The sequence below is a fragment of the Mustela erminea genome, chromosome 1 (assembly GCF_009829155.1).
Source record: "Mustela erminea isolate mMusErm1 chromosome 1, mMusErm1.Pri, whole genome shotgun sequence".
NCBI classification, from domain to species: Eukaryota; Metazoa; Chordata; class Mammalia; order Carnivora; family Mustelidae; genus Mustela; species Mustela erminea.
Window position 1 is genome coordinate 135,619,313 of NC_045614.1, and position 1,153,433 is coordinate 136,772,745.

Here is a 1,153,433-nt window from a genome sequence, read left to right on the forward strand (position 1 = left end):
AGCTAAGTTGGGTCTCTGTGGCATCCTGCCAGGGTGGGGCGGGGACCTCTTTGCAGCATTAAGAACGAGGCAGGGCTTGTTTTGCAGGACATCCTGGGAGTCTTTATCCCTGATATCGTGACCACATTTACCATGGTGCCCAGCTGGAATCCCCACTCTGCTGGTAATGATATGGCTTGTATTTTTATAGCCCTTCTCAAAGCACTAGCATGCATATTATCTCGTTTGAAACTGACAGTAGCCTTGTTTTGTGCTTTATTTTTACAGATGAGAGAAAAGCAGCCCAGATCTCCAGACTATAAAAGGCCTCTGTGCTGAACCAGCCTGTCTGACTTGGCCAGAAAGCCAGCGTTCTCTCCCCAGAGGGAGACACATATGCCTACATGCATAGAAATTGGCTACTTTTTTTTCATAAAGAAAATGGGCTTCATTTTTTCCTAGTGCCATAGAAACTAAAATGCTTGGACATGTTTTTATATGCAGAAATATCCCCGCATTAGAAAGAAATAAAGTTCATTTAAGAAACAAATATGTCAGGGAGCCTGGGTGGCTCCGTAGGTTAAGCCTCTGCCTTCTGCTCAGGTCATGATCGCAGGGTCCTGGGATCGGGCCCCGAGCTGGGCTCTCTGCTCAGCAGGGAATCTGCTTCCCGCTCTCTCTCTGCCTGCCTCTCTGCCTACTTGTGATCTCTCTCTCTGTCAAATAAATAAATAAAATCTTAAGAAAAAAAAAAAAGAAACAAATATGTCCTTCTATAGGTACATGGAAAAAGGTGGCCACATAACCCAGTTTTGTCTTTTTTTTTTTTTTTAGATTTTATTTATTTATTTATTTGACACAAAATAAAGGGGTTCAGGGACAGGGAACAGATCATTGCTGTAGGGCCATTTGCCTGTCATGCCAGTAGGCTCCTGTTTAAAAAAAATTCTTAGAATTTTAAACTTGTTCCTAAACTTTGAAGCAAGTTCTTTCACTCATTGGAATTACATACAAGAAAAAAATAAGTTGGCTCTGAGTAAAAGTACGAGGGTCACTGCAATGAGGATGGTGTGTACACTTCTGGCCGTCAATATCTCTTTTGGCCACTTAGACCGTTTCAACTTCATATTTCTTATCAGCTTCTGATAGTGATTTCTGGATAGATACAATATTATCATAATTAACTGTACATGCATATAAGGCACAGATGCATGAAAAGTTGTGGATTTTTTTACATATATTGGCTCAAGCATTTTCTTGGCATCCACAGAAGGCAAGAGAGGCAGGTATCTCTAGTAAAGCATGGAAAACAGACAGAGCTCCAGTAAATGTGAATTTGTACCCAAGCTTCTAGCATACATACATGCCCCTCAAAAGAAAGCTACTGCATGAAAACCATACTGATATTAAAACTGTGGGTGCCTAATTTTATTTGAATCAGGTATTTGGGGCCAGAAAATAACAATAAATCACCAAATAGTCTCTACTATCTGGGACTTCCCAATCAGTCAAGTTCTGTAAGGTCTATGGATCCTATAAAAGGCGAGTAGTTCTCACCTGTGTTGCTTTTTTGGGGGACTCCATGAAAAACTGATTGCACAAGTAGGAAATATTCATGTTTTGGAGTAAAATATGCATTATAAAAATAATTATTTATTTTTATGTAGTTTTGAGTCAAAGATATGACTGACTAAAACATAGCAGATAAATCATATTGGAGGGAAAAAAGGAACAAGGTCAGTATTTCCCAAACTGAGTTCTTCAATATAATAGCGTTCCGTGAAATGTTAATTGGTGTTCAGTGAAAAATAAGAGAAGGGTCCCATGACCAAGCTTTGAGCAAATCGTCACCCTCTTGGAGATTTATAATGTGCACCAGAACTTTAAAGTTTTTGAGAAGTCTTGCAGATATGTATTTAATTCATGTATTCAACTAACAGTACTTACTGTGTATCTATTGTGTGTCACTGGGATATAGTGATAAGCCTAATATTTTCTCTTCTTAACTGATCATGGAATCCTGGCATTAGTGTAATCCACTGACACAACTTGTTTCAAAGAGCGCCATTTGTACAATGTTGGCTAAGTCTTCCTGATCTTATGTTAGCTTTCCTGCCTGTATCACTTGGGAGCTTTTCCTCCCAGAGAATAGAAGTCTTATTCAGGGAGTTGAATTGTGGTATTGGAGCTGATCGGAAATGTTGGGTGGGATTTGCCAATAAGGCTGCAGGGTCTGAAATTGAGGATGAGCCAGCCAATGGACTGGGGCTGAAAAAGAAAACAAACCCAAAGTTTCAGGACAATCGAGTCATCCATCCAGAAGCTCTGTGGAGACTCCAGGTTTGGGGTCAGAGAATGGCATGAGGAAGCCAGACCAGAGGGAGAGGGGTGACGCCAAATACAGTGTGGGAGAAGCCCAGAGAATTCTTGAAATCTGTGAAGCCTATTTATCATCATTTGTATGAGGTGCCAGTGACCTTGGCCATGAGTAACAAGGTAACTTTGAAGGACAGAAGTGATAGCTAAAGTAAAGTGTCGACTCATTCAAAACCTTCTATTTTACCAATGATCTCATATTCTGTAAATAGTGGTTGACAGCTGTTTATCAGTCATTTTTAAAAAAGTGATAGCTACACGGATAGAGCTGTAGAAGGAATTAAGAGCATATGTGGCCTTGAAACACAAACTTCCAGGTTCTGTAAGTAGCTTTTGGATCAGAGCTTAGTAGTTGGAGGAAGAGAGTGTGCAAAACGGGCTAGAGGACTGAGTGGCTAGTTAAGTGTACTTTCTCATTTCCCCCTGTGGATTTGAAAAGATCTGGCTCACCATCTTTCACATAACTTTTTTTTTTAATTTGATGATTGTTACCACCTCCTCTTCTCCCCAAGGCTCCCTCAGCTTCCCCAGGCTTTTCTTCTTCAACTTAGTTCTTCAGATAATTTCTGGAGCCTTCTCGCATCACTTCAGTGATCAGTGATCACTGAAAGAGTCCCTTGGTGTACAGACTTATTTTGAGAAGTCAGAATTAGCCAAAACTGGTTTGTGCCTGTTCTTATGGGTCTCACCTGCATCAAGAAATCCCCGCCTCAGGGGGCCTAGGTGGCTCAGTTGGTTAAGTGACTGCCTTTGGCTCAGGTCATGATCTTGGGATCCCAGAACTGAGTCCCACATTAGGCTTCCTGCTCAGTGGGGAGTCTGTTTCTTCCTCTGACCCTTCCTCCTCTAGTGCTTTTTCCTCTCCTTCAGATAAATAAATAAAATCTTAAAAAAGAAAAAAAGAGAGAGAGAGACAGAGAGAAATCCCCTCCTATCCGAGCCCAGAATCTGGAGGACTGCAAATCCGGGTACTTGAGCTGTGGTGTTAGAGAGCATAAGACATGCTTCCATGGGTGACTTCTATTTTAGACACACCACTAAAATAACTGCTAGTTTCTTGCTTGAGAAATGAACATCATTCAAGACACAGCTATTATTTACATTTGTCTAGTTTTCATCAGTCTTTTCAAAGTGATCGTTCAAGGGTAAAGACGAATGGAACTTTCGAGCACTAGGGCCTCATGTCTTCCTGAGCTGAGTGCAGGCAGAAACAAGAAAGTTGAGGTAATGAATTGTTGCTTTCTGTCTTGTCGGGAGAGCTGCCTCATGAAACCCTGGTTCCTGAACAGGAAGAGGAAATTCCACTCACCCTGGCGGTGCTCACGGAGCCACGGTTCACAGCTGTGGGATTTTTTGTTTCCCTCTTTTCTTTCCAACCAACTCCATGCTGGCACCTCTTTTTTTGTTTTGGTTTCTGAAATGAGTCTTCCCCAGGGTGGTGCTAGACTTCCTGAGCCCCGCCCCCACCTGGGGTGAGCTCACAGGTCTTCCCTTCTGCCACTTCCCTCGTGGTTACTGCTAAGCCATGTGGGATTTTTAAACCATTAGCCTGAGTAATGAGGTTTTATCTGGGTGGTTTATTTGCCATAGTAATGCTGTTTCTGGTGAAATGCCTCAATGTGTTGGTGTTGCTGTTCATACCTGCTCTGGTGCCAAGAGAAAACGAAAGTTCTTGTTTTCCCTTTTATTTGAAACGCCCTTGCTTTCCTCACACTTCTTCCTCAAACGCCTGGCTTTGGTTCCCTCTGGTGTTCGCTATAGCAAGTGACCAAGTGACCAATGGTCCCTGACCTTGTGGAAATGTTCTGAGTGAAGAGTTTCAACCTGTTGATTAGAAGGTGGAGGGCTTTAGTTTTTCCAAGAGCTGTGACTGAGACCCGTTGAATTCTCACTCCCCCACCCCCAGCCAGATCCCATAACTTCTTAGTCATGGCCTATGTCAAACAAAATTTGCAACTTTCATCCAAATTGAGCTCTGTGCCTTCTGCCTGTGCAGGCTAAGGTACTCAGGGAAACCTTTCTGAGAAGGTAACATATGAGCTGAGTGAGGGTCAGGTCCCTTACCGACTTGAATATGGCCTGTGGTATGATGAGGGGTCAGCCAGACACACACTTGCTTACATAAAACCCAGTAATGGCCTCTATTTTATTTGTAAAACCAACTTGGGCCATTGTAATCCCTCCAGCCTTTCCCCACATTCCATTGTCAAACCACCCCTCATGTTCTTCACAATAATTCCTTGAAAGACAAGAATTTCTTCCTACCAAGGCTTCTGCACAGACTCCTCTCTACCCAGAACACTTTCCCACCCAGTCCTCCTTCCTTTGACTTCTGCTTCGTTAAACGCCACTAATTCTTCAGATTTCAGATTACATAACTCTTCCTCCAGAAAGTCTTCCCTGACCACCCACACTGGGGTAGGTTCTCTAGTCTTGCTCTTCGTAGTCCTGGTCATGATGGCCTGTGACCCCACTGGACCACTTGTTCTTCAAAGGCAGGGACCACATTTGCCTTCTTCATCACTTGATCTCTGGTATTGAGCCTAATGCCTGGCACGTAGTAGATGCTCAATAAATGTGGAGCAGATGATGGCCTGACAGCAACCATGAGGCCTTATACCTGCAGCACGGTCAGGGTTTCTCAGACCAGATCCCTGGTATTTTAAGGGAATGAAACAGGCTCATGTGGACACAGATGGGAGCTGGAAACTCCAGCACAGAAGAGACTAGAGTCTGTTCTCCTCCAGTAGGAAGTAGCTGCAAAAATGTCCTGATGGAGAGATTAGAGTATCTTTGCAACAGACTCAGGCCTGGCAGTCTAGAGGCCTCCGTCCAGATTCCATGGGCCTGCCTTGCCCAGGGCCAGCTGGAGTGCTTTGCCTGGGAGCCCCCTCAAAGGGGCTCTGACACCACATTTTGTGAGCCGCCCCCCGGATCCTGTCAGCAGATCTGTCTCAACCCATCTGCTGAAGTTTCTCCACCCAAATGTCAGTTCACATTGGAGACTGAGGATTTGTTCCCTCAAAGTCAGTTAAAGGGCAAAGGAGTCTGCAGGATTTGAAAGAGAAGAGTGAAGGGGCTCAGCTGTTTGCTCGGTCCCTGCTGTCACTGGGGCTTTTTTCTGTGACTTGAGATGCTGGGAAACCACTCTCTCTGGCTGACTAAAGGCTGGAGAGCAACACCAGAGAACAAACCCCTCTCTTGTTTATTCTCTGGGTTGTCATCGATAGCATCTCTGCCACTGGCTCAAAACTGACCCTTGTCAGGCCTGTTGGAAGGTGGGGACAGGATACCTGATGGGTGTGTAGGGGAAAGGGCCAGCAACCTGTCAGAGGACCTGAGGTCCGCGTGTTATACCTCCCTCCCTGGGTGTGCAGGGGAAAGGGCCGGCAACCTGTCAGAGGACCTGAGGTCCGCGTGTTACTCCCTCCCTCCCTCAGTAAGCCTGGTGAGGTGTAACTGTGGAAGCCTGATGCTCTGCCATTTTTCCTGGCCGTGTGATCTTACCTAAGTTTCTTAAAAGTTCTTAGGCTTCCTTTTTTCCTATCTCACATTTTAAAAATCCTTGGAATACTGCCCTGCACTTAGTAAATCCTGTAAAATGAGAATATTGGACCTCATGAACTCTAAGAACCCTTTCAATATAAAATTTCTGACCTGCCTGGGTTCAGATCCTGACTCCATGACTGCCCGGATGGGCGTTCTCAAAGTCAGGGACTGATTGGACATGGGTCAACTCTGTACCCACAGAGGGCCAGGGATAGCACCCAGTAAGTTGTAGGTATGTGAGAAATTTGGAATATGTGCATAAGTTGCTTGCTGAGGCTCCTGTGAAGATGTGGAGAGGCTTGCTCTGAAGCAAGAAGCAGTGGGTGCTGGTTTCCCTCTGTCACTAAGAGCTGGGCTCAGCCAGAGGCCAAGGCCTTCAGGAAAAGAGAGGCCTCCTCTGTCTTAACAGATGGGTTTGTGGCCTTGAGGAGCCCTGAAGCCAGGAAGAAAAGGAGAACAACAGGAATTTGGGTGACTCAGAATAGAGGAATATGTGGGGGAACTCATCCTAGGCTATGCCCTCTGAGAGAGAGACAGGCCCCTAGCTGACCTGGACTCCCGCTGTCTAGGAGAATGGAAAAACTGGCTGACTCAGAGCCCAGAGACCGAAGTGAGAATCCAGCCCTGCTTTGCTCTATTGTGTGCCTCGGAGCAGAGCACATACTATGTTAGACAATCAATTTTAATAAACGAGGCCATGAATTTCAAAGCACTTCTCACAATATTGAGAGAATGGATAACTAAGAACATCACTAAATCCATTATTCTCTCTTCCTTTTCTTAGGATGTCCAATTATGTGATTTTTCCACAAATATTTTTAGTTTTCAAAGTACTTTTAACCATACCTTCCCACACACAGAAGACTCCTGCCCTGAGTCTTCCTTGTGCTCATTTAAAAGACTCGATTCAGAGTGGTGGCTAAGATGGCCTAACTAGTTGGGTCCACATTCACAGACTTCAGACTTTGCCGTCTTTCTTTCCTCTCTGCCTCCCAGCACACTGCACAGATCCCCAGACCAATAAGAGATCTAACTGACGGGTTGAATGAAGAGGAAATCTGGAGAACATATATGTGAGGTGTGTGTGGGTATGGATGAAACTCTCAGGCTGGTGCCACCATTGCTGAGAACTGGAGACAGAACAAGAGGACCCAGAGGCCGGCCGGCCGAGCTGTCAGCCTTGGAGGCCATTCAGCTCATAATGGTGAGGCACCAAGGAAGGCACTCAACTACGTGCTTACTGAGAGGGTCGGTGGGGGGCTCATGGTAGAGAAATTCTTCTAAAGAAGGAAAAGTACTATTGGAAAAAAATAAATGCAACTGCTTCTCCTTTGGGATATTCCGATATATGTCTCCAGAGAATGTTCTCTCCGTCTGGAAGGGAGATTGGAAAACTCGACTTGGGGGGTTTGGAGCCTAATGAGAACAACAAAGAAAGTCAGTTATGCGTCTTCACGAGATCTTTATCAGGCAACATCCCGATACACAGTCATTCATTCCAGATTTCCTGAGCCCCTGTGATGTGCCGAGCACTGTCTCAGGCATTTTGGGAGATGTAGATTCAACCCAGGTTGAATCCTGACAACCCAGGTTGAAGCCCAGGTGAGTGTCTGACATCAACGGACTCCCAGCAGCCGAGTGGTATTGTCAGGATTTGATCCCAGGCAGTCTGACTCCATGTTCTGTGCTCTAAATTAGTGCCATGTCACCATGTGTCTCAGCCTGGAGCAATCAAGGAAGGCTCCTATGAAGCAGTATCACTTTTGAGTCGAGTTGAGTCCAGCAAGTGGACAAAGACCGAAGGATATTCTAGGGGAAGAAAACAATATGTTCAAAGGCTAAAAGGTGTGAGGAGAGAAAGGCATATTTAAGGATATTAAAGGCATATTTAAGGAATTGCAAATTATGTAGAACGACAATAATAATAATAATAATAAGATTTACATGTTTGAGACAAGACAATGACATGATCAGCACTGTGACGTGGGGCATTGTGTTTAAGGGGTTCTTCTAAAACAGTGTTTTCTGGGTGCCTGGGTGGCTCAGTTGATTGGGCGACTGCCTTTAGCTCTGGTCATGATCCCAGAGTCTCAGGATCGAGTCCCACATCCGGCTCCCAGCTCCGTGGGGAGTCTGCTTCTCCCTCTGACCTTCAACCCTCTCATGCTCTCTCTCTCTCTCTCTCTAAAATAAAATAAAATAAAATAAAATAAAATAAAATAAAATAAAATAAAACAGTGTTTCCCAAGCCCAGTCATTCACTTACTACAACAGTACCCACAAATGTCTATATTTCAGGGCAAATATCTGGTAGTCATCCTTGATTCCTCCCATTCCCACACCATCTAAATTCAAGCCATCAGTATGTTCTCTCTTCTGCTTCTATAATGTATCCCTTTCCATTCACTGCTCTCCATAGCCACCGTCCTGGCCTGAATGATTGTGTCCATCTCATGGTCAGGTTTCTCCTGTCTTCCTCAAATCTAATTTTTTAAGATTTTCATGCAGCAGCCAGAGGGATCTTTGTAGAAATCAGACAATGCCAAGCCCCTACTTATATCTCTTTACAAACAGTTCTCCATTGCCCTTGGAGGAAAATCCAGACTCATGACGGCCATCAGAATGGCGGTCACCTCTTCAGTCATCTTGGAAATCTGCTTACTTGCCCTCTTTTGCGACCAGGTTCTGGCCAGCTAGTCCTTTTTTTTTTTTTTTTTAATTTTTTTTTAAAAAAGATTTTATTTATTTATTTGACAGAGAGAGATCACAAGTAGACGGAAAGGCAGGCAGAGAGAGAGAGAGAGAGGGGGAAGCAGGCACCCTGCCAAGCAGAGAGCCCGATGTGGAACTCGATCCCAGGACCCTGAGATCATGACCTGAGCCGAAGGCAGCGGCTTAAGCCACTGAACCACCCAGGTGTCCCTGGCCAGCTAGTCCTTTGACAGTTTCTGGCACTTGCAACGCCTTTCTTTGGACTTGCTGTTTCTTCTTCTTCGAACACCCTTCCCTAAACGGTTCCGGTGACTTGCTCCTCCTCCATTTTCCAGCTTAAATAGAACTTTTAGGGAAGTGTCTGCATACCTCTTCACAGTGCCTCTCTTTCATAGCATATATATATATATCCCCAAGCCTAGCACAAAGGCTGGAGGCCAGAGGCATTCAATAAATATTTGCTGAGTGAGTGGTTGAATGAACAAATTGAATGCAATTTACTCCTCTAAGAGCAAGATTTTCTCCAAAGTTGTCTCTCTGATTTTAAAAAAGATTTTATTTATTTATTTGAGAGAGATTGAGTATGAGAGAGGGGAGGGTTAAAGGGAGAAGCAGACTTCCCGCTGAGCAGGGAGCCCGAAGCGGGACTCAATCCCAAGGCTCCAGGATCATGACCTGAGACGAAGGCAGACGCTTAACCAACTGAGCCACCCAGGCACCTGTTTCTCTTATTTTAATAAGGGAAAGGATGCAGAGTGGAAAAACAAAACAAAACAAAAAGAAATCATTCCCTTTTGTCTTATCTTTTGTCTTTCTTCTCTGCCAAATTTCACTTAATAGTTATGAAGATGAGTTTCTGGGACTGTTTATTCCTCCCCAAGACACTGGTTCAGAGTGCTGACTGGTTGAAGCCTGTGGCGACAGCTTTTCATTGAGTGGACAGAGTGTTGCTTGCTCCTGCGGGTCAGAAAACAACACTGACTTATGGCAAGGGAACAAAAATGCACTTAGCCCACCACTCAGTGCATATGGCAGAGAGGAAGGGACTGGGGAGAGTGTACCAAGCTCAGTCCCTTGGTTGTACAAAGGAGGAAACAGGTCTCTGAGAGGTCAAGGGAAGAGACTCTGGTCCACTATTCTCTGACTTCCCCTCCCGACCCCCAATCCTGCTTCTAGGGAGAGTCTAGATCTGAGTGACCTCACTGCCCTGTGGCCTCCCCTCACCAACGTCTGTTCTGATGGGGACACGAAGGGCTGCGCTGTCAATAGCTGCTTGTCCTTCTTGATCCATTAGGAGTGTACTTGACATCTCTGAGCGCTCTCTGCCACTCTAATCTGGGTTATGTTCCAAGGTCAACCTTCAAATCCCTCTCTGCTCTATCTCTTCTTTCTCTCTCTCTCTCTCCGTGTGTATATGTGTGAAATTGCCCTTTTGTGAAACGTGACTGCATTTAAGATCCGCCCAAATCATTCAGGGTGATCTCCTCATCTTGGTCCTTAACTTACGGCACCTGCAACAATCCTTTTTCCAAACAAGGCAACACTTTTAGGTTTCATGGATTAGAACCCGATATCACTGGGGGTCACTATTCAGCCTACTACAGGCTGCTCTTGATTTTGGTGTGCTGAACTTGGATTCAGCAACATTTAAAAAGTTTGTCTGAGAGTCAACTCTTCTATCATAGTTGCATCATAAACAAATAATTTTATGTTTACCTACTGATTAAAAGAACGCCTTTTCTTTCTTTTCATTCTCTCTTCCTTTTCTTGTGTACTTTGCCTTCTTCTCTTTCTTTGTCTTCTTTTACATTTTTTTTGGTTTTATTTTCTTATTTTTAAATAATTTAAATGATTTTGAATATTTTTTGGTGTTTTGTAACAGCTTTATTAAGACATAATTCACATGCCATATAATTTACTCATTTAAATTATAAAATTCAATGGCTTTAGCATATTTACAGAGTCAGGTATATGTCAACACAATCATTGTTGGAACATTTCATCACCCCATAAAAATACTGCACATCCCTAACCTCTCTCTCCTTCTGAGCCTTACACAAGGACGAACCTCCTTTCTGGCTCTATGAATTTGCCTATTCTCAAATTTCATATAAATGGAATCATACTGTATGTGACATTTTGTGGCTTTTTTCACTTGGCATAATATTTTCAGGGTTCATCCATTTTGGAGCATGTATAAATATTTCATTTCTCTTTTTATTGTAGTAAGATAAGATGTCTCGCTTTAGCCATTTGTAGGTTTATGTGTCAGTGGCACTAAGTACATTCCCAAAGTTGTACTATCATCACCACCATCTATATACCTGATTTTTTCAATGCCAATAAAAACATTATATCCATTAAATAGTACTCCGTCTCTTCTCCCTCCAGCCCCCAGTAGCCCATATTTTACTTTCTGTCCATGAATTTGTCTAATGTAGGTATCTCGTATAGGTGGAATCATACATGTTCAATATGTCTGATTTATTTCACTAAGCAAAATGTCTTCAAGATCCATCCAAGTTATAGCACATATCAAAATTTCACTCCTTTTTAATGACTGAATAATATTTTGTTCTATATATATAAAAATTTCCCTAGGAGTGAAATCGCTGGGTCATATGGTAGTTCCGTGTTTAACCTCTTGAGAAACCATCAAACTGTTTTCCACATTTGCTGCATCATCTCATATTTCTGCTGGCAACACACGAGGGTTCCAATTTCTCTGTGTCCTTATCAACACGCATTATTCCTGCCACCCCAACAGGTGTGGAGTGGTATTTCACTGGGAGTCTGCCTTGCATTTCTCTAATGACTAATGATATTGAGCGGCTTTTCATGGGCTTACTGGCCACTTGTAGATCTTTGGGGAAATGTCTATTCAAGTAATTTGCTGATTTTTGAATTGGGTCTTTTTGTTGTTATTGAGTGTTAAGAGTTCTCGATATATTCTGGATATTACTCTCTTACTGGATATATAATTTGCGAATATTTTATCCCATATAGTAGGCTGTCTTGATAGTGCTCTTGGATGCACAAAAGTTCTTAATTTTGTTGAAGTCCAATTTATCTCTTTTCTTTTTTGATACCTGTGCTTTGGTTGTCATATCCAAGAAGTCATTGCCAAATCACTTCCTTTCTTTTTGTTGCCAAAAATATTTCATGATATAGATATGTCGTATTTTATTTATCCACTCATCAGTTGATGGGTATTTGGGTTGTTTCTACCTTTTGGCTATTATTAATAATCTGGTTTCGTGTAGACTTAAGTTTCTATTTCTCTTGGGTATAAATCTAGAGTAGAATTATTGGGTCATATGGTAACTGTTTAAAGAACTGCCAGACTGTTTTCCAAAATAGATGCACCATTTTACATTCCCACCATCAGTGTAGGAGCATTGCAATTTCTCTACATTCTCACCAACAATTGTTATTATCTAACTTTTGGCTTATAGTCATGCTATAAGCCAGACTTCAAACCATGGTGGGTTTGAAGCAGTGTTTCAACGTGGTTTTGATTTTCAGTTCCTTAATGACTAATGATGTTGTGCATCTTTTAATGTACTTATTGGCCACCTTTTCATCTTCTTTAGAGAAATAGAGAAAGTCAGACACTTTACCTATTTTTGAGCCAGGTTGCCTCTTTATCACTGAGTTGTAATAGTTCTTTATATTTTTTAGGTAGAAGTCTCTTATCAGACATATGATATGCAAGAATTTTCTCCCATTCTGTGGGCTGTATCATCATTTTCTTAATGGTGTTCTTTGAAGCAGAGAAATTTTATTATTTATTATTATTTTCATTTTTAAATGTTTTATTTATTTATTTGCCAGAGAGAGAGAAAGGGAGAGATAGGAAGCTCACAGGCAGAGGGAACAGCAGGCAGAGGGTGAAGTAGGCTCCCCACTGAGCAAGGAGCCCAATGTGGGACTCAATCCCAGGACCCCATGATTATGACCTAAGAACCAAAGGCAGACACTTAATGACTGAGCCACCCAACCACCCCCCTGATCCTGATTTTAATGGGAAAGTTAAAAAAAATTGTTTTACTATTTTGTTTTGTTTTAATTTTTAAAATTTTATTTTTTTTCAATGTTCCAAAATTCATTGCTTATGCACCACATCCAATGCTCCATGCAATACATGTCCTCCTTAATACCCACCACCAGGCTCACCTCACCCCCCACCCCACTCTACTCCAAAACCCTCAGTTTGTCTCCCAGAGCTCACAGTCTCTCATGATTTGTCTCCCCCTCCGATTTCCCCCAACTCACTTCTCCTCTCCATCTTCCAATGTCCTCCATGTTATTCCTTATGCTCCACAAGTAAGTTTTATTTATTTATTCATTTAATTTTATTTTTTAAAAAATTTTTCAATTTATTTATTTTCAGAAAAACAGTATTCATTGTTTCTTCACCACACCCAGTGCTCCATGCAATCCGTGCCCTCTATAATACCCACCACCTGGTACACAAGTAAGTTTAATGGGAAACTGTTAGGCCTTCATTTTTCTGTGGTGCTGCTGTTAGTTTTTGATAGATAGCCTTATTAATAAAAGGATGTTTCTTTGCATTCTTAGTTTGTTAAGCGGTTTTTAAAATTCGTGAATGATATTCAAATGTTTTCTCTGTATCTGTGAAGATGATCATATTTGTTTTGTTTTCTTTTTTAAAATGTTATTTATTTATTCGAGAGAGATAGAGAGCACACGTAGGTAGGGCCGCAGGCAGAGGGAGAGGAAGAAGCAGGCTCTCTGCTGAGCAGGGAGCCCGATGCAGTGCTCCATCCCAGGACCCTGAGATCATGACCCGAACTGAAGGCAGATGCCTAATGGACTGGGCTACCCAGATGCCCTATATTTTGTTTTTATTCTTTAAACTGTTAGTGTGTTAAGTCACACAGATGGAGTATTTTCTAATGGCAAATTCTTGTATTCCTGAGATAAGCCCTTTTGGGACTTGCTTAGGTTTTATTAGGACTTCTGTATCTGTGTGGGTTGGCCCATAGATTTCTTTTCTTTTATAGTTTTGATCTGGTTTTGGTGGCAAAAACCTGTTTTTGGCTTTGGTATCTGACGTCTCTTGAGCATTAAACATCTTTCCAGCCCTACTTCTAACTCCTGGATTACCAGTTTCATGCTGGCTTTGTCCCAGGACAACCTCCCGTACCTTGTCTCCGTTCATGTCATGTTCCTCTCATATCCTCCGGCTTTCCCAGTGCACAGGTGTGCGACACCCACAAAACCCACGTTGCATTCACACAGGTGCACCTGCAAGGGCTGGGAAGTGAGGAGTTGACACCCCTGGGGGAGGCCTCTTTTTATTTTTAAGATTTTATTTATTTATTTATTTATTTGAGGGGAAGAGAGAGTGTGAGCATGAGCAGGGGGAGAGGCAGAGGGAGGGAGAAAGGGAGAAAGAAGCAGACTCTCTGCTGAGCAAGGAGCCTGATGCAGGGCTCGATTCCAGGACCCTAGGATCATGACCAGAGCTGAAGGCAGTTGTTTAACTGATTGAGCCACCCAGGAGCCCCGGGGGAGCAGTCTTGACCAAGGTTGGACCTTGACCTAAGTGCTCAGGAGAGTCTTTGCTTTTCCCAGGCTGACCGTCCTGAGATGAAATTAATAGGGCTTCTCAATCTCCCTTAGCAGAAGCCAACTCAGTGGTGTATCCTTCCATTAGCTTTCCTCCTTCTTTGTTTCAGTCTTCTGTCCTTCATTTAGACTTCCCTGGGTCACATTCCAAATAAACGACCCACATGCAAGCCTGAGTCTCGGGCTCTGTTTTCAGGGAAACCCAGGCTAAAACAGTTTGGTTCCAGAAAATAAGTTGATAACTTTCTTCTTTTCTTTGAAAAATGTTCTTTTTTAAAAAAAAATTTTTTTTGTGATGGCTGTATTGGATGGAATAGTCTGTTGAATGTTGTTAAAACCTGCCTATGAAACCATACTGTGCTGTTTGTGAGAGGAAAAGGGGGTGCTTCCTTACCCTGCAACTTTCTCAAGTTTTAAGGCAGCTGTTGGTTTATTCAAGTCTCCCATTTCTCTTTAAATTTATTTTTGTAATTTATATTTTTCAAACTTATAATGGTTCTCTCTAATACTTTAAACTTTCGACTGCTTCTGTAGTTATATCTTCCCTTCATTTCTAATGTTGATTTGCACCGAATTTGTGTCTTCTCTCTTTTTTCTTGATCAGTATAACGGGGGGCTTATTTATTGTCATTTCAAAGAACTGGCTTAGTTTCACTGGTCATAATTCGTTTCTGTTTTGTATTTCTTTCTTTTTTTCCTGTGTTCTTTGAGTTTATTTTGAGTCAAATGCTTCCTGAGTTAACTCATTTATTTTTCTTGAAATTTTTAATATATGAGATATCCCAAATATCCAGAAAAGCAAAAAACCAAAAGCATATATATGTAATAAATATCCATGTAACTACCACACAGATTTTAAAAATCAAATTATTTTCAATCTTACTTTGTTACTAAAGATTTCTTATTTGCCCATAAATGCATTTAAGACTATTAATATCATATAATATAACATACATTGCATCTTACAATTCTTGATTTGGAGAGCATTGGTTATCTTAGTTTCCAACATTTTGAATTTATGTTGTAATTTTCTCTTCGTCACATACACTACTAGAATGGTATCTTTAAAATTCCAAGTGTATTTTCCCTTATCTTTCCATATTGATTCCTAATTTTATTGCTGTGTGGAAAGAGAATATTAAATCTATTCTTTTAGATTAGCTGATACTTCTTTATTGATTTGGAAAGATGTTCAGGACATATTGTTAAGAGAAAACATCATTATGTTAAAAATTATTGCATTGAAGAGAAAAAAGCACTTACATACTTACAGGGAGAAAAGATAAAGGGGTTATAAGCCAAAATATTTATTTGACAAATAGTTACAACCAAAGTGGAAGGATATTTCAGAAAGGTTTTCTTTAAGTTTTTATTTTAATTCCAGTTAACATAGTGTTAACATAGTGTTACCTTAGTTTCAGATGTACAATATAATAATTCTACGCTTTATGGAAGATTTTCTTTTAACTCATTTTTCTTCTTGAATTGTCAATGATTTCTCTAATGACCATGTTCTCTCTTAAAAAATTAAAAATCAGTTTACTGATTTTTAAAAATATTTCTTTGTAAAAATATTTGATGCCCCTCAAAAAACTTTTTAAAATATAGAGATTTGTACTATACAAAATTCTTGCTTAACTTCAAACATACACAGCATACATTTATTAATTTAAAAATTGTATATATGTAATCATCTATGTATTATATACATAGATGCAGATATATGTGTATGTAGATATTTCTGCAACTTGCTTTTATCCCTTAAATTACATTATGGAGACTTTTGCTTTGCTGTAACAGACTGACCATATGACTGAAACACTTATTCTCCTGAAAACTCATTGAAATGACAACACGGATGTACCCCCAAAGAGACAAAATTGTGATAATAAATTCTGAAAAGGATAACAAAAGATCAAACCTAAGAAGAGAAAGTTCCTGCCAAGTCTCAGGACATGGTGGCACTATTATCAGGAAGGTCGGGGTGAAGTGGGTTGGGGCAGAAAGAACATACCACTTCCACTTCTTGGCCCCAAGTCAAGAGTCGGTTCAGAGACATAGCCCTGGGAAGCCCTAAACTTGGGGCTACCAGGCATGGAAATTTCTCTGGGACATTAGTGAGGGAAACAAGCAAATATGTTGTAGAATGATACACAGGAGGTCATCTCTCTCTCTCTCTCTCTTTTCTTTTTTTTGAACTTTTTTTTTTTAAGATTTTATTTATTTGACAGACAGAGATCACAAGTAAGCAGAGAAACAGGCAGAGAGAGAGGAGGAAGCAAGCTCCTTGCTGAACAGAGAGCCCGATGCGGGACTTGATCCCAGGACCCTGAGATCATGACCTAAGGCAGGGGCTCCAACCCACTGAGCCACCCAGACGCTCCCATCTCTTATATATTAACAAAACAGAACATATGTGCAGAATGTGAAAGCATGGGAGAATCATGGAAAGATACATACAATATCTGTGTCACATGGAAGTTTCCCTCTGCCATGGTCTCTGGGTTCTTTTCTAAATTTTCTCCCTGTTCATTTCCGTGGCTTTAAATTTTTGTCTCCTTGCGGGGGCTCCCACACTGGCTCAGAGAAGCCCACCGTGGTGCTTGCTTTAGGGAAGCACACGAGACTAGAGCCTGTGGGACTTGGTAGAACTCCGAGGCAGACACCTTTTCTGGCTGGCTTTGAACCTGAGAGGGAGAAAGCTCCGGCAGCATTTTCACTCTGAGTGGCATCGGTTCACATTGCCACCCGACTGTTACTAGTTCCAAGTAACATCAATTATTTATTTTTGTCTTTGCCAGTGGGTTAAGAGTAAATATATCTGCTTGACATTTTGTTTGTTGTTAGTGAGGTTAAACACCTTTTTATATTGTGTAGTCATTTGTATTTCTTTTATAAGTTGTCCCTTTGGGTGCCTGGGTGGCTCAGTGTGTTAAAGCCTCTCAGAGAAGCCCAGCAGAGGAAGGCTGCTCATGTTCAAACTCAAGTTCCAGGCTCCAGTAGTGCAGAAGGAGCAAGTCACCATATTGTCCCCCTAGAAATGAATGGTAAAACTAGACAGCATTCTCAACAGCATCCACTTCAGGGCTCTGGAAATAGACCAAAAGCAAACAACAAACTGAGAAGTATTCTTTTCATCCAGAACTGCTATATTTTGGTAAGAAGAGTGGGAGGCTATGGCATTCTAGCCTGGCTCCATCCCCTACCCCCCAACCTCATACCAGCTCAGTTAGTGCAAAATTTCTAGTAAAATGCGGCCATCCGAAAGCACCCACAAAGCAGCTTTGCTGCTGGAGAGAGTACAACTGAATTCCTGCAAAAGGTGGAAGACACCTCCCAGTCATGTATCAGTTAAAGGACCTTGGAGGCAAGTGAATGGAGGAGGCTAGAACTTCATTCACCAGAGGTTGTCGTCCGGGTTGGGAAAAAACCAATCTTATGGCCAATAAGCCAGAAATTCACATTGAAATGAAACAATCATTGAGGGGCTTGAAAAATTCTCCACATGCCCTGGCTGCCACTGAGAGTGTGCGGTGTAGGAGCAGAGAGGATCCGAGTCCTCTACTCACGCCCGACATGGTGAACTTGCAGAGGACATGTAGATGGGCATGTGGGAATCTTACTGGGTTGATAGAAATATTCTAAAGCTGGATTGTGGTGATGTTTGCACAAGTCTGTAAATTTACCAAAAAATCATTGATTTTATATTCAAAATAGGTAAATGATATATCAGTAACACTGTTAAACATTTAAGTTTTAGTGAATGACTTTAAAGAATGTTGCTTAGAGGGGTGGCTCAGTGGGTTAAAGCCTCTGCCTTTGGCTCAGGTCATGATCTCAGGGTCCTGGGATGGAGCCCCGCATCAGGCTCTCTGCTCCTCGGAGAGCCTGCTTCCTCTTCTCTCTCTGCCTGCATCTCTGCCTACTTGTAGTCTCTGTCTGTCAAATAAATAAACAAAATCTTTAAAAAAAAAAAAAAGAATGTTGCTTGGAGAGTTTTCCTTTGGTATGTTAAGACGCTGCAAAACCCACTTTTGACAGAACAAATGAACTATTTTTGGTAATAGATATTGGTCATCTGCGATGATTTCTTCAGTCCACTATACGCTGCATCAGAGCTTAGAAAGCACTACCTTCCTAACACCATCAATAAGCAAGACTCACTTGAAAACTATGGGTCACACACGCATATGTGTGGCATCATATGTCAACATTGACGGAGCACAGAGTTTTCCACAGAGGCTAGGAGGCATACTGTTTAAATTTCACAGCCTTTAAGGGGCTTACACTCTTACAACTCTAAGTTAACTTACAATAGTATGCTAAAGTTAAAAATTACATTACTGTTCCTGGGATAGGGCTGGTAGAAAACGAGATGCTGCCAAACACATCTGCTAAATTATAACATATCCTCTGCATTCATCACTGCACTTAATTCTTGTAACAATCCTGTGGGTATTCCCAAAAGACAGGGGCACTGAGGCTCAGTGGGATTGAGCAGCTTGTTCAAGATCACATGTCTTTTTTTTTTTAAAGATTTATTTTTAAATAAATTTATTTTTTAAAGATATATTTATTTGACAGAGAGAGATCACAAGTGGGCAGAGAGGGAGGCAGAGAGACAGGAGGAAGCAGGCTCCCTGCTGAGCAGAGAGCCCCATGCGGGGATTGATCCCAGGACCCTGAGATCATGGCCCAAGCTGAAGGCAGAGCTTAACCCACTGAGCCACCCAGGCGCCCCATCAAGACCACATGTCTTGGGATGCCTGGGTGGCTCAGTTGGTTGGATGACTGCCTTTGGCTCAGGTCATGATCCCAGAGTCCCGGGATCGAGTCCCGCATTGGGCTCCCAGCTCCATTGGGAGTCGGCTTCTCCCTCTGACCTTCTCCTTGCTCATGCTCTTGCTCACTGTCTCTCTCTCAAACAAATAAATAAAATCTTAAAAAAAAAAAAAAAAGATCACATGTCTTATGCCAAAGCTGAGATATGAATCCATGTAGCTGATTCTCAAGCAAATATTCATCAAGATCTGGGATAACTGGCACTCCTACCTGGTTCATTGGGGGGGGGGTAAATTAGTAAAATTTCGGTGGCAGATAACTTGGTAATATCTAGCAAATGAAAGCTGCTTATATTCTTTGTCTTTGAATTTCCATTTCTAGAATGTTTGTGGTTCGATATAAAATGGCCATCAGTAATGAACTAATTAAATTAACCTCTGTCTAGAAATGGAATACTATGCAGCCATCAAAGGATGTGTATCTGAATATACTGATATAGAATAATCTGTAAGATATATTATCAAATTTTTAAAAAGCTGTTAGTCACACATTTTTGTGTTGTTTTAAAAGGGACTGGCTGCCTAAAGAGACAGGGAGTTGTGGATACTATCATAAAGCCAATTACACAATTTACAACTGAGGTCTGTGGTTACTTTTTATTATTATTATTATTATTATTATTATTATTATTATTTTGATTTTCCACAGCAATATTTTATGCAACAAAGTGGTTATTAAAAATCTCTGTACATATATTAGGTATTTGTTTGTTAGTTTATTAACATAAAATGTATTAGTTGTTTCAGGGGTACAGGTCTGTGATTCATCAGTCTTAAACAATTCACAGCACTCACCATAGCACATACCCTCCCCAAAGTCCATCTCCCAGCCACCACATCCTTCCCACACCCCTCTCCTCCAGCAACCCTCAGTTGGTTTCCTGAGACTGAGTCACTTATGGTTTGTCTCCCTCTTTGGTTTCATTTTGTTTCATTTTTCTCTCCCTTCCCCTATGATCCTCTGTCTTGTTTCTCAAAGTCCACATATCAGTGAGATCATATGACAATTATCCTTCCCTGACTGACTTATTTTGCTTATCATAATACCCTCTATTCTATCCATGTCACTGCAAATGCTAAGATTTCATTTTTGATGACTGCATAACATTCCATTGCATATATTATGTGGTTAATTTTTTTTAAGGTCTTATTTATTTATTTGAGAGACAGAGGGAGAGGATGAGTTGGGGGGGGCGGGGCAGAGGGAGAGGGAGAAGCAGATCCCCCCACTGTGCAGGGAGCCTGACATGGACATGGGATCATAATCCGAGCCGAAGGCAGACACTTAACCAACCCAAGCCACCCAGGCACACCCATAATTAATTCTTAACTAGTGTCTGTGGTTTCCATATTTGCAAGTGGTAAAAAAGTGAGCTGTTGACTAGGGTATGGGATGGCCTTATGATATATAAGTGAGTATTTTTATGGTATTAATTAAAAGGGGTTCTTCTTAGCCTTTCTTACTATATTCTAGAAGCTCTTCTCTTTTCTGTTGGCCTATCCAAATCTTCAGAGTTAGAAGGAAACTTAGAAACAATGTAGTTCAATATTTATCAATAGCAGGTCACTGATTCCCAGTGAATTCTGAAATTAATTTTTTGGGTCAAAACCAGCATTATCTCATTCACTAAATTTTTTTAAAATTAAATAATATAAACTAAAACCTTATGGATAAGGAAATGGAGGCTCTGACAGGCCAAGTGACTTGCCCAAGATGAGTAATAGGGCTCCAATTTCTACTCTTGTGTCCAGGCTTATAGGTTCCTTCTTTGTTTCATTGTATTTTATAGATGTTTCTGTTGCCAGGGCCACTGAAGGACTTTAAGAAGTGGAAAGGTAGGTCACTGAGATTTTATTTTGCAAAACCACGAGGGTGGACTGCAAGGGACGAAAGTGGGGCTGGGAGCCTGGGTAGGAGCTCCGGGGAGAACTGATGACCCACTAAGGCACTGGCTTTATGCCTTCTAAGGAAGAGAAAGGTGTGAAATTTATGTAGAAGGCAGCAATGACAGGACTTGGTGATGCTGAGTTTGAAGTGGTACAGGAAAAGAATCAAGAGGAAATTCTAAGTTTCAGACTTGGGTACCAGAGTAAATGGTAGGGTGGTTTTCGGAGCAAGAAAAAATAGGAGAAGGACCAGTTTTGGAGGCAAAGACAATGAGAACAGATTTGAAATGTCTTTGGAAGCTTCACAGAGAGACTTCCAGGAGGGAGTGAGAAATCCAGCTTGGAAAGCAGAAAAGAGCTCAGGGATGGAGCTTATTATCTGGGAGTCATCAGCAGAGGGTGAAGGATAGCTGTGAAAAGATTTCTTCTTTTGGGTTCCTTTGGTCCTTAACCCTGAGTGTGGTTTCCAGGATTTCTTATTGGAAAGCCATGAGCAGAAACTTCTCACCGCACATCACCTCAATCAAATGCCACAGATATGCAAAATGAAACTATTGGGGGCAGACTCAGAAACCAACCAACAAATTCTCTTCTCACATTCTCTTATTTACTTGTTTGGTTTCCATTTGTGCCAGTGTAATTAAACAACTCTTTCTTTTACTTGGAACCTCTTTATTTGGCCACCCGGGACTTCCCTCTGGTAGTGGAAGGAGTCACTTCAAGGACTTACCCCAGAGACCTCAGAACAGAAGCAACTGCATTTCCACTTGAACTGTTATTTCTCTGCCTGAGGGAATCTTCTTGACCAGTAATCCTGCTAACCCTTAATGGGAAGTTTGGCCTCTGGGTTTCATTGTAGATTCTAAATTCACAGTGAAACCGTGTAGGAATCCCATTCATTAAAAATTTCATTCATACTCTCCAAGCTGAAAACAAGGAATCGCATTTTGGGTTATAGGCACATCCACTCTCAATGACCCAACTGACCAGTTGTTTCTGTTATGATACATGTTTCCTGTGAATTCCAAGGGAATTAATGAAATAGAAACATTTTCTTATTTCACATTTCATGTAGATGTTAAGGCTTTGTTGTCTGGTTACTTGGGTATGGGGCAGGAATATTTCTCAATGGAGGCTATCAAACTAGGCTACATTAAAGGACATTGGATGCAAAATTTGCCTGGATTGGAAGGATCTAGTGTTTCCACTGGCTACAAATGCAAGATATATAACTTACTAGATTCATAACCTTAACAAGTCACTTTGCCTTTTCAGGCTTCATTCTTCTTCTTCAAGAAGATGTGAAATGGTCTTTCTGTGCTGAGGGTCCATATGATGGTCCATATCGTTCTGGGTTCCCGTAAAACTTAAAGGGAAACTTTCACAATGTCCGGAGCCCTGGACATCCTCCTGCAAAGGGAGGAGGATGTCCTCTAATTCCTTCTAGCAGGAACCCACTTAGGTTGCACCAACCCTGACTTCCAAATGAAACAGTACATCTAAAAAAGAGAAAGTGATGGCATATTTCAAACCTGAGAGATCCTACGAGAAGCTTCTGCCAGCAGCTGTGCCATTGTTACAATTAAAAAAAACAACCCATCTCATGTGTGTCATATCGTCCAGGAAGTGTCCCGTGTGCTCTGCTGATCTTGGCTGCTGCTACTGTATCCACTCCGATTGTGGCTGCCTCACCCCTGAAACCTTCGCTAACCAGGTCCAGGCGGCCTGCAGGGGAGCTGTGTCTCCTGGTGGTTACGGATCCCAGGGCTGAGTACCAGCTTCTCACAGAGATGTCTTAGGGTAACCCGCCGGCCATTGCTCTGTGTGACCCAGACTCTACTCTGTGCTGTGTGGACCTGGCCATCCCACACAGCAGCAGGGGAGCTAACTTAGTGGGTCGGAGGCTGTGGATGCTGGCCCAGGAAGTTCTGCACATGCATGGCCCAGGCTCCCCTGAAACCGCTCATGGGAAGCCACTACCTGAGCTCTCCTCCTCCTTCTTCTTCTTCTTCTTTTTTTTCTTCAAGATTTTATTTATTTACTTGAAAGGCAGAGATCACAAGCAGGCAGAGAGACAGGCAGAGGGAGAGGAAGGGAAGCAGGCTCCCTGCTGAGCAGAGAGCCCGATGTGGGGCTCAATCCTCGGATTCTGGGATCATGACCTGAGCCGAAGGCAGAGGCTTTAACCCACTGAGCCACCCAGGCACCCCCTGAGCTCTCCTCCTAACAGAGAGCCTGAGAGACTGAAAAGGAAGAGCAGGCCGCTGCTGCAAAGGCCATGACCAAAGAGGAATTTCCTGGTGAATGGGCTGCCCCAAGTCACGAATTTACTGCTACTCAGCCCCATGTCTCAGATTATGTGAAGGTGTGCATGGGGTCCCCGTGCCTGCCCGGCAGTTCCCAGCCACTGCTCAGGGTGGCTCTGTGGCTCCCACTGCTCAGGCCGCTCAGTGCAGAGGAACAACCCCTGAGTGATCCTAAGCTGCTCTTCCACAGACTCTTAAACAGCAGATGGATCTAAGGTTGATGCAAAATAAACAGTTAAAAAAAAAAAAAAAGTAGAGGAGAAATGGATCAAATGGTCACTAAGTTTCCTTCTGGATCGAAAAATGCTGTGATTTTTTAAAATGACTCTATAGGGGTCCTCATTTAAAAGACAGTTCATCAGACACTTTGGAAAGATGCTTATGATTCTTTGGCTTGTAACTTCAGTCAATTAAATAAACAAACTGTTTGGAGAGCCAGTTTTGTGCTTGCACTCTGCCTGGAGCTGGGGAAATGTGGAGCAGGGGTCACAGGAAGGGGTCATAGGGCTACAGGAAGATGGGACAGCTGTGTCCCAGGATCCACAATGGCCTGAGCTTTCTATTTCTGACCCTACCATGATCATGTCCTTAGTTTACTCACTGTAACATGGAGTTAAATTCTGATAATTTATTGTCTATCTCCTCTACTAGCACAGAGGACAGTCTCCTTTATTGATTGCTATATCTCCAATAAATGGAATAATACCCAGCACGTTGTTGGTGATTGATGTACAAGGTGTAATGACGGGGCACAGATTTGAAGGGTGTATTTAGAAGTGGTAGAAGAATGAGTTAATACAATGGTCTTCTGATGTCAGTATGCAAATCCCAAAGGAGTTTACAAAGGCTTTCCATGACAGGGCCGTGGACAGACGGCTTTAAGAACTTCAATTTCCAGATCCTCAACTTTCACACAAACCATTTCTCAAAGTGGATCTGCCTGGAAAGTGCTGAAAAAGTTGTCCTCCTCTCTTTTCCCCCATCTTCCCTTTTACAATCTTCTCTTACTCAATAAAGTAATGGCTTTTTCTCCCAGTCTTACTGAGATGCATTCCCTCAGGTGGTAAAAAGCACCTGAGAAGAAATGCTGGGGCGTGTAGGAATGGGTTTAGGACAGTAAATGGCTCTAATGACTGACTAATACATTTTTGCAAGCCAAGTGTTCACCAATTCTTTTGTCAACAAAATTTAAATAGAACCTAATGAGTTGTCATCTGATAGATGGCTAAAAATAGTTTTTGATGGTGGATAAATCACAATGTGATTTTTGGCATATACGTCACAGGGAACTCAAAGAATTGATTGACATTGCTGTAACAAGACACCTTCCATTTCTACCTACTTATTTATGAACAAGGTTTCTCAAGGTTTATGTCTAAACAAACAAAAGTAGAAATAGAAATGACGGAGAACTCTTGTCTTATTCTGTTAATAAGTTATATTCATTGAATATATGAATGAATTGGAAATGAAAAGCTCCTCTCAATGAAAGGTGCATTTTCAATATAGTTTACCTTTTTATTATGTAATTATTCAAAGCTTAGAATATGTTTATGTTGTTTTAATGGACTGATTAGTAATAGTAATTATAAGAGTAACAACATAGAAGAATTTTATTTTTTAGAACCTTATGGTCACAGGAAATTTAAAAATATTAAATTGGTATTTATATACTATTTTTGTGCAATGAAGTTTGATAGGGTGATCAATAAAACATTTCACTAAATGAAATAAAATTACTAAATTTTAGGACTAAATTTTAGGGGAAGTGGAATGGAAATATAAATTCATAAGTAAATGATACAAATACAAAATTTCCAATAGTTAAAGAAGAGCTCTCTGGTTTATTCATTTTTTATTTTATTTTATTTTTAAAATTTTTAAAAAGATTTTATTTATTTATTTGACAGACAGAGATCACAAGCAGACAGAGAGGCAGGTAGAGAGAGAGGAGGAAGCAGGCTCCCTGCTGAGCAGAGCCCGATGAGGGGATCAATCCCAGGACCCTGGGATCACAACCTGAGCTGAAGGCAGAGGCTTTAACCCACTGAGCCACCCAGGCACCCCTAGTTTATTCATTTTTTAAAGTCAAATTGCTTTGGTATTTCACTGGATACATTTAAAAGATACATTCCATTAGATGTACCAAATATATTTTTTAATGTTTGTATCTAGAAAGTTCTGGAAATTATATTCCTTGCAATTCTTTAAACATATGATAGATGAAATTTGAAGTGAATTTAGTAATGTATGAGGAATATGTTTTCTTCTTTTAAGATTTTATTTATTTATTTAGAGAGAACACAAGCGGAGGGAATGGCAGAGGGAGAGGGAGAGAATGCCAAGGGGACTCTATCCTGAGTTTGGAGCCCAGTGTGGACCTGACCTCACGACCTGAAGATCATGACCTGAGCCAAAAACAACAGTTGGACACTTAACCGAATGAGCCACCCGGGCACCCCAAGGAGTATGTTGTTTTAAATATTTTTGGAGGACCTACCTAAACAGATCTGAAAAGTGCTGGGCTGGTAATATGAGTGTGACATTGCTGCACTTTTGTTATCAAACCTTGGGAAATGCCCTTCTTAATCCCTCTCTGTCCATTTCTCTTTCTTTAAAAACAAAAACAAAAACAAAACATACCTGCTTGCTTTCCTTTATTCTCAGGAAAATTCTGAGATCATACGAGATAATGAAATAATGTAAAAGGTCTAGATTACTTCCTGGCGGTAAGTTGGACACCTCTGGGAAGTTTCAATAACTTTTCAAGGCTTACAGGATACTGGCTAGTTCCTCAGAAATTGTGCATGGAAGGTATTCTTATTACTACCTTTATGTCACTGTAGTCTCCCCTTTCCTCGGTTTTGATTCAGCCCTGGAATTTCACAAAAGCAGTCTAACCTCATAGGATTAGTTTCCGAATCTCTGCATCAGAGGGTTAAGCAAGAAGAGACCTGGCTCTATCTCAGGGCACAGTCCAGGGTTCTATTCTGGTGGTCAGGAAGAGAAACCATAGACTCCACAACAGGAAAGCCAACAAGCCTAAACTCCCTTCCCAGAGGGCCATGGGGGCACATGTATCTTAGCCCAGAGAATATTGTCTGAGGTTCTGAGAATTGTCACTGTTAACACCTATTCAGGTAACTGAGGAGAGTCAATCCACACTACATGGGCCACTTAAGCTTGGTAGATTATTTGACATATGTTGTATTCAAGTCTTTTCCTCCTTTTTAAAAAGTCTTTATTTATTTATTTGTCAGAGAGGGAGAGAGAGAGAGAACACAAGCAGGGGGAGCGAGTGGCAGGCAGAGGGCGAAGAGCAGACTCCCCACTGAGCAAGGAGTCTGATGTGGGACTCTATCCCAGGACCCTGGAATCATGACCTAAGTCGAAAGCAGATATTTAACCGACTGAGTCACCCAGGCATACCTCAAGTCCTTTCTTCTGACAGATGCTTATAATTTTGTAAACAGTTAATGGAAAGTTAGACCTTCCTGTTCATTAAGCGCATTAGGTTGTGATATCAGGTGGGCCTAACATGCTTCAGAATTGGCTTTGCCTCAGAGGTCTTATGAGAACATTGAATTTCAAATGAGGACTTTCAAAACACCTGCAGTCTTGAAAAGTCATGGAGTTTTAAGTTGGGGCATCAGGCTAAGAACTTGTGAGGAACCGGTGGTGGGGAACTGCATAGGAAAAGAGAAGCTAGAGTAGGATTTCTCTAGAAGGTGGGCTAGCACATTCATCCCTTCACTCACTCACGGAGTGTTTGTTAGCTCCTTTCGTGCCATTTGCAGAAATACAGATAAATGCCCTTCCCCGTTCTCAGGGAGCTTATACTCTGGCTGCTGGAAGGCAAAAACACTGACAATACTATGCAATTACCCAAATGAAGACACTGTTGCAGCAAAGGAGAATAAACGGCAAATTCTAAGTAGGGAGGCAAAGGAAGACTTTCCAGAGAAGATGGTGTTTGAGCTCAAAACAGGGAGGATGGCATTGCAAGAATAAAGAACGTCATCTCCCTGGAGGCCAGGGGGAGCTTGGGATCAATGTGAAACTCAGATGTTACCTGCTTGAAATCAGAGGGAGAGTGGCTTGAGTTAGGCTCAGTGGGAAGACAAGTATAAGCAAAATGGGATATGATGTCCAGGGGAGGATCTGGCTTCAGTCTTAACCCAAGAACTCACAGGCTGTCGTCAGTTCTTTCTCCTTGTCCCTCACCAGCTCTCAGCTCAGCTGCTTTGCTTAGCTTTTGATTCATAGTCTCTGTCTCCAGAGTGAACAAGGTAGCTGCCAGACTCTTATTTTATCCATTTAGCAATTCCCATATCCATATACTAATTCGGGGAAGTTTCTGATTTCCTCTGTGGGGTCATATGCACAATAATAAACCAATTATTAATGGAGGTTGGGGAACAGGAATTCCATTCTGGGTGACCGCCTGGGCTATTCCTGTGATCAAAGGGGCAGGCACCAAGTCTGACAACCCCAGCAGAATCACAGCTGGGAAAGAGATCTCCAAAGAAACTAGAAGAATGAGAACGTGCACTGGAAATACAAAAAGTATAGCTACCACTGACCACAAGAGCAGAATTTGATTACAATATGGCAGTGGAAATATGAAAGAGATGATAAGCAAAATAGGTTTTCAGGGGCTATAACTGACATCGAGACTTGGTTTTTACTCCCCTGATCTTCTGAAAAATGAATTTCTGTCTTTGGCAGCTACCTGGATGCTGTCACTGGGAGAATATTGGAGGCATTATAGCCAGAAGGGGCTAAATAAATACGTAGAGATAAACATATAAGTAAAAATAAATAGATAATAGATATGTTTATTTGTTTATGGTACCTTTCTTGGTCCCCCCAAAGAATTTGAGGCAACTTATAGGGATAATATAGTAAACTAAGAGTCATATTACCCCATTTTTTAATCCAATTTATTATAGGTGGGCTGCAAATGTAGTTCTTTGCTTTCTGGAAGTCGAAGCAAAGAGGGCAGCATTATCAGTCAAAAAGTTTCCAAAGATTAAGTGTCTGACCGTTGATTTTAGCTCAGGTCAAAATCTCAGGGTGATGGGATCCAGCGTTAGAGCCTGTCCAAGACTCTTTCTCTCCTCTCCCTCTGACCCTTCCCCAGTTTGCAGCTCTCATTCTCAAATAAATAAATAAATAAATAAATAAATAAATAAATAAAATCTTTTTTATAAAGTTTACGATGCTCATCAGAGAAATTTGATTATTATTGATTCTGAAACCTGAAAAGAATATCTCTCGGGCACTCATAAAGTTGTCATTGTGTAAGGTTGTAGTAATATTGTTCTGTCAGTAGACATAATAATATAATTTGTGGGGCTCTTAGAATGGTTTTCAGTGGTGGCTACTGCATATAGCTAAAACATTAAAAGAAATAATATACTATATAACAAATCCAGATTATTTTGAAATCTTAGAGAAGTCTTGCAGAAGCCAAGGGAACCCAACAGTTAGATGAGTATTAGCCTTCACTGAGCCGTGAATCTCTTTAGTCAGGGCATGAGTTCTCCATCATTCCTTAGTGTCTTACACCCAGTTTATTTCTGTTGCTTATATTATCAGTCTGTCCCCTAAATGCACTTGCATATATGACTTCTGGAAGAGAGGTACACAAGCCAGTGGTCCAAGTCCCCTTCCACACTTCTCTACCTACATACCAAAATATTTTGGTATCTTTTTTCCCCCTTCCCAACTGCCTCTTACACTGGTTTATCAAATACCCCTTCCATTCTCTACCAGTCTTCTTTGGGCAAATCTCATTCACCCCCTCCTTCTCTTGGCTTTAGGACTTGGAAGGTAAATCCACCATCTCCCTAAAGACTCAGCACCCACCCTTGCAGTATGGTGAGACTGATCCATGTTTTTGGATTGTTTGCATGACTGGCCTGGAAACTGAAGCCAAAGGAATTCCCAGTGAAAATGCTTTCATCTTGAGCCAAGAAGCCTGGGTAACTTTGAGTTGGGAATGACCATAGCTGCTTGTCTCGGAAATCTGAAGTAGCCCTAAGATTTGGCTTTCATTTTCTGGTGTGATGTGAAAGCAAGGCTGCTTGCCGAAGTAATTGGTAGTGGAGGAAAATCCATGCAAACACCTGAAATGAGAGTCATTTGTATGTGAACTTCCTGCCTTCTTTGAAATTCAAGATTCTGAGGATGACTGAGTGTATTTGGCTCCAGCTTTTAAGTACATAGACTCCCAAGATGTAGGAAGGCCTCTGTGAGGTTTTAAAGAACTAGCTAACTGCCTCAGATGAAAACCAACTGTTGGATGATTTTATCGTCTAAGATTCTTGACAATGAATGTAATTTAGGAAGTGATACACATGTGTGTACTTTTAAAAAGAGGAAGTGGGCGTTTAGAATTTTTGTTTTAGTGTATTGGGGACAACATTGTTAGCACTATATTGGCACACCAGCTATGCAAATCAGGGGGTTGAGCTGACCATAAAAGAAACAAGAGAGAGAGAAAATAAGACTTGAAGTACAACTGAGATTTCAAAACCACGGTGATTTATCTAGGACTCTTTTTGATAAGGGGCAAAAGGACAACAAATTTTAAGTATAGTCAAAGAGGGCATAATTAAAAACTTTAATTTTTAATTTTTTGAGGTTGGATTTGGCCCTTTCCTGCAAACCTCATTAGTTTATATTTCCTTAATGATTCTTGCCTGTTTATGGGGAGGTAGCCCCCAGATCAGCTTGGGAAGTAGAGGAAACTCAGAAGAGGTTTTTAATTATTTAGGTATTGCCTGCGAAATTTATAAAACTTCAATTTTTCAGCCCGTCTCAGGCTGCCTTTGACTGATGCCTTGTATGCCTCAGCATGCCTGAGGTGGGCCTGGCTCTAAGGCTCACCGGGTCCCACTGCCATGACTGAAGACATGTCCTCACAGGAAATCACCCCTCCCCGTAAAGCACGCTGGGTGGCCCTTCAGCTCTGACTGTCACAGAGGCAACACTCCCCAAAGCACCTGCTTGGTAAATGGGCTCCAGGCATCAAAGAGAGTCTCTTACTGAACAGCACTTCTGTTCTCCTCAGCCCTCACATTTCCCTCTCCTGTTCTTGCCCTCGGCACCAGGAAGTGAAAGCTCTGTGTCCTTAAGGACCGGCATCCCCACTTGCAGTGTGGGAGACCAGTGTGGGAACTCCGAGAGGCCCCATGTTCTCTCCCACTCCCACTCTTGGTTTAGCCAGAACTGCAGGGACACAGATTTATTACTCCCATACAAAACATCCCACGCCTAACTATTCCTCCCGAGGCATGTATTACTTCCCTTAAAAAATTACTTGGCCTGACAGAGTTGCCTGGCACTTCATTCTCAATCTGATTTGCATCTGAGACAATGACATTTCTTAAAACCAGCCTCCTTAAGCAGAAGGGACAAGAGTCCTTCACATCACTGGAAAGAGGAAACAGATGCTGTGTGATAAATCAGTAAAGTCCTTTCTCCTCGTTGCCTGTAAAAGTCACCACTGTTTTTCACCTCGAACCCTCCTATCTAAATGCTCCCGGCTGTCTTTGAAATGCCATTTCTAATACGTGGAGGTGCTCTGTGACCTAAAAAGCCCCCTCATAAGGTGAGACGACACGTCATTACAGACTGTAATTTCTACCAGGAACTCAGAGACATCTGGAGCGAAGTAAATTTATGAGGCAGAAAATTAAAGAACTCACTTCCAGCCTTGTCTATGCTCTACCAGAATCAGGATACATGCCACTATTTTCTGCAAAGCCAAAAAGCAAATAAGATATTGATTGAATATAAAAGAAGAGAGACTCTAGTAGTAAACAATCACCAAGAAAGTTTGAATGTCTAGTCTGGAGGGTGAGAATAAAATTTCTTTTCCCATAAGTATAGCCTTTCTATCTTGTGTACTTAGAGAGTGGTACAGGGAAATGCATTGAATAGTTTTTAAACAAAGGCCATGTTATAACCACAAGTAGAATATTGTTCTAGAGTAGAGAAAGGTTTGAAGGAAATTATGCTATGGCAAGGAATTTCTTACAACCAATTAATTAATTCTGGTGACTTGTTTCCTATCAAAGTTACTAAATGAAATACCTTTTGGATTCTCAACTCAGAAATTAGGAAGACACTCATTTTGCATAGCCCAACCTTGAATTCATAAATTATTTAATATAATATTAATTTATGCCACTTACTGACTATAAACTTCAATTAAAATATTCTGGAAAACTCATTACCCATCCTCCTATCTCATAATGAATGTGTCATATCTTATTTAGAGAAAATAAATGAACGTCTGTGCAAAAGGTAATTGGGTTTTCTGAGCATCAGAAGTCAGCTGGGATGGTAATAATCAAAATGTGGTCTTGAGGATTATAGAAACCCAAGGCTCTTCCAGATGGACACCGAAGAAGTATCCTGCAGTGAATTGATAAATATTTATTTCTAGCATCATAATAAAATCTGTTTTCTTGTCTCTGGAATGAATTATTTGTTCATGACAAATCTCACTGTGGCCTCTCTGGTTCTTCCAAATGGCTAGAGAAAAAGAGAGAATGGGGGACAGGATTTCAGGTAAACTGAAGAGGTCTATGTATTGAAAAAGAGGAAGTCACTGACCTAGAGAAGATCTTCTAGAGGAAAGAGGTGGGTCTCTAGCAGTCCCATGGCATGACCAGTAAGAACACAGGGTTTGTCTTCACATACTGGGTTTGTGTTCCAGTTCTTTCTTAAAGCACTGTGGCTGTTCCTGGTTTGGACTCGCATCTGTTACAGTAATGGTAGCCATTGTAACAAGGAGATTCAATGCAGTGTAATGGCTCAAACATAATCAGAGTTCATTTCTCTGTCCTGTAACTGTCTGAGGCAAATCCTATAAGCAGCAGGCAGCTGTGCTCATGCAGTGAACTCAGGGACGCAGACTCCTTCTACATTGTGGCTCTGCCACCCTCTAGGTCATGTGATTGCAGCTGGTATAAGGAGAAAGAGAGTGCCTGAAGAATGCAGACCCCTTAAAAACCTTGGCTGGAATGAAGACATGAAGACACCTCACACCCACTAACATCCCATTGGTGAAAATCAATCATGAGTCACATCTCAATGCAAGGGGATGACGAGTGGGAAGGCAGTCCCTGTCTGTTCAGCTGCTTGTCAGGAAAAACCCTCTGACTATGAGCATGATGAGAAGGCATACATTTTGGCAGATGGCAGGCTATCTCTGCCATAGGGCTATTTATCAGAGACAGCAGAGAGGGCGTATTCTGTGGAAGGGAAATCACTGGATGACAGATGACAAGTTGGGAAAGGTAAAGAACTTAAGAAGGAGTCAACCAGGAGGCAGGGGAGTAGGCTGGAGAACAGTGAGATTAAACCTGTGTAAAAGCCAGGCTAGGGGGCTCATCCCTCAGCTAAGAGGAGAGGCATCAGACATCAGGCAGAGTAGAGTGCCACCAGTTAATGCCAGCGTCAAAAGGGTGGATCCTGATGATCAGAGACTTTCTCTTCTAAGGAAACCTCCCTACTTGGTTCTGTGCTGGGGGCTAGCGTTACTGCAGTGGCTGAGGTTTGCTTCTACCCTCAAACAGGAAATGAAGACAAAGCTGAATTCAGGAAGCAAATGAGGGTCTTTGGAGGCTGTATAATACACACACACACACACACACACACACACACACACACACACACAGAAACAGTTGCATCAAAGAAGTGACACGCATGCTCTTTAAAGATGAAATGATGGGCACCTGGGTGGCTCAGTTGGTTAAGCAGCTGCCTTGGGTTCTGGTCATGATCCTGGAGTCCCAGGGTCGAGTCCTGCATCCGGCTCCCTGCTAGGCAGGGAGTCTTTTTCTCTCTCTCACCTGTCCCCTCTCATGCTCACTCTCTCTCATTCTCTCTCTTTCAAATAAACAAAAAATCTTAAAACAAACAAACCATGAAATGATGACAGATGAAAATGAGTTGGTGTTTGTCAGAAATTGTCCAAACCTTTTGTTGTAAGGAACTGAACTTCCCTACATTGGCCTCACCTGGTCTTTGCTACCTTAATTAGCTCTTTGTACTCTGATGTATTTAAACATGGTATCAAGGGACAGGTAAAGAATAATGAGGTGATCGCAGAATGAAAGCACAAGTAGATGTGAGTACATCCATGCTTATTTCATCACTGTTTTTAGTGGCAGAAATCTAGAAAGATCTTTAATGTCTATCATTTAAGGCAATGGCTGAAGAAGGTATTTTCCACCATACCTTATTATATGGGGATTACTATACAGCTATTAAAAAGAATGGCTTAGATCTGTAGATCCTGACCTGGAAGGATGTCCATGGACAAAGCAGGTTGCAAAGCACTGTTCTATGTGATTCCACCACTGTATAAACAAACTGAAGCACAAAACCTATACATGTGTATCTGTTGTGTAAGCACGGAGAAAAGTGTGTAAGAATACATTCCAAGTTTTAACATTGACATTTGGAGGAGGGAGGTCTTGAAGATTGGAGTTTTTAACTATTTAAATATCTGTCTTGTAAGTTAATGATTAACAAACAAGAAAAAACCCCTACAAGAGTGTTATAAATCTCAGAACCTGGTCAAATACAGAATTCTGCTTCCATCCAAACCGGATCATTCTTTCAATATTCACTTACTGAGGATCTACTGGGTGCCAGGTGCTTTCACGGACTTTATTTTCTTTAAGCTTTAGAATAATGCCAAGAGATCTTATTTACAGGTGATAAAACAAAAGAAAACAGAGCTTCATCACTTGCTCAGGGTCACTGGGAAGATGACAGAGTGAGCATTTGTGCCTAATCCCTCTGGCCCCAGAGCCGGTGTGCACTTACCTGGACTGCCCACTCCTAAAATCAGGAAGAGAGGTGGCCTTATTCCCTCTTTCTGAGGTCAGGCAACCGAGCACTCTAACAAAGCCTGGTTAACTAGTAAGGGTCCTAATTTATGAACAGAAGGGGAACCTAGAGCAGGTCAGAATCCTGTTGGGAATAATCCCAGTGCTTGCTGAAAAGCCTAAATGGAAGGACTGGAAAGATTCAATCTTGAAAGAATCCCCTGGAGGTGAGTCACTTGGTGACACCTCTATGAGGACAGAGAAGTACACCAGGTAGAATCTTCTCTCAGGGTCTCAGGGGAGTGGGAAGAACTGCTTTGCCCCCGGAGGTGTTTCCGGGTGCCCTTGTATGTGTCAGCGCACTTTTGTCCTTCTCCAGCTAGGAGCTCTCTGGCCATGATGATGGGCTTCCAACAGCTGAAGAACTGAGAGGCCCTGGGTTCCTTCAGAACACATTTCCAGCCAGAGAGAGCCTTGTGGGAGACAAAGAAAAAACTCATTTCTTAATTTTTATTGGAATTGGCAATTCTGGTGAGGATTTTAAAAGCTAGCCTCCTTTCTCTTGGTGGGCTGAGCTTTAACGTCACAACTTGAGGCTGTGAATGACCCAGGAGATTTAGGTCAAACTACTGCGCTGATGTGGCCCAGGTTTTTGTGGCACTCTTCTGGGTCGGCTCTCTCCAAAAGTTTCAAATTAGTAGGAATACGTTTTAATTAGACAAAAACGTAGATATTTTAGGAAAATGGTTACAGAAAAGCTAAAAAAGAACATCTAAGGCGGTGGTTCTCAATATGAGGATAGTGTTCAGGCCACACTCCGAACCAATTAAATCAGTGTCTGTGGTTTCTACGGTTCCCCAGGTGCTTCCACTGGGCATCTGAAGTTGAGAGCCACTGGCTTACTGACAAATATTCTCACTCAGCTACACAGCCAAGGTCTGGCAGCTGGGCCTGGTCTCTGGCTGAGGTCACTCTGGGAGATGACTGACAGCTGGTGCAGGTATAGAAGCTCAGTTAGAGGACCCCTCTTTGGGGCCCACCCTTCACTCACTTGTTAGCAACCTATCCTGGTCAAAAGCCAACTCACAAAAGCCAAAATATATTTAAGGACTGCAGTATTTTTCCATTCTATATAAAAATAACTTGAATGAGGCCCATAAAAAATGATTAGTGTTACAATTTTAGATTACCTATTTTGTTACATAGAAGACTGAAGATTGGCAACTCTTATTTAAAATATCTATCTGGGTATTTTAAAGAAAGGGACAGGTAGACAGCTGTCTAGACTTCTATCTTCATGTTATGTGATGGAAGTGATGAATCACTTACATAAATAAATTCTTCACCTGAAACTAAAAATAAAATAAAATAAAATATAACAAACTGTCATCAGATTACATCATGGACCTAATAATGAAACCAGGTGGTCTGTGGGTGGTTTTAGAATGTTGATTGCACATCTCTGCTTTAGTTTATGATCCTCTAATACCTGCATGGACATTACCTAATTAAATCAATTTTGAAACTCTACTTATTGAGGAAAATCTGTATTCTTTATATACTTTAGACTTGGCATTTTTCTTCGTGAGACCAAATAGAAGTGGTTAAAATCTGAAACATGGCAACAACTGGCCTCAGGAAAAGAGTAAACACAAAGCATCACTTGTTCATGTGGCAAATTTGGAAAATGGAGTTTTGATGCGCTAACAGGCTCTAACAAGACCAGGAGCTTGTAGATGGTAAAGCACCCACATTCCAGATTGGTAACTGAGCACTGACAGAGTGCTAGTTCTGATGTTGCTCAGGTTTTCTTCTTTGAATCAAACACACACACACACACACTCTCTCTCACACACACACCCAGTGTCACACATACTCTCTCACATACACACACTGTCTTATACACACACTCACACACTCTCACATACACACACCCTCTCTCTTTCACACACACACTCTCCCATACACACACTTTCTCTCTCTCTCACACACACACACACACACACACTCCGACACCCTTCCCAATCTTCTTGGCAATTCTCTGCTTTGCTTTCCTCTGGAGCACTTTATTTTTTTCACTGACTAAAGCTTCACGATGGGGAGTTCGTTTGAGGAAGTGCGAAGAGGTTAGGAATATAGCCCGTGTCGGGCTGGCTAGTGAGCAAAAAGACATATCCTATGAAACAAAGTTTTAATTTTTATTTTACATATTTATACATAAAACTTTCAAGGAACCCTCTGAATCCAACAGAATGTTAATAGCACATCTAAAAATGAACTTCAGGTAGTCAACATTCACAAAATGTTGAAAACTGATTAAAATGTACTTATTACGGAGAGCTACAACTTCACTACGAGGCAGGCATGTATTTTCTGACTTTATAGATAGCACCGTCATTTACAGTTCTTCTTTAAAACTACAGTGAAGAATGAAAGTAGTCAGTGGTAAAATACTGCTCCAACTTAAAATCTCTAAACAAACAAACAAAAATAATAAAGTTAAAACTACCCTCTTTGAGAACCATGACTTGTGATGGTGTCAGTACTGTACATTTTTTGTAACAATATTTTATTAAAATGCCTGATATTTAGTGGCACAGTAAAAAAATTAAAATAAATTAAGAAGCAAAGGCCAATCACTGGACGTTAAGCTTCAAACATTATCAATGACTAACACTGATATTCGTTTGTTTCTGCGCCACCTTTAGCAACAGCATTTTTACAACCACAGAAGCAAAAGAAATTCTAGCTTGTCCTCCAGTCGGATGGCTTCTTTCACTTGGCAGGCATTTTCTCTGCCATGTGCTTCTGCTGACTTTCCGCATGTCTGTAAAAGGAATCATACGATTATTTAGTGCTAAGATGAATGCTCCAAACTGCTTTCTAATGCACAGTTACAACACTCCCCCAAACTGAGCCCCAGAGTTACTCACAGTGGAACCAAGAGAATTAAGTAACAGTACTTAATTCAACAGATTCTGCCCCCTTTAATTTGTATATTCTCTGTACGATTCCTTTTATTAAGTTACTAGATTAACCTGCGAATGGTAGATATCATTACTTTTGAGAAGAAGCAGCACTGTGTTTTTAAAAAAGGAGGTAAGTATCTGGGAAAATTGAATGAATGAATGAATATGTTTCTCTGTCCCAGGTACTGCGCCTGGTGCTGTGAATTTGGTGGTGAGCAGACACTGAGGTCTTTGGTTTCATGGCACATATATTCCAGTGGAGAGGGACAAAAAAGGAACCGATAGCAAATAAGGAGAGAGCCGGTAGTATATAAGTGCTAAGCACAAAGTCCAAACCAGGTGTAGTCATAGAGGGGAACCGTGTGACTATTTTATCTAAACACACGCACACAAACACAAACATAAGCATTCAAAAGGCTCTTGACAGAAGTTAAAGCCAATAGAACCATTATATATATAAAAAGTATATATATATGATATATATACACATATATTAGAAGTTAAAGCCAATAAAACCAAAGCCAGTTCCCCCCTTATGAAAGCTAGTCTTCCTAACAAACTGTGGGTTTCTATAGATGTCAAGATTTTCCATGTTTGCATACTCCCTCCCTGCCCTACATTAGTTCTAAAGCCATCATCATGGCAGTGAGGGTAAGTGGCTGGGTGGGGTGAGTCTTTTTAGTCATCGAGCCCTATTGCAGCCCATGAGCTCCACATTCAACCAACCCAGCAGCTGGCCAGTGGAGATGGAGGGGGAAGATGGGAAAGCTGCTGACATCACTTGAATGTGCGCTAATTAAACATTTTCCCAGAGTGGTAGTGTTTGACGTCTGCAAAAGACAAATGTTTTGAGGGACAATTTTAGGAATTTAAAAATTTGGCAAGAGAAAACAGCTAAGGCTGTGGTTTTCAGCTATTATCAAAGGCTCAGGGGCAGTTTTTGTATGTTGCCTAGATTTGGGTAGTCAATGACGTCAAGTTTAACTCACTGGTTTTGTGCAGAATGTCTCCTATCTGGGTATAGGGGAGGCAAACCACAAATACTTTCAGAAATAGGGAAGTGACAACAGTGTCCTTGCCACATTCAACAGCCCACAAATAATTGGTGATATTCATTTAATAATAAAGGAACTCAAGAAAAAAAGATCAGCCTTTTACTCCTAAAAAAATATGCCCTTCGGCGGACCCTGTCATGGCCCTGATTATGTGTGTAAAACAGCTTTGATCATTTTCATCAAGCAGTTTACAGGCCTCACTTAAATTCAGCTCAAGAAATATTTTGATGCTCACTGAGCTAAGATTCCACTATAGCTAATTAAATGGTAGTTTCTACAGCAGTTAAAAAATACACGTGAGTGCACACGTGTGTGTATGCACAAACTAAAAGGTTCCCATCAACTATTTATATGAAAGTCCTTATTAGCATTTGTTTGACTCAAACCTCACAAGAACTCCTTTAGGACCCATGCCTGGCCAGCCCTGTCCTAGGCTCTGGGGACACAGGGGAGAATGAAAACGACCTGGCCTCTGCTTTAGAGGGAGGAGGGGTTTGAGTGCAGTGAGTAAGGAGAACGAGCAGACGATGTAACACAATATGATCAGGCTCCACGTGGAAGGGATGCCATGTGGCCAGGAACATGGAGAGGGTCCTACCCCAGTCTTGGGAGCTGGGGCGGGGGCGTCAGGGTGCACTTTTCTAAAGAGGTGTTACCGAAGCTAGTGCATCTCAAATTCAGCTCTGCTTTGGAATCACGTGGAGAGTTAAAAAAAAAAATCCAAATACCCAGGCCACCCCACAGAATCATTAAATCGGGATCTTTGAGGGTGGGACCCAGGTATCCGCAGTTTATAGACCCCCAGGTGATTTCAATGTGCAGCCGAAATCGAGAACCACTCATCTGCCTTGACACCAGGAATGGCAGAATGTCTCACTCTCTACTGGACAGGTAAAGGAAACAGGTGAACAGAACTTCCTTGCCTATTGCCTCTGCCTTCTGGGATCTGGCTGCAAAATTCTGACTTTGCTATATTTACAGACCCTCAGATCCCTCCAGGAGCAAAGTGACAGTTTGCAGCCAGGAGTGGACACAGGAACTTCTCCCCACTTCCTCCGCTTTAAAGGCGTCCTCTAACACCATTAAGTTAGTATCTCCCCTCTTTTTCATCCCGTGGTTCTGCCTGCCCTGTTTCCCACAATCGCACCAAACTGAAGTACCAGCTTAACACTCTGAGAGGAGAGGGGAGCCTCTCACCAGTGTCCCCACTGGTGTTGAGGAATGCCAGTGCTGCTCTGAGAAAAGGTCTTTGCTGTCGCAGGCAAGTCACGGAATTTACAAAAGAGTTCACCTATTTTTTCGAAGATGCAGGTTTTGGTCTTAGATTTCACATCATCCTAATACCTATACACAAATCTCTTTGACTAAAAAAAAAAAAAAAAGATGTGTCTTGTAGTTGTTGGGGCAGTGCCTGGAGACATGGGTGGAAGGTGGTAATATTATGTGAGTGTTACTGTGATATTTTAGATACAGGCGAATATACTAAGAAGGTATGAGGCCTTCTGGCTTTTTGTTTTTTGTTAGGGGTGAGGCACTATAGTACCCAAAGCACACAACACAGACCACTACCCATAGCTCTCTCTCTCTCTCTCTCTCTCTTTTTTTTTTTTTTTTAAAGAAAAAAGCCTAAACATAGTTCTGTAGCATTTGTTTTGCTACCCAAACTATTTTTATAACACTGAATTTAGAAAAATAATTTATCTAGTGTTACACCTTGAGAAGAGGTCCTGTGGTAGGTGCTAAGCGCATTTTCCCTACATGTGTTTTCAAAGCTTCTCTCAGATGGTTCTAGATCATGTGGTTAATTCCTTAGGTTACTGTGAGAAGCGGTGTTCTTTCTCTCCTTGGGGAGCCTTCTACTCTCTGAATCCCATTTCTGGGATTAATAGTAGTTATTGCCTCTTGGTTTAAAGACTTCACGTGTACTGTTTCAGAAAAGGTAGCAAAGTATATATGAGTTCATATGCATGCTCACGGTATTTCCCAGACTTTATATACTAATGGGTATAGGCTTTCCTACAAAGAGAACTGCTAAGAAATGCCAGATCTTGACTGGCCTTAGCCTCGTTTCCGTCTCCTGATGGGGGGGAGGCAACATTCTTTACTTCTGTTTAGGAGGTGCTTGGAGTCAGGCCCTGCTGGAGACTCAAGTCCTGGAGTGTCCCCCACAGTGAGAACAATCTGGTGGCACTGGTGCTGTGGAAAGATGCCAGGGTCCCTGCCTTCTGGACACGGCAGGTGCGGGTGAGATCTGGCTCACAGAGCACCAAATGACACCCTACGGCACCCACTGCACGGCTGCTTGTGTGCTGGATGTAGGCCAGCGTGGAATGGCTTCCGGCTGGCTGCCCAGGAGGACAGTCCTCCAGGAGAAAGTCGTCCTGGTCCAGAACTGCTGACCTGATTTTGGGGACGGGGGGAGGTAGTGAAATCCTAATGTACTGGGAGGACGGTTGTGAAAAAGCAATGCATTTGTGTGTGTGTTTTGTGTGTGTGTGTGTGTGTGTGTGTGTGTGTGTGTGTTTAAGCAGTGCCTTTGGAAAGGAGTTTTAGCCACTTCCTCTCCATCCAGACAGCTGACCCCAGCAAAGGTGAGGTGAGTTACTCATGGAAGTAAGGGGAAGGCGTTCTCTAGAGCCTTAATTCTTCAACTCAGACCACCCTGGGCTTCTTTCCTTCTTTGGCAAGGGCGAGCCTCACTGACCTGGTCAAGTCCTCGATGTCCACCAGCATGGCGTCTTGCTCCGTGTGCAGCTCGTCTCGGATGAGGAGCAGCTGGACCAACTCTTCATTCAAGCCTGGAGCGAAGAAAAGGGGCATTTACAATCGGATTCGATCGCATCCAAGTCAGCTGCTATATGGACCATTGCACAAGTTACTCTGGCTAAGATTTAGAATTCTTACGTTAGCCTTTCACAGCCCAGGAGAAGTCCTCGGTTTGAGAACATGACTAGTTGGCATAATTACAGAAGTGTTGGAAGAAAAGGGGTAAAGTAGGTAGTACTTCCAGTGACAGTCACATTAAAGTGGGAAAAGAAATCGTTAGCTGTTAGGAAAATTGCTAAAATAACAGTGAAGGCTGTTCTCAGTATCTAAGTCCTATCTCAAGAAAAACGAAAGCCAGATGAGTAAGACCTTGAAATCTCTGAATGAGTACCGAGGAGAAGATTCCTTAGGATTTATACTGGGAATAAAATATATGTAGATAGAAACATTTCTAATCCTCCTGAAGTCAGTGCACTGGGTGAATTTGGCTCCTGTTCCTGAAAAATAGGAACAAGCAAGGGGCTCTCTTATTTTTTACCCTTAGACTGAAGCTTTTAGTTCTGGACGCAAGGACACATGCACCATAGCGTTCATTTAGCAGCAAGAGCTCTAGGCCCAGAAACAAAGGAAAGGAAGGAGGTCTTCCACTCTGTTCTCCTTGGAAGTGCTTTTAGAAATCCTGAATTCGGGGCGCCTGGGTGGCTCAGTGGATTAAGCCTCTGCCTTTGGCTCAGGTCATGATCTCAGGGTCCTGGGATCGAGCCCCACATTGGGCTCTCTGCTCGTCAGGGAGCCTGCTTCCTCCCTCTCTCTGCCTACTTGTGATCTCTGACAAATAAATGAATAAAATCTTTAAAAAAAAAAAAAAAGAAATCCTGACTTCAAATGATGCATTGATCTGCCTTTAGTTCAGATTAGCTTCCAATTTTAAAAAGGGAAGGGAAAAAAAAAATCATACAATGAGGTCTAAATTCATCTACTACTGAAAAAAGCTGGATGATAATTTTAGTATTTAGAAGTCTAACGAAGACGTTTCAGTGGTAAAATATCAGAAAGCCTTTTCAGTCCTTGAAAGAATTACAGTCCTAGTAATTTGCTCTCAACTAAAATTAAAATGTAGTAGAATTTAAAAAAACAACAACTCTGTGAATCTATGGTTTCTTAATTAGAATGTCAAACACTTTCCCTTGATTTTAAAACAATACTGAACATATTAAATTAACTCTGAATATGTCCAATTCTATTTTTTCAGTATGTTTTTAGGGTAGTTTAATTTTTTTTTTTTCTTAATTCCAGTACAGTTGCTTTTTATACTAGCACTCAGTAGAGGGCCCACATAGTGCATGGAAATTTTTTCCCCACGTGAAGTTTTTCACTTTTTGGTCTGGAAATTTTCAAACTGATACAAAAGCAAAGAGATTGATTCAATGAATCCCCATGCCCCATGCATCCAACCAGCTTCAGAAACGATCAGCTCATGGCCCATCTTGACACATCTATCCCCCCTTCTCTTACTAGGTTATTTTAAAGCAAATTTCAGACATGATATCATTTCATCTGTTAATGTTTCAGTATGTATCTTTAAAGCCAGGGCTCTCTTTTTCTAAGTTAACATACCACAATACTTTCATCATACCTAAACAAATAAATAATTTTTTTTTTTTTTTCCAGGAGAGAGCATGCAAGTTGGGGGGAGTGGAGAGGGAAAAGAGAGAATCTCAAGCAGACTCCATGCACGGAGCCAAAATCCAAAGTCGGACGCTTAACTGAGCAACTCAGGTGCCCCATTCAGTCCGTGTACACATTTCTTGGTTGGCTCTTAAGTGCTTCTTTATAGTTAGTTGGTGAATGCATTTGGTTGGTCTCTTAGGTGGTTTTCAATCTTAAGTTCACAGGATTTTATAGACTCTTATGTTCCAAAGGTTGGAGGGCACATGGGTTCAGCTGGACTAACCACACTGCCCAAGTAGGTATGTTCTATGTTCTCTCTTTCATTGGGCCGAGCAACCAGCTGCCCTTCTCTGCGTAACCAGGCACCTAAGTGAGCACCTCTCATGTGCCATCTACTCGGCCCACTTCTGTTGGAGGCCCTTCTTTATTCCGGGGGCGGGAGGGAAGGCCCATAATTTGTCAACCTGTGATTGTCACACGTCATACAAATTTTCCCCATCTGGAGTCCCACAAAATAAGCTGAATCTGATTTGATGACCCAAAACGAACAGATACACAAGTACAGTTGAGGGTGTAATTGCGTAATTAATGACATGTAACTACCAAATGGGAGTCCAGAAACCGATGCTGCGAGCCAAATAGACACATGGTGCTCGGCGCTGGGGGTTCGAGATGAATCAAGAGGACCTCTCACCTCTGTGAACCTTGAATAATTCTTGAAATTTCTGAACACTTTACAGTAAAAAAACAAAAACAGAGCCTTGTGATCCTCTTCCTTCTCTTGTGGCACGCAGGAGGAACCCAAGGGAAGGGACAAAGGAAGTGAATCAAGGAGGTAGTACTATCCCACGATATTTCACATCTGACTCCCCATTTTCAAGCACCCTGCACACTTACTTTCTATCTGGGAATGGAGATCGTTGACTATCACTTGTAGCTGCCCGAGAGTCATGTCCCGCAGGTCGGTGGGCTTTAAACTTCTTTTCATCAGGCATTCGCTTATATGAGGCATGTGTGGCAGCTGAAGATACAGAAGGAAGAAATGGAGGTGTGACCTGAGCAGCCACGGCACTGAGAACAAGACCCACTTTTCTCCTGACAGATCTGCTCTCACCCACTTCCATTCGGGGGCTGTGCTCCAGAGCATTTCCCAGTGTGAGTTCCCCACCCCAGCCCCACACACCATGTTGTCCAAAACCCGTCTGGTGTCAAAATGCGACACTAATCAAAAGCTATCAGACTGGTCTTGAACACAGGCCATGACAACTGCGAGTCCGTGATCATGTCCACAAATGAATGACGAGGGAGCTCCAGGAATACCAATGGCATGGATAAAAATAATATCAGCTCTCTATCCATCTGCACCATGTTATAAGCACTGTGCTGTGTGCTTTAAATGCTCTGTTCACTGAGTTCTCACAACCATGCTCTCACACTGGTGTAACTATTCCCATTTTACAGACAACAAAACTGAGACTTCAGTACCTTGCCCAAAGTCCCACAGCAAGTTAATGGCAGAGGTGACCTTCAAAACCCAGAGCCCTTATCCATTATGCCACACTGTCTTCACTGAAAGGTGGGAATGACAGCCATGGCCATAGTGAGTTTGCCACAACCAGTAGGTTCTAAACCAGTACTGTTTTAATGACATTAAAATATTCCCCTGACAGCTAATAACACCTCTAAGAAATATAGCAGATATTTGAATCCAGGTTATCTATGAATGAATAGATATTGAATCTATCCATTGAATATGGATGTGAATCCAGAACAGAGTTTACTTTTGTGTAATCTGTTGCTTATGAATCTTTCAGTAGGAAGGAACAAGAAACGAACTTAAATATTTCTCAATGACAGTACTTTTTACAAACTGCCTTGTAGAAACCCAAGTTTGCATAACTCTGGGAAAGAACTGGGACCGCGTCAACCATTTTAGCCACCAAACACTTGCTGGCATTTCAGTGTCTCCTGCTTACGAGATCAGCGACGGGAGACTTTTTCCTGTTCTGTTTTTCCACTTCTACTTGCATTTTGGCCATTGGTTTGGCCATGGCGAGGGCCATTTTGGCTTCGGCTTGCAATTTCTTTTGCCTTGTGAGGAAATCCATGTCATCCAGGGATTCGGATTCTTCTTCCGTAGTGTCTCTATCAGAATAGGAAGAACTCTGTTTGCTCTGTGAAGGGAAAAAGAGCAGCCCTGAGCTTTCTGTGTCAGGCGCCATCTTTGGAGATGGGCTACCCCAGTCTCTGGTCCCGCCCAGAGTGGCTGAGAGACTGTCCTCCATCAACATGACTCGCTACTTGACTTGGTCTATACGAATCTCAAGTAACATTAAAGCAGAGGATTTATTTCTTCAGTGCCAAGAACAGACTCTGATTTTAGCAGAGCCGCATAACAATAGGGAGAATCTGCTTATGATAAACTCGAGATGTCCCTTTGGTTCTAGGTCTCAAAATTTCCTGAAGGGATCAGACACGGCAAAATATTTAACCCAGAGCTAAGGCAGCATGTTGTTCTCTGGAGTGGACAGGATCTCAGGTATCCAGTGAAATTCTGACGTTGCCCTGCAGTCATGGACTAACACGGTTTCCTGCTGGTTGTTCTTTGGTAAGAAAGATGATAAAGCCGTCACAGAGAGTAAAGGATTCCAGCAATAAGCTCCCGGGATCATTAAGCCATCCTTTGCAATATGTACGCAAGGAATGAGCCGGGAATGTTTTACACACATCATCTCACTGGTTTCACTGAGGAACATCCCTTTGTGCTAGCCCTCCCATCCTCACCCGGACCCCGCCCCTACCTTTCAGAATGAGTCCCACTGCTGGTCTGCACTTAATATTTCTCAGCCCCATGGAGAAGGACATAGAGCATAGGTGAGCTTTCTCATGGTTCAATATAAAAGTAGTTGCTAACTTTAGTAGAGTTTATGTGTCCTTGTATCACAGCTTTGATTCTTCATTGTCAAATTTTAAGAGCATGCTGTGTCAAGAAATGGCACGAGACATTTCTTTTTTCATCTCTGCCATGTTTTGTTTTTTCCTGACGAATGAGAAAAAAGAAGCTAAATGACCAGGAAGGCACACACACACAGAGCTTTGGTGGCTTTGGACTCACCATGGGAGACAAGGGGGTGTCCAGGCTGGTTTCCGTCTTACTGTCATCAGCATCGCTGTCCTTATCACTGCCACTGTCATTGACGAAACATATCTGCAGGTTCATCCCACTCTGTAGCCTGGATGGAAGCAAGCAGGACAGCCGTTCTGCTCAGTTGTTCGTTATCTGGGAGTGCGCGTTACAACTGTCTGGCTTTGCTAATGGAAAGCAATCTCAGGTGTTGTTCGCAAGGAGAAGAGGGTAACCAATGTCAGTCCCAACTTACCCATGATAACTAAAGGACAACGATGATAACTTAATGAGTTCATAAGTTGATAAAAGATAAAATGTTAACTTTGGCTAATATCATTTTTTTTCCACACCAATTTCATGTTAAAGCAAAGATAATTTCAGGCCACATAGAATAGGCCCTGGCACAACACCAAACACATGGTTGGTACATAATAAACACGTGTGGAGTCACTGAGTTTACATTCCTGTTGATAAAGATGAATGGGGTCCTCAGCATGCGGTCATCTCGTGTCCTGTACCATGGGGACAATTCAAAGAAGCTCACTAGAGCAGAGCTCTCTGAAGAAAGACTGCTTCCCCCCCAACAAATAGATAGAATGGGGTTGTCTGAGGTAAAGCTATGCTTTGAGCAAGTTGCCAAAAGCCAACCAAGGAAGCTCATTTATGTCATTAAAAAAACACACCACAGGTTCACCCTAGAGAAACCTAAGGAAACCCTGAACCCAGTCAGAGAGGCACAATCTTGGAACCCAGCAGAGCACCTGGAGCACGAGGTGCTGGAGAGGTGGCCACAGAGAGTCACCTGGCTGTGTGTCTGTGCCACACGAGGTGGACCACAGATATAACTCTCTGTCCTAAACTTTTTTTGAAATTAAACACATTTCAAAATGCTGTTTGGGTCTGAAGACTTTTTAACGAAGTAATTTTTCTTTTAAAGATTTTATTTATTCATTTCATTGACAGAGAGTGAGACAGAAAGAGAGGGAACACAGGGGGAGTGGGAGAGGGAGAAGTCCGCTTCGCAAGGAGCAGGGAGCCCTATCTGGGGCTACCCCCCCCAGGACTCCAGGATCATGACCCGAGCCAAAGGCAGACGCTTAACGACCGAGCCACCCAGGTGTCCCTAAAAAAGTAATTTTTCAAACCTCCCCAGTTGTCCCAGTCTGTGTGTCAGCCTAGGAGACCCCTCAGCAGCAAGGGACCATAAGGAGACTTGTCCAAGCCAGGGTTAGGAAGCCAACACTGGATTGCTCTGGCGGCGTTATTACTGTCACAGACAGAAATGCAAAGAGCAACTCGTCTGATAGTTGACATTAGTATCTTTTTTTATTCCAGTGGGTAGGGATGCTTTGTATAAATTACTCAGATGACTCACAGAAAATGACTGACAATTACAGGGGCCAGAAAAAGAAAATCTACCCATTTAAAGCAGACACCGTCACAGTTACGTGTATGTACTGCCACCTATTGGTCACTTCTGGAATTACTAAAAGTCCGGTAGGGAAAGGCCCCCCTTCTCCCTCAGCAGGCCGTTTCTGTTCCCTGCCTGTCCTCCTCTGCAGACAGGGAGCCAAGCCCTGGCTAGGTACGGAAGGGACATGTTCTACTGTGATCAGCTCAGGGGGCTTGGAGTCAGTCAGACTTAGGTTCTGAATCCTCACTTCTTTCTCTGGGCCCATTACTTAACCTCTAAGAACCTCAGTTTCCTCATCAGTAAAATGGGGTGAATAATTCTATGTTTTGTTGGAAGGATGACGATAGTTCAGAGCTAGGCACGGGGTAGGTGCTCTGTACGTATTCACAGTCCTCTTTTTTCTACTTTCTGAAAGCCCAGACAAAGGAATACAGAATTTTAAAAGTGATTTGGCTTTGTAAAGGGACCGTTAGAGTCACTTACTTGAATACCTCAGCCAGCATTGAGTAGCTCTGACAGAATGTCCTCAAGCTGTCTTAAACTATTAGGCAGCTTGGACTTCTACTGAGCTAGAATTTATCGCCTTTTAATTTTTTTCCATTGGAATTTTTTTTTTCCTAGAGAAATCTAATATATTCAGGTTACCCTTTGATCCCAGATAAATTAAGTTTTAAAATTAATTATCTGTAGTTTGTCAACCATCCCCTCCAATCAACCCATTTTTAATCTAAAACTCAAGATATATGGATTAGGAAATAATGGGAAATAAAACTGCAAATTAAAAAAAACACATTAAAAGCATATTTTAAAAGTAAAAAGTCATCTTAAATTAAACCTAATTTGAATCTAGGAGTATGTAGCATTTTCTATTTACCGAGCTGCTAAAGTCTTGAAAAGACGTGTCCGACACTGGAGGCAAATTATTAAAAAAAAATAATAAAATAACCTGTGATACCATTTCAAAATAAGGTTTAAATCACCCAGGGATATATATTTTCATTCTGAAGAAAGTCTGATCATAAATTCTGTTGTTCTGTCCCCAACTGACCTTTGTGCTAAGGATCAACTCAGACTTCAATCAACCAACCCATACAGCATTTCTAACTCAGGAAAGGCAAAGAAAAAAAAAAGGAGGGGGGGAGATTTAGTAGTCAGAATGAAATGAAAAAACACCTCAGGTAGAAATTCAGAAAATCGCCTTAGTACCACATTATCACCGTGGGAAACTGAGCAGAGCTTCTTACAGGCTGAGACTTATAATTCCTTATAGCAGTAATCACCAAGAATGTTACTCTCAGGAAAAGGAAATTATATGACATAACAGCTAATGGTTCAGAGGGGATTTTAGTAAAGACATCTTAAAATGGGCTCAGGTTTCAAGAAGGATTTGTTTGCCTTTAGCCTTTAAGCAGGTTTTAAGACGGAGATGGCTTTGGGGAAACTCAATCACAGATCTCGAGCAGCAGCCAGGCTGAGGGGTGAGTGGGGCCACCTGGTGCTCTCGAAGGCCTCTGTGTCACAGGGTCAAGAATGATAAGCCTTCTTCTGCACCCCTTCCCGCCCGGGGGAAGCATGGCTGTTCTGAGGCTCCCTCCTGCGGCCTGCAGTCGGGGGCCTCTGCCCTGCACGTGCGCTGTAGGCCACCTGCCTCACTGAGACCCCAGCTACTAGGCTTGCAAAATCTGAGCCGCCAGGGGTCCAATTTGCTTGGATCTCGCAAGCACCATCAGAGAGGAAAATGAAATGTGATCCTCATCTTTTAATTATTTAATTTATGTAATTTAATTTATATAATTTATAATATATATTTAATTTATATAATTTAAGGCATCCAAGTCAAGGCTGCTTGATGTTTCGAGTGGCATTTACTACAGTGTTGCATGCAAAACGCTGCCTGGTGTCTACCTTGCCTGTCGGTATTGGAGCAGAAAGGTGTGTGTCCTGGTTATCCTGGAAACCACTTCTCTTTATGGACCACGAGGCAGTGAAAAACCACACCGCTGCCCAGGGTTACTGACAGGGAGCCCCAGGACCTGAGCAGAGGGTGTTCCAGATTGAAAATGCTCAGAAATACGAAGACACAAAGACTAAGTATGTCCTCTGGGCATCTCAGTGTGAGTGCAGGGGCTTCCTTAGTGACAGTGCCTACCAGCTAGCAGCAGAAAGGCATGTAGCGAGAGGGCGTTCAGTGACAACGTCTGCTTGGCTTTCAAGGCAAGGAACACCTTTACATCAAAACCCGTGCTGATATCCAACTACCATTACTGGAGATACTATTATTAAAATACGCACAACAGCGAAAGGATGTTGGAGGTGAAAGGTTTTTAACTACTAAGAGGACGGTATCTCAAAAACCTAGTCAAGTGATAATATAATCTGGTATAAAGATAATACTTTTATTTCAAAATATAAGGACAAGGCCAGTTTATTCTCTGAGAGAAACAATGTGATTGATGATCCTAAAGTCTGTGATGACTTCTAGTAGGGTGGTATCCACTGTAAATCTGGCCTTTGGCCTTGGCCTTGGTTTGAGGTGACTGAGACTGGGCTGTTCTGAGGACAGTTCTGAACCCCAGAACTACTTGGTGTTTTCTGATTTTAGCAACAGCTGTCTCCCAGCAACCAACATATAACACCGGTGTCTACACAGAAACGTCGAAGAGTCTATGGTTTTTATCCCCTATACCGTCCCTTAGTTAACTTCACTTGAACTGTTGCACTCAATTCAAGTTTAAAACGACGTTGGCTTATATTCCCTTGTTGGGCTGTACAACCACCTGCGATAACAGGCAAGGTGACAGCTACTCAGAGAAGTCACAAAAGCTCCCCAGACCCGTAACAGCCTGATTTATAAAAATGGTCCTGATTCTTCCCTCCCTGCACCTGCCCCCTCCGTAATGTGACGGGCAGCTTCTCCCATCAAGAGCTGGAGTCTATTTCCCTACCCCTGGGCTGGCCTCTGACATGTCTTGCCAACGGGATGCCTATGTGCCAAGTCTCCCCCTCAGGAAGCCCTGCCACTGCCCTCAGGACAAGTCCAGGCTTGCCTGCGGGCAGATGAGTGACTTCACAGCACAGAGCTCGATCAGCAGTTGTCCCACTGAAGCCCAAATGCACGAGAAAGCTTGGCAGAAAAGGCACCTCACCAAATGGGGGGTACTGCAGACATGAGTAAGCCCATCAGAGCCCAGCTCTGATCAGTAGAACTGCTTGGCCGCCCTAGAGGCTCCCAAGCAGAAATCAATGTTTATTATTGTATGCCACTGATAAGGGGGGGTTTAGGGATTATACATCGTCACTGTGGTAACAAATAACTGGTAAGAGGTCACAAAGAAGAGACCACAGGCTGAAACTCTGGTTCTTGAATCCGGGGCCCTTCCCCCCACTACACTTAACCTCAGGTCTGGATTTCTTAGATCTTGCCTGTGCGTCTGGTAATATAATCGTGGTGTGCTTATACCTCCTGCACGTGTTTATCATTCTACGGCAATTGTTTGGTTTTCCTCAAGAAGCGGAGTGAGAAGGAACTACCCGTATGCTTACGGATTTCAGATCCGCCTTGCTCATCTTCTGTCCACAGATGGGGTGGCTGTGAGAGCCACTGGCCCCGCTCTCTCCTTTGTTGCTCAATATCCCCAACTCGTTTGTGACTGGGCCATTAAAATGTTATTCCCATCTATTTTAATGGATCTATGATGCATTATTCAAAGACTTTATACATAATAAATAATCACTCATATTTTTATCATATATCTCTTTTTTGTTTCATGAAACTTTTAAAAGAGAAGGAATATAAAATCTGGGTTGTAATTACCCAAGGGTAGCTGTAAACACACTTCATTTTTCTAAGGATTTGTCATGAAGAAGGAATGTGGGGACAATTGAGGTTTTGGTAAGCTCCAGAGGTCCTGAATGTGTGCTGGTGTCTCTACAGACTGGGCCAAGGGGGGTTAAAGTGAGGTGCTGCTGTTCCATGATAAAAGACTTTCCCCGTCCCCACACTCTGACCCCTTCCTCTTTCTGCTACCCAGTATCTGTTATTGTGAAAATATTATTCTAAAATGCTATTTCATAAGAATGCTATTCTTATTTTTACTTGAGTGGGATTGTGTTCATTTCTTTTGCTAAGTGGTGTGTAGTGCACGGGATGACCATTTATTGGATTTTTAGAAAAGGCTGGTGTTTACATAACAGGTGTGAATATGGCTGGTCCAGCAGATCTCATCCCTCACACACAAAAGAACAATAAGTGATTTTTTAATATTACAGAAGGGCTGTTTAACTGGTCTCTCCTTCACTCATTCATCTGAGGATCAGGTAATACATGCAAACTCCATGGCACCAATAGGTTGGTGCTGAGCAGCCGCTATCCATTTTGGCCAGGGGTATAGTTTCTAGTTTGCTACAGTCTCCGCTACTCCCTATTGCCTTGTATCTGGGCTTCTTCACTCATTTATGTTTCTTGCTGACCCCTGAAGGCATTTACAGGTCATGACCCCTCCGTTAAGTGGATGCATAGTTAGTAGTTGAACCATAAACAGAAATCAGGTCTTTTTAACAGGTACCAAGTACTTGGACCATCAAATCGTAGCATACAGATAGAAATGTGGAATATGAAGGGCATCAGAAGAGAACTTGAAAAACATGTAGTAAATACTCCCTATCTATCTATTTATCTATCTCTTTACTCCCTATATGAGGTAAGAATACTTTTAAGAAGTAGACATCCATTAGTAAATAAGGTGTTAACCAAGAAGGGAGACTGAGCAGGGAACTGCAGAAGAAGGGAAGTCTTCAGGGATTTAAGTGGTGGTGTTGGGGGGCGGTGGGGATAAAAGCAGGAGAGATGGGAAAGCCTACCCTCTGGCAGGCACATGCCCAGAGAAGTTCACGGTAGCTCCAAATTCCACGCCACAGAGAGAACTAGGGAAAAAAGATGACACTATGTCTATGTCCCACCCTGACTCCACATCTTACAGGGCTCAGGCATTTGTCTTCTTCTGCAAAAGCTGAGGAAGGCAGCTCCAAAGGTGGCTGGGGTGTGAGTGGCCCTCTCTAGTTTTTATTTTTTTTCTCCTAATCTTGCACATAATTTCTTTTTCTGCTTCCTCTTCTCAGGCTAGTTCTGGACCTTCCATCTGTACACGTTCCCATGATGGCTGGAGGCCATCCAACATGACACAGCCACAGAATCTTCTCACCACATAAGAAACTGATAGAAAAGGGGAAGTGGCCTTCACCAGCTTTTCTTCGGTGAAGCGTCACAGCCCCTATATCCTCACCCAGTTCTCCCAAGATCTATAAATACTTGCATTCCCCAGACAGCTGTTGGTTCTAATTTCACATCAGTGTCTAGTTTCTTCACTAATGACCGCTTACGTGTAATTAAATTTGGAATTACAGTATCTTAATGTTGAAAAAAAATGCATTTCATCCGAAATATTTTCTACCACGAATTGAAGATCAGAATGAGGCTTCTGATACTGGAATAATGACGGAATAAAAGTCATGTCTCTTAGGTACCAAATGTGGTCTACTTTCACCTTAATCAAAGCCAAATGATTTCTAAGTAATTTACATTCTGAAATAAAAAAGAGTTATTTTTGTTTTCTCTCTCTTTTTAGAGAGGGAGAGAGTGGGGGAAGGGCAGGGCAGAGGGAGAGGAAGGGAGAATCCTAAGCGGGTTCCATGCCCAGCATGGAGCCCGATGCAGGGTTTGATCTCACGACTCTGAGATCATGACCTGAGTTGAAATCAAGAGTCACACGTTTTACCGAGTGAGCCACACGGGCGTCCCAAGAGTTACCATTTTGGATCATCTACTGTGTAGTAAGGCACTCCATATGTATTACCTCTATCCCTCCAATTCACTAGAGTAAATATCATGACCCTTATTTTACATATGAGGAAATGAGGGCTCAGAGGTTAAATTGCACAAGTCACAAAGCCGGTATTTTACTCCAGAAGAGTCTGTTTTGAGAAGCCATGGCACTTTAAGAAGGATATAATAAACTCATGAATGGAAGAAAAAAAGATGAACAAAGAAAGCCAAGCAAAACAAAACAAAACAAAAACTGGAAACAATTCCAATGTCCAACAATAAGAGATTGATTAAGTATGTTTGGTGAAATATAATGACCATTATACACCTAGTAAAACTACAGATGATAGAAGAACAGCTAGGAACATGGGCAAATGTTCCTGATACGCTGTTAAGTGAAGAAAAAACATCAGGCTGTAAAACAGTAGGTATAGTATGATTCCAATTTTGTAAACAGAAATGTGAAGATATATTATGCATAGAAAAAAAAATGGCAGGATATATACCTAGATCTTTTTTGGTGGAAGAAATTCAGTTGACTTTGAATTTCTCTCTTCGGAGCGCCTCTGAGTTGCCATGTGTGGGCATTTAACAGGAATTAAAAAGGGAAAAGGAGAGAAAATGGGTGAGCTGATTAGCACTTGCGTGTTGGAGGAAAGGTGAGGAGGATGAAATGTTTGACAGCTGGAAGAGGATGGCTGTGTGTCTGACTCAGACGGTGGCTATGCAGGGAGCCTGACTCACATATGAGTCAGGCTGGCCTTTTGGTTTTGGCAGGGGGTTTGGGGGCGGGAGATCCTCTCGGAGGGCAGCAGGAACCATCTTCTTTTAAGGGAACATTTCTGGAGATGGACTCTTTTATTCAATTATTGACATCCCTTCCAGGCCCAGTCTCAGCCCCGTTCTCTACTCAACCCCCCCACCTCTGGATCTGCTGTACATTTTTGACTCGGAAGTAATTGATAGACATTTAGGCATCTGTGTTTTTAAAGCCAGCCTGCTGATTTACTCCTCTCAGCCCAGGGTTCAAACTTGTATTTGTCTGGCTTGCTGATGAATTTCAGCTGCTGGAGATGAACAAATGCTTGCTGCTTCCGGACTAAGGACAACGTTCACGTGTCAGGGGTAAAGCCATGGCAGCTGGAGAGTCAGTGCCTGTGCCTGGTTTCGCGGGGTATGACTAGATCGGGTGATGATCTCAAGTGCAAATTCTTTTACTCTGCTGTACACTGAACCCTGCTCTCACCACTTTGTATATTCATGTCTAAAAACAGCTGGCGATCACCAAGGTGTGGCTGCAGAGTAAGCTTTACGTCCAAGACATTCTTTTTCATGACTTTATTTGTGGTCATTTGAATTACATGCAGTCATTCAAAAGAATGCAGAACTACTGAATTTCATCGAGTCTATGAAGCGTGGTGGTTCATATTTTGCCATCTTTAAAGTCAGGTGTCTCATAGCCTCGGCCACTCGGGTCACTGGTGTAAGGGCTGTTTCACTGAGCATTCCCCCCCCGCCCCACCCCCCGCCACCCAACCCTGCGGCCGACTAGCCAGCTGAGGAGCACTCGTGAAGAGGTGGGATCCGGTAGCTCAGGTGGTTGTGCCTTCTGGTAAGAACCACAAAGCTCCAGCATCCAAACCTGTGGAATAAGGCCGGTGGCTTGGAAGGTGACGCCCAGCATCTCCTGACGGCATAGAGGGCATCACTGTGCAGAAAAGTGAAGGCTGACAACTCGGAGGCATAGTGGTTAAATGGAGAGTTGGGTTCTGAACATGAAGAGGGTTTTGGACTATCTTAACCAACATGTTTTACATTTTCTTCTTCTTCTTCTTCTTTTTTTTTAATACGTACAAGACACAGGTAATATAAAAGTGTATATCCAAATGGGTCCAAAAGGCTTCTTTCAATCGCTAAAATTAAAAACTCTAAGTGTTAAGGAGGCGTGTGTCACTATTCCATTCGCAGTGGGTTTTCAAAATACCTTCCATGGGATTTTAATGCATGTGATAATCTGGACGAGAGCAATGTGAGGGGCACAGAAATTTTACAAGACTGAACAAAGGGGCTGTGTTAGACCTCCAGATGCCACGGCTCACTTGCGGACAGTGGGAGTGTTTCCTCGTGGCAGCGAAGCTTTTGTGAACTCTCAGAGGATCCCGGTCTTCATTTGAGCTGCATGTGTCCAGACACATGTATGGGAACACTGTCCAAAGGGAGTGCGAACCATAGCAATAAAGTCATGATAACTTGTCAGAGATGAGTGCCAATGAAAAATCATTCCTAGAAGCTCTTTTAATTAAACATTTAGCTGTCCGCTGGAGCCATTTTTAAATATAAAATGCAGCCCTGTGGCCTTTTCCTCCCTGCCTCCCACCCTTTTGCAATAGCTCCGACAATTGAATTCTCATTGGTGATAATAAAAAAATTCATAAGACAGGGTACAGCTGGTTATGCCTCTAGCAAGATGTCAACTTTCGCTCGCACAAAATTAATTGCACCTAATTAAACTGGGGTCATTGGCATTATTGTAAAGTGAGGCTATTTATTAGACAAAGAAAATTTCACAAATACCATTTTGCTTTTCTTTCAGGTTTGTGAGAGAGAAGAATTGCTTACATAATTAAATTTGTTTTGCCATTTTAATCTTACGAAGCCTCAAAAGATCCACTTCAAATCTTGCTTTACTTCTAAAATGGTGGTATTTTAGAATTGTAGAGCTAATCCATGGAGGAGGACATAAAAAAATGATAGGTTTCCCGTAGACTGCCTAACCATTTTTTAAACAGTATAAAAAAATAATTTGTAAACTACCATTTACAATGACATGTATCTTGGAATTACTTACATGAAGGGTTTCCCAAGCAAATTATTGGTACACGTGTATGAGATTAATATGACATTTAAAAGATATGTTGCATGTTATAAATAGGTTGCTGCTATAGTATGTACCTATTACTTCCAGAAATAGGCCACAGAAAGCAAATTTCATTGCACTGAAATGGGATAACCTCTTTCCTTACCCATGCTGGATATATAGGATTATGCTGCTTCCTTCTCAAGGAAATAATGTAAAAATTATTACTGTTAGAGATAAAAGGGAGATTTGCTTTCCTGGCAAAATGATACTGGTTCAACTTGGGATTCCGTGGCAGATTATATATACAGAGTCCCAGTTCCTCATATCCAAAGCTCCCGTGAATCCAGTTTCTTTAAAAGGCTCTCTTAAGGGGTGCCTGGGTGGCTCAGTGGGTTAAAGCCTCTGCCTTCGGCTCAGGTCATGATCCTAGGGTCCTGGGATAGAGCCTGGCATCAGGCTCTCTAATCAGCAGGGAGCCTACTTCCCGCCCCCTCCCCCATTCTGCTTCCCTCTCTGCCTGCTTGTGATCTCTGTCAAATAAATAAATAAAATATTTAAAAAAAAAAAAAAAAAAAGCTCTCTTGATCACTGTTATCTCTCCAGTTGGTACGACTCCCTGGGCCGGGTGCCTCTAGGGCCTCCATCCCCAGCCCAAACACAAAACACCAAGAAACCTATAAGAATAACAAAGAAGTGGGCTCTGATTTGGGGATGCTGGAATGGTTGAGATGTGTGAACAGTAATCATTATTCAAACCAGCTGCTCAAAAGCTCTCTGGGGAATTTCTGTTTTTCATAATATTTACAGTGTTTAGAGAAAAGGGTATAGCCTCTTCTGGGTTACACCCTCCTGCTGTGTACTTTATGAAGAAGACTGTATTTATATTTATATGTGTGTAAATAAAAATCTACCTAGGGGTCAGGTAAGAAGAGAGGAAGAGTCAGGTTTATTTTATGGTTGTCTGAGGCAAGGAGAACGGAGAAGGCCGCAAACCTCTTCTCCACAACGTCAGATCAGGTTGTAATGTCTGAAAAAGGAAAGGTTTCCCCACTGTCTCTTACTAATGACAGCTCTGTACTCTCACAGCAGCCACGCCAGCTCCCAGTCCTTCAATAACACTGAGCTGTATCAACTCCGATTCTGAAATGTAACAGTGATTCGAGCTTAATTTGGCCAATGAAAACGTACTTTATAGGAAAGTATGATACCAGTAATAAGAGAAAAGAAGTATTTTTTTTTTTTTGAAGAAGATGGCTACACTGAATATTTCTTAGAAACCTATTTCAAAAGTAGAGTAGATAATTCACTTTTCTCCTTTCCTTTTAAGCTTTCACCGAAACATTTCTAAGCAGGGAAAAATAACAAAGGTCATACAGTCTCAGTTCGAAAAGGCTGATTATGTGTGGATTAGCACGTTTTGAAGAAAAAAATGGCGCTTCCTAAATTTGCTGTATTTCAGTGTAAGTCAAATTTAATTAGTTGAGTTATGAAGCAATATCAAAAATTCTTTTGCTGCAGTATTCGGCATGAAATGTCTTTACAGGATTATTGTAAGCCTCGCTTACATTTGAAAAAGTGCTTTGGGAGAGAGCACCAATTAGAAAAATTCAGTGGGGTTGAAACCCAAAGGGCAACTCGGAGGCACTTAAACTCATAGGAGCTGCTCATACATGTCTTCCCAGAAGACCCTCATGTTACTTCAGAATTTCTCACACAGTGTGGATGAAGTTAATTTTTACAGGTAAATGCACCTTCATACATAAATAGAACTCCGTGATTTTGCCAAAGGTCCCACTTCCTTGGGGCCATCTTGTCTTAAAAGTAAGCTTAGCACTTCAGAATTAATTGCTTGGCCAATTAATTTTAAGTCCTCAGCCTCATTTAAAATTGAGCACTGAGCTCTTTGGAGTCGTACAGTCAAAAAAGATTTACCTGGTTCTGTTGACTTAATAATTCAGCATATGTACTCTGGTGCATTCTGGAGCACCATGTTAATGGACTTCCAAGTCTTAACATCCCTCAAGTCCTTTTGTAAGTAAGAGGTGAGGTATTTCCAGCTCAATGAAGAATTTCGGGGATTGTAATACATTAGAAAAAAATTAATTCTAATAGGAATGGTGAATGTGGGTTACACAATTGCAACTGAACATTTCCTGAGGCTTTTCTCTTACATTATTACTGACAAGGGGAAATGACAGTCAGTCTGTGTAGACTTTCCATTTACAGGGAGAAAGTGATATTTCTTAGAAACATTAAGTCTTGTCATTAGCCATCATCTTAAAGGGTACCCAAAAAGTCACTGTGTTCTCACAGAGGATGATCTCATCCCAGAACGTGGAGATGAAAACATCTGAAGAAACAGGATATAAATAATCTTCCTTATGGCAAGTCAACAAGCGGAGCTTGTTATGAGCTACTGTGGGATCCATGTGTTTCGAGAGCTCTTGTCTCCACCGGGGGTAGATGACTCAGTGATTTTCAGATTTGGCTCTGCCTGAGGAGTTCTGGGTGGGCTCGGGGTGGGGGGTATAGGGAGTGCTGGGGAGAGGCCCTCCCATGAAGGCCTGGGGAGGTGGGCTGAATGGGGAAGATGCAGAGCGGCCCCGAGGGGAAATGACAGGGGGCCATTTTCTGGGCAGGGGTATCCCCGACTCTCTTCTTCCAGTCTTCCTGAACCATAGGAGGACAGTGTGGTTTTGTACACAGGGTTTCTGCACAGGATTTTATTTGAGGAGATATTTCTGCTATTAGAAACAATAAAAACTATCCCCCAGGAAGCCATCTGGCCCAAACCCTCATGAGACTTCAAGTTCAACATGGCATTTTGAACACAGGTATTTGTCTAGTTTCTCTTCTGAAATCCTGGTAAGATAATATAAAGGGAAGAAAGAAGGCATTAAACCTCCAGGGGCGAAGAAAGTAGAAAAGGAGACAAGAGCACACAAGAGAGTGTGATGAAATGTTGGAAGATAAAATGCAGGTGGGTGAGAAGTATTTGACTTAACATTTCAGTTCGCTGGGTACGTGTAGGGAACACTGGTGGAGGAAGCACGTGGGTGTGTGCTGTAGAGTCCCAGACACGCTTGGGTACATCTGCAGACCAGGGAGTGGGCCGGGGCTGCACCCAAAGAAAGACTGACAGAACAACCGAAAGGACTGCTCGGACCCTTTATCTGCCCTGCCCACCCGTGGCCTGGCGGAACGAGAAAGTTTACTACCTTGAGAGGTGGAACCAGAGTAGCTCGGAAATGAGACACACTCAGACACGGCTGAAGTATCAAACTGAGGGCCTTTTCTGACATCAAAGGAATAAACAACATTCTGCATGTTGAACCTTCAACCATTTCCCCGCTAGAGTCTTAAAATCCTGGCAGCCGGGCTTAAAACTCCTCGGGATGAGGTTGGAGAGTTGTCTGTGGCAACTCAGAATCCAAAAGAAAAGAGCTTTACATACTTTTATTTGGAGGCACCCTAATGAAATAGTGGCACTTTTATCTGACCATTCTAAGGGGAAGTTCACCATTCCTTAATTCAGCAAATCTTTAGTGACGATGTATTAGGCACTAATTATTTTTATCATTTTAAAGAGTTATTTATTTATTTATTTATTTGCGAGAGCAAGAGAGCGCACGTGAGTAGGGGGAGTGGGGAGAGGGAGAGAGAGAATCCGCAAGCAGACTCCCCACTAAGCATGGAACCTGACACAGGGCTCGAATCCAGGACCCTGAAATCATGACCTGCACCGAAATCAAGAGTCAGTTTCTTAACCGACCGAGTCACCCAGGCATCCCCTTATTAGGCATTATTCAGTCAATAGTTATGGTGGAGAACAAAATATGGACTCTCTTGGAGTACTAGACAAAGAATGAATCAAAAAAAGAAAAATTATATATAACACAATATCAGGTAGTGATAAGGACCACAAAGAAAAGCAAATTAGGGTAAGAGGACAAGCAGGGTAAGAGGAGAGAAAATGATAGGTATGTTGGGTGTTAATTGGGTGGTCAGGGAAGGTCTCTCAGAGGAAACAATGTATGTCACCAAGCCCCAACTGTGGAGTTCACTTACAGCATTTAGCATTTTACATTAATTGTTGATGGGCAGAAATCGAAACAAACAAAAATAAACTCAGAAAAAAAACATGGACAATGTAGAAATCAGAAGAAAACATTTTAAACAATATCCCTATAATTAATACCCATTGTAAAATGAGAAAGCATCATTTCAAAAATTTTTGAAAACTAAACAAAATGGGACAAATTCTTAGAAAAATACAACGTACCAGAACTGACCTAGGAAGAAATAAGAAGCATGTACAACCTTAACACCATCTAAAAACTGGAAGCAGTTAGAGCAAACATGCAAAGTAAATAACAGGCCTGATGTTTATACAGGTGAGAAATAGCATATTCCAATATTATGCAGACTTTTCTTAGACATTATGGAAGAAGGGATAGTAGCCAACTAACTTTTAAGCCAGCACTGCCCTGATATAAAAACAAGAAAAAAATACTGTAGGAAAAGAATACAGCAGACCCATGTCACTCATGAATATAAGTGTAATAATCCTAAACAAAATATTATAAATAAAATTCATAGTGTCTGAAAAAATCCAACCAATTTTGCTTTATATTAGGTATGCAAGGATCGTTCAATATGTTAAAAATCTATACCTGTAATTCATTAATACATTAGCAAGGTAATCATATAATGATCTCAACAGATGCCGAAGAAGCTTTCAATAGTTACATACCTATTCATGGTGAAAATTCTTTATAACTTATGAATATAAGGGAAATAATTAACTCACAAAGAGAAACATTAAAGAAAACCTAAAATTAACATCATCCGAAATAAGGAAACACTAGAAGTACTCATTTAATATGAGAAATGAGCTAAAGATTCCAATTACTACCATTTTTTATCAGGGCCCTAACCATGTAATAAAAGAAAAGAACCAGATACGTGAGGATTGGAAAGCAATAAGTAAAGTTGCTATTTTTCAGATGATAGTATTTAAAAATCCCTAATGATTTACAGACAACTTTATTAGAAGTAACAGGAGGGCAGACAAATAGTAGGGACACTATAACAAAGTGGGTGTATTTAAGACTAGTATAAAAATGAAGCTGCATTTCTGCTCACCAGCAGCAAAACAATGAGAATGCATTACCAAAGAGAACTTAAAATTATACCAGAATGCCAAGTATCTAGAAATAAATAAAACAAAGGATGTATAATCTCTCTAAATGAGAAATTATGAACTTTATTTAGAAATATTCAATTATATCAAATAAAGGAGAGAAAGGCTGAGCCGATGGGTAGGGATATAGAATATTGTGGAAATGCATTCTTCCCTGAATTGATCTATAGATTCAGTACAATTCTAGTCAAAATCCCAAGAGAGTACTTTGTTGAACTTGATTAGATGATTTAAAGTTGATATGGAGGAATACAAAAGCCAGAACAGGTAGCACACTTCTGAAGAAAAAGAGGAGAGAGACTTGCCTGCCTGTCCAGATTTTAGGGCTTACTTTGAGGCTACAGTAATTAAGGCTGCATGGTGTTGGTGCAGGGGTAGAAACACTTACCAATGAAACAGAATGTATTCCCACTTATTCCCATATATGCAGAAGTGGTCTGTCAGATCAGTGAATAAGAGGGATTGTCTAATCAACAGGATGGAAAGAACGGTCATGTAAATGGAAAAAGATGAAATCAGACATCGCCTCCATAACCATATCAAGAAACCAACACCTGATTGATTACAGACTTTAGAAAGTCACTTTCAACTCTTGGTAGGAAATCTAGGTTAACGTTTTTTGGATCTTGGGGTTGAAGATTTTTTGGATGGGATACAGAAAGCATGGACTATGAAAGCTTGATAAAAAGAACCCTGTTCATAGAAGACACAGGGAGGAAGTGAAAAGACAGGCTGCAGCCTGGGAAGAGATTTCTGCAATACATACACCATATTAAGGATGAGTATCATGATGAAAGGACGTTGATAAAACAATTTTAAAAAGCACAAAGAATCGGATAGAAATTTGGACGTAAGACCGAAACTGACATTTCACAGAAGGGGAAGCAAAGATGGCTCATAAACACAATGAAATACTATTTAATACCTGTTTAACTAACGAAAATGTAAAAGGGGTTGGCAGTATCACGTGAGAAAGACTACAGACCCACAGGATTTCGGCAACATTGCTGGTAGCAGGGTAACATGTCCGGCATTATCTTCCGGATGTGAACATTCACGTACTTTTCTAGTAGTTTGTTCCTAGGTGTGCACCAAAGAGAAGCACTTGCATATGGACAGCAGGAGACACGGTCAAGAGTGCTCATGAGCAGCACTGCTTACAAGAGCAAAACAACTCTGAAACGCCTCTACGGTCTGAAGAGGGGCTGAATGAGGTATGATACACTCACACAGCGGAAGGTAATACAGCAGCCAAAACCGTGCCCCGGCAATGGGAAAAATGGGGTGGTCTTCATTGCAAGACAAACAACGATGTTTCTCAAGTAATCTGTTTACTACATGGTTCAGTGTAAAAAACTGACGATCTTAATGATGTAAACAATCGACCATTATTTGACAACAGATTATGAAATAATTATAAAGGGAGACTATGGGGAGTTACAGTGACATGTCTGTAGAAGATGTGAATCGCCATGTTCTATAGTTGGTAGTCCGTGAATGGTTATGTAAAGACTAAGAGAATAAGCATTCTACTTAGAGATGTATAGGTAAATTACTAAAAGAAACAGCGAAGGAGTTGAGAGTCATCGTTTCTGGAGAGTGGGAGAAGATAGAGACAGATGGGACAGGGACAGTAACATGTATTTTGTGTTGTTATTATTATACATCTTAGAGTTATTGTTAATGCTATTTTCAGAGTCTTACGTGTGTGTGTGTGTGTGTGTGTGTGTGAGAGAGAGAGAGAGAGAGAGAGACTTTGATTTTAAAAACAAAACCTCCCATTTGGGCCAGATGAATGTGACTTAGCTGAGCAGAGAGATGGAGCTTCTGGAAGAAGACCTTTTGGTGCTTTGGGGAATATTAGAGAAAAGCAGTAGAGATCTATGTGGTCAAATACCCTCATCTTCCAAAGACTGTGGTATGGTACAACGAAACTGTTAAAGTCTCAAAATCAGAAACTGACTAGGACTAATCCCCAATCTGCTGGTCCCCAGAGCTCCCCCTGCCACATCCTACTGGGAAGGGAAGGAGATGCTTTCCTTCAAAGGGAAGGCTGGCCTTCCAGCTCTGAAATGACACGTGAGAAAAGTGAGGGAATCCTAGGAGACACAGGTGGCACCCAGCCGAGGAGGAGACACCGGGATTCCTCCACTTCTGTCCCCACGTATGAAGCCGCAGCGGTGACCCCTGTATGTGCATATGAGAGCGTGTGTGTGCTTTCTGACTTTTCGCTGATTCAGAGAAGTCTCTAAGGAAGAGACTGAAATACAAGGCTTACTGAAAGCCAGATAGAATAGATTTAAATAGACACTAAAGTGTCTAATTCAGGAAGGAGAGAGTGGAGATCTGTTGGTTGAATAAATGCATGAATGTTATCATGCGTCTCCCACCCTGGCTTAACATGGTAAATATAGGCACATTTTATATAGGGAGTGATTCACATGCATATTAAAGTTTGGGAATCTCTAGTCTATAGCCTTGTTTTCTAGGTAAAATGTTAATTTTAATATGTTTTAACTGGAATTAAAAGCTATGCAAATGATCAGTGGTCTCCTGAAATAAATTACAATAAATGAGCAATGATAATCTGAAATAAATTAAGATAAAGGAAAAATGCCTGGAGGACAGGTTAAGTACTGTAATAAACATTGAATGATCAAAGTGGGAATTGTATTTCTCAGTTACCAGTATTCATTTCAATCAAATGTGTCGGGGGTTGGGGGGGATGCTAGATGCTTTGGGACTGTTTAATGGGAATTCTGGTGGCTTGCCACACTTCTCTAAGCATCAGCTGGCTTGATTAAGAGTGTGGCGTGATTCTCCCATCACAGTGCAAAATCAGAATTGTGCTTAGGGGAAAAAAACTGAAATATAGAAATATGACCTCAAGTGGCTGGGTGAAAACTAAAAAACAAAAAGCAAATCCAACAAGTGGGGAGGGGGTTGTCTAGAATCCAAATAAAGGTGTAGTACTACGGGGATAAAACACTCAAGGGTTTAAAAGATATCTTTTATTAAACGTATGGTCGGAATGCAAAATCCATTAGGGACATATCAGGAAATCAACTCAAAAGAACACTCACCGAGAGGAAAGGCTTGGCTTCCCACTTTTGCTACAGCTGGTATAAATTCCTGGGCCATCATCAAAGAAACTTCCAAGTGCCAACTTCTGTCGGATAGATTCTCTCTCATTTTTCTGTGCCTAAAATTTCAGGAAAATAAAAAGTGCTGATAAGCGGGCAGATATATCACAACCACAGCCTGTCCAACTGCTAAGTTTCTCAGAACTGCAACCTCAGAGGAAACACCAAACCCAGAGTCCACGGCACAAGAGCACGTGATTACCAAGGCCTGAAACACACCCAGTCTTTCCTGGCTTCACCTCTGGAAGCAATTTCAGTCCTTCAGAGACTTTCATGATCACGGTCTTGGAAATCACCATGGTGGTACTAAATGGTCGTCACCAGAAGAGAACTAGATTAAGGGGTGCTGCAAACTTTCTTCTTGCTACTTGCTAGACATGACAGCAGGAAAGAGGAAAGTCGTGGAGGACAAGCACTTTGCCCCAAATCAAATCAGCTTTATGCCAAATGTGGCCTTTCCCTGGGTCTTGTCTTCTCTCTTCTGTATATCATCCCTTCAGCCCACTTTCTCCATTGCAAGAATATGAATTCATTCAGCCACCACGCACCGGGCCTCCAGGAGAAGGCAGGTGTCACATTACGATGTGGAACCCAGACCAGGCTGGAGGACCGCAGCCCCTGCCTGCACCTAGCTTACAGTCTTGGCGGTCTGTTCAAAAGTTCTCCTGATCTCACCGGGTTCACACCCTAACACAGGGCCTGGAATAGCTGGAGAATTCTAATTGGGCGCATCTGTTTCATATTTCGAAGGGAAGTCAGGTCGGTGTGCAGAGCAAAAGGATGTGGGAAACTACACTACTGTGATAATTCGGATATGTTTACAACACTTGGCTTCCCATAAAAGTCCCATAAAAACTCACCATGCTGAACTTTTATACCCTTTAAACAACAGGGGAGAAGATTAGAAATGGTTTCCTTAGTTAAAAATAAAACAACTACAAAAACAAACATGAGTTAGAAATCCTGGGGTGAGAGCGAGAGGACGGGAGAAGCACTGTCGGATATTCTGAGCTGAAGACGATGAGCATGTTATCTCACCCAACGCAGCGCCCGCACCTGAGTGTGGCTAGGGGAGGCAGGATGGCCCTTGACTCTCCCGGAGGGAGGTTCCGGAGCCACAGCTGCGGCCACAGTACCCAGAAGTTACATTCGAAGCTCGGAGCCGTCATCTGAGCATCCCAGTGTCCGCGGCCAAGCACACAACCCTTCGGAAGGGTGGGCTCAAAAGCGGCCTCTTTCCAGCCCAAGTGAAGGCAGTGCACGATAGGTTAAGTCTGCTCTAACGTGGTGGTTACTAACCACATGTGGCTATTTACATTTACATTAAAAATTAATTAATTAAAGGTTCAACTCCTCAGTCACACTAGCTGCATGACATGAGGTCCGCAGCCCTCGGGGGCTGGTGGGATACCATATTCAACAGAGCAGAATAAAATACATGACCGCACAGTGCGGCTGAGACAGTGGTTCTCAGCTGCCGGCTTCCACAGGTTGCATCAGAATTTAAAATACACATTCCCACAGCGGCTTGGTCTTTTGGTTAAGGTCAAGTGTAAAATACACACCCCAGGCTCCACCAGTGGATATTTATTTTTTTAAATATTATTTATTTATTTGAAAGAGAGAGAGAGAATGAGAGCGAGCACAAGCAGGTATAAGAGCAGAGGGAGAGGGAGAAGCAGACTCCCTGCTGAGCAGTGAGCCCAACGTGGGGCTCGATCCCAGGACCCTGGCATCATGACCTGAAACGCCCAGGCGTCTCAGCAGATCCTTGGTTTTAATTGGTTTGTGAACTTCCAGTTCAAGAACAGCTCATCTCTGCTCTCCTTCTCCCTAACACTTTTTAATTCTTGGAAACCATAGCGTTCTTTCCACTCTCACACTTATTGATTGTATCTATTTATTTGGATAGCTCTCCATTTTGGCATGTACCAAGGGAGCTGTGTCATACTGAAGAGCTACAGCGTGTGTGTGTGCGCGCGCGCGTGCGTGTGTGTGTGTGTGTGTGTCTGTGTCTGTGTGCAGGCCACAGAGTAGAAGGCCGCTTTACATAGTTACAAAGGCCATGCTGATATAGGTTCTGCTGGTCAAGTGCAGTCCTGAGAAAGTAACAAAGTAACTGTAAGGTTGGAAAGGGGAGTAAGGAGGGGTTTAGTATGGCTAATGTCTTACAGCTGTGCTGCTGGAAACCTTAATTAAAGCGACCCACCCTCCCAAATATGCAGGCTAGTACTTGTGATGGTTCTGCCCAAACAGAACCATTTGGTATCATCTGACATCTTTACAAGTTCACTTCAAAATCCCAGTATCTGCCGTGCAGATTTCGTGTAGTTAGTGAGCCTATTTCTTAATTCACATAAAATACAAAAGAGATCTTCACCCAATAATCTCTATAGTCAGAAAACTGTGGAGTGAAAAAAAATAGGATCAGCAGGTAATATGAATGCTAATGACTAATGTTCGACAGTACGCTGGTGTCCAACATTAGTCCGGCAGAGGTTTTATTTGAAGAAAAAACCTATCCCAGGTGTGAATGTGTGAATGCACCCTTGATTCCATGTCTATCTTTCCTGATTCACTTGGTACACTAGACCTATCAATCCTGGAGAAGGCCTTAAAACTATTTCTGTTGATATTAATTACAATTCTCTCTACTTGACTATTTCATGACCAGCTTGAAGAACACTGTTTTATAATATGCAATCTCACACACTTCCCTTCTCTTTCTCTGGATCCCACTGAACAAATCAAGAAAAGTGTAAATAATATATACATCACCCACAATCCCACCTAAACACAGATCACTGCTAACATTTTGGGTTTGGGGGCACAGTTCTTTTTAGCTTATGTATTTTTTTCTTTTTAGAAAATTGAGATAATTATTGTTCATTCATTTTGAAAATTTCCCTCATATCATTTAATATTCTTTAAAACAAAATTTTTAATGGTTGTATATCATTCCGTCCTATGGAGTTACCTTCTTTTGTTAGTCATTTGGGTTGTAATCAATGAAAAAAAATACAGAAGTTAGCATTTTTACATAAATCCCTGCCCACGTGTCTGATTATTTCCTCAGGATAAGTTCCTGGAAGTGGAATTACCAGATCAACTGAGTGTGACCATTTATCGAGGCTCTTGACACATTTTGTCGCACTGCTCTAGAGAAAAGTTATTCCAATTTACATGCCCACCAACAACATAAAAGGGTGTGGCTTTCACTATATCCTAGCTAACGCTGAGTATTTTCATTGCAAAAGAAAATATTTTTAATTTGGTAGGCAAAAATGGTATTCTTTTTATGTTAATTTCCTTGATTACCAGTGATATTAAATATTTAGGTTTTTTAAGTTACTTTGCTTGCTTTTCTCTGACTTACTCCTAGCATTGCTTATTTTTCTATAAAGATCTGAAGTTTTGAAATTTTTATATTAAGCATATTAGTCCCTTTGAGTTTAAATCCAAGTGTTAATGTAGTTAAGTCAATAGCTTGCTTTCTTTGAAGTGTCGTTGACGGTTTTGTGCTTGGAAAGCCCTTTCCAGTCCAGAGGTAAAAGATCTCATTGGATATTGGGAGAAAAATGAGGAAATTTATGGAAATTGCTTAGCAGCAGTGGTAGTAATGTAAATGTGTGACAAATGGTAGTTATTATGGTTAATCCTCCAACGATTCCTGCTTTGAAGATGAGGGACTAGAGGGGGAGGGAAGGTCACCCTCCTGTTAGAAGACCTAGGATTCAAGTTCATCTTTCTTGTGCCAGATCTTTTTGCCCTTCCACACTGAGTGAGGTGTCCAGGCAAATAATGGTGGGCACCATGTTGGAGATATGATGTGGGACTTATGAGTTACGGATATACTTCTTTCCAAAAAGGGGTGTGAGCTGCTTCAGAAAAGCAGAAAACATACACACCAAAGTGCAATCATAACCGCAAATATCTACAAAACAAATACCTTCTCATCAGAGCCACTCTCCTTGATACCACTGCTTCATCTTCCTTTTGGAACAAATGCCATTCCTAAGATTTCAAGGATCTGTGATTCAGGTGACTAGTAGAACAGTTTTTCTCTTAAACAATTGGAATTATTTCCCTTTCAGTTGCCACATGTATGTGTGGGGGGTAGTTAGGGGGGAGAGAGCTTCAAAACTCTTTTGTTCTCTAAGGAATGATACCTGCAGGGCAATGATGTCCTCCAACCTCCTGAAGCCCAAATGTGCCCCAGTGTGAGGAACAGGGAAGCGTACAGGAGAAGGAAGAGGCTGACTCAAAACTACACTGTTGGCTGGGCTTATGGCATATGCAGACATGTCCACTCCTAAAACGGTCTTGGGAACTACCCTCTTAAAACAAAAGGAAAATATGGACAATGGATAGCTGCTTGCAAAAAGCAAAAGCGCAACTGAGAAATAGTGGCTCATCACTGTGCAACAGAAAGCCTATTCAAGACCAAGAGGAGAGTAAAAATGTACTTAGAAATTCACCATTGTCCAGCCATAGGCAGTGAATTTTTGTCCATGCCTGTTGCCTAATTCCCTACTGCCACCCCCTGGGCCTGGGCAGACAAGACTCACAATGGTTTCTGAGGGCCCCACGTGAACCACCATCTCAGAACACAGACCTCTGAGCACTTTCAGACCCTAAACGCCAATGCTCAGCCCTTCCCACTGTGCCACTGCTCTGCTGCCTTTCCTCCAGCTTGATAAGAACAAAGAGGGGTGTTTGGTAAAAGAAAAAGCAAAATGTTCTGCTTGAGTCGATACTGTCCCTCTCCAAATGTGGTATGTCCCCAAGTTCTTTCCACACTTTCTTCAGGACGGGGCGGTGCCTGTCCCTTACACATGGATCCCATTTCTAAGTCCACTCCTCTGGCCTTGCCTATTGTCTCTGGTCTCTGAAGCAGGGGGGAGGGGGAGGGGGGGGTACCTAGACTTTTCACATGCTAACCTGCACATAAATTTGTAAATGGAAGACTGGGTGTATCCTGGGCATTTCTAAAATTTATTTGACACACTGTATTTTTGTGGGGGTAGCTGTGGGCCACCAGGCCCCTCAGGAACACGCTTTGGGAAATAACAATCTAGACCTAACCCAGCTGGTGCTCAGGACACTGCAAACAGCTGCTTCCTTCTGCCTCCTGCACAGATGATGAAACCCACGTAGCCGGAAAGGGCCTGATGAAAAGGAAGGAGTTCCTGAAACTCTCCAAAGGAAGAAGACGTTTAAAGAAGTTTGGTCTAGAAAATCAGAGGACCCGACTGATGTGAACAGCACAGCAGTCTGTGGGAATAAAGGCAAATGGGAGCTTGGGAGCCTCGATGATCTGGCCGGGATGGATTCAGCTGTGGGGCTAAGAGAAAGAAAACTGCTTCCCCCAAATTTCTTGTCTTCCATCTTTTCCCTGGATTGATCTCCTCCTCCTCCTCCCCAGTTCCACTTGTTTCTTACTCTTACTTTTTCACCAGGGGAGCAGAAATAATCTTTTATTATTGGATGTGCCTTTTTTTTTTTTTTTAAAGAAAGAGAGCACACAAATGGGAAGGAGGGACAGAGAGAGAGAAGCAGACTCCCTGCTAAGCAGAGAGCCTGTTTCGGGGCTTGACCCCAGGACACTGAGATCATGACCTGAGCTGAAGGCAGAGGCTTTAACCCACTGAGCCACCCAGGCGCCCCTGGATGTGCTTGTTTGGTAATGCTAACCTTCTCAGCACTCAATTCACTTCTAATTCTGGAAGATCCCCCTTCTGGCATCCTCCTATCTGCACTGCTCATCTGCTGCCTGGTCAGAACTTCTCACACTTCGGGGTGCATGTGAATTACCGTCAAGGAAAAATTCCTAAGAATAGGGGTGGGGCTGCATTATTCCAGAAGCTGATGAATACCCTGGTCCCCCGTGGCCCATAAAGAAAGCCAGGAGGTTGCTAGAACACCAGTATGCCACACGGAGAACTGCAGAGGCGGGCACACGTACACAGTGGCCCTCTCTCTGTCACAAATATCTTGAAACTGGTAGTTCTCAAACTTGATTATGCATGAGAATCAGCTGGAGGGCTTGTAAAGACACAGACTATTTTTCTCATTCAGAAGGTCTGGGGTGCAGCTGAGAAAACACATTTTTTAACATGTTCCCAGATGCTGCTGATGCTGCTGGTTCAGATACTTTGAGAACCCTGGCTGTAAGCAATTGGACAGATCAAGTAGCTAGATGGAACAGAGTGGGTTTTTTTCTAACTGAGTGCACGTCCGTGTTTTATGTTTGTGCGGATGGACAGACTCTGGATCCAGATGGATTTCATCTGCAGCCGCCTGGCCTTGCCAAGGCCTTGCCAGGATGCCTGTTTTGAAGCAATTAATACACCCCTCGCTTCAGTGCAATCTATTGCCTAGTGATATTGGCACCATCACCATTAGCAGCATCCACCAGGGAACGCGAATGGGATTCTGGAGCTCCCTGCGGAAAAGCGCTCTTCCTTTAGGAAAATAGAAGCCACTCTTCTTTCTCCCCTCAGCTCGTAAGGAAGACAGCTTTACTCTGACGTTTACAGGGAGCATTCGAATGCGGAGGAGTCAGAGGCTTTTAAACATTGGGAACCAGAAGTATCGAACTTCAACATTCTTTAGGCAAATTGTATTAATTTTCTTAAAAACAAAACAAAAAACAGAAAGAAAACCCAAGTATACTGATACTAGCTATTTGCCTACTGAAACAACCATGGGTTTGCTGAAAGATCAAAATATGAAAACATCATTCTAGACAAAGACAAACTGTACACTTTAGGATGTCAAGTTCACAAATTTACTGTGCAGGGTTTTTCAAGTTTTCGCATCTTATTTTATCCCTTGGGAAAAACTTTAACCTCTGGAAACAGAGGTTAAATAACCTGGTATCTTTCCACTGTATCACTGAATGGACACTTTCTGGACGTTTTCTTTTCCGTCTGTATTTCTGATGTTTTCCATTTCAGACACTAATCAGTCCAGAAAGGTTTCCTGAAATGCTGTTGAAACCTCTCATCTTTGTATCCCTGCGCTGATCTGCCTAAACAAGTCCTCTGGACTAGATGTCAGGCTGGGCTGTTGGGCCATACTGAGGCCTGGGTTCTGCTTGCTCAGCATCAAGACTCCTGGGAGAGCTGGCCCTGGAGACCTAAAGTCCAGGATGGATACCCAAGGGGAACGCTGTAGGGCGCAGGGTCTTCTGACGCCTATTTCCGAGAACTGCCGGACATTAAGAGTGTGGCGATGCTGGTCCAGAGCATAAAGATCTTTGCTGATGATTAGTTGACCCTGAGGATGGTTTTGCCTATTGACTGCATTCCTTCTCCTGCTATAGGGAGGTGACAGAAACAGAAGCCCGTGGACACAAGGGCTGTTGTGCAGACTCCCAAACAGTCCCTGAATACTCTTATTGTTAAGGACCAGAGCAAAGGTACCTAACACCTAGGGCTGAGGTTTAGTAGCCAATTACCGGCGAATGGGAACTCCGGTGAAGGTAACCTGAGCCCCAGGTGCAATCTGCAAAGTTGAGTAGGTAGTAGAAGTGTTTCAACATAAACCCTGAGGGGATACAGTTGGAAACTAAAGTTTTCCTCCCCTGTGAGTGGCCTATTCCAAACAGGAACTGCTGGGAGCATCTTGTTTTTGTTTTTTTTGTTTTTTTTTGTTCCTTCCTTCCTTCTTTCTTTCTTTTTTTTTTTTTTCATTTGAATTCTTTTTTTTTTTTTTATTTCCAGCATAACAGTATTCATTATTTTTGCACCACTTAAGTCATTTATCTGAGAGAGAGAGAGCACATGTGCCCACGAGTAGGAGGAGAGGCCGAAGGAGAAACAGGCTTCCTGCTGAGCAGGGAGCCCTATGTGGGGCTCGATCCCAGGCCCCTGGGATCATAACCTGAGCCCAAGGCAGAGGCTTAACCTACTGAGCCACCCCAGGAGCCCCTGCTGGGAGTATCTTGAGCTCTTTTTGGTTCTCACATGATGGGCTACTGAGACTACTTTTTAACACAGGGCAGTATTGCCTGGGAACTCTTTCTAGCAGATGACATTTTAGAAGTCTCTAAAACCACCACTGTCATTCAGTATCACACTGAAAACACAACAGTTCAAAACACCCACTGCATGGTTATGAAACAGCCCAACCTTCATCACCTTCCAGAGAGCTGACGTCCTCAATTTCCCATGTCGGGTGGACTTAGGATCTGGGAGAATCGGTCCCAGGCATGACCAGAAAGGAGGCAGGGAGTTCAGGGGACTTGGGGTCAAGAAGACCCAAGTTAACATCCTGACTCTATAATTTGCTTATGGATGCAAATTATAGAAACACTTTAAGCCTCAGTTTCTTTTTCTGAAAGAAGGGATAGTAATACTTACCGTACAGGTTGTTATACGGAGTAAATGAAGTACTATACAGGAAGGACTTGGCACAGTGCCCGGCCCAGAGAGAAACTTATTCAACAATAGCTGTTGTTAACATTAAAGGGTAGGGATGGGGTAAGCTGGTGAAAAGAGTGCAGAAATGGATAAAAGAGAGGCAGAACTGTCCAAACCGGCAAATCTATGAAGACAGAAAGTAGGTTAATGGTTGTGAGGGAGGAGGGGAACTAGGAGTAACTGCTAATGGGCACAGGGTTTCTTTTTGGGGGTGATGAAAATGTTCTAGAGGGTGCCCGGGTGCCTCAGTTGGTTAAGCGACTGCCTTTGGCTCAGGTCATGATCCCGGAGTCCTGGGATCAAGTCCCGCATCGGGCTCCCAGCTCCACGGGGAGTCTGCTTCTCCCTCTGACCTTCTCCCTTCTCATGCTCTCTCTCTCTCTCAAATGGATAAATAAAATCTTTTTAAAAAAATGTTCTGGAATTAGCAGTGGTTTGCACAACCTTAGAAGTATACTAAAAACCAACAAAATGTACACTATGAAGAATTTTGTGGCACATGAAATACATCTCAAAAAAATACCCCTCTCCCCCACAGGTAACTCACATGCTACATATCTGGAAAATCTAGTTACTTGGAACAACCCATTCCTGACCAGGCTGGCTAACAGAGGTGTGCCAGCAGGGATGGATACGATGGCAAGAACCCTGAACTAAGAGCCAGGAGGCTTCATATTTATAGCATCTGAGACCAACCAGGCCGATTCCTCCCTTGAAAGAAAGGGAGACCGTGGCCCACAAAGCTGAAAAGATTGTCCCCAGGTGGCCGAGGTGAGGCTAGGCTCCAGGGTTCAGTAACTCAACAGAGTTCCTCAAGCGTATTCAGCCCTTACAGGCAGGAAGACGTGAGGGTTAATGGAGGTCGACGGCTGCTTTTCCTCAGTAATTGTGTGGGGAGGGCAGAGCTCTTGTCTGGAATGGCAGCTGGCATTCTGTGTTCCTGTTTATTGCAGTTTATCTCAAGCAGTCATTTCCATTCACCTTTTAAAAAAAACATGAGGCGCAGCTGTGGCTTCACTTTAAATATTGTTCCTTCCAGCCTTTTAATTTTTTCACGGGCTCCTCCCTAATCTTTCACCATAATTGGATGCACAACACTAGAGACAGCACCTCGGAGAAACAAAGCGAGCAAGCCGGCTTTTCCATCCTCTGACCACACACGGCTGTCCTTCCCCTGCAAGGAGCAGCCCGGGAACAGATCTGCGTCCTGTGTTTGCTCTGCTCTGGGACCAAGTGGCAGCCAGCCTTCTGCAGGATTCTATGTTAAATTCTCCTCATTTCCTCTCTTGGTTTCCCTCAGTGTAAGGTGGATCTTGCTGGGGTCCTGAAACATCAGAGGAGGCGTGTTTCCCAGGTCCACACTGGATCCGAACGTTCTTCTGGGCAGCGTCAATCCCATGTCAGTTTATTGGTTGGTGTGTCTCCCCACGTGGACGGTAAACTCCTTGAGGCAAAGCCTGGTCTCCCTTCTGCGAGCCTGGCCCCATGCACAAAGCCAGGATCATGGAGGGGCTCTCAGGAATGATGGCTGAGGAATCAGGACATGGGTCCCATGCTGTATGCCACCGTGGTCCTGAGGACAATCAGCTGTGTGGGTCTTTACCGGAAGGTCAGAGGTTGCTCAGAGCAAAGCAGGACAATAATGGATTGAACATACACACCTGAGATTCGGCCACAGTGCGGGCTTTCCTCCCTATATACTAAGATCTGTTTTACTACTATGACTGAAAAACCGGAGGTCCTTAATGAAACATCTCTCTTACCATCAGACCTTCCCCCAAGGAATAGGAACAGATGTATATTCTTCTCCTTCCTTCGCTGAGGTGGAATCTAATTTTAGTCATCGGAAAGTGACCTTTCCCCCAAAGGCTGTTTGCCTGACTTTAAAACAACCTTGTAAAATAATCCCTAGACACATGTGGCATTTATTAGTGTGACTGGTATAGGCAATTATATCGTACCTAGCTAGGCAGGGGCAAACCAATCTTCCGACTGATTTTGACAACTGATCTCAAAGTGACAGGAGGTGAAAGAAGAAATTATTAAAAATTTTATATTTATAAAAATTTTATTTTACAAATATCTATTTGTGTATAGGTTTTATGTACACAAAATATATATTTACAGTAGTGTATATGTATAATTAATGAATAGGATAGAGATCTATATCAGAGGTCTGGGTTCAAAAACATTTTACTGATGGATCCAAGGTCAAAAAAGCCTGCAGACCACTACTTTATGGCATTTAATTGAATTTTCTACATAGTCAACTGAACAGCAAAAACATTAGAGAGAAAAATAAGATGTGAATTAGGAAAAGTGATTTTTTTATATTTTATATTTTTTTATATTAGGTTCTCTAATTCTTTTTATTTTAAAGAAAGCACATGTTGCCCTGATTCACCAGAAGTTCATGATGAAATTAACAGTTTTTTTTAAAGCATAATGAAGCTTTCAGAATAACCAACACATACATGAGTTTGAAAGTCCTTGGCTTAGGAAAAGTAGTTAAAAAGCTGAAATGACAAGAGAACGGGTCTCATGTTTAGAAAAATATGGACTGATCTGTGTATCCTACACATCTAGTAGGTTTCATCCTACACATCTAGTAGTTTTTATCTCGTGGTCCTTTGCACTCCCCTGTTAGATACTGTTTCTCCTGAAATCACAGGTGGCATTCTCCTGCCTTAGCTAGATAAGTCACTACACAATGAGGCTCTGTTTTGTTGCCAGTGATGTTTTATAGCAGCTTGAGCCTCACATGTTTGTCATTTTGGTCAGTGCTGTATCAGGTTGCCGGCATATCATCGCTTGCTCATTCCAGGCATGTGGGCTCTCTCAGTTTCCAAGGAGGGAAAAACAGTGGCCATTACTGGCAGTAAAAAGTCATTACTGTCATTACTGCAGTAGCCACGGGATGTCTTTCATTTTTCCTAAGTGCAAACTGACCTATGCTTTTCTACCTGAGAAACGGTTTGAGTGTGACCCGTCCTTTGGCACTGGAAACAATGCGGGCTGAGAACTGTGCGCTTGTCTTCAGGGCCGGGTAAGTGACCCACTCTGATGGCTGAGTGTCTTATGCCTCTTTTGCATATGTGCTTCTGGCAGGAGGGGACAGCTGAGAGGTGTCAGTTTCAGTATTCAGCACACTTATCACCTCAGGCCCTCGTTCCCTTCTTGGGGAGTGCAAGGGAAGAAAAATGCATAGGGCAACATGGCAGGTTATTTAAACCTCTTTTACACATGTAAGTTTTGGGTTCTGGAGAAACGAGCACCAACTATTGTGAACTGCTCTAAGAGATAAAGTACATACTTAAAACATCCCCTGCACTCAAACACAACTTAGTGCATAAGATACAGAATGCCATATGTTACGTTATTATACTTAAGAAACTATCATGATAGAACTTTCTATATCTTATTCTGGGAGAAAAATGTTAATGACATATTTGATCAAACTGAAAATTGAGCAGATAGTTTTACTGCTCAAGGAGGTGGTGTTACCAAGTATTTACCTCTGAAGGAAAAGAGGTCTTATTTTCCAGGTTGATGACGGAAGGACCCTTACTCTTCACACTGTGACGTGTTGTGACCTACACTTGACTTGTGGAAAATAATAAGGGGGAAAGGATATAGTGTGGTTTAGCCTTCTGTGGACAGACAAGCATATACTTGTAGTTTAATTTTATGACCTCACCCATATAACTAAAGCTATTTTTACTTGGGCCTGTTATTTCCGACAATTACCAGATAAAACATTCCAAAAATATATTTACTGTCTTTCAAAAGAAAAGGCTAGCAAAGTTTTAGCAGAGACTACATCAATTTTTCAAAACCCCACCCTTCTCTTGGTAAAACTATATTTTCCAGTTAAAAGAAGTCACTTAAAAGACAAATTAAACATTATAGTAATTGTTTACTGTGGGTAAACTGTCAACATACGTCAAAAAATTTTAAAAATCCTTCTTTTACATAAAAAGACTGCCTAGCAACTAAATGCATGATAAGAGTTTTTTCAACTCCAGACTAACAACATGTATATTTCAGTTACTGTTGTAACCTATCAATGAATACAAGCTGGGAAAAGCAGAAAGAAGAGCCCTCCCAACTCAATGCCTCTACTTCTGTGCATTTAGCTTTCCTGAATATACTATGGCAATGGCTACTGCGTGTGGAATTTGGCCACTCCTCAAGGGTGTTCTTTCTCCCAGTTAGAAAAATGGTCCGATTGTTTACAAACAAAAGAGCTCCCCCGCCTTACCTTTTTATAATTCCCCTCCATATCCAATGGGGATTCTTGACCGATGATGTCATCCATTCCATCACTGTCCAAATTCATCCTTTAACTCTTGAGAATTTTACTTAAGTGATAACCTCCCATGAATTCTGCTAGGCTGCTGTGCCAACTGCCCAGTACCCTGGTTACTGCTCATGCTGACGTGGAGAGCCAGCTAAGAGCCTGTGCCTGGTGGTTGTGCATATCCTTGCCCCTGCTCTGGCCCAGGGACACCGCCCTGCCCGGCCTCCCTGCTCTGTCCCGAGCTCTGGCACAGGGGCAGCTGCTGTTTCTGAGGTTCGCTCTGCCTCGACAATGTGTTGAAGGTCCAGCCTTCCCACCGTCTACTCTCCCCTTCCCCTGAGGGATCCCGCCTAGATCCCTCTCCACAGCACCTTTCCTCCTCCTCCCAATCAAGGGAAAGCGGATTCAATGCCCCCACTCCTCGGTTCAGGGCTGAGTGTGGATTGGAGCCCTGCGAGGAAACCAGCCACCTTATTCTGACCCAGGGTAGTATGAAGGATAAAAATAGACGCAAAACCCAGCCTCCCAGACTTCAGTAGTGACTTAAAAGCCGGGTATCCCATGACAAAATGAAAACAGTATAATTTAAAGGCTAACCTGAAGACACATGTTTGCTCCCCACCCCCGTTTGTCCTATAACCAATCATTTTAAAATCAGATGTGAAAATCTCATCTTCTGGTAGTGGCCCAGCACAAGGATAAAATGTATTTCCAACTCAGAGAAGGAGCTCTCTGCTTCAGGATCAGCGCTTTGTTCTATCCATATAGGCAAGAGAAAAAGATCCATCAACTTTTCTTTAAAATCCAGTCAGTGGGGAAAAAAAAGCTCCAGCCACTGGCGGGCTTTTTCACAAAAGAGAACGCTTCCTTTCTGCTGCTCTCTTTACCCTTTCCCATGGCTTTTGGTTTTTTACTGGCTTTACATACAGAGAAGGAAAAGGCCCACAGCTGGAGGATGTTTTCTCGTAACCGACAAACAGAAGTGCAAACAAGAGCACACACTCATCATTATTAAATTACTACGACCATAAGCTAAAGATACACACCCTATTTATTTTTGAAAAATGTTACTGTTTGCAGGAGAAAACAGGCCAAAGAAGAATTCAAAGGCCAAGCTCCCATTTAACAAACATCTTATACCTGACATGCTTGGACAGAAAGCAGCAAATGTCCTACTCAATACATTTTCCAATAGGAATTCCTGACCAAGCTCAGTGCTGTTAAGGCCAGAGCTCTAAAGTAAAAATGCCGTTCAAGATGGCCTTGACACGCTCACATTCAGTTGTCTCTTTCTCTCCGCGAGTTAAGAAACAAAACAAAACAAAAAAGCATCTCAATTTGTGGAAGGCTTGTGGCATAAATGTGTCTTTATGCGTTTTACTGCGGTCCTCTGTCGATAAGGCAAATACCTTCCTGCGCAGTCCCTCACTCAAATCCAAATCCTGCCTTTCGCCCACCCTCATCTCCCAGCTATGTTCGCGAGAGAATTGGGCGATGACAAGTTGTAATCACAGAAGCCAGACTTGCTCCCCCCAGAGATCTCCCTCATCTTACTCTCCTCCAGACCCCCACGCCCTCACTCTACACAAGGGTCCTACTACGTGCACGCACGACACCTTCCAGGCCTGGGAGGCAACGCTGGCCACCAAGAGTGGCTCCACCGTGGATGTTCCCATCATGGAAGAATTTTCCAAAGCTAAGGCTTTGGGTCAAAATGTTTTACTTTTTTACTATCAAATTCTGCCCAAGGAGGTTAGTGAAAGTGAAGGAAGCAGCGACTTATTATCTGACATATGTTAACATAGTAACGATTGCCGCCCTTTGCGGAGGGGTCGCTGTGGGCCATGCACTTCACAGGTGCCTCTTAACTTATGTCTTTAGTCCTCATGGTAACCCTTTGGAGTAAATATTATTATCAAATGCATGGTGAGGTTCGGGAACTTGCCCAAGGCGAGGCAGCAGGCCAGTGGTCAGGCCAGAACTGAGACCTGTGGCCTCCGCTTCTGAGGCTCACAATCTACACGCGTAAGGTAGACCACCACCCACTGGTTGCCTCAGTAAGAAACAGCTGCACACAATACAATAATCATCAGGGCTCAGTACAGAGAGAATTCAGGCAGCACACAGAATCTCATGGACGGGAACGCACATATGGAACACCCCGCATCGATCACCGCTACCCCCTGATGATTAGGCTTCAAGAAATGAAATAAAACCTCCTTCACTGATGGTCATGACCTAACATGCTGGAGAGTGAATTTTCTTTTCTCGTCAGCCACGGTGTTTTTAGTGCCCTGTGGCTTCTTTCCAACAGCTGTTATGGTTGCAAGCTTCTTCTCTAAAGGGGCAGGGATTTTGGCTTATCCGTCTTGCTTTCCCCACAGCATCTAGACAATGCCTTACACACGTTAGCAGTGAAGGCTGTTGAATAAATACATGAAGAGAGGAGAAATGTACATGTTGCCTAGAATGTTGCCTCTAAATGCGCCACAGTAGGAAACATTAATAGTTGATATTAGTGCTTTTCAACTGAACTCTTCTGTGGAAATCATGTATGTTCAGATGGTAAAAAATGGGTCTGGATGGGTTGAAGGGGAGGAGCTTCCACAATTTTCAGGAATTTCAATCTCTTACCTAGTTAGCATCCTACTCCACCTATCTATTTATGATCAAGACTTAACATGGATGAAATCATAAACATCTAGATATTTACAAGACTGAGTAAAATACACAAAACTGTAAGCCTAATTGCTAACACCTTTTTACTTTAATTTTAACTGGGTGGGTTTACATATATAGTTAAAATGACTGAACTCTCACTATTAAATATATATATTCAAATTAATATATATACACTAATAATATATTGACCACATACATACATATATATGTATACACACATACACTATTAATATATCATCTCTTGGAGAAGGGCACCTCAAAATCCAAGATGGAAATTTCCCAGCAACAAGGACTAATACTAAGGAAGTACTAAAGACCATTCCTTTCCTCTAACCCCAGTGCCTTTTATTGTCATAAGTGGTTCTCTAATAAGTACTACAAAGAGACAAGTGATAGAACATCTCCCCAAAACACAGATGTAAGAGCTTGTAGGGGGAGGGCGGTGCCCAGTGGAGAATTTCCTTTGTTCCTCCCCCGAAAGGAGTGCTCAGCACATAAACAGGTTCATAGCTTAGACCCTTAGTGGTATAGGAGCTATACCACTGTATATACCTCAAGTATATATTGTCTATATCTCAAGTGGTATATATGTGTATATATATATATCTCAAGTGGTATATCTTGCATATACCACTTGAGATATATAATATCTCAAGATGGCACAAGGGGACTGATCTCTGATGTTTTCAAGAGTTTTGCTATTCAAAGTGTGTCCTTCTGACCACATTTGTATTACTCGGAGCTTACTGGAAATGCAAGCCCTCAGGCCCCACCCTAGACTTACTGAATCAGAAATTTCATTTTTAAGAGAGTCTAAGAATTTAGAATACTCCTTACAGTTCAGAAGCACAGCTTTAGACCTTGGGAAAAATTCATTATAAGTCATTATCCTTCTATTTTGGACCATACTGCCAGGCATGGCAGCAAGACCCTGACTTTACCTGCTTGGGATCAATGCTGTAATTGATTTCACTTCCAAGAGGTCCAAATGAGTAGAGAAAAGGGGAAAACAAACAAAAGACCCCCTCGGAAGACTTGAGCTCAGTATAATGTTTGGTGGTTTTGCAGTAACTGCGCAAACAAAGGAAGAACAACTCTTCATGTCCTTCCTATAGACAATTTGCTCTGGTTCTTTCCTCCACTGCTGACCTCTCTAAAACGAGCTACGCTGACAGAGCACGGGCCCAGATGCTACCACTGCCCTTTGGAAAATGTACACATAGCCCCTCACAGTCCCTGAGCTTGACAGGGCCTCTTCTTCCCCCTGCCCTGAAATTTAGGGACCAGAACGGAGAGCTTCAGTTTCCTGTCAAGACCATAATCTGAACCATGAGACGCACTGGTCATGCGAGCTAATGCTTTTAAAATGATCATTACCGGCCAGTGGTGAAAATGATCGACTCTGAAAACACTGACTGCATTACTGGGAAATCACTTATGCATTGTCAAAAGATGTTCCTGTTCATAGATGGAAACTGTAGTTCATCCTGATTAACCCTTCAGCGGTTCACTCCTTCCCTTCAGGCTTAACATTCAAATTCCATGTGCTATACAAACTGATGGCTGACTTATAATCTCTTTCCAAATAAGCCATTTTTGTTTCTTCTGTGCAAAGTTTACCTAAATTTGCTTTGCTTTTCCATTTAGGTAGCTAGATAACCTATTAAAGCATGCCGGCAATTTAATTAATTAATTTAATTAACTACAGAGAGAGAGCACGTGTGCAAACGGGAGGAGGGGCAGAGGGAGAGGGAGAACCTTTAGCTGACTTTCCACTGAGTGTGGAGTCCAACCTGGGGCTCAGTCTCATGACTATGAGATCACGGCCTGAGCCAAAATCAAGAGTGAGACGCTGAGCAGACTGAGCCACCCAGGTGCCCACACGGGCAATTTTTCCCCCAACAGGCAATTTTTAAATAGACTTTCTGGTGCAGGCTAAAAAAATTAAAATAATGGCACTGGGAGAGTAGGGTGGAGGACGTGGAAGTGTTGGCAATAGGCATGTTTACCAGTACCAGATGTTTACCCATATCAAAAAGATTGAGGACCCCAGACGTAAATCTTCTTGCCCAGCCCGATACCTGAGGATAAGAAACACAACTGCAGTCACTTTGATGGCTGCAGCACTGCTTCCAAGTGGGACTGGTTCTAAGGCCCTCAGTACGTTTCTCTGTGTTCCTAGCACTCTTGCCCCATTAATGGGCACTTACATCAACTGCCACAACCTCTTTGATGTTTGCTTCTGAATTCAAGTACTTTTGTCCAAGTACTTACTATTTCAGGAAGCTTGGTCATTCCTGATGCTTCTATATACTGCACGGGGAGTAGCATCAAGATTTCAAATTTTCCCTTAGTGTAGAGGACATAAATAAATAATGGGTCTACGGCCACAACACCCTGAATGCACCTGATCTCATCTGATCTCAGAAGCGAAGCAGGGTCGGACTTGGTTGGTACCTGGATGGGAGACTACTTGGGAATACCGTATGCTGTAGGCTTGGGGTACCTGGGTGGCTCAATGGGTTGGGCTTCTGCCTTCAGCTCAGGTCATGGTCCCAGTGTCCTGGGATCGAGCCCCTCATTTGGTTCCTTGTTCACTGGGGAGTATGCTTCTCCCTCTCCCTCTGTGTGTTCTCTCTCTCTTAAATAAATAAATAAATAAATAAATCACTAAAAAAATAAATAATAGGATATGGCTCACTTGGGATATGTCTCTCTTAATGTTGAGCATCTGCCTGTGAAATTGTGATTAGTTACCCAAGATTGTGTGTGTGTGTGTGTGTGTGCGTGTGTGTGTGTGCGTGTGTGTGTATGCATGTGAATATGGGGTCTCTACTCTCCAGAAATCATCCATGCACTGGTCTTTACCATAGAGATATTCCTATTTCCTTCCCGTCCCTCATCGTACTCCCTTTCCAAGAGTCAATACCAGATCTTCATATTGAAAATATGTTGCATATTTATTTCTTAAAATTACTTGATGTCTGAATCATAATGTTTGAAGCCCCAAGTGCTACTTTAAATAGGAATGATGTGTTGTACTAAATTTCTATTTCAGATCAGGCCCATAGTGAAACCCTATTGAAACGATTTTTTTTTTTTTCATCTGCACCCTTACCACTGTTTTCCTTTTGTGATAAAACATATAAATTAGATTTTCAGATATCTTGGCTAAAAACAAGTGCAGATGAATTTACATCCAGAATTATTTTCTTAATTAAATTAAGGTGATATATATGTTACCTCCTCCTCAGAAAAATACAATTATACATCAACCAGGGAAAATAATGAAGATGAAGTACTCCTCAACACTACTGCCTATAGGAAACATTTTTTTCAATTAAAAAAAAATCTATAGACTAAAACAGAACGTTGTTTCATTGAACTTTTATTTAAAATCCTGTATGGTGCTCAGGTGTCTCAGTTAGTTAAGTGTCTGCCTTTGGCTCAGGTCATGATCCCAGGGTCCTGGAATTGAGCCCCACATCAGGCTCCTTCCTCAGTGAACAGCCCACTTCTCCCTCTCCCTCTGCCTGCCACTCCCCCTGTTTGTGAGCTCTTTCGTTCAAATAAATAAATAAAATCTTAAAAAAAAAAAAAAAAAGCTTGGATCAAATAATGCACTGTGCTTTCAAATTCCCTTTTCTATTAGGTCAATACATTTTTCTTCCTGGCTATGGATGAAACCAGGCTTAAACTGGGCAGAATCTTAAATGAACTCAAATTTGATATCTTGTTTTCTCATTCACAGGAAGAAGGGATTGGGAAATGAACTCTCACTTGGCCTGATGTCAATAGGGATAGAATATATTTCCTTTCCCTTGTTAACTATTAAGTAACCCACTAGAATCTTGGCAAGTTTAGTAGTTTCTCCAGCAAGAATTTAAAAAATATCTTGATGTACTCCTTAAATTTATATACTCCCTAATTTTCTTGTTTGAGATCAATACAGGGCATCTTTTATCTTCTGTGCTGGGTATGACACTTGAGTTGCACTGAAATATTTCACCCAAGAAAAATTGCATGTTTCAGAAGGAAGTAAAGCTACTGCTCTGCACGGTAAAAAGATTCATTGAAATTTTGCAAAATCTGATACATTAAGAATGGCAGCTTGGGGATGAGCAACTGCCTCAACCGACCACAGGTATTTTGAAAAAATGCTTGGGGATAGACCATGAAGTTCACCTTGGGAAAATTCTCTGGGTAAAGGAGAAATAGGTACACAGGTATGTTCTTTTTTTAAAAAAAAATATTTTATTTTAATTAATTTATTTGACAGAGAGAGACACGGAGGGAGAGGGAACACGAGCAGGAGGAGGGGGTGAGGGAGAAGCAGACTCCCACTGAGCAGGGAGCCTGATGCAGGACTCGATTCCAGGACCCTGGGATCATGACCTGAGCTGAAGGCAGATGCTTAACCAACTGGACCACCCAGGCGCCCCAGAGGTATGTTCTTAATGCACTGTGTCTGGGAAGGCTGGGATGTCTGTCTCATTTTTTTTTTTTTTTTAATTCTTTGCACTACATCTCTGTTTCTGGCACATGGCATGTTTGAACTGGTGGCAACTGTCTGAGAGGTCCACGAGCCAGATACAAGGAGTGCTGTGGTCAACTTCATCACTTCACCCTGTTACACAGATCTGAGGTTCCCTCTAGGGTTATAATGGGCGATCCTGATCCTGGGGACTCAGAACAGCACCCAATGTGGAAAATCCAATTCAATCCAACAGCCACTTATTGAACACGCACTCCACGTAGGGAAGAAAAAGAAGGTCCTTCTTTTCAAGAAGCCTGTTGTCTGATGGGGGAGACAGACTCGTGTCACGAGTTGTAAATGGGTTCTGCTGGAAACAAAACCAAAGTGCACCAAGAAGGAGAAATTGTGAGTGTGGGAAGAAAAGGGAAGGTTTCTCGAAGAAGGTGGCATGGGAGCCTTAAAAGCTGCATCACCCTGCAATAAGGGAGAAGCAGGTGGTGTGTGGGCGGGAGCCCTTCTAGGCTCAGGTACCACAGCAAAGCAAAGGCCTGATGGCAGTATGGGGGCGGGAGCGTAGGGAGTAGAGGGACGAGTGTTTCTGCCCGGGGTTCAGATCAGAGTTAGCCCTTGAATGCCATGCACAGGGGTCAGGATTATAGCCTGAGGAAAATGGGGGAACATTAAAGATTTCTACTGTGCTTCCTCAAGACCAGGTGTGTGTTTGAAGAAGCGTCTCTGTATGTCCCCAAGGGAGGAAAGAGATGAGAGTCATTCACATGCCATTTTCCTTTTTTTTTTTTTTTTTCTTTCAAGTCTCCATTCCCACAGTAGCTAAGAATGTGAGGGTGTGATCTATATCTGAGGTCATAGGGGAATTTAAGCGATGGAAAGAAAGGGATGAAAGCACGTCATTGTTTTTATATACACACTAACCCCAAAAACCAACTGCAGGGAAAGAGGAGAAAATATTTGGGAGCTTTTAAGCAAAATGGACCCTTTGACCCAAACTTGTGCTTTCAAGTTAACAATATTTCAAAGCTTGCTCTCAGAGACCATTTTAGAAGAATCTGGCCTCTTGAAGGCTGCCAGGTCTGAAGCTGTGGGCAAGGTTCTTTCCTGAAGAGACTGGCTTCCTCCCAAGACTGGAAAATGGAGGTCGATAGCTCTATCTTTTAACACGGCTACAACTAAAAATGACAACACATGCCTCAGTAACCTCTCAGCTAATGTAAATCCTGTGAGGGAGAAGTACATGAAGATGTTGACAACGTGAGAACCGTTCAAAACGAAACAACTATAAAAAAATCCTGCCTGAGAATTTCTCTCGGAGCATCCCTCCTTGGGTTAACTTGTTCAAAGCCCTGTGCATCCAAACACTTCAAGCAGGGGTTTTAAAGTCCTCGGTAGCGATAAAACTCTCTTTCTCAAAATTATCATCTACTTGGAAAAGGAGTAAATCAATTATACATCCATACTGTGGCAACATGTGATTGGGAAATGAAGCAATGCAAGGGTTTCCCCGGCTGCTTTTACAATCTTCCCTGAGCCCCTCATGTGATCAGAGAAGGCAGCTTTTAATTCATGGTAACTGACTTATTCCTGCAGAAAGGCAGCCTCTGGCAGGAACAAGGCCAGGATGTTAACTAGGGAAAATCCCATTTCATAGATGAGAAAACTAACAAGAAACAAAGGGATATTCTGGCCTGCAGACAATGAGAACAGTGCAGGCTAATGGTGTACGTGTCCTGCATGGGTGGGGAGGCAAGATAGAGTAAGACTGAAAGTCATCCCAGTGATCAAAATGTAAGAAACCACGATGCCATAGTAGGTTTACAATGCCATTTTTCTTAGTCACTTTTATACATAGTAGGCCTATCCATCCGTATTACCCAAGGGTTTGTCCTAAGCTCTGGGAAAGCAGATGGATATACATATAAACATCCCTGCCCTCATGGAGCTTACAGGCGAGGGAGACAGAAAAGAAACAAATATGTAAAACATGTCTCTGAGAGATGGTGATGAATGCCAGGTATAAAAGCAAATTAGGGAAGTGTCATGGAGACCCTGGGCTAGAAACGGGGAGTTGGAAATTGACATAGTTAAGTCCCGAGAAGGCCTTCCCAAGAAGGTGACGTTTCAGCAAAGACCTGAAGGAAGTGAGAGACTTACTGACAGGAAAAATACAGGATGCCAAGTTGAATGTGAATTTCAGAAAAACGGAGAATGGTTTTTTAGTATAAATTTACTCGAAACACTGCAGATTATTTGCTAATCTGGCAGCCTTACATGGGAGTACCTGGGGGAAGCACATAGCAGCAGAAAGGACAGCAAGTTCAAGGCCAGGCTGGCACAGTGGGACGGGAGTGAAAGGAAAGAGGAATGTGGAAAGTCCCAGAGGCATCAGGGGCAAGTTGACGCAAGGCCCTTGGGGTCGGGGGCCTTATTCTGAGGAGAATTTTGAGACGAGTGGCATGTTTTGACTTAGGTTTTTTTTTTTTTTTAAGATTTTATTTATTTATTTGACAGACAGAGATCACAAGTAGGCAGAGAGGCAGGCAGAGAGAGAGGAGGAAGCAGGCTCCCTGCTGAGCAGAGAGCCCGATGTGGGACTCGATCCCAGGACCCTGAGATCATGACCTGAGCCGAAGGCAGCGGCTTAACCCACTGAGCCACCCAGGCGCCCCTTGACTTAGGTTTTAATAGACCATTCTGGATACTGTGTTGAAAATTAGACTATAGTAGGGGGAGGGGGAGAGTTAGAGCAGGACCAGTTAGGAGGCCATTATGCTCTGATGATGATGGTGATGATGATGATGATGATGATACTAATAATAATATATGCCTAAGCATAGGCACCTAAATGAGCATACAATTTTGGGGAATATTCCCTGGAATTCCATTCATGGACTCTCCATTAAGAAACCTTGGTATACATTTATGGAAGGAATAAATAAAGAAATTCTACTTACTAAAAATGCTACCTTAAGGAATCTGCTTTAATCACTGCATTTTCATCCTTAAAAACAAATAAATAAGCTTTCATCCAAAAAATGGGCAAGTTTCTGAAAAACATCCTACTGTTGAAATAACCAGTGATGATGACATCAAACCAAGGACTTAGAGAAAATGCCTTTTCTGAATCCAAACATGTGTGGTGCCAGGTGGGTTCTAAACCTAAGGTTTCTAAGCAGATTAAGACTTGGCTTCACAGCTAATGTTTTTACTGATTTATGAATAAAGGGAGGGTGTTTCAAACATACACACGAAGGTAGTTCTACTCTAAAACCTCAGGGAGCTACAGAATCGATTGACCATTATTATCTGCCTAATACACTTAATTTTACTGTGAAAATAAGCAATAAATATTTCAAAACTATTAAACACACAATGACAGTGTTATATGTTGTAGTTCATGTAAAATAAAATCAATTTGTCCCCTTTCAGAAGCAGTTCTCTAACAAAATCCCTTTTCCTCAGATAAGATTGCTGATCTCTGACCAATTTTTGACCTATAAGACCAGTGATTTCATGACCAACTTAATGAAAAGGTACAGGGAATAATCTTATACTAGTTTGCCTTTCAAAAGTTAAGTTCTATAGCTTCTCTGAAAAGAGAGAAAATAATGACTTTAATTTTATAGTAATTTAGTCCTCTGGAGCCATGCCATAAATAGGTTAGGCTCTCCACAGATGTTTGGCATTCCCCATTCTCAATCTCTGGATTGCGCGTAAGTGAAGTTTTGGTTTTTACTCAGCATCTTCCCTTTCTCATGGGAAGAATTCTTGTGAAGCACAAGTCTCAATGTTAGGATCTACAGACCTAGATGTACTCTGAAATGAAAATACAGTAAAACAAGCCTGAAATTACAAAACTGCCATCATGAAGCAGAGAGAAAAGTGAATGGGTAAATATATTTTATAGGCACACTTTACTTAGCTGAGAAACTACTGCCTTGAGTCCTGTGCAATGTATGATTCTGCCTGCATACATTTACCTCTGGGAAATCCGACCTAATGAGAAACACCTGCTTGTCTCAGGTAACCCACCTCCCACAAGGAAGCGGCATTGTTAAGTTAAAAAACTGGTCCCTTAGAGCTTCTGAACTCGGTCAGTTGAGTAATCCCCCAACAGTACCCATCCTGGACTTGGATTAGCCATGCCTGCTGCTGCAAAGAGCAATTACTCTGAGAACATTCTCGTTGTCTGCTTACAACGAGGATGCTTTCAATGTTGCCTCAACAGTCCAAGTTGCAGGAAGGAGTTATTATTAATACTCTAGAAGGGGTCTTTGAGATCGTCTGTTTAATTTAAAACTCCACATAGCAAATTAGCACAAAGACAAATATGTAATCCTAAAAAATTTTCCATGTGGAGTTTTTTATGCGTGTCAGCACCTTAATTCTTATTTACACATGCTAGTAAAAACAAGTTTGAAAAGATGTACAAATGCAACTTCAAACATCAAGTGCACGCTGGCCCATTTTTGAAAAATTCTCAGATCATCAATTACGCTTATTTACATAACTCCCTTAGAGACAGTCCTAAAAACTGGATGTGAAACCACTCATCTCCTAGGCAGTGAGCAAAAATCGTATTTTCCATGTTCCCCGAGTGAATTCGGTCCAGCTTTTTCCCCGCCCGAAGCCCCTTAAATTCAATTACAGTTTACAGCAGTTCCTCTTATTTGCACAGACAGAGAACGTGCAAAGCGCAGATCACCTCAGTGGATTTCACAATACGCTTCAAGGGCCAAGGAAGCAGTGCTTTCTGCCCCATTACTCCCCAGAAAACCTAATTACAATTCAGATACTGTATGCGAGGAAGGCCAGGAGTGGAGGACGGCAAAATCCCTTGAAAATCCGGAAAGAGGCAACCTGCTGCTCTGGAGAAGGCAGGCCTCCTCTCTCGAAAGGATTCCAGCCTCGCAATCGGGCTTGAAATCTTACCTGATACGAACAGTTCTCCTGATGTACCATCTCAGTGCATCCTAGGGCCCAGACCCCGAAGCAGGACGGCTCCGCGAGGCTGCGGAGGCAAGACGCCGAGCATCCACGAGCGGCGAGAACGCCCTGGGAAGGCAGGGGCTCCCCGCGGATTAAAATGGATGCTGTTTCGCTGAGCAACCTGCGCAGTGGCACTGCCTGTGCCGGGAAGCGCGCAGCCAGCCGAGCCGCTCTCCTCGGAAACCAGCAGTGAGGCTCGCAAACATGGAGCTAGGACCGGGCTGGGGGAGGGGGCGCGCTCATCGCTGGCACAATCAGCCAATTATATTATAGGCACAAAGGAAAGGATCAGTCTGGGGCTGGTGTGACCTTCTGGTGCTTTATGAAGGCAGCTAACTGATGTGGAAACATTCTAGTCCTCATTAAAGGGAAAAAGGCCAGCGAGGGAGAGGGAGAGAGACAGACACAAATCAATGTTGCCGGTGAACATTTCTAACCTCCGGCATCATCCCGCCAGCCCGCAGATGCTGCTGGCATGGCGCTTGTGAAAAAGAGGCCTCCAGGATCGTTTCAGAACTTCTGACATGCGACAGGGGAGGCAATCCATTCTGAATATGGACACTGAAGGGACGATTCCTGTGTTGAGTGTTGGGAGTGTTTGTCAACTTCATAACTAAAGGGAGGGTCTTCGCTCCTTAACAGGATGTTATTTTGATTCCCCACTTCTTTTTGGCTTTTAGCTGCCTTTGAAGTCACAGAGAAATCGGATGAAATAATTATTCCTAACATTTTTTTTTTAAGGGAGGGAGCTTAATCAGGTATGAAAGTCAGTATAAGTCATTCATTTCATGAAAATGAAACTGAACAGGTTTTTTTTTTTTTTTGAAAGTAAGGTTATATATATATAATAAAATCCAATGCCAGGACTGGAATATATAGACACCCTAGTACAGGACATACTGTCTTAGAGAAAGACCATTCTACCTAAGAGGCTGTAATGCAAAGAATTCTGGACCTGCAGATAGTACTCAAGGAAAATATGTGTTTCTGGGGGGATAAAGGGAAACAATTTCTGAAATGCTTCACAGGGTCACTCTGGGATTTTAGGATATATAGAAAGAAACAACCAGCTCTGTAAATTCTTGAAGCTAGCTAATTAATGACACCAAATTAAGAAAATAAACACAATAAAATAAAATTTCCTTATCTATATTACTCAGTTGCTATAGGCAATTTGTTTTGTTGTTTCTTAATAAAATGGCCTGAGCACATAAATGTTAATAAAGACCTGACCAAATTTAAAAAAATTAATAGAGAAATTACTAATTAATTTGTACCTATCTAGCTATCCACCTCCTCAAAAACTCTCACTACTAACCACACAGTCTTCATTATGCTTCTGCCAGAGAAAAACAAGTACTTTATCCCTGAGGAATGAAATCAACATGTTTGCCAAGTTTTTGCATCAAGCCCTATCTTAAGGAATGGTGGGAATTTGTGTTAGGAGTATATGGTGATGTATTCATAATTCTGCAAGAACACCTCTGTTGCTTGGAAAGAGAAAAACCCATTTTTAGAAATATTCTTCATTTTTACCGTCTGAGGTTCAAGCAGGAGAGAAATTTGCTGCCTGAGTTCCACTCCAGGGACACACTTACACGCGTGGAGAGCTTCCCGGTTAGGGGAGTGAAGAAGTGGAAGGTAAGGCCGCCAGATGATCTCATAGGTCTGGATTTCGGCACCAGGTTCACCAGGTTCACCGGTCCCAATGAAAAGTACTCTGGAGATCTAGCCTGCAGAATCTCACGGCCCTTCTTTGTGGAATACAGGAGAAAGATAGACTGTGGGACCGCACGACTCTTTAGTCCTGTTCATGGTCAGGTTGCACAATGAAAGCTGGATGAATGAAGCAGAAACCTGAGCTAGATCATGAGTCTTCTTAAACGTAGGACGAAGAAAAGAGGACAGAAACTTTCCAGGGAAAGAAACACTATTCAATACATCCTCATCCCAAACTCCGTCCTCCTCTATTGAGCTGTCCACACAGGACAGAGACAGAGATTTCCAGGTGGGGCTTGTTATACAATCCGCTAGATGAAGGTTCTGGAATCATAAGAACATGTAAGGAAAAGTAGGCCCTAAGAGAAGTTCCTTTTGTAAGGTGGCAAATAAGATGAGATGAAAATCCTATACCTAATAGAGAAGGCATACCCCAGCTTTCCAAGACAGAACAGCTTTAACTTCAAAGGCTGTTAAAACTTGACTCAAGTTACTACTTTGACAATCTGTGACCTAAAGACTCAGGAACATGCTTTCAAGCTATAAAGGCCTAAAAAGCCGCTTCCTGAACTCTGTTCTCTTCTGAAAACTAAAGGCTCTGGGATAGATTACATAAGCTCCTAAAAACATTTATCATGTGTTGTTTAAAAAAAAAAAAAGTCTAAACATGATCCCACTCTTCACAGTTGCTATTCCATAAATAGTGGAAGTGACTCAGAGGTGGCTCTGGGGAGAACAGATTTCTGACAATTGTATCCTAAACCCTGTCAAAAAGCCCTCTCAAGCGATATAAACAAGATTAAAAAAAAGGTAATATATCAAGCAAGCTTCCCTTTATAGTCATTCATTGGAAAGGACTCTGTGTTACCATTTAAATTATGATTTGCTAGTACAAAAAACTTTAAACAGAAACCAGCTGTTCCAAGAACATTTAAGCTAGAATAACTTACCAAACTACGGTAACATTTGTTATTTTTGGACCAAAAGAAATTCTTTTTTCTTCTTAGGTCTATGTAACTTTCCTGCCCATAAAAAGTACTGGGTTTCAGATTTAGACAGGACTTTAAGAGATAGACTGTTATTTTCCAGATCTGGAAACTGAGGCCTAAGAAAGTTGTGACATGCCCAAGAATATAAATGCTCCTCTCCTCAAACATCAACAACAAGGCATCAAAATAAGAAAAAAAAAACAAAAAAAAACCCAAAAAAACAAAACCTGCCAGATTTTCTAGGTTCATATCTAGTGAATATGTTGTTAGTAAACAATGTTAAATGAAGGCTCACTAGATTTGGAGAAATAAACCCCTTTGACTGAGCCAGTGTAGGCTGGCCTCAAAATCAAAATCTGTCATAAAGTACGAGGTTGCAGTATGGTTCTACCTAAATCTGAATCAAAGTTATGCTTAAAAGGAAGAAAATTTAGAGTATTTCTTGACTGAGCGGGTTTTCTGGGACTGAGCAAACTATGGTGTCTATAAACCCAGAAAAGTATTTTTTCAATTGTGGCAGTTAATAGCAATAGAATGAAGATTTTTGCGGTAGTGAATGTAGTGACAAAAAGTCATTATCTACAAGTCATGTGAGCATACAGTTTTAAAGTGAATTATTTGGGTTAGGGACCAACTCAGAGGGAACACGGGGAACTTTCTGGCACAAGCTGTGTGATTTGATAAGGACTTGGCTTACACAGGTGTGTACATTTGCCAAAACTCATTGGATAAGACGTTTTGCACCGTATGCAAAATTTACCTGCAAAGAATAAAAAGGATCTGGTGAACAAATTCTGAACTACAGTCAATGATATGCAAGCGCTTGAAATGCATCAATAAATGAGATGAACTGATGGACAGATAGAGACAGTTTGATGAAAAGTTCTGACAAAGCAAATTTTGTAAAACTTTAACTGTAGAATCTGGATGGGGCATACATAGGTATTCACCAAAGAATCATCCAGTTTGAAAATGTTCACAATGAAATTTTGGGAAACAATGAAGTTAGGGTGTGGGGAAGATGAGCAAGGAAGTCATTGTCTTAAGCATTGTCTTCAACTTTTAAGCTTTTCCTTAGGAATTTTGGAAATGCTGGTAGACATTTTTTTGGAGCTTTCGGCTATGCGTCTTTCAGAGCAATGGAAGACAAGGAATTATGAGAAAAATCAATCCTGGCCACATTAGGGCAACCAGGTCCTTGAAGGACCTACCAAAGAACACAGTCGGTGTCACGGAGACAACAAACCTTAGAAAATGGCTTTATAGTTCACAAAGTACCGTCCTTGACATTTCCCTCGACCCTTACAGCCTCGTAGTTCAAACAGATTCCTATTTTGTGCCATGTGAAGAAGTGTTTCTGTCTTCAAGGAGTTTGGTGAGACAAATAAAACAGTATACAAATGACTGTTTAGAATGATGAATGATTTGTGTCTTCAAAGAGATGTTGTCTGCTAACTAGGAATTCTGGAGACGAAGAGAACTCTTAGCTAGGGGACACCAGGAAACTGCAATAATCTTATTCATTTGGTTGTTCACTTCTTGAGTACCTATCTTTTCTATGTCTAGATTCACATAAATTTACTTAGAACTTGGATCTTGGTTGGTTTATTCAGTTCTAATATCCCCAACATCTGAAATAGTGCCTGGCATATAATAGGCTCTCAATAAATATTTTTAACTAAATGTATAAATGACCATGACATTCAGAACATCACCTCATTTATCGTGGGACTCAGTTTCCTCTTCTATCAATTGAGGATGCTAATTCCTCGTTTATTGGATTGCTTACCGGATGAAATGAGAATAGCATGTAAGACAGATTTTTGGTGCTCAGGAGAGGAACAGAAATGGATTTTTTCCCCTCTCCTAATTAAAGGCAAGGCAACATGTCAAGAGCAAAGAGAAGCCTGAATGATGGGGGTGATAGAGGGGATGGAAAGGAAAAGATTGAGGGACGCATTGCATGAGACACCGTGAAAAATGTACTGATGGATCCAGAAGTGATAGGACTTGTGAGTAAACAAGACAAGGAGTCACGAGGCTTTGAGAGCACTGCTGGAGTGAAGCTGGTGCTACGCAAAGGAACAGGGAAGTCAGAGGAGGAACTGATTCTGGGGGATTGGGTTGCAGTAATGGGTTCTTTTATTTTTTCCCATAAAGTTCTAAGTTGAAGGTGCAGGAGGCAACTGGGACTCAGGAGACAAGTCAGGTCAGCAGATGGAATTTGGGTGTGTTATCTTTTTTTCTTTCAGGGAAAGAACAGTTGAAGTTGTAGAAAATTAGACGAAGGGAAAGACTGTAGAGAAAGAACTAGAAAGAAATAAAGACATCCCTATGGTAAGCACAATAATGACTTCCTAAAGTATCCATGTCATAATCCCCACCTAGGAAAGGCGAACTAAGGGTGCTAATCAGCTGACCTTGAGATGGGAGATTATCCTGGTTATCTAGATGGGCCCAATGTCATCACAAGGGTCTTTAAGGTAAAAGGAGGAGGCCAAAGAGGAAGGAACAGAGAGATGGTAGTGGGAGAAAGGCCTGGCTCTGTGTTGTTGGCTTTGAGAACACAGGAAGAGCTCACAAACCAAGGAGTATTGGAGGCCTCTAGAAGAGGAAAGGCAAGGAAATGGATTCCCCCCCAGAGCCTCCAGAAGGAGCACAGCCCCGATGACATATTGATATTAGTCCACTGAGACTCCTTATGAACTTCTGACCTTCAGAACTACAAGATAATTGTTTGTATTGACCTAAGTCACTAAGTTGGGGTACATTTTTATAGCAGCAATAGGAAATTAATACTAGTCTTGGGTGAAACCTGCATTTAGAGGGCAACAGGAAGCAAAGGGGATGTGGTTAACAGGGTGAGAGGAAAATGAAAACCAATGTAGTGAGGGGATAACTGGGGGTGTTGGCAGAGCTAAATTGCTTCCCATCATTTTCTACAGGGAAGCAGACAAGACTAGTGGGGTGGAAGGTAAACACAACAAGAGCCATTAGCTCTGACTGTTAGGAAGTCCTCGGTTCCTCTTGAGAGAACAGTCTCAGTAGTAGTGTGTTAGGGTGGAAGCCAGGTCATAAATGGTTGAGAAGTTGAAGGACTGAGTAGAAAGCAGTTTGCAAGCACTTCTGTTGATTAATTAGAGCATTAGGGTGGTAGGCTGGAGTGTAGAGTGGAATCAGAGGGGCTGTGGTTGTGGCTGATTTTTAAGATAGGAGAGACCCAAACATATATGTGTTCAGCAGGGAAGGAGCTAGTGAGAAGGGAAAATTGAAGACAATGGGAGAAAATAACCAAAAGGGCCAGGTCCTGGAGTTAGACCAGAAAGAAGCACATGATGGGTCTTCATTCAGCTGTGGACCTGAAGATATGATGAGCAAAGTTATGAAGCAGTGCTGAGTACAGAGGAGGTCATGGTGGTCATGGTGGAGAAAGATGCTGGAGCACATGGGGAGTATCCTCGGGCCCTTAAAGGAGCAGCGGGTGGTTAAGACCTGAAGGGCAGGGAGGGTTAGGGTGGCAGCAGAGAGTCTGGACCAATATGGTGGAAAGCTTTTCCAAGAGATTTTGTAAAGGGTGTTGCTATATTACCTGAGAATATTCAGTTGACGCTATAGAAGAATAAGAAAAACAAATGGAATGAATGAAACTTACGAGGTGTGAAGAAGAGATGATGAATATGTAGTAGTTTGTCAGACATAAGTGAAACTGCATAAGATGGTTAGGGTGAAACAATGAGTAACCAAGTAGACAGAGGCAGCATTCACAATATGTATCAGTAAGTAACCTGGATGTGTTAGACATGGATCAAGCATTTGTGGACACAGAAAGGAATGGAAAGCATAAAGAAGCACCTAATATTCACAACACTCGAAATAACCTGAGGCATTCGATATTCATTAGATTGTACATTGACTGTCCACTGGTGACATCCATTCTGGCCCTATGTGTCCTCTGCCCAAGAAATGCAAATACAATCCAGAACTGCTCATCAGGAGAGGGGGCGAGCTACAGGAGAAGCCAGAGGGACTTGTCCCTGTGTCTCTGATAAGCCAAGTTGCATGTCACTGGCAGGCACCTCTGTCTCATTGGGCCTCCCTTCTCAAACTTCAACCCGGGTTCACAGCCTTATGATCAACAGGGAAGGTAGCTGTGGCAGAAAGGCTGGATATAGAAATATCGTATAACCCAAGATTCAGGTTATATGGTCCCGTGCCATATTCTGTGTATGTCAGTATGTCCATGTTTCCTTGCTTTTTGATATGCATTTTAAATTGATTCAATGAACTGTGATTTGAGCATGTTAATTTGGTCTGTGACTTCTGGGATAGAGTGCCTTTAAGGGACTTGAAGGCTCCTGTTACATCAAGGTCATTTCTCACATGAGTTACTTCAAGGTCATTTCTCACCTTGTGTCACTCACATGACAGAGAGAATGCTTGGTATCAGAATATTCCCACATGCTCTCAGGCCCAGAAATGGGAAGTGGAGAAGTATAAAAATGAGATAGGTTATAATTTTTTTATCCTTGAACTATAAGGAACTTATCTGAGTCTCACAAACCATTGTAAACGAATTTACTCAGAAGTCTTGGACTATTCTGACCCTGGTTACCTTTGTTCCAGGCATTAAAAATTAGTTTCCTGAGCAAATAATCAGTGTGAATCAATGGTTGTCACGTTTTTTTTTCTTTTTTGAAGTATTAAACCTATTTTTTAAAATGAAAACTGATATGCAAAATAATAGAATTGTTTTTAGAGCAACATAAAATTTTTAGTTCAAATTTAGTTCAAATATTTACCAATTATATCCTTTATTGAGAACATGAGGCTGTTTTGTTGAACACAAATATGTGAAACTAGAGCTTATAGATGTCAGTGAAAGTTTTAGTCCCACTGTATTTTTACATTTATTTAGTTTGTTTGATTGCATCACATCAAGAGAATCTGGTTTCACATAGATAAGTAGTTGGAAATGGTAGTAGGCCGTTTTAATAACTTATGTTGCAATCTCTGATAGTCTTCATTGAACATATCTACAAGTTTGAAAGCAAAGTAATAAGAAATTTATTTCCAGAGTGACTTACTAACAATACAGAGCACCTGCTCACATTTGTCATAAGGAACAGATAAGAAAACACAGAGTGCCCGATCTTCCAACAGGTCATCACTCTAGAACCAGACCTGCTCATCAGAGAGGTATGGGGCATTCACTCGGCATTGCGCAGTTTAGGCTTGATGAGGGAACATGCCCTTGCCTGGCACAGAACCGCGCTGGGCCCAGTGGGCACCTCAGATAATTCTTCTTTCTTGGACATGCCCAGGCATGACTTTTCAGTAAGGCCAGTCCTGGGGTACCACCTACATGGGCACACGTAGGGCACATTTACAGGTTCAGTTTTAAGGACTATAAAAGACTACTTTGCCAGGAGGGATAAATGAATATGCTGATGTCACAAAAGGGGTGGGGCAAAATACTTCACATAGATACGAGGGAACGAATCACTACATTTAGCCTGAAATGTTATATTCTTCTTACCACAGCTTCTCGAGACCACTCGTCCCCAAAAGCCCAAGGTCTCACAGACAATCTCATTTGTATATGTATTCAGAATTATTTTTACATCTCCTTAATTACCAGTTTGATTTTGGGGGGTGGGGACTGCGGATGAGGTGTTTAGCAGCTCCTAGAACAAGTGCAAGTGAGCCTCCAAAAATATCTCTCGCAACCCTGGGTTTCTACAGACACAGTCTGAAACCTGATGCGTCAGGCAGCACTACAGCAGGCAGCCTTCCTCTCCTTCTAGAATAATGTGATGGTTTATATTTCAATAGAATCTGCCAAAGTGCTTGTTTATTGGACCCAATCCTAGTCCTCTCCCCATAGTATTTTCTGGCCAATGCTGACTGAAATTCACATGCTGTAGAAAAGTAGTAACTGACTCAGATAAATTTGGGTGAAGTCTACATGGTTTCGTCCCAAATTTATGTCAGTTCTTTTCATCTGTATTTCCCAGCCTTTGGAGTCACAGAGAGCAGTGGTAGGAAAGTAAAAGGTAGTATAAACCTTCCAGGGCTAACACAAGTTAAAACAAAAATAAAAATAAGTTGGTCTATCAAGAGATGTCAAGCTAGAACTAGCACAAAGTGCACACGTGTGTGTGTGTGTGTGTGTGTGTGTGTGTGTGTGTGTGTATGTAGGGAAGCAGGGGGCACAATCCCCCTGCATCCCTCCAGGTTTTTCAGTAGCCCAGACCGCTTTACCTACCAGTTCACATGCGTGTAGCTACAGCACCACATGGAATCCCCATGACAGAAAAGGCTGTTTATTTCTTCAAGGCGGTGGTGCTTGATTTAAAATTAGGTTAGCAGAGCATTAGGGAGCATTAGGGAGCAAGATGACCCTCATCTTGAAGAAAGGTGACCTCTAGTGGACAACTGTGTTTTTAAACCTCTTCCAATTGTGACTAGCACTAGAAAACAAAAATCATGTGAAAAGTGTGCTTTATCATTTTATTGATCTTTACATTTTTTAAAAAAAAGATTTTATTTATTTATTTGACAGAGAGAGAGATCACAAGTACGCAGAGAGGCAGGCAGAGAGAGGGGGAAACAGGATCCCCGCTGAGCAGAGAGCTGGATGCGGGGCTCGATCCCAGGACCCTGAGATTATGACCTGAGCCGAAGGCAGAGGCTGTAACCCACTGAGCCACCCAGGCACCCCAATCTTTCCATGTTTTTAAATACCAATTATAAACATAAATACGTAAGTCTCCAGTTACATTAAGGAAAGTTTAAAGTGCCACTAATGCTAATACATCCACAGTTCCCATCTAGGCTATCTTTGATAGTTCTGGACTTGATGGAGCCTTGGGCCAGGAGTCACAGACTGTGCTTTTTGCTGGCAAATTCATGTGGGCAACAGCATCATATCTAAGAGCCTCCACCTTCTGGGATGCCTGGGTGTCTCAGTTAGTTAAGAAGCCAACTCTTGACTTCGGCTCAGGTCATGATCTCTGGGTCCTGGGATCAAGCCCCCAGTCGGGCTCTGCACTCAGCAGGGAGTCTGGTTGAGATTCTCTCTCTCACCCTCACCCTCTGCCCCTCTCCACACTCTCACGTGTTCTTTCTCTAAAATAAATAAAAAAAAACAAAAAAAAATAGGAGCCTCCACTTTCTAATCTACATGAAACGTTTGGACTCAAACTGTCATCTTCCTGCACCCACTACCCCCACTCCTACTTTCAGGCTGTCAAATAGCTATCATTTTAAATTAAGTTTATTTTATATCCTGAGGTTTCCAAATGAGCAACAACTATATAATTAATACCACGGTACATATTAGCATTGGACATGTCAGCAAAAAACTATTGGATTTCAGTTCAAGGTCTTCTTATACAAATGTAATAAAGATAAAGGCACTGATTTTTTTTTTCCTTTTTACATTGTGGAAAAAAATATTTCAAAAGCTACACACACTAGATCATCAGTTTTGATGACATTTTAGCTTATTATAAAAATTAGCCACCATTTTTAAGAGATTTATTTCAAAGAACAAAACAAAGTAATGATGGAAAAAGAAACGTAATTTATGTAGTATATCTCTTCTGGAAACTGCTCATCAACTGACATATTTTCTTAGTGTGTCACTGAACACAGGAAAGAGGCATAATTTATGATTAAACTCTATTAATGTAATCTCCAAGGAACTATTAAAATTCTTTAGTGGTACTTAAATCTTATTGTTCCCGCCCCCTCCCCCCAATATGAGTAATGCAGAGATGCTATTAGTTATAATGGGATTTAGTGCTTAAGAGCTTCCTCGGGTATATTCTCTAACTAGCTTTTCTAGGGCCAGTGCAGCAATAATCTGGAATTTACAATCTTTCTAATAGTTGCTTTTCAAAAGGGGGTGTTGGAATGACTTTTATTTGCTAAAGGGGAGGAAAGCAAACATTGGTCCAAAAAGTTTTTCTGAAGTGTAATACAGATGCTAGCATGTCATTTAATGATTTCATACACTTACTGTATCTTAAAGCTATTGAAATAAGAAAGTTTCTCATCTTTTAGGAATAAATCTTTCCCAGGATAAAGGTACTGGTTAGGAAGTTATGCTCCTCCAAACACTGGACAGTGAGTTGACTCATTCTCGGTGATGAGGGTTAAAATCCACCACGGATTACTCATAAGCAGGAAAGGTAATCTGCACATTAATCTTAACTCTTCCAAAACTCCCTAACTTAAACCAGCTTTCTTCTGCGAATAGCAAAGATAGCCTCTTTCAGAAACATTGGTTAGGCCAACAAAATGTTCACTTATAAGTCCCTGGTGTTTTCATTGTTTTTTGAGAAAGTCAAGATAGGAATTAGTTCTTTTTGAGGTCCAAGGTGTGGTAGAATCCCTACCCACCTCCTTCTGATACTCAACTCTCCCCTCATCTGAGACCATGGAGTTAGCTTGTTTTCATTCTTAACAGTCAAGCAGAGCAAAAGAAGAAGAAAAAACACCCTAGGAAAAGAAATACAATCCATTCTGACCAGACACCAGTGCTTCCTCTCTCTCTCGCACGGCCTCTGACTTCCGTGAGAATGGCATCCAGCGAAAAAGGCAGGCATCTGCTCTACAGATGGCAGTGGACACTTCTACTGATGGTTTGAGCTACCCGTGCTTTGTTCAGAGGTGTTTTTTTTTTTTTTTTTAAAAGATTTTATTTATTTATTTATTTGTTTGACACAGAGAGAGAGAGATCACAAGCAGGCAGAGAGAGAGAGGGGAAGCAGGCTCCCTGCTGAGGAGAGAGCCCTATGTGGGACTTGATCCCAGGACGTTGAGATCATGACCTGAGCCGAAGGTAGAGGCTTAGCCCACTGAGTCACCCAGGCATCCCTGTCCGAAGGTTTTAAAAATCCAATTCATGTTCCAAAGGAACGAAGCGATCTCTTCCACAGAGCTGTTGCTACAAGTCAGGTGATCAGAGCTCTGGCCTGAGTTTTAAACAGCACACATTTCCACGCATCCTTTTAAAAAGAAATTAAGCCTCGTGCACACCCCCGCCCCGTTTTCCTATTTGATAATTTTGATAGTTGCACGCTTTTTGATTTAGTTCCCAAGTCATTATAAAAAATTAAGTGCTCGCAGCCTTCCCCTTCGTGAATGAAAAGTACTTCTAAAAGCATAAATCGGATTATATCACATCTTGGTCTAAAACTCCTGGTGCTTTCCCAGCACCACATTAGGATGAAACATTCAGCATGCAATAATAATTCCCTCTCCCTGCTGCTCCAGGTCCTGATCTGCGCTTCGGACTTCTCTGCACCATGCACCCAGAGCTCCCTTTGTTTTGGGTAGACTGACTGCCTTTCGGTTTCCTAGAAAAGCCAAGCTCGCCACGACCCCAAGCCTTAGCGTGCGCTGTTTCTCAACCTGACCATGCCTCCCTCTTTGCCCAAGTAACTTCTGCTGAAGACTGGGGGCCTTTCCCTAGCCCCGGATCTAAATAAAGTCCTGCCTCAAATTTAGTCGGCACATTATGTTTTCTTTCTTAGCTCTTACCATAATTTGTAACTATCAGGTAATTTGTGGGTTTTGTAATGTTGGTTTGCTTCACTAGGCTGTACAGTCCATATGAAAGCAGGCCCATACCTTCGAAGCCTACCATTATATACCTGGCATATAGCATGGTGCCAGGCATATATAGCAGGTATTCAACGAATATTTGAATGAATGCATGACATTCTCGAAGTTCTCTCACGTCAGAGTGTTGGGCTTCAGGGCAAGAAGCATGCCTTCCCCCAGCTGGTATTAGCTCAGTTCACTATGGCAGGAAAGCTGGTCAAATGCCCAACTTGTCATCTCCAGACAGCGACGCCTCACCTGGACAGCTGATGGCTGACTGCCAGCTTGCGAGCTCAACCTGGTGAGGTCTTTTGGCAACATTTCCCTCCTCGCTGTGAATTACAGCTTTGGCAGGCTCCACGGGGCCCCCTCACCTGGCTGATGTGTCTCAGGGGGAGGACTGACTGGGCCAGCTGAAACTGAGGCCAAATAATCATTTATAGCTCCCCATATAAGGTTAATATGCACTAAGCTGAATCCACTAAGCCTGTGATTTAATTCAAAATCAGTAAGGAGAAAAAAAATGGCCTGATGGGTTTCCCCCCTTCTCAACTGGCTACCTTGTGTAATGGATTCTCGACTCCATAGGACAGCCTGGCAAAATAGCAAATAATTTGATATTGTTAACTCATGCACCCCAAAGAAGGATATGGATAAGAGTACAAAGTCAGAATCCTCATAGTTAAGGAATGCTAGTGTTCCAGCTCAAGACAATAGGATGCCAAATGACCAGTAGGAGGGTGAACTGAGTTTGTGAAAGATTGACACTTTCTAAAATTTCTTTAAAAAACATTTATTTATTTGAGAGTGAGAGTTCGAGAGAGAGCACAATGAGGGAAGAGGCAGAGGGAGAGGAAGTAGGTGAGCCAGGAACCAGATGTGGGGCTTGATCCCAGGACCCTGGGATCATAATCCAAGCCAAAGGCCGACACTTAACCAACTGAGCCACCCAGGTGCCCCTACAGACTGATACTTTAAAATGTGCCCACTCGGGGTTTAGGCTGGAGGGAAAAATGCAAAAAGTATATTTTTTAGCATGCTTACTTTCTTAGAAGAAAACAACAAAATGACAGCAAAAAAGCAAGCAATAAGCTACAATTTAGGCTGCGGCTTTCCAGAAAGGGTTCTAATGTTTAAAAAAGAAATGTTGGATGTGGCTTGAGTCTCTCTGATCCAAACACTCCCTCTCTGTAGGAAATACTTGCTACTGTGTATCACAGAATTATCACGGACTCTGATTTCTGCGGTAAAAGAACTATTACCTTGTCAGTATTATAGGTTCCTGCTTGCCCTTGGTGACAAATTTATCTTGAATCTGGGTCAAGGGTGCATAATCCAGAAAGCCCATATGGACTCTTCATTTAACACCAGTCACCATAATCCGGGTTCAATGGTTTAATCTGTGGAAGGGTCTGCTTTCCTCAGACAGTGAGTGCAAAGAGGCATGTCTGCTGTGCGCCCCCTGATAAATGATGATTCTGTCTATTCTGCTTCCTGGTTCTGCCCTGCCCTGCTCATGTCACCTCTTTCTTACCTAAGGCTACTGTTCTCGAATGTACTCCCCAGAGGAAGTGGATGACTTCTGTAAAGACAAGCGGAGAGGTCCTACTTGCAGGTGTGAAACACGCTCAAGGAAGGATTCAATCTTCTCTTTGGCATGAATGATAATAATTCAGTCATGCTTCACTGGGAGTTAAGAATAACTTTCAGATGTTCAACTTATTAATACATGGAGGTAATGGCAAGAAATGAAGAATCCTTCTGAAAGTGACGCTTGTTCCTCAGGTTGAAAAAAAAGATTTAAAAACTGGGAGTTCATAGGTTTTAGATGAACTCAATTACTTTCTTGTTTACAAATGATATGGTTAAGGTGCTTTTCATTATTCTCAAAATCCCCTTCATCACCAAAATGTTGACACATTGATGGGATAACAAATCAAATGACCTGATCCCATCAGGGTCAAGTTTTATCTGTTATTTGCTTTTTTGGGGTAGGGCTGGAATAAGAACAGGGCCAGCTACATACTTTGCAGGGCCCTGTGCAAAACAAAAAATGGGAACTCTTTGTTCAAAAATTAAGAATTGCAGGATGGCAATGGCAGAGCATGAAACCAAGAGCCCCATGTGACTGTAGAGGTTACGTGCCATGGTGCTCGTCCTGGGCAGGTGACGGAAGAGAAGGGAATCAGACCTACAGTCATGTCGTTTGAGACATGTCTGTCTTGTTTTTAGAAGAAAACTATGTCGGTTCTTGTTTTTGGAAGAAAAAAGTTTCTGTGACTTTTAGCATGTGAATACCAATAGAAAGACTTGGCTTCCTTTGCTAGGGAGGAGCTCAGGAGATGAAACTGAAGAGGTTGCTGAGGGGGAGAGGAGGAAAATGACCCTTAGGAAGGACCTACCACAGGTCAGCGGCACGGGTCACTGATCTCTCTTGCTCTAGCATAGGACTGATTCTGCACTAGAACCACAGAAACTAACTGAGGCCAATGATGAGTTTAGGCTTAACTGCTTTGAGTTTAGAAAGAGCAGGTTAAGGGATGCAGACATGGGACACCTGGGGGTTTTTGGGAACTCTGGATGGGATTTCTTTCCTGACCCCCATCCTCTGCTTAAGACCACTCACCCCCATTGCTATTAGCTCAAACACCCCAGAACTCTTCCTTTGCCTTCAACACCAGCAGCCTCCCCTCCATTATTTGTCCTGGAGACCAGCCAGCCTTACCATAAAGTCTGTCCGCTCTTAGTTATGTCCCCTCAACTCCCAGGTCAATGCTTATCCACCTAAGTGCCTTCTTATATGGTGTCATATAAGCCCATATAAGACCTCAGACTGCCCCTCAGTCCTCCACAGACCTTCCAGGGGGCCCCTTCTTGGAACATCCCCTTCACTGGCTCTCACAGGAGCCTGAAGGCTCTGTCTCCCCTACAGCTCTTTCAAGGGTGGTTATTTTCTCTCCCACCTCCCTCTTGCCAAGGGCCTGTAGGATACCCATCTTCCTTTGTCTTCCTTACTACTCTCTTGTTTCCGACTGCCGTTGCTCCTCCCTAACACCCCATTCTGACTCTTCTACCATGAGACTCCTGAACCCACCCCTGAACAGCCCTCCTAGCTGCGGTCACCTCCTCCCAGCTTACCCACTTCGTACATTGAAGAGTCACTCTCTGACATGAGTTCTAATTTTTGAAGATTTCCATGTTGGCTAGACATCCTTCCAACATCTTGGCCTGTAAGTTCCTTGACTTCCTTCCTCTTCCATTCTGTCTGAGTGACACCAACTCCCATGGTCCTATCCTGACCTTGCCATCAACAACGATGCCATGACCTCCAAAATTTTGATCTCAATCCTCTTATTCTCCAACAATTTCATTTTCTCATTCTAGCCAGCTCTCTCTAGTATTCTAATCCCAATGATTCTTCAACAGCAGCAGGCCCTGCACCCCATACACTGCCCATCCTCAGTCCCATAATGTCCTCCCTTCTCTCCTACACACCTTAGATTCCATGGGCCCTCATCATAACCAACTTCATACTCAGTTAGTTAGATCCCAACTCTGGTTAATTTAGCTCTTTGCTACTCTGTGCCTCTTTTCAAGCCGATAAATGTGGCGGGAGAAAATTATACAACCACACTCACTTTAAATTCATGACTGCTTACCCCAACTGCGCCCTTGGCACTGCCTGGTTTCCTCTTTATTTCCCCAGTCCATTCATGCTCACACTCTCCTAGACAACCACAATGCTTTCTGAAAGAGTCATCCAGACTTACTGTCTACATTTCCCTCTACCCTTTATTCTCCTTTGAACACTCTCCAGTCAGTCTTGTCTCCTCCATGCTACTGAAATGGCTACACCTTCCTAAATCCCAAGGTCAATTCCCAGTCTTCCTCATACTAGATCTATGAGCACCATTCAACTCTTCTCTAGTTGGTTTCTGAGACAACATTCTCTTCTGGCTCTTTTCCTATGTTAAAACCTATCCTCTGTTGATCTCTTCCTACTTCTTCCACTTTTAGCTACTGGAGTCCAGTATGGAAGCCACAACATATGTGTGGCTACTTAAACTAAAGTTTCAAAAAACTAAAAATTCAGTTCCTTAGTTACACTAGTCCTGTCTTAAGTGTTCAGCAGTCATATGTGTCTAGGGGCTGTCATACTAGATGGAGCGCATGGGGAACATTTCCATCACAGAAATTTCTAGTGGACACTGCTACACTAGAATACCCAAGGCTCAGTCCTTGGATTTGTCCTCTATCTGGAACTCACTGTGTTGGAAATGCCATCTAGTCTCTTGGCTGGTGACTCCAAAACTTATACCTCTAGCTTGGACTGATCTCTTAACAGATTCCTTCATCTGACTGTAAACTTGCCATTTCTACTTGTATGTTTAATAGATATATTTATTGTGCTTTAGATAGATATATTTATTGTGGGTGTTTTAATAGATATATTTATTGTGCTTTAAATATATCTATTTAAAAAATAGATATATTTATTGTGTAGCCCCAACACCTGACTCCCACAAACTCTTTACCCACAGTCTTCTCTGGTTCAGTAAATGACAGCTCCAAGCTTTCAGGTGATCAGGCCTAAAATCTGGGGCTCACCCTTGACTCTTCCCTGCCTCTCACACCTTTTAGCCAACCAGCAAATTTTCTTTGGCTCAGCCTTCAAATATATCCATAATCTGCCCACTTCTCACCACCTCCACTGCCACCATTCTATTCTGGACCACCAACATCTCTCACCTGGATTACTGCAAAGGTCTTCTATCCAGACTTTCTGCTTCTGTCCTTCCAAACTGCCTTACTTGGGTAAATATGTAACAAAATAACCAGAATACCTATAAAAGATAATTTGATTATGATTAGGAAAGTCTGTGTTCTAAGGTGGCCAACCAATCCAGCAGGGGAATCCCAGTCTCGGCCCCAGGGCCATTCCAGGTTGCCCCGTCACCTGCAGGCGCAAGAGAGGCACAGATACGGAAGCAAAACTGTATAAACCACCCCCCTTTATTTGTGCTCGGGGCTCAGACCTTGGGAGATTACTCCCTTCTGAGCCCGCTGGCATTGAATAAACCTCCTATCCTCCAAGATCTCCGAGTGCTGCTTGCTTCTTCCATCAGGTGATCCAGTCCTAACATTTGGTTCCCTGACCGGGAAACCCAACTACGCTGGGCCATTCTTGCCACAGGTTTGGGGGCAGGGCGGGGCAGGGATGGAATAAGGGGTCCTCAGGGAGGAGGTGCACCCCGCCTAATCTTTGGCAGTCTCCCATCGGGTTGCCTCAGACGGCCCTGCTCTGCTGTTCCCGCCAGACTCAAGGAGACTTGGCAGGTGAGGACCTGGTCCCCATGTGGGATTCTGTCAGATCAGGGGAGACTGAACACTTCCCAGAGACCTTTTAGAGGTCTCACAGGTGGGGATTCCCAGGAAGGGAATGTAATAACTTCAGTATGAACGCATGAGTGAATGAATGGCCTGTTTGTGTTTGTGGCGCCAAGGTCTTGGGACCACGGAGTCCGAATGGGCCCCAACCTATTCCGTTGTGAGTGATCTCATATGGTCTATGGCAAGCCCTTTGGAGTGCCATTCTGGGGTTTATATGGACTTGCTACGGCTGAGAGGCCCTCAAGTCTTCTCCCAGAGGGTGGACAGGCGGGCATCTGACTGGTGTTTCCTGTGGAGGGGCACCCACTCTTTGTCTGTCTCTGCGCCACTGCACCTGGGAACATCACTGTGGGGTCAGGGCAGAGTAAACCTATGGTTCTTGAGACCATGATTAAAAATTTCAAGAAGGGGTTTTCATAAGACTATGGAGTTAAGATGCATCCTGGCAAATTGAGAACCCTATGTGAGTTAGAATGGCCCACCTTTACTGTTAGATGGCCTTTAAAAGGGACATTGGATGTCCCAATGGTTCATCAGTTGTGGCAAGTTGTAATAGGAGAGCCAGGACACCTTAACCAGTTTCTGTACATCGACTCCTGGCTAGGAATTGCCCAGACACTGCCCCCTTGGGTGCGATTCACTTGCAATAGGGAGGAACAGACCATGGTCTTAATTGGATCCAAGAGGCCTAAAGAAAATCAACAAAAGTCCCAGTCTCCACAAATCCTAGCTGGAGACCCCAAAGATGAACTGATCTTGCCTCCACCATACATAGCCCCAAGACCGTCTACGCCTGGCCCTTAGCTCCAGACACTTCACTGTCATCGGCCTCATTAGTCTCACTGAGGCCCCCAGGCCCAGGGGATCCACTTTCTCCAAGACCAGCAGCCAGGCTGTGCCCAGGCCAGGCACAAGCACCCTCCAAATGCTGGTATAGGAGATGAGGGAATGTGAGAGGCGTGATGAAGACAGGACGGTCCAACCCGGCCGTTCTATAATGCATTATCAGCCTTTCTCCACCACTGACCTCCTCAACTGAGAGACCACAGGCTACAGTAGACCTTATGGAATCCCTCTTCCAGACTCATTGGCTGACCTGGGAAGACTGCCAACAGTTACTCCGCACCCTATTTAACACAGAGGAAAGGAGGAAAATAATGAAAAAAACATGGCTGTACCTAGAAGAGCACACACCAGTGGGAGTCATCAACCCTACTGCCTGGTTTAATATAGCCACACCCCAAGAGCGCCCAGCATGGGACTTCACCACATTTGAGGGACAGGCCGTATCCGTCGGTACCAGGAGGCCTCCTCCGGGAAATCTGGGCAGGAGCTAAAAAACCTATGAACATGACTAAGATATCCTTGGTCACCCAAGAGTCAGGGGAGTCCCCTGGGGACTACTACGAAAGACTATGTGAAGCCTACCAAATATAGTCTCCATTGGACCTCAAGGCCCAGCAAAGCCAACAGATGCTAAACATCTCCTTTGTGTCTCAGGCCGCCTCAGATATTAGAAGAAAGCTTCAAAGACTTGAGGGTTTCACTGGGATAAACATTACTCAATTAATAGAGATTGCCAGTAAGGTCTACATGAAGAGGTATAGCTAAAAGAGAGGCTGAAAAAAAAATGAAAAAGAAAGTCAGCCTCCTCAGCATCAAAAGAATGAAAAGGATAACACAAAGAGAAAGAAGCTCCTACCACTTAAAGGTGGGGCGGGGCACAGAACCCTCCTGGCCAGGGATCAATGTGCCTACTGTAAAGAAAAGGGCACTGGGAAAACAAATGTCCCAACTGGGGAAAAGCTCAGAAGCCCACCCGCTGCAAGGAAGAACCTCGAGAAGGGGATCTCATAGGCCTTGTGGAAATAAGACTCAAGACTGAGGGGGACCCGGGCTCTTTCCTTCTTGGCCCTCATGAGCCCACGGTCAAAATGAAAGTAGGGGGCCAACCAGTGACTTTTATGGTTGATACTGGGGCCGAGCACTCTGTTGTCATCTTCTCAGTGGCCCCTTTCAGCAAAAGGACTGCAACCATTCTTGGGGCCACTGGGACACAGGACACACAGCAGCCTTTTGCCAGGCTCATCAGTGTGAACTGGGGGGCCACAAGGTCCAACACGAATTTATCTACCTGATTGCCCCATCCCCCTCCTGGGTCGAGATATACTCTCCAAGTTTAGGGCTCAAATAACTTTTGAGCCTACCAGGCATACCAGCCTCCAACTGAACCCAAGGCAAAAAGAGACGGGTCTTTAATACTAGCAATTACCATACCTAGGGAAGAAAAATAGAGGCTATTCTGTGTCCAGGGCCAACCCAGCAGCTTGCCAGAGTTCAGGCTCGCCCTCCCTTCTGTATGGGCTGAAGACATGCCACCTGGACTAGCCATAAATCAGGCCCCCACATTAAAAAAAGACAGCGCTCACCCAGACTGTCAGGTCCTGGCAACAGCCAGTCGCATATCTGTCAAAGAAACTGGACTTTGTGGCAGCAGAATGGTCCCCGTGTCTCAGGGTACTAGCAGCCACAGTCCTACTCAACGAGGCAGACAAGCTCACCCTGGGACAAAAGCTTAACGTCAAGGTCCCTCATGCAGCTGCGACCCTCATGAACACACAGGGCACTGCTTCCTTTCCTGCTCTCGGCTAGCACGATACCAAGGGCTCCTCTGTGCAAATCCGCGGATAACCCTTGAAACGGTAAAAACATTAAACCCAGCAACCTTTTTCCCCATAGAAGAGGGGGAACCAGACCATGACTGCTTCCAAGTAACTGAAAAAGTCTATGCGAGCATCCACATCTACGGGTTCAAGCCATACAAATTCCAGAGCTCACTCTGTTCTGCGACAGCAGCAGTTACCCACAAGAGGGTGCCCAGAAAGTGGGTCATACAGTCACCACAACCACTAAAGTCCTGGAGGCTACGGCATTACCAACTGGCTGGTCAGCACAATGGGCTGAAGTACACGCCTTAGTCCGAGCCCTCACCCTCAGTGAAGGCAAGTAGGTCAACGTCCACACTGACTCTCAGTACACCTTTGCTACTGTGCATACACATGAGGCCATCTGCAAGAAGACGGGCCTCCTAAATGCTGCAGGAAAAGCTATCAAAAACAAGGAAAAAATACGAAAACTCCTTGAAGCCATCTGGCTTCCAAGAAAAGTAGCAATCCTGTTACTGTAAGGGACCCCAGAAAGGAGATGACGCCATAGCGTGGGGGAAATCATCCGGCAGATGAGGCTGTCAAGATCGTGGCCAGAAAGGACGCGGACAGAGCCCCTTCCCTCACCATGGTCCTAACACCCCTGGAAACAGTCCCTTTGCCCAGTTACACTAAGAGGAAAAAATGGGCCATGGCTGAGGGAACCACCCCGACTTTAAAAGGATGGTGGGTGATGCCAGATGGGCGCACCTTCATTCCAACAGCAACAGGACATCTAATCAAGAAATACTACCAACTCACCCATCCAGGAAAAAACCGCACTAGAGGCCCTCCTCCAGGAGCACTGCTACATCAGCCAGCTGCCAGCACTTTGCCGAGCAACGAGTGAGCAATGCGTAACACGTGCTAAAACTAATGCTCGATCTGCACCGCGGCCCCCGCCAGGTGTCCAGAGAATGGGAGGAACCCCTTCTGAAGATCCAGAAATAGATGTCACACACACGCAGCCGAGCAGGGCGTTCAGATATCTCCTAGTAAGAACATGCATATTACTCTGGATGGGTTGAAGCCTTCTGTGGCAAAACAAAGCCGGGAATTAGCCAAAGTCTTCTTGCGGGAGACTGTGCCCTGGTTTGGCCTGCCATTAACAATCCATAGTGACAATGGGCCTGCATTCGTAGCAGACATTGTACAGGCCTTAACCAAGTCTCTCAACATTACCAGGAGACTCCACACTGCCTATAGGCCCCAAAGCTCAAGGAAAGTAGAGTGGATGAATTGTACTCTCAAGGGAACCTTAGCAAAGTTTTGTCATGAGACTAACCTCCCATGGCCAGATCTGCTACCTCTAGCCCTCCTGCATGCCCACTGCACACCTGGGATGCTAGGTTTCTCCCTTTCGGCATGGGTGTATAGATGGCCTCCCTCGTGCCTGGGGAGCCCTCCAGGAAACTTACATCAGGTTGGAAATAAAAAAATTGGGGCCTGAGGCCACCCTAAATAAATGACAAAGGTACACCGCTGAGAGGGCCCCAATCTTCCTAGGGTCCCAGATGCACTCCTTCCAGGCAGGAGACTCAGTCTGGATCAAATATTGAAAAAGGAACCCCCTCAAACCACAGAGGACAGAGCCTCACGCTGTTGTTCTAACCACCCCTACTGCCCTTAAGGTTTCTGGTGTCACCCAGTGGGTACACCACTCCAGAGTGAATGAAACCCATCACCCGGATGAGGGGTCGCCCCAGTGGAAAATCCAGCTAAACCTTATAGACCTGCTCTGGATTCATCTTCAATAAGACCCCACTGACAGATAGACACCTGCTCCCCTTGGTTCCTAGCTCTCATGGCGTGATATCCTCATCCTAGGAGTCAAACTCCACCCTGTTGTCCCTTCTGGCTGGACTTTGCCCCAGAGACTTGCCATTGCTCTTGCTTATTGAGTGACCTTAGGGTGTATTACTACGCTTACCTGCTCACAGGTTTTATCTGCTCTCGGGGTAGCCACAATGGCTCCCTCTAAGGTTGTGGACCCCACCTTTATGGGCCCTCTGCCGTCTCCTCCTAAGAGCATTTCACTATGGTTTTCCTGACCCCCAGTCAGTCCTGGTCTTTTGCTACCTGTTGTTCCTCCTCAATGCCTTTAGCTTGCCCGACCCGGCCGGTGGGGGACAGACACCCCACACAATCAATCATGCACGCTTGTCAGTCTCTTACCCAGTCCTTCAGTCCTCCTGGGAGAGATACTCCACTTATATGGAAACCTCTTGGCTGCCCCCCGACGCTCCCCCGCAGCCATTCCTCTTGTCATGGGCCTGCTGGCTGCATCAGGAGCTGCCCTCAGTGTCACTGGCTTGCTTCGGGATGTCACAGGTTCAGTACCAGAGGCTAACTCAACAACTGACAGCAGATTTTTCTGCCCTCACTCAGTCAACCCTAGCTCTGCAGCACCAACTCAATTCGCTGGCCTCAGTGGTCCTACAAAATAAGCGTGGTCTCAACTTGCTCACGGCTGCACAAGGGGGACTCTGCCTCTTCTTACAGGAGGAATGTTGTTTCTATGCTAATGAGTCGGGGGTGATTCAAGAAACTCTGATCCAGTCACAGGATGGAGTAAATCACGGGTGGGAGGCACGTCAGCGCACGTCAGCAGACGACTTAGTGAGATTCCCTCTCACGATGGTCCCCCTGGTTCGGCCCCCTCATCAGCCCCCTCCTCCAGCTCCTCCTCACAGTGGCATTTGGTCCTTGTATTCTTTTTTTTTTTTTTTTAAGATTTTATTTATTTATTTGACACAGAGAGAGAGATCACAAGTAGGCAGAGAGGCAGACAGAGGGGGAGGGGAAAGCAGGCTACCCCTGAGCAGAGAGCTGGATGCGGGACCCTGGGATCATGACCTGAGCTTAAGGCAGAGGCTTAACCCACTGAGCCACCCAGGAGTCCTGGTCCTTGTACTCTTAATGCCCTTATCAGGTTTATCACTGCGCAAATTGCCAAGAGACAACTCCAGTTGCTCCTTACTCATTATCACCCCTTAGAAAATGAAGGTGATGCCCTCTAAACTGGGTGTTTGGAGGGCATCAAAGGGGGGGAATGATAAAGAAAACCTGTGTTCTAAGGTGGCTGAGGTATCCAGCAGGGGAATCTTAGTCCCGGCCCCAGGGCCAATCTGGGTTTTCTCTCCTGCCCCTCTGGCTGTGGGGTAAGAGTGGCACAGATACGGAAGTAAAAGTGTGTACCCCCTTATTAGTACTCAGGGCTCAGACCTTGGGAGATTACGCCCCTCTGAGCCCGCTGATGTTGAATAAACCTCCTATCCTCCAAGGTCTCTGAGTGCCACTTTGTTTTTCCGTTGGGCAATCCAGTCCAGGTTCCTTCCGTAACAACTATATTATTTCTCAGGTTTGCTCAAAGCCTTCTCCATAGTCTTCATCTCATAAGAAAGCCAGTAGAAGCCAGAGCCCTGCTAAAAGCTCACAGAGATTTCTATCATCTGCTTCCTGGCACCCACAGGACCCACTCTTCCCTTCTCTGGTTTCTGCCACACAGCCCTCTCGACAATCCTCGGTCAAGCTCAGTATTTTCTTACCTCAGGGCCTTTGCACTCTCTGCTTCTGCTTGGAAATCTCTTACCCCAGATAGCCTATGACTTGCTATCATACTTGTCCACATATCTCCTCAGAAGTTGCCTCAGCATTGAGGTCTTCCCTGACCACCCTGTCTAAATCTGTAATTCTTACTTGATGCTTCCCCCTACCCCCACACGCCCTACCCCCTACCTCTGCTTTGTCTTTCTCTGTAGCACTTGCCACATTTAAAATACCACAAATGTTCTTGTTTGTTTATTGTTTAACTCCTGCTATCATTTCAGCTTAGAATAGCAGGGACTTTGTTTTGTTTACAAGCCGTCCCCAGCATCTAGAAAATTAACTTTAGCAGTCACTTCAATAAACATTTGAGGAGTGAATGATCAAAGAGAGGCACATATTTTCTTTCTTTTCTTACTTTTCCTCAGGTTTCAGTTACTTTGTTCTAGTAACTACCTCTACCCCTTTAGGGTAAAATGAACTTACTTTCAGGCAAAATGAAAGCTAAAGGTTTTTAAATATTCCATACTGATAAACTCATTTGAAACTCATTTGAATATTTGATAAACTCATTTGAAATATATATATTTAAAAAAAATATATATATATATTTTAAGCTTAACTTGTCTACGATTGTAATTTTTAGAAATTTTAATCATTTCCTCTCATAGGAAAAATCATAATTTCAAGTGTTGAGTCTTGATGTCTGATTTAAGTGGCAGAAGTTCCTAATACTTATTCTGATTAAGGTAGATGCACTGGGGGAAAAAAAAACCACATTGATTCTAGAACTGGTTCTGCTCTCTTCTTCCAAGAAAAAAATCACTTTAAACTATAGAATTAACCCTAGGGCCACCCTCCTGGAGCTACAGAAGTCTCTTCACAGAATGTCCACCTGGAGTCCGGTTGGAGAGCTGGAAATGGCCAACAGCAGAATTCTCCAGTTTGCCAGGTGACCCTGGTAATTAGTAGAGCTTTCACTGAAACCTTGAAATAGCTGGCTGATCCCAGCCAGGATCAACTGGCCCAGGGAGAGATGGCTCCCAGGACCTAATGACCTGAGCCATCTGTCCAGAGCTGGGAATACCAGGCAGCAGGCTCTTTCCCCCAGAAGCCCGGGCCTCATCTGGGGCCATAGGAGGAGAAAAGTATGTGGGGGGCCAATCTGTGGGAGAGCCCCAGGTACCAGCTCAGCCTCTGGTGGCCTCCCTTAGGTCACTGGCCTGTAGGATGAAGAATGGGAGACAGACTCTGGATTGAGTGCCTGGCTGAAATCAGAGCTTCATCGGAAGGATTATTTTCCAGTCCCTGTAATTTCCTTAGATAAGTAAAGATATTCCGCTGTGCAAATAACCATTTCCTTAGGAAGCAGTTCAGGGGTGGGGAAATGTTTTCCTCACTGAAGCTCCTGGGTGGTAAGGACATGCAAGTGACAGTCAAACAGAAAAAGCAAAGGGATTTACTTTTAGAGGTTGTGTTTTTTTTTTCCTTTTCTGTTTTGTTTTGTTTTCCTCAGAAGAGCAGAGAAAGTGGGGTGGTTTTAAATATATGTCCAAAATTCTAGGGCGCCTGGGTGGTTCAATGGGTTAAGCCTCTGACTTGGGCTCAGGTCCTAGGCCCAGGGTCCTAGGATGGAGCCCCACATCGGGCTCTCTGCTCAGTGGGGAGCCTGCTTTCCTCTCTCTCTCTCTCTCTGCCTACTTGTGATCTCTTTCTCCATCAAATAAATAAATAAAATCTTAAAAAAATTAAAATATGTCCCAAATTCTTTCATGCTCTTTCCTTAATGCAGTGGAACCCAATTCCCTTCTTTTTGAGGAAGGGCCAGACTTAGCGACTTTCTTCTCTAGAAAAGAAAAGCAGAAGAGACACACCAGGCACTAGATTTAAAAAGACACATCTGCTTTCTCTCTCTCTTTCTCTCCCATCACTTGTACTAGGGGAAGTTTGCCACTCTGTTCTAAGACACTCAAGTAATGTATGGAAAGGACCACACGGATGGTGAGAAGTGGAGGCCTCTGGCCCTTGGCCTCCAGCCACGTGCACGAGCCAACTTGCAAGGACTCACTCAGGTCTTTGGAGGATTGCTGCCCTGATGGACATTCTGACCGTGACCTCATGAGAGACTCTGGGCCGGAACTACCCAGCCAAGCAGCTCCCAGATTCCTGACTGTCTGAAACTGAGATAATAAATGTTTGTTGTTTTAAGCTGTTAAATTTTATAGTAAGTGGTTACAAAGCAATAGATAACTAAGACAGAGGGTAAGGACCACACAGTTAGGCTTTTTTTCATTTTTATTTTATTTTTTTAAGATTTCACTTATTTATTTGACACAGAGAGACACAATGAGAGAGGGAACACAAGAAGAGGGAGTGGGAGAGGAAGAAGCAGGCTTCCTTAACAAAATTATGTAATTTGCAAAAAAGGAAATTATGTAATTTGCAGAAAGGACTTAACACATCTCCATAGACCTGGGCAGGGCCTCTAAGCGGGTCTCACCTGATCCTGCTGAGGGACCTTTGTCCAGAAACTCAGCTTCTCTGAGCCTCAGTGCCTCCTCACAGTGTGGTTATGAGGGTTGCAGGAGTTCATGAGAGCAAAGCCCCTAGCACCGAGGGGCCTGATGGTGGTGGCAGGGATTCCTGAACCCCAAGCTGGCCTACAGCCATGCAAAGGCCCAGCGGACCCCCAGACAGTGCTCTGCCCACAGCTCCAAAATGCCCTTCCTGGGGAAGAAGACATGAACTTGAGGGGATAAGGATCAGAGAGGAGATGGCAGAGAAGGGCTGATGACAAGTTGTTCGGGGCGTTCACAAGTGGTCAGCCTTGCGACACTCTTTTCCACTTTGCTTTTGAATCTCAGCGTGTTACTCTCCCTGCTTTAAAGGATACCCAGCTATGGTCCCCAGCTTTCCAACTGCTTTCCATCCCCAGGACGTTATTCTCAGAGCACTCTGACCGGGGGCGCTGTGATAGGAGCACAGAAGGTACTGCTTTGGCGTCAAATGCTTTCTTCATTTGCCACCATCTGAGGATGGGGGACATTTTCACACAACGGCCACTCACTCCTCTGCAACACTCCTGCGGTACTTGAGTGTAATATACAGAAACTTGATAAACACCCTTGCTCATCAGCAAGGACAGCAGTGTCTGAATTTAGGGTATATGTCTAGGCTTCCGCTGGCCTCAGCTGCTGAAGGTCTCACCAGCAGGTGAGTGAGAGGGAGATGCAAGTTTATTTTAAATTCGGGTTCTTAGACTGCAGCGCGTTGGAAGTATATGTGTATAAAAAAAGAAAATCTAAACAATGGGGGCACAAAAGAGTCTGCAAGACCATATTCCCAAGGCCCTTCAAAACCAAGATGTCGAGGCTATGGCTGGCAGAAACCACAGTGACAAAAGTCCAGTGAGGGGTTCATCCAGGAGCTGACAGCTTATACTCAATTCCTCCACTGTTGTCATCTGGTTGAAAAGAAGTATTAATCTACTTGGTAATTCACCATATAGGGTCACTTGGGTTAACTTAAATCTGATCTCCTCAGTAGTAAGAAGGCGTTCTTCTTATAGCAATCCATGAAGAAAATAAGCCAAATTGTAGGCATTTTTAAAAAGGTAGCTACGGAAGTACAGATACGGGCTAATACCCAGAATGGCCACACACAAAAAGTAGGAAAATGATTTTCAACCCAGCTAAGCACTTCTTAAAGTGATTGGTTTTCAGGGAAAGAAAGACACAACTCAGTGTCCATGTTACTTTATAGGACACTTAAGGTTATTAGAATCTTCTTGGTGCTGTTTTCACTGATGACACCCTGTTGCCCACTTTGCCTTTTCAGACCTCACCAGTCATGGATGGCAATCATTCTTAATCCACAAAGAGAATTCTTTACCTGAGCACAGGTTACATTCTTGATGTCCGTGAGCTGCTGCTGGTTTAGTTTTATGTATCATATATACTTAATTCTTTCACTTGGTCCATACCTTTCCTTGGTTTATTGAGTGCTTAAGATAAAGCAGGTATGTTAACAGTACAAGGAATACTCACTTTCAAGGGGCAGACAGACACATAAACAGAAAAGTATACATTGCAGATTTATATTAGTTCAACATATATAACTGGTTACGGTATCTAACCAAGTCTGGGAAAGGGAGAGGTCAAGAAAGATTCTCTAGAGTAGGTGACGGCTGAGCTCCAGTGATGGGCAGGAGTTAACTTGGCAGGTAAAGGACAGAGTGAGCAGGTTACAGGAAACATTTAGGATAGAAGGTACGGCAAAGGCATGGAAGCTAAAAAAAAAAAGCACGAGTTAGGCAGTTCAGCAGGTCGGTTTTGGTACAGTGCAAGAGAATAGCAAGAAATGAGACCAGACATGAGAAGGATCAAGACATGGGAAGCTTCTAATGCCAAATTTAGGAGTTTAGGCTTTCCCCTGAGGAATTCATTAGAGTGTTTGAGTAGGAAACCCACCTGAACAGGTAAACAGGTGTGTAAGTTGGGGGAGCGATTTAAAGGGTACAGGACTTGGGGCGGGGGGCAGGAGGCCAGATGGGAGAAGCTATAGCACTTGGTACACAGTTGATAGCATTTGTAGAATGGCAGGGATAGCTGTGATGGGGAGGGGGATGATTTGAGACACAGAAGACAAAACTGGCAAGACTTGGTGACTGAATGGTCATGGATATCATGGATATCATGGATATGATGGTGGGGACCACTGCCATTATCTGAGATGAAGGGTACTGGCATAGACTCAAGTCAGAGAAGATGATTATAATGAGTTAGTTTTGAATGTGCTGCATTTGGGATGGTTTATGATTTATTTATTCTCCCACTGTCTTCAATAGGTCAAGGAATGCATTAGTTAAACCATAGTCTAAAATAAAGGTAGCAAGTATTATGTTAATGGGTGATGTCACAAGTCCATCAGAGCACCCTTGCTCACACAGTCCAAACACAGCTTTAGCATCCTTTTCAACACATTGCTCTGTTCTTGCAAGTCAGCTGCCATCTGTTTCAGCACAACAAGGTGGCCACTACCCATTCCATGAAGATAGCATGGACTGGAAACCCATGCTTCTCCCCATTCTAAGCGCCTGAGAGAGTATCATTCCTTAAAAGATATATGTCGTGATTTGGAGATATCTTTGAATTGAATTATACCTATCCAGATTAAACAAGCAAGATCACGTTGACCTTGAGTACCAAAGTCAATGGGAAGTCTTATCATATTTCTGAGAGATTCCTAACTTAGTTAAAGGTCAAGGCAGGGCAGACCATGATAATGGTTATCATTTGATTCAACATTTACTAACTGCTTGTGCAATGGACCAGGTCTTCTCAATATGACTTCAGCAGGACACAAGCACAGTAGATGCTCCGGGAAGATGTCAGGAGTGGGGAAACGTTGTCCTGATGAGTTAAGGTAAGATTCCCTTCCTTGAGACCACAAGACACAGCAACATATTAAAAACTAAGAAATCTTATGGTAAAGATATCCATTTAATGTTTACAGGCAGCAATGTCCACGATAGCCAAACTATGGAAAGAACCTAAATGACCATCAACAGATGAATGGATAAAGAAGAGGTGGTGTATATATATACAATGGAATACTATGCAGCCATCAAAAGAAATGAACTCTTGCCATTTGCAGCAATGTGGGTAGAACTAGAGGGTATTATGCTTAGCGAAATAAGTCAATCAGAGAAAGACAGCTATCATATGATCTCCCTGATATGAGGAAGTAGAGATGCAATGTGGGGGACTTGGGGGGTAGGAAAAGAATAAATGAAACAAGATGGGATCGGGAGGGACACAAACCATAAGTGACTCTTAATCTCACAAAACAAACTGAGGGTTGCTGGGGGGAGGAGGGTAGGGAGAGGGTGGTAAGGTTATGGACATTGGGGAGGGTATGTGCTATGGTGAGTGCTGTGAAGTGTGTAAACCTGGTAATTCACAGACCTGTACCCCTGGGGCTAATAATACACTATATGTTTATAAAAAAATTAAAAAAAAATTAAAAAATATCCATTTAACTTAAAATTTTTACAAGATTTTATTTCTTTTCTAGAGAGAGAGAGAGAGAGAGAGAGGCAGAGGGAGAAGCATGCTCCTACTGAGCAAGGAGCCTGATGCGGAACTCGATCCCAAGACCCTGGGATCATGACCTGAGCCAAAGGCAGATGCTTAACCAACTGAACCACCCAGGCATCCCCATTTAGTTTAGTCTAGAATCACCCAGATTTATCTTGGCATGGAAGCCTCTCATCACATGATACCAATGAATTGCCTTGGAAATCAGGAGTATTTCAATCTTCAAAACATACCCATTTTCCAAATGAGCAACTGAAGCTTAAAAGTCACAAAGTTGGCAAGGGAGATCTTAAATACAGACTTTCCTTTTTTGGCTTCAGGGCACAGTTCAGAGGATCAGATGAATAGGGCAGCAAAAGTCCAGGGTCTGGGCTGATACCTTGGTGACGCATTCACTTCACCAAGGGAATGTTAGGGTCAGCTCCAGTATTCTCATTGGGCATATGGCTAAGCTAAGGCTTTCTCCCCAGAAAGTTCTCTATCAAAGCTGATACCTCATCCTGTTTTTCAAAGTCCTCCACCACTGGGCCCTGTTTTCTAGCTTCTATAAAACACTCTACTCCATTTATTCTCTGCTATGGCCTCAAGAAGAATTCTGGCCTTCATTCTGGCTTTCATTCATGCTATTTCGGCTCCTTGGAAACCTTAGAGATCATTTGGTGCAGACTGGTTCCCCAGGAAATGGACTAAGGTGGAGGTCACCAGCAGGAACTCGACCAAGGAGCACGCTGGTGATCCACAGCTGGGAGGGACCAGAGGAAGTAATATAGGGCAGAAGGGGAAGCTGGCTTCTGATGCAGCTACAGCAAAGCCTAGCTGATCCTGTAAGGCAGCTCTGGGGCTCGGCTGGCCCATCAGAGTCAACCCATGTTGGGAGAAAGAGGCCAGGCCTTTATGTCCCAGCATCAACCAGGCATTCGATAAGGGCTGCCCTTCAGAAGGGCATGTGACCTTGGGCAAGGCAGCTATCTTTGGCCATGGGCAATTCCCAAACAGGTTCCCAGATGAGAAATGTTGACTGCTAACCTTCTCAGAAGTTGGGAGGAATGAGTGCTCCACTTCTGGAGGCGGGGTAGGCTGGTGTCATGGGTCTGGACTGGATGACAGTCTCCCTCTCCATCATTCAGCTCAGGTTTTCCTACTCAATTCCTCAGGTCCATAGAGTTGTGTGCATTCTGCAAATGTCAACACAACTTAGTTTCTGGGTTGTGGGCTCTCTCATACTAACTTTACTTTTAGCACTTTTCATGGGTTTTACCTCCCTACCTAGGTTGCAAAGCCTTCCCTAAAGTTTCCTATTTCCCTTGTGTCCTTAGCGGGGTTTCAGAAACTGATCAATAGTCACTAATATATGTAGCAGAAAGGGTAAGGGATTTGGAGCCCGAACTCCAAATTTTAAATCCCAGAATTGCTACATATAGATGTATAAAATTATACACATCACTTACTGTCTGTGAATCTTTGTTTCATCATTGATAACATGGGAATAATAAAAACCCTTATTTTACTGCAGCTCCAGGGTTGCTGTGAGAATAATAATATGGTAAAAAGAAAATGCTCTGTAAACTAATAAACTAAATTCAGTGTTTTCACATGTTGAATACTAAACACCCATTAAAGGGAAAAACATTGGGTCAATAAATGTAAAACTAGGTAAAAATTCTTTATGTTGATAATACATGAAAGAAACAAACTTACAAATATAAAAAAATTATATACAATCAACTAATTACAGTGAATAGATACTGAGTTATTGTAACAGATGATGTAGCTTTATTGTCTTACACATTTGGTACTAATTGTAAAGTGACGGTTCATTTGGGTTGCCGGTGCGGCTGTCCCTCGTGCCAGGTGCCCTTCGTGCTGGGTGCTTACTCAGTTTTCTCACCACCAACTCCATTGTCCCCTGTGAAAGTGACTGTTCATCTAATGCATCAAGATGGCATGCAGGCAGGGTGCCTGGGTGGCTCAGTGGGTTAAGCCGCTGCCTTCGGCTCAGGTCATGATCTCAGGGTCCTGGGATCGAGTCCTGAATCGGGCTCTCTGCTCAGCAGGGAGCCTGCTTCACCCTCTCTCTCTGCCTGCCTCTCTTCCTACCTGTGATCTCTCTCTGTCAAATAAATAAATAAAATCTTTAAAAAAAAATGTTAAAAAAAAAAAAGAGATGGCATGCAGGCTTCACAGAAAAGTATTATATATGCATGTAAGTCTACCTCTATTCCTGTAAATTTTCTATTTTAACAGCCAATTAGAACATGAACCAGGACTTTGATTTAGCAGAAGAAAGTCCATAAAACAGTGACTTTAGAAACTAAGGAACAAAAGATGTATGAGATTTATACACTGAAAACTATAAATTATTGCTGAGAGAAATTAAAGAAGACCTAATAAATGGAAAGACATTCTATATTCATGGGTTAGATAACTCAATATAATCAAGAATGGCAATTCTCCTCAAATTGGCCTGTGGATGCAAAACAGTTCCCATCAAAATTCCAAGAGACTTTAGGCAGAAATTGACAAGCTGATCCTAAAATCTACATGGAAATACAAAGGACACAGAAAAACATTCTTAAATACAACACCCAACAGCATGATCCATAAAAGAAAAAGTAAAAAAAAAAAACCCAGATTTCTTCAAAATTAAAAACTGTTGTGTTTCAAAAGTTATCAATAATGAAAATATAAACCACAGTCTGGGAGAAAATATGTGCAGATATTATTTCTGATAAAGGATCTGTACCCAGAATATACAAAGGTCTCTTACAAACCAATAGGACAGATAAACCCATTAAAAAGATGAGCTAATAAGCACGTGAAAAGATGTTCAGTATCATTAGTCACGAGGGAAATAAACGCAAATTAAAGCCACAGTGACATCCCATTTCATGACCACTTAGCATGGGTATAATAAAAAAGACAACAATTATTGGTGAGAATATGGAAAAACTGAACCCTCATACGTTGTGGGTGGGAACATAAGGTGGTGCAGCAACTGTGAAAAACAGTTTGGCAGTTTCTTTTTAAAAAAATTAAACATAAATTTACCATATGACCCAGCAATTCCACTCCTAATTATCCACCCAAGAGAAACGAAAACACAAGTTTCACAAAGACATGTACGAGTTCATGGCAGCATTGCTCACCTATCAGTGGAGTAGAAACGATCCACATGTCCATGAACCAGTAAATGGATAAAAAAACCATGGAAGAGCCATATGATGGCATATTACCCAGCAATACGAAAGAACGGATTACTGATATTACCACATGGATAAACCTCAAAAACAGTAAACTAAGTGAAAGGAGCCAGATATAGAAGAATATGATTCTGTTTACATGAAATGTACAAAGAAGGGACGCCTGGGCGGCTCAGTTGGTTAAGCAGCTGCCTTCGGCTCAGGTCATGATCCCAGTGTCCTGGGATCAAGTCCCACATCGGGCTCCTTGCTCAGCTCCTTGCTCCCTCTGCCTCTACCTGTGCTCACTCTGACAGATAAATAAATAAAATCTTAAAAAAAAAAAAAAAAAGAAGAAATGCAAGAGACTTCTTTTAAAAAAAAAAAAAAAAAAAAAGAAATGTCCAAAGAAGGCAAATCTACAGGGACAGGAGGCAGATGAAGCCTAGGGTCGAGGGTGGGATTGGGCAAATAAGATCTTTTGAGGGTGGTAGACTTTTTCTAAATTTGGATTGTGGTGATGTTTGCACAAGTTTGAAAATGTACTAGAAATCACTTAATTGTACACTTAAGACAGGTGAATTTCATGGTATGTAAATTATTATCACACAAAGGCTATTTTTAAAATCAGCTTATTGTTCCCATATAATAAGTTGTCTGTGGAAAGTCAGGTTGTTGTGATGTTTGTTGGGCTTTTTTGTGTTTTGTTTCGTTTTGTTTGCAGTCCTTAGAGACTCAGACTCATTCCATCTGCAGCCATCCCTAGCTTGTTTTCCTGCCCTCGTGGTCATAACTTTCCAGGCTAGGAAAGAAGAAAGAATAGAGAGTGCAATTAGCTGGCTAAGTGGCTACCTTTAAGAGTCTTTCTGGGAAGCCCCACCCAGTAACACTTACATATCATTGGCCAGAACAGTGTCACATGGCTATTCTTAAACTCAAGGGAGTCTGGGTAATACAGGAATATTGCTACCTGCAGTCAAATCAGGCTTCTGTTAGTGAGGAAGGAAGAGAGACCAGATGTTGGTAGGGCAGCTAGCAACCTCCGGGACGGAGAACTATTTGGTGTCAGTGTAAACATAATTAGAACCAGAATTGCTTACATAATAGCATAGTACTGGATTATAAAGTTATAATCCACGGGATCCAGAATATGCTTATTATTAATAGTTTCTTTTCAAAATGAATGCAAAGCAATCAAAATCTCAGTGAATATATAAGGGCTCCAGAGAAACCACATGTCACTGTTGAGAAACACTAACTGGAATAAATGTGTGTTGTTGTGTGTTTCTTTTTTTTTTAATTTCAGAGACAAAAACTTGAGTCCAGTGCCATTTGGTATGGTAGAAAGAACAGGGTCTTTGAGTTTAGAAAGGTCTGGATTCAAAAGTTGGCTCTACCCTTTAAAAACTATGCCTGGGGCGAATTTCATAACTTCTCTAGGCCTTGACTTCTTCATCTCTGTAAGGAGAGTAATAAACCCTACTTCAAAGGGTTATTTGGGGACCTAATTAGAGGGCAGGTATGAAGCACGTTCCCGGGCACTTGCTTCCGTCTGTCGCAAATCACACTGCAGCATGGTACCATGTTGCCTCAGACACGGAAACAAAGAACTCAATTTTTTTTTCTTGCCAGAATTAAACAGCTGTGTCAGAATTCTCCAGCCATGGTTTCCCCACATTTCTCAGGCTGAGCCTTTTTCTCAAGGGAATTCCTAATTGGTTATTATCTATTCAACACACACACACACACACACACACACACACACACACACGTGGCGGTATGGGGGAAGCAAAAACCAAACCAAAGAAAACACACTGAAGCTATAAGTAAACCTGTGGATAACACAATTCTAAAAATACTTTTGTTTTTCTACCCAGTGTTGTAACCTTCCTAATAATTAATCCTCCTTTTAGAGAGTCACAGAGAGCTCTTAGAAAAGCACACCAACCAAATTTCTGTACTTGGCACCTTTAAAAAATGTAGAGCCCGTGTCAAGCGCTTGTGAAAGCAGATGTGCAGGAGGGTCTGCTGGCACAAACCCCAGGTCGTCCGTTACTCGCCCATTATTCATTCACGAACCCCACGAAGCCAACATGGAGCCCTTCCATCATTTTCTCCCTGAAGCACAAATACAGCTGAAAATAGGGCTGTTCAAACTGGCTGATTGGGATTGGTTTGCAACGTAAGTAGCTTTCTAAGTCTCAGTGAAACACTGACTGAATACAATCTGTATTTCTGTAAGAACACTGTGGATCTTAGGAGAGAAGAATGAATCCAAAGTGGAATTAAGCAATTTTCAACTGAAAGTGAGAATATTTAGTATCTATCTATCTTCATTCTTAACAAAATACCAAAATGGTATTAAGGATGGTCTTGACAACCAGTAGCATTGCTTTTACCTAGGAGACGAGAGGAGGCTAACAAAACTGGTATAATACCGCAGGACACAATGATATCGTTTGATTTTTTTCCCATCCATGACTCCCCTGACCACGATGACATGGACCTGCCCATCCCACTCCCACACCCCACCCCACCCACCCCCACCCCCCCGTGCAAAGGGGCAGAGAGAGACAGAGATGACTCCTCTCAGGAGAGATCTTTCAGGCTGCGTGTCAGGAGAGCCCCTGGACAGGAGCAGCCCCGCTCTCTTCAGTCAGCAGCAGCCGGCCTGCCAAAACCAAACAGCTGTGGGAACTTCCACAGCTGTGGCTGCCACCATTTCCCAGAACTCTCCCCTGGACCTCAGAATTGGGAAATCCTATCTGTCCTTCGGTGCCCTCCGTAGCCAGTGGCAGTTCACTTCTCCTTGGCGGTTTATGCCAAATTTCTCTCATCCTGAGAACTGCCACATTACACTTGAATTGGAAGTCAGTTAAAAGCAAAACAAAATTAAGACAACATTATTCAGTTTTTCTGGAGATCCATCTTAGAATTACCATTTTCCTGCCTTTCCTCTCAGCACCTACCCCAAAACATGGACCCCAGGAAATACCATGTTACTTCAAAAGCACAGACCAAGGGAAGGCCCCCTCTAACCCAGCTTCACCCACGGCTCAAAAGAGGGCTCCTAGTTTGCAGATTTGGTTGAAATAAAAAGCTCCGCATAATCAGTGTCTTCTCTGCTATCCTACCATGGGAGTGGCATCCCGTATCACAAAACATGAGAATTTGGGATGGCTGGAATACTTTCATATTTATATGCACATATTCCAAATACAATCGGTTGCTCAGTAGTTGTTTTGTGAACACAAGCAGGCTGATACATTTGATATTTACAAGTGAAAGCAGTGGCTAGGGAGGGGGGCAGGAGTAACATCTGGGTTCTTCCTTTACTCACACAAGTATTCACTAAACTTCAGTGTGCCAGTGGCTGGGGGCTTTGTGCTCATCAAAGTACTTCTAGAAGCTTCATTTTGCTCACACCCTCATTGTGCGAGGGGACGGCGGGGACGGCACAGCTTTTGCGATTCTCCTTTCAAAGGTGGAGCCAAATCTTTGTGATTCTCTGTCCAATGCTCTACTTTAAACACTAGGGGTCAGCAGCCTTCCAAAAGTCGTGAGTCAAGGGCTGAGCCCTAATTCCTTGGGTCTTGGGGTGCTGCTAGAAGTGGGTGGGCGCTGATTCTCACAACAGGGACAACCCAGTAGATACTAGATGCTCTCCCATGTCCTATTCCCAGTGTTTTACAAACATAACCTTTATGTTTATTTGGGTACCCACAGCTTCTAATGCAAAGCCCAGGTGCCAGGGGAAAGTTAATCTGGGAGTGGGATTTGTGGTTCAGAGTTAACTTGTGTTAGCCCACTTCCCAGCTTCATCTACTGGGTCAGGGACAAACACCTGACGCCATTTGGACTAATACAGACTGAGGAGAAATTTGCTGAGCCTGGCAGGAAAAGTAGTTCCCTTGCTCTTCTTTCTGTAACCCCTCTTCCCCTCTTCTCCATCCCTACCTCCCTCTCTCCCTCCTTACCCCCGCATACCCTCCAGAAAGATGAAGAAACCCAAAGCCCTAGAAACACAGTCATATCTCTAGGTAACTAGGGACAGCTAGCTATAAGATGAAGGCGACTGAGAAAACAAAACAAAATAAAACAAAATACCAAACAAAAACAAACAAAAAACCCCAGCAGAGTGGTGAAAGCAAGACCTTTGAAAAGCAATAAACTGGGAAAAAACAGGGCTCCAGCCCAGCTCTTTGCTACTGACCCCCTGCCCTCCCACCGCTGGAGAGCTCTAAGCTCTCCTCTCTTCTGGCTCTCTAGACAGAGGCAGTTCTAAATTCACTGGTTCAGTGAAGAGCCAGTGAAAGGGTCCAGGGAGTCCCCATACAAGTCCAAGGACAGGAAAAACCTCTTTACTTTCCCTAGGCTGCTTATACAAAAAGAAACATTGAATGGGTCCTTGTAGCTTCATGTGTTTTTTAAAGATGGGGGGCTATGGTGATAAAGGGCATGGATTTTGGAGTCCACCAGATCCCAGTTCAAATTCCTGTAACTTCCCTTATTAGTTATGTGACTATCTCTGAGCTTCTACGTCTGTAACAGTGAGAAGGAATAAAGCCTTACCTTTCGGAGTCGTTCTGAAGTTTAAGTGTAATAACAATTGTAATGGGTTAAGCATTCAAAAACTAGTTGCTAGGATTATTATTTCAATATTTCTTGAGAGGAAAGAGCACTAGGACAGGAGAAAGCAGAAAAGCAGCCAGCTCCCTAAACATTCTTTCCAATGCCTCTTTTTACGTCCCACCCATGATGAGACGCCCTGAGTGTGTGTGCGCACGGCAGAGAGCAGGTCGCAAGAACCTCAGAATCCATGTCCCTCGCGCAGTCTGTATCTATGTCTGGGAGCTCAGACCTTCAAATGGAAGTCGCAAGCTTCTGAAAGTAAGTGCAGGTTTTGAGCTAGTGATTCATTAGTGATGTAATTCCTCAGGTAGGTCTTATTTGTAGTGAAGCAGCACAAAAAGGAGCTACTAAAAATGATAAAGTTGTTATCTTTGTTTCTTTTCCTTTACTTTTTTGTTTTGTTTTGTTTTGTTTTAAGGCACAGGCTCCTTAAGATTTCTATCATTCATTCAAAGGCGGGCACTCAGCTTAAGGGTCACACCCACATCGGCACATTTGTTCCAGGATTCCCACCCTGGCTTCCTCCAAGAGAGGACCAGAGGCAATCTTTCTCTGTTACACAGTGATCTCCTTTCCATTCTTTCTGTGGCAGACTACTACTACCCCAGTATCTGTTTTCTCCCTCTTCCTCATTGAGAGAATATCTTCTCATCCCCACACCCCAGGATGAGACTCCATTTCCTAGTCTCCCTTGCAACCAGGTGTGTGTTCCACACGTTTGAGTGCATTCTAGCCATGTGAAGCACAGCCCTGTGAACACATTCTAGCCCCCTGGATCTAGACAAAGGTGTCAGGTGTGACTTCTGGAAGGTATCCTGAAAGGAAGGGAGATGTGCCCTTCTTCCTTCCCAGCAGCTGGATTACAATGTGATAGAAGGGTTCAAGCAGCCAGCCTGGACCATGAGGAAGGAAGGCCTTTATTGTGGATGAAGGAGCAGCAAAACTGGAAAAAATCTGCAGTCATCTTGAAACTGCCTTCAATTCCTGACCTCCACATTTCTTTTACATGCACGAGAAATAAAATTCTACCTTGTTTGAGGCACTGGCATTTGAGGCTTTTGGTGGGGGGGGTGTTTACTCACAGCTAAACCTAATCCGAACTGATATTTTCCTATATCCATCGTTTATGTTTTCCCCATTCATCTGTGAGACCAGAACTGCACTGTTTTTTTAACAATGACAAGCCACTTACGAATGGGGTATGGATTCATCAGTCATTCCCATCATACTCCCCAAATCCCACTCACATCCTACAGAATGAATTCTACCCACAGTGTAACATTGGAAAGGTCACCTCACAGACATGGAAAGAAATAGATTTCTTTTTTTAAACCAAGAACAAAACCCTTTTGTTTACTTTACAGAAAATCCTATCCAAGATGACTGCTTTCTCCTACAATTTTATGAAACAAAGACTATTTTCTTAGTGACCTAAACCTCTCAAACGCTTACTATCAGTTAAAAATAAAATACCTGCTCCTTGAGAGTATCAACTAGATACAACGTAGTAAGAGACAATATACTCTGGAAGAAGGTCAGGGGCCTTGGCTTTGGGTCTCGGAGCACTTCTTGGCTCTGCCACTTGCAGTATGACCTTGGTAGGTGATTTAACCCTTTCCTACTTCCAGTTTCTTTATCTATAAAATGAAACGTCATACAATACAGCTGACCCTTGAACAACACTGATTTGAACTGTGCGGGTCCACATACACACAGATTTATTTCTAATAAATACAGTATCATACTGTAAGTGTATTTGCTTTTTAAATGATTTTCTTAACATTTTCTTTTGTGGCCAACAGTAAGCCATTAGTAGTTAAATTGGTGGGGGGTAGCCAAAAGTTAGATGCAGATTTTCAACCGCAGGGTAGTTGGCACTCCTAATCCCTGTATTGCTCAAGGGTCAACTGTATTTGCAAAGAAAATCAAATGAGCTAATATGTGCAGTGCACCCAGCACATTAATAGGTGCTCTAATAACAAAAGGTTATTTTTGTTTGTTCTTTTTGTTATAAATGACAGTCTATGGAGTTTAGGTCAATAGAACTGTGCCTTAAAATTTTTTAGTCTCTTAAAGCTTACTAGTTTTATAACAATAATGGACTTCAGTTACTTCAGACTCAGTTTTTTCATCTGTCAACCAGGCTTATGACAGCAGTGATATCAATAATGATAACAGTAACTGTTGACATGTTGCCTGCCTGTCGAATTTCAGGCATTGCACTAAGTCCTTTATTTTCATTACTTCATTAAAACCTGTATATTCTACCTCCAAGAGATGTTTTTAAGGATTTAAACAAAAATGAGAAGCTGATTATAAGGATATTGTGTGTAGAACAAATTTATAACACTGTAAGGTACCTACTAACATAGTAGTATTGGTCAAATAGACATTTTCTTTTAGAAGCAAATAGCTTAATTTTTAGAAAGCAAAAGATTACAATCATAAAGGAGATATAAAAATTTTTTCCTTCCTGAAACTTGTATTTAATTTATTTATTAGTTTATTTATTTTTTGAATTTGTATTTATTTTTTAAATTTTTCAGTGTTCCAGAATTCACTGTTTATGTACCATACCAAGTGCTCCATACAATACATGTTCCCATAATACCCACCACCATCCAACCTCCCATCCCTCTCCCCTCCAATTTATTTATTTAAAGAGTTTATTTATTTATTTTACAGAAAGAGACAGAGAGAAAGGAGACACAAGCAGGGGAGTGAGAAAGGAGACACAAGCAAGGAGCCCAATGCAGGGCTCGATCCCAGGGTCCTGGGATCATGACCTGAGCCGAAGTCAGAGGCTTAACAACTGAGCCACTCAGGAGCAATCTAAAGCTATATAACATCAGAATAGAGGCACCTGCTTTTATTATTCCTTGCCATAAAGAGGTAACAAAATATCCATGCAGAATATATGAAGTTTCTTTCTTTTTTACTTTAAATAGTCCTCACTATTTGATGTAGGAAAAAGTAAGTATCTGACAATTTCTAAGAAAAATATATTATTTACTCATACATTCTGTGTATAAATATATATTTAATATATTTGCATGCACTGTTTTCCATAAAATGTTTGTGTTCCATAATGTGTTTGTAAATTGACAAGAATTCAGAAATTTCTCCTTTCAGAGAAACGTTTACAACTGTTACTTACTTATAAGTTAACTGTTACCACCCCAGCTGAAAATTCTTCCTATATAAAATCCTTGTATATACATAAACTTACTTTATATGTAACTTTTGGAGAAATGCAAGAACATGTTGCCCAATTTTGAGTCACTCCTATTGGACATAATGAGGGACTCAAGGATTCAGTGAGGAGTGAAAAGGGAAAAAAAAAAGTATATGCCACAAGCAGAGGTTTTTGCAGGACAGCCTTGGAAAGGATAAAGAATCCAGCCCACAGAAGATTACATACTGTTGAGGTACCTGGATGACTCAGTTGGTTAAGGGTCCTACTTTTCATTTTAGCTCAGGTCATGACCTCAGGGCTGTGAGATGGAGCCCTGAGCTGGGCATGGAACCTGCTTAAGATTCTCTCTTTTCCCTTTTCACCTCTCCCCTACCCTCTCTCTCTCTCTCTCTCTTTTTTATTAAGGATTTTATTTATGAGAGAGAGAGATCACAAGTAGGCAGAGAGGCAGGCAGAGGGAGAGGGGGAAGCAGGCTCCCCGCTGAGCAGATAGCCCAATGCGGGGCTTGATCCCGGGACCCTGGGACCATGACCTGAGCCGAAGGCAGAGGCTTAACCCACTGAGCCACCCAGGCTCCCCTCCCATACCTCTCTTGAAGAAGAAAGAAGAAAGAGGGAAGAAGAAAGAAGAAATAAGAAGTAGGAGGAGGAGAAGGAGAAGTAGAAGAAGTAGAGATTACAAACTGTATGTTTAAAAAAAATGCCCTTGGTTGCCAACATTTAAAAATGGAGATTTTCACATTAAAATCCCATGACTTACACTTCAGCACAGCCCCCAAGGAGCTGGCTGTTCCCTGTGCTATCTAGGTCCCCTTAGATTAAGTCCACTGTCTTCATTTGTCAGGGCAGGGTAAGGGTTCCCTTATTTAAGGCATATGAACTTGCATATATGATTGGAGGTATCTTGAATTTGAGCACACACACCTCTGCCCTGGGTAAAAATAATAGCCTGTGGGCCTCCAGCAGCAGAAGAAAGACCTGGCATGGTTCAGTTCTCCTTCCATTGTTGGGACCCTCCCTGCCCACCAGTGGTCAGAGACCAAACATGGAGAATCACTGCCATGGAGAAATAAGAAGTAGGAGGAGGAGAAGGAGAAGTAGAAGAATCACTGCCATATTGTCACAGAGCAACAATTACTGTGGAGGCCGGGGTTTCTTAGACCCAATGGTCTCATGGCAAAGTTGACCTTCTAGAAGGTCTTCTAGGTACCTTCTAGCAATAGGTAGCTGAGTTGATAATGATATTCTGTCACTGTCCATAGTTTAGTTTGTGAGCCTGGCTTTGAGTAGCTTTGAATCAGTCCTTTTCCTGGATCTGTTAGTGGGGGGGAAGGACAGCTGCAAGAGTGGCTCCGGGGTAGGGGGTGGGGGTGGGAAGAGCAGAAAATTCTGGCTTTTAGGACTCAGGCATGCCATCATCATGGTCAGAGCTATGCACTGACCGTGCACTGGGGAGGCTGGCCAGAGAAACACGGGTTCAACTATACTCAACCTTTCCCTCCAAGAGTGAGATCAAGGAGGTGAGCATCAGCCTGGTCATAAAATCAGGTGTCATGTGTGTTTCATTCGTACTCGTTTGTGTTGTATGCTGAATGGAAGTCCAAGAGGCAGAGACGGTTCACTATTGTATCCATGGCAGTTGGAGCAGCGTGTGGCATACAAAAGATGCTCAATTAAAATATGTGGAATAAGTGAATGAATGAAAACACCACTCCTTTCTTCCTGGAGGCCTCTTCTTCCTAAGACCAGGCTGCCATCATCTCTCACCTGGAAGACATCCACTACCTCTCAGCTGAGTCAGACTCCAGGCCTCCGTGTTTCTTCCACTCATTTCCAATCTCTTCCTTGAATTGTCTTTCTAGAATCCAAATCCATTGTATCACTTCTCCATGTAAAACCCTGCAAGAGGTTTCCTCTTATTCTTGGGCTAAAGTCCAGGGGTGCCTGGCTGGCTCAGTCAGTACAGCACATGTCCCTTGATCTTGGGTTTGTAAGTTCAAGCCCCATGTTGGGTGTAGACATTACTTTAAAAGAAAATTTAAAAATCTTAAAAAAAAAAAAAAAAAGGATTAAGTCCAAATTTTTAAGTGGAACGTCAACCCGGCCCTCTCAACATGGCCAGCCTTACTGAAGTTCTCCGTGCGCCTTAGCACTCTCCTGCAGGCCCCTTCTTCCCATCTCCCACCAGACTGGGAGCAAACTCCTCGCTTATCTTTTGGGTCTCAGCATGAGCCTTCCAGGTGTTCTCACCGCTTCTTATTCCCCATTATTACGCCTACCATGTTCCTCTGCTCCAAGCTATGGGGCCATCTGTCCGCTGGCCAATTAACAAGGTCAGGCTCGTCTGTCTGGTCACCTTGGTCCCTGGCACTTGGCTCAAGGAGGGCCTGGCACTAAGGAGGCAGCGAGGAAAATTTCTGGATAAGTAGGGTTCATGTTGTGCCAGATTTGGTGCCATGTTCCTTGTGATCCTCCATTTCATGACCTCAGACATAAAAAAGCTGAGGCTCAGAGGGGTGAAGAGATTTGCCTGGGGTTAGGAGTCAGATTCAAGTCAGTGGACCACAAGCCTGCTTCCTTCCCACAGTACCATGCGGTGGCACTTAGCTTTCCTTTTCCACGAGAGCAGCCCAGACAGCATACCTGCGTCTGAGTGCGCTTGACCGGGCTTGCATCTATTACCTAAGGAAGAAGGAATGCCTGAGGAGATGGAATTTTTGGTGGTTACTCAAGACTGCACACAAATATGAATAAAGCCTCTTAAACACCAGAGTAAAGGAATGTAGGTCAAATAAATTGCCCTGCCCAGCATTTCCCTCTATTACCCAACTTTTCTCACTGCACGTGTAAGGCCACAAGTGGAAGATAGCTAAATGGAAAATTCCAGGAGCCTTGTAACAGCATTAAAAACAAAGGCTCAAGAAATCAAGGAAAGGATTTTAAAATCACTTTCCTTTTTTATCATTCCAATTTGCAAGTTCAGATTTACTAATTTATTAAGAGTCAACCAGGCATAGAAAATGGCGGTAGGCCTTTGGAAAAATAAGCCTTGTTTGGCTGTTATGAAAACTGAGTAAATGATGATGACAATGACACAGAAAACTATGATTAGTAATATGGGTCAGGTGTATATATACATTGCCATTCAATCCTCTAACAACCTTGTGAATTAGGTACTATTAATAGCCCCATTTTACAGATATACAAGTCAAGGCACAGAGGGGTCAAGTAATTGGCTCAGGGTCACAAACTAGGAGGGACAGAAAGGATTAGAACCTAGCCTAGCTTGTTCCAAAACCTGCCCTGCTCCACTGCACAGTACCAACTTTCTGATTCGTGTAAGACTCATATAAATGACACTTCCTAATAGATGAAAATTTTTAGAAAAATGTGGTACAGAATTGGCCTAACAACATTTCAGTACCAATCTGTATCCGACATATGTGCTGTCTACAGTAAGAAACTTCACAAAGTTGACATAATGCTTAATTTCTTCTAAGGTAACAATAGAAGAAAAAAGAAAAATCCCTCAGAGGAAGAATCTGAAGGAAAGACTTAAAAAGTAAGTAGATGCAGGAGTTCCCACTTTTTAACCTAAGAGACACTTAAGGGCATCTAATAAAATCAAGTTTTATAGTGAGCTGCTGGATACCGTTACCAATGGAAGCAAAATATGCAGGTTCAAAAACATACAACGACCTTACCAACTTATCAATACCATGGCTACAGAAATAAGTGGCCCCATTGCCTCCTGCCTGCCAATTTAGAGGAATTTAAAAAATAGTCCTTCGTGTTAATAATTTTGCAGGGTTTAAGGCTGAACACCAAGATGTGGGTCTCCTGAGCAGCAGAACGCCAAAGACCAAACACGACAGGAAAAGCCAGTTAGTCATGGAAAAATGGACAATTCAGTAGCTGGTCATTTAAGTCCTTATTCTAACTGAATGACATCATCTAGAAGGAAAACACTGTGGTGCTTGTCCAGAAAGTTTCAGTCACTTCTCTCCTTGATACACAGAATGCATGCTTTTAGGTTTTATCTCCCTTTCATGATTTCATAGCCTTGATACGCTCTCAGAGTGATTATTCATCTCTCCATGGTCAATGTAAGGCTTCTTCTTCACCAAAGTGTTTTTGTTCTTGTACATCTGTTCTTTGCTTTGGCACCATGACTCTCAACTCTTTGCATTGAGATTTATATCCCACATCTCCAAATTCCCTTTTACTATTGTATTACCTAGCAAGTGTCACAGAAGAGAGGGTACTGTAGCTGTGCAGACGGCTCTCTCCCTGTGGCCCCCACATGTCATTGCCCAGTCACGCTGTTTTCATCTCTGCTCTTCTCTGGGGAGCCAGGGAAGAATGGGTGCATAATGGCTCCAGCGCGGCAGGCCTCCTTGGCAAGTAGCAGCTCATCAAAGACTCACTGGATTCCAACCAATCACTTCATGCCAACCTACTCACCCAGACTCCTCTCTGAGTCCCCCTCCCCCACCCACAGACCATCTCTCACCAGGTCCTGAAGATTCTGCATGCTTTATATGGCTTGTGTTTCTGCCTATTCTCTTCCACTACCACCCTCTGTCTTTATTTGGGAGGGTTTGCCCTGCATATCCAGGGCTCCTAATACACACCTCATGCAGCACAACCCTGGAGAAACACTGCTCCACACACATGCTACTCCACGGCCATGTGGTCCCCACGCAGTCTCTCTTCCATGTCTCCATAATTTTACACATGCTGTTCCCGCTGCCTGGAATGCACTCTTCCATATCCTCCCAGAAAACCAGGGTTAATTACTTTTAAAGATCTAGCCCAAGATTCTCTTCCTCTGACCTACTCAAATAAAGTAAATCCTTCCTGTGGACCACTGTTGTGCCTAAGTGCATACTTCTAGCACATATATTAACCAATACCGAGATGGTTTTCATAGTAAACATCCCTATTTAGGAATCAAAATATGGTTTCCAATCCCAGCTCTGCCCCCTTACCAGCTGTTTTAGTTCATTTGGGCTACCATAACAAACTACCATAGAATGGGTGACTTAAACAACAGACATTTATTTCTCATAATCTGGAGATCAAGGTGCCAGTATATTTAGATATAGGAAGACCCTTCTTCCTATATCTTCACATGGTGGAGAGAGGAGAGGGCACTAATCCCATGATTAGGGCTCCACTCCATGACCTCATCTAAACCAATTACACCCCTCCCTTCCAAAGACTCCATACTTGCTAATACTATGACATTGGTGTGTGTGTGGGGGGAGGGATAAGGGCTTAAACATATGCACTTTGAGGGGGGACACATTCAGTCCAAGACACCAGCTATGATATTAATATCTCTAAGTGCCATTTGCAAATGGAGTGAATAAGAGTACCTACCCCATTCAGCTGTTGGCACTATCCCGGGAAGTACTGAGGTTAGTGAAGAAACTAAAGCAAAGAGATTAAGCACATTTCCAAACATCACAGAGAAGGAGGGCCTTAGCCCCCAAGCAGTCTGGCTCAGGCCCACATTCTTAACTACTGGAAACCTGTATTCCCTACTAGGAAATGGACTGGCTGAGTTGTTGACTTGCCAAATGTCTAAATTTGGTTCTCTCCTGCTCAAAGGTCACAGAGTTGTTAGCAGACAGTGTTGGGCAGAAGCTCTGGGGCAGAGGCAGAGTGAGCGAATGGACTTAGTGCTCATGTCAGTGTCCCAGCTCCTTAGAACTACTTCTGTCTCCTTCAATGAGCCCTTGACTTTAGCTATACTCTTGTAGGTCTTCCCACCCTACTTCACTTCTACAAGACAAAAATCAGCATCACTTATTCTATGACAGATGTTAGAACTCTTCGGGGAAAAATCAAATCAGAATCTATTGGTATGTCCCAGGCACTGGTAGTTTTAATGGGCACACCCACCTTCTGCTCGTCATCTCAATAAGCAGTTAGAATTAAAAAGCCATTGCCAGGAGCATCCCCTTCCCCCAGGCAGCTTCCTCCATCTCATGATCATCTTTTTGGTGACACCCACCAGTCTATGAGGATCCTGTTTGTTGGCCTGTCACTGGAGTTCTTGATCATTTTAATGCCATAAGAACTCCCTTTGGCATTCTGGTGAGGTCTGCAGACTCCTTTGTAGAACGATGTTTTTATATGCATATAGCAAAAAACATAGGATTACAAGGAAATGTTTTATTGAAATACAAATATATTGACCATTAGGAGTGGCCTGGTTTGACCCTGATCTTAAGGTCAGAAATCCAGACTTCTCGTATGTTGGGGCTGAATGCACACTTGGTGGTCAACAAATGATTGTCAGGAGAATAAATTCAGGAGTAAGTCACACTCTGTTGAGAATTATTGTTCTAGTGGCAGAAAAGTACTGTATGTGGGGAAAACTTTAGCAATGCACCATTTCAGAGCTGATGAGATTCAAATGTTATGCAATCTATTTCTGAAACAAGTTCCTAGGCATGTGAAAATTTAAAAATTGGTAGTCTTTTAAAAAGTCAATAGAATCAAATTTCTGAATATGGTATCATCACTTCCAGCCGTTGGAAATGTTCTTCTCTTGCCCATCAGGAACTGTAGAAAAGAGACGTGGCTAACTCAGATGTTTCTGTACTCTAATAAGAAAAATGGTACTTGAATTCTTTTCCCTGCTGCAGTAGACAGAATAATGGCCTCTCCCAAATATGTCCATGTCCTAATCCCCAGAACCTGTGATTATATTTCTTTACCTGATAAAAGGGACTTTGTAGATGTGATGATTAAGTTAAGGGTCTTGGATGGAGAGCTTATCCTGTATTATCCAGATGTCTAATGTAATTACCATCATTATAAGATGACGGTAGGTGAAGTCAGAAGACGAGATGTAATGACAAAAGCAGAGGTAGGAATGGGGGGCCGTGAGTCAAGGAGTGCAGGCAGCCTCTGGAGGCTAGAAGAGACAAGAGATTCCAGAAGGAATCAACCCTGCCAACAGCTTGATTTTTGCCCTTCAAGACCATTTCAGACCTCTAGACTCCAGTACTATCAGACTCCAGTACTATAATAGATTGTGGCAATTTGTTATAGCAGAGGTAGAAAACTAATACATCTGACCATACCAATGAGCAACAAAATGGCCAATAGATGCAATGTAAGAGAAAGAACCAAGCACACAGGTTTCCTTTATGCTAGTGTTTCCCAACTGGTTGCATGTTAAGCCCACCTGTGGAGCTCAGACAGATAGATACATACATAGACAGCCGGACAGGTATAGATACAGATACACACACACAAACACACACATGCAAGCTAATGCTAGGGTCCCAACTGAATCAGGCTCTTAAGATAGGAGAAAGATGACTTGGATTTGAATATTAAAGGCTCTTGGGGTTTGTGATATACAGGCAAGGCTAAAACCCCTACCCCATACCAATAAAAGTAGGATAAGATATAGTTTACATACAGTCTTTTTCATCCAAGGTAAATATATGCTATGTATAAACATTCTTATTAATTCTTAGAAGCGACTGTGAATCAAGGAGATGGCAAATAAAAAAAATAAGCAAAGAATCAAACAATTTGCCTCCAGTTACTGGCAAATCTCTGATGTGGTTAAACAAAGAATCAAAGTTCTTTCTAAAAATTCAATTCAGTACTCTAGTCACTAGAAGAGAACACATCTCTTCACGCCAGCCCGTATCAAATCTCCATTCAGATTAGCAAACCATCAACCTGTAAGTAAGGCCTAAAAACCCCAAGGCCTGAAAAATGGTTAAGGCACTTGAGTTATTTATTTTTAATTCTCTTATTAAAACTTTAGGAACGGAAAGCCAATCATCTAAATCCTTTCTGGAGGTAGGAAAGGGAGTTGCATAAATCCTAACTGCACTAATAACTTTAAAAGAAAAATTCCCTTCCAAGCCAATGACAGCTAAGATGCTGATTAACTGTGCAAATGAAACACAAATATCTCAACAATGAAAACTTTACTGCTAAATTCACTAATGTCCAAAATGCCTACCCAAGCTGTGAATGATTACCAGCATGGTAATAATTAATAACAACAGGAGCATCCAACTCCTGTTTATGGTTCCAGTCACAATCTCCGGGTCCTAGAATCCAACCTGCCTCAGGAGTCTGCTTGAAGATTTCTCTCCCTCTCCTCCTGCCCCTCCCCCCAGCTTGCACATGTGTAAGCACATACTTTCTTTCTCAAGTAAATAAATAAATCTTAAAGAAAATAATAACAGCATGCTATAATTTATGAAGCACTTACTACCTCCCAGACCCCATGTCAAGTGCTTTTACACACAACACCCCTTAGCAGCCCTGTGACTCTAGTGTTTATTCTCACATCATAGACTAAGAATTGAGCTCAAGGAGGTAAGACACCGGCGTGGCAGAGCTGGAACTCAAAGCCAAGTCTGTCCGATGCCCAAAGCCATGGCACTTGACAGGCCCTTAAGAAAGGCTGTTGAGGGACGCCTGGGTGGCTCAGTTGGTTAAGCAGCTGCCTTCGGCTCAGGTCATGATCCCAGGGTCCTGGGATCGAGTCCCACATCGGGCTCCTTGCTCGGCAGGGAGCCTGCTTCTGCCTCTGCCTGTCTCTCTGTCTGCCTGTGCTCGCTCGCGCTCTCTCCCTCTGTCTCTGAAAAATAAATAAAATCTTTAAAAAAAAAAAAAAAAAAAGAAAGGCTGTTGAACTGCTCTGACTAGGATACAAGGAGGGCACTCTCATTACCGACTCCATAAGCCACAAAGGAATTCTCTAGAGAGATACCATGGAATTTTAATCTTTAGAAAAAAATGAGTCATTTTTTTCCCCAAGACACAAGACAGACACACTGAGAGAAGAACAGTTATTATGAGGATAGACTTTTACACCCAAATATGAACAGGACGTCAAATAAAATCTCAAAGTGAAATGAGATTATCACACAGCATTCTATTCTCTGAGAAACTTCAATGTGGTATTAAAAATAAGTTGAAATTTCAGTTTCCTTCATTAACATAAAAGTTATTTCTTAACGACAACTGGGGAACAATCTGTAGGCTAATCTAAATAGATTGACAGATTCCCTCCATTGTTCTTTATCACAAATACTACCCTTCCTTGTTTTGTTTTTTTAAAATAGAAACAAGTGAATAAAACTGAGAATAAAGACCAACACAGGAAGGGAGGGATACCAAAAAAGCCATGAGCCTCTGCTCTATGATGCTGAGGAGGACTCTATAAACCACATTTCCCAGGCTCCTTTGGCACCTGGCTCCCTGCTAGGTCCTGCCCATGGGAGGCACCGGTGGACTAACCAGTGAGAGCAGAGGAGGGAGATGTTTTGTGAAACCCAGTTCCTTTGCAGCATTCCTCCCACAGCCACCAGTCCTAGGATAACCCTTCTGTGACCTGACTGTGGCTGCCAGTTGTGCCCCAGGGATGGTCCTCAAGCATGGCTCTGTCCCCCCACCTCTACCACCACAACCCTGGGCTCTGGCCCAGCCACATGAGGCCCCTCCAAGGAAGATTCTGGTAACACTATCTCTTCCCTTTTGTTCCCTCAACCCTCAAGGTGGTGGCTGGCGGCTTCTTGTAATTACTAGTCTCTGGATTACCTTGGTGTATACTCTTTGTTCTTCCTTCTCTGCATAACCAATTCTCTATACTAAATCTACTTCCTGAAATTTGTAGAATGGTTTCTGTTGGCTGACTGGACCCTGGGATGGTAGGACAGTGAAAGGGGAAGGTTAAACATGAGAATACACCTGCTTTGTACCGTGTCACAGAGACTGGTGTGGATCTACATATGGTCTGTACTGAGGGCCACACACCATAACCCACAGGCAGTTTCAAGTCCGTCCATCCCCATGCGCTAAGGCTATTTAATAAAAAAATTTTTTTACAAGAACTCATGGCAGGCATGGTGTGAGGGGTTATGCAGACACAGCCCACATTCTGATTTCTCAGAACCAGTTTTAAGGGTCTTTCTTTATTCAAAGGGCCAAATTTTTAAAGTTAGTAAAGGCAATTGCAGGATTCCAAAATAAGAACACTAAAACAAATAATATAACTTTTTTACAACACAATTTGGTTCAAACGTCTTTATTACGAAAAGAATCCCATTTTTAATGTAAAATCTAAAAATAGCATGATGGAGGCAGGAAGCCAGAGCTCGGGAAAAATGACTTCTTAATGGACTTGGAACATTGTGAAAATATGAAATGTATAAATGTTTTTTCAAAGTCAAGTTCCCTTCATGCGCAAAGAAGGATGGAAATAATCTTGTAAGGGGAGATTGTACCTTTACTCAAATTAACCACCAAGAAAGGAAACTCAGTATATAAAGGACACACATTAGCAAACTCTAATGATGCCCAAGTTCCTCTTTCATAAAAACAGTGTATGTTACATCTAATGAAAAGTTACTATAAAAATTAAATGTTTAATGATTCGCTAAAAGTGTTTCCAATCTCTGTGGACTTTGTGCCCCACTGCTGAGTAGGGTTTGCAGTGCAGAGAGAAGCATTCTTACAGACCAGTAAAAACTGAAGCTTTCCACTTAGAGGATCCATTCCCCAGACAATGGCCCTGTCTAATCCTTGTACAAAGTCCAGGGAGGAAGGGCCTTGGCTGGTCAGAACATGACCATCCTTGGTGGGGGTGGGTCCAGCAAACAATCAATCATCCCATTCCTTGGCTGATTCTGCATCTCCTTCTGCTCAGCCGTTCCACAGAGCTGCCCAAGCAGGGCCTACCCCTCCTAAACTGATGTGATTATTCTGCTCACCGTGCTGGTTTTAGTTCTTATTATAAATCAGTAAATTTGCACTGATATCTTCACATCAGCCTGGTAATCTGGATTTGAGTCCATCTCTGAAAAATAAAACTACCTTTCTTAGGATCACAAAAATCAGTTTCTGTGCCGTGAGGCTAAGGGGAAAATCCTGGATAACATAAAGGATGATTCTCAAAGTGTGGTCCTTGGATCAGCAATGTCAATGTCATCCTGGGACTTGTTAGAATTGTGAATTCCTGGGCACAACCCAAGATCTCCTAAGTCAAGGGGGCGAAGGCCAGCTCTTTGTTTTAACAAGGGCTCTAGCGGATTCTGATGTCTGTTCAACTCTGAGAGCCATTAAATTGAAACGACAATAGTTATCTGAGGGTAGGTGGTGAATGGATGGTTAATTTTAGGTGTCAACTTGGGTAGGCCAGGTGCCCAGTTGGTTGGTTAAATACCAGTCTAGATGCTGTTATGGAGGTATTTTCTAGGTGGGATTAACACTTAAATTCTTAAGACTTTGACTAAAGCAGATGATCCTCCACAATGTGGGTGGGCCTCATCCAATCAGCTGAAGGACTTAAGGGAAAAGAAGAAAGGTCCCTGAAGAGGAAGGAACTCTTGCCTCCAGACTGACTTTGAACTCAAGATTTCAGCATCAACCCTTGTTCAAATTTCCAGCCTGCCGGCTTGTTCTGTAGATTTGAGACTTGTCTGTCCCAGCAAGAGCCAATTCCTTAAATCAATCAATCAGTCTCTCTCTCTCCCTCTGACACACACACACACACACACACACCTCTACTGGTTTTGTTTCTTTGCTTCTCTGGAAAACTCTAATAATGGTTTAATATGTGTGTACATTAGAACTAGGATTCTGTTTTTTCCAGTACTGTATGCTTCCGTGCCTGGAACGTAGTAGGCTCTCTATATGTTTGATGAATGCATGAACTGTGGTAAATCCACTGAGAAAAGGAAGTGGATAATTTGGCCCTGTCAGGGGCCTCTTGGAAAACAGCTGACCCTGAGGACACATCCACTAAATTCCTGTGAGCAATAAACCTCTCCTCAGGAATCTTCTAGAGTGTCTAGATAACCAACGGGAAATCACATTCAGGAATTGTATTTAGTGTTTCTGAGTTTAATTTCTTACCGGCGAAAGAATGGTCAGCACTCAGCAAGCCATTCTTAAGATTTTGTTCGATCCACAGGACCCACTGTTTTAAGTGGTATGAGCACACTGACTGCGTCTTGTCACTTCTGTTATGCTGTATGTTGTAATCTAGGACATGATTCTAGAGCAGATTCTTACCAGTACATTGGTTTTTTGGAAAGAGTGAAATTGAAAACCTCGCCTCAAATCCCATCAATTTTAGTGTCTGCCCCAATACATTAATCTAAAGAATGAACTTTCCTGAGCAATGGCAATAGGGCTCTCGGACGGGGGACGCTGCCCTCCACCTCCCCGTCAGACACTCAGCAGAGGCCGCCAAGAACAAAGACAGAGCTTAGTCTCCAGGCTGAGGAGATTGTTTCTGAGGGTCAAAAGTCATCTTGATTAGACTATTTGAAAAGTCTGGGATGGTCATTCTATCTGCCACACGGAATCAGAAAAAGTAAACATTCTTTGGCTAACCTCCACCCCCAGGCGACTGAAGCCCAAGTCAAGTTTCTTTGAAAACATGCCAGATGTTCAGTGCTGGTGGACCGACTCAGAATGAGTGAGGAGCTGGTCCAAAGTGGGCAGAGGCGGCAGAAAGGAGGGCGAGGGCCAGCAAAGTAGTCAGTCCCGAGGCTGTTAAAATACAAAGGTATTATTCTCTTTGAGGGAAAAACACTAAGGATTACTTTGTTGGATTTGCTCTCTGTTCACCTAAGAACAACAACAACAACAACAACAACAAAAAAAAACCCACCCCAGAATTGGAGGAAACCAAATCACATTTCACAGAGCATCCCTTCAGCTTCCTAAACTCTCACCAAGGGCCCGACTCTGGGGCAGGAGCTGGGGCGGGCTGACAGTCCCTTAGCTCCCACAGACTGAACCTACAGGCCTGAGCCAAGTTTGTGTGAACAGGCATGAGCTAAACAGGCACTGGAAAATTACAGGAAGGTGCCACAGCAACGTCCACTGTTTAAAAGACAAGTCAAACAAAAAGTGGTTAGAGGCTAGGCAGAGACCCACACCTGACAGTCAGCCCAGGTGGGAGCTACTTTGAGACAAATTCCAGGTATTTGCTGCAGAGTTTAAAAGTCTTAGGATAAAAATCATCACATCTGAAATGAACCTTATTAACAAGAAAAAAATGGAATGAGAACGATTTTCTTCTCGAAACTAAGCAAAACCATCTCATTTTGCAACCCTCTCCCCAAAAAGGGAGAGAAACAAACTCATTATTCTAAATCTTCAGACTGTCTAAAACAGTTTAAAACACAATAAAAATGTAAATACACATACAACAAAAATAGAGATGTATTGAAATTTTCTAATCAAATGGGTGTCACAAAATATCACAAAATAAGTCTGATGATTTCAACGGGTTTGTTTCACATAAACTAAGTCCTCATTGTCCGGGAGAGAATAAGTGGTTCCAGTGACAGACAGCTCTTTTGTTTCGGCAAGCAGCAGCATTCAGTGGTACCCTGGATGTTTTGTTCAAACTTCTGACTAACATCCTCTTTATTCAGACTGATCAGGAAAATATATTTTTCTTTTGACAGAGTTGGGTTGCTTTTAAAGGAATTAGTTGTTTCAAATGACATCCTTCCACTGGAGCAGATAAGTTTGACACCTCCTGCACTCCTGCAGAACTTACAACTTGCCTCCTCCCCACCTCCCGACCAAAAAAAAAAAAAAAAAAACCCCACTGGCCTGCGGGGATGGCTCTGTATTTACATTCAGCCACACACATCAGCATTTACCAGACTGAGGCCGCTGGCTGTCAACTCCTAGCTCTTAGTCAATATTTAATCACTGTGCAGTTACGTAGGGAGAAGGAAACATTCCATCTCCCCATACATGCCTTTAATATGAAAAAAGCTTTCATTACATTTATAGAAGCATGGTTGCGCTTTTAAGAAAAGCTATCAAATTGAGAAGTTGCACCAGAGTTCTGCTACGGCGTTTTAAGTGTATTGCCATTAATAGGTGTTTAAAACGAATTATACATAATTGTGATTATTTTTCAAAGTATTACAAGCCTTTGGGTTCACTCTAAAACCTTTTTTTTTTTTTTTTTTTTTTTTTTTTAAATGGAGAAGGGTTAGAGAAAAACCATGTGATCCTTGCGTGGTTCATAACCTTCAGCCCTAGTTCAGTCTCAAGGTTACAAAGCAAAGCAACCATGCCAAGGTGAAAATTCAGATTTCTTTTGGTTTTTACTTAATGTTAAAAGCTGTCCAGTTTTGTGTTTTGATAGAGATTTGTAAATAATTTTCTTAGACCCAGCATGATGCTATTTTAAGGATAACTAAAGGAACGGAAGCCAAAGGTTAAGGAAAAATCATAATAGAAACTGATGGGCGCCACCCACGTTACAGGGAAGCCTTAGGCTCCAACCAGACAAAAACATTTCATGTTTCTTGTGTAGCAAATGGCTCTTCTAACAAGAAGATCACCTGAGCTGGAGACGTTTTTACCATTTAAACGAGATCTGCAATGTTCCATAGGGAAGGCTCATGCATTACTTACAGTGTCAAGATAAAAGGAAACCGGCAGTGAAGGTGAATCAGAGTAATAAGTATTTAAAATGCCTTAGCTCAAAGGCACACGGTTCTCTTTCATTCCTTCTGCTAACCAGCGACAAGATGAACGGGTGTGGACTTGCTCAACTGGATGACCTGTGGCAGCAAACGATTCACTTCAAAGTTGCAAACCATATTTGACATTCAACAGGTTTTCATTGTGGGTGGGTAGATGAGAGAATTCAGCTTTACTGTGGCTCCTACATTTCATTGGTCCTACGCTGATGGATGGAGGAAGGGAGAGGTTTCCCTGACTTTCCTGCACCTGCCTGCAGGGCACAGGAGGTTTCTGAGAGGAAGTCCCAAGGACTGAGTGCTCACGTGGCTGACGTGAGAATGCCTGACTCTTTGCCCGCAATTCTGTCAGCATTTGGCATTTCAACATCTCTGCTCAGTCTCGGGTCAGTGTGCCTAAAGCTTCAGGTGAATCACAAGAAGCTCATGAGGAGAAAGGCTGGGACTCTGTTTTAACATATTCCCAGCCCACAGCATCCAGGAGACCTGATAAGAAAACCCCACAAATATGCCAACCCCTTTAAGCCAAAACACCCAAGAACTTTCTGGAGCCTGAGAAGTTTAACATTAATTCACTACTGCATTCAAATATCTTCTTCCCACTTAATTCTCTAAAAGGCTCCATTCTCCGCAGTACCCTAAGTCTGTGAGTATAAGGAAATGGCATTTCAGGCATTGTGTCTATCATTAAACTCTTTGCAGCATAAAAAAAAAAAAAATTAAATTTCCTACAGGAAAATTGCATGGTTATTTTATTGTATAAAAGATGGCTTTTAGAAGTAGGGGTGGAAAGTTCCATAAATGAGGTGCAGACTCAGATGCCTGGGCTGTGTTTGTTAGGAGAGTAATTTTCCTCAGGCTAGCCCTGACTTGAGTTCCACAAACCTTTCCAAACTCCTTTCCTATGTGCTGGCTGCCACCCTTCCTGCCCCCCCTCCCACCAATCGTCTCCCACCTTGCACTGGGCTCCTCCCCCTCCAGGTCTTAGGTCAGTGGTCCTCCCGCAGCTGCCTCTGCAGGTGGCTGAGCCGGAGGCTTCCAGACTCCCTGACCTCCCTTCCTAGTGCTTACCTCGGATATTAAATAACCACCCGAGGAACTTATTTAATGTCCATCTCCCTCGCCAAAATAAATATGCCACTTGGGCAGAGCTCATAGCCCTCTTATCTCCCTTAGGGTCCAGTAACATGCAGCTACTAAATATGAATGACTGTTAAGTGAGTAAGTACATGAACGGGCATGAAAAAAATCACAGGAGGCACTGGCTTCTGCTATAGCTTGTGCACTTTCTACTTCACCCTACCTGACCTCTTCCCTTCCTGGGCCTTCAGATGGCCATTTCTTTTGCTAGACTGCCACAGGTGATTACGCTATTGCTGAATATGGTCCCAGGAATTCTGCAAGGATAGCTTTCTGGGTGTGTTGCCCAACACATGGCAAGGACTCAGGCATGTCCCACTGTTTAGGGCTGTCTATAACCTAAACAGTCCCATTTTATAAGTAAAACAACTCATGAGGAGTAGGTAGCCCAGGATTGGGTGTCAAGAGGGCAGGAATGCACCATCTTCTCTCTCTGAACCTCCACTCAACCAGAGGATCATTATGACTCCTTTAAACCAACATGCAGGGCAAGTTTTTGACTAGTCTTAATGGACTAGCCAGATTCATGAGAAACAAGCATAAGGGTATCGGTGGGGACCTTCAAAGTGAAGGGAAGAAACATAAAGCCATGCATTTATGTTTGAATGAATTTATTTTTAATTTTTTACTATCTTTTTTTTCAGATTGTATTTATTCATTTGCGAGGGAGAGAGAGTGTGCAAGTGCAGGGAGGAGTAGAGGGAGAAGGACAAGCAGATTCCACACTGACTGCAGAGCCCAGCAGAGGGCTCAATCCCACAACCCCGAGATCATGACCTGAGCCGAAATCAAGAGTCAGACGCTTAACCAACTGAACCACCCAGGTGCCCCTTGAATGAATTTTTAATTAATCAAAGTTTCCATGTATGAAGAATTCTCAAATAGCCGCATGTGGGTATAAGGAGATACTGTATATCCAGAGATTCCAGATGTTCGGATATGGCCGTAGCCATCAGCAAAGATGAGCAGTTGCTATGTAATGAACATCAGAGACGCTAAATCCCAAGTATCTGGTGTAACAGTCTTACTAGTTGAACGTGGAAAGCACGTGGCCCTTGGAGCCAGTGAGACCTGCGCTAGCTCTGTGATCCTGCCAGAGGCCTCAGTTTCCTTGTCTGTGAAATGGGAGTTACAGCATCCACCCTCCCTCACCGTGAGCATTAAGCACAATAAATGAACAGCAGCCAGCTCAGTCCCTGTCCGTTGTCGGCACCTGTAAGTGATAGCTATTGCTATTATCACCAAAACAGGTTTAATGCATGTCTCTCCAGTTCTCACAGCAGCATCACCCTCTCCGACAGCATGTGGCATACTGGTGTGCTTATGGGATTCGGGTCAGCTTCCCCCACTGGGCTGCAGGCTCCAGGAGGGCAAGAAGCCCCATACATGACAGCTTCGTGTGAGCGTCTGTTTATCCTTATCACCACACCTAACACAGAGGAGGCATTCAGTACATCTTCACTGACTGAATAGGTGATGAAGAAAAAATAATGGCCTGTCTTAGGGAGAAGCTTGGCAGACATCATGGTGTGGACTATGCTTTGCTGAAAAGCTTCACATAAGCAATTTTAAAATCTAGCTCTTACTACAAAATGAACTCAGGAAATTTACTCCTTCAAAACTCAAGAGACTTCCTCCACTTAGATCATATAACAGCATAGTTTCTAGAAAATAAGAATGGTTACAAGACATTCTTTAATTCACATTAAAAATTTATAGATTTATACCACGGTACTAGTTGTTTTTATCCCAGTAATTATAAGGAGGCTATGACTACTATTTTGGGCCAGGTCTGTCTGATTCCAGAGTCCGCAGATAACCACCTCCTTATACAGTCTCACCTGCATCACAAGAACACATCTGGACTGGCAGCAGAGGGCCCTGGGGTAAGGTCTGCTGACATTTCAGCCTCATGTTTGAATCTTGATATTAACATCACCAGCCATAGGTTGAACCCCAAGTGGTGCAGTCAGCTTTGATCCTTTCCAAGGCCACTGATGTCACCTTTAGATCTGCTCAGTCAACCCATAAATGGATACCATGAGTCCCATGAGAGATTGAGGGTGTGTGGACAAGATGTCCAGGGCTGATGAGCCATGAGGTCTCCGCATAGGATGTCAATGTTCTGTTTATGACACCTCCAAAGTCTCTCCTGCTTTGTGTGCCTATTTCCTCATCTGTAAAATGAAGCGGATTGGGCCAGAGTTGCTTTAAGGTCCATTCCACCTTTGATATTCAATGATTCTGTGAAAGACTCAAAAATATTAGAGACTTCTATTTAGTGATATTGGGCTCACAGATATGATATATGAACTTGATCCCTAAGTCCAGAGACTGTTTGCTGTTATCAATTAGGGTTCCTGATTTCAAACCAATAAAACCCACCCCAGCTGACCTAAACTCAGATTCAACAGGAGGTAGACACTGGAGCAGCACAGAGAAAGGAAGGGAGGCACTATGAAGCCCACTATGGCCCCTCATGGGAAGGGCTTGGCAGCCATCATCACTGTGAGGGCCTCCAGCTGTCCTAAGGGCTTCGAGGGGAGTGCCCTAGACCCAAAGTCCCAGAGAAGCTCCTCCACCTGCCGCAGAACCAGGGAAGGGAGAATCTGGGGCTGAGGTTCTAGAACAGGAGTCAGCTACTTGCAATTATCCTCCCGCCAAAATCATACACAGCAGGGAAGGGGTAACTCCCTAAAAGGAACTTGGGTGCTGTCAGGAAGGGTAACTCCTGCTGGGCGCAAAGCCCATGAAAACCCCCCATAGGAGGAAGAACCCAAGAATATAGAGGTCAGTGAGGCCAAAATATCCTGTCCTCCAGCACAGCATCTGAATTTTAAGAGTATATAAACTGAAGCATTTATTCAAAACATTCTGGTCTAGAAAGCACAATTTCCAATGTGACATTATGGGTTTCGCTAAAAGAAATATTTATTTAGTATTATCACAATCTACAATACATTGAACATGTAATTAGCAAAAGAATTCTGGGAAATTTAAACTAGTTTAAGAGGAACTCACTGATTCTGTCAGCCAAGCCCGGCCACCAAAGGCAGAGAATGACTAACTGGGAAACCTTCTTCAACGAGAAATCACTGAGTCACAGGGACCTCCTGCTGCTGACAAAACTCTGTCTGGTGCCCATTAGTAGCTTAGTTTTTTAAAAATTCTGATGATTCAGGTAACAAAGACTGAACATCTTGACAGGTCGGTTGTCTTTCTTTTTCCACACTTCCAAGAGTTTCCAACCCCCTTCCTGGGTATTTCTAATCCGTGAAATCTCCCACACGTGTTCCTGGAATTAACACTCATTTCGCCTCATCCCCAAGTCACTTACAGCTCTCTCTAGTCAACTGTAACTTACTCCCTTCCGCCTGAAATTTCATGCCATTCACAGCGCCTTCGCAATTTCACCAGAAGCTTAACTTTAAAGAAGAATACACCCTTTAAATCATGGAACACTATGGAAATGAAGGAAGTACTGCGACTCAAATATGACTAACATAACATAATAAAATGAAATGAAATGACATAAAATAAAAGAAGTATACTCCCAAGCCAAAGCTGTTTCCTAAAAACAATCAAACAAACAAAAGATCTGGATGTTGGTGAGCCAAATAACATTCCCAAGAACAGTGACAATTTGTGGCCGTTCATAGCCCACAGAAAAGAGCTGATGGGCAAGTACTTAATTTATGCTATCCTTGGGAACGTCCGACACAGCTCCTCACACCCGTGCTCCCCATTAGAGGGCCTGTCCTCTATGGGTCTGCATGTGCTTCTCTTTCTACCTGCCCTGTTCTTCACTGCACACACTTTCCCCACAGGGCAGCAGCAGAATTTCCACCGAGGAAGGCAACCCGATTGGCAGAGGGGCTAGGAGAATGTTTTTCAAAATACACTTAAAGCCAACACATAGTGGAATATTTGCTTAGGTTCTCTTGAGATGACTTTGTGGGGAGGTAACGGAGACTATGGAGGGAAATAGCTCTCCCCTCTATCAAGCCACAGCCTACAAAGATATATTACTTATTACTTAAGTTGACTTGGTGTAATAACTTTTTAATCATAAAAGCTAATGTAAATCCAAATAAAGTTTGTAATGTAGGTAATAATACTGTGTCCTTGTTCATTTCTTAGTTTTGGCAAATGTGCCACAGTTGTAGGAGATGTTAACATCAGGAGGAGCTGGTTTGCAGGATATGCATGAACATTCTGGACTATCTTTGTGACTCTTCTGTAAATCTAAAATTATTTCAAAGTAAAAAGTCATGTTTAAAAAGTGAAATGAACAGTGTTTCCTATTTTTCTAAAGGAATGTGAATCAAGACCCCAAACTTGACTCGTTTGCATGAAATCTATGTTGACTTTTTACTTAGAGCCAGTAATTCTAAAGAGGAAGCAAAAACAAAAATTTCCCAACCTCTATGCTTCCAACAGTATATTATGTCGTAATAGCTGGAATTAAATAAAATCTAAACATGATTCAACAATCTTGAAGTTTCATTAGATTCCATATAATAAGAAATTTTATCAAAACTCACCTGTACTACCAACCCTTGAATTAATGGTCTCAGATGAATTTCTAGAAGAAAAAAGAATTAAGACCACATATCCGGTGTGTGTGTGTGTGTGTGTGTATGTGTGTGAGATTGTTTAAGGTAAATTTTTCTTTAAGAATTCCTCCTTGCTCATTATTTATAAATGAAGAAAAATAAATCATGATACAAGTCCCTGAATGCAAATACAAAATCAGTTTTTGAACTGCTTTGAAAGAGAAAAGTAAATTCTAAGTAATGGGATATGTATAAGAATTAAGTGAAACAGAATAAGGTGTATACAGTTATCTCTCCCTCCCACCCCCGGATGTTACTGTTTCAAAGGAAGGTACTCTGGTGTCAGTAAATCAGAACATTTCTTCATGAGTCTTCTTCCCTAACATCTCTCATTTCTAGTCTCTCACAAGATTCTCAGCAAGCCACACCCACCTCGCCCACCTCACCTCCACTCAGGAAAATCACTGAATCTCTCTGGGTCTCAGTTTTTTCATCTGTAAAATGAGGAGATTGGCTTTGGTGTGGGATGAGAAGTTGGTAGCCCAAAGGTCATATTTTGAAGAACTGATATGCTTGTTACCCCTATAAAATTATGTTTTTTTTTTTTTTTTAAGTTACTTGCCAAAGTTTCATACTTAAGATATGTCTCATAAAAGTTTGGTCTGGGACTTCTCCTGGCATATAAGAATGTTGACTATATTCTGGCATGGTAACAAATCAGGCAGAATGTTAGAACAGCCCCCCATTTATGGCTGGGACACACTGTCCAGCTCACCCCGGTCCTGCTTCCCTCTGACCCACAGTCCTCATTAGTTACCTACATGGCTCTGGAAGCATCTGGCTTTGCCATCTTTGCTATGGAATTCCTCCTACCTCTAATATTTGGATTCCTCGTGTGATTGCTTATTAGGAAAACAGAGTCCTAATGAGGCCGCAAGCACACTGGAATTTCTGCAGGGGTCTTACTTATATGTTAGTACATACAACAGTTATACATTGGCTCTGTCGAGTGTTTTTGTATGAAACACGAGAAATATCAATCCAATATTGAAACCACCATACAATAGTAGAGCAGGAATTCAGGAAGTCTTAAAAGTACTGCTACATAAAATTTTTCTTCTCAAACAGGATCTGACTTTAAGGGCTATTTGGGTCAGACTGTGGGGCCACAGTAGGCTGAGTAACAACTTTAACAGGAGATCACTAGTTACATAATTTCAGTATTCAAAAATAAAATCCCAGTGGTCTTCTCTCTTACTCCTTAGCAATTTTAGAGTGGAAATAAAAAGGACGGAGCACTTAAGATGCAGTTGCTCATAATAAAATGTCAGACCAGGTCAAATGGACCAAAAATTATATAAGATTGCACAAAGAAAAAAAAATTGTCTGCAATTTTCATAAGTGGTATAATTTTTAGCTACTGGTGCCATGAGGAGAAAAACAGAAGGCTAAATTGGTTTTGAAACTATTTGAAAACATGTTATTTTTATCAGAGTTGAGATTAGCCTTTAAATTGTCTTCTAAGGAGACACTGTGCAGGTTCCCAGAGGTCCAGACCCTTCTTATTTTAGAAATAACTTTCACTCTACTCTTTCTTCGTGTGGGGATGGCGGGGTGTGGGGGGGGGGGTTCCAGATATTGTGCTGCTGGACTTGACATTAAAAATGCCCCAGCATTTCATAACACAGCAGCTTTTTAGGTTCTGTTTTTATTTTTTAATGCTCTAACCTCAAATCTAAATTTACAACACTGCCGGAGATCTTAGGCATTATAAGGAAATTACCTCATTGCCTTTAAACTTTTTTAGACAGCCGAATTCTTTCCATATATGGCAAACATGAAGGAAGCTGAATCAAATGATGTTAGTTTGGTAGTTGCCATGACTTACCTTTGTTTTGTTCTGAACATGCCCACAACCCATTTGTGAGTGGGGGGACCCCCGCCGCAGCTAGCAGGCTGGGGAGAGAGCCCGTCATCAGCTCCTTGTCAACACCTAGTCCATGAGGACGCCTGGCCATGGGCCCTGGTCAACAGAGGACGAGCCACTTGCATACAGACTTTGAGTTGGTTCTCTATACACAGGGGATGTGCACACGAATGAAAGATGAAAGAGAGGCGTGCTGCGGATCACGGTGGCGCGGTGGCCAGAGGGAGGTCCCAGTGGCTGTGCACCGCGGAGAGGGCAACACTGTGCCTGGCCAGCTTGCCCGCGCTCAGGGAGTTCCTAATGGGTGACCTGCTGGCTGGAGGCCCAATTGTGAGGCTAGAGATTACGCTCTGCTCTCCACCCTCTCCTAAGCCTGGGTAAGTGCAGCAGTGCCTAGAAAAGCCCAGCCCACACAGTTTCTTGCTGGATGCTTTTTGGGGAAGAAAAAAAAAACCCACTCTGAATAACTTACACATTCATTTCTACAAGAGTTTTGAAGGCTCAATCATCTCTATTAGGACATGGGCGATAAAACCCTCTTGAATTGATATATTTGCAGAAATCAGCTGCTGACTAATGCATGGCTTTTTGTGATCTACAATAAATGGAGCTTTTTAAAAACATGTATACTATGCTAATATCCCAAGGAAGAAAGATCCACAACCACTTTAAAAAAGGATAAATACCAAGGAGTAGCTTAAAGAAATGGAAGGAAATAAAAGAAGAAAAAAGGTGAACTTGATATTTTTGATGATGGATATACCCAAAAAGGTAATTTAATTACAAATAAATATAAAATATTTGGGTGGAGATTCAAGGGTATCAGTAGAATGTACAGATACAAGTGGCAATTAGGAAATCTGATACACAAAACTGGACAGAAGAAAACGGGTTAATTCTTCTGCTTCCAGTAAACTTCGCTGTAACTTCACATCAGTTACAGGCAACTCAAAAATATTTTACAAGTACTTTCAAAAAACCACCAACCTGGAGCAGAACATACACTGGCTGAGTTCATTCCTCTCACCTGAGTATTTCCTGGCCTAAACCATTATCTTTTAAATTATATAAACTTTCTAGAGAAAATACCACCAAAGTAGGGAAAACTGGGAATAACATAAAACAATACCCACGTTGAAAAATAGGTTAGGTGGGAACAATGAGACGAATTTGTGTAGTATGGAAACAGAGAAAGTATGTGCATAGGGGAAAGAGAGGAAGTATGTGCAGTAGGGGAAACAGAGAAAGGCAAGTGATAAAGACTGGTGATAGAACATGTTTGACATAATGATTTAAGAAATATATAAGGAAAATAACATCACAAAGGTGAAGGGGTAGCCAAAAACGTAACAAAGTAAAGAAACAAACCAAGAGCATCTGAAACAATGGGGCTCTTACAGACTTGATGAGGCTTGTCTAAGTGAAACAGAATGGTTATTACGAGTGTCCTGGACCTGACAAGAGTTAGTGATGGCTCAGTTCTCCGCATTTAAATGGGAAACTAAGAAACATCATATGGGGAACATAAAACCCAAACACATCTCCCTTTCAGGATGTCTACTTTTCCATTCCTTGTCATCACCCATGTTCCGATGAAGCCATCCTAATGGAGGCTATCTCATGGGCTACTACCGAACTCCACAAATAATTTTCTTTCTAGTTTTTTCTTGGTTTTGTTAGTTCCCCCTTTGAGAGGTTTACAATCAGCTATTCACTTTAAGCTCCTACTTGTACTTGTGGGTGAGCGGCACAGAGATCTTCTCTCCCCTGTCCTTCTGAACCCAGGCTCCACCTCCCGGCCTGAGAGTCAATGGAAGGACTCTGTCTGTGGAAGGGTCCCATGGAAGGGTGAGCATGAGCCCTCACTTCTCCCCTCTCCGCCTCCAGAACTCAGGTGGCTCCTTGCAAAGTTCTCAAGAGCCGGTCACCCTCTGGCCCCACGAGAGGAAAGAACTGTGTGGCCCAGTGGTGGAAAGGAGGCTGGATGAACAGGAAAAGGAGCAATGATGGAACATATCGTCAACCCAGGGAGAGCACTGATCCGTTGGTAGAAATACACACAGTGATGAGCCAAAGTCTGCATGGAAGAAAGCAATTTCATAATTGTCTGGAAGTGCTGGTTTAACAAAAGAAAAAGAGAAACAAACAATAAAATTAAAACTTCTGCTCTAGTGCTAAAACATAGAATCTACTTCCAGACTCAGACAGGCCTGGGCTGAGGATGTTGAGGGAAGTTGAATGAAGATGTTTAATCTCCACAGACCTACTTCTGCCTTTGAAAATGGTGAGGGTTTGATGAAATGACCTCTCAGATCCTTTCTATCTTTAAAATCCTATTACTTTTCTATTTAAAAAGTTCAGTTTCATAATTGGCACTTAAATTTCTACAGAAGTTGTATGCAAAATAATCCCCTGGTCACTGACAGTATAAAGCCTCATCTGTCCCACCTAACAGCGGTTAAGAAAAGCATTTGCAAAAGCCCTTTTCGTTGAAATACTTGGGACTGAATTTCAAAAGGAAGAAAACAAGACCACTCTTGTCTTCAGGGGCAAAAGGTCTAAAAGTAAAAACAAATTTCTATTTTTAAATGCAAATGTAATGACACGGAGTTTTGATAAGCTTCTAAGAAAGGACGTGGAACTATGATTACTAGCACCTGGGTAGCTAAGAGACATACCCATGAAAAGATAACTGAGGATATCAATGGACAGTATCACTGAAAGGGCCTGGAAGCAGAGTCAGAAATTGACAGATCTGGTCTGAGTTCTGTCAGAATGGAGGCTTCAGGCAAATCCCTGAATCTCACCGGGCCTCAGTCTGACCATCTTTAAAATGGAAACTCCAAAGCAAAGGGCTTTGGAGGGCCACACAGGGCCTTCCCGAGTGAAGCAATAAGGAATGCCAGGCAAAGGATCTGGAGTTGAAAGTGTGGCAGAGCTGGAAAAGGATGGAGGAAGGTGACAGGATGTCAGCGGTGAGATGTTCAAAGAGCACCATGAATGTGTGATGAGAATGCTGACATCTGTTTTTCAGACATGCACCCTGAAAATTTTCCTTAGGACATTTTAAAGGACCCCAATGTGCAAACCAATCTGTTGGCAAAGATCTCCTTTAGCCCAACTACAACACTTTCAAATGTTCTGCTACAGGATGAACCATGGGATGGTAGCTTAAATACAAACACACAGCCCCAGAACCTGCAACCTAATTTTTTTTTTAACCCAATCATATATTTCTTTAAAGTCTTGAGTACACAGTAATGGACAGAGAAATCTTTGCAGCTCTTAAACAAATATCAACATACATTAGAAAAACAGGCAATGATGGCATTAAACATTTCAAGGTAAAAGGTTGAAGCAGAGAGTACATTTAGTCCTGGTAGTTTCTGGTTATGATTAAAACACACACACACACACACACACACACACAGATTTAACAACGTCCTATAGCGCTCTCTACCAGGAAGAAGTGATAGTTTTGCACCACACAGAACATTTTCACCGCTGTGCCCCAGAGTGTCAAAGCACATGACTTATTAAACTTACAAATTTTACAATATTTTGTAGAAGTAATAAAGACCTCTTAATTCAACCTATAAAAATGGGAATTCATATAATTTAAACATAGCCCACATAACTACAGAAACGAGCTACTCAGCCATTTAAGCTACTTCAGTGGAATCGTTGACAGGGAAGGAAGACCTGGGCTGGAAGGCTTACAGAATAACACACTGAAAACAACCTGTAATTACTACCATTCCAGGAAGAAATGTAGGCAATTTAAAGTTTGCTACTAGTTAATAGTACAAACAAATAAAAAGACAAATTATTTTCAAGTACTTAGGAAGAAACTTCATCAGGAGAATTTGCTTTCCATTAACACATCAATTAAAATTATTCTTATCTTCTCATTACAAGAGGAAATGCACCTGTCACAGGCACTAAAAATAATGCAACCATAATCAAAATGTGTTTGGTCTACAACTTGAACTCTTCTCTAATTTAAAAATGGGTATTTTTGAACAATGGGTGTAATGACTCCGGTTGGGTGTAAGATGTGATCCTGGTACTCTCACTGTTTTGAGAGGGAAGCAATCACCCCAGGCACCTGAAGAGAGATGTTTACAAGTCCCCAAAGACACAGATGGAACAGAGCAACCAGTGGGAAAGGAAGTCACGGTTACAGTGTGTACATGAATAATCATGGTGACAGAAGCATAAAAGGGTACAGTTTCTTTGGAAAACAGGCAACCCCTAAAGCTGCTGAAACATGATTCAGCCCTTCCACTCCTAGGTATTTACCCAAGAGAAATGAAAGAATATGTTCCTACAAATAAATGAATATTCACAGCACCTTCATTAGCAATAGAAACTAGAAACAACTTAAATGTCCATCAACTGGGAAATAGGGTATCTCCATAAAATGAAACACTACCTAGCAAAAGAAAGTAGTGAGCTGTTGCTCTAGACAATAACACAGCTGAATCATAAAATAATGACATGCTGAATGAAAGAAGCTGGACAAAAACGGAGTACATATTATATGATTCTACTTACATTCATTTTAGAAAAAACAAGCTAACCTCTATAGTAATAGAAATAAGACCAGTGGTTGCCAAGGGGCAAGATGGGGAGGTTGCAATGGGGCACGTGAATACTTTTTGGGGTGAGAGATATGTTCACAATCTTAATTGTGAGGACGGTTTCACAAGCATACATATATGTCAAAACCGATCAGATCACACACTTCAAATGTGTGCAGTGGACTGTCAACTCTACCTCAACAGTTAGTTGTTGTTGTTGTTGTTGTTTTCAAGAATTGAAAGTGGGGAAAGTGGGAGAAAAAAGAGTGTGAGTTTCCAGGGACAGATGAGACTCAGCTTGGAGGACCACAGACCCTGAGGAGAGAAAACCTCACAGTCCTTGAGTAGGTAGAAGAGTGATCTGGAGACAAAGACCCAGGGGAAGCAGACAAAAAGAAAGGGAACTGCCTGGGTCTGTGCTGAGAAGAGGAAAACCGCGTATCCCCAGGATTGCCCAAGCCAGCTTACTAGTCACAGTAGGCAGGGAAATGAGAATTTAGGGTGAATATGGATATGAGGGAGCAGGTCTCCCTTAAACTTGCCACCGCTAGTTCTCAATCTGACATCAAAAGCATAAATCACCAGTGTCTTTCTTTACTCCTTAACTGTGCGTGACCCCTGATGCTGATGCAGGTCCCCCGGAAGGACTGTGAGAAATAGGGGGAAACCAGAGGAGCAGGGGCTGGCCAGCTGAAGGGGGTGCTTCTGCGAGTCGTTCTGGTTGTTGCACTGAACAGTTCACCCTCCCCATGACTGTGTGTCAGGCATTTGTGCCAAGCAGGAGGGAGATACTGGGGATAAGGCAGTGGAAAAAAAGAAAACCTTGCTGCCTTCCAGGCTCTGACATCAAGGCGGGGAGGGGTTGCTCTGTCAAGGAAGAGGTTGGGGCACCTGAGGTCAGGCAAGTTTGTCTAACGGGATAGGAGGATGGAATTTCACTTGTGTTTCCTTCAGGCCTTCCTCTGACACCTCAGAGCTCTGACCGCAAAGTTCCTGGCACCGTCCAAGCCCATCCTCCTCGGCTGACACTAAGGGAGAGAATAGCTGCTTAAACCCTTCTACAAAAAAAGGTCAGTCCTAGGATTTAAATGCTACCTAAATGTTGTATGTTTTTAAATTTGTCTCTAAATTCTCCCTAGATTAGGAATGGCTGATGGTCAACATAATCTTGAGATCTCATCCTTCCTTTGGAGGTCTTGCTGCAGCCATCAGCCTATTAAAACAAACCCAAACTAAAGCAGGCCTGTGAGGAGACTCTGAAATAACGGGATTTTGATTATTTCCTAATTTACTTAGGTCCTTAATAATTACCAAGGAAGCATAAGACAGGATTTGTCATTAGGAAACCTAGGGAGGTGGGAGCCTCTTTTCTTCCCTTTTACTTCAAATTGTTTTTAGCCTTAAAATAAGGGAGGAAAATAAAAAAAAAAAAACTTTCCGTAGGTTACTTAGTGGGCCCTTAAGCAAATCACTTAGCTTCAATGGGCCTCAATTTTCTCAGCTGTTTTTGGCTTAAGTCTGGGGCCTGTGAGCCTAATAAGCCATTCATTCATTCATTCATTGAGAACCTACTGTATCCCAGGCACTAGATTTTTTTTTTAAAGATTTTTATTTATTTATTTGAGAGAGAGACAGTGAGAGAGAGCATGAGCGAGGAGAAGGTCAGAGGGAGAAGCCGACTCCCTATGGAGCTGGGAGTCCGATGCAGGACTCGATCCTGGGACCTCGGGATCATCACCTGAGCCGAAGGCAGTCGTCCAACCAACTGAGCCACCCAGGCGTCCCTCCCAGGCACTAGATTACAGCAATTAAAAGAGAGGCAAGACCTGTACACTACAACTCAATTCCAGAGAAACCAAAAATGAACGGGAACCAAACAAGATAATGTCAGGCAGTGATAAGCACTAAGAAAATACACCACAGTGCCTTACTTTACTTTGGGGATGGTGTTCAGGGCTGTGAGAGCTGAGTAGTCTGGAATGATGGAAAGGAACCAGCCACTTGATTCCCAATAGAGGCAATCCTACTGAGGGTTTTCCATGGGGCGGGAAAAGCTTATTTGGTTCTCTTCATAGGTAAAGGAGAATATACCTGTCTTTTTTCATTTTATACCTTTCCTCCCAGTAGTCTGCATTAATTCACTTATATACACTTTCTATTTTCACTTTTTAAAAAGATTACGTATTTATTTGACAGAGAGAGAAGGAGAGAGAGGGAGCACAAAATAGAAAGCAGCAGAGGGAGAGGAAGGAGCTCCCGGTGAGGAGGGAGGCAGTGTGGGACTCAGTTCCAGGACCCCAGGACCATGACCTGAGTCTGGGCCAAAGGCAGACTCTTAACTGACTGAGGCACTCAGGTGCCCCATGTACATAACTTTTTTTTTTTTTTTCAAGATTTTATTGATTTATTTGACAGAGAGAGATCACAAGTAGGCAGAGAGGCAGGGGAGGGGAGGAAGCAGGTTCCCTGCTGAGCAGAGAGCCCCACGCTCGATCCCAGGACCCTAAGATCATGACCCCAGCTGAAGGCAGAGGCTTTAACCCACTGAGCCACCCAGGTGCCCCTGTACTTAACTTCTTAAAGAGAAGCAGAAGTATTTGATTTGAACAACTTCTTCTAAATAGGATTTCTCTTCTGCAGGATTCCTTTGTTATTCTCAAGTTTCTGTCCTCATAGTTATAAATTCTCCCACTTATTCCCGGGCAGGAGTAAACAGGATTTAAATCAGTGTTTTTCAGATTTTATGATAACAACCTACAGTAAAATAAGTGTTAGATCATGACCCAGTGTATAAAACCAAAAGTTTTTAAAACAAAGCTTACAACAACTATCTGCAATGGACAGTAGTATATTCTATTCTATTTCATTTTTTTAAATGCTAAGATGATTTCATCAATAACTTACAGTATGAAGAACACTATTCTAAATCAATAGTGGCTAGTAATTTTGTTATTAACAAACCTAAAAATGGTAAAATTGATTAAACAGCCTCAAAGTCTCTCCTCTCCCCCTTCTTTCTGTACATACTTGCTTTAAAAGAAATGGGTTCCAAATTTCTCTGTATAACTTGTGGAGGAAATGCCCAGAGGGGACATTTTCAGGGGGACTGGCGTGGAGGGAGGGGAGCCAAAATGTGTAAATTGTTCAATAGTTGAAAAGATAACTTGGGTTTCAAAGATTGCTCAAGAAGGAAAGATTCATAGTCTTCAGAACAACGAGGCTGTGGGTGGGTGTGTGTTGGGGGAAGTAATTTACTAAATTTTAAGTTCCTAGAGGGGAGTCAGTCTTTCTTCATTATAACTCAAGTCTTACATGGACAGATAATGTAACTGCAGCACAGAGAATCAGACCTTGCATTTAGCATGTAACACACAGGTGCTCAGTAACATTTTGTTTAATAACTTTTAAATAATGGAGCTCACTGTCATCATCAAATCCTAACTTCGCATGTGCACCAATTATTATGTTCTCCTGGAATGTAAAAATGTCATGCAATAGTAAATGAAATGTGTTTATCTTCAAGTCATTGTTTAAGTCCAGGGAGCTTAATCAGGCATTTTTCTCAAGCACTAAGTGGGAAACGGATGTTTTCCATTACAAGGCATAAGAGAGCGGATTGGCTGTAATGGAAAGATTCCACATCTGCTAGTGGCCATGGTAAACAGCCGGGATTAGAATGAGTGTGTTAATTTAATAGGTAGTTTCTCAAGGGACACTAACCAGAGGGCTCTGTCAGCCAAGAGCTCTGTCTGATGGAAACCGTGCCAATTTCTCTGGGAATTGCGGTTACTGTCCTTACCCCTGAAGTCAGAAGTGCATGCACCCAATTTCTAGTAGCCCCAGGGCTCTGGAACCGAAAAATTACACCTGCAAGCAAGCGTTCTCCCACACTGCTGCAGGGCCGCCACACACAGAAAGCAGGCAGTGAAGCTGTGTGCCCTTCAGCCCCATTTAGGGACATCATTAACGATTTCAAATTACAACTGTTGCTTTAACTCACAACAGTGATAAAGAGCGGAGCTGCATTCATGATGTTTTTCTTTTAAGTCATTTATTTGCTCTCCTCTCAGGGGCAAGGAAGATGTTGAGACAAGTGCAAACCTGCCCGAGCTGCTGCGTATAGATGCAGCCCTCTTTCGGAGTCTCCCTCTCTCTGTTCCACTTCAGCACCCCTCCCTCTCTGGATTTCCTGAACTGAGCCAGTGGCCTCCGGTAAGGAACTGCTAGTGGCTCCTTTTCAAAACAAGAGGGATTCAGCAGAGAGGCTGAGGCGACAGAGGCAACAACCACTCCCTCACCCCAGCAGGTCAATTCACCCCATTCCCCAGGTCAGCAAGAGGTTGGGTTTCTGAAAGGAACGAAGTCTTAGAGGAGGGCGGTCACCCATTCAAATTCAGGAGCATCCGCTCAAACGCGAGATGTGCCAAATCCTGCTGCCATACCGGAGGGTGGGCAGGCGAATGTGAGCGTGTGCTAGGGGACAGCCTATATATAGGCGAGACATCAGTGGTAACGAAGGGAGACCCGCCACGGCCGACAAAGCCACAACTATTACGACTTGAAATATCACCCACAGGGCACCGGCTTCGGTGCCAAGCTCTCCCCGGATTTATTTTCAGGCAAGTGACTCACAACCTCGTCTCCATAAGTAATTCCATTAAAATGAGTCGCCGGTTCCACTAACCCGACTTTCCGCTGCCCTCTGGCTGCCCCTCCCTCCTCTCCGCCCATCAGGCAAACCCAGACAGCTCCCAGACTGAGCAACCGTACCCCAGGGGAGCAGAAGGCAGGCTCTTAGGCCCGGCCCCCACCCTCAGGGAAGGATGAATGGGGCCGGAGGCGGGTGGCAGCGCCAGGAGGGCGCGTGCGGGCAGTGCGCGGGGTGTGTACGCGTGTGTGCGCGCGTGGGCACGCACCCGGGCCAACTTACGGAGGTGGAGTTGGTCCTCGCTTGGCCCTGGTTCCGCACCTCCTGCTCCCGGAACTGCAGTCCAGCCAGATGCTTCTCTAGTGCCTCCCAGTCCATAGGGGGCACCGGGGGCTCCTCCGGGACGCACGTCCCGCAGTCCGTGGGCTGAAGGCAGAGAACCCCAGCTGCCGGGCCCCGGCCGCCGCGTCGACTCCGCGCGGGCTGGGGCTTCTGGACCGCCCGGCGGGGGCCCCGGGAACCGCTGGGCCGGCCGGCCACCACCACCACGTTGCCATTGTGCCTGAGGTCCTGGGGGTCGTGCGGGAGGAGGTTGCCATTGGGCATGGGAGGCGGCATGACAGTGGTGGCGCCCTTGCCCCCGCCGCCGCCGCCGCGGGTCCTGGCGCTCAAGTCCCCCGGCTCCCGGGCGGGACAGCGGTCATCCCGATACCCCCGCTCGTCGCGCTCGTCGCGCTCGTCTTCCTCTTCCTCCTCCTCCCCGTCCTCCTCCGGCGCCCACTCATCAATCACCTTCTTCTGGTAGACCGGGAAGGGCTCCTCATAGTCCTCCAGGGCAGACACCAAGTCCAGGCTGCCCCCCGGCGAAGACGAGGATTTGCACTCGGAGCAAGGGGTCACTTTGGTGGAGTTGGACTGCGAACTGGCGCGGCTGCTGCTGCTGCTGCTGCTGCCGGCGTCACTGCCTAGATCCATCCCATCCTCTCGGTAATCCTGGGGAGGGGGGGAGGAGGCAGAGAGTGAGCTGCCGGGCCGAGCCTGCTCCGGTCGCCCGCCGCCCGCCGCGATCACCCCGGCCCAGTGCCCCGCGCCCGCCTGGCCGGAGGTGCGCCTCCCACGGAGGCCTGGGAATCGGAGCCGGCACCAGCCTGAGGCTTCCCTTAGCCCACCACCCCCCCCCCCCAGCATACTTCCTCCCAGGAACTAACCCTCAAATTAGCAAAGGGGGTGCCCAGCCATCAGCAAGGACACTTTCCGTAAGAAGGGCCCCGGGGCGCGCATGGACTTTGTTGTAACCATTTTGCGCCGGGCGCGCCCCGGCACCCCGCCCCAAGGATTCTCGGAGAACCAGACACTTTCCCAGAGAATTATAATTCCCTGGGGGCGGGACCGAGAAGAGGGTGGGCAGCCACTGAATTCGCACCTCGATCGGGGCGCCGAGACCACCCCCCACCCGGCCCCGCCTCGCCCCGCCCCCGCCGGCGACTGGGAGCCGGGCTCTGCTCGCTAGCTGAGCTTTACTTTCTAAGGAACCGCAGGCGGCTCGGAGGTCTCACTCCCGCCTCCGCGCCTCCCAGACCGGCCCCTCCTCGGCCCGCCGGAAGCCTCGGGCGCTCTCAGCCAGCGCTGGAGAGGGTGGCTCTCGCGGCCCCCAAAGGTGTTCGGGGCCGGGGCGCGGCGGCAGTAGCTGCCTGCGCCGCCGCCGCCCGGGGGGAGGGAGGACGCGCCCTCCCGGCGGCGGAGCCGGTCCCGCCACCGAGCATGCCCAGAGGCTGCCGGGCGCGGCGTAGTCCGCTCTCCCGGTTTTCGCGGCAGCAGGCTGGGGCGGGAGGCCTGGCGGGGATAGGGTTGGAAAGGTCGGTAAAAGGCCGAGGGAAGGGGGCACGCAACGTTGGGGATGCAGACGCAGCCAATTAACAGGGGCGGCACGCTGGGGAGGGTGGCGGATTTTAACCTCCAGACGCACTAATATTTTCTGGGCGCGTCTCAAGCCTTCTTTTCCCGGCTCGTTATCCAGCCCAAGCCTCCCGGTACCCCAAAGCGCGGGCGCGGCGCATCCTAGCCCACGCGGAAGTCCCCGAGTGATCCGATGAAGGACTCCCCCCACCCCCAGCACACACGCACACAGACACTAGCCCATATGGGAGCCCGAAGTGACGTGTGCTCAGTGGTCATGCACCATCATTTCCCTTCCACCTTCCTCGGCCACTTCCTCTCCCTCCACCGCCCAGCTCCGGTCGCCCAGCTGGCTCCCCTACCAAGTTCAGGCTGTGGGCGGAACCTGTTGCTTTAGCTCCGGCTTCCTTCCCCCTCCCGGCCGCACTCTGAGGTTGACCTCAGAGAGGTGTGTGTATGGGGAATGGAGGGGTTAAGTGTAAAATGGGATTGATACCTCGAATTTTAGAGGAGAATCTGTTCTAAAGGTTCACGTGAAACCTCTCAAGTCCCCTTTGGCCACCTCCAATCAAGGAGACATTAAAGGAGGGGAAGAGGTGGGTATCTGGAGACTTGCTCCTGGCTTGTGCACTGGCTCTATGCCCTCAAATTTTTTCTGGAAACCGAGTCAAAGAAACATATGTTGGCTTTTTCAGAATATACACTGGTTCCCTAAGTTTGGCAGCTCATCTAATTAGGAACAAGTTTCCATGCAGTGAATACTTGAAAAGCATGTCTGTATGGGTCATAGAACACTTTTTCAGGATTAAGAATTTTCTGTGAACCAACCGGTTCTGACTTGTAAGAACTGGGAAACTAAGAAATGCCCTCTTCTCTGTTGTTATGAAAAACAGCACTTAGAACTTAAAGGTTCTCACAGGCACAAAACTGTGAGGTGACAGATGTGTTAACTAGTTGGGGGGGGGGGGTTCCTTTCACACTCTATGCTTGTAGCAAATAACCATGGAACACACTTTAAATATTTACAATTTTATATGTCAATTATACCTCAATAAAGCTGATCATTTTCAAAAAGGAAAAAAAAAAAACCCAACACTTAATTTTACAGCAGATTGGGGAGAATCAGTTTCCCTGGACTTCCAGATTTGGGCTGTTACTTATTATTCCCAGGGAATTCAAACCTGGACTAGGCCATTACCCTGGCATAGTACCCCCTCCAGATGGAGGAACAGAGGAATGCTTGGAATTCTTTAGTAGGGAGTGGCTGCCACCCTGACATTTCTTCTAGGTCCTAATTGGGACTTGGTGCAGAGACCCTTTGTTTAAGTGACTTCAGTGAAATGTAACTCTTTCCTGTCCTAGCTAGGCCTGAGCCAGGAAAGATAAACTAATCTTTTAACTTGTCTGGCAACACCAATCTTATGAGTACAGGAAAGGGGGCCTCTGGTCTGGCCCCTTTACAGCTCTTCTGTAAAACAGGACTGATTATAATTCAAAGTGTCCTTTATGGTAACATCTGTAAACAGCCTGCCTTGTGCTCCAAATATGGGTTGATTTTGAGGTTGCTATGAAGCACTGGGTCAGCTGGCTGACCCCCTGTGGGATGGAGGTGACCATGAGGGTGTTCAGAGATGTGGGTAGGAAACCTCGTGTGCTGGAACTAGATAGCTGCTTTTCAAATCTCCAAGTGATTTGGCAAGGTTTAGGTAAGAAGAGCTCCCTGCTCTGTGGCAGGACACAGGTAGACAGGTAAGTATTGATCATCTGGGGTGATGAAAAAGAGTTGTGGGTTCAGTCCCAATTTTTAAACATTAGGACCTCCTCAGCCACCCACCCAGACCCCCTCTTGGGCTCCAATTCATCCCCCCCCCACCCCGCCCGCTGCCCAGATGGTCTGTGTTCAGGGGAATGCAAAATAAGGCCTTAGAAAAACATTTGGCACAAACCCACTGCCAAAAATGTGTGGCATTTCAAAGCCAAGTAGAAACCTCTTTGAATTATCTGTCCTTTTAAATTATTTTCTGACCAGATATTCTGGATCAGATGGGAAAGTACCAGGTTTCCTTTTTTTCTTTTCTCTTCATGCAAGGTGCCTGGCTAGCCCAGTTTCCATTCTCTTTCCAGTTTTCCATCTCCTGCCAAGAACTGTCCCATTTTGGAACAGGAAGCCCTGCCAATTCCTAGGCTGGTGACAGTCTACAGATATGTCCAGCAAGATGGAGAGATGATTTGGAAAGTGATTGAAAGGTCCTGTCTTCCAGTTTATAGGAACGTTTCCTCAAGTTAGAAGCTTGGGCCTTATAGACTTAGCTTTGTCCCCTGCAGTCTTAGTACATCAGACATCAGAGATGTGAGTCAAGTGCGTATCACGCAGACAAGCACCTTCTGCTGTCCGCCTCGAATACCCACTGCTCTCAGATTCTAGACCACTCTGTCCTGAAATTACTGAACGGTCTTCCCACTGTCTGTGCCCCTTGTCTGTAGGCAAGCATAATGTCTTTCTGAAATGCAAATCTAAGCAGGTCTCTCCTGGCTTTCTCAAAAACCCCTTAGCTCCTCATGGCTCTTAAAGAAACTGCTTCCTGCACACCTCCCCCACCTTATTTTGGCAAATTTCTAGCTATCCTTTAAGACTAGGCTTAAATGTCACTTCCTCCTGGAAGGCTTCCTGATTCTCTGTGCACCCCAAAAGAGATCAGGTATCTTTCCCATGCTCCTGAGACACTCACCGCACTTTATCACACACACTGCATTGAGGTTACTGTTTAATTGCTTATCTTCTCTACTAGACTCAAGAAAACCATTTTATGTCAAGACCCAGGCCACACAGACATATAAAAATACTGAAAAGCTTCATAAAACCCTTATTTTGTAAAATCTTATCCTTATTCATTAAAAACAAAATCTGCCCACATGTCACCATTGACTTTTTAACCCTTAGATGGATCAGGGTCCCTACTGCGTGAAAAAAACTCTAAATTCCCAGAAGGGAGGAGCTCTTTCCATTTTGTTCATGGTAACTGGAATGGAATAGAAGCTTCATCGATATTTGTTGCTGGGATTACTACTACTAATAACACCGAATCCATGCAATTCTCCAAAACTCTCATAAAGAAACTAGTATTCCCATTAACCGGTATGGATGCTGAAGACAGTAAGGTTAAATACATTGCCTAAGGTCAAAAAGTGGGAAAGCTAGGCGACATAGCCAGGATTGGGACCCAGATAACCTGGCTTCAGAATCTTGGCTTAGTCACTCAGCGAAAGGTTCCGTGCCCTTTGGCCTGCATGCGTACGGACGCATTTACAAAGCAAAATGCCAGAAAGAGTCTCCTTCTAGCAACTTCAAAGGAGTCCTCAGTCTCCTGCCCTGCAGAGAATCCTTGGGCAGTATTTATGTGTGTGCAGAGAAGAAGGCAGCTGGCAGGAGCAGCTGCTCTCCTCTGCTCATACACGCCCCACCTCCTCAACTGTCAACAAGTTCAGCAATGTTCAGCAAGTTGGGAGCCTTAATTGTATACAGGCAGAGTATAGACAAATCAGAAAAGGAAATTTCACATCGTTACGAGCCACATGTCTTAAGCTCCCCCCCAAAACAAATCCTTTAAGAAGGTAGCAATCACGAGATTGGGATTTTCATTTTTGTCAAGAATAGAAAAGTGGAGTAATACTCAAAGGGAAGGGATGAGAGCATGTTTCTTAGAGGCCAGTGCTATTTATAGGATTTTAATCTGTCCGGGCAACATGTGAGAAAAGATAGGACTGAAATATTTAAATCATAAAGAGTGTAGATAGTTGGGAAAAAGGTTTATTTGCAAAATTCCCACACTAATTCGGAAATGAATGCTCCTCATACTGAACCTTCTATAAGTTGTGGCATTTAGAGTAACAAAGAAATAGCTGGCAAAGAGGTTTGTATTTCATCTTTATTACATGAATTACATGCAAGTCACATTCAGTACACAGATGCTCTCCCGTTTCATCACCTGAATTTAACTACACGGGAATATTTAACAGCACCATGGGGCCAAGTGTCCTGGATATAGAACATCTGGGCTTAGTTTCCAGCCTGGTCTCTAACCACCTTTGTGACCTCAGTTTCCTCGTGACCAGGCTAGATGGCACGATCATGGTGGGAAGCAAACAGAAAGAATTAATTGAACAAATGAATACGTGAATGAACTAATAGGCTTCTTCCAGCTTAAAGACCCTAGGGATTTCATCCTAGACATTATGGGAAATATGGTATAAAACTCTCTCTCAATGATTTCATCACCTTCCCTGTTGGGTGATAAAGAAGTTGGTTCCTCCACTAATTCAAAACCAAAGTCTACATCTCTGTTAGGCAGGTTGGACGCATGGTATTTCTGCTGTAGAGCTAACGGTCAATCTTAACTTTTAGTCTATGTATAGAATTTTGGAGACGGATCCTATATCCACCAAAAGTAATTTTTTCCCTTTCATTTACAGACCTCTTTCTTAATGGAAAACATCCCTTTAAAATACATTAATGTCTTAAATATTTTGATTCTCTAGAAAACCATGAGAGTGCATTTCTTTTCTGCATTTGCCTCAATAAAATTGAAATGGCAAAATCTAGCTAGGCAACCTCAGCCCTTAAAAGATAGCTCCAATGACCTATTTTCCAAATCTGAAACCAGGACACTTGGCTTTACAGATACTACAGTGCTTACAAAAACTAGGTGAATGTATGAAATGAAGATTACTCTAAAAAGTCTATAGGCATCAGTGAATAAGGCAACTCTAACTTCAGCATGGGATGGCTACTTTATCAGGGAAAAGTCACACAGGGGTGTCAGTCAGGACCTCAACATATGAGCACACAGATCGTGCCCTGTCTGTTGCCAGGAGGATTGTGATCTGTCCCACGGGTGCCAGCTGGGAGGAACCATTTGGCACTTTTGCCTAGGTGGCGACGTAAATGGCGCCCCCTGCAGTTATGCAGTGCACAATCTGCACAACAGTACACAGAGGCTCTCTATTGGGAATCCCACTGGAAGGAAATTTGTTCCCTGTTGATGACTTTGGAAGAGGAAGTCTGCTACTCTTTTCCTAATAAAGTTATACCTCAGATTGGATGGCAGTAACAAAAATTCAGCTTATTTAAACTGTCGTCTTTGTTTTTCCAGAAGTTCTTTGTCATCCTACTCTACTATTCCTTAAGTTCTTGGCAATGCTTGAAAATGCAAGTCTGTAAACAACTCTGAACTTACTTTTTGAGCTTCATTAAAGGGCATAAATTACATAAAAGGACATTTAGAAAAAGCTAGGGGTATGCCTGGGTGGCTCAGTTGGTTAAGCATCTGCTTTCAGCTCAGGTCATGATCTCAGGGTCCTGGGATCGAGCCCCACATGGGACTCCCTGCTCAGGGGGGAGCCTGCTTCTCCCACTCCTCCCTGCGTATGCTCTGTCTCGCTATCTCTGTCTCTGTCTCTATCTCTCAAATAAATAAAATCTTAAAAAAAAAAAAAAAAGCTAGGAAAGTTTGTAGACTTACTGCATGAGCTCAAGAAGCACTACAAGTGATGGGCACTGAAACCATGGGCACATGACCGCAGGACGAGCTGAACTGCCTCTGAAACTGTGTGCCTTGTGCTTTGATGTGGGAGGCTTGTCAAAGAGCAACATCCTCACGGGATGCTGTAGAAAGTAAAAACCATGTTCTGGTCACTTCTCAACATAGCTTGGGAAGTGTTATCAAATCAGAAAATAACTGCTGGCATCGTCAGTCTCGTGTGAGCAGGAGGAATGCATCTGAAAGCGAAGAAGGGGGCGGCTTGTGGAACAGGAGGGAACTCTTCCAAGAGCCTTGGCTCTGCCTCTGACTAGCTCTGCGTTTCTGGGCAAGGCAGTCCTTGTAGCTCTTTGGGCCACCGGCCTTCTCATGAAAGGAGAGTTGGATGAAATTGTCTGGCGTCTCAAGGGTTAGGCAGGTAATGTAAATGAATGAAGTAGGCAGCGTGGGTGACAGGGAGTTCCAGAGTAAGTCAGCGAGTCACTGGACAGTACAGCAGAAAAGCATCCATATTAAAATTCAGAACAAAAAACATTTTCGTCTTTATCCCTGGATCACCACTACAACCTCCGCTCTCAGCTCTAGATGTCCAGAGTTCTGAGACTACATGAAAATGAAAGAGTTAGGGAAACCATCCATCTTGGCTTGTATAGGATGGTCCTGCTTTATACCTGCTGTCCTGGCATAATTATGAATAGCAACTTTCTTCACTCCCAAAAGTGTCCCAGTTTACATAATAAATTTCATGTAAATTTCAAATTCAAATTTCATATGATTGCTCAGGTAATGGGGAAAGTGAAAAATGTCCAACTTCACTGGTAATCAAAGAAATGCAATTTCAATGATAATGAGGTAACATATTGTCTATAAAATTATTCAAAACTGTAATACTCAGTGTCAGAATGAGTGTGAGCAAAGAAACAGTTATGTACTATTGGTGAGCTTATAAATTGGTTGATACAGACTTTCTGGAATACTATTTGATAATACTCTTTGACAAATGTCTTCCTAAAATTTATACCCCGTAACCTGTTAATAACGCAATAAGTGTTTATTGAGCACCTGCTACATGCAAGGCATTGGGAGATATTGTGGAGAAAAAGGAGGAACGCTTTGCCCAAAAGGAAACATCAGTCTAGTAGAACAACAGACATTACAGGGGAAAAAAGATACACAACAATTTAGATTATAATTTGTCATAAGTACCCCAAAAGTAGACTCATACGACGCTGAGAGAGCATGTAGATAGTATGCCTGTTGGAGGGATGCATCAGAAAAAGGTCTGGTCTGTTGAAGGAGGTGGGTGTTCAAGGCAGAAGAAACCCTTTAAGCAAAGCTTTTGAGGCTGGAAGAAGCTTATCTCCATCGAGTAGCTGCAAGGAAAATGCTAGGTTGGAGCAAGAAAGTAAGGGGAAGAGTGGCAAGAGGAGCAGCGGCCATTAAGATCTTTCTCCCAACAACCACTTCAGGATTGTACAAGCAGACTGACATTCTTAGAAATGCTCTCCTTGTCAGAGAACGAAGAAGCAGATAGAAGGACAGAGCAGGACCAGAGTAGATGCAGAGAGATCCATTAGGAAGCCAATGTATAGTCCAAGGAGTAGATAAATATGCCTTAAGTGGGGATCACAGAGATGGAGAGAAATAGAAATATTAAAGATATATTTAGATGAGAGAATTAACAAGACCTGGTGACTGAAGAGATAGGGGTAGTGATGGAGAGAGAGACGTCGCTGATGGTTTCCAGTATCGTATCATAAGCAATTGAGCGGAAAGGCGATGTCTCTTTACAGAAACAGGCAATAAGGAAGGGAGTTGGGTAGGGAGCAGAAGAAGGGAAGATACTGAATCCTTTTCTGGACATTTTCTATTTGAGATGGTATAAGACTTCTGAGTGGAGTTTACAAGTAGATATCTGAATATATGCGTCTGGAGCTTAGAAGGGAGATCTGGGGCTGGAGATGCAAATATGGGAGGTTGTATATGTTGAAGCTTGGGTATAGATGACATCTTCTGCAGACAGAGAGAGTGAGAAGAGAAGGTCAAGTTTCTAGCCCCAAGGAACCCCATCATTTACAGAGCTAGAAGAATATGTATTGTAAGAAAGACAAGGAACAGAATGAGGGGAGGAGACAATAGTTACTCTTTTAAAAATCTGGCCTAAGGACACAGAGATGAGGATCTAGATTTATGCATAAAGACGTTCATTGTGGCATTTACAATAGTAAAAAATTAGTTTCAACCTAAATGTCAAAAAATGGTAAGATGTTTAAATAAATTGTGACATATTCATCCTGTGGAATAAATGCAGTCAAATAAGATGTTTTGAAAACTATAACATTAAATGAACAAAAAAGGATATACTATCATACATACAACATGATCCACATTTTGAAAAATTAAATGTTTATCTGCCTAGAAAAAGATGTAGCCACATGTCAACAGTGGTTAATGATTGATTTTTTTACCTTTGTATCTATTTGGATTTTTCAGTTTCTTTACAATAATCACAAAATGGGCAGTAATATTTTTATGAAACCAAAAAAATGTGTACATTTCTTTTACTTAAAAGGGAATGGTTCTAGGGTGCCTAGGTGGCTTAGTCGTTGAGTGTCTGCCTTCAGCTCAGGTCATGATCCCAGGGTCCTGGGATCAAGAACTAAATCAGGCTCCCTGCTCCACAGGAAGCCTGCTTCTCCCTCTCCCACTCCCTTTGCTTGTGTTCCCTCTCTTGCTGTGTCTCTCCCTATCAAATGAATAAATAAAATCTTAAAAAAAAAAAAAAAAGAAAGAAAGAAAAAGAGAAAAGAAAAGGAATGGTTCTGAATTTGTTGAAAATTTTCATTAAAAACAATTGTTCAGGGGCACCTGGGTGGCATAGTCCATTAAGCCTCCAACTCTTGGTTTCAGCTCAAGATACAATCTCGGGGTCATGAGCCCTAGCTGGGGGGTGGGGCACTGTGCTCAGCTCAGCTTGAGTTTCTCTCTCCCTCTCCCTGTGCCCCTCACCCTATCCTCTCTAAAACAAATAAATAAATCTTTTTATAAAAAATTGTTCAGATGGGTTATAATTTATTTGTATAAATTCTGTGATGAGTCCGCTTATAAAACAGATAATTATCTGGTTCCATCAATCACTTACTAATTTGAAGTTTTTGAATGTCATATTTTATTTCAAAATATAGATTGGATCAGCACACTTCTGAAAAAACGTTTGGGGTTTTAATGGATTGAAGCAGGGGTCAGAAAACTTTTCTGTAAAGGGCTAAACAGTAAACATTTTTGGCTTTGTGGGTCATATAGTCTGCTGCATTTTTTTAAGCAATGCTTTAAAAATGTAAACATTCTTAGCTCAGGTCATATAAGAACAGGTTGCAGGCTGGATTTGGCCCCCAGGCTGGATGTGGGCCACAAGCCATAGTTTGCTTCCTCTGGACTAAATGGATGAATGCACAAGAACAATGCATGATATTTTTTCGTTAAAAACTAACGTAACACTGGGACCATAGCTAGGTGAATCTTCAATTAATAGAGTACTAGAACCATTCATTTTCAACATGAAGCAGAATAAGTAGAAAAGGTCTAAAAAACCAACACTTTTTAAAAAAGTTTATATATCTTTAGAAAATTGATCTTATGCAAATATGCCAAGAAGTCGGCATTTTTCACCTAGAAAGTCAAAGCTAAAGGAAAATATATTTATTTGGAAAATGAGAATCTTTTCATATTTCTTCTGCAATCTTAGATTGTTGGTATTATGAGGGAAATGTTATTTACAAGAATCCATTCATTCATTCTATTCACAATCTATTCACTATGCCACAAACCTGGGGGCCGTCCTTGTTCCCTTCTCCCCCTCCCCCACCAATACCAAATGTACTTAGTCCTGTTAGTGCTCCAAGCAGGCCCCTGTTCCTGGCCACCACATCCAGCCCCCAGCTGCTGTGAGTGTTGGCTATAAAGGCTCACAGCTGTCCTCTGTGGTGCAATTTATCCATCCACCTTCATCAAGCCAAGCATACCATCTGATCCATATCCTGCTTCTCTCACTTCCTTATAGATTTATCTCTCAGTAAATCACCTGCATCCAAATCCCTCTCTCAGGCTCTGCTTCTGCAGAACCTGACCTAAGACACCAAGTCTTAGCGAATCTGCTTCCTAAATATATTTTTCTTTCTGGCCACTATGTCTGCTTAGAGAAAAGCCTGGACCACATTACACTTATAATGCATACACTTATTCCAATCTATGAATAAATTTCAAGATTTAGTGTATGATGTCAGTAACTTTCGTGAATACAAGGAAGTGATTCTTATACAATTATGCATCAATGATCTGATAAAAACACCCTTAAAGATAAACAAAGAACTTGGAAGAGGTTTAGCTTTCAATCGACATTACCATACAGAATTATTGCTAATATTATTAGCAATAATATTATTAGTGAGTGGAAACAGCCGCATCTCCAATACTATCAATTTTGCTAATTGTTACTGCTTATATTTTAAAATTACACTAATAACTAATAGCCTATAAATAATCTTCTATTATAAGACCTTTCCTATAGTATAATAGGTTCATTGATGCTTAGTATGATGTGACTATTTGCTGACTCTGAAGAATACCTTTATTAGGATATGCACATGTGTTCAATTTATCTTCTCAATTACAGCTACATTAAAACCTTCAAAATTAGGTTTGCAAAACCAGGCTCTGTACAAGCAGTGGAGCCTGAATGACTTGTGACCTCCTGCTCTATTGCATTCTGGCTAATGATTCACAATCACCTTCAAGAATAGGCACCAAGTAAATCAGAGGGTTTTGCATGGCTCTTGGGGAAATGTTCGCATCTGTGCCTAGCAGTCTGAGGACCAGACCTCGTGCAGGATGGGAGCTGGAAGTACCATGAGCCCCCATCCATACAACCGTCAGGGAAATGACACGCAGAAGCAGAGCATTTTTCTAATGGAACATCAACAGTTTCCCCCAACTCCATCTAAAATGATTCTCTCTTCACTTCCATTCTGGAAGCAGGAAATTAGCAACTTCTGTGTTTTGTCAATGAAATACAATTTGCTTCAAGTTGTTCATAATTATATCTGGTAAATTTATTATGAAAAACAAAGCAGACCATTCTTGGGCTTAATAATCACTGAAACGGTTTCATGTTTAGTCAGCCATTATTGGTAAATAAATTACTCAGCAAGAGAGGCTAAAATGAGGGTGCCTGGGTAGCTCAGTGGGTTAAAGCCTTTGCCTTTGGCTCAGGTCATGATCCCAGGTCCTGGTATCGAGCCCCACCCCAGGCTCTCTGCTGAGCTCAGGTCATGATCTCAGGGTCCTGGGATTGAGTCCCGCATCGGGCTCTGCTCAGCAGGGAGCCTGCTTCCTCCTCTCTCTGCCTACTTCTCTGCCTACTTGTGATTTCTGTCTGTCAAATAAATAAATAAAATCTTTAAAAAAAAAAAAAAAGAGAGCGAGAGAGGCTAAAATGTTCTTTTCTCCTCCTTATTTCATGGAGAATTGGTTAAAAACAAAGAAAATAGAAACCTCTCAGTATGCTGTTATTTAAATAGAGGCAAATCTAGATTATTTCAATACCTGTAATGAGTCTATTTCTTAGGAATTTCTTTTCACTCTTATAAAATGACTTCAGTGAGTTATAGCCTCATTCCTCAACCTGAGCAGAGACATAATTGCTCAAATCCCTCTCCCATGCTCGGTGGAGGAGACAGGATCTCCCTTAGAGTGCGCAGTGCTGGAGAGCAGTGGGCTTGGCCTGAGCTCGCAGGTGGGGTCAACAGGCAGAATCTGGTTCTAGGCAGTTAGAGCAAGTCACAGCCACCTCAAGGATTTTCACAAAACTCAATATTCTACATCTACTCCTATTTATGGAGTGTTTTTCTTTAAATCAACTCATTTTTAAATGCATTCAAAAGAGAGACTTTATATCACTATGGTAAACGGAATATAAGTATTATCTGGTAAATACAAGTGAAGTGTACATACACTGCATTTTATCAGTTTTAAGCACTCTTTGAAAAATAACTTTAAAACTCCGAAATTGGGATGTCTCTTAGAATCAATGGCATCTTGCGATTATAATTACCAACATGTCTGTTCTTAGTAGTGCATGAACTAATGATGTGTTTTGCGTATCGATGGCATGTTAGGTTTGATGAAATATAGTAAATTCTATAAACACAATGTTATTAAACTTGTAAAAATGAAAAGTAAAAATGCCAAACAAAAAATAGAACCAGTCAAATTGATATATAAAATGTATGGCTGAAAATAAGTTTCTAATTGAGAGGAAAGGCACTTTTTTTTTTTTTTAAGATTTTATCTTTATTTGACAGACACAGAGAGAGAGAGAGATCACAAGTAGGCAGAGAGGCAGGCAGAGAGAGAGGAGGAAGCAGGCTCCCTGCCAAGCAGAGCCCGATGCGGGACTCAATCCCAGGACCCTGAGATCATGACCTGAGCTGAAGGCAGAGGCTTAATCCACTGAGCCACGCAGGTGCCCCATGGCACTTTTTGATCAAAATAGCTAGATAACCTAATTGATGGTTTCAAATAAAGTTGATAATTCACATCAATGAGACAAATCTGTCAGTTTCTATGTTAACCCACAATAAAAATCTGAACTTGCATGACGATATGGTTCGACAGCTCAACAGATATTTGACGATTTCATCTGTAACAGATAACATATTTAAAAGTACATACACCCTGAAACCTCAGAAATGATATTTCAGTATATCCATGAATAAAAACCAGAGGTGCCCATGGAATTCAGGATTTGGGAATCCCTCCCTATTGATGTTATTCCTGGCTGTCCATACCTCTAATGGGCTTGGTCGAGGGTTCAGTTACGGAGGGCTTGGAAGATTGATGATGATGTTTGAGCACCTTGTCTCTGGTCTATGAGGTCCAGGTCAAGTTGATTACAATGGCACTACCTTGTATTTCATCCTAGGTGATATTCTCTGTGATATCATGATTTTATGTCCTGGTTTCCCCCTCCTCAAATATACATGAATATAAATACAAGACTATCAAAAGACATTTGTCTGAGTATCACCTCAAAATTACTGTGTACCACACTCTGGGAAACAGTCACCTGAAAGTAGAACCAAACAGGAAGGGCTCAGCAGAAACAGGGAATATTGGGTTACAGCTAGAACCAGATGGGTTAAGAAGGGCAGTTAGGAGGCAAAGACTAAAGGGAATGCAAAGAGCATTGACCTAGACCCCTAGAGAAGGTGACCAAGTAGGAAGGCGCTACCTTAAGGAGATAACAGCATTCATTTATCCATTCCTCTGTTCATTCCACTAAAGACCTACTATGTGCCAGGGACTGGGTTGGACTTTGGAAAGAAAGAGTTGAAAGAGGTTAAAGAGATTTACAATTTAGAAAGGAAACAAAGAATACCCGTGATTTCAGTTGGGTTTCAAAGTATTTGGATGGGCATAGTCAAAGAGTGCTATGAAAAAAGGTATTTGAGAGAGAATTTAATTCAACGTGGAGAGCTCAGAGAAAGCCTTCCCAAAGGAGTAATGCTTGAATTGAGTTTTGAGGTACAATTAAAAGTTCCAGAAGTTCCCAAGGGCCAACCGATAAAAGGACATTCCAATCTCAGGGAATAGTATGGTCAAAATTTTGGAGGTATAAGAAAGCATGGTCTATTAGTTACAAATAAAAGAAATTTGGTATAACTAGAAAAGATAGCATGAATATATACAAGAGAATAGCAGAGAAAGAGGCTAGAAATGGTAGGAAAGCAAGAGTTGGATGTGAAAAATACTAAACTTGGATTTGAACTTGAAATTGAAGTATGATAAACCAGAAGTGGCAGGATTATACGTGTTTCATGTTTTGACTGATGTTCAGAAAAAGTGAATTCTGTATTAAAACATAGCCTGAAAGCCTTAGCTAGAGTGCTAGACAGTCAGCACACAGAGATCTGTATCATTTTAGAAATGATTTAAAATATAATCAAGGGATTATGCTGCTGACAAAGAGTAGAAGTGCCGGCGATTAGCATTGCAGATATGAGGCCCTGGACAAGCCACATGCCAGCACCATGAAAGCTCCCAGGTGAGAATGAGAGTTTGGAAAGAAAGGAAGAAGAGAAGCAAGTGCTAGACTTCACAATGAATTTAGAGGGATGGCTGAACCAAAAAATGACAATGACAAGGACAGCTGGAGTCCTAACATAATCCATACGATCAATTCTATATCTATCTATATTCTTTTAGTTTTTTAAAAATAAATTTTTATTATGAAACACTTCAAACACTTACATAATTGAATAGTAAAATGAACCCTCACATACCCATCGCCCAGCTCCGGCAACTATCAACCATGGCAATCTTATTTTCCCTATAACCCTCCTACTCCCCCCACTCCCACTAGATTATTTTGAAACAAATCTCAGACATCATATGATTTGAAGACAATGGTCTTTTTTCTCAACCCAAATCTGTGTTGGAATCACAGGATATGATGAATCTTGTACTGTGGCTAATTAGGGAAACTCTGAAAGTTAACAAATACAAAAGCAAAGTCAATCTAATAAACAAAAATTAAATATAAGACTATGAAAATGATTATCAGTTATTTAAAGAAAGGGGTAAAATAGAATAACTTATAAGTAACGCTAATTTGGTGATCAAGGTTACTAGCAAAATCTTATGACATGGATTAAACTAGTGAAGCTAAATATATGAGCGGGAAACATAAGGAGATTTAATTTAAAAATGTGTAAAGCATCGAAAAAATAAGCTATGAAATAACTATGAGAAGAGAGAAAAAAAAAAAACAACCTGAAAACAGAAAGGGACCTGGGCTGTGTGTGGGATGGGGAAGCAAATTAAGTGTGAGTTCGAATATAGCCTAGCCTATTTAAAAGAGATCCCAATTATTTTCTCCATTCTGTAATTACTTATGGAGCACCTGCCATATGTAGGGCGGTGTTTCCTTCTCTGGAATGTCAGGTGCCTTTAGTAAACCATCTTCGCTGCTTAAAGAGGAGGCAACAGGTGACCTGGGGGCAAGCAGCTGCATCTACCTGATTCTGCTAGAACCTCATCCAGATTCTTAATAAACACCTGGCTTCTTGAGACATGGAGGCAACTGGAAGGCGTTCAAAGAAGTGGAACAGAAAATAATTAGAGGAAGAGATTGATTTTAACAGAAAGATCAAAGGAGCCAAATATAGGGAACTTGGCTAAGGTAGGGTTCAAGAAAAAATGAGCTATTTGAGGCATGTAAAGAGGGAAGCAAAGTAAGAAATACTGAGCTGGTGCACAGAGCGTAACTGAGAGCAGCACAGGGAAAGGCAGGCAGAGGCCAGGGCAAGGGGCTCACCACACAGCGCGGTCCCCCAGCCCCACCGAATACATTCTGACATTAAACAGACTTCTGTCCAATGGCTACCTTGTGTTAGAACAACAGCTTCCAGAGAGTCCACGTTATTTTTAACCTTTCAACTTTGGAAAAGAAAGTGTGCTAAATCACTCCTGCCCTGGCAAGCAGGATTGGGGTGGGGGGGCGGACAGGGGATTTATTTTCTCTCCAATGTAATTCATAGATAAGTTCTAATGCTCCTCAGTCCCACAGTTTTTCTCCAGTCAGCAAAAATTTTACCAGTGAAGGCAGAGAGATACAGGAGAGAGGTGATATGAGTGAGGGGACGGGGGAGGGGAAGGGGGAGGGGAAAGTGGTTGGGGGCACAGAGAGATTGACATCTGTACTGGGTCTATGGTTTCTGTTTTAAATTTTCACTGAAATTCTTACTGGCTTTATTTGGGCAACTATCTTTAGCTCCCAATTTCTTTCAGACACTGGGTTTTCATTTATCGGAGGGAGTTAACTTTATCTCTTTACTTTAAAATATATCATACATATGAAGAGAATATAAACACATATATGCACAGTTCAAAGAATCATGATAAAATGAATGGCAGCCTTCCCCACCTGTCCATTTTAAGTCAGATCATTTTGGCATCCTTGAAGCTCTGTGGGTATCCTACCCACAGATCACATTTTTCTGTTTGCTTCTCTCTCCCACTTCACGACACTATCTTAAAATTTAGCTTAATCCCTTGCCTTTCCTTATGGTTTAACTGTAAGGTATTGTTGAGAGTTTGGCTAAGTTACCTCACAGTATTGCTGCCTTGTCATCCATTTTGTTGGCCAAGTGGCCTGTGGGGCCTTCAACGGACACTGATTACTTGGGGCAATCACGGGCCCTAGCTAGCAGCCCACAGAGTCATGAGCAAATATATGCTCCTGATATGACATCCCTAATAGCCCTGTGGTCAACAGTGTCTCCTGCTTCTCAGGGCTTTTCCTGCCGTGCCCCTTAGGTAAGACTCCATGGAGCTTACCAAAATTCTGCTCTTTTTGGTTTGAATGCGGTTTATCATTGCCATTAAACCTATAAATGAATACTCATGGTGGTCCCATCTCCCACCCCCAGGACAGCACTAATAAAGGACTTGCTTCTTTATACAGTGGACAGAAAAATTAAAAATTACTGCGATCATGATGCTTGTTGCTCAAGATGGAAACAGGGCTTAGGAAAATGGATGGATGAGCCATCCATGGCATATCACCGTGACGAAGAAGAGATGTTCCGTACTCTTGTCTTGTGGACAGTATCTTGGAATTCAGAATCCTTTGGGGACAGCACTATCAATGCCACACTTTTGGGGGCAGTGTCTTCTTGACCCAGCCTTGGGATAGATCCAGTGACAGCATCTTCTCCTCAGTGCCTGGTTCAAGAAAGAGGCACACTCAACTGTGTTTCCTTTTTTTGACTTTTCTTTTACTTCTTCCTTCCTTCCTACCTCTCCCTCCCTTCCTTCCCTTATTTATTGATTAGATTATTTATTTATAATATATATAGAGAGCGCACACGCAAGCAGGGGGGCAGGGCAAAGGAAGTCTTAAGCAGACTCCATGCTGAACATAGTGTCCGATAGTGGGCTCTATCTCATGACCCTGAGATCACAACTTGAGCAAAAACCAAGAGTCAGTGGCTTAACCGACAGCACAATCCAGGCACCCCTTGACCACTTTCTTGAGGCTGGAATTACTTGTGCATGGTCCTCCCTGGTTAGTCTGAACTCATCAAACATTTGGCCACTGACCTAAAGTTTTGACAATGCGCCCTATCTCAATTCCCTCAAATCCAAACTCCAGGAACTAGAGCAGGCTTAGCTTTGTCCTATTTCAGGCCCCCTCTGCTATGAGTTCCTATCCCCCTTCTCAGCACCACCCCCTGCAAGGCTTAACTGTGTTAATGATTTGGCTAGACAGGCTGGCAAGCCGGGGGTTTCATCCCACGTGGCCCTCCTAGGTTCTTTAGCAATTATGAGGCCATGGAGTTTACAAGTTTTAAATAAGTGAAAGGATCAAAGTTTTTAAAGACAAAATGCAGGCAGTTTTAAACTTTCTGTTTTTTTTTTTTTTTTTTTTTTCTGGAAACAGCTTAAAGAGGCATGAAGTTATAGAGAGAGACATCTGGAAATTTCTACTCATCATTTTTTTAAATTGGGGTAGAATTGGATATAACATTATATAAGTTTCAAGTATGCAACATTATAATTAGACATCTGTATACACTACCCAGGGATCACCATCTAGTTACCACGCACCCATACAATTGATCCCCATTACCCACCTACTCAGCAATTTCATACTAGCTCTTTATAAATATAGGACATTCCATAAAGGCTAAGTAAAACTCTAGTATTTCTAAAATCCTGTGTAACTAGTATAGCTCAGTGGAGACATAGGGTATTAGAAGCTGTGATACCTGAAAATTATTGCTATAATATCTAAAATTCCCTCTTTCTTCTCTCTCTCCCTTTCTTTCTCTCTTGCTCTCTTTCTCTTTTTAATTCTAAGAAGTCCAGGATGTTGGGGTGCCTAGGTGGCTCCATGGTTAAGCGTTTGCCTTCAGCTCAGGCCCGGATCCCAGGGTCCTGGGATCAAGTCCGGCATTGGGCTCCTTCATTTGCAGGAAGCCTGCATCCCCTTCTCCCACTCCCTCTGCTTGTGTTCCCTCTCTTATTGTGTCTCTCTCTGTCAGATAAATAAAAACAATCTTAAAAAAAAAAAAAAAAAGAGGTCCAGGATGTTATGGGCAGAATATATGGCTTTTAGAAAAGTTGGCTCTTGAGCTTTAGCTTGGTTTAGTCCCATTCTTCTCTATTTTGATATCCTTTCTTTCCCTTCATTCAACAACAAACATTTGTTGAACATCTAATAAGTGTCAAGTACAGTGTCAAGCACTAGAGACTCTTTTTTTTTTAAAGATTTTATTTATTTACTTATTTATTTATTGTCAGAGAGAGAAAGCGAGCGAGCATGCACAAGCAGGGGGGAATGGCAGGCAGAGGGAGAAGCAAGCTCCTGACTGCACAATGAGCCCAGTGCGGGACTCAAACCCAGGACCCTGGGATCATGGCCTGAGCTGAAGACAGCTGCTTAACCAACTGAGCCACCCAGGCGTCCCAGTTTTGGAAATTCTAAAGAAAAACAAAACTGTGGCATTAGTGGCTCTCTTCAGAGGAGCTTAAGAACTACTAAAGGGACAGAGATGTACAAAGAAAGATAGAAAAGTAATAGTGTTCTAGTTGTGTTACAGGAGCCAATGAGGACAGCATGAAAAAATGTTATTAATTCAAGAAGAAGAGAACTAAGACTTGGGGAGGTGGATAGTTTGGTTTGCAAGAGGTCTTAGGGAAGTAGTGAAGATCTTGAGCTGAATAATGAAGTACGTTCTCAGAGCCCATCAGAGTCTGAGAGAAACCTTGATCAACCCTATTTCTCAGGTTCAAGAAAGTGACCTTGCCCAAATCCGCATGGCTAGTTGGTAGCTGGGACAGGACTTACTAATGCAAACCATTTGCTCTTTCCTTTCCAATGCATGATTCTGGTTTCCCCTTTTGTGGCAGGCAGCGATGTGTCCACCTCTTATAGGACCTCACGTGTGTCCAGAGATGAAGGCAGAAATTCCTCCTTTTTGGTTTTTATAGGTAAGTGAGATCATTTTAGGTAAGTGAAATATTTTATTTTATTTCCTGGAAGCTTGGCTTATGGAGATTGGGTGATGGGTTTAAAGATCTAATGGGGGATGGGGATTCTTATCTGGTTTCTGATTCTCTTCTTCAGTTTCATCTAGAAATTGGCAGGCAGGATGTGTTCAGGGACTATTTGGCTTCATCAGCTCTAGCTGGAGGCTGTGATGCATTGTTCCACTCATCCCACAACCAGTCTCCCAAGTTCCTTTGGTGACTACCCTCCTTGGTTCTCAGAACACAAGATGCTGGTGGGAAGATCCAGCTCCTGACTTCCATACTCAGTGAAACTATTCACTAGTGTGGGTATGGCCTCCACAGCAGCCTCCTCGTTTCCTCCAGCCAGCCCCTTCAGGTCAGCCTGGAAGCCAGGATGTTCCCCCCCCCCCTCCAGTACATGAGTGGTGGGTTCCTCTGGAGATGAACCCTGAAGTATTCTGGGGGCCACTTGCAGTGGGGGTGCAGTGAGGAAGAGACCGTGATGAGAAGAGAGAAGAAGAAAGCAGTGAGGGGCCTTCTCAAAAATTCTGGAAGCTGACTTGCCTTTGTAGGGGGAGGAGATGATACACCTGAAAACTATCTGCAAGGCTTTACTGCTCACGTAAAATTAGTACTGCAGTGCCTGTGATCTCTTCAAGAGATTTTGATGTTCACTTAATGTTTCTCTTTCAGCAGAATAAATACAGACTTGGTGCCTGTTATTCATGTGATTAGGCACTGGTTTTGTAAAATGATATAGGTAGGCTAATTCCTATTGACCCTTCAGAGAAAGAAATCATATATTGTTATTCAAGAAGCACGTGTAATTTTATCTCTTTTTAAAAGCCCAAATCAAAGAGATTACCTTTCTGAGCTATGAACAACTTGAAATGCACATGGATCTGCAAGGTTAAAGAGCAAGAGGATAAGGACTTGCATTTGAAAGAGCAACATCTTCTGTCATTGGGTGCTGCAAAAAGTCTCTTAAATCAATGTAGAGGAAACCAGCTGATTTTGAAACTGAAAACTCTCTCTCTCAAAAAAGGGATAGGTGTGTCACAGAAAACAACAGTTTAAATTTGTCTAGCAGTCTTCTCGAGGGTGAAAATACTTCCCCAAACCTCACCATTCCACCCCTGCCCAGGCCGCCATCACGTCTGCTCTGGACTACTGAGAGAGCTGCTCACTGACCATCCCTGCTTTCACCTTTGCCCCTGTGGGATTCACTTTTCACTCAATAGCCAGAGCTATCTTTTAAAGATCATTTTTGAAAGCTTACAAATCTTCAAGAGCTTCCCAATATAGTTAGGATACAATTCAAACTTCTTATCTGGCCCTTGGGATTTCCCAATAGGGACAACACGTACAGCTCAGCATGAGCAGGCAAGTCTCATCCCAAGCAGTGCAAGATGGTAGTAGCATCCCTGGTCCTTGCCCATTAAGTCAGTTGTGCTCAACCCCAGCCTTTTGCATCCAAATCACTACGTGCATATCTTCAATCACCCTCCAGTCAGGGTTGGGAGGCGGTCCCATCACCCCCAGCTGAAAACCCCTATTAGCCTACTTGATCTGTCCCCTGCTTACCTTACCCGGGATTTTTGCACAGACTGTTCTCTCTGCCTGGACAGCTCCACTCCCAGACTATCCATATTTGCCTCTTTTTCTACTTTCAAGTCTTAGCTTAAATGTTACTTCCTCAGAAAGGGCTTCCCTGACCACCCCATCTGAAATAGCAGCATACATATACATACACACACATGCACACACAGAGTTACTCTCTTACCATGCACACTTACCACTATGCACAATTTTCTCTTTATTTGTTTACTGTCTGTCCTTCCTTCCAGAATGTAAGTTCTACAAGAGCAGCCTGTTTTGTTTGCTGCTATATCCCAGCGTCCAGGCATAAATTTTTATAAATATCTATTGACTGAATTAGATGCCATGAAATTATAGGTCACTTAATCACATATATAATAAATGTTAGGAAGAAGCAGAAAAGCATTATCAAACTCGTTTTTCAGATAAAGCACTGAGATACTAAAAATAATGAATCCCACACGGAATATACATGATGGAGGGAGGAACAAAACTAGAAATGTCATTACCTCCTTATGAAGTCACAGCGGATTATTCAGTATAAGACAATCATTAGAGAGGCCACACAGAAAGACACACAACGTACAAAGCTCATAATTAACATAGTCCCCTCGTCCCCACCACTTTAAAGCTAAATGTCCATGTGAAAACCACTATCTATATACCGGTTGTATTTCATTTTACTTTAAGGGCTATCACATCTTCTCACATCTAGGCTCAAAGACTTTACATTCACCTTCAGAGAAGGGGAGGAAAAATAGGTTTCATTGTTCCCTACAGAACAGATTTAAATGTTCATCTCTCACCTAATCCTAGTAGCTAACAAATGACCCATGAATGAAGCATAGCATAGGGATGGCAAACACAAGGCACCAGGGTTGCCCCCTCTCCACTCCTGCACCCTCCGTGAGCATGGCTCACCGATTCCAGAACTCCCTCCCGTTGAGCACCCAGTCCATTTGGTAGGCTCTTCAAACCAGTGCTCCAGGCAGTGGCTACCAATTTATTAGAGCGGACATACAAGCTAAACATCTATTGCTAGCCTTGGAATAGCGGAAAGGGCCGATCTTTCCAGATAAATCTGAGTTTAAATACCATATCTGTTCTTTGTCCCTTATGAGACCTTGGTTTTTTACCCTCTTTCTGTTTGTTTCATGATATCAGACTTGTAGGGTGGTTGGGGACATTACAAATAATGGATATAAGGTGCTTAGCACAGTGCTTGTTACAATTAAAATTCAATAAATAGTAATATTTAACTGTGGTTCGGAGAAGGCTCTATTTCACTGGCAGGAATGGAGCAGGTATAATTTTAGAAGGTGGGAGGAGTGCAGGTCACTAGAAACACTAGAGGGAGATTTAGTATTGGACTAGAGGAGTGGTTCCCAAAGTGGTTCCCTCACGATCACCTGTGAACTTGTTACAAATTACAGATATTCCGCACCCAGCCCAGACCTACAAATCAGAAGCTCTGGGGATGGGTCCCAGCATTCTGTGTGCTAACAAAGCCTCCAGGTAACTCTGATGCATACTGTCTCTCGTTTAAGAACCACTGTAATAGAGAGAAGGATAGGGAGGGAAAATAGAAGTGACGAAGCCAGGGGAGAAGAATGTCTGTTCCCTGGGATTAATTAGAGAGGACACAAGGGGTGCTGCCCCTCAAAGAGGCTGTGACCCTCTCAGCAACACCACCCCCACCCCCGCCACCCCCACCAGTGGCAACGTTCTCCAGGCAGGCCAGCAATTTGCCATAATACACACGACAGAGTAGAGCTTGCTAAGAGAAAATGGGCTTGTATTACCAAGTTAGGGAAAGGGATAACTTCCCAAAGGCAGCCCCAGCACAGGTAGACAACAGACAGAACTTGAAAGGCTCTTTCCTTTAGCAGAAGTGGGTGGCCATTGTTTTTGGTTATTTCAGATGCAGCTTTGACAGAGAGAGAGAAGTTGGTGTAGACACTTCCTCAAGCTTTCCTGGCTTGGCAATTTCTTGAACAAACTGCATCTGACAGTTCAGGGTGAATGGGGGTCAAAGGTGAGGGTGGGAGGAGGCCTGTCAAGAGATACAACTCCTCTGGGATTTCTCTACTCCACCTGTTCCATCTGGACCACTTGCTTTCCCCCAAGCCACTTCCTTCTGCCAGACACCCAAGTACTTCCCATGCAGCCAAAAGTTTAAAATACGTTTAAAGAACATAACCAATCTGAAGCCCTGTTTGACCCAGCAGATTTTAAACCTGTTTCCAAAGTTAACCCAAACAGCAAGATCTATACTGTCTTACCACCTACTTCTCTTTGGTTCCACCTCATTAGAAACTTGAGTTTTCATTAAAAATTTAGTTTATACATCCTTAGACACATCCTCACTTGCAGAATGTTCCAAAGGGTGAAGACAAGATCTAGAGCCAGTTATCTTGTTAAAGTACAAAGAGGATCTTGTTAGAGACTATCAGAAATTCAGCTCCAGCATGATTATTGAGCACTTACACTGCCAACTTTCCTGCCTTTCCCACAATCGTGTGCATACGGACCACTGTCATGTCCATACTGCAGCATGTAGAATATCGGCTCAGGCACAGGAAGGAACTAGCCCAGGGTTCCACAGCTACTCTAAGTGGCCAACTGTGGATCTTCAACACCAGCGTCCTGACAGAGGTGGTGGGCAATCTACAACTAGAAGATCAGCTACAGGGTGACCCTCCCTTAATTTAGTTAAAATGACACTTCTCCATTCCCAGCTGATGTATGTGCTGTGGTTTGTACTTCCAATAAAATGTTTCTGCTGCTGAAATTTATCACCACCTTTCCAAACTGGTGGAAAGCACGTTTTCATTTCAAAAGTATGTGATGCACAGCCATCTTGCAAGTAAGGCAAACTGCTCTTGGCTTGACGTGAACAAGGAAAACTGTAAAACTAACACTAGCCATGTTCTTAATGACAGTGGTGTGAATGTGTTAGGAGATTTTACAAAAAAAAAAACAAAAAACAAAAAACACAGCAATTGGTTATTAGGGAAATACTGGGAACAGGTGCCTCATAACAACAACAACAACAAAAATGTCCTTCAAAAATGCTTTTAAACTTACTTACTTTTGGATAGATCACCTTTGCTGAGATTCTAAGAGGGCTTGCTATTATTCTTCAAACATATAGAATATTTTTATACCAAAGGAAACCAACCAACTGTTCTTTGTATCTCTGAATGCAAAATATGTGGAAGAACTTCCCCTGAACCTGGTTAATAACTAGGAGTGGGTTTCCCAGGCAGATGGGCATCCTTTTTTGAAGGAAGGTGAGAAGAGGGGATAAGCTACACTTCTAAAGTTATGCTGCGGAGCTGGCTTCCATTCTCATAACACATTTCCTCCCTCAAGGAACAATATCATTTCCTAAGTCATAGAAAAAGAAAAAAGAAAAATCACATTTTTGGAGGATCTTCTGAATTCAGTTTCCTCTAATTCTTTCGATATTGTTAATCATTTACTCTCTTGACAAATAGGAAACTGAGGCTCAGGCTGGCAGTGTAATTCGCCTAAGCTTACGGAATAAAAGAAGGGACTGAAAATAAAAGAAGGGACAGATCTGTTTAATTCCAGGTCTAACTGATTTCTCCGCTCCACTGAAAGTCCCTCCCGATAAGGCACAATTTTAATGGTGAGGAAACCGAGGCACATATAAAGTAAAAAAGGTTGCCTTCAGTCATAAAGTCAACATGGAGACTGAAGGTCATTGTGTGAAATGTTCAGGAAGCCACATAGTTTTTCCTTTTACATGCCTTGATTTAGCTTATGAAAGATCACAGTATGTTACTTTCAGAGATTTTCCAGCTTTGGGGATGGGCCTTTTGTTTTTGTTGGCAGCATTCATATTTGAAAGCAGTATATTTGACACTGCTTTCTGGATTTAGCTTGATACAAAATGAAGCAAAGTTAGACCCACGCACCCTGCTCTCTTCCAAATTGTGAACACGTTAAGTTTACTTTTTGCTCCGGGCATCAGAGTTTCTAAAGTAGTAAGGCCCGAGTGGAGTCTTGTGATTTTGAGAATCAACAGATCTTGCTATTTGGCAATAATCCCCATTTTGCCCACCCATCAGAAGCTAGAAGAGAGGGATCTCTTGCATTAAAGAATCCCTGTTGATAAAACAATCTTTTTTCATGAACATTCTGTCTTCAGGAAACAAGGGATAGAGGGCACTTGTTAGTTAATAATAAAAAGAATTTGTCAGTGAATACTCAGATGAATGAATATTTTTTAAAAGCATGGAGTATGTAAAGAATGTTAATCCAGCCTCTGCTATTCATTCCCCTACACGACAACTGTGAAGAAATCACTGGCCTCTGAATGATGAATGGGCCCCAGACTCAACTAGGAGGGAAGACAACCCCAAGCCCTATAATTTAGCATCTCCCTTTGTAAATTTCTGGGTAGGCTTCCTTTTTGGCTCTAGCTGATGAATGGGCTCAGTTTAAAGGCTTTGGGATACACTGCAAAATGACCATCAAGTATTGCTCTTCATATGCCATGCCCACCTCTTTTCATCCTATCAAGAAAATCTCAGCCCCAAGTGTATACATCTCAGCCTTTCCCAGACACATGCTGTTAAAAAGTTCTAACGGTTAATTTCAAATTAATATCTTAGGCGGCTCTAGGTGGTGGGGGGGGGGAGGGGAGGAATCAGGAAGCTGAATTAGTAAATGACAGAGCAGTAATCAGTTTAAATGAGACTTCTTCCAGCCCTTTTTCTTGCCGATGACACAGAATTTGCAAACCTAGAAAATCTCTCTTCTCGGCAGGTGGTACTATGGGGATGCCAGAGATTGCCTCCACAATCACCGTCTTATTCATTTATTTCGTCTTCTGCTGCAGTCCTCCATACATGCACCCACACCCCCATCCTCACTCCAGAGCTCTGTGCAGTCCAACCCTACCTGCTAAACAGCCCGCTGCACGAAGGGTTAAGGCTGCAGCCTTCCTTTCCAGTAGGCATTGCAAACATTCGGATGTACTTTCTCATCTGCAGTCAGCCCTCTAGCTCTGGCTCCTGCAAAGCCTTTAGCACTTGCAGAAATATTATTTCCTCCCAGCTATGTTTGGTTTAAACTTGCAATTGACCAGGTTCTCCTGCACAGTATCTTAAACTTAATCCTGCAGGCTTTTCCCTAGAATCTGTCCATCTGCCTCGGCTGAATTTGTTTCCCCTGCCCTGTCCTGGAATGCCTCAGGGCCCTGTGTAACCTTGATGCTTCCTCCCCACTGGAAGTTAGAAGCATCCGTGCCTGCTGCATTACTGCACATTACCCTAGTAACCTTGTTTTTTCCTTCAACTCAAACTTCTCCAAACACCATCCAGCTGACCCTGAAATTCTCTAGCTGTCAATTATGGCTTTTCAACCCACTCTGTCTCAAGAGATATGGTAGAGGGCAAATTGTGGAAAGAAGGTTTGGGAACTCACCTGCACAGCTGCAAGGATCAGACACAAGGATGGGGCTGCCGGCAAACTTCCCAGGGACTGTCTGCAGCCAAGTCTCTTTGGCCTTAAAGGCACAGGGCACTTTTCACCATATAAGGAAGACAGTTTCACTTGTCTGCTTTGGGGCCTGTTGGGGCAAAGCAGCTCCTTTTCTTGATGATTGTAGAGGCTTAAGCCTTCTGGGGAAATCTGCAGCCTGTCAGTTCTCAGAGATCTGTACCTAGTAGGCAGCTTTAGTAACAACGGTATAAGGCACAAGAATGGTATTTGGCAGGCCATTTTCAGAGGCCAGAAAACCCTTTATATGGAGCTTTTCTCCCTACAGGAAAGGTTTAAGGTGACCAGGAAGACTTTCTCAATTAGATGAAAGGGCTTCTGCTTCTATTTCAGGTTTGGCTTCCTGGAAGCCAACCATCCTGCTCATCTCAAAGGGGAGAGCAGTTTTATCCCCTTTGTCCTGACTTTGAGACAAAAGAGAGGAGACTCAAGAGTGATAAATCCTGTAGAGTGAGATTTTGATGAAGACACATTAACAGTGTGCCCTGACAATGAGGGAAGTGGAGATGATTTTGTTATTTCAGCTGGTGGAGGCCCTTCCTAAATAGATGAACACACACAAACCTCAACCAAGGCCGTGTCCACTGCGGGGGGACCTTCCTGGGCTCCTGCAGCTGAAGCCCAGGGCTGAAGTTGGAGGGCTGCTTTATCTCTCAAATGTCAGAGATGAGAAGGTATTTTAGCAAAACCAAACATTTTCTGCTGATGATATTCAAACGCAAGTCTGTCCTGTTGGTTTGGGGTGGATTAAAGGCAGTTATAAAATGTGAGATTCTAAGAAAAAAGTGGAGCTTAATTTAGTTATCACTTGGATGGTTTACACTTTTTTCTTCACTACCAACTGGATATTGTCTCTTTATTGCCTGGCTACTATGCCTAATACCTAGCATCTGTATAATATATTTGGGATCTTTTTTTTTTTTTTAAAGGTTCTATTTATTTATTTGACAGACAGAGATCACAAGCATGCAGAGAGTCAGGCAGAGAGAGAGGAGAAAGCAGGCTCCTTGCTGACCAGAGAGCCCGATGTGGGGCTCGAACCCAGGACCTTGGGATCATGACCTGAGCTGAAGGCAGAGGCTTTAACCCATTGAGCCACTAAGGTGCCCTATTTGGGATCTTTTTAAAAATTCAATTTGGCACCTGATTATATATTCTGATACTACTCTCACATCTTACCTTCTTACAGAGATTTTGATTCTCTAAGGACAAAAACCATTTGTATTCTTCCATACTCTGCCTTACACCTAGCATGGAACAAGCATATAATACACTGGGAAATAATTGCTGAATTAAATCAATTGGATGGGGGCACCTGGGTGGCTCAGTCAGTTAAGCAACTGCCTTCGACTCAGGTCATGATCTCAGGGTCCTGGGATCCAGCCCAGAGTTGGGCTCTGTGCTCAGTGGGAAGTCTGCTTCTCCTTCTCCCTCTGCCCCTCCCCCCGCTTGTGCTCTCTCGCGCGCGTTCTCTTTCTCTCAAATAAATAAAATCTTTTTTAAAAAGTTAAAAAAATTAATCATTTGGATGAAATCCAGGGTTTTTGCATGTCTTCATAGTTTTATGAATAAAATGGGTTTTTACTAAATTTATTTATTGTCTAATAAATGCATGATTGCTTTATCATCGCTTTTGTATGGAGTAGTATTTATTTTCCATACCATCAAATTCTCCTCAAGGGCAGAGGTTAAAAGAATTTCTTTAAAAGGTAGTCATTGTGATAAACTCCTTGATCCAGCAATCCGATTCCAGGGAACTTAGTCTAAGGGAATAATTAAGCGGAAGCAAAACATTATCTAAACAAAAGCACATTGTACTGGTGTCTGTAATAATAAAAATAAGAAATGACCTGAAGGCTTATATAACATAATGATAGCTCATACCCATTGATGACTCCCCATGTACCAGGCTCTGATCTAAGAATTTCATGTAGATCATTAGCTTATTTGATCATGCCAAACCCATGTGGTAGGACTTGTCATCATCCCCATTTTATTGACTAGAAAACTAAGGCACAGAAGAAATTTGCATTTGAATTGAGGTATTCTGGCAAAGTACTTATAGTGCTAGCATCATTCTAGGTTCTTACCAAGACTTACTGAGCATTATAAGAGGCACTAAGGATAGACAGAGTAATAAAATTAATAATGGCCTTTGTGCGACCATTAAAAATAATAATTATGAAAGCTTCATACAAACATGGAAACATGCTTATGCTATAGAGCTGAGAGGAGCAGAATATAAAATATCTATGACTGTATAATAGTGTTGGATTATGATATGAATTTCTCTAAAATTATCTGAAATGTTATTACTGTTTTTATTTAAATATTAATACAAAGTTAATTATTGCCACAAAAACTTTGATCTTGGCATTCTTATTGCCTTTCTTTATTATTTATTTATTTATTATTTTACTTATTTACTTATTTTAGTTTCAGAGGTAGAATTTAGTGAGTCATCAGTTACATAAAACACCCAGTGTTCAATTGTCACAAAAACTTTGATCTTGGCATTCTTATTGCCTTTCTTTCTTATTTATTTATTATTCTACTTATTTACTTATTTTAGTTTCAGAGGTAGAATTTAGTGAGTCATCAGTTACATAAAACACCCAGTGTTCAATTGTCCCCCTTGATGCCCACGAGTTACCTCATCCCCTCACCTACCTCCCCTCCAGCAACCTTCAGTTTGTTTCCTAGAGTTACACATCTCTTATGGTTTGCCTCCCTCTAAGTTTTCATCTCATTTCATTTTTCCTTCCCTTCCCCTATGTTTATGTTTTGTTTCTTAAATTCCACATGAGTGAAGTCATATGGTATTTGTCTTTCTCTGACTGACTTATTTCACTTAGCATAATACCCTCCCAGTTCCATTCATGCCATTGCAAATGGTAAGATTTCATCCTTTTTGATGGCCGAGTAATATTCCATTATGTATATATACCACATCTTCTTTATCCATTCATCTGTTAATGGATATCTAGGCTCTTTCCATAGTTTGGCTATTGTGGACATTGCTGCTGTAAACACTAGGGTATATGTGCCCCTTCAAATCACTGTGTTTGTATCATTTGGATAAATACCTAGTAGTGCAATTGCTGGATCGAAGGATAGCTCTATATTTACCTTTTTGAGGAAACTCCACACTGTTTTCTGGAGTGGCTCTACCAGTTTGCATTCTCACCAACAGGGTAAGAGGGCACCCCTTGCTCCACATCCTTGCCAGCAACTGCTGTTTCCTTTTAGCCATTCTGACTAGTGTGAGGTGGTATCTCATTGTAGTTTTGATTTGTATTTCCTTGATGTTGAGTGATGTTGAGCATTTTTTCATATGTCTGTTGACTATTTGTATGTCTTCTTTGGAGAAATGTCTGTTCATGTCTTCTGCCCACTTCTTAATTGGATTATTTGTTCTTTAATTATTGAGTTTGTTAAGTTCCTTATAGATTTTGATACTAGCCCTTTATCTGATAAGACATTTGCAAATATCTTTTCCCATTCTGTCAGTTGTCTTCTGGTTTTGTTGACGGTTTCCTTTGCTGTGATGATGACGTTATAATAGTTCATTTTTGCTTTTGTTTTCCTTGCCTCTGGAAACATGTCTAGAAAGAGTTGCTGCAACTGAGGTCAAAGAGGTTGTTACCTATGTTCTCCTCAAGGATTTTGATGGGTACCTGTCTTACATTTAGGTCTTTCACCCATTTTGAGTTTATCTTTTTGTATGATGTAAGAAAGTGGTTCAGTTTGATTCTGCATGTGGCTGTCCAATTTTCCCAACACGGTTTGTTGAAGAGACTCTCTTTTTTCTGTTGGATATTCTCTCCTGCTTTGTCAAAGATTGGTTGACTATAGAGTTGAAGGTCCATTTCTGAGTTCTCTATTCTGTTCCATTGATCTATGTGTCTCTTTTTGTGCCAGTACCATGCTGTCTTGATGATTACAGCTTTGTAATACAGCTTGAAGTCTGGAACTGTGATGCCACCAGCTTTGCTTTTCTTTTTCAACATTCCTTTGGCTATTCAGGGTATTTTCTGGTTTCATACAAATTTTAGGATTGTTTGTTCCAGCTCTGTGAAAATGCTGATGGTATTTTGTTTGGGATTACATTGAATGTATAGATTGCTCTGGTTAGCATAGGCATTTTAATAATATTTATTCTTCCAATCCATGAGCATAGAATGTTTTTCCATTTCTTTGTGTCTTTAATTTCTTTCATAAGTGTTCTAAAGTTTTCAGAGTACAGGTCCTTTATCTCTTTAGTTAAGTTTATTCCTAGGTTTCTTATGAGTTTTAGTGCAATTGTAAATGGGATCAATTCCTTGATTTCTCTCTCTGCTGCTTTATTGCTAATGTATAGAAATGCAAATGACTTCCATGCATTCATTTTATATCTTGCGACTTTGCCAAATTCCTGTATCAGTTCTAACAATTTTTTGGTGGAGTCTTTTGGGTTTTCCACATAGAGTATCATGTTGAATTTCATTCTTATTGCTCTAATTCATCCATCCTTCCATAGTCCTCTAAATGATGGTATAGTTCTTGTATCAAGAGGTTCCCTTGATGGTGCCATTATCCTGAGTTGCTCTCAGACAGCTGAATGTAGAGGTGGGGCCCATGTGCATCACACAGTGCACATCTACATTATCACCTGCCCTTGAATTAACTCTATATCAAAGTGTTATCTTACAATGTCCATTTTTACCTAATATTTTATGATTTGTGGACCTGGCTGGGATAAAGCATTGTGCTACAGTGATGGTGAGGAAATGTGTCTCACCAAATTTTTCCTTATGTAGGAAGGCTTCCAGCAGCAAGGGTTCTAAATCTGAAAATGTTTATCAGTAAACAAACAGATATGTTTCAGAAGATGAGCTTATTCGATGAATAAAAGAGAAAACTTTAGTATAAATTAATAAGCAATTAAAAATTATATAAAATGCTCACAGCTGTTGAAGGTTGTATTAAATTAATGTATTTATACCTTGTATTGCAAACTCAAAGAAGGGAAGCTGTAAAAAGCAAACTGAAAACTTGCATCAGGAGGTATTAATATTTTTATAGCCTTTGACCCAATACCATATTTTCTTTCCTAAAATTATTTCAGAAATTTTCTCTTACAGGAGAAAGGGAGAGAAAACCATGTGAATCAAAATGAATGGATACATGAACTAAGATTTTAATAAGCTTAATAAATGTTTAAAGGAAAGTAATTGTTCTTTTTCCTGATTAAATGTTAATAATGTAAACTAAACTTTATCTGTTAAAGATGTAAATTGACGTAATTTAATATTCTTTTTAACTAAATACTATATAATAATATATTACCCATTTTGAAAAACCGAAAACAAGTATAAGAAAAAAACCAATCAAACAAAACAGACTAAACACTAGGTTTAGTACAATGGTTATTAATCCTCTTGTGGTCACAAATCCTTTGAACATTATGGTGAGAAGCATCAGAAAATACCATTTTACATGTGTTATTTTTATGTTTATGTTTAAGGTTGTTTATTCTTAGGAATGTCACAGTTTCTTTGTATTCTTACATTTACTTTTTGGTTTCACAAATTAAAAAAAAAAAATACATAGATGCAGATGTTAAAAGTATAAGTGAGAAGGTGAAATCCTTCCTAAAAGGACCTGGAATTATCTGTTAGAGGTTACGGAGGAGGCACAGAAACACATTAATCCCATCATTTCTCTCTTATGCAAAATTCCCAGGAGCCCATACACAGGAGAAGCTTCAGAATGGGAACCAGAGAATAATGTTGCTAGTGGCTATAAGTGAGTTCTGTACCCCAGTGAGGAGCTGCAAAAATCCAGGTTGGAGCCAAGGTTACATCAGCAAACGGGCTGAATCACAGCCCAGATCAGAAACAGCTATTCCCTCAGGAGACAGCATGGAAGGAGATGGGGAGAAGCAGGTTTGGCTTGGAAGTAAATAAAATACTGTCTGACTCAGGCATCTATTATTTATGGCGCTGTATTCTTCCTTCCATAATTTTCTATGCTTATGCAAAAAATTACTACTACTACATACGTTGTCCTATCATTTGATTTTTCACTTAGTAACATTATAACATGAACATCTTTTATGTTATATAGGCACTTATTGCCTTCCTTTTAACTTCCGCAAAATACTTAGCTGTACCAAAATTTATTAAACATCTCTCTGCCCTGACATGAACAGACACTTCTCCAATGAAGACAAACAAATGGCTATCAGACACATGAAAAAGTATTCATCATCACTAGCCATCAGAGAGATTCAAATTAAAACCACATTGAGATACCACCTTACACCAGTTAGAATGGCCAAAGTTAGCAAGACAGGAAACAACATGTGCTGGAGGAGATGTGGAGAAAGGGGAACCCTCTTACACTGTTGGTGGGAATGCAAGTTGGTGCAGCCACTTTGGGGAACAGTATGGAGCTTCCTTAAGAAATTAAAAATAGAGCTTCCCTATGACCCTGCAATTGCACTGTTGGGTATTTATCCCACAGATACAGATGTAGTGAAAAGAAGGGCCATCTGTACCCCAATGTTCATAGTGGCAATGGCCACGGTCGCCAAACTGTGGAAAGAACCAAGATGTCCTTCAATGGATGAATGGATAAGGAAGATGTGGTCCATATACACTAAGGAGTATTATGCCTCCATCAGAAAAGATGAATACCCAACTTTTGTATCAACATGAACGGGACTGGAAGAGATTATGCTGAGTGAAATAAGTCAAGCAGAGAGAGTCAATTATCATTGGTTTCACTTATTTGTGGAGCATAACAAATAGCATGGAGGACATGGGGAGATGGAGAGGAGAAGGGAGTTGAGGGAAATTGGAGGGGGAGATGAACCATGAGAGACTATGGACTCTGAAAAACAATCTGAGGGTTTTGAAGGGGTGGGGGGTGGGAGGTTGGGGGAGCCTGGTGGTGGGTATTATGGAGGGCACGTATTGCATGGAGCACTGGGTGTGGTGCATAAACAATGAATTCTGTTACACTGAAAAGAAATTAATTAAAAAAACAAAACAAAACCCAAAAAGATCTCTCTGCCCTGCTGATGGAGATGTTTCCAACTTCTGTTATTATAAGTATTTATTCACAATCTAAGTAGTAGGTACTATAGAAAAAGATAACATTTTAGTTGCTGTCCCCCACCTCCACCCTGCAATGCCATGTCTTTCTGTCCCTGTACATGCTTATTTATGCACATGGGCAACAGTTTCTCTAGGATGGGGAGAAGTTGACCAGCTAGTAGATATGGGAATGCTCACCTACATGTTAGTAGGTACTGTTAAATTGAACAAGTGCTCTTTTTTAAGTCTATGTTCTTCGTTCTTTTTTTACTTAAAAATGATTTTTTTCTCTTGAAAAGTTAAGACATATACAAAATAAAAACACCAAATGGCATAAAAAGGATATATTGGGAAAGGTAAGTCTTTTTTACTCTATTCCCCATTCCACATCTCCACTGGCAAAGTTTCCTGGGCGCTTTTTGAAGTGTGTCTGTGTGTGCACACACACCCGCAAGCACACAAATGAAACTCCTCTCTCTCTGTATATATCTGTGTGTGTGTATATGAACACATACACATAGATATGTCATTTGTATGTGTGTTTCTGCAAGTTGATCTTTATATTAATAATATATCTTAAAGATTATTCCACATCCAGGCCTGTAGATCTCCCTTATGTTTTTAAATAGGATACCATAATGGCATCCTTTGGGAATAGGCCATAGTTTAACCCATCTCATCTTGACATACAGATTGTTTCAAGGCTATTGCAGTTATAATAATTCTGTAATGAAGATCTTTACTTGCCACCAGAAAAATCTAGTTGACATTTCTACAGGTATTACATTCAGTTAATAATTTAATTTTAAGAAGGTACCTGGGTGGCTCAGTTGGTTAAGTGGCTGGCTGCCTTTATCTCAGGTCATGATCTCAAGGTCCTGGAACTGAGCCCCTTGTTGATCCCCACGTCCCGCTCACTGCTCAGTGGGGAGTCAGCTTCTCCCTGTCATGCTCCCTCTGTGCCTTCCCTCTCTCTCTCAAAAAATAAATAAAATCTTAAAAAAAATTAATTTTAAGAACGTTAACATCTTTATAATACTTATTTTTAATTTAAACATAGCAAATGCCATTTTATTCTCTCAAGATTCAATCATATACATCTTGCACATTTATTATTACTTCTACTTTAAGGTATTTTATTCCTCTAAGTACTGTTTTATTTATTTATTTATTTATTTTTTAAAAGATTTTATTTATTCATCTGTCAGAGAGAGTGAGCACAGGCAGAGGCAGAAGCAGGCTCCCCGCTGAGCAAGGAGCCTGATGTGGGACTCAATCCCCGGACGCTGGGATCATGACCTGAGCCGAAGGCAGCTGCTTAACCAACTGAGCCACCCAGGCGTCCCCTAAGTACTGTTTTAAATGGGACTTTTTTCAATACACTTTTCTAACTTGTGGTTCTTATATAGTAAAGTTGCTGGTTATTAGTTACCGCACTTAACAACTAGTTTTCCTACTGTGTTATTTTATTTCCAATCGTTTTCCACGTGGCTCTCTTTCAGTCATGTGATTATATCATTTATAAATAGTTATCATTTTGGCTCATTCTTTCCCATTCTTATACATTTTTTTTTCTTTTCTCTAATTGGGTAGTACTTAATATTAGTTAAATGTGTTAACAATATTATCTTTTTGTTAAAAAATGTTTTATTTATTTATTTGAGAGACAGAGTGTGGGTGTGCTAGAGCACAAGCAGGGTGGAGAGGCGGAGGGAGTGGGAGAAGCAGGCTCCCTGCAGGGAGACTGATGGAGGTCCAGTGGAGGCTGAGCTCTATCCCAGGACCCCGGGATCATGATCCGAGCTGAAGACAGACGCTTAATCAACTGAGTCACCCAGGTGCTCTAATCTTTTCTTCCACAGTTTAATGGGAAACCTTTTTGTATTTTACCATTAATCAAGTTACTTTCTTAGAAAAAATTAGAATAAATGGAAAGCTCCTTGCCACTATAAAAATAACGTATAAAATTTCAATTTGACTAAAAGTTTTTCTGGAACAAGTTAATTTTTAATGACTAAACTTGGTAGCTCAAACACCCCATGTCCTGACTGCAAGGGAAAATTCTGCTTCTAACTGCCCCTCAGCATTTTCTTCAGGTTTCCAGGTGCTCTCAGAGGCCATTTCAAGCATACCCAAGGCAGGCAGGGTCTCCTTATTTTCTGTGCTACCATTACTACAAACGGCTTTCAGAACATGCTGTTCAGCACGGATATCCTCTGCTGGTGACACTGCAGCTGACCCCACGCTGGTCTCACTGAGGATGACAGGGAACCCTTCTCCCTTCTGTCCTTCGAACCAATGCGAGACAGATTCTCCCCTTCATCTCACTAGACAGCTGATATCAGGATTAAACATAACAAGATGTTATTAGACTACGAAGTGAATGGAAGAGAAATAGTATCACATATCCCAGACTGACCTTAGGGGTTCTCTATGGGGCTCTTAACTTGCCTCAATCCCCATCTGCTTCCAGATGTCAAGAGAAACTTTTCCTCCTAGACTTTGGACAATACTAACTACCTGCCCAGAGAGAGAAGGAAGGTAATCTCTGACATAAATGTAGGTCCACTTCCAGAGTTCTTATTTTCTATCCAAGATTGATAACTTCTAGAATGATAGTCAGAAGATCCATTTCCTTCTAAGAAACGCTCATACCCCATTCACAGACATGTGGCCTATCCCCAAGGCACTGGCAAGACAATCACAGTGTAACCTGACATCACGAAGATTACAGAATTTAGAAGTGCCCTTGAGAGTTAACACCAGGTGAAGGTCTCTTTAAATTACTTTTAGATTATAGATTGACTTCTTTTTAAAGACTGGATTTTTAAATTCAGTGACCTGGGCTGAGAGGGCAGAACTGGGAACGATCTGGACACCCGTTTGGAGGAAGAACTGACCAGTGCATGCTGCAGGGTATAGGAAGTGACCTGAACAAAGGCTGATTGACTTGTTGACTACCACGAAGGCTTTAGTAGCAACAGTGCATTTCATATAAAGTCATATGCATGGAAAAATATTCCCTATATGTACTCCACAGTGTGCGCTGCCCCCTGGTCCCACAGTAGCCAGGAAACTGAGGTCAAATCTAATCTCTTCTAGGAAACTTGATTCTTTCCATTAGATCTATCAATTATTCGGGGTGCCTTGGTGGCTCAGTGGGTTAAGCCTCTGCCTTCGGCCCAGGTCATGATCTCAGGGTCCTGGGATGGAGCCCCACATGGGGCTTTCTGCTCAGCAGGGAGCCTTCTTCCCACCCCCCCACCCCCGCCTCTCTGACTGCCTCTCTGCGTACTTGTGATCTCTCTCTCTGTCAAATAAATTAATTATTTAATTTTTTAAAAAATCCATCAATTCTTCGAGGCTCTATTACTTTGTTTGAACTCCTTTTTACTGAATAGATACATGAATATTATTGATACTTGGGGCTTCATTTTTCTGTCTTTTGAGTCCACGGTCTCTCTGAGAGTAGGGATTTACTCATCCTTTGACAAGATTGTTGGAAAGTCATGCTGGACTCTGTTCAGAATCCTGGGGATACAGCTATGGACAAAATGGTCAAGGTCTCAACATTCCAGGAGCTTACATTCTTTGGGAGACAGACCAATAAAGAAATAGAGGAGAAAGGTCAGGTAGTGATAAATTCCACGATGAAGAGAAAATAGGGTATGTGAAGGGAGTGACTGCATGTTGATCAGGAAAGGACTTTCTGAATTCTTGATTTGTAAGCTCATCACATCTTTCTTCTTGGTCCCCATAGCACTTGCAAATGGTTGATACCCAAGAAGAATTAGAGAATTGTTTATTTATTTTTCAAAACCTGACACAAGTTTCAGAAAGCAGAATTTGGTCTTTAATCTCTAAATCAGATGGCATTTTCAATGTTTTTTTTTTTCAAAAGTAATTTATTTATCCATTTATTCAATAGCCTTTTCATGTAAGTTTGCCCTCCTGTATTTCCAGTATACTGCCTGTTGTCACTTACACTAAAGGGGCATATGCAAAAATAAAGTGATCTCAAATTCTGGTCAAGAAACATCTGCTAAATAGTTGGCATTATGCTTAGACAATCTTCTCTTGGAGCAATTTTGGAAACTCCCTAGTTGTACTTCTGTAAAGGTTTACACCTGGGAAATGGCACAGAGGCTTTTATGAGGGATGCTATTATAGGCCTCTCGCCAGTGCTGAGAGAAGAGAGGCTGTCGGGAGCTCTATTTTATGCTACAGTAAGGTTAGCCATTTACTGTTCCCATAAGCTATTTCACTTGCAATAAAGGTCAATGGGCCTTTTTAGGAAGGAGAGCTAGACCTCTGTCAAAAACTGCTGTCTTCCATAGTCAAAAAGACAGGCTTCTTTAGATTCTTCTGAAAAGTTGTAGGATGTTTATTTAGTTGGCAGAGTGGTTCAATATGACCGGCTGATGAGCAAGGTAATAAGAATTCGCTGACTTCAAGGTGGAAAACTTCAATCCTAAGGGAGCTTAACCACAAAGCAAAGCAGGGTGTGGACAGTAGTGGCTCTGGTTGTCACCATGACATGTGAACTCTACAAGAAATACACTTCTGTACCTGGAACTCCCTATCCCTGGACTTCCTAGGAAGGTGGCATTATAAATGACTGCAGTGTGCAGCCCCCAGCAGCTGCAAATCCACTACAGCAGAAACGGTCCTGCTAACGATGTATTTTTCTTTCTTTCTTGTTAGCTTTTAAATGAAATCAAATTGGGTAGGCGTTTCCCTAAAAATAGTGCAGGGCACTGGGCTTCAACATTTTTGTTCACTATTTCTTAAAGGAATTTTGAAAAACTATCCTTTTTCAGTTTTATGTTGTAATGTAAAAAAAAAAAAATAAGACTGTTAAAATAAAATTCATCTGGATTGAGCCGTCATTACCATTATTACCTGGAGTACCTGTGGCAGAGACAATGCTGTGTTCACCACTCCTTCTTCTCTTCCTACAGGTATAAGAAGATTATACTTCTCAGTTTCGCACTGGAAGTATGGACTAAAATGATATATTGCTTCCTGTCCTAGGCAGTTAAAAGTGGCTTGAGTTCTTATGCTTTCTCTTGTCTTCCAGCTGGAAGCTGGGAACTCCGAGACCGCAGAGATGCAAGATGGAAGCAGAGTTATCTACCGTCAAGGAGAGCCTCCTTGTCTCTGCTGGACTATGATATGGACGAGCAGTAAATACTGTTGTGTTAAGCCACTGAAGTTTTAGGTTTCTTACACTATCCTGATCCATATATGGCAGAACTGATCAAAACAACATGAACATATTGCCACTTTTGATAGGTCATTATTAAGAAAAGAATTTCATTGTAGAAAATGAATCTCTTAATAAAAACATTCAGAAATTTTGCTCATGTAGATGGGAATGAAGGCAGGTATAGCAAACGTCACTCAATTCCCATTGAGTTATATGCATACCTGAGTGCAAATCACCATAGCATAGTTTTATAAAATGGGAGAAACACTACTGAAAAAGGGAGGTAGGAAAAAATTTCCTAGGCAGTCAATCTTAGTCACAAGTTACATGAAATTTGGAGATCTGGAAATTAGTTTCCTTAAAAAATATCTATGTCGGGGCAGCTGGGTGGCTGAGCGATCTAAGCCTCTGCCTTCAGCTCAGGTCATGGTATCAGGGTCCTGGTGATCGAGCCCCACATTGGGCTCTCTGCTGGGCCTGCTTCCCCCGCTTTCTCCCTGCTTTCTGCTCTGCCTACTTGTGATCTTTCTCTGTCTGTCAAATAAATAAATAAATAAAATCTTAAAAAAAAATAATCAATGTCTACATACCCTTTTGAAAGTCTGTGAATGCCCCGTGTAACACTTGTACCCCACATTAAAAATAATTCTAGAAGGGGGGTCATGAGGTGGAGTGTCCCTTGACCTGATCCTCTTTTGGCTGCAGACATTCAACCCAAATCCTTGGTGCGTCTTTTCCTGACCTTCCTTCTGATTCTACCAGCTCACAATAAAATAGATCAAGATCAATATTAAAGTCTGTAACATATAAAGTTATTTTAAATTGATAAGAAAAATATGACTACTTCAACAGAAAAAGATGGGCAAATGATAGGAACAGGCAATTCACAAAAGAAGAAATACAAATGGCTAGTACCTACAGAAAATGTTAAAGCTCACTTGGAAATCATAGATGTGCAACTTCAAACAATGAAATACAATTTTGGAAATCAAACTGGATAAATTAAACTTCAATGGTGGTTGAGGGGAGAATGTCATTTCTAGAGAGTAATTTGGTAATACACATCAATATTCTTTAAAAAATGTATAAAGCTGAGCTAGAATCCCATGTCTAAGAATTAACCTTTTTTAAAAAAATTATTCATTTATTTCAGGGAGAGAGAAAAAGAGAGAGAGCAGGGGGAGGGGCAAAGGGAGAGAAACCTCAAGCAGACTCCCTATTGAGTACAGAGCCTGGTACCGGATGTGGGGCTCCATCCCACAAGATCAGAACCTGAGCTGAAACCAAGAGTTGGATGCCCAACCAACTGGGCTACCCAGGCACCCCTTCTAAGAATTATTCTAAAGAAATAATCATGAATAAGTAAAAAAAAAAAAAACAAAAGCAAAATGACTCAACCTCAAGCTTTTATCACAGTGTTTTTTAGTCAAGTTTCTTTTGGTTGCAAGTATTAGGTTGTAAGGCATCTTTCATTTAAAATGCCTCCTCTCGGGGCGCCTGGGTGGCTCAGTGGGTTGAGCCGCTGCCTTCGGCTCAGGTCATGATCGCAGAGTCCTGGGATCGAGTCCCGCATCGGGCTCTCTGCTCAGCGGGGAGCCTGCTTCCCTCTCTCTCTCTCTCTGCCTGCCTCTCTGTCTACTTGTAATCTCTGTCTGTCAAATAAACAAACAAACAAAAAATTTTAAAATGCCTCCTCTCTGCTACATTTTCTGTGTTTCTTAAGTTAAAATTATTGAATGATTTAGACTAATTGCTTGCTGAGTGCCAATAGGGTGGCTTTATCCAATCGACTGTTGCTTTCTGTGAAGAGAACCGTCATAAGGATGCATAGGATTACTTCTTACAGGGGCTATATGTGGGGTTAGGTTGCAGTGCCCTGTGCTCCATAAGAGACAGGAAATGATATGCTATGTTTACCCAGAATGTTAAAGAATAGAAATAATTGAAAAGCCCAACCAGTATGTGAACAAAGCACCTGACACCATGTAGTGAGACAGTCATCCAAGATGTTCTTGTAGAAAACTATTTAATGACATGGAAATGTACTTGGGATATATTTTTATTTTTAGAGAAAAAAAAAAAGCAAGTCCAAAGAGAATAAACAGTTTAATCTCATTTTAAAAGTTTACATTTATAAAGGAGTAAAGTGCTATGGATAGAATGTGTCCGCTCTTTCCACTCCAATTCATATACTGAAGCCCTAATCCCCAATGTGATGGTATCTGGAGGTGGGGCCCTTGGGAAATAACTGGGTTTAGATAAGGTCCTGAGGATGGAGCTCACATATTGGGATTAATGCCCTTATAAGAAGAGAGAGAAACCAGAGCTCTCTCTTCCTCCACACATCAAGAAGGGAGTTTGCAAACCAGAAAGAGGGTTCTTACTAGACAGTGAATCTGCAGGTACCTCGATCTTGGACTTCTCACCTTCTCAGTTCCTCCACAGCTGTGAGAAGTAGATGCTTATTGTTTAAGCCACCCGGTTTATGGTATTCTGTTGTGGCAGCCTGAACTGACTAAGAAAAGGTATACATCAGAACTTCAGTGGTAGAAATATTTGGATGAAACCAGCATTACTGCTGATTTCTATTTTTTTATCTTTATGAAGGTATTTTCTTCTAAATTAATTACAACTAACATATAAAAGTATCTTAATAAGAAAAACATTAAGGTTAAGGAGTAGTTCTCCAAATGCAAAGAAGACTGAAGAAAACCAAATCACAACCTAAATTCTGGATGGACTAAAGAGGCTGCAAAATATTTACCCTGCTCCTGGAGCACTGGACACACACAGGCTTTGGTTATGAGCAGATTCTAAGTGCCAGAACTGGAAGATGAAGAGATGCTACTGAGAGAAAACACCTCACCTATTCTTTGTGCTCCCCACTTTCCAGGAGTTGGGATGTGAACTCTAAAGCCCTTCAGGTAAATTTTTTGACTTCTATATCAAGGCACACAGTTTAGGGAAAAGAGGACTGGACACAGAAGACCCAAATCCAGTCTGATGGTTTACTAGTTGGGTTTCCTTAATGAAGCCTCTAAACCTCTTTGAGCCTCTTTGGAGATAATAATAAGTAAGCTACTAAGCATCTGACTCTTCATTTCAGCTCAGGTCATGATCTCAGGTTCTTGAGACCAAGCCCTCCATTGGGCTCCATGCTCAGTGCAGAGTCTGCTTATCGCTCTCTCTTTGCTCTTCCCCCTGCCCTCAGCCCCATGAGTGCTCTCTGTCTCTCTAATAAATAAACAAAATCTTAAAAAAAAAAATAGGTAGCCTGCTTTTGTGACAACTGAATAAGATAACATGTTTAAGTGTTTGAAAAAATGATACGATACAAATGTGCATCTGCACTTATGCTCACAGGTCACTCTCTCTACACACACGTGCGCACACACACACACATATATATATATATATATATATATACTACAAATATCTCAAATATATATATCTATATATAGATATATCTATATCTATATATCTATATATAGATATATCTATATCTATATATCTGTGGAAATGATAATTAGAAGCTTAAACCCCTGCTTTGACTTTGGCTAAATGTAAATGAAATTATAGATCACTATGGATTTGATGAGTTGCCTTGAGAAGACAACGTCTTGTTGACCCAAGTACTTTGAGAAGTGCTGAATATTACTCTCCTCCATAAGATAGGAAAGAGAAGGTTAGAGAATATTTACTTGCTGGTGAAAACAGGAGCACAATAAACAAGGAACATTGTTGAAAGATAAGCTAAAGGAACAAAGGTCTTATTTAAATTTAAATACTTGCCAACAGTGTTTTAGAATAAATTATTGTCCCCTTCTTGAATGTAGAGAAAAGGATGACACTAAGATATTCAAGTATGAGCAACAAATATGACCATTAAGCACAAAGTCTAAGATTACCACAAGGCTTGTAAAATACATCTGATATAGGAAATATATTTGTTTGCTTGATTATAAAATGTTATGGAAATTATATTTGTTTCCAGGCTGAATATGTACTCTCTGCTTTGGACAGTAAACCCATTCCTCAGTCAACAGACTCACCAGCAATATATACTGGATAGATTCTCATCAGCAGTTAACCCCCTCCAGCTGTGTATATCAGGTAGATTCTAGCATGAGTTCAAACGCTTCAAACACTTGGTTCTAGCTTTCTCTTGGCAGACCACCTGGCAAACCCCCAGAAACAGAGTGCTTCTAGAATATTCAAACACAGCAAAGTTTGATTTATTTCACAATGTTACTGAAGGTTACATCTGAGGAGTTGACAATGCGAGTGAGAGGAGAAAAATAAATTTTTACTGCATTTGTGTATTGTTGGAATCTTATTTCATCAAGAATTTACTAGTAATAACTACATTTAAAGCGTTCTCACTGGGGTGCCTGGGTGGCTCAGTTGTTAAGCAACTACTTTTGGTTCAGGTCATGATCCCAGGGTCCTGGGATCCAGCCCCACATGGGGGCTCCCTGCTCGGTGGGAAGCCTGTTTCTCTCTCTCCCACTCCCTCTGCCTGTGTTTTCTCTCTCGCTGTGTCTCCCTCTGTCAAATAGTAAATAAAATCTTAAAAAAAAAAAAGAAGTGTTTTCACTATAGCATAGCACTATATAAACTGTTACTCATATATCGGCAGGTGGGAGGGGGTAGGGCTTGAGCCTTTCTTCTTCTATGAGCTGAAGTGTATCAAAACCTATCCTCCAGTTAGTTGCCATGAAGCTGAATCTGTTCACAGATGTATCTCATCAACTCCCATATTATTGGCCTGCCCATTAATTTAAAAGTAATGATTTAATTATCAGCATTTAAGAGCTCAAGTGATTTCTGCATAAAAATACAATATGATGCTAAAATGGATTCTTGCTCTGCATATGTTCCACATGTCCACCACCCCCTTCCTTCACACCCCCGGAGGGTGAGCAGTTAGAATTCCTTTTGTAATCTGGGCAACCAGAAGCCATTTAGCTTTAGCTTTGAGTGGGCAGATGCATTCAATTGAGGTTTGAAAGGTCGAGATCCCCACTGCCCCTGTGGCAGGCATGATCAAGGATGCTTTGGCATTTTCTGCAGGAGCATTCTTGTCACCAGCTTTGTGAGGATCAACAAGTGAGGTCAGCAGCATCTTTCAGCCGTTGTTATTTTTGTTACCAGTATGGACCTAACAGATGAAGCTTGGCTCCAGGGCCAACAGTAACAGCATCAGTAGCTTCCTGATCTCTACATTGTTCCTAGAGTTAATGGTGCAGGGGAAACTTCCTGATTTCCCATCTTCCTGACCAGCAGAATTGGCAGCTTCCTTGGGGGCAGGTTCTTCATTGTTCCTCTGGCAGTTAGCCTTGCAAGCCCAGCCGCAGTACACTGTAAGCACCTAATTCCTTGTTGGAAGCCCTTTGCCCTTTGTGCTGAAAATAGCCAGAGTAGTTTTTATTTTCTGTAAGAGAACTCTGACTAATGCAAAGGAAAAATAAGAAATCTGGTAACATCTGGTCCTGATTTTGGTTACGGTAACAACAGGCTGGTAGTGAGCAGGAGGAGGCTCCAACTTGCAGAAATCCTACCACACCTCAGTGTAGCCCCCAACTGGAGGCCATTTATAAAGCACCATTTTCCACTATTTGTAGTGTCTGCATGGTTTTTTTTTTTTTTAGCAGACATCCCATCTTTCTTAGTTATTATACCTCTCTGGACCCGGTAGGGATTTTCAGTTTGCCTCCCCACTAATACTTACCTAAAGCTAGTTTGAAAAACATTTTTTGATTTTCTAAAGAACACAGTTTTTCCATTCTAAATATACTCCAAAATGCCCCCAGGTCAGAATTAGAAAGCTGTACCCCTAACTTCATTTTTTAGGTCCCTAATAGAACTGTTTTTGTTCAACTCTGAAACTAGTTGTCTTATTAACCTTAAGGATGTTGTTGACTAAAGTGTAATGTCTCTACTATGAGGATGCAGCAAAGAGGTTTCTTCCAAGTCAAGGTTTATCTTATAACCATGTAATAGATCATGTTTTGCTTTTGCATTGGCTTTTGAAAAGGTGGGGCTAAAGGCTACCTGAGTGACTCAAAGCACATATGATGTCATACTTGCTCAGTGTACTAACTCTACTCCTGTGTCTCATGGTTCCTACTGTGATTTTCTCTTCACATACATATTTTATTTATTTATTTATTTTAGAAAGAAAAAGAGCACGTGGGTGGGGGGAGTGGCAGAGGAAGAGAGAATATCTTTATTTATTTTTTATATAAATTTTTAATTTTTTATATACATATAATATATTTTTATCCCCAGGGGTACCGGTCGGTGAATCACCAGGTTTACACACTTCACAGCACTCACCATAGCACATACCCTCCCCAATGTCCATAACCCTACCCCCCTCTCCCAACACCCCTCCCCCCAGCAACCCTCAGTTCTTTTTTGTGAGATTAAGAGTCACTTATGGTTTGTCTCTCTCCCAATCCCATCTTGTTTCATTGATTCTTCTCCTACTCCCTTAATCCCCCATGTTGCATCTCCACTTCCTCATATCAGGGAGATCATATGATAGTTGTCTTTCTCCAATTGACTTATTTCGCTAGGCATGATACCCTCTAGTTCCGTCCACGTCATCACAAATGGCAAGATTTCATTTCTTTTGATGGCTGCATAGTATTCCATTGTGTATATATACCACATCTTCTTGATCCATTCATCTGTTGATGGACATCTAGGTTCTTTCCATAGTTTGACTATTGTGGACATTGCTGCTATAAACATTTGGGTGTACGTGCCCCTTTGGATCACTACGTTTGTATCTTTAGGGTAAATACCCAGTAGTGCAAATGCGGGGTCATAGGGTAGTTCTATTTTCAACACATTGAGGAACCTCCATGCTGTTTTCCAGAGTGGTTGCACCAGCTTGCATTCCCACCAACAGTGTAGGAGGGTTCCCCTTTCTCTGTATCCTCGCCAGCATCTCTCATTTCCTGACTTGTTAATTTTAACCATTCTGACTGGTGTGAGGTGGTATCTCATTGTGGTTTTGATTTGTATTTCCCTGATGCCAAGTGATGTGGAGCACTTTTTCATGTGTCTGTTGGCCATCTGGATGTCTTCTTTGCAGAAATGTCTGTTCATGTCTTCTGCCCATTTCTTGATTGGGTTATTTGTTCTTTGGGTGTTGAGTTTGTTAAATTCTTTATAGATTTTGGACACTAGCCCTTTATCTGATATGTTGTTTGCAAATATCTTCTCCCATTCTGTCAGTTGCCTTTTGGTTTTGTTAACTGTTTCCTTTGCTGTGCAAAAGCTTTTGATCTTGATGAAATCCCAATAGTTCATTTTTGCCCTTGCTTCCCTTGCCTTTGGTGATGTTCCTAGGAAAATGTTGTTGCGCTGAGGTCGAAAAGGTTGCTGCCTGTTTTCTCCTCAAGGATTTTGATGGATTCTTTTCTCATGTTGAGGTCCTTCAACCATTTTGAGTCTATTTTCATGTGTGGTGTAAGGAAATGGTCCAATTTCATTTTTTTGCATGTGGCTGTCCAATTTTCCCAACACCATTTATTGAAGAGGCTGTCTTTTTTCCATTGGACATTCTTTCCTGCTTTGTCAAAGATTAGTTGACCATAGAGTTGAGGGTCTATTTCTGGGCTCTCTATTTTGTTCCATTGATCTATGTGTCTGTTTTTGTGCCAGTACTATGATGTCTTGATGATGATAGCTTTGTAATAGAGCTTGAAGTCCGGAATTGTGATGCCACCAACTTTGGCTTTCTTTTTCAATATTCCTTTGGCTATTCGAGGTCTTTTCTGGTTTCATATAAATTTTAGGATTATTTGTTCCATTTCTTTGAAAAAAATGGATGGTATTTTGATAGAAATTGCATTAAATGTGTAGATTGCTTTAGGTAGCATAGACATTTTCACAATATTTATTCTTCCAATCCAGGAGCATGAAACATTTTTCCATTTCTTTGTGTCTTCCTCAATTTCTTTCATGAGTACGTTATAGTTTTCTGAGTATAGATGGAAGAGAGAATATCTTAAGCAGGCTCCACCTTCACTGCAGAGCTGGAGGCAGGGTTCTGTTACAGGACCCTGAGATCGTGACCTGAGCCAAAACCAAGATTTGGATGCTTAACCAACTGAGCCACCCAGGCACCACCCAGATTTCTTCACATATTAAAAAAAATCTTATTGTACTAAGTTTGAAATCCATTTTAAGTCCTTCTTGTAATATAATGAAGAATAAATAAATATTCAAATAAACTGCCTTCACTTCCGCTGCTCTATTCCTTTTTTTTTATTTGACAGACAGAGATTACAAGTAGGCAGAGAGGCAGGCAGAGAGAGAAGGGAGGAAGCAGGCTCCCTTCTGAGCACAGAGTCTGATGCAGGGCTCAATCCTAGACCCTGGGATCATGACCTGAGCCGAAGGCTGATGCTTTAACCCACTGAGCCACCCAGGTGCCCCTGCTCTATTCCTTTTATGACAGACACCTTTTATAATAGACACCTGTTCCCCAGTTCTCTCTGCCTTCATATGCTTGGTGATGTACTTCTGCCAATGTCTTCACAGACCAAAGCTATTCACGGGTCTGATCAGGATTTTGCAGTCTAACAAAAATTTTAAAGATGTAGTGAAGTCGAAGAATGAGGAAATTTTAGCAAAAACCAATTTGTTCAGTGATATTTCACTGACTAGGAATCCCAGGCAATTTCTGTATAAACCAAATGGAAGACAGTCTTTCTGGGAAGCAAAGGATTATACTTCTTTTGAAATATCCAGTATCTATCTGATTTTAAACTCACCTGATTTTTCCACTTTAATTTAACTTCTTATTTTGAGATAATTATAATCCACTAGCTGTTGTAAGAATAATATGAATAATCTCATGTACTTCTTACCCAATTTTTCCCAAAGGAAGTATCTTACCAAACTATAGAACATCACATTTAGGATACAGATACCAAAACAGTCAAGATACAGAACATTTCCATCACCAGAAGGATCTCTCTGTTGCCCCTTTATAGCCACACTTCCTTCCCTCCCACCCCCACCCCTGAGTACCACTAATCATCTCTCCATTTCTACACTTTTGTCATTCCAAGAATAACTAATTTCTTTCGATGACATAAATGTTCCTCGAGGTGAAAACATGACATTTACCACCATCCACCCCCAACTTTGATTCCTTATCTGCCCTTCTTTAACCTACTCTGTGCTTGAGAAGGCTGACCTTTGAGGACTATATTTGACTCTCTTGTTCTGTGGCTTCCAGAGTCAGTCGTGAGAAGCACTGGCAGAAGATGGAAGGAGTGGGAGAAGAGTGATGTAAGAATATTCATTCCCTTGTGCATTTACCCTTCCCCCATGCCTTATGGTGGTGGTGGGGGGGGTAATGGTAGAGAAGAAGGGAAGGAGGAGGAGGGAAAGAAGGAGGGAAAGGAGAAGGAGAAGAAACACTACCACCCCCACCAGAGAGGAAAGTTCCCAGGTGGGGAGATGGACAGAGACTTTAGCCAGTTGAGTTGCCTGCCTTCAAGGGGTGAGGCTTGGATAGTGAAATAATCAAATGACTGTGATGGATTGAAGATTAGAATTTGAGATTGAATTCCTTGATTTGGCACAATTCTTTGATCTAACAAAAAAATTCTTGATCTAGGTAAGGGTAAGTTTTAATTAGATTCAAAGAAAAATGGAAAATCTTTTCGGGATTTCCTTTAAAGTTTGTAGATGACAGTTCATACTCCCTACCATTAATGGTTTGGTGCTCTCTGCCTCACTGCTGGATTACTCAATCCCAGAATCTACTGGTTTACAATTTTTGAAAGGCTTATGTTCTGCCTTCAGTGAATAAATTGTCATTGTCATGTCATGTCTATTTATGGATTATAGCCAAAGTTTAATAAACAGTAGGTATTAGGCATGGGATGAGCATTTTATATTCGTTATTCTATTTATCTTAGCCCACAATCTTGTGAGGTAGATATTTTCCCAATTTGACAGATAGGAAAACTTAAGTTCAGAGATCCTAAATAATTTAACCAAGGACACACAACTCATAAGTGGAGGATACGCAATTCAAGTCTATCTTTTAATAATTGTGCCATATTGGCTCTCAATGAGGTGTATTGTTTTCCACCTGGAAACAGAAAGAGGGGGCTGCTGCTTCCAGTGATCCTGATTGCTCTTCCCTTCTTCTCCTGGATAGCTCCTACACTTTCTTAATCTCTGATCAAGAGTCATATCTTCAGGGTGTTATCCCCATCGTCCTGCCTAGGTCTACTCCTCATAAACGCATTAGAGAAGCCATTTTGCTCCATTACTTCTTTACCAGTTACAGCACAATGGCTGACAAAGAGTGAGTGACCAATAATGAAATAGAATTATAGATCCTCAGAGTCAGAAGTCACCCCAACTGCTAACTATTCTACTCATCCATCAGAAGTCCTGTGGCATTATTGTAAACAAGTGCAGTGGTCAACCAACTGTTCTTGAACCATCTTTGGGCCACTCTGACTACTAGAGCTAGCCATTGTTTTGGGGAGCATACTAATGAGTTCCAGCTCTATCTACTTCCTCCCCCTGTCCCCCCCAAAAGAAAACTTCATCCAAGTCTTCTCTTCTTCAGTATCTAGGGCCTTAGACCATAAGGCCCTATAAGACTATAATCATAGACAAGACTATAAGGACTTATAGGGACTATAAGGCCCTATAAGACTATAATCATAGACAATTATAGATGACTATAATCATCTTGTCCAGATTCTTCTGAATGGGTGCTTCTCATGCTCAGTACTCAGGATAGAGATCTGAACTTTAGATATGTTCTGACCAGATTTAAACTAAGATTATGCTAACTGAATTGCATCTCTGACTGACACAGAGTGTGAAGAAATCTTCAATTCCATTTAAAATATGTGTAATGGAGGTAATTATTTAATCACTCTATCCAGTGTTTCCCAAGTACCTGTGCTGGGCCTCTCTCTTCTATGCCACGCTATTCTCCTCGCCTCCCTAGAAGCCAAGGATTCTCTTATGCACCTATGTAAAGGATGAGTAGGAGGTTCATGGGTATCTTGAACAATAAAGAAATGGGATTTACTTACATGGGACAGTAAAGATAGAACTCAGAAGAGTCTTGGGGTACAAGTGAATGTTCTCAGGCTGGAGAAACCACAGGTGGCATGAAGACACCTGCTGATAGAAGGAATAGCAAAGTAGCTCTTCTGTCTATGCCTCATGCAATGGTCTTTAAAGTTATTAGTGATCTCAGCTTCCTCCTGGTTCTGGACTCCAACAATGGTGGGCAGTCTTCTGATGTTGACCAGCCTCACCTCCCCCAAGCCTCTTCCTATTGTACTTCACGGGTACCCCAGGTCAGGTACTTTTCTCTTTCATTTCTTGACCTCAAGTGCTGTCCCATCTCTGTATCTGTGGTCCTCCTTAGGAATGGTGGGGGATGGTGGCTTGGCCCTTCAGTTAATCTCTTTCTACTTTAATGTCATGATCTCTGGGCTCCCTCAAGATAGTCCTTTGATTTTCAAAAGTCTGCCTCAGAGTTGCAAAGCTGAATATGTACAATTCTTCTCTTTTATTCACAATCTAATCATTCCACTTTCTTTGAAACATGTGGTCACATAAAAGGAAGCTGAGAAAAGAAAAGCAATAAATTAATTTTTAAAGATATTATCTTGTTACAATTATATTGCTACTAAGCCCTATCTGTACTTGTGTCATTGATTCTTTTGGCTTCAAGACCAGGATCCAGATACTTTTAAATGTAGGTCCTTTTGGTGTTGAAGAGATTATTTTCTGTAAAAGAAATCCTATTTTAATTTCCAACAGAATTGTCTAAGACCAAAAAAAAAAAAAAAAAGCCAGTTTTTCACTTTAAAACTTGCTCATTCATTCAAGAAATATTTATTAAGTTACTGCTGGGTGCCAGGAAGTTTGCTTTCCCATTTCTGTTCTTTAAAGAAAGAGGAGGTACCTGGGAATCATAGGAATCAATATACTGGTTGATCATAAATAAGACAGTCTCTGTTCTGGGAACTAACACCCTAGTGGGATTTTATGGATATGGCTATACTCATTCATTTAGTTGGTCATTTGATGTCTTTTCTGAGTCCCCGCTCAACATGTGATACTAAACACAGGACAGACATGTCACCTGCGCTCACTGAGCAACAGTTAAACAGATAAAACAATAATTACTTCAAAGTATATTTAAGGTTATTTAATGCAGAATAAGAAGGCCTTGAGAGAGGGCATCATGGAAGATCTTCCAGAGGAAGGGAAGCTTGGGCTTTACTTTCATAGATGAGTAGGAGCTTCAGAAAGTAAGGAAATGTGGAAGGAGCTAGAATATGCAAAACACAGATCCAAGAGAAGCAAGACTATGTTTGGAGAGTGACAAAGTACACAGATTTAGGTCAAGTAGAATGGCTTTTGTCCCAATACAGTTCAATACACAAGAAAAAACTCAAGTTCTCTGAATTCCTGTGTTCCCTCTTTCTTGAGACTAAAAGCTTGACTGTGCAAGTGGAAACCATTCAAATAATTGCTGGTATGGATGACCTACATTATGCTGAGAGACACTGGTGCCTCGGAAGTGTTTCAGAGCACTAGAAAATAGAGAGGTGGGGGTTGGCTCCAGTACTACTTGGGGATCCAATTTCTGTAAAATATGGTGGTCTTGGCTTGTGTGATCTTTACATCAAACCTCAAGGTTTTTTTGTGACATAATTTACCCATATCTCTAGGGTGGTTCAGCTACAAATCTTGGACAGAATTCATCCTAAGCTACTGGCAAACATCACTTACTGTCAAGCTTAATTCAACTTCTCCTCTACCATGTATTCTTAGGTTAGTAAGGGAGAAGCGATTTTGGAAAGAGAACATTTACAGAAGAAAATTTGAAACACTTTCCTTCAATGTAAATGGTTAATGGAATAAGGTTTTTCACTCAATCTATAAGCACCCTGGTTACTGCAGCTCAGGTTCTTTATTCACTCAGTTCTTTTGGGCTGATCCTCCTTTCTTGCTCCAGGCCAAGCAGAAAGGTACTACACTGGGTTCTGATCACTGATTGAATTAAGATTCAGAGTTATGAGCTCAGCTCAAGGTCCCAAATAATAGCCTCTTCCTTTATGCCTCAGTACTCAGAGAATGGCAAACAGAGAAAGAATAAATGCATACACTCTGTCAATTATACTGACCATTGTTTAAGGAAGAATTGTCATTTCCATAAATAGAAATGCAAGAAAAACCAAATCATTGATCGCTTTTAACTGATAAGTCTACTTGTTTCAAAAGGTCATCACCAACTCTTGCTACACTTTGGTTTTGAAAATAATCCTTTTAATGAAAATATGAAAAAGATATTAAAACATGAAAAAAAACATGAAATATATATATGGAAGAATACACTTTTAAAGTTTTATAATGTGTAAACCATGTTTAATAAAGTTTGTATAGTTAAGCCATGGAAAATTAAGTGCAAGAATGTAATTGCACTTTCGGTTTCAAATACTGTACTCATTTTCTGAAAATTTCAATCAGAAACTAACCATCAGGTTCTAAATTCACCTGCTAGGAGGAATCTGGGCAATTTATTTTCAGAGTGCACTTTTTTCCTTCCAGAGTTCATTTTAACTTCTTGCTTTTGGTGGCTGATTTTTTCAGATGTAGAGAGCTCTGTACCACACATCTGAAGTTAGGGCATGGCTGTATGGTTGATAACTACAAATGTTCTCTGCTTAACAACAAATACTTTTCTCCTTATCCCAGTGTAACACTTCTAGGTTATTTTCTGGAAAGATCTCAGAGCGTTATAAACGTGCAGGTTTGCCATTGTGAACAAACATCAATTCAGAATCTGCTCTTTTATGGAGTAGTCTGGTCCAACTCACTGTGGATAGTTCTGCAGACCTAACTTTTTATATTAACCAAAGAAAAATCTCCAGATCATTCCTTGCTGCCCCTGGGTCTTCTAGAGCCTTGTTAATGCTGCGTGGGCTTTTGTATCTATTATAATAATTATATTTAAAATCTCATGTTTAGATACAAAGAAGTATCAAGCCACAGCTGTTAAGTGCTTGTGAAGGTGATCATGGTTTATCCAAAATACTACCTTGTTTGTGATTATTTGGTACAGAACAAGGGTTCTTCCATTCCTATGGCAGACAGGGAGATGACCTTAGTGTGTGAAGTAGGCTAGAGGCACACTAAGGCCACTTGAGGAGTACACACTCCATCTAAAGGAGCAAAGGCTTCTTGATCATGGTATCTCCCCTGCCAGGTAAGTATAGGAGCAAAGGCTTCTTAATTCTGGTTGGCTGAGACCATACAGGAAAGTGAGCCCAAAATGTTGTATTTTCTGACTCTTCCAGATAACCCCAAACCCATACTTCTCACTGGGTGTTATATCCAACAAATGAATCATTAAACATTACATCAAAAATTAATGATGTACTATACAGTGGCTAACTGAACATAATTAAAAAAAAAAACAAAAAATAAAATCTCTCAATTAAATGTTAAAATACCATATGATCCAAATGTATGGAGGTCACCTGTGGTCAGCCTCTATTTTAAAACTCTGTTAATTCTTGCTTTGTTTGTTTATTAAACAGGGTAGGATTCCTTTTGCCATGGACCATGTCTTACCCATTTTGTTTTCCCCCGAAAGTCTAGAACAGTGTCTAGCACACAACAGGGGTCCAAATATTTGTTATTAAACTGAACTGAGCTCTGATAAATGAAGGCCAGAGAAGGGTACTTTTTTAGAGCTGGACAAACTTATTAAATCTAGTCACTTTGAAAAATTAAACATTTATTATAAACCGTGTCCATTCCATACAGAATGTTCTTTTCCTCTATTTATATACTTTAAAGATTACTTCTTTCTTTGTATTTTGTCATGAGAAGATTAGGTTTGGCTTTATGTACTTTTGTGAAAAAAAGAGATGAACAGAGTGTCTTAAATAATTTATAGAGGATAGTGATAGGACCAAGTATTAAGTAAAGCCCCTTTATTATTTTTACTACTATTACTTTCTTGAGATATTAGAAATAGTATGACTGAATGAAAACTTACCTAGTTTAGTCAGAGTTTACTCATAAAGTGAGAGCAGTGGAAAGCTCCTCTAGCGCCTTTGAAAACTGGGGTGATGAAGCCATGATTCAAGAACACTGACTAATCACACTGTAATGACCATTGGGGATTTCAGCTTAGCTAGGAAATTGTTTTCTTTTTTCAATATTTTATTTATTTATTTACTTATTTATTTATTTGATAAGGAGAGAGAGAGAGTAGTGGGAGAGGGACAGAGAGAATCCCAAGCAGGTTCCATGCATAGCACGGGGCCCAACATGAGGCTCAACTTCATGACTTTGAGATCATGACCTGAGCAGAAATCAAGAGTTGGATGCTTAACCAACTGAGACACCCACATGCCCCAGAGATTTTTTTTTTTAAGTAATCTCTATACCCAAAATGGGGCTCAAACTTAATAACCACAAGATCAAGAGTTACATGCTCTACCAACTGAGCCAGCCAGGTACCCCAAGGAAAATAATTTTTTTTTTTAAAATTTATTTAACAACCAGAGATCACAAGCAGGCAGAGGCAGGCAGAGAGAGAGAGAGAGGGGGAATTAGGCTCCCTGCTGAGCGGAGAGCCCGATGCGGGGCTCTATCCCAGGACCCTGAGATCATGACCTGAGCCGAAGGCAGAGGCTTTAACCCACTGAGCCACCCAGGCGCCCCAGGAAAATAATTTTTATAACTTGTTTTTTATTACTACAAGTAGGTGAGGTCTCTCAAGCCCATATGTTATTCAAAGTCAACATTGATTTATTTCCCAATTAAGACTTTTGGAAATTTTGTCAGGATTTTTGTAATAGCCCCAAGGCACCTCAAGGTGTTGATTTGGATTGGGGTAGGTACTATTGTTGTTATCAGCCACATTTTACAGATGAGGAAGTTGAGGTTGATACCTGGTAAGCTTTCACACTGGTTGATGTCTTTCTAATTTCCCCATTCCCCTTTCCCCTATGCTACCATATGTAAACAGTTTACATAAAAAAAATAGACTAGAAGGCAAAGAAGATCAATGAGGATTAAGATGACCACTATAAAGCCCTGAGAATACAAGAAAAATTACAATAAAAATGGACAAATCCACAATCATAATCACCAATTTTTAAATATATATATATATAAAACTGGGGGTGTCTGGGTGGCTCAGTGGATTAAGGCCTCTGCCTTTGGCTCAGGTCATGATCTCAGGGTCCTGGGATCAAACCCCACATTGGGCTCTCTGCTCAGCAGGGAGCCTGCTTCCTCCTCTCCCCCTGCCTTCCTCTCTGCCTACTTGTAATCTCTGTCTATTAAATAAACAAATAAATAATCTTTAAAAAAATAAAATAAAACTGGTAACTCTGTATGTTAATTATACTTGAACTCAAAAAAATATATTTAAAAAGAAAATGACAGATCACATAGAAAATATCTAGAACCCTGCATGTAGAAAATATGCCTCTTTTTAGATATTTACCATATATTAGATTACATAGGAAAACAGAAGTTTAAATATAAATTCTTATAGGATGGAGATCTCATAGACTATTTTCTCTAGTGATAGAACAATATCAAATTATCACTTAAAAATACCATTTATATGACCATTTAATATCACACCCAAAACACACATGGTTCAAAAAGAATACATAGCTGATAGTGGGGAAGGCTGCATATGTGTGGGACCAGGAGAGATATGGGAACTCTACTCTCCACTCAGTTTTGCTATGTACCTACCACTAGCTTTAAAAAGTTATGTTTGTTCATAGTTTGTTTGTTTTTTTTTAAGATTTTATTTATTTATTTGACACACAGAGAAAGAGATCACAAATAGGCAGAGAGGCAGGCAGAGAAAGGGGGAAAAGTAGGCTCCCTGTTGAGCAGAGAGCCCGATGTTGGGCTTGATCCCATGACCCTGAGATCATGACCTGAGCTGAAGGCAGAGGCACCCAGGTGCCCCTGTTCATGTTTGTTTGTTTGTTTGTTTAATATACATATACACTCTTAAAATGAAAATGACAAAAATTTTATAGTTTAGTGACAATGAAAGTTTATCTAAAATTAAAAAGAGGGAAAATCCACAATTTCTTCTCTAGATAGCTATAACTACTCTAGAAAGTCTGTTTTATATCATAGAGGGATATATCAAATGTTTACTCTGCCAGGTCTTGTGCTTAACATTACTATATTTAATTCTTATAGCATCTCCATGAGATATCTCTATTTCTATGAGATAGGAACTATAATCATCCTTATTTTAAATGAGGAAATTGAGTCTCAGAGAGATTAATTTGCTCAATGTCTAAGAAGAGAAAGTAGCTTTACACTAGAATCTAGGTTTTCTGATTACTGTACCATATTATACCATATATACTTTTTTTCTTACTTTTAATTTACTCTTCTGTCTCAATACTGGATCTTTTTCAATGGAGCCTAGTATTTCTACCATTACAAACAATAGAGCAATAGACACCCACATGCATATACCTCTCCTCTCTTGTTCAATTATTTACTTGAAATGACCAGATACATTAAAATCAATACCTATAAAGTATATTTTATTCTATAACCCATCTCCCTTTATTTCATGCCATTAATTTGTTGGAGAAACTGAATCATTTGTGGTTGAAGAAACAGGATCACTTGCCCTATAAAATATTTTATATTCAGGGTTTAGCTGGTTACTTGCTTGTGATATCCTTTAACTTTTTCTCTAATCCCCTCTACTTACTATTTATTATTTAATGTAGTGTTTTGATTAGATTAGATTCACATTCTTTTTTTTAAAGCAAGAATACTTTATAAGAGCGGATTGCTTTTTTTTTTTTTTTTAGAGATTTTATTTATTTGGCAGAGAGAGAGTGCGAGAGCGCGCAAGCTGTGGGAGCAGCAGGTAGAGGGAGAAGCAGGGTCCCCACTGAGCAGGAGCCCAATGCGGGGCTTGATCCCAAGACACAGAGGTCATGACCTGAGCCAAAGGCAGATGCTTAACTGACTGAGCCACACAGGTGCCCCAAGAGCTGACTACATTTTCCTGGTGAATGCAACCCACTTACTTCTGATGTTTCCATATCATCTTTTGTTAAGATTAAAAACTTTCTGAAGAGTGGGCGTGGTTACCTCTGAGGTCTTTACCATATGAAATGAGATGGCCTGGCATTATAGAACACCAGACCAACAATACTTGTTTTATTTACTAGCTGTATACTGGAGGCACATGAGATCTCTGCCTAGTACATTTCATCCACCTCTTCTTTCCTTCTTTGACCAATTTGGAAAGCCTCTCTAATGTGCCTTTCACGAGCCATTGAGAGAAGCTCCAGGACAAACTACTGGCCACCAGTTTCTTGGGATCCATTTTCATTGTCTTATAGATATTTTCACTTTATTTCCTTCTGCCACCACTAGATACTCTTTGAAGAATTTCTACATAATCCTGTCATATCTGGCCTTAATGAAGAAGACTTGGAAAGAACTCTGCTTAGATTCTGGCTACCATTGTCACTGTTCATCTTCCCATTTCCAACCTTGCCTCTCCCCTTGGAGGTGATACTTCATCAGACTTACCACCACAATCTGAGCAGCACTGCAGCACAACTTTGGTTCTTCCTTCCTTGTTCACCTCTCAAGTCTGAATTTTTGTGGGTAAACACCCTGATGGCTTCATCAAAACCTCCTCAGTTAATGCTACCTGCTTCTTTTGAGTTCATGTCAACCCTCAGAGTGGAACCTAGCCAGAAATCCAGATATAACATAGTGGTTAAGAGCACAGGCTCTGGAGGCAATCAGATCTGGGGTTGAAATCAAGCTACAGCACTTTCTAGCTGTCAAGTTTCATCTTCTATAAAATGGAGATATTAATATTTGCTATATAGGGTTGTGTTGTGAAGATCAGATGAAATAAAGGGAGATACCTAGACTAATGCCTGCCACATGGTAAAAGCCCAAAGATTGGAAGCATTGTTTTTAGTGTTATCATATTCCCATATTCATGCTACTAGGTCTCTAGACCTTTAGTTCCACTGGGCATGGAGACATAGTTAGGATGTCAAAAATTAGTATTTAATAGAGAACAGATAAAATAAAATAAGGAAGCAAAGTCAAGTTTTAATAAAATCTACATAGTTTAATATAATTTTCCTGAGGATAGAATAATAAAATCATAGAGCTGGAAGGGGTCTTAGAGGTAACCAAATCCAATCTCTTACTTTACAGAGAGAGAACTAAGGCCCAGATTGATAAAATGATCCTCTTTAAGTTCTTCAACCTACAGAGCAGGTACCTTGTAATGTGAACCTGTGTCTGACTTTGGCCTGCTTGTTTTCCTCCACAATTCACTCACTTGATAATGACTCACTTCGTTATCTTTTGGCTTTGTATTAATGACTGAGATTATGATGCAAAAATTGGGGAAAACAATCTCTGAGGTGTATTTCCTATGTTTTCCAATGAAACGAAAGAATCAAGAGAAAAAAAGAAACATACTTAAAGAGTAGTGGGGGCATATTCTTTGAGTAATGGAGCTGATATCCATTACCACTGCTGGCAGGCACTGTTTGGTTCCAGAGAATGTATTCCTACATTTAAATGTTATGTTCAATAAAAGAACAAAAAGATTCAAAGACTTCCCTTTGAAAATAATTACAAAATTACCATGATAATACACTGGAGGAGTTTTGTTGTGTCCCCACATTTAAGCTCTGTGAGGGGAGCAAGTGGAAAATAGAAAGCAAGCCACCATGACAGGCCAGTGGTGAAAGCAGGATCCTGTGGTGCCAAATGTGCACTTTAAAGGTTGCTCGTTTTTTGTTTTTCTTTAACTATCCCTTTAATCTCTTTGTCTCTTGCTAATTATTATGCATAGACAAATATGATTATCAAATTTTAATTGCACTGTCACAGACACCGTACAAATGATGATAATAAAATAGCATTTGCAATCTGCTTTGGTAATTTTTGGACTGTAACTGTGCCTTAATTTGTACAAATGCAATGCATTTCATTTGTCTTCAAAGTAGTTATTATTCTACCCAACTTTTTTTCAGATTTTCCATTCCAATGCTGCTTTTCTAAAGACTTGGTTGATGCATACCAATACTGTAACAATTTTTATCTTTAATATTTTATATTTAGGCAGATTTTCAAAGTAGGCTGCATTGTATTTCACACTGTTCGTTTATTTGTTCAATAGAATTATCAAAGCACCTACTCTGTTCCAGACATAGTTAATATTAGACCTTGCAGATACAGAGGTAAATAATGGCCCTTACCTTACTAGACCTACTACCATTATGGGATCATATCCATCCTCTTGGCCTTAATTATAATCTATATATGTGCCAATGACTTTCAGATCTCCATTTCCAGACTTATCTCCATCTTTTTCTCTGCTCTCTAGATCCTGGACCATTCTACTTGTTTGTTTTAAAGATACCTCAAAATCCATAAGTTTGAAACTGAGTTTATTATCTTTCTCTTGAAACTGTCTCCCATCCAAACACTCGCAATTAAAGGCATGGCACCCATAATCATTTAAATCCAGAAATCTGGGATTATCCTTGATTCCCTCTTCTTTCTTCTGATATGCCAAGACATTCTACAAGCTCTACCACCTAAGCAGCTTTAAAATTTGTCCATATTTCTTCATGCCTACTGGTACTATCTCATCTAGTCCACTATCATATCTCACTTGGATTGAACGGCGTCTTAATTAGTGCCCCTGTATCTAGACTCTCCCTGCCCCCAAACACTCCATTCTCACAGGCAGCCACAGTAATTCTTTTTTTTTTTTAAAGCTCTAATTGGCTTTAAGAAATGCACAAATCAGACAGCATCCCAACTAGCAAGTAGAGGGGAACTCCCCACAGTGATTATTCTGAAAGGCAAGTCTGATCATGTCATTCCCTTCCTATCATCTTCTTATCATCTTCTTATTATTGGGGAATAAAAATATAAATTCCTTAAATAAAGTTTCCTGAGCCATCCACTGGCCAGAGACTCCTTTACGTCTCCAACTTGGTGTGTTGCCAGCACCTTGCTGGTCTAAGGAAGGTCTTTGGGGAACCCTTTCTTGACCTGGTAGTGTTACAAACCCCTATTACCCACAGAACCTTCTACTTTCCCTCCACTGATACTTATTCACTTTATTGTTGTTCCTCAATTGTCTTTCTTCCTTGGTAGAAAGACTGGAGAGTAGAAAACTTGTCTAGATTTTCTACTATTGTATGACACTCAATAAATAAAAGTTGAATAAATAAATGAGACTTACAAAATAAATATGTTATCTATTATAGATGCTCTAACAGAGGTAACAGCAGAATGCTATAGAACATAACTGGGGGACATCTAAATAGGAGCTGGGGCTCAAGGGACACATATACTGCTCTTTATTTATTTATTTATTTATTTGAGGCGGGGGGAGGGTCAGAGAGAGAAGTAGACTCTCCGCTGAGCTGGGAGCCCAATGTGGAACTCGATCCCAGGACTCCAGGATCGTGACCTGAGCTGAAAGCAGTTGCCTAACCAACTGAACCACCCAGGCACCCACATATAATGCTCTTTGCACAGTGCACACACATGGTAAAATGAGTTTGAAGGACCAATAAGATTACTATGATTTGACTCTTCATGTGGAAGGGCGGTAAAATATGACACCCCAAAGTGTGCCTTATAGGCATTGGATTATTTTGAGAAACACCAGACACAGGAGATGCTTTGAAAACAGTAAATGTTGCCCTTATGTAAGGGGAAAAAATATCTATCTATCTATCTATCTATCTATCTATCTATCTATAGATATCTTCCTCCTTTTCTTTGTTTTTCTCTTTGTCTCTGTCTCTCTCAGAGAAGGATGACTTTAAATCACTAGAAACTCTCATCAATGGAGATTTAAGAGAACAGAAATCTGCATTGCAAAACTCAACTTTTCATGCTCCCCTCTCTATAACTGGCCACTCCAAACACTTTTTTTTTTTTTTTTTTAATCTCAAGATGGTATTTAAGCTGCCTCTTTAAGAGTTACTCATTTCCCCCTCCATATCTCCCATGCATACATGAGCTTTACATCTTAATCAACTTCTGTTTGTTTTCCTCTTGTTAATCTGTCTTTGTTACAGGGGACTGCATAAAAGAAGTTAGAAAGATGGAAGTGAAGTTATTTTTTCCTCCCCTACAATAGGGTGAAGGGCATTCCAGGTAGAGGCAACAGTCAGCACTTGTGAGATAATGGAGGGGTGAGTCAGAAACAGAAGTTACCGGAGCTGCCACTGTTCTCCATGGGTGGAATAAAGGGAGCATGGGTGGATGGTAGGTTGCTGAAAAAGGAAGCTGTGAATGTAGGTGGGACCTAATAATGAACCATGTGTCCTGAGCCCAGGAGTGTGAACGTTATTCTAAAAGCTATGGGAATTCAGGCTAGGAACTGACATATATTTTGGAAAAAAATACCATGGTTGCATTCAGAGGGATGAATTTAATAGGTGAAAATGGTGATGGGTGATGGTAGATTTGACTAATTTGTTGGGGGGAGGGAGAGGGTAATAATTCAGGCCCAAAGTGTTAAGAACTTAAATGATGCAGTGGCAGTGAAGATAAACCCATAGGGCTTGGTGATGGAGAGGACAAGGATGAATTAGTGAGAGTCTGTTTCAGGCGAATGTATCAATAGTGGCCTCCTCACCGAAAGTTCATTCTAGCTGGGGGATGGGGATGGATAAAGAAGGTAGTGGGTTGTATGGAGACATTTACCAAGAGACGCAATAGGACAAAAGTGGCTAGATCCTCATACTGTTACCACAAAGCTTATTTAACCAGAATGTAGCCAAGGAGGCTCAAATCTGAATCCCTGATTCCTTGAATGCCATCAGGCTCTGAACTGTTCAGAGAAAAAAGCCCCATGGTGTCTTGGGTCTCTTTGTCTCTTGAACACTTCAAAAACTCTAGTGGGAAGAGGAATAAAGGTAGAAAAAAAATGATGAAACTAGGTATGCAATAGAGTAGCTGGGCAGTCCTAGAAATGGGAAGCTGGAAGCAAGACTGAGGGGAGAGAGGGGATCAAGTGGAAATGTCTTTGGTAATGGGAATGAATTAGGAAAACAGGGAGGAATGAAGACTCTGGAGGAAGAAAGGGTCAGTTGCAGGACAAGACCTTGGAATGTGAGATGAAGGCCTATAATGGAAGAAGAAGACATGGCAGTGGTCATTTTGAAGCCAGTGTAAGGGTTTGGTAGCTGAGGATGGCCTAGGAGTGGGAACATTTCTTTAACATTGTTCACTATGCTATAGATCCTTATTAGACCCCATTTAGTTACAGGGTCAACATAGGGTTCCCAGTTCCCAGCACAGCTTCTTCCAGAGAGCAGGAACTCTGTAAATATTTGTTGGATGTATTGATAAATGGACACCAAAGATACAAACAGAGATTTCATTTAGGAGGAAATCTTTCCATGGAAAATAATGGAACAAGAAGCTTTAGAGTTTTCATGATGGAGCTTGTCTTTCATGGTGGGACAAACTTCTAAATAACTTAGGGGCTTGCTAATTGCACTACACAGCAATCAATCAAGCACTGGGACCTGGTGTGATAGATACATTGGGCACAATCAACTAATCTATCAAGAATCACAAAGCAATTGAGAAGCTCAGTTGGAAGGGATGGAAGTACTGCTGTGTGAACCCCAGATACCTGGTTTCAAGGCAAATTGAGCTGAAATATCCCCTTATTCTATTAGCCTGGTTTCTGGAATTAGCAGTAGGCTCAAGAGGAGACATTTTTCTTTTGAATTAGTGACAGGAATGCTATTCGGTCATAAACTTAGAGGATTCAGGTTATTTCAGTATGTGATCATTTGTTTTTTTTTTAACATGCAGTTGGTCATAATTTTTATTACAAAATATTTTAGTACAATGTCTGGAATCAAAAGTCCTGCAAAAGGATCTGTTGATATCAAGCTTGAAGGTTAAGTATATCAACACACGATAAAAAGGAAAACCTAGTTTATACAGAAAAGATCCTATCCACACAAAGGTGTACGTGTGCTCCTATATTCACCTACTTGTACTTGCCATGGCCATGGCCACAATTTACTAGCACGGCTGAGTAAAGCACAAAGTGAGGATTCGAGCGAGATAAAGCTCTAGTTGCTGTGGAAACCACAGCACTGATCTTCATGACACATGTACCCTGAGCTCTAACATTCTGTAAACGACTTAATAATGGATGAATCCATGGTTTGGAAACAATTTTTAAAACTTACTAACAGAAATACTTTTAAAATGGGAAGTTTTTATAGTTTTTGCAAATTTTAGCTCTAGGTGAATTTTTCTGCATACCTGTATCTCTGAAAATTGGAGGATTTTGTTATTGTTTGTTTTAAATGCAGATGTACAAAATAGATGCTGATTCATGGGACTGATGTGGACTATAGTCCACAAACAAGGGGTGTGGGTGGACAATGTCTGGAATCAAAAGTCCTGCAAAAGGATCTGTTGATATCAAGTTTGAAGGTTAAGTATATCAACACACGATAAAAAGGAAAACCTAGTTTATACAGAAAAGATCCTATCCACACAAAGGTGTATGTGTGCTCCTATATTCACCTACTTGTACTTGCCATGGCCATGGCCACAATTTACTAGCATGGCTGAGTAAATCACAAAGTGAGGATTGTTGTTCCACAAACAAGGGGCCTGGGTGGTTCAGTGGGTTAAAGCCTCTGCCTTTGGCTCAGGTCATGGTCTCAGGGTCGTGGGATCGAGCCCTGCATCAGGCTCTCTTCTCAGCAGGGAGCCTGCTTCCTCCTCTCTGCCTGCCTTTCTGACTACTTGTGATCTCTGTCTGTCAAATAAATAAATAAAATCTTTAAAAAATATGCAAACAAAATCATGGATATCTCATGTATTCTTAGTGCTTCCTCCAGTTAGTCTTGAAATTTCAATCCTAACTGAAACAGGCGCTGTACTTTCTAGTCTAAAACACTAATAGCCATGACTGGTTTTTGATAAAGTGTTCAATGATTCATTAGTTGATGTACTATACAGTGACAAACCGAACATAAGAAAAAAATGGGGTACTATACCTTGGTTAATTGAATTTAAATAAGAAAAAGAGAGGAAAAAAAATAAATAAAACATTAATAGCCAGTGTACCAAATGTGGCAGCTCAATTTCATATGGATTGGGACCCAATTAATCCTTTCTGATAACTTTACTTGGTCTATACTGAAGATGGCTGGCTAGAAAATCATTTCTGAATTTCTTTCCAAATATAAAGTTGGCAGATTTCATCTACTCTCTCTTTATATATATATATATTTTTATCCTTGAAGGAAAGAAAGATTTTAGGATTTGCATTTTTTTGTGTGTGAGTGAAAACTGTTTCTGCTTCAACGAAACCCAAACTTTTTAATAATGTTAAATAATGTCATATTTTTAGGTAAGTTATTTTTGAACTACCAATTTATGGTATCAATTCTTGTTGAGAAAAAAATCCCTCCCGGGGCACCTGCATGGCTCAGTGGTTAAAGCCTCTGCCTTGGGCTCAGATCATGATCCCAGGGTCCTGGGATCAAGCCCTGCATTGGGCTCTCTGCTCAGTAGGGAGCCTGCCTCCCTTCTCTCTCTGCCTGCCTCTCTGCCTTCTTGTGATCTCTGTCAAATAAATAAATAAAATCTTAAAAAAAAAAAAGAAAAAAGAAAAAATCCCTCCCTATTGACATTTAGGGGTGATATAATCATGGTAATAGCATAACACGCAATTTCAAGATTTAGAAAAATTAATCCTGTCTTCTTAGCTACCTGTGAAAGTAAATATAAATTTTTGCCCAAATCTTCAGTTATCTCAATAACACTAGTTTTGACCTACAAGAACTGTATACTAAATTAATATAATTGCCAGTGGCCTGCTCTTGAAACTTACGTGCCATCCAAATCCTTGTATAATAAAATACTATGGTCCCCACATATTTGTCACAGGGTAATTTTGTCATACCAAGTTCATTGTTAAATATGCTTTCTTTTTATAGAGACTGAATAAGAAAAGTTGTTGATGCAGTAGAATAATATTTTGAAATGTTACTGGGTATTTTTCTATTTTAGTAATCCCCCTTTATCCTCAGCCTGAGAAATACACACAATCTAGAGAGAATACAAAGAAGCTGGTGAGAACCCAGTCATACTCATAGCTTTGAGTTTTCATAGAAAGTCTTCAAAGACAGAGCTTTTGACTCTGAGTGCAAGATTATTCATGTAAGAAAAATTTTTGATGTTATTATTTGTTTAATTCCAAAAGTTGGCTATCAATGTAAAGTATGGAGGTCTCAGAGCGTAGAATTGATACAATAAACATAAAACAGGAAGAATTAGTCAATAAACACAGAGTATTTTCCTGCAATGTAGAGAGGAGACAGAAGCAAATCTGGGATGGAGGTTAAGCTTGACAAAGAGGGAGATGAGAAAAGAGTTCTCTCCTTCATTTTGCTTGAGTCTTGGTAGGAAGGGCAGTGGGATCGTAAAAGACAAAACACTCAGAGAAGTCCACCGGTCTGAGTGTACAGGGGATTTGGGCCTTACTTCCTGTCTGGGAAAATTTAGCTTCCCAGATGTGGTTTTGGGCAGAGAGGGCCTGAGGCAGATCACATGGCTCTAGAGGATAGGCTAGCAGCTGGGAATTTTCCATGTATTCTAGAAGGCACAGGTTAGGACTAGGTGCAGGTCTGTTGACCTAAAGGGACCTTATAGTTGGGATAAATAAGAATTAGAAGAAGAAGTGCAGAAGCGAGTGTGGGTGCTTCTATAGCAGACGCAGTGAGGAAAGAGGCTAATGAATGTCTAAGAATGAAAAAAGTAGGGTGATTACCCAGAAGAGGACAAATCCCATAGATCAACCCCCTTCCTAAGATGTGCAAAGGCCTGGAATTTATGTTAGTTCAGAGTTACTGAATATTTATGCGAAGAGACTGAGTGTAACCTGGAGAGGACTGAGTTACCTTTAATCAATACTTTTGAAATTTCCTCCACTGGCAGAAATAAGGGCCCAGGAGCTAAATTCGATTATAAAAACAAAGACATTTATCTTTTTTATGTTCATTTTTGTATTTTTTAGTTTCTAGAGATTCTATCTGACTTTTTACAAAATGCTTTGATAATTTCTATAGCTCGCTCCTTTCAGACATTTTCTCAGTTTAAAAAATTCTTTAAGTATATAATGTGTTTCCTTTAATAATCTGATTGTGATAATTCAACATCTGAGTGTCAGTTTCTGAGTGTCTGATTCTGCTGTCTAGTCTTCCTGCTGCTTCTTGCTCATGGTGCTTTGTTTCTTTGTGTACTTGGTTACCTTTGCTGTTGTGCTGCTCACACCACTTCAGAAGTATATGTGAGAATTCTCAGAGTATTAATAAGATAACATCATCTTCCCCTTGGAGAAGGCTTGGGATTACAGTCAGTCTGATAACCCTCTAAACTAAATTTTTTTTGCACTGATACAAATTTGGGGTTGCACAGACTTCAAATGTTCCCATAGCTACAGCCTCTCAGGGCAGGATTTCCTTTTTCTTTTCCTCCCCTCCTGCTCTGTCCTAGGAGAAAGCAACTCTCTATGGAAGGGGGATGGCAGGGGATGGGCTTCCCTCCAGTGTGGTCCTTGGTGTTCCACTTTAATATGAGGTTCATCTATTACATTCTTCACATTTGTGGGCCTTGGGATTTGATTTCCATCCCTCTCTCCCTAGGAATCCACTGAAGTCACAGCTCAGTTTCACAGTCCAAATAGGCAAATAGACTTGGAACAAAAGCAGTTTCTAGTGTGTGGCCTACTTTTCTGTGTTCTCATTTATTCTAGGTTTTGGCTTGGTAACGCCTTACTATGTTTTGGCTTATTGATGTTTTTAATAAAGATGAAAGCATATTTTATTCAGTATTTTTAGCAATTTCAGTGGGAGAACTGCTCTGAATAAATTAGCTCATCATTGCTGGGCATCAGAAGTCATACCTCAGTTACAGGAGTATAAAATTTCAGGTTCACTATATCTATTGTGAGGCAAGAAAAAAAAAACTGTTGTGGATTTCAGAAGGGATTAAGAAAACCAAAAGAGTAATATTTTCCTTTTTTTGAGTTCATTGTAGTTTTTGCAAGTAAAGTAAATTGGTTAGGTAAGTTTGGGAATTTAAACAAGCTCTTTTCACAAGAGTGGTAGAGCTATTTAAAAAAGAAAGTGTGAGAAAAATTATACATCATGTTGATTGCAGAATTGAATAATTGTAAATAATTATCATTTTTCTTACATAATTTTGGGTCTTTGATTCTAAACGTATCTGAAACATAGGCAGGAAACAGCTAAACCATTATTCATAATTAAAAAACAAAACAAAGCAGAAAAAACATCCTTTACTTTAAGATTCACATTAAGACATGAAATAGCTTTGTCCTGAATTGTGTGTCAGGCTTCCTATAATGAATTTAATTTTTTTTTAAAGATTTTTTATTTATTTATTTGACAGAGAGAAATCACAAGTAGACAGAGAGGCAGGCAGAGAGAGAGAGAGGGAAGCAGGCTCCCTGCCGAGCAGAGAGCCCGATGCGGGACTCGATCCCAGGACCCTGAGATCATGACCTGAGCCGAAGGCAGTGGCTTAACCCACTGAGCCACCCAGGCGCCCCGAATTTAATTTTTTATTTTTACTAAGTCCTATGGAAGAATGTAAAACTAATAGGAGACTAAGTTCTTATTGTAAAATTTATAATCTCTTTGGAGAGGATATGCACCAAAAAATGAGCCCTACAATAAGCAGGGTTTTTTGTTTCTTTGGTTCAGTACTACATTTTCAGGGCCAAGTGCAGGTCCTGCTATATAGCAGTGACTCAATAAATATTTGTTGAATAAAGGAAATTGTTGGGATGGTTATAATTTGACAAGTTGGGAAGGAAACTGACCCCACTTGCAGTGAGTTCACATGAGTTCAGGATGATAAGAAAAATCCTGAGGTTGGCAGTTTAAGTAAGACCCAGCTGCATCTTGAGCAAGGTTTTGAAGTTTGATGGATGGGTCATGGATTGTGGACAAAGAAGCCTCAAAGTGGGTGAGAGGTGAAGGAATTTTGTACTAAGGAAATAAAGTCTTTGTAGACAGGACATTTTTTGTTTGTTTTCTTTAGTTTTAGATACTAAATGTAGATTTTTAAAAAGATGTTATTTATTTATTTGACAGAGAGATATCACAAGTAGGCAGAAAGGCAGGTAGAGAGAGAGAGAGAGGAGGAAGCAGGCTCCCTGCCAAGCAAAGAGCCCAATGCGGGACTTGATCCCAGGACCCTGAGATCATGACCTGAGCTGAAGACAGAGGCTTAACCCACTGAGGCACAGTCTTACATAGTACCCAGTGGTCATTATATCACATGCCCTCCTTAATGTCCATCACCCAATTACCCCATTCCCCCATTCCCTCCCCTCCAGCAACTTTCAGTTTGTTTCCTATGATTAAGGGTCTCTTATGGTTTGTCTCCCTCTCTGGTTCTGTCTTGTTTTATTTTTTCCTCTCTTCCCCTATGATCCTCTGTTTTGCTTCTTAAATTCCACCTATCAGTGGGATCATATAATTGTCTTTCTCTGATTCACTTATTTCACTTAGCATAATACCCTTCTACATTGTTGCAAATGGCAAGATTTCTTTTTTTTTTTTTAAAGGATGAGTGATAGTTTATTGTATATATATACCACATCTTTTTTTTATCTATTCATCTTTCCATGGACATCTGGGCTCTTTCCATAGTTTGGTTCTTGTGGACATTGCTAATATAAATATTGGGATGCAGGTGCCCCTTCAGATAACTACATTTGTATCTTTGGGGTAAATACCCATTAGTGCAATTGCTGGGTTGTAAGGGAGCTCTATTTTCAACTTTCTGAGGAAACTCTATACTGTTTTCCAGAGTCTAGGACAGTTTTTTAAAAAAGATTTACCATACCTCTACTGGGGTCTTGCCCTCAAGTGATATTATGAGGAAGCACATGTAACTCTGATTGGAATGGAGACAGAAAGCCCTTGAGCCCATTGGCCACCTTCTCTTCCCCAGTGGTAACCCCATGGTCCTCTTAGGAGGCTCCAGAGCTCCACTGAGCACCAACTGAAGGTTGCTTATGCTGTCCCAAGTGGACAAGCGCATAAGCAATGAGTTGGGGACAGGGCCTGTGAGAAGCATTGGGAAAACAGAAGGAAGGCCTTTCACCACTAAAGATTAAGTCTAATTATAATGAGGTGATCTAAAGGAACCAGGCTAGGTTCTCATTGAAGGATGATATGATAAATCTAGAACCTCAAGGAGAACTATTTCAAAAATGATGGAAGGGAAATACAAGGGCAGGATAGCAACTAAGAGACAGCTGCAGTGACCCAGGCATGAGTGATGAGAGTCTGAACCTCCATTTTCATGTGAATTATCCAGATAGCTTATTTAAAATGCAGATTCGTAAATCTCACTTCCAGAAATTCTGTATCAATAGGTTTGAGATGGAGCTTGGGAATCTGAAGTTTTGTTTGTTGTTGTTGTTATTGTTGTTGTTGCTTAATCCAAGTATAATAGACACACAAGTTTATCTTGGTTTCATGTGTACAACCTGAATGTCAAATCACAACTGGTGATTCAACAAATTTATACATCATGCTATGCCTGCCATAAGTAGCTACCATCTGTCACCATATAGTACTACACAATACCATTGACTATATTCTTCATGTTGTATTTTTTGTCCTTATGATTTAGTCATTCCATAACTGGAAGCCTGTATCTCCTACTCCCTTTCCTCCATTTTGCCCATTTCCAGCCCTCTTTCCTCTGGCAATTATCAGTTTGTTCTCTGTACTTATGCTTATGCTTCTGTTTCTGCTTTTTGTTTGTTTGTTTACTCTTTTACTTTGTTTTTAGATTCCACATATAAGTGAAATCATAGAGTATTTGCCTTTCTCTGTCTGACTTATTTCACTTAGCATAATGCCTTTAAGGTCCATCCATGTTGTTCAACTGGCAAGATCTCACTTTTTATGGCTGAGTAATATTCCATTGTAGCTATATATACTGAATCTTCTTTATTGATTCATCCATCAATGGACACTTAGTTTACTTAAATATCTTGGTTATTGTAAATAATGCTGCAATAAACACAGGGCTGCACATAACTTTCTGAATTAGTGTTTTTGTTTTCTTTGGATAAATATCCAGTAGTGGATCATACAGTATTTCTATTTTTAATTTTTTGAGGAAATTTCACACTGTTTTCCATAGTGGCTGCACCAATTTATATTTACTAAAAAGTATACAAGGGTTTTTTTCCTCCTTATCCTTGCTGATACTTGTTATTGGGAATCTGAATTTTAACAAGCATTTCTGATCATTCTGAGACAAGATCAAACTTGGAGAAACATTATTATAACTGAATATTTCTCACTTCTACTTTTCTCCTTTGTCATTTTATAGTTAAAAGTATATCAAGGGGCGCCTGGGTGGCTCAGTGGTTTAAGCCTCTGCCTTCAGCTCAGGTCATGATCTCAGGGTCCTGGGATCGAGGTCCGCATCGGGCTCTCTGCTCAGCGGAGAGCCTGCTTCCCCCTCTTTCTCTGCCTGCCTCTCTGCCTACTTGTGATCTCTCTCTGTCTATCAAAAAAAAAAAAAGTATATCAAGAATAAGAAAGAAGGAATTACTTCAGTCAACACTATATTAAACTGAAGGCATCAGTGGAATATATGAAAGAAACAACTGTTTGAATGTCAATTATGAAATTTGAGCCCAAAGCACATTTTATGGGGAGTGTGTTGGTAGAAATTACCCCAGCTGCCAAGGTGCCCAGATCAAGTAGGCACGCTCAGATGCTATTCTTTTTCTGTTGCTTAGGTCACCAGATGGTGAATCCAGTCCAGTCATTTTTCTATGATAATATCCTTAGGGGATGTCCAGAAGAAATACATAGTTTCCTTCTAAAATCTAGATTGTCAAAGATTTGGCATATCCAATCACCCTATATTATTAATTTATCACAAATTCATTTAAACTTTTCTTGATTTTTTCTTTTTTTTTAAAAAAACGTTTATTTATTCGAGGTGGGGAGAGAGTAAGATCATGTGTGTGTGCAAGCAGGGGGAGGGGCAGAGGGTGAGGAGAGAGTCTCAAGCAGACTCCCTGCTGAGTGTGGAGCCTGATGTGGGGTTCGATGTGGAGATTGATCTCATAACCCTGAGATCATGACCTGAGCCAAAACTTAAGAGATGGACACTCAACCAACCAAGTCAACTAAGTACCCCTTCTTTTTCTGTAGTTCACTGACATCACTACAACCCACATGTAAATGGGCATTAAGTAATCAAGCATACGAGATGCACCAGCTGCTTTCTCATGTTATTTATCTGGAACTGAGGTGCTTTCTGAAGCAGCATTTTATGCTCAATTGGCTTTTCTGGCAGCAACTACCGAACCTTAGCAGTTGACTTCCTTAAGCACTTGGTATTTACCTAACATGGGAAAGGAAAAGGGAAGGAGAGAAAACTACTTACTGAGTGCTTACGTACTAATCCTTTTAACTATGTTATCTCATTGAAATTGTACTATTTTTATTTTAAAGATGAGGAAAAGGCCTCAGAAAGGATAAGTACAGGTTTAGAGACATGAGGTGAGATAAGGTCCTTTACAGCAAGATAACAGAGGAACTTAAATAGGAAAGGAAAGGGAAAAGACTCATGGCCATGGACAATGTCCCTGGCTATTGAGAATAATGTGGATGCTCTGCTGGAGGGTTTAGGCTAGTGTGGAAGCTTCTCTGTGAATTCCAACATCCCCTTCTTGGAAGTCCAGGGGCTAGACTCCATGAGACACTCCGATGAGAATGCCTCAGGTTACCCTCTATCCTTTCCCTTATCGCCCCAGACATTCATGCAGACTGTAGGCACTGGGTTCAGCTTTACCTTTCCAGAATCTATCTAGTCCAGACCCTCACTGTATAGATGGAGTGAACAGCAGGGCAAAGGAAGCAGTGATTTCCCCCAAAGTCATAAAGAAAGACTAACAAAGTGGGGAGTAGCAAACAGACCTCCAGCCCCCAAGCACCTGACCTGTTACTACCTCTAATCCAAAACTAAGAAAATGTAGGCTTCCATTTGTTTACTTGGGGGAATCTATCTATGAAATGAATGGGGGAGTTTAGAGATCCTTTTAGGCAGGAAAGGAAGATATGGAAATGGTCCCTAGAATAGGACTCTTGCTGGAGAGAGCCATTAGAATAGTGCTTATCCACCAGGTTCTAGGAAACACAGATGTTCCCTCAGATTTTCACAATGTGCTGCAGGAAGAGTTCTGATCTGTGGTGATCAAGGTTTGGGAAAGTTGAATTAAAGTGCCTTCTCTTAAAGACCTCTCAGGGCCTTCAATCTACTAGTGTAAAGCTTGAACTCCAAGGTGTGTTATATTAAATATGGAGCTTTCCACATACATTTGCAGATAGGATCCCCTTCTCATTGTTCCCCTCCTCTTCCCCTGGGTGCAGGACAACTATTAGTAGCTCATGGAAAGGTCTGTGGGACCTGTTTGGGTAACACTAAATTATGCCAAGTTGGGTTACTAAATCGGAAGATTTTTTTGAAGTCCAATTGATGATAAGTCCAACAAAAAGAAGAAAGAAGTAGCTCAGAAAGAAGGGAAACTCTCCCTGAACAGTAAATGTGGTATGTTAGCAAGTCAATGGAAGTTTCTTCAGGCATAAAAATATATTTTGAAAACACTAAGATAATGTGGATAATGTTTATAGACTATCATTAAGCAAGAAAAAAAAAACCCTAAAAATACAAAATTTCTCTATGCTGTGATTGAAACTATATGAAAAAGTACATGTGTATGTGAGTAGGAACTAGAGAGAAATATTGAAATAATGAAATAAAATCTTGATTAGGACCAGAGATTCACCAAAGGCTGTTAAAAAATTCTATTACTTTTGATGATGTCAGTTTTACAATAAAAAGTAAAATAAAGAAATGTCACATGAGAATTTGATTTCTCCTTCTTTTTCATTAATGACCCCCCCCCCTTCCTTTTCTGGGAACCCAAACCTTCTGCAAGAGAATAGTAAGTTTGGAAAAATGGTTTTGTGATTGCTTCCTACACACACACACACACACACACACACACACACACAAAGAGAGAGAGAGAGAGAGAGAGAGAGAGAAAGGCAAAAAAAAAAAAAAAGCAATTTCTGATTAAACTGTGCAAACTTCACTTGCTGAAGAGAGATTAATACCCATGTTCCCGGACCACGTGTGATGTATGATTAAAACTACAGCTTAGGAGACACTGGGGGATCAGTAGTCATTTCTTTGTACGTAACACTTTTCTGTCTTCTTTCAGATAAGTTAGAGCAGTGAATTACAGGGCCAAAATCCTGAAAGTTGATATTTGGAACATATGTAGCTTTATACTGGCTTTAGGATCCTTAGTTATAATCATACTGAATAAAAACAAAATTTAAAAATACCTGTTTTTAGACTGAGCATTCAGAAGAAATCCAGGAATATTATCTCTCCCAAGTTGTACTGTTCATGGTCTACTGTGTAAAATCCCTCAGGATATTAATCATTGTAATACATAACTTTAATAATACACAGTGAGGCAAAGCATATGCTATTTTAACATACTTATTCAAAAACATGTATTGTATGCAGACTACGTGCCAGGGGCTAAGGATGCAGTGGTGAAAATTCCCTGCCCTCACGTGGTTTATATTCTAACGGCAAGACATAAAATAAAGTAGGCAGATAAGTGAAGCATATACGTGCTAGGGAGAAAAACAAAGCAAAGACTGGAGCTGGGAAATGTGGAAGGGAAGATCTCATGAGACATGAAGTTATCTGAGTGAAATATCCAAAGGAAGGGGGCTTGTGTATTTCTGGGGTGGAGCACTGGGGCAAAGGAAACAGCAGGTGCAAAGGCCCTGAGAGTGCCTGGTGTGCCAGAGAAGGAGAGCTGAGACTGGGGCCTGTGGGCAGATGGTCAGGGCAGTGCCGCTCTGAGGGAGAAGAGATGGATAAGAAAGTGCACATTTTCACAAATGTGTGAACAACCAGCCATGGGCTCATTGAGTATGGGCTCCCTTGAGTCTTTTATCTCTGAAAACAGTGCTGGTTAAGAAATCCTCCCCACCTCCTTTTGTGTTCAGGGAAATGGCTTACTTCAAAAAACCACCCTTCTCCACATGACTTGGATATGGTAAATGAACGACCCCCTTGTTTACCTAGGACAAGGCCAGACACAGAACCTTCCAATTCCTATTCTTTGTGTCATAAGTGATTAGCTATTATACCCCCCCCCCAAACTAGCTAGACACAGAGGTAAACATTCCCTATTCCTGACCGACTGAAACTCCCCATATGACAGAAGCATCACAACTAGAAAGTCATGTTCCCTGTGACTTGTCAGCTCCTCCCTAGACAAGCCTAAGACGAAACTAGGCTGCAAAGGTGTTCTGATTTTTGCATTTGGGGTGCTCCCCTGATAGCAACTGGGAGCATAAAATCAATTTCCTTCCTTTTGTCTTTGATAGGGTATTAGATATATTATAAACCCATTTGAGGAATTTTTTTCCCCTTAAAACAAGTTTGCCAACAAGTCTTCTCTAAATTTAAAAGTAACTCTCTTGGGTTGAAATCACCTTCATGAAGGCTTCAAGAGTAGAGACAGTCATGATTCAAATTTAATTATTGAATTCTAAAGTCATACTCTGAGAATTAAATTGGGAATCAGAGGAAATAGTTCATCAATAGAATCCTCTGGGCAATGGTCACCATTGAGAAAGTGAATTTCTCCTGTTTTGCCAGCCAGTGTCATTGATCCAATAAATAACCAATTAACCTTAATTAGTTTATTTTCTCTTACTGGGATATTTGTTATGTGAGGGTATTTTACTACTTTGGTCTTCATTGTAAATTGATAAATTATAAAATTAAAAAATGTTTTATCAGTATAATAAATATTTGCTAACACTTTTTTTTTTTTTTTTTTACCAAGAGAAAGGAAAGATCCTTACATACTTTGTTTCTAATATTTGTCTATAACATCTGGCAACTGAAATTATTTTGTTTAACTAGAATTTTGAAGTAGTCAGTTGTACCTGATGTGGTAAGAAGACTATTAATCATTCACACCTTAGTATGAATTAGTGGCTGTAGACTTTTAACTGGAGAAATCAACTTCAGGGAAGAAAGGGGACTCTGAAACAAAGTAATGGGTGGAAGGGAGAGCTGGATGATTTACAGGAATGCCTGTTCAGGTAGGAATGCTGTTGTGTAGCGGAGATGTTGGGTAGCTAAGAAGAGCTAAGAAGAGCACCATGGGTCCAAAAGAGGCAATGAGATGGACCCAAAAGACAGATAAGATTTATTCATTTCATGTTCCTGCCTCAATTCTTAGTGCTTGCACAAGTTTGTGAAATGCCTAGTGTACTAAAAACACATCTGATAAAGGTCCTGCTTTCAAAGTTAGATTTTGGGTAACTGAAGATGTACACATTGAGAATTGTCTGTGTCGGTGTAACTGATGAACTGAGGTGCAATCAGGAAGCAGCTCACCAGGTAGTGTAGACCCAGGTGATGTTACAGAAAAAGGATGCCCACCAGACCAGGAGATCCACCAAGCTCCAGTGGAGATTGCCCTAGCCATTCCCACTCTGTACCACTGGTGTGCCCCAGGCCAGGAGTGCAGATGGAGGCTCACATACCATACGTTAAAATATTTAGAAGCTGTTAATTAGTCCAATAAACTGTTAAATATATATGTTATCTAACATATCTCCTATCTTAACAAATATCCCTTAAAACTACCTGGAAGATTAGGTTCAAATTTAGGATTCTATAGTGCAGGGGAAGAGCAGGCTCACTGACGCTCAGCCTGCAGTTGGACTCCCTTCTCTTTCCACTCTGACACCATGGGCTTGTGGATATGTGTGCAGACCTCACCCCACCCCCTTACCATATGTCCAAATTCTGTTCCCATCCCATGCCAACAGCCCCTACTGCCTCCCTCCCTGCCCCCTGCCTCACAAATGACCAGTTTTGGGCCTCTGAGCATGTATGTTAGTGACCCAGTCTGCTCGAGAAAAAGAATGAGGGGTAAGAGGGCTGTGTAGGTCAGGGAGGTCAGGGATGTAAGTTTGGGATCATCTGAGCGGGGGATTCTTGGATCATCACCTAGAAGGGAGGGCTTGGGTTCTAGGTAGACAAGACCCCTTGGTCTCTTGAACTCCTCATTATGGAAAGTGGGGACGTCATTAGGAATATGGCCACAGGATGGCCAGAGAGGGATCCTCTAAAGTGTATGGCCCTTTAGGGACCTTCTAAAGACCTTCTTGCCAGGGTCTAAGGGCAGGCTGTTGGTGGGCATAACCCCATGGCAGTCTTGTTTTCTACTGTTGTGTAGTATACTACATACCTAGCAATTGTCCAATGAATGGACTTTATTCCATAATGTGGATTGAGCTCTCAAGGAACCCTTGCAATTGACTATATAAAATCTCGAGTTAAAATTGTAGAGAAGCTGTGCGGCTGAACAGTTGTAGAGCTCGGAGCACACAGCCTGGGTATTGGCTCTCTTAGACAGTGCTGCCCAGTCTACTCAGCTGGTGAGTCACACCTTCCCACAAACCCTCCATTTCTCTACTCCTAACCCCTTGACCCCTGCTTTTTGAGGGCCTTGCCCACAAAAGGCAAGGTCTTACAGTTTTACTCAGGAAACTCCATGTATGAAAGGAATGCCTACTTGAAGACTTGGGAGTTTCAAAAATGATCTGTATTGTTTGTTTGTTTGTTTGAAACACTCCGAGGAAAAGCTCTGTTGCCGATTCATACCAACTAGATAATATTCTATGTCATGAAAAAAACTCCTTGGAATAAGGGCTCCCAAGCTTTCATTTTGACAGTGAAGTAGACAATTCTGAAGTGCTCAATGAGTTTAATTTGCTAAATAGTAATTAGCTATGATTTAAATAGAAGATTATTTGAAGAACTGAATAAAATAGCACTGTTTATCTTCAGCATAATAATCTGAGTAATTGACTACTCTCGAACTTCGACGTAGATAGAAGGAGCTACCATCTGTTTCCTCAGGAAGACTATTTTTGAGAGGAAGAGTTGTAAAGGCTAAATTCTTCCAGAGCTTGGTGCCCCTCCACATCCACGGCAGTACTTAGAATTTCATATGTAAATATTAACACACACTTCTGAGCCCAGACCTGATTCCAAGTTTTCTGCCATGAATAAGAGTAGCCAAGCACCATTTCTTTTCACATAAGTTTTAATTTCCAAAGGGGAGGGATTTCTGCTCTCTCTCTCAGGTGTGCTGGGGAGAAGTTTTATGAAAGTAAAACTGGCACTGATTAATAAGTGAAGTTGATTAGGGTGATCAACGCTCCTGACCGCCCTCACCAGAGCTGCCCAAACACATAGTGCCATCCAAACCCACAGTGTTGACCAAGTCAATGAAGACCCACAGGCAGTTTCCCTGCCTTTTGTTGGCACAGTCCCCACAGATCTCACAGTGACTCACACTGTGTCTCTCCCACTTAGGGTAACTATTTTTAGAGTGTGAGGAACAAAGACCATGATGTGCCGTACACATGAGCTAATGTACTCATCATCGTAGTGGGGGGTGGTGTCATCCTTTGATACATATGAGTGTTTCAGGGATGTCTGTGGCTCTGCTTTTCCTTAACTTACAGGGACTACATAGTCTAATAGATGCCATTCCCCCTTCCTCATTATCATTAGCCATCATAAACGGGATTTTGTAGAGCATAGAGCAGCTGTGCCCTCTAAACTTAGCAGTTTCTGAGTCTTGGACAAGACACACACAAGTGTGTCCAACTGACAAGTTCAACATTCTGCCTCTGCATATCTAAACGCATACAAAACAGCTGCCTCTGTACTGTTTCCTCCATCTTGACTTCTGCGCCAAAGCCAGGCCCTCAAAGCAAAGACACCCCCCCCCCCCCCGCCAAGGTACAAACCCGTGTCTGTGGCTGGGGTTCTGTTTGGAGCCCGTCTGGTCCTTAGTGCCCTCCTCTACCCTCCTGCCGCTGTTGGAACAAAGTTGCTCCCAAACTTGAGCTCTTCAGACCCTGTTACCACAGGATTCTTTATTGTCTCCTTTTGATCCCTGCCTATCTTGTAAGTTATCATTGGTAAGGAGACCTGGGCATGCCCTGCGGGGAGGGGGAAGCAGGTACCCTGAGTCATATCATAATTGGAACTTGCTCAGCTTATGAATTTTCTTTTTCTCGGTTCTTATTTACTGCTCAGTGGCCTTGCTTAAATATGTATCATTCCTTCATCCTTGTTTTGCTCTCAAGTCTTCTTTAATTTAATTTAAATTTTTTTTTTAAGAGATACCTTTTCCCAACCCTTTCTGGAGATTTGAATCCTGACCTAATATTTAAGGGCAGTAGCTCAAGGTTCTGCGACGCGTGGACAGGTCTTCTCCAAAGACAGCTGCTATGAGTCCGGCTATGACTTTCAAAGACTGCCTGGAATCACACTTGTTGTGTCTGGTTCACCTACTGGATATGCCAAGAATAGATACTGGGAATTAGGCCCCTGGGGGTAAAATTGCCCCTAGCTAGGAATCACTGTTCTTAGAAAGTAGCTACCCTCGTCTTTGAATCCAAATCAGTCTGTCTTCAAAGCCAACTCTTTCTTAGAAACCAAATTAACATGTAAACATCAGCACTCATGTGAAGAGACTGCCTTGCAGGGCAGTAGAAAGATTCAATGTATTCTGGCTGTTATAGCAATTAATGTCATTTTGAAGTAAAGGAGCTTATAATAATAATAGCTAACTTTTATTGAGAGTTTACTATGTTCTAAGAAGTGTGTCAAGCACTTTATATACATTGGTTCCTTCAATCATCTCCACAACCTTACAAGGAATGATATGCCTGCAGACTCAGCATATAATAAAATAGATTCAGAAAAGGAAATTTTGCCATTGCAGCAGCATGAGAGCATCTGTAATGGCTAATAATTTTTCAAAGTTCAAGTCTGGAGTCCTTGTGAGATATTAGATTTTAGTGACAACTACAATTCCAATTATCCCCAAATATGGAATGTACCTGGTCAGGCCTGAGCTGTCAAAAAAGGATTGTTTTGAACAATTTTCATGGAGTCAACCAATTAGTTGATAGGATCACACATCCTTTCTGGTACCAGGCGCTCTCTCAGTGCAGAACTGCAGGTCACCCCCTCCCAGGGGAGAGCCTGAGGATTGCTGGGAAAATGGAATCAGTTAAAAATTGGTTTCTTGCATTTGTCAGACTCTTGGTTCCTTAACACTGTCTCTCTTAAAAAGTCATGGGTTTTGAAAGTGTTTTCTAAATCAAAGTCATAGTCTCAGGAAAAAAAAAAGTGATTGCAAATGCATTAATTTAAGTTAAGCCAATGACTTAATGGTAATCATTTCAGGCAGAGAAATTGAAGTCCAATGCCAGCAGAAGAAAGCGTAGGCACCAGCACCATGCTCTAAATAAATGAAGGCTGGCTCAGAAGTTCATCTAATAATTTGATAATACACCAATCCGTATTATGGTTCCCACAGACAAGAATTCTGACTCAGAGATCAATTACTCAGGCTGAAAATCTTTATTGAGTGTACTGTTGAGGGTTGGTTTGTGGAATAAAATGCTTTGGACACGGGATAGAGAGAAAGAAGAGCCTGAGAGAATGGAGGAGGGATGCGAATTCTAAAGCAAAAGCCTCTGGACTGGTGAAAAAGGGGAAGGAGAACAAAAAGAAGCATCAATGAGAAGCCCCAAACGGCCAGGGCTCAGAGTGGGAGGCTAAGCTACCAGATCTCTGATGGGAGGCCTCCTGAGGCTTCTCTATGCCCACAAGACTCTCGGCACCCTTCCTCAAGGCAGACTGGGTTAGTTGGGCATATGCAGAATTTGTAAGCTGTACAAGAATGTGGGGGGTGAGAATGGGGAAAGCTTGAAGTGTCCGTGAGGGAGGGTTTCTGGGAAGTGTGAGAACCTGTACAGTGTTCATATCTCCACACAACCCGCTCCTTCAGCCATCAGTGGGCTAGCCTTATGAATGCGGAATCTGTGAAGTTTAGGGTACCCATGCTCAGAAAGACCTGCACTTGGTCTCACACTCTGCTGTCACTCTGCTGACATTCTGGATAGTTTTTAAACAACACTTCCCATATTTTCATTTTGCACTTGGACCCACAAACTACATAGCTGGTCTTGGACAGCATATGCTGTCCCAATGAGTCTCTGTGTTATGCCATCTCTGCATTATTCCAGGACCCTAGGGAGGATGGGGCCGTTTGGGAGGGGCTCAGGAGTTAACTCAAGGGTTGTGTACCAGGCATTGTGTGGAAAGTTCTTAGCGGAATCAGGGAAGTATCCTATTTCCTTAATTCTAAGATAATATCAAATAGGGCACTTGGTTGGCTTAGTGATAACTTCTTAGCAAAGAAAAACAAATGCATTAGCTAAAATATCCAACTTACACACTAATTTCAGAAACATGAAATTGTGAATCAAAAAGAAAAGAGCATTTTGAATAGCAGAAAGAGTTTTCATCAGCCCTCTGACTGAATTCTGGACAGCAAAGGGAAGCATTTACCTTGCACTGGCTGGTCTTTTTTTTTTTTTTTAGTTTAGAGAGCTTTTTGGGCTGCTTAAATCCAACTAAAAATTGGTATATTTCACAAAAGAGCAATGAAGGTGCTCTTTGACGTGTGATAGGTTGAAAAACAAAAACAATGGGACAAGGAGGCTCTGAGGGCTAACTTTGATGTTGTTGAAAATTAGTGAGAAGAAGCCCTTGAGCTTCTCTTTGTCATGGGTTTGTTTGTTCTGCCTGGGATAAGCAGACTTAATGATTTTAGTGCCTTGAATGTTCTAATCCATCAGAAAAGCAGCCAGATATATCACCAAGATTTTGCCCACAAGTGGAGCATCGAGCCCTTTAAGTCAGATCATTTTAAGAGTTTTGGTTGACATCTTCCCTCAAGGTGAATGCTTCTTTAGCTGTTCAGAATCTGTGTGGTCTGATAAATCTCTGCTCCCTAGAGAACCCCTTAGCAAGAAGCTAGTTGCCTGCAAGAGACACTGACTCACAGGTTCACTTACGACAAGCTCAGCCACCACCTTCTTCCCATATGCCTCTTACCAAGGGACTTGAAAAGATTCACCCACTGCTTCCTCCCACAGCTCAAGGACAAAACACAATGAGTTAACTCTGAAAACAGCCTCAGCATTTGCTTTTTTACCCTCCATCACCAAGAATGCCTTCAAAGTACCCGGGGTCTGATGTAGTGTCCCAGGATTGACTAATACCTGCATTGACCCTGACCAAGCTTTGCTAAATTCCTGTTGTGTGAGCAGAGCAAGGTGAGGGGGTGGAGAGAATCAGGAGACAGAAGAAACAGAGCCTCTGACGTGGATGGGGTGAGAGGTCACTTAATCTGGTAAAACAGAAAAGATCTGTGTCTAAAACCTGTACTGATGAGAAAAGTGGCCCAGTTCCTCCTTCCCGTGATCTCCTCACTTTGCATCACCACATAGAGTTCCAGCACTTCTCATCCATGTCCTCCATCTTAAAGACTCTCCTATTGGATAGACACCGGGTCTAGTCCTCTTAATAAATGATGGGAGCAAATGACAGATGCACAAACACTTAAAGATGGTGACAAGAGTAATGATCTATTTCCTGTTTGGGTGTAATCAAAATGACCTAGCTTTCTTTGGGTCCACCTAAGAAGAACCTTATTATAACTATGACAGTGACAACAACAATAAAACAACTGCTGTGTCTCCATGTGGCTTACACTCACCTTTTTTATATACATTGCTTCTTTCCAGTATGACGACACTGAGAGCTATTTATCATGATCCAGTTTTCCTGAAGAGGAAATGAAATGCGAGGAGCTGGAGTTCAGGCACGGCTTGCCCTCACAGCACCCTACAGCAGCCCTTCCTTCAGGGACAACTCTGGGCTTGTGCAGCCCCACCTCCCCACAGGAGCACCCAGGACGAAAGCTCAGGTCCTCTAGGAGCGTTGAGGAAAGGGCTGTGGGAAGAACCAGGACTGTATGGCTAGGAATGGAAATTGCAAATGTTAGGGTAGAATGTACTGTCTCATAAACATGTTTTTCTCCTGGGCAAGCATTAGTGTTCTAGAACAGCCAGAGCCCGCAGTTGCTTCTAAAAAAGCACTGGAATTTTTTTATTGAAAAAGTCTAATGACACAGAGGGAGGAAAAGGAAGAAGAAGAAGTTCTTTTCTGTGGTAAGAAGAAAGAGAGAAGGAGTCTAAGGAAAGCATTTCTAGAAAATTCACTTAGTAGCCTGAACTATTTTAAATAGCTACTCAGCTCTTTCCAGCTGATGAGAACACTCTGAAGAGAATATTTTTGGAGAAGCCCTGTACTCCAGGCCCTGCCAGAGCAAGCAAACTCGACATCTCTGTTATCAAGGTCCTTGTGTAAGCCCCATTAAGAAAAGATATTCAAGGAAGATAATGGGTCATTCCACCCACTCACCCCTCCAAGAGTTTCAATTTCCACTGAGGTCACTAGAATATACTTGAGGAAGCTAATTTCAGTTTAGGTAAGACAGGTCAAGTTTGGTTAAAATAAGTTTTTTTTTTTGAATGCCTACTTTGCACAAGGCATGCGGGATTTAGAAATAGATCTTGTCTACTGGGGTATCAGTGATTTAACCCTCTTCAGCCCGATGTTTGCTGCCATGCTGCATCATGAAACCCTTTGCCATTACTAAGCATCTATCCCAATAAACCTTCTCTTTCACTGTTTTGGGCCCAAGATTGCTCCAAAAGGGCCCCTGCCATCTTTTCCATTAAAGTAGTGTTTTTGAAACATACAAAACACCATTAAAAAAATTAAGTAGAATAGAAATAACATCCAAGTGCAGCATACATTAAGAGTAAGCACCATCTTGTGCAATTATGTTTGGTTATACGTGTATGCGTATCCTGGATGTGATGTAAAATCGAATTCTCACTGTGGTTTGTGGTTTGAAAAGTTGGAAAAGTACTGCCTTGAGGGAGTCCTGCAGGCTCTATGTTCCTAGCTCATCTCCTCTTCCAACCAGACCCCCTTATCCCTTCCTTGTGGAGGTCATTGTGGTTTTGTGCCTCCCTCTGAGACTCAACATTTCAAACACTCCTTCCTTCTAGGAGCTGACTCAGGTGTAGGATTTTGATTCTTGTTCATGTTCACTGTTCATGTTTGCTAGGTGTGCCAGCTCATCCCTCCCCCTGCCACCCACCACACGTATGGGGCCGTGGCCTGAAGCTCCAGCTTGGCCAGAACACTGATGCCTTGGTTGTCCATGGAGGGGCAAATCAAGAACCTACCAGACATATAGGTCCCTCTGCATTTGCACTACACTACTGTCCAGCTAATAGCTATTGCTTTACAATGCCTCCCACTGGTTGCAGAGAGTGATGCTTTAAAATAAAACACAACACAACACAACACAGGGGTGCCTGGGTGGCTCAATTAAGCATCTACCTTTAGCTCAGGTCATGATCCCAGGATCCTGGGCTCAAGTTTTATGGCAGGCTCCCTGCTCAGTAGGGAGTCTGGGGCCCTCTCCCCATTCATGCACTCTCAAATGAATAAAATCTTAAAACAAACAAACAAACAAAAACAAACAAAAAGCCCCAAAGGCTTGCCTGAGGGGGTAGAATCTGGGACTAGCAAAGGGTCAAGAGCACAAAGACTGGACAGCTCTCCTAAGATCTCCAGAAGGTTCCTCACCTGGGGCTCCCTGCCCTGTCTCCTTAGGCATTCTTCTTTGGCCATGTCAGTGCTTAACTTCAGAATTTGATCCTAGCCACAAGCTTCAGCTCCCCACCTGGGGTTCAGTAATGAGAACTAGTATTTCCTGAGGGCTTACTGTGAACCAGATGCTTCACTTAGCACATCGTCACCACTATTTCACATATGTTCCCAGCAAGAACATGGCCAGGCACAATTTCACCCCCATTTTACAGACAAAGAAACAAACTCTTCTGTGGCTGGCCCAAATTCAATGGGATCTGAACCTGGCCAGCTGGCTTCCATGCTGCAAGCGTCATCATTACCTCAAGCAGGTTTGGGATTGCCTAAGGGATGGCTGGCAGGGCTGCCGCATATGGCTGTGCAGATTACGTACGGCACAACTCCAGGAGATGTCATTCACATTGCCATCTATGGAGTTGCTCAGTGTGCAACCTGCGCATCTGTGTGCAGCAGCTCAAAGAGTTTAACTGGGCTCATACAACTCTCTGCTTTTCATCAACTAATTGCGGACTAGGATTTGAGTTGTTTGAAGAAGAGGTGGCTGTGAAACAGGGAGGTATTTCATTGCTTCTGTTTCTCTTCCAGGCAGAATTATTCCTTGCTGGATTAAAGTCTTAGGAAACGTGGGTGATGAGAAGAGCCCCTCTCTGTTCCCTGTGCGCAGTAGCACAGAGGCTGGGAGGCAGGGGAAGGGGGAGAATGGGCCCACGGAGATGCTAAACTGAGCAGACAATCAATCATCTAAGAAGCTCTTTCAAGTTTCTTCTGGCTTTATTTTGGGCATTAATTGGAAATGTCTGCCCCTTCACAGAGTCTGTTTTCTCACTAGAAAGGAAAGAAGGTTCTAGCTGAGCCTGGGATGCTGAGAAGGGATGTGATAACTTTTCACACTCTTGGCATTCTCCACTGCTTCCTCCTCCAAATCCTCACATTGGGTTGCTTGCATATGCGACCTGTCACCTACAAGGAGAGTCCTTTCATCTGGGCTCCCGTCTCTGGAGACCACCAAGCAGCAGTTAGAGAGGATTGTATAAGGGTGTCCAATGTCTGGCTTGTTCTTATTAGTTTTCTATTTTTCAGCTTTGTTGAGATAGAATTATATATCTTTGGCCAACACAAAACAGGAACACAGTCTTTTCTGAGAGTTCCTTCTGGAAAAGAAAAGGGGTGGGGGGGTGGGCAGGGAACTGAGTTCTGCCTTGATCCCATAGCACTGGCTCAATGATCTTGCTGGGATCGTAATTAATTTCTCAGAAAAGGTTTGTTGGAAATGGTATGATATGATATGTTAGAAATGATATGAGGTAAAAAGACCCCACTAAAGGAAAATCATCTTAAACTGGCTCCGCCATAGAGGAGTCCTGTGATTGCTCACACTGTATCCTAATCTGGGCCCATTACCTAGTCTCGGGCAATTTACTTCTCCAAATCTCAGGTTACTTGTAAAACAGGAAAATAGGAATGATAATAACCTATTAATGCTAATATCTGCATCATGGGATTGTGATGGAGATTGTAAAAGATAATGCTTATAAAACACTAACACAAAATGTAGGGGGGACCAGAGAGAGCAATGCCACCGCCTCCCTGAGCTCAGAGGAGCGTAGGGTTGGAGGCCATCAGCTCATCTCATAGGGACTGGTTTCTTATGTGCTGCTTGTATCTCAGCTATTAAGGGATGTTCAAGAGTGTTTGCGACTATCTGATTTTCAATTCATATATGGTCTTTAGAATCCAAGCTGTCTCCCCTAAGGTGTGATCCCACCAGAAGTGCTCGGTACATGGTAGATGGTAGTGTTCATTTCAAAGGTTGCCCAATTAACAAGCGTCCAAGGATGTGTGACAAGTGAAGGCGATATTTGAAATTTAAGAAATAGCTGTCTGTTAGAACAGACGGACAACAATTATTTTATTTCTTTAGTTCATAAGGCAAAGTATGTAGCTTTATTTTTCTTTATGGATACTTATTTGGTCCCTCCCTTCCCTACTACTTTCCCCCCTCCTCCTGTTCTTCTTGCCCCCATTCCAAATAATTGTTTTGTAAATTCAGTTTTTAAAAAATCGGGTTACTTTGGGCCCATTTCTCTGACTGTTCAGATGGTAATTTAGTCTGTGTCACACAGTAATTTACCTCATGCTATTTATGCTAAGAGGACTTTCTGTTATTAAGAGTCGTGGAAACATGGTTGCCAAGGGCATGGGCATTAGAGAATGGGTGATGTAAATTACAGATCAATGTCCCTAATGCTTAAAGTAGAAGGGGGATGGTTATCAATGAATTCTCTCTGAGAGTAAAACTTGCCCTATGATTAGCATGTTACACATTTCAAAATGTTAGCCTAAGGCAGCAATTCTCAACCCTGACCCCATGCTAGGACAATCTTGTGAGCTTTCAGAAAATACCCATGCCAAGAGTCTGACTCCTAGACTTAATTGATTTGGGAGTGGGGGATCAGATACCTGTATTTAAGTCTTCCCAGCTGATTTCAGTGTGCAGGCTGACCCTTTCGGTATGGTCTACACTCCTGGTTCTCAGACCATGAAAATCAAAGTACTAGAATCACCTGGAAGGCTTGTTAAAACACAGACTGCTGATTCCCAGCCCCTGAGTTTTGATTCAGTATATCTGAGATGGGGCAGAGTGTTCCCAGGTGCTACTGATGGTGCAAGCTCCAAGCCATCCTTTGAGTCGATCACGATCTACACACAGGTATCCTCTAATGCTTGCATTAGACTTCTCCAGAGAAACAGAACCCATAGGATATACTGAGATAGAGCCGACCCTCCTTATCCTGAAGCCACAGATAGCACCAAATCACATGCATACTATGTTTTTCCCTGTATGGCTGACCCTTGAACAATGCAGGGCTGTGGTCAGTGGCACCCTGTGAAGTTGAAAATACACATGTAACTTCAGAATTGCCAAAAATTTAACTACTAACAGCCTACTATTGACTGTAAGTGATAATGTAAGCAGTTGAGTAGCACATATTTTGTATATGTATTATATACTGCATTCTTTTAAAAAATTTTAATTATTTTAAATTCAAGTATAATTAAGAGTGTTATATTAGTTTCAGGTGTACAATACAATGATTCAATGTATACTATATTCTTATAATAAGCAGGCTAGAGAAAAGGAAATGTTATTAAGAAAATTGTAATAAAGAGAAAATACATTTACAGTACTATACTTTATTTATCAGGGATAAATACACATAAAATAAATTACTGTATTTATCAGGGATAAATACACATAAAAAATGTGGATAAATTCCACATAAAAAAAGCCATGGACCTGCACATTCTAATGCTGTTGTTCAAGGGTCAACTGTATATACATACCTATGATAAAGTTTAATTTAGAAATTAGGCACGGTAAGAGATTAAGAAACAGTAACTAACACCAAAATAGAACAAGTATGACAAAATACGGTAATACAGGTTATGAGAATGACACCCCCCCCCCCCCCAATACCTCATTGTACTGTACTTTCCCTCTTCTTGTGATGATGTGAGATGATAAAATGCCTACGGGATGGGGTGGAGTGAAGGGAGTGACAGGCGTTGTGGCACAGCGTTAGGCCACTATTGACCTTCTGGCCATACACATCAGAAGGAGGGTCATCTGCGTGCAGACCGTGGCTGACCACATGTAACTGAGGACGGGAAGGGGAAACCACAGGGAAGGTAGGGAGGACTACTGGATATAAGAGGCAATTTATTATAGGAGTTGTTTCACATGGTTGGAGGCTGAGAAGTCCCACCACCTGCTATCTACAAGCTGGAGAACCAGAAGAGCTGGTGATGGAATTCGGAGCTGGGTTGGGGGTGAATGCGGGAGGCTGTGGGTTAAGTCCCAGAGTCTAAAGGCTGGAAACCCAGGAGCTGTGTTGCCAGGGGCAGGAGAAGATGAACATCTGAGCTCAAAAAGAGAGAGATTTGTCTGTCCTTCCTCTGCTTTTTTGTTCTAGTCCGACCTCTGTGAATGAGAGGATGGTGTCCACCCACACTGGTGAGGGCGATCTCTTTGTCAGTCTACTGAATCAAATGCTAACCGCTTCCAGAAATAACCTCAGAGACACACCCAGGAATAACGCTTTACCAGCTATCTGGCCATGCATTTGACTGGTGAAGTTGATACGTAAAATTAACTATCACAAGCCTTATTTTTGCTTCTCACTGTTTTTACACCCTCTTGCACCCATCCAGAATGTATGTTCCTCTAATAAATACACTGTGCTCTTTCCACTCTTTAGGTCTCTGAACACACCTTTCCTTTTGCCTGCAATACCTTCCCATGTCTCAACACACACTTCCTTGAGAAGAGGCTGTAAAATCAATTTTCACTAATTGGCATTACGTTTCCTCCAGCAAATGTAAAGTAGGGAAGCTGTCCTGAATCTGTAATGTACACTTCCACAACACATAGCTTTTCATTGAATGAGGTTTTATTTCCTGCACTGATATAAATACAAAAATGAACTATGGCTGCACTTTTTTTTTCAACACTTGGGATGTTTTAATACATTTCATACGACATCATTATAAGCCTTAACAAAAATCCCTAATTTGTAAAAAACAAGGAAATAGAACTGCTTTACTATTAATTATGGAACCACAGATGTGACACTGAGTCAGTATACATCAGTATAAGTAAATATAAAATAGATTCTAGGTCTCTCCACCCTCCGCCCACACTCAGCCAGACTCATTTCTCTCCTGGTGACTTTGCCTCCGGGGAAAGGGCACAGACAGTGCTGATCGGGAAAGAGATGAATGAAACGCCCTTTTCTCCTGCTGTTTCTGTGCAAGTTTTCCTGGTCAGTTAGTGCCTTATTACCCTTCTTGGCTCCCACTGCTTCCATTATATCCCTTCAGATGGGCCAAGTAAAAAGAGAAAAGCAAATAAACCCCAAATGATGGACTAGGAGATACTGCCCAATTTAAACTTTGTGGGTTTTTTTCAGACTGAGTTAGTGATTTTAAGAAAGTAAAGAAACCTCTTAGAAGGTCTGTCAAAATTGAGGTCTAAAGCAATTATTTTTACACCTTATATCCCACTGTAGCTTGTTGAAATGAATAATTTTGACGTGTTTTTTGTGAGCAAGGAACTGCTGGAAAAATATGATTAAAGCATTCTATCTATTCTCTCTCTCTCTCATCTATCATATAGTTTATATTCCTCCTATTGCAATGAAACTGGCTTTAATTTTCCTGTCCCAGGGTTTGTCCGCCTAGAGAAATAATCTGAGGTGGGGAATTAATATTTGAAAGACTTTGTCTAAACACTCAAAATAGCTACAGCCTATAGAATATGTCATTGTTCTAAGTGATGCATATGTGTGTATATCAGATATTATATATATATATATATATTACCTTATTTAAGCCTCACAAAACACTGTGAGATAGGTGTTATTATTATATACATTATTATTTCCATTTTACACATAAGGAAATTGACTTGCTTAATACAGAAGTTAAGCAACACATCTACAGTCAAGCAGCTAATCAATGGCAGAGCTAGGATAGGAGCTCAATCCATCTCTAGAATCTATGCACTACTCTACCATTCTAAATTGCTTCTTTGGATATCTAAATCTACTTCACCAAATGGTCATCTAAAAACAGAAAAAATAGTAGAATCGCCTAGACAATGGAATTTTCACTTTTTACTGAATTGTGCTGCTTTTATCTACATCTAGGATCAGCTGTGTCTCCTTTCCACCTTTAGCTAAAAAATAATGGAGTGGTATTGTGGGGGATGTGTGTGGTGGGTAGAAAGGTTATCACAGCCACTCAGGTAGGACCTCCTTAAGATCTTTTGGAAGGTGGGGACTGAGAGTGAGGTGTTTTGTTTTGTTTTGTTTTTGTCCTTGTGATAGTTTTGGTCAGAAAAATCCTATCGGACCTTTAAGACTTCTAGGTCTCTAGGGACATTTGCGGCTCAGGACCTAATCCAGAGAGATAACCCCTCTTGGTGTGAGTATATATGAATGCCCTTGAGGTCATTCACTTCAGTTTAACTCAATTAGATCTGAGGTAGGACTTTGAAGGTGGGAAGAGAGGTCAAAGCTTGACTCATCCTTGGGGTGTATATGTGAATGTGTCAGTTGGCAGGACGAGTGCGGAGAGGTTCAGGGGATGTTCTGAGGTAAGCTCTAACAACGAGTGGCTGTGAGAACAGCTGAGTGAAAGGAAACCTCCCCCTCTCGCATGTGACCTCCGCTTCCTGAAAGTCTATTTTTTATATATTTCAAGAAAACACCTCCCGCACCTGGAGCATCTCTAGAATCCATTGTGTATCTAACTCCTACACACTACGCAAGCTTCAATTTAGTATCTTTTCCAGAAAGCTCCCTCTGACTACCCCCTCTCCTTCACTGAACAACACATTCCCTCACTGTTGGCTCTATCCAGGCTACAATGAACTCCTGTGAGTCTCCAAAAGTCCAGAGAGTCTCTACAAGTCCAGATTCTCTATTCCCATCAACAGATGTTCTGATTCTGTAGGTCTGGGATGAGGCCTCACCCTTGAAAGACCTCCCTCCCCAAATAAGTGCTAATTGTCTTTATAGGGAGTGGTGTGCTGGTAAACTGGTTTGCCATAAATGAATGAACAAATGCCCCAATTTTCATGATATAAGTACTCCCACCATGACTGATTTCAAGCTGTAAGTTTAAAAACTGGCTTGCAAGATTCTTGCATATTTAACAATTGTCTTTTGTGAACTGGTACAGACTGCTTTCAGAACACCAATGTTGGGCATTTTAGAAAACTCTATCACATGGAATTGAAAGTTCTTTTTCCTTAGACTCAGAAATTCCAAGATACTATCCTGCCAATATGCTTACATATGGAGGCCAAGATATATTAGAAAGATATTTGTAATAATGAAATACTAGAAATAACCTAAATGTCTATCAAGAGGGGATGGGTTCAATACATTATGGAATTTCTGATCAGTGAAGTACTATGCAGCCTTTAGAAGAGTAAGGCAGATCCATAAGTACAGTCATAGAACCTTATCAACTATTCACAAGATGCAGTCAGTGAAAGAGTAAAACTACTGTGGTGTCATCTCTTTTTGAAGAAGTGCAAAAGATATAAAAACATGTATTTATTTTTTTTATGTGTTCGAAATTTTTAAAAGGATGCAAAACGAGTATTAACAGCTTTGGTGTGGAGGGTAGAAAACTACGATTTTGATTATATACCCTTTAGAATGGTTTGATTCTTTTAAAACAAGTACATTATTCTTTTTTTTTTTTTTTACCTCCCAATGACAAGCAGAGTGTCCTCTTGTTTTTTTTTTCCCCAGAAAACAAACAAACAAAGGCTGCTCAGATGATTCTGTTGCATGTTGTATTCAGAGCGCTAGTGGGGTGCCTACTCCTGGTGATGGCATGTGGTTTCCGGGTAGTTAGGCAGTCTCCATATCTGCATGCCAAAGTCCTAAGCAAGGGCCATTGAGCTATCAAGTGCTGTGACTTTGGGAAGTGAATTAACTCTCTTGGGCATTTTTCCTCACTCATAAAAGGAAGGGCTTGTGCCAGGATGCAGGGAACATTAACTCAAAGCCTTTGGGACCCAGTTATGAGTGGGTGTCCTGGAAAACAGGATTCACCACCCCGCTCCTGCACGCCCTACTCACAACGCCTAAGGGAAGCACTTACATTTAAATTAAACTAAAGAAAACACTATGCTGGCCAACAAGACATATTTCACTTACAGGCCACCGTGAATTAGGTAATTTCTAATGTCTTCCTAGACTAACAACACTAGTCGTAGGTATTATGTTGTTGCAGGCTGTTAGTGACTAAAATATATATCTGTAATACAGATTATCATATACATTATGATGATAAGATGAGGATAATTATAATAATAATAATTATTATTATTATAATAACTTGAAACTGAAAGCTCAAAGTCAAAAGCTCAAGTCTTAGTCTTCGTAAGTGTATATAGGTGTGTCTGTGTATAATTTTATTTTTTTTGTAAAACAGGAATCACAATATTTTCTTTTCCTTTTTTGGTAAGATTTTTAAATTTATTCATTTAAGAGAAAGAGTGAGAGAGAGAGCATGAGAGAGTACAAGCCAGACGGAGGAGCAGAGGGAGAGAGAGGAGCTGACTCCCTGCTGAGCAGGGAGCCTGATGCTGTCTGTTTCCCAGGACCGCAGGATCAGGACCTGAGCCAAAGGCAGATGCTTAACCAACTGAGCCAACCAGCGATCCAAGAGTCACAATGTTTTCTTACAGGATTTTTGCTATACAATGATGTGAAACTTCTTTGCACAAGGCTTGGCACATAGTAGGTACTTAATTTAAAATCCACAAGTATTATTCGATTATGAGCATGGCCTATTTTTAAGCAAGCAATGTATATGGTGTTTAACAAATGTATTCCTATAATTTGCATTTGGCTGGGCATGAGCTTGAAAATTAGGTATTTATTTCAGTTCTTAAAATGTGAAGCGATACTTACTGGAAAGTGCTTCTAAAACATGTAGAAAGGCTTATATAACTTTTGTGGTGTAAATAAGGAACTAAAACAGCTAATTTAGCTTTCGTGGAGTGTAATCCTTAGAGAAAGGAGTGGCATTCTGACTCTTCGAAGACTGAACTCTTGGATGGCTTCTTACTGAGTAATAGTTGTCTCCTCTCTGCATACCTAGAGCCCCTACTCCTGCTTGGTCACTGCTCAGTGAATGGTGATCAGATTGTGTGTTTCCTCGCTTCTGTCACCTACTGGGCTGTGAGCTCAGCGAAGAGAGCGGTTCTGAGTTTTATTACGTATCCACGGATCTCCCACAGTGCCTGACATTAGCATCACTCGGTATACGGATGGATAGATGGAGGGATGGGGGATGGATTACCCCTTCCCAGACTGCAGACTGTGCCTGATCCTGTGGGCTGATTTTCCCTAATTTTCCTTTTGTTTTAATCCCTTTGGGCCAATGTCTAAAAGACAACCTATAGCACATAATTTATGGATTGATTCAAGTACCTATTGATTTCTCTTCTCTACTGAACCTCGGAAAGAAACCTTTAAATTCACGGTCTTCCTGAGGTTCAGTCTTACCCTAATCACTTAAACCCTCATTCTTCATTAATTTCAGCCTTGAGCATACGCACAGCAATTTTCTTTTAAGGTATTTGTTTTCCTGCACTATTGAAATAGATTCATTATCTGGGATGTTATATATATGTTATATGTATGTGCACGGGTGCGTGTGCGTGTGCGCCTATGGAGTATATCCAACAGATCTAGCAGAAATTCAATCTCACTCAGACATATTCGGTCATGAGAATCTATGCACGGCTGAAAGAGACTTCGCTCTTCTTCAGCACACTATAGCTTTGTTTTCAAAAGTAGCTTAAGGTACAAAGACAACAGAGAAAGGGTATTAAAGCAGAAAGTAGCTGTGTTGGCTTTGGCTTTTATTCCTGGCCTACTCACAGTCATCATCCGTACTCCGAGCTTCCTTTCAGATCGTTCCATATCCGATTTCCAACGTCATTTGCGTGGTAGAGATAAGGACAGCCTACACTAAACCAACTGCCCCTCGTGCTGCTTCCTGCTATCCCTTCTTCTCAGGGACCATTCCTTTAGGGTTTGGAGATTTGAGTTCAAAAATAGACTTTAATTCACTGGGCATCAAACATTCAGTCTTAACTCTCCCCAGCAGCTGCCAGAGTCAGAAAGAACTAAACGTGGTGTCAGAAGATTTCAGTATAATCCCCTCAAATCAACTAGATGGTGTCCTAGGTTGCTCGAACTTGAGTTAACCTTCCAAATGCAAGGAGATCTCTGGACAGCACAATGTATGATTCCGTCTTTCCAGAAGCCCCCTTTCACCGCGTTTTCATGCTTCAACCTTTGCGAGAAGGGAAAACAAAACAAAACAAAACAAAACAAAACAAAACAAAAAAAACCACTGATGTCTTATTTGAATTATTCATGCCACTTTCTGTTCTGCCAATTCCAGCACAGATTTGAAATCATTAATATGTCATGACTTTCCTTCATCTAGCTTTCTCAGATTTTTTAGAATCATGAAGAACCACAAAAAGGCTAATGTTCTCATTAACAAGGATATTATTTTTATATTTTTAGTTCATTATTTTCAGCCTTAGCACAATTTTAGAAGTACTGAATGTTCGATGAGGTAGGTACTGAAAATTGTACCCGTCAGAAGGCTGTCGTGAATAATCCTAGCAGGCACACAGTGGCACTTTGAAATGAAGCCTTGTGGTTTGACAGTGCTTGGGGCTGTGCCATGTGGGTAAATATCTCATCCACTTGCTACAGTCTCATAACCAGCAAAAGAAAAGATCCACCATTTTGGTATGCCAAGGGTCCAGTCTCATCCCAACCACTCTGTTACGTATTCCCCAGGATCTCTCTTCTCTTACAAGCTTCTTAAGTGTTGATTCTGAGCCAGACCTTGTGCTGGCACAGAATAGAAAGCAAGGCAGGCATTTTCTCTGTCCTCATGGAACTCCTTATTCTGAGCAATCAGATCACCACAACACAAAGGGCTACATCAAGCCCAAAGGCCTGAGATAGTAGGAAATGCCAACTAGGAATGCCAAGTTATTTGGCTCAGGCAACTGAAATGGGATGATTTAGTGAAACAGAGAAGATATATGAAGAACAAGATTGTAGGGAAAGATCAGGAATTCAGTTTGGGGTTTGCTTGACATGCCAGGTCAACGGCTGAGTAAGCCGTTAGTTGGATGCATGAATCTGAATTGGGGTGCGATGTCCAGGGGTGTTAAAAATGGCTATCTGGAAGTAGTCCTCATGTGAATAAGTTTAAAGTTGTGACACTGGGTTAGATCTCCAAAGGAGTGAGTGTGGACTTAGAAGAACAGAGGCTCTAGGGTTTAACAGGGTCCAACCCACAAAAATTGGGGAAATGAGAAGAAGCCCTCAAGGCCATTAGGAGTGGGGTGTCCGAGAATCAAAAGAAGACAGGGCGTCATTGCTTCCTTTATTTGTCTCAAGCATTCTCAAAGTTTAAAACACGGAAGAATATCTGAACAATGCATAAGTCATGGGGAGGTAAAGCACAGCATGTAAGTGTGGTTCATAAAAATGTGCTGCATATTTGAAAGTGGCTAGAAGAAAGTCCTCATCACAAGAAAAAAGGAAAAAAATTGTAATTATGTATGGTGATGGATATTGACTAAACTCATTGTGGTGATCATTTCACAATGTATACTAATACTGAATCATGTTGTACACCTACAACTAATATAATGTTATATGTCAATTATTTCTCAGTTAAAAAAATCTGAAACAGAACACATAAAATTGATGCATTGTAATTGATTTGAAAATAAAAGATTTTCAACAGTTATTTTTAATGTTTGCCATTTTTCATCTTTTTCACTGACTTGAGAATCCAAGCCTCCTCCCCAGGGTCTGATTTTAGGAGTGCCTGCGCATCGTCATCTGGACATTACAGTCATGGAAGAGAGACTGCGAGAAAGCCAGATATGTTTTTGTTTGTTTGGTTTTTTATTTTTTTTTCCTGAATCAGAAAGAACATCAGTATTAGGAATTGCAGAGTTCTATGAAATAATTCACACAATCCCCCATTAGGACATCAGGGCACCCATGCATCTTTTTCACACACACTGACAGGCACTTTGCTGCCCTTTCCAGGTGGGAGGCAGTGGGGCAGGCACCATTCTTGGAACATTTGCCAGACTTGAAGAGCCTTAGCCCACAAGCCACTGATTCTGCCAAGACAGTGCTGGAAGCAAAATGGCCTTTGATGGGACCCTGGAAGCTTCATAGCTGCAGGTCAGGGTGAAGGTCTTCGTGTAGACCATGACATCCTGATCCCATGTGTCTGTCCTGGTTTCCAGCTTCTGTCTTCCGGAGAACAAACCCATCACCATAGTAACTGCAGCCACATAATGTACCTCCTGGTGCCCCTCAAATCCTTTCAGTTGATTCTTCCCCACTGATGGCACTTATTAATTTAAAATCAGATCTTGCAATTCTCTTGTCTTCAGGAGGCTAGTATCTCTTTTAATCCCCACTTTCACACTTACTACTAAAAGGTTCAAGACCCTCAGCACTGTTTCCTGAAGAGTTAAATGGCATTCAGGCAGCAGGAAACTTCTGCCAATAAAATCAAAATCTAAACCAGTTGCCTTTTATTATCACTTAAATTATTCTTTCCACTTGACATGGATTTATTGGTCAGTTTAGACTCTGTGACAGATTTGGCTGTAGTCACATGGAGCGTGACTAACAGCCTTAACTACAAGCCTATAAACGGAGCGTGATGTACGTGTACATTATCACCATCTAATAATATCTGTGGGCTAATTATATAAAGGGGAAAGTAAATGAGCATCACAGCGACCGCCATACTTGAGTTCAGAGAGTGCCGTAAATGTGCTGCAGCAGCTGACCAGGGCTTTCAGGTAGAGCTAGGGTTACCATGGAGGTCACTGATCTGTGTCCTGCACTGTTTATTGGCACCACCTCTGTTTGATGATGGTCGCTTGCACCTCATTTTGGTGATTCTGAATCTCAAAGTTTATTTTAGCTAAAATATGTAGGCCTATACTAGTGCATGTGGTCATACACGGGAGACCCACAATGTTTCTAGTCATTTATTTGGTGTGTACATTCAAGAGTGACACTATGCTCAAGGAAGGAGCCCCTCTTCATCACCTGCCCCACCAACTCACACAGTGTGAACATGATAGGGCAGGCCATGTGACTCAAAGGTCCTCAGATGTCGCTGAAAGGAAGTAGGAAAACACATGGGAACACACTGCCACATGGGCTTTGTGGACAGGAAGCTCCACACGGGTATCTCTGGTGGCAGAAGACCTGGCTTGGAAACCTGTCCCTGACACTCTGAAGCTGTGTGACTGGGCAGTCTACAAACTTCTCTGAGCTTCAATCTCTTCTCTGTAAAATGGAGGCAGTGCCTTGTATTTGAGACTTGAATGAGCTAATGAAAATAGTTTTAGGCAAAATGTTTTTGTATTTGATTTTCATAAAACCTATGAAGTAGATATGATTATTTTTCCCACCTTATAGATGAGGAAACTGAGGTTCAGAAAATCCAAAGGACTTGCTCAAGGTCACATTGCAAACAAATAATAGAGACAAGATTCAAACCCAAAATGCTTCCTTTTGACTAGTATATTGCATTGCCCTGAATAGACACTGTAAGTAACTGAAGGCATAGCCTTCTTGCCCAATGAGAGGAGACAGGTTCATGGGCAGTAGGAATCAAAGTGATGTAACATGGCAGGGATGTGGCTGGTACCACCAACTCTGGTCAGCCCCGCTCATCATCACTGATGGGTGACAAATCAATATATTGCTTTGAATGTGGGCAGATTGTCTTTGCATGATTTATGAGGAATTCTGGTACTCGAAGTTTGTTACTTCTTATTTTTTAAAGGAGAAAGTAATTGAAATCCGAGTATTCTGGAACTCTATCCATGCTCACACCACAGCTCCACGTGGGCCTTGACTTCTTCCTCTTACTCCCTAGCGCTCATTCTCAGCTCCTCCTTGCACCTGCTTCCAATTTTCCCCCTTCCCACCCAGACCCCTATACTCAGATGATGGGCACACAGGCATACAGGCCCATGCACTTGGAGAGTAAGGAGGTAGAGGCAAGACCAATCACGAGAGTTGGTTTGTAGATTGTGAATCATAGACCATGAACTGTTAGGAATGAAAAAGACTTTAGAGATAATCTGGGCCAACTGCCTAGTTTTACAAATGAGGAAATGGGTCCGAGGTGACCCAGCAAGTTCACTGGGTCTGTAGAGTCAAATGGCAAATGAAAAGCGAACATCGAATCTGAGAGCAAAGGAACAGAAAGTGGCAAATAGGAGAGGGTGAGGGAGGCTGCCAAGGGAGCACTCACAGTGCCAGATAGTAAATGGTGGTTCATGGTTTTCTAAGGTTAACATTTCCTAACTGAGAAACTGTAGTGGGGAAGTGTCTCTGACATCTTGATGTGATTTGCAGGTGACTATCTTCCTAATTATTTATATTAGTAATTTATTTTTTATTTTTTTAAGATTATATTTATTTATTTGAGAGAGAGGAGGAACAGGGGGAGGGGCAGGAGCCCAGAAGCTGCCCTTGGTCACAGAACCCTGAGATCATCATCTGAGCCGAAGTCAGAGGCTTAACCGACTGAGCCACCCAGGCGCCCCTATGTTAGCAATCTAAAGAACAAAATTCTCTGATTTGAGAATGATAAAAGCAGGAAATAATGACTGACACCAAATATTGAAAACACTGTCCTGAGTATACACAATGGTATATTTTAGACTTTTTAAGCAAAGTCTGAGCTTGGACTCTTAAGTTGGTCACTTTGATAGAGGTAAGATTTAATCAATATTAGAAGCTAAACCTACACAGTTAATTTTAAAGATCACCTCACCCTGCTTGTAATATGACTTCTAAGACGTCTCATTCTTTTATGTGGCTTACCTCATTCTTGCCCTTCAGGTTTTAGCTCAGATGTCATTTCTTTTGAAAGGTTCCCTGGCGGTCATCATGGTACCTCCCACGCATCCCTGTGATCACTTTCTTTCGTAACACCCTTAGTAAGTCCTTCGTGACACTCATCATAGGTCACAGTGGTCTTATTTATGTGTCTGCTTCTTTATTTCTCTCCCATTAGGATGCAAGTGCCTTTGGGCCACGGACCAACCCTGGCTTTTCACCAGGGGGAGCAGACACCCATTGAAAACCGAGCAGGCTCACTACAGGCTCAGGTAAAGCTAATTTTCGAAACCTGAAGATTAGTAGTGATTTGGTTGGTTTTATTTCCCTTTAAAGCGTATGTAATTCTTAACAGGGCTATTACTACATTAAATGTGGTGAAGACCCCCATAACTGTCATAGCCAAAGATCATAAATGCAAATGCAATTTTTCCTTCAAAATGTACAATAAATATCTCGAGGATTCTAACAGAACCTAATGAAGGTGATGGCCTGAATAATGAATAAACTGCTTTTATTAAATAAATATGGGCCACCTGTACAAGGAAAATGTAAAGGTGCATTTTTCCCCGTCTCTTGAGGTTAAGTTGTAACATGTATACTTCTAGCTCTATTTATGGTAATATTTTGAGTAGTTTCACAATAAAATGCTTTAGGCTTTCAAACTTTATGATAGACTATTTAGGAAATTAAGTTTGCTTACTAAAAAGTAATAGAAAATGGTAAGAAAAATTGGGTCTAATGCTTTCATAATCATATTATTTGCCTTTTGTCTTGCAATTGCTCTTTACAGAGATGCTAATGGAAATTTTTAAACCTCTCGTGCACTTAGAGAAAATTTTGATGTGGTTGAGGCAAAAATCAAACAAGCATATTGTTAGTGTTAATGGTAGCGAAACTGCCTAGGATGTTGTGTTCTTACAAATGGGAGAAGAGATGGCCACGTTTCCTGTTAGGAGAGGTTTCCAGCAGTTTGGCTGCCTATGTTCTTCACCTATAAGAGATCAAATGCGTGCTGACATTTCCAGATTTACCTGATATATTTTACTAAAAAAATTCTCCCTTTTTTTTTTTTTTTTTTTTTTTTTTAAGTTTCGGTCATCTGAGTTGCAAAAGGAACACATATTTGTTGCAGCAATTTAAATGAAAGTATAGTATCTCTATAAAACTGTCTTTGTTTTCCTCTCTAATTCCACTCTTCATATAACTGATGCTAAATATTAGGTTGCAAACTCCTTATTTTGTCCTTTGCTTGTATAAACATAAACATTAGGTATACTAATAAAAATAATAACAAATAACACTCTTGTAGTGCTTAGGATAGGTTAGGGGTTTTTTTTGTTTTGTTTTGTTTTTTTTGTTTGTTTTTTTAAAGACTGGACACATATAACCCTATGAAATAAGTATGAGGCATTATTCCATTTTATAGATTAGTAAAGCTGAGGCACAGAGAAGTCAAGTAATTTGCCAAACATCACACAGCTAGTGTGTGGCCCACATAACATTCAAATGTAGATAGTTTTAATTACTAAGCTATCTCTCATGCTTATCTTTCTGTGGTTTTGTGTAGGGGATTGTACCATATGTTTCGTATAACTTTTTTTGCATGTCTAAAAAAAATACCATTAGCTTTTTTCTAGGCAATGCAGAGAGATCTAAAATATTCTTGTCCCTATTGGCATCGATTACCATTGGGTAGATGTATCATACTTTGTTCAACTACTCTCCTATTATGAACATGCAGATAGTTTCTATTTTTTTTTGCCATTACAAACAATAAATAATAAATAGTCTTGTACATACTTATCTATATACTTGCACTTTTATTTTTCTCAGAATTGGGCTTTTGGGGGTCAAAGAATATGCACACATTTTAAATCCAAATAAATACTACCTGTTTCTCTTCCCCAAAGGTGGTGAAAATTTAGAGCTGCACCAAAAATGAATCATAGTACTTGTGCCCCATACCCACTGTGGGACTTTTCTCACTACCTAATACTTAAAATGAAAGGGGTTTTGTGGATATGTAACTTTTATAACAAATCTTTTATTTTATAGTTTTGATATTTTGTCCTATTCCTGAGAAAACATTTGTGGGCCAGTCATAAAATGATTATATAAACACAAGTAAAATAGTTAAATGGTGGAATTATGAATCGCTGTTGGGAACTTCCCCCTTTTACCTGATTTCAAATACACAGTTTTTGTTTTCCCCTGCCAACAGTGTTCATTTCTTATTATTCATTCTCTTCTATCTCTATCATGCTCCAGGGAGGATCAAGGGGGGATAGACCACCATCTGTCCTAGATAGTTTATACCAGATGATCTCTTCAAGTCCCTTCCAGCTCAATGGTTCTTTGAGAATATGAATTTTAAAAAATCAAGTTACAAATTCCAAGATGCTGGCTTGTGATTTTATGGGGCTTGTACGTGGTTCTATAAAAAAAATGTAGCCATGCTATTAAAACAAGTAGAGTGTGCTCGTGTCTTGGGAAAATAGAATTTCTGGAAATACAGCAGCAACCAGAATTATCTAGAGATTGTACAGTCTGGGTTGTTTTAGGTAACACTCTGATGCAGGACCCTCTCCACTTTGGTCCTTTTGATTCAAAGGTCACCTTAAATATATATATCTTAATCAGAACTATAACCACGGTGATAATTTTTCACTGAGGAAACTATTCCTGAAATGGACTTCATTAGAGTAAATGCAAATCTTTTAATCAAGTGTTTATGTAATGTAGTTATGTCTTCTCCCTTTTGTTCAAAATTTTTATTTTACTGAAATTTTTGTGTTGGATTCGATTCTTTCCCATTTAAATCAAACAGATTTGATTTATCAGTTTTGTCTATATAAAATTGCAATGATTCTACTGTCATTTTTTGGATGAAAACTATTGCCACAGAATTCATATTTGAGTCTACTTTTGTAGATTTAAATTTTGCGATGAAGATTTGGTTCTTCTGTCATTTTTTCTTCAATATTATACTTTACAACATGCTGTTTTAGACATCATTAGTTTTGTGTCGACTTTTCAGCCAATAATATTCATTGTTTTTCATGAATTTGAATAAAAGGCTCGTGGTTTGCCTGTATTTTCTAGCTAATCCATGATAAAATTGTGAGCACTTTTGTGAAAGAGAGAGAGAGAGCAATGGAGAACGGAGACAGACATAAAAAGAAAACATCACAATCCTGAGGAATCACTGCAGAGTTCCTGAGTGCACAGAGGGACCAAAACATCTGCAGGTTTAAGGGTTGGAAGCAAATGCCCTTGGGGTCAAAATGGCAGAATCAACTGTTTTCTTGTTGCTGATGTGAGTGTGGATATCCACATCTCTAACTTCTCTCCTTGGCATTCTCTCACCAGTGTTCTTACACGGATCCCAAGACCCACTCTGTCTGCCTTCCACCCCCAAGATCAGAAGGTGGAAGTGGCGTATGTGAATTAGGATACCTCTTAGGTCTGAGTGACCGAAAATCCAGAGTAGATAGAACTCTGTTCTCACTGACCTGCCGGCAGTTTCTACTAGTGGGGGAATCTTGGTGTAAACAAGCCAGACAGCAAGGGAGCCTGGCAGAAACTGTCTCTTAGGGTCAGTTCCTGGGGCAAAGAGAAGGGCAGAAAATGGATTTGGGGTTTGCGTGCAAATGGAGACTATCCAGCCTAAGGAGAGAAGACACAACTGATTTAAGATGAGACAATATTCAATAAGAACCGTAAGTACCAGTTTCTATAATAATCCTATTAGCTCCTGTTGACTGAATAGTTAGCTGCCTAGCACTGTGCTAAATATGTTTCAGGCAGTATCTCATCCAGTCCTCATGAGCCATCTTGTGAGGTAGGCGTAATCATTCTTACTTTAAGAAACAGTAGAGCAAGGAAGCTTGGGTGGCTCAATCGGTTAAGTGTCTGGCTTCAGCTCAGGTCATGGCCCTGGGGTCCTGAGATTGAGTCCTGCTCTTTTTCTCTCATTCTCTCTCTCAAAATAAGTAAATAAAATATTTTAAAAAGAGAAATAGGAAAATAAGACAAGAGATGTAAAGAATATGCAGAAGATTATACAGCGAGTGATAGACACTAGGGTTCTAAGCAATTTTTTTTTTTTAAAAAGATCTTATTTATTTATCTGTCAGAGAGAGCAAGAACAAGCAGGGGTAGTGGCAGGCTAAGGGAGAAGCAGTCTCCCCAGTGAGCAAGGAGCCCAATGTGGGACTCAATCCCAGGACCCTGGGGTCATGATCTGAGCCGAAGGCAGATGCTTAACTGACTGAGCCACTCTGGCATCCTGGGCTCTAAACAATTCTGCTTTGCCCCATAGTCATGCCCTCAACCACATTGATTTCCTACCCGCGGGTCAGCAGCAGCACATGGCTTCCAAGTGGAAGCGTGCAGCGGCCTCATTCTATCTTCCTATCAAGGGTCAGTCCCAGTCATTTCCTCCCAGTTTTTTTTAAGAAAGGGAAATTGGGGGCTGGGAGCAGAGGGGAGTGTGTCAGGGACCATGTGAAAATTTCGATTTTTCACTATCCATTCCTGTTCCCTTCAAGAAGCTCTTGCAGCATGAGGAATTTCAGAGGCAGGGCAGAGGGTCGTGGGGGGTAGGGAGTGAAAAAATGAAACAAGATGAAACCAGAGAGGGAGACAAACCATAAGAGACTCTTAATCTCAGGAAACAAACTGAGGGTTGCTGGGGGTGGGGTGGGGGGGGATGATGGGGCGGCTGGGTTATGGACATTGGGAGGTATGTGCTATGATGAGTGCTGTGAATTGTGCTAAGACTGATGATTCACAAACCTGTAAGCCTGAAGCAAATAATACATTATGTGTTAATAAAAAATAAAATAAAATAAAATCCTAAAAGAAAAAAAAAAAAGAAGCTCTTGCAGTTTCCTCTCTTAGCACAGGCTTTGCTGGCAGCCACTTTCTGAGAAAACCTGAGCCATAGTCAGGTCCATCTCATTGGTCTGGTGGGATCTAGGTAAGGAAATGGTTTACCTCTTACCTGCCTCATGAGCTTACTTCTGGGCAGAGATCTTTGGGTAAATCGGTTTCCCCAAGACCCTGTAGAAAAGAAAGCCTATTTGTTGGGAGGACCTTCTCAAAGATAGAGAATGTATTTAAAATTACAAAATCGGGGCACCTGTGTGACTCAGTGGGTTAAGCCTCTGCCTTCAGCTCAGGTCATAACCTCAGAATCCTGGGATCGAGTCCTACATCAGGCTCTCTGCTCAGCAGGGAGCCTGCTTCGCCCTCCCCCACCCACACCCCCGACGCCGCCGGCCTCTCTGCCTACTTGTGATCTCTCTCTGTCAAATAGGTAAATAAAATCTTAAAGAAAAAAAGAACCACAGACTTATTTCTATAAAAAAAAAATAAATAAAATTACAAAATCTTTCCTGCTTCTCAAAGAAACCAAATTGGAAGAAATCCTGATGGAGTTCGACTGGTTTTCCATTTTCGTTTCTGTCAGCAACTACATGCAATTGAGCTTCTAGACAGGACATAGGAAAATGAACCGTGCTGAATAATTGTATTATTTTGGAGCAGTCCAGTGGGCAAAAGTAGTAAAGAGCATCAGAACATTAGCTCTAGTGGCCTTCCAGAGCAAAGTGCAATGGCTATGAAGACACACAATTAGTAAAGTCATTTGTTCTGACAGATACTGGTGGCCAGTACTTTGTATACGGCCAGAGCTGTCATTGACTTCTCCATATGAAATTACTGTTATCACTGAAAGTTCTCACAAGCATACTATGTGCCTCTAATCACAAAGAACCCAAGGAGGACTGATAGTTCCTTTACAGCAACGGCTCTGTCTCCTTCAATTCAATTACAAGCCTCCTGAGAGAATGCTGGGCACTTGGGATCTGGGCCTCATTTCCCATTCAACTCTCAACTCCCTGACAGCTTGACCCTCTCCTTCTCCAGGCCTCCCTAATTTTTCCATTGAGCTCATTTCTCTTGGCAATTTGCTTGACCTCAGGAGCATTTGTCATTGTCTACTACTCCCTTATTTCTGGATTTTCTCTTTCTCTTTGTCTTCTGATTTTCCTCGGCCTCTCTGCCTTTCCCCTTTGCACTAAGTTTTCTTTTCACTCTCGCTTCCCCTTAAATTCTGATTTGCTTTTTGGTTCTTTCCTTGGCTATTGAATCTCTTCCCTTAGCACCCTCTCTATATTCAGTTTCCACTACCTTACCTTTTAGTCTTTACCCAGTAGCCACATGCTAAGGCATCCAATCTCTAGCCCTGGTCTCTCTCTTGTTGTTCCAGCTTCCAGATACTCAGCTTCCTTCAGGATGTAGAAGACATTATTCGTGCTCTGCCCAGACTCCCTTGGGTCCCTTTTAGTATTTCTGTGTGTCACAGGTTCATGCTCCACTCTTTAAGCCTGACTTGTGGCTTTTTCCAAGGGCTATCTTAGATTATCAGAGCAACTCTGCTGACATACTTTCTAGGTGTTTATGTGCATGCCCACCCTTTCCCTTAATCTGCCTCATTGTCACCCCTTCAAAAAAAATTCTTTACTTAAATTCAATTTAATTAACATATAATTTATTGTTAGGTTTCAGGAGTAGGATTTAGTGATTCATTAGTTGTTTTTTTTTAATCGTTAGGCTAGTCACCATACAGTACATCAAAGAGTGTTTTTGATGTAGTGTTCCATGATTCATTGTTGCATAAAACACCAGTGCACATTACACCAAGTGCCCTCCTTAATGCCCATCATCCAGCTACCCCAACCACTCCCCCAATATCCCCTCCAGCAACTCTGTTTGTTTCCTAGAGTTCGGCATCTCTTATGGTTTGCCTCCCTCTCTGATTTCATCTATTTTATTTTTCCTTCTGCCCATTGTCCCTTTTAGCCAAGGATGGGTGGGTAGAGTATGAAAGCCCAGCTCCCTTGTATTGAGTGGTACGCTGGGTCTGCCAGGAAGTGGATGCCAAGGTGAACTTAAAAGTGAAAGTAATTCTTGGAGGGTAACACCAATGAAGGTAAAGGACAGAGGAAGTGAGAGTAGGCAGAGAAAACCTTCACAGGTATGACATCTGGGAAAGGAGAGAAAAGAAGATTAGATAGAATGAGCCTCAGACTTCAGTGTGGTGCTGAGAAAGTCTCAGCTAGTCCAGTGGGATGCTCTAGTGCAAGGTCTGTAGAGGAGTCCCAGAAATGCTGAGTCACTGTAATGATTCCTCTGTACTTAGTTGGCTAGAGGCTGCTTAGGAGGCATATGGCTTCTCCGCTGGAAAGCCAAGGCTGAAAACACCAATAACCAATTGCTAACAGCTACTTGCTTTCTTGAAAAGAGGACTTAGTTGCTTGTTCAACTGGTTGCCACAGGTGGGGGAGCTGTGAGATGTATCTGACCCATCAGAATTTAGGCTAAAGCCTGTGTTGCCTCCCCCATGCCCTTATCAATCTCCTCTGGGAGCAATTCCTTTATAAATAACTTGCACATGAATTCTTGACTCATAAGCTGTTGGGGAGGACCCAACCTAAGACACAGACAAATCCAGTGTGATATTCTACAGACTCTTAAAATACAACATTATCAAAACTGAACACCTTGTCTTTTCATCTAGATCTTTCCTTCTCTGCAGTCGGTGACACCTCTGTCCAACCAGTTACCCAAGCCTGAAACCTGGGCACCACCTTTTGATTCCTATCCTTATTCCGCACATATAATACATGACTAAATCGTGTTTATTTTCACCCATTAATATTTCTCAGGTCCTTATCTCCTCTCCAATCCTACTGACATGGATGCCACATCACGATCTTTGCTGGATTATGGAAACAGCTCCCTCATTAGTTTTGGCCTCCAAGATACCCTGCTCCAATCTATCCTCCACATTGCAGCCAGAATGAGCTACTTAAAAGTACAGGTGGTGTCTGGTGGAGGCAGAATCCGTAAATTGTGGGAAGAGCACAGGTGTCATTCTGAAGGTTGCAAGAAGTCTTTTCATTCCACAGTGCAAAATAAAATTTACTTTGAGAGTAGCTTATCCCTTGTTCTAAGTTTGAGTTGTTTCTTTTGCCTGTGTAGATAAGTCTTTTTTTTTTTTTTTTAAAGATTTTGTTTATATGAGAGAGAGGGAGGGAGAGAGAGCACATGCATGCACACAAGTGGGGACAGGTGAGGATGGACAGAGGCAGAGAGAGAAGCAGAGCCCCACAGAAGAGGGAGCCCATGTGGAGCTCAATTCCAGGACCCTGGGATCATGACTGAGCTACCCAGGGGCCACTGCTTGTGTGGATATAAGGCAAAAGCCAACTCACTGTTTTTGAAAAAGTCAATGTGATGGGTACTTACTTCTTGGCTCACCAAGATCCTATGGCAAGGATACTGCTGGTGAGTATAATAGACAGCATTTCATGTTTCAGATAAGTCTGATCAGAGAGCCAAGCTCGGGTTGCAGTGGGGGTAGGGTATTAATTGGAAGGATCTTTTTCAACTTCACGATTGAGTCATGGCTTTTCTAACTCTGGCCTGTATGAATTGTCCTATCTTCTTAAGAATTTCTAAAAATGAAAACTGGCCTTTTTTCTCCATTACAATAGTGATTTGTTAGATTAAACAGAAAACAATATCAAATTATATGTATGTTTTTAGTTAAGGTGGATGTTCTCTACCTCTCTACCCCCCCTTTTGGGGGCTGCTGGCCTAGCTATGCTTTGGGAATGTCATTGGGGGTGGGGTACAAAAATTAAGCTCAACAGTTTCATTACAATCTTCCCAAGTAGAGTGTTAGCTTCTAGGGAACAAAATTTTTGTCTGCTTCAGTTTTTATTCCCTTAAATTCCTAGCATACAGTAGTTGTTCAATATTTCTGTCTTGAGGATAATCTGATTCTTACTACTCCATGTTGCAGAATGCTTAGGTTCCAAATATCACAAGATAAATGCAGAACTTGAAAAAGTAAGGGAAAGATAATCTTGTGATTTTATAAAATGATGAAGTTAGCTTTTAATCTGAATTTAGTGAGCATTATTCGGTCTGCAGAATTGTGTTCTACTTTGTTTATTTTGGAGTAATAAGTACCTTACAGCCCTATTTATTGATCAGTGTGAGAGGAGCTAATCTTATTTCAATCCTTCTGTGGTCACCAGTGCGAAAGAAAAATGGCTCATACAAAGCTCCAAATGGATAAAGAGAAAAATCAAGAAGGAATGTGGCTGATGCCTTTGTATCACACTAGCATTACTGATAGCCCAAATAAAGCAGAGAAAATAATCATCTGTAGGATATCAGTCTATAATGTGTACCCCAGTATTTACACAGTTCCTGATTAATAACAAACCAGTTTCAACATGTCTGGTAGACTGTAATGATGGGCCAAATCAGGCAAAATGAAATTTAATTGGAACAAATGAAAAATACCAATCAAAAGCTTGAGATATGTAGCTTAACTTAAAAAGACAATTTTAGAGAGTTTATCCGAAGCTCAAGATAAATTAACAATGCAATTTTGCTGCTAAGAAAACAAATTCTATCTTAGGATACATTACTAGAATATAATACCTGAGAAAAATGAGTGGGCCAGTTGTAGTTTCTGCAAGTGCATCAAACCATACTAGAAATACTGTGTTTGATTCCAGGTGTGACTTTTTGAGATGACCACTGACAACCTAGAAATGTCCGTATGTTGAATGGGAAGAGTTTAAATTCACCGCAACTGTTATTAGTAAAAGGGGGCTGTGAGGCAGACTTTGCCCTGTTCATCTATCTCTGCCCATAGATAAAGTAGGGGACTCTAACAGAGCTCTTAGAGTCAAACCATAAAAGTTAACACAAACCGGATGAGAATAGAGAGATCCTGGATTCATGAAACAGTATATAAAGTGCTACTTATATAGTATTAATATACATTAAACAAGTCTGAGAAAGAAAACATCTATTAGAGAGGTGGGAGCATGGAAAAAATGAGTCATAAAGGAAACAATGAGTCATTCCTAGCCAAGCCCAGTTCAAGACAGAAGGGGTCTAAAGTTATGGAATTTTGCAGAGAGTCAAGCATTTCTACTGTGGCTGAAGAATACAACCAGCTCTCATAATTTGATACCATTACACATTCAAATCATCTATTTCCTTGTGTTCTGATTCTGTGCTCACCAAGCTACCTTCTGACTACAAATTGACTTCCCAAATGGGTTTGCCTACAGGGAGGGAATGTGCCAGAGTGCCATCTGAGTATTCTGGGGTGTATGACAATAACGGCTCTCATTGTAAATGAGTCTGTTGGCATTCTGTATCTCATGGGCTTGCTTATATGAGTCTGCCCTGGAGGATCAGAGCCACTTTTGCTGTGCTTACAGAATCTGGTCTTAGAAATTGCCAAGCAGAGCCAAAGACTCTGGATCACAGTATATTCACGAAGGTAATAAATTCCACTTCACTGAGCGCTCTTGGGAAACAAGAAAGCCTTCTGGAAGCCAGAACAATAACCTTCTTAGGAATACCCAAAGCAGGTATTGTCATTTGATTTTTAGATATTACTTCATCAAATCTTGACTTCTCTTCTTGAAGGGGCTAAATTTGATTCAATAGCCAGCACACAGAAGTTTCACCAACTAATAGTCCATCCTGACTGCCCTAGATCTGACCACCCACTAATCTTCATGTTCAATGTTTATTCAACTTTCTATCCCTCTACTCCAGTAAAACAACTAGGACTAATCCCTTCCTCAGCAATCTCCCCACCTCCACCCAAGAGCAGTTATTCTAGTTAGTGTTACAGCCATTTCTCCATTCTCCTCCTATTTTACGCTACAAACCTCATACTTGTTTCTATTTTTGTTTTGAGTTCTTGTGTTCCATACCGTCTCCCATCTGCCAAGTACCCTTGGTTTGCGGGCTTCTATAAGGTCCAAGAGGCCATCTCTCTCATTGAGTCCATAACCTGCAGCCTGTGGGCAAGTAGTGCTCCGTCCCTGTGTCCAATCTAATGTTTTATATTGTCAGATAAAGTATTTAGTTCTTAATTCCAGCCTGAACCTTACAGCTTCTGAACCTCTGCTTGACTGAGATAGGTGATCAGGCAGAGCCATCTTTAAGAGCCTTGCACGGGATAACCCTTTATTGAATGTTTGTTGACTGAATAACCATATCATTCGAGAAATTTATAAACACTCTGGAGAAAGTTAAAGAGATGAAAAGCCTTAAGAAGATGGAGTTAAAGTCTTCACGCATGGAGAGTTATGTTGTGTGAATAAGGAATTCTGTTTGTTATGCATAGAACCAAAGAGAAGTATAGACAGAAATTTCATGGAGGTGGAGGCAGTTGTATATATAGGGGCAGGGAGGTTTGAACACATTGCAGAAACCTTGGTACCAGTATTACTAGTATCCTTATTCATAGTAATATTACCACATTGACCTTAAAGCTTGTTTAGCACTTTAGAGTATATGAAGGGCTATTTACACATATTGTTTTATTTAATCCTTCTAATAAATAATAAAATAATTTTTTGTGCTTTGCTATTTTACATACAGAAAATAGAATCTCCATAAAAACCACTGATCATAGAGTCCGTAAACGGCAGAGACGGGATTCAACACCAGGTCCTTGGGTTTTAAATTTCCTCCTCCGCATTTCCCCTCAGCTGTACTGCTTACATGATAAAGCAGCAAGAATAAACTCTGTTTGGAGATCCAGCTCAAGTTGAGATCATAAATGATAAAAATCGTTTAATGTAAAAGTGTAACAAAATCATCTCCTTCTTTGCTTTAAGGTGGACTTCCTTGTGCTACAATAAAATGTCCATAAAGAATTTAGCACCATATTTTCTTTTCTTAGACACTGCCATTTGTTTTTCTTCCTTGGCAGTCTATCCACTGTGTGGAGTGGGCCTCTGAGTATTTCCCAGCATGCTGCAAACTGCACACGTGCCACCCATTTTGGTGAATTACACTCACTTAGGAGCCAAGGCAAATGTCAGATGCTCATTCTGTAATCTACGCTTGCAATTTTTCTGAATTTCCTTTGAAACACTGCCTTATTTGGGTGTCATTTCTGAGATAGGTTATGGGTTATGGTTGCCATTTTCAAATGAAGATTTGAAAATAAAAAAACACTATTCAGATCCAGCCACAGAAAACCGTTTAAACTCATCTCCATGAAATTCATGTTAAAATTTAAGAGCATAACTGTATTAACTCTTGAACAAATGAGAAAATAGAAAAGACTTTTGGAGAATATTGCTCTATGCAAATACAGGGGAAGACATGATTGCTAAAACTTTATACAGAGGTAAATCTTCAAAATCTAGCTTTGCAGCAGCAAAAATCATTAATGCTAAATAACTAATTATGCAAAAGAATATAAATCCAAATTAGCGACAAATGGTTCTAAAAGCAGACTCCGTCAAAATTCCTGGCTGAGGGGATAAGGTAGATCTAGGAATATCAACCAAAATAGGAAACTTGATTCCATGAAATGGCTGGTGCAGATTCAACAACACCTGTTGAATGGCTACCATCTAGACATTTCTTACATTTGTTCTCTCAATCAGGTCTTCCAATAAATCTATGAGGAGATATTATTTCTTCCATTTTACACATAAGACAATTGGAGCTCATATGTTAGACTCTTACTTAATGTCAAATCAGTAGTAAGTGATTCTAAGTCAAAGTCTAAGATAAAGTCTACTTACAATTTCCAAACAGACCACACAATTTAACCATTGTCTTTCTAATGTTCGAAAGAACTGCTTCAGAACTCATTAACCTTCTATGTATTTCTGTTCAGAGGGAGCTATAGCTGTAGAGGCTGCTCTTTGGAAGGCATTTCTGTCCCCAGAGGGGCATGGAGTGTGGGTCTCCCTAACCATTCAATGGGAATGCAAGCAACAGCGAGGTGGGCCATGCATTTCAGGGAGACATTTCAGCCATGTCAGATTGCAAGGCTGTACTTTTATTCTATCTGACATTTTTGAGGAATCTGCTTTCTTGTGTTGGGACTAAAGATTAAAATTCAGGCCCAGGTTTCTTACAGATGAAGGCAGAGAGTTGCAGAAGAGTGAGTTGACCATCTTTGCTTTTCGTTCATGCATGCACGCTCTCACACAGAATCTATTTGGCCCCATATGGAGAGAAAAACAAGTTCCTTGCTTCCCTCTCAAGAAAAAGATAAGGTTTATCCCCAAAGATGAAGGCCAGAGGATTACCCAAATCACCAAATGGAGAAGATTAGACCTGACCCCCAGATGCAGAGACCTGCATTGTGGAACTGACCTGAGAAAGGATTTGCCGGTCTATCGTACACAGTCACTGGTATAATCAGGATTAGAGCACCTCCACTTCTCATTTGTACCTCAGAACTCAAGATAACTTCAGACCCTGGGAATCGATGTTCTGTATGCTGGAAAAGTGGACAGGACTGCACAAACAGACTTTTTGTTGTTATTGTTCTATTGTTGTCAAACTATGTTATCTTTAATCTCCAAAATGAAAGAAGCATTACACTATCATTTACTTCTATGAAGTTAAATAAAATTATCAAAGTGTAGGAGATTATCTGTATTAGTCAATGGATAACTATTGAATACTTACTCCAGAGAAGATATTATGCTAGGTACTAAAAGGGAAGGAGACAGAAAGAAGGTGGGGGGGGGTGAGAGAGAGAGAGAGAGAGAGAGAGAGAATCTTTAAGGATTTAAAAGAGTAGCCCAAACATTCGCCATTTATTGAATATCTGCTATATTCTAGGAACTGTACTAAGAGCTTAATAGACACGCCACCTCCACAACAAGTTAAAAGGTAGACTGTATCCTATTTTGCAGAATATGAAAGTTAGACTCAGAGATTAAGCAAGTCAATTGTTCAGGGTCACACAGACAGCTAATGATGGGGTGGAGGTTGGAACTCTGGTTTAAAGTCCCCTGAAGGCTGTGGCCAGCACACCACACTGCCTTCCAACCTAGAGGGGAGAGATCTATGATGAGGGTCTACGATAAAATAAAACAGATTTTTTTAAAACCATAGGCTCACGTTTCCCTTTAATACGTAAAGTGTTATACACTGATCATAAAGATGCCCTCAGTCCTCTTTGGGTTTACTGTCAGAATTCCAGAACACATCAATTTAAATAGTCTCAGGGATGGTAAATCTTTGATCTTTTCTCATTTTTTTTTTTATGTATCTGATTTTTGAAAGTAGTCATTAATCCAGTAAATGAATTAAACTGATAAGATAAAAAATAAAAAAAAGAAAGAAAATAAAATGTGATCATAAAATAATGAGAATACAATTATACATACTTCTTGGAGTGTTTGTTTCTGAATCAGCACTACTGTCTTACCTCAAATGCATGTAAAAAAAAGAGAGAGAGAAAGATTTTACAATAAGAAGGAGACCATATTCAAGATCCAATGAATGGTAGAGAAAAAAGAGTGATGAGGGTAAGATTTTGGAGGGCTAGGATGGGTCAAGTTTCGTAATAACAACTTGATCTGAAATTATTTGCTCTGTGAACTTTTCCCTCAGTTACCTCTCCCCCAGGCCTAAAAAGGTAAAACTGACCATCTCACATAAACATATAAAAACTCATGATATAGTTTTCTAAATATTTTAATATTTTGAATAAGAAGTTACTAAGAATCATAAAAGATTAGAAAGGAATAGACTTAAGATATAAATGTGTGGTTCATTTAAAATTAGCACTTTAAAGCAATTGTCTCAAAGCAATTACTCAAGGTAACCCACAAGGGTTTAGAAAGAATATTGCAACTTCCACTTCTACTCATTTTTAAAAATCTCTTCCTTTTAATATTTCTATTTTTATATATATTTTATAATCTATATAACCTGTTAGTTCAATATTACATGAATATAATTGTTAAAAAGGCAAACACAATACAGAAATATAAGAATATACTAAATCTATACTATCTGTACTATATCTATAAACTATATTAATGGATGAGGTGGTAGGTTATCAAAAATCTTTGAGGACCACTGCACTATATCCAGTCAATAAAGACTGAGTAAAGCAGGGACAATATATACAATATAGAGCTATCAAATGGCAGATTCAACACCTCCTTTGTGTGATTATTTTTTCCTGAAATAGAGCCATAGAGCATTTTTCAATGCTTTGGCTGTTTACCATCATAAGAGTCTTTCATGTTCTTTCTGCACTTGACTCGGACTTAGGTTGATGAAGTTCAATGAGCCACTCTTGTTTGGTGAAAGCCAATAAAAGAAAGCCTCAATCTAATGTGCTCCACTTGAGGGTGGAGAAATATGATTATGATGGAAGTGAAATGGACAAGATAGGCTACAACTAATAAGATGTTTGATCTCCATGGCTGAGATGCATGCTGAAGAAGTGGTTTCATTGACTGGTGTTGGGAAATCATTACGATGCCATGTTTGGTATTGTCAAGCATGAGATTAAAAGAAAAATTGTAAAATAACTGTTACAGTTGAAAGAGCTTAGGGGGTCATCTGGTCCCCTCTCTCATTTTATTATAAGGAAACTGAGAGTTAGAGTTAGAGTTAGAATGTTACATAAGATTATGTTATATGAGACTTTGTCTTGTTAATGCAGGAGGTCTTCTGAGCCAGCGCAACTCCTAGTTAGTTGGGCTTAGAGAAAGGAATTGGTACTTGAGAACAAGAAAATGTTTTACTTTATAAGGAATGAAAATTCCACATGGCTTATGTTAGTATGTTTTTCACAATTTATATAGGAAATTGTTATGAGGACACAATTTTGAAGAATCCACATTGTGATATATGGATGGACTACATACAATGCTCCAGAAAATATTCAAACAGAAAATCTTGGTTTTAGTCTATGGATATAAGCCATTTAGCATTTTATTTATGCTCTCAGGTCATAAATATTAAATATTACAGAAATTTTTTGCAATGGCCAATGTTGGAATTTTCCCAAGCATTTTTATGGCTAATCCTTGGGAAGTGTTTCCATATATATTTTTTTATTGAAAGCAACTGAGAACATAATGCAATGATAATTCTCAGAAGGAAAGTGTTAATTATTTTACTCCGTATGACTTTTCTGGAAGAAGATTTTTAGCCTGTGTGTCCATTAATTTAAACATTTCCTCTGAGGATTTCCAGTCTAAGTTTATGCTTCTGCAATATCACATGCCTTTCCCATATTTCCATTCCCCTTGTCTAGAATGTCCTTCTTGCCTCTATGTCTATATTTCCTTTCATATATAGCTCAGGGATTGCCTAAGAGACTTTCCCTTGGCTACTCCTGCATCCCCCCCTTAGCAAAGAAAATGAGTCTTTTTCTTTCGGAGTATTTATCAGGCTCTGCTGAAATTATCTGTGAAATTGTCTACTTCCTATGCTAACTCTTGAATTCCAGGATAAGAACAGAGAGTATCCTCTTTATTTCTTTTCTTTTTTAAAATTTTTATTTATTTATTTGACAGAGAAAGACAGTGAGAGGGAATACAAGCAGGGAGCCCAATGTGAGGCTGAATCTCAGGACCCTGGGATCATGACTTGAGCCAAAGTCAGACGATTAATGACTGGGCCACCCAGCTGTCCCTCCTCTTTATTTATTTCTACAATTTCATTGCCTAGCAGTAGTCTATCTAGCACATAGTACCTGCTGAAATATGTTATTAGAGAAACACAAATTATTTTCAGAATCTTATTAAAGAACTGAAAGTATCCTAAGGTCTAATGTAGACTAGTTATAGTAACTTACTATTTATTTCAAATGATGAACAGCTCTTTCATTAAATAAACCATTCAGTTGCTTTGAAAGGAACATCCTGCATTTGACTCATATCAACAGTATGTTTTTGATAACTGAAGTCTGCTTAGAGCTTTGCAGTGAGCTAAGAGAATTCTAGATAATTATCTTTTGAGAACACGAGTTGTTAAAACTACAACTGCTAAAGTACTAGAAAGGCAAGATGATACTCTGGTCTCTGTGTCTTCTTTGAAAATTGTTTATTTTGGTCTGTTTTTATCATCTTACATTAATACCTATAATTCAAAAGGAATTATTACTTTAATATACTAGATTTTTTTTTTTTGTACAAGGCAGCCATGAAATGCATGTTTTAGAAATATAGTCCCTTGATAAATGTATTTCATGCCAATTTCTCTCTGGATGAAAAATAATTGTTTTAACCTATGATTCCATGTTTCTGATCCTGATGGGTTGACACATTATAGATGCATATCACTTCTAATTTAAATTAAAGAAGGAAAATAGCTGTAAATTTTATGACCTAGATAAAATCATATTCTTTTACAATCTTTTATCCTTATAGCTTGATAACTTCTTAGGTTTTGAGAACTGATCTAAAAAAAATCTAATTTCCTTCTGACTATTTATGGATCTCTCTCCCTTTCTATTTTTCAATTAGCACTGGCAGGGAAAACAAAGACTTGCCAGTGTGATGCTTGAGGTTTGATTTTCTTCTACTAATTTAAACTTAAACTACTGCAAAATTAAAATATTGCCAATGAAGTCCCCATTTTTCAAAAGAAAAAATTTTAGCATGAGTCTTTCCCACTGTACTCCATATCCACCTAACAAAGCTAACAAACTAACAAAGGATATACTTTCATCTTTCTCCCAAATATCCTTTATGCCAATGATAACTTTTTTCAAGAAATAAGTCTGATCTGTGTATGTATGTTCCTAAGTCCCACTGTCCCCCCAAACGACTAGATTTGTGTTTATGAAAAGTACCTCCCTACCTAAATTTTAGCATGTTTAATTTCAATGGGGGAACACTTTTTATGTCATGATTAAGGAAGCCAGACTAAGAAGGTATGTGCATGAGTAACTTACAGACAGGAAGTGAATCATGCAGGAGTGTATTTCAGAAAGCCCAGATATGGCCTTATCAGCTGTTCAAACATTTAAATACCCCCATACTGATTAATTATAGTTGCTTTCCAGGCTTCCCACACAGTCTTCAAGTCCCTCAGTCCCCTGCCAGCGAGTCCCCTTCTATCATTTCTCTCATGGTCCAGTAGCTAAAGGTGGAAAGCAGGAGCCAACCAGGAGCTCGAGCTCTTCTTCTGCTCTGATGAGCCTTTGTCTGGGCATTTCCGGTTGCAAAATCTTTGGCTTTTCACCCTTAGACAAATGCTACAAAGAAGACAACAGATTCACGGGAAAACATGGAGTTTCCAACTGGATCTCAACTCCCTGAGAAGTCAGAACTGTAAAACATGGAGTAAGAAAAAATAGATGAGACTCCATTTTGGAGCCCAGGTAGGGGATTGTCTTCAGAAGATTCTCGTTCTTCTTATTCTACACAAGCCAAGATTGTGTGCTGGGCTTACTACTAAAACGTGTGCTTTTATACATCAGGTGGAGCCTCTGGAAACACAGCCATGGAAGTTTAGTTCCTTTGTTTGCCACCTATCATTTTCAGCTTGTGTTGTCAAATTTGCATTTGAAGCCCCTATTAAACCACAGCATCAAAATAATGATGACAGTAGCTGCAAAATATAAGAAATCAAAAGAAAAGAAAAAAAATACCCAACCTCTGAAGAGAAGAATGGCTCCAAATGTGGTAATTATGCAGAGCTGTGAAGAGCCTCATTCACATATAATGCATACTTGGCGTGAGAGAGGAAGTGCTGTACAAACAAATCTGAGCACAACCTACAATTCCCATCCGCCAAACATGGTGCAGGGGCCGTTCTTACAGTCTAGACGAGAGGGACTCAGAAAAATAAGTAATTTGTAGAGGAGCATAGGCACTCGTGGAAATCTGTCAAAATCAGTGTGGAATTTGGAACAAAAGAAGATAAATTTGGTTTGTCTGTCTTTGTTAAACCAACCACTGAACTGAGAGAGGTGGGTCTCTGTTTCTAACAGTTCAGCATTTCCTGTTTGTTTATTCTGGCTGGGAAAGCTTTGATTCTTACAGATTTTCATGAAATCTATATGCTCGTTAAAAAATAAATATTTTAAATCCCAAATACTACATTGACATAGGTTTTCTTTTCTGTTTCTTATTTTTGTTGTACCGAACGGAATAAAAAGTAAACCAATCCTCTTTCCATTCCCTCATTTCCATCTCCCAAGGGTATCCCATTTCGACTCTTTTCACCACCTTTTCTTTTGGAATACGCAATCTTTCCACCTTCCTACCTAGCATGCCTGGCCAATTTTCCTGTTATTAAGCAATCCAACTCACCTCCCAAACCCTTGAAAAACAAATCCTCCGTCATCCCCATAGCCTATCTCCTTCACATGTTGCAATAGTTAGATAAATCTATATTTAGTGCTCACATTTTTTCAGTAAATATTACTCCACTGCTGAGCTAAGGAGTCTCCTAAAATTACAGATTTATTTTTGTCAGGAGTTAAGACTTACCCTAACCGCCCCCCCCAGTTAGTCCCAATAGTGCTTGGGACCACTATTATATTACTTTTCTCCCACTCTAAATTTTTCAGATCTGTCAAATCACCTATCACTAATATTTTCCAAATATTTAACAATGTTGGCTAATCTGATTGTCCCATCCTCCCTCTTTAACAGAAATTTTTCTTCCATAACCTTCGGTCGCTCTTCCAGACTTGACTGCTTCTCCATCAGCCTGTTACATGCTGATGTCCAGGACTTCCCTACATCTTTCTTTGACTTAGATTCTGTCATTTCTTGTGCCTTGTGTCCCCCTCTTTTTTGGTTTACTCATTTATATTGCCAAGAATGGATTCTCAATATACTTCCTAATCAAGAATGCATAAGAGGTAAGGTTTTTTTGTTTTGTTTTGTTTTCTTTTCTTTTTTTGGCCCTTAAATAGGTAAAAAATCATTTCTTGCCCTCACTCTTCAGTTTGGTATGCCTTGCTTCAGGTTTCATGCTAAAACTGCTCCCCTCAGAATTCGAAAGGCATTACTCCATTCTTTTCTAGTTTTCAAGAATGCTGTTGAGATGTCTGATGACATTAGTATCTCTTTTCTGGGAGATACTCTCAATTTGACCCTCCAGTTCTTGCACTTAATGCTTTTATTTTTGGCTTTACATTTTCAGGATTTTCTTGTTCTCATTGTTCCTTTTCCATAGCAATTGTGGCAGACACATGCTAATTTGACCCAATGAGTTATCCTCTAATAAAATTTCCTCCTCTTGAATTCAGGCTTGCTTCTAGCCAATAGAATATGGCAAATGCAATGAGATAGTCATTCTCTTGATTTGGTTATGCCATACTCTAAAAGGTGGAAGTTAAACTCCTAGAACTATGTTATGTTATATTAAGACTGTCTTAGTACAGTGAGAGATTCTCCCTGGCCTTGAAGAAAAGAGCCATCATTAGTGAGAAGGCCTAGAAGAATGCCACTGGATAGAACTGCAATCAGCCTCCAGGAGCTAAAAGCAGAGTCTCCTGCTGACAGCCAACAAAAGAACAGGGATGTATGGGGCGCCAGGGTGCGGCGCCTGGGTGGCTCAGTGGGTTAAGCAGCTGCCTTTGGCTCAGGTCATGAGTCCAGCATCTTGGGATCGAGTCCCACATCGGGCTTCTTACTGGGCAGGGAGCCTGCTTCTCTCTCTGCCTCTGCCTGCCTCTCTGTCTGCCTGTAGCTAGCTCTCTCTCTCTCTCTCTCTCTGTCTCTGACAAATAAATAATTAAAAAAAAAAAAAAAAAAGAACAGGGATGTATGTTATATGTGGATTGAACACAATCCTTTATTCTACTATTAAGGTATTTAATAATAAAAGATTAACAATTTGTTTAAAAAAGAGAAAGGGACCAACAACTCTTACAACCACAAGAGACTGAATGCTGCCAACAACCACGTGAGCTCGGGTGAGAATTCCAAGCTTCAGAAAAGAACACAGCTCAGCTGACTCCTTGGTTGCAGCCTTCTGAGACCATGAGCAGAGAACCCTGCTAAGCCATGCCTGGACTCTTGACCTACATAAACTGTGAAATAATAAGTAGTTGTTCTAAGCTTCTAAATTGTGGTGATTTGTTATGTAATAATAATTACCATACAGCAACTTACTACTCTAACCTATAGTTGCAACATCACCTCTTATCTTTTTGACGATTTCTTTGCTTTCCTAATTTTTTTGTTTTCTCTACTTTAAAAAAATATATTTTTTATGGCTTTCATGTCAGAGATTTTCCACAAATCTCTAATAAAAATTGGATGAAAGTTCACAGTTCAAGCAAGGAACAAAACAGCTACTTGAAAGTCCTGTGCAACTTAATGGCCAGAGTGATGCATCAGCTTTTTGTGTCTGTTTGTTAAGGAACCCCAAATTGTACTAATAATAGATATTTATCTCTGGGTTCATTTAGTTCTCAAGAGGGGAACTTCTAATCCACTGCCTCATGGTGAATGCCTGGTTCCTGCATTCTGGGGTCAAGGTAAAGGGAAGAAATTGGTTATGAGAGTCCTAAAATGCTACTTTCAATGTAATCTTTCTATCTTTAGTTCTGAGCTTCACACTTGGTCTCCACAAACAAATAAACACTCACCCAGGTTTTTAGTTTTTGCTGATTTCTGTGTGTCAATAATCTCCCTTGGCTGATTTCAAGTTACCAATGTGACGTGAATATGTGAACAGAGTTGGGAAGAGATGCATACATTTGGCTGTTGAAAGCCCTTATGCGTTGCCTCTAGCACAGCACTGGGTCCTAGAGTCCAAAGAGTCTCCATTTCAATTTCCCTAGAGAATAAACCTGTAAATATACTGCATGTGTGTCGGTCACTGCAACAGAGAGCTGGATATTGCAAAGGAGAAACGACATGGAAAATGAGGGTTTGGAGTTAGAATTTACCAGGTCCCAACTCTCAATTCAATTTTGAAATCACAGGACCTCAGGGTTTGAAAACAAAAGAATGAAATTCCAGGGTGTAGCCATGAGTTTTCTCTGACATAGGAGATATTCATACTGGAGCTTGTTCTCCACTGTCATATTGGATGACTGGCCGAAATCAAGATTCAGCCTTATAGGTATAATCCAAGAAGAAAAGACAACTTTGATCCTTACTGCCTTAATTAGAAGTCTCACATGTGTGCCCTTTAACATTTAAGGGGCTTTCATATTAAGGGTCCACATCTCCCTGACTTCTGGTTTAGACATGTCTTCCTTTGTGAACATCATCTGCCTAAGTGACAGATTTCCTGGAGCTCATCACATCTCCCTCCTCCCCTAGGAGTTCAGTTGGAACCCAAGTCAAATCACGTTAGAGCAAAATCCTGGACAAACTAGCAATGCCTCAGGTCCTTGCCGGATGATCCAATTCCAAAACAAGGCCCAGTTCCAAAACTTTTGTTGCAAGTTTGAGAGACAGGGCTATAATACAATAGAATACTATTCCTGCTTTCTCTCTGACAAAGGAAAGGGCAGCAAGGACCAGAGGCCATTTTACTAAGACAACAAAATGAGCTTCTCTTCTTTCCTTTAAGTAAAAGTGGAAAAGATTTGGCAGCACCCTGAGGGTGAGGGAGTCCTGGGAAGAAACTGACTAGTGTCTCTATCCCTTCTCCTCTCTACTTGGGGGTTTCTGTCTGGCCATTCTAATCTCTGCAGAGTCCACCAGGCCAGCTGGGCAGTGGCATTCCAAAAAAGAAGTGCCTCTTTGAAGTTGGACACTGTAGATGTCTTGCCCTACGTCTTGCTAAAGCTCTGCAGAAAAATCAAAATAATTGAGACTTGGGGTGCCTTCCTTCCAGTAAAGGTTTCCTAGGGCAAGATGACACATGGCCACATTTTGTGAGTCCTACAAACAAGCCAGTTGCAAGGTGGTTGATAGGCCAAGTAAAATCCAGATGGCATCCTCTGCATTCCCAAGGTACTTTGTACATACACAGACAAAGCACAGCTCATTTTTTCTTACCATATTGGTTTTGTTTGCTCCTTTTTTGAAGGAGCTTTTATTTGAAAAGTGAAATTTTGAGTTTGTTTCTTAATAAAAAGTAGAATATGTATGCGTTGGGGGAAAATGTAGAGAATTCAAACAAGTGCAGAGAGAGAGAGAAAGAGAGAGAATTAGGTTATGCCATACTGTAAAGGTGTATTGCCTAATCCTAGAAACATTTTTTCATTGTAGTAAAATACATGTAATGTAATATAAAATTTACCAGCTTACCCATATTTAAGTATTGTAATTCAACGGCATTAGGTACATTCACAGTGTTGTGTAACAATCACCACTACCTATTTCCAGAAATTTTTCATCATCCCAAGTGGAAATCTACAACCATAGGTCATTAACTCCCTATTTTCTATCCCCTCTACACCCTGGAAATCTCTATTCTACCTTCCGTCTCTATGAATTTGCCTATTTTAAATAGTTTATATAAGTGGAATCATATAGTATTTGTCCTTTTTTGTTTGACTTAGATCACTGAGCATAGTATTTTCAAAGTGTATCCATGCTATAATATGTATAAAGACTTCATTCCTTTTTATGGCTGAACAACACTCCATTTCGTTTATCAAAATGTTTTGTTGAACAAAATGTTTACCACATTTTGTTTATCCATTCATCTGCTGATTAAGCTTAGATTGTTGCCACCTTTTGGCTATTATATATGAACATTAGTCTGCAAGCATGTGTTTGAGTTCTTATTTTCAAGTCTTTTGCATCTATACCTAGGAGTGGAATTGTTGGGTTGTATAGTAACTCTACATTTAGTTTTTTGAAAAGCCACCAAACTGTTTTCCAATAGCTGTTTCATTTTACATTCCTTCCAGCAATACACAAGCTTCCTTGAGGGCTCCAATTTCTTCACATCCTTACCAATACTTGCTCTTTTTTTTCTTTTCTTTTTCCTTTCTTTAAAAAATAATAACCGTTCTAGTGTATGTGAAGTGGTATTCCACTGTGGTTTTAATTTGCATTTCCCTGATGACTTATGATGTTGAGCAACTCTTCATGTGCTCATTAGCCATTTGAATGTTTTTTCAGAGAGGTAACTATTCAAGTCCTTTGCCTATTTTTTAATTGGGTTGTTTTTCTTTTGTTTCCAGTCACTTTCGTGTATTTTTTAAAAAATTCCATAGATGAGATCATACACTATGTAATCTTGTACCCTGATTTTCCACAAAACTATTAAGATTACTTGTTTGTTTTTCTCCTTTATTACAGTGAGTCCTGGAAGGCCAGTGACCAAGATTATGTTCTGAACCTCATATTTTAATCAAAGAAGAATTATAATGCTTTTTCATGCTTCTGGGTCTTTGCGCTCCCTTTAGCTGTCATGGTCTTCACAACCTCCTTTATTTGCCTGATGATCTCCTACTTGTCCTTCAAAACCCAGACTACCCTGACTTTTGTTTATTTATTTATTTATTTATTTATAAAAGACTTTATTTATTTATTTGAAAGAGAATGAGAGAGAGAGACAGAGAGAGTGCATAAATGGGGGGAGGGGCAGAGGGAGAGGAAGAAGCTGGGACACCCTTCCCCACCACCGTGAGGAGCCTAGAGTCAGTGCTTGCAGGGGATGGGGGGAGGCTTGAGGTGGCCCAAGTTAGGGTTCAGTCCCAGGACCTTGAGATCATGACCTGAGTGGTAGGCAGTCACTTAACCAACTGGGCCACCCAGGAGCCACTGACCTCCCTGACTTTTAAAGGGGAGTTGATAAGTACCTTTTTTTGATCTCAACACTTATCACAATGTATTGTAATAATTTATTTACATGTATATCTTCCCTCCCAGTCTGTGCCGTCCTTGAGGGCAAAGTGATTGCTTTATTGATCTTTGCATCTTTAGTACCTGTCAGGGATCCTGGAACATCACGGATGTTTAATAAAAGCATGTTGAATGTTGTGTGAAGGAAATGTGGAAATTTATTTTTAAAACATACAGTATTTGTCTGCAAAAAAAATGAGGCTCAATTCCTTCCTTCTGTAAGGGGATCAGAGACAAAAGTAGCAAGGACTAACAATTAAAGAAAAGCTTTGTGGCTTATAAAGGGTTTTCATATGCTCTACTTAATCTCTATAACAACCTTATTCAGGAAGTGGAACTGACCCCACTTTATAGATACAGAGGCTCAGGGAGGTTGTGACATGACTAGGGTTATACAACTGGTGAGTGTTATACTGTAGCAGGTTGTTCTCATTCAGGAAATCACACTCTGTTGCTTTGTTGATTTTAAGTGCCAAGGCTGCTAATGGACAAGATTTATTCTTAAAGCTAATTTCCCAACCTCTGAACAACTAAGAATTGGTGGGAATAAAATGTTAATTCAGAAGCTCAAAGATAAACTGGAAGTTTTTTAACAAAATGGAAGAGAGGCAACCAATCTCTAAAAAAAGCAAATCTCTGAAATAAGCAAATAGGGAAGATTTACCCAGAAAAAGGAAATTCAGTATCTTCTTAAAGATTAAACATTATTTGAAAAGCACAAAGTCAGGTGCTGCATTGAGATATCTTTAATACTTCAAATTTTATGACCATGTTATCAAGCACTTATGTGATTTGTTATTTTTAACCTATTTTATTGCCTTTATTTTATATGGAGAAAATGCCTATTCATAGCTGTGTCCACGTGTATTGGCTTTTCCTGAATTCTGAGTTTAAATGAATAAGTTTGGGTTCACGTATCTGTTATATTTCGTTCTTGTATTTTTCCATTTCTAGAATTTTCATGCAATTACTTTTTATAGAGTCCAATTCTCTGGTGAGATTCTACATCTTATATATTTTTTGAACCTAATAATCATTTTTTTAAAGTTGGTATCTGAAAAGTCCAGTATCTGCATCACCAATGCATCAGCTTTCATTGTCTTATTTTATTGACATGCATAGTAATTTTTTATTGAATGTTAGACACTGTCAATGAAGCATTGTAGAAGCTCTGGATGATGTCATCTTTCTTCAGAGAGAATTTTACTTATACTCTGGCAGGCAGTAGCAAATCACCACAATCTAATCACTTGAGGCCTGGTTTCAAAATTTGTGAGTTTTTTCTTATTTGGTCACTCACACTTCTTGAATGTAGTTCTCTGTGTGCTTAGAGTATTTAATGGGGCTCCTCTTTGGTAGGACTTGAACTTTTTTTTTTGGTCTGTGGTATTATGACACTGCCAAAAATTCCACTCAATTTCTCAGCAATGTTCTATTTGGCTTCTTAGCTTTTGTTCTGTGTACCTTAAGAATTAACAAATACCCTGAGATGAAAACTTGCATAGAATGTTGGGCTCACTTTTATGCATTATCCTCCTTTCTTGGGACCTTGGCTCCTGAAGTTCTGGCTGTGTTAGTTAGCAAGTCCTTTTTTGTAGTCCACTGAGCAGTATGGGCTTATCTACATTTTAGTAGCTGCATTTAGCCCTAAACTTCTTAATCTCAGGAAACAAATTGAGGGTTACTGGAGGGGATGGGGATGGGAGGATGGGGTAGCTGGGTGATGGACATTTGGGAGGGTATGTGCTATGTTGAGTGCTTAAATCAGAGACTGATGAATCGCAGACCTGCAGCCTTGAAACAAATAATACATTAAATGTTAATTAAAAAAAAAAAAAGAATGAGCAAATGCCCTAAGGACTATAACAGAGCACACAATATTGGGATCATCTCAGTGAATTTCTCTTCTCTTTAGTATCTTTGATGAGGGAACAGAAGCCTGGCTGAGGACAAAGCAGAAACTGACACCCAGCAACCTTCCCCCACCCCCATATATGGGACATATATGACATTGTTTAGGAATCTCCCAACTATCTTAATGTTAATACCTTGCTAAGAAGGGAAAACTTCCCTGGTATCTGGTATCTCTATAGGTCCTCTTTAGCTTATTTAAGCTCTACTGAAACCTCCCTTTTTCCTTACCTCCCCCAACTCCATCTCACATAAGCTGCCACCCCTCACAACCCTGGGGCAGCAGCTCTTTCTGTTCATAGGTCCTGTCCCCATGCTTTAATAAACCACCATTTTGCACCAAACATGTCCAAGAATTCTTTCTTGGTCATTGGCTCCGGGCTCCACCCCACTGAACCTCACCTATTTTCTAAAACTTCATCATCTTGGTTCTCAAGTCCTAGCAACAACCCTAGGTGATTAGAGAGTGTTGGGACTTTCAGTATCACCCCACCCACCTCCCAATCCCAATGGAGTTGGAGTTTGAGTTTAACTGCCAATGGTCAATGATTTAACCAAGCATGCCTATGTAATGAAGTCTCTATAAAACTCCAAAAGGACTAGGTTTAGAGAGTTTCCAGGCTGGTGAAAATGTGAAGGTGCAGGAAGAATGTTGTGCTCAGAGGTAGCCTGGAAGCTCTGTGCCCTTTCCTCCACACCTCACCCAATTTATGTCTTCCATCTGGTTGTTCCTGTTATATTATTTTATGATAAACTGGTAATGAAGTAAGTAAACTGTTTTCCTGAGTTCTGTGGGCCACCCTAGCAAATTAATAGAGCCCAAAGAGGGAGTCATGGGATCCTCGGAGTCATAGTTGGTTGGTCAGAAGTTCAGGTGACAACCTGGATTTGCAACTGGTATCTGAAATCGAGAGCAGTCTAGTAGACCCAAACCTTTAATCTGTGGGATCTGATGCCATCCCCAGGTAGTTAGGTTAGAATTGAGTTAAATTATAGGACACTAGCTGGTCCTATGAAAAACACACACAGTGGTGCCTGGATGGCTCAGAGGGTTAAGCCTCTGCCTTCGGCTCAGGTCATGATCTCAGGGTCCTGGGATAGAGCCCCACATCAGGCTCTCTACTCAGTGGGGAGTCTGCCTCCCCCTCTCTCTCTGCCTGCCTCTTTGCCTACTTGTGATCTCTCTGTCAAATGAATAAATAAAATCTTAAAAAAAAAAGAAAGAAAAACCCACACTTCTGGTGTCAGATTGTGAAAGTAAAGGAGACACACAGGAATGTATTTTTCCTTTAAATAGTATTTTCCTCATAAGGTTGCTGTAAGGTTTAAATGAGGTACTGTGCTAAGAACAGTGCCTGGCATACACTTAGTGCCAAGTAAATGTTGCTTCCTTGCTCTTTCCTTGCTTAAGGCCACTCCTATAGGTTAAATATATTTGCCTCACTGTACAGTTTGAGTTAAAAATAAAAAAGGACAAATAAATACTTTAGAAGAACTTAAAAGATTCTTTCTTTCCACAGTGGCTTTGAAAAGCCCATGGTCTAAAATTTCACTAGTGATTACAAAAATCCCACTGCTGAATGGCAGCTGACCACCAGCACTGTCTTCCCTCCAACACTTGGCAATCTCAAGGTGTATATAAAAGAGAGGGCAGGAATGCAATCTGGACCAGCTTTCTCAGGGCTTACCGGAGAAAAACCATACAGCAGCCTATAGAATACCAGCATGAGAGGACATTTCTTGTAACTGGTTTGACCTGAGTGTGAAAAAGTCAACCACTACATCTACTCTCAAGCTCCATATTGCTTCCTAAGCTTCGTTTGGTGGAGGAATTAAATCTCTTAGATTTATTATTATATAATATAATAGGTCACTCATGTTCTGGTGGAACACGAATGGGAGTTGGTAAAATCATGTCTGGGTATATCCTCCAAGAACATAGGCAGGAATGACAGATTCCAGGTCACATCTGATGCAGTAGCTGAAAGGGCACACAGTCCCTGATATGAATGTGCAGATGGACTCAACAAGGCTTCATTTCCAAAAGAAGTAAGTTGCTTCCTTTGATTTTTTTTTTTTTTAAGAGAGGAGGGGGAGGGTCAGAGGAAAAGAGATAGAGAATCTTAAGCAAGCTTCATGCCCAGTGCAGAGCCCTATGTGGGACTTGACCTCACAACCCTGAGATCATAACCTGAGCCAAAATCAAGAATTGGATGCTGAACCAGCTAAACCAACCAGATGACCCTCCTTTAATTTTTTTAAGATAAAAAACTGTGGGCTGGGATCCAAAGTGGAAAACCCTTCAGCGCTAATTTTAGAAAATGCTATGAGTTTGGTATAAAGTAACTATGATCATTGATGTCAAATCCTCCTGGGGTAACTACTATTAAACCAGATGGGTTTTGATAGCATCTCTCACCTATTCCACCAAAGACAGTTCTGCCTTTGCCAGCTTTGTTCTCTTGTCAATGTCTGGTGAGAAGCACAGTGGGCCCACATGTTGAAGTGCTGAGGCAGAAGGGGGAGAGTGAGGAAGGAAGGAATCTGTGAAGCCTGAGAGTGGAGGACGAGTTTCTTCGGGGGGGTGGGGGTCGGAGGGGGAGAAACTGAGAGTCAAAGAGAAAGGCTTTGGAGCAACTGTGTGGTTGAAGCCATGGTACACTGATGAACCAGTTCTTAGAAAAAAAAAAAAAAGAGTCTTGACTGGTAACATTTGCCAAGTTCTACCGTGTAAAAGAATCTGACCAGTGCCAAGTCAACTACATAGAAAAATTCAGCATAGCACTGGGTGGGAGGGAAGTAAAGAGAAAGGAAAATATGTAGTATTTTAGTTGCCTTTAATGTCTTTGAGAAATAAGATTGAAAAATCCTGTTACCTTGGACTCTTGATCTATGTGTTTAAAATATAATGCTATTCTAACTGGTCCAAAGGAGTCTCCTGGTTAATAAGGGTGACTCTCAGAAGGAAAGCAGGAAAGAGATCAAAATGTGTTGAGTCCTTATTGTGTGTCAGGTGGTTCATCTACTTTATGCCATTCACACCACACAATAACACTAGGCGGCGACAACACTAGAATTGGTGTCATTCTAAGACATGAGGAAATGTCAGGTTCAGAAATTCGAAGTAACTTTCTTAAGGTCATACTGCTAGGAAGTGGGCAGTTCTGGGCCTGAACCTGGTCCTTCTTGGCTCTAGGACGCATGGTGTGTTCAGCACATGCCCTTGCACAGACCTCTGTTCCACTGGGTTCCAGTGTGAAGGTCCAGCATGCAGGGGATTACAGTGTCATCTTCTGTTTCTCATTCATTTTTTTCCACTCAGGGGATACACTTTCTCCCTCAAACCCCAGTTCCCATGTCTCTTCCTTCTCAACTGCCTCTTCCTCTCTTGTAGCCTTCCTTTGATCCCAAAGTCCAATATTCGATGTTGGTTCAAGTGCACAGCTAACTTCCCTCCTGGTGTGAGGGTTTTAGAGGCACAAACCTTGCACCCAGCAGAAGCTTCGAGTTTAAACTCAGGCTACTCAGGGAGCTTCGCCAAAGCCCCACATCTTAAACAAGTCCCTCACCTGCTGTGGGCTACAGGCTTTTCACATAGGGCTTTTCTATGCCTTCCTTAAGACTCTGAGCCTCCAGATGGTGGTTCTTACTAATTTAGCTTAAGAATGTTTCGTTGACCCAAACTGAGCTATTACTTGTAGCTGTCTTTTCAGTCTCTGGGTAAAGAGGTGCCTGTCTTCTACCTCTAATGTCCATGGCCTTAGGAATCATATTTTAAGTGAACAAGTTCATGGCCCATGAATTTTGGGTTAAACACATACCCCTGCATCCAACTATTATTCTGTCCTCTGCCAGTTTCTTTCTTTCTTTCTTTCTTTCTTTCTTTCTTTCTTTCTTTCTTTCTTTCTTTCTTTCTTTCTTTTTTAATTTTATTTATTTATTTGACAGAGAGAGATCACAAGTAGGCAGAGAGGCAGGCAGAGAGAGAGAGAGAGAGAGAGGGAAGCAGGCTCCCTGCTGAGCAGAGAGCCCGATGCGGGACTCAATCCCAGGACCCTGAGATCATGACCTGAGCCAAAGGCAGCGGCTTAACCCACTGAGCCACCCTGGTGCCCCCAGTTTCTTGTTTTCTGTGTGGTTTCTAATTATTCTGCAGGAGTTGTCTGCCCTGAAAACAGATCACCTCCACACTGGGAGGATCGAGACCCCCTTCTGCAGTGTTCCCTGTTCATGGTTCATATTATCAACATCTCCAAGTTAAAGGAAATTGCTCATATATCTAAGGAAAGTCTCATGAGCTTTAATGTTGTAGAGAGTTACCTTCTTAGAAAAGTACTATAAGTTTAAAGTACCTGGATGAGTACTTGGAAAGGTAGGGAGTTTAAGTCTGTTAGAGGATGGCTTCAGAGTCAAAGACCACATAATTTTGGTTTCATTGAACAATGGATCTTCAAACCTCATGTTCTTAATCTATAATACAGGACTACAAAAGGAACATATCGTAGAGGGTAGTTGTGAGGATCAAATGTAATAACACATATCTAATGATTAGCACAATGCCTGGTCAAATAAATTATATTATTTCATAATTATTTCTTAAGACATAGCACCATACATAATTTTCACAAGTGCCTCTGATGTAGAAGATGCTCAGTAACTGTTTGCGCTTCGATTATCTAGTTACACATTAACTTGGCAACACCGACTTGCTGCGTCATAGGAGCATTCTGAGCTTCTTACAGTGAGAAGTTAACACTCAGATGGGCGGAGACTCTATTGGGGGGAGGGGAGGATTTTGCTTACAGGCCTAAGCATTCCAAAATTTTATGTTCTTGTGGGAGAGAGAGCATGGGGCAGAGTAGAATAGATTATTTTTAAATCCAGGCAGAGCTTAAACCTGTCCCCAGTAGGGTTTTCTGGGATACATTATATTCTCTCTACAGGATTCTTTTATCCACAACTTTCCAAATTTTATGCCTTGGAAAAAAACAGAAATTAACAGCACCCTACAGTGTGCACCTGAACATTTACATTTCCCACTAAAGATAATGTAGGAAGCAGTTGCCACAGAAAGTGGAAAACTATTGTTTTTACTTTCTCTTTCATCACTCAAACAACATTATAATGACATTAAATAAATACTTGAAAGAAATATATACTTCTCAAGTTTCCCACTCATTTATATAAAGATTCCCCCTTCTGCCCCAAAATGTAGTTTTTTCATATTTCTTTTCAGGTCCGTAAACATTATTTTGACACAATTACTATATAATAATAATTAGTTTGTAATTGTATAAAAATAGTATAAAACAAATAGCATAAAATTTTTGCATTTAAAAAAATCTATTATATCATGAACATTTCCAAGGCTCCTATAGCTTCAAATATATTTCTTATCATGCCTGAACATTATTCAATGGAGAGAATTTAACTATGGTTCAATCAGTGTTTTCCTAAGAGGGTATTCAGGTTGTTTTTAACCTTCAGATGACGCTATCAGGAACATCTTTTGGATGTATATGTATTTATACACACACAACACACACACACACACACACACGTTTCCTCCATTTGCATTATTCCCTTGCAAAAAATTCTTATATTTGAGATTATTGAGTCAAAGGGCAGGAACATTTATATAGAAGCAGATGTTTTATAGCATTCAATTGCGAAGATTAATGAAATTACAAAGGTCTTTAAGATCTTGGATAAAGAGGATTCTAACTATAATAGAGACCTAATAAATGACTCTGTGAATTCAATAAAGATAGGTCTGGCTTGGATGAAAATCATCAGAAATAAACATCATTTCCTTTCAGATCAAACACCTTTTCTCTGGCTACAGAAGTTATCGTTCACATAATTACGTGATCTGGAAATTGGCAGAGCCCTTTAACCTGGCCTGGGACTCTACCAGGCGGACAGATGTGTTGACATTGCAGGGTTGGCTGTGCGCCTGGCTCAGCCCGTTAGCCTTCGGTCAGCCGTGCCCCTGCCGTGCGTTCCAGGGCTGCACGGCCCGCTTCCTGCTTCCCAAGCACCACACTGGCTCCCTAGGCCGAAGCCTGAGGCGAAGCCAGGATCTGGGAAGGCTAACCGACACCGGAGTTGCTTTGGGCTGTTTTCAGAATCTCCAGAACTGCTCACTTTCCCACTCCTGCGATAGAGTGAGATGTTGTTGCAGCAGAGGTGGGGGTCAGAGGCTGCACTAGGAGACCGATGTCCCTGCGAAATATACACGCACACCCCTCTGCTTCTGCTGCTTTTCAAAAAAGAAGCAAATAGAGCTGTTACCTTCTCAGAAAATGAAAGGATTAGCATCCTCCCCGGGGAACACAGCGGTTCCCTCTAGCTGGCTCTGCTCTAAGTTCCAGAGATGCCAACAAATACCACGAAAGAGCAAGAACTGAAGGCAGCTGAGTTATATCAGAAAGTGGAATTCCAAAGATTAAGAACGTTCGGTGCCTGTGAATAGTTTTTCTGCCCCTCAGAAGCCCCGAGTCCTTTCAGCTAAGGAAGCAGTCCTGCACGCCTGTTTGAAATTCTCCAGACCTCTCACGTTATGGTATTCATTGTGCGCTCAGGACTGACACAGTAGTTGCTTCTCCGGGCATGTAAACCCTTACGATGGTGCCCGTCCTCTTGTTACCTTTCTATCTGCGGTGGAAACTTCCTGCCACGAACCTGCCGGTTTTCAGGTGCCAGCGTGGGGCACACCTGGCAGTGATAGGCTGATCCCACACCAGCTCGTGTTCCTCATCATGTCACCTGACTGTGCCTTTCCTCAGAATACAGGGGGCAACAGATGACATGGTGCGGATACATCAGAAAGGTGTTGAGTGTTTGTGCACTTCAAAGAGCATATTAAAATGTAATATATTTTATGTGCCTGACATAGTTGTGAAAATAGCAGGAAGTACAAGCTTAGGGTTATAATCGGATTGCCAGACTAATTCCATGCTTAGATAGTTTGAAGAATGTCATGATAAGAAGGATTTTTTTTTTTTTTTTTTTTTAAACAAAACCTGAAGCTACGATCATGGAAAGGAAAAGGCTTTGCTGCTCTGGTTCTGTCACTTTCTTGTCATGGCCAGCTGCTCTCTACACCCAGCAAGTTACCCACGGGCACTGCACACCCCACTAGGGTACAGATGTGCCGGGCAAAAGGACATAGTCCACAGCATCCCCTCTGCCTCCAGAGGTCGGGTCACAACATCCTGCAAAGTGCATCATTTCTCGAGAATTACTGGGTCAGTTTACTTGAAAAAGTCGGGGCATGAAAGGAGAGAAGAGACATGGATGCTCTGTTACTTTTCCTCTACATCTTTCCAGCCAACACAAAACTCTGATGGTGCCATTGTCTGTTTCCTTCCCCAACTGAAACTGGGCTTTACGCATGTCATAGTTTCCAGATGAATTAAATCGTCAAAGGAATAAGCTATGTCACTGAAGTCAGCATGACCTCTCATTGTAGTTCTAAGTGTCATTTTTCCCCTCCTCGCAGTTACTCCATTCCTGTTTTGGACTAAAACAAAAGCATTTTGTCTGTAGTGGCTTTCACATGAAGTATTTTGTTTCAAAATTAAATTAGTCTTGGGGCATCTGTGACTCAGATGGTGAAGCATCTGCCTTCTGCTCAGGTCATGATCCCAAGGTTCTTCATGATCTGAGGGTCCTGGGATCAAGCCCAGGACTGCACTCCTGGCTCAGCCAGGAGTCTGCTTCTCTACCACCCACCCCACTCCACTCCTGCTCTCTCCATCTCTTAAATAAATAAACTCTTTAAAAAAATTAAATTAATCTCCAATATCCTGTAAGGCAGGGAGCAAGCACAAGGGGCAAGAACTCTGGGACAGTGACAGGGATACTGATCCATCTCTAGCTAATTCTGTGATCTTAACATGGGTGTTCTTGGCACGGCTGAGTGCTATACACTCAAACAGTATACCCACCCATAAAACGGAACATACATATCTTTCACTTACTAGATGAAGTTTGTCATGAAGATCAGTTTGGTTTTATTAATGCTTTTGCAACTCGGCAAAGAACTGCTTTATACACCCTGGACTTAATGTTTTCGTATTCCTCTTTTGTAAGATTTTATTTTGAAGATGATCAAGCCAATACCGACATCAGAAAACTCTCATGTATAATATTACACAGAGCACTGCTAGTTGTTTGCTTTTTTCCTGGCCAAACAAAACTAGAAAGTAGAGCATAACAGTTCACTCATGCTGCAAACTTTGGACTGCGGCCTGGGCTAAAAAACAACAATAACAACTAACAAAAAGGGTACAGTTTCCTTAGCTACAGGAATTGTCTTACGGGCGCCAGTAAATTCTTGGCAAATGAAAAGTATGAAGCAATCCGCAGTCTGTCTTTGGCAGAGGCCGAAGTTCACCCATTTACGGGGATGGAAGACAGTTTTCCTTGAAAGAGATGGGTGCTGAGGTTTGGAAGAGAGAGGCATAAGCATGCCAAACCCACTGATGCTGGCAGCTCAGCCAGGATCTGTCCCAGGCTTTGCTAATCCCTCAATTTTCACAAGCCAGGGGGGAGGGGACCGATGGCCCTGCTTCACACTGCAGCCCACAGGGGAAGCCTGTCAGGCACGCACGTCTGCAGCCCAGAGCACAGGGGTCTGTGTGAGGCGATGCTGGCCACACCGAGGATTTCTCTATTTCCAGGCATTATAAAAAAGGCTTGTAAACCAGGCTTCTGAAATCCTTCTGTCATTTGCTCCTCAGGGGCATCTTTTCCCTTTTCTTTTAAAAAAGGAGAGAGAAGAAATATTCACATTTTTTTAAAGAAAGGAAAAAATAAAACCCAAACAACAACAAAAAAAGAAAAAAAACAAATGACACTTTTATCCAAAGGCGAATGTCGGTGGAAACTTTACTTTCTGTATTTCTTTCTTCTTTTTGAATTGAAAGACTTTCCGTGGTTGACCTGGTATAAATTTATAGCTCAACCTACCAACCCTGAAGAAAATCTGCATACATATTTTATTGGAAGTCACCTTTAAAATTGCTGAAATGGCGCTGTTTGCTCTGCTAAGGAATGCTGCAAAGGGACCGAGAGGAGGAATACTTAGGAGAGAGGATGTGGTTTATTTGGCCAATCAGAGGAATGGAAGAGCTCTGGAGTGCTGCTTCTGGTTTCTGGGATGCTGATGAGAGGCAACCAGCGCGGTAAAAATGAAAAAAGACTGGGAAATAGCATATTCCGTCTCCATAGAAAGCATTTCTGGTGCTTTGAAGTCAGGTAGACATCTGTTGGTCAAGTAACTTAACCTCTCTGAACCTATTTCCTCATTTTGAAAGTAGGAGTTATAATGTATGTGTGTATATCTCTCTATATATGTATATAGATATATATCTATAAATGAATATCTATGTATATACCTATATATGCATATATGTGCATACATATATATACACACGTACATCTGTATTATATTTATAATACATTATTATATTATATATATAATACATCTACAGAGGTCATTGTGAAGATAAAATAAGGTTTATTACCCCGAGGAAGGGAATGTCATTGCTATAACTGTCATTCTTTTAATTCTGAACTCACACCTTGCTTGTGATATCTTGTTCTCTTTTCATATTTCCCAATTATGACTGCTTCTTTCCCTGTTCATATCTTGGATGATAATAAAGATAAGGGGGAAACTGGGAGCTCTTCTGAAGCCACAAATGGGTGGTTGTTTGTGCTGCTCACTGAATATTTCTGGCTCTCTCTTTTCTAGATACATGGTGGAATTGGCACTTTTTGGATCTTAGGTATTAGATGGGATCACATGACATTTAGTTGTTGGCATAAGAACCCTAAGTCCCAATGCTCACCAGGTCTGGTACAACCCACATTGTCTAGTCATGTAGCTACTGGCCATGTGGGGTACTGAGCTCTTGCAACATGGCAAGTGCAAATGAGAAATAAATTGTAATTAATTTTATTGAATTCTGATTAATTTAATTTAATTTAATTTTTTTAAAAAGATTTTATTTATTTATTTGACAGAGAGAAATTACAAGTACACTGAGAGGCAGGCAGAGAGAGAGAGAAGGAAGCAGGCTTCCTGCTGAGCAGAGAGCCCGATGCGGGACTCGATCCCAGGACCCTGAGATCATGACCTGAGCCGAAGGCAGCGGCTTAACCCACTGAGCCACCCAGGCGCCCCAAATTCTGATTAATTTTAATTTAAATATGAGCAACCTATCCCATGTGGTGAAGGACTCTGATGTCGCATAGCATAGCCGCAGAGAGTGCTGCTCCATCAGCTTGGATCCAGGAGGGAGGACATGATGATGTAGGGCAGAGTCCCAACCAGCTGGTCAGGAACCTGTAGCAGGATTGAGAAACCATCTCTTCTGTCCTAAGCCATTGAGATTTGGGGGTCATTTGTTACCAGAGCATAGCCTATCTTATCCTGACTGATATACCATAATAATTCCCCAGCCACTATCCCCTCTATACGACCTTGTGTCTAGTTCTGGAGCTCCTGAGAGGAATCATCCATGACCTCAGCCCTCAAATGGCTGATCATCTCCTTGGTCATTTCTGCTGTGGTTATTATGCTCTGTCCAAAGATGGATAGCTTCCTCTGTCCTAGATGGACATGAGACAAAGTGTCAGAAATGTTACCTTGTCCCAGGGCTTGGGAGCCCCAGACTCTGTGCCATTGGCTCTATGGGAAGGTTTGTCTTCTGAGTTTCCACATTTCCACAGCTTACTAGGGAAAAGGGATATTAAGTCCAGATTTGATAGAGTGAAAGAAGAAATACTGACCTTCTTTGGAGCTTCAGGCAGCTATAGGTATAGAGGAAGCTCTATCCCAGAGGATTAGGCACTGCTGATCATCCAGAAGCCCCTCACAAGAGACAATTGTATCTGGATGCCCTAGCACACCTGAAAACATTAATTCTCACATGGTTTTCTGTTCTTTGAAATCTATTTTTTTTTAAAGATTTTATTTATTTATTTGACAGAGAGAGTTCACAAGTAGGCAGAGAGGCAGGCAGAGAGAGAGAGAGGGGTGGGGAAGAGAAGCAGACTCCCCGCTGAGAGAGCCCGATGCGGGACTCGATCCCAGGACCCTGAGATCATGACCTGAGCCGAAGGCAGAGGCTTAACCCACTGAGCCACCCAGGCGCCCCTCAAATCTATTTTTATTACAAAATTTTCTTTCTTGGTATATACTATCACTACTCACATATTCACCCAAACTAGAAATCTGGGAGGTATCCTATACTCATTTTTCTTTCATCTCTCATGTCCCCTCCATCCTATCATGTCACCTGCTTCCTCCTCATCTTCGCACCATTGCTGAGGCCAGTGCTGGGGTGAGCAGTTTGTGCACTGTACAAGGGGCTTTGGGCCTGGCTGAGGCTGATGACAGTTATTTGCATCCCAGACAATGAGCTTTGTGGCCAGAGGGGAGCATTTTTCTGAAAGTGTCTACAGTGGGAACCATTTTCTAAACCTCATAAAGACGCCAGGGAAGCCAACTGTAGCTCTCTCAGTTGCTTTAGCTTCCCCTCAACATCTTTCAGTCTGACTAATGAGCCACCTCCCAATTGGCCTTTCTGTCCCTTAGTCTGCTTTTCCTCCTATCCAGGCTATAGCCTGAGTGATCGTCCACAAACACAAATTTGACATTGGTACTCTCTTGCTTAAAAACCTAAAGCCTTTATAAACTATGCACTTACTGATGTGGCCTACGAGGCCTGGTATGATGGGGGCTTGGTTATCTCTCTGGCCTCCTTCTCCCTGCACACTCCTCCCCACCTTACCAAACACTAGCTGAACTCCCTGGAGAACCCAGAACAGGCCCTGTGATCTCTGCCCCTGTCTACCTTCTGCCTCGAATATACCCACTCCCTGACCCCAATTCCTGGGATGCCTTGAAAACTCTTGGAGTCTCAGCCAAAGCATCCTATCACTGACGTAACTTTTCCTGACTATCAGCAAGGAGGATTGACTCTTCCTCTTTCACACCCTCACTGAACCTATCATGGCACCGTTAGATTCTCACATTTGTCCGACTGACCTTCTTGATGGGTCTCCTGCACTGAGCACAGCCTGGCAGGGAGCAGGTTCTTCTTAAATGTCTGTTCAGTAAATGAACCCATGGGTAAAACTCTGTCCCACTTTATTCTCAGGGGTTGAATGCGGAGTTTTTCAGTGAAGTTTAACAGACGTTGAACTTATTTTAATTTTAAGCGTCCCCCTCACTTTTTCATTTAAACACAGTGGTTTAAACTCCAAAACTGCCTTTCTGAATCTGGTCTCTTTCAAAGCCTTGTCCGAATTGTGAAGGGCTGAGCTGGGAGGAGTTGAGGAGGAAGGAGTCATAACGGAGTGTGCTGGTATTATTCCATCACTTCTCTCACCCGGTCCTCCCAAAATGCAAATGGAAAAATCAACACTGTATTATGTTCAAAGAGATAAGGCAGCTGTGACCCACAGATGGAATGAAGAAAACAAGATAAGGACATTCACCTAGAGTTCTTGAGGGACACTGAACTGCAAACAGCAATTAAATTGTAGTCAAACAGGCCAGGGAAACGTTAAGATGAAAATATAAAAGCCCATGAAGGAAAGGGCATATTTTAATTTAACCTGAGAAATCACGGTCTTCAGATTTATAGTTACAGGTAGCTGTCTTCCACATTAAATAGAAAATTTCTGCCTAAAGTTCTCAATCAACTGCTATAGAAAAAGAATTTAAATTTCTACATGCAATCATCCTCCTCTCAAAACACACACTACATTGGTTTTGGAGCCATTCTACTTGTACTCAAATAGTGGGTATGACATTTTCTAGCTCTAGGATCCTAGGCAAATTCTATGCCTTCTCTGAGCTCTAGTTTTCTCATTTGTAAAATGGGGAAAATAATAGCATCTATTCCATGATGTTTTAGTAAAGATCAAATACATACAAGCTTGCTGTCTCAGTAATTGTTAGCTGATAATATTACCATTATTAATTAAAATTTATTTTATTATTTGAAAGCCAAAATCATTAAAATCTGCAAAGCAATGCAGTTCCTTTGGTCTCAGACTTTTTTCTTTTCTAAGTGACTATGCATGAAATCCAAGTTTTTGTTTGAAGGCTTACTTTTTCATAGTCAAATATATTATTTACACAGAAAAGTGAGTAGGAATGGCCACATTCACTTTTTTAAACTTCATTTTGATGGTTCACAACTCCATCCAAGCTGGGAATGAGACGATTGCCCAGTAGTTACCTGAATCATGACTGCAAACCTTCACTAGTGGGTCTTGCTGACTACTGTAACCTGACAGTTCTTTCCATGACAGCGACTTCTGAACGCATGCTCTTTGTACTCTGCTAAGAGCCCTCAAGAGGCACCTTAAGTTCAATGTGTTGGTCATGTCAATCATCTTGAAAGAAAATGGAAGTTAAAGTAAATATTTTTAAATAGGAATATCTTCAGTGATATTTAATGTTTTAAGCAAAATTAGATGTACAGTAAATGACAAAACTGGAAGAAAAGTTTTACACAAAATGAGTTCATAAACTACTGATTACTTAATTAACCTCATTTTATACTGATGGTATAAAATTTTGTTTGTGAATTGCCTCACTGTCTTATTCTCTTATGATTGCTTTGGATGAAGTGTCTAGTTCAATAGTAAGCGTAACTTAAATATTCTCTCTGCTCAGCAGCACAAAATAGATCCTACAGTGTCTATTATTCCTACAGATTTTCAGAAATGAAAAAAAAGTTTTTTTCTCAGCTTATAAAATAAATCAATTTTTATTATTTATTAAAGTGACAACGTATCTGTGGTTAACTATGTCATTTATATGATTAATTGTCTAGCATTTCATTTTCTATGCTCAAAAAGGAATCTTGCCTGACTTACTTTTATGAACTTTTGATTTATGCTGATGTGGAATTTAGTTTAAAAATTTTAAAGAATTTAATACTTATCTGGTTAATCATAGAATTACAGAACTTTAGAAACAAGGTGAAAATAATCTATTCCAACATCTTCAACTGGAAGACAAAAACCCATAAATCCAAAGAAGACATTTTCTTGGCTAAGGAAATAATTTCCAGGTTTTCAGATATACCATGTTACTGGTAGAGAGTTTTTAGTGTCTACTGTTTTTAGCCAAATATTTTGAACCCAAGGATATTTTTAGTCTGAACATTTCAGTCAGAATTATACCAACATTGAATAATTTGGTTCAAGAAAGCATTTTCTGTGGTGAAAACCATTAGGGCAATTTAATTCCCTGATTAATTTTCTATAGAGTGCATTTTATAGTTTTCATATTTTCTTCTTTCATTTATATTTTTCTAAAATTGTTTCCACCAAGATCAATTCTTTTCACTTAACTTTTATGTCAAGTATTCATTTTGTCATTGATATGTTATTTTCTAAATGATTATAGCTTTGGTCATAATGAGTTTTTCTCTTAATGGTCATTATTTCTACAAGGTGCAAAATTGGGTCAATTTTTTCATAACTAAATTTTCTCAAGAGTATTTGATTTTTCCACTAATTTTTAGTTAACACATTTTATTAAGTACACTTTCAGTGTTTGTAAAGTTTTGATGCTAACAGTAATATTAATCATTCCTACGAGGATTAATTCATAATAAATTTTATAAGGGACTGGTAGTATTTGTTTATTTCTTAGCTAATCCATGAGAAAAATTGTAAGGAATGTAGGGTGGGGGGAGAGAGAGAGAGAGAAAGAGAGAGAGAGAGAGAGAAAATGATGCCGACGTATACAGAGAGCTGACTAGAAAGGCAGAGAGGAGGAGTGGAGGGAAGAGCAGGGAGAGGCCCAGCGGCAGAGATGAGAGAAGCAGAGGCTCTTCTGGTATATTGATGGGCATCCTCTTCAGTGCACTGCTGGGATCAAAATATTCATATGTAAAACATTAGAGGGAATTCAGCTATGCTCTTTTGGCAAAATACTGGCAGCTCATAGTTTTCATCAGGTACTACTTGTAATCCCCCACACATTTAATGAGCACCTAGTGTCCAAAACACTAGAAATCTGAAGATGAAAAGATAGTGTCTGTATTCCAGAAAGACTTAGCTTATAGAAGAATGTGTCATACAACTTCCCATGGTCTGATCTCTGACAAACGGAGGAACTGGGGCTGTCGCCTTACCTCCCAGAACTTGACTGTGGCTAAGGAGTTGAGATATTTTTCTAGTAGTTTGTGAAACACTCTATCCAGAGTTAAAAATGAGAAGCAATTTGCTTTTGAATTACACTTCTGCCCTGCCTATATAAGCTTTCTGCCATATAGCCCATGGCCCATCACTGAAGTTTCTTCCCTATAAACCAGCTTCTGGGAGGAGAAACTCCAGTCTGGAAATACTATAACCTTTCTTATTATCTGAAAAGTGCTTTTCATTCCCATAAGTGTTTCTCTAATATTACAGGTGATTTCATTTCTTGGGAATAATGACATTTGTTTACAGAATGATCTGGGATGCTTGAAGGAAGGCAAATATGTGAAGGCACAAAATATCATTTAAGAGTCTATATTTTTGGTTTCTCATATTACTACGTATTGTTTCGTACTTATAGTAGGTTGTTGTAAAAGTGAAGATTACACTGAGGAGATATGTGACCTTTGAGCCACTAGCCAAAAGGACTTAGACAAGTCATCTAAACACTTGAGCTTATTTCTTCTTCTATAAATGGGGATAATAATTCTTACCTTGCCTGTTTCTTAGAGTTCTTTAGAGAGTGAAGTGTCGTAAGAAATAAGAAATTATGCTGAAATTTGTGGAGTGCTAGATACATCATGCATGAGGTTCACTGTTAACAATACAAATACATGTGCCATGAAAGGTTAAGCTTGTATCCAAACTTTTTCTCTGGGTGTTTCTCATGCTCTGCTGACCACTGACCAGAATTTTATTATCTCAGTGTTATTGCATTATTTACAACACCAATCTCAATGAAAACTACCTTCCATATGAGTGAGAACTAGCAATGAAGATTCTGAAATACCTTCCATACTAGACCACTGGTCCAAACAAAGGATGAAATATTCCACTAATGATGGCCCAGAGTAAAATAAACTGACTTCCAGCTTCCCAAAAAGGCTGCCAATAGATTCGGTTGCAAGCTCCACATGGTGTGTGTTTGATGTGGAAAAGGAGATGGGAACATCCTAATGGAAATAGAGGGAGGTGAAAAGTCTTTGGAAACACCCACTGTAAGTGTCCCTGAATAATAAGAAACCAGACTCCTAGAAAGAGAAACAAAAATAAACCGAATAAGCCTTGAAAGGAATAACAACAAAAAACTGAAGCCAACTTAAAAAAAAAAAAAAAAGAAGAACAGGTCATAAAGTCCACAAAATCTTGGATTCATTCCTGGCTAATGAGCCAGTGAATGGATAAATCTTGTTTTCTTAGAAATTCTTAATTTCTAAGTCAGTCTCCAATGCCTATCAGTTTTATTTCTGAAATGTATTTCATAGCACCTGCTGCTCTGCTTACCACTACTCTATCATCCCAGTCTGGACAACTCCACTCCCCGCGCCCACCACCACGTCATCTCTTACCTAGGGGCAGACTGGTGCAGATGGGAGAAGATCAGTCTTGGGGACAGACAAAACAAGATGTGAATTTCAACTTCGCTGCTAAGGAGACTCGGGGTATGCTTAACCTGCCTAAATTTGGGACTCCTCATCTCTAAACTGGAAATAATAATAGTATCTCTGAAAGTTATTATGAGGATTAAATGAGACAATCTTTAGTAAAATGCCCAGTATGGTATCTGGCATATCTGGCCATATCTGGCCTCCCATGGTATAGGTCCCTCCATCCCTTGTCTCTCTGTTTCCAGTCTCTCTCTAGTTCAATTCTCCCATTACATAGATATGCTTGATCAGGTCATTCTTCTTCCCATCTTCTACAGTTTTGCAACATTTTACTGAACAAATTCTTAACTTCAGAATGTGGCTGAATTAGTTAGGGAATAGGGTAATGTGCTGTAACAAAAAGCCTGAGAAGCACAGTAGCTTAAATGGGATAGATACTTCTGTCTCACATAACATTCAGGGGTGAGTGGTCAAGGGCTAGCAGGACAACTCTACCATTTCTAGGTTTTAAGTGGCTGTTCCTGTTGTTCCCATCTCCCAGTCAGTGGGAAGGGGACAGGGTCAGGGAAACTGATATACATGCTTAGTGGAACATTCTGGAGGTGGCGCTTATCACTTCTTATAATCTCATGGCTAGAACTTAGTCATATAACCACAGAAAGACCAACAGAAATGTCACCCTTAGTACCTTTGCATGTGTGCACTTCTCTTCTGCCTACTTGGTAGTCTCCTACTCATTGAAGGATCGCTTTAGCCCTTCCTTTATGGAGTCTTTTCTGATGCCCTCACTCTGCTGGAAAATTTTATCACTATACTTATCTTCCCAAGGGCTTTATCTCTAACAAGTACTGAACTTTATTTATGGTTCACTCTTCTCTCCAGGCTGGAAGCTTCTCAAGAGCAGGGGTGTATTTATTCTAATTTTGAATCCCTAAAACCTGATATTTGCTGGGCTCATGTTTTGTCTAGATATGATGAATGGATGAAGTTTAAATAAAAGTAGAACAACCAAGCCGGTGATTTGCACATTAACTGCTACAAAAGTTAAGATGGTGGACCATCTTAATGGTTCCTTTCTGCCCTCCATCATTGCTGTTATGTTGGCATAGCAAATACATGGAAGAAAGAAAAGAGAAGGAAGCTGGAGTCTCAGTCATTCATGGACTTACATAGAACACCAGTTTCTTGTTGCTAACAGAGTCTTAGACAATCAATTTGTTCATTTGTTGATGGGGAAGTTGAGGTCCAGATATAAAGAAGAAATATCCTTGGTCACTCAGGTCTTCAAAGCAGAAGTAGACAAGATTTTGCTGAGATCTCCAGATTTTCTTTGAAAAACTATGTCTGTTATATCTCATTGCTCTAAAAAGAATTTGATTGCAAATATTGAAATATTTAACAGGTTGATGGTGAAGTTAGGTGGGTTTATTTTAAAGGATTTTCAAAATCTTGAGTAAGTTAGTGAGGCTTTAAAACTCAACCATAATCTGACACACTACGTTTTGAAATCGAGAGGAAAAGGGAACAGTGTGTTGTGTAGGCAAAATAGTATCTGTCTTAGTCCAAATAGTGTATTAGTGTTGTAGTCTAGTAAAAACTGAAAGATCACTATTTCTTTTTGCTAATGACTATCTCTACCTACCTATGTTAGGGGCTAATTTCTGGCAAATGTAAATTTAAATGATGTGCTTATAAAATGCAGAACATTAGCACTGTAGATAGCATAAAATTTTCCACAAATTTAGATTCTACCACAATTCCATAAAGGTAGGTAAATGAACTACTTGGGTCCTGTTGACTAATAGCAGATCCACATTCTTGAATTACTGGAATTTAATGTTTAACTTAGATGGGCAATATAATTACTCTGCCTTGCTGAGACTTAAATAGTATTGGCTTGATGGAGTGCCTAGGTAGCTCAGTCAGTTAAGTGTTGAGCTCTTGATTTTGGCTCAGGTTATGATCTCAGGTCATGAGATGGAGCCCCACGTCAGGCTGTGTGCGGGGCATGGAGCCTGCTTAAGATTCTCTCTTTCCCTCTCCCTCAGCCCCTCCCCCCATCTCTCTAAATACATACATACATACATACATACATACATACATAGCGTAGCATAGGCTTGAGCCACCATCTGACCCTCTGAGGGCAGTCCACTGGCTTCCACAAGTGGAATGTGAATTTCTGAGGGCTCATATTCTCTTGGTCACTTAGAGCTCCTAGTGTTTTCTGTCTGGATTCTCAGTCTTGCCAGGGTCTCTCCTTCCACAATTGTTGTCTTCCCCTACTTCCTGATAAGCCATAAGTGCAACTCATCAATTTTTTTGGTTTGTCCTCACACCATCCTCAGAAGACATTTATATGTATATATGGCTTGAGTCAATGGAGTAAACATTACATCATAAAATATGAAACAGGTTAGAATTAGACAGCACTCACCCTCTTCAGAGCCCTCTGTTTTTCCCAACACTGATGGCTACTATTCAACTTTCTGCCATGTTGTTCACACCCTCTTTCACTTAGTTTTCTTATATCTTTTTCCCCTGTTTTCTAATTCTTGACATCCTCTGAAAATTCAGTTTTTTTCACATCATTACACACAACCATTGTGCACTTATTCTCTGTGGCCCTGGGCTCCTCTTTGGATGCACAGAACCTCATTAATATGCTTAGAGAAAAGAAGAGCTTCTGCCTTTTGTGAGGAAGAACGGGTGACAGGGTCTTGACATCTGAAAGCTTCCTGTATCCCTCTCTCATCAGTCTCTGTTATATTTTGGGGATTAACTTTCTGCTGACATGAATTATGTTACCTACTTCCTTGGAAATAGCTTATATAGGTTTCAGTTTTACATAAAAATTTTCCCTAAGATCACTATATCTGATTTAAGAATAAGTCAATAAGACAAAGTGCATGAACAATTATTGGAACTGAATGACTAATAGTTAAACATCACAAACATCTTTGGGACAAAAAGTTTTACAAAACAAAGTTTATGTGTATCTAGAATTTGAGTCATATATCACACTGAAATCTTCAATAAAAAAATGGCATTAGAGAGGAAACATTGGGACAGGAAAGGGAACACTATGAAAATACTCTCATACCTGTTCTTTTAATGATTAGCCCATAAAATAAGTTCTAAGTTTCTGACAACTGAAGGACCTCAAAAGTAGAGGTCCTTCATATTATATTATATTATATTATATATTATATTATGATCCTGGGATTATTAGCTTTATGTTGATTATTCTCCATTTCTTCCTTTCCCTCCACCACCAGACCCATTCGTTATTCTTTTTTCTACTTTTGGTCTCAGAGGCTGACCCCTGGGAATCATACTACCCGGCCCTCCTACTTCCTGGCTTCCAGAAGGTTTGGACCAGTAAAAGGCTCAGCAAGAACCCAGAGACAAGATAAGAAAGAGGTCAAGATACACCTTTTCAGCTCCTTCCCCACTCCTTTCCTTCCATTTTCTGGAAGTGACCATATTACTGCATGACTACAATGTCTGCCTGGTCCTTCCTCTAGGGCCCCAGCTCTCCTGGGTCCTAGTTACACTACTGGCAGTCCTCAGGCCAGTGGGTTAGAACAGTTTTTCTTTAGTGCTTGTCATTGTCCTTGTGTCCTTAACTCTGCCCACACCTCTCTAAGTAGTACCACAGGAAAACTCTCTCAATTCCTCTTTTTTGGGATCTGTTTCTTTTTGAAGAGGTGAAAAGATATTCTGAATGAATATATGTGGTGGTAGAGATATTTTCTAATGGAATAAGATCATGGTCTCCAAATGCCATTTGTGGACTTACTGGAGATAATCGTGACAAATTTTCATTGGTCTAGTATGAAATTGCAGAAAGAGGGACAATATAGATTTTTCATAAAGTTGAACTTACTCAGCATAGAGTACTATATTTTCTACTACACATTTCCTTTCTACTTTCTGGGGTGTGAAATGATCCTTTTTGCATGATATGTATGTAAGTTTTTAAAATGCCCTTACCTGGCAAAGTAGAAAGTTACCAATGAGTGGCTAGAATTGATATGAAAATGTACCAGTCTATAAAATGCCAAAGTTGAGGGACCACTGGACTCTGTGCCAGTAAAATGTTTATGAATGATATCCACCAGAAAGACATGTACAGAGACTGCCAATTCTGCAGAACTTCATGAACAGAATTACCTGTGGAATTTTGTATAAGAAAGCCTTGCCTCATCTGTCACAGTTCTAATGCTTCCCTGGCAAATGAGGCAGCTGCATCTTAGTTCAGTGTTTTCCTCCTGAAAAGCTGGGACGGCGACTTGAGATTCCCAGAGATGAACCCTGTATGGTAGGGCCTGCATCTGGGTTCCTCACAAACCTGGAATACGGACATGGGGCAGAATCACTTTTCCTATTTTTCCTGGAGAGCGCTTTAGGCTGCTCGAGGCATCCTCTGGGATCCTATAGCTACCCACTCATCTGAGGAGAATATCTTTATACGATCAGAGTGGACAAGAATGGTTGTCCTCAAGTAAATGATTCTTATTGATTATTAAAATAAGCCTTACCCTTAATTCATCAGTTTGATTGACTCTACTTCCTTAACTTGAACACAGCTATTTTTTTTCTACAAACGTGATTCCATCATTGGGCCCCTGTCATCTCGTGTCTTAACTTGTCAAGTGTTTATACTTACCACCAAGTGTAGATTCTGTTTTCTAATGGCCACTGCAATTAACCATCTAGTGACCTTAATCCCTCAGATACTCAGTTTCCTCACATCTTAGGGATGATGGGGTTGGTCAGAAAGATCTCTAAATTTTCTTGCAGTTCTAAAGTCTGTGAAATGAACATCAATTACTTGCTAGTTCTGAGTTCACTCAGGAGTTCAAAATCAGTTCAGACCCCTACATTAATTAGTGGGGTTTTAATTCATTTTTGCTAGCATTTTAATGCCTGTGCATGTGTCACTGTGAAATCTAATTTGGCAGATTAGTAACATATCTGATTAAAATTCTTGTTAAAATGATGGTGCTTCCCGAAGACCTATGTTCATTGTTTCCCAGCCCACCCTCCTTCTAATGCTTCTGCTGTTTAAATCTTGTCTCTGACTGTGGAACTGAAGGTTTTAGCCTCATCTAAATGTTGGCTTCACCAGTTTGGGACTCCCTGCTTGTTGTTCTGGAGCAGCCCTATTGGGTGCATGTTTTGTTTTCCCTGTGGCTCTTGATTATTTTTTTCTGGCAGAAGAAAAAATTAATTAAATCAGTGACTCTGTCGCTGAACATCACTGAAAATTTATTGGGTCAGGAAGTGGCTTGTTCTTATTTTATAATCTGATCATTTTAATGGTTTGAGGTTACTGGTCACCATCTATAGGAAATTAATTTCCTTGGTTTGTATTGATATATGTTCAAATAACCTCCTGGAACATTTTAATGTAAAAACCGCGGTGATTTGGATCTGGATCCACGTCATGCCAAATATTCTAATGGTGAGAAACACCTGGACTGTCAATAACACGTTAGCAAAACATGGACCAAGGTCTGATATTTTTACTTTTAAATTCTGTTTAGGTACTGAAACCACTTCAAATGTAGATGGAATTCATCTGCCTGTTTCTCTCCCTGTCATGGAAAGATCATAATGGACCTCAGTTGCTGGTTTACTTGAATAACTTCCCCACTAAGCTGTGAGTGGGCTTCTCGGGCAGGCCATAGTCATCTGCCTTCACTTATCTCAGCATCCCCAGCCCCTGGCACAGTGCCAGGCACAGTGGAAGCACTCAGCAATGCTGGTTAAATGAGTCATCTCATTGTTGGTACCTGCATTATGCTGTTGCCCTCTTGTGACGAAGCTCTTGTCATGAGGGGAATCTCAAGGAGAGGGACATCTGAGCCTCAGTTATCTAAATGATTTTCTTGGGTCTCCACACTATATCTACTCAAAAAAAAGATGCTACAGTAGCCACCAAGGAATTCTCTGGCTGCCTAGTACTTCATTAGGACGGTGGGGTTAAGGAAAGGCACGAGGCAGAGGAAAGACAAAGATAGATGCTGACTTGTGGTATTTCACTCAGATGTATCGAGAAAATTGCCAAGAAATGACTCCCAGTTATGTTTACATTTTAGGTTAATTTTTCCCTTTCAACCCTGTACTAGATCATGGGGACATCTGTACTGGGTGGAGCTAGAAATGATTCAATTATCAGGAAATTCCTTAAAACATGATAGAGACTTCTCCAAGCCTAACCTTTTGGGTTTTTTTGGGCTGTATGTGTGTATTTAAGAAAGGTCTATATAACACAAAGATATTTTGTATTTTACATATTTTATCATTTACAACAACACCTTATGTCATTTGATTTCCACAATAAATCTGTACGGTGTGCACTGGGTTGGTAATAGGTTCCCCCACTTTACAAGAGTAGAAAATAATTGATAGTGGGAGGAAGTTGAGGTAGGTTAGGAAATGACTTGTCAAGATCTCAACCCAGGTTTTGAATTCAAGCCTAAGGCTTGTTTTCACTCTGCCATGAAGCCAACTGGGTCCTTTGGTTCGATGTTATATTTTATTTAGTTTGTCCCAAGGACAACTGGATGCCAGGCATTTTCATGGCAGATACTAATCTTAAAGCAAAGATACTCATTAATGTTTCTTTTTAGGTTAGGACAAAGCAGTTTCTCTTTCCATATCTAACTTCTGGTATTCTTTCTTCAAATAGTAATGCTTTGGGGAAATAACACCCAGGCTTGAAAATCTAAAATTTCACCTTAAAGAACCTATTGACTATGTGTCTGATGATGATAGAACTGTAACCACTGTCCAGTGCCTTGGGACCCAGGTTTGCATGACTTTTGAAAGGAAGTGGACCTCTCCAGAGCCAGGCTTGACACTCTGGTCTCCCCTTTTATATCCTTCCTCACCCTCTGTGGCTCCTACTCCCTGCATCCTGTCATTTCTCAATATCTGCATATCTTTCCCTTCGCTTATGCCATCAGACATTTAGAGCTTTAGTGTGAATTTATGTCTGTCCTTCATCTCACTCAGAACCTCTGTTTTACTCAGTGGGTCAGCTGTGAGTCAATCCTGGTTAGTTAACTGTGGATCTTATCTTCTGTGAGTCTCAGACTCTTCATCTGTGAAGCAGGCACAATTATTCACCTAGGGTGCTGAGTGTCATCCAAGTGCTTCTTTAGATCCACTTCTCACTTTTCTCTGTTAGAAGACATATCAATAAGCCTCCCTGCCCTCTGGATTCTGGTTGGTTTTAGCCAGTGGAGCGCACCAGCGGTAGGTAGTTTGGAAGGTGGTCGAAGACGGATGGGTTATTTATTCCCCTGGCTCCCACTCTGGGTCACTCCTATTTGGCCATTTCTCTTGTTAGATGGCCCTCACAGTACATCTACTCTCTGGGTTCTAGTAATCATTCTGTACTCTTATCCTTCCGGGCCTCGGATGGAGGATACTCCTCACTTTTGCTTCCTCCAGGACAGCATAGTTTTCAGTTTTCCTAAATCCTGCTCTACATGCTTGTAAATAATGTCTTTATGGTCTTTTTGGTACTGGTCTAAGTGTGTCAACTCTTTCCCATGTACAACTGTGATAATGAAATGAGACCACATTTGTATGATCTATCACAGAATGCCGAGTCTCTATTCAATAGATGCCATCTATTTTCCTAGCCCACCCTCCTTTCAATCTTTCGCCCTTTCAAATTTTGTCTCCAATGATAGAATGAAAGGTTCCAGTCTCACGCACATTTCCGATACTATTGGAACAGTTGATGGATCTCTTTGAAGTTGAAGAACCTTAATCAAGGTTCTGAAATCACTCACGTGGGGCTGTCTGCTAAGTCTGTGGTTGGCTTTGCTATCAAGGAAGGAGTAACACTCACTGAATGATGAAAGAACACTCCCAGACAATTAATATAGCTATACACCGAATTGCTATACACCGAATTTGAGAGCCACGGACACACGTCCCCCCATTCTAAGGACAGCTAGACAATAGAAAGAAGGTCAGTAGGCCTGAGACTTGTTCTCAGCAGTCACACTGGGTCAGCAGCACACGGAATGCTCTCCCTGGACCTGCATTTCCAGCTGCTGCTGGATGCACGCAATTCTCATCACCAGCAGAGGATGCCCCAGGCAGTGACTAATTGAATCTGATTTGCTTCATTGCTCACTGGGTGATTGAAGTACTTTCCCTTAAATATATGACAAATGCTGGCCAAAGACCTCTTCAGAAATTGGTAGATCTTTGGTATTTTAAGAGAATTAAGTTCTGGGGTTCCTTAGTAGACATAGGGGCGGAGATCTGACATCCTCCCCATTTTTCATCTCTGCAGATCCAGCAACACAACAGCCAATTAAGTGAACAACCACGCTTCGTGCTTTATCAGACACTGTTTCCATCACTGAAGGACTGAGCATACTGAACAATTTGTGTATTTGGGGTAAACATATTTCAGAAATGAATGCACTCAGCCATCTGAGTTTATATTGAGAAATAAAATTATGGTTAAATATAGAATCAATTGGCTTCCCTTTATGCCGAAGACATGGGTAATAAATTTTCTAGAGATGAGCACCATAGTTTTCTGTACTCCAGGGATGCTCAGGAGTCATGGTTTATAGATTCCCACACTGTTGTTTGTGATGGACACAGAACTCTGGGTGACTGAGAGCCGGTTTCTTAGCTGGTTTCTTCTAAAAAAGCTAAGCTTTTAGAAACATTATGTGTGACTGAGAAGAGTCCCTTTGGCTGTAATTTCAAGTGTCATATTCTACCTGGAATGGACAGAGCCCAATATTTTCATTACTAACTTTCCTCAATTAACTTTCTTTTATCTTAGCAGGCAAACATGTCTTATTGTTGCTCAGTGTCAGAAGGCAATTAACCCATTGACATAACATGAGAAATAAATGTTCAAAGACAAAGCCAACATGCCTGGGAAAAATTAATTGGTGATTTTCTCTTTTTAATTTATTTCCCAGACTTCAGAGCCCGCCTTTTGTTTGGCTACTTTCCTTTTTTATAAAGTTGCCATTTTTTTTTCCCAGCCCTGTAAACACAGTAAGCCAACGAATTAATCTAATCCATACCGTAACAAAAAGATGGAGGCAGCCGCATCCCAGGTTTCTGTGGGTTTCTGGAAATGTGTCAGTTCCTTTCTGCGTACTGAGAGCAGCCAGGGGTCAGTAGAGGGCGTTCCTTGAGCAGTTCTAAGTGAGCAAAGGATTGGGGGTGGGGTGGGGTAGGGGTGGAAGCGGGGGTTTCTCTATGTTGTACAGGTAAGGGACCGGCCAGCAGGAGAGATGGCACAGAAGCAATCAAGAGAGAATCACATCTGCCAAGTTGAGCCAGGAGCTCTGGACATAGCCCTCTGGCCTGTGCCTTCCATTAGTGCAGAAACATCCTGGAAAGAAATAAACAGGGTGCCCAGAAACTCTATCTATATGAATACTTTCACAATACAACTCCTTGCCTTTTCCATCCTGATTCCTGCTGAGAAGAGCACAGCATTTCCAATCATGGTCCTGCTCTTCTCTTTCAGATCTCTTTATCCACAGTTCTCCTTATTCTATCTTTTTCCCACATAGGTAGGGAAAAGAGTCAGTGTTTGTCTGTCCAGGATAGCCCTCGTTTATCTTTGCTTTGCACTGGGTCACCTGATCTGCTGAGGCAGACACCCTAAGGACTTCTCATAGCTTCATTACCTCTCTTGGAAGGAGCATCAAGGATGAGACCCGGGAGGCCCAGAAAGGTTGAGCTGCTTTTCAGGTTCACACAGCCGATTGGTGACAGAGGAAGCTTCCTCCAGAATCCTTACTCTTGCCCAAAGTCTGGGATATTCTGGGCTGTAGCAGTGGACCCTAGAGATAAAGGCCCTAAATCAGAGTAGTCCTGCAGGCAGGGTGGGCTGGAGGAAATACTGTAAAGAGGGCAGCCTCCATGTCCAAGCTTCCTTGTGGAGGCTTCTTTCAAAGGTCATGTCCTCTGGCATATTATCCCTGGATTCCAAAGTCAGGCGAAGTACCTCTCTGTGATTTCATTTAGACACCTACCTTGGTATGTTCAATTTTTGTGTTCTCCAATTCAATAATATTAATGGTTAATTTTTATTGAACATTTATTTTGTGCCAGGAACTCTTCTAAGGACTCTTAAAATAGCATCTCCTTTAGTTTCACAGCAATCCTGTAAGGAAACTTCTATTATTATCCTTTTCTGTAGATGAAGAATATCAGGTAAGAATCTTGCTCAAGGGCATATAACTAAAAGTGATAGACTTTGGGGGCACCTGGCTAGCTTAGTCAGTGAAGCATGCAACTCTTGATCACAGGATTGTGAGTCTGAGCACCATGTTGCATGTAGGGATTACTTAAAAATAAAATCTTAAAAAAAAAAAAAAAAGTGACAGACTTTGGACTTCTCATCTCCTCCAGGGAAGGCCTTTCAAGGTAATACTAAAAAACTGTTCATTTGTTCCCTCTTTTTTTTTTTTTTCTTTTTAAGTAGTTCAGGTAAGATCCACTCTGGAATAGTAGAGGGGCCAGGAGGGACCGTTTTTGTTATTTAGATGAGCATAAATATCAACCTCCTATTATTTCATCTCAGTTCATTTAGTTTAGTGTGTACCGAACATCACACAGGGACAACTGGCCATGACTTGCGCACCAAGTGTTAAGTAAACAAAGTGCAGGGAGCCACAACTGCCTGGGGAACAAGAGAGATTTCACAGAAAAAAACCAACCTGGCACCTGAGTCCTGAGCAGTTGTAGGGGTCCTCCAGATGCAGGAGGGCATAGGGCCTGCAAGAGAGGAATAGCAAGTGCAAAGGTACAGTGACAGGAAAGGGCCTGATGCGTTTACAGAAAGGACAGGCCTGGTGGTTCTGCCAGGTCAGGGATTTTAAAGACAAGGAGGGAAAGGAAAGGGAAAACCCAGTTGGGAAAGGACCTTAGACTGTGTTAAGATGTTTGGAAGTCTTGTCTAAGCTATTATTTAGAGTGTAGGATAAAATTATGATTATTTGAGAGGTTGAAACACTTTATAACTTGAGGACATTTGGATCCAGCACAGAGCCACTGAAATCAAGATATTTTCATACTGATGATTGCATTATGTACCCCAAGGTCCCCCAGTTGTCTTTTTCTATTATACTCTGGGTTTTTATGTTACAACGCATTAGGGGAGGGTCAGCTTAAAGATTTTACTACTATCCAAAGGGCACAGTCACGTATCTCCTTACTGTTTCCTGACTTACATCTATCTACCAAGGCAGGTTATGCTTTTGTTGTTCCTGGTAATGGTTAAATTAATGTTACTCCAATGAATGAAATTTCTTTTTTTTTTGATTTTATTTATTTATTTGACAGACAGAGATCACAAGCAGGTAGAGAGGCAGGCAGAGAGAGAGAGAGGAGGAAGCAGGCTCCCTACCGAGCAGAGAGCCCGATGCGGGACTCGATCCCAGGACCTGAGATCATGACCTGAGCCGAAGGCAGAGGCCCAACCCTCTGAGCCACCCAGGCGCCCTGAAATTTCTTTATATAAAGTTGATTACATTAAATAAAACAAGCTGGAATATCCTCAAAGTTTTGCTTTCAAATGGAATCAGGTTAGCTTCCTCTGATTTGAAATGTCCATGAAGACAGAAAACTCATCAAAAGATGGAAAATCAGCATTACCAAAGTCAGGGTTAATCAGACAACCAGAATACCACCAAAAGGCCCAGAGAACTGAACTGAAAAATTCAACCGAGGCCTCAGTCATGACTTGCTCAGTTGAAAGCTGAGGGGAAGGCCCTTCAACTCTCTTGTATTTGGAGTCTTCGGTTTTAGATATGAGAGAGCTCTATCAGTCTCTATACATACCAATAACTGGGTCTTTCTACATCTGAGTTCCCAGACCTACTGAATTAGACTCTCCATGGGTAGTGCACCGGACAGAGACCAGGGAGTGAGGAAAATTTTGGAGCAAATGCATGTTGGGAAATATCCTGCCCACAAGTAAATCAGAGAGAAGAAGGGTCCTGGGAGCACAGCATATTGGAGATTACAGATTTTTATAGATTCCTTCTCTTCGACAAGTCAAAACAACAGGAAATCAAGGGATGGGAAGGTCCCATTTCAGTCTAGCAGAACCCATATAGGATGAAAGCTTTGCTATCGTGGGTAACAAGGACAGCAGCTAGCACGTCTGCTTTTGCTGTGAGGTGAGCAAGGGATTTGATGAGCTCCCAAGCATATAGAAAGCAGGCCAAGGGTAATCCACACTCAGTCTCTATAGGCAATTGTCCAGCCATGCTCTAGGAACCAGAAGAAAGTTTTAGAGTACCATTTGCAGTCTTTGGTAGGGTACAATAAGCTACAGCCTCTAAGAAACAAGAGCAGAAACCATAAGGAAAGGAAAAGTAAAAGCAGAATGAGAGCAAAAGGGAGATGGGTAAGACGAGTCAGGATTTCAGGATGAAAGCCATGCGGGACATGGTCAAGTCAGAACTGAAGTTATAAAGTCAAGCCCTGGGCAAATGTGGGAAGCTGCCCCATGACTCAGAAGAAGGGGAAAAAGAGAGAAAAATGATGAGACAATGATAAATGTGGAGGACAATACATGGTTGGGCATCATGCACATAGGAGGGGCTCTTAAGAATTGCAGATGGACTCCTGGGTTTTACCTCTGACCGAGTGGGTCAGAGTTTCCAGAGCTAGGCCCAGAATCTTTATATTTTTTAAAAGATTTTATTTATTCATGGGTGGAGGCAGAAGCAGGCTCCCCGAGGAGCAGGGAGCCTGATGCCGGAGTTGATCTCAGGACCCCGGGATCATGACCTGAGCTGAAGGCAGATGTTTAACCATCTGAGTCACACAGGTGCCTCAGAATCTATATTTTTGAAAAGATTCCCAAGTGATTCTGATGCAGCTGAGTCGCATTTGCCCGTGGACTAGCATTTGGGAGCCAGCGACTTACCAACAGTGAGGCGCAAGCTTAGACTCCCCAGGTGTGGAGAGACACTCCCTCTGTGTGCTGACTTGCAGGCGAGAACTGTAATGAGGATTAGTAACCACCTTTCTAAAGTTAGCTGTTGCCCAGGAAATTTCCTAAATGCCAGTACCTGTAGTCACGCCGCTCTGCTTATTTCAAGGAGAGTAACTGAAGTGTTTTAAAAAGGATATTTGTAATCTGTGATGGAAGGGGTCCAAGCCTCACCATCCCCGCTGAGGGCAGCAGCCCTGGGATCTGCGGAGGAAGGCCTTGGACCAGCTGCAGGCCTAGAGTCAAAGCGGGATCTGTCCTGGTACCTTCTAGACACCCCAGGAATGGAGGCTGGAGAATGAGCCCAGCAAGTTGGAGCCATCTGGGTAGAAGGCTGAGCCTTACAGCATCCAGAAGAACTTTGCTGAGATGCTTTCCATTTGTAAGAATTTAGGTTTAAATGTTAACAAATGTCTTTGGAAGCAGCATTTTGTAAACTGAGACAGAGGCAAGAAGGAAGAACAGAGCTAGATGACTCACTAGGAAGCCAGGCAGCCAGGAGTGATTTGCATTCCCTCTGCATTCTTTCAGTTCTAGGCATAGTTTTTTAATTTACTTTTATCAGTGGGTCCTGATTACATATGCAAATCAGGGCCCAGTCAGGGCTAAGCTGGCTCATCCCTCTAAGCTCATCCCTCACATAGAGAGGAAAAGGGCACAACCCAACAACCTTTTGCTTCCCCTGCTGTTGCTGCTCTTTATCTTCTGGGGCAGGAGGCAGGCTGGCTGGGGGAAACAGACACTTCTGTGGCCAAAGTACCTGGAGACAAATGTCCTTATCAGTTTCCCTTATCTGATCACCTACACATTTTTTCAATTACAAAACCTCAGGCTTATTTGACAGATTTAAGTTGAGAAAAAACCAAAGCTGATTAATTCATTTCTGGAGTTTCAAGGGACTGTTTATCCTAGAGCTGAATGAAGCAGCCAGGCTCAAACTTCTATCCTTGTCCATTTGTCCATCCATCCATCCATCCATCCGTCCATCCATCCATCCAGTAACATTATGCTAAGCACTGGGTAAATAGAGATAATGAATAAGAAATGGTGCTCCTTTATAGGTGTTCAGCCTAGCAGAAAAGATAGAACTATAAAAATTATAATCAAACATTTTAAATGCTTACACATAGGTATAACTCATTAACTTTGGAAGGTTAAATTGATACAGTATAGTTGTATGAGCTGCACTCTCAAACCAGATCACTACATTCAAATCCTGTCTTTTCCATATGACTTCTGTATAAACTTTGGCAAAATAAGTAACTTTCTGTGTCCCAGTTTCTCATCTATTAAAGGAGGATAAGTGAGGCATCTACCTTCTAGGAGGATTAAATGAATTAATATATCTTTATTTTAAAAACTTAGGAATAATAACCTGTAAGGCAAAAATACAACCAAGCAGGGAGTTTGTACAAATATTTCTAACTTCTACCCAACATCATTCTTTTTTTTTTTTTTAAAGATTTTATTTATTTTTTTTGACAGACAGAGATCACAAGCAGGCAGAGAGGCAGGCAGAGAGAGAGGAAGGGAAGTGGGCTCCCTGATGAGCAGAGAGCCCTGATGTAGGGCTGGATCCCAGGACCCTGGGTTCACGACCTGAGCCGAAAGCAGAGGCTTAACCCACTGAGCCACCCAGGTGCCCCGGTCCAACATCATTCTTGAGCCTCCTCTACATCATTTTCCTCCAGCCTTCCCAAGTAGTGCACACCTATATTCATGCGCATGAAGATAGTGGTGAACACATCGTTCTTTTTTTTTTCAAAGATTTATTTATTTATTTATTTATTTATTTATTTATTTATTTTTAGGGAGGAGGGGCAGAGGGAGAGGAGGAGAGAAACTCTAAGCAGATTCTGTGCTGAATGCAGAATCTGATGTAGGGCTTGATCTCATGACCCTAGGATCACAACCTAAGATGAAACCAAGAGTTGGATGCTTAATGGAATGCACCGTTGGTTTTCCTCTGTGAAAGACTATCCAACTGCCTCTGGAACAGTCTTTTTATCCCTTTTTAAGGTCATGGATCCTTTTGATTATTCTTTTTTTGATTTAATAATTACTTAGTGAGTATTTAATCTGTGCAGAACATTATTCTAGGCACGCAGGGAACAAAGCAAACATTGCTGCCCTTGTGGGGCTTAAATTCTGGGGCTGGGGGTAGACAATAAGCAAGAAATATAATATTCAAGTGAATTCCCAATATGTAAGAAATGATACATGCTTTAGAAAAATAAAAAGAGTGGATAGTAAGGAGGTTAGGAGTGTTGGTGGGGGTGGGGAGGTACTTAATTTAAAATAAGGTGATAGGAGTAGCCCCACCGGTGAGGGAGCCAGCTGCAAAACATATGAAGGAAGAGGGTTTGAGGCAGAGGCAAGAGTCAATGTCAAGGTCCCAAACCAGAACATGCCTCCGGTGTTGCAATGAGATCAGTGTGGCTGGAGCTGAGCAAGGCAGAGAGGAGTAGGAGATGGGATCAGACTACCTGACGAAAGCTAGCCCCCCTTTCTCTGGGACAGTGATTCTCAAATGTTAGCATGCATCAGGGCTCATGACACAGGCTATGGTCGTCCCATCCCAGACTTTCTAACTTTTCTAATAAATTCCCGGGTGATATTGACGCTGCTGGTGTGGAAACCACGCCTTGAGAGCTTCTCTCCTAGAACATAGTTACTGTATTTTATACATGTGTTAATGGTGTTCCTGTACTCCTAAAGTTTGCTCGCCATCACAGCTTGGGAATCCTGACCCCAGGGAATTTTGGACTGCATCACTCATCCACAGACCACCCAGAAGCCCTACATCAATCTTATCTTTCCAAACAGGTGAAGAACATATTTGACCTCTGGCTCAAGTTAGGATAGAAAAACTTCTGGTAATTTCTGATTTAACTTCTCAGCCACAGTGGTATCTCTTCAGCCCTGCCACAATCACACTTTATTCTATTCACTGAAAAAGAATTGTAGGGAACTTTGTTACAAACACAAATTTGGGCCTCTTAAAAGAAAATGCTAAGAGGCACTAAAGGCCTTTCTGTAGGGTACACAATTGGCTTGACTTAATACCTTCTGAAATAGCACACAGCTCTCTTTGTGTCTCAAGAGAGGAAGATTAAAGACCTAGAGGGCCATAGTGTCTCATCATCAGGATGGTACTCCGAAGTTAAGGAAAAGGAAGCAAGAAATCCTCTAGAGTTCCAAGTAATAAAAGATTTTTATGACTGTTTTTAAAGAGAAGCTGAAGTAGTATTCAAAAAATCAAAATGACCTGGCAGTATTTGTTGTGAAGAGATAATGGGGAAAATACCAAGAACAAAACAGGAAAATGTGAAAGCTAGAGTCAGATAACTAAATCATTGGAAGATGAGGTCTGAATTATGCATAACCTACTTTGTACTTACTTGGATTTGCAAATTAGATTGGAGTTTGATCTATTGGCTGGGATTGGGCAAGTATGCATCACTAGGACACCTTAGAGAAGACAGACTCTGGGAGACAATAGAGAGGCAATTGGCATGTTAGGAATGGAAATAACGAGGACACAGACATGCTCTGATGGGTGAGTGAGAACAACTGGGGAATGATTAAAAACATGCACAAACTAATGTAATCATTTCTTTATGACAAACACTCGCTGTTCCTACCATGGAGAAGCCTATGCAGCCAAAAGCATTCATTGACTCAGAGATACTGATTTCCAAGTACAACTGATTAAGGAATACCAGGCCTTAGGGAGATTAAAATTAAAAATCAGTGTCTCATGTTTTGGAGCAATTACCAAGTCATTTTCAGATACGTGTTTTTTTTTTTTTTTTTTTTTTCATTTATCTCTGCTTTGTTACACTTTGGATTTGGAGACAGTCCCCCTCTTCCAGCTGAAGTCAAAGGAACAATATGCTATCCATTTCAGCTAAGCCTACATCTCAAATAAGTGCCCATAATGTTTACTGATATTATACTTGTCAAAAGAAATAGTGAAGGGGGACTACTTTTTTTTTTTTTTAAGATTTTATTTTGTTTATTTGACAGACAGAGATCACAAGTAGGCAGAGAGGTAGGCAGAAAGAAAGGGGGAAGCAGGCTCCCCACTGAGCAGAGAGATGTGGGACTCAATCCCAGGACCCTGGGATCATGACCTGAGCCGAAGGCAGAGGTTTAACCCACTGAGCCACCCAGGTACCCGGAGGACTACTTTTTAATTATTCATCTTTTGTGCAGGTATTGTTACAGGAGTATCAATTCCAAATGAAAGCATTCTTCAATCAACTGGACTACTTTGTAGATTTGCAATATTCACCTACAGAAACTCAGTTTGGTGCCTGGGAAAATTTGCTTGATATGGGGCTATGGTATGCGGGTTAGTCTTTTCCAAGGCTGTGTAACATTAGGAAAATCACTTAAACTCCTTGGAAAGTGCATAATGATTTTAGTAAAGGGGTAGTTGGAAGTAAATGTTGGCTTTAAAAATGTGTTTTTAAATCCTCAAATGTTGCACAAATGTTTGATATTCGTATTATCTATGTATGAAAATCTCAATTTTCAGTTTTGCAAAAATGTTGCAGAAGGACACACAACTTTTGAATAAATTGATTGTTCACACATCAACAAATTATTGCATTCAGAGTAAAACTGAATTAACTAGTCGGATAGTGTGCTGACTGAACATAGCCCCCTCTAGAAAAGAACAATTACCAACTATATTAATTAATGTTAATTGACATTTAGTGAACTGTCCTGAATTAAAATTGGTTCCCATAAGCTGTGAATTTTGAGAGTATGCTTTTTGCCTTAAGAAAAAAAGGGTGCTGTATATATTACATCTATATTTTACAATGTAGCCCTGACCATCTTGATCTTATTATTTGTTGACACAAGTAATTCAGACACAGGGTTTCACTTAAAATACCATATGATTCATCTTCAGGGTACAACTAGAAATGGAACTTTTATTTCTGATTTTACAATTTTTTCTTATTTGGTCATATTGCAAAATTATCTAGATAATCGAGTGTAGTTGAAGCTGTCTAGAGAGTTGACTAATTTGGGCTTTGCATCTGGATTTTAACTTTACATTTCATATTTATAATATTTAAAAACACAAGGCTAAATGTTACATAAATATCATCCACAGTTCAGTTTTAATTCATCTTTACTACAATGTGTGAAGACTTTGTATAGGGAGAAAACCTCTCCACTCCCCAGGAGTATTTTTCATGTAAACATAAGTTCATAAAAAACAGGAATAATGAGCAAATAACATGAGTAAGTTGGTCATAACACAAATAATTGTTCAAAACTTAAGTCTTTCATTTTGAAATAACTGTAGATTCATATCACTCATCTATATGTCTACCTCTCCGCCAATACTACAAAGTCTTGATTATTATAGCTAGCTAATAGTTCTTGAAATTAAGTAGATCGTTGTCACCTACTTTATTTTTTTTCTTCAAAATTGTTTCAGATAGTTGAGCTCTTTCTTCTTTCCATATGAATTTTAGGATGACTGCTATCATGAGGTGAGGGAAAGAAGTCCCATCTAACTGGGTCTCATGTAACCTGTTGGGGTGATGGTACTGGATTCATCTCATAGCCTTGAGAGAGGAGAAGACTGGGCTCTCCCCTCCTTCTTCGCTGGTATGAGTGGGACTGGGGCTCCAGTTTTTTCTATAGTGTCAGGTTAGGGTAGAGGAGTTATTACCTTAAACTTTTCTGTCTTACAAAGTTGCCTTTGCTGTTCCCTTGGGTAGAGAGAGCCAGCCTTTTTTGAGCTTTTTCTTGCTTGTACCCAACTGGTGTTCCTGGTTGCCTGTTTCTTCAGCTCCAAATCTGGGACGTAAAAGGCAACAAGCAAATGGGAAATACAGCTGTGTTGTTTGTTCTGTGGGACCTAGCCATTCTGCCTTCTTTTCTCCTCTTCCAGTGTCTTCTTGTCTGTTTTATCTATAGCATTTAGAATTTTTAATTGCGCTTACAGAGAGGATTAGGGATAAGTATGTCGACTCCGCACTCCCAGAAGCAGAGGTCCTCCCCCTGATAATTTTAAATATTTATCTATAAGAAAGTGCTATCAACATTGCTTAGCCTTTAACATGAATTGTAAAATGAAGATAGTAAAGAGGGCTGAGCATATCCACGGCAGGCTTTTCAGGGCAGTAGGTTGAAATTCTAAAAACAACAACAACAACAACAACACAGCCCCAAAAAACAAGAAACCAGGTTTTCAGAATTCCCTGCCTTCCTTCCCATGAAGTGGGAAGATGCACAGATGCTAACTTGGTTCACATTTCTGAGAAGTAACAAGGATCATGAAAATTATAGGAGTTCTGGTTTTGACTCTCTTTTTGCCACTCATTTTAATTCTAGAAAAGAAAACCATTTCTCCCTGAGGTTCAAACTAAGCCTGAGCCATTGATGAAGCCATAGGGAGATCACTGGGCACTTAAACTTATGTTTTAGTTCTTTGGTAAGGTGGCCAAATTCTGATGCTCTCAGGAGAGAGGCTGAGGCTCTGACCTGACCAAAATGAATTTCCATGGCAGTGAGCATTTCTTTAGCCTTATTTTATTGTTATTTTTTGTTGAAAATATTTGATAACATCCATGGGACTTTCTGTATTTCATCCAGTAAATAGTTTATGAGACATCTCAATAGCCTTGTAAAGAGACAGTAGTTATTATGCTACTCTGGAGTGTCGGGAGCAGCTCCACCTCCCTGGGTCAGCCCTCTCTATCACAGCTCAGTACGGGCACCATCCTCATCTACTCTTTCCAATTGGGACCAACTGCTGTCCAGTCACATAAGCTCTAGTACAAGCCAGAGTGAGAGACCTTATGATAGTGCAGGTTCTGGAAATGCCTGGCACTATGGATACTTAATTAATAACCATGACAAAATAAGGCTTTGGATTTTGGGGCTGTTCCCCACAGGTTCTTCAAATTGGAATCCTGGTAGTGCCCTCGGGGCAAAGCTGCTATTTAATAGATGGATGGATGAATACATAGATAGGATGATAATGTGATTCTATGTATAATTTATGGATATGGAAATTTGCTGCACAAGTGGTATATTTAGGCCATAGCAGAATCTTTAATGTTTTGAAATGTATAGTAAGTTAGACTATATGCCTTCAATACCCTAAAACTATTGGCCAGTTTCTGTTATTCTGACAAGTTAGTTTACGGTTGTATTCCTCAAATCTAAGCATGAGTTATTTTGTATTGTAGACAGGAAGTATGTGGAGGAAAAAACAGCAATAATTTCCATTTCTTTTTTTTTTCTCCCTTGCCCTCATTTTCTGTGTCCTTCACTTCATTGATTTAACCTCCAAGGTTAATGTTTAAGAAATGGGAGAAAAAGGAAACTCAATACTATCAACTCCAGTATTTAAAAATGTGCCTCTTAAACAAAATAGAAGAGTCACAAAATTGTTTGGAATTAATGTCTAAGGTAACCAGATTAATTTCTATTCTTAAAGACCCAGGGCATAGTCCATTTCTTTCAAGGAATTTTCCCTGATCATTTTGAGCTAAGAGAACCTTACCAGACTATAGTTATTCCTCCCTTTTAAACGCTTATTGTGATTTTCAGACACATTACACTATCACTGGATTTTAAGTCACCTACCCAGACTTTATCCTTTACATTTATTAATTCTTTATATTCATTACTCTTTGTGTGCCAGTTAAGGGGGGACAACTGAGGGCCATGAAAGTCTCTTGAATTAGGAAAATCCAGAAATCTGGATTTTTTGCCAATATTTACAACCATAAAACCTGTTTATATGACACTGAATCTATGCTGGAATCAGAAGTACTCCACTTAAAAATAAATCTGTCTTAACCTAATGTTTGACATTGTAATACCAAGATAATAAAATCCCTTATTTTATATTCCTGACTCCATTTGTATAGTGATTAAGGTGCACATCTGGCTATTGTTTAGTGCAAAACTAGTGAATTATCTAGATCAGTGTTGTCTAATAGAAATGGCGTAGACAAAAATGATGCCCCTTCCCCAGAAATGTCCATGTACTAATCTCTGAAATCTGTGAATAGGTTATCTTATGTGGCAAAAGGGACTTTGCAAATATAATTAAAGATGTTGGATCAGAGATCATCCTGGCCTATCTAGATGGGGCCAGTGTCATCACAATATCTTTATAAGGATGAGGTAGGAGAATCAAGATGAGAGGAGATGTGATGACAAAATCAGAAGTGTGTGTGCGCACACGTCAGAAAGACAGACAGAGACAGACAGACCAAGATAGAGAGAGATTGGAAGATACTGTGCTGTTGGTTTTAGACAAGGGCCATTAGCCAAGGAATTCAAGTGCCTTTAAGAAGCCAGAAGAGGGGTGCCTGGTTGGCTCAGTGGGTTAAGCCTCTGCCTTCTGCTCAGGTCATGATCTCAGGGTCCTGGGATCGAGTCCCAGGTCGGGCTCTCTGCCCAGCACGAAGCCTGCTTCCCCCTTTCTCTCTGCCTGCCTCTCTGCCTACTTGTGATCTCCCTCTGTCTGTCAAATAAATAAATAAAATCTTAAAAAAAAAAAAAAAAGAAGAGGCAAGGAAACAAAGCCTTCCTTAGATCTCTGCTAATACCTTGATTTTAGGACTTCTGTCCTCTAGAACCTTATGTAAGACAGTAAATTTGTTTTAAGTCACTAGGTTTGTGATAATTTGCTCAGCAACAATAGAAAACGAATACAGAAACAATGGGAGCTACAAATATAAGCCACATATGGAATTTTAAATTTTCTAGTAGTCCCATTAAATACAGTAAAAAATAAAAAGTGAGATTAATTTTTTGAGAGAGAGAAAAAAATCAAGCATGTTCAAGTGGTGGTGGGAGGGGCAATGGAAGAGGGAGAGAGACGATCTTTTTTTTTTTAAATTTTTTAAAGATTTTTATTTATTTATTTGAGAGAGAGAGAGAGAGTGAGAGAGAGTATGAGAGGGGAGAAGGTCAGAGGGAGAAGCAGACTCCCCGTGGAGCTGGGACCCTGATGCAGGACTCAATCCCAGGACTCCAGGATCATGACCTGAGCTGAAGGCAACTTGCTTAACCAAGTGAGCCACCCAGGCACCCAAGAGAGAGAATCTTAAGTAGGCTCCTCACCCAGCACAAGCCTGACAAGGGGCTCGGGGCTCGACCTCATGACCCTGAGGTTATGACCCGAGCTGAAATCAACATTATGTCACTTAACCGACTGAGCCACCCAGGCACCCTGAGATTAATTTAATAACATTTTTAATTAACCCATATTTTTTAATTAACATGGAATAAAAATTAAAAGTTAACATTTTATAAATATTTTTCTTACTCATCAAAATTCAGTGTGTATTTTATAGTTTTAGCACATTTCAATTAGGATTAGCCACATTTCAAGTGCTCAGTCACCACATATGGTTGGTGGCTATGTATTGCACAGCCTAGTCCCAGACTGTTCAAGTATAACCCATTTTATCTCAGTCAATTGGGTCTTTATCTCTCAAACTGAGGATAACTGACAAGTTTGATAAGTAGAATCTTCGTGATCCCCTTCCCATTACCCATCTATGGAAGCAGAATGTTCATTTTAACAAGAACCCTGGGTGATTCATATGCTTATTAAATTTTGAGAAGCAAGGCTCAAGATGTTGGATAATGTCTTTTTTTTTTTTGCTTGAATTATCTATGTGAAAAGTTGCTTAAATATTGTTTTAATCAGCTTTTTCTCAAACGGTCAGTACTTCCTGATCATTTCTTTGTAACATTTTATCTTGGGGAAAGTGCAGGATTTTCTGTGAGAATTCTGCTGTTTATTTGGTCCTTCACAGTGAAGGACCATTATTAAGGTAATCACTTGCAAAAGGATGAGATTTGGCCTCTTGTCTAACTGCCTTCTAAGTAGAATAGTGAATGAGTCTATTCAAGAACTGCTATTACACAGTGAGTAGACTTGCAGTTCCAAGTGAGAATGGATGAGAACAAATCCCCCTAGTGTTTCATAATGGTGTGGAAGGTACTCCATGAGAAATTTGTGATAGAGTGTCATCATTCAACCCTACTGTTCATTCATAAAAGGAATGTCAATAACGTTGAAGGCTCAACAGTTATACTTTTTCTAAATTCCTTAGAATAGCCAGCATCTTTTCTCTGGAATTTTATGATTTTCACACTTTAAGATGAGTGATTCATCACCAAATTGAATACAATAAATTTGGGTGCTTAGAAATGTTCATGGAATTATTTGAGAAAATGAGTGCCATTTAAAACTTCAAGTGAACTTCAGTAACTAGGCAAAAGAAGGAACTGAGTGTAATCCCACAGGGCTCACACTTCATCTTTTGTCTGATAATTTTTCTTTTTTTCTTTTTTCCTCTTTGGTTGAGAGGAGAAAAGTTGAGAAATAAATCCTTAGCTAACAGTAGGGAAGAACAAGTTCTATAACCTTTTGTAATACTTGAAAAGTGTTTTGGAATAATGACATTGTTATTATTTAATCATATTTCTAGAACAAGGGAAAGGGCTGAGGGAATTTTAAAATTATAATTTAAAAACTAGAGTTCTGTTTTTGGCGATATTGTTGTCTATATTTTATATGTGCACCTTTCAACTAAAAAGGACTTATACGTGTTAAATAAAATGCAAGAAATATCTCCTCAAATGTATACTTAAGATCATAGGAATGTAAGGGGAACTCCAGGGGCAAAACCAGAATCAAAATGGTGTCTAGAGGAAGCTGCCCTGCTCTCAGGGTGTATGCCTAAGGTAGCAGAGTAGGTCTTTAAACAGATACCTGCAGAATGTGGGGGTAGATAGGGAAAAGGAGGCAAAGCTTTGGTCCACTTGAAATCAGAAGTTGAAACTGAGACCTCTTAATAAAGCAGTCAATGATCACAGAAGGGCCACACTTCAATGAAAGGTAGACTAAAAAATTCTGCAGGCAAAAGGAGGTGACAAAGTCTCTACTAGAATGCCAGATGGAGAAAATAAAAAGAATGGGGGGTAATTAGCACATTCAAAAAGATGCTGGCTGACAGTTTCGCAGAACTGATAAACAAACTGGACCCTCAGAAGCAGGAACCATAGTGAATCCCAGCAGATAAATAATAATGGGTCCGCATATAGACACATTAAGTGTAACTTGAATAAAAGGACAGTAGTGCATATTTACTAAAAGAGCATGAGACACCAAAAAGCAGCTGGGAGAAAAGATAAATTATTTCAAAGGACTCACAATTAGATTGATAGCAAAATTCTCCACCGTTAACGGGAGTAAGAAGACTGTGCTCAGAGTGCAAAGAGAAAATATATATCAATCTATCATTCAAGTAAAATGATGTAATAGTCATTTTATGGTAAAAAAAAAATCTGTGAACCAAACACTGAATGAACCCCCAAAGAATGTACAGTCTGAAAAATTAAATTGAATCTATAAGAATAATTGTAGGTATAGGAAGGACAAAAGAACAGAGTAATTGGAAAACATGAGGTTATATATAACCAAATACTGATTGTATAAAACAGTAACAAAAATGATATTAATGACTAACTTGTGGTAGAGAAACATAGTGACAAAATACTAAAAATTTAATACCATGTGATCAAGGTTGATTTTATTAGGTGGAGTATAGAAGTATTGCTTAACTTAGATTTTATTTTATTTTTTTAAAGATTTATTTACTTATTTTAGAGGGTGTGAGAGGCAGTGAGCGAGTAGGGCGAAGGGGAAGAGGGAGAGAGAGAATCCTGAAGAAGACTCCCCACTGAGCGTGAAGCCCTACATAGGGCTACAATCCAGGACCTGAGATCATGACCTGAGCCGAAATCAAGAATTGGCCACTAAAACTGACTGAGCCACCCAGGAGTCCCTGATCAACTTAGATTTTAAAAGTGACCACTCCAAGCAAGGAGAGGAAAGAAGAAAAAAATAGAACAAAAAGAATTCAATCTAACTAGCGAGGAAAGAAGCGGGAAAAAAAAGCACAGAAAATTTTAGGGAAACTAGCACAAAATAAAATGGTAGAACTCAAATTTAGTGAAAACTACAATGAATTTACATCGTCTAATGCTGCTAGTGAAAAGACAGATTGTCAGACTGGATTGTAAGAAGTCCACCTATAGTCCACTTTTGAGGGACACATTTAAAATATAGGGACACAGGAATGCTGAAAGGAAAAAGATACAAAATACACTGGGTAAATTCAAACCAAAATATGAGCTTTTGCTGTTAAATTCATATTAGATAAAATAGTTTTTAAGGCAAAAACATTATCAGAGCTAAGGAGAATCACAACAAAGATAAAAGTTTCATCTCAATAGAAAAGCATAACATCTCTAACTTGCATATGTTTAATAAGATAGGGATAAAATTTACCTGTTATAAGGAGAAACTGACTAATCCATAATTGTTAAGGCAGATCTAAATACATTAGAGTAATTGATAAATTAAACAGACAAAAAGTTGGCAAGGATATAGAAAATTTTAACATAATTAACAGCCTTGATCTTGACACACACACACACGCACACACACACAGACTTGTACCCACTAATTAAAAGACACATTTCCTTCCGAAACAACATGGAATATTAAAAAAACTAACCACAAAATATTAACAAATCTATTCTAGCAATCCATTAGAAAGTACATCAAGACAATTAAAATATTCATCAGTAAAATTTACCTTATAAAATTTAGAAAGTAAGCCCAAACACACACACACACACAAACCCCACCATACAATTATATCAAAAGTAGAAGAGGCATTTGATAACATTCATCATCCATTCTTAATAAACATACAGTATCTTTCCTTCACAGTAATTATACAATGATGAAATGTTAGACTCATTCTTTTTAAAATTAACAATGAAAAAAAAAAAACCCTATCTTTGCTTTAAGATTGTACTGAGGTCCTAGTCAATGACTTAAAATGAGATAAAGAAATAGAAGGTATATGAACCACAAAGGAAGAAATAATATTGTTTTTATTCTCAGGTGCTATGATTTTTTTTAGAAATCATATTGATATGATATGAAATCTATGATATGATTTTCATAGAAAACCCAAGAGCATCTGTAATAAAATTATTAAAATTAAAGAGAATTCAGAAATCTTACTGGATATTAGATCAATGTAAAAAAATTCCAGTCCTTATTCATCAGGAATAAACAATCACAAAATATAAAAGCAGCACCAAAAATCAATAGCAAAAATGGCTCTTAAGAATAAATCTAACAATAGATGTGCATGAAATACATTGCAAAAATTATAAAACTTGAATAAACGGCATTAAGCAGTACCTAAATAAATGAAAAGTTATGCCACATTTGTAATAAATAGACTCAGTGTCATAAAGACACACATACCTGTAAATTCAATGCAATTCCAACAAAAATGCCAAGAGGTTTTTCTATGGAATTTGAGAAAATAATTTTAAGTATTTCCATGAGAGAAAAAAGTCAAGAATAGCCAAGACAACTTTGAAGAAGAACAAAAGAAGTTGTCCCCTTGTTCAAATATATTATCTCAAGATTCACTATAAAGCTGTAGCAACCAAAATAATATACTACTACTGTAGAGAAAGAAAATTGACCAACAGGAGAGGCTAAAGTATCCAGAAAGATACTCACACTTTAAGAGAAACTTAATAAATTATGAAAACTGCCATTTCTCTAAAAAGTGTGGTGGGACTAGGGCAGTTGATTAACCATGTGACAAAAGAAAAAAATCTTTACCATATACCATCCCAGAAAGACATAATTTCTAAAATTAAAAACTAAAATTTCAGATCATTAGGAAAAAGTACAGAGATAGCAAATATCTTGTACATAGGAAATGATTTAAACAAGACAAGAAGCATAAACTATAAAGGAAAAGATTTACAAAACTGAATATATTAAAATTTAAAACTTCTGTGCATTGGTACATACCATAAGGACAAAGTAGAGAAGCTACAGACATGGAGAATACAATAGCAGCATATTTAATTGACAAAGGATTTAATATTCAGAACATATAAAGAAGTCCATGTCAATAGGAAAAAAATGAACTATTTAATAGAAAATTAGAATATGAACAAGATTTACTAAAGGAGGAATCTGGAGAAACAGATGAAAAGATCTTCGAACTCACTAGTTGTTAAGGAAGTATCTATTGAAACTATAACACATAGTATTTCATATCTGTCAGAAGACCAAAGATTTAAGTCTGAAAAAATCAAGAATTGGAAGGATGTAGAATAACAGGAACTCAAATAAAAGCTCATGAAAGCATATACTTGTACACTTAGGAGCAATTTGGTAATATCTAGCAAAATTACATATATTTATATGTTACATCCCAGCAATACCACTTCTGGGTTATATACCCTAAAGAAACTCTTGCACATGGACTCATGGAGACATGGCCCTCTGGTATACTCCTGGTTACCTCTCTGATGCTATTTTCTATTATTCCTCCTCTAACTCCGCATCAGCCATGCAGGCTTCCCTAATCCTAGAAAACACCAGGTACATTCCTACCTCAGGGCCTTTTCACTTGCTGTTTTCTTTGCCTGCATTGCTCTTTCTTAAGGTATCTCCAGGTCTCCTTTTGCATTTTCTTTCAGTTTTGACTTAAATGTCAACTACTCATTAAAGTCCTTCTATCTCGTCTAATCTCTATTTCTTTCCCCAATTTAATTTTTTTACATTAGTAATTATGAACACAATATAAATTTTGTTTATTTACTTATTTTTGGGATGGAAGTTCATAGAGGCAGGATTTTGTTTTGTTTTTGTTCACTGCAGTATCCCTAGTATTTAGAATAATACCTGGCCCATAGTAGATGCTCAATAAATACTTGTTTATGAATAAATGTGCACAAAATATTTATTACAGTATTGTTTGTAATCTTTCCAACACTTTGTGAAATAGAGTAGGACAAATAACATTCCCATTTGTACACTGAAATGAAACTGAGATACGGATGAGAGGGGCTTATCCGAAGTTAAAAGGCAAGTGTCCATGGGGATAAAAACATATGTTTATAAAAAATAAAAAATTAAAAAAAAAACAAGCAAACAAACAAACAAACAAAGATCAAGCAGAAAAGGGGAGAGTTTATGGAGTTCTTAAACATGCTCATCTTTTTATCTAATTTTGTCATACATCTGTATGGTTGGTAGAAATAAGTATTAAAAATATGCAGACTGTTGTACCGTAAAAAAAAAAAAAAAAAAAAAAGGCAAGTGTCCAGCAGAGTCTCAAGCATAGGAGGCTGCCCTATCTTTGACTTGAATAAATTCCACATTTCAATAGATACTAGTAAGAAAAATATTAGAATGGCAAATAGGTTTATTCCCTTAAATATTATGTAATCTCCATAAAATGTATTACTTTGGAGGAAATTTTCTATATATTTTATAAATAAGAATTACTTCAAGCAAAATAGATTGAAAAAGCCTCTCAGTCATCTTGGTCTCATGTATATAAGGTAAGTGGTTAGCTTACTGTGAATTTTACTGTGAGAATTTTAACAATAAGATGTTTGTTATATGGGGCATGTGAAGAATGTTGAGAGTATAAATGTTGTGCATTACATTCATTTACTATAACCACATAATATGGTATCATTTCATCAAACAGAACTTTTTATTCCACTTGGTTTAAAGCCTAAAATGAAGACAAGAAAAATGCATTTTAAGGAAGATTATAATTGAGCTTTTCCTTATAAAATACAGAGGCCTGCATACTCCATTAAAAACACTGAATGGTTTTTAGTGTTAATAGAACTTATAAGCCCATGTAAAGATGAAGAAGCCTCTGTAGTGTAAAAACATTTATTAAGCACAGTCTATCTGTATCCACAATTGTTGTCTGTCTTTGTGGAGAAAAAGGGAGGGAAGGAAAGAAAGACAGAATGGACATGTTTCTATCATGGCAGAACATAGGAAAATGGGCTGCTAGTAAGTTAGGGCACACACCAATGCCCAAGGCAGAATTCCATAGCTGTTAATATTATATTATAAACATCTAAACCTGGATTCTTCAAGGGAGGTAGAAGGTGGGATGGATGAGTTGAGAAACTCCAAAAAGTAAAGTAGTTTAAAATTCTTGCTCTCAATGGGCTCATGGCTGGTTATGAGTATACCACATGGACAAAAAGATTTGCCTTTTTCCCAGCTGAGGTTGATGAGATAAATAAGCTATACTAACCCTTAGGACATGGGAATTATATTCCCTAAAGAAAGTCTTCCACATGCACTCACAGAGAAATGAGTGGGTGGCTACTGACCCATAGGCTGAGCAGGGGGAGTTGGGTGTGATGTGGTTGTCCACCAGGCTGGATGTCAACACTGACTGCCTACTCATGACTGACCAGTGGGGAACTCCAGCTTGTGAGAATTCAAAAATCAACCTAACAGGCTTTAAGAATTATTTGGAATTCTCTATTAATGCTGAGCATACGCACATATATGATCCAACAATCTGACTCCTAGATATGCCTAAAAGAAAAATGTTCTTATGTTCTCCAAAAGACATATATAAGACTGTTCATGTCAGCACCACTCATAATGGCTCCAAACTGGCTAAACCAAATGTCCATCAAAATTCAAATGGACAAGAATAACTGTTCAAGAAAATACTATATAGCAAGGAAAATGAACAAAATACTGCTATATGGAGTAACATGTATTAGTCTTGATATTCTAATGTTGGTGTAAGAAGGCAGACATAAAAAAAAGACACTGTAAAGCTGACAATAACCTATGGCGTTAAATTTCAAGAAAGTGGTTCCTCTTGGTGGAGGTGGGAGAAAAGCAACTGGAGTGGAGCATGATGAGGGCTTCTGGGTTGCTGATGGTGCTCTGTTTCCTGATCTGGATTTCACTTGGTGAAAATTCATCTTGCTGTACACTTAGAATTTATGCACTTGTCTGTGAATTATACTTTAGTAAAATTTTTATATTCAAAAACAACATATGGGCAAGTATATGTGAGTGCACAGTACAGAAGTTTGGCAAAGTGAATTTGGGGATGGGGCTGATAAAGAAAGATTGGTTGAGGAAGGTGAATTTGGAGATTCAGCTAAAGAATGTGGGTGGCTTAAAGCAGTAGAAGTAAGTATGTTACATATTGAGAAGGGGGGGAAATAGGGCATGCAGAGGGCATGTAATTTCTGCTTTGTTGAGGCAGAAATCCAACAATGATACATAAAGAGAACTGTATATGATGAGACAAAATGAGGAGGAAATTTAGATTTTGAATTGCAATAGGGAACTTGTGTTCCTCCTTTCACCATTTTTAATTTTTAAAAATAATTTTATAGGTAGCATATGCTATATTTTTATTTGCACATAAATGTAATTATTAAGTACTTCTATGTAAATATAAGTAAATATGTACATTTATATACATAATTATGTAGGTAACATCTGCTAACTGTATATGGAAAATTTTTTTAAAAATAGAGGAGTATAAAGGAAAAAAATCATTTAAAAGTCCCTGGAGCCTCTGAGTTTCTACATTGAAAATTATGGAAATAATCTGAGGATTAATATTAATCCTATGGAAGTTTAAGATAAAAGGAATTTAAGCAATAAACTCAAATGAGTCAGGAGACCTTTAAGCTTTGCATACTTCCCAACTCCGGCTTGCTGCCATGGAGCTGATATTATGTTAAGAACAGCATCTGCATGATGCAATCCCTTTTTTCTTTTCCCTTCCAACAAACTGAGTTATAATATCTCTAGTAAAACAAAATGTCTAAAGATCTCTCACCCAGTTACAAATCACACCCCTCCCAAATAAAGGTATCCATAGGAAAGGTGAAGAACTTTTGCTTTTTCCTATACATCTTACCAAGTCCAGAGTTTGGGATTTTGGAGTTGTGGCATGGGGGGCAAAGGATTTTGGCCATGTTCTAGCTACAATACCAGACTGAGTTTCCATCACAGAACAAGATAGGATGAAAGAATTCCTACGAAAAAAGGTAAAAATTGCAGCAATTGTAGGATCACATTCATTAATTTTGTCTCTCTTGGTATAATTTCCATGTCTTCTGCCACGTGGTTGCTTTTGGCAGGGAGGAAGCTAGGAATAAATTTGTGAAGTTATTCCAAGTTGAGAACTTGAAAAATCCTCATGAAAGTATCTCCTGGGCATGGGCTAAGGCACTACTTAACTCTCAAGGTATAGGGTACAACTCAGAATAGCCAACAAAATCCCCTAATACCTGGACACTCGAGCTCTGTCTCAATATATTTTTCCATAGGAATCAGAGAGCATAGCTCCAGAGGATCCTGAGAACTGAGAGAAATTTACTCTATTCTCAGTATGTTTCTATACACAACTGATGAATTATGAGTGGGTTCTTTCTTTCCTCAAGAACAGCTTCCTCTAACACCCTTGAGGTTGACTACTTGGGAAAGACACTCACCTACACTGGAAATGGTACAAACTTTGCAACACAATTTGGCTATGTGCTATATTTTCCTCAACAGTGAGCATTTTAGAAGTAATATTCACAGCAAGGATGGTGTTTGTTTATTATATAGATAGGAAATTTTTAATGAAAGTGGAATATGGCATAAGTTGTTGAAAACGAAGAGGAAGTAAATAATCCAAGGGCATGACAGCTGTTTGTCCATGAACTGGAAATAAGAACAAAGAATTGAGGGAATTTAGAGTTGAGTCCAAGGTTGTAAATTAGGAAATGCAAAGCCTGCTTAAGGAGCATTCAGAGACTAGAGGTAACATTTTGAACCTCATCTCAGGAAATGCAAGGAAAGCACTTGTGTACCCTTGTATGCTTAGTTCAAGGATATCTGATGCTCATGTGGTTTGCTAGGAAAGAATTCCGGTGCTTTTCACAAATATAAAGCTCAAGTTTACTCTGAGGAAACAATTACTGGGAAAGGTAAAACCACTGCGGGAGAGGGGAAAGGACCTCCTATTCTCATATCAACTCATATTAAGAATAATAGCAGAGTTCTATTGTTCCAGAGGGACTAATTTGTCCCCTTGTTTCACTGAACAGTTGCTAGGATCCCTCTAGGTGGTTCAGAAAAGTGTGTCTCAGACCACCATCCATTTAAGCCCATTAAAATTGATGTGTCCTTCACTTCATGCGAACTCATTTCTAAAGTCTTAAATTTACAAATAAAATATGGATTATTTGCATTATGAAAGAATTCTTTACACAAAGATAAACTATAGGATTTCCTTAGCTAACAATTACCCTGCTGTGTTTTACAATATGATTTTATGTGCTGTAATTTGATCTATATGCAATTTTTCTAGGAGCACATCTTCAGGGTCAAGAGTGGAATGCCTGTATATTCATGATGGTCGTCAGTGTGGCTAAATGCCCCTGAATACAATGTATTGGTCTGATGAATTATTGTAGTAGCAACTTCCTGACCACTGCAGGGTGTTTAAGGATACTGGCCTCATAGAAAGTTTGTATTATAAATGTTCATATGGGGGGGTGGGGAACCCAGAGGAGAAGGAGCAAGACAAATTTTGCATGAGCCTTATAAAAAGATATTCTCCTGGTTGACTTCAGTACAGACAAAGTATAGTTCTGAGGGCTCCCTTGCTATAGTGCCTGCAGATGTCTTTTACTTATGTAAGAAAGGGAGAATCATGATAATAATGGCTAGGGTTGCTGCTAGCCTCAAATGGGGCAATGTATGGGAGTGTATCTACAAAGAACCATGCTATACAAATATCAGTCATTATTCTTCTTCTATTATTCCAGTGTTAATCATAACAAAGACACTTGACTCCCATTTGTAAAGTGAATAAACACTGGGTTTGTTTCTGCTTCCAAAAGATAGCACTGAAAGTTAAGTCTCCAACAGAAAAATATTTTCCAAAGTATCATGTTCCAACTTAAAAAAAAAAAAAGGGAAATAAAAATGGAAAGCCTATAGGCTCATTAACCAAAATGCTGATGGAATGTTATAAGATTTACACATCGCTACAGAGCTGTCTGTCCTGCGATGAGCATGACTGACTGGAGCCCTACTTCCATCTGCTCTGGAACGCGCAAAGAGCAATGAGCCCAGTGAACTGTCTTGCAAGTGCTTCGGGCCTCTCGGTATTTCGGGTACAGCTTATCAGCAGGAAAAATCATTAAGCAGCAAGAAAGAGAAACAAAAAGCATAAGTGAAGGGGGGATGACTGCAGCAATGAGGAGAAGGAGAGGTGGGAATTTACATGAAGCAGCAGCAAGTTTGATGATGGCATTCCCTCCCTTGATGAGGGAAAGGAAGCACGGGGCGGGGTGTGTGTGTGTGTGTGTGTGTGTGTGTGCCTCTGTGCGGACAGACAAGGTAAAGAGAAACTTGAAAGAAAAGTGATTCAACACATAAAGAAGACGAATGATACAAGCTACCAGAAAACAAAAGCAATAAACACTATAGAAAAGACCATGTAAGGAGACTTCTGTAAAAAGGCCATAGGAGTCAGAAACTTTCCATTTAATTTGCAAAACAATGAGCCAGAAAGTTGCTTCCTTCAGGCAGTTGCCACTTTAGGAGTAGAATTCACTCTCATGACCCATTAGGGTACCATCACTGAGCGCAGTGAAAGTAGCTTGCGTCCCGCACTGGAGGAAGAAATGCACCTTTCATGGTTCTTCCACCCAGGAGTGGTTAAATATCTGGCAAGCTCTAGTTCTTGTATTTATATATTTTTCCAGGGCACCATAATATTAATAAGTATCAGTGACCTGGCCCAAAAGAGCTCACTGGTAGTATCACAGTCTGCTCTCTTTTGTTTTGTATTCTGAGACCAGTAATCACATGGGGACCATAATCAGAACCTGAAGAACTTCTACCTTGAGCCTCCACCATGAGACAAATGAAATAACCTGACTTTTCAAGTAAGGACAATGTGTACTTTATTTCTTATCCAGGCTATTAGATATGAACGGGCAGGAAGTGAAGATGACTTATGCAATAGAATGAGTCTCCTTTTACTCATTTATCTACAATAATCAGTCATTTAGAAATGTTAAATTTTTCTTGTGTTAAAGCCAAATGTCCCTATAGTGTGACTGGCCACAGAGGTTCATCTCTAAAACCATTACTTGCATGACTTTTTGGCAAGCATGAAAAATACTCTCATCTAGGAAAAAAAATCAGAAGAGTTATATAATTCTGAGGGAGTTTGGAGACTGGGACTGACTGGGAAAGGCATGAAGGAACTCTCTAGAATGGTGGCAAAGCTGGACAAAATTTAATATAGAATACTGTATCTTGATAGGGATTACGATTATACAGATGTATATATTGTTAAAACTCAGATTAAAAAACTCAGATATTCGCTTAATGTTTGTGCATTTTATTATATCAAATTTTACATTAAAATCGATAACCAAATATTAATTTTGAACTAATCATATATATGCCAAAATATTTAGGGAAGAAATATTTTGATGTCTGTATCCTGAAATGCATAAAACAGTGAGTTTATTGACAGCTGGAAGGATTCATAGATGGATAGACATGTGACAAAGCAAGCACAGTAAAATATTAGTGATATAATCCAGGTGGCAAGTATATGAATTTTAATACTAAAATGTTTGCGTTTGTTATATGTTTGAAAACATTTATAATAAAAGCTGGGAATAAAAAGAGAAGAATCCTCTTTCTTTGAAAATGACTTTGTACTGAAGACAATTTTATAATATCAAAGAACTTTGAGCTGAGACCTGGACCTTGAATGCAAATTAGAGACAAAGCCAATAGCTCTCTGTCTAAGCAAAGTCAGGTCTCCAACTCTTGAGAAGATACTTTCAATTCTAAGAGAGAAATTCCTTTTAAAAAAGTGTACCAAGCACTTGGTATCCCAATCTATCTTGCCCACATCCTATTCTTCTGTCCTTTGGGATATTCTTTTGTCCATTACTTTTGAAGAAAGCATTGAACTGAGAGGGCAGCATGAGAAATACCATTACTACATTCATGAAAAGTATGTGGTTGCCATAGTCATAAATGATACAGAGTTGTAAAGGAAAAGAATGGAGCAGTTTCTACTCTTCATGGGGTTGTAATGGGGTCAAGAGAGATGGATTAGAAAACAAAGTTAAATGACCTAATAACCAAATTGCTAAATAAAAGTGTTTTTTCCTGTAGACTGTGTTGGCATTGTTACATTTGTGGAGTTGGAGAGCTTGGGGCAACTGATGAGACCCCGGGTGAGGATAGGCACCCATTTCTGGATGTTTATCTCCTGGGCTTCTCTTTCTTATGTCCTCAGCCTATAGCTATCTTCCTTAGCACCTTTCCTCAAACTCCAAGTTTTGCTATCCTTCTTTCCTCTCTTATCCTCAGATTTCTTCTCCCCTCAAGCTGGGATATCAAGTTAGATGTAGTCTCACCCAGATCTCTTTCCTATTGTCTTAGAAACAAGAGGAAGCAGGATTTTCTTTTAAGGGGTTTGTTCTTATTTATTATAAAAAATTAGATGAATAAGTAATAGACATAGAGAAACCGCAAATGTTTAAGAAGTCACACGATTTCTCACTGTCAAAGTTTGTGATGTATATTGTCTGTTTTTCTTACCAGCTGGTATTTGAGAAACCATAGAGAATTACCTTCTAGTTTTATTTTTCAAGGGAAGTTCTTCAAACCTCCCTATGGCTTTTGATGCTTGTTTTCTTCTGATCTCTTGATATCTGGTGCTATAGACTCTTTCTTGCACAAACATCCCAGCTGAAGGTGCAGAGGGAATTTACAAGGCATATGCCATTTAGGCTCACATTGTTCCCAAATGGGTGGCTACTCTTGGCCAGTGACTGTTTGCCTAGTAGCCTTCATAATCTACCCAGGAACGACCTCTCTAGCCCTTTGCTCACTTGGTAAACTTGTTTATACAAAAGATATGTACTTATTTTTACTAGATTGATTTTAATCTGATTTTGGGAAAGGCTAGTTTATATCTCTTCCATAGGGAAAGACTATGTACTGTGATTTCCTTTTCTTCTATATTCTTCTGAGTATATTAGTGTAGTTCAAAACAAGGAAGATGTTTTTAAAAGATCTAACCCCCAGCTTCCCCAGTTTAATTGTGTATGAATTTAGGTTCTTAAATGCCTACTATCCCAGTGTTTATTGTTTTCTGGATAAACCAGTGACCATTCTATTCTTGCCTAGTCTTGCAGATTAAAGAAGGCAAATTAAACAAATAGAATCATTCCTTGAAGCAATGAGGAAATGTTATATTTTGATTCAAAATACCATAGACTTTCTGGTCTAATTCTTATTTACAAAAATTTTAGTTTTTTTAAACTAGTTTCTTTAAAATTGTGACATGTGCATATAATATTATTGATTTTTATACCCTTATAAGAATGATTATATAAGTAAGCTTTAAGAACATTTTTATAATTTTATTTTATTTTATTTTTATTATTTTTTAAAGATTTTATTTATTTATTTGAGAAGGAGAAAATGAGAGAAAGAGAAAGCACGAGAGGGGGAAAGTCAAAAGGAGAAGCAGATTCCCTGCCAAGCAGGGAGCCCAATACAGGATTTGATCCCAGGACTCCAGAATCATGACCTGAGCCAAAGCGGTCACTTAACCAACTGGGCCACCCAAGCGCCCTTTAAGAACATTTTTAAGCAGAGTTCTTTACCATAACATGTATCCTAGATCTTGGTTTGGAGAACAGTCACCATAGAGATAGACACATGTGGCCTAGATTACAACATGCTCTTAGTTTTTTAATTTGAATTATAGTAATTACACTTATTTTGTATCATAAGGATAATTAAGAATTTCAGGTCAAGTCATGCCCTTCAGTAGAGAATGAAAGTCTAATTTAAAACACCAGACTTGGGGCGCCTGGGTGGCTCAGTGGGTTAAGCCGCTGCCTTCAGCTCAGGTCATGATCTCAGGGTCCTGGGATTGAGTCCCGCATCGGGCTCTCTGCTCAGCAGGGAGCCTGCTTCCCTCTCTCTCTCTCTCTATCTGCCTCTCCATCTACTTGTGATTCCTCTCTGTCAAATAAATAAATAAAACCTTTAAAAAATAAATAAATAAATAAAACACCAGACCTAACTCTCACTCCCAGTGCATATGTATACATGATATATACACAGGTACACACACACACACACACACACACACACACACACAGAGAGAATTTGCTCATCAAGAAAGCACAGTTATACTGGTTATAAATTACCCAGTATAGTTTGTGCCAAATGACATTTAGCTTTGCAGAGTGCCCAGTTCCCACATACTGTGACCATTAGAAAACCACTCAGTAGTTTTAAGAAGTAGATGCTTTTAGCTTTGAACTCTGTAAAACAAAAGCCAGAAGTAAAAAGAAAATGCATCAAGTGCCAAACAGCAGTAAGCCTAATGACCACAAAGACCATTAGGAAATGGGCAAACAAAATTAACTCTCAGTGGGAGTTTTAGGCTCTCGAAGCACATATCTTTGGCTTCATTAACCTCCCACTACAACCAGGGCCAGAGTCACTATCAATACTGAATCTCACTTGTATCTTTTGGTAGATACAAAGAATTAACTCTACCCACAGACCTAGGAGCCTAGATGGGAAAATGGTGACAGTAGTATTCTAAATTTAACTATCTGAATTTCAATTTAACAAGAAAGTAGAGGTCAGGAAGGACAAGTTATAACGAGAAAATTTAGTGTCTTGTTTCTTTCAATTAATATGTGTGTGTGTGTGTGTGTTTGCACTTGTGTGCACGTGCTCAAGTGCTGGTAAATATCAGTTTTGTTTTTATTCTCCTTTTCCTTACTTTTATGTATCCACATAAATTTTGGTCCCTTCTTTTTCTTCTCCCTCTCCTAGGATTGCAAGTTCCTTTTGATTCAATGAAGGAAGTAGAAGTGGGAGCATACTGAGGGAAGTAGGCCTAGTATTTATAATACAAATTAGAAAGTAAATGGAGATGCCCTAGTTTAGGTGATAGAGGAACTGAAAGAGCAAGTAGGGAAAGGTGAGGCAGCCCAGAAATGAGCAACTTCTGGATGCCAACACTACTCCTAGTGAGGTGGGAAACAAAGGCAGAAGAAAAATTATTACGTTTCCTCACTACCTATAGTCTGTTTCAAGGACTTGTCAATTGAAACAGACAGAGTGACATTTCTCTAGGGACTCAACTGCCTCAATGTTAATACTTTGCTAAGGGCAAAAGGCAATTCTAGCCTGACCCCACTGCCAGGATCCTCTAAGTCTACTTTAACATATAAAAATTCCTTTGGAAACGTCCTTTATCTCTAACCACCCCCGACCCAAGATATGTTTTGGCAATCATCACCCAAGCATATGGCTCACATCTGAAGGGTCTCATGACTAAGGTTTTATTAGACAGTAATAAATGACCTTCTCCCAACAGTAACTAGCCCCCTCAAGGTACTGAAAACCTTGCTTCCAAAATTCCTTGGAGACTTACACTATCCCTAACCCCTTCCCAACTTCAAAGTATGTAATGGGCCATTCTTCATGACCCCACTGCAGCAATTTCTGCTCATGGGTCCTGTCCTCATGCTTTAATAAAATCACCTTTTTGCACCAAAGATGTCTTAAGAATTCTTTCTTGGCCATGGCTTCGAACCCTAACATCTTTCCCATATCACCAGGACTGAAGAGACAGAGAAGAGAAGCAGTGCATTAAAGTCAGGAAGCTAGAACCATAATGGATCTGACCAGAGGAAGCTGAAACAATTGAGCAGAAAGAGTTGCTGCTAGGGTAGCCACCAAAGCATGAGAAGAGGAGAAACAGCCTGGCTTTTCATTTTCTTTTGCATCCTATCTGCTTCTAGTATCTGCCGTTGGCTAAAAGTAGCTGGAAGACAGTTGGCAAAAGGGATCTCCCAGGGTCAGAACCCCTGCAATACAATACAGGGGAGCGTGGGAAATGCATTTAAGGGCAGAAAGACAAAGAAGGGTACAAAGGCTTGCCTGGGTTTGCTCTCTCTTTCCACAGCCCCCACTCAAAGGCCCTGGTTATGTAAAACCTCTTCTATGCATAGATGTGTTAGAGAAGACAGGTACGATATACGGAAGGCCATGGCTAATTCTCTTCTATGGCTTTATGACATCCAGTTCTCATCAGAACTCTCATCATGAGTTCTGGAGATCAGGAGAGAGTAGATACTATGAATCCTAAGAAAGCAAAGTGGTTTAAAAGTATAACTCTTGTCATATAAGGTTGAGAGCAAGAGGAGAGTTTAAATAAAACAACAAAAAAGTTAAAAATTATACTAATCAAAATTTTAAAAAAGGTCTCTTTATCAAAATTTTTATTTTCTTTTCCCGGGAAGAATAACTTAATAATGACCATAATTCAAAATATCAATAAAGGTCATACATTGAACATTTAAACAATCATCAACTCCTGCCAAGAAAAAACTCAAGAGTTATCTCATTACTAAATCAGTGCTCAACATTTGTGTGGGAGATGGAAATCCAAAAGGTAATCCTTTTGTCTCATCTCTCATAAGATACCAGGGTCAAATTCCTTCTTTTCTGTGCATTTTCCCCCCACTTTAACCTCTGTTTGAACAATCACTTTTTCCTAAATACCAATTTCACTTGCTTCCGCTAAACTAGTCGTGCTATCAAGTTTTGGCTAAAGCACATATCCAAATAACCTCTATGTATCTAAAAAATATTTGTAATTAGAAATGCTTGTTTATGAGAAAGGAAAATTATTTTCCTGGCTCACACATAATAGGTCAACCACGTACTGTCTTTCAGTTTTCTAATTTGTAATGTGATATGATGACACTTTTTGACAGTAACTAAAATGATCTATGGCCATAAAAATATAGTCTCATGGTTATAAGAAAGATTTATGATTCTGGTTACGAAAGATATTTTACTCCTCAGCAACATTATAGGCATGGCTGAAAGCCCAACAAAATCAAAATAAATGTACAGAATGAGCAAGCTTGTCAGGTAATAAAGGAAGTTCTTCAAATCAATGGTAAGGTTACATAAGGGGCTGGGGTTAGATTACAGACACAGTTTTATTGCCATTTTATAATTGTATCTCAACTATTTCTAGCTTGCATCTGCTTATATTTAGGAAAGTAATTTCCTTTAAAAAATAACTGAAAGGCAAGAAGGATGGATTAAGCTCCCTAAAAATACTAATCACATAATCCTCTGGCCTAGCATTTGTTTTCAGGGGCATGTTGACTTTATGTAAAGAATGTTTCCGGAAATTGCCTCTGTTCATCCCTAGCTATTCTGTAGAATGGTCTTTTAAAATTGAATGGACTGCAATCTAACATGGAAGTAATATCACATTTAGTTTCAGGCTTGGAAACTAAAACTATTCCCTTTTGTTGATTCTTTCTTTACCAGAGAGTGATGATTAAGAAACTCAAGGTCAGCTGAGTTATTCCTTGGTCATTGTCCAAAAATGAAGGATCCTAATTAAAATGCAATGTGGCAGCCTGAGGAATATTGGTTCACGTGAATTACTATACCAGAAGCAAGAGCAAATTAGGTAATTTCACATTTCTCTCTTTGTATGTATCACAGAACGTCTAGCCAAAAGCTAAATTTGCAAATAATTTAATGCCATATTACACTAATATCAACTGGGCATAACTTGCCTCCAATCTGAATTTTGGCATGTCTAATGTGGTTTCATGTACAGACATAAAGCAAATCAACTTGACCTCGTGATTACTTTTTAGCCAATTTTATTGAAATTTGTTAATTCCTTTTTTTAAATAGAAAAGAACTAGAAAGCTACAAACAACATTTTGATAGCATCATAGTGATAAAATCTCAATGGTGGTGAAATTCAACAAATGTCAGATCTGAAAAATACATAAGCTGTAAATACGTATATTGAACAATCTAGAGGCTTCAAAATGAAACTATTTCGTAATTCATTATTTATTTTAAAAATTAGTGGAAGAATAATTTTTATAGTTATTGGTTCTAGTAGAAGAAGTCTGTTTTTCCTTCATAATAACGGTCTTTTCAATCTTGATTTTTTTCCCCACAGTAAACTAAAGCTGGTGATAAGGCAGGAAAAGAACCCAAATTCATAAAAAACTGCCCAAACTGCAGGCTATTTGAGGTAGTTGAATTGAAATAATAGTTCAGATGAGATTTAGTATGGTGCAAATGATCATATCCCATTGTAAAATTTGGTATTACTCTTTTAAAAATAAACCTTATCAAGGCAAGATTCTCTTCTTGAAGATTACCTTCTCTGTTTCATCTGGGCAACTGAATTTAGATGCTGGTGAAATAGAAGTGGTCTTTAAACTTTTTTGGGGTCATGGACTCTCTCAAGAAATAGATAAAAACTTTAAGCCCTTTTCCTAGAAAAAATGCTATCACACATCCACAGAAAATTTGGTATAAAATTTCAGCTCATACTTAGCTGCTAAAAGAGGTTTGTTGATTTCGTATTAACAATCTCTCATGTATTAGATAACTTGGAGTCATTCTTTAACTTGAAACTTTATAGACACAATAGAAAGATCTCACTGAGAATAAATAAATAATTTTTGGAATAAAGAATATGAAATTAATTCCTATATGTATATAAATTTATATAATGTTAATAATTATTTTAATGTTAATAATAAGTAGAAATATTATATGTAGGGGCTATACCGATTTCTAATGATTTACTTCTGTTCAGCAAAGATTTCTTTAACTACTTCCAACTTCTTTAGCTTTTGACGTGTGCCACATGTTAAGTCTTGTGAAACGCTAATGTCTGTCAGGGTGCCATTTCCTTAAAATACAATTTTTCATAAAATAATTAAGTAAGTCTGCTTCTACAGCTCTCAGTTGGACAGTCCACCTTAAGTAGAGGATTGAGTTCAGTTGATTTTGTTATCTTATAATATGGTCAGCTGAATGCTTGCTCTTTTTTGGTCTTTTTTCCCCCCTTATCAAGTCATGGCTTCTCACTTGTTATGGGGTTTGCTTCTCTGCATTGGGCCCATATGTCATCTATTTAGGCACCTCCATGTTATGCCTGTTCTACAAAAAGTGGTTTTATGGTTATATCTTTTGATAGCTAGTCCCAAGCTGAAACTGACTCACACAAAGAAGGAAAAAATGATTCCATTATACTTCCCTCCTTGTAATAGCCATGTCACTGGTAAAACTATATGGGATTTATAGTTCCATACTTCTAAAAAATCTTCATCTGTGTGAGAGTGGGGACTCTGTTTTGTACATTACTGTACCCATGAGTCCCAGAAGAGTTCTTGTTATTTATTCATGACCAAAATAATATTTGCTAAAGTTATTTAAATGACAAAGTAAAAGATTTTCCTTTAACTTTTTTACTGGCTATATTTAAACAAACTGGGTCACCATTCAGAGAAAGATTAACACTTGGTTCTTTAATATACGTTAAAATTTTTAGTCTGTGATTCAGTTAAACTTAAAAATCTTAAGACTTTAAGAAACATTTCTTCATTAAAATATATATATACACATATATATATCTCATATAAGTATATATATCTATGACTCCAGCTATGGTAGACTGAGTTCACTAGTTGAGCCCTACAATTGAGATAAGTAGAAAAGGTGAAAGAAAATAACGATTGAAAAACTGATTTGAAAAGAAGAATTTGAGATGCTAAGATCCCAGAGACAAGGAAAGCCTAGAGAGATGAGTCCAGTATTTGGCAAAGCATATGGCAATTTTAATGTAATAGCAGAGAGGCTGATAAGGCAATCCCAGAATTTTGGTGGTCTCAGGGGACTGAGGACATAAAAATAGGAGTTCAGTACTCACCAAGGAGGAGTACCCCTGCCAAACACTCCAGACATTCACTTGTACTCCTGAAGGGCCATATCTCAAGATTAAGAGTAAAAGAGAAATTGACCAACCCTCACAAGGCTGGAGCTCAGCTTTAAATAAGTGCAATGCTTGCTTGAGAAGTAAGTGACTCTTCTTCAAACACATGCCAGAAGAAAAGAAAATCCTCATTGAAGGATAATATCATCAACCATAGCATTAAATGATGTTAATTATCACAAAAATTTTCATATACAACATTCAACAATTAATAAAACATAAACAGGCATATTAAAGATAAGAATTGAAAAACAAAAAGAAAAAATAGACACTAGAAAAATAGAATCAGAAAAATCTTATATTGCAGATATCAAAAAAGGACTTAGAAATTAAATGGCAAGGTGGATAATTTTAGCAGAATACTGGAGTTTTTTTTTTAAAAGATCAAATACAAAGTCTAATACTGAAAGACATCAAAATCAATTAAAAACTGATAGATTTAACAGAAGATAAGTCACAGAGAAAGAATGCCTGAGTTAATAGATAGGTTAGACAAAAACATCTAAAAAGACCCGTGGAGATAGAAAAGAATTTAAACTACAAAAACAAAACAAAACAAAACAGAAAAACAAACCAAAAAACCTGCAGTGACACATGAAATATAATAAAATGGTTTAAAATACATATAATTGGTGTTCTGATAGGGAAGAAATATTATTTGAGGGGACAATGGTTAAGAATTTCCCCCCAATTGACAAAGGATAAAGTATTAGAATCAAGAAGCTATGAAAATGAAGGTGGTAAATGCAAAGAAAACTACTTCTAAGGACATCACAGCAAATTCCTGATTAAAAAAACCCTTCAGATTCTGGAGAAATAAGTCATATCACTTCAAAGGAGCAACAATAGCAATGGCAGTAAAGTTTTCAATAGAAACAATGGAAACCAGATGACTGGAATAGCTTCAAAAACTGGGAGAAAATAAATGCCCTCTGGAATTCTACCCTGAGCAAAAATATCCCGCAAAAATATAGGCAAAATACTTTTCTTCAGATAAAAATATGATAAAACAAATAAAAACCAAAACTAGATTAATTTGTTAATAGTAAATCTGCCCTAAAAGAAACACTAACAGGATTTCTTTAGGCAGAAGAAAAATAATCCCAGATGGAAGCAGGGAAACAGGAAGGAACAAAGAGCAACAGAAAGGGTAAATATATGAGTAAATGTAAATTAATTTTGACTGTATAAAATAATAATTATAATGCGTTATGAGCTTTTAAACACATGTAGAATTAAGATCATAATAGCAATAGAACAGGAGGGATAAGGCGAGGAGAAAGATTTAAATTGCTCTGGGGTCCTTACATTGTCTGGGAAATGGTAAATGAACAATTTTATGTTAGCTTTAGCAAGTCAAGAATGCAAGTAATGTCTCAAGTAAAATTATAGGAAATATTAAGCAGAATGCATAAATAGCAAGCTAACAGAATGGAATAAATTTTTGTTTTTAATTAACCCAATAAAGGTAACAAAGGAGAAAAAAACAAAATATGGCACAGGATGGACAAAAAGAAAGCCATTAGATAGATTGATTCACAGACCTGTACCCCTGGGGATAAAAACATATGTTTATAAAAAATAAAAAATTTAAAAAAATATATATATATCAGTAAAGATATTAAGTATAAATAGATAAAATACTCCAGTATTCCAATTATGAGATGAAGATAACTGGGCAAAACAAATTTGGATACAAATGCAGATTCTAACTTTATGCTGCTTATTTAAAAATATTTTTTCTTATGCTGCTAATTTTAAAAAGACTTAAATAGAAGAAAACAGAAAGCTTTTACTTTCTGTGTGGAAATGGAATACAAAAATTCTATATAAACAATAAACAAAAGGAAGCTGGGTTACCTATAAGAATATAAGACAGTATCAGGGGCATCTGGGTGGCTCAGTTGACTTAAGCATCTGGCTATTGATTATGGATCAGGTCATGGTCTCAGGGTCATGAGATCGAGCCCCACATTGGGTTCCAAGCTCAGCAAGGAGTGTGCTTGAGATTCTCTCTTTCCCTCTTCCTCTGCCCCTTCCCCCTGCTCTTTTTCTCTAAAATAAATAAATAAATATTTAAAAAATTGAATATCAGACAATATCAGATATGTAGTCTTTTTAAAAAGATTTTATTTATTTATTTTTGAGAGAGAGAGCAAGTGAGTGAGAGAGCACAGACCGGGGGAGAGGGTGGAGGGGCAGATGGAGAGGGAGAAGCAGGCTTCCCATTGAGCAGGGAGCTCAATGAAGGGCTAGATCCCAGGACCCTGGAACCATGGCCTGAGCCAAAGAAGCTTTACCTGACTGAACCACGCCGGAGCCCCTCAGATATGTAGTCTTTAAAAAAAGAAGTACTAGTAGCAATAGAGAAATATTCCATACTGTTAAAAAAGATAATTCTCTAGAATATAGAATAATTAAATTCTAGAAAAATCAAATCTTATAATAAACAGAAAATAATAACTAACAGAAGAAATAGACATTTCCATAAGATTTTAATAACATTATTCAGTAAATAATAGACAATAGTCAAAAAAATTAATAAGCAATATAAAAGATTAGAAAGTACCAGCTAACATTAGCTATGTGTTTATAAAGAAGGGTGCAAAAAAATTAATGATCTAAGTCCATTTCTGTACATTGGGAAAAAAACAGTAAACTAATCCTCCCACACAAACATAAAAAGGATAATTAAGATAATCATCTTAGGATATCTAAAGATAATTAAGATAAAAACAGGAATTAATGAAATAGAAAACAAATATATAGTGGAGGGATTCAGCAAAGAGATGGTTCTTTGAAAACAGAAATAAAATTGAGGGGTGCCTGGGTGGCTCAGTCGGTTAAGCGTCTGCCTTCAGCTTAGGTCATGATCCCAGTGTTCTGGGATCTAGCCCTGCTCTGCGGGGGGTGGGGGGTGGGGGGGTGGGGGGGTTGGGGGGTGGGAGGGTGTGTCTCTGCTCAGTGGAGAATCTGTTTCTCCCTCTCCCCGTCACCCGGCTCATGCTTGCTCTCTTTCTCTCCCTCTCTGAAATAAATAAATAAAATCTTAAAAAAAAAAAAAAAGAAAGAAAATTGATCAACATGGGTCCTATTTCTCTTATGGTCTAGTAAACTCCTACCAAATCTGACTCTTCTCCAGAAAGCAAGTATAAACTTTGGACAAAATACAGAAGCCAAGAAACCAATAATCTGAAGCCAAGCAGGCAGATTCTATGTCTCTATGTGAACAACAAATAGAAGATGAAACAAAAACACCCTTTACAACAGCATGGGAAACATGGCATACCTATAAATAAATCTTATAAAAATATGTAAGAGCTTTACAAAGAAACTACAAAATATTTTTAAGAAAAATAAAAAAGACCTCAACAAATGGAGGGGCCTACTCATTTCATGGATTGGAATTTCAATATTGTAATGATGTTAATCATTCCCAAACGGATACACAGATTTAAGGAAAGCCCAATATTCCAGCAGATTTACAAATGTGTAGACATTTATGACAAAGGAGGCACTGCCCAACAGCATATAAAAGATAATCTTTTTGATAATTAATATTGAGCAAATTGAATATCCATATGGAAAAAAATGCCTATTGATCATCCACAAATATTGATTCCATATAGATTACAGGTTTAAAGGTGAAAATAAAACAAAAAACTTCTAGAACATAGCACAGGAGAATATCCTCATGACCTTGGGGAGGCATGGATTTTTTTTAAAGGACACAAGACTCTATATATGAAAGAAATGATGACTACATTAAAATTAAGAGCTTTTCCTCATCAAAGGCACATTTAAAATGTAAAAAGGCAATCTACATAATGGATGAAAGTATTTGAAATATATAAAACTAACAAAGGACACATATATAGAATATGCAATGAGTTTTACATGTCAGTAAGATAAAGACAATGCAGTTTTTAAATATTGGCAAGGAGGGTGCTGTGCGTAGGTGACTCAGCTGGTTGGTTGATCCTCCGACCCTTGATTTAGGCTCAGGTCATGATCTCAGGGTTGTGGAATTGAGCCCTGAGTGGGGCTCCTCACTCAGTGTGGAGTCTGCTTTTTTCCCTCTGCTCTACCTCCACTCCAACCCAAGTAAACAAATCTTTAAAAGGCTAATTCTTGGGGCACCTGTGTGGCTCAGTGGGTTAAGCCGCTGCCTTCGGCTCGGGTCATGATCTCAGGGTCCTGGGATCGAGTCCCGCATCGGGCTCTCTGCTCGGCAGGGAGCCTGCTTCCTCCTCTCTCTCTCTGCCTGCCTCTCTGCCTACTTGTAATTTCTCTCTGTCAAATAAATAAATAAAAAATCTTTAAAAAAAAAAAAAAAAAAAAAAATAAAAGGCTAATTCTTAAGTAAGATGGCCATACAATGATTTAAGTAACAGGAATTTATATATTGATGGTGGAACTGGAATTTGGGACAATCCATGTTGAAAAACTCACATTATCTACTAAACCTTATCACTCAGCAATTCCACTCCTAGATATATGTCCAATATGTGTAAGAATGCCCTTGATACATTGCTAATAGTACCCTAACACTTGTAACAGACCAAATATCCTTAAACACTGAAACAAATAAATTGTAATATATTCATTCAATGGAACTTACATAGCAATGAAAATAAAAAGGGGAGGTGAACCATGAGAGACTATGGACTCTGAAAAACAATCTGAGGGTTTTGAAGGGACGGGGGGTGGGAGGTTGGGGTACCAGGTGGTGGGTATTATAGAGGGCACGGATTGCATGGAGCACGGGGTGTGGTGCAAAAATAATGAATACTGTTATGCTGGAAATAAAAAAAAATAATAATAAATAAATTAAATATTAAAAAAAAAATATTGCGTGAAGGAATCTCATGAACATAATGTGGAGTGGAAGAGTTCATATACACATATAAACACATATATATGTATATGTATTCATATATATATATATAAACACGAATATATACATGTACACGAAATTTAAGGCATGACAGTAGTTTTATAAAGCTCAAAAACAAAACTAAGCCATTGTGATAGACATCAAACTAGTTGTTACCTTCAAGGATAAGGGCAAGATAATGATTGGGAGGTGACGTTCTAGGGCTTTCTGAGCCCTACAAATTACAAAATGCAATATTGTTGTATTTCTAGATCTAATTGGTGGTTGCAAGGTTATATTAATTTCATCCATCAAGTTTTTCACACGTGATTTATGATTTTTCTGTATGTATTACACATATCATATGTATATAAATTAAATATTTTCTGTATTATATATTATTCTGTGTATTATATCTTTTTCTGTATTATATAATTACATATTTTATATACATAAAATGCTCTGAATTCATTTTTATTCCAAACCATTCTTTAGCATCCTAGTTTCTAGTGCTCAGAATAATAATCTTTTAAATAGCTTCAAATCAACAAAATTTGGAAAAGGTCCAAAAACACCTGGGTCAGTTGCTTTTATTAATTTTGTTGCAGCAACAACTATACTTGTAATCTGCACTATTCATGTTAATTTCTATATTTTGATCTCAGTACTGAAAGACCTAACAGATCACTCAGTGGGAGGCAGAACTTCATTTTCTCAATTACAGGAATCATAGCTCAATGGCTAAGTTCTCAAATGGCAGGTTGAGAAATTCCTTTGTGGGAGGATATAACCTATCATTAAGCATCCCATCATGCCTCTTGCTGAACAGACCTGTGGGTGGCACGATTCCTGCTAACGCCAACTCAGTTCCCGGGTTCTTTTCAATAGAGGGATCAACATCACCTGAAGCAAACTAAATGGCACTTTGAAAGGCTGGGTAAATGACCTTTGGATATTGCCCAACAGAGGATTTCTGCATTTCACTGCTGAGGTCAGAGCTTCCATTCACTAACACAACACTGATAGAACTTTGACGTTCTTTGTTTTCACTTATAAGGGAAAATAGGAGGAACGCAGAATTAAAGGAGAGGAGAAACAAAATCCCCCAATCCCTGCCCCTCCTCAGCCCCATATGAAAGATTCTGAGCTTCATCCATATATTCCAACTGGGTAAAGCTTCAGCCTTGAAAATGCGTGCTCTGCATATTTCAAACTAATTTTACAGCTCCTTCTAACTTTATTATTTCTGATTTTTTCCCCCTCTCAGAATAAACCCTGAGTTTATCAGTTTGGGTAAAAGAGAATGTTTTCCCTTACAGAAGGCAAACTTCACGGAACATTTCAACATGTGAAATAGTTTTGATCCTACTTTACTTGTGAGATGTTTGCAATTCAAAATTCATTAAAGTTTTCTTCAAAACTGGAAAGCAGACTTGTCTTAATTTGGGTCAGTTAAGGAATGGCCCAAGTTTCACGTATACATTTATTCCCACCTATTTCCTTTCTTCACCTCCCCCCACCAGGTTTTCCAGGCTGAGATCTTATCTGGGAAATATCCATAAATCTATCAGCCACAGGGTAAATTAGTCATCTTTCACAGGATTTGCTACAGTGGATCTATAAAAGTCTATTTAAGTATCCTCTCTCTGGGAGGTAAATTAATCAAATAAGAAAAAGTGAAGAACCAGTTATAACTCCTTCACTTTAATCCATTCCAAGATCCAACAGCACATCTTCCATAAAAGCGCTTAAAAAAACTACAACATTTTGGAACGTTTATGCCCCTGTAGCCATCTGCTCCAACTCTTCTTTGTATCATTTTAGTTTATGAACTCCAAAACACATATTACCAGTTTTCTGAATGGGCTTGCTGATACTCTTTGCTGTCAATTTCATCTAACTCCCAAGTCCTCCACATTTGTGATTCACAAGGGCAACTGATGTGCCCATCATTTGGAACTGCATCAGCAGTTCAATCCTTAGGCTTAACCTTCTGTTGAGCGTCTTTATTACTCAGCAACTCAAGAATATGGCTGAGGAGTGAGTATACTGGTTTATCTGCAGCCTGTTACACTAATGAGTTTCTAGGCAGTATTTTATCAAAGCAATGTGTCAGAGCCTCTCTGTTATTGCTTCTTGTTTTGATGGGTTAGTGTTCGTTATTAAAGGAGAACACACATTTTTTTCTCTCTCTTTGACAGGCAAGTTGAGGGCTCTCAGTAATAGGTGCCAGAAAAGAAACATCTGGTGTACATTTAACAATGCATTGTTGCATTGTTAACTTAAAGCTGTTACACGCCTTGATAAACACATAATGGGCCTCAAGAAATTAAGAGAAAATTAAAATGTAAATGTTTATCTAGACCATATTTCCCTTCTCTTTTCATCAAGCTATCTCCACCTGCACCTTATATGTAAGTAAAAGAAAAGGTTAGTGTAAAATCCTCTTCTAACCCTCTATGGGTCATGTTCCCAAAAACTAAGAGAACATTTTTCCCCTTTCAGACAGAAGATATAGCTGAGGTCAAAATGGTACCATAGTGGTCTTGTGGTTATGTAAGTGTTGTCTGTGTGTTCTGAAAATAAGCTAGGCCTTTTAGAAAATTCGCTTCCCCTTGGGACAAAGGACCCATACAGGGTTAAGTATACTGTAAATACGTTGGAAATATTTTTATCATATCACCAGTTTTCAGCTCCAAATTTTGCTCATTTATACAGGTGATGGTTAAAATGCATTGGCCTCCTTTTAGTTACTTTGTTAGAAAAGTACACTATATAACAGCTGTTCCTACAGTGAAAATTCACAGGTCTGAGAAGAGAGAGTACATTTCTAGGTCATCACCAATGATTGGATTCTTTTTCTTAAAACATCATAGCTGTGTATTGCGCAAATGGTGGCCCTCTTCCCTTCTTTGAAGAAGGATGGGATGGAACCCCTCAAATGCACTGAAATGGTCAGAGATGTATAAGGGAGAGTAGGCAGAAGGGATGGAGGAATAGATGAAGGAAGGGAAATGTAAAGACAGAGAGGAAGAAAAGGAAAAGCAAAGACAAAAAAAAAATTTTTATAAGCTGTAATTCATAGCACTTTCTACAAAATGAAATGCTATTATAGATGTTTTGATAAAACCTGTAACAAGATGATAGGACCAGTTTTGTGTTTTTTTTAAGATTTTATTTACTTATTAGAGAGATAGAGAGCACAAGTAGGCAGAGCACCAGGCAGAAGGAGAAGGAGAAGCAGGCTCCCTGATGAGCAGGGAGCCAGATGTGGGACTTGCTCCCAGGACCCTGGGATCATGACCTGAGCCAAAGACAGCCGCTTAATTGACTGAGCCACCCAGGCGTCCCTGGACCAGTTTTTGAATGAAAACTATATCCTGTCTAAAATGGTTATAATTTGACATATGGACTGAACTCTGACTCAGAGCTATTTAATTTGATGTAAACTGCCTTATGTGGTTATTTACATATTTCCAGTTTTTTGACATATTTCAGGTCTATAGAAACAGCTTGACAGGGTGAGGGTTTATTTTTTTTCTACTTTTCAGTTATCTGTTTAAAGTTATTTTTAAATTTAAGCCTAATCTGGAAAAAAGCTCCATATTGGATGTATCGATTGGCTACCCTTGTGTGATGTTATGTTATATTATGAACTGTACAAAGCAAACAGTGAAGTTTAGAAAGAACTTTAAGTTTTCTTTCTAAACTTAAAAGAAAGTTTAGTTTCTTTCTAAACTTTTATCTCAGACAGAGATAAAAACAATGTTTTTATCTGAGATAAAAACAATGAAACCAGTTTGCAGATATCGACACGGCTGGAGTCACTCGCAGGACTAGGGAAAGCTTTTCACAGGAACCAAGAATAAATATAAGAGCAAATGGTTTTTCTAGTTTGAGGTTAGAAAATCTATTCAGCTGACACCAGAAAATGACTAAAATAGTTTAATGAGTCTCTTTATTCTGCTTCCATCAATCCTAAAAGATGCTCATGGATCTTGTGGTCACTCACAATTTTAAAAATAAACAAACAAACAAATGAAACTGAATGTTCAAGCCATTTATGTCCAGGCAATGCAGCAAAGACTATTTCATATTCCTGGCCTTCCTCCCCCATTATTTCATTAAAAAGGCAACTCTTTCACTCACATAAAGTTCTTCATGGCAAAGATAATGCAGGTTTTTCTCCTGTAAATTTTTTGAAAATGGGATGTTGACCACTTCTCCTGGATATAATTTTAAGACTGGCTCAGGATTTCGGAAACTTTTTTGAAATGAACTCAAGATAGCTGCCTGGAGGGGGCAAAATAGAAGAGGGACTAAATTTGGTAGATGAATGTGAAACCAATTTTCAGGGAGTTTAAAAAGTCTTTGACGTGCTCCTATGAGAGCCTAACCCTTAATTACCTTATTTCTGGTAGCAGATAGGGAAATTCCTGTGGGTAGGAAGACTTCTCATGCATTCCTAAGATGATGGGAAGGAAAAATGGCCAAGAATTGACAATTCTTGAACAGAAATGCATTATTATGTGTCTTTTGTAAAATCCCTTATTTTATAGCATAGACAACATTAAAAATCAAGGAACGAAAAAGATAAAAGTGACATAAGGAAAGACAGTGCATATATTGCTATTAATAGTTCCTTCTTTGAAATTGTATTTGATTTCTGTCCTTCAGAAATCCTGATGGGGAAAGGAAAGAAAAGAAAGGAAGAAAAAATATATTTGTGTGTGTGTATATATATATATATATATATATATATATATATACACATATATATATGCTGTTAATATTTCTTTTAATTAGACTTTTTAATTTAAAGGGAGGAGAAAGTAGAGAATTACATGTCTTTCCTAATTTTAAAGAAACTCTCATTTCTTCAGAATAACACGTGATGGCATTGTCTCTGAAAAGGCACCATCTCTTTAGAGTACCCACTGCTCTCACTGTAAGATTTACAGCAAACATATTTTTTGGTTCCTATCTGTTGTAATGTATGTGCTGTGGTGATAGTAAATTTTTTCCCTTTTGCTTTGTAGTGTATACAGTAATGATTAAGTAAAACTGGGGGAAAGCATGCAGAAGAGGAAAGAATGTGCAAAAGGAAATAGAAAAAGCCAGAATGGGAAGTGAAATTTTGTTGCTGTATCATTACTGAGTCCTTCTTACATGGTCCCAAAACATAATACAGATATTCTGTAGATACCTAAGGACTGTGTATGTAGCCTCAAGGATCTGCTATTGTTAAGAAGATTTACGAAGGGGGACGGGGCAGAAAATATGCTCCCAATACACCCACCACATTTTACACAAACATTCAGTGGTTCATTACACATATCGTTCCAATATTATTGTTGGCTTGTACACATGTTTGTATGTATTCTAAATCTCATTTGGAACAAAGAATGCTACATATACAAAATAACACTGAGTTAATGCTGATCTTTGAAGATTGAGTAATATTATTGACTACTGAAAATGTAGGACAAAAGTATAAATTTTAGAATAGATAGAATAGAATAAATATAGATATGCATTTATTTATATATATTTATATATATTACATATATATTTGTATATATAGCTATATTGATAGCAGCATCACCTGGTAGGTATAGATATACAAAACAAACACTTTCTAAAACTTCAGTACCTAAGGCTACTGCAATGCTCCTTTTATCTTTTTATGACTATGCTTTCACTATGTCAAGGTTGAAGCTATGAAATATTTCCTTAGCTTCTTGGCTAATGCAAGGTATTATATACAGTAAATTATTGCTTCTGTCACACAAGAGAAGGTTTTAAATGTTTGGAAACAAAAAGTATCCCTTGAAAAATTCTCAAGTACCAGTTCTGTACAAAGAATTTGAAAGAGGACATAAAAATATATTTTTACTTAGCTAATTTATTATTTTATAAATAATTTATAAGTAAAGAAAATAATGGGGATAAAAATCAATTCTTTAAATCACTAGCAGGGAAAAATGATAAAATTTTTAGCCCAGTATTACCTTCTCATCAACAAGCTGCTACTGCAACTGTTTCTGAATTATTTCTTGTATTTGAATTATTTATAACTGTTCCTAAAATTTTCCTCCCTTTTCTCAACGATCTTGACTAATGCTTGGATTGTCTTGTTTAGAATAGTGACTTCTTATATTACATGGTTTTCCTTTTTCAGTCCAGGGGCTTCTCATTTTAATCATTACAATTACACGTAAGTGAGGTACTCTGCTTCTGCAGTTTCTGTCACAATGAGGACACCAAAATCCTCACTCCAGCAACGTGGCTAATCTCCCTTGATCCATGAGAGTTATAGATCAGGTCACCAAAAAAAGAATGATAATTTGTGTCAAGGGTTAAATGAGTTTGTGTCTGTTGGCTTCTGTATTATGCATAACTTTCATTATTTTATTATTTGGTCTTCTGTGAACTGCCTTTAGTATAATACATATGGATATTTCTGCTACCCATAACTATACTTCAACTAGGTTATTTAAAACTTATAACAGTTAATTTCTTCTAAGCTCCTTGAAAACGCCACTCTTTTTTTTTTTTTTAAATACTTTTTCCAAACTTGAATGTAGCATAAAAGTTAATCTTGTGCTAAGATGCCATTCAGAGTTTGGTATTGAGGCCAGCCTTCCTCTGTCTTCCACAGAAGTCACATTAATGGTTCGGTACCCATACCCATGTGATCATGGAAAGATACCTGGAAAGGGCCTCAACAGGACTGTTCAGAACGGGAAAGGTTAGGGTCAGATGGCCAAACTGTCAGGTTACGCTAGGCCCAATGAGTGCAGCATGACAGGTATCTACTACCATAGCAAGAGCAAGAATTTATTATCAGAAAGAAAATCTGAAAGGATGAGATTAATCCAGAGGAAAAAAAGATAGGAAAGAAGCAAACATTAGCTATGACTGAAATAGGATCCATAACTTATAACATCTAAGTAATGATGGGGTAGACAATCAGGAAAGGTCAAAATGGCAAGTAATTGACCCCACAAGACAGGTGTTTGGCCATAAAGAGGTGGCCTGGCAACAGGGATCCTGGTTGAAAAGCACCGAGGCAGACTGGTTCAAGGTGTCAGGGAAACTCTAACCGGGGGGATGTTTCTTTAGAATTGAGTGAATTCTAATCAGCCTCAGCTTCAGGAGCAGAGGGTCTGTAGTTAGCAGAAATTTTCTAAATTCTTGGTCTGAATTCCTCTCCTCTGCCCTTCTTTGATGGTATCTCATGTTTCCCTAATACTCTGTATTTTCTTCCTCTCCTTCTCCTCTTCATCCTCCTCCTTCTCTCTCTCTCTCTCTCTCTCTCTCTCACCCTCTCCCTCTCTTTCTCTCTCTCTCACTCTCTCCCTCTCTCTATCTCTTTTGGCTTTGTGGAGGAGCATGGTATTCTGGTATGTGTTTAACAACTCACTCTCCAGCTTAAAAACAAACAAAGAGACAAACAATTCAGATTATAGTGTTTGCCTTCTTTCGCGGTCTAAGTACTCACACCATGGCCAATTTCAAACTACCAACGCGACATCCTTGGACATGGAGTTGGGATGTGCGACAACAAACTATTATATAATATTTCTATCACACATATACAAGAGACATATATAATCTCAAGAACATAGATGATAGTAAAATGTAGTGAACTAGTTAGGGAGAGATGAGTTTATGTATTTATTCCCTTTGTTTTTAATATAATTTACCTAGTTATAAGTTTATGTAATTTCTTTCTAAATAATGGCCGTTTAGCCACAGGTTCAAAGAATTCCTGAACATATAACAACCGGATATCATGAACTAGTAGGAGCTGGCTCGAGCTCCCCTTAAACTGCCCTCCTTAGTTTGTCTGCTTCCCAATCCCCCTTTGCACCCTCAGTGTTGCCTCTGAGAGAGATAATGTCTTCTCGGACAACGCCCTTTCCCTGTTTCCATTCTCTTTTGTCATTGGGGTACAGGTAGATTGTTAGAATGAGGATTCCTCACTTTCCCTTTACTTGCTGGGGGATCAAGAGCATCTTGGTGTTGGCCTTGCAGAGGGATGCCAGAAGTTGGGAAGGGTACAAATAACACTAAGTGCAAGGCTCTGATCTAGAAGAGAGGCTTCAAAGGCTGATTGTCTAATTTCTATCAAAAGCCCAGATCATTATAAAACAAATAGCTTGTGGTAAAATTCAAGTTTGCCAGATTGCAGCTTCATTTCTCCTGATTACAACCCCGCTGCTCATGAGGAAATTGCGTAGATTATTATGGCGACAATGGTGAGTTAACTGGGAGGAAAATGGAATAGATACATTGAGGGGATTACAATGTGGAGAGGGGATTAGTCTAAACAAAACACTGTGAAAAACTTATTAGTTTGAGCCAGGCTGTAGATAAGTGCTGTCCAATTGAATTTGTTGTGATGAAGGAAGTATTCATTGGCTTTGTTGTCCAATATAATAGCCAATAGCTACACGTAGCTTGTGAGCGCTTGAAATGTGCCTATTGAACTAATACAACTAGTAGGATATTAAACAATTTAAAATCATTTAATTTTATATTTAAATAGTCACACATGGCTAGATACCATCATACTGAACAAGGGCCGCTCTAGATCCAGGGTCAGCAAACTATGACCCTCAGGCCAAATCCAGCCTGTCACCTGTTTTTGTATAGTCCCGAGTTAAGCATAGTTTTACATTTTTCAATGATTGAAGGAAAACAAACAAGCAATATGAGACAGACACTGTACATAACCTGCAAAACCTAAAACGTTTACTATGTGCCCTTTTACAGAAAATGTTTGCTGACCCTTCTTCTAGACATGGCAATTAATTACTTCTCTAATGACAGTGAGCATAATGAGGTGAGTCGATTTTCCCAAGATTCTACAATTCAGACTAGTCTGTGTCTTTTCTACATTACTCTGAGGTTCTAAAGTGGAGGTCATAGCGAACTTAGGGGAGTCCTGGAACTGATAATATGAGATAGGCACCAAACAGAAGGAAGCCACTTACAAGGTATGGGCCTACTGACTGGGGATCAAAGGACCAAGTTAGAGCAGAGGCAAACTCAAGAAGAGCGTCAGGACAGGCCCTCATTACTACCAGCTCCGCGTCAGTTTCAGCCAGAATTGTAGCAAGACTGAGCTCCAGGAAGGACTTAGGCCCAGCTTCCAAAGTTAAAATAGGAGCCCGTGAAGTCTTTCTAAAATAATAGACACTCCTCCACGACTATATACACCTCTGGAAGAACGAAGGACTGGTGAAAGAGTTGAGAATCTGAGAGATAGAAGTGAGGAGATTACTAAGGATTATTGGATGCCATAATGCACACTCAGTCCCATTGTGGGTGCATACAAATATCTTAAGCAATTTTATCTGCCTCTAACATAACACTGTTGCCATTGTCTTTTCCACAATACAGTGCCTGCTTTAGCTTTGAATCATGGTACACTACAAATGCTTAATAAATGTTAACCTAAATATTATCCTTGCGTTATAGTGGAGAAAACTAGAAACTGAATGATGGAGAGCAGTAGTGTTGGCTCTGATCTTTATCTGAGATGATGTATTGTTAACAAGCTGCTTGTTGTCAAAGGGAGAATTGGGAGAAATGTGGAATGTTCATTGGATTTGGGGAGTATAAGAATAAGAGAAGTCTTCATAGATATATAAAACTGGCTTTAATGTCAAGGCCTGGATTATATTTCCTCATAACCCAAATTATCAGACTGAATAGAAATTTTAGAAAAGAAAGAATTTCTTTTCTATTTTTTTTTCTATTTTTAAATTTTAGAAAAGAAAGAATTTCTAAATCCTTCTGGTGACTGAGACTGATGACTGGTTTCCTGTGTCTCTTTCCTCGGTGGCACACAGCTAGAGCACATGTCCCATTCTCCCCTGAAGTTAGGTGTGGCTGTGTGACTGAGTTCTGGTTAAGAGAATGTGGCAGAAAGTCCACTCCCAAGCCTGATCCACAAAAACCCACCTGATCCTCCATTCCCTTCCTTTTTTCCCAACTGTAGTTGGATATTACATCCAGGATGACCTTGGGAAGCACATGTTGAAACTAGCAGATTTTCAGTCTGATTTTCTGAATGATGCATGGAACATAGCCTACCCCATGCCATTATTAGAATTTTGAGAGCAAGACACTGAGTCAAAACACTGAGATTTCAGATTTCATGTGATAGTAGTCAATACTCTTAAGCAAATCCTCACCTGCTTTCCTTCTGTATCAACACCATGAACATATTACTTATATAGTTCCTCTACTGGCATGACTAAGTATGGTTCTTTCATTTGGAAGAAAGTTCAGAAGTAGAAGCAGATCATTTTGCCCTGGAAAGAAACTTACTCTTGACTGAATCTTCTAGTAACCCAGAGACCTCTGAAGAAAGTGAACTATTAAAAGGACAGAATTTGGGACACCTGGGTGGCTCAGTAGGTTAAAGCCTCTGCCTTCGGCTCAGGTCATGATCCCAGGATCCTGGGATGGAGCCCAGAATAGGGCTCTCTGCTCAGGAGGGAGCCTGCTTCCTCCTCTCTCTCTGCCTGCCTCTCTGCCTACTTGTGATCTCTGTCTCTCTGTCAAATAAATAAATAAAATCTTTAAAAACAAAAAAAGGGACAGAGGTTTTGGGTGGCTTAGTCGGTTAAGCATCTGGCTTTGGCTCAGGTCATGATCTCAGGGCCCTGGGATGGAATCCCATGTTGGGCTCCCTGCTCAGCAGGGAGTCTGCTTGTCTATCCTCTTCTCCCTCTGTCCCTCCCTGGCTTGTGTTCTCTCTTTCAAATAAATAAAAAGTCTTTATTTTTAAAAAAGACAGAATTTTTGAATAAAATAAATACACTAGCCATTATTTTGAAAAAAAAAAAAAAAAACCAAAAAACAAAAAAACAATTATTTTAGATTAGTGTTCTGTTTTCTTTCACTATATGAGGCCTGCAGCTGGCTGTGGTCTACAAAGAATGAAGATGGCCAAATTATTTGCGGTTATAGAGAGGATCAGGTTTGGCTTCTGCACATGAAACTATGGTTGGACTTTCTAAATCTACATTTAGCGCAGAGTTTTGTTACAAAGTGTTCTAATCTACTTTTCTGCCTAATTCTCATTTATTGTGCAGCTTTACTGATGTATAAGTAACAAAATGGTAAGGTACTTAAAGTCTGCATTGTAGTAATTTGACATGCAAATATCTCTGGCCAATTCTGGGTTCATATAAGATGCTGCACACTAAAAGTTGCCTCCTTTCCTCTTTCCTAGTGTAGCTAGAAAACTTCACAATTAAGGCCTTAACTATGCTCACTGAAAACCGTAAGTTTAAAACTGCAGCATTAACAACCCATCATTGATCTGAAGGGAAACTAATGTTCCCTTGAAACTATGACCAGGGGCGCTTGGGTGGCTCAGTTAAGCATTTGCCTTTGGCTCAGGTCATGTCCCAGGTCCTGGGTTTGAGCTCGCACAAGGCTCCCTGCTCAGCGGGGAGTTGGCTTCTCCCTCTGCCTCCTCCTCCTCTCTCTGTCTCTCATGAATAAATTAAAAAAAAAGAAAGAAAGAAAGAAAGAAAGAAAGAAAGAAAGAAAGAAAGAAAGACAGAAAGAAACTATGACCAAATAGTTTCACACACTATTTCAGTATTCTGGGGCAGTGAACAGATGTGGCCAGACAGATCAATAGAAAGGCTCTGGAGTCAGGCCAGCGAAGGTGTGAATTACTCCTTTGCCACATATTACTTGTGAACCTCAGCCAGGTTACAAAGTTTGTTCCTTCAGTACCCAAATTAGAAAAATGTCTGCCTTGTTGTTTGCTATGAGAAGAAAACAAAATGATGTATTAAAGTACCTGAGGTAGTGCTCAATCTTTAATTATTTTTATTTTAATAATAAAGATAATAAATACGGTGAAAATGGAATGGAATGCTATCTGAATTCTATAAATTAATTTTATTTGTAATGGTAATCTTTCCTATTAAAACTCAGGTAACACCTTCTAGGAATACTGTCAGCCTTACAAGGCCTGGGATGGTTGGCTCCTGCCTCCCTCCCCACCTCACCTCTGCACTCAGTGCCCCGAGCCTTCCTCTGCTTCTTTCAATGCACTGTGTTCTCTCTCACTGGGGAGATTTTACACCTGCTGTTTTCTGTCCACCTCTTCAACCACCTGCTTTGATCCCACTGCCTCTCACCCTCTAGTCTCAACTCCAGTTTCCTGCGACCTTCCAACCCTGGTCAGCCTCCTTGGCCCATGTGCTCTCACTGAACCCTGCTCTTGTCCTTTGTATCACTTCTCTCCCCTTGCAGTTTGTAGCTTCATTTGTGCCGTTATTTGAATATGTTCATTTTTCTCACCAGGCTAGGAAGCCGTGAGACAGGCACAAAAGCAACTGCTAATTAGTTACTAAACTAACTAGTAAAGTAATTCATTTGTGGATTATTTTTTACATGGTGTAACACTGCACTATTTTTTCAAATGAACTTCATAACGTGATTGTTCATCACAGATATATAACTAAAAGCATCTTGTGTGATTTGGACTTTGTTTTGGCACTTAAAACCCACTCATACACAATCTTGCTTCATCTTCTCTTGAAATGTAACCACGTGACAGCTGCTTAGCAGACCACCCACCCAACGGTTTCAGTGATGGGACAGAGTCCAGTGGCCAGACCACAGGAGGCATTTCCCGTGGGCAGAATAGACTGAAGTAATTACCCTAGCTGGAATTTGGTCATGACATTGCAACAATACAACTCACCCCCAGAAAGCCTATAAAATTAATTTTCTAGTGCAGCCACTGCCTTGATTTTTAGACATCTTTCCTTTAGGAAACTCCATTATATTTACTTTCCTCCCGTATATCTTTCCATGATTGAACAAAGAAAAATTAAGGGTAGCAATAAAAACAAATTTTCAAATACTAAATATGTTTATAGCATAGAAAATCATGACAAAGGCTCAGATAATTCACTGTTTCGCATTTGCAATGTGCACATGAGTGAGCCAAATGCTGTTTAGATTTTTCTCGGTTCTTTCTCAATAATGGGTCAGATAAATCACTGTCTGATTGCCTATTACATTCTTGAGATTGCATTGGGAATGACTGGCAGTAAAAGCCCCCAATTCAGACTCACTTGTGTGCAAATAATAAACATTGTTTACCATTTTTATATTTATACCAATTGTTATAAAACAGTCAACAGCTAAAAGATAGTTAGAAAAAAGCAGCATCTTGCCTACAGAAAGCAATCTTTGACAAAAAATTTTCTCTATTTCCACTTGATTATGTTACTCTGCAGCAAGGAAACAATGTAAGATATGCAACAATCCCCAAAGCCATTTATAGCTTTGCTATCAATTACAAAATAATAAGCTAGAGAATATAAATATGCTGAATAGTAAGGAAAAACAATACCTTTGGTTCAAATATTATATTTCTAAGTGCATGCTTCAGAATCTCAGACCAAGCTTACTGCACAGATTTTTCCTGTGCCTAATTTCCTTTTTCTTCATTTAAATAATACTGGTGATTACTAACACTTACATCACTTATGAGATCTTTGCTCGTTCATTCTCTCATTTAATTTAGTATTGTACTTTAAAAAAATGAGGAAAACGATTTCTAAGACATGTAAAATAACTTGTCTGATTTTTGGTTAAATGGCCAAACACAGCTTGAACTCCTATCTCATTACTTCCAATCTGAATCTATATTTTTTAGGCAAGGATAATACTACTTGGTAAACTTAAGCTTCAGTGCATGACTTCCAGGGTTCCAAATTTATGGCTTTATGCATTGATTGATTAACTGATAAATTGGCTTTCTTGGTCATTTATGCATTGGCTCATCAGTTGTTGTGGATATGGCATCTTGTACTCTGTGGGGGAATTTCGTCTTTTTTATTTAAGCTGCTTTAGTAAGCTCTGCAAAGAAAACACAAGAGAAGAGATAGTGTTAAACCTAAAAGAACTTCATAACAAAGTGACCTGAATGAATTTATGTGCTAGTGGGGCTGGAAAGAGAAGGCTGCTTGGACAAAGTAAGACTGAAGCTAGCTCTTGAAGGAAACAATAGTCTTAAATTATCAGGGAGAAAGCAGAAGGGCATCCCAGGTGGTGGAGATTGCATGAAGCATCCCAAGGAAACATTTTAATGGCTGTAGTGCGTAATTAATGTGGTTATTCCCTTAGTATGTCTGCACACTTTGCATTTTAAATGATAATTTATCATTATAAGTAGTGTCTGATTCTCATGAGTGTTAGTTAAAAATTATTCCATAAAGATTTTATTAATTAAAAATTATTCAAGTTTCATTATAATATAATCTTGAAATCTTTTATGGTCTCTTGGGATAAATCTAAGTACTATACACCACAAATCAGTATATAGGTTCAATTTTGGTGAGGCTTTGAATGAGGGCAGTGAACTGTCAGAAGGGGGTTTTACTTCTGGGGACTTTTAGAGACAGAATTGTGGTTGTTGTTACCATGTTAAAAATTATTGTTCCCTCAGTGACCTAGAAGGGTACTCGTGACTCTTTGCATGTGGATTTCAATCTCCTATCTCTGGTGAGTAGAATGTAATGATATTCTTGACAGGGCAATGCCCATATGGGATACAGACAGAAGGCAAACATGTAGAGGGGCAATGTGAGGTTTTGTCCCCTGTAAGGGCTGGATGTGTTTGAGAAAGCAAGAAATGGGTTTCTGCCAATGCTTACTGCCAATTCATTACTCTTACTTCCATGGTGGGCTTCCATGATAGCACTCCAAGGACACAGTAAAGAGAAGCTCAAAATGAAACCCAAGGATGAGTCTGCTCAGTGTACACCTGAATAGGGAGAGAAGATGAGTATTTCCAGGAAACAGGAAGGTTGGTGGTGGAAGAGATTGTAGGAGTAGGGGAAAGACGGGCCATTTGCTAGAGTATGGGAAGAAGTACCCCAACCTTGAAGGAGGCTGCCATGGGAAAAGGGTGATGGTGCCAGGCCCAAGATGGTAGTCAAGCCAGCATGACCTCCTTCAGCAACTCCCTCTCTCAGGCTTGGACTTGAAGCTACTAGTCCCAAGTGTTGCGGTGAGAGAGGTTTGGGGGAGGCCAGATTGCTGTAACCTCAGATGGCTTGAGAGTAGCCACCAGCCGGGAGACCAAGACAGTAGGTAGGAGCCAGCAAAGAAGGGTGGTATTGTCAGTTGCTCAGGTATCACGGCCTTACTTCCAGCCTAGTTTCTGATTTATGCCGTGGTCCTCTATTCTGACTAGTGATTTGGTCTTCCTTATATTTTTTATATTTATTCAATATTTATTTATTGATCTTATATTTATTCAATATTCGTTCAAAACGTATTTAGTTAAGGAGGGGAGGGAGTGATTTTCTATTAATAAAAGTAGTATGTACATAATGAAGGACTGATATGCCTTGACGTTACCACCATTTTCATCATTTGGATATCCCTTTACTTCTATGGCCTTTCTATCACACATACCTGTGTAGTGTTTGGCATCATTCATCTTCTATAACAACAATAGAAATGTACACGGATGTGGGTACTGAGACTTAGTACTGGTAAAGAGTAGTATTCAGTTTCTGAAGAAAGCTAACATCAGAGGCTACTGGATAGCTAGTTTTACTTTGGTGATCTACTCTGAATACAGGAATTGTCATGTGTACATAGAAAAATTATTTAACAGAGGTTGGAATGTTCTGGTGAAGATTTTTATTTCGTTTTCCACTTTTCATTTGAGGAGGCTCTCTTCCACCCTGGGAGCAGGACCAAATTACATCATGCAGGTTAAGGAGTCATGTGTGGACATGTGTCAGATTTATTCCCATGGTGACACATCTCATTCCCATCACGGCTGGTGCTCCAGGCAGCTGCCTGGCTCCCCAACCCCCGATTCAGCTCACGGTATGGGGCACTCTGAGGCTGGTCAGGGCCCATGAAACCATTTGTCTCCAAAAAAGGTGGGAAGAGAATTTTGGGAGGAGATTTCAACAGAGCTACTGGAGTGTGCATACGTGCATGTGTGGGTGGGTGGGAGAGGGAGGGGTGCGGGAAAGGACACATTTGAGCCAGGAGTGGGTGAAAGGAGGCCAACAGACAAGAACAGAGTAAAAGGAGAGTCCCTACTGCCAGCAGTTCTCTCTCTGCATTCACTAAGGGGGTGAATGCTTTTTCCTTCCACAAGGGAGACAGGATCTGTACCTGCATCCTGATGATCTTAACATTATCCTCTTCTCTCACTGAAGGCTACTGGTTGTTACAGCATCATTGATCTAGATTTCTATATTCTCAGCAAGGCTATTTTACCACTGCTGATCTGCCTAAGAATGTAAATGAGTACATTTAAATATCACATTCTCAACAATTTTATGTTTTGTTCTAAGCTCAAAATAAAGCTACCCAGGTGTTCTTTTATAAATAGGACTGCATGAATTTAAACAAACCTTTGCATTATTCATTGCAATAAAGGAATTGGAGTTCCTTCTCTAGATATAACTAATTTTAACACTTTTTAAAAGTAATAAACCACCTAAGGTAATTAGCACATCACTAAGCATTTTCTTCCAAAGATGTATCAAATTTGACTTGGAAACCATTTTGTTACATGAACAATTATTCTGAAACTCACTAAAAGTTATCTGTCATTGCTTTTTGGCCATGATGACTTTATATTATAATAAATTGTTTTTAATTCAAGCCTTTGGCAAACAATTTAAATGAGATTTGCAATGTAAGAGTGCTAATCTCATGGTTGAAATATTAAAACCTCATGCATGAAAGATTTATCCTTTTAATAAGATCAGTCACACTGGACATCACTCACACTCCCCAATTAAAACCCACTTAATTCACAAATAATTTATTTAAGAAAATCTGCCTAATACAAATGCATATTAGCATAATAGATTTTCTGCCCCATTTAAGATGGGCAACAACTGGCCGTATCTAAACTCAAGCTCTTCTTGCTCTGTCAAAAGTTCTTTATTAATAGATGGTTGAAGGGTGCCTGGGTGGCTCAGTCGCTTAAGCGTCTGCCTTTGGGTCAGGTCATGATCCCAGAGTCCTGGATTGAGACTCACATTGGGCTTTCTGTTCAGTGGGGAGCCTGCTTCTCCTTTTCCCCTACACCCTCCTCACCCTGATCATGCTCTCTTCACTATCTCTCTCTCTCTCTCTCAAATAAGTAAATAAAATCTCAAAACAAAAACAAAAACAGAAACAAAACCCAGATATACCAAGGAGCATGCAGTAATAAAGAGTTTTAATTCAGTAGGAATTTTCAACATTAAATCCATAGATGCTCAGAGAATTTGTTTGGTCATTTAGTCATTTGTTTTTTAACATCACCTTGGCGCAAAAGTCTCTGCTGGAGAAATACCTTTAAGCAGCCCCTCTTAGTTCTGGACATGTAAGGCCAATGATACCATATTGGGGAAGAGTGTAACTGGACGCTTGCTGGCCTGACAGAGGCCTTGTTTTCCCATCCATCTTGGTTGTGAAAATCAAATACCCATGGAGAGGGAGCAGGGAAAACTTGCATGGGGACCAAAAGACCTCCTTGGAGAAGAGGAGTTAAGATTCTGATGCCTTCTGTTTTGAGGTTCAGTGTTTCACTTGTAAGAAGTATCCCTAATAGAGGTCAATTGTCAGAATAAGATCCCCAAAAACTGTGAAAGAAAATTTACCTGGAGGTTGAGGGCATCTGAACAAAGGATTTGTTCTTAGAACATTCTTTAGGGAGAGTTGGAAACCTAGCACAGGGAAAATACAGGTGTGTGTGTGTGTGTGTGTGTGTGTGTGTGTGTGTGTGTGTTTGGTGTGGTGGGTGGGGACAGAGGTATGTATTAAGTGAAGAGGTATAAACATTGGATTGCAGGAGCATGGTGACATAGGTGATCATGGCAGAGTTTAACATTGGAAGAGAGACCTCCTCTTGCTCCTTCTTCTACCCTGACAAATTACAGTCCTGGATTGCCAGTCTACATTGCATAGCAGTGTCCACAGCAGGAAGAATGGAAAAAGAGAAAGGACTGTTCAGAATGCCCAGTTTTCTCCATGAGATGATTGGACACAAAGCTGGGTAATTCAGGTTTCTAAATGCCACAACTTAATAAAAATGGCAAGGTGTTAATTGGTTGAGTACCAGTTGGAAAACCGTACTTTTCAAAAACAAAAGAAGACGCTTTCCCTCCATACAACCTACGTCTGCTGTGGATTTTGGAATCACAGACTTTCATCTAATATCTTACAACCTGCCAGTTGGCAGTCCCTTACTCAGAAGTTGCAGTCCGCTGAAGTAGAAACTGAATAAAGCATGTACTGGTGAAGTTTCCTAGGAACAAATTAGTGATTTAATCCATTCAACTTTATATCCTTCATTATGTGTCTCAAAAAGTAGTCTCATTTGAGAAATGGATGTTAAAATCAAAGTCAAAGAGAGAAAAGTAGAAAATATTTTGTCAACATGAAGTTGAAAAAAATATATATTTTGAGCATACCCATGTAAGTGAAGTTTATTTTCAGTGAGTTAGATGACTAACAGTATCTAGTTATGAGTGGTAGAAAAACTATGATGTGAAGAATTCCAAATATGTTAAAATATGGTGGTATATCAAGGAATAAAATAAATAATACTTCATATTGAATTTGAATTAAAAGTTTGCAATTTTTATTAATAAAAGTATTTTTCCACATTCTCATTAAATGAATGTTGAGTAAATATGTGAAAAATAATCATTTAAGGGGGTATCGGCTAATAAGCCCTTCCAGGCTGCCCACATGTCCTGGCTGACCCTGGGCATGCCCACAAGAAAATCTGGTATCCTGCCAGATGATGCTGCCCTGAGATCCGAGCACTACTTCGGTCTAGACAGGTCACCAGGTTTAAACCCAAGAAAACTGCAAATGCTATATAACCATGTCTCTTTCCTCTACAGCATTTTCTTCTTATTACTCTGAGCATCCTTCGCACAATGAAGAATTTTAGCTTATTCTTGTCTCAGTTTACCACACACTTAACATTCCCAGTACAGTTCATAACTGTATGAGATATACCTTTGCTATCACCATTAAAGTATCATTGCATTTCGGTGTCTCAAAGCAAGAGCTATGCCTTATCTGGTGTCCCACAGAAGTCTTCCTAATTCTTTCAGAGAGGAAGTCATTGATTGATTCAATGATTCATTCAATGTTTACCAAGCACCTACTACATGCCAGGTACTTTTAGGCACTAAGAACACAGTGGTGAACAGAAAGACAAAATTCACACCCTCATAAATCTAACTCACCTTCTAGGGAGAAGATGGGAAACAGGAAAAAAAGCAAACTGTTAAAGAAAAAAAATATGGTGTATAGCAAAGTGAAGAAAAATTGGCTAGGGAAGTTAATAGGAAGAATTGGATATGTCTCTGTGTGTGACATTTCTGAGAATGGGGGTTGGAGGAAGGCTTCACTAATGAAGTAGCATTTGAACAAGGACCTGAAAGAGGTGGAGTGTGAGCACCAAGGGCACGTAGGGGAAGAACTTCAGGCAGAGGAAACTGCAAATGCAAAGGTCCAGAGGTGGGATGGTGTCTGGTGAGGAAACAGGGAGACCAGTGGAAGGCCATGGCATTGATCCAGGTAAGAGACGATGATGGCTGGAGCTATGGTGTACAGTGGGAGTGAGGAAGAGTAGTCAGATTCTAGAAATATTCTGAAGGAGGAGCCCACAGGATTTACAATTAAGTGGATATGTATTGTAAGAGGAAGACTTGCTCTCTGTAGGATAGCTAATTGACCAGCCCACCACATTTCTCCAGGTTCCATACTGACTCCTGACTGCCTGTATCGGCTCCTCCCTTCTGGATTACCTAGGATCCAAATTTTCACTTGAGCTTAGCCTTCTTTTCAGTTCCCAGAGTCACATATTTCAGATTTACTTACTATAGATTCCCACCATCTCCTAAAAAGCATAGCTTGGGTATCAGTGACGTAGGATGTTTAAGGAAGGCAGCAACTCCAGAGGAGCACACTACAGGTCTTTGGATCCACTGAGATAGATCAGTATGTGTAAGCAGAGGCTCACTGTAAATTGCCTGGATAGGAGTGACACAGAAATCTGGGCAAGATGAAGTCTTACCACGCTGGAGAGAGGACCTGGTTGCAAGGCTTTCCTGACCTGACAAGGATGTGTCAAAATTTCCTGTGGGTTATTAAAAAGGATTATATGAAGCTCTCAGCTAGACTGAAGAGAAAGAAAAGGACTTTCATTTTTTTAGTGAAGAGGTATTACTATAGTACTGAAGAAGTACTACTGTAAAGCCAACATTTTGTTCTAAGAGTATGGAGGAATATCTACTGACGCATGGCTGGGTCACATATGCTCTGTCCAAGTGTCTGCCTGTACATGCTCACTATGTGCAGCAGCTGTCCTTTCTACATCGTGCACAGTGACCTAGGTCTTAATAGATGCTTTAAAAATATGAAGTTAATTGATGAAGGTGATAGTGTTTGCAGGTGCATAATGGCCTCGGATCCATGCCTTCTGAAGAACAGAAGTTGTGTAATAAGAGGGTATTTTTGTTCCTGTGTTAGAAGTGCTGAGCTGGAAATAATCTTCAAGGCATAGAATGTCCACATTGACCCAGAAATCAAGTACAGATCTAGAAATCAATCATGAAGAGGCAATTCTTTCTTTGTTGTGTAACTGGCTGCAGAAAGAATTGGAGAGTCTGTCACATTGTATTTGTTTATAGTTCTGAGTCTTAAATGAGCAAGAAGTTTGAGGGCAGGAAGCAGTGTCTTATTGGTAGGCCCCATTGGCTATAGGAGCGCTATCATTTAGTGTTCCGAGAGTGCTGTTGGAATGGATGGATGGATGGATGAATGGAAGGAAGAGTAAATAAATGAATGTCTACAAGAGTAAATGAGTGATCAAATTGTTGCCAAATATTCCTAAAAAGATCCTGAATCTCACATACCCATATACTCATTTATAAACATTTCTACAAACATCGATTCCCTTTCCCCCATTTTAATTAGATATTATTTTTTCAAAAAACAAAAACCAAGTTTAAATTTTATTTCCTATAGTTATAGTTTATTTTAAAACCTAAAGAGTTTGATGAGTACATTTCAAGAAAAAAAGAAATAGAGAAGGAACTTAAAGCATAAAGCAACATAAAACACAAAATAATACTTACAATGTAAGTACGCTTGCTGGAGGAGAGGGGGGTGGAATGGATGGGGTGGCTGGGTGATGAACACTGGGGAGGGTATGTGCTATGGTGAGTGCTGTGAATTGTGTAAGACTGATGATTCACAGACCTATACCCCTGAGATAAATAATATATTATATGTTAATACAAGGTAAGTACCTTATTTTAAGCCTGATTTTTTAAAAAAAGCTATAAAAATTATGACATTTATAAGACAATTGGAAGTTAGAATGCAAATAGGAAATTTGACAATACTGAGGAATTATTTTGTTTTTCAGGTGTGATCATGGTAGTGTGGTTATGTTTAAGGAAAAAGACGTCTTTCTAAGACATGTACTGAAACATTTATGGATAAAATGTTACGATATTTGGGATTTGATTTAAATTAATTCAAAAGAGTCAAGGTGGTTGGGGTTGTTGGTTTGGCAGTATTGGCCAACATGTGATGGTTATTAAGGCTGAGTGGTGGGTACATGGAGATTCCTCACACTACTTTTGTGTATGTTTGAAATTCTCCTTGATAAATACTTAAGGAAAAAAAAAATTAGGGGTGCCTGGGTGGCTCAGTCATTTAGCATCTGCCTTTGGCTCAAGTCTTGATCCCAGGATTCTGGGATCGAGCCCTGCGCTGGGCTCCCTGCTCACCGGAGAGCCTGCTTCTCCCTCTTCCACTCCCCCTGCTTGTGTTCTCTCTCTCTCGGTCTCTCTCTGTCAAATAAATAAATAAAATCTTTAAAAAATTTTAAAAAAGAAAAAACACTAAAGTAGATACTAAGATCTGGAAAGCTGGAATATCAGGCACTCTTGTGTTTTAAGTTAATGAGATTAGCACACTTCTAAATTCTTTACTCATTTAATCTTTTGTTACCATATATGTATAGTACAGGACAATAGATGATTTGGTGAAGAAGGAATTTATTTTTATCTCAGAAGTCATTGAAGTAAAACAAACCTTTAAAACATTCTCTTTCTTACTTGTCATATAAATCACTTTATATAGGATATCTTAAGACCCATGCCTTGTGCTTTATAGTAACTTTATATTACTTACAAACCTTAGCATAAATCCTCTTGATATGTTTAACTAAGATTTACTAAAATAAAACCTCAGGCCGATTTCTTCTAACAAAGGTATGTGCTTATACTCCTATCATTTGTTCAGCTTTCTCCTGAGGGTTTTGCCGTCTTTACTCTGCATGATTATATTTATGTTGCAATTGGAAAGTCTTCAGAACACCTATTTCACAGACTTTAATTCCTGCATGGTCTTGCATAACTAACTGCCTGCAGAATTCTGACACCATGCACAGATATATGTCTAATTACACTTTTGAACTTAATGAAATGAATATAATTCTGTCCTCAGATCACAGGCTAGATATTTAAAATTTTTAATTGGCTATTATTTTTCCAAGTAAGCTTATTACAGTTCGAGTTTGAATTAAATTAGAAAGTATGTGTGAACAAAATTCTAGTATTTCTTGTTTGAAGTCCATTGTTGCATATATTTCTAATAATAGCTTAGCAATTACATTTGTTGCTATGTGTATTTCATACAGGAATTTTGTATATATTTGTAAACACATTATGATAAAGTCTCTTTATAACTGTCTAGTATGCACTATAACTCTTTATAACTGTCTAGTATGCACCAACTCAGAAGCCCTACTGTTGTTGATATATTTTAGAGGTCATGGTTTGATCTTCAGTACATCTAAATCTCCGTTATAAGTCTGTTTCAAGAAAATCCTACTTAGGGCAGTACTTAGGGTAGAGTTTCAAATTCACATGCTGACAGGGGTAAGGCAGGTAACATCAAAGAGTGAAACCAGGTAGGTGGACTGTGTAGGTGGTCACCTGGAGGTACCCGCCTTGTCTGAAGGGGGCAGCGTTTGTTAGCTCTAGTTGGTTGTATCTGGCGAGCATACTACTTCCAGATGTTCTATTTTTTTCTACAAGAGCCATAAAACCAGATTTTTTTTTTTACATCAAATCTCCTGATTTATTAAAAAGGTAGGCAAAAGAAGTCATCCCTCCTGTTTGCATGGAGCAAACACTGATCTAGGATAAGGAGCACCATGAATTTGCCTCTGACTGCTTGCTACTTTAGAATTTCCACAGCTTGCTTAACTTGTCAATATATGAGTGTATTTCTTCTAATCAGGGTAAGAATATCTGTTTTCTAGTCATCTCACAGGAACTTCTGTATTCTGACTACACATGTCCAAGCAAGATATAGGGCCACTTTATAGACCAAGCCTGGCAGTGTGGATTGAAATAACTAGGAAGATGGAGAAACAGGCGTTTGCCTCACTTGAGGGTGGGAAGATAAACTGGAACAACTTCTATGGAGAGCAATTTGGCAATATGTTAAATTTTTTTGAGAAATACACTTTTTTTGCTCAACAATTATACTTCTATAAATGTATTCACAGAAGGAAAATCACAGATGTTAAATGATGTAGTATTTAAATCACAGAGGTTCATGTAAGGTCGTTTACCTCATATAATTTATGATAGTAAATACTGAAAAAAACCCAATTTGTAATAATATCAAAATGCTTAAATTATGATGTACCACATCACTGCTATAATTAGATAAACACAAATAAATAATATTTTAAATGAAAGACAATGAGTTCTATGCCAATTATGTGTTTTAAAACATCATTAGGATGGGAGTAAGTTGAAAGTTGTCAGTGGTAAGTGATGCAAGGAAGTACTAGTAAACCAAGAAAAAGAAAGTAATGAGTAGGACTGATGAGTCTAATGGAAGACACACTAGAAGGCAAAAATGGTCCCAAGCAGAACATCAAGATCTAGGTTAATCTAAGGGCCTAGATAGTATACATATAGAAGACAGGAGTTTATTTATTTATTTATTTATTTATTTTAGTTTTAGCTGAAGTGTAGTTGACATATACTAAATTAGTTTCAGGTGTACCACATAGTGGTCCAACAACTGGATACATTATAAAGTGCTTGTCCCAAGTGTATGCTGGCTGTACTTTTTCTTTTTTCTTTTAATTTAAATTCAATTAGCCAACATCTAGTACCTAATTAATTTCTGATTTAGTCTTCAATGATTCATCAGTTGTGCATAAACATTCAGTGCTCATCATATCACGTGCCCTCTTTAATGCCCATCACCCAGTTACCACATCCCCCATCCACCTCCTCTCCAGCAACCCTCAGTTTGTTTCCCTGAAAAAAGAGTCTCTCATGGTTTGTCTCCTGAAATTCTTCCCATTCAGTTTTCCCTCCCTTCCCCTTTGTTCCTCTGTGTTATTTCTCATATTCAAAATATAAGTGAATCATATGATAACTGTCTTTGTCTGATTGACTTATTTCACTTAGCATAATCCCCTCCAGTTCCATCCATGTCATTGTAAATGGTACGTATTCATTCTTTCTGATGGCTGTGTAGTATTCCAATGTATACATAACCACATCTTCTTTATTCATCCGTCTGTTGAAGGGCACCTTAGCTCCTTCCACAGTTTGGCTGTTGTGGACATTGCTGCTATGAACTTCGGGGTATAGGTGTCCCAATCGTTTCACTACATCTGTATCCTTAAAGTAAATGCCTGTAGTGCAATTGCTAGGTTGTAGGGTAGCTCTATTTTTAGCATCTTGAGGGACCTCCATACTGTTTTCCAGAGTGACTGTACCAGTTTGCACTCCCACCAACAGTAGAGAAAGTTTCCCCTTTCTCCACATCCCCGCCAACATTTGTTGTTTCCCGTCTTATTAATTTTCGCTATTTTAACTGCTATAAGCTGGTTTCTCATTACAGTTTTGATTTGTATTTCCCTGATGACAAGAGATACTGTACTTTTAATTCCCATGATTTATTTATTCTGTAGTTGGAAGTTTCTACCTCTTAATCCCCTTCACTCATTTTGCCCATCTCCCTTTCCCCTTTGGCAACCACCACTTTGTTCTCTATGTTTATGAGTGTCTCTCTCTCTTTTTGATTGTTGTTATTTATTCATTTTTTTTTATGTTATGTTAGTCACCATACAATACATTATTAGTTTTTGATGTAGTGTTCCAAGATTCATTGTTTACATCTAACACCCAGTGCTCCATGCAATACCTGCCCTCATTAATACCCACCATTTGTCTTATTTTTTAGATTCCACAGGCAAGTGAAATCATGTGGCATTTGTCTTTGTCTGTCTGGCTTGTTTCACTCAGCATAATATCCTCTTTGTCTACCTATATTTTCACGAAAGGTAAGATCTCATTCTTTTTTATGGCTGAGTAATATTCCATTGTGTTTATATACCACACCTTCTTTATCCATTCATCTATCAATGAACATTTATGTTGCTACCATATCCTGGATATATTGCTATGCTGCAATAAACATAGGAGTGCATATATCTTTCTGAATTAGTGTTTTCATTTGGGTAAATACCCAGCAGTGGAATTACTAGATCATATGGCACTTCTTCATTTAGTTATTTGAGAAAACTTTATACTGTTTTTCATAGTTACTGTACAAATTTACAATCCTATCAATAGTGCACAAGGGTTCCCTTTCCTCCACATCCTCACCAACACTTACGATTTCTTAAGACAGGGCTTTATTGATTTGGGCTATTCCAAGGCTGGTGGTCATATCTGTAGCTGTAATTCTAGACCACAATATACAAGTTAGATCTGTTTTTTTGAGCAGTCAGATCTAACACCAAACTGCTTGAAGCTCCATAGATACGTTAGACTCTTTCTTGTCTTTATATCCCAGACATTACTACCCATGGGCCTAGAAAGCTCCTCCTACCTTCTCCCTACTAACCCCTATTCACAATTACAAGTTCAGTTAAGGCATGGTCTCTATAAATCCTCAGTGGTGTTAAGTTTTCTTCTGTGACTGTTTCTTTCTTTGCACTCCCACATTCTTTTGTAATGATCTATTTATGTGCCTGTTGTTGCACTGTCTTCTCCTCTGAGCTGGGAATTTTTTTGATGAGGGAGATGATGTTTTCCTCATATTCATATCTAGCAATAAAACTATCCATTACACAGTATAAGAAAATAGCTCCAGACTTTCCCCATCATGGTGTATGTGAACTGTACCACATGGGATTGTGCTGTGCCCCAACTGCACAACTGTATGTGGTGGCCCTGGACTTCAGTAGGTTTTAATTACATGTATATATTTGTCTTTTTCACATGCTAAAATGCCTTGAGGCTCTGCTCTCTGTCTTTACAGAGAGTGAATACCCAGTACCTTCCTCCTAACTGCACATATTTTTTTTCACCAATTCTCAAAATAATCTTATTATTGTCATTTTACAAGTAAGAAAAGTTAAGCTAAGCAGGTTTATAATGACTTGTCCAAGTCACACATATAATTGGGTATTTCTGACCACAAATCCTCACCTCCTTACACCTTATCTGAAAGCTTTCTTTAATTGTGTCTCTTCCTTTATTTAAAAGGGGATAATATGCCTCTTTCAGCAGACTTTGAATCCACATTTTTTCACTTACTGGGGTTCTCCTCACCTTTGAGTTGGAGATTCAATCACAAGCTTTTAAACTTGGATGACCTCTGCTAAATTAGTATTAGTATGTTTTTATTAAATTTTGCTTTTTGAGTTCTAATACTAGGTAAGCAATGTTAGTATTATAGAGTTTGGTTTCTTAAATGAAATTCATCTATTAAATAAACTGAAAAAAAAAATTTCCCCAAGTTGAACAAATAGAAAGCTTTCATTATCTTGGCTAAGACATGTAGATTTTCTACCAAATTTTTACTTCGGTTTCTTGGAAAATCTAATCTGAAATCATCCTTGACATGATTTAATGAGAATGGATTGTTTTATCATTACTAATGCATTTTTGTTTGATTTTCTTATGAATATGGAAAACACTGTGGTACTAGAAATCGTTAGAGGCATACAGAAAGATGCTTAGAGTTCAAAGTCAAAAGTACTGATCTGCTCCTATTCCCATCCCCTATATTTTTATCTGCTTTTAGATTCTGAGAGGTTGTATCCCTCTAGCTTGTTTGGCTTTCTCGTATTTTATATTTAACACTCCGAGGGAGTCTCCTCAATGGCTAGGAAACATGATAATCTATACTTTCAGAAATCCACAGCAGTTTCATGCCAGCTTTCTAAAATTAATAGAGCATCTCAGAATGTTTTTGCCACAGATATGTCTACAAATTTGTCATTGCTGTAATTTCCTCAAAGGGATTTTATAAGAAAACCATTTTCAATAGCAGAAAACATTTTTTAATATGAAATGTTCCAGGTGTACATAAAAGTACAGAGAATAATAAAAGAAAAACTTACATATCCACTACACAGTATGAGTAATCATATGAAAATAATTGCTGACCCCCCTTCAGAGCCCTCCCCAGATCCCATTCTCCCTCCTCCAGAAGCCTCAATTCTTTGAATTTGGTGTGTCTCACTCTCATGTATGGGTTTCTGTTTCTATTACATATGGACATGTCTGTAACAATAAATTCAGCATTTGATGTTACTTTATATGTTCTTAAATAATATATATGGTCTCAACATTTAAATATGCTTCTGCAACTTAGTTGTTTTAGCTAAAAAAAATGTTTTTGAAAATTTAGCCATATGATTGCACATTGCTCTATTTCTTTCATTTTTGCAGTTGTATAGAATTACGTTATATGAATCAACCACAGATTTGTCCACTTCTATAGTGATGTACATTTAGGTTAATTCATCTTTTTTGCAATTACTAACAATGCCCCATTGAACATTTGCTCAAAGATATGTAGTTTCAAATGGAAAAGTGCATTGTTAGCTGCATTTACTAAGTCTTTTTTCAATTCCTGCCCCCAGTGAGACTGAAGTTTTCTATTTTATTTTATTTTATTTTATTTTACTTTTTTAAAGTTGGCTACCGTCTCTGAATATATACTTCCATTGAATGTCAATCAGTTGCTTCTGGATACTATTTGGAAGGTTTTGATGTGTGATACACACATATATGTACACACACACATGGGTTAAAAAAAAAACAATGAAAGTGTTTATTTGGAAAATTTTAAAACAGGTTAGAAAATTATTTTCCAAGTTTTTAAAGCATACAGATGAAGCATTTTAATGTGAGACACATATCAAATCAGCTATAACAACTTGAAACAATGAAAACATTTCTATATTTTAATTCTTAAATTATTCTATTTATTTAAAAGAAAGCAATGCCAACTCAGCGTTAAATTTGCCAACTGTTTTACCAAAATTTTTGTATAATAAGGAGACTGTGATCATTACTCATCTCAGTATCGAGTATAATCAAATCCTTCTTTTACTGATAATATAATCCATAAAACCTCTTAGTTGGCACATTTAAACAAAAATTTCCCACATTATGTTGGGGTTTGATCCCAGGACCCTGAGATCATGACCTGTGCCCAAATCAAGAGTCAGGACACTTTACTGACTGAGCCACACAGGTGCCCCACTACTTTAGTTTTCTAAAACAATTTTTTTTTAAAAGATTTTATTTGTTTATTTGACAGACAGAGATCACAAGTAGGCAGAGAGGCAGGCAGAGAGTGAGAGAGGGAAGCAGGCTCCCTGCTGAGCAGAGAGCCCGATGTGGGACTCGATCCCAGGACCCCGAGATCATGACCTGAGCCAAAGGCAGCGGCTTAACCCACTGAGCCACCCAGGCGCCCAAGTTTTCAATATAGTTTTTGCTTCGGGGCACCTGGGTGGCTTTGTTGATTAGGTGTTTGTCTTTGGCTCAGGTCTTGGTCCCGGGGTCCTGGAATCGAGCCCCTGGACAGGCTCCCTGCTCAGTGGGGAACCTACTTCTCCCTCTGTCCTTCTCTCCTCCGGCTTTTGCGCTCTCTCTCTCTCTCTCTCAAGTATATAAAAAATAAATAACAGTTTTGCTACACATAAGCTTCTAAACTATACTATGATAAAGAAATATTTCCATTAAAGACAAAGAAATTATTATAAAAGCAGCTCTCTTGTACTGACCACAAAACATATGGCAGGTGGTTTATGTAATTTACTTTGTAGTCAATGTATGTATCTCCATTTTACAGATAAGGAAATCAAGAAATTAAATAATTTGGCTAAGTAAACTATTAAGTGGCTGAACTGGATTTTAAACTATGACCTGTACCCTTACTATGGGACTATGCTGACTTTGAAACCCAGAAATAGAACTCCTGATTGATTCATTAATGGATTTTGTCAAACAGGCCAGAGGAGGGGGAATGGAAATAGATGAGGAAATAGATGAGGTCCTGGTCTGGTTTGTGTGCTGAGTGTGAGGAAAAACTATTAAAGGGTTTTGAGCAGAGGAGTTCCATGATCTGTCTTAGTTTAAAGAAACATTTTGACTGCCGTGTTGAGAATAAACTAATGGGGACCTAGGTCAGAATAAGGGACAGGAGTTTTTAGACTACTAAAATAATCCAGGCAAGAGATGATGGTGGATTAAAACAGGGTCACAGTGTAGGTGGTGTTGAGATGTGGTAAAATTCTTCTTCTTCTTCTTCTTTTTTTTTTTTTTAAAGATTGATTGCTTGATTTTTAGAGAGAGAGAAATCACGAAGAGGAGGGGAAGAGAATCTGAAGCAGATTCTGTGCTGAGTGTGCAGCCTGATGTGGGGCTCAGTCTCACAACCCTGAGATCACTATCTGACCTGGGACCAAGAGTCAGATGCTTAACCGACCGCACCACCCAGGTGACTGAGATGTGTCAAATTCTTTTTATGTTTTGGAGATAGATAATAAGAGGATTTCCTAAAATATTGGTTATAAAGATACATAGATGGAATGTAAAGGAAAGAAAGGAGTTCAGGAGGCCTTTCAGATCCACATTTTTAGTTTTCCATGATGGCAATTTTCTGATCCCTTGTGTTCTAGGTCTGCCCTGGAGAATAAGCTCTAAGGTTTTTGGCCTAAGCAATGAGAAGGATGGAGTTGCCATTAACCAAAATGGGGAATTCTTCTAAAGAAGCAGTTCTGGAAAAGGAGTAAGAATATCTGTTTCAGACACGATAAAATTGAGGCATCAACTATATATATTCTAATGGAGATGCACAGTAGACAGTTGGATACCCAAGCCCGGAGTTCAGGGTGAAGTACAATGTATTAGCTGTATTTGAAGCCATGGGGCAGGTTGAAATTCCAGTTGTACTTAGAAGCAATGGACAAATAGTCTTCAATAAAAAATAATGTTTAATGCTTAAAATATTCTGGCTACCCTCATCTTTTTTAAAATAGAAGGTCAGCAACTATAGAAACTTAGAGGAATCACATGAGAAAAGTGAGTCACAGCTTCACTGTACTACTTTCTCAGCAAAGAAGCCGTGGTTAATCCATTCATTCAAAATGGTAGAACCGTCAGGTATAGCCGTGCTGACTCTGCTCAGTGAAGGACGATCTCAATTTGCTAATAAACTGTGTATGTACTGAACTGAAGCCTTATTAATAATTCATTATAAATTACTTTATGAACAAATATGTAATTCCTTTCAGGAGTTCATTTGAACTAGCTGAATGCATTATAGTGACTAATTCCACAAGCCTAATAGTTATGAAAATGTGTCAGCAAATAAGAATTTCAGTGTATCATCCATTGATACATTCCTTGCATTTCTCTCTGTTCAACAAAAAATGGAAGGGCCTTTCTGATGCACATTTGTAGTTTTCAATGATGGTGGCAGTTTTCTGAACCCTTATGTTCTAGGCCGCCCTTGGGGAAAGCCAGTTTGCCTGTGAAAGGTGCTTGGGCCAGAAAAAAGAGCTGCTACCCAGATGTCCTTAAGTTAATTCCACTTTGAAACCATTGTCATGTCTTTCTGCCTAATGTTTGGTTCATTTTATATCTTGCACCTGAATTACCACCAAGCTCACCTAATTTGTTTTTATGGGATGCTGTTGTCAAACAGACACAATATTTCACCCCTAAAGAGACCAGTGTTTTAATCATGCCCTGAGTGGGGATTTGGAACACTGCAGTCTAGCGACAATGACTGTTAGAATTAGTGCCTTGAAATGTGTGAGGAGGGAGGGCGCTCAGCCTCCCTGCACTCTGCCCCATCAATGCATTTCTGTAGTTACTTAAGTGGACTCCACTGACCATCAGCTTCTGCTATGGAAGCATGCTATCTGCTATGGAAGCATGCTATCTGCTCTGCTCTGTCTAGAGAGTGCTACTTGGAGCAATCTGCAACCCCTTTCTCCCTTCAATCAAGTCATTTCAGACAGTCACCATGGCACGAGTTCTTTCCCACACACTGAGTGGCAGCTGGGCTGGTAGAAGCCATGGTGAAGGTAAAATGGCTGGTTCCAGTCCTGGTTCTGTCATTCAATTAGTTGACCCAGGCAAGTCACTTCATCTAAGTCCTCCATCTAGAAAAATGTTACTAAGAAGATAAAATGAAATAAGAAATGTGAAAAGTCTTCTTATTCTGTCCCATCACCACCCAGCTCTCTGCACTGCAGCCATCAGCACACTCTATCCTGTGAGCCAATGCATCATGCTGGCCTCCGTCCTCCTGGTCTGTGCAGATGCTCTTCCCTCTGTGTGGCACACGCTTGCTTCCTCGCCATCTCCTTAACTTCTGCTTGTTTTATTCTTACTCCCTTGAGAAGGCTTACTTGTCCCTCACGTGTGGCTTAAATGCTGTGCTCTGAACATCCTTAGCATCTCCCACACCTCCCGTCATAATCTTCATCACAGGATATGAAAATTTCCTGTCCCTAATGGACTGTCAGTTCATCATGGAAGTCTCCCTAACACTGATGGATTCCCAGCATCTGGAACCTGGTTGGCACTCAATAAAAAAATATTGTGGAGTGTATAAATACTGAATTTCTACTAGAAGCAAGTCCTTGTAACAGAAAGTTTGGGGGTATAAAAAATTAACTGAGCCCTCAGGGAGAGAGCTCGTGGTATGGTGGGCTGATTAGACTTGTACATATAAATTATAATACAAAATAAAATGTAAGAATTATTGGATTAAAGATAAGCATATAAAGTGCTATTGTGTTAAGATGGCTTCCCAGACTTATTAGAATTAGTTTTCTATTGGATGTATTTTTTTTTCATTTTATTATAATTTCTGGTGCTTTAAGTTATTTTATATGTAGTTTAACTTCTTTTGATATTTTCAGCAACTTACCATGATGTGTTAAGATTATAGAAACTCTAATCCCACAGCAGGTAGGAATTGATTCTGGCTTCAAATGTGAGGTATGCTATAGGAGAAGAATTTTGGCAAAGCAATTTCTGGTTAGCCTTCTTGTTGAAGACTCCTTACCTTATTTCTTTATGACAGTTTTAATCTTTAGTAGAGAACTTCATGCTTCCTAAACATGATTTTAAAACAAAGAAAGTGACAATTTCATTCTTTTCATTGCCTGAATTTGGGCTCTTACTATGTTTTCCCCAGATTATTGCTATGCTTCTCTTTTTTCTCTCCTCTACCTGTTGTCTTCTATGACCCTTCATTTAAAAGTCCCAAAACACAAATCTAAACAGTTGGTCCTTTCTTTAACTACTTGGAATGAATGGCTAGTGGCTAAAGGATCAAGCTCAAACTTTTAGTTCAGCATAGAAGGCCTTTCGTTTTTTTTTTTTTTTTTTTTTTTGCCAACTTATCTTTCCTTCCCTCTTTTCTACTTTGTATCATAATTATTCACTTTTACAATTCTCGCCCTATCTAGACTGAGATCCTCAAAGATAGAACCCTGTGTTATTCCTCATTTTATCTGTGATGGCTCGCACCGAATGGTTAGTCAGTAAATGTTAGATGAATTACTTTTATGCAACTCCTCAGGAAAGTTTCTCTAAATTCTCAATGTATTGGTGACTACACTGAAAATGTCATGTGTCTTAGTTAAATGTTGAAAAGTACAATTGGTGTTACTTGCCCAAAATAAGCTAATTTAGTAAAATTCTCAATTATTTATTTATTTATTTATTTATTTATTTATTTATTTATTTATTTAGAAGAGCCATCCACTGACAGCCACTCATGTGACTAAACACTCTGAATATCACATGGAAGGGCTGAGTTGTGGCTGAGCCAGTAGGACTGAATCCAGGAGATCCCTTCAAGGCTTTCACAGTCAGATTCCTGATGCAATGAAAATGGTCACTGAAATCTTATGATATTGCCAGAAGGATATATACATGTCCTAGAAAAATAACATCTGTAAAAGTTGAAGCCATGTGTCCTTCTATGGTTTGAAAGTCTTTATTATTATTCACCATGTATAGTAAAATCAATGAAAGGAAAACAAAAACTATTGCATGGATGCAAACTGAGGACAGGCCATAGTTTCATACTGCCTCCACTGTCTGGGACTTGGCCAAGGAAAAGAGAGCAAGCAAATAAAGAGTCTATGAGCTGTCAAAAAAGACATGTCACCATGCCTCCCAAATGAAGGGAGGGAGCCATCTGTGTGTAAGGGATATTTATTCACCTGTCCCCAAATTTTGATCAATGTCAGGAAGAAACACTTTACCTCCAATATCCCTCTGTGTTTCCCTGGAGCAACGGAACAGTCTATTCCTCAAGAAAGAAAAGTATGGGGGATCACTTCCAGTGTCTTTCCAGGATATAAGTCACAACTTACCTGATTAGTGACTTTGGAGAAGGAGCCAGCCATACCCCCACTTAGCCCCTTTCAGACTGTCTTTCCTTACAATCAGTCTTTCCTCTTCCTCCTATAAGTCTGCAGAGGACAGTCTGCCCCTGTGTAGGGGAGCCTGTGGTTATCCAAATGCACCTGTACCTGGGCAAGTCATTCTGTCTAACTAAGAGCTAAATGTTAGGCCATGTGGTCACACATTTAAGGTGCATGCACCTACTCAGACATTCTTAGTAATAAAATGATTTTTATCATTTTGTGTCTGCCCTTTATACATTCTCAGTAATAAAACTGATTTTTATCATTTTCTGTCTGCCCTTTATAGCTCAGTTGGTTAAAAATTTGGGAGGAAAATAGTGGATGTCACTTATTGTACTTCATCCCACCCCTACTCCCAACACTACAATCACCTATTAGTCCCACCTGTATGTAAACACCTTGACATACCCGTTCTTCACACACCCTCAACACACACACACACACACACACACACACACACACACAATATAACATTATAAACCTATCGTCTATATCTCATCTGTTTCCCCTCTCCCCAGAAGTAACCAGTATCACTGGGTTGATATATCTCCAAGTCATGCAAGTTTGAGACCAGGTTAGTGGTTGGCTAGATTTCTTTATCCCTTTTGTAATTGCATGTTAACACCATTATTAACTTTATTTTCTTAAATTCACATCTACTGACTTTCTACAAACTGAAAATTTTCTTTACCAAGTTTGTTAGTGCAAATGACTCATGGAAGGGACAGTAACTTAACTTAGAGGTAAGGATGGACTACTGAAGTTTGAAAAGAAGGAGTTATCAGAAGACCTGAGTCAAAACTTGCTGTGTGACAATGAACAGATCAGACTCATTCAGTTTCACTTATAAAATGAGAAGCCCTTTGGTCATCATACTGTCTTATAGGATTTATGTGAGAACCAAATAATCATGTGTATGGAATGCTTCCTTTAAAAAGATTTTTTTACTCATTTAGACAAGGAGAGAGATAGAGAGAAAGAGTGAGCACCCACATGAATGGAGGCGGGATGCAGAGGGAAAAGGAGAGAGGAAATCTTAGGCAGGCTCTATGCTCAGCACAGAGCTGGACCCAGGGCTTGATCTAACAACTCTGGTATCAGGACCTGAGCCGAAACCAAGAGTTGGACACCTAACCGACTGAGCCACCCAGATGCCCCTAAATACTTTAAAAAGCATAAAGTGACACAATGGTATGTCTAGTTTTTCAAATGAATTAATGTATCAACTAGGAAAAAAAGAAAGCAGGTAGTATACTACTTGTGTTATAGATATGAACGTTACATTTCAGAACCGCTGTATGTGAAATGGATAAATAGCATAACTCTAGTAAAAAAAAAAAAAAGTATTACTTCACTATACCATACTGTTTACTAGTGAAAGCTTCAGAAGTATATGGTATTCGTATATACTGTGAGTATACCAGGTAAGTAACTAATACATAAATGGAAGTCCAGAGTCTTCTGCTGTATCTCTGAGACGGACACTGTTAACCTTATTATTTTAGTCAAATGGGAATTAAGAAAGTTTCCACTGTGTTATTTATCAGCAACAAAATGTGAATGTACTTTTTGGGAAAATGATAAGGTTTGAGCTGGCAGGAGTTCTAAAGTATGTGAATCTGTCCTAAATTAGTGAAGCTACAGAATTCCTTTAGTTTTCAAACTTTAAAATCATGCAACTATTTGTCATCCTATCTAGTTAGCTAGCTAGCTATCTTTTTTTTTTTTTTTTACTATATCACCATATATTTATTAGAGGAAATGAATTTGTACATTAAAAAATGTAAGTACAAGGAAAACTTCAAAATCAGATGGCTTTCTGGATAAATTCTACCAAACACTTGAAGAATAAATATTAATTCTACAAAAATATTTCTCAAAAATTGAAGTAGAGCAACTAGCTATCTTTAAAGATTTATTTATTTTAGAGAGAGAGCGAGTGAACGTGGTGCGGGGTAGAGGTAGAGGAAGAGTGAAAATGAAAATCACAAGCTGACTCCCCACTCAGTGGGGAGTCCCACATAAGGCTCGCTTCATCTCATGACCCAGAGATCATGACCTGAGCTGAAATCAAGAGTCAGATGCTCTACTGACTGAGCCACCCAGGCGCCCCTACCATCCTTTTTAATAGATGAGGTAATAAAGGTCCCCAATTGGGGGTCAGTAAGCTGTGAGAAGTCACAGCAATAGAACACAGCCCAAATCAGATGACCTAGTCCATGAGTTTCTGATTTGAAAAATGAACAAACAACACAGCTTTCTCTGCAAAGTACAAAAAGTTACTTTGGGGGCACATGGGTGGCTCAGTCAGTTAAACACAAATCCCACATTGGGTTCCCTGCTACTTGGGGGTCTGCTTCTCCCACTCTTCTCTCTCCCTCTGTCCTCCCTTCTCATGGGTGCTTCTCTCAAATAAATAAATAAAATCTTTAAAACAAAACAAAACAAAAAGTTACTTGTCCTGGCCCCAGATTACTGAGATTTTCCAGGAAAATACTGAATGAATTTATAGAATCTGTTTTTCTGAAAAATTCCAAACACTACAATAGATAACTGCTTGTATACGTATATCTCTATCAAGAGCATCACTAGTAATTAACTGATTAAAACAAACATTAGAAAAATAAAGTCCTAATTTGTGTTTGGAACCTGGGATAGCCTATACAAGTACCCAGCTTGGAATCTGTAAATAAAGAATTCAACATATAAGTATATGATAAAATTATGAAAACTGTGATTTAAGGGAATCTAAATAGCATTTTGCTTTTTAGGTAAATATTCTACTGTTAAAAAGTACCAAGTGTTTTCAAATATTAGCCAACCCTGGGGTCAATAACACTTTTGGTCTTTTTTCTTTAGGGCATGAAATAATAACATTTATTTTCAAGATAACAAGAACACTTTGATACAGTCAGTAAGCTAACTACTTAAGAAATGTCAACAATATGGATCTTATGTTAATACAAATGGGCACTAGAGAGAACAGTTTGACATGCCCTGGCACATATCTGAGGTCCTTGAGTATTCTGGGGGTAAGGAAGGGTTGGAGGATGGAAAAGTATTTTCCCCTGGAACAAAAAACCTGTTCTGAGAGTAACATTTTATGTATATCCTTTGTTACTTTGAAATCAGAGCTTCCAAATTTAAGGGCTGTTGCTATGATGGAAATAGCCTCAGACTAGAAGCTTCAGGAGTTCAGAGTCTCTTAAGGTTTGTTTCCCTATTTTTACATTACTTTATTTTTCTTCCCTTCCACTATGCTCATCTGTTTTGTTTCTTAAATTCCACATATGAGGAAATCATATGGTATTTGTCTTTCTCTGATTTATTTTGCTTAACGTAATACACTCTCGTTCCATCCACATCACTGCAAACTTGTCCAGCCACTCTGGAAAATGGTATGAAGTTTCCTCAAAGAGTTAAAAATAGAATTACCCTATGACCCAGTAATTGCACTACTAGGTATTTATCTAAAGGATATGAAAATAGTGATTCAAAGGGGCACATAAACCTCAATATTTATAGCAGCAATGTCCATGATAGCCAAAATATGGAAAGAGCCCAGATGTCCACTGACTGATGAATGGATAAAGAAGATGTCATAAATACATAAAATGGAATATTACTCAGCCATTAAAAAGAATGAAATCTTGCCATTTGCAAACACATTTGAATTTTAATTTATATATGGGTCCCTAATGATTTCCTAATGACTTAAAAATATCACAATATGATAGGGTTTTTGAAAGGAAAAGTTATTGCGAATGCAGAAGAAATCCTGCCATACCCTAAATAATGGAATTAAGAGTAGTAGAAATTACATCCGCAAATCAGTCAATGTGATACAACACATCAATAAAAGAAAGAACAAGAACCATATGATACTCTCAATAGATGCTGAAAAAGCATTTGACAAAGTACAGCATCCTTTCCTGATCACAACTAATGAATCGTTGAACACTACATCGAAAATGAGTGTTGTACTATATGTGGTAACTGAACATAATAAATAAATAAATGTGCTTTCTAAATGAAAAACAAATAATAATGGGAACAGAAGTTCAGATTTTTAAGATGAAATGTTCTCAAGATCTCTTTCACAGCAGTGTAAATACACTTAACACTAGTGGAATTTATACTGAAAATACTTAAAATGGAAAAATCAATGTTCAATTCTTTACAATTTTTAAAAAGTAAAAAAAAAAAAAAAAGAGTAGTAGAAATTGCCAGATTCCTCAGAGTAGATCACAGAATTTTAAAAGCTGGCAGAATAGATGTGCCTGATTTATGCATTGTGATGGTCTATCATCAGCACTGAACATCTCTGTCGAAAACTTCCAAATTGCTTTGAAGATAAGCTATTGAATATATGGTGTGAGTAATTTAGGAGAGGAAAGAAGAACTCCAACTTTAATCCTAGAGGAAACGCAGAGAGAACTCAGATACTTTTTCAGATACCTAGAAATTAAATGGTCAATTACAATGCTGTCAACAGGGTGGGTTTTGAAATCAGGGCCCGAATTAAATAAGCCAAATATCCCTCCTGAGTCAGGGCCCGAATTAGATAAGCCAAATATCCCTCCTGAGTCACAGAAGCTGCCCGAAGTAAGAGGACTCAGATGAAACTTCATCCTAGGAAAGTGGATAAAGAAGACTCCAACCTCAATTGTAAGAGTGTATAATTGTATGATAATTTGCAATGTTGATTAATCAAAAATATTCGGTAAACATATAATTTGCTGTGACTTTTCCACCCAAACAAATCTGTGAAGTTGTTCCTTGTAATCAAAGACAGCTGAAAAGCAAAGAAATATGACATATATTTGCACCACAGTTTATTTGGTGATAGTTTCCAACTGTTGCTATCACAAAGAGAAATGCTGTGAGCACCTTGGTCTCTCAAAATTTTACTATAACTGATTATTTCCTTAGGTAAAGTGTGACTTGGTCTTGAGGAAAGGCTATTTTGGAAATATGTAGGTGGGAACAGAGCATTCATTGTCCCTTTTCCCCAAGGTTGAAAACGGACACTCCTGAATTTCTGCATAAAGAACCTGCCAAATTGCAGACTCTTCTACCCAGCTCCGTGAGTTATTGCTTTAGGAAGGAGAAACCAGAGACCAATTCTACTTCCTTTTTCTCTGACATTTATAGAGGTAAAATGATTAGATTATTTTAGTTAATCTTTCTAACCTTTTCTTTCTTTTGCAAACTGAAGCAATTTTCTCTCATAGTATAAGGAATTATTGGTTATTCTTCGTTTGCATCTTTTTCATATTCATGGATAGAATTGCTGCCCTTTGAATAAGACAATTATTCCCTAAAAGATAGAAATGAGTTTACTTCCCCTATGGTTCTGAAGTAATCATATAAACAAAATTTTAGAATGCAAGTGAGAATAGCAAAATAGGAAGAACTGTTGGCAAAGTTAATTGGCTCATCTTCTTATGAAGATCTAATTTGGGATGTCAATTGAATTTTTGGAAATCATTGCTTATTTCCTTTGAGAATTATTTATTGCTCTCTGTAATTTGAATGTATAATACATAGTTTGTTCACTTCTGTATTATAGCTTGATTGAGAAAAACTATTTCTATCAGGGAGAGATAAAAAAATATTTTTGCATCAGTTTTCTACATTTCTAGTACTGGTTTAAAGAAAATATACAGATGTAAAATGAGCACATAATGAATTGTTAAATTTATCGTGGTTTCATTATTTCCTGACATTGGAGGGACAGTAGTGACATAGTGGGAAGAGTACTTCAAGCATGGGAGCTTTGTTCTGGGTTTTGCCACTTGCTAGTTGTCACCCTGGCAAACTCAACTAATCTCTCCAGTCCTCAATTTTAAACACATAAAACAATGTAAATGATAACAGTGTTTTCTTCTTCCTTCCTTCTTTGTCTGTTCTCTCCCTCCTCTCTCCCTTCCACGCACCCCACCCTTTTATTGGTCTTTGTCTTCCTCTTCATCTTTTAGGGTACAGTACACTGCCTTCAAAATTAGACATTGTTTGCCTCTTACTTCTGCTACGTGATCACAGGGGCAGTTTGTCTAACCCCACTGGGCCTCAGTTTCCTCTGCTGTAACATGGTAATAATATGTATTTGCAGAGTGAGAGAGTCTATGTAAGCAGCTGGTATGACAGACACATATTGGGCCCTCAATACAGAATAACTGTGGGTGTCAAGGACATGTGATACAACATTTACAAAAGCCCTTTCTCCATATAAAGAGTTGTATAAACTTGGAATGTGGAAGTTTCCCAGTTGTCTTATTGACAAAAACCTCAAGGTTAATTCCCTTCACTCCTCTCTGTGACACCCAAACCTTCCTCTTGTGGAGCTGGCAGTGTAAATTTTAGAGTTCGTTTCCTCCCCATACACAACCTTCTATAACCACAAGTCTGGCAGACCTAAATAGAACATCAGTTAATTCTTACATTCATTATTTCCACAATATCTATATATTTTTGTGTATGCACTTACATATTTATCTTAGCACTGATGAGTTTAGGTACATAACAAATGTTGGTTGGATAAATGATTAAATGAAGCTGAATGAAACGGGTATGCATGTGTGTGTGTGAATGTGTGTGTGCTCATGCATGTGTGCTGCTTGGTAATATATGTAACTGTAAGAACTCATTTAATAACTCTTACTTCTGTTTTATCTTCCTGATATTTCTCTCTTGCACATTAACTTGTGGTACTCATAAATGCTAGTTATTTTTTGAAACTAAAAATTGTGCACACTATTCTATTTTTAAATTTGAGAAAGGTAAAATCCAAGATGTTTTTAAAAATTACCCAACAAATGCTTGAAAGCATTCTCATTGTAAAAGAATCAAGTTATTAAAAAATTATCCCAACAAAATGCTGAAGACCCTCTTCATACTCAATCCTCTCACCCCCATTGTACTCCCCAGAAGTAGCTAGAATTGACAATCTGGTAACATCCTTCCAGTCTCCCTTCTCCAAAATTATACATATAAAATACAAATATATAGATTTTTCCATATAAAGGAGATCATACCATATGCATCGTTCTACTATCACCGTGTTCATCAACATGTCTTGGTATTCTTTCTGCTACCTCTGTACACACTGACCATCTTTTTTTTTTTTTTTAAAGATTTTATTTATTTATTTATTTGAGAGAGAGAGAGAGAACACAAGTAAGCAGGGGGAGGAGATGAGGGGGGAAGGAGAGAGAGAGGGAAAAAGAATCTCAGGAAGACTTTATGCTGAGTGCAGGACCCCACAAGGCCCGTGATCCCATGACCCTGAGACCCTGACCTGAGCTGAAATCAGATTCAGATGTCTAACTGACTGAGCCATCCAGGTGCCCTATTGACCATCTTTTTAAATGGTTATAGGATAATCAGAAGTGTAGTTGTCTTGTAGTTTATTTGACCACTTTTCTTGGAATAACTTTTGGATTTTTCCCTGCATTTTGCCTATCATAAGCCATTCGGCAATACTGAAATTTAATATTGTAAATATGTGCAAGCATTTCAGTAGGACCATCCTTAGGCATGGATGCTGGTCAAAGAGCATACATGCTTAGAGTGTCGATACATGCCACCACGTTGATTTCCCCAAAGCTTAGCCAATTATTTATACTCTCACTAAAAATTTTAATGATCCCAGAGTAAGGCATTTCCACTGTGAAGAGGAAGATAGTTAATTATCTCCTCATTATGAATTATGACCAAATATATTCGGTGATTGTATATATATGTGCGTAAGTGATGTCGTATGTTAGCACAGGACATTGGCCCCTTTATATCAGACTAATGTTAAAAAGTCTCCCTACAAAAATAAACATTTCTGAACCAGTGGTTACAACATCTAGTAGGACCACAAATTCACAGAGACAGAAGGAATGGACATGGGCAAACACTACTATTCATCAAGATATGAATATCAGCACCTCATTCTTAAACAAAATTTTAAAGGAATATACTCTAAAAGTATTGCATGATTAAAATAAAGGATGGAAAGGACTTTTATATTGTTTAATCAAAATGTAAATTTAATGAGTATTATGGCTTGAATTCTATCACTGCATACAGAGGAGCAAGAGCAATTAAAACATTACATTAGCTCAACACTTATGAATTTGGGCAATAAGCATGTACTAAAAAAAGACCCTAGAGGAACATGTAAGCTTAGAATTATCTTTTTATTCAACATGTGCTCTGTTATCTTGGGAACTCCAGAATCAGTGGCAAAACTCTCACAGCTAGGCTAACTACTTTAATAAGACCTGCTTTATTTAAAAATAAATCCAGAGCAGATGCCAGAACTGGACCTAGTGACAAATATTTATCTTCTCATGGTGGTTTTTTCCCCACTGTGGTATTGCACAGTTGGTTCCCAATCTCCATTTTGATGGTACCATGGGGTAGCATAGTTCTTGCTAAATGCAGGCAAATAGAATGTCTATTTTCTATGGGGCTGCTCTGGACTTTTTCTGTGCCCTCTCCGCAGATACCTAGATTTCCCTAATGGCTGTCAGTGCTTATCCTTAAAAAGCCATCTCCCTTTCAGTTCTGCCTTTCTCAGATGCTCCTCTCCTTCATTCCCACATCCTATCCTCTCCCTTAACTTGAGCCAACATTCACTGATGCCTCCTCTGTGCCCAGTTGGACATGGGATGGACCAGGCCTGGGATATAAGAAGAAAATCCAATTCTCACTTCCAGGAAAATTTCAACTTAGTGGAATTTTCTAGAGTTAATTTGATGAACTTATCTAAGATCAAGTGTTAGGAAAGATAAAGATAAGTCACATGCTATATAGCATTCATAATTTAACAGGGACCATATGAGGTTAAATAATTAAAAAACTTTAGCCACTGGGTCAAGGTCAGTGAGTCACCCTTTTTATTTTCTCTTGTGTGGAGGTTCACTTTCAAACCAAGAAGGTGGCTCTACCTCTTTGAGATCCCCTCTAGCAACAAGAAGAGACACTTTTCTTATGTGGGATTACATCACACAGATCTGTTACATATATTAACATTTATTTTTTGCATTTACGTTGCCAATCTGTTTTATATACTTGATTTATCATCCCTCCTCAGACAGAGAATTCATAGCAATACCTATGGTCTGTGTAAGTAAGGTCATGCTTATCTGAATAGGATTTATATTGCAGTCAAGTGTTCCCCTTTGCTCACAGAGGAAAGAAGCTCTGACCATGAAATGCAGGGCTATTGCTGGTTGCCCTGCATGTGCTCAGCCTGGCGGGATTTCTATAAACTGCAAAAGAGAGCCCAGAGGTGTCCAGGACAGTATGGAGAATGTCCTCAAATTACCTTGGGAAGTCAGACCTCTGCCCATGGACCATGGGCATGGAGGTGCTGACAGAAGTGTGTCAGTCTGGACACTTGAGGCATTTGCAAACCTCAGAAAACCAAAATGATCAAACCAAACCAAACCAAACCAAAACAATCACCAGAGATATGAATTCTTTGCTCAGAATGCACACTTGCATATTCCCATATCCTGTGAGTAAAATGATAATACAAATAGTACCTTATTCTACGTTTGTAACAATGCTACAATATACACTTCAAAACTTGTTAAGAGGGTATATCTCATGTTATCTGTTTTTTTTTTTAATTTTAAAGATTTTATTTATTTATTTGAGAGAGAGCACAAGCTAAGGGAGCAGCAGGCAGAGGGAGAGGGAGAAGCAGGCTCTCCACTGAGCAGGGAGCTCAATGCTGGGCTCTATCCCAGGACCCCAGGATCATGACCTGAGTAGAAGGCAGACGCTTAACCGACTGAGCCACCCAGGTGTCTCTCATGCTATGTGTTATCTGTTCTTAACACACACACACACACACACACACACACACACACATAGAAGACAGTCTGAACCTTATAATTATAAGAACTCTCAGTGCAAAGTCATCTTCTGAAGCAACCTGAACAGACCTCTGCTCTGCTGGAGGTGCCTCCAGCTCATTCTCACTGGCACACCCACCAGGAGTCCACATCACTGTGGCAGACGGTGTTAGCCAAACAATGTCTACGCTCCCCTCTTCCTTACAACCAGAATCCCAGTTTCATCTGGGGCAAATATATGTCCACTTAAACATTCCTCCAGACTCCCTTGCAGCTAGGGGGTGGCTCTGTGACCCAGCTCTGGCCTATGAAATATGAACAGAAGTTGCCACCCTATCCACTTTCTTCCTTCCGGAATGTGTTTGCACAGTGGCCACCAAGACAAAAGCTACATACTGAGGAAGAAACAGCAGGTACATGGAGCAGCTCATGTCACTAACAGTGCTGCTGGGTGGCAGAACCTGCTCTGGATGGTTCTCTCCACGTCTTCTGTGGGAGATCAAAATATCTTCCCCTGTTTAGTCTGGATTTCTGCTACTTGCTGCAGAAAGCAGATGACTGACTGGGCCAATTTCCCGAGGCAATGCCTTCTTTTGGCATTGTGTTTCTGGGACTTTAAAAGTAATCAGAACTTTAAGTTCCAAAGTGGATGGTGCACATACCTAGCATTCCTGGGAAGCAGGAACTGTTAAAGGTTTCTACAGACTGCTTATGGGTGTTGAGGGAAAGTATTTACTGACCCATCTTCTGGAAGAGCAAAAATAGTAAAGAGGTTGGCAGCTCCTATCTGCATAGCGCTACACAGATCACACAATATTTCACAAAACAATGCTCCTGTCATTTATCAAGTCCCTACTATGTATGAGGAACTTTGGAGAAATTAACTCTAAATTCACATGGTAACTCAGCAGTGGAGGGGTTATGGTACCTGTTTTACAAATAAGGAGACAGAGTAACTTGCTCAAGATCACAGAGCTAGTAAATGAAGGGCTGGGACTCAAGTCCTTCACTGGATGCCAAAACCCATGCTCTCTCAAGAATGTTTCCCATAAGTATATTACTTAATCTTCCCTCATAGCCAGTCCATTAGGATATTTCCCATGTTATATAGGAGAAAATAAGTATTCAGAAATGATTAGTACAGGCCTCAAATCTCACAACCAATCATTTTTAGGTTCCAAGAGCACAGCCTTTTTTTACTCCACCAAAATGTAGCCCTTTAGAGATTTCTGGAAAGTTCCCCCCAGCCCCCAACTAAAATGTATTAAGTGTTTACTAGGTGCCTGGTTCCTTTTACAGATGAGGAGACTGATGCTCAGAGATGAGGTGATTATTCAGTCACCCAGAGGGGTAAGTGGGTGACTGGGGATCTGAACCCAGGGGCTGGCTCCTCAGTGTGTCTCATTAGTGTCTCACCACCTCTCTGCCTCTCTGACACTATAATGCCATTCTGAGATAGGGGGCAAGTGGGGGAGGACTGCTGTCCAGGAATTGTGAGGGAGCAGGCAAGAAAGGATTTCCTGTAATCTCCTTGGAACCAAAGTCTGATTTTGAAATCTCTGCTTCTGTTTGGCCCAGAGGGAAGGCTGGTGTATGTTCCTCAAGGTCAAATATATAAGGTACTAAAGACAGGGTTGTGAAATTACTATCTATGTCTTGGATGTAAAATGTCCATTTACTCTTTAAAAACAGAAAGGGAGAAGAAAACCCAACACATTGAAAAACTAACCGTTATCATCCTTAATAACCCAGCTTGGAAATTAATGAGCTGTAGGAATCGAAAGAGTCATTTTGCTTTGGCTCAGGCAGAAAACACTGATGGAATTCTGTGCCGATGCATTGTAGAGCTTTGTAATTATTCCCCTAAATGGTCAATAGTTTTAATTCCTATATAATACGTGATTTTAATCAGCCTAGGCAACTGTTTATGCAGGTTTTTTTTTTTTTAACAGAAGCTGCAACATGAGCGCTACTTAAGTAATTCCTCTCATTTGATTTTTCAGAGAGAATAAAATGCTGTATTTAAGCAAACAAAAAAGTTTTCTTTGGGTTATATCAACAAAATATAGATGCGGTCCTTTCATACCATGCAATGACACTGAATTCTGATTGTGATTTAGAAAAACTTCTTGGCATCAACTGGCCTTTGTCATTTTATGCCACTGAGATTTTTGTCTGCATTTGGAAGACCCCAACTACCATGAAAATTGAACTCTGGCCATCATTACGTCTACCACAGTAGGTTTAACTACATGGATTGCTTCTTTAACTGAATTTTCACTTTTCAGTCGATTTTAAATGATGTCATACTGATACAGCCTAAGGGTAAAAATGAGAACATACTTTTAATAAAAATCATAGCAAAATTTTAATTTGTATTAAATGTTTGATAAATGAGGCAAGTCGTTAGTTGAATGATGTGGTTTACCAGCTAACATAACATAATATGAATCATAATTTTCAACTAATCAGAACATAATATAAATCCCCGTGATTACGCTTATAATGCGATCAGTCATTGATTCCGGTCCTTTTCCTACTCCCATTTTTAAAGAAAGGAGAAAGTGATGCCTCTTTGGAACTGTCTTAGTTCACAGTATGGTGTGTAGGGTATAACAGAAGTTTGACTCTTTTTGTTTCATTTTGTGGGCTTTTGAGGAACATTACAGACCAGATGAAAATACTGTTTTTTTAATGTACTGCACAATAAAGTGGCCCCACATTTGGACTTTTTGACTCCAATTACCTCATCATAATGGTGTTCTGCTTTGCTCAGCAATAACAATAGTTATTATTTGTTGAGCAACTATAATGTGTCAGAACATTATAAACATTTATATTAAAAAGTGCATATATGTATATAACATACATATATGTTTATATAATTATTTATGCTTATGTTCATGCATTTGTTTACATATATAAATCTATATACAGCCATGCATAGGCAGTACATTAAGACTCATTTATATGGGAGGCAAGTATATATATTTGAAAAACTATCAATTTCATCACCAATTAATTCCAAATGCCAGTGTGTCTCTACTTAGTAGAAACAAAATGCAAGTTTAAAAAATATATTTCATAACCTTTCTGGAAAACATTAGGTTGTTCTCACTTCTCCCACCACTTTCTGCAGATTAAACTGAATTATATTTGGACCCAGTAAAGAAAGGAGATCATTATGTCAAGCAATTCTTTGTCTTTCAGTTAGAAATCACAAAAACAGCATCTTTGATAGAGAAGGGAAAATGACAAGAACAATTTGAGTACTTCATAAAAGTGACTCCTAAATTTGAATTAGTTTAGGAAAAAAAATTCCCCCAAGCAGCTGTTTGGTTAATGGCTAGTGAAAACTGTGGGAGCTATGTCAGCGATCCCCAAATTACAGCTACACTAATTGTTTGGGAGGCTGCTTTGAAGACAGATACAATATATTGGCCAAATTTTATGGAAAGTTACAAATGGTAGGAGTCCTCAGTTGTTCCTTCTTCAAACACCATAAGGCAGTCCAGATAATGGAGGCCGCCTTCCCCTCTCTCCCTTTCTGTTGCCCCACGGCCCGTGATCCCACTGCCTGGGCATTTGCTCATTTGCCATGGAACAAAAATGTACTACTACTCACAATCAGGCACAACACAACCAGAAGTGTGACTGCCTGCCCCTTCTCCACTGTCACTTAGCCTGCTCTGAGGTGGGGACTGAGGGGTAGAAGAGGCTGTTTGATCTTCATGTTGATCCATTCATGAATCACTCTCCTGTCTTAAATTCTCCTGCATTTCAGAGGTAGGAGATAGGGTGGGCATTTGGCTCTTTACGACTCTTTCTTTAATCCATAGCAGCAAAAGCATACATATACTGGAAAAACAAATTCAAAATAAAACAATTTCTATTACCAGCTATGAAGTGTGTATTTATGTAAACTAGAAATAAGAAATACTTCTGCCATAATTTTCACACTGCTTTACATTTAGTACCTGCAGGTCAGTGTACTCAGTAGGATGATTAAATTCATGGGCCACATTCAGCTGAGTCTCTCTTGGTTCCTCTACTATATCTCATGGAATCATTCAAGGCTTCAGCAGCTTGTTGTTAGAAGATTCCCATGCAAGAAATACTCAGAATTTAACTTTAAACTCTTTAGAGTTGAGGATGGACTTTTTCTCTTTTAAAAAGGTATTCATGTCTTCTTGAAGGAAGGGCATGCCCCTAATATAGTTAGGTGCATTCTTTCATCGAAGTGGGCAAGACAGAGACAATGGCTTCATGAAGAATCACAAGTAGGACAGGTGTATATGTGTGTAAGATTGACATGAGTGCGGAACTTCCTTGTCTCCAACATTCATTTCTCAAAAAATGTTTTTGCAATGTCATTAAGATGAAATATAATTTATGTAAAGATTCATGCACAATGCCTGACATGAGTAGGAATCCAATAAATATAAGTTTCCTAATTTTTTTGGATCCCTCCCCTATGCCCCATCCAAGCAGACACCTATTTGTACACACACACACACACACACACACACACACACACACACACACCAGGCTAAAAATTTAGCCCTAGTTCATTCAAGGCATGCTGGTTGTCAGTGAGCGCTTTTATAAGTCAGCTTCCCCAACCTCCAACTTATTTTGTCTCACTCTGACTGATTTCCTGAAATTCCCTCAAGAGACTAATGGGGAGGACACCTTGTGCTTTCCTAATAGGCTATTAGGTTAAAAGTAGGGGGAAAAGGCATTATCTTCTTCTGTGATACAAAATAAACAAGTAATGTTAAGTGTAGTAATTACTGTTTTCTCAAATCACAGCATGCAGCCCAATGCTTATAAAAGGCACAGGCATAAATTACATGGTTCTTTCCTCCCAGATTGACCTGCTGCAAAATCAAAACAAGGGAGGTCACCCAGTCCCACCAAACTGTAGCTACTCCTACCTCTCAGAGCTCAATTGCAGAAAAATGGGTTAGTGATAGGGTTGCCAGATTTGGCAAATAAAAATACAAAATGCAGGTTAATGTTGAATTTCAGATAAACAACAATTTCTTAGCTAAGTACGTCCCATACAATAATTGAGACAAACTTAGATGAAATTTCTTTGTTGTTTATCTAAAATTTTCATTTAATGGGAATGCTAACATTAATTATTGAGTATGCAAGAATTAAATTATTGGAGAAGAATAAATGAAACAAGATGGGATTGGGAGGGAGACAAACCATAAGTGACTCTTAATCTCACAAAACAAACTGAGGGTTGCTGGGGGGAGGGGGTGTTGGGAGAAGGGGGGTGGGGTTATGGACATTGGCGGGGGGGGGGGGGGGGTGCTTTGGTGAGTGCTGTGGGGTGTGTGGACCTGGCGATTCACGGACCTGTACCCCTGGGGATAAAAATATATGTTTATAAAAAATAAAAGATTTATAAAAAAAAATTATTAGGTTCACTCTTAGTGATCTTTTTAAAGCTCTTGTCTGTTTCACCTAAAAACATTAAAAAAAAAATTTTATACGCAGATAGCTCTCACACCTAGGTTACCTAAGAATCATCTGCAGGGTTTTTCAAAACCATAGTTTTTTGGCTCCCCAACTCCAGGATTTCTGATGCAGCAGGTCTAGGGTAGAGTCTGAGAATTTGCATTTCTAGTAAGATCCCCGATGATGCTGATGCTGCTGGTCATAATAGACATCGAGATGAGCTTTGTTTATCCAGCTCAACACGAGCCAATCTTACACAATGAAAGAGCCTGGTTTAGCCAAAGAGGAAGATGGAAAAAAGGAAGAGGGCAATGTTTGACGTGGATCTTGCTAAATTAGAGGAGGTGGTACTCCGTATTTTATACAGAAACAAGTTTAAATTTTCCAAAGCCATTATCCATCTAACCCCTTCTCAACAGGCCATGATTTATATTGAAGTCAGCGTAAAAGCAATAAGAAAATTCTATTTATCTCACCATGATTTGGTAAGGAAGGAGCATGTAAAAAAATTAATGAGTACTCAACACCAAATACTACTAATGGCATCTTCTGAGGCAGGTGCAGCTTCTAGAAATTTGCAACAATAGTAGGTCAAAAAAAATTTATACATACAAATACTTACACTATACCAAACAGGGAATTTGTTCCATCCTTAATTCTTTCAGGATGGAGCATTTTTTATACCCAACCTCAAAGAAAAATTCTTTTAAGATATGGCTTGTAAATCTGGCTTTTAAGATATGGCTTGAAAATATCCAGTATTAAAATGTAATTTAATGAAATAAAAACAAACTATCCAGCCAGTTATCTACTATTATGAAAAATAAATGATTTGATTATTTCAAAGCTAAGCAGCTTGTTTAACCGTATACAGATTCAACCTCACTATATGAAGGAAAGAAAAGGGGTAGCCTTCTTGGAATACTTCAAAATTTATGACACAAGGGCTATTCCACATTCTGAATATGGGATCCTGCTGTCTTAGCCTTCTTGTACATGCTCTACAACTATGCCAATGGCACCTGGGAAAGTCAGCATTCCCAGAGTCAGATCTTAAATTTTGAATTTTATTTTTATCAAACGTGAGGGGGTTGGTATTAGAAAACTAAAATATGAGAAAATTTAGAAAATAGAAAAAAATATAAAAGGAACATAACCATCAATAATCCCTCTCTCTAGAGATAATCATTGTTAAAACTCTGACATTAAACTCTAATCCCTCTTCTCATTTTTTTTTCTGTTAGCATAGTTTTGCTTTATTTTTGGTGATATAGTCTATGCATCATATTATATAAAATAGCTTAAATAAAAATTAAAACCACTGGATCGGCTTTTGTAAAACCTTACTATACCCAGCTATTTAGAACCTGTGTCAACCAAAGGCAGCCATTCCCTCCCCAACCACAAATGAAAAGCCTTCTATAAAGGAATCTTCAGTTGAGGAATTTAAGGCCTTATAGAAAAATATAGGGCTGGAGGATGGACATTAAAGGCATTATAAATATTGACGACAATAACCTCTATCCAGTATGACCTCAGGATCCTATCAATGGATGCAGTATATTGTAAATTAATGCTACTGGGTACAGTACAACCAGTTTGATTTACCATCCCTTGAATGCCTTGAAACATCTTGGATTCTCCTTGGAGTCTCATTAAAAAGACTGTAAAGTCATTTTGAATTGTCACAAATGGGCTGCCCACTGAGAGGCATAGTTGTTCTCCAACTGGCCCTTCAACCCAAGATGCTTTGAGTTTTTCCAGCTCTGAGCTGTTAACTTCTTGAGGCTTCTATGTCCTATCCAGGCCCCAGATAGACGCATTGAGGCACCGCCCCTCAGTCTCTGGCTTACACAGCTCAGCATCTGTTCTCCTGCAGACAGAATTGTAGATCCCACACTTCTGTAAACAAGTAAACAAGTAGTTTACTTGTTCACAGCTCCCTTTATTTCTCCTAAGAGTTCACTATAAGTTTCAACTCCTGCCATAACTTTTACCTTACTTCCTGTTTCTGTTCCGGACCTCTCAAATTCTTCTTTTCCAGGGTGCCTAGGTGGCATAGTTGGTTAAGTGTCTGATTCTTCGTTTCAACCTAGGTCATGATCTTAGGGTCATGGGATCAAGCCCCCTATTGGGTTTTGGCTCATCATGGAGTCTGCTTGAGATTCTCTCTCCCTCTGCTTTTGCTCCTCCTGGTCATCCTCTCTCTCTCTCTCTCAAATAAATAAATAAATATTTTAAAAAATTTCTTCTTTTCCTAATTACCTCCAACTGGAGTGACTCCAAGATAATGGAACAACATTTTTGAAGTTGCCAAAAAGAGATGCAGACGTGAGACCACATTTATGAAAAATTTAAGAATAAGAAACTTAAATGTGGATAGTGGGTTTGAGGGTTAAGTTCTATATTTGTCAGCACGAAGCTTTTAAAAGAAAGTAAAACCAGGGCACCTGAGTGGCTCAGTCAGTCAAGGGTCTGACTCTTGGTCTTAGCTCAGGTAATGATCTCAGGGTCCTGGGATTAAGCCCACTTTCAGGCTCCATGCTGAGTGAGGAGTCTGCTTGAGGATTTATCTCCCTCTTCCTCTTCCTTTGCCCCTCCCCTTAAAATGAATTAATAAATCTTTAAAAAAAAGAAAATAAAGTTAAACTGGTAAGAAAATAAGCCCGAATCAATGCTTATTTTTATTAAGATGCAACTTAAATACTATAGAATTCTCTCTTTGAATGTATACAATTCAGCAGTGTTTAATATAGTCACAGCATTGTGCGAGCATTACTAATTCCAGAATATTTTCTTTACTTCCTCCACAAAATTCTGTGCCCATTACCAATCATGCCCCATTCCTCTCTGTCCCCAGCTCCTCTAATAACCATTAATCCATTTACTAACTGCATGGATTTATGAACTGTGGATATTTCTATAAATGGAATCATACAATATGCAGCCTTCTGCACCCAATTTCTTTCAGTTAGTATAATGCTTTCAAGTTTCACCCATGTTATAGCAGTACTTCGTTTTCTGTTTTATGACTGGATAATTTCATTGTATTATACACCATATTTTATTTATCCATTTTTCAGTTGATGAGCATTTGGGTTGTTTCTGCATTTATAAAATGCTGCCATGAACAGTGTACAAGATTTTGTATGGGTGTATGTTTTCTATTCTGTTAGGTATATACTTAGGGATGAAATTTTTGGGTCATATGGTAGCTCTATGTTTAACTTTTCAAGGAACTGCTAAATTGTTTTGCAAAGAAGCTGTATCATTTTATATCCCATCAGCAGTGTGTGAGGATTTCAATTTTTCTGCATCCTTATCAACACTTGGTATTGTCCATCCTTTTTACTGTAGCCATCCTTGTGGGTATGAAATGGTATCTCCTTGTGGTCAAAGCTTAATTAAAAGTAAAAGTCAAAAGACATCCTAGAAGGGTATAGGACACATTCAGTTTGATAATCTGTACTGGAGGTCTCTGATTAGTGTCCTCTGGGAGCTAGATTTGGCCAGTGGATGGGTTTTGTTTGATCATTAGCTGGGGTCTAAATTCTCCACTCCTTCACATGCCTTAGAGCTTTCCCCACCTTAGCTAACATGTGTCTAGATTCACCCCTTCATGTTACCTGCCAGGCTCACAATTGTGCAGGAGTTTGGGACCTCATCTATACTTCCTGTATTTGGATGTCTTTATTCCATTACTGTTAAAACACTGTATCTGGATATAGCTTAGAAAATTTTTGAAATACTGAGTTTTGGAGATTAAGCTCTCTGAAATGGAAAACTAAAGTTAACCTACATACTTAATTTAGGATATACTATAGAATCAGAACCTTGAAATTGTTTCTACAATTGTAGCATGTTTTGGCACATTATTTTGGGGATTGGAAAAGCACACTGTCCAAAGACCACTGGGCACATACCTCGCAGTCACAGTCCACTTTACCTAATTGTGTTGCTTTCAGAAATCTTGAGGTTTGCTAAAAGACTCATGGTCTGATAGATTCTATAAAATGGTCCAGAACAAGTCAAATCTGAAATTACAATTATAAAAACAAATCATTGAGGCATTAGGGATCCTTTAAAACTGGGTTTTTGGTTTTGTATCCATAACAACAGGACTCTAGGAGATCAAATAGATAGTGAGGACTAAAGATTACCAAAAAAAATCCTTCAAAGAAGATCAATACACTTACTAAGAGATAAGAAGTAGCCTGTTTCAGAGTGAATCTGCGTCAAGACACTTTTTATTTAAACACATTCTTGACACATCCTATTTTGAAATAAGAGACTATCCATACTGAAGACTGAAAGAAAACAGGGATGGAAAAAAAGGGAGGGAATCAAATTATTCACAAAGAAGATAATCTTTTCAAAATATGTTTTTATAATCTACTTAGCACTTGAAATATTAGCCATACAAGTTTCTTCTTGATTTCAGTCAATATCTACTTGAAATTCAGTCTGTGGGTACATCAAAAATAAAATGTCTACAAATTCAGATACTCTGTCCATTCAATTTTTAGATTTAGATTTCTTTATTTTTTTATATTTTTTTATTTTTTATAAACATATATTTTTATCCCCAGGGGTACAGATCTGTGAATCACCAGGTTTACACACTTCACAGCACTCACCAAAGCACATACCCTCCCCAATGTCCATAATCCTACCTCCTTCTCCCAACCCCCCTCCCCCCAGCAACCCTCAGTTTGTTTTGTGAGATTAAGAGTCACTTATGGTTTGTCTCCCTCCCAATCCAATCAAGAAATGGGCAGAGGATAGATTTAGATTTCTTAATGAACTTTTAGATTTTAGACTTTTTATTTTTGGTTTTTATCTTCATATTTAGAATTTTGTAGTCACATTTCATATAGTGTAGATCTCAGGGCATTAGAAACCTCTTTTTCTCAAATAGGTTTTTAGCAGCAGATACACTGCAACAATTGTATAGGTTGTAACAAAATCTGCTATTAAGAATTAATAGGATTTCCCAAAGGACATATTTTCCTGTCAAACCTAATCCTCATGATCAACAACTATAGCTCCAAGTAATTCTTTATGATTTCTTTTATTCACATTTTTTCTAAGCTTATTCTTACATACCCTCCAGGGTAAGTTTTATTACAAGAATTGCTGGCTTTTCTGCGAAAAAGAAACATGCTTTTATATTTAGATGACAAAGTAAGAGAGTCAATGTTGTTTTTGTTCCTACTGCTATTTTTAAAAATATGGGCAATTTTTATAATTCTGATTTTTTTCCCCAATTGCCCCCTAAAGCATTAACAGCAAATTGTCTCATCTTTTTCAATAACTGGCAATAAATTACACAACTTTTGTCAATAATGTTCTGGTGGACTTTAATAAGTAATTTAGCCTATAGCTATATGTACAACTAATATAGCTGTTCCAAATGGACCTGGGGCAATATGTCTTTTATTGAGTTGAGAAAACAGAACTATATCCTGTTTCCAGTATTTTTTCCATTTTTCTATATGATACAAAATAACGACCATATACTGGGACTCATAATTCAAATTTCTTGCTACCTATTGTATAGATAGTTAAGCCCAGGCAAATCAGACAGGACCAAACATTTGATTCAAGTGCATCTAAACCCTCTATGTAATTCCACAGAATATACTTGCTTCTTTTTTTTTTTTTTTTTTTTTTTAATATACTTGCTTCTTGCATGGAGTCTAACTGACTTCAAGGTATGGCCAGTCAAGAAACGGGATAGCCATTCTGTTCCCTCACACTCCATATGCTCATGCAGAACACACATTGGCTTCCCAGCTGGTCAGTTTCTCTCAACCTTGTAGCCCGAGGACAATTTCCTTTGGCTTTGTTTGGTGGTTGTGATTCCTTCATATTCTCTCATACCTTCCACCCCTTCTCATAAAGCCCTTAAATACTTTCTACCCAAACATTTATAAAAAGCATGCTTCATTAAGAATATTAAAGAAAGATTGGAAAGGAGAAGTCATGGGTAGTATTATCACAAAGACAGCCTAGCACAATTACATCCACTTGTGTGTTTCAGGGAGTATGGCACACTGAAGCAATACAGGATAACAGCTAACATATTGTCTGAGTTTAAATACTGGCAACTGCACTTCATAGCTGTGTGACTTTGGGAAAGTTACTTAACTTCTCTGTAGCACAAATTCCTAACTGACAATATAAAAGTCATGGACTTATAAGGATTCAATGAGATAATGCACAAAAAGATTTTAGAATACTGCTGTGAGCTGTATAAGCACTTGCTGTGATCCCTACAGCAGTATTTGCTGTCTTTTTTCTCTAGTAGATAATACACACACAAGATTGTGTTATGCTTGTTTCATTTAAGATCATAACAATTACTTCCCATGCTGTTTTATAGTTTGCATAATTAAAATTGTAATGACTGCATACTATTCTATATAATACAAGGGTTAACATTTAAATTGATTTCCCTTTCTCATTATTATAAATAATGCTATAATAAATATTTTTATGCAAATATTGTCTTCATTTACTTAAAATGTTAATAAAGACAAAAATGGCTAGAAGAGGGAATGTTTCTATATTTCTGAAGTGTCTTTTGGAATGGGATGTACAAATTTTTACCATCAAGGGCAAGAAAATACCTCATGAAACTACTGTATACATAACAAAATAGGATGCTATGATCAAAATAATATGCATTTTTATATTTACCATATTAAAATATTTCCATAAATTTAGTTTGATGGTTATATTTAATTTTGTGGCTGATATGATTAAGTATTTTGTCCAATTATCTACTGCGCAGTTTAATACTTTCTTATTCATTACCTTGTACTGTAGGACAGCAAACATATGACCCTTTTTCTTATTTTCTGGGAATGAATACCTTCTTCTACTTACTAGTTTTCTTTTTTTTTTTTTTTTATTTCCAGCATAACAGTATTCATTATTTTTGCACCACACCCCGTGCTCCATGCAATCCGTGCCCTCTATAATACCCACCACCTGGTACCCCAACCTCCCACCCCCCGTCCCTTCAAAACCCTCAGATTGTTTTTCAGAGTCCATAGTCTCTCATGGTTCACCTCCCCTTCCAATTTCCCCCAACTCCCTTCTCCACTCTAAGTCCCCATGTCCTCCATGCTATTTGTTATGCTCCACAAATAAGTGAAACCATATGATAATTGACTCTCTCTGCTTGACTTATTTCACTCAGCATAATCTCTTCCAGTCCCGTCCATGTTGCTACAAAAGTTGGGTATTCTTCCTTTCTGATGGAGGCATAATACTCTATCCCCAGGGGTACAGGTCTGTGAATCACCAGGTTTACACACTTCACAGCACTCACCAAAGCACATACCCTCCCCAATGTCCATAATCCCACCCCCTTCTCCCAAACTAGTTTTCTTTTTAATATTTTACTTATATGAGAATGTATGTTCTAGATAGTTGGCTCTATTTTTGTCATTTATAATATTTCTAAATTTAGAGTCTTGGCAAATGATTTTATTTTTTAAGATTTCATATTGATTATGCAAAAATCCATATAAAACTCATTTTACATTATATGAGGTATAAATCTAAATTGAAAAGTATTCACCAGTTCGTAGTCTACAATAATTTACTGAAAACTCTTTGTTTGTCTTCATTAGTTTGATGAGAACTTTTTAACATGTATTTAATTATCATGTAGAACGAAGGTGTGTTCATATCTTCTCTACTAGTGATCTATCCTCCTTTAAATGAACCATTGCTTTAATTCTTTTGTTTTTCAATACGTTTTGCTATCTTATAGGACTGGAAGCAAACAACTCCTTTTCAGGAGGGACTTTTTAAGGTTTATCTCTTTTTCTTTTAAGCATGTGTTTGTATTTTGTTTTATTATTTATTTAGGTACAACTCACATACAGTGAAGTTCACCCTTTCTAGGTATATATCTATATAGTACTATACAGTTGGACAAATTTAAATAGTACTATAACCACCACCAGCCCAGAAAATTCTCTTGTGCCCTTTTGTAACTATCCTCTCCCTCCCTCAGGCAAACACTGGTTTGACATCTGAAACATACTCCAACAGGACAGAATTACCAAAACTAGTTTACTATGATAGAACTAAGAATTAAATTTAAAAAGTAACTTAGATTCTGACAAATAAACCAAATTTAGCAAAATCAACTAGTACAACAGGCCATGAAACCACATACTTTATAATAAGCAGTCATACTCAGAAACACTGAGGTCACAGTAATGGGAAGCTTTTTGCATAAATATGACAACAGGACTTAACTGATGACTAAAAAAATGAGTTATTCAGTACAGTGTGAGGAGAAACGAGAAGAGAGAACTGCATAAAGTGGATTAAATTATTACCAGCTCACAAGTTCTCTATGGAAGAGACTTAAAATGATCAGTTTGGCTCAACATTCCATAATAACTCATCAAAATGTCAGATAATTCTGCTAGAAAGTCAACTGGTTAAATTGTGCACTTAGGTATTTTAATGAAACAGTTTGGTTAGTTTAATTGGCAAGACTTCCTATAACAAAGAGAGAGTCAATTATCATATGGTTTCACTTATTTGTGGAGCATAACAAATAGCATAGAGGACATGGGGAGATAGAGAGGAGAAGGGAGTTGGGGGAAATTGGAAGGGGAGGTGAACCATGAGAGACTATAGACTCTGAAAAACAATCTGAGGGTTTTGAAGGGGCAGGGGGTGGGAGGTCGGGGTACCAGGTGGTGGGTATTATAGAGGGCACGGATTGCATGGAGCACTGGGTGTGGTGCAAAAATAATGAATACTGTTATGCTGAAAATAAAAAATAAATTAAAAACAAAACAAACAAACAAACAAACAAAAACAACCAGTTTGATCATTTTTTCCTTTCCATATTCTTTCTATTGTTAAGAGTTCACCTGATACAGAAGCACACTTAACTACTTCTAATTGTATATTCCCATTTTAAAAAATGTTAGTTTCAAACATTAATTTTAAAAGAGCAGCTGTTTTATTTATTATGAATGTTAATATTGGGGCTAGTTCTTCTTTAAAAGAAGTTTTTTTTAAATGAAATTGTGGAGATTTTATGTGTCATTTCTGGCTTTAAATACCAAAGTTTTAAATGTGCATATATTGCTTAATTCCTTTCCCACTTCTAAGAATTTTTCTTAAAGGGATAATCATATAAGTGGGCCAAAAATGAATGTAAAAGGATGGTAACTGTTGCATTGTGGTACTTTTTAAGAGAAAAACTGGAAACAACTAAAATGTCTATAAAAGAGTTTATTAAATTGTTTTAATATTTCTACAATCAAATGAGATAAGCTCATTTAAATATAGTAAAGTTGCTTTTTACATGGAAAGATATTTATGGCATATTAAAAATTTTCAATGTAAAGTATAATCTTATTTAGATCATATTACATAAGTGTGTGTGTGTGTGGGTGGGTGGGTGGGTGGGTGTGCATATGCATGCACATAATGAGAGAGGCAAATGGAAAGACAAAGAGATACAGAAAACTTTTGAAGGACCTTAGCCAAAATATTAACAGAGGGTTCTATGTTAACTAAAAAGTGAGACTTTGGGTGATTTTCATTTGTCTTATTTTATTTTGTTTACTTATTATTTAAAGTTATTTTTCAATTGAAATAAATAAAATAAAACAGGTAGAAGTGGTACTGACAAAGGAGACCCAGAAAAAATGGTTGAAAATTATTTTAAAACCTGGAGGATATATTAACATGATAATTAATCAAAGAGAGAAAATTAAGGAGAATGTGCTCAGGACCATGGCTGGGTAGATGACTGCTATTTTATTTGCAGCTGTAATGTTCATTACCTCTACTTTTATCTACCAACTAGCAAAACCCTAGTCTTCTCTCAAACTCTAATTCAAATCCTACCCCTCCCTTGAAGAGCTGACTTACCATGCAACCCACTTGTAAGAGCTCTGTTTTCTGAAATGAAGACAAAAATAATGTTTCATTCCAAATCCAGTAATAGTGTACCTCCCTGAATCACCTCCATAAGAGTATTTTCATCGGTCACTTAAGTAATACATCATTAAAACAGATTCTACTTTGGGAGGGCTCTCTTTTTGCTAGGTACCTTTTCAGGGCTTTATAGAGTTTTGATTCTTATTATAATCCTATGAGGCTGATTTTCTTACCTTACTTTTATGGATTAGGAAACTAAGTCTCAAAAAATCTTTTTGGAGGTCACAGTGTCAGAGCTGGAATCCAAACTCATTAAGATTTCAAATCTCATGTTCTTAATGGTTGCAAAATATTGTATTTGCATGTATGTTCTGTTTTCCCCAATTAGATTATAATCTTGAAGGTATATCTCTATGTTATTCATAGTCCCTAACCAAGTAACATTCAAAAAAAAAAATATATATATATATTTACTTACTATGGTACAATTGTTTTTGAGAGGAAAACACTTATTTTCTAAAAAATAAATTGTATTGCACAATGCATAATATGGAAATGCATGAGGGAAAATAATTAGCTCAATTATTCATTAGTGTCATACTTAAACTTTTGTTAAAGCTAATTATTTATTTTATTTAAGTCAGTAATGCCTGCTCATTGGTCCATTTAAATAACTTGAGCTTTTCATAAATGAATTTTCTTCATCTTCTATTTCACATTGGGGACTTGAGCCACGCCCAACTTTATGCCAACATCTACCATCAGATCTTGCTAAGCCTACAGTGATTACCTTTTACAGCATTAAACATAAAATAAAGATGCCTTAGAAGTAGCCTGATAATTTTATTTCTCCTGTGGCATTGGATTATATTTAATCATTTATTATAATATAAAATCTTATGGGATGCCTGGGTGGCTCAGTTGGTTAAGCAGCTGCCTTCGGCTCAGGTCATGATCCCAGCGTCCTGGGATTGAGTCCCACATCGGGCTCCTTGCTCAGCAGGGAGCCTGCTTCTCCCTCTGCCTCTGCCTGCCATTCTGTCTGCCTGTGCTCGCTCTCTCCCACTCTCTCTCTCTGATAAATAAGTAAAATCTTAAAAAAAAAAACAAAACATAAAATCTTATTACAGGGTACAGAAATATTTATTACAACTCCAAGGAAATATTGACCTTGGGTGGGCCTTAGCCAGTATTTATTCTCTTATTCTCCCTGGTAAATAAATTTCAGTATTTACTTGGGCAGAAATCAAGATCTATTTACTGTAAGTCTAGGACATCTCACTTAATACTACATCATGCGGTCATACAGTATCCATTGACCAAAACTGTTAAAATGCTTTTTATCTCCAAAATCCTAATTATGGTTCAAAATTAATTCTCTCTTTCATACACACACACACACACACACACACACACACACTCTCTCTCTCTCTCTCAAACACATCAAGCTCATTGTTAAGAGAAAGGACAGTAAAATGTACATTTAATTATTTCTTTATTACACATTTTTTTGGTCCAGACTTCAGTTTCATCTCTGGCCAAAAAAATCATCATCTTAACAATACTCCTCTCCTTGTTTTTGGAGGGAGGAGGGCAGAATCCCTGGACTGAGTCCTCTAGTTCCTGGGAGGGTGGGGGAAAGAGACTGTCTTCATGCAGGGAGAGAGGCTGTACTATCTTGCTTTAGGAAGCTTCCTTTCTTTCTTTCTTTCTTTCTTTTTTAAGGTTTTATTTATTTATTTGACAGACAGAGATCACAAGTAGGCAGAGAGGCAGGCAGAGAGAGAGGAATGGAAGCAGGGTCCCTGCCAAGCAGAGAGCCCAAGCAGAGAACCTGATGCGGGACTTGATCCCAGAACCCTGGGATCATGACCAGAGCTGAAGGCAGAGGCTTAACCCACTGAGTCACCCGGGCACCCTAGGATTCTTTCTGACATGAATAAGAGATCCAGTCTCTTATATCACCCATAGAAAACTATACTTCCAGCAAACATCCTGCAGTTCTCATACCACAGTTTTCATATGTATATTCTAGTATTAAATGCTTAAGGGGAAAAAATAACACCATGGAGAAGTTTAACTGTGCCCTATTCTCATGGACGAGCATGCAGCAAAGCAAACAGATGAGTTTGGATAAATGAAAATCAATACACTCGAAAGACTTCTTTCATTCAATTGATTCAAGCTCAATGGGTAATAGCACGGCAGAATATGAAATGGTGTTAACGTAGCCTTGCCATAAATTCCATTTACAGGAAATACAGTAACTAAAGTGGATAAAAGCGTGAGGGGATTTAATGAACCATAATGAACTCTTTACCATGGACTTTTATAAATGTCTTTAATATGGTCTTATCACCATACCATTTGAACTTTCAATGAGGCAAGATAACCCTTTACGGCATGTGTATTATTTTTCAAAATCTAAGAGGTCAGAATGACAAAACGTTATTCTGTCTTCAGAGTTAAGAAACATGGAATGTAGCACTGGAAGAATCTTATTTATAGAGAAAAAACACAAGTCACCAGGGGCATCATTTATTTCTCAGGATCACAAAGCAACTTGGCGGTCAAAGCATTCACCAGAACTCAGGCAATTCACAGCCCAGTTTGCTTTTCATCTACAAGTCAGTTTGGAGATGATGGAATGACATGTGTGCAGATAGTTCTCAATGCCTAGGAGGGTTGTGAAAGGGAAACAAAGCCGCAAGAGTCCAGACAGCTGGTTTCTAGATCAGATTCTCTCACTACAGCTAAAACTTTTTGAAAGTCTGATATAGGAAGAGGAAAGGACCTATATATTTATTTCAACTAGCAAGTCCATTTCTAGGAATACAAACTTGCAAAACAGTCTCACATGTATACAGACATAAATTTATATTATGATGCTCATTTTGGCATTGTTTATAATAGTAAAATTTATAAACAACATAAGTGACCATCCATGTTAAATGATAGCACATCCATACAATAAATTACAAGAAAGATGTTGACAATGCACTTTTAGGTATGAACAGCTGGGTATATGAGTAAAGTAAGACATAGAATGATACTATTTATATAAGAAATAATAACTTGAATATGTGTTTCTGATATATCTCTCTATTCTGATCTTCCCACCACATCATACTTCTGGATATGGGGAAAGTTCTGGAGAGCAGAACAATTGAGTGTGACCCTGTAAGACCGGGAAAACATATTTTAGTGGCTGTACTCTTTTGGTAAAAATGACACTTCATTATTATGTAACATAATGCCTATGAATATGGTCTTTAGAAGTAGAAAGCCTGAAATTTGAATTCTATCTCTCTTTCTTACTAGTGGTTTGACCCTGGGAACAAATCTTCAAACCCTAGCCCTCTTCCCTAGCCTTCAATCCCTAGTTTACACCTCTATGAGGGTGATAATAACCATCTTAAAGTTTGGTTGTTAAGACCAAATAAATTATTATTATTATCATTATCAGCATCATTTTGAGAGAAAAAGAGAGCCCGTGCAAGTGTGTGTGTGTGGGGGGGGGGGGTAGGCAGAGATAGAGAGAGAATCTTAAGCAGGCTCCACACACTGAGATCATGACCTGAGCCAAAATCAGGAGTCAGAGTCTTTAAACAACTGAGCCACGCAGGCACCCCAGGAACAAATTATTAAATGCAAAACACCAGACACAGTAGTATTTGGCAAATAGCCCTCAACAAATGGTCACTTCTATAATTGTGGTTATGTTTATAAAAATTCAAATTAAATAAAAAAGTACCAAGAACAAAGTAAAAATCAACTAAATTCTACCAAGTAGAGTTTACCTCTGTTGATTATGTGTTTCCAGAAAGCTCCACAAATATACATGCTTTTAAAAAAAGTATTTATAAAGTATTATATAACTTACTCCTTTTTTTTTTAAAGAATCTATTTATTTATTTGAGAGAGAGAGAGAGAGAGCACAAGAGGGGAGAAGGTCAGAGGGAGAAACAGACTCCCCATGGAGCTGGCAGCCCAATACAGGACTAGATCCCAGGACTCCAGGATCATGACTTGAGCCGAAGGTAGTCCTTCAACCAACTGAGCCACCCAGGTGCCCTAACCTACTCTTTTGATTGACAATATTCTGTAGACTTTCCCTGTGTCTATATAATAAGCAGTATCTACATCATTTTAACATTTGTAACTGTAGTTCATTGGATACCTGCATTTCCATAATTTATTTAATCAATCTCTTATTGGTAGACATTTATGTTGGCTTTAAGTTTCCCTATTATAGACTTGATTACAATGAACATTCTTGTGCAAGCATTTTCTTATATGTATTTTAGTGTCTGAAGGAGGGGAATTTTAATTAATGAAAATTAATTAAATTAATGACAGTATTCCTGTCCTGTCAGAGAGAACAATATGAACTAGAGTTGAGGGAAAGAAATTTCCCAAGGGAACAATGAAAAGTTTAGTTTCAGTTCAAAGGTTGGCCGGTCTTTCATAGGCCATGGGAGGTTACTGAAGCTTTTTTGAACAAAGCACTAACATGATCAGAACTAGGTTTTAGGGCAGTTAAACCAGATCCTGTGGGGAAGCTGGGTGCAAGGAGGTAGAGAGGAAAAGAAGTGACAGCCATTAGGAGGCTACTGCCACAGAACAAGGGTGAGTTAATAAGGGCTCAGCAAGGGTGACAGTGGTAGAAATGGAGGAACAGGTACCAGAGACCCTGCAGATGCACAAGTGACAGGAGGGTTTTCTTTGCAACATACTGGGGTCTTCCACAGCAGGGAGGGTGCTGAGGCAGGTTGGGGTAAGCTTCTAAGTGCAGTTTCTGTGTCTGCATCAGCATAGGGGCCCAGGGAGAGACCTAGTAGGCTGTTCCCCAGACTGTGGTACCTCTGATGGTAAAATCTCAGATGGTTTTCTTATTGTTCTTTATGTTTATCTGAAATTGAAAATTTGTATCGTAAAGATGTATATCTTTATTTGGAAAGTAGTTATATATGCTTATTCTATAAAAATCTGAACAATAAGGATATACGTAAAGTGAAAAATAAAGAGATTCCCTCACCCCCATTTCTTACCAGACATTTTTAAGATCATAACTCTTAAGAGTTTGGAACTTCTGGGCACTTTTCCTATATATTTTCATATATGTGAGAATACACATACATTGTTTTTATAAATATGAATCATTCTAAATATCCAGTGCTTGCCACTTTGTTTTTTTCCAATCTCTTCTTTTCAGTGGTCCAGTGTGTTCCATAGTGTGGGCGTGGGTGACTGGGAGGATAGCAGCATTCTCAACAGATGTAAGGCAGTAGACAAAAGAGGTAATACTGGAGGGAATGAGCAGTTAGTGATAGATATTATAAGTTGGAAGCCCAAACTGCATAATGGTAGTTCAAAATGAAGGTATGAAGTTAGAAAAAGATATAGAGATAGTTTTAGGAGATAGATATACAGAGAGATAGTTAAGGCAAAGAAGGAATTCAAGTTGTGAAGGGAAGCCTGATAACCAAGACTCAAGTAGTATTTGTGGAGCCTCATAATGTGCTCAGCAGGGTGCTAACCTTTGACACCAGAGAACAATGCCTCCTAGTCAGAAGGCTTGACCTGGAACTTTCTGCTGTTCCCAAACGCTATATATACCTCAAGTTCCATGAACTTCTTGAAATAGGTCAAGTTGCAAAGTGTCCATGGAATTTGTATTATTTATCCAGAGTCCCTTTATGCTCCATAGAATAATGTCCTAAGACTTACTTTTACAACAAGTATTTCAGAGGAACAATACAAATTTTCTCTCCAGTACAAACTTCTGTGCATAAAAGGTCCTTCCTAATTAACTTCAACCAACTTTTCCAATCTTATCTCCAGCCACTTTGCCCCATAAACTTTGCCCATTCCAGTTTGTCCAGGACTAAGGGTATCCTGGGATATGAGATTTCTATTTAAAATAAGATTTAGTCCCAGGACAAACTACCTATTTCCCTAGGACAAAAGGGGTTCTCAGGATGTGTGACTTTCAGGGCTAAAAGCTGGAAGTCTCTAGCAAACTGGGACAAGTTGATCACCCTACCAAATACAAGAGGCCCTTTTGTGTCTTCTGTACCTTCTCATATGCTATTTCCTTTGTCTGGATTGTCCTTTGAGTCCTTCTTTGTCAGATTAATCTCTGTTAATTTTCTAAGACCCATCCCAATTGCCTGTGGGGTTACTTTTGCTCAGCTTCCCAAGGTAGACTTATTTGATTCCTTTCTTTAGATCTTTGTTGGTGATCTCCATAGTTGTGTGCCTCACCAACATGATTTGATGTTGATTTCCTTTGAGGACTTCACCTTCTGTGGTTTGGGTGGATGTGACCCCACCCATCTTCAAGGGTAGGTTCTGACTGGCTTAAGCTAATCCATGAATCACATTCCTCAAGCATGGCAACTGTTCAGACAAAAGCATAGGAAAGAGTGAGAATCCTAAAATTTGTGGCGAGCTACCAAACATTTCCTTTTGTGGCACCTGGATGATATAGTTAGAAGCTATGAAGTCTAGAATAGCTGATGGTGTTTTTGTAGCCCCAAGGGTGGTGTCAGGAATTAATGGGAGCCACCACTAAGCTTCAGATGGTACCTTGTATTAGTTTGCTAGGGTTGCTGTAGCAAAGTACCACAGCCTGGGTGGTTTAAGCAACAGAAATTTACTTTATTATAATTTGGAGGCTAGAAGTATGAGGTCAAGATGTCAGTAGGGTTGTTTCTTCTGGAGCCTCTCTCTTTGGTGGCTGGATGTCTTCCCTCTGTGTCTTCACATGGTTTTCCTTCTATATATGTATATGTCTTAATCTCTTTTTACAAGATACCAGTGAGACTGGCTTAGGACTCACCCGTATGACCTCATTTTAACTTAATCTCCTCATTAAAGCCCCTATCTCCAAGCACAGTCACATTGTAGGGCCTAACAAAAATGTTAGGTCATCAACATGTGAATTTTGAAACACAACTCAGCCCATAATATACTCATATTATAGAAGGCAGAATAGAAAGATAAAGAAAAACCAGGACCTTTGTCTTACTTTTGAACAATCTTAGATCAGAAATACCGGTTTTAGTTATAAAGTTAATAAATTAACTTTGCTGTTTGGGATACATTAAGTTTTAGTTTTACTGTGTCACTTGCATTGAAATATGACTATTTAATATAGCCTCATCACATATTTTTGGTTATATAGCACTTTTCACATAAAACTATAATACTTTGTTTAGACGTCAACCTACTGCACTTGGTTGTTCTTCATGCAAGGACTCTGTTACTCATATCTCTTATCTCCAGGCCCTTAGACAGACTCTGTGAAGTTTGTCAAATGAATAAACACTGATTATCATTGTGATCAAGAAGCCTGGAAGAGTAAGACTAAGAAGTGCTCCTCTCAACTTTCATTTTATTCATTTTATTAACTTTTTGATTAAGGTTTTCTGGGCCATAACCTTAAAATGGCTATAATTAAATCACTGAACTTTGATGCCAGAATTATAAAACCACCACTGGGTTCCGGAGACAAAGTACCTGGATAGCAGCAATCAGGAGCATGGGAACTTTTAAAGTGGTAGAATAATGGGCAAGAAGAGCAAACATGATTGAGTACTATGTTTAAAGAAATAGCAAATGTGCCTTCCCTATATTTTGCATAATAAAAAAAGGAGAGAAAAGAAATTTACAATTATCTTTTTGAATTGTCAAATATGTATGTAATTTCAGATGCCAAAGTTTAGAACAATGGTGAATAATATATGCTCACAGAAATAGCATAAAGGTATTCAGTAAAAATGCAGAAGTACACATGAAGATGTATGTTAAAGTGAATTTTTTAAAAAGTCTTTTTTTTTTTTTTTTTTTTAAATCAGAACACAATCTCAGGGAAGTGCTGCACTTCCCAGGGAAAATGCAGCTCCCCCACAATTATGTTTTTTTCATTCCGAAGGCAGATAAAAGGATAGTTTTACTCTTTCTTTCCCACCTCCCTAGCACATATGGAATAGAGATTAATTCCTGAATGGCATTTCACCATCATTTATTGTGTTAAAATGTCATGAACTGTTCTTCTTCAGCGTACAAGTTCTCTGAGCAATTACCTTCATGTGCTTTTCCACTGAAGTAAGTTCAGCTTTAATCCATGAAACTCTTTTACTACCTTTTACAGGAGCTATTTCAACATCCCAAACCATTAACTTAAAAAAAAAAAAGTCAGCTCATATCTGTTATGAGTTGAACTAAACGTACGACTTTTTAAAATCACTGATGCTGAGTCCAATTACTCCTTTTTCCTTTGTTTTCAGGAGCCAGAGAAGGCCATTCTTGTGCCGTGAAAACCTTCTGATATCCAGCATGCCTCATGAGATTGCTCTTCTGGGCTATAGTCCTTTGGCTACATGTGGGAGTGTACTTGGGGGCCAGAGGGAGGCCTGGGGAAAAGGTGGACCTTTTTTCAGGAGAGAGATGCATGTGGGGCAGATCTGGCCATCTGTTCCTGAGAAAGAACCACCACTAGTGAAGAAAGGAGAGGTGTCACTGGATCGATGCCACAGAATCATACAGATGGATACAGTTGCATAAAAATAACTCGTGATGATTTCATACTATTTTTTCTTTTAAGTTCTGGATGATTTCCTCAGAATTCCGCATTACTTTGAAAACATATACATGATAAAGTGCTTTAAATTCCCTACATCGAAGACATCATCAAAAGTTTTATTAATTGCTAAGCCAATTTTCAGGTTTAATATATTTTCGCTAGCATGCTTTAAAAATATTTTTTTCCTCTGATATTTCATATGTTTAATGATAAAATTTTGCTGAGTCAACATTTGATATCTATATTTTAAATCAGATATTAATAAAAGTTAACATTTTCTTTATAGCCTCTTCCCTTTCCTTTATCAAAGGATCTCCCATTAAGATTTTCTTTTCCTTATTCAATCAACTTATACTTGCTCACTAGAAAAATTCTCCCAAAGCACAGCACCAACTTTGCAAGTTTCCTACCTCCAAAATGATATACATATTTTAAAAATGTAAATAACACAAACATAATAGAAAACAACAATTACTAAAAATGTGAAAGACAGATATTCACCATATTTCTACACCAGGATATCACTTCAAACATTTAACATGCATCATTAGCACAATTCACAAATACATTCTAATTTGTTTATAATGATCTTCAATTAGATAACCTATTATTCTTGGCAATCTCCTACGTTTTAAAATCATCATTCCCTAATGAGAAAGTTGAGCTAATTAAAGGCATGGTTGTCAGTACCATGTCCAAAATTTCTTATCATCTCTCATTCTAAAAATATCAACTATATGTGTATATATCATATATATATTTATACAAAGGAAATAGTTGCATCTATAAGCTATTTAATTTATGGCAAAAATTCTTATTTTAAAAACAACCCAAATCATAATATGATTGAGGGTTTTATTTTGCTACTTAAATTCAGATTGATGAATACATACTGTTTGAAGACAATATCATTTTATTTTTAACAACACTTCTGGTATTACTGTGGACTTCTATAAAACCTTTTATTAAAAATCATGATCTTTAAAACTTTCTACTCACTTCTTTTTTTTTTTTCTTTTTATTTATTTATTTATTTATTTATTTTTATTTCCAGCATAACAGTATTCATTATTTTTGCACCACACCCCGTGCTCCATGCAATCCGTGCCCTCTATAATACCCACCACCTGGTACAAGAATCAATGAAACAAGATGGGATTGGGAGGGAGACAAACCATAAGTGACTTTTAATCTCACAAAACAAACTGAGGGTTGCTGGGGGGAGGGGGTTTGGGAGAAGGGGGTGCTTTGGTGAGTGCTTTCTACTCACTTCTATGAGTATACACACTTATTCAAAATGGCTACATGTGACTGTCTCACTCTTGGATACTTCAATACTACTGAGGCCAGGTCAGGATGACCAGCAGGTTTGGAGTAGAAAAATTCCCATCAACATTTTAATGAATTGTTTTATGAAGTGGAAGTCTGTTACCTATTAAACTCTAATCTCATACTGAATACCTATTAATGACTTCTTTAAAATTTCGAATGCTCTTCTGTGCTCTCTTTCCCACCCCCTGCCATGATCTAGACAGTTTATACAGGCATAGCCATATTGATTCAATTACCTATTACATGTGAAACCATAATATGTGAAAGCGTTTCCACTTTCTTGCAAAAGGACCTTCTCAGTGTGAATATTTGAGTAGAGAAATCGTGTATGCTGCTCACTGAGAAGACTGTTTAGTAACCAGATGTAGAATGGGTTGGGTAAGCGAGGAACTGGATGAAGGACAACTCAACAGAAACAAGAGTGAGGAGACCACTGAAATGATCCAGGTGAGTATTTGCCATGTGCTGGGTCCTCTGATGCTTTACACAAATTGACTAAATGTTCTTAACCACCCTACAGGTAATTCCCATCTTACAGATGAGAAAACAGAGGCAAAGGGAGGTTAAGTAACTTGCCCACAGACACACAGATGGTAAGTGGCAGAGTCAAATTTCAACTCAGATGGTCAGGCACCAGAGTCTGCACTGAAGAAATGTCTTGTTTTCACAAACACGTGGTTTATTTTTCTACATTAGAGCTTTTGTTAATTAATGTATAAACATATCACTTTGTGAAAAGTGATCACAGTCTTCACAGGCTGGAAAGAATGTGGTTTAGATTTCTTATAAGATCGTTTTTCCATAGAGGAGACTTTTCTGGGACAAAAGGCATTTAGTTGGTTATGAATTTGGGTTCATCTTTCCAATACAAAGTATGAAAGCTCTTGGTATCCACACAAATGAAAAGATCAATTTATCTGATTTTCTCTAAAATGAAGTCCATTATTCTATCTTACTATTCTCTCGGTGTAGAGAAAAGGCACAGAAATACTTTTACTCTTTATGTTAAACAATTTATGTAAGTCCCACAATATTCATCCAAATTAAATAGAGACACAAACCATACGGCAACATCATTCAGATCCTGCCACAAGCCAATTCAACAAGCTCTACTGAAGGGAAGATGAGGGAGCAGCGGAGGGAATGTGATCTGTCATCCCAAAACCATCTGATCAGAGTGAAAAATTCCATTAAGTTGTTTTATTAGGTCAAGGCTATATCTGAGTGGTCTTTTCAGAGACAGACTTAGCTCAGTTAGCTGAGCTGCTCAGGTGGCTATATGCCCTTCAGTGCAGGTACAACCTGGGCATATAGACAAGCCAGAAATGGTCATTAATAACAATACTTCTGCCTCATCAATTCAACTGAAACCCCGGGCATCTGCCCTACTTCTACCCTTTTTACTATCCAGGAACCCAGGCAACTACATACCAAGTTCAGCAACTAAGGCTTCCCAAACCTGCTTCTTAGCGCTGTTCTTGCCAACTCTGGTCTCCTGTCCTCTCAAATCTGCCTACCATTCTTTGCCATATACTGTGTGTGATAGTAAAATAGAGTCTAAATAGGAAATAAGAAACTTGGTAATAATAATCATTATTATTCTTGCGTCATCTTGACAAGTCACATGATCTTACTGAACTTGCTTTCGACACCTAAGAAATTGTTATCTCCAAACCACAGGGCATTCATAAAGTGTCTTTTTCTCTTAAAATAGCTTGAGTTGTTTCTACCTATTACGTGACCCCTGCTTGACTTGTATACTTTTCTAAGACATAGCTACGACAGTGCCTAAAAATGTTTTATAATCTGTCAAATACAATGCCAGGTATTATTTTTATTACTTTGTCTGTTTTCCTGTTTAGCCAACTCCTCAAGGGAGATGGGTCTCCTGGTGGCTCACTTTTGGCCTGATACTCACCTATATGGAAATAGTTTATATCTACTGCAATCAGAGTGAGTCTTTATACCAATACACTACCTCTAGGTGAAAAATGTACCCAAGACCACTAACTGTACTCTCCCAGCAATCACAGAGCAAAGATCACTAATTCCTCTCTAGCTAACTGGAAAAAAAAATCCCCAAAAGCCCCTAGATTCATTTTCTCTTCTAATATAACTGTCAAGCATCAGACCCTTACCTGCTAGGCTCCCACTTTTTTCTTTTAAAGATTTATTTATTTATTTGAAGAGGGGTGGGCGGACAGAGAGAATCTCAAGCAGACTCTTTGTTGAGTGCAAAGCCTGACATGGGCTTGATCTCATGACCCTGAGATCATGCTGAGCCTAAACCAAGAGTTGGATGCTTAACCTACTGAGATGTGTGCCCCACTTTTAATAAGGTGTCTTGATCTACAGTCTCAAAATGAAGAGTTTAAAAAGTATTTGCATCAGTCAGAAATTTTCTGAAAAACAATCTACTTTGAGAGTTTTCTGGTAGCTCCTGACCTGCCTTTAAATACTTCACATTATACACAAGGTATTTCCACCCCTATTGGTGGAGTATGAGAGAAGACTTGAACCCTACTCTTAACTCTGCCTCCAACTTGGACAAGCCATTGTCCTCTCTGGGTCCCAGTTTCCTTACATGTAAAATGAAAAGGTTGGCCTTTGATATTCTTGCCACCTTCATTTCTGATTCTTTATCAAAGGCTTTGGACATGAGAAGATCAAGTCTTCTTGGGCTCAGAGTGAGTCCAAACTTGTAGATATGCACAAATAAGAATAAGTTAAAAGCTGATTTTGGAGGTCCATAAAAATCCTGATCTTGCTCACTGTAAGGAACACTGTGTCCATTATCTTTAACTATCAGGGTCTTACCCTCTTATACAACCCAGGATGGGGTAAAAACAATGCCTAAGCTAGAGGCCCAGATTTAGTCTTGCCACTACCATCCCTTTCTTTGGTGAGTTCTGCTACCTAAGACCTGCTCCGTTGGACTAAGGAACCATTTTGAGTCAGTCTCATTAGGACTTAGGACTGGGACTGTGAGCATTGAACATGTTTCTCACCTTTGTTTTGATTTTGGCCACCACATCCAATGCAGATGAAATGTACGTTGTCACCAAACCTCACTCCCATCTCAGTTTACAGTTTGGCTGGGAAAAACCCCCTGTTCAGTGTTCTCAACCTTGGCTACATATAAGAATCACATGGATAGCTGTGAAAAATCCTAATGCCCAAGCTATACTCCAGATCCATTATATCAAAATCTTTGAAGGGGGGGCCCAGGCATTCTTATTTTTTCAAGTTTCCCACATGGTTCCAATATGCAGCCGGTGTTAAGAATCACTGCCCTCTATGAACCTTCTAAGCATGAAGTGAGATGGAAACAGCTGGGAATTTGGAAAGTCTAAGCAACAGAGAATTAAAGGCTCAGGGAAAAGAGGTTTTGAATTGTCAAGACTTTGACAATATTGTGGCCTGTCTGGAGATCAAGATCAGGACCATGGCCTGAGTGGCTTGGTTTTGCAGCGGGATTCCTGAAATGAAGGGGAGGGTTGAGTGGAGCACTCCAGAGTAAGGGCAAGTGCTGTATCAGCCTCATTGGTCCCAAGGGACTAGGACCAATGAAGCAAGCAAGGCTTGAAGGATGACCAGAAGGCTTGAATCCTTAAAGGTCAGAGCATATGACAAGCTACATCCAGGGAGATAGACTGAAGAGCAAGGATCACATACTCAGTCAAGGAGTCTAGGATAGGAATGCAGGTTTGAAGCCTCTGTATGGGCATAACAATGAATATTTATGGGATAATTTAAGTTTGTTAATTTCTTTCATATCCCTTTTTCTTATTTGATTATTATAGTGTAGCTCTAAGACAGACAGGACAGGCATGATTCCAATACCCATTTTGTAGGTGAGGAAAATGAGGTTCAAAAGGGTCTAATGGCTTCTTTGAGGTCACACAGTTAAGAAGCAGAAGGAATAATGGTCTAGGTGACAAAGTAAGTGTTCTGCCTCAGTAAGGAAAATTTCTTGTTTGGGACAAAAACCATTTGCCAGTGGTGATGGTGCTGGCACAGACACTCACTGATATTTAGGCAGCACCTTACAGTGCAAAGACCATACTCATGCAGCTTATCTCATTGGGAATGCACAGCAATCATGTGATGGTGTCATGACATTGCACAGATGAGAAGACAGAGGCTCGGAAACAAGATGTTACTTATTCAGGGTCACACCATTGGTTGAAAGGAAGAGCCCTAACTCCAGTTCCAGGTAAGCACTCCCCTTTTGGTCCCATACTTGCCTCCACTTATGGCTGCCCTGGGTTCTACAAGTAGAACTGGTTGGAAGTCCCTAGCTGAAATGAGCAAAAACATGAAGAGATAGCAGCTACTGACAGGGGGATTCTACAATGATAGGACTCAGTTTTGACTTATGTCCCCAATTCGATTCAGAGGTCAGCTCCATGTAGCAAGGTTTATGAAGTTAAATAAAAAAGTTTGGTTTTCTAAGAATTCTGAGCCAACTTAACTTCTGTCATCTAATGTTTTACTAACTTTCTTTCTGCATTTTTGTATTCTCTCTTGCTTTGACAGTAGAGAAAATCTGTTATAAGAGATGTTTCAAGGTTTTTTGGGGGGCACTTTATTGTTATCGCTGAATGAAGTTAGGTAGCTACGTGAAATAATTGCACACAACAAGACCATTTAGCCCATGTGATTCACTTTCTTGAGCACTTCTTTGTGTAATCATCCTCATAGTAAGATTATGAAAGCTGATTTCCTTTTCAGGAAGGGGGAAAAGAAGTAAGTTTGGGGGTCAAAATCTAACCATTTTTTAAAATTTTATAATTTTTTTAAATTTATTTTTTATTTATTTTCAGCATAACAGTATTCATTATTTTTGCACCACACCCAGTGCTCCATGCAATATGTGCCCTCTATAATACCCACCACCTGGTACCCCGACCTCCCACCCCCCGCCCCTTCAAACCCCTCAGATTGTTTTTCAGAGTCCATAGTCTCTCATGGTTCACCTCCCCTTCCAATTTCCCCCAACTCCCTTCTCCTCTCTATCTCCCTATGTCCTCCATGCTATTTGTTATGCTACACAAATAAGTGAAACCATATGATAATTGACTGTCTCTGCTTAACTTATTTCACTCAGCATAATCTCTTCCAGTCCCATCCATGTTGCTACAAAAGTTGGGTATTCGTCCTTTCTGATGGAGGCATAATACTCCATAGTGTATATGGACCACATCTTCCTTATCCATTTGCCCATTGAAGGGTATCTTGGTTCTTTCCACAGTTTGGCTACCATGGCCACTGTTGCTATAAACATTGGGGTACAGATGTCCCTTCTTTTCACTAGATCTGTATCTTTGGGGTAAATACCCAGTAGTGCAATTGCAGGGTCATAGAGAAATTCTGTTTTTAATTTCTTGAGGAATCTCCACACTGTTCTCCAAAGAGGCTGCACCAACTTGCATTCCCACCCACAGTGGAAGAGGGTTCCCCTTTCTCCACATCCCCTCCAGTGCAAGACAGGAAAATCTAACCATTTTTTTTAAACAACTACCATAAATCCCACCCATTCCTTCAGCCTTTTCTGATCTCTGTCTTTTGACAGGCTCCAGTCAAACCCTCTTCTCAGCTCTCATAGCCCTTTACTCATGTATTCCTTGTAGTATGTTCTGCTTTACATCATGGGTCTCTATGTGCCTCTTATTTTCCCTTCTAGATTCTAAGCTCCCTAAGGGTAAACAGTCTTACTTATCTTTTCATCTTCCGTGGCACCAGACAGATTATTCAGTCAATAAACATGTGTTGACTAAGTGCTTGAGCAGTTGTGGATAGATTCAGATGTCAACCAAAAATTCTTGGAAGTGAATTTTAAAGAAAATATTGATTTAGTCTTTTCAGATGCATACAACAGAAGTTGTATAATCTAATTTACAATGAAGGTTAGTTAAAGCATAGTTCATGCTTTTTCTAATTGTCTGGTTAAACCTAAAATGACAAAATAAATTTCATTATCAAATCTTCAGAGTGGAAAAGTGTATTCTTAAAGACGATACAGATGGCTATGATTCTCATGTGGTTTATCCACCCCTCTCCCTGTTATTTTGACCATAGTCACTTTGTCCAATACTCTCTTGCCCATTAATATAATCAGATAAGTGTCATCAGGATTAAGAGGGAAGAGTAAACAGTAACTTACAAATGACCACTCCCATAGACCATAATATTTATTCTCCAGATATCATAGACTTCTGTTCCCAATTGTATGTAAGTATCAAAATCTCAGCTTATTTTAATGAGTTATATGTATTATTATATAATGAGTTCATAGAATAATACAAAATCTCATTGCCACAATAAGAATACTAATTGTGCAAAATTAGGTATTTTGTACATCTTTAATGTAATGATTTTGTTCCAGTAGATGTTCCAAAATTTTGTTATGGGGTTATCTTAGGGGAGGGCATTAGATTGAAGGGGAGAAAGCCAGTTGGCTTGAAGCTGCACTTGCAAAGCAAGTGTCATGCTTCTGCTTTGATTATATATAAAATATGTTTGAGGAGCTTCTGGGACAAAGGCTGAAGGAGACTATAAGAAGACCTTTTACCACCATAGAAATCCAAAGCTCAAGCTCTGTAGCAGATATGTGTCAGAACATGCTCCTTGTTCCAAAACTGAGTTGACTTTCAAAAGCCTTAGTTATCCTGAATAATATTAGCAATACTAGTTATGAGTGGTGTTATTGCTTGTTGGAACTGTGTATTTAGAAGCATATAACTAAAGTTTTCTACCAACATAAGTGATTCCAAAGGCAACCTGGATTTAGAGGCACTTCGTTGATGCTTAGATGTGGGCAATAGAATTCACTGATGAAATGCTGCTCATTTCATATGCCTCATAGAGTTACTTAATTGTAAGTTTATGGTATGAATCCCTTCCTGTGATTTTACTGTCAATCAAAACCATGGTCATATAGAACATGACTGAATCAGACAATATTTTAGCATAGGGAGGGTGAAAACACTTTTAAATTAAGTAGACCAATTCACGACACTTAAAACCTTAAAATTTCTTAATTAAAAATGAGTCTCCTCTTACCAATGAGAAATATATTAAAAGCTCACTATTAAGAGACTTTGATTCCTTCCGGTTACTAAAGCTACACTCTTCCCTCTCTTTTCTTCTTTCTCCTCCCCTCCTTTTCTCTTCTCTTCTCTTCTCTTTCCTTCTTCCTCCCTCCCTCCCTTCCTCCCTTCCCTTCTTCCATCTCACTTAATTCACCATCTCTATTCCATAGATGACTCTATTCCGTAGTTTATTTTACAGGCTGGGAAACTGAAGTTCATCAAACATGATTCCCTGCAAAGAAAGCTCTCCTGGCTTCCTAGATACCCTTTAAAACAGTGTATTTTATGATAAATCTTAAAATTATACAGCACATAATAGGCTCATCAGACATATATGCCTACATTAACCCTGTCCTCAGTTCCCCTGTGATTGATAAATGAGAAGAATAAGCGGAAGAATAATGTTAAAAGGCTTTTAGTTTGCCAAACCCTAATATACTCATGAACTTACTTGATCCACATAATAAAATCATCAGGTGGTCAAAGAAGAGATGATTACCTTCACTGGGAGCTGAGCAAACTGAGATTCAGAGGCTAAGTTACTCATCAGTCAGCAATGGAGCTAAGAATCAGTTTCCCAATTCCCTAAATAACTCTATTTCCCTGTCTACCCCTGCCTGGATCCCTAAACTCCTGGCTGCACAGGACATAATGAGACTCTGATTATCCTAGGGGAGGGTAACCTCATAGCCCCGAGGCCTTAGTAATGCAGAATCAATACATATGTGAAAATGAGTGCAAAAGAAAATGGTTTAGGGCTTACAGTAGGGGGTGTTAAGAAACTGCAGATTTATACAATAAATAATATCTCCCCTCACTCATAAGCTAATGTATTTTTGCAAATATGTGCATGGTACACTTGTTATAACAGTCTCATTAAGACTTGGGAACAGAGTGGGAGAAAAATCAATATAGAATTAATGCTCATGATTTACTACATTGAGAAAGATTCTGAGGGCTCACCTAGGCTCAGTAAAAAATTGTGATTTGATTTGTTTGATAATGTCTGCTAATCACGTGGCATAGCAATAGGTAGCCCAGAAAATAGTCTATAATGGTGGCTAGAAACCAGGACTGGCTGACAGAATCTGGCCTGGAGAGATGTTTTGTTTGGAGTGCCCAGGGTTTCAATATTTTTTTTAATTTAAAGACCTGTATACTCTCCAGAACTCCCACAGTCTCCACTGCTCCCTAATTTTTACCCTGACCACCTCAAACTTTTACTGACTCCCAAAGGCATTTTGGTTTATGATCTTGCTCTATATACCAGATTATTTGGTCTGGCAATGAAATCTTTCTGCAGCTTGAATCCTGCTACTTTCACGGCCTTATTTTCCATTAATGCCTATAACATAACCCTCTTCTCTGGCTTGACTTCATGACTGTCCAGTTTATTCATACAGAAGTCAGCCTCCTATTCCTTACTAAATAATATCTGAGTCATTCTTCATAGCCAAGTTAAGCCCTCTGTCTGTGTACCATTCTTCACCATTTCAGCTCAGACTGATCATTCCCACTTCTAAACAATTACAATATTCATTATCACAAACTTCATCCTTGTTCTTAATCCATACTCTCTGGCAGTATTACTTAACCTGCATAACTTATATGTGCATTATATACATAATATTATATACAGAGAATCTGACTTTACTTATAGACTGTAAGATATTTCTAAAAATTTCAACTTCTCTGTCTTCCTCATAACTGACATTTATAGTATATGTTTAAAAAATGGTTGTAGAATGAATGATTAGATAAACAAAGGAGTAAGTATGTGGAATAACATATTGTGCTTTAGAAGGAGTAAAGGGAAGAACTATATAGTATACTATTTCTCATAAGTTTTAGTCTCATGGTTCCAGTTAAGAATATATAGAGATACATATCCCTTTTTCTATAAGAACTACACCCAAAGTAAAGAGATACAGTTGACTTTTGAACAAAGTGAGTTTTAACTATGGAGGTCCACTTATGCCTTTTTTTTTTCAATAAATACTACTGCACTGTACATGTATTGTCTCTTCCTTATAGTTTCCTTAATAAAAACATTTTATTTTCTTTCACTTACTTTATTGTAAGAATACAGTATATAACACATACAATACACAAAATATGTGTCAATTGTTTATGTTAGTAGTAAGGCTTCCAGTCAACAGTAGGCGATCAGTAAAGTTTTGGGGGAGTCAAAAGTTATGCATGTATTTTTAACTATGCAGAAGTCAGCACCCCTAACCTGCATTGCTTAAATGCAACTATACAAGCTGTAATGTCCTTGGAATTTCCTTTATATAGAAGAATATAGGTCCACCAAAGAGATATTCTCATCTCATCTAGAATTCTTTGGAACTTTGCTGTTCCAAAGGAAAGACTTGAAGGACTTTCAAGATCTGCTCTTTAGGGCACCTATTAATAAAATATCTACGATTTCTCATTTACTAAGCTTCTATCTAGGGTCAAGAATTTTAATAAATTGTATCATTCAGTCCTCACATTTACTCTGTAAGGCAGCTCTTATTATCTCTATTTTACAGATGAGCAAACTGAAACCAAGGTGAATAACCTAGTAAGATCAGAGAGTATTAAGTCTCTTTCTGCTTCCAGACTTAAAGGGGTCCAATGCATATTAATGAATGTTGGCCTAAGAGTCTGGATTCTTTCTTCTATCCTTATATTAAAGAGAGTTTTTTCCCTAGTCCCAGAATACCTTATTTAGTTTCTTGCCTTCTTTGCCACATGCATAAGCAGTGTGGCAAATGGCCTTAACACTTATTTGCATGCACAGAAAATCCCTTAGCCATGGAGAACCTCAGACAACTGGTGTCACTGCTCATGCTCTTAACAGAGCCAATGTCAGGTGTGATGCTCTCCTCTGAAAAACCTCGAAAATGGTCTACATTGTCTTAAGATGATTAACAACCTTCTTTGATTTCTTGGTAAACTTCTAAATATTAAAATTTGGAAAGGGGCAAGTGCTTAACTGAAAGTATTGAGTGAATTACATCTACTGTCACTGACCTATTTACTTGCTAGCCTTTTGAATTTGAGGTGGTGTTTGAGGTCTCTCTATTGCCCTGTCTATGCTTGTTTATATACACACAAGGCAGCATATTGCAATAAACATTGTTTTGTTTTCCTGTTCTACCTCTCTCTACTTGTCCCTTGCAAATTGTACCCTGCCCTACACTATGACATATGACCCATTATCTGGCTTAAAACATATCATCATAACAGTATGTATAGAGTGCTGTGTGTGTGTGTGTGTGTGTGTGTGTGTGTGTCTGCTGCAGCAAAAATAAAGATCTCATTTTAATAAAACAAGTGGTAGCATAACTTTAAGGGTTGCTGGTGTCCTCATGTGCCTGATACACTATTTGCAAGGGCAAAGGTCAACATACCTGCACTTGATGTTTAAGATTCTTCACAATTTGGATCCAATAACATTGTAATCTGGCTTCAACTGCTCACCTTCCTTCCCCAGCGTCAGGTTAGATTGACTTAAACGTTGATCTTTCCTTCCCATCCTCTGTATCTGTGATTCGGTGATTCTGTTTCTTTTCTTTCAAAGTGCTTATTTGTTATGTTAATGAGGTGACTTTGTAACATACCTTTTGGTTACCAGGAGAATCACCCTTTTTCCCCCCCAATTCTTTTTTGTTGTTGTTGTTAAGATTTTATTTATTTATTCATGAGAGACACAGAGAGATAGCGACAGAGGGAGAGAGAGAAGCAGGTTTCCCGATGAGCAGGGAGCCTGATGAGGGGCTCCATGTAGGGGTCTATCCAAGAACCCTGAGATCATGACCTGAGCTGAAGGCAGACACGTAACTACCTGAGCTACCCAGGTGAAATATAGCTATTCCATGGAATGTCTGCCCTGCTCATCTCCGCTTGTAAAAGCCAAGTGCTGCCTTCTCTAAGAAGGCATTCTTGAGTCTCTCTCCTTCCACCTCTCCTTCTGTACCTGACTTGTTAGGTCTCTCAGCACTTTGTCTCTTGTATTAGATCTACTCGTAAATACATCCTAACTCCTTTATTAAATTGTAAGTGGTTTAAAGTATGATCCATGGCTGAATAGCTACTCTGAGTGCCTCACTCAGAGAAGAAATCAATCTACCTCATTTAACATAACGGCAAGTTCTTTAAGGACACTTACTGCTGTGAGTTATGCTCTGTTTTTTCTACACAGCAGTTAATTTTTCCCAGTTCATTTTGCATCACCTGCTGTTTGTGCCCTGCCCATATCCTCTGGGCCTACTCAAGAAGTCGCCTGTATAGAAGCAGACAGTTCTTAGGCACACAAATGGCTTCTTGGGAGCATGCTTGCTCTGCACTAGAGCGGGGGCAGGCCGGAAGTACTAAAGATTTAGCAACCTTCAACAAGTGAGAAGTTGATGAATAAATGTCCCAGCTTCCTCTGCCCTCAGCCAGACAGTTCTGAAGTGTGTCCCACATAGTCGTGTGAGAGTCCTTAGTGGGCCTGAGCTTGCCTGGTCGATAGCCGTACTGCTCACAAATGCATCCTTTTTGTCTTTGTTCCTCTCCTACTCTCACTTCACTGGTGCTTCCTAAATAAAACCACTTGCTCCGAAATTCTTATCTCAGGGTCCGTAAGTGGGGGACTCAAACTAAGACAATTTCTACCATCTCCCTACTGTCCTCTGGTACTCAGATCTAGGATTAGACTATGGAACACAGTAAGCCTAACTGACTGACACCGAACTGGCCTCATTATCTTTGGCAGATCCTACAAAGAACTTGTCCAGAGAATACAAGAGATGTGGCAGGGCTGGTAGAAGAAGCTCACTGAAAACACCAGAGCTGGCTGAGCCTGTGACCAGAATGACCTCACCTTGAAACTACTGCTGTTTCCAGTATTTCGAAAAGTGATTGGCTATACTGAATGACTTGAAAAAAATCGCCTATTACCGTTTGGATAGTAAAATAAAACCAGTTATCATATACTTAGGAGTTCTCAAATGTGCTTGCTTAATAACACTAAGAATTACAGAACCAGAATCTCAGCTCAAAATCAAATACCTGATCAGAAAGATTAATGTTCTCCACAGTAATGACATTTTTACCATTACAAAAAGAGCAATTTACTTTTCCAACTTCCTCTTCTTCCTATCCTAGCCTGTCAGAGAAAATTGCAGTCTCACACATGAAATATTTTCAAACTAGAGGTGGCAGGTTTATGGAAAATTACTCTGAATGTATTTGGGCTCAGACCAACTCTCCTAGCTCTATATTATTCATGATAAGCATGACTTCCAAGCCTTGGCTTTGTCAGATTTTCCTATTAATTGTTAATGTAACAGCTCAGTCTCCCTGGAGTGTGTGTTATTTTCTCATTTATAAAATCATAAGCCTTGGGATAATCCCTCATTAGATCAATAATATTCTCATCAAATGAATGTAACACTGCCCAAGTGAGGGATGTTCTAGGTAAGCATGGCAGTGAAGTGCTATTCCTCTTACCCCGGGAATCTGCCTCCTCACCTCCAGTCTGCACACCTACTCTGAAGGCAGCTGTTCTCACCTGGACCAAAGCAGCAGCCTTTTAGCCAGACCACTGGCCATCCTCCGAACTTCTCTCAACAACACCCACCATGTTGTCAGGGAGCACCCACTTCTTAGATGTAACCACGTGATTGCACTGCTCTGAAACCAAGTGTAGTACCTACGGAGGAATTTGTTTTAATCTACCCTGTAACCATTCTCCTTCCCAGCAGATCTCCCTTCTTTCTTTCTGGACAGTTACTCTTACCTTTGTGTGAAAAGCTGAAAGGGCCTCTGGATGTTCTTCCCACAGCCCTTTTCCTCAGGCCCAGGGAGGACAAGGGAACTAAACTCACCAGCTGGGTCTTATCCTTTCAGATTCTGAATCATTGATGTGTATTGGAGGACAGAAACATGGTTGGAGTTCTCAAATCCTGACCAGATTACTCCTGCTACGATACTACGACTGGTATTTCTCTTTCCTGGCTCTGTGGAGCTGCCATTCTGCAAACGGTTCTGGTCAGTCCAGAAGGCTGCTTCCCCAGCCTCCCTATAGGCTTTGTAAGCTCCTAGTGTGCTCCCCATGAGTTTACTTTAGCTTAACATAGAGTCTGTTTCTCTTGCTTGCAAGCAAGGAACACTGGCTGATGTAGTTCACCATTGCTTCAGGATAAAGACTTTTAATCTTAGCTCTTGCCAGTTTTCCCATTGTCACACTACACTTTGGACACACCAGCCTAATCACGACTCCCTGGACAGGAAATAACACATAGCCACATAATTGTTAGTGCAATTTCTTACTGGACTATCCTTCTCCTCTTTGAGAATTTTCTCCTACCATTCAAGGCCAACATCAAAGGCCTTTCTCTGTGAGGCTCTCAGGAAGCTCTCTCTGATCCCTGCCAGGCAGACTTGATCCTTCCCTGGCCCAGGGCCCTGCAGTTTATTATTCCACATAGCACTTACCACTCTTTATCAGACTGATGTATTGGTGTGTACGAGAGTCCCAAAGACAGAGTCTGTCACTTAGTATTTCTAATCTTCATCACCACACATAAGTTCTATCAGGTGGAGACATGTCATACGGTGGTTTAGCATACAGGCTTAGAGTCTCACATACCTGGGCTCAAATCCCAGCTCTTTCCCTAACAATTTGATTTCGTGTAAGTTATTTGAGCTTTGTACACAGACTCACTTATACAATGGAGATAGCTGTGCCCACTTTACAGGACTGTTGTGAAGGTAAATTAAAAGCTGGAGACAGGAGTCATCACCACTCAGTACTCAAAAAATGTTTGTTAAAAGAATAAATGAGTCAATTATCATATGATTTCATTTATTTGTGGAGCATAACAAATATCATGGAGGACAAAGGGTGTTAGAGAGGAGAAGGGAGTTGGGGTAAATTGGAAGGGGAGATGAACCATGAGAGACTATGAACTCTGAAAAACAATCTGAGGGACTTGAAGTGGCAGGGGAGTGGGAGGTTGGGGTACCAGGCGGTGGGTATTATAGAGGGCACGGATTGCATGGAGCACTGGGTGTGGTGAAAAAATAATGAATACTGTTTTTCTGAAAATAAATAAACTGAAAAAATTAAAAATAAAAAAGAATAAATGAACAGGTTCAAGCTTGTCCTACCATTCTGATGAGAACAAATAATTCACAAATGAGACATGCAAGTTATTTGTGGGTAACAGGAAGCACAAAGACCACAGGATTATAAACATGCACATGTGTACGCACATGTGTGCCCACTGTTTCATGGCCTCTCTTTTGGTCAGAGTCTAGCAAAACATACTAATGGGAAAGACTGGTTTTCAGTGACTACTCCACATGATCTCATATGTAACAAAAAAGCTAGAAAAGCCTACCCTACACCCATGGTGATTATGGTTCTCTGCATCCAGACATACAAAGATAATTCCCCTATTTCTTGAGAAAATAGCTCATGCACTTTGAAGTATGATACCTGGGAATAGGCTTGTGATTTAAGAAACAAAGATATATTATTTTCTTCACCAAAGTGGACTTCAATTACTAGCAAAGGAGCCATTGAGTTGAGTGAGGATGTTAACCTGTTCCAAACATCTCTGCTGACTGAACCAAGTGGGAAACAGGGACGATAGGAAAGGTTGGGTTGATCTGAGCATATGTCTGTTTCTATAATAAGATAAAACTTCTGATTTATTAAATGGTGTAGATGTACACAGTATGGTCATAGCTTGCCTCTTTTGGGACAATGTGAGCACTCAAATAATAGCAAATTAGTATTAAAGATATGCTTTATGATGAATTAAGGGTAGGGAGATTCTTAAGATATTTGGGAAAAGGAAGTAAAAAACGAGTGAATTCCAGTTCTAATTTTACCAAAAAGGGTCATGGAAAAATGCATAGTAAAATCACATCTTAATTTGTGGTCTTTTTTTTAACCTCTAAGTTATAAATTTTGGAGTCTGCAGAAATACACTCTTATATTGGACAGAAGACAAAGAGGTACAGCCACATCATTTAGCAAAAATTTTGAGTGGCTACTCAGAAATCACTACAGAAGATGGAGTGGTACTCTGCAGCCCTGTTTTAATTCTGAGTCCTATGGGGGCCACAAGGTGCGGGGAGAGAGACCTGGACTGAGAACCAGATGACCTAGGCCCCAAACTAGTATTCACTGGGGGGTTTCCTATGGGGCCTTGGACAATTCAGGCCAAGGCTGGGTCTCAATCCTCCTTCTAGAAAATGAGGGGGTTTGGAGTATTATCAGAGTTTCTCAACTGGGTTCTTATAGCCCTAGACTTCAAAAAAAAAAAAAAAAGAGTCCTTAGGAAAAGACAAGGATGAGCTCTGGGCTTCATCCCAGCTCCCTCTTCCCCCATCTCAACATAATAGCTCTGCATCTATATGTTTTATAAATGGGCTTCCATGTGTGAAAGAAAAGATTATAGCTAAGTATTTAAGAAAATTCTGGTCTAGACAATTATGAATGAGAATCATCACTTACATAATGCTTACTACGGGCCCAGCTCTTTTCTAAGTATTTTACATACATCAAATAATTTCATCTTCACAACTTCTATGAAATAATATTATTATCTCCATTTTATAGCTGGAAAAACTGAGCTATTGAGCAATGTGCCCACATTCATAAAACTTGTAGGTGGTAGAGTTGGGATATGAACCAAAACAATCTGGTTACCTGATCGGCATTCTCTCTCTCTCTCTCTTTTTTTTAAAGATTTTTATTTATTTACTTACTTGAAAAAGAGAGCGCGCACAAGCAGGGATGAAAGGGAGAAGCAGGTTCCCCACTGAGCAGGGAGCGCAATGTGGGACTAGATCCCAGGACCCTGGGAACATTACCCGAGCTGAAGGCAGACTTTTAACCAACTGAGCCACTCCATGATTGGCATTCTTAATGACTGTGCTGTATTACTATTCACTAGCATCTTTCTCAAAAATTCCATGATTCCAATATCGAAACTTGGTTTCATCTTTAAATATAAACCTTGTCGCATAGGAGCTTTCTTTGAGCAAGAATTCAGACTTATTGCCCTTTAGTTAAAGGTGGGCAAGAAAATGATTTTGGATCCCCTTTGCAGGAAGTATACTTCTGAAAAACAATGGGGATTAATTTCCTTCTTCACTCTTCCCTTCCTTGCTTTCATATTTACTGACAATCTGCCATAGGCTAGAACCAAATTAAGCAGCGGAGATGAGGGAACTGAAGTCACAGTTCCTGACTCTAAGGACCTCAGAGTCTACAGTGAAATGAAAATTTTTAATTCACAGAACAAGTCCTAAAGCAGGCACAGGCCAGGATGACACATCAATAAAGAAGACAGAAGAGAATCCTAGAGGAAGTACCTTTACATATTTGAGGGTCAGCACAGGAGGGTTTAGCCATATCAACAAAGCAGAAAAGGGCAAAACTGGTTAAAGGTAGAACAGAAAGGCGTGCAGATAGAGGTGAGACATTTCTTAGGGCCTTTGAAACAGCTGGTGTGATTAGAAGCTATCAGCTATCTGGAATATCAACGAAGATGACTCAAGAGAAGAGCCAGGAGGTAAGGGAAGACCTCATATACTAAGGAGCTTGGATTTTTGTCTATAAGAAAATAGGGGTCCCATTAATTTCAGTATGGACTTATCCGAGGGCTATAGAAGCCAGGAGTAGAAAGGATGAGCAGTAATTCTATTACCAATCCGTCAACAGTAATTGGGTACCTATAATTCAAGGCTAAGGATTGTTAGGAGTTGGTCATGCTCACTAGGGCTCATTTTACATAGTAACTCCTTAGAACTGCCTGGAGGATAGATACAGGACCCTAGAGATGGATGGCCCCATGAAAGACAGACTCATGCAACATGTCATATGCACTGACTAGGAAGAAAACTGACATCCAGTTTGAGAAACTTCATTCCATTGTACCTGCCACATAAGCCCTTACTGCTCACATAATAATTTGCCACTTCCCCTTTTAGAATTTAATTTCTTTTGCAAATACCTTTCAGGTTACCTTGAGTCTTAGTCATTCTTTATCTTTTATAATCTGGTCAAAATTTAAGGTTCAATAAAATAACTAGATTGTACATGAGTTTTTCCCAAAATTAATTTCATTAGCCATTAATATTTGGACATAGAAAGAGAGCACAGCTAAGAAAAAATACAAATATCCTCTAGTCCTGGTGAAAAAGGAAGGGAAAGGAACTATTATTGACTATTACTGATCACTTAATATGGAAGCAGATTCTCTGCTGGAGTCTCATTAGAGATTATTTCCCTTAACCCTCACAGCAAGCTGGTGAGGCAGGTATTCTTTCATTTTACAGTTGAAAAAACTGTGCTGCAAAGAAGTAAGTATCAATCTAAAAGTAGGTACTAAAAATCCAAGCCCAGGTCTGCTTGACTGCAAAGTCAACATTAAAACTCTGTATACACAACTTATCTTAAAAGATTGGAAAGTGTTAAAGAAATTATGTGCAAGAATGTGCATGGGTGTGTAGAAAATTCCACATGCTTACTTGGATACCAACACTTATTAAATCACTTACAATATTTCAGGGTTCTTTAGGTGACCACGCCTATAAGGCATTTAAAAATTTTTTTTTTAAAGATTTATTTATGTATTTGACAGAGATTACAAGTAGGCAGAGAGGCAGGCAGAGAGAGAGAGGAGGAAGCAGGCTCCCCACTGAGCAGAGAGCCGGATATGGGGGCTCGATCCCAGGACTCTGGGATCATGACCTGAGCCAAAGGCAGAGGCTTTAACCCACTGAGCCACCCAGGCACCCCCCTATAGAGAATTTTTAGCAGCTTTCTGTTCTCTATCATTTTCCAGCTGAAGTTTTCAGGTTGTGCTGTCAGATTCCATCAGTTAAGACACATGCTTAGAAGGTTCTTATCATGCAGACAGGACTAATCTGCTCTTCTATTTGGCCTGGCTCAGTGTACCTCCTGCTGGGTGATATGATTCAATAAGCTCGGTTAGTAAAGAAATTGAGTTAGATTTCAGAAAATAATTATACTCCTACCTCTCCTCAAATACCTCCAAGGATCTGAGCCTGGGAGAAGAGAACTTCACACCTGCTCAGTGTGAGGAGCAGACATACTTTGTCTGGGGAGAAGACATCAAGGAAAGTGTGGCATTTCCATGAGCATAAATGAACACAGTCTTATTAGCATGTTTCAAATATTTAGCAAAATTAAGACTACATTTACATGCATACTGTCTGAACTAATATACCTTCTGTTATGAATGAACCTTGAAATTGTGAGGTGCCTAAGGCAAAGGTCTTCTCCTGCCTTTCTCAGTTTGTGTTTAATCATATTGAAGTTCCTCAGAAGTCCAAGAGGACACAAAAAAACAAGAGCTCACATGCTAGCACATGTAGTCAGAAAACTGGCCACTATGATTACAATGAGCTCAAAGTTCTCCAGGAAAACCAGCACTTGTCACTGTGGGTAGAGAACAAATATTTGGGGGCTTGTCTTGAGTGTTCTGCTGCTTTGGTATGGTTGTTTTCATAGCAGAGTTGTGTAAAGAGGTAATGATATCCATTCATCAGTGAACATTTAGGTTATTTCCATATTTTGGCTAACATAAATAGTGCTGCAATGAACATAGGGGTGTGGATACCTCTTTAAGATCCTGATTTCAGGGGTGCCTGGGTGGCTCAGTGGGTTAAGCCTCTGCCTTCGGCTCAGGTCATGATCTTAGGGTCCTGGGATCAAGTCCCACATCGGGCTCTCTTCTCAGCAGGGAGCCTGCTTCCTCCTCTCTCTCTGCCTGCCTCTTTACCTACTTGTGATCTCTGTCTGTCAAATAAATAAATAAAATCTTAAAAAAAAAATCCTGATTTCAATTCCAGAAGTGGTATTGCTGGATCACACGGTGGTTCTATTTTCATTTTTTTTGAGGAAACTTCTGAGTTTTTTCCATAGTGGCTTAACCACTTTGCATTCTCCTGAACAGTGTACAAAGATTCCCTTTTCTCCACAACTTTGCCAACACTTTTTTAAAAAATAATAGCCATCCTAATAGGTATGAGGTGATGGCTCACAGGTTCTTTTGCTTTCATTTTTTAAAAATTTTGATTAAAGTTAATTCATTAACATATAGTGTACTATTAGTTTCAGAATAGAGTTTAGTGACTTATTAGTTGCAGTGCTAATACTCATTACATCGTGTGCCCTCCTTAATGCCCATCACCCAGTTACCCCATCCCATCACCCCCTTTTCTCCACAACTCTCAGTTTGTTTCCCATAGTTAAGATTCTCATGGTTTGTCTCTCTCTCTGATTTTGTCTTATGATATCTCATAGTTTTGATTTGCATTTTCCTGCTAATTAATGATGTTGAACATTTTTTCATACACCTGTTCATACCATTTGTATGTTTTCTTTGGAGAAATGTTTGCTGAAGTTCTTTGTTTAGTTTTTAATAAGCTTATTTGTTATTTGTTTTGTTTTGCTATTGAGTTGTAGGAGTTCCATCATCAGATGAATAAATAAAGATACATACAAAGGAGTATTATTTATCCTCAAAAAAGAAGAAAATCTTGCCATTTGAGATAACATGGATGAACTTGGAGAACATGAGTAAGTGAAATAAGCCAACCACAGAAGGACAGATACTGCATGATTCCACTTATATGAGGTATCTAAAATAGTCACACTTGTAGAAACAGAGAGCATATTGGTGATTGCCAGAGGCTAGGAGGAAATGAGGAGTTATTATTCAATGGATATAAAGTTTAGTTACACTAGATGAGTAGTTTTAGAGATCTGGTGTACAATATAGCACCTGCAGTTACCAATATTGTACTGAACACTTCAAAATTTGTTCAGAGGGTAGGTCTCATATTAAGTGTTCTTTTTTTAAAAAAAATTCATTTATTATTTATTGATTTATTTGAGAGAAAGTGAGAGCGAGACAGAGAGAGCACAAACAGGGGGTGGAGGGGAAAGGGAGAGGAGGAAGCAGACCTCCCAGTGAACAAGGAGCCCGATGCAGGGCTAGATCCCAGGATCCTGGGATTATGACCTGAGCCAAAGGCAGACGCTTAACTGACAGTGCTACCCAGGTGCCCCATATCAAGTGTTCTTATCACAGGGAGAAAAATAAAAGAGACATAAAGATAATTTTGGGAGGTGCTGGGTTTGTGTATTATCTTGTTTGTGGTAGTGGTATCATGGGTGTCAAACTGTACACATTAAATATGTGCAGTTCTGGTTATATCAATTGTATCTCAATAAAGCCATTTTTTTTCTTCACAAAGAAGTAATAATAGCAATAGCTTACAAAGAGCATCTAGCTCAAATCCTTCTTGAAAAAGCAGACTATAAATAAACAAAATGCAAATCATACTGAATATCTCATTAAACCCTCAAAACAACCTTGCTGGCTGTAATTATCTTTATTTAAATGATAAGAACTCTGAAGTTTGGAGAAGACATGTGACTTGCCAAAATCCAAGGTTAAGATTAGCACTTAGACCTTTTGACTCCAAATATTCCATTCTAATGTAGCAAAGTACACATAATGCCTGGCATATAGTAATTACACATAGAGGTATAACTGGTTGCCATCAGTCCTTTAAGTCTACGGTTATGGATTTACTGCTTTTAGAAAAGCAAACCTGGATGAACCCTTAAGGGCCATCTACACTATCTACTCATTTTACAGGTGAAGAGACAGGATGTTGTTAGGGTACAGACTATCAAACAATGCCTATCTCCCTTTCTTCTCAAGGTTCAGGGAAAAGAGAAGAGCAGGGCTAATCAGAGAGCAGTAGACACTGTTGACTGACCACTGAAAAGTCATTCCCAAGCTCCCTCCTCTTCTTCTGTCATTTTTCCTCACAAAAGCTGCACAAACTTGAACCTTAATTCCCTAGCTTCCCTTGAAAGTAGGGATGCCATATGAGTCCATCTTGGACAATGATGTATAAGAGAAGATGTGCTGGAGTGGTCTGGGGGAAAGAAACTCTCTCTGTGTGAAAAGGACAGAATAATGGAACTCCATTATTCCTGTGTTTGAAGATGATGGTGTGAGGACACAATGCCTGGACCTTTGGCAGCCATCTTGCTACCTTGAGGGAAAGGCCAAGAGAAATACACTAATGTATCATCCAGACCTCATGAAATTAATGGATCAACCTCAAAATTACTGTCTTCAGACTTTTTGTTACTTGAACAATATGTACCCTTAAGTTTTAAGCCACTGTTAACTGTGTTTCTTAATATCCACAGTCTAATGCATGCTAATCAATGTGGAGCAGAAATCAGCAAACATTAAGTTCTCTTTTCCTTTCCTCCCATATCAATTGTCTTGGAGGGATCCAGGATTCTGGAAATAGCTCCACTAGATCATGAACTTCATTACAGCAAGGATGGTGTCTATCTTGGTCAGTGTTGTATTCCTATACCCAGCAGAGTGCCTGGTACATAATAGTGCTTAGTAATAATTGCTAATTTTTAATTCATTCATTAATCTCTCCACAAATATTCATTGTGCACTCATCTTATACATGAAACACTAAGATAGATGCTGATGATAAAGAGATAAATAAGACATACACTCTACCTTCAATATGTTGGTAGTTCAAGTAGGGGAGGCAGATTGGACATGCAATTATGATGCAATGTAAGAAGTGTGTTATAACTGTCATAGGAATATGGGAAGTAGAGGAACTAATGCTGTAATGGGAGGCAGGGTGAGGATGGAGTCACCTCTCCTCATATATCTTGTTCTTAATTTTCAGTCTTGGTGTTCAGTTTAGATAGTGAATATTTATTCAACACCTACTTTATACATGACATCATTCTTGGCAATAATTAATAACCATTACAAAAAGAGCTAAACTTTATAGTGCTTATAATGCATCAGTCTCTGTTTTTTGTGGCTTATATATATTTATTTCTTCCCCACAACAACGTGATGAGATAGTCACTATTGTTTTTCCCATTTTACAGATGGGGAAACTGAAACAGAGAGAAATGAAGTTCGTTTACACGGAGAGTAAGTGGCAGAGTCAGAGCTCAGTCCAGACCGTCTGGCTCCAGAGAGCAGGTATTAGCCAGTACTTGGAAGACATGTTCACTCTTCTGTAAATATTTCCAATCATTTGAGAAAAATGGGAATGGATGCTTTCATCACTGCCCTGGTTCCTGCTTTGATTTGAACACATATTTTGCTGGATTTTAAGTCTAGCCAAGAACATAGCACCAGCATGTTCTTTCCTCCTCAAGCAGTCACCCCTTTCTTACAGAGCATACAAATAACAAACCATGACTACATCAATTTCCATCCTTATTTTAAATGTGGTGAACAAAGGATCAAGTCTGAGACTGGGCTGAGAAAGTCTCTGTCCGTGGAAAATGAGTTTAAAGACACTTTCCACTATGGACATTTTTTTCCTTACAAAATTCTCAAAATGTGAAGTCTAATTACTTGGCTGTGCCAGATATGCTTTTTCAGCTTCTGCTAGACTTAGCTCAACACTAACTGTGCTTACCCTTGCATACAAAATGAATCTCATTAATTCCTTCTTCCTTCTTTCCAAGCTCACAGAAGGAAAATGGAAACAAAACTAGTGGCAAATTCTCCTCTTTAAATGTGTCTGTTTTAGAAACCTCCCTTCAAGTCTGGCTCTTTCCACTCATAAAAGGGCTACCCTATGACCGGCTGGACAAGTGAGTTAGGAACTTACAGAAATTCTGTGACTAATATGATTGTCTCTCCTGTGACAAATCTCATGAAAGAACACTCACTGAGGAGCTCTGCAAAGAAACAAAGTTACAAATAGAGCCAGGGATGCATCCACTTCCTTCCCTGTCCTCCCTTCCATGATCAATATCAGCACTGTATTCTCTTAGATGCCACAGCAGATATAATTTGTTGATAGTATGCTCAGAATGACACAGACTTTCTTAGGTATATATAGTAGAATAACATGACATGGTATATATATATATATATATATATATATATATATATATATATATATATATATATATTTCATTATTTCACACCTAATGAATTTCAGATCATTTAATGATATTGATCATCTTCAATGTGAGATTCACCAAACTTTTTACTTGTAACCACTCCAAGATCTAACTGCCAGTGATAGTGTTAAAAGATGTCCATAAATTCTTTGATACTTCTCTTTTCCAAACATAGAGCCCAATTCCCATCTCCTTAAGTTTAGGGACTCTTTAAGGACTCACTTCTAATGAACAAAACGTGGTAGACATGAAGGTGTGTGACTTGGAAGTCTAAAGGACTAAAAGATTTGCGATTCCCTCTTTTTTCTCTCTTGCTGTCCCTCTCTCTCCCTTTCCTGGATCATCTGCTGAGGAGAAGCCAGCTGCCATATTGTGGTGGGCACTCAACCAGCCCTCTTAAGAAGTACATGTGGAGTTCCTAAGTCGCATGTCAACAACCAGCATTAAGTTACCAGGTGCATGAGCGAGCTGTCTGGAGTGGGGTCCTCTAGACCTAGGCAAGCCTTCGGTCCCAGCCAACACACTGACTACTCTAACATCCAGACCCTGTGTCAGAACCACTCATCCAAGCACTCTTAGGTTCCTGATCCACAGAAACTGTGTGAGATAGCAAATGCTTATTGTTTTAAGCTACTACCTTTTAGAATAATTTGCTACTCAAAAACAGATAATTAGCATACAGACAGAATAGAAAGATAGATGACCTACAAAAGAATGACATCAGGCTGACAGACTTCTCATCAGTAATAGTAATGCCTGAAGATAATAGTGTCTTGAAATGCTAAAGGAAAAGTCACTGCTTTTACTTGCGTCTTTTCAATGTTATCTCCTTCACTTACTTTTGAGTCCCATCTTTTCTGCCTCTTCCTGGTTTTTGCGCTATTACTGTCCTTTGTATTTCAATATCTCTTCCTCTGACTTCCTGCCTACAGACAAATATCTCTTTTATCCTAAAATGACAAAACAACTACCAACAGATTAAACTCTTTATTTGGTCTGGTTTCCCTTTAATTCTTTTGTCCATTTCCCTCACCTTCTCTTCCTCTTTCTCCTCATCTACCTCTACTCCCTCACAGCCCACTCCCTTTTGAACTCTACCACGCCACTCTCCCAAGCATCACCACAGACTTCCTAATTGTCAAATACAAACCCAATGACCTCTCGGACTTTATTGTCCATGACCTTAGGAAGCACCAAAATTAGAAAACTGTAGCTTGGTCCTGGGGCCCTCTGCCCCTGCACATGATATGTTCACAGTTCAACCAGACTGGCTCTACCCATTCACTGGTCTACCATTCTGGTCCTCTCATATCTCCTTTAGTGGTTCTCCTTTCTGGTGCTCTTTTGTTTTGTTTTGCTCTCTCCACTATTCCTTAAACTATTAAAAGCCTCTCCATAAGAGACACTCAACGTATACTTCAAGTTAGTCTCAAGAGTCCTGGCCCTAAAGTAGATTTTTCTCTTTAGGACTTTGGCTTCAACTCCTACTTATCATTCTAGCTTGGAGTTCTCTCTTCATTTCTTGAATCTCAAGATACGCTTTGCTTGCCTGGAGCATTGTTCTGTATTTCTGTTAAATGTATTATTATTTGGGGTCATTTCTGTGTATTATAGTGGGACAGGGACAGGGACCCTCCTGAGTAGCTCCATTGCAGAGGTCTACTCTATTGCAAAAGATAATACCCTTAGTGTATTGTAATTTAGACATATGTCTACTTGATTTATCCCTGCCACTCTATAGAAATTCCCTGAGGGCAGTGCTCTATTTTATCCTTTTTTGGTAGTTTTTGATCTGGAGCTTTCACCCTAGCAGTACTCAGATGGATAAAAAAAAAAAAATCAAATATTAAGCATCTTAATTTCTCTTTTGAACCAACTTATCAAGCTTAATAACTGTTTATACCCCCCCCTTTTCCTATTCAATACCCTAAGGAGCCTACAGTGCCCTAAATAAGCACAAAAAAGTCCTGGGAAACCAGAGCAAGCTGAGTGCATAGAACCAGAGCAGAATGTAGCCTCAGGAAGAATTCTTTTTTGTCTGGTATAATCACTAGTTATGATGACTTTCCTGGCTTCTGGTTTTACAAATGTAGGTTGTATCTAAAATTAAAGTAGATTACTCCATTTTTATAAATCATAAATATGAAATGACAGAAAATTTCTACAGGCTTAGGCTTTCTTCCATTAAAAGGAAAGGGAAAAAGAAGATGGGGGGAACCAAAAGGGGAAACAAACTGAGGGTTTCAGAGGGGAGGAGGTGGAGGGATGTGTTAGCCTGGTGATGGGTATTAAGAAGGGCATGTGTTATAATGAGCACTGGGGGTTATACACAAACAATGAATCATGAAGCACTACATCATAAACTAATGATGTACTGTATGGTGACTAACATAACATAATAAAATTTTTTAAAATGATAATTTAAACTGAACTTCAATCGCGGTTAATATTTGGATATAGACAATTAGAACTTACGTGTAGTATTATTATTTTTAAAAAATCATAACCAAATGCTCATTTCTAATCACACACACATGAAGGAACAGATATCACTTTGTTTTCTCTATATTTACAAATTTCAGTGTCATTTCACCCATGCTCTTTTTTCTAACCAATTTCAAAATTTTCTTCTTTGGATTGGCAAACAAACAAACAAAGCCAGTGTAACCAACTTAACAGCCTGCCTTGATCCCATGTTAGAAAACATTTAGTAATTTTTCCTTCTTAGGGTTCTTATAAGCTTTCCCAGGAGCATTCGCATCATTGATATTCATGAGCAACCACTGTGACAGTTTAGTAAACAAACCTGATGATAAATCCATCTTTCCTGTCATATGTGACAAAAAAACCTTCAGAGGCTTTATTTATGCAATTTAGATCTCCAGGCTTAAAGTATGTGGTAGTTTTATTTCACAAAGGCCCCAGGCAGCAAAGTATTTATTTTACACTCCTGGACCTCATCAAGGGACTGGCATAACCTGTTCTTGTGTTTATCTTTTTGCAAATGGGCAACATAATATGGAGATGCCACCTGCTTCGTGGTGGGGAGGAAGGGGGGGGAGAGCAGGAGGAGAAAGGTGGAGGATTAATTAGTTAATATCTATGAAGTACTTTGCAGATGGAGAGTGATATGCAACTGTGAATTTTAATTATGGTTCCCTGCCCTCCTTGGCAGATACAAATAGGATAATTTCTTAGAATGAGAAGCAATGGTCTAACTTATCACTCAGATGCTTTGATTTTGGGGAGTAAAGTTCTTTGTGGGTTTTTGTGGTGATAGGAATATTTATACCTCACTCCATTCCTCTGCGGGGGAGAGGCGGGGAGAAAAGGAAAGTTAAGGACATGTAATTGCAATCCTCATGGCCCCATCCAGAAGTGGAGGGCCCTGTGGAAGCGGCTTTGTAGTCCTCTTATGAAATCATCAAGAGTTTAAGACTATCACTAGATTCTCTCACCATCATATGCTTTTTTTCTCGATGATGCATATGTATGTTTTCCTTTTCAGAACATACAGAGTTCACTTAAAGAAAAGTATTAGAACCTGAAATTCTATTTCTAGTTATATAACTAACAAATGTCTAAACATTTCCATTGTAAGTCCATGCACTAGAATGTTCATGGCGGCATTATTTGCATTAGTCTTACACTGGAAACTGTCCAAATTCCCACCAAAAGCTGAAATGGTAAATAAACTGTGATATATTCACCCAGTGGACTACAATATAGCAATGAGAATGAATGATCTATAACTAAATCCAATGAAAACATATATATCATCAACATAAAAAAATGAAAGATACCAACACAATCATACATACTGTATGATTCTAGTGATTTTAAAGAACAACAAAAAAGACAGAACAAAAATGCAGGATGAAATGCATGTTGTTTCTAGTCAAGATAGTGATTAACCTTGAGGGATGATGACTAGTGATTTGATGAGACCACAAGAGGATACTTCTGAGCTTCTGACAGTGTTCTATTTCTGAACTTGGGTGTTAACACAAATGTGTTCAGATTGTGAAAATTTATTGAGCTATAAGCTTATGTAAGCTTAAGCCCCTTTTAGATAACAAATCTCAATGCAATATTTTAAAAGAATAGTACTAATTGATCTACTAATATTAGGCTAGTTGGATTCCAAGTTGTCAGATGTTCCTTATTTCTGGCCTATATCTTTTTAGCATAACAAAACATTTGCTAGGTGTGTCTGGAAAAACCAATACAAATTGGGAGGATTTCTTTCTTTCTTTCTTTCTTTCTTTCCTTTTTTTTATAAAATTAGTAAGAATTTTCCCAAAAAAACCTAAGTCAGAGGATAAGTAGGTAACATGTTCCAACTCTTTCCATTCCCTAGCTAGCAATTCAACAATGAAATTGAGCAAGGCAGCTTATATTTCTACTTGGCATATTACTATTTACACATGCTAAATTGAGATCCATACCAGATAAAATATCTATGGAATGCCTTCCCTTATGGAAAAGATGCTGAAAATGACCCCAGGGTTTAAGTTCAGCAACTGAATAACAAAATATAATGCAACTTTCATCTAAATATATGGCATTATCTCTCAAAAGACAACTGGTATTGGAAAATTTTACCTTCATTTAACTTACTTTCCATCACAAGCCTCTCTCTGAAGTGTCATAGTGCTGAAAAAATTGCACCATGGTTTACTAGTGCTCTTGAAGAGTTTGACAGAAACATGCAGTGGACTCCTGGTGACTTTAGTTACTGGTAGTAGGCAGTGGTAAGTTAAGAATTCCTTGTAAAAGCTGAATCTACTAAATGAACTGGTATATCTGATTTGGTTATCTTGCAGGTATGTACAATCTCAATCCCAAACTCCAGTGGTTAAAAGCAATATACAGAGTCAATTTTTGTAACTGAGAGATAGAAGAGTATGTTCATGTCCTTTTCTATTGCTTCTTCTAAATCAAAAAGTCCTGACCTGGTATCATTAGACACATCCAATGACACATTGCTATGCATGTGTCACATCTCAACCAGTATTTTAAAAATAATTTAACTTTAATGGTTCTTTTTTTTTTTTTAGTATAAAAGTCATAGATTCATAGAATAAAGAAAGATGCCACAGAATCAGATGAGGAACTGATTCTAGGAGTGTGTGATAGAATGGAATGCCCCAGGATGTGTTGTTGATATCACTTATCCAGGTAATAGCTCTTCAGATAGTTAATGCTCTCAGACTTCAGGCATAGTTCCAGACCACCAAGAAATGGTAACAAACAGAGCAGACTAAAATTTGTGCCCTCTTGAAGCATACATTCCATCAGGTAAGACATACAATGAACAGTAAATTTAGCAAACAAGTATATAGCATGTTAGAAAGTGATAAATTCTATAAGAGAAAAAAAAATCAAGGACAGAAGTCTAAAATGTAGGGTAACTGTGAGAAGGGGACAGGTTGCAATATTCAATAGATTGGTCCAGATCTCAGGCCTCGCTGAAAAGGTGAGGCTCGTCCTTGATGGACATTGGGGACCTTAATGAGGTAAGACTCTTAGATTGATGGGTTCCCTTGCTCAGCATCAGGCAGGCTTGCCTAAAGAAATGGGCTGGATCTACATGAACAAATAATTGCTTGTACTTTAAAAGTTGTATACCATATGGCCAAGACAATGTGGCCTTGTATGATCTTCAAAGCAGGTGTTAGCAATTGCCCACTGCAGCCACAGAAATGTCTCTGTAAATCTTCTCAGTAACCAAATGAATCAACTTATTTCTTAGGGTTATCAAATTGAACCAATTACATTTAAAGGACATCTGCCAAAAATAATGATCTCCATTTTTGAGTGGCTGATAATTATGCCATTGTTTCCAGTAATAGATTGCAGGACAAACTGTCTTCTGAGACCTCTTCTAGTTCTGAATAATCAGATCAAATCATCCATGAAGAAGAAATTTCCCTCCTATTCTCAGTGGCCTAAATGGCAATCATCCACAAGCATTCACATCATTAATTTATGAATTAAAATAGGGAGGGACAGACCATGCAACTTTAAGGTCAGAATCTATGTTGTACCTAACTCTTTCACCTTTCTTTGCCACACTACTTCTTTATCCAGAACCTAATTGCCATTAATATTTTTCCATACCTTTTTATGTTTTTACACTACTCCTTTGTTCCAGCTATCCTCATGCCAGAAAGATTCCCCCTTCTTCCCAAGTCCTATCCTCATTTTAAAGCATCATGATGATTTTCCTTTTTGTGAGGAAATCTGAACCCTCACCCTTCCAGCCACTTTTTTTTTTTTTTTTGCTTCCTGAAGCATTTATATAGTATCTGCACTATTTCTTGGCACCAGCCACTCTTGTACAGTTAATTATGTTTTATGTCATTTCCCTATTTCCCTAGCGATATTGTAAAACTCTTAGGCTTTTGCATTTCTCAGTATTCGTTCTGATTCCTTTACCTGTTAGGTGCTTAATAAATGTTGGGTATAACATATGGTAATGAAAATGGCACTAGTAGAAATGATCAGTTTTCAGCTGATGAGTGGGAATCCTAATCGTTCTTCAAATGGCCCTTAAATGGTCAGTGAACTGAGCCATTGAGAGGTTCTAGTTATCCATTTATGTCATCAAGTTCCCCACACACAGACAATGACAATTACACTGTGATGGCAGCCTGACTGACAGCATTTACAAAATACCATTGATATTAAGTCACAGAACATTTTCAGAGAAATGAAAATGTGGAGAATATGTTCCTTAAATTATATAAAAGACTTTAGGAGAAAAAAGTGAGGGAAAGTAACAACCATTCATTTATGGTCATGAAATTCACACAAATAAAATTACTAAGTACCACTATTAAGTGTCTACTTGGAGCCAGGTCCCACACTAGGTGCTTCAACACATAGTACTTTTAATCCTCAGACCAGCCCTGCAACTCAGGTTCCATGTTTCCATTTACAACAGAGGATAAAAGTACAGGGAGATGAACTGATACACTCAAGATCACTCAGCCACTAAGAGGCATGTTGAGCCTTTCTACTCAGGTTTGTAGTATTCTCTCCACTTCAGTAGGCATCCTCATTCCCATGGTACAAATGCTCCTGTGGTTACCTCATGTTTTTGTTTATTCCCGGCAGCAATACATATGAGAAGAGGACTAGATTTCACAAAATGTTGAATATATATTTCATCATCTTCTTGAAGAAGTTTCCTTGGTGAAGAAACTAAGACCCACAGATTTATTTATTTTTTTGAACTATTTTATTTATTTATTTGAGATAGAGCAACAGCAAGAGAGTAAGTGAGAAAGATCATGAGCAGAGTATGGGGCATAAGGAGAAGCAGAGGGAGAAGGAGGTTCTCCCCTGAGGAGGGAATCCAATGCGGGGCTTGATTCCAGAACCCCAGGATCATGACCTGAGCCAAAGGCTTAAACAACTGAGCCAGGCAGGCATCTCAGAGGCCCACAGATTTATATAACATGCTCAAACACACACAGTACATAAAGGACAAAACCCTAACACAAACTGAATTTGGGTGAACTCTAAAACCCTTGTTCTCTCCATTACCTAATACCAAAGAGATGTATGTGTCTCTTATGATGAGAGATTCAATGTTGGTGGCCATTGAGCCCTACCATCAACTTCCCCTAACTCTTCATGCTACCATTACATCTTAGAACTGAAGCCTTCTTAGGCTTCTGGTCCGTCATGGAAATTTTCCAGGTCAGACATGCTGAGCAAATGAAGTCTGACCTTGAGAACATAATTTCTTGCATTTATTTATTTATTTATTTATTTATTTTCTTGCATTTAAAAATGATAAAAAAAAAGAAAGAGATAAAGAAAAGCTCTATATATCAAAACATAAATAACGATGGCAATAGTCAATATTTCGTATAATTTGAAGGCAAAACATTACAAGCCAGAGTTAATAAAATTTAGAAGTTAATAAATATCATATTCCTATAATATTCTTTCAAAAAGATGTATTACTCTAGAAGAGGCTGAAAGGCATTCTCATCTTTAAAATGAAATCAAGAACTGGCAGAGATACATTAGAAACAAGGTTTTATGACAATCATCAGCAAAATTTAAAATGCACTTGTCCTTTAGCCCTGTAATTCTACCTCTAGGAGTTTATTCTTTGGATCAAGGTATCAAGTATATGAGATATCTGTCTGCATGTGCTCTGTGTAATGTTGTTTGACTAGTGAAAACCTGGAACAATAAAAATGCCTATCTATAGAATGAATTGAATAAATTAGAGTACTTACATACTATGGAATATTTTTCAGTAGTTAAAACAAAGGAGGTAAGTCCTTATGTTCCACTGTGGAAAGAGTTACAAGACATACAGATCAGTTACCTACCACCATAATAACATTCCTTAACTAATTATCCCCAAATTCAGTGGCCATATAACAAGTTCAAACCCTAAGCATCTGGTGTCAGATGGAGAGAGAAGAGGTAGTCAGAAGACTACTGATTATGGCTGGGCCTACTTACACATCTAGTGGTTGCCAGGCTGTTGACTGGTCTAAGCTAGGTTAGGATAGGGAGTCTAGGAAAACTCAACTCTCTCCATGCGTTTTTCATCGGCCAGTAGCCAAAGCAAATGACACAGATGAGTCTAGTGTCAAGAAATGGGGCAGGTGAACTACCCATGGCAGGAGAGCACAGTTACAGGAAGGAGTGAAGAACTGGGGCAATCACTGCAATCTACCACACTATATAACTTGAATTATTTTCACGATTTATCCCATTACTATCCAACCATCTATTTACCTAAGCATTAACATAGACAGATATATATTTATCTGTCTATAGAACATTTTTAGAAGGATGGCAAGAAAATTTATATTAGTGACTAACTTTGGGGGATGTAGGTTCATGGAGGTGGGTGGGATAGATTTTTAAATCCCATTTCCCATCCTCCAAGAATATATAATTTACAAGCTTATCATTAAAAAATTAATTTTCAAAAATTTTTAAATGCTTATTTTACTGAGGTATCTAAGTTTGTGAGATTCAGAGCAACTCTTCACAGCTGGGTGACTTTGAACCCCAAATTCTTTCTCTCAAACCAGTCTCCCAAGATTTGAATGGTCCTCCAGATCCTTCTGCTATTGACTTGGGCCCCAGCTTGGAAAGAGCTACTCTGCTGGAGGGATAACTCATTAGTGAGCAGGATAAATGACCTCCAGATTTGTCTTGAACAAATCCTGCCAAATGAAGTGGACTAAAGGGATTGAAATACGACACATGTAATAGCCAGTGCGGGGGAAGCTCTTTTGGCCTGAAATCCAATATCCAACCTCTGTTCATTTTCAGCCACATCATAAATTGAAGTTGGCTAGAATCATCACGGAATTTATATTTCTCAAATATGACTGTGTCTGGCTGCATCTTTCTGTCAGAAACCCACAACAGTCCTATGCAAAGCTAAAGACTGCTTTCCCTAGAGGAAGCAATAGCACTAATCATAAGTGAATAGATCATTTTGTCTGATGAAACCTCAGGTGTGTTATTAGTATTCTGTGATTGCTATATAATTTAAAGCCTTGCACAGGAGCCCCATGTAGCTCCTGTAACACCATATGCATTTGTTGGATGCCAAGAAGTTGTACAATTAATGGCTTCTTATTTTCAGTGGACTCTTCTACAATAAACATATTAAATCAAGATTTTAAGTGTGGAAATTGATCCAAATATAAAATTTATTCAGGTATGTTGATGAATTATCAACTGTTTGGGGACAAGAAATTGACAAAAGTCCAATTAAATGAATAAATAATATTTATGGATTTTCTTCTAGTAGAGTAAAACAATTCAAGAAGTTACAGGTAACAAAGTGAAACTTTGGTTACTCATTTATTCAACAAGTATTTAAAAGGTTGTTATGTGTTAGATACTGTTGTAGGCCCTAGGGATGCCAGAGTAGAAATAAAAAATTGCCTGCTTCACAGAGCTAACATTTTCCTGGGTAAAAATAAATAATAACTAAATAAATAGATAACTGAAATAATTTCAGTGATAATGCTTTGATAATAGTGATATCACTATTATCACTAGTGATAGTGATAGTGATAATGCTTTGAATAAAATTAGTCACAATAATAGGAGAGGACAGCAGTGGGTGGATGCAGGGACATGATCTGGAATGGGGTGATCAGAGGAGGTCTTCCTGAAGAAATCACATTTGCTCTGAGACCCAAATAAATAATGAGAAACATATTGGCCATATGAAGATTTTGGGAAAGAGAGAATAGTTGATGCAAAGGTACTGGGTTAGAGAACTTGGGGGTCCAAAAATAGTAAATGAGGGGTTCCATGGTAGGAAACAAGGCCAGAGAGATAGGAAAGGCTGCATTACATGAAATCTAAAAGGCCATCAGTTTGACTATTTGCCACTGGAATGGTTTTAGCCCATTATAACCCTATGAGTATCTTGCATTAATGAGAATATACCTGAAAATCAAAGCAAAACAAAAGTAGGCCTTTGTTATATGCATTGAAAATATCACTGTTGTTCTTTCTTTTTAGTAACTTCATAATCGAAGTGTGTTTTCTTATATTAATAATAAAGAAATTTATTTGGCTCTTATTATGTGCCAGGTACTGTGTTAGGGGGTTTTATATATTTTAATTTCAATATTTAATTTGCATACTTTCATTTACTCCTCAAAAATATCCTCCAGTGTGGGGAGCCTGGGTGGCTCAGTGGGTTAAAGCCTCTGCCTTTGGCTCAGGTCATGATCCCAGAGTCCTGGGATTGAGCCCCGCATCAAGCTCTCTGCTCAGCAGGGAACCTGCTTCCCCCTCTCTCTCTGCCTACCTCTCTGCCTACTGTGATCTCTCTCTCTGTCAAATAAGTAAATAAAATTGTAAAAAAAAAAATCCTCCAGTGTACTATTTACAGAAACTCAGAGAGTTGGGAGTAACTCATCCAAAGTTATGATGCTTTTAAATGCCCAAACTGGTATTCAAATTTAGTCTCTGAATCAATGGACTCTGTTCATTTTTCTTTGCAATGCTCATACCAAATCAAGTGTTCCTCATTCATTTAGCCTAGAACTTTGTCTGATCTAAAACAAATCAATCCTCGGGGCGCCTGGGTGGCTCAGTGGGTTAAGCCTCCTTCAGCTCAGGTCATAGTCTCAGGGTCCTGGGATCGAGTCCCATATCAGGCTCTCTGCTCAGCAGGGAGCCTGCTTCCCTTCCTCTCTCTCTATGCCTGCCTCTCTGCCTACATGTGATCTCTGTCTGTCAAATAAATAAATAAAATCTTTAAAAAAAATAAATAAAAATAAAACAAATCAATCCTCATTCATATGACTTAACTAAATTCTACAGATGTAGGTATGACAATTCAAGGAGAACAGGTAGCAATATCTGACCATCTACATGTACTGGGCACTGTGCTATGCATTTATTTATATCTTCACAGCTGGGTGGCACACAGGTGGGAGGGCTGGGAAATACCCAACTGACACTGAAATCATAATGCACAGAGAGCTGGTGGCAGCTTGTGGCCTGAACCCAATTGGTCAGTTAACTGCTAATATGAAAACAACAGTGTTCTCCATAGGATTTAAACAACAGAGTCTCAAACATAATGTCCAAAATATCTAGAACATAACCCAAAATTACTCAACACAGACACATAGACACACACACACACACACACACACACCCAAAATTGTAACTCACATAGAAGACAATCAGTAGATGTCAATTACAACATAACACAGATCAAAATTATCTGACAAAGACTTTGAAGAAATTCTCTTTAATTAGGAGCACTTCTATGTTATTTTTAATATGATAATACTATGAGGCTAAATGTGAAGAAATAAAAGTTAAAATTCTGAATATATAATTATTTTTGGAGTCTTTAAGCTGTATTAAACATGTGTGGAGAGCCCAGAAAGGTAAGTATGTGGAAAGGGTAGTATTCTAGACTCAAATGGCATCTCAACTCTGGTCTCTTCTTAGCTACTTAATCCTGAATGGTTTACTTGCCCTTTCTCATCCCTAGTGTTCTCATCTTAAAATTCAAAGTAATAATGCTTACAGATAGACTCCTTGTGAGCATTAGAGGTCAGATATGTAAGTCACTTCATAGTGCGGACATGTAGAATGGGAACATTAATGTTCATTTTCTCCCTCCCTTCCTTACATTAGCTTGCTAATTGCTGCCATCCTGACCTTGAAATGGTGACATTTTCTTCTTATTCTGGAAAAGGGTCATCATCTTTGAAGCTTATTTCTCCATTTCAGATTCAAGAATACTAAGAAGGAAAATAAAATTTCTCCCTTAACTATGGTGTGATGCCACCAAATGGTTTCTCTGGGGTACTGGTTTACATAAGGCCCACAAAATGCAGAGTAAGACTTTCTGGGGTAGCTGGCAGTGGAAAGGTCTGTTGCATGTTGGGTGCATTACGATACCTCCTGATTAGCACCTCGGTTGATTTATGTGTTTGACCTTTTCATTCATGTTCAGCATATGGAAAACATCAAATGTGTTGCTTTGAGATGGATTCAGATTTTTAATATTAAAAATGGAAAAGTTAAATAAAGAGAGGCATTGCCCTTCACACCAACCTGATGAAAATGACAACAGGGTGACAGGATTTTAGAGCTAGAAGAGGCCTGGGGAAGTATCCAGGTCAGTGCCCTCATTTTGTACATGAGGGAACTAAGGAGAGGGAATATAATTTTCATGACTTAGCAATTATTGTTTATATAAATACCTTTTTTTTGTGGTTTTTCTTTTTTTTATTTTTTATTTCCAGCATAACAGTATTCATTATTTTTGCACCACACCCTGTGCTCCATGCAATCCGTGCCCTCTATAATACCCACCACCTGGTACCCCAACCTCCCACCCCCCGTCCCTTCAAAACCCTCAGATTGTTTTTCAGAGTCCATAGTCTCTCATGGTTCACCTTCCCTTCCAATTTCCCCCAACTCCCTTCTCCACTCTAAGTCCCCATGTCCTCCATGCTATTTGTTATGCTCCACAAATAAGTGAAACCATATGATAATTGCTGAGTGAAATAAGTCAAGCAGAGAGAGTCAATTATAAATACCTTTTTTTAAGGGCTATTTTCCATAAAAGCACTTAGATACACTCAAGAATGAGGTCAGGGAATGTGTCCTGTTCACCACTATATCCCCAGCTCCTATAAGACACTGGGACACTTCATGGGCTCTCAAAAAATATTTGTTGAAGGAATATAGTAATCTTAAGCTGCCAGAGATAAGTATGCTTTTGTGATGGTTTAAAAGTATATCTGTATAGAAAATTTTAGAAAGTTCCTTTTTAGTTCATAAAAATAATTAACTTCCATAGAAAGATCAATGTCTAAAAGGAGTACATATAACTAACATTGAGGACACTCTAGTTTAGCCTTGCAGCCTTATTTTTCTCTGTCTCTCCCACTCTTCCACCAACCCTAATCTCTAAGCCTCTACCTTTCTTGCCTCTGGTGCTGCTCTGACATCCTAGTCAGTCTAGCCTGGACCCATCCAGATGCTGCAGCTGTGCCTGTCTCCTGTTTAGCAGAACTGCTTTATTGCTGGACCAGGGGTGTTGGGAGCTGGCTTTGTAACTAGGTCCCAGCTTTTCATTGAAATAGTTTTTTGCCTCTATGAAATTTTGTGGTTCAACCTTGCTCCACAAAGTCCCAAAGCACTATTTGGACCCATAGAATTGATTGATCCCCTTCAAACCAGGAAAATAGACTTTCTCTAAGTGCACTAGAGGTCTGTTAACACATCAAGATATATAGATAGATATAGATATAGATATAGATATAGATATAGATATAGGTAGATAGAGATAGAGATAGATATATATCTCATAATGGTTACCCTGCAGGTGTTTGTGGTATACCATTTAAGCATGTACTCTCAACTGCAGTTACAAGCTGGTATTGGAATTCTTGCTATATATATATTATGTCAGAATGTAGAGTGGAAATATATTTAATAGGCTGAGCATATATCTCTGTTTCCCTGGGACAGTCCTGGTAAATGCCCAACAAAAAAGACTGTACCCTTTTATTGTTAAATGTATTTTAGTCTGAGTGATAACTCTTCTGTTAAGAGATGTAGTCTGATCTCTAATAGGACATTAGCTGATAGGACATTAAATTTAGAATAAAGTCATGGGTTGGTTAGTGGTTAAGAGCATGGACTTTGGGTTCAAAATCTGACTGTATCGTGCACTAGTTAAGTGATTTTAAAAGAAGCTCCATATCCTTTCTATACCTCAGTTTCTCAGCCATAATCAGGGGATTGGTAACAATAACTACCTTATTGGTTTGATATTTAAATAAGATAATATATTCAAAGCATTTAACACAATTCCAGGCATATAATTATTCCATAATAATAATAATAATAATAATATATTGATAGTTATATTAAGTGATAAGTGGTTTCATTTCTTGCCCTGATTTTCCTCTCCTCCTTCATTTCAACTCTGGGCTTTGCTCTATGACTACACTGCATTTTCTTTAAAATAAAATGTTCACGGTCTTGGTCTTCACACCTCATGAATGGTGTCTGGTTCAATAACTGGAGCTTTACAAAGTGACTTTTAGGTCTAATGAACACAGGGCTTAATTCTAGTTTCTGTTACAAGGTAAAATGAGAGCATATGATCTGTGTGACTCAATGCCAAGCCACAAGGGTCCAATAATGACCTGAGAACTGGATCAGGTTATTATTTGGACCCTTGTGGCTTGGCATTGGCCATGTAGGTGATAGGTCTAAACAGACATGGATAAATGACAGGAGGCTTCATAGACTTAAGTTTAATAAGGAATTAAGGGTTTCTTATTAGCAGTTTTTAAAGGCTATTTTTTTTTTCTTAGAGGGAGGGAGGAAGAGTAGAAGGAGAAGGAGACAGAGGTCTTAGGCAGGCTCCATGCCCAGTACAGAGCCCGACATGGGGCTCGATCTCACAACCCTAAGACCATAACCTGAGCCAAAACCAACAGTCAGATGCTTAACCAACTGAGCCACCCAGATGCCCAGGGATCACAATTTTAAATAGTGTGGTCTTGGTAAGGTCTCACTGAGAAGGAAAAATATGAGCAAAGCCTTAAAGGAGTTGGACATGCAGATTTGGGGAAAACATTACAGGCAGACAGAATAGCAACTGCAAAGATCTTTAGGCTAAAGTGTGCCTAAGTGCTGGGGCCACAAAGGTGAAGCCAGGGTGGTTGGAGTGGAGTAGAGTGTAAGGGTAGGGGCTGGGGTATAAGGTTAGGGCGGGAACAAGTTCTCTGAGCTGTGCTGTAGCCTGATCATATTGTCCTCGATTGTTTGAATAACCCTTTACATGTCAAAACCGTAGATCGTGGATCTAACCATTTATAAGACATTTCCACCAGAATGCCCTAAAATACTCAAACTCAACATAAACAAAACCTCAACGTATTACTCTCTGCACCGACACCTTCTCCAGTCAACCAAACCAGAAACTTGGGAGTCATCTTTGAATCTCTGGACCCCTCACTCCTCTTTTCAACAAATTAAATTATCAAGTCCTAGCTTTCCTCTGCAAAATACCTCCCAAATCCTTTCATATCTCTGCATTTCTACTACCTCTGAGCTTGGATCACATACACAGACCACCAAGGTCATTGCTGCTGCCTTTTAATTGTTCTCTCTGCATCTAGTCTTGTATCCACGCTACAACTCTGCTGTCACACTCTCCTAAAGTTACTTTTTCAAAAGATCCAATAAAAGGAGTCATTCTTCAACTTGAAACTCCTCTGTGACTAACCTACCAGAACCTTCATCTCAGCTCGCAAAGCCTTTGCTAACTTGTTACAATCATAGAACACCTTGAGAACTGTTCTGGTAAGGACACTGTCTTAAATTTCAGTCATGTTTACCTGTCTTTATTAGGGTAGTACTTCAGACACTGATGCAATCACATCTCCATAATCCTGCTTTGTTGAGGGCTCAGAAATAGCACTGCCTGCTCTGAAATGAAAGAGGTAACAGTTTATGATTAGCAGCCGAAGGAGAAATATACTAGCTCTGGGGTGCTTCCAAAAGTATGGATACTTAAACAAACAAAACAAAGCAATGATAGGACTTTTGGCATCTCTCTTTTCCTCAAGAAGAGGAAAAGCCAGGTTACCAGTCTTGGTTTACCTTTTCCTAGTATTATAAGACTACACCTGAAAGGCAAGCTGGCACAATGAGAGAACTATTGCATTTAGAGTTTGAAGGACTGGATTTTCCATCTGGCTGTCATGCCATCAACTTATGTGGCTGTGGACAACCACTTCAAAATTCTAGGCCTCAGTTACTCCATCTGTAAAATGTAGAATTTGGCTTTAATGGTGCAAAAAGTCCAGCTATGTTATTCTATAAATCCACGATTGTTGGGCAAATAGAAAAAGGGATAGCAAAAGACAGTTTATCTTTGTTTTCCCATTGATGGAATAGCATAATGGATGATATTTTCTATGTGCTCATTTGTTTAATAAATATTTATCATGTATTTACTAGGAGCAAGATCAGAGGCTAGAACCTTTACCTAAGAACTGGACTTAAACAAAAGTATATCAAGTTGCAGAAGTGGCTTTTCTATAGATACACATTGTACAGCTTAATTGCTTTCAGACAAATGCTCCACTGAGCTTAGATATCTAAAGGGCTTTCTTAGAGAATATATCATATTTTAAAACTGTAATTGTCCCCAGTATTATGTATTAAAGCCCTGCAATAAAGAAAAAGAGGCTCTGACCTGCCACCTTGAAATCTAACATTTGGACGAAATAATTTTAATTCATGAATTCATCAGAATTGCTATCAAAATGATTGAAAGCAGCAAAAAAATTCTAGTAGAACTGGACCTTTAAGAACTGATTTTTTTTGGCAGAGGAAACATGTCCACTATAATAGGACAATTTAAATGCATAACTGTTAAAACAAACTCTTTAAACTATTCCCTGCATGTCCCAACATTCATCATGTTGACTAGCAAGACATCAATTTTTCATAAAATACTGTATAACCGAAAAGGAGACATTTAAAAGGGAGAAAAAATTGAATTCGCTGTTTCAGCTCAGGCTCTGATGATTTTGGCATTTTGTAAGGTGATTAACTGATTGTATGGGGGGGAAGAAGCAAGTGGTACTTCACAGAGCTATACAGATTGAGTTCTGTCTTCTATTTTACATTTTTTTCTTCCTTAACCACCTTGATTTTTTCCCCTTCCCTCAGGCACTGCATATGTCACAAGAAGAATGAGTTGGCTTCACGACAAAGTCTATGCTATTGTGCCTTCACATCTGCCTCAACAAATACCAGTGTTGGCAGCCCACATGAGGCAAAATGGATTAGAACAGGACACAGCTCTATTTTGCTGAAAGTACCCACGATGCCTTTTACTTTGGTAAAAGGGAAAAAAAGGTTAGGGGTAAAAATAGTTTTTTAAAAAATCTTTCAAGGGCCATTCCTAATATTTTATCAAGGAAGCTAGTGTTGGGTTTTTTTGGTTTTGTTTTGTTTTGTTTTGTTTTTTAATGACTTCACTCCAATGCCTCAATTTTTTGGTGTCTAAAATCTCCTTCTCCTTTAGCCTAAATTTCACATAAAGTCCCTTTTAAAGGGCCTTGGGGTTAGAGAATACAGAAACTCCAGTAAATGTTCTCTGGCTTACCTGGTTTTTGGGCACAACAGATAAGCCTCATCCTTGTCTCAATACAGAGTTAAACAGTATCAACAAATAAACCTTATTCTTGTCCACAGCATAGTAATATTTACTTTGATTTTGAATAAAAACAGATGGTTAAGGCCATAGCAAAGACCACGAAATAAAGAACTTCTTGTCTCATAAAAAAACAACTACGCCAATAGTATGCTGCTGTGTAATTTTCAGAAAGGTATAATCCTGACTCATGAAATATAAAATGACCACACATCAAAGGTTGTTTCCAACTCATAAATTAATAAGGGAATCCAGAACATGTTAAGGCCAAAGGAGAGCTTAAAGAACAAACATATATATATATAGGCAATCAGAAATGGTGAAATGAATGTGTTAATAGATGCAAAACTGGTTAATATTCCTTGAGGCTGTAAGATGTAATGTTTTAGGCTTTTTCTATGGGGTAAAAATCAATTAAATTTCTATGGGGCATAGTTCATTTGCATTCCTATGGACAAGAATTATTTGTATTAATGTTCATTTTCTATAACTTAACTTCTTTCTTTTCAGAGTTACAAAAACAGTCTAGTCAATAGAAATATAAGGTTCACACATAGAAGCATATAATCCATGGAGAGTCCACTAGACATCTACACTCCATTAAAGAATACCTAAGGAATCTCTTCTGTCCATTTCCTGCTCTTGAACACTTTTTTGAAACAATTTTTTGAGGGGGAGGAGGGTAGAGGGAGAGGGTGAAAGAGAATCCCATCCTAAGCAGGATCCATGCCTGGCGCAGAGCCCATTGAGGGGCTGGATCTCACAACCCTGAGATCATGACCTGAGCTGAAATCAAGAGTCAGATGCTGGGGATGCCTGGGTGGCTCAGTTGGTTGAGCAGCTGCCTTCGGCTCAGGTCATGATCCCGGGTTCCTGGGATCGAGTCCCGCGTCGGGCTCCTTGCTTGGCAGGGAGCCTGCTTCTCCCTCTGCTTCTGCCTGCCTCTCTGTCTGCCTGTGCTAGCTCACTCTCTCTCCCTCTGTCTCTGACAAATAAATAAAATCTTAAAAAAAAAAAAAAAGAGTCAGATGCTTAACTGACTCAGTCATGCCGGCACCTCAACCAAACAATTTAAGGTAACAAAGCCATCACATTTCACCGTATCACTCTTGGTTTGTTAGAGTAATACAACATTTATATTGTTCCAACTTCTTTTCTTGTGAGAAACATTTTACTCATTATCCTTATGCATACATTTTAACACACATTTGCTAGTATTTATACAGAAGAGTTTCCCATTAGTACAATACCTAAGTAAAATGTATGATCATTTTTTTAAGGAGTAACCAAAGAGCCAAACTGCATTCCAAAGTACTTTGTTAATTTTATTCCTAATAAAAAGTATGTGGGGGGTGACCATATCTTCAAATTCTGCTAACACTTAACATATTTATTTAAAATTTTCACTCTGCAAGGAAAACAATGAGATATTTGACTCAAGTGTGTATATATAAAATATACGTGTGTATACACACACGCACACACACACAAACACACATATATATATGTACGTAGTTATACGTATTTGTGTGTGTGTGTGTGTGTGTGTGTGTGTAAAATGTTCCTTCTTGGGTCCAGGATTTTATGATTTCCTATAAATGGCTATTTCCCAACTGAAGTATATAAAAATATTTTTCTAATTCTTTTATAAATTCTTAAATATTTAGACCTGTAGTCTATCTGGAATTTTTTTCATATATGGTATGAGGAAAGGATGTAAATTTACATGTTTGTCTTCAGATGGATAAACTATATCAAGATAATTTATCAAATAGTATATCTGGATTTTCAAATTTTCTTTTTCATTCCAGTATAGTTAACATACACTATTATATTAATTTCAGGTGAACAACATAGTGATTCAATAATTCTATGCATTATTCAGGACTCTACATAGATCTACCTTTGAAGTCTATATTCTGTAACAACACTGATCCACTGCTTATTTTTTGAAACTATACAACACTACTTTAATTACTGTAGCTTTATAGGAATTCTATTATTTGGAAAGACAAATCCCCTTTAGTGTTCCTCTTTTCCACAATTTACTTAGTTCTGCTTTCATATATAACCTTCCCACTGAATTTTAAAAATCACCTTGTCCAGTTCCACAAAAAGCTTACAGGGATTCTGAGTGTGTTTACATTGATTTTATAAATATACTTGGAAAAAATGTAAAATTTTAAGTTATTGAGTCTTTTATCCAGAAACCCAACCACTTAATTTATTTCGGTATTATTTTATGTCTTTTAGTAAAAGTCTTGTGGTCTTATCACTTAGGTTTTATGAACTTCTTGTTAAGTTTACTCCTTGGCATTTTTAGTTTCTGACCCACTTATGAATGAAATCTTTTACCCTTACATTTTATAATTATTATTGCTGGTATATATAAAAGTAATTTATGTTTTTAAATGTTTACCTCATTGTTGGTTTTCTAATTCTTCAAGTTTTTCAACTGATTCTCTTAAATACTCCAGGTAAAGGATAATCACACTTTTTTTTAAATTGTTATGTTAGTCACCATACAGTACATCATTAGTTTTCGATGTAGTGCTCCATGATTCATTGTTTGTGTACAGCACCCCGTGCTCCATGCAATACGTGCCCTCCTTAATACCCACTACCTGGCTAACCCATCCTCCCATACCCCTTCCTCTAAAACCCTCAGTTTGTTTCCTGGAGTTCATAGTAGCATAGTTCATCTCCCCCTCTGATTTCCCCTGCTTCATTTTTCCCTTCCTTCTCCTAATATCCTCCATGCTATTCCTTATGTTCCTTGTTGAACATAAGGAATAGCATGGAGACCATCACACTTATAAATACTGATAGTTTGGTCTCCTTCTTTCAAATAACTATACCGTATTTCTTTTGCTTTCTTATTCCATTGACTGGGATTCTCAAAACATCACTGAATAATGGAAGTAATGCCAGACATTCTTATCAGGCTCTTTAATGTTTTGTCATTTTATGTATTTTTATGTGTTTTTATGTATTAAATAAAGTATTAAAATATTTTAATGTATTTTGCCATTAATGCAGTTATTATATTATTTTAATAGCTCTGCTTTTTTAGGAATGGATCTATTGGAGAAAAGCAGCAACTACTGGGATAACTGACTTTCTTGTCCACTCCTTTTAAAAGCTATATTCATGGTGCACCTGGGTGGCTCAGTTGGTTAAGCATCTGCCTTGTGCTCAGGCCATGATCTCAGGATCCTGGGATAGAGCCTCACATCGTCAGGGCTCCCTGCTGAGCAGGAAGTCTGCTTCTTCCTCTGTTTCTGCTATGCCCCCTGCTTGTGCTCTCTTTCTCTTGCTCAAATAAATAAATAAAATCTTTAAAAAAAAATAAAATCTATATTCATATAACTTGGTATTATTTAGAGTAAGCACTGCTTACTCTAATTGTTGGTGAATTGCAGAGATCAGGAGGAACTATACACCAGAAAATCCCAAGTAAATAATTAACGCTTTAGAGATTCTGAAGGATATTCCAAAGACTCATTATTCTAGATTCACTCTTCTTGGTTACTCTTTGAAACAGATTACCAGAATTCTCTATATTTGGATTATCTGTCTTCTCAATAAAATTGACTTTACAAAATTATAAATTAATTCCTTGGCATGTTCATCAAAGAGTGATATAAGAAATGCCCATAAATAAAACAGCACATTTTTTGGTAAAAGGGCCAAAATCCAAACCAGTTAGGACTGATGTGAGTAAAAGTACTTCTGTCTTAATGAACTGGTATGATCTCTTATTAGGCAAAGAGAGCTATTTAAAACACTCATTTTTTGGCCTTCACTGCCAGGTAGCTTAGATCTAAGTTATGATATTAATAAGTATATTCACATATATCTATTTCTTCTCTATTTTTGATACACAAAAGATTATAATTCCCCATTCCTTTGGAGGTAGGTGTGGCTGTATAACTTATTCTGTCCCACCAAGAAGAGGTGACTACAAGTAATATGAGTCACTTTTAGGTTAAAGCATTTAATTGTTAGAGGTCAACTCTCCAGCCTTCTTTCTTCAGCTGTATTAACCAAGAGTCTAGAAGATGGTAGATCCTGTTATCCTAGATCTAAAACTGATCAGTTAGAGGAGAAGGCAACTCTCAAACCATACTGGATGCATAACATGAATAAGAAATAAATTTGTATTGTATTTGATCATGGAAACTTTGAGATTATTTGTTATTTCAGCATAATCTAGCAAATTTTATATGATACCTAGATTATATTAAGTTGCTTAAAATATCATTTTAAAAAGTATATTTCTACATCTATCCTCTGGTATTTAGTTTTCATCCTTTTTTTAAGTGTTTAATTACTTGGGCCTTTGAAAGTAATCTGCTCCTCATTTTTGTTATTTTTTTAGTCTCTTTTAGAGGTAGAGTATAAGAAATATGAGCACAAATTTATGAATATTGGATCAACTTGGCCAAAGTGATTGCTCAACTACATCAAATGAAAGGATAAAAGCAAATCTGACTATAGGAACTGTACATAAAGTCTATACTAGGGTTTGTCATGGCTCTTCGCTTTTATATTTTATAACTAGTTAGCTACAGAGAGTGGTCCTCTTATTGTTGTTTTTATTGACAATCTTTCAGGATAGATCTGTGACTAAATTTTTTGTTGAATCTCTTTACCTTTTGTATGCTTCTAGGACTATGTCTTTGTTAAGGAGTATCTATAACATCTGCTGATGCTGATACTGGTCCTTTCATGCTGCTGTTGCTTTGAAGAGAAGCTGCTACCACCAGAAATGAAAGGTATAACTGGGGAAAAACATAAAGGTCACTGTCTCTTAAACATCATTTAATCCCCAGAGAGCATGTGACCCTCCTGGTGCAGACCCAGGCCAGTCCTCAACATCCTAGAAAGAGCCAAAGTTTTATTATATCCCTCAAATGGTCATTTGTTTCAGAGACTAGACAATGATGCCAAAGCCACCTCAGTCCAAAATGCTAGCCAAATGTCAGCTTTGTCTACTATGAAATTATCCACTAACATAAACATAATGCTTATGAAATCTCTGCCAAATGTTAAAAGATAAGGTGGAACCATTATTTTTCTTTCCCTATACTGGTACCACACCTTTATTTATTCAACATTATGCAAATATTTACTGAATACCTACAATGTGCCAAACCCTTTCCTAGGCCCATGTGGTAGGTCAGTGAGTGAAACAAAGGTCACCACTACTCTTTGGCTGGCCTGCATTCCAGTGGCATAATCAGTCAGACGGTGGGCATATGAAGCTGATAAGTGCCATATAAAAAAGTAGTTGAACAGGGTAAAGAGACAGATTGCAATATTAAATAATATGGAAGGTTAGCTTCACAGAGAAGGTAACATCTGAGCAAAAACTTGAAAGAAGTGAGGTAAGTCGCTAGGCAAGTATTTGGGGAAATCTCCCAGGCAGATGAAGCAACCCCTATAATGTCCTGAGGGTGGAGTACGCCTGGGAACTAAGTAAAACAGCAAGGGATCCAGGAGGCTGAAATGGGGAGGAAGGAGTATGGTAGAAAAAGAGGTCAGAGAAGCAAGGAGAGGAAGAAGGTCTTGCAGGGTGTATAGGCTCTTGCCCTGAGAGAGATGGGCACCCAGTGGAGGGTTAGAGCAGAGGAGGAACTGGCTGACTGAGGTTTTAAAAGGATCATTCTGGCTGTTGTATTGAGCACAGACCATGAGGATAAGGGTGAGGCAGGGAGACCAGTTAGGAAGTTATTACAGAAATCCAGGCAAGAAATGATGGTATCTCAGTTCAGAGTATAGCTGCAGTGATGGAAGAAGTATTCATGTTCTCAATGTGTCTTTAAGGTGAGACATCAGGGTTTCTGGATGGATTAGGTTTAGGATATAAGAAAAAGAAACAAAGGATGACTCCAAGTTTTTTTGGCCCAAACTAAATATGGTCAGGAAGAAAGTCAGAAATTCAGGAAGAAAGCAAACCCATAGTAAATAAGGTTCAATTCAGATTTTTTAAAAGAAAATCTTTATATTCACTAGAAAGTTGGTCTTGTGAAATGAAAGCCAGTGATACCTGCATCAGGGTTACAAACAGGAACCTTTAAGTTCAAGTGTCAGCTCTCTTAACCTCATAAATATGCTGGGTCCACCTTGTTTTGAGTTTGCTTGAAATTTTTCTGCTCGCATTTTTTTTTTTTTAAGATTTTATTTATTTGACAGAGAGAGACAGCCAGAGACAGCCAGAGAGGGAACACAAGCAGCAGGAGTGGGAGAGGAAGAAGCAGGCTTCCTGCAGAGCATGGAGCCCGACATGGGGCTCCATCCCAGAACCCTGGGATCATGACCCCAACTGAAGGCAGACGCTTAATGACTGAGCCACCTAGGTTCCCTGTGTTCATATCTTTTAACCCATTCCTTGTGTAACTGTGAAAATAAACTGTCCTAAATGATTCACCTTACTCAAAAGCTCTCATAAACAAACCACAGTAAATTAGGCATCTTCCTGTAAAAGTAGTTCATGAGGTAGTTAAAATTTGCCCACATGAAAGTGACACTTATTTGGCACATTTATGGCATTTAACAGAGACTAAAATAGCAACCACTCCTTAAGCTCTATTATGAACTGTGGTAGACTGTTATCCCATATACGACACATCTTTTACTAGACTGTGGTCCACTTTCTAAGAAAAAGATGCAACAAGATATGGTGAAAATTGCTTAGGTTTTGAATGAGCCCAGACTGTACTTGAATCCTAGCTTTGATAATTACTAGCTATGTAACACTGAAAAATTTGCTAACCTTCTCTGAGCCTCACTCATTTTCCTTATCTATAACTTCAGAACAACAATTTCTATCTTGCTTGGATGTTGTGAGGATTTAAAATAACATATGTAAACCCTGGAGCCTGAAAAGTGCTAAGCAAATAGAGATATTATCATAACATATGATACACATATATTAATGACTACTATTATATATTGGCATATAAATTACTATATTTTAATAATGGTATTAATTTATTATTATTAATCAGGCCAAAGTATGAAAATAATAATAATAGTAATAATATGACAATGACACTTAAGGCAGATTCAATGCAAAATTAATTCTATATATTTTATTAGAAGAAATAAGAAAGTTGTATCAGACCATGTCATGTCTAGAGTTTGTTGGTCTATATAACACTAATTGTTTGGATAAAAAAGAGATACACAATTGAAAATGTGTTACCTTAAACACAGCAACAACTGATAACAAACAAGGTAACCAAAAGCCCATTTCCTGATGTGATGTCGTGACTGCAAGAGCTGGAAAAGAGAAAAATTGTTCTACCCAAGGGCCACCTGCAAATAGGATTTGTGCTGTCACCCACTCCCTAGGATTTGAGGACTGCCTAGCTCTTAGAGTCAAAGTGTTATTCAATGGCAAGACTTGGCAGATATTTCCAGAAACCTCTGACACTCAAGGAAACTTTACTTAAAATTTCAAACTAGATACATTTCTGCCACTTTTCCCCTCTAACATTGATTGGTTAGCTTGGAATTGGGTTGAAATTTTAAGTTATATCCATACCCAAAACATTAAACTAGGGTTCAGAAATGCAAAATTTCATTTGTGATTTCTTGCTAGAAAGCAAAAGGATGATATCTGGGGACTTCAAAGGGGCCACAGCATTCTTTCTCTTATTATTGGTATCATTAGCATTCTTGATTTTTTATGCAGCTTTCTTGGAAGAGATAAGGAAAAATCGCCACTTTGTGGCACACACTGTGGATGAGTCAGCAAATGAAGTCTTGATTTACTGAGCACCTCTTACTGAATCAACAACCGTGCACAACACTGTCATAGACATTGTCTCACTGGTCTGAATAAGATAGATATTATAACTTCCATTTTACATATGAAGAAACTGAGAATGGGAGAGATTAGGTTACAAGCCAAAGTTCACATACCTGATATATGGTACAGCAAGGACTAGAACACAGTCTCTTCCGCTTTCCCAGGGAAAACTCTCTCTCCCATTTCTTCTCACATTTCATTTCTTCTTCCCATCTTTTCCCCACAAGATTAGGTGTTTTTTCTGTCATCTGGGATCAACACTGCCACTATGGTGGCCACTCGCTGAGTTACAGGATTCTAATGTGACCCTCAGCAAAGGGTTGAGGAAAAAACCTTTGGAAGTTCCCAGCATGCACCATGGTTTGTGTTGACTAATAGGGTACTATCACTGCATTATTTTGAAGCTGACTTGAATCTTCCAAATCAAATGAATGCCCTAAATATCCACTGAGGGAATTAAAACTAGTTATTTCCAGTAATTACAAATTATATTACTCCATTTTATGCATAGATAGTTAAAAAACTACCACAGGCTATAAAATTATTGGCTAATGAAAAGAACATCCTAAGGTTTTGATTTATTGTCACTGCTATCAGAGACGACCACAGCCACTGTTAGAAATGTATAAACAACCTCAATGAAGGTTTAATGTGTTTTTATCATGAGCTTCCATTGCCTGCTCCCTGTGAGACGAAGCTTTGTGCCTCTGTGCATTGTGTAATTAAAATCCTTTCACTCAAAAGAGAAGCAAAGACAGTTATCAACTAATTTATGAAAGAAACAGGAAGACTCTTACATTACCAGTAAGAGCAGTGGTAGGAATTTTTATTTAGGTGTGAACATTATTAATTGCCACTGAGACTTTGGAGGCAGACTTCTCAGATACAAAGCCTTCAAAAGAGGCTGTGTCTAGGTGATAATAGTAGATGATGGTGAACAGATTCAGCTTCCAGAGTTGTTTTCAATAACCTGCTTTCCCTGCCTGAGAGAGCTCAGAGGCTTCCTGAGAATGCTGTACCCAGAATACAAAGAGTACAGTGTAAACCTGACATAAAGACAAGAGTGCCCTCACAAGCCCCATGACATGACACCAATCAGGGCACCACACAACAGAAAAAGACACAAATTTACTACTGCGTTCTCCTTTGAGAGTGAGTGTGTCAGTAGGATTAGATGTGATCAGAGAGGAGATTAACATCTCCCAAATATTCTGAGTTAAAAACAAACAAACAATAGAAACAATCGTACTATGAGTCAATGATCTCTTTGATATTATACCTCCAGAAAAGGTTTCCTGAAAATCAACACCACCACCACCCCAGGAAGAATTATTCTTTTTGCCCAAATGACTCTTTTGCCACCTTATTGTGGCTGGAACTGATCGGCTAATGCGGCAAAGCTCAGCAAACCCCAGCAGTGCAGAGTGAATCACTGATGACACATAAATACCGAGATTAACCTTAAACATTGTTTGGGCTGCTCCCCTAACCATTACAAATCAAGTAACAACAATGCAGACATGTGGGGCTGCTGAAGGCAGTTTTTTTTTCTGCCAGAAGTCACCTAAGAAAATACTTATGCTTTTGAAGAGTTTTCATTGTTAGGGATGGATCCCGTTTTCAAAGGGAGAATGCTACAGTCACTGATTCTGCCTTTTTAAGCTCTTAATCATTCCTAAAATTTACTCCTATTCTCTGACTCCATGTTTCACTCCACCTGACAGAACCTGGCCGCAAAGTGACCAAAGGCAGTACACAATTGAGAGGAACAAAAGATGCAGTACATGTTCATTGTCCTTGAGATTAAATGGCATGATTACTCCTATTAATCCTCTCTTTGTGGTTCATACATCCCTTCCTTTGGTTTATAAATTCTAAATCCTAAGATTTCTCCTAATATACTGACTTGTTAATAATATACTTTTTAAAAAGTGTTTAAATGCCACAGGCTAATGAAAGGCTAAAACACAAAATTAATTTTGCATTATATAGTTTCAGATGAAAAAATAAAAATTGCTCCAATATAAATGACTCATTATCCTTGCAAGAGGTATTAGCCTTCAATTACTTAAAAATCAGTCACTTCTTCCAGTTACTTGGCATCTCAGACTACCAAAAAATAGATGACTGAGACAGTCCAAGACAGAACAAAGCAATAATTTGTGGTTGCCTATTCTTCCTACTTAACTTGATTTCCCCAGTGCTTATGGGATATAGGGCTGTAGACTATAACAAATCACCTGGGGGGGAAGGGGAGATAATCCTGTGAATTCCAGAGTGTGACCATGAAGAAAGCACTTGGGAAAAAATACTTCAGCCATGTTGCTCTTCAGGAAACGAGGACCAGGATCGGACACCGGGCTTTTTGGAGACAGGCTAAAATTGTCCAGCTTGTCTTGATTGGAAATCAGGAAAATTAACTGGAGTGTATAGAAAATGAGTTATTTGTATCAACAGGAGTTCTTGGTTTTCAGAAATATTCATTCTACATTCCACAATTCAGCCAAATAATTAGTTAATGCACCTCTAACTTCGAGCAATCAAGGCTACTTTTTGGTTCAAAAGAATTAAGGAACTGAAAAAGAATAAAGTAAAAACTGAGGAGTACTGCCATCTTTTAAAATTCAATGAATGGATAAAGAAGATGTGGTCCACATATACAATGGACTATTACATCTCCATCAGAAAGGATGAATACCCAACTTTTGTATCAGCATGGATGGGACTAAAGGAGATTATGCTGAGTGAAATAAGCCAAGCAGAGAGAGTCAGTTATCATATGGTTTCACTTACTTGTGGAACATAAGGAATAACATGGAGGACTTTAGGAGAAGAAAAGGAGAAGTGAAAGGGGGAAAATCAGAGGGGGAGATGAACCATGAGAGACAGTGAACTCAGAAATAAACTGAGGATTTGAGAGGGGATGGGAGATGGGTGAGCCTGGTGGTAGGTATTAAGGAGGGCATGTATTGCATGGAGCACTGGGTGTTATACATAAACAATGATTCTTGGAACACTATATCAAAAACTAATGATGTATTATATGGTGACTAACATAATACAATTAAAAAAAAAAGAAAAATCAATTTTGGTATAACAATGGAGTAGTTAGCATGTGAAGAGAAAGTCCAAACTCTTAGATACCACATCTGAAAATTATAATATTAAGGGTCAAAAACAGCCTTTTCAATGGAAGCCAATGCATTACCAAGTTCTTAAATAGTGTGTTCTTCTCAGTGAGCATTTTTAATATGGAGTCTACAGTTGGGGCTATTGATGTAGAGACCGAGGGTATCCAGGTCCATCAACTGTGGTACACAGGCCCAGAGGTGGAACAAGACTAGAATCATGACATGTTCATCTGCAAAGAACAGGCATGGAGGAGAAGAAGGTCTAGCCAAGAATATGAAGCACAGCATTTAGATGAGACAAAAGACAGTGGCACGTGCCCATTCAAAAGATGCTGAGGTTCAAGGAAGTGCTTTTTCAAAGTTTTGTTACTAGATCTGGAATCCAAGGTCAGAACATATATGAAGTGATATTTAGTTAAATAACATGCTAAATTAGGGGTCCTTAAAGTGTTCCTTACTTAGGAAACACTTGGCTCTGGGATGAGGGGTAGTGTTGAAGCTTTTGTTGGGGAACTAGCTGGCCACAGCTACTGTCAGAACAGGACTCTTCTAGCAGGAGCCAAGCAATGGTTATGCCAGGATGATCAGTTCCTGGTGCAGAACTGACCATGAAATATGATTCCTTTACAAAGCCCTTCATGCTAAAATCATTTGTCTCTTTTTCATGAAGATTACATAAAACAATAATATAATAAAGTTGCAGTCTCCTACACAGTGGAATATTGCTTGCTTTTTGCATAAATAATTAGTGAATTACAACTGACTGAAGTAGCCTCTGTGTGAGTAACATATAAATCCTCTAGAAAACTATTTTCTGTTACTTAAGAGGGGTTTTGACTTTTCAACACCTTTCTAAGCATTATCTATATTTTATACATATGCAACAATACTATGGGCCCTTCTTTTGTTTGAAAGGCTATAAGTTAGTTGATTCATGGATCAAATGTGAAGGAACAATCAGTATCATTCCTAGACTTCATATTAGGTTATCTTGGAGAAGGTTCATTTGGTGTTTATAAGTGCTTTTTCAACATTTGTTGAAGATGACACATTTTCAAACATGAGATCAGGTTTAAAATTTCCTTCACTCTTTCCTTAATGCCTGACTTACAAAGCCCTTCATTAGTGGCCTGTGACTACCTCTCTAGTTTAGTCCCACAAACCCACTCTACTTTTAAATATACCAAACTATTAAGAGTTTCTCAAACATAAGCTACTTCAAACAGCTATGCTTTTGCACATGCTGCATTCTCTACCTGGAATGTTCTGCCCTGAGTAAAGGTTATCTCCTGTTTATCCTTGAGGATTCACCCAACACATCTTCTCTTGTTGCAGGCTCCTCCTTCCTGGGCTCAACTGGGCATCTTGCCTAGATGCTGCCAAAGCAGTCCATGTTTATGACTGTCATCTGCCATTATTTATTTATTTATTCATTTATTTGCCTAAAATGTGAGCTCCTTGTGGGCACTCATTCTCATTAATTTTAATAAAAATCTATGTAACTCAGTATATCTAAAATATTATTTTCTCAACATGTTACCAACATAAATAAACTATGACTGAAACATCTATATTCTTTTTGTTTCATAGTAAGTCTTCACTCCAGTGCTTATTTTATACATGGGATACACAAGAGTTGAGCCAGATACAATTAAAGTGTCCAATATGTGGCTAGTGGTCACCATGTTGAACTATATGGTTCTATTTCATTGCTCTTATTGCAGTGTCTAGAACCCCAAAGGTATTTAATAAATGTTGCTGACAAATTCAAATGAGTCTCAAGCACAAGCAGCATTAAGTATTGTATCTTTAATGCCATAAAGTTGAAATTTCCATGTAAGGTCATTATGAGAGACAATTTTGGAATTAAATCTTTCTATAATCTCTGGATTTTTAATGATTCCTTAATGCATGGATTGCTTTAGTTAGTCAGGTCTCATCATAAGTAACAGCATGACTAATAATCTTATTGTACTTCAGTCTGCTCCTTTGTGAGGTATGGAGTTACTTAGGAAGAGAATGCTTTTCCTACAGCTAATCTACTTTTTAGGGGCCACAGATTCTCACAGGGCTCAGAGATATGCTTCTTTTTACCCTAACTTGTTCAATTTTTTTAAGTTACCTTCTGTCAAATCACTCAATTGTCCATCACTCTGTTCACCTCTCCTACCCTTACTGCTTCTTTATGTTTGCTTCGTTCCCCAGCTCCTCTAACATCAAAGAGCTGGAGGCAAGAGTACAAACGGAGCCCTGCCTATACCATATGTCTAAATACTTAAATTTGTAAATTAAGTCAACAATCTGTTAAATAAAATATGTTCATTTCTTCCCTATTGACAAACGTATTGAGAATACCAAAATTCAAATGATTCATGCAAAGCAATGTTTTGTTATTGGGCCAGTGATACTTAGAAAAGTAATAAAATAAAAGTCTCCTTGATACATCATTATTTATTTAAAATATAAATAAGTTGTTTATCTTAGAGATATACTATGTTATTATAATCAAGATGTCTTGATTTTATTTTTTCTATTCACGGAATAACCAAAAGCTGGAGCCAGGAAAATAGTAAATATTTTTAGCATTGTGGCCCTTAGGAGTTTATCTTCACTACTCAACTGTGCTATTGTAATGTGAAAGCAACATGTAAACAAATGAATGTGTCTCTGTTCTAATAAACCTTTATTTGTGAACATTAAATTCAAAATTTCATGCAGTTTGATATGCCACAAATATTACTTTTTGAAATTTTGCCTAACTATTTAAAATGTAAAAAAAAGTTCTTAAAATGCAGACTGTACAAAAACAAGGGCAGATTTGGACTGCAGGGCCTAACCTGCTGACCACTGATCTAAATGACTGAAATACAAAATACAATTGATTTCAAAGTATACAAAGTCTGAGTATATTATAAAAAATATAAGTTAAAGTAAACATAAAAATACAAAAATAAATAATTTCTCATTTTCTAAAAAGTCTTTTTCCAAAATATTAAAAATTATTTACTAAAATAGAAAGACAATATACACATTTCAATCAATACATATAAAAATTTAAAGTCAAACTTCCTTAAATATTTCAGAAATTCTCAAATTTTTATTTCACATTGCATAATTCTTAGCTCTTTTTTAATGCCAGTGTCAAGCATGGTCCATTTTCACTTTTAATTTGAAATTGAAGGTCTTTATTTCAAGCCCCTTCTGTTCACTTCCCGGTTCTAATTAACAATTTGTACACTTGAGAAATACAGCATGGCTTATTTTAAGACTAATTTTTTTCAGAGTGTCCTACTTAATTTGTAGTCATCCTGAAATATCAGAGATAACAGCATTTCATTACTGAAAAACAGGTTTAAAAAATGCTCCTAGATTGGAAGAATAAATATTGTGAAAATGTCTATGCTACCTAAAGCAATCTACACATTTAATGCAATTCCTATCAAAGTACCATCCATCTTTTTCAAAGAAATGGAACAAATAATGCTAAAATTTATATGGAACCAGAAAAGACCTCGAATAGCCAAAGGGATATTGAAAAAGAAAGCCAACGTTGGTGGCATCACAATTCCGGACTTCAAGCTCTATTACAAAGCTGTCGTCATCAAGACAGCATGGTACTGGCACAAAAACAGACACATAGATCAATGGAACAAAATAGAGAGCCCAGAAATAGACCCTCAACTCTATGGTCAACTAATCTTCGACAAAGCAGGAAAGAATGTCCAATGGCAAAAAGACAGCCTCTTCAATAAATGGTGCTGGGAAAATTGGACAGCCACATGCAGAAAAATGAAATTGGACCATTTCCTTACACCACACACAAAAATAGACTCAAAATGGATGAAGGACCTCAATGTGCGAAAGGAATCCATCAAAATCCTTGAGGAGAACACAGGCAGCAACCTCTTTGACCTCAACCGCAGCAACATCTTCCTAGGAACAACGCAAAAGGCAAGGGAAGCAAGGGCAAAAATGAACTATTGCGATTTCATCAAGATCAAAAGCTTTTGCACAGCAAAGGAAACAGTTAACAAAATCAAAAGACAACTGACAGAATGGGAGAAGATATTTGCAAATGACATATCAGATAAAGGACTAGTGTCCAGAATCTATAAAGAACTTAGCAAACTCAACACCCAAAGAACAAATAATCCAATCAAGAAATGGGCAGAGGACATGAACAGACATTTCTGCAAAGAAGACATCCAGATGGCCAACAGACACATGAAAAAGTGCTCCATATCACTCGGCATCAGGGAAATACAAATCAAAACCACAATGAGATATCACCTCACACCAGTCAGAATGGCTAAAATCAACAAGTCAGGAAATGACAGATGCTGGCGAGGATGCGGAGAAAGGGGAACCCTCCTACACTGTTGGTGGGAATGCAAGCTGGTGCAGCCACTCTGGAAAACAGCATGGAGGTTCCTCAAAATGTTGAAAATAGAACTGCCCTATGACCCAGCAATTGCACTATTGGGTATTTACCCTAAGGATACAAACGTAGTGATCCAAAGGGGCACATGCACCCGAATGTTTATAGCAGCAATGTCCACAATAGCCAAACTATGGAAAGAACCTAGATGTCCATCAACAGATGAATGGATCAAGAAGATGTGGTATATATACACAATGGAATACTATGCAGCCATCAAAAGAAATGAAATCCTGCCATTTGCGACAACATGGATGGAACTAGAGCGTATCATGCTTAGCGAAATAAGTCAAGCAGAGAAAGACAACTATCATATGATCTCCCTGATATGAGGAAGTGGTGATGCAACATGGGGGCTTAAGTGGGTAGGAGAAGAATAAATGAAACAAGATGGGATTGGGAGGGAGACAAACCATAAGTGACTTTTAATCTCACAAAACAAACTGAGGGTTGCTGGGGGGAGGGGGTTTGGGAGAAGGGGGTGGGATTATGGACATTGGGGAGGGTATGTGCTTTGGTGAGTGCTGTGAAGTGTGTAAACCTGGTGATTCACAGACCTGTACCCCTGGGGATAGAGTATTATGCCTCCATCAGAAAGGATGAACACCCAACTTTTGTAGCAACATGGACGGGACTGGAAGAGATTATGCTGAGTGAAATAAGTCAAGCAGAGAGAATCAATTATCATATGGTTTCACTTATTTGTGGAGCATAACAAATAGCATGGAGGACATGGGGACTTAGAGTGGAGAAGGGAGTTGGGGGAAATTGGAAGGGGAGGTGAACCATGAGAGACTATGGACTCTGAAAAACAATCTGAGGGTTTTGAAGGGACGGGGGGTGGGAGGTTGGGGTACCAGGTGGTGGGTATTATAGAGGGCACGGATTGCATGGAGCATGGGGTGTGGTGCAAAAATAATGAATACTGTTATGCTGGAAATAAAAAAAAATAAAATAAAATAAAGTAAAAAAAAATGCTTAGGCATGCTAAAGATTTCATATATTCTTTGACATATATTCTTTGACCAATATGAGTATCTCAATTTTGATTGTCTATTCCAGTAAAATTCAAAAGCGCATGACTGTCTTTTGCCATAATGTATCATAGAATATTCTGTGATGCCAATGGGAAAAAGAAAAATCAACACATGTGAATAATGATAATTCATAGACTTTTTTATTGCACTAGTTTGCAAAGCACTTCCATATACACTGTTTCCTTTCATTTTTTAAATTCCTGGTATAGGGAATGCACTTGAACTTGACCTTTTTCTCCCCTTAGCACTCTTGTCTTCATCCAACTGATGGAATGCTACACATCTCAGGTTAAAGATTCCCTCCTCTATGAACCTGTCTCAGTTTGTACAAGAGTTTGATGCTTCAACCTCCATGTGACCAATACTTCTTGTATCTTATTAAACTTGCCTAGCTTTTTGGCAAGAGTTGACTCACAACTGCATAATGTGACTTCCCTAAAGATTAGGATTGCAATTTTATTCACCTTTGGATTTCAGCAGCCAGCATGATGTATGGCAAGTTACATATGCTCAGGCAATCCATGATCGATTCATTTATTCATCCAATGGTTATTTGTGAAATGAACTAAAAGTTCCAACTATCATTCTAGGTGCTGGAGATGCAACAGTGCACAAAACAGATAAAACTCTCTGCTCCTGTGAAGCTTTCATTTTATGAGAAGAGTCAGACAATAAACAAGATAAACCAGGAAAACTTATGGTATGTTTGGTGATTACTAAGTGTCGTGGAGAGAAACGAAGCAGGGAAGAGTACAAGGAGTGTTGAGACAGGACTGCCTCATTAAGAATGGACATTTAAGGGCTCCTGGGTGGCTCAGTTGGTTAAGCAACTGCCTTCGGCTCAGGTTATGATCCCGGAGTTCCAGGATCAAGTCCCACATCGGGCCCTCTGCTCATCAGGGAGCCGGTTTCTCCCTCTGCCCCTCGCCCCTTTCATGCTCTCTCTCTCAAATAAATAAAATCTTTAAAAAAAAAAAAAAAAGAATGGACATTTAAGTGAAAATTTAAGAAAGGAAGGAAGAAAACCACTTGGATAACTGAGGGAAAGCAGGAGGGAGTATGCTTTTCCTATTGGAGGTAGGTGTGCCTGGGATGGACTGAGCAAAGAAGAATCAGTAAGGAAACCATATCTATAGCCTCAAAGACTACTACAAGCACTGCAGTCTTTACTTTGACTAAAATCCAAACTTTTAGTTATAAAATAAATTAGTCATGGTGATGAAAAGTACAGCATAGGGAATATAGTTAATAATACTGTAATAACTTGTATGATGACAGATGGTAACAACATTGATTATGGTAAGCACTGTGTTATATATATAATTATTGAATTACTATGTTGTATACCTGAAACTAAACATAATATTCTATGCCAGCTATACTTCAATTAAAATTTTTTTAATTAAAAAATCCATTGGAGGATTTAGAGCAGAGTACTGACATATTCAATTTTGGTTTTATCAAGATCATCTTCATTAAAAGTATGTACATGTGGAGCAACTGATTAGAGAAAACATTTGCCTAAAGTCATACAGTTAGAATTTGGAAAATATAGGACCAGAACCAAGCTTAGCCCAAGTGATTCTTTTTCCAGCACTGTTCACTGAGAAAGAGTTCTCAGGAGTGCGACCATTGTTGAAAAGAATGATTTTGTTTTCCTTTCAATTGCTCATTGATTATGTCTAGGGGTCGCTGATTACTTGCAAAAAAAAAAAAAAAAAGAAAAAGAAAAAAAAAGAAATCAATCAATCCTGATATTTTAACTGGATAACCTCAACTTTCTAAAAACGTTGCATATTTAAAAATGTGCATACGTTTGTCATTGTCCAGACAATACAACTGGATGTTAGAATGAATTGTTCATTTTTTATTTGGCTGGTCATGGGTTCTTTATGCACCCAACTGGTCTCTTCAGTTTTATTTACATTCATGACAAGTAACACTCGGGGTTAATTATTTATGAGTTTGAATTATATAGCTTTATGGCATAATTTTCTTTAAAAAATCCTATGTATTTCACTTATTTGTGGAGCATAACAAATAGCATGGAGGACATGGGGACTTAGAGTGGAGAAGGGAGTTGGGGGAAATTGGAAGGGGAGGTGAACCATGAGAGACTATGGACTCTGAAAAACAATCTGAGGGTTTTGAAGGGACGGGGGGTGGGAGGTTGGGGTACCAGGTGGTGGGTATTATAGAGGGCACGGATTGCATGGAGCACGGGGTGTGGTGCAAAAATAATGAATACTGTTATGCTGGAAATAAAAAAAAAAAAATCTGTTACTGGGAAAAAAAAAAAAAGAAATTACATTAAGGTATAGAAAAAAAAATCCTATGTATTTGTACATAAATAATAGCAAACAAATTTATTTTATTCTCCTCACTCTCCAATATTTGAATCCTTAGCTACTGATGATTAACCTGATGTTTAGGTTATGTAGACATAATATTGATCACTTATCTCCCTAAAATACTATCTCTATTCTTGAAATGAGAAATAATATCCACTTGAAAGCTGATAAGTGATACACATGAGGTATTATTATTACAATTTTATTAATTTGTCATTATTAAAATAAAATTTCTGAACAGCATATTTATATTATCATTTCACTGGCAAAAAATTATCAGAGATAATGGTTAAATAAATTATTGAGGTAAATGAAAGTGATGCCAGACTAAGAGAAGAAGAGTAGCAAATATTTAATAGGTTTTCATTGAATAAAATGAACTAAAAAATAAAAATTAATTGCCATTCATATCATTAGGTTTTTTAATATCATTAGGTTTTTAAATTTTTCACCTTTATTAAGGTATAATTGACATATAAAATGATAAGGTATTCAAAATGTACCTCATGGTGATTTGATACATGTATGCATTATGAAAGGATTTCTCCCATCTAGTTAATTAACACATACATCACCTCACATATTTATCTTTTTTTGTGCATATATGAGAACATTTAAGTTCTCACACAGCAAACTTCATTTATGTGATACAGTATTATCAGCTATAATCACCATGTTTTATATTAGATACTCAGACCTTCATCTTATAGCTAAAAGTTTGTACCCATGAACAACCTCTTCCTAATTTTCCCTAACCCCAGCCCCTAGGAACCACTTTAACTCTCTGTTGCTGAATTTTACTTGACTTTGTTTTGGGGAGTTTTTCTTCTTGTTTCTTTGTTTGTTAGCTTCCACATATGAATGATACCATGCAGCATTTGTTTTTGTCTGGCTAATTTCACTTAACATAACGTCCTCAAGCTCAATCCATGTTGTCACAAATGGCAGGATTTCCTTATTTCTTATGACTAAACATTATTTCATTCTATACGTATGTATATGTGCATGTATAACATATATAATATATATAATGTATATAATATAACATATATATAACATCTTTAAATCCATTCATCTGCTGATGGACACTTGGATTGTTTCTATATATAGAATATATCCTAGCTATTGTGAATAATGCTGCAGTGAACACAGGAGTATAGTTGTCTCTTTGAGATCCTATTTTCATTTCATTAGGATATATACCCAGAAGTGGTTTTGCTGGATCATTTGGTAGTTCTTTTTTAATTTTTTGAGAAACCTCCATACTGTTTTCCATAATGACTGCACCAATGTATATTCCCACCAACAGTCCACAAGAATTCCCTTTTCTCCTCACTAACACTTGTTATTTCTTGCCTTTTTTATAATAGCCACTCTAACAGGTGTGAGGTGATACTTCATTGTGCATTTCCTTGATTATTAGTGATATTTTGTATCCTCTTATGTACCTCTTAGCCATCTGTAGTCTCCTTTGGAAAATTTTCTACTCAGATCTTCTGCTCATTTTTTAATTGGATTGTTTGGGTTTGGTGGAGCTTTTTTGTTTCTTTGCTTTGTTTTGTTTGTTTGGTTTTGGTTTTGGTTTTGGTTTGGTTTTTTTTTTTTTTTGGGGGGGGGTACTGAGTTGTAAGTTCTTTATATATTTTAGGTATTAACCCCTTATCAGATAGATGATTCACAAATACTTTCTCCCATTTAGTAGTTTTCTTTTCATTTTATTAATGGCTTCCTATGCAGTAGCTTTTTGATTTAATATAGTCCTATTTGTTTATTTTTGCTTTTGTGTCATTGCTTTTTTGGTGTCAAATCCAAAAATATCATTGCCAAGAGCAATGTCAAGGAGCTTATCCCCCATGTTTTCTTCAGGAGTTTTATGGTTTCAGGTCTTATGTTCAAATTTTGAATCCATTTTGAGTTGAGTTGATTTTTATTTATGGTGTAAAATAGGGGTCCAGTTTTCCTAGCACCATTTATTGAACAGACTCTCCTTCCCCTATTGTCTATTCTTCATTCCTCTGTTATGATAATTGACCATATCTGCATGAATTCATTTCTGGATTCTCTATGTCCCATTAGTCTATGTGTCTATTTTTAGGCCAACATAACACTGTTTTGATTATTTTAGCTTTTTGTTGTTGTTGTTGTTATGTTATGTTAGTCGCCATACAATACATTATTAGTTTTTGATGTAGTGTTCTATGATTCACTGTTTGTGTATGACATCCAGCGGTCCATGCAATATGCAACCTCCTTAATACACATTACCAGGCTAACCCATCCCCCCACCCACTCTTAAACCCTCAGTTTGCTTCCCGCAGTCCATAGTCTCTCATTGTTCATCTCCCCCTCTGGTTTCCATCCCCCTTCCTTTCTCCCTTCCTTCTCCTAATGTCCTCCATGCTATTCCTTATGCCACTGGAATTCTGATAGAGATTGCACTGAAGCTGTACATTGCTTTGAGTAATACAAACACTTTAAAATGTAAATTCTCCCAATCCATAAGCATGGAGTATCTTTCCACTTATTCATGTCTTCTTCAATCTCATTCATCAATATTGTGTAGCTTTCAGTATAAAGTTCTTTTACCTCTTCAGTTAAATTTATTCCTAAATATTTATTCTTTTGATGCAATTGTAAGTGGGACTGTTTTCTTAATTTATCTCTCTTTTTAAAAATTATTATTTTAAGATTTTATTTATTTATTTGACACAGAGAGATCACAAGTAGGCAGAGAGGCAGGCAGAGAGAGAGGGGGAAGCAGGCTCTCCGCCGAGCAGAGAGCCCCATGCAAGGACCCTGAGACCATGACCCAAGCCAAAGGCAGAGGCCTAACCCACTGAGCTACCCAGGTGCCCCTTAATTTCTCTTTTCTGATAGTTCATTATTAGTTTGTAGAAATGCAATAGATTTTGTACATTAATTTAGTGTTTTCCCAAAATTTACTGAATTTATTTATTAGTTCTACTTGTTTTTTGGTGAAGTCTTTAGAAGTTTCTATACATAACATCATGTCATTTGCAAATAGAAACAGTTTTACTCTTCTTTTCCAATTTGGATGATTTGTATCTCTTTTATCTTGCCTAACTGTTCTTGTTAAGACTTCTAATACTATGTTGAACAAAAGTGGTGAGAGTGTCTTTTTTTCCTGATTTTTTCGCCATTGAGCTTTTCACCACTGAATATGATGTTAGTTGTCAACCTGTCATATATGGCCTTTATTATGTTGAGGTACATATCTTCTACATACATTTTTTTAAGTTTTTATCATAGTGGATGTTGAGTTTTGTTAAATGTTTTTCCTCCATTTATTATTGAGATACTCATATAATGCTTATCCTTCATTTTGTTAATGTGATATGTCACACTGATTGTTTTTCAGATGTTAAACATCCTTGGCATCCCTGAAATAAATCCCACTTAATCATGGTATATGACCCTCTTAATGTACTGCTGAATTTTGTTTGCTAATATTTTTCTGACAATTGCTGCATTGATGTTCATCAGGGATACTGATTTGTAAATTTCTTTTCTTATCGTGTCCTTGTCCAATTTTGGCATCAGGGTAATATTGGCCTCATAAAATGAGTTTGGAAGTATTCCCTCCTCTTATTTTTTGGAAGAGCTTGAGAAGGATTGGTATAAATTCTTCTTAAATGTTTGGTAGAATTCCCCAGTGAAGCCATCAGTCCTGGACTTACATTCATTGGGAGGTTTTGATTACTGATTAAATCTCCTTATTACTAATTGGTCTGTTCAGATTTTCATGACTCAGTCTTGGTATGTTGTAGGAATTTATCCATTGCTTCTAAATTGTCCCATTTGTTGGTATATAACTGTTCATAGTAGATATCATTAATTTTTGAAGGCCAGAAAAAGGGCCCCTACTTTTTCAGATACTAATATAAAATCCCAGAGAGGAGAAGCCCCCCCCAGTGGGTCAGTATCAGGGCATGACCTAGACCCTGATTCTGTAGTCATCTTCCATTCCTTGTCCAAAGGCATCAGGCACTCAATCAAAAGAGTAGGATATAATCAGCTACAGAATGGTATTATTTTTTTTTTTTTCTTTTTTTTTATTTATTTATTTTTTTTTTTTATTTATTTTTTTTTTATTTCCAGCATAACAGTATTCATTATTTTTGCACCACACCCCGTGCTCCATGCAATCCGTGCCCTCTATAATACCCACCACCTGGTACCCCAACCTCCCACCCCCCGTCCCTTCAAAACCCTCAGATTGTTTTTCAGAGTCCATAGTCTCTCATGGTTCACCTCCCCTTCCAATTTCCCCCAACTCCCTTCTCCACTCTAAGTCCCCATGTCCTCCATGCTATTTGTTATGCTCCACAAATAAGTGAAACCATATGATAATTGACTCTCTCTGCTTGACTTATTTCACTCAGCATAATCTCTTCCAGTCCCGTCCATGTTGCTACAAAAGTTGGGTATTCATCCTTTCTGATGGAGGCATATGGTATTATTATTATTGACTTACATATATCAAGCTCAGAGGTTACAAAGTGCAGTCACATACATTATTTCATTTATTGATGTATCAATTTGGTTATACTAATAACTTACTGATTATTATAATTAGTAGTTTGTATCTAGACATAGTTAGATACTTAAGTTAAGCTTACTTGCTGACTCTCCAAACCCATCTTTCACAGGTCCCTCTGGAGTTAATTTTAAGCATCATTTAATAAGAGCTAAGCAACAGTGTCTCCCTGCCCACATCTACCAGCATGCTCACCAACCCAGGAATTGTTGGAGGTATGATTTGTGTGGGTCAACAACATTTCAAAAGATATGTTTTGCTGTTAGTATTAGGGACAAAGGTTGCCAAATTTCTATTTCATCAGGTAATGAAATTTTTTAAAGTACGTATTTTTAGAATCACCATTTTACTCTGTGGTTATCACTGAATCAATGACATGTTCAAAGTTAGCCAGTATGGCGCTGTTTAGGACTTAAGCTTTGGTCTTCTGACTTATGCCAGTGCTAAGAAGTAAAGTTTAATTCTTAAAACAAACAAAAGACAAACAAGACACTTAGGGCTGGTAACCAAAAATCACCATGTTTAGACATCAGAATGAGAGAATAAATGTGGTAGAAGGAAAAGCAAGGAAGTGGGTTTTAACAGGTGGATGAGAAATGTTTAGTCAAGAAATAACAGAGAGAAAATGTCCTTATGGTAGCCTGAAACCAGCTGGGAAAGAATCTTAGGTAAGTCAATAATTGGGAGTCTGAGAAAAATTGGAAAGGATATAACCAACTTAAGGTGGTATTTGATGAAAATCTTTGTATCCAGTATAATAAGAAGTGGAAAGGCTTGAAGAATTCAAGGAGTTAGAAGAATTCAAGATAGTGAAAAAGAAAAGGTGCTGGAGGTGGAGTTAAATAAGAAGATCAGGAGTTAAATAAGAATCAGAAAATTGGAATGAAAATAGAGATAGCTGACAAATGTAGTGAAGGCAGTAAGTTCAAAGCACCAATGAACGTTCACTAATTCAGGGCTACTAAGGCACAGATTTTTCAGTGCCATTAATTTGGCAATTCATCATATGCTGTCTTGTGATTTTCCTTATATTGTTGTTTGAACAGTTATTATCTCTTCTGTTATTTAACTTTTTATGTCATTATTCTTTATCTCTTAAGGATGTTCTGGGGTGAGGGCAGTACAGGTGAAACAAGCTGGTGGGAGCAAAGACAAATTCTGTGTGAGATTAAAAAAAATCTGGTTTGTGAACAAATTTTATGTGGAATATCCAAGGTAGCCTGTACATCCCAACTCTCTATGGATTATACAAACGAAGTGTCTAGGACATAGGTATTATCTGACCAACAGTGAAGAGATACTAAAGTGAATGAAGAAAAGTTATAAGCTACTACATATGGGTCATAAGGTTTCACAGGAGATTAAAATTTCTGACAGAGAGTAGGAATGACTACTATAAAGAGTATTCAAAGGAGGCTACAGAAACCTCCCTGGAAGATTTTAAAGAGATAAGTTTGAGATCATTTAGGCATGGTAGAGAAGAGTTTTCAAATGACAGACTGGATCAGTGCTTGTTTCTATGAAATTTTTACATGTATCCAGTGAAGTCAGAAAAATAAAACAAAGTCAGTATAACAGATAAAGATATGGATTCATAAATGACACAGTACAGATAGGGTTGTTAGATATTCTTTTCTGAGACGGACTCTTTGTTCTGTATTCCAAGATATTATCCTTTTTAGTTTTTTTGGGGGGGTTAAAATATTTTTTAGTTAAATCATGCTGAGAGTAGATATTGGTATTTTTAACATGTTATTACATGTTAAAGAAAAATTAGCATTCTTATGATGTAAACTACCTTTTCCCTTTCAAAAAATGTCTTTTTAAATGTTGCTGTCCCATGATCTACAGGCAGGCAACCCCTAGATTAGAGGACATGGTGGAAGATGTGCAGTGAGGGGAGGACCGTGCAGCTCAGCTGTTACCAGATGATTCTTAACTTTAAAGCCAGTGGGGCCTGTGAGAGATAAGTCTGGGGAGGCAGCAAATGGTTCAGTCTAAAGAGGTATGTCTAGAATTATTAGTAATATTAATAGTTAATCATTATTGAATGTATATGATACTATTAACTCATTTTTTACAGGTGGAGAACTAATTGCCAGGGAGATTAAGCTACTTGCCCAAGGGCACAAACTGGGAAGTGCTGACACTGGCATTTGAACCCAGGTTCACCTGAATTCCAAGTTCTTACTCACCATGCTATTCCAACTTTCATTAATGTTTAAGTAGTTGCTAAAAACTCTGAATACCGAAAATACTGCCAACAGGACCAATATGAAAGGATGAAGAGGGGTCCTTAGCAGAAGATATGAACAGACACTTCTCCAATGAAGACATACAAATGGCTATCAGACACATGAGAAAAGGTTCATCATCACTAGCCACCAGGGAGATTTAAATTAAAACCACATTGAGATACCACCTTACACCAGTTAGAATGGTCAAAATTAGCAAGACAAGAAACAATGTGTGTTGGAGAGGATGTGGAGAAAGGGGAAGCCTCTTACACTGTTGGTGGGAATGCAAGTTGGTGCAGCCACCTTGGAGAATAGTGTGGAGAGTCCTTAAGAAATTAAAAATAGAGCTTCCCTATGACCCTGCCGTTGCACTACTGGGTATTTACCCCAAAGATACAGATGTAGTGATAAGAAGGGTCATCTGTACCCCAATGTTCATAGCAGCAATGGTCACGGTCGCCAAACTGTGCAAAGAACCAAGATGCCCTTCAACGGATAAATGGATAAGGAAGATGTGGTCCATATACACTATGAAGTATTATGCTTCCATCAGAAAGGATGAATACCCAACTCTTATAGCAACATGGACAGGACTGGAAGAGATTATGCTGAGTGAAATAAGTCTAGCAGAGATAGTCAATTATCATATGGTTTCACTTATTTGTGGAGCATAAAAAATAACATGGAGGAGATACGGAGATGGAGAAGAGAAGGGAGTTGAGGGAAATTGGAAGGGGAGGTGAACCATGAGAGACTATGGACTCTGAAAAACAATTGAGGGTTTTGAAGGGGCAGGGGGTGGGAGGTTGGGGGAGCCAGGTGGTGGGTATTAAGGAGGGCACGTATTGCATGGAGCACTGGGTGTGGTGCAAAAACAATGAATTCTGTTACGCTGAAAAGGAATTTTTTAAAAAATGTAAAAAAACAAAAGAGAGAGCAGGGTCCTTAGCCAAATGTAGTGGTTATAGCAAGACACAATGATAATTCACTCTGTTTGATGTGAGAAGTAGCTAAGCACAGCAGCTATTACTGTTGGCCAACCTGAGGACACTAGAGACAAGGAAAATGAGAAATTTATGGAGTTGTTTGGATGGAAGACATACTGGAAAGAAGGTAGAGCTACTGATTCAACTAAATATCATCACTGAATTCCAGTGGATGACTCTAGATCAGAGTAACCAGATAAATCATTTGAAGCAGTACATAGAAAAGACATTAAAGCAAAGAGACCCATGCTCAGACTTAAGAGTATCACAGAGTATATCACTGATCAACAAGTGTTTCAAGTTTTTATCATAAGTCAGATACTGTTCTAGACACCAAAGAACAATGGTGAACAGCCAGACAAACTCCCAGTCCTTCTGAACCTTACACTCTAGTGTGAGGGAGGAACAATAAACAATAAATATATAATATGAGAAAGTGATCAAGACAAAGGGATAGGGAGAAACCGAGTGGATGCTATTTTAGACACTTAATGGTGAAATGCATCATACACACCAGCCCTCAACTCCCACTCTCAAGAAATTCAGTACATCTCAACATACCATGCCATAACAGAGCAACATCAAGTAATAACTTGTGACAAACAGTTTCTGTTACAGAATATTCTAAAAGTAGAATATCTGTCTACAGAGCAATATCGATACAGACAGACCAATATGATTATACTTCATATCAGAAGACAGTCCTGTCAAGTCTGCCATCTCTTGGGCACCTGCCCCAATCCTTTACCCTTCGGGGTGTGGAGACAGTAATGAATTCAGCGTGATACAGGCATTGCTCCGCAGCATCACTGTCAGGCTCAATTCTTGCTATGAGACTAAATACCAAATTTAAGAGCTAGTGGAGGGGATGCCTTAACTCTAAGCCTTTTAGGTGCTTTGTTTTGCACTGAGATGGTTTTGAAACATTATCAACAAACCAAGAATATCCAAGGAAATGTGTGGAACCCCTCTCCCAATCCTATGCACACATATGCATTAACTAGAGAAGTATCTGATGACTATGAATTTGATAAACACTCAATATCAATTCTATTTCACCCTAGGAGGGAAAGGGCCACATAAATCCCTGAGGATATTGAGATTAATTAGTCAAGTGGAGGATTTATGATGAACTTTGAACTCATGAGTCACTACCACATTGCTCTGCCCAAGTCTTTGTACTAGTTGCATCCTTTATTACCACTGCACAAATTGCAGAGGTGACATTCAATTTCTTTCCATGCCAAACCGCAAAGTACTTTTAAATCTCCTATAGTAGAGTGGAGAAATACAGTCTCTCAGAAAGCCACACAGAAGATATTATAAACATTCACTGCTACAGGTTAATTTTTAGAAATGTTCATGGAACACCTACTATGTGTTAGACTCAAAGTCTTAAAGACACCGACTTTTCCTTTGCAGTTCAAGGAAGAGAAACCAAGATTCCTTTCTCTTTGAGTCTTGATTTTATTGCCATTGATCACTTATATGTTGTTCTAATTCTTATCCTGTTAGTTCTAAGAAAGCCATTTCTTTAAGGCCACAGAGTCTTTCATAACAAAACAGAAAGTATTTTTATTTGGTATCTAGTATGTAAACTTCTGAAAGTAATGTTCTCTTGGATTATATTTTATTGGTCTTTTAGAAGGCTGCATCAAACTCCAAATCCCTGTTTCCTAGCTTTGCTAATATGCAGTTCTTATCTTGAGCTCAATGGAAAGTAGGGTGATGATAGCAAGATACACCATAAACAGAAAACAGTACAAAGTGTTCTTCCCTTGGAAAGTTCCCAAATTTTGTATTAAATTATTACTGGAGCCAGGAACATGCAAAATAGGTATGCAGCACTGTGAGAAAAATTAAGAGTACATTTGGCTATTTTAGAATTAGCTTGTCCAAAGAAATTCATAGTTTTCATTACACAAAAGTTGAAGAGTTTCTATTTTCCTACTTGGCTTCAGGTATAGTCTGTTTTCCTTCTTTATTCTTCCCCAGGCATATAGTAAAAATAGAACTCATTATCAGTATAAAAAACTATAGTTTTATTTTTCTGACAGAATAGGGATAAATATGACTTTCCACAAGACAATGTCAATTTGCAATCCCAAACATCACCCTCGACATGAATTGGGATTGCCTGGCCAAACATTAGAGTTTATGGAACAGAGATTCCAGGTAATAATCCTGTTTCTATAAAAAATAGCTGTCTGGGTAGTGATTGGGCTAGTGGGTGTTTTGTTAGGGGTCTCACAGAAATCCAGATAATGAAGCATGATAATTTTATCTACCAAAACCTGCCAGATGGCTATTCGCACAGATGTGAATCTGTCTGGTAGGGTGGGGCAAACTCTGCAGTATTTATTCAATATTTTATTATTGGACAACTTTTGAGGGCCCATCATCCTATGGGTTTATTACTATCACATCACTAGCTTTCAAACCAATGCAGCAGCTGTTGTGATCATTTATCATCTTTCTATCCATATTTCACCTTGCTCTTTATGAACAAGGAAATTTTGCCTACTATCTAAATACAAGTTCCTTGATTTTTTACTTTCTTATATACCACATAAAAATACTATTTATTAGGGGCGCCTGGGTGGCTTAGTAGCCTTAGTAGCCTTAGTGGCCTAGAAGGCCTCTGCCTTTGGCTCAGGTCATGATCCTAGGGTCCTGGGATCAAGCTCCCCTCTGCTCAGTGGGGAGCCTGCTTCCCCCTCTCTTTCTCTGCCTGCCTCTCTGCCTACTTGTGATCTCTGTCTGTCAAATAAATAAATAAAATATTTTTAAAAATACTATTTATTGGAGTGATTTACTTACCTATTAGGCCATTTTTCTCTTTTTTTTTCTTTGATCTTTTTATTCTACTCCTTTCACTTTTTAATGGATTTAATTCTACTGTGGCTATTTATTTCCCTTGTGAACCTTCACTCAGACAGATCTTGGTTATTATCAACTATATACACTTAAGAAGAGTAAGCATGAGTTTATTTTTAAAAGAGCTATAATTGGGAATTCTGGACATAGGAAACTGAGATGGAGGAGAGTGAAACAGGGTAAGTAATGGGCAGTACAGAGGCTCCTTGAACACTGCTTTTGTTTGTGCAATTTTCCCCAGAAAAACCCACTCACCCTGGTTACAGGAGAAGGTGGGCAGAGACAGAAGCAGTTGGAGGACAAGTTCTATTAGAGGGATCAGCCCTCTGGACCCAGGGGTGTTGAGAGAGTAGTCTTGAGAGAGGCAATGAACAGGGTAAAAGCAGAAGGTTCCCCTGACTGAGGTGCATACTCAGCATTAGAAAGGCTGAAGTGAGAAGGAATAGTTACTGGAGAATGGTGAACACAAGAACATTTTCCACATGATTCCCAGCCATCTGTGAGGCTAGTTTTGGTTTCATGGGAGAGAAAAAGCAGGTCTTGGTTAAACGTAACTAATCATATATTGCATTATAAAAAATCTGTCTTATCCTTGATTCTTGGCCCTACTGGGCAACTTTAAGAATACAAACACTTGAGAATTGGTATGTGAAATGAAAATAAGCAATTGTCTCCACATGCTGTGCAAAGTTTTTTTTTTAATTTTTTAAATTTATTTTTTAATTTCTTTAAAGTGTTCCAGAATTCATTGTTTATGCACCACTCCCAATGCTCCATACAATACAATACAAGCCCTCCACGATACCCACCACTTGTCTCACCCAATCTCCCACTGCCCTCCCCTCCAAAACCCTCAGTTAGTTCCTCAGAGTCCACAGTCTCTCATGGTTCATCTCCCCACTCCAATTTCCCCCAACTCCCTTCTCCTCTCCATCTCCCCATGTCCTCCGTGTTATTCCTCATGCAAAGGTTCTTTAGTAAAACTCATTGGCAGCATTCTCTTTCACAGAAAGTACTAGAAAATTCTTCACCATCTTCTTCAATAAAATTTGGAAATGGGGCTTCCTGACTCTTTTTTTTAAATTAAATTTATTTATTTTCAGCATAACAGTATTCATTATTTTTTCACCACACCCAGTGCTCCATGCAATCCGTGCCCTCTATAATATCCACCACCTGGTACCCCAATCTCCCATCCCCCTCGCCACTTCAAACCCCTCAGATTGTTTTTCAGAGTCCATAGTCTCTCATGATTCACCTCCCCTTCCAATTTCCCCCAACTCCCTTCTCTTCTCTAACTCCCCATGTCCTCCATGCTATTTGTTATGCTCCAAAACTAAGTGAAATCATATGATAATTGACTCTCTCTGCTTGACTTATTTCACTCAGCATAATTTCTTCCAGTCCTGTCCATGTTGCTACAAAACTTGGGTATTCATCCTTTCTGATGGAGGCATAATACTCCATAGTGTATATGGGCCACATTTTCCTTATCCATTCGTCCGTTGAAGGGCATCTTGGTTCTTTCTACAGTTTGGCGACCGTGGCCATTGCTGCTATAAACATTGGGGTACAGATGGCCCTTCTTTTCACTACATCTGTATCTTTGGGGTAAATACCCAGGAGTGCAATTGCAGGGTCATAGGGAAGTTCTATTTTTAATTTCTTGAGGAATCTCCACACTGTTCTCCGAAGAGGCTGCACCAACTTGCATTCCCACCAACAGTGGAAGAGGGTTCCGCTTTCTCCACATCCCCTCCAACACATGTTGTTTCCTGTCTTGTTAATTTTGGCCATTCTAACTGGTGTAAGGTGGTATCTCAATGTGGTTTTAATTTGAATCTCCCTGATGGCTAGTGATGATGAACATTTTTTCATGTGTCTGATAGCCATTTGTATGTCTTCATTGGAGAAGTGTCTGTTCATATCTTCTGCCCATTTTTTGATATGATTGCCTGTTTTGTGTGTGTTGAGTTTGAGGAGTTCATTATAGATCCTGGATATCAACCTTTTGTCTGTACTGTCATTTGCAAATATCTTCTCCCATTCCGTGGGTTGCCTCTTTGTTTTCTTGACTATTTTCCTTTGCTGTGCAGAAGCTTTTGATCTTGATGAAGTCCCAAAAGTTTATTTTCACTTTTGTTTCCTTTGCCTTTGGAGACATATCTTGAAAGAAGTTGCTGTGGCTGATATCGAAGAGATTACTGCCTATGTTCTCCTCTAGGATTCTGATGGATTCCTGTCTCACATTGAGGTCTTTTATCCATTTTGAGTTTATCTTTGTGTATGGTGTAAGAGAATGGTCGAGTTTCATTCTTCTACATATAGCTGTCCAGTTTTCCCAGCACCATTTATTGAAGAGACTGTCTTTTTTCCACTGTATATTTTTTCCTGTTTTGTCGAAGATTAATAGACCATAGAGTTGAGGGTCCATATCTGGGCTCTCTACTCTGTTCCACTGGTCTATGTGTCTGTTTTTATGCCAGTACCATGCTGTCTTGGTGACCACAGCTTTGTAATAAAGCTTGAAATCAGGTAATGGGATGTGTCCCATTTTATTTTTGTTTTTCAACATTTCCTTAGCGATTTGGGGTCTCTTCTGATTCCATACAAATTTCTCGATTATTTGTTCCAGTTCTTTGAAGAATACTGGTGGAATTTTGATCGGAATGGCTTTAAAAGTATAGATTGCTCTAGGCAGTATAGACATTTTAACAATGTTTATTCTTCCAATCCAAGAGCATGGAATGGTCTTCCACCTTTTTGTGTCTTCTTCAATTTCCTTCATGAGTGTTCTGTAGTTCCTCAAGTACAGATCCTTTACCTCTTTGGTTAGGTTTATTCCCAGGTATCTTATGGTTCTTGGTGCTATAGTAAATGGAATCGATTCTCTAATTTCCCTTTCTGTATTTTCATTGTTAGTGTATAAGAAAGCCACTGATTTCTGCACATTGACTTTGTATCCTGCCAAACTGCTGAATTGCTGTATGAATTCTAGTAGTTTGGGGGTAGAGTCTTTTGGGTTTTCCATTTAAAGAGTCATGTCATCTGTGAAGAGAGAGAGTTTGACTTCTTAATTGTCAATTTGGATACCTTTTATTTCTCTTTGTTGTCTGATTGCTGTTACTAGGACTTCTAATACTATGTTGAACAAGAGTGGTGAAAGTGGGCATCCTTGTCTTGTTCCTGATCTCAATGGGAAGGCTGCAGCTTTTTCCCATTGAGGATGATATTTTCTGTGGGTCTTACATAGAGAGATTTGATGAAATTCAGGAATGTTCCCTCTATCCCTATACTTTGAAACGTTTTAATCAGGAACGGATTCTGGATTTTGTCAAATGCTTTTTCTGCATCAATATAGAGGACCATGTGGTTCTTCTCTCTTCTCATATTAATTTGTTCTATCACACTGATTGATTTGTGAATGTTGAACCATCCTTGTAGCCCAGGGATGAATCCCACCTGGTCATGGTAGATAATCTTTTTAAAAGAGTATGCGACCACCAAGCTGACACTGCAGGAGATATTAAGGGGGGTTCTATAAAAGAGGAAAATCCTAAGAATATCATTGAACAGAAATATAGAGACAATCTACAGAAAGAAAGACTTCGAAGATAACACGATGTCAATAAAAACGTATCTCTCAATAATCACTCTCAATGTGAACGGCCTAAATGTGCCCATAAAACGACACAGGGTTGCAAATCGGATATAACGACAGGACTCATCCATATGTTGTCTACAAGAGACCCATTTTGAACCTAAGGATACACCCAGACTGAAAGTGAAGGGATGGAGAAGCATCTTTCATGCCAATGGGCCTCAAAAGAAGGTCGGGGTAGCAATTCTCATATCAGATAAATTAGATTTTAAACTAAAGACTGTAGTCAGAGATACAGAAGGACACTACATAATCCTTAAAGGGACTATCCACCAAGATGATCTAACAATTGTAAATATCTATGCCCCCAATATGGGAGCAGCCAATTACATAAGAAAACTGTTAATCAAGATAAAGAGTCATATTGATATGAATACACTAATCGTAGGAGATCTTAACATGCCTCTCTCAGAAATAGACAGATCATCGAAGCAGAAAATCAATAAAGAAACAAAAGCATTGAATGACACATTGGAATAGATGGACCTCATAGATATATACAGAACATTCCACCCTAAAACAACAGAATACTCATTCTTCTCAAGTGCACACAGAACCTTCTCAAGAATAGACCACATACTGGGTCACAATTCAGGACTCAACCGATACCAAAAGACTGAGATTATTCCCTGCATATTCTCAGATCACAATGCTTTGAAACTGGAGCTTAAATCACAAGGAAAAGTTCAGAAGGAACTCAAACACCTGGAAGCTAAAGGCTACCTTGCTTAAGAATGCTTGGATCAACCAGGAGATCAAAGAAGAACTGAAACAATTCATGGAAACCAATGAGAATGAAGACACTTTGGTCCAAAACCTATGGGATACAGCAAAGGCAGTTCTAAGGGGGAAATACATAGCCATCCAAGCCTCCCTCAAAAAAATTGAAAAATCCAGAACACAGCAGCTTTCTCAACATCTTAAAGAACTGGAGAATCAAGAACAAATCAAACCAACTCCACATATAAGAAGGGAAATCATCAAGATTAGAGCTGAGATCAATGAGGTAGAAGCCAAAGATACAGTAGAACGTATCAATGAAACTATAAGTTGGTTTTTTGAAAGAATCAATAAGATCGATAAGCCACTGGCCACACTAATCCAAAAGAAAAGAGAGAAAGCCCAAATTCATAAAATTATGAATGAAAAGGGACAGATCACAACTAACACCAAGGAAGTAGAAACAATCATCAGAAGTTATTATCAACAGTTATATGCCAATAAGCTTAGCAACCTTGATGAAATGGATGCATTCCTGGAAAACTATAAACTCTCAAAATTGAACCAGGAAGAAATCGACAACCTGAATAGACGGATATCTAGTAAAGAGATTGAAGCAGTGATCAAAAACCTCCCAAAAAACAAGTGTCCAGGACCTGACGAATTCTACCAAACTTTCAAAGAAGAAATAACACCTATTCTCCTGAAGCTGTTTCAAAAAATTGAAGCAGAAGGAAAACTTCCAGACTCTTTCTATGAAGCCAGCATTACCCTGATCCCCAAACCAGGCAAAGAACCTACCAAAAAGGAGAATTTCAGACCAACATCACTGGTGAATATGGATGCTAAGATTCTTAACAAGATCCTAGAAAACAGGATCCAACAGCACATTAAAAAAAAGATTATCCTTCCTGACTCTTTAAATCTGAATAATCAAATATCATCTTCATTATTAACTAAGCCCCATATATATTTAGTGACTGACAAGTATTTCATTGTGAAAAGAAATGGGATTATATGATCAAATCAAAAGTATACAAAAATCTTCTGCCCATTTTTTGATATGTTTATAGCAGCAATGGCCACGGTCACCAAACTGTGGAAAGAACCAAGATGCCCTCCAACGGATGAATGGATAAGGAAGATGAGGTTCATATACACTATGGAGTATTATGCCTCCATCAGAAAGGACGAATACCCAACTTTTGTAGCAACATGGATGGGACTGGAAGAGATTATGCTGAGTGAAATAAGTCAAGCAGAGAGAGTCAATTATCATATGGTTTCACTTATTTGTGGAACATAACAAATAGCATGGAGGACATGGGGCGATAGAGAGGAGAAGGGAGTTGGGGGAAATTGGAAGGGGAGATGAACCATGAAAGACTATGGAATCTGAAAAACAATCTGAGGGTTTTGAAGGGGCGGGGGGGGTGGGAGGTAGGGTACCAGGTGGTGGGTATTATAGAGGGCACGGATTGCATGGAGCACTGGGTATGGTGCAAAAATAATGAATACTGTTATGGTGAAAATAAAAAATAAATTTTAAAAAAAGTATACAAAAATCTTTCCTCCTTTCCTCCCTCCTCTTCTCTTTTTCTATTCATCCTCCTCTCCTTTGAATGGAGGAAGTTGGTGTTGTTGGATAGAAAGCACAATGGAGTGCTGTATTTTGTTAAATGTTTTTTCCACAATTATTGAGAGAATTGTATGGTTCTTGTCCTTTTTTTTTTTTTTTTTAAAATTAAGATAGCACCAAGAAACTCTTTTTCACAGAGGAGGAACAAACAATCATAAAATTTGTATGGAACCAGGAAAGACCCTGAATAGCCAAAGGAATGTTGAAAAAGAAAGCCAAAGCTGGTGGCATTATAATTCTGGACTTCAAGCTGTATTACAAAGTTATATTCATTAAGGCAGTGTTGTACTGGCACAAAAACAGACACATAGATCAATGGAACAGAACAGAGAACCCAGAAATGGACCTTTAACTCTATGTTCAACTCATCTTTGACAAAACAGGAGAGAATATCCAATGGAAAAAAGACAGTCTCTTTAACAAATGGCATTGGAAAAATTGGACAGCCACATGCGGAAGAATGAAACTAGACCACTTTCTTACACCATACACAAAAACAAATTAAAAGTGAATGAAAGACCTCAATGTGAGACAGGAATCCATCAAAATCCTTGGGGAGAATATAGGCAGCAACCTCTTTAACCTCAGTCACAGCAACTCCTTGTTAGATACATCTTCAAAGGGAAACAAAAGCAAAAATGAACTATTTGGACTTCATCATTGTTTTTGCACAGCAAAGGAAAACTAAAAGACAACCAGAATGGGAGGAGATATTTGCAAATATCTTATCAGTTAAAGGGCTAGTATCCAAAATCTCTAAAGAACTGGTCAAACTTAACACCCTAACACCAAAAAATCTAGTCAAGAAATAGGCAGAAGACATTTCTCCAAGAAATACATAAAAATGGTCAATAGACACATGAAAAAATACTCTACATCACTTGGCACAAGTGATGAAACACAAATCAAAACCACAGTGAGATACCACCTCACACCAGTCAGAATGGCTAAAATGAACAACTCAGGAAACAATAGCTCTTGGCAAGGATGCAGATAAAGAGGAACCCTCTTACACTGTTGGTGGGAATGCAAGCTGGTACAGCCACTCTGGAAAACAATATGGAGTTTCCTCGCAAGTTGAAAATAGAGCCACCTTACGAGCCAGCAATTGCACTATTAAGTATTTACCCAAAGGATAATAAAACCATAGCGATTGGAAGGGGCATGTGTACACCAATATTTATAGCAACAATGTCCACAATAGCCAAAATATGGAAAAAGCCCAGATGTCCATTGACAGATGAATGGATAAAGAAGAGGTGATATATATACACTGCTCTTAATTCCATATATAATGGAATTCTATATATATATATATGGAATTAAGAGCAGTGATATATATATATATATATATGTATATATATATATGAATATTACTCAACCATCAAAAAGAATGAAATCTTGTCATTTGCAGTGACATGGAAGGAGCTAAAGGATGTTATGTTAAGCAAAATCAATCAGTCAGAGAAAGACAAATATCAGATTATTTCATTCATTTGTGGAATTTAAGAAACAAAAAAGATGAACATGGGGAAGGGAAGGAAACATAAAATAAGACTAAATCAGAGAAAGAGACAAACCATAAGAGACTCTTAACCATAGGAAACAAAGTGAAGGTTGTTGGAGGGGAGTTGGGTGGGGACAGTGTTAACTGAGTGATGGACATTAAGGAGGGCACCTGAAGTAAAGAGCACTACATGTAGGCAACATGATGAATCACCAAATGCTACCTCTGATACTAATAATACACTATATGTTAATTGATTGATTTTAAGTTAAAAAAATTTTTAAGAAGTACAACAAGGAAAAAAGAAGAAAGCACAGTGGAAGGAAAGAAGAAGTAAAGGAGAAAGGGAGGGCCACTACTGAGAAAAAAGTAGGTCAAACTGCAAGAAATATTTATTATCTAAGAGAATGAGACCTTCCCATCTTGTTTCAGATTTCTAGTTCAGTTTAGTTATAAAAGCTCAAATAGGAAGATGATCTGGTACCTTTTCTGCATGATCCAGTCATGACTTTAAATACCAATTCTATGCCAATAATTCTCATATTTATATCTCTAGCTCATGTTTCTCTTCCAAATTTCAGATATAACCCAAATCTTCATAGATATCTAATATCTAACTTACATTCAACATATTCTTAATTTCTCTCTCCAAATCTGTTATATTCATGCTCTCCCATAACTCATTTAAAGAGAATTTCAAACTATCCATTCCTCAGGCAAAAATAAATGGAGTTATTTTTTAATATGATTTTTTCTCTTTTAATCATAACCCACATTCAAATTCTTAAGAGAATCATGTTGGATCAATCTTAACAATATACCCAGAATCCAACTTTTCTGACCACTGCTCTTAATTCCATGGTCTTTACCACCATTATCCCTCTCTTGGATTACTACAATCAATTCCATATATCTCCATTGCCCCCTACCATCTATTCTCAAAACATTTGCCAGAGAGTTCCTTCTAACATGAAAGTCGGGTCAAGCAATGCCTCTTCTCAAAACCCTGCCATGGTTCCCATTTCCCTCAGAGTGAAAATCAGATTCTTTATAATGACCTACATGGCCCCACGTGCTCTCAGTCCCCATCAATCAGTTACTTTTATGATCTCATCTCCTACTATCCCACTGTCTCTGTTCCAACCAGTCTGCTCTCCTTGCTCTTGCTGAAACACTCTGGGCATTCTCCTATCTCAGGACTTTGCATTGTCTGTGTCCTCTTCTTGAAATGACCTTTCTTTAGATAACATGACTCATCTTCTCATATCTATCAAGTAAATGTCACCTTTTCTAGAAATAAATAATTTAAATAGCAACTCTACCCTCCTCTCGCACTTCCTTATTTTACTTAACATTTTTTTTCCATATGATTCTTCACTTTCCAACATACAAATTACTTATTATATTCACAGTTTATTATTTGTTTCCACCAGCTGGACCATAAATTCTATCAGAATAGGAGTTTTTCTTTCGTTCGCTGCTTTAATTCCCAATGCTAAGAGTGATGCCTGGAGCATAGCACATGATCAAATGTTAAATAAATAAATGTGAAAATAAGTCAGGTATTGTCTAAAGAGAATTCAGAATTCCATAGTAGACATCTGGCACCAGGGAGCAGCTGATGGACAACTTATTGCTTCTCTATAGCAGAGACATACATTCCAAATCACCAGCATTGCACACTAGATCACAACTTAAAAATAAGTGTTGAATCACTATATTGTATATCTGAAACTAATATTATACTGTATGTTAACTAATAGGAATTTAAATGAAAACTTGAAAAAACAAAGAGAAAAAGTAAGTGATCAGTAAACGGTTGTGGAATAAAGTTAGGGTCCACAGGTGATAGAAAACTACTGATGTCCTTGAAAAGAAAGGCCTAATGCAAAAAAGCATTTATGAGAACATAATCCTGTCAATCTCTTGTAGTAAAGAATGTAGAAAAAATACAAGGTTCATTAAAACAAATTCTGTCTCCAATTGAATCTGAGTTTAGTTTTCTTTTGATGTCCTGGTCAATGTGCACTTTTACAATAACTTGTCATAACTCAAAACCAAAACCAGCAACAAACAAACACATTAAAATTAATTCCACTTATAGGAAATTCTGGAAAAGGCAACACTATATATATATAACAAACAGAGGCAAGATTGCTGATTGCCAGGTGTTGGGGATAGGAGAAAAGTCTGGCTATAAAGGGTATTAGGATTGGTCTGCTTTCTATTTGTAGTGGTGGCTACAACATTTCGGTATTTGTTAAAACTCATAGAACTATACGCCCGAAAAAGCGAATACTACTGTATGTAAATTTTTTTAAATGACATTCTCCATTTACAAGATACTGCTGATGCTCTGCTAAAATCTAAGCTATAAGTCTACACACCCATAAATTTAAGAGAAAGTGGAAGCTTAATGGTCCCTGGGCTTCTTATAATGTTTGCACTGAGCATCTTTAGACAACCAGAGAGGGCTCCTCTGGGTCCAGATATTTACATTTGTCCAGTCATGCACTATTTGGCAGTGAAAAGTTCTGGGTATGTGTTTGCTCTAAGGTGTCATTTATTAAAGCTTCCCTGGCCTGTTACTCCCACACTTGTGCTGTCAGCTAACAAACTAGAGGCCTACACAAAAGTCACACCTATGGGTCTTTGTTTTCACAGCAGGCCTGCTGATCTAATAACTGTGTGAGACTAGATCTGCTTTCCCTTTTCAAGGCTTTACCTACTTATGAATTACGTGACTCATTCTTCTACAGAAGACCATTTTCTTGGAGTAGCATTTAGTCCTTGGATAACTGGTTTAAAGAATGAGCTTCTTTCTGATTTTTACTAACTCTATCCCACCATCACCTTGCATTTTTGCTTTTACTCTAATCCCCAGTTCATAGGACGCATTATTTACATTCAGGTAAACTCCTCTTTGGAAATTTTGAAGTTATCATATTAATTATTTTGATAATACCTTATCTTTAATGTGTATCTTACAGTTTACCATATACTTTTATGTGTGGCATCTTTAAATTTTTGTTGTAATCAATTAAGTTCACAGGCAGGAAGTATCATTTCTAGTTTAAAAATTAAGACAAAAAAATTAAGACAGAGACTCAACGTGGTTAAACAACATTCTCAAGGTCACAGAGCCTATCAGAGGCAGGGCAGGGACTAGATTCCTGTTAAGTGTGAGGGATCACTTAATTCTCATTTCTCTTAAAAAAAAAAGAATTCTCATACCATCTGATGCCACTCTGAAAACTTTCAGCATATAATCATGTTCTTTCTAAACTTGTCCTTTAAAAGATAGATAAATACTAAATTATATAGACAATTGACTCAAATATCCTATGAAATTCCATGTGCAATTCAACTTACAACACTGTGCTTGCAATATGTCCACTACAAAGGGACACTCTCGCAGGTGCACCTTAGTTATCTCTTAGTCACCTATATATCACCTATTTTCTAAGTTGCCTTGTAGAATTTTTACAGATTGCACAAATTTAAAGCAACATGACATACCAACTATGGTTCCCTCCAGTTTTTAGGTGCCTGTTCCTGGCACATGTCTTTGACACACTGTGAAGTATTAGCTTGGGAAGCTTAAAAGCCAAGCAAGTTCTCACTGAAACAGTTTCATCAATAACAGAGTGACTCCTTTTGGAAAGTGTGGACTGTATTAGAGCCTTGGGTGTCCCACTGGCCCCTTGGAGACCCTGCCATGCAGAAGGCAATCCTGTCACAGGCAGGTCTTCTAATAGGTACGGCCATGGTACTGCTCTTCAGGCCCATGTTCCAAATTCAAGCCACAACTGCTACTTGCCATTTCCCAATTATACTGCATTTTAGCCTTTGCACAGACTGTTCCCTCTGCCTGGATTACTTTTCTCTCACTTGTGCTAGGGACTTGCCAGACACGGTCATTTACTTTTATGTGGGTCTGCAGAGGTGGGAAGTACTACACCAGGTGCCATGTATAGTGACAGTCAGTGGACAACGCAGGTATGTCCAACAAAAATTTCTAAACTGACTGCCCTCACCCCTCTTAACTCCCTCTCCCTGGGCCCTGTGTTTGCTGCCATGACAGCCACTTTTTGGATCCTGCTTTTGTACTAAATCAAGTCCCTTCTAACTCTGCTGTTTGGCTGTTATTCAGGCATGGACATTTCCCAGATACTAACTCTAATCCTTCAAAGTTGGGTTCAAATACAACCCACACTCCCACTCCCACACTCCCACCCTCCCACCCTAGCAAAAGCCCCCTTTTGTATATCTCCCAGTGGGGAGCAGAATCAGTCGTTCTACCCCGTGTCCTGTGACATGAGCCCTCATGGCACTCTTACCTCAGTCCTTAGTTCACTGTAGCTTGTAACCCTGCTGGAAGGTGAGGTTCTGAGGGTAGGAGCTATGTTGTATTTGTCGGTGTTTTCACTACATATCCAGGACACTATCTGCTGCTTAGTAAATTCTCAATAAGTGTTTCTTACTTCAGTAAATAAATAAATATAATTTTATTGCTTCTTAAGAAGGCTTTATGCATATTGATATAATAGAGAGACAAACTGAAAACTAAAAATAAAAACCCCAATGAAGTAAGAATGCTGACTCCAAAAACAGGATGAATGAAACGGTTTCATTCCAGAAAATTCTCTATCAGAATTCATTCCTAACCTTTGGTTAGATATTTGAGCCAACCTAGTCTACACAGTAATTTTCCTTTGAAACAATCTGGTTCAAAGGGCAATAGTTCCTGTCCTCTCATCGATTAAATTCACCAGAGTCTATGTTGATTGGTTATCCAGTTAGTGTGTGTTTGTGTGTGTGTGTGTGTGCATGCAGATATTGTGCCAAACTCATTATTTGAAAAATATACATTTGCCAAGAATTTCAATTATTATTGGCAATCTTGATACATGTAAGAAAAGAGAGCTTTATCCTCAGTCTATTCTGTGTTTTTACATGTGGACATCTGATTCTATCTTAGCAGGTTCTGTGGGTCTCTCTCTTGGAATATATTTTCTTAGCTTTATTTCATTAACATAAAGCACCATTGTTAGACAGTGAAACATTAAAAATGCAAGTGATATTAATTATAGGAAAGCTGTCTCTCCATCCTGAAACAAGTGTCTTTCTTTCTCTCTTTTAAAAGCTCATTCAACAAATATGCGTTAAGGTGTTTTATCTTAAATTTGATCTAACCCAATTCAAATAAGGAGAATGCAGTGAAATTATGGGAAAGAAACGCATAAAACTAGGTTGGTTGTCCAGATTTATTTTCCTTTAGATATTCAATTTGCTTTAAAAGAATTGAATTCCTTTGCCATTTTCTCTTTGGGAAGCATTGTGAGAAGTATAATTTAGAATTGCTCTTTTTTTTTTGCATGATCTCTGTAAGACATAAAGGGTGATCACAATGCATGTTTCTACTATAGTGAGGGCTCTGTTCTGTTTGCCTCTATGTGAATTGCTCCTTTAGATAGAAAGTTAAAAACTGTGAGTCAAAATGCTCCCAGGGCCTAAACTACTCCTAGGGAATAAATTGTGCATATTTGGATGCTTAACTCTTTCATACCCTAAGATACATTTTCTTTTAAAATTGCTAATCAGGGGCACCTGGGTGGCTCAGTGGGTTAAGCCGCTGCCTTCGGCTCAGGTCATGATCTCAGGGTCCTGGGATCGAGCCCCGCATCAGGCTCTCTGCTCAGCAGGGAGCCTGCTTCCTCCTCTCTCTCTCTCTCTCTCTCTCTGCTTGCCACTCTGCCTACTTGTGATCTCCATCTGTCGGATAAATAAATAAAATCTTTAAAAATAAATAAATAAAATTGCTAATCACTCAAGAAACTTGATTCTATTGTCAAAGTTGTCTAATTAGCTAATGAGGGGTAGGTAAGTTCATGATCTCTTCAGTCTAATTTTTTCCATATTGAAATGCCTAATTCAAACTCTAGCAAATCAAAAATTTTGTCTGGTTTCTCTGTCTACTACTCTCAAAATAGAAATAGCAATAGGGACTTGCTAATTAGCAACCACTACCCTCCAAAACAAAACAAAGAATCTCCACTGAAGCCTGAACATTGACCAACCAGTCTGATTGAATTAACTAAGGTTTCATTATAAAAGAGAAGGCAGGGTCGTCTGGGTGTTTCAGTCATTAAGTGTCTGCCTTTGGCTCAGGTCATTGTCCCAGGGTCCTGGGATCGAGCCCCACATCAGGGTCCCTGCCCCTGCCAGGAAGCCTGCTTCTCCCTCTCCCACTCCCCCTGCTTGTGTTCCCTGTCTTCCTGTGTCTCTCTCTATGAAATAAATAAATAAAATCTTAAGAAAAGAGAGAGAGAGAAGGCAGACTGGCATGGCCAAGAAGAACACATGTTTCATGAGTATGTTGAGGTTCTTTCATTGCCTACAAAAATGTATTCCAGGGGTAGTACAGGACTAAACAATAAAGTACTCAGCTCTAAAAGGAATTTGTTTGAAGAACAGACTGGCCTTCAAAGAATTCTGAATTAAACTACTCTTGGTTTCTAAAATAAGCAGTGAAAAAAATGATTCGTGAAGCAGTAGTAAAAAGAGTAGTACTATCACAAGGTTTGTAATCTCCCCAAAGAAATTCTAATTTAAATCATCCAGGTTAAATTTATCCTCATCAGGAAAAATATAGTAAGGTGGGAAATGGCAGAGATTTGATGACATGGGAGGCTGGGGGGAGGGTGTTGGTGGGTAGGTTGGAGGGTTGCACAGAAGAGGAGCCAGGAATTATTATTAAGAGTACAGGATGGAGAAATTATTTCTCCAAGAAACTACATATAATTTTGAATAGAGGATAAATACTGAGTACAAGAAGCACAATAGATGTTTATCAAGTTTCTATTTCATGCATCTGAGGAAATTGATTTTCAGATTTCTGAGCACACAGCTATCTGATCTTATACAGCATCACTTTCTTGTGCACTAATGACTAAGACAGATGTCCCCAGCCCTGGCTGTTTTGATCTAGTCATTTCCTTGTTTTTGATCTGACACAGTAATGGTTTTGGGGGGTTCAATGCAAGGGAGACACTACATTGGAATGAGTGTCATTGATTTATGCCCTCTGACAGACTTCCAGGGAGTAAATTATGAGGTCCCTTTTCATCCTTTTCGAGGACTTGTTCAGTTTCTTTAAACACTTCCCCAGTAAATTCAGGGAGGTGTATGTGTGGGCTTGTATGCCTGTGTGTATGTATAAAAGCATCTAATCCATAGTGTCCAGTCTGAATTGTTCAATGTCTGCAGGGCAGGACAATTCCAGAGAGCTGATGGTGTGACCCAAAGCCTCCCTTAACCTGTAAGCTAGGCAAAATTGTAGCAGATTTAGTGGATTTGGCAAAGGTTTTATCAATAAACAGAGACAAAACCACAATCAGTCCTTAGGAAGCAATGAACTCAGTCTTGCCAATCTGTTTACAGTTAGCCTGTTATCAGGACAGAAAAGGCAAGAAGTTCTTTCAATAGAATCCATTTCTTTCTGTGGTTCCTTTCTTTAAATATTGTCCTGAAGAATCAACAGCATCTTTTTCCTGACTAACATAGTTCTAGTACTATATGTGAAATAAATGCTTCAAGTTCATTTCTTATAAATAGGTATCGAGTTTAGCATGCATTAAGTTTTAAAATTCTAGCCCTATAGTTCTTTTAGTATAGTTTTCTTCTTTTCTCCCACCATACTTGAAAGCAAGGGTCACCCTGGCCTCAATATTATTTCTTCAATTTAATTTTAAATCATTATTAAGTCATTTTCACATGTGCTCTTTCCTCAGGAGAAAAATACTCTACATTCTTCAAACTTTTAAGAGGAAGAATGTTATAGAAGTCTAGTTAATAATATTTAAAGCATGAAATGGAGTTTTCTTCTTTTCTGAAATAGCCAGAGAAATTCCAGAAGCATTTTTCTGAAAGACAATATGCACTGCCTCTTTTCGTAATATTCAGGGGAAAACTCCTATGAATTAATGCAGTGATAAGTACTGCAGATATAGCCTCTAGATATATAGTAGCATGATGTTTCTAGTTAGATGCAAGATTCTCAAACAAAAAATTATATTAAAAGGCAAAATTAGAATAACTCATATTAAAGGTTATCCTAACTGTAACATCAACCCATTGCCATTGTGTATTTTCAGTAACAGCTGACTAAATTTATTTTTTTAGAAAGTAATGAAATTATGGAGTGAGTCTAGTTGAAATAACAGATTTGTTTTTAGTGTTGTAAGTCAGTGAGTAGCAGAGTTTTTCATTCAATTTTGCTGTTGTTTAGAAGTTCGTGGGAAATGAAAACAAATAAAAATTTAAAATAACTTTAGTGCTAACAGTTCTCATAAAATGCAATTCACTGGAAAATGAAACAATTTGTAACTTTTAGATTCATTGTTAAAATAGTATAAGTTATCCTAAATTAAATCAGTGAGTATCCAACAAATATTTATTGAATACCTACTTTGTGTACAGCAGAGTAGGAGGTGATACTTAATGGAATTGATGTTGCATTTCTTCTGAATAAAAATTTACTTCAGATTCAGCATTTGGTTTTAGTTTACTAGACAGAAGATAAATAAAATAAATTCTGGATAGAGAAGCTATTCTCATTTACTACAAAGATTGCCTTGATGAAGTAAATGCTAAAAGATCTGTACTTAAGATCTCTCTCTCTCTCTCTCTCTCTCTTTAACTTTGTATCAGTAAAATAAAATCTGTATATGCTCAGCTCTGTAGAGCTGTAAGTGCAGGAAGGTCTCAGGAACTGTTCACAGGGTTGGTTGGTTGGTTGGTTGGTTGACAAGTATTTTTCCCATTTTGTCAACTCTGAATACCACTATCAAACTAAATTATGAGCTATCATTTAATGATTACCTACTACATGGGTGCCTGGGTGGCTGAGTCCATTAAGCAGCTGCCTTCGGCTCAGGTCAGGATTCCAGGGTCCAAGGATTAAGTCCCACACAGGGCTCCCAGCTTAGTGGAGGCCCCGCTTCTCCTTCTCCCTCTGCCTGCTGCTCCCCCTACTGTGTGCACTCTCTCTCTCTCTGTCAAATAAATAAATAAAATCTTAAAAATTATTACCTACTTCATGGCTATCATTGTGCTACACACATCCCATTACCTAGCAACCCTACTCCTAGGATTTACTTGATAGAAATCCATGTGTATGTGCAGCAAAAGACATATTGTAGCAGCATTTTTTGTGACTACCCAAATACTATCTACAGTAGAATAGAGAAATCATACTAAGGTCACACTATACATAAAATTCGTAGGAGTTGTGCTTTATATACTATTACTACTTAATAATCTTCAAAATTCTGCAAGTACTATCAATCTGTTTTAAATAAGCAAGTGGAAGTTCTGAAAGCTAAACTGATTTGTCTAAAAGTATTCACCTAGTAAGTATTGCATCCAAAAACAAACTCCTCAGATTTCCAAAGTCCAGACTTAATAGCTGCCATTCATTAAGCATTTTGTGCTTAACTCTTAGATGCTTTACATATATAATCACACTTAATATCATCTCATTTTAATCTCATAATAGCTCTACAAAGTTAGGAAATTGAAACTCAGAGAAACAAGAAAGTGGGAAAGTTAATATTAAAACCCAGCTCCTTCAATCTCAAAGCTCACATTCATTCTGCAATGACACAATATCTCATATAGTTTAAGCTACTTTTGTTTTTCTTTAAATAAATTTATGAATCTAATGATGAAAATATTTTATGTGTAAAATCAGAGATTGTATAGTAAAAAATTTTTGATTGTGTTTTATTTACCCTAAAATGTAAAATTAGGTCTATTAAACTTGATAGTCTGTTTTGATTTCTTCCCTTCACTTTTAATTTAAAATGGTGATATAAAAAATACCTAGAGAAAATTAGTATTTTTCTTATGAGGAACTTAATATCTTAAATGTTTATTTTCAAAATAAGACTACCTAATGTTTTTATCTGAATTTCTTGGAAAAAAAATGATGAATATTTTCAAGGTTATTTTCATTTTATTTTTTTTAAAAAATCCATACACTGATTAAGATAAAGTACCTTATAAAAACATATAAAAAATGTTAAAATACAGTGATAAAGAAGGGCCCCTGGGTGGCTCAGTTGGTTAAGTGAGTTGGTTAACTGCTTTCCATTCAGGTCATGATCCCCAGGTCCTGGGATAGAGCCCCACGATGGGCTCCAGGCTCAGTGGGGAGTCTGCTTCTCCCTCTCCCTCTGCTGCCCCACCTGCTCATGTGTACACACTTTCTCTCTCTCTCAAATAAATAAATAAACAATCTTTTATAATAAATAAATAAATAAATCACACATAATTGTATATGATAGTAAGGACATGTAGGTAATAACTCAATGCTATTAAGAGCAAGAATATTTTAAATAGTAATACCTCACATTTTCTCAACCCTTATCCATGTCAGGCACTGGAGTGAGCACTTGACATACATCATCTCCTTTCATTTGTAGAACAACCCCACTAACTGGCATTACTGTTACTACTTTTTTCAAGATGAGCATAACAATTTTAAAGAACTTACCCAAGGTCACGAAATCAATAAAAAGCAGAGCCAAATTGATACCCAGTTCTGTCTGTCTGCAATGAGGGACTCCTGGCCATCTCTTAATGTAGAACAATACTTGCCGAGTTAGAGTATTAAAGTACATATAAAACTCCCTATCTCTATTTTCACTTACACTTGAAAATATGAACATCTCTACAATATGGGTGAAAACACTGGTGAAAAATAAATGAGCTTCTGGAAATTTGGTTAGCACACCAATCATTGCCAATCCCGAAAAACACAGCTCTGAGAATGAGTGTTATCTTTGCAGTAAAAAAGATGGCATTCATTTAAATAAAATAGAAGGTCCTTGCTCTATAATATCCCAATTCCATGACAGTCACCTGTCATTAACTCAGCATGTAACTCTTTCATTCAGGCTGAATAATGTTCTGGAAAAGGCAGCCAGACTACTTAAACATTCATACCTATATTGGGTAAGAATTCATTTTTTCAACCACTGAGCACTCATTCCTTATGGACAAAAAGAGTAAGATATGAATGAAATATGTATTGAGGAAGGAACTATTTCCCCAGGACAGTTCAAAATAGGTGGAAAGCACCATAGTAATTTCCTTGCAATTGCATAGTTCCTTTGCTTATTAAATTTTGAAGAGGTTATCAATTTGGAATATAACCTAAAGAGTTTATGTTTCATAATTTTACTTTATTGCTGAAATATTTATGCAAATATTCAGTGTAGGAAGATGCTGCCAGATGGAAATGCAATAGTTGTGGAATTCTTCCTGGCATTTCCGACAGAATATATAATACCGAATCGCTTTATGCTAATGTTTTGCAATGGAATACATATTTTATAGCTACTTTGAAATGCAAATTTAAAAGATCTGAACACTTTAGAAATCATGCCAATGCAAAGTAAACTAATATAAAAAGTAGGAGTTAGATAGATAAATTATAGCAGTGTCATATCAACTGCATTTTGGTAAAAGTAATGAGCCATGTCTTTACAACCTTTGTGTAAATACACTTTAATATTTAGAAGTAAAACAGTGTTTTGGCAAGATTAATGTTAACTAACCTCAAGATATATGTGACACCTGTCAAATAGCTGACTTCTAATCTAAAAGGTACACTTAAATATACTTAACTTTCCTACTCCTCCTTCTCACACTATTTTCATCATTGATAAATTCTGTGATGTGGGGTATGTGGCATCTTTGCTGCATCCAAAATTCAATAGGAAATTTAAAGTGTTGGTCACAAATGAATTTGAATTAAAAGAGTATTAAATTTTTATTATTATTGAAAGTCTTTAAGTCTGAAATTTGTTAAATTTCTATTACTTGTCAGTCAATTTTATCTCACTATGTTATAACACCTTGCAAGAAGCAATGCAGTATCTTAACCCTGTTGTTTCTTAAAATTGCAGTCAGATGCTCAGTGTTTAAATACCAAAACACTCTTTAAAAGACACTAGAAAGAACAATCTTCTCATTGACTCTATTAAACAATTTCCTCTTTTCAAATTGGGATATATTTCAACACAGAATTTTAAATAAAATGACATCTTGTTTTGAAAGTTATGGTTGTTTTTGACAATGCATTCAATTTATATTCTCATTTTTAGAGCTATATTGAACATGACTCAGGAACTGAACCTAGGCAAGAAAAAGGAAACTGTGAGTGTCTCATGAATGATTAAAATTATAAATGGTTAAAATAACTACTTAGGTTCATTTAAGATCCCAAAATACCTGGACCATTTTCTCTTTTGCTTCATTCCTCCTTAGTCTCACAGAGGATATTAAAAAACAAACACTATCAATGCCATGGGACTTTTTTTGCACAGTAGAATATTCAAAGCCAAGAAAAGCAATTTTGTTGAATTCACTATTAATAAATTATATTATGCTATTTGACCATTACAAGTTGTCTTAAATGTCATTATTCCAATTGTTCCTTACAATTATTATAGGTGGTAGGCATTATTATTTGTTTTCAGTGGGAAATAGACACCTAGAGATTAATTGGCTTACCCAAGTCACATCCAGGGAATGCTATTGCTGGTTTCTTCTGATAGTTAAAATTTGATAAATTAGGCTTAACTCAAGTTCATGCTGCAATTGTGAATTGGAATGCCTCAGTGTTACTTTCATTCTGCCACTCTAACTGGGGAGAAATTCTTTGGAACAACTACTATCCTGTGATCTACCTTGCTTTCTCTCAGTATAGTCTATACAGGTAGAACTATACTTACTATAGTCTAGTCTAGTATACTAAACACAGTACTATCATATGGTAATGTATATATGTACTACAGTAAGTAAATGTGGAACATGTGAAATATTTGTATGTGTGGAGGACAGAGCTTGTGAAGAATTCAGATTTGGTCATGAAGCCAGTGAGGTATAAGTCTTTGGAAAAAAAGTAAGGGAGGAACAGTATTATTTCTCCATCCTCCTTTACCTGAAGCCCTGTGAGGGGGAAACCCTGGCAACAGTATTTCTTATCTCTGAGGCCTGGCACTCAAATGTGATCCTGCATTTGCAAACTTAAATCTGATATTGCAGGGGTTGTATTTATTAACAAAAGCACTAGTACATGCATTGAAGTTTTACACAAAAATCTTACTCATGCCATTAGAATTTCAGGTGAATATCTGTATGACACATTCACTAATGTCAATGACTATGCCCCTATACACCTAGTTACCTCACTTAGAAAGGGTGCTGTGGCTGGTTATTTTTTATAATAAAATTGCTATTCTCTACAATGCACAAACCCAAGCTAATCAAAAATGAATCATGTGGCTCCCAACACATTTGAGGTAAATTAGGAATCACCATCTGGCAGAGAGCTTCTCTTCTTAAAATTGCTCTCTCCTTTTTTAATTAAAATGTGTTTTAATTAAAAATAGACATGTCAAGAAGCACTGTATATCAATTACATGACTGACAATATGCTTTCATTTTTTCCCTAAAACATATGAACCAGAAATGGGATGTCATCGTTTCTCTCAAGAGAAACCATAAAATATAAGAGAGAGAGAGAGAGGGAGAGAGAGTTGCAACTAGAAGCCATTTCAGCTTTATCAAAATCCAATCAAATCTTTTCTTGAATGTTTTTTTAATTAAAGAAAACAATGAAATGTTGTTTATCCCTCATTTTTTAATGCCACTAATAGTATTTTTCATTCTCTCTGAATCAGTGGTTTCAGGAAATTTCTCAAACGTTCTTAGCCATTTTCCTCTTAAGTAACCTGGGATATTCTAAGACTGAGCCTCACTGCCCAGGCCCTCCTTTATCCTTTTTCTGTCCATGCTCCTTTTCTGATTTGCTCAAAGAAATAGCAGACTTCTTTTGTGTAGCCAGAGGTACAAAGGGTGGGGGTGATGGATGAGGGTCTAGAAGGAAGCAGCAGGAAGACAGAACAAGAAACCACAGCAAGGATCAAACGTATCCCCCCGCACACACACACAGTGTAAAACTAAAAGAGAGTGAGTGAGAGAGAAAGGACAGAGACAAAGAGAGAATGCTTTAAAATAAACTGGACCTTCAATCCATAATACTGGCATTTGAACCTTCCTACCATTGTCTTAGGCAGTCCTAGGTAATTCCTTCAGAACATCCAGCTCTAAACATGTAAAGGTAAACTATTAATGACCATAATGAGACATACTTAGCAATAGTCAAATGACTTTTAGTTTGGATTAGTTTTCTCAACTGTTACAATTATTTAGTATCACTGTAATTTTCTGTTTTTAAAAAAATCTGTTTCCAGTATTTGGCTTTGTCTTTTAATTTGTTTATATTATTTTTCCTTACTTTATATCACTGCAATTTAGTAGTTTTCTTAAATAGACTTGTTTATTTTAGAATAGTTTATATTTGCAAAATAATTATAAAAATAGTATGGAGTTCCCATATCTCACACTCAGTTTTCCTTACTATTAACATCTTACACTAGTATAGTATATTTGTCACATTAATAAATGAACATGGATACATTATTATTAGCTACAATTTATATTTAATTCATATTTCCTTACTTTTTACTTAATATAGTTTTTTTCTGCCTCAGTATCTTATCCAGGATGCCACATTACAGGTAGCTGTCATTTCTCTTTAAGTTCCTTTCGGCTGTGACTGTTTTTCAGACCTTCCTTATTTTTGATGATCTTGAGAGTTTTGAGAGGTACTGGTCAAGTATTTTGTTAAACGTCCCTCTACTGGAATGTTACTGATGTTTATCTGTGGTTGTGTCTTTTGGGAGGAATAATGCAGACATAAAATGCTACTTCAGCACATCATATCGAGATTACATAATATCAATAAGACTTACTACTCTTGACGTTAGTCTTGACCACCTGGTTGAGGTAGTGCTTACCAGGTTTCTCCACTGTAAAGTTACTCCTCTTTCTGTCCCTCCATCTTTTTCATACTTTTCCCTTTATTGGAGAATGGCATTAGAAACCAAGATGAAACTCAACATATGTACATATATGTGTGTGTGGGTGTGTGTTTAGATAACCCACCTTGCTTTTTTTTTTTTTTAAGATTTTATTTATCTATTTATTTATTTATTTAACACAGAGAGAGATCTCAAGTAGGCAGAGAGGCAGGGGGAGGCAGGCTCCCCACTGAGCAGAGAGCCCGATGTGGGGCTCGATCCCAGGACACTGAGACCATGACCTGAGTGGAAGGTAGAGGCTTAACCCACTGAGCCACCCAGGCGCCCCAACCCACCTTGCTTTAAAATAATTTTGAAGCACTGAGGCATCTGTGTGGCTTAATGAGTTAAGCATCTGCCTTGGGTCAGGTCATGACTCCAGGGTCTTGGGATCAAGTCCCACACTGGGCTCCCTGATCTGTGGGAAGCCTGCTTATCCCTCTCCCTCTGCCCCACTCCCCAACTTGTGCTCTCTCTCTTGCTCTTTTGTTTTCTCAAATAAATAAGTAAAATCTTGGGGTGCCTGGGTGGTTCAGGGGATTAGGCCTCTGCCTTCAGCTCAGGTCATGATCTCAAGGTCCTGGGATCAAGCTCCACATCAGGCTCTCTGCTCAGCAGGGAGCCTGCTTCCCCCTCTCTCTCTGCCTGCTGCTCTGCCTACTTTTGATCTCTGTCTCTCATAATAAATAAATAAAATCTTAAAAAAATAAAATAAATAAATAACTAAATAAAATCTTTAAAAAATGAAATAATGTTAAAGGCTTATTAGAGTTATCTTCCAAATAGCCGCAGATCTTTTATTTAAAAATTAAAGAATTGATAAAAACACTTAAATTTTATCCATAAAAAATAATCTCCACTTGATAATTTATTATACATTTCAATTTCCATTCTACATCGGACCTGTGATATATACACACCTTCACAGCACAAATTTGGCATGTGCAATGTTGATAATAACAAGGAAAGCATTCTATCCATAGCATTCCACAGATAGTATCTGATAGACTGAACCTGTTGTAGAAATATCTTCTTCAAATGGATTGTGGTCTCTGGGGTGGGGAAGGAGCTGTGGTCAGAGACAGGGGCAAGAAATAGACTAACACACAGGGAAGTACATGGAGAAAATAAATCCCCATTGCAGTTAGCTGGGAAAACAAGAGGAGCTGAATTTCATGAGTTCTTGCAACCAATGGGGTTTAAGGTCTGGAGTTCTAAAGGTCAGCAGGCTTGGCTCATGGAGAGCCCAGAAACACTGAGGCTACTCTCAGAGAAAAGGCAGGCAAGTGGCCCATGAACATACAGTGTAGAAACAGTAACCTGAAGAGCACCTGGGGCTCACGAGGGGGAGGTTATTTGCTCATCTCAGAGCATGTCCCAGTTTAAAGGCAGCATTCACAGAGAAACCCCTCCTGGAGAAATGGGAATGGCAGGGGCCATTTCCCTCCCCAACCCCTCAGGATAAACACAGAGCCACCTTCAAGACGAGTACAGTGCTGGCATTTACTACCTAACTTGCTTACACCAAGCTCTTCTCCCCCATCCTCTTGTGGAACCACCCTTCCCATTGAAGCTTGCCTTAGTCTCAGAACAGGGGGCCCATCTCCCAGAAGACTGGACAAAATCCCTGCCCACAACATGTTTTCCAATCTGAGAGTTGTGCAGGACCTGAGTTCTGGCAGCAGTGGTGACAGGTCTCATTTCATAAGCAGACCAGAGCATACCTAGTTAAAACTTGCTACATTCAGGCCAGGAACCAAACACTGTCCACAACAGGCAATAAGAGTCTCTGCAGACAACTACCCTGAAGGACAAAGCAGTCAGGTCACAACAGCAGAGCATACGCAGCACACTTCAGAGGGTCTCCAGGAAATGCCAGCCCCTGGAGAGCAGGGGACCCTACACTGCAGGACACTATAGACCTCCTCTTCATAAGGCCATTACCCTCAAGAACAGAAGTGGCTAACTTTTCTAACACCCAGAAACATGCACAAAGACTTAGAAAAAAAAAAAAATGAGAAGACAGAAGAATATGTCCCAAATGAAAGAATAGAACAATGTCATGGCCAGAGATCTAAGTGAAATAGATATAAGTAACATGCCTGATGGAGGATTTAAAGCACTGATCATAAGGATTCTCAGTGGACTTGAGAAAAGAGTGCAGGAAATCGGTGAGATCCTTAACAGAGAGATAAGGAATAACTTGGCAGAAATAAAGGGCTCAATAAATGAAATGAGAAACATGCTTGATAGAATGAACAACATGCTGGAAGAAGCAGAGGAATGAATTAATGACCTAGAAGACAAGGTAATGGAGAGTAATCAACTGGAACAAGAGAGAAAAAAGAATTATGCAAAACAAGAATAGATTTAGGAAATTCAGTGACTCTCAAATGTAATAACATTCTCACTATAGAGTCACAGAAGAAAAAGAGAAGTTAAAGGGGGCAGAAAATTTATTTGAAGAGATAATATCTGAAAACTTCCCTAATCTGGGGAAGAAAACAGACATCTAAATCCAAAAGGAACAGAGAACCCCAACAAAATCAACAAAAGCAGATCCACACCAAGACATATAATAATTAAAATGGCAAAATACAGTGATAAAGAGGGGTGCCTGGGTGGCTCAGTTGGTTAAACATCTGTCTTCAACTAAGGTCATGATTCCAGGGTCCTGGGACAGAGCCCCACATTGGGCCCCCAGCTCAGTGGGGAGCCTCCCTCTTCCTTTCCTTCTACTGCTCCCCCTGCTTGTGCTTGCTCTCATTCTCTCTCCCTCACATAAATTAAAATCATTAAAAAATACAGTGCTAAAGAAAAAAAATTTAAAACAGCAAGACAAAAGAAGACAGTTAAATACAAGAGAAACCCCATAAGTTTACCAGGGGATTTCTCAGTAGAAACTTTTCAAGCCAGAGGCAGGCGCATGATATATTCAAAGTGCTGGGTGAGAAAAATTTGCAGCTAAGAATGCTCAGTCCAGCAAGGCTATAATTCAGAATAGGAGAGATAAAGAGTTTTCCATACAAAGAAAAACTAAAGGAATTCATGACCACTAAACCAGCCCTGCAAGAGACATTAAAGGGGACTCTTAGTAGAAAGGAAAGACCAAAGGTGACAGTATGCAGGTAGGAAACACAAAAGCAGCAAAAATAAATATTTTTGTAAAATATCAGGGAAGTAACTCACAAAATTAAAGGATATAAAATATGACACCATATACCTTAAATGTGGGAAAGAGAGGGATAAAGAATGGGTTCAAATTTACATAACCAACAACTTAATATAGACTACAATATGCAGAAGGTGTTATATACAAACCTAATGGTAACCACAGATCAAAAAACACTAAAATATGCAAAGACTAAAGAGACAGACATCCAAATATGTCATTAAAGAGAACTAGCAAGTCATGAAATAGAAAAAGACAAGAAAGGATCAGAGAAAATCTTCAGGAACAATCACAAAACAGGTAACAAAATGGCAATAAATACACATCTATCAATTCTCACTCTGAATGTAAATGGACTAAACACTCCAATGAAAAGGCATAGGGTGACAGAATGGATGGTAAAAAAGAACTCATCTATCTGCTGCTTACAATAGACTCATTTTACCTTAAAGAAACTTGAAAATTGGAAATGAGGGGGACGGAGAAGCATTTATCATGCAAATGAATGGTAAAAGAAAGCCCAAACAGAAGTATTTATATCAAACAAAATAGACATTAAAGCAAGGAATATAACAAGAGACAAAGAAGGACACTACATTATAATAAAGGGGACAATCCAACAAAAAGATATAACAATTGTAAATATTTATGCAACCAAATGGGAGCACTCAAATACATAAAACAGTTAAAACGAACACAAAGGAACTAATCAATAATACAAAAATAGTGGACTTTATCTCCCAGTTACATCAATGGACAGATCATCTAAACAAAAAATCAATAAGGAAACAATGACTTTGAATGACACACTGGAAAAGACTGATTTAACAGATCTATTCAGTGATCCTGGGTGGCTTAGTTGGTTAAGTCTGTGCCTTCAGCTCAGGTCTTGGTCCCAGAGTCTTGCGAATGAGTTCTACATTGGGCTCCCTGCTCAGCTAGAAAGGAGTCTGCTTCTTCCTCTGCCTGCCATTCTGCCTGCTTGTCCTTTCTCTCTCATGTTCTTACTCTCAAAGAAATAAATGAATTATTTTTAAAAACCAGATATATTCAGAACATTTCATCCTGAAACAGCAGAATACACATTCTTTTCATGTGCACATGGAACATTCTCCAGAATGTATCACATAGTAGCCCACAAAACAAGTCTCAACAAATTCAAAATGACCCAAGTCATACCATGCATCTTTTTGGAGCACAACACTATGAAAGTAGAAGTTAATCACATGAAAAAGTGGAAAGACCACAAATAAAGAGAAACTAAATAATCTGCTACTAAACAATGAATGGGTCACCAAGAAATCAAAGAAGAAATAAAAAATCTCATGGAAACAAATGAAAATACAATGGTTCAAAACCCTCGGGACACAGCAAAAGTGGTTTTAAAAGGGAAGTTTATAGCAACACAGACCTATCCCAAGAAGCAAGAAAAATCTCAAATGAACAATCTAAACTTACACCTAAAAGAGCTAGCAAAAGAACAAACAAAACCTAAAGTCAGCAGAAGGAAGGAAATAATAAATGATATAGAAACTAAAAAAACAATAGAAGAGACTGATGAAATCAGGAACCAATTCTTTGAAAAAAAAATCAACAAAATCAATAAACCTTTAGACAAACTTACTAAAAAAAAAAAAAAAAAAAGGAGGAAGGACTCAAATAAATAAAATTGCAAATAGGAGAGGAGAAATGCAACAACACAGAAATACAGTGAGAGAGTATTACCAGAAACTACATACCACAAATTGAAGAACATAGAAATGGAGAAATTCCTAGAAATGCACCTACCAGAACTGGTTGAAACTGAAAATTTGCACAGACCAATTACTAACAAAGAAATTGAATCAATAATCAAAAAACTCCCAAAAAACAAAAGTCCAGGACCAAATGGCTTCACAGGCAAATTCTACCAAACACTTAAAGAAGAGTTAATGTCTATTCTTCTCAAGTTATTCCAAAAAATAGAAAAGGAGGGAAAACTTCCAAATTTATGCTATGGTGCCAGCATTACTTCAATATCAAAACAAAACAACAAAAAAGAGGTCTATAGGCCAGTATGTCTGACAAACATATATGCAAAGAAAAACATCAACAAAATACTAACAAACAGAATCTAGCAATACATTAAAAAAATCATTCACCATGTTAAGCAGGATTTATTCCTGGGATGCAAGTGTGGTTTAATATTTATAAATCAATCAAGCATGATACATCATATCAATAAGATAAAGGATAAGAAACATATGATAATTTCAATAGGTGCAGAAGAAGCATTTGACAAGATAAATGATAAAAATCTTTAACAAAGTGGGTTTAGAAGGAACATAAAGTTCATATATGAAATATCATAAAGTCCATATATTAAAAAAAAAAACAAAAAACAAACACAGCTAGTTTTCATCCTTAATGGGGAAAATCTGAGAACTTCTTCCCTAAGGTAAGGAATAAGACAAGAATGTCCATTCTCACCACTTCTTTCATCACAGTACTGAAGTCCTAGCCACAGCAATCAGACAAGAAAAAGAAATGAAAGGAATCCAAGTCAGTAAGAAAGAAGGAAAATTTTCACTATTTGCAGATGACATGATACTACTTACAGAAAACCCAAAAGATCCCACCAAAAAACTACTAGAACTGATAAACAAATTCAGTAAAGTTGCAGGATACAAAATCAATGTATGGAAATCTACTGTATTTTTATACACCAATAATGAAGTTGCAGAAAGAGAAATCAAGGAATTGAATCCATTTAACCAAAGAGGTGAAAGACTTATACTCTGAGAATTATAAAATTCTGAAGAAAGAAAATGAAGATGATACAAGGAAATAAAAAGACATTCTACAGTCATGGACTGGAAGAATAAATATTGGAAGAATAAATAATTCCAAAAAATTGGAAAAAATAAATTGCTAAAATGTATATACTACCCAAAACAATCTACACATTTAATGCAATTCCTATCAAATAGCAACACCATTTTTCACAGAACTAGAACAATTCTAAAATTTGTATGGAAACACAAAAGACCCTGAGTGACCAAAGCAATCTTGAAAAATAAAAGAGCAAAGCTAGTGGTATCACAGTTCCAGACTTCAAGTTAAATCAGGAAGTTGTAGTAATCAAAAGAGTATGGTACTGGCATAAAAACAGACACACAGATCAATAGAACAGAATAGAAAACCCAGAAATGAATGCACAGCTAACTATATGCTCAATTAATCTTCCACAAAGCAGGAAAGAATATACAATGGAAAAAAGATAGTCTCTTCAGTGAATGGCATTGGGAAAACTGGAAAGCAACATATAAAAGAATGAGACTGGACCACTTTCTTACACCATACACAAAAATAAATTCAAAATGGATTAAAAACATAAATATGAGACCCGAAACCATAAAAATCCTAGAAGAGAATAGAGGCAGTAACTTCTTGACATCAGCCATAGCAAATTTTTTCTAGATAGGTCCTCTGAAGCAAGGGAAACAAAAGTAAAAATAAACTATTGGGACGCCATCAAATAAAAAGCTTCTGGACAGCAAAGGAAACTAAAGTGTCAAGAAAACTAAAATGTAATCTACAGAATGGGAGAAGAAATCTTCAAATGACATACACAATAAAGGGTTAGTATCCAAAATATATAAGGAACTTGTACAATTCAACAGCCAAAATTCGAATAATCTAATTAAAAATGAACACAAGACAAAAACAGACATTTCTCCAAAGAAGACATATGGATGGCAAACAGACACATGAAAAGATGCTCAACACCACTCATCACTAGGGAAATGCTAATAAAAACCACACTGAGATATCACCTTGTACCTGTTAGAATGGTTAAAATAAAAACCACAAGACACAACAATTGTTTGCAAAGATTTAGAGAAAAGGGGACCCTCATGCATGGTTGGTGGGAATGTAAACTGGTGCAACTACTTACAGTGTAAGTGGAGAACAGTATAGAGGTTCCTCAAAAACCTAAATATAGCAATATTGCATAACCCAGTAATGCCATTACTAGATATTTAACCAAAGAAAATGAAAACACTAATTCAAAAAGATATATGCATCCGTATGTTTATTCTAGCATTATTTACAATAGCCAAAATATGGAAGCAACCCATGTGTCCATCCATAGAATCTAAGAAACAAAATCAATGAATTAAAAAAAGAGACAAATCAAAAACCAGACTTAACTATAGAGAAAAAACTGGTAGTTGCCAGAAGGGAGGTGGGCAGTGGGATGGGTGAAATAGGTGAAGAGGATTAAGAGTACTGAGCAATGTATAGAATTGTTGAATCAGTGTATTGTACCTGAAACTAATATAATACTCTGTATTAATTACACTTGAATTTAAATAATTAATTTTAAAAAAAAAAAGATAGGACAGGATTTGCCAGCACTGGTCCTGGGGCAAGGCTGAAGGCCTAGCAGGTACCACATCAAACCCAATATACAGTTGTCTCTTTTAGATCCATGATCTTTACAGATTATCTTCACTTGCCTCTCCCCTGGACCATTGCAAAAACCAGTGAAACAGTCTCATCCACAACTTCTTTATACACTTCAGATGATCTGGAAGGCCAAATTAGAATGGGAAGATATTATCAAGCAATATTTCCACATGAAATATTTCAAGCTGATTCTTGAATGATATAATCTCTTACAGCTTTACAAGTTTAGTGGGTATGTAATACTGGATTTTTTCCTCCACAGAACATGATCTTCAGCAGTGTGTCTGAGTAAGCTATTGTGCTTGCTCTTATTGTGCATGTTTCAAAACTGGTAAGTATGTTTTTAATATTTGCTTTCTTTTATATTTATTATCTTTTCTAGTTCACTAGAAGGATGTCCTTCATTCTGGGAATTCAGAATTAAGCATTTGGGCCATAAGCCCTGCTTATCACAACTAAAAACTTGTTAATTTCTTTTTAAATTTCAACATTTACTTGAAAAATCCCATGAATATTAGTACTTTCCGTACCTTCCAATTAAATATGATATAATTTGCTTACAGACAGAGTAGAAGGAGAAAGGATCCTATCACATGTTGATGATATCAGACTAATATAAAAACTCAACTTAAAGGTTGAATTCAGATCAATACCTTTAAAGCAGGTATTATAAGGTCCATAAGTAAAAGACTAGTTTTTAGTATCTTTTTTGAATCACTCCTATCTGCTATGTTCTTTCAGGATTGAACTGTGAGTGTTTGATAAATCACAAATTTAATTTCAATCTCATAGGAAAAGTCAATTCCGAGTGTGTGTATGTGTGTTCGTGCATGTGTGCGTGTGTTAAAGAGAGGGTAGCTGCTAATAGTTGAGCACTGACTAAAATCAGCATTGTAGAAGAACAAGTTTTCATTTGGTAATTGTCTTTTTGATAATAATATTAATGATAATTATAGCAAACATTCATAAATTATTTATATAGTCCATGTACTATATTAATGTCTTACATTCATTTTCTCATTTAGTTTTTCTCATAAATTCTCATACAATATTTAAATCTTCCAAGTGTTATATTTTGCATCGGAGGGTCAACTGACCCAGAGTTTAAATGGATGTAAAAAAATCATACATCTGAAACTTTGGATTTATAGATAATTTAACGCCTTCTCTAAATAAGTAAGTTTGTATTTTAAGTTCCACAATATAAAAGCAAAAACAAAAAGAAAAAAATCCTCATGTGAGGCTGACTTGAAATTACCTCGGAAAATTATTTCCTTATAATTTCCAAGGTACATGCTTTATTTCAAAAGTAATGTTCTTTCAGTACCATCTCCTCTTTTGTTGCTTATTTATTTCTAAATCCAATGAGCACTCTGAATTTCCAGCATACTGAAACTGATGCTGACTGTCAAGCATGGACTGTGGTGTATAAGTAGCTCTTGCAAAATACTAGGATCCATAAACAGTGCAGTAAAAACTCAGAAACATATCCATTTAACTGCTTTGTAATTGATGGATAATCATTTCACTTCCACAATCAGTGATGTATGAAAATTTACTGCTTATATTTCCAAATCTCCTCACCCTGCCCACCCCCTAGGCCCTCACATATATTTTCTTGACTGTCAAACTGACTGATGCTTATTTAAATTCCACAAGCTCAGAGGCATCACAATTTAACCATGGATATTCATTTCCATGATCTAACCCCCATACATAAAATAAAAGTTCCACTACAAAGTCACAGGATACTCTCAGTGAACTCTATACCAAACCTTGCAGGATTGTATTCCGGGTAGCTAAATATTTCATTTCTAGAAGCAGCTAACTGTGAATGCATTAATTTACAGAAAAAAAATCTTTAAATTCATAGTTTTTTAAATTCTCAAATTGTGAAACAGAGAAAATGTTTAGTGTTTTACAATGGTAAATATTAGGATGATTTAATGGAGAGAATATGGGCTTTAGAGGCAGATTTGAACTCAAATCCTGATTTGATCATTTTTTAGCTCTGATCTTTATCTGTAAAGCAAAGGTAATAATACAATCTCATAGGGCCCCATTGGGGAGAAAAGAAGATAATTTTGGCAAAATAATTAATTCAACAACTATTTATCGAGCATCTATTATGAGTAGGTACTGTGTTAGGTACTAGAGATTGAGACTAATAGTGAAACTCTGCTTTTGGGGCACTTAGAGCTGAGTTGAGGGGATGGACAAATAAGTAGTCAATAACAATAGTGTTAAGGGATGTGAGCAAGTACAGCCACTGCCAGGTGAGAAGTCAGGATAAGGCACCCTCAGGAGGGGATACCTCACAGATGAATCAGGATTGGGCAGATTCTATGCAGCTCAGGGTGGTCTGGGTGCATGGCGAGGTAGAAAAGTGACATGGGATGAAAATGGCAATACCATGAATAGCCGCATGAGGGAATTTAAACCTCACCCTGGACATCCTTAATGATTTTAAGCAGAGAAAAGACATGGTCAGATGTATGTTTTGGAACTCATCCTGGCTTACTGGTTCTTGAACTTTCACATCTGGAAGGAGTAAGGCTGGTAGAGGGTATGACCAGTAGAGAGACTAGTTAGAAAAGCAAAACAGGAAAATAATGAAGGTCTAAAATAACGTAACCAGTGCTGAGGGGGCCGGGGGGAAAGAACAGTTAGGATCTACTGAGGCAAAGTTGGTAAGATTTAGGACCTGAAAAGGAAATGGTGGGATGGATCTCTGTCTGGATCAAGGAGTAAACTATAGCACATTCCTTAGGGTATGGAGAAAAAACAAGTTTGGGGAGTCAAGTATGGATACCAAGAGCTTGATGGATCTATATGACATTTCCATGGAAAATGGCAGCCCCAGACTCTGTGGTACACTGACCGTAATCTCCTGGGCATGAACTTGTGACTTTTTACCTAAGTTTCCACTCTTCCATGCGCATGGATATCCAAACCAACATGATGAAGAAGCTGTCTTCTGGCCATGACAAAGGCAGTTGAGGGATACATACCCCACCATGTCCCCTCCTCCCTCTGGGGGAGAAAAAAATCTAAGATGCCTTCTATACTATCTTCCAGAGTGCCACATCAGGACTGAAGTCCAGTTGCACATAAGTTGTATTCTGCTTCATGATAAATCCTTGATTCCTATATCATTTCCTCATTCCTCTGTGGAGCTTTCTGGAATATCCTCCCAAATTAACTACTTTCATTCAAACTCCTGTCTCAGGGTCTGTTTATAATGAGAGATCCCATCCAAGTCATGCCTCGTAGGCACTGGGGCATATGGATCTGTATAGGAAAGAGATATCTGGGTAGAAGATATAAATTTAGAAATGATCAGCATAAATAAAATTGTTGAAGCCAGAGGAAGAAATGAGTTCATCTTGAGGAACGGAGGAGAGGTGAGATATTGGTACATAAGAGAAAAAAAATTAAAAACTCAAGCACAGTATATGAAACCAGAATTAATACATACCAGTTCATTTTCAAATAGTGATCTCTGGCAGAGAAGTTCTCAAACAAAGTTGCTGGAAATACTGGACTAATTATTTTATAGTTATGTAATCAATTTAATTTATAGTTCTTCTGCTGTACCTGGAAAATTGGGTATTTACTGGCTCTTTATGAGCTGTAACATTTTATGACTTGTCAGGGCATTGATTGATATGGTACACTGAAAAATAATCATATAAGATTACCCTAAAATACGTATCAGTATCTGTCATTTTGACAGTGGAATTGCAATACTATAAATCTACAAAGATTAGAATTTTTAAGTGGAATGTTCTAAATTGAGTATTTATTAAAATACCCCAACACACTGAAAGAAGAAACAAATTACTAATTTGACTTGAAGAAAATTTAGGTCTGGAATTTTAGGTCCATATGTTTATGGACCTAGAGTTATCTGCCATTCTTACCACATTTCTCATAACAATTTCTAGACTAGTGTGCAATCTTATGGGATACCATCTCTCCAATTACATATCTAAACAATGACTAGAAATAGAAAAAGGCATTCTTGATATATGCATGCATTAGTAACAGTCTACCCCCACAATCGGGAGAAAAATATATAAAATTGAGGTCATCTGATAGTTGATATGAGGAAGTGGTGATGCAACATGGGGGCTTAAGTGGGTAGGAGAAGAATCAATGAAACAAGATGGGATTGGGAGGGAGACAAACCATAAGTGACTCTTAATCTCACAAAACAAACTGAGGGTTGCTGGGGGGAGGGGGTTTGGGAGAAGGGGGTGGGATTATGGACATTGGGGAGGGTATGTGCTTTGGTGAGTGCTGTGAAGTGTGTAAACCTGGTGATTCACAGACCTGTACCCCTGGGGATAAAAATATATGTTTATAAAAAATAAAAAATTAAAAAAAAAAAAAAAGGGAGTTGGGGGAAATTGGAAGGGGAGGTGAACCATGAGAGACTATGGACTCTGAAAAACAATCTGAGGGGTTTGAAGTGGCGGGGGGGGGGGGTGGAGGTTGGGGGAACCAGGTGGTGGGTATTAGAGAGGGCACAGATTGCATGGAGCACTGGGTGTGGTGCAAAAACAATGAATACTGTTATGCTGAAAATAAATAAAAAATAAATTAAAAAAAAATTGAGGTCATCTTTCAACAATCTTAAAGAAAACATGGTGGGGGTGCCTGGGTGGCTCAGTGGGTTAAAGCCTCTGCCTTTGGCTCAGGTCATGATCCCGGGGTCCTGGGATTGAGCCCCGCATTGGGCTCTCTGCTCGGCGGGGGGCCTGCTTCTCCCTCTCTCTCCGCCTGCCTCTCTGCCTGCTTGTAATCTCTGTCTGTCAAATAAATAAATAAAATCGTCAAAATAATTAAAAAAAACAAAAAGAAAAGAAAACATGGTGAACTGGTTTTATCTCTCCATCTCCCACAATAGTCCTGCTATGGGCCAGTGACTCCTGTCTGTTTACCTGCTAGTATTCATTTCAACTCCCCAAGGTTTTTCAAAGATTTTATGCATTAATGACACATTCTGAAAATTAATTTTCCAATGTTTTTTTAATCAGTGGTAAACAAATCTAGTCAATCAATTGAGGTCTTTCAATCAATAGGACATATAACCACAGCCATCATCTCTGACTTGAGAGAACTCTAGCCAAGAGGGTTTTTAAAAAAATTATTAAGGGTCTTTGTTGCCCTCAATTTTCTTTCACTGGTATGTGGGAATTGAGGGTCTTCAAATGGGAAATACTGCTATACATTTACAACCAGGACTAAGGTCTAATGTATCGTCTAAATGCAATTTTCAGCAGTTAAGAGAAAACAGGAAATGTTGGAAAGAAAAAAACTGGAAGCGAGATGATGGCCATAGAAAGAAGTAGGATTTGTCATAAAATTGGAGTAGAGATGGTTTTTATATAAATAAATATGAAATCCAACTGACTCCACAGACCGTGTTCTGCATCACTTGTACTCCTCACACAGAATGCATCATGTCCTTCCTTCATACAGCCTTCCAGGAAGGAGCCCCCAGGAGAGTCTCTAGGGAAGTTTAGTAGGTGTTTTGCTAAAGACTTCATCTCTTTCTACCTCATAACTGTACCAGGGACCACCTTAATTTTCTTTCTTTTTGTCAACATGATCTTCTTGGCCCCATCAAGTTTCTGCTTTTAAGCTTGCCCAATCCCTCACTGAAAACTAATCCCCAACAAACACCCCCCTCCCCAACACAGGTTATCTGATGCTAGAACCACCATGTAGCTTAGAATATCACCTTGGGTAGGAGAGATTATGCTTGGGGGATGGGTAATACCATAGTTAACTTGTGTTCTTGTCCTACTCATCTATACATTCCCACTCTCACTCAACATTAAGGGACATTAGTTAATTAAGATATCAATGTATCTCTGAGGGCCCAAATGGACATCAGTTTTTTTGTGTCCTTTGCAACAATAGGCCAAAAAAAGGATTTAAGATTTGTTAGACACGTATTATGTACCACAGACTATACTGACTGCTTTACCTGCATTATATTATCTCAGCCTCTTATCATTCCTATGAGGTGGAAATAAGGCTCATTTTATAAATGAGGAAATTGAGACTCAGAAAATTAAATGACCTGGCCAAAGACACAGTGAAATGTACAGCATTTAAAACACTGATGCTTTGACAACAAACTCTAAACTTTTCCCATTCCAATTCATATAAATCTGACCATATAATTCACTCTCCTGTTCAAAACCCTTCACTGTCTTTTCATTGCCCAAGAGACAAAGTCCCCAACCTGTGGTGCAGTGACCAAATGCTCCCAGTCTGGCCCCACCTACCTCCCTGAGCTCCATTCTGGCTGCACTCTTCAGCCATACTAAACCATAAGCATTTTTCTGAACAGTCCACACTGCTTCACACTTCCTTCCTTCCTTCTATCTTTCGTTCTTTCTTTTTATGATTTTATTTATTTATTTGACAGCGAGAAAGAGAACACAAGCAGGGGGAGTGGGAGACAGAAAAGCAGGTTTTCTGTTGAGCAGGGAGCCAGATGTGGGGCTCAATCCCAGGACCCTGGAATCACGACCTGCCTGAAGGCAGACACTTAATGACTGAGCCACCCAAGCGTCCCTGCTTCACACTTTCTTGATTTGCTTATCTGCTTCTGCTTATAATGCTCTCCTCTATCTTTGACCACCTGGGGAAAACCACTCACCCTTATGACTTAGGTCATTTCTGTATCCACTCTGAAGTCTTTTCTGAAGAGCTGCTTTTTCTTCATCCTCTAATTTGGCCACCATCCTTTTTAAGCCTCCTTACCCTAGTCTCAACCCCTGCAAGAGTATGTTGACATATTTCTATCATAGCCCCATCTCTTGAAATGTGACTTGTGTAACTGAGGAACTGAATTTTTAATTAGTTAGATATTTAGCTAATTTAAATTCAAATAGGCACACGTGACTGATGGCTATCATACTGGATAATGCACCTTTAGAGCTTATGAAGGTTTTGAGAAGTAGTAGGTTATCAGTAGCTATTTGCTGAACTGTACAACTATTCATTTTAGGTCACCCAAGGTTTCCACCTAACCAAGCCCAAGAGCCTTTGTTATATTTTCTAATTCCGCTCAGCCACCTTATTGATGAACATTTTCTGGGCCATCCTTCACATTTCCCATACACTTTCCAGACCTAGCTGGAGGAGCACCCCTCTCTTTCTTGGAACTCTTTCTGACCACTGATTTGCTTCCCTTGCTGTTTTTTTCTGCCTCTCATTTCTACAGAGGTTATAAAATAGGATTGTATTTCCACCAGAGCCTCATTCCACAATGTGTAACCATAAAACACAGAAGCAGAGTTATTAAAGCCTCAAGGGAAAATGTATGAACAAAATATCAGCCTGATTCATTATGAACAGTTATTATTATAAACAGTGGGCTTGCTAACAAATGACAGGAAAACTAATTTGCATTTGCAACGAAATTACACCACACACATCTACCATGTTCCCATTCCTTCTCCTCTCCCCCACCCCAGTATTACTAGGACTCTTTAAAGAAGTACTGAGAACTTAGAAAGCTTTACGGTCTGTGACTCATATTCATGAGGGTATGACTTGAAATTTTTGCTAATAATCTCAGTTTGCCTAGGTTTCCAGGTGAATAGAAAGTCCACTAGATTCCCAAGAAGAGTACCTGAGCCTGCAATTTCAGCATACTTACAACAATCTGGGCACTATGTTAAAAATTTCACCCTCCCTCAAGAACTTCTGAATTGGTATTAATATTTCCATTGAACCAATGAAGAAGAGGAGGGTGAGAAAGGTCACTAATTCCCCTATGGTCATCAATGGCTGAGTTGGGAATATAGTTTGAGTTGCCCAACTCTGAAGCCCATGCACTCAAAACTACCTAAGTGTCTGTTGATGGATGAATGAATAAAAAACTATGGGGAATAGTGAAGAGATATATATATATATAAATATATATATAAATATATCTATATATATAGATATAGATGTGTATATATCTATATATAGAGACGTATCTATATAGATATATCTTCACTATATATCTATATAGATACATCTTCACTATATATCTATATAGATATCCATATCTCTTCTATATACATGATGAAATGTTTTTCAGCCATAAAAAGGAAGAAAATCCTGACATTTGTAACAATATGGATAAAACTTGAAGTTATTATGCTAAGTGCGATAAGTCAGACAGAAAAAAACAAATACTGTATGCTCTCACATGTATGTGGAGTCTAAAAAAGTGAAACTCATAAAAATAATGTGTAATTTGGTGGTCGTCTACATGAAGGATGGGGAAAATAGGGATATGGTGGTCAAAGGGTAAAAACTCTGAATTATAAGATGAATAAGTCTTGGAGATCTAATGTGTATCATGGTGATGATAGTCAATGAAACTGTATTATATACTTAAAATTTGCTAAGAGAGTGTATCTCCTGTCCTGAATGTAGGTTGAATTTTCAAGGTGTTAATTTCAAGTTCCAGAGACCTACTCTCTTATCAATACCCTCCTTGGCCTGGGAGCACTTAAAAACACCTTAATACCATGGACGTGAACAGACAACTTACGAGGAAGAAAAACATGATTTAACACATGAAAAAAAAATTCTCAACCTCATACAAATTAAGCTACAGTGAGACACTATTATTCTTTAACCTATCAAACTGGCAAAGATGAAAAGTTTGGTAATGCACCCTGTTATATCCCCATAAGGCTATAAGGACTATAAATTCATGGAAACTTATATAAAGCAATCTGACAAAATATACATAAATTAAAAGGCATATATCCACTTTCAGGAATTTATCATACAGATGCATTTGCATATGTATTAAGAGACTGACTATGCAAATAAACAATGGTTGCTCCGTATATAAAACTAGAACTTTGACCCACAACCTTAAGTGACTGCCCAGGAAACCAACTCCTTATCTGCAATAAATAGCCCAGGAAACGAGCCTGCTATGTGTCAGACTTGAAAGAAGCTGGACTAGCTATTTCTAGTAATAACCCAGGAAGCTAACCAATAGCTTCTCTAATAATCAGTTCAAAATGTTTAGGATTCTATTAATAATTAATAGATTCCCTAATTTTTGTCTCCACTTCCAACTTAAGACCAATCAGAAAAAGACAAATATGCTCTCCTAACCAATTACATAGGATTCCCTGGTTAATGCACCTCCAGCTTCCCCATGCCAACAGTCTCCAATCAGGGTACACAGGCAGCTTTCCCTTTTTTCTACCAGAAAGCTTTCCTACTCTTCTGTCTGCCTTTGAGCCTCTGCCAAAATGCAAGTGAAAATGGCTGCTCCTTAGCTATAGCAAGACTGAATAAATAGCCTTTGCTTTTCTCATTTGGTTGGTCTTTACTTCAACAGTATGCAAACATGTATGTAAAAAGATATTTATTCTAGCATTGCTTTATGTAGCAAAGACTGATGATAACTCGAATGTTCATCTATAAGAGAATGGCAGAACAAATTATGGTTCATCGATAGATAGAATACGGTACAAAAATTAATGAGAGAGTTCAAGGTAGATATATATGTGTGTGCAAGGATCAATCACTAAAAAAATCATAATTAAGGAAAAAGCTAGCATTGGAACCACATCTATGATACTCTATGGTGTACAATCATTCCATGATGACCTCTGTACATTTTTGAAAATGACAGAAATGAAAGAGTGTCCTTTAAACAAAAAATGCACTTCACAAAGAGGAATGACCAAGATTATACTATTTCTAAAGAAAAACCAGGACTTACCATAATACGTCCAAAATAAATGGCTCCTGAGTACAAAATTCCTAGAGACTCGACCTGCATCAGATTGATGGCCAGAGGTAAACTACTAGAACCAGGTTGCCAAGCAAACCCATGTCTCATTACCTGTGCCACAAGGGGATGTTATTACAGCATCAACAGAGCAAACATGTGACATGTTAAAACACTTAACTGGCCAACATTAAATATTGCCTGACACATTCAAATGAAGAGTAAACCATGATTATAAAAGGAGGAGGCAATGTATGTATCATTAATTATATTTGAAAACTAGAAACCAACACATGGACAGATGCTTTAAAAAAATGTAATAGATTTCAAAGCAAATTGAAAATAAGGCATTAATTCAGAGAAGATAACTGCCTAAACAAGTGGATTTTACACATTAACATCACTGCCTAAGAAGTTGCCCCTACTGACACCTTAATAAAACCTTAACATATTCACCGGACAAATTATCTGGCCCAGTTCTCAGGCACAATCCATGGGCATACAAGCACACCCTAAATAGATACAGAAACCTGCATAGATATTCATAACAGGCATTTAGGTTACGTAGAGGCAGATAAGTTATTTTCAGGGGTTTTGAGGCGGTTTGTCTATCTTACGGTTATCTCTCTCCACTCAAAACCAACAATTAAGGCTTTTCATGCTCCAACTTTTGGAGCACTGATGAACTTAACCACTGCTTACAAGTCCAAGTTTCAGCATGTAGAGAGAAATGAAACATTTTCTCCAAAGAAGTTTCCATATCACCACTGCTCATATTCAAATGTGAATCAAAGAGATCCTTCCATCAAGGCACCTCTTCTCCAGGGTGTATGGGAAATGATTTGAGCTTCAGGGAGCCCTCATGAGCCACAACTGGTCTTTGGGTTTTGTGTGGATGACAACCAATATTTGGATTAAAAAAAGAGAATATAAATAATATTCTTGAGGAGAAAATAAATAACCATAGAATGTCATAGATGGAGGGAAAATACAGAAGCCATCTAACTCTATTACTTACTTTATAGTGAGTAATAGAGTAAAGATTTGATGAGTAAATGAGTAAAAAGAGTAAGATGATTTGAGAGTAAAAAAAGTAATGATTTTGAGTAAAATCATTTTACTCAAAAAGATTAAATGACTTGACAAAAGTTCTTCTTTGCATCATGCCTTTTTATGAATCTCCTATTGGTATGTTTCATTTCTCACATGTTATAAGATTAAGCCTTTTCTTTTATCTTATTATTCTACTTTACAAAACAACTCTATCCTTAGAAGTGGACTAGAGCTTATTCATTGGACAAAGTACACTTAAGCTTAACATAATTCCTTTTTCATCACTTTACTTCCAAGTACATTATAAAGACCTTGAGTTTATATGAATATTAATTGTTTTTAGTAGTTTCTCAACAATTTTCATCCAGGCTATGATTTATAATAAAGAAATTGACATAGAATGAATATGAATATAAACATTAATATGTATATAAAGATAATTTGTCACAATGTGATACTACTACCCATACACTGAATCAAAATGCCTAAATAAAAGCCTAATAATACCAAGTGTTGGCAAGGATGTGGAGCAATTATAACTCTCACAATCTTTATTTATTATTGTGTTCAATTAGCCAACACATAGTAAATCATTGGTTTTTGATGTAGTGTTCAAGGATTCATTAATTGCATATAACACCCAGTGTTCATCAAAATATGTACCCTCCTTAATACCCATTTCTGGTTACCCCTTCTGTCTCCACTCTAAAACCAACAACTAAGGCTTCTCAATCTCCAACTTTTGGAGCACCGATGAACTTTACTACCTTCCTCCCCTCTAAAACCCTCAGTTTGTTTCCTGGAGTTGAGTCTCTCATGGTTTGTCTCCCTCTCTGATTTCTTCCCATTCAGTTTTCCCCCCCTTTCCCTATGGTCCTCTGTACTATTTTCTATGTTCCATATATGAATGAAACCATACGATAATTTTCTTTCTCTGTTTGACTTATTCCACTTAGCTTAGTCCCCTCCAGTTCCATCTATGTTGATGGAAACATCCTTTCTGATGGCTGAGTAATAGTCTATTGTATGTAAGAACCACATCTTCCTTATCCAGGACATCTCAGCTCCTTCCATAGTTTGGCTATTATACACATTGCTGCTGAACATTGGGATGCATGTACCCCCTCTTTTCATTACAACTATATCTTTGGGGTAAACACCTAGTAGTGCAATTGCTGAGTCATAGGGTAGTTCTATTTTTAACATCTTGAGGAGCCTCCATACTGTTTTCCAGAGTGGCAATATCAGCTTGCATTCCCACCAACAGTGTAAAGCGTTCCCCATCAAAATGCCATCAACATTTTCACAAAGCTGGAACAAACAATCCTAAAATTTGCATGGAACCAGAAAAGATCCAGAATTACCAGGGGAATTTTGGAAAAGAAAACCAAAGCTGGGGACATCGCAATGCCTGACTTCAAGCTATATTACAAAGCTGTGATCATCAAGACTGCATGGTATTGGCATAAAAACAGACACATAAATCAATGGAACAGAATAGAGACCCTAGAAATGGACCCTCAACTCCATGGCCAACTAATCTTTGACAAATAAGGGAAGAATATCCGAAGGAAAATCTTCGATGAATGGTGCTGGGAAAATTGGAGAGGCATATGCAGAAGAATGAAACTGGACCATTCTCTTATACAATCTCAAAAATTTTTGGTGAGAGGCTAAATTGATACAGTCTTTTCAAAAATATTTGGTTGTATCTATTTTTTTTTAATTTTATTTTATTTTATTTTTTTTATCTATTTTTAAAGCTGAACACGCACATAGTTGATTACTGAGCAATTTCATTCTTAGAAATACGCTGAAAAGAAATGTGGACATATTCACCAAAAGACATGTATTAAAACATGTATAGCATCACTGTTCCTAAAACTAAGAACTGGTAACAATTTGAATGCCCATGAACAGTAGAATGGATAGAGAGATGTTAGTATATTTGCCTAAAAATCATACTTCACTTAAAGTGGTGATAACAGTTATAAAACCTCAGATCCAAGTAACTGAAAAACCAAGGATCAAATTGAGCTTAAACATTAAGGAAATTTATTATTGAACATAACTAGAACTCCATACATAAGCTTGATTCCATAGGTGGTTAGAATAGCAGCTGAAAAATGCCAGTAAACAACTGGTTCTTTCCATGTTCTTTTTGTTCTGCTGTCCTCAGTGTTGCCTTCCTTTTCTTACTAGAAACAAGATGGTGGTCAATCATGTGGTCAAGTCTCAGACAATACATCCAGAAACAGTTACATACAGAGGTAAAAGAAGGTGAACTACCTTTTACTTACTTCTTGTATAAGAAGAACAGAAATTTTCCTTGGGAGGACCATAGTACAGTTTCCCTCAAATTTCATTGGCCAAAAGTGTGTTTCATCCTATTTCAGAACCAATTACTGGCAGGGTAAATGAACTGATAAAATTTGACTAAGACTGATCTTCTGCAATGGACTGGATATTGGAGTACTGACTAACATGACCACTAATTAACAGTAACAGTTAATTTTAAGAGTATTTATTTAGGGCTGCCTAGGTGGCCCAGTTGGTTAATTGTCTGTCTTTGGCTCAGGTCATGATCCCAGCATCCTGAGATCAAGTCCTGAGTCAGGTTTTCTGCTCCATGGGAAGTCTATTTCTTCCTCTCCCTAGGCTTCTCTTCCCCATTCCTTCTCTAAGTAAATAAATAAATATCTTTTTTTAAAAGAGTATTTAAACCTCAAATACTGGATTTTTTAGTTTTTGCTGAGAGGTGGAAACAACAACACTCTCAAACTTACAAAAAAATGCTGAATAAACAGCATATTCACAATTTTTTTTACCCATCAGAGTGCTGAGGGTGCAGGGCAACCAACTACCTAGAATCTAGGGGAAAGCAGGTGTCTGTAGTGAGACACGAGACACAAACAGTGACCAAAGTATTTCCCCCCAAATATTTATTAATGAGAATATCAGTATCTTTATAGTAGAGAAACCTGACAGGCATCACCTACCCAAGTGATAAAAGAAAACATCACTAATGATAAGTCAGTTCGATACCATATAGCTCCCTATATGACACAATAAAGCAGTTACTTTACTTCTATGGCATTCTTCCCTAAATTCCATAACCTTAATTTAACCCTGAGAAAAACCCATGCAAATCAAAATTGTTGACTATTCTACTAAATACCCAAAAATATTCTTTGCAAAAGTTAAGATGATGGAAGACATAGAAATAATGAGTAATCAACATAGATTAGAGGAGACTGAGACATGACAGTAAAAGGCAACATAGGGTCCTGGATCAGATGCCCATACAGAAAAGGACATTAGTGGAAAAAATGATGAGATCTACATAATGTCTAGGGTTTGGTTAACAGTATTATACAAAGTTAATGTCTCACTTTTGAAAATTGTACCATGGTTATGTTAGGTGTTAACATTAGGAGAAATTGGGTGGAGAGTATATAGGAATTCTCTATACTATAATTGCAAATCTTCTGTAAGTCTAAAATTATTTTGAAATAAAACATTTTTAAACTGTTTATTTGCTATTCTTTAATTTTTATTTCAGGATTCAAAACCTTCAAAAAATATTGTCAGACTTTCACTTATTTTCCCAGTTCTCTACACTGGTCATGTTTGTGCCAACAAAATGAAGTGATATCTTTATGGTTCCTAGGCACTAAAGATAAAAACAAACAAATGTAAAGTGCCCAAGTTTAGGGAGGCATAGGAAGATATAAGCCAGTTAACAATAATTTGAATGTCAGGAAACTAATAATTTTGCTTTTATACTATTTCCTTCTCTCCTATGTATCTTGGTTAAGAAGTGATTTTCTCAACTCCTTTAATGCTTATAAATCTTCCATAAGCCTTATAATCACTGATAAAGAAGCTTTTTCTCTTATTAACTCCATTATATACTTTAAAGAATAAGGACTGTAGAGGGTCTAACTTAGTAGCTGCATAGTTTCTAATCTGAACTACAAGAGAACAAACGGATTTAATATATTCTTAATATGATACAAATACTTGGGTAGTTTCTCAAGAGGAATAACCATGAAAAGGAAAGAAGATGACATTTGTGATTGAAGTTAAAGAATAATGCAATGTTCTATAAAAGCAAAGGCAAGAAAAATGCCTTCTATTTGATTATTATCTTTCCCTACAGAAAATGTTAACCATGATGTTTATCCCTAGTCCACCATGATTTACTGAATGTATGGAGAAATATGGTGGGGAGATAATTTGCCTTTCTAGTTCATGGGTCAGCAGGTTATAAGGAGCCATATCAGAAACTGATAAAGAGAACTGGCACCTCCCAGGATTATAGAGTTTGAACTCCATGCAGAAACTATATGAGATTTCCTTAATCTGTGTAAAAGAGAAAGAGTCAAATGAGTACTTGGTAACCAGAATGGAGGAGAGGGATAGAGATTGCAATGTGTTCACCAAACCCGATTTTCACTTCCTCCTAGTGGTCAGCCAGACCACATTCCCTAGTCTCTTGTGAAGCTGGATGGGGTCATACAATTGAGTTTTGGCCATGGAATATAGGAGAAAGTGAGGCATATCATTTTTAGAATTGGCACATGATAAATGTTCAGTCCAACACACTCTCTTTCTTCTCCCATTTCTTGGCTGAGTGTTTTTATCAAAGGCTATCTTGCTTGTCCCAAGTTCAAGAGAAGGGTGCCTCTGTTTGCCTTTGTTGCTGAACATGCCCGTCAGTCACCATTGCTTTATCAATTTATACTGAAAAATAATGTGAGTGAAAAATAAACATTTATTGTCTTATGCCACTAAGATTTTGGATTTATTACAGTGGTTAGCCTACCCTGACCAATATAGTATTCCTTATGATTTAATAAATAGTGATATGAGAGATTATCAACTTTGAACCTGCTAAGTGATACATGTTCTGTCTAGATAGATCAAAGTTAGGCAGGCATTCCTGAATAGTTTTTTTTACTATCCCTTCCTTCTAATTCCTTCTTTTTCCTTTTGTCTTATCTTGCCTAGTCTATGGTTCTGTTGTACTGAGCATTGGGATAACTGGGGTGACTATATGCCCCAGCATTCCTGGGATAGGGCTAGTTTATGTCTATGCCTCAGTATGATGATTAATATTAACCCTCTCATGCTTGAAAGTTTAGATGATAAATTATACGGGCACTCTAATGATAAAGCCACCTTATCTTCTTCTTGGGAATGAAAGAGACAAAATAAAAGAGTAAATAAAATAGATTTATCATGAAAAGCATTATATTTATGAGTATTTGCAGTTGCATTCCCCCTATTATTTTTTAGATAGCCAAAAATACGATGCTTTGTCTCCAGTGTATCGTACAACATCATCTCCTTACAAGTTTATCAATCATAATGATTAGATAAAGATTAAGTGGGAAGCCTCTAGAATATAATGCTGAAATTCTTTCAGTGATTTAAACCAAACTATTTTGGTGTCTGTTACATGATATTATTATAACTTATTGTGTAATAAATCCATTTATTACATACTAATAATTATAAAACTGTGGCCATAATAATTTGGATAAAGAGAATCTACATATAAACTTAGGATTCTCAGAAGAAATATAACAAGAAGAGAGATCTGGATCACATTCATACCTGGGTAGTTGAAATTTAAGTTTGCATTAAAGGCCATGTTTAAAAATTAATTCCATGTGAATTTTTTCCATTAAAGGGAATTTCAAACTGATAAAGGTATTTTTCATTGGCAAACTGGGGGTAATTCTTGATTTTCTGGATCATTAACTGCAAATAGACATTTCTTCACACTCCTTAGAGACAGTTTTAAGAAATGACTTAAGTTTAGACCATTTTCCACAACAGGTTTAAAAAAGAAACAACAAAATGGAAGCCCTAATGACTATGATTAAGTTAGGGTTAATTAGAAATTAAAATTAAAAATAGTTTCTTTTTAAGCAAGTACAATGAAGTAACTTCTCTCTCAGAAAGGGAGCATATGAAATGAGCTATAGTGAATATGGTATTACAAAATCATGAAAACTATCACGTGAATGAAAAGGATTATGAACAGGCAAGTAGAAGATTCACCTTTGCTATACTTTCCACAATAATCCAAACCCTGGTCATTCTGAAGATAGATTATGTCTCTATTTTAATTCTGGCATGCAAATCTTATCAATTTTATTCAGGTTGCCACCTGAACCTACATTACTGAAATCTCCCTCACCTCAGCTCTAATTTATTGTAAAAAATGTCATTAACCTTTCATGAGAATTAATCACAAAAGATGTTGAAATTTTTGTGTTATAGCCTGTACCTGCAAGCCTATTTGAAACGTGCTCTACTACATTGAGTTTCTGTCTGAAATAGCTGATTTAAGCCCTTGATATAGTGGAGCTGGTACCCCATTCATTGTGTTATCATTTTATACAGTCTGTCCATAAAAACCCCAAGAGAAGAATGCACTGTCTGTCCATGAAAAATAACCCACTGTCTGTGGCTTATGGAAACAACGATAGAATTTTAAATACCTTGGAAAAACCAGGCATAGCCATTTACAGGCTTTTGCCAGCACTCTTCTGGTTGAATGGCAATATTCAAATATAATGAACAAAGGAACACAATTAAATATGCACCCTAATGAGGAATGAAGAAGTGAGACTTTTGTCATTTTTCAAAAACAAAAGCTCCCAAAATTTAAAATAATGAAGGAACATGGCTGCTGGAGAGAAGTAAGGGATGCATTATTAGACACAGCAGTAAATGTCAAATATAATATACTACAGCAATATTCTTCAGTTTGACTATGGCTCTTTTATTTCTTGTTCCCATGTATCTCCTGCTGTTAACTGTTCATCTCCCATCAATTTTATTCTCATCAGTAGTTGCCCCGGTCAGGCAGAAAAACTGTATTTAATTAAATGCCCCCACTAATAAGAATAAGCTAAGCAGACTTGGGCATGCCTAAAGTGCCACTCTCACATTTGAGCAGGTGGTGACAAGTCTTGTGCTTACACTGAACTCTCAGCTTTATTTCTGTTTAACTTGAAGATATGAAAACTAATCTTTTTAAAAATTTCTCTAAATCTTTTGGTCCTAAAATATGAAAGTAATTTATGCCAAGATAATTATTATTGGTTTTGTTACACAGAACACTATCATAATGACTTCAGATATATTATGCACCTAACAATTTTGCTTTGAGTATAACTGTAATCCAGATACTGTAGTGTGGATCTGGCAAGGTGTTTAACTAAATACAGTTTATTAAAACTAAAGTTTAGGTGTTGAAACATTCCGAGTAGTTTGCAGGTTGAGGGATAATGCAGGCACATTTGATTCATCTTTACCAATTTCAACCTGATAAGAGGAAGATGAACAAGGAGGAAGAGAAATAGTAGTGTGTGATCTGATAACCTGGAAGGTTACACGTATCTTCCACACATGATCAGGAACCCAAAGGACCAGGCTACCGCATTATCATTATCAGATGAGCATGACTCTATGTATATATTTGTAGCATGAAAATGAGTCTAATTCTACATCTGGTGGAAATTGGGTAAGCAAGGGAATGGTAGCAGAGTCTCAGCAACCCATGAGCAGCCAGGAATGTAGAAGCATTGGTCTTGTCTGTGAAGTCCCTGAGAGGAGTCTTAGAGCACGAATTGAGTCAATTCACTTGTTTGGACTGAAGGTGGTTGTCTAAACTGGAGATAGACGTAATTTGTAGGATATTGTAAAAGTGATTGTATTTTTCCATTGGTTGTTCTTTATTGCATATGTCATAAAATTTAAAAAATGGATCCACAATCCCCACATACATATCCAAAAGCATCAGTTATTTTCCCTTGCCCATATTTCCTGCCAGTCCTTGACATATGTAAAGGTAATAGATCAGTATGCCAGGTGATATCCTGGGCACTGTCTATATTTGCTCATTCAATCCCCACAATGACTCTGAGAATTACCCCCATTGCACATGGGTGACTGAGACTTAGGAAAGTTAAGCAACTTGCCCTACATTGTGTGACAGATTGAAAGACCCTAGAATTGAGTTCTGTGGGTCCAAAGCTAAAACCTCTACTTTTAGTCATTCTGTAGCATGGCCTGCTGTACTATGTGATCAAATCACGGGTGGACTTTGTATACTGCTTTATTTTTCCACTTTATGTTAAATGAATTTATCTTCTTTATTGGATGCACAAAATTCATTTGAAGAAATGTATCATACTGTAACTGTTTCACTATTCATGGATTTTTAAAGGGATTTTATTTATTTATTTGACAGAGTGAGAGCATGCACAAGCAGGGAGAGGGGTGACAGGCAGGAGAGGGAGAAGCAGGCTCCCCACTGAACAGAGAGCCAGATGTGGGACTCAGTCCCAGGACTGTGGAATCATGACCTGAGCTGAAGGCAGACACTTAACCAACTGAGCCACCCAAACACCCCTATTCTTGGATATTTATGTTTGTCTTAATTTCTGCTTATATAGCAAGCACTGCAATGATCATTTCCTTGCCTAATGCTTTTTTTTTTTTTTCCTTCCTCCTTTTGAATTGGTTCCTAAAGATAAATTTCCAGGGCTGATGTTATTTGGCCAACGGATATAAACATAAAATATTTAATTATTTTAAATACATCTACATACATTGCAGAGATTTTAGAGAACTTTTAATGAAGGGCTAAGAAATATTATATTCTTTCAATATTCCTTATGAGTTTTTGCTACATGCTGGGTACTGAGCTAAACATTAGAGATACAAAAACACCAGAAAATCAGATTCCCATCTTCCTGGTACTTAAGTCTTCTGAGGTAGGAAATTACATATTTATCTTAAGTATATATTTTCTTCATAAGTTATATGATGACAAAATTTAAACCAGATCATTCTAAGTCATTAGAAATTTTTAAAAGCCTCAAATAGTCACAAATTTGTGTATTTTTTCATAAAGAAAGGCAGCATTTATAGATGTCTAGTATAATACCAGCCCCCATACTTAAATGGCATGTTCTTGGGCAATTTACTTAATCTTTCAGTTTCTACATGGAAATAATGTATGTAGGATTACTGAGATAATAACTCTGAGCCCTTAGAATGGTACACAACACTTAGCAGGCACTCAGTAACTGTTAGCTAATTCAATAATGTGCTAGAACCTGCTCAGATATGTTTATGATTGCTATATTTTTAGGAATTTTTTAAGATAATTATTAAACACAGATACTATTAAATACTCCTTATGGTGGAAGTATTTATGTCACAGACATTGGCAAACTACTAATCAACAACTTTTATCCAGAGAGCAGTAGTTAAGTGTTTGCCATCATACTACTACCACTTATTATTCATGTATGTATTACCCTTCCTCTAGAAGTAGTTGCTGCAGATGGTGATTAATACCCACACGTTTAGTGGGTAAAGAAACAAGCAGTCAGTAAGGGTTCTTTCTGTAATGCTTTAGATAATGTGTGTTCTAAGTTGGTTAAGAAGCTAATGATTGCATATTCAATGTGTAGATATGTTTTAAATAATTCCTGCACAGACAATTGACCAATAAACTATGCTGAAGTGGAATTTGCAAATCATTTGTTTTTGATTAACAAATATGTTTGTGAAGGAAAAGCAAAGGGAACATGGAGTGGGCTAATGGAGGTAGTATTCATGGTTTTGTCACAGACCAAGCCAGTTTACTAATTTAAAACATTCGTTAACCTAAGTCTTGGCTTTCTTATTAAAAAAAAAAAAAAAAAAAAAAAAAAAGGAGGGAGGAGTCAAGATGGCGGAGAAGTAGCAGGCTGAGACTGCTTCAGCTAGCCGGAGATCAGCTAGATAGCTTATCTAAAGATTGCAAACACCTGAAAATCCATCGGCAGATCGAAGAGAAGAAGAACAGCAATTCTGGAAACAGAAAAACAACCACTTTCTGAAAGGTAGGACCGGCGGAGAAGTGAATCCAAAGCGACGGGAAGATAGACCCCGGGCGGAGGGGCCGGCTCCCGGCAAGCGGCGGAGCAACGGTGCACAAAATCAGGACTTTTAAAAGTCTGTTCCGCTGAGGGACATCGCTCCAGAGGCTAAACCGGGGCGAAGCCCACGCGGGTTCAGCGTGGCCTCAGGTCCCGCAGGGTCACAGAAGGATCAGGGGTGTCTGAGTGTCGCAGACCTTGCGGGTATTGGAACGGGAAAGCCGGCTACAGAGACAGCCGACAGTAAGCTCGCAGCTCGGTGTTACCTTGAACTGGTCGCAGGCTTGGTGAGCTCGGAGCACGGCCGGAGGTCAGGCAGACGGGAGTAACTGGGCGCTGTTCTCTGAGGGCGCACTGAGGAGTGCGGCCCTGGGCTCTCGGCTCCTCCGGGCCGGAGACCAGGAGGCCGCCATTTGTATTCCCGTCCTCCAGAACTCTACGGAAAGCGCTCAGGGAACAAAAGCTCCTGAAAGCAAACCCGAGCGGATTACTCACCCCGGCCCCGGGTAAGGGCGGTGTAATTCCGCCTGGAGCAAAGACACTTGAGAATCACTACAACAGGCCCCTCCCCCAGAAGATCAACAAGAAATCCAGCCGAGACCAAGTTCACCTACCAAGGAGTGCGGTTTCAATACCAAGGAGAGCAGCAGAATTCCAGAGGAGGAGAAAGCCAAGCACGGAAATCATGGCTTTTTCCCTGTGATTTTTTTTTTAGTCTTGCAGTTAATTTAATTTTTTTCTTTTTCATTTTTTGTTTTTTTTTTTTTTTTCTCGCCTTCGGGTAAAATTTTTTTTTTAACTGTTACATTTTTCTTTTTTAACGATTTTTTACTAGTTTATCTAATATATATATTTTTTCTTTTTTACATTTTTCTTAGGTGTTTTCCTTTTTTTTTTAATTCTTTTCTTTTCTTTTTTTTTTTTTTCTTTTTTTTCTTTCTTCCTTTTTGAACCTCTTTTTATCCCCTTTCTCCCCCCTCACGATTTTGGATCTCTTCTAATTTGGTTAAAGCATTTTTTCCTGGGGTTGTTGCCACCCTTTTAGTATTTTACTTGCCCAGTCATATACTCTTATCTGGACAAAATGACAAGACGGAAAAATTCAACACAAAAAAAAGAACAAGAGGCAGTACCGAAGGCTAGGGACCTAATAAATACAGACATTGGTAATATGTCAGATCTAGAGTTCAGAATAACAATTCTCAAGGTTCTAGCCGGGCTCGAAAAAGGCATGGAAGATATTAGAGAAACCCTCTCGAGAGATATAAAAGCCCTTTCTGGAGAAATAAAAGAACTAAAATCTAACCAAGTTGAAATCAAAAAAGCTATTAATGAAGTGCAATCAAAAATGGAGGCTCTCACTGCTAGGATAAATGAGGCAGAAGAAAGAATTAGTGATATAGAAGACCAAATGACAGAGAATAAAGAAGCTGAGCAAAAGAGGGACAAACAGCTACTGGACCACGAGGGGAGAATTCGAGAGATAAGTGACACCATAAGACGAAACAACATTAGAATAATTGGGATTCCAGAAGAAGAAGAAAGAGAGAGGGGAGCAGAAGGTATACTGGAGAGAATTATTGGGGAGAATTTCCCCAATATGGCAAAGGGAACGAGCATCAAAATTCAGGAGGTTCAGAGAACGCCCCTCCAAATCAATAAGAATAGGCCCACACCCCGTCACCTAATAGTAAAATTTACAAGTCTCAGTGACAAAGAGAAAATCCTGAAAGCAGCCCAGGAAAAGAAGTCTGTAACATACAATGGTAAAAATATTAGATTGGCAGCTGACTTATCCACAGAGACCTGGCAGGCCAGAAAGAGCTGGCATGATATTTTCAGAGCACTAAACGAGAAAAACATGCAGCCAAGAATACTATATCCAGCTAGGCTATCATTGAAAATAGAAGGAGAGATTAAAAGCTTCCAGGACAAACAAAAACTGAAAGAATTTGCAAATACCAAACCAGCTCTACAGGAAATCTTGAAAGGGGTCCTCTAAGCAAAGAGAGAGCCTACAAGTGGTAGATCAGAAAGGAACAGAGACCATATACAGTAACAGTCACCTTACAGGCAATACAATGGCACTAAATTCATATCTCTCAATAGTTACCCTGAATGTTAATGGGCTAAATGCCCCTGTCAAAAGACACAGGGTATCAGAATGGATAAAAAAACAAAACCCATCTATATGTTGCCTCCAAGAAACTCATTTTAAGCCCGAAGACACCTCCAGATTTAAAGTGAGGGGGTGGAAAAGAATTTACCATGCTAATGGACATCAGAAGAAAGCAGGAGTGGCAATCCTTATATCAGATCAATTAGATTTTAAGCCAAAGACTATAATAAGAGATGAGGAAGGACACTATATCATACTCAAAGGGTCTGTCCAACAAGAAGATTTAACAATTTTAAATATCTATGCCCCCAACGTGGGAGCAGCCAACTATATAAACCAATTAATAACAAAATCAAAGAAACACATCAACAATAATACAATAATAGTAGGGGACTTTAACACTCCCCTCACTGAAATGGACAGATCATCCAAGCAAAAGATCAGCAAGGAAATAAAGGCCTTAAACGACACACTGGACCAGATGGACATCACAGATATATTCAGAATATTTCATCCCAAAGCAACAGAATACACATTCTTCTCTAGTGCACATGGAACATTCTCCAGAATAGATCACATCCTCGGTCCTAGATCAGGACTCAACCGGTATCAAAAGATTGGGATCATTCCCTGCATATTTTCAGACCACAATGCTCTAAAGCTAGAACTCAACCACAAAAGGAAGTTTGGAAAGAACCCAAATACATGGAGACTAAACAGCATCCTTCTAAAGAATGAATGGGTCAACCGGGAAATTAAAGAAGAATTGAAAAAAATCATGGAAACAAATGATAATGAAAATACAATGGTTCAAAATCTGTGGGACACAACAAAGGCAGTCCTGAGAGGAAAATATATAGCGGTACAAGCCTTTCTCAAGAAACAAGAAAGGTCTCAGGTACACAACCTAACCCTACACCTAAAGGAGCTGGAGAAAGAACAAGAAAGAAACCCTAAGCCCAGCAGGAGAAGAGAAATCATAAAGATCAGAGCAGAAATCAATGAAATAGAAACCAAAAAAACAATAGAACAAATCAACGAAACTAGGAGCTGGTTCTTTGAGAGAATTAATAAAATTGATAAACCCCTGGCCCGACTTATCAAAAAGAAAAGAGAAAGGACCCAAATAAATAAAATCATGAATGAAAGAGGAGGGATCACAACTAACACCAAAGAAATACAAACTATTATAAGAACATACTATGAGCAACTCTACGCCAATAAATTTGACAATCTGGAAGAAATGGATGCATTCCTAGAAACATATAAACTACCACAATTGAACCAGGAAGAAATAGAAAGCCTGAACAGACCCATAACCAGTAAGGAGATTGAAACAGTCATTAAAAATCTCCAAACAAACAAAAGCCCAGGGCCAGACGGCTTCCCGGGGGAATTCTACCAAACATTTAAAGAAGAACTAATTCCTATTCTCCTGAAACTGTTCCAAAAAATAGAAATGGAAGGAAAACTTCCAAACTCATTTTATGAGGCCAGCATCACCTTGATCCTAAAACCAGACAAGGATCCCAACAAAAAAGAGAGCTATAGACCAATATCCTTGATGAACACAGATGCGAAAATACTCAACAAAATACTAGCCAATAGGATTCAACAGTACATTAAAAAGATTATTCACCACGACCAAGTGGGATTTATTCCAGGGCTGCAAGGTTGGTTCAACATCCGCAAATCAGTCAATGTGATACAACACATCAATAAAAGAAAGAACAAGAACCATATGATACTCTCAATAGATGCTGAAAAAGCATTTGACAAAGTACAGCATCCCTTCCTGATCAAAACTCTTCAAAGTGTAGGGATAGAGGGCACATACCTCAATATCATCAAAGCCATCTATGAAAAACCCACCGCAAATATCATTCTCAATGGAGAAAAACTGAAAGCTTTTCCGCTAAGGTCAGGAACACGGCAGGGATGTCCATTATCACCACTGCTATTCAACATAGTACTAGAGGTCCTAGCCTCAGCAATCAGACAACAAAAGGAAATTAAAGGCATCCAAATCGGCAAAGAAGAAGTCAAATTATCACTCTTCGCAGATGATATGATACTATATGTGGAAAACCCAAAAGACTCCACTCCAAAACTGCTAGAACTTATACAGGAATTCAGTAAAGTGTCAGGATATAAAATCAATGCACAGAAATCAGTTGCATTTCTCTACACCAACAGCAAGACAGAAGAAAGAGAAATTAAGGAGTCAATCCCATTTACAATTGCACCCAAAACCATAAGATACCTAGGAATAAACCTAACCAAAGAGACACAGAATCTATACTCAGAAAACTATAAAGTACTCATGAAAGAAATTGAGGAAGACACAAAGAAATGGAAAAATGTTCCATGCTCCTGGATTGGAAGAATAAATATTGTGAAAATGTCTATGCTACCTAAAGCAATCTACACATTTAATGCAATTCCTATCAAAGTACCATCCATCTTTTTCAAAGAAATGGAACAAATAATGCTAAAATTTATATGGAACCAGAAAAGACCTCGAATAGCCAAAGGGATATTGAAAAAGAAAGCCAACGTTGGTGGCATCACAATTCCGGACTTCAAGCTCTATTACAAAGCTGTCGTCATCAAGACAGCATGGTACTGGCACAAAAACAGACACATAGATCAATGGAACAGAATAGAGAGCCCAGAAATAGACCCTCAACTCTATGGTCAACTAATCTTCGACAAAGCAGGAAAGAATGTCCAATGGAAAAAAGACAGCCTCTTCAATAAATGGTGCTGGGAAAATTGGACAGCCACATGCAGAAAAATGAAATTGGACCATTTCCTTACACCACACACAAAAATAGACTCAAAATGGATGAAGGACCTCAATGTGCGAAAGGAATCCATCAAAATCCTTGAGGAGAACACAGGCAGCAACCTCTTTGACCTCTGCCGCAGCAACATCTTCCTAGGAACAATGCAAAAGGCAAGGGAAGCAAGGGCAAAAATGAACTATTGGGATTTCATCAAGATCAAAAGCTTTTGCACAGCAAAGGAAACAGTTAACAAAATCAAAAGACAACTGACAGAATGGGAGAAGATATTTGCAAATGACATATCAGATAAAGGACTAGTGTCCAGAATCTATAAAGAACTTAGCAAACTCAACACCCAAAGAACAAATAATCCAATCAAGAAATGGGCAGAGGACATGAACAGACATTTCTGCAAAGAAGACATCCAGATGGCCAACAGACACATGAAAAAGTGCTCCATATCACTCGGCATCAGGGAAATACAAATCAAAACCACAATGAGATATCACCTCACACCAGTCAGAATGGCTAAAATCAACAAGTCAGGAAATGACAGATGCTGGCGAGGATGCGGAGAAAGGGGAACCCTCCTACACTGTTGGTGGGAATGCAAGCTGGTGCAGCCACTCTGGAAAACAGCATGGAGGTTCCTCAAAATGTTGAAAATAGAACTGCCCTATGACCCAGCAATTGCACTATTGGGTATTTACCCTAAGGATACAAACGTAGTGATCCAAAGGGGCACATGCACCCGAATGTTTATAGCAGCAATGTCCACAATAGCCAAACTATGGAAAGAACCTAGATGTCCATCAACAGATGAATGGATCAAGATGATGTGGTATATATACACAATGGAATACTATGCACCCATCAAAAGAAATGAAATCTTGCCATTTGCGACAACATGGATGGAACTAGAGCATATCATGCTTAGCGAAATAAGTCAAGCAGAGAAAGACAACTATCATATGATCTCCCTGATATGAGGAAGTGGTGATGCAACATGGGGGCTTAAGTGGGTAGGAGAAGAATAAATGAAACAAGATGGGATTGGGAGGGAGACAAACCATAAGTGACTCTTAATCTCACAAAACAAACTGAGGGTTGCTGGGGGGAGGGGGTTTGGGAGAAGGGGGTGGGATTATGGACATTGGGGAGGGTATGTGCTTTGGTGAGTGCTGTGAAGTGTGTAAACCTGGTGATTCACAGACCTGTACCCCTGGGGATAGAGTATTATGCCTCCATCACAAAGGATGAATACCTAACTTTTGTAGCAACATGGACGGGACTGGAAGAGATTATGCTGAGTGAAATAAGTCAAGCAGAGAGAGTCAATTATCATATGGTTTCACTTATTTGTGGAGCATAACAAATAGCATGGAGGACATGGGGACTTAGAGTGGAGAAGGGAGTTGGGGGAAATTGGAAGGGGAGGTGAACCATGAGAGACTATGGACTCTGAAAAACAATCTGAGGGTTTTGAAGGGACGGGGGGTGGGAGGTTGGGGTACCAGGTGGTGGGTATTATAGTGGGCACGGATTGCATGGAGCACGGGGTGTGGTGCAAAAATAATGAATACTGTTATGCTGGAAAAAAAAAAAAAAGTCCATGCCCTCTATAATATTATAGAGGGCATGGATTGCATAGAGCACTGGGTGTGGTGGAAAAAATAGTGATACTGTTATGCTGAAAATAAATAAATTTTACAAAATAAATAAAATAAAAGAATAGAATAGAAAATACCAAAAAAAAAGTCAGATAATAACACTTAACTCATAAAATTGTTATGAGAATTAGTTGAGATAATATGTTCTCCAGTGACCAACATACAGTAGGCACCTAATACAAATCTGTCTTTCTTTCATGCTTAAAAAACAAACTGAGTGTTGCCAAAAGGGAGAAGGGTAGGGGATAGGGTAACTGGCTGATGGGCATTAAAGAGAACATGTGATATGATAGGCACTGGGTATTATATTGAACTCATGCATCAGTGAGCATTATATAAAAAACCAATGTTGGATTATACCTTGGTTATAAATTATATATAATTTATACTTAAATTATATATATATATAACTTTATATATAAATTATACATATATATATATATACACATATATGTCCATATTGAAAGATGGAGCCAGTAAAGATGAAAGAGAACTTATTATTGATGGGACATGATCTCAGAGGACTCTGGAATGGATAGTATCAGTGGAAGATGGAAGGATTATCTTTGGACAGGAAGAAGAATCATACTTTCTCTCAGAAAGAAAAGAGGAGTTAAATAAAAATGAATTTGTAGGTGTAGGATGGAAATATCAAGAAGTTCACATCTGAAAGCCTCAGTCTTCTCTGCACTGTTAAAGGAAAGTTGTTTAAGAGCTAGAAGCTGGGGGAGAGGAACCTGGAATGGCCCTGAAAGAGGCTCCAAGAACACAGCTTGGTGCAAGACCACATTTGTAAAGAGACCATCTTCTACCCAACCCCAGTGGGGCTTTGCACCAGATGTGGGAGTGGAGGAGACACCCAAATGGACTGATCCAAGAATCAGAATCAGCAGGGCGGGGGTGGTAGAAAGATGAGGCAAGAGAGGAGGATGCTGTAAGAGAGGATGAAGCTGGCTCAAAGTCTTGAAGAAAGGGGATGTGTCAAGGAACCAGAGACCTCAACAGAACTCAAAGAGTTACAGCATGGAGGGATAGGAATAGGGAAGAGATATGGTAGAACTGGGATAGGAAATGGGCTGTTTGCAGAAACTGTGAGGCAGAGGCAGGGATATCTGAGCTTAACTCTTCTGGCTAGTAACAAGGGTTTGGGTCCAGCCCAGTGTTATTCAGAGCCAAGTCCTCTTTTAAAGGTTGGCTTATATTATTATGTCTTAGAAAGTTTATAATATGTCATATCTTAAAATATAAAGCTATGGGGGCACCTGGGTGGCTCAGTGGGTTAGGCCGCTGCCTTCGGCTCAGGTCATGATCTCAGGGTCCTGGGATCTAGTCCCGCATCAGGCTCTCTGCTCATCAGGGAGCCTGCTTCCCTCTATCTCTCTCTCTGCCTGCCTCTCCGTCTACTTGTGATCTCTCTCTGTCAAATAAATAAATAAAATCTTTAAAAAATATATATAAAGCTATAAATAAGATATGAACCTATAGATAAGATACAAGACTAATTTTGGTGGTGGTGGGGTAACTCGGGCTCTTTACGAAGAAGAAAACAAATCTAAAAGTTTAAAGGAATTAAAAATGCCAATGAAATAAGTAAATAGTTCTCATTTTTTTTTCTTTTTAAAGAAAACAACATGCACTTGTATATGTTACTATGTGTATGCTTCGGTGAAAAATAAATCTTGTTTCTTCATAGCCTCATGGCAGCTAAAGAAAGACAACATAAAAAAACCCAATAAGATGTCATTCTAGCTTCATTTATGAAAGGAAAACGCTGGAAACTTGAATATCAACAAAGCATAGTGGTTAAGGGAACTGTGGAATATACCTCTGATAGAATATTGTCTGGTTGCTAAAATGATGGTTATAAAGAACTATAGAACAACATGGGAAACAGTTATGATAATAAATTAAGTAAAATCAAGTGCAGGATTCAGATATATAGGTACACCACAATTCTGAGTGTTTAAGAAACAAACGTAAGACAAAGACCTAAAATTATACTTGGTTTTAATTTCTTTTTTTTTCTGTTTCCCGGAATTTCTATATGAATATGTAAAATTTAAAAATTATTGGGGTATCTGAGTGACTCAGTCAGTTAAGCATCTGCCTTCAGCTCAGGTCACAATCTCAGGGTCTTGGGGTGGAGCCCCATGTCTGGCTCCCTGCTCAGTGGGGAGTGTGCTTCTCCCTCTATTTCTTTCCTTCCCTTCTTGCTCATGTTCACTCTCTCTCTCTTTCAAATAAATAAATAAAATCTTTTAAAAATATTAATATTCTATTTCAACTCTTTCTTACTCCTCAGAAATTCTCTTGGACATCTCCAGACTTCCTTAAACAGCCCAAGAAAGGAGCTTACAAATCTTCACTCCCTGCTTCCAGCTTCAATCCCACCTCCTCACCTAATAGGTGATCTTGCCTTTGACCAGAGACTAAATCTCTCCATGGAAAGTCACTTTCTTTCTGTCTTCCACTCTCTTTGCCTTTGCATTTAATTATCTGCAATATCAGACAAAGGACCCCATCCTCTTTCCAGGCTAATTTCTTCATGTCTCTGGAGAGAGAATGCTTGGCCTGTTCTTCACTCCAGACAGTGGCTTGTGATTTCCTTTTTTTTTTTTTAATTTATTTTTTATTTTCAGCATAACAGTATTCATTATTTTTGCACCACATCCAGTGCTCCATGCAATCCGTGCCCTCTATAATATCCACCACCTGGTACCCTGACCTCTCACCCCCCCCGCCCCTTCAAAACCCTCAGATTGTTTTTCAGAGTCCATAGTCTCTCATGATTCACCTCCCCTTCCAATTTCCCCCAACTCCCTTCTCTCTGTCTCCCCATGTCCTCCATGCTATTTGTTATGCTCCACAAATAAGTGAAACCATATGATAATTGACTCTCTCTGCTTGACTTCTTTCACTCAGCATAATCTCTTCCAGTCCCGTCCATGTTGCTACAAAAGTTGGGTATTCGTCCTTTCTGATGGAGGGATAATATTCCATAGTGTATATGGACCACATCTTCCTTATCTATTCATCTGTTGAAGGGCATCTTGGTTCTTTCCATAGTTTGGCGACCATTGCCATTGCTGCTATAAACATTGGGGTACAGATGGCCCTTCTTTTCACTACATCTGTATCCTTGGGGTAAATACCCAGGAGTGCAATTGCAGGGTCATAGGGAAGTTCTATTTTCAATTTCTTGAGGAATCTCCACACTGTTCTCCAAAGAAGCTGCACCAACCTGCATTCCCACCAACAGTGGAAGAGGGTTCCGCTTTCTCCACATCCCCTCCAACACATGTTGTTTCCTGTCTTGCTAATGTTGGCCATTCTAACTGGTGTAAGGTGATATCTCATTTAATTTGAATCTCCCTGATGGCTAGTGATGATGAACATTTTTTCATGTGTCTGATAGCCATTTGTATGTCTTCATTGGAGAAGTGTCTGTCCATATCTTCTGCCCATTTTTTGATATGATTGTCTGTTTTGTGTGTGTTGAGTTTGAAGAGTTCTTTATAGATCCTGGATATCAACCTTTTGTCTGTACTGTCATTTGCAAATATCTTCTCCCATTCCATGGGTTGCCTCTTTGTTTTCTTGACTGTTTCCTTTGTTGTGCAGAAGCTTTTGATCTTGATGAAGTCCCAAAAGTTTATTTTCGCTTTTGTTTCCTTTGCCTTTGGAGACATATCTTGAAAGAAGTTGCTGTGGCTGATATTGACGAGATTACTGCCTATGTTCTCCTCTAGGATTCTGATGGATTCCTGTCTCATGTTGAGGTCTTTTATCCATTTTGAGTTTATCTTTGTGTACGATGTAAGAGAATGGTCGACCTGCTCACTTTTTATTTAGAGTCAAGGCGTAGTCATCCATGCTTTTGGTGATGCTTTCCCCAGTGCTCCTGCCTCTATCAATCCCTCCCCTTGTAGAACTTCTCCATACAGGACTTAATGATAGTATATGTTCTAAAGCCAAATACCTGGATTTAAATTTTGGCTCCTCCACTAACTAGATTATTTACCCTAGCCATGTCTCAGTTATTGATCTTTAAAATGGGGATAATGATAGAATTTACCTGCATGCCCTCAATAAATGTAAGTTTTTATTATTTGTGTTCCTTGACTATTTGGCTGTTCAGCTTTTTTACTAGACACATGAACATTTTTTGGAGGCTATTTTAGTCTTATTTTGTTACCCCCCTGTACAGTCATCAAATTTTCTTTCTTTCTTTCTTTCTTTCTTTCTTTCTTTCTTTCTTTCTTTCTTTTTTTTGCTTCCAGATCTTGAATTTATTTCTTTTTTTTAATTTATTTTTTATTTTCAGCATAACAGTATTCATTATTTTTGCACCACACCCAGTGCTCCATGCAATCCGTGCCCTCTATAATACCCACCACCTGGTACCCCAACCTCCCACCCCCTGCCCCTTCAAAACTCTCAGATTGCTTTTCAGAGTCCATAGTCATCAAATTTTCTATGTTTGCCCAGGACTTGGAGGTTTCCCAAGACATGAAATTTTTGGTGCTAAAACTGGAAAACATTCCAGGTAAATTGGGATGGTTGGCCACTCTGCCTTGATGCCTAAGATGATGTTTTACTTGTTGTAGGTGCTTAAGGATTTCTTGTTGAATGAATTTATATGTAAAATACAAGCAAAATGATGATGAGCACACACAAATATTTTCTGTTAAACATAAATCTAAAAATCTGTATTCACAGTGGGACAATTTCTAAAATGGTGAGGTCTCTTTTCCTATGTTTATATGACAACTGATATATTTAAATCCTTTTTTGGACAGATAATGTGTTCTGATATTATAGGCAGCTCTTCCCTTTTTTATTTTACAATATTATTAGTCTTCTGTAATGATTTGTACCATCCTTTGGGCAGAAATAAACTTTTAAAACTCTTGTTCAAATTCTAAATCTGTATAAATTGACAGTTTTCTGTTCACTCTTAAAAATGACTAGATTATAATTAATTGTTTCTGTGGTTTAAGTTATTTCTGCAGGTACCTTTCTAATTGCCTAGAGTTGCGGATTCCTGATCTCAGAAAAATTCTAGCCAATAGAATGTTCGGTTGAAGCAACTTGTCACCTTGACATCACAAGCTTAAGTCTCCTCACTACCCCTAGCAACCAATATGCAAACATAGCAACGGCAGCTGGTGCACCGGAACAGCATTGTTTAAAATAAACACTTTCCCAGTTGGCATTTGCAAGTAATCTTTTTCTTCCCCTCATTTAAAATATAAGTGTGAACATATCATAAGATAAAGTAAAACAAATGAAAATGAAAACTACTTGGAAAGGTAGGCAGGAGAACAAAAATCATAGGAAAATGCTAACTTCCAAAGGGATTTATGCTTTGACCTCTACCACCATTGGAAACTTCATTATCAGATGTATTGGAGGGGCTTTTTCCTAGAGGTTCCCAAAATTTAGAATTCAAGGACCTTCTGAAAAAATTCTATTGTTCAAGCATCTGGAGAGTGCCTACCATGTACTAGGAGACACAGGTACGCAGAGATGGAAGAAAGAAAAAATCATAAGATATTTATATAAATAACTATAAAATATAAGGTATATAGATAGGGCAGATTACACATTAATCGTTCAGAACATGGTATCTCAAGCCATGTTTGAGAACTATGGCTTAGCCATTTAATAGTGGGAGACTTCATAAGTCACTTATCTTCTCTGTGTTGCATTTCCTTATCAGTGAAATAAGGGGGTAACTGTAGCACCTACTTCTGAAGGTAAATGTGAGGCTTAAGTGAGTTAATTTACATAAATGCTTAGAATAGGGCTTGACACATAGCAAGAGCTATAAATGTGTGTGCTATTAATTTAAAGATTGAATGTGACAGGTGACATAGTTTCAGAAGACATGCAATGGACATTTAAGAAAGAGCTTATCTCAGGACAGCACGGCAAACTTCAGGTGAACTGGATTTTAAGTAGGTGATAAGGACAATAAGAGAAGTATAAGCAAAGTACAAAAGTGACTGAGCAGAGGCAGAGATGAAGCTTTATAACTTGAGGAGGAAGAGGGCAGAGAGGGAGCAAGGAGACAGGAGGGGGACTATGCCAGCATCATCTGACCAGATTTCTCCTCACTGGCTCTCTCAGACTATGCACAACTCTGTGAGACCTGAAGGTGAGAACATGCCATTACAGCCATTACATCAGAGCTAAAGCTCTGAATTTGCGTTTAACTCCATGCATTTGGAAAACGTTAAGAGCTCAGTTTTGGCCAAAGGACAATTGCATGGAGTTGAGCTGAGGGTTGGGTAAAGGGGTACAGGAGAAGAGCAGAAGAAGAAGCTGAAGAAGACCAGGGAGGCCAGGAAAGGCCAGGAAATCCACCAACGTCACACTAAGGAACTGGGCTTCATTATGTAGGCTGGCATTTCTCAAAGTATGTGTCTCCTCAGAGTCTTCGCCTTACAATCTACTATAGTGGGTTAAAAATGCAGATTTCTTTCATTTAATATTTCCTGTAGAGCTGGTTTGGGGGAGGGGGTTTGGGAGAAGGGAGTGGGATTATGGACATTGGGGAGGGTATGTGCTTTGGTGAGTGCTGTGAAGTGTGTAAACCTGGTGATTCACAGACCTGTACCCCTGGGGATAAAAATATATGTTTATAAAAAATAAAAAATTATATTTAAAAAATGCAGATTTCTTAGGAGAGAAGGATATTAAGTGAAATGGTTGTAGAAAAATGAGGCAGCAAGTTGGCTTAGAGAAGGAGAAAATAGTCCCATAGTCATCTTGTGAAGTTCCTGTTTCTAACCCTCACCTTCCCAAGATCTTCCTTCACTGTAAGGTACAAGAAGATGGGATAGCTAGATCAATTATACCTCTCCTATCCTCCCTCATGGGTTTGTATCTATCACCTGAACTCCTGAACGTATGTTTAAACCTTCTTTGAGGTTGAACATATGAGAGCTTACTCCCCTAAAACGGTAACCAAGGCCCCATCAGAGAAGAAACTATACTCTGGTAATTTGTGTGCATCAGAAACATTGTGCTATATCAGGAGTGGCCTGCAGACAATCAGGGATTACAGTGAGGATCTCTCACCCTATGGTGGGCCCCACTTAGATGGCCAGAAAGGAGTGACACTACACAGATCATACCATGCTATATGAAAACAATGCAATGGCAACAGCAATGTTAACAAAGATGTCAAGGATATCAGCTGCAGAGCCAGGCAAGTGAAAAATACACATTTCTCTTAAGCTCTAGTAATCAATCTAAAGAACCTCCCTCTTTGGTGTAGTAAATGCCTATGGGAGGCTGTCACTGTAGTTTGATGGGTGTCTCTTCAAACTTTACTCTTTTGCCTTCATTTTTTGTTGTATTCAAAGAACTATCTGTATCCTGTTCTCAATTTGAGATAACAGAGGCTGGGTCTGTTGTGAATTCTATTACTCAAAGCAGCACCGGTACAAGCTCTCCCTCATGTTTCTGTGGGTAAAAAGAAAAACAGTCCCATTGAAGCTCAGACTATCAGAGATAAAGGAGATCTGAAGGACCAAAACACAAGGGGTATGTCTTCCTTTGGAAATAACTGGACAGTTCAGAGAGCAAAGTACACACAAAGTACACAAAGTACACACACTTGCGCACATGTGCACACACAGGTAAGCAGCCAAATAATCTTGTTTGTAAAACCAATGAAGAATTCACTAAACTGTGTATTTTATAATTGATGATTTAATGCTGTCTCTGTTAGAAGGCTTGAAAATTTTCTGATTTGTAAATATTTTAGAATTTGTATCATGTAAAAGTAAATCCAGAACTTTCAACAAAAAGTTAAGTGGTAAGGACATTCATGCACTGAAAGTATGGGGGAAAAAAGGGAGAGAGAAGAGAGAAACTTTAGACCTCACAATGCCTGCCATGTTCCATATACTGTCCTAAAATCTTTTTATGTGCATCACTTTATTTAGTTCTTAAAACAATCCTATAAAAGCAATAAAAGTTATTCCAGATAGTAGTTTCTTTTACAAAGACTCTATAAAACAATATTTCTGATATCTAGTACCTGGAAACAGTATGAAGATAATGATAATCAAAAAATAATTATGTGTACAAGCCATGTGATTTCATTTAATTTTTTACTCACAGAAATGTTATGACAATGAAGGACAGAAATTGTGACCTCTGCTTTTCTAAATACAATAAATACAGCTCAGATAAGATAAGAGACTTAACCAATGAGGCCTAGTTGAATATAAATCCCAATTATTGAGATTTCCAGGCCCACATTCTTTTTCTCAAAGTCAATTCTCAGTAGAAACTGATGTTGAAGAAATCAGCACCACCCAAGCTGGGTCTAGGGTCATCCCCCACACTCTCCTTACCCTCTCTTCCAAAAGCGACCATCTCACAGACGTGTCTTCCTGCCCCCCCGCCCCACTACTTGGAAGGCATTACAAGCAGATCAAAAGCCTCTGCCCCCATCTTAGCACACAAATATAAATACTAATGATATAAAACAATACAATGGACTATTAAACAGAAAGATATATACACTTACTAAAATAGGTGTTTAAGATTAATTAAGTGAAATAAAGCAAGCTACAAGATATGTGTGATCCTTTGAGGATTCAAGGATACATACTTTTTTTAGAGACTGCATATACACATGTACATGTATATACACATATAGCAATGGAGCACATTCCAGACAAAAGCTAACAGTTTTTTTAAAGCAGTTCCTTTCAGGAGTTTGGGGAAGGCACCACATGGTAATCATAGGGGCTATGCCATGGTGTTTGAGCATTCAACCTCTAGAGCCACACCATGTGGTTTTGAATCCTAGCTCATATAATAGCCATGTGACCTCAGGCAAGTTACTCTGTACCTCAGTGTCTTCATCTGTAACATGAAGATGATAATAGGGCTGATACAAGGGCTAAATGATGTAATAACATATAAAGCACTTAGTGTCTGGTACATAAAAAAAGCTTTCAATAAATGTGAGGCTTTTATAAGGAGAATATATTACTTCTATATCTTTTTAAAAACTTAAGCAGAAGAAAATAAAGATGATCTGGCAGCAGTTAAAAAAAAAAAAAACTTAAGCAGAATTTGAGATGAGAAGATAGGTGATTTAGTTTCCTAAAATGTCCACAACAAAAGTACTGCAGTGTGAGTGGCTTAAACAATAGAAATTTATTGTCTCCCCATTCTGGAGGCTGAAAATCTGAGGTCAAAGTGTCAGGAGGATGGGTTCTTTCTGAGGCTGTGATGGAGGATCTATTCCATGTCTCTCTCCCAGTTTCTGGTGCTTTGCTGGCAACCCATAGCATTCCTTTGGCTTGTAAGTGCACCCTGATCTCTCCCTTCATCTTTACCTGTTGTGTTTGCCTCTGAGTTCAAATCCTTTTTATAAGGACATCAGTCATGTTGGATTAGGCCTGTCCTAATAAACTTATCTGAACTGGATCCTCCGCAAAGACCTGATTTCCAAATAACTTCACATTCACAGGTACTGGGGGTTAGAACTTCAACATCTTTTGAGGGGACACAATTCAACCTGTAGCAATGGGAGAAGACCAAATAGAGGGCATTGCAGTAGTTCAGGTTTTTCCTTGAGTACTGGCCAAGTAGATTTTTTTAAATGCAAAGAAATAGTAGGGGTGCCTGGGTGGCTCAGTGGGTTGAGCCTCTGCCTTCAGCTCAGGTCATGATCTTGGGGTCCTGGGATTGAGCCCCTCATCAGGCTCTCTGGTCAGCAGTGAGCCTGCTTCCCCCTCTCTCTGCCTGCCTCTCTGCCTACTTGTGATCTCTCTCTCTCTCTCTCTCTCTGTCAAATAAATAAATAAAATCTTTAAAAAAAATAAAGAAAAGAAATAGTAAGACTTGGTGATTGGAATTAATGTAGAAAAGCAGATATACTGGAGTTTCTGGCTAAAGCATCTCAGATGCTGGTACTGGCATTTGCTGAAATGAAATGAGGGCTAGACAAACTGAGGGCAAATACGAAAAAGTCTCCAAAATTAGCTTTAACAAAATGCCCATTTAGCTTCATTCTAGAGAAGATGTGGAATAAGCCTACCACGTTTATTTTAAAACATTGAAGCTTGATTTTTATATTTTATTTCCTATGCTTTTAGTCTCCTTCATCGCTTCTGGTACTTGCCTTTCAGTGTTGTAGGTCTTTTACAATCACTTCCATGTTGTTCTCCATGGAGATTTCTGCAATCCCTTGGCTTTGAGTATCAAGTGTTCAAATAGTTTCAGGTGCAGACCTGGTCCACAGGGTTAGGACTGATCCACTTTGCAAGCAATGGTGGAGTGCCCATTCCTTTCATTGTTCCATCTCCACTTAATTTAAAGGGCCCTTAATAAATGCTCCCAGCATAAGCAACTAGAGTTGTAAAGTAAAGCTAAGCTACTGGAGTAGAAATGGGGAGAAATCTTTCATTAAAGTTTGTTTTCTCTCTAAAGTGCAGACAGTACTGAAGATGCCCCATTTTTAATGGGGCAACTCTTAGTTATTTTGAAATAAATATGAAATTGAATGAAAAGAATAATCTGAGGACAGTTGTAAACTTCCTTATTAGACACTCCTTTTAAAAAGCCCAACCTTGATTCTATATGAAGACTTCACAATGTTTTGATGGTGGACATTTCAGTAGCAGAAAAAATAACTCTAAATACTTTTTGGCAGGATTTGAGTAAATTTTCAACTTTCTGCAACATATGCAGACAATAACCAGATAAAATTATGAATTATGGTATGCCACTTGAGAGTTTTGTTGAAAGAAAAAAATGTCATCTCAAATCTCAGTCAAAAGGTAGACTATAAATAAGTACTTATAGGTTCTCCAGTTACAATTTTCAAAGTTGTTTCATGATACAAAGGAGGATATTTTAACAGCATCTCATTAGCAGTTCCAATTTATAAGAGCTCACTGAAAATCCCAAACTGAATTGATAGTACCAGTACTTGTCCTTTACTGTTTGTTGATGCAGAGATGGAACGACATAGACATTTTGTTAGTAGTAAGATAAAACTAACCCACATTTATCAAATGCTGTTAAAACAAATGTTTGTGGGTTTAGGAAGCATACTACTTGCCTAGTACATAAAGCCATCACAGAGTACTTCCCAAATATCTTAATGAGCAACTAATCCAACCGCCTTATTGTATAAATGTGGAAACTGAGTCCAAGAGTGGATAAATAACTTGTCCACATTGTTCAGCACCACGGGATCCATTCCAGATAGATCACAATGCTCCAAAGACATGGCATCTGCAGAGTACTGTCTTTGTAGTTAGGATGAACCCAAGATCACTGCCTTGTAGCTTCTGACCTTATATCTAATTCTAATCTTTGTGTCCCTTAGTTCTTGGAAGACTTTTCTCCCTCCATACCTCCTTTTCTCTATTGTCCTGGATATCAAATTAACTGCTGAGCTTTCTTGAAAGCCTATTATTCTCAGGATATCATTCAGACAATTTGACTCAATATTATTGAATAGAAAATAATAATTTCTCTATCTCTATTACTCTGTGGGAGGGAGAGAGGCGAGAGGGAAATAGAACTTTCTTTCAGATGATTATTTTCTTTAGAGGAAAATTGAAGTAACACAGGGAGACTTTTTGGGGTACCGAGAATAGTACCTGCCCCCCTGCCCATCCCCAGGTCCTGTCTCAGGAAAGATATTATTTATTATTGGAAATTTAGGGTTGGGACAATGGAACATAATTGTACAACCCAATATGAAAAGCAAGCATTGATAATCTCTGAAGTTTCTATCCTTATCACATTTAATCATCATTTTATTTAATGTTTTCCCCCTATCACTGACATGTATGAGGACAATATTAATTATATATTAAGGAAGATATATTAAAAAAGATTTTGTAATGGATGCTTTTTGAAGACTGGGTGAGAACTGGAGGGGAACTCAACATCGGAGATATGGTTATGGTGGTGATTTGGTGACATATGATGGTGGCTTAGGCCAATGTGTTGGCACTGTTAGTGAAGAAAAGTTATATACTTAAGAGACACTTTTCTATTTTTAAAAATTAACTTATAATGTATTTTATGTTTCAGGGGTACAGGTCTGTGATTCATCAGTTTTAGACAATTCACAGCACTATAGCACATACCCTCCCCAATGTCTATCATCCAGCCACCCTATCCTTCCCACTCCCTTCCCCTCCAACAACCCTCAGTTTGTTTCTTGACATTAAGAGTCTCTTACGGTTTGTCTCCCTCTCTGGTTTCCTCTTGCTTCATTTTTCCCTCCTTTTCCCTATGCTCCTCGGTCTTGTTTCTCAAATTCCTCATATCAGTGAGATCATATGATAATTGTCTTTCTCTGACTGACTTATTTTGCTTAGCACAATACCCTCTAGTTCCATCCATGTTATTGCAAACGGCAAGATTTCGGGGGTTATGATGGCTGCATAGTATTCCATTGTATAAATATACCACATCTTCTTTATCCATTCATCTGTTGATGGACATCTAGGTTCTTTCCATAGTTTGGCTATTGTGGACATTGCTGCTATAAATACTCGGGCGCACATGCCCCTTCAGATCACTACATTTGCATCTTTAGGGTAAATACCCAGTAGTAAAACACATGCTATTTTCAGTATACAGAGTCATGATATTGGCAGAACACTTCCAGAAGTATGATGTGATATATTGAGATCCTTAGAAAATCTTTTTTTTTTAAGATTTTATTTATTTATTTGACAGAGAGAGATCACAAGTAGGCAGAGAGGCAGGCTCTCCCGCTGAGCAGAGAGCCCGATGAGGGGCTGGATCCAAGGACCCCGAGATCATGACCTGAGCCAAAGGCAGCGGCTTAATCCACTGAGCCACCCAGGTTCCCTGATCCTTAGAAAATCTTAAAACAATTTCTATTCTGCTTATAGTAATCTCTTGTAAGTAAACAAATGTAAAAATACATAAACACCCCTAATACTGATGCTGTTGATATCAACAGTGGCATGGTTCAGTGAATTATAGCTCATATGTCTATATGATTTAATATTATACAAACATTCACCAGTGTGAATGTTTGAGGAATATTTCTTAAGGTCTACATAATATAAAATTTCTACTATATATGTATAACTCCAAGGAATTCATCAAAATATTAATAATGGTAGTTTCTATCTATTGGATAAAGGGTGAGATATATTTTTTAAACTGTCTAATTTTCTAAAATGAGCATAGATACACATTATAATTAGAAACAAATAAGCATTGCTATAAAATAAGCCAGAGAATTTTATAATGTAATTAAAAACATTGTAATTGAAAATATGAAAAACAAAAAAAAGGTAACCTGCAATTATTGGTAGATTTCACTTAAGTAGAAGCCTCATTTCCTAAGTTTTAGATTAACTAGTTGTCACTGTTTTACTTTTTATTTATTTTTTAAGATTTTTTTTATTTATTTGAGAGTGAAAGAGAGAGAGCATAAGGAAGGTGAGGGACAGAGGGAGAGGAGAGAGTCCCTGTTGAGTGGGAACCCAAGGCATTGCTCTATTCTTGGACCTTGAGATAATGAGCCAAAGGCAAATGCTTAACTGACTGAGGCACCCAAGAACCCCTGTACTTTGTTTTAAAGTCAAAGTAGCACCCTTCTACCTACAAAGCTCGGGTTTGTTGGTCTATCTAAAGATGTAAAACATATTTACATGAGAGTAAGCAGGTTTGAAGCTGGACATTTCAGCTTTTGTCACTGAACAATTTCTACTAACCTCTTTTACTTGAATATATAAATGGCATATTATTATCTTTACGATATATATAAACATGTCTTTTAGGTACATAAGTAGAAGCCCTTGTATTTGCAAATGATTCTGGTCCAAAAAAGGGAAAACATTTAGAACCTTTCTGTATAATTATTATCACATGGCTTCAATTTCAGTAACATAAATAAATGCTACCTTGGATTCCAACAAGTTTTCCTGCCTTCCTCTTCCTTCCAAAATCATTAATAGAAGTTTCAAAACTACATACTTCTCCTCCCTATCTTCTAATTAGTCTACTTGGTTTAATTGGCAAAAGTGACACTTGCACCACGAATAGATCTCTTTCAAAGAAGACTATGATGGGCGTGATTTTCGAAGGTCTATAAAAGGTTCTGTGGCCTTCCGTAGGGCCCATCTGACCATTCAAATGGAAGCCAGCCAGCCACAAACAGTCTATGTGTCAGACAGGGAGCTTCCTTAACACATGCATATATCCCATCCCTTTTCTACTGGCACAAGTCAGAGGTGCTGTTCCAAGTGTGAAATGTGGGTATGAGCAGCAATTTACAGAGTGTGCGTTGCTTTTTTTGTGTCTGTTGGTTGGACACTGGAAAATGGGTCTGGCACAGTTCACCCCTCACAAATGCTTAATGCCATCCCTGGGGACAGAAATATCACAAGCCCAGAAAAACACAGCTTTTAGCTGCTCGGTACTGAAAATTTCAGGCAAGATTCCAAAAGCCCTCAAAGCTAATGTCGAATTGACAAAGTGCCAAAAACCTCTCTAGCATTAAGTTTCCACTCTTTATTTTCTCCCTTCAGGTGAACAGCTTGTGAAAATACTAATGTGATAATGCCACCCTGTGTTCCAAATATCTCAAAGCACCATCTTGTTAAGCCTCTTGGTGTCCCTTTGAGACTAATGGGAATTGAGCCTACTCATTCATTTTACAGATGAGAAAATCCCACAGGAGGCAGGTCAAATATCTGGGCCCTGGTCATGAAGACTTATCACATACGTCCCAGGTCTGAATTTTGTTTTCAAAACAATGCCAAAGTATTGTAGGAAAGAACCTGAAAAGTTCAACTAACATCAAAAAGGGCTAGAGCAAGTCTCAAGAAGAATACTAGTGGGTTGAGGTAATAAACTTGTGAAAGTGATCAAAACACATCCCAGGAGGGGGGCGCCTGGGTGGCTCAGTCGGTTAAACGTCTGCCTTCAGCTCGGGTCATGATCCCGGGGTCCTTGGGTCAAGCCCCACGTCAGGCTCCCTGCTCAGCGGGAAGCCTGCTTCTCTCTCTCCCACTCCCCCTGCTTGTGTTCCCTCTCTCACTGTCTCTCTCTATCAAATAAATTAAAAAAAAAAAAAAAACACATCCCAGGAGGAATAACAATAAGGCACAGTCTAGGCGTGAAGCCAATTAGTAGCAGTAAGAATTGGTGAAGGCCATTAGTAGATCTAATGTAGCTCTAGGGGCATCTTAAAACAAGAGGCATGGTAGATTTCTGTCCTTTATTTTTAGTACATCTGAGCCCCCATCTCATAATTATAGAATCCACTGTTATGGAACCCCAACCTGCCACACCAACTAAAAAAGTAACTTTCCTTCCCTGAATCCTAGCAATCTGGCTTTGAATACATGATCTAAACCAGTCAAGGGGATGGCCCTATTAGGGCTCTGAAACTGGAGGAAATGTCCCAGAGAAGCAAGGGATGTTTTAGAGCTCCTATGACCACTGTATCCACATCCCATGAAGCTAATAGCACTTGAACAATGTCTTCCTGTAGGTGTGCCTTTGAAGTTCTGGTCAACCACATTCCCTTGGTGCCCCCTTCTCTACTGAGCATGATTCTCTAGCTTTCCTGTCAATCCAGTGAGATAGCTGATAATAAAATAATTTTTTCTAATAAATAAAATTTTATTATTCTAATAAATTAATTTTTAGCTGTAATTAACTAGGGTCAGGTTCTGTAATTTGTAACCTGGAAGACTGAAGTAGGCAGTGGCCAAGGATGTAGAGAAGTTAACATCAAGCAAATCCAGAAGCATATGTCAAGCTTGTAGCGGCAGGAACTATAGGTTTGGAGGAAGAACCCCTTCCAGGTGGAGGAAGTACAGGTATGGTACAAAGTACCACAGACTAAAATCCATTCTCTTGTTTTATTTTTATGTATCCTATAGGACTATGTTTTCCAGTCTCCCTTGCAGTTAAGTATGTCATCTGACTGAGTTCAGTAAAAAGAATGTGAGTTGAGTGATGTGTGTCTCAATCAAACCTGGCCCACTAAAACCTTCCACATGTGCTGTTCCATTTCCTTTTCCCTTTCTGGTTTGCTGGAATGTAGATTATTTTAGGGTGGCCTTGGAAGCCGCTTGTTAAAGATGGCAGAGCCCCCAACATCTCCCATCTGCTAAATGACTCTATGAAGAAGGACTGTCCCGCTGACTTACTCACCAGTCCAGTATTGATACCTAACCAAGAAAGAAACTTCAGCTGTGTTTGAACTATTGTACTTTTGGAGATTTATTTGTTATAAAATAGCCTAAATATACCACATACGGTAAAAACTTAATTGGTCAAGAAAGACATTCAAATTAAGAGCAGGGCCAAAAGAAAGGCTGTTATTTTTATTTAACTATGAAATGAGAGGTAAATACTGAGTCTTTGAATTGATGAAATTTCCCTCAATTAGTAAAAGAACAGATGACAGTTGAGATAGAAACTCTAACAGTAGATATGGCTATACAGGTTGAAAGGATGCAAGCAAAAAAAAAAAAAAAACTCATTAGAGATTTGACAATCCTGAACAGAATTGTAGAATTTATTAGAGATCAATAAACTTAAAATCTTTGTTTTTTAATGCATTGAAGTATCTCCACACCAGAGATAATGACAAGATAAATTCTAATTCTGATTCTACTTTTTCCCCGTTAACCTTGTTTTCCCTTCCTAAATAGATTCAAAAAGTGATGCATTTTACCCTCCCTCCTGGGTGATTTTTTTTCCCCATCCTCTATCTTAATTAATTTCTCAATTTCTCTCTGTCTTACTTCTTCTCAGGTGAGTAGTTCCAAGAGGATCAGTCAAATTTGGGTAATCATATTAGTTCTGAGATCATGCAATGCCTTGAGCATGTACCCCAAAAATGTTTGTTGAATGAAGAAATTATTCTCATTTTCATTTTTAGGGAGACAACATTGCACTAATGTTGACTCTCCATGTTCAAGTTGAAAGAGATCTTGGAGATCAGTTAGTCCAACTGCTAGACAAATAGACAGACACATACACACATACATTATAGAGTCTATCCAGTCTGTGCATGCATATTTCTGATGATGAGAAGCTCACTTCTTTATAAAAAAGCCTATACCACTGAAGCACAGCTCCAAAGCTTAAAAAGTTGTACTTATTTTAAATTTTAAAATTTCTTCATAAAACTTCCACTGATTACTTAGCATTGGGGTTTCTTGGTGACCACATTCCCCAGTAGAAATTCCCGTGCCTGGTAATCAAAAAACCTGCTTTCTAGTTTCGACTTCAGCTGACCTACTATCTGACCTTTGACAAGTTGTTTCTCCTCTCCTGTGAATGAAATTTCCTCAACTATGAAATGAGAGGTATGAAAAAAATATATTTAAGGTCATTGATTAAAAATGACAGCCCATTACATACCACTAGAGACTTATCTCCAGGCTAACTCTGATTAATTAGTTAACACTATTTTGATTAGTCTACTTAACCAGTAAAAATGAACCAATTTGTATTATTGTTTCATCCACAGTTTTTTATCTTCTCAAAGATATCAAAAAAATACTTCAATGTCATATTGAAGTCCAGATACAATGCCTTTATTAATATTTCTAGTAATTACAATAAAACTTAAAATGGATACATTTGTATGACTTCCTCTAAGGCACTGAAGTTTGAAATTCTTTTCTAACTACCCTCAAATTGTTAGGCTGAGTCTATCTTTGAACAGTTACTAAAATTATTATATACATATTAAAATATTATAAATATTATATAGATAATATATCATGGATTGTCAACAGACCGGCTTACTATGCCAAAAGTCTGACCTGCCCAGGATAGGTTGATCAGTTCCAATGCACCCACCATGAAACCCTAGGTGGAGAAATGTTTCTTTCCTGCCATTGTGCTGCACAGGGGTCAGAGATCAAGAACCAAAAGAGAAATTTCCTGGAGAAATATGCTATTGATATCACTGCAGAATGTCGAATTCAAAATGGGTTTTCTATCAAGATGGGTCTTATTAATGATGTCAGGCATAGTGCAATGTAGTGTGTCAAGTGCAGAAGTGCCAATGAGATGGTGTCAAAGATCTAAGTAAGATGAAAATTAGGAGCACAAAACAAATTAGGCAAGATGTAAATGACCTCAGTTCATCCCATTAACTGGCTACCTGGTTATGCGTTTGTGCTTTATACTCCAGCTTGAGTTTACTTATGGGAGGGAGCCAGATTCATTTAGAGGTACTGAGATTTAAAAGACTAGTTAAAATGAGAAATGCATGGTATTCAGACTTATTCTCTTTAGAGGATATTTTTGTTCTTTCAGTTACTTGGACATTTTCCTTAGAGAGTCTCTAAGCCCTTCTCAGTTCTCTGAAATGGTTCCAGTTTCTCCATATTTTCTAGTAATATTTAATATAAATTTCACATCAGTTTAGGTCATATCTACTTAGGCCCAACACGTACTAAAAAGAATGTGTCTTGTGAGTAAAACTGGGAGAGGAAGGAACATTTAATGGTAAAATGTGACAACTAAAAACAAAAATGACTTGGTGGAAATCTCTGTGCAGAAGCCTCAATGCAGGGTGATATTCTAGAAAGCTGAAGAACAGCCCTTGGAGACCTGATGTCACCCTATCCATAATGCTAGAACCTTACTGAAACCCAAAATCCATTAGGAACCAAACAGGGTCCTACTTCATTAAAATAATCTCAAGACTCCCTGTTTCCATCTAAGAAACTACCCTTTGGGATTTTTCTACAACATGTTCCACTTTTAGGCTCTTCCCTAATGAGACTGGTCCTGTTGGGACACTAGTTACAAGAGCTGCTTTCAATAGGAAGCTGTGATGGAGACTGTTGCAACAGAAATGAGTCTGTGAGTATTTGGGATGTAAAAACAATTTCCAAAAGCAACTTAACCTTTTTTGTGCACAAAATGGGTTGAAAATAGCTGTAAGAATCTCACCTGTCAATCAGCTCCCTCTATATTCAGCCACCCTGCAAAGCATCCTAACTTGGGTGGTTTTCAACTAAGTAAATATGCCCTTAAATCCTTTGTAGTCAAAGGTTATCAAGCCTTTGCAAGGATGGGTGGACCATGAAAAAGAGATCCATGAGCATATTTTCACATTGGCAAGAAAAGCAAAATGTCACTCACCAAATTTAAGATTGTTCACACACATCTGCTACCACCAGAATGTTATAAACAGAAGAAAAAGAAGAAGAGGAGGAGGAGGAGGAGGAAGAGGAGGAGAAAGAAAAGAAGGAAGGAGAAGGAAGAAATGTGAATGTTCATAGTCTTGATAGCTCCACATATATTTCTATTGTTCAGATGACTTATGCTATTTCAAAAATGACTGAAAGGCTATCAAAGCAGAAGCCAAACATGTTTGTAGTTTGTCATATAGGAATTATTTTTTGTTAAATAAATACACAGGCAACCATATCTCAACTACAAAATGTATGTGCTAGAGAGCTGTTATTATAAATATATCACTAAAATGTGTGTAAAAGGAAATATAAAATGTTAAACTTCCCACAATCTCATAAGTGAATCACATCCTTGTGAGAGAGGTACAGAGACAAAGATTGCCAGAGAATAAATTTCTGAATTGGGTAGATTTCTCCACATTTCAGGACATAAAACAGATGCGTTTTGTGACATAAGCCTCAAATACTCAAAATTAGGATATTACAGTATAATCAACCAGAATGATTTGTCCAAAGTCCACTACCAGCAGAAAATTAATGCAGTTTATCATAAAGAAACAAAGTTTTAAAGTCACAGAAGTGCACACAACAGTTATTTCCATAGTGTATGAAAGGCACTACTACACATCTGTAACAATCAAAGCAGGACTATAAAATTTGGGAAAATGAAACTAAAAGAACTAGAGTCATAACTCTACCTTTCACTCTTTTCAAAAACGATTTCTTTTATATATTGACACAAATTAAAGAAATCACCAGTGGATTTATTAAGCCAAGCAGTTAGAAATGTATGAAAAGACCTCCTTAATATAAAATTAAGTCTCATCCTCCAAAATCTTGCACTTCATACACTGTCAAAATGTAAATGTCATTTATCTAAAAATCAAATGCCAAATTACTAAAGAGTTAAGGAGCAACACCAAATTCACTTAGAAATTATTTTTAACAAAAAGAAATTAGTTGCATTTGAATTAGGGGTTTAGCTAAGTAAATTACATTTACTACTGGTTTTTACATATGAGAAGGACTATTGAGGAAAATAAACTCCATATTACAATAATATAAAAAGATAGCTTTATTAGACTTTAAAATAAACAGCTCATTGTGAAAATAAAAAAATAAAGTTCCACGGGCGCCTGGGTGGCTCAGTGGGTTAAGCCGCTGCCTTCGGCTCAGGTCATGATCTCAGAGTCCTGGGATCGAGTCCCGCATCGGGCTCTCTGCTGAGCAGAGAGCCTGCTTCCCTCTCTCTCTCTCTCTGGCTGCCTCTCCGTCTACTTGTGATTTCTCTCTGTCAAATTAATAAATAAAATCTTTAAAAAAAAAAAAAAAAAAAAAATAAAGTTCCAAACCTCACTTAACTGACCTGAGAAGAGATAATTATTTGTTATAGTACATTTTTATAACACTATGTTCTCTGAAACAAATTTGAATAGTTAATCAAAATATCAATTGGGGTCATTCTCAGCAGTAATTTGAAGTTTTTTTTCTTCACTGGTTAAGTGGTATCATATCATAGAACTACACCTTTGACAATCTTAAGGAGGGTATTTAAAGACATTTTTTAATAAACCATTTCTTTAATTTCTGGCTTGAACAGTTAATTTGGACTATTTTGAAACTAATAAAATATTTTCAATGATGCCTAAAGGTATGTCTTTAGTGGCCTTTTATCTAGTCATTTTATAAAAGGATTTGTCCTTTCCACTTAGTATAGGTTTTTACTGTATATATTTTATACCACTAAATTTAAAATTTTGATAAGTTATCCAATATCCCCAATGTGTCCCAAAATTAGAATACTTAAAACATGTGCTCTTTTTGGTAACCGGAAGTATAACTTGGAATTAAAAAATTAAAAACTGTCTTTCTAAACACAAATCAAAAACTACTTTTCAAAAATAGTTTTTACAAATGACAACAAATCACATAGTTGGGATTTTTAAATTGTGTACATAAAAACGCTATTTCCAAAGCACTTGTTTTGTTCAACTGCCATGCAATTAATTTATGGCAAATTAAAACAAAAACTTAGATTCTAAAACTTCAAAGCACCAAACATTCACATATCAACTGCTGGAATGAGAAAGTAATTTTTCAAATTAATATATTAACACTTCCTAAAATAGTATCTTTAAGTGATTAATACTGAATTTGAAATGGAATGAAAGCCATCACTTTTTACAGCTAAATTTAGCATAGCTCAGTTAGACATCAAAGTTTCCTTTCTATGTATGCAAAAATAGGATACACGTAAAAAACATAACAGACATTTAGAAAACTTACACTTTCAGATTGCTTGCTCTGGTCACAGCCCCAGGCCGCCTTCGTCCCACACTGCCCAGATCTCTCCATGGTGCTGAAGAGCTGCCCTTGCCCATTTGAGAGGAAAGTTATTTATTGAATCTGTAAAGAGTTGCCTGCATTAGCAAGTAAAGTTATCTGAAGAATTTCTGTAACACATACTGCAAAGGAGACGCTTTGCCCTTCAGTTATCAACCACGATGCTCAGGTGGCTCAAAGAAGATTTTGGAGCAGAAATCTTCAAGTATTGATAAAAAAGGGAGAGAGTTCTGTGGGAAATGAAGTTTGCTGATTTTCTTCAGTGTTCTTCAGATTGAAAATACACACACACAGACACATACACATATGACACATACACATACATACAGAATACAAGACTATCCAGAGAACTGATGATTCCATAAAAGTTCTTGATCTTAATGCAGAAAACGAGCTCCCACTAGCCCAAAGCATCCAATTCACTTCATCTTATCATTGCATCTACTTTCTATTGAAAAAAAAACAAAAAAACAAAAAAACAGTAAACTGAAATAAAGCTCAGAATTCAACAAGGCACTGCACACACTATGTAAACAGGTTTGCCTTACTGTAGCATTAGCCTCTGTCTGCTGAAGATTATCACAGCAGAAATCAGGCTCTTGCGGCTTTCACAGATTATCTCTTTCTGAAGCTGAAACGTATAAAGAGCCACATGACACCCAATGATGTCATCTCTAAAGCAGGTCACAGTTGCTGCGGTATGTAGATGAAGTTCTTCTAGTGAAGTGTTTGGCATAGTGATTTTCTTGGAAATCTACTTGCATTAAATAGCATGGTCTTCTATCAATATACTTAACCCTATCAAAATACAGCCATGAAGAGAAAATCAATTTATTCCTCATATGTGAAGCAGCTTGTCTGTTTAAGTTAAAATCAGCTTCTGGCACTGCTTTGGAAATGAATAATCGTAATTAACTCAGAGTGAATATAGTGAAGAAATTGTTATGAGAACTAGAGGAATTGTAGAGACATATAATCCACTCCTAAAAAATCTTTCAGAATTTTTAGCAAGTTAAAAGAAACTTATTCTTTTTAAAATAAATCCACGAAAAATTGCAAAATAAAAAATAAGGCAACCGTCTTCAACTTCTAACAACATTTTATGCAATGAAATTTCTTTTTTAAGATTTTATTTATTTATTTATTTATTTGAGAGAAAGAGCAGGGTGAGTGAGAGAGAACACGAGGCAGGGGAGGGGGAGGAAGAAGCAGGTTCGCCACTGAGCAGGGAGCCTGTTGCGGGGCTCAATCTGAGGACCCCAGGATCATGATGTCTAACAAACTGAGTCACCCCGGTGCCCCTATGCAATGAAATTTTTTAAAAAGTTTCAAAGACATAGAAAAATCTTAATGAAAGGATCTGAGTATGTCTTCAAATGTTGGTAAGAAATTTTAACTTATTACTTTGAGATATTTTTCAGCTCTGAAAAAAGTAACAATTAAAACTTTAACTATACCTACTCTGTACATGTAATTTTTGAAAGTAAACATAGATACTACTTTAAAGAATGTATAATGAGAAATGCCCATTTCTATTCTGTGTAATGCATTTCTTTTCTCTTTCTGAAATATGTAGTCACACATCACACTTGAGGATTTTCAGTCATAGTTGACATTCCTGTGAGCTAATAGTTAAATAATCTAATCCCCTTTTATGATAACTAAATAATCTTCACAACCAAAGTGAAGAATAACTTAAAACTAATCAGAGTTTACTGAATGTATCCCCTTTAATAAAAACCAAACTGAATCAAACAACAGAAATCTTTCTTGAGGAGCATAGAATAAACTGTCACGTTTTTGAGAAAGAACCATAAGTTTGAAGAAGAGAATATGGAATTTGCAAACACAGTGCCACTGGGGAAATTCCATTAAACAATAGTGACTGTTTTGGTATCAAATCAGGAAAATTTTGCTTCAGCACTTCTCCAATGTATATCTTTGCCATGCTAAAACTTTGAAATAAAAATTGGGAGAAATATATTGATCACCTGTGTGTTCTGTTCACATAAGTTTACTAAATAAAAGTTATTACTTTTTTGTAATTCCTATAACATAGTAACTTTTATACTTTAATGATGATAAGGATTACATTTTTAAAAAATTTTAAAAATACAGAATCTCGGGCCTCTTCTTGGATATTCTGATGTAATAGATCTGTTGTGGTTCTGAAATCTCTATATACATTTTAAAGTTCCCAAAGGAATTTTTACTTGAAAAACATTGCAATAATTAATATAGTACAGTATATACAATCTTACAAAAATCAAAACAGGTAAAAAAAATTGATATTTATCATAATAAAAGGTCATGATACATGAAGCATCCAATGTTGGGGGCTCCTTTCTTGTGTCCTCAGGCCCTAAATACTCCCACACATCAATCCTCTCCATGAAGGTGGAATAAGTAACCCTGACTGGAGGATTAGGTAAAGGGACTGGGAGCCCAGTATCATTCTCTTTCCATCTTTCTATGGGATCCACCTCCCTGCACAAGCTCTGTGGGTGAGGTTGGCAGTTTTCAGTGCTCCCCACGATTGGTAGCTTTGCCTACAAAAGTCAATAGTAGGAAGCTCAGTGTTGTCATAAGTCAGAGTTATACCCTCAAATCCAAGTTTGACAGTAAATAAAGATGAGATTTTGATATAATTCTTCCTAAATCTCTTGCCTTTCAAAATAAGTTCCTAAATCAAGATGGGGAAAAGGAGTTATTTATTGGCTTCCTAAAACTACATCTCTGACACTGTTACATTGTTAACTAGGCTTGTCCTTTTTATTTAAACTCTACAAGCCAGTTACTGTAACAAGTTTTACATGTGAAGTAAGTTAATTATATTTGTATTTGCATAATATAGTTCTATATAAAAATCCTATAAAAAGGAATGTAAAAATTTCATTGAAAGTTTCAAAATGCATTCTTCAACTCCTATTAATTTTATTATTGAGCCACTGAGAAATTCCAGCTCTTTGAATTTTTATTCAACAAGCACTAATTCTAGAACAGCATTTCCTGAAGTGTTCCATGGGTTAACAGTTTAAAAAGATATGACTCTTATTGGGTTTCATGGTCAAAGAAGTTTGGAAAATATGAAAAACAGTACCTCCCCCCACACACACTCAAATTCAAAATATGTGTTAGGTTAGGAAGTCTCTAAGATGTCCTGGTATAAATAATTGTCTTATTTTACCCTTTCCACAATTAACATCCATCTATATCCAATGAAACTACTATTCTAGGTACCATATTATGGGAAATTCTGCTCTAGGAGATATTTTAGCAGTCAGATTTTTATTAAAAATAATACCTAAAACCTTCTATACAATTAATCAATAAAATGTTATGATCTATTATAAGTTACCAGTGCCTCTGTGACAAGAATTGCCAACCAGGACCAGGGAATTATGTAAATTTTGCAAGAGCAAAGGTTGAGTGCATTTGGGTGATTGTATTGCCAGTGCTTGGCAAGGGGCCAGCACACAGTAGGCACTCAGATATTTGTTGAATGAGTGAACAGACAATGCAGACCCAATCTAGGGATGTGAATAACTAACCCCCTCCTACTGATGTCTTATTTACAAAAAAAAAAAAAAAAGAAAGAAAGTCCAAAAGAGCCTTAGGCCAGTGAGCTTCCAGAATGAAAGGAATAAAAGAGTAGATCTTCCTCTAGTGGGACCACATCTAACTTCTCCTTGGATCCTAAAGCATCATTCATACTCACCCAGTGAATGAATTACTGATTTGTAATACTGAAAATGGATTTTATAACAGAGGGTGCACTCTTGGTCTTAACAAGGGGATTTGACACTATAGCTCACCAAAGCTGCAGAATAAGGATGGGATCTACATGAGGACAAAGACTGAGATAGGACTTGAGATAAAGTGGAAAGCAAACAAGTTCCTTCTCAACTCTGTGCTTTATCAAAATTGAGGTGCTTGATGCTTAGGTTTTTGCAACTATACTGAAACATCAATAACTTCGAGATTGCTAAGGAGGCTTGATTATATTATTATGGATGAGTGGATCTGATATCAAACAATGAATTGTAAATTTTGCATACCATTCTTAACCCCAAAAATGATCGGTATTAGCAGTTCTCAAAAAAAAAATTGTAATCCCCAAATTGAAACAACATACTTATTTTTAAACCTGTTGAGAAAAAGGTCTTCCAATCCTTAAGTTAAAAGGACAATTTGAGAAAAAGAATCTGTAATATAAACCAATATTCAAAAATATAAAAAGGAGTGTTTTGGCAAAAAGATAACAAATATTTTTATATATAAACATATTAATTCAAACTGTCATATAAGGTTATAATGTAATTTCTAAAACTTTGAGGAAAATTTGTTCTCTAAGACCCTAGTTTGAAGAAAAGAGAATTCTATCTACTTTTATATAATTCCCAAGAAGTTTTCTCTTTTTACATATGATTACTATAGTCTCTGAACCAAAGTTTGGGGTTAGACTGACAATTTGTGCTATTTGGGGGTATGAGAGGCTGGATGAAACACAGAGTTTGGATAACAACCATTAAAACTCCTGGGACCTAAGTTTATAACAACAGCTGGGCATAATACTGTAACTTGTCCCTGACCTGGAAAATCTAGGTTATTAAATTATTGAGTAGCACAAGGCTTACATTCTCTATAATTTTACAGCTTTCAAGACTGTACTGGAAGAAGTCCCAGGAAATCTTTTAGGGTCTGAGTTCCTCCCCCTACCTCGCCCCCCCAAAATAAGTGTGACTTTATGAGGAGCCTTTATCCTTTTAGTCCCCACATTTTTCCTGATGTATTTAAAGCCTAAAAGTTGTAAATTTCAAAATGGCCAATAGAACTTGAAGGTAATAAAGCAGTCTGAGTGCGGGTGTACATGCCATGTTTGGCAGATAGAACCAGTACTGGCTTTTGGTAGCCAGTATTTGGGAAGGTGTGGTAGATCACCTGGCTGCCTGTTGCTAACTATCCAGCAACTCTTGCTAAAGGCAAGGGCAACCCAAGCAGCCCCAACCATATGAGGGCTCCATGGGCTTCTCTCCAGGACAACCGAAGTAATGGGGTCTTTAGCTGGCCCAGACCACTGATCTTTGAACCTGCTCAGAACTGTAATTTTTCCTGATCAGGAGTGAAGTCATTGTGGCTGGAGTTGTACAGCTGCTGGAAGAGTGCTATGGCATTGACCTGCCTGTGAGATGAAGCCACATAACTCTGTTCACCCCAACATGCTGCAGATCCCCCCATTTTTTTCCCCAAATCTGAAGACAGCAGAGAAACCTAGACTTGCTTTTACTACGTATATGGGTGTGGTCTCTCACAAGAGGCCTGCCCACTGAGAAGCAAAAATACTTTCACCTGCTTTTACCTTTGGAACTTGAAAATTAGTCTTTACAAGAAGCAACACTAAAACAAATTCTTGATGTATTACTTTGTATTGTACAGTTCCAGTCTCAGAACATACATACATATTCTGAATATATATATTCTAAGATACAATTTGGTTCGCCTGTATTCATCAATCTGAAGCAGGCAGTGTGCACCTTAATAGGAACAGAGTTAAAAATTCCACTTCTGCTCTTCACGAGATTTGCAGTGTTTTGAACAAATGGAGTGTTTTCAAAAACAGATACAGAATCCACTAACATTTATTGAGAGCCTTCAGGGTCTCACACTCTGTGCTACATTTTACATATGTAGTGCTGTTTAATCTTCACAGTGATATCAATCCATCTTTAAATGGGTGTTACTTCCAGTTTGCAGATGAAGAATGGTCTCTTAGGTGGTACACTTTAGACTCACAAAAATTGTGGCAGAGCTTCTATTAAGTCATGTCCTGTTACTAAGCCAGGGCTTTGTTCCATGAGCCACAGAGACTCCTACAGGTCACACCATAATAATATGAGAACACATTGGAATAAGTGGGTGTGGCCAGGAAGATACATCCAAATAGAAACAAATGGAATTTAAAAAGTCGCCAAATAATCCAAAGATTCTTCTGAAATCTGAGAGCTATCTTAATGATTTGTGAAAAGGTTACCTAGTCATTTAGAAAGTACCATTTCACAGTTTCTGTCCATGATCTTCTATTAGACAAATTATAGATTTTTCAGAGCTGGGAACTAAAAGTATAAGTACTTGGTCATGTGGAATTGATTAATGACAAATACACAAATCACTTTCCACTATTGTCCTCTATGCAATAACTAATATTTTTATGATAAAAAGTTCTTTTTTTCTCACTTTGATACCCACAAGCTCCATTACACAATAACTTGCTATTCAAAATTGCTATCCCTAAAATAAATAAATTTTTCTGTTACCTCATGATACATTGTGGTATAAGGACATTTAACATTCAAATTGCTAACATAATTTCATATATATCTTCCCTCCTGTTGCTCTTTAATTTGGCACTGAACAGCTGAGGTTTGAGGTTTTAATCAAAGAGCATTGAATGAGGCAATTTATAAAATCAAATGAGGATTCTTTTTTCAATTATTTCATTCACTGTTTATACCTACTAAATTGTAGAATAGTCTTAGAAATGCATTGATGCACAGATTATTTCTTCCTCTGCTTGACCATGTCTAAATGCAGGCTTATTTTCAAGTGGTACAATATAGTAGAATAGTGAAGCATGACGGCTACAGCCCAATGAGTAACTCAAGGCAAGTTAGTTTCTCTTTAGGTCTCATTTTCATCAACTGTAAAATGGAGATACACCTCCTTCATATGGTCAGTGAGGGGATTAAGTGAAATAATCCATGGAAAGAATTAGCAAGGTGCCTGTCACATCACAAGTGCTCAGCTCTTATTAAGATGATGACTTTGAGAGCTCATACTGAAACATTACTGGTCTTATATTTTTTAGAGCAGAAATATTCTCAGAACTATATTAATCATTATGCTTAGCCAAAAGAGAGCAAAAGCACGCAAGAGCATCATTCTCAGCTTGGCACAGGGACTCGCCCAGCTCAGGTTGCTGGCTTCCCATGCACACAGGCCTGGGGCAGACGGCTCCTATAGGCAGTAACTGCAGTTCCTATAGTCATGGGGCAGGCAGAGCAGCTGGAATGGCCCACGGGTTAGAGAAGGGCAGACTGGCCTCCAACTGAGGTTGTGTTAGAGGACAGTAGAAAGTTAGTAGTAGGGACAAGACAGGCAGCTGATCAAATTCAAGAAGACAGACAACAGTCTAGGCAACAACAGTGACAGATCAAGCCCAGAGAAAGAGGGCTGAGTTCAGCTAGCTGGAGATAAACGGTGGGAGTTAAGGTCCCAGAGAATCCCCCAGGGAGATACCTCATTGAGAGCATTTGACCTGGACTGCAGGCTTTTTACCCCTGAAGTTCCAAATGGACTCATTTTATTAGAGAAAACTCATCTCTTTATCATAGACAAGGTGGGCCGGGGATCATCCTTATCCTCTCCATAGACTTGAGGTCTATCGGTCAGAGAGTAGTAAGACCAAGTCTGCCTATTTGGAACTCCTTCTAAGTATGTATGAACCCGTGGTGTGGTAGGCTGATCAAAGTAGAGCAGAGTCACTTTCATGGGGCTGTGACCACCAAAAGATGTAAGAATGAATCTTCTGAAAGAAGTCCCAAACAAAGTGATGATCATGAGAAATAAAACAACTTTAACTAGACATACCAGCTCCAAACAATGAAGCTTAAAGTTTTTAAAAATTATGAAATGGATATTTTACCTGCCTGACAAACTAGAGACTTGGGGATGTTCCAGCCACTTATATTTTTCGTATTTTATTTTGCACATTTAGTGTCACGTTACTGCCGTCATCCATGCCAAAGCTGTTGTTATAATCAATAACCTCTAATAGAATTCTGGGCAGGGTCTGTTTGTTTTCTGAAGCTAATTCCAATAATGTTTTCTGAAAATGTCTTGATTCTCACTGTTTATAAGCAATCGGGAGTGAGCCAGACTTCTGCACAATGAAGAGAGTTATCCTGGTCCCATGAGCACAGAGATAAGGTATGATGATACAGTGGTGAAGCAGGGTGCCACTCCCAATTCATCCTGAGACACACAGAAGAAACTAGCCTGCTGAGGACATTGGAGGGAGGAAATCTGCTCTACTAAGAAACATCAGGGGACCTAGAGGCCAGGCTAAATTAAATAAGGTAGAACTGTTAGCAAAGCTGTACAAAAGATATTGCACATCACGTTTATATGATGACCCATGGGGGAAGAACGTGCATTGATGCACAAAGATACTTAAGGTGCTAGAACCTAAGTGGTATAGCAGGGTGTATATAAAACAAATGTAGATTATCCCAGAATTCCAATAAGGTCAAAAGTTAATCACCCTAAAGCAACACTAAAGCCATCACACATCACTGGACCCAGCAATGGTTGATACTGTCAGGAACTGGGGCTTTGAGAAAATCGGAAGGCCATAAGTCCAAACCTTTAACACACAGGCAGAATGATTTCTGATACTCAGTTTCCGTCATTCAAGTAAAATATTCAGTCATTTAATTCCTATTAAATTAATTCTATTGTCATTCCCAGCAAAGGCACCCTAAACACTTAATTTTCACATTATTTTGGACTTGCAAATCATGAGATAATTTCATACTTAACTGCAACATTTTCCAATATGGCTCATCAACGCCCTCTAGCGATCATAAGATCAGTTCAAGTCAATCATCCCCACACCCCCCCCCCCAAAAAATTGTTTTAAAAAGGCACCAAGTCACTGAGTGTTCAATTTCTGCTGCCTGCTAAAAATAGATCTTCTGCTACTGTTATTTGTACTCAAGTTACTGCTCTTTAGAATCCATAACAGACAAAACCACTTATTAAGGAACATGCAATTCAATCATCTGAAAACATGTCAAAGCAACCTTTGCTTGATCTCATTGTGAACATCAGAGAGCCTTTTAACCATGAATAAACATGATTACAAAGTAGTTAAGAAACATCTTTTTTTAAAAAATAATATACTAGTTTAGTTACTTCATTTCTCTTCCCAGCTTCTTTCTATGTATTTCAATGACTATCATACATGATCGCAAAGGCCATATTCACAACAATCTGTATTACAGTTGCCTGATCATTTATTTCCCACCACATTTGGTATGTTTGTTTGCTTGTTGTTGTTGTTTTTAAATAAAGACTTTCAGCAGATGTTCCCATTCATTAACTGTGTACCAGGGTTCTTAAACAGGTGGCCTCTAGGATCATTGATCTGCAGGTATGGTCTAGTCACATTTTAAATTTTCTTACTAGTTGCCAACACTTAAATATCTGAATTTCTGGCATCCCTTAAGAGAAGAAATCACATTTGGCAGTGTCTGTCTATCCAACATCCCTGCTTAGCAACACATCCAGGATCTAAGCAGGACTCCCCCATTAGGTAAGGCCTGTGTTCTCCAGGAGCCAGTCACAGCTTAGCCTACATCAGCCACAAGGATTTCTTACCTGGCCCCTCCAGGCATCTGAGTTTCAACTCCTGAGTTTGTGACCCATTTGAATTCTTCCTGTAAAAGTTCTCTTTATAATCCTTATAACCAAACTAATCTATCATATTAGCACAACAAAACTCTACCAGAGGCACAGACTAAAGGGAACACACTGTTATAAAGAAAAGGAAAAAGATATTCTTAGTAATAGACAAATGCAAACACACAAATGAGTAGTCTAGGTTGAGGTTAAATGCAATCAATTCCCTCAAACTTGATGAAGTACAGGTTGTGCTTATGAATTAAGTCTTCATTCTCAGATGACAAAACCTCACCACGGGTTCATATATAGCAAGTGAGCAATAGTGATAGACTTCACAACAAGCTACCTGTTCACATTTCAACATTTCCTTCTTAGAACCAAAGACCTAATGATCAAATGATTGGCAGTCAGACCATAAAGAGAAAACAAGGCACTCACAGGTGTGCTGCTGTCTGAGAAGGTGTTCATGCTGACAGAGCTGCTCAGCTTCTCTGAGGACACAGAGGGTGGGGACGGGCTTCTCTTCTCGAGAGGGTCCTGCCGCTGCAGGTACTCACGCCAGGCTCGCTGAATGCTGGAAAAACAAAACAAAACGGCATGCGCTCTGTCACTACTTGGTCACAGACTCAGAAAAGCACAAGAAGTCTGAAGGAATTGGCTTTGGAAATGGAAAATGTAACACACAGAATGTGACACAGGAAATCAGAAGACCTGTACTGTTTCTCTCTTCTACTGATTTGACAATCATGGACTAAGTTAAATCAGTCTACAAGAGTCATCTTGGCCAGAAAAAGTCATCAAAGTGAAACTAGTTTGCACATGTAAATGTACTTTGATTTATGGGACACAAAACCTTTCAATTTCTCATTCTGTGTTTCAAATGAGAATAATAAATAGGCTAGCATATCCCTTATTCGTGCACTAATATAACCTTGTTGAGAGACGCTTTGAGACAAGGTCAGCCCTAGGCTCTGACAGTGACTGCAGTGCAGCTCTAGAGGATGCCATCTGCACAGACCTCAAGGTGAAAGGAATCCCATGATGCTATGGCCCTGCTCTGGGGACAAGACAGTCAAGAGCCCTGTGGTCATGGATTTTTACATACTGTGGAAGGAAACAGGTAATATATGATAAGTAAAGGAATGGACAGAGAGGACAGAATATCTTGAAGTGCTATGAAGTATCCAAAAGCTGAAACAACACAAGATTAGGTGGCTGTTGGAGATTTTATCCAAGGAAACTTTTTATTTCCTATGATTAGTATCAAAACAAAGTCTTCTGCTTCCTATAATAGAAAGCTCTTCTTTGTGAAAGAAAAGTAATTTTTTTTCTACCCGAACTGGTTTCTAATCTTTGAAATTAACATCTAGTTTTTCACAGGTGATCAGTGAATATAGTTCTCTTCTGGGAATTAACCAAACGTGAAGACCAATTTTCAAGATTCAGCCTTTTAAAATAGTTTTAACTAGTTGCACTAATTCCACTACTATTTCTTCTTCACTTGTAGAAGTATCTGATCTTCTACAATTCTTCCCAAACCCAATCAAGGCAATCAAAGTTGTCTCTGTATAAACAAACTGATTTATTTGTACTTGGCTGAATGGTTCAAAAAGCATCAATTCTCAATAGTCAGAGGTTAGAAAGGGCACCAAAAAACTACGATGTTACTAAATTTATACATGTCCCTAATTTATTAAGGCTCTGAATTATAATGCTCAAGGTAAAGTCCAAAAGCCACAGTTAAATAATACCTTTGGGTCAGAGGCCAATTTCCCCTGAAGCTATGAAACATAAGTTTCAAGGGCCCTTACAAGCCAGGGTTTTCTTCTAAGACCCTAAGAGGGGCTCTCCATGGTTTGCATAAAACTGCAAAAGTAGAAAACTTCTAGGATTTTTTTTTAAGAGCACTCCAAATTATATATACACTTCAGACCCTATTAAGGCAGGATATAGTCCTGCTTTGGATTATATGTGGTTACTGTTTAATTATACAATGCTTGCTCAAAATACATCCTTATTTATTTACTTTTCTTCGGTTTAGGTATTTTAAACAGAATCTCAAGGAAGGTTCTGTAAGAGTTTGGTAGTCCTGCTGCTTATTCAGGGATCCTTTTTATTAGGGAGTAGCAAAGTTTTGGAAACTGTTAATAATGTTTACGTCATCTAAAGTACTTAGGGTCTCCCAGAGTCCTGATAACAAGTTCAGCCACTGGAGGGCACCTAATGTCTGTAAACCTGCCCATTAAGGGCTTTTAAAAAAAAAGTGTCACCGTAAAGGCTATTTTAAAAATATAAAAAATTAGCAAAGCATGGGACACCCATACATTTGGTGGTATTGAGGTGTTCTCTCTTTCTTGCTTATCATCTTGATTATTTAGAAAATATGGAAATAAAACATAGTAGCCAGTTGAGTTTTCATTTTAGTTTATTGAACACCAGGGGGCAGTGTGATGCCTTTAAAGAACCAAATAATGCGGGCAAAACCAAAGTGAGATGAGCAAAGGTGAATTTGCACTTAAGGCATCCCCTGCCTCCTCTTAGTTCTGTGGTGCCTCGAAAGTGACATTATCACTTTTCCTTAAGCTAAAGACTAAGAAGACAGCATTCCTTTCTTCAGGTGGGTGAATATCCTCTTTTAGTTGACAGAGAAATGTGACAAAATTAAATACCTTTAAAATGTGTATTAAAATCACCTCCTCCTCCTCACCTCTTTAAGCCTCCTCACCTCTTTAATACAAAAGCTATTTTAAATTTTTGAATATTTACCTTCTATCCTTGTCCACATATATGGAAACAATTTTACTTATTTGTAAGAGTATTATACTATATTTTATTCTTTTTTAACTCAGAAGTTAAAAATGAGAGGTCAGGCATATCACTATTATCGAAATTGCTACATTGGATATTTTTTAAATGGTAGATTTTTTTAAATGCTATTATTACTCTCTGAATCATAGAGATCTATTTACATCACACACTATTTACTCCCATTTGGCCACTTTGTAGATTAAATTGTTCTATTATTAGCTCTCTGAATACAATACCCAAATGCTATTTTACCGAAAGAGGGAATTAAAACAAAATGTAGAAGCACCTCATCCCTCAGTCATGGAGAATCACTTTTCAGCCTTCTTATCCCAGCTGTACCACAATTCCTACTCACAAGTCTCCTTCAAGGCTGCAGAGTAAACCCTGAACACCAACTACCTTGACATTTTTATTTCTAAAACTAAGCCTTGCTATCAATATAATTCTTTAAAGGCTGGTTGCAGTAAAGGAGAACATCTTGTGTGTTTCTATATTTTGAATTATGAATATAGAGGCTTATTTCAAAGTACATGAGAAATACATTTTTCAATAATTTTTTTTTGCTTGTCTAACTCCTGTTTATCTTCTATCACAGAGCCTGCCTCTGCCATTTCTCTGTATGTTCCTGTCCGTCTCACAGCGCCAGTGGCTCCCTCCTGCACTCATGGTCACTTGATGTCTTACAGGTTGTGCAGTCCTGGTTGTCACTGGCTATCCTTACATAGAAGATGTCCTTGCCAAGAAGACAGAGCTCTGTGAGCTGGGATGCTTAGAGAAGGTTTGAGGGAGTCCTAGTGCTTTAATTAGCCTCGAAGGGAGGAGGGATTTACACTAGTAAGAAGGATGAGGAAAGCCTAAGGGCAAAGCCTTGGAAATGAGGGTACCAGGCAGAAGGTAGGAGGTTTCCAGAGGAAAATAGTGGGGCATGAGGCTGTGAAGACAGAAGAAGGATCCCAGATGTCTCTGAGGGTGAGCCTGGGGGCAGACTGGTCAGTACCTGCCCCTTGGGAGGGGGAACCCCATCCTGGCATAGTTGATTATTGCCAGATCTTACTACTTATCAAGAACAGTCAGAAATCTGAGTTCTTATATGAAAGTTACTATTTCCTAAATCTTACTAAATAATTTTTATGACTTCAAAATACATTATTACCCACGTAGGCTAAATTTGGGGATGGGGAAAAAAAAAAAAAAAAGGAAACCATCAAAGAAGACAGAAGTCTGAGCATATTAGGACATAACATCTAATTACATATAACTCATTTTATGTGTATTCTTCCATTCAATCCTTATCACAAGTGGAATGTGAGAAGGTGCTATTACCATCATAATGGTAGTTTTTGCCTGCCTGATATTAATTTTTCCTTAATTTTGTTCCAGCATTCATTTTTCTTTGGGGACCCACCAATCCATGGGCACAATGTTGGGAGAGCCCGCATAAGAATGAAGCTATAATGTCCAGAGCAGAGCTTACAGAAGAAGGAGGACAGAGATACCTGATGATGCTTGACTACCTGGGTCCAGATATGCTTGAGGCACGTGAGGCCCTGGATGTTTCTGTTAGGTGATCTAATATAATCTATTTTTTATAAAAAAAAAGTTAGTTTGAGTTGAGTTTCTTTTACTTGCAACCAGGAGTCCTCGACAAGTTACAGGAAACAAGATGGGAGCTTACTGACAGACCCGACATTTGGACCAGATCCCCTGTCTTTCCATTACATTGTGTTCCCTCCTCATGGTTTGGCAAAAGGCAGAAAGGGAGAAGAAAGCAAGGTGATGGATTTGGCTTGTCACATACTGACTTTGAGTAGATAAGTAGAACCCCTATTTGTTTAAGCCTGTTAAATTTTCTATGTGCGACTAAAAGCTACCCTAACAGATAAGCTGAGATTTCATTATTTGGTGTCTGTCTCTATCCTGTATCCTGATACAGACCTGCCCAAACACCACTGAAGGGCCACTGCATGCAACAGGCAGGTTTCCCACAGCATTTGCCTGTATCTCTAGCCTGCTTCCACTCCATTCCAGTTTCTGCCCAGCTTATAACTTCTGACTTCATTTGATTGTTGGTACTTCTTAAGCATCATGGATTATGCCCTTATGGATCTTTCTGCAGGTTTCTTCACCTCGACAGTCCCCAACTCCTAACTCCATCACAAATGGCATTTGGATAACTTGGGCCTTGGCTCTAAAACACTCTTCTTTCTGAAGATTGAGAAAGCACTCTAGAAATAAGGCACCTAGAGACTACTGCGTCTGAAAGAGAACAGCAGCTCTCGGAGATATTAACCACGCAAAAAGAAGAGTGTCAGAGTGAAATAAGTCAAGCAGAGAGAGTCAATTACCATATGGTTTCACTTACTTGTGGAGCATAACAAATAGCATGGAGGACATGGGGAGATGGAGAGGAGAAGGGAGTGGAGGGAAATTGGATGGGGAGGTGAACCATGAGAGACTATGGACTCTGAAAAACAATCTGAGGGTTTTGAAGGGGCAGGGGGTGGGAGGTTGGGGGAACCAGGTGGTAGGTATTAGGGAGGGCACGGGTTGCATGGAGCACTGGGTGTGGTGCAAAAAACAATGAATACTGTTACACTGAAAAGAAATTTAAAAAAAAAAAAAAAGAGTGTCAGATTAGGCTAATCCAGACAACTCTTTTCCAAGAAGTCTTCTGCCTCCACTAGACTGTGACTCCCTTGAGGGCAGTGTCCATCATATTGTCACAGTTCTAAAAATATGGTAAGTAGGTGATCAACAAATACATTCTCCTAACATTGTGCCCCAGAAATAACTCAATAAATCTTCAAACAAGAAAAAGTTTTCCCTCATGAGGAAGTGTGCTTAGAAGCTAAGTGTGTTTATTATATTCAGCAGCTCTGTGACCTCTGTTTGGAACTTTCCTATATTTTCCATCTCCTCATGGAAGTTCTCACTGTGCTCATCCAATCTTCTCCCAAGTTCAGTGAGTACATTTATGAGCATTACTTTAAACCCTTTATTATACAATTTACTTATCTCTGTTTGATTAAGGCTCCCCCCCTCCCGCCCCCAGGCTTTATCTTGTTCTTTCATTTGGAACATGTTCTTCATTTTGCTTGACACTCCCTACTGGTTTCTAAGTGTTAGATGAAACAGCCTCCTCTCTGAGCCTTAAATGGTTGGCCTTGTGCAGCAGATGAACTCTGCCCTAGCTGTTGGCTCTCTCTCAAACTTTGTGATTGTCCAAGCAGCCTGTTTTATTTTAGTAGTTCCCAGTAGTGGAAGTTGTGCCAAGACCAGTCCGTATCCTAAAGAGGAGGATCATAATCAGAACCTAAATTCAGGCTGACTAGAAGCCAAACCCTTAGGCAGCAGCTTTTAAAGTACGCAAACATATACGTTCCTGTGTGGCTATAATTGTAAACTCTGCTGGCCTCCAGAACCAGGTGATCTGGAGATGTTCCCTGGGTGACAGTAGCGAAATATGGGGCTCTAGATGAGTATATTATCTCCTCTCTGGGAGATGTGGGTGAGCTGCAGTGATGTACAGAGAAAGCACAAAGATGGCATCCCCAGGCTTCTATTCCCTGGGACCATCTGTGTAGCTTACAGATGTGTCCCAAATCTGAATTCTGCCCCTAAGGCCTACACTCCAGGTCAAGCAAACAGACCTTTTTCACAGAGAGGCCAAGGCTGTGCTTCATCTGCTGCCATTCAGGGCCCCAGAGTGGTAACCTGCCAAGAATTAGTCTCTCCAATTGTTACAGTCCCCTAGGACCCAGGAATGCAAGCTCCCCTGACTATCAGAGCCAAGCAATCAAGAGGTTTCCCCTGGGCAGCAGCCACAAAAACCAGGGCAATAATGTAAAGACTGGGACACCAGACATGTATATGAGCTCCCCTCCAAGACATGTTAAGACTCGGAATGTGGCAGAAGGAGAGTTTAAAGATAGTGCCTGCCCTCTGAGGTCTTAGGAAAGGTTGACAGTCAGTCCTTCAATGTGTATTTAATTAAAAGTCTGCCCTTGGGGCTGCAGCTATGACGATAAGCTAATAGACCTCTTTCACATCAGTACCGAGCTCCTGGGTCTGTTGCTCTTGCTGCGCCCTGGGGGTGGTAGCTGTTTAAGACTCCTCTGTTGGTTACAGTCCTATGGGGACAGCTAGTGCCACCAGAGCCAGTCAGTATAGAGATATTCCCTGGCAGCAGCAGCAAAAAATCAGGGCCCTAAACAAAGGTATAAGCTCCTTTCTCCAAGATTCCAGTGTGCTGGAGCAAGGCAGAGGGACAGCATGAAGGTGGCATCCGCTGGCCTCCATTCACTGAGGTCCCCACTGTACGCTCCCAGATTGGTTTAAAACCAGGAGCCTGTCGCTCAGGCCAAAGCTCCTGGACCAGCAGCAAATAGATCTCTTTCTCAGAAAGGTGGGTATGTGTTTCAGTCAGCTGTCTGTGCCGTGTCCTGGGAGTGGTGGTCTGCCAGGAACTCTCTCTAATTGTCACAGTCCTGTGGGATACGGGAATATCAAACCCCCTGGCCTCCAAAGCCAGGTGATCAAGGGGTATTCCCTGGGTGGTGGCCACCAACACCAGGCCATCCAATCCAGGCCAGCTGTCCTCTGGGAGATACCACTGTTCTGCAGTGCAGAAGGAGAACACAAAGATGGTGCTCATTGGCTGAAGCAAGAAAGAGGGGGAGTGCAAAGATGGCACCTGCCAAAAACAGAAAAAGAGAGAAAGCAAGAAGGAAGGGGAGGAGAAGTCAAAGGAGGAGAGGGAGGAGGAGAGGGAGAGCGAGAACAAAAAGAGAGAGAGAAAAAAGTGAAGAAATAAAAAGAAAAAAAAATTTAAAAGATGGTGCCCACTAGCTTTAGTAAGGCAGAGTAGGAAGAGGGCTCCCACAATTCTCTGACCCCAGAGAACATCCCAGCAGGCCTCTGGTTCTCAGACCCATACTTCAAAATTAGGACACCAGTTTTTTTCACATGAAGTCTGGGCACTTTTCAAAGGGCTACTTCTGCATGGGACCCTGGGACAGGTGTCTGCACATAGGCCCTTTAAGAGCTCTGCCTTACCCTCAGTTGGCCATACCCCTGCAGGTCTCATGGGCACTGGAACCCCTCTCATCTCCAAAGCCAAGTGTTTTACAGACTTCTGTCTCGGGTGCTGGTCTTAGTAGTTAGGGTACCTGATGCAGAGTAAGATCCTTCATTCTTCAGGAAGAGGTTCTGTGTTTTGAGTTCCTTCCTGATTGTGAGTCCCTGTACTGGGATTGGGATTTACAGCAAGATTATGTCCCAGCATTTCCTACCTGTTTTGATGTGGTTTCCCTCTCATCTGCCTGACTTAAAGGGGTTGCTCTGCCAGTTTGGGTTTTTTTTTTTTTTTTCAAGGGATATTGTTCCATAAATAGCTGTAAATTCCATGTGTCTATGGGTGAATTCAGAGTCTTCCTGCATTAGGCTTCTTGAACTGGAACTTCCCAGAAACTAAGTGTGTTTAGAGACATATAGGTTTTGATCAGTTTACTTCTCATTAGTTGTGATCTTTGGGTAAAATACTAAAGTTATTGGCCTACATTATTCTTACTCACAAAACAGGAATAACAATAACCTCTGTGAAATTCTTGAAAGGAACTAAGGATAAGGTATCTAAGTCAGTCTCAAACTTGATAAATAGAGGTCTTAGAAGATCATCATAATTACTTAAAAAAACCAAACACTTTCAGAAATTTTAAGTAATATGTGCTAATCATATATATTAGTGTGATATGCTGGATTCCTAAGGATCCTTAAGGGAACTATTTCATTAGCCCAATTTGGCATAAAAACATGTTTGAAAACAGTATAACTCCATGGAAAAGATACATTAGGTCAATTTTTTTTTAAATTTTCTCATTGAAAGCTTACTACAATCCTTTTTGACAGGGTTAATATTATTTTATAGAGGAATGCAACTGTGACCAATAGGCAAGCAGTGTTCCCACGGTCACACAGTGGGTAAAGAGCAGAGCTGGGATTTCTCCTATTTGCTCTAACCCCAGGGTCTATGATCTCAACCATTCTTCTCTCATTTCTTCTTTTAACTAAACTTCTGATCAAGCTTGATGGGCATAACTCTCAAATGAATGATACTTAGCAAGGCTTTATTGAGAAATATCTTTGAAAGTCTTCTGGGAATTGTCTTTTTACTGTCTGTCTGTGTTTATCTCTCTCGCTCCCTCTCTTCTATAGAATCTAAATGTTATTTCATCACCAAATCATCAAATACATTAATAAAAAATGAGGGAAACTGGACACATTTAACAAGTAGATGTTCAAAAGATGACTTGTAGTCAATAGATGCCTATATTGTGCATAGCAAAATATTTATTTTGCTAGAACTTCAGAGAGGGATTGCACACAGTTAGTGAACAACTGTTAAGTGATGGTTTGTATTCAGAAGATGCATTGTAGATCTTACTACAACAGGCAAGATGTGACCCCCATGTGAAGGGCAGCAGTTTTATGGGATTTGGAGAGTCCATTTCCTTCCTTTCAGTCAGGCCACTGTGCTGAAGCCTGTGCTCCTTGATGTGTGCCTTCAACCCCAGGCCCCCAGGCAGCCTTGCCTCTTAAGAAGACATTTGTCTTCACTCTTAGACTTGTGCTGAGGGACTTTGCTGTGGTACTTTCACTATTACTTTTGCTTTCACTGAATTTTCTGACTTGCGAGGCTTGCCTTTGCTTGATCTTCAGAAAACCTGCTTTTCACCTCCCTCAAACGACTTTTTTATTAATAGCTGTGCAACCTTGATTGCTTTTTCCCTTTTGACACAGTCCTTTGATCCTTCAAGTCTGAAACTCAAAATTACCTGTGAATGGTTGCATTCATGAACCAGGCAATGTACCCTTCCCGACTTTTCCTCTAAATTCCACCCCCACACTCACATGCGTTCTTTCCTGGCAGGTCTTTACTTCTTTCACTGACACTCTGCACTCCACAAAGAGGTTGAGACTTTCTTTTTCTTTTTTTTTTTTTTTTAAGATTTTATTTATTTATTTTACAGAAAGAGATCACAAGTAGGCAGAGAGGCAGGCAGAGAGAGAGAGAGAGGGGAGGAAGCAGGCTCCCTGCTGAGCAGAGAGTCTGATGTGGGACCCAAACCCAGGACCCCGAGATCATGACCCGAGCCAAAGGCAGCGGCTCAACTCACTGAGCCACCCAGGCACCCCAGAGACTTTCTTATCAAATTCTTTTCTTTTCAGTTGGGCTGCGTGTGAGGAAACAACTGAGAGTCTTTCCTGCCCCACCTCAAGTTCTCACTAGTGCAGGTGTATGATGGGGGCAGCCCACACTTGAGAACAGTCTCATCCTCCTTATTGTCTTGTATGCTCACAGACTGACCGCCAAGGTGCATCCCACCTCAGGGCTTGCAGAGGTTGGAGTGTCCAGAAAACCTTCACTGGAACCTTTCTAACCCTCTCCGCCTCATCAGGGAAGGGAGAGGAGAGTTTCCAGGAAACCAAGCAGATCTTATAATATAGTAATCCTCGCTTCACTCACTTCTCTCTACCCACTAGAGGAAGATAGATATTCAGCAGGTTCCCACCAACAAATGCCAGAAGACCCTGAGAGGAAGCCTATGAAGTCTGACAGTGACTCTGGAACCTGGCACAAGGCCCCATCTTTCATATCCAGTGCTATGAAGGACTAAAGAAAATCCTTTGGGAAGTGGGAATGAGGGTTTGCCAAGATCCACCCTGTTGTGAGGATGCCCAAGGTCAGTCTGAGGGAGACAGTCCCAGCAGAGCAAGGGGCACAATGAAAGGCACAGCCTGCATCATTGGTGGGGACTCAGGGGAGACCAAATGACCCTTCTCACAGGGCCCCAACACTTAGAGCTATTTTTGAGGAAACAACTGACGAGGAGCTAAGTGTTACCATTAGTGGGAATCCTGGGGCAGTTGGGTGTTCAGCACATGAGGGATGGGAGAGGTAATATCAAGGAGAAGGGGCAAGTAGAAAGAGGAGAGAATACAGAGGAGAACAAGCTGCACAATTGTAGGAAAGATCTAATGTGTGTAGAGGGGAGATGTTCAACCTGTCTTGAGAGTTAAGAATTTAATAACCAGATTAGGCAAGAGTCACTGAACTGGACTAAATTCTCCGATGGGACTCAAATTCCATTATTGGACAAGATTAAGCTTTCTCTTCCTCACCCCCCTCCAGTGAGTGGAAATGGGGTGCAGTGTTATTAGAAGAGATAAAACCATTCTGTTTGCACCTCACTGAGCTGAGACTCCTCTATCAAGCCAACCACAGGGAAAGTCCCAGACTCTCTGAGCTGGCTGGAATCTCATCCAGAGATTTTTTTTTTTTTTTTTCTTGCCTGCTCCTCTTCCTGACATCTGTCCGTCTGCCTACATATTAGGGATGCTGAAAACCAAAAAAGACCAGACAGGTTTCTTAGCTTCATTTCAGCATTCAAATCAAACACTCCTATTTTTCACACAAACAACTTTCCATTCTAGCACTTTTTCATTTAAGAGGATGTTATCTTAATGAGAAAATTCCTAAGAATAAAGCAACCTCTGTTTGAAAACTCACATCCTGTGTAGTGAGGCCGACACATTGCTTGCATAAAATTTGGTAGCCTGATTTATTATTCACTTAGTAAGCATGACACAGAGCTTCCTAGGAAGGGACCCAACAGGTTCAGAAGCTATGTTTGAACTTTATCTTGAAGGTATCTCTATGTTTTCACTCAGAGACAAGCTTTTTATTGATAACCAGGGTTAATGTAAATTGGCAGGGGTTTATGTTAATATTTGCTTTTATCCAGCAGGATATTATATATATGTGCATCATTTCTGTTCCTAAATCCATGGTTTATTGTTCTTCAAAGTCGTACACCTCAAGCCTCCCTTCTTCAGGGTGACTTATTTTCTAAAAGATTCCTCTTAGGGCTTTCCTGCAAATGATCAGTTATCAGTTATGAGTAGCCAACCTCAGACATGTTTAAATTCTCAGATACATGCCTCTCAGAGTATTAAGCTTGTGTATGTGCCCGTGTGTGTGTGTGTGTGTGTGTGTTTGTGTGTGTGAGAGAGAGAGAGAGAGAGAGAGATTATATAGGCTCTCACTGAAAATTCTTATATGCATTCCTGAGGGAAAATCAGAACAGGAAAGGATCACAGAGAGCGAGCATAGTTTAAAATTGCTTCTAAGGTGATTATGATAGGTCCCTTCTCTACTTAAATATGGTTTTAGAAAGTTGCTGTTTTGTTCTAGAATATAGCTTGTCTCACTCTGGAAGTTACCAGTTTCATTTTTGTTAATATTCAAGTGTTCTTAGAATCATCTTTTTTTTTTTTAAGATTTATTTATTTATTTATTTGAGAGAGAGATGAGAGAGAGAGAGAGAGAAAGAGAGAGAGGGAGGTTGTGAGAAAGGGAAGGGGCAGAAGGAGAGGGAGAAAGGGAATCAGACTCTGTGGAGGAAAGCAGACTCCTTAAGGGGCTCCTGACATGGGGGCCCCAACCCAGAGGCTAAAGCAGAGCTTGATCTCAAGACCCTGAGATCATGACCTGAGCTGAAATTAAGAGTCAGATGCTTAACCAACTGAGCCACCTGGGTGCCCCATTCTTAGCACTATCTTTATGTAACAGTCATTTGTAGTTGGGACAGGGATTCACATTTGCCCTTATTAAGAGAGAATAAAAAGGAACATGACAGGAAGTGAATAGGAAAAGAAGAGATTTTTTCCAAATTATATGGATGAGAGGTGGAATGGAAATAGGAGGAAGAGGATTAAAAGTGTTTAGGTGTTTAATAAAGAAATGGCCCAATGTAAAAATAGCCAAGTTGTTCCAAGGTGGAATTAACCAAGTTACTAAGATGAAAGACAGCGGCAAATGCTAGTGGATGCTGAAGAGGTGCATTCTGCCTTAAAAAGGGAAACACCAAGAAATGAGGCCGTGATGACAACAAAATAGTCCCCCATATTATCCAGTAGATGGTGCTGTTTTCCCAAAACAGTTTTGTTGCCGCTCAGAACAGAGGAAATTATCTTTAAAATATAGATGTGAAATACATAAATGCTTAATTCTTGTATCCCCAAATTCCAGAGTAGTCTAGAAGTTCAAAAAACAAGAACTGTAAAATTACTGCTTTAATGTAAACTTTGAAATAACTTACATTTTCACCTTTGATTCCAGGGGCTGTAGATTGAGGGGATACTTTTCAATATTATTCTCCATATCCATGGCCAGCTGGTGACTAGAAACAGAAATAATGCCTCAATATAGCTGAATCTAGACAACCTACATGGCAATAAAACTGCTAATTTATATTTATTTGAAAAAGCAGATATACATCCAATTTTGTTCATTTTAATTAATTCAAAGAGGCCTAAAGTTTGCTATTGATGGATAATGGATAAATAACCATATCATAAAAAGAAAATATTGTTTTGCCTTTTACCTTTTCTGTTCTTTTGATTTTTTCCTCTTAGTTCAATATTCATATTTAAGGCATGAGAGTCATTTCCTTTAAGCAAAGAGGAAAACAAAATATTGGGCCGTTTAGGTGGGGCGGGGGGAATATAAGAAGAGTGTTACAAATCCCATGGCATTGTCCAAGTTGTAAAGGAGATTTCATTCATTCTCACTCCAATGGCACCACTGTCATTGAACCTTTCCTCCTTTCATTCTGTAAGCTTCACAGAGCTCTCACAATGAGAAAAGCATGAATCTCCGCCTTGGAAAACTCCTGGCAGGGGTCTATAGATATAGGATCACTGCTCCTCTGGGCTTATTAGGCAATCACTGGGTGCTACAATGATCAAGGAAGATTTCATGGAGATGGTGGTAGTTGATGTGGGTTTTGAAGAATGGACAAGAATTAAGTAAGTTGAGATGTGAAAGGTAAAACATATGAGAGAGATATTAAAACAAAGGATTAGGGGTGATAAAATTCAGGCTATTTTTAGACAATAAAGAGCAATTTGGTGAAAGTGGAGGATAAAAGTAGGAAATAAGTTTGGCTAAGCAGAAAACCAATAGTCACTGGCCACATATTACATATAAAACACTATCATAGATATTATACATGTATTACCTTAATTCTCACTGTAGCCTCTACCAATTATTTTCCCCACTGTACAGCTGAGAAATCAGAAGCTCAAAGAGATTATGTTCTTGTCACTATACAGCAGAAGCCACATTGAAACTCAAGTCTTACAACCACAAAATATGGCTTGAAGGATTTTAATAACATATTTACTAAACTTAATCATACTGACTGGTTTTCATAGGTCAAATATTTGGCATCCTGATCCATTACATGCATGTGCTAAGGGTGTTTGTGTGTGTGGTGTGTGTGTGTGTGCATGTGCACGCATGTGTATTTAAATGGAAACAAAAATTTCAGGGTACATTATTTCCTCAACTACATGTAATGTATGCTGATATCTTTTATTATATTTTAGATTTTAAAAATTATATTTCAGTAGTGACCTATCAAATTGATTTAACAAACCATCAGTGGATTGCTATCTACAGTGTGAAAAATTGCTGCAAGTGTGCCTGGGTGGCTCAGTGGGTTAAGCCTCTGCCTTTGGCTCAGGTCATGATCTCAAGGTTTTAGGATTGAGCCCTGCATTGGGCTCTGAGCTCAGCAGGGAGCCTGCTTCCCCCTCTCTCTCTGCCTGCCTGTCTGCCTACTTGTGATCTCTATCTGTGCCAAATAAATAAATAAAATCTTTTTAAAAAATTGCTGCAGGGAAACCTAAAGCTTTTGGGGTAGGGAAACTTGAATGGGATGTTTAAGGATGTTGTAGGAGTAAGAAAAGAGAATGATGAAAAATATTTAGGAAGGTATTCAAATTGGTCTGATAATAAAGACCAGGACTATGGTTTTAGAAAAGAAAAGAAAAAGATTAAAAGCAATGTGCTGAAGTTATCTAGGATTTTCTCCTCTTTCCTCTTTCGAAAGGAATAACCAAGAGATGGGGAAACACATAGTGGAATAGATAAATTCCTATGTGTTCTATGTAGATGGTGCCATCAGCACAATATAGCTTTGTGGTTGCCTAGCTGGGATGTCCAGAAGTAAGGGGAAAAAGCACTCGTGTTTGCTCTGCACCATTCATATTCTGGGTCCGTTATTAATTCATTCTTATTCACTCATTTGTAAATGTATTGTATGTTTTCTGTATGTGTCAGAAATGATGCAGAACACGAATGATATAATGGTGAAAACACTAGACATGGTCCCTGTTCTATGGTTTTACAATCTAGGAGACAATAGATATTAAACAAATAATTACAAGTTGATGGATGCTATTATAGGGGAAACACAGAGGGACCTAATCCAGGGTTGATGGGCATGGAAATTCTTCTTTTTACAAGTCTATGATCTTGTAGGGACAACAGCCTTATAGTAAAGATACTTTAAGATTTTGTTAATTAGGGGTGCCTGGGTGGCTCAGTGGATTAAAGCCTCTGCCTTTGGCTCAGGTCATGGTCTCGGGTCCTGGGATCGAGCCCTGCATCAGGCTCTCTGCTCAGCAGGAAGTCTGTTTCCTCCTCTCTCTCTGCCTGCCTCTTGGCCTACTTGTGATCTCTCTCTGCCTTATAAATAAATAAAATCTTAAGAAAGAAAGATTTTGTTAATTAAACCACTTAATAACATATTAGCAAACCGGGCAACAGAGGTACATGTGAGGTGTTGTGGGTCCTGTAGTTATGCAGCAACCAAAGCCAAAGGTCAAGTTTTCATAAAAAAGAAAAAAATTATAACATTAATAAATTTGCTGACTTGGGGCTATAATTTATATAACCTCAACAAACTCTAAATTATGAATACCTGTAGGTTTAATTGGATAGCTTTAGCTCATTCCATCAATAATTACCTGTGGTAATAAAATGATGATATGTGAGGTGAATGTGTGACCAACAACACACATTTCCCCCCAGAAAGCCAGCCTGATTGTATTTGTATTTGTATTTACAACAAATAGCAATCACCCTGAGGTCTTATTTAAGTTAATAAATGATTATCAAAAATAATACAGTCATAAACAGGCTCTTAATTAATGGTCTTACTAATTACTCTTCTTTCTATGGGCACACAGGAAGCTTTACTGAGTGTGTGTATGTATGTGCACAGAATGCACAGGATTGGCCCTGCATAAAGTCTCCAATAGAACAGAGTTGCGGCTTACCCTCCCTTCACACTGACTGTCTACCACAAAACCCTGTTGAACATTCAGAATAAATGTAATGTTCCAAGGGGGAATAACTGATCAACTGCTATGACACCACTATCACTTAACTTACGGTCATTTCAAGTAGCTGAGATGATTTACATCAGCACCTAAGTCAGCTACAGCTATAATGAAATGCCGAACTGCTCCCTCAAAGTATACCAATTTTTCAATCAAGTCTGACAGCTTTCAAGGACACAGCCCCGCCCCAAAGCCAACCAGGAAAAATCCCTAGAGTTCCAGGCAAATGGGTATAGGTTGTTAAGGCTGGGAGCCACTGTTTTCTCTCTGTCCTGGACAAACATGAAAGGGAAGCTTACCCCACACGTCTGTGTGCTTTGAGGGGAGACTTTAATTCCCATCTCTGGAATTCCTCAATCATGATAAGGAAAAATAAGCATCAAAGCTGATTGGCCATTTCCAGGGGCTTTTAGCTTCTCCCTGCTTCTGGGTAACAAGGAAAGAATAGGGGAGGAAGGAGGAGGCAGAAGCCCACATATCTGCCATTAATCTTCACAAATCTTCCTGAGAGCAGAGAGCTGGGAAAGATACATGCTGGCACTAGTGAAAAGTTGAATACAGAGTTGTGGGTCAATTAGCAAGGAAAAAACTTCTGGAGTTCACTTCTTATATTAAAATCAATAATGAGATACCAACATAACCAAATTTAATAGATAAAAGTGATAAGGAGAACAAAGGCAAGAGAAATGTAGATAAAATTAAATTTCCTTACAACTTGCAGCCTATTGACAAATACCTAAGATATGCAGAGTATAATATTCCTCAGGGAACTCCTGGCTGCCTTAATAATTTTGGTATTTTGCCAGGGACTAAAAGCAACTTTTGTTTGAGAACAGCCAGACCTCCAGGATCCTGTAATTCTTCTTTAGCATATGGAAATCCATGTAGAGACTTTCTTTATCTCTACCCTCTCCCCACAACCTAAAAGTATATAATCAAAAGCTCCTCAAGATCACAGTGCAACTCTTTCTGCTCACCGGCCCTGTTCCCATGCTTAATAAAAACACATTTTTGCACCAACAATGTCTCAAGAATTCTTTTGTTGACCATTGGCTCAGTGGCCCCATGTTAAAAGAGATGAAAGTCACAGAGAAAGTGTGTCCTAAGAGAATTAAGTTACATGAGATTATTGAATAACCAAAAGGAATCTAAAATGTACCAAGACCACTGGTTCTCATCCCCAGCTCCTCATTTGAGTCACATGAAGTCAGCTTTTAAGAAATACTAATTTTCATCCCCAGTGATTCAGATTCAATTTGTCTAGGGTGGAGGTTATGCCAAAGCTTATTTCATTTTTTATTAACTCCCAGGTGATTCTAAGGGCATCCAGGATGAAGAACCACTGATCTAATGTCATTACCACACTAATCTCTGTAAAGGAAAACCTTTCTAGTTACACAGCCAAAAACTTTTTAATTATTATTGTTTACATATTGCTAGTGGTGATGAGGGGGGTGGGAACTGAACTGATTTAGTCTTAGTTATTCATATTAATAAGAGTAGACATGATAAGTATAAATTAAATCTGAAGATAACCCAGAAACTTCATTTAATCAAAGGGCTGAAACTGTCCTACAAGTGATAACATGGCAAATTCTTAGAATCACGGAGACAGAATGAATCTGAAAGTGTCTAGTCCAAACAACCACAGGGCTGGAAAGAGAAGGAGCTGACATGGAAGGCACGGTGCTATTGTGCACATCCTATTTAATGCTCTCACTAAGACTGTCAAGTCAGTGTTACTATCTTCATTTTTATTTTTATTTATTTTTTTAAAAGATTTTTATTTATTTATTTATTTGACAGAGATCGCAGTAGGCAGAGAGGCAGGCAGAGAGAGAGGAGGAGGAAGCAGGCTCCCTGCTGAGCAGAGAGGCTGATGCAGGGCTCCATCCCAGGACCCTGGGATCATGACCTGAGCAGAAGGCAGAGGCCCAACCCACTGAGCCACCCAGGCGCCCCACTATCTTCATTTTTAGAGATGAGGAAGCTGGGTTCAGGGGGATTAAATAATTTTTCCAGACTCACAAAGCTAGGATAAAATCAGAAAGAGGAATCACATCCAAGATTTCCCATTTTTAGGAATGCTTTCAATAGCACTTCAGATGGATGGGTATTTCACTTTTGGGAACCCCTAGTATCTGTCATCTCACTCCTTAACTCGAAAGTCCATTCTGTTGGGCAGGCAGCATTTTTATAAAAGTTATTCTTTTTCTGAGTCACAGAGCAGTCTCTCTATAAGTGCTGCTCACTGATTCTTGTTATGCTCTCTAGAGCAAGAAAGGCAATTTAGCCCCTTTTTAATAGGAAAATTCCTTCAAATGTTTGAGGAAAGCCATTATGTTTCCTCTGAGATTTCTTTTCTCCAACTACACATACTCAGCTCTTTGTAATAGTTTCACATTACTCCAGAATCCCCATAATTTTAATTAACCTCCTCTGATGCTTTTGGGAAGGTCTATATGGTTTTTATTTTATTTCATTTTATTTTACAAAGACAGAGAGAGAGAGCACATGAGTCGGGGAGAGCAAGGGAGAAGGAGAGAGAGAATATTAAGCAGGCCCCATGCCCAGAGTGGAGCCCGAGGAGGGGCTTGATCTCACAGATCCTGAGTTCAAGACCTGAGCCAAAATCAAGAGTTGGACGCTTAACTGACGGAGCCACCCAGGTGCCCCTGTATGTGCTTTTTAAACGTGATGACCAGAGCCACTGGTGACACCCACATGGGCTTTGCACTGGGACTTAGCTAGTGGTTGAGAGCACTGGTGGCATCCAAATTCTCACCCTCGCTGCTCTGAGCTAAATATCCTTAGATAAGTGCTGACAGCTCTCTGAGCCTCTTTCCCTGTCGATAAAATGGAAATAGTACCTATGTAAAAGGCTGTAATCAGAATTCTATGAGGAAACATCTGTAAGCATTCACGAATATGGAGGATATTGCAAATGCTCAGTAAATGATAGTTCCTTTTCATTTTTTCTTTTATCTTGACAATGCATGGCTATTGATCAGTCTTATGTTGTGGTAATATTTTTAGAAGCCATATAAAATCATGGTCTCATGTTGGCAACAGATAAGACCTCAAAGCATCTATTCACAAACTGAAATCAGAATATATCCCTCACATGCACTAATTGCACAAGCTTTTAAAACTCTAAATGAAAAACTCACTTGTATCCCTGTTAAATTTCATCTCTTTCTTGCCTTTTTTTTTTTTTCAGCACGGTTTTGTTCCATTCTGTAATGTTATTTAAAATATCCATTCTATCGGTCTCACTGTTGTTACTTTGTCCTTTTTGAAAATTTTATGACTGCCTTCCATACACATCATTGATTAAAAGCCAAAAACAGGGCAGGATTGTCAAGTTTTAAGCCTCAGACATAGCACCATATCTCCATGCATCATATTATTCTGCTAATCAGTATATTGTGTTTCATAGCTCAACTAGCCATACATCTATCTACTGTATCAAATAAGCCATATTCCTGGGTTCTGATTACAACAATATCATAAGAAACTGTGGAGTTTACTTATTTATTTTTGTCTTGCCAGGTTTTTTTTTTCTTGCAAGCTTTTTTAACCTCAAACAAAATAATTTCTTGTATTTTTTACTTACTTTTCAAGTAAATATTTTCCATCATTAACTTGTTCTAAAGGATTCTGCAATCTTTTCATTTCTTCCTGTGAAAAAGAAAAGAAGTATAAATTGACCCCATGTACTTGTGGGTAATAATATTTGAGTACAAATGTTTGCAAATTGAGATAACACACTGCTGAGAGTTCTGGACTTTGCAATGGATAAGTGCTTAAACATACAATAAAATTTGATCCTTGATCAAATTAGAATACAATACTTCCAAATTGTGTGATTTTTTTTATGCCACTAAAGATAATACTTCCTGTTATTTTCCCAGAGTGGGGATGTGTTTATATGGATCCACTCACGCTCTTCCTAAATCTACTCTGTCAACAGGGTTATGTTTGCTGGTTGCTGGGTGAAGGGCTCTAATGAGTGTGTGCCGGGTTTGGCCATTCAGCAATCATCCCCTCCTGTCTCTTGGTAACTGTAGGTAAACTTGTCCCTGAGTCACAGTGTGCAGAAATGCACCACACACACACACACACACACACACACACACACACACACACACATCCCTTCTCTGCATTTTAGGCACCCATAGTCTCTGTAATCCCATTCTTCAGGCCATAGTGATTAGTTCAGGGATATGACAGAAGCACTACTTGCCTCTTCACAAAAACTATTAACGTGCCAAGAGGAAGCCCCAATTACACACATTTGTCCATACAAGACCATCAGGATGAGTCTCAACATGCTTCTCAGCTACCAGAACTCTAAGTCTCCTAGGTCATCCCCCATTACTCATTTTCTTTAACTTTTTACTGCATTGTGCATCCTAGAATTTGACCCTGTCACCCACCTCTCTCCAATCCCTCCAAGCTTTCCACTGAGCCTTTTGGAATTCATAGTCTGTCATCAGCAAAATTCTCTATCCTCTCTTTGAACATTCTCTTTAACTTATTCTGACTGTACTCTGCCTCAATGCTCTAGGAAGAGCTAAGTTTTTGTTAAAGCAAGAAGATCAAAGAACCATTTAGAAAAGAGTTTTAGGATATAGAGGACTTGCTGATGACACATTTGGCTGAGTCCCTGAACACACCATCTCTCCTGCAGTCTGCTTACGAGGCGGTCATTTCTATCCCACATGTTATACTCAGCACAGTCTAAAGGAGGTATGGGACCCCTTCTTCCCCTCACTGATTCATCCAAATCATCCTCACTCCTATGAAATCTTAGCTCCTCTGGAAGTATGCCAGGAGTTTATCCTAAGCGGCTGTCCTCTTCCCTGTCAATCCTCACTCCTTAGGAGGTCTTATCCAGTCCTATGGCTTTAAATTTATATTTGCACCTGACCTCTCCTCTGAACTCCTCCCTTCTACACTAATTTCTTACTTGACAACTCCAGATGCATGTCCAATGGGCATCTCAAGTTCAAAACCAAAGTCTTGATTTCCTTGCCTTCACCCTCCCGCCCCAAACTCCTTCTTCACCACGTTTTCCTCATTTTAGCAAATGGCATCACTATTCACCTAGATACGCAGAGATAAAACCTAGGAATCAGGCTTTACGCCTTTGTTTCTCTCACAACACACAATCAACTAATCTTGTTGATTCAATTTCAAAATATATCCAGAACCGACCTCTGCTTCTCAGTGTGGTCTAAGCGAACTGAGTCTCTTATCTCTGTTTCCCATATGAGCCAACTTCAGTCAATTCTCCTTACATCAGCCAGCATCACCTTTTAGTTCCTAGCCTTTTACTTTTTAGTGCATGAAATGCACATACCATAAACATACTTTTTTTTTAAGATTTTATTTATTTATTTGACAGACAGAGATCACAAGTAGGCAGAGAGGCAGGCAGAGAGAGAGGAGGAAGCAGGCTCCCTGCGGAGCAGAGATCCCGATGCAGGGCTCGATCCCAGGACCCTGGGATCACAACCTGAGCCAAAAGCAGAGGCTTTAACCCACTGAGCCACCCAGGTGCCCCCCATAAACATACTTTTGACAAATGCATACACTGGCAGAACCACCACCCAAAAATGAAATAAAGAACATTTCTTTCTCTAGAAAGTTTCTTTCCAATTCTTCTAATTCCCCTCTCCTGTTCTGATTTCAATCATCATAGATTAATTTGGCTTATTCTAGAACTTCATATAAAATTATCTATTCTTTTGTGTCTGGCTTAATTCACTAAACATTGTATTTTGTAATTTGTTGCTCAACCAATATTTATGGTTTAAACTGCACTTTGGTACCTAGAGAAGAATTTCTATTTTTTTTTTCCCCTCTGAATTCTAGAGTATAAGGATTTTGAAGTGTGAAGAACCCTGGAACAAATGCAAATATTTGCTATGGTAAGAGCTACTAACTGGAAGAAAAAGATAACATAGCAGAAAGGATGAAAGCCAAGGAAAACAGCTAAGAAACCAAAATGCTCTAGTGACGCTGTGAACATCGTGGTCAAACTAGAGCTGGAAGCCAACATACTGATAGACTTGTCAGCTTTACAAGCCAATAGGTTCTCTCATTTGCTTAAGGCACTTTTGCTTAAGATTTCTATTATCTTTCAGTTGAAAGAATCCAAACTCAGAAATGACAGTATGAGCCATAACCTAGGGCTACTATATACAAAACCCTAACTTAGATGAGGCATGGAACTATAAAAGTTCAGAACCGGACAGTTCTTGTTTATTTTGTTTTGTTTTGTCAGTGTCTTAAAACATGTGTTATTCAGAAGAATAATGGATAAAGCAGGTCATGGTCTTCAGTTCCTTTTTATTAAATACTCCTGCTTTTATATCCAATACTGGTATAACAAACCTCACATGAAGAATAATTCTGCATCTTCTGCAAAACTGCTTTATAAGACACTGTATGTTTTGTTACAGTTTCTCTAGTATAAAAGAATAAAATTTTAGGATTTACTAGGAGGTGATATTTTCCCCTTCTGATACAATATTTCACTTGTCTTCATCAACAATAACAATTTATAAGTCTTACAGAGGTTGTTTATTTTGCCTTGAAGCTTAAGCTAAATTAAATACTCCATTGTTAGAATGTTTTCCATGCTGTTAGTACAATTATACCCTGTTCCTTCCCTATATGGTGTGTGAAATTCTTTATTTTTACTTTAACTCTTTTACATGTGTGCTTTTCACAGTAAGTGGAAGCCAGCAGAATAGCAGCAGAGTACATATATGATAAATGGGTAAGAAAGAGAAATATGTTGGGCTCTCTGCTCAGCGGGGAACCTGCTTCCTCCTCTCTCTCTGCCTGCCTTTCTGCCTACTTGTGATCTCTGCCTATCAAATAAATAAATAAATAATAAAAAAAATACTTTAAAAAAAGAAAGAGAAATATGATTGATAGGTAAGTAGGTAAACAGACAGAACATCTTTTTCACTTCTATACGTGGCTTTTTATTTTCAAGGTAAAACTAACTCTTCAGTACTATATACACTGGTTTCTTACTCCAAGAACAAGTCTCCATATTTATCCTCTATTTTCCCTCAAAATTCCAACTCTCCCATCTAATCCTTCATCATTTCCCATCCCACATCCAGTGACATAGCAATAGATGAAGCAGCTGCTATACAGAAAGGAAACAGACTGAATAAGAATCCGTGAAATCCTGAAAACCAAAGGAGGATTTTTAGGTCATAAACTTGTTCTTTTTTACCCCCTGGATTATGATTAGGAAAGAGACTGAGCTGTTAGTAGTCCCAGGACTTTCTTCTCTAAGATGTGCCTGTGGCATGCTTTCTTCTTTTCTTTTTCCCTGGGGATTTGGGGAGCAGGAAATAAAGGGCTTTTGCACTCTATGCCAGCCACTCTCCTTTCCGTGGTTCTTTCATTGCAGAGAGCTTGCTGTGTGGGGAGGGCTTTGATGCAGCACTTTATTCAATCTGACTATCCACGTTCTAGGAAATCGTATTAAACATAAGGTCAATGACTAACAAGAGCTTTCTGAACAGCTGTTCTGCTGACAATTTGGAGGATTGATTTCATCATTTGGTTATTTAAGCTAACTATACAAAAACACTTCAATTCAATTGGCCTGGAATTTCCAAACCATGTCCTCATTTTCTTGGAAATGGATAAGGAAGGTGCTTGCTCAACAGATCTTCACTTGGAGTTTAACTTTTTGAAAGTTTTGTTTCAATTTACCATTAAAAATATATACAAATTGGTCTTTCCCATCACTGGTTTCTCCCACTAGTCCTTTTTGTCTCTGATTTCATATCTGGAAACGTCATTTCCCTACTAGAAACCAACAGTAGCTCCCCACTGCTTTGAGGACAGAATCCAAATTCCGCAGTCAAGGTCTGGTGCAACAGGGCCCAGCAGTCTCTCCCCACTCCACCTCATATGCCCTGCCCCACACACTTCGTCCCTAAGTCTGGTCATATGAAACTTCACATAATCCTGGAACTCACATCCTCTCTTACTGGACATTCCATAGCAGTGTGCCCCCAATTATTCTACTTGCCCACTCCCACTCTTCCTTCAGGAAGCCCCCAACATTATTCTTTCCCATAGAAGCTTTTGGAACTCGACAGGAAGGTCGGATACCATACCTTGCTTCCTTAGCAAACTATGGTGATCCCTATTTTAACATTACCTCTCTACCTGATGCACCCTGCCACCACTAAGACCTTTGAAGTTAGGGATGGTGACTTGCTCATGATGAGATGCTTATTCCCCAATAAGGCATTTAGGAGTGCTTAATAAATATCTGTTGAATAAATGAATAATAAATGAATTGAATGTATTGTTCTAACTGAAGTGAAAAGAAATCTTAGTAGCTTAATGCCCCTAAAAATCCCAAGAAATTTTATGTCTTCTGTTGACTCTTCTCTACCTCTCCCAATAAGCTTTTTTTTTTTAATCATTCAGTAACTTTCTTTCTTATTTAGCATTATATTTTTCTAGCTTTACTGAGGTATAATTGACAATTTAAAATTATATATGTTTAAGGTGTACTATTTGATGATTTGATATATGCAAACATTGTGAAATAATTGTCATAATCAAGCTAATTAACATATCCATCACGTTACAGTTAGCCTTCCCTCCCTTCTTCCCTCCTTCCTTCTTTCCTCTTCCCTCCCTCAGTCCCTCTCTCCCTCCCACCCTTCCTTCCTTTCTTTTTTCCCTTCTTTTTTCTTTCTTTTTTTTATTTATTTATTATTTTTTTAATTTTTTATTTTTTATGAACATATATTTTTATCCCCAGGGGTACAGGTCTGTGAATCACCAGGTTTACACACTTCACAGCATTCACCAAAGCACATACCCTCCCCAATGTCCATAATCCCACCCCCTTCTCCCAACCCCCCTCCCCTCAGCAACCCTCAGTTTGTTTTGTGAGATTAAGAGTCACTTATGGTGGGGCACCTGGGTGGCTCAGTGGGTTAAGCCGCTGCCTTCGGCTCAGGTCATGATCTCAGGGTCCTGGGATCGAGTCCCACATCAGGCTCTCTGCTCAGCAGGGAGCCTGCCTCCCTCTCTCTCTCTCTCTACCTGCCTCTCCATCTACTTGTGATCTCTCTCTGTCAAATAAATAAATAAAATCTTTAAAATAAAAAAAAAAGAGTCACTTGTGGTTTGTCTCCCTCCCAATCCCATCTTGGTTTTTGGTGGGGTAAAAACTATTAGGATCTACCCTCTTAGCATATTTCAAGTTACACTACAGTATTATTAACTGTACACTGCTATTCATTGGATGTCTAAAGCTTACTTACCTTGCATAACTGAAACTTTGTTCTGCTTGATCAACATCTCCCTATTCATACCCTTGACGCATCCCCACTCTCCTCTGAGTTCTGGGAGGTTCAAAATTTTGGGCTATCTGAACCCAGCCCCTTTGTCCTGTGGCCTTGGATAGGATTTGAGCAGTGGGAGGCACTGCATAAAATCAGAAGTTAGCAGAAGAGAGAAGCTGGACTACTTACTCTCTTTTCTCCAATCTCTTATGAAAGCACAGACTGGTGTTACTAGAGGCTACGGCTCGCATGGGGTGGCCTCTCCCACAAGGTGGTTCTTGTCCATAACTGCTTCCATTTCTTGCCTGTTCAAGGCCTTTCTTTTGTTTTCTTCCTTTCCCTTCCTTATTATTGCCCTTTCTAGCTATTGACAGACCCAGATGCATCACCATCTCTTGTGATTTTTCGTATTCTGCCCATATCCATGTAGCCACTCCATTAACTCTTTCAATCACTCTTTTAAATGAGTCATATGTCTTCTTACTGGACTCTAGCTGATATGTCTCAAGGATCTTAATTTTGCTTTTGCTTGAATTATTCAAGCATAACCAAGACAGATAGTATTCCATATCCTTACTCCTATTTTCCCAAATAAACCTTGTGTTTTCACAGAAGGCTGTGAAATGCAGGCTGTACAGTTAGGGGGCATAATTGATTGATTATTTGCCAAAGCCTATGCTTCGCAATATCATAGGAGTTGTTTTGAAGTAACTTGGATGTAAACTGCTAGACTAAATGGCAGATGCTAGATTTTGTTCTTTTGTATCTGGCTGTCCCTCCTACCTTACTCCTGCTGGTTTTTCTCCTGTCACAGACAGAAGAATATAGCTAAAAGGTTAGGTCAGCTCATCTTTGTGGCTCCTTGGTCAGTCCCTTAATCTACCCAATAATAAAATATTGCTCTTTTATTATTTTTTCTGTCCTTGCCACTTCTACTGTCTAAACAAGCAGGATATGACCTTTGAACAAGTTTAAAATAAGAAATTCATTCAAAATTATTTTTTCTCTAAAGTGCACTTATATTTTTTCCTTTTTTATTTTATTTTATTTTTTTTTTTTAATTTCTTATAAACATATTATGTATTTTTATCCCCAGGGGTACAGGTCTGTGAATCACCAGGTTTACACACTTCAAAACACTTACCATATAAAGTGCACTTATATTTAAACACCAAATTTAACCTTTCTGACTTATACCTTTGGCCATTTTATTCTCAGAATATCCCAGAGAATTTAAAGTAACTTAAAACATGGAAACAATCTGCAATTTACTTCATTGTGTAGCTATGGGTGACAAGGCCTGTGCCACTTATATACATCATTTTTTGTGTGTTGGAAACAATTTCATGTTAACCTAAAGGTAACTATTTAACAAAAGTTAAGAGTCAAAGTTACTTTTGACTATTCTATCATTCAATTAAATATCACCAATCTTCCTTACTGTCCCTCTACATTGGCCTTTTTTAAATGGAAATGTAATAAAGGTACTAAAAAAGGGGTTACTAATGTTTGCATAATTTGGAAAAGTAGAAGACACAAAATCTATACTAATTTTAGCTCTGCATCATTAAACATGAAATATTGATTATTGCTCTTTACAACAGAATTTATGAAGCTAGCTAGGCTGCTGTGTCCACATAAAGTGATTCTGATGCTTTGCCCTCAGATCTCAGTGGCTGTAAATGATGCTCCTTGGTGACAGCTGGGAGGCTGGCATTCTGATCCACAGCCTTAAGAGATACATTTCCCAGATTAGACCAGGAATGACCCAGCTGCACAACCCAACTTCAGAAAATTAAATTGGAGGGAGTCCAACCTCTGTTGAAATAACTGTGTGAATTACAATGTTTCCATGGGCCTTGTTATAATGTAAATGTACTTTACAATTTACTGTCATTTCCCTTCTGCTCCTGCTGTGAATATGGGCATTAATAGTCATCTCATATATTTAAAGGCAAAATGGCATCAAAAATAAAAATGCAAGATTCATGTTTCTCCCTTGGAAAGCAGAGACTAAACTCCTTTTTTTTTTTTTTTTGCTTTTGCCATTTTTTTAAAAAGAGCATACTTTTTGTTTATGTATTATGCATTAATGGTTTTTATGGCTGAGAGACCTGTAAATTTCACACAGGAAGTTATCTTGCAGCTGAACATGAATTTCTTTGGGAGGAAAAAGTGGCTAATGGGACATCAACAGCTCAATTAAAGGATTCATTCAGGTAAGTTATGGGCATACGAGGTAGAGACTTAAAAAGAGATTTGCCGGTTTCTAGTACTTTAAGGACATTTTGAATGTCCAACAAGATGCAGAGGGGCTGTGATTTTATAGTGACAATCACTAAGTGAGGTAGTTCCAGGCCTCACTATGCCAGTTCTCAGTGGCATTTTTATTTGCTACCTCATACATAGTAAAACTTACAAACTTACCTACATAAGTTATGACAATGTGAATTGTTGTGATAGTTCATTTTTTATTCTTATTTGACCAATCAGGCTATGTTCATAGGCTTTAGGACATAAAAACACCCTTGACTGCGAAATTCTGAGAGTGCCAAATACCTGAACTCACTTGAACAGATGTCAAAGAGAAACATATTAAGTAAAAACCCAGTTATGGCTGTATATGTCATTAGTCACCTTGGATCTGAGCTGATTTCAGACTTTGAGATTCTCATGGAGTAGAAGTGAGGAAGGATACTCATCTGGAAGAGTATACCTACCACTACACCATCCACATCAGCCCCTTGCCCTGATGTGAATAATTACCTACAACTTCATGCAGATGCACCAGACGGCCCCAGTGGATCTAGGATTGTCAGACAGGTATTTATACCACTTAGGCTTAAACATCCCCTTTCTCCTTTCCCTAAGATTATGCATGGTCTCAAGAGCTTTTGCTAGTTTTAGATCACAGACATTCTAAAATTATCATTATAAAATAAAATGCTCAGGAGTGCCTGGGTGGCTCAATGTGTTAAAGCCTTTGCCTTAGGCTTGGGTCATGATCCCGGAATCCTGGGATCAAGCCCTGCATAGGGCTCTCTGCTCAGCGGGAAACCTGTTTCTCCCTCTCTCTCTGCCTGCCTCTCTGTCTACTTGTGACCTCTCTCTGTCAAATAAATAAACAAAATCTTTAAAATAAAATAAATACTCAGCTCATTACAAAAAGTCTAACCACTCTTACTCAATCTAGGATGTGAAAAATTAAAATACTATTAGCAACAATTTTAAAGTAATCACTCTACTCAAAGTTAATTCGGCTTAACAGCTAGACAACCATGAAAACTCAACTGAGACTGAAATACTAAGTACAATCACTGGGGTATAGATATTTTTACGTCTTATATATTTCTATATTCTGGGGGAAAAGTCCTAGATACCATGCGTTAAGTGAAAAATTCACATGCACGCAAGCATAAATGTATACATGCCATCAGATAAACAGCTGTTAGAATGCAGACAATAGCAAAGATGGATTAGTGAATCCATACACCAACTCCAGATTTCCTGTCCCAAAGGACAAGAACAAAGCACAGGTAATCAGAACACCATGTAACACTCAAATCATTTATATCTGATTCTAAAATGTATTTCATTATAGTGTAGCAAATGCTGTTCAGATTAGATTTTTTCCTAGTCCAAGTGGAAAATGAATTTGTAGTTCTTATTTTTTACCAAGTGATATTATGGGTAAACAACCCAAATTCATGCTGGGAAGAGTTCTCCTAACATGCTGTGCAGTATCACAGACTTGTCCTCTTTTTGTTCCTTCCACTAACACCCATGGTTGGGACCATAGGGTTCTCATCAGAACCATTACATTGGGTTACATTGTTTTTCTTTAGGTACATTTCCAATAATTTAATTCTCCTACTCATAAACTCTAAACAAAAATAATATCCAGGAGTAAAAATATTCTTAATCCTACAACTGCAATACTGCTCCTTCTATACCTTCTGAAATCCCTTAAAGTTCACTTCAACTGCAATTTTATAAATGTTAATATTTCCTTCCATATTTAATGTCATGTAATTTTTTGAACTACTGTTATCACTACTAACATTTATTGAATTTTACTAGGTTCCAGCCTCTTTGTATAAATTGTCTTTTAAAAATTATGACTGAAGCCCCATAAAAATAGGAAAAGATACAATTATTAAGAAAACAGACTCAGAAAGATTACAGAACTTGACCAAGGTCTTACAGGAAACATGGCATGTCAACCTAAGCAATCTGATTCCAGAATCTAAACTCTATCCTCTCCACTCTTTTCCCATGAATGACATAGAACATGCAACAATGTGAGCAGTGGCAGTAATTCACCAATGAGGCCTATAAACAAGAAGTTGTAGTGTTCTGCAAAATATTCAGATTTCTTATCTGAACCAGACTTGTCATCTACTTGCTGTGTCATCTTAGATTACACTCTTTCTAGGTCTCAGTTTCAACATTTGTAAAATGATAACGACAATGCCTACTCCACAGTGTTATGTGAGGATCAACTAAAATAACGGATTTAAAAGCATTCTTTGTACAATAAAGCACTGGCCACGCATAAGGAGATTCCTTAAGTGCCTGTCTTACTAAGGACAGCAATCAAGTCTCACTTGTTATTCCTGTGGCACCTACCTCTGCGCCATTTTTGCTGTGTGATCTTGGGCTAGGAAAGCCCTTTGAGCCCCAGTTTCATAAACTTTTTTTTTCTTTTTTTTAAAGATTTGTTGTTGTTGTTGTTGTTTTATTTCTTTTCAGCGTAACAAGATTTATTGTTTATGCACCACACCCAGTGCTCCATGCAATATGTGCATAATACCTACCACCTGGCTCCCCCAACCTCCCACTCCCTGCCCCTGCAAAACCCTCAGGTTGTTTTTCAGAGTCCATAGTCTCTCATGGTTCATCTCCCCTTCCAATTTCCCTCAACTCCCTTCTCAGTTTCATTACCTTTAAGATGGAGACACTAATTATACAAAATTCCAAGAATTGCCGTGCTACTTGATTAAAAATTCACGTAAAGCATTCAGTTGTGCACTGGGGACATAGTAGATGCTCAATAGTGTCATTTTCATTATTATTAAATTTTTATTATATCTCTCTAGCCCATTCAAAACATGGATGTACATCTAAACAACTTCTCCTGGCTCAGTCTAAACTCATTTCCAGTAGTCACTTAGTTCTGTCAATTCCATTTTCTAATTGTCTCCAGAGCATACCCTCCCTATTTGCAATGTCCTTAGTTAAGGATTTATTGCCTGCCAGAGTGAACAACCTAAAATGCCAACTTCATCATTAGTTCAGTCACTTGCTTGAAATCCTTCTTGCTTCCCTTCACCTAGCTGATGGAGCCTAAGTCTCCAGGTGGGACCTCATAGGATGGTTCTGTGTAACCTGCCCCATCTGTCCCTCCCGTTCCTTTCCTAAGAGACCCACCCCCACTACACTTAATCCTCTTGGAACATCAACATGTCATTAAAACCCTGAGTTAAAATCAGGTGCTCAAAAACTTGAAATGATTTGGTCCATGTGTTGAAATAAAACAATGATAAAGAGAAGTTTTTTGAAAAAGAAACACATGAGTAATAATACATTATGGTATACCTGTCATCATTAAATAATAAATACAGCATTACTTCAATTATCAGGACAGTGGTCTCAGATACATTGGAACACGTCTCCATACCCAGATAATTGGTTTTCTGCAACCCAAACACTTCTCACACAGCCCCTAAACTCACCTGTTTTACCTGAAATTCTTCACTTAGAGATTTTTTTAGAAAGCAATTATTAAACAAGCCTAATTTTGCTTCCTGACTTGTAGCAAATAAAATAATTCATTAAAGACGAGATTATAAAAAGATGTGAAGGAGGTGACACAGACTAGGTGTGGAAGGAGGAAATAGAAAAATAAAAAGTAAATCCTAATCTATATTTTCATTGAACACATAAAGGAAGATCCTTAACTGCCTGGAATGTTGCTTTCTCTTGAAAACTTTCTGGAAGTTCCCCCCTTTTGAAGTAAATTTTGCTTCTCTGAAATATTACAGCTGTATATGTCATGCTGAGAACAGCCCTTAAGTTGACCATATAAGTTGTATTTTATTTTCCTCAATATAGCCTAGGAGTTTAGGGGTAGAATTCTTTTTTCATTAAGCTTAAGTGACTTATCAAACTTAAACACCCTATTTCTGGACTTCACAAATGCGGATGTGCCAGCAATAGGCTAGGGGTATGTGAAGCTTTAGATCAGGGCAAATATACTGAAGATGTTAGTTTTACTCCACGAATAGCAAATGCATGGTTTTAAAATGGAGTTCAAAGTTTGCACTAATTTTAAAGTGAAAACAGGAGTTGTCAAACAGTTTTAGGTTTGCATATTGCTATTTTTTCCCATATGCCTCCAATAATAATACTCGTGCGATTCACTGCCTTCAAAATTTCTGGGTGGAGAATTGATAAGCACTACTCTGGTCAGGATGGAAAGTTAATATCAGGTATTTTTAAAGTTAAGATTGCTGAGAAATATGTAATGGTATTATTTCTAACAACACTCCATAAAGCAAGAAACATTTTGTAGTTATAAGGGTAACATTTTTTTTTCAATGACATAGGACTTTATTTCTACTTCCTTTATGGAACTCAGTGGTTGTGGAGGGAGAAGGTAGAATCCATATATGTCTGTCCATATAATAGCAAATAAAGTAGACACTACTATACTTAGGGAAGGGAAAACTCATTCTTTTTTAATTGAGGTTTTTCTTTTAATTCAAGAATAGTTAATATAGAGTATTATATTAGTTTCAGGTGTACAAAATAGTGATTTGACAATTGTATACATCATTACTCAGTTCTCATCATGGTAAGTTCACTCTTAATCCCTTTCACCTATTTCACCCATCCCCCCCCCACGCACTTCCCCTCTGATGTGCTTTATTTTAAACAAGTACTCTCAGTTAAAGTTTTTTTTTTTTCAACGAGAACATTATTTACTTGAAGTATACTTCAGAATACATGGTTCTAAAAGATATATATAAAACTTTCCATCCAAGAAAAACAGAGTACACATATTCTTTAAGTACACACAGAAGAATCCCCCAGTTAAATCACATAAAGAGACATATCAAATATTACAAATTTAAGAAGACTGAAATCATACCACATATATTTTCCAAATACAATCATACAAAACCAGGAATACTCACTTCTATATCTGATCGCATACCAGACTCCGTGGCTGCTGAGCTTTCTGAGCTTGGATTATGATCTCACAGGCACATCAAGCATGATACATTTTAGCATCCAGCATAATTCTGAGCAGACAGCAAGAAGTTGGGTGTTAAGAGGGATATTCAGTAAAATTCACTAATGGAAGAAAGAGACACTTAGGAGGTTGAATGGAGGAGCGCCTGGGTGGCTCAGTCAGTTAAGAGCCTGCCTTTGGTTTAGGTCATGGTTTCAGGGTCCTGGGATCAAGTACTGCATCAGGCTCGCTGCTCAGTGAGAAGTCTGCTTCTCCCTCTCACTCTGCCCCTCCCCTCTGCTCATGCTTGCGCTCTCTCGCTCTCTCGCTCTCTCTCTCGTGCTCTATCTCAAATAAATAAATAAAATCTTAAAAAAAAAGAGGTTGAATGGAATCTACAACAGAATAAATAGACTTGAGAGCAGAACTTGAGAGAGAACAAGAAAAAAAAGCACTGCAAGTCAGCAAACTTTCCTCTCATCATTATTCATTGTTCCATTCATTCCTTAACATAAATATAGTCACATATGTTAGGTACTGTGCTAGGCATGAGGATATAATGAGGACATGGGAGAAGACAAGCAGGCACAGCTCTGTCCTCCTGCAGCTTGAAAAGTTGAATACAAGCAAAGAAGGAAAGATGATGGGGTTTTGTTTTTGTTTTTAAGATTTTATTTATTTATTTGAGAGAGCGAGAGCAGGGAGGGACAAAGGGGGAGCGAGAAAGAATCTGAAGCAGACTGCATTTAGTGTGGAGCCCAACATGGGGCTTGATCTCTTGACTGGGAGACCATGACCTGAGCCAAAACCAAGAATCAGACACTTAACTGACTCAGCCACCCAGGTGCCCCAAAGAATTAACAATGATTCCTCACTTTAAAAAAAAAAAAAAATGGTTTAAACATTTTGCCATTCAGGACAGAAGGCAGATTAGTCAAATAAGCCTGACTCGTGTGTGTGTGTGTGTGTGTGTGTGTGTGACAACAGAGTTTGAAAGATGATATTCTAGAGAGGGCCAAAAAAAGATTTGTCAACCTGTGTGCTTCTGGTGGGACAATTGTTAGAATTGTTCAGAATGGTATGGTTGTGTACAGAATGTGAAAATGGTGATGGCAATGCCATGAAAGTTGAAATGCAAAATTCTGGAGTATGAATTAGAGGCTTATTCAGTAAGAATGGTATTTATCAAGGAAGAAGACACAAAGCAGGCAGACAGATGAGAACAAAAGAAAGTGTGTCCACATCTGCTTTGTCATGCGATGAGCCATGACATCATTACAAATAAGAATGCCCATTTACACCCTGCATATTATAATCTACTAAAGAACAAATATTACATGTGTTTAGTAACATCAAAGGCAGATCATGCAGAAGAATAAGTCTTTCTCCTATAGATTTATCTATTCTAAACCAAGGGTTAATTTTCATGAATAGAGAAACCCATACAGAAGGGAAAATATTAGGTTTACATAAACAGAGCATCATTTTTCTACACCAATGAGAAATTCCCATTGAGTTGACTTTATTCTGCCTATATGTGAAATTCCCCATTAGATTTGTATCATTAGATTTCATGATTTTAGTGATTGCCCAAATTGCTTCATAACAAGTAGCTGAACAATCTTGGTAAGAAGTACTTTACTCTAAATCAAGGCATGTTAAAATTGATATTGTTCCTCAGACAGACATGGCAGAATATTCAGAAAGAACACTGAAGTGCCAAAGAGGAAATTAAACCTCAGTTGAGCTCTCTGTTATTAAAACAACCATTGTATCTTTAGACATGTGATCTCTATGTACTCAAGACACAGTGTCACAACTATTATCGAAAAACCAAGTGGAGATATATAGGGGGGGAAATAGCTGGTTTTCCATAGGTAGATGATGAGGAGAGGGAGAAAGGGGAGAATAACAAATGATTGGGAAAAAAACATAGAATGGTATTCTCTACTACTCAGGATTGCTAAATTCATGAGGGCTACTAACTCCCCTGTGCTCAATTCATTGAAGTTCCAGTCCCCAGTCTGGTGACTAGACTACTAGACTACTCTTGTCTTTTCTCACTATTCACATCAAATTGCCATAGCAACTACACTTAGCCTTATATTCAACATGAAATTGTCACTCTCAATATCTGTAAAATCTTCAAATTGGGATTTCATCCTGAATTCTCCAATGACTGTGTTCTTAAACTCTGTTCTTAACACCTGTCTGTAGCATCCAAGTTCTCCCCTATATTGATTGGAAAGCTCTTCTGAAAATGCATTCCTTCTTTGATAAAACATTTACACCATAATCACTGGGTAAATGTTTCTCCTTTGCTATGTGGAAATCTTGAAGAATGCTCTTTGAATAATGCTACGGGAAATATCTTCAAGATAATCTTCGAGAAAATAATCTTTGAGAGAAGCCTGATGCACACCATAGGCTCCATTCAGCTGGCATTTATTTAGAGTCCACTCTGAACCTGGCCATTTTCTGCCACTAGGAACTGTTAAGTGCTAAGGTGGGGAGACAGCCATCAGATCCACAATGCCACATTTAAAGGCCATTGTAATATATCCCAGCATTTACCCAGATGAAAGTTAAGTGAGAAGACCAAATGCATTCTGGGACATTGCCTTAAAGAAAAGAGTCCTGATATTTCATCCTACCAGGAGCCCACACAGAAAATAATAAAGATGCTCACTTTATGTAAGAGGTCTTGAAAATATCAATATAAGTGGTTATAAGCCTTAATAGACCTTGGAATCCAATTAGCAACAATTTTGTGGTGGCTTAATAATTTATGATAATGGCAAATTCATTAGATTATAATTCCCCACAGCCAAACCTATGGATTTCCTGCTATCTTTAAAAATATGTATTCTCAAGGTGAAGCATGGTGTTGTCTATGTTCATTGCTACCAAAATACTCTAATTTTAACAATTCAGAATACATTCCATTACTTAAACCTGGATCATTTGGAGATTTTCCCTGTTAATGCAAAGACATAAACCTAAGAGCATTGCACTAGTTCATTAAGCCTCCCAATTTCAGCAGCTGTCTAGTATTAGCTGAAAGCAATCTACTGTGTGTGCTGAAATGGCCCCTATTCACCTTTTCCTCTGCTCCACAAACAAAAGCAGATCTAGAGAAAGTATACATACATGTGTGTACACAACATAGAACACTTGCACAAAAAATGCGTAGTTTGGTGAATTATTATAAGGTAAGTTCCTATAACCATTTCCTAAATCAAGAAATAAAACTTCACCAAACATGTCAGAAGCCCCCTCACATACGCCGTCCTGATTATAACTCTCTCCCTTCCTCCCTCCAGAACTAACCACTACTATTACAACGTATATAGTAATTACTCCCTTATACTTCACTGTAGTATTCTCACCCAAATGTGCATTCTTAACTACGACCTTGCCAATTCTTTAAAACAAAATTATTTATTTATTTATTTATTTATTTATTTATTTATTGGACAGAAAGATGGATAGAGAAAAAGAGCTCACGAGCATTGAGGAAGGGCTGAGGGAGAAGCAAACTCCTTGCTGAGCAGGGAGTCCAATGGGAGATTCAATCCTAGGACCCTGGGATCATGACCTTAGCTAAAGGCAGACACTTAGCCAAATGAGTTACTCAGGCACCCTAGCCTTGCCCATATTTAAACTTCTTTTCTGAAATAATTATAGCTTCACAGAAAGTTGTGAAAAATGCACAGGGGGGTCCCACTCACTCATCACTCCTCGTCTCCCAATATTAGCAATTTTCATAACTACCATACACTATGAGCTCCATGGAATTGCCACTGACGCATTTCACAGAGCTTATTGAAATTTCATCAATTATATATTCACTTATTTGTGTGTGTGTGTGTTTATAGTGCTATGTAATTTTATCACATGTGTCCCTTTGTGTAACCATCACCACAATCAAGACACAGAACTGTTACAATACTATAAGACTCCCCTATGTTACCTCTTTAATAGCCACAACCATCTCTTCCTCTCCCAAATCCCAATGCTTTTTTAACAAAAATTGTTAAATTTTAACAAAATTATTAAACTATTTTCCAGAGTGACTATACCATTTTACATTCCCACCTGCAGTACATGAGTTAGCCTGTTTCTCTGCATCCTTACTACTATTTTGTGTTTCCCATTTTTCACAATTTTGATAAATTAAATTTCTTTTAATTTACATTTCCCCCTCCATCTTCTTCTTTTCCTTAAAATATGCTTGTTGAAAAACCCAGACAAGTTAAACTAAAGAGTTTCCAAGCCTGAATTTTACTGATTTATATGCTCATGGTGAAGTTCATATTCAAGTTCTCTAGCTGGATCCAAAATCTTGATCATATTTTACTTTGACTCCTTTGGCACGGCCTTAGGCAGAGGCATGTTCTTTCATCAGGAGACTCATAATGGTCTGGTGGTCTCTTTATCTCTGATGATAGAACCACTGGAGTTCAGTGCTTACATTCATTAATGGGGGGGTTGCAAAATGGTTATGTGCTAATAATACAATTTTATTGCATTTATTATATACATGCAATAATTTATATAATATATATAAATAATTTTGTAAAGAAAATGTATTTACTATCAGCTTACCCACTGGTACATTCATCTAAAAGAGGCGGGATAAATCTTGATTATTTTCTCTGAGCAGTTTACTAGATCTGTTTACATGACAACATCTCAGCTATGTCACAAAGGTGGTCAAGTTTCTTTTAACATCACTAAAGTATTTATGAATATTAACAGATTTGATTTTTTCTTGTTATTAAATATTAAGTATTTCTAATTATGATTTTTCTTATTATTAAAACTCTACCCCATTTTGGGGCAGCGAGAGCCTCTTCAAGTTGACTCCTGACTCCTTTTGATATAATCTCAGTAGGCTCTGATAACTTCCTGGCTATTTGGTTTGACAAAATGATCCAAACTTACATATTTTCTAGCAGAAACTAGGAATCAGCCATTATTTTACAAAACCCTGGTTTCTTTTAGTGGGCAATGGTATTTTTAATATTATAATATGGGTAATAGGAATGTTCATTATCACTGCATTGGTCATTGTTTCTAAGACTTCTCAGTGACAGAGTTAGGATATAAAATAAACTACCTCATGGGCTCTAACTGAGATTTCCAATTCAATTTCAGGACTGCAGAGTTTTAACTTAACCTCCTTTATAATTTGTCTATATTGCCATTTCCACACTAAAGTCCTAGTTCTCAAGGACATAGGAAGTAACAGAATTAGAATATTGCATAATTGTTCACTCCATAACTATATTATATACATAAGAACACATATGTAACATTACTAATATTATTACCATCCACTGTGATTGCTCAAAGTAGTTAAACTTTTTATATACACTATGCTCACTTTTTATCCCTCACTTCTATTTTTTTTAGAGTAGGAAAATTTATTTGCGATCTGTATAATCAAAGTTATAAATCAAATCCAGCATATAATTTAATCCCTTATTCTTTTAATAATTTTATTACATTATACATTATTGCATATGGCCATTATATGCTATATTATCTCTCTTTGACCCTTATTTAATCTTAATTTTTCAGTAAGTATATATTTAATGCCTACCACCACTCCATCAGCTCATGTGTCTCTAGTTAGTTTGGTTGTCTGAAGCTTATTCTCTAGTTAACTCCTCTTAGAAGTAAAATTCCCTAAGTTCTTATATGTCTATAAGAGTCTGTATTCAAAGAGTTCAGGTCATGCCACCCCAAAATATGCTGCTTTGGTATACTTATTCTTTTGAGCTGAAGACACTTGAAAAGTAGCAAATGCTGGGATAGGCCTTCTCTGAACTCCTCTTATTTACAGATATTCCTAAGGGAAACCCATAAATCCCCTCCCCTGGGAGTTTATCCAACCAAGGAAGGTAGATTTGTACTACAGGAGAGAAGACTAGAACTCCATACCACACCCAAACTTTATCATAAACTATTGTATCTCCCATCTATTATTCTAATGGCTCTTTCATATTCCCTAAAAATCATTTGCTCTCCCATAAATTGCCTACATCCTCTCTCTCCCTTCCCTATTATAATGATATATAAACTCTCAAATCTCACAGACTTCTTGGCTATTCATTTCCCCTCTATAATGCCTCTGTACATGTAATATAAAAATTTGGTAAATTTTTATTTATTATATTAATTTCTCATTAACCTCCCTGTTGCCAGTTTATTTTATAACCCCGGTATCAGACCTAGGAAGGTAAATCTTTTCTCCCTACAGTTCTCTTTATGCTTGGAAGTTTTGCTTTCAAATATACTACATCTTTGGTATACATTTTTTTCCTTAAGAATTTTAAGTATTTGAGTTACTCCATTTTCTTTGTGTCTAATGAAAAATCTGAAGATAATATAACCTTCTGCCCTTACAAATCACATGTTCTTCTTGCCTGGATATTGAATGGCTGTATTTCTTTTTCCTTTCAGTTGAGAAAGTTATTAGAATATGTCTTGGAATTTGTCATTCTGGGTTGATTAGTCTTGGGTATACGCGGTCCTCTTTCTATATGTAGTTTCAAATCACAAGGACTTCCTGATGAATTATAATTATATTATCTGGTTCCCTTGCTTTCATCTACTTCTTTAGAGATTGAATGTGTTGAATCTTCCTGGCATGTCTATAGTATTTGTCATATTCCCTTCTCAAATATCTTTTTTCTATTCCTTCATTTCTTTTGATTTTAAGCATCCTCCTCCTTTTCACCTTTTACTTCTCTTAAGTGCCTACTCACTCTTGTGTGTCTTGTCATTTAGTGTTCAATTCTAAAATTCTTTCTTTCTTTCATTCTTAATTCTTTCCTGGCTTCTGTCACCTCCCCAGCAGAGAAGCTGGCTTGAAGTTAAGCCTACCAGATTGGAAGAGTGAATGGAGCTGAAACTCCTTTTAAAACTAGTTTGCTCTGGCTTAAGGGACTGAGACAGCAGGAGTTTTTGCTACTTGGAAGAATTTGGACTAAGCAAAAAGCTGACAGGCATTCTATATTCAACCTCCATGAAATCTTTGAGATGTTGAGCAGGATATTATGTCCTTTTAAAGCCACAGTGTTGCCTCTACTTAGAGAAAATTGTCGTAATTTATAATGACTTCATTCTCTGCAGGAAAACACTCAGGGACAATCACCTTCAGGCCCTTTCCTCCAGAATTCTAGGACTGCAGCAGAGACCATTTTAAGAACAACTTTTCAGAAAAGCATTACTTAACCCTTGAAGATCTCTTGTTCACCATCTGTGGTATTAGGGAAGGGGCCTAGAAATGATAGAGCACCTACTCTGCACCAGGTACCTTACATTTATCATACAATTAAATTCTCCCACACAAGACTATGAGACTATTTTAATCATCACCATTTTAAAGAGGAAGAAATGAAAAACTGAGAGTTTAAGTACTTGTCCAGTATTACACAGAAGAGCAGGCATTTGAATATAGTCTTGTTCTCACTCCAGGACCATAAATAATGTTACCTTCTGTTTGAAACTTGAAAAAGAAGCAAAAACAAAACCAAGTTTTGCCCTCCCCCCCACCCCAGACTTCTTAATTTATCTGCTCTCTGCTGTTTTATTCTAAGTTATCTTTCAAATGCTGGCAACCTGAATTATTCTCTCCATAACAGATTTTCCCTTCATATCTTTAGGCTTCTCAGATTCTGAAAGAATTTGAAGGGTATCAGGATATGCCATCTAAAAAAATATGCTGCTTTGGTATATGCTGATTATTTGAGTTGAAGGCAGTTGAGATGAAGTGGATTTAAGAAAAATTCTCTGTCCTTCCCATATTTGCCTAAAAGCAAGACATGAATTTACATAGGTGCTTCCCCCCTCCCTTCTCTACCACAAAGGACAGAAATTAACCCCCAGAGACAATTCTAGACCCTTATCACTCCAGTGACGGGCAGAGGAATCTACTTAACCCATCTTCCTAAAACTAGGCCTTATCTACCATTAGTTTTCCCATGTATTTACCTTCCCCTAATTTGCTGCCCTAGAAACTCAAAGTTCTTTTCCACTGTCTTATCACTTCTATAAAAATGTATTGCTTTTTTGTTAAGATGTTATATAAGCCCAAGTTCTAACTACTCTCTTGAGTTACTCATCACTGACTACTCCCATGTGTACATACAATGCACATGTTAGTTAACTTCTATTTGTTTTTCTCTTGTTAACCTTTCTTTTGTCAGGCTAATATATAGGGCCCCAGGCTGAGAACCTGAGATGAATAGAAGCAAAATATTTTCTCCCTCCCCCACAAACAAAACATGTATATGACAACTGATATATAGACATCATGGCACAGTAATGGAGGCTTTAGTTTAAGGGCCAGAAGACCTTGGTCAAATCATCTTGAACTGTCAACACTGTTTATGAAAATAACAACAATCATAGTCAGCACCAGGATATGCAGCCCCCAAATCTTAGTGTTCTAAAACTACAAAGTTAATGTTTGCTCATGTTCCATGTTCATCACAGGTCCACAGCTGGGGTACTGTATCTTTACTGCGCTGATGTGGGGCCTCTGGCCAATGAAGCAGCCACCATCTGAAGTGTTTCTAATCCTCATGACTAGAAAGAAGAGATTGTATTGGTTTCCAAGACCTGCCATAATGAAATACGACAGACTGGGTGGCTTAACCAACAAACATTTCTGGAGACTGGAAGTCTAAGATCAAAGTATTGGAAAAACTGGTTTCTCCTGAAATTTCTCCCCTTGCCCCACAGAGGACTGCATTCTTGCTGTGTCCCCACATGGCCTTTCCACTGTGTACATACCTCCTTGGTATCTGTTTCTTCTTATTAAGGACACTAATCTTATTGGATTAGGCGCCCCCCGCCATGATGTCTTTTAACCTCAATCACCTTTTTAAAAGTCCTATCTCCAAATGCAGTCACATTGAGCATTAGGGCTTCAATATATGAATTTTTTTTGGAGGGGGCAAATTCAATAATCTTACTTCCATTTTTAGGCTGCTCCAGAGACTGTGATTTAAAGGCTGACAATGGGAGAATGAAAAAGGAATTATCAAGGAGTACATGTCATGGAAACACGAGATCAAAGAAGAATAAAAACACACTCATTGTAGACTCAGTCCTTGTCCATTAGGTTTTACTCATCCCTCAACAGAGAAAAATTTCAAAAACATAAAGAGCAGGCAAACTTCTCCAGAGACACTGTTGAGTGCAGAGGAAAGCATCCTATTTAACTAGGCTTTTTCATTCAGCAAGGGCCTCATCTGGTGGGATAGACAACAGGAGAATACTGCAGACTTCAACATGAAGTGGAAAGTATCAAGAAGTCTTTTTAGACTGGACCAGAGTCATTACTCAAATACAGATGAATGAGGCAGGCAGTTTATATGTATCTCCTGGTGAGACAGCCCCTCCATATTAAGGCATGGACACAAGTCAATACGTTTAAAAAGAAAACATTAAAATCTCTAGCAAAGGAAAGATCTTTCATGTTTTACTGGGAAAATACTATGATCTTTTTGAAAGATCTGGAATTGGCATTTTTTTCAAATAACGTTTTTTGAAGTTTGCTAATTTAGGACTACAAAATTTACCTTCATCTCTTGTGCCAAGCATCAAATGGTCATGTGTATCTGGAGTATGAAGAGGTCATCCTTCCTTCTGACCACAGAACACTGCGGTAGGGGAGGGGTTGGGGTTCCTAGCCTACAGTCATGTATGAAAGAAAGCCAGTCATATTCTGTTTAATATGTACAGAACTGAGATGTGGTCATTTTAAGTTTCTGGGTGAAGAAGACTCCCCTCCATCCCTCCTACAACTAAATTCTAATAAAGAGCAGCTTCCTTTTAAATTATAATATTGAAAAAAAAATTCTGAATCTTCGGTTTTATTTTCTACACTATTTTCAACCAGATGTAACATATAGGGTGGGGTCCTTTGGCTAGACATGCTTTTCTTAGAGATTGTTAATGATTATAATAGACAGAATAATGCCTCCTGCTTCCAAAGATGAAATCCATGTATATTTTCCCTTACATGGCAAAAGTGACATTGTAAATGCGATTAAGTTAAGGATCTTGAGATGGGGAGATTATTTTAGATTATCCAGGTGGGTTTAATGTAATTACTAGGGTCCTTATAAGAGGGAGACAGGACAGTCAGATTAAGAGATCTGACTCTTAGTATCATAGCAGCAGATATGCAGCTGACTTTGCAGATGGAATAAAGGGCCAGGAGCCAAGGAATGCAGGTATCCTCTAGAAGTTGGAAATATATTCTCCCCTAAAGTGTTCAGAAGGAATGCAACTTTTCACACACTTAATTTCAGCCCATTGAAATTCTTTTCATACTTCTGATCATTAGGTCTGTAAGATAATGTGTGTTGTTTTAAACCATTAAATTTATAATCTATTATAGTAGCAACGGAAAATTAATAGAAAGATTCAATCTATGTAGCCTCCGAATAGGATTTAAAACAGAGAATTCTTGGGGTGCCTGGGTGGCTCAGTGGGTTAAGCTGCTGCCTTCGGCTCAGGTCATGATCTCAGGGTCCTGGGATCGAGTCCCGCATCAGTCTCTCTGCTCTGCAGGGAGCCTGCTTCCTCCTCTCCCTCTCTCTGCCTGCCTGTCTGCCTGCTTGTGATCTCTGTCTGTCAAATAAATAAATAAAATCTTTAAAAAAAAAATAAAACAGAGAATTCTTTTTTTTACGGCTGGGTAATGAATGAAATCTTGCCATATGCAATGAAATGGATGGCGCTAGATATTAATAGGCTAAGCGGAATAAGTCAGGCAGAGAAAGACAAACACCATATGAATTCACTCAAAAGTGGAATTTAAGAAGCAAAATAAATGAAAATGGGTGGGGCAGGAAGAGAGGCAAACCAGGAAACAGACTCTTAACCATAGAGAACAAACTGATGGCTACTCAAAGGGAGCTGGGGGGTGATGGGTGAAATCAGTTGGGGACTAAGGAGGGCACTTGTGATGAGCACCAGGTATTGTATATAAGTGCTGAACCACTAATTCTATACCTGAAACTAGTATTATACTGCATGTTACCTAATTGGAATTTAAATAAAAGCTTAAAAAATAAAAATAAAATAGCAAATTCTGCCTGCTGTTTATTTACCCCACTGATAATATAAACCATTCTGAAACTTACTAATTTTCAAATCCTTTTTCTCCTGCCAGGTCACCTAGGGAGTTTCAAATGGTCCAATTAAACCAAGGTAGATTATGACACTTCTTTTTGCTCTCTCTTCTTATATCAAGGACAAACTGTTTCAAAAAGCTCTGATACAGTACTATAGTTTTATGTTTCTGACTTGACCCCTGGGCCCATCCCACACATGTCATTGACTGACTTGTCATAATCTTGCATCTTTCTTGTGTGTTTGAATTTTTAACAAAATTTTTTCTCTCTCTCTCTCTCTGTGTGTGTGTGTGTGTGTGTGTGTGTGTTTGAGAGAGAGAGAGACAGAGTCTACAGAGACTACAGAGTCTCTCTCTCTCTCTCTCTGCACCCAAATCCCTTAACACAAACACATTTCTCTTTTGGGAACATAGGTTTATCACTGTCTCAATCTTTCAGTATAACAACTTAGGGCACACCTAATTGGGAGCTACACTCACCATGCCCCTCGGCCCCTGTGACTCTGTAGTCACTCACACAGACTTGTTCATCCAGTATATTTATTGAACTCAGACTCTGGAGCCAGAATGTCCAGGATCAAATCCTACCAACTTTTCTTCTTAAGTGGTGTGAATTTGAATATTCAAGTTAATTACCTTTTTTATTTTGTCTCATTTCATCATGTTTAAATGGGAATAATAGCAGTAACTTTCAGGAAAGGCTGTTCAGGAGGCTTATATGGAGAGTTTATACAAAGTGGTTGAAACAGCAACTGCCACCAAGGCTCTAGTAATGAAAACAACATAGCCCCCGTTGTCAAGGAGCTTTCTAGTGGGAGAGTCGGGTAAGAAAAGAGGCCAGTGTGACTCAGGATGGATGCTTCAATGGACAGGCTCTGTGAGTACACAGGGGTGGGGTACAGGTAGGTAAGACTACTGAAGGAAGGTAATTCCTCAACTGAGACTGGAGTTGGCCAGGTAAATGATGAATTAGGCCAAACAAAGAGTTGGCTAGGTAAATGAAGAATTAGGGGAAGATGCGGTGATGTGGAACAGCCATAAAAGGGAAAAGAACAAGAGGAGGTTCTGAGCAGTGGGAATTAAGTAGAAAGATGCTCCCTAGAGGATGGACAGTATGTGCAGGAAGGATAGTATCTTGCGTTAGATACTTGATTTACTGTAACACTGCAAACTGAAGCCTGTTTTCAGTACAATATGCAAATTTAAGATTACTCTTCCCATGTAATAGAGATTGAGTGAGAATCCATGCTTCTGATTCCTACATAACAAGAATTATACATACTCACAAACTCTTAGGTTACCATGATTAAATCTAGCCAAGCATGTCATACACACTCAACTAATACAAAAGATATCATTTTATTTTTCTGAAGAAAAATGTCTTGATGGACCACCTTGAAATCTAAATGACAAATCAGTCAACCAATAATAAGAAAATCACAACTTAATGTTATTTGTAAGAATTCTATAGATATAAAAAGTTAGAGTTTTTCAACCCTGGTTAGACATTAGAATTACCTAGGGAAATTTTGGAAAATTACCATTTCCTAGGCCTTGTCTCAAACCAATTGAAACAGAATTATCTAAGGATGGGACCAGTTCATTGGCAAGTTTTAAAACTTTCCTAAGTGATGGTAATATGCAGCCAGGGATAAAAATTACTAACTTAGCACTATCTGTAAGGTTTTAAAGAGTTTTGAAATATTCTAAATTTTTCTATTAAGTGATATACTCCAATTTATATTACTGTTTCAACCCAAATTTGTTGGACAAAAAGGGTAGAGGTGACCGGGCTCTTAAATTGGTAAAATGGGAGCTATTATTTTAACGATTAAATTGATTTTGTGGTTTGGATTATCTCTACTTTCATCTATACTCACAGCAGTCAAGTTATTGACTTCTATTTTTTATCACTTTATTTTGTTTTTAAAGATAACATTAGGGATTGTTTTGATAATACCCCTCTGACATTTTACTGTATTGCCAAACTGAACACATCATTAATGGGAAATGGACTGTGTGCATTTACGTACTCATTTATTTTGAAGAAAAAAATACATGCATGTCCGTCAAGAAACAAGTCAAAGGCAGCAGGAAAAAAAAAAAAATGTCCTGCTGAATAGAAAATTAGGCAATGGGCAGGAAACAAAGGGCACCATAATGGAAATCTTTCAAGCTTGAATTAGGTTACTGACTAATGAGGATCCTGCAGGGAACAGTGATAAGAGGGCTGGATGTTTATTAAAGAACTATTCATGTAAATTACCTGACTGATGGTGTTGCTGGCAAGGCCCTTAAGATCCCCTGATAAGGCAGGACCTAAGGGGCAGCAGCCATTAAGCAATTTAGATACAGAAGCATCTGAAAAGAAAATTAAGAATTTTATTTACATGTACTCCAGAAAAAGAGCTGGCATTATTTATCAAAAGAAAGATACTTTGGCAAATATGTCTTAAGAAATTAGACCAGATGACAAACAATTTAAAAAGAAGGATCTTTTATTTGGAGTTTACCTACAACAGTGTTATGCATCAATGATGCAGTGACACTGTGCAATTAGTAGCAAGTCTAGCCAAAACCTGGAGTTATCAGGAGAAAAGTGAAGGACAAAAGCATCTCAGTTCTTCTGAGTCATTTGTGTGTGTGTGCGCACACGCATGTATATGTATATACATATACATATAAACATTTTTTTCATACTTTCTTTCTTTCCCCCAAATTCTCCCTCTTTAAAGGGGGGGGGGAGGGAAATCCTCTAATTTCTACAGGGGCACTTAGCTTTCATTCATTCCATCTGCAGTTAGAGATTTCCAAGTAAAATAAATTGTTGTAAGCACTGGGTATGTAGCAATGGTTTGAACACAACCCCTATTCCTGAGAAAAACTTGAAATAGACATGAAACAAATAATTACAGCATATTATAGGAGGAAACTGTGCTTCCGTGGAAAACTGTGGAGTATCTAAATCTACTATATCCTTCACATTATCAGGTCTAGCTATTTATTGCCTTCCAGCTATTTTACAACTTTGTAAATTGTAGATAACAGGTAACAATGCAAAAATAATCCTTGCCTATAGACAGCTAAACTCTGTCCTGTCCAAGGGAGGTTCAATTGACTTCTTTCTCTTCACTAGGTAAGGGGTTAGTTTTACCTTTGTTTGTACCTTCCTTTCAATATTCCTGATCTATAAATGTGTATGGCTTTCAATTTCTTCTTTGATTTGGTATAACATCTTTGCTGGTTTTCTCATTAATGAGTTAAATAAAATCCTTAACAAGTCTATTTGTAGCTCTATATGAGAGTTGTGATTTTATACTCTTTTGAAATTATTTTTTAACAATAGATTTCCCTTAAGTGTGGCAGATTGAGAGTGGATAGCAATATACCCTCTGTCTCCAAACACATGGACTTGCTGGATCAAATTTTTAAAAACAATTGTAGATACAGAGCCAAGCTCAAAATTAAGAAAGGAAACTATCCAGCTGCCAGAAACAAAGAAGCCACCAACAGCCACAGCTATGAGCCAGAGCTCAAATCCTGCAGCTCACAAAGACACTGGGTTAGTGCATACCTCATGGGTAGGTTTTTATGTTTGTGCATGCCCAGTACCTGGTGGTAAGGTAGACAGGGTCTTTTCTATAGTACTGGAACCCAGAAAGAAATGTGATATATGTACATGGGTGGGGAGAAATCATTGCCAGCAGCCTGCCTTTGGTCACATGGAAAAATTGAATCATCATTAACAGGTAGGGACCTAACGTTTATGCTAGTAGATGAGAGGTCTGAATTTGAAGCATTTATTTGTTTAGAAATTTGTTTAGAAACCTCAAGCCAAGAAACTAAGCTTAAAAACCATACAGAACCAGTGAATTTGGTGAGGACCGTAATGGAAAGATTGGGAATAGTTCAAACAAGATTGTTGAAAGTTGAACTTGGGCAATTGCAGTGAGATCCAGAGAAGATAGGATGGAGCCAAGAGATCTTTAGATCTTTAGAAGGCCAAACAACTAGGGCTAGCACTTGATAGAATCAGGAAACGAGGGAGAGTTGTCTGTAATAATTCCTAAGGTTTTGGCTCCTGGAACAGATATCATTAATAAGAATGGATAGAGAAAGAGAGTGAGAAAACAGGGTTCGGGTGGGGACAGAGGAGATTATTGTTATGTCTGTGTTCAAAGGAATGAGACTGGTACAAAGCAAAGGTCAAGCAAAGCTTTATTTTGCGCCAAGCATCAAGAATCAAACCAACCATTCGGGGCCACCTCTTACAGAGAGGGCGACCACCCACCCCAGCCTCACAGACTAACTTGTATAGAGCAAAGGCCATGTGGTTGAGCCTGGTCACACACAGATGGCCAATGAGATTGTAACACACAGAGAAAGCTGCACAGTCATGCTAGGTCACACACGGGTGGGCAATTGAATTACAATTCACCCTATAGTAGCTATTTGAACTAGCCCAAAAGGCAAGGCCCACATTCCTTGGTAGCTAGGGAGACAGTATGCGCCCTCCACTGATTCGATGTCTCCACCTGGCCCAACTCATCCGGCATTCAGGCTCGTTGTCTCCACCTGACCTGACCTGCCCTTGTATTTGGGCTCTGTTATCAGGGACTGGTAGACCACATTCTACTGGTTTCCCGGTCTTGCTTTTAAGTAAGTTCCCCTGGTGGGGGAGGGGGGGGCGGGCAGGGCCAGGACCAGTTTATGTTTTACTACATAAACAAAAAAATGGCTGTTCAACAGAGATGGAGTCTCCCTGGCTAAATAGGCCCTTACAATTAAAGGTCCAGTTCTGTGTTTGTTACATTTAAGGTCCATGGATATGTCCAGAATACAGGTCCGCAACTCAGGTGATGGTCCAGGATAGAGAACGAAATTTGGGTACAAACAGGTAGTAATAGGAAAAATGGGATTTCCTAGGGAAAATGTGTCAGGTAAGAATAAATGAGAAATAAAGATAGCTCTGAAGGACATGAACATTTAAGGGATGAGCTGATGAAAGAATGTCCACACAGTAGATTGAAAATCAGCAGCCATTGAAGTAGGAAGAGGAAATAGGGTCATAAAAGTTAGGAGTTTCCAATAAGAGGGCACCAAAGACTAAAAAGATTATACTTGAAAGCTATCTACTGGTCATGACAAGTAGGAGATTCTTTGTGGTGGCAGTAAATTTCACTTCTGTGGTTTAGACAAGCCAGATTTCCAGGGGAAAAGCCAGATTTCCGTGGTTAAAGAGTAAACTCCTCTTTCCAGAGCCCTCAGCTACTAAAGTTGGCCTAATTTCTCCATAACAGTATCATCCCTTTGAAAGAGTGAGACCTGGAGAAGTGAATTGCCTGCACTTGTTCACTTGTTCATTTGTCCATCCAGTAAATATTTATCAAGCAAGCACTATTTTTTTTTTTTAAGATTTTACAGAGAGAGAGAGAGAGAGAGAGAAATCACAAACAAGGGAAGCAGCAGGCAGAGGGAAAGGAGGAAATAGGGGATGCAGATTTGATCCCAGGACTCATCCCAGGACCTTGGGATCATGACCTGAACTGAAGACATGGGCTTAACTCACCGAAGCACCCAGGTGCCCCAAGCACACACTACTATGAAGAACTCTGCTAGACAGTGGAATGTAGGAATCTATAATACCCAAATCTTTAACAGTAGGAGTTTGAAATGAGTAGGCAAATAAAATAAATAGTTATAGTACAGGACAGGCTGTGCATAGGGCCTTGTGAGAGGATGCCCTATGGTAGCCTAGAACTAGAATCAGGAAGCACTCCCAACAGGAGATTATTTCATGAACTGAGTTTTAAATAATAGTTAATTTATGAAGCACTTGTTAGGAGGCAGCTTCCATTCCAGATACTAAATATTTAACTCATTTCATCTTCATATCACCACTAACTCACATTTTCCAGATAAGAAGAAAGTCCAGAGATTGATTTGCCTAGGAACACACAGCTAGAAAGTGATAATGCTGGGATTTGAACCCAGGAACTGCTCTTGCAATATCAGTGCTTAAAACCACCATTCTACACTGCCTTTTATTTTATTTTTTTTTCCCAAAATTTTATTTATTTATTTGTCAGAGAGAGAGAGCAAGAGCGAGCACAGGCAGAGTGGCAGGCAGAGTCAGAGGGAGAAGCAGGCTCCCTGTGGAGCAAGGAGCCCGATGCGGGACTCGATCCCAGGACGCTGGAATCATGACCCGAGCTGAAGGCAGCTGCTTAACCAACTGAGCCACCCAGGCGTCATACCATGATCACGAAGGTGGTTTTCCCAGGGCGAGGCTTATCCATTGTACACTGCCTTTTAAAAGACAGCTTGGAATTTGTTCATTGGATAAGAAGGGAATGATTGTTCCTAATCCAAAAAGGGCATGCACTAAGACAAAGAAAAGTGGAGGACCATACACAGTTATGCTAGGTTTCATATACAACTACCCTGGGAATAAAAATTCTCTGATGGTTTATGTCATCCTGATCTTACCTGCTATCTAACTCAGATTATACCTTTTATTTTGAATTTGATTTGTAGATTTATTCTTTGCATAGTCAGACACTCTTCTACTGAACTGCAGCTGCCTTTACTTACGTGACGCATCACAAGAACATCTTTGTCTCCTTTATCACCTTCCATTTTCTTCCCTTCCATTCTACCTGACTTGACTCCAGTTCTGGCAATTTTCAAATTTCACTTTAAAACTTCTCTTCTGTCTAGATTGTGTGTCATCACCATTGCATCCTTCCAAAGAAATAGAAATTTGATGATGCACACCAGTGCTTCTGAAAGTCTCACTAATGAAAAGAGTTGGAATTTATTCCAATTTAAATGGACTCATAATCTCCCTTCATTATTCACTGGTTATTCAATATTTATAACTCACAATTGATAGTAAAGCTATCAGTTGCCATTCTTTTTAAAAATTATGGTAATTTTAAAGTTTATTTTATTATTATTATTTAGTAATCTCTACACCCAGCATGGGATTCAAACTCACAACCCAGAGATCAAGAGCCTCACACTCTTCTAAGTCAGCCAGGTACCCCAATGGCCACTCTTATTAATAGATGATTCTTAATGTCCATTTATTTAGAACTACAAACAATACTTCCAATTTTACACTTAGTTTTGTATGAGCACAACTTGCCCCTCCTCTAAGGAATAACAAATAGGAACAGACTGGAGAGTGGAAAGAAGCTATGATGCTGGGTAACAGGTTTAAACTAGAGGTGTCCTACACAAACCAGGACATACGGCCATCTTAATTATTTACATAACTTCATTCTTTGCTGTAAAATATTTGTTAAAATAATGTTCAATTTAACTAGGATAATTTTAAGCAACAGATTTAAATTTGGAGAAATGACTTGAGTCGCCTGGGTGGCTGAGTGGGTTAAAAGCCTCTGCCTTCGGCTCAGTTCATGATCTCAGGGTCCTGGGACTGAGCCCCACATCGGGCTCTCTCCTTAGCAGAGAGCATGCTTCCTCCTCTCTCTCTGCCTGCCTCTCTGTCTACTTGTGATCTCTCTCTCTCTCTCTCTGTCAAATGAAATCTCAAAAAAATAAAATAAAATAAAATAAAATAAATTTGGAGGAATGACTTAAAACTCACCATTCTTCAAATTCTACATCTGCCCTTCCTCATTCACACAATGATGAAACCTACCTATCTGATACCGAAGGCATCATTTTCAACATCTTACCGGTACAATAAAATTTATTTTCAGAAATAACCATTTGATAATGAATAATAACCATATTTTCAGGATTTACTCTTTGGCCTTTAGACAATGATTTTTAAATAATTCATTTCAATTTTAAAGATATTCAAATTCAGTAAAATATTTCATATATGAAATACAATTTGTACTTATCAAACGAAAGTAATATAATTTCACTGTTTTAAACTCAATCACAAATAAAAATTCAAAGTAGTTGCATAGAGTAACAGAACTGAAATAACTGAAATAACTCAAGCTGTTCCTTTGTCTTTAGAATCTGTGTGCTTCTTATGAATTTACTACTTACACACAAGAATATGTAGTCAGGTGTTGGAGACACAAACTGTGCCCACAGTAATCTCAAATAATTCCTCCTTGTATGCACTGACTCTCAAAACAAGTACATCCATATCAGGGGTCAATTGCATAACTTGAATTAACTTCAGTGTAAAATACAGTGTTTATTAAAGGCTAAATAATAAAAATGTGCTACTTTGAAACATACATATATAATATTAAGATCAATATAGCAGCAATTGTTTAAAACTTATACCAATGAGGGGCACCTGGGTGACTCAGTCGGTTAAGCATCTGTCTTTGGCTTGGGTCATAATTGCAGGGTCCTGTTTCTCTCCTTTTGCTGCTCCCCCTGCTTGTGCTCTCTCTTTGTCAAATAAATAAAATCTTTAAAAAAAAAAAAAAAAACAAGAAATACAAACAATTATAAGAACATACTATGAGCAACTCTACGCCAACAAATTTGACAATCTGGAAGAAATGGATGCATTCCTAGAAACATATAAACTATCACAACTGAACCAGGAAGAAATAGAAAGCCTGAACAGACCCATAACCAGTAAGGAGATTGAAACAGTCATCAAAAATCTCCAAACAAACAAAAGCCCAGGGCCAGACGGCTTCCCAGGGGAATTCTACCAAATATTTAAAGAAGAACTAATTCCCATTCTCCTGAAACTGTTCCAAAAAAATGGAAATGGAAGGAAAACTTCCAAACTCATTTTATGAGGCCAGCATCACCTTGATCCCAAAACCAGACAAGGATCCCATCAAAAAAGAGAGCTATAGACCAATATCCTTGATGAACACCGATGCGAAAATTCTCACCAAAATACTAGCAATAGGATTCAACAGTGCATTAAAAGGATCATTCACCACGACCAAGTGGTTTTTATTCCAGGGCTGCAAGGTTGGTTCAACATCCGCAAATCAACCAATGTGATACAACACATCAATGAAAGAAAGAACAAGAACCATATGATACTCTCAATAGATGCTGAAAAAGCATTTGACAAAGTACAGCATCCCTTCCTGATCAAAACTCTTCAAAGTGTAGGGATAGAGGGTACATACCTCAATATTATCAAAGCCATCTACGAAAAACCCTCCGCAAATATCATTCTCAATGGAGAAAAACTGAAAGCTTTTCTGCTAAGGTCAGGAACACGGCAGGGATGTCCATTATCACCACTGCTATTCAACATAGTACTAGAAGTCCTAGCCTCAGCAATCAGACAACAAAAGGAAATTAAAGGCATCCAAATTGGCAAAGAAGAAGTAAAACTATCTCTCTTCACAGATGATATGATACTATATGTGGAAAACCCAAAAGACTCCACTCCAAAACTGCTAGAACTCATACAGGAATTCAGTAAAGTGTCAGGATATAAAATCAATGCACAGAAATCAGTTGCATTTCTCTATACCAAGAACAAGAGAGAAGAAAGAGAAATTAAGGAGTCAATCCCATTTACAATTGCACCCAAAACCATAAGGTACTTAGGAATAAACCAAACCAAAGAGGCAAAGAATCTCTACTCAGAAGACTATTAAGTACTCATGAAAGAAATTGAGGAAGACACAAAGAAATGGAAAAATGTTCCATGCTCCTGGATTGGAAGAATAAACATTGTGAAAATGTCTATGCTACCTAAAGCAATCTACACATTTAATGCAATTCTTATCAAGTACCATCCATCTTTTTCAAAGAAATGGAACAAATAATCCTGAAATTCATATGAAACCAGAAAAGACCTCGAATAGCCAAAGGGATATTGAAAAAGAAAGCCAAAGTTGGTGGCATCACAATTCTGGACTACAAGCTCTATTACAAAGCTGTCATCATCAAGACAGCATGGTACTGGCACAAAAACAGACACATAGATCAATGGAACAGAATAGAGAGCCCAGAAATAGACCCTCAACTCTATGGTCAACTAATCTTCGACAAAGCAGGAAAGAATGCCCAATGGAAAAAAGACAGCCTCTTCAATAAATGGTGTTGGGAAAATTGGACAGCCACATGCAGAAAAATGAAATTGGACCATTTCCTTACACCACACACAAAAATAGACTCAAAATGGATGAAGGACCTCAATGTGAGAAAGGAATCCATCAAAATCCTTGAGGAGAACACAGGGAGCAACCTCTTCGACCTCAACCGCAGCAACATCTTCCTAGGAACATCGCCAAAGGCAAGGGAAGCAAGGGCAAAAATGAACTATTGGGATTTCAGATCAAAAGCTTTTGCACAGCAAAGGAAACAGTTAACAAAATCAAAAGACAACTGACAGAATGGGAGAAGATATTTGCAAACCACATATCAGATAAAGGACTAGTGTCCAAAATCTATAAAGAACTTAGCAAACTCAACACCCAAAGAACAAATAATCCAATCAAGAAATGGGCAGAGGACATGAACAGACATTTCTGCAAAGAAGACATCCAGATGGCCAACAGACACATGAAAAAGTGCTCCATATCACTCGGCATCAGGGAAATACAAATCAAAACCACAATGAGATATCACCTCACACCAGTCAGAATGGCTAAAATGAACAAGTCAGGAAATGACAGATGCTGGCGAGGATGCGGAGAAAGGGGAACCCTCCTACACTGTTGGTGGGAATGCAAGCTGGTGCAACCACTCTGGAAAACAGCATGGAGGTTCCTCAAAATGTTGAAAATAGAACTGCCCTATGACCCAGCAATTGCACTACTGGGTGTTTACTCTAAAGATACAAACGTAGTGATCCGAAGGGGCACATGCACCCGAATGTTTATACCAGCAATGTCCACAATAGCCAAACTATGGTAAGAACCTAGATGCCCATCAACAGATGAATGGATCAAGAAGATGTGGTATATATACACAATGGAATACTATGCAGCCATCAAAAGAAATGAAATCTTGCCATTTGCGGCAACGTGGATGGAACTAGAGCGTATCATGCTTAACAAAATAAGTCAAGAGGAGAAAGACAACTATCATATGATCTCCCTGATATGAGGAAATGGTGATGCAACATGGGGGGTTAAGGGGGTAGGAGAAGAATCAATGAAACAAGATGGAATTGGGAGGGAGACAAACCATAAGTGACTCTTAATCTCACAAAACAAACTGAGGGTTGCTGGGGGGAGGGGGGTTGGGAGAAGGGAGGTGGGGTTATGGACATTGGGGAGGGTATGTGCTATGGTGAGTGCTGTGAAGTGTGTAAACCTGGTGATTCACAGACCTGTACCCCGGGGGATAAAAATATATTATATGTTTATAAAAAATAAAAAAATATTAAAAAAAGATAGAACTTTCTAAGAATAAAATTGAAAATTCTTTTCTGCAAGAGAAAAAAAAAACATACCAGTGAACGATTTGTGGGTAGCAGCACTGTCTCAATGATGTAATTTCTAATTGTTGGACCATAGTGATAATAAAAATCAGACTGACTTTTAGTTGGTTTTATATTTTTTTTAGTTCCATACAGAGTATGTACTCATTCCCTGTACTGGACAGACTGTTCCTGTTGGCCCACTCTTGATCAGACACTACTTCCATAAGACCATGAAGTCCCTCCACTCCATTCAACTGCTCCTTCCTCTGAACTCTGGCCCATTTTTTCTTAGGTTTTTAAGTTTATTTTGCTGTGCCTTGTGTCTGTCTTTACAGTTAAGATAGCTCACACTATAATAACATGACATTAAAAAAAAAAGTGTGCTTAGATCTTGTGCTGAAAACTAGAACATAAACTCCCTAAGGAGGAGGCAGATTCATCCCTCTCAACCTCAAAGTGCGAATTCACTAGTCTTTTCTTGTTTAATTTGTTTTATCCTCACCACTAAGGCCCACTCCAGCTATTACTGTATAAATCCAAGTTAGTATTGAACAGCTTGATCTAAGCCCATCCCTGGCTGAAGCAGACAATGTATTAGTTTCCTAGGGCTGCTATATGAATAATCACAAATTTGGTAGCTTAAAACAACAGAAATTTATTCTTTCAGAGTTCTGGAGGTCATAAATTTGAAATCGAGGTGCCAGCAGTGCCATACTCCCTCCATATGCTCTAGTGGAGAATCCTTGCTTGCTTCTTCGAGCTTCTGATGGCTCCAGGCATTCCCTGGGTTGTATCTCCTAACTCTAGTCTCTTTCTCTGTCTACACATGACCTTCTTTCTGTGTTCCTCTTCCTCATGGCTGGGTCTTTTCTTATAAGGACCTCTGTCTTTGGATTTAGGGCACTCCCTAATCCAGGATGACCTCATCTCTCGAGATCTCCAGATCCTTAATTACATCTATAAAGAATCCTCTTCCAAAGAAGGTTACATTCATAGGTTCTCAGGGCTAGGATATGAACATAATCTTTGAGGGGTCACTATTCAACCTACTACAGGCAGTGACAGTGTTGGCAAGGTAAGAATCTCCCACAAATATGAAGTAGGACAAAAGAGAAGTCTTCTTTGTAAAATGAGGACAGTTAAAAATTGAGCAGACTTTAGTCCACTGGCCAGGAATTCTGTCCTGGGACCAAGTACCTTGGAAAGAGACTGAAAAGTACCCAGAACTCAAGAGGCCAAGAAAAGAGGCTTAGCTTTTTGTTTGGTGTCCCTACAGGGGAGAGTAATAGGAGCCACAGGTATCACAGAGAATACCGTGTGTGGGTAGAGTGTGGACAAGATAATTTGTGGCCCTTGCTGGTGCATGCAGGAGCAGGTGACTGCTGACCTGATCCCTCTTACGAGGGAATTGGGTAGAGTGGCATGGAAACCATAAGGTATTCAGTATGAGTAGGTGGGCAAGGTAAAGTTGGAAACAAAGGCTGAACATGGCATGGTTATTCTGGGAGGATGGCTTTTCCTTGAAGAATAGTCTGGGCCCTTTCTTGTCATCTGTCAAGAGCTCCACAGAAGCACTAACAAAGAGCTCTTTCACACTGAAAGTTCTCTGGACTTGATGGTCCATGAACACTCAATGAGCTCATTTTTCCTTCCTTCTAAGTTACTCTACTCCCACAATAGCAAATGCACATTCATTATCTTGTCACAACTGTGCTAAAGGGTAAATTTTTAAATAATGCTGCTCTTGCACCACAGCCCTAATTGCCTCCAAACTACTGTATGCTTGGTTTTTTAGAACATGTACAAATGAAGTCAGAAGATCTGGCTGCATTTGTTTTTCAACTTGCTCAGCTAGGGATGCAAACTGGAAAAATCAGTGCAATTTCCAAGTGCCCCAAAGGTTCAAGATGAAGTTAGTTATTACCCCTCCCAACACCAGCCAGATGGAACTATATTTCTAATAACTTCTACAAATTTCCCAAAAAGGTACATATTTTCAAAAACAACTTCCTGGTCTATTTGTTATATTCCCCAAACACGGAACTTCCTTTCTTATCAACTTTTGATGAATGATCAGAAATATTATTTACAACTTCTACGAGTGAGAATATGACTCTTTTAGGGCTGCTTATTTCCAGGACACCAGAACAGCAATAGTTCTGAAACCCATCAATGCAAAGTGGTTTTCAAAGTCATCTTTTTATTTATTTTTCAAAAATAGTATACTGGACATTTATTTTTCTCTTTGATCATATTATAATATCTTGAATTTCTCCACAGCTCTTCATTTTGAAATACCATAGCTTTTAACTGCCTTATTTTATTAATAAGGAAAAAAGTTGATGGAAAATAAAACAATATAGCCTTTACTGTTTTTCATGACAATGCATAGTTGAATGCTATAACCACTTGGGTTTTGAAGTAAGGTTCTGAAATACGAAGAAAATCACAGAAAACTAACTATGAACTTAACTGTTTAGATTGATGGCATGAAAGCGAAAGGAGTTACAAAATAGGGCATGTAAATAGACTCTGTGCCTAAACATGTCTTCTAGTATTGCATGGAGAACACAGCTGCTAGGCTCAAAGGATTTGTACAGCAATTATACACTTATAGAAGCCTATTATGATGTTGACCATTAAGTTATAATATCTTGGGATCTTATAGGAGAGCAAGATAGAGAAACTAAATTATTAGGGTTCAAGATTTGAGAGGGAAGCAGATAGTGAAAGAGCAAACACAGATGTCTCAAGAAATTTGTGAGTGATAGAACTATATGGACTTTTTAAAAAAAATTTTATTTATTTACTCATTTATTTGAGAGAGAGAGAGAGAGAACACAAGCAGAGGGAGGGAGCAGGACAGGCCAACTTGGAGCTGAGTGCAGAGCCTGAGGCAGGGGTTGATCTAACCACCCTGAGATCATGACTTGAGCCAAAATCAAGAGTCAGGTGCTTAACCAGCTGAGTATGGGACTTGTGATGAGTTATATAATCTTTCTGAATTTAAACTTACTTAAATTACTATTATGTTATATACCACAAACAAATGTTACACTGTGTCAGCTATACTCACATTTTTAAAAATTTAAAATACATAACTATACTTGAATTAGTTAAACTAGAAAGTTTGTTCAGTACATATTAGCTTTCCTCCTTCCCTGTACTTTACAAGATTAATGGAAAATCAAAATGTGCCATCAGGATTCTTTGGTTTCTAGTGGCAAAACTGACAGGCTAACTTAGGGGAAAAGGAATAATTTATCAAAAGATAACAGAATTAAAAGAAAAACTGAGGAACTAGGTCTTAGGAAAATACATAAACCAATGCAAGGCTAGAGGATGCAGGTAGCAGAATCCAGGGTCTGCATGTTCCATTAGTCTCAGGAATAAACATATGCTAACCACTTTCAACCTTGTACCACTCAGATAAGATTCCTGTTCCAGGGGAGAGCGCCTGGAACTGGCCAGGCTCACACAACTCTTTAGTAAGAACAGGGAAGGTATTTTGATTGATAATCCTAGAGGATTGCTAGCCCATATTGGAGAAGACACTACTCTGCAAAACTTGGGTGTTACTGCTTGACAAAAAGGAAATAGCTAGCTAGGTACACAAAAACAACAGATCCCACCATGATATGCAACAGTATTTGGTAAACTACACAGCACCACATATATGCAAGTTGGAATCATTACAACTCCACTCCTGGAGAGAATTAGGAAAAAAATAAAAAGAAAAAGGAAAAGGAGGAAATAGCTTAAACTGAAAGTTTAAACTGTAGGTTACCAAAATAGAGAAAATGGTGGCTAGGAGGAATTGGTGGGTTTAAGCATACCACTGAAGAAGGAGAAACAGGTAATAACTGAGGACTGAGAATAGAGGACTACTCCTCTATTTTAGGGGATAGACTCTCAAGGGTTGAGGGAGAGGTCCAGGCCAATTCTCAATTAGGAAGCAGGGAACAAAGAAAAGGGAAGAGGGAAAATCTTCTGGCAGAGATAAGCTGAGACACTGCCCACCCAGGTCATTCATTTCCTTATGTTTCTAACAAATTAAAAAGAGGGGTTGCAAAGACCACTGGGGAAAGAAAGAAAAGAAAACCTGAAATGTTTCACAATTTTAAAGCAGAAAACATTACAGTTGCCAGAATTTACATACTACAAGAGTAACATGTTATATCCTAATTCCTAAATGTCATTCAATATTTCTCTGATGTATTCTCAGAGTATTCTGTAGGTAAGAGGTAACCATTCACACTGCTGGCTATCTTCTCTATATGAAATTGCATAGTAAAGAATTTAACCTTACTGAAAAAGATGTCTAGCCTTTTCTCTCAGCTCCTATATGACAACCTTTGGTTGTGGTCCTTGAACAAGCCAAATTACTAACAATATGAAAAAGGGTGGGGACTGGCCATTCCAGAAAGACCATCAGTGTGATTTAGGGTGGGACTTTGTATCATATACTATTAGTTGACTTAGAGACTAAGATTAACCACATAGAAAACTAATCAATTATACCAACATAACAGAGTCCCAACAAAAACTGATCACCAAGGTTTAGATGGGTGTTCTTAGTTGACAATATTTTCTGGGTATTGTCACGCATTGGTGATGGGAACATAACATGGCCTGAACAACATGGGAAGAAAACAATAGAAGCTCTGTATTTGATACTTCCTTGTCTCTGCCCTATATGCAACTTCCCTTGGTTGACTTTTAACCTGTATGCTTTCCCTGTAATAAAACACAACACTGAGTACAAGAGGTTTCAGTGAGTTCTGTGAGTCCTTCCAGAAAACTACTGAAACTGGGGGTTGGTGAAACTCCTTACAGAGGCACATTGCATGTTGTTAAAGTACTTCCTGTTTGTCAACCTGGAAACAAACATATGAGACCAGGAAGAAAGACCAGAGTGGAAGCTAAAGGAGACCTGATATCTGGTGATTCTCAGTTTGAGAGTGGATCTACTGTGGAGCAGGACCTGCCTGGCAAACCATCCTTTACGACAACAGTTTACCACCCAAGGGTACCAGAGGGGACAGGTGCAGCCTATAATGTGCAGACTGCAGAGGCATGGCATTCATTCAGTCCTTTTCAGAAACTTCCTCATTCTGTTAGATTCTCCTACCTCCACCACACTCGCTTTGGTCATTTATGTCTGGAGTCCACCCAACAGAAATCACCTTTCCACACACACACGAAGATCCTGACCTCCACATACCCAAAGACCAAGCCCTGTTACACACACAGACTCATCCATCATTACAGCAGATGCAGATGTAATGACATGGCCATAAATTTTCTGACACTTCTCCCAATGAAAGATGGAACGTTTCATCCCTTTGAATCTGGGCACGTTGTATGACTGCTTTAATCAAAAGAACATGGCAAAAGTGACACTGTCATTGTGGGGCTCAGGCTTTGAGAAACACGGCTTCAACTTCTTATCTTTTGGAGCACTAGCTCAAGAAGCTCGAGCTAACCACTTGGAAAGATTACTGGGCAGCCTCAGCTGTTCTAGCTAGCTGAGCCTAGGTGCCAAACATGAGTGTGAAGTCCTCTGGAACATTCCAGCATCAGCAGATGCAATGTAAAGAAGCAACAAAACTGAGATGCAGACATATGACCTTGTAAAGCCATTCTATCATCTAGTCACTTGAGCCATCCCAGATGAGGCCACAGTCATGCAGGAGGAGAGATGAACTATCCCTGATATGTCCTGTGAAGATTTCTGACCCACAAATCTGTGATATATAATAAAAAGATCATTGTTTTATGACATTAAGTTTTAGGAAGTTTGTTATACAATAATATTGATAACAATACTCCTTTGTAAATGAGGCCCAGCCTTTCATACATGGGTCTCTGCCTTCTCATTCTTAATGGACCCTGGTTTTCTCTCATATGCAGAGCTGTGACCATCTTGCAGCCACAGAGAACCAACCCTGGTATATGTACAAGAATTCAATCCTCTCGGGCGCCTGGGTGGCTCAGTGGGTTAAGCCGCTGCCTTAGGCTCAGGTCATGATCTCAGGGTCCTGGGATCGAGTCCCGCATCGGGCTCTCTGCTCAGCAGGGAGCCTGCTTCCTCCTCTCTCTCTCTGCCTGCCTCTCTGCCTACTTGTAATCTCTCTCTGTCAAATAAATAAAAAAAATAAAATAAAATCTTTAAAAAAAAAAAAAAAAGAATTCAATCCTCTCCCACCTGGGGTACATATCCTTACACCACAGAGGGACAAAAGTCTTTCATACATAGGGAGGCAACCTTCTTACACACACAAAAACCCATAATTAACACACACTAATGATTGAATTCTCTCCCATCTGGGGGCTGAGCTCTCACACACCTAGAAGAAGATCACACTCTTAGGCCCGCTTGGAGAGTGGTGCTCATTTTGATGGCCTGCCTTCCATGATCAGAGATACCTCTTTCTCTCTCTCAAACAAGGTTATTCAGTTTTTTCCTCCCTCCCTCGATCCTTCCACCCACCTCTACCTCATGTACACACACACACACACAAGGATCCAGCACCCTCTTGTACACTGTCTTTCTCTCTTCAGCTAGCACTTAACAGTGGCCTGTAGAGACCATGATGTGACCTTTGGAGTCTGATATATAAGTCACTTCTAATGACAGACATTCAGGAACCTTAGGAGGAAAGATGAGTTAGATTGTTGGGCAAATGAATCAGGGTTGAGGGTGATATGTGGAGCCATATTGTAACAAATGGAACATACACTGAACCAGAAAACTCAGGACCTAGGATGTCCATTCTTTGTTCCAGTGAATTTGACAAGTGGCCTTATCTCGCAGAGGTATACTTTCTTTATAACTAAATTGGGCAAGATCACTCCACAGACTGTACCCTCCATAACTGTTGTTGACATGCTAAATCTAGTGTCTCATGTACCTTCAGTAAGAAAATGATATTAAATGACCAATGAAAAGGAAACAGAATACCCTCTTCAACTCAGTGGTGCTGGGAGTTTACATCCTGAACAAAGGAGGGAAAGTCTTCATAAGTTATTTAATTTCTGGGTAAGAATGAACAGCCAACAGAAAGGGATCTATTTAATGATGTATTTCCTAGAATCCTAGACCAACTAACCATATCAGGTAGGGTCAAAAAGCAGTTAGAAATGTGAGAGTCAATTAAAAACCCATTGTACCTTATCAAAAAGAATCTATGTTACTTGTCTGTGAGCTCAGCTGTGATTATTGAGCTAAAAAGAAAGCTGACTGAGGCAGCTCCCTCCTTCTCCAAATGGCACACACAGCAATCTGCACAATTATGCTCTACTGCTGCTTAGACAGCCCCAGAACAAGCGTGGTGATTGGGCATTTACAATTTGCTTAGCTTGCCGCCATACAGCCTTCCTATGCTTTGGCAGTTGGGGTGCACACTGGAGAAAGCCAACAGGATTTAAAAAAAAAAAAAAATGAAAGAACAGCAACTGCTTTATCCTTATCTGTTTCAAGAGAAAGTCAAGTTGGACCTGTCAGAAAGACTGTGAGGGGATCTGCAGGAGGCAACCAGGGAATAAAGTCAAGTGAATGGAAATATCTCAGGGAACACAAACTGAGAAACCTGCTGTTAAATCAAATCTTTATATTTCGATTTGCTTCTGTTTTGATAAACCATCTGGCCCTAGTTTTCATGTTTAGAAAATGAGGTTGATCCTTCAAATGATGTTATCTTCCCTTCTAGTTCTCAGACTGGGAACTATTCTTGGTTTGAAACATTCTAAAAGGAAAACTAGGGTTTATAGATAAGAGAATAAGTTTTAACCAATAGGAACTTAAAGGGTCTTTCAAGTTGCAGATGGATCTCTGAGAAACTAAAGAAGCTACAGACACTCTCCCCCAGAAAATATGAACATGAACTTACACACAAATTTTATATACAATTTCAGGAAACCTACAAGTGAATAGGAAATCTTAGAAGTGAAGTAACTTTCCAAAGGTCATACACTAGCTAAAAGGAACTGGTATAGAACCCACATTTCCCAGCTTCTAGAGCAGTATATTTCATGCTCTTACATTCTCTGCATTGGAAGAACAATCTTCCAACTGAGTCAACTAAACTTTAAGCCCCATGAGGGCAAGAACCATAGTGGTTCTTCTTTCCAGCCTAGACCATAATTAACTCATTCACTTACTGATGAAGATTTTTTAAAAAATCAGATTTAGAACCATTGTCAACAGTTTTGTCTTTAAAAATAGCATTTGATACTTACAACTCTTGGCAGATTTGGTCTTCTATTTGACTTGTTCCAAAATAAATGATTTTTCACATACATGTATATACATCCATAAAGAACTATCCAGGCATGCTTACATAAATGCACTGGCATTAAATATATCATAGAATCATATTTTAATGATGTTTATTCTAGATCACATCCCTCACATTGGCATGCTTAATTATTCACAAAATACTTTTGGTTCGGATTTTCTGGTTCCTACTACTATATAAAATCCAAAGCTTCGCTTTTAAAAAGAATAACAGAGGGGCACCTAGGTGGCTCAATGGGTTAAAGCCTCTGCCTTCAGCTCAGGTCATGATCCCAGGGTCCTGGGATGGAGCCCCGCATGGGGCTCTCTGCTCAGTGGGGAGCCTGCTTCCTCTTCTCTCTCTGCCTGCCTTTCTACTTGTGATCCCTGTCAAATAAGTAAATAAATAAAAATCTTAAAAAAAAAACCAGAGTGGTCTCTGTGGAATTAATCAGATTATAATTAATTTTAACTTATATGTGTATATATACATAATAAGCACAGGTCCTCATATAATTATGAAATGTAATCAGCCAATTACTCTTCAGTTTCTATACTAATGCCTTCTCTTCTTGCAAAAACATATGTGCTCTGCCTCCTTTACTTCCTAATGATCCAAGCAGGCTTTTTTCAAGAACTCCTTATGATTTACTGAAGAATTTCTCTTAACTTTCATTTTATTTCCTTCTTCACCTTTTACACTTACTTTTCTCTTCACTCTTAGATTCCACCTTACTATTAAACTATGGTAGCTCCTTGTTTCTTTAACCATCTTTCCCATAGCTAATTCTATATCACCCAAATTAGCCTAGATAGGATCCTCTCCTCTAGCTTTCTCATCTGTCCGTGAGGCTTTTTAGAAGTCAGCAAAGAGGGGCGCCTGGGTGGCTCAGTGGGTTAAGCCGCTGCCTTTGGCTCAGGTCATGATCTCAGGGTCCTCGGATCGAGTCCCGCATCGGGCTCTCTGCTCAGCAGGGAGCCTGCTTCCCTCTCTCTCTCTCTCTCTCTACCTGCCTCTCCATCTACTTGTGATTTCTCTCTGTCAAATAAATAAATAAAATCTTTAAAAAAAAAAAAAAGAAGTCAGCAAAGATGTGTAGTCCTATATATAATCTTGATATGATGGAGAGACCAGATGTTAGATCCTTTTCTTCTTTGTTACAGGGAGAAGAGCACATATAGCTAGAGCTTAATGAATTAGATGTTCTCTTCCAGGATTTTGAACCTTGACCAAGAGACACAAGGACAAAAGAACAAGACTCATTTAGTGATCCCACCTTAACCTGGGCCTTCCTGCTAGAGGTTCACGGTGGGGCTCCTGCTTCTGGTGTCTCCAGCTTTCCCAACAATCCTGAGAGCACGTCAGTTACAACCAATCCTGCCAATCAGCTCCCTTTCACTTAAGTCAGACAAGCAGTTTCTGTGGTTGTAACCAAAGAACCTTAATTGATTCATAAAGAAATCCAGGGAGTAGGCTAAACCAGACCACTTCACTTCTCCAATGCCACAGCCACATCATACCACCAGAAGATGGTTAATGTTTTTCTTCTACCACCTATTTCAGAAGGTCACTCTGTCTAATGGGGAAAAAAGAAATCTCTGAACCAGGAGGCCAAAACATCTGGAGTACTGACCCTGACTGTCCAGTGACCAACTATGATAAATATCTCAGTGATATTTACTCATGCTCTAAGTAGCAAGTAGTAGTGCTTACACTCACTGAGCGCTTACTGTGTGCCAGGCATTGCTCTAAGTGCTTTAGATATATGACCATTTACTCCTCGCAATAATCTTATAAAAATACTATAGTTATCCCCTCTCTCAGGTGGAAAACTAAGTCAGGGAAAGGTTAAATATCTTGCTCAAAGTCATACAGATATGAAGTAAGTTGAACCTAGAAAATATGAAGGATATGCACTCTTAGCTACTAAACTATGCTGTCTTTAGGGGTTTTGGTATCTTTTTTCCTAAGTTGTAATTAGACTACTTTGAGCATACTTGGTTTCTGCTTGCAAGAGATACATACTCTAGTTGTAGGCCATTGTGAACTGGTATGATAGACCCAGGTCTGTTCCACATGTAAGTGTTTTAAACTTTAGTCCCATCTGGAAGACTTTGGTTACTCCCTTCAGCTCCCAATGAATGAAATGAGTGAGTCCTCAAAGCCTATTTAACCAAGACAGATGGCCCTAGTTATAATCTTCACCTTAATTGTCTGTTCCCATTGCTGCTGTAACAAATTGCCACAAACTTAGTGGCTTAAAACAACACACATTTATCATCTTACAGTTTCAGAGATTCAAATTGTGACACAGGTCTCATTTAGGCTAAAGACAAGGTGCTGCAGGATTGTGTTCCTTCTGGTGTTGGGAGTGATCTGTTTCCTTGCCTTTTCCAGCTTATAGAGGCTTCCTGCATTTCTTGGCTCATGACCCCTTCCTCCAACTTCAAAGATAACAGTAAGGCATCTTCAAATCTTTCTCTGAATATGATGCTTTGCTTTGGTTATCACATCTTCTCTGACTCTTTTAAGGACGCTTATTATATTTAAGGCCAACCTGGATAATCTCCTGATCCCAAGGTTTTTAATCACATCTTTAAAGTCCCCTTTGCCATGTAAAATATCATACTCACAGATTCCAGAGGCTAAGATGAGGAAAACTTTGGGGGCCATTATTATGGCTACCACACAGTCTGAATAAAACCTACTACAACAATGGAAAATACTGTAGATACCTAAGCCTGGAAATAATGGGAATTCTGTATTTCTTGGACTTTTTAAAACATATATTTATTAAAGAGACTAATTCTTCCACTGCTTGTGGCAGAAACATGGAGGCGGGAAACCCTGAAGAAGGGGAAATCACGAGTTGCGACTCCCTCTGATTAATCACAAAAACTGTATGAATTTTTATTGTTCAATTCATTCTTTAGTCTCTTTTATTGCTTAAATTCAGAAGCAGTTGGCTTTTCAAGTCCACTAAAGCCCTAAATTTCTGGCTTCTCCATATTCGCTTCCATTTTTAATCTCAAACTAGCCAATTTTTACTTAAATATCTTATCTAATGAAGCAAGAAAAACCATTACCAAATGTTCTGCCACTGGGTTTCCAACTTCTCAGCCTGAAATATCTATTTCCTTACTGCCTGACTGCAAATTAAGAACCACATGTTTTAGGTTTTTATATAGCAGTACTCACTTCATGATATCAATGTCTATATTATAATATAAATTGTTGTAACAAATAGATGTCAAAGGGTATGAGGTTAAATTAAACACAATTAAAGTTAATTTCTTGCTGACATAGACCAGTGTGAAGGTTCCAGGTTGGTAAGTGGTTTTCTGTCATGAGATAATTCAGTGACCTGGGTTCTTTTCATCTTGTGGCCCTGCCATCATTTCCCTGGTCCTCGTTGCCATCGATTTATATCTATTTCACAGAATGACCAGCGGAAGGGCATATCTTTAAGCTTTTTGGCCCAGATATTCCAGCTTTTTGGCTGAAGATATTCCTCTTCAGCTCAAATTCTATCGGTTAAAACCTAGTCATATTGCCATACAGATCTGTAAGAGAGGCTAGGGAATATAGTTTACTTCTGTTTTCAGAAAGATGAGAATATTCATTTTGGTTGGCTTATTGGCTCACCAAAGTGTGAATGAGTACTGGGGCAAATGCCCTATTTGCTCTAGTCTGTATTAGAAGGTAGTAGAAAGTACCTGAGAGCTACGTCTCTTTTCATAGATTAAGATCCTATGATTTTCCACTTATGATATTCTTCAGATCACTGATTTCAGAACAGTACCACCCAACTTTAAGATTCCTTCTATTCGAAGTGGAGAAATGGTGGAGTTCAATGGAAAGAACACAGATTTTAGCACTAAACAGAGTTGTGTTTGAACCTTGGGTTTATCCCCTTACTGGCTACTTAATCTCTGGTGAGTTACTTTTTTTCTTCGAACTACGCCCCCCCCCTTTTTGTTTTTTTTTTAAAGATTTTACTTATTTGTCTGAGACAGAGAGAGAGAGACACACACACACACAGACACACAGAGAGAGAGAGAATGCATAAGCAGGGGAGCAGCAGGCAGAGGGAGAAGCAGGCTCCCCGTTGAGCAAGGAGCCTGATGTGGGACTTGATCCCAGGACCCTGGGATTATGACCTGAGTCAAAGGCAGAGGCTCAGCCACCGACTGAGCCACCCAGGCACTCTGAACTCCCTTTTTTAAAGACAGAAAGACAGAAAGACAGAAAGACAGAAAGAAAGAAAGAAAATTTTATCCATGATTATCTTTCTCGTGTATCTCACAGTCTACCACTGATATCTTATTGACAAATCTAATAGCTTTTCATCATTGTTTTAACACCATCTTGTCAACTATTACTTAGAACATGCACAGGGGAAGCAAGGGTTCATCCAGCTATATTTCTAAGATTATATGGAGAACTGATACCATAGTTATTTTACCTAGCAGAATGCTTTATATATTGTAGATGCTCAGTAATGTCAGATTCCGTTTTTTTTCTTTCCATTTTCCATTGGCTTAGAATCAAGGAAACACGTTTCTGTGAGGAAATGTTGGTGCAGTGAACTACACATGCTTTTCTACTTGATTAAAATTTCACAGTCCATCTAGTTACCCTATAACCATTGAGGAGATGTCTCCATTTCTGCCACACATTCTTAGTTTAATAGGATAAAGCTCATTTCAGAGATTGCTGGAAAGCACTTTTCATTAGGATTTACAGGACCTACTTTTAAAACTCAAGGCCTTAGGGTATTTACAATTCAACCAGAGAGTCAGAGTACATGGAGGAGAAAACAACTTTCCCTAGACCACTAGTTGCAAACTAGAGGCCACAGAACACATCAGCCGCCCATGGGCATGGTTTGTTTTCTGTACTGTGGTAGTAAAAATTTTTATTTGGTTTCCAACATCAAAAAGCCAGGAGATATCAGTATATTAAATATGAATTTCTGGCTTATGGAGATAACTGGGAAAAATCTGGCCACACCAAGCCCACCCTACCCCAGGTAAAGATGTGCTTAGTTCAGAGAACCTCCTCCCTTTGTACCAGGCAGAAACTCTTGTTTGCCTCAGCTCCCCACCTTTAACACCTTTAATGAAGAAAAACAGTACAAGAGAATGGGCAATGTTAGTTCTCTTCTTTGAAGGGCAGGGCATGGGAGAAGGCTGGAGGTGGGGAATTATAAAGAGTTTAGTTTGGCAGGTAAGATTCAAACAATGGATAGAGATGTCCAGTGATAGAGTGTAATAGTCAATCACATGGACTCTAGAACCAGAATGCCTGGGTTTGGATCCTAGCTGTACTACTTCCTACCTGTGTGACATTGGATAAGTAAGTTACTTAACCTCTCAATGCCTTGATTTCTTCTTAAAAAAATGGGAATTAACAAGCATGCCTACTTCATAATAGTAGTACAGGAGTGAATCTGGAACCTTAGAAAGAGACATTGAGCCACTATAGGCATGGACAATGAATGTGCTTCCTTGGTACGATAATGGAGAGGGAAGAAGAGCAAATGCAGAGCCCCGCAGGAGGAAGAAAGGCAGACAGAACCCTAGGACAGCAGTTCTCAAGTCTGACTGCATACTGTAATACCTGAAGTACTTCCAAAAAAATACTGTTGGTGGTCTTACCACTAGAGATGCGGATTGAATTGTTCTGGCATATAGCCTGAGTGATGGGAGTTTTAATATTTTTACCCAGGTGATTTTGATGTCCAGCCAATTTTAAGAACCACATTCCTATAGGAAGACACAAAAAATGTAGGATTTCTCATTTTTAAATGGACCGCATCCATCAAAATGTAGATTTAATGTAAATTGCAACAATTCCTTTCTTATAACATTACTATATATCCATGACTTGTACAGATATAATAAAAATAATAGCTAATATTTACTACCAATTAGAGTAAAACAATGTACTGATTGTGAGCATGAGCTCTGAAATTAGACCTTGCTTCAAATCACAGCTTTACCATTCACATAACTGTGTGAATATAAGAAAGATACTTATCTTTTCGTGTTTTAATTCCACATCTGTAAAATAAGTAAATTAAGATCACATAGAGTTATTTGTGGAATGAACACATTATTACGTGAAGAGAAGTTAGAGCAGTGCCTGGCACAGAGTAAACATTTAATAAAAGTTTGCTATTGTTATTCTTATTGTCATTGTACAGTGCTAATAATCTGCTAGGGACTGTACTGTGAACTTTGTAAGTAACAGGGTGAATTACAGAGACTTTAGTTGGTGTCTTGTCTTTCTAACCCTGAGGGCCTGGTCAACAAAAAATAAAGATTAATTTTCTCTTTTCTTCCTGAGACATAATCTGATAGACCTTTGAGTTATGAGTCTTGTGCTTATTTTCAGTGTGGGAGTGACAACTTTTGTGTCTCAGGCCCAACTAGGAAGCTTCACACCAGGTATGCTGGATGTTATAGTCCATTCCTGGGATGTTCTTTTAGGACCAAAGCACTCATTCCCCCAATGTTGGAAGTGCTGGCTCTTCTGGCAAGAGGAATCTGCTTGGAAGAGGAATCCGCTTGAACTGCCTTCACCAAGTTCACACATCCTTTGGGGGGCATCCACATCCAAAGACTGATCAAGGTAGGGATACAGAGGCCTAATTCTTCTGCATCAATTTAAGATACCTCTGATGGTACATCAGCACTCCAGACTTATCAGTGAGATCAACTGAAGCCTCTTTGCCATTTTTTTGCCTGTTCCCCTCTCCCTTCTTTCCCTGATTCCTTCATGGGCATTGTCCCTGAAAACATATCCAGATACATTTTCTGTACAAGAACCTCCATCTCAGAGATGTTTCTCAAGGAATCTGAGCAAAAACAGTGAAAAGAAAGACCAAGGGTGATTGACTACTAATTTAAGGAGAAGTATAAAATCCAGTGGGCCAAGGCATCTGGGTGGCTCAGTAAATTAAGAGTCCCACTCTTGATTTTGGTTCAGGTCATTATCTTAGGATAGTGGGATCTAACCCTGGGTCAGACTCTGTGGTCAGCAGGGAGTTTGCTTCTCTCTCTTTCTCTCTCCTCTGCCCTCCCTCCTTTATCTCTCTCTCTCTCTTAAATAATTTAAAAATCTTGAAAAAATTTTCAGAAACCCTCCTAGACAAAAAAATAATTTTCCTCTCCAGGGTGGTTGGAAGTGGGAAGGAGGAGGGAAGTCAGAATAAGCTGAGGCAGGCTAGAGACCTAATCACTGTGGTAGCAGAGTTCCAGAGAAGGCTGAATTCACTAACTGAGCAAATCTGCTAAGAAAGTTCAAGGTCCTGTTTGAGGAGGAATGGGACCCTGAGACTTGGGCTAGGGACATCTGGGTTTGACATACTTAAAAATTTTGAAAACCCTGATCCCACTGAACCATTTGGGCTTTCGGAAGAGACCCACCCATCTCTGTTGAAAGTTACCACTCCCTGGTCACCGGGTGATAATACTACAAAGAACTTTGACTTGAAAGACAACATGTGCTTGCTTCTTCAGAGTCTACCTATGTAATCCCTAATCACCACCTGACAAGTAACTAGGATATAAGTTAAAACCTAACCAACTGAGTGAAGAAAGGCACTGTATCCTGAAGAAGACAAAGGATCTAGCAATATATACCAGCAAGATCCAGGAGAGGATGCACAGGACTAGATCTTAAGGATGCTGATTAAAGGAGCAGAAAATAAAATTGGGTAAGGAAGAGTTTATAGAGTTCATACAGGAACACAATCCAGTGATACAAGATTTAAAACCTGACAAATACTTTCAGAAATGGTGCTAGCATGACAATAGGAAGGTTCAAGGAAGTTTGCATGGCTCATATTAAGTCATGTCATAATTGTTATGTCAGAAGATGGAAGGAAAGGTCAAAGTGCTCAGAATAGTGGCATGCTAGAATGGGTATACTATATAAACCTAGAAAATCCTTCAGTCAACTATGTTCAATGGACTCAGAGAGCTCAAATGGCACTTTGAGGGTCAAAAATGACAAGGAAAGTGTCTGGGTGGCTCAGTGGGTTAAGCCGTTGCATTCGGCTCAGGTCATGATCTCAGGGTCCTGGGATCGAGTCCTGCATCAGGCTCTCTGCTTGGTGGGGAGCCTGCTTCCCTCTCTCTCTCTGCCTGCCTCTCTGTCTACTTGTAATCTCTCTCTGTAAAATAAATAAATACAATCTTTTTTTTAAAAAATACAAGGAATATGCTGCTGATAGGGATATCAGCATCACGGAGAAGCTCAGAAGCGAGCATCCGTTGTAGTCCAGAGCTATTGGCAGGAGATGTTGTTATAGAATTGGGCTCCTTTATAGCAACAGACTTAACAGGTTCCCAAAGTAATGGAGACAAGGTGGTGACACTTAACATCAGAAACAAAGTAGGTACAGTTATTCCAGTAAATCAAAAGTCAGAGCAGCTTCCAGAGGCACTTAACCCACAGAGACTATGGAAATAGTTAAAAGGATATACCATCCCTGGGGCAAGATAGATGCAGAGACCACCAGGGTATTGCATAGGTATATAATCAAATTAAGGATGGATTATCAGGAGGTCCAGGGTAATCAATAAATTTTTATAATTCCTCACACGACTTTCATATCTGAGAAAGTCTTCAGCCCTACAGCCCACTGGCTGTAGGAGAGGCTGGTTTACCAGGAGAAAAGATCCTGAAACACCACGGCAATTGCATATGGTAATATTTCTTCAGTCCTCCATAATGGATTCTATGAACATTTACTTAAGTATCCAAACACTGAGGAACGAGAAAAATCAATACATTTTGAAGACTCTCTACATTGATAACCCTTCACAACTAAGTATACAGAATGACTTAGGCACTTAGCCTCTGTCACTGGCCATGCCAATTTGGGCACAATGACCATACGAACAAAATAGCCATGATGGCAGGAATGGAAGTTATACATGGACCTGACAGCATGGGATCCTACACATCAAGTTGTACCTAATTTTCACGGCTGACAAATGTCCCATCTTCCAGCAAAAAAAAAAAAAAAAGACCAATGACTTCCATATGGCACCATTTATTGAGAAGATCAAGTATATACTTGGTGGCAAGTTGATTACATTAAATCCTTTCTGCTTAAGAAGATAATGATTTATCTTGACTGGAATTGACATGTATTCTGGATATGGATTTGCTTTGTCTATCCACAGGGTCTCAGTCTGCATTACTATCCAAGGGTTTACAAAATGCCTGATCCACAAATATACATCACACTGAACCAAGGAACACACTCTAGAGCAAAGAAGGTAGAATGGTGAGCATATGAGTATTGCATCCAGCTCTCTTAATCACATGCTGTACAACTCACAAGCTTCCGCACTCAGCTGACATCTGGGCGGCTCACTGAGCTATCAGTTTGGAGATGACACTCTTCAATGGCAGTATGCTACCAATAGTTAAAAATGCATGGATATGAAACACAGGTGTGGAAGCAGGAATGGCCTCACTATCATTACTCCTAGCAACTTACCTGGGGAAGTTGTATCTCCCATCTTCACAGCTCTAGGCTATTTAGGTCTACAGATCCTGGCTTGCAAAGAGGTAATACTTCCCTCTGACCAGGTACCTAACGGGGCATCTCTTGATCTGCCCAATTTTGAAAGTCAAGTGTAGCAGTCACAGACATAGACAGGCATGGTACCTAGGGATTCAGACCCTTCAGGGAAGAGGGTCTGGGTTGCTTCACAACAGAAGCTACTTTGCCTGCTAGAGTTTTGAGGGTGTGTGATAGGTAGTAGAGAAGGGAAATGAGAGTATCAGTTGGGACCCTGAGACCAACTGCAATATAGGGGCTGAGGTTTATCTTCTAACCTTCCTCTTAAAAGTTTTCCCTGGAAAGAGGCTAGCCAGAATTCTTGAGAACCTGTTCCCAAATGGAGTGAACCTAGTATCTGAAGACAGTGGATTTGAGCATGGAAGAGGTGAACAACAGCAGATGCTGTGGTGTACTGCCCAGGTTGCCCTTCAGAAACAAGACATACCTTCCTCGAGATGCAGAGAGTATTGGCCGGTGATGGTGCAGAGCAGAATTCCTCCCAGGAATTACTCTTGGCTTAGAGGGCTTCCTTGCTCAAAGTTACACTGCCTCCCACAGGCAGTCCATATCCAATGGCTGGTCAATGCAAGGATATAAAAGCCAGACCCTTTGACCTCAACTCTGGACAACTCTGATGAGCTATTTTAGTTCCCAAGTTCCCAGTGGTACTGGCTGAGACCTTCTTGCAATTGCTTCACAGTTCAGCTTCTCCCTGTGCCCAATCTTCTTTCCTTTACTCCCTCAGATGAGTGACTCATGACAGTTCTCTCCTATAAATGTCTGACATGCAACTATCCATCTCAGAGTCTGAGGAGTGAATCTATAGCACCAGAATAAAGGTTTCGTACTTAATGAATTACAGAGAAACTCTCTTCATCCCAAATTTTCCCTTGATGAGAATGGCAATGTCAGGATTCTAAAGGATGTCTGTTTATCTCCAAAGCATGTAATTATTATAAGTAAAAATAAAATAGGTATTCCAGAGAGAATATGCCTTTAGGAGCCAAAATTCTAATTTTCCCAAACAAGATCACCTACCAAGATACATTAAACAGCAGAGTCCTCCTAATGCTTTCAGCATAAATTTACAGTAAACTTAGTAAGTGGAAAGATTTTGCTCTTACCCCTCTGGACTCATAGGACAGTGTCACTCCTCTAGCAGAAAGTTTTAACTTCTTACAGGAAATAATTTTCTCCTAAAATATCTGAAAGTGTTTCAATGGCACGACTGGTTTCTTGTATGAAGAAATATACTAGAGATATGGCAAGAAAATCATCATAATGATAAAATATAGACCTCTATATAGACCTTAATGGGAAGAATGGAAAACAGAGCTTGTGTCCAACTGCTACTTTTTCCTGAACAGAATTTTTAACCTTGGCCAGAGTGTTTTCAGAACAGCTTTATACCAACTTGTAATAGAGATAAAATCTCCCTGTTAAAATAGCTATAATATTAGTCACCTCAGGGGGATGCTGTCAGGCTTTGTAAAGTGCTTTGTAGATTCTCAGATAAAAGCAGAGATAAAGCTGCAGTGTTATTATTTTTAAACTTGGAGTGCTATTTGGCTAACCCCCTGCATGAACTCACTCTAATAAACCAACTCAAAAGCCCTTTATAAGCTATAAATTCCAATATCCACTTCATTTCGGCAATGACAAGGGAAAATAAGATGGCCACTTGCTCCCTGAGCCTCAGGAAGTGTCAGGCTCCCACCTAGGGAAATATGAGAAGCTAAGTAATGAATTTCAGATGCATGATGGGGGTGTCATTGATGTTCCCTCCAAACCATGATGTATTTGGACAAAATCTTGATCCTCAATCTAGAGCCAAGATACTCAATGATCAGACCCCAACCTCCTCCTCCTCCTCTTCTTGATCATCTTTCTAACCAACAGAGGCAGGAATAGCTAACTGTGTACCAAAACCCATGCTCCTCTTCCTGGGCATAGAATTGTTCTGTGAAGCAGCTGCCACCCAGGTAAGGCCATGGGACCTGTTCTCACTAAGTTATATGTGTTGTCTTCAGGTCTGAGTAAAGGTTAAGAAGAGTTGTGTTTTTCCCACTTCCACAGGCTGACTAAATGCCATGGGCTCTGAGATCTCAAAGGATGGTGAAGTCACTGAATTGAAGAACCCCTGAGAATAGGAGCATGCTCATAGCACCGTTACATGAGTGAAAAATAGACCTCTGTTAAGAACTGAAATTTGTAGGTTTATCTGATACAATGTCTAGTGGTACCTTAATTGTATAAGACTACTTTTTGGTCCATTGCTATGTGTCATAAACTTCCAAGAATATATCCTAGATATCTCTTTTAATCCTGACATCAAGCTTATAAATTAGCTACTATTATCTTCATTTTTACAGATAAGAAAATGAGGCACAGAAAAGTTAACAAAATGTCCAAGGTTACATTGCTGGTAAACAGTGAAACCAAATCTGGGACCCAGGGCTGTCAGTGCAAGATCCCTACCAGCCCCAAGATTTTGCTGATAATTCTCTCACTTTATTTCCTTTTTGTGCTTCTCAGGCTATAGCCTCACCAGGTCATACACTTCATGACAAGTTTTGTTGTTGTTGTTGTTGTTGTGTGTTTTTTTTTTTTTAATATCCAAGAGTAGCTTTTTTTTTTTAAATTTATTTTTTATTTATTTTTGGCATAACAGTATTCATTATTTTTTCACCACACCCAGTGCCCCATGCAATCCATGCCCTCTATAATACCCACCACCTGGTACCCCAACCTCCCACCCACCCGCCAATTCAAACCCCTCAGATTGTTTTTTAGAGTCCATAGTCTCTCATGGTTCACCTCCCCTTCCAATTTTCCCCAACTCCCTTCTCCTCTCTAACTCCCCATGTCCTCCATGCTATTTGTTATGCTCCACAAATAAGTGAAACCATATGATAATTGACTCTCTCTGCTTGACTGATTTCACTCAGCATAATCTCTTCCAGTCCTGTCCATGTTGCTACAAAAGTTGGGTATTCATCCTTTCTGATGGAGGCATAATAAGAGGTAAAGGATCTGTATTTGAGGAACTACAGAACATTCATGACAAGTTTTTGTGATGGAAATGATTTTCCTTTTCTCCATCTTCTCCTGTCTAATCCAATAAGGCACTGCTAAACTTCCAGATGCTTCTGAAGCAGTCCTTCCCAGTCAGGATTCACCCCTCATTTCCCAGGTTCACTCTGTCCTCCACTTCTCCTTCTGTAGCCAGAGAAGAATGAACTCCCTAATGGGCCTCCTTAGCAGAATGACTTGTTCCTAGACAGGTATCCCAGATGAGACCATAAGCCTGGGAATTCATGCTACCTTTCCTACCTCAGAGATTGACACATCACCTGGAAGAAGCAGGTGCTAGGAAATGCTTATTGAAGTAAACACATGTACCTGAAATACAGAGCAGTAAGACAAGTGGTTATTTTCTTCAATAATATGCTGAAAGAAATAAAAAAGTCTCACTTGGGAAAGGACAGGCTTTCTCCAAGTCACTGCAGCTGAGTAGGTTACTAATCCTGACCTCCCTTCTTGGCTCTGGTCATATACAAGGTGGGGTTTGGGTACTTAAGTCTACATTTCCAAAGCACTGATATAGGAGGGATCATACCTAAAACTGTATCCACCCTCCACACCCTAGCCATACTGTATGATGTCTGAAACTCTACTACTAGAGTTTCATCTCTTAACAAGGTTCAAGCATTTGCAGATATTCATATCCTGATATAAATGGGCGTGTTAGGCCTTTTCCTAACAGAGGGTTTTGAAAGGGAAATGAGAGTGTGAAAACCCTAGCATAAAGGCACTACAGCTTGAGGAAGGAGGGATCAGAATTAGCAATGAGGAAAGAGCTGGAAGAAGAACAACTGGGACATGGAACACCAGTTTTTCCTACTTCACAAGGGTGCTCATTGTTGGTCTGAGCCTGAGATTGTCCCCCGAAAATATTCTATACCTGTTTACAGAAGAGGGAAGCCACTGACAGCCTCCCTGACTTACCCCAACCTGAGTCTTCTTGTAAGAGACTCCTACCCCTCACCAGGACTAAGCACTAACTGCCCCAGGTAATCAAATTCCACACAATTCATTTTTAGAGCTTCACTCAGGTTCTTCGTTAGTTTTAGGAATTGCCTGTCACTATCTCCCTCTAGTGCCAGAGGATGAATATGAGCAACATAAAATGATGAAAAGAGCCATAATTTGCTAGGACCATCCTAGACTTAGATTTCCCAGAGCTAAATGTAGAGTTGGCTTTTAGTAAACTTGTGAAGGGCTAAACATTAACTTGTAAATTACAGATAGATAAATCAGGCTTAAGAACTTATCAATATTTTCCCCCAGCCTCAAGGTCTAAGAAAGACCTTGAACAAACAAATAATCACCACTTATCATCTGTAAGAGCCCCTTTCCAAATTTACCTTTTCTTAGAGAGGATAAGGCAAGTGGCCTGTAGTAGCTGGTATTTCTTTAATAATTTTCCCTCCCAAACATCCCACACAGTTGCTATCTTCTGAATACTATCATTTTATTATGTCAAAGTTCTGCCCATGACATGAGACTTCACATAAGCTTGTCTCTGTAGCATGAATTCAGATGTGCCATGAAATCCCCAATGACTAAAAAACCTCGCTTCCAATCCCGTCACCACCACTGCCCCCAACTGAACCTGTGATTTCATGCTGAGAGCATCATCTACTCTGATTTAAATTAAATTCCAGTTTAAGATGCAAATCCCCCTAGAGGGAAAATTTCTAAAGCCATAAAAGGAACCGGGACTATAAAAGTCAGCTTTTCCTAATTCAACTATCCAACAAGTAATTTCTTCAACTCCTACTATGAGCTGGACACATTGATTTCATAAAGGTAACACTTGAATTAAGTTACAAGATGAAGGAGCAGGATACCAAGGAAAGTCTAAGAAACTGCAACAGCCAAGAGGAGCCTAAGAAGATGTAACAGCTACCTGTAATGTTGTATCCAGAATGGGATTCAGGAATAGAAGAAGGGCATTAGATGAAAATAAGAAAATCTGAATAAAATATGAGCCTTACTTAATAATAATGTATCAAATATAGATTTATTACCATCTAATTTAAGGTGTTAATAATAAGGGAAACTTGGTGTGCAGTATATTGGGAACCCCTTGTGCTAGCTTATAATTTTTCTATGAGTCTAAAACTGTTCTAAAAAAAAATAAAGTCTATTTTAAAAAAGAAATTAGAAGTCTAAGAATGCAAAAGACAACACCATGGCAAAGGCATGCATAGCCTCTCTTTTTCATCTCAGTGCCTGAATTTTCTTTAAAAAATCACCTGTCGCTTAACCTCAGTGGGTAGCTTGGGTGGGACTGATCCCATTCCAGCTTCAGTGAAGAGTTCTGACTGGTTTTAAGCCAGTTAGCATATCCCACCCACCGTGACAAGTTCAAAAAATAGGCTTGTAAACCAATCAGAGCAGTAGGATTCCAGGAGGTGCTTGCTGAGGCCTTTGGAAATAAAAGCTTTTACTCTTCTGGGGTGCCTGGGTGGCTCAGTGGGTTTAGCCTCTGCCTTTGGCTTGGGTCATGGTCCCAGGGTCCTGGGATCGAGCCCCGCAATGGGCTCTCTGCTCAGAGGGGAGCCTGCCTACCCACCCCCCACCTGCCTCTCTACTTACTTGTGATCTCTGTCTGTCAAATAAATAAGTAAAATCTTTATTTAAGAAAAAAAGCTTTTACTCTTCCTCCAGATCAGGGCATGAGAATATGATGCTATCTCATACCATGAAGAGAATGAAACCAAGGGATGCTATGAGGTAGCTTATATCCAAAGGAAGCAAAGCTGAGAAACTTGGTCTGGTGCCATTATTTGAGCTCCCCTATGACTTCTCCTAAGGACAACACAATTGTTTGGGTTTCTGCCTTTTATAATATGAAAAATTCTATCTAAACTTGTGGATGTATACAGTTCACGGTGTTCATGGTGGCCACCTGACTAAGCAGAAGAGGGTACTCCCCTTCTCCCTAGAAGTTCCTTCCATGCTGAAGTCACTGGACCTGTGGCAGAGCCAAGTTCATCTGAAGGGGTACACTCAGTCAACTTTATAGTGTTTGTTGAGTTTGAGTCTAGCTGGAGGTTTCTAACCATGTAGGCTCTCCAAAGAGCTCCTTGAATTTTCCTTCTAACATGATTGCTAGTTTCCCTCAGATCAAGTGTTGTAAAACATCCATCACAATCAAGTTCTCCTCCATTTCTGGGCAAGATGAAGAAAAGCTCAAAAAGTAATACCTTTTTTGAGTTTGATACTGAGTTTTCAATCAGGAATAAAAAGCTGGACCTTAACATCTATGGAGGCAGATTATATTTTTCTCTTATTTACCCCGTATCCCCAGGGCTTAGCACACCAGCAAGAGTCTAATAAGAGCTCCTTAAATATACTCTGAATAAAATACATTGCTGAAAATTATCTTTACTTAACTTTGGAAGAATTTCTTTAGATAAAAAAAAAATACTGTTATAACAGCATGTCTAATCCAGTGACTTAAAAACATAAACTTTGAGGCATGTTCCAAGACTTGCTCAATATCCACATTAAAGGGAAGCTTAATGGTTTCTCAGAACTCTTTACCCAAGCAAAAGATTCCTGTCACCCCAAGGCTTGCTTTTCACTTGCCAGAAAACTAGCCATGTGCTTCACAAAAACCTTTCAAAGATGTCCAATCTGATGACATTCTGTTTTTTCTCACCAGCTCTCTCAAAAGTGCTATGTTGGTTTAGACCTGCTAGTTCAGATTGATGAGTGAGAAATTTGCTGCTCTGCCATTAACTGCATCTTGCTAGACAGGAAGTAACTTTTCAAAAATAGCAAGTGATTCAAGCTGGTGAAAAAGGAAAGTAAGATAGAACAGTAACAGTCACCTTTCATCCCATATGAATTTGCTGAATCTAGAGGGTGAGAACATTTTCTGCTTCTCAAAAACCATGGCTGTCTCCTAATAATATCTAGAGCATGTGGGGCTTTAACTTGCTCTCCACTATAGGTTCTATTTGCTGGTTACAAATCCTCAGCAACATATACATGAGACTTTCCACTTGGCTTTCCACAACATTTGAGTTTTGTGTACTGTTTTGAAATGAGCTGTCTTATTATTAAAAAAGTAATTCGGAACCAGATACAAACAAATTGGTCACTGAATCACCATAGTTGAAGGATTCATTTAATTATGGTTTGGTATCCAAAAAGTTGACAGTTATTCATCTGGCCATCATTTATCCAGATTCAATCAGTCTTTCCGTCCTTTATCCGTTCAACGTTCATAGTGTTTACCAAGTATTACAGTGTTTACATGTACAAGATGTTAGAGCTACATAATTACTTAGGCTGATCTAGATCTCTGAGACCTATTCTAGACCCCAAAAGTTTAGCCCACTGAATCAACATTTACTACAGAATGATTCTCATTCTAACAATCCCCCTGCTCTGTGAACCCTTGATGGGTAAAGGTAACTGTGGTGGTTTTTATATATTTCCACAAATCCTGTTACTTTTCTCTTCAAAGGTAGCACCTAATTCCCTTCCTCTTAAGAATGGACTGGACTTAGGAATTTTACTGATGTGATAAAATGCATGAGTTACAATGCTAAATGAAAAACAACATCATATAAAGATGTACATAGAATTTTATGACAAAATTGGGCAAAAAGATCCATATACCTAAGAAAAAAGACTGGAAGAGAATTCATTCAAATGTCACAATATGTTAATGTGGCTATATCAGACTGGGAGCTTATGGGTGTTTTTTATTTACTTCTTTTGCCATTTTTATATCATCCATGTTTTCTCCAAATTTTAATGGAAAATATGAAACAAAAAAGAGTTATAGTATAAGGAACACTCACATATGCTTCACTTGGAACCCATATGCACTGTTTTTTAAAATTTAATTTTATTTTTCCAGTTCTCCAAGATTCACTGCTTGTGCAGCACACCCAGTGCTCCGTGGAATACGTGCCCTTCTTAATACCCACCACCAGGCTCACTTATCCCCCTATCCACCTCCCCCCCAAACCCTCAGTTTGTTTCTCAGAGTTCACAGTCTCTCATGCTTCATCTCTCCCTCTGATTTCCTCCAATTCACTTTTCCTTTCCTTCTCCTAATGTCCTCTGTATTATTCCTTATGCTCCACAAGTAAGTGAAACCATATGAGAACTGACTCTCTCTGCTTGACTTATTTCACTCAGTATAATCTCCTCCAGTCCCATCCATGTGGATACAAAAGTTGGGTATTCATCCTTTCTGATGGAAACATAATATTCCATTGTATATATGAACCACATCTTCTTTATCCATTCGTCTGTTGAAGGACATCTTGGCTCTTTCCACAGTTTGGCGATTGTGGCCATTGCTGCCATGAACATTGGGGTACAGATGGCCCTTCTTTTCCATACATCTGTATTTTTGCAGTAGATACCCAGCAGAGCAATTGCAGGGTCATAGGGACTGTGCAATTTCTTAAGGAACCTCCACACTGTTTTCCAAAGTGGCTGTACCAACTTGCATTCCCACCAGCAGTGTAAGAGGGTTCCCCTTTCTCCACATCCTCTTCAACACTTGTTGTTTACTGTCTTGTTGATTTTGGCCATTCTAACTGGTGTAAAGGTGGCATCTCAATGAGGTTTTGATTTGAATCTCCCTGATGGCTAATGATGATGAACATTTTTTCATGTGTCTGTTAGCCATTTGTATGTCTTCTTTGGAGAAGTGTCTGTTCATGGCCTCTGTCCATTTTTTGATGTGATTATCTGTTTTGTGTGTGTTGAGTTTGAGGAGTTCTTTATAGATCCTGGATATCAGCCCTTTGTCTGTAGTGTCATTTGTGAGTATCTTCTCCCATTCCGTGTGTTGCCTCTTTGTTTTGTTGACTGTTTCCCTTTGTTGTGCAGAAGCTTTTGATCTTGATGAAGTCCCCTTATGTACTAATTATTAATATGTTTTACATGTTTATTCTCTTTTTCTATATCTCTGTCTCTCTCTTTCTTTCCCTGTCTCCCTTCACCCATTTTTCTATCGATCCATTAATACATACATCCATACACTGTACTTTATTCTTCCTTAAGAAAGGTCCATATATAATATATGTGTTATATATACATATATACACTCTTTTTTATTGAACCATTCTTAAGTGGCAGACATCATGTTCTTTTGTCTTCAAATATTCCTCCTGAGAATAAGGGCATTTTGAAGAGGATAATTTTTTAAATTATACTACATGTATATGTATGCACAAATCACTAGGGTTATCTGTGTGTGTGTGCATGTGTGTGTGCATGTATTTGACAGAAAGTCAGAGAGAGAGCACATGTGAGAGTGGTAGCTGTCAGTTTTGACCCATGGGTGAAAAATGATTTCAAATAAACTCCAGGATGCAGAATTTTCATGTTTTGTTCTCTGCTGATAATACAGAATCAACATTTCTATTTAAGCATATGTATCATCTACAGATAAACATCCCATATGCCAAAATAGTGCCATCTTTCCTTCCAAGCCCACCTCAGAGGCAACATCCTCTATGAAGCCTCTTCTGCTTATAGCCTATGTAAGAGTTACGCTTCTTAACAAATCGCAAGACACATTCGTTCATTCTCTTCTTATAGATCCCATCATATCTGCCATGAATTGTTAATTCTCCACTTGCATAGTCTTTTCTCAGGATTCCATGTACATTTGAATCTACCTGAGTACAAGCTGTGTCTTGTTCACAAAATCACAGCAAAAGTAAATCTGGATTGGAATTCTGGTTCTCCTATTTTTTAGTTGAAAATAATATTTAATCTCTAAGTCTCTGTCCCTCATTCAAAATGTCCTCATAAGCTTGTTGTGAAAGTAAAGGAAAAAACGTATTAAAGCTATATCTTTACTAAATACTTATTAGGAAGTAGTTATTCATAGTCTCTTTTCATAGAAATATAAACTAAATATTTGCATGATTAATAATAACTTATTGGTAGCTGACACTGGCTGAATATCTCACATCTTTTCTCCCATACCTGCAACAGATACTTTAAGCCAAGAAGAAATAATGTGAGAATTTAACAGATATATATTCCAGTGACATGATAGGCATACAAGTGCCTTTTCATTTTCCCTCAAATAACTGCATCATGGTAACTATCACTTACACTGGTTAAAATCAATATTACTACTAGCCTACCAACTGGTTATCAGTTTCATAGATCCTTTGAAAGGTGTTTGAAAGCTGGAAAAATCAGAGTGCACATAAAACTTCCAGGTCACAGCTGCCAGAAGTAGAGACTTTATGTAGGAAACTTGGACCATATCAAAATAGTTCAGGGGCTCCTTGGTGGTGCATTCGGTTGTGTCTGACTCTTGGTTTCAGCTCAGGTTATGATCTCAGGGTCGTGGGATCCAGCATCACATCAGCTCTGTACTCAGCCTGGAGTCTGCTTAAGATTCTCTCTCTCTCTGCACCTCAACCCAATACAGACTCTTAAATGCAAATCAGGCAACTGCCACATTGCTGCTCTTTGTTCTATGTCTTATTCCATCTGAACTGTATATTAACAAATCGAGTGACACAAAGACATATACAAAGGCAATTGGTATACAGTATTTGGATCAAAGAAGGAAACAGGTATCATTCTTTCATTTAACACTGGTTCTGTATAACTCTTATTCATGGGCATTGTCCTAGAGATGATTTGGGAATGAGGGTTCTGTACCCTGTACTCAGAATATCATTTAAAGTGAAACAAAGCTATGTCACCACTCATAGCTTCTTAGACCAAAAGCTAGTACAGTTAGTAAAAACGTATCATGATAAAGTTGAAAGTGCACTGGACAAGGGATCAAAAGATTCAAAACTGAGAATGGATTCCATCCCAAACTTGTTGGGCAACTTACAACCTCTCTATAGACTCTTGTTCCTTCCTGAAACTGAAATAATAATATCACCTTTATTTACCATACAGCACTGTTTTGAGGATTAAAAAAAATCAAAGTGCTCAACTTGATCCCAAAACTAGACAAAGATCCCACCAAAAAGGATAATTACAGACCAATATCCCTGATGAATATGGTTGTAAAAATTCTCAACAAGATATTAGCCAATAGGATCCAACACTACAGTAAAAGGATTATTCATGTTGACCAGGTGGGATTCATTCCTGGGCTGCAAGGGTGGTTCAATATCCACGAATCAATCAACATGTATATATCACATGAATAAAAGAAAGGACAAGAACCCTATGGTCCTCTCAATTGATACAGAAAAAAATATTTGAAAAAAAAAAAATACATCGGGGCACCTGAGTGGCTCAGTGTGTTAAGCCTCTGCTTTCTGCTATGGTCATGATCTCAAAGGGTTCTGGAATCAAGCCCCGCATCGGACTCTGTTCAGTGGGGAGCCTGCTTCCCCCTCTCTGCCTACTAGTGAACTCTGTCTGTCAAATAAATAAATAAGATATCCAGGATCTATAAAGAACTCCTCAAACTCAACACACACAAAACAGACAATCATATCAAAAAATGGGCAGAAGATATGAACAGACACTTCTCCAATGAAGACATACAAACGGCTATCAGACACATGAAAAAATGTTCATCATCACTAGCCCTCAGGGAGATTCAAATTAAAACCACATTGAGATATCACCTTACACCAGTTAGAATGGCCAAAATTAGCAATACAGGAAACAACATGTGTTGGAGGGGATGTGGAGAAAGGGGAACCCTCTTCCACTGTGGGTGGAAATGCAAGTTGGTGCAGCCTCTTTGGAGAACAGTGTGGAGATTCCTCAAGACATTAAAAATAGAACTTCCCTATGACCCTGCAATTGCACTCCTGGGTATTTACCCCAAGGATACAGATGTCGTGAAAAGAAGGGCCATCTGTACCCCAATGTTTATAGCAGCAATGGCCACGGTCACCAAACTGTGGAAAGAACCAAGATGCCCTTCAACGGACGAATGGATAAGGAAGATGTGGTCCATATACACTATGGAGTATTATGCCTCCATCAGAAAGGATGAATACCCAACTTTTGTAGCAACATGGACGGGACTGGAAGAGATTATACTCAGTGAAATAAGTCAAGCAGAGAGAGTCAGTTATCATATGGTTTCACTTATTTGTGGAGCATAACAAATAACATGGAGGACACGGGGAGATGGAAAGGAGAAGGGAGCTGAGGGAAGTTGGAAGGGGAGGTGAACCATGAGAGACTATGAACTCTGAAAAACTACCTGAGGGTTTTGAAGGGGTGGGGGCTGGGAGGTTGGGGGAACAAGGTGGTGGGTAGTGGGAAGGGCACGTATTGCATTAAACACTGGGTGTGGTGCAAAAACAATGAATACTGTTATGCTGAAAAGAAACTAAAAAAAATAATTTAAAAAAATCTTAAAAAAAACCACATCATCCTTTCTTGATTAAAACTCTCCACAGCATAGGGATGGAGGGAATATACCTCAACATCATAAAAGCCATCTAGGAAAGACCAACAGCAAATATCACCCTCAACAAGGAAAAACTGAGAGCTTTTCCCCTAAGATCAGCAACAAGACAGGGATGTCCACTCTCACTACTGTTAGTCAATATAGTAGTAGAAGTCCTAGCCTTACCAATCAGACAACAAAAAGAAATAAAATATATCCAAATTGGCAAAGAGGTCAAGAGCTGGAACAAACAATTCTAAAATTTGGATGGAACCAGAAAAGACCCCAAACAGCCAGAGGAATGTTGAAAAAGAAAACCAAAGATGGTGGCATCACAATTCTAGAATACTGGGTATTTACCCAAAGGATATAAAACTGTGATCCAGTAGGGAACCTGTACCCTGATGTTGACAATAGCAATGTCTACAATAGCCAAAATATGAAAAGATCCCAGATGTCCATCAATAGATGGTGGATAAAGAAGAGGTGGTATACAGTAGCCGAACTATGGAAAGACCCTGGATGTCCATCAACAGATGAATGGATAAAGAAGATGTGGTAAATATATACAATGGAATACTATGCAGCCATCAAAACCCCCAAAATATTGCCATTTGCAATGACGTGGATGGATCTAGATGGTATTGTGCTAAGCAAAATAAGTCAATCATAGAAAGACAATTATCATATGATATCTCTGATATGAGGAATTTGAGAGGCAAAGCAGGGGGTCATGGGGGGAAAGCAGAGAAAGATGAAATAAGATGGGACAGGTAAGAGAGACAAACCATAAGAGACTTTTAATCTCTGGAAACAAAGTGAGGGTTCCTGGACAGTGGGGAGGGATAGGGCAGCTGGGTCATGGACATTAGAGAGGGTGTATGCTATGGTGAGTGCTGTGAATTGTGTAAGACTGATGATTCACAGACCTGTACCACTGAAACAAATAATACATTATATATTAATGAAAAAAAATGCTATGAATGAAAAAAAGAGGTGGTGGTGGGGTGTGTGTGTGTGTGTGTGTGTGTGTATTACTCAGCCACCAAAAAGGATGAAGTCTGACCATTTATAAGAATGTGGCTGGAACTAGAGGATATTATTGCTAAACAAACTAAGTCAATTCGAGAAACACAACTATCATATGGTTTCACTCATATGTGGAATTTAATAAATAAAACAGAGGACCATGGGGAAAGGGAAGGAAAAATAAAATTAGACAAAACAGAGAGGGAGGAAAACTATAAGAGACTCTTAACCATAGGAAACAAAATGAGGGTTTCTGAGGGGGAGGTCAGTGGGGGGATGGGGAAACTGTGATGGGCATTAAGGAGGGCATATGATGTAATGAGCACTGGATGTTATATGCAACTAATGATTAACTGAACTCTACATCTGAAACTAATGATACACTATACATTAACTAACTGAATTTAAATAAAATAAGACATAAAAAATTAAAATGCTCCATAGCCATGAAACACTATACAAATATAGAAGTTATTTTCTACCTGGATGTCCCACAGGTCTTCTCCCTTCAGGGAAGAACACAATGAAAAGATGAGACAGCATACAACCCAGGGGCAGAACATAAGAAGCAGATAAAGAAAAAAGCTATTGGTATAAAGCACATAGAGGTATAACCCAGAAGGTGTGGCACTGTGAGATAATGCTTTGGTCACTCTCTGAATATTCAGTTGTTCCAAGACTCCTGCTTCATTCCCATTAGAAATGACCTTATTGGGCTGATTGTAGGACTGTAATGGCTTCTATCATCAGAGTGAGTGGTTTCATTACTAGGTAACAAGTCATTCACCCAAGATTAAGCAGCTGCCAGTCAAGTTGGGTCTTGTACAGACTCATCAGTGCTAGAGATGTATGATACATCTTACCACACTCTTTCCCATGATGGGCCTTTTCCTATTACTTAGTGCACTCTTATACTTAGTATCACCTACTTCACAGTGAATTCACTCCAAGGGTACTCACATCCCAAACATGAGAAGGAATAGAAATGAATACATATTTCAAAAGCTGTTACTGCCTAGTGTCCCTTCTGAACAGCTTCCTTGGTTTGCTTAAAAGATTTACTTATTTGAGAGAAAGAAAGAGAGAGTAAGAACAAGTGAGCACAAGTAGGAGCAGGGTGAAGGAAGAGGGAGAAGAGAGAAACAAACTTCCCACTGAGTGGGCCCCCATGATGTGACCTCCAAATGGGGCTGGAAGGGTGGGAGGAGGCTCAATGGAAGCTCCATCTCACAAAGCTGAGTTCATAACCTTAGCTGAAATCAGGAGTTGGACCCTTAACTGACTGAGCTACCCAGGTGCCCCTTTTTGGGTTTGCTTTAAAGAAAACGTGCTTAAAACTGTATTTACTTAGCTTTAGAAAATAAATTATAAAGATGTTAATTATATGCCTGAATATGTCATTAAAAACAAAAAAGTACATTGTTTCCTAAAGTCAGCAACTGTCTTACTATCTATTCATGGACCAAGAACAGTATCTGACACAATTTAGGCAATCAATATGCATTTGTTGAGTTGAATTATGCCAAAGCAATATTGGTTTCCAGGTCAAATCCCATTACTTTGTATGAACTGGTGTTGTATCATATTTATACTCTATTACCTTTGTCCCTCCTTTCGTCCTAGCATTTAATAGTAACCCAATACATTTGTTTAGTAATATCTACAGTAAAGGTCAATCTTTTTTATGTATGACTCTATGAGTCTGGCAAATGCATAAAATTATGCAACTATCAATGCAATCAAGATAAAGAAATGTTTCATCACCTCAAAAAATTTTCCTGAGTTTTTTCATAGTCATTGCTTTCCTCCATCTCTAATTCCTGGAAATCCTTGACTTGTACAGACTTGAATTTTCAGTCACTTCAGTAAATACCTCAGAGTAGGACTGCTGGGTCAGGTGGTAATAAAGATATGTTTAATTTTATAAGAAAGTGTTTTCTAACAATAGTGCAGGAGTTTCAATTGCTCCGTGTCCCTTCTAGCACTTGGCATATTTAATTGTTATCTTTCATCAGGCATTCTAATAGGCAAGCAGTGACCTAGAAAATTGCTATATGTGGATTGCTGAACAGGGGACGGAAAGAAGAGCACATAACCAGATTCTAATATAGTGTGGGAATTTTGTGATAAACCAATGAAAACCATTCAGAAGGAGCCCCATTGATATGGGTCATTGAATAGTAATACTGAAAAACTATTTATTCCTTTGCCTGCAGAAAGAAACTTGGGTGTGCAGTTCTAACAGAAAGCCTCCCTACTGTTTTTCATTTAATGATGAAAGTATTCTCGTCACTAACAGGATTTCTGAGATCTACATCCACTTTCCAGGGTGTAATAAACAAATAGAGCTTTAATAAACTACCCAATGGTGTTTCCAAGAAATCTTCAAAGCTAAAATTATTTTTTTATATTCCCCTGGCAACCCAGTTGAATCTCATATATTTTGTCAACACTTTGTATGGCATTGTGTATACTATAGGAGATTATTAAATTGAAATAAATTTTGTCTTTCCTCTAAAATATGTCCTGGCCAATAAATATGACTCACTACTAGTTATATGTGCCCACTGAGTGCTTAAAACGTGGCTTGTGCCACATTTCAAGAAGTGTATGAAAGAATCTAAAATATCTCATTACTTTTCATAGTGATTATATGTTGAAATGATAACATTATGGGATATATTTCAGTTAAATAAAATATATACTAAAATTAGTTTCACCCTTTTCTTTTTTTTTTATTATGTTCAGTTAGCCAACATACTATCATTAGTTTTTGATATAGTGTTCAGTGATCCATTAGTTGCATATAATACCCAGTGCTCATCAAAACATGTGCCCTCCTTAATACCCATCACCCCATCACTCCATCCCCCATCCCCGCTCAGATAATCCCCGTTCAGATAATCTGAACAGATTAATAACCAGCAAGGAAATTGAAACAGTAATCAAAAAACTCCCAAGACACAAGAGTCCAGGGCCAGATGGCTTCCCAGGGGAATTCTACCAAACAATTAAAAAAGAAATAATACCTATTCTGCTGAAGCTGTTTCAAAAAACAGAAATGGAAGGAAAATGTCCATAGTCTATGAGACCAGCATTACCCAGATCTCAAAACAAGACAAAGACTCCATCAAAAAGGAGAATTATAGACAAATATCCCTGAGGAACATACTCAAAATACTCAACAAGATCCAAAATACTCAACAAGATCCTAGCAATAGGATCCAACAGTACATTAAAAGGATTATTCACCACGACCAGATGGGACTTATTCCTGGGATGCAAGGCTGGTTCAACATTCACAAATCAATCAATGTGGTAGATCACATTAGCAAAAGAGACAAGAACCGCATTATCCTCTCAATTGATGCAGGAAAAGTATTTGAAAAAAGACAGCATCCTTTCTTGATTAAAACTCTTCAAAGTATAAGAACAGAGAGAACATACCTCAAAATCATAAAAGCCATCTATGAAAAGCCCACAGCAAATATCATTCTCAAAGGGAAAAACTGAGAGCTTTTCCCTTAAGATCAAGAACACAACATGGATGCCCACTCTTACCACTATTGTTTAAATAGTACTAGAAGTCCTAGCCTCAGCAATCAAACAAAAAGAAATAAAAGGTATCCAAATTGGCAAGGCAGTCAAACTCTCTCTCTTCACAGACAACATGATACTTTATGTGGACAAACCAAAAGATTCCATCCAAAAGATTCCATCCCCAAATTACGAGAACTCATACAGCAATTCAGCAATGTGGCAGGATACAAAAGTCAATGCACAGAAATCAGTTGCATTTCTACACACTAACAATGTGACTGAAGAAAGAAAAATTTAGGAATCAATTCCATTTACAATTGCACCAAAAACCATAAGATACTAAGAATGAACCTAACCAAGGAGATAAAGTATCTGTACTCTGAAAACTACAGAACACTTATGAAAGAAATTGAGGAAGACACAAAGAGATGGAAAAATATACTATACTCCTGAATTGGAAGAATAAACATTATAAAAATGTTGTCCAGAACAATTTACACTTTCAATGCAATCCCCAACAAAACACCATTGACATTTTTCACAGAGCTGGAACAAACAATCCCAAAATTTATATGGAAACAGATAAGATTCCAAATCTCCAGCGGAATGTTGAAAAAGAAAACCAAAGGTCAGGTGTCATCAGAATGCCTGGCTTCAAGCTATATTACAAAGCTGTGATCATCAAGACAGCATAGTACTGGCACAAAAACAGACACATAGATCAATGGAATGGAATAGAGAGCCCAGAAATGGACCCTCTACTCTATGGCCAAATAATCTTCAATGAAGCCGGAAAGAATATCCAATGGAAAAAAAGACAGTCTCTCCAGTAAATGGTGCTGGGAAAATTGGACAGCCACAAGGAAAAGAATGAAGCTGGACCATTTCCTTATACCATACACAAAGATAAACTCAAAATGGATGAAAGACCTCAATGTGAGATGGGATCCAACAAAATCCTAGAGAACACAGGCAGCAACATCTTTGACCTTGGCTGCAGCAACTTCTTGCAAGACACATCTCTAAAGGCAAGGGAAACAAAACAAAAACGAACTATTGGGACTTCATTAAGATAAAAAGCTTCTGTATAACAAAGGAATACTCAACAAAACTAGGAGGCAACCAATGGAATGGGAGAAAATATTTGCAAATGACATTACAGATAAAGGGCTGGTATCCAAGATCTATACAGAACTTCTTAAACTCAACACCCCAAAAATGAATAATCAAGAAATGGGCAGAAGGCATGAACAGACATTTCTCCAGAGAAGACATGGAAATGACCAATAGACACATGAAAAAATGCTAAAGATCACCGGCCCATCAAGGAAATATAAATCATAATCACAAGGAGATACCACCTTACAGAGGTTAGAATGACAAAAATTAACAAGATAGGAAACAACAAATGTTGGTGGGGATGTGGAGAAAAAGGAACCCTCTGACACAGTTGGTGGGAATGCAAGCTGGTACAGCCACTCTGGAAAACAGTATGGAGGTTTCTCAAGATGTTAAAAATAGAGCTACCCTATGACCCAAGAATTGCACTATTAAGTATTTACCCCAAAGATACTTATGTGAAAAGAAGGGGCACATGCACCTCACTGTTCATAGCAGCAGTGTCCACAAACTGTGGAAGAAGCCCAGATATCTTTCAATAGATGAATGGATAGAAAAGATGTGGTTCATATATACAATGGAATATTACTCAGCCATCAGAAAGGATGAATACCTACCATTTGCATTGACATGGATGGAACTGGAGAGAATTATGCTAAATGAAATAAGTTAAGCAGAGAAAGAAAATTATGGTATGGTTTCACTCATATGTGGGTCACCTTTTTCTTTTAATTTGTTAAGTAGTTACTTGGGAAGTTTAAATTATGTATATAATCACATATGTGGTTTGCCTTACATTTCTGTTGGGCAATACTGCTACAGAATACAGAGCTATTGCTATTGTTAAAGAAAGTTAAAATTTAGTCACATTTTCAACAAGAATAAGGCATTTCAATATCTTGTGTTACTTTTATATAGATATATATGCAATTATTAAGTAGTAAGGTAAGTTATTTACTAATTAAATATTAAATTTTAAAAACTCATTCATTCTATTGGTATTCTTCTAAAATGCATATATCAATGTCAAATATTTTTTTAAAAAGTATTTTTAAAACGGAAACATAATAAAAACCAAGACATTAAATATAAAATCAAAAATTAAAAACAGAAAAATTTACGAGGCACCTGGGTAGCTCAGTCATTAAGCATCTGCCTTTGGCTCCAGTCATGATCCCAGAGTCCTGGGATCAAGCCCAGCATCGGGCTCCCTGCTCAGCGGGAAGCATGCTTCTCACTCTCCCATTCCCTCTGCTTGTGTTCCCTCTCTGGCTATCTCTCTTTGTCAAATAAATAAATAAAATCTTTATTTACAAATAAATAAATAAGAATAGAAAAATTCAAAAAGACAATTTGAGTTCTTTAAAAGGCATTTTAAGAAAATAAAAAGGTAATCCAAAGACATTCACAGAAAGGGACTCCAAGGAAAATATTTGAAAAATATATATCTTACTGAAGAATTTTGTTCAGAATACATAAAAAAGTCCTACGATGGAATATTAAGAAGACAATTTGTTTCAGAACAGGCAAAAAATTTGAACAAAAACTTTACTGAACAGCCTACATGAATGGAAAGTGAGCACATGAAAAATGCTCTACATCATTAGTCATTAGGACAATGCACCCACCCACTTAAATGATTAACATTAAGAGTGACAATTTCAAGTGTTGGCAAAGAAGAGAGCAACAGGAACTCTAAGGTATAAATAGTAGGAATCCAAATGGTGCAGCCGCTTTGAAAAAATAGTTTACCAGCTTCTTACACAGTTAAAAATATACTTACCATACAACTCAGAAATTCTAGTCCTGGATATTTACGCAATCTACACAAAAGCTTATAGATGAATATCACTTCTATTCATAATAGCTCCAAACAGGAACCAACCTATATTACCAACAATCTTCCATCAATACATAGATTATCTATATGGAATACTACTCAACAATAAAAAGAAACAAACTACTGATACATGCAACAACATGGATGACTCTCAAAAACACATTATGTTAAGCAAAATTCTAGGAAAAAAGAAAACTAATGATTGAAATCAGACAAGTGCTTGCTAGAGACTATGGGTGGGAAAGGGGAGTGGTCCAAAGGGGCAAGAAATAACTTTTTGGGTGATGGAAATGTCTCGATCCTAATTAGAGTAGGGCATATATTTCTGTTAAAACTCAGTATTGGGGGGCATCTGGGTGGCTCAGTGGGTTAAAACCTCTGCCTTCGGCTCAGGTCATGATCTCAGGGTCCTGGGATCAAGCCCCACATCGGGCTCTCTGCCCAGCGGGGAGCCTGCTTCCCCCTCTCTCTCTCTGCCTGCCTCTCTGCCTACTCGTGATCTCTGTCTGCCAAATAAATAAATAAAATCTTAAAAAAAAAAAAAAAACCTCAGTATTGCATGGAGCTCTGGGTGTGGTGCATAAACAATGAATCTTGGAACACTGAAAATAATAAAATTAAATTTTAAAAAAACTCAGTGAAAATAAAGCTGATCTTTAAAAAACAAAATCACCAAAAATTATCAATCACAATGTGGAGAAATGGGAATTCTCATATATTGCTGGTGGAGGAGAGTATAGATCAGTACAAGATTTAGGTAACAATTTGATACTGTCTAGTAAAGTTGAAAATTAACCCAACTTATAACCCATGTATTCCACTTTAAATACCCTCTACTGAAAAATTCCCAAACAAGTACACAGTGAGATATGTACATGAATGTGTGCTCCATAAGCACCAAATAGATCTCAAAAATATGGCTAAGATGAAGAAAGGATATTGCAAAATAGCACAAACTATTTTTTTTATTTATTTTCAGCATAACAGTATTCATTATTTTTTCACCACACCCAGTGCTCCATGCAATCCGTGCCCTCTATAATACCCACCACCTGGTACCCCAACCTCCCACCCCCCCGCCACTTCAAACCCCTCAGATTGTTTTTCAGAGTCCATAGACTTTCATGGTTCACCTACCCTTCCAATTTCCCCCAACTCCCTTCTCCTCTCTAACTCCCCATGACCTCCATGCTATTTGTTATGCTCCACAAATAAGTGAAACCATATGATAACTGACTCTCTCTGCTTGACTTATTTCACTCAGCATAATCTCTTCCAGTCCCGTCCACGTTGCTACAAAAGTTGGGTATTCATCCTTTCTGATGGAGGCATAATACTCCATAGTGTATATGGACCACATTTTCCTTATCCATTCGTCCGTTGAAGAGCATCTTGATTCTTTCCACAGTTTGGTGACTGTGGCCATTGCTGCTATAAACATTGAGGTACAGATGGCCCTTCTTTTCACGACATCTGTATCCTTGGGATAAATACCCAGGAGTGCAATTGCAGGGTCATAGGGAAGTTCTATTTTTAATTTCTTGAGGAATCTCCACACTGTTCTCCAAAGAGGCTGCACCAACTTGCATTTCCACCCACAGTGGAAGAGGGTTCTCCTTTCTCCACATCTGCTCCAACACGTTTCCTGTCTTGCTAATTTTGGCCATTCTAACTGGTGTAAGGTGATATCTCAATGTGGTTTTAATTTGAATCTCCCTGAGGGCTAGTGATAATGAGCATTTTTTCATGTGTCTGATAGCCGTTTGTATGTCTTCATTGGAGAAGTGTCTGTTCATATCTTCTGCCTATTTTTTGATATGATTCTCTGTTTTGTGTGTGTTGAGTTTGAGTTTGAGGAGTTCTTTATAGATCCTGGATATCAACCTTTTGTCTGTACTGTCATTTGCAAATATCTTCTCCCATTCCATGGGTTGCCTCTTTGTTTTTTTGACTGTTTCCTTTGCTGTGCAGAAGCTTTTGATCTTGATGAAGTCCCAAAAGTTTATTTTCGTTTTTGTTTCCTTTGCCTTTGGAGACATATCTTGAAAGAAGATATGCTGTGGCTGATATCGAAGAGATTACTGCCTATGTTCTCCTCTAGGATTCTTTTTTTTTTTTTTTTTTAATTTTTATTTATTTATTTATTTATTTATTTTTTATTTCCAGCATAACAGTATTCATTATTTTTGCACCACACCCCGTGCTCCATGCAATCCGTGCCCTCTATAATACCCACCACCTGGTACCCCAACCTCCCACCCCCCGTCCCTTCAAAACCCTCAGATTGTTTTTCAGAGTCCATAGTCTCTCATGGTTCACCTCCCCTTCCAATTTCCCCCAACTCCCTTCTCCACTCTAAGTCCCCATGTCCTCCATGCTATTTGTTATGCTCCACCAATAAGTGAAACCATATGATAGTTGACTCTCTCTACTTGACTTATTTCACTCAGCATAATCTCTTCCAGTCCCGTCCATGTTGCTACAAAAGTTGGGTATTCATCCTTTCTGATGGAGGCATAATACTCTATCCCCAGGGGTACAGGTCTGTGAATCACCAGGTTTACACACTTCACAGCACTCACCAAAGCACATACCCTCCCCAATGTCCATAATCCCACCCCCTTCTCCCAAACCCCCTCCCCCCAGCAACCCTCAGTTTGTTTTGTGAGATTAAAAGTCACTTATGGTTTGTCTCCCTCCCAATCCCATCTTGTTTCCTTTATTCTTCTCCTACCCACTTAAGCCCCCATGTTGCATCACCACTTCCTCATATCAGGGAGATCATATGATAGTTGTCTTTCTCTGCTTGACTTATTTCGCTAAGCATGATACGCTCTAGTTCCATCCATGTTGTCGCAAATGGCAAGATTTCATTTCTTTTGATGGCTGCATAGTATTCCATTGTGTATATATACCACATCTTCTTGATCCATTCATCTGTTGATGGACATCTAGGTTCTTTCCAAAGTTTGGCTATTGTGGACATTGCTGCTATAAACATTCGGGTGCATGTGCCCCTTTGGATCACTACGTTTGTATCCTTAGGGTAGATACCCAATAGTGCAATTGCTGGGTCATAGGGCAGTTCTATTTTCAACATTTTGAGGAACCTCCATGCTGTTTTCCAGAGTGGCTGCACCAGCTTGCATTCCCACCAACAGTGTAGGAGGGTTCCCCTTTCTCCGCATCCTCGCCAGCATCTGTCATTTCCTGACTTGTTTATTTTAGCCATTCTGACTGGTGTGAGGTGATATCTCATTGTGGTTTTGATTTGTATTTTCCTGATGCCGAGTGATATGGAGCACTTTTTCATGTGTCTGTTGGCCATCTGGATGTCTTCTTTGCAGAAATGTCTGTTCATGTCCTCTGCCCATTTCTTGATTGGATTATTTGTTCTTTGGGTGTTGAGTTTGCTAAGTTCTTTATAGATTCTGGACACTAGTCCTTTATCTGATATGTCATTTGCAAATATCTTCTCCCATTCTGTCAGTTGCCTTTTGATTTTGTTAACTATTTCCTTTGCTGTGCAAAAGCTTTTGATCTTGATGAAATCCCAATAGTTCATTTTTGCCCTTGCTTCCCTTGCCTTTTGCGTTGTTCCTAGGAAGATGTTGCTGAGTACCATCCATCTTTTTCAAAGAAATGGAACAAATAATGCTAAAATTTATATGGAACCAGAAAAGACCTCGAATAGCCAAAGGGATATTGAAAAAGAAAGCCCAAGTTGGTGGCATCACAATTCCGGACTTCAAGCTCTATTACAAAGCTGTCGTCATCAAGACAGCATGGTACTGGCACAAAAACAGACACATAGATCAATGGAACAGAATAGAGAGCCCAGAAATAGACCCTCAACTCTATGGTCAACTAATCTTCGACAAAGCAGGAAAGAATGTCCAATGGCAAAAAGACAGCCTCTTCAATAAATGGTGCTGGGAAAATTGGACAGCCACATGCAGAAAAATGAAATTGGACCATTTCCTTACACCACACACAAAAATAGACTCAAAATGGATGAAGGACCTCAATGTGCGAAAGGAATCCATCAAAATCCTTGAGGAGAACACAGGCAGCATCCTCTAGGATTCTGATGGATTCCTGTCTCACGTTGAGGTCTTTTATCCATTTTGAGTTTATCTTTGTGTACAGTGTAAGAGAATGGTCGAGTTTCATTCTTCTACATATAGCTGTCCAGTTTTCTCAGCACCATTTATTGAAGAGACTGTATTTTTCCACTGTATATTTTTTCCTGTTTTGTCGAAGATTATTTGACCATAGAGTTGAGGGTCCATATCTGGGCTCTCTACTCTGTTCCACTAGTCTATGTGTCTGTTTTTATTCCAGTACCATGCTCCCACAGCAAATATCCTCAATGGGAAAAAGCTTGCAGCCTTCCTGTTGAGATCAGGAACAAGACAAGGATGCCCACTTTCACCACTCTTGTTCAACATAGTATTAGACGTCCTAGCAACAGCAATCAGAAAACAAAGAGAAATAAAAGGTATCCAAATAGGCAATGAAGAAGTCAAACTCTCTCTCTTCGCAGATTACATGACTCTTTATATGGAAAACCCAAAAGACTTCACCCCAAAACTACTAGAACTCATACAGCAATTCAGCAACGTGGCAGGATACAAAGCCAATGTACAGAAATCAGTGGCTTTCTTATACACTAACAATGAAAATTAAGAAAGGGAAATTAGAGAATCGATTCCATTTACTACAGCACCAAGAACCATAAGATACCTGGGAATAAACCTAACCAAAGAGGTAAAGGATCTGTCCTCGAGGAACTACAGAACACTCATGAAAGAAATTGAAGAAGACACAAAAAGATGGAAGACCATTCCATGCTCTTGGATTGGAAGAATAAACATTGTTAAAATGTCTATACTGCCTAGAGCAATCTATACTTTTAATGCCATTCCGATCAAAATTCCACCGGTATTCTTCAAAGAGCTGGAGCAAATAATCCAAAAATTTGTATGGAATCAGAAGAGACACCGAATCGCTACGGAAATGTTGAAAAACAAAAATAAAACTGGGGACATCACATTACCTGATTTCAAGCTTTATTACAAAGCTGTGATCACCAAGACAATAAACTATTTTTATAAATTTTGAGAAATATCAAATAATAAATATTATGGAAACATTATTGTGTAATACATTTGAACAAATTTGTTTAAGTAACATAATTCACATTTTAGGACAGAAGTTAGCCTTTATAATGCAATAGAAGTAACCTGATGATAAAAATGTATTTTAAGCATATTTAAATATAAATTTTAAGTATCTATAATGCTTATTACTCTTAAAATAATCTGAAGTATTTATAACAAAATTTCAGCATTTTTTAATTCCTAAAGGTGTAAATATGGGTGTTTATACTAATCTCTCCTTATGAGTACGTTGGAAATATTTCCTCTTTTATGTAAAGAATAATTTTGAAACCTATCGTTAACACAAAACATAGGTTAAAACTATAACCAAAGGAGATTTTATACTCAATGAAAGAGAAATACTTGAATAATCAGAAAATTTTGTTGTTTAAAATCTTTAAATAAATCAAAGGACAGCATCCGTAAAGCATAAATAGGACCTCTTGGGTGGCTCAGTGGGTTGGAGCCTCTGCCTTCGGCTCAGGTCATGATCCTGGGGCCCTGGGATCGAGTCCCACATTGGGCTCTCTGCTCAGCAGGGAGCCTGCTTTTCCGCCTCTCTCTGCCTGCCTCTCTGCCTACTTGTGATCTCAAATAAATAAAAAAAAATCTTAAAAAAAAATAGAAAACTCAAACAAGAAGATACAAAAAAAAGCAATTAAAAATTTTATAAATGAAAAATGAAGTCATTAAAATTTTTAAAACTCAGTAGATGAGGGAGATGGTGGTGGGATTATGGACATTGGGGAGGGTATGTGCTATGGTGAGTGCTGTGAAGTGTGTAAACCTGGCAATTCACAGATCTGTACCCTGGGGCTAATAATACATTATATGTTTATAAAAAAATTTTAAAAATTATTCGAAGAAAAAGAGAGAAATAAAAACTCAGTAGATGAGTGGATTAAAAAAGAAGTACAAAGAGATTGAATGAATTAGAAGTTAGAATGGAGGAAATCCCAGATAATGCAGCAGAGAAATACAAAGGGATGAAAATTATGAGAGAGAATTAAGAGATCTGGAGGATTCACTGAAAAGTTTTAAGATACGTCCAAGAGAATTTTCAGAAGGAGGTAATTGCTAAGAATCTTCCAGAACTAGAGAAAAACATGAGTTGTCAGATGGAAAGGATCACATAATACAGAAGCAGAATACATACAGTTTAAATTCACATCCATATATACTGTAGTAAACTGGCAAAATATCAAGGAAAAGGAGCATGGACAGAAAAAAAGGTTGCCCAGAAGAAATGACAATCACTTAGCAGCAAACTCATCAGCAACAAAAGAGGCAAAAGACAATGGAGAGTATCTCCAAAGTGTGCTAAGATTTAAAATTTTTTATCCTAACTAATTAGAGACTGGAAATAAAGATATGTTCATGTGCATAAGAATTACTACCCACAGATATCTGAAAGGGATGTATTTGAACAAGAAGAGAAATTATCCCAGAATGTTAGCATGAAATAAAAGGGTCAATGGTCAGCAAAAAACCTGGTAAAATTTGTTTACAAATTGAGATATGTTTCTATTATAAATAATAATATCATAATATTAATAATATCTTCCAAAATGCAGAAAACCCTTGGGTTAAAGATATAAAAATCACCCTGTATTCCAAGGACACTTCACTTTTGAACACTGTTAATGTCAATAGCTTAGAAAAGAAACTATTTAAAAAAAAAGTATAATTAAAATCTTAGCATCAAGAAATTAAAGACTAAACATGGAATATAGGAATTTTTGCCAATTTGAGTTCTATGTGCCATCCTAAGGGTTATCCACAGTCTAGTCCTAAAGACTGTAGGTTTGTTTCTGGCAGGTGATCTAGTCTTAATAAGGTCTGCAAAGCAAGATTACCCCAAGACATGTACATCTGTCATAGGATTTTACGTGTTATACATTGTCTTATACAGTGACTTAGAAAAATAACTCTCAACTCCTCTGGTGAACCAGCACAGTACCAAAGAGTATAATTGGAGTTTCTTACAAATCCTTTAGAGATTTCAGGCATAATGAATAGAGATGAGTTTCATTTGAATGCCTTATCAATTATCATAAAAAAGAAACATCAACATGCCCCCTGCCTCTTTCTTTGGCTGCTCTCTGCCTAATAGGAACCTTTAAGCTTTCTGTGTCACCTCTGAGGTAATTAACATCACTCAGAGAATTTCTGAACAGAAGCTGTAGGAGACAGAGCATGTGCTGTCACTTAGGAGAAGTTGCAATTAGGAGCTGCAGGCAAATGCGAAATTCTTAGAAATTTTCCTTCAAACCAAGATAAAACCACATTATCATGAAGAAAAGTGGTAATGAGTAACTTGATGCCAAATATAAAAATGTATATATGTATAATGTAGTTATAACTATAGTTATAAAATTGATAAACACAGTCATAGAGAATTTGGAAATGAAGGAAAGAAAAAAAATCCCATCATCTTGACATGACATTTACTGTTTTAGTTTATATCCTTCTGATATTTTCTTCCTATGTGTACTTTTTCATGGCTGTAATCATAAGCATTTATACATTTTTATGAGGATTTAAATCACGACACTTTTCCATGTTGCCAATTTCATAGCTATCATTTTTAATGACTACTCCATGGGAATGCACCATGATTTATTAAACCAATCACCTATTTTAGACATTTTTAGCTATATAATATTCTGACCATTATAAAAAGCAGTGCTGTGAACATCAAGCTTAGAGCCATTTTCCATACCTAGTCTATTTTCTTAGGATAGATTCCCCAAAGTGGAATTACTAGACCAACACGGATGGAGGTGTTTATGATTCTTAATATTGCTACAATACATTCCAAAAATGTTTTAATTTTCAGTGACACTAGTGGAAATGTTATGGATCAGTCAGCCAGCACAGATCACAAGAGTCTAAACTTTGAAGCAATGTCTCTTAATGGATGGTCTGTGAACTAGCAACATCAGCATCACCTGGGAAGTTGTTAGAAATGCACGTTCCCTAATCAGCCACAGACTTACTGAATCAGAAACTCTGGGAGTGGGGCCCAGCAATCTGCTTCAAAAAGCCCTCCAGGCAACTCTGATGCACACCCAACTTTGAGAACCACTGGATTACAAGCATTGGCCCATACCTTTAGCTGCACATAGGAATCACCTGTGGAGTTCTAAAACCTACTGAAACCTTGGACACATCCCCAGAAGTTCTGATTTATTTGTCTGTACACACGTACATACATACATACATACATATCATCAGACCCTACCCCAGAGTCCTTGGGAGGGGGTCCAGGAATCTGTATTTAATAAGCCCTCTAAATGATCCTGATAGATTTTGAAGTTTGAGAACCACTTGTCTAATGGTCTGTTTCAAAAAGAACAGTGTCCAGTGGTTCTGGGACACAAATGTCTATACAACTATCTATACATGTGCAAATATATGTTCATGGCTGGAATCAGATAATTTGGATTTAAATCACGACAATTTTCCATGTTTCCACTTTTCACAGCTATCAGTTTTAATGACTAGTCCATTATGAGGATGTACCATTAATTTATTAAATCAATCACCTGCTCTTGGAGATATATAAACATATGCATGTATATTACATATACATACACATTTTATATACATATACACATACATAAGTAAATTCATGTATGTAATCAAACTGGGAAGTATATAAATACAAGGCTATACACAAACAGAGACTAAGATAGAGATAGAAGTATTGGCTAGACTCCTGAAACCAATATTACACTATATGTTAACTAACTAGAATTTAAGCAAAAATGACAGAGAGAGGAGTTAAGATGGAGTAATAATAGGGGTATCTTGAGCTTGCCCCATCCCTCAAACACAACTAGATCACTTTCCTCATCTCTCAAACACAGCTAGATTAACATGCAACCATTTTGAACAACAAGAATATGATCTGAAGATTAAGAAAACAATCTACACAGTTAGAGGGAGAGAATGTGGCTGATGTGAGGTTCAGAGCCATGAATTGGGGGAGATGAAAGCCAGGGACCTCAAATGGGATGGAACCCCTTTTGTGAAGCAAAGTCAGGCAGAGGGAATGAGTGGGAGAGAGCACAGTGGGTAGGGATCACACAAGCCACAATGAGGAGATCCTCTGGGTCACACTGAGAGAGATGGCTCTCCTTCCCAGAGTACATTTGGAAGGCTGTATTTTGCCTTTCCAAGGACAAAAGACCAGCTGGGAACCTTTGAGTGGTGCTCAACAGCACGGACAGAGGTGTACACAGAGGGCAGATAACTTTGTACAGCTTTTCACTGTGAGCCACAATACCACAATACACTTAAACCATCCTGTGTACACCAAGCAGCTGCTTTTCTGGGACAGAACTGAGCACAGAGCAGACATGGGCAGAACGCAGATAACTGCTTTTCACTTTCTGCCACAATAGATTCAAGCCTCTGTGTGACTGCTCTTCTGGGACAGCATGGAGTAGGGAACTGAATCGCACAGAGCAGATAATCTAGTTGCAGATTTTTGCTGTGCATCACGATAAACTCTAGCTAGCATCCCGGTGCACACTGTGCGACTGCTTTTCTGGGATAGGACCATGCTGGGCAGGCCGCAAGCCCCTCCTGCAGAGGAGGAAAGTGGGTTCATACCTTGTTAGGCCATTTAAAATTTGGAGTTTTGAATCCCAACCAGCAGCCAGAGATAAAATACAGCACATCTGTAGTGCTGGGTGTGTCAAGGGATGGGAAACAGGTTAGAGGCAGAGAACTGAAGAAAGCCTGGGACACAGGAGATTGCTCACTTTTCTGAGAAAGTCTCCTGAACAGCAGTAGCCAGGAGTTCCCCTCCTCAGAGACAAGAGGGTGGGGTGACACCATATTCTCCCTCTACCACCACCCCTTCCTCCCTCCCCACATCAGAATGTTTGGACTTCAGAGAGAAACACAGTGGCTCCAGTGGAGGTTGGAGGCCCCTACACTAAATCCAACCTCCTGCACCTGGCTGGGGCATTTTTATCAAGCTTGTGAGCTAGCCCAGTAGGACTTTCTCTCAGAAGACCAACAAATAACCCCCCACAAGAACCAACTCTATTGATTAAAGAGTGCTCCAAAACGTCAGCTTCTGAGGATTGGAAGATAGAACCAGGCTTGCTTCTTTTTTTGTTTTAATTTTTAAAATTTTAAAAACTTTTATGTTTTTATTTATTTTTCATCTTATATGTATACTGTTTTGTTATGTATAATCTATAATATATATTACATATATTTATTGTTATACATAATATGTGTGTGTGTTTGTGTATATATACATATACTCTTTTTTTGTTTTGTTCGGTATCAGGCTTATAATCTTTTTTGTTCATTTGTTGGTTTGTTGGTTTGTTTTCTTTTCTTCTTTTTCATATCATGTTTCTTAACCTTTTATCTTTTCTTCTTCACTTACTCCTTTTTCCTTCTTTCTTTCTTATTCTTTGGACTCAGGCTTATAGTTTTTTGTTTGCATTTTTGTTCCTTTTTCCTTTCTCTTGTCTTGTATCAGGCTCCCCACCCGCCTTTTCCAGGCTTATCTTAAATCAAAGTCCACCTAGTTAAAGGTCCAAACAGGAGGACATGGGTGGCTCAGTCATTAAGCATCTGCCTTCAGTTCAGGTTATGATCCCAAGGTCCTGGGATTGAGCCCCTCATCAAGTTCCCTGCTCAGCAGGAAGCCTGCTTCTCCTTCTTCCACTCCCCCTGCTTGTGTTCCCTCTCTCGCTGTCTCTCTCTGTATCAAATATATAAAATTTTAAAAATTAAAAAAAAAGGTCCAAATACTCCCCACTACGAGCAACGAAGAACTCTGTAGAGGATGGACAAGTGGAAAAGAACAGCCAAAACACAACAGCAGAGTGTACATAGCATACATCAGAAACATTTCCTGAAGTTTTAGTTGTTGTTATTATTATCTTTTTTTCTTTTTTCTTTTCTTTTCTGGACAAATGATGAGATGGAGAAATTCAATCCAAAAGAAAGAAAGGGAAGTAGTACTCAACCAGGGATTTAATCAATAGGATATAAATAAGATATCTAAAGTAAAATTTAAAATGACTATAAAGCTACTAGCTACACTTAAAAAAAGCATAGAAAACATCAAAGAATCCCTTACTGTAGAGATAAAAGAACTAAAATCTATCCAGTCTGAAATTAAAAATGATATAACTGAGATGGAGTCCACATGGAGGCCATTAAAAACAAGGATGAATGAGATAGAAAAGTGATTCAGTGATATAAAAGATAAAATTTGAAAAATAATGAAGCTGAAAAGAAGAAGGAAAGAAAACTATTAGATCACAAAGGCAGACTTAAGGGAACTTAGCAATTCCATAAAACAAAATAGTATCTATATTATAGGAGTCCCAGAAGAAAGGGGGCAGAACAAATTTGTTTATAATTTGTTTATTTGAACAAATTATAGTTGCTTATAATTTATTTGAACAAATTATAGCTGAGAACTTCCATAATCTGGGAAAAGAAACAGACATTCAAGTCCAAGAGACACAAAGAACTCCCCTCAAAATCAACAAAAGTAAGTCAACACTCTAACACATTATAGTGAAACTCACAAATTGCAAAGATAAAGAGAAGAAAGCAGCTAGGGACAAGAGGTCCTTAACCCACAAGGGTAGACACATAAGGTTGGAGCAGACATATCCACAGAGATGGGGCAGACCAGAAAGAACTCAGATGATATATTCAGCGTGCTAAATGGAAAAAATATCCAGGCAAGAATACTTTATCCAGAAAGGCTACCATTCAGAATAGAAAGAAAGATAAAGAATTCCCAGGACAAACAAAAACTAAAAGATTCTGTGAACACTAAACCAGCACTGCAAGAAATATTAACAGGGACACTTTGAGCAGAGAGAGAGACCAAAACTAACAAATACCAGAAAGGAACAGAGAGTCTATAGCAACAGCAACTTTACAGGTAATATAATGGAACTAAATTCATATCTTTCAAAAATTACTCTGAATGTCAATGGACTAAATGCTCCAATCAAAAGACATGAGGTATCCAAATGGATAACAAAACAAGACCCATCAATATGCTGCCTACAAGAGACTCAGTTTAGACCTAAAGACACCTCCAGATTGAAAGTGTGGGTGTGGAGAACTATTTGTCATGCTAATGGATGTTAAATTAGTCAGAGTACCCATAATTATATAGGACAAACTAGATTTTAAACCAAATACTGTAATAACAAAAGAAGGACACTATATCATAATAAAGGGGTCTATCCAACAAGAAGATTTAACAATTGTAAATATTTATGTCCCTAACTTGAGAGCAGCCAAATATGTAAATCAATTAATAAAAAATTAAAAAGAAACTCATTGATAATAATAAAGTAATTGTAGTGCATGTATTGCATGGAGCACTGGGTGTGGTACATAAACAATGAATTGTTACGCTGAAAAGAAATTTTAAAAAATTAAAAAATTAAAAATAAATGATATTAGGGGACTTTAACACCTCACTCATAGCAATGGACACAACATCTAAGCAGATCAAAAAGGAAAAAAATGGCTATGAATGACATACTGGATCAGATGGACTGAACAGATATATCCAGAGCATTTCACCCTAAAGCAGCAGAATACACATTCTTTCTGAGGGTACATGGGATATTCTCCAGAAAAGACCACATACTGGGTCACAAATCAGGGCTCAACCAGTATAAAGACAGATCATACCATGCATATTTTCAAAGAACAAAGCAATGAAAGTTGAAATCAATGACAAGAAAAAATTTGGAAGAACAATGAATAATACATGGAGGTTAAAGAACATTCTACTAAAGGAAATTAAAGAATAATTTAAAAATGCATGGAAGCAAAGGAAAAAGAAAACACAAAAGTTTAGAGTGTTTGGAGGCAGCAAACATGGTCCTAAAAGGGAAGTATATAGTAATACGGTCCTTCCTCAAGAAGCAAGAAAAGTCTCAAATACACAAACTAACCTTACACCTAAAGAATTTAGGCAAATAAAGCCTAAATCCAGAAGGAAAATAGAAATAATAAAGATTAGAGCTGAAATCAATGATAGAGAAATTTTTAAAAACCCAGTAGAACAGATCAATGAAACGAGGAACTGGTCCTTGGAGAGAATTAATAAGACTGATAAATATTTACCAAAAGAAACTTATCAGAAAAACAAAGACCCAAATAAATAAAATCATGAATGAAAGAGAAGAGATCATAACAAAAACTTAAGAAATACAAACAATTATCAGAGAATATTGTGAGCAATTATATGCTAACAAATTAGGCAATCTCCAAGAAATGGAAAAACCTCTAGAAACATATAAACTATCAAAACTGAAACAGGAAGAAATAGAAAACCTGAATGGACCCATAACAGCAAAGACATTGAAAAAGTAATCAAAAATATCCCCACAAACAAGATTCTAGGGCCAGATGGCTTTGCAGGAGAATTCTACCAAATTTTAATGAAGAATTAATACAGACTCCTCTGAAATTGACCCAAAAAATGGAAATGGAAGGAAAACTTCCAAACTCTTTCTATGAGGCCAGCATTTCCTTGATCCCCAAAATAGACAAATAACCCACTAAAATGGAGAATTATAGGCCAATATCCCTAATGAACGTGGATGCAAAACTCTCAACAAGATACTAGCTAATAGGATCCAACACTAGTAAAAGTATTATTCACCTTGTCCAACTGGGATTTATTCCTGGGCTGCAATGGAGGTTCAACATCCATGAATCAATCAATGTAATATACCACATTAATAAAAGAAAGGACAAGAACCATATGACCTTCTCAATAGATTCAGAAAAAAAAATTGAGAAAATACATCTCTTCTTGATAAAAACCCTCCACACTGTAGGGATCGAAAGAACATAGCTCAACATCATAAAAGCCACCTAGGAAAGACCCACAGCAAATAGCACCCTCAACAAGGAAAAACTGAGAGCTCTTCCCCCTAAGATCAGCAACAAGACAGGGATGTCCACTCTCACCACTATTAGTCAACATAGTACTAGAAGTCCTAGCTTCAACAATCAGACAACAAAGAGAAACAAAAGATATCAAATTGGCAAAGAAGTCAAACTCTCTCTCTTCACAGATAACATGATACTTTATGTGGAAAAACCAAAAGACTCCACCAAAAAGTTGCTAGATCTCATACAGAAATTCAGCAAAGTTTCAGGATATAAAATCAATGCACAGTAATAAATTGCATTTCTATACTTTAACAACGAGACAGAAGAAAGAGAAATTAAGGAATCAATCCCACTCACAATTGCACCAAAACCATAAAATACCTTGGAATACACCTAAACAAAGAGGTAAAAGACTTGTATTCTGAAAACTGCAGGACATTTATGAAAGAAATTGAGGAAGACACAAAGAAATGGAAAAATATTACATACTCATGGATTGGAAGAACAAAAAAATGTCTATACTATCCAAATTAACCTACACATTCAAAGCAATCTCTACCAAAATACCACCAGCATTTTTCACAGAGCTGGAACAAACAATTCTAAAATTTGTATGGAATCAGAAAAGACCCCAAACAGTCAGAGAAATGTTGAAAAAGAAAACCAAAGATAGTGGCAACACAATTCTAGACTTCAAGATGTATTACAAAACTATAATCACTAAGACAGTGTGGAAATGGCACAAAAACAGACACATAGATCCATGGAACATAATAGAGAACCCATAAATGAACCCTCAACTCCATGGTCAACTAATCTTGGACAAAGCAGGAGGAATATACAAAAGAAAAAAGTCTCTTCAACAAATGGTGTTGGGAAGAGTGGACAGCCACATGCAGAAGAATGAAACTGGACCATTTCCTTACATCATACACAAAGAGAAACTCAAAATGGATGAAAGACCTCAATGTGAGACAGGAATCCATCAAAATCCTAGAGAACACAGGCAGAAACCTCTTTGACCTTGACCACAGCAACTTCTTGCAAGACACATCTCCAAAGGCAAGGGAAACAAAAGCAAAAATGTATGTTTGGGACTTCATCAGGATAAAAAACTTTTGCAGAGCAAATAAAACAATCAACAAAACTAAAGGGCAACCTTTGGAATGGGAGAAGAAATTTGAAAATGTCTTATCAGATAATGGACTAGTATCCAGAATCTATAAGGAACTTATCAAACTCCACACCCAAAAAACAAAAAATCCAGTCAAGAAATGGGCAGAAGACATTAACAGGCATTTCATCAAAGAAGGCACAGAAATGGCCAACAGATATATGATAAAATGCTCAACACCACTTGGCATCAGGCAAACCACAATGAGATATCACCTAACACCAGTCAAAATGGCTAAAATAAACAAGTCAGGAAACAACAGATGTTGATGAGGATGCGAAGAAAGGTGAGAATGCAAACTGGTACAGCCACTCTGGAAAACATGACAATTCCTCAAAAAGCTAAAAATAGAACTACCCTATGACCCAGCAACTGCACTACTAGGTATTTAGCCAAAGGATACAGAAATAGTATTTTGATGGGACACATGCACCCCAGTGGAATATTTCTCAGCCATTAAAAAGGATGAGACCTTGCCATTTGCAATGATGGGGATAAAACTAGTAGGTCATTAAAATAGGTGAAATAATTCAGTCAGAGAAAAACAAGTATCACATGATTTCACTCATATGTTGAATTTAAGAAATAAGACTGAAAGACATAGCAGAAAGGAAGGAAAAGAATAAAATAAAATAAGATAAAAACAGAGAGGGAGGCAAGCCATGAGACTCTTAACTCTAGGAAACAAACTGAGGATTGCTAGAGAGGAGGTGGGGGGGGCAAGGGTAACTGGGTGATGGGCATTAAGGAGGCCACTTGAGGTAATGAGCACTGGGTTTTATATGCAACCGATGAATCACTAAATTCTACCCCTAAAACTAGTAATACATTATCTTACACTGTTCGTGGGGATGCAAGTTGGTGCAGCCACTTTGGAAAACAGTGTGGAGATTCTTCAAAAAAATAAAAATAGAGCTTCTCTATGACCCTGCAATTGCATTACTGGGTATTTACCCCAAAGATACAGATGTCATGAAAAGAAGGGTCATATATACCTCAATGTTCATAGCAGCAATGGCCACAATAGCCAAAATGTGAAAGAGCCAAGATACCCTTCAACAGACAAAAGGATAAAGAAGATATGGTAAAATATTATGCAGCCATCAGAAAGGATGAATACCCAACTTTTGTATCAACATGGGCGGGACTGGAAGAGATTATGCTGAGTGAAGTAAGTCAAGCAGAGAAAATCAATTATCATATGATTTCACTTACTTGTGGAGCATGAGGAATAACATGGAGGACATTAGGAGAAGGAAAGGAAAAAGGGAACTGGGGGAAATTGGAGGGGGAGATGAAGTATGAGAGACTGTGGACTCTTGAGAAACAAACTGAAGGCTCTGGAGGGGAGAGAGGTAAAAGAATGGGTGAGCTTGATGGTGAGAATTAAGGAGGGCACGTATGGCATTGAGCACTGGGTGTGCTGCATAAACAATGAATCTTGGAACACTGAAAAAATAAAATTAAATTTAAAAAAAACTAATAATATACTATATGTTAACTAAACTGAATTTAATTAACATTTTTTAAAGACTTGGGGAAAAAAGTAAAAAAAAAGTAGTGTTGGCTAATTTCATGATGTGGGGAGATGTTGAATGGTATCTTATTCCTGGTTTAATCCTGTTTCTTTAATGAGACTAATCATGGTTCATATTTGCTCACCTATTGGTTCTTAAGAAAAATGACTTTACATATAAAGTTGGGATGTTTTGATCAATACAATTTTTTTTAAAGAAATGCTGATTACTGTGGTACCTGGGTGGCTCAGTTAGTTAGGTGTCCAACTCTTGATATCAGCTCAGATCTTGATCTCAGGTTCATGAGTTGAAGTCCTGCACTGGAAAGCTTACTTTAAAAAAATAAAAATTGGCTGATTACTATATGACTAACTTATAAAGAAAAAGGAGAAAAAACTTTCCACAAGCGTAAGGAGAGATCAGAAATGTTATTTAAATACAATCATGCCTAAGAGAATGAGGAAAACATAGCACCTTAACTGAGAATGGAAAGGTAAAATTAGATTATACTAAAATGACAGATGAGTTTATTTTCACTGCTCTTTTTTTTACACTTGGGCTTTAAGAGAAGGCTTATAAGGAACCCACAGGTAAGGCTTTCAGGCCAAGCAATCACCATACACAGGAGATCCAAGGTTAACTCCCTCTGTTGTCCATGATGGCAAGAAGGGTCATAGCACCTTATCCCAGCTGGGATGATCTCTGACTCAAACCACCACAGTCAAGTTAAAACAGGAAAGGAAAGAGAAAGCAAAAGGGAAGAAATGGGAAAGAAAGAGTAAAATTACATCAGGCTAGGAGTCAGGAGGGATGCCTAGCCTTTAGTTTTCTGAAGATCTTCTTGTTACTTACTAAAATTTGTTTAATCCATTAAAACACACAAAGAGCTCATTGGCTATAGTCTCATTTCAAAATAGTAAATTGGTCAAAATTGTTCATGGTCCCTCCTGGTCATTAGAACTACCCCAGTTAAACTAATACTCAAAAGTTATTTGCGAAAGTGACCACTTCTGTTGGAGAAAAAAAAAATGAGTATTGTTTGAGTACTCATGGCCCCTCCCTTCCCTCTTTCCTTTCTTCTTTCCTTCCACCCTTCCTCCATCCCTTCGTTTCTCCCTTTCTAACCTACCTAGAAATCTTCAAAAATATACTGAAAAAATTGCATCTTTGAGACTGAACATACATACTTGAAGATTTCTTCTTAACTCAGGTTCCTTGACCTCTTGCAGAAGTGTGAACAGGCTGTACAGAATCTCTGAATGTCCTAATATCGTAAATAATGAGTTGTGTGCAAGCATGTTATGGATCTTTTTCTGTGGTGAGAGATTACAGGGTATATCAGGTGATCAAAGATATCTGGCCACCAAGAAAGGCTGCTAACCACTTGCTGACATAAAGCAAACTTCCTTCCAGAACTGAGTCTCCAACGTATATTCAGGAGGTCAGTTCTAAAAATAGTGGCAAATAATTTACTTGAGGTGTGGTGGCCTGACATTGGATGGTCTCAAAAAGGTCAGAATTTTTACATCTCATCCTCCCTAAACCACTCAGGAGGACCTTTGAAGATGGCTAAACACCTCAGGGCTATTCCCTCCCTCTCTCAGTACTGCCTCTATATATCCCCAAACTCTGACCCCCCCAAATTACTCCCAAGTTCAAGTAGTACAATTGGGTCCAAGTAATCTAAGCTAGAGTCAGGACCCTGAAAGGGGATTGGACAACCAAAGCTCCCAATGATTTTCTTTATTCCTATTTGTTCTGGCAACTTGCTAGAGCTGTGAGATGATAAAGAACATGGGCTTTAGGGCCATTTAGATGCATGTTCAACATTTATTTCTAAATAATATGTTCTTTAATAAGTGACAACACGTTTTGTTTTTTGTTTTTGTTTTTGGGTTTTTTTGCCATCTAAGCCTTGGTTCCTCAACTACAAGACAGGAATACCAAATGTATCTCTGCTATAGAGCCAAAATAAGAAATTAACGAAGTAACACATGAAAAGAGATCAGTATGGTGCCAGAGTGTCCTTGAGATATGTTATATGAGTATGAGCTAAAGAAAACTCATATATTATACCATAGTTACCATCACGATCATTGTGAGAGCTTGGCTGGCCTGGCACTGAGAACAATCCCCATTCAAGGGTAACTTCAGTTGTTTGGATCCATTAACTCTTTTAAACTAAAATTTTTTGGGCAGGGGTGGGGGCGGGTAGTATTTGGTCTTTGTTCTTTCGGGTTCAAAATACTTTAAGAGTAGTAACCAACAGGAATAAAGGCTGTGGAGTATTCCTGTCTTCAATGTTAAAAATAAATTCTTTCATGCAACAATGAGAGATAGATGTGCAGAGTGCTCTATTACTAATCTCAAGGATGAAATAACAAATGCACTCAGAGGCTATGAAAAAAGTCAGTCATTTATATGCCTTCTCAAAATTTAGTGATTTTGTAAAACCAATGTATAGTCAGCTATGACCAATGAAACCATTTTTTTTAATTTATGTATTTTCAGAAAAACAGTATTCATTATTTTTTCACCACATCCAGTGCTCCATGCAATCCGTGCCCTCTATAGTACCCACCACCTGGTACCCCAACCTCCCACACCCCCGCCACTTCAAACCCCTCAGATTGTTTTTCAGAGTCCATAGTCTCTCATGATTCACCTCCCCTTCCAATTTACCCCAACTCCCTTCTCCTCTCTTACACCCCTTGTCCTCCATGATATTTGATATGCTCCACAAATAAGTGAAACCATACGATAATTGAATCTCTCTGCTTGACTTATTTCACTCAGCATAATCTCTTCCAGTCCCGTCCATGTTGCTACAAAAGTTGGGTATTCATCCTTTCTGATGGAGGCATAATACTCCATAGTGTATATGGACCACATCTTCCTTATCCATTCGTCCGTTGAAGGGCGTCTTGGTTTTTTCCATAGTTTGGCGACCGTGGCCATTGCTGCTATAAACATTGGGGTACAGATGGCCCTTCTTTTCACGACATCTGTATCTTTGGGGTAAATAAATGCAATTGCAGGGTCATAGGGAAGTTCTATTTTTAATTTCTTGAGGAATCTCCACACTGTTCTCCAAAGAGGCTGCACCAACTTGCATTCCCACCCACAGTGGAAGAGGGTTCCCCTTTCTCCACATCCTCTCCAACACATGTTATTTCCTGTTTTGTTAATTTTGGCCATTCTAAACTGTGGTTTTAATTTGAATCTCCCTGATGGCTAATGATGATGAACATTTTATCATGAATGATGAACTCCTCAAACTCAACACACACGAAACAGGCAAACATATCAAAAAATGGGAAGAAGATATGAACAGACACTTCTCCAATCAAGACATACTAATGGCTATCAGACAATGAAACCATTTTTAAGATCACTTTGTACTGGTGATTGTGGTATATGGGGAACCACAATTATATTTCACTGAGTTTTTATTGTAAAAACTTACAAGTATAACTGACAAAAGGTTTCAAAACCATAGGTCACTAGTAATTTTGTAAATCACTTGCAAGTACATAGTATGTATACTATAGGAAGATTAAACTGTAGGAGTCTCTGCTCTTTACTGGTTCATGTTTTAGTAGGACTTCCTTCAAGAAGCTTCTTCACATTCCTTCTCATTCTCGTCTTCCTCTCTGAAGCCTCTATACTCAAGCTCACAGTATACGGTGAAAGGAGATGAGTAAGGAAGGAAGGATCCAAAACAATAGGTCTCTTCTACAGATGGGCCTCAAGCAGGACTGGTTGGTCCTACAGCCTGTTCCCTCAACAAAATCAACATTCTTTCTCTGTGCACTGCACCCTCTTTTCTAAAGCCATGCACATCCCCATAATAAAAAAAATAGTAATAAATTAAATTATAAATTAAAATAAAATAAAACAATATTTTCTCTGCCCAAGGATCTTACTGATAGCATCTGCTAGTCTTCCTCATCCTTTTTGATTGCTCCAACAAAACTTCTCTGATATGAATAATGACCCCCAAATAGTTTGGAACCCCGTGCAATAAAGTTTTATCTCTTGTGTTTTCTTCTCCAATAATCTTACCCAGGCCCTCACATCAGAGGTAGTTTGGATAAAGACAAAATATATTAATTTTATGAATACAAATGAGCTGCCTGGTGTACAAGATACATGAGAGTAGGGATCATGTCTGTTTGTTTCCTATTGTAACACCAGGGACAGTCACATGGTAGAAACTTAGTTAATAACGACTTATTCATTAGTTCAAGAATTCTTCTTGAAAATACTATCCTCTATCTTCTAAAGAATTCACAACGCCTGAAATTCTCACATTTATTGGCTTTTTTAAAGCAGGGCATTATATTCAAGATTGAGAGTCAAATGTTCCTTGTGAAAAACAATGCTTTAAGAGGACCAAGGAAAATTTAACTCATTTTTTTTTTTAAGTTTATTTGACAGAGAGAGAGAGATATCACAAGTAGGCAGAGAGACAGGCAGAGGGGGAGGGGAAAGCAGGCTCCCTGCAGAGCAGAGAGCCTGATGTGGGGCTTTATCCCAGGACCCTGAGATCAGGACCTGAGCCAAAGGCAGAGGCTTAACCCACTGAGCCACCCAGGTGCCCCTTTAACTCAATTTTTAAAAATAAGCTTTAATGTATTAATCTAACATATTCATTTTAATGTATTGATTAATCAAACACTTAACAGAGCTCACTGAAGGAGACACAAGACAGAAAACTTGTGAATTCAACTGAGCATGGGGAATTCTAGGTTCCAATTCGAGCTCTACCAAGTAGATGACCTGTTTCCTTATTGGAAATTGTAAAGAAAGTATCCTGCTTTGCCTTGTTGATAGGATTGCTGTGGGAAGTAAATGATGTAAGGAATGTTAAAACTCATTTTATAAAGATGTAGGTATCTTGCATGTGTATGTGTATGTGTATACACACACACAAGAATTCTCACTAGTCGAATCCAGTGGACTCTTATGTTTAGATGGCAAGAGATACCTGTGCCAAGATTTTAGGTAACTAGAAGGTTCTCACCTGACACAGAAGAGGAGATAAATAGGAGTCAAAGACAAATGCTGCCACTTCCCAGTTTGATCAAAGGCAGCCTGTATGTGCAAGATCACCAACTGGACTAGGAAATAACTGGTGTCTCCTACAGAACTTAATTATATGGTATGGTTAAGAGTAAGTTTCCATCATTTCCACATGTACTAGACACATGCCCCTGGGCACCAGACTCTGCCCCAGCTTTCTAGAGGTCACTCCCTATAACCTCTAGAAGCCGTGCCAGGGGAGTGTATCTTGAATACCAAAATTTCTTCCATCTTTCCTTAAGGAAGAATTCTAGACCTCTGTGGTTCTTAAAATCAACTACAAACTGATTAGGTGAAGTCACTCAGCTCTCTTTGCTTAATGTGTTCCTGGAACTCTAAGAAACCATCTAACTGCCATCACACAGCAGGAGAACTGAAAAATATATATAAATGCCCTCAATTATGTTGTTGCACTTGGTGCTGAGAGGAGTAGTATTTCCAAATTACTGAACTAATTCTCTCATATCAGATCACTTGATTTATTTTGGGATGTGAGAGAGCTAGCATTAAAGTTTAACTACAATCCAGTGCCAGCAAAGAATCCACTTTTCAGAAGTACCCAAGACTTGTTCTAACATAATTTTAACTCAAAGAACATAAAAAATGGATTACAAGAATCCTTGTACCCATTGATGTCAGACTGGAAAAGCCATAAGTGAGGAATTCTAACTATATTTTCTATGTTCCATGGTTAGCTTGACCCAGGTCTAAAACTACACCTTTGAAGATTGTGGCTTTGTTGCTGAAAGTTACAAGGATAGGAAACAGAAACGGATGATGTAATTTTATAAGCTGTGTGAGTTCATTTAAAGTTGGATGGAGAGTTGTCTAATTTTTTGCATGTTGCAGACATTTTAAAAGGAAGGTTCGTTTGGATTTTTTTTTAACACTGAAAATGGTTGCTTAACTACTCCTTCCTGCATTACATGATGCTGTTATAATTCCCACCTGCTGGAGTAAAACATCAATAAAATTATTTCTTTGCAAATCAGAAAGTGGGAAAATGAGCCATTGACTCAAATGTATGCACAAAGTACTTGGAAGATTCCAAAGACTTTTGAAGATACATATGCATTTACTTTTAAAAAATAGCAATTATATTTTGGGTTGCCTGAGTGGCTCAGTGGGTTAAAGCCTCAGCCTTTAGCTCAGGTCATTATTCCAAGGTCCTGGGATGGAGCTCCATATCAGGTTCTCTGATCAGCAGGGAGCCTGCTACCCTTCCTCTCTCTCTCTGCCTGCCTCTCTGCCTACTTGTGATCTCTGTCAAATAAATAAATAAAATCTTTAAAAAGTTTTTTGAAAATAGATGTTTTGTTTTACAAAACGTACTTGAAAATAATTTAACACTCTTCCCAAAATGAGGTTGTTTCAGTATGGTTGCTGTTGTAACATAAAATACAGAAGCAGCTTTATGCTCAGATGTAAATAACCCAAAAAGTCCTACCATCCCAAAACGTCCCATTGGAACACAGTACCTAGAGTTACCACCCTTGAAGGCAGTCTCCGAGTTGAAAGTTCATATTCAGAAGACCCTGTTAACACAATGTGCTATCTGGAGGGGCCAACACCTTAACACTCTGTGATATGTACTATAGTCACACTATATCCAGAAGATTTATTTTCCTCCTAAGACAACCGAGTTTAGGGCATGCTGCCCTAGTGATGTTTCAATCATAATGAAAGCATTCAAGCAGTATGTATGGCAAAGGCTGCTACTTACATGCTTATATCCATTTTCCCCTTCTTCCGTGGCTGTAGAACTCTTTATTTTTAGTTGGTACATTTCTCAGTCTCCCCTGTCTAGAAGTGAACTTGAGCCTAATTTTGCCCTGAAAGATTTAAGCACCAGTATTTTGTGGCAATAGACTTCATTTAAAAGTTCAAGGGCCAAATGCAAGGATAGTGGAACCAAAATCTGGAAAACACCTAATTATAGGTTTGTACATTCCAAAACCACTTTGGAAAAATAGGCCTCCATTGTATTTAGCACACAATTATTTTGAGTTTTCTGTCTCATGCAGCTGAATCTAAGCCTAATTATAGTAGACTGATATAATAAGGTAAAGCGTGACTGAGAGGGTACAAGCATATTTTCCCCTCATACTTTTAAAACAATAATACAAAGTAATGTTCCTGAACTTCAGTAGCAAAGAATAAGTGGAACTCCCTACTTTACAAACAGCTGATTTATACAAATCCAATACTGTAAAAGACAGGTCAGTGAGGAAGCAAGAAGTCTAACTAGAGAGTGAGGCTTCTTTCTTATTGTAGCAAAAAAGCCAGTAGTGATCAAAGCTCTCATAGAGCAATCAAGGACAGGCTTTTGCTGTGACTCAGTTACTTTGAAGTTTAATGGGCCCTTGCAAGATATACAGATTAAGGTTCAAAGAGGTTCAAAGGGTGACTCTAACTTGCCATCAAATTCATTGACAAACACAGTTTAATCACACCTTGAATTTATTTCCAGATTTCTTTTTTCTAAATCACCTTCAACATTTATCATAGATTTAGGGTCTTCTGGGTCCAACAACTAACTACTCCCTTATTTATACTCAGGTTGGCTTCCAAGCTTGAAAGTTCAGACAGTTAATTACTATGAAGTCTTAGTAAGAGAAAATGCTCTCTTTCTGATACACATCAGAATTAGAATATGGATCCCAAAGATGCTTGTATCTCAAGCATAGTATATGTAGTATTCACGATGTGGGAACTGTAGCCACAGTACCCAACTTCAATATGGCTCTGTCACTGATATGTGACCTTGGGCAGGTTATATGCACATCATGCCTAGGTTTCCTTACCTGTAAAATGATGATAATAACTACATCTATATCATAGAATGGCTATGAGAAGCAAGTGAGATAATGCATAAAAAATGTATACAATTGTGTTGGACATGTGGTAAGGATTCAATAACCACAGCATTATGAATATCTTCTACACTTAGCACAAGGTCAGGTAGAGCAGGTTAAAGCAGGTGAACATATGGGTGTTTGTGGTGGGACCAAGGCAGAATCTCTTGTAATAACTTGTTCCAGTCCCAAGTTTAGGTAAACTTAAGTCCACAAGAAAGAAAAATAGAATATGCAGTACAACTAGTAGGATAAGAAATCAAATCTCTCTTTAGAGCTTAATGTCTTTGAGCTGTGGACCATTTGACATCTGGTGAAGACCGTGGTCTCCTCAGAACAGTGCTCATAAACACAGAAAGCAGAGTACAGAGAGTTACAAATGGAGCTGATTAGAATGAAATACAATCATTAAAATATTTTTTAAAGCACAACTGTAAATATGTATTACCCGTGCTTCATTATCAATTAATTAATTAATTAATGCATTAAATAATAAATATCTAGCTGTATTAAGTAGAATTATTTTCTGTATTTTTGATGCTCTGGCCTTTGGGGCCTTGATCCTGGAGAGATGACCGCTTCCAGAGCTGGGTAATTCCTAGAGATAGCAAAAGACTCCCTTTGCACATTTTGATATACAAACCAAACAATCCAGAGCCCACACCCTCAACCATCTCCTTTATTAGGGAGCCATTACACACCGAGCCAATATTCCCCCTAACCCAAATCACCCCAGGTCAGGTACAAGACAATGAGAGACTGTCTCTATAACCCAGAGCCTGCTAAATTATTCATACTATCTAATCCTAAATTTGCTCAGCATACCTAACTCTGCTTCACCCATTCTTTCCCTTGAAAACCCCAATAAAGGCTTTGGGTCATGCTCTTCCTTCTCTTCCTTCTCTTCCTTCTGCCTCCTAACTAACCCAGGTGTTCCCCATGTGGCACTGCACAGTGTAGCAAACCTTCTATTTCTAGAGATTAGTGAGTTCCTTTATTCCTTGATGACAGCTATTTCCATGCCCACGTGTCTTACCATACTGAATTAAAATACGTCTTGGATACAAATTTTAGAACACTGGCAGAGGATCTAATTAACTTTATCATTTTGATATAATGATGAATGTAAATAATGTTTTGGAATATCTGCAAATGTTATAATGTGATATGGATACAACTATGATTTCTTTCAGTGACAAAGTCACAGGTACTGTCAATTCTCTTATGGCTTTGCCTAAATTCACAATTTAAAAAACTGTTTAATTTCAGACAGAGTTTAATAAAAATAAAAATCTATATTTCCCATTTAAGTTCACAGATTCCTAAATTTTATGATCTATGGATTCTAAAGAACTCCTGTAAATAAATGTAACTATCTTTTTTTACTTATTATCAGTATAAAACTCAGATCAGATTTGAGTTCTTAAAACTTCTCTTGTAGACAACCACCAAGGAAAGAAGGCTAGTGACATAACTAGGAAGTTTTACTACTCTGAGCACACAAGACTTCTTTAAAGTGTTCAGAATCAGAAATACACACAGAAACCTAGTAACAGTGGTAATCTCATGTGGGGCCACAGGGATCATGTCAATGTTAGAAAAGGACAGGAGAGAATTGTTCCCTTTTACCTTTATACATACTTACACCTACATAAGTACCCATATACATATATTTAAACTAAGATTATATGGAGATAACACCTATTTAAAAAAATATTTCAGAGAATGCCTTCATGCTTTTACCTCAAACCTACCAATAGGCTAGAATGAGCTCATTATTCACAATGTATAAAGATAAATGTTTGCTTAAATAGTAATATTGCCAAAGGCTTCCTTTGACCAGAAACATCATTAAATATTTGTTTTTACTGAAACAAAAAATAAAAACAATCACTAGAAATAAGCATATAGGACAGGGGTGAGACACATAAAACTTGTATTCATGAATTTTGAAGGGAACCACTTATAAACATATTGATTTTGAATCAACTTGTAAAACAACTCTGGTCAGTTAATCATACCAGAGTTGATTGTAATTACTTGTGAGAGGATAGACCACAGTGCAAATGATGTGTGACAAATTCCAAATCCTGAACCAGTTTTCCTAAACAATAACTCTTCTCCCTTCATTTCTTCTCCTCAATCTCCTTCCCCTCCCCCCAACTGTCCAGCCATTGTGTGCTCTGGGAATACAAATTAAGTTCAACATTGGACTAAGCAAAACACAATTAGGAAGGTAAATCTGTTCCTGCAAAGATCCAGCAGCACAGTACAAAGCCATATTTTAACTGACTTTTGAATTATTTGCTAGTTTGAAACACTCAGTCCATTGGTAAAAATTACCCATTAGTTTAAAAAAATTGTTGTTTAAACTTAAGAAAATGGAAAATAGCCACTCACTTGCTTCGATTTGGTAGCCAAGTTGGGCAGTGAGTCTTTATAGGTTACCAGTGCCTAAATGGGCTGAAAATTCTTTAACATCTTTTCATTGACTGTGACACTGGTTTTTGCACCTTTACTTTAGTAGTGGAACCCTTCAATGTCTTCTAAGCCCATCCCAAGGCCCTGATCAATGCCCACTTCTTTCAAGAAATCTTCCCAGTTGTCTCTTCTTTACACTTCTGGGACACTCACTTGAACCGGCCATTTTATTCATCTCTTATAAGCACATTCCATCTTCCCAATAAAATCAGAAGCTCCTCCAAAACAGAATCCAATTTTGCCTTAGATTTCTCTCATTTCCAAGATCTAGCACATAGCAGGGCTTAAGAAATATTTGATGAAAACATGTAGGGAATTAGATAAAATCAGGAGGCTCTTAAAATGCAGAGTGCTAAATATGTGTATATATTTAGAAGTAAGATGGCATGTGTTCAGTGTCTCTGGCATTCCTTTCAGGTATATGTTATGGCTACAGTTCAATTTTTAAAATACATTGGGTAATTTTAACACCAGCCAAAGAAGCCAAATTTACTATCTCAGAGATCATCTACAATCACTTAGTAGATGTTCGCTGGGTACCAGTCTGGTCTCTGTACAGTTGTTAGTTTGGTGAAATGAGTAATTACTTTAAAAAACCATAAGTTAGGGTGGTTGGGTTATGGACATTGGGTATGTGCTATGGTGAGTGTGTGAAGTGTCTAAACCTGGCAATTGACAGACCTGTACCTCTGGGGCTAATAATAGATTATATGTTATTATATTTGAGGAATACATGTGGTCTGTAAAGTTCTTGGAGTTGGAAGGTGGGATCTATATTACCTAAATGTTTGGCAAGAAGAAATGACAGATCAGTTGTTGCTCTTCATGGAAGACCAGTCAGAGGCATCATTTAGCAGATTGCCACAGAAACTTCACCTTTGTCTTCAATGAAGGGAATTTCTGCTACATTTCTTACCAGGACTTCAGCTGCACTGGCCTAGAAGAGGGAAGTGTAGAAACAAGGAGGGGAAGGGCTGGAAAGGCTGAAAAGAGGGTTAGGGAGACAAATATGAAGGAGAAAGTAAAATGAAAGAGAGGGAGATAAAGGAAACAGAGGGGAGAGAGAAAGAGAGGAAAAGAAAGAATAGGAGGAAATGATGTGAGGAAATAGGAAATCTATGTATGTATTAGAGGACAGTGAATGTTGAACTAGGCCACTGGCTCCAGCTATGACACCATACAGTGTGACTACAGTGCTGGATGACACCCTGACTAGAGATTACCTGAACTCACAATAGCTTTAGAGAGATTTTCAACCAAACGAGCTACCAGAGGTAAGTCCTGAAATAGCATCTTGAAGTTTAAGGAAGCCTTGCTAAAAGAGATAGGCCAAGCCCTTCAACTGCCTGAGAGGCAGAGGCCCTAAGAAGGCACTGGTCAGGTATGAGGAGGAGGTTCCTCCTTGAGAATGAGCAGGAATAAATATAGTAACCAGGACTCTTGACAAGCATACAATTCTAATGGTTGTAGCAGACATGCATAGCCCTTATATCCTGAACCTTCACTGTGCTGTGGGCATCTGTCAGATTATTTTACAGAGGGAGTAGACAGTTTCAGTTATTTGGGGAGTTGATTAAGAAAAATTAATGAAGAGGTCTTCTACAGAAAATTTTCTTACTGTCATTAAGGTACTCATTGTAAGGATGCAAAGTAATATTTTTATTTTCTTTTCCTTAAAGTTTATATCTAATTTCATGAAATTTTAACAACTGCCAAATCATTTTTTTTATCTGACATACACAGTAGTCCTAAGAAAAAGGAAGAATACACATCCTATTTTACATCTGATGTGGCTCATTGTGAGTAAATGACTTGCAATACTTATGCAGCTAAAAACTAGCAGAGCCAAAACTAGCTCCCAGACCTGTGTGTTCCTAGTTTGCCATTCCTTCTACCTCACTACTTATCTTTGTGCCTTTGCAGAAAATGGCCCTCACAGCTCTCCAAAAGTGACTAACACCCAACATACTGCCTTAGCTCACTTCTTTGCAGTAGATTCTTTTCTACCAGACTATGATGTAATTATTTGTTTCTATTTCAATCTTTCTTACTAGAATGGAAATTGGGGTGGAGAACAGATTATGCCTATTTTTTCTTTGCATTCCCTCCCGCCAAGCTTAACACAATAATTGGACCTTAGTAAGTACTCAAAAATTGTTTATAGAATCTGTTCTTATATAATACTGGAAAGTGGGTATTATCCCCATGTTACAGGGGGGAATTCAAGGTTCAAAAGGTGAAAATCACACATTTTGTCAATGGGTAAGAGAGTATTTGACCCAAAGTCTTTTTTGTCTGCCTTTATAACCTGTGGTCTTCCCTCATCTAGACACAAAGAAACATATTAGAAGGTCCTAAAGGGTCACGTACAACTTCCCTCATACCACAGCAGTATGTTAAGAGAACCAGATTGTGGAAGTTAAGATCTTCAGAGAAGGGGGGACCAGATCTTCAAGTAGTCAGATTTTGCAGTCTTTTTCAGTATTTACTTCCCATCACAAGGCTCCACTAATGCCAACTGTGACCTGATTTCACAGACATCATGACCGAACAAACTCCAGGATTAGTTCTTCACTTTCCTTTGCCAGCAGGACCAGTTGATGACCATTTCTCTAACCACATGGTGGGTCCTAGAAACAGGAATCATTTTGCTCACCCCTCTACCCAGCTTAGGGCTTTGTATCATTCAGAGCTCACAGAAGTGAACACAGATTGCTAACCTAGAAATTAGACATCTGTGGCAGGGAGGGGTAGTGGGAAAAAGCTTAGGTCATAGAATTTGAATCTGAGGCTTAGAAGGAGCCTTAAAAATAACTTAGTCTTGGAGTGCCTGGGTGGCTCAGTTGGTTAAGCATCTGCCTTTGGCTCAGGTCATGATCCCAGGGTCCTGGGATCAAGTCCTGCATCAGGCTTCTTGCTCAGTAGGGAGCCTGCTTCTCTGTCTGCCTGTGATTCCTCCTGCTGGTGTATTCTCTCTCTCTCTCTCTCACACACACACACAATAAATAAAATCATTAAAAAATCACTTAGGTGGGGCCTAGGTGGCTCAGTGGGTTAAAGCCTTGCCTTCAGCTCAGGTCATGATTCCAGAGTCCTGGGATTGAGCCGCGCATCAGGCTCTCTGCTCGGCGGGGAGCCTGCTTCCTCCTCTCTCTCTGCCTGCACTCTGTCAACTTGTGATTTCTGTCTACCAAATAAATAAATAAATAAATCTTTAAAAAAATAGTCTGACCCCCTTTGTTTCTTATTTGTCTATAGGGGGCTGGACCAAGTTCACTCAGGGCCATGGCCACAAGAAAGGCAGCACCACAGAGGACAGACTACAGAGAAAGGAGGTGGGTGGTGGAACAGTCAGAACAGCAGGTGGAAGATGAAGAGACAAAGATAGGCTGGACAACACAGTGGGGAAAGTGCTCTGAGAAAACACAAGTCCATGGCTATAACAATTCTTCATATAGAGCTAAGCCAGTCAGACCAAACTAGAAGGCACAGGCCAAGTAAGCTGGATCCAGGACTCAGCAGGAGGCCCTCAACTCAAAACACAAGGAAGACTGGCATTCAAGGAGGACACATACAGACGACAGGTGTGGGCTTCCCATACCACTAGGCTGAAAGATTATTGTTTTCAGGAAAGGGGCCTCTATTCTTGCCCAAGATTTGAGCAGACTTCCTGGTGGAAGAGAAGCTCTGTTTCTTAAAAAAAAACAGGACTCTGGGAGTGTCTGTCACCCAATTTTGTTGTGTTAGAGGAGGAAAGTGGAAGGCAACACAGGAACTAAAATCGATTCCACACTCTACTACCTTCCCATAGAGCCACTTCCCCCATCACCACTTTACTACCTCACTTGAAAAGGCCTAACAGAGTGAGCACATCTCAGAGTAGGGATGGAACTGGCCATGATACTCCTCTAAAAGTAGAAGCATAAAAGCACCAGGGTAGTCATTTCACATACGGAGTGACTCTCTGAACCATGAGAAGGAAGGAAGGAGACCAAGGTGCCTTAATGATTGGTAGAATGTGCTTATGAGGAGGCACCAAAACCCAAAACTCAGGGTGGGTCTGCCTAATAGGGCCATTCGATCATTTCACACTCAATTCTTCAACATATATTCACTCTACAGTGATGATGTCACAGGCAGACAGAGACGCAGGTTGCCCATTGAGCAAGGACCCTGATGCAGGACTTGATCCCAGGACCCTGGGATCATGACCTGAGCCAAAGGCAGATGCTTAACTGACTGAGCCACCCAGGTGTCCCAAGACTAAGTTATTTTTAAGGCTCTTTCTAAGCCTCAGATTCACAGCACTCAAGAGTTACTATGTGCTGAGCATTATGCTAAGATACAGAGGGCATGGAGATGAATATGAAGCAGTCCCTTACCCTCAAATTACATAAGTACAGCACCTGTGTGTGTATGTGTGTACGCGTGCGTGTGTGTGTGCGTGTGTGTGTGTGTGTGTGTGTGTGTGTGTGTCTGGCAGTAGTAGGGACAATGAAATAGATGCTCTGGTGCCAGACACAAATGCCCTTGGTTCTCACTGCTTTGGTACTTATCCTTGCATTCTACCAAGTGCATCTGCAATTCCCCACCAGCCTTCTTTTCACAGCCTTGCACAGGTCAGAATCAACAAGGATTCAGTACCTCTAGGAGCAATCCTCAATGACATATGGGAACTAGAGGATATAATTCAACTCACTTCTTCCTGCATGGTCTAATTTTGCAATGGCTCCCAGATTCCCCTAGCAGGTTCCAGCATCAGTTGCCCACAGTAAACTGCTTCTAATATACCTTCCACTGGCTTCCTTCACTCTTTCTCACCCACTTTCCTACCGGTACTTCTTGGAATCACTTCCCAAAATACTACTGGCATTCAAATTGTTGGCTCAGAGTTTATTTCTGGGGAAATTCTCTACTCCAGGCAATCAATAACCAGTTCTGAGGAGGGGATGAGCACTAACTTAAGTTTAAAGGATGAGGAAATAGGTAAGGGCGAAAATGGAGGTGTCAACGAGTAAAACATGCTGGCATTTTAGGCAAATATAGCAAGTGCAAAGAAAAGAGACAAAAAAAACCCTTCTTGACAGATGGAGAACTTGACGGACTTTGGAGTGGCTGGGGTATTAAGTGAAGAGGGTGTAGAGGTGACTTAGGAGAAGTTAGGAGGAGCTGCATCTCCCTGCCCTGTGAGGCCTCCAGAAAGAGCCTTGTTTTTCTCCTTGAGGGTAAACAGAGACTCAAAGCTTAATGTCAAATGGGGCATTAGAACAATAGGATCAGCAAAATAAATCCCTTCAATCCAATTTACTTAAGATTGCAGTGAATGAGAATAAATGTTAACTCTACTCCCCTCAACAATGTTTACAATAGAACCGTGCTAGGATTTTCAAAAGCCCAGTCCAGTTTCTTAGGCATATCATATTCTCATTATGGTTCTCTGTTTTCTGTTTTACCTGGAGAAGTCTTAGAATTATGCCCCAAACAGCCTCTTAGTGTTTAATGTTTTGCTAATACAACCCCACCCGGAAGCACTCAAGAGCAATCTGGTATAGAAAAAAAAATTTCTATTTTTAAAACGCCAGCAAAAACGACGCTGCCTGTGAAACTGTACCATAGAAACTGTTCACATCCAATATCTGAAAGAGCTACCGTTGGTATGAATAATTCAAAAACAGCTCCAGACAAATGATCCTGGGATTATATGGAAATTGAAAAAACCTCCGGAGTCTGCCGCTCCTTTTATTAAAGCCTGGTTCACATTGAACACTGTTTTCTCTGGGGTTATTTCTACTACAAATGAGCAGTCAATAAGGCAGAATCTCTCCACCATCACGGCAACATAGGAGCCGGAAGGGAAGTCATTTTGATCTTCTATTCATTTTCACCTTGTAAATTATTAACTAATGTGGATTGGGTAAAAATTAAAAGTAAGCAAATTAGTCTTCATTTGTTTTATTTTAATTATTTAGTGGGCTCACAAGCTTCATTATTACAAAATATGCAGAAGGATGAATCTTCCCCTAAATATATGTTGTTTGGTGCACAGATCTGACACAATTAAGAACTGCTGGAGGTATCATCTATAAGTTAAATAAAACAGGGCCTTGGTGACCCAGATCATATGGCTGACATCAGGCTCTGTTCTGATTTTGTTAATTTTAGTATTGCCGCCAAAAGTATTAGAGCCATCCAAAGAAGTTGTTACTGTGTGTTTGAATGTCCCTAAAAGATGACATTTTACAAAACCTTTGACATTACCCATCTTAGAACACTTGGAAGAAAAATCCTTCTTTTACAACCAAATTTTGGCTCTCAATGTGTTAATAAAGCCATTAGGTAGAGGTGATTTTGCAATGTCAAAAAGAATGACTTTGATGGCAAGGGAATCCTTGATGAAAAATTGCACTACCATTAGGAAAAGACAGTATGTCTAAGAGGTAAATAGGACTTCAGTTTCAATGTGTTTAAGTTAATGGATCACTTTGTACTAGAAAGATGTCAGTATGTGGAAGCTATCAGATAAAATGAGTCCGAATAGTTAAGTATATGTCTTACAGATTCTCTCAAGAATATCCCAAATGAAGTTTTTAGTTTGTACATAAACACACTGAGAATTGACACCATGGAATTGTATCAGGTCAACTGACTCAGGTTAATTAAAAAGTTTTCTTATTTAATACATGATCTTTCAAAAATTTCAACACATAACATAATTGTGTGGGGAAACTGGGGCAAGGGACAGTAAGGTTTGAAAATGAAAAGAGAACTAGGAAGGAGATCTTGTACAAGGCCTCAAATTTGGCTCTAAACTTCTAGCAGGCAAAAGTAAAGAGGAAACATAGTTTTGAGAGGAAACCTTAAATTTTTTTTTAAGATTTTATTTATTTGAAAGAGAGAGCATACACACAGAGGAAGAGGGAGTGGGAGAAGCAGGTTCCCCGCGGAACAGGGAGTCTGATGTGGGACTCGATTCCAGACTCTGGGATCATGACCTGAGCTGATCCTGAGCCAAAGGCAGACACTTAATAGAATGAGCCACCCAGGCACCCGAGGAAACATTAGTTTTAAGAGGAAATACTAGTTTTAAGATTAGTTATAAGAGTCACAGAACCCATGAGGAAGTAGAACAGGAAGTGAAGAATAAAGTAAATATAGTAATACAGCCAAGTAATCTCACCTTCCCAAAGTCAGATGCTATTCAACTTAGTTCAACAAATGAACATACCAGAAAATGGAGATGCCATAACTTAGTGGTTCTCAAACTGCAGATTGTGGATATCTGAATCACCTGGAAAGCTTAAACAAGCAGAGCTTCAGGTTCGACCTCCTGGAAATTCTGATTCAGTAGGTTTGGTGTGGAGCCCAAGAATGTGCATTTTAAACAAGTTCCCAGGTGCTGTTGATGCTGCTGGCTCAGGGCGCACACTTTGAGAACCACTGGTATAAATGGATTTTGTAAGTTTATAGTTCTCTCACTATAGTTAGCATCCTTAGAGACTATGTAATGCCCTTTCTTATAAGTTTCAGAGAGATTCAGATGTAAAAATTATGTAGGCAAGAATTCATATATTGGTTATGTTGGAATAAACTCAGACAGTTGATTAAACAAATCAATCACAGTGATTATTTCATAAAATTAATTCTTACTGCTTCCCTCTCCTTAATCCCCCACCCCCAGTCTAACCCTCACCAAAAAGAGAAGTTGTTGAAGGATGGACTAAGATTTGTATTTCAGGACCTAGGTCAAATTCAGTCCCGTAACAAGGGCATAAACTTCTAAGAAAGAGAACAGATAAAGTCAATGAAATTGATACTTGTACTTCAGAGGTCTTGGATTTTCTGCCCTAATATGAGCATATAACTTATTATTCTGTCTCGAGATACTGTGAAGAAGGGGAGAGACAAAGGTAGTGACTGTAAAGTTAAGTGCAAGGCTTCAGCTGAGCACATGCTTTACAAAATGCTGCAAATGATAGCCTTTATGCCACGTTGAATATTTTAGGCAAAGTCCAAATTCCAGGAGCAAATGAATAAATAATGCTCCTTTCCACTAAACAAGTGCTCTGTCCATTCTCCCATCCTTAAACTAAAGGAGCTCAAATGGAATATCAGTTTGCTATGAATGCTTGACTCCAGTAAAAATTAGCATAAATTCTACACTGACATATTAAAGAGAAATTATACAACTTGAAAAATGAATAGAATTTTCTCAAGGCTAAATCCTGGCACTGAATGAGGAATGTTATTTAATTCATAGATGCTAAAAAACTCAGTGTGAAAAACAGGGATACAACCTTTGTTCATTTATTTTAATAACTGACATTTATTTTAATTATTTATGATAATTCTTCAGAGTGTATTTTTAATAATAATGAAGTCTTAAGGAAGCTGAGCCCACCTGACAGCCCTTGACTATTTAATCTTGGCTGAAAGATGTGGTAGAATCACAAAGTTCTTAGTGAGCATTACACAGCTTATGAATTAATGAAGTAAGAATTAACATATTTCCTTTCTGTCTGAGGCTTTCACTTATACAGTTGAAAATGTATTTTAAACCACTATAGCCCTTTCTGATTCCAATATTATGCTCTTATGAACTACTTGGCTGATATATAAGAAGTTTTGTCCTGACATATAAGAAGTCCCAGGAAGTTAAATGACTTGTCCAAGGTTAAACACAGTGTAAGTATCAGAGCCAGCCTCCAAATAAGTATGTATTTAACCTCACTCCTCACTGTCTATGGCTCCAATTCTGTGTGGAAGCACAGTTAAGGGAAAGTTGTATTATGAAGAGCAGAACTTACTTCTCTTCATTCTTTCATATGACTGAAATCTAAACCTTCAAAATTTCACTGCAGAGGAGAAGGCCCAGAAAATAGTCTGGGGTGTGAAAGAAGTGACTATACCAGGCTTGGTATTATATTCTATCGCATTTACACTGCCTCCTTTTTTTTTTTTTTTTTTTCCACTCTGATTTTGAGCAGCTACAAATATTTATTTCCAAAGCCTTCCCAACATCACCTACACCCAAGCCCAGATCAAGCTGCCATATCTTCAAGTTATGTCAAATTGTTCTCCTTCCAAAGGCCAATAATGTGAGTGAAAAGTGAAAAGCATTTCTTTTTTTCTTGTTATTTTTTTCCAACTTTATTGAGATAAAATTGATATGTAACTGTTACTGTTTTTTTTTCCATTTTATTTTATTTCTTTTCAGTGTTCCAAAATTCGTTGTTTATGCACCACATCCAGTGCTCCATGCAATACATGCCCTCCATAATACCGACCACCAGGCTTACCCAACCTTCCACCTCCCTGCCCTCTGAAACCCTCAGTTTGTTCAAATGGCATCAGTCTCTAAGGCTGAAAGAAGGCAAAGTAATCAACTCTTTTTAATCACAATTATATACATTTCCCTCACATTTTTCTTCCCTCTATCCCACCTCCATGCACCCATCAAGGTCCTTCATGTCCTTATTTTTCTCCCAAATATCTCCTTCAGGCAGAAAAAGCTCAATAGCTCTGATGATTACACACTTCATTGCAGTGATTCTGGGTTTAAACTATCCACCCCATCCCAGTTTATAATCACTTTGAAGACAGATTTTACCCAGCTGTGCATCCCACACCAACCTGCATGTTCCTTGTGCATAGTTAATGCTTAATAAATATATGTTGAATTTATTAATATTTATTAAACATTAATATATCTGGAAACTGGTAAAAAATTGATAAAGATTTGTTGAATGAAAAATGGATGGAAAGTTGGAGAAATGAATAAATTCATACAAATGAATTGATTCATCTACTTTTTCTCCAGATAAGTCTTTCTCCTATCATTTCAAAAAAATCTTTTTTTTTTAAGATTTTTTTTTTTTTAATTTATTTGTCAGAGAGAGAGCGAGCACAGGCAGACAGAGTGGCAGGCAGAGTCAGAGGGAGAAGCAGGCTCCCTGCCGAGCAAGGAGCCCGATGTGGGACTCAATCCCAGGTTGCCGGGATCATGACCCGAGCCGAAGGCAGCCACTTAACCAACTGAGCCACCCAGGCGTCCCTCAAAAAACATATTTAATAAAGCATAACCTTGAGAACTATTTCAAGAATCAAATGTTTCCTGTCACAAAAATTTCTTTTACAATGTATATTAACCATTCCTGTTCCTAGAGAAAAAAAAATATCTGGGGATTTTTTAGGCTACCTTAGATGTATTTTTCCACCCATGTAACAAAAACACTTTACTGCTTCTTCTCAAATGCAAATTGGCCATTTGTGATCACTGTGGATGAATTAACAGTAAACTTACAAGAAGACATGACTCTATCCATGAGTAGAAGAACCATAAGTGCCCTCCCCAGTCCTGCATGCCTTTTCCTCAGTCTGACCAGCTTCTCCATCACTCTCTTCAATACATTATTTTCCCTACTTCACTTTCTGTCTATATTGGTAGAGAATCACCATAGCAACAATCTGAAATAAATCAATTCAGCTACTATTTTCTGGATGTTACAGCCTTGTTTAGAGGTCAGATTTCAAAGAAAGCAAAAGACTAAAGATCTTAACAGATGAAGGAGGCAGACTTTCCTCCTAACTTGAATAACACCAATGAAAGGAAACAGAAGGTGATCTCATTGCTAAGCTTGGAGTAAGACAGCTAGAAAGAAATAGAGAAAAAGAGAGGGAGGAAGGGAGGGAGAGAGTAGGGAAGGGAGGGAGGAAGTAGGAAGAAAAAAATGAAAGAAAAGAATATGATCACTCAGAATTCCTTCCGCAGAGACTTTTGATCATCTCTGAGCAATGATGTAAGAAAAGGTGGAAACAATTTAAGAAAATTGAGAAGATGAAGATTTTCCTTATTTCATATGAGACCATTTATTTCTTCATATCCAGTTTCTTAAGGATAAACACATTTCCTTCAATGATAAGAGTCGTTGATTTATTTCCTCTTATAGGTAGTAAGGTTCTTTTCTGCCTGAAGAAAATACCAAAATCTTGCAAAATTCTACCCATTGTACAATAGGAATTATGTGTGTGTGTGTATGTCTATATACAGAATTTATTTATTTGTTAAAAGATTTTATTTATCTAGTTATCAGAGAGAGAGAGCACAAGCAGGGGGAGCGGCAGACAGAGGGAGAAGCAGATTTCCCGCTGAGCAAGGAGCCTGATTTGGGACTTGATCCCAGGACCCTAGGATCATGTCCTGAGCTGAAGGCAGGCGCCTAACTGACTGAACCATCCAGGTGTCCCTATAAATAGAATTTAGCAGAAAGCCTGAAAATAGACCAGAAGTCAATAGCCCTAGGAATTAACCTGTGGCTCAACCACTTACCCAACAATGTGACCAGGAAGAAGTCATTTAACATCTGATTCCCACTACTTCATCAGTGAATAAGACTAATACTATCTGTCAGTTTACAGGATTGTTGTGAGGACTGGTGAGATAATGTGTATGGAAGGATTCATCCACTATAACACTGTTCTACCTATAGCCAATATCAGAGATCCTTATGATTCCTTAATCACAGCTAAGGTCTGCTGACTATTCTATATTTGCATACACAAAACCTTCAAGTCTAGAATGCTAGCACACCACTGAAAACTCCAGACAACTAGTCTGCATGATCAAAATAAAAGTGAAGTATCAAGGAGCTTGAGTTCTAGTCTTGGATCTGCAAGTGAACAAATGTACAACACTGTGGGCCACCTCACCCATGACAGCATCAATTTCTTCCCTGATGTCTAGTATACTTCCTGGCTCCACTATTCCTAAAGAGCACAGTAAGAACTGGTTAGAATTTTGAAGAAAATGCTTTTTTTTTTTTTTTTTTTGCTTATTTTAGAGAAAATTATTTACACATAGAGTTTCACACCCTTCTTTTCTTCCCCCAAACTGTAAAGCTCACTTAGGCAACTACTGTTGAGCTTCCCTTCCCCAACCTTTACCCTGTTTCTCTGAGGACAGCAAGTGTCTGTGGAGTGTTTGTGGCATGTGTGATATGAAGTATCATGCAGGAAGGTGCAATAAAAAGAAGTGAATGATAAAAACAAAAGTCAGCATAGATGAGACAGAAAATTCTCTTAGGAAGGGGGGGAACATCAAATGTTACTGGAAGGTTCATGCTACTAAATAGTAGAAATAACAGTAAAAATCTGTGTAGAGTTCTTTAAGCAGGAGAAATAAAAATAAAGAACACATTTAGGCCCTGATTATTTAAATGTAACCCCGCTCTTGACCACCTGAACCACAGATTTATAACCACTGCATACCAAATGCTATGAGTGACTTCTCAAACCTCCCCATTGGCTATGTGACATTGAGATGTGACTTCAGTGTTTTGCTCTAAAAACATAAATTTCCTTTCTCAAGAGCTGGTGTGTGGGTATGCAGCATAACTCTATCCAAAACAGTTGTCCAAATGTCATTGCATCTTGTATTTTCATGGAAGTCATTTTGGGCAGAATGATGACAAACACATTGATGACAAACTACCAAAACCTAATATATATCAATTATAGAAATATATATCAAAGCCTTATATATAACAACTGTAGTACCCCCTGATGCTATGTATCTATAACTTAAGAAATCAGTTGTAAGGGGCGCCTGGGTGGCTCAGTGGGTTAATCCTCTGCCTTCGGCTCGGGTCATGATCTCAGGGTCCTGGGATCAAGCCCCACATCGGGCTCTCTGCTCAGCGGGGGGCCTGCTTCCTCCTCTCTGCCTCCTCTCTGCCTGTGTCTCTGCCTACCTCTGATCTCTGTCAAGTAAATAAATAAAATCTTTAAAAAAAAAATTAAAAAAATAAAAAGAAATCAGTTGTAATAATCAAATTATTAAGACTATAAAAAGATTCATGGAATGAGAGCAAGTCAGTATCACAGATTTGGGGCCATCATTTGGTACTACATACCAAAAATACAACAAAATACAAAAATACAACAAAATATAACTCCTGTCTCCTCAGTGCCTCTAGTTGACAGCTCCCTGCTTAGCATTTACCATCATTAATATCTAAACAATACAGCTTTCTCACTGATTGCCCTTGGGGCCTTTCATACCTACTGTGAAGAACACAAGATCTCCTGGTGTGCCAACAACAAGCAGTTGTCACCTCTGAACAATCCTTAGGAACCTCTAGGAAATAGACTAAACCATGATCAGTTCAATTAAAAGTCATAGGTTTTTAACTAGGACTACAAATTAAAAAACAAAATTGAATGAAATACTTATCCTCCATTTCAAGGACCTGTGACAACCAGTTGTTCAAATGGAAGAAACAGTAATAACGTAGTCAGGCTCTACAGAGGCAGGACTGGTAAGGATTCTGCAAAATTCAAGATAAGTGATTACTCCGTACCTCAAGTTACTCAAACCAACTGAAGAACACTCTAAAGGAGGACACTAATCCCTTATTTTTTAAAGCAATAACAAAGAGATACAACTAGAACTGATTAAATTCTATACACTCAGAGTAATCAAAGGACAATGGGACATGTTCTAATATGTCATAATAAGTAATTTATTCCATAAAAGTAGTTACATTCATAACAATATAATTAAAGCCTAAGTATATGGGATATCTTTAAGGACTTCTAGCAGGATTTATCATACTGGAGAAATGTCAAGAATTGCCAGTAAACCACAAGAAACTGGGAAGAGAAAGGAAAGATTCTCTCTTAGAGGTCTGAAATGGGGCATAGCCCTACCAACACCTTGATTTTAGACTTGTAGCCTCCAGAACTGTGAGATAATAAATTTCTGTTGTTTTAAGCCATCCAGTTTGTGGTATTTTGTTATTAATCCTAGGGAACTGATAGATATAAGCATTGTAATTCTCATTTTACAGATGAGAAAACTGAGGTCCAGGGCAGTAGACAACATGCCTAATGTTTCACAGTTAACGTACAGCAGAGTCGAGACAAAAATCAAGTACTTTCGTTCCAGAGTCTGAACTTGAAACCCCTATATATTCTTTCCCCTCTGTTGAACTCACTCTTTCACATTTCATGCTTTGCTTTTAGGCATCTCTATGGAAACTAAATAATAATTTAGCATTATGGACATGGGCCAAAATTTTAAAAGTACAATATTACTCAAAAACTAAAGATGCTTGAGATTTGTAACAAGCCCAGAATGTAACCCACAGACCTTTGTAATAGTCTCTATGGAAGTTCAGACACAACTGTCCATCTCCAGGCCTTCCCCTTCCTACTTCTGGGATTGCTGGTCAATGGGAGAGTCACTAGAATGGGAGTCAGAATATATTTTTTGTTGCCCTTTTAAAAAATCTGTGAAACTACTCTGTGTAATACCATAAAAAGGGATGCATGTCATAGTACATTTGTCAAAAGCTATAGAATGTATAACACCAAGTATGAATTCTAATGTAAACCATGTACTCTGAGGGTTAACTATATGTCAATATAGCTTCATCAGTTGTAACAAAGCACCACTCTGGTGGGGGGTGTTCATAAACAATGAGTCTGTATGTGTGTAGGCAGAGGCAGAGGAAACTATATTCAATTTTGTTTTGAACCTAAAACTGCCTAAAGCTTATTTATAAAATGTTTAATTTTATTCTACCATTTTCAAAAAACATGACTTTTGGGTACTCATCAGAAGACCTGGGTTTGTATCTTAGCCCTGTTCATCACTGGATATGAAACTTTAGGCAACATGTCTCTGATATGATGTGATGTGATATGATATGATATGATATATGATATGATATAACTTCATTAGTAAGATGGCCATAATACAGCATGCTAAATCTAATCCTCAAATGATCTGTGATAAAGTTACAGAAAAGCACTGAGTGCAAGACCAAGTAGAGACTGTAAGTTCTCAATAAATATTTGTTCAAGGCCTGCCTCATTAGTGGTTGCTTCAGGTAGAGGTAAGTGTGTGAGGAGGATTGTTCTATTGAGTTGTCCCCCAGTAAGTGTCCCTGCCCACTGCTGCTGCGCTCCTGGGCTCCTTAGCAAGTCCATCAGGCATTTCCCCTGCTGGTCTCCACAACAATTGCTTCAAGAGTTGCCAACCTGTTATCCCCAGCTAGTGAGCAGGAACAGCCAGCCAAGCAGGACTTTGGTAAGTAGGCTTCAGCCTTCAGGGAAGAATGGTGGGAACCAGATCTCATGTAAGGGGATCATTTATCAGTCTGATAAAAAAGGTATGTGTAAATAATACCAGGAAAAAAGAAACTTCCCATGATACAGTTGTGAGAATTTAGGGTGTATCCAAGTCACGGTCTCACAGTAAAAGGGCTAACAATACAGGACAACATAAAATGTATTTTTCCAAATAAACTATTTTGAAATATAGTTCTATGAAAAGGAAATAAACAGAAAAAAGAGCTGATTTTTTTTTTTTTAATTTTGTTACCTCATCAAGATCAAAAGCTTCTGCACAGCAAAGGAAAACAGTCAACAAAACAAAGAGGCAACTCACGGACTGGGAGAAGATATTCACAAATGACACTACAGATAAAGGGCTGATATCCAAGATCTGTAAAGAACTCCTCAAACCCAACACACACAAAACAGATAATCACGTCAAAAAATGGCCAGAAGACATGAACAGACACTTCCCCAAAGAACACAAACAAATGGCCAACAGACACATGAAAAAATGCTCATCATCCTTAGCCATCAGGGAGATTCAAATCAAAACCGCATTGAGATGCCACCTTTACACAAGTTAGAATGGCCAAAATTAGCAAGATAGTAAACAATGTGTGTTGGAGAGGATGTGAAAAAAGTGAACTCTCTTACACTGCTGGTGGGAATGCAAGTTCATGCAGCCACTTTGGAATACAGTGTGGACATTTCTTAAGAAATTAAAAATAGAGCTACCCTACGACCCTGCAATTGCCCTACTGGGTATTTACACAAAGATACAGATGTAGTGAAAAGAAGGGCCATCTCTACCCCAATGTTAATAGCAGCAATGGCTACAATCACCAAACTGTGGAAAGAGCCAAAGATGTCCTTCAATGGACAAATGAATAAGGAAGATATGGTCTATATATACAATGGAATATTACGCCTCCATCAGAAAGGATGAATACCCAACTTTTGTATCAACATGGACGGGACTGGAGGAGATTATGCTGTGTGAAGTAAGTCAAGCAGAGTCAATTATCATATGGTTTCAATTACATGTGGAGCATAAGGAATAACATAGAGGATATAGGGAGAAGGAGAGGAGAAGGGAGCTGGGGGAAATTGGAGGGGGAGACAAACTATGAGAGACTGTGGACTCTGAGAAACAAACTGAGGGTTTTAGAGGGGAGAGGGGTAGGGAGTTGGATGAGCCTGGTGGTGGGTATTAAGGAGACACTTAATTGCATGGAGTACTGGGTGTGCTGCATAAACAATGAATCTTGGAACACTGAAAAAATTAAGTTTAAAAATAATTTTGTGGGGTACCTGGGTGGCTCAGTGGTTTAAGCCTCTGCCTTCAGCTCAGGTCATGATCTCAGGGTCCTGGGATCCAGCCCCACATTGGGCTCTCTGCTCGGCAGGGGGCCTGCTTCTCCCTTCTCTCTGCCTGCCTCTCTGTCTACTTGTGATCTCTCTCTCTCTGCCAAATAAATAAATAAAAATTTTTTAAAAAGTAATTTTGTTACTTCAAGGCCAAAGTGTTGACAGAACTCAGGACTCACTTTTTCAATATGTCAATGCCAGTGCACAGATATAAATAAAAATGTTAAATAAAAATCCAACACACTTACTAAGCTGAGCTCAAGGAAGAAAAAAATGTCCCTTTATTTCATATCCTTTCCTTATTCAGGAAAACCATTTTATAAAAATATGAATGCAAATGTATAGATTTACTTAAATGTTAATTTGGCTTCTTAAGGAAAGAAAGGCATTATTTCAAGATATTGGAGAAAAGATAATTGTTTGATTTTAGGCCAAGTAAATGGGATTAGTGCCCTTATAGATGAGGTCTGAGAGAGCTCCTTTGTCCCTTCTACCATGGAGACAGGTGTGTTAAAGGATGGCAGAACCACAAAATGGAAGATGCCTACGTCCCAGCAGCACTGTATTTTTATGGGAGAGTTGCCTGACCAGGAAACTGCATTATCTTGTTGTGTCCATAAGAAATAAATTCTTATTGTATTATGCTCCTGAGATTTTATTTCAGTAAATAGCAATGCTATTCTAATCACACAGTCCAGTATTTCCTGCATGGGCTGTATATTGGGGTAAAGTCTTTATAACCTTCAGTGCCTAGAGGGGATGGCTGGGTCAAAACAGGTTTGGCTAAGATCAGATGCCAAGCATGGATGACACAAAAAACCTTATCTAGAAAGGAAAACAGAGTTATGGGGAGACCAGAGATAGATACCATATAAAACTTGCCACAAATGTCAAATGCAAAGGATAATCACAAAAATCTAGGAGAAAGTATGAGCTAAGTATGGTTGCAGTCAGCAAAGCTGCCAAAGGAATAAGAACAAGCAAGGTCCAGCTGGTTTCAGATAATTCCTTACAAGACAGCCCTCTCTCCTGTCCTCCTCTCCCTTTCCTCCCCTTCCCTCTCTTCTCCTTCTCTTTTTTCTCTTTTCCTGTCCCTTCCCTTTTCACTTTCCTCTTTTTTATTTCTCTTCTTCTCTTTTTTTTTTTCAGAGCTCCTGTTCCCATGAGCACAAGCCAACTGTCCTAAAAGTGTAGTTTTCTAGCCCTACATTTATCATAATGTGCCCAAACATCTTCCCAGATGGGTTTGCCTCAGTGACTAAAATCCTCATAATTCTTACAACCCTAGACTGACAGTATTGCCCCCTATTAACATAAAAACACAATCTGTGCTGGATAACAAATGAAGTCATTATCAGCTCTGAATACTTGAGTATTGTAGCTTTATAAGAACAGTTTCCCAATTGCTCATAGGGACCTAAGGGAATGGAATGAGGTATAGGTAATTTTTGCTGATGGGAAGGGAGTTCATCTTCTGCATGGACTGCTGCTGAGAAACACAAGTTTGGATATGCTACTTTGGGGGGAAATATTAACCATTTGGGTAGCAAGCCCTCTGCAAGGGCTCCAGGAAGGAGGAAAAAGGTCACACCTGAGAGGGGTATGTATAAACTTTTTGTAGAAGTGTGGTTCTGGTCACTCTTGAGTTTGCTCCATGACTCTCTCCAGAAATAGAACTGTTCTAAATGCCAAATCAAAAGGCTGAACCAATTCATGAAAATGAACAGATTCTTAGTATTATTTGTTATTGGAGAACCTCTAAGTGGCCGCCCTCTGATCCCCACCTCCTTTTTTTTTTTAAATTGAAGTATAGTTGGCACACAATGTTACATTAATTTCAGGTGTACAACATAGTGAATCAACAACTCTATACATTATGCTATGCTCACCATAAGTGTAGCTACCATCTGTCACCATTCAATGCTATTACAACTCCACTGACTGTATTCCCTATGCTATAACTTTAATACCTGTAACTTACTCATTCCATAACTGGAAGCCTGTAGAAGGTATTCACACTTTTGTGTAAATATCTCGCCTTCAGTGTAGAAGGGAATTATGACTTGCTTCTAATGACAAAGGCAATGGGATGCCATTCTTATAATTACATTATGGTATATAAGACTGTCATGCTATCATATCAGACTTGTTCTAGAGACTCTCCTTATTGACTTTAATGAAGTAAACAGCTGTGTTGGGAAAACTAGCATGGCAAGGAACAGCAGGCAATCTCTAGAAATGGTGGGCAGCCTCCAGCTGACACCTAGCAAGAAGGTGGGCCCTCCATCCTGTCCAACCACAAGAAAATGAATTCTATCAACAACCTGAATGAGCTGAGAAGCAGATTTTATCCCAGGCAAGACTCCAGATGAGAATATAACCTGGTTGACACTTTGACTGCAACATTCAAGAAACTAAAAAGAGAACCATTCAAGTGATGCCTTGAGCCTTGACTCACAAAAATTGTGAGATAATTAATGTGTTCTTTTAAGGTGCTAAATGTGTGGCAATTTATTATTACACAGAAGAGATAACTAATACAGTCTGTTAAGAGAAAGAATGACCACAGCTCCCTTCTACTCTGCTAATGTTACCTTTGCAGGGCACTACTAGAGAATCCCATTCTAACAAACTATAAAGTGTTTCTCCCACTTGTTATCCCCTAGTCACATTTTAAGTCTCTTAAAGGTCCCATGTATTCTGATACTCTTGGAAGCTACAGCCCACATGATATAAATATAACACACCCAAATCACACATTAAATATAATTTTCTCAGCAGGAAAATGAAAATAAACATGAACATTTTTAATTTGCAATTTTACCTTGAAAATTATTTAGCTCAAAAAGTCACTTAATTTAGATTGTCAATGATTTCTTGGCAATTATCATGCATACTTGGGAACTTGTGAAACGAGAACATCTCCCCTTCAAATGTTTCACAATATAATGAAATTTTTATACATACTAAATTAAGCACTTAATGAAGTTGACAATTTTATTTTAGAAGCTGTTTAATTAAATATGTATTATTTTCATTTTTGTAGGGTTCTCTAAGAATTTTAGAGTCAATTATGTCTTGTTCAGGCCTCAATCTGTTTCATTGTTCCCTGAGAACCATCACCTGGACCTTGTTCCAGTAATACCTGATGAATAGAAATGCTTTGCTTACATACTTTCTTTTTTATTAGATTTATAAATTTCCACACAAGCAAATCTCATGGATACATCGAAAAAATATTATTAAAAGAAAATAATGAAAGAATACACACACAGAAATGCCAGAAAAATTGGAACTAAAAAATCATGGTTCTTAGAGGCTGTTAGAGAAAAAAACAAAGAAAGCAAGGATGCACACGGAAGCGCGCACACACAATACAGATGTGCATCGGGATTTTCTTCTTAATTTAATAGTGTGTCAATATTCTCAAATTTCTGTTTTTCATTCTAAAAGAGTCAGTGGAAATGGGAACACTACTCCATAGTCAAGGTCCTGAGGTCAACAGCAACACTTAGATTACACTTTTGAACTCATGATCCCTAAAAAACTAGAACGATGTTTTTCCAAATAAGCAAGGCAGTTCCTGACTTTAAGCCTCAGTAGCCTTATCTGGAAGAGGGAGGAATGGAGTCCTGATCAATAAGCCTCCTTCTGTCTCTAAAATCCCAAGAATCTAAGCATCCAAAGGCAGAAAACAGACATTAATTAGACCCTGAACACTGGCAGTGATATTATTTGTCTCTGTCATGCAACCTCATTATTTGTGAATCTTTCTCATCTTAGAAATAATATAATTAAAAAAAATAACTTGCAAATACCAAAAGAGATTTGTAAAATTAATTGTGCTCACTCAGTTATTTAGGGAAAGAAGAAAAATCCAACCAGAAATCTTCAAATGGCATTATCTTAACCCATGCTTAGATATCATGAGGGAAGTAGTAGAGGTTTTTTTTTTTTTTTAAATTTCTTTTCAGTGTTCCAGAATTCATTTTTTATGCACCACACCCAGTGTCCCATGCAATGTGTGCCCTTCATAATACCCACCAGCAGGCTCACCCAACCTCCCATCCCTCTCCCCTCAAAAACCCTCAGTTTGTTTCTCAGAGTCCACAGTCTCTCGTGGTTTGTCTCCCCCTTCGATTCCCCCCAACTCACTTCTCCTCTCAGTCTCCCCATATCCTCTGTGAAGTGTTAGAGTTTTTAAGAATTTTTTTCTCCAAACCATATTCCTTAATTACCCAGAGCTTGAAAGGATTGTGTACCCATTTGCCATTAGTGTTGTTGAGATGGTGTATAGAAGGGAAGCAGATGGAGAATACCCCCAGGAAGCTTCCAATTCTGAGCCTAAATCTTTAAAGCAACAACAACAACAAAATTTTCTCAATCAAAAAGCAGACTATAAAACTCCAGTAGAAGCTAGGTTAACTAGCACATGACTTTTAGCACTTAGTACAAGAAAAATAATAGTTTACTAACTAGTATGGGGATGAGAGTCTAGGAATTCACTGGAAGGGCTTGCAGAAGAGAACACATGAAAGTGTAATCTGTATGAAAAATCAGGTTTTGGGGTACCTGGGTAGTTGGTTAAGTGTCTGACTCTTGATATCTGCTCAAGTCAGGATCTCAGGGTTATGAGATTGAACCCCACATCAGGCTTTATGCCCAGGAGGTATCTACTTAAGATTCTCTCTCTCCCTCCTCCTCTGCCTCTCCCTGTATCCCTCAAATAACAAATAAATGAACCTTTAAAAAAAGAAAAAAGAAAAATCAGGTTCATTTTATGTGGTTAGTGTAAAAAATAGATTTGATGTAAGCCATGAGAAGTAGAAAGAAGTTACTCTCTGCACAAAAATGAAGCAAAACAATGTAGAGAGATGAGAGTCCAAGAGCCCATGTTTATTATTATGTGCTAGATCCAAGGCTAAATAATGTTCATTTACACTTAAATTTAATCCCTTCCCACATATACAGGTTGGGATTTCAATAGGAATAGTAATTAGCACACCTGATTCAAAGGAACAGAACTTAATGAAGAATACAGATATACAGATGGGGTTCACAGAACCATAATGGGTGGCAAGGTATCCAGAGACTAACAACACTAGGAAGCCATTACCACCCCCCAGGAAAAGATAGTGTTCCTGAAGCAAAGAGGAACTGGAACTGTTGGGAGAGGGACTGTCCAGGGTGCTGAGTCCAAGGAGGGATATAATCCTTGCCGGAGACGAGGCACTGAACCTGAAGGCAGCAAAGAATTACCCAGCCTCTCTTTCTTATCATCATCTGATCTGCCATTGCCTCCCATTAGCCAACCTGAACTGGTAGCGAATTGGCAAGTAAGTCTGGATTCATTTACAGTTATCAGATGTTTAGGGCACTGAGAAAAGCCGAGAAAAGTTTGGGACAGTGAGGAAGAGGGCATGGAGAGTAACCAGACACAACTGTAAGAAAGACATACATACATAATAGCATTTCTATTTGACATGTTAGGAAACTGAGACTCAAGGTAGTTAAGTTACTTGTTCTAAGTTGCACAACCAGCACAAGATGGCAGGGCTGGGGTTTGGACACAGAACCGTCTGGTTCTAAGTATGTGCTCATTCCTTTTTGCTACTCTCAGTATACGTAAGACTTTAATGTTTACCAATTCTTTTTACATATTTTACCATATCTATTCCCTAAAATAAACCTGAGGGGTAAGAAAGTTAGATTTTAGAATATTCTACAGATGAAGGAGCTAAGGATCAAAGAAACAATTAACACTTTTCTTCCAAAAAGTAGGTGATAATTAATGTCTTTGATTGAAGAAAAGAAGGGAATAAGCAATAGAGTGTGGGGCTTCCTGGTACATAAATTAGCAAAACAGAAAAGATGAAGCATTGACAGATAATATGTGAAATTTAAAATGAGAAAGGCACTAACAGGTATTTGTTATGATAATTCTTATTAAGTTTGCATAAGTCTTTCATCACTGCTCTAAATTTTATTTTTCCCTAAGAATTCATAAACAGAGATAAGAATTAACATCTAGCTAACTGAGTACTGCTATTTGAATGGCATACCTTCTAAAAAAAGATCACCCAGTAAAGCTCTAGACTACATAATGTTAAAGGTGTGATACAAAACTATTTCTAATTCTCTAACATCTTACAAGCAAGGTATTGCAATCTTTGTCAATTAACAACATGGAAGGAATTGTTAAATGGTAACAAGGGAAGGATATTTTTAATTTAAAAAAAAAAAAAAAAAAAAAAACCTTAACCAAGAGAAGTATGACTCTACTTAAAACCTCTACTTTTGTAGAAAAGTAGATCAGACTAGATTATGCTCTATCCCTGCTTCCATATGTCATCTGAAAACACATTCCTGTTAACTAAAAGTGGATATTCTATAAAGGTCCATCTAGCCTTGCTCACCATTTTCTCTGACCTGGCACTTCTAGCGTATAGCAGATGTTCTATAATACACAAGGAGCTATTATGTTTCAAACCCTATGTGCCAGAAAAGGCATGCAATATATATATATTTCATGCTCATCCCAACCCTATGAGGTTGACATTATTATCACCCCCACTGAAGAAACTGATCTTACACAGCTAGCAAGTTCTATGATCTAAAATGCACTCTGTCAAATACTGCCTAATGTGATACCATCTATGCCCTTCTTACCCCTCAAAGACCTAGGTGTGAGGGCCTCAAAGATCCACCAGATCCATGGTCTTTGAAACTCAAAGCTCTACCTAAAACTTCTGCCAGTTCCCAGGAATTTGCTTTCCACCACATACTGGCTCTGCATGGCCTCAGCTATAAAGGCAACAGTGGGAGCACAGACTGTCTTCAAGATGACATAAGGAAAAAGGAGGAGATGCTTACATAATAAAATTTCCCACCAAACAACTGAAAAAGTCCTATTAAAAGTTTCTGTTTACTATATGATTACACTTATATAACACTGTTGAAATAAATAACAATTACAGAGCTGAAAGACAAGTTAGTAGTTTCCAGAGGTTATCAAGGGGCAGGGAAGGGAGGTGGCTATGGCTATAAAAAGGCAACACCAGAATCTTTATGATGGAATTCTTCTGGGTCTTGACTATGGCAGAGGTCGCACTAACATATATATATATATATATATATATACATACACACACACACACATTATATATATAAGAGGTCGCACTAACATATATATATATAGTATATATATATATACTATATATATGTATACTATACATATATATGTATACTATATAGCATGTATATATACTAATGTATATATTATATGTATATACTAATGTATATACTAATGTATATACTAATATATATTACTAATATATATACTAATATATATATATTAGTGCGACCTCTGCCATAGTCAAGACCTAGAAGAATTCCATCATAAAGATGGAATTTCACACACATGTGTGTGTGAAAACATTGCATAAAACTAATTACAAACGGGCGCCTGGGTGGCTCAGTTGGTTAAGCAACTGCTTTCAGCTCAGGTCATGGTCCCAGAGTCCTGGGATTAAGTCCCACATTGGGCTCCCAGCTCCATGGGGAGTCTGCTTCTCCCTCTGACCTCCCCTCTCATGCTCTCTCTCACTCGTCTCTCTCTCTCTCTCAAAATAAATAAAAATCTTAAAAAAAAAACTAATTACATACATGTGCACACACACAGAACACACATATACATGCAGATACACACAGTCAAATGAAGACATATAAAATCCAAATAACATCAGTGGGTTGTAGCAACACCAATTTCCTGGTTGTAGTATTGAACTACAACTATGTGAGATGTTACCATTTGGGGAAACTGTGGGAAGAAAACGGAGGATCTCTTATTATTTTAGATTTGCATGAGAATCTATTACTATCTCAAATTTTAAAATGGAAATGTTAATAACTATGTCATAGACTTTATTGTAATTTTTCTCCTCTATTTTCCAAAATTTGTATGACATTGTTTTAGTGATTTTTCTAATTAAAGTTAAAAAAAAGTATTGTTAAATGTGGCATGAGTTGGCACTTCCAGTTATTTTTACCATAGGATAGGAGATTAGCAGATGAAGACAGGGATAAGTAAGACAGTTTCAGGACTGATGGACCAGAAGGAAAAAAGGCACAAAGGCAAGAGAGCAAAGAACACATATGTTTAGGAAACAAGGTAAACCCCATTTTAATAGAACACAGAGGAATATGTAAGATTTGTGTGAGAGGTAGGAGAAAATTGTGAGTTGGTCTGTACCATGAAGAGGAAGAAATCCACTCTTAAGTCATTGTGTGAAGAAGTGTTCTGTGTATTTAGAGACAGAAAGGAGGGTGACATGTTCAGAGTGGAGTTTTGGGGAACCTAATTTGACCACAGAGATGGACTAAAATGTCTGTGGATTGGAAGATAAGAATGACAGTGAAAGATCTCTCCTGCCAGAGTCTAGGCAAGACATAACAAGGAGGGAGGTTATGTCTAGAAACAAAGGACCAATGTGCCAACACAGCAAAGAATGTGGAATGAAACTCACATTTGAGAAGGCAAATTCCAATAGGCATGACTAGAAAAATATTTGTGAACTCTCGATATGTGTATTCTCATATAACAAAAAGAAAAAACATATTTCTAGCATCCATTCCATTATCAGATGGATAAGAAAGAATATTCTTTTCTGTACAAGATGAAATGACATGGGCAGTCTGAAATTAATTCCTGATGTCTAGACTTCTATTCATTCCTCTGGCTCCTATATAATATAGCCACAACCAATTCTTATCTCAGTTACTACTAATTTTCAGCCCTAGAATGTACTTCAAATTCACAGATTCCAAAATTTTTCTTATGAATGTATTCTGTGGTAGTCTCAACTTATTATCCCATAAATTTTAACATGTACCTTTGCCTGATAATAAAACAGAACCATCCCACTAGAATATGGTTTACTCAGCCAAAATGAAATGAAAAAGGAAATCTGAGATGCTTTCCAGCTTTATGAAGATGGTAACCAGGAAGCAATGATTTCCAATATTTCCCTCTACAGCCTTTCAACTACAGTATAATAAAAGTGACCGAGGTCTCTTTTTAAAAAGACAGCAGTAATAACTTATGAGAGATCAATGATAACCATTTATCACATAAATAAGCACTGTGGAATTACAGAACTCCCAGATTAAATGAGAAGCATTTATTATAGTTCTCCATTGCAGCAAAATCTTTGGTACATAGTGTACAGAAAACCCAAAGGCAACCCCCCACTGGTTTTTAATTAAGTGTCATTCCCACTGAGTTAATAAGCATGCTATCAATAATGTGACTTTCCTTTAAAGTTTTGATAATAATAGTTCAAGCTATATTTTGTAATTACTGATAATAGATTTGATAAAATTCTCTAATTGCCACCCTCTCTCAACTAACACAACCAGATTTATTATGCCTTCTATGTCCAAGAACAATCAGTCTATCCATTTCTAGAACCTTAATAAATGCAAACCATGTGAAACTGATGTTTACTCTGAGAATAACACACAACTGGGAAGTTCAATCTTGAAACACAGATTATGTTATGATTAAAAGAATAAATATTTTCAAAGCTTTAAACAACCACAGTTTCCTAAGTGCCTCTTCTCTACCAGGCACTGTACAAAACCTTTATAGGAACTTTTATAACCATTGTCATAAGGGCTTATGCAAATAAAAATCAATATAATATACAGAGGCATAAACAGAGAGATTAGCTATCTGGTCCAAGTTCCCACAGCTGATTAATGGAACCAGAATCCTAAAGCCTGTGCCCTTACCACAGCCCACCAACTCCTTCTGTAAGGTAGAAACTTTGTCTATTTACTAAATGAAGAATGCAGTAATTGGTTCCAGATGAACCATGGCTTGGGTAATATCACATCCAATTGTCTATGATGATACTCTGCCAACAACAGGCACTCAAAACATGCTTACTAACTACATGGAATTCCTTGTTACCAAATTAATGAAGCACATGAGCATCATGCCCACTTGCCTAACTTCAGTGCCCCCAATCTATGCCATAGAGTGGCCAAAAACACAGCACCAGTGCCCAGAGTGGCTAGTGGCCAAGTAAATCTGTCCAGGGTTTCCAGTGAGGGGTCATCAACGACTAGCTAACCCCCATGTGTTAATCACTGATATCTGGCTTTCTTTAATTTTCTGTCCTCCAAGTGGCCCAGGCTGAAACAATGCAGTGGCGAGCTGATTTCTGTTAACTTAGAAGCATTTTATTAACAGTTGATGATCAAAGTCCTTTGTCAAACACTGAAAATAAGTGTCAGTATGTTGGCTAAGACAACCTCTACCTAGGTTGAAAGAAAGCCATAGGCAGCTTCCAGGGGTGATCAGGTAGACTTGTCAACTATAATCTAATTCCCTAACAGTAATAATCACTTGAAAAACACCCAGACTTCTCAATCAGTTTAATTCAATTCAATTCAGTTTAGTTAAATTGGTCATTTGTTCAGAACCTACACTTCTCTGTTTCAGGCATTGGAAATACAAAGATAAATTAAACATGATTCTGGCTGAGAGTTAAGCTGGCAGAATAGTAGGAGGACCCTATATACTTGTCTCCTCGTTAGATAAATTTCAATTCTGAACATCCAAGAAATCCATTTGAGGACTGACAGAACAAACTGTACAACTAGAGGGAGAGAAGAAGTCACATTGTAGAAAGTAGGAGGTGCAGAAACATGATTTGGGGTTGAAGAGGATCACAGTTGCTGCAGAGGGGAGGGATCCCTAACGAAGAGGTACAGGGTGGAGGGAATGAGAAAGAGAGTAGCACACAGGGGACTGCACAAGAAAAATGTTTTCCCAAAACCAGTGGCTGGGAAAATGAGAGGAGCTGATTATTGTGAGTTTTTACAACGAGTGGAGCTCAAAGAATGAAATTTTAGAAGTATGCACTGTGGCTGGTATTGAGCCTGGCAGATGCTACAGTGCTCCTGTGGAGAAGAGGGCAGAAGCCCAAGAATGGATGACATGATCTGGAGATCTCCTGGGATTCACTGGGAAAGACAATTCCCTCTTCTTGGAGTGCATCTTGGAGAGGTGGAATTGCCTCTCAGGGGACAAGAGTTGGTAGGTGCCATTACTCTCCCCTGTGCCTTAAGCATAGGGACACAGACATCTGCCAAAGGCAGCTAACCTGGACCCAGGCTATTGCTGTGCTTTACTCTAGACTCCAAATTCCTACACACTGGTGAAACTACCCTTCCAGGGTAAAATGGCACCAGCCCCTGCACAGGAGACTCTTCCCAGAGGACCAGCATGGGTCCATGCCACACCAGATGTCTTAAGTATGGAATTTTGAAACTCAACTAGCATGTCTAGGATAAAACACAGATGTACTGTGCAGCTGGGCAAGCAAAAAGCCCAAATACAGACCAGGTGAAGGGAAGTGATCTGAAGGATCTCAGGCACACAAGGGACATTGTTTGTTCTTCTGTGAGGGCTTCCCAGAGAGCAGCAGACATGAACTCCCCAGAGAGAGAGAGCTGGTATCATTTTTCTCGTCTGCCCATCAGCCAGACTGACTTCAGTAAGCAGCACAGTGGCAATAGTGGAGGCCTGAGCAAGTTACATCAAGCCCTGCCTCCTACACTCTGTAGGTGCTTCTTTACTAGGGCAAGAGATCCTGAGAACCAGAGCAACAGGCCCTTCCCAAAGAAGGCCAGCACATACACCCCACACATGACACGTCTACTGACCATAGAGTGTTGCAAAGCTTCAGCTCTAGTGGAAATAGCATTGGGCCTCTTTTAACAATCAAACCAGAGCACATCTAGTTAAAACTCACCGTTTTCTGGACAAGTTTCAAACACTCCCTGTGGTGGGCAAGGAGAAAAACTGCAGATGACTGACCTGAGGGGAAGAGCAGCCAAAACACAGCACCAGAGTACACACAGCACAATAGAAACATTTCCTGAAGAACCAGGCCTTGGACAGTATAGGACCTCTTCTTCATAAAGCTATTAGTCTCAGGAGCAGGAAACATAGCAGGCTTTCCTAACACACTGAAGAAGACAGAGAATTAGACAAAATGCCAAGATGAAGAAATTCATCCCAAAACAAAGAACAAGAAGGTCCCAGACGTGTTATAATCAAAACAGATATAAGTAATATGCCTGATCCAGAATTTAAAACAACAATCATAAGGGCACTAGCTGGGTTTGAGAAAAACAAAGAGATACCAAGGAGTCCCTTACTGCAGACATAAAAGACCTGAAAACTAGTCAGGCCAAAATAAAATAGGCTATAACTGAAATGCGAAACTGACTGGATGTAATGGCCACAGGATGGAAGAAGCAGAGAAACAAATATATAAGATATATAAGATGATATATAAGATAACATTATGGAAAATAATGAAGCAGAAAAGAAGACAGAAATAAAAATATAGGATCACAAATGTAAACTTAGGGAACTCAATGACTCCATAAAGCATAATACATTCTTATCATAGGAATCTCAGAAGAAGTGAGGGAAAAGTGGGTTGAAGGTTTATCTTAAAAAATTATACCTGATAACTTCCTTAATCTGGGAAAGGAAACAGACATCCAAGTCCAGGAGGCACAGCGAATTCACAACAAAATCAAAAAAGCCTGCCAACACCAAGTTGGTAAATTGGTCAATTTTACCATAGTAAAATTTATAAAATACACATATAAGGAAAGAATCCTGAAATCACCAAGAGTTAAAAAAAAAAAAAAAGTCCTTAACCTACAAGGTAAGACAAATAAGGTTCATGGCATATCATATTCTCCACAGAAACCTGGCAGGCCAGAAAGACTCACATGATATATTGAATGTGCTAAATGGAAAAAATATCCAGCAAAGCATACTTCATATACTAAGGCTACCATTCAGAATAGAAGGAGAGATAGAGTTCCCAGGACAAACAAAAACTGAAGGAGTTTGTGAACACTAAACCAGCTCTGCTAGAAATATTAAAGGGGACGCTTTGAACAGAGAGAGAGAGAGAGAGAGAGAGACCAAAACTGACAAAGACCAGAAAAGAACAGAGACAATCTATAGGAATAGCAACTTTACAGGTAACACAATGGCACTAAATTCATATCTTTCAATAATTACTCTGAATATAAATGTAAAAAAAATGAATGTAAAAGCTCCAATTAAAAGACATAGGGTAGGGGCACCTGGGTGGCTCAGTGGGTTAAAGCCTCGGCCTTTGGCTCAGGTCATGATCCCAGGGTCCTGGGATCGAGCCCCACATCGGGTTCTCTGCTCAGCGGGGAGCCTGCTTCCCCCAGCCCCCTCTTTGCCTGCCTCTCTGCCTGCTTGTGATCTCTGTCAAATAAATAAATAAAATCTTTAAAAAACAAACAAACAAACAAACAAAAAACATAGGGTATTTGAATGGATTAAAAAAAAAAAAAAGACCCATTTATACGCTGCCTACAAGAGACTCAGTTTAGGCCTAAAAAGACACCTACAGATTGGAAGTGAGGAGGTAAAAAACCATTTTTCATGCTAACGGACATCAAAAGAAAGCCAGAGTAGCCATATTTATATCAGACAAACTAGATTTTAAATGAAAGACTGTAAGAGATGAAGAAGGATACTATGTCTTAACAAAGGAGTCTATCCATCATGAAGCTCTAACAATTGTAAATATTTATGCTCCTAACTTGGGGCACACAAATACAGAAAACAATTAAACAACAAATGTGAAGAAATTCACTGATAATATTACAATGACAGTAGGGGACTTTAACACCCTACTTACAACAATGGGCAGATCATTTATACAGAAAATCAACAAGAAAACAATGGCTTTTAATGACACACTAGACCAGATGGACTTAACAGATATATTCAGAGTGTTTAATTCTAAACCAGCAGAATACATATTCTTTTTGAGAGTATGTGGGACATTCTCCAGAAGAGATCACAAACTAGGTCACAAATCAGGCCTCAACAAGTGCAAAAAGACCAAGATCACACCATGCATATTTTCAAATCACAATACTATAAAACTTAAAGTCAACCACAAGAAAAAATTTGAAAAGACCACAAATACATGGATGTTAAAGAATATCTTACTGGACAATGAATGGGTTAATCAGGAAAATAAAGAAGAAATTTTAAAAATACATGGAAACAAATGAAACTGAAAACACAATGGTACAAAACTTCTGGGATACAGCAAAAGCAGTCAGAGGATGGAAGTATATAGCAATACAGGCCTTCCTCAAGAACAAGAAAAGTTTCAAATACACAACTTAATCTTATACCTAAAGGAGCTAGAAAAAGAAGAGCAAATAAAGCTGAAATCCAGGAGAAGGTAAATAATAAAGATTAGAACAGAAAGAAATGATATAGAAACAACAATAACAACAGCAAAACAATAAAACAGATCAATGAAACTAGGAGCTGGTTCTTAGAAAGAATTAATAAAATTGATAAACCCCTATCCAGACTTACCAAAAAGAAAAGAGAAAGGACTCAAATAAATAAAATCATGAATGAGGGAGGAGAAAGCACAGCCAACACCACAGAAATACAAATAATATAAGAGAATATTACGAAAAATTATATGGCAATAATTAGGGTAATTTGGAAGAAATGGATAAATTCCTAGAAACATATAAACATATAAACAAAAACTGAAACAGTTAGAAATAGAAATTTGAACAGATTGATAGCCAATAAAGAAATTGAATCAGTAATCAAAAATCTCCCAAAAAACAGAAGTCCAGGATCATATGTCTTCCCAGGGGAATTCTATCAAACATTTATTTATTTTTTTAAAAGATTTTTATTTGTTTATTTGACAGACAGAGATCACAAGTAGACAGAGAGGCAGGCAGAGAGAGAGAGAGGGAAGCAGGGCCCCCGCTGAGCAGAGAGCCCCATGTGGGACTCAATCCCAGGACCCCAGGATCATGACCCGAGCCGAAGGCAGCGGCTCAACCCACTGAGCCACCCAGGTGCCCTCTACCAAACATTTAAAGAAGAGTTAACACCTATTTTAAAACAAAACAAAAACAAACAAACAAACAAAAAGAAATGGAAGGAAAACTTTTAAACTCATTGTACGAGGTCAGCATTACCTTGATCCCAAAACCAGACAAAGACCCCACTAAAAAGGAGAATTACAGGCCAATATACTTGATGAACATGGATGCAAAAATTCTCAACAAAAAACTAGTAAATTGAATCTAAGAGTTCATTAAATGAAGCATGGGATTTATTCCTGGGATGCCAGGTATTCACAAATCAATCAATATCATATGCCACATTACTAAAAGAAAGGGCAAAAACCATATGATCGGATCCCATCAGTAGATGCATAAAAAACATTTGACAAAGTATAGCATCCATTCTTAATAAAAATTCTCATGAATGTAGGAATAGAGGGAACATACTTCAACATCATAAGGGCAATATATGAAAGACCCACAGTTAATATCATCTTCAATGAGGAAAAACAGAGCTTTTCCTCTACAGTCAGGAACAAGACAGGGATATTCATTCTCACCATTGTTATTTAACATAGTACTGGAAGTTCTAGCCTATGACAATAAGACAACAAAAAGAAATAAAAGCATCCAAATTGGCAAGGCAGAAGTCAAACTTTCACTACTCACAGATGACATGATATTCTGTGTAGGAAACGCATAGACTCCACCAAAAAATTGCTAGAATACATGAATTTAGCAAATTTTCAGGATATAAAAATCAATGTAGAGAAATGTGTTGCATTTCTATACACCAACAATGAAGAAGCCAAAAGTGAAATCAAGGAATCAATCCCATTTGCAACTGTACTAAAACCTGTAAGTTACCCAGGAATAAACCTAACCAAGGAGGTAAAAGATCTGTACTCTGAAAACTGTATTTTGAGAACCTACTATATGTCAGGCACTGTCCTAAACCTAAGGTTACAACGAGCAAAAGCAAATACAGCCCTGACCTAGAGAATGTAGTGTAATCTAGCAAGAGAGAGAGATTAATGAAGTAATCACACAAATGAGTATGTACTTCCAAATAATGACAAGTACAATGATGAAAAGTCATGTGGTGCTATGAGGGCATATTCCAGGGAAAACTACTTATTTCTTCTCTGAAGTGACAGTTGAGCAGGCAGCTGAAAGACGGAGCCCTGGGGTACACATGACCATGGAAACAACTGTGAGAAGAGCAGTGTGAGTAGGGTATAGAGAATGAAGAGGAGAGTAGTATGATGGGAGTCTGCATGGGTAGGCAGAGCCAGAACAGATGGAGCCTGTGCACCACACTCTGGATATTTATCCATAGTACCCTCTGCAGATTTTCAAGCAAAGAGTGACCTGATTCAATATCAAATATCAAAGAGATTACTCTAGCCACAGAGTGGAGCCAGGATTCGATGAGGTCAGCGTAGATGTGGGAAGGCCAAGCTTCTGCAGTAATCCATGTGATAAAGATGATAACTCATACCAGACAGATGGTTACAAAGAAATGAGAAGCAGAAGGACTCCAGAATGGGACACAGACTGGGAATGAGAATGAGGGAATCAGAACTATGAAGCATGACACTACTTTACTGTCTTGGAAGGCGGTGCTATTTAGGGAAAGTGACACACTGAAAGAAGACAGGTATGAAACACAGAGTACGTGAAAGGATGATGCAAGGGTGTAGAAGAAATTAAGGGCCAGGTGGAATAAGGACCCTGAAAACCCCCTGAAGGAGTCTGGACATTGTACATCAGAACAGAGAGCAGACAGAAATATCTTAGGCAGGCCTGCCCTTAACATTTTCATGGCCCGGGGAAAGAGTCTAGATGGAGTTCCTAATTCTATATGTCCTAAAACTCTCCCTCATCGTGACTCAAAAGAGGCAACCTCTAACCCCAAGGGTCTCTAATCCCTCACCCTTAACTATACTTTTTTATGTCCTTTAAAAGAACCTGAGGCTGGAAGGTTAAAATTTAGACTTCCAAGACTCCCTGGAGTTTAGTACTTGAATGTAGAGATGTGAGGAATGTCAGCCCTTAGCTCCTGGTCCCTAGCCCCTGGCCTGCCTGCCCCTTTATTTCCACCCTTTAAACTATCCTATGCTATGAAAGACCTCAAGTGTAAGTCTATGGATAATCCAGCCCACCCATTCAAGTTCTAAATCATTTCCCTTTACAACCTCCGGGAAAAGCAGCTGTCCCTTGGCCACCACTTGGGTGGCCAGAAGCCACTTGGGCAGGAGTGTCCAGGGTCCTGGACATCAACAGTGAGGTCTATAACAGGGACATATATCCATGTGGGTGCTGTGAACTCTTCTCCCACTTGATGCTTGTTTTATGTCAGTTACATTCCCCATTAACATCAATACACTATTGTATTGCTTTGAGCATAACTTACTTACTGCCTGTCACATTTAAAATTTACTATCTTGAAATAATGGAAAAATGTAAAGCCCCTACCTTCCCAAACTCAATGACTGACTGAGATAAATGCTTCTTCCCTCTTAAAGTCCAAATAAAAGAAAAGCCATCATCATAATAAACATCATTGCCATTCATCTTGGTGGTAATTACCCATTCATGCCAATCCCCTTCAAGATTTAAGCTCTAGTTAAAATGCAGAAAAGATGAACAGATTGAAGAATGTAGCTTATTTATTTACATCCAAAGTGAAAGTGCAATTCCTTACTCCAAAGACTTTAAGACAAATCTGACAGCCTAAATTACTCCCTACTAAAGGAAATGGTTTTGATAGAATAAGACATTAATAAACAATCTGGATTTTCCTCATTTAGTTTTACTTTAGTTTTTATTTCTACTCTCTATTTCAAAAGGCAGTTTATGATAAAAATCCATACACAACAACAGATAGCTAAAAGTGAAGTTAAGAAAAAGGTATCTGAATCTATTTAGAGAAAAATGGGAATAATTTTATCAGGAATCTGAAATAAGATATTATTCATGACTACTAAATTAGCTCTGAGTTTCCTAGCAGCCAAGGTAAGGAAACACACACACACACACACACACACAACAAAAAACTGAAGAGGCTTATAGATCTCTAAGAGCTTGAAAGGAGCACATTCTCTGTTCTTTAAAAGAGACACACCTTGGTGCACCTGGGTGGCTCAGTGGGTTAAAGCCTCTGCCTTCGGCTCAGGTCATGATCCCAGGGTCCTGGGATTGAGCCCCGCATCGGGCTCTCTGCTCCGCAGGGAGCCTGCTTCCTCCCCTCTCTCTCTGCCTGCCTCTCTGCCTACTTATGATCTCTGTCTGTCAAATAAATAAATAAAATCTTTTTAAAAAAATTAAAAAAAAAATGAAAGAGACACACCTCCCCTCTGCCACCAAAGTCGTATCAAACAGTGCCTCCAAGTAGCAATGTTAATGGCTGCAAAATTTCTTCATTTCATTATTAGCACTACATATAATCTAAATGTATGCCAAGAAGACATGTGTATGGAGAATAATCTAATGTCGAGGACATGCTTCCTAAAGAACAGACTGTTGCAGGGATCAATATTAGAGAATCCAGAATATATAGATCTGGTGTGTCCCTGTTGCTCTCTGTCACACATCAATTGCCCCAGGAGCATTTGTAACCAATACAACAGTGAGCTTTAAATGCTTGTGCTCCCGTTAACTAGAAAATGTGTTTCAAAAGGTTTATATTATAGTTAGCTAAAAGGAAATACACATGTAAAGAATTCCAACCTCTAAGGAAATGTGGCTTAACTTCTAATGCCATTTATAAGTGATCTCAGCAGACAAACTGAACCCAGACAAAAAACTGTAAAAGCCCAAGTTATGCCTTGGTATATGTTCAGCTTGGTAGTATACCAGCCTTCTTTCACTATGATAGACTTATACAGAAACTGAGATTTTTGAATTACCAAATGGCTGTAGATAGTAGTTTCTCTCTTTTTTCTAAGTAATAGAACCCGTAATTTGTCCAGGTTAGCAATATACTCAGCTTAAAATAATCATTTCCCATTCCCTTGCAGCAATGGCTGGATATGCTGGTCTTGGGACACAGTTATGGCCAAGGAGAAATGAGCAAAGTCTACCAGAAGGGCCTGTCGGGAACTAGCTAAATAGGACAAACTCAACTCACACTTGCGCTTTTTTTTTTCCCCTCTCCATCCTTCATCTTGTTAGAAAACAAACAAGATATCTGGAGAAAGACCAGCCATCTGGGAACAACGAGTATAAAAACCAGAGATGAGAACACTGAAAAGGGAGCTGGAAAGAGCTTGGGTACTTGACAACTCCCTCAAGCAACTCCACCAGCTCTGGACTGCCTACCCCCGCAATTCTTCTGACATGAAAAAAATAAAATCTTTTTTAGTTAGCCACTGTAGATGGGTTTTTGTTAGACTCAGCAGAATGTAATCCCTAACTGAAAAATAGGCACATACCCACCTCTCTAAATGCCTCGTTCAACAAACTGAAAGTAAAATTGAGACTTCATGTCCAGGGAGAATGTGCAGAAGAGAATAAATCTCCCCTTCAGGATAGCATTCATTCTGGTGCCAGAAGCATTGCAGGTGTTCACCAAATCCTGTTTTCCTCACGGTCCCACTGCTGAGCACATTTCACAGCTTTCTGCAGATGTGGCCATGCATCTGAGTTCTGCCCAGTGAAACAGGGGAGGGAGTAATGTCTCTGCCATTTGCAGATTTGGTGCATTAAAACTTTCCTTTGCAATTTACCATGCTCGCTTTATTCCCACACTCCAGGTGAATGTAAAAGAGGAAGAGCTCCTGGAAAATGACAGAGCAAAACAAAGAGGCCCAGGTCCCGGACCCAGAGGGCAGAACCCTGCACTTGCAAAAAAGCTGGACAAGGACAAACAAAAAGAAACACTGATTATGGGGGTGCCTGGGTGGCTCAGTGGATTAAAGCCTCTGCCGTCGGCTGGTCATGATCCCAGTGTTCTGGAATCAAGCCCTGCATCAGGCTCTCTGCTCAGCCGTGAGCCTGCTTCTCCCTCTCTCTCTCTCTGCCTGCCTCTCTCTGCTTGTGATCTCTGTCTGTCAAACAAATAAATAAATCTTAAAAAAAAAAAAAGAAAGAAAGAAAGAAACACTGATTATGTTAAGTCACTAAGACTTTGAGGTTGCTGTTACAGAAGTCAGTCTACTATGAATATAACTTGAGGAATGGTCTCCAAAGTGGATGGCAAGCACTCTAGGGGGTACGCAAGATGATCCTCTGGGGTATAGGGTAAAAATATTACAACTACATTTTTAATTAACCAATTAATTAACCAATTAAATGTGTATAATATGTTGGTAAAGCGCTATATAAATATACTTACATTGAAAGTATACTCAAAAAAGCTTTTTACTAAGTGGGATGCACAATTCTAAAAAATCATGAATGCCATTGTTCTAGAGAATTGGTTTTAAAGCATTTTTAAGACACAAAACTCACTCTTCAAAAGAGAACTTCCATAATGAAGTCATTAGAGAAAACGGGTGATGGCACTGCTGAGGGTTGAAAACCCAAACACAATCCCTTTGCCCCACCCAAGAAGAAATGATACTACATCAACAAAGAAATAGAAGTCTCAGTATTGAGGTTTTATACAAGACTTTGATTAGAAAGAGGATGACATTGTTTACTTTTTAAAAGCAAACTTGCTATATAGAATCTATGGAACATTCTAAAAAATCTCTGGATTTGACATATATTTCTTGGTTTAAATTGGTTTGAATTGGTCACTTATATACTGGCTCTTACTACAAGGTGAAGGGGTTAGGGAGACCTCACCACTTAGCTTTGCTTAGTTCTGTTGTGAAATTTCTTCATCTTCATCTAAACTGTAGGAATAGAGCAGGAGGATGGGAAAAAGGAAATGGCAAAGCTAAGAAAAGGTGATAGTGTTTCTCAGGCTCCTTGAAAAAACAGCAGCTGCTTCAACATCTCCGGCTTCTACTTGCACATGTACAAATGGGCCAAGCAGAGGCCCGTTCCTCTTTCATTAGGTTGAGGGTAGAAAAGAGCTCAGAATTTAGCCCAAAGAAACTATCTAAAACCATTCAGAAACAAGAAGTCTTGCGTGAAATTAAACCTATGTTATGGATAAGTGTGAAATATAAAACAATTATTTACAAAACAAAGAACCCCAGAAAATACAGTATACTGTTTCTATGGCAAAATTATCCAGAAACCCACATGCACTCAGGGAACATGGAGCCTGTTTTTTTCTTTCTTCCTTTTTTATCTATCTATCTATCTACCCACCTACCTACCTATTTCTTTATATATTTGAGTATGAGCTGGGGGTGGGGGCTCAGGGAGGCGAAGAGGGAGAAGGAGGAACAGACTCCCTGCTGAGCAGGGAGTTCGATGTGGGACTCGATCCCAGGACCGTGAGATCATGACCTGAGCTAAAAGCAGGTGCTTAACTGATTTAGCCACCAAAGCTCCCTGGAGCCTATTTCAATCATTCTCTAATCCATAAAAATGAGGTCAGCAAATTAGCAAGTGTCAGTTTGAAGCATACAAACCTCTGACTAATTTCTCCTTTTTCTTTAGGGTGGAGAGAAGGAAAAGGGGATAATAACAAAATTACCCTTGGCAGTCAAGTATGAACTGAAAGGAATAATCAACTTGAACTGTTATTTGACTTCCTATTGCCTCTAGCAAGCTTATGTTGTCAAATATTTGCATCTGTTTTTAAGCTATCACCATCTCTTAATTTTTTAATGTTTTTCGACTTTTCCCCTATTATGGCACTATCCATCTTATATACTACTTCAGGCTCCATCAAGTCCATACAATTTATATTGTCAGAGATCACAGAATAAGCAGTACTTAATTAGAGTTGCAGGTCTTCCATCCCTAAGTGCTTTCCCCAGCCAGTGCCTCCAGTTGGGTGCCCAGCTTCTGACAGGTACCGATGAGATAATTACTATCTCAGTCTACTGTATCGAGGTGCCAAGGATATTCATATCATCAGTATTGTAAGGCCAGAGCTATCTTTGAACTCAGTGTTGCTTATTAAGTGAACACAAAAGGACAATAAAAAGCAATTCTTTAAGTGGAATGTCCCTGTAAGAATATTCATTTGCTTCTCTGTGACAGATGCTGTCATAAGGGTTATTCGTAACTTCTCTTTCTTTTCCTCCCCTTGAATATGTTTGCTGTCCTGATGATAAATCTACAGTCTATCCTGAGCTGAAGAAAAATAGCTGGGGCTTTTCTGTATGCCAAAGCTGTGGGCCACATCTATCATCCTCTTGCTTTGTTTCCCTTTTAATTATCTCACTTCAGTCAGAAACTTCAAATCATAAGCCTAAGGAGAAACTAGATTTTAATTTACAGAAGTGCAGCTAAATATTTTTGTTCTAAGTCTGTATTTCATAATAAAGATTGGAGCCCCAGGGCTCCTTAAACCAAATGGCAACTATAAACATTTTTCTTCATGGCATGTTTTTTTGTTTCAAAAAACAAACCTGACTTCACCTACAGCCCATCAACCAAAAAGTTATTATAAGATCACATTCACCTTTTCCAGTCTGCCACCCAGCACACAATACCCTGAATTAATCACACATTAGAGATGAATTTTCTTAAATGGGTCATTTCTTCAGGAACTTTGAAGGTTGATTTAGACTCTAGCTGGGGCTAGGTGACCTCTTTGAAGGAGGGCCCACTCTGCTCCACCTACTCAACTGGGAAAGCACTCCCTCTTTCTCTTTCTTACTTTCCCTCCAGCTTTTCAGGTCCCACCCACAAACAAGCTTGGTCTGCCTTAAGACTGCTCAAACAAGCTCACCCATTCATTAAGTGCAAGGTCTGTCCAAAGCACCAGAAGTGTACTTCCCAAATAGCTGAGTTCTTCTAGGTACCCCAAAGCCCCGACATAACAGTGAGCAGGACTATGGATCAAGTCCCATGTATCTCATAGTTCTAGAGAGATTTCACATCAATTAAGAGTACTGATGGCCTTAGGATCAGAGGGAGGGGAGGGAACAGTTAACATTCCCCAGCATTCTGCCCAGCAGCCTTTGTCAGAGATATTAAAGTCTTTCAAAGGCGATATATTGGTTCTATGTGTCCAGAGCTCTGGGTTAAGTGCTTTCCTTTTATATTTGTTTTCTTTCAAGGAAAAAAAAAAAAAAAAAAAGACTTCACAACTTTCAATAAGAAAGGTAAGTTCACGTTTCAAGAAAACTGAATGAACTCAAACATGTGAGTATAGTCAGTGGTGTAAAAGAAGGTAAAAAAAAAAATCCAATTTTATAGGTCAGGTTGGGTGATAGGGCGGAAAAGTAAACAAATGGCAGAAATCTGTCAGGTAGGCTCAAATTTTAGAGATAGAAGGAGCCAAAAGATCCTTAAATCCAAGCACCAACTCAGTTAACTAAGGAATCAGAGTCTGCAACTTGCTCGCAAAAAGCAGGTGGCAGAATGAGGGTCCTCCTCAGGTAATCAGGGACTGTTGAGCACCTATGGCATGCAGTATTTAATAAGGGTTCTTTGGGTACTAATGAACTCTTCCCAAAAACCCAGCAACATAAGTAGGACCCATTATAGCATTTCTCAAAATGGACTAATTATATGGTTTGCTTTCAAAGAACTCAAAGAAGGGGAAAAAAACCTCAAGACACAATACTGCATTACACTAAAAAATTAAAATGGGGGGCACCTGAGTGGCTCAGTGGGTTAAAGCCTCTACCTTCAGCTCAGGTCATGATCTCAGGGTCCTGCGATTGAGCCCCGCATCAGGCTCTCTGCTTGACAGGGAACCTGCTTCCCCTCCTCTCTCTGCCTGCCTCTTTGCCTACTTGTGATCACTGTCTGTCAAATAAATAAATAAAATCTTAAAAAAATAAAAAAATAAATATGTATAAATGTAAAATTAAATCCCTTATGCTTGTTGTTCTTATAAGCAACTATCAAACCAGAACAAATTTGAAAATTAAGTGCAAATAAAACTACAAAACCAATACAACCCAATTCATAGCATTATTTTAATGTGACAAATTTATGTGATTTTGCTAAAACCAAATCACCTTTGGTACTTACTGCTAAGGCACAAGTTCACTTGTCTGAGCAGGCCCATTTCACCACGTACAAGGGATCTCATTTGGCCAGCTTCTGGCCTTCCTCCCGAGTCATAGGAAGTTAGGATCATCTGGCACCAACACTAGCATGTATGCTAGTCCAGTGTTCAGTTACAGGATGGTCCAGAAGATGCTTAGTCTAATTTTTATACTATTATCAAAACAAAAGCTCTTTTTTTAAAAGATTGTCATAGAACATGCACTATAGCCTCAAGAATATAGTCTCAGACCACTCTGAAAGATACTGATCAATTTATTATTTGAAGTTACTTTTTCATTGTTTTCTACTAAAAATCCTGGAGTAGAAAGTTGGCTCAAAGAGGAATATTTTTAATATGATGTGATTAAGACAGAAGAATTTTTATTAGATAGTTTTATATAATTTCAAGTGAGAACATTATTTTAATACTTGAACTCTACCCACTACCATGAATGCACTTCATCAATTTTCTGGTAATAGACTGTAGAACATTCTCTATATTCACAAAGTTTTGTCTTAGAGCTTAGTGGAAATATGAAAATCTTAAATGTAAATCAAAACTATGCAGCAGTTACATATAAGTCCCTAGTGAAGCTAAACCACAAGGTGGGAATACTGGCAGCATAGAGGATTACAGCAAGAGCAGTAAGACCCAGGGCGAGTATTTAAACCCATGATTTGCAAAACCACATCAATAAGGTTTGCTGTAAGCGTCTTCTATTATCATAAAGGACCTAGTCATCTTCTTATGCATGTCATTTTCTTTTAAGCTTCATTGTATACAAAGCTGCACTAAAATTCCTTTAACCGTAATTTCAGATTGGATACTATTGAATACAAAAACAGATCCGAAGGGGCACATGCACCCGAATGTTTATAGCAGCAATGTCCACAATAGCCAAACTATGGAAAGAACCTAGATGTCCATCAACAGATGAATGGATCAAGAAGATGTGGTATATATACACAATGGAATACTATGCAGCCATCAAAAGAAATGAAATCTTGCCATTTGCGACAACATGGATGGAACTAGAGCGTATCATGCTTAGCGAAATAAGTCAAGCAGAGAAAGACAACTATCATATGATCTCCCTGATATGAGGAAGTGGTGATGCAACATGGGGGCTTAAGTGGGTAGGAGAAGAATAAATGAAACAAGATGGGATTGGGAGGGAGACAAACCATAAGTGACTTTTAATCTCACAAAACAAACTGAGGGTTGCTGGGGGGAGGGGGTTTGGGAGAAGGGGGTGGGATTATGGACATTGGGGAGGGTATGTGCTTTGGTGAGTGCTGTGAAGTGTGTAAACCTGGTGATTCACAGACCTGTACCCCTGGGGAAAGAGTATTATGCCTCCATCAGAAAGGATGAATACCCAACTTTTGTAGCAACATGGACGGGACTGGAAGAGATTATGCTGAGTGAAATAAGTCAAGCAGAGAGAGTCAATTATCATATGGTTTCACTTATTTGTGGAGCATAACGAATAGCATGGAGGACATGGGGACTTAGAGTGGAGAAGGGAGTTGGGGGAAATTGGAAGGGGAGGTGAACCATGAGAGACTATGGACTCTGAAAAACAATCTGAGGGTTTTGAAGGGACGGGGGGTGGGAGGTTGGGGTACCAGGTGGTGGGTATTATAGAGGGCACGGATTGCATGGAGCACGGGGTGTGGTGCAAAAATAATGAATACTGTTATGCTGGAAATAAAAAAAAAATTAATAATAAAAAAAAATAGTAGACAGGTAATTGCCTTAGAAATGGATTTAGTTAAAGATTGGAAATGATGATAAAGTGTATTGTCCTATGATAGTAGTATTAAGGCAGTTCATGGTCAATTATAATAAAAAAACATATTAAAATGAGAAAAAAAAAAAAAACAGATTTCAACTTGATGCAACAGATAGAAAGAAGACTATTTTTTGTTAAACACCCTGAATTCTCAGATTTACAGTCCTTAAAACTCTTTTATACCAATGTAGTGTAGCCTGTACATGTTAGAAGTTCAACTGAGGAATCATCCATGGGGTGCCCATTGTCTGACAGGTACTACACTGGATGCTGGGAATACACAATGAATAAAAGGAAACAGTTTCTTGTAATGGTCACAGTCTAGACAAGGAGAGGACGTTGACTCAGTCAATAACCATCGTGGGAGGGCATCTAATGTGACATCTAATGAGAATCAAGCACAAGGTGAAGAAGGAGCACTAGAGGGGAACACATCGTTTTGCCTAGGCTGGAGGTAAGGAAAGCCTTCCCAGAAGAAATGACTTTCTAGCCAGGATTTGAAGAAATAAAAAAGAGTTCATTAGAAAGAAGAACAAATGGGAGAAGATGCAGAGGAAACACAGATGCAAAGGCACATAAAGATAAAACAGTGTAATGTGATGATGATAATCATAGAGCTAGCCTTCACTGAGTGGCTCTGTGCATCAGGCACTATTTAGACACTTTAGGTGCACTATTTCATTTAATCCTCATAACAGATTTATTTCTATTCTACTGGTGAAAATTTGAGCATTAGAGAGATTCATCTGCCAAAGAACTTACAGCTAGTAAGTGGCAAAGTTCAGGTCAAACCTAGAACAAGGTCTTCATAGTCTACATTTCCCACCTCCTGCTCCATAGTTCAGAAAGCTATAAATAGTCTGATATTGTTAAAGCATGAATTAGAAGGCAGAGAGAAAAAAACATATCTGATTGCTAGAATACTACATTTCTATCAACATTGATATGTATGAGCATAAAATATTATAAATCCCTCCCAAATGTTGTTGCAAAACATAGGAGTGATGCTTCATATACAATCTATTATTAGTGTTTATATGTATTAGAGATCTTAGTTATATAATTTCTAATATCATTCTTCTCAGGAAATGTAGATTTTTGTTTGTTTACTTATTATTTTTAATATCTAAGTGGATATGATAAACATCTTCATAAGTTAGTCATGTGTAAATAAACCATAAATAAGATAAAATCCTTTATTAGTACACATGTCCCAATTCCATGTGTGGAAATCAACATACATACACACCAGTTAAACCAAATATAGAACCTGAGGCTTTCTCTATCTAGAAACCAATAAAATAACAGGGAATATGATTATTTGTTACTGAAATTGTAGAGCTTTTAATTGGCGAACAACACAAAATTACAAGAACTGACATGTTTCTCAGCTAATAAAATTAAAGTCTATGGCACTATGTGCTCTCAGCCTTTGAGAATTTTTACTTGCTGTTTTTTTGTTTTGTTTTGTTTTGTTTTTAATTTGGCTATTTGAGAGTTAAAGTGCAGATTTCTCTACAGTTGAGAGTAAGTAAATAACATTAACATAGGCTCCTTAGTAAACCAAGAGTTAACAGTTGTGGGTTGTATGATCATTTCCTTAAATGTCCTGCTCTCCTCAAGTGAACCTGACAGAAAGGGTGGATTTATGTATTTAAATTACCACAGTTAGAGAAAGGCCTTGTAGGGGAGCTAATCCTTCTACCCAACAAAAGGGGAAAATCATAACAAAAACAGCAGGCATGAAAAAATTTTCCAGCAACCTACTTAGTAAGTGCCAGGTGCTAGATTCATTTTACCTGGTTTCTACCCAGATCAAGGCTGCCATAAGACTAGAGATAGGCAGAAATGCCCACGTATAAAGATTTCTGGTTGAGCTCAGTGCCTGTCATTGATAAATCAAGATCAATTTATCCACCTCCCAGGGCTGTTGGAAGGCTTACATTAGATAGTGTGTTCATAGGGTCTAGCAGTCCTGGGACCCAAGAGCCATCCAATATAGGTTGATCCCATCCCCCTCCCACACAAATTCCATTCTCTCCCTACAATCTCGCGGGGACCTTCAAATACTACCATTTTTCCTTATAGTAGTTTCTTAGAAATCTGAAGACAAAATTAAAAAGCAACAAAACACTAGGAGTAGGGGAACCTGGGTGGCTCACTGTGTTAAGCCTCTGCCTTCAGCTCAGGTCCTGATCTCAGGGTCCTGGAACAGAGCCCTGCATTGGGTTCTCTGTTCGGTGGGGAGCCTGCTTCCGCCTCTCTATCTGTCTGCCTCTCTGCCTACTTGTGATCTCTGTCAAATAAATAAATAAATAAATAATCTTAAAAAAAAAAAACCAAGGAGTTTATGGCATAATTATTTGATGTTTTTGTAACTTCAAATAGTTGCTTCTGTGACTAAGTGGTAGGCATGAAAGGGTATCAAGATAATGGGAATTTACTGCTGAGCCCCATCTTGGGGCATGAAATTCACCAATAAATTACTGCAGCACAGTTTCACAGCTAATACAGCTATGTAAAATCACTGTTTGAGAGTCCTTTTTTTTTTGAAAGACTCAATATAAGTAATCAAAGAGAATATAAGGTATTTTTGCAAACAAATCTCCTGCTCCAAAAAACCCTCTTCATTGTTTTCTTTCTTCATCACCTATTATATGCAGGGGAGAATGCATTCCTCTTTGATCCCCAAAATTAAACAACTAATAGGCCAAAGAATTGTGTTTACTTTTGAGTCAAGGAACACTATTATAAATTTAAGTTCCTATCTCTCCTAGTCTTGTTGCCATCTTTAATTTTTTTTTTTATTCTACAAGATGAGAAAATATCAGGTCTATAGGCAATGAGTGATTAACAAAATGCATGCAAATCAAGTAATTAATTTTAACAGACCTTCAGTGTCCTTATTGCTGACAGAAAAGGGGAGCTGGGAAATTTAATCTCAATTTGTGAATACTTATTATCTCTAAATAAAACAGCAATCACAATGGCATCTTCTCAGGGCTCCTGGCAGACACTTATATTATGCACGTTTTCGATTCACTTACTTGAACTAGAGATTAATGTCATCTTCACCAACCCAATATTAAAGTTCTTTTCACACCCATAAAGTTGTTTACCAAATTTTTTTTAATTTTAAATTTTAAAATTTTATTTCAAATTTTTATTTTAAAATTTAAAAAAAAAACACAAATGCACCATGCACATGCTCAGTTCACACAGCTATTTTGGGACAACCTGGGTAAGCAGGAGTTGGGGATGAAAAGAGAGTTCTTCGGGTATAGATACATTTATCCCTGTCACGAGTGCAAGAACTTAGAGAGCACCCAATGAAAGAATGAATACATGAACACAATCTGTTTTGATGGTTAGAAAGGTTAGGCTTTGGGTCTTAGTACCTCCACTTACTAAATGCCTGACCTTTGGCTACTTACTTACCCTCTCTGTGCCTCTCTTTTCATAAAAGAAAGTAATACACATATTTACGTTGTTGTGAGAATTTTTTAAAAAGTAAATGAATGGAAAGCACTTAGGATAATGCCTGGCATATGGTAAATGCTTAATAAATTATTATTAGTATTACTTTCAGCCTTATTACTATTATTACTTAATACTTTTCAGCTTATTAATATTACTATCAGACTCAATAGCACTGTCCTTAAGTTGGAGAGAAGCTTCATTAGCTGGTAGATGGTCATTTTTCAGAAATTAAGCATAAAGACTTTAAGGATTTCAAGCAGTTAGGTAGATCAGGTAAAGTAATGAGTTTTACTTGAGAAAGGAAAAAGACATCTCTATATGAATCACATTAGAAAAATTAGCAGAAGGGGTTGTGATAATTTGCAGTATAACAGAAGAACTGACTTCACAAAAGGACTCCCTTCCATAAAGTCATCTTGGTAATAGGATCTTTTGGGGCCTAAAGCAAAACTTGATTTATAAAAATATAAACAACAAACAAAGAGCATGTACATTAGCTTTTCAGTCATGGAAAGCGGGTCTTGGGAAGTCATTCATGAGTCTGGTTTTTGCCAATTCCAGCGACCAGTGTCCTTTCAAATGCCTATCACATAGCTGATCATTCTCCTTCCTAAACATTTTCTCTACTTTCTCTTTCTGTCTTCCCTTCTACCTCAATGGCTACTCTTTTTCAGTCTGTTTTGCTGGGCACTCCTCATCCTAACTTCCAAATGTTAGGTACTCTGGAGCTACAATCCTTCACCTTTTTCTCTTTCTTTACTCCCTGGAGCCTGGCTTTAAAACTATCTATACACAGTTTGCTCTCATGTTTGTATCTCAAGGCCTAAAGTTTCCTCCAAGCTCTTGGTTGTTTCTCTACTTTATTAGGTCCCTAGATGTCTAGTAGATATCTCAAATAAAGCATGTCTAAGACAGAGCTTGATTTCCACTTGAGGTCCGCTCCATCCTAAGGATGGGTCCTTAGGACCCCATCCTAAGTCTTTCCCATCTTAGTCAATGGCTCCATCATTCCCTCTGGTCAGCCCACTTTGGTTCTTTCATTTCCCTCATCACACAATCACACAATTATACAATTCCTCCATACACACATTCAATAAATTACCAAATCTTATTTGCAGTATTTTGAAATGTATTTCAGATCTGACCACTACTTACCATTCCTACAGCTACCAACTTGGACTATGATAATATCCTCCTAAATGCTACCTCACCTTTCAATTTTTTTGTCCCTATAATCACTCAAAGTGATCTTTTTAAAATGTTAAGTCAGATCACATAACTCCTTGGCTTAAAACCTTACAATGGCTTCCTGACATACAATGCCCTCATCATGGCCTAAAAGACCTTGTGAAGTATCACCTGCCTCACCATATGCTATAGTTTGAATGTTTGTGTCCTTTCCCTGCCCAAATTCATAAGGTGAAATCCTAACCCCCAAAGTGATATAAAGAAATGAAACCTTCAAGGCAGTTATATCAAGAGGGCTTTACTTTCATGAATTTAATTTGTGTCCTTATAAAAGAGGCCTAAAGGTGTTCTCTTGCTTATTCATATGAGGAAAAAAATCAGAAGTTGGCAGTTGGCAAGCCAAAAGAGGGTCCTTACCACAACCCAACAATGCTGGCACCCTGACCTTGATTTCCAGCATCCACAACTGTGAGCAACAAATTTCTGCTGTCTATAAGTCACCCAGTCACCATGGTATTTTGTTATAGCAGCCTGAATGGACTAAGACACCATGTACTTCATTTCCACTTGTTCACCAAGCTGCAACCCCATGGGCTTCCTACTTGTTCCTCTAACCACCAAGGCTATTCTCCCCTCTCAGCTTTCAAACCTCTTCTTCCTTCTGCCTGGAACATTTTTGGCCTGGATTTTTCTCTGAATAGACTCTTTCCATTCTCATTTATTCAAATATCTTGACTAATAAATTTAAATTATCTACAACCACCACATATTTTTCTCAAGCCCCTTAATACCACCTAAAACTATATGCTGACTTATTCATTGTCTCTCCCATGAGAATATAAACTTGAATGGAATAGAGATTTTGCTTGTTACCTCTACCACTGTATTCTCAGCACCTTAGACAGTGCCTGGAATATAGTAGGAACTAAATAGAGATGTCTTGATAAATTAATCTACTATCTTCCTCTTCAGTCTATAGCTCCAAAGAATGGATTAGGTATCTGCAGTTAGGAGAGGATTCAATGTAACAAAATTATCAGTAATAAAAAGTCACAGACTAGTCCCCAAAGGCTTCTGAATCTAAAATACCACCACACACAGTCAAAGATGTATGGGTTTGAATCTTATCCCCATGTTTCATCTGAATATAACTTTAACAATTTATTTAATCCTCCTGAGCTTCAGTTTCCAATAAAATGGGGATGCTATTATTAACTGGCTGTGTCATTAGGAGAACTATGAGTTCTTGGATTCAGCAGTCATGTCTTGATTTCATTCATGCATTTGTCCACTCAAGCAACACCTTTATAGAGTATCTAATATGTTCTAGACAATGAATTAGTTACTGAGAAATTAATCATCCAATTGTGAGCACAGCAGACATGATTGAGAGCCTTGGGAACTTATTGGCTAGTAAAGCATTATAATAAAGTGCTATTTTCACTTCAGTAAGGGAAATGCAATCAACATGGAATGGGAGCCTAAGCATACTCTGGAGAGGGGATCAGGAAAGACTTTTTTTTTTTTTTTTTAAGATTTTATTTATTTATTTGACAGAGAGAGAAGAGTGAGAGAGGGAACACAAGCAGAGGGAGTGGGAGAGGGACAAGAAGGCTTCCTGCTGAGCAGGGAGCCCCATGCAGGGCTCAATCCCTGGACCCTGGGATCATGACCTGAGCCAAAAGCAGATGCTTAATGACTGAGCAATCCAGGCACCCCCAGGAAAGACTTCTTGAATCAAATTACATTGAAGGATAAATATAAAATATGTATAATTATAGGTGTTGTGTAGGTGGTGAGTATGGAGGCCACACAGGAATGCAAAGACTTCTGATACTTTAGAGGGATACTTTAGAGGGATACTTTAGAGAGATTTAGAGCCAATATGGCTAAATTTCAGGATATGGAGAAATTTCGGGATATGGAGAAATGATGGGAGGCCACTGCAGTGAGCAGGAGCTCTAGGAAAATAGAAAAGTAGAATATGGTAAATTTATAACATAAAAACCTATGCAGAATTAGAAGCAATAAGCTAGCTGTATGCATATGAATAGATATGCAAAATGTATTGAGGAGAAAAAGGTAAGAAAGAAGGAGAGCTATAACACAACGACACTTGTACAAATTTAAATATACACCAAGACTGCATATTTTAAAAGGAATCACACATCAACCACACACATTTGACTGAATGACTTGGAAAGGGAGAATGAGTGTGGTAATCAGAGATTAAGAGGAAAATAAATTCATAAAACAAGAAAGAGACCTTGCATGATCTGCTGATGAAAGTGTCCAATGAACTGAGAAGTGGGATTAACACAATTCTGAATCTAAGTCCAAAGGGAAGGAACAAAAGGAGGGGGGTAAAAGAAGGCCAGAAACTAGATCACCAGGAGACCAAGGAGAGAACACTTAAGGCATGTTTGGGGAAGAGCAAATGGTCCTGTGTGGCTTGACGTCCCCCAGAGATCACAGATATTTGCTTTGCTCATTTCCAAACTGTCAATTCCCCACTAACTAGCCCTGCTGAGGCCTTGGGCCAAGAAGCACAGACACTGGACAGCGGTTCTCTCTGCCTCACTAGCTTGTCCTTGAAATGAAACAAAGAAACCCATGTAGGTGTATGCAAATTTAATATTCGTGAAATTAAATCACTGCAGGGTTTCCATTTCAAAAATGGGAAACTAAAACTACCCAGAATTATTCCTTTTCAAAAAAAAATTATTCCATATTTCAGCCTCACCAGTTACTAGGAATTTAAAATGTCTCTGTCTGATGTAAACAGAAATGAGGGATACATCTGTCCCAGGAAATCACTAACTTAGATATAAAATACAGCAGACAAGTAGGTGATTAAATGTCAACTCTGGGAAGATCCCTCACAGACTTCTATAAGAAATACCAGCATTACAGAATTTTAGATTTAGCCCAAAAAAAAGAAAACACAAAACATGTTTCATTAATATTTTAACTTAAAATTGCATGTTTTAGTTTGGGCTTTTTGCCCTAAATTACTCTATAAAACATATTTGCTCCTCTTTTTCATTTTTTTTTATTCAAACAGTATTACATTAGTTTAAGGGGACAATATAATGATTCACAAGTTCTAAACATTTCCCAGGGCTCATCAAGATAAGTGTACCTTTAATCCCCATTACCCATTTCACACCTCACCTTGCCTACCTCCCAGCTGATTGTTGCCAGAGAAATACAAACCATTTAGTTTGTATTTAAGAGTCTGGTTTTTTGTCTTTCTTATTTATTTATTTATTTATTTATTTATTTATTTATTTATTCTTGTTTCAAGTTCTTATTTAAATTCTAGTTAGTTAACATAGAATTGTATGCATTTCAGGTATAGAATTTAGTGATTCATCACTTACATATTACACCCAGTGCTTATCACAACTGCTCTTCTAAATACCCATCATCCATTTACATTTAGCCCATCCACCCGCTCACCTCCCCTCCAACAACCCTCAATTTGTTTTCTATAGTTAAGAGTCTTTTATGGTTTGCCTCCTTCTCTTTTTTTTCTTCTTTTACCTATGTTCATGTTTTGTTTCTTAAATTCTACAGATGACCTATCTCACTTGCATTATACCCTCTGAATCCATCCATGCTGTTGTAAATGGCAAGATTTCATTCTTTTTTATGGCTGAGTAACACTCCTGTGTGTGTGTGTGTGTGTGTGTGTGTGTGTGTGTGTGTATGCACGTGTGCACATCTTTATTCATCATCTATTGATGGACATTTGGGATGCTTCCATAATTTCACTCTTGTAAATAATGTTGCAGTAAATACAGGGGTGCATATACCTTTTGAAATTAGTGTTTTTGTTTTCTTTGGATAAACAGTCAGTAGTAGAATTTCTGGATCATATGGTAATCCTATTTTTAATTTTTTGAAACAACTCCATATTGTTTTCCACAGTGGCTATGATGAGGGAGCAGGAGGCTGGCTGAGGACAGAGCAAAAGCTGGCGCCTTGCACCCCCTCTTCACCCGCTCCCCTCCATATGTGTAGCATTCCTCAGGCACCCCTGACTGCCATAAAACGATAAATAGTTAACTTGCAGGGGTCGCAATCCTGCAGAACAGGAATCTCCCTTGCTCTACAGATGTCCTAGAGACCTAAACAGGGAGGTTACCTTATCAATAGCACAAATTTCCAGAGGCAAATAACTCTCGGTTCCTGAAGCCCTAATGTCTCCCTCCCACCATAAACTGGAGGAGACTGAGGTAGAAGGGAATGTAAATGACAGCAGGATCATAACACCCCACCAAGAATCTCCCAGTTATCTTGATGTTAATGCCTGACCTAAAGACGACATTGATCAAGCCATAAGGGCAAGGACTCCCCCCGGCACCTTGTAGGCCCTCCCTAACATGTGAGAACTCTGTTGAAACCTCCCATCCCTTCATCACCTCCCCCCAACCATGGGGTGTATAACATGCATACCCTCACAACCCGGAGCAGCAGCTCTTCCTGCCCACGGGTCCTGTCCCCGTGCTTTAATAAACCACCATTTTGCACCAACGACATCTTGAGTATTCTTTCTTTAGTCGTCGGCTCCGAACCTCCTCACCCCATCGAACCTGACTTAGGTTCTGGGACTTCATCAGCTATACTAGTTTGTACACCCACCAACAATACATGAAGGTTCCTTCATTTCCACACATTCACCAACACTTGTTATTTATTGTGTTTTTTATTTTAGCCATCATCACAAGTGTATAGTGATATCTCATTGTTGTTTTAATTTGCACCATGACTGAGCATCTTTTCAAGTTTTGTTGGCCATCTGTATGTCTTCCTTAAAATAAAAAGCTCTATTCATGTCTTCTGCCCATTTTTTAGTTGGGTTGTTTGGTTTTTTGGTGTTGAGTAGTTTAAGTTCTTTATATATTTTGGGTATTAACCCCTTACTGAATATATCATTTGCAAATATCTTCTCCCATTCAGTAGGTAATCTTTTTGTTTTGTTGATGATTGTTGATGATTTGTTTTGTTGATGATTTGTTGATGATTGTTGATGATTATTGATGATTTGTTTTGTTGATGATTTCCTAGATAGGTCTGCTGAGGCAAAATTAAACTATTGGGACTACACCAAAATAGTTTGCTATTTGGTGTAGTTTATACAATAGTTTAATTTTGCCTCAGCAGACCTATCTAGGAAAATGGTTCTGTGGCTGATGTCAAAGAAATTACTGCCTAGTTTTCCTTCTAAAAAATTTATGGTTTTCGGTTTTACATTAAGGTCTTTAATGCTTTTTGAGTTTATCTTAGTGTATGATGTAAGAAAGTGGTCCAGTTTCACTCCTATGCACATATCTGTCCAGTTTTCCCAATGCCATTTGTTGAAAAGACTGTCTTACTACATAGGAATATAAGTGATCATCCCCAACCTTATAAAGAATATCTTATAAAAAAAATCTAAAACTAATGTCATATTTAATGGTAAAAGATTGAATGCTTTTCTTCTAAGATTAGGAACAAGGCAAGAATTTTGGCTCTCATTATTATTCTAGCCACTGTAATAAGTCACTTGAAAGCAATAAAAGAGATATTGATTGAAAATGAGAAAATAAAACCCCATTTCCAAATAAAAAAAAGATTACTTTCTCCATTGCATATTCTTGCCTCCCTTTTGAAGATCAACTGACCATAAATAGATTTATTTCTGGACTCTCTATTCTGTTCTATTGATCTATTTTTTCTGCCAGTACCATACTGTTTTGATTACTACAGCTTTGTAGTACATGTTGAAATCTGAGACTTTAAGCTTTTTTTTTTTCCCTGAAGATTACTTTGGCTATTTGGGGTCTTTTGTGGTTCCAAAGAAATTTTAGGGTTATTTGTTTTGCTTCTGTGAAAAATGTTTTTGGTATTTAATAGGGATTGCATTAAATCTATAGATTGCTTCAGGTTGTATCAACATTTTAACAATATTGTTTCTCCTAATCTATGAGCATGGAGTATCTTTCCATTTGTTTGTGTCATCTTTAATTTCTTTCATCAATGTTTTATAGTTTTTGGAGTACAGATTTTTCACCTCATGGTTAAGTTTATTAAGTTAGATATTTTATTGTTTTTATTGTTTTTGGTGCAATTGTCAATGAGATAGTTATCTTAATTTTTCTTTCTGCTACCTCATTATTAGCACATAGTAGTTTTGTATATTAATGTATATTAATTTTGTGTTTTGTCATTTTATTGAATTCATTTATCAGTTCTGGTAGTTTTTAATGCAGTCTTTAGGGTTTTCTTTATATAGTATCATGTGATCTGCAAATAGTGATAGGTTTACTTCTTCTTTGACAATCTGGATACATTTTATTTATTTTTCTTGTCTGATTGCTGTGGGTTAGGGCTTCCAGTACTGTGTTGAATAAAAGCTGTGAGAATGGACATCCTTGTCTTGTTCCTGATTTTAGAGGAAAAACTCTCAGTTTTTCACCATTGAGTATGATGTTAGCTGTGGGTTTCCCATATATGGCCTTTCTTATGTTGAGATATGTTTACACTAAACCTGCTTTGTTGACATTTCTTATCATGAATGCATGTTGTACATTGTCAAATATGTTTTCCACAACCATATGAAATGATCATATGGCTTTTATTCTTTCTCTTGTTGATGTGATGTATCATGCTGATTGACTGGCAAATATTCCTGGGACTTGCATCCCAGGAATAAATCCCATTTGATTATGCATTTAATGTATTGCTGGATTCAGTTTGCTAATATTTTGTTGAGGAATTTTGTTTCTATGTTAATCAGACTTACCAGTCTATAGTTCTTCTTCTTCTTCTTCTTCTTTTTTATTTTTTTTTAAATAGTGTCTTTTCTGGTTTTGTATCATGGTGATGCTGGCCTTGTTGAATGAATTTAGAAACTTTTCTTCCTCTTCTATTTTCTGGAATAGTTTGAGAATAGGTATTAACTTCTTTAAATGTTTGGTAGAATTCACCTGTGAAGACTTCTGGCTCTGGACATTTGTTTTTTGGGAGTTTTTTGATCACTGATTCAATTTATTTGCTAGTATTTGGTCTGTTCAAATTTTCTTTATCTTCCTGATTCATTTTGGAAGGCTGATATGTTTCCAGGAATTTACCCATTTCTTCTATGCTGTTGAATTTGTTGGCAAATACTTTTTCTTAATGTTCTCCTACAATTCTTAGTATTTCTGTGATATAGGTTGCTACTTCTCCTCTTTCATTTCGGCGTTATTTGAGTCTTCTCTCTTCTTTTTTTGATGATTCTGACTAAGGATTTATTAATTTTTTTTTTTTTTTTACCTTTTCAAAGAACCACCTCCTCTCTTCATCAATCTGTTGGACTGATTTTTTTTTTTTAGTCTCTATTTCATTTATTTCTGTTCTAACCTTTTTTTAATTTTATTTTCAGCATAACAGTATTCATTATTTTTGCACCATACCCAGTGCTCCATGCAATCTGTGCCCACTGTAATACCCACCACCTGGTACCCCAACCTTCCTTAATATCTGATAATAGTTGCTTTATGTGTTTGCTCCTTAGTCAAAGAGAATGTAGACCTTAAAACACCCTTAAATCAATCCATAAGCTATTATTACTCTATTTTTCTTTAACTGAGTCACCAAGTACCTCAAGAGTGGAACATGGCATATTTCAGAAAGCTTAAAAAATGTCTGTCAAATCATAGGTCAGTGCCTAACAATGGAGTGCCTAACAAGTCAAGTCAATACACCTACAAAAGAATTCTCCAGGTTTTAAAAATATAAAATGGACACTATAAATTTTCTGCAAATTCATAATTTTTTACACATTTTGAAACTGAGAGAACATTTAGTAATATTAAATATTAAGTTTATACTAACTTATGTGTAACTTTCATATAAACGTTATGAACAAAAGTAAATATTTTCTCAGTGTTCTGAACCACAGACATATCTGAAATATACCACTAATACAAAATAGCTGAAACTTTGCTATGAAAATAAACGAAAAACCTAGTGTTAGATGTAAGATACATCAATGTATAGAAATGGACTCTGATTTGAAAGAAAAAAAAAATAGAGAAAAACTTATAGAAATGGCAAATCATTTTATGCAGCTTTTATATAAGTGAAGTTAGATCAATACAGGATGATCAGGAATAAAGAACTAAACTTTATTACTTGTGAAAGAGAAATAAAGAAAGAGAGAGGCTCTCACTCAAAGCAAAAATGTCAGAAGTCACCAGGAATTTTAATTGCTCCCATACAAAATCAAGAAAAGAAAGCACAATATCTACACCAACTAAAGAGTAACAGCTAATGTTCTTAGCAGAACCAATTCACTAGTTATTGCTCTGTTTACACATCCCCTGACAAAGCTAATAATTTGTATATTTTTTAAATGGTGTTAGCAACTTTAAAGCCATCAGAACCAATAAAGAGTAATATATTAGAGATGCCACAGGTGAGGACTGGTGTCTAGTTAAGTACGCTGGACTCGGTTTGTCTAGCATCTGCCTGTATGAATACATATGATCAGTATAGGGCATTTCAACTGGAAAATTACTATATTTCCCAATTAGAAGCTAGACACTCATTCATAAATTAATTATTGTTCTTCCCACTAAGGATATTAGTTACTATTATTTCTAAGCTTTTAAATACCTGCCCTCCCTCTGCAACTATTTTTCCCTGAAATTTTGAATAGATTTGTCTTATCACTCTTCCTCCTAGGTACTTAGAGGAATAAATGCTATTATCAAAGTGTACAGCAAAAGTGAAAACATTTTAATAGGATTACGATAAAAGAATCTTTATCCAGTGACTGTTGCAAAGAGAAGAGAAAAGGAGACTTGTTTTAAGATTAGAATATAGACTTTGAAAAGAAAAGAGGATTATCTTATTAGCTTGGCAACTGATGTACAGCACTCAAAATCCTGTTTCTTGTTTAGGAAAGAATCATTTCAGGTAAACATGCTTTTAACTGGCTATGAGTGTGACATTCATCATAGCAAAAGAGCTAGGGAAAATATAGTCAAAGATAGCCATTCTGCAGATTCATGCCAGCTGTGATTACTTTTTTCTGAATCTGAAAGGCAATCTAACATCCCAGTAACTAAATATGTGCAGCTGCTACGTATAAATAGTAGGTAAATGAAACTGTATACAGAAACATACTCTCATGGAGATTTGGACAGAAATATTTTCACTTGAACTGTAAAATAAGTTAATGAGTTTAACTTTTCTGACATCTTAAAAAATTGTTTAATTGAACACGAGCTAGGGACAGAGTTAATGGCATTAAGAAGGTATTGATCCCAGAAAGATTTGAGCTGTATCTGGTGAAACCACAAGAAAAAAAGCGTCCAAGTCTGGAAGACATTAAATGGGTTCAAGACCATGGCCCAAGAGAAAGTCACTATCAGGAGTTATGTGAACACAGATGGAATCAAGAGAAAATCAATTAACTGGAGGCTGCCTTTAAAGCAAAACACATTGATAAGACAGCTGATATCCACCGACCAGCTCTCTCTTCCACATGGAACAGATTCATTCCCTGCAGGATGATCTACCAACATGCATAGACTATCCCCAGTCTGCTAGGTACATTGTGCTTGGTTCTGACTTAATTCTCCTCTTGACTGATGTTCTCTATACTTCAAAAAGAGATATCTTCTCTATCAAGCATTCAGTAGTATTATCTATATACATTTAATTTTACTATTTTAATTAGAAAACTACTGACTGTGAGTTTTCTCTTTTCCACTTAATGTCACGATTTTGAAATAGTTTTAAAATTTCTCCCAGTTCTAAACTGTGAAAATATTTTAGAGGAAGAATTGAATGACTGATTGGCATGAAATTAAAAACTAAAATTAGTGGGCGCCTGGGTGGCTCAGTGGGTTAAGCCGCTGTCTTCGGCTCAGGTCATGATCTCAGGGTCCTGGGATCGAGTCCCACATCGGGCTCTCTGCTCAGCAGGGAGCCTGCTTCCTCCTCTCTCTCTGCCTGCCTCTCTGCCTACTTGTGATCTCTCTCTGTCAAATGAATAAATAAAATCTTTAAAAAAAAAAAACTAAAATTAGTATAAAAAGGAAGATATTCAAAATATATAACCACCATTTTCCTTGCTTTGCCAAACATTAATCTTTTGGTTGATGAATTTTGGATATGGGGACAACAGAACCAGTTTCAGAGAAGGTGCCAGGAGAGTAGAGACAAAGGATCTCACAGAGTAATGGTTATTACCAAGTGATGTGGAAGTATGTCAATATTGTAACAATACTGGCCTTGCTGTACAGGTGCTTACTAGATAAATACCAACCTGTTTATGACAAAAATGATTTATATCAACAAATAGTTGATAATAAAGAAAATGTCTTTAAGATACACTCATGATTTGATCCATCCAAGATCAAATCTTATCTCCTAAAACACAATTCCATAAACTTAAAACTGGATAACTACCAGATATCTTTTAGCAGCATTAATTTCATCCTCTTATTCTAAGAGTTCACAAGAGGCTCCTCTGTCACTCTTTGCTCCTCCACAAACCCATCCAGTGTTGACACATTTGGCTCTCTACATTTTACAGCTGTGCAAAGAAAGCAACAGTGAAGGAAGTGGTAGTGTGAGTTGTGGTATGGTATCTGTTCTTTTGACACTTCTCCAGGCCTGTGCTTGATTCCAGAATTAGTCATCAGAAACGCATATTTCTGCGTTGATGCCACAATTCCCAGTAGTGAATAGAAACACCCATTGTTCAAAGGAATAGCAGGTTCTTTTTAGGAAATGCCAGAGATTTATGAAAATAAGATCCTAAAGGCCACAGAGGTGACTTTAAGTAACTTTCTCTACCCTTCTTTTTTATAATACCCAATCTATAGCTAATATAATATCTAATTTCTATATGGCATGTCTAATGTCTAGTTCTTTCCATCACATAATAGCATTTTGAGGCCAGAGAAAATAAAGTATTTGTCTTTGTCCTCAATGTCCAGTCTTGGCCTGGACATACAGCATATTCTCAGTCAACAAATGTGACTGAAGGAAATACCAGTGCAGGAATGGCTAGAAGCACAGGATTAGGAAATTGCTGAGACATATGTAAAGAAGTCACACTCAGAGTACCAGGTGGCTCAGACCCCGTTCCTATCACTCACCCATGAATTACCTGTGTGGCACAGCTCATTTCTAGCCTCCATCTCCCTGTCATGAAAAGAAGGAGGGTGGCCCCCTCAGAAAAATAAATAAAATATATATTTTTAAAAGAAAGACAGTATGAGATGCTGTTAACTGTGGCTTCCATTTTATGGAAAATGGGGGAGACAAATCTTGATTTTGGAAAAAATATAAAATTTTCATAAGTATCTTTTATTATCAAATAATTAGTTAACCAAAATCATTAGAAGTGACTTTCTGAACCACTAGAACTTGACTTTTCTCTAAATGCTTATTCTCTAGAAAGCTAATGAGTTAGATTCATTTTCAAGCAAAAGCTAGCTGGAAACAAGAAAAAGATGTAAATGCCTTTTGCAAAATCATTATAGGAATCTAATAAAATGGTAAGGATCATGCAGGCTTATTATGCCAATGTACACCAGCTGACCAAGATGTGGGAAAAGGACAGAGGAGGTTAATACAAATCTAGGCATTTGTTTCATCATTGCTGAGAAGGTATGAAGGTGAAAAGAAACCAAAAAGCTAATGAAATGGGAGACAGAGTTTGAGCTACCATAGAGAGATTTTTAAATTAACTGTCGTAACTTTGAGAAAAGTCCAAATGAATAACCAATAAATTAAAGATCCAAACATTGTATCAGACTTAAGTCCATTAAAAATTTAATCATTTGAACATAGATCTTGATATGTATGATATGATACTAAAGATTATGACACTTCAACCCTAATACTTCATCTATATCTTCTAAGAATAAGAATATTCTCTTACATCACCTCAATACAATATTCCAAGAAAAATCACATTAATTCAATATTATCTTATATTCAGTCCATGTTTAAATTTCTCTTGTTTTCTCTAAAATGTTTTCTATAGCCTTTGCACAAAGTGGGAGTGGGAGATACAGCATAGAAGCAGCAGTCTGAAAAATGCCAGGATATACAAGAAGGAGATTTGTTTACTTATCTCAGAGTATGTGCTGGAGAAGCAGGGATCTCTGGGAGACTTCTCCAGGAAAAATAAGCTGGTGGAGCAACTTCCCTCCTGCACCACCCAACCTAGACAACTGCAAGAAATAGCAGAGCACCAACAATCCTACCTAACTTGCTAACAGTGAGCCCCGCCCTCTGTTCTCCTGCTGACACACCCACTCCAGCCAGACCTTATTTCCAGGTCCCTTTCCACTGCAGACATTCACAAACTTTGCTAATACCTTGCCCTATCCCCATGTACTTCTGCAGATCCACCCCTTCCAACACAGCCTGCCTCAGACACTAGGTACAGGTCCCCTCCTGCAGCAGAGCAGTGCAGACCTTGTTGGCACAGCACACTCCATCCCCTGTTCTCCTGAAGACCTGTCCCCCAGTTGTGCCCTTGGCCAGAGCCCATCCAAAGTGGTTCCACAAGCCTGGCAATATGCAAGTAGCAAACACAGGGTCCAGTACCATACCAAAGTAACTCCTGCTGCAGGTAGGAAGGTCCCTACATACCCATTCAACTGTGGCCTCAGCAGTAGGCTGACCAACAAAAGCTTCTCAGGGGAAAACACAGGGAAAGTATCCTGCAGTTAGGTGCTACTGCAACTCTGGCAAATTCCTGGTCTGATGACTTAAGCTCAAGGCAGACCCAGACTGTCCCACTAACCACACAGAAAGAAAACCATGCCTACAACAGGCAAAGACAGCCACTCCACATAATTAAACTGAAGGCTAAAGTGGCTCAGCCACATTAGGGCATACACAACACATAAAGGAAATGCCTCTTAAGTGTCAAGTTCTGGTGATCAGGGGACATCAATGAATAGATCATCTGATCAGAAAATCAACAAGGAAACAGTGTCTTTGAATGACACATTGGACCAGATGGATCTAACAGATATATTCAGAACATTCCATACTAAAACAATGAAATACATGCTCTCTTAAAGTACACACGGAACAGGGATGCCTGGCTCAGTTGGTTAAGCATCTGCCTTCAGCTTGGGTCATGATCCCCAGATACTGGGATCAAGTCCTGCATTGGGCTCCTTGCTCTACCACAAGCCTGCTTCTCTCTCTCTGCCTGCCTCTCTACTTGCTTGTGCATTTTCTCTCTCTCCGACAAATAAATAAAATCTTTTTTTTTTTTTAAAGTACACATGGAGAAGTGTCTGTTCATATCTTCTGCCCATTTTTTGATATGATTATCTGTTTTGTGTGTATTGAGTTTGAGAAGTTCTTTATAGATCCTGGATATCAGCCTTTTGTCTGTACTGTCATTTGCAAATATCTTCTCCCATTCCATGGGTTGTCTCTTTCTTTTCTTGAATGTTTCCTTTGCTGTGCAAAAGCTGTTGATCTTGATGAAGTCTGAAAAGTTCATTTTCGCTTTTGTTTCCTTTGCCTTTGGAGACATATCTTGAAAGAAGTTAGAATGGCCAAAATCAGCAAGACAGGAAACAACATGTGTTGGAGAGGATGTGGAGAAAGGGGAACCCTCTTACACGGTTGGTAGGAATGCAAGTTGGTGCAGCTACTTTGGAGAACAGTGTGGATATTCCTCAAGAAATTAAAAATAGAACTTCCCTATGACCCTGCAATTGCACTACTGGGGATTTACCCCAAAGATACAGATGTCATGAAAAGAAGGGCCATCTGTACCCCAATGTTTATAGCAGCAATGGCCGCGGTCGCCAAACTGTGAACCAAGATGCCCTTCAATGGACGAATGGATAAGGAAGATGTGGTCCATATACACTATGGAGTATTATGCCTCCATCAGAAAGGATGAATACCCAATTTTTGTATCAACATGGATGGGACTAGAAGAGATTATGCTGAGTGAAATAAGTCAAGCAGAGAGAGTCAATTATCATATGGTTTCACTTATTTGTGGAGTATAACAAATAACATGGAGGACATGGGGAGATGGAGAGGAGAAGGGAGCTGAGGGAAATTGGAAGGGGAAGTGAACCATGAGAGACTGTGGACTCTGAAAAACAATCTGAAGAGTTTGAAGTGGCGGGGTGGGGGTGGGAGGTTGGGGTACCAGGTGGTGGGTATTATAGAGGGCACGGATTGCATGGAGCACTGGGTGTGGTGCAAAAACAATGAATATCGTTACGCTGAAAAGAAATAAAAATAATAATTTTAAATAAATAAATAAATAATAAATAAATAAAGTACACATGGAATATTCTCCAGATTGATCGCATATTAGGCCACAAAATAAGTCTCAACAAATTCAAAAAGACTAAAATCGTATCATGCATCTTGTTCAACCCAACACTAAGAAAACTAGAAATCAATCACAAGAAAAAATCTGGAAAGAACACAAATGCATGGAGGGAAGATAACAAACTACTAAACAATGAATGTGTCAACCAAGAAACCAAAGAGGAAATAAACATATACATGGAGGCACATGAAAGTGAAAGCACAACAGTCCAAAATCTCTGGGATGGAGCAAAAGCTGTTCTACAAGGGAAGATTATAGCAATATAGGCCTACCTCTGAAGAAAAAAAAGTTTCAAATAAAGAAGTTCACCTTAGACCTAGTGGAGCTAGAAACAAACAAACAAACAAACAAACAAAACCTAAAACCAGTAGACAGGAGGAAATAATAAAGATTAAAGCAGAATTAAACAAAATGGAAACTGAAAAAAAAAAAAAAAAGCAATAGAACAGATCAAAAAACCAGGAGCTGGTTATTTGAAAAAAATCAACAAAATTGATAAATCTTTAGCCATAAAATATAGGGAACTCAAATAAACAAAATCAGAAATGAATGAAGAGAAATAACTGACACCACAGAAATACACAGGATTGTAAGAATATTATAAAAATTACATGCCAACAAATTGGGCAACCTAGAAGAAATGGACAAATTCCCTAGAAATATAATCTCCCATGATAGAATCAGGAAGAAATAGAAAATGTGAACAGACCAATTACCATCAAGGATACTGAATCAATAATCAAAAACTTCCAGCAAGCAGAAGTCTGAGACTAGAGGCTTCACAGATGAATCCAACCAAATATTTAACGATTTAACTACCTATTCTTCTCAAACTATTTCAAAAAATAGAAGAGGAAGGAAAGCTTCCAAATTTATTCTATGAGGCCAACATTACCCTGACACCAAAACCAGATAAACACACTACAAAAATAGAGACGTACAGACCAGTATCTTTAACAAATATAAATGTAAATATCCTCAAATAAAATATTATCAAGCTGAATCCAACAATACATTAAAAAATTATTTAATATGATCAAGTGATATTTATTCCTGGGATGCAAGGATGGTTTCATATTCACACATTAAATAATGTGATACATCACATCAATAAGAGAAAGAATAAAAACCATATGATCATTTCAATAGGTAAAGAAAACACATTTGAGGGCGCCTGGGTGGCTCAGTGGTTAAGCCGCTGCCTTCGGCTCAGGTCATGATCTCAGGGTCCTGGGATCGAGTCCCGCATCGGGCTCTCTGCTCAGCAGGGAGCCTGCTTCCTCCTCTCTCTCTCTCTCTCTGCCTGCCTCTCTGCCTACTTGTGATTTCTCTCTGTCAAATAAATAAATAAAATCTTTAAAAAAAAAAAAAAGAAAACACATTTGACAAAGTACAACATCCATTCATGATTTAAAAAAGAAAAAATCCCCAACAAAGTTTACAGGGAACATTCCTCAAAATAATAAAGGCCATATATGAAAAAACCACATATTTGATGGTGGAAAACTGAGGGCTTTTCCCCCAGATCAGGAACAAGACAAGGAGGTCCATGCGCACAACTTTTATTCAACATGGTACTAAAAGTCCTAGCCACAACAATCAGGTAAGAAAAGAGAAATAAAATGCATATGAATTGGTGAGGAAGAAGTGAGATTTTATCACTTTTTGTAGAGGGCATGATACCAAATATAGAAAACCCTAAAGACTCCACCAAAAAACAACTGGAACTGATAAATGAATTCAGAAAGAGTACATAGCACAAAATAAGTATATAAATCCATTCCATTTCTCTACACTAAGAATGAGGTAGCAGAAAGAGAAATTAAGAAAATAATCCCACTGACAATTGCTCCAAAAATAATAAAATATCTAAGAATACACTTAACCAAGAAGGTGAAAGACCTATACTCTAAAAGCTATAAAACACTGAAGAAACGAACTGATGACACAAACTAGTGGGAAAGTGTTCCAGCTCATAGATTGGGAGAATAAATATTGTTAAAATGTCCTACACTACCCGAAGCAATCTAAAGATTTAATGCAATTCCAATCAAAATACCAACATCATTTTTCATAGAACTCAAATAAACAACGCTAAAATTTGTATGGAATCACAAAAGACCCCAAATAGACAAAGAAATTTTGAAAAAGAACAACACTGGAGGTATAAAAATCCCAGATTTTTTTTTAATTTTTTATTTTTTATAAACATATATTTTTATCCCCAGGGGTACAGGTCTGTGAATCGCAGATTTTAAGATACACTACAAAGCTATAGTAATTAAAACAGTATGGTACTGGCACAGAAATAGACACAGAGATCAGTAGAACAGAATAGAAAGTCCACATATAAACCCACAATTACATAGTCAATTAATCTTCAACAGAGAAGGCAAGAATATGTAACGGGAAAAAGTCTCTTCAACAAATAGTGTTGAGAAAGTTGGACAGCTATATGAAAAGAATAAAACTAGACCACTTTCTTTTACCATACACAAAAATAAACTCAAAACAGATTAAGGACCTAAATGTGTGAGACCTGAAACCCTAAAAATCCTAGAAGAGACCACAGTCAGTAATTTCTGCAATATCAGTCATAGTAACATTTTTGTAGATGTCTCCTGAGGCAAAAGGGAAACAAAAGCAAAAATAAACTATTGGAAATATATCAAAATAAAAGGCTCCTGTACAACAAAGAGAACAATAAAACTAAAAGACAACCTACTAAATAGAAGGTATCTGCAAATAACACATCTGATAAAGAGTTAGTATCCAAAATATATAAAGAACTTATGTGACTCAATACCAAAAAACCCCAAATAATCCAATTAACAAGTGGGCATAAGACATGAACAGACATTTCTACAAAGAAGACATCCAGATGGCAAACAGATACATGAAAAAATGCTCAACTTCACCGATCATCAGGGAAATGCAAATCAAAGCCCTAGTGAAATATCACCTCACACCTATAAAAATGGCAAAAATAAAAAACACAAGAAACAACAAGTGCTGGAGAGGATTGGAGAAAAAAGAACCCTCATGCACTGTTGGTGGAAATGCAAACCGGTACAGCCACTACGGAAAACAGTATGGAGGTTCCTCAAAAATTAAAAACATAACTATCATATGATCCAGTTATTACACTACTGGGTATTTACCCAAACAATACAAAAACACTTTTCAGAAAGGATATATGCACTTCTATGTAATAAACATATTACTTACAATAGCCAAATTATGGAAGCAGCCCAACTACCCACTGTTAGATGAATAGATAAAGAAGAAGTGATATACAGAATACAATGGTATTCTACTCATTCATAAGACATAATGAAATCTTGCCCTGTGCAGCAACATAGATGGACATAGAGAGTATCATGCTAAGCAAAATAGGTCGGTCAGAGAAAGACAAATACCATATGATTTCACTCATGTGGGCAATTGAAGAAATAAGGCATCCAAAATAAAAGGAGAGAGAGAGAGAAATCAAAAAACAAACTCTTAATTATAGTGAACAAACATGGTGACAAGAGCAGAGGTGGATGGGACAGGGTGGTGAAATAGTCGAAGGGAATTAGTGGTACACATATCTTGATGACCACCCAGTAATGGAGAGAATTGCTGAATCCCTGTATTGTACACCTGAAACTAATATAACACTGTATGTTAACTATACTGGATTTTTTAAAACGATACCAGCCACTTGTCTTACAAAATGGATTCTGGACTTGTCACATTATTCTATGATTACATACTGATTTAAAATTTTTATCAAGAGTACTATATAGGTGATACTGTATTCTTCTTACACATGAGAAAATAGTTAATGTCAGCTGGTTCCACTTTCAGCAATGCTAATTTGTGTAACGTGGTGTCTTCTGAATCTCTTCACTATATATTTTTTTTTTTGATCTCTTACCTATTCTTTTTTTTTTAATTTTTAATTTTTTATAAACATATGTTTTTATCCCCAGGGGTACAGGTCTGTGAATCACCAGGTTTACTATGCAGCCATCAAAAGAAATGAAATCTTGCCATTTGCGACAACATGGATGGAACTAGAGCGAATCTCTTCACTATAAAAGCACATTTCCCCCTTGGTAATAATTTAAGTCATATGAGAGGTGATATGTTGAGATTCTGAAAATGCCCTGAATCCTCAAATGACTTTCACATCCCACTGATAATCTACTTTATCAGAAATTTAGCAGAGTTGTCTAATTCTATCATTTCTTTTGCACTGACTAGCTGGCATTTTATGAAGAACAGGTTTCCTCACTCTTTCATCCTTTCTCTTTATTTTTAGTATCACTGTTAACCCATGGACATCTGAAAATTTTATTTAATGTTGTAACCTTTTAAAGTTATTATTATTTTGATGTTCAAATGGTCCTGAAATATGCCAAAGGGAGCTCCTTCATGTAATCGTATGTGTGTATGTGTGTGTTTGTGTGTGTGTGTGTGTGTGTGTTTAATGACAGTTTGAGGTTTTCAGAATTCCTTTGTTTCTTTTTTCCAGCTTTATTGGAATATAATTGGCAAACAAAATTATAACATATTTTGCTCATTTGATATATGCATACATTGTGAAATGATTCTCACAATCAAGTTAACATACCCATCACCTCACACATTTACTTTTTTTTTGTGAGAATGTTAACATCTTCTCTTGGCAAATTTCAAACATACAGTAATACAATATTATTAATTATAGAAACCATGTTGTCCATTAGCTCCTCAGAACTTATTCATCATGTAACTAAAAATGTGTGCCCTTTGATCAATCTCCCTCCATTTTACCTCCCCCCTGCCACATCCCCGGTCCCTGGCAACCACCATTCTGCTCTTCATTTCTATGTGTTTGTATATAAGTGATACCATATTGTATTTGTCCTATGTCTCGTTTACTATATCCTATTGGCTTATCCATATTGTCATAAATGGAAGAATTTCTTTCTTTTTAAAGACTGAATAATATTCCATTGTGTGTGTGTGTGTCTTTTATCCATTCATCAATCAATAGTCACTTAGGTTGTTTCTATATCTTGACTACTATGAATAATCCTGATTAAAACATGGAAGGCACAGGTAACTTTTTGAGACAGCGATTTTGTTCCCTTTAGACACAAACCTAATAGTGGGATTGCCAGATCATACAGTTCTATTTTATAATTTTTTAAAGAACTTGCATACTGTTTTTCATAAAAACTGTACCAATTTACATTCTTACCAACAGTATACAAAGGTTCCCTGTTCCAATACCCTCATCTATGCTTATCTCTTGTCTTTTTGATAATAGACATTTTAACAGGCATGAAGTAATATCTCACTGTGGTTTTGATTTGCATTATCCTGGTTATTAGTGATGTTGAGCAATTTCTCATCTACCTATTGGCCATTTGTATGTCTTCTTTGGAAAAACTTCTAGTCAGGTCCTTTGCCCATTTTTCAGTTGAGTTATTTGGTATTTTTGCCATGGAGTTGTATGAGTTCCATATATATCACAGAATAAAGTGAAAAGGAATAAAATAATGATATTATTATATAATATAATTCTATATGAATAATAACCCTTTGTTGGCTATTGGTTTCCAAATATTTCCTCCCAATACACAACTTGCCTTTTCATTTTGTTTCTTTTGTTGTGCAGATTTAATTTGATGTAGTCCCATGTGCTTATTTTTGCTTTTTTGCTTTTGTTTTTGGTGTCAATGTCAAATCTAAAAAAAAAAACATTGCCAAGACCAATGACAAGGAGCTTTTTACTGTTTTCTTCTAGGAGTTTCATATGTTTAAGTCTTACATTTATGTCTTTAATCCACTTTAAATAAATTTTTGTTTATACTGTAAGATAGGGGTTCAATTTCATTCTTTTACATATGGATATCTAGTTTTCCCAATACCACTTATCGAAGAGATTACCCTTTCCCCATTGTGAATTCTTGGTATCTTTGTCAAAAATTAATTGATTTTAAATGCCTGGGTTTATTTCTGAGCTCTCTATTCTATTCAATGAATCTATATGTCTATTTTTACACCAAAATCATACAGTTTTCATTACCATAACTTTGTAATACAGCTTGAAATGAGGAGGAGAACTGCCTTGATTTCTGGCACTACAGACTCACCTATATTTCTCTGCTCTACACCTATAATGACCCATTTATCCTAGGGGTATTTTTTTAAAGCAATGTTATTATAGTAAAAGCTGAAAAACTGAAGAACTAGAAAAACAACAGTGCTAAAGTACTCAGTAATACACCAAAAAAAAAAAAAAAATCAAATTAGGGTTACTGTGTGTAAACATTAATCATTAATATAATTTTGAAAAGTTCCTCAATTGATTCTTTTCAGTATACTGTAGGGATTTAGTTGTTGTTTTTTTTTAAGCTATATCTTCAGGAATTAAGATACAAATCAGGGGCGCCTGGGTGGCTCAGTGGTTTTGGCTGCTGCCTTCGGCTCGGGTCATGATCTCAGGGTCCTGGGATCGAGCCCCGCATCGGGCACTCTGCTCCGCAGGAAGCCTGCTTCCCTCTCTCTCTCTCTGCCTGCCTCTCTGCCTACTTGTGATCTCTGTCTGTCAAATAAATAAATAAAATCTTAAAAAAAAAAAAAGATACAAATCAACATGTGAAATCAGTACTCAAGAAACTAAAAGCTAGATGGGTGAAAGGTATTAAAGAGGGCCTCTGTTTTGATGAAATCTGGGTGTTGTATGTAAGTGATAGATCACTGAATTCTACTTCAGGAACAAATACTGCACTGTATGTTAACTAAATAAAATTTAAATTAAAAAAAAATAAATGAAAAAAAAAAGACATTCCTTTTTCCTAAAAGCTGGTGAGGTTTTTTTATGTTATGCCCACATGAAACCAGACAACTGGTCAATTTGACTGATTCTTTCCAGTTGGCCAGTTTAATAAAAAGAAAATGTAGGAAGCCTAAGATTAAGTCAGACAAATGGGTTTATATTGACCTCAGTTCTGCTTCTCCAAGGGAGGGGATCTTGTAGAGAAGATCTACAGGAAGGCCGCTGCAGGCCATCTGCAAGCACTGGACAGCTCCAGAATCATCTCATTTCATCCACTTGCACATTGGTGTCCTCATAGCTGACATTTACTTCATCTCATTCCTTTCTTCCTAGTTCTTCCATTATGATACAACCACTGCATGCTTCCCCGTTTTCAGTGTGGGCCAAGTCTCCTGATCACTGCTCTTTCTTCCCTCCCTTGGCCCTTGGTCCACTGACTCTAGTAAGAAACTCAGTAGCAGCCCTACCCACAAGTTCTGTGGACCACAGGCTTAAAGATCCAACCTGCCTATCTATCAACCTCGTGCACCCAGAGTCTCCGTTCCCCCTTGGTAACACACTGAAAGACAGTATTAGAATAAAATCTCATTAAAGCTCAGGACACAAAACTGGGTGTAATGAAGTTACCATTTTTGTCACTTTCATGAGTTTCTCTTTTCCTGCCAAGACTGGCAATGACTGCTTTTACGGGGGGCTCTTCTCTACTACTGGAGGCAGTGTAACCTCTGAAGTCACATAGACTAGCTCCTCTTGTTACCAGCTCTGTGAACCTGAAAAAGTTACTTAATGCTTTTAAGCCTTAATTTTCTCATCTGGAATTGGATATATTAATAGTAGGTATATTATGGGTCCAAAGGAGTTGCACAATATCTGGCACTTTGTAATTCATCAATTATATGAGCTCCCATTATTATTATTATGGCTTTATTCTCACTCCCAGGGAATTTCACCAAAGACATCCCTAACCACTTTCATGCAAACAACTTCCAGATTTATTAACTCCCTTCATCCCTAATATGGTCTTTAAACTCAAGAACTGTCCTAGAAAGATCCTCTGAGGCTTCTTTAGCTCCCCAAACTCAACATTTCCAAACAAATCTTCTCTAGTACACTCAATTTTTTTCCTCACAATATTTTTCACTTTTTATTTTTAGACAATTATGGATTTGCATGCATTTGTTAGAGATGATACATGAAGATCTTATATACCCTTTACCTAGTTCTTTGCTAGAGAAATATGATAGAAATTGGAAGGTTTTAATAGATAGACTATACTGAAAGAATGACATTTGCAGATGGTAGTAAAACTTGTTTCACATTTTTCCCATTGAAGAACCTCACAGCATACACACTATTAAGAAAAAAAAAAATCCCCAAATCTCCCCCAAAGAGTGTTGGTAGCATTTTCAGTTGCTTCCTCCTCCCACCTGGCCCTGGTTTCAGGGTTCACTCTTTCCAGCCCTGAGCCTATATTTGATTGGCCTAAGTCATTCTCCATGCCAGTGTTTGGTTTAGGAAGGGGCCCATGACACAGCTCTGGGCATAAGGCACAAGAGAGAATCTAGTGGGCAGTTTGTCTTGCCCTTAAAAAAAAAAAAAAAAAAAAAACAAAAAAACAAGGGCAGGAGAAGGAGCCATCTCATTTTTCTGTCTCTGAACATTGTTTTATAAAAATGTATTCAGAGCTCCTAAAATCACCACACAACTATAAAAGGCAAATATGAGCCAGCACTGAACACAGCAGAGCAGTAAGATGGAAAGAACGTAGGTCTCTAATGAAATCACTAAGCCTCTGAAAATACCCAAAACCCCTCTGTCTCAGGATATCTTGTTAAGCAAGATTGTGGGTGTTCTGTTTGGGGCCTACAAGAGTATCCCAAATAAAACAGCAATTATAAGTGGATCCAGTCTCCAAGCCTGCCTGACATGCTGATTTTTAAGAGAGAACCTATAGTTCAGTTGGTTAACAGTGTGTTCATACTCAAAATGAATATTCTAGAAGAGAAACAGTCAGCTCTGCTATATAACTGGTAAGAAAGAGCAGTATAAAAAGCACAGGCTCCAGAAGCAGGGAACCCAGGTTCAAATCCTACCTTTGCAGCTCACTAGCTGTGTGGCCTTAAGCAAGACAATTTATTTAAGTTGTTCATTATGCCCATGGTAATACCTACCTCATGGGTTTATAGAGAGTATTAAATGCAATCATGTAATAATAAAGGGCCCAAATAAATGTTAGTTTCTTTTCCCCTAATTAATCCTTTGCCAAAATGAAACACTAACTCAGTTTATTAGACCATTAATTCAGACACTTTGTTTCCAGCAGGAGTTACTCTGACAGCAGAGCTGGTGTCATCAAGAGTAATTTCTACTGAAAAGGTTCCAATCTTAACATTTCCACTGTGAAACCTAGTGTGGTGCAGAAAGGATCGGGCCGGTTTACTTTCAACTCCAGAGAAAATTGATGTGACGATAACCGCAGTGGAAGGGTTTATATGTCCTTGATTGTTTTATTCTCACACCTTAAAAAGGTATGTGCGTGGAATTAATGGGCTGCAGTGGAAGTGTGCTTGTAACAACTTTTCCTCCAACTTATTTCCAAATTTCGTAACATTTCATCAAAAGCTAATCACATTATACTGATATCATTACCAAACTCCCCAGAAAAATCAACAAACTATTTTATGGATATGTTGTGTTTGAAGTATGAAAACAAAAATAGAAGTTGGCATTAAAAAGAAATACACTTTATTCTTGGCAGAGCAATACAGGCTATTATAAAAGTATTCACCTTTTATAATAAATGAATACAAGTTTTATTTACTTAAATAGTCAATGATCTAGTTATACTTGTGCACTAACAATAATTAGGATAAAACTGGTAAAAATTTACCTGGAAGACAATTTGACACCAAAATCTTTAAAAATACATTTATACTTTGACCTAGAAATTCCACTACTAAGAATTTATTTTAAAAAAAGAATCAAGGATTTGTACAATGATTTTTTTCAAGAAAAATTTTTCTTGCAGGAAGAAAACAACCTAAACATTCAACATTAGACAATTAGTTAATATTCTTTGGATGGAAATGCCCATCCAAAGGAATACTACACAATCATTAAAATGAAGTTCTAGAAAAACATTTATTGGCATGGAAAGGTGTACATGATATATTGCTAGGATTTCAAAGGCCATAAACTATTTACAGACTGCTTTACAGTTTTGTTTTTTAAAATATAATTATCAAAAATGCATACCAGAATAAATGCAAATGATGTTTCTTTCTAAGAGTTTTTATTTCTTCTGTTTGATTCTATGCATTTTATTCAGTATGCAAAAATTAATTTTATAGTAAAGAAAATTAAGTTTTAAAAAGCTCAAAAGAATTAGTAAGTTTACTTTGAAGCTAAATAGCAAATAAATCCCCTCACTATTCATTACATGGATTCTGAGCTCTGGTTTCTCATATTTCCCCCAAAATCTGATTTAAGAAGTTAAAATTTAAGAGACTCACCTACCTCATCTTACTGTTGATCACAAACTGGAAAACTGCTGAGCTCTATTTCTGGCTGGAGGTGGTCTCTTAAGTCAAAGATTCCCACGCTCCTGCAATGAGGCACAGTGAAGTTTTAAACACTACCTATTTAGTTAGCTCTTTATGATTCCAGGGTAGCTTTCTCTAAAAAGAAAGAAACTGGCTGGTGTCCACGCTGGGATGCTGCTCTTGGATGTCATCTCCAAGTGCACAAAAGCTCTGGTCTCTACTAGAGTCATGCCTGTTGTATCCACCTGGACTCTTATTTATTTATTATATTATTAATAATTATTATTGTAGCTGGTGTTTATTGACCCTTGCTCTAATGTTCCATATATTCTACCAAGCACTGTTCATACATTATTTTGTCTAAACTCTTAAAAGCATCCCAGGAAGATTAATGCTATCCTTATTCCCATTTTATAGATGAGAAAACAATTTGCCCAAGATTACATAGTTAGTAAGGAGTAGAGTCAAAATGGGAACTGGATCTACCTCAATTTTATTAGATGTCCCTTAGCCATTTAAATGAGTGTGTTTATAATTCATATTAGAGAGAAATTTCAATTGGTCATGTCTGGGTCTTCCTAAACCAGAATAAAAATGATTTCAAGAAAATATTAGATCAATAGTACAACCAAAGTAATGACTCTGCTACACAGCCATGACCTTGGCTACCAGTGGCAAGGACAGCCAAGACATAACCAGGATAACCAAGAGCCCTTGTGAGTTCAGCAGCTCCACACTGACTTGCTTAAGCTTGTCACTTAACCTCTCTGAACCTCAGGTCCTCATGTAGAAAATGAGCTTTATTATACTTCTCTTAAATACCTCATTTATGAGTATCAAATGAGACAATGTATGTGTAAGCACTTTTAAAAGCACAAAGGGCAAAAAGCTTGATTAACCTCTCCCTGCAAATTACTTCTGCCCTCAAAACCCAAAAGCAATGTAACTTTTATATTGCATTTTGCAAAAGACTAAGTGACTGAGGGGCTTTAGATACAGAGAAACAATGTTGGAGGAATAAAATCCCATGTGTAATATTTTCCCATGTTTAGCATTCAATTAAGTAAGTCCTGAGGAAAAGTCACTGAATAGATGTTACATTCTCCCATCTGAGGCTGTTTGACTTAATGTTTCTTCTCCACGTGCATGAACTTTTGAACAACAGGAATTTTTGCCACAGGACTTAAGACTCTCCTGTGACTTGATGTCAAGAAATCTCCTTAGTCATTTTGGTTTCTGCTCCCTGGGAGCAAAGTTGAGGCTTTGGCTCTGAGTTGTTACACATTCTGTTTTAACTTAGGATAACATTTGGCTCAATAATTCAAAAATATTACACCAAGGTTTAGGATTATACTTGCATGATGGAATAATTTTTTAAAAAATTAGTATCTGGGGAATAGAGGAAATGAAGGGATTTTTCTTGATCATTTTTTAAATTGACCATTTTAAATTAAATTTAAAAAATTTAAAATTTTTTAAATTTAAAATTTTTTAAATTTTAAATTGTAAGAGCAATACATGCCCATGTTAAACAATTCTAATAGCACATGTACAGTGAAGGGTAAAAGTGCCCACTCAATGCACTTCCACTTCTCCTTAGTAAACACTACTGACAGTTTCTCGTATATATTTGGAGAGTTTTTCTATGCTTAAATAAGCAAATGGATATAAATATATCTATTTTTTTAACAAAAACAGTATCACTTATTCTACACAGACTGCTCAAAAAAAAATGCTCTTTTTTCCTCCTAAAAGTACACTTGTTTAGTTTCTCATATCCACCGCTATGGATCTAACAGTTTTAAAATCTCCTCTGCAGTATTCTATTGCATGGCTCTAACATAAATTATTTAAATTTTTTTTCTGTCTATATATTTAGTTGTTAACAGATTTCTAACATCACAAATAAGTTTGCAAGCAACAATTTCACCACATCTTTACTCAATTATGTATTTTACTTAGAAGTAAAATTGATAGGTCACAAGAGATGTGCATTTAAAATGGTGTCAGATATACTAAGAGCATTTTTCACAGAACTCGAACAAACAATCCTAAACTTTATATGAAATCAAAAAAGACCCCAAATAGCCAAAGCAATATTGAAAAAGAAAAACAAAACTGGAATTATCACAATCCCAGATTTCAAGATATACTACAAAACTAGAGTAATCAAACAGTATGGTACTGACACAGAAACAACACGGAGATCAGTAGAACAGAATAGAAAGTCCACATATAAACAATTACACAGTCAATCTTTGACAAAGGAGGCAAGAATATGCAATGGAAAAAAGTCTCCTCAACAAATGGTGCTTGGAAAACTGGAGAGCAATACGCAAAAAAATAAAACTGGACCACTTTCTTTCACCATATACAAAAATAAACTCAAAATGGACTAAGGACCTGAATGTGAAACCTGAAATTATAAAAATACTACAAGAGAGCACATGCATCGAACATAGCAACATTTTTCCAGATATGTCACTTATATGTGGAATTTAGGAAATTAAACAAACAAAAGGAAAAAAAGAGAAATATTGAAAAGACTCTTAACTATGGAGAACAAACTGATGGCTGCCAGAGGGGATTTGGGTGAGGGAAGGGTGAAATAGATAAAAGGATCAAGAATGCATTTATCTTGGGGCGCTTGGGTGGCTCAGTGGGTTAAGCCTCTGCCTTCGGCTCAGGTCATGATCTCAGGGTCCTGGGATCGAGCCCTGCATTGGGCTCTCTGCTCAGCGGGGAGCCTGCTTCCTCCCTCTCTCTCTGCCTGCTTCTGATCTATCTGTCAAAATAATAAATAAATTCTTTAAAAAAAAAAAAAACTTTAAGAATTTATCTTGATGAGCACTGATTAATATACAGAATTGTCAAATCACTATATTGGACACCTAAAACTGTACATGTAATATTGTATTTTTAACTATACTGAAATTAAAATAAAAATACTAAAATAGTGATAGATATTCCAAACTGCCATTTAAAGGTTGCTGTACCAATTTAATCTTTCCTTACAACTGGTACGCAAGAGCCTAACTTTCACCAACAACAGTATAGACTGTACAAGAAACTGTTAGACTGAGGTATATATAATATCAATGACTCGGTGGACACTGGATACCAAGAAACTGTAAATTCCTGCCTTTAAGTATACTGTGAATTATCAGTCTTCTCATTCTGAAAAGAAACAAGATTGCAGCGAAATCTTGAAGCGAAATCTCATCAAGAGGGGCTTAACACTTAACACGCTTACCCTGTGCCAGGCACTATTCCTAGTGCTTTACTTGCATTAAGTCACATGTTCCCCCCACCAATCCTAAATGGAAGGTACTTTCATCATTCCCATTTTACATGCGAAAAAACTAAGCACAAAGAAGTTAAGTAAATTTCTCAACATCATGCAGGTGACAAGTGACAGAGTTCAGATTTGAACCTAAGAAGCTTGAGTCCAGAGTCAAGTTTTTAACCAATGACGCATCTATCTGACTCTGCACTTAATGATGTGCCAAACATTTATTAAATGCCTGTTCAACGCACGGACTATCTTATCCTCACAACAATGTGAGTACTATCCCTATTCCTCAGAGATATTAAAGTGGCTTGCCAAAGTGACAGAGGGAGAATTAGTATGCAGGCATGTCTAATTCTGAAGTTTCTATTTATTCTACAGCACCATACTTCTTTAGAGAAGCTAGTTGTCATAATATCCATTTTACAGTTAGGGAAATCAAGTCTTCAGAAGAAGGTGTACAAGGAGGCTAAACAGGAGTTGTCCCTATCAACAAACAGAGGTACGAGGGGCTGTATCATACGTAATTCTTCTTTTATCAGAGTTATATAAAGTTCGAGTGTTTATGTAAAAATGTGTAAAGAATGAAAAAGATATAAGAAAATATGATGTGCAAATAGGATTTCACAACTGATTAAAGAAGGAGGTGAGGACGAGAGTAATCAGAGGGGACTTAACACAAGTTTGAACTGGGTAACAGGAGGCTGATGTATAGAAATCAGAAAGGTTGAAAGTCTGGGCTCCAGAGTCTGGGTTCAAATTTCAGCTCAGGCACTTCTGACTTTTTATAACCTTAAATAAGTTACAGAATACTCAGTACCTCAGTTTCTTCATTTGTAGTATAAGGATTTTAATAGTAAATGAGGACTATACAAGATAATGCATTGAAAGGATTTAGCACTGTGCCTGGCCCATAGTAAATATTCATGAAAGGTTATGTTATTGAATAGACATTGAAATGCTATTTATGGAGGTTATTGATTATGATAAAATAGAAAAAATTCTTGCTTTCACAAAATCTTCCACAGGATATGATAGAGCTAATGATGATTAATTTAATCTTCAAATTATTCTACCTTCAAATATCTCAAACTCAACCCTGTGATATTTTTTTTCAATTTCACTTCCTATCACTCCCAATATGGTGCCTCTTCTCTATGCAACATTATTACCTTGTTGCCTCCTGCTAACAACTTTCTTTTCCCTTCACCCCAAATGCCTATTCCTCCCATTTCCATCAGTTCCTGGTAATAATGTCCTTCAAACTCACCTTCTCCAGAGCTTCCTTGACCAGCTTGCCTGCTCTAACCACCCCAGCTGTGATCATTCCATTCTATGGGTAAACCCTAGAATGGTATCATTTTGATATATATATATATATATATATCTACACACACACACACACACCATGCAGATAGATATATGTATATCTATATCTATATGGTTCTCAAGCTATGTTGAAGGTGTGTGTGCCTCCATAAATAATTGTTAATGATGAAATAGGAATAGCATCTCCTGTCTAAAGAGACAGATAAGAACCCTCCTGCTCCACTCACTCTTTTGTCCAAGGATAGAAGATGGCTTGGCAAAGCTATGCTCAATAAATGCTTACTTTAAGAATGAATGTTTTCAGTTATAGGTGCATGGTCAGTCTACAAATTATATTTCTAAACCCTCTTTCTATATATGTCAGCCTTAAGAAATGAAATATTTCATAAAACAATCTCAGTCATATAATGGGGAAACTAATGTATAGAGGAAGTGTTCTACAATCATTTCAGGTATTATAGATAATACAAATGTGTTTTATACAATAAAGGCCTGGTCTACCATACATCTAAAAGGCAGTAGGAAATCATAATTAGAAACAGAAACAAGGCATTTTTCCTTTCACTATTTAGTATATGCAATATTCCCTACAAAATGGCACTGAATGTTTTCCTGCTGCTACATAGTGCCATATAGGCTCAGAAAAATAAGACCTCTTTTTATGCCTATGAAACTGACTTCAAATAAAATAACCAACCTCAAAGGTTGGTTGAATGCAAGGAATGTTTTTACACAACCCAATATTTGGATATATGCATTAATGCATATGGCAATACATACTTAAAAAGTGCTACTAAATCTCCAACCATCCACTACATTCAATTTGAAACCCTCATCAAGATATTCACATTCAAAGACAAGGTTCCTACATCAAATAGGTCACAATCTTAGGTGCATTTAAATACTGGAAATGAATGGTACCTAAAATAAAAATCCTTTATATACAGAGCAATACATGAGTATAACGTTAATAGCCCACACAGGTTTTTAATGGCTCCTAATATAATATGCCCTTTCAAGGAACCATTCATACATATTGAAATGCATTTTTACTATGCTACTTGGAGTAATTACGAATTGAACAAGGTTGACAAAAATCAGCCTTAAAAGTTAGGTAATTTTCTTAAAATATACATAATATTCTGTAAGTTCACAGCTCTCTAAGTGATAAAATATTAGATCCTGAATGCTAAAAAGTAAAAGTAGCATTCAAAATGATTTTTAAGACTATACATTTTTATTGTTACAATTCAGTAAACTATTTTACCAAAGTTTACAGTCATCTCCAACTCAAAGCCAGTGAAAAATCAATTGTTTTATAATCAATATCACAAAGCAAAAGCAATTAATAGTCAATGTAAAATAACCTATTTACTACCTCATTTTAAATGTAGTGAGGAACTTAACAAGAATGCATTAATATTATCCTAGTCTATTCCACTTAACAAGTTTACATTTAAGATGTTTCCATTTTCAAATATCAAACCCACTGTACATTTAGAAAACCTACTTGGGAAAATCTATTATTATTTAATTTCTCAAAAAACTCCACTTCAGCCTACTTTTCTTTGAATTCTGAGTTGCTACACTATTCTCATCTTTACAACAATAATTATTGATCTCTCAGGAGCAAGAACATCATGTAAAGTGAAAGAATTATAATATGAAGATAAGAAAGTGAATAATAATTAAGTTGTATATCTTAAACACAGAGCACATTATAGTCATAATTGGCTTACCACCAGTTAGAAATATATATATACACATTTTTCAAAATAAACCTTTTAAATAAAGTAATACAAGCATCTTTCTAGCTTAAAGATTTGAAATAGCAATTAAGTCTGAATCTTAAATCATTCATCTCTATAACTAGAAGAGCAAGTCCCAAGGATGTAAATCTCACCCAATGAGACAAGGGATGCTGAATATATTATTAATTGCTAAGTAATTTCTTAATTTTAGAATCTACCTCCCAACACGGGCAAATAAATAATGTGATTTATGAGCCCAGACTCTCATGGTGCTTTACTAGAGTTCAATAAACACATGCACATCCTAAACGTACAGTGTAATTGTGATTTCTACAAGGCAGGAAACATAGCAGGACTCGCAATAGCAAATCTACCCCATCTACTTATTATTCAAGCAGTAGTATTTAGAATACCTAAAATGCCTGCTGAACACTGCAGCTCAACGTCCCCCTGGGGTTACTTCTAAGCAGAACCACATCTCTTCTCCTCAGTGATTAGTGAGTTTTAAGAAGGCAGGTAACATGAGGTAGAAATTCTTATGCAGCAGGAAGATAACTCTTCTCGCCAAATTTTCAAAAACCAACACCCTCACACCCCAAATACACACACACACACACACACACACACACACACACATACTCTCTCTCTCTCTCTCTCTCTCTCTCTCACCTTTTTTTTTTTTTTTTAAAGAAAGAAAGGAGGGTTTTTCAAATAGGTACCTAAAACATGTCATTTGCAGGGGGATGAAAAATGTATTTTTCCTCTACTTGCTGCTGTGTAAGATATTTACAGATCTGATTAGAAAACCTGTATGTACGTGAAAAGTAGTGCTTTCAGGGAGATTTCTTTAGTGAAATATGCCTGTGCATAATGTTATGCAAACATGCCTACATTAACAAGGACACACACATGCACATCTAGACCAATAATTAAGATTCACTGTTCTACAATCCCCCTTTGACATTTTTTAGCATGCATGTTATTCAGAAGACAGATTTTTTAAAAAATAATAAGCAGCTGCATATAATGCATGCCAAAGTGGCATGTTTAGAGAAGCAAATACATTACCAGACGCATTTTGAAGTTTCTGGAACACCTGCAGGTAAAAGGAGACTGTGAATCGGAAGCTGGCACACGGTATTCCTCAGAATCACAGAGCTCGGTGTGACTGTGGGGGAATGTAAGGCGAGTGTGAGGCTGGAAACCTTTGAGTTGAGCTCACTCTAAGCATCAGAAAGCCTCAAAGAGGGGAAAGAAAAAGGCAGCCCACAGACAGCTAGATGAGAAACTTCTGGCACCTCTCCAGCTCAGGAATGAATTCTCTGTAATTTGGAGACGTATAGTGATGGAAATGAAGAGAAACTTGGATTTACGGGTGCATTTGCTCAGCCATGCAGAAATGGGCAGGTAACAGTCTCTCGGCTCATTTTAAAACAGTCATTCAAGAACAAGACTGAATCAAAAAATTAACAGGCATCCTTTTTTGAAAAAATAAAAAGGCTACTCTAGCCAGTTTCCCAAGATGCATTTACAAACTTCAAATGGATCATTCCATCAGCTATTTGTTGCACATTTTATTAATCCCAGTGCAGAGGTAAACTGGAAAATCTAATTCCTTTTATGTAGAAAACTGGATTTACTGCTTCTTTTTATAATGCACTTTAGTCATATAAATACACAGATTTACTTACAGAGTTCTCATTCCTTGTGTAAAACCACTACTGTTTGGTCCAGATAAAATGTTAAAAGGTTTATTTGCAGCTTTTCAAGGAAGTAAAGAAAGAATGTTTTGATACTCAAAAGGTAAGCTGAGTACAGATATTTAAATGTTGAATTTGAAGCAAAGAGAGTATAAAGGAAGAGCCCTGAGCCATTAAGTGGTACATAAGAGATATGGTACATGAGCATTGAGCAGGCAGGTAGCTCAAGTCTATAAATATATACATAATTAAGGGTAGGAAGAAAAGAGCTTTGGCAAATTAACTTCTTAGAGACAATAGCTGTGATTTTGTTTAGGCTTACAAATAAGTCAATAATGTCTGGGGAGCACATGTGGACCTCACCTTGTCTGAAAAATTCCACAGCTCACGAACAGAGAGTAAGGTTGGAAGAATCATACACTGGCAATCTATATTCAAATGTAATGAGGAGAAGGACGGTATTACCATGAAGAATGTTGTCATATTACATTGTGCCTATGTGGCTTAACTACTCATCCAACCTTGCAAATAACCATTTGTCTGGACTCACTAGCAAATGTGGTATCGATGGGAGGGTGGAGGTGGGAGGCAGATTTTATTTGTTTTACGACATATGCACCTTTGGGAGTCTCGAGGATAAAATGCATGGGATGAATGTAGGAGTGATTCTCTCTTCAAGGCCACATTTATGTAAAATAAATTCAAAGTGCAATTAATAATGACAAATTAAGCTATTTATTATTTTAACTCTTGAGGTCAAGGGCACAACAGTATTTATGTTTATTGATAAAAGGTCGATGGCAAGACGGCTGAAGATGGCTGGGCTCTCCTTTAATCACTCTCAATAAACATGTATTGACTGAGCAGCCTTTGGGCTTCCTCACATTTCAGTCCCCAGTCTTTTTTGTCTAGGATATTTTTTCTTATCTCTCCACTGCCATCTGCTTCATCCATTTATTCAGCAAATATCTAGTGAATTAGACACTCCACTTTGTGGGGAACACAGAGACACTTAAGCTCATCCCTCAAGGAGCTTACCATTGTCAGGTAACCACAATAGGTCCCAGTAAGGGATCACACATTGGAATTACTTACAAATACCGGTGCTAACTGCCATCTCTTCTTCTATTTTGGATTCATTTTTGGTGGGGAGAGGCAAGCAGAGTTTGTACACATGTTCTGAAAATCTCCCCAGATGATTCTGATTTAAATCCCCTCTTCCATGCCATGAGACTAACAACAATTCAAGATGATTATCAGCCCTCTAGTAACTGAGAGGAGGATATCCCATCCACCGCTGCATTACACTCAAACTCAACAACTACTCAAGTTGACCTGTACTCCTGTGTCTTTCTTTGCTCATTTCTCTACTACGGGGACGGCCCATATGTAATCAATGTGATACAGAGCCTGAGTCTGCAAGGTTCTAAAGGGATTTGGAAGCCAAAGCTGAAGGAAAAAAAAAAGCCCAAATCTTTTGGTTCATTCATATAACTTCTTCAGGTCTGTTTCCTTAGCTATAATTTCTTTACCAAAATTTATGAGTACCTTCTTTGAGAAACCCAGTTCTATGCCATGCTGACACATACACAAGAGCACATCTGAGATAAAAATTTAGAATTCCTGACTTCTACTATCTTACTGCTTAATGTACCTAGTCAGCAAATCAAATCTCATGATGGTGAAACTTCAGCCTGAAGATCTAGGGCCTCAGCACCATAGGGCTTCTCCTTCTCCATTTTCCCTTGGTGGGGACCATGGAGGAATTCAGAGCATGAAAACAAGCATATTATCTGCCAACTCCACCCTCTGCTTCAGCAGCTACCTCAGATCTGGAGGAACCTCTGGTAAATGACATCCAACCATCAAGCAGAATGGTCTCACAGCTAGAAAACAGGCTACCATCTGACCCCCTTCTCCCATGGCCATCCCATTCAAATAAGAAGGTGGTTTGGGCCCTTATGAGAACAGCTCCTCCAGGCTCTACTTCTAACCTGTGGTGGTGGAGGAGTATCCCATGCCATTCCTCAGAGGTATAAGAATGGAATATGGCCACGACATCCTCAGAGGCCAGTCTGCTTGCCCTTTTGGCTTTCATCACAGTTCACTCTATGTCCCATAAGCCCACCCAATGACCATAAAAATAGCTCAAAGAGGAGGGCTCGTTCAGCCTCCTTCCCCCACTGATTGTCCTGTGCTCAACATCACCTTCATTCACTCAAGAAGAAACCAACCTCAGCAGATATTTTTAAGATAAAGCTCATGTGATCAACTAAAATATAAACCTCTTCATGTAGCAATTTTATGAAAAAGTGAATGTTTGCTATATCCTCTAGTTCTCAGCTAAGAAAATCAGAAAAGCCTGACCTTCAAACACTAAGAGAAGGAAAAGCACAAATTCCCGAAGATGGTAGCACTGCAGAGACATTAAAGACAAAAAGACCTGAGTTTGAAGACAGGATTCTCTACCTAGAGGATATGTGTCTTTGGGTAAGCTGTTTAAATTCCCTCATCCTGCTTCCTCTGCTGTAAAAGAAAAAAATACCCTCCTTATCAAGTTATGTTGAGAGTTAAAATATGAAAAGTTCCCGAGGCATCATAAGTTAACTACGAAATAGCAACTCATGCCTTAATGATCAAAAGTATCCGATTGTCTTCAATATGCCATTACCCTATAAAGAAAGGGACTATGTTTTAGTTATTTTCATATTCTTCCTACCAGTATGTCATGTACATCCACACCCATTCCTAAGTTTTTTTGAGCACCTGTCACTCCCACATTTCACCTAGGTGCCAGGGACACAGCATTGGGCAAGACAGTGGTGGTTCCTGCCCTCATATTGTTCACAGTGCATCGAGGGAGACAAAAGTTAAATAAATGCCATGAATAACTAAAATATATGTCTTAGTCTACTCAGGCTGCCATAACAAATACCATAGAGGGGGTGGCCTAAACAATAGACATTTATTTCTTACAGTTTTGGAGGCTGGGAAGTCTGATGTCAAAGTGCCAGCAGATTTGGTTCCTGGTAAGACAGTTCTTCCTGACTTGCAGACAGCCATTTTCTCACTATATCCTCACATGGCAGAGAGGAAGTTCTGGTGTTTCTTCCTTTTCTTACAAGGACACTAATCTCATCCTGGCGGATTCAACCTCATGACCTCATCTAAACCTAATCACCTCCCAAAGGTCCCACCTCCCAATAACCATCACGCTAAATGTTAGGGCTTCAATGTATGCATTTTAAAGAGACAGAAACATTCAGTCCATAATACTATATAAATGAATTAATGAATTAGTTAATGATAATCCTTTTAGTTGTTTTATTTATAATAGCCCACACTATGTCAAGGGCACAAATGGGAGAAAATTTGGGACTGCTTCCAATAATTATCTTCAAGCTTAGAGACTCAGGCTGATGGGGTGGGTCTCATTAAGTGGCACGTTTCCCCCAGGAGCCATCCCCTGAGACCCATCAGGCTAGCTAGCCCAGGCAGCACTTTGATCTGTCCTCAAGGTCCCTTCCATCCCACTGGCAAAACGTTCTGGTTCCTGGACTTACTGTTTTACATCCAAGCTGTCTGAAATGCAATAACATTTTTTTAAAGAGCAACCGGGATTTTAATTAAAGTACCAGGGATCCAGCCAAAGACATTTTTCTAAAAGAGAAGAAATATCTGTTTTTGGAGACAGAACATTTCGTAATAGAGATCTCATATATTTTGATGAATGATAATTAGCGACATGGACTGTACCCTCACAAGAATCCAACCGCAGGGTTTATGTGTGTACTCATATGCATGTATGCACATATGTGTGTGTTTAGTGCTCATCCTGCGTAATGAAACTGGGTCAGGGAGACAAAGGCACTCTAGTTACTTAAACCAGTCAGATATTTAAGGCAAACAAGGTTAATGGAACAATGTAAGGGCCTGTCTCTTAAGGGCAAAAGATTACCTTTTGTTCTCCCTGAATTCCTTTGATTTAAAAGGCTTTGGCTCCAAGACTCCTTGCAAACAGCACTAAATAAGAATTCAACTTCTGCAAGTGCTGGTTGGCAGAAGTTTACCATATACCTAATGCTGAGGGAAACCATGGGGGATACTGGAATTCCATGCCACTCATACTTATAGGTAAAGGAATTTAAAATAAAACAAAGCCCCAGTATCCTAAGTGACAGTCTGGCAAAATTATTTTACCTCTGGGATCTATTTTTATAAACTCATGCTTACTGCTTGGAAAATCCCTGGCAATTCCCCACACATCAAGTCAGTCACACCAGTCAGAAGCTAAAGAAAGTAAGCTTCAAAACCATCCAGCTGCCTCCATGGACCTGAAATCCCCTACACATACCAGTGCAGGCAACAGTGCACCCATGTCCATTTTGGGGCCATCTGGGGGTCCATAGATACTACAAAACTGAGGCATTAGTGGAAGACTTGTAGGAGCTGGCAGACCATCTCAGGCAGAAGGGCTGGAGGCTTAGAGGCCTCTGGTGCCTACCCATCCCCAGAGGCATGGCACTGCCATGAGGCCAGTAACACAGATGGTGCCCTGCACAGACAGCTGAGAGGCAGACAGCCATGGCTCTGTGTGAAACGTTAGCCAAATTGCTGGCTGGCTGCCATTATTGGGCCTGTGGACCTGGAACAGAAAGGTGGGGTGGGGATATTAGCCCCTTTTCCCTGACATTATGGGTGTTATTTCTCTGGACCTAAATGGTGAAGGATAAGGAAGTGATTTTATGAGGATAATAGACGTTGTCATGCTAGAGAGACATCTCAACCCTAAAAACTAATTTACCTGAGGGAAAATTGATATGATCCCCCCCTCTGGTAAAGCAAAATCATTAGGCTGAAACACTCCTAACCAAGCTTTTTACATTGATTCCATCTGGTGATAGCAGATATAAAATCACAAGATACTATAATACACACACATACAAGTCTATATTTATTGTTATGTATTTTGCTATAAAACAAATATAGTATATTCTTTAAGTGACAATAGCAAGTGACAATCTTTCAAGCCCTGAAAGGCCAACCAGTGGAAGAAAATGAGAACAGTATGCAAACACCACCCACAGAAATCCAAAGAATGGAAAGCAAGTGACTAGGAGTCCATTGCCAACTGCAGATTAAAGAAGTGACATCTATGCACTGATTCTCAAAGCGTACAGAGCATGCAGCGCTTCATGGCAAACACAACTGATCCTCACTTCAAAGGAGATGGGCCCATGTGCCATGTGCTACAGGGGACAAGCACTGGACCAGGAGTCTAAAGATCCAGGCTCTCACTTGCTGTTCCATCACCTAGCGCTGTGACCTTAGCTTCAGATTGCCCATCACTGTGGTGGGGATTATGTCCGCCCAGACCACATTATAGCGCTGCTGTACAGAAGACAACAACATGTATACCGATTTGTGTATCAATCGAAACACAGCATACAAATGTATTGTGGTCTTATTGCCCTACCTCAGCCCAAAGCATCAGAGTATCACTAGTAAATCACTACTATTCTAGCCCCATAATGTCTTAGCAAAGGGATAAATTGTCTATAAAAACCCTAAGAAGGAGTCAGTGTATGGAGGATTAAACCATAAGAAAGAGAGAGACAAGAAAATCAAACTCCCATCCCCCATGCCTAACAATCCGGCCCAGTCAGGGGTAATGCACTTCAATTAAGCGCTAGGCTTCCAGAGAGCCTTGTAGATTGACTATCAAAATTCTTGCTCGACTGAACTGAAACCTTACAAAGTGGCCACCACTAAGACTCACCAAGGAATTCCTCACATAAACAGTAGTCGATGTCAATTAACCTTTGTGAACATGAAAAATAAATGGAAAGGTTGAGGAATTAACAGGGAGACAAACACAGATGCCATACACAAGCATGATGTTACAGTAAATGCTTACAATCACATGGTAGTTAATTTTAGTATAGTAGGAATGGCTCTCATGATAAAAGATCTTTTCTAAAAGTGGAAGTACATTACAAATAGGGGCTGAGTCTAATCTATATTTTCCCCTATCATACTCTGATTAGTCCCACATTAGTCCCACATCTGCACTGAGTACAAATATTTATTGAAGATACCATATTGATGTCTTCCAAATGTCTGAAGAATCAGTAAATATAACTGCATTCAGCTGTGTATCTTCCAACTTCCTTAACTGATGATTCGAACAAAATTAATTAAGTTCCTGAATTATGAAGAAAGCTTTTCTCCTAAAAGGAAAAATGGAAAGGGTGTGACTAGAGAAAGACACAAGCCTGGGTCCCTAAGATGCAGGGCTCAGCACAGGAACTTTCGGTACCCAAGTTTCAGGAGGTAATTTTTTTTTTTTAAGATTTTATTTATTCATTTGACTTTTGGAGTATAGAACTGAGTGAAAACTTAACTCGAATCCAATACCAGCCTGGGGTAATAATGCAGTTGGAACCTACCAACCCCCCATCCCTTGGCCTAGCCCCTTTCTCTTCACATCCCCACCTCCATTGAGCAATATGTGGGGCCTGACATGTGAGTGGGCAACCCAGACAAGTATAAGCTCTATTCACATCACTGCCAACCCATGGCCATGAACACCCCCATTGCACATCCCTTGGGCTTAGATATGTACACACTAATTATGCAGTCCTGCCCTCAAGATTTTAGACCAGAGAAAGAGGGCTTCAAGGGTTCTGGAAATGACTTTGGGGTGTTTAAGTAGGAACTTCTGAAATCTAGTCTAGTTTATGAGACTATGCTCTAAAATGGGGGCCAGAGACTCCAGTGAGCAGGTTCCTGGGTTCCTTAATCCTTGACCTAATAGGAAAGGGTGTGACTAGAGAAAGACACAAGCCTGGGTCCCTAAGATGCAGGGCTCAGCACAGGAACTTTCGGTACCCAAGTTTCAGGAGGTAATTTTTTTTTTTAAGATTTTATTTATTCATTTGACTGAAGAGAGAGATCACAAGAGCAGTAGGCAGAGAGAGAAGCAGGGAAGCAGGCTCCCCGCTGAGTAGAGAGCCCAACGTGGAGCTAGATCCCAGGACCCTGAGATCATGACCTGAGCTGAAGGCAGAGGCTTAACCCACTGAGCCACTCAGGCACCCCTCAGGAGGTAATTCTTGAACCCATGTCTAAATGCATGTCTAAACTGTCCTATTTCTGTGATTCCCTTAATGGTAACTTTGATGAATAAATAATCTGTATCCATGATTCATTTTTTTAATCAGCCTTTTTTTGTTAGCCTTTGATTTTGCTACTTGTCACATTATAACTTGTGTCCTCACTACCTAGTATAATTCTTTTCTCTAGGAACACTCATAATTTTCTTCTTACCAAATTAAATTGCCCTAGGTATTTCTCCCCCACTTACCACTTTTAACTGTTAAGATCATTCTTCACCTAGACCTTATGCAGCCTTGCTCTTTGTGCCCCTTTAATGCTACTTTCATTTTCTTCTTCAGCTACTACTTTAAATTCCCTCCATTCTTTATCCTTCATTGAATGTAAGTACTGCTCTGGACCAAGTGTCCTTCTAACTCTGCACATAGATGTTCATCTACTACCATGTATATGCCCAAAGGTACTTGTTCGATTTTCTTTGACCCAGAATGTATCTATACCTTTTTTGTTTTTTAACACTTGAAGACAAACTTTTCAAAATACTTTCACACTAACTCCACTCAGTCCTAATCACTCTAGACAGTATAAAATAATGCCAAAGTTAGGGCTCTGACTCTGGATGAGTCAGAGTCTAATGTAGAAGCAAGAGAGATGGTAAAGAGGATTCTCCTTATTTGCCAAGGCTAACTGATTGATACTATCGATATTCCTAGAGTCATGTTTCTCCCATTTTGATATGGACAGGAATCATCTGGGGATCTTGTAATGGAAGTTCTAATACAACAGGCCTGGGTAGGGCCTGAAAAGCCTCTCCACTTAGGTTATGGCTGGGCTGAGGCCTGACAAAATGGAAATAACTCAGACAAGTAGTTACTAAGGGACAACCTCTCAAGAGAGGAAACAGAGAGTTACAGACCAGATTCAGGAATTAGATCAGAGTGAAATATATTTGTCATCCTAGGAGTGTTTAAAAAAAAAAAAAAACATAGACTTGTATTCAGGTAATTATGTGTTCTAATATCAACTGACCCACCATGGACAAGCTATCTAACTCATTTTCTATCAAAAAAAATTATTTCTTGCCAATTGTTAGAAACTTTGCTAAATGACAGAGAATATGACAGATGTGATACTACTCTTGGGAAGCTACCATTCCAGCCCTCTTAGCCTGTTTCCCCATCTATAAAATGGCTAAATAATGCTACTTTTGCATTAGTCATCAAATGAAATAATGTCTTAAAAATTTTGGTAAATAACACTTAATAAGTACTTAATAATTATTAGAATCTCTATCTTTCCTTACATATTTGGCAATATAATGTTGACAAAGTGTATATACTTTTTGCATATTTAAAGTTGATTTTTAAATCTGTTTTATTTTTTCCCCTAAGATTATAAATCCTTGAATTTAGAAAGCATAATCTCTTATAGCTGCTTAGCACCTTGGAGAGCACTGCACTCACACAATTCTTCAACAAATATTTTACTGAGTGTCAAATAAATAAATAAATAAATAGTTTTGTTATTATGTTATAAGGAAAACAAGAACCAGATAAGAGAAGAAAAGAGTGATGGAGAAGGGGAAATGTTATTATACTAAGAGTAGCCAGGGAGGCCTCACTGATAAGGTCACATTAAGGCTGAACTGAGGAGTGAGGGTGCAAGCACTGTGAGTTTCTGAGAAGAGTTTTTAGGCAGAGGAAACAGCAAGTACAGAAGTCCCAAATGTTCTATGTGTTTGGGGAAAAGCAAGGAAGCCAGCACAGCAAATTCCTTCATTTTATAAATGAGAAAGTTGAGGCCTTGAAAAATAACTTTGGCAGACCCAAGTATATCAACTAAGTTAATTTTAGCTCTTTTAACAAAATAAACTCAAACTCGAGAATCATTATGTCTTGCTTACAATACCAGTGTCCCAGAGTAGCAGGCACTCTTCCAGGGACCCAGGCTCCCTCCATATTGTATCTCTGCCATCTTCAAAACAAGGCTTCCGGGTTCACTTCAAATGTCAGATCTCTCTCCAGTGTCTGATAGGGAAAGATTATGGAGGACTACATATAAGAGGTTTATAACAGGCCAAGCCTGGAAGTGAATTCTGCTCACACTCACTATCACTTAATCTCTTGACTACCACCTACCACAAAGGAGAATACAAAATGTAGTCCAGCAGGAATATGAGGACAAGGGATTTGGTGAGCACCTAGCTAGGCTCTATCAGGCCAAGACACCTTCGTCCTAGTCCATGCTTTCTTCCTTTGCATATGCATGCATGAAAATAATACTCTCTGTATAGTGGTTTTTTATCTTAGTCAAAGCTGGCACTAATAATAAGACGGGAGATAGAAGAATTCCTAGTTAGCTGCCAGCTAAACACATTCTACTGTCAAGTAGTTTAATCTTACTGAGATGGGAACAAAAGAGAAAGAGAGGTATCTATAATGGATTGAAGGATCAAGTAGAGATATGTTGTGACGAGGAAGGAAGATTGAAAAGACAGAAAATCGTATCATAACCCCACTTCATCTGCCTCCACTAGTTCATGAGATCCAGCTGTAAGTCAGCAACCAACTGCTCTCTAACTTTTCTTACTCCAGCTCACATCAGCAGGACTTTTGTGAGGATCACATGGAGATTATACAAGCAAGAATATATAATCAAGTATTGTTGTTATTAAATGCAACTTGGTAACTAGTTAGAGGTCTTTTTAATGTACTTTGGGTAGATATTTAGAACATAATGCTATTAATTTATTGATGTTAATTGTTTAAGTTGGACACATTGTTTGTACACATATCTGTCAGGGCTTTATCTAGTAGTATAATCCATAGCAGTTATGATAAACTAAATTACTTATGTTACCTTCCTCTACATCCACATCCTTGTGATGGTCTCTCTCTCTCTCTCTTTTTAATAAAATGCAATTACAATTAATGGAAAGAAAATATCAGTGTTAGAGAGGCAAAAAATTAGAGTCATACAGTAAAATTGGATTACCCTGTAGAAAGTCTTTCTCAATACCAAAAACCGTCTAATTAAAACTTCCAAAAGTAATACCCATCTAAGGAAATCATGATTACCAGAGAATAAGTCAGTATGTAAACATTACTAATGAACAAAATCCAAGGTGTGAAAACTCTACACTTTGTCTTGAAATAACAAGGCAAAAATGCCTTTTTAAAAGATAGTCTTCTGCAGTTTTATATTTCTTACAGTAGAGCTAAAATTACACAATTAAAGTCAAATGAACCCATCCCATACAGGTATCCCATATTAGTATCAATGGTATGGATAAACAACATGGATAACAGCTCAAGGTCTGAGAGGAATGAAAGTGCTCCTTCGACTTAAGATAATATTAGGCTGGATTGTATTAAATATACATTAATGACCAGAAAACACTGTATAAATTAAATCCACCATGGATTGTTAATTGAGTACTGCACATAATGACTGAAAAATCCACCCACAGTAAATACTAAATGAAAGTCATGAAAAGATTAAAATGATACACAGCAAAAATTTAAGAAAGTGTCTATCAACCTGAAAAAATAAGAGCCGACTCATATCAATTTTATATTTTAATAAATATTTGCTGAGCATTCACCATGAGTACTTCATGCTGAATACCTCCTGCAAATAAGCCTATTAACCCCAGATTCTGAAAATAGTCATAATTTCTCCATATCTAGGAATGAACTTTACAACTTTACTTGCATCTAGTACTTAAGACTTTCTTATACCAGGGTAAATTAATGATGACATGGGGGATTACTGTGGCTTTGGGGCATTCTTAATGTAGTTGATTAAATGGTAATGGGTAATATATGGGCCTGGAGTACACACAATACAAAGATAATTATCCTATCTCAGAACTCATTATATTTACTTCCTGTTCCATTGATTTGTCAAATAATCATTGATCACATGCTTCCTATGACATTTCTTGTCTTGTCAATCTGTATTAAAACATTATTCTTACACTCTTACACTAGTTCAATTTCTTCATCTTGCCACTCTGAGAACAGAAACATACATGTTTTGACTTTTTTGAAAGCACTTTGCACATTTTTGCAGGTGCCAAATTATAATATCTGTTGAAGTAACGAATGAATTCAGAATCTTTGAATTTTTTTTTTAAGATTTTATTTATTTATTTGACAGACAGAGATCACAAGTAGGCAGAGAGGCAGGCAGAGAGAGAGGAGGAAGCAGACTCCCTACAGAGCAGAGAGCCCGATGCAGGGCTTGAACCCAGGACCCTGAGATCATGACCTGAGCCAAAGGCAGAGGCTTTAGCCCACTGAGCCACCCAGGTGCCCCTGAATCTTTTTTTTTTTAAATATTTTATTTATTAATTTGACAGACAGAGATCACAAATAGGCAGAGAGGCAGGCAGAGAGAGAGGGGAAAGCAAGTTCCCCACTGAGCAGAGAGCCCAATGTGGGGCTCTATCCCAGGACCCTGAGATCATGATCTGAGCCCAAGGCAGAGGCTTAACCCTTCTTTGAATCTTGTTTAGACTGGGCAAGAACAAATTAAAAGTAAATCCATGATGAAGTATAGTCTTCTCTCTGTAACTGAGGATTTGAAGCCTCTATTTTAAGTGTTGAGGTTGATTTGTATCAGTAATTACAGGAAATGCTTTGAATAGAAGGAAATACAGGGATGTTGTCAAAAGAATGGACCAGGGAAGAGAAGGGAATACAGTGTACTGAAAAGCACATCACAACTGAACTTCATAAAATCCATCTACCAAAGAGTTGACTAATATCTCTGTAAACTTCACATCCAAATACATATAACAGATTAGGATTGAATGGTCAGTTGGTAAAGACCTTTAATGATACCATCCTAATTATTAAAAAAAAAAAAAAACAGAGATTTACTAATGAATTTAAACCCATAAAATACATGTCTCCAGGAAACGTTACTCTTCATAGTGAAGTATTTTTTATTTTAAAATGGATTTAATTGATAATCACCTTATAATATATTCATATTTTGCCTGGTATATTTTTATTTTTAAAAGTCTAAAGAGATGGGCTCCTGGGTGGCTCAGTTGGTTAAGCATCTTCCTTAGGCTCAGGTCATGATCTCTGGGTCCTGGGATCCGAGCCCTGTGTCAGGCTCCCTGCTCACTGGGAAGTCTGCTTCTCCCTCTCCTTCTGCTCCTCCCCCAAGATTCTTGTGGTTGAGGTCTCTCTCTCTCAAATAAATAAAATCTTTTTTTAAAAAAGTATAGAGATAACTTTGAAGAAAAGACTGCAGTAGGCAGAATAATGAATGGTCTCCCAAAGATGTCTAAATCCTTGAAACTGTAAATGACAAAAGGGTTTTAAGGCTGCAGATGCAATTAAATTTGCTAGTCAATTGACCTCAAGAGATGAAGAGTTTCCTGGATTATCCAAGTGAGTCCAATGTAATCAAGAGTGGAAGATGCATGAGGAAGAATTAGTGTCTACAAGATACAACGTGAGAAAGACTCTGCCAGCCACTGCTGGCTTTGAAGATGGAGAAGGAGGGCTATGAGCCAAGGAATGCAGGCAGTCTTTAGAAGCTATAAAAAGCAAGGAAATGGATTCTTCCCTACAGCTTCAAAAGGAAATTCAGCTCTCCTGACATCTTGATTTAGTCAGTGAGACCCGTGTCAGACTTATGACCTCCAGAAATATAAGATAATAAATTTGTGTTGTTTGAACATATTAAGATTATGGTAATTTTTTATAGCAGCAATATACCAATATACAAAGGTCAAAGATTTTAAAAGCTTACAGACTACTATTTATTTGATATTAATCTCAAATTCACTAAAAAAGAAGTAAAAAAAAGTTTGGTCTTAAAAATTAGTTGCAGCATCAATAAAACAAATGAACCCAAACCAAGAACAATAAAAGTAACAATAACAAGAAGACCCAAATAGGGTAATATTTTCACGGAGAAAAAAAACCCCTAAAACTCAAAAACATTTATGTAATTTTAAACATGCTTAGTAGCTCATTTTCTTTCACAGTGAGGTGTAAAGTGTAAAATATATTAAGAAAAATGTGATGAAATGTGTCTTAGAAAAAATATGTGCCTTAGCATCCCCCCCAAGTGTATTGCTTTGGTGTAGTCCAAAGCCCTACTTTAGCTTGAATTTTAAGAGCATAATATATACTTAATTCAAGTTCAGTGGTGAGAAGAAGTTCTATACTAAGAATAGAGAATAGGTAGACTGTGACAAGTTCAAAGTAAACTGCTTCCAGGGTAATAGCAAAATTCCAGCTGTTCATCACTTCATCATAGGCAATGCAGTGGAGTAGCAGGGCAGAGAAGATCTTGCTGGGATTGAATTTAATTCAGTCTCTCAATTTTGAGAACTCCAAAATTCAAATTCCACACATACTGTGTTTAATTATAAATAAGTATATACAAATAAGCAAGCATATATATAAATGGAATAGTAAATCTTATTAAAGAAGGCAGGAAAGCAATGATCACTTCATTACTTAAAGCATCAAACGTAACTAGTTACAAGAGAGTTCAGATGGGCCATGCCCTAAATTGACAGGCCACCTCTAAAAAGCATCCCGATTTCTGTTTTGTTTTGGTTTTTTTTAATTGCAGGGAAAGGGAACAGGGAAAAGATCTCTGATCAGGAGATCCTGGTTCCAATGTCGACTTGCCCAATAATTTATCTTTGTGAATCTAGGTTTTCTAGTTTGAAAACTAAGGAGGTGCAATTAAGTTATTATGACCCAAAGTTTGGGATCTATGTTAGTGGAAGTAGTAAATGAGCTCATTAAAAGTATTAAATAATGTTGAATCTCTAAGTAAGAAAGTTATTTCCTTTTCAATTCTCTTTGTAACCTTTATAACAAGGTCAAGGAGAAAGTCTCAGCTTGGTGCTAGTGTAGCTTTGACGCCTCCCTAATACCAGCAAATATCCTTTTTTAACACAAGGCACACCTTAAACTTAGAGTCTTCCAAGGGCAAAGTCTTTAGCTACAATTAAAATGTTGTTTTACCTTTATTGTATCAAATTATATATTCTTCTATTTATGGCATATAAAATTAATTTCACTTACAGTATAATGTAAGTTATTTAAATAAAAACAGGAAGGTGATTTAAGAAAAAATGTTAATTAGATAATATATAGGTGATAATTACATAGAATTGAGAATGGTAGATTAAATTATTTCCCATTCTTTCTATTCTTTCTTTTTTTTTTTCCTCTATTTTTTTTTAATTTAAATTAATTTTTTATTTTTTATAAACATATATTTTTATCCCCAGGGGTACAGGTCTGTGAATCACCAGGTTTACACACTTCACAGCACTCACCAAAGCACATACCCTCCCCAATGTCCATAATCCCACCCCCTTCTCCCAAACCCCCTCCCCCCAGCAACCCTCAGTTTGTTTTGTGAGATTAAGAGTCACTTATGGTTTGTCTCCCTCCCAATCCCATCTTGTTTCATTTATTCTTCTCCTACCCACTTAAGCCCCCATGTTGCATCACCACTTCCTCATATCAGGGAGATCATATGATAGTTGTCTTTCTCTGCTTGACTTATTTCGCTAAGCATGATACGCTCTAGTTCCATCCATGTTGTCGCAAATGGCAAGATTTGGGAGAAGATATTTGCAAACGACATATCAGATAAAGGACTAGTGTCCAGAATCTATAAAGAACTTAGCAAACTCAACACCCAAAGAACAAATAATCCAATCAAGAAATGGGCAGAGGACATGAACAGACATTTCTGCAAAGAAGACATCCAGATGGCCAACAGACACATGAAAAAGTGCTCCATATCACTCGGCATCAGGGAAATACAAATCAAAACCACAATGAGATATTACCTCACACCAGTCAGAATGGCTAAAATAAACAAGTCAGGAAATGACAGATGCTGGCGAGGATGCGGAGAAAGGGGAACCCTCCTACACTGTTGGTGGGAATGAAAGCTGGTGCAGCCACTCTGGAAAACAGCATGGAGGTTCCTCAAAATGTTGAAAATAGAACTGCCCTATGACCCAGCAATTGCACTATTGGGTATTTACCCTAAGGATACAAACGTAGTGACCCAAAGGGGCACATGCACCCGAATGTTTATAGCAGCAATGTCCACAATAGCCAAACTATGGAAAGAACCTAGATGTCCATCAACAGATGAATGGATCAAGAAGATGTGGTATATATACACAATGGAATACTATGCAGCCATCAAAAGAAATGAAATCTTGCCACTTTCTATTCTTTCTAATTCTAACTATAATCCAATGATCAGAAACCTGGTCTCCACTAACAAGGAAAATGTTGAAACACTCTCTATTCCATTTAGGTGCTAAGATAACTCTTGTAATTGTTCTATTATCATTATTTTTTTAGAGAGGGGGAGGGGCAAAAGGACAGGGAGAGAAAGATCCTAAACAGGCTCCTCAACCAGCACAGAACCCCATGTGGGCCTCAATCTCAGAACCCTGAGATCATGACCAGAACCACAATCAAGAATCAGACACTTAACTGACTGAGCCACCCAGGGGCCCCGGAGTAGTTCTATTATTGAATTAATGTATACCTGTCTTGTTTCCCCAAAAGATATAATACAACCAGGAAAAGCAATATATGTATCCCATTAATGTATATGGAATGAATAATGGATTCTTCCTTCTCTTACATAAAGATATTTCTGGATCTAAAGAGAACCTTAAATTTAAAACCACAATTAAATCAGCATAACTATATTATTTCCCTATTGATAGTTTATATACTCTTGGGAATGTTAGAAACATAAATCATTTCAATCACTGTCTCAGATCTCAAGTTCCTCTAAAACCATGCACTCCGATACTATTTGAAAGCTCAAACCTGTATCTCAAAATAATATTACTAGCATGCATTGTCTATCTTTGTCCAATAGAGAAAGTACAAGAAAGTGGATGTGCATTCTTCTAATCTGCCAACCCAGTTCTTGTGGTACAAAATCAGGAGAAGGGAAAAAGGATGGGGCCATCCAAAAGCCAGGCCAGACAAGGAAAGTCATGAAAGTATAGGAACCACACACACCTGTGGGCCTTGGTGAGTAACTGCTTGTTACATGTGTAGGGGTGGGGAGTAGGAAGAAAGTTGAAGCAGACAAAATTATGGGGTTCCAAATGGAAGCGCTGTCCTTCTGAACAGAAAAAAAGTAATTCATGTGTCAGTCTTCCTGGGTCAGCTACTTGCTTACTGTATGATACTGGACAAGTTGCTTAACCTCTTTTGCTCCAGTTTCCTCAGCTGTAAAATGGGATTAATAATAGTACCTAACTCATTGTGTTTCATTGAGGATTATATTAACATGAATAAGTGTAAGTGCCTGTAGTATTCCCTTTAGCATAATACATGTCCTATATTGTCTATCATCTGTAGCACTGCTATACTGGATTATCTACATCTATTTGCATGTCTTGCCCTGAGACTCACTGTTCCCTTAAAAGACAGGGACTGTACATTATTCACTCTTATTTCCAGAAACTTGAACAGTCCATAATACAGTCAGACCTTAGTTAACTGTCTTTGAATGAATTCATTAACAGGCCAATGCTACTACAATGATAATCATCAATATACAACCCAACTACTTTAAAGGATATACTAACACATGTGGTCATTAAAATTAGAAGAAGAAGGAAAAGGTTTAACTCACCTCAATACAGTTTGGGTATTATTTTTATGGAATTGAAGGAAACTTCAAAACAAATAATGTGCATCGAGAAAAAAAAATGATAAAGAGTGGGAGATTGCACAGAACATTATTGGTTTGTGCCAAGAATTTTAAAGCCCAATCTGGTCTTTCATACACACACTGTAGAAGATAAATAATTTCTTCAATAATCCTTTATTTTCCCCAACATTACTAATTAACCTGAGGATAGGGACTCAGCCAGTCTGGCTAGGACATTACAGAGTTTGGATAAGGACTTGATATGGGACATTTTCTAACAGCTAGCTAAGACATTCTCTAACGACATGTGCAATTGCCTCTTTAGCCTTCATAATGCCTCCACCTCAGACTCACACAACTCATTTCCCAAAATACAGTGCAACTTGAACTTACCCCAATTGAAAGTACTTTGAAAGCCCACAGCAGACTTTTTAAAAGAAAATACATTATTTAACCTTTTGATTCTGAAAATGAGATGATGACTGTAAGAAGGTGCTATAATAAACACAATATTTTTAAAGTAAATTTTGTAAACCAAAGTTAGCTTATATTCTATGTAACATTCTCTCTTTCTGCTGGGGGCGGGGGGCGTGGTATTTTAAACAATACTTTGAATGCCTGTGGCTGGTTAACTTTGCTGGTTCACTTTGCTTAAAGGGGCGCCTGGGTGGCTCAGTGGGTTAAGCCTCTGCCTTCGGCTCAGGTCGTGATCCCAGGGTCCTGGGATGGAGCCCCACATTGGGCTCTCTGCTCAGCGGGAAGCCAGCTTCCTCCTCTCTCTCTGCCTGCCTCTCTGCCTACTTGTGATCTTAAAGCTGAACCTAGAAGAACAACAAAAACTCTCATTCACCTCCTGGGAGCTAATTAGTAGAGAACTTGCATGCTAAAGAAGTCATCTCCGAAGACCACATGTACTTCATTTAAATCTGTAATTCACCTCTCACATTTAAATTAAGAGAGTTTGAATAATCTGCCAATTTGAGGTTGTTGGAAACTAATATGGCTTAATATTTTCTGAACTTAGCTTTAAAATTTAGTTTGCAGAAATTTCAGCCACTTGTTAATGTGATGGCAATAGAAAAGGCTGTTTTCTCTTTGCTTGCTACTATTTCCTTCTAGAAAACAAGAATGCAGACTTCACACCATCAAACAGATCTACTGTCATTTGGAACATGTAATCTCTCTTCACATTGTTTCTGCTTTATCAATTAATCAGTCTCTTTATTAAACAATACTGGATAACAAAGAGTAATGATGTCCACAGACCTCACTTTGACCCACTAACATAACCCTAACAGATTCAAATGTAATCTTGTTGATAGTTTTACTGTTAAATTTGACTTGATTTTTAAAATGTGGTAGTATTAAGGTAACAACCTTAAGTAAATTGCAAGTAGCCTTGAGTCTATTAATACAAAGTACATGTGACTACTGTATTATGTAATTTGCTAATAAGATTAACAATTGAGTTCGCTGGTCGCCAGAAATTCCTTAACTGGCTCACTTTCAAAGTGTGAAGTTTCGGATATATAAATAGCCCTTGTGAGAATAGCATTTGTTGATTGTGATTAATTCAGTTCTAGGCACCTAAGTGTCACAAAATAAAAGAACATTTGATGAGTCCCTAAGTTTCATGCATTCTTTTTTTTTTTAATTTATTTATTTTCAGAAAAACAGTATTCATTATTTTTTCACCACACCCAGTGCTCCATGCAATCCGTGCCCTCTATAATACCACCACCTGGTACCCCAACCTCCCACCCCCCCGCCACTTCAAACCCTTCAGGTTGTTTTTCAGAGTCCATAGTCTCTCATGATTCACCTCCCCTTCCAATTTACCCCAACTCCCTTCTCCTCTCTAATACCCCTTGTCCTCCATGATATTTGTTATGCTCCACAAATAAGTGAAACCATATGATAATTGACTCTCTCTGCTTGACTTATTTCACTCAGCATAATCTCTTCCAGTCCCGTCTATGTTGCTACAAAAGTTGGGTATTCATCCTTTCTGATGGAGGCATAATACTCCATAGTGTATATGGACCACATCTTCCTTATCCATTCGTCTGTTGAAGGGCATCTTGGTTCTTTCCATAGTTTGGCGACCGTGGCCATTGCTGCTATAAACATTGGGGTACAGATGGCCCTTCTTTTCACGACATCTGTATCCTTGGGGTAAATACCGAGGAGTGCAATTGCAGGGTCATAGGGCAGCTCTATTTTTAATTTCTTGAGGAATCTCCACACTGTTCTCCAAAGAGGCTGCACCATCTTGCATTCCCACCAACAGTGTAAGAGGGTTCCCCTTTCTCCACATCCTCTCCATACAAATGACTATCAGACACATGATAAAATGTTCATCATCACTAGTTTCATGCATTCTTATATTAATTGGCATAAATGGAAAAAAATCTCAAAATATTTTTTTCAATAAAATTTAGGTATTTCTAAAAAGCATTCCCATAAAATGGATATCATGGCATAAGTAATAACAAGCATAACTAGGAGGGAAAAGCATTTCTTTTTTTCTAATTAACTTCATAACCAAGACTGATGTCTTTCCCTAGGATATCTGACTCCCTTTGTTTTGCTTCTAATATCTATTGCTTCAAATATGTAACTTTTTCACCTAGCAGGGGATGATTTCAATTGCATTTCAAAATATGAATCTCCCTCTCCTGGGTTCTAAACCCTAGAGCATTTCTCATTTTTTGCATTTTTCAAAGGGAGTGTTTGGAAAATGCCAAATGTGTCCCACCATGTCGAAACTCACAGTCTCATATATTTGCTAGAAAGATGGCTGGAAATAATTAAGATCCTCAAAACCATTTTGCTGGGTACTCAGAGTTCTGCCACTCAAACTTTTAATTATACACTGACATCTAATAAAGCAGAATGTCAGAGAGCTACTGCAACCACACTCACTTTGCAGTTTTACTGTGGACATTACTATAGCAAAAGCCTGCCTTGCCGATCATTTTTAATTAAATAAAAGGCAAACCCTCCCAAAGCAAGAATTACAATGAAAGTCAGCTTTTCAGTGGAGCAGCTGTGTAAACGGGTTCTAAAATTAGTCTAGTCATTTCCAAGCTGTGTTTTACGGCTTCAATGTGTCTTCTGCAGTCCATGTCAGGATGAGAAAATGAATTTTCTCAAGAGCATCCCAGTCATTTGGGGTTCAGTCCATTTTAATGGTGTCATAGCTAACTCAGAGCTCTCAGTCCTAAGCAGTCTGGGTATAGGGAGACATGATCAAAAAGTGCCATTTGAGAAGAGTGTTTGCTTTAATTTAGATGGTGTTGACAGACCGATAGGTACTGTAATAAAACCACCTGGCCTCTTGCCCAGGGGATGTATAATCTAAACAAGATAAACAAGAATATAATGAACAACTTAGACTGACAGGCAGTAGCCAGCTTCAGATTTCAAGCTTCCTGTCCTTTACTAGGACAGTAAGAAGGAACTTTTCTAATTCCTATTTCTAATACTTGTTTTTGCAAGGAAGCAGTGGGGGTGATCATAGAAAAAAATTTATGTAATACAGGACAGCTATTATCCATCTCCTCACCACAAAAAAGAAAAAAAAAAAACTGAAATAGGTTTTCACCCTTTCTTAACCCAAATTCCTGCACTGGCTATCTTAGAAGATTAAGAGGTAGTGGGGAGAAAACCAGGAAGAGAGGAAAAGAAAAGAATGAGAATGGAGCTGGCACCACATAGTAGGAGAACATTAGTAAGAATATAATTTATATCTCTGAGAGCATTCAAATCTATACAGGACTACAAATAAGTGAGTACCTGCCTTTCTTATCCTTCATTAGTGATAATTTAATGTTTCTAATGCATATGGTACTATGTGATCCCTTGCAGAATATTTTCTTTACAAAGCAGGTATTCTAAGGCTGGAAACTCAAGATTATTAAGTTGTATCTGAGCTAGGAGAAAGCAACAGGGAGAGGGAGATGGAGGATGATGTCAAAATAATACACTGACAAATGCTAAACCCATACCAAAAACTTTGAACCAGAAGCTCAACCCATTCACAGAAAGTCACCTCACCACCTGCCCAGGCAGGAACTGTTCCAGAGAATCTAAATGGTGCCTTACTGGGATCAGGCAACTATAAAGTGGCCACTCTGACATGTCTGTGCCCTTGAACATGTATTTTAAAATGCTGTTTTATCTTATCAAGTAGTAAGCACCACAAACATTCTAGGTGTTCAACTTATTTTCTAAGTGTCCTGAAAATGGTGAGCAGAGACAGACCTACCATGAAACTAATGCAGAGCTCTGGTTTGTAACACCCCTGTGAAATCCTGAACTTGTAGAATGTTCAAAGTAGGGAGGGAAGCCAAGTTGAAACCAAGGGTTTATGGTAAATTTCCCAACTAGATCTCAGAAGAAAGAACCCCCAAGATTCCACTAATTTATTGTGATCTCTTTCTCATAAAAAAAATTCATTTTGATATCTAATGTATTCATAGCTACGATGTTCTTTTTCTGAACGAGGCCCCTCAAAATTCATAACATCCAGGCCCCAGAAAATTTGAATCTGCCCCTCATGGTGATATTGAGAGCTTTCAATATGTTCTTAGCCTATCTCTTAAGAAGCAGTATAGCTGTAGTGCTGTCTAGGAATACTTATTATTAGTGCCCTCTTTCACTCTCAAAAGCATCTTGGTTTGAATGGTAAATTATGTAGTCACTCTAAGTATAGCATAATAGATAAAACACAAACTCTGAATCAAACTGGTTAAAACCAATCACTGTCATTTATAACCTGGGGAATTTAACTTGTCTCAGTTTCTTCACCTGTAAAATGGGGATAACAGTACATACCTTATAGGTGATTGTAAAGATTAAATGAATCCATACATATAAAGTACTTAGAGCACTGCCTGGCACAGAGGAAACACTATGTGCTAAATGTTTGTTGTTATTGTTGTTGTTATTGTCATTATTATTAACTCTTAACTAGTTGTTAAAAAAAAACAGTTATTTATTGATGAGAAAGTACTGTGCTTGTAAACAGATAACAATCTACTGGTGGCTATTATTATTTTGTAATCACTGATTTAAAGTCTATTGACTTCTGATATTTTTTATCTACTGATATTGAAATATAATTCACTTAGAGTAATGCCCTCAAAGTTCAACCATGTTGTTGCAAACAGCAGGGTTCCATTCTTTTTAAGTCTAAACTATATTCCATTGAGTATATATAACACACTTTCTTTATCCATTCACCCTCTGATGGACACTTAGGTTATGGCAATGTCTTGGCTATTGTAGATAATGCTGATATGAACATTGGAATACAGGTATCTCTTCATTTCCTTTGGATATACACCCAGAAGTAGAATTGCTGGGTCATATGGTAGTTCTATTTTTAATTCTTTGAGGAAGCTCCATACTGTTTTCCACAGTGGTTGCAGCACCAATTTACATTTCCAATAGCAGTGCACAAGAAAGGATTCCCTTTTCTCCACCTCCTTTCCAACACTTGTTATCTCTTCTCTTTTTGATAATGATATAAGATTTGCAAATATTTTCTCCCATCCAGTAGGTTGTTGAGGGTTTCTTTTGCTATTCACAAGGTTTGAAATTTATTGTAGTCCCACTTATTTTAGCTTTTGTTGTCTTTGCTTTGGATATAAACTCAAAAAAAGAAAAATCACCTAATTTGTTCTTGAGTCCAATACCCTCAGTGAATACTTGAAAAATCATTCCTTTTTGTGAAACTTATTTTTAATCACTATTTAGAACAGTGAACATGCCTGCATAATATTATTTTATACAAAATCACTTTGAGAGTTACCTAATCACATGCAATTGCTCCAAGAGAATAAACTAAAATTAGTGGCTCATTTAGAGATAGAATTAAACTCAAAATAATAAGACCTTTCCCAAAGACTGTCCAATTTTAAGACAGGGCTGGCTTGTGAGGTGGTGAGCTCCCAAACACTGATGGTATTCAAGAAGTAACTGGCTGGGGCGCCTGGGTGGTTCAGTGGGTTAAAGTCTCTGCCTTCCACTCAGGTCATGATCCCAGTTTCCTGGGATTGGCCCGCATTGGGCTCTCCGCTCAGCAGGTGGTCTGCTTCCTCCCCTCTCTCTGCCTGCCTCTCTGCCTACTTGTGATCTCTGTCTGTCAAATAAATAAATAAAATCTTAAAAAAAAAAAAAAAGAAGTAACTGGCTGACTAACCACCTGGAGATGTGGTACCTGGATTCTACATTAGATAGATGATTTCACTTGATGACTTCTGAGGTTATGTCCAATATTAAGAATCAATGTTTCTATCATTTTTAAGCAGAACATCTTATTATCAGTTAATTTCTTCCCCTTATCACATATTCAGCTCTCCTCACTGCTGCATTTAGCACATTAGGTAACATTCTCTACCATAAGGTATTCTTGGTCTGTTAATTCGCCTTTGTCCTTGCAAAGGAAAAACTTCACAAGGGGGGATTCAAAATTGACAATAAATGCACAAAAAAACAAGATTCTCTAAATTACAAATAATAGAGAAAAGTGAAAATGTTCAAGGGGTTTGAAAACTTTGTAGTAAGGAAAAGTTTTAAATATTTAATGTGCCTGCCAAGGTCTTTTTTGGAGAGATTAATATTCAAATGCGGTTTGTTTGTATTAAAGTATTTAAATGCTATGCATTTAATATAAAATACATATTCTCACTTCTTCCCTGATGCAAAATCACATTGGGAGTTATGTGATCATGTGTAATTTGTTAAATGCAAATCATATTTTAAATATTCATATACCATATTTGCATTTTTTAAAATCAGAATTTTCAAAAGTGGAAGGGGAAGCAGAGGAGGAACAAAATTTAAAACACGATCTATGGAGGACACCAAAGAAAAAAAAAATAATATGCATGGTGGACAGATAGATGCCCACGGCTACTGATAAGACAACCAGAGAAATCTGCACAAATTTGAAATGCAAAGTCCACACCAAGCAGTGGATCAGTATCATGAACCCAAATGGGATCTTGGGGGCAGCTGGCCCTACTTCTTCATTTCATGAATTAAGAAACAGAGATTGAAAGAAGAGAAGTAACCTGAATTTTGTTAGACCAAGAGGAAATAGATCTGGTTAGGCTCTATGATGAATGGCCGAACAGACATCCTCTCACTCCACATCTCATCACTATTCATTTGGCCTCACCCTTTCTGAAGACTCATTAAGTAGACTCCATGGACCCCAACAGCTGAAAAATTAAAAATCAGTAAGAACACTAGTTGCCTAACAGATAAATGATAATGTCCAAAGCTGTCCACAGTGCTCTGAAATACATTCCTACATTGCGGGCAGCAGTTAGAATTGGTATAACCTTTTGTAAAGCAATTTGACAATCTTTACCAGAAGTGTTAAGAGTGTTAATGTCTTTATTTCCCGTAAGTCTAAATCTAAGTATCTAAGTGCAAAGAAATAATGCTAAAGAAGTCTAGGCACACCAAGTTTTATTACAATATTATATAGCCAAAAGTTAGAATTGGCTTGAATGTACAATGTAAGAAAATAATTTATTTCCCTTATTAAAATATATTGTAATTAAAAATGACAGTTATATGAAAATTATAACACTTAATAATGTATCAAGCAATGTTTTTAACAGATGACTAAATCCATAACCTGAAATGAGAACTAGATAATGTCTACTCCATATTAATTCGAGCACAGATAGTTAGAAAAACCAAGATCACTCAGAAGTCTGACATCAACATCTAATTTCTTCTTGCTAAAAAACTGGTGGGAAGACTTAGGCCAGTTCTTAAACTTCACTATAAGCAACCTGTCATTCTAAAAGTTTGTCAAAAACTCGGATCCTGATTGGTGGGGTCTGGACAGGATTCAGGAATGGACATTCTGCAATTCTTAGTCCCCAAGTATCAATAGAAAGATTGTTCTTTGCTCCCTTCTGGGTCTGTCTTCTGCCAGGCTTCATGGATTCTCTCATACCTTTGCCCCAGCAGACTGATCTATGATCAGGGGAATCATTGTTTTAGGGTCTATTAACTCACCTCTATCTGTGTTTTCTGGGTGTCTTAGCTCAGTGATAGAGGCAGAGTTGCAGTGAAGGAGGCAGAGTTGCAGTGGTTTTCACCAAATCTTCTGTTATATTTTACTACTTTGATGAATTTAAAAATATACTTTCAAAAAGAATTTAGAAAATGGATGTTTTTATAGAGCCATGACCAGATATAACACCAAAAAAGTTTACTTAAAAAACTACACAGAGGGTACCTGGGTCGTTCAGTGGGTTAAAGTCTCTGCCATCAGCTCAGGTCATGATCCCAGGGCCCTGGGATCGAGCCCCGCATCGGGCTCTTTACTCAGCAGGAAGCCTGCTTCCCCCTTTCTCTGTCTGCCTCTCTGCCTACTTGTGATCTCTGTCTGCCTCTCTGCCTACTTGTGATCTCTCTCTCTGTCAAATAAATAAATCTTTAAAAAAAAAAAAACTACACAGAAACTATAATTTAAGTTGTAGTTAATTTAAAATTACATATTTTATATTCATGTATTAAAATTATTAGCATCCTGGAGGAATGCTGGAAGAGAGAAACAAATCACGTTATCAGCTGATTTTGTGAGGTTTATTTTGAAGACAAACATTAGGTCTTTTTCTGTTAATAGAAAAGATCATATCTTTGCCCTCTGAGTTTTACATACTTAAAGTACTACACACAGGAGAAATTATTTGCTTTGGAGAAAAGTGAGTGATCAATGATCCTGACATTCACTTCCAGGAGAATGATGGACCAGAGCTAGATACTCTGAAGAAAAATAACAAAAACATATATTAACTTAAATATATTTTCAAAAGCATTTTGAGGTTTAGGAGATATCCTCAAGGAAAGAAAGAAAGATGAAGAGCTGAATCTTGCACAATGCCACTCAGTTAACACTGATGAAGAAGCAAAATCATAGGATTTTCCTGGAACCAATGATGGTAAGATAGCAGGAACCTTGACTTTCGCAATGTGAAAGAGCTGAACATGAACTCCCACATTAAACAAGGACTCTTAAAAGGAGCTAAAGCTTTCCAAGTTGGCAATACCCCCTAGATATCAGCGGATGCAACTGGAAATCTTTTTTGCAGAACAACAACCAAAATTTAGTCCCAAATTTCCCCAGGGTAAGTTCAATAATACATGAGTTCTCAATCAAAACCCACCAAACACACAAGGAAATAAGCTGTCAACAGTAAGAATCAAGAGATTTAAAAAAAAATAGGCCTTCAAGAACATCTGAAGTTGAAATTATTAGATACCATATATAAAATAAATACTGGAGTACAAATGCTTTCAATTTTAGAATTAAAAATAAGAATGGAGGGACGCCTGAGTGGCTCAGTTGGTTAAGCAGCTGCCTTGGGCTCAGGTCATGATCCCAGCATCCTGGGATAGAGTCCCACATCGGGCTCCTTGCTCAGCGGGAAGCCTGCTTCTCCCTCTGCCTCTGCCTGCCACTCTGTCTGCCTGTCCTCACTCTCTCTGACCAAAAAAAAAAAAAAAAAAAAAAAAAAAGCATGGAATAAGAGACTACCAACATAACCAAGGAAATCTGAAAAACACAAAACCAAAAAATTTTTAGAATAAATACTTTTGAAATTAAAAACTCAATAGATGCGTTATATAGTAGATAAAATACAGGTGAGAGAATTGCAACTGATCAGTAATCAGCACAGATTACAGCTTGACTATATAATGGTCAAAAATATAAACAACATATCGACAGATCAAAGTCATGTAAGATATGTTTAATTGAAGGCCCAAAGAAAGAGAATACAGAGAATGTAAAATAAGTTTTTAAAGAAATAATGGTTGAGAATTATCATAACTGATTAAAAATACTGTATAAGTTAGCCATTGCTATTAAAAAAAATGATCTGAGCAGGAAAGTCTAAGTTACAAGAAGGAATGATAAGTGAAGAAAATGGAAACAGAAATGATACAACATGATAGTATCAACAGATATGATAGTAACAGAAACATATGAAGGTAGAGTCCAATTTTAATAGCAAAAAATTAAAAACAATATAACAGACAATGTTAGTATGTGAACCAGTCAGAGAAAAATGACCTGACGGCATCTTTGTGCATGTGTGGTTTCTTATTTTGAGAGGGGGCCTGACATACAAATGAACTTTAGGCTTTGTTGGATTTTTAAGTATGCATGGTAAGATTTCCAACAACAACAACAAAAAAGAAAAATAAACAAGTGGAACTGTAACTAAAAAGCTTTGCCACAGCAAAGGAAAGCACTGACGAAATGAATAGTCAGTCTATTGCATGGGAGGAAATATTTGCAAATCATGTATCTGATAGAGTTATTATCCAAAATGTATGAAGAACTCACCACTCAATAGCAAAAACACAAACAATCCCATTAAAAAATGGGCAGAAGCACTGAATATTTTTCCAAAGAAGATATACAGGTGGCAAACAGTACACGAAAAGATGCTCAACATCCTTAATCATCAGGAAAATGTAAATCAAAACCATAATTAAATACCAATTCATACCTATCAAAATGGTTAGCATCTAAAAGAAAAGAAATAGCAAGTGTTGGCAAGGATGTGGAGAAAAGGGAACCCTATACACTGCAGGTAGGAATACAAAAGTGGTTCCATCACTATGGAAAAACTCTAGCATGAAGGTTCCTCAAAAACTTAAAAACAGAACTACCATATGACCCAGGAATTCCACTTCTGGGAATTTATCCAAAACAAAAACACTAACTCAAAAAGATCACTGCACCCCTTTGAGCACGATTTACAGAGACAAGATATGGAAACAAGTGTCCATTGATGCATGAAGAGATAAACTGTGGTACATATACACAGTGGAATACTATGCAGCCATAAAAAAGAATGAAAAAAATTTTTTTTAAAAAGGAATGAAATCTTGCATTTGTGACAACATGGATGGACCTCAACAGCATTGTGCTAAGTGAAATAAGTGAGACAGACAGAGACAATCATATAATCTCTTATACGTGGAATTGAAAAATATATATATTTATATACACACACATACATATAGAGAGAGAGAGATCTCAAAACTAAGCTCACAGATATAGAACAAAATCCGTGGTTGTTATAGGAAAGGAGTAGAAGTGGGAGAAATAATGGGTGAAGGGGGTCGTCAAAAGGTTAAAAAAAAATAGATTGGGAATATCCTGTGCTTTTTTTCTCTTACTTTGGAAAGAAATAGTTTGGCAAATTTTATACAGTATCACAGCCAAACCACAATTTCCTGGCTGAATTACCCAGATTCTTTCTGGATTCCATTTTGCACCCAAGGTCTTAGGGGTAGAGAGAACAAAACAAAACAAAAGAAGTTGAAGAAGAAGGAGAGGGGAGGAGAAGTGGAAAGGGAAGAAGAAGGAGGAGAAGAAAAAGAAGAATCTCTCTAGCATAGCTTAACAAAGGTGATGTAAAAATTAAATTTTCACTGGTCACCTCACCTTTGCCTTGTCTACCAATGCTGCCAACAGAATAGATGATCCAATAAAATTTTTCCTAATTTGTTACTTACATGAAAAAATACAAAAAATAAAAAAATCAAATTACATTTTGTTGTACAACTGACATTTGTCTTTATTGAAGATAATAACATTACGTAAAAAGAAATACAAAATTCAAGAATATTTGTTATTAGGAATGTAAAAAAAAAAAAGATAGAATAAGGAAAAAAATGATCAAAAGGAACACAAGAGGAGACAGAACCTCTGTTCTATGTGAATAGATATTTCAGTGATTTATCCTGCAGAACTGACCACCTGAACTTGCACATACACAAGCAAGCTAAAAAATGTTGTCTGTTAGACTCATGCTATGGAAATAGCCTTGGGAGGCTGGTTATTTAAAATACATTTTCTGGCCTCCAGGTCAGAACTGGCCCTTCTGTTCTGGGCACCGAGAGCTACAAATCTTTTCTCACATCCCCTCCTGCTCCAGGCTAGTCTGGCCCCCTGGAATGGAATCTGGGCGGAAAGGCAGACACATATAGCCCAGGCTCTTTGAAATCTATAAAAACATGGTAACAAATGCAGCTTGCTCCAAACTGCACATAAGCAAACAAATGTTTAATTTCAAACCTTGTTATTTGTCCAATAATTATGGCCCTAATAGGGATGGTCAATTGAAAGACTCACCTGAAGGGAGGACACCCTGCCCTAGCTCTTTCTACAGGGCTTTCCCAGCTAATTAGGGTAGATGTTTTAAGTATCCAATTTGATGTAACTTTGCCTTATTCTCATTTATTGCATACTATTACCTTCATCTATGTGTAGATTCCTTTCCCCTTCTGTTTCTACTAGGTCTCTATAATAATAATAAAGTTTTCTTCCCTTTTCAAAACTGAAACATGGCTGTTATGAATCTTTTGTTCAGAACAACCCCATGGAAATTTGGGGAGCTAAATATACAATAAAAAGGAAAACATAAAATCACATGAAAATATGGATAAAAATATGGAAAGCAATAATAAATATCCAAGAGAAAAAAATGATAGGAAAAAAATGCTCAAATATGCATATAAATTGAGTCCCCAAAAAGAAAACTAAAGCAAATAAAACAAAAAAAATTTCAAATAATTTAAGAAAAGATGCCTGAAATAAAAAAGACTTAAATCTTTATTCAAAAAAAGACATTACATGTATCCAAGGGAATTATCCCACAATAGGTAATACCAAGATATAGTCTAATAAAAAAAACTACTAGACTTTAAAGAAAAGGAAAAAATTACTAGGGCATCCAAACAAAAGACCAGGTTACATACGAGGAGCAGAAAATAAAACTGACATCAGATTTCTCAAAATTTTCAGCAAAATTTTCTGGTGAGAATAACGGAACAACATTTTAAGAGATACGCTTGAGAAAGAAACTATAAGCCAATGATTTTATATACATCTTTAAAAATGAATGCTTCAACCAATTATGAATATGCAAGTACTCAAAGATATTGATTCCATAAGTTTTTCCTGAGTAATCCACTAGAAAATGAGTTTTACATAAATTATTGAGTAAGCTTCAGCATATAAAAAAACAGATTGAACATTGAACATACTTAACTATACAATTAAGGTTAAAATATGATGATAAGGCAGGTGTGCCTGGGTGGCTCAGCTGGTTGAGTGACTGACTCAGTTTTGGGTCAGGTCATGATCTCAGGGTCATGTCTGGGGTACTCTACTCAGTAGGAAGTCTGCTTGGGATTTTCTCCCTCTCCCTTTGCCCCTCTCCTAACCTGCATGCATGCTTGCTTATTCTCTCTCTCTCTCTCTCTCTCAAATAAATAAATAAACCTTTGGGGGGGAAAAAAAGATGATGATAGGGCAGAAAAATAGTATGAAACTGCTATATGCTCTGACAATATAAAGATGGCACAGCTAGCAAAGAAAGATGGAAAGGGGGAAGAATATGTGGAAATATCAATAGCATTGATGAAGTTCCCCTTCTTAAACAGGGAGTGGGTCTATGCATGTTCACTTTATTATTATGCTTTAAATGTAAGTATGTGATACATATTTTTAAACTTTTTTAAAAGAGTTTTTGAGGTGTTAAGATATCTCTTCACTCCAGATGTAAATAAATACTGCCATATCCAGTAAATTTTATAAAATGGAATAATCCTTATCAATGATCAGCCTTCAGAAAAGGGTCACAAAGATAAGCTTGGGACTTTTTTTTTTTAAATCAACATAAAGATTCCAAAAGAAAATATGCACTGATTAAAATCAGTAAGCAGCCACTGCTTGGGGATATGTACTGCAGGGTTGGGGGGTGGAGGAGGATAATTCCTAAAGAAATTAAAATTCTTTAATCTCTTGTGGAATAAATAAAATCCTTTTTTTTTTTTTTTAATTAAAGTGGGCCCGACATTTGGAAAGCCAAGCCAATTGCTAAAGTATCTGACTTTAAACCATGCTTTAAACCCTGTTGGAAATGAAAGGAAGTCTAAAGCATAGAAGTTCTCACTTGTGGGTTAAGACAAGTACCAACACTCTCCAAGTATGTCTTAGTAATTAGTGGTTGGCATGGCTTCCTTTAAGTCTGTTTCTTACCATCTGTGATGTCTTTTGTTAGCCAATCTCTAACTCCTTATTAAGCAAGAAGACTATTCAACCAAATGATATTTTGAGCTATTGATTACTGAGTCAAACACCAGTGCTACATACGGAGGCCAAATGTCTTGATCCTTGTCTTCTGTGAAGAAAGGGGCTAAAGAGGTGTATGAAAGAAAGTTGGTCCACCTGGCAGTGAACAAGTAAATACAAGCGTGTCTTGTCTCTTACATATGCAACTTCTGGAAGAAAAATGCATTTGTAGATAACATATAGGCCCCCACAAAACTGCCTTCATATGCATATTTTCATACCTCAACTGAGTAGTAAATATTTAAATCTATCATACTATGGAACCGCCTGCTTGCAACCACTTTCATTTTGGCAGTCATCATCTTTGTATAGCAATTCAAACAATTACGCGAATATTTTATTGCATTTTGTCTTTTTTGGTTTATAAAATGAGTGGAAAATGTAGAAATGAAGTGCTGATACTAGTGATAGGAAGTATAATTCTCATAAAGTTAATATGATTGGTACAAACTTGGAAATCACTAGGTGTGCTGAAAACCGTGAATCTTTAGACTCAATTGGAAGCTCACTGGACTCAAGCCAGTTGCCTGTGTCTTCAACTGTGAAGGCAAATAAGAAAATTAAAGAACATGCATGAAATGCTGGCACTGTATAATCAAAGATAATGTCTACAAGGAAAGTGAAATGAGAGATTTTATATATTTTAGCTCTATAAAAACAGTGGCAGTAGTAGTGTTGAAATAGTACCTACCATTACTACATGCCAAGCTCTGGAATAAGTACTTTATTTACCTCTTTGGCTGAGTGCTCTCAGTTTTATTCTCTTTTGCTTGACCTCTAAATTGCTGGAGTTCAGATCTCAGCCCTTTTTGCTCTTTTCTATACCCATTTTCTGCAAGATCGCATCCATTCCTGAGGCTGTAATTGTTACCTGCATACCGCGGACTCCCAAATATTTATTATATCTTTGCTCAGTGCCAAATCCTATAACCAACTGCCAACGTGACATTTCCACATAGATGTTTAATGTCTAATGTCTAAAGCAGAACTCTTTATTTTCATACACTGTACCTATATTCTCATCTCCCCCCAAAATCTTGTTTTCTCTATATTAACTAGCACCCAGCCAGTTGTTGCTCAAGCCAAAATGTTAGAGTTTTCGTTGATCCCTCTTCTCTATATTCTCCCACATTCAATCTATGAAAAACCCTGTGGACCCACATCCAAAATATATCCAAACTGCTCTACTTCATTCCATCTCCACCTCACCACTCTGGTCCAAGGCCCTCTCTTCTCTTATCTTAGGCTATTACATGGGGTTTTAACTGGTATCTCTGCTTCTACTCTTATTCGTCCCTAATCCATTTACCATACAGTAGCCAGAGTGATCTTTTAAAATACCCAAATCAAATTACAACTGTTCCTTGCTTAAACTCTTCAGGAATTTTTTTTTCTGCATGCATTCATCCATTTAGGAATTTTTTATTGCATTTAGAATAAGATCCAAATTCCCTAACCTAGCCTACAAGGCCATATCCAAGCTCTCTCCACCTGCTTCTCCAGCTACTCTCCCTTTTCACTGTGATCCAGTTCCACTCCATCCTTTTTTCTTTCTCAAATATGACATGCTCATTCACAACCTCTACATTTGCTGTGGTTTTCCATTTAATATGCATCTGTGCATAGCTGCCCCTTTTTCATTATTCAGACCTTAACATTCTGAGGAGCCGCTACCTGCCTACCTACCTGAATCCAGGTACTCTGACTCTATAGCTCATATCTAAACCTTCCTAGTCTGACTCTTTAGAGTAAGATTACTATGGGGCACCTGGGTAGTGCGATTAGTTAAGCGTCTGCCTTCAGCTCAGGTCATGATCTCAGGGTGCTGCGATCGAGTCCCACATCAGGCTCCCTGCTCAGCAGAGTCTGCTTCTCCCTCGCCCTCTGCCCCTCACCCTGTTCATGTTCTTTGTCTTCTCTAATAAATAAAATCTTTTTAAAAATGTATTAAAAAATAGAGTAAGACTACTATGACTATTATCCAAGGTGTCATCACAACTCTGATGAGTTTTCAAGAACAAGAATATATATACTTGACCATAAAGAGCAATACTTGAGGCACTTGCATTCCATAATAAAGCAAGAAGAGTGCTGAGGAGGCAGAATAGTCCCTTCTCTTTCCTCTCATATGCAGTTTCCCAGCTGTTTGGCCTTTTTGAGATATTCGTTTCCCCCCTCCAGATTAATTTGGTTTAAATATGATCTCACTAAAATAATGAGTGGAAGGGGGATAATATTAAGTAGGGATGTATTTTGAATTTTCCTGACCCTTCTATCAAGCCAAGGACAGCCATAACGTTGAACTGTTCCCAAAATGTCCAATGATGAGGGCCAGAAAAGAGTTATATTTCTCCAGATACCATAAGATAAAACTTGGAACCAAAAGAATGCTAAAGCACCCTTCTATAAACAGGATAAATCCCTTTAGCTAAAGAGCAAGAAAGTCATCTCAGATCACTATGACAGAAATATCCCCACCGTTTCCACATCACAGTGATTCTGATGGATGTTGTGGATAAAAACATTGCAAGTCAGTCATGATCAGTAGTGCTGAGCCATTACAACACTGAGTAGCTGAGCACAGGGGACTGAGGCATTGGAGAGTTCATGGGGCTACTCTATAATCAAAAAGAGAAGGGGCTTTGTGCCGAAGAAGAAACAGGGAGGCAAGATCATGAGAAGGGTGACCTGTGGCAGCATCATCAGAGATGGGAGCCAGGGATGAGGCCTGACTAGAAAGAGGGGCAGCCCATGGTCAGTTACTGGCCAGCTCCACTCTTAGTTTCTCTCCTCTTTATGAAACATTTTCCATCCAGACTTCCCTTGCTAAAGACCCAGTTTTTCCTCACTTCTTCCCTATCTAAAGCCTGTTACCTGACTATTCTGTGGGAGAGAATCCAAAGAGGCTACTTTATAGTAATAACCTGATATTGATGTTCTCCAGACACAATCCATTCATTGCAGTGATATCAGGCATCAAAGAATTAAAGGCAAACAAACTTCATTGCTGAAGAAACCCCTTAGACTCTCTAAACATAAACCCCTCCTGCCTCTGCCTTCCAGCTAGAAGTGACTGAGTGAGCAGGGGAAGTAGGGATGAAAATAGAACCTATAGTATGGACATCTTAAAGAAGTGAAACTGTAAAGTAGTCAACCAGGGAGTACATGGAAACTTGTTTTTTTTTTATATATATATATTATTTTTTATTTCATAACCTTATCTAGAAGTGTGTGTCCTCTCTCTTTTTCCTTTGTTACTCTGGCTAGAGGCTTATTGATTTTATTACTCTTTTCAAAGAGCCAGTTTTTAGTTTCATTTCTGTATTAATTTCTTGTTTTCAATTCAGTTGATTTCAGCTCTCTTTGGTCTTTCTTTTCTTTTGCTTACTTTGGTTTTTTGGTTTTTGTTTTAATTTTTATTTAAATCCCTGTTAGTTAACATACAGTATAATATTAGTTTCAGGTATACAATACAGTGATTCAACACTTCCATACAACACCCAGTGCACATCATAACATACTCCTTAATCCCCAACACTTATTTAACCTATCCCCTTCCCATCTTCCCTCTGGTGACCCAGTCCGTTTTCTACAGTTAAGAGTCTGTTTATTGGTTTGCCTCTTTCCTTCTCTTATTTTTTCCCCTTTGTTTATTTTGTTTCTTAAATTCCAAATAAGAGAAATCACATGGTATTTGTCCTTCTCTAACTGATTTATTTTGCTTAGTATAATGTTATCTAGCTCCAAACACACCACGGCAAATGGTAAGATTTCATTCTTTTTTATGCCTGAGTTTTATTTCATTGTATATATACCACCACTACTTCTTTATCCATTCATCAGTCAATGGACACTTGGGATATTTCCATAATTTAGCTATTGTAGATAATGCAGCATGTATCCCTTTGATTTAGTATTTTTTTTATTCTTTGAGTAAATACCTAGAGTAGTGCAATTGCTGGATCATAGGGTAGTTCTATTTTTAACTTTCTGAGGAGGCTCCATATTCGTTTCCACAGAAGCTGCATCAGTTTGCATTCCCATCAACAGAGCAAGAGAGCTCCCCTTTCTATATATCCTCATCAACACCTGTTGTTTCTTGTGTTGTTGATTTTAGCCATTCCGACATTGATTACAGTTTTGATCTCTATTTCTCTGATAATAGTGATGTTGAATATTTTTTCACATGTCTGTTGGCTATGCATATGTCTTCTTTGGAAAAAAATGTTTATTCATGTCTTCTGCCCATTCTAATTGGATTATTTGATTTTGGAGTATTGAGTGTGATAAGTTCTTTATATATTTTAGATACTAACCCTTATCAGATATGTCATTTGCAAATATTTTCTCCCATTCTCCAGGTTGCCTTTTAGTTTTGTCAGTTGTTTCCTCTGCTATTTTTTACTTACTTTGGGTTTAATTTACTCTGCTTTTTGTACTTTCCCAAGATTTCTAGGAAAACTTAAATTATTGATTTTGGAACTTCTTTTCTAATATATGCACTGAATGCTTTAAATTTCCCTTTATGCTCAGCTTTTACTGCATCCCACACATTTTGTTGAATTGTTTTCATTTCTAGTTAGTTAAAATGTTATTTTTTAATTTTTCTTGAAATTTCTTCTCTGACCCATGTGTTATTTAAAAATGTGTTATTTAATCTATCTGGGGCATTTTCCAGTTATCTTTCTGTTACAGATTTCTAGTATAATTCCATTGTGCTCTGAGAGCAGACATTGTATTATTTCTGTTCTTTTGTGAAACAGTTGTGTTTTATGGCCCATATATGGCCTATCTTGGTGACTGTTCCATGTGAAATTGAGAAGATTGTGTATTCTGACATTGCTGAATGAAGTAGTCCATTAATGTCAATTATATCCAGTTGATTGATATTATTGTTAAGTTCAACTATGTCCTTACTGATCATCTGGATCAGCTGTGATGGATCTTTCCATTTCTAGTAGAGGGCTGTTGAAGTCCCCAACTATGATAGTAGATTCATCTATGTCTCCATGTAGTACTATCAGTTTTTACCTCATGTAGTTTGGTGCTGTTGGGTGCATACATATTAAGGATTGTTAGAATTCTCATTCTTTACCATTACGTAATGTCCATCTTTATTCCTGACAACTTTCCTTGCTTTGAGGTCTGCTTTGTCTGACATTAATACAGCCACTCCTGGTTTCTTTAGAGTTTGCATGTTATATGTATGCATTTACTTTTAATCTATATGTATCTTATATTTAAAGTGGGCTTTGGGGGCACCTGTGTGGCTGAGTGGGTTAAAGGCTCTGCCTTCAGCTCAGGTCATGATCCCTGGGTCCTGGGATTGAGCCCCACATTGGGGTCTCTGCTCAGCAGGGAGCCTGCTTCCCCCGCCCCCTCTCTGCCTGCCTCTCTGCCTACTTGTGACCTCTGTCTGTCAAATAAATAAATAAAATCTTTTTTAAAAAATAAAGTGGAGTTTTGTAGACAACATATAGCTGGGTCTCATTTTTTGATCCACCCTGACAATCTCTTTTAATTGATATGTTAAGACCATTGATGTTCCAAGTGATTACTGAGGTGCATTGATATCTACTATGCTACTTTTTTCAATCGATTGCCTTTGCTCTTTGTTTCTATTTTTGTCTTCTATGTTTTTCTTCTATTTGTGGTTTTACTTATTTTTTTTTATAAAAGATAAACATGAAGGTGCATTTGTTCTTATGAAAATAATTCAGTTGGTAGCTGGTGTTTCTATTCTGTTTTTTTGTTTGTTTTGTTTTGTTTTGTTTTGTGGAGAGGGACATCAAGCCAAGCCTAGGCTGTCTAGGACTTCCCTGGTACTAGGGCATAAGCTGTCAGCTCCTGGTCAGGTTAGAGGGTGATGTCTATATAGAAACATGTGTTCTCCCTTTTTCATCCTTCCTTAGGGTGGGGCATTTTATATATAGGAACAAACAAGAAGAATTATTTCTTTTCTTAGCTCATTTCTGCATAGTTGCAGTAGTTTGTTTGTTTTTTAATTTTTAAATGAGAATTTTTTTTCAGTTTCAGAGGAAGAATTTAGTGATCATCAGTTGCATATAACACCAAGTGTTCATTACATCAAGTGCCCTCTTCAATGCCTATCATCCAATTACCCTATCCCTATCATCCAATTACTCTATCCCTTCAACCACCTCCCCTCCAGCAACTCTTAAGTCTCTTATGGTTTGTCTCTCTGAGAATTTTATACGAAATCATTTTCTCTCCTTTTTTTTTTTTAACATATCAGTTATACTACTTTTAATTTCTTTTTATTTAGTGGTTGTCCTAGAGTTTGCAATATACATTTATAACTAGTCCAAGTCCAAGTAACATTGTACCACTTCACAGGTAGTATACATTATAATAAAAAAAATAGTCTTAATTCCTCCATCCCTTTGTCTCATCACTGCCATTCATTTAACTTACATATAAGCATACATTTGCATTTATAGACACATAAGATATATACATAAGGATACATAACAAATACATTGTTGTTGTTATTATTGTCAACTGTTACCTTGTTATCTGTTAGATGAATTAAGAATAAGAAAAATATTTTTTTTTACCTTCAGTTATTCCTTCTTCAGTGTTCCTTCTTTCTTCATGTAGATCAGAGTTTCTAACCTTTATCATTTTCCTTCCCTGTGAAGAATTTCTGTTAATATTTCTTACAATGCAGGTCTACTGGCAACAAATATCCTCAATTATTGTTTCTCTAACAGAGTTCTAGACTGGTGATTTTTTTTTTCTCTTAACATTTAAAATATTTCACGCATTCTCTTCTTGCTTACATGTCTTCTGAGAAGTTGGATGTAATTCTTATCTTTTTTCCTCTATAGGTAAGGGATTTTTTTCCCCCTTTTTGGCTTCTTTCAGGATTTTTTATCTTTTAAATTTTCTGATGTTTGAAAATGATATGGTTTGGTATAGTTTTAGGAAAGTATACTGCTTGGTGCTTTCAGAGCTTCCTGAATCTGTGGTTTGATGTCTGACATTTATTTAGAGAAATTCTCAGTCATTATTATTTCAAATATTCCTTTTATTCCTTTTTCTCTTTCTCTTCCTTTTGATATTCCCACTATGCACATGTTAATATATTAAATCTTTTGTAGTTGTCCCACAGTCCTTGAATATTCTGTTCTAGTGGGGGTTTTTTGTTTTGTTGTTTTGTTTTGCTTGTTTGTTTTGTTGTTGTTGCTGTCATTGTTTTTGCCTTTTAGTTTTGGAGGTTTCTACTGATGTATTCTCAAGCTCAGAAATTTTTTTCCTCAACTGTATCAGTTGACTAATAATTCCATCAATTTTTTTCCATTCCATTTTTCATTTCTGTTGCAGTGTTTTTTTTATTGATAGCATTTCTTTTTGGTTCTTCCCTAGGATTTACATCTCTCTGCTTACATTGCCCTCTGTTCTTATATGTTCCATTTGAGCTCTAGCATATTAATCATAGTTGTTTGAAATTCCCAGTCTGATAATCCCAATTTCCCTACCATCTCTGGTTCTGATGCATGTTATGTCTCTTCAAACTGTGTCTTCTGCCTTCTGCTATGCCTTGTAATTCTTTTCTTAATAGCTAGACAAGAGGTACTGGCCAAAAGGAACCACTATTAGATTTTAGTAATGTAGTGATGAGGTATTAGGGGAGAAGTTTTCTACAGCCGTATGATTAGGTCTCAGTCTCCTAGTGAGCTTATACCTCTGGACTGTGAACTTCACAAATGTTCTTCAGATGTTTTTGTTCCCCCTTAGGTGGAACAGGATGACTATAATGGGCTAAAGTTCAGTATTTCCCTACTCCCAGATCATTTATGCTCTGACAACAATCCAGAAAGTTAAGCCCCAGTAAAATAGTTTCTCTTAAGGTCAGATCTTGTTAAGAATAGGAGGCTCTGAAATATTTCAAAATAGTTCCTCTTCCCCTTCCCCTTCCTAGAAGCATAAGGGAATTCTCTGATATTCACAATAAGAACCCAATGGAGCTGGAGATAAAACTCAGACTATTGTGGCCCCCTCTGGAGTTTTTAGTTCTGAGCTGTCCACACTGAACATCAAACAATTTGTCAACTACAGTTTACGTTTTTCTACCCAGCACTGGTCCCACTGCAATTTCCACTCATGAGTCTCTGCTCTGAAAAATCATGATTTCTTGTGTTTCTCTGTCCATTTCCTCAATCTCATGGCAACAGTTTACCCTCTGACCTCATTTCTCTTACAGATCCTGTAAGAGTTGTTATTCAGTCTGTTCAGCTTCTTATATAGTGTTAGGTTGGAGTGGCAACTTCTAAGCTTTTTACATGCAAAACTAGAAACAACAATATCCCTAAATTTACATAGTCACAATTAATCTATGGTGATAAAACATCAAAATAGCAATTACTTTGTGGGGAGACTTCTGGGGTGCCAAAAATGTTCTATATCTTGATCTGAGTATGGTTACACATGTACATGCATATGTATAAATTGTCAGCTATACATATAAGATTTGTGTCCTTTGCTATATGTAAGTTATACCTAAATTAAAAAGTAAATTATTAAAAAATGTTTAACAAATATTAGCCAGTAAAGTTCATTATTGTATGGGAAAGACTACTCTATGGTGAAACTATATGCTAAACCTTGTATGTGATGAAGAAATCAAAGTCTTGGGCTTAGCTTACAAAAATAAGCATGTCTTTCTAAGGCTAACAAAAATTAGCATGTCTTCCTAAGGCTAAATATAACTTAGAAAATGGCTAAAAGTAATTCAGAATCTCTAGATGGGAAAAGTTAGGCTCAAAACAAGAGTGCCATTACATGAATAAGGTATGTTATTTTAATTTCACTTTAAAAAGTATATTTAGGGGTGCCTGCGTGGTTCAGTGGGTTTAAGCCTCTGCCTTCAGCTCAGGTCATGATCCCAGGGTCCTGGGATCGAGCCCCACGTTGGGCTCTCTGCTCAGCGGGGAGCCTGCTTCCTCCCTCTCTCTCTGCATGCCTTTCTGCCTACTTGTGATCTCTGTCTGTCAAATAAATAAATAAAATCTTAAAAAAATAAAAATAAAAAGTAAAATAAAAAGTATATTTAATGTAGTGCTAAAGAGCTCCCTTGAAAGTTAGCCAGATGTGTTTAACAGATAGGTGTTCAAGAGCATAAACCATCTCTCCAAACTCCTAGCTTTGAAAATCTACAACCTGGAATTGGAGATTTGGGCATTAGCATAGTCTTCAATGTCATTGTCAGCATAAGCAACTTTTGGTATCTAATAATGCTTGAATTCAATGCTGCCTTATAGTCTCATGCTTTTCAAAGAGATTTTAATTCACAACTAAATATAGGAATTTTACTCAAAAATCAGCAGACTGTGGTGCTATCAGGTCCCAGAGCTCAGCTGAGGTCATAAATGGTTGACAATATTCTGCCCAGGCTGTATCCACATATGCCCAAGGCCTTAACAAGTTTTCCAAATCCATTACTCCACCTGAATGCTGGCAGGCATCCTTGAGAGCCATTATAAGATATCTCCTGAAATATATAAGTGTTGAAGAGGAAGGGGGGGAAAGTGGGTCTTAGAATGAAAGAAATGAGTGTAATGACCACACCAGCTGTCTCAGTCTCAATACACTCTCATCAGTCTTCTGTTCATCATATCCCTGAACTTTCTCAGCAAAATCACCAAGGACTTCCGTGCAGCTAATGGAATGAATGTATTTCTAAGATAGAATGCTTGATGGCTCAGCAGCCCTTGACCCTTTGCTGACCCCTCCTAGTACTCCTTCCATTGGTTTCCATGACCTTATGCTTTCCTGATGTACACCTCCTAGGTTTCCTTTTGTGACTTTCTCTGCTCTACTTATCTCAGTTATTGCCAGTCTTCAGAGGTCCAGCCTACTTTTCTCAGTCTCACTCTTGTCCTTAGTGATCTCATCCTGCTCTGTTATAGAAGTCTTCTTTTTTCAGTCTCACTCTTGTCCTTGGTGATCTCATCCTGCTCCCTGACAGAAGTTGGGGAATCTACTTGTCATGTAATGAAAGAGAAACCCAGATATTTTGACTTTTCGATAATCTATCAGAACAGGCCCTTTGTTTAGAAAAGGAAAAAGAAATACAGCAGCTCTTGATCCTCTGAACCTCTCTGTTCCCATTCCTCAACTCTCACCTCCCCACCAGTAGCCTCCACCCCATCACTTTGATAAATTGAAAGGATAAGGACTGACCATTCTCTTCTTTTAGATGTTGAAATACTAACTTTGAGATTAGTTATGTGAACTTCAGCACAGAAGATGATTAGGAGGAAGGAAGTTAATATGAAAAGGAGAGGAAAAAGGAGAAGGAAAATGAAGTGAAAAGTTTGGGCTAAACAGGAAGAAAATGAAATATGATTAATGAATAAAAGATGTTGAATTTGAGAGAAGACCTCTTACTTACTTGAGCCACACAGCTAAGCCATACCACATCACCTAAAATCTTTTCCAAGGAACTAGTCTAGTCCTATTTCCAAAATGAATAGTATATTAAGTGGTGCCCAACAGATACCATTTTGATTTACTAGAAAATGTTCATAAGTAAAGACTACTGAGTATTCTAAATACTGATAACATAAAGAATTAACTAACCTCCAGATGATGAACATTTTAGTTCTTGTTCACCAATACAATTAGGTCCACTGCCTTTAATATAAAAAAATCTTTGTTTATCAGTAGTTTAGTAAGTTCATACAAATTAAATTCCTCCATCTAACTTTTTCTGAGGGGTGGGTAAAGATCATTAGGAATTCTTAGAGGAGTGAGGAACAAGACTGAAATGATCAGCACTCAGTTAGTGCTTTTGTATTCAGAACCAATGACTATTTCAACACAAGTAGTAGTTATTAATGCTTCAGTATTGTCTTTTCTTGAGTTCTAATGTCTCTCAGAAGAAACACAAGATAAAGACTGGGAAGATCTCTTAACGCAACAACAATAAGATGATGGAGTAACACTCAGCTATCAAAGCCAGAATAACTTAATCTTTTAGAAGGAAGATTGAGAAAGAATAGTTCAAAAGAGTAGAAGGTTACAGTTTTAAAGCCAAGTGCATCATCCTAGTCAAGCTCCTGAAATAGAGAAAAGTATGCAGAAGCCAAGAAATAAAAACTTGAAGATTAAACTTATAACCAAACCTTGTTCCAGCACTCTGCCTACCATAACAGCAGTGCCACCGACAGTTACCACTACCAGGACTACATTGACCACTCACACCTCAAGAGCTTCCTTCAGTGCCCACAATTATTCCACTTCCTCCTTCATTTAGTCTCCAGTGAATAATCATAAAAGATGGCAAGTGCAGGAGCCAGCAGAGTTCATACCTGTCAAAGCCTTTCCTTAGGTAAATACATTTATAAAAATATAATTTTTGGTGCTGTTGGCAATCAACAGCAGGAGTAACCAAATTAGCCTAAGGCTGAGTCTCAGAAGAATATGTGGGCCACATTTACTATGTTATATAAATGAGCTTAATATGGTCTCTGTGCTTTGGCTATTAGGCTTCTTATTTCTTCCCTGCAGGCTGAAATCCATTAGATCAAAAGTCCACCAGTGCCAAACTCAAATTTTAATACTTCCAATTATTTTAAAATTAACCCAAACTACTATAAAGAACTTATCAAACTCAACACCCAAAGAACAAATAATCCAATCAAGAAATGGGCAGAGGACATGAACAGACATTTCTGCAAAGAAGACATCCAGATGGCCAACAGACATATGAAAAAGTGCTCCAGATCATTCACCACGACCAAGTGGGATTTATTCCAAGGCTGCAAGTTTGGTTCAACATCCGCAAATCAATCAATGTGATACAATACATTAATAAAACAAAGAATAAGAACCATATGATGCTCTCAACAGATGCTGAAAAAAGCATTTGACAAAGTGCAGCATCCCTTCCTGATTAAAACTCTTCAAAGTGTAGGGAGAGAGGGCACATACCTCAATATTATCAAAGCCATCTATGAAAAACCCACCACAAATATCATTCTCAATGGAGAAAAACTGAAAGCTTTGCCGCTAAGGTCAGGAACATGGCATGGATGTCCATTATCACCACTGCTGTTCAACATAGTACTAGAAGTCCTAGCCTCAGCAATCAAACAACAAAGAGAAATTAAAGGCATCCAAATCAGCAAAGATGAAGTCAAACTACCACTCTTTACAGATGATATGATACTATATGTGGAAAACCCAAAAGGCTCCACTCCAAAACTGCTAGAACTTGTACAGGAATTCAGTAAAGTGTCAGGATATGAAGTCAATGCACAGAAATCAGTTGCATTTCTTTACACTAACAAGAAGACAGAAGAAAGAGAAATTAAGGAGTCAGTCCGATTTACAATTGCACCCCAAACCATAAGAAATCTAGGAATGAACCTAACCAAAGAGGCAAAGAATCTATACTCAGAAAACTATAAAGTACTCATGAAAGAAATTGAGGAAGACACAAAGAAATGGAAAAATGTTCCATGCTCATGGATTGGAAGAACAAATATTGTGAAAATGTCTATGCTACCTAAAGCAGTCTACACATTTAATGCAATCCCTATCAAAATACCATCAATTTTTTTCAAAGAAATAGAACAAACAATCCTAAAATTTATATGGAACCAGAAATTTATATGGAACCTCAAATAGCCAAAGGAATATTAAAAAAGAAAGCCAAAGTTGGTGGCATCACAATTCCAGACTTCAAGCTCTATTACAAAGCTGTCATCATCAAGACACTATGGTACTGGCACAAAACAGATGCATAGATCAATGGAACAGAAGAGATAGCCCAGAAATAGACCCTCAACTCTATGGTCAACTAATCTTTGACAAAGCAGGAAGGAATGTCCAATGGAAAAAAGACAGCCTCTTCAACAAATGGTGCTGGGAAAATTGGACAGCCACATGCAGAAAAATGAAATTGGACTATTTCCTTACACCACACACAAAAATAGACTCAAAATGGATGAAGGACCACAATGTGATAAAGGAATCCATCAAAATCCTTGAGGAGAACACAGGCAACAACCTCTTTGACTCAACCACAGCAACTTCTTCCTAGGAACATTGCCAAAGACAACAGAAGCAAGGGCAAAAATGAACTATTGGGATTTCATCAAGATCAAAAGCTTTTGCACAGCAAAGGAAACTGTTAAAAAAAAAACAAAAGACAACTGACAGAATGGGAGAAGATATTTGCAAATGACATATCAGATAAAGGGCTAGTATCCAAAATCTATAAAGAGCTTAGCAAACGCAACACCCAAAGAACAAATAATCCAATCAAGAAATGGGCAGAGGACATGAACAGACATTTCTGCAAAGAAGATATCCAGATGGCCAATAGATACATGAAAAAGTGCTCCATATCACTCGGCATCAGGGAAATACAAATCAAAACCACAATGAGATATCACCTCACACCAGTCAGAATGTCTAAAATTTACAAGTCAGGACATGACAGATGCTGGTGAGGATGCAGAGAGAGGGGAACCCTCCTACCTGTTGGTGCGAATGCAAGCTGGTGCAACCACTCTGGAAAACAGTGTGGAGGTTCCTCAAAAAACTGAAAATAGAGCTACCTTATAACCCAGCGATTGCACTACTGGGTATATATCCTAAAGATACAAACATGGTGCTCCGAAGGGGCACGTGCACCTGAATGTTTATAGCAGCAATGTTCACAATAGCCAAACTATGGAAAGAACCCAGATGTCCATCAACAGATGAACGGATAAAGAAGATGTGGTATATATACACAATGGAATACTATGCAGCCATCAAAAGAAATGAAATCTTGCCATTTGGACGACGTGGATAAAACTAGAGGGTATTATGCTAAGTGAAATAAGTCAACTGGAGAAAGACAATTATCATATGATCTCCCTGATATGAGGAAGTGAAGATGCAATGTGGGGGGGTTGGGGGATAGGAAAAGAAAAAATGAAAGAAGGTGGGATTGGGAGGGATACAAACCATAAAAGACTCAATCTCAAAAAACAGACTGAGGGTTGCTGGGGGGAGGGGGGGTGGGAGAAGGAGGTGGGGTTATGGACATTGGGGAGGGGATGTGCTATGATGAATGCTGTGAAATGTGTAAACCTGGCGATTCACAGACCTCTACCCCTGGCGATAAAAATACATTATATGTTTGTTTTAAAAATTAATTAATTTAAAAAAAAAAAAAGGAAAAAAATGTTGAAAATAGAGCTACCCTACAACCCAGCAATCGCATTACTGGATGTTTACCCTAAAGATGTCGGAGGCAGGCCCCTGGCCAGGGCGGCCTCTGCCATTCAAAGATGGTGCCTGGCTAGTTGCCAGGTTAGGATTGCCTCCTGAGACTAAGCGGAACGCCCAAAGAGGAAGTAAACAGCATTGGTTGCTAGCAAAGTTGTTCGTTTAGGTGCACAGCCTGATTCGCTCCCTCCTGTACCCTGCTCGCTGATTGGTCATGTAAGCGTATATAAGTGTGTAGACTTGCGGAAAGAGAGAGAAGATGCATCCGAACCAGGGTTCTTGTCGTCCCTGTGCGCCGAGGGGGATAAATGGCGCCGGCACCCGGGAACTAATAAAAGGAATCTTGCAAGGTAATCCTCAAGAAAGCAGGGAGTAAAGGTCCGCAGGTAAGCGGGGACATTAGCCACATTCAAAAGTGGGAATTCCGTGGTAAAGCGGGGAGTAAAAATAGAAAAACCTTGCAAGGGAGAAGTCCGCAGGTAAGCGGGGTAAAACCACGACAAAGGTGGTGGGAAACTTGTACAAGACCGCAATAAGAAGCGGGGCAGCCATAGAGCCGGGATTTTCTTATCGAAACCACAGGTAAGCGGGGAAGGGACCACGATCAAAGTGGTGGGAATCTTGTACAAGTCCGCAATAAGAAGCGGGGCGGCCTTAGAGCCGGGATTTAGCGGTGAGTCTTTAACGTCCGCGTCTGTTGTCTGTGTGTTCATAATGGGATCTGAAGTATCTAAAGTGGTTGGAAGGGTCTTTTTAGAAGACCTGCTGAAAGCCAATGGAACTCCACTAAAAGCAAAAACTGCTCGGGCCTTTTTGAATACAGTGGAAAAGGCGGCTCCATGGTTCCTAGATGAAGGCTTGCTAAACATACCTCAATGGGACCACTTAGGGGAGGATTTGAAGAAACAGGATGCTTTAACTCTTCGCCTCAAATTTAACATAACAAAAGCACAGGCATGGGACATAGTAGTCTCCTGCAGAAATTGCGTGATCTTACTACCTGCACCGTCCTTGGGGGTTAATCCTAAGGGTTTGTTACCTAATCATATATGGCATATGGATGTCACATATGTTTCAGAATTTGGAAAGTTAAGATATGTTCATGTCTCTGTAGATACCTGCTCTGGAATAATTTTCGCCTCAGTGCATACGGGGGAGAAATCCAGAGATGTTATCGCCCATTGCTTACAGGCTTTCACGGCATGGGGAAAGCCACGCCAATTAAAGACAGATAATGGTCCAGCCTACACCTCACAACCCTTTAAAGCCTTCCTACAACAACTTGACATTCACTTGATACATGGAATACCCTATAACCCACAAGGACAGAGTGTTGTGGAGCGTGTGCATCTTACAATAAAAAATGCGCTTTATAAACAAAAAGGGGGAATAGGGGACACCTTCAGGTCCCCTAAAGATAAGCTCAACACCATTCTCTTTATTTTGAATTTTTTAACGTTGGACAAAACTTGTAAATCAGCTGCAGACAGACATGCAAGTGATGCTGCTGCTTCCCCCAAGCCTTTAGTACTTTGGATGGACATCCTCACAGGAAAGTGGAATGGACCAGATCCAGTGTTAGTATGGAGTAGGGGGTCTGTATGTGTTTTTCCACAGGAAAAGGAGGCTCCAATTTGGATCCCAGAGCAGCTGGTGCATGCAGCCTTGCTTCCAAACACCAGTCATGATGCTGAAGATGCTGATGATAACTCTGGGGATGCTACACCTCCTGCGGCAGACTCAAGCCAGAGAGCTGTGAGCAGTGGTTAAAGCATGGCTATATCCTTTACCAGTGACTAACTCTTCTCTCATATTCCCTCCTCTCCCTTTGATGCATGGCAGGTCTGTAACTTGCTAGGAGCATGTACTGATATCTCAGCAGTGTCCATGTTAAATGGTGGCAAATTCCTCAACTGTTCTTATAAACAAAATGACTCTAGTACCTTTGAGACAACAGTTAATGTGTCTTGTCCCAATAATATTACTTATCAGCCCACTCCCATATGCGTCTGGCCACCGTTCCTTTTCCTCGTAACAAATGCTAGCGAGCTGTATGATACGTTGAATTGCACTAAGAATTGCTATCTTTCCCAGTGCTGGAATGTCACGGCCTTCAAGCTGGCTGTGATTATGCGTATCCCTACCCATGTTCCTATCCCAGTTTCCATTCCAGAGGACAAGTTACCTGGTGCTATCCAGAAAGAAGAGAGATTTTGGTATCACAGCCGCCATTGTGACAGCATTGTCTATATCTACAGCAGCTGCCACGGCAGCAGCAGTCTTGCTTGCTGCAACTATACCCACTGTGGAAGCTATGAACACCTTGCAGAAGGAACAGCGGCTGCCCTTCAAACATAGACTCAGATCAATGCACATCTGCAAGCAGAAATCCTGAGAGTCAACCAGAGAGTGGATTTGGTTCAAGAACAAGTGGACATATGGGGGTCCCTATTGGGACTGGGATGTATAGTACCCTTCCTGGCAATTTGTGTAACTCCCATAGCCCATACTAATATGAGTGACTAACAGAATGTCTCCCGACAGCTCTCCCAATACTTGCAGGGGAATTAGTCCGCAGAATTCCAAAACTATACTCAGCACCTGCTACTAGGCATAACAAGGATAAATAACACCAGAGTTGAGCTTGCAACCCTCCCAGAGATAATCAAAACATTGCAAGATATGTTAACCTTTATGAAACAATGGGCTAGCGTAATTGGTCTGATGACAATCCTCGTAGTGGGCTTGATTCTGCAAGTAAGGAAACTGCAAATTTGGAGGTGACAGCAACCTAGGCAACAGCAAGCCATGGTGCAGGCCTTGTTAGCCATCGAGGCTGGAACATCCCTCCAAGTGTGGCTAAGTATGCTGGATCGGTAGTCAACAATGGGTAAGATTGGTGGGGGAAATATACCAACCCAAGACAGGACGCAGATCATTGATATCTGCCGTCTGATGACGGGTAAGGATATTCCCCGCCACTGACAACCTAAGACAGGCACGATCCCTGCCATAAAAGAAAAAAGGGGGAGATGTCGGAGGCAGGCCCCTGGCCAGGGCGGCCTCTGCCATTAAAAGATGGTGCCTGGCTAGTTGCCAGGTTAGGATTGCCTCCTGAGACTAAGTGGAATGCCCAAAGAGGAAGTAAACAGCATTGGTTCCTAGCGAAGTTATTCGTTTAGGTGCACAGCCTGATTCGCTCCCTCCTCTACCCTGCTTGCTGATTGGTCATGTAAGCGTATATAAGTGTGTAGACTTGCGGAAAGAGAGAGAAGATGCATCCAAACCAGGGTTCTTGTCGTCCTTGCAGGGCGAGGGCGATATAAAGATACAAATGTAGTGATCCGAAGGGGCACGTGCACCTGAATGTTTACAGCAGCAATGTCCACAATAGCCAAACTATGGAAAAAACCTAGATGTCCATCAACAGATGAATGGATAAAGAAGAGGTGGTATATATATACTATGGAATACTATGCAGCCATCAAAAGAAATGAAATCTTACCATTTGCAACAATGTGGATGGAACTAGAGGGTATTATGCTAAGTCAATCAGGGAAAGACAATTATCATATGATCTCCCTGACATGCGGAAGTTGAGAGGCAAAGTGAGGAGTCTGGGGGATAGGGAAGGAAAAAATGAAACAAGATGGGATCAGGAGGGAGACAAACCATAAGAGACTCTCAATGTCACAAAACATTGAGACATGGTTGGGTTATGGACATTGAGGAAGGTACGTGCTGAGGTAAGTGCTGTGAAGTGTGTAAACCTGGTGATTCACAGACCTGAACCCCTGGGGCTAATAATACATTATATGTTAATAAAATAATAAAAAAATTTTTTTAATTAGCCCAAATTAGAAAATTTTTAGCCATTCAGAGCCTGTCTGCTTAGTATACCCCACAAAACCTCATCCAGTAGATATTACCTAGTAATAGGACAGGGCCTGTAGCTACAAGCCACAAACAATTGCTCTCTGGTCTAAAAAGCTCTCTGATCCAAAGATGCCCCAAACTGTGCTGCTAATGCACATCATATAGATGTTCAAGCCCTTTTTCTAATTCCCCTCTCCCTGAGAATTCACTCATCCTCCTCCCCTTCTAAATGCCTTCCTCCTCTTCCCCTCACCATAAATCTCTGGATATGAGGACTTCCCTTCTGTAACCCTGTCCAAGCACCAATAAAGCTTGCATCCTATCTTTTCCTATATCAGCCCCTAAATTCCTCCTATAGTCATATCTTTTTCTTAGATTAGGCCTTACATCCCTCAAGTTACCAAACAACTATTATTTCATTTAATAATTTAATTTAGTCAGGTAGTCAGTTGGCCACTAAATCTTATTAGTAAGGCAGCATGTTAAGCAAGGTACAAAGTAAAGTTCCTATCTTCAAACTGCATACTCTTGGGGCACCTGGGTGGCTCAGTGGGTTAAAGCCTCTGCCTTCGGCTCAGGTCATGATCCCAGGGTCCTCGGATCAAGCTCCAAATCAGGCTCTCTGCTCAGCAGGGAGCCTGCTTCTCCCCTTCCCCTCTCTCTGCCTGCCTCTCTGCCTACTTGTGATCTCTGTCAAATAAATAAAGTAAATCTTTAAAAAAATAAAACAAACAAACAAACAAACAAAAAACCCTTCATACTCTCTGAGGGAGTTAAGAAACTCACCTACAAGAATAACAAATGGGTACATAGGCACTGAAATGTAATAGTGGAATTTCATTTCTACTACTTACTAGCAAGGTGATATTCCTTTACTTTGGCTAGCCCTTGGCTCCTCTTCTGATAAATGGTAACATTATCACATGCATAAGGCTGTTGGTGGGTTGGAATGAGATAGTAAGTGCCCTGTGTCTTTCAAATATAGTATGTTCAAATATAGTATCAAATAAACCAAATGAGTAGATCTTCTTACATCTAGTTTTTCTCCCTTTCAGTTATAAAAATAATAATTAAGTAATTAATTGTATAATTTTTTTTTAAGATTTTTTTTTATTTATTTGTCAGAGAGAGAGAGCGTGAACACAGGCAGACAGAATGGCAGGCAGAGGCAGAAGGAGAAGCAGACTCCCTGCCGAGCAAGGAGTCCGATGTGGGACTCAATCCCAGGACGCTGGGATCATGACCTGAGCCAAAGGCAGCTGCTTAACCAACTGAGCCACCCAGGCGTCCCTGTATAATTATTTTTTTAGAGTCCATCTTTCCCACTAGAAAATAAGTTCCATTATAGAAATAAAACTAGCATCTGTCAAAATATTTGTGGAATGAATGAATGAGTGAATAAAGTAGTAAAGATAACATGTTTTTGGATCTAAGAGGAGGAAGCATGAACAGCGAAAGGTTTATGAAGGATCAGGACTTCACTGGGGTTAATCAGGAATTACATCCATCAAGGAGAAGCAGAAGGTATGGGCAAAGCTGTGAAGGTGGGAATGACTGACTAACTTTCTGTTGCTAGAGGGAAGTCAGCCTGGCTGAACAAATCCTTCCATTGGAAATAATGAACAGTAAGGTTGGAAAAGAAGGTGAGGACTAGATCTTATTAGTAATTTTTTAAAGATTCCCTCACCAACAAGGCAAGTGGAATCCAGTCAAATTCATGGATATCCCCAGGCCTAAAATCACACTTCCCAAGCCCTAGGCAAACCCACCTCATCCCCCAAATTCACATTGTAAAATAAGAAACACTTCAGTTCGTATCCTCAGACCAAGTCACAATATACCAAACTAATTATACTAATTGAACACCCAGGATGGAAATTAATCATAATTACAGTATGCCCTAAATGGAATTTTCTAAATATATATAAGCTTTAACTTCAGGGTTGTAAACTTACTGTGGCTAGCAGAGCCAGTCCTGACAACAAAGGTGCAAACCTCAAGCACCTTTCCATGTTTCTAAGCTAATTACAAAGGTGTTTATTCTCCACATTAGACGCCATCTGATGTCGTAAAAGGAGCAGTTACCCTAAAACGTAAAATACCCACGTCTCCTCTGAGACTTAAATGATCTGTATCCTGTTAAGTAGTAACCTAATCACTGATTCTCCCCAAGTGAGGCCTGAAACAAACCCCTAAACTCTGTAGGAGCCCCAGATACATAGGACATTCTTTTTTAACAGGGAAAGAACTTGCCCAGTTTTATTTGCATTCACTGATGTTTAGGTAAGCTGTCCTTCAAAACTGGTGGCTGTTTTGAAAAATAGAAACTGCACTTTAACAACACCTTTTTTTTTTTTTTTTAAATTTAGGGTCAACTCTACTAAGGCAAAAAATTTTATTAGGGTAGGGAAAATACTACTAAAAGGGAACATGTGTGTGAAGATGTATAAAGAAGGGGACTGAGGCATAGTTTTATGAGACATCACTGTGTGTCTCATAAAAGATGTCCCAAAAAAGATACCTGATTTTTATAGGTGACACCCACCAGGGCCTGTCTGGGTCATGTCATGACCCTTCAGGAAATGACATGAACATGAAGCTCATGCTTCTTGTTGTGCCATGAGTAATTAAGTCCTTTGCCTCTGATCTGGGCAACTTGTGTCTTTAGGCAACATCCATGAAGCTGCAGTAGGCTAACTTATTAGCTTGAAAATAGGATCAAATGTCAGACCCTTTCTAGATCCCAACAAAGAGCAAGATGTAATTTCCATTCTCCCATTTTGTGTATGAATCTTCATGCAAATGTTCCAGTCCTGTTGTGACTACTGAACATGGGTTATCAGGATTTTGTGTTTTCATTTTAAATAAGCCTCACTGAGACAGCTTTCACGTGATATTGCTCTTTTCTGAAGGCCCTGTGGGGCTTCCATGTGCTCTTCCAATCCATCTCAAACCAGTTACTTGGAGAGCTAGTGACCTAATAATGCGGTGGTGGCCACATTATTTTCTCTTTGTAAATACTATGTGTATTATGTGGCATAAGGCAAGGATTATCTATTAAGCAAGAGATAAAGAATAGATTCTTTTTTAAGATTTTATTTATTCGTGACAGAGAGAGATAGCAAGTGGGGGGAACACAAGCACAGGAGAGCTGGAGAGGGAAAAGTAGGCTCCCGCTGAGCTTGATCCCAGGAACCCAGATCATGACCGAGCCGAAGTCAGATGCTTAACAACTGAGCCACTCAGTTACCCCAAGATAGGTATTTTTAATTGAGCACCCTTCCCTAACTAAACAGAGGATTCCATTTTTGTGTTTTTTAAAATAAAGACAAACATTTTTAAAAAGCATATAAAGGATATACACAACATAACAGTAGTTATTTCTGGATGGAAGGATTATGAATGCTCATTTTCTAATATGAACTTGAATTACACTGTGTAACATTTAAAAATCTACCAAAGCTTCTCACCTAGCAGGATAATACCCGACTCATGGCTTCCCATAGCTTTTATGCCCCACTGCCAATATGTAAATAATCCTGCCACTAGTCTCCTTACTGGGGGTGTGGATAATGCAACCTTCAAATTACTGAATTTTCAAGTGATATTTGGTTATTCAAATTAGCTTGGCCAACATAACCTTTACAGAACTCTTATTAAAATGTACAAGAAGAGTTTTATCAATCCTGAACACAAATACAAGATCTAATTTAAAACATCTTGTGTTTCAGCTGAAGTCAAAGCAATGACAACCCCTGTAAATTCCCTAAGGTAAGACCAGAAATGCACTGAGTGATATATAATAGCTATCTCCCAAGAAAAGAATAAGAAGCCATTTATGAGATCTTACCATGTAGGAAGACTAATGTGCCTATTAAAAGCAAAAATGTGAACTCCAGGTCCTCTCATCGGGGACTGATTTAAATGCAGTTTTGCTAAATTAGCTATAGAAGAAATCTGAAGGAGAAGGCTAACAATGAAGTCACATGAAACAGCATATCCTTGGTAGGAATAATTTATATGGTATTATTCCAATACAGCACAAGTGAGTAAACAGGTTAAACAATAGATTTTTTTTTCTCTTTAAGAAGTTAGTACATTGTATAGAGGAAGAATGTCTTTGTCAAGAAATCCACATCAAATTAGTGAGAAACTGTTTCCAATATTCACATTATTGTTAAGAAAAATAACCCATTTTTAAAAAGTTAAGCATTCATAAAAATTAATGATACTTTATAAATAGAATGTTTTTCCAAACTAAAGCTTCATTTACTCTAGAAAGCCAATACTATAGGCCAACATAAGAAAAGCAGTCAGTGCTGCATGACTTTTAATTCTATCAAACTCATTGGAGAGTTTGTGGAGAAGCAGTTTACAATATAAGCATTTTCTTTTTCCTAATCTGTTCTCTTATTTGTCCAATGTTTAGGACTTTTTTCAAACTTCAGGGAGCAACATGGGTCAAATACTTAGCCACTTTGGGATAAATTTAAGGTCATTTGTGGCTGCTACACAAACTTGAGAATTTATAAGAAGCATGAAGAAATGTGTTTATGGTATCTTTAGAAGCCAGGAAGTCTTTTCTTTAGAAAAGATTTCAAATGTTCCACTGTCCCTGCCCCATCCCCACTGCCTCTACTCCCCTCAATACATACACTTTCGATTTTAAAACATAACTAAGCAAGATATTTAACAGTATGAAAATGGCCTTTATTGAACAAGGAAGTCATTAATTCTCCTCTATACAGCAAAACAAAAACATCTGTTATTCCAATTCCTCTTTTGGCTCTTGCAATAAGAAAGCTCAGAGGTTCTGTAGATAACAACAAAAAACACACACCCAAAGGCACAAAGAAAGAAAAAAGCAACCACCAAACAGGCAGCAGTTAACAGCAGGCAGGGAAGGTACCCTGGGTACTGTGCTTGAAGCCACTAGGAGCCTTGAGTGTTTTGCAAGACATCAGGCTTAGTTAGGGCAGATGTTTCTCATTCACCAGAGAGGCCTGGGTACCACGCATGCCTGCCTGCCTACTGAAGGAAACATTATTAGATTGAGGAGTTCATACACTCTGTTCAAGTCTCTTGTTCTCTTTCTTTTTATAGTTGTGGAAAATTTAAAATAAAGGCAAGAGGGTAAAGCAAGTTAAGAAGAAGATGCTCTATTCTGAACTGTCATGCAAGCACATGGCTTCTGCTCTGGGCCTTGTAGCAGACATGGCAATAATATGACAAGCCAATATGCTCTGGACAGCAGGGAGAAGAACAGTACCTGGTAACAGCCTGGGACACTACAAGGCAGAGGTTTCTAAAGGATAATGAACTAGAGGGAGTCCATGTCACTTGAATGAGCTACAAACAATAAATTATTTTTCATTCATTTAACCAAAAAACATTTATTAAAAGCCTACTACGTGCTGGTGCTATTCTAGGTGCTGAAGATACAACCTTGAATAATGTGAAGATAGTCCTGACCCTCACAAGTCTCACAGTAGAAGAAAGAGATAATAAAGCTACAAATAAATAAATTCAGATAGCATTAAGTGATGGAAATAAAATAAGGTAGGATAAAAGAATGGAGAAAGTCCACTGATGGGTTGAGTGGGTTGGGTGGGATGAAGGAGGGTGGGTTGATGGAGGTGGTTGAGAGGAAGAGAAGCTGGTAGCTACCTTAGATAGCAGTTCAGGATGGACCTACATAAACAAACAAGGATTCCAGTAAGGTCTACCCTTACACTGCCTGCTAAATGTGATTTAAGATGTGCTGCCTGAACAGGACCCATTCATTTATTCAAACAAATATATACTGTAATATTCAACTGTGTACCAGACACTGTGGTGGGCATTAGGGATGCAGGGCCAAGGCAAGCCAAAGACACATGCTGTCTGACCTCATGAGGGTTACTATCTATGGAGGTAGGCATTAATCAAGTACATAGTAGCCACGAAAACAGAGGATTATGGTTGGTGACCATGGCAAAAAATGCCATGAAGGAAACTGAAAAAGTTGTATGTTACTGCTATCAGGAGTCTTCCACACTCAGATGCTTTCTGGCTTCTACAGTCAACTGAGATCAGGCAGGAAGAGAAGGGACAGGGAACATAAACTATGGAGGTAGAAAGGCAGGAGTCTGGGGAGGCTCCAAGCCTAAAATTACTGAATGTCTGGAAAGATAAGATGGCATCTCAGAGGGTGGAGAAAGTCATAGAAAGGGGAAGTGGGCATGTGCCTGGATGCAGAGGTTCTTATGGTTAGAAGGCATCTCAGAGTAAATTCATCAAAACCCATGCCCACTTCTCAGATGAGGTAACTGAAGGCCACAGGGATTAAGTGGCTTGATCAAGGTCACAGAACCAGATAATGGGAAATCCACAAACAGAATCTCCAGCTATTTGCCAATGAAGTGCTTACTTTAAAACGTGTGTGTGTGTGTGTGTGTGTGTGTGTGTGTGTGTGTTTTCTTATACATTTAAACTTCTATTTTAACTCAGGGTGAAAGGAGAAGTGTTTTTCCTCTATTTCCAGAATTTAATTAAAAATAAGAAAAAAAGAGAAGGAATAAGGAATCAGAATTTGCCACCAAACTCAGAGATATCATGCATATCATATCTCTAAGTCCTCCTTAAAATGAATCAGAATTTTATTTTAAAACAAAATTGACCTCTAGACACAGCAGACATGAACTTTTTCGGTTAAGAAAGGGATTTTCTGGGGCTCATTAATTCCAAGCCAGGGTTGTTTTCTGCCCAGCGTTCTTCAGTGTGTATTTTCATTTTTCGTGCTTATACTTTTTTGGGCACTGAGCCCAGCTCTCAAAGACTCAAGGGTACAGGCATTTGGATAGCAGCTGCTGTTGGGCCTGCGTGCCAGTACCATCCCACAGCAGAAAAAAATGAAGATAAACCACCATTTACTTCTAAATGTAAACCTTTTAGTTACTCAGAATGGTGATGCTCTAAATAGCCGGAATGTTCTAAGTGGTGACTTATCTTCATTCCCCTGACACAGAGCAATGTCAGTGCAGCCTGCTGGAGTGGAGAGCAGTCTTGGCTAAGGGCAGCTGTCCCCAAGACAAACTGAAGCTAAGAAAAAGGATTAACAGTCCAAATGTTTTGGAATCACTACTGTACACCCCATCCCACCCCATTCCAAATGATAAAGGAAAGTACTTCACTCATAGGTCTTTGTTAATCCTTTTTTTTTAATTTTTAAATTTTTTTAATAAACATATAATGTATTATTAACCCCAGGGGTACACAGGTCTGTGAATCGCCAGGTTTACACACTTCACAGCACTCACCATAACACATACCCACCCCCCAGTGTCTATAAGCCCAACACTCTCTCCCTGATAATCCTTTTAATTATAGGTAAAGGGCCTTGGCAGTCCCTACAAAGGATTAGTTGCTGTTTCTTTCTAAAATTTCACATCAGTAGGCAGTTACCCAAGTTCAGCTTCATTGCCACAGGGCACTATGCTTTTAGATAAGAAAAATAGCACCAAACCCTGTTTGTTTTTACTAGGAATTCTTTAAAACACAAAAAGAAAATTTCAGTTCTTTTTGCTCTGATGGAACCGTGTAGAATCTGAATATGTGCTATCACGTAATGTGTCCTCACCTAGGTGCATCCTTTCACCTCAGTGTTAAATTCCCTTACAGAATGTTCCAATTCCCATTTGCAAAAATCAGGAAAGGGGAACACCGGGATAGTATCTTTTATTCCACTGACTTCCTTCTCTTCTCTCTTCTTCCCTAAATCTCCCAGCATATAAAATGGTCAGGCTTTCTCTGATTTTCCCTGCTCCTTCTACCATTAAAGATACGGGGAAAAGCCCTATCACTTTGCTGTGATAGGCGGGAGGATAATCTCTGGTTGCTTCCTGTATCAAAGGAGAGAAATAATGATATTTGCAAAATCCTCTTCAGACAATTGCCTGACTTTCCAGGCTATCACCTTGCTGTATGATCCTACTTTGCATGTCAGAAAACTGATGATTTTCTCTTCTCAGGCTGATGAGCTTCTCAGACAAACTGCAGATGCTCATGGGCTCAAAAATAAGAAAGAGAAAAACACAGTAATAATCTTCTAAATACTACCCTTTTACTCAGATGGATGGACATTTACATGCTTCTTTCTTTTGCTATTACAGATAATGCTGCAAGGTTAGACGAACATGTTTGTCTGCATGTGCTAGTTTGTCAATAACATGAAGTCCTAGAAAAGGAATTGCTAAAAATTTTATATTTATGGAAAACATTTGCAAAACTTAAAAGTCAAAATGGAAGGGTAGCGGAGGAGTGAGAAATAAAACTCTTTGAAACTGTGTGGGAGAAGAGAACTCAAAAACATTACTAAAACAACTTATCCAGACACTACTCACATTTCTCATGCCAAATTTCAAACTTCTTGAGAGAAACAGATGAAGTACCTGCTTTTTCACTTTTCATTTGGTTTCCAATTCAGTTCATAGTTCCAGCCTATTCTGGATTGTGTTCATTTGCACTTAAGGTTTTCTTTCTTTAAGATGACTAAAAAACTGCTAATTGGATACAATGATTAGACTCCAGGTTACTAGTTTTCACATCAACTAGGCCCATAAAAATGTTTCCAATAGAAAATAAATAAGTAACTAGACTATCATTCTGATGACTTACTCTCCTCTAGCTGATTTCCTTCTCAAGTCCATTCCTTTTTCATCCCTTTTTGTCAAATTAATGTTTTTAATTACAAATACTGAATTGCAATTTTCATTATATTATAATCAGAAGGTGTTTTCCACTTATGTTTCAGGCTAAAGCTGCTCATATTAACCTCCCCTCATTTTTATTCTGCTCCCTAACAGTCTTTTCCTTATTCACCTATGCCTTTATGTTACTTTTCTCCCTTATCCAGGTCTGTCCACGGGGATTCATTCTGTTAACCCAGCACACATGCATAAATAGTCTCTCTTCTAGTCACAATTCATTGAAGGCCTGAATTGCAAACCCCCTTACATTCTTCAAACCGTCTCCTATCACTATAGTCATCTTTTATTTATTTATTTATTTATTTATTTATTTATTTATTTGAGAGAGAGAGAGAGAGCACAAACAGGGGGAGCAGCAGGCAGAGGGAGAAGCAGGCTCCCCACTGAGGAAGGAGCCCAATGTGGAACTCGATCCCAGGACCCTGGGATCACGACCTGAGCCGAAGGTAGACCCTTAACCAATTGAGCCACGCAGGAGTCCCTCATCCATAATTTCTTTAATGAGCATCTTATCTATGGTCAATATTTACCAGTTTGCATTTCTGCTATGTTCTAGTAAAATTTTCTACAGGAATTAACTGTAGAAGGGAAGGAACAACAAAAACAAAAGAAATCTACCTTAGTCTACTTTAAGAAGTTATGCAAGAAAAATACTATATTCAATTGTTTTTGTGAACATTCTTTTACAGGTTGCATTGCTCTAGTCCTTTAATCAAAAGTAAAGATCAAATCAAAATATTTTCAGAAATTGTGAGATGACTCAGTTAGCTAGGGAGGATATCACTGCTGATGTATAGATAATGCAATTATCCCAAGACAAGGACATAAACCCCTGGACCAGATGGCCTTGCAATTGAATTTCTCAAGAAATTCAGAAACATATTACAGGAACCACCCTGCACTCCCAGGGACTATACTTTGGTTTTTTTGTTTGTTTGTTCGTTTTTTTTTGTTGTTGTTGTTGTTTTTTACCAGAGCATAATATCTCAGAAATGTCTAAGTGATTGAGTTTTTTTTTTTTTTTTTTTTTTTTATTTCCAGCATAACAGTATTCATTATTTTTGCACCACACCCCGTGGGCGGAGAAGTAAGTGATTGAGTTTTACGCAAATCAAATCACCACAGACCAAGGCCTCTGTATCCCCATTTCCTAAGATAACAATGTAAAACCTCCTAGAAGGAGAGAAGGATAATACCATTTTTTAATAAGGCATGGTCTACACATGTTTTTGAATACTTCTGAATGTAGGCACACAAAATTCTGGGAGGGGCACAGAGGGTCAGGGGGCATGGGATTACCCAGAAAGCAAAGATAAGAAAGAATGAAAAAAAAATTCCTCCCAAGATTCGAGGACTCAGTTTAGACCTGGTTCAGATGAAGCAATAGGAATTCTTGCCTCTCTTCGCCACCTCTTCCTTACCCCACCCCATATGGACACGGTTCCAATCCCATTCCTCTGTCTTATGAGGCTGTGAGTATGTGTATGTTTGGATTTTAAAGGAATTTTTCCTCTCTGGCTCTCTGGCCAGGCCATCCTTGTGCTGAAGGTTAACGTTAACAGAGAGAGAAGAGCCATATGTTGACCCCCATGGTCAGAAAATGAGGCAAAAATGGTTAATCATCATAACACTCAAATAGCCCCACACTCACTTTTGGCCTTGGAGTGTCATTCACAGCAGCATAAAGAAAATACACTCAAACCAAAAGTGCAAGTATTTGCACTAAGTTTGGGACTTAGTATTTATAAAGCTTGAGTGTGATGAAAAACTTTGATCTACAATATGCTTTTTTAGATTTCTTGCTGATTCCTGGAATATTTTTCTTTCACATAAGCCAGGACTAAGTTAGTCCAGGGCTAGCTGGCTTCCTTACCTGGCAGCAGCTGCAACTCTGACACTAGCTAACTCAGAGGGGCACTGCAGTGAGGGCGTCTGCAAATAATGCAGTGATACATGTCATCTCAACCTAACTAATTAACACTTTCTTGTCTTCTCTTTCACCTCTGGAAAAGAGATTTGAGACAGGCCATGCAGCTTTTCTCACAGAGGTTCAAGACTAGAATCCGCTGAAAATTGGCTGCATTTGTTTTTCCACCATTGTCCAGCAAATGCAAAGCCCTCAACATCTGTTTAAAGATGAGTAAATTATCCAAATAAGCAAAAATATTTCCACTGTTTACAAAAGAACTGACACCGTCTGCTTCTTGTGCCAACTGCCCCTCAGCACCTACCTATTATGAGGACAAAATAGACAAAGGGTAATATTTTAATAATATTAGTTATAATGTTATTGTTATGGGTAATATTTTAATAATATTAGTTATAATGTTATTGTTATTACTATGAATTATTATATAAATAACAGTAATTCAAGTAAATTAGAATGCATGCACTTAAAACAAATGCATTTTTAAGAAGATATACAAACAAAAACCTATAAATTAAATAGGCTGAAATGGTTATCCATAAATAAGGAGAAGAAAGAAATCATAGAGCATGGGTATAAAAGAAAATTATCCACTAAGTTACCCAAGTTATTAATTATCCATTAATTTAGTAAATAATTAGTAATTAATACTTAAGTAACAATTAAATCAAGCTAAATATTCAAGGAAATCATATATGAAAAATTAAATCTTTTGACTAAAGAATTGAATGGAGAGTCTTGGGGAAGCAAGATACATGGCCAATGGTGAGAAAAACCCTTGCACACTGACCACCCCCAGACATGGCCTATAGTGGACAGATGGGAGGAAATAATAGGTAAGGCAACACCTGGAAGCTCCTCTGCACTGCATGGTTGGTGTACAGTTGCATAGCAATGTCTATAGAGAGCACACAGGTGTTCATAGCTTCCGAGCAAGACTAAAGGAACAGAAAGAAGACCTTTGCCTCTTGTAGCCAAGAGCCAGGAAGATATAGCCAGGAAGATATGGCACTTTGTTGTAAGAACAAGAAGGACACCAGAGCAGATACCAAAAGAGGATGATTACCAAAAGCCAGCTGGGAGCTCAGACATCTCAGCAGATGCTGGCAGAAAGAGCTGATGTTCAGGGACCAGATGGGCCAATATACTATTCAGCAGATGCCAGCCTGGACAAATGAAACCCACAGACCTAATGCTTCCCCCACTTGCCCTAGATGCCCAAATTCTGAAAAGTCTCTGGGAAGTCTCAGAATTTAGAAGTAGCCTTCATGAGAAAGATGATGTTGTAAGAAAATCTTGAATTTAATGAGAAAACAAAGGAGTATATTATCCTGATTGATGAGCTTTCCCATTAGAAAACATTTGTCAACATGGACTATAAATTCAAAATTAAGTAATTCATCTGATAGATTAAGAAATCATTCATTCTACAATAATGACCAAATTTGTCCTATGAATTACATGGCTCAATTTTTTTTATGTGAGACACCTTTGAAGGCTCTCACAAGTGATTTTGTTCAGATCAGTAATGACTCCAAAAAACTCTGAAGAAAAGTAAACTCTATACCAAAAGAGATGAGAGGAGATGTAGCAACTGATGGAAAGGGAACACAATCTGTAGTTAGCAGGCTTGGGTTAGAGCCAAGCTCTTGTCAAGTAACCTTGAACAAGTTGCTTAAACTCTCCCTGTCTTTATTTCCTCACTTATAATGTAAAAATGATGACAATAATACCCATTTCACAAATCTTCTACGAGGATAAAATGAGATAATATATGCAAAGGTGCTTTATAAACTATAAAAAACACATAACTGTTAGTCATCATTTTTATCATCATCTATGAATAATAAGCAGCCTTACAGAAGGTATTTGTGTAGATCCTGAACATCTAATATATTCATAGGAAAGCACTTATGCACAGGAAAAATCTGACTTATCTGTTCTGTTTTGGTCTCCTTGGGAGAATAATGCTATCCAAAATCAATTATTAAATGGATGGGCAAAATGCATGTTCAATAACTAAAATAAATTAAAGATTAAAAATTTAGTCTAGCTATAGAATGATATTTGTTTTCTTTATGATCAACAGCTCTTGCCAGCTTTTTTTTTTTTTTTTTTTTTTTTTTTTTTTTTTAAGATTTTATTTATTTATTTGACAGAGAGAAATCACAAGTAGGCAGAGAGGCAGGCAGAGAGAGAGAGAGAGAGAGGAGGAAGCAGGCTCCCTGCTGAGCAGAGAGCCCGATGCGGGACTCGATCCCAGGACCCTGAGATCATGACCTGAGCCGAAGGCAGCGGCTTAACCCACTGAGCCACCCAGGCGCCCTCTTGCCAGCTTTTAAAATAGTGAAATATTTACTCAATATCAAAATCTTTCTAGAATATTAAAAGCAATCATTCGAAGTTGTAGGTAATTTATACTAATCTTCTTGCTGAAATTCTAAATATCATGTATGAATGTTTCATATTCAATCAAACTTTAAAAATATGACAGTGACAAAATTAACAGAAAATTACTTCTTTTTTTAAAATTCTGTATTGTCTAAGCATCACCTAGGTACAAAAATGACCTTGAAAGTGAAAGTTCGGTGACTTTTTTAAAGAAAATAAATTCAATCAGAATTTGATGAAAAGGTGAATTATTATACTTTTTGACCAAATAAAATTCACACATTTTATTTTTAAATACACAGACTGGTCAGAATAAGATTATGACATACCTGCAAGACATCTAGGAAAAGATGTTCAGTCTAGATACGAAAACTGGGTTCTCACCTTCCTAATAAATCATCCATATATGGACATTTATTGATATCCTGGATGACAAATCTAGTGGAAGTTTTGTGGGGAACACCTTTAGTGAGTAGATATCAAAACTTCACACTTAATGCAGCGGAGTTCTTTCTGCTCTATTAGCCCTTGGTGTTCTCTATTACGTTGTTTTCTAATTATGTTTGCTAGTCTCTTCCCCCAACTTGATTATGAGGATGTGCAAGGCAAAGCTTCTCCTGCCTCTGAGCCTCAATGAATGTTGGATACTTCCATGTAAATATATGCTTCTAAGCCGTATTAAAGATGCTTGCAAGATGTGCAAATGAAATGGCAACCCACAGAATGGCAAAAAATATTTTCAAATCATATCTTTAAGGGATTCATATCTAGAATAAATAAAACACTTCTAAACTCAATGACAAAAAAGCAAACAACCTGATTTAAAAATGAAAAAATGACTTGAATAGATGTTTCTCCAAAGAAAATATACAAATGGCCAATAAGCACATGAAAAGATGTTCAATATCACTGATCATTTGGAAGATACATACCAAAACCAAAATAAGATACCACTGCACACACATTAAGATGATCATTATTAAAAATAAGAAAAAATAAAAATAATAACAGGAAACACTGGGAAGGAGAAATTAGAACCCCTGTGCATTTCTGATGGGGATGTAAAATGACACAGCCACTGTGAAAAACCGTATGGTGGTTATGCAAAAAATTAAACACAGAATTACCATAAGATCCAGCAATTCCACTTCTGGGTATTTATCCAAAAAAATAAAAAGCAGGGCCCCAAACAGATATTTGAAAACCCATGTTCACAGCAATATTATTTACAGTAGCCAAAAGAGGGAAGCAACTAAATGTCCAGCGATAGATGAATGAATAAATAAAATGTATATACATACAATGAAAGTTATCTGGCTCTAAAAAGAAAGGAAATTCTGACACATGTTGCAGCGTGAATGAATGAACCTTGAAGACATTATATACTAAGTAAAATAAGCCAGTCACAAAGAGACAAATATTGTATGATCCTATTTATATGAAGTACCTAGATACCTTATTCAGTTCAGGCTACCATAACAAAAACCATAGACTATAAAAACCAAATATTTATTTTTCACCGCTGTGAAGGCTGGAAAATCCAAGTATCAACATACTAGCTGATCTGACAGCCGGTGGGTTCCCACTTCCTGGTTCATAGACTGCTGTCTTTTTATCATGCCTTCATAGGACTCCTTCTCTGGAGTCTCTTTTATAAGGGCACTAATCCCACTCATGAAGGCTCCACCTTCTTGATCTAATTCACCTCCCAAAGGCCCTACTTTCCGATACCATCACATTGGAGACTAGGCTTCAATATGTAAACTTGGGGAAATAAAAACTTTAGCCTACAGCATGAGGGCAGTCAAATTCATAAAAACAAAAAGTAGCATGATACTTGCCAGGAGTTGGAGGAAAGGAAGAATGGGAGGATTTTGTTTAATGAATATGAAATTTATTTGGGAAGATGAAAAAGTTCTAGAGATGGATGTTGGTCATGATGGTCATGGATGGTCAACAATGACAATGTACTTGATGCTACTGAATGTACACTGAAAATGGTTAAAATGATAATTTTTATGTTATGTATATTTTCACACAGTAAAAAATAATAATAAAAGGACACACAAGAATGTCCTTAAAAGTAGTTTTAAACATTCCTTCACAATTATATACAGGTTATTTTTTTCTTACATAATCCTTTCTTCATAGTTTAAGCAAAGCTAAAAGTCTACATAGTCTTCTTAAGGGATTTCTTATGGTCCACCAGTAGACTGAAGTGTTTTAGAGTTTGGAAGGTAATTTCTCCACCATAAAAGACTCCCTCCTGTCAATAAGACTTGTTTCAGGGTATCTGGATGGCTCAGTTGTTAAGCGGCTGCCTTCAGCTCAGGTCATGATCTCAGGGTCCTGAGACTGAGGCCCACATCAGGCTCCCTGCTCAGTGGGAAGCCTGCTTCTTCCTCTCCCACTCCCCCTGCTTATGTTCCTGCTCTGGCTATCTTTCTCTCTTCAAATAAATAAAAATAAAACATTTAAAAAAAAAAGGCTTGTTCCAAATTCATCTAACTCATACACACTTTTACTTTACCTTTAAAAATTGCAAGTTACCTTAAAAATTCTAAGTTAGGAAGCTATACACCTGGCAATTATACAGTAAATACTTAGAAAGAATGAACCAATTACAGGATTGTTAATCTTCTCCTAATTCCCTCTAGTAGCACTGAATTTATTAAATGAAACAGTGCTTAATAACTATGTGCTCAATGAATGACCCTTATTTTTCTCATATATGGAATTAGGAATCTTTTTTTTTTAATTAAAGCATAATTAACATACACTGTTATATTAGTTTCAGGTGTATAAAATAATGATTCAACAATTCTATACATTTTGTTCTGTTCCAAGGTGGTAATGTAGAAAGACTCGGAACTCACTCCCTTTATGGAACACACCAAATTACAGCTATATATAGAACAATACCCCCTGAAGAAGAACAGAGGGCTGACTGAACAGCTTCTGTATAACAAAAGACAGAAAGACTGGCAAAAGAAAACAGCAAGAAAGACAAAGATATGGTAACAAAGGGAACTCCCACCCCTCAATGCTGGAAACTACAGTGGGGAAGGAGAATACTAAGGGACCAGAAACAGATCCTTCTGTCCCTGGGTACAGAAAAAGAGCCACAGTTTAAAAAGCAACTAGCATAGAAAAGAAACCACATTCGAATTCCATATAACAGTGGCAGGAAGAACAGTGGAACCTTCTCCAGGTCAGAGGGACTGAAGAGCCCAGTTTACATTCCCCCTACATCTTAAAAGCCCAGACTGGAGCAGGGTTTGGACATCATAACTGGCTTGATGTCTCAGCAAACCCTGGGTCCAGAGGCCCATACCAGTCCTGGTAGCACTGAGGCACAGAAAGATGAGGTTTAAAAAGGGCAAAGAGCTACAGGAATGCACTTTGGGCCAGAGGCATTAAAGAGTGACATGGAGGGCACCTGGGTGGCTCAGTTGGTTAAACATCCGATGCCTGATTTCAGTTCAGATCATAATCTTAGGGTCATGGGATCCAGCCCCACATCTGGCTCTACTCTCAGAAGGGAATCTGCTTGAGATTCTTTCTCTCCCTTTCCATCTGTCCTCCCCCACCCCCCCCCCCACTTTTCTCTCTCTCTCTCTCTCCCCCTTTCTCTCAAAGAAATAAATAAACCTTTAAAAAAAAAAAAAGTGACATGGTTTCCTCTATACCTTAAAAGCACAGACAGGAGCAGGGCTGGCTCTCTATAACCATCTTGCTCCTTAGGAACACAGGGTTCCCATGGCCCACACCTGCCCAGTTACTCTAGGGCACAGAAAATAAGCCTTGGAGGTGTTATTTTTTTCTTTTCTCTTCTTTCTTTCTTCCTTTTCTTCTCTCTTCTTCTTTTTCATTTTTTTCTTCTTTCTTCTTTTTTTTCTTCAAAAATCCATAATTTAAAAGAGAAACTGGCATATAAAAGAACCTTAGAACCCCACTAAACAGTAAGGGGAGCTGTTGGAACACCTTCAAGGTGGTAGGGGCCGACCAACATGATCTCAACGCCCCCTCAACTTTGAAAGCACAGACCAATGTACATTCTGGGTGCCTTAACTGGCCTGCTGCCATAGTGAGCCCTGGTCCCAGCCCATACCAGAGTTTCCCCTGTGTAGAGTACCCCCAAAAACCTCAGGCCCATGCCTACATCAGTTTCAGACATAACAGCAGGGCACCACCTGTGTGGAACATTCCAGAACACTGGCCTGGGCTCTAGTCATCCGGCCAGGAAAACTCTTTTACTGAACACTTTGGGACACCAGAGCTTGCATCCAGTTCAGCTTCAGCTGTCCCACAAACTATTCTCCCTGTGGAGAACCCCAGGATAACCCAGCTTACAACCACTTCAGCTTCAGGTGTCCTGTCAGGGAGACTCCTACTGAGAACACCCCAAGACCTCCAACCCTTAAATCCCACCTCAAGGCCACCTACCCCTTCAGGGCACCCTCTATGTGAAGAGTCCTGAAGTACCTTTATATACACTTCAATTTCAGCTATTTTGTTAAGGTGGTCTCTGTGTATAGAGCCCCAGTATCCACTGACATTGGCACTCTTTACTTTAAGCTATCTGCCAGAGCACCCTCTGCACATAAAGCTCAGGGACCTGCCAGCCCACACACCACATCAGCTCCAGCTTCCCCACCAAGGTCGCCTTGCACAGAGTGCGTTAAAACACTCCAACTTGCATCTATTTCAGCATTAGCTCAGTGCATAGAACCTAGGACACTCCAGCCTGCACCCATTTCAGCTTTAGATGTCCTGATAAGGAACCACCTACATCAAAAGCCCTAAGACCTCCAGCCCATATCAGCCACAGCTCCAGCCAGCCAGCAAAAGTCATCAACCAAATAGTCTACATAGGGAATGACTATACACAAGACCATGCCTACAAAGTTAGAAGTAGCTGTTCTGCCTAATCCACACAAACACAAAAAGTCAAGCAAAATGGGAAGACAGAGGTATATACTCCAAAAGAAATGGAAAACAAAAAAAAACCTCAGAAAATTTTTTTAAAAAATTAATTGAAATGGAAATAAGCAATATGGCTGATAAAGAATTTAAAGCGATGATCATAAAGATACTCACCAGGCTGGAGAGAAGAGTAGAAGAACTAGTGAAACGCTCAAAGAAAAGAAAGACATTTAAAAAATAAATAAATAAAATAAAGAATAAATAACATATATAAAGAGCACACTAGAGGAAAACAACAGTAGAAGAGAGGATGCAGAATAACAAATCAGTGATCTGAAAGACAGGGTAATGGAAATCAAGCTGAACAATAAAAAAAAAAAGAAGAGAGAGAAAAGAATATTTAAAATAAGGATAGATTAAGGGATCTCATAGACAATAACAAACAAACATTTGAATTATAGGGATCCCATAAGAAGAAGAAAGAAAAGAGTAGAATATGTATTTAAAAAATAATAGCTGAAAACTTCCTTAACCGAGGGATGGAAATAGACACCCATGTCTAAGAAACACAGAGAGTTCCGAACAAGATGAACCCAAGGAGGTCCACATAAATACACATAATAATTAAAATGTCAAAGATTAAAGATAAAAAGAGAATTTAAATAGCAGCAAGAGAGAAGCAAAAGTTACAAGGGGAAAACTACAAGGCTATCACCTGATTTCTCAGCAGAACCTCTGCAGCACAGAAGAGAGTGGCATGATATGTTCACAGTGCTGAAAGGATAAAACATACAATCAAGAATATTCTACTCACCGAAGCTATCATTCAGATTTGAAAGAGAGATAAAGAGTTCCCCAGACATACAAAATATAAAGGAATTTACCACCACAAAGCCAGCTTTACAAGTAGTGTTAAAGAAATGGCCAGAAACAGACATAAGAAAATTATGAAATAAAAAGATGTAAAATATGACAACATTCACATTAAACATGGATGAGGGAGTAAAAAAGAAGAAGAACTTAAATAACTTATTTTTAACTTTTTTCTCTTTAGAATGTGTGAACTTAAATGGCCATCAAATTAATATAGACTGCTATGTATTTAGAATGTTATATGTGAAACTCATGGCAACCACAAACATAAAACCTGTAATAGATACACAAAAAAATAAAGAGAAAGAAAGTCAAACATAACACAACAGAAACCTATCACAAAGAAAGAGTAAGAGAATGAAGAAAAGAATCACAAAACAATCAGAAAAAAAATGGCAATGAGTAATAGTAGGGGACTTTAACACCCCACTTACATCAGTGAATAGACCACGCAGGCAGAAAATCAACAGTCTCTTTAAACACTGTGTCTTTGAATGACACACTGTATATGGGTCTAACACATATACAGAACATTCCATCCAAAAACAACCGGATACACATTCTTTTCAAGTGCACATGGAACATTCTCCAGAAAAATCACATTAGATCACAATACAAGCCTCAATAAATTTAAGAATACTGAAATTTACCAGGCATCCTTTCTGATTACAATGGTATAAAGCTAAAAATAAGTCACAAGAAAAAAACTGGAAAAAACACAAACATGTGGAGGCCAAACAAATGATACTAAACAACCACTCAATCAATGAAGCAATCAAAATGAAATCAAAAAGTACATGGAGACAAAAGAAAATGAAAACACAATGGTCCACAATGTTTGGAAAGCAGCAAAAGCAGTTCTAGAGGGAAATATATAGCAATACAGGCTTACCCCAAGAAACAATAAAAAGCTCAGATAAACACTCTAAACTCACACCTAAATGAACTAGAAAAAGAAAAACATACAAAGCTCAAGATGAGTAGAAAGAAGGAATAATAAGGTCCAGAGGAGAAATAAATGATAGAGACCAAAAACAAAACAAAACAAACAAGACACACACACACACACACACACACATACACACAAAAGATCAATGACACCAAAAGCTCATTCTTTGAGAAGATAAACTAAATTTCTAAAACTGTAACTGGACTCATCAAGAAAAGAAAAAAAAAAAAAGGAAAAGACTCAACTAAATAAAATCATAAATGAGAGAGAAATAACAACTGACACCACAGAAATACAAAAGGAGTATGAGATAAGATGATGAAAAATTATATGCCAACAAATTGGGCAATTTAGAAGAAATGGATAAATTCTTAGGAACATACAGTCTTCCAAAACTGAATCAGGATGAAGTAGAAAATCTGAACAGACAGACTGCAAGTAATAAAATTAAACTAGTAATAAAAAAAACTACCAAAAAATAACAGTCCAAGACCAGATGAATTCACAAGTGAATTCTACCAAACATTGAAAAAAGAGTTAATACCTATACTCCTCAAACTATTCCAAAAAATAGAAGAAAAGTTTCTAAATACATTATATGAAGCTAGCATTACCCTAATACCAAAACCACACAAAAATACCACAAAAAAAAGAAAACTACAGGCCAATATCCCTGATGAACACAGATGCAAATATCCTCAACAAAATATTAACAAACCAAATTCAACAATATGTTAAAAGGCTCCTTCCTTCTCCATGGTCAAGGGGGTTTTATTCCAGAGATTCAAGAATGGTTCAATATTTGAAAGTCAAACATCATACATCAACAAAAATTAAGGATAAAAATCATATCTCAATAGATGGAGGAAAACATTTCACAAAATTCAGCATCTATTTATGATAAAAACTCTTCACAAACTAGGCTTTGAGGGAACATATTTTAACATAATAAAGGCCATATATGAAAAACCCATCTAAGTCTTACTTAAGAGAAAAAAAAAAAAAATGAAGGCTTTTCCTGTAAGATCAAGAACAAGACAAGGGACTCTCCTCTCACCACTTTTATTCATTGCAGTATTGGAAGTCCCAGCCATAGCAGAAAAGAAAAAGAAGAGGCATCTATATTTGTAAAGAAGAAGTTAAGCAGTCACTAATTGCAGATGACATGAGATAGATAGATAGATAGATAGATAGATAGATAGATAACTAAAGACTCCACCAAAAATCTACCAGAAGTAGTAAATGAATTCAGTAAAGTGGCAGAATAAAAAATTACACCCGAAATCAGTAGTATTATTATACAGTAATAATGAAGCAGCAGAATTATAATATAAAAACATCATTTAAAGTTGGACCAAAAAGAATAAAATACCTAAAAATACACTCAACTGAAGAGACAAACAACCAGTAGTCTGATAATTATAAAACACTGATGGAAGTAACTGAAGATGACACAAACAAATATTCCATGTTGATGGACTGGAAGAATTAATGTTGTTAAAATGTCCACATTACCCAAAGCAATCTACAGATTTAATGTAATCCCTATCAAAATACAAACAGCATTTTTCATAAAACTACAGCAAATAATCCTAAAATTTGTATGTGACCGCAAAAGACCTGAAATAGCCGAAGAAATCTTGTGAAAGAAAAACAAAACTGGAGGTATTAAAATCCCAGATTTCAAGATATACTACAAAATACAGTAATTCTAAACAGTATACTACAGGCATAATAATAGATACATAAATGAATGGAACAGAATAGAAAACCCAAAAATAAAACTACATGGTCAATTAATCTATGGCAAAGGAGGTAAAACTATACAATGGAGTAAGAATGGTCTCTTCAATAAATGATGTTGGGAAAACTGGACAGCTACATGTAAAAGAATGAAACTGGACCACTTTTTAACACCTTACACAAAAATAAACTAAAAAATGGATTAAATACTTAAATATAAGAACTGAAATAATAAAATTCCTAGAATATAACACAGGTAGTACTCTCTCTGACATCACCTGTAGCAACATTTTTCTAGGTATTTCTCCTAAATCAAGAGAAACCAAAGCAAAAATAAACTATTAGGGCTACACCAAAATAAAAAGCTTTTGCAAAGTAAAGGAAACAATCAACAAGACAAAAATGTAAAATGTAATCTACTGACTAGGAGAAGATATTTGCAAATAACATATCAGATAACGGGTTAAATTCCAAAATATATAAAGAATTTATATAACTCAACATCAAAAAATAATCCAATTAAAAATAAGCAGAGGACCTGAATAGGTATTTTTCCAGAGAAGACATATAAATGGCCAACAGACATGAAAAAGATGCTCAACATCACTCATCATCAGGGGAATGCAAATAAAAACCACAATTCATAATCCTTTTAATGTACTGTTGGATCCTAGGCTAGTATCTTGGTGGGTATTTTGGCATCCATGTTTATCAGGAACATTGGTTTGTAATTCTCCCTTTTGATGGAGTCTTTGTCTGGTTTTGGCCTCATAGACTGAGTTTGGAAGTTTTCCTTCCACTTCTATCTTTTGAAACATCTTCAATAGAATAGGGATTATTTCTTCCTTAAATGTTTGGTAGAATTCCCCTAGGAAGCCATCTGGCCCTTAAATTTTGTTTTTTTTTTGGGGGGGAGGTTTTTGAGTGGGATTTATTCCTGGAATGCAAAGGTGGCTCAAAATTCACAAATCAATCGACATGATAGTTCACATTAACAAAAGAAAAGACAAGAACCATATGATTCTCTCAACTGATGCAGAAAAAATACATTTGACAAAAATGTATTTGTCAAATTTGTCAAAAAATGCATTTGACAAAATACAGCATCTTTTCCTGAGTAAAACGCTTCAAAGTATAGGGATTGAAGGAATACACCTCAATATCACAAAAGCCATCTAGGAAAAGCCCACAGTGAATATCATTCTCAATGGGGAAAAACTGAGAGCTTTTCTCTTGAGGTCAGGAATATGACAAGGATGCCCACTCTCACCACTACTGTTCAACATAATACTATAAGTCCTAGTCTCAGCAATCAGACAACAAAAAATAAACAAATAAAAGGCATTGGAATCAGCAAAGAAGAAGTTAATCTCTCAGTCTTCACAGATGACATGATACTTTATGTAGAAAACTCTAAAGACTCCACCCCAAAATTGCTAGAACTTATATAGCAATTTGGCAACCTAGCAGCATACAAAATCAATGCACAGAAATCAGTTGCATTTCTATACACTAACAATGTGACTTAAAAGGAGAAATTAACAAATTGATCCCCTTTACAATTGCACCATAAACTGTAAGATACCTATGAATAAACCTAACCAAAGAGGTAAAGGATCTGTACTCTAGAAACCACAGAACACTTAAATGAAAGAAATTGAGAAAGACACAAAGATATGGAAAAACATCCCATGCTCATGGATTAGAAGAATAAACATTGTGAAAAATGTCTATTCTTCCCAGAGCAATCTACACTTTCAAAGCAATCCTTGTCAAAATACCATCGACATTTATCACAGAGCTGGGCCAAATAATCCTAAAATTTGCATGGAACAAGAAAAGACTACAAATTCCCAGGGAAATGTTGAAAAAGAAAACCAAAGGTGGTGGTATCACAATGCCTGACTTAAAGCTATATTACAAAGCTGTGATCATCAAGACAACACAGTGCTGGCACAAAAACAGACACAAAGATCAATGGAACAGAATAAAGAGCCCAAAAATGACCCTATACTCTATGGTCAAATAATCTTCAATGAAGCAGAAAAGAATATCCAATGGAAAAAAGACAGTCTCTTCAATAAACTGTCCTGGGAAAATTGGACAGCCACATGCAGAAGAATGAAACTGGACCATTTCCTTACACCATACACAAAGATGAACTCAAAATTGATGAAAGACCTCAATGTGAAACAGGAATCCATTAAATCCTAGAGGAGAACACAGGCAGCAAATTCTTCAACCTCAGCCACAGCACCTTCTTGCAAGACACATCTCTAAAGGCAAGGGAAACAAAAGCAAACATTAACTACTGGGACTTCATCAAGATAAAAAGCTTCTGTATAACAAAGGAATACTCAACAAAACTAAGAAGCAACCAATGGAATGGGAGAAAATATTTGCAAATGACATTACAGACAAAGGGCTGGTATCCAAATCTATACAAAACTACTTCTTTGTTTTGGGTATTCTTTTTCCTTTTCAGTGTAACAAAATTCATTGTTTTTTGCACCACACCCAGTGCTCCATGCAATACATGCCCTCCTTAATACCCACCACCTGGCTCCCTCAACCTCCCACCCACCACCCCTTCAAAACCCTCAGATTGTTTTTCAGAGTCCATAGTCTCAGGGTTCACCTCCCCTTCCAATTTCCCTCAATTCCCTTCTCCTCTCCATCTCCCTTTGTCCTCCATGTTATTTGTTATGCTCCACAAATAAGTGAAACCATATGATAATTGACTCTCTCTGCTTGACTTATTTCACTCAACATAATCTCTTCCAGTCCCATCTATGTTGCTACAAAAGTTGGGTATCATCCTTTCTGATGGAGGCATAATACTCCATAGTGTATATGCACTACATCTTCCTTATCCATTCATCCATTGAAGGGCATCTTGGCTCTTTCCACAGTTTGGCGAACATGGCCATTGCTGCTATAAACATTGGGGTACAGATGGCCCTTCTTCTCACTACATCTGTATCTTTGGGGTAAATACCCAGTAGTGCAATTGCAGGGTCATAGGGAAGCTCTATTTTTAATTTCTTGAGGAATCTTCACACTGTTCTCCAAAGTGGCTGCACCAATTTGCATTCCCACCAATAGTGTAAAGGGTCCATCCTCTCCAACACCCTTTGTTTCCTGTCTTGCTAATTTTGGCCATTCTAACTGGTGTAAGGTGGTATCTCAATGTGATTTTAATTTGAATCTCCCTGACGGCTAGTGATGATGAACATTTTTTCATGTGTCTGATAGCCATTTGTATGTCTTCATTGGAGAAGTGTCTGTTCATACCTCCTGCCCATTTTTTGATATGATTATCTGTTTTGTGTGTGTTGAGCTTGAGAAGTTCTTTATAAATCCTGGATATCAACCTTTTGTCTGTACTGTCATTTGCAAATATCTTCTCCCATTCCATGGATTGCCTCTGTGTTTCGTTGATTGTTTCCTTTGCTGTGCAGAAGCTTTTGATCTTGATGAAGTCCCAAAAGTTCATCTTCACTTTTGTTTCCTTTGTCTTTGGAGACATATCTTGAAAGAAGTTGCTGTGGCTGATATTGAAAATTACTGCCTATGCTGTCCTCTAGGATTCAGATGGATTCCTGTCTCATATTGGGGTCTTTTACATTTAGAGTTTATCTTTGTGTACAGTGTAAGACAATCGCCGAGTTTCATTCTTCTACGTATAGCTGTCCAGTTTTCCTAGCACCATTTATTGAAGAGGCTGTCTTTTTTCCACTGTATATTTTTTCCTGTTTTGTCAAAGATTATTTGACCATAGAGTTGAGGTTCCATATCTGGGCTCTCTACTCTGTTCCACTGGTCTGTGTGTCTGTTTTTATGCCATGCTGTCTTGGTGATCATAGCTTTGTAGTAAAGCTTGAAATCAGGTAATGTGATGCCCCCAGTTTTATTTTTGTTCTTAAACATTTGCTTAGCAATTCGGGTTCTCTTCTGATTCCATACAAATTTTTGGATTATTTGCTCCAGCTCTTTGAAAAAGAGTTTTTCCCTTTTTTGATCGGATCGGAATTTTGATCAGAATGGCATTAAAAGTATAGATTGCTCTAGGCAGTATAGACATTTTAACAATGTTTATTCTTCCAATCCAAGAGCATGGAATGGTCTTACATCTTTTTGTGTCTTCTTCAATTTCTTTCATGAGTGTTCTGTAGTTCCTTGAGTACAGATCCTTTACCTCTTTGGTTAGGTTTATTCCCAGGTATCTTATGGTTCTTGGTGCTATAGTAAATGGAATCGATTCTCTAATTTCCCTTTCTGTATTTTCATTGTTAGTGTATAAGAAAGCCACTGATTTCTGTACATTGACTTTGTATCCTGCCACGTTATTGAATTGCTGTATGAGTTCTAGTAGTTCGGGGGTGGAGTCTTTTGGGTGTTCCATATAAAGAATCATGTCATCTGTGAAGAGAGAGAGTTTGACTTCTTCGTTGCCAATCTGGATACCTTTTATATCTCTTTGTTGTCTGATTGCTGTTGCTAGGACTTCTAATAATATGTTGAACAAGAGTGGTGAGAGTGGGCATCTTTGTCGTGTTCCTGATCTCAGCAGGAAAGCTGTGAGCTTTTTCCCATTGAGGATGGTATTTGCTGTGGGTTTTTCATAGATAGATTTGATGAAGTTCAGGAATGTTCCCTCTATCCCTATACTTTGAAGAGTTTTAATCAGGAACGGATGCTGGATTTTGTCAAATGCTTTTTCTGCAACAACTGAGAGGACCATGTGGTTCTTCTCTCTTCTCATATTAATTTGTTCTATCACATTGATTGATTTGCGAATGTTGAACCATCCTTGTAACCCAGAGATGAATCCCACCTGGTCATGGTGGATAATCTTTTTAATGTGCTGTTGGATCCTGTTGGCTAGGATCTTGTTGAGAATCTTAGCATCCATATTCATCAGTGATATTGGTCTGAAATTCTCTTTTTGGTAGGGTATTTGCCTGGTTTGGGGATCAGGTAATGCTGGCTTCATAAAAAGAGTCTGGAAGTTTTCCTTCTGCTTCAATTTTTTGAAACAGCTTCAGGAGAATAGGTGTTATTTCTTCTTTGAAAGTTTGGTAGACTTCCCCAGGGACTCCGTCAGGTCCTGGGCTCTTGTTTTTTGGGAGGTTTTGGATCACTGCTTCAATCTCGTTACTAGATATCAGTCTATTCAGGTTGTCGATTTCTTCCTGGTTCAATTTTGGGAGTTTATAGCTTTCCAGAAATGCATCCATTTCATCTAGGTTGCTTAACTTACTGGCATATAACTGTTGATAAAACTTCTGATGATTGTTTCTACTTCCTTGGTGTTAGTTGTGATCTCTCCCTTTTCATTCATAATTTTATGAATTTGAGCTTTCTCTCTTTTCTTTTGGATTAGTGTGGCCAAGGGTTTATAGATCTTATGGATTCTTTTAAAAAACCAGCTTCTAGTTTCATTGATATGTTCTACTATATCTCTAGTTTCTACCTCATTGATCTCTGCTCTAATCTTGATCATTTCTCTTCTTATGTGTGGAGTAGGTTTGATTTGTTGTTGATTCTCCAGTTCTTTAAGGTGTAGAGACAGCTGCTATGTTCAGGATTTTTCAATTTTTTTGAGGGAGGCTTGGATGGCTATGTATTTCCCCCTTAGGAACGCCTTTGCTGTATCCCATAGGTTTTGGACCGAAGTATCTTCATTCTCATTGGTTTCCATGAATTGTTTCAGTTCTTCTTTGATCTCCTGGTTGATCCAAGCATTCTTAAGCAAGGTGGTCTTTAGCTTCCAGGTGTTGAGTTCCTTCTGAACTTTTCCTTGTGATTGAGCTCCAGTTTCAAAGCATTGTGATCTGAGAATATGCAGGGAATAATCTCAGTCTTTTGGTATGGGTTGAGTCCTGATTTGTGACCCAGTAGGTGGTCTAATCTGGAGAAGGTTCCATGTGCACTTGAGAAGAATGAGTATTCTGTTGTTTTAGGGTGGAATGTTCTGTATATATCTATGAGGTTCATCTGGTCCAATGTGTCATTCAATGTTCTTGCTTCTTTATTGATTTTCTGCTTCGATGATCTATTTCTGAGAGAGGCATGTTAAGATCTCCTACGATTGGGGCGCCTGGGTGGCTCAGTGGGTTAAGCCGCTGCCTTCGGCTCAGGTCATGATCTCAGGGTCCTGAGATCGAGTCCCACATCGGGCTCTCTGCTTGGGGAGCCTGCTTCCCTCTCTCTCTCTCTGCCTGCCTCTCTGCCTACTTGTGATCTCTGTCTGTCAAATAAACAAATAAAATCTTTAAAAAAAAAAAAAAAAGATCTCCTACGATTAGTGTATTCATATTAATATGACTCTTTATCTTGATTAACAGTTTTCTTAAGTAATTGGCTGCTCCCATATTGGGAGCATAGATATTTACAATTGTTAGATCATCTTGGTGGATAGTTCCTTTAAGGATTATGTAGTGTCCTTCTGTATCTCTGACTACAGTCTTTAGCTTAAAATCTAATTTATCTGATATGAGAATCACTACCCCAGCCTTCTTTTAAGGCCCATTGGCATGAAAGATGCTTCTCCATCCCTTCACTTTCAGTCGGGGTGTATCTGTAGGTTCAAAATGGGTCTCTTGTAGACAACATATGGATGGGTCCTGTCGTTTTATCCAATCTGCAACCCTGTGCCATTTTATGGGCGCATTTAGGCCATTCATATTGAGAGTGATTATTGACAGATACGTTTTTATTGACATCGAGTTACCTTTGAAGTCTTTCTTTCTGTAGATTGTCTCTATATTTCTGTTCAATGATATTCTTAGGATTTTTCCTCTTTTATAGAACCCCCCTTAATATTTCCTGCAGTGTCGGCTTGGTGGTTGCATAATCTTTTAAGCCTTGCTGGTCTTGGAAACTCTTTATCTCTCCATCCATTTTGAATGTCAGTCTTGCTGGATAAAGTATTCTTGGCTGCATGTTCTTCTCCTTTAGTGCCCTGAATATATCTTGCCAGCCTTTTCTGGCTTGCCAGGTCTCTGTGGACAGGTCTGATGTAATTCTGATGGGCTTTCCTCTGTGAGTAAGGAGCCTCTTTGCCCTAGCGACTTTCAAGAGATTATACCTACATTTATAATTCCTCAATTTGACTATCAGGTGTCATAATTTTTTTTGGAATGTATAATCTTGGGTGGAGACCTTTCGGCCTCTAGTACATGAATGCTGGTTCCATTTGCGAGTTTCATGAAGGACTTGTTCCACTATATCTTCTATGCTTCTTTTTTTCTCCTCCCCTTCAGGGATTCCAATAATTCTGACGTTGGAACGCTTCATGGCATCATTTATTTCCCTGATTCTGTTTTCGTGGTTTCTAAGCTGTTTGTTCCAGGCTTCCTCCTGATCCTTTCTCTCTCCTCCAGATCACTGATTCTATCTTCTGTCTCAGTTACCCTAGCTTTGAGAGAGTTTAGATTAGATTGGAACTCATTGAGAGCATTGTGAACCTCCTCCCCGGTAGCTTTAAGCTCCGCCCTAATATTGTGAACATCATCTCTCGTCGCTTTCAGCTCGGCCCTAATCAATTCCGTTTGGTCATCCATGGCTTTCTCCAACCTAGCTATTGCCTGTATAATTGTTAGCCTGAATTCTCTTTCCGACATATTGTCTATGTTGATAGCTGTTAGCTCTGTTGCAGAAGGTCCATCCTCTGTATTTTTCTTCTGTTGGGCATTCCTCCTCCTAGTCATTTTGGTGGGAAATGACTGAACATATGTAGCTGGATGTATCCCGTGGTGCAGTCAAGGTGCACCCTGGAACACTTCTGAGCAATCAGGATTCCCCACCCAAACGAGAGACAAAAGAAAAAGAAAAAAAAAGAAAAAGAAAAGAGAGAGAGAGAGAGAGAGACAGGAAAGAAAGGGAAGATGAAAGAGAAGGTTCAGCCCAAATGGGCCTCAAGATAAGATTTATGAAGTAGACAAACAAAAACAGACAAACAAAAAGACTGATACAAGTATATGACAAGAGAAAAATATATATATATGCAAATAAAGGAAGAACCTCGTCAAAAGGAACCCCAAGTGTAAGATTTATATGCTATCAGGACAAACACAAAAACACAGAAACACTGGTGGAAGAAAAAGATGGTAGAGTGGTTATAAATTCTCAGTGTGTATGAGGAAGGTTGTTTTGATTCTTCCTGGATGTATCTTGATATCTTTGTTAAAAGACTCAACTTTCCTAAGATAAAGGGGGATTAAAAATTGGTTTACCTACAGGGGTAGTATTGATTGGGGAAAGGGGATTACTTTGAAGTTTAACTCTATATGAATATTAGAAGATAAAAATAAAAAGGAATAAACTAGACTAAACTAAAATTTTAAAAAAGGAATACAAAAAAATAGAAATGCAAAAGAAAAACATAGGTGTATGTATCAAAAAGTTCATGTTAGAAGGTTATTATAGAATTTGATGTACTGTACAGCTCGCTGTGATGGTGAATAGGTTAAAAAAATTACCTATGTATTAAAAAAATGAACCAGAATAGTGGGAACGAGTGAAAAATAAAAGTTTTCCTATGAAGTAGTGGTTGTTCTCTTGTAGTCCTTTTTTTTCTTTCTTTTTTTTTTTTTTTTTTCTTTCTTGGTTTGTTTTCTGGGGGAAGGGCCTGCCACGTGGGTTTTCAGTCAATGGTGTTCCCTGAGTTAAGTCCTCTGGCCCCCGTCAAGGGGTGGGCTCTGAGGAAACTTGTTTTTTTTTCAGGCTTTTGTTCTCTGGTGGTTTTTATGTTTGTTCACTTTTTTTTTTTCTCTCACTTTGACCGCTTTTGATGGTTTTTGTAGTTTTAGAGGAAAACAAACCGCACCCTGATCTCCCTCTCAGAGAGAAGCCTCAGTCTGGCTGCAGAGCCTAAATAAGTTCTCCCTTGGCCGCTGGCAGAGCAGGTTCCAAGTTGCGGTCCCTGGGGACGCAGGATCTTTTGCTTGTACCCAAAGCCAAGGCAGTGGCGGCTGTCTGGGCAGCTCCAGACCACCAGAAAGGTTCCAAGCAGCAATCATACACTGAGATTTTCCCTTGGCCCAAGCTGGGAGTGTCTGGTCTTTCTGGGTCTAAGAGCGCCCAGCTTGTGCGCACCAATTTCAGGGGAGACTGTGGGTCGCGCGCGGGTCTCAGGCTCTGAGAATGGGGCGCAGGTCTGAAAGCATCAGGCTGGGACTTCCGTGCACCTCCCTGGGGGGAGAGTTTGGTGCAGGCATCTTAGGTTCTGAAACAATGGCGCATATCAAAGGGCGCCGGCTGGGCCTTTGTACCTCTCTCAGGGGAGTATCTCAGGCTCTATAGCAGGGTTCACTCGTTCTGCCGCCACCCAGCGTGGCTCCCATCCCCTCACAGGAAACGGACCCCAAGCGTTCTCGGGCACGCTGGCGGCTTAGGGACCAAGAGCTGGTTTCTCCGCCGCATTCTCTCTGCCTCAGCGCCAGGGGAGGCTGTCCTGGGACAGGGGAATTAAGCCCCTGTCCCTAGCCGCCCTGATTCCCACAATTTCCCCCCGCAATCCTTTGCTGTTTTGGAGTGCTTTCAACCAGTTTCCAAGTTAATGCTGGTCCCCAGATGCAGGGCACTCTCGCTCGTATTGGGGTATTACTTTCCAACCGGTCGCCTCTGGTGGCTCCCTCTCCCTTTTGTTTATCTTCCGATATCAGTCCACCGTTCCTACTCTGCTTTACCTGGCCACTGGCGTCTTCTGCCCCTGTAGAGATCCAGACGTGTATAATTCTGATCTCAGGCTGATTTCATAGGTGATCAGAGTTCTTTGGTAGGTAATCAGCTCACTTTGGGGTACGGGCTGAAAAGGCGCCTCCTCCTAATTCCCCATCATCTTGTCCCCCCTCCTGATCCAAGCATTCTTAAGCAAGATGGTCTTTAGCTTCCAGGTGTTTGAGTTCCTTCCAAACTTTTCCTTGTGATTGAGCTCCAGTTTCAAAGCACTGTGATCTGAGAATATGCAGGGAATAATCTCAGTCTTTTGGTATCAGTTGAGTCCTGATTTGTGACCCAGTAGGTGGTCTAATCTGGAGAAGGTTCCATGTGCACTTGAGAAGAATGAGTATTCTGTTGTTTTAGAATGGAATTTTCTGTATATATCTATGAGGTCTATCTGGTCCAATGTGTCATCCAATGCTCTTATTTATTTTCTTTCTTTCTTTCTTTCTTTCTTTCCTTCATTTCTTTTCAGCGTAACAGAATTCATTGTTTTTGCACCATACCCAGTGCTCCATGCAATCCGTGCCCTAATACCCACCACCTGGTTCCCCCAACCTTTCACCCCCCTGCCCCTTCAAAACCCTCAGATTGTTTTTCAGAGTCCATAGTCTCTCAGGGTTCACCTCCCCATCCAATTTCCCTCAACTCCCTTCTCCTCTCCAACTCCCCTTGTCCTCCATGTTATTTGTTATGCTCCACAAATAAGTGAAACCATAGGATAATTGACTCTCTCTGCTTGACTTATTTCACTCAACATAATCTCTTCCAGTCCCGTCTATGTTGCTACAAAAGTTGGGTATTCATCCTTTCTGATGGAGGCATAATATTCCATAGCATATATGGACCATATCCATTCGTCCATCGAAGGGCATCTTGGTTCTTTCCACAGTTTGGAATGCTCTTGTTTCTTTATTGATTTTCTGCTTGGATGATATGTCTATTACTGAGAGAGGTATGTTAAGATCTCCTACTGTTAATGTATTCATATCAGTATGACTCTTTATCTTGATTAATAGTTTTCTTATGTAATTGGCTGCTCCATATTGGGGGCATAGATATTTACACTTGTTAGATCATCTTGGTGGATAGTTCCTTTAAGGATTATGTAGTGTCCTTCTGTATCTCTGACTACAGTCTTCAGTTTAAAATCTAATTTATCTGATATGAGAATTGCTACCCCGGCCTTCTTTTGAGGCCCACTGGCATGAAAGATGCTTCTCCATCCCTTCACTTTCAGTTGGGGTGTATCCTTAGGTTCAAAATGGGTCTCTTGGAGACAACATATGGATGAGTCCTGTCGTTTTATCCAATTTGCAACCCTGTGTCATTTTATGGGCACATTTAGGCCATTCACATTGGGAGTGATTATTGAGAGATATGTTTTTATTGATATCATGTTACCTTTGAAGTCTTTCTTTCTGTAGATTGTCTCTATATTTCTGTTCAATGATATTCTTGGGATTTTTCCTCTATTATAGAACCCCCCTTAATATTTCCTGCAGTGTTGGCTTGGTGGTCACAAACTCTTTTAAGCCTTGCCCGTCTTGGAAACTCTTTATCTTTCCATCTATTTTGAATGTCAGTCTTGCTGGATAAAGTATTCTTGGCTGCATGTTCTTCTCATTTAGTGCCCTGTATATATCTTGCCAGCCCCTTCTGGCTTGCCAGGTTTCTATGGACAGGTCTTATATTATTCTGATGGGCTTTCCTCTGTACATAAGGAGCTTCTTAGTCATAGCTGTCTTCAAGAGGACCTGCCTACAAATATAATTCTTCATTCTTACTATGAAGTGTCTCGAGGACTTTCGAGAATCTATAATCTTGGGGGGAGACCATTCTGCCTCTAGTACATGAACACTGGTTCCATTCACAAGATTGGGAAAATTTTCATGGAGAACTTGTTCCACTGTATCTTCTAGACTTCTTTCTTTCTCCTCCCTTTCAGGGATTCCAATAATTCTGACATTGGAACGTTTCATGGCATCATTTATTACATGATTCTGTTTTCGTGGCTTCTAAGCTGTTTGTTCCAGCCTTCCTCCTGATCCTTTCTCTCTATCTGTTTGTCCTCCAGATCACTAATTCTATCTTCTGTCTCAGTTACCCTACCTTTTAGAGAATTAAGATTAGATTGGACTCATTGAGAGCATTGTGAACATCATCCCTGGTGGCTTTCAGTTCTGCCCTAACATTATGAACATCATTCCTGGTGGCTTTCAGTTCTGCCCTAATCAATTCCATTTGGTCATCCATGGCTTTCTCCAACCTAGCTATTGCCTGGATAATTGTTAGCCTGAATTCCCTTTCCAACATATTGTCTGTGTCAATAGCCATTAGCTCTGTTGCAGAAGGCCCATCCTCTGAATTTTTCTTCTGTTGGGCATTCCTCCTCCTAGTCGTTTTGGTGAGAGATAGCTGAACAGATGTAGCTGGATGTATCGACCATGGTGCAGTCAAGGTGCACCCTGGAACGCTTCTGAGCAATCAGGAGTCTGCACCCAAACGAAAGAAAAACAAAAAAGAGAAAAAAGAAAAGAAAAATAGAGAGAGAGAGAGACAGGAAAAGAAAGAAAGATAAAAGAGGAGGCTCAGCCCAAATGGACCCCAGGGTAAGATTTTTGAAGTATACAAGCAAAAACAGACAAACAAAAAGACTGATAAAAGTATATGACAAGAGAAAAAAATATATATATATATATAAGCAAAAAACAAAAACAAAACCTCATCAAAAAGAACTGCAAGTATAAGATTTATATATTATCAGGACAAACACAAATACACAGAAACACTGGTGGAAGAAAAAGATGAGAGTGTTATAAATTCTCAGTGTAGGCGAGGAAGGTTATTTTGATTCTTCCTGGTTGTATCTTGATATCTTTCTTAAAGGACCCAACTTTCCTATTTTGATTCCTCCTGGATATATCTTGATATCTTTGTTAAAGGACTCAACATTCCTAAGATAAAGGGGGATTAAAAATTGGTTTTCCTATAGGGGTAGCATTGATTGGGGAAAGGGAATTACCTTGAAGTTTAACTCTATATGAATATTAAAAAATAAAAATAAAAAAAAGAAACTAAATTAAACTAAACTAAAATTTAAAAAAAAAATTTAAAAATAGAAAAGCAAAAGAAAAACACGGGTATATGTATCGAAAAGTTCAGGTTAAAAGGTTATTATGGAATTTGATGTACTGGACATCTCACTGTGATGGTAAATAGGTTAAAAAATTATCTATATATTTAAAAAAAGAACCAGAATAGTGGGAACAAATTAAAAATAAAAGTTGTATGTATGAAGTAGTGGTGGTTGTTCTTTTGTCATCTTTTTTTTTCTTTTTCCTGGTTGGCTTTCTGGAGGAGGGGCCTGCCAAGTGGGTGTTCAGGCAATGTTCCCTGAGTTAAGTCCTCCGGCCCCCTCAAGGGGGTGGGCTCTGAAGAAACCGGTTTTTCAGGCTTCTGTTCTCTGTTTTTTGGGGTTTTTTTTGTTTTTTCTCTTGCCTTGACAGTTTTTGATGGTTTTTGGAGGTTTAAAGGAAAGCAAACTGCACCCCGAACTCCCTCTCAGGGAGAACCCTCAGTCTGTTCCCCTCTGGGTGCTTAAGAGCACATAAGTTCCCTCTTGGCCTCTGGCAGAGCACGTTCTGAGTTGCAGTCCCTGGGTACACAGGAACTCCTGCTTGTACCCAAAACCACAACAGTGGCGGCTGTCTGGGCAGCTCCACACTGCCAGAGAGGTTCCAAGCAGCAATCGCACACTGAGATTTTTCCCACTGGCCCGGGCTAGGAGTGTCTGGTCTTTCTGGGTCCAAGAGCACCGGGCTGGCGCCTGTGCACACCTCTCTCAGGGGAAGGCACGGGGCTCGATTCAGGCTCTGATAGCACAGCATGGCGCTCATGTGGGGACTACAAAAAGGCTGTGTTTCTGCCCGCTGGCAAGGCTCTCAGCCTTGGGAGCCAGGCCCCACATGTTCTCAGGTGCACTGGCAGCTCAGGGACCAAGACCTGGTTTCTCCACCGCACTCTCTCTGGTTCAGCGCCGGGGTGGCTGTCCTGGGTCCGGGGACTTCAACACCTGTCCCTAACCACTCTGATTCCCACAATTTCCCCCCACGATCCTTTGCCCTTTTTGAGTGCTTTCAACCAGACTCCAAGTTAATGCTGGTCCCCAGTCGCAGGGCACTCTCGTATTGGGGTATTACTTTCCAATGGGTTGCCTCTGGTGGCTCCCTCCCCCTTTTGTTTATCTTCCAATATCAGTCCAACGTTCCCATTCCGCTTTACCTACCCACTGACATCTTCTGCCCCTGTAGAGATCCAGATGTGTATAATTATGATCTCAGGCTGATTTCATGGGTGATCAGAGTTTTTTGGTAGGTAATCAGCTCACTTTAGGGTAGAGGTTGAAATGGTGCCTCCTCCTACTTCCCCGCCATCTTGTCTCCCCCTATACAAAACTTCTTAAACTCAACACCCCAAAAATGAATAATCCAGTCAAGAAATGGGCCGAAGGCATGAACAGACATTTCTCCAGAGAAGACATGGAAATGGCCAACAGACACATGAAAAAATGCTCCACATCATTTGTCATCAGGGAAGTACAAATCAAAACCACAATGGGATACCACCTTATACCAGTAAGAATGGCTAAATTTAACAAGACAGGAAAGAATAAATGTTGGTGTGCAAAAGGGGGAAGCCTCTGACACAGCTGGTGGGAATGCAAGCTGGTACAGCCACTCTGGAAAACAGTATGGAGGCTCCTCAAGATGTAGCTACCCTACAGCCCAGCAATATCACTACTGGGTATTTACTCCAAAGATACAGATACAGTGAAAAGAAGGAGAACATGCACCCCAGTGTTCATAGCAGCAACATCCACAATAGCCAAACTGTGGAAGGAGTAGAGATGTTCTTCAACAGATGGATGGATTTAGATGACGTGACTCATATATACAATGGAATATTACTCAGCCATCAGAAAGGATCATCCATTTACAATGACATGGATGGAACTGTGGAGTATTTTGCCAAGTGAAATGAATCAATCAGAGAAAAACAGTTATCATATGGTTTCATGCATATGTGTAATATAAGAAATAACACAGGGGATCATAGGGGAGGGAAGGAAAAACTGAAGGGGAAAAAATCAGAGAGACTCTTAACCTGGGAAACAAACTGAGGATTGTGGAAGAGGAGATGGGTGGGAGGATGGAGTAACTGGGTGATGGACATTAAGGAGAGCATGTGATGTGATGAGCACTGGATGTTATATGAAACCGACGAATCATTGAAGATCACATCAGAAACTATTGATGTTGGCTAATTTAATTTATATTAAATTAAGATTTAATATAAATTTTTAAAAAATAGATAAAATCTCTGGCTTAATTCCAAAACAAAACAAAACAAAATACCACAATGAGATATCACCTTTGATCAGATGCCCAAAATAAAAAATACAGGAAATAAGTTTTAGTGAGGACGTTAAGAGAAAGGAACCCTCATGCTCTATGGGTGGCAATGTAAATTGGCAAAGCTGCTTTGAAAAACAGTATGGAAGTTCCTCAAAAAATTAAAACTAGGGCACCTGGGTGGCTCAGTTGGTTAAGCAACTGCCTTCAGCTCAGGTCATGATCCCAGAGTCCCGGGACCGAGTCCCACATCAGGCTCCCACCTCCACAGGGGGTCTGCTTCTCTCTCTGACCTTCTCCTCTCTCATGTTCTCTCTCATTCTCTCTCTCAAATAAATAAATAAGACCTTTTTAAAAACTAAAAATAGAATTATAATATGACCCAGTATTTTCATTGTTGGGTATTTACCCAAGGAAAATGAAGACATTAATTCAATTGATTTTTTGACTAAATTGACCAACTGAAGGATGGTCTTATTAATTGTGATGCTGTGCTGTTATCAGATGAATATTTAAATCACAATATTTTCCCTGGTCTATTGAAATTACTTCCCAAGAAATATCAGGCCTACCATTCTCTTAGACTGACAGTTCCATTTAGTTAAACAACTAGAAAAGGAATTTTTCCTCCTCTGAACTCATCAAATGTGCCACTGTTTCACCAGAACTGGATCCTATATTGAGCCGTACACTTTGGAGTACATGCCTGAGGTGTTACGTGAGAGACTCAGAAGCAGTTCAGCATCATGAAGTTAGAAATGGGAGACATGAAAAAGTTGTCAGATCACAAAACTGGGATCAGAAACACTGAAGAGCAGAATCTGCAATGAAGAAAGAAAAAGAGCAGCATAGATTCAACCAGGCCCCAAACTGAGATATTCTCTTTCCCCCTTTTTCCTCCTCCACCTCTTACCCCTTTAGAGTAATTACTTATATGAAAAGTTTACAACATGTATACCTTTGACTGCTTTGTAGCTTTTCTTTTAAATATTTATTTATTCATTTGCAAGAGAGAGAGCACACACAGGTTGTGGGGGGCAGAGAGAGAGATAAACTCAAGCAGACTCCCCGCGAAGAGTGGAGCCCAATGCAGGGCTGGATCCCAGGATTCAGCAATCATGACCCCAGCCAAAACCAAGAGTCTCACACTCAAACAACCGCATCACCCAGGCAGTCCTGAATGTTTTTCTATCTTAAGTACATTTAGTAATCAGCTTCAACAATTGCTTATGTGTTTAAATGTCTAGGTTTTAATTTTGTCAATAATGAAAAAAGTCTTCTTTTTTAAAAATAATTTTTCTGATTACTTTGTTTTTCTCTTTTTCATGGTAACTCTAACCATTTAGAAGTTAGAATTTGCTTCACTTAAAACTTGATCCCAGTGTGATATTTTTTATAAAGAATGGGGTGAGAAATATTTAGGCTGCACATCTCAAACCAGCAGTTCCTACTTTTAACGTGCCAGTAAAATTATCGAAGAACTGTATGAAAGGAATTAACAATACAGGTCGTCTACATCTAAAAGGTTAGAATAGTTAATATCTATTATCTAATCTAAGATCTAATATCTAGAATTAATAATATCTATTGAATCCTAACAATATGCCAGACCCTGTTCTAAGGTCTTTACTGGCATTCACTTATTTAATCCTCATGCAACACTAGGAGAAAAGTTCTCATCTTACTCCATCTTACACTTGAGGCAAAGTAACTTGCCTCAAGGTCACCCAGCTCATTCAGTGCAGGCAGGTGTTTGACCAGAGCCCACTTTATTAATACTAAACATACGAATGTAAAAGATTTTGTCAAAGAAAAATTCTGTAGTATTATTTACAGTGAAATTTCCTCACTAAAAGGTAAACTTCGCTTCACATCTTTAAAAACAATAACTAGTTGCCTTTCCTTATAAAAATCAGTGAAGACCCTTGCTCCTAACATAAAATAATGAAATACATGATGAACTGTGCATATGACAATATACAGCTCATTGACAAAAATGGCAATTTGGATACAAGAAGCAGCAAAATACACTGCCCCCAAATATGCCACTTTGACACGTTGGTCACTTTGAATTAGAATTACTTAAAGAACTGGTGCCAGAAAGACATTCTGGTCTTCCTTTCCCCCCACAAAGCAGGAAATAAATACACTATGTGAAAGGTACTCTCCCTGTACCTGGAGGATAGAAGGCATCCTTATTGCTAAAGATAGGGTATTCAGGGTGGAGAAGGCTACATAACCAAATCTTTTACTTCTTCATTAATTTGCAATTCCAAGTCCAAATCTCTTTGACAAGTCTTCAGAGGTAATTGTTTCTTTAAAGGTACAAAAGTTGCCTTCTCTGGCCACTTATTTGAGTATCATTTTTATGAACTCTTATACATTCAAAATTAAATTTTTCTCTTATTAATCTGTCTCATGTCAACTTAATTATTAGATTAACCAAAGAACCTAGCAGGCAGCAAAAAGTTTTCCTTCCCCATAGATATTGAAGTAGTTTATAATAGAAATAGTTAAGAGCTTCAGTCTATGTGGCACTAATAAGAAACAATATTAATCCTATTAAGCAAATTCTCTCATGATTCCTATATCAGGTCAAATAAAGGATGTTACTCCTGAGAACTGGATTTTTTTTGTTTGTTTCTTTTTTTTTTTTTTTTTACTTCCTCGACTGATTGGTTGATAAAGTGAATGAGAAAGAAGTAAAGCCAATTCTCAAGCTCTCTTGGCTATTTACTAGAATCTAAAAACTTCAAATTTTACTTTTTATAAACATATATTTTTATCCCCAGGGGTACAGGTCTGTGAATCGCCAGGTTTACACACTTCACAGCACTCACCAAAGCACATACCCTCCCCAATGTCCATAACCCAACCCCCCTTCTCCCAAACCCCCTCCCCCCAGCAACCCTCAGTTTGTTTTGTAAGATTAAGAGTCACTTATGGTTTGTCTCCCTCCCAATCCCATCTAGTTTCATTGATTCTTCTCCTACCCACTTAAGCCCCCATGTTGCATCACCACTTCCTCATATCAGGGAGATCATATGATAGTTGGCTTTCTCTGCTTGACTTATTTCGCTAAGCATGATATGCTCTAGTTCCATCCACGTTGTCACAAATGGCAAGATTTCATTTCTTTTTATGGCTGCATAGTATTCCATTGTGTATATATACCACATCTTCTTGATCCATTCATCTGTTGATGGACATCTAGGTCCTTTCCATAGTTTGGCTATTGTGGACATTGCTGCTATAAACATTCGGGTGCACGTGCCCCTTCAGATCACTACATTTGTATCTTTAGGATAAATACCCAGTAGTGCAATTGCTGGGTCATAGGGCAGTTCTATTTTCAACATTTTGAGGAACCTCCATGCTGTTTTCCAGAGTGGATGCACCAGCTTGCATTCCCACCAACAGGGTAGGAGGGTTCCCCTTTCTCCGCATCCTTGCCAGCATCTGTCATTTCCTGACTTGTTAATTTTAGCCATTCTGACTGGTGTGAGGTGATATCTCATTGTGGTTTTGATTTGTATTTCCCTGATGCCGAGTGATATGAAGCACTCGGCAGACAATTTTTCATGTGTCTGTTGGCCATCTGGATGTCTTCTTTGCAGAAATGTCTCTTCATGTCCTCTGCCCATTTCTTGATTGGGTTATTTGTTCTTTGGGTGTTGAGTTTGCTAAGTTCTTTATAGATTTTGGACACTAGTCCTTTATCTGATATGTCGTTTGCAAATATCTTCTCCCATTCTGTCAGTGGTCTTTTGGTTTTGTTAACTTTTTCCTTTGCTGTGCAAAAGCTTTTGATCTTGATAAAATCCCAATAGTTCATTTTTGCCCTTGCTTCCCTTACCTTTGGTGATGTTCCTAGGAAGATGTTGCTGCGGCTGAGGTCGAAGAGGTTGCTGCCTCTGTTCTCCTCAAGGATTTTGATGGATTCCTTTCTCACATTGAGGTCCTTCATCCATTTTGAGTCTATTTTCGTCTGTGGTGTAAGGACATGGTCCAATTTCATTTTTCTGCATGTGGCTGTCCAATTTTTGCAACACCATTTATTGAAGAGGCTGTCTTTAGTCCATTGGACGTCCTTTCTTGCTTTGTCAAAGATTAGTTGACCATAGAGTTGAGGGTCTATTTCTGGGCTCTCTATTCTGTTCCATTGATCTATGTGTCTGTTTATGTACCAGTACCGTGCTGTCTTGATGATGACAGCTTTGTAATAGAGCTTGAAGTCCGGAATTGTGATGACACAAACTTTGGCTTTCTTTTTCAATATTCCTTTGGCTATTCGAGGTCTTATGTGGTTCCATATAAATTTAAGGATTATTTGTTCCATTTCTTTGAAAAAGATGGATGGTACTTTGATAGGAATTGCAATAAATGTGTAGATTGCTTTAGGTAGCATAGACATTTTCATAATGTTTATTCTTCCAATCCAGGAGCATGGAACATTTTTCCATTTCTTTGTGTCATCCTCAGTTTCTTTCATGAGTACTTTATAGTTTTCTGAGTATAGATTCTTTGCCTCTTTGGTTAGGTTTATTCCTAGGTATCTTATGCTTTTGGATGCAATTGTAAATGGGATTGACTCCTTAATTTCTCTTTCTTCTCTCTTGTTGTTGGTGTAGAGAAATGCAACTGATTTCTGTGCATTGATTTCATATCCTGACACTTTACTGAATTCCTGTACAAGTTTTGGAGTGGAGTCTTTTGGGTTTTCCACATATAATATCATTTCATCTGTGAAGAGTGATAGTTTGACTTCTTCTTTGCCAATTTGGATGCCTTTAATTTCCTTTTGTTGTCTGATTGCTGAGGCTAGGACCTCTAGTACTATGTTGAATAGCAGTGGTGATAATGGACATTCCTACCGTGTTCCTGACCTCAGCAGAAAAGGTTTCAATTTTTCTCCATTGAGAATGATATTTGCGGTGGGTTTTTCATAAGTGGCTTTGATAATACTGAGGTATGTGCCCTCTATCCCTACACTTTGAAGAGTTTTGATCAGGAAGGGATGCTGTACATTGTCAAATGCTTTTTCAGCATCTATTGAGAGTATCATATGGTTCTTTTTCTTTTATTGATGTGTTGTATCACATTGATTGATTTGCAGATGTTGAACCAACCTTGCAACCCTGGAATAAAAAACACTTGCTCGTGATGAATAATCCTTTTAATGTACTGTTGAATCCTACTGGCTAGTATTTGGGAGAACACATCTGTGTTCATCAAGGATATTGGTCTATAGCTCTCTCTTTTTTTTTTTTTTTATAAAAGATTTCATTTATTTATTTGACAGAGAGAGATCACAAGTAGGCAGAGAGGCAGACAGAGAGAGAGAGAGGGAAGCAGGTTCCCTGCTGAGCAGAGAGCCCGATGCGGGACTCGATCCCAGGACCCCGAGATCATGACCCTAGTTGAAGGCAGCGGCTTAACCCACTGAGCCACCCAGGTGCCCTATAGCTCTCTTTTTTGATGGGATCCTTGTCTGGTTTTGGGATCAAGGTGATGCTGGCCTCATAAAATGAGTTTGGAAGGGGCGCCTGGGTGGCTCAGTGGGTTAAGCCGCTGCCTTCGGCTCAGGTCATGATCTCAGGGTCCTGGGATCGAGTCCCGCATCGGGCTCTCTGCTCAGCAGGGAGCCTGCTTCCTCCTCTCTCTCTCTCTCTGCCTGCCTCGCTGCCTACTTGTGATCTCTCTCTGTCAAATAAATAAATAAAATCTTTAAAAAAAAAAAAAAAGAAAGAGTTTGGAAGTTTTCCTTCCATTTCTATTTTTTGGAACAGTTTCAGGAGTATAGGAATTAGTTCTTCTTTAAATGTTTGGTAGAATTCCCCTGGGAAGCCATCTGGCCCTGGTCTTTTGTTTGGAGATTTTTAATGACTTTTTCAATCTCTTTACTGGTTATGGGTCTGTTCAGGCTATTTCTTCCTGGTTCAGTTGTGGTAGTATATATGTTTCTAGGAATGCATCCATTTCTTTCAGATTGTCAAATTTGTTGGCGTAGAGTTGCTCATAGTATGTTCTTATACTTGTTTGTATTTCTTTGGTGTTAGTTGTGATCTCTCCTCCTTCAATCATGATTTTATTTATTTGGGTCCTTTCTTTTTTCTTTTTGGTAAGTCTGGCCAGGGGTTTATCAATTTTATTAATTCTTTCAAAGAACCAGCTCCTAGTTTCATTGATTTGTTCTGTTGTTTTTTTTTGTTGTTGTTGTTTGTTTCTACTTCATTGATTTCTGCTCTGATCTTTATGATTTCTCTTCTCCTGCTGGGTTTAGGGTTGGTTTCTTGTTCTTTCTCCAGCTCCTTTAGGTGTAGGGTTAGGTTGTGTACCTGAGACCTTTCTTGTTTCTTGATAAAGGCTTGTACCGCTATATATTTTCCTCTCAGGACTGCCTTTCTTGTGTCCCACAGATTTTGAGCCGTTGTATTTTCATTATCACTTGTTTCCATGATTTTTTTCAATTCTTCTTTAATTTCCTGGTTGACCTATTCATTCTTTAGAAGGATGCTGTTTAGTCTCCATGTATTTGGTTCAAACTTCCTGTTGTTGTTGAGTTCTAGCTTCAGAGCATTGTGGTCTGAAAATATGCAGGGAATGATCCCAATCTTTTGATACTGGTTGAGTCCTGATTTAGGACCGAGGATGTGATCTATTCTGGAGAATGTTCCATGTGCACTAGAGAAGAATGTGTATTCTGTTGCTTTGGGATGAAATGTTCTGAATATATCTGGGATGTCCATCTGGTCCAGTGTCTCATTTAAGGCCTTTATTTCCTTGTTGATCTTTTGCTTGGATGATCTGTCCATTTCAGTGAAGGGAGTGTTAAAGTCCCCTACTATTATTGTTGATGTGTTTCTTTGATTTTGTTATTAATTGGTTTATATAGTTGGCGGCTCCCATGTTGGGGGCATAGATATTTAAAATTGTTAGATCTTCTTGTTGGACAGACCCTTTGAGTATGATATAGTGTCCTTCCTCATCTTTTATTATAGTCTTTGGCTTAAAATCTAATTGATCTGATATAAGAATTGCCACTCCTGCTTTCTTCTGATGTCCCTTAGCATGGTAAATTCTTTTCCACCCCCTCACTTTAAATCTGGAGGTGTCTTCGGGCTTAAAATGAGTTTCTTGGAGGCAACATATAGATGGGTTTTGTTTTTTTATCCATTCTGATACCCTGTGTCTTTTGATTGGGGCATTTAGCCCATTAACATTCAGGGTAACTATTGAGAGATATGAATTTAGTGCAATTGTATTGCCTGTAAGGTGACTGTTACTGTATATTGTCCCTGTTCCTTTCTGATCTACCACTTGTAGGCTCTCTCTTTGCTTAGAGCTGGTTTGGTGTTTGCAAATTCTTATTTGCAATATTTCCTGTAGAGCTGGTTTGGTGTTTGCAAATTCTTTCAGTTTTTGTTTGTCCTGGAAGCTTTTAATCTCTCCTTCTATTTTCAATGATAGCCTAGCTGGATATAGTATTCTTGGCTGCATGTTTTTCTCGTTTAGTGCTCTGAATATATCATGCCAGCTCTTTTTGGCCTGCCAGGTCTCTGTGGATAAGTCTGCTGCCAATCTAATATTTTTACCATTGTATGTTACAGACTTCTTTTCCCGGGCTGCTTTCAGGATTTTCTCTTTGTCACTAAGACTTGTAAATTTTACTATTAGGTGACGGGGTGTAGGCCTATTCTTATTGATTTTGATGGGTGTTCTCTGAACCTCCTGATTTTTATGCTTGTTCCTTTTGTTATATTGGGGAAATTTTCCCCAATAATTCTCTCCATTATACCTTCTGCTCTCCTCTTTCTTCTTCTTCTGGAATCCCAATTATTCTAATGTTGTTTCGTCTTATGGTGTCACTTATCTCTCGAATTCTCCCCTCATGGTCCAATAGCTGTTTGTCCCTCTTTTGCTTAGCTTCTTTATTCTCTGTCATTTGGTCTTCTCTATCGCTAATTCTTTCTTCTGCCTCATTTATCCTAGCAGTGAGAGCCTCCATTTTTTATTGCACCTCATTAATAGCTTTTTTTATTTCAACTTGGTTAGATTTTAGTTCTTTAATTTCTCCAGAAAGAGCTTTTATATCTCCCGAAAGGGTTTCTCTAATATCTTCCATGCCTTTTTCAAGCCCGGCTAGAACTTTGAGAATTGTCATTCTGAACTCTAGATCTCACATATTACCAATGTCTGTGTTGATTAGGTCCATAGCCTTCGGTATTGCCTCTTGTTCTTTTTTGTGTGGTGAATTTTTCCGCCTTGTCATTTTGTCCAGATAAGAGTATATGAAGGAGCATGTAAAATACTAAAAGGGTGGCAACAACCCCAGGAACCCCAAATCAGAAGAGATCCCAAATCGTGAGGAGGGAGAAAGGGGATAAAAAGAGGTTCAGAAAGAAAGAAAGAGAGAAAAAAAAAAGAAAAGAAAAGAATTTAAAAAGAAAACGAATAAAGAAAAGTATAAAAAATAAAAATATATATATATTAGATAAACTAGTTAAAAAACATTAAAAAAAGAAAAGCGTAAAGTTAAAAATATTTTAGCAGAAGAAGCGAAAAAAATGAAAAAGAAAAAAAAATTAACTGCAAGACTAAAGAATCATAGGGAGAAAGCTATGAGTTCCATGCTCTGCTTTCTCCTCCTCTGGAATTCTGCTGCTCTCCTTGGTATTGAAACTTCACTCCTTGGTAGGTGAACTTGGTCTTGGCTGGATTTCTTGTTGATCTTCTGGGGGTGGGGCCTGTTGTAGTGATTCTCAAGTGTCTTTGCCCCAGGCAGAATTGCACCGCCCTTACCAGGGGCCGGGCTGAGTAATCTGCTCAGGTTTGCTTTCAGGAGCTTTTGTTCCCTGAGCACTTTCGGTAGAGTTCCGGAGGACAGGAATACAAATGGCAGCCTCCTGGTCTCTGGCCCGGAGAAGCTGTGATCCCGGCGCACTCCTCAGTGCGCCCTCAAAGAACAGTGCCCAGTAACTCCCGTCTGCCTGACCTCCGGCCGCGCTCCAAGCTCACCGAGCCTGCGACCGGTTCAAGGTAACCCCGAGCTGTGAGCTCACTGTCGGCACTGTCTCTGTAGCTGGCTTCCCCATTCTAATACCTGTAAGCTCTGCGACACTCAGACACCCCTGATCCTTCTGTGACCCTGCGGGACCGGAGGCCATGCTGACCCCGCGTGGGCTTCACCCCGGTTTAGCCTCTGGAGTGATGTCCCTCAGCAGAACAGACTTTGTGCTCCATTGCTCCGTTGCTTGCCGGGAGCTGGCCCCCTCCCCCCGGGGTCTATCTTCCTGTCGCTTTGGGTTCACTTCTCCACCAGTCCTACATTTCGGAAAGAGTTGTTTTTCTGTTTCTAGAATTGCTGTTCTTCTTCTCTTCAATCTGTGGATGGATTTGTAGGTGTTTGCAATCTTTAGATAAGCTATCTAGCTGATCTCCTGCTAGCTGAAGTAGTCTCAGCCTGCTACTTCTCCGCCATCTTGACTCCTCCCCACCAAATTTCACTTTTTTTTTTTAAAGGTTTTATTTATTTATTTGACAGAGAGAGATCACAAGTAGGCAGAGAGGCAGGCAGAGAGAGAGGAGGAAGCAGGCTCCCTGCTGAGCAGAGAGCCCGATGCGGGACTCGATCCCAGGACCCTGAGATCATGACCTGAGCCGAAGGCAGCAGCTTAACCCACTGAGCCACCCAGGCGCCCCCCCAATTTCACTTTTAAAGAGATTTTAACATACCTTCTGCTGTGGACAATTTGAAGTTTTGTTTTCTAGCAGCTATTTCTCCCTTTTCCAGTAAGAATATTCTGATTTGCCTTTCGGGAACCACTCCCTTCCCTAATCTCTTTTCATATGGTTCAGGTGAAATTTACCCTACCTTCAATACTCAGGGATGGGTACATAGGCAAGACCTGGCCAATTAGCACAGACCACCTGAATGTTCACAGTAACTGATTCAAGAATGGAGTGGGACTCAAGACAGGCCAGTCAGTGCTAACCAGCACAAGACCTGCTAAAATTTCAGGGAAATTGGTAGTCTCCTTCCACTGATTTTGCTGATCCAGAAGAATAAAGTTAAGAAAATATTTACCATCTCTTAAGGAGACTCTAAAGGATAAAAACAACTGAGAAGAAAGCAGGGCTGAGGGAAACAGATTGTTAACAGTGTTTGAGTATGTCACTCTAGTCATAATTGAACTCAGATATTCCTGGACTTCTCAAGTATATGACATTTAAACATGCATGTACACACAACATATTTGTGTAATCATACTTTTTTTCTGCATATGTTATGTCAGGTTGGCTTTCTTTTTCTTCCAATAAAAATCTGCTTTTTATGGGCGCCTGGGTGGCTCAGTGGGTTAAGCCGCTGCCTTTGGCTCAGGTCATGATCTCAGGGTCCTGGGATCGAGTCCCATATCGGGCTCTCTGCTCAGAGGGGAGCCTGCTTCCTCCTCTCTCTCTCTGCCTGCTTCTCTGCCTACCTGTGATCTCTCTCTGTCAAATAAATAAATAAAATCTTTAAAAAAAAAAAAAAATCTGCTTTTTAAAGTATATGAGTTAAAAATCATTAAAATTAAAGGGGCATCTGGGTGATTCAGTCAGTTAAGCATCTGCCTTAGGCTCAGGTCATGATCCTGGAGTCCTGGAACTGAGTCCCTCATCAGGCTCCCTGTTCATTGGGGAGTCTGCTTTGCCCTCTGCCCCTCCCCCTGCTGCTGCTGCATGCTCATTCTCTCTCTCTCTCAAATAAATAAATATTAAAATTATGGCATGAAAAGTAAAACATGGTTTTACTCCAGCTAGGGCCCTGTAAGTTAGACTGGCAAAAGTCACATTAACAAGAAGAAAAGGAAGAGAAGTCTATTAGCACGTGCATTGTGCATATACAGAGGAGGACTCAGTGACAAGTAACTCAAAGGGGTATCTCAAACTTGGACTGACAAAGCACCTTAGAAAAAAGACAGTAATTTTTTAGAGAAGTGACAAGGGAAATAAAACTTTGAGCCTCTGGAGCAACAATTTATGGAAAGGCAAATACATGGGGAAACTGGTGGAAGATAAGAGCCAGTTAGTAAAGTTCATGTTGATTCGTTTTTGTGTCATTTCCAGTGATAAGGCTATTATGCCCTTTCTGGTATGGGAAGTGGGGATGAAGCAGACACCTTCACAAGAAGAATTTATGTTCTACTTTAAGGCAGATGGGGGAGGGAAGAGAGTTCATCCTGGGTGGCTTTTTCTCGACCTTGAGCTCAAAATAATCTTATGTCAGAGTGGCATATTTTGGGTTTACATACTCTGAACTCCTCAGGGTAGAGGGGATATAGAGTGAAGGACCCAAACCAACATTCAATATGGAACCCAAGCAAATCATGCAGCCCACTGCTTCTACTCCCTCTCATCAGATGTTTATACAAATAACATATATTTACAAGGGACAGCAAGGCAGCCTTGCAGGGGGGAAAATCATTCAAGGACAGGCTAAGCAGCCTATCAGTATTGGTGGGTGCAGGCAGAGCCTTATGTGATTTGCCTTGAAGAGAGCAGGGGATGGGAGGAGTAAGAGTTCAATGTATAAGACCATGATTTCAGGACAACTCAAATATTGGCTAGCAGAACCACCTCCATTTTTGCTAGGCTGTCTCCTTGGTTTAAAGCACTAGATGGGTACTGCTCCGTTTCCCTCTACACTAACCCTAATGTGGGTGGGTTCTTCTCTAGACAGGTATTTCTGAAATAAGTAGACCACACAGGTTCAAATGGACTTACCTCCTGAAGACACCATGCTACTCCTGACTCCACTGCTGCTTTTAGTAGTTAGAATTAGTCACCCACTACCCACAATAAATAGCAAAAGGAAGGATCCCTATATGATTCTACCCCACCAAAAGCAGAACTTATGGAATTGGTACAATGCTACTAAAATTTACACATCTACAAACAAACTCTATAGTAAGTAATGGAAATGATAGACAGTGGGGGGTGGATATCAAAAATATCTTTTATTTTGAAATTTAAAGGAGCGAATTCCTCCTGTGTACTCAGTAAAACTCACTTCCAGAGGGCCCAAAAATACTTCCTTAGATCCAGAGAAAACCATACCCTTTGTAAATGGCAGTATTTTATTAAGAAATTGAGTCAACCTCAGAATTCTAGATATAAAACAAAGTGAAGTTAAACCCAACTTCCTCCTCCTCTGGCACTTTCATAGAGAGTCTAACATCCCTCTGGCTCCTGCTCTCCACCTCCCTCCCAAATCAACTATAAGGGAATTACCACAACTTTTTCTACTTTCCCTTCTTCCAATCCATTTCTTACTTGATATTTCTTAATTTTGACTTGTTTTCCAGGTCATCACTTCAATTTTCAAGTGATTTACAATCTTCAGAACTCTCATTTAGAAAGCAGTTTTGTCTATTAATCACTACTTCTCCGTCTTCACTTTATCTTTGCTTCATGCAACCTTGAAAGGGAGCTGGTGAACTTTATATTCATCACACTTACTCCTGCCCTAAATGCCTTTAACCTTTTACTAATATCTGAACATGTCTGGCTAGGAGAAGATGAGAAATAATAGCCAGAGACTTTATAACATGATACAAATTTATAACTTTTCTTGAGGTGTGGTCTTTCCTCATAAATCAGAATCATTCAAAAACTCTGGGTTTTGGTTTGTTATTTTGTTTGGTTTGTTTTAAAAAGCAGATTCCTAGAATTCACAGGAGACATACCAGGTCTAATCCTCTGAAAGTAAGGCCCAGGAACCTGTAAATCAAACAAATAGGATGTGATTCTGATTCATTCTGAAGGCTGAGAACCAAGGACCTGTGTGCTGAAAAAGGATTAAAAGAACTCCTCAAACTCAACACACACAAAACAATCATATAAAAAAATGTGCAGAAGATATGAACAGACACTTCTCCAATGAAGACATACAAATGGCTATCAGACACATGAAAAACTGTTCATCATCACTAGCCCTCAGGGAGATTCAAATTAAAACCACATTGAGATACCACCTTGCACCAGTTAGAATGGCCAAAATTAGCAAGACAGGAAACAACATGTGTTGGAGGGGATGTGGAGAAAAGGCAACCCTCTTCCACTGTTGGTGGGAATGCAAGTTGGTGCAGCCACTTTGGAGAACAGTGTGGAGATTCCTCAAGAAATTAAAAATAGAACTTCCCTATGACCCTGCAGTTGCACCACTGGGTATTTACCCCAAAGATACAGATGTAGTGAAAAGAAAGGCCATCTGTTACCCCAATGTTTATAGCATCAATGGCCACGGTCGCCAAACAGTGGAAAGAACCAAGATGCCCTTCGAAGGACAAATGGATAAGGAAGATGTGGTCCATATACACTATGGAGTATTATGCCTCCATCAGAAAGGATGAATACCCAACTTTTGTAGCAACATGGACGGGACTGGAAGAGGTTATGCTGAGTGAAATAAGACAAGCAGAGAGAGTCAATTATCTTATGGTTTCACTTATTTGTGGAGCATAACAAATAACATGGAGGACAAGGGGAGATGGAGAGGAGAAGGGAGTTGAGGGAAATTGGAAAGGGAGGTGAACTATGAGAGACTATGGACTCTGAAAAACAATCTGAGGGTTTTGAAGGGGCGGTGGGTGGGAGGTTGGGGGAACCAGGTGGTGGGTATTAGAGAGGGCATGGATTGCATGGAGCACTGGGTATGGTGCAAAAACAATGAATACTGTTACGCTAAAAAGAAATTTAAAAATATAAATTAATTAATTTAAAAAAAACTAATGAAATAATCCTTTAGTTGAAAAATCAAACAATGGACATGTATCAGTCAGAATAAATTATGCTATGGTAACAACTGACATTTAGATCCCAGAAACTTGAAACAAAACTATGTTTTTTGCTCACATTATATGTCCAGCTAGCACTGATGGTGGTACAGGTGAAGATGGGGAGGAAGCACTGTTACATAGCTTCTCACTAGTACTCAGGCTTATGGAAGCTCCATCTGGAACATTCCTGGTAGCAATCCAGTCAAAAGAATGAGGGAGGTCTTCCACTAGCAATGCAATTCTTCTACCTATGACTCATTGGTCAGTATTGGTCTCATGGTCCTACTGAACTGCAAAACAAGCTGGGGAAATACGAACGCTTTCATACTCCCAAAAGGTGAAAAGAACTAGATATGGGTGAGCTGAGAACTGGAAATATCTCCCACAGGAAAGCAGCTAATTTCGAAAGATGAGAAAGGAGTAATAGAAAAGTTAAGATACGTTCACAAATCGATACTAAAATCAATATTGGGAACTCACCTCTATAATTCTCTCCAGCAGTTTTAAGGAGATTAACACACTTACAACCCTTCCTATTTCAGGAGAGTTTTGCTAAAGTGCCAGTTATCACAAAGGACAGACAGTACTGGAATTTAAATGTCATACTTCCTGAAGCAGATTGCCTACTGTATAAATAGAGAAAAGAAACCAGTTTGCAGCCTTTTCCCTGAATTAGTCATCAAAGAAACATATTACATATATGTGTCCTGCTCAGTTGTACTAAGGATTTCAATCAAACTGTTACTTGAGCACCAAAATGATGTTAAAGCACCAAAAATGCGCCTAAAAGGATGTGAGGCACCTTCTAATTGCATCAATAGAGGTCTATCTGCCCACAGGTCAACTCACCCAGTTCTTTGGGGAAAAAAGGTGTTCCTGCTTCTCTTACTATTCATTCCCCCTTGCCATTTTGATGGGCCCTTGTCTGGATGTCTGCTCCCAGACACAGCTATCTGTATACATACCTACCATACCACCATGTAACCACACAACCACTTCCCAGCTCTTTGGCAAGTTATCAACCAGAATTGAGTGTCTCCAGGTTCAGGAGAGCTGTGTGGGGCCAGAATTGGGAACATACTTGCTCAGCACAAAAAGAAGGACTCACGGGGTATATTTGTGACCTTCTGCCATGTCAGCACTCTTTCCATATGCTTTCTGGGATAGATGAGAGACTTGGCAGATAAAAGCTTTGATAAGGAAACAAATTACAAGTGGCTAACTTCTAGTTCCACATAGGGTAGACAAAGCCAAGAGATAATTATTGCAGGTTGCAAAGGGCAACAAATCAGATTTGGCTCCTTCATATTTACATATATTTTTTAAAGATTTAAAATATTCATTTTCTCAATGATTACAAGTAAAAGAGTTCTTAATCTATCTAATTATAGCTATTATCCTTTTCTTTGAGGACAAACACATCCCTCCTTGTCAGAAATGGTTTGCTCATTCAATCTGAGCTCATTCCTTACCCTGCAAGACCTCATGCTTTCTATTATTATATCAAACAGATTTTGATGGAAAAGTTCACATTAAGCACCACTCTAGTAATATCAGTGGTATCAAAATTACCAATATATGATTTCATATCAGGTTAATGATTCTATCTATAACCTCTAAAGTTGCTATCCTGATAGTCATTTCTAAGTGTATGATTTGAGCATTGTTCCATTATGTTTGCCATCATGATATTATTTCTTGCTATCAATGTTAGTTTCTGTGATTTGGATCCTAGCACATTTCACACCAAAGTCAAGCCTTGCTATTGTACTTCCTTAAAAGCCATGATAAGCAATAGTGATTTAGCTATGGTGTTCTCAAGATTTCCTCAAAGAATCCCCTTGCAATAAAACCTTATATGCAAATCCTCATGCCTTCATACAGGATCCTTGTAACAAGGCTCCAGTAAATTTAAACTAAGCAGCATGCAACATGTGCTGCACTTCCCATTACTGCTGAGACCATTTGTCTTATTTCCTTTCTAATATGCTTTGTGCCTTCTTTTCATTGTATTAGAGACTACTGCTTAAGTGAAAATAGAGAAAAAATAAACCAAAGCATTTGTATTGATTTCTTTTGATCTGGATCCTCAATCAAACTGCAGATCTAATGTTTGCTTTTCAATATGCTTTTTCATCCTTGTTTTTTCTCCTGTATACCTGCTCTATGAATCTGGCATCCTTACTTTCCTTTTCCATTTAAAAGGCTATTACCTAGTCTGTGTATTTTGTAAACTGAGGAGTCAGCAATAGTTCTCAACATAGTTTCATTTACCTTCCAATTAAATTTAGACATGAGATAAACCTTATTATGACTTTGACCTGAAACCACCATGGGACCTGGAAACAAACTTTTAAATTTCTTTTTGCTCTGATATCTATACTGACTCCACTTGAAAGGGATAAATTTAATTTTTCTCAAGGAAACAACATTTTTTTTCACCAAGTTTTATTCTTAAAGCCCTTGAAAGTTTTTAATAGATTTATGGGGGGGGGGCATGGGGAAGAAGAGTGGTTAATTGCTAAAAACAACAGAAAATTAAGTGCTTAAAATTATATATACCTTTTCCCCTACTACTCATCTCTAATGGAGGGAAGGAAAACTTCGCAGCAAATCATAGAATATTAAAGCTTAGTAAGACATTTGGGACTATCCAGACAAGTCTCATATGGCAGATGAGGAAACAGGTTCATAATAGATTTGCACTTTAATAGTAATAAAAGGCAAAGAAACAAAGCTAATATGGAACCCTTATTATTAGCTAAACAGTTTGCCTGCATTATTTCACTAAGGTTCACAACAACCATTAGAGGTAGATCCTATTAATAACTCTATTTTAAAGACAGAAAATCTGAGGCATAAATAGCCTTTCCAAGGTTGCACAGCTAGTTAGTAAAGTGGTAGAACTGGTCTCTAATTGTAGAACCATGGTCCTACTTTCAGCCCCTGCCACTGCCTGGGCTTTCTGATGGTCCCCAAATTCCTTCATTTAAAATGACCTTAAGGAGTATGTTTCTAGTCTTCATCACAGGGGTCTATAAGGTCAAAACTATTTTTAAATCAATACTAATATGTTATTTGTCTTTTGTATTCACATTCTCTCACAAGTATACAGTAGAGCTTTCTAGAGCCAACTTAATGTGTGAGATTGCAGTCTGAGTTTAGAAGCTAATCTGAGAATCCAGCTGCCTTTTATTAAGCCAGACATTAAAGAGATTTGAAAAAAAAGTGCTACTCATGTGGTTTTGAAAAATATGATTATTTTGGTTAAAATTTTATTTATGTAATAAGTAATGAATGTACTTGTGCTATTTTAAGTGAATTAATAAATATTTTAATTTCTAAGATGATAAATCTAAATAGATACAATACATAAACAAAAGCTCCTTGGGGCCCTCAATAATTTTTAAGAGTATAAATGGGTCCTAAATAATAAAAAGTTTGAGAACCACTGTTTCAGAAGATGTGCTACTAACTTTACCTCCCCTGGAGTCTGAGGTCTCTCTCTCTCTCCCCCATCTTGCACCAGCCTAGACCAATAAGTCAGGTCTTCAACAATACTGATACCAAAGGACAAGGAAAAGTGCAAGGAGCGCAAAGAAATCCAGGTGGGAACAGCCAAACTATGGAAAGAACCTCGATGTCCATCAACAGATGAATGGATAAAGAAGATGTGGTATATATATGCAATGAAATACTATGCAGCCATCCAAAGAAATGAAATTTTGCCATTTGCAAGACCTGGAAGGAACTAGAGGATATTATGCAGAGAAAGGCAATTATCATATGATCTCTCTGATATGAGGAATTTGAGAGGCAGGGTTGTGGGGGTTAAGGAAAGAAAAAATGATACAAGATGGGATCGGAAGGGAGACAAATCCTAAGAGACTCTTTATCTCACAGAACAAACTGAAGGTTGCTGGGAGGTGGGGGGTAGGGATAGGGTGGCTGGGTTATGGGCATTGGGGAAGGTATGGGCTATGGTGAGTGCTGTGAATGTAAGCCTGACCTATACCCCTGGGGCAAACAATACATTATATGTTAATTTAAAAAATTACCAAAAAAAAAAAAAAAAGAAAGAAAGAAAAGAAATCCAGGTGGGTATGAATAGTATCACAACCTTCCCACATACACAGGTAGTTTATTCCATCTGTGTGTGCTTGTGTATGTATGTGGGGCAGGAGGGAGGGAGAAAAAGAGAGAAGGAAAGAGAGAGAGATGTTCTCACATCTGGAACCCCTGAAAACCTCCAACCATTAGTGATAAGATCCACAAGAAAAGGGATCCATGATTTTTTCCTTTGTATTTTCTCCTATACTGGTAATTAATAAACACTCTTCATAGGGTTGAGTCTTGAAGATGCTTAATGATTTCACCATCCTAATATTGACATAGAGTACCTAGCCTAATTTGTCCCCTCTTTCTCTTCAACCTTAAACTCCCCCACCAATACATATCTATATATCACTTTCCTCAACTGGGATGTTGACTTCTGATTTACAAAGAAAGAGAGTAGTTATAGCTAAGGGGGACTTCGCCCTTTCCTGTGTGCTGAGCTCTTTATTATCAAGGGCAGAAACTGAGTTCCCTGATACACGCCAGAGTAAATAAAAATGTGCACCTGGAACTCCTGTCTGTAACTTGAAAAGAAGAATTATAATTAGCCAACTAGCTCCTATATACATTCAGTTTAGGCCTCTTACATCCTTATGCTTACTTGGAGAGTTCTATTTGCATATACCACCATTATGATGATAAAGTCACCAATTCTGTAGTCCCCCCATAATTCTTTTCCTAATCTCTTTTACAATGCATCCTTTCACTTTTTGTTAAAATAATCGTTGGCAGGTATCTGCAGAAGGTGAATAATGATAGCAACAATATTAAGTGATTATGCCAAGCCCCATGCCAGGTGCTTTACCTGAATTATCTCATCTACTCATATTAATTCTATGAGGTAGCTATGATTATTATGGAAACAGAAGCTTAGAGATTAAATCTACTTATCTAAGTTCACTTACCTGGCTAGTGACAGAGCCTGAGGGATCTAACTCATTAATTAATAAGCAACCACAATGAGCAGATTCTAAAGCATGTTTTCAGTGGAGTACCAATGCAAAAGACAGAATTAAGATGGCATCAACCTTGAAAAGCAACTCTACCTAGTAATGCATCACTGCATTACTTGGAAACTTTGTTAAATGCATCACTGATAAATTTCTGGTTGCATTTTCTCCTTAGTGGGTTTTTGTGCATTTCTACCCATTTTTCATTAGCACTGCTATATACTTCCTGATTGGAATAGCCCCAGATACTGTAATATCACTTTAAGGTCCACTCTACGCTCCCTCCTTGGCCTTAATTCAATGCAAGAATGATTTACTAGCACATGAAGCATGTGCTCCTGTATATCAATGCCACCCTCACAAGCTCCCAAAAAAGATTTAGTAGACACTATATATTAGAATAGCAATTATCACATAATGTCAGAACATTAAGCGTTTTACACTTTCCAATGATACATGAATAATTTGAGCCCTGTGTGTACACAGCCCTTATAAATCAAATATTTAATTTTCAAACAGTTTTGAAAGCTATAAAGGCATCCCTTCTTAACTTTAAAATTGCCCATGGGCTTTCCTTCCGTGCCTTGATTTATTCCTCCATGTTAACACTAATTCTTGATTCACAAACAACTGTGCAAGCAACCTAAATTTTTAATAAATTAGATTTATTTTAAATCACACCCTAAAACCAGAAGCACCAAACATTATTAAAACACAGAAATTATTTATCAACACAAAAAAATGAATCAGCTTTCCAGGCAAACAGAAGAGGTGCTGGGATGATTTATAGTCAAGTGCATAAAAGTGGATAATGACGACTGGTAATCAACTTCATTTCATGGACATTTTTCCTCCAGTTAAAATGTAATTAAAACAAAATGAAACAAACAAAACATGATCCTTATTACTGTCAAATTAAAGAAATGGATGATTAAATTTATACTTTTTAATACCAAGAAAGCCATGTGGGTTAGAGTTTTTAATTGTTCTGCTTATTCTGACAATCAGAAGCTCCTCTTCAGGTGTCTGGCTTACAATTAGTGTTGATGTTACTATGGTCATTAATCCTTATCCAGATGACACATAAGTCCAGACAGGAACCCATTAAAAATTAAAAAGAAGAGAGAGAGGTTCATTCTGATGGCTTCTATCTTTTAACTAGAAGTCAGATTAATCAACATGTTTGTTTGACCAAAAAGAAAGTAAAAGATATCATAGAAATCTCTACTGTCCAAGCCTTGTCACTTGAGACTAACATTCAGGTGAACAAAGCTAAGAATCAGGTAGGACTGACTTACCTGTTCAGCAACTCCATTAACTATGTGAAAGCCTAGGAGAAACTGAAGAAACCAGACTTTGAAATTTCAGCATAGGAAAGCAGTATTATAGAGAAATTAAACTCTGGCAAAATGGAAGATTTGAGTTGTCTGGGTGAAAAGATGAAAACCAGTCACAAAGTTCAACAAAGTAATTTCCACTTTACCATAAAATGCTGAAGCATAAATAATCACGTTGTCTTAAAAGAAGACCACTAAATACAACTGTAAAGAGTTTTTTCTCTAAATCTTTAAGATCACATAAGGACAATGTCACAAATGTCAAAATAAAAACCATTCCATGTCCACTTTAATAGTGCACATTGAAATAGCTTTTTTTGCTTAAATAAGTTCACATTTCACAACTTAAGTACGTTATGTGCTCAAGACAAGCTACTTGCAAAACTAACCTGAACAAATAAAGCATGGGACTTGAGTACCAAGGAGTCCATCAACCAGAATTGCCTCAACTTGAAGGGAAAACTACTTCAAATTTTCAAATATTGGTTTAAAGGATTTCAACAGACACAAACTGTGACCTCCCAAACTAACCCTGGGGTAAGCATCCTATAACTGTGTCACATCCACCATCAGCTCATAATTAATGACAGCTCAGGAGGAAAACATCTCCATCCCCATGAGCAATCAATTGTCCTGGCCATTCAGGAAAGATTTGAATTCCATATCTGTTATCCTTGATTGCCAAATCCACAATAAAATTTGATAAACTATTTGTTACACACTTACAACAAGAAATGTAAGTACAAAACACCATATAAAATGTCATGTAAAACATAAAGAAGCATAGTCTCTTGTCAAAACTTGTTTAAAATATACAGTGGAGAAGCAAGAACAATATGGGAAAATAATAATTAAAAATGTAAGCAACAGGGGCACCTGGGTGGCTCAGTCGGTTAAACATCTGCCTTCAACTCATATCATGATCTCAGGGTCCTGGGATAGAGCACTGTATTGGGGGTCCACACACAGTGGGGAGTCTGTGTCTCCCCTTCCCTTTGCCCCTCCCCCCATGCTCACTCTATCTCTAAAATAAATAAATAAATCTTTTGCAAAAATGTAAGGAACAGCTCAGGGGGCTATGTATGAGTATGTCACAAAAGAGGAAATCATTATCAAATCATCACTATGTATGGTATACCATTCAGGGTCCAGTTAGATACACAGAGAACACTCTAGGTATTTTAACAGAGAGAATTTAATATAATATTGGTGTTGGAAGATGGTTTAAAACAACAAGCGAGGGGTGTCTGGTTGGCTCAGTGGGTTAAGCCTCTGCCCTCAGCTCAGGTCATGATCTCAGGGTCCTGGGATCAAGCCCGGCATCAGGCTCTCTGCTCAGCAGGGAGCCTGCTTTCTCCTCTCTCTCTGCCTGCCTCTCTGCCTCCTTGTGATCTCTCTCCGTCAAATAAATAAAATATTTTAAAAACAACAACAACAAGTGAATGCTGATGCAACACAGCTAGAAACTGCAGGAAGCAGCAACCATCCCTAGGACTGAGGAACAAAAGGAAGCAGCTGGGATATCAGATATCAGACCTAGAATCTTGGAGGAGAGGACCTATGGATCTCAGACCCAGACCTCTGGAGAGGGTGGTGAGACTGTCTGCCAATACTGGTAATAGGAATTCAGAGGGATGGCCTGGTGGAGCTAGGATACAGATTCCCAAGGAGAAGACACAGTCCAAATGCAACTGGTCCTCTGAGGAGTCAGGTATTGGTACCTGAGCTGAAAACTAGAACTAGCTATTGCTGTCAGGGTGAACAACCATTGCTGAGAACCCGGAAGGTTGGACCAAGCAAACAGAAAGAAGCAAGTCTATACCATCCTACTCTTATCTTCCAGTCTCCCTTTATTGTGTCCTATTTATTTAACCTGATAGGAAGATCAGCTATAAAGAGAAATCAGTTTGTAGGATGCCAGTCTCAACATCACAGAGCAGGATATAGAATGGTAGGTTTAGAGCTGAGAGAAAATATGTTCATAATCACCACAAATGGCTAGAGATAATGGATAGAACATAGCAGGCTGAATTAACTGAAGAAGACCTCATGGAGGAGATGGCTATAATACGAGTCTTGAAGGAAGAAAGGTGGGAAGTAATGAGAAGAGGCACAGTAAGGACAAAACACAAAACATATTTGGGCAACTAAGTAAACCATTTGGCTAAAACTAGTTTCCATTTAAGGTATAAATGGGTATTTTTTTCCTAAAACTTCAACTATCAATTTATTTGGGGATGCTCTATCAGCAAATCAACATTAATTAGTAAGTGTTTATTATGGGATTGTTGGCCTCTATAGAAAACAAGAAAGAAGAGGGTATAAGAAGATGTATTAAACTGTCAATGACAGAAAAGACAGGAGACAAATGGACACTATCAAAAATGGCATATACCTGGTAGACTGTATTTCCAAAATGACTGTAACAATACATCCCATCCCACATGCAAGTCTTACACAATATGACCTTAACATGTCCTCATCACGAGATGGAATCTATTTCTCCACATCCCTAAATCTGGTTGGGTCTGGTGACTACTTTGACCAACAGAAAATGGCAGAAATGATACCATGCTAATTCCAAGCATAACCCTTAACTTCCTGGCATCTTTTGCTTCCTACCTCTTAGAAGTCAGTCACCATGTAAGAATAGCAATCACCACAAAACCACCCTTCTGTGAAGCCCAGCTGTACTGGAGAGACGTTAGAGAATGAGATGCCACAGAAAAAGAAAAAGAAGCTGAGAAGTACCAGACTTGTGGGTAAAGAAGCTATTTTCGAAGTAGATCTTTCCCCAATCATGAGATGAAATGCCCAGTTAAGCCCTTCCAAAATTCCATGATACCCACAAAATCATGAACTAAATAAAACCAATGTTTTAAGCCTCTTAAGTTTGGTGTTGTTTCACAGCAAAAGAAAGCTGAACAATGACAAAGTTATAAATGGTAGAAACTGTCAATTATTTCTTATGTCTGCAAAATAGAATTACTAATTTGTAACAGACAAAAAAAAATTAATGAACAGATTCTTCCTTTTCAAAAGCAGCCTTTACAAAAACTGAACTATTGTATCCAGGATTATAATAGTTGACAAAGAATTATTCAGTTTAAATAGAGAAATGATACAACTGTAAATTCAAAGTAATAGGAAAAGGTACTCATCGGGGCCACTATGTGGTTTTCTTCTCTTTCCGCTTTGATCACAATATACAGGAAACAGCCAGGGAGCCAAGAAAAACCCAGGAGGGACCCAGTGGTCAGGACCAGGCAGGAAAAATCCATGTTTTCCTTTCCTTCTCTCAGTCCAAGCAAGGTGAACGGACCATTTGTATCATTTGTACCTATTACAGGAAAAAACTGTGCCTGAGGCATCCCCTGGGAAGGACTTTAGCAACAAACTGGCCTAAGTCTGGATTGGGAAGCAAGCCCCTAAGAGGCTGACTCCAAAAAGAAATTCAGCAGAAAATATCTTTTGTTCGTGTATCAGAGAACTACAGGGTTATAGTGACTGAAATGTGATGATAATTAAGGATAATATACTAACTATATCTAGGTGTTTCTTAAATATTCCCTAAATTGTAGCTTTTTAAAAGACACCATGCTTGTGATTAAGATCACAGTTCCAGAACCTAGAGGCCCAGATTCAAATTCCAGGTCTGCCACTTGCTAACTCAAGATTGGGCATATTAGTTCTAAAGCTCTATTGGCCAATACGGTAGCCAACAGGTACCTGTGGCTACTGAGCCCTAGAAATGTGGTTATTCTGAGTGGAGATGTTCTGTAAAGATGAAATACACACTGGGTTTCAGAGATTTAGTACAAAAAATGTTAAGTATCCTACTAAAATTTTTACATTGATTATATGTTAAAATTACATATATTTTTAGATATATTAAGTTAAATAAAATACACTATAAAATTAATTTTACCTGGATTTTTACCTCTTTTAATGTAGCTATCATAAAATTTTAAATTCATACATGGTTCACATTTTATTTCTGTTGGGCAGTGCCTATTTTACAGAGATAATAACTTCTAGGATTACTATAAGGATTAAGTAAAATTATCACCCAGAACAGTGATTGCCATGTAGAAAGTTACCCATTCATTCATTCATTCATCCATTCATCTATTATTCATTCAACAAACATCTATTGAGCAACTACTGTATGTCAAGCACTTTCTAGGTATTTGGATTATAGCATTAAGAACAGATCCCCCCCCCAAAAAAAAGCATTCATCTCAATGGTAGTGGTAATTGCTTATTTAAATTCAATGGTTATTCATAGAAGCTAGTATATATGTTCAGTGATTCTAATAAAAGTCATTCTAATGCCTATTGTTTGGGGTATCATTTAGGGGAAATGGATGCTGATGCTGTTTGCTGTTAACTTTCCATGTGGAGAATCCAGCTGTTGGAAACATAAGATCATAAGAAGGTGTATTCAACTGGGGACAGCAGGAGGTCCAACTACAGTAAAGATGCTAAACTCTGACCTTGCAAAGCCCAAACTAGAAAGTGGTCATAAAACTCTTAAAAGGAGTACAGAGGAATGCTAGGAAAAAAAATCAAGAAAGAGGTGGACTTAACATTAGGTCCTACAGGATGCCTAGGACTAACATGGAACTGAGAGAGGAGTGGTATTTCAGGCATTCTAAGATTTATAACACAATAGTGTCCAGGATGGGCTCAGTATTTCTATCTGTGGGTCATACACATATGTGTTTGGAAAACTGACTTTTTTCCTGTCAGATGCTAGCTAGCACCTGAAGACAGCCTGCAGCATGACTGGGAAGACAAATACCCAAGCCTTAGAAAAGTGATTCATGCCAGCAGAGGCACCCACTTTATTAACTTGGACCTCTCCAATTTGCTCACTTGAGTCTTTGTCTATACTGGTACTCCCCAAACCCTTCAGGCTCCTTCCCTTTTATTTCCCAAACTGTAGTAGACAGAGAAGCAGGCAGAGAGAGAAGAAGAGAAGCAGGCCCACTGCCAAGCAGAGAGACCGATGTGGGGCTTGATCCCAGGACCCTGGGATCATGACCCGAGCTGAAGGCAGAGGCCTTAACCCACTGAGCCACCCAGGTGCCCCCCAAATCACAATCTTTTTTTTTTTTTTTTTTACTGATTCATTTTAATTATGTTTAGTTAGTCAACATATAGTACATTAGGTTTTTTTTTCTATGAAAATAGTGGATTTATTTTTTTTAATTAAATTAATTTATTTATTTTCAGAAAAACAGTATTCATTATTTTCTTACCACACCCAGTGCTCCATGCAATCTGTGCCCTCTATAATACCCACCACCTGGTACCCCGACCTCCTACCCCCCCCCCCGCCACTTCAAACCCTTCAGTTGTTTTTCAGAGTCCATAGTCTCTCATGATTCACCTCCCCTTCCAATTTACCCCAACTCCCTTCTCCTCTCTAACACTCCTTGTCCTCCATGATATTTGTTATGCTCCACAAATAAGTGAAACCATATGATAGTTGACTCTCTGCTTGACTTATTTCACTCAGCATAATCTCTTCCAGTCCAGTCCATGTTGCTACAAAAAATCTTTTAATCGTTTCCTATTGCTCTTAAAATTAAGACCAAAATCCTTCTTGAGACTTATAGGGCTCTTGCCTACCTCATGGCATTCCCCCTTGCTATCTTCCAGCCACTCTGATCTTTCATTTTCTCAACCTCCCCCTTGCTTCCTCCCATCATGGGACATTAGCTCGTGCTCATCCCTCTGGCATCTCATTCCTTCATCTCAACCAAGGCACTCCTTTCACCTTTCCCTACAGTTATTACTTCCCCATAAAAGCAATTCCCCTTTAGCATACATTTGTATAGCACCATGTCCATCCCTACATGATTCTCTCTCAGTGTAATTTACACGCATTGGTGGGATTATCTGAGCAATGTCACTTCCCTATTTACTTTGTGGGCCTTGAAGGTAGAAATTTTATTCTTTCAGCTCACCATTTGGTTTGCCAGCATGTAGCAGAGGACCTGGAACATGGTACACACTTAATAAGTTTTTGTTCATTTCATTTATTCCACAAACATTTTGTGTGAAGATTACATAAGTATGTGTAGAGAGAGCTTATAAGAAGGAATTGCATATAGTAAGTATGCAAGTGATTGTTCTTATTATTACAAGAGTTAGCTGAGCTAGCCATGCTTTTTCATCCATAACTATGACTATGGATTTTGTTCTACTTAACTCTTGAGCTTTCTTGTTGTGACGTTCCAGTTACAGGCCTTTAACACCATCCTTGTATCCAATGGAATCTGACTTTTAAACACTCTGCTTCCATAGGAATTCACAGAGTGAATTCCATTTCACTCTCATTAATGCTTCAGGTTGGAGAGGGTCAATCTCAGATATCAGAGTTGGCAGGAATCAAATAATTCTACTCATCAGGATGTAGCACAGAACATATTTTAATATTAAATACTAGTGCTTACTTTTATAAGCATGGTAGAATAGGAAAAAAATCTCAAAACCTCAGAACAATAGAGATGAAGAAACAGAGGTTCAAAAATATTGCAAGTGATGACAATAATTAGAATCATCAATCAGCATTATAACCTTATCTTACAGATGAGCCTTTAGAAGAACCAAACAGTAAAACTAAAAAACCAGAAGGAAGGTATACAAATGACCAATAAACAGATGAAAAGGTACGTGATCACATTAGTCATTAGGGAAATGCTAATCAAAACCACAATGACAGTTTGGAAAATGGAAGAGCAGGAGGTTCCTGAGCTTACCTCATGCCAAGAACATACCAGCCAACAGCTACATCTATACAACAAACTCTGAAAACTGATTTGAAGACTGGCAGAAGAGATCATCCACAGCTATTTATAGGGAGAAGGCCACATATAGAAGGGCAGGAGGTGAAATGCAGTTGGGAACCAAGCCTTTGGCATGGCTAACTATACATGGGACAGGTGTGACAAACACAAAGAAGCAAGACTCAGACCCCATACCAGGCACCCCACCACAAGGAACCAATGCTGGGAAGATGAGTCCCCATAGTGTCTGGCTTTGAAAACCAGCAGGGCTTAATTCCAGGAGAGCTGGAGGGCCATAAAAAAAAAAACCAAGTCCCTGTGCTTAAAGTGCCAGCATTTTTAACATTTGGCCCAAGATATGGCACAGAAGCAGCAGTTTGGAAAGCAAGTGGGGAATATGTGAAGGAGATTTACTGATTAATCTTAGAACATGTGCTTGAGGAGACAGTACAGACCAAAGGTTGATATCCAGGATCTATAATGAACTCCTCAAACTCAACACACACAAAACAGGCAATCATATCAAAAAATGGGCAGTATATATGAACAGACACTTCTCCAATGAAGACATACAAATGGCTATCAGACATATGAAAAAATGTTCATCACTAGCCATCAGAGAGATTCAAATTAAAACCATATTGAGATATCACCTTACACCAGTTAGAATGGCCAAAATCAGCAAGACAGGAAACAACATGTGTTGGAGGGGATGTGGAGAAAGGGGAACCTTCTTACACTGTTGGTGGGAATGCAAGTTGGTGCAGCCTCTTCGGAGAACAGTGTGAAGATTCCTCAAGGAATTAAAAATAGAACTTCCCTATGACCCTGCAATTGCACTCCTAGGTATTTACCCCAAGGATACAGATGTCATGAAAAGAAGGGCCATCTGTTACCCCAATGTTTATAGCAACAATGGCCACGGTCGCCAAACTATGGAAAGAACCAAGATGCCCTTCAATGGACGAATGGATAAGGAAAATGTGGTCCATATACACTATGGAGTATTATGCCTCCATCAGAAAGGATGAATACCCAACTTTTGTAGCAACATGGACGGGACTGGAAGAGATTATGTTGAGTGAAATAAGTCAAGCAGAGAGAGTCAATTATCCTATGGTTTCACTTATTTGTGGAGCATAACAAATAGCATGGAGGACATGGGGAGTCAGAGAGGAGAAGGGAGTTGAGGGAAATTGGAAGGGGAGGTGAACCATGAGAGACAATGGACTCTGAAAAACAATCTGAGGAGTTTGAAGTGGCAGGGGGGTAGGAGGTTGGGGTACCAGGTGGTGGGTATTATAGACGGCACGGATTGCATGGAGCACTGGGTATGGTGAAAAATAATGAATACTGTTATGCTGAAAATAAATTAAAAAAAAAAAAAGAACATGTGCTAGAAGATCAGTGATCTACAGGAGACTTCTCTAGAAACAAAAGTGCTGACAGGTACAATTTTTCTTCCCTTTCCTCAGCCTAGATAGCCTGACACTTGAGGGAGCCAGTTCTAATACTCTCCATCTACCTCTCTAGCACTGCATGCCCCACCCAGACATTCCCCTTTAGACCTACCAAACTGAATTCAAGGCTTCCGCAGGCATCCTGACAAAGCATCTTCTGCTGCATCACACCTGGTAAGCAACCCTAGCCAGGAATGGCACCATTCCAAAGTGACTCCTGCTTTGGTGACTACGGGAAATAACTCCACACACCAGTGCACCACAGTTACTGCAGCTGGGCCTCTCGGCTGACTGCATAGGGAGCAAGTCCTGCCCTTCAGTGCATCTGCAGCTAAGGCAAAGAGGCTACTTACAGACAGCAAGACTGAGTGCTAGCCTCACCTACCACCAAACCCAGGAGCTGCAACTAAACCTCTCAACAACATGAAAGCAAACCCTGCCCAGTGCACCACAGAAGGCAAAGTGGGTCATTGCCACCAGCTAAGCTGAAGGCCATTCCAACCCACTGGTGTGCCCAAGGCAATAGCAGCTCAGCCACAACAGGAGAAGACAGAGATCACAGTAGTGATATCCCAGAACACCTGGTTCTGGTGACCTGGGGAGATGGTACTATAGGGCACCAAAGGATTTCTTCTACACAAGGCCAACACTTTCAAGACGAGGAGACATACCTGACCTATCTAATACATAAAAACAAACAAAAAAAGTTAGACAAAATGAGGAGACAGAGGAGTATGTCCAAAATGAAAGAAAAAGACAAGTGAAAGAGCTAAATGAAACAAATAAGCAATATGCCTTATAAAGAGTTCAAAGTAACAGTCATAAAAATACTTATGAGACTTTAGAAAGAGTGGATGAACTCAGTGAGAACTCCAACAAGAAATGGAAAATATAAAAAAGAAATAGAGCTCAAGAATTCAATAACTGGAAGTTATTGAAATTAAAAATACAACAGAGGGAATTAACAGTAGATTAAAGAATGTAGAAGAATGGATAAGCAATCTGGAAAACAGGGTAATGGAAAGCAGCCAAGCTGAATAGCAAAAATAATAAAGAATAATAAAAAATGAGAATAGGTTTAGGGAATTAAGCTACATTATCAAGTGTAATAACATTTGCATTGCAGGGATCCCAGAAGGAGAAAAGAAAGAGGAAAGGGCAAAAAACTTATCTGAAGAAATAACAGCTGGAAAAAAAAAAAAAAAAAGAGAGAAGAAATAATAGCTGAAACTTCCTTAATCTGGGAAGAAAACAGATATCCAGGTCTAAGAAGTACAGAGATTCCTAACAAAATGAACCTAAAGAGGTCTGTACCAAGACAGAATAATTAAAATGGCAAAATAAGTAATTCCAAAAGGAGAATTTTAAAAGCAGCAAGAGGGGAAAAAAAAAGTTATATACAAGAGAAATGCCATAAGGCTATCAGCTGAGGTTTCAGCAGGAACTTTGCAGGCCAGAAGGCAGTGGTATGGTATATTCAAAATGCTGAAAGGAAAAAGCCTACAACCAGGAATACTCTATCCTACAAGGTTATCATTCAGAAGAGAAAAGAGATAAAGGCTTTCCCAGGCAAACGAAAGTTAAAGAAGTTCATCAGCACTAAACCAGTCTTACAAAAAGTGTTAAAGGGAATTCTTAAATCTTTTATTTTTTTTAAAGATTTTATTTATTTATTTGACAGAGAGAAATCACAAGTAGTCGGAGAGGCAGGCAGAGAGAGAGAGAGACGGAAGCAGGCCCCCTGCTGAGCAGAAAGCCCGATGCGGGACTCGATCCCAGGACCCTGAGATCATGACCCGAGCCGAAGGCAGCAGCTTAACCCACTGAGCCACCCAGGCGCCCCAGGAATTCTTTAAGTGGAAAGAAAAGGTCATAACTAGAAGTAAGAAAATTCTGAAAGGAAAAAAAATTCATAGGTAAAAGTAAATATATAATAAAGGTAATAAATTAATCACTTATAAAGCCAGTATGGAGATTAAACACACGAAAATAACAGAATCAATTATATCTACAAAAATTAGTCAAGGAATACACAAAGTAAAAAGATGAAAATATGACATCGTATATATAAAATGTGCAGAGTAAAAATTTAGTGCTTTTAAGATGTCTTCAAACTTAAGTGACCATCTGGGCGCCTGGGTGGCTCAGTGGTTAAGCCGCTGCCTTCGGCTCAGGTCATGATCTCGGAGTCCTGGGATCGAGCCCCGCATCGGGCTCTCTGCTCAGCAGGGAGCCTGCTTCCTCCTCTCTCTCTGCCTGCCTCTCTGCCTGCTTGTGATCTCTCTCTCTGTCAAATAAATAAATAAAATCTTTAAAAAAAAAAAAAAAAACTTAAGTGACCATCAACTTAATATAGACTGCTATACACAGAGGATGTTCCAAATGAACACAACAGTAACCATAAATCAAAAACCTATAAGAGATACACAAAATATAAAGAAAAAAGAATCCCAGTACAATACTAAAGAAAGTCATCAAACCACAAAGAAAGAGAATAAGAAAAGAAGAAAGGAACAAAGAAAAACTACAAAACAACCTGAAAACAATGAACATGCAACAAGAAGTACACACCTATCAATAATTAGATGTAAATGAACTAAATGCTCCAATGGTGAGTGAGTGGATTTAAAAAAAAAACCTATCAATATGCTGCCTCAAGAGATTCAATTCAGTTCTAAAGACACATATAGCTGAAAGGTAAGGGATGGAAAAACATGGAATTCAAATGGAAGCAGAAAAAAAAAAAAAAAGCCAGGGTAGCAATACTTATATTAATCAAAATCCAAAGACCATACCAAGACAAAGAATAGCCCAATTAAGAAAGCATCCAACACATGAGCACCTAAATGCTTAAAGCAAATATTAACAGACATAAAAAAAGAAATCAACAGTAAAACAATAATAGTAGGGAAATGTAGGACCCCTACTCACATCAGTGGTGGAGCATCCAGACAGAAAGTCAATAAGGAAACAGAGACTCTGAAGGACACATTGTACTAGAAGGATACATAGAGAACAGATAAATACCGTTCATCCAAAAAAAGAAGAACACACATTCTTTTCTAGGAACATGTTTAAGGTCAGAACACGTTAGGTCACAAAACAAGTGTCAATGAATTTAAGAAGATTGAAATCATCAATTATCTTTCTCAGCCACAATTATATGAAATTAGAAATCAATTACAAGGGAGAAGATGGGAAAAAACACAATCACATGGAGGCTAAGCAGCATGCTACTAAAAATCCAATCCTTTGATTTCCAAAGAAATCAAAAGGAAATTATCAAAAATACATGGAGACAAGTGAAAAATGAAAACACAATGGTCCAAATCTTTGGAAAACAACTAAAAGAGTTCTAGGAGGCAAGTTTATAGTGACACAGGTCCATCTCAAGAAACCAGAAAAATCTCAAACAACCTCACCTTATACCTAAGGAGCTAGAAAAAGAATAAACAAAACCCAAATCTGGTAGAGGGATGGAAATAATAAAGATTACAGTGGAAATAAATGAAACAGATACCAAAGAAAAAGAAAGAAAGAAAAAAAAAGATCAATGAAACCAAGACCTGTTCTTTGAAAAGATAAGATGTTCTAAGGAACAAGATAAGGATGTCCACTCTCAACTCCATATTCAACATAGCACTATAAGTTCTAGCTGGACTATATAACTGGACCACTTTTTCACACCATACACAAAAATAAACTCAAAATGGATTAAAGACCTAAACGTCAGACCTGAAAACTCCTAAAAGAAAACACAGGCAGTAACATCTTGGACATCAGCCTTAATAACATAGAGGCCTTAGACATATTTATGGATATATCTCCTCAGGGAAGAGAAACAAAAGCAAAAATAAACTATTGGGATTACCCCAAAACAAAAAGCTTTTGTACAGGGAAGGGAACCACCAACAAAACAAAAAAGCAACCTACTGAATGAGAGAAGATATTTGCAAATGATATATCCAATAAGGGATTAATGCCCAAAATAATATATAAAGAACTTACACAACTTGACACCAAGAAAATAATAGTTTAAAAATGGGAAGAAGATATGAACAGACAATTTTCTAAAGAAAGACATACAGATACAGATACAGACAACAGATACATAAAAAGATGTGGAACATCATTAATCATCAGGGAAATGCAAATCAATACCACAATGAGATATCGCCTCACACCTGTCAGAAGACTAAAATAAGATACACAAGAACCACATGTTAACAAAGATGGAAAGAAAAGGGAATGCTTGTGCACTCTTAGTGGGAATGCAAACTAGTGCAGGCACTGTGGGAAACAGTACGGAGATTCCTCAAAAAAGTTAAAAACAGAACAACCATATGATCCAATAATTCTACTACTGGTTATTTACCCAGTGAAAAGAGAACACTAATTCTAAAAGTATGCACCCCTATGTTTACTGCAGCATTATTTACAATAGTTATGATATGGAAGCAGCCCAAGTGTTCACTGATAAATGAATGGAGAAAGAAGATGTGGTATGTATGTGCATTATAATATTACTTAGCCAGCCATAAAAGAGATCTTGCGTTTGTGATAACATGAATGGACCTAGTGATATTATGCTATGTGAAATAAGTCAGACAGAGAAAGACAAATACCATATGATTTAATTTGTATGTGGAATTTAAAAAATAATAATAATAAACAAAAAAAACAAAAAACAAACATACTCGTAAATACAGAGAACAAACCAATGATTGCCAGGGAAGAAGTGGGTGGGAAGATGGGTGAAATAGATAAAGGAGATTAAGTATGAACTTCCAGTCTTAAAATTAGTAAATGAGAGAGATGAAAAGCAGCATAGGGAATATCATATCAATAATGTCATAATAATGATATCATGATATCAATATCATAATAATGTTACATCAGAACAGATGATGACTATACTTATGGTGAGCAAGGAGTAATATATAGAACTGTCAAATCAATATGTTGTACACATGAAACTAATGCAGTACATCAATGATACTTCAATAATAAATAACAGTGTTTTTATTTTTTTTTAAGATTCTATTTATTTGACAGAAGACTCAAGTAGGCATAGAGGCAAACAGAGAGAGAGAGAGAGAGAGGAAGAAGCAGGCTCCCCACTGAGCAGAAAGCCTGATGCACGGCTCAATCCCAGGATTATGACCCAAGCCAAAGGCAGAGGCTTTAACCCACTGAGCCACCCAGGCACCCCAAACAGTGTTTTTAGAAAAAGAAAAAAAAAGAGAGAGAAAATCACAATGAGAGACCATTACACATCCACTTAGAAGGCTACAATAAAAAATAATTTACTGGAAATTAAGTTTTGGCAAAGATGTACAGAAATCAGAATCCTCATATACTGCTGGTGGGAATGAAAAAACAGTGCAGCCATTTTAGAAAATAGTATGGCAATTCCTCAAATGATTAAACATAGAGTTACCATATGAGTTACCAGCAACTCTATCCTTAGGTATATATCTAAGATAAATGGAAACATATATTACACATAAAGTTGCACAAGGAATGTTTTTAGGAATGTTACTCATAATAGCCAGAAGATTAAAACAACCCAAATATCCATCAACTGATGATGAATAGAAAAACAAAATGCATTGTCCAAATGTATACTATCTGGAACACTAGGCAGCCATAAAAATGAAGTATTGATAACATGCTATAACACAGATAAACCCTGAAAACTATATGCTAAGTGAAAGAAGCCAACACAAAAGACCACATATTATATCATTTCAGTCATATGAAATATCTAACACAAAGAAAATCTAGAGAGACAGAAAGTAGTTTAGTGGTTACTTGCTCTGAGGAAGACAGGCAGATAAGGGGATAATAACTAAAGTGTACAGAGTTTCTGTTTGAGGTCATGAAAATACTCTAAAGCTGATTTGTATGATGTGATTCATATGTACATTAAAGTTAGAGGGTGCCTGGGTGGCTCAGGTGGTTAAGCATCTGTCCTCAGCTCAGGTCATGACCCTGGAGTCCCAGGATCAGAGTCCCACGATGAGGCACATCAGGCTCCCTGCTCAGCGGAAAGTCCGCTTCTCCATCTGACCCTTTCCCCTCTCATGCTTTCTCTTTGGGAAGAAAGGAAGGAAGGAAAAAAGGAAGGGAGGGAGGGAGGGAGGAAGGGAGGGCAAGAGGAAGAGGGGAAGAGAGGAAGGAAGAGAGGAAAGAAGAAAGAAAGAAAATCTGGTCTTTCTAAAAATCACCATATTAAAAAAAATGGGAACCAGTACAAAATAAAGAGATTTATGACAAAGAGCATCCAACTGCAGTGTATGACCTTTGTCTGGATAGATTTAAACAAAAAAATCATAGAAAGGCATTTTTTATATAATCAGGGAAATTTGAAAATGAATTGAATATTAATTGATATATAGAATTATTAATTTTGTTGGGTGTGACATGCCATAGTGGTATGCAAAAACAAAAAAGTTATTGGATGTTTATAGCAGCAATGGCCATGGTCGCCAAACTGTGGAAAGAACCAAGATGCCCTTCAATGGACAAATGGATAAGGAAAATGTGGTCCATATACACTACAGAGTATTATGCCTCCATCAGAAAGGATGAACACCCAACTTTTGTAGCAACATGGACGGGACTGGAAGAGATCATGTTGAGTGAAATAAGTCAAGCAGAGAGAACCAATTATCCTATGGTTTCACTTACTTGTGGAGCATAACAAGTAACACGGAGGACATGGGGAGATGGAGAAAAGGGAGTTGAGGGAAATTGGAAGGGGAGATGAACCATGAGAGACCATGGACTCTGAAAAACAATCTGAGGGTTTTGAAGGGGCAGGGGGTGGGAGGTTGGGGGAGCCTGGTGGTGGGTATTATGGAGGGCACGGATTGCATGGAGCACTGGGTGTGGTGCATAAACAATGAATTCTGTCCCACTGAAAATAAATAAATAAATAAATAAATAAATAAATAAATAGATAATTTTTTTAAGTTATTGGAGATGCATACTTAAATATTTACTCATGAAATAACCTGATGGTTGAATTTACTTTAAATATATTGGAGAGGGGTGCCTGAATGGCTCAGAGGGTTAAGCCTCTACCTCCGGCTCGGTCGTGATCTCAGGGTCTTGGGATCAAGCTCTGCATCAGGCTCTCTGCTCAGTAGGGAGCCTGCTTCCCCCCACCCTCTGCCTGCCTCTCTGCCTTCTTGTGATCTCTCTCTCTCTCACTCTGTCAAATAAATAAATAAAATCTTTAAAAATATATATAGGGGAAAAACTTTTACAGAGACCTGGATGAAATGAAAAATATTGATAATTGGTGGAATCAGATGATGGGTGCAGAGAGGGTCATTCCTCAATTCTATCCATTTTTGTAGATAAATTCTCTCTCCTTAAAATTCTCTTAAATAAATAACATTTCTTTTTTAAAATTCACCTGGAATATTTAAAAATCAGGCTTCTGGGCTCTCCCACTCAAACTTACTGAATCCAAATCTCAATCTCAAGTATGAGTCCAGGCATGCCAGATTTTAAGATGCTAGGACTCTAGGTATAGTACCTTCCTATCCTATGCAGGAAGAAATCCAGGTAGTCTATGAACCTTGACATCCCAAACCCAAAACCATCATTAATTTACAAGAATTACAAATCAGGCCTCTATTTACTCAGTTTGATAAATGTTATTCCTGAAGTGGAGGAAGGCAGAAAAAAAAGAAGGAAAAGAAAGGAAGGGAAGTAAAAGAAAAAAAGAAACAGCAGTATCTCTTTCTTTACCCCTAGACTTCACATCCACCACCATCACTGATGACAATTAGCCAATTACTTTTCTGCATCCTAAGGGTGATAGCATCAGCCTTCTAATCACTGAGAAAAAAATATCAGCAGGTGAGGGGTAGGCTGGGGAGAGGTTTAGAAGTTAATACAATGGGAGTGGATGGATTTCTGCCCTTAAAAACAGAGTCCAGAGGCATCTCTCACCTCACCCTGATTTAAATGTCCAGGTAAATGAAATTTCAAGCTGAATTCTAAATGCACTCCAAGCATATGATTTGCAACTTTAATGTAATGCCTATTGCTTTTAATTAGATGAGATGTCCTTTTTGAAATCAGTTACAGACACTTGCCATTTTCAAAATACCCTCAGGTAACTTCCAACATTTGTGCCCTTCAAGTGAGCAGTTAATTTTCACTCTCAACATACATAATTCACCCAGGCTATTGTTGGCTGTACCTACCATCAGAAGAGATTTACGGAAGTTTCACCACCGTAAATATACCAGGTCAGCACTGCAAGGCTCCAGGACAGTTTCAAGACAAAAATTGTGTAGATAAAGTGGAGACCTGAAAGGATTAATATGCCCCCAGGTGATATCCAAAAAAAAGAGGAAAATTTGAAGGTTTATATGTCTTTCCTGGTAAATTTTAATCTTTTTGGCTTTACTTCTAAATGGATTACTTAAATCTTAACATTCCTTTTGGATTTAAACTTACTCTTTTGATCACCATGGCATGAACAGTGATAACTACTTTCTTCACTTTTATGATTTATTATTTGACAGACAACAAGAAGAAAACAAAGGAAAAAGTGAAGGCAACTCCTCATTTTTCAGGAAAGTGAGTGAACAAACATAGAAGGGGTTCATCACTCTGGGAGCATTAGGCTTTGTCACTTGTTGTCCATCAATCCATTTTCATTCATCACCTGAGTCTAAGCCAGGAAGATAAGAAATGCCGATTAGACCTTCCTTTTCCCTAGAAGGCCTCCATGAATCTGAAGACTCTGTCTTCCCCAACAACTATAATTTATCTTCCTTTCTTTTTTTCAGCTCTCTGTTGATATACAAGTATTGATTAACTAGATAGGATGGGAAGAATGAGAGGAGGCAGAGCCTTTCCTGCTAAACATGTGGTTCATTTACTGGATGACAGCTGCTCACTAGCTTCTCAGGGTGAGATCAAGTTGGCAGGACGACCCCATATTTATTGTGAGGCTGAGGAATGCTATTAACATCTAGACTGATTTAGAGGGAGGGTAAGAAGAGGTGCCTTTGTGAGTTTCAGGTAATAGCTTCCCATTGCAGGGAAGGTCAAGACCTAACTCTTTAGCATATCTTACACAGCTGATCACAATCTGGTTCCCTCCTCACTTCCCTGCCTTAGTGTCCTCCATTCCCCTAACAAATAAACCCCAGTCTGCCCCCAATTTTTTTCCTCTGTGGCTCCATGCACTCCTTTTTCCCACCTGAAATTCTCCCTCAGATATCCCACACATCTTCCAAGGCCCAGTTCCAACAACATTTCCTCAGAGAAAACTGCACTCACCTCCTTTTCCCTCCTCTTTGTTCTTCTAGACTTTCTATATGCCTCTATTGAAGCGCATGAGGCTATTGATGTGGGTGTAAATATTAACATGTTAACTTGTTTTAATATGTAAATGGAACATTATTTTCTTCCCCTCTTTTGCTGCAATAGTAGAAGAAAGGAAATATATCCCTTCACTATCTGGGGGCATTAGAAGATTTTACTTCTGGCCTCCAGAAACATCAGGAAATTTCCTTCCAGTAAGTTCTATTATGAGAGAAGAGAATGGAGGAAACTTTATGCAGAATACAGAGGGAAACATGGGTCTCAAGAGGACTAAGGAAAAAGGGAAGCGAGTGCAGGGAAGGAGATGGAAAATGATAGAATTCCTGAGGCCTGAGAACCAAGGGAAGTCATGTTGAAAGTGAGTCCTTGCCCATAGACAATTCAGCTTTCATCTTCATGGAGAGCCTCCCATCCTCTGCATCCATGGTCTATGCCATCTTATCCCTCTTCTGTTCGAAAGAGGATGCCCCTTTTCCCTACCCTCCTTCCCTCACCTCTCCTCTGAATGTACTCGTTCTCAACTGCCAATACAGCCCAGAGCAGCAGATATTACTTGGCTCTTATCCTATCAAACCTCCCCACACTTCAGGAAATCCATAAAGCCATAGGGGAAGGAGGTTCTGAACACTCAGTGATGGGGGATATCCACATTTATCCTAAGGAGTGGGAAAAATGCCTTTACTGCACAAACTAGAGCCCTATAAAGGAGATCATAGTTGGTGATAACCCTGCAATTATGTCTATCCCTAACCTGACTATAAGCTCAAGGCCCATGTCCCACTATCATGGATTTCCCAGGAATATATGTAATGTAATAAATTTATATTTCAATGAATACCTAAAAGAAAACTGTTTGCTTTTCCCCTAAAAACATGCCTTGTGTATCTGTAGTAGGTAAACGTTTTTAAAAGTTTTCTCCGTTATTAGTTTTTTAAATAAGCATTTATTTGTTAAGCACCTACTATGTCCAAGTTACTGACACACGTAGAGAAGAGAGGAGAGGTGTTATAGGAATGGGCAAATTGAAAAATTACATTTAATGTGAGGTGATTCAAAATATGAAAGTTATCATTTTTATAGATGCCAACATTCACAGTCAAAATGTTAGCATAATTTCAATCATTAGTATACTTCATCACTTTATAATGGGCACTAAATAATTAAGTTTTCAAACAGATATCCCATAACCCCATAAATCCTGCCAATAGTATTCTAGGCTATGTGTTGTAGAAAAAAGACTTTGACGGCCATCAACTCTAGGCTTGTAAACAGTGAGGGAAGAAGTGTTCAACATCAGGGTATTATGCATGAGTAAAATACTGTTATCTATAATCTGTGCTGGATTGCATAATTCATGATAAGAATTTAAGTTCCAGAAGAAGAATTACATACCCTTCTGATTTTCTTCAAGGACTGAACTTTGTTATCTGGCAATTCAAAACAACTAACACATCAAGCTGTGATATTAGGAGTGATGAAATAGATCAAATATATAGGTAAGTAATGAGCCTATGGCTGTTATTTAAAAACAGGGTTCAAAGATTTATACTGAAGGTATATACTGATTTAAGGTATATACTGATATATACTAAGGTATATAGTGAAGGTATATACTGATTTAAACTGAAGTTCTTGAGTTTATTTCACAGCAAGACTACTCAGGCGACCTCAAAAGGCTCATCTCCTCCCTGCTTTCTTTCACTCTCAATTCTCTACTCCGTCTCCTTTATACCAACCTCCTTTCATCTTTACTCTTCTAACTTCACATATTCTCCTCACTTACAAGATGAGCTATGAACTGAATTCATGCTCCAAGAAGAAAATGCATCTGCACATTCCTACATAGGCAAAATTCCTTTATTCTTTCCTTTCACTTTATCCCTTGATGTGGTACTGGAAGCATATTAATATTCATGTACTTTCTCTGGTTAATTTTCCCACATCAGTCCATACAGATGCAGAGGCTTCTCCCAGATTTGGGAAGGCTTCACTAAGTGACCATGAATATGGGCTACATGTTCTTCTGGACAAGGTTTTCCTAAAGCAACTGTAAAGAGGCAATGGACTTAGGTGCATACTTTTGCAGTAGGCTAAATCTTAACTTGTATATATCAGAACTATCAGCCAATTGTCACAAACAAACAAAAAACAACCTAAAGAAATTCAGTTATTCAAATGAAAAATTCAGTTAACCTACTATGTTGGTGTCAGATGAACAAAACAGCTGGTTGAATTTTACATTCTTTCATTTTCTTTCATTTTCCAATAGTAACTTTGCAGAGCAGTCATTGCAAATACAGTTCTTCCACGTTATTGAAAGAACTCTTAAGTACCAGGTAGGTGGCAATGCAAAGCATTTAAGCAGGAAAAACTTATCATTTGGGAAGTGGACTAAAGTAGTATTAACCTCTCTGTAATGGTTGAAACTTTACCTCAAAAGCTATCAATCTATAGTCAGGACATAAAAAAAGTAAACTTAATTCACTGTATAAGAGATTATGAAGTAAATTCCAGCACTGCCAAAATAATAAAAATCTACAAGGAGTCAAACTCAAATACGTTACAGCACTGACATTTTAGTCTTAACCAACGTCTTGAAATCCAGGGCCCACACAAACTGGTGGGGCATCATTCACTCTTATCTGTAAAAGCCATATACTTAGTTGTGACCTATAATTCTCCTATAACCAATGTTGGACAAAAAAAAAAAAAAAAGAAAGAAAGAAAGAAACTTCTTTTATGCCATATTTCTTTTCTCTAAAAAAATAATACATAACTATATAATTTATCTACATATAGATATATATAATTTCTGATTCTACATAGAGATATTTGAAGTACTGATAAATACTAAATTTGCCTATCCCCTCCCCTAGAGATTTGGATTCAGCAAGTCTGAAATGAAGTTCAAAGAGCTGGCTTTCTTTCTCTTTCTTCCTCTTTTTTACTTTTCATTTTGAAATAATTTTAGACTTGCTGAAAAGTTGTAAAAATAATACACCCATCTTATGAGCATCTTAGACAATCATAGTACAACCATCAAAACCAGAATATTAACATTTACACAATGCTCTTAATTAATTGAAGTGGGTTAAATTTGGCCCCCAAAAGGAATTTCCAAGTCTGAAGCCTCAGCATATGTGAATGTAACCTTATTTTTTTTTTAAAGTGGTCTTTCCAACTATAATTAAGGATCTCAAGATAAGATCTTTTTAGATTAGCAAGGTAGACTCTAAATTCAATGGCAAGGATTCTATAAAAAAAGATGACATAGAGGGGCACCTGGATGGCTAAGTCAGTTATGCATCTGCTTCGGCTCAGGTCATGATCTTGGGGTCCGTATGAGGCTCCCTGCTCAGCAGAGAAGCTTGTTTCTCCCTCTCGCTCTGCTGCTCCCACTACTTGTGCGCTTGTGCACTTGCTCGCTCGCTCTCTCCCTATGTCAACTAAATAAATAAAATCTTTTTAAAAAGATGACACAGGCAGACAGAGAAACAAGGGAGAAACCATATACAGAGGAAGAGATCTCAATTTCATTGACACGAGCCAAGGAACACCTGAATCAATCAGAAGCTGGAAGAGGAAAAGAAAGATCCTCCCCTAGAGTCTTTAGGAAGGAACCAACTCTATCAACACCCTGATTTAGTACTTCTGGCCTCCAAAACTGTGAAAGAATAAATTTCTGTAGTTTTAAGAGATTTGGGCTTCTGGTGCTCTGCTATAGTAACCCCAAGAAACTAATACATACAGGTAATAATAATAAATAAACATTATCTATCATTTCTGAGTACAGTCACCTCTGCTTACTCTCAGTTTTGTTATTGATTAATTGCTCTCAATTTGGTTACTGGTTAACTGATCAATTTGACAACTGGTTAACTGCAAAATTATCTTTTACCTTGGCTTATATCATATAACTACACTCTCTTCCCCTCTTTTCTAACTTTATTATTTCTTAAATGGCCTTTCAGAAATCTGAAATTTCCAAAAGAGGTTTTCAAAAATAATTACTTGATCAAGGAGCACTCTGTATTCTTCATAAAAAATTTATTGACTATATGCACCAAATTTTGTGATTATTAAACTCTGACATAGAAACTGAAGCTCAACATTGCCAAGGAACTAGGAAAAGCTTTTTTACATAAATAGTTACACAGATGGATTTTCATATGTTAAATACTTTAAGACATTTTAAATGTGTATGACATTTTCAACTGGATATCCAGTTAATGTAATATTTTTAACAATGATTTAACTTTTATGTTACATAAATAATAGATGAAGAGTAGATCTTAAGCTTGATATTTTTGAACAATGTGTTTTGATGTATAACCCATACATGGGAAACTTGGATTATATTAAATTATCAAAAATATGTTGACACGGGAATTTCTGTTGACTAGTACACAATTCTGACATTTCAGGGTATGACTAGTAATGTGTTTCAATGTCATTTGATACAGATTATCAATTAAATAATTGAAGTTACACATTCTTTTTTTTTTAATTTTTATTTTTTTTAAATTTCTTTTCAGTGGTCCAGAATTCATTGTTTATGCACCACACCCAGTGCTCCAGGCAATATGTGCCCTCCATAATAACCACCACCAGGCTCACCCAACCTCCCACCCCCTGCCCCTTCAAAACCCTCAGATTGGGGCGCCTGGGTGGTTCAGTGGGTTAAGCTTCTGCCTTCAGCTCAGGTCATGATCTCAGGGTTCTGGGATCGAGTCCCACATCGGGTTCTCTGCTCAGCAGAGAGCCTGCTTCCTCCCCTCTCTCTCTCTGCCTGCCTCTCTACCTATTTGTGATCTCTGTCTGTCAAATAAATAAAATTTAAAAAAAAAAAAAACCCTCAGATTGTTTTTCAGAGTCCATAGTCTCTCATGGTCTGTCTCCCCCTCCAATTTCCCCCAACTCCCTTCTCCTCTCCGTCTCCCCATGTCCTCTGTGTGATTCCGTATGTTCCACAAATAAGCAAAACCGTATGATAATTGACTCTCTCTGCTTGACTTATTTCATTCAACATAATCGCTTCCACAATTCTTTTTTTTTTTTTATATTTTATTTATTTATTTGTCAGAGAGAGAGGGAGAGAGAGCGAGCACAGGCGGACAGAATGGAAGACAGAGGCAGAGGGAGAAGCAGGCTCCCTGCCAAGCAAGGAGCCCGATGTGGGACTCGATCCCAGGACGCTGGGATCATGACCTGAGCCGAAGGCAGCGGCTTAACCCACTGAGCCACCCAGGTGTCCCTCGCTTCCACAATTCTTAAGATATCCTTTGAATCTACCACTTTGTCTGCAACTGCAAATATGGGTTTTGCTCAAGAAAAGTCTTTTGAAATTTTATGTGAAATATAAGAACATGTATTTTATCCTTACCATGTAATAAGCACTGATCTATAAGCCTAAGAATTAAAGTAAACCATTCTTCATCAAAGTAAACATTTTATTGGGAAGTAAAAGGGCTCACAGACCTTTAAAGGATAAAGAATAGTTGCTTATATGAATGGAACCCATTGCCATTTGCCTAATGCTGCCAAGTATGGAGAGATTCTGGTGAAATCTCAAGAGAGACCTTAAAAAAAAAAAAAAAAAACTGGCAGGTTTGAACACTTAAACTGCCTTTAACCATTCTTTTGACTGAAATATATTCTAATATGATTAACTCTTAATAATCTTCCTTATATTCTGAATAGGCAAATAAAAACTTTCACTTTAATTGACCTTTATATCCTATAATCTGAGAAATCTAACCAATAATCCTGTCATATAATACCAAATAGACTTTCTCTCATTATGAAGTGTTACTGATTTCCCACTTCTTTCCACACAGCTCAGCAGAATCAATGTGTGGTGACTAATATATTCCTATCTGCCTAAAGATCTGCATCAAAGCTACTAAGAAATATAACACAATCAATGACAAGCTTGTTTTTAAAAATCAAGATGTGAGGATTATAAACATAAATTTCATTCCCTTCTCAATAAATATATTCTGCAGCTGTTTCAAATATATGGAAAGTTGAATCTTAAAAAAATCCAGATATATTTCTAAATATTAAAAAAAGGATATCCTTCTCTGCTCAAAATAGGAAGACAACCCTGTCAAGGTGTCAGTCCTTTCCAACTTGATCTATAGATTAATACAATTCCAATCAAACACCCAGAAAATTATTTTGTAAATATTGACAAACTGACTCTAAAGTTTCGATGGTGAGGCAAAAGACCCAAAATAGCCCACACAGTATTGAAGGAGAAGAACAAATACAGAAGACTGACACTATCTGACTTTAAGACTCACTATAAATCTACAGTAATCACAACAATGTGGAATTTATGAAAGAATAGATGAATAGATCAATGGAACAGAACGGAGAGCCCAGATACAGATCAACATAAATACAATGAACAGATCTTTGACAAAGAGAAGCAATACAACAGAGCAAAGACAGTCTTTTAAACAAATGGTGCTGAAACAGTGAGAGAGCCACATGAAAAAAAAATAATAATAATAACCTAGACACAGATGTTATATTCTTGAAAAATCAAAAAGGATCACAGACCTAAGTGTAAAATCCAAAACTACAAAACTCCTTAAAATACGAGAAAACCTAAATGATCTTGGATGTGGTAAAACTTTTTAGATACATAAAAGTAAAGTCTGTGAATAAATAACTGTTAATCCGTATTTCATTAAAAGTAAAAACTTCTGGGGAACCTGGGTGGCTCAGATGGTTAAGCATCTACCTGCAGCTCATATCATGATCCCAGGGATCATGTCCTGGGATCCAGTCCCACATCAGGCTCCCCTGCTCTGCGGAGAGCCTGCTTCTCCCTCTCCTTCTACTGCTTGCCCTGCTTGCGCTCTTTTGCTCTATCAAATAAATAAATAAAATCTTTTTAAAAAGAAAAAAGTAAAAACTTCTGCTCTGCAAATGACAATTTCAAGATGATGAGAAGACAAGCCACAGCCTAGAAGAATATATTTGTGAAATACTTATCTCATAAAAGACTGTTATGCAAAATATACAAAAAACTCTTTAAATTCCACAATAAGAAAATGAACTACATTAAAAATTTTGTCAGACTATAAAAGAAACCTCTCCAAAGAAGACAAACATATGGCAAATAAGCATATAAAGGGATGTTCTACATTATATATCATCAGAGAAATGCAAATTAAAATAATGAGATACCATAACACACCTGATAGAATGATAAAAATCTAGAACACTGACAACATCAAATGCTGACAAGCATGCGGAGCAACAGAAACTCTCATTCATTGCTAGTGGGAATGTAAAATATTACAGCCAATTTGGAAGACAGTTTGGTGCTTTCCTAGAAAATTAAACATACTTTTATCATACAATCCAGCAGTCATGCTCCTTGGTATTTATCCAAAAAAGTTGAAAACATGCCTATACAAAAAACTGCACACATACCTTTATAACAGCTTTAGTCATAATTGTCAAAGCCTAGAGATAACCAAGATATTCATCTGTAGATGAATGTATAAACAAACTGTGATATATCCAGACAATGGAATATTATTTGGTGCTAAAAAGAAATAAGGGGTGCCCAGGTGGCATAGTTGGTTAAGTGTCTAATTCTTAGTTTCGACTCTGTAATGATCTCAAAATTGTGAGACTGAGGCCCACATTGGGCTCCATGCTCAGTATGGAGTCTGTTTAAGACTCTTTCTCCCTCTGCCTCTCCCCACTGCACACAGTCTCTCTAAAATAAATAAGCAAATCTTTAAAAAAAAATTAAGATAAATAAAATAAAAAGAGCCATCAATTCATGAAAAAACACAGGAATCCTAAATTCACACTACTAAGTTAAAAAAAACTAAAAAGCTATATGCTATATGATTCCAACTATATTACATTCTTAAGGCAAACTATGAAGACTATAAAAAGATCAGTGGTTGTTAAGAGTTGGTGGGAGATGAGGGACAAGAATAAATAGGTAGAATACAGATGATTTTTAGGGTAATAAAAATACTTTGTATGCTAATGATAGATACATGTCATTATACATTTGTCCAAACCCACAGCATGTATAACACCAAGAGTGAACACTAATGTAAAGTATGCACTGGTGATTATGATGTGTCAATGTAGGTGAACCAACTGCAAAAATGTATCCCTCTGGTGGGGGATGTTGAGAATGGAAAAGTCTTTCTATGTGTTATATCGAAATTATATGAGAATCTCTGTACCTTCCCCTCAATTTTACTGAAAATCTAAAATTTAGAAAATAATAATAAAGTCATAGTTAAAAAATTAAAAAAAGACATAATATCCTGAGTTCATATTTCTAAATCTTCCTTTCAAATTGCTTCTCTTCCAATGGTCTCCAACCCAGTAAACAGTTCCTTGATCCAACCAATTTCTAAGGCCCAAATTCTTCAGTTTTCCATGATCCACCATCTCCTCCAATACCTAAATATCCAATGCATCAACCAGTCTTAGAGAGACTTCTTTCGAAATACATTTGAATTCCTTCATTTTTCTCTACCCTCACCCTCTACCCTCTACACCATCATTTCTTGTCTAATTTACAGCAATGGCCTCTTAATTGGTTCCTCTTACTTGACCCCAATTCATTATCCACACACTGATCAACTCAATCTTTGAAAAATGCAAATTTTACCCCCTGTCAAAAGCTATTCAATAGCTTCTCAATTGCAGCTAAGTTAAACTCACAATAAACTATCACCTTACACCTATTAGAGTGGCTACTATCAAAAAGACAAGAAATCACAAGTGTCAGTGAGGATATGAAGAAAAGGGAACCCTTGAGCACTGCTGATGGAAAGGTAAATTGGTGCAGCCACTATGGAAAACAGCAAGAAGGTTCTTCAAAGACTGAAAAATGGAACTATCATATGAACCATAAATCCACTTCTTGGCATATCTCCAAAAGAAATAAAATCAGTTTTTCAAAGAGATTTCTGCATTCCCATGTTCATCGCAGCGTTATCCACAATAGCCAAGACATGGAAACAACCTAAGTGTCCATCAATAGGTAAATGGAAAAAGAAAAAGTGGTATATATACATACAATGGAATATTCCTCAAACATAAAAAAGGAAGGAAGTCCTGCCATCTGTGACAGCATGGATGGTCCATCAGGACATTACACTAAGGAAATAAGTCAGACAGAGAAAGACAAACATTTTATGATCTCATTTACACACAGAATCTAAAAAAGTCAAACTCATAGAAACAGAGAGTAGGATGGTGGTTACCAGGGTCTGGGGTATGGAGAAAATGGGGAGATGCTGGTCAAAGTATACAGAATTCCCGACATAAGACAAGTAAGTTCTAGGTCGCTAATGTATAACATTGTGACTATAGTTAAAAATGCTATATTATATACTTAAAAGTTGCTAAGAGAGTAGAGTTTAAATGTTTTCACCACACACACACACACACACACAAGATAATTATGAATATGTTAACTAACCTTATTATGGTAATTTTGTAATGTATTCATGTATCAAACCATGATGTTGTAGACCTTAAATAATGTTATATTCCAATTTTGTCTCAATAAAACTGGAAAATTTTGTTAGAAAAACACCTTGGGTCCTTTATTTTGCCTACAATGCTCTGAATCACCTGGTCCTGCTTACTTCTCCAGACTTGCGACTACCATCTATCACCAGCTCTCCATGCTGCAGGTCTCCTGGCTACCTTGGGGTTTTTGCAGTTTAGCTCTGCCTGCAATGCTCTTATCACTCCTTTTCACCCAGCTAATCTACTGACCCTTTAAGCCTCAACTTATTCTACTCCCTCATAGAAGTCCTCCAGTACTCTCTGTCCCCTAATCCAAATCTCTTTCCATTACAGTTTTTTAAAAAATATTTATTTATTTATTTGAGAGATAAAAGGTGGGGGAGGAGTAGGGGGAGAGAAACTTTAAGCGGACTCCCCACTGAGCATGGAATCCAACATGGGGCTCGATCTCATGACATAAGAGATTATGACCTGAGCTGAAACCAAGAGTCAAACATTTAACCGACTGTGCCATCCATGCACCCCTCCATTATAATATTTAATTGCACTGTTTAAATTTCCTTCCTAGTATATATGCACTATATGTATACTGGATATAACATAATATCTATATCATATACATATAATTTAAATGTATACAGATATTTGTGCAAATATGTGTTTAGTATTTATTCTTCTAATAGACTCTATGTTTTCAGTTTTGGTTTGTTTAATTGTTGTTTTGTTTTGTTTTTTGCAAAAAGTGAGTTCTATTTCCAAAGAGTTTTTAAATTGCTTTACAGAAGTAGATTCTATACTTTATGGAGGCAAGAGTGTTTTGTTCACCATTATCATCCCAGTATATAGCATAGTGTCTAGCATAGGAGGTGCTCAATGTATTTCTTAAATATAAACAGCAAAAACTTTCACCTTCATATCAATAATGTATCCTAAAAGTTACTCTGTTATTCCTACTATCTTCTAGATCTAACACTGGGAAGCTTTTATATATCCTATAACTTTCATATACTGGATAGTAAACACAAGACAGAGAGTGCAATATGAAAAGAAGGCATGAATTAGTCTGATATTATGACAAACACCTAACTAAAACATGGGAGGAGGAATCTAGAATCTTTTAACTTCCATCATAATTATCAAGATTCTAGATAATCTGTGTTAAAAGTAATATATTTGTATGTGATCTTAGGTTAAGCAAATGTCAAATCAAAATATTAAATAATTTCACAAACCAAACTACTACACCTATAATAGCAAATTTCTGGGGCGCCTGGGTGGCTCAGTCGGTTAAAGCCTCTGCCTTCAGCTTAGGTCGTGATCCCAGGGTCCTGGGGTCAAGCCCCGCATCAGGCTCTCTGCTCAGCAGGGAGCCCGCTTCTCTCTCTCTCTCTCTCTCTCTCTCTCTCTCTCTCGCCTGCCTCTCTGCCTACTTGTGATCTCTGTCAAATAAACAAATAAATAATCTTAAATATATATACATAACTTTCTCAGTGGAATCTATACAGCAATGCTATGGAGTGGTCAAGGCAGATATTATCATTCCCCACTTTAAAACGAGATACTAGGGTTTAAAAAAAGAGGAGAAGGGAGTTGGGGGAAATTGGAAGGGGAGGTGAACCATGAGAGACTATGGACTCTGAAAAACAATCTGAGGGTTTTGAAGGGGCGGGGGGTGGGAGGTCGGGGTACGAGATGGTGGGTATTCTAGAAGGCACGGATTGCATGGAGCACTGGGTGTGGTGCAAAAATAATGAATATTGTTATGCTGAAAATAAAAAATAAATTAAAAAAAAACTAAAGTCTCACTTCCTTAAAAATCACATGTAAGCCAATTTCTGGAAAAGATGGCAGAGTAGGAAGATACTAAGTTCTCCTCATTCCACAGATACAACTAGATAATACCCACATAATCCAGAAAAAGACTTAAAGAGTGGCAGAATAGATGCTGAACAGCTAAATGTTGAGAAGAGGCCACATCAAAGATAGTAGGAAGGACAGAGCCCAGGCAGGAGCTTAAAAAAAAAAAAAATCAGGACTGTCCTTGGGAGGAAGGGATGCCCTGGGGCCCAAGAATAGAGAGAAACAAACTCTCACATCAAGCACCCCAAGCATGAGGAACCCACACCAGGAAGACAAATCCCTGTAACATGTGACTTAGAAAATCAGAGGGGCTGAATTTTGAGATTTTGTATAATCAGGGGGCTTAGTACCTGGAACTTTAAAAATCAGTGGGCTCAACTGTGGAAGAGCCTAGAGGGTGACAGGAAACTGAGTCCCTAAGTTTAAAGAGACAACACAACAAACAGCCCCATGGAAAAACAACACAGAAGCAGTAGTTTGAAAAATGCCCAGGGTAACGAAGAAGATTTATTTACCAATCACAGAGGTGTGCTAGAGGGGCAGGGATCTTTAGGAAACTTCTCCAGGAACAAAGGAGTAGGCAAGTGCCATTTCCCTTCCCTGTCCCATAGCCTAGACACACAAATATCTGCAAGAACCAACACAGTGACAACACTCTTCACCTAACTTGCTAATAACACACCCTGCCCCCTGCATTCTCCTGTAGACACACCCCCTTAAACCAGACCTCAGCTCTAGGTCTACTCCCACAGCAGAACTCCAAAATTTGCTTATACCACAGGTGATGTCTCTGCACTGTCTTAGGGACTTACTCCCTCCAGCCCTTCAGGAGGAGTTTTCTAAAGTGACTTCAGGTCCCCTTCCACATCAGAACAGCACAAGCCTTGCTAATACCTCAAGCACAGTCCCCACATTCTTATGCAGACCTGCTCCTTCCAATATGGCCCTGGCCAGAGCCAATCCAAAACTACAGGACACTACAGAACCTTTTCTTCATAAGGCCACTACTTTCAAAAGCAGGAGACATCAGTGACTTTCTTAATACATAGAAACAGACACAGTTAGACAAAATAAGGAGACAGAGGAGTATGTCCCAGATGAAAGAACAGGACAAAATCACATGAAGAGAGCTAAACGAAACATAGATAATATGACAAATAGAAAATATTTTTTATTTTATTTTTTCAGTGTTCCAAAATTGTTTATGCACCTCACCAGGACTCCATGCAATCAATATGTGCCTCCATAATAACCATCACCAGGCTCACCCAACCTCCCAACCTTCCCCCCTCCAAAACCCTCAGTTTCTCAGAGTCCACAGTCTCTCATGGTTTGTCTCCCCCTCTGATTTCCCCCAACTCACTTCTCTTCTCCATCTCCCAATGTTCTCTGTGTTATTCCTTATGATCCACATGTAACTGAAACCATAAAATAATTGACTCTCTCTGCTTGACTTATTTCACTCAGCATAATCTCCTCAGTCCCATCCACGTTGATACAAAAGTTGTACTCATCCTTTCTGGTGGAGGCATAATACTCTATTGTATATATGAAACGTATCTTCTTTATCCATTCATCTGTTGAAGGGCATCTTGGCGCCTTCCACAGTTTGGCGACTGTGGCCATTGCTGCTATGAACACTGGGGTACAGATGGTCCTTCTTTTCACTACATCTGTATCTTCTTGGTAAATACCCAGTAGTGCAATTGCAGGGTCATAAGGTAGCTCTATTTTTAATTTCTTAAGGAATCGCCACACTGTTTTCCAAAGTGGCTGCACCAACTGGCATTCCCACCAACAGTATAAGAGAGTTCCCCTTTCTCCACATCCTCTCCAACACACGTTGTTTACTGTCTTGTTGATTTTGGCCATTCTAATTGGTGTAAGGTGGTATCTCAATGTGGTTTTGATTTTAATCTCCGTGATGGATAATGATGATGAACATTTTTTCAGGTGTCTGATAGCCATTTGTATGTCTTCTTTGGAGAAGTGTCTGTTCATGTCTTCTGCCCATTTTTTGACGTGATTATCTGTTTTGTGTGTGTTGAGTTTGAGGAGTTCTTTATAGATCTTGGATATCAGCCCTTTGTCTGTAGTGTCATTTGCAAATATCTTCTCCCATTCCATGGGTTTGCCTCTTTGTTTTGTTGATTGTTTCCTTTGCTGTGCAGAAGCTTTTGATCTTGATGAAGTCCCAAAGGTTCTTTTTCACTTTTGTTTCTTTGCCTTTGGAGACATATCTTGAAAGAAGTTGCTGCAGCTGACGTGGAATAGGTTACTGCCTATGTTCTCCTCTAGGATTTTGATAGATTCCTGCTTCATGTTGAGGTCTTTTATCCATTTCAAGTTTATCTTTGTATATGGCATAAGAAAATGCTCAAGTTTCATTCTTCTATACATAGCTGTCCAATTTTCCCAGCACCATTTATTGAAGAGACTCTCTTTTTTCCACTGATATTTTTTCCTGCTTTGTCAAAGATTATTTGACCATAGAGTTTCAGGTCCATATCTGGGCTCTCTACTCTGTTCCACTGGCCTATATGTCTTTTTTCATGCCAGTACCATGCTGCCTTAGTGATCACAGCTTAGTAGTAAAGCTTGAAATCAGGCAATGTGATACCCCCAGTTTTGTTTTTCTTTTTCAACATTTCCTTAGCAATTCGGGGTCTCTGACAGATAGAACACTTAAAGTAATAGTCATAAAGACACAGGACTTGAAAAAAGACTGGAGGAGCTCAGTGAAACCCTTAATAAAGATAGAGAAAACATAAAAAAGACATAGGGTGAAGAAATGGATTAAAAAGCAAGACCATCTATATGCTGCCTATAAGAGACTCATATCAGAACTAGAGACACATGCAGACTGAGAATGAAGGGAAAGGAAAGCATTTATCATGCAAATGAAAGCACAAAGAAAGCCAGAATAGCAATACCTATATCAGACAAAATGATTTTAAAACAAAGACTATAACAAGAGACAAAGAAGGTTACTATATAATCATCAAGGGAATAATTCAACAAGAAGACATAACAATTGTAAATATTTATGCACTCAACATGAGAGCACCCAAATATATAAAGCAGCTAATAACAAACATAAAGGAAGTAATCAATAGTAATACAATACTAAGAAAAGTTTTCAACACCCAACTTACATCAATGGATAGATCATCCAAACAGTAAATCAGCAATGTAATAGTGGCTTTGAAGGATACACTGGACCAAACTGAACTAACAGATATATTCAAAACATTCCATCCTAAAACAGCAGAATACACATTCTTTTCAAGTGCAAATGGAACATTCCCCAGAACAGATCACATATTAGGATACAAAGCAAGTTTCAACAAATTAAAAAAGACCAAAATCATACAGTGTGTCATTTCCAACCACAACTCTATGAAACTAGAAATCAACCACAAGAAAAAAAATCTGGAAAGAACACAAATTCATGGAGTGTAAATAATATGCTACTAAACAATAAGTATGACAACAAACAAATCAAATAGGTAATCAAATACATGAAGACAAATGAAAATGAAAACACAACAGTCCAAAATCTTGGGGATGTAGCAAAAACTACTGTAAGAGGGAAATTTAAAGCATTACAGACCTACCTTAAGAAGCAAGAAAAATCTCAAATAACCTCACCTTACACCTCAAGGAGCTAGAGAAAGAAGAACAAACAAAACCCCAAACTAAGAGAAAGAAGTAATAAAGATTAAAACAGAAATAAATGAAATAGAAACCAAAAAAATAAATAAAAACAGATCAATGAAAATAAGATCTGGCTTTTTTAAAAAAGATTAACAAAGTTGACAAACTTTTAGCAAGACTCATTTAAAAAAACAGAGAGAGGAAAAAAATATCAAAATGAGAAAGAGCAGAAATTACAGCCAACATCACAGAAATACAATGGATTGTAAGAGAATGTTATAAAAAACTATATGTCAACAAGTTACACAACTAGAAGAAACAGATAAATTCCTAGAAATATAACATCCCAAAATTCAATCAGAAAGAATTAGAAAATTTGAACAGACTGGATACAAGCAATGGATTAAATCAGTAATCAAAAACTCTCAACAAAGAGAACTCCAGGACCAGATGGTTTCACAGATGAATTCAACCAAACATTTAAAGAAGAGTTAATACTTATTCTTCTCAAACATTTCCAAAAAATAGAAGAGGAAAGAAAACTTCCAAATTTACTCTATGAGGCCAGCATTACCCTGATACCAAAACCAGATAAAGATATCCTTAAAAAAGTAGAGCTACAGGCTAATATCTCTGATGAATATAGACACAAAAAATCTTTAACAAAGTATTAGCAAACTGAATCTAAGAATACATTTTTTTTTCTAAGAATACATTTAAAGAAGTATTCACCACAATCAATTGGGACTTATTTCTGGGATGCAAGGGTGGTTCAATATTTACAAATCAACCAATGTGATATATCACACCAAAAAGAGAAAGGATAAAAACCATATGATCATTTCAAAAGACACAGAAAAAGCATCTGACAAAGCACCATATCCATTCATGAAAAAAAAAAAAAACCCTCAACAAAGTAGGTTTAGAGGGAACATGCCTCAACATAATAAAGGCCATATAAGGAAAATCCACAGCTAACATCGTACTTAATGGGGAAAAACTGAGAACTTTTCCTCTAAGATCAGGAACAAGACAAGGATGCCTACTCTCACTGCTTTTATTCAACATTGTACTGGGAAGTCCTAGCCACAGCAATTAGACAACAAAAACAAATAAAAGGCATCCAAATTGGTAAAGAAAAAATAAAACTTTCACTGTTTGCAGATGACATGATACTACATACAGAAAATCTAAAGACAGCACCAAAAACTACTGGAACTGGTAAATGAATTCAGTATGGTCATTGGATACAAAATCAAGAAACAAAAATCCATTACATTCCTATGCACTAATAAAGATATAGCAGAAAGAGAAGTTAAGAAAGTAACCCCATTTATAATTGCATCAAAAATAATAAAGTATCTAGGAGTAAATTTAATCAAGTAAATGAAACTGAAAACTACAAAACATTTATGAAAGAAATTGAAGATAACACAAACAAATGGAAAGATATTCCATTCTCATGGACTGCAAGAAATAGTATTGTTAAAATGTCCATATTACCCAATATTTTAGATTTATATATAAATATATAGATTAATGTAATCCCTATCAAAATACCAACAGCATTTTTCATAGAACTAGAATAAACAATTCTAAAATTTGTATGGAACTACTAAAGAACCTGAATAGCCAAAAAAAAAAAAAAGCAATCCTAAAAAAGTAAAGCAAAAATGGAGGCTCACAATCCCACATTTCAAGATATACTACTACAAAACTGTGATAATCAAAACAGTGTGATACTAGCACAAAAATTGACACATATATCAATAGAACAAAATACAAAATCGAGAAATAAACCCACAATTAAATGTTCAATTAACTATTATTATTAATTGTATGTCAATTATATGGTCAATTCAACAAAGGAGGAATGATTATGCAATAGGAAATAGTCTCTTCAACAAATGTTGTTGGGGAAATGGGACAGCTACATGCAAAGGAATGAAAATGGGTCACTTTCTTACACCATACAGAAAAATAAATTTGAAACGGATTAAAGGTCTAAATGTGAGACCTGAAACCATAAAAATCCTAGAAGAGAACACAGACCACAATTTCTGACGCTGACAATAGCAAAACTTTCTCAATATGTCTCCTGAGGTAAGGGAAACAAGAGCAAAAATAAACTATTGGGACTATACCAAAATAAAAGTCTCTACACAGAAAAGAAAATCAACAAAACTAAGAGACAATCCATTGAATAGGAGAAGATATTTTCAAATGACATATCCAATAAAGGGTTAGTATCCAAAATATACAAAGAACTTCTACAACTCAACACACACACAAAAATAATAATAATAATTCAATTGAAAAATGGGCAGAACCCATGAACAGATATTTAACCAAAAAAGTTATACAGCTGGCCAATGATCACATGAAAAGACTCTCAATATTACTCATCATCAGGGAAATGCAAATCAAAACCACAATGAGATATCACCTCACACCTGTCAAAACAGCTAAAATCAAAAACACAAGAAACAACAAGTGTTGTTGAGCATGTGTAGAAAACCAAATCTTTGAGTACTATTTTTGGGGATGAAAACTGGTACAGCTGCTGTGGAAAGCAGTATGGAGGTTCCTCAAAATATTAAAAATAGAATTAGTGGGGAGGGTATGTGCTTTGGTGAGTGCTGTGAAGTGTGTAAACCTGGTGATTCACAGACCTGTACCCCTGGGGATAAAAATATATATTTATAAAAAATAAAAAATTAAAAAAAAATAGAATTAGCATGATTTAGTGATTCTACTACTGGGTATTTACCAAAAAAAATACTAATTTGAAAAGATACATGCACCCCTGTGGTTTTTGCAGCATTTTGACAATAGCCAAATTATGGAAGCAGCCCAAGCGTTCACTGATAATGAACAGATGAAGATACACACACACACACACACACAGTGGAATATTAGTCATAAAAATGAGTGAAATCTTGCTTTTTGCAACAACATGGATGTATCTAGAGAGTATAATGCTAAGCAAAATAAGTCAGAGAAAGACAAATACCATACAATTTCACTCATATGTGGAATTTAAAAAACAAATGAACAAAGGAAAAAAGAGACAAACCAAAAACAGACTCTTTTTTAAATAATTGTCTTTTTAAGATTTTTTATTTATTTATTTGACACAGAGAGAGCTCACAAGTAGGCAGAGAGGCAAGCAGAGCGGGGGCGGGGAAGCAGGCTCCCTGCCGAGCAAAGAGCCCGATGCGGGGCTCTATCCCAGGACCCTGAGATCATAACCTGAGTGGAAGGCAGAGGCTTAACCCACAGAGTCACCCAGGCGCCCCCAAAAACAGACTCTTAACTACAGGAAACAAATTGAAGGTTATCAGAGGAGAGGTGGATACGGGGTGGTGAAACAGGTGATGGGGATTAAGAGTACACTTACCATGATAGCACTGAATAATGTATAGAATTGTTGAATCACTATGTAGCACACCTGAAACTAATATAATACTTTTTGTTTACTATACTGGAATTAAAATAAAATTTAAAAACCATATATTGTTTAGTCTAATTTCAAACTGAGAATCGCTATCCATTATCACTGTAGTCTCACTGTGTTCAATGAGAACTTCATTCTGAGGTTGTTGAGATATATGTATGGCTTTATAAAGATGTCCCTTTCAATGAACTAAGCAACTCACAAGATGCAAATTCTAATCTTGGTGGACTTAAGTGGTGAAAAAAGGTAAATTTTCCTCTCTATAATGAGGGGAAAGCAAAGAGAACTCCTCATGGGGAGCAGGTGAAAATAACTTCATATACATGGAATGTAAAACAAATAAAATGCAGCATAAGCTAGCTTCACTCTCCATCTGCAGGTCAGAAATGATAAAACATAAGATAGGAAATTGCAAGGGGGGAGAGGGTTGTACATAAGCAACTAAGTCCCCCTAGAAGCTGCAAGTGGTTTTCACCAAAGCTGCTTCTTTGTAGTTGTTTTAGCTGATGTTAATGAAACTCCTTTCTGGTTAATAGGCCATATGCTCCATTCTGTCTCCCGGAGAGGGAGCACATACATTCTCCCTGAATTTTGTCTCTGCTAGCTCCAGGAAGACAATGGCTCTTCTGGATCTGACAATTTAAGCAGAGCCTCTGGCTCCAACATTTTTCTGCTTGTCTCTGAAAGAAGCACACTGAGGTGGTAAAGGAGTTGTTGAGAGGTCACTGCTTCATCTAGAAAGATCACTCAAGGGGCACAAGGAGCTCCACAGTAAAGTCAGCCATCTTTCCAAAGTTAGGGGCCAACATGGGCAGGCACAGTGACATGCAAGGTAGCAAGTTGCCTGTTCTTGGAAGAAGGCTGTGCTGGAGGTGGTAATTTACAGGGGTGGTTTGGGTGGTAGTAAAAAGTCAAACTGGCTGCAGCAAAGAGTTGAGTATGTATATCTGATACCATACTTCTAATGTTTTCCAAAATGAGTTTCACCAAGAGATGTTATACTAAAAAAGACAGAGATGATGGAGATTGGGGGAGGAAGGAGAGAAAGAGAAGTCTTTATGGTTAAAAAAATTTGAGGGGTGCCTGGGGTGGCTCACTCAGTCTAGCCTCTGACTCTCAGTTTCAACTCAGGTCATGATCTCAAGGCTGTAAGATCAAGTCCCATGTCAGGCTCTGCACTGGGTGTGCAGCCTGCTTAAAATTCTTTATCTTCCTCTCCCTCTGCCCCATGCTTGCTCATGCTCTCTCTGTAAAAAGAAAAAAAAAAATAGGAAACACTGGGGTTAACAGAACTTCTTTAAAGCCTTGGAGTTGCTTTTATGAACTATAATGCTTTAAAAGAAATAGTAGTATTCAACATTTCCCTAATCTATTTAACCACTTTTTATATAACTTCTGCAGAAGTTGGAATGCTATTGGCTATGAATGGCAATACCTAGCAAACAATGTCTCAAACAATACAACCATTTTAAAAAGCTCACATATCATGATGTGCAGAGGAAGGTTTTCCTTATTTGGTCCAGGGTCTCAGGGAGGTCACAGTGCTGGCTGTGAAGCTCTGCGATTCTGTTGGCCTTTCCCTCATGGTGGCAGAAAACTAGAGCAGCATCAAGCATCACAGAACAACATTCCAAGAGCAGAAAAACAAAACAAAACAAAACAAAAAACTCTTCCCACTGGCTTCTCTCTCCTTTTCCCAGAGACCATCCCAGAGACCCAGAGACATCCCCATACATGCCATTAGCCAGAGCTAGATCACACAGATATCCTTAACTGCAAGGGAAGCTAAGAATTTGGATATCTGATTTTCCCAAGCCTCTAGTGGGAAGTAGGCAAGAAAAGGGGGATTGGGAGTAACTCTTGGCCAAGCAACCAATAGCCACAGCCTTTCTTGGGGTTACTGTTCTAAGTGTGTTATGGAGGTATGTTTCACCATTTTGGCAAGTCAGGAGAAAGAGAAGCTGGTTTAAGTTCTTTTATGGGTTGAACTGAGTCCCCCCAGAATTCATAATGTTAAAGCCCTAGGATTACATGTTTCGAATATGAGAGAGAATGGAATGGAATGGAATGGAACAGAGCAAAATGGAATGGAATAAATGGGAAACAGAAGAGAATAGATCAGAGTTTATCAAAAGTAGATATTTTATCAACTTTTATTTCACTTAGATATGCATCTATATTAGATAGTGAGGTAAAGTATGTATTTTCTGTAAGTCACATTCAAAATAATTTGAAAGCCATTCCATTAGACTCTAGATTCTAGGGCAAGGGTCAGCAAACTATTGTTGAAAGACCAAATCTGGCCTGTCTTTGTAAATAAATGTTATTGAAAGACAGCCACACTCATTTATTTATGTATTGTCTATGGCTGCTTCTACCACACGCAGACAGAGTTGAATACTGCAACAGAAACCATACAACCCACAAAGCCAAAACTATTATCTGGCCCTCTACAGATCAAGTTTGCTGAACCCTGTTCCAGCAATGTGGACCAACTGCTGAAGGAGGCAACTGGTTACTTAAAGGAAAATGGAGATGCAATTATGAGAATAAGAATACATGAACGGGGGAAACAAAAACAAATTTCTTTAGTAACCCCTGAAGAAGAAGCCAAAAGCAGATATAAAGAAAGAGAGCACAGAGTCAAAGATACAGCCTGGAGGGGTAAAATGCAAGCATCAAAGTGGCCTGGAGCTTGGCATGGCAACCTGTGAGTCGAAGAGGATACAGACTGAAATGTCATCCATTCCTGGTCCTGTCCTTCTCAGTCTTCAAAAACAGACCAAGTCCTTAGTCACCTTGCAGTTTTGTCCATTTGTGCCCTTTGCTCCCTCTACAACCATATCTTAGACCTGAGCCTAGGGTTCCCCCATGTTTCTGACAGTGCTGTTCTGGAGAAGCACCCTCAGTATAGACCAAGTCCTACTTGGACACCAGTCAGGAAAAGCACTCCTCTGCTACCTGGAACATACCAGGGACAGCTGTACCATTCTCTGTATTTTTTTTTTTAAGATTTTATTTATTTATTTATTTGACAGAGAGAAATCACAAGTAGATGGAGAGGCAGGCAGAGAGAGAGAGGGAAGCAGGCTCCCTGCTGAGCAGAGAGCCCGATGCGGGACTCGATCCCAGGACTCCGAGATCATGACCCGAGCCAAAGGCAGTGGCTTAACCCACTGAGCCACCCAGGCGCCCCCCATTCTCTGTATTTTAACCAGGATCACATGGCTCAAGTTCCCATTCCTCTCCTTCAAGGACCTCTTAGATCACGTATTCTCAGCCCTTGCACATGGAGACCCCCACATGCTCCAAAAAGCTCCAGAGTTCCAGTTGTTTTGGAGAAGCTCCCAGTTTACAGGGAATGATATGGCCAGAGGAGTGTTTTCATGGGATAAGATTGGCCTATGAAAAGTGCTAACACACAGATTTGGAGAGATTCTCATTCATGTTGGACACATTACCTATGATGGGTCATAGCAATCCTGCGAGCCTGAGCTGTACGTGAGGGCCTCTGTTACAGTTTTTGCTTGTGTTCTGACCACAGTGTTACCTCCCATCTATGGCAGTAGGGGTCTTCTATCCTGTGCAACACCCACTGCAGATAAGCAGGGTAGCCACCCCATTCCCCCACCTCAGCTCCACAGTTTCTGTACCACCTCCATCTCCAAGAGCTTTCAAGACATCTACTCTGCAAGGCTAATGGGCCCTTCTGATCCATGTCCTCACTTGACCCCACTAATATAGTGGCTTGATGCTAAGCTGTGCCAGATGAGGAATGGGTATTCCTTGCTCACATGGGCCCCTCTTCTCACTCTGCCCTTAAGCCCTTCCCTTATCCCCTCCACTGAGAAGATAGAGACAGATTATGATGAACCATGGAACCATGAACAATAATTGCATTGTTACCTTTGCCTGACCGTGGGAGATATGAAATTAGCCAGGAAAAGTATATTTGACAATAAATTACACAAAGAGATGGTTTCCAGATGTGAATAGGAAGAGATGGTACATGGACACTACAAAGGGTCTTCACTGGTACAGACTAGACAACATATCATTGCCTAAGTCAATACTGCCTCTCTACACATTATTCTAAATCTTCACCGATAAGCCACTTAGCTTACACAAGCCCATGACTTCTGTAAGACACCTTAACTAGACTTGTTTATATAGTAAGGGCCCTGCAAAACATATTTGCCCAGGGTTTCATACACCCTGGTATGGCCCTACCCTCTGCAGAATGGCTGTCAAAGCAGTAGATTTGGGGGCACATGCGTGGTGCAGCTTTTTAAGTGTCTGACTCTTGGTTTTGACTCAGATCATGATCATCTCAGGGTCATGAGATGGAGCCCCACATTGGGCTCCACACTCACCATGGAGTCTGCTGAAGACTCTCCCTTTCCAGGATGCCTGGGTGGCTCAGTCGATAAGCATCTACCTTTGGCTCAGATCATGACCCCAGGGTCTAGGATCCAGCCCCATCAGGCTTTTTGCTTGGCAGGGGGCTTGCTTCTCCCTCTTGTGTTCCCCTGCTTGTGTTTCCTGTCTCGCTGTGTCTCTGTCAAATAAATAAATAAAATCTTAAAAAAAAAAAAAAAAAGACTCTCCCTCTCCCTTTCCCCTCTGTCCCTCCCCACTGCATGCACACTCTTGCTTTCTTTAATATAAATAAATAAATAAATATTTTTTAAAAAGCTGGTGGGGGGGATAGCAGATCTGATGTCTCTGCCTTTTGGAGGCCAGGAGGCCCTACCATTCTGAAATAAAGCCCACCTACTAAGAACCTTACTGAGTCACATATTCATCCAAAGATCCAATTTTTAAGGCCTATTGTCCTTGGCAGCCCTGAAGTGGGAAATGTTTCCATTATCACCTCATTACCTATATCTTGAGCCATCCTATTATTTGGGTCTTTGAAAACACTCCTATACTAAAACAAATTCATGGTTCATCTTCGGTCAGGTTACAAAAGATTTGAAAATGCTGAATCCATTCTAAGGAGGAGCCTGCTTTATATATATGCTGGATGTTGAAGCAGACAGAGTATATCACTTAAACTGTATTTTTATATCAACTCATAAATGTTTTTTCATTATACAAAAATAACCTCTCCCCTTTTATTCTGTCAAAATGTCTCTTTATTAGGTTATGGTTAATGGTTTAAGAAGCAATTTGCAGTGAAACATATCAGTGCATTTTATAGCTATCAAAGAGAAGCACAATGACACCATTTTCAGGGTGTTGATGTCATTATTCTGGGGCCTGACTTCCTTGTGGAACTGATAGGTGCAAAAGTAAGTAATTAAGTATCTCTTTTTCCTTTTGGTATTGTAGTCAAGCTCTCAAATTCCCAGATGTCAGATGGGAGCGTCTGGCTTTTAAATAAGAGAAACAGTTTACAAGTAACCAGGCGCAAAGGAAGGTGACTCCACTTAGCACTTAATAATGAAGCTCTCCTTGTCCTTTTGTGTAACTCTCAGAAGTAAAACTCTGACTAGCTTCAGAAGAGTGGTCAAATTGAGTTCATGTTTATTAATTAGCTCATTATATTTGTTAGGCAGGAAACAAGCTTGTTAAAAAAAAAAAAAAAAGATTTAGTCATTTTATAGCCCAGAATTAACCTTTCTTGAAGTCAATTTCTATGGCGATTAGGCAAACAATATTTCCATCAGACCACCAGAATTATGAAGGTGTTTTGTACATCCATTTGTGAAGGAAACGTTAAGATCAGAAGTACAAACTATATACAGTATTCATCTCTATTTCTAAATTGTTCATGGAATTTGCTTTGAATCTGAGATGACTCAAGACTACAGAGCTCTTCTGCATTGCTGCACAAGCCACAACAGAATTAGAACATTGCCTCCAATATACATCATGTTGTTGTTCTTGTATTATGTTTGCCTGGAGCCATCAGAGGAGTTCATATCACAGCACATAGATTCTTACATAGCTACTTCAGAGTACAAGTTTCCCAGAAGTTCTTCCCCCTGCACACACTCAGACACATCTGATAAATTTGCAAATAAATGAAAGAACTTGAGATGTGGGACACCCCAGCCATGTTCTCTGTGGTGTGATCCCTTGCACATCTAAAGTACATACTCTCTGAGAGCCCACCTAAGTTTAGAACCGGAGGGAACACTCTAAGTGGAGTCAGGAAGTCCCAAGTTCAAATTCTTCACTACTTATGAAGACAGATAACCTGGACAGGTTACATAAACTCCCAGTGAAATGGGAATAAAAATATCTACCTTCCAGGGCAGTCATGAGGACTGAATGGCATATTTGTATGTGAAACGCATAAAACTTGGTAGGCATTTAATAAATAAAAAGTGCCCTTAAGATGCAAACTCTTCTGCTTTTGTGACTATTAATCATCAGAAAATGAGAGGAAAGGAGTCGTCTCTTGTATCCTTGAATTTGGCTGCCCTGAGATTTATAGCATCTGTGGAAGCAATAAACCACCAGCTCTAAAATGGGCCAGGTTATAATAGTACCTATTCCTCCCTCCTTCTCTTTTCCCTTAAGTCTTCGGCTCTTTACTCAATAACACTGTATGAAGCATTTTTATGTGCCAAGTATTGAAAAGTATATAATTTAGTAAGAAATGTATATTATATTCTTGTGAAAATAATAGCACTTTTGGTTACTGTTTACTATGCACAAGGCAAAGCTTTGTTTTTATTATCTCATTATGATGATGAGATAATAATGGGATAACAATAATTTCATCATAAAGTTACTATTTTTATTCCAGATTTTACAGCTAAAAAAAACTGATACTCAGGAAGACCATGTAATTGGTGAAAACTTTATAAAAGACAAAAAAAAAAGTTGAAAAGCCTCCAAGCTTTACAGCTGTGTGTTATTTTGGCTTCCCAAGAAGATACCACGCCAGGATGAAAGGGTGCAAAACTCTTCAATAACTACAGAAATGTAAATTAAAACAACAATGAGTGTCATTTTATACATATTAGAGGACACAAATCAAAAAGCTGGGTAATCCAAGCATTGGCAGGGATGTGAGGTATTGAAGGCTTGTAAACTGCAGGGAGAGCACACCGTGGTGCAGCCACACTGGACAGCAGTCTGTTGCTACTTGCTGAAATAAAGAATATACACACACTGTGTCCCAGCAAGCCCACTCCTGGGAATCTGTCCTAAGAAATCCTCCATGTGTCCACAAGGCAGTTTTTTTTTTTTAATTTATTTTCAGCGTAACAGTATTCATTATTTTTCACCACACCCAGTGCTCCATGCAATCCATGCCCTCTATAATACCCACCACTTGGTACCCCAACCTCCCACCCACCCCCGCCATTTCAAACCCCTCAGATTGTTTTTCAGAGTCAATAGTCTCTCACGGTTCACCTCCCCTTCCAATTTCCCCCAACTCCCTTCTCCTCTCTAGCATGGAGGCATGCTATTTGTTATGCTCCACAAATAAGTGAAACCATATGATAACTGACTCTCTCTGCTTGACTTATTTCACTCAGCATAATCTCTTCCAGTCCCATCCACGTTGCTACAAAAGTTGGATATTCATCCTTTCTGATGGAGGCATAATACTCCATAGTGTATATGGACCACATTTTCCTCATCCATTCGTCCGTTGAAGGGCATCTTGGTTCTTTCCACAGTTTGGCGACTGTGGCCATTGCTGCTATAAACATTGGGGTACAGATGGCCCTTCTTTTCACGACATCTGTATCTTTGGGGTAAATACCCAGGAGTGCAATTGCAGGGTCATAGGGAAGTTTTTCAACCTCAGAACTACTGACATTTAGGACTGAATAATACCTTGTTTAGGAGACTGTCCTGTGCAATGCAAGATGTTCAGACCCCTAACCTGTACCTCCCAGATGCCAGTAGCATCTTCTCTGGTAGTGACAACCAAACATGTCTCTAGACATCGCCAAATGTCCTGGGAGGTGCAAAATCATTCCCAGTTGAGAACAACTACCATAAGGGGACATGCTTGAGGATGTTCATTGCAGTCCCATTTATGAAAGCAGGAGTTGGGAGCCATCACGATGTCTATCATCAGGAAAATGCTAAATAAAATTCCATGACCAGCATGGAATAGTAGGCAGCTATTAAATAAAATAGATCAGATGTAAACCATAGCAACATGAATGGAGATTTAAATTTCAGTCCCAAGGAAAAGGAAAGTGAGATATAGAGCACAATATCATTTGTAAAAATTTAAAATACTGTATACATTCACAGAATAGACATTTTGCAAGAATACACTTGAACAAAAAGATGCACCTGAAACACATTGGAATGGTTGCTCAACTGGTAGGAACAAGGCATGGAGAGGCAGAGGATTAAAAGGAATAAAACAAGAAAATGTCTTCCTTAAACCAATAATAATACCAGGTGTGAGGAATAAGATAAACTCTGCTAGCTCTTGAAGATAAAGCAAAGCCAAAAGAAATAGGCATAATGAGTCAAATATAGATAATACTCCAGAGATTGAGGTAGGAGCCACTTCAGGTGGGAGTGGTCAGAGAAAAGGTGGCAATTTCAGCGGAGTCATGAAGGATGAACAGACTTAACAGATATAAACAAGTATGTGTATGTGTTGAGGGGGGCTGATATTTCAGAATGTTCAATGGCAGTGACCACCCACTGATCACATTTACAAATCTGTCTCACTTGATTTTGAGAATATTTTGATTTCCTCATTGTACATTCTGAAATTCAGAGGTTAAGTAACTTACCTCTCACACCAAAGGCCATTCTGTTTACACATAAGAGTTGTTCTCTTTAGGTCACAGATTTTCTGGACTGGACTTCTTACTTTTAAAAAAGAACCCAGAACACCTCAGGCAGGGAGGGACTTCACATCCCCATCCAAAAGTCACCAAGCCCAAGTGTTTGATTATCTCTAGAATCTATCATCTCCTTTCATCTCCCACTACCATTACCCTGGTCTAAGCCAACAGGACCTCTTGACAAACAGCAGCTTCTCATAGACATCCCTCATTCACCCTTGCACATCCATTTAGATCCATCCTGAACACTCATTTGATCACGGTGATCTCCTCTTAAAACCACAGTGATTCCCCAGTGCCCTCAGATTAGAATCTAAATTTCCGAATATGACTATCCAGGACTTTCATGATCTGGCCCAAGGCCCTGGTTCTTTCCAAAAAAAAATGCAACTTGGATAGCTGAACTTTCATGCCATATCCAACACTTAACATTCTATTATTCTTTGTCAAAAAGACTTCACAATTTAAAAATTGTTAGTTGGGCTCATTAGCTTTAAGGAATTATCTAAGTCAAGGGGTACCTGAGTAGCATGGTCGGTTAAGCATCTGATTCTCGGTTTTGGCTCAGGTCAGATCTCAGGGCTGTGAGATCTCAGGGACCCTGTGATCTCAGGGTCTCAGGGTCGTGAAATCAAACCCTGAGTCAGGCTCTGTGCTCCATGCAGAGTCTGCTTAAGACTCTTTCTTCCTCTGTCTCTTCACCCACCCCCTCAAGTAAATAAATCTTAAAAAAAAAAAAAAAAAAAGAATTATCCAAGTCGGGCACCTGGGTGGCTCAGTGGGTTAAAGCCTCTGCGTTTGGCTCAGGTCATGATCCTGGGGTCCTGGGATCGAGCCCCGTATCAGGCTCTCTACTTGGCGGGGAACCTGCTTCCCTTTGTCTCTCTCTGCCTGCCTCTCTGCCTACTTGTGATCTCTGTCTGTCAAATAAATAAATAAAATCTTAAAAAAAAAAAAAAGAATTATCCAAGTCTTATTTAATAATTGCAGGGAACAAAACCAAATAAAGTACTGTATATAGGATAAAGGATAGGATATGTATATAGGATAAATAGGATAAAGCATTAGAGCAGGGCGTCACTCAGAGATAAATGGTAGTAGCATTTGTGGCTTCTAAAGCCATGAGCAGAAAGCATTATATTTAATCAATAAGTAAACAAACATTACTAGGTGTTTACTATATGATACATGCTGTGATGCATAGCAGTAAAAGGGAAGCATTGCTTAGTTCCTGACTTTAGGGAACTCACAGTCCCAGGGTACAGGTAACTGTAATGAGTAAGTAGGTTAACTCCTACAATAGAGAGGAGTACAAAGCATAATGGGAGTATATGGAAAGACCACAAATCAAGGAATGTTTCTCAAAGAAGTGAAAGTTTTGCTGAGATCAAAAGTTGAACACGAAGTAGGAGTGTTAAGTTTAGGAGGATTGCGGGTTGGGAGGAGTCAAGGAAAGCCACTACAGAGGGAATACCCAGTAAGAAGACCTGGGATACGGGAGCAGGACATTCAGGAAATGAAGCAATTTAGCATGGCTTAAAATACTCACATGGCTTTTAAAACAGGGTATTGTTATGCCCTATTAACATAAATCAACTGTATCTGAGAAATCCTTATGATGCAGAAGGAACACTACACAGTGTGGAAAACCTTTCCTTATAGTCCCAACTCTGCCAGAAACCAACTATCTGATAGTGAGAATCTCATTTAACCAATCTGAGTCCCTCTTTCTTCATCTGAAATGGGAAAAAAAAAAAAAGACCTTTCTGTCTTCATAAGATTGCAGGGAGAATAGAATGAAACTAAATGAAACTAAAACTCCAGACAAATTTTGGTATTTTTGATTATTGTTCTAAAAATATTCACTTCCCACTGATACTGGACTGAGCCATTCATTGCTTGGCCAATGAATTGTTAGTGGATGTGACACAAGTATAGGCCTTATAGACCTTAGATGTATTTGTATGTGTTGGTTTGGTTCTTGAGCACCAATGAATCACCATAAGAAGCTCCTCCCCTTCAGCCTGTGCCCTTGGACTAACATATGTGGAGATTTCAACACAAGACCACATTAGCCATGCCAAAGCTCACCTGAACACTTATTAGCATGAGAATAAATGCTTATCATTATAAACTCACAATGAATTCTGGGGTGGCTATACAGCATTAGTTCATTAATTGCTAACTACGCTGCATAAAGTTAGTGTCTAAGAAACATATTTATTATCTGTTTCTGCAGATCAGAAATCTAAACATGACTTAGATGGGTTCTCAGCAGAGCTACTTCCAAACTCCCTCAGCTTGTTCACAGAATCTACATCCTGGATTCATTGTAGCTTACTTCTCCAAAGCTAGCAAAAGGAAGAGAAACACTCTAGAACAGGTTGGCTAACGGGATCTAATTTTACAGCAAAAGGCTTAGAAACCATTTAAGTATTTTAGAGGCAGCTGGGTGGCTAAGTCACTTAAGCATCGGACTCTTGATCTCAGCTCAGGACCTAATCTCAGGTTGTCAATTCAAGCCCTGCATTGGGCCCCATGCCAGATATGGAACCTGCTTAAAGAAATAAAGAAATAAAGAAATAAAAAGCTATTTGAGTATTTTAATGTAACATCATCACAGGAGTGGCATCCCATCATCTTTCCATACTCTGCTGGTTAGAAGCAAGTCATATTTACAGAGAGAAGATTATGCAAGTGTATGAACACCAAAAAGCAGAGATCAAGAGGGTCACTTATCATTTGTCTGTAATAGACCACTGTAAGGCATTCTCATGCTTCTTTCTCCCCAGGCAATGACTATACCACAACTTAGTGAATAATGTAAGCTATTAGGAACCACATATCTATAAGCCCCACCTCATATTTATAAATCCATTGCTTTGACCCAAAAGAAAAGAGGGTAGGAGTGGGAAAACACATATTCACATATATGTTTATGGAAGGTCCATCAGAGGGAACTTTCAGAGTTGGAAAGAACTTCAAAAGTTATTCAATCCACATTACTGTTTATGGATGAGGAGATGAAGGCTGAGAAAGTTGGTTGTTGCAAGACCCAGAGCAGTCAGTAGCAGACATTCAGATATCCAGGCCAATGCTGCTTCCACTGTCTCTGCTCCTTCTCAAGGGTCTCCCAGTAGTCTCTAAGTTAGTTTGATCACAAAGATCAGAAAAAGTTCCTGTTAAAAACACACATTTCTGAAACTTGCTATCAGAATCTCCAGGGTGCAAAAGCCCAAGGTTTTTATTTCAACCAAGCTTCTAAATGTGATTCCGATTAAGCAAGTTTGGGAAACTCTGTTCTCACTTCATTCCTTTAGTTGACAGTTTATTTATTAAGCATATCCACTGTGTCAAGTTTTAGGAAAGATGTTGGGAATACAACAGATGGGTGTAGATACCATACCTACCCTTATGAAGGTTGCCACCCAACTAGGAAAAGAGACATTGACCAAGAAACTCCAAGTGTAAGAGTACTAGATGAAGTACAAAATACTGTGAGAAGTGGACAAGAAAGGCAGCTAACCTCAGGATCTGGGGAACCTGAGGAAATTACATTAAGCTGAGCCCTGTTAAAGGGCAAGCAAGCGGGGGATAGGGAGAGCAGGATAAGAGCATTCCAGGGAAGACACAGCAGATTCAAAGGACCTAAGGCAAGAACACAGATCCCATCTTAAGACCCCACAAGGATGTAGGCAGCGAGTTGAAAGAAGACAAGAGACAGATAAGCCAAACATGAGCTTCTGTAAAGGCCTTAGAACAGTGCTAGGAATCCATAAAATGTATGGAATCAGTATAAAGAAGTCTGCACCCTAGTATGTGGGCAGCCCCTAACAAGTGTCAGTCATGGTTTGTAAACCTCGCCAGTGCACTGATTTACAGCCAGCATCAACACCATGACAGATGCTGTTTTTATTTCAGATGTTCCTGGTGCTCTATTTGACATGGCCTTGGGAACTTAGCAAAGAAAAGCATTTGCTAAGACATTTTGACAGAGAGGACACTGTCAAACAAAAGGAAAAAAAAAAAAAAGAAAAAGAAAGAAAGAAAGAAAAAGAAATGGCCGTAAGAGCAGCTGTAGCTTAACCAAATGAATGACAGTGGGGAAAGGCAATTTCTGTGTGGTCAGGAGAGGGCAACAAAGACTTAAGGGATTTCCTTATATGATGCTCTGAGTTCACATCCACTAAACTCCAGACCTACTCACACAGATGATTTCCTGTAAGTGAGATACAAGCGGTCTTTCAAGTGTGACAGAGGAAGCAATTATATTTTCTGGTCAAACTGGGTGAAGAAATTCTATGGCTGTCACTATACTGACTTCATATTCTTCAGGAAGAGATTTTTTTTTTTCCTTCTCCAAACTCTGTAGAGCTTTGTTCACAGAAAGACAAATTACTACACAAAGAAGCTTGGTGAGAAAAATCCCCATTATCTGCAGAAGTTACCTGGAATAGGAAGAAAGGAGGGGAAGACAAAAAAAGAAAAAGTTTTTCTTTTTATTTTATATACTCATCATTGCTTAAATTGTATGAAAATACCATGTTCTATAACTAAGTTTTTAAATTTAAAAAAAATGCAAACACACTAAAATCCAACCCAATCAATTTGCTCATTCAATATTTACTCACTTTTAAAAGATAAGTGTAATTAACTTAAATCTTCAAGTCCCCCACCATACTGAGCCTAGCTACACTGGGACAGGAAAATTAGTCCAAAAAGCCTTGAAAAATTAGCAAAATTCTGAAAGTTGGACAGAAGCATGAACGTGGGAAATGTGAAGATGTACAAGTCTCTTTGCCATATCTCTCCTCAGAGCCCCATTGTCAGAGAAGGGGTTAGAAACTCCCATCTCCACACTCTCCTTTCAAACCTCCCACCTGCACTGACTCACTGCCTCATTTCTTCATAGCCTGCCCCCTTTCTTCCAGGTCCCTGGTTGTTTCCATATTTCCAGAGGTAGCTGAAGTTGATCTGCTCTCCCAACACTGTTATTCTGCACCTCCTACCCACTACCACATCCACACCACAAAGGCCTGGAGCCACAGCAGCAAGCAAAGAGAACTCCACACTAAGTAGGAACTGGAGGGAAAGTGACTGATACTTCAGTGTTTTCTTGTTTTTTCTCCCTGTCACACATGACCCTGGGCATTTGGGAAACCCTAAAATAAACAAAACATGTTTATTCTCTTCTGACTAACAAAACATGGCACCTGCTTTCAGAATCCCTCTAATTTGAATGGGGAGATGAGGCACAAACATAATCATTTTAAGGCAACATGGTATGTGAAAAAATACCACAAGAGAGAAACAGATGAAGAGCTATAGGAAATCAGATGGATTTTTGTTTGAGTAGTCTTACACATTTAAATGGATGTCCAGCACAATGATGAGGACAGCACAATGTCTGAGATCTCCAAACCCAAGGAGCAAAATAGTTGAAAGGATTATCATGAGTTTCAATCTGCAGCTAATGGATTTTACCCTACCCGCCTATTTGCTGAGAGAAGTGTAGGGCAGAAAGAAACCCTATTTCCAAAGATGCTGCATGCTATCAAATGTTTTCACATAGACATCAATGCTTAATTAACACCTAATATAACTGACTGCAATGACTGATCTGAGATTAGGATTTAGAAGGACTGTGAGGGTTGTTAGCAGGGATTTTGATGTGGTTCTGGCATATAACACCAGAAAGGATCAACAAGCCCCTTGAATGTTAGATAAAAGCCATAGAGCTTCTGCTCATAACAATAAATACACAGACCAATAAAATTTGCCTATAATTTTAGTGATAGTTGGGGCGCCTGGTTGGCTCACTAGGTTAAAGGCCCTGCCTGTGGCTTAGGTCATGATCCCAGGGTCCTGAGATCAAGCCCCCGCATTGGGCTCTCTGCTCAGCAGGGAGCCTGCTTCCCTATCTCTCTCTCTGCCTGCCTCTCTGCCTACTTGTGATCTCTGTCAAATAAATAAATAGAATCTTAAAAAAAAAAAAAATTTAGGGATCGTGAACCCAAGCCCATCTCTTAAGTTCCCAGGCATCCATGAGCTCCCAGACAAAACACAGGTATTGGAACCAGACATATATCTAAATCTTGGCCCTCCCATCTTTGGCATAGGGTCTTGGAATTCACCTTTCTGATTCTGGGAAGTCTCTTCTACAAACCTAAGATGATGACAGACCCCAGAGTCATTGTTAGGCCTAAATTAAAATAAAACTAATATGTAAAACACTGACACATACATAGTAAGTTATCAACAAATACGAATTCCTATTAATGACTATTCCTTTAAGAAACGTATTCTTGAATTTTAAGCAACTGGCTTAAAAATCTCATTTATAAATCATAAAAACAAAAAAGAAATTCCATTAGGATTAAGTTTTAAGCTTCCATCCTAAATGTGCATCTTAAATGTGCACACCACTTGAATCATGGGCAAAGTACAAAGTAAATACAGTATAGGGGAATGTATTTTATGTAAAGGATAAATTACTGAAGACCTTGCATAAATGAAAAGCTGCATAATCACAACTAATTTCCCATTGGAATAAATACAGAGTATGAAGATGCTGGCACATTAATCTACAATCATTGTAGCAATATTTTGTTATATAGCAGCCTTTTATTTCCTCAGCACTGTCTATATCATTTCATAAAGTACTCTCTTTGACATGAAGAACACAGTGTCCTGAAGCATGTGTTTGTCTCAATAGTATTTTATCACATCTACCTTCCTTGCCGGTTATTGGTTTTCAGGAATATTTTTAGAACTAGCAGCAACACCAGTACCACCCTTAATGAAAACATGTATGACATTATTTCATAATTACAAAAAGACCTCAATTATTCTAATAGCAAATATTCAAATAAAGGCACACTAGCAACCAATATCACTTGTAGAAGTTCCTTTTCTGAAAAACCATGGTGGATTTGTCCATTTACAGGGCTGAAGTAAATGGGGTCCCTGTGAAGCAAAAGTTAAACACAGCTACCATTTCACTCAAGCTGCTTTGAAATTACACAATTCTTGATAATTTTTCTTTGAAATACTTGCATTATTTCATATGTGCCCAGGGTAAAATTTTGTTAGTATTTAGTAGACACATTTTCATATGCACACAAAATATGACTATACATAAAATATTACTATAGCCATAAAATATGACTATACTGAAGAACAAAGGAAAAGTAACTTTACCATCTGACTCACAGCTTTAATTAGTGAATCTGATGAACCTCAGACTTTATCTATTAAGGCTGCCAGCTCTGATACACTGGGTGTTATCTACATTGGTATTAAAGAGTAGAAGTCAACAGATGGCCACAGTTTCACAGCAGAAGAAACACTCTCTGACCTTATCTCACAGGGACTCTGAAAAACATTAGTGCTTAGAATTCTGAGAATCTAGAACTCAGGGCAAAGACAAAATGGAATACTGCCAGCCAGGCAGGCTAACTGGTAGACACAGCTCAGCTGAAAAAGAGGAAAAGCAGAGCAGGGTGTTGATCAAAGAAGAAAGAAATGTCCTTGAAAATGAAAAACTAGACCTTCTCAGGAGCAATGTCTACAACAGCTATCTGGTCAAAGCAAACTAAAAACCTAAAAATAGGTACTGAAGGGTTGTATCAGTGTCAATTTCCTGATTATGACATTGTCCCACAGGTATGCAATATGTTATCTGACCACTGAGGAATATTAGTGCAGGGTATGGGGGATCTCCCTGTATTATTTTTTAAAATTGCATGAAAATCAACCCAAAAATAATCTCAAAGAAAGGGGAAAAGAAAATTGGTATTTAAGTGGAGAGGGCTAATCAGCTATTTGAGCAAGGATTTAGCTACAGGGAAGTTCCTCACAATGCTCCTTATATCATCAAAGTACTGCACAAACTATCTAAATGTCTAAAGGCAAGAGATTATTAGCTCATTATAAAAGAGAACTGTGGCGTGTGCATATAAAAAATACTATGCAGCCACTAAAAACGTTTTATAGGAAAACATATACAACTTGGAAAAATGTTCACAATATATTTTCACAAAGCAGACTGTAAAACAAAATGATCACAGTTTTATAAACTGTAGTATACTTTATAATTTAACCTACAGAAAGGACTGAAAGGATAGGTGAGATAATTTTAGGGATGATTTTTCTTTTTTTGTGATTTGTATTTGCTACAATTTCTACCATGAAAACTAATTCACTCATGTACAGACAAATATTAAGTCCCTGTGGCATGAGAGGCACTGTAGGGTACCAGGCAAAGGAAGAGAGATCCAGGCCCCTCTCTTTTCAGAGCTTCCTGGCTATGACAGCAGGACACAATTGAGCTAGCAATAAACAAATGCTAGTAAATGCTGAGCTTCCCTGAAATAGTATCCTTAGATTTGAGAAGCCTTATTCTGGATCCAGTGTCTTTCAGAAACCAGATTTCAGTCCACATAGTGCAATCTCTCAGTGACCAAACCATCATCTCTGACTTTCGTCTCTTCAGCTCCAAGCTCATGCAGCACAGTTTCTGATACACATAGTGGCCCTGTTCTCAAAAGGGAGAAATGCGAACTGGGCCTTTGTGAAGTATCTGCCAAGTGCTAGGCTCTGCCAAGTGCTAGGCACTGACATGGGCTTTTTATAGGGTATTATGGAGCCCTACCACAGACATAGGAAGGAGGTTTTTTTTTTTTTTTTGTCAAAATTTTACAGAAGAGGAAAACAGAAGCACAGAGTGATTAAATGATTTTCCTACAGATGTACAAACCTTCAAACCCAGGCCTGATTCTGAAGTTCATCGTCTTTCCACACATACCAGGCTGCTCTCCCCATTTATCTGTCAAGACATTTTCCAACAGAGCTGCTTCTTTAGATTTCTATCTACTGCCCTTGCCCCTTGTATCTAGCCACATTGATAACCTCTGGGATGTCAGACTTCAGACTTAAAGATTTCAACCTCTCTGGGAAGAAATGCTGAGGTTGGAGATAGAATACAGGGAAAATGGGTTTAAACTGATCAGCTACCAGCATAGCTGGAGATATGGAGGAGAGGGAGTCACACCCAAGGCCAGGGAGCAGCCCTCCTTTCTCCAGCTGCTCCCAAGGTTACATGCACCACATAGCATTATGAACAGTCTGTGAATCCCTTCTCTGCTAAAGAAAAAAGCTTCAAATATTTGTTCCCCTGACACTGCTCAATTTCTTTTTAACTCTTAGGACTCAAGAGGTCCTTGCCGGAGTATACTTTGCAAGCCTGTCTGGGAAGAAATGTGCTTTTATGTTCCTGATATTTTGCTCTCTTATACTCACTGCTAGTCTTGATAAATAAAAACCCTCAGAAAAGCCACTTTTATGAAAGTCTAGAAGCCAGTAAGTCGAGCAATATTGAACCCACAAAAATCAATTCAGTATATAAAAGTAAAATGCAGTGCAGTATACTCTTATCTGTAGTCAAAAATAAAATATTTTTGTGTATTTATAAACACTTTTGTCTTTTAAAACACATTAAAAATATAAATATATATATATATATAAACATATTATTATGAAAAGTGTCAAACATCATAAAAATACACTGAACCCTCCCTGCCCCATTACCATCTATCACCTAGCATTAGACCTCAAGCAATGTTCAGATGGACTAATCAGTGGGTTTAGGTGTTGTCAGCCTGATCTATATATCATGAAGCTCTACACCTGCCTTTCACTCAATGTTTTTTATCACACATTGATACACATTGCCTAAATCCATTTATTTATGATTGCATAATTCCTTGTCATTTAGCTGAAATTCTTCTATAAGGAAATATCCCTCCTTAGCATGTGGTTAACTTCAAATACAGGGAAGGCAGAATATTATATTTGATAACTTCAAATATAAGGAAGGTAGAATAAATGTTGGATTCTTTTTCCTTATCATTTTATTGTTTTCAGAATAATGAGTTGATGCCCTAGCAACCTTCCATAGTGACCAATGAGTTTTGTTTCATTTTTAGTGTCACTGTGAGCTCACAGATTTGTTTATATTTTGTGTATTTATTGAACCACAGTCTTACAATCATTCTTTCTATGATATACACATGCAAAAAATATAGAAGTAAATAAGGTGTAAAAAAAGATCCCACCCTAGTCCCTCTCCCCAGAGGTGATCCTACAAAATCCTTATAATAAAGTTCTCATCATTAAGTATGAGCAGATCTGTTTCTTGCAACTTAGGAAGCAGGCAGGACCACTCTGAAAGCAATGGCTTAAGAGAGGTTTTACTTCAGGGGCGCCTGGGTGGCTCAGTGGGTTAAGCCGCTGCCTTCAGCTCAGGTCATAATCTCAGGGTCCTGGGATCGAGTCCCGCATCGGGCTCTCTGCTCACCGGGGAGCCTGCTTCCTCCTCTTTCTCTCTGCCTGCCTCTCTGCCTACTTGTGATCTCTCTCTGTCAAATAAATAAATAAATAATAAAATCTTAAAAAAAAAAAAGAGAGGTTTTACTTCAGTTTCGTGGAAGCAGAACTTTGAAAAGGAGGATTAATTATTTAATTAGACACAAGGGAAAGTGACAAATTAGGGGCTAAGAAATTAATTACACAAGGTTAAGGGAAAAATGTTACAAACAGGAGTTTTCTTTTTAAGGAATAAATGTAGATCATGAAATAAAACTTCAGAGAATCTTAACTATTTTCCCACAGAAAGATGACCAACAAAAGCTGTCATGTTAAGCCAGTGGGGTGACAAGAAGCATTACGACTTTAGAATCTGCAATTCTGTGCAGTAGCAATATCAGTGCTACAATGGAACCAGAATGTACTAAACCAAATTCCCACACTTCTGGCACTGCCCTGCTTTCCCCAATATCTTCCCCATCCCAGTTAAATGCCATTCCATCTCTCCAGTAGCTCAGGTCAAAAACCTGCCATTATCCTTGACTCTTCTTTTACTCTCAGACACCCATACTCAGCAAATCTTGTTTACTCTACCCCTAAAATAGATTAGAATCTGATCGTTTCTCACAACCTCTGCTTCTGCCACCCTGATCCAAGCCATTTCTATCACTCACTTGGAATATGGCAACAGCTTCCTAAAGGGTCTTCTTGCTTCATTTTTGTTCCTGTAGAGTGTAGCTTCCATCCACCAGGATGATCTTTTTGAAATTAAGTCGTCTCTTCTACACCTCAGCTCAAAAGTCAACAGTGGCTCCTTGTCTCACTCAGAGGAAAAGCAAACTCCTTGCTGTGACCTTCCATGTTCTCTCAGGCCCCTTGCTACTGCCCTGACCTCATCCTATCATGCATTCCCTCTGTTTTCCATGCTACCCTCACTGGTTGGTGATTCTGCAGGTACTTCAAATATGTTCCTGCCTGGCTCTGGGCCTTTACATTTCCTGTTTCATATGAACATTTTGCTCTCAGATACCTGAATGGTTCATCCCTTTTTTCCCTTCAGGTCTGCGCTCAGATGTCACCACTACACCACTCCAAACACAATAATGCTTTATTTTTCCCCATAACAATTACAACATTAATGGTACGATATAGTTAATTTATGTTAACTACTTACTTTGCTTATTTTTGTCTCTTCCACTAAAATGTATGCTCCACAGGGCAGGGGTTCAAATTTTTTTTTCAGTGCTAGAAACAGGACCTGGCACATCACTGACCCTCAATAAATACCTACTGAATGAATATAAAATACCCTAATAACCAGCACTGTGTGTGTCGCCCAAACCCTGTCCCCAAATATACAGGCATTACTTTTTATCCTCAGCTCTACAGCCCCATGGCCAATGAAAGATAAAATATCAGATTTTATTATGTCAATTTGCTTATCAACAGGCATTTAAATGTGGTTTAAGAACAATTTTTAATAAACTGTTCCATCTCTTAATTGATACAGTGAATAAATGCAAAGTGTCATAACATATCAGAATTTTACTTGCATTGTAAAATTGAACTGGCAACTGTGTAATAATAAAAAGTTAAGATTATGAGCTGCACAAGAACAAATAAAGCCTGATCACTCAGGTTTAGAATTCTCTTGCCTTTCATACTGGCTGCCATTTCTGCCTTGATTAATAGTTCTTCCAGATTGTGGTCTGGGAGTCAGAAATATCAACACCCTTAGTCACCCTGCAGTGCCTCAGTAAAGAAGCATCTATCATAATCTGCAATGGCTTTGGTTTTAGACTACTTTACCTTTCTCTTATCCTACTCTAGTAATTCTTCACCACAGATGAAATATCAGAGTTGGCTGAGAAGCTTGTTCACTATACCTATTCACCCCATCCCAAGAAATTGTGATCCATAGGTCTGTAGGTGAATTGTGGGAGGATGAATATCAGACAACTGTACTTTAAGAAAACTCCCCAGTGATTCCGAGACGCTCCTCTGGTTCAGAACCACTGCTTTAATTGTTATGTACACTAAATATAATTACTATGTGAGTCATTTTAATTGAAGAGGGGGAGGACCTGGGAAAACCTCTCAGTATTCAAGGACAAACAAGTCACAAGTTTTCCAACAACCAACATCTCCCAGTTGAGGAAAGGACACAGTGGCTATCTGACCCCAACTAGAATAATCCCCTGATCCTTGATGGAAGGGTCCTTGAGGTAAGTGATGGAAGGGAAGGGATTATCAAATGTTGCCATGAGGAATAGCATTTCTGTAATTTATTTAAGCCTTGCCCATAATGTACATTTTAAGATCATGTATGAAATATCTGTTCCTTCTCTCCTAAGACTCTTTCACCACACTTTGAGAAAATAAAATCTCCCAGGCTTCTGTGATCCAAATTGGTCTTTTTCTTCTCTAAGCTGCTGAAAGGGGGGATCTGGCATGAAAGATGAGAATAAAAAATATTCAACAAGAGCAGTGCACAGCAAAAGGAATCAGACAACCAAACAGTGCAGAGGGCTCAGAAGAGCTTCCTTAAGGAAGTGGATGGATATGTAGGAGTTATCCAGGAAATGAGGAAGGAAATCCAGAAATGGAGAATGGAGAAAGGACTGTTACAGGCATAGGAAGTGGCATGTGCAAAGACACAAATGCAAAAGCAGCTTGCCACGTGGAAGGATAAAAACAAGCCCAATGTGGCTGGGGCAGAGAGTTCAAGGACAGTAGTGGAAGAGAATACCCTAAAGAGAAAGGCTAGGGCTGGGGTGCCTGGGTGGCTCAGTGGGTTAAAGCCTCTGCCTTCGGCTCGGGTCATGATCCCAGGGTCCTGGGATCGAGCCCTGCATTGGGCTCTCTGCTCCGTGGAGGGCCTGCTTCCTCCTGTCTCTCTGCCTGTCTCTCTGCTTGCCTCTCTGCCTACCTGTCATCTCTATCAAATAAATAAATAAAATCTTTAAAAAAAAAAAAAAAAAAGAAAGAAAGGCTAGGGTCAAAGGCCTAAAATCCATGCTAAAGAACTTGGACTCTATTTTAATGTTGAAGAGGAACTACCAGAGAGTTTTTAAGTAAGGGGGTGACTTGTTTAGCTCTGCATTTTAGGAAAAAGCACTCTGGCTGTCCTAGGGCAAACAATTACAGGAACAGGTCTGGACACAGGGAGACATGTAGGAGGATACTATATATTCATTCAGGTGAAGAGCTTTGATCTCCTTCTTCTTCTGCTTCCCCCCGCCAAACAGTATCCTGAGGGTCTAAAAGGTCTTTCTTAAGTCACCCAGCAATCTTTTTTATTTTCTTTTATTATGTTATGTTAGTCACCATACTATACATCATTAATTTTTGATGTAGTGTTTCATGATTCCATGTTCCATGATTACATTGATATATTCTGAATATGTTGGGTTAAGTAAAATATATTGTTAAAGGGACGCCTGGGTGGCTCAGTGGGTTAAGCCGCTGCCTTCCGCTCAGGTCATGATCTCAGGGTCCTGGGATCGAGTCCTGCATCGGGCTCTCTGCTCAGCAGGGAGCCTGCTTCCTCCTCTCTCTCTCTCTGCCTGTCTCTCTGACTACTTGTGATCTCTCTCTGTCAAATAAATAAATAAAATCTTTTAAAAATATATATATTGTTAAAGTTAGTTTCACCTATTCATTTTTAGTTTTTTAAAATGTGGGTACCTAAAAATATTAAATGACATATGTAGCTCATAAGTGTAGGTTGAATCATATTTCTATTGGACAGAGCCATTCTTGGCACTATGCTTAGCACCAAGAATACAGCATAGTACAAAACAAAACCCCTGCTCTCATGAGACCTTGCATTCTCCTGGAATGCAATCCCAAATCACTATCAATCAAAAAATCAAAATAAATATATACTCTGACAGCTGTATAATCAATCTCTGTATCACCAAGAAGTGCCATACAACATCAGTATCCAAGCTTGGTTTTGTGATCACTTTAGCACCAGGGAGTTGTGCACAGACCAACATAACATCCTCGTACCCAGTGGAGGTCAAAGGATATAAAGGCCCCTATACGAAAAAAAAGGCTTGGTGTATGTTCCTCTAGATCTACATGGCAGGATGATCGATAAGTGACACATGAAGAAGAGGTCACAATGTCCAAAAAAGTCTGTACTGTCAACGCCACATACATGCAGTAAGTTGTGGCTGTTTCAGCAAAATTGCATCTATCACATTAAACCAGTGCCACTAATTGGAATATTATTGCTACTATAATTTTATTTCTACTTGGTATTACTAAACTGTTTTGGTTTTATAGCTGTACAACTAAAAAATGTAAAGAAGACAACTAGTTTTCAGTTTAAACATATTCAAGTAATACCATACTATGGTTAATTGCACTTAACACTAGAAGTAAGCTGTAATATTTTTCTCTGAAAAGAAATTCTTATGTTTCTTAAGTTTTAGATATCCTGCCCTGGGTCATGGTACCTATCCTACTCACTATACCTCCCTTGCCTTCTGCCCATTCCCTCCTGGTAATCCAGGGGTGTTCCAGTGGCCTACAGTTTGCTACTTGTCAGCAGCAACTGAACAGCCCAATAAACAACTGGCTCCCTCCTCCTGGTTTAAGAAGATGGTCCATGATCATTCAGATGCCTGTCACCAAGGTAGCTACACCTCTCCAGGGGAGGTACATACAGCCAGGAGCAATATTCAAAACACTCAGTGACAGGTATGCCATGGCATTCCCCAGTCAGAATGATACCATCTGAAAGGAGAAATTTCAGCCTTACCTTTGGATGCCAACCTGCAAGCGCCCCCCCCACCCCGCCACCTGGTTTGTCAGGTGAAGAAAGGCTCCTAAGAGATCCCTGTTGCTTTGACTGCCACCAGACTCCACAATTCTATTCTGAAGTATCTTATCTCTGTGTCACCCCATTTATGATTCCTAGGCCAGCATAATAGAAGGGGGGAGCATAAATCCCAATAGATTAGGAGACAGCAGAGCATAAATGATAAATTCCACAGCCAGGCAATCTGGGTTGAATCTTAGTCCCCACAACTAGCTGGGGTGGCCATGGGAAAATTCTCTGTGTCTCCATTTCCTTTTCTGTAATATGAGGATAATAAACTCTCAGTAGGATTTATGAGGCTTAATTATCACATACAAAGTACTTGTTTAGCACTCATTAAGTTACTATTACTGGGAAAACCAAGAGTATCTTTCTTTCCCACAGCAGAAATAAGATGTGGACCTAAAAGTCTCAAACCTTGCAGAAACCCCATTCTTCCTGACTATAGAGATTAACAATCCTGGCGCTCCTTCGGTTTGAGGAGACTGCCATCTCTGGCTGGTCCACACAGGTCCCTTCCCACCTACAGCCACCACTGGTCCTTGACAGAAAAACAGACTTGGGAACTGCCACATCCAGAGATACATTTAGCAGGGAAATGAAAGAAATGCTTTAGCACAAGTCAGTTTATGGCCTGCAAATCCACACATCTGCAGTCTTATTAGTGGAACTCCAGGATTCCATAGCTAAACTTCAAATTCCTTTGAATTAGGGTACATGACGTGTTCCTAGGCATGAAGTTTTTGAGGCCCCTGCTGATTTTAGTCATGCTCATGGAAGGCAGGGAGTAAAGTATCACACCTAAAGCCATGCACAATAGATTTGCCTCCTAATTTATCATGTCCAGAATCAACCTGAAACTGCTAACACAGCTTAATGCTCTAAAGCAGAGGTTCTCATACTTTGGTGGGTTTTAGAATCATGTGGGAAACTTAATAAAAATACAAAAGGCCCAGGCCCTACTCCAATGAGCCCAGGCCTTTGTGTTCTTTACTAGTTCTTCAGGTGTTTCTCTATGGTCACCACAATGTGAGAACCATGGCTCTAAAGAAAAGATAGCTACAGAAGGGTCAGCAGCCCACTCCCCTGCTATAATCCAACACTTTAAGAATGCCTTAACTGAATTTCTCTAATCACAGGCTCACACTTTTAATACTTTAATTAATAAAATGAATAAAGACATAAAAGTACTAATCATGTTTAAGTAATGCAGTCTACACATACAGTGGCATTTTGAAAAGTTATTTGCATAAGTTTATTTTAGACTTGGGGATTCTTAGAGCTTTCACCCTGCCTCACTATTACTAAAAGAATACTTTAAAATTATGATGTGAAGACACTTAATTAACTTTTAACTGAAATGGCTCCAGGAAGAAAATTATAAATAGCATACTTGTCTTCAATGTGTTTTCACTACAAGACACAAAAAGTAATCGATGGACAAGAAAGCACAGTGGAGCTCAGGGCACAGCGCTTACGGTCTCCAAAAGCAGAAACACAAGACTCCAGGATAATGATGTAGTCATTCCCAACAAGTGAGTCCAGAGTTCTAGAAATGAACTACATGGATTCTAATAAGCATCTTGTAAATATAAGAAATGACTAATATTACATATTCTCAGACACTATAACTGATTTGAGCTAGGAAGTTCCCAACTTAATAGTAGGCAATATTCTAAAATTTTGTTCTTTTCTTTAGAGCACAGCATTCTGCCACAGCACAGGGTTATAGATGGCTGTGTGGTGGCCAGGAAGCAAGATGCACAGTGGAGAGCATGACCCTGCAATTCAGAAGATTTGGTTCTGAATACTGGCCCTACCATGAATTTGAAACCCCATTCTTCTAGCTGTACAGCCACCAAATCTGGAAGTTACCCTACATTTTCATTTTCTGATATACCACAACCAGTCCAACAACAACAAATCACATTAGTTAGCTATTCCTTTAAGGTATATCTAGGATCCAACCATTTTTCCACTTTACTACCATCAAGGCTCATGCTACCATCACCTCTCACGTGGATTATTACACAACAGCCTCCAAATAATTCTCCCTACAAGTTAGATCATGCCATACCTCTGCTAATGGAGCTTATTTCACTCAGAATAAAATCACAAGTCTCTTCCATGACCTAAAAAGCTAACAACATTCTCCAGCCCATCCCACTCCAGCCCCATGACCTATTTCCTGATTCTTCAAAAACACCAAGCACACTCTAATCCCAGGACTCTGATTTTGCTGGTCTCTTCAACTGGCACTCTCCTCCAAACACCCCCAGATAACTATGTGACTCCCTTCCTCTCCTCCTTCAATGGCACTTCAAATATCAGGCTCTCCATGATGCCTGTAAAATTTGTACCTACTACACTTAGATATATATATAGAAAATGTCCAGAAGATACATAAACTGTGAACAGCAGAAAACTCCGTTAAGTGGGAATGGTTTGGGAGCATAGTGAAGTAAAGGGCTTACTTTATACCCCTTCATATACTTTTTTATATTTTTATTAAAAATTCAGCAGTAGCTAATAATATGATAATGCTGAGTTGATAGATACCCAGGTCAGTTCACAGAAATCCAGGTAGCCTTACCAGTTCTAAAGTATTATAGTTCATATGTTTTATGTGCTTGATGGGATTTTTAATCAAGATATAATTGACATATAACATTATATTAGTTTCATAATAAGGATTTGATATTTGTATATACTGCAAAATGATCACATTAACTCTAATTAATATTTACCACCACACATAATTTACAAATTTGTGTGTGTGATGAGTACCTTTAAGATCTACTCTCTTAGCAATTTTCAAATATACAATACAGTCTTGTTAATTATAGTTACCATGCTATATATAGATCCCTAGGGCTTATTTATTTTATAATTGGAAGTTCATACTTTTTGGGCACCTTTACCCATTTCCTCCACCCACTCAAAACATAATAATCATAACATTGTAATTTTTTTGTAATGCAGGTCTGCTAATGAAATGACTGAAATTCTTTTGAGAGGATAACATTTTGTTTAACTGGCATTCAAAGTTAGTCTCTTGTATTATCACGACAGCCTAAAATGAATGATCAAGGCAAAGTATGCTCTAAGGTACCGAAACAGAGCTGGAGGGAAATTTACAGAGTAATTGTTTCAGCTCTTACAGATGAAGTGATGCCCAGATTCCTGGTAACATCTGCTCCCATCTCATAGCTACATAGTGAAAATAATCAAGTCTCATGACATGTGGTTCCACTGGGCCTCTTCTTAGAATACTTGCATTTCCTCTGGGACAGCTGACCCAGGGGCATATTCATTGTCTGGAATGCAGTAGGTACCTTTTAGCATTAAAAAGTCACATCTAGAAGAGCCTTTTAAGAGGCCATATTCTGTTTGTTAACGAACAGTGGAAGTGACGGCACAAGACTTTGTCCACGAAGGCATCACTGTACATTATTGCTATGTTGTTGTTTTTATTGAAGAATAGTTGACATATAATGTTATATTAGTTTTAGGTATACAACACAGTGATTCAACAACTCTATATATTACTCTGCTTACCACTATATAGTGTAGTTACCATAAGATGTTATTATATTTTTGACAATATTCCTATGCTGTACTCTTCATCCCCAGGAGTTATTTATTTTATACCTGGAAGTTTGTACCTCTTAATCCCCTTCACCTAATTTCATCCATCTCCCAGCCCCTCACCTCTAACAACCACCAGTTTGTTCACTGTATTTATGAGTTTGTTCCTATTTTTGTTTTTGTTCATTTGTTTTGTTTTTTTAGATTCCACATATAAGTGAAATCATAAAGTATTTGTTTTTCTCTGTCTGACCTATTTCACTTAACATAATCCCTTCTAGGTCATCCATGTTGTCACAAATGGCAAAATCTCATTCTATTTTATGGCTGAGTAATATTCCTGTGTGTGTGTATCACATATTTTTTACCAATTCTTCTAGCAAAGATAAGAAATAACAAGTGTTGGTGAAGATGTGGAGAAAATGGAACACTTGTGCACTGTTAGTGGGAATGTAAATTGGTACTTCCACTATGGAAAACAGTATGGAAGTTCCTCAAAAAATTAAAAAGAGAAATACCATACAATCCAGTAATTCCACTACTGGATATTTACCCAAAGAAAATGAAAACACTAGTTCAAAAACATGTATACATCCCTATGTTTACTGCAGCATTATTTACAATATCCAAGATATGAAAGCAACCCATATGCCCATTGCCATGTTGTTATTCATGCACATGACTGTCATCAATGGACTGTAAGCATCTTGAGGACAAGGGGAGTCTTATTAATCTTTCTGTCATTAACACCTGGCACATAGGGAAATTCTTAAATGCTTATTTAATTAATCAACTAGTAAGAAATTAATGCCTCTTCTTTTGCAAAAATTATTTTCTACTCCTTCACTTTCAGTGAAGTGTCGGTCACATCAATGCTTCCTGCTTAAAACTCTCTAATGGCTCACACTGTACTTAGAATAAAATCCACACACCTCATACTCACCCACAAGGCCCTTCCTGATGTTTCCCCTATCTACCTCTCTGATCTTATCTGTTTCTATACCTTCCCACTCTCATCACACTGACCTTTTTTTTTTTTTTCCATTCACCAGATGGGCCAAATTTATTCAGGCTCTAGAGCTTTTGTAAGGGCTGCTCCCTTCACTTTTAACTCTTTTGTCCCCAATCTTCACATGTTTCATCTTGCATTCCTTATCCCTCCCCCAACCATTTATCACTACTCATATTTTCTCATTTGTTTATATGTTTCCTTATTTATACATATTGGAGCTCCACGAGAGAAGAAGTCTTTCCTGTCTTGTTCACTACCACCATGCTTAGCCCCAGTCGATGTCTGGCACATAGTGGGTACTCAATAAATGTTTGTTGAATAAAGGAACTAATTCCTCTAGGACTCCTTAGTCTTCTTCTCAACTATCTTATTTAATACAATAAATATTTGTTGAATAAATGAGTCAAAACTGAATGTCATCCTTTTGGCTCCAAGGTAGGATCTTGGCTTGGATGAAATGTAATTGGCTAGAAACATGCATGCAACGAAAAAATCAGAAAGAATCAGAAAAAACTGATGGAACTATTGAACACACATAAAGTTGTTTAATTCTCCAATTTATTTTCATTTTAATGTATGTCTATTTAAACCAATGCCCCAAAATTACAGCCTCTGACTAGCTGGCACATAAATTTCTGACTTTAAAACCATTTTATTTCAAGCTTGATAAATAGCTTTTGTCACTAGGTAGAGTAATTAAGGGGCAGTATTGGCCACAGCTAGGTTGGGCTGACATTACTTTCTTTTCAGTGTTTTGTTACCTCCCTGTCGGATTTGGCAGAGCTCATAGAAAGGCTCAGGGCTGAGTTATGTACATTCTCTTCTGGCAGGAGCTTTGTCAAGAAGATATATCTCCCCCATCTCCTGGGCAGCCTTTGTTTTCCAGGACCCATGGCCGGTATGCCTGGCCCCTCTCATCATCTCTAGTGGTCGCTGTCACTGGCAGAGAAAGGATGGGCTATTCCGTATTTGAGATCTCCATGCTTTTTGGCCTCTCCGCTGTGCTCTAGCCTTACTCTCTACAAATAGTATTTTATTAATAATTCAATATAAATTCCAAAACAAATGCTTCACAGTGCCAGAAGTGTTATCTTGTAGAAAGCATAGAACAAAGGAACACAACACACCTTACCAAAGAACAATCTCCATGGTATATCCAAGAAATAGAGAATTGATGCAAATTATAGATTATTACAGATAAACATTAACTTAAAAATTCAACCACATCATTTTATGGATGATGAAATGAGTTCCAGAGATGAATTAACTTTGTTACTTCACAAGGCTCACCACTGGTAGAATAACTATGTATATACTTATTTGTTCACATGAATGTTAAGAAGACTAAGGTTTGGGGCGCCTGGGTGGCTCAGTGGATTAAGCCGCTGCCTTCGGCTCAGGTCATGATCTCAGTGTCCTGGGATCGAGCCCCGCATCGGGCTCTTTGCTCAGCGGGAGCCTGCTTCTCTCTCTCTCTCTGCCTGACTCTCCGCCTACTTGTGATTTCTCTCTCTGTCAAATAAATAAATAAAATCTTAAAAAAAAAAAAAAAAAAAAAAAAAAAAAAAAAAGAAGACTAAGGTTTAGAAATTTTTATTGAGCCAGAAGTCACTGATTGAGTCCCACACCTAGGACTATTTCCATTTCTCTGTTTGGTCCATAGACTCAAATCATTCCTTAGGTTCTACCTAATTGCATCATGGCTCAGGACAGGAACAGCAGCAGCAAAATAAACTGTACTGACAATTATCTTTAGGGGGCAGGTCTTTCTTTGCGCAGTTGAGCTTTATATCCAGCATCTCTTTTAAGACATCTTAAAAAGACAAAAAAGAGATCTTTTAAGCTCAACAGGGCTTTTAACAATATGAGAATATCCCAGCAGAAAGGTACTAAGTGGGTCATCCTGCTGGAAATCAGTCAAGGAGATGCTACCTACATCAGGATTCTGTGCATTTCAGAGGTCCCTGAATGATGGGGAGGGGAGTATGACATGTGCATGAGCATCTGCATGAGATAGGGCACCAACAGCCAGATTACTACCCCAACTGATGACAGACTCCACCCTTTGTCTTTCATTCTTCACTGGATTGTGGAGAGGACAGGAAAATTAGAGTGACCAGAAGGATAAAAAATGAAAGAGTAAGCACATGCTCTTCTCCACTGTAGGTCCCTCAGTCTATGTCTGTAGCAGGGAAAGGGGAAGAAGCTTGACAGTGGATGAAACCATAAATTTTGGGTTTATACTGGCCTGGACTCGTTCACATCTGAATGTAATATTGTTCTAATAACTAAAAGTGACTGTAAGGCAACGGGCGCTGTCTGAGTGGCTGCCAAGAAATGTGAGAAAGCCCATATTGGTTAAATATTTTTAGTTAAGGGGGTGCCTGGGTGGCTCAGTGGGTTAGAGCTTCCGCCTTTGGCTCGGGTCCTGATCCCAGAGTCCTGGGATCGAGCCCCACATCGGGCTCTCTGCTCCGCAGGGAGCCTGCTTCCTCCTCTCTTTCTCTCTGTCTGCCTCTCTGCCTACTTTTGATCTCTGTCAAAAAAAAATTTTTTTTTTTAGTTAAGTATAGGTAGAATTCAGGGATGGAGGGATGGAGAAGCTAAATAGTTCAACATAGGTGAAGGCAGGCACTTATGAAGAATGCACTCCACTTTGTGAAAAGTTTGGACTTCACCCCATGTATGCCCAAGAAGAGTCAAATCATCTTACTTAAATGAATGACATCAGATTTACGAACATTCAGTAAATATTTATTATAAACCAATGAAGCATCAGGCTCTGTTCTAGGATCTTGGGATACATCAGTGAACAAAGCAAATAACAAACTCTGACTTTGGGCAGCTTACACTCCAGTGGGAGAGATGTGACAGATACTAAACAAAAATGAGTATATGTTTAATATCTAATATGTTAGAAGCTGGTAAGTGTTACAGGTGGGGGAAAAAAAAGATTAGGATAAGACAGATCAGAAATACTGAAGCAGAAGAAGATGATAGGATTAGATTTCATTGTTTTCATTGAAGGACCAGGCAGGCAAGGAGGCAACACTGAGAAAGTGACATTTCACTAAAACTCAAATAAGGTGAGGTTAAGTATGAGACAATCTGAAGAAAGAGTATTCAAGGCAGAGGAGATGATTAGTTCAAAGACCGTAAGGCAGAACCCTACTGTTGTGTTTAAATAAAATCATGAAAGGCACTGTGGCTGGAACAGAATGAGAAGAGAAGAGTAGAAGGAGATAGAGTCAAAAGAGGCCATGACCAGGTAGAGTCTCAAATGCCTCTGATTAACTTTGACTTTCATCCGGGAGACATAGAGGGCTATCTTGATCTCAATTATGTTTTAAAAGGATCATTCTGTAATGAAGTAGCAGAAAGATAAATTAAGAAAACAATCCCACTTACAAATGCACCACAAAATAATAAAATATCTGGGAATAAACTTGAACCAAGAGTGAGAACTCTCACTATTATAAAACACTGATGAAAGTTATTAAAATTATAAAACATTGATGAAAGAAACTGAAGACACGAATGGAAAGATACACAATTCTCACAGGTTAGAAGAAAAAATATTGTTAAAATGTCCATACTACCCAAAGCAATCTGTAGATTTAATGCAGGATACAAAGTCAATGTACAGAGATCAGTGGCTTTCTTATACACTAACAATGAAAATACAGAAAGGGAAATTAGAGAATCGATTCCATTTACTATAGCACCAAGAACCATAAGATACCTGGGAATAAACCTAACCAAAGAGGTAAAGGAACTGTACTCGAGGAACTACAGAACACTCATGAAAGAAATTGAAGAAGACACAAAAAGATGGAAGACCATTCCATGCTCTTGGATCAGAAGAATAAACATTGTTAAAATGTCTATACTGCCTAGAGCAATCTATACTTTTAATGCCATTCCGATCAAAATTCCACTGGTATTTTTCAAAGAGCTGGAGCAAATAATCCAAAAATTTGTATGGAATCAGAAGAGACCGCGAATCGCTAAGGAAATGTTGAAAAACAAAAATAAACCTGGAGACATCACGCTACCTGATTTCAAGCTTTACTACAAAGCTGTGATCACCAAGACAGCATGGTACTGGCATAAAAACAGACACATAGACTAGTGGAACAGAGTAGAGAGCCCAGATATGGACCCTCAACTCTATGGTCAAATAATCTTCGACAAAGCAGGAAAAAATATACAGTGGAAAAAAGACAGTCTCTTCAATAAATGGTGCTGGGAAAACTGGACAGCTATATGTAGAAGAATGAAACTTGACCATTCTCTTACACCATACACAAAAATAAACTCAAATGGATAAAAGACCTCAACATCAGGCAGGAATCCATCAGAATCCTATAGGAGAACATAGGCAGTAACCTCTTCGATATCAGCCACAGCAACTTCTTTCAAGATATGTCTCCAAAGGCAAAGGAAACAAAAGTGAAAATGAACTTTTGGGACTTCATCAAGATCAAGCTGTGATCTCATCAACAGCTGTGCTGTTCCTTCTGCACAGTAAAGGAAACAGTCAACAAAACAAAGAGACAACCCACAGAATGGGAGAAGATAAGCCAAAGAAATAATCTTAAGAACAAAAGTGGAGGTATTAAAATCCAAGATCTCAAAATACACCCACAAAGCTATAGTAATCAAAACAGTATAGTACTGGCACAAATACAGACAATAGAGCAACAGAATGGAATAGACAGTCCATACATAAACCCACAATTATGTGGTCAATTAATTTTCAACGAGAGGCAAGAATACGCAGTGGGAAAAAAACATTCACAAATGGTGCTGGGGAAACTGAACAACTATGTTCAAAAGAATGAAATTGGAGCACTTTCTCACATCATACACAAAAATAAACTCAGAATAAATTAAAGATCTAAATGTGAGATCTGAAACCATTGAGATCCCAGAACACAGCACAGACAATAATTTCTGTGACATCAACCACAGCAACACTTTTCTAGATGTGCCTCCTGAGGCAAGGGAAACAAAAGCAAAAATAAACTACCGGGACTATAACAAAAAGCTTCTGCACAGCCAAGGAAGCAATCAACAAAACAAAAAGACAACCTATTAAATGGGAGAAGATATTTGTAAACAACATATCCAATAAAGGGTTATTATCCAAATTATATAAAGAACTTACACAACTCAACACACACAAAAACAAATAATCCAATTAAAAATGGGAAGAAAAGATGAATAGACCTTTCTTAAAAGAAGACCTACAGGGGCGCCTGGGTGGCTCAGTGGGTTAAGCCTCCGCCTTCAGCTCAGGTCATGATCTCAGGGTCCTGGGATCAAGTCCCACATCAGGCTCTCTGCTCTGCAGGGAGCCTGCTTCCTCCACTCATATGTGGAATGTTAGAAACAAACAAACAGAAAGAGACAAACCAAAAAACAGATTCTCAACTATAGAGAACAAACTGATGGTTACCAGAGGGGAACTGAGTGTGGGGATGGGTGAAACAGGTGAAGGGGATTAAGAGTACACATATCATGATGAGCACTGAGTAGCATACTGAATTGTTGACTCACTATATTGTATACCCGAAACTAATATAAAACTATATGTTAACTATACTGGATTTTAAAATTTAAAAAAAAAAAATACTAAGTGGAGGGGCGCCTGGGTGGTTCAGTCATTAAGCATCTGCTTTCGGCTTGGGTCATGATCCCAGGGCCCTGTGATGGAGCCCCACGTCAGGCTCCCTGCTCGGTGGGAAGCCTGCTTCTCCCTCTCCCACTTCCCTTGCTTGTGTTCTCTCACTCACTGTGTCTTTCTCTGGCAAATAAATAAATAAAATCTTTTTTAAAATATTAAGTGGATAAAAATGAATTTTGCATATTTGGAAAAAAAATAAGCCTACCATTTTACTTTGTGGTACTTAATAGATATGTTCCTATAATTTGCATGTGTGCACACAATCACTTTTCTGTGAATTGTATTTAATTTGTTATTAAATGGAGAATTTTGCCTTAAAAAAATGGAAACAACTCAAGCGTCCATCAATGGATGAATGGATAAAGATGTAGTGTGTGTGGTGTGTGTGTGTGTGTGTGTGTGTGTGTGTGATGAAATCTTGCCATTTGCAACAAACAACATGGATGGATCTAGAGGGTATGATGCTAAGTAAAACAAGTCCATCAAAGAAAGACAAATACCATATGATTTCAGTCATAGGTGGAATTTAAGAAACAAAACAAATAAATAAAGAGAGAAACAAAAAAAACAGACTCTTAACTATGGAGAACTGGTAATTACCAGAAGGGAGCTGGGAGGGTGAGGATGGGTAAAGTAAGTGAAGGGATTAAAGTATACTTCTCATGATGATCTAATGTACAGAATTATTGAGTTACGATATTGTATACCTGAAACTAATATAATACTGTATATTAATTATACTGGAATTAATGTTAATAAATTAAAATAAATTTAAAAATAAAAAAGAAACATTCTGGCTGCTGGTTTGAAACAGAATGTGGTGGGAGGTGAGGGGCAAGGTGGAAGCAAAGGGGGAATTAGTAGGTGTTTGTAATTATCCAGAAGATTACATATTTTAAAAATCACTATGACTAAAGGGAGACAGGAGCAGAAAAGAGTGAGGCTGAAAAGACCAAAGTCAGTCAGGACTACAATACTGCCATGCTGTAATAATCCAGCCATGAAATGACTAAGACTTTCAATAGTTCTGACCTGTATCCACAGTCATTTATACTAAAACAATCAATTTTAAGAAAAGAATGAACATATTGAAAGTACCAAAAATTGAGGCCTGGGGAACAGGTAATAAACACATAACATACCAGAGGGTGTGTCTCAAGTTGGCATGCATTCAAAAACAAGTATGAGTGTATTTATTAACCTGTGACTCTAACTTGGTGCCCTATATATAAAAGATGCTCAAAAGTCTCTTTTTGGACTTTTATTTATGCATAAAGCATTAATTGTTACAGGGATTACCCTAGAATAAACAATGAGAAACCTGGAGAAAATATAAAAAACAACTTTTCAGGTACTAGGCAATAGGCAGCTCAAACCTGTGATCTTTCAGTAAAGAGAAATGGTGAGATAAGTGCTGTGACTGCCTGGAGACATTTTCTGGCTGTAGCTCAAAGAGCAGGAACTCAAAGAAAATCTGGAAGACTCATTTAGTTGAAGAGACAAAGATCAGACTTTAAATCACTAACGGTAAATAGAATTTGTACATCAGAATATGAAGGGAGCTAAAGAGAAAGAGAGATCCAGATATCTTCAAAGAGGTCCCATCAAGTCTACAGCCAAATACTGATGTGCACATGCCTGGGATAACATTCCATGAGGCTGGGTGAGCTGTGAGCTGAAAATGTCCCTGAAATCATAAAGCAATAGAAATAGTTCACATTCCCTTCACTCAGAGTGGATAAACTTCCTAACATTCAGAACATTAGGTAGAATATCCAAAAGAGACATGCCTTAGTAGGAGGGGATAAATTAGGCCTGGAGTAAAAAGTGCCCTGGACCTAACACAAGAAAACTTAAAAACAAGTTTCTAAGGGATCAAACTAATCTGCAAGTGCCAGAACAAAGTCCAATACTCTTTAAAGGAATAAAACAAAATCTGGCATTGAACTACAAAAACTAAGTGCCAGGAATCCAATCAAAAATTACCAGGCATGTGACAAAGAATAAAACTATGACCTATAACCACAAGATTTTACTAATACAATCAGAAATGACAGAGATGATTAAATTTGCAGAAAAATATACTAAAGTAGCTGTTACAAATCTCATAAATATGTTCAGTGATGTTTTAAAAAAAGAAAAGAAAAATATGAGCACAATTAGCAGAAAAGAAAATGATATAAAAATACTCAAATGGAGGGGTGCCTGGGTGACTCAGTAGGTTAAGCCTCTGCCTTCGGCTCAGGTCATGATCTCAGGGTCCTAGGATCGAGCCCCGCGTCAGGCTCTCTGCTCAACAGGGAACCTGCTTCCCCCTCTCTCTCTGCCTGCCTCTCTACCTACTTTGGATTTCTGTCTGTCAAATAAAAAAATAAAAATCTTTAAAAAAATAATACTCAAATGGAAATTCTGGATAAGAAATACAAAATATGAAATGAAAAATGCATTGAAGATTTGTAGCCAATGAGATGCTGCATAAAAAAATATTAGTGACACAGTGAAAATATCAGAGTCAAAGCAATAGAAACCCAAAAAAAAAAAAAAAAGAAACAATTCAACATAAAGCAAACAGATCAAAAAGGACTATAAAACAAAAAAGAACAGACTTCCTGTTTCAGGAAAATACACTAGTTTACAGATTCAAGAGATTCAGAGAACTTCAACTAGAATAAACTCAAGAAATCATGCCCAGATACCTCATAATCAAACTATACCAAGGGGGGGGGGGGATGATACATCAGATACAGTGGAACAATTATTTGAATGACTACAAATTTTTCATAAGAAGCCATGAAAGCCAAAAGGGAATAAACAACATCATTAAGGTGCTAACCCAAACTTCTATCAGAAATATCCTTCAGAAATAAAGGCAAAATAAAATCATTCTAAGAGGAAGGAAAACTAAAAGAATTTGTTGCCAGCACACCTGCTAAAAAACAAATGCTTAAGAAATCTCTTCAGTGTGAAGAAAAAATAATACCAAAGGAAAATATGTAACTTCAAGAATGAAAGAGCAACAAAAATGGTAAGTATGTGGGCACCTGAAACTGACCACTTTTATTCTTTAAGTTTTTAAAAATACGTATGTTGAAAATAAAAATTATGTGGAAAATACTAAAGAATCTACAATAAGCTTCTAGAATTAATAAGTGAGTTTAACAGTGTTAAAGGAGTCAAGATCATTATACAAAAGTCAAATGTTTTTCTACATACTATAAATGAAAAACAAGATTATAATTTTAAAAGACTCATTTACAATAGAATAGCATCAAGAAACATGAAATACTTAGAAATACATTTAACAAACTATGTGTATGATCTGTACAGAGAAAACTATAAAACATTACTGAATCAATTATGACTTCAATAAACAGAGACATATGTCATGTTCATGATTTCCTAAGATAGAAAATCTTTCCAAATTGATCTACAGATTCAATACAATTCTTATCAAAATGCCAGGAGAAATTTTAATTAACAAGCTGATTCTAAAATTCATATGAAACAACGTACATACAATAGCAAAACAAATTTGAAAAAGAAAAAGTTCAAGGATGCACATAGACTGACTTCAAATTTACATATAGGGCAGTAGAAGAAAGTAGAAAGTCTGGGAATACATGTACATATAGATGGTCAATTCACTTCAACACTACCAAGGTAATTCAAAGGAGAAAAGACAGTTTTCAACAAATGGTACTAGAACAACTGGACATGCATATGGAAAGACATAAACATCAAATCCCATCTCATACCATAAATAAAAATCAACTCACAATGGGTCATAACCATAATGTTAATAATTAAGTTATAAAATATATAGAAGATATTTGAAACTTTTGATTAGGGAAAGATTTCTTAGATAAAGAACAAAAAGGGAAAACCTTAAAAGAAAAAAAGTATAAATTGAGCTTCTTTAAATTTTAAAACTTTTGCTCTTTGTAATACACTGTTAAGGAAATTAAAAGGCAAGTCAGACTGGGAGAAAATATTTGCAAAACATATATTGATAAAGGCTTGTATCCAGCATACATTAAGAACGCTCAAAAGTCAATAATAACAAAAGATCCAATGAAACCAATGGAAGAGACACTTCACCAAAAATATATCTGAATGACAGAGGAATATATGCAGAATTTCTCAAAATCATTATTCTATTTTGAAAACACAAAATAAGACTATAATTAGGTGCTCCTACACACCCAATACTTTAAAACTTAGTTGATTAAAACAAAAACCGCGTAAGTCTGTTTCATGTTTTTGTGGGTAATAAATTCAGGCAAGGCTTAAACAGTTCTTCTGCTTTATGCTACACTGAGGTCAGTCACTGGTACTCAGTTGACAACTGGGCTGGACTTGAGACATCAAGATAACTGACTCACTACATAACTGTTTCAGAGAAGAGAATAAAGTCAGGAGAAGGAGAACAGAAAAGAGGTTAGTATAACCTTTATAGCAAAACATCATAAGAATATTTCCAAAAAGGGAAAACTATAATCTAATCTGTCATGAAAATACACATGAGTAAAACAAGAATATAGACATTAATGGATAATACACAATTACTGAACAAAATTTATCCAAAGAATTCAAGACTAGTTTTACATTTGAAATGAAAGTATAACTTAAAAAGTATAATTTACCACATTAACTAATAAGAAAAATCATATGACCATCTTAATAGATGCAGAAAAAAAGCAGTTGATAAAAGTCAATGCTCATCAACAATTTTAAAATAACTTAGTGAACTAGGAATACCGGGATCATGTTTAATCTCCCTAAAGTTACCTACACAAAATCCTATAGCTACTATCATACATAAATGTAACATTTAAATGACTTCTTGAAAAGATAAATATGTTTACAGTAACCACTTATACTCAGCCTTACACTGGAAGTCCTAGCCAGTACAATAAAGAAAATGAATAAATGCTATGAGGTTGGAAAGCAAGACAAAGAACTCTATAGTTGGCACATGGCATTATTTATATTCAGAAACTTCAAAAAAGCCTCAAACTATTATAATGAATTAATTTAGTAAAATCACTGTACAGAGTGTAAACATATAAAAGCAATTTCAATTTTAAACACAAGTAACAAAAAATTAGAAAAATAAATTTTTAAAAATACTCTTTATAGGGGAAGGTGGAAGATGATGGCAGAATAGGAGGATTCTAGGCTCACCTCATTCCATGAATGCAACCAGATAACTATCAAATAATCCTAAGTACCCCAGAAATTGACCTGAAGACTAGCGGAACAAACTCCACAACTAACGTTAGAGAAGTGGTCACATCAAAGAAGATAGAAAGTGTAGAGAAGCAGTTTGGGAGGCAAATGGATCATGGCCACTGCAGTAAAAAGGGAGCCGTGATAGTGGAGAAGGGGAAAAGACAAACTAGCACAGTGGGGTGTGCATGGGGAAAATGAATTCTATAGCAATTGGCTTGGAAAGCAAGATGGCCAAATTCTATGATTTCTTGAAACCAGCAGGGCTTAAAGCTGGAGTTTTAAAGGTCAGTGGTCTTGGATGGGACAGAGCCCCAAGGGCATTGTACTGTTCTTGGAGAGAGACAGACAAACAACCTACAGACAAACTGCATGGAAATAGCAATCTGAAGAATACCTGGGCACACAGTGAGGAGGTTATCTGCTCATATCAGAGCATAGCCCAAACAGACAGCATTCAGAGAGAGACCTCTCCTGAAACAAACTAACTGGCCAGTGCCATTTCCAGTCTCTGCTTCTCAGTATAAGCACAGGACCATCTTCAGGAACCAGCATAGCACTGACAATCCCTACCTAACTTGCCTAGACCAAGTCCTGCCCCTCTGTGCTCTTATGGGACTGTCCCTCCCAGTCATGTTAGACTGAGTCCCTCTCCCCAAGATGACCAACCCAAAACCTTGCTCATACTGCATCATCTGATGTGGGAGTTTTGCAGAGCACTGGCTCCCACAGCAGTGGCAACAGGTCTCATTTCACAAATAGACCAGAGCATATCCAGTTAAAAAGTTCCATATTCAGGCTAGGGACCAAACACTGCCCACAATAGACAAGAAAGCCTCTGCAGACAAATGGCCTGAAGGATAAAGTGGGCAGCACAAAATAGCAGAGCACATGTAGCATATATTGGAGACACTACTGGAAGTGCCAGGCCTAGGAAACAGGGGACATTACACTGCAAGGCACTCCAAGACCTCTTCTTCAGAAGGCCATTATCTTCAAGAACAAGAGATGTAGCTAACTTTCCTAATACAGACTTAAGCAAAATGAGAAGACAGAGAAATGGATTCCAAATGAAAGAACAGAGCAAGTCAACAGCCAGAGAGCTAAGTGAAACAGATATAAGTAACATGCCTGATGGATAATTTAAAGTAATGATCATAAGGATACTTACTGAACTTGAAAAAAGACTGGAAGACATGAGTGAGACCCTTAATGCAGAGATAAGAAATAACATAGCAGAGATAAATGACTCACTAAATGAAATGAGAAATATGCTTGATAGAATAAACAGCAAACTGGAAGAAGCAGAGGAATGAATTAATGAGCTAGAAGACAGAATAATGGAAAGTAATCAAAGTGAATAAAAGAGAAAAAACAATTATGCAAAAAAGAAGAATATACTTAACAGAACTCTGACTCTATTAAATGTAATAACATTCCTATTATAGGAGTCCTAGCAAAAGAGAGAAAGTGGGGCGGAATTTGCTTAAAGAAATACAAGCTGAGGAAAACCCATGAAAGCAGCCTGAGATGTAAGAAGATATATCTTGATCTCTACAAACAGAACATCTCCGGCAGTTGGTCTCGAGGTATGAACCAGGGAATCATAATTCTGCGGGAAGATATGGGAAGATAAATGGAAGGGGGTAGGGAGCCTCTGGGATCTTGTGCCAGAACACAAAAACCTTCTACACTGAGGACCAGGCACAGACTCAAAAACTGGTAGCAGTGGGGAAAGGACTTAAGGGCAGCCCCCCAAACTGAAACAGGAAGCTGTGGGGGCACACATGCAAACTGGGGGCGGCTTGAGGTTTTAAAGGCACAAAGGGCAGAGATATACCCAGCCCTGAACTGGGAGTGCTGCTATGGGGCACACAACCCAGGACACTGTGGTTTTTAGCAGCCTGGACAGAAACCAAGATAATGTGGTCTGGAGAGCTCAGTGAAGAGCAGACAGTGATCTCTCTGTTCTGAGACAGAGGTTTGGATATGGTCATTTCTGCTCTGACTCAGAAGAATTGCAGAAAGCCACTAGGGAAAGCCACCAGAAAACAAAAGCCTCAAAACACTGCTTTTCACTGAGCCCATTCGCCCACACACACAGTGGGCAGGGCAACTCTGCCCGAACAGGGTTGCCTGAGTAACAGTGGCAGGACCCTCCCCCAGAAGACAGGCCAACAGCCCTAAGGTCCCTATAAAACAGGAGCATCTTGCTTGGGTTGTAGTCAATAATTTGGACTCTGAACACTCCCTCAATCACCTCTCAACAGAATGACTAAGAGGAGGAATCCCCAGCAAAGGAAAGACCCAGAGAATGTGGCCTCTGCCACAGCACTAATGGATATGGATATAACCAAGATGTCAGAAATATACTTCAGTGTAACAATTATCGAGGCGATATCTAGGTTTGAGAAAAATATTAACAATAGAATCTTTAAGGGCAGAAATGAGATCTAATCAAGCTGAACTTTAAAATGCTATGAATGAAATGCAATCTAAACTGGATTCTCTGACTGTAAGGGTAAAGACAGAAGAACAAATTAGTGAGCTAGAGGATAAGATGATAGTAAAGAAGGAAACCAGGCAGCATGGGAGAAACGAATTAAAACCAAGGAATCAAACTGAGAGAGATTAGTGACTCCATGAAACATTCCAATATGAGAATAATTGGGATCCTTGAGGGGGTGAAGAGAAAGAGAAATCTAGAAGATATATTTGAGGGGCACCTGCGTGGCTCAGTGGGTTAAGCCTCTGCCTTAGGCTCAGGTCATGATCTCAGGGTCCTGGGATCGAGCCCCGCACTGGGCTCTGTGCTCAGCAAGGAGCCTTCCTCCCCACTCCCTGCCTGCCTCTCTGTCTACTTGTGATCTCTCTCTCTCCTTGTCAAATAAATAAATAAAATATTTTTTAAAAAAGAAGAAGATATAGTTGAGCAAATTATAGCTGAGAACTTCCCTAATCTGGAGAAGGAAACAAGCATTTGTGTCCAAGTGGCAAAGAGGACCCATTCCCCAAGATCATTGAGAACAGTCCAACACCAAGACATATAATAGTACAATCTGCAAATCTCAGATCCAAGGAAACAATCTTGAAAGCAGCAAGGGGAAAGAGATTCCTTACACATAGAGGGAGGAACATCAGAATAATTCAGGCCTGTCCACAGAGACCTGGCAAGCTGGAAAGGGCTGAAAAGATATATTCAGGGTACTAAATGAGAAGAACATGCAGCCAAAGATATTTTACCCAGCAAGGCTGTCATTCAGAATGGAAGGAGAGACAAGGAGATTCCAAGACCAGCAGAAACTAAAAGAATATGTGACCACCAAGCCAGCCCTACAAGAAATATTAAGAGGGGAGGGGAGTTTCCATTAAAGGAGAAAGACCCCAGGAGTGATCTAGTATAGAAACTTACAGAGACAATCCATAGAAACAAGGACAAGGACATCATAGGCAACATGATGATGACAAAATCATATCTTTTAATAATCACTCTTCATGTGAATGGCCTAAATGCTCCCATGTAAAAAGCACAGGGTTGCAGACTGGATAAAAAGACATGACCCACCCATATGCTCTCTACAAAAGACATATATTGAACCTAAATATGCATCCAGACTTAAAGTGAAGGGATAGAGAATCATTTTTCATACCAACACACCTCAAAAGAAAGCTCAGATAATAATTCTCATATCACACATATTAAGCTATTTTAAGCTAAGGACTCTAGTCAGAGATACAGATGGACACTGTATCATTCTGAAAGGGTCTATCCAACAAAAGGATCTAACAATTGTAAATATCTATACTCCCTACATGGAAGCAGTAAACTTCATAAGCCAAAATTTTGTTAACCAAAATAGAGAGACATACTGATAATAATACATTAATAGTAGGAAACCTCAACAATAGATAAATTCTCCAAGCAGAAAATCAACAAAGAAACAAGAACTTTGGACGACACACTGGACAAGATGGACCTCACAGATACAGACAGAACATTCCACCCTAAAACAACAGACTATTCATTCCTCTTGAACGCACATTGAACTTTCTCCAGAATAAACAAAATACTGGGTCACAAATCAGGTCTCAACTGACACCAAAACACTGAGATTATTCCCTGCATGTTCTCAGACCATAATGTTTTGAAACTGGAACTCAATCATAAGAAAAATTTTGGAAGAAATTCAAACACTTAGAAGCTAAAGACCATCCTGCTTAAGAAAGTTTGGGTCAACTATGAAATCAAAGAAGAACTTAAACAATTCATGGAAACCAATAAGAGTGAAAACACATCGGTCCAAAACCTATGGGATACTGCAAAGGCAGTCCTAAGGAGGAAATACATAGTCATCCAAGCCTCACTCAAAAAAAATTTAAAAATCCCGAATACACAAATTACCAAAGAACTGGAGAAAGAACAACAAACAAAGCCTAAGCCATACTGGATAAGAGAAATAATTAAGATTAGGGCAGAGATCAATGAATTAGAAACCAGAAATACTAAAATCTTTTAAAAAAAAAAAAAAAAGAAAAAGAAAGAAAGAAACCAGAAATACAGTAGAACACTTCGATGAAACTAGAAGCTAATTCTTTGAAAGAATTAATAAGATCAATAAACCACTGGCCAGACTTATCCAAAACAAAAGAGAAAGAACCCAAATAGATAAAATTATGAATGAAAGTGGAGACATCACAACCAACATCAAGGAAATAGAAACAATTATCAGAAACTGTATCAACAACTATATGCCAATAAATTAAGCAACTGGAAGAAATAGTTGCCTTCCTGGAAAACTATACACTAGCACAACTGAAACAGGAACAAAGTGACAACCTGAATAGACCAATAACCAGTAATGAGATTGAAACAGTGATCAAAAACCCCACAAAAGAGAGAGTCCAGGGCCAGATGAATTCCTTAGGGAATTCTACCAAACATTCAAAGAAGAAATAATACGTATTCTCCTGAGGCTGTTTCAAAAAATAGAAACAGAAGAAAAACTTCCAGACTCATTCTATGAGGCCAGCATTACCTTGATCCCAAAACCAGGCAAAGACCCCACCAAAAAGGAGAAATTCAGACCAATATACATGATGGACATGGATGCCAAAATTCTCAACAAGATTGGAGCAAACAGGATCCAACAGCACATTAAAAGGATCATCCACCAATATCGGGTGGGATTTATCCCGGTGATGTAAGAGAGATTCAACATTCACAAATTAATCGGTGTGATAGGACACACTGCTAAGCAGAGAGACAAGAAACATATCAATCAATGCAGAAAAAGCATTTGACAACATACAATATCCTTTCCTAATTAAAACTCTTCAGAGTGTAGGGATAGAGGGAACATTCCTCAATTTCATAAAAACCATCTATGAAAAGCCCACAGAGAATATCATTCTCAATGGAGAAAAGCTGAGAGACTTTCCCTTAAGAACAGGAACACAGCACAGATGCCCACCCTCACCACTATTGTTAAACATAGTACTAGAAGTCCTAGCAACACCAATCAGAAAACAAAAAGAAATAAAAAGTATTCAAACTGGCAAAGAAGTCGTCAAACTCTCACTCTTCACAGATGACATGATACTTTATGTGGAAAACCCAAAATACTCCACCCCCAAATTACTAAAACTCATACAACAGTTCAGTAATGTGGCAGGATACAAAATCAATGCACAGAAATCAGTTGCTTTACTATACACTAACAATGTAACTGTAGAAAGAGAAATTAGAGAATCGATTCCATTTACAAGAGCACCAAAACCATAAGATACCTTGGAATAAACCTAACCAAAGAGAAAAAAGATCTATACTTTAGGAACTACAGAACACTCATAAAAGAAACTGAAGAAGACACAAAAAGATGGAAAAGCATTCCATGCTCATGGATTGGAAGAATAAACATTGTTAAAATGTCTATGCTGCCCAGAGCAATCTATACTTTCAATGCCATGCTGATCAAAATACCAATGGCATTTTTCAAAGTGCTGGAACAAAAAATCCTAAAATTTTTAAGGATCCAGAAAAGACCCCAAATCACCAAGGAAATGTTGAAAAAGAAAAACAAAGCTGAGGGCATCATGTTGCCTGATTTCAAGCTATATTACAAAGCTGTGATCATCAAGACAGCATGGTACTGGCACAAAAACAGACACACAGACCAAGAGAACAGAATAGAGACTCCAGAAATGGACCCTCAATTCTATGGTCTACTAACCTTTGACAAAACAGGAAAAAATACCCAATGGAAAAATGATAGTCTCTTCAATAAAAGGTGTTAGGAAAATTAGATAGCTCTATGCAGAAGAATGAAACTTGGCCATCCCTTACACCACACACAAAGACAAACCAAAATGGATGAAAGGCCTCAAAGTGAGACAGGAATCCATCAAAATCCTAGAGCAGAACATAGGCAGTAACCTCTTCAACATCAACCACAGCAACTTCTTTCAATACATGTCTCCAAAGGCAAGGGAAACAAAAGCAAAAATGAACTTTCATGACTTCATGAAGATCAAAAGCTTCTGCACAGCAAAGGAAACAGTCAACAAAACTAAGAGGCAGCACATGGAATTGGAGAATATATTTGCAAATGACACTACAAATAAAAGATTGTATCCAAGTTCTATAAAGAACTTCTCAAACTCAACACCCAAAAAAGGATTAAGACAAAAAATGGGCAGAGGACATGAACAGACACTTTTCTAAAGAAGACATACAAATGGCTAAGACACACATGAAAAAAGATCATCAACATCATTAGCCATCAGGGAAATTCAAATCAAAACCATACTAAGATACCACCTTACACCAGTTAGAATGGCAAAAATCAACAAAGCAAGAAAAAACAAATACTGGAAAGGATGTAGAAAAAGGGGAACCCTCTTACACTGTAGGTGGGAATGCAGGTTGATATAGCCACCTTGAAAAACAGTGTGGAGGTTCCGCAAAAGGTTAAAAATAGAGTTAGCCTAAGACCCCGCAATTGCACTACTGGGATTTACTCCAAAGATACATATGTAGTGAAAACAAGGGGCACATGCACCTCAATGTTCATAGCAACGATGTCCATGATAGTCAAACTCTGGAAGGATGCCAAGATGGCCTTCAACAGACAAATAGATAAAGAAGATATACAATATATACAATGGAATATTACTCAGCCATCAGAAAGGATGAATACCCAACTTCTGGATCAACATGGATGGAACTGGAGGAGATTATGGTAAGTGAAATAAGTCAATCAGAGAAAGACAATTATCATATGGTTTCACTTATTTGTGGAACATAAGAAATAGCACAGAGGATATCAGGAGAAGGAAGGGAAAAATGAAAGGGGGGCGGGAATCAGAGGGGGAAATGACCCATGACAGACTATGGACTCTGGGAAACAAACTGAGGATTTTAGAGGGGAGGAGCATGGGTGAGCCCGGTGATGGGTATTAAGGAGGACACATATTGCATGGAGCACTGGGTATTACATGCTAACAATCAATCATGGAACACTACATCAAAAATTAATGATGTGCTATAAGGTGACTAATATAACATAATAAAAAATGTACTATAAAGAAGAAAACAAAATGCATCTCCTATAATCTTTTGTTAAAAATGGAAAATGAAATCTAATACTAAAAATAAAGATCTAAAAAAATTTTAAAAAGAACAAAAGATACACAGCCTGAGAACTTCCTTAATCTAGGGAAGGAAACAGATATACCAATCCAGGAGGCATATAGAAATCCCAACAAAATGAACAAAAGGAGATACATACCAAGATATATTGTAATTAAATTTGCAAAAGTACAGTGATAAAGAAAAAATTGTAAAAGCAGCATGACAAAAGAAAACAATAACTTATAAGGGAAAACCCATAAGGCTAGCAAGGGATTTTTCAGCAGAATCTTTGCAAGCCAGAAGGGAGTGTGCGATATATTCAAAGTGCTGAATGAGAAAAATCTTCAGCAAAGAACACTCTATCCAGCAAGGCTATAATTCAAAACAGAAGGAGAGAAAAAGAGTTTCCCAGACAAACAAACACTAAAGGAGTTCATAACCACTAAACCACCCTCAAATAAATATTAAAGAGGATTCTTTGAGTGGAAAGGAAAGACCAAAAGTGACAGTGTAAAGGTAGGAAACACAAAAGTAGTAAAAATGAATACTTCTGTAAAAAAGCAGTCAAGGAATTCACAAGATAAAAGGATTTAAAATATAACAACATATACCTAAAAACAGAAAAGAGTAAGGAATGAGTTCAAACTTAAATGACCATCAACTTAATATAGACTACTATATGTGAAACAGGTTATATACAAACCAAATGGTGCCATATATCAAAAATTACTAATAAATATGAAAAGAATAAAGAGAAAAGAAATCCAAATACAGCACTAGAGAAAATCAGCAAACCATGAAAGATAGAATGGAAGGAATAGAGAAAATTTTCACAAATAACCACAAAACAAATAATGACATAAACACATATCTATAAATAATTACTTTGATATAAATAGAGTAAATGCTCCATCCCAGGGCCATAGGTTGATGGAATGGAAAAGAAAATAAGATCTATCCATACACTGCCTATAAGAGGCTCATTTTAGACATAGAGACACCTGCATACTGAAAGTGAGGGGATGAAGAAACATCTATCATACAAGTGGATGTCAAAAAAAAAAGTAATTGATAAGTAATTGATAGTAATACAATAATAATAGACTTTAACACCACATGTATATCAATGGATAAATCAGCAAAACAAAATCACAAAGAAACAATGGCTTTGAATGATACACTGGAACAGATGGGTTTAACATATATATTTAGAACATTCCATCCTAAAACAGCAGAATACACATTCCTTTCGAGTACACATGGAATATTCTCTAAAATAGATCATATACTAGCTCATAAAACAAGGCTCAACAAATTCAAAAAGACTGAAGTCATACCATGCATCTTTGTTGACCACAATGCTATGAAAGTAGAAGTCAACCACAAGAAAAGTCTGGAAAGACCACAAATACATGGCGGTTAAATAACCTGCTACTAAACAATGAATAGGTCAAACAGGAAATCAAAAAAGAAATTAAAAAGTACATGCAAACAAATGAAAAGGAAAACAAAATGGTCCAAAACCTAGGAGATGCACCAAATGTGGTAAAAAGGAAATTTACAGCAATACAGGCTGACCTCAAGAAGCAAGAAAATATCTCAAAAAACAATCTAACCTTATACCTAAAGGATCTAAGAAAAACAACAAAGAAAACCTAAAAGCAGAAGGAAGAAAATAATAAAGACTAAAGCAGAAATAATTGATAAAGAAACTAAAACAAACAAGAAAAAAAACAATAGAACAGATCAATGAAACTAGGAGCTAATTCTCTGAAAAAAATCAATAAAATCAATAAACCTCTAGCTAGAATAATCAAGAAAAAAAAGAGAAAGGACTTAAATAAATAAAATCACAAATGAGTGAGGCGAAATAACAGCCAACACCACAGAATTACACATGACTAGAACAGAATATTATGAAAAACTATATGCCAACAAACTGGACAACATGAATGAAATGGATAAACTCCTAGAAACTCCTAACTATCAAAACTGAAACAGAAAGAAATAGAAAATTTGAACAGAGGCATCAAGACAGTTTCACTCACTATGCAAATTGTTTCAGAGAAGAGAATAAAATCAAGAGAAAGAGAAAAGAGGTTAATATATAGTAATGAAAACAAAACACTCTTGGTTCAAGGTTTAAGCAAATAATACAGACTAGAAAGTCTAGTCACTGACCCACATACACCCAACCTTATCATCAATATAAAGTGGAAAAGCACAGTCTTTTCAATAAATGGTGCTGGATCAATGATATCTGTAAGGGATAAAACAACCATGACTTCTATTTCATAGGCATATGAATCAATTCTAAATGGAGCATGGAGCATAGGCTTAAATGTAAAAGGTAAAAACAAATCTTCTAGAAGATAACATATGATAATATCTTCAGGACCTTGAGGCAAGCAAAGATTTCTTCAATAAGATATAAAAAGCTCTCACCATAAAGGAAAAGTCAGATAAAGTGATTTGATTAAAATTAAGAACTTAACATTCATCACAATATACCATTAAGAGATAGAAAACAAACTACATCCTAGGAAATTTTTTTTTAAGATTTTATTTATTTTTGTCAGATTGGGGGGTGGGGGTTCAAGCAGGAGCACCGGCAGGACAAGGGAGAAGGCGGCTCCCTGCTGAGCAAGGAGCCAGATGTAGGACTCTATCCCAGGACCCTGGGATCATGATCGGAGCCAAAGGCAAATGCTTAACCAACTGAGCCACCCAGGTGTCCCAGCCAGAGAGATTTTAAACTGTGTATATCTGACAAGAATTCTACCTAGAGTATATAAATTACCATTATAAATTAATAATAAAATGATAACTAAATCCAATTAAAGGGCAAAAGACTTAAAAATCAATGCACAAAAGATGACATCCAAATAGGAGATTAACATATAAAAAAGTGCTTAACATCACCAGCAATTAGGGAAATGCAAATTAAAACCTCAATATATTCACCAAAAGGCTAATTTTTTTCCCTAAATATTCAAGTATAAGCCAAGATATAGAGCAACGGGAAACTCTTATATGCTGCTGGTATGAGTGTAAACTGTGTAACCACTTTGGAAAACAGAGTATCTGCTAACACTAAATAAATACATACCCTATGACCTAACAGTTCTATTCATAAGCATATAACTAACATAGCCACATAAGTATGTGTATCCAAAGACATGCACAAAAACATCCACAAAGTATTATTCATAATTGCAAAGACTGGAAGTAGTTCAAATGTCTATCATAAATAGCATGGAAAAATAATTACGACACAGTCATAGAATGGAATACCATGTAGCAAAAAGAATGAACTACAACCATGTGCCATAACATGGATGAAACTCACAGTCATAAGGCTGGGCGGAGGGGGAGATTGGGGGAGACAAGCTAGACACAAAATACTAATATGTATCAAATTCAAAACAAGTGAAGTTAATCTACACTGTTAGATGTCACAATAGAAATTATTCTAGAGGGATAATAACTAGAAAAGGCCTAATGAAGCCTTCTTGGTTGCTGGTAACATTCTATTTCTTAATCTGAGTGGTAGTTACATGACTTTGTTCACTCTGGAAAAACTCACTGCATTATAATTTATGGACTTTTCTGTATGTATGTTAAATCTCAATAAAAAAGTTTACAAAAAAGAGACCAGAAACGTCAATTTTTTTCCACAATCTAAAGAAAGTTGTATTTTCTTCAAAAAAAAAAAAAGTTTACAAAAAGAATACCTTGGTGGCTCAGTTAGTTACATCTGCCTTTGGCTCAGGTCATGAACCCAGAGGCCTGAGACAGTCCCATATCGAGCTCCTTGCTCAGCGGAGAGCCTGCTTTTCTCTCTGCCTGCCACTCCCCCTGCTTTTACTTAGACAAATAAAGAAAGAAATCTTAAAAGGAAAAAAAAAGAGGATGAGAATTATGCTATGTATATACAACATTTACTAAAAGAAAAGCCTCAGACTAGAATGGATTATATTTGGCCATGCATAAGCTGTGGGCAGAACAGTTCTGGGCACAGGTACTGTGCTGAATAATGTCCCCCCAAAAGTCATGCCAACCTAGAACTTTGGAATGGGACCTCATTTGGAAATAGGGCCTTTATAGATGTAATCAAGTTGGGCCCTAATCCAATGATAGCAGGATTTATAAGAACAGCGAAATTTGTACAGAGCCACAGAGAGAACACCATGTGAAAACAGATACACAGGGAGAATGCCATATGATGACAGAGGCAGAAACTGGAGTGATACGTCTACAACACAGGAAACTCCCAGGGTTGCTGCCAACTAACAAACAGAAGTTTAGAAGAGGTAAGGAAAGAGTCTTCCTTAGAGCCTTGTCAAAGAACATACCCTGCCAGCACCTTGAGCTTGGGTACTTTTTTAAAACAAAGAGCTGGGTCTCGTACACCTGTAAATTAAAGATAAAGTATTTTGCCTATAAATTACCATTCTGCCATGAAGAGACAAATGTTTTTACATATTAAAAGTAACAGCTGTGTTATTTAACTCAACAGAGGAAATACATGCAAAAAACACCATCTCAGGTAACCCTAAGAAAGATGGCTATGAATTGTAAACTTGTGATAGCAAGAACATAGTAATCAGGTTAATTCACTAAATATTACTTGTGTGGGGGGGGAGGGATGACCGTGTCATATAAGCACTCCCCCAGAAATGTCCAATCCCGACAATAATAAATGCTAAAAGGATAGACCTGACTCTTAACTCTACAGCATCCAACATTTATTGTACTTACTAAAAGGGGATCAAAGGGGAAGTCTGCAGGGAATGAAGGGTCTATGAGAAACAGTATTTCTTATATCGATATCTCAGTTTCACAACGGTTGCCTTCTTCAACATAATAACAACCATCTTAATGTTCTAAAAAAGCAATAGCAATCAAAGCTCATATTCCCTGAGGTTTGAACTTCAATCATCAGGTGATGCATTTTTTTGTTACAAAGTCAGAGTTTATGCATTAGGGTTACTTTAAAATAGGGTGATGACAAGTTTGATCTCACTGTATTCTATTAACAGTTTTACTTTGTTTTGTTTCAAAACAGAGAATCCAGGAAGGATGAACCTAAAGGGTAAACCACAGTCTTGCAGGTTTAAACACCTTTCTTTGGAAATTGTGTTAACCTGCCCAAGGCCTGAGTTATGTCTACATTAGTTCTAAAAAATGTGTACTTCTAATGCATCCTCAAGGTACATAGAAATACAGAGAGAATGCTAACTCAACTACAAAAATCATTTTTTAAGGGCTCTCAGATATTTTGAAAGCATTAATGTGATTTGCATATGCTAATGACAAAGCATTCTGATTAATTCAAAGACCCTCAACCACACATTATTTATTTGCTTATTACTATAGTTTAAGCTAATAAATTAAATTAATAAAATAATAAATCTTTTTTGAAAATATATACCCAAGGGATACCTGGGTGGCTCAGATGGTTAGGCACCTACCTTCAGCTCAGGTCATGATCTCCAGGTCCTGGAATCAAGCCCCACATCAGACTCCCGGCTCACTGGGGAGTCTGCTTCTCCCTCTCACTCTGCCTCTCCCCCTGCTTGTGCTCTCTCTGTCTCTGTATCTCTCTCAAATGAATAAAATTTTTAAAAATCTTAAATATATATCTATATAGAAAGATATATAGATATATATATATAGATATATCTCCAAGAATTTTCAGTCATTTAAACTGTTCTTGTCTATCACTTCTCTATAACATCTTAATCTAAGCAAGTGTAATTTGTTTAAAATGAATTCAGTATGTGCAAACTTGTACTTACAATGAAGATTACTTTTAAGACACAATTGTTCATTTTATCAATGGGATCTTCATTTAGAGACAGTCACTAAAAAGAATGTTTAAGACATTCCCATAATGTGCCTAAAATAAAATTCAATTTACATCCCATTTGTCAGGAATATATCTGAGTAAAATGAGATATGAATCCAACTCCCCACTCAACCAGCAGACACTTACATGGTTAGTCCTAACCTTTACTCAGGATATTCAAATGCCCCCAACCAGTAAGAATACACTGACTACCCTGTATGAAATAGTATCCTATGCCTATAATTTTCTATCTCTCCTTACTCTGCCTTATTACTTTCAGAGTATTTATCACCATCTGACATATTACAATTAATTGTTTTTGTTGTACTTAATTTCCATCTTCTCCACCTTCAGAGCAGATGTCTGCTGAGATCTCACTCCAAGAATAATCTGGGGCAAAAAGCAAGTAGTCAATAAAAACCATTAAATAAGTGAATAAATATCATAAAGTAATATAAAATGAAGTCTTATATGTAATGAAAAGAAGCTTAAGGTTTTCTTAGCTGTACTAGATTAGGAAGAAATTATCCCACTTGGAGCAGCAATATAATTTCCTAGAATCATTTTTCATTGAGTAAAAAGTTTCAGGGCAGATCTTTTATGAACTGGCTATCAATCTTCCATTTTTAAGTCAATAAGGATAATTAACTTAGTACAGATCTTTTTTAAAAACAGTAAAATTGGGGTGCCTGGTGGCTCAGTCGTTAAGCATCTGCCTTCAGCTCAGGTCACAATCCCAGAGTCCTGGGATCAAGTCCCGCATCAGCCTCCTTGCTCAGCAGGAAGCCTGCTTCTCCCTCTCCCACTCCCACTGCTTGTCTCTCACTGAGACACTCTCACTTGTCTCTCACTGTCTCTCTTTCTGGCAAATAAATAAATAAAGCTTTTAAAAAGTATAAATAAATAAAATAACAAAAATAAAATTATTGGGGTACCGGGGTGGCTCATTCAGTTAAATGTCTGACTGTGGCTCTGGTCATGGTCTCAGGGTCCCAGGATCAAGCCCCAAGTTGGGCTCCCAGCTCAGCGGTGAGTTTGCTTTTCCCTGCCTCTGCTCTTCCCCCAGCTCATGCTCATGCTCCCTCTCTCTCTCTCTCTCAAATAAATAAAATCTTAAAAAAAAATAAAATTATTAAAAACTGAAACTGGTTAATGGTAATAATAGTTAAGAATGGGGGTACGGGTGGAGAGTAAATCAAATCTCTCCAAAGACAAAACAGCTCTCTGATTCAGGTGCAGCCCATTCTGACTAAAGTATGAGATATGCAGTATTTCCCTTACGGGAGTTCTGATCTCTAGCCGTCAAACAGGAGGTGATGAAGCACTTGTCCTTATTATGCATTTTATGTGGATAATGGATGGCTTTTTTATTTTTTTGAAGGTAGTACTTTGTTTATGAGTCACCTCTGAAATCTGTTTTCTTTCTTGGGTGACTTTTCATTGTGTCCTATTGTGGTAACACCTATTCTTCATCCTTGTCATGCCTGGAGTAAGGGAGCATTTCAGAAAATGAATCTGCACTATACTTTGCACCACAAATGATATGCACCCCATAATTTTTCAATATGTTCATATCTACTGTGTTAGGTGGTTTGCGTTATGCTTCAGAGATCTGCTCCTGACCTCAGACACTGCTCTTATCAATAATCCTTTCCTGGGACATAATAGCCAGAGGGGAAATGAAAGAAACAGACACAGAGTGGCTCCCTTCTACCAGAAAGGATTTTGACGCAGCAAAATGGGCTCACTGACCCTAATAGACTAACCCTACAGAACTAAGGTTTTATTTCTGACTCCATGGGAAAAACTAAAATGTGTCACTTCTAAATGCTTCAAACCAGAGGAAGCCCATCATACTAATACTAATGCTTTCCAGTGTATCCTATTGTATTCTGAATGTAATTCAGGCTTCCACCTGTTGGAGCACTCAGTTCAGACTATTATGCTGCCAGCAGCAAAGAATATCCAAATCTCAGTGACTTGTAACAATGTCGTGTAGTTCTCACTTTTGTAACATGTTCAAAAGTCAACTTCAGCTCTACTATCTTCATTCCCAGCCCAGGCATTAGGCGCAACCCCTTTCTGAAATATGTCAGTCTCATGCAGCAGTAAAAGAGTACTGATGGAATTACACATGGCTCTTAAAGCTTTTACTCAGGATTGGAATTTGTCATCTCCACTCAAACTCATCTCCACTCACAACTCAAAGACCAACTCCAGGATTAGTAGGGTGGAACTCTAAACCTCCTGCAGGATGGGGCCAACAGGGAGTTGTAGAAAAAAGTTGTGAGCAATAATACAATCTACCATCCCAGTGAACTAAAATCTTGAATGGTTTAGGACATGGTTGCTTGACAACTGTGGGAGTGTTCACACACGACTTTGAGAATCTGATGAAAAATAAAGAACCTAGCCCCAGAAAAATGTACACACATACAAACCTATTCTCAGAAATATGCACAAATACAAATACCTACAAATTTTTGCATATAATTTAAAGAGCCAGAAATACCTAGCACTATATATGAAACCAGACCTAGAATAATAACTTGTTTTGGAGAGACATTTTCTCCATCAAGCACTAAACAAACTGCCATTTATCAACATGAGGTTAGTTTTCTCATTATACCTGAAATTAGATAAAAAAGACCTCATCCAGGAGGGACATCTAGGTTTTCTGCCAACTGTCTGCACATTCTGAAGGCCGGGGCCCTAAATCACTGCCCTCCACACCACCGTGGAAAGTCCACTGAAAGGGGAACACATTGCCTTTAAGATGTATTTTCTTCCAGTTTAAATTGCCCAGCATTTTGGAGTGCCTGGATGACTCAGTTGGTTAAGCATCTGCCTTCAGCTCAGGTCATGGTCTCAGGGTCCTGAGATAGACCCCCACACTGGGGTTGGGGCGGGGGTAGTCCCTGCTCAGCAGTGTCTGCCTGTCCCTCTCCGTCTGCTTCTCTGCCTGCTTGTGCTCTCTCTCTCAAATAAATAAATAAATAAAATCTAAAAATATATATAAATATATATATAAATAAATTGCCCAGCATATATTGTATTTACAATATATTTACAATATATATTGTAATACTGAAACTTAGTAATACAGAGTAATTTTACTAAGTAGTAATATTAAATTTTAAATAATATTTCCTTATCCTAAGGCAACCAAATGTGGTGAGTTTACACATGCGTAATACCTTTGTGTATTTGTGGCTCTCTCACCTGCATGGAGTAGAGGATCATACATAACAACCAGCATTTTTTCTAAACTCCAGCAAAATCCTCAAATGTACCACAGTGAAGACTGGATAGGGAACTAAGGGGGGGAGGTGGACAAGACCACTCATCACCCTACTCATAAAGCAACTCTGCCAATGAAGTCTGATGAGGAAACATGGTCTGCCATAGATACGATGACATTTTATCAAATGTTGAATAAGGTGAAATGAGCCACCTCCTAAAGTAACAAAAACCTGACAGAACTGTCGGCTGGCTCCTTCTTTTTTTTTTTTTTTTAAGATTTTATTTATTTATTTGACACACAGAGAGAGATCACAAGTAGGCAGAGAGGCAGGCAGAAGAAGCAGGCTACCTGCTGAGCAGAGAGCCCAATGCAGGACTCCATCCCAGGACCCTGAGATCATGACCCCAGCCAAAGGCAGAGGCTTAACCCACTGAGCCACCCAGGCACCCTGGCTGGCTCCTTCTCAGAGCCATTTTTGTTCACACCATAATTTGAGTTCCCTTGTGTTTTTGTTGTTGTTTTGTTTTTGTTTTTAATTATTCAAAGCAGCATCTTGAGTGAAGTTGGAGGAGGTTCTGGCTTTCTGACCTGCATATCTCTCTCTGGGCTTGGGTAAAACATGGAGCAAACATTTTAATTTGAGAAAAGAAAATACCCTGAACATTTTATGACTGCAAATTTCATCTTAAAGCAGACATAACTGGAAGTGCTCCTCCTGGATCCAGAGGAAGAGACCAAGCAAGTCACAGGCCCATGTCCAAACTGGGTTCTGCTCATGCCTCATGGCACAGGCAGTGCAGTTCTGTGTCCAAGGGACCTGCTGCCTAGGCCTTGAGGGAAAAGGAAGACACAGTGCTCTCAAGGGAGAATCTTCCCATATTCTCATCTAAAGAAACTCTCAGGGGCGCCTGGGGGTTCAGTGGGTTAAAGACTCTGCCTTCAGCTCAGGTCATGATCTCAGAGTCCTGGGATTGAGCCCGGCATCAGGCTTTCTGCTCAGCAGGAAGCCTGCTTCCTCCCTTTCTCTCTGCCTGCCTCTCTGCCTAATTGTGATCTCTGTCTGTCAAATAAATAAATAAATAATCTTTAAAAAAAGAAAAAAAAGAAAAGAAACTCTCAGCTTCAGATTTATTTTCTATTAGAGGAATAAAACACTTCAAAGGACTATAAAATCTCAATGAGAATTGAAACAAAATAACTGTACCTTGGAATTTATCCACAATTCAGAAATGCTTTCTGTTGGAAAAACCAGTTTCTATGTTTTACCTTTATCAAGTCCTTAACATCCCTAATCCTATTTAGGCATGTGCTTTTAAACTTTCTAAGGCTTTAACAAAGTTCCCCAAGATTTAAATTATGAACAAAGTCTTGAATAATAAGGCTTGCTTGTTTGGTATGTTACATTCTGGTATAAGGTCATCATCACTCGATGTTCTGGCTATCACAGTGTTGTTCACAGAATAACTGAGTTTTCTTGACAATTCCTTTGTTATAATGAACTCTCATAACAGATCATTAACAATGTCCATTTCTGAGTTTCTGTCATTTATAATTGTTCTTATTCTCTTGCAAAATGAGTATCATCTTCAAGGAGGTTCAGATAAAAGACTTTTAGGACAATACAGGTATTCAATATCTTTATGATCAAAACTGAAATGAGTAATAATTTCCAGAACTAACTAAAAACTGCATTCAAAACGAACAAGAATTAGTAACATGGGACTAAATAAACTAAAGATTATGGTTTTGTGACTCTTGTTTGAAACACTGCTCATTCTCTAACGTTTCTCTTCCAGATTAAGGAAACTTTCTCTTAAGATATCTATGACTTCCAAAAATGCAATAAAGTATTCATTTGTGAACAAATTGAAGCATTTAACTTTTCTCTCTACCTTAACTCTCTGAAATTCAAAAGATCTCAGTAAGTATTCCTTCTTCCATGGAAATCATAGCCATTTGCATAAGTTCAATAAGAATCTGTTCTCCTTGTAACAGGACATCACTGGAAACACTGATTATTTTACCAAGGCTTTGACTGGAATGTCCTATTTGAGAGAGACATGCATAGCCTCAGACATGACCAGACAGTTTTAAGGAACTACGATTGACTTCATGAAACCTGGAGCCATGAAGCCCCTTGGAACTGTTGGCCTGATGCCTTGTTTACAGAGTTTCTAGCAGCCTCACCAGGTAAGTAAAGAATGTCACTTCCTGGCAGGTGCAGGAACCTCAGAATATATTGGGGACCTTAATGAAGAGGAATCCACCCAAATCTACAGGTACTATAGGCACATCTAATGGCAAGTACTTTGGTTGGCTTCTGGCCTAGAGAGGATACTAAAAGTTAAACCTAGAGATTCCTTATAAAAAGTTCCAGCAAAGCATATTCTCAAACATCTACATGATCAGTAATTATTCTTGCTGAGCTTATGTAAATGATTAGGTCAAGTTTGTTAAAACTGGACTTGTTTTTCAAATAAATTAGTCCTGATTTGGCTATCTCGAATTAAAAATGAGGGTATCTTTAGAGAAAAATTATGTTTCAATAGCCTACCTTTGCAGATGTTAAATCCTAGTTTTGGTTGTCCTTAAATGTTGTTAGCTTAAGTGACATAAGGTGAGGTAAACTTCACGGAACTAGCTTTTCTGTTTCTGCACAATAGCTCATGTATAGATAATCTTTCCTTGTGGGGATAACAAAACCCCATGGACACATGATTAATTAAACAACTGGAAAATGGGATTGATTTCCCAACAAGTGTATAACTCAACTAGCACCTTGACCAATTCCGTGTGGCTGGGATGATGAAATAACTCCTTAAAAGCCAGAGCATACCCCACTCTGTGGAGTTAACTATGAGCTTGTGGAGATAATGGATGACCCCACTTTATGATTGGATTGGATGATGCATTTGGGGATGCCCTTATCTCTTGACCAGTCTTCTCCCACTTGCCAATGATTCCTAAGGATACTGTTAATACTGGACCTCAAACAAAGAAGTCTTCTCAATGGTTTCATCCCTCATCGTCCTATTTATCCTAGAAGCAACCTTTATTGAGGTGCAATTACAAACAAAGGCTTTAGCTAAACACATAACAGCCCTCCTGATAAAAAGAGCCTGAAAGCTCACTATGGGACAATCTCTGACTATAATGACTTCACATCAGGTCCAGGGTGTCTTAGAAACCAAAGGCCACCAATGGATGATAGAGACCGACTTACTAAATGCTAGGTTGTGGTTCATAGATATGCCTGAAATAATACTTGAAACCTTTCAGACTTTAAACCCAGCTATCCTTATGCCTGGACCTAATCATCATACTTCTGAACAGCATAACTGTTCAGAGGTTATTTATCTTGTTTATGCTAGCCAATCAGATTTAAAAGATGCCCCTAGATGACAGTTGGTTTACTGATGGCAATAGTTTTATGGAAAAGAGAGTAAGAAAAGCTGGGTATGCTATGGTGCTCACTCAAGCTTTGCAACTGCCAAAGCCTTAAAAATTAATATTTATAAAGATTCCAAATATGCTTTCCTAGTCCTACAAGTCCATGGAGCAATTTTAAAGAAAAGGGGTTATGAGCAAGCCATAACCCCCCAATCAGATATGGGCCTGAAATTATCACTCTTCTTAAGGCCGTACACCTACCTACCTAAGTAGCAGTAATTCACTTCAAAGGACATCAAAGAATATGACCTTAGGAACCAATGAAAGTAATGCAGGCTTTACACCAGGCCACTGATTTCGGTAAAAAGGCCATGGATGACAAAAACTTTGCTAAGAAAAACTGTCCCTGGATTTGGACTCCATTGGTCCATACAAAGTGACAATGGACTGTATTTTATTACACACATTCAAAAGATTCCCCTCAAAAACTGAATAGCCCTTGATATTGTAAGGACCTATTTAGAAACTGTCCCTGCTCCCCTTCGCCCAGCGGATAAACCAGTTTCAGGTAACAAAGCCCGGATACAAAGGTGGGTCAGGCCAGGTGGAGACATCCGATCAGTGGGGGGATGCATACTGTCTCCCTGGTTACCAAGGAGTATGGGCCCCGCCCTTTGGGAGCCTTTTGGGCACCAATCCCAATCAAGGTGTAATAGGCTGGTTCAAATGTCTACTAGGTTAAATTTTAACTCAATTGGTCACCTAGCATCACTGTGGAGTTTCCTGTGTGTGTTACAATCTCATTGGCCACCTGTGCGTGGCTAGGCCCGACCGCATGGCCTTTGCCCTTAAAAGCTAGATGTGGAACAGAGAAGGGTCGCTCTCTCTTGTAAGAGGTGCGGCCCCGAACGTTTGGTTAGATTCTTGATGCTTGGTGTGAAATAAAGCTTTGCTCGACCTTCCCTTTGTATTAGTCTCGCTCCTTTAATCACGGACCCATTATTGGGGCATAACAGATATCCTGACCATAGTTAAAGGAGGCCCAAAGCTAGAGGCCCAGCTCCTAAAGTGACCCAATGGCGACACAGCTCTAACGTGTAGCCATGGCTTCCCCCAGGCTGCATAGGTCACTGTACCCTGGGTTTTGCCTGGATGCATGGACACATTATTAAAATCATTACCAACCCAGCCAACCTTCTAAATTTAAAACAACGGTGAACACATTCTATGTCTCATTGGTATGACCAACTAACATCCATTTTTTGTTCCCTCTTTGGGGATGGACAATGTTGTTTGGCACACAGAAGCTCTTAATAAGTACACAAAGCCCTAAGCAATACTCAAAATAGCATTTCTCTACTAAATACTGAACTAACACAAATGTGTGGAGCAGTTTTATAAAACAGAATGGCATTAGATATTTTAACTGCTACACAAGGTGAAACGTGCACTATCACAAAAAAAAAAAAATGCTATGTATATGTTCCAGATTATGACAAAATATTTCTGGGTTTCTGACATAAATACTCAAATTGGCACTTTAAAAGATCGCTCTCTTTCCTTTAATGATTGCTTTAAACTCCTGGACTGGGGGGAAATTATCAAAGTCAACTATCAAAGATCTTTTATTTAGAGTTTCTGGTTACAATATTAACCTTATTTTGTCATTTCCAGTATCTCCCTGCGTAGTGCCAAGACTCCTTCACTGCCGTAACTTCCAGCTAATAGATGATCCTATCTACCCAAGGAGGTTCACATATGTTGATCGCAATGGATTCAGCTGCCTCCCCCTTTTGTAACTCCCTTATATGATCCCCAACTGACCAATATTAACCCATAGATAGGGACATCTCTATGCCCCTATTCAGCTAGAAAAAGTAACAGAAGATGAGACCTTTCACCTTCAACAACTTTAAAGATTTAAGGGTCAAAATTGTTCAGAGGGGAAATGAGGGAACAGAAGGCTGGCAGAAGATAAAGCATAAGCTGACACCCCACAATCTCTCCCCAACCCCACTCCTGGGTGGAACATATGTGACACTCTTCCAGGAATCTCCTATCTTAATGTTAATGCCTTGCTGGAGGGGAAAAATAACCTTTACCTGACAATGGCAAGGCCTCTAGTATCTAGTAGGTCCTCTTTAGCATATGAAAGTTCTTTTGTACCTCCCTTTTTCCATACCTCCCTCTCCCAACTTGTAGGTATCTAATGGGCCACTCCTCATGACCCTGATGCAGCTCTTCCTGTCCCCCACCCCCGCTTTAATAAAATGATCTTTTTAAACAACAACAACAACAAAAAAGCTTTCTGTTGTATTCCAAAATCCTATTTGAATTTTACATATAACTGCATGCCTTGCTTAAGCAAACCAAACACATAAACATCCTGATTAAGGAAAATTTCCTTTACAAAAACTCTAAGATTCCTTTAGCAAACTTCTTTGAATGCATTTAAAAATAAAATACACATTCTGGCACAAAACTAAGATATTAGGTGAGTATACCATCCACCCATTATTTAGTCATAATAATGATCCTTAAGACTTTGCTAAAACATACGTATAAAACAACAACAAAAACCCTCCAAGTATATAGAATAGCCACATTCTATGATCTACCAAATAACTAGCTGTTTAAAATAATAATAAAGGGAGCAATATTTGTGCAAAATATACAAAAGTATAAATGTTACTGCCCTCTGAGAAAAAAAAGATTAACTATTATTAATTTCATTTTAAGGGACTTAAGTTTCAAATCATACAGCATATCAGGATTTTTATTTTTTAATAATAATGACTGTGAAATAATTAAGTGACATACATGAAACATTTTTCCCACTTCAGATGCCCACCCCCCCTCCGAGTTCTCAATGCTCTGGAAATATCCCATACAAGCTATCAGTTATAAATGCCATGTCAGCTTCAACCACAGTACCATACCAACTAGTACTACTCTGCTCCCCTTTGTCAGGGCTTCAGAAATGGATTGTTAGGTCCCCCAATAATGGGTCCGTGATCAAAGGAGCGAGACTGATACAAAGTGAAGGTCAAGCAAAGCTTTATTTCGCGCCAAGCATCGAGAATCAAACCAGCCGGTTGGGGCCGTATCTTACAAAGAGGCGACCCCTCCCTGCCTTACAGACTAACTTTTATAGAGTAAAGGCCATGTGGTTGGGCCTGGCCACACACAGGTGGCCAATGAGATTGCAACACATAGAGAAAGCTGCAGTCACACACGGGTCACACACGGGTGGCCAACTGAATTACAATTTACCCTAGTAGATATTTGAACTAACCCATCACCTTGTTAAGAATTGACGCCCAAAAGGCGGGACCCACACTCCTTGGTAGCTAGGAAGACAGTATGTGCACCACACTGATTGGATGTCTCCACCTGGCCTGACCCGCCCTTGTATTTAGGCTTTGTTACCGGGGACTGGTTTCCCCGGACTTGCTTTTAAGTAAGTTCCCTGAGGGAGGGAGGGGGCAGGGTCAGTTTAAATTTTACTGCATAAACAATAAAATCACTGTTTAACCGGAAGGAATCCCTCTGGCTAAACAGGCTTTTACAGGATGGCTATGGAATAAGAATGATAAGACACCTTTCAAGCTTTTATAGACCAACGAGAAGATAGGTCTCCAGATAATGGGCCATTTTAATATTCCAATCCTCAGATTTAGACATCCTATTACAGAGATGTCATGATTAGAAAACACAAAGGAAAATCTGTAAAGTTTTACAGGTGAGGTAGGCGCAAGGCAAGATTTATTAAAGCACTCTCCGGCAAAGTTTCGGGACTCAGGAGAAGGGGAGCCAGGAAAGCCATGCCGGGAGGAGGTTGGTACTCTTGGTCGAGGTTCCACAACTCGGGAAGGGGGAGTTGAGGAAGTCGCACTGGGAGGGAGTCAGCAGGGTCTTTTATCGGGCCAAGGCAGGGCATGGGTTCTCATCCATACGTGGTAAGGTATTTGGTGATCGGAGGGTATGGGCGGCGGAGGGGAGGGTATGGGAGGGTATGATGCTCCTGTTTCCTGCATAGGTATGGGGTTACCTATGGAGACGTGACCTGGGCATACATCTTTTTGGTGGGAGAGTCAAGGGTTAAGGAAGGGGGAGGCTGGAAGATGGTGGCCCCAGCGGTCATTTCTATTGTTCCTCGTGCATCCCAGAGCCACCAACCCAACAAAATCACTTTACATGATTTATGACTATTTCCTAATATTTAAAAATATCACATAACCCTCCCTAAAGTTTTATTATTTCTGGAAAGACAGGCTACATGCTGATATCAGCTGAAAACTGGGATAAAATACAGGGGTAGGAAGACTTATCAGGGACAGAATGGAGCCCAGAAATCTTGATTAGCAACCATCTCCACCATGTAATGAGTTTCTGGACCAGCAGGGGTGAAATTGCATGCCAAAATCACAATAAATTATTCTCCATCTGAACACAGACTAGCCATATCATCACCTAGTTCCAGGTTTAGAAGACTGAACTTATCAAATGCATTGCTGAACAAAAGCTGGCCTTCATTTTCTAATGCAGTTGACTGTGCTAGAAGATTGATTGAGTGTGGATGAAGGTTCAGTATTATGGAACAATGATCAAAGACCATATATCAACCACTGGGCATGCAGTGCTATTATTACAGTGTCAATCAATAAACATAGTCTTTTAAGAGACTCTACCAGTAACACATTAATTCAAGAGCTGGGCCAGTATATTGCATAACTGCTCAACAGAGAAATTTACAAGGTACCACAGTTGCTATGCCCCTTCCTTCAAGTAATTTCACCTGTTACTATAGTAAGCTATCTACACCTTCTAGGTATTTTTAAAAGCTGGGTACCATTTTTTATAAAAAAAAAAAAAATGGTGTAGAACAGCCTTGAAGGCAGATTGCGAAGAAACCAATTCAACGTCCTCACCTACGTTTGCCAATATTTCCATTCCCCTTAATCTATATCTTTCAGTAGCATCACAATAAAAGATACAAGTATGCCTAACAGTTCCCAACAAACACCAATTACAAAGAAAATCACAGCAATGAAAAAATAAAATGGCAAAGAAACATAAACTTCTCTAAGATTCTCTGCTTCAGATTCTTGATAAATATGAGCAAAGATGTGCATTTGTGTTTATATGTGGTTTAATAAAAAATTCTTCCTGAGATATTCTGAGTCAACAATGTCATGCTTATCTGTATACAAATAGTTGCTGAATTTCAACACTCATTCATTCATTCATTCATCTTTTCATTCAAGATTAATTCAACAAAATGTTAAAACATGTGGTAAGCTCTGAGTTCAGCATAGGAGATACAAAATGAAAATGTTTATCTTTACCCTATTCTTAAATACTAATTAATTAGAAGGGGGAAAAAGTAGGATAAATGCAAAGATAGAGATAGGCTCTAAGTATTTTGAATCTCCTGTGAAGACTACCTTAAAAAATGAGAAGCTATTAAGGGGAGACTTTCCCAGGGGGGTGACACCTGAACTGTCCTAGAGGATAACAAATATCACTTCATTCAAAGATAAAGTAGAGCATACTGAGCATACAGCCTGAACAAAGAAACAGAGACCAGAAGAGACTCAAGCTATATAGAATGTGAAAGAGAAACAGGCAAAGAGTAACAAGAGTTGGGTGGAGAGGTGGGCAGGGTGGATCAGGAGGTCTTGTGATAACAGCCCAAAGATTGGCTTTAATCAAAAGCAGTCTGAAGCCACAGAAGAGGAGTAGCCTAGTAAGATATGCATTTTTAAAAACCCCTATGGGAGGGGCACCTGGGTGGCTCATAAGGTTAAGCCTCTGCCTTAGGCTCAGGTCCTGATCTGAGAGTCCTGGGACTGAGCCCCACATAGGGATCTCTGCTCAGCAGGAAGCCTGCTTCTGCCTCCCTCTCTGCATACTTGTGATCTCTCTGATAAATAAATAAATAGTCTTTTTAAAAATAATAAATAAAAAAAGTAAAAACCCCTATGGGAACTGTATGGAAAATGGGTCTGGCCAGAATCGAAGTGCCCAATTAAAAATAGTCCAGAAGTTGGGACGCCTGGGTGGCTCAGTTGGTTAAGCGGCTGCCTTTGGCTCAGGTCATGATCCCAGTGTCCTGGGATCGAGTCCCACATCGGGCTCCTTGCTTGGTGGGGAGCCTGCTTCTCCCTCTGCCTCTGCCTGCCACTCTGTCTGCCTGTGCTTGCTCTTGCTTCTCTCTCTATGACAAATAAATAAATAAAATCTTTAAAAAAAAAAAAAAATAGTCCAGAAGAAAGTCGTTGAAGATATTGATCTATGGCAGAGGAGCAAAGAGATTAAAACATGGAAGGCAAAATTGCCAAAGGCTGCTGCTTTATTGGATATAAGCGTGAGGGAAAGAGAAGAGGCAATAAGGCCCCGGCTTGGGGCTCTTAGCGAATGAGTGAAGGATGATGTTATTGAATCAGATGGTGAAGGGAAGAAGAGGAGAAGCTAGTGTAGAATGTAAATAATGAGTCCAATCATCATCTGTGTTTGAGGACCTATGAGACCATCAGTAGCAGCTGCATTTTTTAATCTAGGGCTCAGGGTAGAAGTCTGCTGATATATAAAGATGGAAAAGTCTTTTTTTTCCCCCACAATTGTACAACAGTTGGTACCCAAAGCATGCATATCACCCACAAAGAGCATATAAAGCAGTAAGAACCATGGCTGAGGCCAGAATCTTGGGACCCCTTAATATTTAAGAAGTGTGAAAAGGAAAAGGAGTCCAACTTTGAAAGAGAAAGAGTAATCTGAGAAAGAGGGGAACACGTCATAATTGGAAGGAAAAAGGTAAAGAGCAATGTTAAACATACAAATCCAGCAGAGAATGTTTCATAAGGCTAGAGACTGGAAACTATCCATCATATCTGGCAACTAGAGGATATCATCATTGATCCAAACAAGAGTCCTATTAATGGTATAAAAGAGGTAAACCTGGTTTAATGCCTTGAGGAAAGAATAACTGAAAGTAATGAGAGTAGGGATGCCTGGGTGACTCAGCCCTTAAAGGTCTGCCTTCCGTGCTGGTCATGATCCCAGGATCCCTGGATCAGCCCCACGTCAGACTGCCTGCTCAGTAGGAAGCCTGCTTCTCCTCTCCCACTCCCCCCTGCTTGTGTTCCCTTTCTTGCCAACTCTCTCTGTCAAATAAGTAAATAAAATCTTAAAAAAAGAAAGAAAGAAACCGATTTCTTCCAAGAAATCTGAATAACAAGGGGCTAGATTAAGCACTAGTTCAAAGGGGAACTGAAAAGGCTGAGAGAAGTCATTTTACACCTTTGTTTTGTAAACATGAAGGGTTTGAATATGTCTATAAATTGAGGTGTAGAAGCTATGAAGAAAAGGGTTGAAGATTCCAGATTAAGGGGGATGGGAGACTCTACATGGAGTCATAAAGGAGTATGAGATGCCACACCAAGAAAAAAAAGGGGGGGGGTGGACTAAGCCTGGTGCCAGTTTCAGCTTTCTAGATATGCTTTCTGCCATGCTTATTTCCAAATAATTTTTTAAATCTTCTTTGACTTCCTAGAAAAGTTCTTACCATAAGACAAATAAGGTCAACCTTAGCATCAACCGTAGTCTTTATTACCTAAAAAGTATCCAAAGAATAAAAAAATCCACAAAACAAGTTACTTGTACTGATAAACAGAATACAAATATATTCATTAAGTATATGTTATACCAACTTCTAAGCAATGTCCTATTGTTTAGGTCAATAGCAAAATTATTTGAAAAATACATAGAGTCTTCAATCTCAAAGAACATCTCTGTGAAGGAAATCAGCCTCTATTCAAAGGTCCAAGAAGCTTGAATCTCAAATAGTAGGCACCATTTAACCTTGTACGTATCTGAGGTTTAGCTTCAGCTTTCTCAAGGCCTCACCTCATAGACATAGGTATATTCGTACCTGCTCATCCCTTTTTTCCAAAAGGAAGTAGGAAAGCTAATTCAATTCATTCTCAGGGTAGGAGACCCTTGTAGAAATATTCAGGAATCAGATTAGAGCAACAAAAATCAAGAGCAGCCCAAGCAGGAGCAGAAAGAAAAAGAAAAAACACTGAAGTGGGGGAAAAAGTGTCAGAATTTATCACATGGATCCTCTAGAGTGTCTTTCCACTCAGTCTCACTGCCACAAAAACTTCTTATACTATTCAAAAGCCATCTTACAAAATACTGCATGGTGACACCACTGGCCTGCCAGACAATGGAAAAAATAAAAACCTAGGGTCATTATACTTCCTAAAGTATACACTTTCTAATAAACTTAATTTTCTGATTAAGTTTCCTACACTCTAATAAAATTAATTATAAATGAATCAAACATATAAATCTGAAAAATCAAAACATAATAGCTTAAAAAACCCAGAATAACTTTTATTTATCTCTGAATGGGAGTGGTTTCTAAGCATGATAAAAAAAAAAAAAAAGTTTCTAAGCATGATAAAAAAAATCCAGAAAAAATATAAAGAGCAGTAAATTAACCAATATTTAAAATTTATGAATTGTTAAAAAATAGATTTTAAAAAGTGACAAATTAAGGTATTTGCAACTCACATGGTAAAGAACTGATTTCTTAATAAAGAGCTCTTACTAACAATAAAAAAAAATCAGCAACATAAGAGGAAACTAACAGATACCTCACTAAAAAAGAAATATGAGTTGATCTTAAACATATGAAAAGATATTCAAGCTCATTTGTAATAAGAGAAATACAAGCTAAAACTACAATGAGATTATTAGGCAAAGGCCAAAATATTTGGAGCACTGGCACTAGGTATTATACACAAACAATAAATCATGGAACACTACATCAAAAACTAATGATGTACTCTATGGTGACTAACATAACATAATTTAAAAAATTAAATAGGGGTGCCTGAGTGGCTCAGTGGATTAAGCCTTTGCCTTTAGCTTAGGTATGATCTCAGGGTCCTAGGATTGAGCCACCCCCCCCATCCCGCGCCACTGCCCCCCCTGCCACTGCCCCCCTCCCACGGGCTCTCTGCTCAGCAGGGAGCCTGCTTCTCTCTCCCACCCCCACCGCCTGCCTCTCTACCTACTTGTGATCTCTGTCAAATAAATAATAAAAACTCTTTTAAAAAAATAAAAATTTAAAAATAAATAAATTCCTAAAAACAAAACAAAAAAGAGGATAGTCAAAGATCAAAATATGTGAAAACACAAAGTATTATAAAGACAGTGGGGGAAAAAGGGAATTTCATACACTCCTAGTTAAGATTAAAAATTGAAACAACATATATGGAGGATGTTGTAGCAATATCTAGCAAAATGTAAAGTGTACATACCCTTTGACTCTGTAGCTCTACTTCTAGGTATTTATATGCAAGATATTTATAAAGAAATCTTTATTGAAACATTTTTTATAGAAGCAAAAAATGTAAAACAACCTAAACATCCACCAATAATAGGTAACTAGTAAATAAATTTTAGTTTATCCTTAAAATGAAATACAATGAAGCCATGTATAAAAAAATAAAATAGGATAGCATGACATGACAAGGAATGATCTCTAAAAATATACTAAACAAACAAACAAAAGAGTAAAGTGCAAACAGTATTAAGTATGCTATCATTGATGCAGGGACTAATAAATACAACCATACACCTGTGTTTATAAGTTACAAAAATTATGTCAGGAAGAATAGACCAAAAAAAAAAAGTGCTTGCCATTCAGCAAGCAGAGGAAGGCCACTGGGAGACAGAAGGCAGGAAACTCACTTTTTACTATATGCTTTTTTTTTTTTTTTAAGATTTTATTTATTTATTTGTCAGAGAGAGAGCGAGCGAGAGCGAGCACAGGCAGACAGAGTGGAAGGCAGAGTCAGAGGGAGAAGCAGGCTCCCTGCGGAGCAAGGAGCCCGATGTGGGACTCGATCCCAGGACGCTGGGATCATGACCTGAGCCACCCAGGCATCCCACTATATGCTATTTTTTATCTAGAATTATATAGCATTGAAGGACCCCAGGTCAGAACTATAGTATAGCCTATAAGTTTTAACATTCTTTTTATAACCAGCTTATGCTTACTAAGAAACTGTAGCCAGCTGACGATAGATAAGGGAGTCAGCAAGCAGCATAACAGGATAACGAATAGCAAAAATCTGTGTTTAACCCAGCTGTTTCTGGCTTCTGTATAATAATGCTTCTAATGCTCTGCTAAGAAATGAAAAATTGCTTAAACCCTCGCTCGCTGTGTAATCAAATAAAGTTATACCCTTCCCTTGTTAAGAATTTCCCCTACTCCTAAGTAAAATTGATAAGGGTTGTCTCCCGTACCAAGGCCAGAGACATGCGGTTCAGCAGGTACGCTAGCTGGAGACGTGTGGTTCAGCACGTATATAGATAAAGGTTAGAAACATGCAAATCAACACGTACCCTCTACTGTACACTATCTGAACGGTGACTGGCCAGAATGTAGGTCTTCCAAAGCCAATCCGCTAACACCAAGTATGCCTTTTCTCAAATGTTCAAATTGTCAGCCAATCGGCCCCGTCCCATCCGGGACTTGTATGTACCTGTCTATAAAAATCCTGCACCACCCCAGCCTGGTGTGCTCAGCTAGCAGGAGCTGCTGACCACCCGCAGGCGCCCGCGCTACAATAAAGAACCTCTTGCTGTTTGCATCCTGTGGCAGTGTTGAATTCTTGGGTAAGGGGATCCGCGGGTCTTTCAGCATGTACCTACACTACTTACTCAAAAATAAGTTTTAAAATATATCTCAAAATTATATAGCTCTTTATGCCATAGTCATATGATATCATCTGTATGGGGAGACATATCATCAGAACAAAGACTTCTGTGAATTTTAAAGATCTTGTATCTATTTTATTAATCAACACTAGGTGACAAGCATATGTGGCTGGTAGTTTAGAACAGCAGTCTGCATTGCTTCTGATAAATGGAGCTTAAATAATTCAAATACAGTCCACATCTGAAACTATAATAATTTTTGAAACTCCTTTAAATCCCTTTTGGAAAAAAGTAGGGTCTGGATAGATTTAAAGTAAATTCTTTATTAGCAAACTGTAACTTTATAGCCTTTGTATTTAAATTAGACAAAAAAGATCTAAGAATACAAAACTGTTATAATCCCAGGATCTACATATTATCTATCATAAAGTATAGGCCTAAACAAAATGTAGTTGAACGAACAAAAAATTTAATTAATTATCTATAAAATTTTATTTTAGTTGAAAACAGTCATAAAAAGAGTATAAGATCTAGTTGGAGTCCTCCCAACTTCAATGCAATTTTTTTTAAAGATTTTATTTATTTATTTGACAAAGAGAGAGATCACAAGTAGAGAGAGAGCCAGGCAGAGAGAGAGGGGGAAGCAGGCTCCCCACTGAACAGAGAACCCAATGCGGGGCTCCATTCCAGGACCCTGAGATCATAACCTGAGCCAAAGGCAGAGACTTAACCCACTGAGCCACCCAGGCACCCCTCAATATATATATTTTTTTTTTACAAAATATTAATATCAAGCCTAATTACAATTCTTGTTCTGCCCCTGTTTCATTCATAGTCAACACTCCACCCCCTTCCTGGATTGTACACCTTTAATTCAAAATTTAAAGCAACAGTTGTTAATATTAGCCCCAAGACACTATTTGGCAATCAGTGATCTTATTGTAAGTACACTTGGATGTATAAGGGAGGCAACTGGGATTTGCATAGGTCATTGTTGATATTATTTATTTCACAATTTGGACTTTGCATGCTCTTGTTTCTTTATCCAGCCTTTCTTAGTAGAAATTAACCTTAGAGGTAGCAATGTTCTTCCTACCTAATCCCCAAAATCCCCAGTATCAGAAAGGAGCCCACCATTATGTGTGTCCGTGTTGGATGTCATGCACTTCTTACCCTCTAATGAGAAACCCTATATGCAACAGGAGTCTTCCGAGATTAGTGCCATAATAATGTTCCATAGCTTATGTCTTAAAACCAGATTTTCTCAGATACTATTGATGACAGGTAGCAAAACACAACAGTTTCTTCTATTTGCATCAGCCACACCATTTTGTTTTAAGATTTTATTTATTTATTTGACAGAGAGAGAACAGTGAGAAAGGGAACAACAAGCAGGGGGAAAGGGAGAAGCAGGCTTCCCTCTGAGCAGGAAGCCTGATGCTGGACTGATCCCAGTACCCTGAGAACGTGACCTGAACCAAAGGCAGACACTTAATGACTGAGCCACTCAGGCGCCTCCAGCCACACCCTATTGTCCCCACAATTCAACTAAGAGATTCTTTTAGTTTTCACAATTAACAGACTTATCACTGCATTCTGCCAAGCAGCCCTGTGGCACACTGACACACCCTCACTCACAGACAAAAGCGGACTTTTGAATAGAAATGGAAATGCTGCCCTGAACCCTCCTAGGGATATTGGCAAAGGCCTAGGTTGTAGCACTTGCAATGGATACTGCCTTAACGAAAGTTTTTTGGTTTTGAACAACAGAAACCCATTCCAAACCATCTAAGGGGACAGAAGGGGAAGGAAGGGGAGGAAGATTTACTACAATAGTCATGTGCCTCGCAGAATCCTAGGGAAGGATAAAAATCAGAAACTCAAGAGCAATCAGGAACCAAAGCAGCAGCCTTTCCTTCAGTTCTCTCTTTCTCCATCTCTCTTGCTCTCCCTCCTATTCTCAATCAATCTCTCTCTCTCTCTCTCTCTCTCTCTCTCCTTCTCCCTCTCTCCCTCTCTCCTTCTCCCTCTCTTCCTCTTCTTCCTCTCTTGGCCTGCTGCTCTACACATATACTTCATTCAGCTTTCTCTGAAACTGCTATTCTCCACTCTGCAATACAAGGGTCCAGCAGCCTCCTGGACAATGTCACTTGTTACCCATGTACCCAAACCCAGGACCGCAGTTCTCTCAGTGTCTGCTTTAAATTCTTAGGAAAGATAATATGATTGGTCCAGCTTTGGTTGAGGTATCCCAACAACTATAGCAAAAAAAGGTAAGGTCAAGCAAATAGTATAAACGTGACTGTTAGGTACTCATCCCTGTGGGGATCAGGGTGGGAAAGGGTGTGTTATAATGAGCTTGAAAGAAACCTAAATAGGTACCTACTGCCTCACAGTGCTTCCCAACATTTGCAAGAGGCCTGTGTCTAGAAAAATAACCTAGGATATGCTGTAGTAAACAACCTCCAAATCTTAAAAGTCCTCTAACAACAAAGATTTCATTTCCACTTACACTCCATGTCCACTTCACGCCAGAAGGGGGCTCTTCTCTCTGTCATCTTCACTCTGGGAACCAGGCTGACAGTGACTCCAGCCTCAGAAATGTCTCTGATCAAATGGAGGACAGGGACATGGCAGCCACACACAGTTCTCACTTGCTTAGCCCAGACATAAACATGTCATTTCTATTCATATTTCATTGGCCAAAGCAAGTGACATGGGAACACCTAATTTCACACAGCCAGAAAGGATGATCCTGGTATATGCCCTGCAGGATCCTAGGCTCTCTAAAAGTAGCAGTGATGACTACTACAAGGACTCATGATACAGATGCAGAGGTAAGAAAACACCTTTATTCAGAAAAACCACTGAACATAATGCCAGGAGAAAACCTACAATCCAGCTCTACCCATTTACATTCACTGCAAGGATGTGGCGGGGGAAAAAAAAAAAAAAAAAAGGAACACTAATGAGCTACTGGTGGGATTGCAAATTGGTATAGCCACTGTGGAAAACAGTATGAAAGTTCCTCAAAAAATTCAAAATAGAACTACCCATATGACCCAGTAATTCCACCACTGGGTACTTATCCAAAGGAAACCCTAATTTGAAAAGATATATATACCTTTATGATTACCACACAGCATTATTAATATCCATCAATAGATGATTCTGAATAAAGATGTGTTGTATACATACACACCCTAATGGAATATTACTCAGCCATAAAAAGAATGAGTTTTGCTATCTGCAACAAGATGAATGAACCTAGTATTATGCTACACGAAGTAAGACAGAAAAAGACATACTATTTGATTTCACTTACATATGGAATCTAAAAAACAACAACAAAAAAAGAAACAGATTTGGGGTGCCTGGGTGGCTCAGTGGGTTAAGCCGCTGCCTTCGGCTCGGGTCATGGTCTCGGGGTCCTGGGATCGAGCCCCGCATCGGGCTCTCTGCTCAGCAGGGAGCCTGCTTCCTCCTCTCTCTCTGCCTGCCTCTCTGCCTGCTTGTCATCTCTCTCTGTCAAATAAATAAATAAAATTTTTAAAAAAATTAAAAAAAAAAAAAAAGAAACAGACTTAAAAACAGAGAACAGGGACACTCATGTGGCTCAGTTCGTTAAGTGTCTGCCTTCAGTTCAGGTCATGATCCCAGGGTCCTGGGATTGAGTCCCACATCAGACTCCCTGCTCAGTGGAGTGTCTGCTTCTCCCTCTGGCTGCCATTCTCTCTCTCCAACAAATAAATAAATAAAATATTTTTTAAAAAAAGAGAAAACAAACTGGTGGTTGCCAGAGGGGAAGTGGTAGGATGATGCATAAAACAGATAAAGGGGATTAAGAGGAACAAACTTTCAGTTATAGATAAGTCACAAAGATTAAAAGTACAGCATAGAGAATATGGTCAATAAGACTATTTATATTACTCGGTGACAGTGACTACAATATGTGTAGTGAGCACTGAGTAATATATAGAATTGTTAAATCATTATGCTGAACACTAGTATACTAACATAAATCTAAAAAAATAATACTGTATATGTTATAAAAAATTTTTTTAAAAACTTTGAAAAAAAGAGTCCTAGCTATTTCTTTTCATTTCATTTATTCCTTAGTTACTGGGGATAAAACCAAAAAATTATACTTTTATTTATATTAGCTATCTTCAAAATTAAAATAGAGAAAATTAAGATGTTTAAATTATAGTAAAAAGATCCTATACATACCTTCATAATTTCTAGAATTATTTAAGGACTGGTTTTAACCCAGTCACATGGGTGATACATTAACCTGTGGGACACCAGTTCATTAAATCAACTGCTACAGTGGTGTAAATAACTATCTTAAGTCAATTTACCCTCCTAAATGAGAAGATTAAGACTACTACAGTAAATAAGAATTCTATCATTTAAAAACCTCTATTAGTGTATAAAATCTCATGACTTTTGGTTATATTTATGTCTAAAAATATTGCCAATACAACTTCATTTACCTGAAGCACTATGTATATATATCATAAGTATATATCATAAAGTGTATATATCACAAAATAAAATAGCATTAAATCAAAAATAAATTGATTATGTACAATATATCTGATGAATTTGGATAAGGCTAAACTAAGGAAATACATAATTAATAAAAACACAGTAATTTCCCTCCTTAAGGTGCTTAGATGATGGACTTTGATGCTAAAATCCATACATTTCAACAAAAATTTATGACTGATGTCATCATGAAACTACTATGTGCAACAATGTCCAGTAGTAAAAAATACCTTTCTTGAACCAGCTATAATTGAAATGTCAGGATTAAAAACTAGTGAACAAGGTTCACTAGTGAACAACTGTGCATTATATGAATTTTAAAAGCAATTAGTAAAAGAGGGTGTTAGTGTCATAATGGGAGACTGTGTCTATGTACAGGAACATTCATGTCATTAATCGTTAAATTTTATTAGTCAACTGGGTGGACGAAACACTTCTTTCAGAGCCTGTGTTTTAATTATCTCTTCTAGTATGCATTAATTTTTGAGGAATAATATAGATATTATTTAAATTTAAATGGAAAAAGTGACTGATTTTATAAATAATGATGGCACATTATTTATTTTATAAATAATGAAGGCACAACATTATTTATAAATAATGATGGCATCTGGAAAAGAAGGTGGAATTTTACCTCACACCAATTAAAAATATAAATTCCAAATGAATTAAATTTTAATATATTAAAATTAACGGATTATTCTGTAGAAAATAGGTCAGAAAATATTTTTATAAACTGGGAGTTGAAAAGAACTTTCTTAGCTAGACAAGAAATCTAAAAGCCATAAAGGAAAATATTTGCTGACATAAAAATTATAAATTGTTTCAGTAAAACATACCATTAAAAGACCCAAACAATATGCAGTGAAAAACACTGTAACCCAAATGGACAATATGATTATTGCTTATAAAATACATAAGGCTACTATATAGTGATAAGGAGAAAATGCAATCAATCCAAAAAAAAAGACAAAGGTTATGTATGACTAGGCAAGTGGGAAAAGTTGGCCAAAATTAATGGCCACAGAAAAGACCTGACCACTAGTCAAGAAAAGGCAAATTAAGTAAAAGCAAGATGCCTTTGTTCAATGATGAGACTGGAACAAACCTATAAGAAGAGTTACACCCAACATGGTAAACTGGAGAAACACATTTCTTGAGAGCACAGTCACAACTGTAGCTCAGTAAGCCCATGATTTGCTTAAAAACAGTTAAGAAAGTAAGAATATGAAGAAGCAAAACAACTGTATTTCCTTCAATAAGAAGTAGATACAGCTTCATCAAATCCTTTCTAAAATTAATCAGGATAAGAATAAATTATAAATAATATATTTAAAAGATATACTCATCTAGGTGTATATATACATATCTACATAAAATCTGGCAGAATCTTGGCTCAGCTAGAATAACACTTTCATCTGTATTTTTAAAAATTCAGAGACTACACAAATGTGGCTTAACAGTGAGCTAAAAGCTCTTTTAAAATAGTTTTTTAAAGGGGTGCCTGAGTGGCTCGGTGGGTTAAGCCTCTGCCTTTGGCTCAGGTCATGATCTCAGGGTTCTGGGATCAAACCCCACATCGGGCTCTCTGCTCAGCAAGGAGCCTGCTTCCTGCCCCCCTCTCTCTCTATCTGCCTCTCTGCCTACTTGTGATCTCTGTCAGATAAATAAAAATAAGATCTTTAGTAAATAAATAAATAGTTTTTAAAATAAAACAAATAATTATTTAAAATAAATAAAAATAAAATAGCTTCAAAAGTCACATTTCTTAACACAATGAAAATCCTCCTTCACTCTTTTAATTTTTTAATTTTCTTTATTTGCTAAAGTTTTAAATCAGGGTTGCTGAAGAAGACCTCATTTCATTTGGTCCCTTGAATTTGGCTGGATAGCTATCAAATCATTCTGAATACCCACAAATTCAGCCTGATATGTAAGAAAATATATCTGGAACTCTACAAGTAGAAAAGCAACTGTTTTTTGCAAGGTAGGAGATGCACAGTTGTGAATCTGTGGGGAAATACCAGAAGATAAATGGAGAGGGGAGGGAACCTCCATAAGCTGGCTACTGGAAAATGATATATCCCTGGAGCACAAAATTTGTACCCTTAAAAATCTGATCCAGTGAGAGACATCCCTTTCTGAAAGGAGCTCAGCCGATGAAAAGGGCAGAATCCTAAGTGGGTCATTGCAGTCTCAGGGTCCCAGGAGACACAGAAAGGACCAGGGTACATGAACCAGTAGAGTGCCTAAGCAGTAGAGCAGAAAAACTGGTTATAGTCAGCCAGCCGGCCCAGGAAGGGGCTCTCAGCTAAGTTGGCCATAAACCTGGAGCCAGCGAGATGGATGACCGCTCTCTGCCTGAGAATCCTACAAAGGACTGGAACTCAAGGGCCATTTACCATCCCCCAGGAGGGGCAAAACAGCTGCACCCACCACAGGCAACAGCTCTTAGGGCAGCGACCTGGAAATGACAGTAGGGTGACACCCAGCACTCTCCCTGGAGAAGGGGAGTGGGTACCCCCAAGAGCCTACAACCACTCCCACTTCCTGGGCACAAAAAAGGCAGCAACAGGGGTCCCTTGCACTCCCTCCATGAGTATTACAGGGGGAACGCACTGCTAGAATCTACAGAGTTTGACACAGACAAAAGTAAAGACTGTTTGTCCCAAAGGGTTTATTGAAGAAGGGGGACCATGATCTTTCAGCTCTGAGGCCAGAGACCAGAGCACAGCAATTTTTATTCTGATCCTCTAAAGAGATGTGGAAAGCCTCCAGGGGAAAAAAGCCACAAAGAGGACCTGCTTACACAGAGCCCAGCCCCCCAGCAAGAGGTGGAGCAACTCCATCCACACAAAGACATCTGAGAAGCAACCCAGCAGGCCCTTTTCCCAGAAGACCCACTGGAAGAACAGGTGGACAAAGGGCTTATGGATCCCGTGGGACTATAAAATGCCAGCACCAGGGGAAAACAGTATATTGAGCATGAGGTTTTTTTCTCACAATTCATTTATCTTTTAGTCTTAAATTTTCCATTTTTTCTTTTTACCTTTTTTCTGTTTCAACCGGTTTCTTATTTTAACAACTTGTGTTTCTAAGTCACTTTTTAACTTTAATTTTTTACATCTACATTTAATAGATATATGCTTTATTTTATTCATTTTTTTCACTCTATTCAGTTTTATTTTTTGTATATAGATAAGTTTTGCTTTCTTTGCAATTTTGGGAGGTAGTGTCTTCTAACACACAGACCAAAACTCACTCAGGAAAAAGTGGATCACCCTGATTTGTCCACCCTGCAAGATTATACACTCTCTTCTCCCCATCCCTCATTTTTTTTTCTTTTCTTTTTTTTTTTTTCCTTTTTCTTATTTGTTCTAACTTGTTTTTTGTTTGATTTTGTTTGGGTTTCTAACCACTTTGGATTTGTCAGGGTGTATTTTGTTTGGGTCATGGTTGATATTTTGGACTCTGCTCACTTGCTCACCTATCCTTCGCAGGGCAAAATGACTAGAAGGAGAAATTCACTACAAAAGGAAGAACTAGAGGTAAGTTCTCTGCCACAGAGCTAATCAATATGGATATAACTAATATGTCAGAGATGGAATTCAGGATAAAAATTATAAAATAGCTAGGCTTGAAAAAAAAGTGTAAATGATAGTGCAGAATCTCTAGGGGCAGAAATGAGATCCAATCAGGCCAAACTTAAAAACACTATGAATGAGATGCAGTCTAAATTGGATGCTCGAACAGCTAGGACAAATGAGGTAGAAGAAAGAATAAGTGATCTAGAAGAACAGACTGATGGAAAGGAGAAAAAAAGAGGAAAAGAGAGAAAGACAACTCAGAGCTAATGAAGAAAGGCTCTGAGAATTTAATGACGCTCTGAAAAGAAAAAATTATTTGGATGCCTAAGTGGGTAGAGAGAAAGGGCCAGGAGGTATATTTGGGCAAATCATAGCTAAGAACTTCCCTAATCTGGGGAAGGAAAAAGGCATTCAAGTCCAAGAGACAGAGAGGACCCCTCCCAGATCAATAAAATAGATAAACACCCCAAAATATAATAGCAAAACTTGCAGATTTTAGAGAAAAAGAAGGTATCCCAAGAGCATCTCTGGAGAGGAGGCTCCTAATGTATGGAGGGAGGAACATCAGAATAACATCAGAACTATCCACAGAAACCTGGCAGGTCAGAAAGAGCCAGCATGATATAGTCAGGATATTAAATGAGAAGAACATGCAACCAAGAATAATTTGTCCACCTAAGCTGTTATTCAGAATGGAAGGAGAGATAAAGAGCTTCTAGGACAAACAGAAACTGAAAGAATATATTCTACCAAGCCAGCCCAGCAAGAAAAATTAAGGGAGATGCTGTAAGCAAAGAGACACCCCAAAAGAAATATAGACCAGAAAGAAACAGAGACAATCTACAGAAACAAGGACTTTACAGGCAATACAATGACACTAAATTCATATCTTTTAATAGTTACTCTGAATGTAAATGGGCTGAACACTACAATCAAAAGACAAAAGGTACAGATTGGATGAAAAGCAAGACCCATCCATCTGCTGTCTACAAGCGACTCACTTAGACCTAAAGACACCACCAGACTAAAAGTGAGGGGGTGGTGAACCATTTACCAACCTAGCTGACTTCAAAAGAAAGCTGGTGTAGCAATCCTCATATCAGACAAATTAAATTTTAAACCAAAGACTATAGTAAGAAATGTAGAGAGACACTATATTATACTTAAAAGGTCTACGCAACAGAAGGTCTAACAATTCTAAATATTTATGGCCCCAACATGAGAGCAGCCAGTGATATAAAACAATTAATAATCAGGGCGCCTGGGTGGCTCAGTGGGTTAAGCCGCTGCCTTCGGCTCAGGTCATGATCTCAGGGTCCTGGGATCGAGTCCCGCATCGGGCTCTCTGCTCAGCAGGGAGCCTGCTTCCTCCTCTCTCTCTCTGCCTGCCTCTCCGTCTACTTGTGATTTCTCTCTGTCAAATAAATAAATAAAATCTTTAAAAAAAAAAAAAAAAAAAAACAATTAATAATCAAAGTAAAGAAACACACCGATAACAATACATTAAAGCAGGAACTTCAACACCAAACTCAAAGTAATAGACAGATCATCTAGGCGGAATATCAACAAATAAAACAAGGGCTTTGAATGATAAACTGAATCAGATGGACTTCACAGATACACACAGAACATTCCATCCTAAAACAATAGAATACCTGAATTTGAGTCAAGATGATGGAGGAGTAGCAGACTGAGATGACATCAGGTCACAGGAGTTCAGTTAGATAGTTATCAAACCATTCCAAACACCTACAAATCCAACAGGAGATCACAGAGAAGAGGAGCAGCAATTCTAGAAATAGAAAATCAACTACTTTCTGAAAGGTAGAATGTGCAGAGAAGTGAATCCGAAGAGATGGGAAGGTAGACTGTAGGGGGAAGGGCTGTCTCCTGGCAAGTGGTGGAGCAGGGGAGCACAAAACCAGAACTTTTAAAAGTCTGCTCCACTGAGGGACATCGCTCCAGAGGTTAAGTGGGGGTGGAGCCCTCACAGGGACAGCTTGGTTTCAGATCCCACGGGGTCACAGAAGGATTGGGGGTGCCTGAGTGTAGCAGAGCTCACAGATATTAGAGTGGGGAAGCCGGCTACAGAGACGGAGCTGAGGAGTGAGCTCTCAACTCGGGCTTACCTTAAACTGTAATCTATGACACAGTCAGGCCACTTCTCTTTGAGCAGGGACCCCACAAGTAGCAGATCCAGGGAGACCCACCAGAAGAGCAGACTGGCAGGAATCTGCTGGGTTTGGAAACTCCAAATGGGGCTGCATGCTAGAGACAAAAATACTTGGTCACAAGCCTGGTGAGCTAGGAGTGCAGCCAGAGACCAGGGAGATGTGAGTAATAAGTGCTTTTCTCTGAGGGCGCAATGAAGAGTGGGGTCCCAAGCTCTTGGCTCCTCTAGGCCGGAGATTGGGAGGCTGCCATTTTCATTCCTGTCCTCCAGAGCTCTACGGAAAGTATTCAGGAAACAAAAGCTCCCAGGGGTGAACCAGAGCAGATTACTTAGCCCGGCCCCTGGCAAGGGTGGCATAATTCTGCCTCTGGAAAAACACTTGAGAATCACTATTCCTCCCCAGAAGATGAGTAAGAACACCCAGCCAAGGCCAAGCTCACTAATCAAGGACAACAGCAGAACTCAAGAGGAGGGGAAAGCAAAGCAAGGAATTCATGGCTTTCTCCCCATGATTCTTTGGTCTTGCAAAGTTAATTAAATTTTCTTAATTTTATTTTTTTCTGATTCTAATTTTTTTAACTTTTCCTCTTTCCTCTTTTAACGTTTTTAAATAGTTTATCTTAACAATAGCTTTCTTTAAAAAAATCTTTTTAAACCTTCATTATTATAGTCATAGTTTATCCTTCACGAGCACATAACTTTATTTTTTGTATACATATAGGGTTTTATCATCTAAAAAATTTTGGGATACAACTTCATCTAATAGATCAAAATATAACATAAATCTAGTACAGGGCTTTGTTCTAGTCTCCAGCCTGAGCAAATTCTCTCCACTTTTTTTTTTTTTCCCAACCAACTTATTAACTCCTTTTTTAGAATTTTTTTTTATTTTCATCTTTACAGTTATATTCCATCCCTTCACTATGTTTACCCTTATTTTTGTACATGTGTAAGTTTTTCGTTCCTTAAAGTTTTGGAAGGTAGTTTCTTCTAAGAGACCAAAATACACCCAAAATAAAGTGGGTAGTTCTGTTCTATTCACCAGTCTAATATATATTTTTTCTTTTTTTAATTTTTTTAACTTATTTTTATCCCCTTTCATCTCCCCCCGACTTGAGGTCTCTTCTGATTTGGTTAAGGCACATTTTTCTGGGATCTTTGCCAAACTTTTAGTATTTTATTTACTCATTCATATACTCTTATCTGGATAAAATGACAAGGCAGAAAAACCACAAAAAAAAAAAAAAAAAGAACAGGCAGTACCAAAGACTAGGGACCTAATCAGTACAGACATTGGTAATATGTCAGATCTAGAATGACGATTCTCAAGGTGCTAGCCAGGCTCGAAAAAGGCATGGACGATATCAAAGAAACCCTGTCTGGAGAAATAAAAGCCCTTTCTAGAAAAATAAAAGAATTAAAATCTAACCAAGCTGAAATCAAAAAAGCTATTAATGAGGTGCAATCAAAAATGGAGGCTCTTACTGCTAGGATAAATGAGGCAGAAGACAGAATTGATGATATAGAAGACCAAATGACAGAGAATAAAGAAGCTGAGCAAAAGAGAGACAAATAACCACGAGGGTATAATTCGAGAGATAAGTGATACCATAAGACGAAACAATATTAGAATAATTGGGATTCCAGAAGAAAAAAAGAGTGGGGCAGAAGGTTTATCAGAGTGAATTATTGTAGAGAATTTCCCTAATATGGCAAAGGGAACAAGCATCAAAATCCAGGAAGCACAGAGAACCCTCTCAAAATCAATAAAAATAGGGCCACACCCCATCATCTAATAGTAAAACTTACAAGTCTTAGTGACAAAGAGAAAATCCTGAAAGCAGCCCGGGACAGTAAGTAAAAATGGTAATGGTAAAAATATTAGATTGGCATCAGACTTATCCACAGAGAGCTAGCAGGCCAGAAAGAACTGGCATGATATATTCAGAGCACTAAATGAGAAAAATATGCAGCCAAGAATACTATATCCAGCTAGGCTACCATTGAAAACAGAAGGAGAGGTAAAAAGTTTCCAGAACAAACAAAAGCTAAAAGAATTTGTAAACACCAAACCAGCTCTACAGGAAATATTGAAAGGGGTCCTCTAACCAAAGAGAAAGCCTAGAAGTAGTAGACGAGAAAGAAACAAAGACAATATACAGTAACAGTCACCTTACAGGCAATACAATGGCACTAAATAACTATCTTTCAATAGTTACTCTGAATGTAAATGAAATAAATGCCCCAATCAAAAGACACAGGGTATCAGAATGGATAAAAAAAAAAAAAAACCATCAATATGCTGCCTACAAGAAACTCATTTTAGACCCAAAGACACCTCCCGATTTAAAGAGAGGGGGTCAAAAATAATTTACCATGCTAATGGACATCAAAAGAAAGCTGGGGTGGCAATCCTTATATCAGATCAATTAGATTTTAAACCAAAGACTACAGTAGGAGATAAGGAAGGATACTGAATCATCATCAAAGGGTCTGTCCAACAAGAAGATCTAACAATTTTAGATATCTATGCCCCTAATGTGGGAGCAGCCAACTACATAAGCCAATTAATAACAAAATCAAAGAAACACATCAACAATAATACAATAAGAGTAGGGAACTTTAACACCCCCCACACTGAAATGGACAGATCATCCAAGCAAAAGATCAACAAGGAAACAAAGGCCTTAAATGACACACTGGACCAGATGGACATCACAGATATATTCAAAACATTCCATTCCAAAGCAACAGAATACACATTCTTCTCTAGTGCACATGGAACATTCTCCAGAATGGATCACATCCTGGGCCACAAATCAGGTCCCAACCGATACCAAAAGATTGGGATCATTCCCTGCATACTTTCAGACCACAATGCTCTGAAGCTAGAACTCAATCACAAGAGGAAAGTTGGAAAGAGCCCAAGTAGATGAAGACTAAAGAGGATCCTTCTAAAGAATGAATGGGTCTATCAGGAAATTAAAGAAGAATTGAAAAAATTCATAGAAACAAATGATAATGAAAACACAACGGTTCAAAATCTGTGGGACACAGCAAAGGCAGTCCTGAGAGAAAAATATATAGAGATACAAGCCTTTCTCAAGAAACAAGAAAGGTCTCAAATACACAACCTAACCCTGCACCTAAAGGAGCTGGACAAAGAACAGCAAAAAAAGCCTAAACCCACAGGAAAACAAAAATTATAAAGATCAGAGGAGAAATCAATGAAATAGAAACCAAAAAAACAACAGAACAAATCAATGAAACTAAGAGTTGGCTCTTTGAAAGAACTATTAAGATTGATAAAACCCTGGCCAAACGTATCAAAAAGAAAAGAGAAAGGATACAAATAAATAAAATCATGAATGAAAGAAGGAGAGATCACAACCAACACCAAAGAAATACAAACAATTATAAGAACATATTATGAGCAACTATACGCCAGCAACATTGACAATCTGGAAGAAACGGATGCATTCCTAGAGACGTATAAACTACCAAAACTAGCAGGAAGAAATAGAAAACCTGAACAGACCCATAACCAGTAAGGAGATTGAAGCAGTCATCAAAAATCTCCCAACAAACAGGAGCCCAGGGCCAGCTGGCTTCCCAGGGGAATATTACCAAGCATTCAAAGAAGAATTAATTCTTATTCTCCTGAAACTGTTGCGAAAAATAGAGATGGAAGGAAAACTTCCAAACTCAGTTTATGAGGCCAAAATAACCTTGATCCCAAAACCAGACAAAGACCCCAACAAAAAAGAGAATTAGAGACCCATATCCTTGATGAACACAGCTACAAAAATTCTCACCAAAATACTAGCCAGTAGGATCCCACAGTACATTAAAAGGGTTATTCACCATGACCAAGTGGGATTTATTCCTGGGCTGCAAGGTTGGTTCAACATCTGCAAATCAATCAATGTGATACATTTATAAAAGAAAGAATGTGAACCACGTGATACTCTCACTAGATGCTGAAAAAGCATTTGACAAATTACAGCATCCTTTCTTTGATCAAAACTCTTCAAAGTATAGGGATAGAAGGAACATAGTTCAATGTAATAAAAAGCCATCTATGAAAAGCCCACAGAAAATATTATTCTCAATGAGTAAAAACTGAGAAGTTTCCTGTCTTGCTAATTTTGGCCATTCTAAGTGGTGTATCTCAATGTGGTTTTAAATTGAATCTCCCTGATGGCTAGTGATGATGAACATTTTTTCATGCGTCTGATAGCCATTTGTATGTCTTCATTGGAGAAGTGTCTGTTCATATCTTCTGCCCATTTTTTGATATGATTGTCTGTTTTGTCTGTGTTGAGTTTCAGGAGTTCTTTATAGATCCTGGATATCAACCTTTTGTCTGTACTGTCATTTGCAAATATGTTCTCCCATTGTGTGGGTTGCCTCTTTGTTTTCTTGACTGTTTCCTTTGCTGTGCAGAAGCTTTTGATTTTGATGAAGTCCCAAAAGTTCATTTTCACTTTTGTTTCCTTTGCCTTTGGAGACAAATCTTGAAAGAAGTTGCTGTGGCTGATATCGAAGAGATTACTGCCTATATTCTCCTCTAGGATTCTGATAGATTCCTGTCTCGCGTTGAGGTCTTTTATCCATTTTGAGTTTATTTTTGTGTATGGTGTAAGAGAATGGTCAAGTTTCATTCTTCTACATATAGCTGTCCAGTTTTCCCAGCACCATTTATTGAACAGGCTGTCTTTTTTCCACTGGATATTTTTTTCTGTTTTGTCAAAGATTATTTGACCATAGAGTTTCAGGTCCATATCTGGGCTCTCTACTCTGTTCCACTGGTCTATGTGTCTGTTTTTATGCCAGTACCATGCTGTCTTGGTGATCACAGCTTTGTAGTAAAACTTGAAATCAGGTAGCGTGATGTCCCCAGTTTTATTTTTGTTTTTCAACATTTCCTTAGCATTCGGGGTCTCTTCTGATTCCATACAAATTTTTGGATTATTTGCTCCAGCTCTTTGAAAAATACCAGTGGAATTTTGATCGGAATGGCATTAAAAGTATAGATTGCTCTAGGCAGTATAGACATTTTAACAATGTTTATTCTTCTGATCCAAGAGCATGGAATGGTCTTCCATCTTTTTGTGTCTTCTTCAATTTCTTTCATGAGTGTTCTGTAGTTCCTCGAGTACAGATCCTTTACCTCTTTGGTTACAAGGTTTATTCCCAGGTATCTTATGGTTCTTGGTGCTATAGTAAACGGAATCGATTCTCTAATTTCCCTTTCTGTATTTGGAGGGGATGTGGAAAAGGGGAACCCTCTTACACTGTTGGTGGGAATGCAAGTTGGTGCAGCCACTTTGGAGAACAGTGTGGAGATTCCTCAAGAAATTAAAAATAGAGCTTCCCTATGACCCTGCAATTGCACTCCTGGGTATTTACCCCAAAGATACAGATGTAGTGAAAAGAAGGGCCATCTGTACCCCAATGTTTATAGCAGCAATGGCCACAGTCGCCAAACTACGGAAAGAACCAAGATGCCCTTCAACGGACGAATGGATAAGGAAGATGTGGTGCATATACACTATGGAGTATTATGCCTCCATCAGAAAAAACGAATACCCAACTTTTGTAGCAACATGGATGGGACTGGAAGAGATTATGTTGAGTGAAATAAGTCAAGCAGAGATAGTCAATTATCATATGGTTTCACTGATTTGTGGAGCATAACAAATAGCATGGAGTACAAGGAGAGGAGTAGAGAGGAGAAGGGAGTTGAGGGAAATTGGAAGGGGAGGTGAACCATGAGAGACTTTGGACTCTGAAAAACAATCTGAGGGTTTTGAAGGGGCAGGGGCTGGGAGACTGGGGGAACCAACCAGGTGGTGGGTATTGGAGAAGGCACAGATTGCATGGAGCACTGGGTTTGGTGCAAAAACAATGAATACTGTTACGCTGAAAATAAATTTTAAAAAAATTTAGCAACATGGACGGGACTGGAAGAGATCATGCTGAGTGAAATAAGTCAAGCAAAGAGAGTCAATTATCATATGGTTTCACTTATTTGTGGAGCATAACAAATAGCATGGAGGACATGGGGAGTTAGAGAGGAGAAGGGAGTTGGGGGAAATTGGAAGGGGAGGTGAACCATGAGAGACTATGGACTCTGAAAAACAATCTGAGGGTTTTGAAGGGGCAGGGGGTGGGAGGTTGGGGGAGCCTGGTGGTAGGTATTATGGAGGGCACGGATTGCATGGAGCACTGGGTGTGGTGCAAAAATAATGAATACTGTTATGCTGAAAATAAATAAAAAATAAATTTAAAAAAACTAAAAAATAATTTATTAAAAAAAAGGGAAGTTTTCCCTTAAGATCAGGAACACGACCGAAATGCCAACTCTCACCACTATTATTCAATATTAGTACTAGAATTCTTAGCCTCAGCAATCAGACAACAAAAAGAAATAAAAGGTATTCATATTGGCAAAGAAGAAGTCAAACTCACTCTTCACAGATGACATGATTCTTTATGTGGAAAAGCCAAAAGACTCCACCCCAAAATTGCTAGAACTCATACAAGAATTCAGCACCATGGCAGGATACAAAATCAATGCATAATAATCAGTTGCATTTCTATACACCAATGATATGACTAGAGAAAGAAGAATTAAGGAATTGATCCCACTTATAATTGCACTAAAAACTATAAGACACCTAGGAATAAACCTAACCAAAGAGGTAAAGGATCTATACTCTGAAAACTACAGAATACTTATGAAAGAAATTGAGTAAGACACAAAGAGATGAAAAAACATTTCATGCTCATGGAATGGAAGAATAAACATCATGAAAATGTTTATGTTGCCCAGAGCAATCTACACATTCAATGCAATCTGTATCAAAATACCATTGACATTTTCCACAGAGTTGGAACAAACAATATTAAAATTGGTATGGAACCAGAAAAGACCCTGAATCACCAAGGAAAGGTTGAAAAAGAAAAACCAAGCTGGGGCATCACATTGCCTGATTTCAAGCTATATTACAAAGCTGTGTTCATCAAGGCAGCATGGTACTGGCACAAAAACTGATACATAGGTCAGAGGAACAGAACAGAGAGCCCAGATATGGACCCTCAACTCTGTGTTGAAATTATCTTCAACAAAGCAGGAAAAGATATCCAAGTGAAACATGATAGTCTCTCCAATAAATGGTGCTGGGAAAACTGGACAGCTATATACAGAAGAATGAAACTTGAACATTTTCTTACACATAAAGATTAACTCAAAATGGATGAAAGACCTCAATGTGAGACAGGAATCCATCAAAATCCTGGAGGAGAACATAGGCAGTAATCTCTTTGACATCAGCCACAACAACTTCTTTCAAGACACATCTCCAAAGGCAAGGGAAACAAAAGAAAAAATTAACTTTTGGGACTTCATCAAGATCTAAAGCTTCTGCATAGCAAAGGAAACAGTGCACAAAACTAAGAGGCAGCACACGGAATAGGAGAAGATATTTGCAAATGACACTACAGATAAAGGACTGGTATCCAAGATCTATAAAGAACTTCTCAAACTCAACACACAAAAAGCAAATAATCCAGTCAAGAAATGGGCAGAAGATGTGAGCAGACACTTCCCCAAAGAGGACATACAAATGGCCAACAGACACATGAGAAAAGTCTCCACGTCACTTGCCATCCAGAAAATACAAATCAAAACCACAACGGGATACCACCTTACACCAGACAGAATGGTTAAAATTAACAGGTCAGGGAACAACAAATATTGGCAAGGATGCTGGTGGGGCATGCAAGCTGGTACAGTCACTCTAGAAAATAGTATGGAGGTTCCTCAGGAAGTTAAAAATACAGCTACCCTACAACCCAGCAATTGCACTACTGGGTATTTACTGCAAAAATACAGATGCAGGGAAAAGAAGGGGCACATGTACCCCAATGTTCCAGAATAGCCAAACTGTGGAAGGAGCTAAGATGTCCTTCAACACATAAATGGATATAGATGTGATTCATATATACAATGTAATGTTACTCAGCCATCAAAAATACCTACCATTTATATATCAACATGGATGGAACTGGAGGGTATTATGCTAAGTGAAGTAAGTCAGTTGGAGAAAGACAATTATCATATGGTTTCACTCATATGTGAAATATAAGGAATAGTGCAGAGGATCACAGGGGAGCAGAGGGGAGAGAAAACTGAATGGGAAGAAATCAGGAAGGAAGCCAAACCATGAGATACTCTTGACTCAGGGAAACAAACTGAGGGTTGCTGGAGGGGAGGGGGGTGTGGGATGAGGTAATCCAGCAACGGGGATTAAGGAGGGCACGTGATGTGATACGCACTGGGTGTTATAGGCACCTAATGATCACTGAACACTACACCAAAAACTAATGATGCATACATTTGACTAACTGAATTTAATTTTAAAAAAAGAGAAAAATAATAAATAAATAAATTAGTAAGTAAAGAAAGAAAGAAAGTTATAAACCACTCTTCTTTAGTGCTGCCTGCAGAAGTGGCTGACATCTTCTACTCAGCATCATCACTGCCCTCAGACCTCTGATGAAGCCCAAGATTGTTAAAAAGAGGACCAAGAAGTTCATCCAGCCCCAGTGAGACCAATATGTCAAAATTAAGTGCAATGGGTGGAAACCTAGAGGCACTGACAGTAGGTTGCACAGAAGATTCAAGGGCCAGATCTTGAGGTCCAACACTGGTTACAGGAACAAAAAAACAAAACACATAGTGCCCAGTGGCTTCTGGAAGTTCCTTGTCCACAACATCAAGGAGTTTGAAGTGCTCCTGATGTGCAACAGATCTTACTGTGCAGAGACTCCTCATAGTGTCCCCTCCAAGAACCACAAAGCCATGTGGAAAGCAGCCAACTGGCTATAAGAGTCACCAATCCCAATGCTATGCTGCATAGCAATGAAAATAAAGAGAAAGCTTATGTGCATGTTGTATTTGTTAATAAAATTACATAAATAAATAAATTAATTAAATAAAATTCTAAATAAAATTTTCAGAGAGATGGTCTTTTACAAATGTGCTAGGTTTCTAATACAAATTATAAAACATGTTTGTTTTATAATAATCCTACATGGTAAGTAAAATACTCCTTGCAGGAAATTAAGCATTTGATAATTTAAGAGTTTCAACCCTTTAGGGAAACAATTAGAGTAGTGGAGAGGGATTTGACATATTTATGAAGATGTAACTCTGTCTTCTCACTAGTACAACTTGGGCAAAAGCAGCGGCCTCCTTGGCTGGCAGAACTAGACTGAACACGTTCACGCTGTTCATGTTGAATCAAAATATCCCGCTACTATTACACCTTTTTTTTTTTTTACATACTACAAAAGTACTAATGTTTATGACAGAAAATCTGGAAAATGGAGAAAAGCAAAAATAAAGACAATAAAAATCACCCATAATGCTTCTATCCAAAGATAACCACTGCAAACCTTCTGGTACATTTCCCTCTGGTGTTCATACTAGGCACACCACTAACAATAATAGGAGTCTGGGGGAAAGGAAGTAATGGTCCATCCCAAACCACAGAGAAAAAACAACAGTCAACAGGACATATGTTTATTTAATAATAGGAACATTTTTTTTTTTTAAGATTTTGTTTATTTGTCAGAGTGAGTGAGCACAGGCAGACAGAGTGGCAGGCAGAGGCAGAGGGAGAAGCAGGCTTCCCGCCGAGCAAGAAGCCCGATATGGGACTCGATCCCAGGACGCCGGGACCATGACCCGAGCCGAAGGCAGCTGCTTAACCAACTGAGCCACCCAGGCGCCCCAATAATAGGAACATTTTTTAATATTTACTATTCTATGATTGCTTTTATATAAACTTGTATTGTTGCTCAATTTCATAGCTGATCTGTCCTTATTTCAGAGTCTAGAGTGCTAACCATTACACAGTGGAACCCCTGATCTGTCCTTATTTCAAATGAATCCTGTGTAGCATCTGTTTATCAGTAAGCAAATTATTCTCTCATTTTTCTAAAGAATCCAGCAAAATAGTCCAGACAATAAAAGCCAGCATTAGGCATAACTCTATTTCTACTCACTGGTCACCAGACATCACCATTCTCATGAACCCTGCCTTCACCCCCAACCCCATCAAGAGCACACCATAGTGTCACTCTCCTCCACTTCAGGCCAGGACCACTCTAGGCCAGAGATAACATCATCATTACCCCTCAGTGCTTCAACCTCAATTCACAGCCACCCCTGTCAAGCCACAAATTAATATTATTTTCACAACTGATCTCTACCAGAAAATAGATATACTGTCATAGAGTGATTGGGTTATTCTGTATATCTAAAAGACAGAGGTCTCTAATATGTACATGCTTTCGATTATTTTAGAAATGCTACTCTTTGACTAGTATACCATGTATTATTATTTCTATTACTGTGTCCACCCAAAGCTTAATCTATCTCAGATAATTAAGTTGTATTTTATTTTATTTGGGGAAAAAAAGGGGGGATCAATCTATATCAATGTGCAGTATCTGTAACCTACTTTATTATTTTTTTTTTTTTGCAACACTGGGATCATTCTGGTTTTGTGCTTACTGTTTTGTAACATATTGTTTTGGTTAATCAGAAACAGAAGTAATTAGAAACATAAATAAGAAAGCCAGTAGTTCTGAAAAAGATCTTTCACATGCTAATTGACCATTAGCATAAATTTTGAAGGAACTTGAATTTGCCTTCAGCAAAACTATACTTTTTCTTTACTTTACAGTACTAAAATAACAAGATGGTATGTGTTTCCATAACAAAACAAATACAACTGAGAGAAATTACTTCCTACTAAGTTTTTGTAGTTTTAAAAGAAGATTAGCCAAAGAACACAATGCTTAACCCAAAGTAGCAAATATCACAAAGTGGAATTTCCGGTACCCTAGAAATGGAAGAGATTCCTGGACAGGGCTTTCCTATGGCCCTCATATAATATCCACAAGGGACCGTCCACAATGTCTATACATAAATCAAATTCTGACATCCAGAACTAAACTGGGTGAAATTCTAAGAGTGCACATTAATATCTCTGGACACAATGTGTGACAATCAATATTAATACATTCTGGAAAACAAGCCTTCCTTCTAAAAGATGCATAGGCACTCAAATTATGCAAAATCTATCAGGTTGACATCAGAAAGCCACAAATGAATCAAGTTACTAAGCAAGAGGAATGCTATACTAAGCAAGAAGAATGCTAAAGAATATTGACTAAATTTTCATTGTTTAGCACAATTTAGTAGGAGATCACTGAAGTTTCAAATGGCAATGTGTTGGTCTTAGCCTATATGAGAAAGGTGGTTATCTGAATGATTCAAAAATTAAACAATGGTTCAAAGGAATGTTTTCTATTTACTAAAATTTACCATAATGCATCTAATGTTCAGAATTGCAATAAAAATTCTCAAAGAGAAGCTAAAAAACAAATGTTCAAGTTTATTAAATGTTCCTTTTGCTCTTTACCACCTATTGCACTTACAGCTTAAAACCCAGCTAGAAAAATATTTGAATACCCAAGTGGTTATTGTAGAGATTCTGAAGGCACTAAGCTATGATTTCCTCAAGTGGAAAGTGTCATTTGACAGCCCTTACAAAACACTACAAGCATAAAAGTGGAAGGCTGGAACAAGCAATCTGCTCAGTCAATCTCCTAGACAGACTTCTCTGCTCCTTAAGGTAAGATTATTTGTCAAACCATTAGTCATGCCTTTAACCTGTTCAGTTCTTTTGGTAGTAGTGCTTCTGATATTCTTTAGATAATCAGACTTTTGAACAGAAAATTATAAGATACTTAGACCAAGTAAGTAGACTTTTCCATCTAGCTATAAAATACAGTATTTGCAAGTAGTTAATTACATACATGTGTTCTACCACAAATGTCATCTGCCTTAATAGGTGAGAATAATGGTAACATCTGTAGCCATCATATAAATAGAGAATACAAATAAAGTAAAACTCTCTCAACATGTTCTGGTTATACAGCAGTACCATGTTATCCTCGTTTTCATTCCCTCCAACAGTTATCTGATTTCAATTATGAGAAGCTGACAGAGAAAGACAAGATTCAACAAAAGATAAATATATACACAAGTAAAATGATGTTTAATATCTGCTCATTTTCAATGCTAGAGTTGTATTTATCAATGTAGTCTCTGTTGATTCTTACTCCAACATCAGCTCTGCCTATAAAATAATGACAGGCCTGTTTTCATTAGAGGTGTCAGTCTCATGGTTTGTTTGGTTTTTTTTCTATCATCATGTATCTTACAGTATCAGAGAATACTGTAATAATGACATGGGAAGAACACGATTAAAAAACTAAAGAGTGGGGGCACTTGAATGGTTCACTTAGTTAAGCATCTGCCTTTGGCTCAGGTCATGATTCCAGCGTTCTGGGATAGAATCCCAAGTCTGGCTCCCTGCTCAGTGGGGAGCCTGCTTCTCTCTCTCCTCCCCGCTGGTGCTTTCTGTCACTATCTCTGTCTCTGTCTCTCACTCAGATAAGTAAGATCTTTAAAAAACAAAACAAAACAAAACAAAACAAAAAACCCTAAAGAGTGACCAGTTAGAATAAATACACTGCAACTATACTTAATTTCCACCAAACATGAGTATATTTCTGTTTTCTGTTAAATTACTGGATTGCATGGAGCACTGGGTGTGGTGCAAAAACAATGAATACTGTTAACGCTGAAAATAAATTTAAAAAGAAAATTAGACTGGAAGGAAAAAGAATCCACACAGACTGTAGTTCTGTTGCTTCATTGCAAGAACATTTCAAATATAAAATGGAAGCATTCTCCGAGGGAAAGAATCATTTCCTTCTGCTCTTAGAAAAACATAGTCCCCTAAACACTGTATCAGGATATTTCCCATCATATTCTTGCAGTCCAAATCACTGAAACATTCCAGTGTTCATTCATCTCCCCACAGGTTTAAAAGAAGAACCCACTGATTCCACTTTCCAGCTGCAGAAGGGGGTGGGGTGGCCCGAGGCCAGGGTGGCTGGCTCCGTAAAACATTTAAAAAATAATCCTACTTGCCAAGTTCTCTTTATTTGCTCAAGTTCATTTTCTGTACCACTTTCTAGTATCCACAGAGCCCAGCCCTATTCCTATAAAGAAGCTAAAAATTGTGTGAAAATATTAAAAAAAAAAATTAATCATTCCTTAATTTTGTTCCAGGGATAGAAGTCAGATACCCTAAATGGAAAGATAAAGCTTTTCCATGAAAATTATTCCTCTTGAAGGAAACAGTCATTCAATTTTAATCTTTTAATTACCTTTACCTTAATTACCTTTAAGTACCTTTGCTTATTAGATTCATTATGGATTAAAGAAAAAGAATAAACACTTTATGACTAAAAACAATGCACTTAGTACTAGTCTCCATGGGGATGTAAAAAAAAAAAAAAAAAAAAAGTAAGAGGGCCTTCCCTTTCCCCTTAATGAGCCTACAGAGAAGACAGAGAATAAAATGCAACCAGATATTGCTAACTCTCAGGTCTAGTCAGTCCAGCCTAATGGCCCAATCAATCAATGTGTCCCCCCTCCCCATCACTAGCAATTGGTTTAAAGTCAAGCAAATGTGTAAGGACGGCCAAACTTAAGTCTATCTAGAACTTTGGCTATGGGACCTTTAACTGGGGTTGCCAAGCAGGCAGGTTCATTCATGTATGCATTCAGCAAATCTTTGTTAGATATCTACCCTTTCAGGTACCCTTCTAGATGGCAGATGTAAGCCCACAGAGGAAAACAAAAAGAAGGGGAGAAGGGAGACAGATGGTTGGAGCATCTGGATTAAGTCATGCCTAAAGTCAGATCAACCCCTGGACTTTTTAGTTATATGAGTCAGTAAATATCTTTTTAGTTTAAGGCAATCTAAGTTGGGGTTTCTATATATGCAACCAACAGTCCCAACCAGTACCCCCACCCCCACCCCCAGACTCTAGGATTGGTAACTGGAATAAAATCTCACCTTCTTCTACTGGAGGCTTGCCTGCACCCAGTTATGGTCATAGACATAAAACCAGTTGGAATAGTCTCATGGCCCACTCCTCACCCCTTCCTAGCATTTCTCTACCTAATTTGTAATGACTCTCCAACTGTCAGACGGGTCCTAAAAATTTGGAGGTAACCTACTACTAAATCCAGTTTAAACTGGTCTTTTTTCCTTTGGGGATTTAAAAAAAAAGAAAAAAAAACCTATACAGTACCCACATCTCCACATAAACATTAATTTACACCACAAGAATCACAGGTATGGAGGTGAAAATACACTACCAAGACACCTCCTCCTACCTCTTATTCAATACATGAATGCTGTCTTACTGCCCCTGGCTAAGAAATCAACCAGTCTCTGGTTAAATAGTTCCAAAACAGAAAGCTCACTACCTCAAGCACCATGTGTCCCAGTAATGGACAGCTTCTCTATCTGAGAAGTGTCATTATGATACCAAATAAAAAATTTCTCTTCCTGAAATTTTCATTGCTTTATGCTATTTCTGCTAAGTGAAGCAACAAAGAATAAGCTCCTTTCCTGTCTACTTGTCAGCTCTTCAAATATTTGAAGGCAATTAGCATGTCTCCCACTAGTATGTATTTTTCTATAGTTCCTTCAGTTATTTCTTAAAATACATAAGTTCCAGATCCACTGATGTCCTAATTCCCCTTTCTCTAGGTACACTCTAGTTTGTCAACAGCATCCCTTTTATAATGCTATCCCTCCCATCCACCCTACCCCACACCACACCACCCCTGAATGACCCTTGTGGTTGTCTGAAAGGCCCAGAAAACTATGGGCAAATAACTTCCCAAAGGGCTGAACACTGCATTTATGACAACAGATCTTAAGATTTCACAGGTTCTTTTTCTTAACCATTTTAGTATAATTCCTAACACATTCAGAAAGTTTGTGACATTGAAGGTCCTAATGACCAAAGCTTCCCGATTTTTTCCCAAGAACCTGCTGTATTGAGGATCTTTCTTCTCCATTCCCATTTTGGTGAGGGGTAGTTAGGTCTTTTTTTTTTTAGCAGGACCCTAACAGAATTGTTCATCACTGTAAAGCCAGAACCTGAACAGTGTCTAGTACATGGTAGGAATTCAATAAAAGCCAGTGAATTAAATAAATCTCAATTTTGAAAACTCTCTCCATTGCTATTTACTTAATTTTTGAATCAGTCTTGAGATTCAGTTAGCTGAGGTCATTTGTGGTCTAAACTCAGCATTAGTTATACTTCTTAATTCATGCTCCCTCTAAATTTAATAAGTCTGCTTTGTTTAGCTATAGCTAAGACACTGATGAAAACACTGGACATGTTGGAGCCAAAGTTAGAGCCCTTTATATTAGCACTCAGCAAGACACACCAGTTAAGGTGACACTGAGCCATTAACCATATACTAGGGCTGAAGGAGCTAATTTGGGTTAGAGTTCATCATCTCATTCTTGGAAAACTTTAAAAAAAAATGCTTTGTTAATATCAAAACACAGTAGTCAGTAGGCTGAATTTTATTAAGACAAAAATTTTCCAATATCACTAATTTCATGTGATTCCACCTAATTGAAAGTACCTCTAACAGCTAGCCAATGTTTTATTCCCTTAGAGAATCTATACTGGTTCTATTCTACCATGTGCAAAATCTACTGTCTACCTCAGAGATCAAGATACTTGTCTAAGTGTTCTCCAACTCACAGCTCACCTGTTCAGTTCCTTCTTCACTTAAGTTTCCATTTGCTTGAACTTAGAGACCAAGACCTATTCAATGTAACCAAAAGGTTGTCTATGAATGCCTATGTGTATCTTGGGCTCTCCTCCCATTAGTGCTTTACCATTTATCACCTGAAGATGATTCTCTCTTTTCCCCAAAATAAATCCCGATTCCTCCTCAGTAGGTAAATGACATTTTGCAATGCCTCAGATTCTGAATATTAAGGCATTTCTATAATGTGTAGCAAGTTGATCTTGCTAATGACTGTTAACAGTACTAAGTCAAATGACTGTTAACAGTACTAAGCCAAAAGAAAGAAATTTCTTAAGATGGAACTGTATGTGACAAATATTATTGAGCATAGGTCCAAAGCTATTGAATATGTGATTTTGAAATGAATGCACCAATACATGGAATTATTTGAAAGTTATATATAGATTATATAGACATTTATCTGGAAAATATTAAGAAAAAAATTAGTTATAAAAAATTGTCTCAACGATTATCATTTTCAAAATCAATAGAAGCTGATTACTAAAGCTATATCCCATAATATTCTAATGTGATCCTGGCTCTTAAAAATGTAAATGGATTTTTAAAGTATGACATCCTGTACATGGTATGTCAGGTATGTCATAGAATTCACTCTCCTAGTCTTGTTTTTTGTTCATTTCGTATTTTGTAATTGGTGACAGTGGTCAGAGATGAAGACTGGAAGGAAAAAAAAGTTCCAGTAATGTAACATCACCAATGTTTACTATTTTTAAATACATGAAAGCAGTTTCAAAAAGCAAGTCAAACCTAAGATTTAATCAGGTGAAATATCAGTATTAGCATCTACTATTAAATCAGAGAAAAGGAGATTTTAAAATATCTAGAACTAGAAACGAGAATATTCTTAAAAGAGAACTTAGACAAATGAACTTTAGCAACAAAGATTCCAAATGAGACTTGTAAAAAGTTATTCCCTTGAATGGGCAGTCCAATCTGAACTGGGAAAGCTTCTACCGCATAATTTCAAAAGTCACTTTTCCTCCCAGGAAAGTAATGCTGTGCCTCTGTACTTGGGGAAGCAAGCTTTTTCTGGACAGCACATGCAAAGTTTGCTAAGCTGTCAAATTATTTGTCAAGTTTTCCAGTTTGTGGGTTCTCCAAAGCTCTTTGCTTCTCACCCACTTTGAGCCATATTCTTATGTCCTTGCTCATTAACAGTAACAATATACAATCAGATAGAGAAGGATGAATCTCAAGCTCTGTTGATGTAATTTGCAGAACCAATAAAATAGGCACTGGGGTGAAAAAATGAATATACAGTTTTCAACTAGGCTTTAGGGATCAAGTGTGGATTTGAGTTTTTTGATAACTTGGAAACACTGTAGAACTTCTTGCTCACACTTGGTCACCTTTTTTCCTTTTTTTAACTAAAATTTTACTTAGTTAACATATGGTGCAATATTGTTTCTGGAGTAGAATTCAAAGATTCATCACTTACGTACAATACCCAGTGCTCATCACAACAAATGCCCTCAATACCCTTCACCCATCCAGCCCATCCCCCCACCCACCTCTCTCTATCAACTCTCAGTTTCTTCTCTATCGTTAGGAGTCTCTTACAGTTTATTTCTTTCTCTCTCTTTCCCAAAACCCTTCCCATATGTTCTGTTTTCTCTCTTAAATTCCACATATGAGTGAGATCGTATGTTATCTTTCTCTGATTTAGTTCAGTTAGTCTTTCTCTGACTAAAATAGTCTTTCTCTGACTTATTTCACTTAGCTTAATACACCTTAGCTCCATCCATGTCATTGCAAATGGGAAGATTTCATTCTTTTTGATGACTGAGTAATATTCCATTGTGTATATATTGCATCTTCTTTATCCATTCATCATTTGATGGACATTTGGGCTCTCTCCATAGTTTGGTTACTATTGAATAATGCTTCTATAAACATCAGAGTGCATGTACCCCTTCAAATATGTATTTTTGTACCCTTTGTGTAAATACCTACCAGTGGAATTGTTCTAACTTTTTTGAGGAACCTCCACACTATTCTCCAGAGTGGCTGCACGAGTTTACATTCCCACCAATAGGGTAAGAGGGTTCCCTTTTATCTGCATCCTTGCCAACACTTGTTGTTTCTTGTGTTGTTAATTTTAGCCATCCTGACATGTGTGAGGTGATACCTCACTGTGGTTTTGATTTATATTTCCCTGATAATGAGCAATGTTGAGTATCTTTTCATGTGTCTGTTAACAATATGAATGTCTCCCTTGAAAAAAATCTTTTCTTCTGCCCATTTCTTACCTAGATTGTTTTTGGGGCACTAAATTTGATAATTTTTTTTGGATTTTGGATACTAACCCTTTATCCAGTATGTCATTTACAACACTGTGGAGAATTTTGCTCACCTTAAATTGGTCAGCTTTTATATTTAAAATATCTAGGTTCACTACTGCTTCGTCTTTTCAGAGAGTCAGGAAGCACATGTTTGGTCTATTGCCCTAAGTAACTTTCCAAAGGCAACTCATTGAAAAGGATTTGCAGCTAGAACAAAGGTGACAAGATGACCTTTGCTGGCTGCAAAGACCTTTGTCATAATAATCAGCTGCTTTCTGGTCTGTAAGAGAATGATTCTTTTGGCTTTCATTTTATTGTTTCTAATATCAGGTCTCGGTCATTATAAATATTATTCTGCAAGTCTGCAAAGAACCAGGGTTTGAGTGATGATGCCCTTGAAATGGCCCAGACCTTAATTTCAACTGGAAAAGTCAAGCTGTATCTTTTGGAGGAAATGTTCACACTATTGGTAAATTAATCAATAAAACTGAGTTTCAGATAAAGATGTTAATCCTTATATATTTCCTATTTAAGCTTGTGATGCAATTTGCCTCAAAAGAGGCCCTCACTATAAATATTCCCCCAAGTTTTCCCCAAAAGACTGTGGCCATTTACTACAATGTCTATACAGTGAAAAAAGGAAATATCCAAATCTTTCAAAAATTACTAAACACTGGCTCTGAAATGACACTAATTTCTAAGAAACCAACAACATCACCATAAGCTATATGTGGGGCTCATAGTGCATATATGATAGATGGAGTATACTCTTACATAAATTTCAAATTACATTGGGTCCATCTCGTCCATGGACCTACCTTGCAGTTATTCCTCAATTTCTAAATGTATAACTGGAATAGACACATTTGACAAATGGAAGTATGTCTATGGGGTTAAAATTATTGGAACTTCCCCTCCCTACCAAGACAGTAACCCAGGGGGAATTTCAAAGATTATTGCCACCATTAAAGTCTTGAAAGAAGTGATGGTGGTACCTATCACACATACATTTAATTCACCAATGTGGCCTGTGCAGAAATCAGATAGATTTTGGAGAATGACTGTGGATTATCACAGTCTTAATCAAGTAGTGACTATAAATGTAGCTGCTGACCTAGATGTAGTATCTTTACTAAAATAAATAGTCTGTCACGTGGTATGTAATGCCTTTCCATAATAATTTGCAAAGACCATCAGAAATGGTTTTACTTCAAAGGGAAGACAGTATACCCTCACAGTCTTGCTTCAGGGAAACTATATTTCCTAGCTATTTAAATTTGTGATGAAATTTACCTCAAAAGAGACCATAATTTCTCGCTATACATTCCTCCAAATCTTCCCCAAAAGATGTATAATCATTTGCTAGAGTGTCTGCACACTGGAAAAAAAGGAAATACCTAATAAATTTTCTTGCTCTGTGCCATAATAAAACACATAAAGATCCTGTTTGCCTTGATGTCCCACTAACTTCACACTACACTGACAAGATTATGCTGATGGGATCTAATGAGCAGGAAGGAGAAAGTATTTAATGTCTTAGTAAGACATATGGACAATAAACCCTGGAAAATTTCAGAACCCCAACACCACCACCTCAGTGAAGTTTTTAGGGGTTTAACAGTCTGGAACAAGTTGAGATATTTCCTCCAAGATTAAAAATAAGCTCTTGCACTTCATACCACCTACCACCAAATAAAAGGCACAATGATCGAGAGGCCTTTCTTTAATTTTGGAAGCAACATATACTACCACATTTTAGTGGCTCTCCTCTAGAGAGCCACACACAAGTCTACCAATTTCAAGTGGGGCCAGAACAGGAAAAAGCACTGCAGTAGGTTCAAGCTGCAGTACAAGCCTCTCTACCACTTGAACTTTATTATCCAGCCAAGCAAATCCAATGACAATTGAAATGTCTGAGGCAAATAGAGATGTTGGTTAGAACCTCTGGCAAGTACCAACAGGGGACTCACAATGCAAGCCAATAGGATTATAAAAAAAAAAAAAAAAAAAAAAAAAAATGCCCTTTTCTGTAGATAACTATTATCCTTTTGAGAAAAATCTTTTGGGTTGCTACTTGGCACTGATAGAAACTGAAAACTCCTAACCATAGGACAGCAGGTGAGCATGAGGCCTGAGCCTCCCATGATGAACTGAGTGCCATCTAGTCATAGGTTAAGCATGTGCAGTAGCAATCTACCTATCATAAACCAAAATGAAGCAAGTTTGGAAGGTATAAAAATGTTGTTCTTGGAAAGGCAGTCTCATGAGCACAGTCTTTTGACCTCTACTTAGTAGCCAAGTTAGAATGGGCCTTAGGTCTTGAACATGCCCTTCTCAAAACATAAAGAGCTCTCATGCAGCCTGTGCTGGGCTTACTGCCTTGTGTGGTATTATCTTTTCCTGTTTTAGGCTCTATGTCTGCTTGTTTGTTCTCCTTAAGTGTGTGCATCAAGAATTATGTTCGCAGTCGGCACTGCGCCGTCGTTGCTCGCCAACGCCAGCACCGCCTCTAGCTTGCCAAGCTCCAGCCAAAGGAGAAGGGGGTTTCGTATGGAGATTTCTGTACCGTGGCTCCTATAAAGCAGAAAGGCCGCAAATCGACCCGACCCGTGGTAAGGCAAAAAGGAAGCAACTGGCTAGGAAAGCCGCTCGCAAGAGTGCGCCCTCTGCTGGAGGGGTGAAGAAACCTCATCATTAACAGGCCTGATACTGTGGCACTCCGTGAAATTAGATGTTATCAGAAGTCCACGGAACATCTGACCCAAAAACTTCCTTTCCAGTGTCTGGTGTGAGAAATTGCTCAGGACTTCAAAACAGATCTACACTTCCAGAGTGCAGCTACTGGTGCTTTTCAGGAGGCAAGTGAGGCCTATCTGGTTGGGCTTCTTTGAAGACACCAACCTATAAGATATCCATGTCAAATGTGTCACAATTATGCCAAAAGACATCCAGCTAGCACACTGCATATATGGAGGACATGCTTAAGAATCCACTATGATGGAAAACATTTCATTCTTTAAAAAAAAAGAAAAAAATTTTCTCTTCTTCCTTTTATTGGTAGTTCTGAATGTTAGATATTTTTTTCTCATGAGGTCAAAAGGTAGCTAAGTATATGATTGCAAGTGGAAAAACCGGGGACAGAAATCAGGTATTGGCAGTTTTTCCATTTTTATTTGTGTGTGAATTTTTAATGTAAAAGCAGGGACATAAAACATTAATGCAAGACAAAATGTTTCAGCGAACACATTTCAGCAGTTCAAATTTATAACAATTATAAATAAACCTGTTAAATTTTTCTGGACAATGCCAGCATATGGATTTTTTTAAAAACAAGTACATTTCTTATGACGGCAACTAATGGTGTTTGTAACATTTTTATCATACAGCGGATCCACCCATTCACTACAGTCTTCTGAGTTGTCCTATATCCAAGTACATGATTTTAATGTTGTCTCTCTTCTGTGCTGTTCCTGTAAGTTTGCTACTAAAATACATTAAACTTTAAAAAAAAAAAATTGTGTGCATCAATAGCCCAAAGACATGGCCCTAGCTTTCAGTATTTTAGATTCCATGGTGTTGGGGAAGAAATCCTTCTGCTAAGGCATGATAGAGGTGCATATAAGACACTCGCCCTCATTGGCTGCCGGGGAAGCCCCTAGCCATGAGAAGCACACTACCAGAGCTAATCCTGCTCTGTCCCTTCTCTATGTAATAAAAGCACTGTTCTAACCAGTCCATGACAGTGTTGTTCTTCCTTGGTGACTCCAATGTCTAAGATATAGTGGGATAGAATTGTTTGAGTTCCATTTTTGGTGGCTGGCATTTGTGGTGATCTTTGCTATTATCCAAGCAATTGTAGTCCTTCCCTGGAATTGGTTAGCAGTATAGTGTTCTATTCAGCAAGCTGTATTAACAAGTCACTCAGACTTTAACACAACTCTAGCTGCATTGCCTTCTCTCTCTCAACCCTTGGCTTCCTATGACGCCAGTGATTGAGAAAGATATTTGTGTTCCACAAGAATCCCCATACTTATCCACTATAGAGGAAGCTCTTGATAATCAGATGGCAAAATGATGCCAGTCATTCTCTTTCCCCAGTTACCCCAGGGCTTTCTCACTGCGACCATGAACAAAGTGACTATGGGGCTATGCATATGCTCAACAACATGGACTTTCCCTAGAAATGAAAAGGCTAAGTGTGATTAATCTGTCAAGAGTTGAGGGGCGCCTGGGTGGCTCAGTGGGTTAAGCCTCTGCCTTCGGCTCAGGTCATGATCTCAGGGTCTTGGGATCGAGCCCCACATCGGGCTCTCTGCTCGGCAGGGAGCCTGCTTCCTCCTCTCTCTCTCTCTCTCTTCCTGCCTCTCTGCCTACTTGTGATCTCTCTCTGTCAAATAAATTAATAAATTCTTAAAAAAAAAAAAAAAAGAGTTGAGATTAGCCCTGACCACAAGTTAAGGCACCATTTTCCAGGAGTACAGACTACTACCAGGTGGCAGGTTGATTACACTAAACTCCATCCAAAATGGATGGAGCATAAATTCATCATCACTGCAAGAGACGTCTATTCTGAATATGGATTTGCCTGTCCTGCTGAAGTGGGAAGGTGGCAGTGGAGCACTACAATCCATAAACCCAAAGAATACGTTATACATAGTCATAGCATTTTCCGTATTGTTGCTTCTGACCAATGAACTCATTCCACAGCAAAGTGCAGCAATGGGCTTATACCCATAAAATAAACTGGCTATTGAAAGGTGGAGTAATTTACTGAAGACTCATAACTTAACTAGTTAGGACCCTACACATGGGAAGGGCTCTGCTTATTATTATAGCTAATAAATCACTCCCCAAATTGTTGCTTCTTGTCCTGGCAACATGAGCTCTGCTAATTTGGAGGTCTTAGTTCACAAGGAGGCAATGCTTCAAGCAGAGGGCACAACAATGGTTTCACTGAATTGGAAAATGAGATTGGCCATTTTAGGTCTGTGACACTAAACCAACAACAGGGAAGAAAGAAAGAAAGAAAGGAAGGAAGGAAGGAAGGAAGGAAGGAAGGAAGGAAGGAAGGAAGGAAGGAAAAGATAAAGAAAAGATTACTCTTCTGGCTGGAGTGATTGATCCCAATCACCAAGGGAGAATTAGGCTGATGCTACAAATGAGGGCAAAAAGAACTCTTTCTGGAACACAGGAGATTCTTTACAGTGTCTCTCCATATGTCCAAGAACAACAGTAAAGCTTAATGTAAAAACTACAGCAACCAAACAAAATGCAGGATAATTGAGGAGTCAGTCTTCAGGAAGGCGTGGGTTACTCCACCAGATAAAGAACACCAACCGCCCAAGGTTCTAACAGGAAGGAAGAGGAAATATAATAACTGTAGTAGAAAAAAGAAGCCACTGGTAACAATTACAGGCTTAACACCATTTAGAGAAACAAGATTTAAAGTAGCTTTGCATATTCTCTCTTTGCTTGCCATATGTATGTGTATATTTATATATGCTAACAATATTCTTCTTCTACCTCCTTCTCATCTTCATTTTATATATGAGCTGTTGGAGGTTAACTTTACAGTTTCAATTGTAAGTAACAAAATATTCTGTGGGTCTTTGACAGAATTTTTTTTCTTCTTTGATAGAATTTGATGAGTAATGAATATAGTCAATGATAGATACAATGACTGTTAAGGCCGTGTGTCCCCTCATTTTGGGAAAAGGATAAGATCTTCTTCACTTGTAAGAAGGATTTGTTCATTGTTGTACAGAAGTTCAAATGTGTACAGAAGAGTGTATATGGAAGCAGAGTAACCAAAGAACTATACTGTAGCAATTATCAATGTGCTGTCCTTGAGGAGCAGATAGTCCCCTTATTGCCTCCTCTATGATACTGAGATCTGTAAATATTTCTCCTTTGTCAGCTGGCGTGACAGGCTTAGTCATTTGATGGTTCTGGAGGCATAGTAAAGAAGGAAGCAATTCCTATTCTAGTCTGGTGTGCTCCTCTCATAAAGGTCCTACAGCATACACGGCCTCACTAGCATCTACTCCTATGACATAGGCAGCTTCTCCAGCACCCAGTTCCCATGATGTGCAGCATCTGGTAGTCCCCAGTGGCCAAAAGCTTTCCCCAGAACCCCTTCAGGCAGCGTCAGTAGCAACACATATGTCTGTGAATGGCTTTCCACAGCCTCCCTCTGGGTCACCTTGAGGAGAGTTCCAAGGCATGGTACCTTCCTATGGATGCTTTCCTAAAACTCAAAGGGCATATTTCCAACAATTCTGCCAGCACAGCACGGCACCTAAGTTCTTAGATAAGGAAAGAGTGGGAGGGAGCGGCAGAGGGAGAGAGAGAATCCTAAGCAGGCTCCACGCTCAGCATGGAGCGAAACATGGGGATCTATCTCATGACCCAAAGATCATGCATGACCTAAGCCAAAATCAAGAGTTGGTCTCATAACCAACAGCCACCAAGATGCCCCTGAATGATATACGGTTTTGATCCCTGTCTATTGTAAATATCCATATTAAAGTAAATTTTAAATGATGTGAAGCAGATATCTCGAAATATGACTCTACAAGCATTTTTGTTGTCCTCATCATCCAACTGATGTTCACATCTTTATTAGCTCTATACACACCTTGAAAAGGTAAAGAGCATTTCTTGAGCCTCTAGCAAAGGACAGGAACTCAATCCTCATAGAAAACCTACTAATGACCCATTTTATAGATGAGAACACTAGCTAAGGGAGCTTAAGCCATTTGATCAGTATCAAGTAGCTAATAAGCAGCCAAGCTAGAATATGAATCTTGGTCGTCATGGTTCTAAAGTCCAAAGAATTCTAGAACCATGAAAAACAAATGAGAACAGAAGAAAAATAATCCAAAAATAATACTCTGACCCTAAAAATGAGATCCACTTCAATTCAACTGTTCAACATTTGTCTGTTTATACTAAAGTAACATTTTAAGATGGCATCAAACCTTTTGTTCCAGAAATTCTGCTTTAAGGAATCCAAGTAAGCAAAGTCAATAAGGTGCAAACGTTTATGAACCAAAAACATGGGCAAACCCATATGTCTATATACAGGTTGAGTAAGTTATGGCACAGACCCAAAATCAAATATTATGTAGTCACTAAAAATAAACTTTTCTAGAAGTTTCAATGAAATGGAAAGTGAAGAAAATCATAATACAGAACACTGTAAAATGTAAAATTAATTATATAAACAGACAACACATATATACACACATTATTTTTTAAAAAAATAAAAGGTCAGATTAGTTCAGCCTAATGGGAATGCAAAGAATTTTTTTTCTGTACAGTTGTTTGTTTTCTAAAATATCCATAGTAAGCATCATTATACTTATAATAATAAATGTAAGCTGTTTGTAATAAAGTAATTTTCAAACTTTCTAAATAGGCAAATATTTTATTTTCCAAATAATTATTCTATAGGAAATAATTTTAGAGATGTGTAGTTTTATTTATAAGGAAATATTTACAAGACCTACATTCTAATGTTAGTTCAATTAATAGCCAAAATTTCCATTATCATATACAAAGCATGTATAAATTTAATCATAGCCCTCCTAATCAATTTATATATATGGACAATATCCTAGAAAACCTGACCTTAACCCATGATACAGAATTCTTATTTCAACTTCTGAGAACTATGATAGTAAGCTCCAAGTCTCTCTCTTCAGTTCATTTCCTTGAGTTGAATTTTTGTTATAAAGACAAACCCAGAAACTATTCTCTATGCCTGAATGCAGCCTTTCTCCCTGTTCCCCCTGATAATGGCATTCAGCTCAGGGCAATAGATTATGATAATTTAAACCACACACTTATTTTAATTACTTTCCACATTTTCCATTTGCCATCTTGTCAGAACAATGTATGAATCATAGTGAACAATTAGTGCACTGGAAGAAAAGATGTGCAAAGCTAAATCAAAGCCTAGCTCAGTTAGTTGCTCAGGCCAATGTCATGATGATTCTAACAGTCCCATTTCCTTAAGACTGAAGCCACAAAATTACATTTGACTTGTTCTTCACGAGAGAGAAGGTCTACTGATTCAACTACCAAGAGCTTCCTCTCACTTTTCCTAGGTTTTTGAGGAACCACACACAGCAAAGCCATGTACTAAGAAAACTTCTTCAGGACTAACCTAGGACTTACCTTCCCATCTTCACATTGCCTAGTGAAGCCCCTGCACAAAGCTGGTATTCATATATGCTGAGAAGATTAACCTACATGGCGTACTCCTTTGGTGAGGGAGAAAAGCTGTTTGCAGCAGTCTAGGATTTCTTCCTTGTTCTCAAAAATAAAAGATCAATGTGTTTATGTCTCGTGGAATATGCAATTGCCAGCTGACTGGTGGTTTAGTTCTAAGAAAAGAAAGGCTTTGTTGCTTAGGTTTTCTCAACTGGGAATAACTTCTATTTTTGTAAAGCTATAGAACCATTGGGGTTTTTCTGGTGGCTTTCACTTATTTAATTCAGGAACCATGAGCAACAGAATTTTTACTCTGTTAATATTTGGGATTCTAAATAAGACCTGGATATGAGTAAATAACAAGCCAAAATGGCAACTGAAAGGCAACAAAACCCTTCTACTGAAACCTTCTTATTGATAATCTTTCCAGATTCCAATAAATTACTCCACTGTTTACTGCTTTGGATTTAATCCCTGAAAGCATCTGATAAAAAGGCAAGAGTATAATCTGAAATAAATAATAATATATTGGCATGGAACTTTATAGTTTTGTTCTTATAAACTTTTTTAAAAGATATTTAAATTATATATTTTTTAGGATTTTATTTATTTTTTGGCACAGAGAGAGAGAGATCACAAGTAGGCAGAGCAGCAGACAGAGAGGGGGAAGGGAGCCCAATGCAGGGCTTGATCCCAGGACCCTGAGATCATGACCTGAGCCGAAGGTAGGCGCTTAACCCACTGAGCCACCCAGGTGCCCCAGTTCTTATAAACTTTTAAATTCATTCTGAATGTGTTTTGGAATTATGTGTGCTGGTTAAGCTTGGATTTGTTACTAGGAAGTGATATGCCCTCTAATAGAGAGTTGTTTGTGTTCTGAACCAGGTTTATGAGTTTTGAGCTTCAGCGAAGCGGTTAATGAGTACATTTAACCACTGTACTTAAATTATCTGAAAATTTCAACTAGCACCTGGCAAGATGGAAGGGAGAAGGAAACTATCTTAGTTGCTAAGAGAGATTACAACGTTATCCCACTGATTGGGAAGAAGAGTACCTGGGAAAGACAGAGATGAAGGCCCCACCACTATGTCACCTTTCCTTTTGGCTTCTGTTAAAAATGGAAAAGAAACTCTAAAGGGAACTGGGTTAGAATTATGAGATAATGGCTTCAGTAGCAGTTATAGCACAGTTAATGAAATGATTCACTAATTTGAAATGGTCATAGGTACTACAACATGGAATTTCAAGAAATTCTGGAGTCACACTGGTCTACCACAGCAAAGAATAGCACCCAACTCTGCACCAACAGTAAATTCAAGGAGTGGCTGTAACAAAACTCTTGGGTAATTTTTCCAGAAACCACTCTGGAGTATTCTGCAGATACCTGCCTAGTAAAATGAAGAATTTCTGACCACCTGCTTCATAGTAACACCACTTCCTGGCCTTACACTTCACATTCTTTTGCTGACTTCCATATCCAAGTTGACCAGAACATGAAGCATAAAGAAATAAACCTTTATGAAATACTGAAAAGGCAACTTTAACAAAATGATAGAGAGATAGACATAGAGATAGAGACAGAGAACACTAAGAAGGCTGGAGCTTGAAGAAAGAGAAAAGAGGGAAGGGGTTATGGCCTTCTAGGAATTTTCATCTTATCATTAAGGTCCAATTCAACTGCTCCCATCTTTTGAAGACTTCCCAAATGTACCCCCTCACCACCACAATTAATTGGCTCCGTGTTTCTGTAGCATTTCCAGTATGATTCCTAAGAGCAATTTTGGTCTATATTGAGGTCAGCAGACTTTCATAAAGGGCTAGGTAGTTTCTGTTGCAGTTATTCAACCCTTCCATTTTACCATAAAAACAACCATAAACAATATATAAATCAATGGGCATAGCTGTGTTCCAATAATTTTATTTCCAAAAACAGGTGGCAGGATGGACATGGTTTATGGACCATAATTTGCCAACCCCTGCTTGATATCATATTTATTTCTGTATTATCTCTCACTCATCCTACATATTCCTTGACAGCATATCACATGCATATTGAATCCTCTGTGATTCACACACAATAAGTGCTATGGACTGAATGTTGTATCCGGCCCCCACCAAAAAAATCCTGTGTTGAAAGTTAGTCCTCAATGTGATGGTATTAGGACATGGGGCTTTTAGAAGATGATTAGGTCATGACAGTAAAGTCTTCATGAATAATATTAGCACCCTTATAAGAAAGATCCCAGAGAGCTTCCTCCTTCCTCTTTCACCCTGTGAAGACACAACAAGAAGACAGCCATCTATGAACCAGGAAGACAACTCTAACCAGATACCAAATATGCCAGTGCCATAACTTCTTAGAACTGTGGCAAGTTAAGTTTCAGTTGTTTATAAGCCACCCAGCCTGTGGCATTTTTGTTATACGCAGCTAAATCAACTAAGACAGTAAGGGATAAATAAGTGTTTTCAGAATATATAAACTGTCAGAAGCTATAAGAAAAAGCATTGTCTCATGCCTTTCTGAAGTCCAGATCAACAGGGACTACCAGACTTCTCTTATTTATAGCTGGGAGCAGAATAATTCCTCAGCAATTACAAGCATCAGTTTAAAAATTCATAGAGAAGTTCTTCTATGACCCTGAATATAACACAACCCCTTTTAAAAAGCCAGAGGTGGTATTATAACATCACCTCCCATCTCCAACTCCTCAAACCTTTACCACTGTCCCTTCTACGTTTCAATGTCCAAAGAGCATTCTTTGGCAAAGACTGACAAGATAAGAAACAAGAAATTTTGGAGAGGTTGTAGAAAAAGGGAAACCCTCTTACACTGTTGGTGGGAAAGCCAGTTGGTGCAGCCACTTTGGAAAACAGTATGAAGGTTACTCAAAAAGTTAAAAATAGAGCTACCCTGTGACTTAGCAATTGCACTACTGGGCATTTACTGCAAAGATGCAGATATAGTGAAAAGAAGGGCCATATGCACCCCAGTACATAGCAGCAATGGCCAGAGTCGCGATGCCCTTCAACAGACAAACAGATAAAGAAAATGTGCCATATATACAATGGAGTACTATGCAGCCATCAGAAAGGATGAATACCCAACATCTGCATCAATATGGATGAAACTGGAGATTATACTAAGTGAAATCAGTCAATTAGAGAAAGACAATTATCATACGGTTTCATTTATTTGTGGAACATAAGGAATAGTATGGAGGACATTAGGAGAAAGAAGGGAAAAATGAAGGGCAGGAATCAGAGAGGTAGACAAACGTGAGAGACTATGAACTCTGGGAATCAAACTGAGGGTTTTAGAGGGGAGGGTTGTGGGGGGATGGGTGAGCCCAGTGATGGGTATTAAGGAGGACACATATTGCATAGAGCACTGGGTGTCACCACAAACAGTGAATCATGGAACTACATCAAAAACTAATGATGTACTATATGGTGACTAACATAACATGATTAAAAAAAGAAGAGTATTCTTCATGACACAAAAAAGAAAAAAATAAATATAGATTGAGAAGATCAAGTTTTTTGTGGAACAATCAACATTATGCTAACCACTTTTAAACTGTTTTCCCTATCACAAGAATATTTTCTTCTATTTTCTTCCACTGCTGCATGCTTAGGTAAGCAAAAAAAACTGTACTAGAAACTTATTTAAAATACTGTAGAATGACATTTTAAATACAGTTTCAATAAACTTTAGGACTCAATACTATAAAGACTTGAAATATAGTGACTCATTAAAAAAACACTCCCACTTAGAGCCTTCTCTAGTGGCCAATCACAACTTCGGGCTGCTTTGATTTATGACATTGGCCACTGTGGCCCAGCCATTTAATCTTATAATCAACATCAATCATCAATTTTTACTACAACATTTTGCAGGCTGAGCAAAAGATATTTCTCCTGAGGACAAATTAGGCACCCCAGAGTGACTCTTGCAAATAAATACTATTGGCCATAACTTGCTGTGCTACAGTTCACTCACAGCAATTCATTCTATAAATGCCACAAAAGCCAAAGGCAAGTGTATAATTTTTAAAAATAAAAAAAAATGTCCAAAGAGATTCATATAATATAATGGCTATCTAGTGACTGAATAAAGAGTTTTAGTGGTTCAATGACAATATGTACATTCATTTATGCCTCCAATGGTTGTCATCCAAAAGATATTAAGTGTGTCCAAATATCCTTCAAGACAGATCATAACTCACCATTAAGATGATGCAAGGCCCTATTAGGCTGACAGGCAGACTTCCCCATTGGTTCAAGGTGTTCATCTCTGAGCTTGCACTCAATAGTGAAAAAGTAATGGCTAAACAAAAGACACTATGCAGAATGGCTAATTGCCAGATATACCACCAATAAATCAGCTGGACCCCATTAATAAGTAATGGCGCTCAATTTTCTGTTAATTCAGATACTCCCTGCAAACCCAGGGAGCTCTTTAAAAGTAACTGCAGTAATAATTTCCCTTTATGTAAGTCAAATAAAATTATCATTTAATCCTAGAGTTGTATCCTGTAGAAATAATCATTATGATTAATTATTAAGTATTTCTCAGCACAGATTCTAGGAAACCAGAATCCTGGGTTCACTATTCCAGTGATCATTGATAATTCCAATTATCAATATGCATGCAGCTTATTGTCTCTAACTTCCCACATTGCTGTTGATAAAACAGGAAAGTGAAAAATATTACATAAATAATATATAAGTCTAGATTTAATCACTATTGACGATAAGAACAAAATAGTTTTTTTCATCTGACAATCTCTCCGTGCTTACTTGATTCTCCAGATTTTATCATGTCTGGCACAAGAGGGATATAGAAAAAAGTGTTTTTAAACAAGAAGGATATAAAGAAGTGCTCAACAGGGAACCTAAGGGTTTGCTGTTAATTTCTGTGAAGTGGAAGGGGATCCCTTAATCTTGCAGTTTTTCCTCCAAAAAAAGCACTCCTATATTTTGCTTTTTTTTTTTTCTTCCTATTGGGCAGAAGAAATGATGAAATACTGTCTCTCCCTGGAGAGTAACATGTTCAGAGCCAATCTAAGCAATTGCTATGACACTGGTCAAAAATACAGTTAAAAAAAAAAAAAAAAAGCTTGTGTTTCTATAGCATCTTTTTTCCCCCTGCATTACTAGGATTTTATCTCCAGCAAAGGATTTCAATGTCAACACTTGAAAATATCCTAGCTTTCTTGCTGCGAGGAACAAACAAGAGGATGTATGCAACAGCACTCTGTAGAACAGTAAAGTGCCATATGCATGCTGGACATGTGTAGGATATTATTACTAATACACTTTAGGAATAATAATAATATGCACTTAAACTTTCCATAAAAGTAGCCCTCCACAGTCTATTAATCCAAGCCCCTGTCTGCAGCCTGGTATTAATATGTGCAGCATATCCTTTGAGAGCTATTCTAGACTGAATGCATACATTTAAAAAATGTAATCACTCCCAAATTACAAATTATGAATTATTTTTCAAAAGACTACAGTGGCTATTATAATGGGTAAACATATTTAAAGAACATTAGAGTGTGGTGCAAAGACAATGAATACTGTTATGCTAAAAAGAAATTTAAAAAATTGGTCATGACAAAATTGAAAAAAAAAAAAGAACATTAGAGCTTTTTAAAAACTGTATTAAGAAATGTCACAGTGATGGGGCGCCTGGGTGGCTCAGGGGGTTAAGCCTCTGCCTTCAGCTCAGGTCATGATCTCAGGGTCCTGAGATCAAGCCCCGCATCTGGCTCTGCTCAGCAGGGAAGCTGCTTCCCCCTCTCTCTCTGCCTGCCTCTCTGCCTACTTGTGATCTCTCTCTCTCTCTGTCAAATAAATAAATAAAATCTTTTAAAAAAAAAAAAAAAGAAATGTCACAGTGGTTGTTTTGGTCTTCAAAAGACTGAGTTGAGATATATAAAGATAGATAGATAGATACTGAGTTATCAGAGCCTTCTTCTTTGCAAGTTGACCAAATGGCATTTCCCAAACTCTTATTTTCCTGGGTCTTGTAAGATGACTCCATCTTCCCCTACCAATATGAACCATGAAGATAACTCAATAAAGTCAGTGCTTGGAAATACACTGGGATCCAGGCAATGTGAATTTCTAGCACCTAAACCACAAAAATTCCTGCTTGTTTTAGTGTTACTTTCAGTACCCAGATATTTTTAAATAAATACATAAAAATTTTCTCACTTTATCTTTAGTACTTGAAATCTATTTTTAAAAGGATCAGGACCTTTTGTCCAAATTAATAACTAGCTTATGATGTCCATAAATTTGCTTAATTGAGTTCAAAGTCTCAAAGTCTAAATATATGAGATAAAATAAATAAATTAGTGCTACAACTCTAAAGTGCATTTAAATTCAATGTTCAAGACATGAAGAATATTTTCCTATCATTTCTTACACCAATCAAGGTAACATTTTGGGTCAGAGAAAATAAATATTCATATGACAGTTCCTATTGTGAGTTCCTATAGATGGAGGTTACCAACCAGGGATGAACTTAGTTTTCTCTACAAAGCCCAGTGAAGAATACAGGTCCTCAGTCTTGGGACAAGATCACCATAAGCGCATAGGTCATTATATGTACCCAGAACATCCCATGTCCACCAAAGCACCAGTTTTTCCCACCACCAAACAAAATCCTAGGAAGACCTGATAGACTATGAGAACTACACAGATGTTGCCAAGTCCCCCAATGATTTTGTTTCATGCCTGCTATATTATACATTATACATTTCCAACACTGCACCAAAGAAACCCACTGGTGACATAGACATAAAGAGCTACAATTTGCATAATTTTCCCATCAGAAGCAGAGTTTCCCAAACAGTAGCAAATGTGCCATGATTTTAGATAAAACACAAATGAACCTTCAAATGAAATTAGTAGTTACATATTTATTTTCAGGGACATTTAAAAAATATGACTATCAAACCAACTTCATATTTTTATTATTTAAGATGTGACTATTCTTAAAATTTTTAAATTCAAATATAAGTTGACACATTAAAAATTAAAAATATGTTAATTTAAATTTGAATTTTAGAATTTTAAGAATGTAATAGTAGGTGGATATGGCTTAAATGATGATGATGGTTTGCAAATTTCTGAATATTTAGAAGTGCCAAGGCCTTTTGTTGTTACTAAGAATGTATTCATTTTTAATATTTAATGTTAAAAATGCCAAAAGTTTAAACTGAGAAATTTACAGGTGTAAAGGGACCTTGGGGTCCCTTAATGGCCTATTCATTGATAGGGCGAATATGAGTAATAATCCTGATATTTGTGTGCTAAGCTGTGAGTACAGACATTTACATATATATCTAACATATATGTAAATACATTTTACATATATGTAAATACAGAGACATTACATACATTTCTCTATATAGAAACATTCCAGCTTAAAACGGTGGTCATGCACAATGCAGGCAAAAAATTTTTTTAGTTCTCAATTTTTAAAAAAATTTAAAAGGTTCCTCATGCCCTGCTGGGCTGAGACCTGGGGCAGGTGTTCTGATCCTTCCCAAGGGCTCATCTGCAAAACAGGGGCAATAATAATCCCCACTTTAACAGGTCATGGTCAGGTGTAAAGGAGTGATTTCTATTTTAAATAAATGTGTTTGTGTGTGTGTGTGTCTGTGTCTGCGTGTGTCTCTGTGTGTCTGCGTACACGTGTGTGTGTGTATATATATATATATAATTCTATTATTATTATAGCCTTTATATGGGAAGGTCCACAGTTTTCCAAGAGGATTTAAAAAAGAAAAAGAAAAAAAAAAAAGACTTCTCTCCTATTAGGAGACCTTAGGGTCTCCTAATTTTAGGCTGCAATTGAGCTCACCTCCAGGGAGTTCAGGAGCAAACTGCAGGGCCAGACCCATATGCTACAGCAACTGCACTCAGCAAGAGTTACCCCAAGAGTCACCTGTGGTCAGCATTTGGCTTCCCAACTCCTTCACATGCAACAAAGTCTGCAGGACAATGAAGCACAGAGCTCTTCCCCAGGAAGACAACAGAGGACTGCTACAGAGGATCAATCAGTGGCACATGTGGACCAGGCTCAGTGAGGGAGCTCCTGAGGTAGTAAGGGTTACAAAGGGGACACTGAAAAATGTGGGGGCTGAGGGGACGCTGTGTCAAGGGTCTCAAACTCAATTGCCTTCCGAGGCTGAAAAGATCATAAACAAAACGAGACAAATGTGGGCAATGCTGAACTGGCAAGCAAATCCATCAACTAAGAGAAGCAGTCATTGTCCAGTACTAGCTGACTGTCATCAAATGAGACATCGTTTCATTTGTCACCAAATGAAATTGACTTTTCAGGAGAAGTTGGAAGTCATTTTTATGTGAAGTTCCCCACTTACTAAACAGGAACTAATTCCCCCCAAAATGTTAAATCCTCTGCAAGCGAAATAAAAAACAAGTCTGTGGGCCACTAGCCATTCTAGAGCTGCCATTTTGCTAGCACTATAGTGCCAACCCAGAAGACAAAGGGAGAGAAACCAAATCACAATGAGAAGACTATTTTTAGGCATTTTCTAATGTCACACCAAAACAAAGATAGCCAGATTGTAAGCTAGAGCTGACAACTCCCTTACAGGAGTGTTCAGAAGCCTGACCAAAACGCTAGTTTTCATAACCGTCTGAGAAAGACGTTTACCAGTGTTTTCCTTTGGCCCGGATCAGTGTAGTACCATTACCCCCTGCCGCCACGGCCCTGGATTTTGAAGTAGGACGACAAACCGAACACCGCTGCAAACATGCCCCTCAGCCACCTGGCTTCCTAATGAAGAACTAACAGACTGCATTTCCCAGCCTTCCCCTTAACCTCTGAGATTCGGGTCTCTAATGACCAGGCCCGAAGGATGGCTGGCGCACTGGCAGCATGAATGCAATGACGTTCACCGGTTAACTCCCGTTCAGGCAAAGCTAAATGGGGCCGGCTCATCTCTTGCCCTGCACATTTCACTGCAATTGGGGGTACTCTGGAATCCAACAAAGAAGTTTCTGAGAATACCACAGCCGCTGCACACCTGACCCCAACACCACACCCGCTCTCCCAGGACCCGTTATTTGTGAACAGCAACTTCATGACCTGTCTTTCCGTCCTGGAGGATGCCTTCCTGAGCGACAGGCACACAGAAGTGTGCAGCCATGAACTTCCACCTCCAAGGCAACTGCAGCCAAGGCTTGTGAGGCGGAGGTGCTCTCCACCCTCATCCTCATGCGTCGCGCCTGGCGGCGGAGCGCGAGCCCTATTGGCTGCCGCCTCCTCACTCCCACAATGCCCCGCACCCGGCGCAGTCCGCAAGGGCCGCCGGGAGGACTGGCTGCCTCCCACGCGAGGCGGGGCGAGGCGGGGCGAGGCGGGGCGAGGCGGGGCGAGGCGGGGCGAGGCGGGGCGAGGCGGGGCGAGGTGGGGCGGGGCGGGGCGGGGCGGGGCGGGGCGGGGCGGGGCGGGGCGGGGCGGGGCGGGGCGGGGCGGGGCGAGGCGGGGCGAGGCGGGGTCTTCCCTCAGAAAGCGAAACGGTTAATTCCCCTAATCTTACGTGTCTAGTATGTAAGAGACGCAAAGGTTTTGTGGGCTTATCTGTCCTGGTGAACCAGCAGAGCTGTTTGGAAGATCATGAGATGTCTGTGCAGGGTTGTTAAGATCAAAGCTATGAAACTCGAAAGCATTTTCCCAAGTATATAGAGGACAGATATTCCCCCAGTTCTACAAACCCTACTTAATCCAGTTTAAAAAATAATAATAATATAATAAGGTATCAGTTGTACTTAGTTTATATTTCAGCTATTAGGTAGTTCCTTACACACTATATGCTAAGGAATTTTTTATTTTTTTACTGGTGAGTTGTTGTTGTTGTTGTTGTTGTTGTTTAAGCATATTTTCTAGCTTAACAGTTCCAGAAACACTTTCAGTTCTACTTTTCAGCTGGTATTGCTTACTAAATGCAAGTTGTGATGTATGTATGCATATGTACATATATACATATCCTAGTCTAACTGTATTTTAGAAATATGTCCTTAACTCTCAATGTAGACTCAAAAAACAATAGCACTGAACAAATATTAAAGCTCAGTCTTCCTAAACCCTTTATGAAAGAGAGAAAGAAAGTAAGTAAGCCAATATTCATCAGGAGAACTTTACTCTTCAGGAAACACAGGTGGAAAGGCTTAGGCAAAGAAAATATAATCACCTATTACCAGGAGAAAGCTTTTAAATAAGGAAGAACTTGCCCTACTGGGTAAAGCAAGTAAGATTTAAAAGGCCTGGATGAAAAAGGCAATTACAATGAAATATCCCGTGTATGCAAGGCTCAGGAAAAAGACATGCCACATTGTACAATGTTGTGCAACATTGTACAAAAATCCCGCCAACATAGGTATGTTAGCACCAATTGGAGAAAGCTGAACAGACATCTTCCTTCACTCAGTTCTCTAAACAGAGACAAGACCAAGGAATGGGGGAGGGACTGTGGAAATGATTCTCAAAATCAGTCCTTCTTTTTCTTTTTTTTTTTTAAAGATTTTATTTATTTATTTGACAGAGATCACAAGTAGGCAGAGAGGCAGGCAGAGAAAGAGGAGGAAGTAGGCTCCCCACTGAGCAGAGAGCCCGATGCAGGGCTCAATCCCAGGACCCTGAGATCATGACCTGAGCTGAAGGCAGAGGCTTTAAACCACTGAGCCACCCAGGCACCCCCAGTCCTTCTTTTTCAATGACTGAAAGCCTCAAATCTGACGGTACCAGCTCCCTTTTCTAAAGACCACCACCTGGAATGAAATCTGTCTCATTCTGTGAGTGACAAAGCCTTCATTATTACTGACAGATTTTTTTTTTTTTTAGTGTGTTTGAACTCCCAAAGACTAAGCAAGAAATCTCTTGCCAGCCCAATTGAGATGCAAGAAGAGTGCCTCCTTGTACCTCCCATGGTCTGCTGCACAGCCTCCTGTGTGACCATGTCCCAGCCCATAGGACAGCAACTGGACAGGGTAGAGGGAGAAAAGTACAGGGAGGACACCTGAGCAGAGCTGAGGGTAGTGTGTCTGAGAATGAGCCCCACAAGGGGGGCATGCTAGCCTAGCAATCCCAGAGCAGAAACACCTGGAAACCAAAGAGCAGCACAACAGGATCGTAAAGTGCTCTTACAATGCCAGTCCTGTAGTTATCCAAAAAAAAAAAAAAGTTGGGGTAATCTTACAAACACAGCTTGCCTGTCCCCAGACCCTCTCTATAATCTGTTTGCTGCCACTCTCCTGACCCCCAAACAGCAAAGATGAGAATTCATGTTGGCAAAGCTCAGGATCCAGGAGTTGCTATGACCTTCACTCTGAGAAATGGCTATAGAAACAGCAGCCTGGGGATAGGGAGGGGGCATAATGTTAAAGCAGCAGCCAGAAAGCAAAGAAGGAATGCTGGAAGGCCACATTCCTCCTGTCCCTCCATTCTTCCTGAGAGGTAGCTACACAAATAACTAGCCAGTCACTTCCCCAAACAATTTAGTTCCCTGAGTATTGTTTAGTGCCAGGTTACATACCGAGGGGACAGTTCTTTCTGAGGGAAGGGGGAGAGTGTTCCAGAGAAGTTTTAGAACACAGGCAAAATTGAGCTGGCCAGTAATAATGATGAGGATAACAGCTAAATGTACTGAGTGTTTACACAGTTTAATTAATATGTTCAGTGCTTATGGGATTATATAATGTAATATAATTATAAAATGAAATTGACAGGCAGGAAGATGCATAGAGAAAGCATTGCAAGAAGGAACAGCATGAGCAAAGGTAAGGAAGAGAGAAAGTGTTGTCACAGTCAAGAAATGATGAGGTGAAAGAAATAATGAATAGGTAAGAGAAGAATTGGGGCAGGGATAGCAAAATGCTTCCAAGAAGCCCTCCCTCGTGGCAGTTTCCCATTCTGATTACTGCTCTGTATATAGTCCCTTCCACACTTAAAATGTTCACTTTGCAGGATGTGCCTGCCAAGATTATATTTGGCTGGAAGTATCAGATACCTAAAATAACAGACAGATGGCAGTTTTTTGCTCTCTCACATAGAAGCCCAGAGGTAGGCTGCCCAAGGTAGTTCCATAAACACAGCACCCCAGGCTCCTTCCAGACTTTACTCCTCCATTCCTTGGTGAGGCCCTCATCTGCAAGGTCCAATATGATCACAGGAGCTCCAGCAGTTACATCCACATCCAGTGAGCAAGAAGAAGACATGAAGAAGAGGAGTCAAAGGGGACACGGTGGACAAATAAGGATCTCAGTAGCTGTCACAAAACAGTTCCTCTTACACAGCATTGTCCAGCCTTAGCACTGGCCACATTTATCTGCGAGGGAGGCTCAGAGATGCATCTTTTCTCTGAGTGGCCATGTGCCAGCTAAAAACTAGGAACTCTGTTACTGAAAGAGAAGAAGAACATAGATGCTGGGGGACAAGTACCAGCCTCTCCATCGTAATTTGTATCATCTTGCTTGCCTCTAGAACATTTTCTTTTTTATTAACATGTAAGGTATTATTTGTTTCAAGGGCCTAGAACATTTTCTTTGACTCAACTAGATCACAACTTCCTTAAGAGTAAAGACTATCTTCTACTCTTTAACACATTTAATGGCACCTAGTACATACCAAGCATCCAATAAATGATGTAGAAAATAAATTGATGAATAACAAATTAAACAAGAAAATTCATAAAACCTTGGTAGACTCTACTTTCATGGCTGAGCTACACACAAATAGTGTGACCATATGATAATGAAACTGATTTCTTTTTACAGTATGTATCATGGGAAGATAAAGACTTTAAGGGCCATAATCATAATATCAGTAGAAACAGAATTTTTTTTAATTTTTAATTTTTTATTTTTTATAAACATATAATATATTTTTATCCCCAGGGGTACAGGTCTGTGAATCACCAGGTTCACACACTTCACAGCACTCACCAAAGCACATACCCTCCCCAGTGTCCATAATCCCACTCCCCTTCTCCCAACCCCCCTCCCCCCAGCAACCCTCAGTTTGTTTTGAGAGATTAAGAGTCACTTATGGGGGCGCCTGGGTGGCTCAGTGGGTTAAGCCGCTGCCTTCAGCTCAGGTCATGATCTCAGGGTCCTGGGATGGAGAACCACATCGGGCTCTCTGCTCAGCAGGGAGCCTGCTTCCCCCCCCCTCTCTCTCTGCCTGCCTCTCCGACTACTTGTGATTTCTCTCTGTCAAATAAATAAATAAAATCTTTAAAAAAAAAAAAAAGAGTCACTTATGGTTTGTCTCCCTCCCAATCTCATCTGAAACAGAATTTTTTTTAACAAACAAACCAACCCCTGTTTACCCAAAGGAGAGTCTTTATTGTCAATGCAATCTTTATAGCCCCATGAACACTGTTTCACAATAACCAATTATGTTGAATTTTCCATCTTCCAAGGGTTTATTTGGAATTTGGAAGCATGGAAAAGTGATCTAGAACCAGGTCTGATAAATAATAAGCTAGATCATCCAGTATAATATATTTAATTACATTAATAATTACATTAATAATTATATTATTACATTTTTAGATAATGGTAAAGTAACTGGGCCAAATATCTCACATGCTTTAAAAATACCTGTGGGACAAAGAAAATAAAAGAGTACACAGATTGTGAAAAGCACTGAGTAATTTATAGAATTGTTTTGGGTTTTTTTAATCATTGAATCACTATATTGTACACTTGCATCTAACATTGGATGTGAAAATAAAAGCATATTCATGATAAAAAAATAATTTAAAATTTTTTAAAAATAATAATACTAAAAAAATGCCTGTGGGAAGTAATTTTAGGAGGGCAATTCTGAAATCTTTTCAAGAATGATGAATTACCTAAATGTCACAAATAGTAGTTACTTATCATATTTATTATTTCAGAAGAATAATAACTCAGACATAGATAAGCATATTAACGTGATATATATATTTATTTGTCCTATTATTAATGAACAGGATTATGCACTATAGATAATGTAAATTAGATTTTAAATTTAAATTTATATATACATATATGTTTATACATATACCACACATACATATTACATATAATATATATAGTATAAATATAAATATTATATGTGATATATACTATATACACACACACACACATATATATATATATTTGCACAAATACACACACATCGTGTCCCCCTATTATTTGATGAATAGGATAACTCAGAATGGATAAACAAAGTATTTACCAATCCAGACCCTCCATAATGTAAAGTGTTTACTGGGCTCAACTTTACTATACACGGTAACTAAAAAGCAAACCAAACCAAACAAATAAAAAGAAAATACTCTGATAGGCAAATACAAATACAATAACAATACATAATTAGTTTAAATCATGTAATAATGTTTTTTTCAGAGAAACTGAAGGCAGTTTACAGACATCAGTTTTCCTTGGGGAAAACAAAGCCCACATCTCTTCTGCCAGCAATTCTTGGCTGTTCATGAAATGCTGAGCCATTATCTGATCTGTGGAGAATTTTATATTAACCACAAGGAAAAAATTGAATCAATAATGTTGCTTAGAGTGGACACAGCACTTCTCATCTTCCTAGCACTTTACCAACATTGATGAATTAAACCCCCCCACCGTCCCAGTGAGACTAAAACAGAGAGTCCTACTCTTTCACTCGGGGAAGGAGGCAGAGAGAGGTCCAATTAGCTGCCCTCAGCAGTGTGGGGAGTTAGGGTCAGGGCCAGCGCTGAGGTGAGATCTGCCTTGTAGGGGAATGAACACTACACCCAACACACTAAGCCTTCCACCGCACTCCTCATACCATCCTCAGAGAACAGGCTTCAAGCTCGGGCGCCCCATTGTCTGAGGCAGCGTGGAGAATGTGTTTTCAAGTCAAATATCTATCAATCAACACACATTGATTTTCTTTAATTATCTCCACAGAGCAGACTTGATTCTAAGGAGCTTATGTGATTTGAAAAATGTATCACCTATTTGTCAGACATGTATAATTTATGAAGTCCTTTCACTCAAGGCCTATAGTCCAAAGCTGGCAATTTGTGAGTTATTAACATGTTATTAGACATACCCTACTAAGATTTGCAGACTTTCAGCCCCTTACACAAAAGCAAGAGAAACGCTACATAAATTTTCACTTTTACTATTAAGCTCAGAGCATTCTGATTTTAACACCACCCTGTGAATCCTTTCCAAGGAACTACCTGATAAAAGAAAACTATCAAAAAATGATCCTTACTTTAACAGTCAAGCTCTTTGATTTAAAACAAGACTCCTTCAGATAGACTTCTACTTTCCTAGACTGTGTTTCAGTACTTTTTCCCCAAGCCTAGTGCTTGCCAATACTGATATTAAACTTAGAAGAAATGCTAAGGATTTTTTATTACCCATCTATGCTCCTGAATTGGAGCACAGATCATCTGCTTTACAGGCACTTGACTTAAAAACAATGATTAATACTTACTTCATGATTCCCTTTACATTAGGTGTCACTTACTAAATACTAAGTAACATTTAATTTAGGGATGTCCAAAACCCATGGTAGGAATTTCCATTAGTCTGGTAAGATAATTAACTTTATACCTATTATTGTCTTATGATAGCAGAATAAATAGACATATCACCATTCATAAAGAGGGATAAGTAGCTGTTAGGGTGCAACCTGATTCATTTAATCTCTACAATTCTAATTTCAGGTTAGTGAGAGTTAATAAATATGTATTGATCACATGTCCTAGGAACTGTGGGGATTGAGCAGAGAATGAGACCAACACAGACCCCAGAAAGGGGGTCAGGGCCAATGACTTAAAGAAGCACCTAGAGCTTAAAGCTGAAGGGAGATGAGGGCTAACAGTAAACCAGGCAGAGCTGCTGATCTGTGAAGACCCTGGATGGAGAGAACAGGGAATATGATAGGAGAAGACAGAAGCCCAACAGGTAGGGGAGAAGCCTGGGTCCAGATGCTGCAGGGCTGCAGGTTGCCGGGGGCTTCATTCTAAGGATAACAGGAGGTCATTAGAGAATTTTGAGCACACAGGTGGTAGAAGTCGGGGAAGAGCCTCTGGGATATGTGAAACAAATCACTGTGAACAAAAAGTCCCCAGTTGTCCAACTCTTTTTCAAAGCCAATCTCGAATCCAAGTTTGAGGTGATGTTTTTAAATTTAATAGAAAGAAAAGGTCACCTTCTCCAAATGACATGAAGTAAACCCAGACTACTAGAAGTTGTTTTTCACATGCGATGCTATTACATCGCTTGGAGGTTGGTGGGAAGAAAAGGGAGCTAATAGGGACGGCGGATGAACTGTTGTATTATTAAATATTTCCCATTTGTGAAAAAGCATAAAGAAACAATAATAAGTACCCTCATGCTCACCAGCAAGATTTAGCTACAGTTAACAGCCTACAATACTGGGGTTTTGTTTTTTGAGAAATCATACATTATATATGTAAACTATTCCCCCTATGTATAACTTCCCTTCCTTCCTCAGAGGTAACCGTTATTCCAAAATTCTTGTGTACCCTTATTCTACATTTTATTTTTAGTATTATTATAAATGTGTATATCTATATATATGTAGTATTGTGTTTTGTTTTTGAACTTTAAGTAAATGGTTTCATACTGTATATATAATTCTGAAACTTGCTTTTTTTTCACCCAATGTGTTTTTGAGATATAGTCATATTGATACACATAGTTCTAGCTCACTCAATTTAATTGCTGCATGAATATTGCATAATCGTAGTATAATATATTCATCAATTCTCCTATTGATATTTGGGCATTCTTTTTTTTTTCTTCTGATCACAAACAATATTGCAGTAAATATCTTGTCTTTATCTATCTCCTGATGCACATGTAGGAGAGTATCCCCAAGGGACAGTATCTTTGTAAAAATGTTTTAACACATTAGAGAAAAGTAGCCCGCTAAATTAAACTAATATCCTAATTACTATAATGACAACAATGACAGTGATATGTTTAGGTTATTGGAAATAGTTCAAAGTCACCATTTTCAGCAAACATATGGGAAAATATATGAAATCACTATATGGAGATGAATGGACATGTAGAGGTCAACCAGAACTTGGTCAAGTGTTTAATTCAGTGGCTGAAGCTCTGCAGGGTCTGATCTAAGCTGAAAATCTGTTTGAATAGAGCTGAGTGTTTCTAATTTAAGACACATGCCAACTAGACCTAAATAGCAAGGAAAAACAGGAATAGATGTACTGAGAGAGAAAAAAAAAATCTTGACAGGTTCAGGTTAGCTTCTCACTGAACAAGTTTCCCATAACCCCTGAGGCTTATCCAACATGAAGAGTTATACAGAATTAGTTGCAGATGGATGACATTTTCAAAGTCTGATTTCATTTCTCTTAATTTTTTTCTTTCCAAAAACTAACAGTTTAGGGCCAGGCTGGAGTCAGGATTTCCATCACATCTTACTGCTTGCAGTTTTTTTTCATCATCACTCATCAACAATACTCAAACAACCACCTTGTCAGAACCTGCCCTCTGGCTAAGTGAACTGAGAATGAAAAATCCTTTTAAGCTGAACAGTAGTCTCATGTGGGCAAATGGCAAGTCTTCAGTTTGGAAGAAATTAAGTACAGGATCCATCCCCTCGAAGTTGGCTGAGGGTGAAGGTCTTCGATCTTCCCACATGCCTACAGAGTACAGAGTAATGCTTTCAAACAGCCCTAAGATGCTCCACAAATTGAGCCCTCAATCCTGCCACCACTCAGACCACCACTCATCATGTACTTGCTATCAGAGGAGCACAGACATTTTTTATTTATAATGAACTTGGAGATAATCTCATTTGAACTCTTGTTTTGCTGAAATGGGAGCCCAGCGGTATTAAATGTTTTGTCCAAGCTCACACAGTAAACTGCTGGCATACGAAGACTCCAGATCTTCCATTTCATGCTCTTTTGTCCTACATTATTTGACTTGCACATAATGCTAATACATCATAACAGTTAAAAATACTCATTATTTTTAAAATTTTCATTCACCACATATTGCCATAACTTTTCAGCAAGAGTATTTTAGGTCTTCAGTAGAAAATTCCTGTGGAAGATTATATTAACATTCTCAATCATTTGCTCTGCCTTTCTGCGAGAGGATTAAACCTCCTTATTGGCATCAGGTTTGACTGGGTGATTTACTCTGACCAATGACATGTGACTAGAAGTGAAGCATGCTATTTCTAAGCAGAAGCTTTAAAAGCTATTTCATGTTTCCTCTATCTCTCTTTTTCTCTCTGCTATAAGACAAGCATGTCCCAGATTGGGACTACTCCTTCAGCCTGGATCCCAGGATGAAGAAGAGACACAAAGAAGACCTGAACCTGACTCACAATTAGCACATTGTGAGTGAAAAACAAGACTTTGTTATTGTAAACCAGTAAGATTTTAGAGTTGTTATTGCAGCATAATCTGGTAAAAGCTGGCTGTTACAGTTACCAACAAAAGGCAAAAACAACAGGGGTGCTTGGGTGGCTCAGCAGGTTGAACATGACTTTTGGTTTCAGCTCAGGTCATGATCTCAGGGTCTTGAGACGAAGCCCCACATTGGGCTCCATGCTCAGAGGGTACTCTGCTTGAGATTCTCTCCCTCTGCCTCTGCCCTTCCCCCTGCTTGTGCGCGCATGCGCACACACACACTCTCTCTCTCTCTCTCTCTCTTTCATTCTAAGACAAAAAAAAAAAAACATTTTTTAAGAAGCAAAAACAGAAACAATATGGTCAGTTACCATAAACAACTTAAAAAATTGTGAATAGAGAGACTAACACAATACACTGTTTTTAAAGATAAGAACAAGCCAAAATTCATGTTTTTTCTTTTATGTATTCACTTCCACATTGCACAGAACTTCCTTTCCAAGAGCAGTGTGAAAAGCTGGTGGTGGGATTACTCCCGGTGCTTTTTACTTATCCTTCTCAGGAATGCACATCTCATATCAAAGGTAACAAGACCTTTGCATGAAATTAAGATTACTCTAAACTGTCCTAAATTGGTTTAGAGCTCTAAATTGGAGGTTAAAGAGAAGGAGCCAGAGAGAAGCCCAACACCCCCAGAATCAAGGCCTTGGAGGATGAAGGCTCAAGCTACTTCTCTTTATGCCCATTCATGATGGTAGTCATCCAACAACCACTGTCTCAGAAACAAGCCCGTTATTGTCTGTTGAATCCAGCAATAAAGTCCATCCTGCTGGGATGGGAGAGGTGACATGACCCTCAGCAGAGCAAGCCACTTGTCTCCTTCCTTTCTAAGAAAGTAAACAGAACAATCCCTCATTCAGCTAAGATCCACTGAGTATATATTATGTGCAAGGCACTGCTAGGCCCAAGGATACAAAGAACAAGACAGACAAGGTCCCTGACCTCAATTAATTTACATTTTAGTAAGAAACGCACAACAAACAAGCAAAAGAATAAACAAACACAGATTTCATTAAAGACAAACAATATGTATGTAATATGCACACACACACACACACACACATAAAGTAAACAAGGAACAAGGTCTTATAGTAAGGGATTACAGCACAAATTGTTTCAGATAGTAAAAAGCCCTCTCAGAATATAACATTTTAGCTAAAATCTGAAGGATAAGATGAATTCAGCCATGCAGAGAAAAAAGCTATGGTAACTGTGTTCCAAGCAGTGGGAGCAGGAATTGTAGAGACTCTAGGGCATGAACTAGCATGATATGTTCAAAGAACAGACAGGCTTTCAGGGAAATGGCCTTGTGATTTGAGTCCTAGGACCAAACGCAACATCAGAACAATCTGGACTAAGGGAATGTCAGGGAGTGGACTATGGGGAAACAGTCCCATTTACAGAAATTATGAAGAATGTTGAGCAGAGAGACAGATTTGGTGGCGGGGGTGGGGGCGTGGAGGAGGAAATCAGGAGCTCACTCTTGGCCACACTAAGTTGATAAAATCTGTAAATATCCAGATAGTGCCAAATGGGCAGTTGGGTACACAAGTCTGGAGTTCAGGAGACAGAACTGCGCTGTGGGTATCGATTAGGCAGTTATCAAGATATATTTAAGTGGCATGAAAAAAATAGGTTTCACATACTGTTTGGGTATTATTCTTATAGAATCACAGATTTATTTTTCTCAAATAAACCTATAACAAGAAAGCCAAGAAAGGGTTCTAATGGCTTCTGAGTAGAAATTAGGTTTATGAATTTATGTAGAAATAGAGTTATGGAATAAAGTTAGTGAGGTCTTCAACAGAGCAGGTTGGCATGCAACAACTTAGCTACATAAATCCAATCTTCCACCCTGACATATTCTAATATATACAATTTCTTATAATAGACACATAGTGAATAAATGCAATGCCCCACAACAAATCTGTAAAACAAGCTTTGCAGTAACCATAGCCTCAGGGTTAAAGATTATATTCCATAGATGATCACAATAAACTTCTGCAATAAAGAAAGAAAATATCCCAGGAGATTTCTTTACCTTCCCAGCAAATAAACCAGCTAGAAATTCAATTTCACATAGAGAAAAGCACGTATGTATAGATAAAACCTTAGGAGGAGTTTTAACCCACCTGACTAATACGGTTTATTCTTTGTGCATTTACGTAAGTATTTGTAAATATTTTCCAATCTTGTCCCTTATCTTTGGAGCAAAGGATAAGGAGAAGCTTGGTCCTCTGCATTCTCAGATACATTTATGTCAACAATTATCCCTTCTATCAAGAATTCTTCAACACTCTTACTAAATTCCATGCCTACAATTTCAGCTACCATGTTAGTCAAGGTTGACTCAAAATGTCCTGGGCTATGCCAATTTGCTTTCACAATGGACTGAATAAAATCACCTTGAGAGTAAATATAGACATGGAAGGGGACAAGGTCTGGAACTGGGCCCTGAGGATTAAGTTGATGAGGGCAATACAGTGAATAAGACTGAAAAGAGTGAAGTAGGAGACATACTAAGGCATTATCACACCAGAGAAGTTGTTCTAGGCATTTGTTGTTTTTGCTGCCTGGTATTCATTCCCTTTCCTGTAAGAAGAACCCATATGTGTTTTGGGAGAGCCACCACTCCCTCACTCTAACTATACGGAATTTGGATGAAGCCAATTCTCTCCACTGGGTCAGAGGGTTGGAGCATTTAACCAAAGCCTCCGCCAATCAATGCGGTCACAATGGTTGGTTCAGAGATAAACAAAGAATTTAAAACAAGACAAGAGGAGCAATCAGTGCTAATCCCAGGAACTCCTGGCTGAGGCATAATTTTTCCTGCTGGATTTGCACATCATTAAATGAAAGAGTGGTCTGTGACAGCCATCCTGTCACTAAAACCAGAGAGTACATATGAAAATGAAGCCAATTTGGAAAAAGTGAGGCCAGGAAATATAGAGAGAAAGCAGTCTCGGTAGCACCATCTATAAAATCCAGCTTTATGAGGTCAGTGATTATAAGAGCAATAAATTATTGTTTTACTTGGTCACCTTTGGCATGGGTTTCCCTCACCAGGAATGAAATCCTAACTAGTGAAGAAAACTGTTTCAGTGACTGCAGCATATGCTGATTAGAGATTTAAATGGAATCAGAAAAGTTCCCATAGGATTTGGCAACATGCAGGCTAGTGAGAGCCTTGACAAGATCAGCTGCAGTACAGGGGCGGGTTGGAAACCAGATTTGAGTGGTCCTGTGGAATGTCCTCCCAGCACATGCATTATTAGTCATGGCTCCCAGCTGGTATAACGGAGCAGAAAGGGCCCTGGACAGAGAATCAGGACATCTGGAATCAGACACAGCTCAGTCATTAACCATCTACCTGAGCTTGGACAAATTGCTCATTTGAGAGTTTCCTCATCTATCAAGTGATTACACTTGCCTGGCACCCAGGGGCCCCTAAGGCTCTAAAAATCTTAATATGTTCTATTTTCAGCAAATTTATTCTGTTCTGGAACGTAGGGGAAGAAGCAGTCATCCAAATCCACTCGGGTCTTCTTAGCATTCTCTCCTCTGCTGCTAAATTAAACTCTCCTTGGCTCAATCGTCATTTTGTAGAATCATTTCACTGAATGCCTTATCATCATTTTGGTTGGCTTGTGTAGACCACAAGGGTGTGCCCCTGCCTCTGGCATTCCAGTCTGAGTCTCTCCTCTGTGGTCACCCATGGCTGACACATCCCCAGTATCCTCTTTGTCTTAGGGTCTCATGCTGGTCTCAGAGTTTACTGAAGATACTAGTTATGAGCTCCGCAGTATCTCACCCAGAGACTTTTACAGGTCTTTTGATCCTCTGAAAGGCAAAGATTTTTGCTGAATAAATCAGCTTTCATTCTTGTCAAAGTCTTTTCTGAAGAATGTTGAATGTGCATTGCTCTTTACTTCACAACGCACACTGGTCCCATCGCAAACTCAGCTTTGGCCATGAAGGAAAACATAAGGTCAGCAGTGTTGAAATGCATCTTCCTGGGGCGCCTGGGTGGCTCAGTGGGTTAAGCCGCTGCCTTCGGCTCAGGTCATGATCTCAGGGTCCTGGGACTGAGTCCCGCGTCGGGCTCTCTGTTCAGCAGGGGGTCTGTTTCCCTTCCTCTCTCTCTGCCTGCCTCTCTGCCTACTTGTGATTTCTCTCTGTCAAATAAATAAATAAAATCTTTAAAAAGAAAAAAAAGAAATGCATCTTCCTTATTTAGTGCAATCGGGAGTAGAAGAGGAGAGGTTAATTTTTCAACACGGTAACATACCGTATATATCAGCACTAACAATCAGGTTTTATTTCCCTGAGTCAGCTTTAAAAATAATGTTGACTTTTATGGTCGATACATTATAGATCACCATATTTATGTCAGAACATATTGGCATGAAAATAAATCAATGAAAATATTAATACAGGAGCCTCATGTTTAAATGAAACCCCTTGCCACTCCAACACCTTCCCCTCATATTTCACTGTAGTACTTTCTGAGACCTCACCTCTAACATGTTTTACTGAACATGACATCAAGCCCTGTTTTCATTCTCTATGACTGTTTTTAATCTGTCTTGCATATAATAAGGTTCAAAAATATCCATTTTGTTCTTTTACCATATACATAACTGCATTCCATCATTAGTAGAACTATCAACTTAAATTTATGGTTTACGTATGAACAAAATATCTCAGAGTCAAAGCTCTGACAGGCATACTATTAATAACTGAAACTCTCTGTGTTGGAGACCAGCTTCAAATATTATATTTGCTATCCACAATTGTTTTAGAATCATGAGAAGTTTCTATTATAAGTATGTGGTCTAGAAAGCAAGTTCATAATTTAGACATTATTAAAGAATGCTTGGTGAAAATCCATTCTCATAAGTGGGTCTTTTCTTTCTGAGTAACAGTGAATACCTGGGTCAGTCAGAGTCTCTTGGAACATTTCTTTGGCTCTGTGTGCAGAGCTAGCCATCTGCAATAGTAGTAGAAGCCAAAGGATGCCCAGAGGGAAAGCGGAGTCAGAAGAAGCAAGGAAGAAGCAGAAACTGACTAGAGAGAAGCAATAAAATAGAAAAATAATAAACAAAAGGATGAAAGCATTGGTTGGTAGCAACAGAGAGTAAAGTCACTGGGGTCGTCCTTAACCCCTCCTTCACCTCCATATTTAATCATCACCAGATCACGTTCATTTACTTCCTAAGTATCAGCTGAATCCATCATTTGTCTGTTGCCACCCTTACCACTCAAGCTAAAGCTACCATCTTTTTCCTCTTAAACTAGAGCATATGCCTCCGAACTACTTTACAATTCTGCCTGTTCTCCATTCTTCAAAAAGTATCTAATCTAATGCTGTGCATTTCTCATACACTTATGTGTACACACATATACAAACATTAAACCCATTAGTGGGACAAAATCACTTAGATCTAAATGTGGAAAGCTAATATGCTAATATAGGGGAATATCTTTATGACCTCAAGACAGAGAAAGATTTTTTTTAAGATTTTATTTATTTATTTGAAATAGAGACAGAGAGAGCACACGCTCAAGTGTAGAAGCAGTGGGGAGGGGCACAGGGAGAGAGAGAAGCAGACTTCCCACTAAGCAGGGAGCCCTATGTGGGGCTCGATCCCAGGACCCTGAGATTATGACTTGAGCTAAAGGCAGATGCTTAACTGACTGAGCCAACCAGTCGCCCCAATAGAGAAAGATTTTTAAGCCAGATACAAAAGCATAAGCCATAAAAGAAAAATTGATCATTTCAACTATGTTAAAATTTAGAACTTCTATTCCTTAAAAAATACATATAATACATATATACACACACATGTCATTAAGCCAGCAAAGTCACAGAGTAAAATATATATATATTTATAATAAGAATAACTGAAAAGACTTAGCCAAAAATTAGTAACAACAAAAATAAGACAACTCAATATAGAAAAATGAACAAGAAAAAACTGGAAGAATTGCTTCACACAAACAGATAGGGAGTCATATACAGCAAGAGACCCTCATTTCCCATGCAAAAGCAACACAGAAGTGCATGTAAAGGAAGAAGCCAACACCTTATAGGGCAGAAGAAAAATGGGTTTGGAGACAATATGCATTCTCTTCAGTGTGTTTCCTCTTTCTGATGTTCTTCTCCACTCAAAGGACACACCCACCACCATGGTCTGGCCAGTGGGAGATAGAAACTGGTAGACAAATGCCTCCTTTCTTCTGGCCCTGGGAGAACCTCCTTTGGATATGGTTGATTCAAGATGACAGTCTCTTGGGATTGAGCACTAAGTTGCTTTTTGTGGGGGCCAACTCAATAACCCATCTTTGAGTCCTCCTATTAGTTCTCCCTCATTCACCAGGTAATTCCCCTTTGTCCCTCACTCTTGCTCCCTAGGACTGTATTTCTAATAAAATAGTTGCACACTAAACCTCCACTCTGCTTTCTGGGAGACTCAAGCTAAGACAACAGCATTCTCCCAACTCCCCCATGTGCTCAGTGTCCACAGCCATTGTGGATTCTTTCTACCACTGCCCCCCACCTTAGCAACACCACAGCAACAGGAAGGGCTCCAGTGATGGACAGCATGTCAGCATGTTACTGATTTTAAACAGCAATCTGTGAGGGGAACTTGCTGTCTGAGGGTAAGTGTGGATGGAAGGAGGGGTCCTCAGATGCAAGCCCTCCACTCAGCAGATGCCTTGGGCAACTTTCCCCGCTAGTCCTAGAGCCCCAGGCTCTGCTACTGATCTCTGCTCTTGCCCCAAACTAAACCAGCTTTCTACATTTCTTGACACAGAACACAGGGAAAGACAGACTGAGTTGTACTGCATTTAAAGATATTTGTCTGATGCCAAATGAAAGGAAAATGAAAAAGTCTCATAAAGATCCCCTTTCAAGGTTGTGAGCCCAAAGGCAATGATGAACTTCTACAAGCACAGGACAATATAGCTACAGTTATTTTTACTACAACATTAATGTTAAAAATTCCGATTTCAAAGTTAGTTTGAGGAGATCACACAATTGTACAGATGGGGGAAAAATTATTTTTTTAGTAGTGATTATTTTTCTAGACAAAGTAACATCGCTTTCAGAGCAGCCACCTAGGCTGTTGTGACATTACAATGTCAGAGCAATGCTTCCCAATCACTCCCCATGTTTACACTAATTTGAAGCTGCCAATTATGTCAGATCCCTGTCAACAGAAAACAAAAATGTGCAAGCTGCTATATAAATTAATTATTGAAATTAAGTATTCACTGTCTCTAGACAGTCCTCTAAATTATTTAAAGAATCCAGTTTGCTTTCCTTGAAGGAAAAAAAAAAGCCCTTGGATGCCAATGTTTTGGGACAACTGAAATATGTAAGAGGAATCCAGGTACACAGCTGAGGAAAGCCTACAGTATAAAAATATAGTAAAAAATCATTAAATAGCTAATGTCAGTGCCTTTTATTTTAAGACTAGGATATAGTTTAAAACTGGATAGAAGGCTGCTATATAGGTCTTATTCTTGATAGGCTTTTTAAAATTCTATTTATTCTGTTCTCTCTTTGCCATTATTTCCAGATGATGCTTTTTTAAAATTTTTTTATTTTTTATAAACATAGAATATATTTTTATCCCCCGGGGTACAGGTCTGTGAATAGCCAGGTCAGATGATGCTTTTTAAACTAGGGTTCTGTCATCTATAACAAAGGCACTACATAAAGTTACTTCAGGGATGACCTGCTCTTTTATTTCCCTGTCTTCTTTGTTGTATGACTTGGGGGTTAGGGGAGAGAAAACATTTCCTGGAAATGTGGGAATGAGCTGAGTCTCTGCTTTGTAAAAGAAGTCCAGACTTTCCCCAAATCATCACAGATAGGACTTCCATCAGCCTCTCTGAACCTCAGCTCACTCAGCTGTAAAATGGGGGGTGAGGGGGGATAATGCCTGCCACATTGCCTGTCTCACGAGATCTTTTTAAAAATCAATCACAATACCAGGCTGCTTTTGGCTGTCTGTATCTCCATTTCATTGTGTGAACCGAGCATAGTAACTGTAGACATAAGACAATTAAGAGGTTGTTTGGTGGGGTTTCCTATATGTCCTCAATGAATTATACCTCATCCACAGCTGCTATTCCTGGACTTGAGCCCAACCCCAGTTTCTACTTCCTTCCGCGGGAGGGGGTGGGGATTGTAACCGGTTGGTCTTCATTGCCACCCACTGGTCTGCTGGCCAAATAACACAAGTTATCTAGTGAATTTGAAACATAGGAAAAGTAATTCAAAGTAAACCACCAACTATCTTCATCCACCACCTCATAGAATGTACCTGGGGGCGTCATTTTTTTTTTTTTTCAAAAAAAACTTGTCAAAAAATCAAATAATTACACTGTGGTATTCACCTCTGTAGTTTATCTTTGTAAATTCATCTGTGTAATTCATCTTTGTAAATTAAGAAATACACATATTAATCAACAGTTTTGCAGAATAACTTGTAAAAATGAACTTTTACTGTCTGAAGGTATTTATGAGACTCCATTAAGTAGTTCCATCTGTTTAAGCAAGAAAATTCTCCAGATATAGGTAAAATATTAAATATTAAGATTTTAAACATGTATAATACAATAGTGGCATTTTAGAATGAAAATGAGCAATGCTCACTCCTTTGGCCTAGAATCTTTTTTAAAGATTTTCTCATTCAACAATCATTCCTCCACAATCAAAAGGCAGTAACATAGGGCGTGCCTGGGTGGCTCAGTGGGTTGAGACTCTGCCTTCAGCTCAGGTCATGATCTCAGGGTCCTAGGATCGAGTCCTGGGATCAAGTCTCACGTTGGGCTCTCTGCTCAGCAGAGATCCTGCTTCTGCCTCTCTGCCTACTTGTGACCTCTGTCTCTCTGTCAAATAAATAATAAATAAAATCTTTTTTTTTTTTTAAGTAACATTTTGTCGTTACTCAAATTTATTCGTCACTTTTCCTTTTTCTGAACTCTTGAAATATGTATCTTATAAACTTGTTAAAGGAGAGAGAACAGTTCTTTCATCATAGGTGTGCTTTTCCCTGGGGGATGATAGCTATTTTAGGCCATTAAGATGACAAAGACTTCCCCATCCCTTTTGAAAGATGTCCAGTGTGATACCGAGATCTACTGCTCTTGGGAAGGCTTGATGAGGCCCCTGTCTGTACAGCAAGGGGCCACAAAGAGACCCAGGCTCTTGGAGACTCACAATGGGAAGACCCCGGGCTCAAGGTCAGAAGCTGTCATACCCATTTAACTATACACTGGGGACAGCTGCTTCATTCTTTCCATAAGGCCCATCTTCCTGCTGAGCCCATTTAAAAGAAACAAATTCCAACCCTAAATTGTGTCAGTCTTTTTGAAAGCTCTTGGGGGAAATGGTGATAAAGAGGGGAAACTGTATAATGCAGTACACACTTTCCAAAAGTGTGGACTTCTCCTTAGAATTCCATTCATCATGGCAGATGCTCCCTCAGTTCTCATCTATTCTAAAACCCCAGCCTGCCTCTCCTCCACTCCTTTCCTTTATTCTATGAGTAGCTACATGCCCCTTCAGTTCTGCATCCCAGTGAATGGGAGTATTAGGAGTTCTAGGGAGGTAAAAAAAAAAAAAAAATCCAGGGGTGACACAAGCCAGGAAAGAGAGGTTTCTGGGAGGAGGTGGTTAACACTGTCAGGGCTTTCAGCTAGTGAATTCACCCTTTATGACCTCACCTTTTTCTTCTTTCTCTTCCTTTCTCCATAATAGCAACCTCAATGATACACTAGTCTAAACACGGTAAGTGTAAGTTCTCTACACTTATCCCTTGACTAAGATGGTCATCCTCTCACCTGAAAAGCTGTCCCTCCACAATAGGTAGGCCTTGAAGTACATATACAGTATCTTAGCCTGCTCAAGCTGCTATAACAAAATACCAGACTGTGTGGCTTAAATAGTGGAAACAGTTCTGGAAAGTGAGAAGTCCTAGATCGAGAACTGCAGGGTTTGGTTCCTGGTGAGATCTCTGTTTCAGGCCTGCAGGCCACCTTCTCACTAAGTCCTCACATAAAGTCAACGCTCTGCTGTCCTTCATTACAAAGACACTAATCCTACAGAATTAAGGTCTCACTCTTATAACCTCACCTAATCTTAATTACTTCCTCACTCCAACTTCAGTCACATTAGGGGTTAAGGGTTCAACACCTGAATCTGTAGGGATATAATTCATACCACAGCAGAAGGTAATAGCCACAGAGAAAAAAGGGACTTTCTCCAATTATGGGGTAGCAAAGGCACACTTGCCTTCCCATCCTCCCACACAAACAGGTTTTCAGGGTACCATAGCCCCTAGCAAAAGAGGGAGGAAGGTGTGAGAAGAGAGCTAAAATATGTTGGGTTTCTCCCTTGCGGCAGGCCAGTGGGTGCTGTGTGCCTTTCTTCTAGCTAATTCTCATGGCAACCTCACCTCACAGAGAGACTGTCTCATTTTTATAGCTGAAGAGACCACAGCTGCGAGAGACAAGGTGGCTTAGTTCAAACTGCGCTAGTGGTTCCTGGCAGAGCTAGATCTGAGCACTTTCCACCATGCTACAAGGCGCTCTGAGGGAGCAGAAACCCACAATCCACATCAAGAACCAGCATACTAGATTAGAGGGCCTAGTGAGCCCCATAGAGGGGTCTTCTCTGACCCTCAATTTCCTCAGCAGTAACCTGGAGCTAATAATGCTTCCTCCACAAGGTTGTTCTGAAGATTAAATAAGCTCACAGTGTGAACTAACTGGCTGAGCCAGCACTAAGCCAAGTTGGTTCCCCTCTTTGTCTTCCGAGAGCCTATACCAAGCTGGGAAGGCAGCTACGCCGAAAATAACTAGGCATTTGCCAACCCCCCACATGAAAGATTACGGGGAACAAAATGAGAGAAAACTACATTCCTTTTACTCAACCAGCCAAAAAGCTTTGCTCTCCTTAGTCAGGTAGAGTGTAAAGCCAGTTAACAAGGAGGCGAGCCCTCTGGCAAGCTGCGGCCGGAGAGCCACTGTCCCCCAACCTCAGAACATCAGGCCCAACCTTCAAGCTTTAGGCTTTGGCTCAGGCCCTGGCCTCACCACCTACTCACTCCATCTCAGGGACACCCTCAACTCCTCCTCTGGTGCGTGCCCCATGTCCATGCAGTTCTGTCCTTCCTGTCTCAGCAGCATCTCCAGAGACCCACCCTCCCCACCCCGCACGGCCTCACTTGGGGAAGTGAACAACCCTCACCTGCATACACTGCTACAGCTCCATCACAGTCTGGCCGCTCCAGGCCCGGCTCTCAGCTGCTATTGGGGATCTTCCTCACACACAGCCCATCCCATCACCATCCTGCTGAAGAACACCCACCCTCCTTCTTGGGGGTACCCCCACGCTGGCTTCCCTGCCACCCCAGGAAATGCAGAGGCCTTAAGCTCCACTGCCTTTCGTGGGCTGCCTCCCCAACCCCAAGGAAGGCCCCTCACCCTTCTTTGCCTAGCGAGCGCCTCTGTTCTTTCCCCAAGCAGCTCAAACGGCAGCTCAGCAGAGAACTGCTGATCCTGCTGGTCTTCACAGCATTTTGCTGACCATTCTTCACATTGTTACAATTAGCTGTATTGGTTTCTGTCTTCCCCACCAGACTGAAATCCTGGAGAGTAAGAGCTGTATTTTATTCATCTTTGTATCCCTAGTGCCAGACCCAATAGATGCTCAATAAATGTTTGTTGACTGACAGAGTGAATGAGATCTCTGTTCCTTTTGTTGTGAATAAAGCTCTGTGTTACAGCTTATAGTCAGCCCTTGGTAACGCTGTGCTATAGCTTTTGGTCAACACTCAATCTATGCCAGTTACCTATTTGAAACCTTTCTCTCTTGCCCTGTATTAGCTTGTCTTTCTGAATGTCAAACCCTAGAAATAAATTCCTTTTCATTCCTATAGGCTCCATGGTGGTTGGCTGACCAACCCACTGGCTTCCCAGCGTAACAGAAACGTGCAGGCTCCACACACAGTTTCCTCTGCTATCTGGATCTGCCTACTGGATCTGCTTCCTCAGCAGAGATGGGAGTACGGAAGAAGCTGCACCTGACCTCATGGCTTAGATTTGGTTTTGGATGTTCGGGATGCTGAGGTGGTTAATAAGCAAATCAGCCTCAGTATTCAAATATGCAGTTAAGAAATCTCGAAAGAGATACAAATCCAAATGCCCTTGGAGATTTCCTGACTCTATGCAAAGGATTCTAGGCAGAGGAGTCACAGTGCTTGAGGCTGTATACCCTGTTGAAATTACAGCACCTCCCTGCAGCATGTGTACTTCAGCTTCCTATCACATCCCAGCCTAGAGCAGAAAGCATACAGGATAGTGGAAGGCCAGCCCTTTGGACCTGGTAAGTCTATAAGCCCTGCTTTAAAAGACTCCTGTGCCCTTGGGTTTAATTTTTTTTTCTTCCTGGATCTGGCCTATGTCAAACAAGGACTCTGACCAGACTGGGAACACAGAGTGGAATGACAGACAGATCAAGGGAGAGCCTAAGACACACGCAGCCAAGTTCATGATGCTATGCTGCCCATTTTGTTTCCTTCCAGGTAAAGCACAAGCAGGAGCAGCTGTGCTCCCAGAGGGAGCATCCCAGGAAATGGAGACGCTGGATACTAATTTCTCGAGGGACCAGCAAGTCTGCAAGTTCTCGGAGGACTACAAGCAAATCTACCTGTCCCTGACCTACAGTATCATCCTCATACTAGGGCTACCCCTGAATGGCACGGTCTTGTGGCTCTCCTGGCGCCAAACCAAGCCTTGGAGCTGTGCCACCATCTACCTGGTGAACCTGATGGTAGCTGACCTGCTTTACGTGCTGGCGCTGCCCTTCCTCATCATCACCTACTCCCTGGGTGACAGGTGGCCCTTTGGGGAGATGCTGTGCAGGCTGGTGCGCTTCCTGTTCTACATCAACCTTTATGGAAGCATCCTGCTATTGACCTGCATCTCCGCGCACCGCTTCCTGGGTGTGTGCCACCCGCTGCGCTCGCTGCCCTACAGGAGCCGCCGACACGCCCTCCTGGGCACAGCCACCACCTGGGCCCTGGTGGTCCTCCAGCTACTGCCCACCCTCTTCTTCTCCCACACAGACTACATCGATGGCCAGATGGTCTGCTACGACATGACCGGCCCAGAGAATTTTGATCAGTTCTTTGCCTATGGCATGGTTCTGACACTGTCTGGCTTTGCCTTTCCTTCCTTGGTCATCTTGGTGTGCTACTCGCTGATGGTGAGGAGCCTGATCAAGCCAGGAGAGACCCTCAGGAGGACAGGCAATGCAGCCCGGGCCAAGTCCATCCGGACCATCTTGCTGGTGTGCGGCCTCTTCACCCTCTGTTTTGTCCCCTTCCACATCACACGTTCCTTCTACCTCACACTCCGCTTTCTATCTTCACAGGACTGCCAGCTCTTAATGGTGGCCAGCGTGGCCTATAAGATATGGAGGCCTCTGGTGAGCATGAGCAGCTGCCTTAACCCAGTCCTGTACTTTCTGTCGGTTGGGAATAACAGAGTCAGGCTCCTCCAGGAACTCAGGCATAATAAGGTGGGTGAGCAACCAGCTGGAGCCAAGGGAGAGAGACCCAGGGGTGGCCAGATCTGGGTACTGACAAGATGAAGTTTGGGAAAAATGAGCTCCAAGATGTTGATAATGACTTGTTTGAACACAGTCATGTGGTATCAGGAGAGGGGCTCAAGATCTCTGAGCAGTATCCTGCTACAAAGGATTTTATACTGATGTTAAGAAATTGTAAAGGAAGAGTATGGAGACAGCCACCAACACAAAGGAAAACTTTCTCATTTTAATCAGAGCTGGAATTTATCTCTTATCACTCAGGCCTAAGCTTGAACATCACCTCCTCAGAAGCTCCTACCCACCCTAGTTAATACTGACCTCTTTCCCCATAACCCAGTCACTATTTCCCTATCTATTGTCTTTTTAGCACTTATTAGTGCCTGACCTTGTTAACTGGTTTACTCATGTACAGTCTGTTTCTTCCCCCTAGAATTAGGTTCCAACAGGACAGGGACCTCATCTGTCTGACTGCTGTACCCCTAAGGCGCCTCCGCAGCAGGGCCCAGCACACAGTGAGTGTACAATTGACAGGAGTGGAATGAATAAGTAATGAGTGGATGCATGGATAAGTGAACAAAGCCCTTACCACGGAAAAGCACTTTACATGCAATAATTCATTTGTTCCTCACAACAGCCCTTGGAGGTGTGAACTACTGTTAGCCCCATTTACAGATAAGCAAAGAGCCTTAAGTAACTTGCCCAAGGTCACCCAGCTGCAGAATGGTTAGATCCTCATGCTGGATGGAAGCTTTGAAGCCAGGCACTGGCCTCTTAAGCACAGGCTCCTAAGACGGACGCATATGGCCCAATCCAAACGCTGGTCAAGAGCCAGCCAGGTGTGCCTCGGCAGCACCAGCTACTTGTTCACGTCAGCTCAGCTCTCACATAGCTGATCGCAGGTGCAGACCACTGGGTATACAGCGTGCGATCTTTCACTATACTTCTTAACCAGGGTTCTAAGGTTAGAATAAAAGCTCTGCAGGGCAAAGTGGGAAAAAAAAAAAAAAAAAAAAACAGGGCACCACAAGTGCATGAATGGCGATTCTCCTTATTCTATTTGAACATAATGTTTATGACAGAAAAGTTTTACCACTGTATTTAATCATAATATGATGTTCATTCTTAAAATATATATCTAAGGGGACACCTGGGTGGCTCAGTTGGTTAAGCTGCTAAGCATCTGCCTTTGGCTTGGGTCATGATTCCAGGGTCCTGGGGTTGACTCCCACATCTGGCTCTCTGCTCAGTGAGGAGCCTGCTTCTCCCTCTGCCTGCCATTCCCCCTGCTTGTGTGTTCTCTGTCTCTCTCTCTCAATCTAACAAATAAATAAAATCTGTAAAATAAATAAATAAACAAAAATCCATGGTAATCTGAAAAGATAACCTTAAAAACCTCTCATATTTGAACAATAATGATCTCCAGGGAGTTCTCAGATCTAAACATACATTATTTAATAATTCATTATAATCTCCCTATGAGGAGGTGGATAAGCCTTTTTAATAAAAACCAAAAAATAACCCATCATTACTACCCCACTCTAATTACAGAAGTCTCTGAGTAAGCCACGTATATGTCTATATTATAAAATTTCATTCTAAAAGTGCAGTTTATTGCTTTCAAAGGCACACAATAATTAGAACTAGATAAAGTATCGCCTAGCAGAATTCTTTAGGATAATTAATTTAATGAATAGGCAAGGATGTTTTCTAATTAGTAGGTCAGCTGTTTCCACATAAGTGTCTCTATAGCAGCTAAAAGAACTTAAAACTGTTTGCTCGTTTGAATATTCTCAGCTCTCTTGCTTATATTATTCACTTTTTTCCCTTCCTTTGCATAGCACACACAGAAGAGTCAGGTATCCAAAAGACCCAATTGTCACACCTTACAAATTAATACGGTTTACATTACTGGAAAAATGATGCACGAGACTCCTCAATAAAAACATAAAGCCATCCCGTGTGTCCCCTTACCTCGAATGCACACTAGCCTGCCAACCCTGAAGGTGGGAAGAAAATTAATTAGAATCCTCAGGTTATATCACCTTTATCTAAAAAGCACGTGCTTTAACACCCCTGATCAAAGTTTTCCAGCCTTTAGTCTTTGTTAACTTAGGTGCTTGCAATTATTTCTCTGATCTATATAATGTTAATTTTGCTTCTGCAGAGTCTTCCGACCTACTTAACAGCAAAGTATAAGCATCCATTTTTAACTTAGTTCTGTATAGTTGGGATAAAAAAAGTTTAACTTGGTTGACATCACATCCTGGTTTTCAGGGACGATTATCTCAAGACAAAAATCAAACTAGACTACTCCCTTTGGAAAAAAAGACCCACTTGTAATGGGAGCTGGGAACCCAATATAAGTCAAGGGGATGTTCCCGACTCCTCTGTAGTCACTGAAAAAAAACTCACCCACAGAAGGTACAATAAGACTAGAAGAAACAAAAGTTTTTTTCTGGATCTAGTCATCCAATGCCTACCATCCTGATAAAAGCTGGGATCTTCAAATATGTTATTGCCCTGGGCCTCAAGAATCTTGCAAAATCTGTCTGGCTGTTCGGAAAAAAACTGAAGGTCAGCAAATATTACCATGTTCCAAACAGCATGACTGGGGCAGTAGCAGATACCCGTATCTTGGCTGTAGCCACATACAAAAGTGTCAAGCATGGGGCCAGCCCTTAAGGACATTACACACTATTGGAGAAACAAAACTGAAATGTTCAACAGCAATATGAACATTAATTCAACAGTTTCAGCAGCTACAGAAGAAACCATGCCAGCTGTTGATTAACCAAAAATAAACAGTACAGGCAGTACGTATTAGGGAAGAGCAGGGGTAAGAATACTACTACTGACCGAGAGGGCCATGGAAGGCATCATGAGCATGCAGAAGGCTGGTGAAATTTCAATTAGCACAATTTCCCAAACAGTGTTCGAGAAAAGGAAAATCTGTGAGAGCCCATGCTGGTGCTTGAAGAGGAGGAGGATAAGATAATGCTGGAAAGGTGGGCTGAATTGTGATTACAAAGGCCACCCCAGAGCCAGCTAAAGAACCACTCAAGGCACAGGGAATCTTTGGGGGCATTTAAGTGGAAGAGGGATATGATCAAAGCTGTGACCCAGACTTAACCTGGCAGCCTCCATGTTTTGAATGAATTAGAAAAAAGAAACAAAACTGTCACAGCCAACTTGTGTGAGGCCCTAATTGGCCTTCCTTTCCTTCAAAGCCAGCCTACACACCACCTCCACATTTTCTTTAAAAGAGCATTTTTCTTTTCTTTTTTTTTTTTTTTAAAGATTTTATTTATTTATTTGACAGAGAGAAAGATCACAAATAGGCAGAGAGACAGACAGAGAGAGAGATGAGGAGAAGCAGGCTCCCTGCTGAGCAGAGAGCCCAATGCGGGACTCGATCCCAGGCCCCTGGGATCATGACCTGAGCCGAAGGCAGAGGCTTAACCCACTGAGCCACCCAGGCGCCCTAAAAGAGCATTTTTCTTATACGACATTCTCCCCAGCTCTGTCCGTGCCCTCTCTCTATCCTCACTTCTACAGGACAAAGCCCAGACTTCTCATGCAGGCATGCTACACCTATCACAGTCCAGTCCCAGCAGAACTTTTCAATTCACAGCTCTCCTGCCACACCATGTGGACTTCTACCCCTCACATGTTGACCACTCAATACCTTCCCCCAAACCTTCTCCACATGCTTAAGTACCCTTCCTCCTCTAAATGCCATCGGTCTCACTCTGCACTGCTAATTCTGCCATTGCCTTATCACCGTGGAGTTGAGGATGGTCTCCTTTCTCATTCCAGGTCTGTTTTCTCTCACCCACTAGTCCATTTTCCAATCTATACAACATGCCATGTTAGCAACATTTTGAACATAGTAGACACTCAGTAAGCAATGGTGATGCTGATAATGAAGAAGGCAGTCCACATTTGGAAGACCACAGCAGTGATCCAAGCATACAGATAATGGGCATGAACAGAACTAAAAAGACTGTAAACATTAGATAGAATTAAGAGAAATAAAATACTCCTTTAGACGGGTGGTAAGGAGACAGAACAAAAATGACTCTGAGACTCCAAGCCTAAGGAATCAAAGGAATGATAAACTAGCACTTAGCATATAGTAGGCACTCAACAGTCAACGGGCAAAGAAAAAGGAAGAGGGGGAGGAGGGGGGGGAATCTGTGCACTGCAGGGGAGAGTTCAGATTCAGACAAATTAAATGTGAGCGGCTAGGGAGGCCTCAGCGGGAAATGCAGGATGGAGGTTCAGAGACAGCTTAGGCTCAAACTCAGTTTAAAGTTAACCATCCAGGGAAATATTCAAAGCTGAGGATGTAAAGGGTACCACTGATAAAGAAGGAAAGAAAGAATGAAGGACCTAGGAGATAAGGGAACCATAAAAGTCTTGACAGGTAACACAGGGATAGGAGGTGGTGCTGGATTCTAGAGTGCTAGAAAATCAAATGAGGGAAGAGTTTCAAGAAAGAGAGTAATTAACCAAAGATGTCACATGAAACAGATGAGTCAAAGAGAATAAACAGCTGTCTCTCAGAAAACAATTCAAATGCCACCTCTTCCAAGAAGCCTTCCCTGACCCTACATCGGAACACCCTTTCCCTTCTCCCACCCACTATCCACACCCAAGCAACATCTCCCCTTCTACCAAGAAACATCTACCCTTCTACCATGTATGAGCAGCAATATTTAAATCCTCTTACTTCCCCTCCTACAGGATCTAGCAGACTTCAACATATGGGTACCCACTAAATCTTTGTAGAATAAATGGACACACAGCAAATGATTCTCCTGTGTATGCTTTTCTGGAATTACTGCCTAAATCCAATTTATGAATGTGTGCCTATAAAATTAAATCATAAGTTGTCTGGGATTTATTTGTTCCAACACTCACCAACTCCAATTCAAAGCAATTCCAGAATACACAACACCTGTAAGCATGCTCACTTTTTAGCCCATGTTTTAAAAACAATAAAAAAGAAGGGAAATGTTTCACAAAGTTGTTTGCATTTAAGCATAACTTAACCTAACCTTATAAAGTTATGTATTCTCATTATATTTTACTTTCTTGTAAACCAGCCAAATCTCTTTAGTATTCTAGTTTCTCAACTTTTTGTTTTGTTGAGATTTTTTTTTTTTAACGTATCAAACAATTTCAAAGGTAATGGCCTTAAGAAGAAATTCACGACGAGAAACAGAACTTATGTTCTTGCAGCTAGCTATAGCTGGGAATGTTTAAAGTGGTTAAACCATGAACAAAAAGCAAAAAGAGCCACTTCAAGAAAATTAAAGAATCACAGAGTCTGAGAATGTTCCACTCTGCAAGTAGAGAATCACACTAGCAACGAGACCTTTATAAAGTGTTAACCTCATGATCAAAAAAAACAAAAAACAAAAAACAGCCACTAAAGACTCCTCCTTATGTTTTCTTACTTTATAGCCTACTTTCTTGCAAGAATAGGCTACACTTCTTTAGTGTAATTTCTACCATGGATTCATACTCCAGATCATTACAAGCTGGTGGTCCTTTCCAGTTAAATAGCCCCACCATCTACTGAAGCTGGAAACTTGGGAGTCGTGCTCAATCCCAGCCTCTCCCTCATCTCCCATAATCACGTTGTCAGTTCAACCTCCCAAGCATCACTAGAACTTGTTTTTTCCCTATCCTTGTCACTGCTTTAGTTCAAATTCCCATCAACTCTCGTGGGTGTCACTGTTCCAACCTATTAAACATCCTCCTGACTCTAGATCTGTTCCCTCAACCTCTACTTCATTTCCTTCCTTCTGCTCCTAGGGTCACCTTTCTGAAATGTAAACCCTCTCTTAATCCCCAACAGAAGTATCTTCCAAAAATTCCCGTTTTCTTCCAAAACTTTCCATTTGCCTTCAGGATTAAAATCATGCTGAACACGGGGGCACCTGTGTGGCTCAGTGAGTTAAGCCTCCAACTCTTGGTTTCCACCCAGGTCATGATCTCAGGGTTCTGGGATCAAGCCCCAGGTCAGGCTCTGCACTCAGTGGGAAGTCTACTTCTCTCTCTTCCCCACCCCGTCTCTCTCTGCACTTGTATACATACTCCCTCTAAAATAAATAGGTAAGTCTTAAAAAAAAACAAAAAACAAAAAACCATGCTGAACACGGAATGAAAGGGCTTCACCAACCTGCCTCATATCAAAACTTTCAAGCTAAACTCCCCCGGCATCCCCTTCATTCCATTTTCATTATCAGCAGGCTCACTCGGGATTAGCTCCATGATCTCTTGCCCTCCCCACTCTCTCCTCACTCCTTCCCTGCTTAGGTGAATCAACCTCCTTACTCTTTATGATACAGTTCAAAGACTATCTCTTCTGGGAATCTTTGACGTATTCTAGGTCTTCTGAACCCCATTAGCCATCGCTCTAGGACAGTGCTCATCACACTGTAACACAATCACAGAACCACTGATCCTTTGTCCATTTCCCCATGCATCCACGCAACTCTTGAGGAAGACAGTCTACATTTTCCACATCTCTCGACAGCCACCTCCAGTAAGGAACTTTAGGTTCAGTGATGCCAGAAACAAATGATGACACAGAAATCTATGCATATGTTATATTATCAAGCATCATCACATTGTTACAGCATCATGCTTGGTTTTTCCCACAACTGCTTTCCTTTGAATTATAAGATAATGTCAAACATACATCCCAATTTCAGAGATGTTTAAGGTGAAATATTATAGTCTATGAGATACAGCATATTAAGTAACATGATCATAAAAACTTTATGTAGCCATCAGACTAGAATAGCATCTTCCAGGTTCAAGTGCAGAAAATAAATCAAGCTTAATTCTTAAATGAAGATATCACATGTACACTACCTTAAAATATTGTAATATTTTTTCCTATGAAATGATCACTGAGTAACTGTTTGTTCTGTATCCTAATTGTGGTAGCCTGAACACAAATCTCTACCTATTAAAATTCACAGAACTGTAAAATAAAGTTAAAGCCATGGAAAATACTTCTAAACATCCACTAAATATGACTGTCCTCTTAGGCCCATTCCCCCACTTTCCATCCACCAAGTCTGTACTCCACCTCCAAAGACCCCACCAGAACCCAAAGAAAACACATTTCTCCTCTGACACTTTCACTCCATCTATTGATCAGCGACCCTAAAATCTGTGATAACCTGTCTCCAGGCCCATCTGCCCACTTCCTCTGTGTTCCAGCCCAGGCTTCCTTTTGCTAATAGAGCCTGTTCTCCTTCCAGTCATTTCTCTCCCGGCGCAGCTGCTGCTCAAGCCCAGCCCTTCTCTTCTCAACCTCCTCCTCACTCACACCATCAACTATCCAACTCTTGTGCACTGTACCCTGTGAAATCTGGGCTCTAATGCAGGCAGGAGGGGGGGAAAAGAAGAGGGGTTCACCTTGCATCCTGACACTTGTATTTACCTCTTCCCCAGGGCAGGCAGGATCTGCTTGGAAAGGTTAAAAACTAACTGAACATGATAAGACAGAGAACCCTGAAATAGTCATATTTCCCTCAGAAAACTGAACAAGCTTCAATATTGGGGGAGGAGGGGAGGAGTTGGATAAACCTCACAAGAAGCTTAAAAGTGTCATCAGCCCACACTTTCATCTGTTCGTGAACAACCCACTGTGTCCTAGAAATTTCTCAGCATGCTCTATTTATTTGCCAGAGTGCCCAAAGGAATTTGAGCAGAATCCTAGGAGAGCCATCTTCTCCAATTCATCAACTAAATGCAAGGAATGGATGGATATTTCTCTAGACAGTGTTTCAGGTCATCACCCACCAATGAATATATATCTAATATGTGGTAATCGACCATATCCGTATGTTTCATAAATTAAGTACATGAGTGCTAGAAGAAACTCTAATGATACTCCATTTTGCTGATCAGGAAATGGAAGCACAGAAAGTTGCTACCTAGTAAAACTTAGGACACAAGCATAGATGATGTTCTTCAAAGAGACAAAAAAAGACACACTCCTACGAAGGACATACTAATCCCAAACAGAAATACCACTGATTTTCATTACACAATTAATTTGCAAAGATATGGGGGAAAAAATCATTTTAAGCTGAGTGAGTTAGGCAGGGTCACTGACAACATGTGGTACTGATAAAGATCCACCAAGGAGAAGACATATGTACTTGAGTACATGACCTTATACAGGAACAGCTCATGGGACTATGTGGTAATAACTTTGTAAACAGTTTGGTTGTCTGGCCTACCTGCATGATGTCAAGGACTGTTCAATATTTCCTACAAAAGATCAAAGTTTCCCCCCATTAACCTCTAGAGAGCAAATCTCTGTTCGGGGCCTGAACTCAATTTTCCCCTGGTGCATTCCAAGAACAAGTAAATGGAAGAAGCCAGGGAGTATGAGGCTGAGGTTGAGGCAGTCCAGAAATCACAGATAGTCTGCAGACAACTTGAAGCTGTTCTGTGCCACCAATGAGATCAGAAAGAGTGTTATTAGCCCTTACTCCATTCTCTATTCTGTTTTGTCTCTCAAGGCTCCCTTCACATGCAATTTTTTTCCAGTTAATGCAAATTCTATTTCTAACTCAGGGGCCTGTTAATTCCCACCTACATCTCCAAAGTTCTTTGAGAAACACTATCTGTTACCTTCCTCCTTTCTGAAAACCAACTACCACTTTCCTCAAAGGTATCGCTCAAACTTGTGTTGAATTTTCTTCTTTGTGGGATTTTAAAAGCTTCTACTACAGTATTTACTGTTGAAAAATTAGAAAATATAAATAAGCCAAAAGAAAGTCTTCATCCAGAGGCATTTACATACATATCCTTCAGACACGTTTGTTTGTTTTTATAAAAACATCAGCATTCTGGGGGCACCTGGGTGGCTCAATCAGTTGAGCATCTGACTTGATTTTGGCTCAGGTCGAGATCTTGGGAGTTGTAGGATCGAGCCCCAAACCGGGCTTCACATTCAGCGCAGTCTGCTTGGGTTTCTCTACCATGAAGGCAGGCTCTCTCTTTCCCTCATAAATAAATCTTTAAAAAAAAAAAAAAAAAAAAAAAAAAAGCAGCACTCTGAGTCTTCATATAATAATGCCATCATTCCATGTCAATGTTCTCTAATGAAACCATTTAATGACTGTTTTAATATTTCACTTAAAGCATATGATATGATGTAGTTAACAAATCACCTATTCTTATAAATGTGGGTGATCTCCTAGTTTAGGCTATTATAAAGCAATATTGCTATGAAAATACTTTCTTAAAATACATTTATGTGTATATTTGTCTGGTGGTTCTCTTGGGATAAATTATTAGAAGTGAAACTGCTAAGCCAAAAGGCATGAAGCCCACCATCATCCCCTTTATAGGTCTTTTTATTCATATTGTCAAATTATCCTTCAAAAAGTTATTTCATTTTATTCTTTTTATTTATATGTCATTCAAAAAAATATTTATTTTGTGCCTACTTTCGCTAGGAACTATCAACACAATCATAATGAACATATTAGACACGGTCCCTGCCCTCATGGAGCTTACAATCTAAAGGAAGAGAGAGACGCCCCCATCCACACTATTACAAATTCTTCATTATAAGCTGAGGTCAACAAAGAAGGAAAAATATGGGGCTTTTCAAAAATCACAAAAATTTTAGAAGAATTTGATATAGCCTGAAGGTCTGGAAGAGTTTCCCTGGGAAAAATACATCTGAGCTGGGCCTAAGGTTTCTGTTGTAAATCAGGTAAAACCAGGTTGTAGAGAATCCTGGATGAAATATTCTAGGCAAAGGGAACAGCAAGGACAAAGCCCCTGAAAAGGCAAGGAAGAGGACCCATCTGAAAAAATGTAATGAAGCAGCTCATTATGGCTGAGGCACAGAGGCGATGGAAAGAATAAGGCAGGGGCCAGACCACACAAGCCCTCCAGCAGCAGTAGCAACTGGCTTCTTCCACTCTCACCAGCTGGTAAAACCAACATTCAATAATCTGGGCTACAAAAGTCACATGACAGTCAAAGCCAAAAAAACAAACAACTGAATAATGACACAATAAAACTACAATCAGAAAAATGGATGTAAATAAACTTGATCTGAACAAGGAATGTACTTTCAATCTGTTCCAGAACTTTCAAGCATACAATGTTATGTCCTATTTTGAACAATACAACTAGCTAAATATGACAGTTTAACAGTTGTCTAAAATATCTGCAGACTCCTGGAGAGCAAAACACATGAAAAATTCTTTGACTTTAATATATAATATGCTAAAACTAAGTCAATTAAAAAGTTTTTAAGTTTGTCAAAAGAAATTTTACACTTGTATTTTATTTAACTTGGAAATCATACATGTTACTTAGGTTCTACTCTGGAGAAAAAAGTACTCCATTGATTTTCAAAGACAAATTTCCTTTACTCTGACGTTGATTATCTTACAGAAATGGTCTTCCAAATAAATAAGACTTAAAATCAGTATTTTAGTATTTTTTAAAATAAAGTTTTAGAAGACAAGTACTCCTTTTGCAGTGTTTTTATTCATGTAGATATGCAACTATCATAATTTAAAGGACACTTTTTAGTAATTAATTAGACTATAAGAAAAAACTGTACAGAAAGTTTGTACCATAAAATTACATCCCTAAGTGATCAGTGTCCTCAGTAATGGAGAGATAAAGAAGCTCAAGAGGGTCACTGCTCAGCAACCTCTTATAACTAAAGATAGCAGAATACAATCTGCTATTTGTAAAAATGAAGAGACTGCATAAAAGATATCTTTCAAATATTCCCTACAGAAACATGGAATGCCTATTAAAATGACATTGTTTATTCTGTATAAAATATCCCTTCTACCCTCTCAAAAGCTTTTTATTAAGATTAAAAAAAAAAAGCCATATCCTTTAGAAACATCTTCTGAAAATTATCTCAATGCCAGATCCAAGTTTTCCATTATTTACTGTCCTTACCAAAGTTCACCTGCATATTCCAGAGGAACTTTCTAAACTTTACTGTTGATTAGCCTAGTCTAAAGTGGAATTCACTAGCAATAAACAATACATAAGACACAAGCTAAGATATTCCTCACAAACATACTTTGAAATAGGTGCTTTTGAAATACAAATATAAATTTCCAGACCATTATTATTCCTGATTAAACTCTAGATTTAAAAAAAAAAAAAAGTGAGGTTTTCAGACCAATGATGTGTGCAGCTCCTCATGACACAGTCATTCAAGTTTCTCATCTGCAAAACACAATGCAGTAAATTATCAGAAGGGGGGAACAGCAGCCTCATCTGGTGTACAAAATAAAAACCATTAGCATTACAAAACACATACTGCCAAATGTTAAAGGTTGCACACTTTGCTGAATAAACTCTTTAAATCCTCTTGATTATAAAAGTAACATTAAGATCAACATAGAAAACCTGGAAAATACAGAAAAACAAAAGGAAAAAGTATGCCTGTAACCTTACCATTCAAATAGAATTGTTAGTATTGGGGGTTTTTCTTTCAGTATTTCTCCTATTATATACAAGTACATAAATAAGAAATACATGTGCCTGCATACTTTTTCCTAAACAAAATTAGAATATTACATTTGCATTTTAATCTTTTGTCTACTTAACATGTAGCATGGTAAGCAACTCTGATTTGGTGCAGGGAGGGAATTACTTCTGACTTTTAAAATCCTCAAACATGGTTGTAACAATATATTATATGGATGTGTCATCATCTATTTAACCACTTCCCTACTTTGGGACACTCACATTGTTTCCAATTTTTTGACATAACAAACAACACTGTCATAAAGATACTAAAAACCTATAACATTTCTGATTATCTTCTCAAGATGTATTTCTAGAATTACTATGTTAAAAGGAAATTTGAAATGGCCAAGAATCACCTCCCAAAAAATCCTTTGTTCTACAAGATTTTAACCTATATAAAATTCACAAAACTTATAGTTACATAGTATATGTTTACAAATAAATGTTTTAAGTCATAAAAAACTGAATATCTGAAAAATCAGAAATCATAATAACAGGAAATAGAATCACTATTACGCTTTAGCATACACTCATTGAAAAAATAAGTTTAACTTAATGCCACACTAGATACTTAATTTGTTCCGAGTCAAAGAACAGAATATTAGTACCGGGAGAAAATGAAAAGTTATCTCAAATAGTTAAGAAAAACAAAGGATCAGACAATGGAAGGGTAAGCCCAGAACATAAGTTTAGGACAAAGATCTTTCCTCTAATAAATTACAAATACAACAGGTCTCCCTTTCTCTCAAAAAGCAATTTAAAACCCAGTTATTTTTCCCCCTTCACTTTAACCTTTGATATCTATCCTATTTAAAATTTCTACAAACAAGAATTTTGTAGTAGTTCCCAGATAATCGTTAGCTCTCGAATCTCAAGAAGACTAGTTTCTTAAAAGCCCAAACCTCGGAGCACCTGGGTGGCTCAGTGGGTTAAAGCCTCTGCCTTTGGCTCAGGTCATGATCCCAGGGTCCTGGGACTGAGCCCCGTATCCGGCTCTCTGCTCTCTGCAAGCCTGCTTCCTCCTCTCTCTCTGCCTGCCTCTCCGCCTACTTGTGATCTCTGCCTGTCAAATAAATAAATAAAATCTTAAAAAAAAAAAAAAAAAAGCCCAAACCTAATACTTGCATATAAAATGCTAATGTTTCAGATTTGCAAAAGGAGAGAACTTTTCTCTTTCAGTACTTACTCAGCATGAGAAAGTTTTATTTCTTCCCTTTGTCTTGCAGAATAATTTAGGTTCCCCCCTAAAATACAAATAAGCATAGAACTTTTTCTACACAACTATTAAAAATAAAATTCACACGCACACACACACACACACACACATGCATTGGTATACCTTAAAGTAACAGAAAAGGCAATGGGAGATGACAAAGAAATGGTTTATCTCCTGGGGCCTTCCCAAGGGAAAAAAATGTTTTTTAAGAATCTTTATATGAGGGCGCCTGGGTGGCTCAGTGAGTTAAGCCTTCGACTCAGGCCATGATCTCAGAGTCCTGGGATCGAGTCCCGCATCGGGCTCTCTGCTCAGCGGAGAGCCTGCGTCCCCCTCTCTCTCTGCCTGCCCCTCTGCCTACTTATGATTTCTCTGTGTGTCAAATAAATAAATAAAATCTTTTTAAAAATTAAAAAAAAAAGAATCTTTATATGATACAAATACAAATAACCACTTCTTAATTTGAGCATTTTTTTAAGTTTGGATCTACATACTTCTTTACATCTTGTTAACTCAGGCATTGTATTAATAATCAGTAAATAGTGGAAATTAAGAGAAATGAAAGGAAATGACCTAAAATCATTTAAACAGCAGGTATATACATTTTACTAAGTACCTAACAACCTTTAGGGGCAACCTCATTAGAAAAATTAATAAGAGTAACATCAGAATCTTATACAGAAGAAAGAAAGAAGTACAAATGCATTTTAAAAATACTAGCAAAAGAAAAAAAATCTGTAACACCTCATTTTGTATCAAACACTTTCAACCTTAAAATACAAACTATAACTATAAATTTACTTATTTTTTTATTAACATAAAATTTATTATTTGCTTCAGGGGTACAGGTCTGTGAATCATCAGTCTTAACGTAATTCACAGCACTCACCACAGCACATACCCTACCCTGTGTCCATAGCCCAGCTACCCCATCCCTCTCAGCCCCTCTACCCACCCCCCACTTCCGCTTACTAATTTTTTTAAATATGAAACAATAACACAGTAATGGCTTTAGGTTATTTTAAAACTGCCATACCTCCTTATGCTAACATAAAAAGAACATCTAAAATTTTCTATTACAAAACTTAAATTGAACTGACCAGAAAGAACATGACAATGATTTAATAAGTCTGAAGTTCCAAAATGCATAGTTATATGTTACATAATGAAATGTGTTTCCATGAACATATGAACAGATTGTCATTATTACATGAACTAAAGCACTGGCCTCTAAAGAGGCATGCAGACAATCCAGGGATCCCACAAGATGATCCACTATGGTTTAAGAAGAAAATGTCTGAATTCTACTTACCTCGGGCACGATTCACCACATAGAGTAAGACCACAGATAAAAGTGACACTGCAAGTGAAAAAATCACAAGGTCCTTAAAAAACATGTACCTCTTCCCAACAATTCCTATGTAATCATAATTACAAAGTAAAACTCCGATAAATCTTCATTGATTGGCATTTAAAAATAAAAAACACTATTCCCATTATATTCCAAAAAGTACTAACAATTATTTACACACCATTTTTTCCCTGTGGGCTACACGAGCCCAGGGATTAGCAGGACCAGAAAAAAAGCAGCTGAGAGAAGGGAGGGAGCTGATCCACCCAGAGATCACCCCTGCTGCTCTTTACTCTCCAGTTTAAGTGTTAGTTCTCCTGGTACTTCCAAAAACTCCTGCCAGCCCCCTGACTGTTTATCTTTTACAGAGAACCAAACAGAAACAATCCTTTGAGGATTTTAAGTCTGAAAACACCACGTCCATTTAACAATTTAACCAAGTGTCAGAATGTGGTCATTTGACTCCCAGAAGCCCAGAAAGCCCAGAGCCAGTAGAAACCTCAGAAAGTCATGGCTTGTCTTTTTACCATAACAAGTAAGGCACACTAAATTTACTTTAGGTTAATATGGCAACAAAAACATTTTTAAATGGCATGGCATTTGGTTTAAGAACCAAATATATATAGAGTTGTGGACTGAAATTAAACCACACGTCGCAGCATCAAACAGACATAAACACTTTTGAATTCTACATGACTCACTTTTTAAAAACAAATAACGTATTTTTAAAATTTGATGTGCTTACTTCTAAAATTATGGGATAATAAAATGCATTCAGGCACATCATAAACCACATTTCAAGTATAAACTTTTATCCATGTAAATGTAAATGATAAAATCATTGCTGGGGTTTGCCATTTCAAACACATGTTAAAGCATAAAAGACAACTTGATATGTTTATAAAAATTTATAAGATGAACACAACTATCTGTATGGTGAAGCCTACCACAGGAAAAATGTTAATTTATTTTTGTAGTTTTCAACAGTTTCCTTATACTTCCTATTTTTAACCAATAAATCATTACAGGTAAACGTTAAGTAACAGGGCCAAGAATAAAAGCAACTTAAAGTTGCCTTATGGATAAACCATGAGCACTCACACCTGAATCGTATCAATGTCCACACACTCACACCAGGGACATACTCACCACTCTTTAAAATGGTTTCACTTTTTTTTTTTTTTTTAAAGATTTTATTTATTTATTTGACAGTAGATGGAGAGGCAGGCAGAGAGAGAGAGAGAGAGGGAAGCAGGCTCCTTGCTGAGCAGAGAGCCCGATGCGGGACTCAATCCCAGGACCCTGAGATCATGACCTGAGCCGAAGGCAGCGGCTTAAACCACTGAGCCACCCAGGCGCCCCTAAAATGGTTTCACTTTAAAGAGGATAATGTTTTCCAAAAACCATAAATATCTAAAATAGAATATGAAACAGACTCTACTACTACTTTTAAAAATAAGAATCTCCTTAAAAAAATGCCTATGAATCTTCACAGAACCAGAAAGCCTCCAGCTGGGAAACTCTGATGCACAGACTAAGAAATAGGCAATCTGGGAGATACATCTTAGGGATTTGATTTAAAAGAGGGAAAAAGAGAATAATAACAACAAAAACCTAGAAGTATAAATGTAAACATTGTTATCCATTAAAAGAAACTAAATGTTGCCATATCACATACTTACAAGAAACACAGGCAATGAAGAAAACTTCTAAAAACAAATATCCCCGAGTATCCAATATCATGCCAGCAATGATGGAAATGATTGCCAGCCCAAGATTCTGAATGGACTGCATGCTACAATTCAAGAAATAAAGACACATCTTCATACACACAGTAACAATTCACTTTTAATATTAGTACTATTAGTGTTAAGAGGTGTTTTTACCTAGGGACGACCTGATCAGGTATTTTCATCCCATGACTATTTCTGCTACTAGATGTTATGCTCAGAGGTAAGGGAGCCTGTCTTATTAAATGCAATATAAGCTCAACATTTTCCTGTTGATTGAAAGTTAAGAGCTAAGCGAATACCAACCATGGGTGCAGTTTCCCCCTTTTGCCATTTGGGTCAGACACCAGAACTCAAACTTCTCACTAAGAAGCCCTCAGATAAAAAGGCAGTCAATGGCAATGTCAGAAATAACTTCTGGGTTAGCTTAATACCAACTCTCTTGCTGGAAGACTGGGGCATTTCTGTTGCCACAATAACATCACAAGTAGGTTAACTGATTTTTCTGGTGGTTTCCAGGTTCAGAGCTGTCCCAGAAGCACGATGATGACTAGGTTCAGGAGACCTGGAGTTTCATATGATAATTAAATTGCTATAGCAGAGAGACATTATGGTGTAAACACTTACAAGCCATATGCAGTTCCCAGCTGGTGTTCAGGAACTACAAATGCCACCATCGGCCACAATGCACAAGCAAGCAACGAATAAGAGAGTCCCAGGAGACACTGCAGAAAGTGACACAGAAAAATGTAAAAGTCTTTTAACATTAACCAAAAGATGACTTTCCTTTGATGCAGATTAGCCAGAGTGACATAACAGCAAATATATGAACATTCATACAAATTTTATTGCAATTTTGCTAAAATTCATTTGATAGAAAGAAGTCAAGACACTAACAGTATCCCTCTAGTGACAAAACACACTATCTTAACCATTTTATATTATATGCACATATAACTTACTGGTCCCAGGGTACAATCAAGGACTAAGCAAGAAAATAAAGCTAATTTGCAAAAGTTACTACCATTGTTTCAGGCAAGGTAATTTTCCAGTATTTATTAACTACAAATTAAGCAATCAAGGCAACATCACACCAAAGTCCATTATCTTACTTCAGATCATCAACACCGAACTGGAGGGCAAGGCAGAAAACTATCACCTAATGCTGACTTTTTCTTTAGTTAAAAAAGAAACCTTGTAATTTAAGTTTAAATAAGATCATCTACACCCATCATACTGGCAAAGATTGAAATTGGGCCAATGCCCACCATAGCTAGAATACTAAAAACACACACACATTCGTATATTATTGGTAAAACTATAAATCGGTAAGAACTTCTTCGAGAAGAAGTTTCACAATGTCTATCAAGATGTTAAATATGCAAAGCCTCTGCTACAGCATTTATACCTCCAGGAACCTGTTTTACAGAAATTTTACTAAGTGTACCACAAACATATATACCCAAAATATTCTTTTATTAATAGGTAAGAACTTGAGCCTGTGGTCTTTAAACTGATATTCTAAAGGACAGTAACAAAAACCTGATGATGAATTCATTATCACTTTTTAACCGCCTAAAGGTCAAAGACAAAAGAATGCAAAATCATGAATCCTGGGCTGACAGACTTTTTTTTTTTTTTTTTTTTTGCGCGCCACCTATGATGGAAGAATTTTTTTAAAGAAATACAGGAAAATAAATGGAACTGGTAAGCAATTTGGCTTTTAAAAGACTACTTTATTTCAAATTCTATTTCAGCATTGAGATTACTGTGTTAAATAAGCCAAATAAAATTTAAAATATCTTATTCATTAATAATTAACATTTATTTACTTTAAAAATAGTTATTTTGTAGAGACTACAATCACAGCAGAACTCAAACTTCTCACTACTGTCTTGTTCTTCCTACTGTCACAAGCTCTGCTTTCAGAGGAGCAGAGTGTGGCTCCTGACGTAAACTTGACAGAGTCCTCCCCGAAGCCCTGTGCCCTGTGAGCGTCCGCAGTGACATTACCATAGCAATCCAAGGGTTCCACAACGTGAAGGCCAGCATGATGTGGGCAGCGAGAGTTGTCACCACGGCACACAGAACCCAGATGATGTTCTTTCCTGTTTTATCCACCAGGAGCCCAAATATTGGGGACATGGGAGCTGATATGACATATACAATACTGCCCAGAGAATCAAAAGATATTTAATGAAATGTATCACAGCTACCAAAAAAAAAAAAAAAAAATCCAAAAATTTCCTAAAACCATTAGGCAAAGCAAATCCTAGCTCGTTTAATTAAGCTATTCTTCTAAAATTGTCATCAGTAAACAGAAATTTCAATATTAAAGAGTGGTCCAAGATTTCTTCGATTTTCCGTTAATGCATAGATGGTCTCTCGGGATCGAGTGGCAATATGCTCTTGGTTTCACATTACAGATATTAAGTCACATGCCTTGCCTCCTAGAACATTTGCTTATAATTAAAGATGCACACTATGCACACAATAAGCACTCAAGAGAATTAATGAAATACCTGTTAATAGCACTTGCTGCCTGGGAAGAAAATCCAAATTTTTCTGTAAAGAAAACTCTAAAATACAGAGAGAGAGAGAAATAAGCACTTTAGAGAACTACTCTGTTTTTAATAATTAAAGGCAAAATAAAACTAAAAAAAAGTAACTCTAAGTTTAGTCAACTTTTTCTTCTTAATACTGTTTTCCCACATTATATAACATTCATCTTTAAGCAACTGGCACTAAAGCTTTAGGGTTTACATAAATATTTCACTAGCTAAATAAAATACGCTGATGTGGATTTTTTTCATTTTATTATTCTTTTTTTTTTTTTAAAGATTTTTTTATTTATTTACTTGAGAGAGAGACAGTGAGAGAGAGCATGAGCGAGGAGAAGGTCAGAGGGAGAAGCAGATTCCCCATGGAGCTGGGAGCCTGATGCGGGACTCGATCACGGGATTCCGGGATCATGACCTGAGCCGAAGGCAGCCATCCAACCAACTGAGCCACCCAGGCGTCCCTTTATTATTCTTTCTTAAAACATTTTATTTATTTGAGAAAGAGAGATAGAGAGGGACACAGAGAGCACAAGTGGATGGGAAGCACGGAGGGAAAGGAGAAGCAGGCTCCCACTGAGCAGGGAGCCCAATGTAGGGCTCGATCCCAGGACCCTGGGATCATGACCTGCGCTGAAGGCAGACGCTTAACTGACTGAGCCACCCAGGCACCCTGACTTTTTTCATTTTAAATAAGCACCAAACAGTATGCATAACTTTTCAGAAAACCAAATGAACTATTACAACATCAAATTAAGAGTGCTTCTTTTCCTTAAAGTGGGACTGGACAGGTTCTTTGCAAAACAGAGTTTCAAATTATTGAAAACAGTCTGAATTTAAAGGTTCTGATTATAAAGACACACCCCTATAAACACACACACACACACTGCTCTGTTCGAACAGCTGCCATTGGAAAGGAAGAGGTAAGTGGTAACACAAAAAAGAATTTGATTTTGAACCCTGGCATAATTATAGTCCTAGCAAATGGAAATGTGCCCAGGCATAATGAGCCAAAGTACTGTTTCCATTCTCAAGAATAGGCTTCCAAACAAAAGAATAAAGAGGAAATAAAAAAAAAAAAAATACCCATCTGTTACAAAGCATTAAAATAAATCTACATTAGGCATCAAAAACTATTAAGTATTTCATCAAAAAAATAATGAAAGTTATTATGCCAAATATTAAACCTTAAGATAAGAAAATCAGTTATATCCCAGAATATAAAATAATTCCTATGTAAATATAAACTATAACCAAAAAATCAAGACTTATAACTAACAAAATTGTATTTGTGTGATTAAATTCTCATTATAATTTAGCCAACAAAAATGCAATGCTACAGAATACTCACTTCCCAAGTCCGATAAAAGGGAACACTGCCACATAATAACAGACACAGATGATAAATATCAGCCAGAGGGGTAAGGAGAAGTCCTTCACATCAGTTAACTTAATAACTTCACCTTGAAAAGAAAAGGAAGAAACTATCAGCATAATTTTGCATAACTAGGTCAATATTGTTTTTATCGTGTGATTAACCTTTGCCATCCAGTTTATAAAATACTTTTCTCAGTAAATTATTGGAACATAGCTTATGGGAAAACTTAAAAAGACATTAGGAAAAACAAAATCTAATATTAGTGTCTACTCTCCTGCTGTCTTCCAGGAACACTCATCATTTTGCAAATACACAAAGTGCAATCAAGAATGCAAATTCTGCCAAAAGCACTTAAAGGGAAAAAAAAGTACCCCAAAATTTAGATAAGTAGGAACAGATTAGAAAGTAAAACATGCATTAAGCCTCACTGGACTTATAACACTACATTAGGAACTTACCTCGTTATAAATTATCTTCAAAGGTCTGCAAATCCCCAAAATCCCCCTTTTCCTGCATTTAGACCTACCTGTTTTTCCTTGTGCTTTATGAAGGATTCTCTCTGCTCTCTGATCCAAGTAAGCGAGAACCAAGGCACAGATCAGTGAAAGAATACATGTTATACCCCCTACAATAAAAAAAGAGAGAGAGAGAGAAAGAGAGATTTTTAAAAGAGAGCGACTGAAGGTTCCCAAGAGGTAGTACCTTAGAGTAACAACAGAAAACTTAGCAAATGAAACGGATGGCATGTAGACACACTGAAGAAAATCCTACAATTACTAAATCAGGACAGAAGGAAAGAAACAGCATGTAATAAGTACTCAACAAACAAAAGTCACACTTATTATATTATTTCCTAGTAGAAGTTTGTAGACTAGAGGGAAAAAACTAGAACATACTAGGCTAGTCTTGTAATGCAGAATAAGACTTTAAGAAAGTGGGTGACAGCTAGCAAATCTGTACTAATTTCTTAACTAAGTCTAAGCACTAATTATTGACAGATGCCAAAGGGGAAAAAACTATGAAAGCAAAGTCTGATTCTGTGATCATCATATCTTCCTCTTGATTTCTTCCCAAAGTCTGTAACCCTTGCTCCTACCCTCTGGCAACCCATAGGGTCCCACCCTCCCACAGCACAGCTAGCCAGGCTCTCCTTCCTTTGTGTAATCAGCTCACTAATTACTCACTAATGCTGACCTGATATCATTAAAGCAAATCGGGATAAAGAGTAAATAAAGTTTATACTTCTCAAGATCTTTAAAAGAAGCTCAGTAAAATAAATGAATCTTTAATTTCATAATACAGTCTAGCTGAAAGTTACTAAAATAAAAGTCAGGAGATACGGGTTCTACTTCTGCCACAAGCTGAATGATAGTGAACACAGAACTTAATCTCTCAGGGCTTCAACTTCTCCATTTGTAAAATCAGAGGCTCTGACTTGATGGCACAGATCTTTTCTGGTGCTAAAATTCTTTAAAATTCTCAAATTCTCCAGTGTGGAGAAGACTGGAAGGAACACTAAAGAGCATCTGAGAGTTAAGAAAAAGAGGTTTTAAATAAGGCAAGGGATCTGAGAAGGCAGGAAGGAAAGGAGAAGCCTCTAGATTCAGGTTGCCTGTTTAAGATTTCCTCTCCACTGCCCTCTTTCTACCAAGCTATACCAAGGAATTATAAGGAATAAAAGATGGCACAGAATGTTCACCTCACCATCCACAGGTCTTTGTAGGGCTCTGCAAGTGACCCTCTTACCCACTATGGGGCACAGTTACAAAAATCCACTGCTCAGAGAAAAGCGCAGGGAATTCCAGAAGGCCTCGTATGTTTCTTAGTGATCCACCCAGCAACCATCACAACCAAGTCTTACCTAACAGAACTTAGGGCCAGAAGGGACCTATACACTTTTAGTCAAACACCTGAAATTTTACAAAAAAGAAAAGTGAGACACAGAGGTTAACTTCCTTGTCCAAGATGACAGAAGTAGTTACTAGAACCCAGACTCCTGACTCTCAATTTAGTGGATTTCCCACAACATTATATCCCTTCTAACTTCTCTAAAATCTTAGCCCCAGAGTACTGTAACTGAACCTTGATCAAAAGGAAATAATTATCTCTCTGCCACAGACTAGTAACACCTTACATGTATAAAGTAAGTTTTCAGAGTTTTCAAATACACTCTCTTATTTGCTCACCATGACAACACTGGAGTAGACAAGGTGGGATAAAATCCTCCATTTTAAGAAAATGGAAATAGTAACACAAACTGCATGAATGATTCACTATTTCTAGTTAGGTCCAAGAATTCGTGAACTATTCAGGCAAAACTATAACCAAAGTGGTCTAATCCCAATTCCAGTGTTCTTCCTGCTCTGCCACATAGTTCCTATGACATACTTTCAGAAAAGATAAAACAAGGGACAACAGGATCCACTAACCAATCATAAGTGTGACCCCAAGGGTTGTGTGACCAGCAGAACCCAATGAAGCTTCAACCTTAGAATACAGCCATCCCATGAGATTCATGTTTACTGTACTTCCCTGAAAGAGAAAGAAAAAACATTTCATTTACATATACTCTGCCTCGTTCAATAAAGGATATGAGGTGGCTAAGAGAAACAGGTCAAACAGGATCCAGATTAAACAAGAGATACATTTTTTTAAAAAACATGACTAGGAAAAAACTAACAAACTAAGATAAACCCACAGATAAGATTACTGCACACAAAAAAATGCTAATATGTAGAAAATGCTGGTACCGAAAACAGCACAGTACATTTAGAATTTTCTAGCAGCAAAAGCAAAAATGAAACAATAAGTGACAAAATTCACAGGGTACCTAAGAATAAAATAAACTTTCACTCAGAAAAAGCACAGCCTTTGCTTATAGTTTCATCTAAAAAAAAATTGATCCTATCCATAAAAAGACAATAAAAGTTATAGAAGATAATATCCTCATTTGCTCATTCATTCAGCAATTATTGAGCCCTGATTAAACCCATCACTGTTCCAGGTACTGGGAATATAACAAAGGACAAAACAGAAAAACCTCCAGCTTTCATAAAGCTTACATTTCAGTGGAGTAAAAGAGGTAAAACATGTAGAATATTTAATTGTGGAAAGTATTTTTAAAAATAAGGGGGGGGGGAGCAGGGAAGGAGAACATAAAGGGAGATTGTGCCTTTGAGTAAAAACTTGAAGGAAACTAGCCACATGTGATCTGGGGGAAGGACAGAGCATTTAGGCTGAACGAACAGCCAGTGCACAGATCCTGAGAGTACATACGGCAGCATGCTCAAGGAACAGCACGGAGGGCAGAGACTGGAACAGTGTAAATGAAGAAGACAGAACACAAGATGACATCCGAAGAGGAAATGGTGACAAGACTGGCTATAGGTAATAATATGGGCTCCTGGCTTTTATTCTATGTAAGATGGGAAGTCACTAGGGTTTTGAGTAGAGAAGTGGCAGGAATTCCATGCATTTTAATAGATTTGCTCTGGCTGCTATAGTCAAAAGAGACTACAAGTGGGAATGAAGGCAGAAGTGAGGACATAAATTAAGGGGCTACTGTAATAATCCAGAATGATGATGGGTCTTGGTCTAGGGTAGCTAGCAATGGGCATGGTGAGAAGTGGTCACAATATGGATGTATTTTGATGGTAAAGCTAATAGGACTTGCTAATGGAAAATACATGTTGAGAGGGGCAGTAATTTAAGATCACACCTAAGGTTTTGCCCAAGCAACTGGAAATCAAGAGTTGCCCATAAATGATGATGAGAAAACTGCAGCATAAGCTGGTTTGGGGGGAGAATAGGTAGAAAATCAAGAACTGACTTTTGGCCATGTCAGCTGTGATGTGCCTACTAGACATCTAAATGGAAATGTCAAGTAGAAAGCTGCATTATAGGGGTGTGGAATTCAGGGAAAAGGCCTGGACAAGTGATATAAATACAGGAGCAAAGACATGTTATTTAAAACTGCAAAACTAGGTAAGATCACAAAAGATGGGAAGTGTCAAAAGAAAAGAGCAGATATCCAGTAACCATGCCCTAGGGCACCCCCACATTTACAAGTTCAGAAGACTGAGATAGATCTAGTGAAACAGGCCAAGTAGTAAAGAGAAAGACAAGAGGGAAACTATGAGACTGTAGTGTCCTGGAACCGAAGAGAAGAAATCAAGGTAGGGGGAATGTCAACTGCGCTAAATGCTTTTATTGACAGGTCAGACACTAAAGACTGAGAAATGAACATGTCCTCAGCAATATTCTCACAGCAAACACAGTAGCAAATTTCACACAGCTGTTACTTAAAAAATGCTAGCCTATGGCATTACTCAAATGAGCAATAAGGTATAAATGGAGACTTACTGGAAACTTTCCTCAATATCACTGAAAATAAAAGCTTCTCAAAGACAAGGATGTTGCCTTAAAAATCCTTTAATCCTAAAACCCCTAACACGACATGGCTTAGCAAGTCCTCAATAAATATACTTTGAAATAATGAGCTTAAAAGAAACAAATTACAAATGAAAATCAAAGGGGTGCTGGACTCCAACCCCCAGTAAGATATAAAAAATGAAAAATGCACTGCCTAAAGGTAGAATGGTAACGTAACAGATCAAGTGTCCAAAACCAGACAAACTCACAGCTCAGCCTATAGGAAAATGAAGAGGTAAAGCCAGAATCTCTATGATCATTCTGAATATGCACAGGGAAAAGGGAAGCACAAAAGCATTGAAATTCCATCTACCCCAGCAGCTCTGTAATGAAATCCTTTGGTCCCATGCTTCTCAAAAAGACCCTAAGCACAGAAATCAGATCAAAGCTGAACTGCCTTGGCTAAAGAGGAGGTGGCTGCTTGAGGTCTGGTTTACTCTACCTCGTCCTCAGGTCCTTCCAGCACCCCAGTAACCTCCACCCTGCATCCTCAAAGCCCCTGAGATTCCTTTCTAAAAACTTAGGGCTCCTCAGAATGCAGCTCAATGGATGAGAGCTAATTTGTGACCACACAGAAAAGAATCTGAAGACCACCAGTAGCCACAATGATGTCACCAAGATTGTATCTTACTTCTTTCTTCGATAAGTTATTAGACAATGAAATTCACAAGCTGTCACAGACATATCTTGACCTCCACAAGATACATAATGAAGTACTTGTGGATAAAATTTAGACAATATGAGAAACCACACTAGCTATGAATTACAAATTAAAGTCATATTTAGGTGTTTCCACTCAAAAATTATTTTTCTAAGTAATAATAGTCTATACTATCAAAGCTATAATAAAAAGGATCCTTTCATATCCCATAGATGGGGGATGTAAACATCACTGACAGGATAATATGAAACTACTAACCTAAGAAACCCTAACAAACCCTCTTGACTCAATCCCATTCCCAGCGACCTAGCTTCAGGAAACAATCAGAGACGCAGAAAAGTTTTATAGTGTCACACAACAGCACTATCTACAATGGTTGAAAAATTAGAAAGAACCCACATGTATAAAAATCACAAAATGTTATGGAAATTACATGTATAATGAAATAGTACATTAAAAACTTTTTGTACTGGATTTCTTCCCTAAGACTATGGTACATCCATTTTCATGCCATTAGCTAGTCTTTGGAACCTTCATTTTTCAATGGCAAGGGTTTTTTTTTAAAGATTTTATTTACTTATTTGACAGAGAGAGAGAGAGAGAGAGAGAGAGAGAGAAAAGGGTCACAAGCAGGTGGGGAGAGAGAGGGGAAGGCTCCTCGTCAAGCAGAGAGCCCAATGCAGGGTTTGATCCCAGGACCCTGACATCAAGACCTGACCCGAAGGCAGGGGCTTAACCCATGAGCCACCCAGAAAGCAATATTTTTTTAAAAAACCTCTACTCATAGAAGTTTATAAGGAAAAAAACCTAACATGGTCTGGGATGGCCAAACACTTCACAGGTTACATTAATAAAAGTACAATGTTGTTTCCCTGGGTACCCACTATCAGACCAAACCTGAAACACCATGAACATCTCCAGGTTCCAAATGCCGGGGAAAGTACTGAGTGGCTACAGTAAACCCAGGCAGAGGGGAGCACCAGCACCACGGAGCTGAAACCCATGTTATGTGGCTTAGACAACCACAGGAAATGAGCATGTCTGACAGAGAACTTAAAAGTTGCTAGTGCACTAGCAAAGTGCTAGTGCACGAAAGAGGAAATAAATATTAACTGGAGGGCAAAAGTGGGAGCAATGAGAAAAAGCTACTTGCAGAGGCAGATTTTATCTCTGCATGAGGCCAAACTTTACAAAGTTGACTGAAGTACAGGAGCTGCTCTATCACACAGTGAGCTTCCAATCACTAGAGATGTGCAGGTTTCGTCCGGAGGCCTTGCATACCAGGGAGTCCAAAAATGGGCAAAGAAATTAGATGACAAAACCTTTAGGATCCCTCCCAGTGCTCACATTCTTTTTAACTAATGAATGCTCTAATAGTATTTTTAGACTGTTTCCTAAGTGCAATAAGGTTAGAAATGCCTTAAACTAAAGGTAAACGCTATACTCTAGTCTACAGACATAAAAAATCAAGACCTAATATGGCAAACAAAAACATATTTCATCCCATTATTTGTAAGAGATGATTACAAGATTAAATCTCTTACTTCCTGTTTGGCTTCATTAGGTTTGTCATACTTACAATTCTAGCCATACTAAGCTGGAGTCCAAACACCAAGTTTAATTCTTTTCCTTTAAACCAACTCACAGCATATGTATTCTGGGCAACTGCTAAGGACTCCCCACCGATCCTAAAAATGAGAAAAGGAAGAAAAATTACTGCTTTTACAGAAACACCACAGTTAGCAATGCAAATTTAAAATTTAGATACCCCTCCTATCAAAAGGTTGGCTCTATTCCCCACCCCTGGATCTAAGTGGGCTTGAGACTGTTTCAATTAATATAGTATGGTGGAAGTGGTGCTGTGTAATCAAAGCAGACATCTGCCTTTTCATTCAAACATTCACACTTGAAGCCTTTAGCCATCTTGTAAGAAGTCCAACTACCCTCAGTACACCATGCTATGAGAAAGCCAAGCCACAGAGAGAGGCTGCATTTAGGAAATGCATCCAGCAGAGCTAGTCTTCAAGCTGTCCCAATCCCAGAATGAGACCCATGAGTCAACAAGCTTTCAGATGATTCCAGCACTCAACCTTCCATGAATCTTTTGAGCGGAGGCTCTAGACATCTGGTGCACAGACAGGCTGTCCATGCTGTACCCTGTTCAAATTCCTGACCCACAAAGTCCACAAACACACTGTAACAGCTCTATAACACTAAGTTTTGGGGAGTGTGGTATGTTGCAATAGTAAGCATGACCTGTAATAACAGGAGTCTGGGTTATACTACCACCTATGCTATATAAAATGTTCATGGGGGAAGAGTGGTTCATACTTTGTGGAAAGACAAAAAGGCACATTTTTCAGGTCAATACCTTCCATATTTCAAATTTTCCTATTTCCTGGGTTTTAACTTCTCGTTTTATAACTTTTGTTTTGTAAGACCACTCCCCCTCTAGGCCTTTAGTTAGGAGATTCTCCTCCATATCCTAACACTGAGTCCTTCTCACTCTGTCCTAATCCAAAAATACTCCCATTCTCTTTTCCTAATCCAAACCCCTGACTGATGTCAAGGCATACTTCATCCATGAGGCCATTTCTGACTACATCTCTGTCTCTGGATCCCTTTCATATTTTTATATACAGTTTGTTTTCTTCTCTTTCACTTAGAGCACTTTGGGGGGGTGTATCATATATGTGTACATGTCCCTAGTACTTACAAGAAAGCTTAAATGAGTGATGTCATCTGCATCTCTCAGGGCAGGAAGCCCAAGGCTAGACTCAGAATGAACTTACTGAACAGACATTGAAATTCATAAAGAATAATCATTCTATTGGTTATTTTGCTCATTCAAGCCTCTTTAACAGGGTTCAAAAGGACCTGCACATTATCCACCAAGAAATAGCAAAATGTCCATAAGTCACCAACCTAGAAATGGTTGGTCTATACTTTTCCAAATGAGGTTTAAATCAGTCTTCAGTACAATAAAAGACAAAACACCCAGGAAAAATATCATTTCTGGAGAACAACTTAATATTCAAACCCCAAACAGAGTTAACTATGACCACTCAAAATTGTTGCTCACTTTAAAGGAAAAGTAAGACAATAAACATTCTTGTGTGTATATATAGCTAGATTTCAAGGATTTGAGGTAATTCTCCACAACAGACAGTAATATATTTTTGTGAATCTTTATTAAATTGATAGGTAAACAGTGAAACAGTAATATAATAGGATGAATGAAATTATTCATAACTTACCCAAACACAAACCTTCCAAATTCCATCAGCCAAAAAGCATTAAATATTCCACCCAGAGCAAAAATCACCTACAATGTAGAATATAAATGTAGAATCAATGAAAAAGTAAACTTAAAAGTATTCAAGAGAAATAAGCAACTTATAATGAATCACAACTTCTATAATAGTCTTAACATTCCCTCTTAGTAAATCTGTGAAATTTAAATACTAATGTTCAACTACCTCAAGGCTTAAAATGAACTATACATTATGCTACACAGGCATTTGTAGACTCTGCTTAATTAAGTCAGGCATTCAATAAACACATTTTTGCTGGTGGAATTAGACAAGAATTCAAAAGTCACTGTTACATAATCAATGAAGGTTTTGGACCCTCTCACCTGTCCAATGCAAACAAAGCAGCTAAAAATAATGGTGCCCCATCTGTTAGAGAGAGAGAGAGAGAAAGAGTATGAATTAAGAGTATGTCACCAAAACCCTTCAGTAATAATTCTTCAGTCTTCTTTGACCCCTATATTCCCTCCAAGGAAAGAAAAATGAAATACAGGTCTGCCTCTAAAGTCAGCAGCTTTCCCAGGCTAAATGTTAATCTAGAGAAGTCTTGACTTCTAAGGGGATTCAAGGCTTCAGTAATGGCATGTTTAACTTAAACCATTATCATCTCTTAAACAAACAAAACTTGTTAAATAATCTTCAAGAAGTTCCTAGGGTTCCCACTTAAAAATCAACATTATTGGGGCACCTGGGTGGCTCAGTTAAGTGTCCAACTCTTAGTTTCAGCTCATCATGATCTCAGTGTGGCATCAGGCATCAGGCTGGCATCAGTCAGGCATCAGGCTCCACCCTCAGTGAAGAATCTGCTTAACATTTTCTCTCTCTCCCTTTGCCCCTCCCCTGCATGCCCATGGGCATTCTTTATGAAATTACTATTAAGAGTTTAGAATTTATTCCAAGATTAAGTAATTTTAACTGGTCATAATTCCTGGTAACTAAAAACTCTTTATTGATTTTTGGTTTTGGGTTTTTTGAGTATAGTTGATATGGTATTTTAATACTTTCAAGTATACAACACAGAGATTTGACAAGTTTATACATTATACTGTGCTCACCAGAAGTATAGTATCTGTCATCACACAACACTATTACAATAATATTACCTATATTCCTTATGCTGTGCCTTTTATTCCTGCAATTTATTCAGTCCATAACTAGAAACCTGTATCTCCCACTCCCCTTAACCCATTTTGGCCAACCCTCCAAGCCCTCCCTTCTGGCAACCATCAGTTTGTTTTCTGTATAGGTATGATTCTGTTTTTTGTTTATTCATTTGCTGGTTTATTTTTTTTTTAGATTCCACATATCAGTGAGGTCATATGCTATTTGTCTTTCTCTGTTTGACTTATTCCACTTATCACAGTAACTAAAAGGATAAATACAAGTTAATACAATTACGAATCTGCCTACTCACACATTCTATACTTCAAATGTCTGTTTCCCCAGAGTAATAAAACGCCAGTATTTTAAGAGTCCTTAAAGATTCTATGAGTAAACCATACTTAGGAAATTCAAATCCCTCTCCATATCCTTGTGAAATGGCCATTCCCACATTCTACTGAATGTTCTCTAGCACTAGAAAACTTGCTGTAGTCCCAAGGCAATTCATGGCCCCTCATCAAACTGATCAAGGAAATTCTTCATCATACTAAGCAGAATCTGTTCCCCTGAAGTTTCCATCCCTAATTCCATCCCTTCAGACTAAGCAAAATAAATTTAATTCCTCTTTAATACTTAACCCTTCAAAATTTTTAAGTCCCCAAGTCTATACACTTTCAGTTTCTTCAATCCTTTTCCATCAGACATGGCTGGAAGATCCTTCATCATTTTTCCCTCTGCCTTCTGAAAATATTCTGCATCCCTCATGGAAGTTTCCATTAACAATATATACACAACCATAAGGATGAAAAGTGACAAAGCTTAAAACGCTATTCCTTCCTCAGCATCTAACAGAAGTGGCCACGAAAAGTTCAATGCCCAAGGGCAGAAAGAGAAAATCTCACTGGGACTGTGAGAGGCAAATACTATATATGTGCCAAATACTATACATCTTTCTCAGTCCTCATAACTACCTTGTAAGGCAGGAATTATCACCATACTTTACCAATAAAGAAACTAAAACTCAGGAAGCTAGCAACAGCTCAGGATAGGAAGTTGAGCAAGTGGCAGCAATGGGATTCAGACCCTGGTTTGCCTGATCCTATATAAGAATATAATTTGTACTTTTAGATAACTGAGTTACCATATTTCATGAGTAGTACTTACTAGTTCCAACCTTAACTGAAATACCAACCAAGTTTCAAAAGCCAATTCCAGGAATATATAAAAACCATTAAAAAAAAACCTAATGTAGATTATCATAGTCAATACAGAATTTTAGTCAGTTCTTTATAAAAATACCTTAATCTAGTTCTATGATTTTCTAGTAATATTTTACATATAGGTGAGATGTTTTTCAAGCTTACCGTATTCCAAATACTCGGTCAATCAAAAAGCCACCAAAAAAACACAAAACTACATTTGGCCAAGAATACCACGCATATAGCAGCATGAATTTCGTTGTATTCACCTGCATATCCTATATGGGAAGAAAATGAAACTATTTTTTTTCCAAACAGTTAAGTTTATCAACAAATCAAAACATTCTTTTTGTGTAGGACAGGCATTTTCATAATCATTTGTAGTTACTAACTGCTTTAAGAATCCCATGACAGCTGTGGCCGCTCCCCCAGAAAACTGGTCACACCTAGGATCCCTGGAAACTTGATGGATCCACATGCCTTTCAGAGGCTTCAGGGAGTCCAGGATCAATTAGATCCCCCATTACTAGGACCATCTCCATCTGCATCTGCCTGTATCTTCTACATTCTTATCCCCATCATACTATACACACTGGTGCTCTCCTACCCCAACATGGAAAAAGATCATCTTAGTCCTTCTCTACCCAACCACCACTAAATCCTACCTTCTTTCCCTTTCATTCTAGAATGTGAAGGGTCAATCTATTTCTTCCTGTCCAAAGGTAAAAACCTTAAAAAGGAAAAAAAAACTATCTAAACACACAAGAAACTATAAATATTAAATGTATTTTTACAAAACCAAACTAAAAATACTGACATGGAGAATCCTCTGCAGTCGGCATCCACATTTTAAAAATGAAGGAATAAAAAAAATAAATAAATAAAAATGAAGGAATAAAAAAAGACTTATTTAAGAAACAAAAAGCTATTCTGCCGAATCATTTGTCATTCAGATGATTATGCAATTAAAAAGTGAACTGCAAACAAAAATCTGCTAATAATTTTTGGCAATTTTGTGGAAATAGGACCTAATTATTTAAAGTGTAAAACAGTATCTAGTCAGAAGTGCTATAAAGTCTTTGTGGCCACTCATTCCAACTCAGGAACACTCCTTACTACATATGGATTTTACTACAGATGTTAAAATGATTCAATAAACAATGTTTCAGACTAGGCAATCTGAGACTTGGTGATGCTTCAACAGCTCACTCCAGAGAAGCAAAGTGAAAAACCAACTTACCCGTTTAACCTGAGTCTGAAGGGCAGCAGGATTATCATAGCAAAAATAGCTGCCTAGAATAAGGAAGAGCAAACATTTTGTAAGTGCTAATACTGCCCATATAGAAGTTTCAGGTTGCAAATATTATTCAATGTTTACATTTACTTTCAATGTTTATATGAAGGGCTCCAGGACTGACACCACGGACCATTTCCCTTCCACTAATATTTTCTGCTCCCTATTAGTCATTTAAAAAAGGACTATTACTTAGGGGTGGGTAGTTCAAGCTCTCTGAATTCCTTCTTAACAGTGTATCGAAAGCTTTGACAAAATAGGGATTCCCTCACATCTATGGCCCCAGGGTGCGAGCTGCCAAGCCTCGGGGACTTCTTGAAGGGCAAAAGAGTGGGACAAAACTCGCCCAGCTCAGTCCCCTAACCTCTACCTCCCAGATGCCGAAGGGCTAGCAACGTCCGCAAACTTGAATGGAGTCGCGAAGGGGTGGGGGAGGAAGTTCAGGAGTTTAGGAAGCTGCACTGAGGCCGCGTGTCAGCTCTGAGCTCAGTGCGGATTTCGGGGATACCACACAACATCAGAACTTTGGGATCATCAGCCCCTCCCCACCCGGCCAGATGCCTCACCGAAGCCTAGGAAGCACATCAGCAACAGCACCAAAAGCCGGTGCGCCAGGCGACTAGGGTCGCAAAGGGCCGGCAGCGCTCCAGGGATAGGAGAGATGGCAGCGGCACCTCTGCCAGCCTCACTGGGGCCGCCTTCCAGCAGCGCTCGCGCTTCCTCATCGTCCTCTTCCATTGGGCCGGGGTAAGACCAGGACGCGAGATTAACTCGGAGAGAAAAGCAGGCGCCTAGGATCCAGTGAAGTCTGTGGTCACGTGGCCAGAGTGGGTCACGTGACGCGGCGGCAGATCACGCAGAGCCCAGATCACGTGAGTGGCCGTGATCACGTGGTGAGCAGCACCGGCCCGGGAGGTAAGGAGGAGGTGGTGTTTCGCCATTCGTTCTCTCTGAGATTCTGTTAAGGTTCCCACCTTCGGCCTTCCACCGTGGGGAGCACTGTCTTTTTGTTTCTTGCCTTGCCCTCCTTGCAGACTCTGCGCAGCTCCACCGGGAGAAATGCGGGCCTTGCGTCCGCTTCGACGCCAGGGTCCTGCGTGATCCGATGTGGGCTGGAGACGACCCGAAAAGACGCGCCGCCCTTCTCGCAGCCTTGCTCTTCTCGGCCTCTTTGCTCTACATATTAACACATTTGATTGAATACCTATTGATATGTCAAGTGGCATGCCAGGTACTGGGATACAAATGAAACGAGACGAGCTCTCAGACCTCTTAAGAGTTTACGGTTAGTTGGAAACAGTGACTGAAACTTCTACTTTAAAGAATCCATTAGGATGAATGGATGAATGTGGTGAGAACAGTGACTTAAATCAGCACTAAATTTTATTGACATGCCAGGGCAGGGCATGTGGGAAAGGGAGAACGGGTGCACAGTTTAATTAGCTTTAGAGAAAGTAGCATAGAGGGGATGGGAAATGCTGAAGCTGCTTGAGGTTGGTATCTAAACAAGATTTAGTAAAAATGAGCCGGCCGTGCTGCCTGTTTCAGGGGATGAGTTATGGGGAGAAGGAGAGAGGTGGGTAGGAGGGATCATAAAGATGCAAGCATGAAACAGAACTGCGTGTGTGTGTGTGTTGATTTGGGATTGTGAGAGAAGGAACTCAAGAGTAGAAACACTAAAGGTGTTCCATGCAAGGATTTCTAGCAGAATAGCAAAAATACAAGATTTGTGTTTTAAAAATTCAATCAGGCAGCATCATTCGATCTCCAGCCTTTGTGCGTGTTTCCAGACTTTTCAAAAAGAATTTTGAGGGTGAATCCTAGAGGTCTAATTACAGTGATGATTGCTAGGTGTAAGAATATCAGAGGTGGCAAGGGCCTACAGTGGGGAAATAGGGATGGAGCAATAGAGAAGATAAGTATTTAGGAGGTGAAATGGGGATGACTTTGTGAATAATAGCATAAAAGGTTTGAAAGAAAAAGATTCGAGAATGTCTCCCAAATACCTAGTACAGACCTCAGAGTCAGAATATAGGAAGAGAGGAGAGTGGGGGAGAGTGTCAAAGAAAAATTAGCTTGAAACTTTTGCCTTTGAGATGCCTACACTTGAAATATCCATTTTCCACCTTCCATTCTCTCTTCAGTTCCACAAGAGTAGCCCCCCGTCTAATGAGATTGTTTTGCCAAGATGACTAACAACTCCATCTTTCCAATTACAGTGATGGCTTCTCTGTCTTCATCTCACTGGACTTCTCAGCATCAGTTGATGCCGCTGACAGTCTCTTCCTCTATGACCCCCATGACACTACCTTTGCCTTGCTTTCCTTCTAGTCTACTAGGCTGTCCCTCACTGTCTAATTTGTCAGCTCCTCTTCTTTCACTTGAATTCTAAACATTTCAGTGCTCCAAGACCCAGTCCTGGGCTCTCTTTCACCATCCAGTCCCATAACTTGAAAAATCATCACTATCTCTGGGCTATTCTTTAGGTAGCTGTCACTGTGCACGGCTCTTGAGCATTTGAAGTGTGGCTACTAATGGAGATGTACTGTATGTGTAAAATACACACCAGATTTCAAAAACTGGTATGAAAAATACATTAATTTTTATACCGAATACATGTTAAAATGAAAACATATATTGGGGCAAATAAGATGTTGCAATTAATTTTACCTGATTTCTAATGTAACTAGAAAATTTTAAGTCATTTATGTAGCTTACATACATACATGCATACATGTATAAATGTCTACAGAGAGAGGGGAAAATGTGGTAAAATGTTAACATTTAGGGGATCTGGGTTCCAGGTATACGGAAAATCTTTGTACTAGTTTTTCAGCTTTTCTGTGAGTCCTATTACTGTATGACAAGCAAATTGACTTACTTTTTAATTACCAGGTGATAGAAAAATAGGAATGAGGGCATAGGTATAGACTTTATCACCTGGGACACAAGACCATCAGATTGGCTAGCCATTTCATTGGTGTGGGGATGGGTGCAGCCTCTGAAGCAAAGTTAGCCCCACAGACAGAAAAGACGGTAGGGTTCTCTCGAAAATCTTAAGATCTAGATTCACAGATCTTTACTTCCTACCACTCCACCAGAGGGCTGCGTGGATCAGAATATTCCCCTATCTCCATTCTATACAGAAGCCAAGCTGAAAACCTCATAGTCCTTTTCAGTCCCTTCTTTCCTTCTCTGGCCCACATCCACCCCACCTCTCCCCACCAGCAATGCGAGTTTCTAATGCAGGAAAAGAGTGAGGAGTGTCTGGTTCTGCTTGGGATCCCAGAAGCAGTAATAATTGAGCTTGATCTCCAAGAATGAAGAAGATTGAGGAGGAATTGGGCGGGGGGGGGGGGGGGGGGAAAGGGGTTAGGTATTTAAGGCAAGAGGCAAAAACAATGCCATATGCAGAGGCCTAGAAAGAGATACAAAATCACATCAACTGCCATATCAGCTTCATCCAACTCTATGTGGAAAATGTGCAAAGAAAGCTTTGGAAGTCTGATAAAAATAATTAGATTGATTTAAATCATGGGACTAAGTAGTGGAAGATAAAATTGTCCTTACATGGAGGACATGGGGAGATGGAGAGGAGAAGGGAGTTGGGGGAAATTAGAGGGGGTGATGAACCATGAGAGACTATGGACTCTGAAAAACAATCTGAGGGTTTTGAAGGGGCAGGGGGGTGGGAAGTTGGGTGAGCCTGGTGGTGGGTATTATGGAGAGCACGTATTCCATGGAGCACTGGGTGTGGTGCATAAAACAAAGAATTCTGGTACACCGAAAAGAAATTTAAAAAATAAATAATTTTAAAAAAAGATTGTCCTTATATTTTAGAATTGAATTGGCACTGGGTGTGTTAAACAAGGAATCATGGAGCACTACATCAAAAACTAATGATGTACTGTATGGTGACTAACATAATAAAAAAAAATTTTTTTAAAGAACTGAATTGGCAAAACTGGTGGCCCAGATAATGGGAAGGCATCCACTAGACAGTCTGGGGAACCTTGGCTAATTCATCTACTTATCATTCTTTGACTGCCTCCTTTAGTTTTTTTCCTCTTTTGGTTTGGTTTGGTTTTGGGTTTGGGGTTTTGGGGGGTTTTTTTGTTTTGTTTTGTTTTTTGTTATTGTTGTATTGCATTACCATCATGACCTGAGAATCTGTGCTTCCCACACATTTTCCTGGTACCTTGCCTTTGACTGTCTCCAGTTGGAGAAAGCTGTTCCCTCACTTCTCAGTTCTGGGATTCAGGTAATGCTCTTTTTTATTCCTTAACATTTCTCTCAGCAATATGTTTGCAAGGAAGTCCACTCCGAATATTGCTTCCTTTGACCAGAATATAAAATTCAATCCTTTATAAAGAACTATGGCATGACATAAAGTTGAAATAATATCTTTGTTAAGCATGATTTAAAAGTCGGTTGAAATGGAAGTGATTTTTCATTAAGAAAAGATACTTAGTATATGACTTGGATTCATTGCACATTTCTGCACCTTAATTTTTCCATGAGTAAAAATCATACTTGTGACCTGCATATCTTATTGGGATTCCAAGGTGATTGTGGGGTTTTTAAGCATGTTGATGTTGTTTGTGTGGAAAAAAATATGAATGACAGTGAGCAATAAATACTAGTCTTAATGTTTCTTAGATACAAAATTTTGCATCTAAAATAATTAAAGCCAAAGAGCTGTCTTTATGGATCTGACCCTCTATGGCCAAACTTCTTTTATAAAGATCTAAAAGAATGTTTGCATGCTCAATAAATAATGCTTTTTATTGTATAGAAAAATACCTAAGAAGCATTGATTTATTTCATTCACCTCCCAGTGGAATAATTCTGATGTTTTTCTCATTTGTGGAAAATTGGAGTCCTGAAAGAGCAGAATCAATAATTCACTGGGGTTTCAGTATAAATTAGTAAAGAAAATTTAGACCACAAATTGCTATATAACCTACTTGGAAGAACTGGTTAAAAGAAGGAAAGAGAATGCAAAATATATTGTGCAAATATATATGATTATTCCACTGAATGAAAAAATTAATTAAAAATACAAAAATTACAGACCTATTAGAAATATATGAGGCAATATGACAAAACAATAATAAAGAGATACACAATAAAGTATTACAAGATGAAGAGGAAAAGATAAGAAAAAACAACACCAAAACCAGCCCCTTGGAAAAACAGCATGAGAAAATAAATATAAGTATGCCCCTAAAGAAGCACAAGAGATTTCTTACTGGGAAAAACAAGAACTGGGAAAGAGAGAGCTCTTACACCTCAGAGGTCAGAGCCACTGACCCTCAGATCCCAATGAGACATTTAGAACCAAAACATGCGTGAGTGTAAAGTGTAAAAGTAAATATGTGTGTTTCTATTCATACACAGACCCCCAGATTGGCACAGCCTTATTAATCTGTTTTGAAAATTAATTAAAGAGACCTGCCCCCAAAGATAGGAAATTGAGTATGTTGGGATGAAAATGAAGAAGGCTGATATATTGGGAACAAAGATAGGTACGATGGCCAAGATGAGATGCCGTCTCAAACTTCCCTAAATTTCTAATGCCAGTGACTGCATTTATGGCCTACAGACTTCAATTTTTAAGAGATGTCTCTTTTACTGTGATAATTTTTAATGTATGAATGCATTCCTGTTTCAATCGTTCTATTTTCTCTATGCGTCCATCTGTGCTTTCATCCATATGCCTGCCTCTACCTATACATTTATTTATCTATTTATCTAGTATGGTACATTTATTTATCTATTTATCTACTATCGTTAGGGAATTCTGTTTTATAGACTAATTGCAAAAATAAACTCACCATATTTTCCTCCCCTCATAACAGGTAAAGGGTCTCAGGAAAGAATACGTAATATTGAATTTTCTAATTGGAAAATTTTAAAGGAAAAAATATATGTACACAGACATACACATATCAGGCAACAAATATTGTGCACATACTTATGAATTACATGTTAAGGAAGAGAAAGACAATGAAAAAAAGACAAAAATTAAGCTCTTGGAGGAATAGGTATAGGAAGCATATATGGACACATCTTACACGGGTTGTGGGTTTACTGTCTCAGCTCATTCTTTTCACCCAGCCTGTGATAATTTAAATGTTTCCTTTGCCCCGTCATGATGGGAAGCTTTGTCAGTAGAAGACACAGGAGAGACATCTCAGGCTGGAAGGATCTAGCCTGCAGTTGGTTGTGCTTGCTCCAGGGCTTGGTCTGCGCAGCCTCTCCAGTGCCCGGTATTTTTACCTGGCATTTTACCCAGTATTTTCCTGCAGCGCAGGTAAAAAAAAAATCAAGGAACCCACAGCTTCATAGAAAAATAAATCTGTGAAGTTATTACTATAATAAAGCTATAAAACAGAGATGCCTCTGAAATTTAAAGTAAGAAAAAAAAGAAAAGGATAAGAAAAGTTAAAATGACCAGCCTGTTGGAAGAACAATAACAGAAAGGGAAATGTGAGCATCTATGCCAGAAGCAGGGCAGATTTTATAATTTGGGAAGTAATAAGTTCTTCTCTACTCTGAGCTTGAAATTTAAGTCAATACACACCTATGTCAAACAGATCTTGTAAAATCTTATTTATTTGACAGAGATCACAAGTAGGCAGAGAGGCAGGCAGAGAAAGAGGGGGAAGTGGGCTCCCTGCTGCACAGAGAGCCCAATGTGGGTCTCTATCCCAGGACTCTGGGATCATGACCTGAGCTGAAGGCAGAGGCTTTAACCCTCTGAGCCACCCAGGCACCCTGCAGATCTCATAAAATCTTGAACACTCTTACTACACTCTGGTCCACCTGCTGTCGTCTATTCTAGAATAATTTGTGAAATCTGCAAAATAGCACATTCGGTGTGTGATTCAGTTCATACATCTAAACCTAAACACAATTTACTGTTTCAGATCCATATCTTTATCTATATATCTCTACCTATCTATCTACTGAGAGAAGTGACCTGCCACGCACACAGTACATTAGTGAATATGTCAGGAGTGTGGGCCCAGGGAAGGCAAAGACAGATGTACCTGTCTTAAAATGCCTTCTTCAGCCATCTCTACCATTCCCGGTTCACCACAGATTTTAATACTAAAAATTAAAATATTTCCTGGATTAGGTCAAAAAACAACATTGATACAGATGTCAATTGTTAAAAGTTGTTTCTGTCTGCCTAACAAATCCTAGAAAATCCTCCATATCAGTTCCTACAGATCTTACTTATTCTTTCTTTTAATACTTGCATAATACTATATCATATATATGTACTGTAGTTATTCAACCACTTTCCTATATTGAGACACTTATGAAGCTTTCAGTATTTTGCAATTACAAATCAGGTCACAGTGAAGAATCTTTGCATATGTATCTTTATATTGCTGGTAGTTCGTGTTCAGGCTAATGCGCAGTTGCTGAGTCAAGGATAAGTGCATATATGGCTTTCTTAGATATTCCAAATTTCCCCTTAGAGGGATCATAACATTTTGTGTTGTGAGTGGACCTGTTTTCCCAGAGCCTTGCGGAGAGACTGTATTGTCAAGCTTTTGAATTTTTGCCTGTTTGGATTGGCATATGCAGCATAGATTTATCAAAATAACTTGAAGAAATGTATACGTTTTTAAAGGCAGAAGCCATTTCCTTTTGGATTGGCATATTCACCTATTGAGAGCATCTGTCTCCTGATGCTTTCTTACTCTCAGAGGTAAGCCTCTCTCACACAGCCACTAAAGCTGTTTGGCCAGTAGGTGGCACTCTAGTGCTACTTTAAAGGGTAGATTCTAGTACCGCCCTTTCCATTCACAAAGCTTAGAACAGTAACTGTAGAAATCCATGGTCTGTGTTCACTAGAGTTTCTAAGGGATAAGTCTTTAAAAACAAAACAAAAACAAAACCCAGGAGTAATTGCTTAGCAGGAAAGAGCTTTCCGAAGGGCTAAAGAAAAACAATTTAGCATGTTCTGATTTAAACAGCGTGTGGTAGTTCTGATACGGTAACAAAAATTAGCTAAATTAAGAACAGTGGACAAAGAGAACTAAACCATGATCATGTGGCTCTTTAACATATGTAAGTATTAGCAGATTTGCATTTTTGTCCTTGATGAAATGACCTACATAAGTCCACAACAACTAGAGGGCGGCCTTACCTGCACTCTATAGACACCCCTCTCCCTTATCCCAATCTCCAAACATGAAATGCAAATGTGTTAGTTTAGCTCATGCAGTCCCTTTCCTAACATTACCTTTGTAAAACTGATCTTGACATGAATTCCTAAAGTATTTTTGCGTTAAGAAAAATTGACAAGGATGATCTTAAGAACCAGAGAATCCTTACACTGATTACTTTGGACTCAAGGAAGACAGAAATCTTAGCAAACCTAGAGTATTAAACTAAAGATCTTGAATATTCATTACTTACTTCAAAAAGCAGGTAATTTTCCTTTTTCTTAAGATTTTATTTATTTGACAGACAGAGATCACAAGGAGGCAGAGAAGCGGGGGTGGGGGGAGGTGGAGGCAGATGGCTACCCCCAGAGAGCCTAATGGGGGGCTCGATCCCAGGACCCTGGGATCATGACCTGAACTGAAGGCAGAGACTTTAACCCACTGTTAAAGTGGGTTAAAGTCTGCCACCCAGGCGCCCAAAAAAAGCAAGTAATTTTCAAATCAAAAAGAAAGAAGGTTGAGTTCGCAGATTAGAGCTGTACTGTTTATCTTCAGTATCAGGCATATTCATTATTAAAATTAGTTAAATTGTCATATAGATTATATTTTAAAATATTTTATCTGTGCTTGCTTTGGCAGCACATATTCTAAAATATTTTATCAGCAGAGTCCTAGCAGAAAAATGAGAGCATAAGAGTAGGGTACATCAAAATAGGGTATAGCAAAAAGAGTTGTAATAAAGACCGCAAAAGATTAGTTGAGAATAGCCAAACTCCCGTTCTAGAATAAGCACAATATTCAGTAAACATTACCATGATGAAACTGACAACATGATACACATTGAGTTCTGATACCAACAGTTAAGTCACTCCTTAAAGCAACCTTTAGCCAAGAGTGGCTAAGAAATCATCCATTCTGAATTTCTTTCTGCACTGTGGAAATTCTGCCACACATTTTTACCTGCTGGCCCAGTCCCATTTGGGTCATACAGCCTTTGTACCAGTTGCCTGACAAGTCCTGAGTTCTTGCTTATGCTTTTGTTCCAAGGTCACCTGAAGTGCTATCTTCACAACGGAATTCCCAGGAGTGTCCTCTTCCTTCCACCATGCTTGCACAATGTCTGTTGCTAATCGTGTGTGACCACAGGACTGGCTCATCTCTTTGTGATGATTTGTGTCAGGTTTCCTAAAACCAAAGCGTCCAGAACCTCATAGGGCTGTTGGCAGGATCCAGTGAGATAATGTTGGGGAATGTCTTTATAAATCTTATGACACTGTGTGAGCGAGGGATTATCATGAATTTGCACCAGCGTGTTAGTTACTTCATTCGTTTAACCAACATAAATCCTTAAACTATTTCATGAGATCTGGAGTAGGCCCTGTGGCTTCTGTGTCTCTGATTTGAGCATTCTAAGTTTTCTGGCCATAGCCTCTGTTCTCCTCACAAGCAGTTATAGAAGTTATAGAAGTTACAGATCTGCTCTGTAAATATCAAGCTTTTTTTTTTTTTTGGAAGATTAAACTATATGGGTAGTAGAAGATGACAGTGAGTTTATAAGAGTTGCCATTTTATTACCTTCCATTTCTTGAACAAGAATTTCACTAAGTCTACCTAGCAACCTTGAATTTAGAAGTTGAACCGGTACATCACAACTGTTTGAGAGGAATAATATTTTACCTAGAACTTTTGATATTTTTCAGAAGTTGAAATTTAAAATCATCTAAGTATTCCTGAAGAATCTATTACCTCTCTAGTCTGCCTATGCATTTCAATGAGCAAGTTGAAGCAATCTGAACATTTCATTTTTTAATCTAATAAATACTCATCTGCCAACTATTTATACATACAAAATAATATCGACTGCTTGCTGTGTTCCAGGCAGTTTTAAGCACTTTCCTGGTATTATCTGACATAATCCTCACAACAACCCTATGAGGTGCTCTGAATAATCCCATCTTAAAAATAATGAATTTCTAATAATCATTAGGGAAATGCAAACTAAAACACAATGAAAGGGAAAAAATAAAAATAAAACAGTGAAATAACATTTCACACCTGTCAGAATGCCTAAAATTAAAAACACAAGAAGTAACAAATGTTGGTGAAGATGTGGGTAAAAAGGAACCCTCATGCACTGTTGGTGAGAATGCAAACTTGTGCAGTCACCATGGAAAACAGCATGAAGTTGTCTCAAAAAAAAAAAATAGAATTATTATATGATCCAGTAATTCAACTACTGGGTATTTATCCAAAGAAAATGAAAACACTAGAATTTAGTACATTCACTTAATTTAATGTTTTAAATTAAAAAACACAATGCACTTGTATGTTTATTGCAGCATTATTTATAAGAGCCTAATTAAGTAAGCAACCCAAGTGTCCATCTATAAATAAATGGAGAAAGATGTGTTGTTATACATGTACAATAGAATATTACTCAGCCATAAAAAAGAATGAAATCTTGCCATTTGCAACATGGATGGACCTAGAGAGTACAATGCTAAGTGAAATAAATCAGAAAAAGAAATATCCTATGGTTTCACTTATGTGGGAATATAAGAACAAAACAAATGAACAAAAATTTTTAAAAAGAGAAAAAAACAGACTCTTAAATACAGAGAAGCTGGTGGTAACCAGAGGAGACGTATGTGGAGGGATGGATGAAACAGACAAAGGAGTACACTTGAAATCGATTGAGAGTAGACTTCTCTTGATGAACACTGAGAAATATATAGAATTGTTGGAAAATTATATTGTAGGCCTGGAACTAATATAACGGTTAATTATGTTAAATAAATTTAAATAATTATTGAATTTCTAACTATGTAAGTAGGAAAAGGTAGAATGAGGAAACCATAAGTAAGCCAGAGCAGGCAGGGTAGATCATCCCCAGTGGACCTACACAATACACAGGTAGAGTATCTCTCAGTAATGTAGTCTGATGAAGGAGCCTGTGTCCTGAGGAGAGAGAGAGCCCGAGGCTTAGACTGGGTGCCCATTCTGTGGGAGAGGAAGCTATTCACTCTACTAATTAGACTGGGCTGGTAAAGAGGTAAAACGAAAGAAACAATAAACCCTGGCAGGCTTCCTGTGACCAGGACTTCCAGGACTTGAGAGCAGAGAGAGAATTAAGACCTTATTTCCATCTTAAATGGATAAGGCAAACTCTCCTTTATGCTCTCGCTGCACTGGGCCAGACTGCAGCTTATAAAGGACTCTCCTGGGAGGCAAGGGCTCCCTAGTGGGAATAGGGTACAAGTAATTCATCCTAAGGAAGGCAGAGGGTAGCATGTGAAATGACTGGACGACAGTTCCATGTTCCTGTTTGATTTTATGCCTTGTAGAGGCTGTGGGAGAAGTGCTCCAATCACAAGCATTTATAATTTGCGTACAAGCAAGCCTGACATCCAACTGAAGCTCTTTGCTCGCAGGCTGGCTGTGACCATCAGAGCCCACTGGGCCTGTGCACAGGGTGGCCTGAAAGTTCCAGACAATTAATACCACCTCTATTGTTGGGTGATAAATATCACATCCTTCTTGCTACTTGAGTAGATAACTCTGAAGTGCATGTTCCCCATGAGAATTTTGCCTCTCTAGTCTACTCTGGTAACTTATTTAAAAATATATTCTTTTAAGGCCCATCATTCCTACCCTTCTTCGTGTCTTCAGCGATCATCTCTTGTGTTGGGGATCTTCAAGGCTCCCCTCCACCAGGTTCAGTGATTCACTAGCAGGATTCACACAACTCAATATATAGTCATACTCATGGTTGTGATTTATTACAGCTAAGAGCAAAAGGAAAAGGCGCATGGGGTAAAGCCCAAAAGAAACCAGAAACAAGCTTCTAAAATGTCTCCTCCAGTAGATCACACAGGATGTTACTTCTTCCCACAGCAACAAGTTGTGATGGCATGTTCAAAAAGCTGTCGCTGGGAAGGCTCAATAGAGACTCAGTGCCCAAAGTCTTTAATGAGAGTTGGTCATCTGTGTGGCATGTGCCCAAACCCCAGACTCCCAAAAGGAAAGTAGGTGCTTAGTACAAACCACATTGTTTACCTGAGGTTTAGGCACAGTGAGCCATTCATACAAGGATTTTGGGAACCCTCTCAAAATCCAAGTTCCCTGAATCCAGCCAAGGGCTGATCTTGCAGGCAGTCCCCTGGATAGCACTCTTAGGACTGGTGTGTTAATGCTTTTATCCACATTAAAAATATCCCAAATAAATGTCTTTCCCTCAGATCTTTGTGTCAGGGTTCACTTAATCCAGACCAGTCCTGGAGTATGCTCCTTCTCTGAGATTACTGGCTAGTTATCATGTCAGAAACTCAATATATTTGAGTTTGAAACTTACTAATGTTTCACCCTTTTTCAAAATGCTTTGGATTCATATACAACAATATTACACACACCAAAAAGAACTGAGAATGTGGTATAGCAGCTAGGTCTCTGTTCTGGGAGTTAGGAATCTTCAGTTCTTATACACTTCAAGTAAGGATTGGCTAACATCAGTGGATTTCAGGTTGTTGCTATCAATAATCCCTTGTAAATTACTGTTTTCATTCATTTGGGCTATTTTAACAAAATGCCATAGACTGAATAGCTTAGAAATAACATCAATTTTTTTCTTAAAATTCTGGAAGCTGGGAAGTCTAAGATCAAGATACCACCAGATTCAGTATTTGGTGGGAGTCCACTTCTTGGTTCTTTACACTGTATCCTTAATACGACAGAAGGGGCAAGGGAGTACTTTTCCCATCATTATTTCCCATTTACAGGGATCGGCCCTCATGACCTGAGTACTTCCTGAAGGCTCTACCTCCTACCATCATCATGTTAGGGATTAGATTTCAACATATGAATTTTAGGGGAAAAGCAAACATTCAATCTATAGCGATTCCCTACCACCATAAGCCCCACATTTCTTTGATTTTTTTTTCTAAAAATTTTAATCAACTTTATTGAGGTATAATTTACATTCATTAAAATGTGCCCTTTGTCATTGTGCAAATCAATGATTCATGATAAATTTATATGACTATATAATCACCACCCCAATCTAGACACAATAGATGTCACCCAAAAAGTTCCTTCATGGTCCATTACCTTCAATCTTTTCCTCTACTCCTAGTCCAAATAGTAGATATTTATTTATCTTGTTTTTCCTTCTTTGTAATTTTCCTTTTCTAGATTTTCATGTGAGAGGAATCATACAATATGTAGGGGTTTTTTTTTCTACCTTCTGTCACTTGGCCTAAGTCACTTGAAATTCATCCATGTTGTTGTGAGCACCAGTAGTTCATCTTTCTGTTGCTGAGCAGTATTCCATTGAGTGAATGATCTATTTATCTATTCACCTGTTAATGAACACTTGAGTTTCTTCCAGTTTGGGATATTATGAATAAAATTGCTAAGGACATTCATGGGGGAAAAAACCTTTGTAAACAGGTTTTTATTTTTCTTGAGTAAATACTGATGAGTAGGATTGCTGAGTTGTGTGGTAAGTGTACGTTTAATTTTTTTTAATTTCTTTTTGGTGTAACAGAATTCATTGTTTATGCACCACACCCAGTGCTCATTGCAATACGTGCCCTCCGTAATATCCACAACCTGGCTTCCCCAACCGCCCACCCCCCGCCCCTTCAAAACCCTCAGATTGTTTTTCAGAGTCCATAGTCTCTCATGGTTCATCTCCCCTTCCAATTTCCCTCAACTCCCTTCTCCTCTCCATCTCCCTATGTCCTCCACGCTATTTGTTATGCTCCACAAATAAGTGAAACCATATGATAATTGACCCTCTCTGCTTGACTTAAAAACTCAGCATAATCTCTTCCAGTCCCATCCATGTTGCTACAAAAGTTGGGTATTCATCCTTTCTGATGGAGGCATAATACTCCATAGTGTATATGGACCACATCTTCCTTGTCCATTTGTCCGTTGAAGGGCATCTTTGTTCTTTCCACAGTTTGGTGACCGTGGCCATTGCTGCTATGAACATTGGGGTACAGATGGCCCTTCTTTTCACTACATCTGTATCTTTGGGGTAAATACCCAGGAGTGCAATTGCAGGGTCATAGGGAAGCTCTATTTTTAATTTCTTGAGGAATCTCCACACTTTTCTCCAAAGTGGCTGTTGGTGGGAATGCAAGTTGATACGTTTAATTTTTTAAGAACTGCAGGACTACTAGGCAAACCAGCTATGCTTTTTGCATTCCCAACAGAAATGTATGAGAAATCCAGTTGTTGCAGATCCTCATGGACTGGATGTTGTCAGATGTTTTTCTTTTAGTTTTAGACATTCTAATGGATATCTACTAATCACTCATGGTAGTGTTACCTTATATCTCCCTCATGACTATCCATGTTGATTGGGCAACTTTTCATGTGTTTATTTGGCATCCATGTAATATAACTTCTTTGGTGAAGTGTCTGTTCAAATCTTTTCCCCATTTTTAAATAGCGAGTTGTGTTCCCAATATTGTAAGAGTTCTTTATTCATTTAAGATACATGTCTTTCATCATACTACATTTTGTAAATAATGTTTCCCAATCCGTAGCTTCCATTTTTATTTTCTTAATGAAGCCCTTTTAAAATAGCTTTATTGAAATATAACTCACATATCCTACCATTCACCATTTAAAGTATGCAAGTCAGTGGATTTTAGTATATTCACAGAGTTGTGCAACCATCATTTCAATCTACTTTTAGAACATTTCAACACTCCAAAAATATACCTTGTACTCATTAGCAGTCACTCTCCATATCCCCTTAGTGACCCTTCCTTACCCACCCAGGCTCCTGTAACCACGAAACTATTTTCTGCATCTCTGGATTTGCCTATTTGGAACATTTTATACAAATGGTATCATAATATGAATATATTGTGGTTAGCTCCTTTCATTTTGTAAAATGTTTTCGAGTTTCATCCATGTTATAGCTTGTATCAGTACTTCATTCCTTTTAGTTGCCAGACAATAGTGCATTGTGTGAACATACTACATTTTCTTTATCCATTCATCAATTGATGGACATTTGGATTGTTTCCATTTTTTGGCTATTATGAATAAAGCCTGATACAAACATTTTTTTTAAGATTTCATTTATTTGAGAGAGAGTGAGTGAGTGAGCGAGCACACAAGAGGGCAGGGTGAGAGGGAGAGGGAGAAGCAGACACCCCACTGAAGTCCACTCAGGAACTCAATCTCAGGATCCTGGGATCATGACTCAAGCTGAAGGCACATGCTTAACCAACTGAGGCACCCAGGCGCCCCCTGCTATGAACATTCTTTGTGGACATATGTTTTGAGTTATCATTAGTAATGTCTAAGGGTTCTAGCTTCGCATCCTTGCCAATACTTGTTTATTATCTTGTCTTTTTTATTTTAACCATCTTAGTGGGTGTGAAGTCCTATTCCTTTGCTTTACATTTCCTAATGGCAAATGAAATTGAGCATCTTTTCATGTGTGAATTAGACTCTGTAAATCTTTGGAGAAATGTCTTCTGATCTTTTCCCATTTATTTTTTTAATTTTTTTTTTTTTTTTTTTTTTTTTGGAGAGGTGGGAGAGGTGGGGGAGGGGTAGAGGACGAGGAAGAGAAAGAGAATCTTAAGCAGGCTCCATGCCCAGAACAGAGCTGACAGGGACCTCTGTCTTACAACCCTGAGATCGTGACCTGAGCCAAAATCAGGAGTTGGACGCTTAACTGAGCCACTCAGGAGACCGTCCTTTTCCCATTTTTAATGAGATTGTCCTAATATATATTATTATATATGAAAGTTCCTTATCTATTCTGGACATAAAACCCTTATCAGGTATATAATCTGCAAATATTTTCTCCCACTCTGTAGGTTTTACTAATATTGTTTGCAGATCAGAAGTTTCAAATTTTGATAAAATTCAATGTATAAACTTTCTCTGTTTTCACTTTAAGTTTTGTCTTATCTAAGAAACCATTACCTGATGTGAGGTCACAAGATTTACTCCTGTTTTCTTCTATGAGTTATAATTTTATTCCTTACATTTGAGTGTTTGATCTATTTTGAGTTAACTTTTGCATGTGATGCAAGGAAAGAGCATGTGTTTGTTTGTTGTTTTTTTTTTGCATGTGCGCATGTCATTTATCTAGTACCATTTGTTGAAGCCTGTTTTTCTCCCATTGAATTGTATTGGCACCCCTCTCAGAAATCAATTGATCGTAAATGTAAAGGTTTATTTTTGGACTCTAAATTCTACTCCAGTGATATGCAGTTCTATCCTTATGCTAATACTATACTGTCTTTATAGTAAATTTTGAAATCAAGAAGTGTGAGTCTTCCAGTTTGGTTCTTTTTCAAAATTGTTTTAGCTATTCTGGGTCCCTTACATTTCTTCATGAATTTTCATGTCAACTTGTCAGTTTCTCTAAAGAAAAAAAAATCACCAGCTGGGATTTTTAATAGTGGCTTCACTGAATCTAAATCAATTTGGGGAATATTGCCATCTTAACAACATTGTCTTCTTTGGGGGTGGGAGGTAGGAGATGAATTGTGTTTTATTTACATAGCATATGCCAAATAGAAACAAAGGAAGCAACTCAGAAAGGTCCAAGGTGATCAGCCATGTATTGTCTTCTGATCCATGATTATAGGATGTCTTTCTGTTTATTTAGATTGTATTAAATTTTTTCAACAATGTTTTACACGTTTTAGTATACAAATCTTTTACTCCTGTTAAATGTATTTCTTACTAGTCTATTCTTTTTGATGATTTTGTAAATGGAACTGTTTTCTTAATTTCATTTTCAGATTGCTTGTTTCTAATGTATACAAGTATAATTGAGTTTTATATATGAAAATGATCCTTTATTTGCTAGTTTTTGTGTGTTCTACTGGATTCCTTAGGATTTACTATACACAAGATCATGTCATCTGCAAATAGAGATCATTTTATCATTCTACCTCTTCCTTCCTAACCTGAATACCTTTTATTTTTCATGCCTAATTGCCCTGGCTAGAACCTCCAGTAATGTTGAATAGAAGTGGGAAGAGCAGACATCCTTGTCTTGTTTTACTATTAAATATAATGTTAGCTTTAGGATTTTTTTGGTGTATGTACTTTATCATGTTAAGAAATTTCCCTCTTTTCCTAGTTGCTGAGTATTTTTATCATGAAAAGATACAAATTTTGTCAAATTTTTCTGTGTGTGTTGAGATGATCATGTGTTTTTTCTTTTTATCCTATTTAGTGTATATTACATTTGTCAAATTTCCTAAGTTGAATTAAACTAACCTTGAGTTCCTGGAATAAATCCCACATGTATGTGATGTATAACCATTTGCATATGTTTATGGATTCACATTACTAGCATTTTATTGAGGATTTTTGCCTCTGAATTCATAAAAGATATTGGTCTATATTTTCCCTTCCAGTGATGTCTTTGCCTGTTTTTTTTAAATTAACATATAATGTATTATTTGCCCCAGGGGTACAGGTCTGTGAACCATTAGGCTTACATATTTCACAGTACTCACCATATCTTTGCCTGGTTTTGATATCAGGGTAATCCTGGCCTCATAGAATGAATTGGAAAATATTCCATCCTTTTTTATTTTTGAAAGTTTGTGAAGGTTAGGTATTAACTCTAAATATTTAATATTTAATGTTAATGTTTTAAATGGTTTAAATATTTTAAATGTTAAATGTTTTAAATGTTTAATTCACCAGTCAAGCCATGTGGGCCTGGGCTTTCCTTTGTGGGAAGTTTTAAAGTTACAAAGCTGGTATTTTAACTTGTTAAAGTCTATTCAGATTTTTCTCTGTTTTGTTGAGTTAGTTTAGGTAGTTTATGTCTTTTCAGGAATTTTTCCAATTTATCTCTCAAATTTGTTGGTATACAGTTTTATTTGTTATCCTTTTATATTTCTTCTTATTTCTGTAAAGTTCGTAGTTGTGTCCCTTCTTTTATTCTTGATTTTTGTAACTTAAGTCCTCCCTCTTCTTTCCTTAATAATAATAGTGTTTCCATTTTCTTGCTCAGAAGACCAACTTTTTGGTTTGTTGATTCAATTGTTTGTAAGTATCCTATTCTTATTTCTACTCTAAACTTTACTATTTCCTTTGTTCTTCTTGCTTTGGGTTCAGTTTCTTCTTTTCTCCAGTTCCCTTGATGTAAAATTAGGTTATTGACTTGATATCTTTCTTCCTTCTTCATATCAGCCTTCAAAGCTATAAATCTCCCTCTAAATACAACTTTAGCTGTATCATATACATTTTCTTTTTTATTAATATTTCAGTTTATTTTTTATTAAGTGTTTTATTTTAATTCCAGTATAGTTAACATACAATGTTATATTAGTTTCAGGTGTACAATATGATGATTGAACAATTCTATATATTTCTCAGTGCTCATCACAATTAGTGTACTCTTTAACCCCCTTCACCTACTTAACCCATCCTCCCACCTACCTCCCCTCTGGTAACCATTAGTTTGTTCTCTATAGCTAAGAGTCTGTTCCTTGGTTTGTCTCTGTCTCTCTCTCTTTTTCCTTTGCTCATTTGTTTCTTAAATTTCATGTATGAGTGAAATCACGTGGTATTTGTCTTTCTCTGACTGATATATTTCACTTAGCATTATACTCTCTAGCTCCATCCATGTTGTTGCAAATGGCAAGATTCCATTCTTTTTATGACCGAATATTCCATTTATAAATATACACACACCTCTTCTTTATATTATCATCAATAGATGGACAGATGGGCTGCTTCCATAGTTTGGCTATTATAAATAATGCTGCAATAAACACGGGGTACATGTGTCCCTTTGAATTAGTGTTTTTGTATTTTGGGGGTAAATGCCAGTAGTGTGATTACTGGATCATAGATAGTTCTATTTTTAACTTTAAGGAACCTCAATACTCTTTTCCACAGTGGCTGCACCAGTTTACATTCCCACCAGGGTTCCTTTTTCTTTACATCCTCACCAACCCTTGTTTCTTTTGTTTTTTATTTTAGCCATTATGACAGGTATGAGGTGATAACTCAGTGTAGCTTTGATATGCATTTCCCTAATAATGAGTGGTGTTGAGCATATTTTCATGTTTCAGTTGACCATCTGGATGTCTTGTTTGGAGAAATGTCTGTCCATGTCTTCTGTCCATTTTTAATTGGATTATTTGGGCTTTGGTGTTGAGTTGTATAAGTTCATATATATTTGGGTACTAAGCCTTTATTTTATATGTCATTTGCAAAGATCTTCTCCCATTCTGTCAGTTGTTTTTTGGTTTTGTTGATTATTTCCTTCACTGTGCAGGAGCATTTTATTTTGATGTAGTCCCAGTAGCTTTTATTTTAGCTTTTATTTCCCTTGCCACTGGGGAGAGTTCTAGAGAACTGTTGCTACATCCATGTCAGAGAAATTACCAACCGTGCTCTCTTCTAGGATTTTCATACTTTCAGGACTCTCATTTAGGTCTTTATTTCATTTCTAGTTTGTTTTTGTGTTAGGTGTAAGAAAGTAGTCCATTTTCCTTCTTTTGCATGCAGCTGGCCAGTTTTCCAACACCATTTGTTGAAGAGGCTGTCTTTTTTCCAGTAGATATTCTTTCCTTCTTTTTTGAAGATTAATTGACTGCATATTTGTAGGTTTATTTTTGGGTTTTCTCTTCTGCTCTGTTGAGCTATGTGTCTGTTTTTGTGCCAGTACTATACTGTTTTTATTACTACAGCTTTGTTGTTGTTGTTGTTGTTGTTGTTTTTTAAGCTTGGAAAATTTGCAATCATTTAATTTTCCAGCAAATGCCACCATTCCCAAAACCAGATACTTAAATTATTAGTGTTAAAAAAAGAAGTTATATTTAAAATCACATTATTTACAAAATTCAGTCCTTTCTGACCAACCATTATTTCGTGTAGATACCAAATTAAAAAAAAATATTTTGCAACCTCTAATCTTTTCAAGTAAACTTTAAAATAAAATGACATGATAAAATTTAAATATTCCTAATTTATTCAACAAATGCAGAATATCTAATATATGCTAAAAATTTAAATATTTTAATATTTTGTTTTAAGCATGCAGTACAAGAAGCACAATTTTTTTTTAATTTTATTTATTTATTTGTCAGAGAGAGAGAGGGAGAGAGAGAGCAAGCACAGGCAGACAGAATGGCAGGCAGAGGCAAAGGGAGAAGCAGGCTACCTGCTGAGCAAGGAGCCCGATGTGGGACTCAATCCCAGGTGGCTGGGATCATGACCTGAGCTGAAGGCAGCTGCTTAACCAACTAAGACACCCAGGCGTCCCAAGAAGCACAATTTTTTTTTTTGACTTGTGATTGTTTTTAATTATCTTAAGCCTTATCACATAATTTACAAATCTGTGCTGATGATGTATCTCCCATTTTAACCCTTCTAACGAGTTGGCAAAAGGACCATTACCAATCATACATATATGGTATTTCCACAGTTGTCTCTGAATAGCTATTTAGAAGACAATCCTGAATTATAACTTAGTCTGACTTAGTAGATAATTCACAAGCCATGTCTGCTGCTATATCCTGTCACACTGAATTTTAAAAGCATCTGACCTTAGATCATCTATAAAATGAGAAGTGTTAAATACTCTTTATTTAATATTATACATAAACCACACTAAAATGCCTTTCATTAAGCAAAAGGCAACATTTTAGATGCAGGAAATTTTAATTAAATTGGCATAGTTAAGGAAAAAAAAAAAGTGGACACTGCCAGCTTATCTTCAACCCTTGCCTTTAACAGGCTAATGAACACAACCTGAAACACAGCTCAGTCTTGCTGGTTCTAAGACAGTGAAGGGATTTCCTCAATATTTAAATATATTAATATAACCAGTTATATAAATCTAAATATAAAACAATCTCCTATAAGTTTAGAGATGGCATTTACCACCTCTGAAAAGTTGAACATTACTAATCAATTCCGATCATATTTTTAAAAGGGGAAAACTGACAGCACTTGCTGAACCAGAATTACTATCAAAGTTCAAAAAGCTGATCATATTCATTTAACCACAAGCCAACCTTATTTAAATCAGGACTGTCCAAAAGAAATATTCTATCGGCCATTCATGATCTGAATTCTGGTGTATGAGATCAATTGAACACATAAAAAAAAGTCATGAAACATTTTTGTTTTGCAATAAATAAGGCAATGGCCAATTATTACTCCTTAGTAGCTTTTTTGAGATAAGCTATCAAGGCTGCTCTTTCCCCTGTCTTCTTAATGCCAGCGAAGATCATTTTTGTCCCAGGGATGTACTTCTTGGGATTCTCCAAATACTCCATCAGTGTCTCCCCTCCCCAGGTGATGCCTTTATTCTTGTTGGCATCCGTGTAATAAAATCCAGGGGCCTGACCGGTCTTTCGGCCAAATAAACCATGGAGATTTGGCCCAGTCTTGTGCTTGCCTCCCTTTTCCACGGTATGGCACTGGGCACACTTCTGAACAAAAATCTTCTTGCCCTTCTCAACATCACCCATTTTTAAATCGCTCTTTCATAGCACGCGAAAGGAAGGTATCCGCTCGCAAACCGGACATCCCGCTCTCTCCAAGAAGCACAATTTTAAGTAATCTTTTTGAGTAGAACAGTAATCCTTAATTTGGAAGTTTCAGTTACTAAAATTTTTAGAAAAATTGTTATATTTTAAATAATGTATATATGTCTTTGGTGGGATATTATGGCTCTTGATAATTCGCTACAGAACATAATGAAGTACATTTTTTCTACTAAAAAAGATCATTTCAATCTTTGTGGTTCACATTGCTTTCTTTTTTTTAATCAAGATAGTGTTGTTATTGAGAAAACAGTGTTAACTTATCAACAAAAAAGTGTTTTCTTTGATTGAGTGAAGCAAACTCTATGTTTGAATAGTCTGAAAACCTATAGAGTCAAAGCATGCAAAGCCTAAGAAACTGAGTGACCTATATTGAAAAAATAATCACACCTGGGATCTGTGTTTCTTTGGACAGCAGGTAGTTGAGTCTTATGTTTGGGAGGGGGTTGTTTTGTTTCAGCATTTAAATACACACCAATATGCCTCGGCACATAATTTGCATATGAGCTCTATGGAAGATAATAGAATTGTCAGTGTTAAATTTACACAATATAATAACTGTATTTTATTTATGGAAGTGATACCCTACAGCTTTGTAATATAACTTTGTAATATAAGTCTGTAATTATGATACCTCCAGTTTTGTTTTTCTTTTTCAAGATTGCTTTGGCTACTTGGGGTCTTTTGTGGTTCTATACAAATTATAGGATTGTCTGTTCTAGTTCTGTGAAAAATGCTGTTGGTATTTTGATAGCAATTGCATTAAATGTGTAGATTGCTTTGGGCAGTATAGACATTTTAACCCTATTTCTTCTTCCAACCCACGAGCATGGAATGTCTTTTCACTTCTTTCCATTGTCTTGAAATTCTTTCATCAGTGTTTAATAGTTTTCAGAGTGCAGGTCTTTCACCTCTTTGATTAGGTTTATTCCTAAGTACTTTATTGTTTTGGGTGCAATTCTAAATGAGATTGTTTTCTTAATTTCATTTTCTGCTGCTTCATTATTATTAACATATAGGAATGCTACAGATTTTTTAAAGTTTTTTTTTATTCCTAAGTAATCTCTACACTCAGTGTGGGGCTTGAATTCATAACCCCAAGATTAAGAGTCACATGCATCCCCTATTGAGCCAGCCAAGGGCCCCTGAGTGCAGTCAATTTCTGTACGCTGGTTTTGTATCCTGCAACTTTACTGAATTCATTTATCAGTTCTGGTAGTTTTTTAGTGGAGTCTTTAGGGTTTTCTGTATATAATATCTTGTCTTCTGCAAATAGTGACAGTTTTAATTCTTCCTTAACAATTTGGATGCCTTTTATTTCTTTTTGTTGTCTGATTGCTGCGGCTAGGACTTCCAGTACTATGTTGAATAAAAGTGGCGAGAGTAGGACATCCTTGTCTTTTTTGTGACCTTTGGGGAAAAGTTCTTAGTTTTTCCCCATTGAGTATGATGTTTCCTGTGGGTTTTTTATATAACGGCTTTATTCTGTTGAGGTATGTTTCCTCTAATCCTACTTTGTTGAGGGTTTTTATCATTAATGGATGCTGTACTTTGTCAACTGCTCTTTCTGCATCTACTGAAATGATCATATGGTTTTTGTCCTTTCTCTTGTTGTGATGTTTCACATTAACTGATTTCTTATAAATTTTAGTGTGTTGTATTTTGTTCCATTTATTTCAAAGTACTTTCTAATTTCCCTTGTGATTTCTAACCTACTAGTTATTTAGGAGTATGTTGTTTAATTTCCACATATTTGTGAATTTCCCAACTTCCCTTCTATTATTGCTTCCTAGTTTATTCCATTGTGGTTGAAAACATGCTTTATTTGATTTAAATCTTTTAAAATTTACTGGGTATTTACCCCAAAGATACAGATGTAGAGAAAAGAAGGGCCATCTGTACCCCAATGTTCATAGCAGCAATGGCCACGGTCGCCAAACTGTGGAAAGAACCAAGATGCCCTTCAACAGATGAATGGATAAGGAAGATGTGGTCCATATACACTATGGAGTATTATGCCTCCATCAGAAAGGACGAATACCCAACTTTTGTAGCAACATGGACGGGACTGGAGGAGATTATGCTGAGTGAAATAAGTCAAGCAGAGAGAGTCAATTATCATATGGTTTCACTTATTTGTGGAGCATAACAAAAAGCATGGAGTTAGAGAGAAGGGGGTTGGGGTAAATTGGAAGGGGAGGTGAATCATGAGAGACTATGGACTCTGAAAAACAATCTGAGAGGTTTGAAGTGGCGGGGGGGGTGGGAGGTCGGGGTACCAGGTGGTGGGTATTTTAGACGGCACGGATTGCATGGAGCACTGGGTGTGGTGAAAAAATAATGATACTGTTATGCTGAAAATAAATAAATTAAAAAATAAATAAATAAATAAAATTTACTGACAGTTTGTTTATGGCCAACTATATAGTCTATCCTGGGGAATGTTCTATATGTACTTGAGAAGAAAGCATATTCTGCCTTTGTTGAGTGGAGTGTTTTAGAGATATCTGTTAGATCTAGTTGATTTATAGTGTTATTCAAGTCTTTTATGTCATTCTTGATTTTCTGCCTAGGTCTTCTATCCATTATTGAAAGTAGGGCATTAAAGTCTCCAACTATAGTTATTGAATTGTTTATTTCTTCTTTCATCACATGACCTTTCCAGAAGTCTCATCATCTTGTCTTTTGAAAGTATATATACTTTTAATTTTGATAAAGGTCATTTAACCAATTTTTTTCTTTAATGTTTTCTGCTTTTTTGTATCTTATCTAAGTTATCTTTTCCATCCTAAGATCACAAAAAACTTGCTCTTGCTCTTTGTTTTTATAAGTGTTACCATTTTAGCCTCTATATTCAGATTGATCTGGTTATTTCTAGTTTACTTTTGTATATGGTTTGAGGTAACAGTCAAAGTTTTTTTTCTTTTTATACATCCAGTTGCTCCAGTATTATTTATTGGAAATGTAATCCTTTCCCCCATTGAATTACCCTAATACATTTGTAAAAAAAAAATTAATTAAACATATACATATGGATCTATATCTGGATTCTCTATTGTATCCCACTTATCTGTATGTCTGTTGTTATGCTAAAACCATTCTGTCTTGACTAATGTAGCTCTGTTATACATCTTAAAATTAAGAATATAAATTCTACAACTTTATTCTCCTTTTTCAAAACCATTTTGGCTATTCTGATACTTTGAAATTTCATACTATTTTATTTTATTTTTTTATATTCTAAAAGAATTTCTTTTCACTTTTTTTTTTATTTTAAATTTTGGTAGTTAACATACAGTGCAATATTGGTTTCTGGAGTAGAATTCAGGGATTCGTTACTTACATACAACACCTAGTGCTCATCACAACAGTGCCTTTCACCCATCTAGCCATGCCCCCACGCATATCCTCATCAACCTTCATTTTGTTCTCTATCATTAACAGTCACTTATGGCTTCCTTCCCTCTCTCCCTTATCCCTCTTCCCATATGTTCATCTGTTTTCTTTCTGACTTAGCATAATACACTTAGCATAATACACTGTAGCTCCATCCACGTCATTGCAAATGGCAAGATTTCATTCTTTTTGATGTCTTCTTATCCATTCATCAGTTGATATAGCGGCATTATCAACAATACCCAAACTATGGAGAAAGCACAAATGTCCACATATATTTTAGAATCATCTCATTAAATTATACAAAGGAGGCCTATGATGTAAGAATAACATTAACATTAAATTCAAACCAAAATTACAGATAGGAGGGATAGAAAATCATTAATCTGGAATCAATCCTTCACCCTTTCTGTATAAAGTTCTGTATAAAGATGTGACTAAAACTGCAGACTCATAGCATTGTAGTGTAATGGGGCAGTGGGGTGAGGGGAGGGAGTGCGGTTCTGAAGCCCTTGTTTGGGACTCAATTCTGTCACATACATCATTTAAAAAATCCCTGAGTCTTGGTTTCTCCTGGACAGAAGTAATAATTTTGTCCATTCTTTTCTAGTTATATAAACTAACCCAAAATTTAGTTGTTTAAGCAATAACCAATTTATACTGTAGGACGAAATACTTTATAACTGGAGAAGCCTTGTGAAAACATAAGAGGTTATTACTGTTGATGTTCCAGGCTAATTTAATTTTTTTATAATTCTCACCTATTAAAGTAGAAAGGAGTAAAATAATGTCTTACAATGCACTAATGGCACAGTTCTCAGCTGTTGTATTCCTGGCCAATGTCTAACTGTCAGTATCCCATGTTCACTCTAAGATGTGAAATCACTCACCAAATAAACAAAAGGACATAAATGTCCTTCCCTCTCTCCAGATAAGGCAAACTATGGCAGGTCATTTCCCCTTGGAAAGAAAAATATGAAAACGATGTTGAGGCGAGATGACAGAAGGGAAATAGAGATAAGAGGAAATGTAGCCCATTCGTTCCTTCCCCACAAAGAACCATGGCTCCCAAGCTTTTCAGATCTTGTCAAATATTCCTGCATGGCTCACGGATGATCCAGGTTCTAGCCTCTCCCTCCCATTAACTTTTACTTCATCCTAGACAAGTCAGCTTCACCTCTTTGGGCTTCAATTTCCTTATTTTTTTCCAAGTTTAATTATGGTGTGGCTTACAAGTAAAAATTTTAAATATTTAAGAAATATAATGTGATATTTTACATTATGTATAAATTGTGAAATTATTACAGTATCAAGGTAATTAATATATACCTGTCCCTTCACATAGTTTTCATTTTGTTTGTGTGTAGTGAGAACATGTGAGATCTGCTTTTATAGCAAATCTCAAGCATACAGTGCATTATATTGTATCTTAGGTCTTCAGAAATTATTCATCTTATAACTGAAAGTTTATACCTTTTGGTCAATATCTCCCATTTTCTCCCATCCCCACACCAGCCTCTGATTACAACCTTTCTACTCTTACTATGAGTTCCACTTTTCTTAATTCCACATGTAAGTGACATTGTGTGATATTTATATTCCTGTATCTAGCTTATTTTATTTAGTGTAATGTCCTCCAGGCTCATCCATGTAGTGGCAAATGGCAGGATTTTCTTCTTTTTCAAGGCTGAATAATATCCCATTGTATATATTTATATATATTTATCGCATTTTCCTATCCATTCATCTCTCAACAGATACTTAGGTTGTTTCCATATCTCGACTACTGTGAACAATGCTTCAGTATAAAAGAGGAAATTTAACTAAGTCTATATGATTCCTTCCAGTTCTAAAATTTTATGACCCAAAGGTAGGAGTGGTAAGTCCCTATTAGTAAAGCAGCTTGCATACCCATCCCTAATATATGCATACTTATTTAGTTTCAAAAGGTACATATGCACACAATACTAGTATCTTACAGCAATGAACACACATATATGAAAAATTTGAAGGATGAGATTTTAAAATGAAATAATAGTTTAAATGTCTGAATAATTGGATACTTCATGCATCATCAGTATCTCTAGTCACAATATAGACTTTCTCAATAAGGATAATGAATGTGAGGGACACCTCGGTGGCTCAGTCGGTTAAGCATCTGCCTTCAGCTTAGGCCATGATCTCAGGGTCCTAGGATCGTGTCCTGCATTGGGCTCCTTGCTCAGCGGGGAGTTTGCTTCCCCCTCTTCTTGCCTTTCCCTGTGCTGTGTTCTCTCTCTGTCTCTAACAAATAAATAAATAAAATCTTTTTTTAAAAAAAGGATAATGAATGTGAATCCATTTTTCAGGTAGTATTCTTAATCTTAAAGATTTATATGTTGGTTTTGTGGCTGGGTTTTCTTTTTTCTCATGCTAGGAAAAAGAGGCATGACTGCCTGGCTATTTTCATGTTCATTGTCTCGCTATATTACTTAGCTGAGAGTCAGCAAATGACACCTGTGTTCTAAGACACAACAGTCAGAGAGGTAGAGATCAGAATAATAAGTAGTACACTAAATGGGCCTATGTACTGAAAAGAGTTAACATAACATGCCTAAGCTGCTGTCCTTGAGAACACCTACTTGCAGGGTTGGTTCTTGACTGGTATCTGGGAACGTAGATTTCAGGAGGGTTCCCACCCAAGATAATAAATGTGGCTCACTCTTCCAAATTGTTTATGCAAATAATGTAGTTTATGCTGAACATCTGTTCTTCTTCTGGAAGTCTGGAATTTAGGTATATGCTGGATAAAGAGTGTTATGTGATCAGCCCTCAAGAAAAATTCTGGGCATTGACTCTCTAATGTACTTCCCTGGTTGGCCACATTATAAATATATTGTCACATCTCGATGTTGAGGGAATTCAGAGTGTCCTGTGCAACTAAACTGGGAGCAGAGTTTTAGAAGCCTATGCCGGGTTTTCTCCAGATTTCACCCAATGTGCCTTTTCCCCTTGCTGATTGTGCTGTATATCCTTTGTCTGTAATAAATCAAAACCTTGACTCTGACACTCTGAGTCCTGTGTATCCTCCTAGAGAATAATTGAACCTCGCGTGGTCTTGGGGACCTCGTGACATGGCCTGCTAACAGTTCTTGACATAAACTTACCCCATACTGTAGGCCTCCCTTTTTTGGGTTATTTGAAAAGAAATAGCCTTTGTCAAATTTCATGTGTGAAAACAAAAATAAGGCCACATACTGTATCTTAAGAACAATAGCCAAATAAGGCAATACAAATCTATGCTATTATAATACCCATGCAAGTTTTGTTTTTCCATGACTTGAGCTTACTGTGTACACATTGGATTAACTCAATAAATACTTGCAAACTAAGTAACATACATTCTACAAATGCAATATGAAAATGGAATATTTTCCAAATTTTTTACAATTTTTCCAAATGTATAATTAAATCAGCTCTTAAATTAGCATTGGGGAAATTGGATACTTTTTAATTATGCTGCCAACTATCCTTTAGATGAACTAGATGCATTTTTGTCCAGACTTGCTCTAACACTGTCTAAAAATAAACATCTCTTACTCATTAATATGGACTTAATAATAAATAATGTTCCCTTTTATGAAATTACTTTGTATTTAGACTCTTTTAGATTGGTATATATTAAAGTACCTCTTAAATTAATTGAATTGGGGCACCTGGGTGGCTCAGTGGGTTAAGCCTCTGCCTTTGGCTCAGGTCATGATCTCGGGGTTCTGGGATCGAGTCCTGCATCGGGCTCTCTGCTCACTGGGGAGCAAGCTTCCCCCTGTCTCTCTGCCTGCCTCTCTGTCTACTTGTGATCTCTCTCTGTGCCAAATAAATAAATAAAATCTTCCAAAAAATTAATTGAATTATACCACCCTATTTGTAACCATGCTGGTGAAATAAGCATGAGACAATCCACATAAGATTAAACAGAACTCACAGGAATTACGTTGAATTTTGTTTTAAAAAGCCAATACCAAAAGATTACAAAGGTATGTTTCCATTTATACAGCATTCTTGAAATAACAAAATTATAGAGATGAAGAAAAGATTAGTGCTTGTCAGAGTTGGGACCTGGGGGAAGGAGGTGGGTGTAAAAGATAAACAGAATATGATTATTAATCAGGAATGTAGAAAGATGAAATCCTATATGTCACTTATTTTTAAAATATTTATCATTACACATTTGATCTTTTTCATTTCCAACCATATATAGTTTTCACCTTGGTGATGACCTTGCTGGGTGGGAAACATAATATCTTTAATACATGAGTTAAATCTAAGATGATGTTCAAATGGACTGCAGGTAACTGTTTATGTCAATAATAAATACAGTAGATTACTTTTAAAACCCATACTTTGGACTTTTTATTACAGATGCAATTGCTGACTTACCATAAATCAATGTGCTTAAAGTGCCATATGATATCAAATGTTTAGCTTAACAGCATAAAATTGAACCAAAACTGTAAAACATGTTTTATAGGTGCTATAAAATCCGGAGGCTGGAGGTCCCGCTTTTTTGCATTACTCTGATCTATCAAGTCCACTGAAAATTCCAGATAGCCAGTACACTTGGGAATTGCAAATTGGCTTTCAGAGTTTTACTCACTTTGGTTCTTATGACCTCCAGAGACTGCATGTTCTGTTTCCTAATATGAAGAGAGAAGCATAGGCTAGGATAGGACCCACAGACTTTAAACATTATATCCTTTAAGGTACTCTTCTGTTAGTCCATCTTGCTGATTCTGGCCTCATCCTCATCCCTCCACCCAAGCCCCTTGTGGGCACCTCTTTAACACCAGAAAAGAGGCTAATTTATACAGGGAGAAGGTATTCATTGCGTATCTCAAAATGTTTGTTTCTTTTTAAAAAAAAATTGTTTTTGCCAGTAGTGGACATTCATTCATTCAGCAAATTGAGTTATTCCTCCACTTTATGCATTGTTCTGTGGTTGAGCAATGGAGAAGAGGTAGAGTCAGTGAGGAAGTGAAGATGGAGAAATGTGAATGGATGTGAGGAACTTTCAAGGTACGGGGCAGTCAGACTTGGTGGTGAAAGTGGGTGAGAAAGAGAGAGAAGCTAGAGATGATGTCCATGTTCTTGGCTTGGCCACTGGGTAGATGGTGGTGCTGTTACCTGAGAGAAGAGTACAGAAAAGGAACTTGGGGCTGTGAAGAAGGGAGGATATATTGAATTTGAGATACTCATAGATAATCTGGTGACAATTTCCAATAGCAATTGGCTATATGATACAGATTAAAAAGCGTCACCTGTTGTAAACACCATCGATGGTGTGTTCTGTTGTTGTAAATCCAGTCCCTTCCATTATAAAACTGCGTATCTCATGGATCCCTTCAAAGAATTATCTGATTCATCCCTCCATCTTTATTTATCCATCCAGCCTTTAATTTTTAAGCTTAAACCATCTATTGCTCACCTTTTAGAACTTGGAAAGTCTGCTACTTTTCCTCTTCAATCTATGGACTCCATAACTGAAGGTAATACCATAGTATGTTATCAGAGATTGAGATCAATCAGTAAATAAGTCTATGACAGGTTAGTAAAGGGGCAAAGTAGAAAAATATAAAATGTATTAATCCAAAAAATGAAAAGAAAAATTAAAAATGTGACACAAAGTAGGTGGGTTAATTAGAAAAGAGTAAGAGTTTCTATAAACTCAACTAAGTCAATAATTAATGTAAATTGGCTAATCCAAGTAAAAAACTAAAACTGCAATATTGACTAAAAAACAATAGACACTCTTTTTATTGAAGTACAGTTGACACATGAATGTTACATTAGTTTCAGGTATTCAACATAATGATTTGACACTTCTATACATTATGCTATGCTCAGTGCAAGTGTAGCTCCCCTCTGTCAGCATAACAGCACTGACTGTTTCCTATGCTGTACCTTGCTGTACCTTTCATCCCCATGACTTATTCATTCTATAACTGGAAGCTTGTACCTCTCACTACCCTTTACCCATTTTGCCCACCCCCGCAACTCCCTCTCTCTGGAAGACACCAGTTGGTTTTCTGTATTTATGGGTCTGTTTCTGCTTTGTTTGTTCATTTGTTTTGTTTTTTAGATTCCACATACATCTGAAATCATATGATATTTGTTTTTCTCTGTTTGACTTATTTCACTTAGCATAATAATACTTCTAGGTCCATTTATGTTTTTGCAAATGACAAGATTTCATTCTTTTTGATGTCTGAGTAATACGATTATACGTACTATATGTATATGATTATACATATAATATGTATATATGTACATATAATATGTATATAATATGTATGTATATATATATATGTGTACACATCCCTCTTTTTTATCCTTTCATCTATCAGTGGACACTTAGGTTGCTTCCATATCTTGATTATTATAAATAATGCTGCAATGAACATAAGGGTGCATATATCTTCTTGAATTAAAGTTCTCTTTTTCTTTGGGTGAATACCCAGTAGTGGAATTCCTGGATCATACGGTTTTTCTCTTTTTAGTTTTGGGGGGAACCTCCATTCCCTTCTCCACAGTAGCTGTATTTATTTACATTGCCACCATCAAAGTGCCAGAGTTTCTTTTTCTTCACATCCTCACTGACTCTTGTTACATCTTGTCTTTGATTCTAGCCAGTCTGACAGGTGTGAGGTGATATCTCATGTGGTTTTGATGTACATTTTCCTGATGATGAGTGATGCGGAGCATCTTTTCTTTTGTCTGTTTGCCATCTGCATAATGTCTTCTTTGGAAGAATGTCCATTCAGGTGTTCTGCCCATTTTAAATTGGACTATTTGGGTTTTCCATATAAAGAATCATGTCATCTGCGAAGAGAGAGAGTTTGACTTCTTCGTTGCCAATTTGGATACCTTTTATTTCTCTTTGTTGTCTGATTACTGTTGCTAGGACTTCCCTATGACCCTGCAATTGCACTCCTGGGTATTTACCCCAAAGATACAGATGTCGTGAAAAGAAGGGCCCAATGTTTATAGCAGGAATGGTCACAGTTGCCAAACTGTGGAAAGAACCAAGATGCCCTTCAGTGGACGAATGGATAAGGAAGATGTGGTCCATATACACTATGGAGTATTATGCCTCCATCAGAAAAGATGAATACCCAACTTTTGTAGCAACATGGATGGGACTGGAAGAGATTATGCTGAGTGAAATAAGTCAAACAGAGAGAGTCAATTATCATATGGTTTCACTTATTTGTGGAGCATAACAAATAGCATGGAGGATATGGGGAGTTAGAGAGGAGAAGGGAGTTGGGGGAAATTGGAAGGGGAGGTGAGCCATGAGAGACTATGGACTCTGAAAAACAATCTGAGGGGTTTGAAGTGGCGGGTGGCTGGGAGGTTGGGGTACCAGGTGGTGGGTATTATAGAGGGTACGGATGCATGGAGCACTGGGTGTGGTGAAAAAATAATGAATACTGTTATGCTGAAAAGAAAATGGACTATTTGGGTTTGGTTTTGTATGTGTGTTTTGTGTGTGTGTGTGTGTGTGTGTGTGTGTGTGTGTGTGTGTTGAGTTGTGGAAGTTCTTTATATATTTTGGATGTTAACCCCTTTATTGGATATCTCATTTACAAATATCTTCTCCCAGTCAGTAGGCTGGCTTTTTGCTTTGTTGATGGTTTCCTTCTCTAGGCAAAAGCTCAGTTTGACTTAGTCACATTTGTTTATTTTAGCTTTTCTTTCCCTTGCCTGAGGAGACATGGCTAGAAAAATGTCCCTAAGGCCAATGTCAGAGAGATTACTATGTTTTGTTCTAGAAATTTTATGGTTTCTGGTATCACATTTAGGTTCTTTTTTACTTATTTATTTATTAAATTTCTTTTCAGTGTTCCATAATTCATTGTTTATGCACCACACTCAGTGCTCCATGCAATACATGCCCTCCATATACCCACCATCAGGCTCACCCAACTTCCCACCCACCCCGCCCCTTCAGAACCCTCAGATTGTTTTTCAAAGTCCATAGTCTCTTATAGTTCACATTTAGGTTCTTAAACCATTTTATCTGCACTTATTTTAGTGTGTGGTGTAAGTTGTGGTCCAGTTTCATTCTTCTGCATGTAGCTGTCCAGTTTTGTTAACATCACTTATTGAAGAGATTGTCTTTCCCCTGTTGTATCTTGCCTCCTTTGTCATAGATTAACTCACCACGTAAGTGTGGGTTTATGTCTGGACTGGCTGTTCTGTTCCTGCATCTATGTGTCTTTGTGTCAGTACCATAACTGCTTTGATTACTGCAGCTTTGTAGTGTATCTTGAAATCCGGGGTTGTGATACTTCCAGTTTTCTTCTTCTTTCTTAAGATCACTTTAACTCTTTGGAGTATTTTGTGATTCCATACAAATTTTAGAATTTTTTTCTAATTCTTGTGGAAAATGCTGTTGATATTTTGACAGAGATTGCATTGAATCTGTAGATTGCTTTGGATCTGGTTGCTCTTTTAAACCATGACTTTTTTTTTTCTGTGCCCCAGGGTGACCAGGGCTAGTATGGGCTGGGGACTTAGGGGTTGCTGAGGTGACAGACTGGCTATGGCACCTGGACCCTGCTCGCTTCTGCACTGTCAAGGTGGAAAGGGAACATAAACTGTGGTGCTCACCAGCTCCCCTGAACCTGAAAGAGTTCCAGAATCTCCCCTGTCATTTGCCAAGGTTCTAGGGATGGTTGCTTTATATTCTAGTTGCAGCATTTTTTTCTGTGCTTCAAAGCAGATGAATTTACTCATGGTCCCTAGGTACTGTCCTTCCTCGCTGCAGTTCATGGCATCAGGCATGGGGGTTTCCTTCATTACTGTCTCCATCTCTCTTGCCATTCTCTATGTGGTCTCTATCTTTGGTTGTGCACAAGCTGTTAGGTCAGTGCCCAGTTCTTTTTCAGGAGGAATAGCTCTATAAATAGAGCATGTGTCCATGGAGGTGTTAAGTTTAGGGCCTTCCTAAGTCACCATGTGGGACCCTCCCACTCAACCATAGAGACATTTTAAATATAAAAACAAAGAAATATTGAAACTGAGAGATTGGAAAAAGAGTCACTATGTAAACATTCACCCCAAGGAGCTAGTATAGCTATCCTAATATCAGACAGAGTAAATTGTGAGGCAAAAAGCATCACCCAAGAGAAAGAGGGACCCTTTATGATGATCAGGGAGTCAGTCCAATAGAAAAATAGCACAATCTCAAATTCTTGCACATCCAATAACTTAGCTTCAAAATACAAAAAGTTAAAAAAAAGACATATCTGAAATTGACGGAGGGAAATCATTGATCAAGTTCAAAACTGATCTGGAGAGTAAGTTACTACTAATTACACATTTGCCCAACTTTAACCTTCAAAGGATTTGCACCATCATTTTGGGGTATCTCCTCTCCCACTGCTTCCCTGACTTGGGGTTTTGGCTCTGGAGTTCACCCACTTCCTTTCACCCAAGGGGGAAAAAAGCCTCCCCTTACTTTTCTGTAATCCCTGGGACCGCCCTTAGGGACTAGTTACTTCTGTCTCCCTAGAATTCTTTGTACTTCAGCTATCTCTGTAGGATGCTGTATAATGTGCCTCTAGTGGTTCAGGAAGTAAACTCAGTCTCTCTTGCTGAGGGTAGGACTGGGGGGATGGGTGAAACAATGGGCAGACTGTCATTAACAAACCTAGAAACTACTATCTTGAGATACTAATTTGTGGAGTTCCCCCCCACACACTTCCTTATACAATAAGCAAGTAGTGCCATGGAAGAGTAAAATTAATAGAGAGGGATTGACAGAGCTGAGAACAGTTCATGCTGAGCTTTGGGACTCTGAAATAGCTTTTGGGAATCAAAAAGTGAGGTTTGAGTCAGGAAGCACTTGAAGAAACATGGAGCAAGGAGAGAGACTAGAGGAATTGCCAGACAACCACATCCCAGTGCCACATTACCACTTCTTCCCCCAGGAGGCCCTCAGCAGACTACGTACTCCTGGAGGCGTTTGCCAAGCCCCTTCCATACTCTCCTAGATTGTCATCCTTTCTACTTCAGTGTTTTAGGGTTCTCATGGGCCGCATATATATGTTAGGAATACTTTCAGCTGCAAGCAACAAAAAAATAAAATTAGCAGTACCTTAAACATTAGAGGTTTATTTTTACATGTAATAAAAAGGCTAGGGGTGGGCAGTTGCTCTGTAAAACTACAGATTTCCCCAAGAATGCTGAGAACAGGATTCAATTAGTTCTGGAGTGATCTCCAGGGATATATAATTCTAGACTCTTCCCGACTGATCCTAATTTGCAACCAAATGTGGGAGTCACTCTTTCCTAGTTAACTGCACCTGCTGTGCTACCCCCTTTTCTCAGTTTTCAGAGTCCTTTAGCTTCCAAAGGAGTCAGCAGCACTACCAGTGAACACTTGATTCATTTATTCATTCAAATGGTTAACAAACAGTAATTGTTCACTTTTTATATGACAGACACCAGTTCTATGAGAGGTTGTGAACTGGGCTTAGAAACATGAAGATTTATTAACATTCTCAAAGTAGGTAGAATTTCTACAGAATCTATTTTAAGAACTTTTCTTTTCCCGTTGAGGAAAGATGGGGTAATTATCCAAGTAAACATGATGTATTAAACACCTTTTTTGTCTCCATTTCCTCTCAAAACCTCTTCCCACAATAGAAAGATTTTGTTGAAGGCAACAAGAATGGAAAGAGAGATGTGAACACATCTCCCTTGGCAATTGAAAAACAGATAACTGGTGATGAGTAACTCAGACTGTGTGGGGGGTGCAGAGAGGATGCAGGAAGCTAACAGATTGGCCCCATAGAGCTTCTGAAAGGCACAGGATTGGAGGTACAAGGAACTGTTCCAGAGCTGGGGTGTTGGTTAAAAGCCTATACTAAATGCAGGGAGATCCCTAGATCCCTCCCCGACCTACCCCATGAGGCATGTCCATCGTCCAACAGAAAACATACTGGAGAAGGAGACTGAGAGCTAGTCAGCATTCTGAATGAATGGTGAGAACCACTAGTAACTTTTCCCCCAGTGCTTCTGAGAATCCTGGTGGCCTAGCTTAGACACCTGAGGCAGCAGCCTAGGGGAACTGAGTTCTTCAAAGAAAAATTTATAGACAGTGATTACTGGGAATCCTAATCAAACATAGAAATTCAGAGAAAACTGAGACAGCACAAAGAGCAGAATAAGTTGTCAGGAAAATTGTATCTTCAGGGAGGTAATAAAAGATAATTCTGTCAACAAAAAAGGAATAGATGGGCTCATAGGAAAAAATGAGTTCTCAGTTTAAAAAAAAAATAAAAGCAGAAAAAAAATTTCAGTAGAATTCAAGCATGCTTTAAGTGAAACTACCTGCGGGTGTATTCCACCAAAAAGAGGGACTAAATCAGGAAAAAAGAAGACATGGGATTCAAGAAAAAGGAATCCAATTCAAAGAAGTTGGATAACACATCAGAGCAGGAAGCCAGTGGGCTCCAGAGGGAATATGTTAAAAATTTAAAAATCAACAGAATACTTGACATACTTTAGTTATTCTTTTAAAGATTTATTTACTTATTTTAGAGGAGGGGGATGAGGGGCAGGGAGAGAGAATCTTCAAGCAGACTCCCCACTGAGCACAGAGCCTGATGCAGGGCTTAATCCAATGACCCTAAGATCATGACCTAAACCAAAACCAAGACTTGGACCCTTAACCAACTGAGCCATCAAGGCGCCCCAAATTTGAACTATTAAGAGAAGGTTAACATTTCTGGCAAAGAGTTGAAGGAACATTAGGGATAGGTATAAATCAAAACTTAAGATAATTTTGTACTCGAGGGAGGGGAAAAAAAGTTGCATAACAAAGGAAACATTATTAGTGCATGTTGCACGACTTAACTGGGGAATATATTTACAATAATCAAAACAGTGTTAACTTTGAATACTGATTTAACCAAATATTATGATATATTTATGTTGGAAGAATGAGGAGAACAAGGGTGCTGAATCTTCGTCTTTTATAGGAGGAAGTCAAGAGTTTAACTCTGAAAAGTCAATAGGGAAGCATATTATTTAGATGCATGGAAGAAAGATCCAGAAGAAAGCAGCTTAGCCAGTTGAAAGTGACACTTCCATGTCTCTGATGAGTAGGGCCATGTGGGAAATGGTAGTCTGTCAAACCACAGGGAATTTTTCCAGTCAACAAATCCCAGACTTTTGTGATTCTTTCCCCCTAGTTCACTGGGTTCAGCCAGAGTCCTCCCTTGAGGTTTGCCAAGTGTAAGCTCTAAGGAACACACAAACACACACAATGAACTTTATCTGAACTTTGTTCATCCTTTTTTTCTGAGCCAAAATTGTCATAACAAATAGGGAAAGGGCCAGAGCCCACACAGATAAGTGGGGTGTTAGTGCAGCAGGTCTGTTTTCTGAGCCTCTTGCATCTGTGTTTCCTATCAACATGAACTCTGAGTGGCTTCACTAGCCATCCCAAATACCAGGCACTCAGTACACGTTTGAATGAACGAATGAATGAACGAATGGACAACAAATGAACCCATTATTTTTCATACATTATGAATGCCTACAAGCCAGGACCAACACTATCTTCCCTCTAATGCTTTTTTCTGATTCACTCAGATTTAATGGCCTATTGTGTGTGTTGTTATATGAAGTAGTCACCTCTAATGTACGAGGAACCTCCTGCCTTCAAAGATTACAGTCTGTTTGGGGAGGCAAAATGTGAATAAACAAGTTTAAGCATACAGCCACGGATAGCTGAGCAGAGGGTGCAAAGAAGCTACTATGGGATTTGAGCTCATATGGGATATGGCTCTGGCTCAGGGAGGCGTGACTTTCCCAGTACTGGCTGCAAAATCCCTAGGGTGGTTTCCAAGCATTTTGCTCACAGTGGAGCTGGGAAATGGGAAGATGGGAAGAAAGTGTCATACCAAGTAACACTCTTGTTGACAAAAGTCAGCAAAGCACAGATTTGGTTGGTATCCCACAAGCATTCTCATATTTGCTTTAGTACTTTCCCTCTAAAGAAGAAAAATAACAGTTCCTCTGGTGATGAAATCTCACCAGTCTTTCCCTCCCATCATGAGAGAGGTACCACTGTTTGCCTGCTCTGCTCCCTCCATGACTGCAGATGTCAACTGATTTCCCCCATTTGGGTATTTCTTCCCACTGGAACAATGATCAAAGACTTTTTTTTAAAGATTTTATTTATTTATTTGACATAGATGGGGAGAGCACAAGCAGGGGGGAACAGCAGGCAGAAGGAGAAGGACTCCCCACTGAGCAGGGAGAGTGATGTGGGACTCGATCTCAGGACCCTAGGATCATGACCTGAGCCAAGGCAGATGCTTTGCTGACTGAGCCACCCAGGCGCCCCCAAATGATCAAACCATTATACAGGAGTAGCTAAGAGAACTTTCACTGCTTTGGGCTTCTTTTGTTGTTTTCTAGTTCTGGAACTCTTTGTCTCAACTCCTATGTTCTCCTGTGGCACCACATTCATGGCCAGCCCCACCAATTCACGTGAGAGTAGCCCGTTCCATTTTCTAGGAGGAATATCCTGATAGAGCAGAACTCTTTCTCTTACTCTGCACTTCAGATTTAGAGGTTCAGACCTCAAAACACAAAGTCTTTATTTCTTTAGCTCTGGCTGCTTTACTTTTATTTACTTGTATAGAATATCCAGAGATGCAGTATTCTTTCAGTTTTGTAAATAATTCTTTTTAGCAAAATGCACACCTTTGGCATTTAAATGTCCCTGCCTTTGGGAAATAAGGTAATTACAAGAGGAGTTGAACCTTTAAAAGTTCCTTAAGCTCTATAGGATGGTTCCTTCTGTGTGTGTAGAGTGCTCAGTTCTAACTATGTGCATCCAGAACAGAGCCTGGCATAGAGAATTCTCTGGATAAATGTTTTTAGATGAATGAAAAATCAGAACCTTTCATCTGATGGCCATAAGGTCATCCCACCATAGTATGAAAGTGTTAGACAGTTCTATTTTGTGTTCTCTTCAAATCTACATGGCCATCCTGCAAACCCACATAGATTCTACCTATTTTGTTTGAGGCTGCTCTGGGAACCAGCTTATGATGATTAATCTAGTGCCTATATATCTCAAGTGTAAGGGAAAAGGACTCTGTCCTGGCTCTTTCCAAATAATCTTTTTCATAAGGCCAGCTCTAGGATGACAGGGCTGTAGCTACCACTTTGCATGAACTGTACAGGCCATTAGCATGGTTTATCACATAGAAAAATCTCTGTGTAGGAGAAAGCAGCTGGAGGTTTCACCTTAGAATTCACAGGAGGAAGGTCCCAAAAACCTGCCCCAGTCATGCTCCATTTAAGGATTCTGCTGTGGGGGCTAAGCACCTACAGTGGGAAATGACAGACATGATCTGTGCTTTTAAGGAATTTGCAATCTCATAGAAGAGGCCAGAAGTTAGAGTCTGTGAGGCACCTGAGGTGCACTTGTCCCAGACAACCACAGAGAGTGTCCTCCAAGAACTAAAACCAGGCCAAAGCAGGTGGACAACAAGAGTGTTCCAGCAGGGGAACAGCAGGTGTTAAGGCTCATAGGTGAGAAATGCTGTAATGTATTGGCCTAAGCCTGGAATAGAGAAAGCAACAGGAAGAAGCAGCTGCAGATGAAAAGGGTGAGGGAAACAGTGAGCAGATCACACAGGAATCATGTTAGGAGATTTGAGCTTTATCTTGAGAGTAATGGGAAGTCATTGAAGTATTTCAAGCTGATTAGAAACATAATTATATTTGCTATTTAGAAATATCAGATAGTGGGGCACCTGGGTGGCTCAGTGGGTTAAGCTGCCTTCGGCTCAGGTCATGATCTCAGGGTCCTGGGATCGAGTCCCGCATCGTGCTCTCTGCTCAGCAGGGAGCCTGCTTCCTTCTCTCTCTCTCTCTGCCTGCCTCTCAGTGTACTTGTAATTTCTCTCTGTCAAATAAATAAATAAAATCTTTAAAAAAAAAATATCAGATAGTGATTTAAACCAGCAGAGCAGAAGTAGAGATAAAGAAAAGCAACAGAATTTAACAGTCTCTAAGGAGACAATATATGGGGGGGGGGGGGGCTGGATAAATTGGATGAGAAGCAGGGGAAGTCAGGATGAAGCTGCAGGCTCCCAGAATTAACAGCTGGGTGAATGGAGATGCCATTCCCTGACCTAGAGCTCACAGAGGAAGAACAGATTTGGAGAATGTAGGAAGATGATTGATTCAGTTTGAACCAGTTGAATTTGAGTTACATGTAGGAAAGCCAAGTATAGATAAATAGATAAATGTCTATTAGATGGTTATGTATTTGGGTGCAGAGTTCATCAGAGAATGTGGGCTGAAGACAAGGATTTATTTGGACAGCATCAGCACAAAGATGGCAACAAAAACCGTGGAAGTGGATGAGAGTGTGTAAAAGGAGAAGAGAAAACAAGAACAAAACCCTGAGGAGCACTAATATTTAAAGGCAAGATTTAAAAAAGAGAGAGGATGGGGCGCCTGGGTGGCTCAGTGGGTTAAAGCCTCTGCCTTCGGCTCGGGTCGTGGTCCCAGGGTCCTGGGATCGAGCCCCACGTTGGGCTCTCTGCTCGGTGGGGAGCCTGCTTTCACCTCTCTCTCTCTGCCTGTCTCTCTGCCTACCTGTGATATCTCTGTCAAATAAATAAATAAAATCTTTTTTAAAAAGAGAGAGAGAGAGGAATCTATAGCATAGATTGAGAGGAAAGAGCCAGAGAATTGGGAGAAAACCCAGGGATGTGGAGTCAAAGAAACAAGAGAGCTAGAGTTATAGGTGTGGGTGGACAGCATTGTCCAGTGATGCTGAGAGATTAAGCAGCATAAAGGTGGAAAAGTATGTGTTGGATTTAGCAGCAAAGCTGTTGTTGTGAGTTGAATTCTGTCCCCCAAAATTCATACGTTGTTTAACCCCTAGTACCTCAGAGTGTGACTGTGTTTGGAAATAGGATCTTTAAAGAGATAATTAAGTTAAAATGAGGTCATATGGGTGGGGTTTAATCCAATATGACTGGTGTCCTTTTAAAAAGATATTAGGTCACAGACACACAGAAGGAAGACTATGTGAAGACAAAAGGAGAAGGCAGCCATCTTCAAGCAAAGGAGAGGTCTCAGAAGAAACCCACCCTCCCAACACTTTGATCTTGGACTGCCAACTTGCACAACTATGAGAAACTAAATTTCTGTTGTGTAAGCCACCCAGTCTATGGTATGTTGTGGTGGCAGCCCTTGCAAACAAACATAGCAGTCGTGGTGACTTTGATGAGAGGTGCTGCTTTGAGAATAGCATGATGGGATTTGAGGCAACAGGAATCAAGGAGTGAGCAAGAGAAAATGTCCAGTAATTATAGAAAATATTTAAAAACTCTGTGAAGGGAAAGAGCAGGCATGGGTGATACCTGAAGGAGGCTGTAGGTTAATGGAGGGGAATTGACTAGTTAGTTGCTGAATTAGTTCGTTGATTTTAAAGTGATATAACTAGTCATTAATAGGTCTCCAACTGAAAAATCAGAGCACATTTCAAGAAGGTCAGTTTGCGATTCCAAGGCCAGAATTTAACTAAGACCAAGCCAACACATCCATTCTGGTCAGGTCCCTAGAGCAGCACTCTCGGATTAAGTAGCCACTGGATGCATGTACTTATTGAAATTGAAAATAATTACAATTGAATAAAATTTACAATTCAGTACCTCAGTCATACTTGCCCCCTTTCAGTTGTTCAATGGCGGCAAATGGCTAGTGGCTGCCATATTAGGCAGTACAGATATCATTGGACATTTCCATCATCATAGAAAAGTCAATTGCCAATGCTGCCCCAGAGTTATTTAAATTGTTATTAAGTGAAGGGCTGATGCAAGCTCCATTGTTGTCACATGGTACAGTTTATTTTTTTTTTTAAGATTTTATTTATTTATTTGACAGACAGGGATCACAAGTAGGCAGAGACACAGGCAGAGAGGAGGAAGCAGGCCCCCTGCCGAGCAGAGAGCCCGATGTGGGGCTCGATCCCAGGACCCTGAGATCATGACCTGAGCCGAAGGCAGAGGATTAACCCACTGAGCCACCCAGGCGCCCCACATGGTACAGTTTAAATGAATGGGGGAAGGTCAGCAAGAGATTGAATATTGTTCCCAAGTCATGTGTCCTTCAAGAAAGATATGCTTAGGCTAGACACAGATGGACACAGCCATCCTTATGCTCCAGAACAGAGAACCCCTGTGGCTCTTTTTTGCTGTGGACTTTGAGATTGAGAGCAGGTAGTAGAACCTGACTGAGGGTATGGCTGGAGAATTTTGTGGTCAGAAAGCCTGGTAGTGGAGATAACCTCCTACCAGCTGACTGGAGGTCCCTCTGCTGGGAGCCAGGAAGAAAATTGAGCCATGAAAGTCCCATGAAACTGCTTCACTGAGTAGCTTGTTGCCAGGAACCAAAAAATACCCTAAAAGGTCATCCAAGGTACAAGCCTACTTGGGTCTCCTCACTAAGTCTCTTTATGTTACACCAGGATTAATTTCCCTGGAATTCCCAAGCAATGTAACTGTCACTAGAAAGGGTGAACTAGTTTATTTTTCTTTAAGCATTCTACTGGTACCTGTTGTTGTTGTTGTTGTTAAAATTGATTTATTTGTTCCTTTTCTTTTTTTTAATTAAATTTTTTTATTTTTTTATAAACATAAAATGTATTTTTATCCCTAGGGGTACAGGTCTGTGAATCACCAGGTTTACACACTTCACAGCACTCACCATAGCACATACCCTCCCCAATGTCTATAACCCCACCCCCTCTCCCGGCCCCCTCCCCCCAGCAACCCTCAGTTTGTTTTGTGAGATAAAGAGTCACTTATGATTTGTCTCCCTCCTGATCCCTTCTTCTTTCATTTATTCATTTCCTACCCCCCAAACCCCCCACACTGCAGCTCCACTTCCTCATATCAGGGAGGTCGTATGATAGTTGTCTTTCTCTGATTGACTTATTTCGCTAAGCATAATACCCTCGAGTTCCATCCACATCTTCACAAATGGCAAGATTTCATTTCTTTTGATGGCTGCATAGTATTCCATTGTGTATATATACCACATCTTCTTGATCCATTCATCTGTTGATGGACATCTAGGTTCTTTCCATAGTTTGGCTATTGTGGACATTGCTGCTATAAACATTCAGGTGCATGTGCCCCTTCGGATCACTACATTTGTATCTTTAGGGTAAATACCCAGTAGTGCAATTGCTGGCTTGTAGGGCAGCTCTATTTTCAACTTTATGAGGAACCTCCATGCTGTTTTCCAGAGTGGTTGCACCAGCTTGCATTCCCACCAACAGGGTAGGAGGGTTCTCCTTTCTCCACATCCTCGCCAGCATCTGTCATTTCCTGACTTGTTAATTTTAGCCTTTCTGACTGTTGGCCATCTGGATGTCTTCTTTGCAGAAATGTCTGTTCATGTCCTCTGCCCATTTCTTGATTGGATTATTTGTTCTTTGGGTGTTGAGTTTGCTAAGCTTCTTTATAGATTTTGGATACTAGCCCTTTATCTGATATGTCATTTGCAAATATCTTCTCCCATTCTGTCAGTTGTTTTTTGGTTTTGTTAGCTGTTTCCTTTGCTGTGCAAAACTTTTGATCTTGTGGAAATCCCAATAGTTCATTTTTGCCCTTGCTTCCCTTGCCTTTGGCAATGTTCCGAGGAAGAAGCAGTTGCTGCGGCTGAGGTCAAAGAGGTTGCTGCCTGTGTTCTCCTCAAGGATTTTGATGGATTCCTTTCTCACATTGAGGTCCTTCATCCATTTTGAGTCTATTTTCATATGTGGTGTAAAGAAATAGTCCAATTTCATTTTTCTGCATGTGGCTGTCCAATTTTCCCAACACCATTTATTGAAGAGGCTGTCTTTTTTCCATTGGACATTCTTTCCTGCTTTGTCAAAGATTAGTTGACCTTAGATTTGAGGGTCTATTTCTGGGCTCTCTATTCTGTTCCATTGATCTATGTGTCTGTTTTTGTGCCAGTACCATGCTGTCTTGATGATGACAGCTTTGTAATAGAGCTTGAAGTCCGGAATTGTGATGCTACCAACTTTGGCTTTCTTTTTCAATATTCCTTTGGCTATTCAAGGTCTTTTCTGGTTCCATATAAATTTTAGTATTATTTGTTCCATTTCTTTGAAAAAATGGATGGGATTTTGATAGGGATTGCATTAAATGTGTATATTGCTTTAGGTAGCATAGACATTTTCACAATATTTATTCTTCTAATCCAGGAGCATGGAACATTTTTCCATTTCCTTGTGTCTTCCTCAATTTCTTTCATGAGTGCTTTATAGTTTTCTGAGTATAGATTCTTTGCCTCTTTGGTTAGGTTTATTCCTAAGTATCTTATGATTTAGGGTGCAATTGTAAATGGGATTGACTCCTTAATTTCTTTTTCTTCTGCCTTGTTGTTGGTGTAGAGAAATGCAACTGATTTCTGTGCATTGATTTTATATCCTGACATTTTACTGAATTCCTGTACAAGTTCTAGCAGTTTTGGGGTGGAGCCTTTTGGGTTTTCCACATATAGTATCATATCATCTGCAAAAAGTGATAGTTTGACTTCTCCTTTGCCCATTTGGATGCCTTTAATTTCTTCTTGTTGTCTGATTGCTGAGGCTAGGACTTGTAGTACTATGTTGAATAGCAGTGGTGATAATGGACATCCCTGCCGTGTTCCTGACCTTAGCGGAAAAGCTTTCAGTTTTTCTCCATTGAGAAGGATATTTGCAGGGGATTATTCATAGATGGCTTTGATGATATTGAGGTATGTGCCCTCTATCCCTACACTTCGAAGAGTTTTGATCAGGAAGGGATGCTGTACTTTGTCAAATGATTTTTCAGCATCTATTGAAAGTATCATATAGTTCTTGTTCTTTCTTTTATTAATGTATTGTATCACATTGATTGATTGATTTGCGGATGTTGAACCAAACTTGCAGCCCTGAATAATCCCACTTGGTCGTGGTGAATACTCTTTTTAATGTACTGTTGGATCCTATTGGCTAATATTTTGGTGAGAATTTTTGCATCTGTGTTCATCAAGGATATTGGTCTCTAATTCTCTTTTTTGATGGAATCCTTGTCTGGTTTTGGGATCAAGGGGATTCTGGACTCCTAAAATGAGTTTGGAAGTTTTCCTTCCATTTCTATTTTTTGGAACAGTTTCAGGAGAATAGGAATTAGTTCTCCTTTAAATGTTTGGTAGAATTCCCCGGGAAGCCATCTGGCCCTGGGCTTTTGTTTTTTTTGGAGATTTTTGATGACTGTTTCAATCTCCTTACTGGTTAAGGGTCTGTTCAGGTTTTCTATTTCTTCCTGGTTCAGTTGTGGTAGTTTATGTGTCTCCAGGAATGCATCCATTTCTTCCAGATTGTCAAATTTGTTGCCATCGAGTTGTTCATAATGTGTTCTTATAATTGTTTGTATTTCTTTAGTGTTGGTTGTGATCTCTCCTCTTTCATTCATGATTTTATTTATTTAGGTCCTTTCTCTTTTCTTTTTGATAAGTCTGGCCAGGGGTTTATCAATCTTATTAATTCTTTCAAAAAACCAGCTCCTAGTTTCATTGATTTGTTCTATTTTTTTTTTTTTTGTTTCTATTTCATTCATTTTTACTCTGATCTTTATGATTTCTCTTCTCCTACTGGCTTTCTTTGTTGTTCTTTCTCTAGGTCCTTTAGGTGTAGGGTTAGGTTGTGTATTTGAGACGTTTCTTATTTCTTGAGAAAGGCTTGTACCACTATATATTTTCCTCGCAGGACTGCCTTTGCTGTGTCCCACAGATTTTGAACCGTTGTGTTTTCATTATCATTTATTTCCATGAATTTTTTCAATTCTTCTTTAATTTCCTGGTTGACCCATTCATTCTTCAGAAGGATGCTGTTTAGCCTCCATGTATTTGGGTTCTTTCCAACTTTCCTCTTGTGATTGAGTTCTAGCTTCAGAGCATTGTGGTCTGAAAATATGCAGGGAATGATCACAATCTTTTGATACTGGTTGAGACCTGATTTGTGACTCAGGATGTGATCTATTCTGCAGAATGTTCCATGTGCACTAGAGAAGAATGTGTATTCTGTTGCTTTGGGATGAAATGTTCTGAATATATCTGGGATGTCCACCTGGTCCAGTGTGTCATCTAAGGCCTTTGTTTCCTTGTTGATCTTTTGCTTGGATGATCTATCCATTTCAGTGAGGGGAGTGTTAAAGTTCCCTACTATTATTGTATTATTGTCGATGTATTTCTTTTATTTTTTTATCGATTGGTTTATATAGTTGTTTGCTCCCATGTTAGGGGCATAGATATTTAAAATGGTTAGATTTTCTTGTACAGACCCTTTGAGTATGATATAGTGTCCTTCCTCATCTCTTGTTATAGTCTTTGGCTTAAAGTCTAATTGATCTGATATAAGGATTGCCACTCCAGCTTTCTTCTGATGTCCATTAGCATGGTAAATTGTTTTCCATTCCCTCACTTTAAATCTGGAGGTGTCTTCAGGTCTAAAATGAGTTTCTTGTAGGCATCATATTGATGGGTTTTGTTTTTTTATCCATTCTGATACCCTGTGTCTTTTGATTGGGGCATTTAGCCCATTCACATTCAGGGTAACTATTGAGAGATATGAGTTTAGTGCCATCGTATTGCCTGTGAGGTGACTGCTACTGTATATTGTCTCTGTTCCTTTCTGATCCACCACTTATAGGCTCTCTAACCCACTGAGCCACCCAGGCGCCCTCACTTGTAGGCTCTCTCTTTGCTTAGAGGAACCCTTTCAATATTTCCTGTAGAGCTGGTTTGGTGTTTGCAAATTATTTCAGTTTTTGTTTGTCCTGGAAGCTTTTAATCTCTCCTTCTATTTTCAATGATAGCCTTGCTGGATATAGTATTCTTGGCTGCATGTTTTTCTCATTTAGTGCTCTGAATATATCATGCCAGCTCTTTCTGGCCTGCCCGGTCTCTGTGGATAAGTCTGCTGCCAATATAATATTTTTACCATTGTATGTTACAGACTTCTTTTGCTGGGCTGCTTTCAGGATTTTCTCTTTGTCACTAAGACTTGTAAATTTTACTATTAGGTGACACGGTGTGGACCTATTCTTATTGATTTTGAGAGGGGTTCTCTGCACCTCCTGGATTTTGATGCTTGTTCCCTTTGCCATATTAGGGAAATTCTCTACAATAATTCTCTCCAATATACCTTCTGCTCCACTCTCTCTTTCTTCTTCTTCTGGAATCCCAATTATTCTCATGTTGTTTCGTCTTATGGTGTCACTTATCTCTCGAACTCTCCCCTCATGGTCCAGTATTTGTTTGTCTCTCTTTTGCTCAGCTTCCTTATTCTCTGTGTTTTGTCTTCTGTATCACTAATTCTTTCTTCTGCCTCATTTGTCCTAGCAGTAAGAGCCTCCATTTTTTATTGCACCTCATTAATAGCTTTTTTGATTTCAGCTTGGTTAGATTTTAGTTCTTTTATTTCTCCAGAAAGGACTTTTATCTCTCCCGGGAGGGTTTCTCTAATATCTTCCATGCCTTTTTTGAGCCCGGCTAGAACCTTGAGAATCGTCATTCTGAACTCTGGATCTGACATATTACCAATGTCTGTATTGATTAGGTCCCTAGCCTTTGGTATTGCCTCTTGTTCTTTTCTTCGTGGTGAGTTTTTCTGCCTTGTCATTTTGTCCAGATAAGAATATATGAAGGAGCAAATAAAGTACTAAAAGGGTGGCAAAGACCCCAGGAAAATGAGCTTTAGCCAAATCAGAAGAGACCCCAAATCATGGTGGGGAGAAAGGGGATAAAAAGAATTTCAGAAAAAAAGAAAAATAAAACATTTTTTTAAAAATATAAAAAAGAAAAAGTATATATATTAGACTGGTGACTGGAACAGGGTCACCCACTTAATTTTGGGAGTATTTTGGTCCCTTAGAAGAAACTCCCTCCCAAAATTTTAATGAAAGAAAAACATATAAGGGTAAACACAATGAATGGATGGAATATGCCTATAAAGATGAAAAAAAATTTTTTTAATTTCTAAAAAAGGAGTTGATAAAGTAAGTTGGTTGGGAGAATAAAGAAAAAGAAAGTGGAGATATTTTGCTTAGGCTGGAGACTAGAACAAGCCTGGAGCTAGATTTAGGGCATATTTTGATCTATTAGAAGAAGTTGTACCCCATATTTTTTAGAAGAAAAAACCCTATGTGTATACAAAAAATAAAGTTAGATACAATGAAGGATAAAATATGACTATAATAATAAGATTCAAAAAAGGTTATTATTTTTTTATGAAAGGTGTTGCTAAGATAAACTAGTTAAAAAATGTTAAAAGAGGAAAGGGTAAAAGTTTAAAAAAATTGGAAGAAGAAAAAAAATTAAATTAAAAAAAATTAATTAACTGCAAGACTAAGGAATCATGGGGAGAAAGCCATGAATTCCATGCTTGCTTTCTCCTTTTCTGGGATTCTGCTGTTCTCCCTGGTACGTAAACTTGGTCTTGGCTGGATTTCTTGTAGATCTTCTGGGGGAGGGGCCTGTTGTAATGATTCTCAAGTGTCTTTGCCCCAGGCGGAATTGCACTGCCCTTACCAGGGTCTGGGCTAAGTAATTGCTTGGGTTCGCTTTTGAGAGCTTTTGTTCCCTGAACGCTTTCCATAGAGTTCCAGAGGACGGGAATGAAAATGGCGGCCTCCTAGTCTCTGGCCTGGAGGAGCCGAAAGCTTGGGGCCCCACTTCTCAGAGCGCTTTCAGAGACAAGCGCTCAATCACTCCCGTGTCCCTGGCCTCTGGCTGCACTCTGAAATCATCCAGCCTGCGACCGCTTCAAGGTAACCGCAAGCTGAGAGTTCACATCAGCTCTGTCTTTGTAGCCAGCTTCCCCACTCTAATACCTGCGAGCTCTGTGACACTCAGACACCCCCAATCCTTCTGTGACCCCATGGGACCTGGGGCCACACTGACCCCGTGTGGGTTTCACCCCAGTTTAGCCTCTGGAGCGATGTCCCTCAGTGGAGCAGACTTTTAGAAGTCCTGATTTTGTGCTCCGTTGCTCCTTTGCCATCTTGACCTATTGAAGCTTCCTTTTCATTTTTAAGACATAGCCATGTCTATATTTTTTTGGTTGAAATACACATAACATAAATTTTACCATCTGAACCATTTTTTAAAAATTTATATTTAAGTTTATTTTATTTTTTAAAGATTGTATTTATTTATTTGACAGAGAGAGAGAGCACAAGCAGGGGGAGCAGGAGAGGAAGAAGCACGTTCCCCATTGAGCAAGGAACCCAATGCAGGATTTGATCCCAGAACTCTGGGATCATGACCTGAGCCAAAGGCAGATGCTTAACCCCCTGAGCTACCCAGGAGCCTTTAAATTGATTTTAGAGAAAGAGGGGGGAGGAAAATCAGAGGGAGGGAGAGAATCCTCAAGTGGACTCCCCCCCGATGAGTGCAAAGCTGGATGAGGGCCTCAATCCCAGGACCCAGACATCGTGACCTGAGCCAAAATCAAGAAAGAGCCACTTAATTGACTGAGCCACCCAGGTGTTACACTCCATTTTTAAGTGTACAGCTCAGTGGTATTAAATTTCACATTGTTGTGCAGTTATCACCATCCTCCATCCCCATAACTCTTTTCATCTTGTGAAACTGAAACTTGGGGTGCCTAGGTGACTCAGTGGGTTAAAGCGTCTGCCCTCAGTTCAGGTCATGATCCCGGGGTCCTGGGATCGAGCCCCACATCCGGGCTCTCTGCTCAGCAGGGAGCCTGCTTCCTCCTCTCTCTCTCTCTACCTGCCTCTCTGCCTGCTTGTGATTTCTGTCTGTCAAATAAATAAATAAAATCTTGGAGGAAAAAAAACTGAAACTCTATATTCATTAAACAATAACTCCCTGTTTCTCCTTCCCCTAGTCCCTGCCAACCACCATTATACTTTCTAGCTTTATGATTTTGACACTCTTAAGTACGTTATATAAGTGAAGTCCTGCAATATTTGTCTTTTTGTACTGGCTTATTTTACTTATGGGTTCATCCATGTTGTAGCATATTTCAGAATTTCCTTCCATTTCAAGACTGAAAAGTATTTCACTGCATGTATACACCATAGTTTGCTTATCCATTCATCCATGGGTGGACACTTTGGTTGTTTCTGTGTTTTAGCTATTAGAAATAATGCTGCTATGAGCATGGGTGCACAAATATCTCTCAGTCCTCTGCTTTTGATTATTTGGGGTCTATATGCAAAGTGAAATTACTGAGTTATATGGCAATTTTATCTTTTTAAGGTTCTTGAGGAACCTCTCTACTGTTTTCCACAGCTGCTTATCATTTTACATTCCCACCAAAGGAGTTCCAATTTCTCCACATCCTTTCCAGACCTTTTTTTTTTTCTTTCTTATCTTATCTTTTCTTTTTTTAAATAGTAGCCATCATAATGAGTGTGTTTTTTGCATATTCTAGTTTAAATGTGTCTACCCAAAACTGACTACAGAGCTGACCAGACCAAGGTCTGTTACCTCAGCTCATGCTATCAGTAGGGCTTGCAGCAGCACATCATACTAAACGGGCTTGTTAAACCGTCTGGCTCTTTTCCAGCTGAACATCGGTCTACGTGGACACTTGGACTAGATCTACACTACGAGCTCCCCTGGGTCTCCAGCTTGCAGATGGCAACTCTATTAATGATTCCTCATAAAATTCATTACCTATTCTCACTGTCCTGACCTCAAGCTGCTCAACATTTTCATCTAATTAGTTTTCTCTCCAAGAATGGGTCTTACCTCTGTGTGGATCATCACCTTAGAGAGGACACCCCCCCGAGCTCCTACAAAGGCCCCCTGGGGAGAGCAGAGCAACCTACCAGTGATCTGCTGGGGAAGTAGAGCATGGGCAAGTGGAAGGACATTCCAAACAGACTGCCTTTGTGCTATAAAGGGCAGGTCAGAAAGAAGGACCCTAATGTGTTGCCCTTACCTTAAAGCTCCGTAGTCCATTGTTTGTGCCTCCGTACACATCAAAATTTGACATCTTTTGTTTTTTTCAAGAGAACCAACGCACAATTTTATTTACTTTTTGGTAAATTTAAATCCTTGAGAGGTACAACATTGCAAGGATTCTCTGTGCAGTGGCCTTCGCAGGAAGACTGCTTCATGGTTTGGCAAGAACCATGCCACTATTTCTATGGCATGAGTAGTCTTTCTCCAGATCCTTTTTTTTTTTTAATTTATTTTTTATTTATTTTCAGCGTAACAGTATTCATTATCTTTTCACCACACCCAGTGCTCCATGCAATCCGTGCTCTCTATAATACCCACCACCTGGTACCCCGACCTCCCACCCCCCGCCCCTTTAAAACCCTCAGATTGTTTTTCAGAGTCCATAGTCTCTCATGGCTCACCTCCCCTTCCAATTTCCCCCAACTCCCTTCTCCCCTCTATCTCCCCATGTCCTCCATGCTATTTGTTATGCTCCACAAATAAGTGAAACCATATGATAATTGATTGTCTCTGCTTGACTTATTTCACTCAGCATAATCTCTTCCAGTCCCATCCATGTTGCTACAAAAGTTGGGTATTCATTTTTTCTGATGGAGGCATAATACTCCATAGTGTATATGTACCACATCTTCCTTATCCATTCGTCCGTTGAAGGGCATCTTGGTTCTTTCCACAGTTTGGCAACCGTGGCCATTGCTGCTATAAACATTGGGGTACAGATGGCCCTTCTTTTCACTACATCTGTATCTTTGGGGTAAAAACCCAGTAGTGCAATGGCAGGGTCATAGGGAAGTTCTATTCTTAATTTTTTGAGGAATCTCCACACTGTTCTCCAAAGAGGCTATACATACCAACTTGCATTCCCACCAACAGTGTAAGAGGGTTCCCCTTTCTCCACATCCACTCCAACATGTTGTTTCCTGTCTTGCTAATTTTGGCCATTCTAACTGGTGTAAGGTGGTATCTCAATGTGGTTTTAATTTGAATCTCCCTGATGGCTAGGGATGATGAACATTTTTTCATGTGTCTGATAGCCATTTGTATGTCTTCATTGGAGAAGTCTCTGTTCATATCTTCTACTCATTTTTTTTAAAGATTTTTATTTATTTACTTGACAGAGATCACAAGTAGGCATAGAGGCAGGCAGAGAGAGAGAGAGGAGGAAGCAGGCTCCCTGCTGAGCAGAGCGCCCGATGCGGGACTTGATCCCAGGACCCTGAGATCATGACCTGAGCCGAAGGCAGCGGCTTAACCCACTGAGCCACCCAGGCGCCCCGTCTTCTACTCATTTTTTGATATGATTGTCTGTTTTGTGTGTGTTGAGTTTGAGGAGTTCTTTATAGATCCTGGATATCAACCTTTTGCCTGTACTGTCATTTGCAAATATCTTCTCCCATTCCGTGGGTTGCCTCTTTGTTTTTTTGACTATTTCCTTTGCTGTGCAGAAGCTTTTGGTTTTGATGAAGTCCCAAAAGTTTATTTTCGCTTTTGTTTCCTTTGCCTTTGGAGACATATCTTAAAAGAAGTTGCTGTGGCTGATATCAAAGAGATTACTGCCTATGTTCTCCTCTAGGATTCTGATGGATTCCTGTCTCACATTGAGGTCTTTTATCCATTTTGAGTTTATCTTTGTGTACGGTGTAAGAGAATGGTTGAGTTTCATTCTTCTACATATAGCTGCCCAGTTTTCCCAGCACCATTTATTGAAGAGACTGTCTTTTTTCCACTGTATATTTTTTCCTGTTTTGTCAAAGATTATTTGACCATAGAGTTTCAGGTCCATATCTGGGCTCTCTACTCTGTTCCACTGGTCTATGTGTCTGTTTTTATGCCAGTACCATGTCTTGGTGATCACAGCTTTGTAGTAAAGCTTGAAATCAGGTAATGTGATGCCCCCTGTTTTATTTTTGTTTTTCAACATTTCCTTAGCGATTCGGGGTCTCTTTTGATTCCATACAAATTTTTGGATTATTTGCTCCAGCTCTTTGAAGAATACCGGTGGAATTTTGATCGGAATGGCATTAAAAGTATAGATTGCTCTAGGCAGTATAGACATTTTAACAATGTTTATTCTTCCGATCCAGATCCTTCTGGTTCTGTTTGGTTTGCCAGCAGGCGTCACTATGTTTTGCTTTATGCCCATAAGCACATCTCTCACCCAAGTAGAATTTAGTTTAATGTTAGGCATAAGCAAACACCTTCAATTTTAAAGAGAGTTGTGTGCTCTCTCTTGTTCTGGAGACACTGCCAGCAAAAATAGTCCTGGACCACAAGCTCCCTGACATAGTTACCACTTTAGAAGTCCTATTCCCAGCGGGCTTTCACAGGCTCCAGGATAATGGACAGAGTAGATTTGATCTCTTCTGATAGCATAAGAATCTCTCACTAATTAGAGAAGAACAAAGTACTTTTTCAATACAGTTTGTCCCTAAATAAACTGTGTTAATTGCCGAATCTAAGATATAGTGTAGCCCTAAATCTTACTCAGTATCTTAAAAAAATAAAATAAAATAAAACTAACTTTAATTTGTAGAAGGTTGATATTGCATTGTTTTGTTGTTACTATTTATCTTGTGGTGAAAATTAACATTACAAAAAAGCAATAGTTACATTAGTAATCACCAGAGAAAAATAACTTCGTTCTCCAGATTATGGTTTGAAAGAGCACATCATTTCACACTGACATTGCCTCAAAATTCATAATTAATCCTGAAATGATGTAAGTAAAAATTCTGTGGGTCAGTAAAGAAAAAAAGAGAAATGATTTTCCTAAAGTATTAAGATTGCTCAAGGCATGGCCATAAGCCATGCCCCCTTGAGTTTTGTGGGATCGTTTTCTTAGGCAAAGTGGACTTAGGATTGGCAAGAACTCAAACAGGACAAAGAGTACACAGGGTACAGCAGGACATGGGAGTTATGATTTAGGAGGGCTCCTGCCCCTTGAGTCAGTAATAACAATATTTAGCACTCCTGGGGTGCTTTTGAACCCTTGGAAGCCCCTCAAAGTCCTACCATGGGCCCCGGGCACTGGGTGCCTGAGAAAGGTTATTGTTACAATTATGATGTAACCTGATGTCCTTCACTAATGGACACACTGGGGGGATGAAGAAACCAATACTGAGCGCCACATGTTACAGTCACACCCTCCTCACTGACACCTCACTGTGCCGGTTTCCCTATGAGCACAGCAAGGAAGCTAGAGTGACTCCTTGCCCACCAAGTCTGATTATGTCATACCTCTGCTTGAACATTCAGACCTCCTGTCAACCTTAGAACAAAGACAAAATCCCAATATGGTCTTCAGGATTTGGCATCGACTCCTGCCCACTTCACCATCATCTTCCACTTTTTGCTCCTGCACACTGGTCTTCTGCAAGCTCCTCAAGCTATCCGTGAGAGCACTTTGATGCCACAGAGCTCTGTCCAGGCTCTTCCCTGCCTCCCACCCCCACCCACACTTTGCCTTGGCTCTTGGCTCACGCTAGTACTTGAGATCTCAACTTAAAAGTCTGTTCCTCAATAAACTTCCTGCTCCAAACTACTTTACCTCTTCCAGACCAAGTACCTTTTCCTCAAGAATGTATCACATATGTGATTATACAGTCATGCATGTGATTATGTGATTAACGTCTTTATCCTCCACTTAAGCTGTCATCTCCATAAGGGCAAGGCCCATGTATGTTTTGCTTACCATGTTTTTTCCTAATGCCTGGCAGAGGTACATCATAGACTCTTAATAAATGTTTGGTGCTTGAAAAAATGGCAGAGTGCTGCCCCATCCCTTATAAATGTAATATTTGGGTTCACTCCCCACCATTCCAGCACAAGGTATAATCAGCATACAAACTTTAATCCCAAATACGGTAAAGGTTTATTCACACCCTATTCTCTGGAATTTAAGAGCATATTGATTACTTCAGTTTGTGCCTCTCCATCTTTCAGAAGAAAGAAAATCATCACAGACTCATAGTTAAATGGGACTCACTTGTTTTAACTGGATGTTTTAAACATGAAACAAACGTTGAGAAGTCTAGTCAAGATAACTGAGCTTCCTAATTTCTTTCTACTATTAGAGATTCTCTTCTTGCCCCAGAAGTCTAGTGGAATACCACTTGAATATTTATTCACCTTAATAGATAAAGAAATGTCTCCTTGCTTTTCATGTGTTACATCCCTTTGACTGATTGGGAAATGAAGATCAAACACGTGTAGCTCTGGTGCGTTCCTCGTTCTTCAGAGCTCTCTGTGTAGCGATGGATACCAAGCCCTCTTTTCCCTGAAATAAACCATTCCCACTTCTAGCTTAATTTCTTTATTTAAAGTGGTTTTTCTTCTCAACTTTTGTAGACTCTCAAGGAAAAGACAACGTTGTTTGAAATGAATAGCAAGAATAAACCAGCTCTGCCAGGAATTAGATATATTTTAAGACTGTGATAACTGATGGGACAGGTGCCAGGACTTCTGTATCCTCTGAGCACCAGAATAACCAGCATGAATGGGAAACCCATAATGTAAATCCTGCACAGTGCCTGGCCAAGGCTGTAATCCACTGTGGCTCTTGGGAAGTAGTTTTTCACTTGACCCACTCAACGCTGCCTCTAGGCCAAGGCCCCTATTTACGGATCACAATCACAGTTTGAGGGGGCCTGGTTCCCCTGACTTCTGTGGACTTTCTCCTCTCCTGGCCACTACCCCTTTTTATTCTCTGACCCAAATCCTTTGTCTCTTCCCTTACCTCAGTTTATCTGTGGCTGGCTTATTATTGGGAAGACTCTGAATTACCCTACCAGTGCCGAACCCCAACTGTTAGCAACTGACATCATCATGTCAGTCCTCAAGGGCTGGGGATGCTCATTCTTCATCAAATCCAATAGTGTAATCTTCCCTCCATGGAGAGAAGAAAGATGTTGCCTCTCATCCCTGGAGAATGTTGCCCTCACACCCAGAATGGACCAAAGAGCTCTTTACCATCCAGAAAGAAAAAGACAATAAAATTCGAGTATTTGGGGTTTTTAAAAAAGATTTTATTTATATATTTGACAGAGACATTGAGAGAGAGAGAGAACACAAGCAGGGGCAGTGGGAGATGGAGAAGCAGGCCTCCCACTGAGCAGGGAGCCTGATGCAGGGATCATGACCTGAGCTGAAGGCAGCCGCTTAACAACTGAGTCACCCAGGCACCCCTTGAGTATTTGTTTAAAGAGAAAGCTTATATCCTGCTCTTAAGCCATAATTCATTTAATACTCGTAAATATCTCTAACATCCCCACACACAAAAAGAGGCGATCACATTCATTATATTCAAGAAATCTCCATGGAAAGAACACTCGTTATTTTTATTTTATTTAATGCTCAATGTATTAAAGCCTACAAGTTTAATAAACAAAACTTTGAAAATCAAGTTTTCTCATACATTTGAGCATTGATTATTTATTTAAATTGCCTAAAATTATTTAAGCTATAATGAAATTCTAGCATAACTAATTTCTGAAGAGTTCAGACACAAATGATGACAACCAAACACTTAAAACTATTTTAAAATATCAACCCAACTTATTTCCTAAGTATTTCTATACTTCTTATGCCTTTTCAACTTCAACTTTGTACAAAATGCAGTATTGCTCATTTCAGTTCCTTCCAAGTACTATTCCAGGCCAAAAAAAGAAAAATAATAATAATGGCAATATCACTTGGTATCCAGCTGGGAAGACCAAACCCACTCAGGATATTTCAGACATCAGAAATTTAACACAGAGATTGGCAGCAGCAGCAGGAGCACACCATCACTCTCAAGCCCCTGGGAGAACAAGAAGAAAGTGGTGTTACCAGGGTGCACAACATGGTATGTGCAAGGCTCCCAAGCACCCCTGCTGCCACCACTGCCTTTAAGGAACTTTGAAGTCCACTCCCACCAACACACAGAGCCCCCCCATCCCATCAATGTTAGAGCTGAATCCAGTGGTACTCTTCACCCTCTCTCCTCACCGTCAGTAACAAGTACACATCCATATCCAGTATTGGTAAGGAAATGCAGCCAAGAGGAGAAACAGAAAGCTCACATGTGATTACTGTTCTCCTACTTATTACTATCAACACAAAATTAAACATGCATGATTATCTTCACTCTTCTACTATAACTGCCTTTTGTTCACTCTATATTAACTTTTCTCTTTTACATATCTAACTTTACAAATTCAACAATTCTAATGAACTGTAATCACCATTTTCTCTGTGATATCCATACTGCCAAAGGCAGAGAGGAACCCCTCTAAGATCAACCTCTGTGTTCTTTCAGCACAGCTCCTCGAGTCCTGGAAATCATTCTTGTTTTGCTCCAGATCAGTCCTGAGGATTTGGCAGGCCAACACATGGAATCAACTACCCCCAGCCTTGGATCCTCAGGGAGACCAATTCTGGGCAGAGGAGTCGTGCAAAAGAATGTTGGGAAAATTACCCCTACTACTATTCTACAGCATTAGCAGAAGTGACTTAAAGACTTGTAGTCACAATAATGCTCCAGTTGAACATATCCTACTATTAAAACCTACTTTTCTTAGAGTATGAGATTTCATTCACCATTAAGACTTATTTTATTCTTTTCTACTCTTTGTTTTTGCAAAGCAGCTGAGGTTGTGAGAACATATGTAATGTGTCCGGGATGACAAAATAAGTTAGCAGCACATGCCATTTCAAACCTGGTCTAATCCCAAAGCTCATATTCTCTCCACTACACAGTACTTTGTGAAACAGAAGCTACAGTTCTGGTCATTTGTTAATTTACTCTGTGAATCAGTTCTCCCTTTTAGCTTAGGACTTGCCTTTCCTTCTCCATCTTCTGTCATGTGGTTATAGGGTGATTTAAGTATGTCTTGTCCATTCTGGACATGTTGGTAATGACCAAGGGAGGAAAAACTCCTGTAATTGCATCAGAGTGAGGAAGAATTATTTTAAGAATTATTTTTATACCTTCAAGAACTATCCTTTCAAGGCAATCAAATTACCTTCTATTTCAAGGTCAAGGTCAGCATAAAGAGTAAAGCACAACAAAAGGAATTATCTGAACAGTGCAAGCCAGCAGAGCTACAGTAAGTGAGAATTGAAATCTTGCTGAGCTCTAAATTTAAAAATAAAAGGTTTGGTGCTGGGGAAATGGTGCTGGGAAAATTGGACAGCCACGTATAGAAGAAACTGGGCCATTTTCTTACCCCACACAAAGATAAACTCAAAATGGATGCAAGACCTAAATGTGAGACAGGAATCCATCAAAATCCTAGAGGATAACACAGGCAGCTACCTCTTCGACGTCAGCCTCAGCAACTTCTTGCTAGACACATCTCCAAAGGCAAGGGAAACTAAGGCAAAAATGAACTGTTAGGACTTCATCAAGATATAAAGCTTTTGCAGAGCAAAGGAAAACAGTCAACAAAACTAAAAGGCAACCTACAGAATGGGAGAAGATATTTGCAAATGACATTACAGATAAAGGGCTAGCATCCAAGATCTATAAAGAACTTCTCAAACTCAATACCCTAAAAACAAGTAATCCTGTTAAGAAATGAGCAAAAGACATGAACAGACATTTTTCCAAAGAAGACATACAAATGGCCAATGGACATATGAAAAAATGCTCCACAACACATAGCATCAGGGAAATACAAATCAAAACCACAATGAGATACCACCTCACACTAGTCAGAATAACTAAAATTAATAAGACAGGAAACAACAAATGTTGGCAAGAATGCAGAGAAAGGGGAACCCTCTTACACTGTTGGTGAGAATGCAAGCTGGTACAGCCACTCTGGAAAATAGTAAGGAAGTTCCTCAAGAAGTTAAAAATACAGCTACCCTATGGCCCAGCAATTGCACTACTAGGTATTTACCCCAAAGATACAAATGTAGAGATCTGAAGGAGCACGTGTACCTCAAAGTTCATAGCAGCAATGTCCACAATAGCCAAACTGTGGAAGAAGCCAGCTAGTATCTTTATAATCATTATTAAGAACTCTAGTTCTAACATCTCCATTATATCCACGTTGTTTAGGTCTCTGGCAGTCAGTACTGCCTCTTGTTCTCTTTTTTGAGGTGAGTTTTTCTGTCTTGTCATTCTTGCAGGAAGTGGTTGCTTTTCTATTTGTAGAATTGCAGCAACTCTTTTCTTAGATCTCTGGTTGAGTTCACAAGTGTTCAAAGTGATTTTATAGCTATCTAGCTGAATTCCTAAGACCAGACAAAACTAAGATCTCCTACTCTTCCACCACATTGGACTCTTCTGGCTAGGATTTTTTTTAATTTTGTGAAAGAACACTATGAATGATATGACATTAAATAATAAGATGTAATGGACAATTTTCTGGAAAAATGTAAAAAACCTAACAACTCAAGGAGAATAAAAAACCTGAAAAGATCTGTATGCATTTAAAGAAAAAAAAAGTTGAGAGACTATGGACTATGAAAAACAATCTGAGGATTTTGAAGGGGTGGGGGGTGGGAGGTCAGGGTATCAGGTGTGGGTATTATAGAGGGCACGGATTGCATGGGAGCATTGGGTGTGGTGCAAAAATAATGAAAACTGTTATGCTGAAAATAAAAAATAAATTAAAAAAAGTTGAGTCAGTAATTTTTTTAAAAATCAGGGATTCCTGGGTGGCTCAGTTGGTGAAGTGTCTGCCTTTGGCTCAGGTCATGATCCTGGGGTCCTGGGATCAAGTCCTGCATCAGGCTCCTTGCTCAGTTGGGAGCCTGCTTCTCCCTCTGCCTGCTGCTCCCCCTGCTTGTACGCGCACGTGCTCTTGCTCTCTCTCTCTCTCTCTCTCTCTCTCACACACACACACACACACACACACAAATAAATAAATAAAATCTTAAAAAAATAAAAATTTAAAAAACCCATGAAAACAACAATCCTTCAAAATAGCTATGTTGGATGTTAGTTTGGTGGTTACTTACAAAGCTATAAACATACTAATATGATCCATCAGTCATGCTCCTTGGTATTCACCCAAAGGAGCTGAAAACCCTTAGCTACACAAAAATATATTCATGGATGTTTATAGTAGCTTTATTTATTATTACCTAAACTTGGAAGCAATTATTAAAACTTGATAGGCAAATGGATAAATAAAATGGTGCATCCAGACATGAAAAGACATGGAAAAAAGTTAAATGCATATTATTAATGAAAGAAGCCAATCTGAAAGGGCTACATACTGTATAATTCCAAACATATGACATTCTGGAAAGGGCAAAACCAAGGAGACAGTAAAAATATCAATGATTGCCAGGGGCTAGGGATAGGAAGTGTTGAAGAGGCAGATCACAGAGGATTTTTAGAGCAGTGAAACTATTCTGTGTGAGACTAAAATGGTACATGCTTGTCATCATACATTTGGCACGACCCATAAAGAAATGTAGGACCTCACAAGTGAATCCTAATGTAAATTAGGGACTTTGGGTGATAACGATGTGTTCATGTAGGTTCATCACTTACAACCAATGTACCATTCTGATGTGGGATGTTGATAGTTGGTGAGTGGGTGCTGGGGGTTTGCAGATAGAGACAAGGAGTATAAGGGAACTTTCCCTTCTTTCTGCTCAGGATCGAAGCTAAATCTTTCCGCTTTAGGTCTGCGGTCGACCTAAAACTGTTCTTTTAAAAATAATGGTCTATTTAAAATTTAAAAAGGGGCACCTGTGTGGCTCAGTGGG

At 38.9% G+C, this 1,153,433-nt stretch overlaps 4 protein-coding genes, 2 long non-coding RNA genes and 3 pseudogenes across 23 annotated transcripts; 4 read left to right on the forward strand and 5 right to left on the reverse strand.

Annotated features, from left to right (window-relative positions):
* The first annotated feature begins 22,325 nt into the window (after nt 1-22,325).
* LOC116590899 lies at nt 22,326-28,281 on the forward strand (annotated as a pseudogene).
* Nucleotides 28,282-36,275: 7,994 nt separating this feature from the next.
* On the reverse strand, nt 36,276-778,934 carry LOC116590758 (IQCJ-SCHIP1 readthrough transcript protein). 13 transcript variants are annotated; one of them, XM_032343015.1, is made up of 11 exons: nt 612,098-612,132; nt 599,168-599,232; nt 592,461-592,541; nt 579,931-580,066; nt 161,733-162,443; nt 64,068-64,186; nt 45,675-45,792; nt 44,536-44,733; nt 43,457-43,580; nt 40,827-40,920; nt 36,276-36,925 (listed from the first exon to the last, which is right to left on the reverse strand). In XM_032343015.1, the coding sequence occupies exons 1-11, from the start codon at nt 612,113-612,115 to the stop codon at nt 36,874-36,876; spliced, it is 1,716 nt and encodes a 571-aa protein (XP_032198906.1). In that variant the 5' UTR covers nt 612,116-612,132; the 3' UTR covers nt 36,276-36,873. The 13 variants fall into 13 exon arrangements, with proteins under 13 accessions (XP_032198906.1, XP_032198912.1, XP_032198921.1 ...); XM_032343021.1 differs by lacking the exon at nt 612,098-612,132 and adding an exon at nt 778,839-778,934 and having other exon boundaries at nt 36,874-36,925; XM_032343030.1 differs by lacking the exons at nt 592,461-592,541; nt 599,168-599,232; nt 612,098-612,132 and adding an exon at nt 587,592-587,632 and having other exon boundaries at nt 36,874-36,925.
* On the forward strand, nt 81,915-82,033 carry LOC116581366 (annotated as a pseudogene).
* On the forward strand, nt 99,631-114,555 carry LOC116590806. The gene is made up of 3 exons (XR_004285743.1): nt 99,631-99,702; nt 101,419-101,421; nt 114,543-114,555. It is a non-coding gene; the product is annotated as an uncharacterized LOC116590806 (long non-coding RNA).
* A 244,701-nt stretch (nt 778,935-1,023,635) lies between the features above and the next one.
* On the reverse strand, nt 1,023,636-1,036,947 carry LOC116601104. The gene is made up of 3 exons (XR_004289921.1): nt 1,036,936-1,036,947; nt 1,028,219-1,028,224; nt 1,023,636-1,023,719 (listed from the first exon to the last, which is right to left on the reverse strand). It is a non-coding gene; the product is annotated as an uncharacterized LOC116601104 (long non-coding RNA).
* A 22,416-nt stretch (nt 1,036,948-1,059,363) lies between these two features.
* Nucleotides 1,059,364-1,061,891, forward strand: LOC116590854 (P2Y purinoceptor 2-like). 2 transcript variants are annotated; one of them, XM_032343218.1, is made up of 3 exons: nt 1,059,364-1,059,498; nt 1,059,698-1,060,695; nt 1,061,156-1,061,891. In XM_032343218.1, the coding sequence occupies exons 2-3, from the start codon at nt 1,059,748-1,059,750 to the stop codon at nt 1,061,159-1,061,161; spliced, it is 954 nt and encodes a 317-aa protein (XP_032199109.1). In that variant the 5' UTR covers nt 1,059,364-1,059,498; nt 1,059,698-1,059,747; the 3' UTR covers nt 1,061,162-1,061,891. The 2 variants fall into 2 exon arrangements, with proteins under 2 accessions (XP_032199109.1, XP_032199104.1); XM_032343213.1 differs by having other exon boundaries at nt 1,059,698-1,061,891.
* A 9,716-nt stretch (nt 1,061,892-1,071,607) lies between these two features.
* Nucleotides 1,071,608-1,093,353, reverse strand: MFSD1 (major facilitator superfamily domain containing 1). 5 transcript variants are annotated; one of them, XM_032343236.1, is made up of 16 exons: nt 1,093,081-1,093,353; nt 1,092,461-1,092,513; nt 1,091,386-1,091,498; nt 1,089,247-1,089,289; nt 1,088,867-1,088,934; nt 1,087,189-1,087,297; nt 1,082,947-1,083,049; nt 1,081,044-1,081,142; nt 1,080,491-1,080,602; nt 1,079,104-1,079,160; nt 1,078,595-1,078,751; nt 1,077,209-1,077,306; nt 1,076,534-1,076,646; nt 1,074,813-1,074,860; nt 1,073,471-1,073,528; nt 1,071,608-1,071,978 (listed from the first exon to the last, which is right to left on the reverse strand). In XM_032343236.1, the coding sequence occupies exons 1-16, from the start codon at nt 1,093,250-1,093,252 to the stop codon at nt 1,071,975-1,071,977; spliced, it is 1,407 nt and encodes a 468-aa protein (XP_032199127.1). In that variant the 5' UTR covers nt 1,093,253-1,093,353; the 3' UTR covers nt 1,071,608-1,071,974. The 5 variants fall into 5 exon arrangements, with proteins under 5 accessions (XP_032199127.1, XP_032199138.1, XP_032199130.1 ...); XM_032343247.1 differs by lacking the exon at nt 1,091,386-1,091,498 and having other exon boundaries at nt 1,093,081-1,093,189; XM_032343239.1 differs by lacking the exon at nt 1,071,608-1,071,978 and having other exon boundaries at nt 1,073,467-1,073,528.
* Nucleotides 1,093,354-1,113,779: 20,426 nt separating this feature from the next.
* LOC116590892 (cytochrome c-like) lies at nt 1,113,780-1,114,265 on the reverse strand. Its single transcript, XM_032343279.1, has one exon. It carries the CDS (start codon nt 1,114,188-1,114,190, stop codon nt 1,113,873-1,113,875), a length of 318 nt encoding a protein of 105 aa, XP_032199170.1. The 5' UTR covers nt 1,114,191-1,114,265; the 3' UTR covers nt 1,113,780-1,113,872.
* A 29,545-nt stretch (nt 1,114,266-1,143,810) lies between these two features.
* LOC116590904 lies at nt 1,143,811-1,146,010 on the reverse strand (annotated as a pseudogene).
* Between the last annotated feature and the right edge of the window lie 7,423 nt (nt 1,146,011-1,153,433).

Coding starts and splice junctions, on each gene's coding strand:
- LOC116590758 (XM_032343015.1), bottom strand. Junction 45,793..64,067: donor AAGCCAAGCCTTTCCTCTCG/GTGAGTGTTCTT, acceptor GCTTCCATCCAG/GCTACAGAGTGGGATGAACC. Junction 44,734..45,674: donor ACACCCCCTTGTCTCCCATG/GTGAGTCCAAAG, acceptor TTCCCTTCACAG/AGCAAACAGAGTTCTTCCTA.
- LOC116590892 (XM_032343279.1), bottom strand. CDS start 1,114,190: ATGGGTGATGTTGAGAAGGGCAAGAAGATTTTTGTTCAGAAGTGTGCC.
- MFSD1 (XM_032343236.1), bottom strand. CDS start 1,093,252: ATGGAAGAGGACGATGAGGAAGCGCGAGCGCTGCTGGAAGGCGGCCCC. Junction 1,083,050..1,087,188: donor AGCTTAGTATGGCTAGAATT/GTAAGTATGACA, acceptor TTTCTCTTTCAG/GGAAGTACAGTAAACATGAA. Junction 1,078,752..1,079,103: donor GCAGCAAGTGCTATTAACAG/GTATTTCATTAA, acceptor TTCTCTGGGCAG/TATTGTATATGTCATATCAG.
- LOC116590854 (XM_032343213.1), top strand. CDS start 1,059,748: ATGGAGACGCTGGATACTAATTTCTCGAGGGACCAGCAAGTCTGCAAG.